The sequence below is a fragment of the Mesoplodon densirostris genome, chromosome 8 (genome assembly GCF_025265405.1).
Source record: "Mesoplodon densirostris isolate mMesDen1 chromosome 8, mMesDen1 primary haplotype, whole genome shotgun sequence".
Classification (NCBI taxonomy): Eukaryota; Metazoa; Chordata; class Mammalia; order Artiodactyla; family Ziphiidae; genus Mesoplodon; species Mesoplodon densirostris.
Genome location: NC_082668.1, coordinates 77307027 through 78425510, shown reverse-complemented (window position 1 = coordinate 78425510; position 1118484 = coordinate 77307027). Strand labels below are relative to the sequence as shown.

At 40.4% G+C, this 1118484-nt stretch overlaps 7 protein-coding genes and 2 non-coding genes across 11 annotated transcripts; 4 read left to right on the top strand and 5 right to left on the bottom strand.

The window, feature by feature from the left end:
* Positions 1 to 3332: 3332 nt before the first annotated feature.
* On the bottom strand, positions 3333 to 24519 carry DAPL1 (death associated protein like 1). The gene is made up of 4 exons (XM_060107180.1): positions 24462 to 24519; positions 15777 to 15864; positions 11582 to 11642; positions 3333 to 3449 (listed from the first exon to the last, which is right to left on the bottom strand). Exons 1-4 carry the CDS (start codon positions 24517 to 24519, stop codon positions 3333 to 3335), a joined length of 324 nt encoding a protein of 107 aa, XP_059963163.1.
* Positions 24520 to 144357: 119838 nt separating this feature from the next.
* On the bottom strand, positions 144358 to 397600 carry PKP4 (plakophilin 4). The gene is made up of 22 exons (XM_060106074.1): positions 397582 to 397600; positions 319323 to 319459; positions 262826 to 262938; positions 237474 to 237508; positions 216008 to 216133; positions 215701 to 215891; positions 199102 to 199654; positions 193808 to 193996; positions 191771 to 191991; positions 184622 to 184750; positions 183291 to 183504; positions 167453 to 167636; positions 162914 to 163031; positions 161238 to 161429; positions 160860 to 161033; positions 157417 to 157567; positions 153905 to 154100; positions 151563 to 151647; positions 151322 to 151439; positions 148646 to 148774; positions 146838 to 146911; positions 144358 to 145035 (listed from the first exon to the last, which is right to left on the bottom strand). The coding sequence occupies exons 1-22, from the start codon at positions 397598 to 397600 to the stop codon at positions 144787 to 144789; spliced, it is 3597 nt and encodes a 1198-aa protein (XP_059962057.1). The 3' UTR covers positions 144358 to 144786.
* A 3527-nt stretch (positions 397601 to 401127) lies between these two features.
* CCDC148 (coiled-coil domain containing 148) lies at positions 401128 to 687941 on the top strand. Its single transcript, XM_060106596.1, has 15 exons — positions 401128 to 401377; positions 497722 to 497784; positions 498715 to 498836; positions 507399 to 507502; positions 513101 to 513183; positions 513399 to 513550; positions 515656 to 515751; positions 515827 to 516008; positions 541089 to 541227; positions 543970 to 544176; positions 615994 to 616134; positions 637150 to 637268; positions 681409 to 681526; positions 683646 to 683786; positions 687774 to 687941. The coding sequence occupies exons 1-15, from the start codon at positions 401353 to 401355 to the stop codon at positions 687918 to 687920; spliced, it is 1839 nt and encodes a 612-aa protein (XP_059962579.1). The 5' UTR covers positions 401128 to 401352; the 3' UTR covers positions 687921 to 687941.
* On the top strand, positions 544922 to 545070 carry LOC132495541 (U12 minor spliceosomal RNA). Its single transcript, XR_009533273.1, has one exon. It is a non-coding gene; the product is annotated as a U12 minor spliceosomal RNA (small nuclear RNA).
* LOC132495102 (nucleolin-like) lies at positions 609808 to 612493 on the bottom strand. The gene has a single exon (XM_060106708.1). The coding sequence runs from the start codon at positions 612365 to 612367 to the stop codon at positions 610223 to 610225; it is 2145 nt and encodes a 714-aa protein (XP_059962691.1). The 5' UTR covers positions 612368 to 612493; the 3' UTR covers positions 609808 to 610222.
* Positions 687942 to 704524: 16583 nt separating the features above from the next.
* On the bottom strand, positions 704525 to 704957 carry LOC132495321 (centromere protein X-like). Its single transcript, XM_060107133.1, has one exon. It carries the CDS (start codon positions 704943 to 704945, stop codon positions 704706 to 704708), a length of 240 nt encoding a protein of 79 aa, XP_059963116.1. The 5' UTR covers positions 704946 to 704957; the 3' UTR covers positions 704525 to 704705.
* Positions 704958 to 727228: 22271 nt separating this feature from the next.
* On the bottom strand, positions 727229 to 770392 carry UPP2 (uridine phosphorylase 2). The gene is made up of 7 exons (XM_060106597.1): positions 770325 to 770392; positions 764890 to 765007; positions 752366 to 752524; positions 745347 to 745461; positions 741940 to 742149; positions 739231 to 739377; positions 727229 to 727380 (listed from the first exon to the last, which is right to left on the bottom strand). The coding sequence occupies exons 1-7, from the start codon at positions 770384 to 770386 to the stop codon at positions 727229 to 727231; spliced, it is 963 nt and encodes a 320-aa protein (XP_059962580.1). The 5' UTR covers positions 770387 to 770392.
* A 105409-nt stretch (positions 770393 to 875801) lies between these two features.
* Positions 875802 to 875904, top strand: LOC132495586 (U6 spliceosomal RNA). Its single transcript, XR_009533312.1, has one exon. It is a non-coding gene; the product is annotated as a U6 spliceosomal RNA (small nuclear RNA).
* A 73765-nt stretch (positions 875905 to 949669) lies between these two features.
* On the top strand, positions 949670 to 1077459 carry ACVR1 (activin A receptor type 1). 3 transcript variants are annotated; one of them, XM_060105912.1, is made up of 10 exons: positions 949670 to 949752; positions 1018017 to 1018090; positions 1037283 to 1037546; positions 1039732 to 1039943; positions 1043442 to 1043541; positions 1047394 to 1047540; positions 1056988 to 1057263; positions 1061432 to 1061629; positions 1075365 to 1075495; positions 1076246 to 1077459. In XM_060105912.1, the coding sequence occupies exons 2-10, from the start codon at positions 1018024 to 1018026 to the stop codon at positions 1076378 to 1076380; spliced, it is 1530 nt and encodes a 509-aa protein (XP_059961895.1). In that variant the 5' UTR covers positions 949670 to 949752; positions 1018017 to 1018023; the 3' UTR covers positions 1076381 to 1077459. The 3 variants fall into 3 exon arrangements, with proteins under 3 accessions (XP_059961895.1, XP_059961894.1, XP_059961896.1); XM_060105911.1 differs by lacking the exon at positions 949670 to 949752 and adding an exon at positions 1002049 to 1002138 and having other exon boundaries at positions 1076246 to 1077458; XM_060105913.1 differs by lacking the exons at positions 949670 to 949752; positions 1018017 to 1018090 and adding an exon at positions 1031285 to 1031400.
* Positions 1077460 to 1118484: the final 41025 nt, after the last annotated feature.

The following is a 1118484-nucleotide window of genomic DNA, read 5'->3' as shown; positions in this document are numbered from 1 at the left end:
TACTGCCATTTATTTACCTTCTTTTATTCCTATCATACCCTGTTTTTTTTTTTTAATCTGAGTGACCTCAGAACTAGCTATCTTTAAGTGTTCTCTTTATCCTTTTCCTCAACAAGAACTAATTTCCCTAGTGTTTCCTTCCTGTACCTCTTGTTAACCCCTGACAAACTGCATGTTTCCCTTTTTCTTTCCACCTGAAAGTCATCTTAATTTTCTACTTTCCCTCCAGAAGTTCCACTTCTCACTGTTTTCTCAAATTCCACAGCAGTCATTTCTGTAGCTGTTACTGTCTCAGCATTCTCTCTCGTGCTCTCTCTCTCTCTGTAGTGTTTTGGTCTTGGTTTCTGGCTCTTGTGGCTAGCCAGTCCCCTTTTTATGGTGAAAGATTCTTGGATGGTTTACATAAATACTCCCTTTTGCTCCACCATATTTGTAAAATTCAATTTAGAGAGAGACAGAGAGAGAGAGAAAGAGAGTGTGAGTGCACACTCATGCACGCATGAGCACTTATCTCTTGGGGTAACATACTGAAGTGTTTCTAGATGAAATTATTTAAGGTTTGGGATTTGCTCTAAAATAATCCAGAAGAAAAGAGGGAAGAGGGAGAAAAAGTGGCAGTGGGAGGTGGAGGGGGGTGTTACGGATAAACAAGATGGGCTGCATTGTTGAAGTTCTGTGATGGGTACCTGATGGTTCAGTACGATATTCACTCAATGTTTTTGTAAGTTTGAAATTTCCATAATAAAAAGCTCAGTTAAAATCTGTTTATTAAAGATCTGCATGGGAGTCATTGATCTCCACAGCCAGCACATTTTTTTTTCCTGTACATGACCTCATCCCCAGCACATCCCTCGCCCCCCACTGAGCCATTTCTAAACTTTCCATATTGGTTTGTTGGCTTGCCAAGTTCCCTTTGGCCTAAGAGCTCCTGGTGGGCAAGGGCTAGTGTCTTCCTCATCTTGGTAGTGCCTAGGATACAGCCTGTTGAACTGAGGAGGAATGAGCTAAATTACCTGTCAGTAAACCCCCAGCCCTTCACTGACGGATGCCCCCTCCCCCATCGTCCTGGCTTTTGCTGGGTCTGTGACCACATGTAGGGGCTTCTAACTGCATGGGGTCACAGCCCATTGGTGCAGGGCTGCATTCCCCAGGAGGGAGAGGGAACAGCCCCTTTGTCTTTCTGCATGCGCAGCCCTATTTCTTATTAGCCTGGTTCTTATCAGAACCTGGCTCTTCTTATCAGCCTGGTTCTTCTTCAAGATATTTCTTGAAATTTCTCTTATCAGCCTGGTTCTTCTTCAAGATATTTCTTGAAAGTCATTCCAAGACAGTCTCCAAGATAATTGCAGTTTCCTTTCAGATCTGGAGTTCACATCAAACTTCTTCCTATGATTCGGTGATTCAAGTGACTGCAGTTGTGGGCCTAGGTTAATGTGCGGGTCCTCGCTGCCTAGTGTCCTTCTGAGCAGCCTCTCTTCCCCTGCAGTTCACCTTCTGTCTCAGGACAGAGAGAATGTCGTCCTTTTCTCTTTGCATTTCCTTGGGGTGGTTGGCCCTCATGTCACCCTCTGGAAAGGCACAAACGTAGCAGTGCTGCCATCTTTGCTTCCCACGTGTCTCAGCATCCTCCCCCGTTTCCTCCCTGCTGTCATCTAGCCCAGATCTTCAGCTTTCCTATTCTAGGTTCAGCTTATATCATCTCTCATAGTTCTCTGCAACTACTACAATTCTGGTAGCTTCTAGGACAATCATCCTGGTATCACCTTGCTCTCAATACCCTTTAAATGGCTTATTACAAATCCCTGTGTCCATTTTGTCTTCTTCCCATTATGCCACTCCGAGGATTCAACTGAGGGATCAGATGTTCTTACGCTTGTATGACAAGGATCAGAAAGGTTGAGTGGCTTGCTTGAGGTTTATGACCTAGTAAGGGTCAGAAGTAGAACCCCAGTTTCCTTATCACAGTCCAGTGTTATACCTAGTACCCACCATCTGGCTTATACTTCACTGCTGTCCCCCGGGAAGTGATGGCTGCCCTTGAACTTCTGTGCATTTATTTGCCTTGCAACATTTACCTTTTTGGAATATTTCGGACAATAGTCCCAGAGGACTGGGAACTGAGCTAAGCCAGCGTGGGGTGGTCAGGACTAACTGACCTGACCAATAAGGTGATTCATGCTGGCGCTGACTGAAGCTGGATATTGTCTCAAACAGTTCTCTTAATCCTGAAAAAGAGCCAAACAATGCAGGAGAGGAGGTGGGGTGCAACGTCATGACCACTGGGCCTTTGCCAGGTGCCTTTGGATTTCCAGGAATCAGAGACAGTCTTGGCATCAGGTCATACTCCAAGGGCTGTCAACCTGTAAAGTGATGGGCTGGAGTGCTGACCCCTTCCTTGGGTAGACAGAAATGCTGACTGTTGGATAGCATTATTAGTTAGAGGTGCAGAATGGTGGAACTATGAGTGGCAGCTAACTTCTGTGGGAAAAAAATGTGGTTGTCCCCTACTGTCACCTGAGGATGCTCTTGGCTATTCACCTGTGAGCATATGAAGTGTGTGTGTGTGTGTGCGTGTGTGTGTGTGTGTGTGTGTGTGTGTGTCAGAGGGTAGAAGAGCTAGAGCAGGTTTCCCTCTCACCTCCACCTCCAGTTAAAACCAACTTCTATACCCCAACCACAATGTCCTGTAGCATAGGGCCCCTCAGTTCTAGAGCATCAACTTTGTGGGAGGCCCTGAGTAAATCTCCCCTTGAAACTAGAATTCTACTTTCCGACCTTGATTGCTTTGTAGAAGAGAATATGTCTGTAATAAATCTAATACTTTCATTTTCCCTCACCAAACCTTCAAAACAAACTATGTTTATGTGGGAAACTGGAAAAGACATTTCACCTCAAGTGGAAACTTGAGTATGTTATACAAACACACTGAGAAGAATCACTCCTTACGTTTGTATAGAATGTTGGCCTTTGCAAGGCTCAGTGTACTGCTTTCTAACCTTTGCCTTCAAGGAGAACTCACTGTGGGTGGAACCACTCGGTCTGCACCAAGGAGAAAAGAGCTTATCCAGGGAGGTGGAGTGGATAGTCCAGTATTCTAGATTCTCCACTTATTCAACAAACATCAATGGGATCCTGACTAGGACCAAAATGAGGCCCAGGAATGAAATGGATTTGCAGTTTTGGATGCTTTATTACCTAAAGTCAGAAGAGAAGATATAAAAGCTGTTTTATTTACCAAGAAAGTGCACTAGGCCTGTGGAAAGTTGGTCCTTTTTGCTAAACTCTCAGATATTAGAGGCAGTTGGCTAGACGGCTGTGTTTTACATCCCAGCTTAACATTTTCGAGGCTGTTGAATAATGTAGATCCTTTTCAGTGGAGTGACCTTCTCCAGAGCAGGTCTGGGTTTTTCATGTGCCATGTGCATTATTGCTGGAAATTTATGGCTGAGCTAAAGGTGAGGAGGAAAGAAAAAAATGAGCATATTGGATCTTTTTGGTCATAAAGTATTAAAGTAGTAGAAAACAAAACAGCTGCTCAGAGGAATTTCACAGTTTTGTTTACTTCTTTGATAGTATCTCTTTTTTCCATACCACCTCTAGCTCTGTATCCATGGATATACTTGTTAACCTGGGTTTTCCCTCATTAGTGTGTTTCTAATTTTTTTAAATTATAAAATATATTATATATAAGATAATTATATAAATTATACATATATATGTTTTGAAGTGACTTTTTTTTTTTTTTTTTTTTTGGTACGTGGGCCTCTCACTGTTGTGGCCTCTCCCGTTGCGGAGCACAGGCTCCGGACACGCAGGCTCAGGGCCATGGCTCATGGGCCCAGCTGCTCTGCGGCATGTGGGATCTTCCTGGACCGGGGCATGAACCCGTGTCCCCTGCATCAGCAGGCGGACCCTCAACCACTGCACCACCAGGGAAGCCCTGAAGTGACATTTTTAAAGGTAGAAATATCTTCATCAGTCCTCCAATATTAGAAATTATTCTGGCACTACTATGCATATATGGAACACTATATGCTAAGAAGGCTATGGGGACATTGAGGAAGGTCCTGAGGTGGGGAGGAAGAACGCCTCAGATGTCAGAAGATCAGAAATAAAGAACCTCTGAAAGAAGTTAGGAAGAGTTAGGGGTGTTTTAGGTTGAAGTATGTGAAATTGGCCATTTTATAAGGTTCAAATAAACAGTCTGGTAAAGAGAAGGCTGAGGAATGACTTATTAGTTTCAGGTAACAAAAGTTCTCACTAGTCATCTCTGCAGAAGACATCTATGAGGAAATGAGCTTAAATAGATTTAAATTAACACAGACTGAGACTTCGACAGTAAGAGGAATCTCGTATGAAACCAAGAGACCTTATGGAATTTACATTAAGGACAGCTTAAGATGGAAAGGATGCCCAATGTTGCAAGTCTTTCAGGAATAGTTTTCCTAGGAGGAGAATTTGGACCCAGAGGCCTTTTGGTTCCATTCCAGTTCTTGGTTTTCAAGCCCACTGATTCAATATAAAGGTACCTAAGAACACCTTCCCTAGCCAGCAAGGAAGGGATGCCTCAGCTCACTAGGAATTTAACTTATCACTATTGAACTTAGATGCCCTTGCCTTGACACTCAAATAAAAGGGGAGATAAACTGTTCATGACCCCAAACATCACACTGTTTATGGTTTGTTTGGGCTCTTCTAAGCCAGGGAAAACATATGTGCCTTACATCACTTCTCAAATGTCCCTGAGCTCTGAGCACACAGCATTCCCTTTCATGTGAAACTTGGCTCCAGAAAGTTCTTTCTTCTTGGTCTTAAAAAAAATTAAACATACTGGAAGAATATACACTGAAGTGTTAACAATGATTATCTCTGAGGGGTAGAATTATGGGCAATTCCTAGTCTTTTTCTTTACTTTGCCTTTGTTTCTCTAAAAGTTTTCTTTTACAGTGAGAAGGTAAAAGTTATGTAATAATTAAACCCAAGGACAGTCTATGCTGGCATTCTAGTAGAAAGGAAGAAATGCAATTGAGGTATTGGTTATAAGTATTACTTTACAATCTAATAAAAGAGCTGCTGATTTATTTTTTTGTCAGATCAGTTATCATTGGGCCACATGACATACATTTTATAGTGTGATAAGGGCAGAGTGTTTTGTTTTGCTTTTCTTTTTTTGGGCCTCTCACTGTTGTGGCCTCTCCCGTTGCGGAACACAGGCCCCAGACGCACAGGCTCAGCAGCCATGGCTCACGGGCCCAGCCGCTCCGCGGCATGTGGGATCTTCCTGGACCGGGACACGAACCCGTGTGCCCTGCATTAGCAGGTGAACTCTCAACCACTGCGCCACCAGGGAAGCCCCTTGCTTTTCTTTTAACATTAGAACCAGAAGGAAACTTAAGAGGTCACTGACTCCAGTAGTTTTCTTCCAGACTAGGTGTCTTTAGTGTCAAGTAAAACAGATGCATTATTTCAGGTTAGCTCTAAATCACATTCAAGAGATTACAGGTAGGAAGACCTACTTGGCAAGTTACTTAAAGTCAAATGTAAGGTAAAGGGGGGTGAGAAAGGAAATGAACAAATAATTCTGATATAACAGAAATCTGGGCAATTAGCCAAGGTGACAAGGTGAGAAAGAAGAGAGAAAACCACAATGTTGATTGTTGCTCTTAAGGTGTCAGAGTGATGATGGGTGGAGGTGGGAAAGGAAAGGGGAGAGGAGAACGGTGTGTGAGGACACACTTATTGCTTAATTTGGCACTAACTCATTATTTGATCATTTCCAGGGTTATCTCCACAATTCAGGGGCTACATTTTTTGATCATTTAAAAAATTGCGATAAAATACATATAACATAAAATTTACCATTTCAACAATTTTTAAATACAGAGGTTAGCAGCAATACATACACTTACATTGTTGTATAGCCATCACTACCATCCATCTCCAGAACTTTTTCATCATACCAAACTGAAACTCTGTACCCATTAAAGAATAATTCCTCATTACCTCCTCTGCCAGCCTTTAGTAACCACCATTCTACCTTCTCTCTCTATGAATTTGACTACTTCATCTATCTCATAAATGTGAAAGCATGTAATACTTGTCCTTTTGTGTCTGGCTGATTTCATTTAACATGATGTCTTCAAGATTTATCCACGTTGTAGTATGTGTCAGAATTTCCTTCCTTTTTAAGGTTGAATAATAGTCCATTGCATGTGTATAGACCACATTTTGTTTATCCATTCATATGCTGATGGACACTTGGGTGGCTTCCATCTTTTAACTATTGTGAATAATGTTGCTATGAATACTGTTGCACAAATATCTCTTCAAATTTCTGCTTTTAATTCTTTTGGCTATATATTCAGAAGTAGAAATGTTAGATCACACAGTAATTCAATATTTAATTTTTTGAGAAACTGCCATATTGTTTTTTATAGTGGCTACACCATTTTACATTCTCACCAGGCATGCACAAGGGTTAGGGGCTACCTTTCAACTAAGGCATTTAACTGAGGTTGTAAAAGCTCTGCTCAACTGCGTCTCAAAAGAGGAATGCCACAGATCAGAATGAATGGGAGACTGCCCCTGGGGGCTGTTGGCCATCTGTGAACTGGTCTGGCAAAATTTAGGGGGAAGAAAATCAACAGGATTGAGAAAATAGTGGAAACAATTCCGGCAAGGATAAGAGCCTTAAATAAACTGCCCATAATTATTAAATTACAAATGTACAAGTTGCAGAGGATAAGGGCTTTATAGGGACAGGTGAAGATACAACCAGAGAGTCAAGTTCTCTTTCTCAAATACCCCACCCCCTCAATCAGGAGCATCCTAATATAGAAAGACTTGGGGGTTGTGGGTGGAGAGTCTATAAAGGGTCTACCTTCAGATGATAGAACTGTAAATAATAGTCAATCATTAAATGCCCTGATTCTTTCCTGTAGATTTTAAACCAATGGAGATAGGAACATTTTATATTCAAGTCCAGACTAGAAATAAGTAGGAATAGCTTTCTAACCTACAACCTGTGCTTTAGTCTGACATCTTAACTTTGGCGACACTTTGGATTTTTCATCATTAATCTTTGTAAAATGATAGGGTTTGTAGAATAAAAGGTGTTTGTCTGACTCATTAGGGTAAAAGAATCTAGGTTAACTCCACAAGAGAAAGAAGGATATGTGTAAGGATTCTTCCTGCCTGTGGCTCCATCCCATAAGGGGCAAAATATTGAACTTGAAAAGCAGATCAATAGAAACTTCCACATTGAGAATTTACCTTCATCTTGGGTAGTTGTGACCTCAGAGCCTACATTTTTCATTTCAGAGAAAAAGTCAAAGAAGTATGGTAAAAGTCTTTATGATTAGAGCTATGAAAGAAATTCTAGAAATTAAAAAGTCAGTGGCAGGTTTTGTTTTAGAGCCTGAAGTCAGGTGGTATTAGCAGACTGGCAGCTCTTCCATTCATCTTTGAAGGGTGTTAACTTCCAACTTGAATGCTGGCACTTAGATTTCCACACCCCGTTAAGCAAAGTGCTTAAAACAAAACATTCAGCTTGAGTCAATGAAATTCAAGGATCATCCTACACAGGACAAGAGAAACCTTTTTAGATTTGCAGATGCCTTTGATAGTTTTCTTTCCCCCAGGATCCCATTTCACATACATCTCACTAACTTTGGGCCTGGTGACATAGCTGGCAGCTTGAAAAAGTGTCCCCAATTTAACTAGGCTTCACATTCCACCCCCATCTGCACTATAACCCAACCCCTGTTACTAATGGTTTGACTGGATACTTTTATGTTGGGAGAAGCTTCACAACTATTGCCAAACTTAACTTCTGTAACTCTCCAGAGAATGAATATATTTGACAGTATCATTTTCTCTCATTCCTTGCCTTAAAATAATTAAGTAAAAGAGCAATCGTAGATCTCATGGGAGCTACGTGACTCTAAGGGGTAGATGGAACTTGGTCTAAGACCAGGTCTCCCAGATCTTTATCTTAGAGAGCTTTGGGGTTACACAACCCCTCTTCTGCAGGAATAAACACATGATGTGGCCTGTCAGTGGGCAACATGAATTCTCTCAGTATTTAGGGCTGGAAGAGGTGGGAAAGACTGACTAGAGAAGAAGGGAGTGTCCTACCTACCTAGAAAGGTAGTGGGGAGTGAAGTCTGTGTGGAGATGAGTGGGGGAAAGAGTGGGAGGGAAATATTTTAGGCTGCTTCCCACTTAGATTTGTACAATTCCAACCTCTTGGGAATTGTTTTCCAATCTCCCAAATCTTAAACCCTAGGTTGGCTTTAAAGTAGCGTATCCAGACATGATTGGCACATGGATAGAAATTTCCTGCCATGATTGAATGGTTGCTGAGCTCCTATGAATAGGGCTATAACTCTCACTGTTTTGGACTCTTAAGTTCTTAAACTGGTATGAGAATTAACATGGGTTCTAGGAACTAGCCATAATTCTAGCTGAGGGCATGAAGGAATGTTAATAAATGCAGAGGCTATGACCCTCATTTCTGCTACTATATTTCTTCTGGCCAGTTGTATATTGTTAGATCTTCATGACAGTATATATTGTTGGGAAAATCATTGTAATGCAGATGAAAATTTATCATCAGATTTCTCTCTCTCTCTCTCTTTTTTAAAAAAATAAATTTATTTTATTTATTTTGGGCTGTGCTGGGTCTTCATTGCTGTGCAAGGGGCTTTCTCTAGTTGTGGAGAGCAGGTGCTCCTCTTCCTTGTCGTGCGTGGGCTTCTCATTGCGGTGGCTTCTCTTGTTGTGGAGCACGGGCCCTAGAGCGCACAGGCTTCAGTAGCTGTGGCACGCGGGCTCAGTAGTTGTGGCTAGTGTGCTCCAGAGCACAGGCTCAGTAGCTGTGGCGCATGGGCTTAGCTGCTCCGTGGCATGTGGGATCTTCCGGGGCCAGGGCTCGAACCTGTGTCCCCTGCATTGGCAGGTGGATTCTTAACCACTGAGCTACCAGGGAAATCCTAAATCTCTATATTTTATATGTCTTATTTTTTTATATTAGGCTGTATAGTTATGCATTTCTTTTTTAAAATTAAATTTATTTATTTTCGGCTGCATTGGGTCTTCGTTGCTGCTAGTTATGCATTTCTTTTCATTAAAAAATTAAGGTATAATTTATCTACAGTAAGATAGGTACCCTCTTTAGTGTTGAGTTCTATGGGTTTTCACAAGTGCATACCATCTGTGACCACCACCTCAGTCAAGATATAGAACCGTTCCTTCACCCCCCAAAATACCCTCCTGTCACTTTGTGGTCAACCCCTCCTCCCACTCTCTGGCAACCACTGATCTCAGCAGATCTATTTCTTAAAAGGCATTGGTTTTTCCACCCCAGGTTGACCTTTTTTATTATGAAATACTATTATGCTTCAGTTTGAATTATGGATTCAGGGAAGATTTTTCTTAGCTGTAAGGGACCATGTGGATCCCACTAACTTCCATATTCAAGACAGTGACTTATGGTAGTCTTGGGACTTGATTTTATTGCTGGTCTCTTATCCTTTGCCTGGATTCCAAGTGATGCCCTGTAGGACATCTCCCTGGTAATAGAAGCTAACACTTACTGTGGGCTAACTGTGTCTGGTTCTGTGCTGGGTCCTTTGCACATGTTCTATACCTTCATTTTATTCTCACAACATCTTTGTGAAGTGGGTACTATAAACCATATTCTCATTTACAGGTGAGGAAACAGAAGCACAGAGAAGTGAAGAAACCTGCCCAAAGACACACAGCTAGCAAGTGACAGAGTCAGCATAGGACCCAGGCACCTGATATCTGACGCCAGAATGCCAGAACCTGTTCTAACCAGTAATCTATGCAGTCTTAGCCACAGACCTACGCCAGTAGACATGGAGCTAAGTGTTAAAGGGCTTTAAAAAAAAAAAAAGATATAATTGCTGTTAAAAATATTTGTAACAGCACACCAACTCAATATTTTCTTATGATTTCTAAATACAACTTATTGTTGTTGTTATTTGATTCTTCTGTTTATCTTTGAAATTCAGAAGTGATATTTTTAACTGAAAGGGAAAGAACCCTTTATGTCATAGACATATGCACATGTGTCTTTAAAAAACAATAAAGGCTCTGGCATCATACCTAAAGTACAGCATAATCAACCTTTACTGACCACTCTCTTTAAACATTTTATTTTGGGTTCACATATATTCTAGAGGAATATATCTATTTCACTTAGCTCTACTTACTGTGGACATTCTATTGCCCCTGACGAAGAAGCGTTTAGTGGGCAGGGGCCGGAGAATGTGCGTGGCAGGTCATCATCCATCCCTGCCCTTCTTCTAAAGTCAGGAAGGCAAAGAGTCACTTATGACCGCCCCCCTTCCGATCTATCTGATGGGAGAACCAAGCCCCCTTACGTGAGAAGGCTCTGTAGCTTTCGTCTGTCATTAAGATCTTGCCTGATACTACTTGCCTAATGGGCTTCAGACACACCTTTTCTTTTCATTGCCATGAAACAGATGTTACTAATTAGAGCAGAGAGTGAAGGCAGGTTGCTCTGTGTCCGGCACTGTTCTAAGAACTTCCTGTGTGTGAACCTCACTGATTCCACTCAACAGCCATCTGAAGTATATATATCCTCTTGCTTATCTTCATTTTACAAATGACGAATCAGAGGCACGGGATCAGTAACTTGCTCTAGACCTTAGAGGTAGCAAGTGGAGAAGCCAGTGCCAAATGGGTCTCAGAAGGCTAGCCGCACAGTTTCTACTCTAATCTTTTTCAGACCCCTGATTTTGGTAATAACAACAAGTCTTCCCTCTGCAAAGGACACCCACCCAGTCCTGTCTCTTCAATAAATATGGGGGCAGCAGAAAGAGTGGTCCTTCAATGCCTGAGTTCAATGCACCCGCCCCCTAGAAGTAGAATAGGGACCCTCACTCAGCTCACTCACAACATTCAAAAACAAATGATTGAATCCAAAACTAAACCACTGTCTACGTGGGAAGAATTTTCTGAGTTTCCTGAGCTACTCAGAAAGAATTCAAGATACGGAAATAAAAATAGCAATGGTCAACCACCTTCATAAATAGACTTTACTAGATAAAGCCAGCCAGTGCCCAGGCTTCCTCCAGCCCCCAAATGGGCAAACCTCCACCACCCACCCTGGCCTCAAATCAAACATTTCCTGTTGGGAGTGCAGTGGTGGGGAGGAAGTTCAAAAAGGGCTGAATTCCCAATACACAGGCTGCCTTTTTTTATAACAACAGGCCAACGTTTCCAATAAATATTTGGGATGGCAACGTCAAGTTCTGCCAATTTGGCATCATGATTCTTGCTTAATTTACTATCTTATTTTTGAAATGATTTATTAAACAGACACTAGGAATTTGGGAGCATCAGCTTTTCTCATCAAAACCACTTCGTGTTCCTTGAACTGAGAGCAGATTCTTTCACAAGGACATCAAACCTCTGAGCTGGAAAACACTCCAGTGGTCATCAGCTCATTCACCCATGCAGCCTGATCGGCTGTGTGGCTGGGTGAATACTGGCTGGGAGCATCACGTGATGCACCTCACCCATGACTCACCTTCTCCAGCGTATGGTTCAGGGCATCCATCGTCTGTATTTTGGCAGCATTTGCAATGGCACTGTGAAGATGAAAAGAAACTTCATATAGAAATGGAAACTTTCCCACTAAAGAGGCTAAACCATTTTTATAGAGGGTTTTCTACTTGGCCTTTAAGCTTTCATTCTGCTTGGCTACTCCTGGAAGACAAAAAAATAAAAATAAAAAAAGTCCTACTCTGTATGCCCATGTACTACAACAAGCTTTGCAGGCCAACTTATCATAATTAATATTTTTAAGCTTTTCATCAAAGTACAGCATACATGCAGAAAGGTGCACATATTATCAACGTATAGGCTGGTGAACATTCACAAACTTGTAACACTAGTCAAACCCGTTGCCTCTAAGAATAATCACTACCCTGACTTACAGCCCCATATATTAGTTTTGACTTTATTTGTATATCATAAAATGTACCATACAGCAGGTACTTTTTTGTGTCTGGCTTCTTTTCTCGGGCCAAGTTATTTGCTAGGAGAGTTTCAATCAGGACTGAGCTTACAGTGCAATTTCTTGAAGGTAACTCTGCGCTTGGCATACTTTTTTCTGGATGGTTTGTGTTGGTTAGTAGAAGGTATTGGGTTATGGACACAGATGTGATGCTTAGAATTTATTTTCTACACTATATTTTTCAAAAGCTATTCTCCTAGAAGATATAAGGAGGTGTTTGTCCACAAAAAGGAGGAAATCCCGTCCATGCAAACACTCACAAAGCAGATATAAAGAGCAGAGGTGACTCATGGGGGAGCAAGGGAAGCTTCAGGGCCTCCTTACTGCACAGTCTCCTTTCGAGGCCCTGGGAGGGGCCCTAGCCATTTCATATTTGTAATTTTGTATTATTTTTCCTTAAAATGGTCCTCCAATTCTATAAGATTCAGCTTCCACATACCTATATCTATCCCTGGTAAACAGGACAAGAGAGCTATTTTTCTGCTGTTTTAAGTTCTGTAGTGGTCCAATTCCCATCTTTTAATGACTGTTAGAAAACAATTGAATTTTTTTTTTCTTTTTTTTTGCAGTACGCGGGCCTCTCACTGTTGCGGCCTCTCCCGTTGCGGAGCACAGGCTCCGGAAGTGCAGGCTCAGTGGCCATGGCCCACGGGCCCAGCCGCTCCGCTGCATGTGGGATCTTCCCGGACCGGGGCACGAACCCGTGTCCCCTGCATCGGCAGGCGGACTCTCAACCACTGTGCCACCAGGGAAGCCCTGAATTTTTTTACGAGGGTTCCAATCAGCACTTTATGACTCTCTAGGCAGCTCCTCTTCCTGCAGTGTTCACCTGATGTTAGAATTAAGAGTAAGTCCCTTTTGCTGGGGTGCAAAGAAACAGATGACTTGTCCATGGCTGCCAACTAGAAGGTCATTTCCAAGCTATGACTCTAGCTCCTGAGTCCCTGGCCCAGGCATGTTTACCGGTGCCACACTGAACAGGGCTTACACTTGAGTCAGGTTTTAGTAGCAGGATAGGTTTTCGAAGTTAACCAGCTAGCAATTCAATGACAGTGTGACATCATTTACAGAGTGCTTTCTCTGTTCTAGGAACTGTCCTAGATGCTGGGTCAGGAGACAAATGTGACTCCCACCCTTGAGGACTTATAGCTTTGCTTTAATTATGTGATAGGTATTTTCTGATTCAGAAGAAACAAAAGCTTAATGCCAAGGGGCAAATTTTAAAAAATTGAGGTATAGCTGACATATAATATTACATTAGTTTCAGGTGTAAAACATAATGATTTGATATTTGTATATACTGCAAAATGAGCACCACAATAAGTCTAGTTAACATCCTTCACCATACATAGTTAAATGTTTTTTCTTATAATGAGAAGTTCTAAGGTGTACTCTCTTAGTAACTTACAAATTACAATACAGTATCATTAACTATAGTCATCATGCTATAATTTCATCCCCAGGGCTTAATTATTTTATAACTCTAAGTTTGTGCCTCTTGATCTCTTTCACCCATTTTCTACCCCAGACACCAATCCCCTCTTCCCCCAGCTTTGGCAACCACTAATCTGCTCTCTGCACCTATGAGCTCGATTTTTTGCTGTTGCTGTCCTGTTTATTTTTCTTCTTAGATTCCACATACAAGAGAGATCATATGGCACTGTCTTTCTCTGACTTATTTCACTTAGTATAATGCCCTCAGTGTCCATCCACATTGTTACAAGTGGCAGGATTTCCTTCTTTTTTATGGCTGAACAGTATTCCTCTGTGTGTATGTATGTGTGTGTATGTGTGTGTGTGTGTATCACATTTTTTTATCCATTCATCCGTCGATGGACACCTGGGTTGCTTCCATGTCTTGGCTACTGTAATAATGCTGCAATAAATGTGGAGGTGCATGTATCTTTTCAAGTTAGGGTTTCATTTTCTTCAGACAAATACTCAGAATTGGAATTGCTGGATCACAAGGTGGTTGTAGTTGTAATGTTTTGAGGAAACTCCATACTGCTTTCCACAGTGGCTGCACCAATGTGTATTACAAGCTATCAGTGCACAGAGGTTCCCTTTTTCCCATGTCCTTGACACAGCTTGGTATTTCTTGACTTTTTCTTAATAGCCATTCTGACAGATGTAAGGTGATATTACATTGTAGTTTTGATTTGCATTTCCCTGATGATTAATAATGTTGAGCACCTTTTCATGTACCTGTTGGCTATCTGTATATCTTCTTTGGAAAAATGTCTATTCAAATCTTCTGCCCAGTTTTAAACTGGCTTGTTTGCTTTCCTGCTACTGAATTGTATGAGTTCTTTATATATTTTAGATAGAGTATTTCATTTTTAAAAAATTTAATTCTTATATTTTTATTTTATTATTTTTTATTATTATTACTTATTTTATTTTTGGCTGCGTTGGGTCTTCATTGGGTCTTTTTTGCTGCACGTGGGCTTTTCTCTAGTTGCGGCGAGCTGGGGCTACTCTTCATTGTGGTGCACGGGCTTCTCATTGCAGTGGCTTCTCTTGTTGCGGAGCACGTACTCTAGGCACGTGGGCTTCAGTAATTGTGGCGCACAGGCTTCAGTAGTTGTGGCTTGTGGGTTCTAGGCACGAGGGCTTCAGTAGTTGTGGCTCGGGGGCTCTAGAGTGCAGGCTCAGTAGTTGTGGCGCAAGGGCTTAGTTGCTCCGCGGCATGTGGGATCTTTCCGGACAAGGGCTCGAACCCATGTCGCCTGCATTGGCAGGAGGATTCTTAACCACTGTGCCACCAGGGAAGCCCAGAGTATTTCATTTTAAAGTAGAAAAATCCTCAAAAAATTTCCTTCCCAGAAATTGAGAAGAAAACTTTTAAAGTGATCTAAGAAGTAATTTTATACAGAAAGAAAAAACCCACAAAAAACCCCGAGAAATTCCATAGCCTATTTCCCTCTACACTTTCTTTCTGAGACTGTTACCATTTTAACTCTTAAGGATGTATCTGAGCATCCTCTAATTCACTCCTTTTGAATCACTCATGAGCTCACCTATGGAAACCATCCTGAAATAGGCTCTGAAGCACCTCTACTTGGAGGAGCTAGCCTTCTTTTTGAAGGCACTATTTTTCTTACCCAAGGCGTAGAGGGGTTGGGCCATTTGTACATGAGATCCAGCCCACGGCTCTCTGCTTAGCTCTGAGAAAGGTGCAGTGTGTCAAGGTTACTGCGGAAGGAGCAGGGAGAAAACAACCTCTGTATCCAAATTCCTTCCAGATGTGCCAAATACAGTGGCCATTATTTTCTAAACAATTGAGTGAGGAATTTAAAATAAAAGCCCATTTATTTTTAATTCAGATTTGCTTCAGCAGAAAGCATATTACAAACACAGGGCCAGCTTAGGGATAGTACTTAAAGGCTAAGGTGAAAATAAGATACAGGGATGTGAGTCCTGTTTGGATGCATTCAGTACCTTGCTTTTTAAGCAGGAGGCAGTTGCGGTGGCTGCAGGGAAGAGGAGGATGGGCAGAGAGAGTTCTCCAGAGGGTAGCTAACCCCCTCTCCCATGCTGACCCCCACGCCTACCCACCCCACCATGCCAGCTGCCTCTAACTCTGGTTAGAAAGTGCCTAGGGAGCCTTGGTTTGTCCTAAGATCCAGCAAAGCCTCTGACTTCTGGCAGTAGAGTCACTTAAAAATCCAGATGAAGAAGGAAAAGAAATTAAGCAGTCCCCTACCTTGTTTTCTCTAATCCCGTTTTCTTGGTGTGTCTCTCCAAGAGGCCAATTTCTTGTTTTTTGGAAATTCGCTTTCCTCCAGCTTTCACTATAAACAAATAAGCATCAACAAGGGAGTCATATTTAGGGCAGCAAGAGAAAGTTTGCTTTGTTATTCAAGGTATAGATTTATTGTAGATTTGAAGAGTTTCAGAACTTTTTGAAGAGCTAAACTTTAATCTAAAACAACATAATCAAAAGGTACCCTGGGCCTCCCTGGTGGCGCAAGTGGTTGAGAGTCCGCCTGCCGATGCAGGGGATACGGGTTCGTGCCCCGGTCTGGGAGGATCCCATATGCCGCGGAGCGGCTGGGCCCGTGAGCCATGGCCGCTGAGCCTGCGCGTCCGGAGCCTGCGCGTCCGGAGCCTGTGCTCCGCAACGGGGGAGGCCACAACAGTGAGAGGCCCGCATACCGCAAAAAAAAAAAAAAAAAAAAAAAAAAAAGGTACCCTGAACTAGCATAACAGAAGAAAAAAATATTTGGGGCAAACAAGGTGGGAAGGAGAGAAGGGCTAAGGTTTTTGCTTGTCTGTGTTCGGAGAGGGGGACCTGAGGCTAAAAAAGGCAGAGGTGTTTACACCTTTGATTTGGGGAGGAGATAACAATTTGTTCCCTTAGGCATTTTACTGAAAAACATTTTTTCTTATTATCAAGCCAATTACATTCTTCATGACAGCAACTGACAATTACAATGTGACCCTTCTGTTTTCCCACAAGATTAAAGTGCAAGGCTTGCAAAAATTTTTTTCAACCAAAGCTTTCAAAAGCTAGATTGGAGAATGAGCCAAAAATCAGGGCACGTGGCGATAACAGGCATTTAATTCAAGAGAGATGCTTCTGATCCCACCAGATGCCCACCTTCCATCCCAGACCCCAAACCTCCGATGTGGGAGGAGCTCAGATGTTCTAATGAGTAATTAAACTGCATTAATAATCCTGCCATTCAAGAGATCAATTAGTGTTAATTAGGCTACAGATGACCTAACAGCAATTCAAGTGTTGAACAATGTCAGATGAAATCAACTTTTGAAAAGGAGCAGCCCATTTCAGATTGCAAGTCAAAGCAAATACTTTTTTCTGTTCCCAGGAAATTTGCACATCTGAAATCTGACAAGCTCAAATGAGAAAAAGCCAAGTGGACATTGATTTGTTTGAACCTGTTAATTCTTTTTATGGAAATGTCAGATTGGCAATTTTCTAAAACTGGCTCCAATAAAGTGAAAAATAGGAAAACCTATTTCTCAATGCCCTCGTGAATTGACTTCATCATTTTTCTTTTAAAATTATTATTTAATTAAATTTTTGGATTATATAATAGTACATGCATAAGGCACACAATTCAAAAATCATGGAAAGGTCTGCAGTCTCCCTTGTAACATTATTTTTAGGCCTCCAGTTCATCTCTCTAGATACTGCTAACATTAACAAGTTCCTATGTATTCATCGATAGACATTCTATACACATACCTATATATATTTTTAAATGGCAGCATACATTGTTCTACATCTTGTTTATACTTTTCATTCAGTCATGTACTTTGGAGTAAGTTCCCTATCGATATATATATAGAGAGAATGTGTTTCTTTTTAACATCTGCTTTAAAATTTCTTTATATGAACATTGTGTGTTTACTTAACCAATTTCCAACCGCTGGACATCTTAGATGTTTCTAATCCATTGCTATCACAAACAATGCTGCAATGAATATCCTTTGCATGTACATAATTTTGCACAAGTGCAAGTATATCCATGGGATAAATTCCTAGAAGTGATCTTGTTAATTCTTAAGAATATGTGCATTTGAAATTTTGCTAAATCTTGCCAAGTCACCCTTCACAGAGGTTGCACCAGTTTACAATCTCACCAGCTACAATGACAGTGATTGTTTCCCTATATCTCAAGCAACAGTGAGAACTAGAAAATGTTTGGCTTTATCAACCAATAAGAAAAAGAAAGGTAATTTGCCTTTCTTATATTTTATTAAAAGTTGAGCTTATTTCTGTGTTTCAGAAGCCAGTTGTATTTTCTTTTATAAACTGTTCATATTTTTGGTCCATTTGTGTTGTTGGACTTCTGTTCCATTAATCTCTCTGTTTGTATGCTATTACAACTTTATTTTAATGATTGTAGCTTTATAACATATTAAAAAAAATTTTTTTTGGCAGCACCATGCATCATGTGGGATCTTAGTTCCCTGACCAGGGGTCGAACCCATGCCCCCTACAGTGGAAGTGTGGAGTCTTAACCACTGACCACCAGGGAAGTCCCTAACATATTTTAATTTTGATAGTCCTTCTTTGCTACATTTTCTTTGTAGAATTTTATTAGCTATTCTTATTTATTTTTCCACATGAACTTTTGAATCAGTTTGTCAATTCCCTCCAAAAAATCCTGCTGGTAGTTTTTTAATGGTCTTGCTTTAGATTTATAGATTTTTTTTTAAAGGGAAAATTCGTATCTTTATATTCCTGGTTGCTCTCTATTCAAGAACATGGTATGCTTTTCCATTTTCTACATTTTCTTTTGGGTCCCTCAGTAACTTGTTCACATAAATCTTACACATTTATTGTTAGGTTTATTCCCTAAGTATTTTCTCTTTGTTGCTGCTGTTGCAGTTGTAGAGAGGGTCTATTCTTCCATTATAGCTTTCACAGATTGTTGTTCTTATACTAATATCATTGATTTTATACCCAGATCTTATTGAATTCTCTTATTATTTATAATATTTTTGTTGACTCCCTTAGGTTTTCCAGGTAAAAACAATTTATATAATCTGCAAATAATTATAATATTACTTTCTCTAGAATAATATTAAATAGTGGCGATGATGGACATCTTTGTCATCCTAATTTTTAATGGATTGTTTTTAATGTTTTCCCATTAAGTATGATGTATACTTAGTTGGATATACACACACACATATTTACAATATATATATAATGTATATTCAAATATATTTCTTTCATCATATTAAGGAAATATCTTTCTATTACTGTTTCATTGGGCTTAAAAAATTACAAACACATGTTGAATTTTATCCAATGCCTTTTTATCGTCATGTATATAATATGGTTTTTCAACTTAATGAGGTTAATTATATTAATAGACAAAAATTTTGTAAATATATATTAATGAATATTTTACTATCAAACCATTCTTGTGTTCATGGAATAAACTCCACTTGGTCATTTTGAATCACCAAGTTTTTTTTTATTGATTATAAACGCGTCTCACTAGAATTCTGTAATATTAGATACAGTCCAGGAAAAAAATCCTATTTTCATACATGGTCTGCTTTAAATTCACACACACACACACACACACACACACACACACACATATGAAAAAAAGGTATACAAAATAATCAGCAACAGAAATGAAATAATGTGGAAACACCTTCTGCATAGCCCTGGAATACAGAGATGAAATAAACCAAGGGGTGGTTTTTTCTGGAAGACTGCTTGAGAAGGGTGTGCCGCTGTATGAGGAGTGGTGTGGTTCATAGCCCCTTCTACCAAGAGGAATCAAATCACAATAGCTCTAGACCTAGAGCTTGAGCCTTCATTATCTCTCCCAGCAGTATCTTTCATCCTCCTTATGACAAATGCTTTTAAAACATGGAGTGCTGTAATTACTTTCTTAGTAGTGTTCCTTTTGTTTTCTCTGATGCTTTTGTTTTTGCACGTTTTCTTCCACTGGTTATTATAGCCAACTATAGAAGCACACTCGTTATAGTTAAAATAAGCAATAGTTAAAAGTGAGAAGACCTTTGAAATGTTGAGCTCTGTGCCACTCATTTGAAAGAGCACAGACAATTTAGAGGATGTCCAGATGAGAGCAACCAGAGTGGAGAAGGAGCCGTGTCAGACAAGGAACTGGGCAAACTGGAAAGATCGCTTCTGAGGAAGCAAAGACTCAAGGGAAGCTTATGGTGCCATCTTCAAGGAGTCTAGGGGCTGTCTTGTGGAGGAGGAATGATTTACTGGTAAGGAAATGTTGTCTAGGGTCAGACAGCTGTACTCCCTCCTGTGCTTTGTGACCTTGGGCAAGTAAACTCCTCTGAGGCTCAGTTTCTGCATCCTTCAAAAGGGAATAATACTGATTGTTTAGGTTGTCCTAGGGAATAGAGGTGACATAAGCAGCTGGCACATGGTAGGCACTTAATAATTAGTAGTTATTATTATTATTATTATTTTTTTTTTTTACGTGGGTCTCTCACTGTTGTGGCCTCTCCCCTTGCGGAGCACAGGCTCCGGACGCATAGGCTCAGCAGCCATGGCTCACGGGCCAAGCCGCTCCGTGGCATGTGGAATCTTCCCGGACTGGGGCACAAACTCGTGTCCCCTGCATCGGCAGGCGGACTCTCAACCACTGCGCCACCAGGGAAGCCCTAGTAGTTATTGTTATTTATATTTATGTTTTTCCAGAGGAGAGCATGGAAAGCAAAGAATGAAAGTTCCAGAAAGGCAGAGTCTGCCTACCTATAACTGTGTTAATCAAAGTGAAGAAGATTGCGTAGTACAATAGTATATCTCTGGTCCCTTAATGTGTTAAAGTAAAGAAAAGAAGTGTATCTGCCATGAATATTTTAGAAGGATTTTGGGGAATCTGGTAGAAGTTGAACTAGATGATTTTTATTGTAAGGTCTTTACTGTGATTCTAACTCTTCCCATCACCTACAAAAGAAAATCTATCATGTCCCTCCCTTTTGAAAGAATATAGTGTACTCAGAGAAACAAATCCCAAAAGAAATGTAAAGAGAATGTAAAGGACTTCCCTGGTGGCCCAGTGGTTAAGAATCTGCCTGCCAATGCAGGGGACATGGGCTCGAGCCCTGGTCCGGGAAGATCCACATGCTTCAGACCAACTAAGCCCGTGCACCACAACTACTGAGCCTGTACTCTAGAGCCTGCGAGCCACAACTGTGGAGCCCGCATGCCACAACTACTGAAGCCCGTGTGCCTAGAACCCATGCTCTGCAACGAGAAGCCACTGCAATAAGAAGCCCACACACCACAAAGAAGAGTAGCCCCCGCTTGCCGCAACTAGAGAAAGCCCGCATGCAGCAACGAAGATCCAACACAGCCAAAAATAAATAAATAAATATATTTTAAAAAATTTGTAATCACTTACATAATTCCATGTTTAGGTCCTTTCAATACACAAAATGAACTAGAGATTTAAAAATGTAAGAGAGAGATGTTTTGGATAGTTTTGTTAGAAAATCTACATTGATGTGGAGAAAATGAAACTTCGCTTTCCTATCTCTGAGTAAGAGTTATAATTTTGTGGCCGCTTTTGTAGTTTATAACTTTTCGAAAGTTGACCCTTGAGTTTAGAATGCTATATACTAATTTTCCAGTTCAGATTTTCCAGGCATTTTGCACAGTGTTTGGTAGAGGGTAGTCAAGATAAAGAAAGATAAGCCTGCAAGAAAAATTGAGCTTCTTTCCTTCATTAATCAGTGGAGAATGTGTATGAAAAAGCTGACCACCACAAAGGTTTGGGCAAACTCTGCCTTGTGACTTAGAACGTTCATTTGAAGATTTTAACTAAAAGGTTAGATGTTTGCAAAACGCTTACTTTGCATTCACCGTTGAGTTTTTGGCATATTCTAAACTGTCAGTCAAGACAAAAGACTCTCATCAGGAAAAGCAAGGAGAGAGGGCTTCAGAGGGAGAGGGCTTGACCGGGGCCCACTTTACTGTCACGTCTCTGCCCCTTCTCGCCAGCTAGGTGGCATTGGGCACGTCCCCCAACCTTGCTGACTTTCAGTTTGCTCCTCTGTGAAACAAGGATGAGGGTACATCATCAGTCTGCAGTACTGGTGCTGTGTCTAGAAGGCTCTGTGCAGTGCCAGTCACACAGGATTGAGTGAATAGCAGCTGTTCTTGTCATCAAACCCCTGTCCCTGTGACCTGTGGGGTAGTGGGTCTCGCAACCTCTCTGTTGAACCTCACAGATCAACTCCCAGAAGTTGACATAAGCAGACTGGAGTTGAGAGAATTAAGCCTCTGGTGTTTGCTTTTTAAAAAAACCATACTAGCCCTTCTGCAGCTATGGTTTCCTCCCCATTTTCTGCAGTAGTTTCACCCTTGGGGATACACTCCCCAAACTTCCGTCTCTCTTTAATGAGCTGGAAAATGGATTCTCTCTAGGGGTTCTCAGTTGTGACCCCTTTGATGTCTCTGACTCATTTGCCTTAAAACAAATTAAAGTGCAAGGAATATACAAAAACTCATGAACTGCTGCTTTTTCTGGTTCATCACATATGTACTTGGTTTCCTTGGATTACCTTCTACTCACACATTTTTGGCTGTTCAGGTAATGGAGTTCTTAAAAACTGACAGCGAGGCAAATCAAAGCAGCAGAAAATCCTTAGCAGAAAAGCTAAGCTTCCTAGAGCCCAGGCCGCCTCATGTTTAATGTAGTCTTGTTTTACAGCATAAATTTATAACCAGGATTCACAGAGGTACAATATATTATATTAACATACATAAAAGAGAAACCACTAAGCACCCCCTGTGTAGGTGGGAAAGTTACAGCTGGCTGACTTTGGAGCGGTTTCATTTTTAACCATGATGGAGCAGGCACATGTATCCTTCCCACTGCAATTTTCTTCTGCTCTGATGACTGCAGCAGTGCCAAATGCAGCCTGCAAACATCAGGAGGTCTTGCAATTGAGGAGAATCATTTCTTTTAATGGCCATGTGTTTTACTAGGCCTGCATTTTACAGGGATTAACATTCATGTGCTGGGTACCTTACATAGGTTATCTATCTCCTTTAATAGCCACAGCAACCTTACAATATCAATGTTATTTATTACCGCCTGCTTTAGAGATGAGAAAACTGAGGCTCAGAGATGTGGAAGGGAAGCAGGGTTTAAATCCAGGACTGTCTGATTCCAAAGGCCATGTCAGACCTTTCACAGACCTTTCATCATGTCTGTGTCCTACTTTCAGGGACCTGTCTATTGCCTATAAAAATCAGGTGAAATTTAATGGAATTCTGGCAATGAATTATTTTTGTTCTATAAATAAAATTTTGTACTGTAGCTATCTGGTTCAGACTTAAAATATATAGCGAGACAAGCTGAAGGATGAGGCTTCTTTGCTCCCTTGTTCTCAGTGGGGAGGCAAAAGTCTTCCTTCATCTCCATTCTAATTATCCCAAACCTCTTATCTGTAGTGTCACAGTTCATAATAATTAATTGTCATGCCAGAGGCATTATGACATGCTTGATGGCGTCATGGTGTGCTATGTACACAGAGTAATTAGCAATCATTAGTGGCGGAGACAGAAAGTTCCTGGTGGTTTCATTCAAACTTTCACTTGGTTAAGTTTATCCCTGTGATCTTTGTGTATAAACGTCATTTAGCAAATCAAGTGTTAGCTGAACTGTTTTATGAAGGATTGGGGTGGAAGTGGCGGGAAGAGAATGGCATTTTCTTTTGTCCTTGTGTAGAAACTTCTAATAATTTGCATCGATAGTTCTTGATCATTAATTACCATCATTAATTTTAAATATAGATAATGTCAAATATTCCTAAATCCAATTACAAACATAAGAAGTCAGGAGTCTGCCACAGGAGACCAGGACAGGGTGCTGAGAAGTGGAAACTCAGAATTAGTAGTAAAAATTCAGACTTTGGCTGGGCTGCTCACCAGAAGGCCACTGAACCTTGTGTCAGTTTTTGATGCTTTGTGAAGTTTATACCTGCCATCATCCTCTGCAGCAAAGATGATTGAAATAACCTTGGCTTAGAGGAGCCAAAGAATGATACCAGTAAATAAATTTTGTTAATGGAGAAAGGCAAGAACAAAGAGGTCAAGTTGTTGAGATATTTCTTAAGGAAAAAAGAAGAAAGGCAGTTAAAAGAACATCAAATCAGCTACAAATAGGCCTGCATGCCTCAGCCAATCTATATGAACATATGGTTAAGTACAATAAAACTAATTTCCATATTCCAGGGAGTTGATATAAGTAGCATACCTTTTTTATAAAAAGAAAAGAACTGTGGATGCTTTGCAAAATGCCTCGATAGCTACCTTGTCCAGTCAGCCCCTCCTATGCTAGCGTCCTTATTAAAAAGTGCTCCTCAGCTTGGTGACAGACAAAAGACATTACTGATCACACTGCCCGACCCCAAAGCCTGAGAAGGGAGAGAAAAATTGGTTTGCTCTCTTCTGTGTGGAAGCTGGATTGGCTGGGTATGAAGTCGGATGATGTACAGGCATCTTTGGGAGACTGAGTCCGAAAGCTGGGACCTCTAGGGAGGAATGTTTCCATGGCAGTAAATTACCTTCCAGGTGTGAATGGGTCGCTGCTAACCTGCAGCCAGGGAGGGAAGGTCCAAGCTCACCACCTGCTCCTTTCCACCAGCACCCAATCCCTTGTACTCCCACATAGAATTAGGTTTTAATTCAACTGGGCCTGACAAATCCCCAGGTGATTTTTACACAGAAGCCTAAAAGGATCAAAGACAGGAGGAACTCAGGTTAGAGGAAGTTAAAGGAACAAGGGGAGGTTGAGAGCCTCTGCTCTGTTGGGGCACCTCTGTGGAAGGCGCTGCGTGGAAGGAGGGGCCGCAGCAGCCGAGGGGTCTTGCTGTCCGCAGGACAGAGGGCAGGTGGGCAGCCTACCTGCAGGAGGATGCCCCCCTTTCAATGCGGAGAGCCGGACTTGCACTTCACTTGCCATAGCGCGTGCCAGTGCCAGGGCCAGGGCCAGTGCCGGCGCTCTGCAGGCTGAGTGCAGCTGCCCCACTGCACCCTGGCTTTATATGGGCTGGGGGCGGGGTCCCTTAAGGGCTTTGCTGAGCAGCAACAGGGCTTGTCATCTAGCTTTTCTGACAACCTACATTTTGGGGGCAAGTTTTCTCTTAGAAGAAAATTTTCTTCATATTCCCTTCGTCTGAGAAGTCAAGGTAGACAGCTAAGGGGACTCTTTCTTTCACAGGAGGAAGGGGAAAGGATCAAGCTCAGTGGAATTCTTTTTCTCTCCAGCTATTTATCCATCGAGTTTGTATGTCACATCTACAATGTGACAGGTTTTGTCATATACTCGCATGACAAGGAGGGCAAGACAAGATCTTTGCTTCAAGACATCAGTTGTTTTTCTGAGGAGGCAATTATAAGACAAAGTGTGATGACTTTGTCTCAGTCTTTGTAATTTTAAGCATCTATACTAAGAAAGTAAAATTGGGGATGTGCACAGAGATTTCTGCAAGGGATGGTAATCATATATTTCTCTCTCTCTTTTATTTTCTTTTTAGTATTGATTGGAATCCACATAAACACCCCCAAATAGAGAGGGATAGTTAAATAAATTAAGATATAGCTATGAGGGCTTCCCTGGTGGCGCAGTGGTTGAGAGTCCGCCTGCCGATGCAGGGGACACAGGTTCGTGCCCCGGTCCGGGAAGATCCCACATGCCCTGGAGCGGCTAGGCCCATGAGCAATGGCTGCTGAACCTGTGCGTCCGGAGCCTGTGCTCCGCAACGGGAGAGGCCACAACAGTGAGAGACCCACATAACGCAAAAAAAAAAAAAAAAAAAAAAAAAAAAAGATATAGCTATGAGAGTACTATGTACTCATTACAAATTGTGTTTTTGAATAATATTTAATGATGTGAAAAATATTCATGATAAGACAGTGAAAAAGCAGGCTATAAACCAAGAGGTGCCTGCTTTGTTAAAGAGAAAAAGTACAAATGTAAGCTTAGGCATTACTGTATCTCCAGTGCTATCAAAGTTCAGCAAAAGGCAGGTGCTTTGTCTCTTTGTTCTTCAACACAATTAAAAACTTCCACTCTTCAAGAGACATTGTTAAGGAAATGAAGACCAGCCCCAAACTGGGAGAAAATATTGGTAGAACTTATTTCTGACAAGTACTGGCATCTAGAATATATAAAGAACTCTTACTACTCAATACAAAGAGAACAACCCAATTTAAAAATGGGAAAAAGGGGCTTCCCTGGTGGCGCAGTGGTTGAGAGTCCGCCTGCCGATGAAGGGGACACGGGTTTATGCCCCGGTCCGGGAAGATCCCACATGCCGCGGAGCGGCTGGGCCCATGGGCCATGGCCACTAAGCCTGCACGTGCAGAGCCTGTGCTCCGCAACGGGAGAGGCCACAACAGTGAGAGGCCTGCGTACCACAAAAAAAAAAAAAAAAAAAAAGGGAAAAAGATTTAAACAGAAACTCCATACAGAGATACTGACAACGTGTAAGCACATAAAAAGTTGCTCAACATCATTAACTATTAGGGAAATGCAAATTAAAACCACAATGAGCTATACCACATATGTATTAATATTAGAATGGCTCAACTAGGGCTTCCCTGGTGGCGCAGTGGTTGAGAGTCCGCCTGCCGATGCAGGGGACACGGGTTCGTGCCCCGGTCTGGGAGGATCCCACATGCCGCGGAGCGGCTTGGCCCGTGAGCCATGGCCGTTGAGCCTGCGTGTCCGGAGCCTGTGCTCCGCAACGGGAGAGGCCGCAACAGTGAGAGGCCCACATACCGCAAAAAAAAAAAAAAAAAAAAAAAGATAGAATGGCTCAACTAAAAAAACTGGAAAATACAACATGCTGGTGAAGATGCAGAGCAACTAGAACTCTCAAACATGGCTGATGGGAATGCAAACTGGTAAAGCCACTGTGGAAGGCTGGTATTTCGCATAAAATTAAACATACACTTACTACGTGACTAACAATCTAATTCCTAGGAATTTTCCTAAGAGAAATGAAAACATACGTACACATAAAAACCTGTGTGCAAATGTTTATAACAGCTCTATTCTATAATTGCCCAGAGTTAGAAACAACCCCAAAGTCCATCAACTGTAAAATGGATAAACGGTGGTATATCCATAGAATAGAATACTACTCGGCAATAAAAAGAAATGAATAGATATTTGCAACAACATGGGTGAATCTCAGAAGCATTGTGCTAAATGAAAGGAGACTAAAAAAGCCACTTATACAAGTCTATTTATACGACATTCTTGAAAAGTCAAAATTACAGAACAGAAATCAGACCAGTGACTACCAAAGGAGGGGGTGAGGAGAGAGGTTTCATCATAAAGAAGCAGGAGGGGACTTTTGGGGGTTCATAGAAATGTTCTGTATCTTGATTGTAGTGGTGGTTACATTCATCATACATCATACATACATCACACGACAATGGTGAATTTTACTGTATGCAAATTATACCTCAGTAAATAAAAATATCTATTTGTTAAATAAATGAATGAGAATACTCCAAAATGTTGAGTGGTTGTCTGTAGGTGAGAGTATTACCTGCTGATTTTTACTATCTTTTCTCAGTTTTTCTGTATTGTTTTTAAAATCAGTAAAAACCAATTAAATTGTTTTGGGGGGAAAAAGTATGCTTATAGCATTGACCAAGGTAGGTACATGCTATGGGAGCAAAGAGAAGGGATCATCCATGTCATAGGCAAATATTCTGTGAGTGGCCTTCCCTGCAGTGCCCTGGACTAGCAGCTGGGTTTCAGAGGTAACACAACCCCTTCCTTGTTTTCAGAGAATCTCACAGTCTCATGGGGGATGTAGAAGGTGAGGTGAGAAGAAGGCTAAGAGGATTGCTTTGATGATTGACAAGGGTTATAGAAGCAAGGTTCAGTAGGAATTTCTGTATCTGCTCTGACCAAAAGGGTAGCCACAAGCCACATGTGATGTGAGCACATGAAATGTGGCTGATGCAACTGAGGAACTGAATTTTTAATTTTAATGAAAATAATTTAAATATAAATATAAATAGCTACATGTGGCTTATGGCTACTGTTTAGAATGGCTGTAGCATAAAAGCCAGACATGTGACTGTCGCCCAGATCTGATTACCCTCTGCTTGTACAGGTTGCAGATGGCAAGGAGGACATTAAAGGGCAACCACCTCTTAGGAGAGTCTGTACTGAGGACAGCCCAACTGATGGGGCTAAAACATAATGCATGCCCAAGCGAGGAAGACTGCTTCTGAGCACATGCTGCTTTATTTAACCATGATGTCATATCAAATAACTTTCCTTTTCACCTCATTCATATGCAAAGCCCTCAAGAGTAGACATATGTTGTGAACCTCCATAGGGGGAGTTAGTAGGCAACATTTTCAGAGTTGTTTTCATTATGGAACCTTTGTTTGCACGGCCCTGACTAACAACTCTTAGAGGTCGTGCTCTTGAAACGCAAGTAGGAAAACTCTGATCTAAGGGAACGGGAGTGATGGTGTTCAGGAGGTGATGGTGAAAGAGAAATAACCGAGGAAACAGGAGAATTGATTAGAATCCACAGGGCATCCTCTATTCTCCACCCAACACTAGACATTGAACATGAGCCTCATGGAGTAATAGGTAGTAGGCTAACTTTTGTTGTTCCTTTTACCCCAACATGGAAAATATGTATAAGTTAATAACATGACTATAAATGAGGATATATAAAGAACAGCATGACCTCTAATGAGACAAACAAATGTTTTACTGTAGAAACATCCATAGCAGAGGGGGAGAAGGAAAAATGAGGCCCCTTCTAGCACCTTCCTCCCCACTCTGCCACCATCTGCTTCCACAGGAACAGGAGGCCCAGAGTCCCAATCCTGACTCCCTTGGTGCATGTGTACCCCACGGGGTAGCCCTCTCAGGGGGTGGGGCTTCCTTGCTCTGTCTTATATTAGTCACTGAAAGCCCAGCCCTGTTTTGCACACAGTGAGGTGAGTCGGATTATTTACTTTGGGGATATACTAGAGCCTCCATTAGGATGAAAGTCTCATCCAAGGAAAGCAATATGTTATTACCCTTTAAATGGGCTTGTAAACCTCCTTTTAAGAGAAGGCATTAGTCTAGTTAACTGCAGGGAGAGAGTAGTTCATGCTAGGACCAAAGTATTCGGCATTATGCTTCGTAACGCTAAAAGCCTAGTAAAATGGCCTTTCAGGATGCTGAGGTTGCCAGAGAGCTTTCTGTCTTTTTGAAATGAAAGGACAATATGACACTAAAGACATTAATAATATTTTAAGATTATACAACAGTTTAATCGTATAGTACTTTCTTCTTTTAATTTGTGTGTGGGGATCCATTATTTTATCTTCTTCAAGCACTTGCAGCTTTGTAGTCTATATCTCATGTTTGTATTTTACTTCTTTTTCTTTTAATATTAGTTACATACTGCATCTAATCCCTAGGCATGATCAGCAAGAAAGCTTTGTAACCAGGAGGCTGGTGACTTTCACGTGAGAGGGTGTTTTAGAGGGAAGCCCCCTGCAAGAGGCCCTGTCCCCTGTTTTGGAAGATGTCTCTGGGCTTCCAGTGCCTGCCTGGGCTCACCAGCTTCCTTTGTCTGTTTTTAAGAAGTAGCATGCCTTCCTCTCCCCTCTCTCTCCAAAACACTGGGCTTTTCCTCTCCTCCAGGCACATTTTTAATTCCTGGTATTTTTTATTTTTTTTATTTTTTTTTATTTTTTTGCGGTACGCGGGCCTCCCACTGCTGCGGCCCCTCCCAGACCGGGGTACGATCCCGCGCCGCCTGCATCGGCAGGCGGACTCCCAACCACTGCGCCACCAGGGAAGCCCTAATTCCTGGTATTCTTTAGCGGTAAACTTGCTCTGTTTTCTCTCTCTACTTGTCAGACCCGAAACAAAGAATCCATGAATAATTGAGATGTACGTAGGGATCTTTCTTCTGAATTGTCACACAGACACACACCTTTGCAGATGGGGGATTTCCCCAGCAAAAAAACAAGTCTTGGCTCTGTGTGCAGGATGGCATAGAGGCATAGATCTGGAGTGAGTCGACCTTGGTAATGAGATAAACAGTGAAGCGTATACTTTCTCTTGCCTTGGGCCTTGAAGTTTTAGTGGTAGGTGTTAGAGCAAAGAGGCAGATAGTCCTCATTAGAAGACAATAATAGTGACTTGTTTATAGAAGCACACTTGAGTAGATAAGTGAAAACACCTATTTCTGCAACCCCCAAACTTCCCCAACTCCAAAAAGGTAAAACTGTAGTTAGCCCATTTTATAGGTGGGGAAAGGCCATGAAAAGAGATCAAGAGAGGCAAATTAGTTGTTAAATATTATTAAATGGCAGAGAAATGATTGGAAGCTGCCACTGATCCACTGTTGGCCTAATCTTTATTATTGTTCAGGTGCTGTGACATGACCATCAAGCATCTGAAAAGTCCTACTGGGAATCTGTATCACACACTGGGGTAAGCAAACAGCCCAAGAGCAGCATTACTCTCTGAGCGGCAGATGCTAGTAATAGGTTATACATCACAGGGATGAGTGGTCCTTCCATGTGTTAGAAAGTTCCAGGTACCAAAGATTCTGAAAGAAGTTCTAACTGTGGCCAGACTGGCCATGGGAAAGAGATGCCTTGTGGGGTTGCCAGCCACCAGGCTTTTGTGGGCCAGTGTTTGACTGTATCTGCTCTGCTGATGGCATCCCTCCCCTCCTGCCTAAGGCCCTCCCTGCCTTTCTTGTTAGAGGGAAAGCTAGAGCTGGAAATTCATAGACATTGCTGTAACTTTTTTCTTTAGTCTGGGTTAGTTTTAGTGCTTTGTTTTCTCTTTTGATTTCATTTAGTATTTTCCTGCTGTTTCCCCATTAAATGTGCTCTAGATGGGAAGTGGGGAATGGGGGTGACTTTATGGACAAAATGTTCACTTGGTCCTTTGGCTTAAAGGGCTGAGACGTACTTGCCTATGGGGGCCTTCTCTTCATGCCACACAGGGTAGGGAGTGGATTTCTGAGCCTGGGAATCCCTTCACGTGAATTCTGAGACCCTTCAGTCATGTGATGGCCCCCTCTGCTCTGTAAGTCTCATCCTACTGTTCAGAAAAAAACCACCCACTCAAGTAAATATTTATCGTGTGTCTCTTTATTGACAAAGTCCTGTCTTAGGTCTCCTACAAATTAGTCATCTAACTTAACATCTCCAAAGACTTTTACACTTTTACTTATTGAACAAGTAACACATCCCTATAATTCAAAACTCAAAAGATACAAAAGGGTATATAGTGAATCTCTATGCCCTTCGTCCCCTAACCCTGCCCACCCCCACCCCCAGGTCTCTGAGAGCAACCAAGGTTATCAGTTTTCCTAAAGCATTTTATACATTTAGAAAAATATATATATATATAAATATATATATATTTCTTTCTATAACACATATGGCAATAGGTACATATACTGTGTACCTAACATTTTTCACTTACAGTATATATTGAAGATATTTCCCTAATTAGACATAAAATCTCTGCTATTATTTAGTGATTTTTATAGCCTTCCACTTTTTGGATGAATCAGAATTATTTAACTGGTACCTTTCTGAAGAAGATTTAAGTTGCTTCTAACCATTATTATTCCAAATAATGTTACAGTGAATAATCTTGTACAAATGCAACTTTGCCTGTGTATGCCAGTTTATCTGTAAGATAAATTCCTGGAAGTAGCTTCTGTATCAAAAGGTACATGCAGGGCCTCCCTGGTGGCGCAGGTGGTTGAGAGTCCGCCTGCCGATGCAGGGGATGCGGGTTCGTGCCCCGGTCTGGGAGGATCCCATATGCCGCGGAGCGGCTGGGCCCGTGAGCCGTGGCCGCTGGGCCTGCGCGTCCGGAGCCTGCGCGTCCGGAGCCTGTGCTCCGCAGCGGGGGAGGCCACAACAGTGAGAGGCCCGCATACCGCAAAAAAAAAAAAAAAAAAAAAAAAAGGTACATGCATTTGTAATATTGATATTGCCAAATTGCCTTCCATAAAAGTTGGAGGGCAATTCCCACCAGAAACATATGAATTCCTTTTCTCCCACGGTCTTGCCAATAGGCCCACTTTTTTTTTTTTTTTTTTTTTGCGGTACGTGGGCCTCTCACTGTTGTGGCCTCTCCCGTTGCGGAGCACAGGCTCCAGACGCGCAGGCTCAGTGGCCATGGCTCAGGGGCTTAGTCGCTCCGCAGCATGTGGGATCCTCCCGGACCGGAGCATGAACCTGTGTCCCCTGCATCGGCAGGTGGACTCTCAACCACTGCGCCACCAGGGAAGCCCCAATAGGCCCACTTTTGATCTCTGTCAGGTTGAGAGGTGAAATATAGTATTTGATTTTTTTTAAATCTGCATTTCTCATAGTATGAGTGAGGTCGAACATCTTTTAATGTTTAAGATTGACTGGTATTTTCTATGTTGTGACTTGTTTATTCATAAATTATGTTGATTCTTCTATTGGTTTGTTGATATTTTGGTCATTTTTCTTATTGCTTTTTAGAAGTTTTACATGCTGTTATGAGTATAGCAAGCAACACTTTGATAATTTTCTTGTGTAAATTAGAAAATACATATAGATTATTGATGTATATGTCAAAAGTCTCCTCTAGAGAAAATTATTTTTAGTCATTAAATAAAACCTTTTTATTACTGATATTTTCAAACATATATAGAAAAAGAGAGAATAGCACAACAAATGACCATGCACCCATTACCCAGCTTCAGCAATCATCAACATACGGCCAATCTTATTTCAACTGTAACCTCCCCCCATACCCACCCTCCCACACACACACACACAAATTCCCCTGCCCCTTGGACTATTTAGATGTAAAAATCCCTGGTGTTATATAATTTCAACATAATGATTTCTATTATTTTAAAATATTACTATTAGGTCTCCTAAACAAAATCAATAGTCATTCTTTAATTTCATCAGATATTTAGTCAGTGTTCAAATCTGCTTGATTCTCTCATAATTTTTTTCCTATAGATGGTTTGCTCAAACCACTACACACATTGCATTTGGTTGATGTGTGTCTGTTAAGTCCTTTTTAAATCTACAGGTTCCCCTCCCTTGACTTTTTTCTTGCACTTATTTGTTGAAGAAGCCGGGTCTGTAGTCCTGCAGAACGTGCCACATTCTGGATTTTGTTGGATTTGCATTTTGCTGTTTACCATGTTTTCCTGAAAACTGGTGTTTAGATCTAGAAGCTTGATCTGATACAGGTTTATTATTATTATTATTATTTTGGCAAGTATACTTCACGAGGGTTATCATGCACTTCCTCCTGAATCATGTCAAGAGGCACGTGAAGTCTGGTTGTCTCTCTTTCTGCGATGTTGAGGTTGGAGTCGCTTTCGCTGACATTCTGCTTTTAAAGAACTGTATTAGATCCTGAAAACAAAACTTGTGTCTCTATAGAAATGAAGTGCCAAAGGAGAAACCCACACTTTCATTTTGGGAGGAGAGAATACGAGACGTGGGGAGCTTTCATGTTTAATGTGGTGAAAGGCTCAGAACGAAACAGTGTTCTTCTGGCCCAAGCTCCATTTAGTTCTACATTCAGGTATTTGTGAGACCTATAGGCTGACTCACTGTGTCGAACAAAATGTATTTGGGTTTCAGGCATTTTTATACCTTCTTTTCCTTTTCATTTGACCTGGAATAAAAATGTCTTCATCTCACTTATTACCTCTCACTTTTAAAAATGCTTCTGCCAGCTACCTCTAAAATGTTAGTAAAAGGTTAGGGGGCTTGGAAGATGTCTTCCTAGGAGGACTTGATGTCTGAGGTCTCAGCTGTGATCACAGTGGCTTTCAGTTTCTAAGTGCCTATTGCTTACCCTGTCTTCCTTGCCTCTGAGCTTTCACCTTCCTTTTTCTCTACAGCCCCCTGCTTTGGTTGACCCCCAGCCTTCCGTGATCCCATCAGTCCATGAGATGTTTCTGCAATCATCCCACTCTCCCCATTCATAATGCTCTGTGGCTTGACGAATGAAATTTCATTGTATCCTAGATTTGAACCAACCTGTAGGTCCTCAAGAAGTACTTGTTTAAAGGCAATCAAATTTCTCTGTTTTATGCTACTTTTAAAATTGCGTTTCTTCAAAGACAATTAACTCATATGGTTTCTCAATGGAAAATTACTTTTCTCAAAGCCATTCTATGATATCTGTTTCTAAGTACTTACATGTTTAGATTAAGTGAATATCAACTTTGTGGTCATCTTGGGTAAGAGATAATTCTTTATTATTCAAATAAAGTAATAGAGTATGGAGACACAAAAGGCCCCGAATAGTCAAAGCAATCTTGAGAAAGAAAAATGGAGCTGGAGGAATCAGGCTCCCTGACTTCAGACTATACTACAAAGCTACAGTCATCAAAATAGTATGGTACTGCCACAAAAATTGAAATATAGATCAATGGAACAGGATAGAAAGCCCAGAAATAAGCCCACACACCTATGGTCAATTAATCTATGACAGAGGAAGCAAGAATATACAATGGAGGAAAGAGTCTCTTCAATAAATGGTGCTGGGAAAACTGAAAAGCTACATGTAAAAAAATGAAATTAGAACATTCTTTAACACCATACATAAAAATAAACTCAAAATGGATTAAAGATCTAAATGTAAGACTGGGTACTATAAAACTTTTAGAGGAAAACATAGGCAGAACATTCTTTGACATAAATAGCAGCAAGATCTTTTCCAAGCCATCTCCTAGAGTAATGGAAATAAAAACAAAAATAAACTAATGGGACCTAATTAAACTCAAAAGCTTTTGTACAGCAAAGGAAACCATAAACAAAATGAAAAGACAACCACAACATGGGAGAAAATATTTGCAAATGATGAGATGCACAAGGGATTAATCTCAAAAATTTACAAACAGCTCAAGCAGCTCAATATCCAAAAAAGAACTCAATCAAAAAATGCACAGAAGGGATGGCAGCCATCTTGCCTTCCATCAAAGGAGCCCTCTTGTGCCTGGGAAGGAAGACAGAAGATGAAAGAGGCATGTGAAACAGTGGCAGGGACCCAGAAACCCTCTTACCCTGTTCCTGTATTGTGTTTTCCCTAGAGTGCCGGGAATGTTATTCCATCTGTCTTGCCTCGTTATGTGATATGAACCTAAAGAGGAGTCGGATAGTTGTTTGCCATGTTGTACTGAGCAGACATGTTATTAAGATCTTTGGGACTTTTAAGAGACTGATATTAGATGCTAAGTGTGGGTCAGTATCTCTGGAGCGGTATTCAGAGACATTTGTACCACTTTCATAAATGTAAAATGTAACCTGATTAAAATAGCTTGATGCTTGTCAATATTAGATGTTCAGAATGAAATTCAACTTAAAAAGGGAGGAAAAAGCCCTACATGTTGAACAGTATTCATATTATTGCAAGAATAAAATTACACCTTTGTGCTTAAGGAAAAAAAAAAATGGGCAAAAGACCTAAATAGACGTTTCTCCAAAGAAGACATACAGATAGCTAAGAGGCACATGAAAAGATGCTCAACATCCCTAATAATTAGAGAAATGCAAATCAAAACTACAATGAGGTACCACCTCACACCAGTCAGAATCGCCATCATCAAAAAACCTACAAATAGTAAACGCTGGAGAGGGTATGCAGAAAAGGGAACCCTCCTACCTTGTTGGTGGAATGTAATCTGTACAGCCACTATGGAGAACAGTATGGAGGTTCCTTAAAAAACTAAAAATAGAGCTACCATATGATCCAGCAATCCCACTCCTGGGCATATATTTGGAGAAAACATGGTTTGAAGGGATACATGCACCCCAGTGTTCATTGCAGTGCTGTTTACAATAGCCAAGACATGGAAGCAACCTAAATGTCTACCGACAGATGAATGGATAAAGAAGATGTGGTATTATACATATATACAATGGAATATTACTCAGCCATTAAAAAGAATGAAATAATGCCATTTGCAGCAACATGGATGGACCTAGAGATTACCATACTAAGTGAAGTAAGGCAGACAAAGATAAATATCATATGATATTGCTTATATGTGGAATCTAAAAAAATGATACAAATGAACTTATTTACAAAACAGAAGCAGACTCACAGACATAGAAAACAAACTTACAGTTCCCAAGGGGGAAAGTTAGGGGAAGGGATAAATTGGAAATTTTGGATTAACAGATATACACTGCTATATTTAAAATAGATAACTAACAAGGACCTACTGTAAAGCACAGGGAACGCTGCTCAATATTCTGTAATAAACTAAATGGGAAAAAAATTTGAAAAAAGAATAGATACACGTATATGTATAACTGAATCACTTTCAATACACCTGAAACTATCACAACACTGTTAATCAACTGTGCTCCAATATAAAATAAAATTAAAAAAATAAAGTAATAGGAACACAACTGTGAATAATCTTATTTTACGAATGGTTTTTTACAATGCTCTTAATCCTATTAGTTAATTCCATTTTAACCATAAAAAATGACTTTTCTAAACATATCTTATGGTAATCCTTTTATGAAACGTGACAAACTGATGAAACTTTAAGCAAAGTGTCTTCTTTGAAAGGTTTCCACAGATGCCCCTCCTTTGGGCTGTCCCTTCCTTGTGGGTATGAAAGAAACTACAGTAATCTGCCTTCAGTAAAAGATGTGTGCTTGTGGGGGTTGGGGTGTGGGCAGGCTTAGAAAGGAGGCACATGTGCTCTGTTCTCTCGTATATTGTGCTGTGGGTGTATGTGGTGATTGATGTGCTTTCAAAATTGAAAAATTGATGAAAATCTGAAGACACTGACAGGTCTTATAGGATTTTGATGTCAACTGTGCCTGAAGAGAAGTTGTGAGAGAATACCTACTTTCCAAAAATCATGTGCTCTTTAACAGCTTTGGTTGGAGATTACAAAAATAAGACACGCATGTATATACTAAAATTTTTATAGTAGTTCATTAATAAATTTAGTGTGTTATATCACACAATAATCTGATTTCTGAATAAAATACCTTTTCAGGGTAGGTAATGATAAAACAATTCCTTTTTCCTTAGATGACCACAACAAAACAGAGGTTTAAAAAAAATAGTCCCTTCATTTTCTTTGCTTTGCTTGAGGTATATACTATTTGAAATCTGTGTCTGCATGTAGGTGTGAGAAATACAAAGTCATGGATTTTAAGATGCAGAACAGTTAGGACAAGAATCTTGACTCTGGATTCTGGGTCTCTTCAGCCCCTGGATGAATTTTAACACAGGCTAACTTGCAACATCAGCATTTTTATCTTTGCATGTGCTTGGAAGAGGGTGGGATGGGGATTAGGAGAGTGGAATCTGTTATTCATATCTCATGGCATGTGGTTGGCACAAAATAAACGTATGTTATTGATGCTAAGAATACAGTCATCCCCCCATCTGTGGTTTCACTTTCTGTGGTTTCAGTTACCTGCAGTCAACCGTGGTCTGAAAATGTTAAATGGAAAATTCCAGAAATAAACAATTCATAGAGTGGTGTGATGAAATCTCACAATGTCCTGCTCTGTTCCACACAGGATCTCCAACCATTGACAGTGTCACTGCCCGATGATCCAGGATCACCAGAAGCAGATGCTCCTCCTTCTGATGTGTGCTCAGTAGGTCATTAGCAGCCTAATGCTATGTCACGATGCCTACGTCATTCACCTTACTTCATTTCATCACATAGGTACTTTATCATCTCACATCATCATAAGAAGGATGAGTATAGTACAATAAGATATTTTGACACAGACCACATTCACATAACTTATATTAGAGTATATTGTTATAATTGTTCTATTTCATTATTGTTGTTGGTAATCTCTTGCAGTGCCCAATTTATAAATTAAACTTTATCATAGACGTGTGTATAGGAAAAAAACAGTACATAGAATGTTCAGTACTGAAACCAGCAGGACCCTGTGGGGCTCCTAGGCAGGGAAGCCTTTCAAACAGTTGCTAATCAGGGAGTGGAGGGAATGCAGAGACAAGGGAGAAACAGCCAAGAAACAACAGCACAGCCTTTGGGCAGGGTCCTGGTTCCGCCTCAAGGGATACACATAACAATATCTTTGAGCTCCTTACAGAATTAAACCCCCAACAAATGGAAGATGCTAGCATTCTTTATTCCAGAGAAGATCACAGTTTGATAACCTTGAGAAGCTCATCAGGAGACCACCTGAGGCCAGATTAAAGGAATTCAGGCCGGGCATACACCCTGATCCTTATCAGCAACCCCGCCCTTGAACCACTGCTATAAAACTCCTCACCAAATTCTTACACAGTTTTGAGAGGCACGAGCCCCCCGTGTCCCCCTTTGCCTGGCAAAGCAATAAATCTATTCTTTTCTACTTCACCCAAAACTCTGTCTCTGAGATTTGATTGGCACTGGTGCACAGAGGCCGAGTTTTCAGCATCAGTACTATCCTTGGTTTCAGGTGTCCACTGGGGATCTTGAAATGTATCTGCCACAGATAAGGGGGGACTGCTATACCAGGAATGACAATGATGAGAAGTGTTCTGATCTTAATTGTGTGGTACTAGTAACAGTCAGCAGAAACGTTGGCTGCTGCAACTTCTAGAATTCCACTTCAGAAAGGGAGGGCCACCAATCCAAGGTCACCAAAAAATCTTACTGATGCACTTGGAAGACAGTATGACAAACAACTGTAATAAATGGCATTTTTAAGGGTTCTCCTCTGTGACCAGTATGTATTCCATGAAAATAGAAATGACAAGAAAAGAATCTTAAGCCTATGAACTGTGGAAAAGGTCAGAGAATAGCCAAGGTAGTGGATGAAGAATGGAAATGTCACAAATTGGGCAGAAGAGAGGGAAGAAAGTAAAAAAGAAGATGCAAAGAATATCATATATAAAATGGCAGTTTTGTGGTGAAGTGTTGGCGTCAGCAAGGGGAGGGGAGCTGGTTTGAGCAGCAAAGACATGGAGGTAACTGGGTCCTACTTAAACACCAGCATTCTGTGTCTTAAGCCAGCAAGAAATGCTTCAGAAAAGCAGCAATACCCTTTGCTGACCCCCATTCAGTTTAGCAGAGGCACTATCAATAAGGCTGTGTACGTGTGCTTCCCAAGCAGGGGCATCTTCATGCTTGTGTTGGGGAGTGGAAAACAGAGGCCTGAGGTCTCAAAAGAGTATTCCTTTGAAAAATAAGCCTACTGAAAACAAATTTTATTAAATTTTCTTGCACAGTCTAAATGCATTCTGGTTTCTTTCCCAGTATGCCAGATGCTGCTTCATTTGGAGAGAAAACCAACTCCATTCTAAGCACCCCTTTCATTGTTTTCTATCTCATGGACTCCATGTTCTGAAAGATTTCATCAGCCAGACTGCATTTGATAAGCAAGTCATATTTTGATTTCATCAAATGTATGGACCCAAGCTTTTTATGGGCATTTTCTCATTGCTGCTAAAATTCCAGCACATTGTGCCTAGATAGGCTAGGAGGCAGGGCTGCCGTTTGGCCCTCTGACTGTCTGAAATAACTCAGAGACTATATGAGCAGGGTTTTTAAAACATATTTTATTATTTATTTATTTATTTTTTGGCTGTGCCACCACACAGCTTGCAGGATCTCAATTTCCAGACTAGGAATTGAGCCTGGGCCCCTGGCAGTGAAAGTGCAGAGTCTTAACCACTGGACCACCAGGGAATCCCCTATATGGGCAGTTTTGTTAAAATTGAATTTGAACATTTTCAGGTGGGACAAATGTTCTCTAGTCTGCCAAAGGCTACACCATTCCCTAAGGTGTTGCTTCTGCTTCATGCATTTGGATGGATGGTCTGGCTCCTGAAGATATCTTCTGGGAGAGTATGTGATTTCCCTTCACTGAAAATACCTCTGGATCCTGACTGCTAATCTTTACAGTCCCCAAGCAGACTTGAGGTCCCAGAATGGGGACCATAATTGTTCCTACAAGCTAATCCATGTGGTTTCTGTGTGGCATGATCATGTCCTGAAGGCACCTTAATCACCAGCTACCTCTTAGAAGGATGAGTTGTTTCTATCAGCTTTTTTATACTTTGCTTAACTTTTGTGCAAACTATCACTCAGGCAATATAGAAACTCTCTTATCACAGGTCTTTTGTTCTCTGTTTGCTTACCTGTTTCTTTTTATCTTTCTTTGATCTTTAGATGGCAATAGAGAGAAGAACCAGCTCTACCCAGAAAGGAAATCAAAATAACCTTTTAAAACATACAGTAATATCCTCCCCTGCTAGCCCCTTGGGTTAAAAAAAGAAAAAGGAAATTGATCTGAATATTAGAGAAAAAATATACTTTAAATTCTGTCTGCCTAAAAAAATTCACACCTATTTGGTGCTGTGGTTACCATTGTACAATAAAGGAAAATTTGTTTTACAAAAAGTGAGCTCCTATGTTATAATCTTATTTGCTTTTCTTTTTCTAATGGAACTTGTTTTTTAATTAGTCTGGTATCAGAACATACATCCCAGCTTTGTTGCTGAAATTCTGCCTGGATTCAAAATGAGGCAGATGAATATAATTTCATGTAAGGCATTCATCACAACAAGAGGAAAGAAAACAGCAAGTAGTAATAATGTGGAAGGAGAATCATCGACTCTCGGGGCAGGAAGAGCCCTTAGAAGTCAAGTAGCTTAACCAACTCATTTAATTTTATTTTGGATTACAGTATCATTTCTGCAATACCTCCAAACTTTTTTTCCATAGGTTCACTCAAGATTGAAAATACCATGTATTTTTTTTTGATATAACTGAAACCGAGCAGGACCCCATGGGGCTCCTGTGCATGGAAGCCTTTCTGTGCCCCCGGTTCTTGTTTATAGGAAATAGGCTTCAGCATCCATTACTTTCCCTGAGTTCCAAAGGGCAGGTTCAGACAGTTGCTAATCAGGGAAGGGAGGGGATGCAGAGACAAGGGAGGAGCAGTCAAGAAACAATAGTGCAGCCTTGGAGCAGGGTCCTGGTTCTGCCTCAAGGGATACACATAACAATATCTTTGAGCTCTTCTACAGAACTAAAACCCCCAACAAATGGAACTACTTGATGAAGTTAACTACTTGATGAAGCGTTCTTCATTCCAGAGAAGGTCACAGTTTGACAACCTTGAGAACCAGAGAAGCTCATCAGGAGACCACCTGAGACCAGATTAAAGGAGTGCAGGCCCTGAACACACACCCTGATCCTTATCAGCAATCCCGCCCTTGAACCATTTCTATAAAACTCCTCACCAAATACCCCCGGGTTGGGACACACAGTTTCTGAGGGCATGAGCTCACTGTGTTCCCCTTTGCCTGACACAGCAGTAAAGCTATTCTTTTCTACTTCACCCAAAACTCTGTCCCTGAGATTCAATTCAGCACCAGTGCACAAAAGCTGAGTTTCCGGCATCATAACTAAGAGTTCAAAGTTACAACGGAAAGAAAAGCTCACCCTCTTTTGACCTTAACTCTGTAAATCTGAGCATAATAATTTAAGAGGCAGGATAGCACATGGGTTTTGACAGCTGAAGAATTTGAATTTGAATACTACCTCCCTCACTTATTAGCTATAGGTGTTGGGAGATAGTTCTCTATGAGTCTCTCACACTTCTTCACTTGTTACAGCTTTTGTATCAGATAATCTTTTCAAGGATGTTTGTATAGCGAACAGTCTTAGAAGATATAGTGTCTCCCTCTAGAGCACTGGGCAGATTTGTTCGCTATCCATGATAATAAAAATAACGTCACTCTTAGGGCAAAAGTTGGGCAAGTTTACTAACAGCTTCCTTGTAAGATTGGGGGTTTCCTAAGCCTGGGGTTCCTCAGTTGTGAGTCATCACACCCCGGCTGCTCCCCAGTCCCTTCGTTGGACTTGGGGGACAAGGGGAACTAGAGTGACCAACTGTTCTCATTTGCCCAGGACTTTCAACGCTAAAACTGAAACAGTCCGGGGCAAACTGGGATGGCTGGTCACTCTAGTGAAGTAGGAAACTGATGTGTATAGGAAGCTCCTGCTGTCTGCTATGCCAGGAAAATAAAGTCTTTTGTCTTTGACCAAGAAGTTTTGTGTCTTCTGCCAGCATGCGTGAAAATGGGGCAGACTAAATCATTAGCTGGCAAGTAGGGTAAAATTTCAAACCCTTCCTCGTCCTTGACAGTAAGATGTTTGGTGAGTACTTCCCTGTGCCTGGGTTTTCTTTTCTGTAAAATGAGATCATAGCATCTGCTTCAAAAAGTTGTGAGGACAGGGCTTCCCTGGCGGCTCAGTGGTTGAGAATCTGCCTGCTAATGCAGGGGACACGGGTTCGAGCCCTGGTCTGGGAGGATCCCACATGCCGCAGAGCAACTAGGCCCATGAGCCACAACTACTGTGCCTGCGTGTCTGGAGCTTGTGCTCCGCAACAAGAGAGGCTGCAATAGTGAGAGGCCCGCGCACCGTGATGAAGAGTGGCCCCCGCTTACCACAACTAGAGAAAACCCTCGCACAGAAATGAAGACCCAACACAGCAAAAATAAATAAATTAATGAATAAACTCCTACCCCCAACATCTTCTTTAAAACAAACAAAAAAAAATTGTGAGGACAAAGGAAATGGTGCAGGTAAAGCCTAAGCATCCCACCCAGGACATAATAGATCCTCAAGAGCGAGTGACAGTTGCCACTTTATTACCGTAATTCCTATTAGTAGATAGAATGAGTCTAGTGCAATCATTGGTTGGGTTGTGTGTATGGTTTGCATGTGTGTATCTTCCTCAGTGTTTTCACACAATAGAACAGAGCAGATTTTTAAAGGCTCAATTAAGTATTTTTGATCATTTTTATCACTAAGATTAGACTGATTCATGGTTGAGTCTAGTTACTGACTAAAATGTTCCCCAACTGGATGATTCGGTGACCTTATATAGTTGTTGCACATTTTGTAAGGCTGTTTTTTTTTTTTTTTGTGGTCGTGCTGCGTGGCCTGTGGGATCTTAGTTCCCCGACCAGGGACTGAACCTGGGCTATAGCAATGAAAGCCTGGAATCCTAACCACTAGGCCACCAGGGAACTCCCTGTAAAGCTCTTTATAATCTGGTGAAACAATATCTAATGTTATTTAACAAATGACCTTTGACCTCCTCCCTTAAATCTCTCCAGCAGATAATAAAATTAAGTTCCAGGTAACATCCTTCAGAGCTTATTTGCTTGGCGTCATATGGAAGTGTTCCACTGCTGTCATATAATGTAAAGTAAATGCCACATCCACGTGCGTTGATCTCAGCTGCTATGGCAAACAGTAAGCTGAAAAATAGCATTCCCATCAATATTTGTATTTCCAAAGATTTTATAGATATTTTTGTGGAGAATATGTGATATATTTGTGGTCCTTTCCTCTAAGAGTTGGAGACAGTTTTCTTCAGAAGAAAAACGATCCACAGGTTTTCTTCGAATTGGAGGATTCAGAATAACAAACATCTGGGCAGTCTTTTGCTCACTTGGAGACGTGGATAATGTTCATATTTTGTGTGGCGGAGCAGTATAACATCCCTTTTACGGGTTACGAGGAAAGCGTATTTAAACTGAATGTGGTTATGAGATGATCTGAAACTCTTTAGGAAAATGGATCCGTTTGGGACATTATGATTATACCTCACTTAGCTAGTTCATTTGTGTGTGGGTAAGGCAAGAATGACAAACAGAAAGGAAAACCCAGTGCCTCTGCCTCTACTCAGATGTGATCAAGAGTGGGTAGAGTTCATGCATTTTTCTATTTTTGTTCTGAAACACTGGCTTGTCTTTCACTTGCAGGCCCAATTCAGTTCTGGATGTTTTGCAAATGTAACATGGGACTCAGTTAATTCCCTCCTAGGCCCTCAAACTATCTTTTCTGAACTGGCAACTGCTTTGGTATTTCCCTTGGATCAAACATGCGATTTATGGCTTGATGTTTATCTGTAGGAAATATAAAACATTCAGCAATGCTGCCTAAAAGAGCCAATTACGGTCTTGGTGTGATGTAATCATACAGACATGGGGTATCCCTCTCTGGCCAGACCTGAAAATCCTTCAACAATCTCAAGTGTTCTATTGGTTGCTGTTCATAGCAAGGAAAATAGACCCACCAATAATGAATAACACACATTTTAATTTTGTATCTTGTTTATTTTTTATTTTTTAAAATATTTATTTATTTATTTATTTTAGGCTGTGTTGGGTCTTCATTGCTGCTCGCGGGCTTTTTCTAGTTGTTGCGCACGGGGGCTACTCTTTGTTGCGGTGCGCGGGCTTCTCACTGCAGTGGCTTCTCTTGTTGCGGAGCGCGGGCTCTAGGTGCGTGTGCTTCAGTAGTTGTGGCTTGTGGGCTCAGTAGTTGTGGCTCGAGGGCTCTAGAGCACAGGCTCAGTAGTGTGGTGCACAGGCTTAGTTGCTCCGCGGCATGTGGGATCATCCCAGACCAGGGCTCGAACCCATGTCCCTTGCATAGGCAGGCGGATTCTTAACCACTGTGCCACAAGGGAAGTCCTGTATCTTACTTTTTATGGAGGTAAAATCAACATATCATAAACACATTTTTATTTTTGAAGAAGTCATTGTTCCTGTTTTCTTTCGGCCCAATTGCTTTGACTGTGGTCAGGAACTTCTTTCTTCATTTCTGAATGGCTTAAATCTCTTGGCTCTGAATGTGAACCCCCAAGCCCCGTCTTTAGGCACTGTCTCCTTTATTCCGTAGGCCTGAGATCTGGCACTTTTGTCTTATTCCTGTGCTATAGGGGTGGTGTCTGTTGGAAGTTCTCCCCACAGGCATAGAGTGGCAGCCACATGACTCTGACCAGGCTTTCATGCAACCTGCTTTTCCCGCCAGAGCTGGCCTCCATTCTCTCCTGTAGGTTTGCAGTTCTACAACCCTTCCTGAGGCTCACTTTTGGCTTCAGCTACATGGTTTCCACAGAGTCAACTTTGGGCAAGTTGTGGCCTCTGTTGAATCCAGGCCTCCTGGTCTAGGTCACACTCAGAGGCTTTGTTTTCTGCTGCAGCCCTACTGTTGGTCCCTGTAGGAGTTCCTAAGACTGCTGTAACAAAGTGCCACAAACTTGGTGGCTTAACAGCAGAGATTTATCATCTCACCATTCCGACGGCCAGAAGTCCAAAGTCGAGCTGTCAGAAGGGCTACGCTCTGTCTCTCTGAAGCGGGGAGAGAAGGATCTGCTCCAGGCCCCTCTCCTAGCTGTTGGTGGCCTAGGATGTTCTTGGCTTGTAGATGACCTTCTTTTCCCTGTATCTTCACACTGGCTTCTCTCTGTGCTTCTATCTCTGTGTCCAAGTTTCCCCTTTTAATAAGGATACAGTCATACTGGATAAAAGCCCACCCTAATGACCTCACGTTAACTTGATATTTGGTAAAGACCCAGCTTTCAAATAAGGTCACGTTCATAGGTACTGTGGGTTAGACTATCTACATCTTTTGGGGAAGACATAAGTCAACCCATTACAGTCCCATTGCCTTTATACCTCTACACTCTGCTTTTAGTGTAGGACCAGAAGAGCCCATCAACAAACTGACCTGAGGCTCAGGCCTCGGGATGACCCTTACCATGCCATGTACCCTGGGGCATGCCTTCTTTTGCCTCAATGCACAGACATGTTCCCCAAGGTTTCAGCCCCCCAAAAGGGGCTGCCTTTTTCTAATTTGCACAAGTTGCTCTGCAAGCTAGCTGAAGTCCCATGAGGTCAACTTCTGATTTATCCATGGACATTCACTATACTGAACATAGATTTTTTTTCCAATTCAGTCATTCTGTACTCATATTCATGTATAAACTGTGCTGTCTGTTTTGATTTTTAAAAAGGGTGTAGCCTTTCTTTGAGCAGAAATAGCCTCACTGTCATCGTTTATTTTCTGTAAAATTTCAAGCTTCAGAGGAAGGAAGCATAACGGGCCTATACTATGTCTCAGATGAATTAGGATCCAGATAGTTGTCTCAGCCTTGCTTCCTGCCTTCCCTTTCTTACTGGTTTCACAAGTTTCTTACTGGTTTTCACAAGCCTCAGAGGCTCGGTGTATGAAAACCTGGAAGAAACAATGATTGCCCTATTTTCTCACAGCATCCAATTGTGGAATGAAAATTGAGATCTGGACTCATTATTTGAGAAGTTTCAAACATAGTTCACTAGTGGTTTATAATTAAAACAGAAAATTCCATCTACCACAATGAGCACATCCTCTTCCGAGAGCATGACTGAGGGCTGAGCACATCTGAATCACCTTCAAATCTCGTCATTGTCCATTAAATGCACCGGACAACAGTAGCCCAGGCTCAGCTCTCTAATTCTGTAGTTTGGCAAGCAGGGACAGTATTTTGGTTGCTCACTGGGGACAGGAAAGCCAGCTTTGGAGAGACCAGCATGAACAGCATCTGCCTCTGCATTTAATGCTGACTCTGTGCTCTGCCTTCCCATAGATTCATCTGCCTGGGCATCTTTGCCTATTTCAGTAGGGTAAATCTGAATGGGACTGGAGAGTGTTTCCCTGCCCATGACCTCTCCAAAGAGCTCAAAGGCACAGGACTTGGAGATAATGACCTACTGATTTAGCAAGGTCAGTGGCTAACGTGTAAATCCCAGGTCGTGCATTGTCCTGAGGAGCTGGACAGTGTCTGTGAAAAATTGCTCAATACGAGACATAAAAAACCAAGGTATATCAGAGGCTACTGTGGGGATAGATTTAGGGGTAGATTAGTGATTTTTTTGTCAGTATGTACTGCTTTTCTAAATAAAGTCTGAGCACGTCTCTCTAATATTTCTAGATTAAATAGAGGATTTTTACATTACCCTTTTCTTCTTTATCTATAGTGATGGTTTATAGCTTTACGGAACAGCCTGTTTTGTGCTCATTAACTTAAATGTTCTTACAACTATTCGAATAGAATAAGCCCAGATGGTAAAATCAGGGACCCAGGAGCTGCAATGTAGATGAGACTCCACAGAAGCAAAGTAAAAGTAAATATTCAAGAGATGTGTGCAAATGACCTAAAGAAGGGGTGACCTGGAGCTCCACTGTGTGGAGCTGCCCTGCCTCCTAAAGAAGCAGAGTCGTGGGGAGCCCTCTCAGGGCAGTGCTGGCTGCAGCAGGGTCTCGTCCTGGTGTTTACAGTGCTGCCAGGTGGGGGGTGATGGGAGGCCGAAGGGCACAGCGGTAGCTTCCACCACCAAACCACTTCTGCACTGTGATTTTGGATCTTGCCCCGGAGGCCTAGCTCCTGAGCATGGTTCACCAGCTTTCCTGGCAATGTTGGATGAGCCACCCCCAATCCTAATAAATTCATTTTCTGCCTAAATCAGCCAGCATCAGTTTCTGCACTCTGTGGGGAAGCCAGAACTTGTTCCAAACAGTTGGACCCCAGAACCCACATTCCTTTTTTTAGAAAAATATTTATTTTCCTTCCTTCCTTCTTAACTTCCGTCCTTCCTCCCTCCCTTCCTCCCCCTGCCCCCTCCCCTCCCTCCCCCTCACCCCCTCCCTCCCTTCCCTCCTTTCTTCCTTCCTTCCTTCCTTCCTGCCGGCTGTGCCGGGTCTTAGTTGACACACGTGAGGTCTTCGTTGAGGCATGCAGGATCTTTTGTTGCAGCGCGCAGGCTTCTCTCTAGCTGTGGCCTGCAGGTTTTCTCTCTCTAGTTCTTGCGCACAGGCTCCAGGGTGCGTGGGCTCTGTAGTTTGCAGCATGCGGGCTCTCTCATTGAGGCGCGTGAGCTCGGTAGTTGTGGTGTGTGGGCTTACTTGCCCCGTGGCATGTGGGATCTTAGTTCCCTGACCAGGGATCAAACCGGTGTCCCCTGCATTGGAAGGCGGATTCTTTACCGCTGGACCACCAGGGAAGTCCCAGAACCCACATTCTTTTTAATTTAATTTAATTTTATTATATTTATTTATTTTTGGCTACATTGGGTCTTCGTTGCTGTGTGCGGGCTTTCTCTAGTTGCGGTGAGCGGGGGGCTATTCTTCTTTGCGGTGCGTGGGCTTCCCATTGCGGTGGCTTCTCCTGTTGCAGAGCATAGGCTCTAGGCGCGCGGGCTTCAGTAGTTGTGGCACATGGGCTCAGTAGTTGTGGCTTGCAGGCTTTAGAGTGCAGGCTCAGTAGTTGTGGTCCACGGGCTTAGTTGCTCCTCAGCATGTGGGATCTTCCCGGACCAGGGCTCAAACCCATGTCCCCTGCATTGGCAGGTGGATTCTTAACCACTGTGCCACCAGGGAAGTCCAAAATCCACATTCTTGAGTCCTACAGCCCTACAGGCACCACCTCTACTTCGGGCAGACACTGCGTTGGGCTCCAGATTGTGGGTGCCTCGCCCAGGTGGACCATACGGATTAATGTCCAAAATAGGACATTTTTGAGAATGAAAAGGGCTTCTATTTATAATTATGCCAGGACTGTCCTTGGCAAATGAAATGGGCATAGGCCCTACTAAGGGATTATGCTTTTTCCTTATGCTATAGACGAGAATCCATCTGCCAGAAATTATATGTGTATTTTAAGGCCCAGAGCTAAGGGTCAGGCTCACTTGATCCTATTTTTTTTTTTTTTTTGCGGTACGCGGGCCTCCCACTGCCATGGCCTCTCCCGTTGTGGAGCACAGGCTCTGGATGCGCAGGCTCAGCGGCCATGGCTCACGGGCCCAGCCGCTCCGCAGCATGTGGGATCCTCCTGGACTGGGGTACGAACCCGTGTCCCCTGCATCGGCAGGCGGACCCCCAACCACTGCGCCACCAGGGAAGCCCACTTGATCCTATTTTGAACTTGTTAAGATAAAGTCAGTATTGCCCATTCTGCTAAATGTCCATTTAGTTTCTTTACAAATATTCTTTAGCAAATATTAAAACCTAAGAGGAAGTACACTTCTAGAAGGATAATGTGTGCCTGACTTTAAGTGCATATGCAGAACTCTTGTAGGCCATGCTCACCATGAAGAGTAAGAGTAATTTTAAGAAAAAATAAAGCAAAGGGAAAGAACTGCATTCTTTTCAGTGAGCCTATGAAATTAACAAAATATAAAATGAATTGATAATTGAGGATATACCAAGGTTAGATTAGTGGTTCCATGGAAATCCATAGGGCAGAAGCACATTTTATTCTCTTAGCTGCTGGTAGATTTCCCCTTGAGAAGAGCATTATATTTGTTTGGAAGAAATACTTGTGATAAGCTTGAGAGAAAGGTGAGGCCCCAAGGTGAGGTCCAGATGACAAGAGGAAATGGGTAAACTGTCTTCCAAAGAGGATTTCTGTCAATTTACAGGTATTTGTTTAAGCACCTTGGGGCATCTGAGTCTGCAGAGACAGGCTGTGAAAAATGGGCTCAAATGCTCTTCACATAAAAGGAGTAGGAAGTAGGGAGGGAGAATCAAGGAGGGAGAAGCCAGAGGGGTGGGAGCTGCGTGGAGAAACCTTGGAGAGAAAACTCCAATGACAATGCTACTGGAGATGAGAACTACCTAATGTGCTGCTTGATTTGACCTCTCTGTGACCCACAAAGCTTCAGTAAAGACCAGAAAAACAAAGTCAAAGTGCTTGGAATAATGGTGTTCCTGTGATAATCAGTGAAGGGTCTGCGTTCTGCCTCCAAGTTGACATGGTATCGAGGTGTAATTAATACACCTTGATGGAGGGATGGCAGACCAGTGGGTGTTCTTTTCTAACAAAAATGTGCTCATTTCACATCTTAGCAGAGAGGCAGGAGAGGTGGGGAGAGAAGGAGATTATAACTCTGGGAGGATGAAACTGATGACATGAGGAACAACGGAGGGGAAGACAGCAAAGTTAGAATTCTAGAGAAAATTTGAGCAGGGGACTCTGTCAGGATTCTAGCTCAAGTGCAGACATGGAGTGACAGAGGATGGCAAGGAAAGGGACAAGTGAAACAAAGATCCTCACATCACTGAAGACTTGTGTAGCTCACACGAGTCCTAGAGAAACATGGTAAAGAGGCCCAGCGAAGCAAACAGCTTGGGACACCTGGGGGCAAATCCCAGCAATATTGTCGATTACCCTACCGAGATTTGGAGAAGCCACACGCTGTTTCCCTCCACCTGCCTTCACTTTTCTTTTCTGAATTATGCCAAGTAGGCTAACCAGGTGGATTTGCAAGGTTGGAAAAAGTCAGCTCATGTTGATAGGGACAGATAAAGGGACAAAGTAGGTAACTGATTAGTTAATCCCACTAGGGGATTGTAAGTAAAGAAAAAAGTATGGGAGACCCCTGTAAGTTAATGATCACTCAAAAAAAAAAAAAAAGGGGCCTGCCTGGTGGCGCAGTGGTTGGGAGTCCGCCTGCCGATGCAGGGGATACGGGTTCGTACCCCGGTCTGGGAGGATCCCATATGCCGCGGAGCGGCTGGGCCCGTGAGCCATGGCCGCTGGGCCTGCGCGTCCGGAGCCTGTGCTCCGCAACGGGAGAGGCCACAACAGTGAGAGGCCCACATACCGCAAAAAGAAAAAAAAAAAAGCAGGTTTGCTTAACCACAAAACCAAACAGGCTTGCTTAGCAACAAAACCATGCAACAGAAACATGAGACATGTCCCCAAACAATAAAACAATGGTGGCATGAGACCCACATCCTGCCCATTGAGCTCAGTAAGCTAATGACCCCCAGGACACGCTCTCCACACACATAAAAAACAATAATTTATGGAAAGGTGACATTTCAAAGTGAAAGACCTTCATTTACTAAGACCTGAAGTCATTTTTCCATAGTGCCATGACAGTCCTGGCTTGACTATGTGGGAACAAGAAAACTCCCCCACCCAACCTGGAGGAGGAGCTGATGACGGAAGCGCCACATCTACTCAAGAATGAGGGAAAAGGTGGTCTCTTTCCCCTCCCCACTTTTCCTTTGATTATAAAACTGTAGCCCCACTCTTGCCCGCCCACTTGTAGGCCTCACAAGCATCCTATTCTGATAAATCGCTTCTTATCTACCACTTTGCCTCTTGCTGAATTCTTTCTGTGCTGAGACATAAATGACTGGATCTCCTTGGAGCCCCCGAAAAGTCACCTAGCGGTTTCAGTGTGATTCTTCTTCTACTCCAGCTCCTTCCTCTTCACTTCCAACTTCTTCCCAACTTCCAGAGCAAAGTATCCAATATTTTTGAAAATAAAGATTTTTTTAACATCAAAAGTTTCTAGAGCGACTTCCGGGTAAGATGGCGGAAGAGTAAGACGCGGAGATCACCTTCCTCCCCACGGATACACCAGAAATACAGCTACACGTGGAACAACTCCTACAGAACACCTACTGAACGCTGGCAGAAGACCCCAGAGCTCCCAAAAGGCAAGAAACTCCCCACATACCTGGGTAGGGCAAAGCGGAGAGATTCCCGCACAGAGGAGCGGTGCCGAGCGGCACTCGCCAGCCCAAGAGGCTTGTCTGCTCGCCCGCCGGGGTGGGCGGCACTGGAAGCTGAGGCTCGGGCTTCGGTCAGAGTGCAGGGAGAGGACTGGGGCTGGCGGCGAGAACTCAGCCTGAAGGGGGCTAATGTGCCACAGCTAGCCGGGAGGGAGTCCGGGAAAACTCTGGAGCTGCCGAAGAGGCAAGAGACTTTTTCTTCCCTCTTAATTTCCTGGTGCGCGAGGAGAGGGGATTAAGAGCGCTGCTTAAAGGGGCTCCACAGATGGGCGCGAGTCGCGACTGAAAGCGCGGAGCCCAGTGACGGGCGTGGGACACTGGGGCTGCTGCTGCCGCGGCCAAGAAGCCTGTGTGCGAGCGCAGGTCACTGTCCACACCGCCCTTCCAGGAGCCTGTGCAGCCCGCCACTGCCGGGGTCCCGGGATCCAGGGATCCAGGGGCGGCTTCCCTGGGAGAACGCACGGCGCGCCTCGGGCTGGTGCAATGTCACGCCGACCTCTGCCGCTGCAGGCTCGCCCCGCACTCCGTGCCCCTCCCTCCTGCCCGGCCTGAGTGAGCCAGAGTCCCCGAAGAGGCTGCTCCTTTAACCCTGTCCTGTCTGAGCGAAGAACAGACGCCCTCCGGCGACCTACACGCAGAGGCGGGGCCAAATCCAAAGCTGAGACACAGGAGCTGTGAGAACAAAGAAGAGAAAGGGAAACCTCTCCCAGCAGCCTCAGAAGCAGCGGATTAAAGCTCCACAATCAACTTGATGTACCCTGCATCTGTGGAATACATGAATAGACAACAAATCATCCCAAATTGAGGAGCCAGGAGTCAGTGCTGTGCCTCTGAGGTGGGAGAGCCAACTTCAGGACACGGGTCCACAAGAGACCTCCCAGCTCCACATAATATCAAATGGCGAAAATCTTCCAGAGATCTCCATCTCAACACCAGCACCCAGCTTCACTCAACGACCAGCAGGCTACAGTGCTGGACACCCTATGCCAAACAACTAGCAAGACAGGAACACAACGCCACCCATTAGCAGAGAGGCTGCCTAAAATCATAAAAAGTCCGCAGACACCCCAAAACACACCACCAGACGTGGACCTGCCCACCAGAAAGACAAGATCCAGCCTCATCCACCAGAACACAGGCACTAGTCCCCTCCACCAGGAAGCCTACACAACCCACTAAACCAACCTTAGCCACTGGGGACAGACACCAAAAACAACGGGAACTATGAACCTGCAGCCTGCAAAAAGGAGACCCCAATCACAGTAACATAAGCAAAATGAGAAGACAGAAAAACACACAGCAGGAGAAGGAGCAAGATAAAAACCCACCAGACCTCACAAATGAAGAGGTAATAGGCAGTCTACCTGAAAAAGAATTCAGAATAATGATGGTAAAGATGATCCAAGATTCTATTTCCCAGATCCAAAATCTTGGAAATAGAATAGACAAAATGCAAGAAACAGTTAACAAGGACCTAGAAGAACTAAAGATGAATCAAGCATCGATTAAAAACACAATAAATGAAATAAAAAATACTCTAGATGGGATCAATAGCAGAATAACTGAGGCAGAAGAACGGATAAGTGAGGTGGAAGATAAAATAGTGGAAATAGCTGCTGCAGAGCAAAATAAAGAAAAAAGAATGAAAAGAACAGAGGACAGTCTCAGAGACCTCTGGGACAACATTAAATGCACCAACATTCTAATTATAGGGGTTCCAGAAGAAGAAAAGAAAAAGAAAGGGACTGAGAAAATATTTGAAGAGATTATAGTTGAAAACTTCCCTAATATGGGAAAGGAAATAGTTAATCAAGTCCAGGAGGCACAGAGAGTCCCATACAGAATAAATCCAAGGAGAAATACGCCAAGACACATATTAATCAAACTGTCAAAAATTAAACACAAAGAAATCATATTAAAAGCAGCAAGGCAAAAACAATAAATAACACACAAGGGAATCCCCATCAGGATAACAGCTGATCTCTCAGCAGAAACTCTACAAGCCAGAAGGGAGTGGCAGGACATAATTAAAGTGATGAAGGAGAAAAACCTGCAACCAAGATTACTCTACCCAGCAAGGATCTCATTCAGATTTGATGGAGAAATTAAAACGTTTACAGACAAGCAAAAGCTGAGAGAGTTCAGCACCACCAAACCAGGTTTACAACAAATGCTAAAGGAACTTCTCTAGGCAAGAAACACAACAGAAGGAAAAGACCTACAATAATGAACCCAAAACAATTAAGAAAATGGGAATAGGAACATACATATTGATAATTACCTTAAATGTAAATGGACTAAATGCTCCCACCAAAAGACACAGATTGGCTGAATGGATACAAAAACAAGACCCATATATATGCTGTCTACAAGAGACCCACTTCAGACCTAGAGACACATACAGATTGAAAGTAAGGGGATGGAAAAAGATATTCCATGCAAATGGAAACCAAAAGAAAGCTGAAGTAGCAATTCTCATATCAGACAAAATAGACTTTAAAATAAAGACTACTAGAAGAGACAAAGAAGGACACTACATAATGATCAAGGGATTGATCCAAGAAGAAGATATAACAATTGTAAATATTTATGCACCAAACATAGGAGCACCTCAATACATAAGGCAAATACTAACAGCCATAAAAGGAGAAATCGACAGTAACACAATCATAGTGGGGGACTTTAACACCCCACTTTCACCAATGGACAGATCATCCAAAATGAAAATAAATAAGGAAACACAAGCTTTAAATGATACATTAAACAAGATGGACTTAATTTATATTTATAGTACATTCCATCCAAAAACAACAGAATACACATTTTTCTCAAGTGCTCATGGAACATTCTCCAGGATAGATCATATCTTGGGTCACAAATCAAGCCTTGGTAAATTTAAGAAAATTGAAATTGTATCAAGTATCTTTTCTGACCACAATGCTATGAGACTAGATATCAATTACAGGAAAAGAGCTGTAAAAAATACAAACACATGGAGGCTAAACAATACACTACTTAATAACGAAGTGATCACTGAAGAAATCAAAGAGGAAATTAAAAAATACCTAGAAACAAATGACAATGGAGACACGATGACCCAAAACCTATGGGATGCAGCAAAAGCAGTTCTAAGAGGGAAGTTTATAGCAATACAATCCCACCTTAAGAAACAGGAAACATCTCGAATAAACAACCTAACCTTGTACCTAAAGCAATTAGAGAAAGAAGAACAAAAACATCCCAAAGTTAGCAGAAGGAAAGAAATCATAAAAATCAGATCAGAAATAAATGAAAAAGAAATGAAGGAAACGATATCAAAGATCAATAAAACTAAAAGCTGGTTCTTTGAGAAGATAAACAAAATTGATAAACCATTAGACAGACTCATCAAGAAAAAAAGGGAGAAGACTCAAATCAATAGAATTAGAAATGAAAAAGGAGAAGTAACAACTGACACCGCAGAAATACAAAAGATCATGAGAGATTACTATAAGCACCTCTATGCCAATAAAATGGACAACCTGGAAGAAATGGACAAATTCTTAGAAATGCACAACCTGCCAAGACTGAATCAGGAAGAAATAGAAGATATGAACAGACCAATCACAAGCACTGAAATTGAAACTGTGATAAAAAATATTCCAGCAAACAAAAACCCAGGATCAGATGGCTTCACAGGCGAATTCTATCAAGGATTTAGAGAAGAGCTAACACCTATCCTTCTGAAACTCTTCCAAAATATAGCAGAGGGAGGAACACTCCCAAACTCATTCTATGAGGCCACCATCACCTTGATACCAAAACCAGACAAGGATGTCACAAAGAAAGAAAACTCCAGGCCAATATCACTGATGAACATAGATGCAAAAATCCTCAACAAAATACTAGCAAACAGAATCCAACAGCACATTAAAAGGATCATACACCATGATCAAGTGGGGTTTATTCCAGGAATGCAAGGATTCTTCAATATATGCAAATCAATCAACGTGATACACCATATTAACAAATTGAAGGAGAAAAACCATATGATCATCTCAATAGATGCAGAGAAAGCTTTCGACAAAATTCAACACCCATTTATGATAAAAACCCTGCAGAAAGTAGGCATGGAGGGAACTTTCCTCAACATAATAAAGGCCATATATGACAAACCCACAGCCAGCATCGTCCTCAATGGTGAAAAACTGAAACCATTTCCACTAAGATCAGGAACAAGACAAGGTTGCCCACTCTCACCACTCTTATTCAACATAGTTTTGGAAGTTTTAGCCACAGCAATCAGAGAAGAAAAGGAAATAAAAGGAATCCAAATCAGAAAAGAAGAAGTAAAGCTGTCACTGTTTGCAGATGACATGATACTATACATAGAGAATCCTAAAGATGCTACCAGAAAACTACTAGAGCTAATCAATGAATTTGGTAAAGTTGCAGGATACAAAATTAATGCACAGAAATCTCTGGCATTCCTATATACTAATGATGAAAAATCTGAAAGTGAAATCAAGGAAACACTCCCATTTACCATTGCAACAAAAAGAATAAAATATCTAGGAATAAACCTACCTAAGGAGACAAAAGACCTGTATGCAGAAAATTATAAGACACTGATGAAAGAAATTAAAGATGATACAAATAGATGGAGAGATGTACCATGTTCTTGAATTGGAAGAATCAACATTGTGAAAATGACTCTACTACCCAAAGCAATCTACAGATTCAATGCAATCCTTATCAAACTACCACTGGCATTTTTCACAGAACTAGAACAAAAAATTTCACAATTTGTATGGAAACACAAAAGACCCCGAATAGCCAAAGCCATCTTGAGAAAGAAAAATGGAGCTGGAGGAATCAGGCTCCCTGACTTCAGACTATACTACAAAGCTACAGTAATCAAGGCAGTATGGTACTGGCACAAAAACAGAAAGATAGATCAATGGAACAGGATAGAAAGCCCAGGGATAAACCCATGGACATATGGTCACCTTATCTTTGATAAAGGAGGCAGGAATGTACAGTGGAGAAAGGACAGTCTCTTCAATAAGTGGTGCTGGGAAAACTGGACAGGGACATGTAAAAGTATGAGATTAGATCACTACCTAATACCATACACAAAAATAAGCTCAAAATGGATTAAAGACCTAAATGTAAGGCCAGACACTATCAAACTCTTAGAGGAAAACATAGGCAGAACACTCTATGACATAAATCACAGCAAGATCCTTTTTGACCCACCTCCTAGAGAAATGGAAATAAAGACAAAAATAAACACATGGGACCTAATGAAACTTAAAAGCTTTTGCACAGCAAAGGAAACCATAAACAAGACCAAAAGACAACCCTCAGAATGGGAGAAAATATTTGCAAATGAAACAACTGACAAAGGATTAATCTCCAAAATGTATAAGCAGCTCATGCAGCTCAATAACAAAAAAACAAACAACCCAATCCAAAAATGGGCAGAAGACCTACATAGACATTTCTCCACAGAAGATATACAGACTGCCAACAAACACATGAAAGGATGCTCAACATATTTAGTCATTAGAGAAATGCAAATCAAAACTACAATGAGATATCATCTCACACCAGTCAGAATGGCCATCATCAAAAATCTAGAAACAATAAATGCTGGAGAGGGTGTGGAAAAAAGGGAACACTCTTGCACTGCTGGTGGGAATGTGAATTGGTACAGCCACTATGGAGAACGGTATGGAGGTTCCTTAAAAAACTACAAATAGAACTACCATATGACCCAGCAATCCCACTACTGGGCATATACCCTGAGAAAACCATAATTCAAAAAGAGACATGTACCAAAATGTTCATAGCAGCCCTATTTACAATAGCCCGGAGATGGAAACAACCTAAGTGTCCATCATCGGATGAATGGGTAAAGAAGATGTGGCACATATATACAATGGAATATTACTCAGCCATAAAAAGAAATGAAATTGAGCTATTTGTAATGAGGTGGATGGACCTAGAGTCTGTCATACAGAGTGAAGTAAGTCAGAAAGAGAAAGACAAATACTGTATGCTGACACATATATATGGAATTTCAGAAAAAAAATGTCATGAAGAACATAGGGGTAAGACAGGAATAAAGACACAGACCTACTAGAGAATGGACTTGAGGATATGGGGAGGGGGAAGGGTAAGCTGTGACAAAGTGAAAGAGCGGCATGGACATATATACACTACCAAATGTAAGGTAGATAGCTAGTGGGAAGCAGCCGCATAGCACAGGGAGATCAGCTCGGTGCTTTGTGACCGCCTGGAGGGGTGGGATAGGGAGGGTGGGAGGGAGACGCAAAAGGGAGGGGATATGGGAACATATGTATATGTATAACTGATTAAATTTGTTATAAAGCAAAAATAAGTAAATAAATAAATATCCATTTTATAAAAAAATGTCCCTAGAAAAACTGCAACAGCAGTTGCTTCTACTGATTAAAAAATACATACTATCAAAAATATTGCTCACATACTAATGTTTCAGTTGGATATTTATCTTATTAATTTTAAGAGCATCTAAATACAATGGAAAAAATAATAACATATATATTTGTTGAGATTAGCTCTAACTGTAACAGAGATCTGAAAAACAGTGGCTTAAACAGCATAGAAATTAATATTTTTATCACATGAAAGTCTGATGTGGAGGCTCCCCAGTCATTGGCAACCCAGGCTACTTCTCTCTTCTGGCTTCACAGTCACTAAAGTACGTCTCATGTCATCATGTTCCAAGATAGAATTCTAACATTTCCACATCCGAAGATATAGGGTGGAAGGAGGGGGTGAAAAAGCCAAGGGCACAAGTCTAAGTTTTCTCTTAAGGAAATTTCTGGAAACTTCCATGTAATTGTTCCTCTTACATCCCATTGGTCAGAACTTGGTCCTCTGGCTACATCTAGCTGCAAAGAAGGCGGGAAAATTGAGTCTCTGTTCCCGGCTGTCATGCGCTCAGATAAACTGTGGACATTCTAAAGGGGCAAAATTAGCACTTTCTGCCCCAACAGATGTGTGTGATTTGCCTACAGCTGCACAGCAAATTAGCGTAGAGTCAGGACTAGATAGAAGCCAGCTCTCCCAGGTTTCCTGTTACTTGTTGTTTGGTATCACTTTTATTCTAGCTCCTTAACTTGCCCACTGAACTGCATACATCTCTCTACCATGGGCAGATGCCTCTCTGGTGACCTACCACGTTTTCTTAAATTACCATTTTCCTCTGTGTGTGTGTGACATTCTGGCAATGTATGTGATGCTGTGTGTGGGTCCTCTAGTCTCCCAATATCACATGGCAGAATATTCTCAAGTCACACCAGATGAAGGATTGGGAGCTTGGGTGGTCTCTTGGGCACCTAAGAAAGTGCAGAGAAAGCAATGAGGCAGATAAGAATGGTTTGCAGCACATGGAGGAATTTACAAGATAATCAAGAGAGGGTGCCTTTGGCAGAGACTGAAATGAGACCCTTGGGGGTATGTAGGAGGGTGAAATATCTGAATAATAAAGGAAGTCTTAGTGCTTGGGAGATCTCTTGTGTAATATACTTTCAGAAGGTGGAAAAATATATATGATTACTATGTTGTTGTTGTACCCAGCTCAAGACTAAAGACAGGAGCCGTGCCGTTTAAACAGCATAAAACCCACAGCTTCCAATTCCTTTTTCCTTTTCCTTTGTGCACTGTTGTGAACTAGTTGGTAAAATCGGGGCCTCAAGATTTGCAGAAAGTAGGGGCTTCCCTGGTGGCGCAGTGGTTGAGAGTCCGCCTGCCGATGCAGGGCACGCGGGTTCGTGCCCCGGTCTGGGAAGATCCCACATGCCGCGGAGCGGCTGGGCCCGTGAGCCATGGCCGCTGAGCCTGCGCATCCAGAGCCTGTGCTCCGCAACGGGAGAGGCCCGTGTACCGCAAAAAAAAAAAAAAAAAAAAAAAAAGATTTGCAGAAAGCTGATGCTCACCCCACTTAGCACTATCTTAGGAATCCACAAAGGACAAGTTAAAACTACTAACTTCTTAGCTCTTTTAAAGGCCAGGTCTTCATTGTACATCATAAGAAAGAGGATTTACATACAATGTCACCTTATATAATTCATGTTGACTTCTGCTGAGAATTATTAATGAATATTGAGTTTAGCTGTGAACACCTTTCTGCAGGAATGAGTGTGGAGGCAACACTTAACTCTGTGCAAAATCTCTTTGGCTGGTTGGCTGACTCTAACGTGGTGAGACAAGGTACTCAAGTCAGGGCTTAATCGGGGAAGCACAACTACTAGGTACATTAGGGCCATAGCAACTCATTATACAACGGTGGGTGATGCTGGGGAAGTGAGGGTCTGAAAGGAGGGGTTGGAGGACCAGAGAAAAGTCATTAATCTGTCCCCTGAAGGGTTAGTGTGGTGAACAGAGTGGAACTTGCAGGGGAATCTATCTGGAAAACCAGATACATCCAGTTGCCAAAGTAGGGTCATGAAGGAGACCTGGTGAAAGGTGTGATTTCTGCATAACTATTGCTTCTGAAAGTCTGCAGCCAAGCTTCATGAAGGGGGGTCTGGGGGGCTGTTGGTCAGTAGTGATGTCATTTGGGAACAGCTGGACCCAGAGCGGGAGAGAATGAGGAAAATCTGGAACTTGCCTGCACCTCTGTGTCTGTCACCTTTGGAGAATAATGGCCATGTTTTCTCCTGTCTTCTAAACCTTACACAAATTCCTCTTTTGGCGACCTCTATTTCAGAACCACAGGGGGATTCTGGGAAATGTAGTTCCAGCTAAACCAAGTTCACACAGCACACATGCCCACTAAAACGGCCAAAATGGAAATCATGGTTTGTACATTTCAAGAAAATTATTGAAATTCCAATATTAAATTATAACATTAATGAGTCCCCAGTTGACTGGTTCATATATTTACAAGTACAAAAAATAGAAAGTCATGGGAAATTAACCAGTTATAAAATATCACACTATGTTTACACTTTAAGTGTGCAACAGCTATAAAATTCGTTCCTTAAAATTCCCATTATAGATACAGCTTTGGTTTCCAGTAGCCACAGGGAAGAATGTCCAGGAGAACTGGTTGAAACACTGAATGCTTTCCTGGGTTTGATAGAGTATCAAGAACAAAGGGCTGGACTCTGTGGACCACAAAGTATCCCATGCCATTTAATAAGGTGATTTATCCCAGTAACAATCCCACTAATAGTTTCACACTTGGTGCTTATTAATGCTCATTACAGAGTATTTCCCTCAGCTCCATTAAGCTTTAATCTCAGCTGTTTTTTGGCACATTAACAATATGGCAGACCACCAAAGGAAGACTGGTCACAGACTTCATGTTTTACACACAATAATTTGGCTAGTGAATTTGATGGATTGGAAAACTAGAGCAGTATCCCATTCTACTCAGAAGATTCCAAGGGGCTGTGGCATCTCAAAGTCTGACAGTGTTGTCTTCTTGACAGAGTAGCTGCCTCAGAGAAATATTAGGTTGAGAGCCTCCAAAGAAGATGCCTCTCCAGTCTTGGGAATCTGCATAATATGGGAGAGCACACTGAAGCATTTCAGCCTTGGCACCATCTGTCCTCTCCCAGGCAAAGGCTAGGCTGGGAGGCACTGAGAGGCAGTGTCCCTTTTCCCACATGCTCCCATTAGTTATGCTCAGGGCTGGCCCAGGGCCAAGCCATGGAGGAGGCCACTCCCTCTCTGGTGCCTCTTCTTCTACCCCCTTGTGCCTTTTAGATAGTCCTTCCCCTGATGCTTGGTGTCCTCATAAAAGCTTGGTTGTCCAAGGTCACTCAGTGTTGTTTATTCCTTAGGCCAGTCTTTTTTTTTAAAAAAAACATCTTTATTGGAATATAATTGCTTTACAATGGCATGCTAGTTTCTGCTGTATAACAAAGTAACTCAGCTATATGTATACATATATCCCCATATCACCTCCCTCTTGCGTCTCCCTCCTACCCTCCCTAACTCACCCCTCTAGGGGGACACAAAGCACCGAGCTGATCTCCCTGTGCTATGCAGCTGCTTCCCACTAGCTATCTGTTTAGCTCCTCCCTGTGTCCTCAAGTCCATTCTCTATGTCTGCATCTTTATTCCTGTCCTCCCCCTAGGTTCTTCAGAACCATTATTATTATTTTTTTTTTAGATTCCATATATATGTGTTAGCATACGGTATTTGTTTTTCTTTTTCTGACTTACTTCAATCTGTATGAGTCTCTAGCTCCATCCACCTCACTGCAAATAACTCAATTTCATTTCCTTTTATGGCTGAGTAATATTCCATTGTATATATGTGCCACATCTTCTTTACCCATTCATCTGTTGATGGACACTTAGGTTGCTTCCATGTCCTGGCTATTGTAAATAGTACAGCAATGAACATTGTGGTACATGACTCTTTTTGAATTATGGTTTTCTCAGGGTATATGCCCAGTAGTGGGATTGCTGGGTCATATGGTAGTTCTATTTTTTTTTTTTTTGGTAGTTCTATTTTTAGTTTTTTAAGGAACCTCCATACTATTCTCCATAGTGGCTGTATCAATTTACATTCCCACCGACAGTCTTAGGCCAGTCATTATTGGCCAATGCTTTATGCTTCAGGCTTTCCATTTTCTCTGCCCCCATAAAATATACCCTTCCGGTGGCCCTCTGAGACCTTCTTTCACCTAATATCACAATACTGTTAATGGGTCCAGAAAGAATCATCAAGAGTCTCTTTAGGGCTTCCCTGGTGGCGCAGTGGTTGAGAGTCCGCCTGCCGATGCAGGGGACACGGGTTCGTGCCCCGATCCTGGAAGATCCCACATGCCGCGGAGCGGCTGGGCCCGTGAGCCATGGCCGCGGAGCCTGTGCTCCGCAACGGGAGAGGCCACAGCAGTGAGAGGCCCGCATACAGCAAAAAAAAAAAAAAAAAAAAAAAAAAAGAGTCTCTTTAGTAGTAGCAATTAGGTGTGTCAGGCTTCCCAGATTTCCCTGCAAGTTCCAAATTAGGCAGTCTGACAGAAAGCGAATTTGGGCGAGTCTTTGGCAATTTCCACTGGCCACCTACTCCACCTACATGCAGGGTAAATCATAGACATCAATGTCTGGTTAATTATTAACATGATTGATGGTTACTGATTGCTCAAACTCAAGGTCATAAATGTTTTGCATCTCTTAGGTGCTAAATAAATGTTTGTTGGCAGAAGTAGTCTTTGATTAGACTTTGTCCAAGGATTTTGCTCTCTTAAATTACAGGGACAGGTAGGGCGCCAATATTCCAGGAGAGACTGAGCAGTGGTTCCAGAGGAGGAGGAACAATTATGGATGGCTGTATGACCTGGAGGGCAGATTGACAGAAGGACATCTGTGGCTCTAGGCCAGGTTTGTCAGTACACCTGAGCTTGTGGCAAGATTTGCCACAAAAACGAGGTGAGTCACTGTTGGGGTCTACCAGGGAAAAGGGTGGAAAAGGCCCAGGTACAGACATGCCAGACAAAACAGTTGGCTGAGACCAACTCAGTCAGTGCCTGCAAGGGGTTCAGACCACTTGTAGGAGCTCATCCTTTTCTAGAGGGTCTTGGATTTCCCAAACTCCTTTCACAGGTCCTGCCAGGGTGTCAGTACTATACCATGTAGGTCCTGCCTGCTCATGTGCTAGAAGGTGTAGGACACTTTGCCTGTTGCATTTACTGCCTGTAGGGTATATTTGGTGATTGGTATATGCCACCTCTTACTGACTAAATTCTGCCTTTCTCACTGAACTATCCATTGAGGGTGGGGACTAAGTTTTAGTACTCTAGGGTCAGCTCCAGATCCCACACACAGTAGGAAGCCAAAGTGGTTGCTGCTGATGGTGTCTGGCTAATTGCTTTGACAACAAAGGGTAGTAGAAAAAGAAGCAGACTTGGAATGAATCTTGGTTTTCTTGATTGGTTACCTCTAACTTTGGGCCACACACAACCTCTCTGGGCCTCATTTATAACATGGAGGCTTGACAATCCTGTCTACCCAGCATTTTTGGCAAGATCAAATCAGATCATGCTTGTTAAAGTATGTGACCAACTCCAAAACACTATACAAATGTAAGATGATACATACATATTTATAACTGGATGTAAATTTGTATTTTTTATTTACTAAAATATATTCTGAGTGAGTACTTCTTTGAAAGGAACTTTCTGATAAGTCTGCTTAGGGAAGAAGTTGAGATTCCAGAGACTCGAGTATTTCAGAGAAGGGAGTGAAAATTCATACTCTACCGGAGATGAGTTGTGTTGTTTGTTTGTGTGCACAGGGAAGGACAAAATAAAGTGAAGAGGAGAGAGAGGATATAAAAACATGAGAAATTAACATCTCTAGGCTATATTTCTAAAGCTATATGGGCCAGACTCCTCCCACTAAGAATTTTAAAAACACACATGAGAAATAATTTCCACCCTCTTAAGCTCATTGTCACCCTTGGAATGCTATCTGCCAGGACGAGGAAATAGGCCTTTTATTTGCTCTGTATAGAGCATGTTGGCACACTTGAGCAGTTTTAGATGATGATAATAGTGAGTGCTGGTAAAACTAGAAGTCTGGACGGACCTGTAGGGTTAAAACCTGGAGGGATGAGGTCAGCCAAAGATGGCCATGCCTGGGAGAGCTATGCAGAAGGTGCTGTGCATGCTGGATGTGGCAGAGGGACCAGCTGCTGAGAGAAGGGGAGCGTAAGGCTCAAGATGGAAAATCATGAACCAGGTGACACCATCAGGGAAAAGTTAACAACTTGTGATATCATAACCAGAAACATTAGCCATGTTCTGGAAGAGGAAATAGATCTACTTGAACATGGGTCAGCATGTCTTGGACTTAATGCTACTCTCTGTGGCCTAAGAACAGTCTTTTTAAAATTATTGTAAATAATAATTATTATTTTATTATAATAATTAAAATTAAAAATTTATCATTTTAGCCATTTTTAAGTATAGAGTTCATCTGCATTAAGTACATTTTCATGGTTGTGCAACTGTCACCACCATTCACCTCCAGAACTTTTTCATCTTCTCAGACTAAAACTCTGTACCCATTAAACACTAACTCCCCATTCCCTCCCTCCCCCAGGCTCTGGCAACCCCCCTTCTGCTTTCTGCCAGCATAAATTTGACTACTTTAGTGACCTCATATAAGTGGAATCATACAATGTTTATCCTTTTGTGACTGGCTTATTTTACTTAGCATAATGTCCTGAAGGTTCATGCGTGTTGTATCATGTGTCAGAATTTCCTTTCTTCTTAAGCTGATTAATACTCCATTGTGCATACATAACACATTTTGTGTATCCAATTGACAACTTGGGTTGTCTCTGCCTTTGGGTTATTGTGAATAATGCTGCTGTAAACATAGGTGTACAAATATCTGAGTCCTACTTTTACTTCTTTGGGGTATAAACCCAGAGGTGGAATTGTTGAGTCATATGGTATTTCTGTGTTTAATTTTTTGAGGAATCACCTACGGTTTCCACAGTGGGTACATCATTTCACATTCCCACCAGCAATGCACAAGGGTTCTAATTTCTCCACATCCTCATAAAAAGTCTCTTTTGATGTGTCTCAAGTGCAACATGGGTTAGAATATCTGCTAGGTTACCAATGGCAGTAATCTCATTTTGGACAGTGCATGTACCTTACAAAGATTTTGTAAGTTTATCTTTGACTGCAGATGGTTTGAATTGTGGTCGCTGTACTGTAACATGGTATATCCCATGGTTGATCTTGGTTTTTGGTGATCTTCTTCCTCTTTTCTTGGTTATACCTTTGAATGGTGGCTTTGTGGCCAGATATAACTCATCCCTATTCCCAGAGAAAGAAGTAGCTTAACTCACTGGATTAGAATTTCTAACCTCTCTTTACAAAGATGTTTTCACTTCACTCCAGACTGCATTTGCAGCAGACCTTGGGCCTAACAACATAAACTGTTCAGAAAGCCCTTCTGTTACCTGAACCTGGCATAGAAATTTGTTGATTTTAAGCAAATATACAGATAAAGATAAAATAGTAAAAAGAGAGGGAAGGGGGCTTCCCTGTGGCGCAGTGGTTGAGAATCTGCCTGCCAATGCAGAGGACACGGGTTCGAGCCCTGGTCTGGGAAGATCCCACATGCCGCGGAGCAACTAGGCCCATGAGCCACAACTACTGAGCCTGCGCCTCTGTCCTCTGCAACGAGAGGTCACAATAGTGAGAGGCCTGTGCACCACGATGAAGAGTGGCCCCCGCTCACCGCAACTAGAGAAAGCCCTCGCACAGAAACGAAGAACCAACACAGCCAAAACTTAATTAATTAATTAATTTTAAAAAAGGAGAGGGAGAGAGAAAGTGGAGAATGAGGACACTGTAGTTGGCAGTGGTGGGAGTAGTCAGGCAAGCCCTTTGATGGGGGCGGTAGAGGGTGGAGGTGATGGCGAGGTGAGTGGGCAGGGAGGAAGCTTCTCAGGCTTTCTTCCTAACAATCTCCCCCTGCCTTGGGCAGCTGGGGCTCTTGCACCAGGGCTATTGGTGATGTCACAGGATGTAAAGGAAGCCCCTTTCCTATTTGGGCTGCCTATCATTGATGTTGACGTTTTCAATTTCCTAATATTTAAAGAGCATCAAAAATTAATAGAGGGCTTCCCTGGTGGCGCAGTGGTTGAGAGTCCGCCTGCTGATGCAGGGGACACGGGTTCGTGCCCCGGTCTGGGAAGATCCCACATGCCGTGGAGCAGCTGGGCCCGTGAGCCATGGCCGCTGAGCCTGCGCGTCTGGAGCCTGTGCTCCGCAATGGGAGAGGCCACAACAGTGAGAGGCCCGTGTACCGCAAAAAAAAAAAAAAAAAAAAAAAAAAAATTAATGGAGAGTATAGGCATACCTCAATTTACTGTGCTTTGAAAATACTGTGTTTTTTACAAATGGAAGCTTTGTGGCAACCCCACCTTGAGCAAGTCTATATTGGTGCCATTTTTCCATCAGTGATTGCTCACTTTGTGTCTCTGTGTCACATTTTGGTAATTCTTGCAATATTTCAAACTTCATTATTATTACATTTGTCATGGTGATCTGAGATCAGTGATCTTTGATGTTACTATTGTAATTGTTTCTTTGCTTTGTATATTTAAATTAAGGTATGTACATTTTTTTTTGACATAATGTTATTGCGCACTTAATAGACTACAGTATAGTATAAATATAACTTTTATACACATTGGGAAACCAAAAAAATCGTGTGACTTGTTTTATTGCAACATTTGCTTTATTGCGGTGGTCTGGAACCAAACCTACAATATCTCTGAGGTATGGCTGTATATTGTTTTCCAAGTTGATTTTTATGTTTCTTTAATTTTACTTAATTTCTTAAATTCTCCAAATGAGAATTTTTAAAAATCTCTGCCCTTATGAAGTGTTTTCTGAGCTAGTTAGTCCTGATTCCTCATGGTTTCTTCTGATTTTTCTGAGGAGGCTCTCAGGATTTATGCTCCAAATGGCCTTTCCCCAGGCTGGCAGGGAAAATACCTCAAGCAGTCAGGAATCTGGCTCTTGCCAAGGGAAAAAAGTCAGCCCCGAACATGCATCCACCTGCCTTCAAGCCAGGGACAAGCCAGCCTTGATCAGCCTTGATCATTGACCTGATTATGAATTTCACGTTAGCTTAGACTGGGGATGATAAACCTGGGTTAGGCTGGGCAAAGAGTGTCAAATTCCCCATGAATTTGCACTAAGTAATCCAGTGCCTTGTCTTACTTCACGAGAGTCCTTGCAGCCAGTGACCCCTACATTTACCATCATGGTAACTCCCTTCTCCTACAAACATTCTCCAGGCAAGTTCTTACCTGACCTGGGCGAGATGAAGGGAGACTGACAGAGAGGGGTTCTAGGGACAGGAGGCCTCCTCTCCTTCAGTCTGAAACTTGTACTGACTTGGCTAAGAGCATCGCCATGAAACCACGATGTTCAGTGATGCATGTTAGCACACAGGCCTTGGAACTCTATTAAACGTTGGGCTGTCCTCCTATGATTGATTTAAATGTTCAATGCTTTTTGAAAAAAGTTTTATTTGAAAAAAATTTTTTTTTGAAAAAAAGCAAACTATATGGAAGGGTAAAAAGTAAAAGTGCTGCATTCCCTCTTCCTCATTCTAGCTTCCAGTGTTGAGTGTATATTCTTTCAGGTATATTCTATACATACACCCCCACACACACACATATTTATACATCCTTAAAAAAAAAACTCAGATCATACTATAATATAGCTATACAAGCTACTTTACAGCAGAGATATCCTTCGATGTCAATTCATTTTTTAAAAGGAAAAGGATATAACAATAAGTAATCTACTTTCTGATAGGTTCATATTCATATCAGGTTCTGAACCTCAGCTCAAACTGAGCATTTAGCTGAGAATCACTGGTACAACCGGCCCTGGGCTGGTGTCTCCCACAGCCGCCTGCCCCCTGCGCTCCTGTGTGTGCCCCCAACAAGGACCATGGCATCTTACTAAGTGCCCGTGGAGGCGCAGGCAGGAACTTCTGGCGAGGGAGAGTGAGTGTGTGGCCAGTTTGGCAGGAAAATTAGAAGACCAGACGGCCTCTGGGCTCCGTGGTTATCCAAGGGTAGGCGGGAGGACTTCAAACGTTGTCTGGTCCAGTGGAGGCTGGTGCTCTTTCTCATAAATGGTCCAACATCGGCTGCCAGCCAGAATCTCCAGAAACTTATGGTTGGTTTGCCAGGGGAGTCAAATTTCTGGAGTCTTCCTCATTTTATCCTCCGGGTAGTTTAGAGGCACTTGCCACTGTTGTTTGGGGGTATGGAGACTAGGGGAACTTTGCTGTTCTTAAGTATGACACATTCTTTTGGAGGATCATAATTTGAACAATTTCTGGCATTTCAGAGGCTAATTCTCTCGACTAACACCCTCTCTTCTGAACTGCATCTTCGTGATGATGACTTCCAGTCCCTCCCATCTTTTGCGCTGACCACTTTCGTGAGCTCCTGGTCTGTTAGACCAACTTCCTTCCAAAAAGTGCACACTGGATATCCAGGCCCACATCTAATTTGTTCAAAGTGAAGCCATATCTTCACCTGAAAACCTGTACGAATTTCTTATTTCCACCTCTCTGGTCACCCTAGAGAGAAATCGCTTAAATCGTTCTTAATTCTTTTTTTTTTTTTAACATCTTTATTGGAGTATAATTGATTTACAATGTTGTGTTAGTTTCTGCTTTATAACAAAGGGAATCAGCTATAAGTATACATATATCCCCATATCCCCTCCCTCTTGCATCTCCCTCCCACCCTCCCTATCCCGCCCCTCTAGGTGGTCACAAAGCACTAAGCTGATCTCCCTGTGCTATGCGGCTGCTTCCCACTAGCTATCTATTTGACATTTGGTAGTGTATATATGTCCATGTCACTCTCTCACTTCGTCCCAGCTTACCCTTCCCCCTCCCCATGTCCTCAAGTCCTTTCTCTATATCTGCATCTTTATTCCTATCCTGCCCCTAGGTTCTTCAGAACAATTTTTTGTTAGATTCCTTATACATGTGTTAGCACACAGTATTTGTTTTTCTCTTTCTGACTTCCTTCACTCTGTATGACAGTCTCTAGGTCTATCTACCTCACTACAAAAAACTCAACTTCGTTTCTTTATATGGCTGAGTAATATTCCATTGTATATATGTGCCACATTTTCTTTATCCATTCATCTGCTGATGGACACTTAGGTTGCTTCCATGTCCTGGCTATTGTAAATACAGCTGCAATGAATATTGTGGTACATGACTCTTTTTGAATTATGGTTTTCTCAGGGTATATGCCCAGTAGTGGGATTGCTGGGTCATATGGTAGTTCTATTTTTAGTGTTTTAAGGAACCTCCATACCGTTCTCCATAGTGGCTGTACCAATTTACATTCCCACCAACAGTGCAAGAGGGTTCCCTTTTCTCCACACCCTCTCCAGCATTTATTGTCTGTAAATATTTTGATGATGGCCATTCTGACTGGTGTGAGGTGATCCCTCACTGTAGTTTTTATTTGCATTTCTCTAATGATTAGTGATGTTGAGCATCCTTTCATGTGTTTGTTGGCAATCCTTGTATATCTTCTTTGGAGAAATGTCTATGTAGGTCTTCTGCCCATTTTTGGATTGGGTTGTTTGTTTTTTTTGATATTGAGCTGCATCTGCTGCTTGTATATTTTGGAGATTAATCCTTTGTCACTTGTTTCATTTGCAAATATTTTCTCCCATTCTGAGGGTTGTCTTTTGGTCTTGTTTATGGTTTCCTTTGCTGTGCAAAAGCTTTTAAGTTTCCTGAAGTCCCATTTGCTAATTTTTGTTTTTATTTCCATTTCTCTAGCAGGTGGGTCAAAAAGGATCTTGCTGTGATTTATGTCATAGAGTCCTCTGCCTATGTTTTCCTCTAAGAGTTTTATAATGTCTGGCCTTACACTTAGGTCTTTAATCCATTTTGAGTTTATTTTTGTACATGGTATTAAGGAGCCTTCTAATTTTATTCTTTTACATGTAGCTGTCCAGTTTTCCCAGCACCACTTATTGAAGAGGCTGTATTTTCTGCATTGTATATTCTTGCCTTCTTTATCAAAGATAAGTTAACCATATATATGTCGGTTTACCTCTGGGCTTTCTATCCTGTTCCATTGATCTATCTTTCTGTTTTTGTGCCAGTATCATACTGTCTTGATTACTGTAGCTTTGTAGTATAGTCTGAAATCAGGGAGCCTGATTCCTCCAGCTCTGTTTTTCTTTCTCAAGACTGCTTTGGCAATTCGGCGTCTTTTGTGTTTCCATACAAATTGTGAATTTTTTTGTTCTAGTTCTGAAAAAAATGCCATTGGTAGTTTGATAGGGATTGCACTGAATGTGTAGATTGCTTTGGGTAGTAGAGTCATTTTCACAATGTTGATTCTTCCAATCCAAGAACATGGTATATCTCTCCACCTGCTTGTATCATCTTTAATTTCTTTCATCAGTGTCTTATAGTTTTCTGTATACAGGTCTTTTGTCTCCTTAGGTAGGTTTATTCCTAGGTATTTTATTCTTTTTGTTGCAGTGGTAAATGGGAGTGCTTCCTTAATTTCTCTTTCAGATTTTTCATCATTAGTGTGTAGGAATGCAAAAGATTTCTGTGCATTAATTTTGGATCCTGCTACTTTACCAAATTCATTGATTAGCTCTAGTAGTTTTCTGTAGCATCTTTAGGATTCTCTATGTATAGTATCATGTCATCTGCAAACGGTGACAGTTTTACATCTTCTCCAATTTGTTTTCCCATTATTTCTTTTTCTTCTCTGATTGCTGTGGCTAAAAATTCCAAAACTATGTTGAATAATAGTGGTGAGAGTGGGCAACCTTGTCTTGTTCCTGATTGTAGAGGAAATGGTCTCAGTTTTTCAACACTGAGAACAGTGTTGGCTGTGTGTTTGTCACATATGGTCTCTATTATGTTGAGGTAGTTTCCCTCTATGCCTACTTTCTGGAGGCTTTTTTTTATCATAAATGGGTGTTGAATTTTGTTGAAAGCTTTTTCTGTATCTATTGAGATTATCATATGGTTTTTATCCTTCAGTTTGCTAATATGGTGTATCACATTGATTTGTGTATATTGAAGAATCCTTGCATTCCTGGGATAAGCCCGACTTCATCATGGTGCATGATCCTTTTAATGTGCTTTTGGATTCTGTTTGCTAGTATTTTGCTGAGGATTTTTGCATCTATGTTCATCAGTGATATTGGCCTGTAGTTTTCCTTTTTGTGTGTGACATCTTTGTCTGGTTTTGATATCAGGGTGATGGTGGCCTATAGAATGATTTTGGGAGTGTTCCTCCCTCTGCTATATTTTGGAAGAGTTTGAGAAGGATAGGTGATAGCTCATCTCTAAATGTTTGATAGAACTTGCCTGTGAAGCCATCTGGTCCCAGGCTTTTGTTTGTTGGAAGATTTTTAATCACAGTTTCAATTTCAGTGCTTGTGACTGGTCTGTTTATATTTTCTATTTCTTCCTGGTTCAGTCTCAGAAGGTTGTGCTTTTCTAAGAATTTGTCCATTTCTTCCAGGTTGTCCTTTTTTTTTTTTTTTTTTGCGGTACACAGGCCTCTCACTGTTGTGGCCTCTCCCATTGCGGAGCACAGGCTCTGGACACGCAGGCCCAGTGGCCATGGCTCACGGGCCCAGCCACTCCGCGGCATGTGGGATCTTCCCAGACCAGGGCACGAACCTGTGTCCCCTGCATCGGCAGGCAGACTCTCAACCACTGCGCCACCAGGGAAGCCCCCAGGTTGTCCATTTTATTGGCATATAGTTGCTTGTAGTAATCTCTCATGATCCTTTGTATTTCTGCCATGTCAGTTATTACTTCTCCTTTTTCATTTCTAATTCTTTTGGTTTGAGTCTTCTCCCTTTCTTTCTTGGTGAGTCTGGCTTATGGTTTATCAATTTTGTTTATATTCTCAAAGAACGAACTTTTAGTTTTATTGATCTTTGCTATTGTTTCCTTCATTTCTTTTTCATCTATTTCTGATCTGATCTTTATGATTTCTTTCATTATGCTAACTTTGGGCATGTTTCTGTTCTTCTTTGTCTAATTGCTTTAGGTGTAAGGTTAGGTTGTTTACTTGAGATTTTTCTTGTTTCTTGAGGAAGGACTGTATTGCTATAAACTTCCCTCTTAGAACTGCTTTTGCTGCATTCCATAGGTTTTGGGTCATCGTGTTTTCACTGTCATTTGTTTCTAGGTATTTTTTTATTTCCTCTTTGATTTCTTCAGTGATTTCTTGGTTATTTAGTAGTGTATTGTTTAGCCTCCATGTGTGTGTATATTTTACAGTTTTTTTTTCCTGTAACTGATATCTAGTCTCATAGCCTTGTGGTTGGAAAAGATACTTGTTACGATTTCAATTTTCTGAAATTTACCAAGGCTTGATTTGTGACCCAAGATATGATCTATCCTGGAGAGTGTCCATGAGCACTTGAGAAGAAAGTGCATTCTTTTGTTTTGGATAGAATGTCCTATAAATATCAATTAAGTCCACCTTATTTAATGCATCGTTTAAAGCTTGTGTTTCCTTATTTAATTTCATTTTGGATATTCTGTCCATCGGTGAAAGTGGGGTGTTAATGTCCCCTACTATTATTGTGTTACTGTTGATTTCCCCTTTTATGGCTGTTAGCATTTGCCTTATGTATCGAGGAGCTCCTTTGTTGGGTGCATAAATATTTACAATTGTTATAGCTTCTTCTTGGATCGATCCTTTGATCATTATGTAGTGTCCTTCTTTGTCTCTCGTAATAGTCTTTATTTTAAAGTCTATTTTGTCTGATATAAGAATTGTTACTCCAGCTTTCTTTTGATTTCCATTTGCATGGAATATCTTTTTCCATACCCTCACTTTCAGTCCATATGTGTCCCTAGGTCTGAAGTGGGTCTCTTGTACACAGCATATATACGGGTATTGTTGTTGTATTCATTCAGCCAGTCTATGTCTTTTGGTTGGAGCATTTAACCCACTTACATTTAAGGTAATTATTGATATGTGTGTTTCTTTTACCATTTTCTTAATTATTCTGGGTTTGTTTTTTGTAGGTCTTGTCCTTCTCTTGTGTTTCCTGCCTAGATAAGTTCCTTTAGCATTTGTTGTAAAGCTGGTTTGGTGGTGCTGAATTCTCTTAAATTTTGCTTGTCTGTAAAGGTTTTAATTTCTCTGTCAAACCTGAATGAGATCCTTGCTGGGTAGAGTAATCTTGGTTGTAGGTTTTTCCCTTTTATCACTTTAAATATGTCCTGCCGCTCCCTTCTGGCTTGCAGAGTTTCTACTGAAAGATCAGCTATTAAACTTACGGGCTTTCCCTTGTATGTTATTTGTTGCTTTTTCTTTGCTGCTTTTAATATTTTTTCTTTGAATTTAATTTTTGATAGTTTGATTAATATGTGTCTTGGCATGTTTCTCCTTGGATTTATCCTATATGGGACTCTTTGGGCTTCCTGGACTTGACTGACTATTTCCTTTCCCATGTTAGGGAAGTTTTCAATTATAATCTCTTCAAATATTTTCTCAGACCCTTTCTTTTTCTCTTCTTCTTCTGGGACCCCTATAATTCGATTGTTGGTGTGTTTAATGTTTTTCCAGAGGTCTCTGAGACTGTCCTCAGTTATTTTCATTCTTTTTTCTGTATTCTGCTCTGCAGCAGTTATTTCCACTATATTAACTTCCAGGTCACTTATCCTTTCTTCTGCCTCAGTTATTCTGCTACTGATTCCTTCTAGAGAATTTTAAATTTCATTTATTGTGTTGTTCATCATTGTTTGTTTGCCCTTTAGTTCATCTAGGTCCCTGTTAAATGTTTCTTGTATTTTCTCCGTTCTATTTCCAAGATTTTGGATCATCTTTACTATCATTACTCTGAATTCTTTTTCAGGTAGACTGCCTATTTCCTCTTCATTTGTTTGGTCTGGTGGGTTTTTACCTTGCTCCTTCATCTGCTGCATATTTCTTTGTCTTCCCATTTTGTTTAACTTACTGTGTTTGGGGGTCTCCTTTTTGCAGGCTGCAGGTTCATAGTTCCTGTTGTTTTTGGTGTCTGTCCCCAGTGGGTGAGGTTGGTTCAGTGACTTGTGTAGGCTTCCTGGTGGAGGGGACTGGTGCCTGTGTTCTGGTGGGTGGGGCTGGATCTTGTCTTGTGGGTAGGGCCGTGTCTGGTGGTGTGTTCTGGGGTGGCTGTGAACTTAGTATGATTTTAGGCAGCTTCTCTGCTAATGGGGGACGCTGTGTTCTTGTCTTGCTAGTTGTTTGGCATGGGGTGTCCAGCACTGGAGCTTGCTGTCTATTGGGTGGAGCTGGGTTTTAGCGTTGAGACAGATATCTCTGGGAGAGTTTATTACGTGGAACCAGGAGGTCTCTGGTGGTCCAATGTCCTGAACTCGGCTCTCCCGCTTCAGAGGCTCAGGCCTGACACCAGGCCAGAGCACCAAGACCCTGTCAGCCACACAGCATGTGGCAGGCGAAGTAATGGTCCCCCAAAGACACGGATATCTAAATCCCTGGAACCACCTGGCTGGTGTGCAGCGATGGGGACCTGGAGCCGCCGGAGGGGCAGGGTGGTGGCCTGAGGAGCACAGGGTGGTCTGGTGTCCTCGGGGTCAGAGCCAGGCAATCTGTGCTGCCCAGCACGCCAGGGACTCTGCCTGAGCTTGACAGGCGTCTGCACCCCGGATTCACCGTCATTCTTAGTTCTTTCCTTTTTTTCCTCCCTTATTGTTGATAAGTTCTATTGATTCTAACTCGAAAATGTCTTTCAAAATTGCTCCCTTTTTTCTAGTGCCACTGCCTCCATTGAGTCTGTCATTGTCTCCTGATTCAAGAAATATTTATTAACTACTACCATGTACCGGAGACATTTCTGCCATCCAGGGGTTCATAGTTTAATGATGCCATTTAACCTGTAGAGGGATCTTGCTGATTTACAAATCTGCTCACAACTCTTCTCTGCTCAAAAGCCCACATTAGCTGCTTGCTGCCTAAGGATTAGATCTGATTCCATGGCTGGACAGGGTCTTTCCACAACATCATTGAACCTGTCTCCGCAGTCTCAACTCTCATCATCTGCCCCCCTCCCCAACCACACCCTCTGTGGGCAAGTCCCAGAGGACCCACAAGTGTTTCACAGATCCTTGTTTTTACACATGCGAATTCCTCATTCTCCATATCAAACTCCTGGGACATGCCCGCTTTTTGAGATTCTGCTCAAATGCTAAATCCTTTGTGAAGCCTTAGCTCGTTGTTGGTTCTCTTGTGAGGTTTCTACCTTCCTCCCCTATATTCACCCGTAACTTTGCCCATAGTCCACGACAGCACTTAGTACCTTTGATGCATGACTTGCTCACATCTCTCAATCTCCACCAGCCCCCAACCAGACTGTCAGCAACTTGAAGGCAGAGGCTGCGCCTTCTTCACGTCGGTATCCCCAGCCCTCCACTTCATGCCTGGCATGTAATGCTAAAATGTGTGGGTACTAGATTGGCCAACCTCTGGACTCAATATTGCTTTATAGCCATCAGGGTTTGTGAGGGGAACTGTGCTTAATACCTGAATCTATTGGTTGCATGTGACAGAAATCCATCTCTACCGAGTGCAAGCACAAATTGGCTTATAGAACTGGTAACTCTAAGGGTGCAGCTGGACTTAGGAGGGGGGTCCAAACGATGCTGTCAGGGGTCTCTCTTAACCATCTCATCTCTGGTTTTCTTTGCAAGTTGGTCTCTTTTTTTCCCTGAGGTCTGGCAGCTCTAAGCCTATGTCCTTACAGTTTATGATCCAAAAGAGAAAGACATTCTCTCTCTCAGCATCCACATATCAAATCTCAAGGGAGTCTGCTTGGACCTGTTTGGTCATATGCATTGACAAATCACAGTGGACAGGTACATGAGGTACCAGGCTTGGCCAACCCTGGGTCAGGTGTCCATACCTGTGGACAGGTGGCTGATGGAGCTCTGTGAATGACAAGAACTGTGGGAGCCACAGGGGATGGGCTAGTTTTCCAACAGAAAAAGGAGTGCTGGACAGACAAAAGCATCAGACGTCCACACCAGTTGTGTGTTTCTGTCATAAAAAACATTTCATCCAATTTGTTTATCTATTAGCTCTCAGTATAGCTGAGGTTCCTGAGTGGCCCATCTTATTGTATCTAAAGCAGCATAGAGTTTTAAGACAGTAGGTGCTCCAGGACAGTGCTTCTCAAATTGCAATGTGCTCATGAATGAACCTGTTAAAATACAGGTTCTCAGTCACCAGGTCTGGGGTGGGACCTAGGATTCTTCATGTTTTACAAGATTATACTAGTCTGCTTGGGCTGCCATAAAAATGCCACAGCCTGGGTGATTTAAACTACAGAAATTTATTTTCTCACAGTTTTGAAGTCCAAGTTCGGTTCCTGGTGAAGACTGTCTTCCTGGCCTGTAGATGGCTCCTTCCTGCTGTGTCCTCACACGGCCGTTCGTCTGTGCATGCGTGGAGAGCGAGCGCTGATGTCTTTTCCTCTTTTTATAAGGACACCACTGCTATTGGATTAGAGCCCCACCCTCATGACCTCATTTAACCTTAATTACCTCCTTAACGGCCCTATCTCCAAATATAGCCACATTGGGGGTTAGGGCTTCAACATATGAATTTGAGGGGCCATGATTCAGTCCATAACAAAACTTCAAGCTGAATGTTTTCTGCAGCAGCAGCACTGCCTGCCTGGCCAGCAGCACCAAAGAAGCCAGTCAGAGGAGGGCCTAGAGCTGCAGGGCAGCAAGACCCAATGGAGCCGAGAAGCCCGTGCTCTGGGCATCTGGAAGGACCACACGCTGTGGTTGATTCTCCCAAGGTCTTCTGGGTTTTGCATTCTGAGTAGGTCTCCAGTGAATATGAAGACAAAATGTATCTCTAGTTTGGTGGTTAGTACCTGTTCAGTTATTTTCAAATTGATCTGAAAGTTTTCTAAGAGCCTTTCTTCAAGTTTGAGAAAGTGTGATTGTGCAAGTTTCTCTAAGTACCCCGATAGCTCCAGCCCCGCTAGGGAGAAGTCTGCTAAGGAAGCTACTGCCCTGGAAAGACAAGGGCTGGGCCCAAGATTCTCAGTCTTGGTTTTCTGGGCTTTATATTTATTATGGTATTTAGATGACAGCATAGCGAGTAGAGGCAGAAGAGGGGTGCAAATGCATTATATTGCCACAGGGCAATCTACCCTGCTCAATAAACTGCTCCAGACTTGTTACGGGATGAATTATGCCCACCCTCCCCCCAAATTCATATATTGAAGTTCCAACCCTCAGTACTTCACAATGTGACTGTATATGGAGATAAAGTCTCTAAAGAGGTAATTAGGTTAAAATGAGGTGAGCCCTAATCTGATAGGACTGGTGTCTCTATGAGAAGAGGGAGAGGTACCAGGGATGTGCACACAGAGAAAAGGCAGGTGAAGACACAGCAAGAAGACGGTCATCTGCAAGCCAAGGAAAGAGGCCTCAGGAGAAACTAAACCTGTCCACACCTTGATCTTGGACTTTCAGCCTCAAGAGCTGTCAGAAAATAAGTGTCTGTGTGTTGAAGTCACCAGATCTGTGGTATTTTCTTATGGCAGACTAATACAAGACCCAAACAGCTACATTCTGTTATATTTACATTCTGTTATATTTAGTGAGTGTTAATTTGTCACTCAAATGTTAATTCATTCAACAAATACACACCGACTCTTCTCCTGGTGCCGAGGCTAAACTCATATAAATGAGACACAGTCCCTGTCCTCACCTGCTGGTGGATACAGACCTGAGAGGGGCCAGAGCAGTAGAGAACGGTTTGAAGGCAGGAGAGTCTGGCACATCTGGGAAAATGAGAGCCTGGTGGCCCAGAACTGCTGGGTGGTCCAGTGAGGGTGGTGGGAATGACTAAGGATGAGGCTGCTGGGGGGAGGTCCTTGGACCCAGTTCATGTCGGGCTTTGGAGGCAAGTTGAAGAGTGACGACATTTAGGCGGAGAGTACAGATCAGGGGGGAGAACAGGGGTCTGGGGGTGTTCTGAGGAGGCAGCTGCAGTAATCCTGGGAGGGGCAGGGGGCCAGGACGGAGTGTAAGGCACACATCTATTAGCCATTCCTTCTAGGTGCCCCATGAGGCCACTACAAGAGAATGAGGGTCTTGAAACTAGGCGGCAGGCTTGCATGTTCGTTGTTAGGGTAGAAAGAGAGGCACACTGCACTGAGTTGGGTTTCTCCCTCTTCTACTGTTTGCCTGATAAGAGCAATTTCTGGGGAATTTTTCCTATATATGTCCCACCCCTAAACACACACACACACACACACACACACAGGGCTACTTGAGCAAAGATGTCATTACTAAACCCTTCTCAGTTGTTGGTACACAAACCTCATTGAGTGGAACTGGCTGGACCAGTTCTACTCGGAGGAAACTGCAGATACCATCACACGCCCAGCCACAGAAGCAGGCGGGAAGCCTAAGGGCCGCCTGGATGTCTCCCTCTCACTGACCATGCACTTTGAAATCTCTCCCTCTCCACCCCGCCTCCTTCAGCTCATCACATCTCCCTTTGCCTGCTGTCCAGCCTCGATGAGACCCAATACCTCAACTGGGTCAACCAACCCAGCCGTGCACAATACCTCAATTCTTTTTGTTAGACACCAGTGATAACCAACCCGTTTGAAGGAGGAGGGTTTTAGCTGTCGCTCCACAACCTCCCTTCCGGGCTGTAATACAGGGGTCTTAAGCTAGGATCCGTGAAACACACCTTTATTTTTATCAGCCTTTCACAGAAATTCAGCATCTGCTTCAGTCATGAATAGAGACGACAAACCACACCACAGTCAGTAAATCCCATCACTTTTTTTTTGTGTGTGTGGTACGCGGGCCTCTCACTGTTGTGGCCTCTCCCATTGCGGAGCACAGGCTCCGGACGCGCAGGTTCAGCGGCCACGGCTCACGGGCCCAGCCGCTCCGTGGCATGTGGGATCTTCCCGGACCGGGGCACGAACCCATGTCCCCTGCATCGGCAGGCCGACTCTCAACCACTGCGCCACCAGGGAAGCCCAAATCCCATGACTTTTTTAGCAGGAGCAATCATGGATATTTTTGTATCACATTACAGATGTTGCGGATATCTAGGCTTATCATTGGTACTTATCACTACAGCGTAATTATTAGAACCGTCACTGGATTATGTTATTGCACAGTTTCTGTTAACGAAGAAGCACCCAGAGGTCCGTGGCACAGTAAAGCTTAAGAACCTCTGCCCTGGATTGTAACTTAAAGGTCTGAGAACGTTCCCCAGCGAAGATGGCTGCGGCCCTGCCCTGTGGATTCCAAGTCCGGGGCCTCGATCCCTCATTTGTTCCCTTGGTGGTTTGAGACAGACCTAGAGCTGATAGTTTCTGAGAAAAATCTTGTCCTGGCCTCAGGTGAGGACTGGTCTTCTCTGTGTAGTACTGGGGTACCCTACCCCCTGCCCAGGTCCCACCAACGCCTACCCTCCTCAGTCATTTGTCTAAGCATTTGGAAATGCCTGTGACAGGACACAGGGACTTAATGCAAATATAGCTGTGAACTATGTGCCGTCTAATTTTCTACTCCTGGGTAGAGATCTCTCTAAGCCTACCTTCCCCTGGGACTCCCATCCAGCACACAGGACTGCTTCCACCACCCAGACACACCACCCATGTCCTCTGCTCTGTGCTGCTTCTGTCTTACACATGATTCTTTGACTCTAATGTCCTCCTCCCAGCCATCTGTCAAGATCCTGCTGTCCTCCTGTTCCCAGTCACCTCTTGGCTCAAGCTTTACTTAAAAAAAAAAAATTAAGGTTGAAATTCATATAACAGAAAATGAACCATTCTGGAGTGAACAATTTCATGGCATCCAGTACATTCACAATGTTATGCAACCACCATCTCCATCTAGTTCCAAAACATTCCCAGCATTCCAAAAGAAAACTGTATCCTCATTAAACTCCCCTTTCAACACTCTCCCAGCCCCTGGCAAACACCAATCTGCATTCTGTCTCTATGGATTTGCGTATCTTGGATATTTCATATGAATGGAATCACACAAGATGTGACCTTTTGTGTCTGGCTTCTTTCACTCAGCATAATGTTTTCCAGGCTCACCTAAGTTGTAGTACAAAGTACATAGTGCTAACGCACTTCAGTCCTTTTTATGGCTGAGTAATATTTCACCAGACGGATGCACCAGAATTTGTGTATCTTTTCATCCGTTGATGGACGTTTGGGTTGTTTCCACTAATATGGATGGTGCTGCCATGTCAATAGTTCTGCTATGAACATGCGTGTACGGGGCTTTGTTTGAGTACTGGTGTTCAGTTCTTTTGTATATATGTCTAAGAGTGGATTTACTGGGTCATATGGTAATTCTATGTTTAACTTCTTGAGGAACTGCCAAACTTTTCCACAACAGCTGAACCATTTTGCATTCAAACCAGCAATGCACAAGGGTTCCAACTTCTCCACATCCTCATTAACACTTGCTATTTGAAGCTTTACTTTTCTTGCAGGGAAATTTTTTTCTATTTACTTTGTGATTATTAAGCGAAGCATTGTTTAGCTCTTTCAGCCAAAATTGCTAGTCGAGCATAGAAAACATATAAGGCAGTCATTTTGGAGAGTCGAAAGTCTGATTTAATTAACTTAACTAATTAGAAAGAATTGAATACCACCTTTCCAGTTATTTCACTTACTATGATTTATGCTGAAGGTCTACTTTGTAAACTCTTCAATAACCCCTTTCCTTTTATGCCCACTCCAGACTCTCCATACCCATACCTGACTCATTCCTGCAGCATTGCCCTTAATCACACTATATTGTAATTCTATACTGTAATTCTGTGTTCACGTGTCTCTCTCCATTGTTAGACTTGGCAGGCTGCGGTTGTTTGTGGACAGAGATCCCTCAGTACCTGCAGAGCGGTGCTGGACACTCAGGTGGGCCGTAGGTTCTGCTGCCTGAATGTGTGACTGGAGGGCTCACAGGCTCCCTCCCTGTGGTGAGCAGGAATAAGCCTACAGACTCTCTCACCTGCCCTGGGCTAAACACTTTATTGACGTCACAGCAAGTCTTCAAAGGAAGACAAACGAGACACCAGATGGGCAAACATGCTGAGCTCTTTGGAGAAGAGAGGCTGTGTAAATCCACCTCTTTCTTTTACTGGAGAAACAAAGTAAATGACTCCAAACTGTGTTCGCTTTATTGTGCCTGCACAAGTCAGTCTGGAGGATGAAAAGAGCTCTTGCAGGCATCTGCATGAATCATCATACAATAAATGTAAGCCTTCTGGGGAAACTGTGACTCTGGCGTGCAATGCTCTCACTAGTGACAAGGTGAATGTGTGCCCCTGTGTGACTTAGCCCTTTCTTTTCACTCCTTGTCTCTCGCTGTAAATTTTTGCATACTTCCTCCTGCTGCCCACTTCAGAGCATTTGTCCACGTTCCATTCACCAAAAGGTATCAAAAAGATGCTAGGCCCTGGGAAGGCAAAGATAAATAAGATCCCACCCTGTTCTCAGTGTGTCCGTGTGTAAGACAATGCGTGTTAAGAAGCCACATACCTGGATTATTTTAGAGAAAGAAATCTCCATGGAAAGGAATATAACATTTGTTTCCAGGCACACATGAAAGACGTGGGGAAGAGCAGTTATAGGTACTTCATTTTGGTTTTATTTGGTCAGTTGGTTCCCATCCTTGGACGAAGAGCTAAATATTTTTCAGATGTGTTGGCAGTTTTAGGGCTGTTATAACACTGATTTTTCTAGTACCAATAGAAAAGTAGTAGATTACATCAGAGAGAAGGATTTGACTATTGAGCTTTTCTCAACTGAAGTTATTTCACCATAAAAAAAAAAACCCAACAACAATAAAAATGGGCTTTCTGTATGGGAGAGACAAGGTAGGCTAGGAGAAGAATGTGGGATTTGCAATTAAAGACGTGGGTTTGAGCCCTAGATCTGCTACTCATTTGTCACGTTCCAACAGACAAGTCTCTGGATCTGGGGTGCTCATCTGGGTCTATCTTCTCTGTCACACACCCCGCCCCCTGCCTTGGGAAATTTAAATAACTAAATCTGAAGGCTTTTCGCCATCTTATTACATCATTCTCAGATCACAGGCTCTGTTCTTGAACCCTAATGCCACATTCGTCATTTCTGAGTTGAGATGGATCGTCATCAAGGTATCTTGCTGTTGCTCTTATGATGTGAATTTTGGCATTCAGGCTGGAGTTGCTATTTAGGTGGGTAGTTGTCTCTGAACACCCAAGCCCGAACATCTGCTTTAACCAAGTTTATGCCTGTGCAACTTTACCCACTAGGGTTCCCCTCCCCCATGACTTAATTATCCAAGTTTAAATCCGGTTAAACTTGGATAATTATGGTCCAGTCCCTTCCCCTGATACCTGTGAGCTCATGGGGCTTACTTCCTTGTGCTTCTCCAGGCCACCCCACTCCTGTGCCCACGTGCTATTTTCACTTTTGCACTGACTCCGATGCAGAGTTCAGCTCCCCTTTTGAGATGCCCCAAGGGACCCCCTGACTCATTGGCCTTAGAGACTCATCCGAAGGCTTGGTGGGGTTGTAGTAGGCCCAGCCCTGGGAGGGCTCGTACGTGGAGGCGTGGGCAGCCTTCCCTCACCTGGCTTTCCCACTTTTTCATTTGTCCTTTTCTTCTTCCCTTTCTTAGGCTGCAATAAAAACAAAGCAACAACAAACAAACAGATCCTCCCCCGGGGTCTAGCCAGAACCATTCTGCCACTCAGGTCTCAGCTTCTTACCAAATATTTTCCCATCAGAAACAGCCTTCCCTTCCCGGGAGGAATTCTGGCAAGTGGATTTCCTCCAGCTCAGCACCCTTGCTTCGGGAACCCATCCAAGCTTTAGGGGCTCAGGGCTGGGAGGCCAGTGCTAGGGCCACTTCAGTGAAATGTGCCGGGATTTGTGGATAGCTTGGATATCCCTTTTAACACCTGTGACCTGTACTTGGTATTTTAAGTAAAACTCTAAAATAAGTGGCTTCCTCCTCGTGGGACTTCCTCCAGATGACCACTAGAGGGCACATGATTGCCAGCTCATAAGGCCCTCCATACAGCCAATTGCTGGGGCTTCTCTGCAGAAAGGACAGTTTCTGTTTGTCTGTTTGTTTGTTTTCCCTAAGAAACAGGAGGAAAGCACTTGAAATTCCCTGGATGCAGCTAAGGCATTTTCTATGGCATTCATCTGTGAAATGTTGGCTGCGAGAAGCAGGCATTCTGGCGGGTGAAGGAAACACTGTACTCTCTGTTCCTGTTGCTTAGTCCCACCCTGGGGAGAAGAAAAGGGCTGCAGAAAGCTGAACGAATGAGTTTTGTTGTTTCTAAGATTACTAGTAGAATATACCTGTAGGCTACGTGTGTCTACATAGGCCTCACAGTATAGTGCAAATAATGTGTTTTGGAATTAGATCTATATGGGATTCATTTCCTATCCCTAGGCTTCCTGCCAAGCTGGCAAACTAATGTCGGCTGCTGGCAGCCCAGGAGAAACTCCAATAGGAACTTGATGTGAGGTAGCAGAGAAGTTAGGATTGACCTTGGATCAGGTCCCTTGGGCCCTGCTTTCAGAGGAGGGTGTGATACACCCTACTCTGGAGGGGAACACAGATATAGTGACGGGATGGAGAAGTTAATTGGGATAAATAAACATGAGTGTGGGTCAAAAGTCAGAAGTGACCTGGATAAGATCAAAATTAGACCGCTTAACTTCTAAACTAGCAGGCAAAAATTCAACAGTAAGTGGAAATGAAAGAAGAAGGAAAAAGAATAAAAAACACCCCCCCCACCCCGTACTATCGATGAGAACTCTCAGCTTGGATGTTGAACTAAGTCCTCATAAAACAGTCGGGAAATGTTTCCCAATTCCAGTGCTGGGACCTTGGGTAGGGTATACAATTTCTCTGAGCTTCAGTTTCCTCATCTCTAATATGAGGGAAAACTACTGTGGTTACCAGTTTGGTGTGAAGAGTAAATAATGTAATGTGCATGCAAGTCCTCTCCTACCTGGCTCTAGACAGTAAACGTTCTAGTTCTCTCCTCTCTTCTCCCTCTTTAGCATGTCTAGCTTATAAACACTTATTCATTCAAGAACATTTCCTGAGTACCTGTATCAGTTATGTTGCTTTCAGCTGCAAGTGACAGAAAACCTCACCTAAATGGCAGTAAACAGTGCGGAAAAGGTATTATCTCATAACAAGCAGTCCGGAGGCAGGGAAGTTCTAGGGCGGGTTACTGTGGAGTCTTAGCAAAATTATCAGGGACTTGATTCCTTCCCTACTTTGACTCCGCCATCCTCAGCCAGTTCCCATCTGTCCCGGTGCCTCTCCCACCATGGCTTCAGGACGACTGCCACTCCACTCACCTGGGGGCAGGCCTGGGCTCTTTCCTCTCACAAGACTCTTTAGAATTCTCCTGGAACTGTTTTCCAGAAGTTGCCCCAGCTGACCTTCCCTCATGTCTCATGGACCAGAAGCAGGTCACTTCACCCCTCCCTAAATCAGTTCCTGGTGAGATGAATGGGTTTCTGTGATTGGAATGGACCAGTCATTATTCACCCTAAGATGTCCCTTAGTCTTCCGGAGTTGTTGAGACCAGAACAAAATCAATCAGTAAAGACAGAAGGGAAGAAATGGCTATTGGTAGGCAACCAAGAGTATTTTCTGGGCACTGTAGTTGGTATTGAGCATACAGTAGTTTTTAAGACAGATGCCATTCCTGGGGAGCTTGTAGGGAGGTTACAGACAAGTAAACTGGCGTTAACAGTATAGTGTGTAGGTGCTATGCAGGGAGAACTGTAGGGCAGTGACCCATATTTGGTGGTCAGGGAAGACTTCCTGGAGGAGGTGCTCTTTGAGAGATAAAACAGGAGTTTTCCAGATGATTAGGGGTAGGAATAGAATGAGAGCTTGCATGAAAGCCCCGGGAGCAAGAGTGATTATGACATTCAGGTAACTGAGAGAAGTCCACCCTGGAACGGGAGACACAGATAGAGCCCACTAGGTGGTTAGCAGGGGCCCATCACAAAGACCATGGAAACCACGTGGGGGAGCTGGAATTCTATTCTGGCTGCCATGGGTCAGGTACATTTAGAGCAATGATCTTTAAAATGTGGTTGTGAAATCAATACAGTGGTTCATAACCAGCATATAAAAATAAAATAATAACGGCGAATTTGTAAATAGTAATTACTACAGTCAGTCATGGCACATTTCTGAGAGTTTTATGTATTCACTAGTAACTCATTGATCCACCGTTATCTCCATTTTGCAGATGAGGAAACTGAAGCACTTGCCTAAGGCCTGTTAGTGGTTGAATTGTGTCCCCCTCAAAACAGATTTGCTAACCTTCACTACCTCAGAATGGATCCTTATTTGGAAATAAGGTGTTGTAGATGTCATTCGTTAAGATGAGGTCATACTGGAGTAGGGTGGTCCCCAATCCAACACGTCTTCTTATAAGAAGACGGCCGTGTGAAGACAGGGACGCAGGGAGAACACCATGTAAAGATGGAGGCGGAGAGCAGAGTGATCCAGCTAAAAGCCAAGGATGCCAAGGACGGCTGGCTGGCACCGGAAGCTAGGAGGGAGGCATGAACAGATTCTCCCTCACAGCTCTCGGGAGGAGCCTACTCTGCCGACACCTGGATTTGGGACTTCCTGCCTCCAGAATTGTAACAGAATGAATGGCCGCTGTTTTAAGCCACCCAGTGTGTGATGCTTTGTTAACACAGCTAGTAACTGAGGAACTGAGATGCAAGCCCAGAGCCTGGCTACTCTCAACCACTGTACTTTCCTCAATAGGAAAGAGAACACAGTGTTAGTAGCTGGTGGGGGCAAGGTTTTAGTTGTATGTGTGTGTGTACGTATGCACGTGTATGTGTGCTGGGTCGTAATGTAAGACGCATTTCACTGAAGTTTGAAAGCCACTGACTTAAAGGGGTTTGAATAGAGTAATAAGATCAATTTGCAGTTTAGAAGGAATAAAGACAGGTCAAGATCTCAGAACTAGAAGTCAAGTAGGGTAAACGCATCTTTAGGGATGAATTCAAAGGTCTCATCCCTTGGCAGGATGAGGTGATAAGGTTTCTGCATTAGGTAGATGGTGGTGGGCAGGAGTACCACCTAAGGTTGTAAGGGTCAAGGTGGACCTGTTGTAATCTAAGTGTATGGTGCCCTATGGCATTGTGCAGTGCACAACCTGTATGGTTGTCCTTGGTGTTCCTAGGATTGGATTAGAGATGTTCATGGGGGAAGTGGGGAGCGGCTGTACCAGTCCCTCTTCCCAAGCATGTTCTTCAAACAATGGTACGTTTGCAACAGATCCTTGAAGGTAACATGTTGACATTCTATGTATAAAATCTACAATGGGGCTTCCCTGGTGGCGCAGTGGTTGAGAGTCCGCCTGCCGATGCAGGGGACATGGGTTCATGCCCCTGTCTGGGAAGATCCCACATGCCGTGGAGCGGCTGGGCCCGTGAGCCATGGCCGCTGAGCCTCTGCATCCGGAGCCTGTGCTCCGCAACGGGAGAGGCCACACCAGTGAGAGGCCCGCGTACCGCAAAAAAAGAAAAAAAAATCTACAATGAACAGGCATCAAAGGCAGCAAGACTGTGAGATCCAGGCACGAGAACATAAGCTCCTCCAGAAGGTTGGCTCCCCAACCAGAATATAAGGCCAGGAGGACATGAACGTCGTCTATGATCCGCACTGCCGATCCCCAATGCCTAAATACTCAGCAGATGCTTAACAAATATTGTTGAATGAATATTAAAGGCAGTATAGTGAGGAATATGCATGAAAGTAAGTCACAGGGTGATCATTTTTAATGTCCTTGCTCTCCCACCAGCCCCCACTACCCACTGCAGCACCGCCCCTCCCCCAAAGGCCCTGGCTGCACATCTCCTGCCACGTCCCTTCCACCCCTGCAACTCTACAATTCCACGTCCGCCTCTCCTACCCATTACGTGACCAGAGGAAAAGGATGCTGCTGGCAAGTCGTGTGGCCTCTGGTGAATCACATCCCCCCTGACAATGAGCCCATCACTTAACAGCTGCAGAGGCGACTGTGACATCTGTGGATGCCCTGAGCTCTGTTCCCGGCAAGGGATTACAGCAGCAGGCGCAGATCCTTGTCCGCTGGGGCCACGGTGCCGGCTCAGGGTGACTGACAGAATTAAACATGGTCTAGACTGATGGGAAGTCCAAGAGGGACTTATGGCCCAATGTAAGGAAATGTAAATTGCGCTCTCATTCAAACCATTCCTATGCTACAATCGAATTGTTTTCTTCTCTAGGTGTCAGGATTAATTCAGCCTTCCACATTAGGAAGTTGACTCAATCCCAGGCAGCCCCCTAGTCAGGCTCCAAGCGGCCAGAACCCCTCCTTGCTTGGTATGCTCTCTGATGGGGGCTTGTGGCTCACGGATGCATCATAGTGTCCCAGCTGTCGCCTGAGCTTTGTTCTGGGGAGACTGTCCCTGCATCTCTCTGATGCAGGAGCCCATTTAGGGTGAGCAACTCTCCCAGGGTTCCCAATTTTAGCAACAAAAGTCCTGCGTGTGAGGACACTCCTCAGACCTGGGCACACTGGGATGGTTAGTCACAAGAGCACGGCACACCAAGAAGGAAGCAGGAGCTTGGGCCTTCTTGTCGGCACAACCAAACCGGCTCATGCTAGCTGTGCCAAAATTACAAACGTCTTCTCTCTCTGGCAAAACCGTGCTTTAGTCTCATTTCAGCAAAATAGAAATGCGAGACACCCAGAGAGAGAGAGTAGCCACAATGATTTTTACCCCACCCCCATCCCCCATCCCCCAGTCAAATGGGTGGTAAGGGAAACCCAGACTGCCTGCATTTGAGTTCCGACCCAGGTGCTTCCTACACCGAGAGTTAATCAACCTCTTGGTGCCTCAGATTCCTCCTCTGTAAGATGGGTATTAAAAAAAAGTATGTCTTTTGATTTGCAAACAAAACAAAACAAAAAAATCTACAATGAGGTATCACCTCACACAGGTCAGAATGGCCATCATCAAAAATCTACAAACAGTAAATGCTGGAGAGGGTGTGGAGAAAAGGGAACCCTCTTGCACTGTTGGTGGGAATATAAATTGATACAGCCACTATGGAGAACAGTATGGAGGTTCCTTAAAAAACTAAAAATAGAACTGCCATATGATCCAGCAATCCCACTACTGGGCACATACCCTGAGAAAACCATAATTCAAAAAGAGTCACGTACCACAATGTTCATTGCAGCACTATTTACAATAGCCAGGACATGGAAGCAACCTAACTGTCCACTGACAGAGGAATGGATAAAGAAGATGTGGTACATATATACAATGGAATATTACTCAGCCATAAAAAAGAATGAAATAATGTCATTTGCAGCAATATGGATGGACCTAGAGATTATCATACTAAATGAAGTAAGTCAGACAAAGACAAAAATCGTATGGCATCACTTATATGTAGAATCTTAAAAAAAAATGATACAAATGAATTTATTTACAAAACAGAAACACACTCACAGACTTCGAAAACAAACTTATAGTTACCAAAGGGGAAACGTGGTAAGGAGGGATAAATTAGGAGTTTAGGATTAACATATACACACTACTATATATATATAGATAATAGATAATCAACAAAGACCTCTACTCAATATTCTGTAATAACCTATATGGGAAAAGAATCTGAAAAAGAATGGATATATGTACACGTATAACTGAATCGCTTTGCTGTATACCTGAAACCAACATAACACTGTAAATCAACTATACTCCAATATAAAATTTAAAAAAAATTTTTTAAAGTATGTCTTATGGGGTCATGCTAGGGATTCGCAAAGAAAAAATATATAATACTCTTTCAACTGTAACTAGCTGGACAATTATTATTGTCACACCTCTCTCTGCAGAAATGGGGTTCTTCCATTTTCCAGAGCCTGCATTGCTTCCTTGGCAGTGGGCGGGGGCGAGTTTAAAGAATCCTGCCGCTATTTACAAATGAACGTGACTAGGAGGCAGTTCTAATGGGAAGATGTGATCTCTCTTCCCTCCCCCCTTTTTTAAACCTTTTATGTTAAATATAACAAATACATAAAGTGGCATAAAGCAAATGTATAGCTTCATAAATTACTACAGAGTGAAAACTCTCATTATAATGAGTTGGAGGGTAGAATTTTGCCAGCCATCCTAGGAGTCCTCTCCACTGCTCTGTCCAAACTCTACCCTGTCTTTCCCCTGCTAAGAGTATCCTAATATTTATTGTATCAAGAAACGATCCGTTTTTTGTTTGTTTTCTTCAGGGTAAAAAAAAAGGGGGCACTGTGGTACTACCCAATCACAACTCTCTTGATTCATCTAGAAAACAGAGGGCTGGGGTCTCCTTTTATTTGGGGGGCATAAAAAAGCAAAGCAGCATGATTTCTAAGGCAAAGGGTTTAAGTAGGAACTTGCAAACATCACCTTCTTTTTTGTGACTACATATCCTATTGCCTGGAAGGGGCACAGAGATCTCGGTGTATGCTGCTTAAAGAAAACAGACAATAGTCACAGTCCATTAAAATCCCATCTGCTTCCCATAAAATGGAAAAGTCATTACTGGCCGAGTCAGGGGGTCTCAGGCTCATGTGGAGGAAGTGATCACCTACCAGTTCTCCCCTTACAACCTTGCTGCTTGCAAAGGGGAGAGTCACCCCCTTATTTTTCTACCAGGTCAGTGCTTTTTACACTAAACCATGCTTCTCTCCAAACAGTCATTGGTATAAAACATTCCTAATACTATTTTGAATGGTGCTGAAAAGAATGCAGGGCCAGATGTGTGGGTATGGTATTAACTGCTGGATTTAGAAAGGGAGAGGCTGTAATAAGAACCTGCTGTATAAAAATAAAATAAAATTAAATTAAATTTAAAAAAAAAAAGAAAGAAAGGGAGAGGCTGGGTGGGTGTGGAAAAGGTCACTGGGACTTAGGACTTGAGTCAGACAAGGAGGGAAAATGCTTCCCTGGGGCATGCAGTGTGGAAAGGAAACAGGGCTTAGTGGAGGAGATTATTCATTGATGGGCAGGCAGTTAGAAATCCAGACCAGGAAGCACAATTTGAAATATGACTTGGTGAATCTGTTAGGATATGCCTCATTTCACAGAAGTGAAAGAAAGTCCAAATAACAGTGACTTAAATACAATAAAGACTAATTTATCTCTGATGGTATGTAGTCCATAGTGGGTGTGTTGATTCCTTGATTGGCAGGGACTGCTACCTTCCTGCTTTGTCATCCTTAGCAAGGGGATGTCCATCCTCAAGGACACCTCATGGTCCAAGATGGCTGCTGAAACTCTTACCACCATCTCCAAATTTTAGGTAGGTGGAATCAGGAAAAGGTCAACAGGGTGTGTCTTAGCCCGGTAGCCTTTTAAGTAGCCTTCCCATAAGCTACACCCAATGACTTCTGCTCACAACTCAGTGAACAGGCTGAAAGGGAAGCCGGGAAATACAGTCTTGGCTCTTTGGAATAAAACAGACCCTTCTGGAAAGTTAGATGGGGAGAATGAATGGGCAGGTGGGGCAACTAGTAATCTTTTCTACATGTAATGGGGCAGTAAATTCTCATGGTTAAGCTTGGAGCCTCCAAGGTTACTTAGGTTAAGCTCCATCACCTACTAGCTCTGTGATCAACAACAAGGCACCTAACATTTCTAAGACACCGTTTCCTCATCTGTAAAATGAAGAAAGTAATAAAACCTCTCCCAAAGGTTTGTTGTGAAAGTCAGGTAAAACTGTTGACATAGAACACTCAGGACAGTGCATGGTAGAGTGAAGGCCCTCCAAAACGGCAGCTATTACCGTGACTCTGATTTAAGAGGCTGGGAAAGCAAAATGTCTACAGCTTTTATGCTTATCCACGATAAAAATTAAACCCCATTCGAATGAATGTGTCATCCAGAAAACATGGGAGGGGTTTCCAAGCCTGTGTTGATGACTCCTCTCAAGTGTGATCCCCACAGGACTAAAGGACCTGAGGTGTCCTTGAACTCCTGTGTGAGAGGGTTTGACCAGTTTGAGGGACTCCCCAGGAACCTGAAGGGATGGGGGCTTTTCCTGATCCCACTGCTGTCAAGCTGGTAGAGATGGAAAGGCAGATGCTACACTGACCACACTCAGATGAGCCCGACTGCTGCGGGAAGTTCTGCAGCGGGACATTCTGCCTTCAGACTTGCTCTATCCTCACCCCAGGAGTGAGCCCCTTGCCATGTGCTCTCCTTCTCTGGGCTTCAGACCATTCTGCTGAGATCTCCAGCTTCCTTTACCTCTCTGCAAAGCTCTTTGGTTCCACTTTTTGGTGGTCCCGGTCTCTCCCTAGGCCAAGGGACCCACCCTCTTTAGTCAGTACTTCCCAAATGGTGTCCTGAGGACCATTAGTCTCAAACACTTTTCCACTGTAAAATACGGGTGAGAAACATTACATGCTCTAGCCCCCCTTGGTGAATCACAATGCACACTAACATGTTACAAGCTCTGAGAAGTCCTGCAAAGAAATAAGTTACTGTTCAACTCAACATTTTCCACTTCTCAACTAAAAGGCCTTGGCCTAGAGGTCAAGTTTCCTTGCTCCTGGGGGAACCTCCTACTGAGTCCCTCTTTGCAGCCAAGGAGATATCTCAGGGTTGAGGCCCATGGGCAGATCTGAGATGATCACCATTTAACTGACACCAATAAATGACGCACCCTTTCCTGGTGCCATTTACCTCCTTCTATTCTCTGGGATGAAAAATGAGATCATGTCAGTGAAAGGTGCTTTGTAAGCCATTTAAATGTTGTGTACATGTTAGTTGTTACCTGTACAATGACTCACGCCGGTGCTCCAATTCCCTTCTCCCTGGGAAATGGCATTTTCAGAATTACAGTTCCATAATATAAAAAGAGCTGAAACCTACACACCCAATAATAGCCATTTCTACCAGAGGGTCCTTTCGGTGAGTGCAATACGGTGACTGTAAAGTACACAATCAATTCTCCGTGGAATGAGGAAGAAAGAAGTGTAGACCCCAACCCCCTGGATTCCTCAGGTTACCTCCAGACCCACAAACCCCAAAACCACTCCACCAATAAGTTCAGACACTCAGAGCTGCTTCTTGCCTGTCTGGCCCCAAACCTGCAGGGTCAGGCCCTCTAGTTCCCCACAGCCTCTGCAGTGGCGGCCCCTCCCATCAGATTTCACAATGTCTGCCTTTTCAGGATCCCTGTAAACCCTGGCCAGGAAATGCCAGCAGAGGCCTGATTCGCCTAAGCCCCTAAACAATGGACACTTCCTTGTTTGTTTTGAGAGATTTGAGCTGTGGCTCCACCTTTCCTCCACGCCACAGCAGTTTTCAGAGGCACACCCAGCCAGCCGGAGAGCACAAGCAGGGCTGGCGGGGGCTCAAGGGCAAGGTTTAAGTTCATTTTGCTGACTTCTTTCCCGTCTCTCCTCCAGAGAAAACAGAAAAGCCAGGTCTCTATAGCCCAAGTAAAAACAGCCACAGCTAAAAATATTTGACTAAGCCACACACAGAACGACAAGAATTGTATGATTCCACTTACATAAGGTATCTAGACGAGGCAAATTCATAGGGACAGAAAGTAGAATCAAGGTAACCGGGGGCTGGCGGGAGGGAGGAATAGGGATTTACTGTGTAGCGAGTGTGGAGTTTTTTGGTTGGAAATGACCAAAAAGCTCTGGAGGTGGACAGTGGTGATGGTTGCACAGTGTTGTGCATGTACTTAATGGCCCTGAAGTGTACACTTAAAAATAGTTAAAATGGTAAAATTTATGTTATGTATACCTTGCCACAATAAAACAAAATAAATAGCAGTGACGCCAATAAAATATTTGATATCGGTTCTCCTAATGTAGTGTCCATCCCTGGGGACAGCTCCTAATCCGTGCTGTGTGGTCCCAGGAGAGGGGACAAGAGGCCCTGGACCTTCAGTCCTGGGTGACTGAGGCCCATGCACAGGAGCCCAGCCCGAGTGTGGCTCAGAGTGTTTGTGTAGGTCTGGGACATAAGCAGGAAGGCTCCTTTCACCTTTCTTAAGCATCTTTCTTAAGTCTCAAGACAGCCTGGAAAGTTCTTTTCTTTTGATAGAGGCCGGAACGTCCTGGGAAGACTTCCAGGCCTCCCTTAGGCCCAGAGGTCCGTGAGAAGAGAGTCTGGGGTCACAGAGAGCCAGCATTGAGGAGGTAGGAGGAAAATGGAGTTTACTCAGCAAAGACAGGTTTTCTGAGGTCTTTTGTTTGACATGGAAAAAAGATGACAGGTTGGTGGCTGAACTGTCTGAATTTCAGACAGCAGCCTCTAGGTGGTGCACACACCTTAATAAATACCCTGAGAAGAGGCAGTTTCATCTGCAAGCTGAGCTTCAAGGTTCAGTTCAGAAGAAGGGGAGCTTTTACAAATAAGCTACTCCCCACTGCAGCAGAAAAACAGCTCCCACATCTAAACCCTTCTGGATCCAATGTAAAGATGGCAGGGCTTTCATCATCTTGATGACAATAGTGGGGGAGGCACTGCATCTACCTGAGCCATCAGCGGTGGCCTTTTCATGGAGGAGAGAGAGGTAGTGTGCCCATGGAGACGTTCAGCTCCCCAGAAAGGACACCGTTCACCGGGGCGACTGTTACTCTTGAGAGAGTATCAGCAGCGGTGTTTCCGGAACACAATGGTAGAAGTGGTGATTCTCTCAGCTGTCAAGCGAGAATGTATTCAGTCTGCTCAGCCCCTGAAGTGGGTTTTTCTCCTCCCCTTTGCAAGCCTGTATCATCTCAGCAAGTGCTCAAGTGAGCAGGAGACCAGGACAAAGGTCATCAACTCGGAAGGCAGGGCCAGGCGCCAGGAAGATGAGAGAGATGAGGAGGGAGCAGCTCCTCTCACCATCCAGGGCCATTCTTATTTACACAAACAATTAACAGGCACACTTGCAAACCCAGCCAGGAACAGACTTGATAATGACCTAGATAATAAAGCAATCCATTGCTAAAGAGAATAGAGCAAGCAGCACATCTTGAGCCCAAGTTAATTCCATCTTTCTCCTCTCTCTTACACAGCTGTGTGAGGGCAGGTCTATATGTGATTCGGTGCAAAGTGGCATCACTTAGTCAATCGGTCAGACGCACTGATGGAGGGCCCTCCAAGGGCTTGACTCAAGGCTGGGGTGAGATACGGAGGAAGCAGAAACTTCTGCCTCAGCGTTCAGAGAGCTCCAGTCTAGGGCTGCACTATCCATTATGGTATCCACTAGCCCCATGCGGCTATTTATATTAAAATGAAAAGTAAAGAAAATTGAAAATTCAACTCCTAAGTCATACTAGCCACATTTCAAGTGCTCGATAGTCACATGTGGCCAGTGGCTACTATACTGGACAGCACCAAAACTCTTTCCATCATTTCAGAAAGTTCTATTAAACAGTACTGTTTGGGGCGCCTATGGGAACGATGTGAGACCACTTACAACAATGGCAATGAACTAAGAGCAAATTAATGGGAGGAAACAAAGGCTCAGGCGTGCTGTGTCTTTCAGCCAGGGAATGGTCTTCTAATTCCTACTCCAGAGTTTAGAAGCACCCTGAGGATGGCCTTAATGCTAACACGCTAAATATTTGTGTTTGGGGGGTGGTAGGTGCTGGACAGTTATTGGAATAGAATTTCAAGCAATTTAGAAACATGTTCTCTAACCTGTAGCCTCCAGCTATGTGAATGATTCATTTCTGGTTTCACTTCATCTATGATATTCTTCCCCACCTTCCACCTTGAGAAACTCTGAGATTCACTCTGTGCCAGAGGCTGGGCTAAGTATTTTCACACATCTCATTTCATTCTCACAGTCTTCTGTGAATTGGGTAATTGATGCCTACATAAGCATCATCCATCCATCCCTCGGCCTTCCCAGGAAACAGATCCCACTCCCAGCTCCAGCTCTAGCTCCACAAGTGGGTCTATTTGGTCCAAGAGGAATCATTTGCCACTGATAGGCTGAGGAACTCAGCTCTCAGCCAATCAGGGTATGGCATCCTTGCTGTCGCAGCAGTTAGTTAAGAAATGGCATGTGATTTCTCTGTGCTAATAGGAAACAAGAGGAAGTTAGTGAAGTGCTTCTGGGAAAGAAATTTGGTTTCTTCTAAGGGAGAGTTGCTGGAGGAGTCTCTTTCTGCTGAACTTGTGTGTGCATATAAGGCCTGCAACTGCTACAGCCGTTTCTCTGTTGCTGACATGTGGTGGGGCAGTGAGCCCAGATACAGACAAAGGAAACAGGCCCAGACTGAGCAGCTGCTGGTCCTCTGGTCCTCAGTAATGTCAGCCATTCAGCCCCTCCATTGTTTGAGCATTAAGAGTTAAAATTTCTGTGACTTGCAGCCCAAGAACCTCAGTTGAGAACCCCGTTCCGCGGAAAATGAAACTCGGGCTAACAGAACTTTAATAACTTGCCCAGTCTGCTAGCTAGTAAAAGCGAGAGCCAGGACACAAATATAGATTTTTTTTTTTTTTTTTTTTTTTTTTTTTTTTTTGCGGTACGCAGGCCTCTCACTGTTGTGGCCTCTCCCGTTGCGGAGCACAGGCTCCAGATGCGCAGGCTCAGCGGCCATGGCTCACAGGCCCAGCCGTTCCGCAGCATGCGGGATCTTCCTGGACCGGGGCACGAACCCGTGTCCCCTGCATCGGCAGGCAGACTCTCAACCACTGCGCCACCAGGGAAGCCCAAATATAGATTTCTTGATGCCAAAACACATGCTCTCTTGTTTTTGTCATATTGTTTCTCCTCTACATGAACTGTGTCTACACAGTTCAAAGGCTCTCAGGGAGAAACTGACAAAATAACCAAAAAATGACATCGTTAGGGCCATAAGAAAAATATTTTACCTTGGATTTTACCTGAGCTTTTTCTGATTGTCTGGGTTTTGTAGGCACATGAAAACCACATGCACACTTTAAAAACTCACCGGCAGCTACACTTTGTGGTCTTTTCTATGTATTGATCTTCCTGAGGGCCCTTAGGAAACACTTTGGGATCCTGGCTTGCTTTTTTTTTTTCCCCTAGAATGGGGGGGAAGCCTCTAAACAGAACTGCTGAAGTTTATGCCTTTCCCATCAGCTAGATTAAATTGAATACCTTGGCTCCTGCCAGAGCACAGCAAAGTGAGCTCTGAGGCAGCCAGGCAGTCACTTTACCCTTTGCTTTTATTTATCGAGTGAGTATACGGGGAGCTTGCTGGTGAGCACTTGGAGCTTGACTCAGCAACCTTCGATGTTGGAAAGCTGTAGTCATTGTCCTAGAGACCTTTTTCAATATTTCTGGACTCATTCAACACCCTGGGGGGGGGGGCGTGATTCCCTTCTCTCATGGTGTTTCTTGGCTCCCTCCTCCAATGGTGCATTTGACCTTTTACCATTTAATGAAGGCCATTCTCCCTGCAAATATCACATGAAACATATTGGGAACTGATCAGCTGAGAGATTTCCTAGCAGAAATGTCACAGCTGAAAGGCATCATTTTTCCCTGCTCCCCTTGACAATAGCACTGGAGGAGGGGCCTTGCCAGACAGCAGAAGGTACCCACTCATAAAGACGCCTTGTAACACGTGGGATTAGCATTTAAGGCGTGCCTGCTGTTGCACTAAACAGGGGCCCTAACTTAAACCATGCTGCCATCGAGAATTTTGTCTGTGCTCTGGCAGAAGGGGCAGTTCACATCGAGAGCCAATGACCTGAAAAAATTGTTCCTTTTGATGATTAGGCCTAATGACCAAGTTGTTAGACATCCAAAGTTGCAAGTTTTCCCCCGCTCATCCCTACTCTCCTTGAATTTGTTGTCCTGGAAACATTTACTGATTGTGAAAGAACCATGCGGGCTTGACTTTTCTCCAAATAAAAGACCAGGGGCTAACAACCATGTCCTAAGTATGTGACAAGCCACTGGGATGATTCTGAATAGGATGGATTATCCCCAAAGACATGAGGTGGATTCTTGGTCCTCCTGCTTCTCCTCTTGGCACTTCCTTACGCTCTCTAGCTTCATGCATCTGGTCCCATCCTTATTCTTAGCCAAGGTCCCTACTTTCAACATGAGCTCTTCCCTGCAGGTGGAACCCAGTGAGTGAGGGATAAACCTCATCCCAAAGGTATGCAAATAGGGGCTGGCTTGATCCCCAGCAGGTGTGGGGTAGAAAGCACCTGCTATGTGGCAGCAGAGCACCTGGCCCTGCGGAAGTGGGATGAACAAAGTCCCTTGGATGTGTTCAGGTTGAATTAGGGCACCTGGATGGAATGAGAGCAGTGGTCGACAGAGCGGAGGGAGCGAGGGGAGTGTCTGTGAGCAGACGTGCTGGAGTCAGACAGACCTGGGTTTAAAACCTGGCTCAGCCACTTACTACATATGGGGCTTGGTCAAGTTACTGAACTTCTCAGAGGCTTAGTTTTCTCATCCTTCAAAGTTGTTGTTTAGGATGATCTGAAAGAATGCAAGTATCCATAGAGACAAAGTAGATTAGGGGTTGCCAGGGGCTGAGGGAGGGGGGAATGGGGAGCGATTGCTAAAGGGCACAAGGTGATGCTCGGAGCATTTCTTTTCGGGGGGATGAAAATATTCTAAAGTTAGATTGTGAAGATGGTTATACAATCTTGTGAATATACTAAAACCCACGGAATTATATACTTTAAAATGTTGAAATTTATGCTATGGGAATCATATCTCAATTTTAAAAAGTGGGAAAAAGGGAATACACAGAGAACACTTAGCACAATATCCTGTCCAGAATTCCACTACCAATAATGGGTGGTGAAAGTTGTATTATTATTCCAATTACAGTAGTAAGGGATAGAATAGGCCCACTCTTAATGAATTAAGTCCTACTGCAAGGAATACAAATAAAGAGCAGGCATTTTCCTAGAGAGTTCATTTAATTTGAAGACTTATGGGGGAAAGTTATTTTTAATAACTAAATTTTTAAGTTTAGCTTGTGAATAATTAAAATATTTTATGTTAAACAAATAAATATAGAATAGAATGCAAAATGTGCAAGATGTAGGAAGACCTATGACTTTAAATAACTTCCTAGCTTGAGAAGAACCCTGGTGTCCAGATTTACACTTGTCTGCCATTAGGCTTACTTCTTTGAACAATTTTGGGTGAAACTTGCAATGGGCAGATTTTTCCCAGGGGTGGTTTTGCATTAATTGCTGAGACTCTGAGGCTCTGGGGAAACTTGGCCCCAGGCACGGTGACATCTGTCCCCAACAGTCTCAACAGGGACTTGTCAGACCGTGCACTTTGGTGAGGTTGGTCTGCCCTCTGAAGCTACTGCAGCCCTTTTCTTCCTCACCTCAGGACTGTGAAGATTGAACAGAGGACCTGAATGGAGAGACTAACAAACCCAAGGGCCTCCAAGGTTTTCACAACACCAACTCAGGGATCCAGGAGGTAGGTGTTTGAGAGAACAAGGACTATCCCAAGGACTGGGTTCCTGCGCCCGCAAAAACCACAGATAAAAGGTGAGCGAGGTACAGGATGGAATCTGCTGGCCACAGAGACCTCCAGCGTGTGCAGCTTCCTGTGACTCCTGGACCAGTACCACCGGATTGTTGTGTTTTTCGTTTCCTCTCCACAAACACCCTAAATGCCTGCCCTACCCCCCAGCAGAGATTTCCACCTACAAATACACCCCCAGCAGCCTTACGGTCTCCCACTCGAAAGCAAGTCTGCTGTGAATGGGGGAGAGAATCTGAAAGAGGAATTGTAATGAATCTAAAATGAAGAGATTCCAACAAAAAGTGATGCTCTAAGTAATGGTAAATAAATAATGCGGGGCAGATTATGAGTCTGGTTCCAAACCAGGATAATCATGCACCATTTCTACCTAAGAAAAACTGACTGACTCTGGAATTGAGATTGAGCCATATGTCCCTTCTGGAAAGGATTACGAAAAGGCAACTGCGATTATTGGAAGAGATTTGGGTGGTGTCCCGTCTCTTCCCTTAGGCCCTGAGTGATCATCTGAGATATTGTCTGGCTTTGTGGTTCTGCTCGTCAGCTGGAAACTCATTGTGCCAGCATTCACTGGAGAACAGAATTTAGAATAAGAAGGTCTCATTGGACTTCATCCTAGGGAATTTAGTCACTGCAGTTCTAAAGTTCCTGTGATAAGGTTCCAGAACATAGCCCCAAGGATGAAGCTCCAAGCTGGGGTCATAGCCTGATACCCTGCGGTGTGTGTGTGTGTGTGCATGCGCGCATTCACACACACATGGTTGGGTGTGTAAGTGGGGGTGGGTGGGTGTGGAGTAGGTGTCTGTGGTGGGGTGTGTTGGTGGTGGAGTGAGTGTGTGTGTAGTACGTGTGAGGAGTATGAGAGAGAAGAGAGAAAACGCTCAGGGGTTGCAGGTACACTCTCACTGTATAAATTGTACTGAGACTGGGGTCTCTCCTTTAAGCCTCCATCTGCGACTGGGCCTCAGAAATGTCGCCTTCCGTTTTTCTCTCCTCCTTCTCCTCCTCAATAAATGCCAGTTCAGGTGTATGTTTGCCTCAGAGGACCAGGTCCCATGCAGATGAGCAGTTCCAGCTGCAAGTGACAGGGGCTGCGGCTCTGTGAGCCCAGGACACAGCCCTTCCTGGGAGTTCTGTCCCTGAGTTCTGGATTCCTATTCACTCGGCCAAGGCCACCTGTCCTCCCACATCTGCTCTGCAGCGCCCGCCGGCCAGGCGGCGTGCCGACCGACCGCCCCCGGCCACGCGGGAAGGTGCTGCCCCCGCCCTCCGGACCCTTTCAGCTCTGCCTCTGCCCTCTCTGCTCTGCTCACAAGCCTTTGCTCTTTGGTTCCAGCAGAACCGTTCAGTGTCTCCCGCTCGCCCCCTCCCTGTGCAGGAGCGCTGACTCCTCAACAAGGCACTCAGTGGATTCCCCTCCCGAAGGTCTGCAGGGGAGGGGTCTCCTGGGCAGACACACAGGAAGAGAGGGCAGGTGGCCTTTTCTTCAATGCAGAGCGTGTTTATGAATTACACAGAGGCAACGCCAGCTACAGTCATATGAGGCAGGCGCTGTTTGGTTCTATTCTGTGCCTCCAAAGCCTGGCACAGAGAAGGGCCCCCTGCAGGTGGGCGCCTGGCTAAGGGAGAGGAGGGAGGGAGCCAAAGGCCTTCTAGGACCATGACAGCTGCCTTGGACAGGATCTGAAGCCGGCTCTTTGGAGCTTGGTTCCGGTTTCTCTTTCCTGATATTGGAACTTGTGTCTGGGGAAAGCAGAAGCTTGAGTTAGCCCGGCCCTTCAGGTGTCTATGGCCTCTGCCTCTCCAGCCATGCCTGGCTAGAACACTCTGATGGTGCTTTTATGTCACCCAATCACATGTATCTGACATTAATCATAAAAGCCTTGACTCCCAGTGCCCAGACTACATCAACTCTACCCACCCTGTTAGGCAGATGGCGCCTCTGCCACCACTTCCCTCTGATCCGATGGGTTCCTGAAATGACCTGACAGAACTGCAGACCCACCTGGTACCCTGTCTTCATACCCAAGCTATGGAGAACTCTGGGGGCAGAACACCTGGGTTCTCTTTCCAGCTCCCCCACTCACCCCCCGTGTGATCTCAGACAGGTTACTCAGACTCTCTGTGCCCCGGTTATCTACAAAGCGGGATAATTGTAGTACCTACCTGAAGACATCATAATGGGGATTAGGCAGTTAATAACACGATGTGTTTCGAACAGTACCTAGAACGTGCCAGCTGTTACTGTTGACAGTAGAAACAGCATTATGGCCACACACATCCCAATCCAGCTGCGGAGAAAGCCTACCCTATGCAACCTTCTAGAGCAGAGATTACCGCTGCTTGCTTGGACCCGGCCAACTAAGGCTGAAATGTAATCCTCGCCATGAACAAATGCATGGCTTGCTTCCTGCTGAACTATGGCCAGGTTTTCCCCCAAACACATCCACCCTGCCCCTGTCCCCATTGGGACTGAGAGTAGCATCCCTTTCGGAGGGCAGAGCCCCTGTGGCTTGGGGTGGCTGCCACTTGCCAGCCTCCCACCGAGGTCCTGGCTAGGGGGTAGCCAAGCACAAATTGCCGGGTGAGAGGAGACTGTCTCTACGGCCTGGCCATGGGCTACCCCTGATGGACAGTAGGGGTTGTCTTTGTCCCCCAGGTGGTAAGAGCTTGGCTGTCCTAGAGGCAAATTATGAGGAGATTCCTATCAGTTCCAGTGAAGGAGAGAATGAGGAAGGTGGGGAAGAGTGCTGGCTACTTGCTCCATTTGGCTCTGCAGCATGTGACACCTGGTGCTCTTTAGCTGAAACCCATTAGCTGATGGTCTGCTGTCAGATGAGACCGTCTTCCCTGTCAGCTGAGATCACCTCTCAAGTTTCCTTGTATCTACAGAACTTTCCTTTCTGTCTATGGAGTTCAAGGCTTTGGGGTGTCGGGGTAGGGAAACGTGTGTAGTGATTCTGTCCCAGATCACTGAACTCAAATGTCCACAGGCAGAGCCCAGGTTCCCCTAACTGATTCTGATGCACCTCCCTGCTGGAAGAACACGCATTTGTGGGAATTTTCCAACCTTAGGGGTCTGAAGCCAGATGGTCATTTAGTATAGGCCTAGTAGGTTCTGCCTAAAGGCAGACAAAAATGGGCATTTTTCTGTCCAGACTCTAGTTTGCTGAGAACTGCCCGAGGAAGTCAAAATCGCTCTCACATCTTTACTAGCTGAATTCGAACTCCATGCTGGGTAGTTTCCCAGCCCCCCTTCTGTAGGGCCATATGCCTGAATGGGTGCCAACACCCACGTGGCGGGTCTTTGAGTATCGGGCTTGAGATGTGTCCTCGTCCAAGTGGCAGAGCAGGCTGATAATTAGAAGGAACCCAATAGGCTAGCTGAGAGGGGAAGTGGGAGCCACAGCGGGTCATTATCCCAGATCCAGGGGAGGTTCCTGAGGAGCTGTTGTGCATGCTGCCACGCATGAATGGAGACAACTCCCAAGGATGAATGGGGTCCCGTCCCTCATAAAGAGCCTGAGGGTTGGCATGGGAGTCTGGGCACCGCCTCCAGGGCACAGCTCACTGGATGCTGTTTGGCAGCCTGGAGCAAACGTGAGAACGTGTGGCTGAGATGCTTCCCTGCAGGCTCCCCCCGGTAACAGCCCCTGGGCTGTCAGCAGGAAGCTGTTGGAAAGACCTCAAGCCTAGAAGGTGGGCTCAGGATTCACACAGTGTGAGCCCAGCTTCCAGAAATGAAGCTCAACCTGGGGCAGGCAGGCAGACCGGGCCTGTAGGACAGCCCAGCAAAGCCGTCCTCAGGGGCTCGCATGGGAGAGAAGCCTGTGAGGGCGGAGGGCCACTCTTCAAAACATAAGGAATCGCACATCTCACACTCTGTTGGTGGTGCCGATGGACAATGAGGATTAAACACCTGTGAGGTGCCACGTTACTCCACTAGCCAAATCACAGAGGTCTGCATTGTTAATCCGGCCTCTGTCAGCTGGACACTCATTGGTTTCTAAGGCTGGAGAACATCTGTTGCCGTTGTTTGACCTGATCTGTCTCCTCTAGCCTTGCTGTAGAGAATATTTGCAATAGTTATTTGCAAAAGCAGGTGGGGTGCTTTGAAGAAAAGCCCCATATAAACAGAAGACAAACAGCAGGTTGCTCTGCCTTGAGGCTAAGACCACCCCACGCCTATCAGGCTCTCATGTCAGCAAGGCTGCTGCCTTTCCCAGAGCAGGGCCCTTTGAGGCCATGCAGAGAAGAATACCAAGCATGGCACTGTGGTCAGAAGAGCTGAAATGGAGCCTGAATCTGACCATGTGAATTTGGCTAAGTTATTCAACTTTTTTTCATCTGAGTCTTATTCTATCCTCTGGGAGATGTGGGGAAACAGTGCTACTTTGCTTAAGAAATGTATTGGCTCATGTTGGTTGAAAAGTTACAGCTTCAGGCATGGCTTCATTCAAGGTCCTAAGGATGCCACCAAGTTTTGCCCCTTGGTCTTGCTTTCCCCTGCGTTGGCCAGTGGCAGCAAAGGAAAATGTGCACCCACAGCTCACCATTCTGACAAAGTCCAGGGATTCACTCTGCCTGGACCAGGTTAAGTCATGTGCCTACCCTGAACCAAGCAGTGTGGCCAGGACACTGAATGCATGGATTGACCTCACTCACTCACCTAGTGTCAACTGAGCACCAGCTATGTGCCAGGCACTATTGTATATTCTGGGGACACAGTAGGGACAAGACAGATCATATCTCCACCCTTTTGGGGCTTACTTACTAGTAGGAAAGAAAACAAACAAGTACATCGTGTAAAATGATACAAAATTACAAAATGACAAGAGCTACTGAAAAAAAAAAAACCAACAACCAAAGCAGATTAAGAAGGTAGAGAGTGAAGTCGTGGTGGGGGGGGGGGGTGGAGTGCTGCTTTAGATGAGATGGTCAGGGAAGGCCCCTCTTAGGAGGTAGCATTTGAGTAGAGGCCTGAATGAAAGGAGAATAGAGGTCATTTAAAGACCTGGGCAGAAGGAACAAGTGCAAAGGCCCTGAGGCAGAACAAACCAGGCTCATTAAGGAAGAGTCATGAAGGCCAGTGTGGCCCAAGCAGTGTGAACCAAGCAGAGAGCCACGGGAGAGGAAGTGGAGAAGGAGCCACAAGATGCCAGCCCAGCCAAGGGAAGGAGATGGAATTTTATTCTGACCATGGTGGAGAGACTGAAGGCTTTTCAAAGGAAAGACATGACATGAGTTATGTTTGAAAAAGATCTCCACGTACAAACGGCCAACTCGCACATGAAAAGTTGCTCAACGTCACTAATCATCAGTGAAATGCACATCAAATCGCAATGAGATATCACCTCACACCTGTTACAATGGCTTTTATCAAAGATAAGAGATAACAAACGTTGGTGAGGATGTGGAGAAAAGGGAACCCTTATAAACTATTGGTGGGGATGTAAATTGGTGCAGCCATTACAGAAAACAGTATGGTGGTCCCTCAAAAAAATTAAAAAACTGAACATGTGATCCAGCAATCCCAGCCCTGGGTGTATATCTGAAGGCACTGAAATCAGTGTCTAGAAGGGGTATCTGCCCTCCCTTGTTTATTGCAGCATTATTCACAATAGCTAAGTTATGGAAACAACCTGTGTCCACCAATAGATGAATGGATAAAGAAAACGTGGTGTATATGTACAATGGAATATTATTCAGCCAAGAAAAAGAAGGAAATCCTGACATTTGTGACAAGGATAGACCTTGAATGCTTTATGCTAAGTGAACTAAGTCAGACAGAGAAAGACAAAAACTGCATGATCTCACTTATATGTGGAACCTAAAAAAACGGAACTTGTGAAAACAGAGAGTAGAATGGTGGTTACCAGGGGCTGGGGGTGGAGAAATGGGGGAGTTGCTGTTTAAGGGTATAAACTTATAACTAGTAGATAAATAAGTTCTGGAGATCGAATATACAACCTAGTGATTATGGTCAATAATACTGTATTATAAACTTCCAAGTTGCTTAGAGACTAAATCTTAACTACTGTCAACACACAAAAAGAAATGATAATTATGTGACAGGACAAAGTGTTAGTAAGGCTACTGCAGTACTCATAGTACAATATATCAATGTATCAAACCAACACATATGCCTTAAAAGTATATAGTGTTACATGTCAATTATATCTGTGTTTTAAAAATTAAAAAATAATGAAAGACATATATACAACAGGTAACAACAACAACAAAAGCTCCCATTGCTCTTGTGTGGAGAGGGCTGCGGGAAGCATGCACAGACAACAGTGGCCGGGACAAAGGCGGGCAGAGCTGGGGAGAAGTGGCTAGACTCAGGATATATTTTAAGTTATGGGTTCCATCCCTGGAAGATCCTCGCAACTTTCCCAAATGGAAATTAGGTGCTGTTGTCAGAAGTAGTGGTGATAGATAGATGCTGGGGGACAAAAAGCAAGAACTTTCCATTACTTCCACCATTTGTAGTCTCATGCATTTTTCCTTCAGAGATATATTTTCACCATCATCAGCTTTTTCTGGGTTTGAGACTGTATCTCCAATCTCACTTCCTTCCTCCAAGGCCTAGAATCACTGCAAGGGATTTTACAGATGATGTGGTCCAACCCCAGTCTATTTACAGATGAGAATCCCAAGTCTTGTACAAGGTCCCCCTCCAGCTAATCAGAGCTGGAACTGGGCCGCAGCTCTGATTCCCAGTGCTGGCTTCATTCATGGAACAAAGGCTCAATTTGGGATGCTGCTAAGGACTGGTGGGGGCTATGGGAGAGGGCTTGGTCCTCCTGCACTCTCCATCAGCATCCCCCAAATAACCAGTGAGCTCAATACACAAGGACCCCACCACCGACCACAAAGCTACCCCCAAGGCCCCCATACTGGAAACTTGGAGCCACTCCTATGTTCAGTCACCAGCTCCTAGCCAGCAATTGAAATGAGAGTCCAAAGTCCAGGCCATAAAAGGCAGGCGCACAGATGGGAAACACCAGGGTAGTGCCTTATTTTTATTATATTTTTTAGAGGAAACTGTTATTTGAAGTACAGGCTTTCTATTCCTGCTGGGAAAGCTGCCAGTGGACAGGTCATTGCTTCTGAGTTAGAGGGACACACGTCAGCTTTTGAGGCAGGGCTGCAGCTCTGCAGTCTATAAAGCAACGGGCACGGGCAGCTTTGCAGGATGGAACAGCTCGGGAGGAAGGACTGTCTGAAATCCTCCCCGGGATGCTCAGAGTGTGCTGGCCAGTCTCCCTGTGGGAGAGGGAGCCTGAGGACAACTTGCTTTGCACTCAGGACCCAGCACGGTGCCTGACACTCAGGGGGAATTGCTATATGCTCAGTGAGGGGAGGCCCAGAGCAGCTGCACGCCCCCCCACAGATATGTACACCTACTGTGCGATGGCCTGCGTCCTCTTGGGTGTATCCTGGGTGACGGAGGGAGGGCCAGATGTCATGAGGGTGGAGACAGGTTGAGCAGTCTGTGGCTCTCACCAAAGGCACTGCAGTGGAAGGCCCTTTCTCTCTCTCTCTCTCTCTCTCTGTGGTTTTAGTTTACTTCTAAGAAAAATAATCCAGCTTCTCTTTAATCAGCAACCACGATGGTCAGGAGAAGCTGTTACAGAGCCAATGGGAGTGGTTCCTGTGTTTAATCATGAGAATGACCTGGCTGTCCTCTCCAAGGAGGGCAGGGAAGTGACGCCTTGGATGGCTTTCCGTCCTCACCCAGAGCCCACCCTCATTTCGGTGGGGAGCCGGCCGGCCGTGCAGGGCTGCGGGCTCCGCGTCTGTGTGGTGCTGAGGGGATGGACACGGGGTCGCACATATTCCGCAGCAAGCTCCACAGGAGTGCAGGGAGTCTTGACCTAACCTCTTCCCAGATACGCCGGGCAAGAAGAGCAGTGTCTCTGGCTGTGGCCGAGGATCAGAGAGGGGAGGCTAAGGAGTGAGAGGGAGGGGTACCGGCCACAGCACCCGTGCCGGCCTTCCTGACGGATCAAGGACATTCTTTCTCGTGGGCCAGCTGGTGCCAGCCAGCAAAACAGAACGAGTGCTGCACTGCAGCAGGGGTGCCCGTGGTGAGGGTGTGGCCGGGGGAGGGGCGAGAAGAGGCTGCAGTGGTGCAATTTCGGGGAGGTGGGGAGTCGGGGTACCTGGGGTCCTGACTCCCTATTCTGACTTTAGCAAAGAAGGGATGGAGTCCCCCCGACGCACACCCATGTCCTGCTTCTGACCTTAAACATGGGCTGCCCCTGCGGGCTGACACAGTCAGTGGGCTTCAGGATAATGCTCCTTGCGGCCCCTGGCAGCCAGGAGAGCGCCCTTGCCAACAAGGAGGGGCACGGCGTGGAGAAGTCACTGAGAGCGCTCAGGAGGCTTCAGCCAATGCTTCCTCTGAAGGTGGCCACCAGAAAGGGGTGCAGTCCTGCTCCAGCCCTCCTCTCCTGTCATTCCGCCCAGCCCCTCCAAGGCACGCAGCCACCTGCCCAGGCGGCGACCACCCGGCTCCCGGGCCTCCCCCCAGCGTAGCGTGGAGCCTCTGCAGCTGCGGAGGACATCCTCCAGCGCTTCTTGTGTGTGTTCCTATGTTTTCATCTAAGATTTTCCTCTCTTCTTCTCTAGGTGGCAAACACGTCCAGATGAAGGGCTGGCTTACATCTCCTCCGCCCCGCCCCCTGCCCCCCCGCACCCAGTGAAAACTGTGTTTGAAGCAACACAGCTCCGGCTTCCGAGCTCCACGTGTTCTAGAAGAAGCTGCCCATCTTTCCTCCTTGCACACGCTGCACACGCGTGCAGGGAACAGACATAGTTTTCTAACCATGCTGTATTCAGCATTCTCCTTCCCTCAAAATTTCCGCTCCCAGAATATATATGTGTGTGGATGTGTTGGCCAGTTTTTGCCCGCCTTAAAACAAATCATCTCTAACATCTCTGCTTGTATCACTGTGAAACCCCACGGGCACCATAGTGAAGTCTCACCTTAAAAAGGTGTTAAGTTGACCAAAGACTTTTTGGAGCGCAGATTGAAATGCTTAGAGCTTACAGCACCCCAGACCCAGATCACAAAGGCCATCCCTCCTGAAGGAAGGCAGCTACTATCATTTTAGTCTCACGTGCACGACATAAAGAATGCCACCTGTCATTCTCCGGTAACCACTCACATCAGAGGTACTTCTGTGGCCCTCCGTTTGCACATCACTTTAATTACAGGCACGAATGCCCACTGGGGGTGCGGTGCAAACAGGGAACCTCGGATTTCAGTAAAGTCCAAACTGCTCTGAAATCCAAATACAGCCAACTCTCAGTTATCCACACCGAGGAAAGGGAGTGTAGATAATCCTGAACAGCAGATGATTAAAAAATCATTCCTTTTGGCTTTTGGGAGGTGCCATATGCTATTTGCAACAGAGCAGCAAAATTTCCTCTCTAGTTGTGTTTTGCTCAGATTAATATTGCATTAAGCTTGCATTTCTCCTCACGAGCCAGCTGACAGCAGAGGGGGTGAGACACAGGAGTCTGTGAGGAAGCAAACTGAGTGGCAGGGGAAGCCAGCCATGAGGGAAGAGGGGTGTGGCTCAAGGTACTGATGAAAAATCAAAGGCTCTGGGTCTCCTCTCTCAACTTCAAAAGAGACTAGAATGGAAGAGGAGGAGAAGGAAAAAGAAGAAAAGGAAATAAATGAAAAAACTCTAGATGGAGAGGCAAGATACAAGAAAGCAGGCTCTCCCGGGGCATCGTCTTGCCCCTGTCTAGGGTGCACTTTATGATTCCGTGACATGAACCATCTCCTTAGAACACCTGGTCGGCTCTCTGCCTCCTTGCCTTTGCTTATGCTGTACCACCTGCCAGAAAGGCCCTTTTCCTCTGGTGTACTATGCACATTTCACTCTGCCTTTCAAGACTAGCAAATTTCCCACCTCTCCATAAAGCCTTTTCCAATCATATCCATCAGAGGCAGCCTCCTTCTTCCTCTCTTCCACCCCTTCTGAATGGCCATGACACAGTCTTCTCTCTCTCAACCTACTTGGAGCATAAGCTCCGTGAGGACGGGGAGAAACACTGTGTCAGATTTCCGACAGGTGTGGTGTTCCCTTTAACACTTGGCAGTGTTTGGTACACGGTAGGTTCCCCTATCTGGAGATGGACAGACTAAATCCTGCAGAAGGTGTGACGACACTAAACCAATGGTTCTCAAACTTGAGCTGAGTTAGGCTTTCCCAGGGGACTTGGTGGAAGCGTTTCCCAGGATCCTCTCCTAAAGATGCTGCTTCAGTAGGTTGGGGGAGCTCAGAGTCAGACATTTTCTACAAGTGCTAAGGTAATTTTGACCACTGAGAAAGTCAGTTGTGAAACACACAAATCACCAATGCTCACACATTCAACAACATCCTTGTGTACCACTCACGTAGGTGAAGCCAAAATGTTAAAAAACAGAGAGGCTGAGAAACACGTTGGGGTTATTACTGTTATCTCTCATGCTTCCTAAGGCTGATTGCAGCATTTTCTTTTTTTTTTTTTTTTTTTTTTTTTTTGCGGTACGCAGGCCTCTCCCTGCGGTGGCCTCTCCCATCGTGGAGCACAGGCTCCGGACGCGCAGGCTCAGTGGCCATGGCTCACGGGCCCAGCCGCTCCACGGCATGTGGGATCCTCCCGGACCGGGGCACAAACCCGTGTCCCCTGCATCGGCAGGCGGACTCTCAACCACTGCGCCACCAGGGAAGCCCAGCATTTTCTTAAGTAGAAAAAAGCTGCAAAGAGTAGAGGTTAAGATAGCACAGAGGTCTGCAACAGATTCTCCATATTTCCTTGAGCTGAAGCTGCACATTTTTGCACTTTTTAGCATCCTTGACATCAGAGTGTAGCTTACAATCGGCTTTGGAGTGCAGCACTGACTGTCCACACACTAACTTGTTCCTAGGTCTTTACTCCACCATCATGCCAATGAATTATGTGCATTGCCGGCACTGCACATGTTGAGTTTCACTGCCATTTAAATAATTTCCAGGAGATTATACTATAATTTGGTATTGAAATGAAAAACTGTCGTGTACACACAAGGCCATGAAAACAGAGCAGCAGGGCATAAATTTGATATTAGCGAAACAAATATTTACTGGAGGAAGAACCATACTTCCTCATTTTCTTGCAAAGAAGCAACCAATTGAACCAATTGCTTTGTAGCTTTGCTTCTCAAACTGTGGTACCTACCAACCATGTTGGCCTCACCTGGGGCTGTGTGAAAACTGCAGCATCTCAGGCCTATCTCAGACCTACTTTACATCTGCATTTGACAAGATCCCCAGGTGACTTGTATGAACATGAAAGTTTGAGAAGCATAGTGCTATACGACTTAAGGAAAAATATCCATAGGTGGATAAAGCTGAGTTATGTTTAGTTACAGAGATACACACAGAAAGATTATCACATGCTAGGCAAGAAAGCTTGCAAAAAGATGTCAGTGGCTTAGAAGATATGGGATATTATGGGACAGCATATCACCAATTCACTTGAAAGCCCAGAGGACATTACTGTTTGGAAAAATACACGCATCCATGACTGAAAAGTGATGCCTTAGCCAACTTTTCCACTGTTTTCCTTCTTAGATGCATATAAGAGAGATACATGATAACAATAGATGTTTAAATTAACCTCAAAGGGCTCTTTCAATAAGGAAAATAATTGTGAGGAAGGAAAGCATTTGGTCATAGTTAATAAGGAATATCCCTTTTCCTTCATAATACAGTATATGGTGTATCTTACAAGCAAAACCATCTCAGATTTCATGAAATATAAGTGAAAGTCCCACACACTTTACCACAATTGCCTTTTCTCTTAGAGTTTAAATTTTAATAATCATTGTTTCACTCTGATGCCTCCTAACAAAGATAGTTTAAGTAGAAAATAAAGTTTTGAGTTTGTTAATTCCACTTTTTAAGTTTTACATTTTTTTTTAGGTCCACCAACGCCACGGTTTTAATCTGCTACTAAGAAAAACAGAGTTTGTCTGCCCTAGCCACCATACTTTAGAATTTAGAAAGTTAAATAAGAATGGAGAAAATACCAAGTGAGAGATGGAAATGAGGCAGAAAGACATGGGTCCAGGCTGCCTCTAACAGCTATCGTATCTCCTTTTCCTACTTCAAACACCGGCCAACAGAAAACATTGAAAAAACCTATTCGCTGCTTTCACAATGTTACTGCATTTAATCCCGAGAAACCTGTCAAACAGGTATTATTATCCTCTTTCTCACAAGTGAAGAGAGCGAAGTCAGAGAAATGAAATAACTCACCCAAGAAGAATGCGGGATCCTCAGTGCTGGGACCAGAATTCAAAAGAAGCATCACCGCAGCCCTGCCAAGCCGGCGACTCGGGAAGCACAGCTCTGCCACGTGCGTGCACCTGCGTTTCAACACGCAGCGCTGCAATCACTCCTCAGTGTTCGTGAATAATCCATACTCCGTCTTCCGTGGATTTGAAGGCTTTCAGCTGAGTTGCTGTCCTGACATTGCCTTTTACTAAACAACCCCTTAGGCTGCCCAAGCTCCTTGCCTTTAACATGGTACCAGCCTCCCACTGAGGCCTCTGAAACTACAGAATTTCTTTCCATGTAAAATGCCCCATTTCTTGCAGTTTCTTAGAGCTCCTTTTTTTTTTTTTTTTTTTTTTTTAAATCAGATTGCATTAAGCTCCCTTCACTTCTTTCATTTAAAAGCATCTTGTGTGACTGGCCCATGCCCAGCTCGGCGTGCCTCATCTCACTGCTAACCTTTCACCCGCCTCCTGGCCTCACTACAATAACTTTGTCCTGGAGATTCTTACTCTTTTCTAATTAACTCAGAATGCCACTCTGAAGTGAACCCTCTTACTTCTCATTAATTACATGAGTGGTTCTCCATCTTTGTGACATTAGCGTCACCTGGGAGCATTAAAAAAATATCTCCAGGGCTCAGGCCACACTGCCTGCCAATTAAACCAGAATCTCTGGAGTTGGGATCCAGGATCAGTATTTTTTCCATTTTGCAGGTGATCTCAATATGCAACCATAGTTCTGAGGTGGTAAATCACTTTACTTATCTCCTTCAGCTGTCCACTAGCTCCCTTGTTGCTACCCTTTCCAATTAAGCTCTTTCAGTTAAAAGCCCTTTAATAATCGTCCCTCTTTTAGCCACTTTTCAAAAGTAACATGTTTTTATTACAAAAAAACATACATTTGTTGTACAATCCTTAGCTTTACAAATACAGTCAGGCGAGGAGAAGGAAATACAAATCACCAGTAATCTCACTACTGCTAAGCTATTCATGAAAATACTGCCAGTGTCTTTCCTTTGGGTCACTATATATTTTGCATATATGTATTTTACTATACGCATGGTTTTGTAGCCTTCTTTTCTCACCTGAACATCTTTTCACTCGGACTTAACCTCTTGCCTTTTCCACCGCTGTCCTCCATAACTTTCGTAAGTCAGTCTTTCCTGGGTCTTTCAGCCTGGCCTTCTGCTGTGAATGCTGAAGCCTCCTTTTATCCTAATGGGTGATTCAGTTCAGAAGCACTCAACATGCTCCTTCTGGAGTCACTGCCTTTCCAAATGGCTCTACCACCTGGCTGCCCAACTGCTCAAGCCAGACATACCTGAGGTCATCCCTGGCCACTTGGACACTTCACACTTCATTTCTAACCAGTTACCAAGGTATATCCATTGTGCCTCTTAATATTTTTTGAATTCACACAAACCTCTCCATCCCAAGGTTGCAACTTCCTTCCACTGAGGCCACTATCATCTTTGCCACGGCCTTCTAACTGGCCTCCTTACCCCCTTGCTTGTCTCTAGTCCACTCCCCACACCTTCTGGGTGGTCTCATAAAGTCAATCTCATTACCTTTAAGGTAAAGTCCACATTCCTTGTTAAGCCTTTCAAAACCTCTGTGATCCAGCGCTGTTTAAGCCAAGCCTCCTCCACCCTCCTCCCACAACCCAGCATACACCGGGGCCACATTGCTTCAGAAACGCTCAGCTGTTTCCCTCTTTGTTCTGCCTAAAACATGCTTCTCATTCCTTCTGATGGGTGTCTGCTCACCTTGCGGGTCTCAGTTCCTCATTCCTCTGGAGAAGTCTCCCCTGACTCCCTAAATCTGGATTAGATCCCCTCTTTGTGCTCCCCTAACATCCTGTACCTCCCCCATCAAAGCCCATCTCACAATGCACTGCAGTCTTCTCTGCTTCTCTGCATTCCCTGCCACACTGGAGCGAGGGACCATGTCTGTTTTGCTCATCATTATGTCCCCAGCATCTAGCAACACGTACCTAAACCATTTGTTGAATGAAAAATGAATGATCACATCCCTTCATAACACATCATGGAATCAATCTTTCAGCACAGAAGGGGGTTTTTGTTGGATGCAACCTTAGTTGCTGCTTAGAATGTTAGCAGGGCCGTGGTGATGCTTCTCTCTGTGCTGTAAGGGGGCCCCGTGCTAAGGGGATGGCTTTTTCTTGTCCTTAGGCCCCTCTCTCAATCCTTCTCTGCTTCATAGCCTTTCCTACCTCATTTTTCTTCTCTTCCTGCCTTCCTCCAGCTTCACAACCTTCAAGTCAAATTAGCCAGGCTGAATTTTGTATGAACTTAGTTTTATTTTCCACAGTGGAAGCTCCTCATATCTCCTCATTAATGAGGCACCATTGTAACCCAAAGCTCTGTGGCTTTTCAAATAGAATCATGTTTATGAATGTCTAATGTTAGCTTGCTATTGATACCAGCATTACTAACATTTTAGTGGTGGAGGGAAAAAAAAGGAGTTGGTAAAAGCCAGAGATAAGATTGTATGGTTTCCAGGCTTTCTCTCAAAGAGCTTGGGTTCTTTCTTCAAAATGTTGTGAAGCTTTAGTGCCTCTGAATTAGCTACATGACACCATCTAGGGTTAGATTAGGTTTTATCGAGTCTTAGATGTATGTAATTTGGGGACCTTTAAAAGAAAAGGAATGCAAATTATACATATACTACTTCTAAGCCTTGAAAAGTGCTTGTGCAAGTTGGGGGCTCCTGAAAATCAGCCTGCATTAGGTAAATCTGTTCTCCATCTTCTATCTTAATTTTTATAATTGGAGAAACTGAGGTCCAGAGTAACAGGTCCACCTGTGGGTTGCCTTGAGGGCTGATGGCTGACCTACCTGTCCCCAGTGTAGGACCTGCTGCTCGTTATGGAGCTAGATGGATTTTAAAAATTAGCTAAAGCCTTAGTTCCCTATCTCATTCACACAGGCCAAGCCAGAAGGGTAGAAACATAGATAGGTAAGAAATCAATGTTTCTTCAGCAACTTCAGGCTTTGCTTGAGCAGTGGGCTTCTTGGTCTGGTGGGAAGAGCTCTGGGATGGGCATCGGGAGAGGCAGTTATATAGGATCTTGTTTGTATAAATACTATTAAGCACCTACAAAAATTGACCTGTTTATGGGACTCCGCTGGTTGCTCAGTGGTTAAGAATCCACCTGCCCACTCAGGGGACACGGGTTTGAGCCCTGCTCTGGGAAGATCCCACATGCCGCGGAGCAACTAAGCCCATGAGCCACAACTACTGAGCTCTCGTGCTACAACTGCTGAAGCCTGCGCACCTAGAGCCCGTGCTCTGCAACAAGAGACGCCACGGCAATGAGAAGCCCACGCACCGCGATGAAGAGTAGCCCCCGCTCTCGCTCTCGCTGCAACTAGAAAAAGCCCACAGGCAGCAACGAAGACCCAACAGCCAAAAGTAAATAAATAAAATAAATTAAAAACAAAGGAAATTTCCTCCTGTGTCAGAAGTGCTTTGTTTGCTGTTGTTACTGATGACACAGATAAGCACACCCAGGAATTCCCTGGCGGTCCAGTGGTTAGGACTTGGTGCTTCCACTGCAGGGGGTATGGGCTCAATCCCCCATCTGGAACTAAGATCAGCCAACCACCCCTCCCCACAAAAACTGCATATATAGATAAGCACACCCAGTCCCCATTTGGGTCATGTTGCTTTGTCTGCAGCACTTTTCAAGTGCTGGGGCAGAGGCCCGCTATGGGGATTCGGAGCAGGTAGGTCTGGAACTGAGGGCAGGAGGTTCATTTGGGAAAAACTCCCTGAGGCCTTGGGCAGAGCCTGGGCCTCTTCATAGAGCACCAGCCCCTCTCCTATGATGCGGAGGACGGGGCCTCACATTCAGCGGTGCTCAGTTAAGGGCAGACTCCCTCCTTTCCGAGGGAGCATGAGGTATGCCCAGAACATGGCCTGTGCGAGCCGTTCCCCACCGCCCCGCTGACCCCCACCAGGCCTTGGGTGCCTGGGGAGGCTCAGGCGGAGCCTCTGTGATTTCCCTGTGGGCGCCGGGCTTGGTGACCTCCAGAGTCAATGTTAGTCAGGCTATTGTTGGGTCAGTTGTGTTTGCTAAAACCCTTTAAAACAGCTCGTACAATCACAGGCCTGTCCTGCAACTGTACTCGTGGCTCTGAAAGAGGTTCTTGTGCAGGCAAAACCCCAGAAGGCCCAGGGCAGGGGATGGGGTCACCCCCTGCTTTTCCCAGTCTGGCCGCCAGCCTTGCAGTTGCAGCTGGCACTGGGGGTGAGGCTGGGCTTGCTGACGCCCATTGAGACCCATGTTGGCGGTAGTGGTGGAAAACAAACAGGGGATTATCTTGAGGCTTCCCTGCCCTCTGCTTTGCTGAGGGTCAGTGATGGACTCGCTGGGGAGGCAGAAGGGTGGGGACTAGAAGAGTCCAGCTGCTGCAAACCCAGGCACTGCCTGTACAGAAACTCCGCTCCGACCCAGGCCAACTCCGCGGGCTGCAGGCCTGCCTCGGGTCCTCGGGCAGGGGAGGGAGGGAGGAGCTCAGGGTGGGGCGGGCCCTGCTCCCTGCACCTGGGTCAGGTGGGAATGTTAATCTTGGTTATCTGGGCATTTTTGTGCCCAACACCATGCTCAGCACTCTGCTCATATGCATCACAATTCCTGCAGCAGTATCCCCAGGGTTGGAGATCAGAAAGCAGATGCAGACGGGTTGTGTCCAAGGCCCCGTGGGCAGTAAGTACAGGGCCAGGATGTGAACCCAACTTGAATTCAAGCCCTTCACCTTGATGGGACTCAGATCTGCTCTGTAACTGTAAGCAAATCATTTCACCTCTCTAAGCTGCAGGTGCCTCATCTGTAACCGGGGCCTAAGACACCTTCCTAAGGCTGGAGTAGGGATTAGATGAGAATAAGTATGGAGAGAGCCTGGCTCTATTCCTGGCATACAGCAGGTGCTAAACGCAGCTCTTGGTCCTTCCTTGAGATCTGGGATGCTCTCATTGGGGTCCAAGGTGGGCACGAGGGAGGTTGTAGTCACTTTTTGCTTCCCTTTCAACTCCACAGCATGTGACACTGGGAGCACCTAGGTACCCACCAACCATGGAGGATCTGTGAGGCTAGGCAGTGCCTTGGCCCCTGGCTGCATCCTGGCCACCCTTCCCTGACAGGTGGACCCATCTTGAGCTGGCCCCTCCTGCTATGTTGGGACTGCATCCAGACACCAGGAAACTACAGAGTGGTGCTCTTGTCTACCCAAGATGCCCATCTCTCCCCTGGACCTGCTCTCCCTGAGGTCAACATCCTAGCTCTGGGCCCCTTCACCTCTTCCCATCCTGGCCCCATTCCTGGGAACCCTGACAGACTGTGTGGCAGGCAGAAAAAGGCTCCCAAAGATGTCCACATCCTTATCTGGAACCTGTGAGTGTTATTTTGTGTGGTAAAAAAGGACTTTACAGATGTGATTAAGTTAAGGACTTGGAGATGGGGAGATCATCTGAGTGGGCCCTAAATATAATCATGAGAGTCTTTATAAGAGAGAGGAAAAGGGAGATCTCACACAGAGAAAATAGAGAAGAAGGTAACGTGAAGATGAAGGCTGAGGCTGAAGTGATGTGGCCACAAGCCAGGAGTGCTGGCAGCCACCAGCAGCTGGAAGAACCAATGGAAGAGATCCTCCCCACAGCCTCTGGAGAGAGTGTGGCCCAGTGATACTGATTTTCAACTTCTGGCCTCCAGATTTGTGAAAGAACAAATATCTGGGTTTTGGTTTTTTTTAGCTTAAAACTCTGTTAAAATATACATAACATTTATTACTTTAACCACTTTTAAGTGTACACTTCTCTGGCATTAAGTACATTTGCTTTGTTGTGCAACCATCACCTCTATCCATCTCCAGACTTTATCATTCTAAATGGAAACGCCATACCAATCAAACAATAATTCCTCCTCCCCCTTTCCCACAATCCCTAGAAAACAGTTTTCTACTTTCTGACTCTATGAATTTCCCTCATATATGTGGAATCATACAATATTTATCCTTGTGTGTCTGGCTCATTTTACTTAGTATAGTGTCTTCAAGGTTCATCCATTGTCATAGCATGGATCAGAACTCCCTTCCTTTTTAAGGCTAATATTTCATTGTATGTCTATATCACATTTTGTTTATCCATCCATCCATCGATGGACACTGGGCTGTTTTCACCTTTTGACTATTGTGAATAATGCTGCAAATTAATGTAGTGGTAATTTGTTACAGCAGCCATAGGGAACTCATACAGGTGGTAATTTGATCCTTGACATCCCCACTTTTCTCTCCATAGGTCAAACAGAAAAGCAGTGTTTCTAAAGGTGTGGTTAATGGATTCCCCACCTGAGAATCAACTGAGGGAGAGGTGGAAGTGGGACACTTTTTAAAATTCAGATTCCTAGGTTCTACCTCAGAGCTTCAGAATCAGACTCTGACCAGATAGGACTAGGGAAACTGTATTTTTAACCTATGCACCAGAAGATTTTCATATAAAGTTTGAGAACTTCTAGCTTCATGAGCTGCTTCTTCCACATACAAAGTTGATTATATGTGTCTTCTGGATATAATCTCTTAACCTGAAGGAATGACCTTTCTGGTGGAGGTGTCAGGCATGGAGGTGAGACACAGCTCTCTGAGCTTTCAAATCACATGGCAGATAGAGTGGACAGATGGCAGAAAGCACCTGTTATTTTAGAAGGTGAAAGCAATTTTTGTTGGTCTGGGAGGAAGAATTGTTCTTAAATAGAACTGCACTTTTGTTTGGGAAACAACTATAGGAGCCTCCCAAGTGCTGAGAAAAGAGGTCCCTGGGCCTGAGCTGGATGAGTAAGGGTGAAACAAAAGAAGGCTAAACAGCTCTTGGAATCAAGAACTGTTAAAATTTTGTTGGCATCTAGGAGGAGGAGGAGGAGATGAGAAGCTAGAAGACCAGACCAGCAGGACATGGCACAGTGGTCTAGAAGGAGCTCTGAGAGAACACAGAGCACAGTGACATGGCACAAGGCTGGAGCATGCAGAAGACAGAGCTGGAGAAAAAGCCCCACTGGTAAGTAGAGGTGATCAAAATTAGGAATGGCGATGTCTGCCTAACACTGAATTTATTTTCTGCTCTGTGCTGTAAATATCCCCCTTTAGCCACAAAATCTTCAGTAAAATCTATCTATGTGAGGCTGTCTGCAAAGAACTTTGCAGGAAAAGAAGACAAGTGTTTTACATCATTCCAGGACATCTTAAGAAAGGAGAGAGGTGGGCGCTGCAGGAATTGGAGTGACAGTGAGGAAGTAGCTGGTAGCAAGGAATGACAAAACCAATGCGAGCCACTGCCCTTGGAAATTCACAGATATATTGGGAGATGACAGACTTCCTGCTGTAGGTGGAATGGGGACTTTCCTAATCCATTTTATTTGGTGTTGGTGAGAGTCTCTCTGATAGAAGTTTTGTGTATGTGTAAAACAGAAGGTTTATCCAATTTTTGAAAGGCTAATAAAAGATGTTCCAGAGGTGGAGATTAATAAAAGACACAAACTTTTCCTTTCAATATTTTCCTTTCTTTCTCCTAAGCTAAATGCTCAAGTATTTGGAATTTAAATAATTGTTTTTAAGTCAAATCAATTTTGGAACAGAGAGAGTTAGTGGTTTATAGTCTCCCTTGATCATCAGCGGTTGCTGATTAATGATGCTGGAGTCTGTAATTATACTGCTGTCAGGAGCCTGAGTGTCCTCGATAAATCAAGGCTCATGTGCCTTTCCAAGACACTGGGAGAGGAGTAGCTTGATTTATCCCCCAATTGGCACATGTTCTCTTTACTGTACCTTAGAGAACGTTCAACTACTTAATGGTTTGAGAGGTCAATTTCCATCTTGCTTGTATTGAACAACCTAGAATTTAAGTGTCCTTGCCCATGACTTAAATTGGACCTTTCTTCTCATTGCCTTTTTGGTTCAGTTATCTCTCCCTAACTAACCTCATTCATTCAAAAAACTGGGTGTGGCAAATTGCAAAAATAGTAATAACTCCCCACTTTTCTCTGAATCCATGCCCTTTAACATGTAACTTTGCCACTCTTCCCATTAAGAGACGGAATGATGGTGTCTATTTTGCTATCCTTTGAACCTGAGCTGGACTTGTGACTTGCTTTGGCTTTTAGAATGTGGTGGAAGTGACAATGGAAGTTTCCAGTCTGGTCCTCAAGAGGCTTTTCACTCTTCCACTCTGAGGACCCTGCCAGCTGCCATGTGAACAGGCCCAGGCTCAGCTGCTGCTTGATGAGAGACATGGCCGCCACCTTCCCTTACCCACCCCAGCCCTCCCCCATCCTCAGGTCAGAGCCTTCATGACTTGCAGCTGAGCCCAGCCCATAGCAGAAGAACTACCCAGCTGAGCCTGGCTTAAACAGACTAACTGCTGAATCATGAGCTAAACTATGATTGTTTTAATTTTGGTTCACTATGTAGCATTATTATGGCAATAGATAACTAATACCCTGGGTATCTACTATATACTACCACTGTTCTGGAGCCTGGAGCCACGGTACAGATACAATGATGGTACAGCAATGTCATTGTTCTTACCCTTGAGGAGCTTGTAGTCTAGTGGGGCAGATAGGCTGACAAACATATAATTGTAATAGGAAGTGACAAGTAGATTAATTTTTATTGAACATCATCTATATGCCAGGCATAATGCTAAGCATTTTATCTACATTCTCATCTCACTTAGTCTTTGCTGCAAGCCTATGAGGGCTGACACTATTATTAGCCCATTTTAGAGAATAGGATACTGAGACCTATGGAAGTTAAGTCCTGACTCCAAAGCCTGTGCTTTTTTTTTTTTTTTTTTTTTTTTTGTGGTACGCGGGCCTCTCACTGCTGTGGCCTCCCCCGTTGCGGAGCACAGGCTCCGGACACGCAGGCTCAGCGGCCATGGCTCACGGGCCCAGCCGCTCTGCGGCATGTGGGATCCTCCCGGACCGGGGCACGAACCCGTGTCCCCTGCATCGGCTGGCGGACTCTCAACCACTGCACCACCAGGGAAGCCCCAAAGCCTGTGCTTTTCCTCCCAGCTTCTGATGTCCCTTTATAGCCTGTATAAATCTTAAAGAATCAGAGGAAGGGGCAGCTGTCACTCAGGGTAGGAGGGAAAGCCTCAGTGGGGCTTGGCTAAGGACAAGGACTGGGAGCCTGAGATCACAGGCCACTAAATCAGTACAGGGGTGAGATGTGGTGATAATGAGCTGGAGAAGCCAGATAGCATGCATTTGGGTCAGGAGCCTGCTGGGGAGCCTGGAAATATCTTCAACTCATTTTTGGGTGGAGGCTGAAGAAGGCAGGGCATAACCTGGGGGAGGCAGGGGTCCAGGAAGGGTTTTGTTTGTTCTCTGTGTCAAGAAGCATTTCTGCCTTTCTCTGGGGCAGAGTATTCAGTGCCAGACAATGCCTGAATGGGAATTTCGGCATGGAATGGATTTTTAAAAAACACATCACTATTAATAGGAAATTCGGTTTTTCCCTCTGTTGCTTTCTTGGCAATGCTGTTTTCAGATGCTTGTTTTTAAATGGATTGTCCAGCTTTCTTCTGAGGACTTGGAACTGTGCAACTCAGATTGGGACTTGAACCCATCATTTTTTAACTGAGATCACACCAGATTCTTGACGTCTCATCGCAGAAAGAATTCCATGAGAGACAAACTGATAGGTAAGAAGTAGATTTATTTAGGGAGAAACACACTCCACAGAGTGTAGGCCATCTCAGAAGGCGAAAGTGGCACCAGGGTATGGGGTTGTCAGTTTTTATAGGGTTGGGTAATTTCATACGCTAATGAGCCAGAGGAAAATTCCAGCTGTTTTGGGGAAAGGGTGGGGATTTCCAGGAATTGGGCCACCACCCACTTTCTGACCTTTATGTTTGGCCTTGGAACTGTCATGGTGCCCGTGGGTGTGTCATTTAGCTTGCTGATGTGTTACAATGAGCGTATACTGAGGCTCAAGGTCAAGGTCTAGTAGAAGTTGACTCATCTGCCATCTTGGACCTATTTGGTTCTAATCAGTTTATGTCATGTCCTTGGGCTATGTCATTCTTTTAAAGGTTGTGCCCTGTCCCCTTCCCTCCTCTTTCAGACTCATTTGGCTGAAGGGATTGGTACTGTGATGTCATGGTGTGGGACGTGCCTGGCCTGGACAGCTCCTTACCCACTTTCTGCTCTAACCAGCATTTCCTTCTGTCGAGAATGTCCACGCAGAGGGGCATGGAACAGACACAGCGTGGGTCCTGACAGATGTCTGGGCTGACTTTAGACTGTGAGCTCCTTACAGGTAGCACCCAGGTCTGCTCTATCTATTGTGCCCTTATTATAGGCAGAGGTCTGCTGTGGGGAAAACAGCTAACAGGTATGGAACGCTAGGTACCAGGCACTGCTGTGTTTATATGTGTCAATTCATAGTAACATACATACTCTCATTTCCTAGTTTTGCAGATCAGGACAAAAGCAGGAGAGGGACAACTGTGTTCAAGGCCCCAGAACTGGGAAGGAGAAGGGAATGGATTTGAACCAGGCCATGTGGTTCAGAAGCCCATGGTCTTAAACTCTCTGCTTTCATTGTGTAGAAATGAAATTCCAGGGGCAATGATCTGGGGGAAGCAGGGCTGGGGAGGTGGGTGGTGTCCTTTGCTTTTTCCATTATAAAGTTCAGTTGAGATGAATATATAATAAAAATGCAAATCTGGGGAAAGAGAATAAACAATGCCTCATAATTTTTTTAATCACAGAATGTTAGCTCTGAAAGTGAGCTTAGAGATGATCTAGCCCAAGAAGGAAACTGTCTTGAAGGTGAAGCAACTGTCCCAGGCTGCACAGTGAGCTGGTGATGACAGAATCTGGAGGAAAACCTGGCTGTCCTGACTGTCCTTGTCACTTCCTCTCAGGTCCTCCCACAGGACAGTATTTATGCGCCACCTGAGGGTGGAGGCGTGGCTGAGGCAGGTTTGCTTGCTCCTTCACTGACTTTCTACATTCCTCACTTAGCATAATAGCCTCAAGGTCCATCTATGCATGGCCCATGGCAGGATTTCCTTCTTTCTCATGACTGAATAATATTCTATTGTATACATACACCACATCTTCTGTATCCATTTATCCATTGATGGACCTTAGGCTGTTTCCCTATCTTGGCTATTGTGAATAATGCTGCAATAAACATGGGAGTGCAGATCTCTCTTTGAGATTCTGTTTTCATTTCCTTTAAATATATACCCCAAAGTGGCATTGCTGGATCACACGGTAGTTCTATTTTTAACTTTTTGAGGAACCTCCATACAGTTTTCCATAGTGACTGCACCAATTTACGTTCCCATCAACAGTGTGTAAGGGTTCCCTTTTCTCCACACCCTCACCAACAGTTGGTATCTTGTCTTATTGATGGCAGCCTTTCTAACAGGTATAAGTCAGACAGACAAATACTCTATGTTATTACTGATACGTGGAATCTAAAAAAAGCCAAACTCATAAAAACAGAGTAAAATGATGGTTACCAGGAGCTGGGGTGGGGGGATGGAAATAGGAGAGATGTTGTTTAAGTGTACGAAGTTGTAACTAGTAGATGAAGTCCTGGAGCTCTAATGCACAGTATAGTGAATATAGACAACACTGTATTATAATCATCAAACTTGCTCAGAGACTAGATTTTAATTATTCCCACCACAGTAAAGAAATGATAATTATGTAATGTGATAGCTACCATGGCAATCATATTACGATGTATAAATGTATCAAATCAACATGTTGTACACCTTAAATGCACACAATGTTATATGTCAAATCTATTTCAATGAAAGGAAAATAAATGAAGTACATTCCTCCCTTCCTCTCACCACCTCTGGGCCTGCCTCAGGTGCAGGGGGCTCTCATGCCGGCACCAGGCTGATTACAGTGACTTTTCCAGGTCCTTCTGGGGCCCATCATCTGGACATGCTCCATGTTTTTCTGACCTCCCTCGCAATCAGATCTGCCTTGTGGCCACATCTGATTCCTTGAACCTATTTGGTCAAGCTGGAGAAACTAATCCAAGCGCACAAGTGAACGTCTGACCCTATTTTTTCCCTTGCAGGTTATAGCTGGATTTTTTTTTTTTTTTTTTTTTTTTTTTTTTTTTTTGTCGTACGCGGGCCTCTCACTGTTGCGGCCTCTCCTGTTGCGGAGCACAGGCTCCGGACGCGCAGGCTCAGTGACCATGGCTTACGGGCCCAGCCACTCCGTGGCATGTGGGATCTTCCTGGACCGGGGCATGAACCTGCATGCCCTGCATCGGCAGGTGGACTCTCAACCACTGCGCCATCAGGGAAGCCCTATAGCTGGATTTTAACAGCAGTCATCAGTGACTTACAGGACTCCTGTAACCACTGCAGTAGCCAGGCCTGGCCAGTGAGGAAGCTCTTTCAGAATTTAATGCCTCAGGTAATGTTCTTGGTAGCAAGAAGAGTTGCTAAGTAGGAAGGAAGAACTAATTGTAGGCAACACTAAATTCCATTCTCTGGTGAGGCCAGACAAGGGAAGTCAACCACAAAATCCCTTGTTCTCTCTCACCTTTTCCCCACTGAAGAATTGCTCTCCTCTCTGACCATTTGCTGGGGAAAGGGTGGCTAGGACATCACCAGAAAAGAAGATAAACATCAAGGCCTTCAGACAGGGGCTCTCTTCTGGGACAAATTTTAGTTTTTACAGCATCATCCAGGGTCTCGTCTCATTTTATTCGGTGATTTTGCCCTCATGCTGAACCTCCTTAAACTAAGAGAGTAGCCATTTCCTCCTCCTGATTCCCTGAAGGCAGCATATGGCAGACAAGTCACTATTGTGTGGTTTTGGGAGGGGGGGTGAGGCATGCCACTTAGATGTGTTATGTTTACTGGGAACATTTCTTCTCAGTAAATCTGCTTTCTGAAGTCCTGGCCACTTCCTCTCTCGAGTTGCACAGTGGGCTGTGGTGGCTGAAGAGGACATGAGGGTCATGGAGCAATTCTGATCCTCATCCTGTATTTAGGATTCTAGCTTCCCCTCACCTCCCCAGAGTTTTTGTTCTGGAAAACAGCACTTATTTTCCACGGAACAAAGGTTTCTGGAAGGCACGAAGGCCATCCTGGCAGAGCCCTGTGTGGAGCAGAGAGTGAGGTTCTAGAAGCCCCGTGGGTGTGCTTCTGCTGGGGAGGCCCAGCTAAGATTCAGGTCACACGGTGCCAGCAGGCAGGCCCGGGAGGCCAGACTGCACCCGTGTCTGGCAGGACAGGGCCCCAGGCAGGAACTGCAGGGACTCAGTAACTGTGAACAGCCTTTGTAATCCAAAGGCTACAGATCCAGATTTGGATCTTCTAGGAACACACATTTCTTTGGGCCTCTGTTCATCATTTGCAAAATGGAAATAGTAATACTTTCCCCTCTTACCTTATAGAGGTAGTGTACCAATAACAATAAATCAGTAACTAAAACAAAGTAAAAGCACAGGTTACTAGAGTTGGGAAAATGCAGAAGATGACTATGTTCCCTCCACCTCTCTACTGTGCATGTTCAGTCAAGACAGAATGTCCACCCTTCTGGAGACCCAGGAGGACAGCTCACATAGTGAGGTACCAGTCCCCTCCCTTGCAGAGCCTGAGTCCTGAGATAACTCCCTGGATTATGTGTGTGGCTCAACATTTCCAAAGTGGACACTATTACAGGATATGATCAGATACTCTGGGAAAATATGTTTCATGCTCACGTTAATTTGGGAAACACTGGATTAAAAAATTAAGCACATTCTTCACTGCAGATGTTCTCAGAGCTTTTAATAAGCTAATTGCATTGAGAATCCCCAAGGGAGGGACATAAAATGAAGCCTTTCCTAGATATTTTTGATCTCAGAGAAATATTTTTCTCATGGCAAAACTGTTAATGTATCTCAGAACAGGGTGGTAAATACCAATGTCCATTTGTATGCCTTTGGCTATACAAAGTATCTATTGCTCTTGATATCAGATTCAAAAAAAGAAATCCACTGCTAAACACCATTCTCTCAGACTTCTGCTTCTGGGAAGGTGAAGTAGACGTAATTTTCCCTATCCCTCCTGCTAATCAACACTGGAAACCACTGGACGTTACATATAAAACAAACATAGGGCTTCCCTGGTGGTGCAGTGGTTGAGAGTCCACCTGCCGATGCAGGGGACATGGGTTCGTGCCCCGGTCTAGGAAGATCCCACATGCCACGGAGCGGCTGGGACCGTGAGCCATGGCCACTGAGCCTGTGAGTCCGGAGCCTGTGCTCCGCAACGGGAGAGGCCACAACATTGAGAGGCCCGTGTACCGCAAAAAAAACAAAAACAAAAACAAACAGAAAATTTTGAAAGGTGGAGAAAAGAAGGCAGCCTGACTAGGCTACTCAACCCCAGGAATGACACAGTGATGAGTTCTCTGGGTTTTCTTCTTGCCTCATTTATCAAGGTTTGAAGCTAAAGAAGCTGGAAACAGAGAAAAGGGAACCTTTGTACACTGTTGGTGGGAACTTAAATTAGTGCAGCCACTGTGGAAAACAGTATGGAGGTTTGTCAAAAAACTAAAAATGGAACTACCATATGACCCAGCAATTCTACTCCGAAATAAAACAAAAACACTAATTTGAAAAGATACATGTACCCCAATGTTCATTACAGCATTATTTACAATTGCTGAGATATGGAAGCAACCTAAGTGTCCATCAACAGATGAATGGATAAAGAAGATGTGGTATAAACATTCAATGGAATATTACTCAGACATAAAAAAGAATAAAATTTTGCCATTTGCAACAACATGGGTGGACTTGGAGGGTATCATGCTAAGTGAAATGAGTCAGAGAAAGACAAATACTGTATGATATCATTTATATGTGGAATCTAAAAAATACAACAAACTAGTGAAGATAACAAAAAAGAAACAGATTCACAGATGATAGAGGACAAACTAGTGGCTACCAGTGGGGAGAGGGAAGGGGTAGGGGTGAGACGGGGATTAAGAGGTACAAACTATTACATATAAAATAAACTACAAGAATATACTGTACAACACAGGGAATACAGCCAATAATGTATAATGACTATAAGTGGAGTACAACCTTTAAAAATTGTGAATCACTATATTGCACACCTGTAACTTATGTAATATTGTACAACAACTATACTTCAATTTAAAAAATAGTTAAGAAAAAAGAAGCTGGAAATGGCAACAAGCACAGACAAAATAAAGTTCCCACAAAAGCCTGTTCTCTCTTGCCAAAGGACCAGGAAAGGGGCCTTCTAACCAGAGAGGAAACTTTTAGACAATAACAACTTCATTCCAGCCAGACAATGCAGGAAATACTGTGGTCCCTGCCTCCCCTTTACTAGCAAAGGCCAAATAAGACTTTTGGTGTCCCAAGAGATCTAATGGAGAATCAGGATGTTTAGCATTGCCCAGTGGTAACAAGGCCATCTCCACAATGGTGTCAGTGGAGACCGCGTTGGGGAGCCAGAACTCCCACCCAGCAGTGACAAGGAGCCCCCTCACCCCTATGTGTCAGTGGAGCCTGAGTAGGGAACTTAGAATTCCACCTCCACATGGCAATAGCGAGGCAGCATAAGCCTTCCCTTGCTTGAGCAATGTCACAGAAAGACAACTAAGACAGAAAATAAGATGAACAGGTTCATATTTCAGTCGGAAGTCATTCATCATACCCAAAACCAAGAACATCTCAAATAGAATGCAAAGACAGTTGATAGATACCAACAATAAAATGACAGAAATGTTGTAATTATCTAATGTGATTTAATGCTTCAACATTATGAACATATTTGAAACAGATGAAAAAATAGAAAGCCTCAGTAAAGAAATAGAAAAGTATCAGCAACACTATAGATCATATAAAGAAGAACCAAATGGAATTTCAGAACTGAAAAGCACAATAACCAAAATAAAAAACCTTGGTGGATGGGTTCAACAGCAGAACAGAGGGGACAAAGGAAACAATCAGTGAGCTAGAAGATTGAACAATAGAGATTACCCAACCTGAACAACTGAGAGAAAACAGACTGAAACAAACAAATAGAGCTACAGGTACCTGTGGAACTATAACAAAAGATCTAACATTTGTATCACTGGAGGTCCATGTTTATAGCAGCATTATTCACAATAGCCAAAAGGTGGAAGTAACCCAAGTGTTCATCAATGGATGAATGGATAAACAAAATATAGTATACACTGACAATATTATTTAGCCTTAAAAAATAAGGAAATTCTGACACTTGCTAAGATATGGGAGAATTGTGAAGACATTATGCTAAGTGAAATAAGCCAGTCACAAAAAAAATGTGACTGGCTTATTTCACAGTCACATGAGGTACCCACAGTAGTCAAATTCATAGAGGTGGAAAGTAGAATGGTGGTTTCCAGGGGCTGGTGGGGATAGAAAAATGGGGAGCTGGTTTAATGGGTATGGAGTTTTAGTTTTAGAACATGAAAAAGTTCTGGATATGGGTAGTGGTGATGGTTGTACAACACTGCAAATGGTCTTAATGCCACTGAAGTGCACACTTAAAAATGGTAAAAAAAAAAGGATAGAAAAGGATATATCATATAAACATTAATCAAAGGAAAGCAAGAATGGCTATATTAATATTAGATAAAGTAGACATCAGAGCAAAGGAAAATACCAGAGACATTCTATCATGATAAAAGGGTCAGTTCACCAAGAAAACAATTTAGCAGTGCTCAAGGTATATCCAGCCAACAAGAGAGTTGCAAAATATGTGAAGTAAAACCAAATAGAAAAGGAAGGAGAAATAGATAAATCCACAATTATAGCTGGAGACCTTAATCCCCCTCTCTCAACACTTGATAGAAACAACGTTCCTGCCACATCTGAGTCTGGTTCTAATACTTACTGTCTCTTCAGATTGTATTTTTTGCCTTGTAGTATGCCTTGTAATTTTTGGTTGAAAGCTAGACATGATATACTGGGTACCAGGAACTGAGGTACATGGGCTGTAGTGTTGTAGTGGTAAGGTATACAGGGAGAGGAAGTATTCTATAATCCTATGATTAGATCTCAGACTTTTATTGAGCTTGTGCTCCTTGCCACCCCTCCCCGCATCTTAGGTGGGACAGGAAGTTGGGGGGGGGTGGAGTTGGGTATTTCCCTTCCCCCAAGTTCTGTTAGGCTCTGTTAAAACCTCAGTAGGTAAGGTTCTGGTAAGATAGTTTCTCTTGAGGGCAGGCCTTGTTAAGAAGAAGAGAATGCTCTGGTTTTATTTCAGAATGATTATCTTTCCCTTCCTCTTGCTGGAAGCATGAGGGGATTTTTCTCCCATCTTCCCTGTGAGAACCTGGTAGGGCTCTGGAGGTAGAACTCACAAAAGTATGCCCTACCCCCTACCCAAGACTGGGGCCCCATGGAGTTTTTAACTCTCCAAGTTGAGACTGATGAATTATTGAGCCTCCACCAATTTGTTAATTACAGTTTAGGTTTTCCTACCCCAGCACTTGTTCCCACAGCAGTTTCTGCTCTGGTAAATTGTGATTCTCTGTATCTGCCTCTTTGTTTCTCCAACTCCTGGGGCAGTGGTTTTCTCTGTGACCTCAATTCCCTGGTGGATCTAAGAAGAGTTGTTGATTTTCAGCATTTTACTTGCTGTTAGGATGGAATGATGACTTCCAAGCGCCTTACATGCTAGACCAAAAACTGAAAGTCTAAAGCGTTGTCTTAAATAAATTAATATAAAGTTCTTTCCTCAACTCTCTACAAGTTACATGGTAAACAAATTACTTCTGTTTTCATTTTGGACAAACTGTTCTTAAGGGATATGAGGAGAAAACCCCAGGGCGTATACTTGGAGAACAGGACCCCTCCCCTTGCAAGGTCTCTCATTGTCAAGAATATTTGCTGTGAGCTTAAAGAAAACATCTACACAAAGGAGCCAAATGAACACTGGTTGTGCCATCTTGGGGCAAAACATCCCCAGGGATGTTTTGATTCAATTAATCCTTCCTGAGATGCTGTACCCTTTTCAACAGTGCTCTAATTTAATTTTCTCAAGAACACAAACTTCCAGAAAACTTAATTTGCCTGAAGAATGTGTAGGTAACCACTTCAGATATGTTCTGCTCCAAGGAAGACAGCGCACAGGCTAGGAGCAAGGGACGTAGATTCAGACTGGACTGGCTCCCTAGCTGTGTTGTTTAAGTGTTCACCTACTCTATTGGACAAAACTGACACAAGCTCACCCAGATTCAAGGGAAGGGGACTGCTACAGACTGAATCTCTGTGCCCCCTCAAATTCATATGTTGAAACTTAGTCTCCAATATGCTGGTATTTGGAGATGGGGCCTTTGGGAGGTGATTAGGTTATGAGGGCAGGGCTCTCATGAATGGGATTAGTGTCCTTAGAAAAGTGACCCCAGACAACTCCCTTGCCCCTTCTGCCATGTGAGGACACAGCAAAAAAATGGCTATCTACGAACCAGGAAATGGGCCATCATCAGTCACCAAATCTGCTGGTGCCTTGATCTTGGACTTCTCAGCTAGAACTGTAAGAAATATATTTATTTTGTTTATAAGTCACCCAGTCTATGGTATTTTGTTATAGCAGCCCAAATGGACTAAGACAAGGACCTTTCAATGGGAGGAATGCCAAAGAATTTGTGGCCATGTTTTTTTTTTAATTAATTAATTAATTAGTTTGTTTTTTTATATTTGGTTGTGTTGGGTCTTCGTTGCTGTGCGCAGGCTTTCTCTAGTTGCGGTGAGCGGGGGCTACTTTTCGTTGCAGGGCGTGGGCTTCTCATTGCGGTGGCTTCTCTTGTTGCGGAGCACGGGCTCTAGGCGTGCAGGGTTTAGTAGTTGTGGCACACGGGCTTAGTTGCTCCGTGGCATGTGGGATCTTCGCGGACCAGGGCTCGAACCTGTGTCCCCTGTACTGGCAGGTGGATTCTTAATTACTGTGCCACCAGGGAAGCCCCTGTGGCCGTGCTTTAAAACTGCCACCAAAGCCACGGACTCCATACAGTTCCCATGGAGTTCATTTTTTTCTGTGCTATTTTCTGCTCATTTTATGTAAGGGGAAAAAAGCAAGGCTTTGAGCAGGAGGAGCACACAGAAGAGGATGAACCTACCTTTTTAGTGTCTAAAATTGATAATAGATGTCTGGGTATTGCCAGATTCACCTGCTTTACTTTCACTTCTCTGCAGCTGCAGCTTAGGTATTTAGGAAGTAAGGATGGGTACCCATGGCTTTTTGTTTTCTAAAACATCAACTGCCACTACTCTCAGCTAAAAAGTCACTCCTTTCTAGGATATACTGGGTTGAACAGTATCCCCTCACCTCAAATTCACATCTCAAAATGTGATCTTATTTGTAAATGGGGTTTTTGCAGATGTAATTAGTTAAGGATCTGGAGATAAAAATCATCCTGGATTTAGGGTTTGTCCTAAATCCAGTGACTGAGGTCCTTATAAGAAGAGGACAGAACACAAAGAGACACACTAGGCAGAAGGCAATGTGAAGACGAGACAGAGATTGAGTTCTGTTGCCACAAGGCAGGAAACACCCAGGGCCATGAAAAGCTGGAAGAGACAAGAAAGGGTCCTCCCCTAGAGCCTTTGGAGGGAGCATGGCCCTGCTAACACCTTAATTTAGGACTTCTAGCCTTTTGAACAGAGAGAATAAATTTCTGTTGTTTTAAGCCACCCAGTTTGTGGTTATTTTGTTACGCAGCCCTAGGAAGCTAATACATATGGTAAATGAGGAAAACCCACTGACAAGACCTTTGCCAAAGGTGAAGGCAAGAACGTATTTTGTGAAAAAATATTTATAATAATGAATTATGTTTGTATTTATTATTCATACAAATAATACTGGTCCCCAGATATCTGTAGTCATAATTAAATTCAGTCATATTTGACATCTTGCAAACTTTTAGTCATATAAAAACCATACCTTTAGGCATGCTTTAAAAATTTTGTTATGAAGAAATACTTGAGATAAATATATGAAACATTTTATATAACAGTATTAACAGATTTATATCTTTTAAATCTCTCTATATATTTACATATTTACATGGTACGTATTTCCCTGTGCTCTGCAAATGTTAAGGGTGGGCCTGCACTTTCATGCTTCTAATCATGTTAGAAGGTGAGCTAGAGTATAAAATAATGGCTAGCATTTCTTGAGCACTTTTTTGTAGGCCAGACACTGTGCTAAGTGCTTACATGCACTATCTCAGCAAATCCTACAATAACCCATTTTACAGATGATAAAACGGAGACTTGGGCTTTGCTTGAGGTCATCCTGCCAGTGAATGGGTGAGCTGGGACTATGTTCTATACACCCAACTCCAAAAGCAGAACTTTTAACCTGACTCTCCTAAACGCAGGTTTGTGTAGAGGGAACAGGTGTGTAGCTACTGCCCTGGTACCAAGCAGGATCCTCAAGGTTTCATTTCCTCTCCTTTGGGTCCGCAGCAGAAAAATTGTTAGCTGTTTCTGATTGTTCACCTGGGGATTCTCCAGAACAAGGATGCACCCAGGTCCTGTTCATCTAGAGCCATCTGTCACTCAGTCTTAAGGGGCTGGCCCAAGGGAGGGGCTCCGCATGGGCGCAGCATGTGGTCTTTATGCTCAGATCTACCAAAGCTGGTGTCTTTCCCTCTGTTCTCTTTTGTGTCTGGGCTTCAAATCTCCCAGGGCCAAGATGAAACACTGTTCCACCCTCCTCCCATGTGTGAAGAAGAATAAAAGATAGCTCTTCTTGGCTCACTTATATCATAGACCCACTCAAACCCTGCAGGAGAACAGGGCATGGATTATAGATAAAGCTTAACTCCATTCTTGCAGGAATTGGGTGGCTTACAAATGAAGGCAATATCTGTGTTTGGACAACGGCTACCTAGGGGAACTTATGGTTTTAATGAAGTTCTATTCATCAAAAGTCTTAAAAAACCCCTGTGTCAAGAACATGCAAAATGACCCTCCCTCTACTGGGCTCCTGGTGAAAAGTGATGCTGTTGGAAAGTGGTGGATAGGGGAGAGGAAGGAGTATGAGCCAGCCCAGAGCACCAGGGTGCCCTGAGAGGTGGATGCCTTGGTCATGGATGTGCTCATCTCAGGAGTAGGGAGGTGCATCCATCCCCCTACTCCTTTCAGGTATGTGCAGAGTGAGAAGGAACTGGGCTGATCATCTGAAGCAGCAGCTCTCCAAGTGTGGTCCAGGGACCCTGGGATCCTAGAGACCCTTTCAGGGGGTCCACAAGGTCTAAACTATTACCTGCATAGTACTAATATGTCATTTTCCCTTTTCACCCATATTCTCTCACCAGTGTACAGTGGCGCATTATGAAGACCATATGATGTGTGATGTCAGAACAGATTGAATGTAGAAGCAGGTAAAATACAGCTGTCCTCTGTTAAGCCAGACATTAAAGATACATGCACTCCAATGTTCACTGCAGCACTATTTACAATAGCCAGGACATGGAAGCAGCATAAATGTCCATCAGTGAATGAATGGATAAAGAAGATGTGGTACATATATACTATGGAATATTACTCAGCCATAAAAAAGAACAAAATAATGCCATTTGCAACAACATGGGTGGACCTAGAGATTGTCATACTGAGTGAAGTAAGACAAAGAAAGACAAATATCATATGATATTGCTTATATGTGGAATCTAAAAAAAAATTGCACAAGTGAAACTATTTACAAAACAGAAATAGAGTCACAGATGTAGAAAACAAACTTATGGTTACCGAGGGGGAAGGATAAATTGGGAGATTGGGATTGACATATACACACTACTATATATAAAATATATAACTAACATGAACCTACTGTATAGCACAGGGAACTCTACTTAATACTCCGTAATGACCTATATGGGAAAAGAATCTAAAAAAGAGTGAATATATGTATAACTGATTCACTTTGCTGTACAGCAGAAACTAACACAACATTGTAAATCAACTATACTCCAATAAAAATTAATTTAAAAAAAAGCCAGACATTAAAGAGATTTGAAGGAATTCCCTGGTGGTCCAGCAGTTAGGACCAGATGCTTTCACGTGGTGGCCTGGGTTGAAACCCTGGCTGGGGAACTAAGATCCTGCAAACCGTATGGTATAGCCAAAAAAGAAAAGGAAAAAAAAATTTGCAAAAATGAAAAACAGTGCCATTCTTCTGATTTTTTTGTTGTTCTGGAGAATGATAGTTATTTTTTCTAAAATGTGTAATTTATGTTAGCATGTAATGGGTTTATTTTTTAATGAAGTATTAAAATATTTTATACATTTCTGAATTTTAATTTCTAATATCATAAATATCAATAGATATAACCCACATAAATAAAAGTTCCTTGGGGTTCTCAATATTTTTTAAGAATATAAAGGAGTCTTGGGCTTCCCTGGTGGCGCAGTGGTTGAGAATCTGCCTGCTAATGCAGGGGACACAGGTTCGAGCCCTGTTCTGGGAAGATCCCTCATGCCACGGAGCAACTAGGCCCGTGAGCCACAACTACTGAGCCTGCGCGTCTGGAGCCTGTGCTCTGCAACAAGAGAGGCCGCAATAGTGAGAGGCCCGCGTACCGTGATGAAGAGTGGCCCCCGCTTGCCACAACTAGAGAAAGCCCTCGCACAGAAACGAAGACCCAACACAGCCAAAAATATAAATAAATAAATAAGTAAATTTAAAAATAAATAAATACTCCTGTTCTCTGTTTTTTTTTTTAAAAAAAAAACTTAATAAAGGGGTCTTGAGACCAAAAAGTTTGAGAACTACTGATGTTATTGAGGGTACAGAACACCCCTACATCACTCAGCATCAGTGCCTCTGGGCCACGTTATATGCCAACTCCCTATCTCCACAGAATAATTAAATGGGTTCAGATCTTAACTAGACTATCATGAATTTAAGGGGACCTTACAGTCTATGAAGATATGTTCTAATTATAAAAGTATAGATTATGTAAGGAAAAAAGAACCTTCACCTATTGAGGTAGGAGGTAGACGGGCTCCGGGCTGAACAGCTGGAGCTTGTCTCCTGCTGGCACTTAGAGGAAAAGATAAAGGCAGGAGCAGAGAGGAGCTGAGCTCTGCTTGAGTAGAAAGATAAGATGAGCACATTTTTCATTCTTGAGCTCAAGGAGACTTCCCTGACTACACATGTGCAGAAAGGGTCCTCAGGGGTCAAAAAAGGGAAGGGGCACTAGCCCATAATACGTCCTGCCAACCTCCCAGAGACCCTCATGCTGGAATCCACCTTGGCTAAAAGACGCATGTGCACATCAGGAAGGGCCCGGAGTCAGAGCAAATACAGGCATGATGCAAGACGAAGCAAGGTGACTGGCCAGAGGGAACCCGGAAAACTGCCCCCATATAAGCAATTTAAGTCACCTCAAAAGTGCGACTGTCTCTCTGAGCCCACCCGTGCGTCTTTCTGCACGTACTTTTCTTCTAATAAATGCTTTACCTGCTTCGCTACCTTTTGTCTCTGCTGAATTCTTTCTTCAAAGAAGATGAGGACTGAGGTTCTGTTTCAAGCCTGCTGGCCCTCGCGCTCTAGTGGCTGGGATTCGGCACTTTCACCACTGAGGCCTGGATTTGATTCCTAGTCAGGGAACTAAGATCCCCCTTCAAGCTGCAGCCCCTTGCAGCCCCTGAGATCACTATGCTTGAGGAAAAATAACTTTTATCTACTCTCATGTTGCACAAAGTGTGTTCCACCGAACACTGTTTTCTACAAAAGGTGCCCACTCCTCAAAACAAAATGTTCTTAGGTCAAATAAACTTGAGAAAGACTGGACTTCTGAATCCAGTATTTACTGCAAGTTTTCTCAGAGCCCCCAAAATGAGCATTAAAGGTATTGTGAATCTCTACATGAGAGATATTATGCTCCATTTTCCAGACTTACCTGAGCATAAACCTCTTCCTAGGGACAACTTGTGGAACGAGTCTTCCAAGGAACATGGGAAACTCCTTTACTCAGCAAAAGGATGAAGTGGTCTCTCGAGTGCTGAGAGCTGCCTGAAATCCACTTGCTTGCTCCCGTGAGGGAAGTTAGGGCAGGCTGCAGCGCTCACTCCAGGTGTGCAGGGTCTGGTTGGGGGTGGCATGGGCTGGAAAACATTCACTCCATCAGGTTGGATAGAGAGATGATTGGAAGCCCAGGGCAGGCCTGCGGGGAGAAGAGAAAGGGAGGCTTTATAGAGCTAGTGGGGAACGCGGGATACTGGGGATGGGAGAGCTGAGCCCCCCAGTGGGGTACAGTGACACAGTGAGAGGTGGGAAGGGAGGGCAGGGCTGGCCCGCCTTACCCATCCAGTCACAGAACAGGAAGGGGGAATGGAGTTTCCACCTGGCCCACAAAGGATGAAAGGGCCATGGCTGCTGGGAGAGGTCCCGTCCCTGCTTCCCTGCTCTCCCAGCTCAGGGGCAGCTACTCATCCGATAGGTGAGAGCCTGATGTTCCTTTAGGGAAGTGGCTCTGGAGGCAGACGCTCTGCCACTGTCACTTGGGGTGAGTCTCTTAACCTCCCTAGACTGGGCTTCCTCATCTGTAAAATGGGGTCGCAGTGACCCTTTCCTCACAACCTCCCAGTGAGACAATCCAGGCAAAGGGCTTTACTCAGTGCCTGAGACGCAGCATGAACGTGGCGCCCCGGGGGGGAGGGGGCACCAGGCGAGGGGGACGGCCCTCCCCGGCGCTCTGCACCCCAGCGGAAACACAGGGCTGGGCCGGGTCTTCCCCACCGGGATGCCCTCCACTCCTGCTTCTCCAGCCTCCCTTCAGCCTCCGACTGGGGCGGGTAGGTCAGCTCAGACCTGCACCACGGACTTGACTGTCTTAAATTCTACGTGGGGATGCGAGGGGAGAGGTGGGAAATCCGGTTTCAACCTCAGGTTCGGCCGTGCTCTCCAGAAGGACGGCTGTTTTCCCAGGGTTTTGGGTGCTGCCCGGGTTAGCAAGGCGGGCTCCCGCCCTCGGGGTATGGTGTCTGTTCCCCAGCACCCAAGACAAACCCTCTTCTTATCTTGTCCCGGGGAGGGGGGTTTCTGGCTTCCATGTCGAGATTCAGTTCGGTCCCTGTGTGGTAAGGACGCACTCCCCTCCTCTCTTGCGGTCAGAACCAGGCAAGGGCACGCCCAGGTGTATAGTGTATGCAAACGCGGGTCAGCGTTCTCGTTTGGGAAGTGGATTGAGGACCTATAGCCTGAATCAGAGTGAAAAGCAGGCTTCCATAGCTACCCGGGTGAACAGAACTCACCCAGCCAGGACTTCGGGGGCGAGGAGGGCGGTCCCAGCCACCGCGCAGGCAGGCTGGACGCTCTGGCGTTCACCCGGGCCGCTGAGCGCCCTGAGCTTACCTTGGATTTTCCTAAGCGCATCAGGTGGTCCCTCCTCTGCCCTTGAAGAGGAGCGAGGTGTAAAGCGTGAGTAAAGAGCCGAGAGACAGATAAAAGGTTTCTTTTAGCATCTTCCAGAATGCCCATGGTTCCCTTTTGAGACTTGGAGGACTGTGAGTCAGCCGTCCGGGTATGCTCTTCCTTCACAAAAGCTAGGGTAGGGGGTAGGGCCTTCTCAGGCTCGGAGGCCAGCAGCCCCTTTCCCAGCCTGCACTGCCGGGCCCCCTGCCCCCTCCTCCTGCCCAGGTTTCAGACGTTCCCAGCTGAGTTGCTCCTGCAGGCTGGGCTGCTGGCGGTGGGCTGACGGAGCTCGTAAGGTGCTCTCTCGGGTTTGCTTTATTCCTTGAGGTCTTTTGCAGCAGATCTGCCAAAACTCAGAGCATGGTTTGTGAACAGGCAACTTTATAGTTTTCTGTAGTTTTCAAAACATCTACTTTGACTTGAGCCAGTAAAGTATTTTCCTAGCTATCTTTGCTAAGTCAAACATTAAAACTAGTTTGCATTCTTTGAGCCTAATTTGGCGGAGAAGCTAGTAGGAAGCTGGAGGGGGGATTCCTGGCTGGGAGAGGGGTTGTCTCATGGGCTTACTTTAGCAGAAACTTAGACTATGTGAAGGCTGGAGGTGACTGCTCTTCCGCTTCATCGGGGAGACCCAGAAGGACTGATGGGGGTCTAGAATCCAACAGATCTCTGATTGATATCACCTTGAGCTACTCATGCTCCAATTTTTTTTTTTTTTTTTTTGCGGTACGCGGGCCTCTCACTGTTGTGGCCTCTCCCGTTGCAGAGCACAGGCTCCGGACGCGCAGGCTCAGTGGCCATGGCTCACAGGCCCAGCCACTCCGCGGCATGTGGGATCTTCCCGGACCGGGGCATGAACCCGTGTCCCCTGCATCAGCAGGCGGACTCTCAACCACTGCGCCACCAGGGAAGCCCCCCTCATGCTCCATTTTTGAGCACAGTCTTCTCTTGCACGTTGTTTTAGGACTGTTTTGAGGATTAAATGGGCTCAGGTGCGTAAAGCACTTAGCGCAGCCCTTGACATTCAACATCCTAGTAAACACTCAGCAAAGGGTTATTATTTGGAGGTTTGTTCTCACCCAAACCAGTGAGAGAAACTCTTTGTTGCTTCTTTCTGCCTTTTCCACTTGCCCTTCTCCCTGTCCTTGGGTTCAGCTGGTTTTCTCCTTAGCCCCATGCCATTCTCATTTATTTTCTGGTGGCTTTGCTTAGAATTAACCTGAAGTTAATTAACCCGAAGTTGAGTTCCTCTTACTCTATGAGGTTTACCTTGACAGCTGACTTGATGGCCGTGGTCTGTTCTGATGGGCTCAGAGGGGGCTGCTTTTGATGCAGTGGGTAGAGGGGCCAGAGTCCCTGTCCTTGACTTCTGAAGCGCTTCTGAGGACACCCTTGGCTCTGCCCCTCAGAGATTAGAACCCACCATAGGGCGGGGGTTCTGACCATAGATTACTGATTGTACCTGGCTCTCTGTGGTTAACATCTAAGCTGCGAGATGGGGAAGTAAGTTGAAACTGACCTGATGGGGAGTCTTACTTCTAGGACAACCTGAGCTTGAGAATTTTTATCCAGCTTTATCTTTCATGTCTAGTGAGGGCTGGGTACTGGCTTCTGCCCAAGCACAGAATTAGTACAACACAGGTCTCTGGCTTGGAGCCTACATTCATAGGAACCCAAGTACTGTAATAGAAATGTAGAGATCACCCCATAACATCATCTATATCTTGGGCAGAGACCTATAGAGCCTTATCCATACCCTCATTTTCCTTTCTAACAGGACCCCTACATGAGCAGAGGCAGCAATGAGTCCAGGTTAAACTACTCTTCCAGTGAGATATATGGGATGGAGTCTAGAAAAGCTCTTCTAAGAGGCTAACTCAGTTGGCAGTTCCACATTTCCCGCCAATTGAGTTGAGTGAGGGCCTCTCTTCATTGAAGAATGAGGATGTGATGGCTGGAGTTCCAGCAGCCAGCTGGGAAGCCATGAGGATGAGGGCCATACCCAGAGATTAGGGTGCAGCCTGGGTCCCTGAGGACATTGTAGAACCACCATACTAGCATTGGTATGCCTTTCTTTGTTAATTTCCGTATGTGAGGGAAAAAAAAATCCAAGGCCTTCTATAACTCATCTTGTTGAAGCCACAACTTTGGGGGATTTTGTTATTATCAGCCAAATATAATTCCTCAGTGATGATATGTCACTACCACAACCCAGTGATGTGGCCTCAGAGGATAATATTATTCATAGTTCCAGGTGGTGTTAGGCCAGCTTTTCTCTAATTAAGATGTTATATAGTGACAGGCTGGATGAGTTTCAGTATCACCTCACCTTTCCTCTGATAGCTTTTCTCCACAGAAGTGTTAATTATCAAAGAAGCAATTCAAAAGTAGGATACAAGCAGTGAAAGTGAGAAAAGGAGCACCTAATTATTTGCAAACTGATTATTGCAAAGTGAACACACCATTATCTTTAGATCACAGTTTAGAGACAAAAAGATTTCTGGTCACTGAGGCCAACCATGATTGCAGTGATGCTGGTGGATATGTAAATATTTTAATCATTCAGCTACAGAATGTGCTTTCTGGTTTGTCTTCACAAAATAGTCTGTAAAGGCTTGAAATGCATTCCTCACTGCACAACCATTTCAATAATGGCTGCCAGATCCCCTCCTATTATGGTCAGCTCCAACCTGGAGCCCATCTGGATTGAATCCTTTCCTCTAGTGCCCCAGGAAGCTGGGCACACCTGTACTCATTCTCACACCTGAGAGGAAAAGAGAGTTCCTTAGGATTGGGATGGGACAGCAACTGACTCTGCAGAACCCTGAAGAGAGACCCTGGAAGGGCATCATCCTCCCCGAAGTCATTTTATTACATTAGTACTCAGTGGATGGCAGCTCATCAAGGCACTGGAGCCAAACACATTATATCCCATCACCAGCAAGTAAAGGCAAATTTCAGGGGTGTTGCCTTTGGGGAAGCAATTGAACAGTTACAGGAGCTTTCTAAAGGAAGAATTGGATATTTTCCCACTGATCTCAGAATTACACCTCTGACCCAGCAGAAGCTGGGTTTAATTTATTTTACAAGATAATGCATTGGTCAGCTCTGGAATCACTGGGGCATGAATGGAGGGTGAAATAGCCCATTGTGTCATGAAGTCTTTATCAAAATTCCCCCAACCTTTGGATGGGGCTTTTATAATGAAAGAGCTTGTTATAGCTCATGCAAATGATTATGACAGCACAAAATGCTTTTTGGTGATTTCAAGTTAGAAATTAGGCAATAGCAATGGGCACAAATAGCCACTTAGGGGACATGCCAGCTGCTTCTAGTGAAGCTGCTGACATAAAAAACAGGGAAAAGCACTAAAACATACAATTCAAGTCATAATTTGGTTGCTAATAATTTCCTTTTTGTGTCTGCAGCCTTGAAAGATTGTCCTGAATAAGTGCATTCATAAAGACAGCAAGCCATGTCAAGCCACCACACCGATGAATAACAGCAAACTTCTATCATAAAGGTGAGTAAGGCCAGAGTCAAAAGTCAGGATCTCCTAGAGCGGGGCAGAATGGACAAGCACCAGCTGAGAAGTTTTTCTGTATGGGTGGCAGCTCATGGCTGCACATGGTCTCTGAGGCCCAGTCCAGCCCCTGGATGTCAGAAGAGGGCAGCTCTCTATCAGAATGGAAGCTCCCTATGGAATCCCCCAACACACTTTGCATCCTTTGTTCTTCAACCCCCTTGCCAGTTGCACACTAATTAAGACTGTTTGCTTCCTCTCCAGCAAGGATTTCCTTGACCTATAGCAAGATCCTCTTTGAATTCAATCCACCCTGCATTTGTAGAGTTAAAAAAAAAATCCCATTAGCTGCTCTACCTCTGATTTCACTGACCTGTTTTTGTGCTAATACCTCTCTGGTACTTTGCTGAAAGGGCTCCTTTCCCACACTCCTTCCCCTCAGCTTGGGTAGCACCAAGGTGGGTGAGGTGTTTGTTTACACGTCTCTTTGGATCATTAGATAAAAGGGGTGACACACTTCTCTCTCTTGGCAACATGTTTAAACATGAGCTTGAGTTTTACTTTTCAACTTATTTTCTTGTCAACACACACATAAATCTGTCCAGTCATAGCTCATTCAAAAGGACTCTCCCATACAGTGCTTTTCAAATATCAATTTTCTGGAATTCTATTTAACTTTAGTAAGCTGTCAGCATTTAAGCAGACTGGTGTATATAACTACAAAGAATTTTGTGCTATAATCTTTTGTGTGAGAACCATTGTAAGTAGATGTTTTATAAGGTTTGAAATTTATAACTTGGATTTTTCTCAACTCGGGAGACTAGTAAGAATAACTTTGATTCTAGGTTATAAAACTAAGTCTCAGACAATGTCATCACTCATTTCTTTCGTGATTTTTGAAGTGTTAATTTTTTTAATTGGAATTTTACATGTGATGAAATGTAAGATCTTATGTCTACATTTTGATGAGTTTTCCTAAATGTATACATCTGTGTAAGAGCCACCCCAAGCAAGATATAGAGCCTTTCCATCATCTCCTAAAGTGCTCTGGTCAATACCCCTTTAGGTATTGGTACCTCAGTAGGCAACAATGGATGTGATTTCTATCAACATAGATGATTTTTGCCTCTTTTTAAAATAGAATCATTCAGTATGTATACTCTTTTGTGTCTGGTTTCTTTTGAGCATGTTTTTGAGATTCACCCATGTTATTATGAGTATTTGTGGTTCATTCCTTTTTATTGCTGACTAGTATTCTATTACATGAGTGTACTCCGATTTAGTTATCTATTCTATTGGAGATGTGGGCTGTTTCCAGTTTTTGGCTATTATGAATAATGCTGTTATAAAAAATTTTTAAAAATCTAAGTAAGCAGCAATGGCCAAATTTGCAAATATTTTTTCCTTATAATCTGGTTTGATCATGGAAATAAAACCACCATCCAGTGGATTTAGATACATGTTCCTCCAAAGGTATTACTGAGGCTCCAAAATGAGAGGGTTGCCCAGTGGCAGATTTTAACAGGCCTGTGTTCATAGACAAGGTTCTTTTAAGGGGTGTTCTTAGCCCAACCTAAATCATCATATATATCAGAATGATCAGGACCCACATTTCCAAAAATGAGGTTCATGTAACACCAGTGGTAGTAGACAATGAATTTTGGTGGTACATAGATATTTGTACGTTTAATAGTTAAATGTTCATTTTTATGGTTGCCTTTTTTTTTTTTTAGATAAATTCAGCCCCTCAAACGTTTTATGGTTGCCTTTTATTTATGGCAAGTGATGACAGTTTTTCCTTTACCCTGTGTGATAAAGTTCCCTTCGGCAAATTTAAGACTGATGAAAAATTTTCAGGAAAATAGTTCAGTTGAAAACTCAAATTGCTGAATTTTAAAAACACTGGCATTGTAGTTAAGGTAGACTGTGGTGCTAACTAACCTTGCCTTTGCCACTCATTATGTCACCTTTAGCAAGTTACCCTCCAAGCTTGCTTCAGGATCCATAAAATGGGCTATTAGTACAGGTTTCATACATGTGCTGTGAGGGTTAAATGATGTCTGTGGTACTAGTAGCACATCGTTAGTGCTAGATAAAGTGAACTAGTGGTATTTCACTGCAAGAATCAGCAATCATGTTGGACAACCAAACATTGGCCAGGGATTGATGACTGGAAGTGTTATGGGAGGTCATTTCTTTCTTTTTTTTTTTTTTTAAATACTTACTTACTTACTTATTTACTTACTTATTTATTTTTGGCTGAGTTGGGTCTTTGTTGTTGCGCACGGGGTTTCTCTAGTTGCGGAGAGCGGGGGCTGCTCTTCGTTGCGGTGCGTGGGCTTCTCATTGCGGTGGCTTCTCTTGTTGCGGAGCATGGGCTCTAGGCACGCAGGCTTCAGGAGTTGTGGTGTGAGGGCTCAGTAGTTGTGGTTTGCGGGCTTAGCTGCTCCACGGCATGTGGGATCTTCCCAGACCAGGGATCGAACCCATGTCCCCTGCATGGGCAGGTGGATTCTTAACCACTGCACCATCAGGGAAGTCTGAAGTGATCACTTCTGACACCCATGAAACACCCTTGGGCTTTCATAACTTTTTAAAAAGTATGCATGGGCAAAAGATATATACTCTGGCCAAGAAGAAAAACCTCACTTCTGACATTCTAAATTTAAGACCTCAATTTTAATACTCCAAATCTTTATCACTCTCTTCCAGGCAAACTTCACACCCCAAACTCCAACCACTAAACTTTCAGGTCACAGGGCAGGAATGTGGTGAGGGGAAGGAATGACATGCAGGACAAGTGGCCTCTCACCTTGACTGCGCATTGCCATCAGCCAGAGAGCTTCTCAAGAACACTGATGCCTGGACCTCACCTCCTGGGGTTTCCATTGGTCAGGGTGGGACCCTCCTATTTATGAAAGCTGCCCAGGTGGTTCTGATGTGCAGTCAGGGTGGAACCTGGTCTGGTTGACCAATATTGGCTCAGTTCAGCCTTGACTCTTCAGGATTGGGTGGAAGTATGCCGATCCTGGCTGAGTGGAAGCGCAGCCCTCTTCACGAGAGCTGAATTCTGCGTTCTACTGGGTGACATTTCCGGGCAGCAACAGAAAGTCAACTTTGTTTTAGTAGAGTTTCATTCCTATGCCTTGGAGGGGGAGTGGGCTCAGCTCTTCGATCCATCATCCAGTTTTGTGTCTTTCAGGCTCCGTCTGCAGGTTCTTTTCTCTGGTTATACGGGAGGAGCCTGAGAGGGCATCTGATTTTCTGCCCAGTCCTCACCCACAGGCTTCTTTCTGGCCCCATTACAAGGTCTGGCTGGAGGCCCAGGTGAGTTCTTTGCAATCTAAATTTGGGTCAGTTTTTGAAATGCTCTGTCAGATGGGGAACCTGGGTCCACTAAGTTACCCCAAAGGCTAATGAGGTCACTAAAAGCAACAGTCACTGTCCATTAGCTCAGGCCAGCTGCAGATTCCCTTGTATTCCTGACTCCCTGGGGGAGGGCCTTTAACCCAGATGCACAAAAATCAGGTTCAGGGAAGTCAGTGATTCAAAACTCAAACGGATACCAGACATCTCCAAAGTCCTGATGCCAGTTCCTTGGGGGAAATCTGGCAGCCTCTGCCGTCTCAAGAGGGCTGTTTCCAGGGCACGTGAGGCGGAGGCAGCTGGCCAGTCTGATTGTGGGAACTGGCTCAAGTGTCATTTCAGAAAGCCTGCATGTCAGGAAGGCTCCCCATTGGCAGACTTCAGGAATCTTCCTGCTTATACTTGTACTTCCATGTCACTTTGGAGCCTAATCTTGGGTCGCAGTCCACTCAGCAAGGGAAAGCACTTTTCCCTTGGGACTCTTTCTGTGTACTCACAAATGTAAGCACACATGTTTTCGTCTAGCGTTTGTGTCACACATGCAGGATATACTGAGCTGAGTCAACACCGCTGGGATTGACTTGCCATATGGGTTGTTTCCCATGTAAGATGCAGGGTGGAAACCCCAGGCTTGGGAAGGCTTCAGACTTTGGGCCTCCTGGGGCTGATGCCCTTGTTGTCTCCAAGGATGGAGAAAAGCTCAGAAGTGATGCAGTTTGGTATTAAGACCCCTGGCTGCCATGCAGGTTGGGGCCTCCCCACCCTGTCTCTAAGCCAGGAATTATTCTGCCTCATGGAATCACTCAGCAAAATAATTTAGAATTTGTTTTGGTTTATTACATTGGTGCCAACCAATAAATGCCCGACCACTGTTCTTATGTAGTTATGGAGTTCTTAAAATGATGCCAAAAGGAGTCTGTCAATTTAGTTAGGGTCAGGCTGCCAGATGTAATTTCTCTTCGTTGCAAAGTGGTGTTAAATATACAGCAGTCTGGAAAAAAAACATGATAAAATGGTAATGGGCATTAGATTCAAAACAGAACCCAAGAAGTAAAAACACTAAGATAGGTAAAGAGGAGGAAAGTTCACAGCTTCATTCTTTGGTATAGTCCATCTCACAAAGTGTATGAACTGTACAGAACTAGGAAAAGTCCAAAATAGTTCGACATATTTAAGCTGTTTCCTACATGCAATGAGATTTGCATTTATTAATCTGCTTTTCCGTGTCATACACAGAAAAAAAAAAAAAAAGAACAGGGAACAAATTTCCAAGGATGAAATTTCCACATTTATTTTTCTTTCATGTGCATAGAAAATGGCAGTGAAGTGTCCTATGAAAGAGGCAAGGGAATGGGCATGGCGCTGCTATACCAGACTGGACTTTGTGCTTCAAAGGTACACTATTCATTTTGAAAACAAAGGATGTTGTAGTTTGTTTTTAACTGCTAACATTTCCTTGGGTTTCCCGTTTGTTTTTTAAGCTGTCAGTTTCTTCAAATCTCTTTTCAAATGACACACTGCGTTACAAATGATGGCACTTAACCAATGTGGCATTTCCATATTTACACCAACAAAAGAAATTTACAAGACACAGTAGCGTACAATCTTGACATTTAGTAATAGCAATAAAACATGAAGGGCATCCATTTTATTATTATTTTTTTTCTGTACAAACTATCAGAACATAACTTATTCACATTAAAAAAATCATCTTTAATTTGATTTGACCTACACATCCCCCATCTCTTTTCACCCATTTCTCAAACCTCTCATCACATCGCCCACACCTTCACCAGACTATAGAATCTACAAGTAATTAGATCTAATGCCTAAGTAGAGCTTAGAAAGTCCTCCCTCCCAAAGGTTGCCTCACTTCCCTGATAATTCCTCAAATAAGAAAAAAAAATTCTCTTCACTCATTCCTTCCGTGTCACTTTCACATTTCATCAGCAAATCAGCAAGACGGACTTCTCATCTCAATCCAAACAAGGTTAGAAAGAAAGAGTTCCTCTCCCGAGCATCATGATGCTACACCCACGAGTCTGGGGACCCTGGGTACTGTTCTGCTCTGTAAGAAGGTCGTTTAGTGGAATAAAAGTCTACATAATTTGTGGTCGATTTCAGTCCATACTGTGTTGAATAATCAGTAGAAGCTGGAAAGTGAACTCGGTCATCAAAATAAGGATCTTCATAGCTATGAGGAGACTGCAAATACAATCTGTATGCATCAAAGTTCTTTCTGTTGGAGTCATCTTGACTATAATACAGCTGTTGATGCTGTTGACAAAATGAAAAAGCAAATAAATCAAGGCAATTTTTGGAAGTACATGTTTAGGGAAAATTAACGTGGGCTTCCTGCTTCATATTTTTAAAGCAATATTCAGTGTTTGTGAATTTATGGTTGAAAGTTGTTTCTGGTGCATACTGTAGGTTCACTAGTGGACCGTAAGGATTTTACACTATGTTTACAGGCAGGCCGGCAGTTTGCTCAAGTCCTTTCCTATGGCCTCTAGAAGTCAGCGCCTTGGGAGAACCCAAGATACCTCCCTCCTTACTAGAGGCCGAGTTCAGTGCTCTGCTGTGGAGAAGCCTGTGACCTGGGCGTGCCCAATGAAAGGATAGACTTGATTTTTGCTTTGACACAGGGAAACCGTTAGCTCATCATGTACTTAGTTAAAGGTTGGATTTTGGGGCTTTGGGTTGTTGTGTATTTGCACAACCATCTTTTAAAACGTTTACCTCAGAGATGAAGATTGAGTCCATCCCTCAGTTTTAAAAGAAATGTGTAAAGATGTTTGTAAAAAAAAAAAAAGGAAATATGTCGTTTGGTGAACAGTCACACTTTGGAAACCCTGCTGTGGTTCTAAAGGAATAAGGCAGTCTCTGGGCAGGAGAGTAGCAAAATTAGAAGAGATACGTGAGCATATACAATTCTAAAGGAAAAGACTTCCCCAAGCTGGGGCTAATAATAACTCCATCTGTAAGGAAGCAAGGTGAGACACAGGTGGGCATCATCCATCCCTGCCCTCATTTTCTTTTGTGTTGTCTTATCTCTGACCCCACATTAATTTCTTCAAATATGTTTGGAGAAAAACTGTAATGGTTCTAATGTCTGTCTTTCCCCCGATCATGCCCAAATCCCCCTCTTAGTAAGATGTAACATACTTATCACATAGGTATCAACACCATGTTCTGGAACTAAATGCATTCTAATATTATAAGGATTTCAGAGCTAAACCTGCTTTTTAATTAGAGTTACAATTCTGAGGCTATTTCTCCTGGCTAAAGAAGATTATGAGTAACTTGAGAGGTTCTTCTTCTTCCATTTACAGAGAAAAGATGATGTGAAGGGAGGTCTAAGAGCATCCTTTTCTGCAGAGCAGGATACAGGCTTGTTTGGGAAACCCCCAGTTGCTCATGTGTTAATGGAAGGTAAGAGGAGAGATCAGATGGCCCAGGTGGACATGGCATCAGGAAGGACCAAAATGAACTTCAGGCCCCTCATGAATGCAGAGATTGAACGTTACAATCACTAGTCCCCATTGTGATGGAGAGTGGAATTCACCCCTGCAGGGCTGGGTCCACTCTGACGTCTGAGCCTAATAGAGATCTGGCTGTGGACTCAGGTGTTTGTTTTCAAACCACGGAAGCTTGGATGGGAGGGAGTCACGAAGATGGAGAAAGAGGTGTATGTACAAAAAAGAACAATGAGAAGAGAGAATGAAGTGTGCTTACCAACCTTTCCCCGCCCACAGGATGGAAGAGGTTTTAGAGATTAACAGGAAAAAAAAAAAAGAGTGGGAAAAAGAAATTGTTGGGCAAAGAATAGGAGTTAAAGACTTCTCAGCTGGTTCCCATCAGTGGCATGGTGGCACCAATTCGGATATGCAAGGACATAGGGCTATTGTGGAAGTGATTTGCTTAAACCACGGATGAGCTTCCGAGGAGCAGAGATCCCCCGGGAAAGCTCCTCGGCCCCTGCCGGGTGGGCCCAGCTCAGGTAAGTCAACCGGCGCGGACCCCTTACTGTGTTGATCCCTGCTAATCGGCCTTCTGTAAAAATGATATTGCAAATTCACCTGTAGCCGTCTATTTTGTTCTCTTGCTGGTGAGGAATAGGAACTGATGTAAATTGGTGAAGGTTTGCTGGAGCCTGTAAGAAAATATTTTACGAAATTAAAACTAGTGCTCATTACTCTGGTCCATTAGGTCGTGTGGACTCCCTGCTCTAGGGCTGGTGGCGTCCCCGACAGGCCCTGCCTTCCCCGGTGCCAGCACAGCCCCGGACCAGTCAGCAGCCTGGGTGCCCTGGATCAAGCCTGCTTGCTGCTTACCCAGGGTTCTTAGGGGCTAATGAATACGGCAAAGAGAGGCTGTGTGTTTCACCAAAAAGCAATGCCAATGCAGAGCTCATCCAAAAAGGGTTCCTTCTCAACCTCTGGTCACCGTGGGGAGCTCTTCCCACCTGTGAAGATTTCCCTGGCTGGCTCTGAAGAGCAGACTTGCTCCCTGAGCCAAGGAACATGGCTTTTCCAGGGCTCTGAGCTAGAGCACCGGGTCAGATGAGGGGGTAGGGAAACACAGTGGAACAAGCTCCATGCCCTCAGAACAGCGTTGACTCAAAATCCCAGGTCCTGGAAGGAGCAGGCACAGGTGTGTTCTAACAGGCCGGCCACCTGGGGGCACATTCTTGTGTCCACCATATTTAAGTATGTTTCAAAACAAAAAGACCCTGGTAATCAGATAGCTGTCTTCATGAGTCCATAGTAGACTCCCAATGATGTCATTGGTTACCCTTCTAGTATTGGTAAGGCTAGCAAAGATTTTTATTTTTTTTAATGAGGAAAATGAAACATATTTGAGGCAAATTAGTTTATTGAAGCAAGCAAAGAAGATACAGAATGGCGTGCATGCTAAGGAGGCGATCTTTAAAATAAAGCAGGCTGCCGCAAACCTGAAGCAACAATGCACTTCAGTTGGTATGTGCATTTCCTCTGCAAAGAGCTCGGTGTTTGAAATGTAGCATCTGCAATTTTCTGAGCTATTAATTGCCATAGTAACAATAGTTGATTAGTAAACAGTCCTGTGAAATCACAATTTTAAAGACAACAGCACAACTGAGACTGCTCCCCCAGCAGTTGTTAAATTGCCACCAGTTTTTCTTTCTTTCTTTTTAAGAAACAGTTTTTTTTTGTTGTTGTTGAGAAAGGAGGGCTTCCCCCCCGCCCTTTTTTTGGTAGCTCACACTGCCTTATTTGAAACCTCTAGAGTAGTTCTAATTTGCAACATAGTTGAGAATGGAGACAATAGGAAACCTTGGTAACCCTTCAGGTTGGCCTTCTTTAAGTAAATTATATGCAGGGCTTTCTGAATAGGACATAAAAATATTAATACTGGGTAACATCATTTTTGTTATTCTTAAAAAATAATCACTCTGAGGAGAATCCCGTTATATATTTTGTTATTCATTCAAACTCTTTTCCACAAAAATGTAAATGGAATTAATCTCCATCCGCAGGTTTGAATTTATGAGTCAGTCCAGGAGATGTGGGCCTGCCAAGTGTCACAGAGCTCAGGGTTCTGGAACACACAGGGGAGTGGGGAGGGGGGCAGGACAAAGGGCCTGCGCTGCAGGGGAGTCAGAAATGTTTTCTCGTTTGGATACAGTGCTCATTTTATTTGCGGTCACCAGACCACTACCATCACTTGTTTTTACTTAAAACAAGTGGAAAAGGCCCTGAAGCAGGAGATGGAGAAACTGGACCATGGTTTGCTGCTGGGGGACCATCTCATTGCAGGCAGAGGTTACCTCCCAGGCCACCGGCCAAGTGCCTGGGGACACGCGGCTTTTCGAGATACTCTATCACACACCCGACTGGCGTCTTACCAGGGTACAGGCCTCTATGTGTGGCATCCCCTTGGCTACTGTAATACTGCATAGGTGGCTGGGTCCTATCGTATTCAGAGCGAGGGTCTCTGATTCCTAACAGTGCTGGTGAGGAAGAGGTACTGCCGACTGAAGGGAGAGGCGAGAGGAGGAGGGAGAGAGAGAAAAGAAAGAGAAATCAGGCTGTCAGTGTCTCTAGAAAGTCCCCTCTGGAAAAACAAAGGTCAGTAATTAGAAGTGCACGTGGCTGGCACTAAAGTCAGCTCTTAGCGGTGCTGTGAGTTGTAGGGCAGCCAGCCCTGGGTCTCTGGAGGGTGACCTGCAGGCCGGCCACGGTGAGGATCAGCGCTATCAACCCCCAAGCTTGCTAGAGAGCCACAGCACGTGGTGCAGGGATCATGCGGCTTCCCCACTGACACGGTGGGTCTCAACCACCTGCTTGGGCCTTTGAAACTGAGTGATGGTAACTTCCCAGTCATGCAAGAGTTACATTTGCTGCTTTATGATCTCAGTTCACTTACTTGTAACACACCCATCTATTATCCGTTATGTATAGCTCTTCAGTAAGTAGATGTTTTATGGCATGTTTTGATTTCTGATGATTTCAGAAATATCTGCATCTCTAAATGTGTTTGAATAAGAGTGCCCAGCCCATAAAATGTATAATTCTTTTTATGGTGATCAGCTGTCAGGGAAATTTATAAACTCCGTAAGCCCTGCTCATCAAGCTCGTGGTGCTGAGAAGCCTGACCTCACAAAGGCCCAGCTTTTTTATCACAGCTGGAGCCAAACATTTCATAATAACATGTCTACCCATGGGTGTCCTGCTGGGACATTTTTGCACAGAAGGAAAACATCTTCTTCTTCTCATTAAAAGACCCATCTTGCTTGCACTGAAGTATCTTGTAATTAAGAGTGGTCACTTATTCATTGGATCCACTTCAAAGCGGCAGGCCCCAGGCCCTGCTACCAGTGGTTTTGTGTGCATTGATGCTTTCAGAGGAAGACTGACATCAAAATATTTTCCCTAGAAAGTCACTTCACTGACACACAGGGAGCATGCATGGGCAGTGTCTATGTGCTTCTCATCCTGCCTACTTTCTACAAGGTAGGAGGACAGAGGCCATCGCCACCTGCCTCCCATAATTACATCAGCAAGATATGAGATGTGCCCATAAGCAGATACCGTGCCAGTGCTGGGGATGGATGATCAGTCCTCAGAATAAATGGAGAAACAAGGGTGAATTAGATCCTACCTTCAAACGGAATCCAGAGAGGGACCTAGGAACTTGGACGGGGCCCGTCAGCACTGTCCAGTGTGTATATTTAAGAGGTCCTCAAAACAAGTTCATTGCTTAGTGACTATGTCCTGATTTGTCTGAAATTATTCTTTTGCCTGTACCCATGCCTTTTGTTAAACAGCAAACTCTCTTGCTTCCCTGGGCACCCCTCTTCCTGAGTCTCTAAAGAATCCTGAGCATTCTTATAAAGCAAGACAGCCTCAGGCTACACCTGGGAACCCAGCAAGATGTGTCAAAAATCAAGCAGACGTCTCTGAAGAAAACAACTCATAATTTAAAAACTAAGACATATACACCATATGCAGTAGGCAGAGATAATTTTTAAAAATTCCTGGTACAAGCGGAGACATCCAATTATGTGACAAGAACCACCAGTCATATATTAGTCTTTTTGGTCACATTTGTCCACATGAGAAATAAGACTGCCAGCAGAGCACAGCTGAATACAACAGGTAATATTTATATGTCAGAATGGGAGATTTAAAGCCAAATAAAAAAAGATATTTATTACTTTTCCTGTTTCATTTAGTTAAGAATTAAATTTACAGGACTGAATCGACTTGGTAGAAATATTCTGTTCTTACACGGAAACCCCCCACCCCCAGAAAAACAAAAAAAAAAACGCCCCCAAACCCAGTCTGACCCTCAATACATTCTTTCTACCAAATTAAACACCACCAATATGTAGGTAGTGTGGTTGTCAAGATTCCCAACTTACAAATCAAAGGGAATTCCTGTAAAGCCACCTGCAGGACCTGTTCCCATTAGCCATGGATGCTGGGGGTCTGGAAGGCAGCCAGAGGATGAAGCTTTAACTGGTGAGGAGTAAGGCACAGGTGGAGATCATGGCTCTCCCAGGCTGTGGGTCTAAAGCTCGTGTCTAAGGGATTCTTTCTAAGAGTTTTCACCAAGAAAACGAAAAAATCACTTTGAAGAGATTTCAGATTTATGGCCTGCAGGCAGGCAAGGGCAGCCATTTTCAGGCACAACCTAGTGGTTCTCAAAGTGTGTTCCTCCACTCCCCTGTATCCGCGTCACCGGGCCAGCGTATTAAATGCAGGTTCCCAGGCCCCTTTGCAAACCTAGTGAAGCAGAATCTTAGGGGGAACAGATGCTATTGAGGACCCCGGGATACTTTTATGCACCACAGTTGGTGTAAACTTACATAAAACTTTTAAAGCGGAAGGAGGAGAGTGGGTCTGCTGTATACAATAGCATGTAATTCCCAAAGAAGGCTTTCAGCCTGAAGAGCAAACTCTCCTTTCCTCAGTGTTTGGAGGTGACAGGCTTAATCAGCGTACGTTCGATCTCCGGATGGGAAACAATGTTCTGTCACACAAATGCTCTCACCAAGAAGGGGAGTTTACCCACTGACCTGACTGAATGACAGGTGACATCTGTTGGTTGGTGGTAGACAACGAAGGGTGTGATTTGAATCGGTCTCGCTCTAATGTTGACACAGGTGTAATAAAATGGTTCTGATTCCACCCATCCTGTGGAGTTAAAAGAGAAAAAGAAACCTCTCAAAGTGGATAATGACATTTCATTACAATAAATGATTACGACCGTGTGCTCTGATGAATGCTAATTATGCCAGAGCTATTCTTGTAAGTTACCTTTTTATAAATGCTCCGGAGGTCCCGATATTGCCATAGTGTATTCAAGACCTGGGCTGCTGCCTTCACCACTTTCAGAGATGATCTAGGGAGAGAGCGGGGTTGTTAATGAATGTGGGCGGCTCCACTTGAAGAGTCTCTGGCAGCAAAGCAATGGCCAAGAGGCCATCACTCCAAGGACCAGGGGGCAAGGAGGCTGCTGCTAGAAACCACCACCAAGGAATCAGGTGTACCTGGGAGTCAGTCAAGTTCAGGGCTGGCCTGAGGTGGCAAGGACCAAAGAGAGGCTCACAGGCACTTGGCTCTGTGGTCGGGATGAGCCCACGACTTCTGACCATGACCACACATCTCAAGTGTCTGAGGACCCTCCCAAGTTAACTTAAGTTATCCTCCCCCCATTATTAGGCCTTCATATAAAACATGTTTACTGCCTTCTTGTCATGTGTACCTCTTTGTAAACAGATGTGTCTGTGTGCTCTAGTGTGTGATTTGGAAAATAAGGTCAGTTATTACCTCCCCTCTCCCTGAGGCCTTCCCGACCAGTGTGTCTGAAATTGCGACACCCCTCCTCACCCTGGCATGCCCTATCACTGTCCCCGATTTTATTATTTGCCCTTTACTCAGCACCATCCGCAGGCGCTGCTCATTCCACTGGTACCTTGTCTGTTCCACCCACGGAATGTAAGCTACCTGCGGGCAGGTGTGAACTGCTCACTGCTGTAGCACGTGGCAGGTGGGCAAGAGACAGAAGCTTGGTGAGTGAATCAAAAGGAAAGTAAGTATATGTTCAGAAAGCTTGATTTGATCCAGGTTTTCTGAATCTCTTGTTTTGAAAAAAAAAAAAATTAGACTTTTTTTTTTCAGTATACAAAGATTTTGGCACTGGTTCAGCATCTCTCCAGCCTGTTCTTATGCCTTTCACAAATAAAGGCTATCTCACAAAATTTTAGGAGCACTAAATGTGATTTTGGTTACTCTTACAGGAGAGGGGAAGTGAGCCGGAGGGGGAGTTAGTGGAACAGGGCCTTAGCTTTATCTGTAATGTTTCGTTTCCTTTGAAATAAAAATGAGTGTGTGTGCACTTATTACTAATGAGATAAAAAAAGATACCTAAGAGAAAAGGACTGAAAGGAAATATGAATAATGTTGGTAGCTGTGGTTTCTGTGGGGTGAGAATATGATTTGCTACATTATTCTTCAAAAGTATACATAGGGGTGGGCTTCCCTGGTGGCGCAGTGGTTGAGAGTCCGCCTGCCGATGCAGGGGACGCGGGTTCGTGCCCTGGTCCAGGAAGATCCCACATGCTGCGGAGTGGCTAGGCCTGTGAGCCGTGGCCGCTAAGCCTGCGCGTCCGGAGCCTGTGCTCCGCAACGGGAGAGGCCACAACAGTGAGAGGCCTGCGTACCGCAAAAAAAAAAAAAAAAAAAAAAAAAGTATACATAGTGTGAGTTCTAGTACTGACACTCAGCCAATTAATAAATGTTTACTAGTATGGGCCAGTCTTTGTTCTAGATACCGAAGATGCAGCAGTGAATGAAAAGACAAGGTGCCCGCTCTGGGGGCTGTCAGATGCCAGAGGGGGTCGTAAATAACCCCGGGGAAGCCACTGCCGTGTGCAGGAGGAAAGTGGGGAGACGGGCGGGCCATTTTACTACTGATCCGGAGGCTACTGTCCTGTTGTGTCGAGAAAGGGACAAGCAGCCCTACACTTCCGCTTCCTTGAAGGATTCTCTGATCTGATACTAAGGCAAATTCACAGTCACCGCTATAGCTCCGTGACAAGAAACCTTCAATTTTTGCCACCAATCCTCTAATCCCTGCTTCTGCTGCTTCAGCACTTGGGTGTCACCCACAGCGAGGTATGATCCAAGCCCAGGGCACATCCTGAGGCCACACAGCAGGCTCTGGCTCAGCTGCATGTGGTGATTTTAGGACCTTCTGGGAGGAAATAATCCCAGAACTGAGGATTTAAGATGTTCTTGCAGAACAGGCCCTGGAGCCTGGAACAGAGCCAAAGGTCCAAGGGAGATGGGGCCCAGGTTTTCCTCCTCATGAAATGTCTGATTCTTCCAGGAGGCAGAACGGCCAAATGTAGCTTTAGGGACAGGAACGAAGGTAGGGGTGAGGGATGCTCCAAGAAAATAAAGAGCAGAAAAGGGGCCACATGACCACAGATACCTCTCCGAGCAAAAAACAGGTTTTAACTGCCGGAAACCACTTAGCTTATTGGCACGTGAGAAGTGCACAAATAAATCCTTCCCAATAAGCAATGTATCCTCAACCAAGGCCCTTGTCACAGGAACGAGGGCCTGGCGCTGGCGTCTCCTTGCAGCAGACTTGCCTGTCTCCTCTGCCCTTGGTTATGTTCACCAGCTTTTCTATGCCCCCCGAGTCAGCCAGGGCCTTGGCATTCTCCATGTTCTTGCTGGTGACCTCATGCAGGGCACAGCAGATGGCTGCCACGGTCTCATCCGACAGCACGCCGGGGCTGGCGCCGCCCGGGAGCCTGTTGACCAGGTCTCGCATGGCGTATTTACCTGCCCGAGGCAAAAGAGAGCTCATTCCACGTTTGGAAGGGATCTGGTTTTTGTTATTGTTGTCATTGAAAGGTTGTGACTGTGCGGTCTCTTGAAAACAAAACCTCAAAAGAGACAATAACAGGAAAGAAAAAATCCACGGTAAAGAAGGAAATGACAAACATTTTAACTGTATGGGGCAGGTTAACATCTATGGCCATGCCACTCGAGGAAATGACTGGTTTATAAAACCTTACTGCAAATTGCTGAAACAAAATGTAAATCAGTGTATAAAACTGGGTATAACAATCAAGTTGCTTTAGTTCCACTATTTTCATTAACAGCAAGAATAAAGGAATTATGATAGTAAATTTTATTCTCCATTCAGTTCCTATGCATCATGTAGGAATTACAACTTCCTCTTAAAGCTTTTAAAAACTTTTCTTTGAATAAGTTTTAAGCTGGACCAAGTAAGGCTGCCAAACAATACTTTTCATGAAATCTTTCTAGATTTCAACATGTGAACTGGGTACAGTTACACATTTTTTTCCCCAAAATTTTTGAATTTTATCTTATTTTTTATACAGCAGATTCTTATTAGTTATCTATTTTATACATATTGGTATATATATATGTCAATCCCAATCTCCCAATTCATCCCACATTTTTATCAAGTTGAGGGTTTATATCAGTTGGTCTGACATCAGTAACAACATGCTCGTTTCTTTTAAAGAAGATAGAAGTATAATTCTGGTATGAAGATTATGGGCATGTTACGTCCCAGGAGTAATGCAATAATAAAGTTCCCGACAGGACAAGGCTGAGGTGTCCCTTCGCTACTGAGGCATTTCCGTACAGATCCTCAATTCCCCTTACTCTTCTCCAAAAAGAGATTATCTCAAGCTTTTTCCATTTCAGTTACTGACTAACTAGAATAACTGTACTGCAGACCAAAGAAATTAACTAAAGCTCAAGTAAATATTTTCTTAGCTTTTCTCCCTATGCTAATAACTGAGTGGATGCTAAATGGGTTTTTTATTGAAGACCTATTTATATTACAATGTAAGCAGGAGAAGATAGGGCCTGAGTACACGCCGCATAATTTACAGCACATCAAAGTGAAGACTCGGGCATAACTCACAGAGAACATTGTTAGGAAGAGTGGAAAAGCAGTGATGACACTGTAAGCCAGAAGATAAATGTTGTTTTTAAGAACAGATGATAAGTTAGCACTGGTGATTCTGAATACTCACGAATGACCAAAAGGTCCATGACATGTAATTCGTCACTTTGCTACGGCACAATTTTAAATTGCACTCTGGAGGCTTGGGAGAAGGCCAGTCACTCGGTCTGTGAGTGACCCTAGTGGTCCCTTCAGAGCCTGCAGCCCAGACAGCTGGCCTGGTCAGACTCAGTTGAGTATGCAGCAACTTTTGTGAACGGACAAAACTTTGTTTCCTCATGAAAAATGGCTCTGGAGAGAAAGTCCGTGGCTAGTGCTGGTGATGGATGTGAGGAGAGAGTGAAGAGGTCAGAGAAGGGCATGGTTCTTAGGAACAGAAGTGCTGGGTAAATCAGAGTCAAATACTGAATATGGGAGGGGCTCAGACCACACAGGAAGGAAGGGATCTTCATGGGGAAACAAGAAAAAGTGACTCCTGAAACAGCTCAAGAGTACTCCAGCTGGGTAAAATAATGCTCATCAGTGGAGAGAGAAAACACGTGTGAAAGTTTAAAAGGGGGTGAGGACATTCACAGAAAACACAGGGATGCACCGAGAGAAGGCGAGGCCCCTTGATATACATTCGTTCTTCCCCAAGGTCTTAGCACTCACGGAGCTGGCTGTGCACCCTCTGCTCTCCCATCTCTCTCCTCCCATTTGTGCAATGACAGGCCACAAGGTGTGTGTGGCCAACACTGTTTTTTAGCATTAAGAACTCCCAAACTATACGGGCTTCTTAGAAGAAATTCAAATAATATAGATGTAACAGAAATAACTTAAAAAATATCTTTTTAGGGACCTAAAGGATTTCTCTCAAGGAAATGTGGAATCTAGGAGCTATAACACATCTATTGGAATCAGACATAAGCTGGACTATGAACAGGGCATGGAAGGGGCTCCTTTCCTCTCTGGGGCGGGTACAATTTGGCCCAAAGAAATAGTGTTTTAAGAGCAGGTTAATCCAGGCAATAATTTAAAATAGCACGTCTACCAGGCACTGTGTGAGGGGCCATGGTGACCCCTCATAGACACTCTCTGAGGTGAACACTGTTGTCCTTGTTCCTTTTCTCTCTCCACCTTTGTCTTGCTCTGTCATGGCAGGTGTATTTTAATATGAGTTCAATATATATTCACTAATCCACATAAGATCTTGTCAAATTTTCCCTCCTTCTCCCCTGGCCTGTCATCGTCAGTAGGACTGGCGTGGAGCTGGGGGGTTTACAAGGGGCATTTTCACAGCAAGCCCATGGTGAGGAGGACAGGCATGGGCAGCTCCCTTTTAGAGATGGGAACCAAGGGAGAGTTTTCAATTCAGATGAAGGAATGGAGCCCACATGGGCTCCATGAAGGACACTCCACATTATACAGCCAGTGAGCAGAGCACATCCAGGGTTTAACCTGAGGTCCACTGGAGGGTCTCTGATCTTTTCTTTTCCCCACACTCTCCTTGGGATGTGGCCATGCTCTGGAGGCAAGCAAGCTAAGCTGCCGTGGTGCACAACTTTGAAGAGGCACTCATTCTCAAGTTCATGCAAGCGCCAACCCGACATTTGGATGGACCCAAGGGTGAACGCCTCCTAAAATTTTGCACCCTGTGTACCTCACTTGCCTTATCCTCATCCTGACCCTGCCCTGGGGTCAGGCCTTGGAACAGTGCCTCTGTTTTAAGGCGAGCACTTACACAGACGTGAGAGGGAAAAGCTATAAAACATTCATGTGATTTCTTTTTTTTAATTTAGAACACAGTAGTGTTGGAGAATTAGCAGATATGTCTCAAAAATCAGAAAAGGGAGAATGAAACTTTTTGATTGTTCAAGAAATGACTCTCTGGGGAAACAGATACACCAAATCTACCAAGCAGTTTTATAATGTATGACTGAAATTGCTAGCTCTTCTGAAAATTTACCTTCCTGATCCAGTGTTTAATGAATGAGCCTGCTCTTGCTGAAAAGGAATGGTCAGAAAGGACAGACACACGGGTACCAAATATGCCAAGACACCAGGGACTAGGACTGAGTTGCTAATCATTTTAAATGTCATCTTTTTATAAATCAAAAGAAGAGTTTTATAAACGCTGTTTCTCTCTTTATAGCTCACCTGGTCACCACAACATACCTATGAGCTCCTTGTTGCGGACATCTAGGGCCATATTCCTCAAGGCAGTCGCTACAGAAGAAACAACTCGATCATTGTCCATTCTCAGAAGTTCTACAAGGATGGGGAGCCCTTTTTCTTTGCGGACAGCTGCTCGGATGTACGCTGCAAACTAGGAAATAAAACAAGGTAATAAGTAATATAAAACAGAGTTCAACTCTCAGATGTTACTGTTGCCTAAAAAAAAGATGTTTCCAAAAGATAAACTAATAGATTAAATGTTTTCTTTCCAACTGGAGATTAAATCTGTGATGCCAGTCAAGAGAAAACCAGTTTGGGAGAAAGATAAGCTAGGATGACTGATTTAAAAAGAAATCCCAAAGCCTGAAAACCTCAAGCCACCATCTGGCAGATATTTTTGGGTAGAAAAGAGAAGGCAGTGATTACTTTCTACTTCAGCTACATAAACATGATTAAGGACGGATGGCACGTCTTCTCTGCAGTTGGCCCCAGGCCAGGTCCAGAGGCTATAAATAGGATGGCAGAGAGGGTAAACTGGTCAGTGCACATTAAAGGAGAACCTGTTTCCATCAAGTCATTTCTCCCCTGTATTCTCTGCAACAATATTTACAGTTTAGTAACCTTTCAAGGAAATTGCTTGGAAAACAATCCCTTGCCTCAGAAGAAAAGGAATTCTCCAGCAACACTGAGCACTGTAATTCATACACGCTGGCGAAAAAGTAAGTACATTTGTGCGCAAAATGCTTTGCCATTCAAGATTAGTTAGCTGCTGCTGCTATTTCTTTTTAATCCACAGTCAAGAACTTCTTTTGTGATTAAGAGGCAAGTCTGTACGGTGAGTCAGTTTGGGCACCGCATGAATTGGGAACGAACACTAAGTCATCAAGGAAACAAACAAAAAAAGTAACATTTGAAAATGGGTCTTTAATCTTGTTTTGAGTTTTCACTGCCATTTTTACCAATGCAAATTGTCTTTCAAAATTTAGGATAATTGAAAAATGTTGCTCATAAAACAGCTAATACTTTCCTGCTGTGGTCAAGACACGAGGACACCGATCTGCCAGCCCTTTGTATTATTTTGAACATGAAAATATGTGACTGACTACTCAGTTTCCTTAATACCAACAGACTAGATTATTCTAATAACACAAATAAAAGGAAAAGATGCATTTCAAAGATCCTATTAGCTTTCTTCGGATGAAATCCATACTCCTGTTTTCCAAATCAAATGATATCTGCAAGAGAAATAGAATACATGACTTGCTATCAGGTAAAGGACTTGGGCAGCTTTGGCAACTTCCCTCTCTGAAACCTGCAAAAGGACAGAACCAACACCTGTCTCGCCTGGAGACCAACTGGCTCAGCCCAGCCCTGGGCGCCTCCCTGCCAGAGCACTACAGCCATCACCACTCCCAGAGAGCTTCTGACTTGATCACATCTGTGGCCATGATTATCTTGTCTTCTTAATGAGGGCCAATATTTTCCCTTTTTTTTTTTTTTTTTTTTTTTTTTTGCGGTACGCGGGCCTCTCACCGTCGTGGCCTCTCCCGTTGCCGAGCACAGGCTCTGGACGCGCAGGCTCAGCGGCCATGGCTCACGGGCCCAGCCGCTCCGCGGCATGCGGGATCCTCCCGGACCGGGGCACGAACCCGCGTCCCCTGCATCGGCAGGCGGACTCTCAACCACTGCGCCACCAGGGAAGCCCAAGGGCCAATATTTTGATTTACTATTTTAGACACTTTTGAAATCACTTCCATATAATGTTTATATTTTAAACGACCTTGCCATTGGACGTTTATTCACTAAAGATTCCAGAAAATAAAATTCTACAACTCAAACTGTATCTATTTTAATTATTGTCTTTTTTCTTATCATCATCAAATGATTCTCAGGTCATAAGAAGCTGGAGGTGAACACTGAGTCACCAACATAAATATTTTGGATACTTATGTGCTAGGCCCTCTCCTAGGTCCTCCACATTTATTATCTCACTTAATCCTTAAAACCGCCAAATGAGGTAGGTATTATTTCCATTTTACAGATGATGAAACTGAGGACAGAGAGATCATATAGTAAGGGGGGTGGGGGAGGATTCAAAGCCAAGGGATCTGGCTCCAGAGCCAGCACTTAGATGCTAAGCTATTAGCACTTTTAATTTTTTTAAAATTTATTTATTTATTCACTTGTATTGACCTATAGTTGATTTCCAGTGCTGTGCCAACCTCTACTGTACAGCAAAGTGACTCAGTTACACACATATCAAGAACAATAACAAAATAGCCACGGTGTCTTAGCACTAGGCCGTAATTATCTGTATATATTCATTAGAGCAGCTGGCCGCATGAAACAAACCTTACCTAGGCCTAGCAATGCTTTTCACTCTCACGGAAAAAATGATGGCCAATTTTCATTTGGGGAGGGGGTGATGGAGGAAGTAGTCAAAAACAAGCATTATAGTAATTCTGCTAAAATATACTTGTTAGGAAATTTCTCGAGGTTGAAATGTTTCAAACAAGGATTGTCTGGGAAGTTGTTAGATGACACTTAAAACGTTGTGAGAACTTGATTATAGTGGTAACAGTAGAAATCACCTTCGGTTTTCCTAAAGAAGTCACACACGTATTAGTGGAGGTGGAAACTTTGCCATGTGTATGTTCTATAAGTGTCTGAGAGAGGAATGGTGCGGCCCAGCCTCAGCTCTAATTCAGGCCCTTGGCATCTCTCACCAGACTCCCCTACGGAATCCCAGCCTCGACTGTCCTCTACTTCAAATTCACCTTCTGCACTGCTGCAGACGAGATCCAACAGCGTCCACAACAGCCTGTGCCGTTGGTCTGCTTAAACCCTTTCAGCGGCCCCTCTGGTCCGAAGGTCGGGTCCCAGCTCCTGAAGCTTGGCTGTCAGGCCTGATCGAGAGGCCCAGCTCCACGGTGCACTCCTCGTCCCACCCTCCACGTCCCGGCAACCGGCCTGTAGCCTCTACCCACGGCATCCTCACTGTGACGCCTTTCCCCTGTTGTCCCTTTATCTGGTTGGTTCCCTGTCCACCCCGACCTCGACTCTGCTGGCTTAATTCTACTCATTCTTAAAGGTTCCATTTGGGCAGCACCACCCTTCCAGGAACCCTCCCCTACGTTCTGGCTCCCCTCTTTCCTTGCCTCTCTCTCACCTGCCAGGCTGGGTTAGATGTCCTCTTCCAAGACCCCGCTGCACACATATCCCACAGTCTACACTGTACTGGCTCCATCTGTCTGTTTTTCTCGCCAGCCTTCAGCTTCTTATGGGGAAGGGCTACGTCATATTCATCCTTGGATCCCCAGAGCCGACTGCTATCTCCCTGCTTTTTTCCTCCCCCCTTTACCAAACTCTAAACAACCGTGTCCCTTTCCATGATCATTGCTGATCTGACTGCAAGAAGTGTGCACAAGTAGAAGACATCCTACCTTCCAGTTTCCAGCAGAGAGGTTCTGGAGAGATCCAGCAGAGCCTTCCAAGGTGGCTGGGTTGGAACTTTCTGCTAGAAGAGTCAGATATGGTTTTACCACTGACGGATGCCACAGCATCTCAACCCCTTTGGGGGACTTCGACAGTCCTGGGATAGGACCAACTCCATCCCACTGAAAGACAAAGAGCACGCATTAGTGGAAGCAAATATGTGAACACAGTATCCAACACCTGAAAACGTTCCTTTCTGCTAGACTCAGCTAGAGCTAAGCAGAAAAACTGCATCATGAGAAAAAAATTTTTTCTTGCCAAATATGTGATTTCTCACTCCCAGAGGAAACGAAACTTTAGAGTTTCATGTCAAGTAAAATGCTAACTTGATCCTCTTGTGGTGTTCTCTTTTTCTTCTTCTTCTTCTTCCCCCAGCAGCTTGGCTCCAAGTCTTTGCTGGGAGACTCTTTTCCGAGTAGGTCATCCAATTCGTTCAGCCCCAGCGGCCGGGCCTGGGGCACCTCCAGCTCCAGCCGATACGACAGGTTCCTCAGCGTGCACACGCAGTTCTCCACGGTCTGAAACCCAACACAGTGTAGGATTAAAACCACCGTGGCACATTAGTGCCAAGTGTTTCTGTACTGAGCACCAGTGATAGTAAAGAAATGTAGAACATGAAAGAACTGCTTTTCACTTTATGGGAACTGCAACAGTCTAAGGTCAGAATGGTGATTCCAGACTGTGGGCGGGACACCCGGGGACAGAGTGCAGAGCCATCCGCGGTGCAGCTGACCATCTGACTGCCTGCTGAGTGAACTGCGCGAGGCTCTGGAGAAGAAAATGCCCAGGGTTCTGCTTCAGGGCTGCCGCAGTGGCAGAGATGCGCCCCAGTTACCAGAGCGCCCCCCTGCTCACCACTGGGACTCCTCATCGTGACCGCGGGTGCGACCAGCCTCCACCCCGGGCACAGCCCCTCCCCGCAGGTGCTGCCTCTGTCACCTCCTTCCATCCCCCACCCCCCCACGTCCCTCTGTGGAAAGTTCCACGATCTCATCTCTTTCTCTGCTGGCGTTTTGCCTTCCGCACATGGTCTTTTGTTCCTCAAAGTCTGTATCACGCCTCTAATTGGGAGGCCAACCCACTTCAACCCAGTGTGTCTAAAACCAAGTGCAGTTTTGCCTAGCGAGCTCCCCTTCTAGCTTGCTGATTCCTCTCAATATCTTCTGCAGATCTTTTGGTTCAGTTGAAGCTCAAATAAAAACTTGGCCGTCACTTTGAATTTCTCCTCTAGTTCCCCCCCAATCCTACCACTCAGTCTTCTTTTCCCTCTTAGACCCCTGCTTACGACCCCAGGCCTGTTTGTGGCCCCTCTTCGTCCAGCCCATCCGGAACAAGTGCCCGGCCTGCCTGGGGACTCCTGACACTTTTAGTCCCTCCTTCCTGTTTCTCCCCACCTTCCCTGGGCCCTGATGCTGGGGCAGACCCTGGATGGCATCACAGCTGAAAAATGATGAGCAGAATTCCTTGTGAGAGGGCCGGGATGGAGGAAATAGGAGGGGAGGATAAGGGGGACATGCTGGTAACAGAGGGAGTGGATGAAAGACTGCAACCTGCATGTAGAAAGGGGCACCCAGAGTTGGTACCGAGGCAAGAAGGGAAGAGAGGTTGGGGGGATTCCAGTGCCTGGACCAGAAACTTTTATTCAGTAGATACTTAGATCCAGATGGATTCGACTGTAGCAGCAGGGGATACGGGACTGGAGGAAAGAGCAGCGGGGCAATCACCTTGACGATGAGCCCAGGAGAAACCACAGAGAAGGTCTGGACCCTGGTAGATCCTTCGCCACATGGGAGTCACTCAGTTTTCATGGTTCTAAGGCTATTAAGTTCTCATGCCCCTGTTAACTTGTAATTTTTAGAGACAGTCTCCCTTTAATCTGGAGCGTAGTCTAACAAGGAGGAGACGGTCAAGAATTCCAGAAAGAGTCAATGGCACGCGGACAGCGGCGGTCAGCAGCTGCTGTCCTCTGCCACCGCGCGTTCACGGCCAGGCGGGCACTGACCTTGCTGTCGTAGTCGGATGTGTTCACACACGTATGGATCACGTACAACAGAGAGTCCACCAGCCCCTCACAGGATCGCATCTGCTTCCGCGCTTCCTCCCCCGCGGAGCTGAGATTCCTAAACAGGCAGAGGCACGGGGGAGCTCGTTAGCTGCGGAACCTTATTACCTTAATGATCTGAGAACGGGTGACACAGCAGCACGTAGATCTGGTCTGAAGAGGCATTTGGAGCCTGCATTTTAATCTCGAGGGAGCTCACAATAATAGCCAGCCCCCTATTAGCCACACAAATAGAAGGGAGCAGGGGCACTTGAACTTTGTATCTCTCTTGTTGACAGGCCACCTTCTAACCTCCTAAAATAATTATTTTGGGGCTTATCTTCAGTTTCCTCATACGTAAGAAAGGGGGAATAATAGTAACTACCTCGTAAGGTTGCCATAAGGAAGAGATGAGCTGCTACATAGGAAGCAATTAGGAAGTGCCCACCATGTAAAAGGATGTTTGCTAGCCATGCACGGTTGCTGTTTTCAGACACCCTTTACCTTCCTTGTTAGGTCATAAGGTCTTTGCAGTCCCTGCACCTATTAAAATGTTTTGCATGTAGTAGGTGGTCAAAAATGCTTCTTGAATGAACAGAGGAAACATATTTCTTGTATAAACATTTCAAGTTAAATAGGAATACTTGCTCATGCCACAATTTTTCTTATCTTTTTAATTATTAAAAAACCTGAAAATTGTTTTAGGTTTCATCCATATGGAAATTTGTGCTATCAATTCAACTTCGTGAATTGATACCAAATTATAAGGCTCTATTTTATGTGCCATTAACAAGGGTTCTAGGCTAACTCTGAGATTTTGCAAAACTTAGACTAGGTAAGGGGGATTGGGAATGACTTTTCTTTTCACCTTTGTTTTTCTGAGGCCAGAGATACTATCACCCATGATCTCTCCACTGTTCTTTTTGTTTGTTTGTTACTAAAAAATATTTAATAGCCAAAGTAACAAAGGCACTGATTAATCATATGAAGGTGTCAACAAAGTAGAAGAGATATTAGACTAACAATCAGTTTGAAGTACAAAGTCTGAATCAGCTGAATATCAACCATGGGAATAAACAAAAAAATAAGCTACATATCTGTCCCATACAAAGAGAAAACACTTATTATCTTCAATTCCATATTAAACATTATCAAACCTATATCAATACTGACCAGCTACTAGAACATAAAAGAATCTTCAGTCAATATTACACAAAATATATTTGCTAACTAAAATTAAATAAAATTAGAAATCATATAAATTCATCTGCCCCACTTATTTGAGATATTAGAATACATACTTTTCTTTAATTCATGATTCTATTAGTTATATATTGCTGTGTAACAAATTACCCCAATATTTAACAGCTCAAAAAATAAATACTTGTTGTATTATGGTTTCTCTGGGTCCAGCATTCAGGTGCTTCTTAGCTGGGTGCCTCTGGGTTGAAGTCTCCCATAAGGCTATAATCAAGCTATTATCTGGGGTTATAGTTATCTGAAGGCTCAACTTAGGAAGGATCGACTTCCAAGTTCACACCAGTGGTTGTTCCCCGTCCTCAGAGAATCCACTTTCAAGTCCATTCACGTGACTATGGCAATCCTCAGCTTCTCACTGTTTGCCAGACGTCAGTTCCTGCCATGGGGGTTTCTACTTGGGGAAGCTCACAACATGGCAGCCAGCTTTCGCTCAGAATGAGGCAACAAGAGAAAGAGTGAGCAAGACATAGGCCAGTCTCTTTGTAACATAATCTCAGAAGTGGCATCTATAACTTCAGAATTACTATTTATTTGAAGGCTTTCACTCAGTGAAAGGGGAACACACATGGGCATAACACTAGCAGGCGAGAGTTTTTGCATCCATCTTAGAGGCTTCCTGCTACAATGGTTTAAGAGAAAATAAAAGTAGAAAATATAAATTATTTATGACTGAATGACAACAGAGCGTCACATATCTGAAGTCACTCTACTGTTCTTATCCAGGGTTACCTCTCAGTAGCTCTCAACAGCTAAGCTCTGCTGTTCCTCTAACAGGGATCCGGTATCCCTCTGGTTTTCCTCTCATCTTGCTGTCTTCCCTTCTCAGCCTCTTCTGCCTGTGGGTCCCTCTGGAGTGCCCAGGGCTACTTTGGTCGCTTCCTATCTTTATCTTTGTGCTCTTCTGGGTGGCCTCCTTCTGCTCCTTGGATTTAATACAACCTATGGACCCATGACTCCCCAGTTTTTATCTTTAGCCCAACCCCTCTCTAGAATTCCAGACTTGTTTATCCAGACATTACCTTTATCCACATGGACAGCTAATTAGACATCTCAAAGTGGACCAGACAAAACCCTCAGCTGCTCCCCTCTCCACCCTTCCTCCGCCCCTCTGCTGGACCTCATCAACAGCACTTCCCTGCTCCCAGCTGATCCAGCCGAAGATCTAGGAGCTGTCCTTACTTCCTCCCTTTTCCTCGCCCCTCATATTCAGTCCGTGAGCAAACCTTGTCAGCCTCTCCCTCCACAACGTACTCCGCTCTGCCGACCCTCCCCGGTGCCTGGCCTTTGTCACCCTCATCATCTGCCTTCCTGCCCCCACTGTTGCCCCCATCACAGTCAGAAACCATCCCTACTCTTGTGAGTAGACCCTCTGATGGTTCCCCATGACACTTGGCACGTGGTGCACTCCTTGCTCTGATCTAAAAAATCCGAGGTAACTGGTTTCACGCTGCACCTTGCCCATTAAGCTCCAGCCTCAAGCCCCCTCCTGCCCCAGAGCCTGTACACTCCCCGTTCCCTTTGTCTCCAGTGTGTCCTCCTCCCCTCCCCCACCCCTGCCCTCACAGGAGCAGCTCCTGTGGTATTTCCGACTAGGCTTAAACTTCACCTCCTATGAGAGACTGCCTGACCATCAAAGTGACACCTAGTAACTCTTACATCACCCTATTTTTTAAATGGCATCTGTTGTTATTTTCTTGTTTATTTATTTACCTGTCTCCATCAATAGAACTTGGTTCTATCCGAGCCGCGACCTACTCTGTTTTGTCCATCACTGAATTTACACAGAAGGCATTCACCAACTGTTGATAGCCCTGAACCACTGGGGGAGCCTGAGCGTGTGTCCTGTCCCTGGGCCTCCCCTGAAGCCTGGCAGGCTAGCTGAGGGCTCACGGCCTCCCCTGAGCCAGGTACAGGGAGAGGAGCTGCTGCCCCACAGATCAGCAGTCAAGGCCATGTGACCCGTCCTGTGATGCAGGAATCTGAATCAGGGAACTGGCCTGCCTTCTAGGAGCCTGACTCTTGTCGCCCCCTCCCCTCCCCTGCCCCAGTTACCCATCACAGTAGCGGAAGGCTTCAGAGCAGAAGCCCAGGCCCCTCCCTGCCCCCCTCTCTCGAGCTCTGGTGTAGAGATGCTCAGACATCTTAGCTTAACCGGTAAATAGCACTCACTGTGTGTCAGACGCTACACGAAGCATTTTATACAAGCTGAGTCTTCACAACTCTGAGATGTTATTATTACCCCTATTGTAAAGATGAGGAAACTGAGGCTCAGAATGGGACAGGAAGTCAGTCTGTCTGAAGCCAGCGCCCACTCTTGTTGTCACCAGGCCACTCTGCCCCAAGGTTTCTGTTTCAAGTTCCCAGTAAGCCTGGGAAACTGGGTGGAAATTGAGCTGATGAGAGTTAATGGCAAATAATGAGCAGCACCGTGTACAGTTAAAGGAGGCTTTATGGATTTTAAATGCTAAAGATAATGACTGAAAAGAGTATTTGGGCTCATTTTCATTGATTTATAAAACTCTAAACCCAATGATTGCTTAAACCACACCGTTTTGCACCCTTTTAAAAGCAAAAAAGTTTTATTAATCATTACATTTAAAAAGACTGAAGTCTAATTAACAGACATTATATTAGTTTCAGGTGTACAGAACAATAATTTGACGTTTGTAGACATTGTGAAATGAACGCCACAGTAAGTCTAGTTACCGGCTGTCACCGTACAAAGTTACCAAGTGTTTTTTTCTTGTGATGAGAACTTTTAAGATTTACTTTCTTAGCCTCTTTCAACTTTACAGCACAATATTAGTGACTACAGTCACCTTGCTGCACATTACATCCCCGTGACTAAGTTACTTTATAACTTGAAGTTTGCACTTCCACATTTTGAATTTAAACAAACACCAGGCTGCTGACACATTAGCAATCAGAACGTGACAACCAGAAAAATGCTGCTCAAGTGGAAAACACTGGAATTTTGACAGTAATTTCAGACTGAAAGGGCTTTTTTGACTGATCTATAGAAGAGTCATTTATAAGATAATGTCTCTCAAGCCACTGCTCTGTGCTCACAATGTTTTCCTCATAGGATAACAAAGCCCAGTGGTCTAAATTTAAAAAAAAACTTGGAAACTTAGAGAGGTATTAATAAAAATGAAATATTAAATCACCCTGAAATCAACTTAGCTATGACACATATTATTTAATCACAGACTGAATCGTAAAGAAGAAACAAACATTTACCTCAGGCAACCTGTCGTATTACGCAGAACGAGTGAAGTCTGAAATTTAATTTTATGATCGTCATCAAAAGAAGAGTTATTCCATCCAGAATGTGGAACAATCACAGTGTTTGTCAGGGTTGAGAGAGCATCGCGGATGATTGTCATCTTTACGGCATCACATGAGGATAAGTTCCAAAGAACTCCTAAAGAATGAGATTTTAAATATCAAATCAATTAGAAATCCTGCAGTTTTAGTAATGAAATAAACATATTAGCTTTAATTGATGGGAATTCAGTCTGTTCCAAACCTAATCTATGGCCTGAATTTACAACCAGGCTGGGGATGGACCTCTAATAAATGTTGACTGAACATATGTAAGCTTCTGGCAGTATATTACCAAGTTGTCCTTATCTTAAGTTTTGGAGCCTATGTATCTATCAGGCAAGATGACTATGGCTTTGCAAAGCAAATTAGAGTTACTCTGTGAGGGGGAGGGGCACAATCCAATCAAGGGTCATAAATATGATGCATCTGTGGTGGTTGTAAAAATGTGGTTCATTGTATCATCCCTTACATTCAGTGTTGTGTGTGACAAACCAATTTTAAAATTTAGTACCTGAAAAGAACTTCTCTTTCTCAAAAGAAGGATACTTTCTCTTCATCACACTTCCTTTTCTTACTTTTGCTACCGGGAAGCTCATGCTTAAATATTATGCTTGCAGTAACTTGCACAAAGGGTGGTTACATTTGTCTTATCTCCCTTATTTAGATAAGGTTTAAACATTTCTATTTCCGTAAGGTTTAAACATTTCTATTTCCACGTTAAGAGTTTTATCAGCATGTGCAAGTTACTACCATTCCTTTTTGGATACAGGTGAGACTAACAATAAATTAAAAGCTTCCGATATTGTAATTCGTATCAATATTGCTAGGACACCAGACCTTAAATGTAGCTTATTAGAGTGTTATTTGAATTATAAGCATATTAGAGGGTCCTCGTTTCTGTGTCAACCATAAGAGGGTTAACTTGTTATAAAGCACATATTTCCTAATAGTTACTCTTTTAGAAATTAGAGCAAATTCAGGATTATACCTACTCTAATGTCATTTTCACATCGATGCATCTTCCTAAGTAAGAGGGGATGGGGTGGCGGAGAGATGGTACAGCTGGATCTTCAGAGCCCTACACTCCTGATGTATCCTTGGCAAGTTGCATCAGTCAGTATAGTGATTTTAGAACTATCAACATACAAAAACGCTCGAGGCCTGTGGAGGGGAAGGAGTTGGCAAAACCCGCCCGTGTCCATGGAAGCATGTGAGGCTTGTGACATGACTGATCTAGAGTGCTGGGCCAGAGACAAGACTGAAAACTGCTGCTCTGGCTCTGGTGACCAAGGAGCTAGCCTGTAAACTGCCTGCGCAGCCTTCTCGGGGCCTAAAATCGCAGGGCCCCTTAAGAAGGAGGGAGGCGGGAGAGAGCTGACAGTTTTCTCTCTTTATGGAGGGAGGAGGGGTTCAAGCAAAAGGCTAGAACTGAAGAGAGTAAAACAATACTCTGTGAACCGCGAGGACCATCCATTCCCCGCACATCTGCCCTGACCCACTCACACCGTGGAGGGATGGTCGATGACAGCGGCAGATGCTTGGGCTCTGTCCTGGGAAACGCCCTGGGCCCTGACTCCTCTCCCACTTGGCTTTGACTTCTGGGCCTTGCTGATTGGGTTTTCCTTGCTCCCCCAAGACTTTCATCCTTTCTCTGCTCCTACCCTTTGGGGTGGGACAGCCCACCATAAGCACAGCTTTTCAGGACCTCAGCCTCAGCGGTGACCCATCTAGTCAGGCTCGGACTCGAGGGGGATTTGGACAGTTTAGCATCAGGAAAAGGAAGGACCCTGCTTTGCCTCTGAAGGCTTGCTCTGTCCACCACGACAGACCTTCGTTTCCATAACTGTCCTGTGGCTGACGGTCCTGGCGAGAGGGTAGAGCACACTGCAGGTGCTTATGAAGGGAACTGAAACTCCACAAGCTGAGCTACTTCTCTGTGGATTCTGATAAAACTGGCTGCATCTACGTGAGTGGGTTTAAACCGGGCTCCCTGGACTCTGGGGGCTCCGCCGGGCTCTTAGGGGCAGCCATGTAGGAGGTGGGTGAGAACTGGCGGCAGGGCTCCAATCGGGAGCAGCTCCATCCTTATCTGTTCTCGACACTGGGCTTCACTGTATGTTTCTGTTTGAAAAAAGGGTTTCGTGTCTCAAAGACATTTGAAAAGCACTGTATTAGGGGAAAAGTATCCGAGGACGGATGATCACAGAAGAGACCTTGGGAGCTAAGGATGAAAAACGAGTCTCTGGAGGTTGGTTCTGACCCAAATACTAGGCGAGGGGAGAGAAGACAGAAGGAGAGTGGGCCGAGGCACAGAAGCATGGATGATAGCAGCTGCCACGAATAGGGCTTTAACATTTTCTGCCAACGAGGCCAACTTCACCCCACCCAGCGCTCTGAAGGGGCCTGCCCGGGGCCTGAGTCAGCCAGAGGGGCAGCATGTGGCCCAGAGGCCAGTGGTGGGGAAGGGTCATTTCCTAACCTCTCCTGATGACAGTTTTATAACATGCGATTCTGAAGGCCACTGGAGCAGTTTTTCTCTCTCTGTGAAAGCATTTCAAAGTCCTCACTCCCCGAAATTCTACACGTGGGGGAGAGTTGCATTTTCCAAGAAGCTACGTTCTACTTCACAGAATAAATGCATTCCAGTAACGTTAATTTAAGGCAAGGTTTATGGAAAGTAAAGTCTATCATACTGTAGGTTATAGGTATAAAATTAGATACATCTCTACGGAAAATTAAACAGTGCTGAGTCACACACTTCAGGTGAAAACACGACTAAGAAGAGGGGTGGTTCTTACTGAGCACGTTGGATCTTGGAGCTGATGCCTAGAAGTTCTCCGACTGCTGGCAGAAAAGCTTGTTTTTCATGGTTCCTGCCTCCACTCCTGGCTACTTCTAAGATCTACTCTGGCAAGAGGAGAGTTCCCAGGTTTGTGGATTCGCCTGACTTTCTGTGCTGGAACAAGGATTTTGTCTGGCTCTTTCTTTTCCTTGTCAGGCATTTAGAATGACCAGTGGAGTTATATGTCATTCTACAGTTTATTATTAGCCATTACATCTACAGGGGATTGGAGAGCAGAAACATTCGTAAATCAACATACACAATAGTAACTTGGCCATTTACTATGGTTTTACTCTGTGCCAGGCACTGTGTGCTTTACACATAATACCTTAAAGAGTCAAGATGCACAAAAGGAATTCACTTCCCATTTAATTATTTGGTAGGCTTGAAATTCTACATGTTGACTTTTTACAGGATGATGAGCATTTCTTCTTCTAAATTTAATATTAAATTTCATTAGGCAAGTATAATGAGTAAGAAACACTCTATTATCCTTTCTTTTATATGTCTGGTTACACATATGCAGGGGACATAATAGGTGCTCAGAAATATATGTTGATGGATCCAATTTAATAGCCTGTATTTGCTTTGAGATTTCCCTTTTATTTTTTGCCTGTCAGATTTAGCACCTAAGTATGTATTCCCTCCCTTTCACACCTTTTCTTAAAACTGAGTGTCCTGAGAGTGTCCCTGAAGGTCTGTAAGTACATGGAGAGGGTCAGAACAGTGGTCTGGATCTTTAAGGGAATTTGCCAGCATCGTTTTGCCTGCTTTTCACACGAAGGCCAAAACGGATGGTTGCTGAAACTACCACCCTAGCTATGGGGCTAGGAGAATTATGTTGCTGCTCTATCTCCCAGAATCAGAAGTTAAGTTACACCAAAATGCCTGAATCCCCATCCCTCAGACTGCATAAAGAAAGGACTAGTGTTGCCCAATTATAAAATGTTAAGTTACTTAAAAATACGTAATCCTTCAGTAGACTTGTAGGCCAGCTGACTAGGTTATCTTTCGGTCAACTCAGATGACTCATAAAATCAGTCTGCTATAGAAATTAAAGCTACCTCTCCTGCAACTTCAAAAAATGTTCAAAATTATTCTTGATCAGAAGAAATGAAAGATTCTATTTTTGTTAAGTCTGTGGCATCCACACAAAGGCAGCTTTCTGATCCCGCATTAAAAGTTACATTATCCCTCTAATCCTGTACTTTGCTATGTAACACAAAAAACTACATTTGGTATGGATTTAACTCACCATTTTCATCAAAGCAAGTTCCAAGACATTGGTTTTTCCTCCCCACTTTCTTTTTCAAAAATAAAGGTTATGGAAAGCCAAAACAACCAGTTCTGATCAACCAACATTGGATGAAGAAGGTTCACTTAAACTTAAAAGCCTTAGCTACGGAATGATTACTTTGGCTTTTCTACTCAAAGTAAAAAGCACCATTCTTAAGACCAACTAATAATACCTGTGTGCACTTGCCTCACTAAAGCAGTAATAAAACAATGTTCTTTCCACTTACTCTGTCTAGGGCTTCATTTAATGGGTCAGGGAGAATGTTCCTAGAACAGTAAGTAATGAATGGAAAATACACCAGCTCCCATATGTAGCGAGACTGATGAGAAATACAGAAATATTAGCATTCTCCATCAACATGATAAACCTCCAGCTCCGATGTCCTAGTGCAAAATTATTTTCAAAAATATTTAGCAGCACACTCCACTGTCTCTTGGTTCCTTAAAAGAAAGTTAAAAATAAACTATAATTCAGTTTAGGAAACTTGAGGTTTTTATTTAAAGCAATTAGCTATTTGTTGTGAGGACTAAGAATATATATAAACAAACTCATTTTGAAAATATTAGGGAATTTCCTGTACACTACTGTAGAAAACGCTTATTCTCTACCACAAGAAAAAGTACACATAATTATGAGTAACCAGTAACCACAATGCGAAACTGCCATAAGAGATGAGAGTTCATTTTCCCCACACAGAATGAATAAAGTAATTAAAATACCATTCACATAAATCCTAGGCCACAGAATTTTGAAAGAGTGCACGTTTAAAACTAGCATTATAGCTATTCTTACAGCCAAATGATAATTTCATAGTTAAATTAGAAACTGATTTTAGTTGATTAATTAAAATAATAGCACCATTTGAAAAATGCATTTCTTAAAGGACATTAGAAAACCAACCAAACAACATTTTGAAAATGCGATTTCTCTGGTAGCATAAATACCTAACAGCCTACGCAACTGTTTTTCTTTCTTTTTCTGATATGAAAGAAATCTAAACCCATTAATTTTTATATAGTATTCAATTTTTGCTGCTTCCTAATTGTCAAAAAAATACCCAAACAAACAACCCCTCCTCCCAAAACTGCATAACACAAGGGTTCATGGGCATTGCAAAAAAGAAAAATAAAACAGCCAAAAAAGTGCTAGTGCACTTCCAATATCACCACTGGACATGCCCCTGCGTTTTCTTTCATCACTCATTCTCAGTGTCTGTTCCTGACATTCTTGTTTCAGACATGTTCCTTCATGAGATGTCCACGAGGCACCCAAGCCTTAGGGGTGCGAAGAGTATTAAATCAGAGAAGAGACAACCAGGTCTTGGCCGCATCATTCCCTGCACAGAGTAAGCATCATGATAAGTCACTATCATGCTTCAGCTCTCTGGGGGTCAGAACTGCCTGGTATACATGTTCATCCCCTCCCGGCTATTCTGCATCCATGGGCTGCTTGGAACAGGTTGGTGTCGTGTATACCCACCCTGCAAGCATTCTTGCAGGGGTGGAAATATTAGACTAAAAGTGAAAATATAAAACATCAAGGCTGCAGATTGCATATAAGCATCCAAGCATGTGTGCTTCTCGTAAACCCATAGTCTGTGGATAACAAGGCAGGAATATGGGCCTTTGAACCCAAGGGCCCCTGTCTGCTCCTAGCACATGCCTCCATCGTGATTCCCAAGATGGTCTCTGGCTGAAACACCCAGGATCTAGCAAAAACACGTCTCCATTTCTTCTCTCTGCAGCTGCCTTGAAGCTCTTCCCTAACCCCAGTAGGGTTTTTATAAACCTCTGCAACTTTCAGTTGGGCAGAGTAATGACAAGATGCTATGGCTACTGTATCCTGTCACAACACGGTCACCTGTATCCCTGCCCCCTTCCAGCATTAAAGCTCTATACCTCATGCCTTTTAGACACATGTTACTTACACCCAAGCACAGCCTAGACATGCACTGTCCAATACAACAGCCACTGGCTGCACGTGGCCATCGAGCGAGTGCAGTGTGGCTGGTCCAAACTGCGATGTGCTGTAAGTATAAAATACACACTGGATTAAGACGACCTGGTATGAAAAAAATGAATGTAAAACACCTCATTGTTTTTATACTGCTTACAAGTTGAAGTGATATTTTGGAACTATTGGGTTAAACAAACTACACTATTAAAATAAACACATTTTTCTTTTTCCTGTTTAATGTGGCTACTAGGAAGTTCAGAATGACATGTGCCCTGCGTTTACACTTCTACTGGAGAGTGCTGGTAGGGATGTTTTCAGGCCAGACTCTAAGGGATACCAGTAGGTGAGCCCTCCGCTCCCAGGAAGCCTTGCCACGAATAGCTGCAGCACCAGGCAGGTCTGACAAAGCACCCACCAGTAGGAAGAGCAACAGGGCCAGCTCCACAGAAACGCCAAGCGGCAGGTACTGTGTTTCTCACCGCGCAGCTGGTACCGGGGCTCACAGAGCTGGAAGGAAACAAGTGGATCTGACTCTGGAGCCCACACTCACTCCTGACCCCATGCGGCCTCTCCCTGGATGTTTTTCTTAGCAGGCAAACCTCTGCCTTGGTGTGGAACTGGAGACCGCTGCGTTCAAACTGGCGTGTGAAGGGCAGAGGCCAGGGAGAAGCGGGCTGGGGGGTGCCCTCCCAGCTGGGAGGGGCAGGAGTGGGGAAGCCTTGAGGCTAGGGTTGGCCCAGAAGGTGAGGGGAGGATAGGGGCTGCAGATTTGGACCGGCAGCTGGGGAAGGATGGACTGCAGGGACAGGTATTATCCCAGGAGGGGACAGTGAAGCTGATGGACCAGGAGGGGCAAAGCCTGTGTCGCAGGACAGTAGGTCAGGGAGCGTGTGATGAGGACCTGAAGGAGTGCAGAGGGGATGGGAAAGCAAAGAGGAAGGGAGAGTGAGTGCTTGTGATGAGAATTTGGAGCCTGACGCAAGCTGAGGGGGACGTCAGAGATGAGCCAACAGTTCGCCTCCCGTGTGAGAATATGGTACAGGGAACAGCAATGAGGAAATCAAGGGGGTAGCGAGAAAAAAGCAGTGTGAGAAGTGTCTGCCATTTTGTGGCTTCAGGTAAATGACTCAAACTTTCCACCAGGACTGGAATGCTGTGAATAAATTACGCAACTGAAACCGAACTGAAATAATGGGAAAGCAATTATTGTGAGGGTGGGACCAAAGGACTGTCTTCAGTTATAGAAATGCCTTTCTCTGGATAAATTCCCAGGAAAACAAGTCATGGTGGTGGATAATCATTTCCAGGGTTCCCAGGATGAGACCATCTCAGCAGAGGTTCCTGAAAACATGTGCAGTGAGCTGCAGGGCACCTGAACGTGCAGTCCTGGAGCTGCCTTACAGGCCCGGCTCATGGCCTTCTTCTTCCTGTGCCCCTGCTGCCAGGCTAGGCTTTGCTACACTCCTTGCTGTTTGGCACAGCTGGCATCCTAGGTGGTGGGCAGTGCAGCTGCCCTGAGAGCTGGGGTCCTGCAGGGAGGCCTGGCCTGGTCAGCCTGGTGGGCTTGCCGTGTGTCCCTCGTTGCTCCCTGAGATTACTGGCCCAGCTGAGGCATCCTCCATGCCAGGCATGGGAAGGCACAGTCAGGCCCAGCTGTGGTCACGGTGGTCAGGACCTCGGGTTCCCACCGCAGTGAGTGAGGGCTCAGGTGATCTGAGAGAAGGAAGCTGCCCAGGAGGGGGCTGTGTGGAAGCGAAGACTTGAGCTGGCCGCAGACGCTGCACACGGTAGGGCCCCAGCCTACATATTCAATCTGAAGGGGACTGTTCCCACTGCTTAAATTTGTCCCCAGCCGAAGGATCTGAATGATAGATCTTTATATTTTTAGTCTTTAAAGAACATAAGCCTTTGTTTCTGTGATTTTTCAGGTACAAAGGTGGATCACAGCATCTTTGAAAAGATCTATCGATTTCTAAAGCTCCATTTACAGAGCCACTTTGCATTTCACCATATTCTTTCTTACCTAGGTAATTTCCCAACTTCAGGGGTAGGTTGAGAGGATTAGTGACATCATGGAGGTATACAGTCCTATGTACCCTGGAAAGGCATTTCCTCTAAAAATCAATCAGTTTAAAATTCAGAACTGCTGACTAAGAATTGCCCGTAAAGGCTTCCCTGGTGGCGCAGTGGTTGAGAGTCCGCCTGCCGATGCAGGGGACACGGGTTCGTGCCCCGGTCTGGGAGGATCCCACATGCTGCGGAGCAGCTGGGGCCATGAGCCATGGCTGCTGAGCCTGCGCGTCTGGAGCCTGTGCTCTGCAACGGGAGAGGCCACAACAGTGAGAGGCCCGCGTACCGCAAAAAAAAAAAAAAAAAAAGAATTGCCCATAAGGCACGTAAAGGATGATTCTTTATGTTAGGGGGGAGTTTGTAAAAGCGAACGGGTCACATGAAGGGAAAGCCCCCTGAGAGAACTGCTCTGATACAGAGGTGGCAGTGGGAGCAGTGACCTGGCCACCCTGGGTGCTCTTCAGGTCGTTTCATGCTCTGACAGAGAATTTATTTACGCTACCACAGAGATTTCCCTGGGACAAAGTCCCACAGTTGTAGGTTCCACAGCTGACTTTTATGTGTTCCAGGAATGTGCTTATTCATTTGTAATGGCACTAAGGCTTCCACTTTGTCATCTGGTCCAAGCAGAAGAAGCTTAGAGACGAAAGTGCCTCCAGTCCTAAGTCACGGGAAATAAGACAGACTCAGAAACTGCGAAATACCCGAGGGACCTGGGTGGGGTCTCTTGGGCACCTCTTTTTTTTTTTTTTTTTTTTTTTTTTGCGGTATGCGGGCCTCTCACTGTTGTGGCCTCCCCCGTCGCGGAGCACAGGCTCCGGACGCGCAGGCTCCGGACGCGCAGGCTCAGCGGCCATGGCTCACGGGCCCAGCCGCTCCGCGGCATATGGGATCCTCCCAGACCGGGGCACGAACCCGTATCCCCTGCATCGGCAGGCGGACTCTCAACCACTTGCGCCACCAGGGAGGCCCATTGGGCACCTCTTTTTGAGAATTTCGTCATGTGCTCTCATCCTTCTCATACCGACGTGCTGTCTAGTTTACTGAGGGAGTGTCATTACGGGGCCTGTCTTGTGCTGAGAGATCCTACCCTGACCACTGGCTGACCACCTGAATTCTACAGGAATCTCTGAGTCTCCCCACTTGACTGCCTCATCTTACTCGGCATTCAGAAGCCCGCACACAAAACAGAATGTCATATTCCACTTCCAAGGTCAAATCTTTTCATACTCAGACTGTAAATCTTGAAATACTCACAAGACTAAAATCACAGCTCACATGTTTTCTAAGCAACCTGAAGCTTTAGGATTATACCTGGTCATTAGTTTGATGTGGCTGTGCTAGTGACCAAGTTCAAAAATATTTATATACCTGGGTGAAATTCAGAGAGTAACTGAGATATTATGGGATTTTTTTTCCTTTTCCCTTTTTGGTGGTAATTTGAGAGAATAAGGGAAATGACATGTGAAAATGGGCATTTGCACCCTCCCCCAGATTTTGGGGATGGGCCAGGGTGGGCAGAGGCAGGGAAGGAAGAGCTCCAGCCTGCATGTCAGAAAGCCAACCTCTGGACTCAATCTCTTTGTATCCCAGTTTCTCATCTTGTACTACAGGGGGCAGAATAGAAGATTTCTTTAGGGCCCTTTCCAGCTCAAAGTTCTGTGACTCTGAATTAAGAGTTGTTGGATTTATTAAACTATTTTTGTTTTGTTACCAATGAAACTTTGGTCATTTTATTTCTCATTACTAATTTTTATGGTTTGAAATGTTCAGTAAATAGGAGAGTGCACATTCCTCTTGCTATTATTTTATAAAGAGGGCCAAGTGGTAAGGATCCTACTGACTTGGGCTTGGAATTGGGAGGCAATGTTGCTGGATTTCTGAAAACTACCCATGAGACTCCTGACAGCTCTAGGGGCCCAGAAAAAGCAGGACAGAAAGTAATAGGCCAACTCCTCTCTGTACCAGGGAATAAACGACTGTTTTGAAGGCACATTAGTTAGGCCAAGGGGACATGTTTAATAATCATTTCATTCTGTAATGGCACATAATCATCCAAAAGGCTGAATCCATGTCCATTAGGCTCTGGCTCTTTATAGGATGTTCTGCTCTTTGCTAAACTTGAGCCTGGCCCATGTCCCCTTCCTTGGTGCACAACTATCATTTTCTTATTAATTTACTGTCTAATTAGAAATATGGAGCTAATGATCAGGAAAGGAATATGCCTAATTTCACGTTCTTCATAGCGTCTGGAATCCATTGCTGGCATCCAAACATTTTAAAATAAACAGTGTGGAAATATTTTACTTAGCCATATGGATGAATAATAATCTCTTGCTAAATTGGAAGGAATGTGAATATAGCAGTCATTTAAACAAAGTCCATTATTATTCAAAGGCTACTTTTTGGTACTTAACACCAGTGTTAATGGGGTAAGAGAAGCATGATAATTTTGGGACATCTGGTGCATTAAAAGGTAGGCCTGCAGATTCTATGCAATATCTTCAATTTATATAGTTTTAAAAAATGATGCGTTCAGGATGCTCAATAACTTGAAACTCATATATCCTAGCTTAGAAACATATTTAGTTATCTTGAACAAATGAGTTCAACATATCTCTTCTAGTGACAAGATGTTCCCACTTTCCACCCATAGTTTCTGGCCTAGCAGACATTCATTTTATAACCCAACTGGGGAACAACGATACTTCATCCAGCTTTCAGGTTTAAGCACAATAAAGGTAAAAAGTACCTTTGTAATAAAAACCTCAGCCTAAGCACCTACACATATCATCAATTACTGAAAGAAAAGCTCATTAGGTTCCAACCTGGAACATGTTCAACACAATGAAGAAAACACAAGAATCATGTCCCATACTAGGGAACTATTTTAATTAACAATGACAGCCACACTGTCCTGGGAAAATACACTGGGCCAAAAGTATTTTTCCTTCCTACCCCTGCAAATTAAGATGTGGCCAAAAATGCAGGCCCTGGGTAGTTATTACATTCAAAGCAAAGGCAAGACATCTTTTTAAAAGAATAGCTAAAATTTCTGCATTGAAGTGCATTAAAAATGCCAAACTGAAACAAAGGGAACTGGAAGAAAAGGCTTTGAATTAATAACGAGGTTGAATTATTTAATATTAAGGACAATAGAATACCTAGTTTCAAGGGGATAGTAATTTCTTCAAATAGCACAATATTTTGAACACAATGGTTCATTGTGCTTTAACATTTCATGACCCTAAGTTGACTACAGTTTACAGAGAAGAACTCATAGGCCATACCTACAAACGCCAAGCATCGTGCAAGGTTGGCCAGAGCCAAAGTATTTTGTGGAGACACTGGAAGAACATTAAATTTGGAAGGATATCTTCTAGGAGATGGGCAGCTAATAGGGAATGGTGGGTGATGCAGTCACATAGCACCCTGCTACCCATGTTTGGAGCAGACATGTTACAATGAAAATGGTTCAGACGGGGACATGCCTTCCTGGTTAGGAAAGGTCTGGAAGGCTGGATTTGGGGCTAACTGGTCTTCTCTTGTAGGGCTACTCTTAGGCAAAATGAGGTCCTGAGGGCTTATCTTCCTTGCCTCTCAAGTCATACTTAATGTCTTCTTGTTGCTTTCTGGACAACTGTGCTGCTCAGCCTTAATCCCACGAAGTAATGAGCCCCCATCCCTGTGGGTTCAAGCACATGGTGGGCAGCTACTTTGTGTGGAAGCCGTACAGGGGCTCCATGCATTGGATGGCTGATTGGACAAAATGAATTTGGAGGTCCCCTCCAACCTTGTGATTCGGTGATTTAGAGACAGCTTATGAGTATTTGACTTCAGGAATAGTTAATGAAAGAGCTCAAGGTTCTCTTGATTTTGTCATTCTTTAAAATACATCAGGGATTAGTTGCCCTTAAAACATTACTGATCATCAGTTAAAGTTGGTACCACTAAATTCTGGAACTGAGAAATGTGAATAAATAATTTTTCTTGTCTCCCTAAATCTTAACCTACAAATACATGTATACATGTAATACACACACAACCACAAGCAACTATGCTCGATTTATTATGACTTGGTAGTTTCATATTAGGTAGATAGTGTTTATGTACAAATCAAACTTGGGCTGACACTTAGCATTTTGAAACTGGAAACTCACTTCTGAAGTCCTCTGGTCCAACTCCTTTATATATTGTCATTTCAGTGAATTGTTTACACACACTACTGCCATTCCAAAGCAAAGACTACTTTTGAAGAAAACATTTCATAAGCAATCTGTCCACATATCAGTATAAACTGTTACAGGTAAAAGTATAGAGTTATAAAACAGTTCTTAATATTCCCTAACCTGTAAGTATGGCCAAAAAATACTTCTAAAAAATGCCTAAAAGCTACTGGCAGCTACTTCCAAAAAAGAAATATCAGAGGTTGTTGCTAGTTTTATATTGGAACTGATACAATCTATTAGGGAAATAGCTTTTTGCATTATGAAAACTCATATCCTCTTTCAAGGTCAAGGTCCAAGTCTTAAAACTTTTGTGTTCTCAGCAACTTAGTACTGCTCCCAAACAGAAATGAGGATATATGCAGTAAAACATCTAAATTAGCACTCCCATCCAGAGTATGCACCAGGTAAATTAGTACATAAAAGCCCTTAATAGTAAAGTCTGGCTCTTCTTCAAATAAATTTGATTTATTTTAAAATGAAAAAAAAAAATTCACCAAACTTTCATGCACTTTACTTCTTGTTTGTCACTACATCATACAAACCCCTTGAGCTCAGTTCATGAAAGACACTGTTAGAGTTTCTCCCAAGGATAAAACCTCAGAAACAAAAATGCAGCCAAGGCTTCTTCCTCCCATGGGAAATTATGACAGAAGAAGAGAAAAAAGCTGCACATCAAGGATGTAAGGACCAAGTCATGATAAATCTGCCTAGTTAATCAAAAGAGAACCAAATCTAGTAGAAGCTGTGCTTCCAAGGTCAGGTCGACCCTGGGTCACTGCTGATCCCTCAGGGAGCCCGCACACATCATTCTGCAGCTTTGCTGGCTGTACAGGTGTATTACTGGGAGAAATTACTTGAACGTTTACAGAAGAGTTCAAAATCATGGGAAAGAGACATCAAACGAGGAAAGAAAGTACTCACATACTACAAATAACACTGTCTTCCTAACGGGGAGCTTAGGACAAATTTTTGGGTGTAATCACAGTGATTGTGTTAACTTCTAGAATGGATATGTCTATAATTTTTTTTTCTTAATTCTATTTAGCTTGTTCTAATTTTCATTTCATACACACAATACATAGTATGTAAATGTAAATAATTTATTTTTTGGTGTGAGAGGGTTTGATGATGCTTCAAAAGCATTTTATAAAGAGGGAGCTAAATTGATTTACTAATAAATCAATATGTAATTGAGATGTGTTAAAGCATTAATATTCAAATTACATTAGGTCAGGCAGTCCATTCTGGAGTTTAAGATTATATATAAAGTGCATTCTACTTTTAGTACGTAATTTTCATACCTTATTTGAAGTACAGGGTACTTATTTTGAACATGACTATCTTATGAGAAAGTTGATTCCCCTTAACTAAATATTAGATTCAAGATGGTTTGCTACATTTCTAAGTGTTACTGAATAACAGCTGACAGAACCTAAAGCTCTGATTTCATAGTGGAAGCTAGTGGAGAATGGGATTCACTTGGAAAAAATGTCATTAAAACATTTTAAATTAACTATTTCAAGCATGAAAAATAGCATAGCAAATATATAACAAACACCCAGATGTCCACCACCCCTAGCTTTGTTAAATACAGTTGACTTTTGAACAATATGGGTTTGAACTGCACAGGTCCACTTATATGTAGATTTTTTTCAATAGTAAAAACTGTAGTATTGCACAATTGGTGGCTGGTTAAATCCACAGATGTGGAATTGTGGATACGGAGGAACTACATATACGGAGGGCTGACCATAAGTTATATGCAGATTTTCGACTGCACAGAGGGTCAGGGCCCCCAACCCCCAGGTCGTTCAAGGATCAACTGTATTAACATTTTGTCTTCTTTGTTTCAGATTTCTCTTTCTTTTTAAAGAAGTGGAGCCGGATTATACTCCTCAATGCCTTTTTCTCTACCCACACCCTGTAGAGGTAACCACTATCTTGAATCTGTCTTTTATCATTCTAATGAAAAATTTTACCTTTATTGCATGTGCCTATATCAAAAAGTAAAGATAGCCTCAACCTGCATATTTTAAAACTTATACCATAGTGTCATGCTGTGCTTATCATTCTACTAATGTTTCTAGAGATTTATCTATGTTGCTACAGATATCTCTAATGCACTTATTTTAGCCTTTCTATGCGGTTTCACTGTGTGAATGTACTGCCATTTATTTAACCGTTTTCCTACCAATGAATACTCAGTATTTCCCCCTAATACTCTGTTATAAACAGTGCTGTCATTAATCGCCCTCCTGCAGAATTGTTCTCTCAGCTTGACCTCAAGACAAAGCATCACTCAGTTCCTCTGGGACTCTCACTCCCCACGTTGGACCATCGTGGCCTGGCCATGAAATATTTCTCTCATTGTTTCCTCTTCTCCACTGCCCGCCCCTTCTTTCTACCACTGACACAGTCCAAGCTATTATCTCTAGACTGCTGACCTCCTCATAGGCCTCCCAGGTGCCAGGCTCATCGACTTCAAATCAATCCCCCAGCCCTACTGCCTGCTGGAAGAATGCATATAAAAGCCCAAACTAGCCACGCCATGCCCTGTAATCACTCCCACTGCATGTGGGACACAAGTTCCCCAAACCAGGCCTGTGTTTCTCTCTGCTCTTTTCTCCTTTCAGCATCCCCCTCCTGCTGGCAGCTCCGCCCCTATAACCCATGCTGTCTCTGAGCCTCTGCTTGCGACTGGAAATATTTCCCCTGTATACCCAGCCAATGCCTCCTCAACCTTTAGGCCAGCTTTGGTTTCACACTGACCAGAGAACTTCCCTACCCATCTGCTGTGCTCCCAATGCAACCTCTACGAAGTCTAGCACTTGCACATTTCACTGACATTCACAGAAAATCACTTGTGTTCCTCTGGAATCCAAGTGCTACTTGAGGGCAGGGACTGAGTTTTATTCATCTTTACACCTCCAGTACCTAGAGCAGCATCTGAGATACTAACAGGCTTTCAGACACAGGCTGAACTGAACTGGAAGGTAGCCAATCCACTAAGTACAGTTTATTTTCATAATGAAGGAGAGCCAGTCTATTTAAAACAAGTAATTACTATGGAATATGTAATGAAAAATGACGTATTCAGCCCTCTGTGACAAGATATCTGTTAGCTGATACTTATGCACTAACAAGTACAACAAATGATACTAGTCGAGGTGACTGCAGCACTGCAAGTACCTTCTGAATCATTAGATTAACTTACACACAGCCTTTGTCACCGTTGTGAGCACTGTATTGTCACCTCCAACCTAGAACCTCCAAGTCCTTCACGATGCCACCATACATGGGCAGAATCTGGATGGTTTTCAACATCTCCTCCAAGACATGATCACATTCTTTACCCACCTGTGACCAGCTCCCTTACTTCTGCATCAATAGATTTTCTCAACAGTCTCAACAAGGCAGGTATCCCACCAACATTCTTCAGCGCGATTTTGTTTTCATCTGTAGACTTGCCAAAAACAAGGTTTCGGAGGGCACCACAAGCATTCTTCTGAACTTCCAAAACTCTGTGGTCCAAAAGGTCAACCAGATGCTTGATTCCCCCTAACCTACACACCTAGAATGAAAAATATTAGGTACCAGGCCTAAGTGACATGTGGTCAATCAGAGATCAAACAAAAGTCTGTTATGGAAAGATCACCGAAAACATACAACTCCAGATCATTTCAAATGATTATTTTTTATTCTAAAAAATACATGTTCTATAAATTTTAAGGACACTCTCTAAGATGAAGCTCTTTTCATGGGTTCATGGCTTAAAGAAGGGAAGGGAGACTTAGGTGGATTAACGGCCACATGCAGGTAGCATGGTCATAGGCCAGCCCTCCGAATGTACACAGGGATTATGCTGTCACTTCCAAGTGAAATGCACAAATACACAAGCACAACAAAGCTGTATGCAGAGTCGAAGACAACACAGGAAGAGATTTTTGACTGAAGTCATTTGCTTTCTAGAATTGTTTCTCTAGGTGACTCTCCCTAAATTTTCTTCCATTTGTCACTTCATTAATATCTTATGTGAATATTTTTGGGCTTTATTTACTGCATTCACCTTTAGTCTGTAACTGTGTGTTGCTCTAAATTTTAAGGGGTGAAAAACACTTAAGTTCCATATGACATTGCAGGAGAAAAAAAAGGTCTAAAATGTTAAATCTAGCCAATATCAATGACTCACTATGTTTCTGTAAAAACCCCAAAAGCTTAAAATCTGAAATAAAATATTCATATATGTTCTGTATTAGTAATGGTTATAAATCCTTTACTTAATTGTGTGTTGGCACCGATTCTGACCAGAATCTCTTAAAATACATGGGTTCACAAGTACATACTATAATTTGTACCTAATAGATTTATAGAAAATACTTTTAAAATGCAGGTTAAATTGATTTTGTTTCATGTTTTATGAATAAGCTAATGAGTGGACACATGATTTGAAAATGCTAAATGTACTTCAAGAAATCATCTCATCCCAGATTTTCCCAAGAAATATTGAAATGCATAGCTGAGAAGTAAAAGAATAACTGGTATCAGAACACCCCTTGAAAAGGGCCTCTAGATTGCATCTGGTCATTTCTTAAGCACACAAGCACGCAGCTGCTAAACGGAAAGGCACTGCTTGGCCCTCCCCATTCCCCGCCCTGCCAACTCCGGCATCCCAGGCACTGGTCCTGTACCTCCAACTTCACTTTGTTGTCGCCAAAGCACAGGTGTTGCAGGTAGGCTGCTGCGTTTGCCTGAACTGACGGGAACTGGTGCTGCAGCATGTGAATGACTTCAGGCAACTCGGGATCACGCCAGGCAAACTCCCTGCACGAGAAAAACGCGGCTTCAGAAAGGAAGGCCCATGTTCTACCGATACACTGAACAAAACATTTGTCAGAGAAGAGAGCTCAGCGGAGACAATGGGAAGTTATAAAAATCCTAACAAATATATATATATATGTATGTATGTAAATAATTTTTATGCACTGATGAACATATCACAGATGCTTATGAACTTAAAGATATCATGATGCATAGATGCAGAGAAAGATTCAGGGTAACAAAGAGGTTCTTAATATGGGTAACTTTTCCATTCTTGTTTTCCTCCTCCTGATTCTAATTTTACGCCTTTCTACCTATGTAAGAAATTCGCAGGTGTGAGGCTCAGGTAAACAAGTGCACTTCAGCTAGGTGAGATGTCACTCCTGAGGAGGGAGGAGGAAAAGCCAGTGGAAATACTGTGTGCCTGATGATTTTTAAGAAATTTAATATATATAGTTGCTCTTGATTATAAGAAACATAAAACATGATAAAAAATGTTTCTGCAGTAACCCTATATCCAGAGAAAACAACTGTTGACATTTCCCACTGTTTTTTTTTCAACATATGCAGGCAAGTGTGCACATGTGTGTGTACAGAATTTTTTTCAAAGAATTGGATTATTACTAAATAGCACGTACTATTCCGTGCCAGGCACTATTCTAGGCATTTTACGTATATTAGTTCATCTATCCTTAAATTGACCTTGTACGTTTGGAGGCTGAAGCAGAAGGGCTAAGCGACATGCCTAGTGTCACCCAGCTAGTCAACAACAGAGCAACATTTGAACCCAGGCATCTGCCTTCAGAGTCTGTGCCCTCACCCCCGTGCTATCCCACTTCTTGTACAATGAGTATACAATCATATTAAATATACATACATACTTTTATACTATGTTTTTTTCAGGTAACATCACATTGTCAGATTTTCTGATGTAACTTGATCGGCTCACTGTTTGGAATCCTTGTTAAATGTGATTTTATGCTTATGTTACATAAAGACCAGCTTCTTACAAATGGTTCACAAAGCAACAAATCTGCAGACTTTGATAACAGGATGGAGTAAACTGTTAATCAAAAATGAATTAATCCTGAAGAAACTTAAAAAAAAATCTTTAAATTAATGACCCAGTGATACTTCTATGGCCCAGTTTTTAAAGGTCCACAGCCTCTCTGGGAAGGCTCCAGTATGAACTGGTTCATCCACTACAGAGGGTCAGGTCATTCCATACCTGCACACACACATTCGTATCACACATTGGTGCATTCTTACTATGCTACAGGTGCCAGAACAGGTGCTGGATACAAACATTGAATAAGACATAATTTTATGTATGGGGCTTGTATGCCAAACTAAAAAAGTTTAGTCTTAATAGCAATAACATGAATTATTATTTACTGATTTTTTTTATTTGATTTTTCTCTTTCCCTTATCATTCTCATCCAATCCATCAGCAAACTCTGTTGACTATCTCCAAAATATTTAATATAGACCAAATCCATCCACTCTTTCTATCTTGGCTGGACCCTCTACATGCCACTTACATGTTCTCTCTGCTTCAAATATCACTCCCTCCCCCAACTATTCTTTGCACGGCAACCAGATGATCTACTGAAAACTGAAATCAAGGGTGAGATCGAGATTTCCGGCTTGGGGAACAGACTGGATGATGATGATGTCATTAACAGGCATTAAGAAAACCATAAATGCTGAGAGGCAGGATAACGCAGCAGAAAAAGCACAGAATTTGGAGTTAGATTGCCTATGTTTAAGTCCCAGGTCCTTCAATTGTGATGTGATTTTGAAAACCATTTACAGAGAACTTCAGTTTCCCCATCTGTAAATTAGGAACAATAAAACTATCATGTCTAACTTCTTCTTAGGCTGGCTATGATGACTAAATTGTGGTGATGTATATTAAAGTAGTTTACATACTTTGCATTATGAAAGATGTTTTACTAATATTCATCATCCCTGAAAAATGAACTATACTATGTTAACTATTTCTGATGAAAATCTATCTAAAGTCTTTTATATATAAATCTATAAGGTAATTAACAGAGTGCAAGGAGTGTGATTTAATCTTTCCTTGATGACTCAATCATTACAAATACACATTTCTGTTCTCTTTAAATGGCACAGGGATGGTCATTTCCTAGCATCCTTGGGTGCCTCCTGAGCCAGACAACACAAAGGGTGGGCTCCCGCTGGAGATGGGCAGTTAGGCTCAGTTGACACCAACTCCAACCTTGATTTTCAGCAGAAATTTACCCTGGAAAGACTTCTATCAATTCATGGGCTGGCTGGATGGCAGCAATGCTTGCCAAGATTTGCTTCATTAAAACTTAAGCCCAGGGCTTCCCTGGTGGCGCAGTGGTTGAGAGTTCGCCTGCCGATGCAGGGGACACGGGTTCGTGCCCCGATCCCGGAGGATCCCACATGCCGCGGAGCGGCTGGGCCCGCGAGCCATGGCCGCGGGGCCTGTGTGTCCGGAGCCTGTGCTCCGCAACGGGAGAGGCCACAGCAGTGAGAGGCCCGCGTACAGCAAAAAAAAAAAAAAAAAAAAAAACTTAAGCCCAGACTTCTGTTTTTAGCTATGATAGAGTAGTAACCAGTACTGGACTTTGCCTTCCTCCCGTAAACAACCATTAAACTGGACTAAATGTGTGAGGAAACTGTTTTCAGGCCCTAGACAACAAGTAACACAAGAATGTAATCCTTGAAGGGGTGGGGGCATCACCCTGGGAACCCCATACTCACTTGGCTTTCTGCCTGAGGGCACTTTTTGGATCATGGCACAGGAAGCAAGTCCGAATGGGCATGATGGTCTAAGTGAACTGAGGGGGAAAGATTGGAATTTGGAGATGCTAAAGAGGTTAAAATTTGCAGGGCAGGATATTGGAGAGGAGAGAGCTATGCAGAGGAGATTTAACAAGTCTGTGTAAGGATTACGCACAAGTCGTTAGTTGAGCACTGGGATGTACATGTGCCTTGCATGTACATGTACAGGTCTGGTGGAGAATAGCTGCTGCTGGAATGAGAACTAAACCAGGAGTTGATGGACTTCCAGCCCAGTCATAGTGCAGACGTCACCGATCACCTCAGCATTTAGTCTCCACAAAGGCCATGTATAGGAGTAAGAACCATTCTACAGAGTCAGGGCCATGTTCTAGGAGTAAAATAAATCTAAAATAGACCTGTCCTAGCAAAGAACAGGACCAATTGTGACAGGATCAAAAGCACTTGTCAGTAATTTAGTTACTTTCCACAACGTAACTTAGAATCCTAAGAGGAGACAACATAATACAGAGTCCCTACAATGTATTATGCACAACAATCAGCATATAATTTAAAACTGCTAGGCATAAGAAGAAACAGAAAAATGTGACTCTCAAAGATGTAAACAAACAAATAATAGAAACAGACCCAGAGAAAACTGAGATGTCAGAATGATCAGAGGACTTTAAAATGGTTTTTATAAATGTGTTCAAAGACGTAAAGCAAAAGATGTATGTAAGGAGTGAATAGATGGGGAATGTTATCAGAGACATGAAAACTACAAAAAAAGCCAAATTAAAGTGTCAGGAAAAAAAATCCACTGGATGGGCTTAATAACTGACTGGAGACCACAGAAGAAAAACACAGCATATCTGAAGACAGATTAATTTAAAAAAAAAAAACAATATGAAGGATACAGAGAAAAAAGATTAAAAAAAAAAAAAAAGAACAGAACTTCAGTAACCTGTGAGATGATGTCAAGTTATCCCAGGAGAGGAGAGTGAATTTTGGGCCAGAAAAAATATTTACAGAAATAATGGTTGAATATGTCCCAATTTTGGTAAAATCATCAACCAATATTTAAAGAATCTCAGTGAATCCCAAGCAGGTTAAATGTAAAGAAAACTATGCCTAGGCTTATTAGAGTAAAACTGCTTAAGGTTAACAATAATAAGAAAAGTCTGAAAGGCAGCCAGAGAGAAGATACATTGCATAATGAGAAGAACAGTACAAGTGTTGGCTGACTTCTCATCAGAAACAATGGAGGTCTGAAGACAAGGAACAACATCCTTTAAAGGACTGAAAAAAAACCCACCCTATTAACCCTGAATTTTATATCTAGCAAAAGTATCCTTTAAAACGAGTAAATAAAAACACTTTCAGACAAATTAAAGCTGAGAGAATGTGTTGCCAGCAGACATGCAACCCAAGAAAGGCTAAAGAAAGTTCTTCAGGCTGAAGGGGAATGAGTGGAGATGGAAACTAGAATTTATAGGAAGACATGAAGAGAACTATTTACAAATAAGTATGCAGGTGACTATAAAGACCATCTTTTTAACTTAGCTTAATTTCTTTAAAAGACAACTGACTATTTACAGTAAAAATAACAACACTATATTACGGATTTTATAATGTATGTAGAAGTAAAATATTTGACAACAACTTAAAGGTCAAGGAGATGGTAAATGGAATTATTCTGTTGAATGTCACAGCTGAAGCCCTCCTCAAAAAGAACACCATGAATGCTGTCATTCTTTCAGTCACTGTCACTTTCCATAACAAGTACTTTGTTATTCCTTTCAGATGAATTATTTGTACTATTAATAAATTTTGCTTCCAAACTAGATAACTATTTAAAAAAACTCATACATTTCCTTTTATGTATAAAACATCAACAACTTCTTAAGTCTTATAGGGTAGTTTTCAGGTTAACTATAATGTAGCATTAATGACAGAGGAAGTAAGTTTATAAGTGAATAAAAATAGTAAAATTTGCTATTTTAAAAACTAAAAATTAAGTAATAATTATCATGAGTTTTTAATTTCATGGTTTGACTATTCAAACTTTAAACTCACTTGGATTCCAGTTTCAAATAAATAAATGCACCTATTATAAGATAATAATTTATTCATCTTACAAAATGCATTATCAGTAAAGTTTCACATAATCAAAGCTAGCCATAACAGTTTTTTTTTAAATTAATTAATTTATTTATTTTGGCTGCATTGGGTCTTCGTTGCTGCACTTGGACTTTCTCTAGTTGCGGCGAGCGGGGGCTACTCTTTGTTGAGGTGCATGGGCTTCTCATTGCGATGGCTTCTCTTGTTGTGGAGCACGGGCTCTAGGCGCACAGGCTTCAGTAGTTGTGGCGCGTGGGCTTTAGTAGTTGTGGTTCGCGGGCTCTAGAGCATAGGCTTAGTAGTTGTGGCGCACGGGCTTAGTTGCTCCGCGGCATGTGGGATCTTCCCGGACCAGGGCTCAAACCCGTGTCCCCTGCATTGGCAGGCAGATTCTTAACCACTGTGCCACCAGGGAAGTCCGCCATAACAGTTTTATACATTACACTATGAAATTACCATACTATGAATAACTGAAGTATATTATCAGACATGAAATCCTTGTTTATAATGAATCAGCTCATATCAGAGGTCAAAACTGAAGTCTTCAGGAATGCATACTAAACTCAAAGCTCTTATCATATTTCACTGCTTTTCTGGGTAGCTATTCTTTTTCTGCAGATTCAGCCAAGGTATGGTCTAAATTACCTACAATTCAAAACCCTTTTGAGAATTTCTGTATCTAGTAGCATGCCCTAGTCTGTTGTTGTTGTGAGGACTTCAAAAAGATTCCACCTGCTGCAGAGCAACTAAGCCCATGCACCACAACTACTGTGCCTGTACTCTAAAGTCTGTGAGCCACAACTACTGAGCCAACACTCCGCAACAAGAGAAGCCACCGCAATGAGAAGCCTGTGCACCACAAAGAAGAGTAGCCCCCATTCACAGCAACTAGAAAAAGCCCGCGTGCAGCAACGAAGACCCAATGCAGCCAAAAATAAATAAGTAAACAAACAAACAAACAAATTTGAAAAAAGAAAAGAACAAAATCATGGAAAAAATTTTTGACTTAATTATATTGGAGGTGTTATTAGACAAATTATTTTTAGAAATCCTTAAAATAACAGAAGGGTGGCAAATAGGAATAGCAGAACCAAATGTGTGCATACACTGTAAAATATTTTAGGCAAAAGAGTGAATAGGTGGAGTGGTTTTAGTGAAGCAGTGGGCTTCCCATTCAACTCACAAGCATCTTAGGTTATTTTGTTTTAATAACCAAACCTCACTCATGCTTTTAATTCATTAGGATAAGTTGGTAGGCTGCTATAAATGAATTGATAATTATAACAATCTTTCAGTGAAACAACTATTTGTGGGCAAAGAGTGAATGAAATCTTGTTAATATATGCCTTAAAATAACACTCAAGCTGCTTAAAATTTAGAAATAATTTCACTCTTTCAGAAGCTAAAACTCTCTTTTAGTTTCTAAATATCTTTATTTCCTGAATATTTTAAATGACTTTCATTAAAGAGATGAGGCTAGTTTTTCAAAATCAATCAAGTACTAAATGACTCATCTTAATAAAACATGTTTTCTACATGGCCAAATAAAATTAAAAGCAGGAAACATCTATTATTTGCCAAATATTTTTGGCTCATGAGATGTGAGAATTTCTTGTAAACTATTTTCCCCTAAATGGCAGAAAGCTTTTCAAAGGACCTAGTTAATAAAAGCACAACACGGCACTGACCAATATGATTCAAAATGTACCTGACACTGGTCTTTCCCAGTTTAAAACAACCATATGCATTTTCTGAAGCCATCATTTAAGAGGTCAGCCAAGATAAAGGAAAAGGAATAAAATGATCCTTTAAAATCTTTTGTGTAATTCAGACTAAGAGGCTATCCCAGGTAGTTGCCTTGATGAAGTATTTCAATTGTGGATGCTGCAGATATTCACACAGACCTGTGCATTCTCTAACTTATTATTAAAGCACTGAAAGAAGGACTCTATCTCTAAAGTGAAATTAACCTCAATGACCTACAGTGCTGGAAAACAACTGGAAATATTAGAGATAAGGAGTTACTGATATTATAACAGACACGGCAACTTGAAAAAAGTCAGAATGAAGGAACTAGTTGACTCCTGAGATATGGTGGCATTCTGGAGACTCATAACCAGTACTTGCCTGGGGTCTTTTTGAATGCTGTCTATTGATGGGGATCTCGTGGTGCCATCATCAGCTGGTGCTATGTGCTGAAGCCTGTTATAATTGCACTCTTGCACTCGGTATTGTATTGGCCTGTAGGGCTCCGCATAGGTAGCTGTTGTGTTCAGAGCATAATTATTTCTTTGGTATGTAAGGGTACTTCGTTGGCTGGACGTCCTTTGCAGATTTCCAACACCTACTAGAAAGTCAGCATTTTAAAAAAGATTAGTATGTTCTCCACAAAGTGATACTTTTCAAAGTCAAAATATTTTTAGTTTTAAGAAGGGTTAAGTTTTTAACAATTATATAAATTGCTTACTTTTAGATATTACCAATCTAGCTTATTAGTGCTAACGAAGGCACTGAAGTTTTTAACATAACACAAACAATATTTATGTCAATTTTATTAGCAGGAAAGAGCAAAAATGAAACTATAAATCTGCTTACACAGTAGGTCTTAATATGTTTAAGATTTAGTAACAAAACTGAAAGTGAAATAAAGGAAAATAATTAATCTTAGAAATAAATAACAAAATTTCATAACTACATTTTAGCAATAAAAGACAAGTAAGATATTCAAACTTATAGATAACTGAAACCGTCAAACTTTGGACACCTAGTGAATACAGGTTACGTATTTTGATATATATTTTATTTATAGATTTGTGTATTTTGATAACATTGGAAAATATACTTCACAGGAAAGAAGACTGATATATCAAATTCTTCTAAAGCTACTCCCTAAAATTATTGCGTGATGCTATGTATAAAGTACTGTACATTGTATTTAACCTTTCTTTCCAAATTATTGCAGTAGGTATGTCTCCAATGATTGTGTTCATATTCTTCCTGCAATTAACATATTTTAACACTATTTACTTCTTAATCCTAATAAAGAAACTCTTCAATTTACAGAACAGAATGAGTGAAATATTTCTTCACTAACATCTATTAAAAATTGGTACATTCTATCAGGAGAAAAATACCACAGTGGACCAAACTGTCAGTTTTTGGCAAAGAACCAATTCAAATTCAGTCTTCTCCCTCATGGTGTTCTGTGAGGTATGGCTCCTAGAGCTGTGCCTTTAGGGAATTATCATTGCTACCTGGAATTCATTTATGGGCACGTTAATAAATCTGTACTAACTTTTTTTTTTTTTTAAAGCGGCCTCTTGGGACTTTGTAAGCCACACCCGTAGCATAATCTGGCAGCTCACGTGGCCACAGGCTCTAGCTTCTGCTCTATCAGCCGCTATGGTGTGGCACAAATGTGAGTCTGGGGGTGCAAGGGTGTGATGCACTAGCTGCTTATTTTTCTTCTTATTTTTAAAATTATTATTATTATTTTTTGGTCACGCCACGTGGTATGTGGGATCTTAGTTCCCCAACCATGGCTCGAACCTGGGCCCCCTGCAGTGGAAGCACGGAGTTCTAACCACTGGACCCCTGGTGAATTCCCGTTCCCTATTTTTATAACTGCCATCATTGCATTCTGTCCCAGATTGAGTCTACCATAAGGAATATTTATTTCACATTCTATCGCTTAAGAATTCAGAAGAGATTCAGTAACAAAAAAAGAGTAATACCAAATACACTTGGGCTACATACATGCTAAATCAAAGATAAGCCAATAGCTCACGTAGGGATTTTCTCTAAAGACGTGTTCTAGGAAACAAAAATTACAAAGAAATATTCCAAAAAAGGCTTTCCTTTCTATATCTGATATGCTTCCAACCTGAGGAGTCGAATTTATAGCTCAACAAACTTATTTGTGAATTAAAGTATAATCACTGGGTTCACTGATCAGATTGAACTAAGGTAAAAATATATCACTTATAAATAGGTACTAAATGAACTTCTGTTTTACTGTTTATTGATTTGTTTTCACAGCTGCTTATATGACAACCAAATGGGCAATACGAATTCACTCTAACAGGAAATCCATCTCAATAAAATCCTCTACTCTTGGGCTGGTGAAATTGGGAAAGCAGCTGAACAGAGCTGATGCCCACCCGAACCTGTGCGGTACAGTGCTGTCTGCGATCCTTGGAGCTCCACGGTTCCATGGTTTGGGCTGCGGTAAACTGGGCTGTAATAGGTCCTCCCCTCATAGATAGGAGTGATGTGCAAGTCGGGAGACACAGATGAACGAAGGTCTTGTCCAATCTGGCTGTGCTGACTAGCATAGGAACTCCGTAAGCCTACAGGCAGGAAAATTACATTATTAAAAAACTTGAAAACTGTGGTGAGGTTAAAAGTATAACTCCTAAACAACAGGACCAAATGCTGAGTCTAAACACCAAACCTAGTGAGTTTTACAAAAGAGGGATGACAGATACGAACAGGATACCATATACATTCTAAAAATAAAACTTTCTCCTCTGGCAGCAGGATAAAAGTAAATTTTCTAAAAATATATAAGAAATTATTAAATGGTTTGATACTCTGAAATTCATCCCCCAACTGTAAGCTATTTTATGATGGTGACCAAAAAGAGAGCGCCGTCATGTCCCACACCTCTTTAAATCCCAACACTTAAGACGACACCTACATAATAGCGCTTAGAAACAGGCTGATGTTCAAGAACTGTTCTGAACTTTGTCTCAAATCATTCATCCAAGATTTTTATAGAAAAAGGTGAAATTTTATGTTACAAAGTTTAAAATATCATCAGCAGACTAATAAGATTTATAAAGTATTATTTTATTATTTGTTATCACAATTAAAAAAACAAAACAAGTGTTTTTCTAGGAATCCAAATACCAGATTCTTGTTTACCTCCTTTCTAGTGTAAAGGAAAAGTAAAAAGTTAGTGTATTAAGTCATTTCAAATACTCTCATTCAAATTATTAATAATTAATGCAAATTTCAAACCCAAACATGTTATTTTCTTTAAAAAAGTGAATTGGTATATTCTACATTACGATGCTCAGAAATTTGTGAGCTGTCATCATTCCTTAGTAAGTAAAATTTGTCACTTGGTAAGAATACCAACTAAGGTTACATTCCAAATACGAGCAAGAAAAAGCACAAACATATCTGAAGTCAGTCAGCATATATTCGCTTTTAAAAAGACTGCAAATAATCAACACAGTAACTAATTACCAAAAGATACGATCGCTCACATCTTGTTAGCTGAGTTAATCATATGACAACTAAAAGTGAATGGGCCTGAATGTGAGTGATAATTACATGTTGCTTAGTGAGGAGTGGCAAGAAAGTTAATACATAAAAGCTTCTAATATGAACAATTATTACCAACCCCGGACAGCAATGTGACATGGGAAGAAATTAAATGAACAAATGTGGGTTTTGGCTACTGGCTCCTCACTTGCTAAAATGAAGATCACAGTTTTATACAGTCTTATAATTGGGAGCTCATTCAGCCAACTCTTCCCATTTTAAAATTGAGGAAACAGAGCCCAAAAGGAAATGTAGTTCATCCCCTTCAGAGAGCTACTTCCTGGTAGGGCTGAGAGGAAGCCCCCTCCATGATCTGTCATTGCACTGGACAAAGCTTTTTCTCAAGGATCAATGAGACATGGTGTGAGAAACCTTGAACTGGACAGAGCCCTCAACAGACATAAGGTTAAGGAGGGAGGTTAGCTCACCAGGGGTTCATGGAAGCCCATGTAACTCTAAAGACCATATTATGATTGCTGTTGTAAAGTACTCATCTGAGGATTTTAGCTTTTTATTCACTGGCAGATTTCTCATTCTTAGCACAGTATGAACTCCGTTTCTTTATAGAGCCCAAGAGTATCTTGAACAAAAGTTGCAGGCATTAATTTTGTTAATAGTGACGTAAAGTGGGCAGGAAAATGCACCTAGTTCTTGGAAGTCTTATCAGGATGAGGCATTATTTTAATATTCAGTAGAGCCCTTGATTTACTGTGAGACTCTGAAGATCACAAACACTTGGGTGGAGGCAAGCTGAGCCCTGGATGCTCCTGAAGTTGGCTAAGCTGCCTTGGCTCACCACCACAGTGATGTGAAAAGAGACCAAAGCATTCTGCCCCGTTCCGAATGTGATATTCTCACTGTGCCAGGATCTAGCTGGAGTCTTCACTGGAATCCATATAATATGAAAACTTTCATAAACATTTACTATGATTTCACAAGAACGGTAACCAAATGAGCTTGTTACCACTTACAACTATAAAAAGTATCCAATAAACAGCCCCCTGTTACAGGACTATTAGTGAGATGAAATGACTGTATGTGATAGACTATAACAGGAAATAAAAACTTAAGAATTATAGTGAAATAGCAATTTCTTGATATTAGAAGTCTTTGTGAATAACATTATGATGGTAAATATTTTTGTTCACCTACTCATGCATTAAAACAAAAACACACACTACTATAGATTAACATTTAAAAAATTACAAAATTACATAGCCCCTATAGATTAAATAAAATGATTGTGCAGAAAGGCTATTATAACTTAGTATCTTTTAAACTGAAAGACAAATAATATGTTGCAATTCCACAAATACATACTAGCTTACCTACTTCAATGATATATTCCTTGTGATTTAAAACCTTTATATTTTAAGTCAGTGAAAACAAACATAAATTTATCTTCCAAATATGAATTCTTCTTATTCTCAAAACCTGTCTTGATATGCTATGATTATACTGAAATGAATATTTTCAGGCAGACATATTTTTCTGTTGTAGGAAGTAATTTATATACATCATTTAAATTATGATCACCAAAATCCAAGTGTCTGTATCTATTATAAAATATTGCTTTAGGCTTATCAATTAGCAGGTTATTAAGCCTTTGAAATCAGAAGCATAGTAAATATAATGACAGGCACATCACTTTCTAAAATAAGAAAAAAAAGAGAGGAATTTACAAATTAGGATCCACATGCAGACTAATTGGGCAGGTAGCTAGATGATGGAAACCAAAGAGTCCCTAGAACATTTTAAGAAACCCTTTGCTTCTTCTGAAGACTGTCATATTCTAGGAAAAAAAAAATCCATAATAGGCTATGTATAATTTTTTCCCCCTGAAACATAAAGTCTAACTTCACCTGCATTGTCAGAGAAGCAGGTTTTTTAAACCAAAGATCAGCCCTCCAGGGTTAAACATGGAGACAGTCCTTTATGTGCTCACTTTCTTTCCTGGACTTCCTCTTCACTCTACTGCAAACACAGATTTCTGCACAGCTGTTGTTCACACACACAGGGCAGGGCTGGGGCACAGAAATCCTCAGAACTATTTATCTCTTAAGGTTTCCATCAGAGGCAGAATGTTGTAAATGATTCCACCTCACTCTGCTGCATACTTTTCAGAGGCATGCCAGAAAACATCTAAGCCAAAGACACCCCTCTAATGGCTGAATGAAAAAGAGGCAGTTTCTCCACTAGGAATTTCCTTGAGCTCAAAATCAAGTTCAATATTAATTCTTTGTGCAAGATTCTTCAATTAGAAAATTTCAAAAAGGATCTACCTTTCCCAGAAGCCATAAGGAAAGGATATTAATCTTACTTCACAAAATATTAAAAACTTCTGTAAATAAGAAATACCAAAAAGAAAGTCAAAAGACAAATTACAAAATGAGAAAAATACTTGAGAAGTATATTACAAGGGGTTAATTTATTCAAGTATAAAAAGCATTTACAAATTAAAAAAATAGACAAAAGACCTGAACTCACGGTTTGCAGAAAAGCAATAAAATGGCTGATAAACATATGAAATCATCAACCTCAGTCATTACTCAACACAGGCCACTTAAAACAATGAGGTGCAGCTTTTTAACTGCCAGACTGGCAAAGATGAAACTCTTTGACATCATGCAGTGCTAGTGAAGGTGTAGGGAACATGCGCTCAAACTACTAGTGTAAACAGAAATCTATAAAACCTTCCTGGGGGCAATTTGACAGTATTTCATTAAGAACATATACACACATACTTTGATCCAGCAATTCTACTTCAAGAAATGGATCCCATAGTTACCTTAGTACCTAGGTGCAAATATGCAGGAGGAATAATATATATTGCATCATTGTCTCTAACAGCTAAAAATGAGAAAACCTAAATGTCCATTAATAGCAAAGTGATTAAATTATAATACATCTATAAAATAGGGTCCTAGGCATCCCTTGAGAGAATGAAGTAGAACTCTCAGACATATTAAAAAATGAACAAGGTATAGAAGATATATATAATAGAATTCCAACAGCATTAAAAAAAAAAGAAACACAATGTGTGCACATTTGTATGTAATGTATATACTCATATATGTAATCAAACATTCTGGAAGATACATAAACTGGTGAGTGGGACTGGGTGAGGGTAAAGAGAAGGCTGAGACTTTCACTTCTCAATTCATATTTCCCTGCATAGTTTGAATTTTTTTACCACTATGTACATGTTACTTTTAAAATATAATTTAGAACACTAGTTAAAGATGAATTCATTTTAATCAAAAGAACAAGTCTATACATCATGTAGGATACCCGCCGTGAAAAAACCCTGAAGGAAACAGTTGGACTACCAGTGACCTGGTTGGTGTCTTTCGGACTTAATACAAGTGGCATTTGAAGGTAATTCATAAGAATTTGTGCTTTCCCATCAGGATGCTAAAAATCAAGGCAGTAAGTGAGGAAATCCATATTCTAGTCTACACTATTAGGGAATTTCTTTAAAAAAAAATTTGAACAGACATTCTGATACCACCTTTTAACATATCTTAGGGTTTTGAGTATGGGTAGGCCTAGCTAGTGAAAACTATTTCACTGTGAAAAACCTCAACAAACAGTTTAGAATTCCAACCAATTCTTCTAAAAGGCAAAAAAGTACCTCTTATATCCTAATATTGTGAGGGATGGGGGAAATGTATTCATTGCAAAAGAGGTCTGGTGATATAAATGTGTATAATTTCATGCATTAAAAATTATAGAGCCTGAAAGACAAGTCAGCCTGAAGTCTGCAGTATAAATTTTAAGATAAAAATGTAAGCTTTGGGCCTCCCTGGTGGCGCAAGTGGTTGAGAGTCCGCCTGCCGATGCAGGGGATACGGGTTCGTGCCCCGGTCTGGGAGGATCCCATATGCCGCGGAGCGGCTGGGCCCGTGAGCCATGGCCGCTGAGCCTGCGCGTCCGGAGCCTGCGTGTCCGGAGCCTGTGCTCCGCAACGGGGGAGGCCACAGCAGTGAGAGGCCCGCATACCGCAAAAAAAAAAAAAAAAAAAAAAAGTAAGCTTTTTCCACGTTACATGCTCTGTTTCAGCAATGGTTACATGGAAGACTTTCCCGCTGGGCTTTGTGTAGGGCCGTCCCCTTGTACTCACCTGTCAGGCTGTCTGGCCGAGGTGGAACCATCCTCTCGTAAATGTCATACTGCTGCTGTCCGAATTGTTCCATGTCATGAACAGTCCTTTGCAGTGAAGGTCCCAGATGCTGTGGTACAGCGGTCATCCCTGAGCGTTTGGGGGATAATGACCCCACCTGGCCTTGGGATGGGGAAGCTACTCGAGTCTGTGCATCCGTCAGGGTCAGTGGGGACCCCACTCTGGTGGTCGTTTGGTAATGAGGGGTTGGTCCGTTGGGATTGGAGGTCTGCCGGGAGGTGACCGACCCAATCCGACGTACAGCTGATGGGGAGGTGGGTCTCTGTGCAGAGTACGGAGAGGCTGCCCGCTGAGCAGGTAATGTGGTGGAGGAGTATGCACTGGGGTTCAGTGGTCGGGAGTCGGTTACTGATGGAGAGCCGAATCCACTACCAAGAGAAGTTCTCAGTGACCCCCTTGAAGGAGACACGCCTGTGCTGATAACATAAGAAGGAGACTGTGCTCTAGATGGAACTGAACTAACTCTTCTCATGGCCCGATTGGCTACTGATGGCTGATGAAAGGGGGAGAAAAGAGAATGGTTTATCCAGGGTTGTGTGTCCATTGTCATTACAGCAAAAAATGTACATAGCTCACTACAGAATGTGAATTCACTATTTATTTTAGGCATCTAAGTTTCTTTTCCTTTTTTTGCTGTAGAGCTGGATCTTAATTTTTCCTTATTCTGTTTTTCTTGTTCTACTTTTTTTTTTTTTCTCTTGGTGGTGGTTTAATCTCCAGCTTTCCCCTTCAGAATACTAAAACCAACCAGTAAGGAGAGATCGAAAGACATTTTATATTCTTTCTTCTTTTGTCTTTACATTATTTTACCCTCTGCCTACACATTTTCCACAACACATAATATGCTGTATTGCAAGTGTGAAGGGTCACTGGAGCAGTGTACTTATTTTGTACCCTGCGAGTCAAAGTTTGGCTAAGGTAACCCATTTGTGTAAAACAAAAACAAAACAAACAAAACAAAACAAAACTTTTTCAATATGTTAATCTAGATAAAGCTAGAGCAGTATCTATAACTGCCTTTGTAACTGTCTTTATGGGTTGGCCCCAGTAACAAAAGGAAGGTTCTTTCAAAGTGGAATAATTGAATGTTTGGATAGGGCCTGTGCTCTCAGCTCTCCTCTGTGAGTACTGTATTAGTGCTTTAGCCAAATCTATCTTTTCTTTTAGCTTAAGTGTGGCTGCTAGTGATTTCAGCCATTTCTTTCTGCCTCCTTTGATTTATAAGCTCTTGTCTTAAGCTGGTGGATCAAAAGAGATGCAAATAAAAGCACCCTCAATCTGTTCCAGCAGGAGGAATGCTCAAAATCTCTGGAGTTCTGGCCAGCTGCAAATGACCAGACTGGGAAATGAAGAACATTTCTGCCATGGCTAGTCCTTCTATGAATCCATAGACTTCTGCAAACACTGAGTCTCAGATCCCTTTCTTGATGCAGGACAACAATGAAGAAGAATGGTGGCTGGACTGGGGCAGTGGGTTATAAGCTCAGGACCAAGCTTTTTCTGTATCTCTTAGTGACTACTAGAGTACAGTTGTCATCAACCCCCTTTCACTTTTAGTTGGGGCAATAGAAGAAGAAAAAGGGATGAGTCACGGACTTTGTATACTCTTAGATGCCATAAGAAGAAACATGTTTTGTCTCCATGTGTTATAAGCAGTTGGCTGGCTGAAACACCTGCTCTGAGACCACTTGGGTGCTCAAACTCAACAATTCTGGGAAGGCAATAGCCATGGAAAGGAGAAGATCTGGGGAGGGAAGGGGACTGAAAATAAACAATAAGGCAAGAAAGAGGGAGTTTAAAAATTAGTAGGCAGGAGAACACACAGCATGCCTCAGGCTGTCGCAACATCATGCCGGCCTCTGCCAACGCAGGCTCGCCCTGCATTCCAATTATAACTACCGTACCTCTCCATCCCCCCGCATGAGTGAGCCAGAGCTCCCTAATCAGCCGCTGCTTTAACCCTGTTCTGTCTGGGCGGGAACAGAAGCCTGAGGGTGACCTACACGCAGAGATGGGGCCAAAACCAGAGCTGAAACCCAGGAGCTGTGCAAACAAAGAGGAGAAAGGGAAATTTCTCTGTGCAGCCTCAGGAGCAGTGGATAAAATCCCCACAATCAACTTGAGGTATCCTGCATCTGTGGAATACCTGAATAGACAATGAGTCAACCCAAAACTGAGGTGGTAGACTTTGGGTGCAACTGTAGACTTGGGGTTTGCTGTCTGCGACTGACTTGTTTCTGATTTTTATGCTTACCTTAGTATAGTTTTTAGTGCTTGTTATCATTGGTGGATTTGTTTATTGGTTTGATTGCTCTCTCCGTTTTTTTTAAATTACTTTCTTATTTTTTTACTTTGAATTATTTTCTATTATTTTATTTTATTAATTATTATTATTTTTTATTTTTTTCTCCCTTTTCTTCTGAGCCATGTGGCTGACAGGGTGTTGGTGCTCCGGCCTGGTGTCAGGCCTGAGCCTCTGAGGTGGGAGAACAAAGTTCAGGACACTGGTCCACCAGAGACCTCCTGGCCCCACATAATATCAATCGGCAAGAGGTCTCCCAGAGATAACAGTCTCAATGCTAAGACCCAGCTCCACCCAATGGAGAGCAAGCTCCAGTGCAGTATGCCCCATGCCAAACAAATAGCAAGACAGGAACACAACCCCACCCATTAGCAGAGAGGCCACCTAAAATCATACTAAGTTCACAGACACCCCAAAACACACCACTGGACGTGGCCTGCCCACCAGAAAGACAAGATCCAGCCCCACCCACCAGAACACAGGCACCAGTCCCCTCCAACAGGAAGCCTACACAACCCACTGAACCAACCTCACCTACTGGGGGCAGACACCAAAAACAACGGGAACTATGAACCTGCAGCCAGTGAAAAGGTGACCCCAAACACAGTAAGTTAAGCAAAATGAGAAGACAGAAATATGCAGGAGATGAATGAGTAAGGTAAAAACCAAACAGACCAAATAAATGAAGAGAAAATAGGCAGTCTACCTGAAAAAGAATTCAGAGTAATGATAGTAAAGATGATCCAAAATCTTGGAAACAGAATGGAGAAAATACAAGAAACGTTTAACAAGGACCTAGAAGAACTAAAGAGCAAACAAACAATGATGAACAACACAATAAATGAAATTAAAAATTCTCTAGAAGGAATCAATAGGAGAATAACTGAGGCAGAAGAATGGATAAGTGACCTGGAAGATAAAATAGTGGAAATAACTGCTGCAGAGCAGAATAAAGAAAAAAGAATGAAAAGAATTGAGGACAGTCTCAGAGACCTCTGGGACAACATTTAACACACCAACATTCGAATTATAGGGGTCTCAGGAGGAGAAGAGAAAAAGAAAGGGTCTGAGAAAATATTTGAAGAGCTTATAGTTGAAAACTTCCCTAACATGGGAAAGGAAATAGTCAATCAAGTCCAGGAAGCGCAGGGAGTCCCACACAAGATAAATCCAAGGAGAAACAGACTGAGACACATAAAAATAAAACTATCAAAAATTAAATGCAAAGAAAAAATATTAAAAGCAGCAGGGGAAAAGCAACAAATAACATACAAAGGAATCCCCATAAGATTAACAGCTGATCTTTCAGTAGAAACTCTGCAAGCCAGAAGGGAGCAGCAGGACATATTGAAAGTGATGAAAGGGAAAAACCTACAACCAAGATTACTCTACCCAGTAACGAACTCATTCAGATTCGACCGAGAAATTAAAACCTTTACAGACAAGCAAAAGCTAAGAGAATTCAGCACCACCAAACCAGCTTTACAACAAATGCTAAGGGAGCTTCTCTAGGCAGGAAATACAAGAGAAAGAAAAGACCTATAATAGCAAACCAAAAACAATTAAAAAGTGGTAATAGGAACATACATATTGATAATTACCTTAAATGTAAATGGATTAAATGCTCCAAACAAAAGACACAGACTGGCTGAATGGATACAAAAACAAGACCCATATATATGCTGTCTACAACAGACCCACTTCAGACCTAGGGACACATACAGACTGAAAGTGAGGGGATGGAAAAAGATATTCCATGCAAATGGAAATCAAAAGAAAGCTGGAGTAGCAATACTCATATCAGACAAAATAGACTTTAATATAAACATTATTACAAGAGACAAAGAAGGACACTATATAATGATCAAGGGATCAATCCAAGAAGAAGATATAACAATTGTAAATATTTATGCACCCAAAATAGGAGCACCTCAATACATAAGGCAACTGTTAAGAGCCATAAAAGGGGAAATCGACAGAAACACAATAGTAGTAGGGGACTTTAACACCCCACTTTCACCAAAGGACAGAACATCCAAAATGAAATTAAATAAGGAAACACAAGCTTTAAATGACACATTAAACAAGATGGACTTAATTGATATTTATAGGACATTCCATCCAAAAACAATAGAATACACTTTCTTCTCAAGTGCTCATGGAACATTCTCCAGGATAGATCATATCTTGGGTCAAACATCAAGCCTTGGTAAATTTAAGAAAATTAAAATCATATTGAGTATGTTTTCTGACCACAATGCTATGAGACTAGATATTAATCACAGGAAAAAAACTGTAAAAAATACAGACACATGGAGGCTAAACACTATGCTACTAAATAACTAAGAGATCACTGAAGAAATCAAAGAGGAAATCAAAAAGTACCTAGAGGCAAATGACAATGAAAATACGACAACCCAATACCTATGGGATGAAGCAAATGCATTTCTAAGAGGGAAGTTTATAGCAATACAATCCTACCTCAAGAAACAAGAAAAATCTCAAAAAAACAACTTAGGGGACTTCCGGGTAAGATGGCGGAAGAGTAAGACGCGGAGATCACCTTCCTCCCCACGGATACACCAGAAATACAGCTACACGTGGAACAACTCCTACAGAACACCTACTGAACGCTGGCAGAAGACCCCAGAGCTCCCAAAAGGCAAGAAACTCCCCACATACCTGGGTAGGGCAAAGCGGAGAGATTCCCGCACAGAGGAGCGGTGCCGAGCGGCACTCACCAGCCCGAGGGGCTTGTCTGCTCCCCCGCCGGGGCGGGCGGTGCTGGAGCTGAGGCTCGGGCTTCGGTCAGAGCGCAGGGAGAGGACTGGGGCTGGCGGCGAGAACTCAGCCTGAAGGGGGCTAATGTGCCACAGCTGGCCGGGAGGGAATCCGGGAAAACTCTGGAGCTGCCGAAGAGGCAGGAGACTTTTTCTTCCCTCTTGGTTTCCTGGTGCGCGAGGAGAGGGGATTAAGAGCGCCGCGTAAAGGAGCTCCAGAGACGGGCGCGAGTCGCGGCTGAAAGCGCGGAGCCCAGAGACGGGCGTGGGACGCTGGGGCTGCTTGCTGCTGCCGCCGCCAAGAAGCCTGTGTGCGAGCGCAGGTCACTGTCCACACCGCCCTTCCGGGAGCCTGTGCAGCCTGCCACTGCCGGGGTCCCGGGATCCAGGGGAGGCTTCCCTGGGAGAACCCACGGCGCGCCTCGGGCTGGTGCAACGTCACGCCGACCTCTGCTGCTGCAGGCTCGCCCCGCACTCCGTCCCCCGCCCTCCCGCCCGGCCTGAGTGAGCCAGAGTCCCCGAAGAGGCTGCTCCTTTAACCCTGTCCTGTCTGAGCGAAGAACAGACGCCCTCCGGCGACCTACACGCAGAGGCGGGGCCAAATCCAAAGCTGAGACCCAGGAGCTGTGAGAACAAAGAAGAGAAAGGGAAACCTCTCCCAGCAGCCTCAGAAGCAGCGGATTAAAGCTCCACAATCAACTTGATGTACCCTGCATCTGTGGAATACATGAATAGACAACAAATCATCCCAAATTGAGGAGCCAGGAGTCAGTGCTGTGCCTCTGAGGTGGGAGAGCCAACTTCAGGACACAGGTCCACAAGAGACCTCCCAGCTCCACATAATATCAAACGGCAAAAATCTTCCAGAGATCTCCATCTCAACACCAGCACCCAGCTTCACTCAAGGACCAGCAAGCTATAGTGCTGGACACCCTATGCCAAACAACTAGCAAGACAGGAACACAACGCCACCCATTAGCAGAGAGGTGGCCTAAAATCATAAAGTCTGCAGATACCCCAAAACACACCACCAGACGTGGACCTGCACACCAGAAAGACAAGATCCAGCCTCATCCACCAGAACACAGGCAGTAGTCCCCTCCACCAAGAAGCCTACACAACCCACTAAACCAACCTTAGCCACTGGGGACAGACACCAAAAACAACGGGAACTACGAACCTGCAGCCTGCAAAAAGGAGACCCAAAACACAGTAACATAAGCAAAATGAGAAGACAGAAAAACACACAGCAGGAGAAGGAGCAAGATAAAAACCCACCAGACCTCACAAATGAAGAGGTAATAGGCAGTCTACCTGAAAAAGAATTCAGAATAATGATGGTAAAGATGATCCAAGATTCTATTTCCAAGATCCAAAATCTGGAAATAGAATAGACAAAATACAACAAACAGTTAACAAGGACCTAGAAGAACTAAAGATGAATCAAGCATCGATTAAAAACACAATAAATGAAATAAAAAATACTCTAGATGGGATCAATAGCAGAATAACTGAGGCAGAAGAACGGATAAGTGAGGTGGAAGATAAAATAGTGGAAATAACTGCTGCACAGCAAAATAAAGAAAAAAGAATGAAAAGAACAGAGGACAGTCTCAGAGACCTCTGGGACAACATTAAACGCACCAACATTCGAATTATAGGGGTTCCAGAAGAAGAAGAGAAAAAGAAAGGGACTGAGAAAATATTTGAAGAGATTATAGTTGAAAACTTCCCTAATATGGGAAAGGAAATAGTTAATCAAGTCCAGGAGGCACACAGAGTCCCATACAGAATAAATCCAAGGAGAAATACACCATGACACATATTAATCAAACTGTCAAAAATTAAACACAAAGAAATCATATTAAAAGCAGCAAGGCAAAAACAACAAATAACACACAAGGGAATCCCCATCAGGATAACAGCTGATCTCTCAGCAGAAACTCTACAAGCCAGAAGGGAGTGGCAGGACATAATTAAAGTGATGAAGGAGAAAAACCTGCAACCAAGATTACTCTACCCAGCAAGGATCTCATTCAGATTTGATGGAGAAATTAAAACGTTTACAGACAAGCAAAAGCTGAGAGAGTTCAGCACCACCAAACCAGGTTTACAACAAATGCTAAAGGAACTTCTCTAGGCAAGAAACACAACAGAAGGAAAAGAACTACAATAACGAACCCAAAACAATTAAGAAAATGGGAATAGGAACATACATATCAATAATTACCTTAAATGTAAATGGACTAAATGCTCCCACCAAAAGACACAGATTGGCTGAATGGATACAAAAACAAGACCCAAATATATGCTGTCTACAAGAGACCCACTTCAGACCTAGAGACACATGCAGACTGAAAGTAAGGGGATGGAAAAAGATATTCCATGCAAATGGAAACCAAAAGAAAGCTGGAGTAGCAATTCTCATATCAGACAAAATAGACTTTAAAATAAAGACTACTAGAAGAGACAAAGAAGGACACTACATAATGATCAAGGGATCGATCCAAGAAGAAGATATAACAATTGTAAATATTTATGCACCAAACATAGGAGCACCTCAATACATAAGGGAAATATTAACAGCCATAAAAGGAGAAATCGACAGTAACACAATCATAGTAGGGGACTTTAACACCCCACTTTCACCAATGGACAGGTCATCCAAAATGAAAATAAATAAGGAAACACAAGCTTTAAATGATACATTAAACAAGATGGACTTAATTGATATTTATAGGACATTCCATCCAAAAACAACAGAATACACATTTTTCTCAAGTGCTCATGGAACATTCTCCAGGATAGATCATATCTTGGGTCACAAATCAAGCATTGGTAAATTTAAGAAAATTGAAATTGTATCAAGTATCTTTTCCGACCACAATGCTATGAGACTAGATATCAATTACAGGAAAAGAGCTGTAAAACATACAAACACATGGAGGCTAAACAATACACTACTTAATAACGAAGTGATCACTGAAGAAATCAAAGAGGAAATTAAAAAATACCTAGAAACAAATGACAATGGAGACACGACGACCCAAAACCTATGGGATGCAGCAAAAGCAGTTCTAAGAGGGAAGTTTATGGCAATACAATCCCACCTTAAGAAACAGGAAACATCTCGAATAAACAACCTAACCTTGCACCTAAAGCAATTAGAGAAAGAAGAACAAAAACATCCCAAAGTTAGCAGAAGGAAAGAAATCATAAAAATCAGATCAGAAATAAATGAAAAAGAAATGAAGGAAACGATAGCAAGGATCAATAAAACTAAAAGCTGGTTCTTTGAGAAGATAAATAAAATTGATAAACCATTAGCCAGACTCATCAAGAAAAAAAGGGAGAAGACTCAAATCAATAGAATTAGAAATGAAAAAGGAGAAGTAACAACTGACACTGCAGAAATACAAAAGATCATGAGAGATTACTACAAGCAACTCTATGCCAATAAAATGGACAACCTGGAAGAAATGGACAAATTCTTAGAAATGCACAACCTGCCAAGACTGAATCAGGAAGAAATAGAAAATATGAACAGACCAATCACAAGCACTGAAATTGAAACTGTGATAAAAAATCTTCCAACAAACAAAAGCCCAGGGCCAGATGGCTTCACAGGCGAATTCTATCAAGCATTTAGAGAAGAGCTAACACCTATCCTTCTCAAACTCTTCCAAAATATAGCAGAGGGAGGAACACTCCCAAACTCATTCTACGAGGCCACCATCACCTTGATACCAAAACCAGACAAGGATGTCACAAAGAAAGAAAACTACAGGCCAATATCACTGATGAACATAGATGCAAAAATCCTCAACAAAATACTAGCAAACAGAATCCAACAGCACATTAAAAGGATCATACACCATGATCAAGTGGGATTTATCCCAGGGATGCAAGAATTCCTCAATATACAAAAAATCAATCAATGTGATACACCATTTTAACAAATTGAAGGAAGAAAACCATATGATCATCTCAATAGATGCAGAGAAAGCTTTCGACAAAATTCAACACCCATTTATGATAAAAACCCTGCAGAAAGTAGGCATAGAGGGAACTTTCCTCAACATAATAAAGGCCATATATGACAAACCCACAGCCAGCATCGTCCTCAATGGTGAAAAACTGAAACCATTTCCACTAAGATCCGGAACAAGACAAGGTTGCCCACTCTCACCACTCTTATTCAACATAGTTTTGGAAGTTTTAGCCACAGCAATCAGAGAAGAAAAGGAAATAAAAGGAATCCAAATGGGAAAACAAGAAGTAAAGCTGTCACTGTTTGCAGATGACATGATACTATACATAGAGAATCCTAAAGATGCTACCAGAAAACTACTAGAGCTAATCAATGAATTTGGTAAAGTTGCAGGATACAAAATTAATGCACAGAAATCTCTGGTGTTCCTATATACTAATGATGAAAAATCTGAAAGCAGGGCTTCCCTGGTGGCGCAGTGGTTGAGAGTCCGCCTGCCGATGCAGGGGACACGGGTTCGTGCCCCGGTCTGGGAAGATCCCACATGCCGCGGAGCGGCTGGGCCCGTGAGCCATGGCCGCTGAGCCTGCGCGTCCGGAGCCTGCGCTCCGCAACGGGAGAGGCCACAACAGTGCGAGGCCCGCGTACCGCAAAAAAAAAAAAAAAAAAAAAAAAAAAAAATCTGAAAGTGAAATCAAGGAAACACTCCCATTTACCATTGCAACAAAAAGAATAAAATATCTAGGAATAAACCTACCTAAGGAGACAAAAGACCTGTATGCAGAAAATTATAAGATACTGATGAAAGAAATTAAAGATGATACAAATGGATGGAGAGATGTACCGTGTTCTTGGATTGGAAGAATCAACATTGTGAAAATGACTCTACTACCCAAAGCAATCTACAGATTCAATGCAATCCCTATTAAACTACCACTGGCATTTTTCACAGAACTAGGACAAAAAATTTCACAATTTGTATGGAAACACAAAAGACCCCGAATAGCCAAAGCAATCTTGAGAACGAAAAATGGAGCTGGAGGAATCTGGCTCCCTGACTTCAGACGATACTACAAAGCTACAGTAATCAAGACAGTATGGTACTGGTACAAAAACAGAAAGATAGATCAATGGAACAGGATAGAAAGCCCAGAGATAAACCCACGGACATATGGTCACCTTATCTTTGATAAAGGAGGCAGGAATGTACAGTGGAGAAAGGACAGTCTCTTCAATAAGTGGTGCTGTGAAAATTGGATAGGGACATGTAAAAGTATGAGATTAGATCACTCCCTAACACCATACACAAAAATAAGCTCAAAATGGATTAAAGACCTAAATGGAAGGCCAGACACTATCAAACTCTTAGAGGAAAACATAGGCAGAACACTCTATGACATAAATCACAGCAAGATCCTTTTTGACCCACCTCCTAGAGAAATGGAAATAAAGACAAAAATAAACACATGGGACCTAATGAAACTTAAAAGCTTTTGCACAGCAAAGGAAACCATAAACAAGACCAAAAGACAACCCTCAGAATGGGAGAAAATATTTGCAAATGAAGCAACTGACAAAGGATTAATCTCCAAAATTTATAAGCAGCTCATGCAGCTCAATAGCAAAAAAACAAACAACCCAATCCAAAAATGGGCAGAAGACCTACATAGACATTTCTCCACAGAAGATATACAGACAGCCAACAAACACATGAAAGGATGCTCAACATCTTTACTCATTAGAGAAATGCAAATCAAAACTACAATGAGATATCATCTCACACCAGTCAGAATGGCCATCATCAAAAAATCTACAAACAATAAATGCTGGAGAGGGTGTGGAAAAAAGGGAACACTCTTGCACTGCTGGTGGGAATGTGAATTGGTACAGCCACTATGGAGAACGGTATGGAGGTTCCTTAAAAAACTACAAATAGAACTACCATATGACCCAGCAATCCCACTACTGGGCATATACCCTGAGAAAACCATAATTCAAAAAGAGACATGTACCAAAATGTTCATAGCAGCCCTATTTACAATAGCCCGGAGATGGAAACAACCTAAGTGTCCATCATCGGATGAATGGGTAAAGAAGATGTGGCACATATATACAATGGAATATTACTCAGCCATAAAAAGAAATGAAATTGAGCTATTTGTAATGAGGTGGATGGACCTAGAGTCTGTCATACAGAGTGAAGTAAGTCAGAAAGAGAAAGACAAATACTGTATGCTGACACATATATATGGAATTTAAGAAAAAAAAAATGTCATCAAGAACCTAGGAGTAAGACAGGAATAAAGACACAGACCTACTAGAGCATGGACTTGAGGATATGGGGAGGGGGAAGGGTGAGCTGTGACAAAGTGAAAGAGCGGCATGGACATATATACACTACCAAACGTAAGGTAGATGGCTAGTGGGAAGCAGCCGCATAGCACAGGGAGATCAGCTCGGTTCTTTGTGACTGCCTGGAGGGGTGGGATAGGGAGGGTGGGAGGGAGACGCAAAAGGGAGGGGTTATGGGAACATATGTATATGTATGACTGATTAAATTTGTAAAATAAAAAAAAAATAAAAAATAAACAACTTAACCTTACACCTAAAGCAATTAGAGAAAGAAGAAGAACAACAAAAAAACCCCCCAAAGTTAGCAGAATGAAAGAAATTATAAAGATCAGATCAGAAATAAATGAAAAAGAAATGAAGGACACAATAGCAAAGATCAATAAAACTAAAAGCTGGTTCCTTGAAAAGATAAACCATTAGCCAGACTCATCAAGAAAAAAACAGAGAAGTCTCAACTCAACAGAATTAGAAATGAAAAAGGAGAAGTAACAACTGACACTGCAGAAATACAAAGGATCGTGAGAGATTACTACAAGCAACTATGTGCCAATAAAATGGACAACCTGGAAGAAATGGACAAATTCTTAGAAAAGCACAACCTTCTGAGACTGAACCAGGAAGAAATAGAAAATATAAACAGACCAATCACAAGCACTGAATGGAAACTGTGATTAAAAATCTTCCAACAAACAAAAGCCCAGGACCAGATGGCTTCACAGGCGAATTCTATCAAACATTTAGAGAAGAGCTAGCACCTACCCTTCTCAAACTCTTCCAAAATATAGCAGAGGGAGGAACACTCCCAAACTCATTCTACGAGGCCACCATCACCTTGATACCAAAACCAGACAAGGATGTCACAAAGAAAGAAAACTACAGGCCAATATCACTGATGAACCTAGATGCAAAAATCCTCAACAAAAATACTAACAAACAGAATCCAACAGCACATTAAAAGGATCATACACCATGATCAAGTGGGGTTTATCCTAGAAATGCAAGAATTCTTCAATATATGCAAATCAATCAATGTGATACACCATATTAACAAACTGCAGGGTAAAAATCATATGATAATCTCAATAGATGCTGAAAAAGCTTTTGACAAAATTCAACATCCATTTATGATAAAAACCCTCCAGAAAGTAGGCATAGAGGGAACTTACCTCAACAAATAAAGGCCATATATGACAAACCCACAGCCAACATCATCCTCAATGGTGAAAAACTGAAACCATTTCCTCTAAAATCAGGAACAAGACAAGGATGCCACTCTCACCAATATTATTCAATATAGTTTTGGAAGTTTTAGCCACAGCAATCAGAGAAGGAAAAGAAATAAAAGGAACCCAAATCGGAAAAGAAGAAGTAAAGCTGTCACTGTTTGCAGATGATATGGTACTATACATACAGAATCCTAAAGATGCTACCAGAAAACTACTAGAGATAATCAATGAATGTGGTAAAGTAGTGGGATACAAAATTAATGTACAGAAATCTCATGCATTCTTATACACCAGTGATGAAAAATCTGAAAGAGAAATTAAGGAAACACTCCCATTTACCACTGCAAGGAAAAGAATAAAACACGTAGGAATAAACCTACCTAAGGAGACAAAAGATTGCGGGCTAATCGGCGGCGTTTGTGGAGGCTGGTGTTTAGGGTGTCTGTGCTAGTTGCTGCTTTTGGTGCGAAAAATGCCGGGTCTGGTGGCCGCAAGCCCTGCCCCATCTGAGTCGCAGGAGAAGAAGCCTCTGAAGCCATGCTGTGCCTGCCCAGAGACCAAGAAGGTGCACGATGCGTGCACCATTGAGAAAGGAGAAGAGAACTGTGGGCACCTAATTGAGACCCACAAGGAATGCAAAAGTTTTCTGTATGCAGAAAACTATAAGACACTGATGAAAGAAATTAAGGATGATACAAACAGATGGAGAGATATACCATGTTCTTGGACTGGAAGAATCAACATTGTGAAAATGACTATACTACGCAAGGCAATCTACAGATTCAGTGCGATCCCTATCAAACTACCAATGGCATTTTTCACAGAACTAGAACAAAAAAGTTCACAATTTGTATGGAAACACAAAAGACCCCGAATAGCCAAAGCAATCTTGAGGAAGAAAAACGGAGCTGGAGGAATCAGGCTCCCTGACTTCAGTCTATACTACAAAGCAACAGTAATCAAGTCAGTATGGTACTGGCCCCAAAACAGAAATATAGATAAATGGAACAGGATAGAAAGCCCAGAGATAAATCCATGCACATATGGTCACCGTATCTTTGATAAAGGAGGCAAGAATATAAAATGGAGAAAAGAAAGCCTCTTCAATAAGTGGTGCTGGGAAAACTGGACAGCTACATGTAAAAGTATGAAATTAGCACCCTCCCTAACACCGTATACAAAAATAAACTCAAAATGGATTAAAGACCTAAATGTAAGGCCAGACACTATAAAACTCTTAGAGGAAAACATAGGCAGCAGACTCTTTGACATAAGTCACAGCAAGATCCTTTTTGACCCACCTCCTAGAGAAATGGAAATAAAAACAAAAACAAACAAATGGGACCTAATGAAACTTCACAGCTTTTGCACAGCAAAGGAAACTGTAAACAAGACAAAAAGACAACCCTCAGAATGGGAGAAAATATTTGCAAATGAAGCAACTGACAAAGGATTAATCACCAAAATATACAAGCAGCTCATGCAGCTCAATATCAAAAAAACAAACAACCCAATCCAAAAATGGGCAGAAGACCTAAATAGACATTTCTCCAAAGAAGATATGCAGATTGCCAACAAACCCATGAAAGGATGCTCAACATCACTAATCATTAGAGAAATGCAAATCAAAACTACAATAAGGTATCACCTCACACCGACCAGAATGGCCATCATCAAAAAATCTACAAGCAATAAATGCTGGAGAGGATGTGGAGAAAAGGGAACCCTCCTGCACTGTTGGTGGGAATGTAAATTGATACAGCCACTATGGAGAACAGTATGGAGGTCCCTTAAAAAACTAAAAATAGAACTACCATACGACCCAGGAATACCACTACTGGGCATATACCCTGAGAAAACCGTAATTCAAAAAGAGTCATGTACAACAATGTTCATTGCAGCACTATTTACAATATCCAGGACATGGAAGCAACCTAAGTGTCCACTGACAGATGAATGGAAAAAGAAGATGTGGCACATATATACAAGGGAATACTACTCATCCATATAAAGAAACGAAATTGTGTTATTTGTAGTGAGATGGAGGGACCTAGAGTCTGTCATAGAGAGTGAAGTAAGTCAGAAAGAGAAAAACAAATACCGTATGCTAACACATATACATGGAATCTAAAAAAACAAGGTTCCAATGAACATAGGAGCGGGACAGGAATAAAGACACAGAAGTAGAGAATGGACTTGAGGACATGGGGTGGGGAAGGGTAAGCTGGGATGAAGTGAGAGAATAGCATGGACATATATACACTACCAAATGTAAAACAGATACCTAATAGGCAGCAGTCACATAGCACAGGGAGATCAACTCGGTGCTTTGTGACCACCTAGAGGGGTGGGATGAGGAGGGTGGGAGGGAGATGCAAGAGGGAGGGGATATGCGGATATGTGTATTCATATAGCTGATTCACTTTGTTATACAGCAGAAACTAACACAACACTGTGAAGCAATTATACTCCAAAAAAGATGTTAAAAAAGAAAAAACAAAACAAAACAAAAAAATTTGTAGGCAGTTGGAAAATTAAAATCTGTATTTGGGGTTTACTAATAGTGCTAAAGATAATTTTAAAAATCCCACATATAAGCTGTTTACTATCAAAATGGGATAACACTTGGCCCTGATATCTAGAAACTGTGTTCCCCAGAATACATGCAAGTTCAGTTTTAAAGACCGTCTTGCAATCTCCAGGAACAAAATTAACTTACCGTAAGTTAAAAAAAATAAATAAATAAAATTAAAAAGTATCATGGCCACTCTTAGGGGCAAAATAGACAATCTGTGTAATTAATTATTATTCATAAGTTTGACTTTAGACCTGCCAACATAGAAATTCACCTCAGCAGATGAACTCCTGTAAGCATGTAGTCCAAAGTTTCCCAGAGTGTTTCATCAGAGTATCCCTAACAGCAGAGGAGTAAATGTATCATCTGAGGAATGGAGCTGGTGGGGGAGGAGTCTGCAGCTGGAAGTAGTGTGCCATGGGCACAAGACTTCCTGTCTTACCTTAAAAATTCACGCACCATATTTGTGTTTGTTTTAATACAGAAATGATTCTTAATACTTAAAAGTTTCCCTTAAATTGTTGAGCCAAAGTTGTTTTGTGTTTCTCCTTTGGCATTGTGAATGTTGGCTCACTGCTGTGTGTACCTTCAGGGCTTCCTGTATTGCATTAAGAGAAGCTTAGGGTTTGCCTGACCTCTTTGATCATCTTGCCATTTTTCAGCTCCAGAGGAATCACAGGGGTACTTGGACAGAGAGATCCTCACTAGTTATTGCCACTCGGGACTCCTATTACTTTTATTAATTTTGGCATATGCTGGTGGACTGAGGTGAATAAAGTGGCAGTCAGTGAGGAGTTAAGGAGTTTTTATAAATACATATGTATTATTATTTTTGACTATCAAGTCAGAAAACCTTAACAGAATAGTTATGCTTCTATACAGTAGCTCTCTATAGGCAGGAATATCTATATTCTAGCAGGCAAAAATATACGTTTTCAGAGAACAATTCCAATGATGAAGGCAAAAACTTTGGTTAGAATGGGCCAGTCCCATTTTGTGCAGGTGTGGGAATAGTACTTTGCCCTCTAGAACTCTTTACAGCATATTTTAGCTCTAGTATTTTTAGGAACTCATAACCCCTCAGGGACTAGAACATTCCACCCAATCCTCTCACACTCTCCGTGGACTATTCCCCTCATGCCAAACTTGCTGCTTACAGAAAAATTACTCTCCAATGTCTAGAATTTATCAGAATTCATTAATAGGAACTAATGCAGTTTTAGATTTCAAGCCTAAAATTTCATTAACATCATGGACTCATAGTGTAAAATGAGTCCATTTTTAAAAAAAGGACCAAGATGTATTTGGCTTACCTGAACCAGTGTTTGTCCTTCAGCTCTTGAATTCCTCACCAGGTGGTTATTAGTTGATCCTATGAATGAATGTTGTGGCCTATTATCTGCCTTACTCAAGTTCTGGCTGTTGTGGAAACTCCCTGCTTCCTGGTATCCACTGTCGGAATAAGAATTCATTTGTGTTGAACTTCTTGAGTTACCCAATGATCCTGAAGGAATGAAACCAGCAGAATATATCTTCATTTTACACTTCTGATGCTCATTTTCAACATGGAAATATTAAAAGCAAATCTAATACTTAAAAGATAATACAACAGACCCTCACTTTCATGGAGAGACGTCTGTTCTGGTGAGTAGAGGGTTCCTTGTTCTGGCTCTGTCCTGATGAGATAGTTATTGGGATGGACAGCGTCAGAAGCTCTAGGTTTGTTTATACCAGTATTTGGCACATCTGGAAGAAGAAAAGTTTAATCAGCTAAACTCAATGAAAATAATACATAAAAACTTGCTAAAAAAAGGGTTCAGGTATTTGTCAGTAATGTCTTATAATCTGAATACAAGACTATTAACTCAAGACTTCATACAAGTTAATACAAGACTATTTTCACCTTAAATTGCACAGTCATTTTGACTCTTTTCTATATGAAAGTGTTCCATATACTCAGTTTATTAATATGTTTTGCTAAATTTCATGAATGTTTTTCATCCTGATTACCAGCGACAAATTAAGTTACATACTACATTAAATTAAAATCTGAAAACTGACCTTGTTACCCCTTGGAAAACTCACCTCTCAGGGTGAGTTCCTCCAAGAGGATTAACAGATGGAGTGAGAAGGGTGACTATGTAAAAAAAGATCCTCCATATCTCAAAGTATTGAAATGAAAACATGCATGATGTTCACATTATTGAGCTTGGTGATGAAACCTCTGAAGGTAGGGCTAGCTTTTTATGTCATATTTCATATCATCTAAAATCAAAGGAACTCTGTGCAGAGTTTTCAGAATTGCCAACAATGGAAATTTAAATTTCTTATCCATTTGCTTATTTTATTCTTTTAGTCTTTACCAAATGAATATAGACAAATCTAACCTCATTATTTTCTTTACTCAAATCTGTCTCGCCCATTATCTTGTTTTATTTTCAACTGTATCATTTTGCCATCTTGAACTTAAAAAAAAAAAACAGAACAATTTATCTTCTTCCCGATTCCAACCTCTTTTTTATGCTGTAAATTTAGGTGGTGTAGCTTATACTGCCTTTTCCCAATTCTAATCAAATATGTTCTCTTTCCTCTAGGTTCTTCAAAATATATTTGCCCATATTCTGATTATCTTCATGACACGTCTTTCTTTCCTCAAGTTTAACCCTCATGTTGCTAACAAACATTTTTTTTCAGGAATGCCACTTCACTCTCACTTTACAGATTTAAATTGAATCGGTATCACATTCTGAGTTTAACACACAATCCTAAGGATTGAAATTAGTCTTTCCTTTCTGACTTTCTTTCTTTAACTATTTATTAAGGCCCTCTATATGCCAGGCTCTAAGCATGCAGCTGAGAAAAGATACAGTGTTTGTGTGTCGCCGTGCATGCACATGTTTGTGTTACTGTTTGGGGAAAGGAGCTTAGGAAAAATTTCCTAAAGGAAATAATATCTAAGCAGTATCCATTTACCACAGGAGGCCAGTTTACCCTTTCTTTATAGCACTTATCACCATCTCTCTCCACTAGACTATAAGCTCAAAGCAGGCAGGGACTTTTGTCTGCTTTGTTTACTGTTGTATCATCCTCAGTGCCTAGGATAGGTGCATAGCACTCAGTAGGTGCTCAGTAAATATTTATTGAACAAACAAATTCCCGGTAAGAATAGCAGCTTCTCTTTATTGAGCACTGATTCATGCCTGGCATTGGGCTGTGGGCTTTACTTTATTGTGTTCAATAAGGTTTGTCTATAAAAAGCAAAGTAAAACTTTTAGGCATTGCTGATCAAGCTAGTTTGGAAAGGGAATATAGGGTTTACAGGAGAACTGGGATGCCACATTCTAAACCTTTAACTTGATGTCAGATTCAATCCAAGGTTTTGTTTCCTAGCCTCCAGAAAGATTTGCTGACATTCTTAATATAGGTTTTTGATGAACCTGTCTCTAGGTTTATCATTTGACATTACACTTCTAGGTAGCAGAGCTCTGTGACAGTTCTGAATTCTTAAGTTTGGAATTTCAATACAGATTTCAGATTGTATGTGGATTCCCTGGTACACACTGAAACATGATCTAAGTCTCTATCAGGCTGATAATACTGGAGAGTAATCTGCTTCATTTGTAAGTCTTCTGTCTTTCCACAGTTCTAAACATTCTTATACAGCAATTCTTGAAGGAGTTTTATTAGGGACTAAGTAAAATACATAGTTTGCTAGGTTATAGAGTTTTACAGGGAATGGAATGCTTCAGAGAACCTAAACAAGAGAGGGTCTGAAATCAGAGCTAGGTAGTAATCCACTTTTATTTCATCCCGGAATGGAACACTGGAAAATCACACAGGAAATGGCAACAAACTATAGACATGGAAGTACCAATCTGGCAGTTTCAAGAATTGGCATAATGGGAAAATGTGCCACTTTTAAAAAGAAAAAGACGTTTAGATAGTTCCTAGCTTCAGCTTTAGTACAAGATAAAACCTGGGATACCATTACATCAAAGCTCTTGGCTTGGAAACACTAGGTGGCATGCAGTGTCAGAATCTGAAAAATTATCACCATGGAAACCAAAACCATTAGAGTTCTGTGTATGTCTCTCTTTTTAACCATTAGGAGATATTATTTAAATAAAAGAAAAAGAGACATACTAAAAATCTATACTCCAGCAATTTTGTCTCTTTATCCAATGGAACATTTTCTCACAAACCAGGTGACAAGCAATTGTGCTCATTTACACTCTTTTCTAAGAGAAGCTATTTAAAATAATCTTGATGGGATCAAGATGGCAGAGTAGGAGGATCCTGAGCTCACTTCCTCCTACGGATACACAAAACTGCAACTACGGATAGAACAACCATGTCTGAGAATGACCTGAAGACTAGCAGAACAGATTTTCTACAACTGAGGATATAAAGAAAAGTCCACATTGAGATGGGTAGGAGGGGAAGATACACGGTCTACTCAGAACACATGCATACAGTGCAGCAACCCACAAACGGGAGAGATATTACAACCGTGGAGGACCCCTGAGGAGTGAGGGACCCAAGTCCCACGTCACACTCCCCAGACCAGGGACAAGGAAGACAAGCCCCCATAACGTCTGGCTTTGAAAACCAGCAAGGCTTAAGTCTGGAAGAGCCAGAGGGCTGTGGGAAACCAAGACTCTGCCCCTAAAGAGCTCACACACAAATTCACCTGTTCCAGGTACCAGGGCAGAAGCAACAGCTTGAAAAGCATCAAGGTCATATGAGAAGGAGATTCACTGACTAATTTGCAGGTAAGTGCCAGACAGCAGGTATCTGGTGGAACTTTCTTTGGGAATGGAAACACTGTCAGATGCCATTTTTTTCTTTTCACTTTCCTTCCCCCTGGCTGACCTGTTGCTGGCAGCTGCCATTTCTGTTTCTCTTTTTTCAACCTAACTAACACTGTGCACCTTCCCCAGGTGTTCCTGAGGACCAGCCCTGCACAACCCACCTGCCCCAGCGGGCCCCTTTAAAGTGGTTCTCACTCTGCCCCAGCCAGTGGGTAGCCCCAGCCAGCACTGGCACCCCTCCAAAGTGGCTCTCACTCCAGGGAGCTAGCTCAGCATATCAGCATGTCTGCAACGGTTCCAGCTGGCCTTGCAGCCAGTTGAGCTGGCGACCAGCCCCACACATCAGTGTGCCTGTAGCAGTTGAGGAAAAACCTATCAGCTGCTGGACCAAGGGGTAAGCCCAGCCTACCAGAGTGCCTGTAGCAATAGTGGTCTAACCACAACAAGAGGGCACACACGGGGTAGCCCTGGATATCCTGGCTCTTGTGACCAGGAGGAATTGTGATACCGGACCTCACAGGGGACTTCCTATATAAGACCACCTTTTCAGAACCAGGAGAAATAGATGATATGCCTAATGCATAGAAACAAACACAGAGAGTTAGACAAATGAGGAGACAAAGGAATAGCTTTCAAGTGAAAAAAACAAGACAAAAACTCAGAAAAAGAACTAAACAAAATGGAGATAAACAATTTACCAGGTAGAGTTCAAAATAATGGTCATAAAGATGCTCACCAAACTAGGACGAAGAATGGATGAACTCAGGGAGAACTTCATAAAAGAGAGAGAAAATATAAAAAAGAACTAATCAGAATTGAAGAATAAAATAATTGAAGTAAAAAACACACTAGAGGAAATCAACAGCAGATTAGAGGATGCAGAATAACATATCAATGATATGGAAGACAGAATGGTGAAAATCACTGAATAAGAAGAGCAAAAAGAATTTAAAAAATGAGGATCGTTTAAGGGACTACTGCAACAACATCAACTATCTAACATTCACATTACAGGGTCTGTAGAAGGAGAAGAGAGAGAGAAAAGGACAGAAAATCCATCTGAAGAAATAATGGCTGAAACTTCCCTAACCTGGGGAAGAAAACAGATATCCAGGTGCAGGAAGCACAAAGTCCCAAATAAGATGAACTCAAAGAGATCCACACCAAGACATAATTAAATGGCAACAGTTAAAGATAGAAAAACAAAAAGTCACATACAAGAGTTAATATGCCATAAGGCAATTGGCTGATTTTTCAGCAGAAACTTTACAGGCCGTAAAGGAGTGGCATGATATAGTCAAAGTAATGAAAGGAAAAAGTTACGACCAAGAATACCCTACCTGGCAAGATTATCATTCAGAATTGAGAGATAAAGAGTTTTCCAAATAAAAGCTAAAGAAGTTCATCATCACTAAACTGGTCTTAAGAAAATGTTAAAAGGACTTTTTTAAATGGAAAAGAAAAGGCTATAACTAGAAACAAACAAACAACAAAATGGTGAAAGAAAAAAATAGCACTGGTTAAGGGAAATGTATAGTAAAAGTAGTGGATCAACCACCTAAAAAGTCAGTATGAAGGTTAAAGGACAAAAGTAGTAAAATCATCTATATCTAAAATAATGAGTTAAGTGATACACAAAATAAAAATAAAATATGACCTCAAAAACATAAAATGTTCAGGGAGGGGAGTAAAAAAAGTGGTGCTTTTAGAAAGTACATAAACTTAAGTGACCATCAACTTAAAATAGACTGCTATATTCATAGGCTGTTATATATAAAACTCATGGGAACCACAAACCGAAAACCTGTAACAGATACACAAAAAATAAAGAGAAAGAAATATAAACATTACACTAAAGAAAGCCATCAAATCACAAGGGAAGAGAACAAGAGAAGGAAGGAACAGAGAAGAACTATAAAAACAGCCAGAAAACAATTTACAAAATGGCCATAAGTATGTACCTATCAATAATTACTTTTAATGGAAATAGACAACATGCTCCAATCAAAAGACATAGGGTGGCAGAATGGATTAAAAAATAAGACCCATATATATGCTGCCTACAAGAGACTCATTTCAGATCCAAACACACAAATGAAGGGATGGAAAAAGATGTTCCATGCAAACAGAAATGGAAAGAAAGCTGGGGTAGCAATACTTCTATCAGGCAAAATAAAATTTAAAATACAGACTGTAACAAGAGACAAAGAAGGGCATTACATAATGATAATGGGATCAATCCAACAAAAGGACATAACTTGTAAACAGCTATGCACCCAACACAGGAGCACCTAAATACATAAAGGGAAATACTGACAGCAACGCAATAATAGGGGACTTTAACACCCCACTTACATCAATGGACAGATGAACCAGACAGTCAATAAGGGAACACTGACTTTAAACAACACATTAGACCAAATAGACTTAATGTGTACACACACACACACACACACACACACACAGAAAATTCCACCACCTGAAAATAGCAAAATACACATTCTTTTCTAAGGCACATGGAACATTCTCCAGGATGGATCACATGTTAGGCCACAAAACAAGTCTCGATAAATTTATGAAGACTGAAATCACATCAAGCATGTTTTCTGACCATAATAGTATGAAACTAGAAATCAATAATGAGAAGAAAACTGACAAAACCACAAACACCTGAAGGCCAAACAACATGCAACTAAACAACCAATGGGTCAATGATGGAATCAAGAAGAAATAAAAAAATACTTTGAGACAAAGTGGAAACACAATATTTCAAAATCTATGGGACTAGGCAAAATCAATTTTAAAAGGGAAGTTTATAGTGATACAGGACTACCTCAGGAAACAAGAAAATTCTGAAACAAATAATCTAACTTTACACCTAAAGGAACTGGAAAAAGAACAAAGCCCAAAGTTAGCAGAAAGAAGGAAGTAATAAAGATTGGAGCAGAAATAACTAAAATAGAGACTAAAAAAACAATAGAAAAGATCAATGAAACTAAAAGCTGATTCTCTGAAAAGATAAACAAAATTGATAAACCTTTGGCTACACTCATTAAGAAAAACAGAGAGGGGACTCAAATAAATAAAATCAGAAATGAAGCAGGAGAAGTTACAACTGATACCACGGAGGATTGTAAGAGATTACTTCAAAAAATTATACACCAAAAAATCAGATAACCTAGAAGAAATGGATAAATTCCTAGAAACACAAAAATCTTTCAAAACTGAATCAGGAAGAAACAGAAAATCTGAGCAGACTGATTGCTAGTAATGAAATTAAATCAGTAATCAAAAAACTCCCAACAGACAAACGCCCAGGCCCAGACTGGCTACACAGGTGAATTCTACCAAACAAACAAACAAAAGAAAAGTTAAGACCTATCCTTCTCAAACAAAACCAAAAAACCCCATGCTTATATGATCAATTAATTTACTACAAAGAAGCCAAGAATATGCAATGGGGAAAGGCAGTCACTTCAATAAATGGTGTTAGGAAAACTGGACAACTACATGCAAAAGAATGAAATTGGGTCACTTTCTTTTTTTTACAACACATACAAAAATAAAATCAAAATGGATTAAAGACTCACATGTAAGATCTGAAACCATAAAACCCTAGAACAAGACATAGGCAGTACACTCTTTGACACCAGTCTTAGCAATATTTTTTTGGATCTGTCTCCCCAGGCAAGGACAACAAAAGCAAAAATAAACAAACGAGACTACCTCAAACTAAACAGCTTTCGTACACCAACAAAACGAAGAGGCACCCCACTGACTGGGAGAAGATATTTGCAAATGATATATATGTTAAGGGGTTAATATTCAAAATACATAAAGAACTCATAAAAATTAACATAAAAAAACCAAAAAACAGACAACAGAAAGAAATAATTCAATTAAAAAATGGGCAGAGGACTTGAATAGACTTTTTTGTTGTTATTTTTATTGGAGTATAATTGTTTTACAATGGTGTGTTAGTTTCTGCTTTAAAACAAAGTGAATCAGTTATACATATACATATGTCCCCATATCTCTTCCCTCTTGCGTCTCCCTCCCTCCCACTTGAATAGACATTTTTATAAGGAAGACATACAGATGATCAACAGACACATGAAAAGATGCTCAACATCACTAACCATATGGAAATACAAATCAAAACCACAATGCGCTATCACCTCACACCTGTCAGAATGGTTATTATCAAAAAGACAAAAATCAAGTGTTGGTGATGACGTGCAGAAAAGAAAACCCTTGGGTACTATTAGTGGGATTGTAAATTGGCGCAGCCATGATGGAAAAGAGTATGGAGGCTCCTCAAAATATTAAAAATAGAACTACCATATGATCCAGCAATTTCACTTCTGGATATTTATCTGAAGAAAATAAAAGCATTAATTTGAGAAGATATATGCACTCATATGTTCACTGCACCATCACTTACAATAGCCAAATACGGAAACAGCCCAAGTGTCCACATCAATGGATGAATGGCTAAAGATGTGGTATTCCCTTGTGTGAATATTACTCAGCCATAAAAAGGAATGAAATTTTGCCATTTGCCACAACATGGACAGACCTAGAGGGTATTGTGCTAAGTGAAGTAAGTCAGACAATGACAAATACCATATGATTTCATTCATATGTGGAAGCTAAAAACCAAAACAGAAACAGACTCATAGACACAGGGAAAGAAATTAGCTGTCAAGGGATGGGTGTGGGGGGATGGTTGGCAAAACTGGTAAAGGGGCTTAAGAGGTACAGACTTCCAGTTATAAAATAAATAAGTCATGGGGACATAATGTATAGCACAGATGAACCTAGGGGCAGGGCAGTAATAAAGACACACATGTAGAGGATGGCCTTGAGGACATGGGGCGGGGGAGGGGTAAGCTGGGACGAAGTGAGAGAGTGGCATGGACATATATACACTACCAAATGTAAAACAGATAGCTAGTGGGAAGCAGCCGCATAGCACAGGGAGATCAGCTCGGTGCTTTGCGATGACCTAGAGGGATGGGATAGGGAGGCTGGGAGGGAGGCTCAAGAGGGAGGGGATATGGGGATATATGTATGCATATGGCTGATTCACTTTGTTGTACAGCAGAAACTAACACAGTATTGTGAAGCAATTATACTCCAATAAAGATGTATTAAAAAGAAAAAGAGAATATAATCAACAATATCCCAATAACTCTGTACAGAGATGGTTACTAGACTTATTACGATCAATTTGTAATGTATATAAATGTCAAATCACAATATTGTACACCCAAAACTAATATAATATTGTATATTAACTATGCTTTAATAAAAAAAAAGAAAGAAATAATCTTACACAGATCAAGTACAAATTGTAAGATACATTATTCCATACTGGTCACCCTAACAGTAAAACTTAACAGAATTAGAATCTTAAAAAATGCAAACACAAACAAAATCAACAAAATTACCCCCAAGTAATATGATCCTCTGCCCTCTAAATGTTAGTATCTGTTTCTTATACTTTTATTTTTTATTTATTTACTTTTTGGCTGTGCCGTGTGGCATGCAGGATCTCAGTTCCCTGAACCCGTGCCCCTGCAGTGGAGGCGCACAGTCTTAACCACTGGACCATCAGGGAAGCCTATGTTTCTTATAGTTTTAAATGCAATGCCTCAGAAAACAGAATATAGAAAAGGACAGAGATGTTAACTAGAACACTAAAGTATTAAATCCCCATGTATCCCAAATCTAATTTGAAGATCTAAATAACTGGGTTTAGAGTACAGGGTACCTATTTTGTGCTTTATATTTCAGTAAATATAAAAGTTACAGTTTTACAAAGTTGGTTAGAGGTTTATTTAATATGAACTGTAAAACAACCAAATTCTATACTGTGAATAAGGTCTTCAGTCATTTTTCTACTTCTATAGTAGAGTCCAATGATAATGTATACCTGCAAAGACAAAAAGATACTGAAATCTCTTCTGAATCACTAAAAGGAAATTAAATTGTTTTCAAGATAGTTTTTGCTATTTACTGTTTCTCTGAAAACTTGTAATTCACAAATCGTATACACCCACATAAATGTATGTACATACAGCTACTATACCTCAGATATACAAACGGGTCATTTCCTAATTACTGAATAAAGTACACCTATTGTAGTATGGTGTGTCACAATTACTAATTATGCATTATTTATGCAATCTTTCAAATAAATGTCTTTTAAAAACATCTGCTTTGTGGAATGGAAGCAGATACTAGTCAAATTTACCAGAGAAACCCACAGAGACTTACAGGATGGGGTTCATCATTTCATGATCAATGCTGTAAACTACAATTAACCAGTTGGCATGCTGTTTAGCACAATCAGAACATGAAATTGAGAGATTTTTATGAGTAAAAATGGCAAACAGAATATGAATGCTACTTCTTTAACCTGTGTACTGAAGAACATGTGTTACCTTTTTGAAAAAATCATAAACATGTTTTCTGGGACACCAGAAATATACTATGGGAGATTTTCAAACATCAAATTAGCATCTTCCAAGAAAATGAATGTCTACAAATATAGAACTTGAATAAGCTTCAAGGTGGAATGAAATAATCTCCATCTGTGATTAAGACTGGGAGATTTGTGGAAGCATGGTCCTTCTTGCCTGCTACATTTCATCCGAGTGCCTGAATATTACCCAAAAAAGGGCAATTAATTAGAAAAAGTAGAAGGCCGCAGCTAAGAAAAGTATTAGCACATAAGGGACAATAATGTTGTAGGGTTATAAAAATCTGTTACATTACCCATCCCGTTAAGCTCACAGTAAAAGATGAAGTACAAAGTGAATTATTTTATCTTTTCTGTGATGTACCTTCCAAATACATACCAAGTATGCATAAAAATATGCTCAGTGAAAGGTCTAAGGCTTCTTTAAAGAACTTGAAATTCTTAAAATGCCTCTGCTTTGTTAATCTATGTGTCTGTTTATGTTATATGAAATGACAGAGGTCTACACTGTGTGTAAAATCACCACTGAAACAGGAACCTAGGGAACAGTAAGGAGATTTTTTAGTTTGTATAACCCTCTAACTAGTCTTTCACAAACCAGCAGGCTGCAACCTTATGCTAGATTCTCCTTGTCCTGAGTTGCTATAGAGTTTAGGGGTTTGCCCTTACATAAAAGGTAGTGTAGAGTGGGTTTTGGCAGGGATCTTGGGATGGTAACAGCACACAATATTAAGGCAGATGATACTTTCTTTGACAGTTAAGGGAATTAGGTATGTCACATTTCTTCCAACTCTGGTCTATGAGTTGAAGTCAGGCTATCACACTCAGGTGCAATACTGTGAAAAATATGAGTAGAGAATTTAGTCTTATAGGGACTCAACTTCCTGTTAGGCCCTGGGACTCTCACTTCCCATAGCACCGTAGGCTCAGCAGGGAGTCTACTTTCCACAGAGCTGCTGCAGAAATATTCCAGTGCCTTCAATGGCTAAGAAGTAAAGCTCTCAGCCAAATTCTGGAAGGAGACCTGGAAAATGGTCCCCAAGACTTGTCCTCTTCAGTAGCTTCTCTGATGTACAAGACTCATTTCTACAGCAGGTAACTTTATTATTGGAGGCAATGAGAACACTGGGAAATCCTGTTTCAGAGAGAAAATGTAAATAGGGTGATGGAAGCATGAAGCATAAGAACATTCTTTAATCCACATAAGATAGAGATGGATATTGACTTATATCTTAAGAATACTACAGGGCTTCCCTGGTGGCGCACTGGTTGGGAGTCCGCCTGCCGATGCAGGGGACGCGGTTTCGTGCCCCGGTCTGGGAGGATCCCACATGCCGCGGAGTGGCTGGACCCGTGAGCCATGGCCACTGAGCCTGCGCGTCCGGAGCCTGTGCTTCGCAACGGGAGAGGCCGCAGCAGTGAGAGGCCCGCGTACAACACACACACACACACACACACACACACAAAGAATACTACAGATACTTGGAGTTTGTTGACCCAACTACAAACTACTACATACATATGATATTCTTTCAAAGTTGGGTTTTAATGGAAGTAAAGACTTAGAAGAACGAGCAGAAGACCATGTTTCTTGAAGCTATTTCTAGTCTGGTTTTCTTGATGTATCTAGATTTTTGGGTCTTATGCATGCTTATACTATCTCTTAAATATTAATAAGACAATGGCCCTAAAATTTTTACTCATACGGAAAACACTGTGTGAAAAGCCTTGGAAAATAGAAACCATTATTAATGAAGTACTTTCTAGTTCACTTTAAACCTTATTCTAAACATCAACTAGTCTGCCTTAAAATCCACTGTAGAAGCTCATCTATCCGAATTGAATCTCATAGTTTAAACAAACTTCGTATCTGTATAAACTGGTATAAAGTACTTTATTTGATTTCTACAATGACAAATCTGAAAAATATTTTAGGTTTGTATGCCACCAGAGAGCTCTCCTGTTCAAAAACATTTTAAAATTCCTGAATTCTCTTCAGGGATTCAAAATGATTCAAACTAATTTTTAGGGGAAAAAATAGGAATTTCCACAAGTAGTCATATTAAGATGAGTGTTTAGTAAGTATTTTTAGTCTGGGTACTAATTAAAATACAGTTATTAAACCTACCATAAAAAATTCATACTCTATTATACCTATAAAAGGAAAACTATAAAAACAAGTTTAGAAATATAAAGATGAAAAGAAATGGATCACATCTGCAAAGTGTCCAAGTTTAACAGGCGGTGTTCATAAAAGGCCAGAGGGCTCTCACTTCCTAACGAGTAAAGCTGAACAAAGAATAAGGGACTTGCTGTGATGTAAGAAGTGTAGTCTACGGAAAATAAGTGCTCAAAAACCAGTCAAATATTTTTTCAAAGACAAATTTTGTTCCTTTTGGGGAAAAGATGTTACCAAATATATAAATGAAAATATTTGATAGTGGGAGATACATTTCTTCCGTTAAAAAAAAAAAGAAACCAAAAAAATCCTTCTCTAAAAAATTCCATACATATTCACCATTAAAAGAAATGAATGGGTCTTGTGAAACCAGGTTTTTCTGTACTTTTCTACTGGATTATCTATTTTGGTAAAGATTATCAAGTTACAGCTAAATGCAGGCTAACTTTGGCATAAAAATGAAATGTGGAGTTATAGATGGTAGCCTTTTTAATGTTTCCCAAAGTAACAATTGTAAGCTAAGGAAGTGGGGCTCTGTGTTGAGGAGGTGGTAATGGAAAAACAGGAGATTTTGGACTTTACAATTTCTATTTTATTTTAGCTAGTTAATAGATTATTTCTTCACATATCACTAAAAGCATGAGAAAATTTAAATATTTATTTCGACTTGTTTGAATTAAACGTTAAAGGCTAAAGCTGGATATTTGATTTTTACATGAAGTACTAACAATATTTAAGCTTCTGGGGGATGTGTTCATATGTCATGAATAACTGGCTCAGGAACATAAAGATACATGTTGGCTAAAACTAAATGCTAATATTCTTATTTGGTGGCACAAACACCCATGCACAAACAGAGTGATAAATGTGGAGTTCTAAGCTGATGCCCAGCACGCTAGAGGTGATTTTGCTTAATAAGAATTTTAACAAAATCCCATCTATGTGGAAACTCAAATTAAGTACCACCCACTGGCTGGGGAGCACATGTCACTGTCTCATAGTTGGTTTCATTTCCGTTAGGACCAGCCTTCAGAGTATGGGCAACAGCTTACTGGCTTTAACACGTCACTCTGATGTACGAGTTAAATCCCACTATTTTGAACCCTTTATTTAAACAATTTGTATTTAAAGTTTTTTAAACTTTTCAAACATATATAAAAACAGAGAAAAGTATAATTAACAACCCCCCAGATTTCATAATTATACCACACTTTTATGATCCATTTATCTTTTTCTTCTGTTAGAGAATTTTAAAACAGACCTCTCATATCAGATGATCAGAACTCTAAATACTTCCATTTGTAGCTCTATAAAATAAGGACTTCACAAAACTACAATTATTCCATAATGCCGTAAAATGAGTTCATATTCAGAATTTTCCTGATGTCTCAGAAATGTCTTTCTTCAGTGGCTTGTACTAGTCAGGCTGAAATAAGGTTCACTGATTGCGTTTTTGATTGTTACTTAAGTTCTTTCGATCTAGAAAGGATTTCCCATTCCTTCATTTTCATTTTCTTGGCTCACTGCTGGAACCATAGCAATAAACTCATAGGATGCGCCACATTCTAAATCTGTTTGATGGCTTTCTCATGGTGGCATTTACACATCCTCAAACCTCAATTCTTCTTGTAAGCAGAAATTTAGAGCTAAAAGCTTTCAGGTCAAACTTTTGTGGTTAGAATACTTCATGAACAGTGCTGTGTACTTCACATGACGTCACATCAGAACTTTTACATTTGCTCAGATCAATCAGCCAATTCAAGTGTGGCAGCCTGATCTTTGTATTTTCAAGTTCACCATCTTCCTTTCTACTAATGCAAGGATTCTCAACCTTGGTTGCACACTGCACAACTTGGTTGCCTGGCGTGGGAGTGGAGGGCATAGAATTTAGAAACTACTGCTAACTGAGTCCCATGCCCAGAGATTCCAATTCAATCAGCCCAAGCTGTGGTATGAATATCAGGATTTTTAAAAACTCCCAAGGTGATTCCAATGTGCAGCTAGGATTGAGAATACAGAGGTTTTTTCATACACTGACAATCTTCGCTTGAACGCGTGATTTCATTAGGGTCTGTAAATTGTCGAGTTTTCTAATTTTATTGTTCTTTCTACATTTATCAGCAGGAATTCTTTGGCATATTTTAGAAATCTTTAGATAGCCAGTAATGACTAGGGTTATTTGGTGATCCTGAAATAAAATCTGTATTAGAACAAGCAGGATAAAATTTTAATTCTTCTCTTTAATTACTAGTAACTAAGTTGATTTAATTATGAGTAAGGCAGTCGTTCTCAAACTGCAGAGTGGAATCAACTGGGGAGCTTTAAAGACTATTGATTTCTGGTTTGGGCCCCAGACTTTTGGATTTAATTGTGTATCAGGAGGCCTGGGAATAATATTTTAACAGCTCCACAGGCAATTTTAATGTGCAGCAAAGTTTGGGCACCTGTGGAGTGAGGTGTTGGTACCCAAATCATCTCCAACAGTGATAGTGTTTTTTGCTTGTTTTGGTAGTCGTCGTTGCATTTTTGTTGACAGAAAAATGTATCTGATCATTTTGAGCCAGATACGAAAAGAGAAGAAACCAAAGCTGATAGGTATCATGACAAATTTATTAAATTCCAAGATGAGGCTTACCTCCAATTTCCATAAGAATGAGTCAAATAATAGAATGGTCAGTGGTATGCTGAAGTCTCCATGCAACGTTCTGATTTAATGAATATTTAATAATTATTTCTGTAAATGATTTTACTCTATTTAATCTGTAGATAGAGCTTATGATACAGGGAAATTTGAAGCAATTTTTTTTTAAAAGCCTAATAACTTATTAAAATTTTAAATACTCACGAGGATTTACACTTTGTATGTTACTACCCTCTGGTAGCATGGGAAGCATGATAGGCATGACACTTGGTATAGGTAGGAATATATGTTTGTGGGGACCTATTTGGACCCTGAGAGCTGGCATGAAGATTCTTCTAAACTAAAGATATTTGAGATTCAACAGATGCAGAAAGAAGCCTTTTTGGAGCTTCCCTTATTTCACTAAAAGCAGAAAAGTCCTGGGAGTGAGGCTGCCATGGATCCCTTCTGGGGGAGTTTTATGGAATGAAAAAAAAAAAAAATCAGAGAGACCACTTGCACCTGCGTAAACAAACATCATCACAAACTGTTTTATCTCCTGTTTGTTCCCCTAGAAATCCACTTGTTCTTCCCATAGAAGCCTCTTCTGCCTGCTTCCTCTCCCCTAAGTTAGGTATATAAGCCCCCAACCCTAGTCATTTAGGGAGCTACTTTTTTTTTAATTTAAAAAATTTTAAATATTTATTTATTTGGCTGCATCGGGTCTTAGTTGCAGCATGCTGATCTTCGTTGAGACACGTGGGATCTTTCGTTGTGGCGTGTGGGCTCTTCATTGCTGCGCACGGGCTTCTCCCTAGTTGTGGCATGAAGATTTTCTCACTCTAGTTGTGGCACGGGTTCCAGAGCGTGTGGGCTCTGTAGTTTGCGGCACGCAGGCTCCTAGTTGAGGTGTGTGAGCTCAGTAGTTGTGGCACGTGGGCTTAGTTGTCCCACGGCGTGTGTGATCTTAGTTCCTTGACCAGGGATTGAACCCGTGTCCCTTGCATTGGAAGGTGGATTCTTTACCACTGGACCACCAGGCAAGTCCCTAGGGAGCTATTTCTTTTGTGAGCTCTCATATGCATATGAATACTTAGGGTTTTTGAAAAATTATGATTAATCTGTCTACTGTCAGTTAAATTCACAGGCCCCCAGTTACTTAACCTAAGAGGGCAGAGGAAAAATCTCCCCCCCTCCACATACTGCTAAGCATTTTCGGTGGGCAATTGGACACTATTTGTCAAAATAAAAATGTATACACCCTTGCCCAGGCAGTTCCCCTTAAAAATGTAATCAACAGAGACACTCAGATGTTCAGTGAAAAATTTTACCACTGCTTGTCAAAGGGCAAAATTGGAAAAAACAAAATATTCACTAATAAGGGAATGGTTACATAAATTTTCTAAACAATAGATAGCCATTAAAAAGGAGGCAGATCTTTATAAATTGACACAGAAACACATGCATAGTTTTACTATGTTGTTAAGGAAAAAAACCTTAAGTCATAGAACAATGTATAACATATCCTCATTGTATTAAAAACAAAACAGAACAAATTTAAATGTGTGGATATTTACACACACACACACCCCTCAGATTTTCTGTGTGTGTGTGTGTGTATGCGTAGGTATGTGGGGCAGTGGCCATGGTATGGGTAGACGTGGCAATGAAGGAAATTTTTACCTTCTACTCCAAATTCTTCTAGACAATTTATTTTAAATAAGAAGCATGCCAAAATAAACAAACAAATAAAAAAACACACACAAAAAAGTATGCCTTACTTTTGTAACAAGACATGAAAAAGTGGTGATTAGGAAGCTACAGCACTGCAATTGTGGTAAGAAGACTATAATGACTGTGTTACTAAAAAAGGTCTGAAAAAATAAGGGAGGAAAACCTTGGGACTCCAAGGCCAATATTAACAGAAATCCATATTCCTCTTGGTATTTGGAAGAGAAGCAGAAATAAAATTTTGTCATTTATACAATTTATAGCCATAATAAATCATAACATTCAAAATCTGCAGTAAAATAATAGTTCTTTATATAGGATTGCTAATTTAATATTCTATTTATGAATATGCACGATATAACTTCCTACTGTGGGGACAGACAGCACACTCCAGCTCTGGAGGCTGCTCCTTGTCCTAATCTGCAGGGAAGAGGAGGGGAGGGGTAGATTCTCAGGCTGATGCCGCTCCCCTCCCCTCATTTTACACACAAGTACTAAAATTGGCAACTGCCTAGATTCTAGTAATTTCCACCCCCCCAAACAGAAAAACTGTGAAATTGTGATTTGTGACAAAATTCACAAATTTACAGGATGTGGCTGGAGGATTTAAGTAACAACCCATGATCACTTTAACAAAAGGACTCAATTTGTGGCTTCAACAGCTTCTTTCTGGTAGGTAGGGCACATGGTGTTTGGTTATCTTTATGACTGAATTGGTGTGCCTTTTCTTAAAAGAGAGGTAAGTCCAAGGTTTTTTTCTTTAAAAGATATCCTCCATAATATAATATTTTCCATCATGAAGAAGTATAATTACTTGTGCATAAATTTGCATTCTCACTTTCTTCGGGTCTTTACCTATTATTCAAATATATATTTTCTGTGATTCTGGAGCTTATTTTTCTATTTTAGTATATGGGTTCTTAAAAGTTAACTCAAATTTTGGTGGAACGTAAGAGACTGTACAAATACATACATTGGTAAGGGATATGAAGACATGAATAGTGGAAAAATAGCACACTAACAAAAGAGGAAACAGGAACCCAAGACAACATTCCCTCTTCACTCTTTTTCAGCAGAGTATACATAAACACACCCACAAAATCCAAGGTCATAAGAAATGCAAGGCTAAGGAAAAAACAAAGCCACAACAGAAAATAATTAACTTTCCTCTTCATAAAAGACAAGAGGAGGTCCATTTATGTGTTTAGAGAGCAGACATGTAATGCTGGTAAGCTAGAAAATACAGAATAACGAAGAGAGACGGCAACAGAAAGGCAAGATAACAATAAAGCGTACATGCTTAAAACAACTTTGTTATGTCCAGGGGAGCTTCTCCTTAAGATTCCTTCCCAATCAGCCTAGGAAAATAAAAATGCTTTGTAGAATGGATGATTCTTCCCCACACTTTGGGAGGTTATCTCTTTGAGTGTCCAAGGCCTTGGCTTTCTGCTTTGCAACAGCCTGCGATCCTTGGTACAAGTTAAAAATCAAAAATCAACCAACCAACCAATCAACCAACCAGAAAACACAAGTAAGCTGATTCTCCTGAATTGAACCATAAATGGAAATCTTCTGCCTGGGGCATCTTGAGCTTTTCCTTAGAAAATGACTCTGCAGTAAGTTAGCTATTTAAAAACAAATTCAGCAGTTGGTCTCAATTTCTGGCATTTCAATGGAATATTGCTGAAAACTCCTGAGCAGGCAGGGATCTCTCCCAGGTAGTGATCAAACTATTGCCTTGCTAACAATTCACCTTATGGCTGAAGAGCTTTTCAAGCCAAATTTGTAATAAACCACACACACACACACACACACACACACACACACACACAAAAGGTAGAGAAACTGTCTTCAAGTAAATGTTCAAAATATTAAAGAAAAATGAGGAACAATAACAGAACTTCAATCCTAAATCCTTTCAAATTATCCTTTCTTATTTAGGAAACCAAGATAATTGAATAAAGATGTTTCTTTTGTCAAGACCTAGCCAAAGACAAAATAGACCAAAGACCTTTTAAGTATTTTTTTATATTTAAGCCACCCCTACCTCATTCTGGGTGGGACTGCCAAATTCTAAAAACAAGATATTTTCATATTACATTCAGGGTCTCTGCATGCAAACTGGTAAAGAAAAGATAACAGTTAAACTTTACAGGAAAAGTAGCAGCAAAACTGTCATTTCATCCTGTTTACTTACAATCAAACTTCTAAAGGGCATCTATAACTGCTCAGAAAAAGGAATATGAAACAAATCAGATTTTTCTCTTTTATTCATACAATTAAATTTCAATTTTCTACCCTTATCATTAGGTCTTATTGCTATGGTTACAATTTAAATACCTTAAGTATGGTTGAAAAGTAGGCAAATTTAAGAAAACACACAAGAAACATTAATGTAATTAAAATAATAGAGAGTAGAATAAATATCAGTTGTGTTTGCTGTGTTTGAAAGTTAATATACTTCCCCCTCCCTGCAAAAGGAAAAAGGGTAAGTAAAACTCCCAGGTTGGAATATGAGTTTGGGCAGCAGTATACTCCGACCAAAGTAAGGGATGAAGTATAGTTATCAGGTGTGAATTATGAATGTCGCTGTGGTGATGACAGATGAATTACTAGAGTTGTATTTCCCTAACACTAAAGTATTTGGGGAGCTATCTGGCATATATTAAAAATATATGAATATATAATATTTATATATTAAATGAAATATTTATAATATTTTATCTATTTATCTATCTATATTTTATGCATTAGTAAATCACAAAGATGGTGGTCAAATGACTGAAGCTGAGTAAATGCACTGGAGGGGAGGAGAGGGAGAAAGGATGCCAAGGGCCCAGATGTTCATTCTCCATCGTGCGTCTTCACAAGCGCATTCTCTCCATATGAAAATCCATGCAATTACACACCATGCCTGCCTGGCTTTTGGCAGTTAAAAAATCCACAACTGCCCCCTCTAGCTCAGTTCAGTCAGGATGTTTCTCCAGCTCTACTTCAGGCAGCACTGCTGGCATAGCTCTATCTCCTTCATGGTTCCAGCTAATGCTGGAAAACTCGCTGGGTCCCACCTCCCACCACTGCTCCAGTTTGGTGGCAAAGCAACCCAGCCCCTTGTCCCTACAGTCTTAGACATGGCAGCAGCTTCCAGGAATGACCACTCCTTTGGGTGGTTGGGCCCTGACTGACACAGCTATTCTCCTTGGGCTACAAAGAACTCTCACCTATCAAACACTAGCGCTCCAAGAGAAAAGGGCAACCGCGGGATACTGAAACATTTTGTACATAGAGATATAAACGATGACACTCATGAGGGAGTATGAGAGGACTGGTCTCATATACCTAAAGGGAGGGAGAATGGATGCAATCTTTTTAGGAAGGCAACTTGGTAATACATTTAAAGAGCCTTAAAAATGTTCATATAGTTTGAATAGTTTTCTTCCTAAAAGTCTAGCCTAAGGTAAATCAAAGCTGCAGATATAATTTTATACACAAGGATGTTTACCATAATGTTATTTATTACAATGAAAAGTTAGAAACAACCTAAATGTCCAAAAATAGAGCTATGGGTAAACATGGTTTACACTTGTAGTTTTCCTTTACAGAATCCACCCCCGTTGCCCCCAATTTTAAGTGTATAGGGTTATATACCTCCACTAGAATTGAAACACTTAAGAGGGCAAGGATATTTGTTTTAAATCTTGACAACTATGTGCTAGCCAACTAGACTCTCAAGAAATATTTTTGGAATAAATTAATGATGCAATATTAAACATGAACTTACAGGAGAATTTTACATTAAACGGTACGTGTTTGCCATAGCCAAGTAGCAAATGCACTGTATATATTTCTTTAAACTGAATTTTTCAACTCTCTTTTTAACAGTTCATAGCACTGCTATTTCTCCTGAGGAATGTTTAAATCAGGTGATTTTTTGCTCAAACGATTTCCAGTGGCTCCCCATGACGTGCAGGAAGTTCAAAGTCCCTGGTATTTACAGATCTCTATAATTTGGCCCAGTGTGGCTGTCTAGCCTTTGCACATCTTATCATCTCTCAGACTAGTTTTAAATGTTCCCATGAGACATTTCTGTCGTCTCTTCTGCCGCCCAATGACAGTGCTCTCTCCACAGCCGGGCTGCTGGTCAAGCCCCAGGCTCCAGGCTCATCCTCTCTGCAAAGCTATCTCAAAAGTGGGCTGTCCATTTAATGACAATGTTTCCCACATAATACTTACTTGGTAGTTAACCACATATTATTTCATGCCATGTATTTCCTTGTATTAAACTGCTGTTTGTAAGTCTTGTTAAGTAGCCTTTCACATGTCTCTTCCTAATCTATGGTTTGAGTAGAATACTACATTTCTTGGGAATAGGTTCTTTATAAAATGGCAAATTGCCTTGTATCCACTATAAATAACACCAGAATCCTGGTGCCAGGCTCAGGTAAACTCAGATACCAGGCATTTGGTGAGTTAAGTTTTACTCAATTCAAACCTTGTTTAAAAACAGCCGAAGTATTTAGATATCAAGGCCTATTCTAGCATTCACACATTGCTGGCATTGTCCTTTACATTACGAGAGGTGAGGGAGGTGAGGGGCATATGTGTGTGGAGCCCAACACTGTCTGACCAATGACACGTATAGTACTTGGCTCACGATGTGGTTACTCAGGAAGCGTTTAATGAGTGAAGACTGAGTATGAAGATATCAAACATCTGTGAAAGTGGCAGACATGCTCCTCAATGTAATTCATCCTTGATATGAGGTGAATTTAGGGTAAAAAGAAGAGATAAAGAGACTATGTCAGAATCTTCCAGACTATTTTAGAAGCTATCAGGTGGTCTACATCTGGATACATAAGGAAAATGAACATTTCAGGAAACTCTTCTCTTGAGTATGAGAAACACTGTAAAAGGAAAGACCTTGACTTATATAACTGATATCCCAGATTATACAAAAACCTTTGGGAGGGCATCCCTGTATTTCTTTATGATAAAAAATTCAGATATTGAATTGATATTAAAAATGTTTTGATGCCCAATGCTTTAACTTCTTTACAGCTGGCATATATAAATCTATTCAAGTATGTTAAACAAAATTAAGTATATTAAGAAAGTACTACTTCAAAGCAAAGCAGTTCAATATTGTCACTATTAAAGGCTTTGCTTGGCTGATTTCACCAAGACGTAGTAATTTAAGAGAGCAGGCTCTGTCTGTGCAAAACTAAAGGAAGATATTTTATATGATTAAAAACTCATACCTGTTGATCTCCAAGGAAATGACTTCTCAGTTGAGCTAGAGAAAAAGAAGGAAAAAAAATGGAACATTTACTTCCTTTGTCATAAAATTTAACTTTGGATCTGTTTTGCATATAGACATTTAATTTTCACATTTAATTATATAAAAGTATAAAAACCTCAAACAAAATTTAAAATGACTGTTCTAAGTTAATTTTTAGACAGTATTAAACCCTCCACATCAATTTGGGACAAAACTGTATTTCTTGGAAATTAAGACAAGTTATAAAACGACTTACAAAGTTGTAAAACGACTTACAAAATGACATAAAAAGTATGATTCTCCTTGGATAAGACTAATACAATAGCACAACTAACTGTGACCTTCATAGTACTTATATGAAGTACTACACTGCTTTGTGTGGAATAACTAATATGAAAACTATATATAAATTAAAACAACATATACATTATGCTGTACAACATATACATTAAAAAGAACCAAAAAGGCTGTTAAGAAGTTCATTCAATTTACTTATTTTCAAAAGAAGCCCTAGATGCTATAACAGACACATAAGTTAATGGGGTCATTTTGAACTGAGTGTTGCCTTATAAAATTTAAATATCCTAAACCTTTATATCAAAATATAAGGTTTTACACGCTAGGAGAAAATTTTAACTGTATATTTTTCTTGGTCTATAGAGTACCAATTTTAAAAATTTCTGCATAAAAACATATCTGTGCCTCCCTGGTCCCCCTCCCCCACTTAAAATACTCAATACGGGAAAGCATGGTGCTTAGGGGACGGTGTGGTAGAACAAAGGTACAAGAGGCTGGATTATTAGGCATTTATTAAATGTCAGAGTAAGTACCTCACATATATTATCTCCTTTATATTATTCACAACAACCTAACGAATAGGTACATTATTATCTTTACAGATAAAAACACTGGCCAAAGTCTTATGCTAGTAACTGGAAGAGCTGGAATTCAAACCCAGGATGGTTTGATTTCAAAGTCAGGGCTTCTCACCACTGTGCTATATAGTAGAATAGCCTGTGATCCCATTTTTGCATTAAACACACACACACACACACACGCACACACACACTATGCCTAGGAAGAAGTCTAGAAAAATAAAAACCAAAGTGCTAGCAGTTATTTCTGTGGGGTACAACTAAAAGGAGTTTTTTCCTGTTTAAACATTTGTACTTTTTTTCTGGAAATCAGAAACAAACACATACTGAAGTATTTTGGAAGTGTTTATTAAGTTTATGGAAAAGGTATGTGACTTTGGGCTTAAGGAAACTCTGTAACTTAAAGAAAGGGACATCCTTTCAGTGCTGTAGGTGTAAGATTTTAAGTCCTTGTTAGTTGCTTGATATTCCCCCCCAAGTCATTAAGTGGCTAATCAAACTCTTGCTGGTTAAAAACTCTAGATTCAGTAAGAATTCCCTTAACTTCAATTTTGACTGCGATTTGCCTTTTTGTCACCACAGGCGGAGCTGCTCACATTCCAGGACCTTGAACTAGCTGCAAGCAGGGGGGCATGCTCTCAGTGAATGGAGTCAGTTAATGCTAATCTTCAGCACTCCAGTCATGTTCCTGTACCTGATGTACTCCTAACTGATTTCAAAAGGGACTGATGGGGAAGAAAAAAAGATGAAAATTTGGTCAAGTATCAATAAGGGCACATCTGTCTTGTTCCTGAAGATAGGTCATCACATTCTTATGACTTCAAAAGTGGTTTCCTAGACTGAATTTCAATTCCTCTTGAATATGTTTTTATTATTTAATTCTATTATCTAAATTAGTTTTCTAATCACTGAGGTTGCTATTACCCAACTGTGTTCCTATTAACATGTTCACATTTTTTGTCAATATTAAAATACATGGTAAATCAAACTGCCATCCAGAATTGTGTAATATACCTCAAGTTTCTTGGGAGTGATAAAGTCTGTTATCTTCTGATTGAAATTTATATAAACTTTAATGAAATATGTTTACAAGATTTTTATTCTTGAAGTTATAGATCATAGAATATAATTCATCTTAACTGCTCAAATTGGGCAAGGGTTGCGGCTGTTTTGCCCATCTCTTTAGGTCAAGTGCCCAGCATACTGCCTGGCACATAGAAGATGCTTAATATACATTGTTGCTGTAACACAAATTGTGAAAAAGTAATACCATGTTCTTCATTGTTCTGAAAGATCAGGTGTATGTAAATTATTACTTACTACTTTGTTCAAACAGGTCAAATTATTCTCTCCCACTCCAGGTAGGAAATTCCAGTGGCCTCACTGCATAACAATCAGGCAAACAGCATTTTTGCTGCTGAAAAGGCCTTTGGTCATGAAAATACAATAAGGTATTCCTAGGTGAAGGCAAGGGGAAGTCTCTGTTAAAATTATTTTTCCCTACTCTATTCTAGACAAACAATAGAAATCACTAGGAAAATAAGTTAATATTGAGGATTAAAAATAAGCAAAAGTTCCATTTTGAAGACTATATATTCAGCCCGTTTACCTTCACACTGATTCCACAATTCTGTGAGATAGCTGGTCATTATATGTTATTCAGAACAGTCTATTTCTTTCTGAACCACTTACTTTATATGATTCTCAAATTGTTCACCACTCTGGGATTCAGGGATCACACAGTAAATATGTGCAGTTTTGAAATGCTGTTTTAAGTCACTGAATGTTTTAAGTCACTTTTATTGGAACAATGAAATGAGAGGCAGCTCCACATTAGACACAGGCATATTCCTTCCTTCCTCTCTCCTTCCAGCCATCTATTCCTAGAGACACTTCCCCAACTTTTACTGAGTGTCTACAACGTGTCTACAGGCACTGTGGCCATGAATGACTCCATCCCATTCCCTTTCACTTCTCATCTGAAGATGCCAAGCAGTTTATGTTCTAGGATCTTTCACTGGAATGTGAAACATTTTAAAATACAAGAATGGGATCATCCACAATAACTGTTTCAGTGGGAAAATGTATTCAAAATTTCCAATAATGTAATTATCAACAAGCTTCTAGAATGAAATCCATTTATAAGTTTGGGTCTTCTTGGTTAGATAGTGAACAGCAGTTAGGAGCAAGCTCATTTGCAAATTAATAAATCAAGGCAATTTATTTTAATGTGAAAAAAATCTTAGTTTCGTTTTAACAAAGACACCATGTCTTCAACACAGTATTGCACGAGAAAATGCAATAAATCACTATAAAATTCTGTACACTTAAGAAATTATATATTTTTTCATTCATGGACATAAATGGAGGCAAAATTACCTTTGTTGAATATTTATGGCTGTCTGTGAAACCCAAACCCCCTTTATCTTGACATCCCATGCTATGTGTGAGAAAACTAGCCTCTCACCCTCCTCTGCAGCCAGGGAGCCGGCCAGTGACCGAGGGTCTAGAAGGAGGCATGTGAGGGAGGTGGTGGCACCGTGGGGAGCAGTAGCTGGGGCACTGGCCCTGGTCACCCCGACTCAGAATCTGGCTCTCTGGGCCTCCTGGAGGTTCTGAAAGTTGTCACCTAACAGCTTCTGATAAGTTCCTTTCCTGCTTATACAAGTCAGAGAGGATTCTACCGTTGGTAGCTGAAAGTTCTGACTGGTGTTTTATGACTGAAAACAAATGCAAACAGGCCCTCTGAAAAGAGCTAAAACCTCACTCCTTAACTCTTTACCTGTATTTCCAAGTGCACACTGGATATTATACATTTTGTACTCAACACATTGAAACCCTTTTTCCCCCCAAAAGAACTCCCATTTAATCATGACCACCTAGTCACTCACACTGAAGAACATGGAGTCATTTTATTGTCTCCCCTACCCTGCCCACCTCACTAGCATGTAAGCTCCATGAGGGCAGGGAAGTCTGCCTTGTTCACAGATACGCCTCCAGAACCTACGACAATATCTGGCACATGGCGCTCACTCAAAACATACACCTTCTGAATTCATCCCTACCACCAAGAACACAGTTCGGGCCTTCATCCTCTCATTGTCTTTTGGCTGGATCATTCTTTCAGTCTCTCTCCTAACTTGTCTGCTTGGCTTTGATTTCTCATCCTTTCAGGCTCTCTTCCAGGCTGCTGCTACAGTGATTTTTCAAACCTGAAAACAGTCAAATCTGAAATTCTCCTGATGCTAACGCACAACGGATCCTTACAGGATAAATTTCAAACATCTTAGTTAGTATGGCAGAGATTCAAACATCTTTGTATGGCACAGAAGGCCCCCCACCACCTGGTTCCTTCCCGTTTGCCCTTTCCCACACAAACCTACATTCTAGGCACTTCTAATTACTTGCAGTTTCCTCACATACCAGGCTGCTTCACGCTTCCAATGCTATTTTGGGGGTAGAATGTGTAGGAACACAGTCTGGAAACTCAGATTTACACAAATTCCAGAATGGTATATGTGGTACAGTGTAACAATACATATGTCATACACCCATGAAATGGAACACTCTTAAGTTTACCTTCACTTTGTATCACTTAATAACAGGAATATCTTTGGAAAATGGTCTACTTAATAAAGTCACTACTCAATTTCCTCCTGATTTCCTACTGTGCCAGATGTGAGCTTAAGTGGACAGCAGTAGGTAAACAGTAGGGGACGGGGGAGTAGAGAATTTGATGGAGCTACACAGTAACTTTACCATGTCATTTCCCTCACCTTCTCCCTGGTCTAGATGGGGCTCTTTCTATCACTAGTAAAGTGCAAGTTACTGTCATTATTCTCCTATAAGATACACTGAATTGGGACAGAATCCGAGTTATTTCACTTTGTTTTATTTTAAAAAAGTCATCGTGTTAAGAAATTTTATACATACATATGTGTACACACACAGCCATATATACGTGAACCCTTATTAGTAGTTCAAAAAACTAAGCACAGCCAAAAACAAATTCAATTTCACTTGGCATTAAAGGACAGGAATTACTGGAATGAATATTCTAGAAACTATTTGATTTATGAATAGAGCACAGGCGTGTACCACTGTCTAGACCACACACCCTCCACAGCGTCCTCTCTGGTGAGCACTAATCATCCTTGGAGAATTAGTTTGATGAAAATTTATCACTTCCTCCTTTACATCAAGAATGTACCCATTAGTCTATCTCGAATTTTGTTTTTCATATGATTGTAATTGCAGGATTTGTTTACCTGTTTCCACTACCAGACTATGGCTCTCTTGAGGGTAAAGAGTGTGTCTTAACTCTATCTGCATCCGACCAGCATTGAATAGGATGCTAAATAAATGATAGCTGACCTTAACTTTTTGGGTTGTTCTTTATTAAGGCTAATCCTACGTTATTTTAGAAATTGTTTCAATCATTCTACAAAGGAGATTTTGGCTCTTTCTACATCTTATAGAAAAGATGTCTATTGTAAATATTATAGGGATCAATCCAACAAATATTTATTGATCATCTACTGAGTGCCAGACATTGTTAGAGGCTGGAGTATAATGGTGACAAGAGGCAAAGCCTTTGCCTTTTGCATGCTCACAATTGTCTTGTAATTACTCATTACAGTACGCATGTGACTGCCCCACTGGATCACATGCCCCTCAAAGGCAAGGTGTCAAGAGACTTTTGAAAGGCTGATCTTAAAGGGAGAAACCTGTAAAAGAGAGTACTCTGATGAGTCCAGTAGTGTAATGGTTGAAGAAGCATTCACATATCTATAAAAACCCAAAGTGTGAAACATTTGTCTTTTAAAACAAAAACAAGACCCAGCTCTCCTTCTACTTACCTATGAAAATGAGGTAAATTGGTATTAGGACTACCCAGGTAGGAATTTGAACATGAAGCCTCCGAGAGAAGAGGTATGTAGCAATGTGAAATGTATTGTCATACTCAAGAATTTGCTTCAGTTCCCACAGATCAAAAATTATACAGTGCTAGAAATCAGCCAGTTTGGGAGGCCATCAATATAATAGTCCACATGTGCAGATAAACCTGACATGTCATGTCTCCCCTTTGTATTATGACAATCTCTTCAAATGGTTGTTTAAATCACCCCAATTTAGCAGCATTACATAATCTATGTATTTCACTATTGCAACATATTCTTTCACAATATTTTTCTAAAATGACTCTTAGGTGATCTTCCTTTACTGAACAGAGGTAATTAATAGATGAACTCTCATTGATCATATGTTCATTAATCTTACTATAAATATTTTCAAAACTGTATGTGTACATTGCTGGCCTGACTTTTTACTCTTGACTTTCCTATTAGTTTTACTATTTTGAGCTCTGACCATAAATGTTGAGTTCCACACAAAGGTTCTATATTTCTGGACATTCAGATGGTCGACAGGCATGTGAAAAAATGCTTGACATCATTAATCATCAGAAAAATGCAAATTAAAACCACAATAAGATGTCACCTCACACATGTCAGAATGGCTATCATCAAAAAGAACACAAACAACAAATGTTGGTGAGGATGTGGAGAAAAATGAACCCTGTACACTGTTGGTGGGAATGTAAATTGGTGCAGTCACTGTGGAAAACAGTGTGGAGGTTTCTCAAAAAAACTAAAAATAGAACTACCATATGACAAAGAAATTTACTCCTGGGTATATATCCAAAAAAACAAAAAACACTAATTCGAAAAGATACATGCACCCCCAATGTTCACAGCAGCATTCTTTACAATTGCCAAGATATGGAAGCAACCTAAGTGTCCATCAACACTGGATAAAGAAGATGTGTGGTGTATGTATACGTATATACAATGGAATACTACTCAGCCATAAAAAAGAATGAAATTTTGCCACTTTCAGCAACATGGATGGACTTCGAGGGTACTATGCTAAGTGAAATGAGTCAGACAGAGAAAGCAAACACTGTATGATAGCATTTATATGAGGAATCTAAAAAATACAACAAACTAGTGAATATAACAAAACAGAAACAGACTCATAGCTATGGACAACAAACCAGTGGCTACCAGTGGGGACAGGGATGAGGGGAGGGGCAAAATAGGGGCAGAGGGTAAAGAGGTACAAACTATTATGTGTGAAATAAATAAGCTAAGAGGATATATTGTACAACACAGGGAATATAGCCAGTATTTAATAATGACCGTAAATGGAGTATAACCTTTAAAAATTGCGAATCAGTACATTATACACTTGTAACTTATATAATATTATATACCAACTATACTTCAATTAAAAAAAGTTCTGTATTTCTTCTGCACGTGTTAACTCTTGAATTTAAGAACTACCACATGCTTACAGATGAAATCTCAGTAGCTGGAATAAATTCCAAAATGCATTTTTCTCCCTCTCCACCAATTCATTACTAACTGAAGTTATTCCATTAGCAAATGTTCTGGATTCTAAATCCATTATGAAAAAATTTCTGGCAGCTCATTATTGGTTTGTTATAACTGCCTTTGTAATCCATTGCTCTAATATTTATAAGTCCACCTTTCACTTGATTCCAAGGTCCATTTCTCAGTTAAAAAAGAAAAAGTTGGTTTGTTTGGGTTTTTATTTTAGGCGATTAATTCATATTGAAATTACTTACTACCCAGCTATCCTCTAGGCATTACAGATTACTTTTTAATGAACCGCTTCAGAATCTTCTTAGGTATGAAAGCTAGGCTCCATAGTCCACAGGTCACTCCAGATTTCCTATTATGCACCTCGGATTTTCTCAGCCAGAATCTGGCAAAATAACTACTAATGATTCTCAACTTTTGGTCTCTATTTGGAGCGCTACCAGATAAAATTTAAAATAAATTCCCTTAACGGAGTAAGCCATTCTATCCAATACCTAAATTTCTCTATCTTCATTAATTATAATTAAATCTTGAATTATGATATAGTGATAACATCATACCACACTTTTAAGTCTTTTAAAATTTCTATCTAGTATTGCTTTGACTTTCCTTTTAATTAGTACTGTTAAAACTTTACCTAGTTTCTGTTAATGCATTTGTAAAATATTCCGTTAGTTTTTTGTGAGTTCTTAGCTGGGTAAAGCTCATTCTGTGGTTTAGCTTTCTTGAGTGCTCTTGAATTTATGCTTGAGAAAGGCACTTTTTGAAGATAATGCCTGTGGAAGTCCCAGGTTTTAAAGCATCACCATGTAAGCAGGTCAAATTTCTCCTCACCTTGACCTTGGCAAGAATGTTCTTGAGTTCATTTTATACTCATAATTAGCACGGTGAGAAGTGGGGTCTAGAAGACTAAGATGGAATCAAGGGCTCTCTAATGCCATGAGCCATCTTCTGATGTTCCAAGAACTCATACCACCTAACAATAGGATACTGACAGGTTTTTTAACAGTTTTGTTTTTCTTATGTTTGGGAAACAAGGACCTCATCTCTCCCTTATAGTTAGATAAGAATTAACTAAGGGCCTCCCTGGTGGCGCAGTGGTTGAGAATCTGCCTGCTAATGCAGGGGCCACAGGTTCGAGCCCCGGTCTGGGAAGATCCCACATGCCGCGAAGCAACTAAGCCCGTGCGCCCCAACTACTGAGCCTGCGCTCTAGAGCCTGTGCGCCCCAGCTACTGAGTCTGCGCTCTAGAGCCCGTGCTCTGCAACGAGAGAAGCCACCGCAAGGAGAAGCCTGCGCACCACAACGAAGAGTAGCCCCTGCTCGCGGCAACTACAGAAAGCCGTATGCAGCAGTGAAGACCCAAAAATAAATAAATGCAGTCAAAAATAAATTTAAAAAAAATTTTTAATGAATAAAATCTATCTTTAAAAAAAAGAATTAACTAAGAAGTAAATTCTTTACATTAAACAGAGACATACTCTCTGTCTTACTGCCAGAACTAGAGCAATTAGACAAAATTAAATACATTACAATTATTCTTCCTGAGACAGCTGTGGATAGCTATCCTTCCACTAGGTTATTTCAGTAAGTCAAAGACGGGAAGGCCAATATGTACCACAGACGATGAAGGTGAACGGCTCTGCCTGGCTGAAGGAGAGGAGGGGAGCTGGGAGGCAGACGGCTATCCCTACCCACCACGTTATTTTTCCTAAGGGGCTCTGAGGACCCTAGTTTGACAAATCACTAGCCTTTAGATAATAAGGGTATTTTAGCAGTAATAATTAGAAAGCAATCCTTCTTAGTATTTTACTACATTTTTGGGAGCCTCTTCCAAATTCACTTATTGTCTATTCATAACCAATCTCAACAAAAACAAAAACAAATCCAAAAGCTCTTAGTCCAAATTTATGATTTTTCGGGACTGAGGCTCCTTTCTGTGTCCTCTTTATTGTGCTCTCAGACCCTAGAAAATTTTCTATTGGATAGAGACTGATTTCCTTCTTCCTGCCAAAGGACCACTTGATAGCAGCAGTCAGGAAAAGTGAAACCATGACAACATGCCCATAATTGTAGTTTATTATTATTTTTGTGTGTTATGGTTTTGAATTGCCCCTGAAAATGGCACATGCCTGTAATTTGAATTGAGCAAGGCATAAAAAATGAGACAGGGCAAAGGCTCTCTTTTCATAATTATTTACATGTCTGAAGGTGACACTGAGGTTAAAGAAAAGGCACTTGAATTAAAAATGATGTCCTTCACGTAGAATGCAGCTGCTCCTGAGCCATCAGCAACAGGACATGAGCCCTGAGTTCCCTTCCATGCATGGTGATGGATATGTGCCCGTCCACCTGCACTCACTTGTCACAATCACCTGGGTGACCAACAGAAGGAACAAGCAAGGCGGCTGCAGGAAGGCAGGCCTGAGGCTTCATGGAACACGGGAAAGGTCAAAAGCTTACAGTCAGACCCACATACTCCTTGCTCAGTGACACTTCACCTGAAAAAACTGGCCACGCGCTCAGAATATGCTTTTACAATTTCAGTCTTTAAAAAATAATGAGGGGGCTTCCATGGTGGCGCAGTGGTTGAGAGTCCGCCTGCCGATGCAGGGGACACGGGTTCGTGCCCCGATCCCGGAGGATCCCACATGCCGCGGAGCGGCTGGGCCCGCGAGCCATGGCCGCGGGGCCTGTGTGTCCGGAGCCTGTGCTCCGCAACGGGAGAGGCCACGGCAGTGAGAGGCCCGCGTACAGCAAAAAAAAAAAAAAAAAAAAAAAAAAAAAAAAAAAAAAAAAAAATAATAATAATAATAATAATAATGAGGAACAGCAAAGGGTGGTATAAAAGTACAATCTTGGTTTTCCACTGGCTGCTAGCAAGTTTAGAGTCAAATGTATAACTGAACACTGTGGTGAACATTTTTGGTCTCATGACTGGCTCTATTTTGTTCTCACCCTTGTTTACTCAGTTCTTCATTCCACTCCTCCCTCATGCCACTTTACCATATTTTTGCACCCTTATAACATCTGTCTAAAATGGATTCCAGGAAAAGGTAAGATAAAAATAAATAATATTACAGCCAGTCTCTGAAAGAGAAAGTTATGTACTTGATGCACAGCAAAAACATTAAAGGAACAGGAAATATCAGATTAGCCCTTTAAACAATTCAAGTAACTTTCACAGGGACTAGAGGTGAACCCGCATTTCAGAAGATGTTAAATATTCTTTGACAAAAGCATTTTGTGTTACTGCTTTGAATCTATGAATAAAAGATCCAGAGGACCACATGGGAAGGGGAAGATCAAAAAGAATGTTGTACAAGACAAAAATGAGACAAACAGTTCTCTCTGGTATCTCCATAAATTATACAGGAAGCATGACTTCTGTTTAAGCCCATCCCACAACAGGTATTCCAACCAGTAAAAGTAGAAATCAGAATAGAAGGGTTTTCTAACATTTCAGATGACATCTGAAAGAGTGAAAGCAACTGAGATGAAAACAGTAACATGACTAAATACAAAACCAAACGCTCTTTCCTAAGTATTCTGCCATAACTTAGGATGCTATTTAGGCAAAGGGTCGAGCCTCAGAATAGACGGGCCACTGAGAAGTATTTGTGTTGAGGTCTACACAATGCTACTGTCTCCCTCATTTCTGTTCTTTCAAGTTCTTCCAAAGGCAAAGAAACAGAAAAGGAAAACAGTTATTAAAATTTAAGATAAAAAAAACCAAGAAAGAGCACACACACATATACTCCTTTTAGAAATATGTAAAACAATTCAAATCTTACATTTTTAAATAAAGCTGGCACTGGTAAGAAGCAGCGCGAGGGTCCTGTTTTTCTACTTGCTCTACAGGAGATGGAGCAGAGTTAACATGGGACTCAGCTGTAGAGATCTGTAGTAAGAGGTACACTGGCTGACATCCCAAACCCTTAAAATTCCTCATTATAAATAGTTCTGTTTATGATGCATACAATTTCATTTTGAATATTATTTAGGATATAAAATGCTTTGAAAAGCCTATATAAAAATTCACTTAAAAGCAACTTTAAGATATCATAAAATTAAATGTTTTATTAAATGTGTACCGACCACTCTTGATTATTTAGGCATTCAAAAGCAAATGATATATTCACATACGATTCTTTGATACTCATATAAAGACATTATCAAATCTGGTGTGTGTCTAAAGAATGATATTCACTTTCTGTCCATTGATTACCCAGAAGATTTTATTAAAAAATTTTCATAAACAGTAAAGTTTCTGTCATTTGTGGGGAAACTTTTCATTATGAGTGTGAAAAGGAAGAACATGACATATTTCTTAAAGTTCTGCTTTGCTTTTTGAGAAAAATAATGCTTCTCCCTGTAATAGCACTTTCAGCTCTTGATTCATGGACAAGCACCATAAATAGCTGTTTTAGTGCTGGAGGAGGAATGAATTCACATGTGGGGTAGAGTACAGACCCCGCATCATCAATAATTGTCCAGGAAGAAGAATGGATGCATAAGGATACAGTCAACATTTGGCAGAGCATATGCTAGGCTTCTAGGTAGCAAGACTTAACGAACCTAGCAAAGTGCTTCTAGAATGCTTTAAATCTCCCCTGAAAGCTCTCATGGATCCCTAATTTGTCCCACATCCCCTTTCCCACCCTGTTTCCTTCTCTTCTCTATTATCCCCCCACACATAATTATGCAAGGTTTCTAAACTACTGAATAGGGGAATGAAACGGAAAAAGGCCTGTTAGAATGAATGAGAAGGAAGGACAACAATGACAATGGAAAGTAAGGTCTCTTCAAACAGAATTCTTGATGTATAATGGGTGAGCCATAAACACTGCTCAGGCACTCTCCCCGGCAAATGGACAAGTGGCTGGACAAGACTGCTAAATTCCTAGCTTTAATACCCAGCATTCTCCTTTTAAGAAATATGAATGAAAAGAGGAACAATGGTTCGCAACGTGACACAAGTGGTTGGTCTGCTCTATCCTGCTTTCCCCTCTTTGCTCCCTCTCCCATTCATTGCCACAGTGAGCCCACATTATTGATGGAAAAGGCATTACAAAGTATATGGAGCATACTGTGTAGATTCATCATCTAATTTAACTTAAATAAATATTCTTCATTTGAACTACTGAAGAAAACATCGACCACTCAGATTTTTTAAAATATGACCTTCTTAAATTTATAAAAATGAAAAAAAAAGTTTTAACTATAATTTCAGTCAGAAAATTAAGAGCTGGATTACTTAATATTTAAACTTTTTGTTATACAGCATTTAAAACACACACTCACTGATATATAAAAGAAAACAGTATAATGAATCCCCTATGGATTCATCACCCAGCTTCAACAAATAAAAGGGAACATGTGGTCAACACTTACTTCATCTATACTTTTACCCACTGTTTTCTGTGCATTACTAGATTATTTTGAACCAAGTCTCAGGCATCTTATTACTTTAGATGTATCTCTAAATATAGAGACTTTTAAAAGACTATAACCACAATAACATTATCACACCTAAAAAAATTACCAGTAAAATTCTTCATATCAACCAATATCTAGTCAGTATTCAAAGTTCCTGTTTGAATTTTTAAAAACAGTTGCTTGAATCAAGACCAAAACAATGTCTACACATTGTACTTGGTTGCTATGCCTCTAAAAATTTCTTTTCATGCAGTCTCACCCTCCCTCTTACATCATTTTTTCCCTGTTTGAAATGATTTCAGTTGCCTTGCAAAATTCCTGATAGACTGGATCTAACTAACGCATCAGCAAAGTGTGTCGTTTAACCTGTTCCTCTGTCTCTGATTTCCTATGAATTGTTATTTATATCTAGATGGTTGAGCAATCTGGAGGCAAGAATGCATCCTAGGTGATGATATGCACTTCCCGTTGCATCATTTCAGAAGGCCAAAATTTCTGACTATCTTTGGTTTTGTAGAACATCTATCTTAGATCAGTGAGTTCAGGTGCTGTCAGCCTGATCCATTTATTGTAAAGTTTCTCATCATTTTTTCAGCTAAAGATTTTAGCAGCCATTGATGATTACTGATGTAGATACATTGTTTTGTCAGTGGTTGCAAAAAAAACTCACCCAAGATTTTAATTTCTAGACTTTGTTTTAATGTACTACTCTGGTCAATAGTAGTTTCTACCTTTGTATCTATGTTCATAAGGGATACAATACTGTTTCACTTACTATTTACAAATAAGTCTTTACTGAAAATTATTTTGCTAATGCTGCTCGGGAAATAGATATAAACCTGTATTTTGTACTTCCTAAGCACCAGTTCTTAGATGATCATTGATAATTTTGCTTGAATTTTCTCTGTGGCTCAAATAGCCTCATTATTGATAATGTACTAAAGCTGGGGGTAGATCAACCTTTAATTGGCGTGTTCTAAAGCAGAAACAACAGATCACAGGATCCTAGAATAATTGGCTGTTATTTGTTCTTTTCCAATAAAAAAAAGAAGGCTAGAAGAAATAAACACGTATACCCTAAAGACATTCTTCCTTGGCTTATAAGCAGTCCAATAATGCAAACCAAATGTTGTATCTAAACTATCTGACAGTGGTTAAAATGTGTAATTGTTTAATATAAGATTTTTAAGCTATGAAAATCTGTAGCCTACAGGCATTCTTCCTCTTCAGTTTTAGCGTGGCTCTCTCCCTATTTAACTGGGGAGTAACACAACAGCAGGGCAGAAAAATCTATGCAAAAACCAGATTAGATTGATTTGTTATTAAATAGATTGTGAAGCCTCAGGGAGGATAGCTATAATAACAATTCAGTCACTACAAAGTCTAGCAAACTTGTCAGCTGTTTTTCCCCGCCCTTGGCAGACATGCCATGTTCATTTTTATGGCAAGCTGATTAACGGCTAAAAATGCACTAATGGATGGCTCTCACTTTTAGGTGGATAATCACATTTCCAATTTCCTTTTCTATACATCATTGGATTAGAGCGTATACAGTAGTATATCTCTGAAGGGCTGAGGAAACATCTCATCACACACATCAGTCTTTCCCCTCTGTGTCCTTAACCTGCCAAATGGATTTAATGAGAATGGGAACTTAACACCAACCTTCCTTTATTTCATGGAGAGTAAAGGAATTAGATGAAGGAATGGCAAATTGCCCCCCCTTCCACATCCCAAATAATGAACTGCAGAGAGTACATTAGTGGCAATGTTTTTCAAGATTGTTTTCTAGAATCTTTGAATTAATACCTACATGACTTCTTGTAACATGTCTGTGATCAACCAAAAACAGAAAATAGAAGCCATGCCAAAGTTTCTACGAAGGAGAGACAAAATAGTGGCAGTGGAGATGGGGCTGGGGGCTAGGGGTTTTGTACTTGTCTTTGTATAGCAAGCAGTTTTGATACAGACTGTGTCTATCTGGAGTGGTGGAGTGGAGCTAAGTGGGTTGCCTAAGTCTTCTCAAACGAATTCTTGATACCCCAGTGGAAAACCAATAGAATAAAACTACTTTTAGGAGAAAATATCATCTTAATGTTAAAATCAGGTGTACAGTAATAATAAAAACCAAAGCAAACTAAAACACAAAAACAAACCTCGTGGAAACCCTGAACAATAAGCAGATAATGGGTACAAAACATCGACTCGCACAAATGTTTATTATATAACAGGTGCTCAATGGCTATTGTTCTCTTCCCTCTAATATAATTACAAAGAAGTATTTTCACCTAAGGATATGAGAATCAAAGACACCAAAGCAAGGCCTCCCTGGATAGAGTCAGGACAATGTAATCTGATCAACACACTGCTCTTCAAAAATAAAAATAATAAAATATAGACATATATTTTATGCTGCTACTAAGGTACTTTGTCATATGGCTAAATTACACACAATATTCCCTTCTACTAGACTGGAAATTCCAGGCTTCTGTATCTTTGTATCTCTACAATAAAGCAAAGGCATAACTATTTATTGAGTGAGTTTAGAGAAGACATCATAAACCTCTGCAGAAGAAAATAAATGCAGTCACTAAAGGAAATGTGGACATAGAAAGAGAAAGGAATGTTAGTATCATCTGTTTGGGCAGATTTGGAGAATTTGAGATCCATTATTATATATCACATATAGAGGGTTGTTTCTCCTACATATTTGTCATAATACTAAAGATTTATATTCTAAAAATAGATTAATATGGTATGCTTTGTGTTGTGATGTACCAAGGCCTATACTATTTTAGATGTATTGATATATCTCAGAGTTATTTCAGCTCGATAAAACTAATGATAGAACCAAAAAAAATAAAATAAACCAAATTACTCATTAGAAAAATGGGCAAAGGATATGACCATAAGCGGAAATGCAAATGGATCATAAGGATATGAAAAGATATTTAACCCAACTAGTCATCAAGAAAATGCAAAGTGAAATGAGATAACATTAGATTGGTAAAATTTAAAGACCCTGCCTAATATTAAATGTTGGCCAAAAAGAAAAGAGAGAGAGAGAGAAAGAGAGAGAACCTGGAACTTTTTCACACACTGCTTGAGAGGGTGCAATTGTTGAGGTACCTGAGAAAGCAGTTCAGCAAGATCTAGAAAAATTGAAAACATGCATTCATTATGCCCAAAGTATTCTACTTCTAATGATACCTCTTCTAGAGCCTCACACATGTAAACCAGGAGATAAGTCTCCAAATGTTCACTGCTACATTACTTAAAATACTTAAAAGTGGAACTTAAAGGTTCTTCAATAGGGGAATGGCCAAACAGTTTAATGTTCTATGACATAAATATATAACAGCAGTTAAAAAATAAACTAGATCTACACACATCAATATGAATAGATCTCAAACACTGAGTAGAGAAATCAAGATGCATAATGACACATAGATTATACCATTTGTGTATGTTAAAAAAGCACACAAAACATGGGCCATGGATGTATATGATGTATGTATATTATAAAAGTACACAAAGTAAGACTATATACTAGTTAATGCCTATTGGGAAGGGAGAATGGGGCAAAGAGGTCTTGAATTTTATGTTTAATATATTTTTATATAAAAAAGCCAAAATGAATTATCGATGCTTTTCAATTCTGGGATGTACTGAAATTTTTGTTATATCATTCTCTGTACTTTTTAGTATTTTTCACATTTCTCAAGATATAGATTAAAAAGTACAAAATAAATAATAAGAAAATATAGGATTAAAGTAATTATTAATTCCTATAAAGCAGTAAAGGTAAATTTTTCCAAAAAGCATCCTGATATATACTATGTGGCCTATTTAAATTACCTTATAATTTATCAAAATATACACATGGTTAAAAAAAACCTAATGACTAAGAGTGGGGACTAGTAATATAATTCTTGTATTGATTCAATAATTCATCACTGTTACATATTTTAGGAATAGTAATTATAGAATGTGAACCATGAAAAATTACAGAAAATGAAATAATGTTATTTTAATTAGAACAGTTCTTTAATAAATAATTAAATAATGGCATGGTACATATATTTTAGATGCATGGGCTTCTGAATTTTAAAAAGTATTTTCCTCTTCATTAATTAGGAAAATTCATACAGCTGGGCTGCCTCTATATTTAACCAAATGTATTAAAGTAGTCTTAATCTGAAACTTTGATGCTATAAACTTTGAACTATAAACTTGATCTCTTTCTGTGGTTCCTTCTAACCATATCTCCAACTTAACATTTTAAAATGCTCAGTTTAAGAAACAGGTAATTCACTTTGAAATATTTATTCACTATGATTAAGACATTTTGTTGTATAATGTTCTAGGTCCATAAAAGATTCTAATATTTATGAAAACTACTTGGCTTAAAATTCAAATTCAACATGGTCACATTCTTAGGTTAAAATAGGTTACCTTAATGGAATACTGGTTGAATTACCTTGGGCTCATGCCCTGCATAAGACTTAGTTTATGTAAGCTTAATTCAAATGTGTAGAGATAGTTGCCACTTGGATTTGTATGTCCCAGATGAAACAGGCTCGTGATCACAATGGCAATGTGCAGTAGCAATTAAAATGCTTTTTGGAAGAACTGTGCTTGAGCAAACTGCTCCAGAAAACGACTTCTGGAGAGATGCAGGTCAGCCACAGACTCATTTGTATCTTTCAGATGTGTTACTCTATTGTGTTAACACAGGAGAGTTGCATCATTAACATTCAGTGTCATTAAACTTGCTCAGAAGAGCATCCGCTTAATAAATATTCACTGTAGAGATCCCAAAGAGGGTTTCTGATAATTACATTCAAATATCAAATAGTTTATTCTTCAATTAGTCTGAATTCCAAATGAACATAAAGAGCTTTTATTTGTTTGACTATTAAGAGTCACTAGTGACCAAATACAATGCTAAGAAAGGAAATCTGATGAACTATATTCTGATAAACATCAGAGGACTCCCAAATAGCTTACCTACTATGCACTTAAAACTAACTCAGCTAGCTCAGCAATAGACAAGGATTTACCATAACAGAGAGCAAAGGAGAAAGAAAAGAAGGCGAGCCCCTGTGAGGGAGTAGGAGGATGGAGAGAGAGGCTAACTCTCAGTGCCTCTCCCCAGCCCCAAACTAAGAATGCCTGGAGCAGAACCCTTGGGATTTTCCCCTCGTAAAACCTGAGACATAGTAGCATTACTCTCAATTACCAAAAAGTGGAAACAACACAAATGCCCATTAGGTGATAAAAGAATAAACAAAATGTGGTATATCCATACACTGGAATATTATTTGGAAATAAAAAAAGGATGAGGGCTTCCCTGGTGGCGCAGTGGATGAGAGTCCGCCTGCCGATGCAGGGGACACGGGTTCGTGTCCCGGTCCGGGAAGATCCCACATGCCGTGGAGCGGCTAGGCCCGTGAGCCATGGCCACTGAGCCTGAGCGTCAGGAGCCTGTGCTCCGCAACGGGAGAGGCCACAACAGTGAGAGGCCCGCGTACCGCAAAAAAAAAAAAAAAAAAAGGATGAAGAACTGATACATGTTATAACATGGATGAACCTTGAAATTATCATGCTAAGTGAAAGAAGCCAGTCACAAAAGGCTATATATTTATGGTGCCATATATAGGAAATGTCCAGAAGAGGCAAGCCCATAGAGACAGAAAATAGATCATTGGTTCTCAGGGGCTGGGTGGGGGAAGGAAAAATGGAGGAGTGCTAATGGGTAGAGGGTTTCTTTTGGGGATGGTGAAAATGTTCTAAAATTAGATAGTGGTGATGATTGCAGAGCTCTATGAATATACTAAAAAATACTGAATCATATCCTTTAAAAGTATGAAGTTCATGATATATGAAATACATCTCAATAAAACTATTATTTAAAAAACTCAGGTTTTGGCCAGTGAGAGCACTGAAGGTCAAAGGGACAGAACTCTATCAAGCATCTTCCTGAAGCAGTACATTAAATAAGTAATACGCTGTCAAAACACAAACATTCAGTCTTTGCAAAGACTCTTCATTTTTAAAGAATGTTTCATTTGAGAAAGTTTATTTCACAATGACTTAAAAATATTTGCTGAAGAAAAGACCTGACCCATGAAAAAGGCTTTTCAGCTACTGTCAGCCCTACGGCATTTTTAGAATTTTTAATAGTATCAATGGAAGCCTGATGGGCACTAGCAGATGATCCTATAAACTGTAAAAAAAAAAAAAAAAAAAAGTCTGAATGGTAGTAGGGAATCAAATCTTTTCATTAAAAAATAACAGTTCTTTTCTTAAATGGCAATAAGAAGACTATTTGTCAAGACTGTATGACCTTTTTGAAACCATAAAGAATTCTATTTTAGCAGAGCTTTAAACTAACTGAAAAGGGAGAGATAATCTTAGGGAGAGTGTGAAGTTATTTAATTTTAATATTGCCACCCATTCCCCCCCTCATTCAGTTGATAGATATGGACAGGATTTTTCTCAGGGTCTAGAGTACTTCCTAACACCAATGGCAGCCAGCTAAAGTACAGACAATGTGAAGGGGCCAACTGCTTCCAAATGGCATAAACAAATTTTAAAACAATGTGCAAAAAATCAAAACAAAAATTAAAAACTAAGCTTCAATTCCAAAAGTTGTCATTAGTGTTTTCTACAATTAATAAAAGGTCCATCTTTTAAGTATCTCTTTTTGACTTCAATATAAATGAACGTTTAGTGCTTCATCTTAAGGAGCAGACAAGCTATGATTTACTTACAAGATAAAATATGTGGAACCAATTTCTGTGTCCCAAAGAAATAAACTCTCCTTTACCACCTACAACTTACCTATAAGTAAGTGAGAAGTGAAGTTTCTGTTCCTGGGCAATGGTAAGATTCTAAGCCTGTTATCAGAAATAGTTTTGAAATTCTGTACTATAGAATTTCAGAAATAATTTCTTGAATTCTGAGATGATCGTATTTATATTTACTGACTTTTCAATTTGAACTATATTTTCTTCTCCTTCCACAGTTTCTGTTACCCAAGCTGAACCACTAGTGTAATGTCTCTGCTTGGATGAAACACGCAACACAGGCCATGTCTTGTACACTCGAAGACTGAATGTGCCTTGTTGTAGTTCCCCTGGCCAAGTCTCCTGCACCCACCGAGTGCAGCTTGCCATGGGAAGGCTGTAGTGACCTCTAACCACTGCTAAATTAGCATCCCTTGGGTGCATCTCCAAGCTACTTTTCTCCTTGAGAATTCCTCAGACAGGTGGGAGCCATTAAAAGTTAGAACTGGCATATCAAAGTGGGACTTTAGGAACAAGACGAAAAGTTGGCCGGAGGGAATTATCTCACACTTAAATTTTTTTGGAAGAGAATGAAATGTGGCAAACGTTAAAAAGTGGTTGCCTCTTTTTCCGGGTTAATGGAAATGTTCTACATTTCAATCATGATGGTGGTTATACAACTACATGCCAAACTGCCAAAAATCATAAAACTGTATGCTACAAAGGGTGAATTTTACTGTAAGTAAATTACACTTCAATAAACCGGACCTAAAAATAAAGTGGCTATCTCTGAATGGTAGAATTACGATTTTTCTCTTTATACTTCCTTGAACTTTACAAATTGGCTAAAATGAGCATTATGTAACTCCAGTCAGTTAAAAAGTTAGAATACTGTTTTGGCCACACTTGTCCCCTTCTGTGCCCTTGGGAGTGTAGGTAGGCAGGGGAAGTCCCCTTGCTGTCACCCCATCCAGTGAAGTCTAAAGCAGGCTAAGGTGAGAGCAACACTCCATTGATGATACTGCAAAGAGAAAAAGAATAAATCCTACATTCATCAAAATTTGGATTTGAAGGTTGTTGCTCAGCCCATGGGGTGCAAGAGGTTTAAAGGGCATTATTTTCCTCTGAGGTGCCTGTGCTATGAGATTCTCCTGAGATGCACTGTACATACCTCTGCATCCCCTGAGGACCATTTCTGTTGCCAAGGCATGCATAACGTGCACCTGCACGGTGACCTGCAACACAGGACCTCTCACATCTTGGTACCCATTGCCACCCATGACTCTAAAAAGTTCTGCAGACAGAAGTCATCATGGCATGCTGCTTGCTTGGAGAACCCGAAATTGATCCATCCATCTACATATGCTAACTATCATCCTCCAGCCAAACTGGAGCAACAGAATGGGCCTCCTGGAGAACTGCTTTTAGCTAAGCTGCTTTTCCATCCATTTATATTGTATTTAACAACAAAAGAAAGAACCCCTATGAGTCTGATTTTATAATTTAGAAACTACAGAGGACGCTGTTTGCCTCATCACGCAGTGCTCTCAACAGCAACTCACAAGAGAAACCACTCAAGTCTCAGCCCCAGGGACAGTAAATCCTCCTGAGCAACCTGGTTTGTTTTTATCTTCCAGACACTTTGAATCATGTAATTCATTAGTGTTTTTTTCTTTAGCCCGGCTACCAGGACACCCAGAGCCAAAGTGGCTCTCTACTTTAAGCCAATGCATGCAATACTGACAACATATATTTTGTATACTATTTTAACCTTGGCTTCATCTTATCTTTCTAGTCTTTATTTTATCTTTGCCCCAATTCCCTCACTCCATTGTTGGCTTTTGTGTTTTCTAAAAATGTTCCAAATACATGTGGAGAGGTAAAATATTAAATAGTACATAGATAACTATAGTGTACTCAGTACAAATGCAGAAATGCTGTAACTTTTCAATAAACTGATTCCACACCCTACTTTCTATGAGGTGAAATACTGAATATATAAATAACTATAGTACACTCAAAACAAATGCAGAAAATCGGTATTTTCTCTATTAACTGATCCCAAGGCCCACTTTAAATGAGGTAAAAAATTAAATATATAAATATCTATACTATACTCAGTATAAATACAGAAAAGATATAATTTATCGACTATATCGATAGCCTATCTTTAATCAGGTGAAATAGTGAAATAGATGACTATTAAATGCACAGGTAACTACAGCGTACTTGGTACAAAGGCAGAAAGTCTGTAGCTTCTTTATTAACTAATCCCATAGCTCCCCTTCAGGGTTTCTCAATTTGCAGTGATTATTTGTGGTCTGATATACCATCTTTGGGTACAAGCACCATCAATTCCAGATTAAGGATCATTGTATACTGTTATTGCTGGTGTTATTACTTATGTTATTAATGCTTTTTTGCAGTAAATAAAACAAATAAAAATCATATTAGAAATGGGGTTTTTTATTGCTACTTTGTTTAGAAGACTACTACTTCCAAAGAGTCACTAATAGAAAAGCAAGCAATCATTTTAATTTTTGATAAAGGAGTCAAGAATATACAATGGAGAAAAGATAGCCTCCTCAATAAGTGGCGCTGGGAAAACTGGACAGCTACATGTAAAAGAATGAAGTTAGAACACTCCCTAACACCATACACAAAAATAAACTCAAAATGGATTAAAGACCTAAATATAAGGCCAGACACTATAATACTCTTAGAGGAAAACATAGGCAGAACACTCTATGACATAAATCACAGCAAGATCCTTTTTGACCCACCTCCTAGAGAAATGGAAATAAAAACAAAAAGAAACAAATGGGACCTAATGAAATTTAAAAGCTTTTGCACAGCAAAGGAAACCATAAACAAGACCAAAAGACAACCCTCAGAATGGGAGAAAATATTTGCAAATGAAGCAACTGACAAAGGATTAATCTCCAAAATTTACAAGCATCTCATGCAGCTGAATATCAAAAAAACAAACAACCCAATCCAAAAATAGGCAGAAGACCTAAATAGACATTTCTCCAAAGAAGATATACAGATTGCCAAAAAACACATGAAAGGATACTCAACATCACTAATCATTAGAGAAATGCAGATCAAAACTACAATGAGGTATCACCTCACACCAGTCAGAATGGCCATCATCAAAATAATCTACAGACAATAAATGCTGGAGAGGGTGTGGAGAAAAGGGAACCCTCTTGCACTGTTGGTGGGAATGTAAATTGGTACAGCCACTGTGGAGAACAGTATGGAGGTTCCTTAAAAAACTAAAAATAGAACTACCATACGACCCAGCAATCCCACTACTGGGCATATATACCCTGAGAAAACCATGATTCAAAAAGAGTCATGTACCACAATGTTCATTGCAGCTCTATTTACAATAGCCAGGACATGGAAGCAACCTAAGTGCCCACTGACAGAAGAATAGATAAAGAAGATGTGGCACATATATACAAGGGAATATTACTCAGCCATAAAAAGAAACGAAATTGAGTTATTTACGGTGAGGTGGATGGACCTAGAGTCTGTCATACAGAGTCAAGTAAGTCAGAAAGAGAAAAACAAATACTGTATGCTAACACATATATATGGATTCTAAAGAGAAAAAAAAAATGGTTCTGAAGAACCTAGGGGCAGGACAGGAATAAAGACACAGAAGTAGAAAATGGACTTGAGGACACGGGGAGGGGGAAGGGTAAGCTGGGACGAAGTGAGAGAGTGGCATGGACATATATACACTACCAAATGTAAAACAGATAGCTAGTGGGAAGCAGTCACATAGCACAGGGAGATCAGCTCGGTGCTTTGTGACCACTTAGAGGGGTGGGATAGGGAGGGTGGGAGGGAGATGCAAGAGGGAAGAGATATGGAGATATATGTATATGTATAGCTGATTCACTTTGTTATAAAGCAGAAACTAACACATCATTGTAAAGCAATTATACTCCAATAAAGACGTTAAAAAAAGAAAACCTAGCAATCATTTTAATCATTAAGATTTTGAAAATATTCTCAGCAATGCATATTGCAAATGAACTGCCAAAGGCAGTTGTGCAGCTCACTTTTTAGGACACTTCCTAAATAAATACATGCAGAGGCCCAGAGTCCGTACTGTAAAATGGGAACACGTCATGGCAGGGTTAAAAATTTAACTAAATCAAACAATATGAAAGGTAACCAGTTTTCAAATTCCCCATCTTGCTGACTAAACTTACTCCCATGTAAGAAGGACCTGAATCCGAAGGAAGTCTCCTGGCTGGAAGCAGTGATGGTGCTTATAATTTTCCTTTAGCAAATCAGAAATGGCTGATGGGAAAGAGGGCTGGGGTCTGAGAGCTATTTTCTCTATCTTTAGATTCTGGTTCTGAGACTGATGGTGGGGACTGACAGGCACAAGGGGGTCTCTCAAGTGACACAATAAAAACCTATGCTCCCTTCACTAACACTGTTTTCTAATGGGCTCTTGCCAGTGTGTAAACCTGGTGGTCACAGAGCAGAGTTCTTCTTAAGGTCCACTGAAAAGCACACTGAAACGTGTGAAGAAGGCAGATATGAGAAAGGGTGAATGCCAAGTAGGTGACCTCATGGTAAAGCATCCTTTCCTAAGGAACTTAAATCACACTGGGCTTAAGTTTCATTATTTATTCAAAGAACACTTAGCAGGGTGCCTGCCTGCTGAGCCCCAGGCACTGTGCCAGGGCTGCGGTGAGCTTTAGCTTCTCATAGGAGGCTAATACCGGCACAGAGGAACCGTTATGAGAGTTCGGATGAAGAGAGATGACTTTCCTGGAGAACTGTGGGAAAGGCTGTACGAACGGGTTAGCACTTACCTGGGGGCATCAAGAATACATGAGAATCCAACGTGAGCCGGGAGAAGGGCAATCAAAGTGGATCAATTATCATTCCAACCAGAGTTCACTGAATAAAGAAACCCACCTTACTTCATAACCATTAAGATTCCATAATAGACTCCTGTCTTGCTGCCTGGCCTCTCTTCTTTCTGACCTACACCCTACACTATCAGGACAACTGCTTCCAACTACAGCAATGTGTTTCAACCTGTCTCCTTTACACACCTAATGAAGGTGACACTCATCATCACCTGGTTCCCGGTCCTCCACAATCAAATGCCAGCTTTACTCTTCCAACCTCATAAGCCACTAGGTCCTTTTAGTACACATCCTAGAAATTACCAAGACTCTTGGAACTCCAGTACAGCAGTGCAAGATCATACACACTTCTGCACATACTTTCCCTCTTTCTCTGAGCCCGGTTTCCATTTCTGCAGGACCCACTCACTCACCCGACATTGACTGAATAAATTGTAAATTTATTCAGTATTCAATTTATTCAGTAAATTGAATGCGTTTTTCAAAGTTAGATAAATGTTATCACTTAGAAATATTTAGAACTTAGAAATATTTAACTTAGAAATATTTCTTAGTTTAAAAAAATCAATATCAGGTTTTCAAAGCCAATTAGCTTCGCCAAATAATTAGCAATTAATTGTTGAAAACATTCATTAACTTTGTCTACCTATAAGAAATCAAATTTCTAAAGGTAGCATAGTAGCTTTTGCTAGAGAGGCATACCAGTGCTGTATAAAACACTTCAAGCACAGGATTGAAAGATAATCAATATTACAAGAGGTTTCTCAAAATTAGAATAAATTGACATTTTTGGTATCGATTTCAGGAAAGCCAGTTAACAGTGACAACACTAAAAGCATCATTTGCTGCATCTAGGACAACTTAATAATGTGTGACTTGAAGGCGTGTAAGAAAATAGAGCCATCGGCCCTGTACCTGGTGCTGGCGATGCTTGGTGATTCTGCTCCAAGCCTACATCTTTCTAGCTGACTGGCAACAATCTGCCTTTCCACCTCCAGTTCTCGGGTTAGTCGCTGAAACTGAAGCTCCTGTGATTCAAGGAAATAGAAGGCATATAAGGCACCAGGTTTGCTTAGGCAGATACATGAATTCATGTACGTCACAGGAAACACAGGAACATGCCCGTAATGTAACACTACAGTGTGGCCTTATGAGATTAGGGTTTTGAATAGAACTGCGGGTCTAAACGACCTACTAATTTGTAGCTTTTACAAACTTCATTTGAAACTGAAAACATGTAGACCTTTATTTGGCCTTTTTTGTTGGTGGTGGTGGTGGTTCTAAATGAGGTCTTCAAACTGTACTTTTGCTCCAGTGATGTATTAAAATAAGGTTTGCAGAGTCTTCACTCGATGTGCCTACATTAGAGGCACACCAACCAATACAGGCTCTTCATCCTCAACAGCCAATTCTTCCATCCCTCATACTGTATGTTAGCACAGCATTAAAAAAAAAAAGTAAATTCCTGTGATGAGAATCACTTGACCGTATTTGATACAAAGCCTTTCCATTGTTAAGAAAAAAAATCATTACAATCCCACAAAAAAGTCTTGCTATATTTATCTATAATACATTTTTCCTATTGTCACAAATGCATTCATGTGTCACTTCATGAAGGGACAAGAGAAAAAATAATGAAAAAGTCTGAGCCATAATATAGAATTTAAAATTGTATTAAAAAGCTGGAAAGATCGTCTCAAGAAATTATATTCTACATTCTACGATGCATCATGAAGGCCAGTATTCTATTCTAGGAGAAATGTTTTAACACTCTTTGTACTTATCTCATTGTTATCTTGACAGGATTTTAATAAATAGAAAGCAGGCCATTCCATAAAATATCTATACATCAGGGCCTCCCTGGTGGCGCAGTGGTTAAGAGTCCGCCTGCCGATGCAGGGGATACGGGTTCGTGCCCCGGTCTGGGAGGATCCCATATGCCGCGGAGCGGCTGGGCCCGTGAGCCATGGCCGCTGGGCCTGCGCGTCCGGAGCCTGTGCTCCGCAACGGGAGAGGCCACAACAGTGAGAGGCCCACATACCGCAAAAAGAAAAAAAAAAAAAAAAAAAAAAATCTATACATCAAATCAAGTATACTCTAAAGGCTTTAAGCCACAAATAACATCTCCAGTAACACCTTAAGCTCCCTTGTACCATATTAACTCCTTATAAGTCTACCCAAAGCAAATGCTGAACTTTAAGTGGTTTAATTGGACACTGACTCCTGGTTCAAAATACCAGACAGATGAACCCTAAGTCTAGGAGCTAATCAGAACTAAAACTACCTTAGTTTTGTTTATAATAATAATATTACTGACAACATAATAGTATTTACGACAATGTATATCTGCCATGCAAACAAAAATAAAAAACAATTTAATTGAAAAGTGTATTAACTCCCTGTGGAATCAGGCAAATGTGCAGTTACTTGACAGCATTGGCTGTGCAAATTTTACAAACTATTCCTAGAATAATTCTTAAGAAAGAGTCTGTGAACTCCTTATTGCTTTCTGATATTGAGAGTCCTTTTCTAATGAGCCCAGTTGGTGTGGGCGTATAGGGCAGTGCCTGAATGAATAATAGTTGGCCCAATAATGCCATACCATAGGATCATAATGGGTAAGTGGGACACTGCCTACATCTGCTTAACACTTCCTAGACCACAGGCTTTTGATAAATGTTCGGCAACAAAAGACCAGATAGATAATAACTGCACAACATTCAGTACCAGGCTAAGATCATTGATTTTAAGGACAAAGAGTATTATGTTTACTTCACACTTAGTCTTTCTTTGTCCTTAAACAGCATCATAGTTTTTGTGATACGCTTCCATTCTTTCAATTATTTTACTCAATTGTCTTATTATACACATCTTTTCCTGGAAGACTGGCTGCTTGGATCAAGCTGGGCCAGGAAAGGACCATCTGTGAATCTCAAAGTATTCCCCAAGCCATCACATAACTTTTGTGTTCTCAGTTCAGTGGCTACTAGGGATTGAGGGCTGGAGGGTTTTCTTCATTTCGGGATAGCCAAAAGTTACCAGGGTAGGATTGAGGCATGTTTCAAATTAGAACATTAAAAAAATTTCCATTCATAGAAAAAAAATACATTTTAGTGGATTTTAAAAATCATATTTGTAGCTGCCTATGGCCTTTTGAGCATCCTTTCAAAGAAATGGTTGGGAAATATCCTGCTTGAAGGCACAGGTTGGAACTTAATGACCCATAATTCCTTCCCTTAGAAGCAGAGACAGACGACTTGGGCTCTGCCGAGAAGATGCCAGACTGTGACTTGGATGCTGAAACCAAGACGCTGACATCAGAAAATATGAAGCTCGTTTTCTCTTTCTTTCACCTTCTTGCTGTACTCCTTGCAGTAGGACTCAAGGTCAAGTTTCTGACATGGAAATGACCTCCACACAAAGTATGTTTATACTTGGTGGCAGTGGCAGTGTTTACTTGATTTGGACACTGTTCCTGGGAGTTTAGTCTCAAGGTTTGTTCTCCAGTCCCGGCAACAAATGTGGGAATTCACTAATAACCACCTAATAAGCACTTTTTTCCCCCTGCATAATTAGCCATGTCAGTCTCTTTTTCTTGCAACTAGAAACTCTGACATACCGCTAGAAACCATTTACAGTTGTCAAGTTGCTAGAAGAGCCTCTGTACCCAAGATGCAGCTACATATTTTTAGAAGTTGGGTAATTCCTTTAACACTCATATGAACTGAGTAAAGTCTACACTGTATCCCTCCTGGCTGTGGAGCCCATAATATTGAACATCACTGGCTACTTTTATTAAAACCATTTTACCCACTATTTGCCCACACTTCTCACAAGTATGACATCATTAAAGCCCCCAAAGCAGACTCTCAGGAAGCTGTAAAGCATGGAATCTATAAAGGTTATCTAATACCTGTGGATATTTACAAGTAAAATATATATATGCTTTGTTATAAAATTATTAATACTACTTCTACAGAATACAAATAAAACTCCCGCATGTGACTGGCACCAAGATGAATGAGTAGGATATAAATATTTGACAATTCTGTCTCTACTGGCTTCTTAGACTGACTGACAAGGAAGACAGTATTACACAGTCATATAAAAACACATCTAATGATTTCCAAAGTAACACTCATTAAGATGATTATGCTGTGATACCATCCATAAATTTAAAATTTTAATATTTTATCCTCTAAACATAGTGTGTGAAGGCTGATCTTTACTGCAGCATCCAAAACTGGGCATCTAAATTATAGGGGGATCCTTTGAGAAGAGCAAGGAAATAATGTTAAAAGCATTGGCCAATGATTAGTACATGACAATTTCCTCTTAAACTCTGTCAAACAAGACCATAATCAAGCTTAGAAAGAAAGCCAAGCCTACGAACATACTATAAAAGTGGAGTCAGTTCATATGTGTTTGGAAGCTTTTGTTTATATTTACCTCATCTCTCTCAGTAAGTATATTGATAAATATTCTCTGAGAGTCAAGGGAACAGAAGGAAACAAAGATTCACTTGCATGATCTTGTATGGTAGACAGAAACGCATGGCCTGAGCAGGCCCAAGGAAGGACTCAATACCCCAGTGGTCAGTGCCTTCAGGGGGCCCTCAGATGCAGAGAATCTCCTTGACCAAGGAAATTGTACCTTTCTGGGCAGGCTGCGTGCAGCCACTGATTGAGGTGAGAATATAAAAGCCGGGTCCAGATTTGCTTCAGAGCTTTCCATGGGCTTGACTGCCTGGCATGGTATTTGGACCTCTCCCCTGCCCAAGCCTGCTTTTCCTTGCCCTCACCTCCACAAGTGCTGATCTATAATAAACATTCTGCGTGCAAAACTCCACTCCAGTGAGAACCCAGCCTGGGACAGTATTGTTTTTGGATTCCTTTTATATAATGATAGAAGTTTTCTCTCACTCTTAATTTTTCAATACTGTGAGATGCTTTAAATGTACTGAAAAAGTATAAACAATAATACAATGAGCTTTGGCAAAGCTGATCCAGCTCTAGCAAATCTTACTATTTTGCTACATTTGCTTCAGGTTTTTTGAGAAATAAAATAGTACAGATACAATGGAATCCCCTGGTTTCTTCTTCCTGGATCTTATTTCTCTCTCTTCTTCCCTCTCCAGAAGAAACCATTATCTTGAATTTGGTGTTTAATATTCACATGAGTATTTTATATTCTTACTACTCCATATATACAGATCCATAAATAATATATAGTATTGTTTTGCATATTCATGCAATTTATATCAATGGTATACTACACCCAGTGTCTGCAGACTGGTTTTATTATAATACGATTTTGAGATTTATCAGTATCAGTACACATAGATCTAGCTCATTTATTTCCATTGCTCAACAGTATTCTATTGTACAACTACAGCACAATATATTTATATGTTCTCATAATGATGAGCCCTTGGGCTGCTTCCAATTTTGTGCAATTATAAGCACACTGCAAAATACTGCAGTGTATAAATCATCTTGTGCACATGTGCCAGACCTCTCCAGTAGAGACGTAGACATGGAATTGTTGGGTTGAAGGCTACGCATATCTTCAAGTTTACTTGATAACGATTATCAAATTACCTTCCAAAGGAGTTGTACCAATTTACATTCCAGTCAGCAGTGTATGAGAGCTCCAGTTTCTGTACATTTTCACTGATACTGATTTGCATGTTGGGGCTTAAATTTCCTTCCTTCCTTCCTTCTCTCCTTCCTTCCTCCCTCCCTCCCTCCCCTCCTTCTCTCCCTCCCTCTTTCCTTCCTTCTCTTCCTCCCTCCCTTCCTTTCTTTCTTTGTAATCTGACAGGCATGGGGTGCTACCTGGCATTTATTTTATTTTGTATTTCCTTGCTAACCAACATCTTTTCATATGCTTATTGGCCATTTAGGTACCCTCTCTCACAGGTATCATAAACTCTCAGGGGGATACTTTCTCCCTACTACCAGCACCCAAGCTTGTCCTCTTCTGGGGGACAGGTTTCTCAACACCCTTGTACTAATGCTGTAGCTCTGTAAAGTTTTATGTTTGGCCAAGGGATATCCCATTAGACTCCCCATCTTGGGCAGCCCTCAAAGGGCACATGGCATTTGACATCGAATGGCATGCTCAAGATCACCTAGGTTTTGACACATACCTTCAAGGTGGAAGCCAGGTTTACTGCTTACTTAGCTTAGGAGTCTCACTTTCATTTTGGTTTTTGTTTCTGTGAGTACTTTACTTCCTTGGCAGCTCAGCCTTGCTTTTAAAAAGACAATTTAAATACTTTATTCAGTATACATATTTAGTTTCTTTCAGTGGGGAGACCGGTTAGGGCATTGAATATGCCAGAAATGGGAGTCTCCGCAGCTTTTTCATATTTTCTCTTAATTTCTCTGAGAGTTTCTCAGTATTTCTTTCAATTCACTATTTCTCTGTTTGCCTTGTGAAGAGTTTATCTCATCTATTATTCACTTTTTTCCAATGACAACGTTTTCCATTTCTGAGACTTCTAGCTGAGACTTCTGTTCCTGCTGTTCATTTGGAGTGAAACCTCTACCTTTACCTAAACTCCAGGTACCTCAGTCCTAAATGCGACCTTAAACTGGTGATTCAGTGTTTTTTCTAAACAGAAATAATACTGCATACCTAGTCATGTCTCCTGCTACTGGCTTCCAGAAGCCCAGGAAGCTTCCAGCATTAGGTCCTTCCACTCCCATCTCTTTCAATAAGCAGGAAGTGCTCCATCCCAGACCTCAGCTCCAAGGACTCTGGTGCTGGCACTAAAAACAGGGCATACTTCACCCTCTTGTGGCCTCCTAGCCCCTCTCACCTTCATTAAATCCTCACTGATGGCCAGCAGTGACATATCTCCTGACCCTTTCCAACTGTGCCCTATGGAAGCCTGGTTCCAGTCTGCAAATTCTGTTCATAAACTCTTCATCTTTTACTTAGAATATTCTCTGTCTCAGGGTTACTAAGAAGACTCTCCACCTACAGACTTTAGTTGAAATGTAGTTCTTTCCTGAAAATACTGCTTCTTCTGACCTCTGTCTGGTGAAGACTATTCATTCTTCACACATCACAGCTGAGGTGCTCCAGAGAAGGAACCTGGCCTTCCCCTGGTTCCTCACTACCTCTACTTATTAGCATGAAGTTTTATATAATATTCCTCACTGTCTTCCTGTCAGTAGAATCTGTAATCATATTCTCACTTACATTCTTTTTTTTAAAAAGGCTTATTTATTTATTTTTGGGGCTGCATTGGGTCTTAGTTGCAGCATGAGGGATCTTCGTTGGGGCATGCGGGATCTTTCATTGAGGCACGGTCTCTTTGTTGTGGTGCTCGGACTTCTCTCTAGTTGTGGTGTGCGGGTTTTCTCTTCTCTAGTTGTGGCACATGGCTCCAGGGCATGTGGGTTCTGTAGTTGTGGCACGCAGGCTCCAGAGCATGTGGGCTCTGTAGTTTGCAGCACGCAGGCTCTCTAGTTGAGGCGTGTGAGCTCAGTAGTTGCGGCACCTGGGCTTAGCTGCCCTGTGGCATGTGGGATCTTAGTTTACTGACCAGGGATCAAACTCACGTCCCCTGCATTGGAAGGTGGATTCTTTACCACTGGACCGCCAGGGAAGTCTCGTCCACTTACATTCTTACATTAGTACGCTGTGTTCCCTCTTTCCTTAGATGCTAGAAACAATTATTCTTCCAAACTTGTGCAAAAGCTCATTGGGGGTCATGCCATCCAACTACAGTTGCCCACTTGTATCACTAGCATCTATTTACTTCAGGTTGTTCTAACTGATTCACTAATTCAGGAGTGGCTACAATAGTTACTACCACTATGACAATGACAATTAAGAAACAGCAGTAGGCATTCCTATCAGGCCATTACTGATGACACCCTCAACTTCCTGTCCCACATTTATGTTAATCCTCAGTCCTCTTCCAGGCTTGGTAGAGGAGTGTCCCCTTCCTGTCTAAGGCCAGACTCTCTATGCCCTCTTGCCTCTTCCAGGATCTTGCTTCTCTTTCCCGAATCGTCAGTGTTTCCTCTCAGTTTAATGCTTAAATCTTCTCATCAGAAAACATCTTCTTGACCTCAGGACTCCTCAATCTCTGTTTCCTTCCCATTTGACCTATACTACCTTTTAGTGAATATTTCTCTTTAAATTGACTCCTTTTTAAGACAAGACAGTATCATTCTAGCATTAAATCATTGAAATCCTGGTTTCTAATGCTTTTATATAATTTTAATATAAATTAAAACACATAATTTTTAAAGATGTTCATCTGTGTATTAAAAACCCATTCACATCACAGTACATGTACAGCACACCAGGGGTCAACATATATTTCCATGTCTATACATCTCAGCAGCAAAGTACTGAGTACTGGTTAGACTGAAAGAAGTAAACTGACAAGGTCATTATTTGATACAATCAGTGCTTAAGTAAGAAATAATTTTTATTTCAATCACTGTTGCTTAAAAATCTTCCAATAATAAATAATTTACCTTTCTAATTTAGTATGGTGAAAGTTTTATATCACTAAAAGATCAATCATCACTGAATAATAATGTTAGATTTTTAAGGTGCAGAGAATTTCACAGTATATGTTCTATATCAGGATATACTATAGCATTTTTTTTCTTTTGCATGTTAAAAAGATGAGTAAATTATAGTCATGATCATATATTTGATGCTCTTGAGTCAGGCCTAGAGAACTACTTTAAAAATGAGTATTTAAGAGCTAGTAAGAAATCCTCAAAGCATCCCAGATTCCATTCCCAAATCTAGGCTGATACCAAAACCAAATCAGTCATATCCTGAAAGGGTCCCTGAACTCTCAACCTTAATAACCATCCACTAGTGCAGAGGTGATCAAATGTCCTGACCTTCTATCACAGTTTACTTAATAATTGACAAGTCTTTATTAAGCCTACTTGGTAGTCACTAAAAACCATATATAATTAATTATAAAAATGCTAAGTATATGATGTTTAACCCCTCTGTACTGACCAGATCCTTCTGTTAAGAAGACACATTGACTTTCTCAATCAAACTGTGTTCTCAGATACCAGTGTCCCACTGTCCCATAGGGGTTTAAACCTTCAAGCAGGTTTGAAAAATGCTGCCCAGAAGATTCCAAAGCTTGGAGGTTCACAGTGACACTAGCATATTAAAAGTCCACCAGTAGGATATCAGCTTACCTTTGTATAACCTGGCAATTCTTTGAGTTATTGAAACTAACCACACTTTTTCTTTTTCAAGTAGTAACTATTAACATCTCAAGAAACAATATTGTCTTGCAGAACACAACTTAGTCAACACTAAAAATTCAGCTCAGGGAATTCCCTGGTGGTCCAGTGGTTAGGACTCTGAGCGCTCAGTGCTGAGGGCGTGGGTTCAATCCCCGGTTGGGGAACTAAGATCCCACAAGACAAAATAAATAAATAAATAAAAATAAAAATTCAGCTCATTTTTATTGTATTTTGGGATGGTTGAACTAAGGGGTACTATCCTGTATTCTTCATTAAAAATATACCTTACATGTTGGAAAACAAAATTTTAATTACTTTGGTCAAGGCTGAATATTTACAAAGGGCCGGTCACCACAAAGGGTTAACCTTCAAATGGAAACTCCTGACCTCACACCAACCACTCTGAAGACAGGAAGGGAATGATTGTTAGGATGCTACTGCTGGATTAGTTGCTCTAATCTATGCCCACAGCTTTTTACATTTAGATCTTCTTTAAGATAACAGAAAAACATGAGACACAACCACCAATCTGATTTTTTGTTATACTAGTTAACATTCAAATAGGAGATGATCAACATTCAGATCTTTATTGTTTTATCCTACTATCAAACCACACAGGATTATACCAGGTTTTAGCTTTGATATCTATCCTCCAGTTTTAATGAAGCAGAGAGGATGGCAAAGCTTACCAGATGCTCTAAATCTATATTCTAAACCTCAGGCTCTTATCTGTAACTGTCACCAAAGCTCCTTTATTAGGAAATCAAAATGAAGAGAGGTTTACATTAAAACACACTAATGAAAGCTTTGCGAGGAGAAGGCTGAGGCAAACAGGTAAAAGCTCAAGCCTTTCCTACAGCATCACTGATGGCTTTATAAAAACTTGTCCACCCACCAGTAGCTCACTGGCTCTTTAATCTCTTACCTGGCAATCTCTGACCATTGCAGTGATGTCCAAATCCACTATCTCTAATCAGATTCAAACTGATGTTTTCAATGGCAGTGAACTAAAGATTTTGATGGTAGTGAACTAAGCATCTCTACTTGAAGAATGAGCCATGGCTCACATCTAGCCATACTACCTCCTGCCTCCTGTGTTTTCTATTTCTCCACTGCAGTGGTCCTCAAAGTACGGGCCCTGAACCAGCAGCATCAGTATCACCTGGAAACTTCTCTGAACCAGAAGGGGTCAGGTCCAGCCACTGGTACTTGAACAGGACCTCCAGGAGATTCTCATGCACACAGAAGTTCCAGAATCACTAACCAAATGGAACCACCATTCCCCTTTTACTCAGACTCAAAATGCAAGTGTTTTCATCTTTGCATCATTTTCCCCTTTCTCTTATTCCCCATTTCTCACACGTTAAATGGTTTCCCAAATCCTGTCACTCAACCTCTCTACCACTATTGAATCCATTCCCTTCCTTGCCATTCCCACCACTACTACCCTAATTCGTACTCACATTAACTTTAGACTATTGTAATAACCCTGCACTAAGTCTTCTCCCCACTGTGGTGGTGAGGGGCCTTGACTCTGCTTTTCACATTTCTTCCAGATAAATCTGTTGAGGGTATAATACTACGCATCAATAATCTCTATCCTTTCCTGAGTGTTTCCTGGACTCCAGGCTCTCTGCTAAGCTTTAACATGCATTACATCGTTAACTTCTTAGTCAGAATGCAAGGTAGTGAAGGTTACCCTCATTCACAGAGGGCTGACTTGACTGAAGTCATTCAAAACCAAGATTTGAATCACATCAGTCTGACTCCTAACCCCATGGTGTTAACCACTGCACACCATGCCCTTCACATCCAACCGGCAGTACGGTTACCACAGCCTTATTTTAAGACCCTCTGCAGTCTGCCCCAAATACCTTTTTTTCAGTCTCCTGCCACTCCCCTTCATGCACCTGGGCAGAACTATTCATAATTTCCTATACTTACCACTCAGAGCTTTTTCTCACCTTGCTCCATCCCCCTGAAATATCACCCTCCCGTGTGCCTAGAGTCCTTTATCCAGCCCTTGGGTAAAGCACTTAGCCATTATGTGTGCTCCATTTACTAAACTGAATTCTCCTTAAAGAACAGTGATATCTATATTTCATCCATCTAGCTTCTTACAAGACCAAGACAAGAAAATCCTGCTAATTCATTCTGGGTGAATTTTACACAGTACACTTTATTTAGTATGTTATAATCGATCACATAAATTTTTAAATTGATTGATTCCTAAGTATTTTTATATAATGACAGGCATAATATATTATGGTTGATCCTTTATGAGGCTCTTAAAGCATTTCAAATGTAATAATAACCATATGCTTACAACATAGGTAAGGGAAATTAGAAAAATCAGTGGTACAAAAGGATTTTCTACCTTTAAAGTCACAGAGATATGAAGGCAGAGCTGTAACTAGAACCTGTGTTTCCCTAAATTTCGTTAACTGCTCTTTCAATAAATCAGCTCTGCCCATGCTCCGCAACAAGAGAAGCCACTGCAATGAGAAGCCCGCGCACTGCAATGAAGAGTAGCCCTCCGCTCGCCACAACCAGAGAAAGCCCGCACGCAGCAATGAGGACCCAATGCAACCAAAAATAAATAAACAAATAAATTAATTAAAATAAATAAATAAATCGGCTCTATCAGGGATTTCATATCATTCATGATGACATGGGCAAATAGGGTTTTTTTAAAAAAAATAACATGCATAATTTCAGTGGCACAGTAGCTTAATGCTGTTACTATGACTTACTCCATGCCACTGCTTCCCCTCCCCTCACTTGCTTATACCTGTTTCCATCTGCCAAATTCCTGATCTCTAAGGCGTCATACCCTGCCTCTCAGAAAATCAGGAGTTCCCCAGCCTTGGCATGACATTTTGGAAAACCTGTCCACCAGTCCAAAGACACTTTAAATTATTAAACTAGAAATGCCTTCTTTTATTTCCATTTACCTTCTCTCCTAAAGGAGAATGTGTGTGTATGAATCTATGTGTGTGTGAATATAAATGCTAGATAAGTCTTCTGTTAGTTGAGGTTTTACTAATTTATGCTTACTAGTAGTCAAACAAATATTCAGTAAAAGAGCTACAACATGAAAAATGGATGCCTGGTATCAGTGTCAGTTGCAGTTGTCAGCGACAATTCCTGCTGTCACTTCCCAACAAGGTAGGTATTTGGTAGAATTAACGTCAAAAACACAAAGGAGATTTCCCTTAAAATGTAATGTCTTGAATGTTTGATTAGACATTTTTATTTCTATTTTTAAAATTTTATTTATTTATTTATTTTTCCGGTACGCGGGCCTCTCACTGTTGTGGCCTCTCCCGTTGCGGAGCACAGGCTCCAGACGCGCAAGCGCAGAGGCCACGGCTCACGGGCCCAGCCGCTCCGCAGCATGTGGGATCTTCCCGAACCGGGGCACGAACCCGTGTCCCCTGCATCGGCAGGTGGACTCTCAACCACTGCGCCACCAGGGAAGCCCGATTAGACATTTAAAAAAAATTCATTAAGAAATTATGAAAAATAATAATGAGTTAACATTAATAATTTATCTGGTTTTCTAGTACCTAAATATTTCAAAATTAGTAAGACCAGCGATGCATATCACCTAATGTTAGATGTTTATTTGAGAGCTAATTGACTGTGCAGACGATAATAATGCATATAAATCATTATTTGCTGAAATGGAAAAGTGAGAGGAATAAATGACCAACCTCCCACTTCCTCTTTGTGGACTAGTTGTTGCAAACACAACAAAGAATATGAAAAGGATAAGAGAAACAAAAACAAGGCAAAATTTAATCTTCCTTTCTTCAGTAGGTCTAATAAATAGCACTAGGGAATAAGAGGCTAATTTTCAAAATGATTAATTTAAGGTTTGGTTAGTAACTTAATGAAGTGTAATGGGGAAAGAAAACAAATACTGTCTAGTGCAGGTAGCGCTTGTCTTACGATTATACTTTTTAAATTACTAGGCTTACTTCTACAGCTGTTCTTTCTGCTTTGCAGATATTTTAAGACTAAAGTGTGGGGAAGCGAGGAGGTAACTAGAATAAGAATATACATTTATAAGCTGTGCCCTAGTCAGTTAAATGGTTCCCTGAGAAGTCTTGTTACCCAGCCCAAGAGGTATAAGTGGTATTCAATTGTTTTGCCTTTTTAACTTTTTGATTTTTACATTTTACCTGTATGGTTTCACTAACATCATTTGTTTCTAAACCTCCAGAAATTGTCCTGGGGTTCTTGAGAAATAAGGTTAAGAAAAATCAATGTAGTATTGATAACCACAGGGCATCTCTACCCTACAGAAAACATTAAAGCCTCAGGACAGAACTAGGGCACGTCAGTGTGTCTGCATCTAGACTCAGGACCATCCTTATTTTCAGGTCCACAAGTGTTTCCATACTCAGTGTCCTCTGTTTTTCTCTGACTCTCCTGCTTTCTCCCCTAACATCCAGCTCTTCTACAGGTGAGCTAAACAGAAAAGCAATTAAAATTTGTTTTAATTTTAAAATTTGTTGTTCCCAATAGCTGTATGTTCCTTACTTAGCTAAAAAAGTGGACACGTTATGGTGCTTTGTGACCACCTAGAGGGGTGGGATAGGGAGGGTGGGAGGGAGGGAGATGCAAGAGGGAAGAGATATGGGAACATATGTATATGTATAACTGATTCTCTTTGTTATAAAGCAGAAACTAACACACCATTGTAAAGCAATTATACTCCAATAAAGATATAAAAAAAAAAAGTGGACAAGTTAAATAAGGTTACTTATTACTTGTGTTAGGTCTGTATGGCTCTCAGTAGAAAACAAAGAAAAAGAAAAAAGTTCTTAGAAAAAGGTGCCAGACTTCATTACATTATTTTTATTGTTCATACTAATTTACTTGCCTGAAAATCTTTATATTACCATATTTAGAATTCTTTTTCTCTTGCACATGATATATACTCACGAAATGACACATCTGCTTATGTTTGGAGCAGACATAACTTGATATCAAATGTCTTACTCTCTTATTTTTTGTTAAGTCCTAACACTAGTGGTAATACTAGGTACCACCGAATGAAGGCCAACTGTGGGTCAGGCACTCTACATATTTTTTTCTCTAATCCTTACAAAAGTGCAGGCCACTATTGAGTTGAGCAATCATAGTGTGGGAGAGGCAAAATAAATGACTTGCTCAAGGTCACATAATTAGGAAGTGGAGCGCTGGAAATGGAACTCTAAATTCTTGCTCTTTCTGTTACAGGAAGCTGAAAAAAATAAGGTTGTCTCATTTTCTATTCCTGAAGGTTATATTTAAAACTGTATTGACTTTATTGCTTCAAAACATTTTTTCCCAAGTCAAATAAAGCCGTGGAATGTAATAAGAATTAAAGAGCCAGATGCTAGTATATATGGGAACTTAGTAATTACGACAAAGGTAGAATTTCATTCAATGGGAAAAGAACTGCTGGTATAATTAGGGAAAACAAAGCTAGACTACCACCTCAAACCACCCACCCACCCACCCACACCCCCCCCCCCCCACACACGTTCTATAACAAATGTAAGGGAAAAAACCCACTATATAAAAAGATGACCAGGGGCTTCCCTGGTGGCGCAGTGGTTGGGAGTCCGCCTGCCGATGCAGGGGACACGGGTTCATGCCCCAGTCCGGGAGGATCCCACATGCCGCGGAGCGGCTGGGCCCGTGAGCCATGGCCGCTGAGCCTGTGCGTCCGGAGCCTGTGCTCCGCAACGGGAGAAACCACAGCAGTGAGAGGCCCGCGTACCACAAAAAAAAAAAAAAAAAAAAAAAAAAAAAATGACCTAAGAGAATTTTTTTTTCAGTATCTTTTTTTTAAAAAACTGAAGTATAGTTGATTTACAACGTTGTGATAACTTCTGTTGCACAGCAAAGTGATTCAGTTATACAGTTATACATATATATATTCTTTTTTATTTTTTATTTATTTTTATTTTTTTTTTTGCGGTACGCGGGCCTCTCACTGTTGTGGCCTCTCCCGTTGAGGAGCACAGGCTCCGGACGCACAGGCTCAGCGGCCATGGCTCATGGGCCCAGCCGCTCTGCGGCATGTGGGATCCTCCCAGACCGGGGCACGAACCTGTGTCCCCTGCATCGGCAGGCGGATTTTCAACCACTGCGCCACCAGGGAAGCCCCTATATTCATTTTTAAAATATTCTTTTCCACTATGGTTTATCAGAGGATATTGAATATAGTTCTCCGTGCTATACAGTAGGACCTTGTTGTTTATCCATCCTAAATGTAATAGTTTGCATCTACTAACCCCAAACTCCCAATCCATCCCTCTCCTTCTTCCCTCTCCCTTGGAAACCACAAGTGAGTTCTCTATGTCCGTGAGTCTGTTTCTATTTCATAGATAGGTTCATTTATGTCATATTTTAGATTCCACATATAAGTGATATCATATGGTATTTGTCTTTCTCTTTCTGACTTACTTCACTTAGTATGATAATCTCTAGTTGCACACATGTTGCTGCAAGTGGCATTATTTCATTCTTATTTACAGCTGAGTAGTATTCCACTGTATATATGTACCACATCTTCTTTGTCCGTTCATCTGTTGATGGACATTTAGGTTGTTTCCATGTCTTGGCTATTGTGAACAGTGCTGCTATGAACATAGGGGTGCATGTATCTTTTTAAATTAGAGTTTTGTCTGGATATATGCCCAGGAGTGGGACTGCTTGCTGGATCATATGGTAATTCTATTTTTAGTTTTCTGAGGAACTCCTATACAGTTTTCCATAATGGCTGTACCAACTTACATTCCCACCAACAGTGTGGAAGGGTTAGGAGAATATTTTTATAAACTTGGGATGATAGAGACCTCCTTAAAGAAGACAAGAAACCGCCAAATCATAAGGAATAAAATAAGCATATTTAACTTCATAAAAATAAAACTTCATACTCCAAAATCTCATGCAAAGTAAAATGTCCAAAAAAAGAGAGCAAGAGAGAAATATTTTTAACACCTAACATATAACACACATTTAAAATCTCATATAAACAAATTTACACATAGTAAAAATAGGAAGAGTATCAACAAGCAATCCATCTAAGATGAAATGTAAATGCTAATTAAAATATCAGAAAAAATGTTCAATTTCATTCATAAGGAGAAAGAAAATCAAATAACAAGGAGCTGGTTTTCATCATATTGGCAAATATTTTCAAAGTGTCCCATCCAGGGCTGGGGAGGAACACTTGGAGAAAAGAGCACAGACACATATTGTTCATGTTAGTGTGATTTGCTATTATAATCTGGTAACCTCTTTTAAAATTAAAAATATATATTCCCCATGAGCTTGCAATTCCACTTTTGGATATATACTCTGCAGAAATAAAATCAACTGTATACATAAAATATTAATTGCAGCATTGTTAGAAACAATTTAAGAATCTATCTATATGGCAATATTTTAACAAACTATGGAATCTCCACACTACATGTAATAACTACTATATATGTGGTTGTTAAAAAGAATGAGCTGGACCTTTATCTGTTGCCTCAGAAAGACAATTACATGCAATTAAGTGAAAAAGCCAGTTGAAGAGCTGAGTAAAACACAGAAAAATAATAAAATAAAAAACCTCTATATGGGTTAGTTTGAGCATGGAGAAAACTATGATAGGAATATAGCAGATCAGGAAGATTGGTTACCTCAGGAGGGTGGGAATGAAAAAGGGGTCAAGATATTATTTACATTTATCTTCTTTTATTTATTTATTTTTATCTTCTTTGTATTGTTTCACTTGTAGCTAGCATATGAATTCCTTAATTAAAATCTAACCCCAAAAACTAAGAAGAAAAGAATAAAAGGGCTAAAAAAATACTGTTTAAATAGTACCAGGACAGATCCTGCTTAGGAAACGTTCTAATTCCTGGAAAATGGTATTCTGATTGAGAGGAGAATAGATGTTTTTACCTTTTTGAAGTTATTAAAGTACTTTGAAAGATTCAGTAATATGCTAATGACCCATTCAAACAATGAGCAACAGCACTTAGATTTACAAGTTCTTGGCACTGGTAAGGGCAAGGAGAAAAGGTGCTATGGGGATGTACATTGGTGCAAACTCTTGTGGGGGCAATTTAATAATATCTAAAAAAAAAAAAAAAAAAAAGGGCTTCCCTGGTGGCGCAATGGTTGGGAGTCCGCCTGCCGATGCAGGGGACACAGGTTCGTGCCCCGGTCCGGGAGGATCCCACATGCCACAGAGTGGCTGGGCCCGTGAGCCATAGCTGCTGAGCCTGCGCATCTGGAGCCTGTGCTCCTCAACGGGAGAGGCCACAGCAGTGAGAGGCCCACGTACCGCAAAAAAAAAAAAGAAAAAAAAAAAGTGTACTGACCTATTGATCCGTCAGCTTTTTTTTTTTTTAATTTTATCATTCAGTGCTTTTTTTTTTAATTTTTAAATTTTTGGCTGCGTTGGGTCTTCGTTGCTGTGCACGGGCTTTCTCTAGTTGTGGCGAGGGGGGCTACTCTTCGTTGCAGTGCACGGGCTTCAGTAGTTGTGGCATGCTGGCTCAGTAGTTGTGGCTCGCCGGCTCTAGAGCACAGGCTCAGTAATTGTGGCGCACGGACTTAGCGGCTCCGTGGCATCTTCCCGGACCAGGGCTCGAACCTGTGTCCCCTGCATTGGCAGGCAGATTCTTAACCACTGCGCCACCAGGGAAGCCCTGGCCCATCAGTTCTAATGCTGAGACTTTGGATGTACTTGGAAAGGTACACAAAACCAACCAACCAAATAAAACTAGAAACAAGCTAACATCCATCAACGAGGGACTGGTTAAATATATTACATACCTCTATAAGATGGGACTCCATGCAATTGCTAGAAAAGGCTGAAGTAAACCCACACGTGCTGGTGTGGAATAATCTATAAGAAAGATTACCCAGGAAAATAAAGCTGTGCAGTTGTTTTTTAAAAAAAGACAGATGCTGGAGTAAGCAGAAAACCTTTTTTTCTTGATGTATACTCAAGAAACTTAACCAGGTAAAGTTTTAACCATTGGGAAAATGGACTGGACGTTTGTAGGGTAGTTTACTTTTTATTTCATACTTTTTAGGTGAATATTTAATTTTTTTTAACTTGGGTATTCATTTGTTAATAATTTTTACAAATACAATAGAATAAGAATTTTTTTTTCATTTAAAACCACACTAAGAAAAAACAACCACACTAAGAACCTAATTTTACTACTAGTTAAAGGCTCCAATTCTGACCTATTTAAAAAGAGCATGTTTTAAGAATTAGTTTTCATAAAGGGCATGAAATACATGATAGCAGTAATAAGTACTTTACGTGAAAATAAATGTTGTATAATGAACTGATTAATAATGAATTCTCTGTATATATTTCTCTTAAAACTCTGCAGGACTCTCTAATAAGCAATTGGTGTCTTTAGAAAGGTGCTTCTCAGCTAGTTCTATAGTTTTAATGAATATTCTTCCAAAAACTTCTAACAAGCAGGGAAGGAAGGAACAACTTATGCTCAGTATAACCATAAAAATCAAATCTACATAACCTTTCTTACAAATTCTATATATCAACATACCTTTTGGAAATAAATTCTCGAAGAGGACCCTACACTTAACTTTCAATTTTAAATCATGTTAGGGTAAAATATAGATAACACAAAATTTACCATTTTAACAATTTTTAAGTGTACAACTTAGTGGCATTAAGTACATTCACACTGTCATGCAACCATCACCACCATCCATCTCCGGAACTTTTTCATCTTCCTAAATTGAAACACCATGCTCAATAATTCCCAATTCCTCCCTCCACCCAGCCTGTGGCAACCACCATTTTATTTTCTGTCTCTATGAATTTAACTCTTCTAGGTAGCTTGTATAAGTGGGTTCATACAATATTTGTCATTGGTGACTGGCTTTTGTCACTTAGCATAATGTTTTCAAGCTTCATCAATGCTGTAGCTTGTGTCTGAATTTCCTTCCTTTTTAAGGCTGAATAATGTTCCACTGTTTGTATATACCACAATTGTTTATAAATATACCTGGATTGTATATATATACCTGGATTGCTCCTATATGTTTTTTTAAAAATCCAAAATTTTGTTGCAAATTTAAGCAAACATAAGATTTTTTTATGAACACTGAAATTTGAAATTCATCTAATTTTCAGGTGTCATGAAATCACCTTCTTCTAATTATTTTTAAACCATTAAAAAAGGTAAAAAAAACAAAAAACATTTAGCTTGCAGGCTACAAAAAAACAGGCGGGGGCCAGATTTGGACTGTGAGCCAGAGTTTTGCTTACCCAGGTCCTAGAGCTTAAAAACTTGTAAGTCTCTTTAGAAGCACGTGGTTAGAGGTAGATTACAACAAAGATGGAAGGATTCTAAGACTTGCACTCCAACCTGGATCTGATTCTAGGCTCTGTCATTTACTAGCTAAATGATACTGAAAAGTCACTTTAACATCTATAAGCCCCAGTTTAACTGTCTGTAAAATGGGGATAATACCCACATCACAGAGGAATTGTTAAATGCTGCATAAACCATAAAGCTGTTTTTAGAGAGTTGGGCATTATATAGTAACAAATATACATTTGAAAAAAGCACCATATTCTTCCCTAATAGGTTCACTTGCCAAAAATTTGGGGATATACAGTATTTTCAATTCCTAAGTGGAGAAAAAAATAAAGTAATCTGGACTATAAGGAGATGCCTCGGATTCCATTTTTACTAAGCTCTTAGTATTGTATAATGCTATTATACCATTCAGTTAATAATTCACTTCTTTCACCTTCTGATCATATTCTGTTCTCAATAGCTCTGCTTTGTCATTTTTTGTTTTCTCTTCTTAAACCTCATATAAAGAGGATCCAATTTTATATATCACAAGAAGAAAGTGGTGGCTGAAGCACCACTCATGACAAACAACTAAGAAAAGAGCAGTTGCTTCTTGCTAGTATCATATGCTCTATTTTCTATTTATTAAATTTCAAAACAAGTAATTTTAGCAAATTTAGGGACCCTCACAAAATTAAAATGTATGATTTCTACAGTCAGCGTGACGAATGCCAATACAGGGATGGTGGATAAATATGTTAAGTTGTTCTTTAATACTCAGATACTGATTCAATGCAACCCAAAATCTTTGTTCAATATTTCCCATTATCTTACTCTATTAAGAACTTCCTTTAACACTAGACCTATGGTGATCATTTCACAATATATACATATATTGAATCATTACGTTGTACATCTGAAACTAATATAGAATTATATATCAATTACATCTCAATTAAAAAAAATTCCTTCCTGGGAATTCCCTGGCAGTCCAGTGGTTGGGACGCAGCGCTTTCACTGCCACAGACTCACGTTTGGTCCCTGGTCGGGGAACTGGGATACTGCAAGCCAAGCAACGTGGCCAAGAAAAAAAAAATTTTCCTTCCTTGTGTCTATTTTATGAAAATACTGAAAAACAGCTTTTTCTTCTTGTTTTTTGAAGATATTCTGATCAGTAATTGTCATGCCAACAACTCATACCTACAGTTAAGAGACATGAAAAAGATGGAGCTGAACTCTGTAACTGTCTTCTCTCCTAAAAGCAGAAGTTGATGTGCCTAGAGGGTGCTACCTCTGAGCCGAATGCTTGGTGCAGGTGGTCGGCAGAGCATCAGGTTCGGTCGGTGTGCCTGTCCAGGCCTGAGGCTCAGGAAAGCAGAGGCTAGTCCACTGGGCTACACCTGCCTCAGAGGTGCACCAGCCTCAGTGCCTGGGACCATGCCTGCTGCATGCATGTGTGAGTAAGAATGAGAAGGCTGGTCCCTTTGGGAAGGAAAGATAACTCAGTCTGCCAGAGGAGACCTTCTGAGTCCATCAGCAGAGTGAATGAAAGGGTGTGGAAATACCACCACGTGGCAGGCTATGGCTCTCTCTTACTACTCTCCTTGAAACTAAACCTAAATGATCACTTTAAGTACACATCTGTGACACTTATCTTTTAAAATAAACTAATGTGTTTATAATTAAAATATTTTAACAGTATTGTGTAATGAAAGTCAAGAATATCAGATGGTAGGTAAAAATACATAATTTGGCCAACCTTAGCATTTTCTCACAGCATACAGTAAGTTATTTTGAACAGCACAGAGTTTTAGAACAGCACATCCTTAGCTGGGTTTAATTTAAGAACAATGACATGTTCATTGTAAAGGCTGCTGGGCTGATGACTCTAGCCTGGCACCCTTGCACTCCAGGACAGTATGTAGAATGGCTTGGATGGTTTCTGGATCTCCACCCCTTTTCATTCATATGAGTACAATTGTTTTATGGTTGAATACACCGAATTTTAACCATTCTCTTATAATCTAATAAGACTCTAGCAGAGATTCACTTAAGGAATTATAATGATACTAGTATTACTAGCTATTATTTATTAGGTGCTTACTATGAGCCAGATACTGTACTAATGCTTTCCATGCATATCGTACATGGTGAGTACAACCAATAACCAATGAATGACTTCTACGTGCTAAGTATCTCTTATTTAATTTTTATAACCACCCCACGATGTACGTATCATTACTCTCATTTTTGAGATGCAGATCTTGAATGTCTAAGGTCACACACCTGGCAGATGGCAGAGCAGGAAGATGAAGCTAAGAGGTGTGACTCCAGAGTTGGTGCTCTCTGTCACTGTCTTTCAGCCTCACACCGTGACCTACAGAGTACAGCAATGAAATTGATTTCTAGGTGAAGAGAAGAAGATAATAACCTCTTAAGAACAATACAAGCCTAAGGAATCCATCAAAGTTCTCGCTGCCTGGCTTGTTATCGTACTCTGATGTGATCACCTCCTTCAATTTAATAACTGCGACTCATTTAATAACTGCGACTTTCTTTGGCATTATCTAAATAAGATGGCACTGTTAAGTAGTACCGTAGTGGTCTCAAGTTCCAGGGAAGCAGCTGTGGATGAAGGGAATCTAGTTTGCAGCTTTTTAGAGACATCTTCTCTATGGTTTCCCATCTGATAAAGAGGGCCTTCTGTGATGTCCAGCTCACTTTACAGAGAGAGTGGATCTTAAAACTCTTGGGATCACAAACAAGAACTTGTAAGTGCAAGTCAGAAAAGAAGTGCTATATTGCTTCATTTATCTATCTGGATTTCTCCATTCTGAATTTTCTATGCAGATTTCTGTTTCTAAGCTCATTATTGTCAATATATCTGATTGAGAAAGAAGCTAAACAAGTCCCAGGTGAGATTGTACCATAGCAACAGGCCCACCATGAATTCTCTGGGAAGCAGAATTTCACAGGAGTATTTGATTGCCTATTCACACTCTTGATTATAACACACCAAGCTGTTAAACTAAATTGTATGCCATTAGTGTATTGAAGAACTTTTAAAAAATAAACTACCCTGTGTGAAGGTATTTTTCACACTTAGGTTCACATTGAGATGTGTTTAATTGTATGTAGCCCATTTCCCTTCTATTTAGAAAACAAGAGAGACATTTTTAAACTGTTTCAGAACTTGCCAATGTCACAGTGTAGTAATGTGATAAATAAGGCATTACTACCCTTTATCACAGGTAACTGTTGAATCCTTATTCTGGTTCATAAATATTCGTTTAATTCTCCACTGTGATTATGACAGAATACAAATGTACTGCCCTTAGAATTTGATCAGGAGTATTAACGTGCTGTACCTTGAGTTAAATAAACAGTGGTCAAAATAACCACAGAAAAAGAAACCTTGAGGTTAAAACCACCTCAGTCTCATAGTAGATTACACTTAGACTTGGCCAAGTCTAAGTATAAAAGTAAGACCAGGTGAGAATACAGATAGCATGAGCAAAATCCATCAGAAAATCAACTCAAAGCAAATCCAAATCATCGCCATCCATCTTTCTGTTTAAATACAATACATTTAACCAACTCTTCCCACATTTTGGCTGTAAAGGGTGCTGGAGACAGAGTAAAACATTTCACAAACATTCAAAACAAAGGACAGAGGAATGTTCACGAAGTTATTTTTACACAACCAAATCTGTTATTTATGCTACTAGAAACACCCAGTGGTGTGGCTCTAATCCAAATTATTTACATTTAATTTTGTAATGCATGGTACAATGTTTCTATAGCAGATCTGCCTTTCTAATTACATTCTGCTCTATTAAAATCAGTTTACATGTCCTTAACATTTACCTGCCGTAAGGGAAAGGAGGTGTCCCAGAAGCCTACTGGGCAGGAGGACAGATGGCTCACAATTACAAATACACCAACAGGCTCCAGAGAAGAAAGAACTGACTGAACAATCTCAAACCTTAATTACTTTATAAGCACTTAAAGTTTACATAAGATTGGTCCCTTGTTTCCTTTCTTTCATTTTTAATGATGTTGTATTTGGCCTTCCTCTTAGAAGACTGGGGAACTCCCTGAACTACCTAGAGCACAATTAGAAGTTATCCTTTCACTAAATAAACATGTATTTATATTTAATTGACTAGGCATGGCTTTTATGAGACAAATTCCTTAGAATCTATTAATACAATTAGAATATTCAGGACTATTTATTTCAAGCAAGCAAATAGTAATCATAATATTGGGTTGGCCAAAAGGTTCATTCGGTTAATAAATACATTGTTCAATAAAGTTCTTGGTGAAAATGAAAAGTGTCTTTTATTTTTCACTTAAAACAGAACGAACTTCTTGGCCAATCCAATACACTGGAAATACACAGTGTTGCAAGCATTATATAATGGACACCTGTTGCTTGTGCCCCCTAGCATCTTTTTACCTTTCTTCTAGATATGGCATTCTGATTTTTCCATGGGGAGTCCTACTACCTGCCCTATTCTCAGACCATGTGAATTTAGTATATCAATGGTGGGGTTGCTCGAGGTATAGAGAAAGTGGCAAGACCAACAAATAGTTTTTAATAAAGACGAAGAATTATTTGGGGGCCAGTACAAAGGAAGTGAGCTAAAGGACAGGGTTTTTTGGTCTAAGAATACAATGTTTAAAGGAAAAGGTCGGGCTTCCCTGGTGGCACAGTGGTTGAGAGTCCGCCTGCTGATGCAGGGGACATGGGTTCGTGCCCCAGGCTGGGAGGATCCCACATGCTGCAGAGCGGCTGGGCCCGTGAGCCATGGCCGCTGAGCCTGTGTGTCCGGAGCCTGTGCTCCGCAACGGGAGAGGGCACAGCAGTGAGAGGCCCGCGTAACGCAAAAAAAAAAAAAAAAAAAAAAAAAGGAAAAGGTCACTCCACACGAGGAAGCCAGGAACTGCTCTGCCAGAGACTGGGTGGGCTGTCCGGGTGGATACTGAGGTCACCCAGAGACTCATGGTGGAGGAACTGGAGGAGTGGCCATGAACTGGGAGCTGAGTCTTCAGTGACTGAGGCTGAGTAACCAGAAGGCGGTCAAATGACAGCACTGAGGAGAAGGAGTGGGGTGGTGCAGCCAGGCAAGGGAGTCTCAAAGGAGCAGCACTAATGCAGGGGGTGCCTATGTGAAGGAGTGGGGTGTTGCAGCCAGGCAAGGGAGTCTCAAAGGAGCAGCACTAATGCAGGGGGTGCCTATGTGAATGACTGGGGAGCAAGGAGAATAAAGACTCTTTCCTGAGCTCAAGAAACCCAGAGATTAAGAGAATAACCAGATACCCCTAGAGTGGGTTTCACTGAATGTGGGGTCCGCTCAGGGGACAACCAGACTGCTATTAAGGAGAGAAGCGGGGAAGGAAAGATGAGAAGGCTGAGGATGTGGGGTTAGTGGCTGACCGCAGAGCAGGAGTTCCAGAGGACAGGGGAGAAGGGTTTGGGAGGCGGCATGGGGAGAAGGGGGTTAGGCTGGACAAGAGGACAGACAGAAGGATGGGGATGGGAAATCGTCAGCTAACAGGACAACCAGACAGGCAAGGACTTCTGGTGATGAAATGAAGGCAATGTGAGGTGTGAGACACTGAGTACTTAGGTCTCAGGAAGTAGTACAAAAACTTGTGGATTGTCAGAGGGAAAGGGGTGTAGACAGCTGAGCACAGCTATCCCACTGAGCTTCAGGTGCAGGTATGGTGGGTCCTCTAGGTTGTGGAGGGTCTTAGGCCTCAGGGGGTGAGTTGTCAGTCACCTGTCCCTTGGGGTGACAGATCTTATGCCCAGTGCGCAGTCACAACCTGGCAGTTAGTGGGGCCCTGATCCACAGTGTGATCAGGTAAAGTCTGCAAATTACTGGCATCTAGAGCCAAAAGAAAACCCTACTCTTAATATTCCTATATGACAGCACTTTGCTTGGAAATCTTTTCAGCTAAATATCCAAGTTCATTGCTTACATGCTTTCCACACAACTGTGGGAGACAATTCACTTATGACATCCCTATTTCAAAAGGGAGAAAAATGGAAGGAAAAGGAGCCACCCAGCCCAAGTAATTTCAAAATCCAGTGGGGACAAGGTTTCAAGGCCTGGGAATAATATTCTGTGGCTTGAGGCTCTACCCTTGGTGTAATTTTTCCTTTTTCTTGAAGGGTAGCACATATTTGCACCCGAGTAGCTTTATAAGCCTGTTTTCTGACTATGGAATTTTGGAAGTCCAAAAGCTTTTTTAGGTTTCACACTGTCTCTGTCCCTTTCAGTCAAACTGGCACGGTCGCTGCTGATATAATATTCTCAAAAACCTTGTAGGTCTCCTGTACATTCATGCCATTAAAAAAGAGGGTCTTCCACAGATCTTTCCTGGATGATCCTATCTCCATTCCAGTATTCTGCTGAGATGGTTGATGGGACCCATGAGTCACACATCTAATCCCTTCAGTACTAAAGACTGTCCACCTACACCCCTGGCATTCTTTCCAGAGCACACTTAACCTAACAATGAATCTTCTAATCTTACTGTCTTTTGTGATCTGGATAGGCTGAGAATTTTCCAAATCCTCAAGTTGTGGTTTGCTTTTGCTTGAGAGTCCTTCCCTCAATTTTTGTCTTTCCTTTTGCATTTTACTATGAGCAGCAAGAAGAAACCAGGCCACATCTTCAACACTTTGCTTGGAAATCTCTTCAGCTAAATACCAAGTCCATCACTTACCATGCTTTCTACACAACTGTGGGAGACAATTCATCTAAGTTTTTTCCCTCTATTTAACAAGGATCAGTTTTCCTCTAGTTTTCAGTTATATATTCGTCATTTCCTCCGAGCTCTCACTGGGAGCACCTTTAATGTCTATTATTTCCACCAACAGTCAGCTTAAGGCAATCTAGGCTTTTTCTATCATGTGCCTCAAAATTCTTCCAGCCTTTACCTGTTATCCAATTCCAAAGCCACTTCCACATTTTAGGTATTTGTTACATCAGCACCCCACCTCCTGGTATCAAAACCTGTATTAGTGTCCTATGTCTGCTATAACAAATCACCATAAACCTAGTGTTTCTTAGAACAACAGATATTTATACTCTCCTAGTTCTGGAGTCCAGAAATTTGAAATTAGCTTCATTTGACTAAAATCAAGGTTGTAAGCTGAGATATATTCATCCCAGAGGTTGAAGGGAAGAATCTGTTCTTTGCCTCTTACAGCTTCTGGTGGTTGCTGGCTTACCTAGGCTTATGGCCCCAACACTGCTATTTCTGTCTCCACCTTCACGCTGCCTTCTCTTCTGAACATGTGTCAAATCTCCCTCTGCTTCTCTTCTATGGACATTTGTGAAGGCATTTAGAGCTGACCTGGATAATCCAGTATCATCTCCCACATTCAAGGCCCTTAATTTAATTACACCCATAAAGACCTCTTTCAAATAAAGTAACATTTACAAGCTCCAGGTATGAGGACCTCATATCTTTGGAGAGACAAGCATTACTCTGCCTACCACAATCACAATACAGAAGCATGGCATATTACTACAAGTCTATTATGTTTATTTAAAAAAAGCACTGAAATTGAATTTGGCTCTTTCAAAGTGACCATTTGTTACTTAATATTGCAATAAAAGGCTGCAAGTCACTTTTCTAAAGCTATTATGTTAATATGAAATACTTATTCTGATTTTTCCATTTACAGATAAGTGTAATTAACTTTGCAAACATAATTTAAAAATGAGGTTGATAGTACAGCTAAGTAGAGTAAGCACTGGTAAATTAGCAAATATAAATAACTGCAAAGACTAAAAAAAAATTTCTGCAGAAAGTCAGAAGATTTTAGGAACAGATATGCCTATATTTTAGGAAACTACTCTTTAGGAAAATACTTTTTTCCCTTAGGAACTAGGGTAAATAAGTGGCTGACATCTCTCTTTTAAAACTTATATTCTGTTTATACTTGTATTCTTTGGGATAAAGAAGGGCCAAGGGTGATACCAGATGGGAGAATCCTGGCTGAGATGGTTTTAGTAGAGCAACAGGCAAGCTAAGTCCCTGCCAATTTGATCAATTACCCTGGGAGTGGCTTCACAGCCAAGAAATTGGCTCGCCCACTTGCATTTGCTGTTACAGCAAAGGGAAGACTTAGAGAAACACTAGTAGTGCTAAACAAATTAATGCATTTTCTCTAACCTAGAAACAAACAGCTTGGGGTTCTCTATCTGGCCAAATAAAAACTGTGTCCTTGTAATAGCTTTAATTGCTTTGGTAAAGTTAACCCAAAGACCACAGGCCTGGTGGGAATTTTAACACTAAGAAAGGAAATTGTTCTTTTCCTTTTAAGCGTATCAGGCAAACCAGAATTACATTAGAGAATGATCATTAATACTTATCAGTGAAAAGAATAAATAATGACAACTAAGTAATTGTATTTGCAAAATGTTATTCTAAAAAAATTGATTCATGCAAGTCATTTTGAATATACAGTTGTATTTTTGACATAAAAAAACATAAATAAGCAGCACAGCAACCTAATCTGTTTTCTCTGTTATTGACATCTTTAAAAGGCTAGGCTGCCTAGACTGTTCATTCCTGGTAGGGTACCTCATTCGTTTTCCAGAAGTTTTTAAATTTTCTCTTAAAGTACTAATTTTGCAAACCTAAACCTAAACTAACAAAGTAACGATAAATGTTGAATACTTAAAACACATATGTCGGGATTTCCCTGGTGTCACAGTGGTTAAGACTCCACGCCCCCAATGCAGGGGCCCGGGTTTGACCCCTGGTCAGGGAACTAGATGCCACATGCATGCCACAACTAAAGAGTCCATGTGCCGCAACTAAGAAGCCGGTGAGCTGCAACTAAGGAGCAAGCCTGCCGCAACTAAGACCTGCACAGCTAAATACAAAATAAAACAACAAAAAAACCAAAACATAAATGTCCACTCTTGCATAAACTTTAAAATCCACAGCTATAGAATTTTAGCAATGAGGGCTTCCCTGGTGGCGCAGTGGTTGAGGGTCCACCTGCTGATGCAGGGGACGCAGGTTCGTGCCCCGGTCCGGGGGGATCCCACATGCCGCGGAGCAGCTAGGCCCATGAGCCATAGCCGCTGAGCCTGCGTGTCCAGGGCCTGTGCTCTGCAACGGGAGAGGCCACAACAGTGAGAGACCCTTGTACCGCAAAAAAAAAAAAAAGAAAAAAAAGAATTTTAGCAATGAGAGCAGTTGTGAACACTGTTTTTCACTAGAACACAGAGCTCCAGGGATTCTCCATTGGGACTGAGAAGCAGGTGGACTCTACGAGTTTGCCAAATTGGAAAGATCTTATGTTGAAGAGATATCAAGCTGCCACCCTAGGAGATAGTGTAGCCAAAGAGGAGCACTAGGGATCACCCCATCATGGAGTCACAGTCTCAGTGGCAAAGTGCTTGTTGTGTCACACGGTTGTTTGTCCAAAGACGACTCACAGCCACCTTTTGAAAAACCTTTTACACAACGTTTTCTGGGATGATGGAAACTTTCTAAATCTTTTTTTTTAAATTTATTTATTTTTGGCTGAGTTGGGTCTTCATTGCTGCGCTTTCTCCAGTTGGCGGCGACTGGGGGCCACTCTTGGTTGCAGCGCGCAGGCTTCTCATTCTCTTGTTGCGGAGCATGGGCTCTAGGCACGCGGGCTTCAGTAGTTGTGGCTTGCGGGCTTAGCTGCTCCGTGGCATGTGGGATCTTTCCGGACCAGGGATCGAACCCATGTTCCCTGCATTGGCAGGCGGATTCCTAACCACTGAGCCACCAGGGAAGTCCCAATGTTCTAAATCTTGACTGTATTCATTTGCAAAACTCATAGAACTACTCACTAAAAGGGTCCATTTTATTGTATGTAAATTATGCCTCAATAAACTTGCCTTAAAAACATTAACACACATCGCCATATTTTATTTTTATTACATTATGATAATTTCATTCACAGGTACCTTTCTTATAATTCTGGCAATAATGCTATAGGTTCACTCACTAATCTGCCTTGATGTACATTACAAGTAGATGTCTATGTTTCAGGCAACATTTCTTCACATTAACAGACTGTCCGATTTAACTTCTCATTGGCAGCAGAATAATTTTTTTCCCCTGAGATATCTACAAATGTAACTTTGTTTGGAGCATAGCCACAGAAAGGGCCTCAGGAGAGTGTGTGCCTGACCCTTCTGGTGTTTTCTCCTTTAAGACGTTAGGACAATGCTATTACCATTAGCCACATTTGCTCTGAGGTAAAATGCCATTTACATTAGGTTGAATCATTTGAGAACCCTTTTTAAAACCACAACCATACATATTAGGCATAATTGTAAATATTTTACACAACTTAGATGTTTTCATTTCTAAAAGTCCATACAATTTTTAAAGCAATGATTGAAAGAAAATAATATTTATCAAACTAAGCCACTGTATTGTCAATAAAATCATTGTAATAGAAAACCTTTTTTTAATTTAAAGTTTTGTTAATAAATGTAAAATACAGGCATCAGAATATTAATGACCCTTTCCAAACTAGTCAACATGAAAGATTAAAATTCTGGGCTCTGAAGTTAAATCGATCTCTGCTTTCTCCCTCTGCTTATTAATAAATTATAAATGAGAAAAAAGTTGCCTGTTTTCAATTCCAAATTTGTCTATTTAAAATAAACTTTAACAGGAGGATAAAACATGTTCTCATAAGAAGGTAAAAGGTGTTTGACATAGTCTCTGGTGATTTGTCAAAATCTTACACGCAAGGCAACCCATGGAGGGGAGCCTTCACTCTTCTAGAAACGGTGACCTTACAAACGGTGACTGCAGAATCACACTGAGCACGAGACCACTGAAAGCACTGATATCTGCAGAGTTAAGTTCATCAAGGAAATGGATCAAGTGTTGGTGGTGACTAATATACCGCAGGAGACGTGGAGGTCATACAGCAATACACTGGTAGATGCCAATTAGCCCTAATAAATCCTATGTAGGTCTGTATGAATATTTTTGGAAGGTCTGTGTTCTTTACAAGAACCCCATCTAGGAACCAAAAAAGTCATACTGTTCAAAACTTTAAAACAGATATTTGTACAGAGAGGCAAATGGCTAGGCAAATGACCTAGCTAGGTAAGATCAAAGGTATCTGTATGTTGTCAAGGTACAGAAATACACCAGTCAAAAACTGCTGATATATTATGGTATTTGGTATAGTCCAAAAGGCAACCAAAGCTTTTGCTCCATTTTGGAAATCATGGTCCAGAGATACTGGTTAGGATATTTCATGCACAGAAGGACCAGAGGGAAGGAAATTATGCCTAAATTTTAGCTTACTCAAATTCATCTATGCATGTTAAACTGAGGGGGAGGGGAAAGTGGGAAAAGGCACATCATATTGATTTGTCCCATTATTGTTAATTTTAACTTAGAACACTTGATTTAGGTGGTGTGTATCAGGTTTTCCCACCGTAAAGCCACTTGTTTTCCTTCTGTAATTGATAACATCTTGTAGGGAGATACTTTGAGACTATGTAAATAGATTATATAAATATCCTGTTTCTCATCATCCTTATCCACTAGTTTTAGCAGCCATTGGTGATTCGTGCCCTAAACAATTATTACTATGGTGATTGCCAAATGTAGGTTTTTTTCTCTCCTAATTCTATTTTAGGATTAATTTTTTTTTTTTCCTTTTCTTTTTTGCGGTATGCGGGCCTCTCACTGTCGTGGCCTCCCCCGTTGCGGAGCACAGGCTCCGGACGCGCAGGCTCCGGACACGCAGGCTCAGCGGCCATGGCTCACGGGCCCAGCCGCTCCGCGGCACATGGGATCCTCCCAGACCGGGGCACGAACCCGCATCCCCTGCATCGGCAGGCGGACTCTCAACCACTTGCGCCACCAGGGAGGCCCAAGGATTAATTTTTCACAAGCAGATATAACGGATGATTCTGAGGAAGGTAGTCTACCAACTACACCCCAAGAAATCCTGATCTGTTTTTTTTTTTTTAAACTACCTGAGAGTAAGGCTGCCAGAGGAAGGCTGAACCAACCCCATAAGACCCTCTACCAGAAGGAAGTAGTCCCATCTGCCGAAATACCAGGTCTGGTGTGTATCGATTAAGTGCCAACTAACTGCAAACATTCCATAGGTGGGGGGCAATTTTCTTCTCTCTTCAAGGATACATCTATGTCCAGTTACAAGAACACAATGTAAGTAAGAATACAACAGTGCATCCCCTGTATTAAACACACCTCTTGATCCAAACAAGCCAAAAAACCAAATGCTTCATGATAAGGCAAAGATGAGCCAATGAGTTATTAGGGTTAAAAGAAACAGGCATGAAATATGGATGGACTTAAGAGGGGTGACTGCACCTAACTACTTGTAGGCCCAGCAGTTCCCAGAGTGCTGAACAGCAAAGGGTAGGGAAGAAGTCAAAATCTGGGGGGGGTGGGCACGTGGGGTACATATTCAACCCAATCACTCCTCCCTGACAGGGACGAAGCCGCAAGGCCACTAAGAACTTCCCCAAACTCTGAAATATACTGCAATAACATTTTAAGGAATCAAAAAGCAGAACACTGACTCAAGTTTATTTTTCAGATGTGAAATAAAACATGATCCTCCTCTGTAAAAGTACCCTCTAGCAATACTGGAAACTTAACATTTAGGGAGTTGTATAACCTAAAGCGATTTCTTCAGTGTTAACACAGAGAAGCCAGATACAAATATTAAATTTTTTCCATAGGGTTAAAATTTTACTTACCCATCCAATTCTGTTTCTTCATAAGTAAATATGAATATAACTGTTTCAATCTTAAAATACTCCTGAAGTATAAGATGTTATTTCCATAATCCTGGTCCTCAAATAGATGAGTCAGGCTTGATTTTATTAGAACTACCAACACAGGCTCCTTACATTATTTCAGTGAAATCGTTTCCTATGCTGTATAAAGTACTCCACAGACAGTTAATCCCTGTCTGCCGTCCCAAAGACTTTATCTATAATTCCAGCCATGGCAGATTACATTGCACACATGCCTCCCCAGGAGAAAAATCAATGTTAGGATGAACAAATCTAAAACGAAAACTTTATATACAACAGCTTCACCCAGCCTCGGCACAGACTGGAACTCTGGCCCTTGGGCCTCACTGGCTGAACTGCAGGGAGCTTCGTTCTTCTACTCCCAGCCTATTAGGTCACCTCGTTTCTATCTTTTACTCAAGGTATTTGCTCAAAAGTATTTATTGGACGCCTAGTACCGAGCTAAATGCAGGAGATTAAAAAATTTGCTACCAAAGAGCCTGTGCTCTGCTGAAGCTCACAATCTAGTTTAAGCCAAGCCACGTTCAGATTTTTAAAAACACATAATATTTTTTATTTTAAAGTCACCTTTGAGACATAACTTACATACAGTAAAACCCATTTTAAAGATGCAGAGTTTGCTGGGTTTTACTAAACATACACAACAATGAACTACAAACTCCAATCAGATTTAGGATGTTTGTTACCCTCCCAAAATTGACTTAACTCCTTTTCAGTACTGCCCCTCCCCCTACTCCTTGGCAACCATGGGTTTGTTTTCTGTTGTTGTAGGTGAATTTTGCCTGTTCTAAAATTTTACGTAAATGGAATAGTGTAGTATGAACTCTTCTGTGTCTGGCTTCTTTAACTTAGTATATTTTTGAGATTTATCCATATTGCTGTGTGTGCTTGTTTGGCAGTATGAATATGATTTGTTTATTCACCTACCTACTGACAGACAATTAAGCTGTTTAACTTGGGGGTACTGTAAACACCCACAAATGGTGCTATAAACATTTGTATACAAGTTTTTCTGTGGATATATTTATTTCATTCATTCCTGGGTTATACCCAGGAGAACTGTTGGATGGTGAGGTAAGTGTATGATTAACTTTATAAGAAATTGTCAAACTGTTTTCTAACATAGTTTTATCCATCTTACACTCAAACAGGCAAAAAAATGTAAAAACCATCTTAGCTCACAGTCACAGTTCATACAAAATTAGGTGACAGACCAAATCTAGCTGCAGTTTGCTGACTCCTGCTCCAGAGTTTTCTACATATAAAATCATGTCCTCTGTGTAAAAGGATAGTTTTAATTTTCCTTTCCAATTTTTGTGCCCTTGATTTCTTTTTCTTGCCTTACTGTACTGGTTAAAATCTTAGCGGGAATGTATTCAGTCTTCCATCATTAAATATAATACTAGCTTTAGGTTCTTCATAAATGCCCTTTATCCAACTCTGCTGAGAGACTTCATCATAAATGGGCATTGACTTTTTATCAAATGCCTTTTCTTTATCCACTGAGATAATGATGTGGGCTTCCTCTTTTTTCTATTAATATGGTGAATTACAATTGCTTAATTTTCAAATGCTAAGCCAACTTTGCATTCTTGGGATAAACCATACTTGGTCATGATGAGTTAAATTTTTATATATTGTTGGTTTGGTCTTGGTAATATTTTGTAATAGATTTTTATATTTATATTCATGAGGGACAGATAGTGGTTTAGAGTTTTCTTTTTTATTTATTTATTTATTTATTTATTTTTCCATTTTGCTTTAACTTTTTTTTTTTTTCAGTTTCTGCTTTATAACAAAGTGAATCAGTCATACATATACATCTGTTCCCACATCCCTTCCCTCATGCATCTCCCTCCCTCCCACCCACCCCATCCCACCCCTCCAGGCGGTCACAAAGCACCGAGCTGATCTCCCTGTGCTCTGCGGCTGCTTCCCACTATCTATCTACCTTACGTTTGGTAGTGTATATATGTCCATGCCTCTCTTTCGCTTTGTCACAGCTTACCCTTCCCCCTCCCCATATCCTCAAGTCCATTCTCAAGTAGGTCTGTGTCTTTATTCCCGTTTTACCCCTAGGTTCTTCATGACATTTTTTTTCTTATATTCCATATATATGTGTTAGCATACAGTATTTGTCTTTCTCTTTGTGACTTACTTCACTCTGTATGACAGACTCTAGGTCTATCCACCTCATTACAAATAGCTCAGTTTCGTTTCTTTTTATGGCTGAGTAATATTCCATTGTATATGTGTGCCACATCTTCTTTATCCATTCATCCGATGATGGACACTTAGGTTGTTTCCAGCTCCGGGCTATTGTGAATAGAGCTGCAATGAACATTTTGGTACATGTCTCTTTTTGAATTATGGTTTTCTCAGGGTATATGCCTAGTAGTGGGATTGCTGGGTCATATGGTAGTTCTATTTGTAGTTTTTTAAGGAACCTCCATACTGTTCTCCATAGTGGCTGTACCAATTCACATTCCTACCAGCAGTGCAAGAGTGTTCCCTTTTCTCCACACCCTCTCCAGCATTTATTGTTTCTAGATTTCTTGATGATGGCCATTCTGACTGGTGTGAGATGATATCTCATTGTAGTTTTGATTTGCATTTCTCTAATGATTAATGATGTTGAGCATTCTTTCATGTGTTTGTTGGCAGCCTGTATATCTTCTTTGGAGAAATGCCTATTTAAGTCTTCTGCCCATTTTAGAGTTTTCTTATCATGTAACATCTGCTGGTTTTGGTATAAGTATAATGTTATATGTACTATTTACAATTTAGTTGTATTAATATTTCAGGCTCTTCTTTCCTCTGTTAGTCTGCTTTTCCTCTTTAAAATATGCAAAAGAATACAAATTTGCATTTCGTAAGCAGTTCTCTTGATCAAATTCTTGAACCATACTTGCCATAGATAAGTTACTACGCTGACTTAACACTTACATTAAAAATTAGTTCAAAGTTCAAGCCAGATTGGTCAGACCCCAAGGCCATTCTCTAAACAGTGAGCATACCATCCCTGGCTACCTTGTCAGTAGGGAAGTTGAAATGCTGAGAAGTCAAGGGTCTAAAATCACCCAGCATCCAGCGACAGAATGAAAATTAAAAAAAAAAAGGCTTTGACTTACTCTAGCCTTGTGCTGTGTGATTCCAACTCATCTCTTACCTTTCACTGCCTGAACTTCGATATTTCAGCCATTTGTGCATATGCTCCACGCCTATTTTTTTCTCAATCCATAAATCATACCTCACTGCTTTTTATTCATAATCTGTGCCTCAATGCTCCCCCGGCTGGGTTTTTTTTTTTTTTTTTTGGTTTGGTTTTAATGCTTATCTTCTATGCAGCAAGCTGAACTGAGAGGGAATCTTTTTCTCAAAAGTGAAATTAGGTTGATTTGACACCTTACTTGTGCTGCCAACCACTTACATTTTTTGGCTCATGCCCATGCTACTATTTTCCCAACAAAAATTTCACTTTGTTTCCTTTATACTGAGGTCAACTGAACTCCCAAATATCTTGTGACTACTTAGAAAAGGAACATTCCAAAAAGCATCTGGTTTTAAATATGCAGTGCCTTTTGTTTTTGCCATCTAACTATCTTCACTTAAGCATCTTCTGTTTGCAGATTTCTCTGAATGCAGTAATAAAAATGGTTTTCATAATCTTTCAAGGAAAGTGAAGCAAAAATCTGAAGAAAAATGATGTTTGAACAACCAAAAGAAACCCAAAACTATATGACAAAATAAATTGGGGAAAGAACTTCACTAAGTTCTTTGGGCCAAGGAATCTAAAAAGATTGACATTTGAAATCTTTTTCTTATTCATTTTATTTAATATTATTTTGAGTATATCACATAGAATTCTCTACTTAAACAAAACTCAGTTCAGATAAATCCTAGAATAGTACTACAAATTCAGCATACATTTAAAAAATAATCTGACAGCCTAATGCAGAGTTTGATGGGCAGAATCCAAATGTCAAAAGGTATTTCAGGTGTAAATGATTGAAGAGATAATCAAGTTAATCCGAGTTTACAGCTCATTTTTTTCAAGATTAAAACCAGCAAGAATAATCCAGTAACTACCTCAACCAAAAAAAAGCTTCTAATTTTGAAATACTCTCAAAGGTATTGCATATAAACCTTTTTTGATTGATCATGAGAGAAACTATATGCAGGAGAAACTGAGTCCTGGGAATTACATGAAGAAAGCAATCATAATTCTTGGCATAACTGCCAAATGTAGAGATCTTACCTTCAAAGAATTTTTATGAACATTAATTAAATCATACAATGCACTTGTGAAGTTTTATCAATAGCTTACAGATAGGAAATTCTATGGTACCAGCTTTGAAACAAGCATGACACTAGGTGGTAAATATGCAGATATACACATAACACACACACACACACACACACACACACAAATGAATAGCTATGGCTGTTCATGGATATGCCAAATAACTACTGGAAGCAAGTTTAAGTAAGTGTGAAGATTATGAACTGAATGCAGGTATTATTAGGAAAATCCTAACTTCTGCATCTGCTTAAATCCCATTACGGTTGTGCTTTGTTACTACAAAAAGCATTAAGTTCATGAGATTTTATTAATGCTCTGCAATGTACAAGGGCACTTGCCCTCCAGCAATTTACAACTTAAAAGAACAGACTTACCCAGACCTCAAATTTTTAAAACTCTTCTCCACCTCCCTTTCTCTGAACAAAAACAACAGGAGACAGTGCTGCTGGTAGGCTTGTAGGAAGAGCAAAAAGGACAAAGCTGAGAAAGCAGGAAAAGGAAACAGCTGTTAACATGAGAGTATACAGAGAAAGAAAGAGGCGGCCTAGGCGCCAGGTGAGGAAGCCACGCCCCCAAAAGGGGAAGCAAAGAGAGGCTTCCTCCTGAGGCAAGCAAGCTAATCAGAAGTAATGCTCAACTGTCTTGTGCCCAGTAGCTCCCAACTAAATGTGGAAGTTAGGCCTGCTCTCTGCCATGCTTAGAACTCAAGACTACAAGTGTTGGGCCTCTGGCATGGTGCATGTGGAAAGGATGGAACCAGATCTGTAGAAGGTGAGTATCTGGTAGAAGGCAGCTCTGACAGATTTGGTAGAAGGCGGGGGGTGGGGAGTTAGAGGAAGAGGAGACAGTGAAGGTTCACTCATTGAGCTCCACCTTCCTTAAATGTCACCTCATGGTTACTACTCCCAGTTTGCACCTGCAGGTAAAGAGGGCTCTCTCCTGACATGGCTTTGTGCTCTCCTAAAGTCTGGACAGATGATGCATGTGAACTTATCCAACAGCCAGTTATACATGGATAACGAATGTGTGTAGACAAGAGTTGGACAGATGACCGAAGGACCTTCTGGCTTCTGGTGGCACGTTCCATTCAGACTGCATTCAATACTCAGTGCAAAAGGAGTCATCAAAGAAAACAAATTCTTCATTACTCTCACTGTACCCTTATGCAGTTTACATACCATTGGACTGAAAGGAACACAATATAACCAGGACTTTTCCCACTAAGCTGGGGGGTGAGGGGTCAGGGGAGTGAGGTGGGGTGTAGAATAAAATATCTATGGCAGGGAGAAAGAACAAAATAAAGATTTCTTAACTTGAAAGTATTTGAGGCCTAAATTACTCTAATCCTTATTTCTTAGTGCACAATACATAATACTTCCTAAATGGAAATAACTATATTCTTATTTTGCTGATTGTAAGAATACTGTAACAATGTCTTATAACAATTTTTACAAAGTAGAGGATTTCTAAGTGCTTTTATTCTCATGAGTCTCACAATGCTTTTATGCGGTAGGGAGTCAACTGATTACTTTTACCCCCATTATCCAGCACACAGACTGAGGCTTGGAAACACCATCTCACGTGGCTGGCTTAGAGCCACAAACTAGGAAGTAGTTTTGCTTCAACTAAGCATGGCTCTCCTGAAGCCTGGCAAGGGCATACTCTGCCACTGGTGGCAGAATGGGGTGAGGGTAAGATTCCTGCTAATTGTTTATGAATTGTGTGAACCACACACAGCAACTTAACCCACTTACACCTCAGTTCCTCACATTTCAAAAGAGCTAATCTGTGTTAATTCCTGAATCACAGAGCAATGGGGAATTTAATCAATACACACACTGCCATCACCTGCATGGTGCCTGGTCCAAGTGCTCAGTAAACGCTAATTATTATCCTGTCAACAAAACTCTACTTGGCCTCTCTGGTAAGGATAACTAGGATGGGTAGAACTAGTCTAGTCCCTCAGTGCTATTCTCCCTATTTACAACCTTTTAACGCATTCCTTTCTAAACCTGGCTACATGGATTCTTTATACTACTTAATAATTTTTCATTCCTCCATCATCTTTGGTAAAGAGCTGTTTCACAGGATTAAAATTTCTGGATATCCAAAGCTGATCCTTCAAATGCCAATTTATTTTCTGATTTCAAACACTCCTAAGGTATTATGCTTTCTCCTGACTTGTTAAATAGAATATATGGAACACGCATACTTTTCCAAATAACTGATAATAATAATCTTACTAATGAAACATGCATAACAACAACCACATGGAGGCATCACTAATCCCTGGAGCCTGCCCATCAGTTGTCCTGTCTCCTTCCCTGACGTAGCAATGTCACCTGGTGCTGTCACAGTTCCTCTTGGAATTTTGATCTCCATCCTTTCTCTTTCCTGCCCTCTGGTCCCTCTCCTCACCTCCCTGCCCTGCAACTCCTTGGCTAAATTTGTACTTCCAAAACATATTCTACAAAAATACAGTGACGACCAAATTATATGTTTTAAACTAGAGGGAATAAGGTTGAGGGTGAGGGCCTAAAGCCATTTTCATGGTAATTTTTAGTATGTTTCAAAGGGCTGAAGTTGCCAGTGGCCTGACCTCCAAACAAATGCATGTGTATACATGCACACAGCTGTGCATACGTGTGTGTGTGTGCATGTGCTGTATGTGAATACATTGGGTATTTGGGGGGTAGTTGCGATAGTCAAAACACTTTAAGTATGTAATTTTGCAATTTTTTAATCTAAGCATACAGATTAAAAATGGGAAATTAATTTCAAAAGTTAAATATGATTTAGTCAACAAGTATTTGAGTACTGTACTTACATGCTGGGCATTGTTCTAGGTACTGAGAATGAAAAGTTGAAAAAGGATAGATAACTTTCTTACTCTTATGGATCAAAATGTTTGAATTAGAAACCTTCTTTTGTTTTCCTAAAAAAGGAATGTTTTAGTTGAGATTACACTTTGAAATTTACTCATTTCCAATTATAAACTGCAGGGGAAGAAGTTTTCAGGTAATAGGGGGAAAATGCTGACAACTGTAACTCTGGAGAGAAACCTGATGACATTATAAAAATACATTTAAATTTAAGACCCTGGGGTAGTATAATTTTTCCAATGCAGAAACAGAGAAGTAAAGAAATAGAAATGCAACATTTAGGATCTCATAACAACATTAATTACTCATACTAGGCATATTTAGCAATTTCTATTACTCTTTTACAAGATGGCAATAGCATGAAAAGTTCAATGAGGATTTTAAAAAATTTAAGCAATGTTAACAGGGTTTCAAAAATTGGCATATTTAGGCTTAAAGGGGAAACAAACTAAAAAAACATTTAAAAATAGAACTTACTGAGAACGCAAGGAAATCAAACTCAACAGCAAAACAACTCAATCGAAAAATGGGCAGAAGACCTAAATAGACACTTCTCCAAAGACATACAGATGGCCAACAGGCACATGAAAAGATGCTCATCATTGCTAATTATTAGAGAAATGCAAGTCAAAGCTATGAGGTATCACCTCACACAGGTCAGAATGGCCATCATGAAAAAAAAATCTACAAATAACAAATGCTGGAGAAGGTGTGGAGAAAAGGGAACCCTCATAGACTGTGTGGGAATGTAAATTGGTGCGGCCACTATGGAGAACAGTATGGAGGTTCCTCACAAAACTAGAGTTCCCACATGATCCAGCAATCCCACTTCTGGGCATATATCTGAACAAAACTATATTTCAAAAAGACACATGCACCTCTATATTCATAGCAGCACTATTCACAATAGCCAAGACACGGAAACAACCTAAATGCCTACTGACAGATGAATGGATAAAGAAGATGTGGTACATATATACAATGGAATACTACTCAGCCATGAAAAAGAATGAAACAATGCCATCTGCAGCAACATGGATGGACCTAGAGATTATCCCATTAAACGAAGTAAGTCAGAAAGAGAAAGACAAATACCATATGATATCTCTTATGTGTGGAATTCAAAAACATGATATAAATGAACTTATTTACAAAATAGAAAGACTCACAGACATAAGAGAACAGACTTGTGGTTGCCAAGGGGGGAGGGATGGATTGGGAGTTTGAGATTAGCAGATATAAACTAGTATACATAGCACAGGGAACTATATTCAATATCCTCTGATAAACCATAATGGAAAAGAATATGAAAAAGAATGTGTATATATATATATATGTATACATATACGAATCACTTTGCTGCATGGCAGAAATTAACACAGCACTGTAAATCAACTACATAACAATAAAATAGATTCTAAAAAAAGGAACCCAAGGAAATAAAATTTTGGTCTATCCTCCACAGTATTTCTTATTTACAAATGTTAAACAGAGAATATAAAAATCAGTGTAGTGATTCTGATTCTGTTCCTTTCTGGACCACCATGAACATCCAGTACAGCTCAGCCCAGCCTAGTGCTAATCAAAAGGACGGTAGAGTAAGGCAGGTAGAAAAGACGGCAGAGGAGTAACGAGGCCCAAGTGCCAGGGCACCCACACGCTTCCCAAGTAGACTGTGGCAGAAACTGCTCTTTGTTGATAATCATTTTACCTGAACCCATGGCTGTTCAGCTGGAGACTGCATTTCCAGCTTTTGCGGCAGCTCCTTGTGGCCAAATGACCCAGTTCACGCAGTTCAATGCCTAAGAGGAACAAGCCTCTTTAGACCACGCCCTCCAAAAAGGAATGCATCTGTTCCCCTGGCTCTTTATCCCTCCCTACCTCCTGGCAGGACCTAATGAGACCTGGGAGTTGCCTGACACCAAGAGACAGCAACCATGCAGCAACACTGCCTTGGCAGCTCTGGACCACTACTCTCTGGAATGTTTCATGAGAGAGAAATATATTTCTATCTTGTTTAAGCCATCATATTTTGATGTCTCATTGTTTACAGCAGCTAAACCTGAAGCCCAATTAACACATATTTATGGCAGAGCTGAGTGTTTTAGTGCCTAGTTGCCTCAATTCCTATTTCAAAGCTTAGCAAGCATATTCTGATCATCTTTACTGGGTTGTAAGCATCTTCATTGGATTATGCATCTAGAGGGCGGGAATCATGTCCTCTATTTCTCTGAAACTGTCTAATACAGGGCTGATTGAAGGAGGGGAGGGGCAGGAAAATGACATAAATTTAAGCTAGAGGCTTTGGCGTCTGAGAGTCCCCTGGAATTAAATCCTTTGTCAATCCCTGGATTCTGACCAGATGTGTGAACTTGAGGAAGTTCAGTCATCCAACATATATCAGTTGAGTGTCTATTATGCAGCAGGTCCCATTCTGGGAACAAGGGCTTCTGCTATGGATGACGCTGTCTACACTCTGGTAGACTTAAGTTTCACAAACTCTCTAAGCCTCAGCTGCTTCATCTGTAAAATGGGGATAATAATAGTGACAGACTTTTAGAACTGCTGTGAGGATTACATGAGGTGACACATACAAAGTATGTGAGTCAGTGTCATGCACACTGGTACTCAATAAATGTGAACAATAACTAAGAACTGTCAATAATTTGTGCCTGGTACAGATACTCACTAACTGCCACGGCATCAGAGCACTGTTTCTTAGCACCAAGTAAGAAAAGCAAATCAGGAATTGCTATTTCCTATTAGAGTCTCATCTCTGACATCTGTTTGATAGGAATTCTAGACATGTCTTACAGATAAATAAGGGCTTACTAAATACAATATATATTACAGACCACTTGGGGCCTAATATTTAAAATTGAAAATATTAAAATTGTTCAAGAAATAATTCCTTTTCATGAACTTATTTAAGGAAATGAGTGGATTCTTTGCAATATGATGGTTTGAAAATCTCCTTTAAGGGGTTGGGGTTCAAAACAGAGCACTGCCCACCCCCCCGTGACGGCTGCAGGATCTGAAGCACACCAGATTGCTTCAGAGCGTCATCCTGCACTGAGTCAGAATCTGCCGCTTCAAGCAGCCATGGCTCATATTCTCAAAACAATTAATGGCTTCTCGGATCCAGCAGAGAGCTCTTTCAGAATAATCATACTACATTATTTTGGACTGCAGAATGTTCAAATGCATTTCAGGTAAGGAAGAGTCCTAAGGCAGGCTTTAACAAGAAAAAAGGAGGTGGGTGTGGGATTTTCTCAACTCACCGAACAAAACTGAAAGATTGGGAATTAAAGATTTCTGGTAGATGAAGATGAAAAATAAACTTAATGCTCTGCAGGAAACAAAGAGCAATAGAGTAAACAACACTCAACACTGGTGGGTGGCTTCATTTTGCTATGGCCATTTCAGGGGCAATTAGATCTGAATGCCAGTTTTATCACTAAAAGCCCAAAGACAGAAAACTTCAATATTCATGAAACACCTGAGACAGCTCTGCTTCTAAATAGGGGCTTGACCACCTATTAAGTACCAAGCACTTTATTAGCATTTTAAAATATATGACCTATACCCCACAAACTGGGCATTGTTGTAATTTTACAGAGGAAACAGGCTATGAGAGGTTAAAGGGCTTGCCCAATAGCATAAAGCTCTTTGTGGGACTCTGGATTTGAACCCAGGTCGGCCTGACATCAATGTCTGCATTCTTCCCATTCTACCAAGAAACTACTGAATTCTTTACAAGAGTACAGTGAAACTCTGTAAGAGTTCACTGATGAGTTAGGATTATCAGATTATTACCATAAATAGTAACAAGCCTAACATTTAAAATATTCACTATGGTACAGTAATGTCCTCAGGACAAACTGTAGCCCCCCCAGGGCTCTGTGTGCCTCTTCTAGAGGGTCCCAGGGGCTGGCTGGCTGGCTGTGAGGATGCCCTGGCTGAAGGGCTGATCATGACTGGCCTGCCCAGCAGTGCCCTCCGGAGCATCCAGCTGAAGGGAAAGGGAGAGAGCTGGGCTTCTTTGGCTCAGTTCTCCTGGTTGACGTCCTTCCCGGCCTGGCTCTCAGGTGGCCATTTGACATTTTTCTGAGCTGTAAAGGTGCTGGACCTTCCAACTTGCCAGTACTAATCTGCTACGGGAATCAAAACCTGTACTTGGGGGCTTCGCTGGTGGCGCAGTGGTTGAGAGTCCACCTGCCGATGCAGGGGACACGGGTTCGTGCCCCGGTCCGGGAGGATCCCACATGCCGCGGAGTGGCTGAGCCCGTGAGCCATGGCCGCTGAGCCTGCGCGTCCGGAGCCTGTGCTCCGCAACGGGAGAGACCACAGCAGTGAGAGGCCCGTGTACCACAAAAAAAACCCCAAACAAACAAACAAACAAAAAAACAAACCTGTACTTGGGAACGATGGTTTTCTCAAGATGTTTAAAAACCTATTTCGGGCAGTCAAAATGCTAGCTAAAACAGTCACAGAATACAAAAGGGATCTTGTACTTGGCAATATTTTGTGATCAATCTACTCTATTTTGTTGTGCATTTCTAGTCCGCCTGGGATAAAGGATTTTGAAGCTGGGATGTTATTTTCCAGATACAAGTATTGTATTGGAAATGGCTCCATATTTTTTGCATAGTTCTAGTCATAAAATAGGACAGTCCTAATTACTACATTTACTTTCTTCTGTGTAGGAATATATCATAAGGGAACATTTAGAGTCTACCGGTGTAAGCTCTGCCAGTTCAAATAAATCAGTCAGAGTGGATACAATTGGGTTTGGATTGTATCCAGGTTATGGAAGGCAAGAGTAGATTAGAGGTATGTGCCATCACAGCAGTGACAAACTCTCAACTTCTTTGTAAAAGCACCAGTGTTTCTTCAGGCTTAGACATGACTCACTAAAGCTACATTTTCAATGAAATATGAAATATTGCTGGAAGCACTTAAAAGCTGGAAAATATAATCATGTCAGTACAGATGCTTTGCTTCCCACCCCCAAAAGAGTGACATCATTTTGAGAAGTAGTCAGTCTGCTGTTACTAGGCTGTGGGGTTGGAGAGGTGGCTGTCTGCACAAGCAAAGGAAGCCCAAGTGTGGTGTGGTCCTGGTTAAGATGCGAGGACCACTGTTTCACTTTAGACACAAACATCCCTCTTTGAACAAATCTCTTATGACTATCACTTTTGGGCAGAATTGATTTTTCTAATGGAAGGGAAAAAAGGGTCAGCTATAAACTTTCATACACATGTCATGAGGAAACTTTATTTTTTTTTACTTTGGATCTATATCCCCCTCCTACTCTGTTTTTTGGGGAAGGGGCTTCTTACTTCCTCCCTCACCATCCCTCGGTAATGAATGTGAGTTTGATGTGTACTAGTATGTTTGTGTTTTGTTCCCTACTTATTTTCCATGAATACACAAACATTTTCAACAAATATATTTTCAACAAGTATTGAGAGCTGATTAGTGCCAGACACTACTCTAAGCTCTGGAATATACTGGAAAGCATCCTTGGAGTTCATATCCTGCAGTGGGGCAATCCAAAAAAATGGGTGTTTGGTACACTTCTCTGCATCTTCCTTTTCTTACTTAATGATACTTTGTAGAACAGCCCTCCAAGGCAACTGGTAAAGATATATCTGAGGAATCTCTTAATTAGACTTCTGAATATACTATGTAAAGATATCTGCAAAGAGTTGGATTTGCAGAATTACTGTAAGATGACACAACCATATCTCCATGGGTCCAGACAGATAGATGTTGGCTCCTCCCATCAGCTTCATCGGCATTACGCCATAAGGGCCCTAAGGCGTATAACCTCTGCCTGGTCCTCTGGATGGAACCCCTTCAGTGAGCCAGGTCTCAGCCTCGGCCCTTGCCTTTGAGTATTCTTCAGTTTGGATGCAGGTCCTTCCTCAGTGGCCCCGGGCTAGAACATAATGCTTCCACAAGCTTTCTACATATCATCTCAGAGATAACAACGGCAGTGAACCGTTACTGAGTACTCACTATTCTAATAAGATTGGAACCATTATCCTCATTTTACAAATGAAGACACAGAAGGCTCCGTCTGAAGTAAGCTGACGTCACACGGCATAGCCAGGGGTCGTCATGGGAGCCCCTGCTCTTAACCACTGTGCCATGATACCCTGTCTGAAGACTGCCATCACAACCACGCTAAATTTTCCATTCCAACCATGAGTTATCTGACAAATGTGCCACACCTTGTAACTTATATACACTTCTTTCCTTTCCTTCTCTGTCAACCTTAGTCTATGGTAACCTTTTATTATTATCTTTTTGAAAACTTCAAAAGTCACATTATCTTATGGCTTTAGAACTTTTATTAAGCATTACATGATTTTTGTAAGGAAATTTGCAAAATACAAGGGAGAAAGCCTGAAGATACTTACTCAACATTTAGGAGTGTTTCTTTATTTTATTAATGAGTGCACATGCATTTGTTTGTGTGTGTATGTGTGTGTGCACACACATACACACACAAATATGCATGTATTTCTATAGCAAATTTGTACATATATGGTTAGATGCCTTATTTTTTCCTTTGTATTGTTAAGTTTTCCTGTCATTAAAAATTCTTTAGAAGTGTGATTTTTAAGCTGTGTAAAGCCCATCATATTTGTGTACTACTGTTATGTAATCATTCTACTTGTACTGGACAATCAAGTTGTTGCCAATTTTTAGATATTATAAACATCACTATGACTAATATTTTTGTGTTAACATTTACTATTTCCTTAGACTGGACACCTAGAGTTGGAATTATTGGACCAAAGTGGTTTCCAAAATGGTTGTGCCAATTTACTCTCACCGATACTGCATGAAATCGCTAACATCACTATGCTCACACCGTTTTAATCTTTAACTGTTGCCAATATGAAAGGCAGATATAGTCTCATTATTTTAATATGTATTTCTGCAATTACTAGTGAGCTAAAAATATTATTTCATATGTACATTAGTTATTTATATCTCTTCTTTTGTCAACTGTCTGTTAATGTCAAATACCTCTCTTCTCTGTTTTTCCTTTCTCATTTCTAATTACTCTGCACAGATTGCATTCACTTTATTCACTCATTTGATAGGTACCTACTAAACTCCTGTTGCTTACTTTGTCCTGTGCTAAGGACACAGTTCTATTCTTCATAGTCCAGAATACCTTTGGAAATTTCCTTACAAGACTTTTGTAAGTGAATGTATATTTTAACATAACTAAGATGATATTACCAACACTGATGTTTTAAACACAGTTAAAGCACTCATAGATCCAACAAAGATAAAAACATGTATAGGAATTTGTTCCCAGTTCAAACTGAAGTTTTGTTTTTTTTTTTTTTTTTGCAGTACACGGGCCTCTCACTGTTGTGGCCTCTTCCATTGCGGAGCACAGGCTCCAGACGCGCAGGCTCAGAGGCCATGGCTCACGGGCCTAGCCGCTCCACGGCATGTGGGATCTTCCCGGATTGGGGCACGAACCCGTGTCCCCTGCATCGGCAGGCGGACTCTCAACCACTGCTCCACCAGGGAAGCCCAAGATTTCTTTTTTTTTTTTCTTTTTCTTTTTGTCTGTGCAAATCCAATAAGCCAACAAACCATGACTCAAAACATTCAATATAAGTTTACAAGTGGCAAAACATCTTAAGTGCTGGGACAATGAAAAACACCACTAAACGTCTAAATGATACCCTACATTGACTGGGCATTCTCCCTGTGGAGTATCTAAAATATGTAAGCAGTTTACCTCCTGTTATCAAGAGTGAATCAGAATAGTACCAATGGCTAATAGGGACAGTCACCAGAGTAACATATCCATCTGAACTACCTGAAGGAGTATATAGATTGGGGACCATGAGAAGCAGGAAAGCACTGGAGAAGAACTGCAAAATCTGATTGATAGCACATAATAACCCTTGATTCCTGGTTTGGAATCTTAATTGAGTAAGAGATGATGCACTAGTTACTTTATACCATACATTTCTCATCCTTGAGTCTTAAATTTGATTACTCTCTGAAGGGAACACATCTTCAACTATTGAAGGGTACCAGGGTACAAGAGAGAACACATTTCATGAGTTCAACACATTCAACATGAGTTGAATGTCTGAGAGTATCTTTTTCATTCTTCACACATGGAAGACAATTTAGCTGGGTATAAATCTCTTGGACTATAAGAATTTTTTCCCCTCAATACTCTAAACACAATGCTCTACACCAAGCTATAGCTATATGTCAGTCTGATTTTATCTTTTGCAGATAAACTATTTGTTTAATCTGGATTCTTGTAGTCTTTTTCCCCTTTATCTTTGTAAATACAAAATTTTGTCAAAGTTATTCCTAGACAGGTCTCTTTTCCACAGGTGATGCCTGTAATATGCTGACCCCTTCAAATCAATATACTCAGGACTTTATTTTCTGCTTAGAAAATCTGTTTTAAAATTATATTTAAGTATTGCTTCTGCTCCAGTTATTCTAAAATATTTCTCAGGAACATCCACAATGCTTATGTCAGATTTATTCTCTACAGCCTCCATGTCTAGTGACATCTATCATATCCTTTTTGTTCTTTTCCTCCATATTCCAAGATAACTTCTCAAATAATCTTATCAACATCAGTGATTCAATTTTCTTCTGTATCCAATTTTCTCCATTGACTCCACTGTAGATTTTAACTGTTTAGTATGCATCTCTAGACTGTAACTGCCTGGATATGAATACCAGATGCCCTATTTATTAATTGTGTAAGTGGGGGCAACTTACTCAACTTTTCCTGAGTTTCCATTTTCCCATTTGTAAATGGGGGTAATAATAATAACTATCTGCATAATTCAAGGTTTTAATTAAAATCTTTTTTAAAATTTTTCATTTGCTTCTGGTAGTAGTAGTGGTGGGGGTGGTGGTAGAGAGACAGCAATCTGGTTGTATCAAAAAGCTGGCAAGCCCAATAAAAGCAATGTAGGCTCTTTGTCCTTATAATGGAAGACCTAGCATAGATAATCCACTGACCATTCTTCTCAATCCTGTTCAATTGTCCTTATAGTAGAACTCCTCTCCAACTCTGACAATAGGGTGAGTGTCTTCAGGGTTTTTAATGGGAACTCAAAAGAAGTTTTATCAAGTGTTACGAAATTTAGAAAAGAAATTCAACCAAATAAAAGTGTTGCATGCATAAAATATATTGCATGAATAAAATGTTTTTCCTATTCTATAGTGCTGATCAAATAAACTAAGTGAAAGAGCATTCTGTTCAGTATCCACAGCTATACAAATATAAATTTCATATTCTTACCTACAGACCATCAAATCTTCTAATCAGCTGAGAATAATGCCAACAGCAGCAATTACTATGAAATTTTTCCACAAAATAATTTAATAATAATTCACTTTTTCATTATACCTTGCTAACTAAAAGAAAAATCAAGATCCTGCTGTTCACTGTTTACATTACACAAAAAACAATATTCACCTTATTAAGAAACAAATGAGAAAATGGGTGCAAGAGAAAAGCTCCAGTAAGTTTGCCCCCTTCCAACAACTGTCACTTTTAAGCAAGAAACATATGAGGTAGCTAAGGTCATGAGTGAAAAAAGGAGGTGCCAAGTTATTCTAGACTTGGGCAAGACAGGTTTACTCTTTCATTAATAAAACAATTCATGAAAATATTTTGTAAAGGGGAAAAATGATGGTTTATCTCAACTTTTGATGCAATTTGTAACGGAATAACAGATGCAGAGATGCTAAATACAGAGGAAAAAGTAAGAATTGATTCCCCCAGAATAGCTTATTAGAAGGCCATATGCAGTGGCTGAGGACTTTTATCTTGATTTAAACTTTAGGAATGATTTTAGGAAAACTTATAAATCAGACATATGCCTATTACAGTAGATAATACCACATGATGAATACTTTTCTGACGTGCTGCTTTATAGGAACTTTCATATGTAAAGGTCTACAAATTAAAATACAAATTTGAAATGATTAGGTCTCCAATTTTTAAAGGAAAATTAAATTTTCTTTCAAGAGCCAAGAGATTTCAATTCTACGAAAACTATCTTCCACTTTATGATAGCCATTTTCATATCTGAAATATGATTTACATAGAACTTTATAACATGCATTTATCTTCATGTTTCAATAAAGTGTTCTTTCAATTTGCTTGCAGAGTGTTTTTATTATTTTCAATCTATATTATTAAGGTTTCAGCGCATAAAAACTCTTAAGATTCTATAAGCTAAGACATAGATTTATCTTTGCATTACTTGAAAAGAACGTTACATTTTAAATAATTTTTCTTAGGAATGCCTAAAATGAAATAATCAAAACCTAAATTACTTTGCTGAGGTACAAGTAGATCCAATCACTCTGGAAAGAATACACGCATAAAATAAAAACAGATGCAGTAAAACTGTATGGGTCCCTTTCTGCAAAAGTAACAAAAACAGCAATTTAGAAATTGAGAACACAAACATGAAGACAGGCTGTTTCGCTATAGCTATGGAGTAACTTTAGGGTTATTCCTGAGGGAAAAAGTATGTTTCTGAAGTGTTTTTCTCTCCAGAAGTGACTCTAAAAAGAAAAACGATCATGCAGTGTAGAGAATTCAACGCTGAATAATCCTGTCACTCATTTAATCTCATCAACTCAGCAGTCACTCATTTCACATTTAGTAGCATATAGTTTGCACGTACAGGGGAAAAATTATTCCATATATTCATAATTTAACTCTGAACAGGAATTGTGAACTGAGATATTCAACTGAAAAGGAAATTATTGTTTTAAACATGCAAAGTTGGGGTTGACTTTAAGTGTTAATAAAGGAAAAATATTCTATTGCTTTCAAATGTTAACCAAAGGTAAAGCTAATTCAATGGTAAAAATTAAAGTTAATAATGCCTAAATTAACAAATTTACAAAAAACCTACATAATACAATACATATCTATAGGCTGCTTAACTAAAATAGGGGGCAAAAGTACATATATTCTTGGATTTTGTGGTTCCAATGAATGAATATTCATTATGTGCCAATTACCACACATAAAAATATACAATAAGGTTTGTGACTGCATTCTTCTGAGGGTAGAAACTGTATGAAACAGACCATTTTCATAGGTCTCCTTACCAGCCCTCCCGATTCTTTCCTGGGCAGTCTTTGCTCACAGTAGGCTTTCAATCAATATTTTTTATCTAGTTAAAAGCAAGGGTAAAACAACTACAGTGGGATAGTAAGCATTTTTACATTCTTAGTTCATTTACCCAATAAATACTTTGGGGGTACCTACTATGCATATCATGTCTGCAAGTGTAATTCAGCTATATGTGAAGAGCCAGACAGAATCTGTTCAAATTCCTGGAATTTAAGAGCTCTTCAAGAAAAACAAAGTAAAAAAAAAAAAACAAACACCTATAGTGTCAATACACCTAAAAAGATGTCTCTAATGCAATCAAATAGAACAAAAACTCAGTTATTCAAAAAGTATGCCTGGGACATGTAAGCCTGGGAACTGTGCTCACAAGTCCAGTTGATCATTCATCAGACTACTGGAAAACATGAGCAGATGTAAAAGTATATATGCTTGTTGTTAGCCAACTTGGCAATCTAAGGACTATTTTTTTTTTTGTACACTCAAATACTGAATAAATCTGTTGGCTATACTCTTTTGTATTGTTTAACCACAGAGATACTTGAAGTGCGGGATACGCTACGCATCATTAACACATGGAAGAGAAACATTAAATTTTGACCATGTCACATGCAACTTAAAAGGACTGATCTCTTGAGAACCAAGCATCAGTGTTAAGAATTCTTGAATCCAGGTCAAAGACTGTCACAAAACCTCTACCACTTGACCTCATTTTGAACCTGATTTCCATAATATTCAAGAGGTAAAGCTGTAAAATTTGATGATCCCGCAGAAGTCACTAAGAAAAGATCCAATCTTACCTTGTGTTTGATGACGCAGGTCAGGCACAGAACACTTCCTTATGCATTACACAATAATTACAATTGCCAGGATAATTCAGTTACCAAGAGGAAAAATTACTAAGTTACTAAAAGGAAAAACGTGAAGCTTCAGGAATTGTACTTACAGTACAGTGCTTTTAGCTAAGCTACAAACTATGCTTGTTTACAGCTGAAGTAAAAATTCTGTCTTCTGCATGTGGTTGAGGTGTGTCAGGGAGAACTATTTCATTGTAAATAAACTTAGGGGCCAAATAAAAGGAAGTTGCAAAGGCAGGTGTACAACAGTTGAGTTGTTTCGGTTTCAGAGAAATAAAGTAAATAATTGTACTGGAATCTGTTCAGTTCTGGGCATTCTGCCATACAGGAAAGGGTGTGTAATTACTGAAGCTAACATATCCATGTAAAAATGAAGTAATATCAGTAGGACACAGTTGGGCTCCAAATTTCCTTTTTTATCTTCAAAAATTAAGGATCTCTAATGACTCTTATTTCACTCTGTGATATTTAAATATCACTTAAACTAATATGGACACACTAAAGGTAGAATTGTAATTTTCACAAAGTCAGATATTATCTTGAGAGGTAGTATTCTCTTTGAAAGCCTCACAAGTGAAGAACATTGCAATTTTCACTCATCAAAGGTAACAAAAGAACTACGCACAGTATCTAATTTAGGACTTCACCAGAGTAAGAGTAAAATTAGCATGTTTTACCAAATCTATTCTTTGCTTACCATTTCATGCTATCTGGATTGGCCTCAATCTTAAATCTGGATTCCAAACTTCTTAAACCATAAACCAAAAAGAAGAGGGTGTGGTTTGTGGGAGAACAATGGAAGTTAGAGCACCTAGGGAGTAAGGCCAAGTTCAAATAGGGGTCTCAATTATTCAGGAAACTTTACAACAGAAGATGAAAGAGTGTAATAAATATTACATGTGTGATTTTATAGAATGCAAATCAACTTGCACCTTTATAGAGCTATGCAAAGTACTTAACCCTATCCAGGATTGGCCATATGGTCTTTTAGAGTGTTTCTACAATCCAGGATGACGTTCTATTAATTATAAAACTACTATATACTTTCCCAATCGATAGTAATAGCCTACTCGGGGCCCTTGGCTCACTGCTTCCTTGAGCCTGTGAAATTAGCATGCTGACACATCTAAGTTGCAGGGTGTGGCAGCGAATTTCTGGATGAGTCAATGTCTTATCAAATTCCAATTCCTCTGTACCCAAAGGCGTGCTGTCCATTTCAGGGACGAATCAATTACTTTAGTCTAAGGTTTTCACAAGAAGAGGCAAGGCTCTCTGAGGGCACCGCATTTGGCCATGTTTCTTTTACAAGATGTTAAGCTAGGCACTAGATCATTCTCAAGTTAGCCTGAAAACTATCAGGATACAAAAAAATGTGTTTCCAACATCTATATTCATCTTGGACTCCTGGATTTTCATTAGGAGTTGAGTTGAACAGTAGAAACTGCCAAATGATGATCCTGATTACAGCCAACAACCAACTGGTAGCTTAAGTTCAACATACTTCTGTAACTTTACATTCGAGTCCAAGGATCACATTACTTTGTTATTCCCATAGGCTTTTTATTTCTCTTAATGTATGATCCTTAACTGAAAGGCATTTCTTTTGTGATTACCTGGTATACATGATGCCGGTGGATATTTTGCAACATCACCAAGATAAACCACATCCTTTCCTTCCCTGCACTTAATTTTCAACTAAGTTGGACAGATGGAAGATGGAATATAAATTTATTTCCTATTTACAAAACACCTATGCCATTATTTGACCATCCATATGAAATAAAATTTTTGTTTGCTCCATGCAGATATCAGATTTAATTTCTAAATCAACAGGATATAGTGCAATTCAAATTGTCTTAAAGACAAGAATGTACAGCTGGGTAACTAGTTTTCTAAGTGCTGTCTGTGAGATTCTCTTGCTTAGTAATGTTTCTATGAATGTGGCAACAGATTCCATTATCCTCACAAAACATCCAGTTGGTGACAAACTGATCTGATAGTCAGCATTATTTATCTACTCCTTCCTTGAACAATCATTTATTGCAGCTCTAGTATATTCAAGGGCCCAGGCGAGGAGTGGCCTGTAACATGTGTGTGAAGCAGCATATAAAACGCAGCTCTATCCTTAGGTAGGTTTTTATTATATCATCCAAAGGAGCATATGACAAGAGTCAGAGCAGTGGTATAGAGTGCTAAAGAAGATCAGGAGAGAGTTGACTTCAGGCTGGGGTAAACATGGCTTCATGAAAGAGGTAGCACTTGAACAGAAGTAGGTTCCTTCTTTCTATCTGCAAAAGAGCAAGGACTTTTTCTATAACTACACATATATGCACCTATGTGACTGACATCAATGTGAAAGGTCATCACTTCATAAAAGAGAGAGAATACGAATCTCAGCATTTTGTCAAGAAATAAGGAACAGCTTCCAGCACAGGAGGATCCTAGGGAAAGTGTGGCCCCGTAGAGGAAGATTTCATTGTTCCTATGACATCCTAAATCCAATTTCAGATATTAACAGACCAATGATTTGTTAACAAGACTGCTACCGGTCACTTCCCTTCCCTTCTACTTACAATGAATTACCCAGGGGGAATTCATGTGAGGTATTTTAGTGGCTTGGATATAATTTACAAGAAGAACACAGACTCCTCCTCTCAAAATTCAGTTGCATGTTGAAATATATTACTTTCCACTTCTTTAACAAAGTGTCTTGACATTATGTTTGGGGTTGTACTACATCAGCATGTTAATAAAATTTATTTTCACATGTTCCATTTCTTATAATAAATACATAAAGCTGTTTTAACTGGTGAGACCAGTATGGTGAAGTTTGGAAAGTTTAATGTCATGCAGAAGTAAATACTGTCACAACATAAACATGGCTCAATATTCAGAAAGTTTTTGTCTTCATATCAGTGTCCTGAAAGAAGTGTCACTCAATCCCTATAGATACATATTTAAAAGTAAAACCACCAGCTTCTCTTAAGGAGGGCATTTTCTTCTTATGCAGAGATGATGATAATAATATTAGCCTTTACTATGAGCATTTACTAAGTGCCAGGCAGTATAAAAATTTTACACAGGTTAATTTAATGTTTTCAATAACTATTATTATCCTCATTTTATAGATGAGAAACTGAGGCACGGAGAGGTTAATAATTTTCCCAAGATCACACAATAAGTAGTAGAGCCATGATGGGAACCCAGCCACTTCCCCCCTTGCACTAAAGGGGTCTCTGTACCCGAACGAAACATCCTTCCTGAGAGATGGTTGCCACCAAACAAGGTCTGTTCTTTGAGATCAGCGGAGCTGATCCTATCACGTCATGGCTATGAAAATGAGGCACTCTTTTCTTTTTCTCCTATAATTATACATCCCACCCAAGAATATTGCTCTTTTGATACAAAACATGACCAAGGACATAATCTATAATTAACTATTCCATTTGAGTCTAATGCAACTAAGAGCTGATATTCTGACTAGTATTTTAAAATCAAATATATAAGGTAAATAGTAATTAACTTTCTTATTCCTAGTTAACTTTTCTGTGCTCTGTCTCATTTGACAGAAAAAACGAGTGACATATTTCAGGAAAGTCTAAGAAATTTTTACTATGGAGAAATTAGAGTATCTTGCCTGGTGCCACAAAAATCCTATGGGAACTAGAGTTAGCTATTTAAAATCAGGCAAACATCTTGGAACAAGAGATAGATATGGGGGCCTCCCTGGTGGCGCAAGTGGTTGAGAGTCCGCCTGCCGATGCAGGGGATACGGGTTCGTGCCCCGGTCTGGGAGGATCCCATATGCCGCGGAGCGGCTGGGCCCGTGAGCCATGGCCGCTGAGCCTGTGCGTCCGGAGCCTGCGCGTCCGGAGCCTGTGCTCCGCAACGGGGGAGGCCACAACAGTGAGAGGCCCGGATACCGCAAAAAAAAAAAAAAAAAAAAAAATAGATATGGTGTCTTGGGTTGAATGATTAAAGCACTGAGTAATGAACACTGACAATCTTAAAAGAAATTAAGAATGAAAACTGTAAATGTATATTAATGGACTCAAATTCTTAGAACAAGAATAGAAGAGTATCTCTTCCCACTAACTAAATAAAGTGGGAGACATATGATAATTCTAACAAATATCTGTATTTTTTTTGGTTACCTCGAGAAACCAGAACCCCTTTTGCTTTCTCCCACAAAACATCCATTCAGAATACTATTCTTTGCCAAAAGATAAAATTTTGAAGTCATCTGAGGCCGTCAAGGAATTACAGGGCAAAAATCATGATAGGTTTCCAATTTTCTTCAACATGCAGGGTTATCTGGTTTCAAGGTACAAACCCAAAAGTTCCTGTTGCTATGCCTACTGAACACAGTTTCTGGTTTTAAGTCAGTTCTGGGCATTTTGATAAATTTACCGTCATGTTTCACCAAAACGCAGTATAAGCTAAGAGCCGCAAATAAATCAGAGCCTTTTCATTTTATAGCTCCTTGGGTCAAATCTCAACAACTATGAAGAAAGAGTCCTTTTTTCCTCCCTAAAGGTGACAGAAGCTTAGATAATCTACAGTTTAGTGGAAAACAGAAACAGTACTGACTCTAATTTTCTTGTGTCTTCTCAAATCCCTAGTTTGTGAAATGTTTAAAAACTTCAAATTTCTGTGAGGAATGAAAAAATATTTTGACATCTTGCTACTAGGTAAGTTGTGAAATCATTTTTTTCTTGAAAGTACAGCTCTAATGGCAGACACATCTCCTAGTTCTAGAGCAATCTTTCATGCACATACTCAGCTTTAAGTTACAGCAAACAGTAAAATAATGAAGTTTTCAACACGCCTTCATTCTTTGTCATCATTAGTCATTTGAGCTGCTGATACTGATTTTTCAAAAAGTAATTCCAGCCTATATTCAACATCTAGCTTGTATCTCTTGAGAAAAAAAGACCAGTCACTTAATCATTAGATTTAAAAAGAGGATTTTACTATTAGATTATCTCCAACAAAATAACCCTCACGGAGGGCATATACTTTTTGTCTGCTTGTTTGTTTTTTGAGGGAGGGGGCAGAAAAGTCTCCCTGGAGCTTTACATTTACCCTCACCTTATTAAGCTTTTAAATCTTAAACAATTAAAACCAGTAATCCCAATTTCTCTAAGCCCGCCAGATAAAAATCTAATTTAGAAGGTTACTTGGGTTTGAAGGATAAATAATATTAAGTGCCTTTAAAAAAATCAACATAAACAGGACATTTAAGCAAACTGGCACAGTGTGACAAGTTTTAGAACATTAGCTCACAAAATGAGTATACTCTGATTCAGACAAACACAACAAATAGAGAGCCTTTTATCCAAAAATCACCGAGACAACCCTATGTAATACCTATGTTAAAACGTTCAACAGATCTAAGGATATCACAGGCCTCAAGTTGCCAGAGTCCTGACAGAAAGTCAGTGATGTGAAACACGCTTTATGAAGCTTGGCGTGCATGCACACACTCTGCAAGGTGAGCGAGACAAGAGACACCGATGACCACCGATATTGTCCTTACTTGCAGACGCACAAGTATCCTGCATGTTCCGATTCTGACTGGCACCTGGAGCGGCTCTACCTGCCAGTCATCCCAATGTATTCAGGGATGTAAACACCTTATAATTAGAAAACGTGAAGGCGTCAAGGACGTTAGACAAATTGAAAACACATCCAAAGATTAATTTTTAAAGGCATTGAAGAAATAATTTATTGCAAAGTCTAAAATCAGAGGATGTACCTGCTCCTTCACGGAAGCTAGAATAGTGGTGGCTGTGGTCTCGGGTTCCATGCCTGGGCCAGTGGGGGCAGCTTCCTGGCGGGTCTGTGGTTGCCCCTCCTCCACCAATGAGGCCTGCTCAGGAGCTGGCATTCCTCCTGCAATCAAGCAGGCAAAGGGTTAACACTTTCTCCTCCGCTCCTGGGCAGGAACAGGCAGGGGCTGAGCGTTTGCAGATGGTTCCTAGGAACTACTACAGATTCTACACACCATGATCACAACACCATACGGCTATGTGATTTCTAAAAGGCAACATCTAGGGCCAAGGTATAGCTAGTACTACCAAATACTAAAAAATAACAACAGAATAAGAATGATAATAATAATAAACACTGAGAAAACACTTAAACAACATCATAGTAAAAAATGATGTGAAATGGGTTAGGGAAGAGGACTCAAAAGTATACTGAGGACACTAAGGCTGTTAGATGCTATAAAATCGCTGAATTTTCTAAACAGTTAACCATTAAGTAAATATGATTTTCTTATCACGAACAAAATAATAACACTCTAGATTGCTATACGGGTCAGTTTTCAGAGAAGTGTACGCACAGGAAGACACCTACGAACGTGCAAATGCTTTATGATTATAGAGAAGAGGTTTATTCAACAGAAGAAAAAGGGGTTAAAACTTATGAAAGGCTTGAAAATAAGCAAAATTCTGCTGTATTTAAAAGAAATACAAGGCATTAATAACCAGCAATAAAGATAACATTGGTGGAGTATTATAGCTAGCTTGGTTTCTTTAGAGGAATATGATTATGCAAAGATGACAATGGCTATGGAGCTGGTGTTGAAAGAGATTTTATTTTTCAGGACCATAGCTTGTGACAAAAGAATGGGTTCTTGGCAGGAGATGAGGTGCCTCTCCTAAGATAAACACATACTGAGAGTGGTATGTTTGCCAGGAAACTTATTGATCTGATGTGGACTTTGTATAAATTTGCAAAAGATGTGGAAAAGGTGTAACCTAAAATGTTGTAAATATTTTAATAACTTGTTTACCTGTCAGTCTCTCTGCCTGTTTCCTCAAGAGTAGAGTCTACCATACCATGAGACTAGCCTAGTGCCTGGCATATAATAATAGATACTCAATGTTTTCCAAATAATTGAATACATGAATGAAGGACTGACTGTTTCTTCCATGTCTCATGACAGTCATTAGGCAAATCTGACCAAGTGCTATGATGCTCATGAGACCTTATTTGTTCAATGCATTACCCTGTGTACCTGTATAGGGACATTTGAGACCATCAATGCTGTTTCTGACATTCTTCTTTTAGCTTTCTCCTAAAAATGACTCTACTGTTGTATTTTGATTTCTTATCAACTTCCACAATGTAGGGCTTCCCTGGTGGCGCAGTGGTTGTGAGTCCGCCTGCCGATGCAGGGGACACGGGTTCGTGCCCCGGTCCGGGAAGATCCCATATGCCGCGGAGTGGCTGGGCCCGTGAGCCATGGCCGCTGGGCCTGCGCGTCTGGAGCCTGTGCTCCGCAACGGGAGAGGCCACAACAGTGAGAGGCCCGCATACAGCAAAAAAAAAAAAAACAGCAAACAAAAAAAACTTCCACAATGTTCATTTCTGTAGGATGATCTGGGGATTTTTTCCCCATTCCCTCAAATGTCAGTATCAGCTTGCTGTTTATTTCCAAACTCATAATCTATAAGACAGGGGAAGATGAACATATCACCTGAGCCTCCATCTCATTCTTTACTCTCCTGACTTCCACATTAGTGAAGATGGGGTTAGGTTCCAGGTTGCCACCAGTGGTTGCTTTATTCCTACAATATTAGAAATAGACAATGGGTCTGATGAGTTGGAGCATTTTCCCCCGAGGAGTTCTCATGCCAGCTCTAGCAGGTAAATTCTTTTTTTTTTTTTTTTTTAATTTATTTGCTTTTGGCTGTGTTGGGTCTTTGTTGCTGCACACGGGCTTTCTCTAGTTGCGGCGAGTGCGGGATACTCTTCATTGCAGTGCGTGGGCTTCTCATTGCAGTGTCTTCTCTTGTTGCAGAGCACAGGCTCCAGGCGCGCGGGCTTCAGTAGTTGTGGCATATGGGCTCAGTAGTTGTGGCACGTGGGCTCTAGAGCACAGGCTCAGCAGTTGTGGCGCACGGGCTTAGTTGCTCTGCGGCATGTGGGATCTTCCCAGACCAGGGATCAAACCTGTGTCCCCTACATTGCAGGCAGTTTCTTAACTACTGTCTAGCAGGTAAATTCTTTATCATCCATTTCTGTGGGGCCCAAGGCTGGGGTGCAGCCTCATCTGCAAGGAGGAGAGCCTCCTCAAGGACAAGTGAGAGGAGGACCCTTCAGACTTGGAGTAAGTGGCTCCAGGATCAAAACCTAAGTGCCTTGAACATGAGCCACCCTTTTCTCACTTACAAAAATGGCTTACTATTGCTTAAAAAAAAAAAAAAATGGCTTACCAATTCTTCATACAACACCATGGAATGATTTTTATGGCAATCTTTATTTTTGAGTATGTATGTTGTGTTGAGATATAAAATAGTACACTTAAAATATCATCAACTGGATAAAATAACTGTATTCAACCAGTGCTCATTATGTACAAGATTTAAGGTCTATGAAGAAAAAAATGCCCCACAAAGATCTTAGCTTGGCATTTAAGGCTAGTAAAGATATGAAAGCACTCTATGCCACTGAAAAACTACACACCTTAAAATAAGCAGGTGGTTGCAAAGAACAAAAATGTTACTATGCAACAGTGAAATAAATAATGCCAAGAAACAAAAATTTAAAATATCAAGAGTATAATACCATGAAATAACCAATGTGTAAGAAAAAGAGAAGCAAAATTTCAGTGAACAAAGAGAGTTTGAAAAAGAGAGAAACAGAAACATCACTGGGGAAGTAATTATTCTCTACTAAAAATAGGAGGATCCTTACTGTTTAAAGAAAGATACTGAATTATATTTTTGTAATTATATTACATCACTGTGAGTATACCATACTTAATTTCATACTATTTATTTTTTGATGACTGTCCAGATCTATGACAACAGATGAGCATTTTCTGAATACCACTTTGCCCATGTAATATGCAGGGTGATAAGGGAATACAGGTATAAAGCAAGGTCACTGACCATTAGTGGCTCATCATCTAGCTGAGGCAGCAAAATATGAATCAGATCGAGGCAAAGTATAGCAAGACACAAGTGATGGAATAACAATGCTGAAGTTGATAGGAAGAGGTGGTGGAGGTTATAAATTTGTACAAGAAACTACTATTCAGCAAAAGAGGAGACTTTCATAGGTAGGTATGATGTTTTTATTCTCAGATTCCTCAAAGACTAGGAGACATTGCAGGCAATCACACCTATGGGATACAGAATGATGACCAGGGTACCCAGGCATAACTGAGGACGAGACACTTCTCTACACCTCTTCTCTGGAACAGTCCCCAAATACCATTACCAACATGGGACACAGGAGGGATGCCATAATACTGACAAGCTATACACCTACTGAAGTATTCTGTTCACTTACTTGTAGTTCTCATAACAGTTTGAGGAGTTGAAGGAATCAAGCTAAGACTAAAGTCACAGAATATTATTACCTCTCTCCATTAGCAAAGAAAAAAAAAAAGCAATAGGTACTTATATAGCAAAGAGAGGGTGAGAAATTAGGCCTTGTGCTTCCCTCAATGGTCTCAATTTGCCCGAGTTGGGCAATTACATTTTAGGGACCTGAGAAAACTTACAAATAAGTTGCTGAACCATTTTGGCTTTTTGGAGAATCACAGAGAATGGAAGAGGTGCCAGAAAACTGGAAGCAGGAAAATGCCATTGCTGTTTTTGGAAAGAAGAAAGTAGACTCTCTTCACGTTACAAACTAGAGAGCTAGACATAGATCGTGGGTGAGATTCTTACAAGGATTTTATCCAAGAGATGATTTGTGAGAACCAAAAAGGGGCACGCCAAAGAAAAGTCATGTTAAGCTGGTTTAATTTCTCTTTGGCACTGTAACCGTGGAAATGCAGTGTGTCTAGACTCTGGTGAGGCATGTATGGTGTTAGAAGTCCCCTATGGTATAATCAGCAGAGAAATGGGGCTGGCACAAGGTCAACTGCTGACTCTGACAATCTGTAAATAGCTGAACAAAATATATCAACCTACAGAGGTTTCTAATGTAATGCCAGAGAGCTCTGATCTTGGCCCAGCCCTAACCAAAAACTTTGGCCATAATGTAAATAATAATATACAAGGCATGTTCAAATTCTTCAGTGAGTAAGAATACTGTATTTACCAGATGATGAAATTCAAATACAAAAAAACCACTGCTACACTGCAGTGATGAGCTGCCTCTAATGAGATAAAAACACCAGGGATAAACGTAGGGTTTTGTATTTAGTTCAGCTCAGCAGCACACAGGGGAGAAGATTTAGGCACTTCAGACTCAAGAGCAGAATGAGTGAACCATGAGTGAAACAAGGCTGCTGCAAAACCAAGGTGATGCTATGCTGTATTGATATCAGCATTTAAAAGTGATAGGAAGAAGGGGACAAGTGAGTGTACACCTTTTCCTCAGGTGCCTTGGGACATGTCCAGTTATGGGTGGCACATTAACAGGAATGAACACAAATGTATCCATTCGAGAGGATGAAAAGATGAGGAAGGGATTTCAGGAGCAAGAACAAGGACAATGAGCTCAAAGCTTAGCTGAGAACACAGGAGGAACAGCTGATGAAACAGTAAGAGGAAGTGTGACCTGAAGAAGAGAAGGACCACGCAGACAGGCAAAAGGTCTATAAACCTCTTCAGGACTGCCAAGTAGAAGTAAAGTTAGACTTTTCAGGTTTAGACTTTTTGGTCCCAAAAGATAGACCAAAAACTAATGGTGTTGTAACAAACTTCTATTAACCTAAATTACTACTGTCTTTATACTCTGAAGCAAATTTGGCTAATAGTTATATTTTATTATATTTATATATTAATATTATATTATAAAACTAAAGATTGGAGCCATGAGGGCAAGCTCATGAGGTCTTTCCTTTTGGAGTGAAGAGTCAAATGTCCATAATTTCAAAAACTGATAACCCCAAGGGTGGTACAATTCCCCATCACAAGAGGTCTTTAATCACAGTTCAGATGATCAAGTAGCAGGGATGGTACAGAAGGCATCCTTCACTGGGTGTGTGTTAGAATCAGGAAACAAAGTTCTCTGAATCTTGAGGCTGACACTAGGATATGACAACATCTACATTTTGAATTGATGTGAATGCTCCTCAGGGGTTTTCAGAATGTTGTCTACCATAACACACCTCTGTGTAAAAAGGCACCTGAAGGCCAGGACACTGTGTTTTCCTGAGGGAATGATGGGCACTGGAAATCTTGGTGCTGACTGTTTCTGTTCAGCTACACAAAAAGCTCAGAGGAGTCTGTAACCAACTCTTACAACTGTGTTCCCATTTTATCCCAGCCTTTCATTACTAAATTTCCTCTTTGCTCAGGTCTCTATTTTTATCATTCTATTGGACGGCATTCTTTTTAACCTTGTGAAACCCTTTTTGGAAAGCTAACTATGAACAGTTATGTGTTTTCACTGCTACATTTATTGAACACAAATAAGCTTTTGTGTGAAACTGTTAGCATAATATTGTGTGTGTGTCTTACAGTGAACTCTTACAAATTAACAAGAAATTTTTCTGCTCAAGGATGCAGGCCACATACATTCTAGTGTGATTATCTAAGGCTTTCTTTGCAGGCTGTGGATGTAATATATAGGTATAACCTAAGACTCAATAACTACAATCCCTTTTACCACAGATAACACTAATCCACAAAATCATCTTCACTAAATTTCTGAGATAGAAGATGAACTAGATACTGGATTTTCCTCTATTTACTCATTTTACTCTCCTTATAGATAATTTTTGGTCAAAGTATAAGTATAGTTTATTTTGTCTTATCCAGTGAAATAAATTAGACTATGTATTTTTTTCCTACTCTTTTGCATTAGTAATCTGGAGTATAACACACATCTCATGACTTCATTTTGAATGCTCAGAAAATGTTATGATGATTGATAACAACCATTTCAAAATTGGTAGGATAAAATAAAGATGTCTAAGAACAAATTAAGACTAATAAAGGACAGAAAATAAGCACAAATATTTAAATTTGACTCAAAGCAATATATTAATAATATAGAATAAAAGTTTGTTAAATAAACATTAGATAAACAAAATATTATGAGTAAAAATTTTTAAAAATTACTGAGTATCATATGTAGCAAAGATAAGTTTCTTTGCTTTACTTATAATGAAACTGGAACAGATATTACAGAAGAAAAGAATGAAGTACTGGGAATTAGGAATATGCCTCAAAAGTAAAACACCTCAGTACCATATGGAGTCTATTCTAGAATTCTAAAAGGAATACTAGATACTTTTCACAGTTATAGTTTAAAAATATCTTGGAAATAAGAAGCATTACAAAAATCTGCAACTGTTTAGGAAGCCTAGAGATAGTTACATACTGAACTTCTAATCAAACAGTTCATCCAAAAAATTTCAATTTCCTGGCAAGAATTTATTTAGAAGGGAGCTATATGCCAAACAGCAGAGTAATTCGAGAGAATGGATTAGATATAGTGGTTAATTATTTTGACTTATGGATTTATTATTACAATCAAAAGATCAATGCACGACAACCTCACACAAAAATAAGCAAAAGGGATGAATAGGTGTTTCAGAAAAGAGAAAATCTAGATGGCCAATAGTGAGTTGCTCAAACTCTTTAGTAATTAGAAAAACGCAAATTCATACTACAATGAGATATCAATACAAAACCACCAAAAGGGCAATACATTTTATCAATATCAAATTTTGGCAAAGATGTGGAACAATGGTAAAAATCACAGGCTACTGATGAGTGTGTAAATAGGAACCATAACCTTGGAACGCATTTTGGCATTTATCTAGTTGAGCTGCTGATAACATATATTACACAGCCCAATAATTCCATTCTTGATTATATAGAGATACTTTTGCACACAAACACCTGGAGAGACATATAAGTACGGTCATGGCAGCACTCTTTGTGAAAGCCATGAATTGCAAATAACCCAAATGACAATTAACAGTGGAATGAATAAATACATTGTGGTATACTCATGCAATGTATTTCACCTATAGCAATAAAACAAATGAACGACAGCTGTGTAACAAGAGTGACTCTCACAAGCATAATGTTGAATAAAAGAAGCAAGTCACAAAAGAAACAAACCGTAGAACTCTGCTTATGTAAAGTTTAAAAAATAGGCAAGATAAAACTATGTTTATTAGGGATGCATGCATTGGTACCAAGGAAATGGTTATCACCAAAGTCAGAGGAATGGTTACCTCTTTGGGTAAAGAAGAGGCTGTGATCTCACAAGGATGCATGAAGAACTTTTGGGGTGCTGGCCTGGCATGGGCAGTAATTAACGGATGTGTATCTTTTGAATTTTTATAATTATATATATATATTTTTTATTCACTCTCCCAGTTTTTTGTGAAAAAGAAAAAATATTAATATAGTGGAACGAGCATATGATAAATTCTTATTAGATATAATTTATAGACAGAATAATTTAGCGTATTTATAAACAGAATACAATAGTGTTTAATAGCTTATATACTAAAGATTATCCATTTTTAAGAGAACTGAATTACTTCTGGTTATAAAGCTACACCAAATATAATTTCATGGTTCATAAATGTCTGGAATTCATTTCAATAAAAGGGGGCTCACATTACAAAATAGAATGCCCTCAACCCTGTACACTATTCAACAGTACTTTCTGAAAATGAAACACATGGTTAATAATAGCACGGCTCACACCTTGGGGCGGCCTCTCACATTGTGTGCGGTGTGAGTGGTGCCCCTTGGAGTCAGCTGGAGTGCTGACATGGTCCCTGTCATGACAGGTAAATCCTGAAAAACTGTTAATAAAAACTAAAAATTCTATGTGGCATAAACACAGACTGCACTCTGGTATTTTCAACCTTTCCAAAAATCATTTCTTACGGGGAGCAAAAGAGGAAATCTTTTTGGAAAATAATACGGGTTCAGTTTTTTTAGGATTTGGGATCTTTTGTAGCATACAGATGTCTGGCATGTTAAAGAGTGTAAAAGAGACAGGATGGGGATAACCAATAGGATAAGAACATAATTAACTCTGAGGGGGGATGACTGGATGGAGACCATACATTTCCGATGACCATACACTTCCGCTCTTTTCCAACTCACGACGCCATGAAATAACAGAAAAGTCATTTTCTCTTTTTTAAGATAAGAAAATTAGCCAGTCTAGAGATTCAAAAAATGCCATTGGTGTGCCAACATACTAGAAAAATAATGGCTGCAGACCTATGGCAAAATAACCATAAGAAACCAAAACGCGAAAGAAAAAAAAGCCTGCTTGAGAGGCTGGAGCAGTTGGTGAGGGAGCTCAGAGTCAGTGGATCCCAGAACTTGAGGCTCTTAGGCCTGGCCACGATCAGATGATCAAAGGGAGAGAGACAATGCCACTAGGTGGTCAGTTGGCCCCTGCCCTGGACATGCTCTAGCAGTTGCCACAGGCAAAGAAGGAGGGATCCAGACAGAGCAGGGCCTCAGTCAGCATTGATACCCAGAAGAGGCAGATTCCCTAAACAGAAAACGTAAAGTGGAATAGGTGGACTAACACCCTTGGTGTTAAAACTGAAAACTGTACTGTGCATGTGAGAGAGAAGCAGCCAGAGACCTTGAAAAGAAGACACAGGATAAAAGCAAAAATCTCAACCCATGAAATGAACGGCAAAATGAATTTATGTGAAAAGAGGATTTCATAAGAGTGATGTAAATAATTCTATCTGAGCGCCCCACTCCCCATCCCCCCACCCAAAAAAAAGAGACAGAGAAAGAAAGAGATGAAAAAGATAAAAGAACAATTTGAAGACTAGAGACTAGATGCATAAGTTACGTTTATTTACCAAGAGTACTAGGAAGAGAGGAAAAAGGAGAATAAATACTAAAAGAAGTAAGAAAGGAAAATTTCTCCGAGGTGAAAACTAATATTTAATGGGCCAATAAGTGAATAAAATGAATGAAACAGACTACATCTAGAACAAATGCATTGAAACTTCTACATTCCAAGGATAAGGACAAGACTGTAAATGTTACCATGGAGGAAAAATAAACTGCTTACAAAGGAATGAGAATCAGTTTGGTATCAGACCTCTTATCAACTACAGTGGATACAGTAATAACTTCTAAGTACTGACCAAAAATTATTATTCAAATATGAAGAAAAGAAAGGCATTTTAGGACATACCAGGACCCAAGAAAATGTGGCTTCAATACTCTTTAAAGGAAGTTCTGCAACCAAATAATAAATATGATCAGGGAAGGGTTAGTACACAAGAAACAAGCGTTAAGCAGATAATTCAGGAAATTGAAGATTAAGTCGAAAGAAACTCCCCAAGATATCAGCAGGAGAGGTGTGGGGAGCTGAAGAAAGTAAAACTGGGACTTCCCTGATGGCAGAGTGGTTAAGAATCCCCCTGCCAATGCAAGCAACATGGGTTCGAGCCCTGATCCGGGAAGATTCCACATGTCATGGAGCAACTAATCCTGTGCACCACAACTACTGAGCCTGTGCTCTAGAGCCTGTGAGCCACAACTACTGAAGCCCGCACTCCGCAACAAGAGAAGCCACCACAATGAGAAGCCCATGCACCGCAACGAAGAGTAGCCCCTGCTTGCCGCAATTAGAGAAAGCCCACACGCAGCAAAAAAGATCCAATGCAGCCAAAATAAATTAATTAATTACTAAATTAAACCAAAAAAACCGCCTAAAACTGTACTAATGTTCTTATTTAAATTACTGGGATGAAGGGCAAACAGAGGAACTCCAGAGGACTGTCCCTTTGCTGCTCCTCTCAGGAACAGGCAGAGCCCACTGCCCGCCCCTTGAACGTGGGGATGGCCTCTGATGACTCAGAATGCGGCCCAAGTGATTCTGTACAACATCTGAGGCTAAACCTTGAAAAGGATTTGCAGCTTCTTTGGGAACCTTGAGATCACTATGCCATGAAAGAGCTCGGGATTAAAAGATGCTACGGGAGACCTTCAAGATGGCAGAGGAGTAAGACGTGGAGATCACCTTCCGCCCCATAAATACATCAAAAGTAACATCTACATGGGGAACAACTCCTACAGAACACCTACTGAACGCTGGCAGAAGACCTGAGACTTCCCAAAAAGCAAGAAAATCCCCACGTACCTGGGTAGGGCAAAAGAAAAAAAGAAAAAACAGACAAAAGAATAGGGACAGGACCCACACCTCTGGGAGGGAGCTGTGAAGGAGGAAAGGTCTCCACACACTAGGAAGCCCCTTCACTGGTGGAGACGGGGGTGGGCGGGAGGGAAGCTTCAGGGCCACGGAGGAGAGCGCAGCAACAGGGGTGCGGAGGGCAAAGTGGAGACATTCCTGCACAGGGGATCAGTGCCAACCAGCACTCACCAGCCTGAGACGCTTGTCTGCTCACCCGCCGGGGTGGGCGGGGGCTGGGAGCTGAGGCTCGGGCTTTGGAGGTCAGATCCCAGGGAGAGGACTGGGGTTGGCTGCATGAACACAGCCTGAAGGGGGATAGTGAGCCACAGCTAGCTGGGAGGGAGTCCGGGAAAAAGTCTGGAGCTGCCGAAGAAGCAAGAGACCTTTGTTTCAGGGTGCGCAAGGAAAGGGGATTCCTTCCCAGTGTGCCCACAGAAGGCAGAGCACCGCTTATACAAGCTCCAGAGGGGCGCGAGCTGCGGCTATCAGCTCGGACCCCAGAGACGGGCATGAACCACTAACGCTGCGGCTGCTGCCACCAAGAATCCTGTGTGCAAGCACAGGTCACTATCCATACACCCCTGGGAGCCGGTGCATCACGCCACTGCCAGGGTCCCATGATCCAGGGATAACTTCCCCAGGAGAACACACGGCGTGCCTCAGGCTGTTGCAACGTCATCCTGGCCTCTGCTGCCTAAGGCTCACCCTGCATTCCAATTATGACTACCGTACCCTCCCTCTCCCCAGCCTGAGTGAGCAAGAGAGCCCTAATCAGCTGTTGCTTTAAGCCCCTCCTATCTGGGCAGGGAACAGACTCCTGAGGGCTGCCTACACACAGAGGTGGGGCAAAAACCAAAGCTGAACTCTAGGAGCTGTGCAAACAAAGAAGAGAAAGGAAAATTTCTCCGTGCAGCCTCAGGAGCAGCAGATTAAAACGCCACAATCAACTTGATAAATGCTGCATCTGAAGGATACCTGAATAGACAACGAATGTTCCCAAAATTGAAGCAGTGGACTTTGGGAGCAACTGTAGACTTGGAGCTTGCTTTCCGCATCTAATTTGTTTCTGGTTTTAAGTTTATCTTAGTTTAGTATTTAGTGTTTATTATCATTGGTGGATTTGTTTATTGGCTTGGTTGCTCTCTTCCAATTTTGTTTTTAAATATATATATATATATATTCTTTCTCCTTATTCTTTTTGTGAATGTGTATGTGTATGCCTTTTTGTGTGATTTTGCCTGCATAGGTTTGCTTTTACCATTTTTTTTTTTCTTTCTTCCTTTTCCTCTGAGCTGGGTGGCTGGCAGGGTCTTGGTGCTCCAGCCAGGTGTCGGGCCTGAGCCGCTGATGTGGGAGGGCCAAGTCCAGGACACTGGACCACCAGAAACTTCCTGGCTCCAAATAATATCAATTAGAAAGAGCTCTCCCAGAGATGTTCATCTCAACACTAAGACCCAGCTCCACCCAATGGCCAGCAAGGTCTAGTGCTGGATGCCTCATGTCAAACAACTAGCAAGACAGGAACAGAACTCCACCCATTAGGAGAGAGGCTGCCTAAGTCATACTAAGTTCACAGACACTCCATAACACACCACCGGACGCAGCCCTGCCCACCAGAAGGACAAGATACAGCCTGACCCACCAGAACACAGGCACCAGTCCCCTCTAACAGGAAGACTACACAAGCCACTGAACCAACCTCACCCACTGGGGGCAGAAAATAATAACGATAACCAAAAATAACAGGAACTATCAACCTGTAGCCTGCGAAAAGAAGATCCCAAACACAGTAAGTTAAGCAAAATGAGAAGACAGAGAAACACAGAGCAGATAAAGGAGCAAGGTAAAAACGCACCAGACCAAACAAATGAAGAGGAAATAGGCAGTCGACCTGAAAAAGAATTAAGAGTAATGACAGTAAAGATGATCCAAAATCTTGGAAACAGAATGGAGAAAATACAAGAAACGTTGAACAAGGACCTAGAAACTAAAGAGCAAATAAACAATGATGAACAACACAATAAAGGAAATTAAAAATACTCTAGAAGGGCTTCCCTGGTAGCACAGTGGTTGAGAGTCCGCCTGCTGATGCAGGGGACATGGGTTCGTGCCCCGGTCCAGGAAGATCCCACATGCTGCAGAGCGGCTGGGCCCGTGAGCCATGGCCACTGAGCCTGCATGTCCGGAGCCTGTGCTCCACAATGGGAGAGGCCACAACAGTGAGAGGCCCGTGTAAGGCAAAAAAACAAAACAAAACAAAAAAAACTCTAGAAGGATTCAATAGCAAAATAACTGAGGGAGAAGAACGGATAAGTGACCTGGAAGACAAAATGTGGAAATAACTGCTACAGAGCCGAATAAAGAAAAAACAATGAAAAGAATTGAAGACAGTCTCAGAGACCTCTGGGACAACATTAAACGCATCAACATTCAAATTACAGGGATCCCACAAGAAGAAAAGAAAGGGTCTGAGAAAATATTTGAAGAGATTATAGTTGAAAACTTCCCTAATATGGGAAAGGAAATAGTCAATCAACTCCAGGAAAAGCAGAGAGTCCCATACAAGATAAACCCAAGGAGAAACACGTCAAGACACATATTAATCAAAAATTAAATACAAAGAAAAAATATTAAAAGCAGCAAGGGAAAAGCAACAAATAAAATACAAGGGAATCCCCATAAGGATAACAGCTGATCCTTCAGCAGAAACTCTACAAGTCAGAAGAGAGTGGCAGGACATATTTAAAGTGATGAAAGGGAAAAACATAAACCAAGATTACTCTACCCAGCAAGGATCTCATTCTGATTCAGTGGAGAAATTAAAACCTTTACAGACATGCAAAAGCTAAGAGAATTCAGCACCACCAAACCAGCTTTACAACACATGCTAAAGGAACTTCTCCAGGCAGGAAACACAAGAGAAGGAAAAGACCTACAATAACAAATCCAAAACAATTAAGAAAATATTAATAGGAACATACATACTGATAATTACCTTAAATGTAAATGGATTAAGTGCTCCCACCAAAAGACACAGACTGGCTGAATGGATACAAAAACAAGACCTGTATAGATGCTGTCTACAAGAGACCCACTTCATATCTAGGGACACATACAGACTGAAAGTGAGGGAATGGAAAAAAGATACTGCATGCAAATGGAAATCAAAAGAAAGCTGGAGTAGCAATACTCATATCAGACAAAATAGACTTTAAAATAAAGACTATTACAGGAGACGAAAAAGGACACTACATAATGATCAAGGGATCAATCCAAGAAGAAGATATAACAATTGTAAATATTTATGCAATCAACATAGGAGCACCTCAATACATAAGGCAAATGCTAACAGCCATAAAAGGGGAAATCGACAGTAACACAATAATAATGGGGGACCTTAACATCCCAATTTCACCAATGGACAGATCATCCAAAATGAACACAAATAAGGAAACACAAGCTTTAAAAGACACACAGGACCAGATAGACTTTATTGATATTTATAGGACAGTCCATCCAAAAACAACACAATACACTTTCTTCTCAAGTGCTCACGGAACATTCTTCAGGATAGAACATATCTTGGGTGACAAATCAAGCCTCAGTAAACTTAAGAAAATTGATATTGAATCAAGTATCTTTTCTGACCAGAGCCCTATAAGACTCCATATCAACTACAGGAAAAAAAACTGTAAAAAATACAAACATATGGTCGCTAAACAACATGCTACTAAATAACCAAGAGATCACCGAAGAAATCAAAGAGGAAATAAAAAAATACCTGGAAACAAATGCCAATGAAAACATGAAGACCTAAAACCTATGGGATGCAGCAAAAGCAGTTCTAAGAAGGAATTTTATAGCAATACAATCCTACCTCAAGAAACAAGATAAATCTCAAATAAACAACTTAACCTTACACCTAAAGCAATTAGAGAAAGAAGAACAAAAACCCTAAAGTTAGCAGAATGAAAGAAATCATAAAGATCAGATCAGAAATAAATGAAAAAGAAATGAAGGAAACACTAGCAAAGATCAATAAAACTAAAAGCTGGTTCTTTGAGAAGATAAACAAAATTGATAAACCATTAGCCAGACACATCAAGAAAAAAAGAGAGAAGACTCAAATCAATAGAATTGGAAATGAAAAAGGAGAAGTAATAACTGATACTGCAGAAATACAAAGGATCATGAGAGATTACTACAAGCAACAAAATGCCAATAAAATGGACAACCTGGAAGAAATGGACAAATTCTTAGAAGAGCACAACTTTCTGAGACTGAACCAGGAAGAAATAGAAAATATAAACAGACCAATCACAAGCACTGAAATTGAAACTGTGATTAAAAATCTCCAACAAACAAAAGCCCAAGACCAGATGGCTTCACAGGCGAATGCTATCAGATATTTAGAGACGAGCTAACACCTATCCTTCTCAAACTCTTCCAAAATATAGCAGAGAGAGGAACACTCCCAAAATCATTCTAGAGGCCACCATCACCCTGATAACAAAACCAGACAAAGATGTCACACACAAAAAAAGAAAACTACAGGCCGGTATCACTGATGAACACAGATACAAAAATCCTCAGCAAAATACTAGCAAACAGAATCCAAAAGCACATTAAAAGGATCATGCACCATGATCAAGTGGGGCTTATCCCTGGAATGCAAGGATTCTTCAATCTACACAAATCAATGTGATACACCATATTAAGAAACTGAAGGATAAAAACCATATGATAATCTCAACAGATGCAGAAAAAGCTTTCAACAAAATTCAACACCCATTTATGATAAAAACCCTCCAGAAAGTAGGCGTAGAGGAAACTTACCTCAACATAATAAAGGTCATATATGACAAACTCACAGCCAACATCATCCTCAATGGTGAAAAACGGAAACCATTTCCTCTAAAATCAGGAACAAGACAAGCTTGCCCACTCTCACTGCTATTATTCAACATAATTTTGGAATTTTTAGCCACAGCAATCAGAGAAGAAAACGAAATAAAAGGAATCCAAATTGGAAAAGAAGTAAAACTGTCACTATTTGCAGATGACATGATAATATACAGAGAGAATCCTAAAGATGTTACCAGAAAACTACTAGAGCTAATCAATGAATGTAGTAAACTTGCAGGATACAAAATTAATGCACAGAAATATCTTGCATTCCTATACACTAACAATGAAAGATCAGAAAGAGAAATTAAGGAAACAATCCCACTCACCATTGCAACAAAAAGAATAGAATACCTAGGAATAAACCTACCGAAGGAGGTAAAAGACCTGTACTCAGAAAACTATAAGACACTGATGAAAAAAATCAAAGATAACACAAACAGATGGAGAGATATACCATGTTCTTGGATTGGAAGAATCAATATTGTGAAAATGACTATACTAACCAAAGCAATCTACAGATTCAGTGCAATCCCTATCAAACTACCAATGGCATTTTTCACAGAACTGGAACAAAAAATTTTACAATTTGTATGGAAACACAAAAGACCCCTAATAGCCAAAGCAATCTAGAGAAGCAAAAGCGGAGCTGGAAGAATCAGACTCCCTGACTTCAGACCATACTAGAAAGCTACAGTAATCAAGACAGTATGGTACTGGCACAAAAACAGAAATACAGATCAGTGGAACAGGATAGAGTGCCCAGAGATAAACCCAAGCACATATGGTCACCTTATCTTTGATAAAGGATGCCAGAATATACAATGGAGAAAATACAGCCTGCTCAATAAGTGGTGTCTGGAAAACTGGACAGCTACATGTAAAAGAATGAAATTAGAACACCTCCTAACACCATACACAAAAATAAACTCAAAATGGATTAAAGACCTAAATGTAAGGCCAGACACTATAAAACTCTTAGAGGAAAACACAGGCAGAATACTCTATGACGTAAATCACAGCAAAATCCTTTTTGACCCACCTCTTAGACGGAAATAAAAACAAAAATAAACAAATGGGACCTAATGAAATTTAAAAGCTTTTGCACAGCAAAGGAAACCATAAACCAGACGAAAAGACAACCCTCAGAATGGCAGAAGATATTTGTAAATGAAGCAACTGGGAAAGGATTAATCTCCAAAATATACAAGCAGCTCATGCAGCTCAATATCAAAAAAACAAACAATCCAATCAAAAACTGGTCTTAAGTCCTAAACAGACATTTCTCCAAAGAAGACAGACTGGTTGCCAACAAACACATGAAAGGATGCTCAACATCACTAATCATTAGAGAAATGAAAATCAAAACTACAATGAGGTATCACCTCACACTGGTCAGATGGCCATCATCAAAACATCTATAAACAATAAATGCTGGAGAGGGTGTGGAGAAAAGGGAACCCTCTTGCACTGTTGGTGGGAATGTAAATTGGTACAGCCACTATGGAGAACAGTATGGAGGTTCCTTAAAAAACTAAAAATAGAACTAACATACAACCCAGCAACTCCACTACTGGGCATATACCCTGAGAAAACCATAATTCAAAAAGAGTCATGTACCACAGTGTTCATTGCAGCACTATTTACAATAGCCAGGACATAGAAACAAACTAAGTGTCCATCGAGAGATGAATGGATAAAGAAGATGTGGCACATATATACAATGGAATACTACTTGGCATAAGAGGAAATGAAATTGAGTTATTTGTAGTGAGGTGGATGGACCTAGAGTCTGTCATACAGAGTCATGTAAGTCAGAAAGAGAAAAACAAATACCGTATGGTAACACATATATATGGAATCTAAAAAAAGAATTAAAAAAATGGTTCCAATGAACCTAGAGGAAGGACAGGAATAAAGACACAGACCTAGAGAATGGACATGAGGACCTGGGGAGGGGGAGGGGTTAGCTGGGACGAAGGTAAAGAGCAGCACTGACATGTATACACTACCAAATGTAAAATAGATAGCTAGTGGGAAGCAGCTGCACAGCACAGGGAGATCAGCTCCGTACTTTGTGACCACCTAGAGGGGTGGGGTAGGGAGAGTGGGAGGGAGAGGCAAGAGGGAGGGGATATGGGGATATATGTATATATATAGCTGATTCACTCTGTTATACAGCAGACACTATCACAACATTGTAAAGCAATTATACTCCAATAAAGATGTTAAAATGAAACAAAAGAGATTCTATGGAGACACAGACCCAGGGATCCCAGCCATAACAGCTAAGACCTTGGAATATGTAAAACAGGCCATGTGAGAAAGTCCTGCCCTGATCAAGTCACCAGCTGTCTGTAGCCACCTGAGTGAACCCAGGCAAGATCAGCAGAACCTCCTAATTAACCTAGAATTGTGAGAAATTTAAAAATCGTTGTCTGAGTCACTGAAATTTCAGATGACTTGTTATATGATGAATAAGTAAAACTAACTGATACAACCATGAAGACAAAAAATGAGGATAAAGGGAAAAAATTAACTTACATTCTTTTTAAATGTTAGAAGATTAAAAAATTAAACTTTACATGCTGAATTACCTTCTAATGATATAGTTTATTTAATGCATTATTGATCTACCACTTACTATGTACCACACTATAAACTAGGTGTAACTGAAAATATAAAGATGAATAAGACCCTGATCTCCAAGCCAATTTACAGTCTAAAAGGAAAGACAAGGTAAATAAAGATCTATAATAAAATACACATCTCGAGATAAATGGGACACTAAGAGCTCAAATACAGGAAGCAGGTGCTGAAAGCAGGGTTTCAGTAGGTATGTATAAATGAAGACACACTATACCAGGTGCAGCAGCAGGACCCAGGTGGGGAAACAAGTCCACCTATAATGTATTAATTAATTTTATTAAGCTTTTATATGTAAAAATTTGCTCTAGGTTCAACAGATTTCTCAAAAACCTCCCTAGACTCTTGTTTTATACCATATGCAATTAAGGGTATGGCAAGCCATATCAAATCTCAAGCTGTTTAAATAAAAGATTTATTTTTATCATTAGTTTTTCATATCAAATGCTAGTGTTAAAGATTAAAGACTAATAAAACCACTAGCACAGCACATATGGGGATTTAGAAAAATGGTAATTTATAAATCAATTACTAGAGGCAAAAAAAACAAAGTAAAATTGTTTAATTAAGGACTTGGGCATTTAATAACATTTACAAGGTCTGTTAAAAAAAAGTATACAGTCTAGTAACAACCTGTTATCTTATGCAGAGTCTGCCTATTTAGTTCATGATAAGTGATTTTTCTTTTTACATGGACTAGCTAAATATTTCTCAGTGTCTTGGGATTTACACTAGGATGTCTAGCTGAAAATAACCCGCAAGTTCTGTATCAGACGTCTCAGAAGCATTGCATTAGACTTCTATTTAAATTACAAATTCATTTGTAATTTGAAAGATTCAATTTAAAATTTAAAATTCTCAAAATATGCTCCATGGACTACTTCTAATATGTCAAAAACAATGTCCCTATGGTTAGTAAGTGTGGCAAATACCTCAGAGCATGCTTCCTCTTGAAGATTCCAAAAAACCTTTGTTATTTAATGTGAGACCTGTGGCGCAGCTACACTGGCAGCACCTTAGAGCTTATAAGAAATGCAGAATTTCAGGCCCTACTCCACACCTACTGAAACAATCTTCATGTGAATAAGACCACCAGTGTTTTGTATATACCTTCAAGGTTGAGAAGCAGTGGTGCAGAGTATTTAAAGACTGAGAAATCTTAAAAGTAGATGAACCTGTTTAATCTCATCTAACTCAGTATCTCACACTTATCTGACCCTCAATCATTCTGAGGTCACCTATTAACATTCTGAGGAACATGCTTTGGGAAATCCCACAATATAACAATAATTATTACTAATGAGTAAATAAAGTTAGGGTACTGTCCCATCCTTCACAATTAAAATTTGGCTCTCTCAGCTTTTCCAATGATGTCAGTCCATTAAAAGAAAAACAATAATTAAGTACTTTTAAGAAAGTGGTACAGAAAATTTTAAGTTTCCTGCCAACAAAATTAAGCACGGAATTGTGTTTTGGCTGTAAGTTGGGTACCAATTTCTTGGAAAACTTCATTTCTAAATGAAGGAATAAATGGTTTTCCAGAAAAAGAACCCAGCCTGCTCCAGGCCAGGTGCGAGTTTTAATTCTATTTTTCATACTTGTCTTGTGAACAGTCATGTGGAAATAGACCTGGTGTATGGCACACATTGGTATTTTGGTTGGGAAGATCAACTCCCCCTTTGGGATATATAACAATTAGCCTAAAACATGTCCAGTTTAAGATAGATGTTAGTCTAGAAGGCACTTTACTGAAAGCACAGGTGAAAAAGGAAAGCTGACAGTTGTGAACTGGAGTATCATCAAAAACATTGATCTTATACATGCTTAAAGTCGCTTTTAATAATACCGATTTAAGCAATAGTGCATGTAATGATTCCAATTTTGTAAGTAGCTCTTTAGAGTAAAAGGGAAAATTCTAGACTTAAAAAGGCATCAAAACTGGAAGTATGGTAGATAAACAACTGTAATAACAATCCTTTTTTTCTGTCCCTGTTTTCAGCAAGTTAAAATCAGAGAAATGATGGTTAACTTTCAGTCTCCTTTAATCAGTTTAAATCCTGTACACTTAGTACTATATTTTGTTTTCAAGAAGACAGACACATTTTCACATTTAACATCTCCAAACAGCTATGTGAAGAAAGCACAAGAAAAAACTACAAAGCTTCTGGCATTTTGTTGATCACAGATGGAGCATGCAGTGGACTATACTGAATTTCCTATCCACTGTTGTGTATCCCCTAACCATATACACTAGATTCAGTGAGAGCAGGGACTGTTTTCATCTGAATCACCACTGTATTCTCAGCACCAATACAAGTGCCTGAAACACAGTACGTGTTCAATAGCGTTTGTTCAGTGGAAGAATGAAACAAACTGAAGGAAAGAACAACAATACACCTGCACTTCTATCAAAAAAAACATCTATAATAGGTGCCAGGCAGTGTTAGGTTTCAGAACCATTGAGATGCTGAAGGAGCTCACAGTCTAATAGGAAAGAAAGGAATAAAAATAGTGTGATAAATGCAACAGTAAAGATCATAAAACATGCCATAGGAAGAGGGACATCAGGCAAGATGAGAGTTACTACAAAGACAGAGGTATAAAACATCACAATGTGTTGTGTTCAGAGAATGCCAACAGTCTAAAATTAGGGTGGCGAGGAGGAGGAGAGAGAAAACTCTGGAGATGAGAAGACGAAGGAACTATGAAGGCAGGGAAAGCATGGGTCGTCTACCAGATCTTTAAAATTGCCTAAGATGATGGTGAAAGTTGAGGCAAAGAGTCCAACTGAATCAGATACCAGCGCCCCAGTGAAGGCAGTAATGTGACCCGGAGTTAGATAAAACGGCTAAGGAAGAGTAGGAGAGGGTAAAAGCTAGACAGTGTCAGCTTAGAGCAGCGGGAAAACATCTGGAAAGCCCAGTGAGGAGCCAGAAAGCAACTGTGGGGAAAAGAGCAACAACATTTAAGAAGACTTCAAAAAGGACACACCATGCAAAACCTGTAACAGGAAACAATTATTCTTCTGTCCCCCATGTGCCAAGTTTCTGGGGATACAAGGATGAATATAATCCTGGGAAACCAGTCCTTCACTGTTTGAGTGGTCTGTTTAAAGAAATTACGAGAAGTCCCCAAGCATCACTACCCTCTTTGCTTCCATATCCTCACAGGGAGCATCCAAATACAATAGGGAGAGAGAAAGAAAAGAGGGCTGCTCCCAGGATAAAAAATTTAGAAAATTTAATAAAATAAGGATAAGACTGGCTGCGAGGGGAAATAAACCAAGAACCAGTAAATGCATTCCCCTTAAGAACTTTATAAAAACTATAATCAGGAAAAGACTACAACATCCAGACCAGAATCAAAATGTGACTTATGCTCCATTACATGTAATTACCATCAGAATCAGAGAAGGGGATAGTTGTGAGTGTGAAGCACTGAAGAAGAAAACCTAGATTCGGGCCCTGTCTGGAGAAGTCAAATAAGAGATTACTAGAAAGATCTTCTCTATAAGATCTTTCACTATAAGGAACAGAGACAGTCCTGAAATGAAATCTCTCTTGAAACTCTCCTCACCTTTGACAGGTCTCTAGGTTCACCACTGCAACAGTTACCCAGATGCCAGAAGGGAGAGGCCTGCTCAGCAACCACGGACATTTTGGCAGTTATGAATTCATAAATGAGTGGTCTGGTTTATAGATTAGTCCTGGTTCCTAGAAGTGCAGAACTGAGGACAGGCTCAGGTCAGGACTGTGGGGACTTCAAAGCTCAGGATGGCGTTTGGGGAGGCCTGGCCTCTACCCCTAGTTGTTCTCCCCAGAAAACAATCTAGCTGAGGAGTGGCTCACTTCAATTCAGAAATGTAAGAAAGGGTTGACACAAAACCCACAAAAATGAAAAGGTCAGCTACCATGAGGAACATATGTCCATTAGTCACTCTAGAACAGGATGAAAACAGTTACATGCTCACAGAGCTGCCCGTGAAGGTTTTACATGTCCCGTGCATAATCTCTACCACTGCCATGCATCCGCTGTGCTCCTGCACTGCATGGCCACCATATGCATGGCAATGAAAGTCAACTCATTCAACACTCACTGGTTTAAATCAACTTCTGCAGAACCATGCCTTAATTCTGGGTTATCATTTATCTTTAAAATCTGTTTTAAATTTTCCTTTCAAAAACCAGTGCATTTACAGGGAACTGTATTCAATATCCTGTGATAAATCATAATGGAAAAGAATATAAAAAAGAATGTCTATATGTGTGTAACTGAGTCACTTTGTTGCAGGGCAGAGATTGGCACTACACTGTAAATCAACTGTACTTCAGTTAAAAAACAAAACAAAACAGTGCATTTTATCATCTGAAGTGCAAACAATTTCAAAACCAAGAACCAGGAAAGCATGGTTCTGTGTTCCACATGTGACATCCAGAAAGCACCTAGGCGATTTTATTTTGTACATTTTAAAATAAAAGCCTGTCTTTGTTAAAATTCACAGTATTTGTGTATTCCTAGTCTGGTCACCCGGGAGCACAAATGCCTACGAATGAATATATAATAATACAGAACTGCCTTCAAATTTGCAATAAGCAACCAGAAAAACTTTAAATGTTTAAAATGTTATAACATTAAAAAAAAATTAAGATACAATTCATACCATACCATTTCTACTGGCTTTACCACTGCCCATTTTTATGACTAAATATGCTTTAGTCAGGATTTTTTATTAAACACCCAATGGAACGGATTCAGAGTGGGTATCTATTATGACTAGCTTGTGTTTACATATGCTCAATTCATGTGTAAAATTTAAATAGCATGTCATAGAGGGAAGGTAAATAAATGTTTTCTTTACGAAAGCTTGAACAAAAAACAAATTGGAAAACAGAAAATGTTTCACTCTGAAAATATCTTCCTAACTGGTCTCAGTGCCTGTCTGTCTGCGTCTCTCTCTCAAATAAAATTCGTTACTGCTTTCCAGAAGAAAATTCAGTCTGGTAATAACAGTTAACCGAGCAAATGTTATTCATCAGATAAATAACACATTAAATTTTTCTAAGTTTCAGCAAATTCTTCTCCTCCAAAGGGTAGAACATTTGTTTGTTTCGAAGTACTGATAAGTTTCAGCATTCAAATAAAACTCATTATGTCTCAAATTAACAAAAAACCACACTTTTGATCAACGTAATACAATACGTATGGAAAATAAAAACTCGACCTCAAGGATTTGAGAAAAGGTTCTGTGAAGACTGGTATCACAGTAGAGGACTCTAACCTGGGCTTTATACACATTTGTGTGTCCCCTCTCGCCTGCATTCTTCTCCTCCCGCAACTCACTCGGGCTCACAGAGGTCATCCCTGACCACTGTGGTCTTCTGGAACAAGAAGAGTTGAGCAGGCCTTTGAAGGATGAAGAATGGTGGACGGTGTGGGTATGTATAGCAGTACAGATCACCACAGAAATCAGAGGCAAAAGTGAGGTGGGAATCTGGAAGGAGCCCCACTGCATCTGCTTGTCCCCAAACCGTGGGCATCCTTGCAAGCAGGCAGTGGCTCCCTCAGCGTGGCCTCTCATTATGGTGCGATTTCCAGGCCTGTGATCTGCTGCCTGAGGCTGGGTGAGTAGAGCGAGCCCCTCCTCCCCGCCCCAGAGCTCCAGCCCTGGGCTTTCTGCTGCTTCCTGAGCGTAGCCACTCCACCTCCAGTCATTTCAAACTCCACAAGCAAGCGTAAAACCAAGTTCACTGCCTTCTGCTTCACCAAACTGTTTCTTCCTTCTGCACACACAGACTGTGTATGTGCCTCTTGGTGTGCTCTGGAAATGCCTTTTTTTTTTAATGACTCACCCCTCTTAGTCTAACTAATCTAGTTAAACTCTTAACACCACCAGCACACAATGCTCATTTTCACCCACTTGTATCTGCTCTATAAATGTTCCCTCACCTATTTAGACTTAAGTTTATTGAAACCAGGACCCTTGTCTTAGACGTCTGTCTTTTCTTTGGTGTCTAGCACATGTGCTGGGGCATTTCATACAATGCCTGCTAACAGAACAGGTTTTACTATGTGAGGAGTTGAAAACAGAAACTGGCACTCTACTGCTGTACTTGCTGAAAAATGTTTAATATATTAGATGGCTCATATTCAAAGAACCACTGAATAAACTGCTTCCCTAAAAAAGTCTTTTGTTCAGTAGTTGGCACTAAAAATACCAGAAAGAGTCAGACTTCATTTTCAATCTTCCTACTTAAGTAACTTGTTTCTTTTTAGGTGAGGGTTTGACTTTCTTGAGGGAAGAACTTAGGAAAATAGCTAGTCAAGGAAGCTACATTCCATTAGCAGGAGATAACACAACCTATGTCACAATGTGGTCACACTAGTATTTCTAAATTCTCAGTTGCAGATCTAGTAAATAAAGTGTATTTTTAATGAGACCCTATAAATCAGAGCTATGATTCCTGCAATAATCTAGAAAGCTGTTATCAAAGTCTTGATTATGTTTCAATACACTGAAACATCACCTGTTCCAATTAAATGGGCAGGAAAATAAAGGGACTGAATTATTCCATACTTTAAAGACATGTTTTTTACTGCTGCTAATAAAAATATAGATATCTGTGCTGTGATTTAATGAACAGATCAAAGGCAGCATTTTGTGATTCTAAAACAGTGTGGTAAAATACCTCAAAGATTAACTATGTTTATATACATCTCAAACATTTTTTACTTTTCTTTTTTTGCTTAATACTTCATTATTCAGAGTGCAAAGATAACTTTATCAAAATGAATTGATTACAAATTCATAATCTATCAGAATCTAAATTAGTGTGACATACCAGATCTCAAAAAATAAGTATGAATTTTGAGTTTAAAATATTGTGCCCTAGATGCATTTTCGTATCATTCTAATTTGGTGGGGGAGACTTGCCTTTATTAATCTGAAGATCATAAACTATGATTCGAAGTTCACTGATAGGTTGACAGGGAAATGCCCATATGTCTCTTATATACTGCAGAAAACCTACCTAATGCCCTCTGAAAGGTGGAACATTCACCAATAAAGTATCGCATTACAGAGTATAAATAAGTGATGATTAGTAAATATTTAGAACTCTGGCAGTGCAAAGAAAGAGAACACATGTCAGATGACTTTCCAAAGCCACCCCCAGAATCTCTCTACAATTAAGGTAATAGTGTGAATATAAAATTTTGATGCCCAATCAGCCTACTGGGATTATAAAGACTGTGTCAAAAGTACCATCTGTCCACATGGAAGTATGTACCCCCACAACTCATAAGAATTACAGTAACATATATAATTTTGAACATCAGAGGCATCGTGATAAATAAGACATTTAATTTAAAATGGATGGTGAAGATAGAGCAAACTGGCACTTTGATGGGATAGAAAAAGATACTGAAATGGCAATCTGCTCATTTTACAGCTCAACAATTCTCTCCTCTTTCTGAGTCACTACACTCCTATTCTGAGAGCAGCTGGATCTCAGTATCAATTCCCTACCTATATATCAATTATAAACTACTACAAAACACATGGAAGAACTGTCAGTGGGAATGAAGAATTGCCTAGGACACAAAGTGGTTCCTAACTTTCCCTCACTAGCATCTTCCTTTCTATTTTCAGTGTCTTATACAGAATGCCTAAAGGATAAAATGTTCTCTGAGTGGGGAAAATTGGATGCACCTATTAAAGGAGAAAGGCAACAGCCACCCTGTGGTGGAACCACAATGAGCAGAGATGGAGGAAGTCTACTCCTGGGGATGGATCCAGGAATATTTCAATTGTGGACCAACACTCACCCTGGAGGGCACTGGGTTCACATTACTCACATTCAATTGGCAACAAAGGTTTCGAGAGCTCTTCCTGGTAGCAGTCTACATTCACAACATTCTATGGACCCCACAGTCCCAAACATCACTTTCTTATCAATTGCTTAATAGAATGTATTTTCTCTCCTCTTTTGCTATCTGTGAGAGAGACAAAAGAAGTTTGAGCAAGCCATCAATGTTAACTTCAATAATCTCATGATCCAAAAGAACTGAAAAATACTAAACTAACCAAGAAGCCAAGTCTGTTCCCATTTCAAGACCTGCAATTCATTCCCCTAAGAAAGTAAAGTTTTCAAATGGAGCCAGTTCAGCAAGGGACAGAGCTGGGGAAATGTCAGATGAAACACATCTGAGAGTAAGTTCGGAGTCTCATGTTGCCACAACCGAGTCCTGGTTTCACAGTACCCTGCTGATCTTCACCACTGTGTTACCTAAACCAGCTGGCTTTCAATTTACGTTCGACTCACAGCTGCCATGAGCAGCTCCTGAAATTACATCACAACAAAGCCACTCCATTAACAGCATAAACTCATTCTCATACATCACAGTGGTCAGTCACACAGAAACACTGAGAAACACACAGGTCTCTCTCTAGACTTGAATTCATGTATTCTGATTCAGCATGTGATATCAATCATTTATGGATCAATACATCTGCACCACTGCAAAACATATGTATCATGATAAATGTACAGAATATGAAAACACCCAAGTGATGCGCATGCCACCTTGGCCTTCAAAGCAAAAGAAAGAACAAAATAGTCGATGTCTGGATGGAACAGGCTTTAGGTTGACCAGAGGAATCCCTCGGCCGTTTCCCACCCGACTTTCTATAATTCCTCACTGTTATTCATGAGAAAGTAGTGGCAGCACCCCACAAGACTATGTCCTCTAAAAGTGAGTGCAGTAATGAAGGATGACCATAAACTAAACATGGTACTTTTAGAAAACACTTAGCAGTTCTCTTATTAACCGAACCACGTCTGATTTTTCTTCCCTAGTCAAAAATAAAATATTTTAACTAGCAGTTGGCTGCTCCATCCCTTCTGAAAGTACACAAGGTAAGGAACTTCCCTGGTGGTCCAGTGGCTAAGACTCTGCGCTCCCAATGCAGGGGGCCCAGGTTCGAACCCTGGTCAGGGAACTATATCCCGTATGCCACAACTAAGAGTCCACATGCCACAACTAAAGATCCCGCATGCTGGAACTAATATCCGGCGCAGCCAAACAGATAAATAAATATTTTTTAAAATAAAATAAAAGTACACAAGATGAAATTACATCTATAGGAGCTTCTTGGCAACATTTCATATACGCATTTTAGTCAGAGAGCATAGGGAAAAGTTCCACTCTAACCCTTTCCTATTCTCTTCAGAGTTTTGGAATATTTTAATTCATAAAGCTTTACTAAAAGGTTAAAAATAAATAGACATAAGTATAAATTTTGAAGAGATAATTTTGTCAATTCTTGATCAGATTTCAAAAATAATCACAAAAGAAGGAGTATTAAACATAGTAAAGGGCTTCCCTGGTGGCGCAGTGGTTGAGAATCTGCCTGCCAATGCAGGGAACACGGGTTCGAGCCCTGGTCCGGGAATATCCCACATGCCACAGAGCAACTAAGCCTGTGCGCCACAACTACTGAGCCTGCGCTCTAGAGCCCATGAGCCACAACTACTGAGCCCTGTGCTACAACTACTGAAGCCCACATGCCTAGAGCCCACGCTCCGCAACAAGAGAAGCCACTGCAATGAGATGCCCACGCACCGCAACGAAGAGTAGCCCCCGCTCGCCGCCAACTAGACAAAGACCGCGCACAGCAACAAAGATCCAATGCAGCCAAAAATAAATAAAAGAAATTTATATTAAAAAAATAGTAAAAACCCTTATCCCTAAGGATGCTCTTGTACCAAATACATGATTAGTCAAGAAGCACTTCTGTCAGAAACATCCGAGGTCACCAACACAAATCTAAACATTTCTGTGGCTAAATGACGTGGAAGCAACATATACTTGAGGACTAATAAAAATAGTAGCTCTGGATACGGGAAGGACCTTGACGCTTATCTAGTTGAGTGGTTTTCCAAATTCCTATTCTTTTAACTTTTTTTCCAAAATAAACTCGGGAGTAATACCAATACTTAAAAAAGAAAGAAAAAAAGAAAAGTAGAAGCTACTCCTCCGGGACCTTCTTCCCCTCCTGGAAGGAGAAGGGAAGCTCCCTGAGGAAGGTCATTTAACAGCAAGGCTCACACTTCAGAGAGATGCCTGGAGGCTCAGAGCAGGGACACATTTGCCCAGTCTTGCTAATGGGTTTGCTGGTTCTCAAGGCAGGTTCTTTCAACCGTTGCGAGCAACTAAAGCAATACAGTCTTAGAAGAAACGTGAGTTTGTTACCATCCAACTCAAAAGTACTACATGATCTTTTTAAAATTCAAATTTCACAGCACAGCTTTGAGGGAAAAAGTTCAGATGTACTATTTTCCAAATGTTTTAACATTTCAGAATGAAGACTGCTCAAACTTGCAGCTGAAGGACGTGCCCTCTGAGTATTGCAGAGATCTTCAGCACCAGAGCCGAGGCTGGCAGAGGTGGGCCACAGCCCATTCCAGGGCCCCTTGCCTTGCACCTGCACTTCAGGGACCACGGTACCCTGCCCCTTCCTCTAAGTGCCCCTGTACCTGGTGGTCCAGGCACTGACATGCCTGCGTCCCAACTCTTCGTCCCTTACCTCATACTGCTGAGTAACTTCATCTGTGACTTTTTTTTAATGATCCACATGTTTTTCTGTTGTACAACATGTATTTTTAAATTTTTATTTATTTATTTTTGGCTGCGTTGGGTCTTTGTTGCTGTGCGCGGGATTTCTCTAGTTGCAGTGAGGGGGGCTATTCTTCGTTACAGTGCACAGGCTTCTCATTGTGGTAGCTTCTCTTGTTGTGGAGCCCAGGCTCTAGGCGCGCGCGGGCTCAGTAGTTGTGGCGCACGGGCTTAGTTGCTCCGCAGCATGTGGGATCTTCCCGCACCAGGGCTCGAACCTGTGTCCCCTGCATTGGCAGGCAGATTCTTAACCACTGCGCCACCAGGTAAGTCCCCATCTGCGATCTTCTTGACCTTGAGCCTGACCTTACCAACCCCCTCCCAGTCATCCCATGGCCCTCTCTCCTTTCCTCGCCCACCCTGCTATTTTTCATCGTAAACTCAACACCACCTGATCTCATCCCCCTTCGTCTCAAATATAAGCTGCATGAGTATAGTAGAGACTTTGTTCACTAGTTTATCAAAAGCAGCAGCAGGCTGAAGAACCTCGGCCTCAGTGAAACTCTGCTCGTATGACTAGGACTCAGTTTCCTGATTCCTGATTCCTCCTAAGCTCCAGGAGTTCCTAAGGCGTGTGGTTTTCCAAACAAGATCTATCTGGGAGGAAGGGGGCTGGGGGAGGTAAAATCTTAAGGCTTTGGTGACCCCTTCTAGGCTAACCACTAAAAACAGGATCTGGAGCCCTGAGCTCAGTTTCAATTTTCACGTTTCCTGGCCATCAACAGGGTGTCCTTCCAGACACTCAAAAACTCTGCATGCCCACAGCTGAGTCCATCATCTTCCCAAACCTGTAGAGTCTACAGAGTACTTATCTTATCAGGATCATAACAGTTTTCTAATTCAATCTTATGATATCCTCATGAAACAAGCAGAAGCAGTAGAGAACTGTTTTATGAGTTACAGTCCATGAAATGATGGCATCAGAACCAGGACAGGAATGGAAATTTCTCTTGCTTTCCACCTGAAAACACTATTAAGCTCTTCTGTTCATTTTCTCACATGGAAGAAGCACTTTGGCCAACACTGATATGAGCAGGTAGTTTGGCAATCTACAGTGACTCCATCTGTCATAATTAACAGGAGAGCCATCAAAAACAAAGCTAAAACATCACTGAAATTGCACTGAAGTAACTGGAAAATGTTAACATTACATAGATATTCCATGGAATTCAACATTTTAGGAACTATAACACTAAACCTAGTTTGAATGTAATGACATAGGACTGGAAATTCCCATGAATTTGGAAGAAGGGTATAAAAATAATATCTAACTTGCTATATACTTATATTCCAGATTAGCTAATAAAGTTTTTTGAAAATATATAATTAGAAAATTGAAAGTCCAGCTTGAATAGTGAACCCAAACCATCCCCAAAGGAACTTTTTTAAAAAGTTAATACTACCTATTCCAGTAATTATTACTAACAAGTAAGAGAAAAGTGAAGGCTTAATTTTTTTTTTTTTTCTTTTTTTGGCGGTACGCGGGCCTCTCACTGTTGTGGCCTCTCCCATTGCGGAGCACAGGCTCCGGACGTGCAGGCTCGGCGGCCATAGCTCACAGGCCCAGCCGCTCCACGGCATGTGGGATCTTCCCGGACCAGGGCACGAACCCGTGTCCCCTGCATTGGCAGGTGGACCCCCAACCACTGCACCACCAGGGAAGCCGTGAAGGCTTACTTTTACGTTTAACTTGCTTCCCGCTTTTGATAGTAGAAGGGCTAAATTATCAGTGAGATAACCATCCCTCAGGAACACAAGTATGAGAAGCAAAGGTGATAAAAACGGCCAGGTTGATAAACCAGATAACTCTCAGATAGTCAAAGTTGGATCAGCTGTTTTCAAGGAGTAACTCCATGATGCCGGGGGAAGGTGAACTGCTATACATTCATTTGCTCATTTCATCATTTACTGGATGTCCCCTTTATAGAAACCTGGCACTGGGCATATGCTTTATAGAAACTTATTTATACTGAGTTCCTAGTACTGATACGAAGTTAATAGTACAGAAGTCATTGCAATGCTCCATTCACCGTCTCTCAAATTATTAATGAAAACTAGCAAATGCACATTTGGTCATTTCCCAAGAAATACCAGTCACACTGTCAGCACTATATACATTTAAATCAAAATAAGTAAAATGCAATATCCTGAGAACCACAAGAAAGGGAATATGGCTAAAAAGCATCTTACATATAACTTTGGGAACCATAAAAACTCTGGCAAACCATTCTTATCTTTCCTTTGTTCTCTTGTACCTCAAACTCATATTTGAAAATCACAACAGATCACTACTTACTAGACTTCCTAAGCAGTAGTGCTGAAAGCATGGTGCACCAGAACCAGCAACATCCCATACCTGGTGATTCACTCTGGGAGTAAGGCTCAGAACTTTGTTTTTAACAAGCCCGCTGGGTGGTCCCGATACACACTAAAGGCTGAGAACCCCCAAAACAACAAATCAGAGGTGAGAGAATGAAGGAGAGTGCGTTCATAATTGCATACATAAAGATGAAGATACAGTTTGGGTTTATACTTAGAGAAAAGTTTATAGTAAAAATGTTAAAGATCATAATTTTCTTCTTAACTATAGGAATAATGCTGTACTTCTAGCATGTCGAAAAACTCAAAAATATTTCATTTACTGGGCTTGGAATTAAAAATAGTTCTAAGTAAATGAGGGCTTCCCTGGTGACGCAGTGGTTAAGAGTCCGCCTGCCGATGCAGGGGACACGGGTTTGTGCCCCGGTCTGGGAAGACCTCACATGCCGCGGAGCGGCTGGGCCCGTGAGCCATGGCCGCTGAGCCTGCGCATCCGGAGCCTGTGCTCCGCAACAGGAGAGGCCACAGCAGTGAGAGGCCCACGTACCGCAAAAAAAAAAAAAAAAAAAAAAAAGTTCTAAGTAAATGAATGGTTATCAACTTTGCCCAGCTGCTAAAATTTCTGATTAAAAAAAAATAGGAGGTGTTTAAAATATTTGGAATGTTCAAAATTTCAACATAAAATTTCAATGAGATATGTAAGATCTTAATTTTCCAATGCATAATTTTTAAAGTTACAAGTATATCCCCACTAAGAAAATATGATTTGATAAAATATTAATTTTTATATGAGGCTATAGTTCCACTTTACAAAAATATTCTTTCCTTTATAAAATTACTTAATGGGATTTTGTTTTAATGGCAAGTTCCCTTAGTCAGCCATTGAAATATCTGTTTATAAGTTATCACAATATTTTTGAATTCTTGGAGAAGGAGGAAATTAGAGGTAAAAGGAGAATCAAGAGAATCTACGCCAAAGTGTTAGCTACTGATTAAACTAAATATGAAACAAGTTAAAGATAAAGCATCAGTGAAATTCCCATTGACATATCTTCTATATGAGTAGACACGCATCTAAGAAATATCAGAAGCATAGCAAGTACAGCTAACAACTTGGATATTGCTTATATCATCTGACAAATGTTGCTTCCAGGAGCTCTTCCAATTCCTTGGCATGTGCTATGGCTCAAAGTTTTAATTAGGCTGAAGAATTCCTAAGAGGGGAGGTTCTAACTGGACTTACGCAAAACAGATGTGGACAGCAATGCTAAGAGAGGTATAAGATAGGCCTCAAGCCTTTAGCACTTCTTACCAAGAATTCACACGGCATTCTTAAATATACAAATGTAAGACCACAGAGCAGAAAGTCTCAAGGATTTGTGCCAAAAGTTTATTTTAAAACAGGGAGAGCTTATTATTCTTTGCTTTTATGAATGTCGAACTTTTATTCCTACAAAACCCATCTCTAACACACTGCAGAGGCTGGTAAAAATTCTGTATCACCATCAGCATGTGAGTTACCTTTGTGAACTATCTTTGTCTTCCGCTGCACCAATTGCACTTGGATAGTTCTCTAAAGGATAGCAGCAGTACCTTGGAAACGTTTTATGTTTGACATGGGACTAGTTGGACTGAAGGACCACAGAGAAGTCCAGTGGGGGCAGGAGTTCAGCTGGAAGCGACAGGGGTGATCCACATGGAAGGTGAGGGGTGACAGGAAGACACTTCAACTTCAGACCAGATGGGACTTCGAGATACGTAAGAAGTCAGAGAAAGAGCAGTGGCAGGAACTGAAGGTGAAGCAACGTGTCATGGAATTTTAAAACTCAAAGGGACTTGAGAGATTATTGAAACTTTCCAGCCCAGGGCACTTGTTTGGGAATGAGGGATCTAGCTTCTTTGAAAGACTTTTTGGGAGCCCTACAATAGGAATAGGAAGATATCAATCTCAGAAGAGACTAGAACCAGAGTTCCTATGGACCCAGTGCTACAAAGGCAGGAATCTGGGTTCTAATGAAACTCAAGGCCACTAACGTGTCCCGTACCTTATTTCCAGGAACTATCATCAAGATATCGGCTAAGTTTATATCACCAGCCAACCTGGATTATCCCAGTTCCTAAAATATGATTGCTCTTATGTACTCACTGAGATCCTGAGGTTTCATGAGCATAGTCTTTTAAATCCATACAGATGGTCATGAATGCAATAAAGCAAAGTCATATGATGGCTTCCATCTTACTCTATTTTACTTCACCAAGTGCTTTCAGCCCTCAGAAGACCTGAATGAGACTGTACGCATAATCCAATGCACTTTACAAATGCTATTGTCCAGAAGCTGCACAATGCCAACAACCATGCTCCTGGAGTACATATCTGGGTGAGCCTCTGAGTGATTACAAGTGATCCTGTAGTCTTAAAGATACTATGGACTAAAAAGTACATGGGAAGATCAAGGTTACAACCTGCATTAGGCAAGAAAACCTTACATAGTAAACAATGCATGGTGATACTGCTGAGAAAACAGTATAAAAATGAATCAAAACCAATACACTTTAGAGACTGAAATGATAATCAGGCACCTTTCACAGAGCTATGAAATTTGGTTCTGCCCTCACTAGAGTGTTTAAATCTGTCTTTTCAACAAAACACTTAACATCAGATGGTAAGACAGGAGTGGCAAGACTGGAGCGTAGCCAGTTCACTGGCACTGAAGCCGTGCTTACTCCAATTTAGCTCTGTTGGCTGGACGTGTGCTGTGGATGGATATCACCAGAGTGTGCAAGCAGCTGCTACATGAGAACCTCAAGCAGGGAAGCTGTGCAGGGCAGGGAGGGAGAAATCTGAAGGTGCTCTAAAGCACAGCTTTGAGTAACGTGGCATCTGTGGAATGCTGAGAAACAGAAGTACATAAAACAACCTGGCATGTAGCAATTAGAAATAAAATGGTTCCTTTAGGCGACATCAGTGGATACCCAGAAAGGCCAAAAAGGCAGAGTTGCAAGGCAATGATAAATGCTGGGATTTTTGTTGCGGTTGCTGTTACTATATTTTATTAAGTGAGAGGGTATCATTGGTAATAATAGCCTTTTTGGTAACACATGTCAGAAGTCAAACAGCCTACTCGAGGCCACAACCCAGAAGGCAGCAGAGTAGGGAGGTGTGCCCCAGGGAGCACAGTGTTCGCAGAGCACTGCTGAGCTAGGACCATTGTTGTCCCTGCAAAGTTCAATCTAAAACCCCTCTTGTGCTCAGGTCTAGCAGCCATGCTAAATTTTCCTAGGTTTCTGAGGTCTCAGACAAAGCAACAGCTCTACAAGATGGCTCCTAGCTAAGGGCAGCCTCAAGCAACGGAATCAAAGCAGGGAGGCTGGGCATTCAGATTTGGGATCTGTCACAGCCCTCTGGTATCCACTCTGCCCAGAACACAGCTGCTAACCAGAATAACTAGACTGGCCCTAACTGTCATCGTAGCTCAGAATATATATACCTTTTCACTAGTCCATGCCCTCTCCCAGATACCTACATCTCTCTGCATTACTTTTTCTCTAATATTAGAGTCTAAAATGTTCTCTCTTATATGAATCCTTTTCTAATTAACAGAGGAATGGAAATCATTTCTTATGGTAGTCAACCCTTACAACTTCTTCAACACACAAACTCCCATAGAGACTTCCGGGTAAGATGGCGGAAGAGTAAGACGAGGAGATCACCGTCCTCCCCACGGATACACCAGAAATACAGCTACACGTGGAACAACTCCTACAGAACACCTACTAAACGCTGGCAGAAGACCCCAGACCTCCCAAAAGGCAAGAAACTCCCCACATACCTGGGTAGGGCAAAGCGGAGATTCCCGCACAGAGGACTGGTGCCGAGCGGCACTCACCAGCCCGAGAGGCTTGTCTGCTCGCCCCGGCGGCGCTGGAAGCTGAGGCTCGGGCTTCGGTCAGAGCGCAGGGAGAGGACTGGGGCTGGCGGCGAGAACTCAGCCGGAAGGGGGCTAATGTGCCACAGCTAGCCGGCAGGGAGTCCGGGAAAACTCTGGAGCTGCCGAAGAGGCAAGAGACTTTTTCTTCCCTCTTAATTTCCTGGTGCGCGAGGAGAGGGGATTAAGAGCGCTGCTTAAAGGGGCTACACAGACGGGCGCGAGTCACGACTGAAAGCGCGGAGCCCAGTGACGGGCGTGGGACGCTGGGGCTGCTTGCTGCTGCCGCCGCCAAGAAGCCTGTGTGCGAGCGCAGGTCACTGTCCACACCGCCCTTCCGGGAGACTGCAGCCCGCCACTGCCGGGGTCCCGGGATCCAGGGATCCAGGGGCGGCTTCCCTGGGAGAACGCACGGCGCGCCTTGGGCTGGTGCAACGTCACGCCGACCTCTGCCGCTGCAGGCTCGCCCCGCACTCCGTGCCCCTCCCTCCCGCCCGGCCTGAGTGAGCCAGAGTCCCCGAAGAGGCTGCTCCTTTAACCCTGTCCTGTCTGAGCGAAGAACAGACGCCCTCCGGCGACCTACACGCAGAGGCGGGGCCAAATCCAAAGCTGAGACCCAGGAGCTGTGAGAACAAAGAAGAGAAAGGGAAACCTCTCCCAGCAGCCTCAGAAGCAGCGGATTAAAGCTCCACAATCAACTTGATATACCCTGCATCTGTGGAATACATGAATGGACAACAAATCATCCCAAATTGAGGAGCCAGGAGTCAGTGCTGTGCCTCTGAGGTGGGAGAGCCAACTTCAGGACACGGGTCCACAAGAGACCTCCCAGCTCCACATAATATCAAACGGCGAAAATCTTCCAGAGATCTCCATCTCAACACCAGCACCCAGCTTCACTCAACGACCAGCAAGCTACAGTGCTGGACACCCTGTGCCAAACAACTAGCAAGACAGGAACACAACGCCACCCATTAGCAGAGAGGCTGCCTAAAATTATAAAAAGTCCACAGACACCCCAAAACACACCACCAGACGTGGACCTGCCCACCAGAAAGACAAGATCCAGCCTCATGCACCAGAACACAGGCGCTAGTCCCCTCCACCAGGAAGCCTACACAACCCACTAAACCAACATTAGCCACTGGGGACAGACACCAAAAACAACGGGAACTATGAACCTGCAGCCTGCAAAAAGGAGACCCTAAACACAGTAACATAAGCAAAATGAGAAGACAGAAAAACACACAGCAGGAGAAGGAGCAAGATAAAAACCCACCAGACCTCACAAATGAAGAGGTAATAGGCAGTCTACCTGAAAAAGAATTCAGAATAATGATGGTAAAGATGATCCAAGATTCTATTTCCCAGATCCAAAATCTTGGAAATAGAATAGACAAAATGCAAGAAACAGTTAACAAGGACCTAGAAGAACTAAAGATGAATCAAGCATCGATTAAAAACACAATAAATGAAATAAAAAATACTCTAGATGGGATCAATAGCAGAATAACTGAGGCAGAAGAACGGATAAGTGAGGTGGAAGATAAAATAGTGGAAATAACTGCTGCACAGCAAAATAAAGAAAAAAGAATGAAAAGAACAGAGGACAGTCTCAGAGACCTCTGGGACAACATTAAACGCACCAACATTCGAATTATAGGGGTTCCAGAAGAAGAAGAGAAAAAGAAAGGGACTGAGAAAATATTTGAAGAGATTATAGTTGAAAACTTCCCTAATATGGGAAAGGAAATAGTTAATCAAGTCCAGGAGGCACAGAGAGTCCCATACAGAATAAATCCAAGGAGAAATACACCAAGACACATATTAATCAAACTGTCAAAAATTAAACACAAAGAAATCATATTAAAAGCAGCAAGGCAAAAACAACAAATAACACACAAGGGAATCCCCATCAGGATAACAGCTGATCTCTCAGCAGAAACTCTACAAGCCAGAAGGGAGTGGCAGGACATAATTAAAGTGATGAAGGAGAAAAACCTGCAACCAAGATTACTCTACCCAGCAAGGATCTCATTCAGATTTGATAGAGAAATTAAAACCTTTACAGACAAGCAAAAGCTGAGAGAGTTCAGCACCACCAAACCAGCTTTACAACAAATGCTAAAGGAACTTCACAAGGCAAGAAACACAAGAGAAGGAAAAGACCTACAATAACGAACCCAAAACAATTAAGAAAATGGGAATAGGAACATACATATTGATAATTACCTTAAATGTAAATGGACTAAATGCTCCCACCAAAAGACACAGATTGGCTGAATGGATACAAAAACAAGACCCATATATATGCTGTCTACAAGAGACCCACTTCAGACCTAGAGATACATACAGACTGAAAGTAAGGGGATGGAAAAAGATATTCCATGCAAATGGACACCAAAAGAAAGCTGGAGTAGCAATTCTCATATCAGACAAAATAGACTTTAAAATAAAGACTACTAGAAGAGACAAAGAAGGACACTACATAATGATCAAGGGATCGATCCAAGAAGAAGATATAACAATTGTAAATATTTATGCACCAAACATAGGAGCACCTCAATACATAAGGCAAATACTAACAGCCATAAAAGGAGAAATCGACAGTAACACAATCATAGTAGGGGACTTTAACACCCCACTTTCACCAATGGACAGATCATCCAAAATGAAAATAAATAAGGAAACACAAGCTTTAAATGATACATTAAACAAGATGGACTTAATTGATATTTATAGGACATTCCATCCAAAAACAACAGAATACACATTTTTCTCAAGTGCTCATGGAACATTCTCCAGGATAGATCATATCTTGGGTCACAAATCAAGCCTTGGTAAATTTAAGAAAATTGAAATTGTATCAAGTATCTTTTCCGACCACAATGCTATGAGACTAGATATCAATTACAGGAAAAGAGCTGTATAAAATACAAACACATGGAGGCTAAACAATACACTACTTAATAACAAAGTGATCACTGAAGAAATCAAAGGGGAAATTAAAAAATACCTAGAAACAAATGACAATGGAGACATGACGACCCAAAACCTATGGGATGCAGCAAAAGCAGTTCTAAGAGGGAAGTTTATAGCAATACAATCCCACCTTAAGAAACAGGAAACATCTCGAATAAACAACCTAACCTTGCACCTAAAGCAATTAGAGAAAGAAAAACAAAAACATCCCAAAGTTAGCAGAAGGAAAGAAATCATAAAAATCAGATCAGAAATAAATGAAAAAGAAATGAAGGAAACGATAGCAAAGATCAATAAAACTAAAAGCTGGTTCTTTGAGAAGATAAACAAAATTGATAAACCATTAGCCAGACTCATCAAGAAAAAAAGGGAGAAGACTCAAATCAATAGAATTAGAAATGAAAAAGGAGAAGTAACAACTGACACTGCAGAAATACAAAAGATCATGAGAGATTACTACAAGCAACTCTATGCCAATAAAATGGACAACCTGGAAGAAATGGACAAATTCTTAGAAATGTACAACCTGCCAAGACTGAATCAGGAAGAAATAGAAAATATGAACAGACCAATCACAAGCACTGAAATTGAAACTGTGATAAAAAATCTTCCAACAAACAAAAGCCCAGGACCAGATGGCTTCACAGGTGAATTCTATCAAGCATTTAGAGAAGAGCTAACACCTATCCTTCTCAAACTCTTCCAAAATATAGCAGAGGGAGGAACACTCCCAAACTCATTCTACGAGGCCACCATCACCTTGATACCAAAACCAGACAAGGATGTCACAAAGAAAGAAAACTACAGGCCAATATCACTGATGAACATAGATGCAAAAATCCTCAACAAAATACTAGCAAACAGAATCCAACAGCACATTAAAAGGATCATACACCATGATCAAGTGGGGTTTATTCCAGGAATGCAAGGATTCTTCAATATACGCAAATCAATCAATGTGATACACCATATTAACAAATTGAAGGAGAAAAACCATATGATCATCTCAATAGATGCAGAGAAAGCTTTCGAGAAAATTCAACACCCATTTATGATAAAAACCCTGCAGAAAGTAGGCATAGAGGGAATTTTCCTCAACATAATAAAGGCCATATATGACAAACCCACAGCCAGCATCGTCCTCAATGGTGAAAAACTGAAACCATTTCCACTAAGATCAGGAACAAGACAAGGTTGCCCACTCTCACCACTCTTATTCAACATAGTTTTGGAAGTTTTAGCCACAGCAATCAGAGAAGAAAAGGAAATAAAAGGAATCCAAATCGGAAAAGAAGAAGTAAAGCTGTCACTGTTTGCAGATGACATGATACTATACATAGAGAATCCTAAAGATGCTACCAGAAAACTACTAGAGCTAATCAATGAATTTGGTAAAGTTGCAGGATACAAAATTAATGCACAGAAATCTCTGGCATTCCTATATACTAATGATGAAAAATCTGAAAGTGAAATCAAGAAAACACTCCCATTTACCATTGCAACAAAAAGAATAAAATATCTAGGAATAAACCTACCTAAGGAGACAAAAGGCCTGTATGCAGAAAATTATAAGACACTGATGAAAGAAATTAAAGATGATACAAATAGATGGAGAGATGTACCATGTTCTTGGATTGGAAGAATCAACATTGTGAAAATGACTCTACTACCCAAAGCAATCTACAGATTCAATGCAATCCCTATCAAACTACCCCTGGCATTTTTCACAGAACTAGAGCAAAAAATTTCACAATTTGTATGGAAACACAAAAGACCCCGAATAGCCAAAGCAATCTTGAGAACGAAAAATGGAGCTGGAGGAATCTGGCTCCCTGACTTCAGACTATACTACAAAGCTACAGTAATCAAGACAGTATGGTACTGGCACAAAAACAGAAAGATAGATCAATGGAACAGGATAGAAAGCCCAGAGATAAACCCACGGACATATGGTCACCTTATCTTTGATAAAGGAGGCAGGAATGTACAGTGGAGAAAGGACAGTCTCTTCAATAAGTGGTGCTGGGAAAACTGGACAGGGACATGTAAAAGTATGTGATTAGATCACTCCCTAACACCATACACAAAAATAAGCTCAAAATGGATTAAAGACCTAAATGTAAGGCCAGACACTATCAAAGTCTTAGAGGAAAACATAGGCAGAACACTCTATGACATAAATCACAGCAAGATCCTTTTGGACCCACCTCCTAGAGAAATGGAAAGAAAGACAAAAATAAACACATGGGACCTAATGAAACTTAAAAGCTTTTGCACAGCAAAGGAAACCATAAACAAGACCAAAAGACAACCCTCAGAATGGGAGAAAATATTTGCAAATGAAGCAACTGACAAAGGATTAATCTCCAAAATTTATAAGCAGCTCATGCAGCTCAATAACAAAAAAACAAACAACCCAATCCAAAAATGGGCAGAAGACCTAAATAGACATTTCTCCACAGAAGATATACAGACTGCCAACAAACACATGAAAGGATGCTCAACATCTTTGCTCATTAGAGAAATGCAAATCAAAACTACAATGAGATATCATCTCACACCAGTCAGAATGGCCATCATCAAAAAATCTAGAAACAATAAATGCTGGAGAGGGTGTGGAAAAAAGGGAACACTCTTGCACTGCTGGTGGGAATGTGAATTGGTACAGCCACTATGGAGAACGGTATGGAGGTTCCTTAAAAAACTACAAATAGAACTACCATATGACCCAGCAATCCCACTACTGGGCATATACCCTGAGAAAACCATAATTCAAAAAGAGACATGTACCAAAATGTTCATAGCAGCCCTATTTACAATAGCCCGGAGATGGAAACAACCTAAGTGTCCATCATCGGATGAATGGGTAAAGAAGATGTGGCACATATATACAATGGAATATTACTCAGCCATAAAAAGAAACGAAATTGAGCTATTTGTAATGAGGTGGATGGACCTAGAGTCTGTCATACAGAGTGAAGTAAGTCAGAAAGACAAATACTGTATGCTGACACATATATATGGAATTTAAGAAAAAAAAATGTCATGAAGAACATAGGGGTAAGACAGGAATAAAGACACAGACCTACTAGAGAATGGACTTGAGGATATGGGGAGGGGGAAGGGTAAGCTGTGACAAAGTGAAAGAGCGGCATGGACATATATACACTACCAAACGTAAGGTAGATAGCTAGTGGGAAGCAGCCGCATAGCACAGGGAGATCAGCTCGGTGCTTTGTGACCATCTGGAGGGGTGGGATAGGGAGGGTGGGAGGGAGACGCAAAAGGGAGGGGATATGGGAACATATGTATATGTATAACTGATTAAATTTGTTATAAAGCAAAAAATAAAAAGAAAAAAAAAAAACTCCCATGGACTGTCAGAAATACAAAAAATGCATATAACCTATCTTATCAGATTGATTTATAGGTTTATACTGCAAAGCACAAAAAGGTAGGTGTGTCTCCATTCTGTTTCTATGATAAGAAGGCTATCTTTCCCTGCTTATTAATAGAACATAATTAAATTTTACCACAAAATCCTCATAAATTGATTAACACACAAAGGAATGTTAACTTTTATTATCACTGGCCAAGGTTTTCTCAACATTACTTTCTATACAATTTTATATTACCAAATATCAAAGGCACGTTATAGAGAACAAAACACAGATTAAGTGGGAATCTTAAAAATCAAGATCTCTGGATCCATTTATTGATTTATGTGTGGGACACCATACCCAGCATCATGGAGGATGGAATGGTGAATCAGAAGCTAACTCTGACTTCAAAGAAATTAGTTCAGAAGTAAATGATGGGACATACGGCTATAAACACATCATTAAAAAGTATCTGAGGTAATTAAAATAAAAGCAGTACAAATAAAGTGGGAAATGGTGTGTACATGTGCATGCGTTCAAGGAGAAGGAGGGTGCTAGAGTCAGGAACATCTTCATGGAAGAAATACTTGAGCAGGGCCTTGCAGGGTGTAAATCCCTTGGCCAGTGAATAAAAAATGTGAAGAAGAAGATTTGAGGTGGAGTGAAGAGCATCATGAGAAAGAATGGGGGCAACACACTGTAGGCTGTGTATAGAGTGGATGACCCTTCTGGTTCGGCTGAACGACAGTGTGCCTGAAGGGGACAGTGGTGAATCCTGGGAAATGCAAAGATGGTTGGTCTTGCAGATGAAGCCTCATCTGCATGATAGGCATTAGGGCTCCAATGGAAATACCTGAGCAGGAAAATTATGCCACCACCTTCATGTTTCAGGAAGACCACTTTAGTACCATGTGAGGCTGACTGAAAAGAAGAGGGGACAGGAGGCCTTGTTGGGAGCTATCCCAACAGTTCAGGTAGGAGGAAAAATGGAAGTAGGCATTGAGCTGAGACTATAGGTTTGAGAAATATTACAGAAATAAGTCATCAAACAAATAAGTCAGTCAGACTTGATAAATGACTGGACATGGGGGCAGAGGAAGGAGCAAAATCAAAGATGAGCTATGGTTTGATGTCTGGTACCATGAATGAAACTAAGGAAAATGAGAGGAAGAGCCCAGGATAGGAGGTCAGTTTGGACATGTGGGGTTTGCAGACCTGGTGGGTTGCTCTGATGGAGAAGAGGTCAGCAGAAAAACAGCAAGGACCTAACCTGGAACCACAACTCCATCAGCTACTGACTGCTTTTACTCAGTCCAGGCTCAAGCCCCAAAGTGAGCAACTCCACAAGAGCAGCTCCACAGTCCAGAGGGGCCCTGGGCCAACAACGCAGGAGAGCTGGCTCAATTGCATACACACTGTCATGGACCCCGGGATGAAGTAAGCCTAGACTCTAACTTGGAGGTACCTCTGTGGAAAAAAATGGAGGCCATTACCATCTGCAGGCTTATATTTCCCCAAAGCATTGCAACTAAGTCAAATAAGGACTGCATTTTCTGTGGCTCAGGGAAACAAAACATCTATAAACGTTGTGTGCCTTTTCTTTATAGAACTCGGGTTTTAATAAGGATAGATTATCTTTACTTTTTGCTATTATGCATGTTTTACCAACGAACAAAAACATATTTGTAAGGCAAAACAAAAACTTCGCCATGCTTTATAACAGACCTTGACTGGTATCATCAACAAGGTCGTCATTACTGGCAGTTATCGGAATGACTGCTTTCTCTACAGAAGCAACTGAGCTGACTGGGGCCTTCACATTTGCTACTGCACCATGGGTGCATGCACCGCACTACGTTCAGGTGTTCCAGTAGAAAGAGAAATGATGGGGGTGCTAAAAATAGAGCAATTAGGAAACAAACATGCAAGATTAGTCTGCCCTGATTATCCATGAATATAAAACATGCCAAATTACCTTACATACTGTCCATAAACGTACCAACAAATTACTACTGAAGATGACTTTCTTGACTGCTTTCTCTAGCATCAGTATAATAATTAGAACTTTCTAACATATCTGGTAGAATACCATCTACCATCTCACTTTGATACATGTTACTGTGCTAATAATAGAATCAGAAATTGCAAATTCAGGTCTGGGGAGGTGAGACTTTGATCAATTCATGCATCCTACTCTCTAAGGCTGGAGTCTCTATACTCTCTGTGTTCCAATATCCTTCACTTTATTCAAGAAGCCTGAGACTAATCTATGGGCAAGGGCATTTTTTTACTTGGTGCAAGTGTTACCCATTTTTTTTCCAGAAATAATTGACCTCATTTTTAACCAAGAAGATGAAGAAGAAGTACTAAGACAATCTTGTGATTTAGAACACACTGTCATGAAGTCAGGCCACCTAGCTTTCAAACTGTAGTAGGGGTCAGTGGTGCTCTGCTTGGCTACCCACACAAATACAAATTCTTCTCCAGGCCAGTGGACACACGGCCAATCATCCTTTAGGAATATCAGAACACTGACCTCTGCTATTCTAACTTAAACGCAGACACATGTTAAACATTATTCGGCCAAAACTCAGTGGCGGTACAGTTTCTCTAGGGCTAGAGACACAGTGGGGTCACAAGGAACTAACTTCTAAGAACAAGCCAGGAAACTGAGCGAGGTGGGTCACTGGCATGCTTCACAGACAGAGGGTTCCAGCTGGGGCAGGGTGCTCAGCAGGAAGGCTGTGGGACCTGCTCCTGGTTCGGCGGGGCGGGGGGGCATCCACTGGAACACTGCCCACTGGGGTTGGCGGTTGTACACCCTTAGGCAATGTTCACATCTACAGTGCTGATGTCAAAGGGGTCCACTTTTTAATTAAACAAGAGCCCGACGGGTCATTTAGTCTTACGCATTTAAAATGAGGTTTCACAAACTGTCCTCCTTAGCCACCATAATAAACAGCTCAAACAAGCAGGGAATCTCAAGTAATTGCTATTCTGGACCCCTGAAGGCAACCCCACGGCAGCCTTCTTTCATGTGGGGTGTTTTACTGCTCTTACTGCACAAGCGGCCACACTTATTTTGGATTCAGGAGCACTCAGCTGATGCACTAGCCCCAGGGGCTCAATCCCTAGGTGAGGTGGGGAACTCTGCTCTCTTCTGTGGCCACAGGCCGTGATATCACTGTCACAAGCTGTGCCAGAGAAAGCCATGTCTGGTCAGAAGAGGCAGAGCCCTTGGATCTCCCCCAAATCTCCCACCTTTGTAGAAAAACCCCACAACCTTCTCGCTGCTGGTACAGGGCAACAGCATTTGTCTGAACAAAAGGATAAGGAGTGCATATGAGAGCAAAGCAGAGAGGAACACGTTCTGGAAGGGCCTCAGACTGTCTACTCTACCAACTTACCTCCGAGATTCGACACTGCAGAATCCCCAGATATTAGAAGAAGTATCTTGGGGAAGATGGCTATATGGCCAATATCAGCATAATAAACTGGATTCCCAGTGATTTGCACCACTGAAGAAATGCCGTAAACAAAAATGAAGCCCCTAAACAAAGTAACTTTTCACAAAACAACATTTTGGGAACACTATATAAAACTAACAAAATAATAAAGTTCTGAGACAAAGTTCCAAAATACAGAGTTTATCATGAGAATGTAGTGATAAAGACTAAAAAAATGTTTTTATATCTGGATAGGTTTTTCTGTCCTTTCCAAATCACCTTTATATTCATATTCATTTAAAAATGTGTGAAAAGATGCACAGTTTAGAATCCCCTCCTCTTTTCTGCCCATCCTCACATTGCCTCAAGGTAGTCATCCGTTGATCATTTATCTTTTTATTTAGTCAGCAGCTGAGACTTGTTTTTTCCCCCTTCCCCATAATCCTTTCCTCATTCTCTTTCTGCCACATTCCATATCAAAGTTTATAATACTTCTGAACATGAGATAAAAACTTTGAGTTCTACCCCATACTTCTGTCTTGTTGACTTGTTTGGTTTTTGACTATACACTGAGTAGGCAATGTTTACTGGCATTTTAAACGTTGACACAGTATTTTAAATAAGATGTCTGGCCTCCATTTCATCTTTGAAAACTTGATGCAATCATCTATTGAATACTTCTTATGAGTCAGCTCTGAGCACTTTACAAACATTATATCATTTAATCTTCAAGGCAAAATTGAGTTACACATTATCCCTGTTTCACTGTTGAGAATACAGAAGCCAAAGAAGTTAACTTGCCTAAGGTCACACACCGAGCAGGTGACACAGTGTGGATTCAAGCCAAGGTCTAATCAACTCCTAAACTCTTAACCACCACCCTGTATGTTTCCAGAAAAAATGGCAGACCATTTTCTACAGTCTCACTTTAAAGAGTTGGAAGATGATTTTTCTTTTTTAAAGAGAAGATAACTTCTCCTCAATCAGTATTAATTTTCTTACATGATTTATATCTAGCACTGGGTAAGCAAAAGCAAAGGAACTAAAGAGGAGTAGGAAAAGCAGGCAAAAGGGAAGGGAACTTGGAGCTATAAACTAGGCAAAGAGCCAAGGAAGAAGGAGGGACACTCAAAAATGTATAAACACAAATGTAGCCAAACAGAGAATAGAAAAAGTTCGCATATCACTGTAGTCAATTAAAAAAGATATGATTAAACTGGTATCCATTTACTGAAACAAAGGTTAAAAATATGTATGTACACCTCTCCTTTTTTTTTAAACACGTGGGTATTTTTATTGGCTATACAGAAGTCTATTGTATGATGTATCTGCTTAATATTTATATTTTTATTCCTATACTTTTTACAGAAGTACAGTTGATTTACAGTGTTGTATTAATTTCTGCTATACAGAAAAGTGATTCAGTTATACATATATATACATTTTTATATTCTTTTCCATTATGGTTTATCACAGGATACTGAATAGAGTTCCCTGTGCTACACAGTAGGATCTTGTTGTTCATCCATCCTATATATAATAGTTTGCATCTGCTAACCCCAAACTCCCAGTCCATCCCTTCCCCACCTCCTCTCCCCCTTAGCTTAATATTTCGATGTATAGTTTTTAATACTCTAAATAACTCAGCAGAAAACAGTCTTTGTCCACTTGAGTGATAACTGCCTTACAGTACATTAGACGTTGTGGACCAAATGTACTTTCTGGATTTTTGAAGGCTGTTGATGCCTGGTGCCAACTTCCTCTTTAGAAGAGTTGTGGCAATGTGAGCTGGTGTCACTGACCCTCATCAGTACGAGGTTCTATCATTCTTTCCGACCTCTGTCAGTCTCAACAACTGGTACCATATTGTTTTAATAGTTTTCTTTTATTACTAAAAAGGCAAAACTTAAAAAAAATAGAATGGCCATTTATTTCATCTCACTGAATTTAAAAAAACAAACAAACAAACAAAAATCCTAGAGGTAGGAATTACCTTGACTTCATCGATAACAAAATAGGCTCAAAGCAGTTAAAATATTTGCTCAAATTTAAAGGACAAGCAAATTGCAAAACTAAAACTTTTAGTTGGTTTTACAAAATCATAACTGTTTACTTATAAATTAAAAGAAACATTAAATGTATTTTATCTACAATGAGAGTATTTCATACCTCAAAAGTCTTTGCAGTTCATTCAGAAATTTTCATATTAAAAAATCTAAATAAAAAAATCGAATAATGAAAGCAATCTACCATATTTTAAAGTGTTTTTACTATCTGTGATTGTGTCGTTCAAACATTTTATTCCAAAAGAAATCATCCTTAACGTTATTAATCATCACTTCAGACATATCAGATTCATAATTTGCTCATCTACCTTCAAATAACTAAGGTATATTTTAAGTTACTTATTCACACTATTGCAAATAACTTCCTAGTTCACAGCATATTTTTGGCACAGTTGATATTTCAAATAAACTTCAGGTAAGACTGTATAAAGGTCACAGCTTTTTGCTACTAAGAAGTCTTTTTTGTTTTAAACAGAACTCATTTCCCATCCTACAATTAAAAAAAATCAATTTTAGAGCTGCGGTGAAATGATTTTCACAATGCACATAATGAAAACATATAACCTCTTGTCCCAGAGTGCTGAAAACAGAGCAAAATGTTTAAAGTAGTGTAACAGATGAGGATCTTGAGTGGTGTAATGAAAAATATGCTAAGTGCAAACAGCTTTTCCCTCTTCATCAGTGAATCACTTAAAGTTCCTAAATTTCAAAAAGAAAATGATCCAACTTTTATAATAGTAAGAGTCTGCCTACTTCCCAAAGTCTGAAAATGTCAACCTCATTTTAAATGAATCTTGCACCCCTGGATTCCATTCCTTTCTTCCCAAAAGACCAAAAAAATGTTAGCAGTACAATCAATTATCACACAGGAGAATGAAAGAAGATTGAGAGAAGGGATGTACACAGGGTGGGGAGAGAGGAAGTGGAAAAGAGAGGAAACCAATGGTCAGAGCTAGACTAGCATCCTGATACATCAAGAAGTGTGTCAACCGGGCTTCCCTGGTGGCGCAGTGGTTGAGAGTCCGCCTGCCGATGCAGGGGACACGGATTCATGCCCCGGTCCGGGAAGATCCCACATGCTGCGGAGCGGCTGGGCCCGTAAGCCATGGCCGCTGAGCCTGCGCGTCCGGAGCCTGTGCTCCGCAATGGGAGAGGCCACAACAGTGAGAGGCCTGCGTACCGCAAAAAAAAAAAAAAAAAAAAAAAAAAGAAGTGTGTCAACAAATGAGCAGGCATACACAGATCAGAAGGCTAGGCTGAACCATGCTCATTGTCAGCAGCAAGTGCTTGACACCTATAGGGACTAGAGGCTTTCTGAGACCTTCTCAAATGCCCATGTTTGCTAACATCATCATATCAGTGAATTTATCTCCCAGCATGCTGGAGTGTCAGGGATTCCTTTAGTCCCTCGATGAGGGTTACTCAGGTGCAATGAAATTGTGAAGCAGCCCTGGAGAGCAACAAGCCCAGTCTGGAGCAGGAAGACAGAAGGGCTGGCCCCAACAGGGTGGGTCAAAAGAAAACAATGAAACACAATTATTATCTGCTAGACTGACCACCACATGGAAAATGGCACTAAGAGGCTGAAGGAGGGTATGGGAAGATTTAGCCATAGATCAGAACAAAATTAAGAAAAATGGAAAAATGAGGCAAGTGTTTCCACTGGAGGATAAATACAAAAAGAAAGACAAAAGACTACTTGGCTCCTTGGTGAATCAATAATGGTGAGTCAAAATAATGCAAACAATTAATGGTGATTTATTTTTTCGTACCAATGTTTTCATAGGTCAGTCTCTCAAGGCAATAGAAAGAAAAGCAAAAATAAATAAATAGGACCTAATCAAACTTACAGGCTTTTGCACAGCAAAGGAAACCATAAACAAAATAAAAAGAGAACCTATGTAACGGGAGAAAATATTTGCAAACAATGTGACCAACAAGGGCTTAATTTCCAAAATATACAAACAGCTCATAAAACTCAGCAACAAAAAAAACAAACAACCCAATTGAAAAATGGGCAGAAGACCTAAATAGACATTTCTCCAAAGAAAGCATACTGATGGCCAATAAGCACATGAAAAGATACTCAACATCACTAACTGTTGGAGAAATGCAAATCAAAACTACAATGAGGTACCACCTCACACTGGGCAGAATGGCCATCGTTAAAAAATCTACAAATAGGGGCTTCCCTGGTGGCGCAGTGGTTGAGAGTCTGCCTGACGATGCAGGGGACGCGGGTTCATGCCCAGGTCCAGGAAGATCCCACATGACGCGGAGCGGTTGGACCCATGAGCCATGGCCGCTGAGCCTGTGCGTCCGGAGCCTGTGCTCTACAATGGGAGAGGCCACAACAGTGAGAGGCCCGCGTATCGCAAAAAAAATATCTACAAATAATAAATGCTGGAGAGGGTGTGGAGAAAAGGGAACACTCCTGCACTGTTGGTGGAAATGTAAATTGATACAGCCACTATGGAAACCAGTATGGAGGTTCCTTAAAAAACTAAAAATAGAGTTGCCATATGATTCAACAATCCCACTCCTGGGCACATATCCAGAGAAAACTCGAAAAGATACATGCACCCCAATGTTCACAGCAGCACTATTTACAACAGCCAAGGCATGGAAACAGTGTGGACACATCCAAATGAGAAGAAATGTGTGCGACAGACCTTGAGAGGCTTCATATGCCCTCTGAGTGCTCTGGCTTCACTCTGTAGATAACTTAGGTCCCTTGAAACCTTTTAATCAGGGCAGTGGGACACGATGTGAACTCCAGATGGAAGAAAGCCAAACTGTAAAAGGTAAACTATAAAGTTAAAAGAAGAGGGCTTCCCTGGTGGCGCAGTGGTTGAGTCCGCCTGCCGATGCAGGGGACACGGGTTCGTGCCTCGGTCTGGGAGGATCCTGCATGCCGCGGAGTGGCTGGGCCCGTGAGCCGTGGCCACTGGGCCTGCGAGTCCGGAGCCTGTGCTCCACAGCGGGAGAGGCCACAGCAGTGAGAGGCCCGCGTACCGCAAAAAAAAAAAAAAAAAAAAGCTATACACAAAAAATTTACAGAAGACGATACCGCCCCCCAAATAACAAGCAGATGAAGGGATGAAGTTCACACATAGTCAGAGAAATGCAAACTAAGAGTGAGATATTTTATACCTGATACCCTGGCAAAAATCAGAAAGCCGTACCATGCCAAGTGTTGGTGGGGTGTGGGGATATATAGATGGAGGCAGCCATTCTAGAGACCATCAGGTATGACTTATGCAAATTAAATGCACTCACCAGTCTATGACCCAGCAATCACAATCCTAGACATAGTTCCCAAAGAAATTGTCACATAGGTCCCAAGGGACATGCAGCCCACTTTGTGATGATGTGGAGGTTGAAGCAATCTGAATCCCCATCACAGGAGAAGTAAAACTGGATGAATGTACATCATAAAATACTCAACTACAGTCAGAATCAACAAGGCAATATTCACACAGGACCAGAGACAAATCTTTAAAATAAACTGCTGAGCGAAAACATTAACTGAAGGAGAATAATATCGTTTATGTAACAGTTTACATAATATAAAATATACATTATACAAGAGCACATACAAACAAAAAGAAATGCACTAACCACATTAGACTAGTGCCCATGGTAATGGGGTGGGGGGAATATGTAGGGGATGGTGATAACAAAGAATCAATAAATAAAATACTGGCTTGGCCCAGACCAATGAAGACAAAGTGCCACCAACCGACGTGTATGAATAACTCAACCCTCACTAATGTCCAACTAGAAACTTTGTACAAAATAAAGATAAGCAATGTGAGCAAAGTAGGGAGAACAAATAGAAGTGAGGAGAACAAATGAAGGCAGTTTCGTCAGTCTTCTAGAGTGTTCACTACTGGAAACCTAGACACTCATGCCCTCCTCAAGACAGATTAGATGGATGTTTAAAACCATCCCCTACACTGACTCCTGAGGAGCACTGCTATTTGCATTTCTTCCTCCAGAAAAATACCTCCTTATTCCAACTTACTATTTCCCACTTCCAAACTTCAACTCCCTATTGACAAATCAGCTATTATCACCAGGTAAAGCCTAACAGCAATTTTTAAAAACAGCCATTTAAAGTGGAACTTTGGGGGCTTCCCTGGTGGCACAGTGCTTAAGAATCCACCTGCCAATCCAGAGGACACGGGTTCGAGCCCTGGTCTGGGAAGATCCCACATGCCACGAAGCAACTAGGCCCATGAGCCACAACTACTGAGCCTGCACTCTAGAGCCGGCGAGCCACAACTACTGAAGCCCTCCCGCCACAACTACTGAAGCCCGTGCGCCTAGAGCCCATGCTCTGCAACGAGAAACCACCGCAATAAGAAGCCCGCACACCACAAAGAAGAGTAGCCCCCGCTCGCCGCAACTAGAGAAAGCCCAACACAGCCAAAAATAAATAAATAAATAAACTTTTTTTCAGTGGAAATTTGTTATGTTTTTTTGAAAGTATACAAAAATACATATACTTTACTTATGTATGTTTTAACCCCCTCAAAACATTCTAGTAAACGTATTTGCCTGCAGATATCATATTTGCTTTCCCTTGAAAGCTTTTTATTTTTTTTTGATTTGGTAACCAGGTCTGTTACCACATAGGTACCAGAAGCCTAGCAGGAAAGAAAGGTGGACAGTTAATGCCCTAAGTCCCCTTGCATCACTATGTGCACAGTGATACCAACCTGCTGGCCCAGGTGAAGGAATTCTGGTAAGGATAACGTGTGCTAGTGAGTACTAAAGAAGAGGATGCCCCAATCACATCACAGGGTAAACAAATATTTGTTAAATTAAGCTTTTATATGTTTTTTAAGTTTATACCCTATCTGCATCTTACATCTCTTCCTCAAAAATATTTTTATAATCTGGTTTCATGATAATGTGAAATTTGATTTGTAGTAATGTGTACAGAAATCTCCTGTAAAATAGTTAGGAATGATTTAGTGGGTAGCAGTGATAAATTTGTGGGTATAGAGGGAAGAAATGGAAAAATGTGGAGGGTCTACCTAGAAGATGATCTCATCCTGTGGAACGAATTCAGAAGTGAATAATTCCCTAACTGAAGAAACAAATCAACCTTTTCATTTATGATTTAGGCACATCTCAGGAGTTTTCTACTTAATTTATCATACACATTATATTTCATCACCATATTTATAAGACACAAACATTGGCCAAATCTTTGTTTTTCATTCATTCATTTGACATCACTGAGTCCCTATGAGCCAGGATTGTGCCCGTCAGTGGGATAGTGCAATGTCTTTACTCAGCAATCAAAATGTGTAAAGAAAAAAAAGTGTGGAACAGTATCTGCAGAAACTATTCCAACGCTCAAATTCTTTTAGCACAAATCTATCAAAATTTAACTTGAACAATTATATAAACATTATACCTGAACAAAACAAAACTCTAAACCCATCGGTGCTTTCTACATAGGACATCACTCACATTTAACTCACAACAGCAGCATGGTCAAACAGAGGCCTTTTCTTTTTACATCAGAAAACTAAGCTTTGGATTCCCATTCTACTACTTACTAGCTTCAAGATCCTAGGCAAGTCACAGATAATCTTTCAGTCCATTTCCTGGTGTGTAAAACATATACGATGATAATATTGTATACTTACAAAGATGATGGTGAAGACAACTGGTAAATAAGAAAATATACAGAACCACTGTATGGTTCACACAAATGTACTTTTTTTTTTAATAGTGCATCTTTTTTTAAAAAATAAAATTATTTATTTTATTTTGGCTGCATTGGGTCCTCGTTGCTGCGCACGGGCTTTCTTTTAGTTGCGGCGAGCAGGAGCCACTCTGCATTGTGATGCATGGTCTTCTCACTGCGGTGGCTTCTCTTGTTGGGGAGCACGGGCTCTAGGCGCGCAGGCTCAGTAGTTGTGGCTTGCGGGCTCTAGAGAGCAGGCTCAGTAGTTGTGGCTTGCGGGCTCTAGAGCGCAGGCTCAGTAGTTGTGGCGCACGGGCTTAGCTGCTCCGTGGCATGTGGGATCTTCCCGGACCAGGGCTAGAACCCATGTCCCCTGCATTGGCAGGTGGATTCTTAACCACTGTGCCACCAGGGCACTTTTAAAAAGGCTTTGTGCCAGTTTAAAATGTCCCATTTATGGCCTTAAGGCTCCACTATGTCACTTGCTTTTAACTATTACACAAAGCTCACAGGCTCGTGCTGTAATCACTACTACAGGCTGAACCACACTGTGTGATAAACTCCATGTTCCAGCCACTTCTCTGTGTTCTCTGTCCCACCCTTGTTTACAGTTATACCATATATAAGGATCTTGATGTAACATTTCCTAAGGCATGTATCACAGGGCTGGAAACAGGTATATGACTATGAAGTTATATACAAGTTACATGGAAGATACTTTTGTGTTTAAAACGTTACCGTAATTCTGACAATAACCATTCTTTGCATGCACAGCTATGACTGAAACAACCAGTGCCCAAATAACCTTACTCAACCTACAAGGACTGTCACTGGACTCATGCATTGTCTATGATCCAGCCTCGAGCTTTCCACATTCAAGAGGGACCATCCCAAGCAAATAGAATGGCTTTCAATCACCGTTATTTTATACTTCACGATGATGGCATGTTGCTAAAAGGTATATCTTTCAAGTATCTTTCCAGACTACTTCCCAAATTCAGTTTGCCATGTAGCAGGTATTAATTTATTATGCTTTATTTAATCAATTCTCTGCCTTATGGTTTAGTTGAGAAGAGCTGGATTTGGAATATGGGCCACTTTGTTCTAAACCCCACCCTATACTTGAAACCCACAGCTCTTAGTAAGCTGCAACACTGCTCAAACAGCTGGATGAGATCTGTAGGTCTTAGGGATCTCACAGTCATTCAAAACTTTGTGCTATAAGTCTCTAGTCTCACCTAAAACTCAGCCCTACACTGCCACTAAACAATTAGCTCTCAAAAAAATCCATTAGATGTAATGGAAAATGTTCAGTCATATTTTGTTTAGATTTCTTGACTTCACCTTATTAAAGGTTACTTTAATAACCTCAAAGGATCTACTTTTTTATGACACAATTAATATTGTCTCCATACTTCATATAACTTAAAATAATAAAATTCTCTTTTTGTATCATATCAAACATATTCAAATAGGAAGAAACTAGTTAAATTATAACCTATCACAAAAGTAAAAATTTAGAAACTGAGCTGCCAAGTATGTTCAAAATAATTTTACTAAGATCATAAATCAAATGCCAAAAACACAATTCTCCTTATCAAATTCCATTTTTGTAATGCTTTTAGTTTGAACTCCACTCTTAATGATTACATAGATTTAATTAGAAATAAAAAATTCAATGTGGCCCAAATCAGAATATGTATTCTTTTGGTAATAAAATATGAATGTTGTTTAAAAGTGTTAAATAAATTAAAATAACGAGTTACTATAAACATAACCTTAATTAGATTGCATATGCCAATGTATTTTAATTATTGACATAGTGGATGGCTGTTACTGAACATAAGCTAATTAATACCCATTCTCACACTCGCGATCAAAGCAAAACTACAAAAACAAATCTCTAACCATTATGAAGTTACACATTTTTTATATTAGAATCCAACTTGCTTTATAGAAATTTCAATATCATTCCCCAATTTTACAAATGATAATGAACTAAAGGATTAAACATCTTTGCTTCTAAAAGGTTCTGATCTCATGTTCAAGCTCAGAGATGAGTCATGGCAGACCACTTTCATTTATTCTTTCAACAAATATACACCAACCACCTAGTACATGTCAGATGCTTATAAAGAGCTCTAAAAACACAATGATAAAGGGGGAAAGGACACAGATCCTCCCTCATAGGATTTACAGTACCTTCATGGAACTTACAACTTGCTTGTGGGGGGGAAAGACTTCAATCAAACAATCCTACAAATGAATGTGAAATTCTGAACAACAGAGAGCCTATCTCAGGCAGCACAGAGAGTGGTTATGAGCATGGGGTCTAGATTAATGGTCCAGGACTGAAATTCCAGCTCTGTCACTTCCTAGCTGCATATCTCTAGATGACATACTTCACTGTTTTGTGTTTCTATGTTCTCTTCTGTAAAATAGAGCTATTAATCCCTGGCTCCGTTGGGTTTTTGTGAGAATTAAATGAATTAATTCACATAATATGCTTAGAATAGTTCCTCCATATAATAAGCACTCAGTAAACAATGACTATTATTTTAAGAGAAGCTGGAAATTTGGACTTGTGTGCACGCCAGGCTGCCAGTTTGGAACTTCTGCTTAGAGAGGAAGGCAGGTCACGCAAGGCCTCGTAGATCATAGTCAGGCTTTCAGTCTTTATCTCAGAGCAATGGTCAGTCATGTAAGTACTGAAGCAACCTAATCAAATGGCACTTTATTTTTTCTTTTTAAAGATCTGGCACTTGAGGAAAACAATAAAATAATTCTAGACCATCACCACCCAATTGAACTTCCGGTGATGATGGAAATGTATATTTGTGCTGTCCTGTGTGGCAGCCACTAGCCATGTGTGGCTATCAAGCACTTGAAATGCAGCCAGTGTGACTGAGGAACTGAGGTTTTAATTTTAATTAATTTAAATTTAAACACAGCTAAACATGGCTCGTGGATATATATTAGACAGCACAGATAGATAATTAAGGCATGACAGACCCCATTTAACAAATCTACAAACTTTATCGATATTGCTCTAAGTAGAATACAGTAAAATATCACTAACATTCACGACAATGTTTTAAAATCTGACACTAAAGCTATAAACTAATTTGGCACCATTTCAATAATACATATGGGTGAGTAATGTTAATTAGTATAACCAGTTTTGCTTTTCATGTGTTATGTGATAGTCAATTCTCCACGTATTTTACCCATACATTAATCATTCATTCCTACAAAATTTCCTTTCCCCAAAAGTAATCACATACTTGTAATAAAAGCACTTGAAATAAGCCAATCTAAAAATAGGCAAGGAAGTGAATAGACATTTTTCCAAAGACATACAGATAGCCAATAAGCACATTAAAATATGCTCCAATGTCATCAGTCATTAGGGAAATATAAATCAAAACTACAATGAGTTATCACTGTATACCCATTAGGAAAGCCTATAATTAAAGACAGACAATACCAAGTGTTGGTGAGAATGTAGAGGACTGGAACACTCACATACTGCTGGTGGGAAAGTAAAACAGTGCAGCTGTTTTGGACACAGCCTGACAGTAACTCAGAAAGTTAAACAGAGAGTTATCATATGCACCAGCAATTCCACTCCTAGGTATATATCAAGAACTGAAAACATATGTTTATGTAAAAACACACATGAATGTTCACAGCAGCATTTTCTTAATAGCCAAAAAATGAAAACCCAAGTTCCATCAGTTGATGAAGGATAAGCAAAGGTGGTCTGTCCAAACAATACAATATTATTCAGTCATAAAATGGAATGAAATACTGATTTGTGCTACAATATGGATGAATCTTGAAAATACTATGCTAAGCGACCTGACACAAAAGTTCACATATTGTATGATTCTATTTATATGAAATATCCAGAACTGGCAAATCCATAGAGGAAGTAAACAAGTGGTTCCCGGGGATGGGGGTGGGGGGGAGGAAATGGGGAATGACTAATTAACAGGTATGGGGTTTATTTTGGGGGTGAAAATGTTTCAGAATTAGATGGTGATGATGATTGCCCAACTCTGTAAATGTACTAAAAGCCACTGAATTGTTACGTGAATTATATCTCAATTTTTAAAAGCACTTCAAATTTTGGTTTTAAAATTTTGTTAATTTCCTGTTCATATAATTTTTCTTTAAACATCTTGGGGTGCTTTTTTCCCTATCTCTCTAAAGAAATAGTAGCCATTTTATTAGGTGGTTTTGTGTAAGAATAGGTATTTGCAAACAAAAATTCTGTATAGGAGGCAAATTTTTTTTTTTTTTTTTTTTTTTTTTCTTTTTGCGGTATGTGGGCCTCTCACTGTTGTGGCCTCTCCCGTTGCGGAGCACAGGCTCCGGATGCGCAGGCCCAGCGGCCATGGCTCACGGGCCCAGCCGCTCCGCGGCATATGGGATCCTCCCAGACCAGGGCACGAACCCGTATCCCCTGCATCGGCAGGCGGACTCTTAACCACTGCGCCACCAGGGAGGCCCTAGGAGGCAAATTTTAAAAGCTGCTAGTTACTTAAAAAGGACATAGAGATACAGAAGTCTATCTGGCTCTCTCTGTGAAGCAATAGCAGTTCTGAGCTAAAGTTTGAGAAGACAGAATTCCTCTCTTTCTGACATTCTCCTGAGCTGACAAAGGAGGGATCTGAAAGATGAAGACTGAAGCCACATGGGCAGCCCTGGTTGACGCTTAGAGCTGAAACAAAACTGAGAAGCCAAGTTATGGGCAGACCCTGGATTTCAACATTAAATCAAGTAAACATGAGAAATGAGCTGAAATTTCTCTCCCTGAAGATACAAAGAGAAACTGGGGTAAAGAATAAGGCAAGTAAAGAAGCAACCCAAGTAAGTGCCCATCAATCGATGAATGGATAAAGATGCAGTATATGTATGTATGTGTACGTGTACACACACACACACACATACACTGGAATCATACTCAACCATAAAAAATGAAGTTTTGCCATTTGCAACAATGTGGATAGACCTAGAGGGTATTATGCTTAGTGAAATAAATCAGACAGAGAAAGACAAATACTCTATGTTATTACTTACATGTGGAATATAAAAAAACGAATGTATATAACAAAACAGAAATAGACTCACAGATATAGAAAACAAACTAGTGGTCACCAGTGGGGAGGGGGACGAGGGGTAAGATAGGGGTATGGGATTAAGAGATACAAACTACTATGTATAAAATAAATAAGCAACAGGGATATATTGTACAGCACAGGAAAATATAGCCATTATTTTGTAATAACATTAGAATGGGGCTTCCCTGGTGGTGCAGTGGTGAAGAATCCACCTGCCAATGCAGGGGACACGGGTTCAAGCCCTGGTCCAGGAAGATCCCACGTGCCACGGAGCAACTAAGCCTGTGTGCCACAACTACTGACCCTGCACCCTAGAGCCCACAAGCCACAACTACTGAGCCTGTGCTCTAGAGCCCACAAGCCACAACTACTGACCCTGCACTCTAGAACCCGCAAGCCACAACTACTGACCCTGCACTCCAGAGCCCGTGAGCCACAACTACTGAGCCTGCGTGCTGCAACTACTGAAGCCCGCGCGCCTAGAGCCCGTGCTCCACAACAAGAGAAGCCACCGCAGTGAGGAGCCCGTGCACCGCAACGAAGAGTAGCCCCCGCTCGCCACAAGTAGAGAAAGCCTATGTGCAGCAACGAAGACCCAGCACAGGTTGGGTCTTTATGTTGTATTTTTATTTTACAAAAATAAAAATAAATAAAATAAATTTATTTTAAAAATATAAAATGGAATATAATCTGTAAATACTGAATTACTACATACACCTGAAATTAATATTGTAAATCAACTATGTTTCAATTAAAAAGAAAAAAGACAAGGAGAGGGAAGTACAAAATTTGCATAAATCCAAAAGAAATCATAAATGCTTCAGAAATACATTTCCATTTCATGACTTGGAAAAGAACTGTTTGTCTGGGTCATACAGTAAGTCAGAGACTAAATAATAAATCAAAGAGTAATTAATACTTATGAACTCTTATTCAGCTGTCATCAATGACACAGAGTAGGATTACCACCTGTTATAGGTTAATGAAATTTTTTTCCCTTAAAACAGTTGCTATTAGTTGAATTCTTTCATGATTGATAAATACATCGAAATTCTCATTTTAAGTACAAAAATGTCAAACTGCCTATGGAAACTTAAACAGGAAAATACCAAGAAAAAGAAAATTTTTAATTTATGCTACATTTAAAAGTTAGCTACTACTTAACATCTAAATTGTTGAAGAGCTGAAAGGTTGAAAAAAAATAATACCGCTTAAGTAACTCCTACTAACAGAAAAAGAAAAATAAGAAAAACCTCCTGGAGGATCCTGGCTTGGCAGCCCTGCCTAGAAAAGAAATGGGAACAAGTCCCTTCCATCAAAGTACTTCAGGGGTGGAACTTACTAACTCTAATATACTGGGGGAAAAGTGTCAAGAAATCATACAACCATAACAAAGATTTTCAGCATCTAAAAGCCTATATATATACATATATATGTATATATATATATAAATGATACATATATATCATTTTATAAAAACATAATGAAAAGGATAAACACTGACTTCAGAAACCCTAAGCAAATTTGGTAAAACAAGATTTCTCAAATCTGAATGACAGTGTTCATCCTAATGGGTGTTCATTACACTAGTCTCTGTACTTTTCTGTATTTGAAATATTCCATAAAAACCCTAAACAAAGTCTCATTAGCATTAAAGATCACCAGTTTCTATTTACCCCAAAAGTTCAAATTGTGTTTTTCTTTTTATTGAGGTATAATTGACATATAACATTATATTAGTTTCAGGTATACAACACAATGATTCTCTATTTGTACATATTGTGAGATGATCACCACAATATCTAGTAAACATCTGTCACCCCAGTTACAAAACTTTTTTTCTTGTGATGAGAACTTTTAAGTTCTACTCTTTTAGCAACTTTCAAATATGTAACAGTGAAATAGTCACCATGCTTTACCTTACATCCTCAGGAGTTATTTATTTTATAACTGGAGATCTGTATCTTTTTTAAAAAACATCTTTATTGGAGTATAATTGCTTCAAAATGGTGTGTTAGTTTCTGCTTTATAACAAAGTGAATCAGCTATACATATACATATATCCCCATATCTCCTCCCTCTTGCATCTCCCTCCCACCCTCCCTATCCCACCCCTCTAGGTGGTCACAGAGCACCAAGCTGATCTCCCTGTGCTATGCAGCTGCCTCCCACTAGCTATCTATTTGACATTTGGTAGTGTATGTATGTCCATGCCACTCTCTTTGTCCCAGCTTACCCTTCCCCCCACCCCGTGTCTTCAAGTCCATTCTCTGCATCTGCGTCATTATTCCTGTCCTGCCCCTAGGTTCTTCAGAACCATTTTTTTTTTTTTTTAGATTCCATATATATGTGTTAGCACACGGTATTTGTTTTTCTCTTTCTGACTTACTTCACTCTGTATGACAGACTCCAGGTCCATCCACCTCACTACAAATAACTCAATTTCGTTTCTTTTTATGGCTGAGTAATTGTATTGTATATATGTGCCACAGGAAATTTGTATCTTTTGACCCCTTTCACCCATCACACTTCAAATTATGTTTATGTTTTTGAACAACTACCAAAATATTATGCAGCTAATTAATATTTTGTTTGTACTTCACCATGTTGCTTCAGGTTTAAGCCATTACTAATAACTTAGGTGATTCAGTCAAAAATATTTATCAAGCTATTTAATAGAAAAAATGAGATATTGCCGAGGTGGACAGATGACAGAAGACATATGCTTGTTAATGATTCCATTTATCTTAATTATACCTACTACAACACTTTTAAAACATGTATCTTTCAGTACAAAGAATTTAAAGACCGCATATATTGTCGGCATAGTCCAAAGTGTTTATTAAACTTTGAAAATCAAAATCATAGCAAGTCATCTGCTTGTGAGCATCTTATCTTACAATATTCTAACTCACTGAATGGGAGAAACAAAGCATACAACATAATGTGATTACTTTTAAGGCACAGCAGTAAATTTATTGAATGCTTCCCTAATTAAAAAAATAATAACCTAAGTAATGATTATGCCTTTATAATCTGGGATAAAGCTAAAATTCCTCCTTATTCAACAACCTCACATCTTGTAGCTAACATGAGGTTAAATTTCAAACCACATCCTTTCAGAAAGAAAACTGCAAATTTAAGATCTCTAACCTTTGCCAGGCTATTTTAGAACACTGAAAATGTTTTTAGCCTGAACCAGAAGTTTCTCTCTAGAACACAAGAGCTAAGCCTATAAACTTTGTTCCTGGCTTATTGGTTACGTATATGAGGCATTATAATAGTTAGCAACTTATTATCTGCATACCTCAGAAGCTGGTCCCTACAGCTTAGCTGGCATGGGGCTTTAGTCATTTTTTTAATAAGGAACTGTTACCAGGAAATTGAACCTCAGCCTAATCCCAGTTGATCAATATGATAGAATTCCAGGGAACCTTGTTATCTCACTTCTCTTCACAGGGTCTGTTCCTTGCTGCTTGGCTTTCAGAGAAATCAGGCCATAATTAATATTTCAACGGCACAGGAGCTGATACTTCTGTTGCAGTGAAGTAGTTCATTCACTTTGGCAAGGATTTCTCCCGATTCCTTATTTGCAAAAAGCACGCCAGGTTAGTTGGCCTAGATCATCTCCTGTTTTAAAATTTTTTTGTGTGGGGGAGGGAGGGGATTAAAGTCCTGAATTCTCATCTAAATTAGCTAATGAGAGACATGGTACCTTGCCCAGGATGCTGCGATGCAATCCTACCGGACTTGCAGTTTTGAGAAAGTTTCCTGTGGCCTTGAAACAGCTGGGCCATCAATTGCTGTCAACAAGTTTTCTTCCTCTCCTTGGCACACATAATGGAGGCGGACTGTGGATTAAAGGCTTATGGAATGCACTGAGCTTCTGTTTGTGTCTGCACAGCACTGGGCATGTAGACATCTAAGGGTGGAAGTACCTTCTGGCCAAACTAAGAGGTCAGGTTCAGACTCCAGACCTAAAGATCTGGCCATCTCCAGTGTTCCTAAGTCAGAGATACCTAACCAGCACTTAAGACTTCTGTAATTACTGATGATGCTTTCACTGCTTTACTTTGATATAATGACTAATGGATACAAACTGGTTCCTATCCTGAATTTGTTTCTGGTCACCAACAAATTCAGGATAGGAACAAGTCTGATACCAATGAAGCAAAGACTTTATGTACTGAACAAATTACAGCAAAAAGTGCCTCACAGCTACACAAATTTGGATAATGTGAATTCACATACAAAAATTTATATATAACCAAACGTACTGGCAGCCAAACTCCTGGAATTTGTGGCTGGCTAGCTTGGTAGGCAGACCTACTTTGGTGACTTCATTAATCTTGCCGTGATTCACCTCCACATTTCATAGGACTGAATTTTTTGTATCCCACCCACGCTATCATGGCAGGGTTTGACTGTTGCCCTCAAGAGATTATTTTTAAATTGACTAGCTCAGTAGCATGGATAGGCCTTCCTCGCCCCCTTTGAGTTTCTTAGATTTAAATAAAATGACCATAAGACATGATACTTGAAGCAACAAGAAAACTGAACTATATCAATAGAAGCCAAATCCTGATGCAAATTTCTTTCACATATCACTCACTGCCACCTCACCAATTTCTCTTGCGGCCTAAGATTTTGTTCAATAGTATCTTTAGTATAATAGTATCTTTAGTATCTTTACTACTTCAATAGTAGCTTCTCATATTTACTTGTCAACATCCTAATGCACCACTAGACCAAAGCTTCAAGTACTAAGGCCAGCTATTTAACACGAAGCAGAAAGATTTTCCTGGGTTAGGCCATTTCATCAAGATAATAAGTCCAAGAATAGATAGAGGGGGACATGTGAATGTCTTGGTGACACAGTGAGAATGAATGATTCAGGGACCAGCGGCTTGATTCATCTCACACTGAACATTTGAGTCATTCAGGAAAAGTATCTTGTATTTACTTTTTAGAAAAAGGTACATTTTGAATATGCAGAACAGTTTGATTCCATTTTTTTGAAGACATTTGAATGTCAAATCTAGGGCTATATCTGGATTCCATAACACTTGTGTGTGGTGAGGTGTTTTTTTTTAGCACTTCCTAAAATTTTAAAGCATAAAGCAGCAATTACTATATAAAGATAAAAAAGAACTAATACAACCTAAAACCTAAAATCAAACACAAAATTAATCCAAGAGGTGACAGAAAGGGATGTTAGCTCTCAGTGAGATCAACATATCTTTTCAACAAACCTGGCTAATAATCTGGGGATATTAACATGGTTTTTGGTTTAGGCTTCAGGTCATGACTTAGGTCTCACTGTTTTTCAGCTTTAAATTTGGACCTGCCTTGGAGACTGGATGACCAAAATGATACCAGTAACACAAATTCCAAAGATGCTGCATATGCGCCATTGTTTCCTGCCACCCAACCTGAAGTCAAGTCTCCCAAGTAACTCTCCAGAGTAACCCAAGTAGAGGTAACCACTGGAGCAGCAAACTGATCACCTTAAGAAGGAAAGCAGAGATGTGGCCCACAGAGAACAATCTGGCATCCATCAAGGGAAGGACTCAGTGGGATTCTGGGAGGCCCAGACTGCAAAGGCTATTCCCACAAAGGATGACCAGGCTGAAGATACACACAGACACAACCCCTGAGGAAGCAGCTACATCTTCTGATCCAGGAAAGTACATGAACCTGAGTCACCACCTCTCCAGATCTCAGGTTCTTCTCCTGTAAAAGGAAGGGACTGCATATTGTGATTCCATAAACATTAACCTTGTCAGCAGTGTTCTCCTCAAAGTGTGACCATCATATCTGTGGCTTAACTTTAACACAGTCATACATTTAAAAAGGAATTTGATGGTTTATAACAAAATACCTACAGTGATCACCTCTGGATGCAGGTAAATATAGATGGGTTTCAATTCCTTCTTTTGTAGTTTTCTGCATTTAAAGATTTTTCTATAACGGTATGGATCACATTTATAATTAGAAAAAAAAACTATTTTAAAAGTGAATTTTCCTATATTTAAAATAGCAGTTCTCTAATCCAAACTGATACTATTTTAATTCAGTTAAACCTTCAGAGGATGAGCTCCCTATTCAAAGTGAGGAAAGGGATGGGAAAATGTTGACACCACAATACATTTTTGCTGTGCATGTGGATGATAAAGTTAAACCTGAAATCATATCTTTAAAATCCAGGGTTGAGATATGCCCACATGTGTACCTATAATGTCCCAGTGATTTCCTGATCACATCTAAAAAGATTCACTGTAAAAGTCCTCTGAAAGGGAAAGAACTGCTCTAAAGTCTCAAGCTAAAGGAAAAAAAAAAAAAAAAAAGATGTTTCTTTACCTTTATTGCAATTATCCTAACTCTTTGGAGGGGAGAAGCAAAGAACCATTTGAAAATCTGTTGAAAGTTATAACAACTCTCAAAAAAAAAAAAAAAAGTCAAATCTCCTTGATTTTGTTGATTGTTCCTAATATACGGAACTTCAAATGTCTGAATATTTATGTGAATTATAACTGTACTGAGTTGGAATTCCCCAGAATCAGACCCAAGACAAGGATTGGAGTGCAAGTAATTGACTTGGGAGGTGGACAAGTAAGGTAGGGAAGAAAGTGACTAAGGGGTACATTAGTGAGCAGGTCACTGCTCTGAGCAAATGGATCTCCTGTCTGCTGGGGACCTCAGGGAGCCTGCAGAGGACAGGCCTCAGGGATGTCTCAACTAAGGGGCCAAGAAGCTGGGCTACTGGTCCAGCTCCCATTAGTTGATGGTTGGGGGCTACTCCTAGGGATGATAACCTCCTGGCATTTCTGACCTGACCCAACATTGGTAGCAGAGCCTTCAGGCTAGAAGTCCCAGGGGTTTGTAGTAGGAAGCTGTCAGGTCAGAAGACAATGACGTGATGGTGAGTGCCATGGCATGTGGGCAGGGCACAGACAGAATATGCTGCCACCATTAAGTATAAGAAGAAAAGTGCCCTTATTTAGATTAAAATGCAAACTACAACGTCTACACTTACTGAGCGCCCACTCTGTGCCAGGCACAGTTTTATGACTGTTAGTCCACAACCTAGTGGCGAGACAGCACATAGACAGGTTATTGAAAAATAAAAAAGCTCTAATGAAAAGATTTTAAAACTGGGGCCAGGGGTTCTTGACACTGGAAGTGGAAAGATGAGCTTCTTCACAGGGGCTGTAAACGTATATAACATTTCCTCCAGGAGAACAAAGAAAGAGCAGAGATTTCACCCTGATGACAGCCACAAAAACACCACAGTCTGCCAACTCACAATTTTCTTCAACTCAGAGAGCTGAAACCTCAGTATAACCAACTAACCTGAAATTAAGGAAAGAGAGGCACCTCCAAGGAGATGGACCTCCTTACCTGGGTCAATGCTGCTGAATGCTGGCAAGAAGAAATGAGCTAGTAAACTGGTAAAGGCTAAATGTGGGCAAGCAAGAGAATACAGAACTCTGAAGGACCACAGACAGGAGGTGAACCCACACTCAGGTTCTTCTACGTGGACCTCCCCAGGTGCCAACATAAAAGCCTGGCCAGAGTCCGGAGACCGCCTCCCACTAGGTGCAGACCTGGGGAGGAGAACAGCAACTGCCTTGGGACAGGCACGAAATACCACCTGGATCCTTCTCTCCTATCTCTGCTAGAGAAAAAAGGCCTTAAACTGCTGAGGGAAGGGCAAAAAACTCTGTGTTCCTTAGGACACTGGTGAAAGCCCACTGTAGCTGGGAATTTGTCAGTATAGTGTAGTCACCCTATTCTATGAACAGTTTAACTCAAAAACAGCATGCTTGTTATAAACACAGCTTCCAGACCCTGGTCCCTCCTTCAGCCAGGCCACCAACCTAAGCCCCTTCTCAACAAGCACTATGGAGCCACCCAGGGTAGAGGAATCTCTCTGGGATTTGGAGGGGAAGGAGAGAAAACCATGGCCCAAAAGGGGGCTTTGGTGGAAGAAATGTTTTAAAGATGAAGACGTGAGCCTGTTTACGGATGGGGCCAGGAAAGTCAAAGAACAGGATTAATAATAATCAGGGAGTAAGGAGGATGGGTTATAAATCACTTGGCATGAATTTTCTTCTGAATGTTACATCAATGTAGTTGCTTAGACATGCAAGTTTAATTTCTGTTTGAAATAAGGGGGGAAAGCCTACATGAATAGATTCTGGATTAAATTTAGTATCAGATTTAATTTTTACAGTCAAGAACAATTAAATTGTCTGCTCGAATTTTCTGGATCACGAGAGCTATTCACACTGAAATGTCTAACGTTTTGCTCGTTGTCAAAAAGAAAAAAAAGCCTTCAAGTGCTGACACGAAAAACTGTGCTTTATTTCAAACTGTGCAAATCACTGCAGTGACAGAAGCTCATCACACATATGAGAGAAGACATACTGGAAGTAAGATTCATCTCTTCTCCTAGTGGGTCTGCCATAAGTAGTAGCTTCCAACTAAATATCAATGAACGCCTGTTTTACTATTTCTCCAATCTTATTCATAGTTACAAAATCAGGACAATTTCCTTCTTCTATTAACTGCCATTTATTGATATAAGCATTATTTCAAAGAAACGAAGCGCTAGTCATTGAAAAGTAATTCCATTTCAGATACCACATTAAACTTAACAGAGGCATTTAAACATTTTTGATGATTGAAAAAGTAAACATCTTTAAGTTATTCAGTCTCGTTCTACAGCTAACCCAAACTTAAATAAATCTTATCACATGGTTTCTAAAGGATATAGAGTAAAAATGTATTCTTGGGCTTTCCTGGTGGCGCAGTGGTTGGGAGTCCGCCTGCCGATGCAGGGGACACGGGTTCGTGCCCCGGTCCGGGAAGATCCCACATGCCGTGGAGCGGCTGGGCCCGTGAGCCATGGCCGCTGAGCCTGCGTGCCTGGAGCCTGTGCTCCACACGGGAGAGGCCACAGCAGTGAGAGGCCTGCGTACCGCAAAAAAATAATAATAATAATAAATAAAAAATGTATTCTTCCCCAGCTCTCTCTCCTCCAAAAAGCTTTAAGAAGCTCAGCACAGAACTGAAAATTAAAATGAATCAAATAAAAGTGAATGAAAAATTATCTTCAGACCGACTCTATCAGTTTTAATGTCTTTACAAGCAAACTGAGTCACAGAGAAGGGGCCTGCACACTAGTTACAGCCTATACTTTCCCTATCAGGAGGGTCAATCACCTAAGCGTCTTAAAAGCAGTAAAAAATGAGACCATAGGATACAGCATAGATTTGTTATATCTTAAATATTAAAAACATGAAATGTCAAGATATATTTATTTAAAGTAACTGAAATTGTATGTCAGGATTTTTCTTTTTTTTTCTGCTCTGAAGCTACTCTATGGAAATTTAAAAATCAGATGAAATTTCTGTCTTAGATCAGCATTAAAAGAAAAAATAAGGGAAGGGGGAGGGCTCTGCTTTGCTTTCCTTCAATTATGAAGCAAGGTGATACTCTGCATACTAAATTAATTCCATTTCGCATGTTGTTTAACTTACTTTGCATACCTACACTTCTATGTGTTCCTGGCAGTTTTTAAATTTAATTTTCGAAGCAAAACCACAAATCAAAGATGTTCAGAACAACCATTTTCTTTCTCTTATCCCCAGAATCATGGACAAGTTTTAACATAAGCTTCTTGAGGACAAGCACTCAAAATTTTATACCTCTGCTGCCCTGACATGTCTCAGCCTGCAGGCGGAACGCAGGAGAGGAAAAGACTGGCAGACTTGAAGTTGCCACACAGATCAAGACAATCGAGCCTCTCTGCAGTCAGTAAGGACATTTCTGGCATCTCTGAGGCTCAGCTGCTACTGTAACATCACTTCTAAGAGTGAATGTCCTGAATGTAGGGACTAGGCCTTTCCCAAATCATTTCCGTACCCCTTCCCATACTGAGCACTGGGCCTCTGTAATGAATGGTTCTTGACTACAATTCTCCGAATTCTACTGAAAATTTCAAAAGATAAGCCCAAGTTTTTTTTAACTTGAAGAGTTGTTTTTTTTTTGTAATATACTTGTGAGCATGGTCCTTTCTTTTTTTAAAAAAATTATTTATTTAATTAATTTATTTTTGGCTGCGTTGGGTCTTTGTCACTGTGCGTGGGCTTTCTCTAGTTGTGGCGAGCGGGGGCTACTCTTCTTTGTGGTGCACGGGCTTCTCACTGTGGTGGCTCCTCTTATTTCGGAGCACGGGCTGTAGGCGTACGGGCTTCAGTAGTTGTGGCGGGAGGGCTTCAGTAGTTGTGGCTCGCGGGCTCTAGAGCACAGGCTCAGTAGCTGTGGCGCATGGGCTTAGTTGCTCCGCGGCATGTGGGATCTTCCCGGACCAGGGCTCGAACCCACATCCCCTGCATTGGCAGGCGGATTCTTAACCACAGTGCCACCAGGGAAGTCCCCTTGATGAGATTTTAAGTGATGAAAAAAATAAGATCACACATTCTTGTACATCAAATGCTTTCCATAATTCATTAACCAAATATTAACTACTAAATAACAACTATCTTATTTCAGTATGAAGAACTGAACCACAAACTAAACTTACATTTTGATACTTTTTTTTATTACTGTGACTCTCTTATAATTTCTGTGCTAGTGAAATGAAGGTAGTATATCACCTAGTTTTACAGAGTTATTAGAAGGATTAAATAAATATTAATAGAAATGCTTTGGAAACTGCAAAGCTATATCATATTGCTTTGTTAACCAAAAAACATTTACAGTTTTGTTATTTTATTTATAATTGGTCCCAGCTACTCTCTACACCAGCTGCAAAAGAATTTTCTGCAATGACAAAAATGTTTTGTATCTGCCTATTACTATAGCCACTTGTCCTATGTGGCTATTCAGCACTTAAAATGTGGCTAGTGAGGAGAAGAAACTGAATTTTTAATTTAAAATTTTCAGTAGTCCATGTGGTCAGTAGCTACCAGATTGGACATCACAACTCTGTAGCTTCAAAAACATATAACTTTTCACTGTTTAAAAAAAAAAAAGTTCAAGAGATAAAATTTTCTTTGTTTTCTCACAGTGTTCACTCTTTTCAACATGGGACAGTACTATTTAAAAATAAGAGACAACAACTTAGAGAAGCAAAACCCCACTTAATACACATTATTTGGCAAAAGGGTCTTTAAGAACAAACCATCAAAACTTCATTTTGATGTAGCTTATTTGACAGCTGAGGTCTCCAAAACATCTAAATGGCATATACTAAAAACTGGCACATACTAGGTGCTTCGCAAATAACTAATAATGAAAGAAGGACACGAGAGACTATCTTTCGTATATATCTCAGCATTCCAAAGTTAGAGGTTGGCCCTGCCCACCAACATCACCAGCAGGCACAACCTCTACTTCCTGAATGAGCTCTACTTGAAATGTGTCACCTGGTAGATAGCAAACATACAAGACAAGGGCCCTGCCTGTAGAGCTACAATCAACTTGGAGGAAAGAGACAAGAGAAAAGTTAATCAGTAGATGTTAACAGTCCAACACAACAACAGAAAAACCACCATGGGGAATTTATCATTAAACGCCAGAGAAAAGAGACATTTGAAGAAGGAGAGATGACCATCAGCCAGCGGTCTTAGGTCACACACACAAGGAAGGATTTGAACTAGGTCTTGGAGGGCTGTGAGGATTGAAACAGACAGCACAGGGAGTCAGGAAACAGTGAGTAGAAACCGGTTTTGCTGACGCAGAAGGTTCAGGAAGGAGAGTAATTAAGGTTTGATTGTGAAGGGCCTTTATTGGTAGGCAGGCTGGAGTCTAAAGTGATACTGCAGGGTGAAAAATGGGGACTCACTAAAGGTTAGAGTGGAGAGGGATGACTAAGGTTATAAACAAAGTATTTCATTATTCATTTACCCAAGGCAGGCATCTGGTGCTTAATATGTATGTCAGGCACATTGCTAGGTGAGGGTTACAATGACGGCCGTGACACAGTCCTAACCTGGACAGTGCTCACAATACAGCCAGGAACACAGACAGAGAAATAACTTGAACACTGTGTGACACATATTTGTAGCAGAGTTACATGCAAAGTGCTAAGAAGCACAGGTGGGAAGGTTTAAATCTGCAGAGAAGGGCAAAGGAGGCTTCACCAAGGAGGGGTCATTAAGTTAGACCTTGAAGGGAAAAAACCATGGACTCACCAGGCAGAGAAGGGCATACCAGCTACCTACAGAAAGCCTTTGGGAAATCTAAAATTTGTTGGGAAGATCGTACTTCTATGAAATTAAAAGGTGCTAAGGTTGTATCATTCAAATGTAGAGAAAGGGGCTTCCCTGGTGGCGCAGTGGTTGAGAGTCCTCCTGCCGATGCAGGGGACACAGGCTCGTGCCCCGGTCCGGGAGGATCCCGCATGACGCGGAGCGGCTGGGCCCGTGAGCCGTGGCCACTGGGCCTGCGCGTCCGGAGCCTGTGCTCCGCAACGGTAGAGGCCACAACAGTGAGAGGCCCGCGTACTGCAAAGAAAACCAAAAACCAAAAACCAAAAAAACAACTCGGTAATAAAAGATGAAAGACCCGGTTTCACAGACAAGGTTTTTATAATTTACCAAAACTATAAATCTAACTTTTAAATTACCGAGGTCACATGTAATTCAGTGTATAACTATGGAAAGGAAGCTTTAAAAATTATAATTTAACCCAGTAATTGCATTCCTGGACATTTCCCTCAGAGAAATATAAACTTATAACATAAAAACCTGCATAGAGATATGTCTAGTAGCTCTGTAAATTGAAAATAAATTCAGATGTCCCTCAAAGTGTGAATGGTTAAACGAACTGTGGTACATTCTTATTATAGAATACTACACAGCAATAAAACAGGAGAGAACATTGATACGTGTAACAACTTGCATGAATTTCTAAAAAATTATGCTGAGGAGACAGATACAAAAAACTCTCCAGTTACATACTGTATGATTTCATTCATGTAACATTCTAGAAATGATGAAATTATATAAGTAAATTATATTTCTATAATGTATAGAAAGAGGACAATTAGTGGTTGCTAGAGATTAAGGAGGGGGTGAGGATGGAAGAGAAGTGGAAGTGTGACGGCAAAAGGGCCACATGAGAACCCTTGGAGTGATGGAAATGTTCTGTATCTTGATGGCATCAATGTTAATATCCAGACTGCGATACTGTTCTATGGTTTCGCAAGCTGTCACCATTGGGGTTAAATAGGCAATGGGTACACAAGATGTGTGTATTATTACTTCTAACTGCATGTTCTGTGAGTTATGAGTTCATAATCATCTCACAATTAAAAGTTTAATTTTTAAAAATTATAATTTATTCAAATTTTATCACAGTGATTACTTGAGGTTGGGGGAGGAACCACCAAAATGTTTAAGAGTGTTTCTAACTACACTTTTATTTATTTTTTATTTTTTTATTTATTTTTTTTTGCGGTACGCGGGCCTCTCACTGCTGTGGCCTCTCCCGTTGCAGAGCACAGGTTCTGGACGCGCAGGCTCAGCAGCCATGGCTCATGGGCCCAGCCGCTCCGTGACATGTGGGATCTTCCCGGACCGGGGCACGAACCCGCGTCCCCTGCATCGGCAGGTGGACTCTCAACCACTGCGCCACCAGGGAAGCCCCTAACTACACTTTTAAAACCAAACAAAGGTTTGCTGCACCCACTACATCAGAAACAAGCTGCGAAATTTCCTGTTTTATGAGTATTAATGTTCATGTAATTTTATAATGCTAATTATGCTTGTATTATTTTACTAACTTTTTCCTTTGAAAGACTTCATGTGCTTAAAAATGCATCTACTTTTCACCTCAATTCCTCAGCTGAATATAACAAAGATATTACTAATTCACAAAAGGCAAGGACACAGAAAGTTTGCTCAATGTTATATGGCCAAAACCTGACCAAGCTTGTCTTGGTGCTTCATAGCTACATGTTAATACTCTGAGAAAGAGCGTGCTATGTAAACTCATCTCACCATAGTTATAATCCAGGCTATAATGAATATGAATCAGTCTGTTTAAGATTTTCTAATTAATGTCTTCAGCAAGGAATTTGACATAATTATTTATCTACCAAACTGTATTACAAAGGTAGTTGTTTAAATAAGGCAGAATGCAGTTTTTCCATTGAAACATGTACAATAAATAGTTTTGAGTGTCTAAGACCAAACAGTTTACAGAAGTAGTTTACAAAAGGAAAGAGGGACGGCAATAGGCAGGGAGAGGTTGATCCTAGAGTAGAAGGTGAAGGTATGCCAAGACTGGAATTAAAAACCCATTCATTCAATTAAGGTATCCAGAAAGACTGGAGGTCAAGATTAAGTCATGCAAAAAAAAACAAAGTCCCTGCTCTCAAGTAGCTCAGGGAAGTAGAAGGACCATAGGAACCTGGAACTGATATACTCCAGTTACATCTTAGGATGATGGATTTATGGATTTATGTTGTTTCTATGGAAAATTGCATTCAAAGTTCTGATCAAGTAACTCAGAAACAATATTTTGGAAGACTGACACCTGCCAATATATTGTCCAAAGATTTCAGACTGACACATAATTCTCATATGTGGACAGTCTAAGTTAGACATTTAACAGCTGAATTGCTTATTGCAGGTCTCAAAATAACAGCAGTTCTTGTGAAAGTCCAATTGGGTTTTCTGATTCCTCTTTCAGTGCTTTTTAAAAACTGACTTTGCTGCTTTTTCAGTCATTGATAAATTGACAGTAAGTGGAAAATTCCCATCAGGGCATCAGTCTGAGGTTCAAGGTAAGATTCAATGAGACCATTTATTCTAGCAGATGTCTCAAGAGATTTTCAAAACATTCTTCTGTTTATTCATAACAACAAAAGGGAGTATTTTCAATAACAGATAATAAGTTTGGACTTATAAAGGCATAAAAATTGTATAAAGAAAAGCACAAAACACAATAAACTAGAGTAATGCTATATGAAAACGAAAAAAAGAACTTACTTAAAATGGCAGGTCTTAAGGCATAAATTATGGTTCTTCATAAATAATGCATTTTCATTGTGACCAATTATTTTACATAGGCTATGAGGTAAAGTACTTCAAGAAATATAAACCAAATAATCAAGTTCATGATTAAAGCCTTTTCTGAAATCACTATTATTACTGGTAGGCAGCACTTTTTCAAATGCAGGCTTTTTCCTAAGAAAGCCGCTGACAGTGGTTAACACAGCCGTCTATCTAGATTCTGGTAATGTGTCACATAACACACCTAAAAAGTAGGTTTAGATAAAACCTAGTGAATACAAAGTCATTTTACAGCTCATCCTTAATACTTACAGAACAATTTTGCATGTTTATTTATATACCAAAGTTTTCTAGAACAATTTTTTCCAGTTCATGTGTATTATCTTTACCAACTAAATGGTAAAATTAATCACAGCTTCCTCAAAGATGGAGAATACTGAATTCAACATAGACTATAAAACTCCCCAGGAGACGCAAAAGGGAGGGGATATGGGAACATATGTATATGTATAACTGATTAAATTTGTTATAAAGCAAAAAACAAAAAAAACAAAAAACAAAAAACCTCTCTAGGGAAACTCATCTTTTGGCCATGAGGCCTAGCATTGAGTCTCACACAGAGCAGGGGACAAATGAATGATGACTAAATGGAACCAAAATGAATCATGTATCTTTTAAAATAAGAGGTATATAAAACAAAACACAATTCTTCACACACAGTAGGACTCCAGCAAATATCTGAAGTGCTAATTGTGTTCAGTCCCCTCACTTGGACCCCTGGTGGTACTTAGGACTAAGAAGTTATTCTAACTAGATTAGTCCTTGTTCCCCATTCAATCCAGGTTGCAGGTGTCAGACAATATGATGAACCTCACTGCAAAGTGGTTATTACTGGTTTCCACTTTGAGTGTTTACAATTCTCTTGAAGGTATAGAAACTTAAGAGCCTGTTCAAGTGTTTACTTTGATCATACTGAGAATTCAATCAATATTGCATGTATTAGTAGTATGATTCTCCTTTTTGAAAATAATGTACTTATTGTATTAGTAAAGGGAAATAGTCAATCTCAATATTTTTAAATTACTGTATATGGAGGTATACATATGTAAGTTCTATAGGCATTTTTCCCCCTTTGTGGGGGAGAGCAGGATCTAGGAGAAAATCTCTTTGCTGGATTTTTTAATTGCTTAAAAAAAAAAAAAAAAAACCAAAAACAGACACAAGAGCACAAATCTAAGTAAAATATCATCCTGTTGAAATATGCTGCAATTTCTGAACACTGGTTGGTTGGCCATGCATGAAAAAAACAGAGTTAAATGAAACGACCTATATTCTATAATGAGATATAGATCAATGAGTTCTGTTTATGGAAAAGCAACAGTTTTTCCAGAGGAACAACTCTGTCTCAGTTGCTTAATTTCTTTGAGGACAAATCAAACCTTTTAGGGGAAATCGAACCAAAGCAAATGGTAAATGGACCTTTCTCATTTTAACAAGACCAGTCCCATCTAACCACCACCTAAATTAACTTCCCTTCTATTTCCATCCAACTTCTGGAAAATTTAGCCTCAACAAGGGCTTAAGCCTCAAATGTGCACAGCAGACTGGTTTGTTAACAAATGAGTCCAAGAAGGTAGCCACTAACTCAGCCATTATGGGGACAAATGTTTGTCTGGCTGCAACATTTATATTTTTAGAAGCTGAGCATTTCATATGTATAACTCCAATTTTCTCCCCTTACCCCAGAGGGTAAATTGTAATAAATTCTTGAGAAGACAGTACATTCTTGCTGAGGAAAAAATACAACAGAATGAGAATGCTGGCTGTGCTAAGAGAAGTGAAATGTAAGTACTAGAAGGACTCTAGAGAGCATCTGGTCCAACACCTTCATTTCGTAAGATGAGAAAACCAGAGCCCAGAGGAGTTAAATGACTTGCTCATGGCACACACAGCAGCTGAGTAATACGGCCAGGTCTAGGACTAGAGACTACATCTATTAAACCACCGTCTTTTGGTTTACATCAAGTATTTTCCAAACTTTTCTTCTAGTTTTTCTTGCTTTGGTAGTTTCCTGCCAATTTCAAGTGTGAACTTCAGAGAGAAAAGGCAGCTTTTAAAGAGTTTATTTACAACGTGCATTTTAGTCCATAATTGGTTAACACTAACACTTTCTTCACATGTTGACTAGCAAAGACATTTTATAAAATGACTACCACTTAGAATTGCAAATGCAATAGTTGCACACACATTTAAAAGGTATGTTTTACATTTTGCAAGTGTATAATACTACCAGTCTTTACCTTTTAAAGGTAACAGTTTATTAAGATGTGTTTACCCAATCTCCTACACATTAGTGGTGTTTACATGCCTCTAAGTACTGCCTGCCGAACAAGGTCTAACTTCCCTATTTTAAAAAGGCCCTGAGTTGATTTATTTTGCTGGATTCTCTTCTTTAAAAGCAATCTCTTGCGAACTATCAAGCTCATAATACTTTTTCTTCAGTAGTTTATTTCTTCCCCGCAAGATCCTATTTAGATTCATAATCATATTGACTAAGATCACAGAAAACAAGCCAGTAATTTGCCTGGCAAATAGTAGATGCTACAGAAAGCATCATTAAGTACCACAATGGAAGAATAAAAACAACTTAAATGTATTATGAGTTGGCCCTAAGCCAGGCCCTGTTGTAAGTGCTTTACATGTATTAACTCATTTAGTCCTCACAACTACAATATGAGGTGGATAGTTTTGTCATTCTGTTTTACAGATGAGCAAAATGAGATCCAGAGAGATTAGATAATTTACCAAGTTACACACCTAGCAAACAGAAGAGGCAGAATTGAACCATGACACTCTGGCTGCTAACTACAACACCTCACTGCCTTATAATGACACTTCTCATGGGCTTCACTCTGTGTGAAGGTAAAATCCCAAAGACTTTCCCTGGCCTAAAGTACCTTGGTTCACCTTGAACTGGGGTGGGGGTAGACAGAGACCTTAAAAACATTATATGGTTCATTCCCTTCCCCTCACTTCCCAAAATTATACTGTTAAAGAAAAAAAAGCTATTTAAGATGAACATGAAGGAGATTCAAAAGTCTCAAAAGAGAACCCCAACTTCCTGTTGTTATGATTTGGGGTAGAAGGGAAAATAGGAATGATTATATACAGCAATGCTTATGAAACCTTTTTTCTTAAAACAAAAAAACCCTGAGAACTTTGGGAACCTTGAGTTGAAATATATCTTAGATCAATGCAATCCAAAACCTGCACTTTTAAAAGGAGGAAGCTGTAACCCAAATATGAAATGGTTTGTGGAGGTCATAACGTTTAATGGCAGATCTCCTAATTTCTGGCTTAGGGTGCTTTTCACCTCTTCTCATGTTTGCAATTAAAGAGAGAGCTTACAGTGGGCCAGAATTTCAGATACCACCTACCCACTGTTTTAAGTCTATTTGTAAATGGGCTGTGGGTGTCCATGAAAAATTATATTCTAAGTTCCAGGCCAGGCCCCCAAAGCCTGCATGGTACTCTGATAGCCCCCCTTCAACCTCACATTTTACATAACTTTCATAAAAATATAATCATTTTTATGACAAAAACCCACATCTGCTCTAAATTCAACCTGGAACACTAGGCACCAACTTCTATATTCTATGTAAGTGGTCCCTGAAAGGGGGCTTTCTCCACCTCTCCAAGCAGACAGATGCATTGGTAGTGGTAGTGGTATGTGTGTGTTGGGGCGGGCAAGGACGACAGAGGGATCCAGATTAGGGAAGAGCAGAATAAACACCCTTGGATGTTTGTAACTCACTAAATTCATACTGAATAAGACAATAACTATAGAAGTTAAACATGCCTTGGCTGTTGATGAAAAAAGGGTTACTGGTTCCCCTGACCCTCTCCCTCCCCATCCTTTATTTGTGAGTTCTGGACTTTGTGAGGGCTATATTGTATATCAGCCTACAGGGATTGGCATCTAACCAAACATCAGGCATTATTCAGTTCATGAAAAATGCTTCACAATGATATGATTTAAAATAATTCAGACACTTCCATATTTTAATTTATGTATTTTATAGTATTAAAAATGTACAGTGCAATCTCTAATGACATTTTATCACCTGCAATGAATCACTATATATGAGTCATAATAAACTATATTATCAAGACTATGAATAATGAAATGATCAGCAATGTAGCCAACATTTATTGGTATATCAAATATATTGGTATATCAAATTTATTTTAATAAATAAAATTATCAAATAAATCTAAATTATAATTAAAAAAACTCCTCAGACCAATGACAAATGGAATGTCTATAACATTCTAAGTTTAACTGAAGAGCACCATCATGTAATATCCCCAATTTAGTTATGGTAACATAGCCTCCAAAAGATGAAGATAATTCCACTAAATTATTGAAGTGACAGTGGGAGCAACTTTTGAATGTTGTACAACTTCTCAACTGCAACCAGTAAGCACGTGAATTACTGCTGTTTGTGACTTAGGGTCTGATGCCCTTACCCTTGAAGAAGTCTGTTATTTTTCACTGCTGGGCATCAAACTGACTTGCTAACTGTTATCATCACTAACTGGAAGTATACAAAGCCTTACATCCAGTTTTACTTTGTCTGTCTCTGTCTCTCTCTGTTTGCAGCTATTTATAGTTTCATTTTGGGCATGAAATAGTTACTTAATATTCCTAACATATCCAGCCTATTGGTGTTATGAATTAGATTCTTCTTCCCCCTTCAGTGCAGAAAAAGCACTACAAAACCATTTAACACATTGAGGAAGTAATTATCTCCCAGTACACTGAAGGTGTGAAGGCAACTTCCCAAAGTGACATACAATTCCATGAATTAAGCCCTAGAAGAACCCTAGAATAACCTCTACTTCATCTTCCAGTTAAAAACAAAGGAATAATGTCCATTGTAAAATGAAACAAATTATGGGCATACCTTTTGACTGGAACAGAAAAAAAAATTAGCTTATGAAGCATCTCAAAATACCTTAATATTTCAAAGTAGTAATGTGAGGCACTGGACTTAAATGATCGGCATCATCCAGGGTATGAAAATTCTCTATTTAAATTAACCCCTGGTCAACAGCAAGGAAATAACTCAGTTTGAAAACTGGCAATAATTGGATTTTAAAAATTAAATAGGGCTTCCCTGGTGGCGCAGTGGTTGAGAGTCCGCCTGCCGATGCAGGGGACACGGGTTCGTGCCCCGGTCTGGGAAGATCCCACATGCCGCGGAGCGGCTAGGCCCGTGAGCCATGGCCGCTGAGCCTGCGCGTCCGGAGCCTGTGCTCCGCAAGGGGAGAGGCCACAACAGTGAGAGGCCCGCCTACCGCAAAAAAAAAAAAAAAAAAAAAAAAAAAAAAAAAAAAAAAAATAAATAAATAAATAAATTTTAAAGTTTTAAATTAAATTTATTTTCCCAATTTGTATAGAAAACAAAGAAAATTGCAATTCTGACTTAATATAGACAATCCAGATACTCAAGGTCATACAATTGCTAAAGTTTTTATTGAACTCAGTTTGGTAGTAGTTTCCTTAAATTCAAATTGTGTCAGAACTACTCACATAATTAGATTTGGTTTATTAAGCTTGTAAATGCAGCAACAGCCCTTTCCCCCCCCCCACCATGAACGCCAGCTGCTCCTACTTTCTGCTTACCTTCTCTCATGCCTTCCATCTCCACCGTGGCTCCTCTATCTCCCTCCGAAGACAGTACAGGTAAGAATTCAGATAACTGGACGTTTCGCCCCCCCAAGTTAGAATCTTCTACGTCATACATAAGACACGAAATGCAGCTACCTTCTCTTATGTAATAGTGGGGTTGGGGAGGGAATGCACTCTGATCCAAACAGTTTATGTCATTTTACTGTGAATGATCACCAGTTTCAAAACTTCCTCCCTTCAAATATCTATAACAAATAGAATATATTTCTAACTGAAAGCCTACCTTTACTTGAAGCATGTAAAACTATTTGTACAGCCAATCATTCACACACACACACACACACACACACACACACACACACACACACACACACACACACACACATATTCTCTATATACCTGAACGGGCTATTTTGATTTCTAATGTGGCAGAGAAACTCAATGTGCTTTTACTTTCTAATCTTCACATCAAATCAAATATGCACGTGTTAAACTCTGCTGTGAGGACTGTGTTACATAAGTTTCCTGTCAGCATCTCCAAACACTTCCCAATATCCTACACAGTGTTACTAACTCTAATTTAGAGCTAAATCTCTAAATTAGAAGGTCCACTAATTACGAACATACCTGAAAAACAATGAAGCAGCCAAAAGACACTACCTTACCCAGCACAAAGTTTTTTCTTTTCTATTTTTCCTTTCCATTGGGTCCTTAAGTAAATAAAAGGCTCTCATCTTATACTTTTCAATGCCCTTGATCCCTACACAGTAGTGTTAGAAGACAGCTGGACAATCAACTTATTGTTTTCCTGAATCTGATACAAAATAGCCAAGTGTGGAGAGGCTTATAGTAAATTCAACCTCCAAAGAAAATTGTGTCAAATAAAAGCACACATAGCATGCTTTTCCAAATCCAGAAACACTTATTTTGGACATCAATTATTCTCATTTTCATGTTACCATTTTCCACAACTGTTTCACAGGTACCAGAAATTAGGATACTTTCTACAGTAATATACTACATTCAAAAAGAGAAGCAGTCTTCTACTTTACCTTTAAAAATAAGAGAATCTAAGCCCAATTCTAGAAAAGCAACTTCTGTCAAAAATTTGCTTTTCTGCATTAAGGAAAATAAAATTTGATTGAAACTGTATACTAATCACTTTGGATTTATATATAATTACCATTCTTTAAAAGTTGTACAGCTGTATTTTTATTTTTCGGTCAAACTTGGGAACAAAAAAAGAAAGAACTGTGACCTCAACTAATAAATTACATCTTGAAATATACATGATCTTGTAGTACCCATGTTACTTCCAATGGTAACTGACACGCCCTGAATTGAACTGTGCCAGACAGTCCTATCTGTCCCATCGCTGACCAAACACTGCTTCTCTGTTTCTATTCATTATGTATTATAAGAGGTCCAAACACAGTCCAGTATGCAAGGAAAAAATTACAATTTTTATGACAGCAAAGTGATGCATTCAAGTTCTTTCTTGAACTATAACCCCGTCCATGAGCATTAACAGACATTTTTTGATAGAGCTAAAATTACGTTGGCTGCAAGCTTTTTACTCTAAGAACCTTCGGCACCCTTTCCTGCAGGTTTTCAAAAAACCCTCGTAAAAGTCAGGCACTATTCAAACCCTGCAAACCAAACTTGCCAAGAACCTCGTGCAATTATCTATAACCTTGGCTACACCGCCATCGGCCCGAAATTCACGGTCCTGGAGACCAATGCACCAAAATCCCAGAAGAAAGGCTATCTGAAGCCCGAACTGCCGGGCTTCCTCTCCGCCGCCCTCTCTGCCGCATGGAGAAAAGCAAGAGGAGGAGTGGAGCGAGGCTCACCAGCTCCGAAGATGCTCCGGTGACCTCTGGCTGCTCGGCGAGAGCTGGACCGGGAAGGCGCTAGTTCTGACGCGGCGGGTCGTGTGGACTATGCCCCTGGTGCATTCCTCGCATTCCTGCACAATCTGTCGCCAGCCGAGAAGCCCGCGGTGCACGTTCCCCCCGGACACACACACCTGCTTACTGCTGCGCCCCGCGCGGCCACGGCCGCCGCGGCGCCTCTACTGCCCGAGCTCGCTGTCGCACTCAGCCAACACGCAGCCAAATCTCGGCCCAGCCGCTCACCCCCTCGCTTCCCGGGGGGGAAAAGGAGAGAGGCCTGAGCAGCCCCAGCGGCGGGCAGGGACACTCGTTCCGCCGGAGGGGGGGCGGGTGGGTGGGTGCCGCAGCTCCTCTTCAACTCCTGGCAGGGAGAGAAGGAAGCGGCAGCGCAAGAGGGCAGCCGGGGAAGCTTGGGGCTGGAGAACCGGGAGGGGTGGAGCGTGAGGATAGGCGGTGAGGGGAGAGGGGCGCACTGGACTGGGCGGTGAGCAGGACCAGCAAGGAGCGCGGGGCTCAGAGGGCAAACACAAGACCGTACAGGCAGAAGGGACGTGGGAGGAAGGGGAGGGGGCCAAGAAGCGGGAGTTGGGGCTGGAGAGAGGGACGGACAGCCCCGAGGGCTGGAGAAGGCGGGCGCCCAGGGGTGTTGGGGGCGCGGAGCAGCGTGCCAGGCGGGCAGGAGCTGGGAAGCCTCCGAGCAGACGTCCAGGAGGGCTCGGCGTGGCACTCAAGTTTGGGGCTGGGGGCCCTTGATCCAAGAAGGCTAACGTGGGGAGGGGTCGTGCGCGGCATGTAGGGGATACCGGGGCAGAATAATCGCAGGGAAAAGCAAATGGAGGGTGAAACTTGTGCGCCTGCCGGGGGGAGGGGAGCAGGCAAGCTAGTGCGGGCAGAAACACGAGGCGGGGCAGGAAAGCCGAGGCGGCCGCGAGGCGGTGGGGACGGAGTAACGGGAGGGAGGCGCCCGTCCCCGTCTCCCTCCCTCCCTGCCCCGCGCCCCTCGCAGGCAGGTCTTGGCTCCGGCGCGACGGGGCGAGGGCCGGGGGTCTCGTGAGCAGGAGTCTCCGCGCCCTCCCGCGAGCCCGCACACTTACTTTCCAGGTTAGGCAGCAGCCGTCGTCGCTCCGGGGATCAGGAACATCGGCGCCGAGGGGTGGCCGCTGCGGCACCCGAAAAAATTAAAAAAGTGCCGCGGCCGAGCGACTGCCCGCCCCTCCCTCCCCCTCCCGCCCCCTACCCCAAAGCGGCTCGCCCACCACCCCCGACGGCGGCGGTGGCCAACTTGCCCCTCTACCCCTTGCCCATGGTGCCGCCTCCGCGGCCGGCGTCGACGCGGACTCAGCCCCGGAGCCCCCTCTACTGCCCAGAGGCCGCCGCCGCCCGCCCAGCCGCCAGCCCGCCTGCCCAGCCAGACCCAGGCTCCCGGGAACGTCAGCACGCCGCCGTCTCCGGACCTGCTCCCTGCCAATCCCATTGGTCGGAAGGAAAAGGCTGGCCCTCCCCATTGGCCCGGCCCTCATATTGAACTGACCAATGGGAACTGAGGTTTCAGGTCGCCATAGAGACCGATGCCGTTAAGAGCTAGAGGGCCTGGAAACGGTGAGGAGTAAGGATGAAGGTATCTCTGGCTTTGGGCGCCGGAGGGGGAAGGGGAAAGAAGTACCGGGGGATTCCCGAGTGCTGGCTCTGAAATTGGGGGAGCTTTCGCTTTACCTTCCTGGCAACAGCAGCTGTGCATGGTAGGGTTTGTCCGTCGCGTCAAAGACAGGGACAGCTGAGCCCCTATACGAATCCTTGAGAGCCTGGGAGTGGGCGTTTCACTTTTCCTGCGACTGGGGAGTCCCTCAGCCTCTGCCCTTTGACCTTTGACATGTGCGCAGCTTCTGCTTCTCCAGGTGAGTTTGCACCCCATCCTTTAGATCATTGCTTCTTCCTGACGTCACTGATCCACATGAATTCTACTTGTTCTTCCCAACCACTCCCCCTTCCCTGGGGTGGATCTTGCCTCAAAATTTGGGGTCTGAAGACTTAAAGGAGACTCAAAGATGATTTCCTTTGGATGATATTTTGATGAGGAAACAGGCTGACGTATTGTATGATGGATGTCATTGAGTCAATGCATGAGATAATGTGTTCCCCGCTTCCCAGAGAAAACCTCTAATCTCTCCATTGAAGGATATTTATTAAACACCCATCTGTGTGTACATTCTGCACTGTTAGCTTGACAGGTACATGGTCTTTCCCCTAAGAGTTTACAGGGTTGGGAAAGACACAGGTGATAGAGTTGATCCTGCATGTCTTCTGATAATTTCACAAGAGAGTAAAGGAAATAGATTACAGTTGATGGATTTTGTTTTCTAGGTGTTTTCCAGTTTATCTCTAAATTTGATAAAGAAATTAACTGAGACATGGAATCACACAAAAAATCTTGAGCTTTAATTACAGGTGCTTTGCTTTCATTTAAAGTCACTTTGTTCTAGTTTGTCAATAGCAATTGTTTTTTGTAATTAACTTTCATATTTAGATACTAGCTATTAAAATAGGACTTCATGAACATATTAGGCTTTTAAGCCTATTGCCTATGATATAATCATTGATATTCTTATGTTCCTTCTTTTTGGTGATTTTGCCATTTTTATACTAATTTCTTTAGAAAGAAGACTGTGTTTATGTTATTGCCCTTCAAGTTGGAGGGACCATATTGTGTGAAAATGCTGATAGGATTTTGGAAATTACAAATATTTTGTTGAGAGAAACAGATTAATATGTGTGCAAGCTACATATGTCTAACTACTGTCCTGAATTTTAAGTTGGATAATATGCTTTGCTTTTGGTTTTTATCTTACGATAATTGAAAATTACAAAAATAGATAAGAATTGTTAACCTGGTACCTTGATTAGAAAAACATCTTTCAAAAAAAAAAGAAAAGAAAAACATCTTTCACAACTTGTAGTAAAATTGAACATCGTTGATAATCCTGTGCAGGGTTGGACTGTGGAACAAAACAGCTGAACATGAGTGTTCCCCCTAAATATTTCCAGAACTGGGAAGAAATCAAAATTGGAAAAACATTGGAGTGCTGTCTCATGCCTTACCATCATGGAAATTAGCTCATCATGCTTTCAATTTCTTACTTTTGCTTTCTTTTTGGTGTTTGTTTATAGGAGAATAGAAAAAGTAAAATGCACATTTTTATAAATAATACTCATATTTAATGTACTCACAATATACCAATGACTTGGGTTTTTTTTATTTTTATAATCATGGAAGATGTGTCTAGTGGAAAGGAAAACATTGATATTTCCTTTTTCCTTGCCTTAGGCTAGCAAAGAAAGAAGAAAACAAGAACTAACTGATTTTTTTACTCCAGTAATCTTTTCTTTTTGCATTTTTCTCAGATCACATGTTTGATGAGTATTTTGATATTGTGTATTTCATGTTTGTAATGATTAAAATGTTACTAAAATCCACCATGAAAAATGTCCCTTAAAATGTTGTCAATCAACATTATTATTATTATTATTATTATTATTATTATTATTATTATTGGTAATTCTCATGCTTCAGTGAAAGGTTTCTTTTGAACTTGCTCCTGTACAACCAAGCATTGCTGGATAAAGAAATCACTTTGTTCCACTAAAAGTTTATGCTATCCAGACTTGGCTGGGTCTTCACTGATTCTCTAAATTCCTTTCCTCATCAGGAGGGTGATTATCCAGGATACTGATCCAAGGACATTATTCAGGGCACTTCTCCCATATTTGTCCTATTTCTGCTCTCCTCAGGCCTCCACTCTACTTGGTCTTCTTCCAGTTCTGCAAGTGATCTTGCCTCCTACTTGACTGAGGCATCCACCACGAGGTTTCTCAACTTAACTTTCCTAAATCTCAGTCTCAATTTTCACACTTCATCACTTCCTTCAGTCCTGGCTGAGAAGGGTGACAGCCTTCTGTTCCAAGCTCACACTCTACTTGTGCTCCTAAACATTGGCCATCCTCCCACCCCAGAATTTTCCTCCATTGATTATAATTGCTCTCTTAGATCATGTGTTACATCCTCTCCTTCAAACTTTTTTTCCTACACCTTACAAATATCTGATCTTTGGTAACACCACTATCCTCCTCCCTCCATATCCATCTATAGGCTCTTCTTTTCACCAAGAAACAATTTGAAAGGAATTTCTTGCAGCTTCTATTTTTTCACTCCCAATGTTCTGCCCTTGAATACTACTCAAATGATTCTGAAGATTGTGCTCTTTGCCCTCAAAACCCTAACTCTTTTTGCCAATAAAGTTCTCCTCTACAAAAGTGCCCTTTACTTGCAAATTGCAATGCCTCAATTCCAGATTTCCAGTGAAGAGTAGAAACCATTGTCTCCCACCCCGAGGGTCCATAGAAATGCAAATTATTTACATGTGAAGGGGAAGCATTTCACCTGCTAGCCACACTACCTTGGTGGATCTAACTGCTGGGAAATTGAGATAGGAAGCAGGGCCTCTGCTCAGCTGACTGTGGGGCATCCTCAAGAACAAAAGTAAACAGCAGAAATCCGCGGGAACTTTTAAATTACTATCTCACTATCTCAGAAAGAAGTCAACCTGAACCTTTCATGATTATGAAAACTTTGTAACTTTCCAATGTTTGTTATTTTCACATTAGCCCATAATGACTAGTAGTGAATTTCTGACAAAGAATAGCAGAGGCAGCAAGGAAAAGAAAGAAGCAGGAACACTGTCTCTTTTCTCATTCTTGGATGCCTACAGAGGAGGTGGGAGCAGTTAAGATAAGAACTCCGCAAACACACTGCTTGGGCGGGGGCGGGGGTGGTGGTGGTGGTGGTGTTTGTTTTTAAAAGGAATGTTAAAACAGAGGCAGGTGGCAAATGAGGGAAAGAGAGCAGTGGAATAAACTTGTCCTGGGAGAAGATGCTAGAGCTTAATAATAATTCTACTCAGGATTGCAGAATTGGCTGTATCCCACCTCCAGCACATTCTCTGAATATGCAAATCCTCCCCTGCCTTTAGAGGCTCAGCCAAATAAACCATTAAACCTGTAAAGCCTTTTCTGAAAATTTCCCTCTGGAGAGGATGATTTATGATTTAGTGTATTACCGTGGCACTTAAAACTCTCTACCCCGTGGTGTAGTTATATAGTGTATGAGCCTTCTCTCCTAAAGGATCAGATAACATGTCATGGTCATGACCTTAGCCTCCATAGTGCCTTGGACTACTGAATTGCCTCCCACACTAAGAAAAGCCAACAGTCATGAATCCTTGTAGTCTTTGGAAGAATTTGACTTCCAACAGTGAAAAATTAGAATCAGTAATGTTGGGAGGTAATTAGAAAAAGATGGACTAGAGGTTCAGTGTGGAAAAGTGAGGTAATGTATGGCAGAACAGAGTAGAGGTTTCTGCCATGTAACCTGCTAAGAGAGAAAGGTCTCAGATCTCATCTCTACCAGGACCTATCTCCTCTATGAGGGAGGGGACCTGTGTGAAAAGAACTGGCTGAATGTGCTTTGGCTTGAAGTTATCATATTCAGAGCTAAGGCTATAAAATTCTGTATATTGGGGAAAGCAGTTGAAACTCAACTTTGTGAAGCAGTTTAAATAAGGGTTGCCTACATTTTTTCCATCTAAAGCATCCAGGTTGCTCTGTCTTTTGGAACACCATAGAATCATGCAAATTTAACAACTTCATAAAATCAGAAAGGCATCAAACATCTGGTAAGTATAATAGACATGTTTTCAAGAACCTATATGCATAGCCCTTGAAGTAAGCAGTCCTGCATACCTCATGACCTTTCATCTGGCCATGGAATCAACCCTGGTGGGGACCCAATACAAATGTAGCCAATCCACTGGCTGACCACTGACCCATAACCTATACTAATACCAATCAGATTTTTTTTCCCCTGGAAATTTGGAAATGAGAGACCAAGTGAGCCAGAGAGAACAGTTGCCTTGGTCCTAATGTTTTCTGGGTTTTTATTCTCCCCATGAAGACAGAATATAATTCATTTTTTAATTGTTCCTTGATATTTTTAAAAAATTAAATATACTTGACATATAACATTGTGTTAATTTAAGGTATACAGTGTGTTACTTTGATACATTTATATATTGCAATATGATTGCCATTGTAGTGATATTTATCACATTACATAATTATATTGCACTATTGTTGTCTATATTCGTTATGCTGTATATTAGATCTCTATGGCTAATTTGCCACTCATTGCAAGTTTGTAGCCTTAAAGATGAACCATATTTCCCTACCCCCTATCCCCTCATAACCAGCATTTTACCCTGATTTTTAGAAGTTTGACTTTTTAGTTTATTTTTATTTTATTTATTTTTGGCCGTGCCACACGCATGTGGGATCTTAGTTCCCCAACGAGGGAGCAAACTCACACCCCCTGCATTGGAAGCGTGGAGTCTTAACCACTGCACCACCAGGGGAGTCCCGAAGTTTGACTTTTTTTAGATCCCACATATAAGTAATATCATACAGTACTTGTCTTTTCTCTGTCTGAGTTATCTCACTTAGCGTAATGTGCTCAAGGTCCGTCCATGTTGTTGCAAATTGCAGGCTGTCCTCCTGTTTCATGGTTGAATAATATTCCATTGTGTATATATACAACATCTTTTTCATCCATTCATCTGCTTGATGGACATTTAGGACGTTTCCATATCTTGGCTATTGAGAACAATGGCCCAATACACATGGGAGTGCAGATATCCCTTTGAGAGATTTGTTACTTATAATCACCCTTAACCCATTCTTTTCCTGTTTTGCCTTTAATGAGTCTTTGTTCTTTACAATCAACAGGTGTCACGAAAATATTATGCAAATATTTACAACAAAACAAAGCACACATTATGACCATCATATTGGACTATGAAGAGCAACAGTCTAAAAATTTCTAAATTTCTATTCTTCATTAGAATAGAAAATGAATGATCTGTCTAGTTCCAAATATTGCCAACCTAATTTAGGTAAAAGAGCTTTACTTAGTGTGGTGTCTATTCCTCCCCACTTCCCCAAAAGCCTTATATTCCTTAACTCTCAGTTTTCCTCCTTTGAAGTTGGGAGCAAGAGAGGAACTTTGAGAAGAGGAGCAGCATGATTCCTTTTTCAGGGTAGAGTGATTTTACCACACCACTGGTATGGGAAGAAAGTATTAGAATTCATATTATAATTTATATTATTTTTTAGGAACATTTATACTAATTTTTTAGGAAAGAGGCTAAAAATTAAAAATAAGATAGGAAAATTTATCAGAGACACTAGTAGCCCCATAACTCAGGAAAACAGATTCTGAAGTTCCAGTAATTATTGTTTTAATAAAACATCTCAGGAGGAAAACCAGACTCCATCCAAAATTTTTACAGTGTTTTATGTAAAATATCTAGCTTTCAACAAAAAATTATGAGACATCTAAAAAAACAGAAAACTGTGACCAAATTCAGGAAAATAAGTAGCCAATAGACAGGCTGAGTGAGCCCACTTGTTGAATTTAGTAGACAGGTAATCCAAAACACCTACTATAAATATGTTTAAAAACTTAAAGGAAAAATGACTTAACACATGGGGACTCTCAGTAGAGAAATAGAGATTGTTTTTTAAAAAAAGGAACTAAAGGGAAATTCTAGACCAACAGAAACTATCCAGTATGAAAAACAAATTTTAAAATATTGAGAAAAAATGAACTGAGCCTCAGAAACCTGTGGGACAACTGTGAGTAAAAGAAGGAAAGGAAGACTAGAAGGATGTATAAAAAAATATTTGAAGAAACAGTGGCCTAAAACTTCCCAAATTTTACAAAAATTTTAATCTATAGATCCAAGAAACACAGTAAATCCTGAGTAGAGTAAACATAAGGAGACCCACTAGCATGGGTACATCATAGACTGCTGAAAGATAAAGATGAGAAAGTTTTGAAGCAAAAATAGAATAACAATGCATCACATATAAGGGAACCACAATAAAATTAACAGCTGACTTCTTATCAAAAACAAGGGAAACCAGAGGGTGGTGGAAAGACATATTCAAGGTGCTGAGAGAAAAAAGCATGTCAATCAACTTTTCTTTATCTAGCAAAACTGTCAAAAATGAAGGTGACAGTCCTCATAAATGAACCTATATTGGAAGTATGCTAATTACTGACAGAACCCATATGTCTACCACCTTTGAGGGAAGCCCAAAGCAAGAGAAGGCAGTCAGACAGATATAGGGCACCTGGCAAGTCAACAATCTCCATTTGAAAAGCAGATCTTGACTCAGTGCCAACCCTGGAACATCAAATGATCACCACATTAAAATACTGTTTAAAATATTAGATTTGAAGTTCTCCTAAAATAAATTCAGGGAAAATATGACCTCATCATTTTTCTTAACTAAAGAGCTCTTTGCCTGCTTCATAGAGGTGACAATAAGCTGACCAGAGCAATCGGGAGAGAAAAGCAAGAGCTCTCCCTCATCCTGTTCTCTGACCATGGCAGCCAGCCCTTTCCATCTCTGGACCACTGTTTTCTTTACACAATAGGTCAACTAACTGTCGTCACATTTGGTTACAGCTTCTATGCATCTCTGGGGTTGAGCTGGGGAATCAGGTAAACAGGACCTGCTAGTACATCCTCTGTCAGGAAACAGAAGTCAAGAACTGCCATATTTTTCTGTAGTTTAATAGAGATTTTTTAAAATAAGAAAAAAATGAAGATGAAAATAGATGAAGAAAAAGCAATTGACAAGATCTAATACCCATTCATGATGAAAATGCTAAAAAACTATCAGTAGAAGGGAATTACTTCAATATGACAAAGTGCATTTATGAAAAGCCTACAGCTAACATCACATTTATGGTGAAGGCTGAATGATTTCCCCCTAAGACTGAGAATAAAATGATGTCCGCTCTCATCTCTTTAACATTTCACTGGAAGTTTTAGCCATTGTAATAAGGAAAGAAAAATAAAAGCATATAGGTTGGAAAGGAAAAATTAAAGCTCTCTTTATTCACAGATGACATGATCTATGCATGAAAATCTAAAGAATATACAAAAAAAGAGTAATACTAGAAGTGATAATAAATTTAGCGAAGTCACAAGATATAAGACCAATATACAAAAATCAGTTGAATTTTTATATGCTAAGAAATAGCAAATTGAAAATGAATTTAAGAAAACAATTCCATTTATGATAACATGAAAAAGAGTATAATACTTAAGAATAAATTTTAGAAAAGAAATATAAAACCTCTGACTATTGATTCAGTGTGATCCCTATTAAAATCCCAGCAAACACTTTTTGTAGAAGTTACAAGCCAGTCTTCAAATGGACAAACATAGGAACAAGAACATCAAAACAACAACAAAGTAGGAGGAATTATAACATCCAATTTCAAAAGTTACAATAATAGAATATAATATTGGCATAATGATAGCTGTTCAGATCAATGAAATAGAATAAAAGGTACAGAAATAAGCCCTTACATTCATGGTCAATTAATTTTCAACAAAGATGCCAAGGTAGTTCAATGGGGAAAGGGATGTCTTCTCAAGAAATGCTGCTAGGATAATTCAACATTCATGTGCAAAATAATGAACTTATACTCTTAATTTATACCATACAGAAAAAATAACTAAATATGCATCATAGACCTAAGAACTAAAATTATAAGATTTCTGGAAGAAGACGTAGTACAAAATCTCTGTGATCCATGCTTTAGGCAAAGATTCCTTAGATATTACACTATATCATGATCCATAAAAGAAGAAATTGATAAATTGGACTTTATAGAAAATTGTTTTGTTCTTCAAGAGGCATCAGTAAGAAAATGAAAAGACAAGCCACAGACTGGGAAAAAATATTTGAAAAGCAGAATCTGATAAAGGGCTTGTGTCAGAATATATAAAGAACTTCTAAACATCAAAAATAAGGCAAACAGGGCTTCCCTGGTGGCAAAGTTGTTAAGAATCCACCTGCCAATGCAGGAGACACGGGTTCGAGCCCTGGTCCAGGATGATCCCATATGTCACGGAACAACTCAGCCCATGTGCCACAACTACTGAAGCCCGTGCATCTAGAGCCCGTGCTCTGCAACAAGAGAAGCCACCATAATGAGAAGCCCATGCACCGCAATGAAGAGTAGCCCCCGCTTGCCGCAACTAGAGAGAAAGCCCACGCACAGCAACGAAGACCCAACGCAGCCAAAAATAAATAAATAAATAAATAAGTTCTTTTAAAAAAGGCAAACAAATCAATTTTTTAAATGGACAAAATATTTGAATAGATATTTCACCAAAAAGTTATACAAAGTGGTTAATAACCAAATGAAAAGATGTTCAACATCATTAGGGAAATGCACATTAAAACTGCAATACAATACCACTATACAACTACTAGAATAAGTATAAGGCAGAAGATTGACAATACCAAGTGATTACAAGGATGTGGAAAAACTGTAACTGTCATAAATTGCTGGTTGCTATACCCACTTTGGAAAACTGTTTGACAGTTTCTTTAAAATATAAACTTACCATATGATCCAGCAATTCTACTTCTAGAAGTCTCCTCAAGAGAAATAAAAACATATGTCCAAACAAAGACTTTATACATGAATTATTACAGTAGTATTTGTAATAGGGAAAAACTGAAATAATTCAAATTTCCATCAAATAATGATTAGATAAAATGCTGTGTAATGGAATACTATTTAACAATAAAAATAATGAACTACTGATATATGTTACAATATGGATAAACCTCCAATATATTATGCTGAGACGAAAAAATCCAGCCACAAAAGACCACACTTCCAAAAAAGGAAAATAGAGACAGAAAGCAGATCAGTGATTACCTTATGCTGGGATGGGAAGACTGATTGCAAGTGGTTATGACAGAACTTTTTCAGGTGATTGAAATGTTCTAGAAATAAATGGTGGTGATGGTTGTACAACTATACATTTTTTAAATGTTATTTATTTTTTATATTTATTTTTGGCTGTGTTGGGTCTTTGTGGCTGCGCACAGGCTTTCTCCAGTTGGCGGTGAGCAGTGGCTACTCTTCGTTATGGTGCATGGGCTTCTCATTGCGGTGGCTTCTCTTGTTGCAGAGCATGGCCTCTAGGCGCATGGGCTTCAGTAGGTGTGGCATGTGGGCTCAGTAGTTGTGGCTCATGAGCTCTAGAGCACAGGCTCAGTAGCTGTGGCCCACGGGCTTAGTTGCTCCGCGGCATGTGGGATCTTCCTGGACCAGGGCTCGAACCCATGTCCCCTGCATTGGCAGGCGGATTCTTAACCACTGTGCCACCAGGGAAGCCCTGCACCTATACATTTACTAAAAATAATTGCACTGCACACTTATAATGGATGTATCTTTATGGAATGTCAGTTAGATCTCAATAAAGCTATTACAAATAAAAACATTTAAAAATGGCATAAGCACATCATCTTAAAACTCTCATATATGAGCACTTAGTAAATTTGGAAACAATTTTCTAACATGATTGAAAATCTTCCAAATGCATGTCAGCGGATTTAGACCCCATTTGTTAAACGTTAAAGGGGAAAAAAAAAAGAAAAAAGAAAAAAACTTTGCAAGGAAAATGATTGATATCAGGGAAGTCAGAAAATTACTAGAGAAAAATACTAAGCTACAACCTTTGTATAATTAGTGGATGAAATTGAAATTTGAGTATCATAATTGAGTACATGAAGCCAATTTTGCACTTCTTCCATATCTCATTGTGGTATCTATTTTAACTATTATAGTCCTTATAGCTAAGTATGGGAATAAACTGACCTTAGACTTTGAACCCTCTATGGTCCGGTATTAAACCAAGATTTTCAAGGTAATACATTTTTAATCACATAACTCTCACTAAAATCTACTAAAATTATCAATACTATATACCTTTTTTGTATTTATGGATTTATCTGTATTTGTGTTTTACAATTTACATGTTAGTACAATATTATACTTAAAGAATTTATAACAATAATTTTATATGTACTTGCAAAAAATGCTTATTAATGGAGGGTGTGTTGGAGAATGTTTAGGGACCTTAGTTTTAGTAGAATATCTTTAAAGTGTACATTCTTTCCCTCCTGTTTTGGTTTGTTTGCTTTTGTTTTTTTAGTTTTTCTCTCCTGTCTTCCGCAGGTAGTAGAAATAAGTCTTTGGAAGATGACATTCAAATCTAAACTTTTGAGGTTTTGTCTTAAAGATCACTCAGATCATTTGTCCCCAGTAAATCACATTTAAATCTCTAACATCATTAGAGATGCTGATCATTATGGTCATCCAACCTGGGAGAGGTCAGTGAAGTCTTGAGTGGTACTGAGACAAGTATTATTCTTTTGACACATCCAAATGGCTTGAAAGTGAGACATAAATAACAACACAATGGAAAGAAAGCAAAGGAAATTGCTGTAGAGAACGTGAGAAAAGAAAAAAATTCCACCCACACAGAATTAATGCATTTTTATGATCAATAAACCTGATTTCAAAATCCTAGGCTTTCAATGATCTATTATTTAGCACGGGAAATGTCACTTTTTCACTGCCTCTGCCCCACATCTATGAAAATGAGACAATACACTTCTCCATTCTTAATACACTTCTCTATTCTCACCTTTTTTAAACTTAAAAAAATGTAAAATATGCAAACTTCTGAATTTTTAGTATGAGCATGCTACTGTACCTATAGCTGACCATAAACACAAGGGTCTTTGACATCTAAGAGTTTACCTCAGAAAAGGCCTCTTTATTTCTACTTTATGTCAATTTTTCTTTTTTCATCCGTCCTTCTATTTGTTAATATTAGGTAAAAATTTCTTTATTAATTGACATAATCTGAAATACCATAGGTAGCATAATCATTAGCATTTTATGAACTTCTAATAAATCTCCATTTGTTGAAGCCACTATAAACAGTTTTCTTTACAAGCTTATGTTAGGTGGTATATCATAATTTCATTGGTCAAATACACTTAAATTCAATATTTAATCTACTGTTTATTTCAATTGCCAGTTTTCTAAATTGTAAAATTTTAGAGCTGAAAGAACCTTTGAAATTACAGACCAGCATAAAAACTGGCTGTACAGCTAGCCTAAGACTCCTTCTGAATTCAGTCTCTCTAATAAGAAATCAATACGATTTAGATATTTTACTGTGTTTGCTGTATACTATTTGTGTGTGACTCATTTTCCAAAACTAAAAAAGTCAATTTTAAAATGTTTATGGGGAAAGAATACAAGGGGAAAATATGCATTTATATCAAGAGTACTCTTTCTTGCATTTATAAATGACTATGCTGCTCTCCCACAATATTATTTGACTATTGAGAATATAACTTCAGGGACTTTGTATTTAATTTCCAATATGTATACACTGTAGCTATTTTTTATGTTCTTGAAATTGAGTCAAAACCTATTGACCATCACCTCTGTATTTTTTTTTTTTTTTTTTTTTTTTTTTTTTTTTTTTTTTTTTTTTTTTCTGTACGCGGGCCTCTCACTGCTGTGGCCTCTCCCGTTGCGGAGCACAGGCTCCGGACACACAGGCTCCGCGGCCACGGCTCGCGGGCCCAGCCGCTCCGCGGCATGTGGGATCCTCCGGGATCGGGGCACGAACCCGTGTCCCCTGCATCGGCAGGCGGACTCTCAACCACTGCGCCACCAGGGAGGCCCTCACCTCTGTATTTTGAAAGCTGACAAATTGTGTTTGTTATAGTTGGTGGAAGGGCACTGAGCTCAAAGTTAGGAGATATGGTTGGGCTTTAGCCTTGTCTATGCTACCTGCTTCTTCAAGTCTTGGACAAAGCATTTAATCTCTCTGTCCCTGTGTTTACTGATCTATAAAATGTATCAGACTAAAATCTGTTCCGGGCTTACGTTAATTCACGTGTAAAATGACATACTGCATGATGTCATTCTAAATCTTGGCTTTGTTTTCTTTTGAAAGAAGTTTGCCACAAATGTTTCTCACTTTGCCTTAGCCCTTAAGTCTATTTCCACCATGCTCTTTCTTTTCGTTTTTCCATAAACTAGTATTTTGAATAGACTTCTTTTTCCTGTTCAAGATCTCTCTCTTCCCTTAACTTCCGCTTCTATCTTGTCTTCCTTTCTTTCCCTCTAGCACCTTACCCTTAACCTAACAAGGAAGGAGCTGTTTACTAAAATAAAAATGACAGAAGTCCACTTCTCTGTGTGTTGAGGAGCACCACCACCTATGCTTTGTCTCCATTCCTGAGAGAGAGTAGAATACAGAAGGCAGTTAGGTCCATGGGCTTTAGAGCCACACTGCCTGGGTGTGCATCTGGTCTCTGCCACGCAGCAGCTGTATGATCTTTGACCTTAGTTTCCCACTCCGCAAAATAGGAGAAACAGTGTTAACGAAACATTATTGTGAGGATTAAATGAATCAAAATAGATAAAGCTCCTAGGATAGTGCCTGGCTAGGAGAAATTGCTACATAAATGTTGGTGATTATTGCACCCGGCTACATAGACCCTCATAAAATGGTAATCACTTCAGCACAGGGTAGAAGAGGAAAGGTAAAGCTGAGGCAGGGGAATGTACGTGGGAGAGTGGAATGGTGTGTTCTTACAGTTCTGGGCCTTTTGCAACAACTCTTTATTCTCTACTTCCATCCTCCTGGGATGTAAATGTTAGGCAAAAGCATGATGAAGAGGAAGACTGGCCTTTCATTTAATTTGCAGGAATGGCTACCTATGGCAACTTTTTCTTCAAGTAAATTATCTGTTTGAAATGTGATTTTTTTTTTGTTTTCTTCCATAATTCAGAACTGCATGCCATAATTATTATACTCTAAGACATCAAAGAAAAAAGCCCAGGAATTGTCTTTTGGGCAGACCTATTTATGTAATACTCCATTTGAGAAAAAGCACTGGAGAAAACTGTTCTTAGCAAAGAATGTTAATTGATGAAAACATTTCTTTGCTAACAATCTAAGAGAAGCAATCTGTTCTTAGCTCTTTCAAACCACAAAACAGATTTAGCTATTCATGAACAAAAGCCAATTATTTATTTTCAATACTACCTTTAACAAGTCTTTGTTTTTGATAATGGTTTTTTTCCTATTCTTCATCAAAGCAGGTTTTTAATGTATAACAGTTCTTTTAATCAGGAAAAGGCAGCCAAATCTAACAAGATTCTAATTTGGGTGCAAAGTATATTTTCCACCTCAATATTTAGCCCTATGATATTTTTTAAAGGGGGTGCTTATTCATTTTGATTACGGAGTCACATTGTATCTAATATTCTGTAGAACAAGCATAACAAATATGTCATATAAAAAATAAAAACGCAGGCTTCCCTGGTGGCACAGTGGTTGAGAGTCCACCTGCCGATGCAGGGGACATGGGTTCATGCCCCGGTCTGGGAAGATCCCACATGCCGTGGAGCGGATAGGCCCGTGAGCCATGGCTGCTGAGCCTGTGCGTCCAGAGCCTGTGCTCCACAACAGGAGAGGCCACAACAGTGAGAGGCCCACATACCGCAAAAATAAATAAATAAATAAATAAATAAAAACAAACGCAAGTAAAGATTTTGACTGGTAAGAAGCCAAAATTCTATAGTATTTAGAAAATTATAATATTGCACATAACTGGTGAACATGGGAGAGATTGAATCTGGATAAATCAATGAATATTTTACTCTTCCTCACTCTCTTCTAGGATGGAGAGAAAACATGATACTAAACAGTATTGACAAAAAATTACTTAGAACATATACTTTTTCAGATCATAGATATTGTGTTTTAACCTCAAAAAGAAATATATCAACAAAAGAAGGAATTAAAATTCCTAAGACACAGGATGTCACATAGCAAAGAATTTGCTTTTTAATAAAACATCTTAAGCATATTTTTATTTCAAATACTAACATAAGAGAAAATTGCATGTATATGTAAGAAATTGATATACAACAAATAACAACAACAAAAAACAAATGACCTGATTAAAAAATGGGCAGAGGAACTGAATAGACAGTTTTCCAAAGAAGACATACAAATGGCCAAAAGGTACATGAAAAGATGCTCAACATCACTAATCATCAGGAAAATGCAAGTAAAAACTACAGCAAGCTCTCTCCTCACACCTATTAGAATGGCCATCATCAAACCGACAAGAAATAACAAGTGCTGGCAGGATGTGGGAAAAAAAAAAAAGAACTCTTGTACACTACTGGTGAGAATGTAAATTGGTACAGCTACTATGAAGAATAGTATGGAGGTTCCTCAAGAAATTAAAAACAGAACTACCATATGATCCAGCAATTCCACTTCTAGGTATATATCTGAAGAAATGAAATCCCTATCTTGGAAAAAATATCTACACTCGCCAATTTCATTGCAACAGTATTTACAATAGACAAGACATGGAAACAACCTAAGTGTCCATCGATGGATGAACGGATAAAGAAGATATGGTATATGTATACAATATGAAATTTTATTCATCCATAAAAAAGAAGGAAATTTTTCCATTCATGATTTTGCTAAGTGAAATAAGTCAGACAGAGAAAGACAAATACTGTATGATATCACTTATTTGTGGACTCTAAAAAAAACCCAAACACATAGATATAGAGGGCAGATTGGTCAGTTGCCAGAGGAAGGGGTAAGTGAGAGTGGTCAAAATGGATGAAGGTGTTCAAAAGGTACAGACTTTCAGCTCTAGGGTAATTAAGTACTGGGGATGTAACATACAGCATGGTGACTAAAGTTTAAAACAACGTATTGTATATTTGAAAGTTGCTTAGAGGGTAGATCTTGAAAGTTAACACACATGCACACACAGAATTTGTAACTATATGAGGTGATAGATGTTAACTTATATTGTGGTAATCATTTCACCATCTATTCGTATATCAAACCTTCATGCTGTATACCTGAAACAAATAGAATGTTATGTGTCAATTATATCTCAACAAACCTGGAAAAATGGTAAATTTTATGTTATATATCTTTTACCACATTAAAAAATCGTATTATCACTCCTACTAATAAAAAGAAGCTACAATTACATTGAAAAAGGAAAGAAATCAATAAACCTCTCAGGATATATATAAGGCAACTAAATCTGAGCTTATTTTGCAACATTTAAATTAGATATTTCTGATTTATTTTAGATTTTTTGGTGTGATACTTTATAAATGTTATGGTTAATATAATTAGTTCTGAGAATCTCTTAATTTTGCTTCTTATGTATCGTGCATTTAGATCTTCATAGTTAACTTTGGTAAACTGACAGCTTTAGAAATGAAAATTTCATTTTTACAAAGACCCACAGAAAAGATGTTGAAAATTGTCCTAGTTTGTCCAGACTTGAGACTCTATGCTAATCCACTCACCTCTGGATTATAATAATACTTCAGATTCTGCTTCAGGCTCTCTTTCCATGAAATCATTGGTCTGTCTGCCTATATAGCATATAGGGGGTGATTTTCATTGTAAAGTGTGTTAGATTTACTTTTTAATAGACTATTGAACAGCCATCAGATAAAAACAACTCAGATATGAGCAGCCTGGAATAAGTTTGTGGTTGTTTTAATTTGTACAATAATAGCTAACATTTACATATCAATTACTGTGTGCCTGACACAGTTGTAAGCACTTCATATAATTTCATTCAGTCTCTATAAGAATGATACGAGGTAGGTATACTATTATTATCCTCACTTTATAGTAAATTATGGCACAGATAGTTACTTAAATTGTCCAGAATTACTCAGCTACTAAGTGTCAGAGCTAGGATTTGAACCCTGGTTTTCTGCTTCTGGAGTCCATCATTATAAACAATATATTCATGAAAGACTTAAAATTGAGTTTCTAATTTCCAAATTATTCAGTTTCCTGATGAATCTTTATCATCTTTCCTGTTTCACATTTTCTCTATCTTTTAATATTGAACATTAGGATAGAAATGAGGTGTATTACTTTAAAATCAACTTTACTGTGATATAATTTACAGAAAGCAAAGTGTACCTATTTCAAGCATAGTTTGATGAGTATTGACAAGTCAATCACCCATCTAAGCACCAAAAGAATCATTTCCATCCCTTCAAAAATTTCCCTCACTGCCCCTTCTGAGGCAAGCATTGATCTGCTTTTGTCATTTTAGATTAGATTTATTTCACATAAATGGAATCATACAACAGGTAGTCTTTTGTGTCTGACTTCCTTCATCAGCAGAGTGATTTGAGACTAAGCCATACTGTGTGTATTATTAGTTTATTCCTTTTTATTGCTGAGTATTATTTCTTTTTATGTATATACCACAAATTGTTTATTCATCTACCTGTTATGAACATTTGAGTTGTTTCAGTTTTTGGTTATTACAAGTAAGCTGCAATGAACATTTGTGTACAAGTCTTTGTGGAGTCATGTTTTGTTTCTCTTGGACTTGCTGGGCCTATGTTAGTTTTATGTTTAGCTATTTAAGAAACTGCCAGTTTTCCAAAGTAGCTATACCATTTTACACCCCCAACAGTAATGTATGAAGTTCCAGTTGCTCCACATTCTTGTCAACACTTGGTATTGTCAATACAGTTGACACTGAAGAGCAAGGGTTTGAACTTCAAGGATCCACTTATGTGTGGATTTTTTTCAGTTGTATATACTACTGCAGTACTATACTGTCTGCTGTTGGTTGAATCCACAGATAGGGACCTTGGAGGGTCAACTCTAAGTTACACACAGGTTTTCAGCTATGCAGAGGGTTGGTGTCCCTGACCCCTGCATTGTTCAAGGGTCAACTGTATGTTGAATTTTAGCCATTCTAATGTGTGTGAAGTGGTTTAAATATGCATTTCCCTGATAACTAAAGACACTGAACATTTTTTCCTGTGCTTATTGGGCATGTGTATATCTTTTATAAAACATCTGTTAAAATAATTTGCCTTTTTATTTTTATTTTTTTACTATTTATTTGTTTGTTTTTGGCTGTGTTGGGTCTTCACTGCTGCATGTGGGCTTTCTCTAGTTGCGGAGAGTGGGGGCTACTTCATTGTGGTGTGCATTCTAATTGCAGTGGCTTCTCTTGTTGTGGAGCATGCGCTCTAGGCACTTGGGCTTCAGTAGTTGTGGTTCATGGGCTCAGTAATTGTGGCTCACGGGCTCTAGAGCACAGGCTCAGTAGTTGTGGCGCACGGGCTTAGTTGCTCCATGGCATGTGGGATCTTCCCAGAGCAGGGCTTGAACCCATGTCCCCTGCATTGGCAGGTGAATTCTTAACCACTGTGCCACCAGGGAAGTCCCTAATTAGCCTTTTTAAATTGGGTTGTTTGTCTTACTATTGATATATAAGTTCTTTATGTATTGTGAATACAAGTTCTTTGTCAGATGTATATATCACAGATATTTTCTCCTAGTGTTTTGTTTGCAACTTAAGTTTCTGAAGATGTCTTTTGAAGAAGAAAATTTTTAATTTTGATTAAGTTCACTGTGTCAATTTTTTCTTTTATAGTTTGTGCTTTACTATCTTATCTGAGAAACCTTTGCCTATTCCAAAGTGATGAAGCTTCTTCTCCAATGTTTTCTTCTAGAAAACATTATTTATTTTGCTATTACTGCTATTTTTTACTCTTTTTATACAATTTTTAAAGGTTACTTTCCGTTTACAGTTATTACAAAATATTGACTATATTCCCCATATTGTACGATACATCCTTGAGTCTATCTTACACCAATAGTTTGTATCTCCCACTCCTCCACTTCTATATTGCCCCTCCCCCCTCCCCACAGGTAACCACTAGTTTGTTCTCTCTATATATATGTCTGTTTCTTTTTTGTTATATTCACTATCTTGTTGTATTTTTTAGAGTCCACACATAAGTGCCATCATACAGTATTTGTCTTTCTCTGCCTGACTAATTTTACTTAGCATAATGCCCTCCAAGTCCATCCATGTTGCTGCAAATGACAAAATTTCATCCTTTTTTATGGCTGAGTAGTATACCATTGTGTATGTATACACCACATCTGTTTTATCCATTTATCTGTTGATGAAGATCTAGGTTGCTTCCATATCTTGACAATTGTAAATAATGCTGCTATGAACACTGGGGTGCATGTATCTGTTTGAATTAGTAGTTTTGTGTTTTTTTTCAGCTATATACTGGGAGTGGAATTGCTGGGTCGTATGGTAGTTCTATTTTTACTTTGTTGAGAAACTTCCATAATGTTTTCCACAGTGACTGCACCAATTTACACTCTCGCCAACAGTGTACAAGGGTTCTCTTTTCTCCGCATCCTTGCCAACATTTGTTATTTGTGTTCTTTTTGATGATGGCCATTCTGACAGGTGTAAGATGATATCTCATTATGGTTTTGATTTACCTTTCTTAATGATTAGCAATGTTGAGGATCTTCTCATGTGTCTGTTGGCCATCTGTAGTTCCTCTTTGGAAAAATGTCTATTCAGTTCTTCTGCCCATTTTTAAAATTGGGTTCTTTGGGGTTTTTTAAATCAATTAATTAATTTAAAAATTTTTTATTTTATATTGGAGCATAGTTGATTAACAATGTTGTGTTAGTTTCATGTGTACAGCTAAGTGATTCAGTTATGCATGTATCTATTCTTTTTCAAATTGTTTTCCCATTTAGGTTATTATAGAATATTGAGCAGAGTTCCCTGTGCTATGCAGTAGTTCCTTGTTGGGGGTTCTTTGTTTTTTTGTTGTTGTTCAGTTGTATGAGCTGTTTATATATGTTGGATATTAACCTCTTATTGGTCATATCATTTGCAAATATTTCCTCCCATTCAGTAGGTTGTCTTTTCTTTTTGTTGATGGTTTCCTTTGCTGTGCAAAAACTTTTAAGTTTAATGAGGTCCCATTTGTTTATTTTTGCTTTTATTTCCATTACTCTAGGAGAAGGATCCAAGAAAGATGTTGCTGTGATTTATATCAAAGACTGTTCTGCCTATGTTTTCCTCTAGGAGTTTTATAGTATCCAGTCTTACATTTAGGTCTTTAATCCATTTTTAGTTTATTTTTGTATATGGTGTTAGAGAATGTTCTAACTTCATTCTTTTACATGTAGCTGTCAGTTTTCCCAGCACCACTTATTGAAGAGACTTTTTCTTCAGTGTTTGTTCTTGCCTCCTTTATTGTAGCTTAATTGACCATAAGTGCGTGGGTTTATTTCTGGGCTTTCTATCCTGTTCCATTGATCTTTTTGTCTGTTTTTCTGCCAGTACCATACTGTTTTGTTTACTGTAGCTTTGTAGTATAGTCTGAAGTCAGGGAGCCTGATTCCTCCAGCTCTGTTCTTCGTTCTTAAGATTGTTTTGGCTATTTGGGGTCTTTTGTGTTTCCATACAAATTTTAACATTATTTGTTCTAGTTCTGTGAAAAATGCCATTGGTATTTTGATAGGAATTTCGCTGAATGTATGATTTTACATGTTAATTTTTGTATATTGTATGAGGCAAGGTTTGACTTTCATTTTTTTTAATAGGCATCCTGCAGAATTTATTAAAAAGATCAGTCTTTCCTCATTGAATTATCAGCATACATTTGTCAAAATCAGCTGAACATAAAACCACAGTGAGATATCACTTCACATCCAAGAGGATGGCTATTATTCAAAACAAAACAAAGCAAAACAACAAACACACCAGAAAATAGCAAGTGTTGACAAGGACATGGAGAAATTGGAATCCTTGTGCACTGCAGGTGGGAATGTAAAATAATGCAGCTGCTGTAGAAAACAGTACGTTAGTTTCTCGAAAAATTACGTATAGAATTACCATATAATCCAGCAATTCCACTGCTAGGTATATACACCAAAGAGTTGAAAGCAGGGAGTTAAACATATTTGTATACCCACAGAATACAAGTGTATTATATATTTACAGAAGCATTATTCACAATAGCCAAAGATAGAAGCAACCAGAATGTTCATTGATGAATGAATAAGCAAAATATGGTATATACACAATGATTTATTATTTAGAAGGAAATTCTGATACAGCATGGATGAAGCTTAAAGACATGCTAAGTGAAATAAGCCAGTCACAAAAGGATAAATTCCACCTATATAAGGAACCTAGAGTAGTCAAATTTATAGAAACAGGAAGTAGAATGGTGGTTTCTAAAGGCTGGAGACAGAGGACAATGGGGAATTGGTGTTTAATGGGGACAGTGTTACAGTTTGTGAAGATGAAAATTTGGTGATGGATGGTGGTAATAGTTGCACAACAATGTGAATGTACTTAATACCAGAGTTGGTTAAAATGGTACACTTTATGTTGTGTATGTTTATCCACAATTTAAAAAAAATTAATTGACCATATTCGTGGGTTCTTTTTCTGGACTCTCTTCTGTTTCATTCATTATATGTCTACCCTTTTACCAATACTACATTGTCTTGATAATTATACCTTTTATAGTAAGTCTAGAGATATGATAGTGTAAGTTCTTCAACTTTGTTTTTCTTTTTCAAAAGTATTTTGGCTATTCTAAGTCTTTTACCTTTCTGGATAAATTTGAAAGGCAGCTTGTCAATTTCTACTTTAAAAAAACAACTGGGTGGAACTTCAAGATGGCGGAAGAATAAGACGCAGAGATCACCTTCCTCCCCACAGATACATCAGAAATACATCTACATGTGGAACTGCTCCTATAGAACACCCACTGAACGCTGGCAGAAGACCTCAGACCTCCCAAAAGACAAGAAACTCCCCACGTACCTGGGTAGGGCAAAAGAAAAAAGAAAAAACAGAGACAAAGTATAGGGACGGGACCTGCACCAGTGGGAGGGAGCTTTGAAGGAAGAAAGGTTTCCACACACTGGGAAGCCCCTTCACGGGTGGAGACTGCGGGTGGTGGAGAGGGGAAGCTTCTGAGCTGTGGAGGAGAGCGCAGCCACAGGGGTGCGGAGGGCAAAGCGGAGAGATTCCCGCACAGAGGATCGGAGCTGACCGGCACTCACCAGCCCGAGAGGCTTGTCTGCTCACCCGCTGGGGTGGGCGGGGGCTGGGAGCTGAGGCTCGGGCTTCGGTCAGATCGCAGGGAGAGGACTGGGGCTGGCGTGAACACAGCCTGAAGGGGGCTGCTGTGCCACAGCTAGCCGGGAGGGAGTCTGGGAAAAGGTCTGGAGCTGCCGAAGAGGCAAGAGACTTTTTCTTGCCTCTTTGTTTCCCAGTGCACGAGGAGAGGGTATTAAGAGCGCTGCTTAAAGGAGCTACAGAGACGGGCGCGAGCCGAGGCTAACAGCATGGATCCCAGAGATGGGCATGAGATGGTAAGGCTGCTGCTGCTGCCTCCTTCAAGCCTGTGAACAAACACAGGTCACTCTCCACACCTCCCCTCCCAAGAGCCTGTGCAGCCCGCCACTGCCAGGGTCCCGGGATCCAGGGACAACTTCCCCGGGAGAACGCACGGCACGCCTCAGGCTGGTGCAATGTCACGCCGGCCTCTCCTGCCGCAGGCTTGCCCCACATCCATACCCCTCCCTCCCCGCGGCCTGAGTGAGCCAGAGCCCCCAAATCAGCGGCTCCTTTAACCCCATCCTGTCTGAGCGAAGAAGAGACGCCATCAGGCGACCTACATGCAGAGGCAGGTCCAAATCCAAAACTGAGCCCCAGGAGCTGTGTGAACAAAGAAGAGAAAGGGAAGTCTCTCCCAGCAGCCTCAGGAGCAGCAGATTAAAGCTCCACAATCAACTTGATGTACCCTGCATCTGTGGAATACCTGAATAGACAACGAATCATTCCAAACTGAGGAGGTGGACTTTGGGAGCAAAGATATATTATTTTTTCCCCTTTTCCTCTTTTTGTGAGCGTGTATATGTACACTTCTGTGTGTGATTTTGTCTGTATAGCCTTTCTTTCACCATTTGTCCTAGGTTTCTGTCCGTCCTTTTTTTTTTTTTTTACTTAAAAAATTTTTTTTCTTAATAACTATATTTATTTTTTATTTTAATAACATTATTATATTTTCTTTTATATTACTTTATTCCCTTTCTTTCTTTCTTTCTTTCATTATTTCTTATTTTTCCCCCTTTTATTTTGAGCCGTGTGGTTGAAAGGCTCTTGGTGCTCCAGCCAGGCATCAGGGCTGTGCCTCTGAGGAGGGAGAGCCAATTTCAGGACACTGGTCCACAAGAGACCTCCCAACTCCACGTAATATCAAATGGCGAAAATCTCCCAGAGATCTCCATGTCAACGCCAAGACCCAGCTTCACTCAACGAACAGCAGGGTACAGTGCAGGATACCCTATGCCAAACAACTAGAAAGACAGGAACACAGCCCTGTCCAATAGCAGAGAGGCTGTCGAATATCATAATAAGGCCACACACACCCCAAAACACACCACCAGACATGGACCTGCCACCCAGAAAGACAAGATCCAGCCTCATCCACCAGAACACAGGGACTAGTCCCCTCCACCAGGAAGCCTACACAACCCACTGAACCAACTTTAGCCACTGGGGACAGACACCAAAAACAACGGGAACTATGAACCTGCAGCCTGCAAAAAGGAGACCCCAAACACATAAGATAAGCAAAATGAGAAGACAGAAAAACACACAGCAGATGAAGGAGCAAGATAAAAACCCACCAGACCTAACAAATGAAGAGGTAATAGGCAGTCTACCTGAAAAAGAATTCAGAATAATGATAGTAGAGATGATCCAAAATCTTGAAAATAGAATAGAGAAAATACAAGAAACGTTTAACAAGGACCTAGAAGAACTAAACAGCAAACAAACAATGATGAACAACACAATAAATGAAATTAAAAATTCTCTAGACGTGATCAATAGCAGAATAACTGAGGCAGAAGAACAGATAAGTGACCTGGAAGATAAAATATTGGAAATAGCTACTGCAGAGCAGAATAAAGAAAAAAAAATGAAAAGAACGGAGGACAGTCTCAGAGACCTCTGGGACAACATTAAATGCACCAACATTCGAATTATAGGGGTCTCAGAAAAAGAAGAGAAAAAGAAAGGGAGTGAGAAAATATTTGAAGAGATAATAGTTGAAAACTTCCCTAATATGGGAAAGGAAATAGTTAATCAAGTCCAGGAAGCAGAGAGAGTCCCATACAGAATAAATCCAAGAAGAAACATGCCAAGACACATATTAATCAAACTGTCAAAAATTAAATACAAAGAAAACATATTAAAAGCAGCAAGGGAAAAACAACAAATAACACACAAGGGAATACCCGAAAGGTTAACAGCTGATCTTTCAGCAGAAACTCTGCAAGCCTGAAGGGACTGGCAGGACATATTTAAAGTGATGAAGGAGAAAAACCTGCAACCAAGATTACTCTACCCAGCAAGGATCTCATTCAGATTTGATGGAGAAATTAAAACGTTTACAGACAAGCAAAAGCTGAGAGAGTTCAGCACCACCAAACCAGCTCTACAACAAATGCTAAAGGAACTTCACAAGGCAAGAAACACAAGAGAAGGAAAAGACCTACGATAACAAACCCCAAACAATTAAGAAAATGGGAATAGGAACATACATATCGCTAATTACCTTGAATGTAAATGGATTAAATGCTCCCAAAAGAAGACACAGACTGGCTGAATGGATACAAAAACAAGACCCATATATATGCTGTCTACAAGAGACCCACTTCAGACCTAGAGACACATACAGACTGAAAGTAAGGGGATGGAAAAAGATATTCCATGCAAATGGAAATAAAAAGTAAGCTGGAGTAGCAGTTCTCACATCAAACAAAATAGACTTTAAAATAAAGACTATTACAAGAGACAAAGAAGGACACTGCGTAATGATCAAGGGATCGATCCAAGAAGATATAACAATTATAAATATATATGCACCCAACATAGGAGCAACACAATACATAAGGCAAATACTAACAGATATAAAAGGGGAAATCGACAGTAACACACTCATAGTAGGGGACTTTAACACCCCACTTTCACCAATGGACAGATCATCCAAAATGAAAATAAATAAGGAAACAGAAGCTTTAAATGATACATTAAACAAGATGGACTTAATCGATATTTATAGGACATTCCATCCAAAAACAACAGAATACACTTTCTTCTCAAGGGATCATGGAACATTCTCCAGGATAGATCATATCTTGGGTCGCAAATCAAGCCTTGGTAAATTTAAGAAAATTGAAATTGTATCAAGTATCTTTTCCGACCACAACGCTATGAGACTAGATATCACTTACAGGAAAAGATCTGTAAAAAATACAAACACATGGAGGCTAAACAATACACTACTTAATAACGAAGTGATCACTGAAGAAATCAAAGAGGAAATTAAAAAATACCTAGAAACAAATGACAATGGAGACCCGACGACCCAAAACCTATGGGACGCATCAAAAGCAGTTCTCAGAGGGACGTTTATAGCTATACAATCCCACCTTAAGAAACAGGAAACATCTCAAATAAACAACCTAACCTGGCACCTAAAGCAATTAGAGAAAGAAGAACAAAAAACCACCAAAGTTAGCAGAAGGAAAGAAATCATAAAGATCAGATCAGAAATAAATGAAAAATAAATGAAGGAAATGATAGCAACGATCAATAAAACTAAAAGCTGGTTCTTTGGGAAGATAAACAAAATTGATAAACCATTAGCCAGACTCATCAAGAAGAAAAGGGAGAAGACTCAAATCAATAGAATTAGAAATGAAAAAGGAGAACTAACAACCACACTGCAGAAATACAAAGGATCATGAGAGATTACTACAAGCAACTCTAGGCCAATAAATTGGACAACCTGGAAGAAATGGACAGATTCTTAGAAATGCACAACCTGCCAAGACTGAACCGGGAAGAAATAGAAAATATGAGCAGAACAACCACAAGCACTGAAATTGAAAGTGTGATTAAAAATCTTCCAACAAACAAAAGCCCAGGACCAGATGGCTTCACAGGTGAATTCTATCAAACATTTAGAGAAGAGCTAACACCTATCCTTCTCAAACTCTTCCAAAATATAGCAGAGGGAGGAACACTCCCAAACTCATTCTACGAGGCCACCATCACCCTGATACCAAAACCAGACAAAGATGTCACAAACAAAACTACAGGCCAATATCACTGATGTATATAGATGCAAAAATCCTCAACAAAATACTAGCAAACAGAATCCAACAGCACATTAAAAGGATCATACACCATGATCAAGTGGGGTTTATCCAAGGAATGCAAGGATTCTTCAATATACGCAAATCAATCGATGTGATACACCATATTAACAAATTGAAGGAGAAAAACCATATGATCATCTCAATCGATGCAGAGAAATCTTTTGACAAAATTCAACACCCATTTATGATAAAAATCCATGCAGAAAGTAGGCATCGAGGGAACTTTCCTCAACATGATAAAGGCCATATATGACAAACCCACAGCCAGCATCATCCTCAATGGTGAAAAACTGAAACCATTTCCACTAAGATCAGGAACAAGACAAGGTTGCCTACTCTCACCACTCTAATTCAACATAGTTTTGGAAGTTTTAGCCACAGCAATCAGAGAAGAAAAAGAAATAAAAAGAATCCAAATTGGAAAAGAAGTAAAGCTGTCACTGTTTACAAATGACGTGATACTATACATAGAGAATCCTAAAGATGCTACCAGAAAACTACTAGACCTAATCAATGAATTTGGTAAAGTAACAGGATACAAAATTAATGCACAGAAATCTCTTGCATTCCTATAGTCTAATGATGAAAAATCTGAAAGTGAAATCAAGAAAACACTCCCATTTACCATTGCAACTAAAAGAATAAAATATCTAGGAATAAACCTACCTAAGGAGACAAAAGGCCTGTATGCAGAAAATTATAAGACACTGATGAAAGAAATTAAAGATGATACAAATACATGGAGAGATATACCATGTTCTTGGATGGGAAGAATCAACATTGTGAAAATGACTCTACGACCCAAAGCAATCTACAGATTCAATGCAATCCCTATCAAACTACCACTGGCATTTTTCACAGAACTAGAACAAAAAATTTCACAATTTGTTTGGGAACACAAAAGACCCCGAATAGCCAAAGCAATCTTGAGAATGAAAAAGAGAGCTGGAGGAATCAGGCTCCATGACTTCAGACTATACTACAAAGCTACAATAATCAAGCCAGTGTGGTACTGGCACAAAATCAGAAATATAGATCAATGGAGCAGGATAGAAAGCCCAGAGAACAACCCACCCACATGTGGTCACCATATCTTTGATAAAGGAGGCAAGAATATACAGTGAAGGAAAGACAGCCTCTTCATTAAGTGGTGCTGGGAAAACTGAACAGGTGCATGTAAAAGTATGAAATTAGAACACTCCCTAACACCATACACAAAAATAAACTGAAAATGTATTAAAGACCTAAATGTAAGGCCAGACACTATCAAACTCTTAGAGGAAAATATAGGCAGAACATTCTATGACATAAATCACAGCAAGATCCTTTTTGACCCACCTGCTAGAGAAATGGATATTTAAAAAAAATAAACAAATGGGACCTAATGAAACTTAAAAGATTTTGCACAGCAAAGGAAACCATAAACAAGACCAAAAGACAACCCTCAGAATGGGAGAAAATATTTGCAAATGAAGCAACTGACAAAGGATTAATCTCCAAAATTTACAAGCAGCTCATGCAGCTCAATAACAAAAAATCATAAAACCCAATCCAAAAATGGGTAGAAGACTTAAATAGACATTTCTCCAAAGAAGATATACAGAGTGCCAACAAACACACGAAAGAAAGCGCAACATCATTAATCATTAGAGAAATGCAAATCAAAACTACAATGAGATATCATCTCACACAGGTCAGAATGGCCATCATCAAAAAGTCTACAAACAATAAATGCTGGAGAGGGTGTGGAGAAAAGGAAACCCTCTTGCACTGTTGGTGGGAATGTAAATTGATACAGCCACTATAGAGAACAGTATGGAGGTTCCTCAAAAAACTAAAAATAGAATTATCATATGACCCAGCAATCCCACTACTGGGCATATACCCTGAGAAAACCATAATTCCAAAAGAGTTATGTACCAAAATGTTCTTTGCAGGTCTTTTTACAAGAGCCAGGACATGGAAGCAACCTATGTGTCCATCAACAGATGCATGGATAAAGAAGATGTGGCACATATATACAATGGAATATTACTCAGCCATATAAAGAAACGAAATTGAGCTATTTGTAGTGAGGTGGATGGACCTAGAGTCTGTCATACAGAGTGAAATAAGTCAGAAAGAGACAAACAAATACTGTATGTTAACACACACACACATATATATATATATACATATATATACATACATATATATATATATATATATATGTATGTATATATATGTATATATATATATGGAATCTAAGAAAAAAAAGTTCATGAAGAACCTAGGGGCCAGATGGGAATAAAGACACAGACCTACTAGAGAATGGACTTGAAGATATGGGGAGGGGAAAGGGTAAGCTGTGACAAAGTGAGAGAGTGGCATGGACATATATACACTACCCAACGTAAAATAGATAGCTAGTGGGAAGCAGCCACATGGCACAGGGAGATCAGCTCGGTGCTTTGTGACCCCCTAGAAGGGTGGGATAAGGAGGATAGGAGGGAGGGAGATGCAAGACAGAAGAGATATGGGAACATATGTATATGTATAAGTGATTCACTTTGTTATAAAGCAGAAACTAACACAGCATTGTAAAGCAATTATACCCCAATGAAGATGTTAAAATAAACAAAACAAACAAACAAAAAAACAACAACTGGGAAGTTGATTGGGATGATACTGACTTTTTATATTACCATGGGGAGAACTGACAACATCAAGGTTTTGACCCATGAACATGGTATTTCTCTCCTTTTACTTAGATCTGTAATGTGTCTTGGGAAAATCTGCAGTTTTTAATGTAGAGATCTTAATGTATATTGTTATGATTCCTAAGGATTTTATAGTTTTCATGCTATTGTAAATGGTGTTTCTTATTTCTTTTTCCAGATGTTCATTGCCAACATGTAGAAATACAAATGAATATGATATATTGTCCTTATATCCTGTGACCGTGCTAAACTCTCACATTAGTTTCATTAACTTTAAAATTTTTCTTAGTTTTCTCTTAGTATTTTCCATGGACACAGTGTGCTGTCTTTGAATAAAGACAGTGTTAGTTTATATTACTGTGTGTGTATGTGCTTATGTGTTGGATATTCTTGGCTGCTTCTTTCTTAAAAGATTGTCTTCCACTGATTTCTGGAATACATGCTAATCTGATTTTCCTCCTTCTTCTCTTGCCATTCTTTTAATACTCATTTTCAGGTTCATCATCCTCTACCTGGGCATTATATCTTGGAATTTTTCAAGGCTTAGTTTAAATCCATTTTTCTTTTTATTTTCTCTCTCTGGGAAATCTCCCCTATAACATTAGAGGTCACCAAGGACCTTCAACCCTCTCTCCCCAGCCTAGACCTCTCTTACATACTCTAGATCCTTCTGCCTTCTTGGATGTCTCTGAAGCAACTCAAAGTCAAGTTAATAAAATTGTGATCTTCTCACCTGTCCAGACACCAGCCTCCAAACCTGGCCCTCTTCCAGCGTTTCATACTTCATTGAATTATACCTTCGCCCTATCCAGTTGTGCTGGTCAAAAAACAGGGAGAGTGTTGGACATTTTCCTGTCCCTTATTCCTGTGCCATCCCTAGCTATGCCTCTCTATGTATTCTCTCCATCAGGAAGTCCTGTCAGTTTTACCTCTTAAAATTTTTGGACTCCATCCATTTATCACTATTGCCACTGAATTAACCCAAGCTAAATATCACCTCTCATCTGACCTACTAAAACAGTCTCTTAACTGACCTCTACATATCCCTTCTAATTTTCCAATCTGTTCTCAATACCTCAGGCTAAAGTGATCTTCCAAAATGCAAATCAAAGCATGTCACCTGCTTTCTTAAATCTCCTCAGTGGATCCTTATTGATTTTAAGATAAAGATCCTAATCCTAAACAAAGTCTCAAAGGCTCTACATGTTTTGGACCTTGCCTACCTCTCTTTTTCTGACACCACAATACCCCTCACTATGTTCTCCAGCCACACTGGCTTTCTTTCAGCTCTTGGAAGATGTTAGCTTCCTTCTTTCCGTAGAACCTCAGCATATGCAATTAACTCTGTTTGGAATTGCCTTTCCCACCTTCAAATCATACCCTTCTCCAGGTTAATCCTTATTTATAGATTTCGGCTCATGTCACCTCTTCAAGAAAGCCTTTCTTTCTCTTTAAACATGAACTTTGCATATAATTGTATAAAACTAATTATGTCACAGCCAGTTTGTTCCCAGGGAAATAAGCTTCATGTCTTCAGCCCTAGGTACTACAAAAATATTTGTTCAGCAAATGAATGATTGAGTTAGTGATTGCCTTTTTATTTTTATAGAATCATGAGCATGATAGATCCTAAATGAAAATTTATTGACCACTTTATGAATTATTGCCTAGTGTGCATCATTTCATGTATTCGGAATGATAGTTTATTTATAGCCTTTTAAAAATTAGTTCATATTTCATTGAAAATAATAGCATAGGGAGTTCCCTGGTGGCCTAGTGATTGGTATTCCGGGTTTTCAGTGCCAGGGCCTGGGTTTGATCCCTGGTTGGGGAACTGAGATCCCACAAACCACTTGGTGTGCCCCCCTCCCCACGAAAAAAATAGCATAGAAGAATTTAATTTCATATTAACTTTCATTATGAAGGCAAATTTTCTTTTAATATAGTGAAAAAATTTACCTCCTAGATGCTGTTTGCCATTTTCTTTCCAGGGGAAAAATGGCCTACTTTCAAAATATTTCAGTCAGTTTTCAACTGTACAGATTGTGTATTTTACAAAGAAAGTGATCATATCCAGTTTCTAGAGAGGGAAATGGGCTTGTGGAGGTAGTTCTGACCTCTCTCCTGTCTCACACACATACTCCCAAGCACCATAGCCTTACATTGCCAGTCCATCTTCATTCTTCAACTTAGCTGCTGTTTATTGTCTCATATGTGCTGAATCCCATGTTTAGTGCTTTAGAGTATGGTGAATTTTCGAAGTAAGTATTAGTAATAATGAAAAACATGTATTACTCATCCTGTTTTACAAATTAAAAATTGAGGCCCAGAGAAATTAAGTGAATTGCTCAAAGCCATAGTTAGTAGTGCCAGATCCAGGATTCACGAAGTTCCAAATGCTTTACCTTCTCTGCTACAATTCCTGAGTCTACCATGGAAAATTGAGAGTTGACTTCAAATTTGTCTGTTCCTTGGACTTTATGGCATCTAATTCAGTTAAATGGTTTCTTTAAACTTCTATGACTCATTCTTAATGTCACCTTTCTACAGTAATTAAATTTCCATCGAGCTATTTCATGACTTTATTATTAGGGCTTGTGATTTTCAGTTCTTTGGAAATCAGTAGAATTATTTTGATACTTGCTTCTTTCCCAGTATTAAAAACTAAGTAATTTAAGCCTTTTTGCTCAGTTAGTTAGAACATGATCTTGGTATTGATCAGCATACAATTCTATTGACCTTCCATAAAAAAACCCAGCCCAAAGCTAAAACCAGTGCTACTTCTGGCTTACATTTGGGTTATTATTGTCTCAAATTGTGAGAAACAACATACAGAACCAAATTTATGTTCTGCTTCTATATAACTCTGAAAAAAAAAGAATAAGAAATAATTTTTATAACTCACTCTTCTAAAAGTTAATGTTTTCTCTTAGGGTGCATCTATTCATTTGCTAACTCATCTGTTCATGTAAAAAGCATTTACTGAGTGCTTCCTCCATGCCAGGCATCATTCTAGGGGATACAGTTATACCCAAGACAGATGAAATGCTTGCCCCATAGAGATTCTATTCTAGTGGGGAGAAATGGACAACCAAACAATGAAATAGTGATAACTGCTGATGAGTAAACATACAGGATATTCTGATATAGAGGGTTGAAGATGGTAGGGGCAGGAGCTTTAATTTGGACAGGAATAAAGTATTAATAATAATTATAGTATGAATACATAAAGTATTTTGGTGGAGGTGACCTTTGAATCAAGACGTCAACTATAAGGAGCCAGCCATCTGAAAAGCTGTAAGAACTACTTTCCAAACCAGACCTAGAGGCAGGAATGACCTTGGGAGGTACCAGGCAGGTGTTGCTGGAACATAGTGTATAAATCTGGAAAAGGAGGCAGGGGTCGGATCTTAAGGATTTCAAATAAACTTAAAGTTACCATCAGATTCTTCTGAAGTAACATTATTGATATTATTACATTAGCCTTAGAATTAACTTTATCACCCTGGCACTATTTGTAACTTATGCCACAGAAAGAAACATATATTATCATAAAATTTTAAGAATTTAAAAGTTCCTTAAAATTAGCTAGTCCAATCCCTTCATCTTAGAGATAAAGCAATTTTAGCCCAGAAAAATTAAATGACTTGTAACGGGTAACTCAGCAAGCCTGGGCAGGCTAGGATTTGGGCTCAAGCTTCAGTATTGCAGAGTCCAGTGTTTTTTTCCAAGAAAAGAACACTCCTAAAAAGAACAATTGTTTTAAAAAGAACATTAAAACAATTTTTTTAATTTATGGCATTTCTGTGGCTCTCCTGTTTTCCATTAGGTTTTTAAAAAAATAATAGATTACTATAACTTATTATTACCAGCATTTAGGTATCTTTAATTGATTTGGATTGTACACTTTTTAAAAATCACTGGTCAGGGCCTCCCTGGTGGCGCAGTGGTTGAGAGTCCGCCTGCCGATGCAGGGGATACGGGTTCGTGCCCCGGTCTGGGAGGATCCCATATGCCGCGGAGCGGCTGGGCCCGTGAGCCATGGCCGCTGGGCCTGCGCATCCGGAGCCTGTGCTCCGCAACGGGAGAGGCCACAACAGTGAGAGGCCCGCATACCGCAAAAAGAAAGAAAAAAAAAAAATCACTGGTCAGATTCGTATAACTATCAAAGCAGAATAATACAGATATTGACTTAGTATCTTTCATTTCACTTTCACTGTACCATCTTTCATTTCACTTTCACTGTACCGTCTGCATAGGTTCTTAACCTGGTGTTCTTACACTCCAAGGGCTCCACAAATGGGCTTTGAGGTTCTTTCTGCTAACCCTCTGAAAGGTGCACAACATTTAACATGCTTGTGAATATCATTTTGCGTCCTCCAAGAACCCGACATCAAGACAGGATTAGACAAGCTCAAATATGGGGAAATCCCTGTGAGAGATAAAGGAGAGGGAGCAGGAATAGGTAGCAATGAGACCACAATGCAGGTCTGACATCTGTGAGGGGAAAAAGGGAAGGGAGGATTGGGTAGAACATCTCAAACTGCAGTACAGTTCCAAGAAAGGTCAGCCAGGCTGATGGCGAGTCCCAAGGACAAGTTGCTTGTTGGAAGCATCCTATGTCAGGCAGAAAGGCACTGGTACTAGTATCCCTGACATGCTCAGTTATTGGTTCCAAGCAACCCCAGGGGAAGTGAGGTTTTGCTGTGAACACTGTCTTTAGATCCAAGGGTACAGTAGCTGGGGCTGTGCATCAACTCTGCTGCTGGCAGGAGTTCTCTGGAAGGAGATATGAGCAGTGCACTTACAGGGCCATCACACTATACTTATGTGCATTCCTTTGGGGAAAATATCTGTGGCTTTTGTCATATTTACAACATGTTTGGTTCTGACATGTAAGTCGTTGAGTTGTAGCCCTCAGGAACCAAAGTATTAATACCAATTTATTGCCAAAAGTCAATAAACAGGAGTCATTCACCAAACCATTGAAAATTTTGGCATTGTTTCCATTATTTCTTCATGAGTAGCAGAGACATTCATATTTTTCATATTTATATTTATCACAATGAAAACAACTAGTGTCAGAATGCTGATGGTAGGGTTACGTGATAGGGTGTGTACATACTTATTTTTCCTCAGGGTAAGCACTAAAGATTCAGAGCATGGATAATGGAGACAGAATTCCTGGGTTCATACTGTGATTCTGCCACTGATAAGCTGCTTGACCATAGGTAAATTACTTCCCCTGTCTGTGCCTCAGATTCCTCAATTCTAACATGGACAAAATAATTAATAGTGCCTGCATCCTTGGATTGTGGGAAGGATCCAGTGAGATGACTTCCAGAAAGCTCCTCACACTGTGCCTGGCACGTAATATCCCCGTGGTGACAGGCTTTTGCACACTGAGCATTGTAGCCATCGAAAATGTGAACGTAGGGCATGAATGATTGGATGAATCTCTGATCCTTCAAGCTGCAGGAGGACCCTTTGAGGAGTCAGCTCCTCTAACACATTTGAAAATTATTCAGTGAAAAAGCAGTGTCTCTGGGTTGGTAGTATTAGAGGAGATATTAATTTTTTTTTCTTTGTGCTTTGTTTTTTTAATTGAAAAAAATGTTTTTGCATTACATTTTCAATTTTATGCCCAATTCTTTAACACATGTGCTTTTTAAAAAAATTATTATTGAAGTATAGTTGAAAACATCTGCTTTTTAAAGCAAGTTAGAGCTATAAAGTTGTTTTGAATGGAAGTGGATTATTCTATAGTATATTATTATTACTGCTGTTATTGCACAAATGTTTTAAAAGTTTTCAAACTTGCTTAGGAGAGCGTGACTGCTCTTGAATCACTTTCTGTTCGGGTGATACTGCCTTTCCTCCTTTAATAACTTCCTTAATTTCTCTCAGCCTATTTTTTCTGTAATTCTTTAATTCCCTATCTCCTTAGCATACCCAATTTTCATTATTCCTGGTCTAAACATTTTTAATAAAGCAGCTATGATATAAGGTTAAATGAGCATTTGAAAAGTTAAATGAGCGTTCACAAATTATTTAGTCCAGTGGTTGGCAAACTAGCCCAAGGACCAAATCTGGCCAGCAGACTGTTTGTATAAATAAAGCTTTATGGTAACCATGCTTTTTACATTAAATATTGTCTATGGTTGCTTTCATGCTACACAATGGAATTGAATAGTTACAACAGAGACTATATGGTATGCAAAGGATAAAATATCTACTATCTGACTTCTTACAGGAAAATTTGCCAACTCTTGATTTAGTTGACCCAAAATTTTAAAAATCAGGAAAAAAAATTGTTTTAAATCTAAAACAGGATGACTTCCTGAGGGTAGGAATTGTGCTTTACTCATCACTTTATCCTCAGTAGCTAGCCTAGAGCCAGGCTTATAGTAGATACTAAACAAATATTTGTGGAATTGAATTGATTACATTAATTTAAAAAGTTAAATACTTAAAATTAAAAAGAAATTTCCTCCTTGTATGTTTTTATTAAAATTGGCACTGGAGAGTAAACTAGCTGGGCTAGCCCATTAGGGTGACCATTATAAATAATCTCCCTGGTGTGATGTGTAATACATTAGAAAAACATTCCTTTTGGGAAAAAAGTATTAGTTTAATGGAATCATATGTCTGAGAGAGAATACTTGACCCCCTGCTGCTTCTTTTAACATTTTGCTTTTTATGCTAAGATTCCTTGAATAACTTCTTAATACTTCAGGCATGATCATTCATCAAATTCCAAGACTCACATGCATGAAGCTCTCCAAATATTTGCAGTAGGTGTATTGTAATACCTGGTTTGGAAAAATTGTTTGAGTAGAAAAACCTTTGTGTGTATCTGGTTACAGATGTATTACAAAATTAATTTTAATACTTGTTGTATTGCTATAAAGATCAAAATGTTCTAAACTATTATAGTTTATTAATCATTTGCATTCAAAATTTCACAAAGAGAGGAATCTAATTTTAAGAATTGATACCTTTTAAAAATCAGGGCATGGGTTTCTGGCTTTCCTTCTGTTAGTCCATTCATTTTTCTGTGATGAACAAGGATATTAATAACAATTTTGGAAAATTTTCATAAAATTCTTCTTATTGATAGGAATCACCTGTGACACTTGTTTAAAAAAAGTTCCAGGGGGAAAGGATGAATAGGCATAGCACAGAGGATTTGAGGGGCAGTGAAACTACTCTGTCTGATACTATGGTGGATACATGTCATTATACATTTGTCCACAGCCATAGAATGTCCAACACCAAGAGTGAACCTTAATGTAACTGTGGACTTTGGGTGATACTGATGTATCAAATGTAGGTTCATCAATAGTAATGAGTGTACCACTCTGGTGGAGGATGTTGATAACAGGTGTGCATGTGTGGCACAGGGGGTACATGGGAAATCTCTGTGCTTTTCTCTAAAGTTTGCTGTGAACCTAATACTGCTCTAAAAAAATAAAATCGTAAATAAAAAGTAATTAAAAAATGCCTAGGCCTCCCTAAGTTCCCATTCAGTATTTGTGGGGTGGGGCCCAGGACTTTTTTTTTTTTAATATAAATACCCCAAGTGATTCACATCATCAGAGAAGTTTTAGGAAATGCTACTTTAAAAAATACCTTCACATTTTCTTGATCATACATGAAACGATTTAAGTAAGCTTGAAAAACTTACCTGGTTCTGTAATATACTTCCACCAATGATGAGATCATTTTAATACATAGAATTTAATATTTGCACTTTAAAAAGCTAAATATTAGATAATTTATCAATTAGTGAGGTTCTTTTGATATTTCAGTCACTGACTCTCCTTTAGTATTTTAAGCTTATTTGGGTCAGAGATTCCCCCTGAGAAGTTGATGAAATCTGTGTAATCTCTCCCCAGGAAAGTTAACACAAAAACTTTTTGCATATAATTACAAGGTTTCGACTTACCCTAACATATAATAATGGACTCCAACCATGGACCAGTTTAAGAAATATTCTTCAGTTGGAGCCCGTTTGTTTTTAATTTTGTTCTATATGTAGTGTCTTTACCCTTCATATTTTTTCTTATCAGTTGCTATACAACCAAAAATTTAATAATTGTGTCAGTATCCTGACTGTATGTATCTCTCTTTTCAGTTAAATAGGACATATATGGTCACTGTACCTCTTTTGCTTAATATGTCCTTTAAAAAAAAAGAAAAAGCAAAACTCATGGATTGTGATACATCTGGGGGGGATGCTATTTATGGAAAGGAATTTGACAGTTTGTTGGTGGAATAATAGAGGGACAGTTGCCTTGAGACTGTGACTCCTGATAGAAGTGTGATGGAAGGAGGAAGGTGCCTAGAGAAGGAGCTGAGGGGACCAGAAGCCAGCAATGAAAAACAGAGGGCAGACCGCAGTCAAAGGGTGAGTTCAGAGGAAGCTGGCAGTGCAGGCCCTTGATTCCTCCCTGGTTTTAGAAATGGGAATTCAGTGAAGGATGCAAACAGCTTGGGTGGCAGATGGCTTCGGAGGGAACAGTTTCAATCCAAATTTGAGCATTGTATCGAAAGCTCAGGCAGAAAGAACCTTGTTTTCTTCAAGGTTTTAGGGATGAGGTCGGGGCGGTGGGGAGAGAGAGAGGAATATTGAGTGGGAAAGAGAGGGAAGAAGAAGGGAGAGAGAGAGAAGTGAGACAGAGAGGAAACCAGAGACAAGGAGGGAGAAGTTCAGGAAAGAAACCATAACTTGTATCAATCTAGACAAAACTGGGCTCGTTGATTGCACTGGAAATGTAATCTGCCTACCTGGCTGTAACGTCAAGAGCATGTACTTAAAAATGATTTCCTGGAAATGTATCTTGTAGTGTTTTATGCCTCACTGTGAGGGGAAGAATATCAGAGAATACAAGAGGGCCAGTCTCTTACCTGTCTACCCAAATTGTGGCTTGGGGCTCACACTAGCCCACAGGACACTTGCGTGAATTAGAAACAGGCAGATGCAGCCCCACACCAGGGCATGTGGCTTAGTAAGCAGAGCGTAGCTGAGATATCAGCCCCATTTCTCTCCATTGCCAGGCCCGCTTGTGCAGTGAACTCCCTGCCCAACCCTATGTGTTCACCCTGTTACAAAGAGTTGAATTTCTGCTTAGGCCTTGGGCAGTAGAAAGGATGAGAACCCTCTGATCTGTGTAAAAACTATGCCTCTACAATACTAACTTTTTTTTAGGATTCAAACTATCCTATTAAATGTGAATCTGGGCAGCAAGGTCACAGAGCAGGCAGGTTTGGGGGAGATGTACATTGAGATCAAGGAGGAAGGAGGTGCCTGTCCAGCCAGCCACATCACAGAGAACCACCCTGGCAATCAATAGAGAGGCAGATGTTTCAGCCAGATTGTTCTCACACCCATAAATACTAGTTATAATTTTCGTGTTTTCACAAATAATCACAGAAATAGTTTCAGAAGTCACCATGTTCATGTATGTTACTGTTGTTTGTAATTTCTCGTTAATCTTTTCCATGTTTCTTAATGAAAATAAGAGAAAACACAAAGATGCATTTTTGGTTTTTCCCCTGTCTTTCAAAACCAGGAAAAATGTTTAAATTCTCCCCATAATGCCCTTTTAAGCCTTGCTACTGACTCATTTGTCGGTTGGTAACTTACCTCTTCACTTCAAAGAGGATTAATGAAATCGTTTACAGATGCATTCACAGGGTCTCTATAAAGTTATCAAAATTAACAAAAAGTACACACTACTATATATAAAAATAGATAACCAACAAGGACCTACTGTACTGCACAGGGAATTCTACCCAATACTCTGTAATGGCCTATGTGGGAAAAGAATCTAAAAAAGACTGGCTATATATATAGTATAACTGATTCACTTTGCTGTCCACCTGAAACTAACACAACATTATAAATCAACTATACTCCAGTTAAAAACAATTAACAAGATGATTTTAAATAAACATTTGTTGATTGCACTCTTACAAGTCTCAAGATGGATTGGCTAATTTTCTGGAAGCACAATGCTGAGTTTGATGGTTTGATGATTTAGACAACTGCTGTGCTATTTCTTCTATAACTTTAAAATTAGTTTAATTTCTAGCATAAAAGCTATGCTGAAAACACCACATAGAAAAGTGTATACAGATCTAAGAAATGGTTAAGGATATTTTATGATAAATGCAAATTTTAAAAACTCTTGACTTCAAAGTCTGCTGTAAACTGTTGCAAAAGAGCGTGACCTGTTTAAATTCAGACTGCTGAAACAGTCTTGACATGAACACTTGTTTCTGGTGTGATCCTATCATCAACTAATTGATTTCAAAACTAGAAATTTTCAGTTAACTTGAGTTCTTCCTCACTGCTAATATTTCCATTCAGGGGTCGCTTGGCATGCTCACTTGCTACTACGGTTTGTGTTTCATGTTGCTTATCACTAACATCTTGCTCCTAGTCCCCAGGATTCCATGCTACTAGACTGTGCTCCACAGACAGTGATTAGATTGTCCTTCCATCCCTGCCACCCTATTGCTAATAGAGCTCCCTTTCAACCTCAAAAGTATCTTGGACTGGATAAGAAATCATGTGGTCCCTCTATGAGATTTCTCATTGATAATAACAGCTAGATTTTGGGGACATTTGCTCTATACCAGACACTATGCTAAACTCTTTACATATATGATTTCATTTATAACTGAATATAGCCTAACTTCCATTAGGCAACTAGGGTTATAATACTTATATTACTAAAGACAGTAGAAGCTAAGAGGTTAAGTAATTTACCCATGGTCATACAGCTAGTAACTGAGGAACTAAGACTTGAATTCAGGCCTGTTGGATCTACATGATTGTTTGTTACTAAAACTGTGTTATTAGGACCAGTTTGTAGCCACCGGCACCCACGTTAGTTTGACAGCAACTTGAGGAGCTGGGGACCACTGAGTTTCTTTTGATTACCTGAAATGTATTCAGTCCATTCATCTGATAAATAAATAACTTAGTTCTTTTTATTTTTTTTTAATAAATGACAAAGCAGAACCATGAATTTTTTTATTGAGACAGGACCAATAATCTTGACAGTGTTATGTTACATGGCGTTTTAAATTTTGTGCTAGATGCCATTTCAAAAAAATATTCTTTTTTTTTTGTTTGTTTGTTTGTTTAATTTTTATTTATTTATTTATGGCTGTGTTGGGTCTTCGTTTCTGTGCGAGGGCTTTCTCTAGTTGCGGCAAGTGGGGGCCACTCTTCATCGCGGTGCGCGGGCCTCTCACTATTGTGGCCTCTCTTGTTGCGGAGCACGGGCTCCAGATGCGCAGGCTCAGTAATTGTGGCTCACGGGCCTGGTTGCTCCGCGGCATGTGGGATCTTCCCAGACCAGGGCTCGAACCTGTGTCCCTTGCATTGGCAGGCAGATTCTCAACCACTGCGCCACCAGGGAAGCCCTAGATGCCATTTCAATTGTTTAGTTTGATGGATGCATTAGGGACAGTGGTTCACTGTTTCACTTTGGAAAAGCTGCTCTCTGTCAGGTTTGTGAACAGCCTTATTGTTTAGTTCATATAAAGGTCAGTAGCTCTAAAAATACTTTAATGGGTGATATAATAGATATTTTATATGTGTTGCAGGTGCTTTACCCCATTGGTTGAAATGAGTACCTTGGTGCCATCTGGAGACAAGGTGTATGTATGTGTGGTGTGTGCATTCATGTGTGTCTGTGTGTGTGTGTCTGTCAACTCACATCTTGTTTGAAAGCCCACTCTTACAAACTTACACACTAGATTCTTTAAAATCTTTCTCAAGAAATATCAACATCCCTTATGACTCTCTTTCATATCATTGGGTTTGACAGGTATTTTTGTCTGTGTAACTTCGAAACACAGACTCTCAGTCAGAAGAAAAGAAAAAAGATTTGTGGTGGGTTTTGTTTGATTAAAAAAATTGAATCAATTGATTCAGTTTAGTTTGGGCAGCCTTACAGGTAACTTCAGCTTCTGCATCTTCAAACCTATCTCAGCTTTTTCCTGGCCAAAGAGACTATTTCTTTCCTTTTGTTTCTTTTCTTAGCTTGATGAAATGTTAAGATGTGTTCATTTCAAAACAGACCATTTAAAAATGAAGAAGCCACATTGTTTAGTTCACTGGACTGGGAGCCTTAGAGACCTGTTCTATTCTCGGCTCTGGAAAAATCTCTTAAAGCAGAATCACATGACCTGAAAAAAGATATTACTCTAGTTTGAGATAGTACATTTTACTTTCTAATCAGTGTTGAAAGCATAGTATTAACTGGAGAGTTCTTGGCAAAATTATGCTATCTAAACAGGCAAGTTCCAAATCCTGGCAGAGACTATTCCTTTGAGTTACATTTTTTGACAACTTTTTAAATTTATTTATTTTTTACATCTTTATTGGAGTATAATTGATTTACAATGCTGTGTTAGTTTCTGCTTTATAACAAAGTGAATCAGTTATACATATACATATGTTCCCATATCTCTTCCCTCTTGCATCTCCCTCCCTCTCACCCTCCCTATCCCACCTCTCTAGGTGGTCACAAAGCACCGAGTTGATCTCCCTGTGCTATGAGGCTGCTTCCCACTAGCTATCTATTTTACATTTGGTAGTGCATATATGTCCATGCCACTCTCTCACTTTGTCACAACTTACCCTTCCCCCTCCCCATATCTTCAAGTCCATTCTCTAGTAGGTCTGCGTCTTTATTCCCATCTTACCCCTAGGTTCTTCATGACATTTTTTTTCTTAGATTCAATATATATGTGTTAGCATACGGTATTTGTCTTTCTCTTTCTGACTTACTTCACTCTGTATGACAGACTCTAGGTCCATCCACCTCACTACAAATAACTCAATTTCGTTTCTTTTTATGGCTGGGTAATATTCCATTGTATATATGTGCCACATCTTCTTTATCCATTCATCTGTCAATGGACACTTAGGTTGTTTCCATCTCCTGGCTATTGTAAATAGAGCTGCAATGAACGTATTGGTACATGACTCTTTTGGAATTATGGTTTTCTCAGGGTATATGCCCAGTAGTGGGATTGCTGAGTCATATGGTAGTTCTATTTGTAGTTTTTTAAGGAACCTCTGCACTGTTCTCCATAGTGGCTGTACCAATTCATATTCCCACCAGCAGTGCAAGAGAGTTCCCTTTTCTCCACATCCTCTCCAGCATTTATTGTTTCTAGATTTTTTGATGATGGCCATTCTGACCTGTGTGAGATGATATCTCATTGTAGTTTTGATTTGCATTTCTCTAATGATTAATGATGTTGCGCTTTCTTTCATGTGTTTGTTGGCACTCTGTATATCTTCTTTGGAGAAATGTCTATTTAAGTCTTCTACCCATTTTTGGATTGGGTTTTATGATTTTTTGTTATTGAGCTGCATGAGCTGCTTGTAAATTTTGGAGATTAATCCTTTGTCAGTTGCTTCATTTGCAAATATTTTCTCCCATTCTGAGGGTTGTCTTTTGGTCTTATTTATGGTTTCCTTTGTTGTGCAAAAGCTTTTAAGTTTCATTAGGTCCCATTTGTTTATTTTTGTTTTTATTTCCATTTCTCTAGGAGGTGGGTCAAAAAGGATCTTGCTGTGATTTATGTCATAGAGTGTTCTGCCTATGTTTTCCTCTAAGAGTTTGATAGTTTCTGGCCTTACATTTAGGTCTTTAATCCATTTTGAGCTTACTTTTGTGTATGGTGTTAGGGAGTGATCTAATCTCATATTTTTACATGTCCCTGTCCAGTTTTCCCAGCACCACTTATTGAAGAGGCTGTCCTTTCTCCACTGTACATTCCTGCCTCCTTTATCAAAGATAAGGTGACCATATGTGCATGGGTTTATCTCCGGGAACTCTATCCTGTTCCATTGATCTATCTTTCTGTTTTTGTGCCAGTACCGTACTGTCTTGATTACTGTAGCTTTGTAGTAGTGTGAAGTCATGGAGCCAGATTCCTCCAGCTCCGTTTTTCGTTCTCAAGATTGCTTTGGCTATTCAGGGTCTTTTGTGTTTCCATACAAATTGTGAAATTTTTTGTTCTAGTTCTGTGAAAAATGCCAGTGGTCGTTTGATAGGGATTGCATTAAATCTGTAGATTGCTTTGGGTCGTAGAGTCATTTTCACAATGTTGATTCTTCCCATCCAAGAACATGGTGTATCTCTCCATCTATTTGTATCATCTTTAATTTCTTTCATCAGTGTCTTATAATTTTCTGCATACGGGTCCTTTGTCTCCTTAGGTAGGTTTATTCCTAGATATTTTATTCTTTTAGTTGCAGTGGTAAATGGGAGTGTTTTCTTGATTTCACTTTCAGATTTTTCATCATTAGACTATAGGAATGCAGAGATTTCTGTGCATTAATTTTGTATCCTGTTACTTTACCAAATTCATTGATTAGCTCTAGTAGTTTTCTGGTAGCATCTTTAGGATTCTCTATGTATAGTATCATGTCATCTGCAAACAGTGACAGCTTTACTTCTTCTTTTCCGATTTGGATTCCTTTTATTTCCTTTTCTTCTCTGATTGCTGTGGCTAAAACTTCCAAAACTGAGTTGTATAAGAGTGGTGAGAGTGGGCAACCTTGTCTTTTTCCTGATCTTAGTGGAAATGGTTTCAGTTTTTCACCATTGAGGATGGTGTTGGCTGTGCGTTTGTCATATGTGGCCTTTATTATGTTGAGGAAAGTTCCCTCTATGCCTGCTTTCTGCAGGGTTTTTTTTTATCATAAATGGGTGTTGAATTTTGTCAAAAGCTTTCTCTGCATCTATTGAGATGACCGTATGGTTTTTCTCCTTCAATTTGTTAATATGGTGTATCACGTTGATTGATTTGTGTATATTGAAGAATCCTTGCATTCCTGGAATAAACTCCACTTGATCATGGTGTATGATCCTTTTAGTGTGCTGTTGGATTCTGTTTGCTAGTATGTTGTTGAGGATTTTTGCATCTATGTTCATCAGTGATATTGGCCTGTAGTTTCCTTTCTTTGTGACATCTTTGTCTGGTTTTGGTATCAGGGTGATGGTGGCCTCGTAGAATGAGTTTGGGAGTGTTCCTCCCTCTGTTATATTTTGGAAGAGTTTGAGAAGGATATGTGTTAGCTCTTCTCTAAATGTTTGATAGAATTCACCTGTGAAGCCATCTGGTCCTGGGCTTTTGTTTGTTGGAAGATTTTTAATCACAGTTTCAATTTCAGTGCTTTTGATTGGTCTGTTCATATTTTCTATTTCTTCCTGATTCAGTCTTGGGAGGTTGTGCATTTCTAAGAATTTGTCCATTTCTTCCAGGTTGTCCATTTTATTAGCATAGAGTTTCTTGTAGTAATCTCTCATGATCTTTTGTATTTCTGCAGTGTCAGTTGTTCCTTCTACTTTTTCATTTCTAATTCTATTGATTTGAGTCTTCTCCCTTTTTTTCTTGATGAGTCTGGGTAATGTTTTATCAATTTTGTTTATCTTCTCAAAGAACCAGCTTTTAGTTTTATTGATCTTTGATATCGTTTCCTTCATTTCTTTTTCATTTATTTGTTATCTGACCTTTATGATTTCTTTCCTTCTGCTAACTTTGGGGGATTTTTGTTCTTCTTTCTCTAATTGCTTTAGGTGCAAGGTTAGGTTGTGTATTCGAGATGTTTCCTGTTTCTTAAGGTAGGATTGTATTGCTGTAAACTTCCCTCTTAGAACTGCTTTTGCTGCATCCCGTAGGTTTTGGGTCGTCATGTCTCCACTGTCATTTGTTTCTAGGTATTTTTTGATTTCCTCTTTGATTTCTTCAATGATCACTTCGTTATTAAGTAGTGTATTGTTTAGCCTCCATGTGTTTGTATTTTTTACAGATCTTTTCCTGTAATTGATATCTAGTCTCATAGCGTTGTGGTCAGAAAAGATACTTGATACAATTTCAGTTTTCTTAAATTTACCAAGGCTTGATTTGTGACCCAAGATATGATCTATCCTGGAGAATGTTCCATGAGCACTCGAGAAAAATGTGTATTCTGTTGTTTTTGGATGGAATGTCCTATAAATATCAATTAAGTCCATCTTGTTTAATGTATCATTTAAAGCTTGTGTTTCCTTATTTATTTTCATTTTGGATGAACTCTCCATTGGTGAAAGTGGGGTGTTAAAGTCCCCTACTATAAATGTGTTACTGTCGATTTCCCCTTTTATGGCTGTTAGTATTTGCCTTATGTATTGAGGTGCTCCAATGTTGGGTGCATAAATATCTACAATTGTTATATCTTCTTCTTAGATTGATCCCTTGATCATTATGCAGTGTACTTCTTTGTCTCTTCTAATAGTCTTTATTTTAAAATCTGTTTTGTCTGATACGAGAATTGCTACTCCAGCTTCCTTTTGATTTCCATTTGCATGGAATATCTTTTTCCATCCCCTCACTTTCAGTCTGTATGTGTCCCTAGGTCTGAAGTGGGTCTCCTGTAGACAGCATATATATGGGTCTTGTTTTTGTATCCATTCAGTCAGTCTGTTTCTTTTGGTCAGAGCATTTAATCCATTTACATTTAAGGTAATTATCAATATGTATGTTCCTATTCCCATTTTCTTAATTGTTTTGGGTTTGTTTTTGTAGGTCTTTTCCTTCTCTTGTGTTTCTTGCCTAGAGAAGATCCTTTAGCATTTGTTGTAAAGCTGGTTTGGTGGTGCTGAACTCTCTCAGCTTTTGCTTGTCTGTAGAGGTTTTAATTTCTCCATCAAATCTGAATGAGATCTTTGCTGGGTAGAGTAATCTTGGTTGTAGGTTTTTCTCCTTCATCACTTTAAATATGTCCTACAAGTCCCTTCTGGCTTGCAGAGTTTCTGCTGAAAGATCAGCTGTTAACCTTATGGGGATTCCCTTGTGTGTTATTTGTTGTTTTTCCCTTGCTGGTTTTAATATGTTTTCTTTGTATTTAATTTTTGAAAGTTTGATTAATATGTGTCTTGGTGTATTTCTCCTTGGATTTATCCTGTATGGAACTCTCTGTGCCTCCTGGACTTGATTAACTATTTCCTTTCCCATATTAGGGAAGTTTTCAACTATAATCTCTTCAAATATTTTCTCAGTCCCTTTCTTTTTCTCTTCTTCTGGAACCCCTATAATTCGAATGTTGGTGTATTTAATGTTGTCCCAGAGGTCTCTGAGACTCTTCTCCGTTCTTTTCATTCTTTTTTCTTTATTCTGCTCTGTAGTAGTTATTTCCACTATTTTATCTTCCAGGTCACTTATCCGTTCTTCTGCCTCAGTTATTCTGCTATTGATCACTTCTAGAGAATTTTTAATTTCATTTATTGTGTTGTTCATCATTGCTTGTTTCATCTTTAGTTCTTCTAGGTCCTTGTTAAATGTTTCTTGCATTTTCTCTATTCTGTTTCCAAGATTGTGGATCATCTTTACTATCATTTTTCTGAATTCTTTTTCAGGTAGATCGCCTATTTCCTCTTCATATGTTAGGTCTGGTGGGTTTTTATCTTGCTCCTTCATCTGCTGTGTGTTTTTCTGTCTTCTCATTTTGCTTATCTTACTGTGTTTGGGGTCTCCTTTTTGCAGGCTGCAGGTTCATAGTTCCCGTTGTTTTTGGTGTCTGTCCCCAGTGGCTAAGGTTGGTTTAGTGGGTTGTGTAGGCTTCCTGGTGGAGGGGACTAGTGCCTGTGTTCTGGTGGATGAGGTTTGATCTTGTCTTTCTGGTGGGCAGGTCCACGTCTGGTGGTGTGTTTTGGGGTGTCTGTGGCCTTGTTATGATTTTAGGCAACCTCTCTGCTAATGGGTGGGGTTGTGTTCCTGTCTTGCTAGTTGTTTGGCATAGGTTGTCCAGCACTGTAGCTTGCTGGTCATTGAATGAAGCTGGGTGCTGGTGTTGAGATGGAGATCTCTGGGAGATTTTTACCATTTGATATTACGTGGAGCTGGGAGGTCTCTTGTGGACCAGTGTCCTGAACTTGGCTCTCCCTACCTCAGAGGCACAGCTCTGACGCCTGGCTGGAGCACCAAGAGCCTTTCAACCACATGGCTCAGAATAAAAGGGAGAAAAATTAGAAAGAAAGAAAGAAAGAGGATATAAGAAAATAAAATAAAGTAAGATAGAATAAAATAAAGTTATTAAAATAAAAAATAATTTTTAAGAAAAAAAATTTTAAGTAAAAAAAAGGATGGATAGAACCCTAGGACAAATGGTGAAAGCAAAGCTATACAGACAAAATCTCACACAGAAGCATACACATACACACTCAAAAAGAGGAAAAGGGGAAAAAATAATAAATCTTGCTCTCAAAGTCCACCTCCCCTATTTGGGATGATTCGTTGTCTATTCAGGTATTACACAGATGCAGGGCACATCAAGTTGATTGTGGAGATTTAATCCCCTTCTCCTGAGGCTGCTGGGAGAGATTTCCCTTTCTCTTCTTTGTTCGCATAGCTCCCGGGGTTCAGCTTTGGATTTGGCCCCGCCTCTGCGTGTAGGTCGCCGGAGGGCGTCTGTTCTTCGCTCACAGGACGGGGTTAAAGGAGTCGCTGATTCGGGGGCTCTGGCTCACTCAGGCCAGGGGGAGGGAGGGGCACGGAGTGCGGGGCGAGCCTGCGGCGACAGAGGCTGGCGTGACATTGCACCAGCCTGAGGTGCGCCGTGCGTTCTCCCGGGAAAGTTGTCCCTGGATCACAGGACCCTGGCAGTGGCGGGCTACACAGGCTCCCGGGAGGGGAGGTGTGGATGGTGACCTGTGCTCACACTCAGGCTTCTTTGTGGCGGCAGCAGCAGCCTTAGCGTCCCATGCCCGTCTCTGGGGTCCGCGCTTTTAGCCGCGGCTCGCGCCCGTCTCTGGAGCTCCTTTAAGCATCGCTCTTAATCCCCTCTCCTCGCGCACCAGGAAACAAAGAGGGAAGAAAATGTCCCTTGCCTCTTCCGCAGCTCCAGACCTTTTCCCGGACTCCCTCCCTGCTAGCTGTGGCGCACTAGGCCCCTTCAGTCTGTGTTAACGCAGCCAACCCCAGTCCTCTCCCTGGGATCCTACCGAAGCCCGAACCTCAGCTCCCAGCCCCGCCCGCCCCGGCGGCCGAGCAGACAAGCCTCTCGGCCTGGTGAGTGCCGGTCGGCACCAATCCTCTGTGTGGAAATCTCTCTGCTTTGCCCTCTGCACCCCTGTTGCTGCGCTGCCAAAGCTACCCCATCCCCCACACGCAGTCTCCGCCCGTGAAGGGGCTTCCTAGTGTGTGGAAACCTTTCCTCCTTCACAGCTCTCTCCCACTGGTGTAGGTCCCGTCCCTATTCTTTTGTCTCTGTTTTTTCTTTTTTCTTTTGCCCTACCCGGGTACGTGGGGAGTTTCTTGCCTTTTGGGAAGTCTGAGGTCTTCTGCCAGCGTTCAGTAGGTGTTCTGTAGGGGTTGTTCCACGTGTAGAGGTATTTCTGATGTATCTGTGGGGAGGAAGGTGATCTCCGCGTCTTACTCTTCCTCCATCTTCCCCCTCTCCTACAACTTTTAGAAGTCTCTTCTTGACAGTAATCCTTCATCTGCACTAGAATAATACAAGAGTAATCTATCCATTGGGATGATGAAGATATTTTGGATGAAGTTACTATAAATCCTCCATGAAAATATTACCACATCATAATCCCCGACTCTAGTGGTCTGGGGCTTGGGATGGTGGTGAGGAGATTGCGTTACTCTAGTTTGTAGCTGGAACTTTTGGTGACCCCATGCCTGACCAAGGAAATTAATTTATTTAGCTATGCCATTCCAGACTTTGACATATCTTTTCCTTGACCTTTGTCCTCTGTATTCAACCAAGGCATATCTGCCTTAAAAATAAGAAACAAACAATAAAAAAAACTTCCTTAAACAAGAAAATTTTAAAGGTAAAAACAAACTTGGAAACCACACGGTGAACAAAAGGTAATTTCTGAAGACGGTGCAGTGAGCAGTGCAAAGTAATGGGTTTCAGAAGAATTAAGCTCTAGCAAGCTTCACCATTTACTAGATTTGTGCCTTTAAGTAGTGGTTTAATCCCTTCATCTCTATTCATCTGTAAAATAGGAGAATTCCATTTTGTACAGCTAGTCTTGGATCAGTGATAAACAGGAAAGTACTTTGAAAGGTGGATGCTGGTTGTGTTGATGATGAACTTCCCACTTTGGGGCTGTTAAGTATATTCAGTGCACAATCCAGTTTTCCTCTACTTTGTGGAAGCCCTAAGGAAAAGTAATTTCAGATTGTGTGCCATCATGTGATCTCCCTTGCCTTCTGGTCTTGTCTTGGGTTCTCTAGCAGAGGTCGGGGCTTGTCTGCTCTGGCCCTCTTGACAGCCACCTGCCTGCATTCCCGCCCTCTCCCCCTTGCTCTGTGCAATACCTCATTCCCTTGTCTTCCCTGGGTGAGTACTAACTTAAGGGTACCTATCTTGCCACTATGAAGTTTTCTAGCTTCAAGTCTTTAGAGATCCTGTCTTCTCCCCACTCTGGTTTTGTTGGCTGGGTTGGCTTATCTGAAACATATTTCCTATTGGGGTTTTGGGACAGAGTCTTGCCTTCTTTCCCTGGACTGGACTGGAAGTCTGGCTTGTATTGGTCTCGCTGCCTTTGAGATTGGAAGCTCTTTTGCTTTACTCTGTAGCCGATCTCATTGTGCTCCTGGGCAGCTGCAGATAGAAACTGCTCTTTCCCACTTTTGAAAGGCTCCATGTTCCTTAGGGCTTTCCAAATGAAATTACCTACAGTAGTAGGTAACTGTGGTAATACTACTTAGAGTAGTCATAGTGATAATAGCAGCAGCAGCAACAGCATCATCATCTCCTTCTTTGTAGTAGTTAACGTTTATTGCCCCTAACCAGGTACGATGAAAAGTTCTTAATATGCATTACATCGTTTAAACCTCACAACAACCCTGGGAGATGAATCAGTTACTATTTTTCTTGTAGGGTTGAAGAAACTGAGACTCTGAGAGGTAAAGTAACTTGCCTGAAGTTATAAAACTAGTAATCTGGAGAATCAGTATTCAAACCCAAGTTATCTGATTTCAGAACCTGAATACACTGCTATATATTGTGGAATATACTGCTATACATTGTGAAATATACTAATTCGTGCTTGTGGCAGAGGTCACTAACTCACTTGTCCATAGGAGCCAGGCCAGAAGTGAAAAGTAGCAGAGAGAGCCCAGAGTTAGCAAGGCAAGAGTGCAAGCTGGATGGTAAATGGTAACTGATGTTCTTCCTCCATGTTGGGGAACTCTAAGGCGTGGTAACAACTGTGGCTTCCTGGAGAACATGTGTCCTAGCTAAAAAAGCTAGCTGTGACTTTCTCCAGTAGTTGTTCTTGTGAGGGAGTACGCTTTTGAAGCATGAATTTGTTTTTTAATTGAATTATAGTTGATTTACACTATTGTGTTAATTTCAGGTGTATAGCAAAATGATTTGGTTACACATATATATCTATATTCTTTTTTTTATTCTTTTCCATTATAGTTTATTACAATATAGTGAATGTAGTTCCTGTGCTATACAGTAAATCCTTGTTGATTACCTGTTTTATATACGGTAGTGTGCATCTGCAAATCCCAACTCCCAATTTATCCCTGCCCCCACCTTTGGAAACCATAAGTTTGTTTTCTATGACTGTGAATTTGTTTCTGTTTTGTAAATAAGTTCATTTGTACTAGTTTTTAGATTCCATATATATGTGATATCATATAATATTTGTCTTTCTCTTTCTGACTTACTTCACTTAGTAGGATAATTTCTAGGTCCATCCATGTTGCTGCAAATGGCATTATTTCATTATTTTTTGTGGTTAAGTAATATTCCATTGTTTATATATACCACATCTTCTTTATCTATCAATGGTCACTTAGGTTGAAATGCAAATTCCGTAAAAGATGATGGAAATAGGGCTTCCCTGGTGGCGCAGTGGTTGAGAGTCCGCCTGCCGATGCAGGGGACGTGGGTTTGTGCCCCGGTCCGGGAGGATCCCACATGCCACGGAGCGGCTGGGCCCATGAGCCATGGCCGCTGAGCCTGCGCATCCAGAGCCTGTGCTCCGCAACGTAAGAGGCCACAGCAGTGAGAGGCCCGCATACCGCAAAAAAAAAAAAAAAAAATGATGGAAATAGGGATTTTATGTCGTATTTCTGATTATTAAATGCTGAAAGCTAATTCAAGTTTAAAAAATAAACTTAACACTGTGAAGATTAAAGTATTTATGTCTGGGGACCAAATTTCACCTGGTTTGTAACCTCTCGGGAAAAATGTACAACATTCTAACCATTTCAATGAGTGATGACGCAATATGAAAGGAGGCGTATTGGTCCCCATTGGCTAGTAGTAAGACCATCCTTTCACTCCATCAACTGTTGCTTAATAGAAGACTGGGAAAATCCCAGTTTATTAAATGTGGCATAAAGCCTAAAAGAAGTAAGCAATAACTTCTATTATTGAGTACCTACTGTGTGCCATGCCCTTTATATGTACTATTTTATTGATTTAAATTTTCATAGTAACCCTGCTTAACAGGTGAGGAGAGCCTTCTGAGAGGTTGAATGACAGCAACACAACAACATCTGGCCAAAGGCATTCCTCTAGTGAGGAGCGGGGTGGGTTTGAATCCACAGGTACATTATTCCAAAGCCCTTGATCTTCCTCCTGGCTCTCCTGCCTTTACAGTGTAGTACTGCAACAAGATTAGCATTATGCTAGAACTCAAGTAGCTGGGGACAGACTTTCCATGGTGTTGTGATTTTCGCTTTCACTGGGGGATACTTCTTCAAATCAAAATGATCTCTGCACACTACTGGAAATTCTCCCATTTCACTTTATCATGCAGCCTGAAATTCTAGCCTTTGGAGTTGTTTTTGTGTTAACAAGCATACTCCTGGGAAGGTCCCTGCTTAAGCAATCTTTTCTTCATTCATATGTTAACCTGAAGTGAATCAGGTTACATGTTTCCAATAACTAGCTGAGATCATGGGAATTTTTCTAGGACAGCAAGGAAGAAGGGGCCATTCTGAAATATGGGCCACCATTCAGGTAGAATAACTAGATTGTGGAACCTGGCCCCCCATTTGGTCCCTCAGGTCACAGGCAGGCTTCTGGCTGCATCAGAAGCAGGACAGTGGACACACAAGTTTGTGAGCTACTTTACTTTTTTATCAGGAGCTATCCCTTCAAATAGACAAGGCTGTATTATTGCTCGGTGCTTTTTATCCTATTACATTTATACTACAAGAATGCAGCATTTTTGCTTTAAATAGATTCTGAACATCTTTTATACTTCTGAAATAAAAATATAATCTTTTAAAAAAATAATATATATATATATATTTTGGTTCAGATTAAGGAACAGACCCAATGAATAGTGAAGGAGAAAACAAAGTTGAAGAAATAATCACAAAAAGGCTGTTTCCAAGGGATAGGATTATGATGGACTTTTTATGTATTGTTTGAATTTTTTATAATAAGATAACTCACATTAGAAGGAGAACATATAACAGAGTTTTGTTATTGGAGCAGAATGAATGAAAAAATTGTTAGTTGTCAGGGTCTGGTAAGAACAAGGTGGGCAAGTTTTACTGCTTTAGTGAGGTAAAATCTGGAATTACCTCAAGGAGAGAGAACCTACTAAGGGCATAAGGTGCATGGAAAGGAGCAGCCGAGGGGGTGACTCTCAAAGTCCTCTTTGGTCTTTCTCTCCCTGTGCCCACTCCTGAAGCTCCAAGAGTGTGGGTTTCTCCCAGATTTCTTTTTCCCTTCTGCAAGCGAAAGTGAGAAGAGTTGGAAGAATTCAGGGAGATTCCATGCTAAGAGTTCCCTGACATCTGCTAAGCCTGTTATTTATTAGACAACTTTGCCCAAAACATCCCCTTAATGTTTAGTGTGCCAACTCTCGTAGAATTTACTCATGCATCTGTGCAACATGGATCCTTCTTCTCACAACTTCTTGGCAATCCCAGAATACTTCTACTCTCTTCCCCTTTTCTTTCATTTTGGAAACCAGTTATGAAAAAATTTTATTCTTTCCTTGTGGTTCAGAGGCAACTTGCGATCCTCAACTCAATTCCCTAATGATTTATCAATGGTAATTTTTGCTTTGCCTTAACCATAGTATATTGTCCTTCTGCAAAAGTTTGGATTTTTCCAGGAATAGAAGAGTAGTAGGTTTTTCCAGCTTTATTGAGGCATAATTAAAAGGAAAATTGTAAGATATTTAAGGTGTACAGCATGATGATTTCATATAAGAAGAGTCATGTTTGAATATATGCATGTATTAATGTAGAATAGCTAGGCTTTACTTTTCGCAAATAAACTCAAAACTAGTGGACAGTGGTTGTAAGTGGGATACGGTTCAATTATATGGACTTAGCTATTTGAACTTACACCTCTCTCACTGGTCAGTCTCCAGAGTTTCTTAGAGGTACTGAAGAGTAAGAAGGCTACAAAGGGGAATGTCAGAGGCTAGGACTTCAGAAAGACCTTTGGCCATTAAAGGCAAAATGGTCATCGTATCCTTTAAAAATCAAATGTGTTATGTAATTATTCCATTCGTGTAACCCACAGATATCTGGTTCTAGGAAAGGCTTTTATGGGTAACTGCTCCACTCTCTGTGATATTCTTAGCATTAAGAGCCATTTATTTAGTTCCCAAGAAAGCTGCTTTTCAGCAATGTCTTTTAATATGACATGTTCCTCAATGATTTCTCTTTAAAAACCTATCCACCTCTGTGATCTGCTCTTTCCTCAGCTCATCTCTTTAATTTTGGCTGCCCTTTTCTAAATTGAAGCCATCAGTGTTCTCAGCACCAGCAGATTTCTGTCAATCCTCTTTTCATCTATTATGTCTCTGTAGCTAAGCCTGCCCACTTGGCTCCCTAACCTGTAAACACCCTGAATTGCTTGCCTGTGCTCCTCCAAACACGTTCTGCTTTTGTGCCCCACAGACTTAAACAGCTGTGTCTTCTAAGGCCTTCTCTCTCCCTATATGTAATGAAACCGCCGTACTATAAAACACCTGGCACATCACCTGCGCTGCCTTCCTCCACCTTTAGCTTTCCACCTCAAGCAAAATGAGGCTGTCTGCCTTTTGTGTTCCAGTACCTCGGATGGCAGCACCTTTGTTTCACTCTGCAGACCATTGTTTTTCCAAACCAAGTACAGGTCAGTCCTCTACAGGAAGGTACAAGAAGGCTGTGTTAGATATTCTACTTATATTTATTTCAAATCTAAGGAAATAAAGTAAGCTTTTCTAATCTTTAATGAACGGAACTACCCTGGTACCTTCATTCAGTCCCCCATTATACCAAGTTTGCTCTCATGTATTTGCTCATATTCAGCATATTATGAAATCTTGTAATTACTTTTTTTCTGGTTTTAAGAGGATTTACAGATTATGTTAACATTTTTCCTAACCAAAGCTAACCTGCATGAAATGGACAATAGCCTTAAATGTATTTCTACAAGGGTCTCTGGATTCTAGATCATAATTGTAATGTAGACACAACGAACAACAAGAAAAAGCCAGAGCTGACTCCTCTGTACCCCTGTGAGCACTTCCTCAGCAGCAGGATGACACGTGCTTATGTGTAATAATATGCAGTGGCCCTGCTGTCAGACCCATTGTAGGTAAAAACAATCACAATAGCAAACATTGCATCTTACAGAAGATTTAAAATTATTAAGATCACGTAAAATGTAGATTTACATCAACTATTGCTATCTAGGAACATTATTTTAAGGGTTTTAAAAATAATTAATTAATTAATTAATTAATATATCGGCTGCGTTGGGTCTTCATTGCTGCGCACAAGCCTTCTCTAGTTGCGGCGAGCGGGGGCTACTCTTTGTTGCGGTGCGTGGGCTTCTCACTGCAGTGGCTTCTCTTGCTGCGGAGCATGGGCTCTAGGTGCACGGGCTTCAGTAGTTGTGGCTCGTGGGCTCTAGAGCACAGCCTCAGTAGTTGTGGCGCACAGGCTTAGTTGCTCTGTGGCATGTGGGATCTTCCTGGACCAGGGCTTGAACCCATGTCCCTTGCACTGACAGGCGGATTCTTAACCACTGCTCCATCAGGGAAGTCCCCTAAGGGTTTGTTTTGCCCTGAGATATTAGATGAAAGGAATACGATAATGGAAATCTATAATAATTATAATAAGTTACAAATGGTAAATATCCATGATTGACAGAACATACTGAATCATTTATTAGGAGTATGTTATACAAAAGCTTAGAGACCACTGCCATGACACTGAATGCTTAACACTGTTGGAGGATAGAAACTGTGTCATCTTCATCTTTGTAGCTCCAGTATCTCCAGCACCAAGCACAGTAACTGGAATATAGTATATGCTCAGTGAATACTGAGTGAGTGGATAAATCAGTGGAAGAACTAGTACAGGAGGGGAATGCTCTGCAGAGAACCCCAAGCCATTTTTTTTTCTATTTTAAGCTTGTACCCAGTACAACCTCAAACTAGTGGGGAGGAACCAGGATGAAAGAATCATCTTGACTCAGATGCTAGAAGTGGATTTATGTCTAAGTACATGTGGTGAAATGATGATCTTGCAATGTGAATATGTCTGGTGAGGTCATCACTTCCTGTCTGATGGAGAAAGAGAATCTGCCCATTCAAGGGAAGAATTGGGGATTATTCTCCCTATGATTTCACCTTGAAACTGCACCCCCTTGCTCAGATCCTCATACAGGTCTTGTCCTTTCACACCTTCCACTTGCGCCTCTGTTACTGTGGAAATTGTGGAACCTTGAAATGCTCACCTGAGTTCCTGAACTCTAGTGTGGTCCCAGCCCCACAGGTATTTTCTTGTAAATGATTACAACTTTACTTACGTAACCCTGCAAGCCCAGGCCTTGTCCTTCAAAGTAGTAGCAAAATTCTTTCAGATTCATGTCATCATACTGCAGCAACAAATCTCACTTTAGGACTCAGTTGTTTTACTATTTAAGGATTGGTTATCTTTGGAAATTATGGATTCCTAATAGAGGGATCCTTTAGTCATTTATATTCATAAATAATAATATTAAGTGCTAAGGAAAGCAGTATGGACTAGCAGTTAACTTGTGTTTTTGGAAGTAAAGAAAGATATCATTTCTCCAGTACTTTAAAGGAGCAAAACAATTTCAATCACTAGTAATATAAAATAAAGCCTCATTACTTTGGTAGCAAATGTTTAATTCATCTATGTCATCTTGATTAAATGCTCTCTCAGATTTTATGGTAGATATAAGCTGACCTAATATGTCTTAGGACTAGTGATGTAGGCATTTCACAAATGATATTGATGTGTAATTAAATGTTCATGATAAATATACAGTATTCATTTTAAGCACTAATATTTTTCATTGCGTTATTATGAAAGAGTAGCAACCATCAATAACAGGGAGAGATGGCCTCCTGTAATTCACTGCCCATGAGCACACCAGGCCACTGGATAGTAAGCACCATGAACGCAGGGAACACATCTCTTTCATCCACAGTTAGAGCCCCGGTGTCTAGTACAGTGCCTAGCACATAATAGGAGTCCAATAAATATGTGTCGCGTGAATGAATGAAGTATATGTGAGTTCATCTCTGTCCCTAGCCACATATTATACCTCTGTCTGCTCATAAAGGCAAGTCTCAACAGCTATTACTTAGGGCAGTGGCTTTCAGTTTCTGACCTGGGGAACCATGGTGCTTTGTGGAGACGCTGAGGTTCTGCAAACAGTAAATGACTTTCTGCCAAACCTTTACATTGCTTGAGTGGATTTTTCAGGGTTCTTAGCTACAATTCAGTCTAGCTTAAGTCAAATTAAAAATTACTGTTTCAGGAGTACCAACAAAGGTGGAACAAATGAAGCTGAGGAAAGGGCAGGACTCAGCCTTGGCTTCAGAAAAATTCACCACCTCCATCTCTCAGCAGGTGGGCTTCATGCATGCTCACTGCAGGCCAGTTTCTTTTAGTGGGACATATGGTTTATGACAGCCATTAAGCCTTATATCTAGGAACTTTAGTCACTGGGTAAAGACTGACTTCAAGCTTTCTTTGGCCTTAATTTTGAAATCTTGGAGAAGGAATTTTGTTTATGAAAGAGTTTGTCCTTTAAAAAGGGTTTGAACATTTTTTTGCCTAAGCAATTAATTTGCAATCCCACCACACTTTTCTTAAACTCCTGGTTTTATTCTCATCTGCTTTTCTTCAGCATCGTTTCCCTCATTCTGAGCTTGGGTCTCCCTGCCCAGTCTTTCCCCCTTCTTAACTCTCCTCCAGGCATATTTGGCCCTTAGATTTCCTGTTCCCTGTGCTTGATATGCCTTTTAGTCTTTCTATCCTCGTCTTGAGTGAAGACTCTTAGCCTAGGGAGTCCCCTTGCAAATTCTGTCTGAAAGGAATTGAGGCATGTAATGCATAAATTTCAAGATGACATAAAGCATAGCTGTATTAAATCTTTCTGGTGCTTTTAGAAGGTTTTCACTTAAGGACAAAAGGCAGTTATTTTATATCTACTGTAGTCCCGAGCAGCATGTAAATAGGGTAGAAGTTCTTAAAGTAACTTTTTTTAAATAAAGTGGGACACCTTAAATCATCAGACAACTAGAATTTTCTGTGAAACAAGTGCTAAGAAATGACCTTGATTAGTAAAAAGGTACATATATATATGGAAGCATGAATAATCAATGCAGTCTTTCCTTCTGTTTCTGGATAGTCAATTAAGGCTCCTTATCCACCAGCCACAGCAGAACCTTCACCTGAGTCAGATTTGACAATGACATTATTTCACTATGACCAAAGGGCGTAATAGCCCATTTTTAGAGCAGGACATTTCATCTTCCCTATTCTACTTAAACTTTTGTGCTGCATTTAGAAAATGTGAGAAACTTACCCTGGAAATACATGTTAAACATTGAGAATATAATTACTAATTAAGTCAGAGAGCAGGATGGATCTAAACAGTTAAGGTAGTGGCCCTACAGAGCATTCTTCTCTTAGCTCTATGGTGAAATTATTTAAAAATGAAGAAAAGTGACGTTTTATTTTAATTAGTTTAGGAAGATGTGGATAAGGTCTTTTGAAAGAATAGTGATGTAGCCCTTAACAGAATGTCAGTTGAAAACTGGGGTTGATCTAGGATCCACTCAATTAACTATCATAATCTCATGATCTGCAGTTGATGAGCATGAATTCTATCATGCATAAACTTTCTTTTCTTTCTTTTTTGTTCTAGGTTATTCTTATTTAGAATAATTGAAAGAAGTCCTGCTTATTTAAACTAAAATCAACTAAAAACAAAGACTATTTAGTCCTTGTTTATATTACCTCAAGTTGTAGAGAGAATGAAAATATATTATTATGTTATAGGGAGTGATTCTCATACTGGAGACCACCAACATATGCTAGGAGATTTGTAAGTTCTCTGTGAGAATGTAAATATTTTATGTTTTTATTTCAAACACAATCTTTAAGGAAGAATATAAAAATATAGGCTTAAATTCATTAGTACAATTTTGGTGCCTATTTTGGTTTTCATGGATTTATGATGACATTAGTGCCAAGTGATCACCTAAGTGACAGAGTCTACATTTTAATATGTTGTTTCTCAAATCAGAGTCTAAGCATCACAGTCTATGGACACAGTTTCAGGCATCTGTGAGTACCTTATAATAACATTAATAACTAATATATATATTTTTTTAAATTTATTTTTGGCTGTGTTGGGTCTTTATTACTGCACATAGGCTTTCTCTAGTTGCAGTGAGCGGGGGCTACTCTTCGTTGCGGTGCACGGGCTTCTCATTGCGGTGGCTTCTCTTGTTGCGGAGCACAGGCCCTAGGCATGCGGGCTTCAGTAGTTGTGGCACACAGGCTCAGTAGTTGTGGCTCGCGGCCTCTAGAGCGCAGGCTTGGGAGTTGTGGCGCACGGGCTTAGTTGCTCCGCGGCATGTAGGATCTTCCCGGATAAGGGCTCGAACCCCTGTCCCCTGCATTGGCAGGTGGATTCTTAACCACTGCACCACCAGGGAAGTCCAATAACTAATATTTTTGATGATATTTTTTATGTTAGATGCTCTTCTAAGAAATTTTTGCACATTATCTGCCGTAATCCCCATGAGTCTAAGAAGTACCACTATTATCCTCATTTTACAGATAAGAAAACTGAGGCACAGAGACTCTAAGGAACTTACCAAAGGCCCCAGAACTGGGTTTTAAACCTAATATTCTAGCTCCAGAGCTCACACTCTTGAGTGGTTTGATATTTTTCTTCCCTGATAGAGGTAATGGGTACTGTTCCCTTTTTTTTTATCATTGGTTACCCATATTTATGGTCATTAAAAAGTAATTACTTTCATTAATTTAATGGACATAGATTTCAGTTTCTTAGAATGAAAAGACTTCAGGAAATGTTGGCTGGTCCCCATTTTAAGAGTATGATTACTTATAGAAGAAATTAATTTATATATCAAATATTTTGAAAGTTGTCAATGGAAAACTGTTCAATCATAACAGCAACAAAGTGGAGAATTTCTGTTGAGGTACGTGATCTATTTAGGAAGAAGACAATGTATCCTCTACCCAATTTTCTCTTCTTTCTCTTCCCTTCCTGAATAATCAGTCCTAAAGTCATTAGATGGGGCAGAACAAGGCTGCCTTCTCCACAGGGAGGGAGAGGGAAATGTGGTGGTCCAGAGCATGGTACTGGAGTCCAAGAAAGAAAAGAGGGGATCCATTTGGGAGACCTGACCTGCACTTATGTCAGAGACCAACCAGGATAACAACTGTGTTCATGTGGAGGGGCAGCCTGATGTGGCTGTCAGCACTCAAATAAAGTGGTGGGGGGAGCACCTATGGCTGGGGGTGACCCCGTATAGTGTGCCAGAGCCCAAGCAGGGTGAGGAGAGTGTGAATATATGGGGAGGGACAGCCTGACATGAGATGTAGAAACTCAACTGGAGGGGGAGGCCTGTCCATGCCCTGGGACTGAGGACAGCATGGGGAGTCAGAGTGAGAAAGGAGTCTGTTTGGAAGTGTATAATCTGCCATGGAACGCTGGAACTTATATGGTGGTAGGGGAGCACCTTCTGTGGGTTGTGGGAACACAAGTGGGCTGAAGAAGGCATTTGGGTAGAGGAGGGGTGGCATTAAAGGTGGGGGATTGGTTATATACAGGGAGTTGATCAAATAAAAGGTATAAAGGGTAGTGGGAGCTGGGTTTCTCACTGTTTGAATAAGAAGTTACAAACAGAGAAAGGGAAAAAATGAGAATGAACTTTATACTGTTGTACTGCAGTGGAGGTATCAGTGTGCATGGTGCTTTCTCTTTATTTTTAAAAGAGAAATAGAGCTAAAAATAAACATAGGTGTGTGTGTGTGTGTGTATCTCCTAGCTTTGAGGGTCAAAAAGCAGTGACATCTCAATAGCCACGAGCATATCTAGTGTCCAGATCGTGACTTCTAAATACCATCCTCCAAGGGATCAGAGCTCCTTGGGAAAATAGCTGATTCCAGGACTGTGACAAGCAAAGCACAAGACGAGAGTGGCAAAATATGTTATTCCAGAAGAGAAGGAAGTACTCAAAAATGATTTCAAAAGGACACAGAACTCTCAACCATATGTGTATTTTTTTAATGAATTTATTTATTTATTTTTGGCTGTGTTGGGTCTTCATTTCTGTGTGAGGGCTTTCTTCAGTTGCAGCGAGCGGGGGCCACTCTTCATCATGGTACGCGGGCCTCTCACTGTCGCGGCCTCTCCCGTTGCGGAGCACAGGCTCCAGATGCACAGGCTCAGTAGTTGTGGCTCATGGGCCTAGCCGCTCCGCGGCATGTGGGATCCTCCCATACCAGGACACGAACCCGTGTCCCCTGCACTGGCAGGCGGACTCTTAACCACTGCACCACGAGGGAAGCCCCATGTGTGTATTTTTATATAATTTTTGTTCTCTGCAATGACACATGTTGTATCCTGATGTAATAATGGACTTGAGTTGACTGGCCAGAGATAGACTGGCCAAAACTAGAATGGGAGTGGCCAGGTTGTTAGAGCTTGAGATGGACTTGCATCTATTTCTTAAAGGTGATGAAGGTGAATGTAGGTTGAAGAGTCCTGAGAACTAGAGGGAAAATAGAATATATGGAAAGGAGTCTGGGGAGGATAGGGGGAAAGTCCTTGAAGAAAAAATGAACAATTGGGGCCTAGGCATTGACTTTTATCAAGAATTGTGTCAGAGAATAGCAAGAGATACAAGAAACTGTCCTGGGTTTTTGGATCTATGGAAAGATGCTAGTTCCAAAGACTACAGAGTTTGGAGTGTCTCTCTTTGGGTTGAGAGAGCAATGGGAAAAACTGTTTCAACCTGAACATGTGGTGATATCTGGATCCCCCTGTTAAAAGCACATCTTTAATTTGAAAGTTAAAGTCTGAGGGGCTGGAACTAAAAAAAGCTTAGGAGAAAAAAATTAATCTGCTCTGTAATCACATAGCTTATAGCTAATTTGCCTTCACTTATAGGGAAGCAGTCATGTGCACTGCAGTAGGTCATAAGTTAGGCTAATCATTAAGATTTCTTGCGGCGTTTAAAAAATATGTAAGATCTCAGAAATCACTAGGAATCACTGGTGTGGTGAAAAGGGTAAAGCCAGTTGCTTCAAAACCTATTTTTACCACTTCCTAAATGTGCATCCTTGAACACGTTATTTAACCGCTCTGAACATCAGTTTTCTCACCTGTAAAATGGAACTAATAGTAGCTATTTTATAGTATTATAAAGTGCACTATAGATGCTCTCTCAATAATTGTCAACTTCTGTCACCTCCCTCCTCAATTAATACATATTTTTTACCTTGGGATGCCTCTCATTATAGCTAAAACCAAACAAAAATCTTAGTCTAAAATCTTAGATGAGAGTGTAATTTAACCAATTTAGTATAAAGGAGGGGGCTATGCGTTAGTAATGAAAGGACACAGAGAGATGATGCAAAATCTCCCTTTTCAGGATACCCTTGTTTTGGTGAATGACACAGCTAGACAGGTGGTGTCAGGGAATGTTTTCTCCCTTTTTATGTGACCCTCTCTTGCCAAAAGGCCACCTCACACTCTAGGAAGGATGCTGGGGTTCCCTAAAGAGTTGCCAGAAACCTTTTTTGACCTACAGCAAGGTAAGGAGGCTAAGATCTATCTTGCCATGCCATAGAAGCTTAACTATAACAGAGCTCAAGGGAGAGAAAGAAAAGCAGGAATCCATTTGGTGTTTGTATGAAAACTGGATATGGCTACATGGGCAATTTTGTAACTTTTAATCCTTTCACTTGTAACATGAGTATGTCCTCTTCTCATTAATGTTCTTTATACCATGTTTTTTTTTTTAAGAAGATGTTGGGGGTAGGAGTTTATTTATTTATTTTTATTTTTGGCTGTGTTGGGTCTTCATTTCTGTGCGTGGGCCTTCTCTAGTTGTGGCAAGCGGGGGCCACTCTTCATCACGGTGCGCGGGCCTCTCACTATCGCGGCCTCTCTTTTTTTTATTTTTTTATTTTATTTTTATTTTTATTTTTATTTTTCTTATTTTTTGCTTTATAACAAATTTAATCAGTTATACATATACATATGTTCCCATATCCCCTCCCTTTTGCATCTCCCTCCCACCCTCCCTATCCCACCCCTCCAGGCGGTCACAAAGCACCGAGCTGATCTCCCTGTGCTATGCGGCTTCTTGTGAATTGGTACAGCCACTATGGAGAACGGTATGGAGGTTCCTTAAAAAACTACAAATAGAACTACCATATGACCCAGCAATCCCACTACTGGGCATATACCCTGAGAAAACCATAATTCAAAAAGAGACATGTACCAAAATGTTCATAGCAGCCCTATTTACAATAGCCCGGAGATGGAAACAACCTAAGTGTCCATCATCGGATGAATGGGTAAAGAAGATGTGGCACATATATACAATGGAATATTACTCAGCCATAAAAAGAAACGAAATTGAGCTATTTGTAATGAGGTGGATGGACCTAGAGCCTGTCATACAGAGTGAAGTAAGTCAGAAAGAGAAAGACAAATACTGTATGCTGACACATATATATCACGGCCTCTCTTGTTGCGGAGCACAGGCTCCAGATGCGCAGCCTCAGTAGTTGTGGCTCACGGGCCTAGTTGTTCCGCGGTATGTGGGATCCTCCCAGACCAGGGCTCGAACCCATGTCCCCTGCATTAGCAAGCAGATTCTCAACCACTGCACCACCAGGGAAGCCCCTATACCATGTATTTTTGTTTGTTTATTGTTTTTGTTTTTAGGGATACAGAGTATTCCATTGAATAGCTATGCCTTATTATTTAACCAAACCCCTAAAAGGAGATTTTGGTTTCTGTTTAAGTATTTATTATTATAAACATACTATAATTAATATCTTCTTTCATATATCTCTGTGTATACCTCTGATCATGTCCTTAGGATGAATTCCTAGAAGTAGAAATACTAGGCTTTCAATACACATTGCCAAATTGATCTCCAGAAGCTTTTAGAAATTTTTATTTCTTTGATGGTGCATTGAAGTGTCATTTCACTACACTCTCATTATTACTGGGTCTTGCTCTTCTTAAAATTTCTGTGGATTTGTCAGATAATCAATAATAATAATAGCTAATACATGTACAGTATAGTGTTTATAAGGTACCAGGCACTGTTCTAGCACTTTACATATGTGTAGGAAGAATTCTAAGATGGCCCATAAGACTCCCAGCCCCCTAGTGTAAGTACCTTGTGTAGTACCTGGGAGTGTGAATATCAGGAGATAGTACTCCTGTGATTATGTTATTTTATGTGACAAGAGGGATTTTGAAGAGGTAATTAAGGTATCGTAGTTGACCTTACGATAGGGGCCCTTTAAATCTGGTTTACAGGTCAGAGACAGAGGAAGTCAAAGAGATTCAAAGCATGAGAGGGATTTAACATGAGAGTGATTATCCCTAGTCATCTTGAAAATAGAGGGCGTCCCATGGCAAGGAAAGCAAGCAATATTTAGTTTCTGAGAGTGGTCCCTGGCTGACAACAAGTAAAGAAATGGGGACCAATCCTATAGCTGCGCATATATGAATTCAGCCAACAATAAGAATGACCTTGCAAGTGGATTTTCTCCAAACCTCTTTAGAAAAATTTATCCTGGTTGATGTGTTGATTTCAGCCTTGTCATACCCTGAGCAAAGAACCCAGCCATGACATACAGACTTCTGACCTACAGAACTTTGAGCTAATAAAAATTTTCTTTTAAGTAGGACATAGAAGCCAGCTTGAAGAGGTTTCCACTGGCTAAAGTGGGGATAATTTGAGTATCAAAATAAATAGAGTAACAGATGGCAGCCCACTAAATAAAATGAATCTATATAGATAGTATAGACAAATTAATAGATATATAAATTAAATGTTTAATAAGGAGTGAGGTATTTACAGCATTTCAAAGTAACTCTCCACAAAATACTTATTAATTGCAAGTGGGGGAAAAAAGTAGCTCTAGGGGACAAACATGGCAGATGCTACCTTAATTAAGTGTTCAAAGTGAACATCATCAGTAATGGACACATGGACATCAGGTGATAGAATGCAATGAGAAGAACACAAATCACTTCTGTAATATTCCTGCTAAACATGCATAACCTGGCTCTAATCATGAAGATAATCAGACAAACCCAAACTGAGGGGCATTTGACAAAATAACTGGCCTGTAATCTTCTAAAGTGTCAAGATTGTGAAAACCAAGGAAAGACTGTTCCAGACAGGAGGGCTACAATTTATTTATTCAACCACTAATAGACATTTAGGTAGTTTCTAGTTTGGGGCTATGGAGAATAGTGCTGCTGTGAACATTCTTAAACGTACCTTCCCGTGAAAATAGGTGCACATTTCTGTTGGGTATATGTAGGAGTAGATTGGCTGTGTCATATAACTGAACAGATTTCTAAAGCAGCTGAACCAACTTACACTCCTACCAGCAGTGTATGAATGCTCTGGTTGCTCCATCTTCTTACCAACATTTGGTATTTTCTGTCTTTTTCATTTTAGCCACCCTAGTGTGTTTATAAAGGTGCTGCAATTTGGTTTTAAATTGGATTTTCCTAATGAATAAAGTTGAACCCTTTAAAAATATTTATTGGCCTTTTGGTTATTTTTTTATTTTTTTGGTGGAATGTCTATTCAGGTCTTCTGCCCCAGTTTCTATCGTGTTGTCTCTCTTTTGCTTATTAATTTCTATGTGTTTATATATATATATATATATATATATATATATATATATATATATATATATATATATTCTGGATACAAATCCTTGTTGAATATATGTATTGCAAATATATTTTCCTACTCTTTGGGTTGCCTTTTAACTCCCTGAGTGGTATATTTGGATGAACAGAAGTTTTTTTTTCTTTTTTTTTAATATAGCAGGTTATTATTAGTTCTCTTTTATACATATTAGTGTATATATGTCAATCCCAATCTCCCAATTCATCACACCACCACTACCCCCCACTACTTTCACACCTTGGTGTCCATACGTTTGTTCTCTACACCTCTGTCTCAATTTCTGCCCTGCAAACCGGTTCATCAGTACCATTTTTCTAGATTCCACATATGTGTTAATATACGATATTTGTTTTTCTCATTCTGACTCACTTCACTCTGTATGACAGTCCCTAGATCTTATCCACGTCTCTACAAATGACCCAATTTCATTCCTTTATGTGGCTGAGTAATATCCCATTGTATATATGTACCACAGCTTCTTTATCCATTCGTCTGTCGATGGGCATTTAGGTTGCTTCCATGACCTGGCTATTGTAAATAGTGCTGCAATGAACATTGGGGTGCATGTGTCTTTTTGAATTATGGTTTTATCAGGGTATATGCCCAGTAGTGGGATTGCTGGGTCATATGGTAGTTCTATTTTTAGTTTTTTAAGGAATTTCCACGCTGTTCTCCATAGTTCTGTATCAATTTACATTCCCACCAACAGTGCAACAGGGTGCCCTTTTCTCCGCACCCTCTTCAGCATTTGTTGTTTGTAGATTTTCTTTTGATGACCATTCTGACTGGTGTGAGGTGATACCTCATTGTAGTTTTGATTTGCATTTCTCTAATAATTAGTGATGTTGAGCAGCTTTTCATGTGCCTCTTGGCCATTTGCATATCTTCTTTGGAGAAATGACTATTTAGGTCTTCTGCCCATTTTTGGATTGGGTTGTTTGTTTTTTTAATATTGAGCTGCATGAGCTGTTTATATATTTTGGAGAGTAATCCTTTGTCCGTTGATTCATTGATATTGATATCTTGATATCAAATATTGATATTCAAATATCTTGTCCCATTCTGAGGGTTGTCTTTTCATTTTGTTTAAAGTTTCCTTTGCTATGCAAAAGCTTTTAAGTTTCATTAGGCTCCATTTGTTTATTTTTATTTCCATTACTCTAGGAGGTGGGTCAAAAAGATTTTGCTGTGATTTATGTGAAAGAATGTTCTTCCTATGTTTTCCACTATGAGTTTTATACTGTCTGGTTTTACACTTAGGTCTTTAATCCATTTTGAGTTTATTTTTGTGTGTGGTGTTAGGGATTTTTCTAATTTCATTCTTTTACACGGAGCTGTCCAGTTTTCCCAGCACCACTTATTGAAGAGACTGTCTTTTCTCCATTGTATACCTTGCCTCCTTTGTCATCAGTTAGTTGACCATAAGTGCATGGGTTTATCTCTGGGCTTTCTATCCGCTCCATTGATCTATATTTCTGTTTTTGTGCCAGTACCATATTGTCTTGATTCCTGTAGCTTTGTAGTATACTCTGAAAACACAGAGTCTGATTCCTCCAGCTCCATTTTTTTCCCTCAAGATTGCTTTTGCTATTTGGGTCTTTTGTGTCTCCATACAAATTTTAAGATTTTTTTGTTCTAGTTCTGTAAAAAATTCCATTGGTAATTTGATAGGGATTTCATTGAATCTGTAGATTGCTTTGGGTAGTATAGTCATTTTCACAAAATTGATTCTTCCAATCCGAGAACATGGTATATCTCTCCATCTGTTTGTGTCATCTTTGATTTCTTTCATCGGTGTCTTATAGTTTTCTGAGTACAGGTCTTTTACCTCCTTAGGTAGGTTTATTCCTAGGGATTTTATTCTTTTTGTTGCAGTGGTGAATGGGATTGTTTCCTTAATTTCTCTGTCTGATCTTTCATTGTTAGTGTATAGGAATGCAAGAGATTTCTGTGCATTAATTTTGTATCCTGCAACTTTACCAAATTCATTGATTAGCTCTAGTAGTTTTCTGGTGACATCTTGAGGATTATCTATGTAGAGTATCATGTCATCTGCAAACAGTGACTATTTTACTTCTTCTTTTCCCATTTGTCTTCCTTTTATTTCTTTTTCCTCTCTGATTGCTGTGGCTAGGACTTCCAAAACTATGTTGAATAAATAGTGGTGAGAGTGGACATCCTTGTCTTGTTCCTGATCCTAGAGGAAATGCTTTCAGGTTTTCACCATTGAGAATGATGTTTGCTGTGGGTTTGTCATATATGGCCTTTATTATGTTGAGGAAGTTTCCCTCTGTGCCCACTTTCTGGAGAGTATTTATCATAAATGGGTGTTGAATGTTGTCAAAAGCTTTTTCTGCATGTATTGAGATGATCATATGGTTTTTATTCTTCAATTTGTTAATATGGTGTATCACATTGATTGATTTACATATATTGAAGAATCCTTGCATCCTTGGGATAAATCCCACTTGGTCGTGGTGTATGATCCTGTTAATATGTTGTTGGGTTCTGTTTGCTAGAATTTTGTTGAGGATTTTTGCATCTATGTTCATCAGTGATACTGGTCTGTAATTTTCTTTTTTTGTAGCATCTTTATCTGGTTTTGGTGTCAGGGTGGTGATGGCATCATAGAATGAGATTGGGAGGGTTCCTCCCTCTGCAATTTTTTGGAAGAGTTTGAGAAGGATGGGTGTTAGCTCTTCTCTAAATGTTTGATAGAATTCACCTATGAAGCCATCTGGTCCTGGACTTTTCTTTGTTGGAAGATTTTTCATCACAGTTTCAATTTCATTACTTGTGATTCGTCTGTTCATATTTTATATTTCTTCCTGGTTCAGTCTTGGAAGGTTACACCTTTCTAAGAATTTGTCCATTTCTTCCAGGTTGTCTATTTTATTGGCATAGAGTTGCTTGTAGTAGTCTCTTAGGATGCTTTGTATTTCTGCGGTGTCTGTTGTAACTTCTCCTTTTTCATGTCTAATTTTGTTGATTTGAGTCCTCTCCCTCTTTTTCTTGATGAGTCTGGCTAAAGGCTTTTAGTTTTATTGATCTTTGCTATTGTTTTCTTTGTTTCTATTTCATTTATTTCTGCTCTGATCTTTATGATTTCTTTCCTTCTACTAACTTTGCATTTTGTTTGTTCTTCTTTCTGTAGTTCCTTTAGGTATAAGGTTAGATTGTTTATTTAAGATTTTTCTTGTTTCTTGAGGTAGGATTGTATTGCTGTAAATTTCCCTCTTAGAACTGCTTTTGCTGCACCCCATAGGTTTTGGATCGTCATGTTTTCATTGTCATTTGTCTCTAGGTATTTTCTGATTTACTCAGTGATCTCTTGGTTATTTAGTAACGTATTGTTTAGCCTCCAGGTGTTTGTGTTTTTTACATATTTTTTTCCCTGTCATTTATTTCTAATCTCATAGCGTTGTGGTCAGAAAAGTTGTTTGATATGATTTCAATTTTCTTAAGTTTACTGAGGCTTGATTTGTGACCCAAGATGTGATCTATGCTAGAGAATGTTCCATGTGCCCGTGAGAAAAAAGTGTACTCTGCTGTTTTCCAATGGAATGTCCTGTAAATATCAATTAAATCTATCTGGTCTATTGTGTTATTTAAGCTTGTGTTTCCGTATTAATTTTCTTTGTAGATGATCTGTCCATTGTTGTACGTGAGGTGTAAAGTCCCCCACTATTATTGTGTTACCATCGATTGCCTCTTATAGTTGTTAGCATTTGCCTTATGTATTGAGTAGCTCCTATGTTGGGTGCATATATATTTATAATTGTTATATCGTCTTCTTGGATTGATCCCTTGATCATTATGTAGTGTCCTTCCTTGTCTCTTGTAACATTCTTTATTTTAAAGTCTATTTTATCTGATATGAATATTGCTACTCCAGCTTTCTCTTGATTTCCATTTGCATGGAATATCTTTTTCCATTCCCTCATTTTCAGTCTATATGTGTCCCTAGGTCTGAAGTGGGTTTCTTGTAGACAGCATATATATGGGTCTTGTTTTTGTATCCATTCAGTGAGCCTGTGTTTTTTGGTTGGAGCACTTAATCCATTCACATTTAAGGTAATTATCAATATGTATGTTCCTATGACCATTTTCTTAATTGTTTTGGGTTTGTTTTTGTAGGTCCTTTACTTCTCTTGTGTTTCCCACTTAGAGAAGTTCCTTTAGCATTTGTTGTAGAGCTGGTTTGGTGGTGCTGAATTCTCTTAGCTTTTGCTTTCTGTAAAGCTTTTGATTTCTCCCTCGAACCTGAATGAGATCCCTGCCAAGTAGAGTAATCTTTGTTGTAGGTTCTTCCCTTTAATCACTTTAAATATATCATGCCACTCCTTTCTGGCTTGTAGAGTTTCTGCTGTTATCCTAATGGGAGTTCCCTTGTATGTTATTTGTCATTTTTCCCTCGTTGCTTTCAATAATTTTTCTTTGTCTTTACTTTTTGTCAATTTGATTACTGTGTATCTCAACGTGTTTCTCCTTAGATTTATCCTGCCTGGGACTCTCTGCACTTCCTGGACTTGGGTGGCTATTTCGACTGTAATCTCTTCAAATATTTTCTCGGGTCCTTTGTCTCCTTTTTCTCTGTCTGGGACCTCTATAATGCAAATGTTGGTGTGTTTAATGTTGCCTCAGAAGTCTCTTAGGCTGTCTTCATTTCTTTTCTTTCTTTTTTCTTTATTCTGTTCCACAGCAGTGAATTCCACCATTCTGTCTTCCAGGTCACTTATCTGTTCTTCTGCCTCAGTTATTCTGCTATTGATTCCTGCTAGTGTATTTTTCATTTCAGTTATTGTAGTGTTCATCTCTTTTTGTTCTTTCTTTCATTCTTCTAGGTGTTCGTTCTTTAATTCTTCTAGGTCTTTGTTAAACATTTCTTGCATCTTCTCAATCTTTGCCTCCATTCTTTTTCTGAGGTCCTGTATAATCGTTGCTATCATTATTTTGAATTCTTTTTCTGGAAGGTTGCTTATCTCCACTTCGTTTAGTTGTTTTTCTGGTGTTTTTTCTTTTTCTTTCATCTGGTACATAGTCCTCTGCCTTTTCATTTTGTCTGTCTTTCTGTGACTGTGGCTTTCATTCCACAGGCTGCAGGGTTGTGGTTCTCCTTACTTCTGCTGTCTCGAACAGAAGTTCTTGATTTTAGCATTTCCCAACTTAATACATTTTCCATTTATGATTAACATTTTTTGGTGAACTGTTTAAGAAATCTTTGCCAACTCCTGGATCATAAGTATGTTCTGCTATGTGTTCTTCTAAAAGCCCCATTTTTTATCTTTTGCATTTAGATCTTTAACACATCTGGAATTGATTTTTGTGAATGTTGGGAGGTAGAGGGTCAAGATTCATTTTTTCCATATGGACAACCAATTGACCCAGGACCATTTATTGAAGACTCTCTTTTGCACACTGCACAGCAGTGTGACTCACCTCTGCCATAAGTCAGGTGACCATATATGTATGGATCTGTTTCTTGACTCTCTATACTGTTCATTGCCCTATTTATCCATCCTTGTTCCAATAACACACTGTCTTAATTACTATAGCTTCATAACAGATCTTATTATATGGTGCCCTAAATCCTCCAGCTTTGTTCAGCTTTGTTCTCTTCTTCAAGATTCCCTTGACTATTCTTTGTTTTTTTCATTTCTATACACGTTATTAAATCAGCTTACCAGTTTCATATGCACACAAAATATCTAGGATTTCAATTGGGATTTTATAAATCAATTTGGAGGAGTTGACATCTTTACAATATTATGTCTTTTTCATTGTTTAAATAATCTGCTGAGAGTCCCACAGTGTGGAAGTGGTGGAGTTGGAATTTAGTCTTCCATAGACTTACTTCAAAGCCCAACACTACTCTGGAGTTAAGATATACCTTAGTTTTGAAGACGTGCAGTTTGATTTCAATTATATTTTAAACAAAACTATTTTGGAAGTCTAATATAGTGTTTTGTTTAGGGCTCTTTAAAACCTATTGCATGGATATCTTGTGTGTCTACATGTCTTTGATTGCCACCAATAGACAGTAGTCATATGTTATGACTATTTCATATATTACTGATCATTATATTTTGAACCAACATACTTTGATAGTACTTTTAGAGTCAAGGGGAAAATCCCATACAGACAAATTCTTACTGTTTGTCCTTGTGTCACACAATCATTTGCTCCTCTCACCACCTCCCACCTCTGACCCCACAGGCAGTAAAGAGAACTAACTCTTCCTTCCCTCTTTCTCTGAGGGAAAGAAACATTTTTAATTTTTATTTTTATTTATTTATTTGTTTGTTTGTTTTTTTACCTCCCCAGCTTTCATAGGATATTTTTGAGATTTTTTCATATAAGGAGTTTCAAATTATTGTTCAGAGAATATGGATCCCTGTGGAGAGAGATCACAAAACAAAGGATAGAGAATTTCCCTTTCCTTTTCTGTGTGAAGGACTAGGTTGAAACAAAAATTGAAACAGGAAAAAGCTATTTGACATCTTTCACTACATCCTCCCCATTCAGCCCCTCTTCCCACATCAGAAGTTCCCTCCCTCTTCTTCACAGTAGGCTCCTCAGCCTGAATTAGGTGCCTCCCATCATTGGAAATCCAACCCAGACCTGCCTTAGGGCCCACCTTTGATGGTTCAAAATTACCTGCCCTACCTCCTCTGTGGTAAAACTTGTAACCACTTCAGTGCAGCTGATCTAAACTTTCTAGGGAGTGAGGATGTTTTTTGTTTTGTTTTGTTTTTTTTGACCCAAATTTGAGAGAACTAGAGAGAGGAAATAGGAAGTAAACACAATTTTCTTCCCTCAGATTTTAGTCTTCCTCACTCCCTCTAAACTTTATCTTAACTCCTTTAATCTTTCTCTTTGTGTCTTCACATCTTAGCCTAGAGGTCTTTTCTTTAGCAATAACAGAGAAATGATTTAATATTTCTTACCTATTATTATTTCACTCATTCAAAATGTATTAGTGTGACCAGGTTCCAGGCACTGTCATTTAACAGAATTTTAGAGTCTTTGTTGTTAAAGAGTGGTAGATTGCTATTTTTCTTTAAAAACTAAAAAATACCCAACACTTTTGTGTAGCATTTAAAAGGAAAATTCCTCGCATAATTGATTCTTTGTGCAAAAATGATTTTTTCTGGAGTATTGAAAACCCACAGATACATTTCTCTGTTTTACTTTTTGATAGTGGAATTAAGTTTCTGAGGATTTTTATCTTTCCCCTTCCAGAACCACCTACACATCTTTTTACCTATAGTCTCATTCAACTATGTTGAAACTACAAATGAAACTCTACTGGAGTTTTAAAATAGTAAATTTTGTTAGCTGTAGTTTTTTCATGCTACTATTGAAGAGCAATGACAGCAATATTTTTTAGTATTTTATCCTGTGCCTGTATTGATGGGTACTTTTCTAGAAGAATTTTTATACTGCTTTATATGGAGAGGCATCAGAGTCAACTGGATGCTTCATATCATCCCTGCCTGCATCATCTGGGAATTTTGTTTGGCTGAAAGTTATAGAACCTGATGGCAGAAGCTTGGGGATTTATTCTTTATTATATATATATATATATATATATATTTGTATATATATATATATATATATATTTGTATATATTTATTTATTTATTTATTTTTGGCTGCATTGGATCTTTGTTGCCGTGAGCCAGCTTTCTCTAGTCACAGTGAGTGGGGGCTACTCTTCATTGTGGTGCGTGGGCTTCTCATTGCAGCGGCTTCTCTTACTGTGGAGCATGGGCTCTAGGCATGGGTAATCAGAACTGTCCTACATACTTAGTTTCACATCCACATTTCAAGCAGGAATAAAGGAGGAAGGACAGGGGAGAAGGGGCAGTGCCCATATAAAAAGGCAAATCTTGTCCCCAAATTCCCAGCAGACCTTGGCTTATATCTCATTGACTGGAACTGTGTCACATGGTCACTTGGATTCTCAGGGGTATCAAGGAATGCCAATGTTTGAACAAAACTGGGTTCTATTAGGAAGGAAAACAGGGAGAATGACTACTGGCAACCAGCTGTGTCTGCCACAGTTTTAAACATCAGATGATAACATTTCCTCAGCAGTAATAGTGAAAAGCACATCAAAATTCCATTTAATTATTGAACCTGTAACCTTGCCTGTGGCCTTGACATTGGCACTTTTCTTTTAATGAGCAAGCTTGTAATCAGAACAAAGAGCAATGCGTTTGTGGCCATTAATCAGGAGAAAAAGTACTGTGTTTCATTTTGTTAAAGAAGATGTCAGAAGAAATTTCTTGTACAAGGCACAACAAATTTGTACAAAAATTTATTTAATTATATTCAAAATTAAAGGTAAAGTTAACTGGGTGTTTCAGACTGGGCTTCATAGGGTTGTTGCAACTTGGTAGGTTCAAGGTGCTCCAGAAGTAGTCCAAGTTCGGCAGGCTCAAAGATGTGTATGATTGGTAATCAGGCTATGGGGCTCTCACTAGCAGAACCCACTGAATAATCATTTATAAACTCGAATATAATTGCATTAATTCTACAATAGGTAATATAATTATTTAGGGATAAGACCTTTTTGGGTAATATTTATTACTCTTAATTATACAAATATACATATATATGTTCTCTTTGTTAAAAAGCCAAGATTTCATTACAGATAAAGCTAAAGTCGCTTTTGAAACTAACCTCCAGTTGCAGTATCCTCTTTAGTTTAGTCTGTTTGTATAACCTGTAGACTTTTTTCCTTTGGAAAGAGAGAAGGAGAGAGAGAGAGACAGAGAAAGATGCATAGCATTCTTTTGAGTCTGTGCATGTTTATGTAATGATATCATATGGTATGTATCCTAGTGCAACTTGCTTTTTTCACTCAATATATGTTGGAGGTGAGAAAGACCAGGTATCTGTGAAGAACAAAGAATGTCCTTCTTAGCCTCAAGGTCTTGGAAAAGTAAAATGACATAGACATCCTTCAGTTACTAATAAATAGAGACATTGCCCAGGTTTCTGCATGTGGTGGGGAGATTGTATGCTGTGATTGGCAGCTGAATAGCTGGTCAAGGGGCACCTTCAACTGTAGTAAATGTGAATTCACAGTCAGTGCTGAAACTCACCAAGGTAACATGGGAGTGTTTCTCCTTCCTTCCTTCTTGACATACACCTCCCTCCTCTGCCCATTTTCGTTTGGAGTCTGTCTTTTATAATAATTTTCATCTCATATGGGTGAGCTTAGATTTTAAAAATAGGAGAAGAGGAGGTGAAAACTATGTGTCTGTCTCTAATACTACCAAGCTTTAGAGACTGAACTGTGATCTGTAATACAATCAATCCCTTGATGCTTTTTCAGCAAATGTGTATTGAGTGTCTAATATGTCAGGCACTGTGTTAGGCACTTTGGAGAAACTGAGATGATCAGCCAAAGGCCTTGCTTTCATGGAGCATACATCCTAGTTGCAGAAGTGAGCAATAGGTAACTAAACAAACTAATAAATACATAGTATAATGCCATATAGTCAGAAGTGCTATGAAGGAAGAGAATTAGATTGAGGGCATAAACAGTGATTGAGGGTAGAGGGGGCTACTTCAGATGATATGGCCAGGGCAGGTCTCTCTGCAGAGCCTGAATAAATCTATATCCTTTAGTCTAGTATATGATGATGTTCAATACACATTGAAGAAATGAATAAATGCATCAGTAGGGAGGTACACAAAGTACAATAGTAGCACAAGAGAGGAAAATCATCATCATCTGGATTAGGAGAAGCTCCAGAGGGATGCTTAAAATGCGACTGAAAAATGAGTAGGCATTGGCCAAAGAAGCAAGGTTTGGGAAAGGCATTCCAAGCATAGGCAGGGAGGGGTGAAAGAGCATTGTCAGTTTACCACTGCTAAATGACAAATCACAAATAACAAATTAGTGGCTTAAAACAACAAATATTTATTGTCTTACAATTCCACAGGCCAGATGCCTGTAATAGGTCTCATTGGGTTGAAATCAAGGTTTCAGCAGGGCTGTGTGCCTTCTGGTGGCTCTATGGAGGAATATATTTCCTTGCCTTTTCCAGCTTCTAGAGATGCCTGCATTCCTTGGGTCACAGCCCCATTCCTCCTACTTCAAAGCCAGCAGGGTAGCATCTTCAAATCTTCTCTCTGACCTCTGCTTCTGTCATCACATCTTCTCTATGACTCTCCTGCCTTCCTCTTATAAGGAAGCCTTGTGATTTACATTGGGCCCTCCTGGGTAACTCCAGGTACTCTCCATAGATAAAATCAGCTGATTAGCTGCAGCCTTAATTCTCCTTTGCCAAATAACATAACGTGTTCACAGGTTTTGTGGATTAGGATGTGACAATCTTTGGGGAGCTGTTGTTCTACCTACCACAAGTATTGTTTGTTCAGGGACCTGCAAATGGTTTGGGAATGCTGGAGTATAGAGTGCATATGGGGTAATGGCTAAGGAAGGGGCTAAACAGGCAAGAGCTGGATTTAAAAGGTCCTTGTCAACTATGCAGAGATCGAACCTTTTTTCTGGAAAGCAATGGGAAACCATTTGGTAGATCAGAAGTCCTTAGGTTTTTGAGGCATCACTCATTCAGACACTTCTGTGATGGTAGCTGGGGCTAGGAGAACAGGTAAAAGGATATTGCAAAAATCTATACAAATGATTTTCAGGGAGTGAATTATATGATACCCCTCTACTGATGAAGAGGTTAGGAGTAAAAGGGCCAGGAGGAAGCAGACAAGCTTTTTACTTCAAGTCTAGCTATGCAGGATAAGAAAGTGGATTCCCAAATTGTGTCGGAAGAAAGGTAACAAAGTCTTCAGTTTAAGCAGGTCCAAAATGGCAAGTCAAGTAAGCAGGACAGGTTGTGAGTCTTCATAACAGATGATCAATTTTATCTTTTATGGGGAGAAAATTACAGACAAAATGGTATTTCTTCATAAATAATTACTTAACTTCCCCAGTTGTTTTGCCAAAACTTGAAACTTCTAGTCATGGCTTCTGGTCAGATTTCTGAGACTAGCAGCATGAGCTGTGTGAATTCATCTAATCCCCCACCTCAATGTCTGGAATCCACCCACCCCTTTTTTTAAACTATGTACTGCTTTAAACTAGGTACGTATGCATTTTCTCCTGGCTTTTAAAATGATGGAAATACTTTAAAGATGTAGCAGGAGTGAGGGCATGAGCGACTCCACTGAAGTTACCTACACTCTCTGTGGAATTCTGAAGTCCCTCAGAAACTTCTAGGTTCCTTGCCTTGGTTAATTCTTTTCTTTCTGCTTGACTCTGCTCCCCATACTTTTCCTGGAAAAGCATACGGGGTAAGTAGATTTGTATTTGAATCCTTTTCATAATGAGGTTGATTTAAGCTCTCCTTTTTGAGCTATTACAGACATAAAAACAGCAAAATTCATAAAGGTTGACTATGTGTAGAATTTGCTTCATAAGCAACTTTATAAGAATTATGAAAAGGGCAGGGATTTTATAGATTTTCTTTGTCTGATTATGGATTTTGTTTTGCAGTGAAAGGGCAGAATTTTTTTGGAATTTTCGTTCTTGGATTCTTGTACTGGTTAAATAATATATATATTAATAGTGTTGATGATGATAACATATATGTCATATAGCAGCCATTAAAGATAAGTATATATAAACATGGATACACAAATAACATGATATAGAAAGATAATCAGGTTATTAAATGAAAAGCAACTTGTAGGAATTCCCTTGTGGTCCAGTTGTTAGGACTCTGCACTGTCACTGCCAAGGGTCCAGGTTCAATCCCCGGTCGGGGAACTAAGATCCCACAAGCCATGCGGCATGGCCAAAAAGAAAAAAGAAAAATGAAAAAAAAAAAAAGAAAGAAAAGCAACTTGTAGAACTGTACATATATCATGATTGCATTTGTATAAAAATTGGATATGCACTTCTTTTTTTTTTTTAAGATGTTGGGGGTAGGAGTTTTTATTTATTTATTTATTTTTGCTGTGTTGCATCTTCGTTTCTGTGCGAGGGCTTTCTCTAGTTGTGGCAAGCGGGGGCCACTCTTCATCGCGGTGCACGGGCCTCTCACTATCGCGGCCTCTTGTTGCGGAGCACAGGCTCCAGACGCGCAGGCTCAGCAGTCGTGGCTCACGGGCCCAGTTGCTCCGCGGCATGTGGGATCCTCCCAGACCAGGGCTCGAACCCGCGTCCCCTGCATTAGCAGGCAGACTCTCAACCACTGCGCCACCAGGGAAGCCCCTATGCACTTTTATATGCATAAAAAAATCCTGCAAAGAATATAAAAGAAAACATTAAAAATGACTACCAGGGCTAAATACAAGTGCTGGCAATTTTAAGTTTTACCTTATAGTTTTCTATACAGTTTGATATTATTTAACCAGTACTTTTATAATTGAAAAAATAGTTTAATATATTTATTTATTCCCAATAGAGAATTAAAAAATGACCTTGTAAATATTTTACTGCTAACTTTTTCAAGTTCTATAAAATTCTACAAATGTACTTAATATATCCTGTCGTTTAATAAAAAAAAAGATTGGTAAGAAATAATTCAATTCAGTATTAGAGTGGAAAACTATACTCCTGTATACAAGTTCACATTTTAAAGGATTCTTGTTGTCATGAAATTGTTTCTTTTTTTTACTGGTAAAATATGAAAAGTGCAGTAGCATTGCCCCCCATATATAGTGAAATAACTAGTGGCCCCTGCTTAGTGTTTTTTAAAATGTGTTTTTCTTCTCCTGTTAAAAAGAGAAAAATTTAGAAACTGTGATCAAGCAAAAAGAAGAAATCAAAATCAAATCCTACTACCCCAAAATTGCCACTATTAAATATTTGGTATACAGAATTAGAATTGTTTCTCTCTGATCAAGCTTTATCTCCTGTACTACATTGTTGTGGTTTTTTGGAATACAAGTCCTACAAACTTCTTGTACAGTTTATGCCTAGATACTTTGTTTTGGTTGCTCTTTTGAATGAGATCTTTTCCCATTATGTTTGAATTGATTATGAGATATTTATTATATAACTGAGTGCTTTATGTAGCCTTTTTTTTTTTTTTCGATACGTGGGCCTCTCACTGTTGTGGCCTCTCCCGTCGCGGAGCACAGGCTCTGGATGCGCAGGCCCAGCGGCCATGGCTCACGGGCCCAGCTGCTCCGCGGCATGTGGGATCTTCCCGGACCAGGGCACGAATCCGTGTCCCCTGCATTGGCAGGCAGACTCGCAACCACTGCACCACCAGGGAAGCCCTATGTAGCCATTTTTTAATTAGCTCTCATAGTTTGTCTTTTGGTTCCATTTGTTTTTCCAGGACAATAATTTTACTTTATACTACTGATACAATGCATAATGTTTCATAATGGAAGTAATATTGCCATTCTGCTTAGAATTTAAAAGAGAATATGGCAGGTTGGAAAAATACTGCTTAAGCTAGACATTGGCAGTAGTATTTTAACTAATACTTAAAATGTCATGAGATCTTTCATTTGAAAAAGGTTATAATTTGATGCTACATACAAGATATTTCTTCAGACTGGTATTGTTCTCACACTGTTTGGCCTGGCAGAATCCCCACCATCTTTGAAAACTTACCCTCATGGGATAATTGGCTAATCTACACAATTAAGCAGTTTAGAATTAACAAACTATCCATATGTTGCACAATTTTAAGCTTAAGTACAACTGACATTTTCTTCCTTGGTGTATTAAAAGAGATTTTCTTAGGAAAGAGAAGAATACAAATTTTAACAGTGTAAAAAGATTGCCTTGTTACATAAATGATCTCTTTCATCTCTAGAGAAGTCCTAATTAGGACTCAACTAGTTGAGGTTGTAATTTTTTTTTTTAGATTCTCTATCATATGTTAAAATTAACTTTATATTAAAATGTTTTTCAGCTCTCTAGCTACTGCAAAGCTATCATTAGATTATATATTAAAATGTTCTTCCTACATAATGGGAAATTTCTCATAAAAATATATTATTTTTAAATATTTTCAGTAAATGGGTAGATCTAAGAGGCTTAACATTTTTATAACACTCATAAGCAATTTGAAAAATGTCACATAATGTGAACATGGAAATAATTTCTAAAACTAAATGTTCTTAAATTATTTAACATGGAAAATTCTGTTCAAGTAGCCATTAGTCAACCAAAAGCATTTTAACTATGGGCTGAAGTTGCCACTTTGAATTTCTCACAAGTAAGCATAAAATGGAAATGGCTTAGTTACACAAACTGTAATCAAAATTGCCAATAGGAGTAACAATGTCATTAGTAAAGGTTTAAGCCAAGATCCTCCTAAACCAAACCATTTTCCTAGTATTTCCCTTAAACTGGGAAGAGGATCATTCAGAGCAGAAATCTGATTCTTCATATGTGTCATGAGATGAGTTACATCAGAAGACACTTCTTGTATAAAAACCCAACATTCGGGCTTCCCTGGTGGCGCCGTGGTTGAGAGTTCACCTGCCGATGCAGGGGATACAGGTTCGTGCCCCGGTCCGGGAGGATCCCACATGCCGCGGAGTGGCTGGGCCCGTGAGCCACAGCCGCTGAGCCTGCGCGTCTGGAGCCTGTGCTCCACAACAGGAGAGGCCACAACAGTGAGAGGCCCATGTACCGCAAAAAAAAAACAAAAAACAAACAAACAAAAAAACCCAACATTCAGTATGTATTATAGTGCAAGTTTCCCCCAGGGAAGCAGTTAGACTCTTGAGGGCTATGCATTGAATTCTGTAGGACCACTTTTCTCATCGTGGAGACTTCTGAATTAAGCAAGCTATTGGCTTGATTACTATTATTCGAAGCAGCTTCATAAATTTTGTTAAAGCCTCTATATGATTAATAATATCTTCTATTACAAGTGAAAGAACGAATATAGCAGCCAATTGGTCACACCATTAAAAACCTTTAATGTGAGCACCCAGTGTGCTCACATTAAAGGCAGATTGGAAGGGGCTGTTTCCAGGGCTACTTGTAGGTGACCTCGAGTCCAAGGGAAACAAAGTGTACGTCTTCCTAACCAACCTGGGGAGAGTCAAAGGCCATAAACTTGTTCCATAAATCCACTGAGTTCCATAAGAGGCATTTAACATCTAGTGAAAGGAGTATTTAGGGCCAGGTTCAGAACAGGTGTCATTAACTGGCCAGGTAAGAGGGTCCCACTTAGTGATATTGGCTTGCCCAGTGCTAGAGTTTCTTTCTTCTAAAATAAAATTTCTAAGGACCATCCAATTAGAGCCTTTGAGAGGAAAAATCCACCAAGGTAACCTAAGAATACTGGATGTAGGAGACTGGCTACAAACCCAGCAACTGGATTGGTTTTTGAAACTTGCAAATGATTGAGCCCAAGGAATAAATACATTTGGTTCATAAAGGAAAGTGTGAGCATTCTCAAAGCAATTAATATGTAGGCCTGGTCTGGCATCTTGTATCAGCTGTCTACTTCAGATGTTGTCTTCTTCTTGCCCTGGCCTGGTAGTGCTGGTCTTAGTCAAAGTCATTTGTCAGAAACAGAAGTTGCCGTTCTTTCAGGAGAGGAAGCCTGATATGATCCCTTCCAAAGTGGTGGTAAAGAGTCCTTAATTTGATGTCTTTTCCAGTATGCATGATCCTCTGGTTGCAGGTCATGGGGCATCTGATCTTCATCCAAAGATAGATTACTGTGATAAGCTTCAGAAACAAACTTTACAATAGTGTAATGCAGCGACACGGAGCCATCTGAAAATTGAGTCTTAGGCAGTAAATACAACCCCCCCCCCCAAAAAAAACCCTCAAAGACAACAACACTGGAACTTAATGTCCACTGAAACTTAATTTTTTCTCTTTAAAATTACTCTCATTCCTACCACATATAGCTAAATTTATTTGTGAAATAAGTCTGGTTTCAATAAACTTGGCCTGATTATTTACATAAGTGTAACTGATCATAGAGTCTCTTTTAAGTTGGCTGTGCTGGAACTTTTTATAAAGAATCTCAAATTGAACTTTTTTTAATAATCTTTGAAAATACTCACTTTTAATCAGATTATCTACTTTACTTTTTCATTAGTTACAGAAATCTAAACATAGCAAAGACAACACATTTTGGAAAAAGATGAAGTATAATAAATAAAGTCATGCTACTTTTAAACAATCAAATTGAACTTTTAAAAGGCTGTTCAAGGCCAGGAAAGCCACATCTAGGGCATGGCATCAGATTCTGCCTGCGATATCTATAAATTTGGATGAATTCCTTTCTTCTTGAGGTCCCCAAAATATCTCGAGATTCTTGCACCTGCCAGGAGGCAGCCTTCCTTATTCACCTGATAAGGCTTCTGGGAACCTAAGGTTTGCAATTTCTGGAGGAATCAGGTAGAGAGAAAAGATAAATGTTTCAGTTCTACTTAAAAAGGTATAATTTACCAAATTACTATAAGTCATAATTAGCTTGAGGGGAACGGTTTCCTTATGACTGGAAAACACAGATTAAAAACCAGTAATATTTCAGACAAAAAACCAAAAAAATTTATAACCATATTCATCAGTTTGCTGAGTCTTATGTGACTAATCCTTGATCTTAATCTTCTGTTAACAGTTTTATGAAGTCATCAGGTTTTCCATTAGAATTCTGTAATTTCTTACCAAGTTCAGTTGTATGATATGAAAAAAGTCCTTTCTATGAATCTTCTTGAAGATGAAGCATTTTTTGCAAAAGCATTGGAGTAAAATAATAACTGTCTATAAATGACAAAAGACTTAAAAAGGCATGGTTAAAGATCTGATTACAATACAGCTGACAAAGATACTTGGTTACTGCTGTAGCATACATTTTAAGATAATTACTAGAATTGTGACTGATTTACTAGGACATATTCAACTTTTAGAATTTCATATAATTTCTAGAATGTTTATATTAATGACATTTACCCATACAATATAACCTAAGAAGGTTTATTACCACTCATTTGACAATGCTTCCCATATAATTTAACTTACCAAAGAAGGCCAATTAGTTTAATATTTCTCTCTCCACAATGCTTCAGGGGCCCTTTAGCAAACCTCAAAGTTAGCTAGCAGTCAAACAAAATTCAATTAGAATTTGATCTTTGGGAAGTTTGTCAAAAATATCAAAAAGATTTTAAAACACTTGGTCAAATAGGATCATATGTCACTGTGGAACAGTACATATTCACTTAGCCAAAGTGACAATAAAAGACTTCAAAAGCAAATACAAAAAGTTATAACAGATTACTTAAAAGGTAGAGAAACTTTACAGTTGGTTATCAAAAGCAGATTAATATTCTAAGAAAACTTTGTCCTCTTAACAGAGAGAAAACCAAATTCAGGTTTTGCACCACTTTACCCTTAATATTAAGATTCATTTACTCAGTTAAATTTATTCCAATCTCAGTCAGTACTGACCACACATAGAATTCCTTTCTAAGATTCATTTTTTTCCCTCACAAATCTTCTACAACTTTCTATATCCATATAAATTTGTCCCTTGTTTTCTTTCCCATCTAGAAATAACCAGCTTTAGGACAAAATCACTTTCTTTTCCCTTAACAAAATACATTTCCATTCCTTATACTTTCTTTTTCCTTGCATACAAAAATGTTTTCCTTATTAATTTTTAATAGTTTTAATTATACATTTTAATTCAAATTCTTAACCTTAAAACCTTAGTTTCTAGTGAAAACTAAGAAGCAAGTAATTATGAACTGTTTGTCATACCAGCATTTCCTGACTGGCAAACTTATGAACATATTCTATAACCTAATTTTCTTTCCTCAGTGGGGTACAAGATGTGTCCAATGAGCCCAAACATTTTTAGTTTTTCTCTAATAAGACAAACATAGGTAAAATTAGATTTCTTTAGTAATTAATGTTCCAGTTCTTATTTGGAAATGACCTGGATATCCAATGATCACATCATGTAACTTAATTTAGCAGTTTCAAGTTATCGAAAATCTGGAATAACTTATTTTAAGGAGACAGTCCAAAGTATAATTATTCCTAAAGAATTCACCTAAAAACTCTTATCTCATTTACATTTAATTTACTCAAAAGTTTCATCATATCTAGTTATTTTTCTTGTTGACAAACTTTGTAACAGAAATAAGATCTTATTTGATTTCTAGTAAACCTAGGCACAATAAAAGTATTATATTTAATGTTGATGACTAAAAACATGCCTGTATTAATTAAGCCAACAGACTTAAAGTTGTTTTCATTTATTAAAACGTAATCCTAGATCATGTGATCCTGAAATTCATTTGGGTTAGTTTCTTTTTTATTTCTAAGTATTTATATACGTGCTGAATTCCTTTTAAGCCAATTAAATAGAGCTCTTTTACAAATTAATTTTGGCAATGCCACACATCTGTAACACACATATATAGATACATACAAACACACAAATAGACACAGTGACCCCATAGTTTCCATTCCAAAATTTCAGCCATGAATCAGGTACAATAATACAAAAACCATCAGTTACAAAAGAGGTTGGATTCAAATTGAGTTTCTGGCAGATGGAACAAATCAAGGTCACCTGTTTAAATGGCTAAACACTTTTTATTAATATTTATAGAGAAGACACTTAAGATTTGTGTTTGTCCTTAACAATTCAAGTTCTGAATTACCTATTGCCCTTTTGTTTTTAATAAGAGTTACCTTCCTGAAATTTGCATTTTTAAAAGATGGCCTAGATAAGAGTTCCTGGAGAAGACCAGGTAGAACATTTACATCTCAAAGGCACAGGAGGATTAATGCAAGTTCCTCCTAGGAAGACTTTGTTCTCTTAAGGCCAGAATTTTTTACTTAAAAGCCTCTTAAGATAAATAGGGAAGGTTTGGGGAGTGATAAAAAGATTGGTGCGCTTTGAATTGTCTCTGGATCCACAGCTCTTTAGATTTGTAAAACCAAGACACTTAGTTTTAATTCCGCAAAGAATTGGGTGGCCACCTCAATGATATCAAAGGACTGATAGACACATTCACTTAGGTTGGAATGTTTTTCTTTCCTTTATTTAGCATAGGGGAGAAGACCAAAACAACAAAAAAATTCTAACAAGATCTGAATATCAGCTATGGTCAGTTTAGTCAGACCAGTGGCCTCCCATCTCAATAATCTATTTACAAAAATTTTGAGGATCCGCCCTGGGTTTAAGAAATTCTTTATGGCCTTCAGTATGGTTTCAGTATAGTCTGAAGAGGCTCACCTATAGCCTCAGGTGATCCTGTTTCTAAAGGTAACCATTTAATAGTCTCTTCAGAGAGGAATGGGAATTCAGAGGATTACTAGAATGAGCACTCAAATAAAGGAGAATAGAGGGGAGCAGTTGTTACATCGGTCTTAATTTTTGTTTTCTTTTAGGTACATTTTATATCTTTAATCTTTCATTAGCCTGCTACAACAAATCCTTCAATTAGGCTATTTTCACAGTTTGAAGCCTTTTGAGACTTCTCTATATCAATTTAAATAGGTACAATATTTTAAGATTATAGTGAAACAGGAGGGAAGGAGGCAGGGCACAACTTTTAAAAGAATGACATAGCCATAGGACATGACAAAAACTGGTTAGAACCAACTAGGTCCAATATGGCAGATTTGACTTCCAGTGGACCTTAAGCCTCATTATATGCTCATTATAATACATTAGCATAAGCTAAGTGACAGATCCACCAGTGCCATGACAGTTCCCAGGTGACTGTCAAAGATCAAAAAGTGGGCAGTGGCCCAATTCCTGGAAATCTCCACCCCTTCTCCAAAATAGTTGAAATAATCCTCCTGCTCATTAACCTATGAAATTACCCAGCCCATAAAAACTAACCAAGCCATACTTCAGGGCCTCTCACCTTCTGAGATGGCCCACACTCTGTGGAGTGTTTTTTTCTCTAAATAAAGCCACTTCTTATCTATCACTTTGTCTCTCTCTGAATTCCTTCTGTGGTGAGACATCAGGAACCTGAGCTTCATTAAGTCCTGAGACCAGGTGTGTGATCTCAATTAAAAGACCATGGGTTCAAGTCCCAATCTGGGTTTTGGCTGAGTTTGAGTCCCAATCTGAGTTGCACAGTTTCAATAGCTTTCTAAAATTTTAACAATTTAGAAGTTTTTCCAATTCAGAAGATCCAAGCATCTAGCCCTACAAATATTTTCTCCTGATAATCTAATTTTAGAAATGAAGAAAACTCTTACCTCTCTTGTTTATAGTAGACCCTGCAGGCAGAGATCCAGGAGACTGCCATGGTAAGAACTTACCTTCTGCTGGCTTTCTCTAACTCTGTATCCAAAAATCAGTTTTGGAGTGCCAAAAGAACCCCATCTTGGCCATTTCAGGGAGGGATTTCTTTTTGTCACTGAACTCAGGACTGGGCTGCTCGCCCCTTGAAGCCAATACTTGAGAGGCAAGTATTGGTAAAAAGGAAAGTTTGCCTTATTCAGGAGGCCAGCAACTGGGGGAGAAGGCAGACTCATTTCCAAAGACCAACTCCCCACTGTAGATCAGTGGGCAAGAGCTTTTAAAGGGGAGTTTCAGGGGTGTATAGGCAGAGGGAAGGGGCTACGTGCAGAACAGCACAGTCAGCTCTGACAGTCATCTTGAAATTAGTCATGCAGTAGTCTGATCAGTATCATCTTGATTGTTTTAATTACAGCTAATCTTCAGTCACAGGATCAATTTGTTCCCATTTCCTTGAGGCCAGTTCTCACAATTGAGGCAGCTTATGTCATGGCTTATGTCTGGTCATCATGTAGTTAAATTCTTCCACCTGGTGGGAGTTTCAGTATCTACAAAACAGCTCAAAGGATATGGCTCAGAATATTATCTATAGCCCTTGAAGAGGAACTAAATGTCCTTGACTTTGTTTAATGACTAAGCTATTATTATTTTGTCCTGTTTCATTGCTTTCCTTTGCTTCTGCATTTTCTCATTTGTCTGATTAAATTTATTCTTTGGCTAAAGTTTTTCTGCAGACAAGAGGCAGGCAGAGGACATGGGGTAGGGGGTTATTCTGTCATGGGAAGGCCCCATAGGGTCTTGCTCCATTTCACTTTAATTCCCAACTAAGTATTAATAAGTACTTGCAAGCATGCATAAACCCAGCTGGAAACCCCATAGGTAGCTGTCCTCAAGGGAGCTACTTCACCTTTGAGGAAAAATTTCCCATTATCAATTTGGGAGCCTAATTTATTTATTTTATTTTTATTTATTTATTTATTTATTTGTAAGAAAAGCATCCTGAGTACAGTCATTTTTAATTTTTTCCAAGACAGACTTTCTGGATATGTAGGAGCCAAAGTTCTGTTACAGTTCTTTTTTTTTTTTTTTGTAACATCTTTATTGGAGTATAATTACTTTACAATGGTGTGTTAGTTTCTGCTGTATAACACAGTGAATCAGCTATACATATACATATATCCCCATGTCCCCTCCCCCTTGAGTCTCCCTCCCCCTCTCCCTATCCCACCCCTCTAGGTGGTCACAAAGCACCAAGCTGATCTCCCTGTGCTATGCGGCTGCTATCCACTAGCTATCTATTTCACATTTGGTAGTGTATATACATCCATGCCACTCTCTCACTTCGTCCCAGGTTACCTTTCCCCCTCCCTGTGTCCACCAGTCCATTCTCTACATCTGCATCTTTATTCCTGTCCTGCCCCTAGGTTCTTCAGAACCATCTTCTTTTTAGATACCATATATATGTGTTAGCATACAGTATGTGGTTTTCTCTTTCTGACTTACTTCACTCTGTATGACAGACTCTAGGTCCATCCACCTCACTACAAATAACTCAATTTCATTTCTTTTTATGGCTGAGTAATATGGGGAGCCTAATTTAGATATGAGCTATCATCTGAACAACTATCTGAGGACAGTGTGGTGGATTGAATGTGTGCTACTTCTGAGTCTAGCTCCCCAAGGAGTTGCCCTTGCATCTATTCATTTTATGTGTCTCTGTTTCTACCTCCAGCAGTCTAAAACTGCTGTAGGTGCTCAGAGCACTGATGACCATTCTTTATCTCATGTGTCCCTAGAAGAGCAGTATTTACTTAATAGTTATAGTGGGGCTCCCCTGTAAGACCACTGTACATCATGAGGATTAATCTTAAGACGGTTCTGCTAGGTTCTCACCTGAGAACACCTTGTGGCTGGAATGAGCAAATGTGCCTTGTTCTTTGGAGATGAATAATTCAGTCTCTCATTTCACTAACAATATTTTGTTCAGATCAAATGTCAACTTTTTTTTTTTTAATATAAGCCAAATTTAACAAAACCAGCCACCCGTGCTTTCCTGGGCCTCCTACCCAGATCGCCCTAGGTCTCTGCCTAGGAAATTCACCAGTACCCCCTAAGACTCCAAGTCCTTCATAAAAACAGCTCAAATACAATTTTTATAATCATCATTTAAAAGCAGTGAGACCTGGATATCAGGGGTATTCACTGGAACACCTGAGGAGTACTGAGAAGCTGGTGGGGCTCAGTGGATCCATGCTGGTTTCAAGTCTTCATTCGGCATAGACTCCAAGTGTCCTCTGGCATTTTTTTTCTGATACCCTGCCAACTACACCATGCATATGTCAATGAAAAAATAAATTAATAGTCAATCTAGATATAAAGTCATATTCCTTGCCTCAACACCTTGTCTCCCGATTTATTGGCCTGTCGTGCAGTGAGCAGAATGAGCTTGGGCTCCGTAACAAGTTGTCAGGAGACCTTCAAGATGGCGGAGGAGTAAGACGTGGAGATCACCTTCCTCCCCACAAATATATCAGAAATACATCTACATGTGGAACAACTCCTACAGAACACCTACTGAACGCTGGCAGAAGACCTCAGACCTCCCAAAAGGCAAGAAACTCCCCACATACCTGGATAGGGCAAAAGAAGAAAGGAAAAACAGAGACAAAAGAATAGGGATGGTACCTGCACCTCTGGGAGGGAGCTGTGAAGGAGGAAAAGTTTCCACACACTAGGAAGCCTCTTCACTGGCAGAGATGGGGGTGGCAGTGGTGGGGGAGGCTTTGGAGCCACGGAGGAGAGCGCAGCAACAGGGGTGCAGAGGGCAAAGTGGAAAGATTCCCACACAGAGGATCGGTGCCGACCAGCACTCAACAGCCCGAGAGGCTCGCCCCCCCAGGGCGGGTGGGGGCTGGGAGCTGAGGCTCAGGCTTCAGAGGTCAGATCCCAGTGAGAGGACTGGGGTTGGCTGCGTGAACACAGCCTGAAGGGGACTAGTGCTCCACAGCTAGCTGGGAAGGAGTCCGGGTAAAAGTCTGGAACTGCCTATGAGGCAAGAGACTTTTTCTTGCTGCTTGGTTTCGTGGTACCTGAGGAGAGGGGATTCAGAGCGCCACCTAAACGAGCTCCAGAGATGGGTGTGAGCCACAGCTATCACTGAGGACACAAGAGACAGGCATGAGATGCTAAGGCTGCTGCTGCAGCCACCAAGAAACCTGCGTGCAAGCACAGGTCACTCTCCACACCTCCCCTCCTGGGAGCCTGTGCAGCCTGCCGCTGCCAGGGTCTTGTGATCCAGGGACAAATTCCCCAGGAGAACACATGGTGCACCTCAGCCTGGTGCAATGTCATGCCGGCCTCTGTCGACAGAGGCTCGCCCCGCATTCCGTACCCCTCCCTCCCCCCGGCCTGAATGAGCCAGAGCCCACTAATCAGCTGTGACTTTAACCCCATCCTGTCTGGGCAGGAATAGATACCCTCAGGACACCTACATGCAGAGGCAGAGCCAATCCAAAGCTGAACCCAAGGAGCTGTGTGAACAAAGAAGAGAAAGAGAAATCTCTCCCAGCAGCCTCAGGAGCAGCAGATTAAATCTCCACAATCAACTTGATGTACCCTGCATCTGTGGAATACCTGAATAGACAACAAATCATCCCAAAATTGAGATGGTGGACTTTGGGAGCAACTGTAGACTTGGGGTTTGCTGTATGTGACTGACTAGTTTCTGCTTTTATGTTTATCTTAGTTTACTATTTAGAGTTTATTATCATTGGTAGATTTTTTTATTGATTTAGTTGCTCTTTTCCCTTTTATATATTGATAGATAGATAGATGTATATATATTTTTCCTTTTTCTCTTTTTGTGAGTGTGTATTTGTATGCCTCCTTGGGTGATTTTGTCCGTATAGCTTTGCTTTTGCCATTTGTCCTAGTGTTCTGTCTGTCCAGTATTTTTCTTGTTTTGTTTTTTTTTTTAGTATAGTTTTTAGCGCTTGTTATCATTGGTGCATTTGTGTTTTGGTTTGGCTGCTCTCTTTCTTTATTTTTTTTTAATTTTTAATTTATTTTATTTTTAAGAATTTTCTTATTTTTTATTTTAATAACTATTTATTTTATTTTATTTTATTTTTTTCTTTCTTTCTTTTGTTTATTCTTCCTTTTCTTCTGATCCATGTGGCTGACAATATCTTGGTGCTCTGGCTGGGTGTCAGGCCTGTGCCTCAGAGGTGGGAGAGCCAAGTTCAGGACATTGGTCCACCAGAGACCTCCTGGATCCACATAATATCAAATGGTGAAAGCTCTCCCAAGATCTCCATCTCAAGGCTAAGACCCAGCTACCCTCAATGACGAGCAAGCTCCAGTGCTGGACACCCCATGCCAAAAAACTAGCAAGACAGGAACACATCACAACCCATTAGCAGAGAGGCCACCCAAAATCATAATAAGGGCATAGACACCACAAAACACACCACCAGACTCAATCCTGCCCACCGGAAAGACAAGCTCCAGCCTCATCCACCAGAACACAGGCACTAGTCCCCTCTATCAGGAAGCCCACACAACCCACTGTGCCAAATGTAGCCACAGGGGGCAGACAGCAAAAACAATGGGAACTACGAACCTGCGGCCTGCAAAAAGTAGACCCCAAACACAGTAAGTTAAGCAAAATGAGAAGACAGAGAAACACACAGCAGATGAAAGAGCAAGGTAAAAACCCACCAGACCAAACAAATGAAGAGGAAATAAACAGTATACCTGAAAAGAATTCAGAGTAATGATAGTAAAATAATCCAAAATCTTGGAAATAGAATGGAGAAAATACAAGAAATATTTAACAAGGACCTAGAGGAACTAAAGAGCAAACAAAAAATGATGAACAACAAAATAAATGAAATTAAAAATTCTCTAGAAGGAATCAGTAGCAGAATAACTGAGCCAGAAGAACGGATAAGTGACCTGGAAAATAAAATAGTGGAAATAACTACTGCAGAGCAGAATAAAGAAAAAATAATGAAAACAATTGAGGATAGTCTTGGAGACCTCTGGGACAACATTAAATGCACCAACATTCGAATTATAGGGGTCCCAGAAGAAGAAGAGAAAAAGAAAGGGACTAAGAAAATATTTGAAGAGATTATAGTTGAAAACTTCCCTAATATGGGAAAGGAAATAGTCCATCAAGTCCAGGAAGTGCAGAGAATCCCATACAGGATAAATTCAAGGAGAAACATGACAAGACACATATTAATCAAACTATCCACAATTAAATACAAAGGAAAAGTATTAAAAGCAGCAAGGGAAAAATGACAAATAACATACAAGGTAATTCCCATAAGGTTAACAGCTGATCTTTCAGCCGAACCTCTGCAAGCCAGAAGGGAGTGGCAGGACATATTTAAAGTGATGAAAAGGAAAAGCCTACAACCGAGATTACTCTACCCAGCAAAGATCTCATTCAGATTAGACGGAGAAATTAACACTATTAAAGACAAGCAAAAGCTAAGAATTCAGCACCAAAAAAACCCAGCTTTACAACACATGCTAAAGGAACTTCTCTAGGCAGGAAATACAAAAGAAGGAAAAGACCTACAATAACAAACCCAAAACAATTAAGAAAATGGTAATAGGAACATACATATCGATAATTACCTTAAATGTAAATGGATTAAATGCTGCAACCAAAAGACATAGACTGGCTGAATGGATACAAAAGCAAGATGCATATATATGCTGTCTACAAGACACCCACTTCAGACCTAGGGACACATACAGACTGAAAGTGAGGGGATGGAAAAGGATATTCCATGTAAATGGAAATCAAAAGAAACCTGGAGTAGCACTTCTCATATCAGACAAAATAGACTTTAAAATAAAGACTAATACAAGAGACAAAGAAGGACACTATATAATGATCAAGGGAGCGATTCAAGAGGAAGATATAACAATTGTAAATATTTATGCACCCAAAATAGGAGCACCTCAGTATATAAGGCAAATGCTAACAGCCATAAAAGTTGAAATCAACAGTAACACAATCATAGTAGGGGACTTTAACACCCCACTTTCACCAATGGACAGATCATCCAAAATGAAAATAAATAAGGAAACACAAGCTTTAAATGATACATTAAACAAGATGGACTTAATTGATACTTATAGGACATTCCATCCCAAAACAACAGAATACACTTTCTTCTCAGGGCTCATGGAACATTCTCCAGGATAGATCATATCCTGGGTCACAAATCAAGCCTTGGTAAATTTAAGAAAATTGGAATCGTATCAAGTATCTTCCAACCACCACGCTATGAGACTAGATATCAATTACATTTAAAAATCTGTAAAAAAATACAGACACATGGAGACTAAACAATACACTACTTAATAACCAAGAGATCACTGAAGAAATCAAAAAATACCTAGAAACAAATGACAATGAATACACGACGACCCAAAACCTATGGTATGCAGCAAAAGCCGTTCTAAGAGGGAAGTTTATAGCAATACAATCCTACCTCAAGAAGCAAGAAACATCTCAAATAAAGAACCTAACCTTACACCTAAAGCAATTAGGGAAAGAAGAAGAACAACAACAAAAAAAAACCTCCAAAGTTAGCAGAAGGAAAGAAATCATAAAGATCAGATCAGAAATAAATGAAAAATAAATGAAGGACACAATAGCAAAGATCAATAAAACTAAAAGCTGCTTCTTTGAGAAGATAAAGAAAATTGATAAACCATTAGGCAGACTCATCAAGAAAAAAAGGTAGAAGACTTAAATCAACAAAATTAGAAATGAAAAAGGAGGAGTAACAACTGACACTGCAGAAATACGAAAGATCATGAGAGATTACTACAAGCAACTCTATGCCAATAAATTGGACAACCTCGAAGAAATGGACAAATTTTTAGAAAAGCACAACCTTCAGAGACTGAACCAGGAAGATATAGAAAATATAAACAAACAAATCACAAGCACTGATATTGAGACTGTGATTAAAAATCTTCCAATGAACAAAGCCCAGGAACAGACGGCTTCACAGGCAAATTCTATCAAACATTTAGAGAAGAGCTAACACTTATCCTTCTCAAACTCTTCCAAAGTATAGCAGAGGGAGGAACACTCCCAAAGTCATTCTAGAGGCCACCATCACCCTGATACCAAAACCAGGCAAAGATGTCACAAAGAAAGAAAACTACAGACCAATATCACTGATGAACATAGATGCAAAAGTCCTCAACAAAATACTAGCAAACAGAATCCAACAGCACATTTAAAGGATCATGCACCATGATCAAGTGGTGTGTATCCCAGGAATGCAAGGATTTTTCAATATATGCAAGTCAGTCAATGTGATACACCATATTAACAAATTGAAGGATAAAAACCATATGATCATCTCAAGAGATGCAGAAAAAGCTTTTGACAAAATTCAACACCCATTATGATAAAAACCCTTCAGAAAGTAGGCATAGAGGGAACTTTCCTCAATATAATAAATGCCATATATGACAAGGCCATATATGACAAACCCACAGCCAACATCATTCTCAATGGTGAAAAACTGAAACCATTTCCACTAAGATCAGGAGCAATACAAGGTTGCACACTCTCACCACTATTATTCAACATAGTTTTGGAAATTTTAGCCACAGCAATCAGAGAAGAAAAAGAAATAAAAGGAATCTAAATTGGGAAAGAAGAAGTAAAGCTGTCATTGTTTGCAGATGACATGATACTATACACACAGAATCCTAAAGATGCTCCCAGAAAATTACTAGAGCTAATCAATGAATTTGGTAAAGTAGCAGAATCCAAAATTAATGCATAGAAATCTCTTGAATTCCTATACACAAATGATGAAAAATCTGAAAGAGAAATTAAGGAAACACTCCCATTTACCACTGCAACAAAAAGAATAAAATACCTAGGAATAAACCTACCTATGGAGACAAAAGACCTGTATGCAGAAAACTATAAGACACTGATGAAAGAAATTAAGGATGATTCAAACAAATGGAGAGATATACCATGCTCTTGGTTTGGAAGAATGAACACTGTGAAAATGACTATACTACCCAAAGCAATCTACAGATCCAATGCAATCCCTATCAAACTACCAGTGACATTTTTCACAGAACCAGAACAAAAAACTTTACAATTTTTTGTAAAGCCAAAGCAATGTTTAGAAAGAGAAATGGAGCTCTAGGAATCAGACTCCTGGACTTCGGGTTATACTACAAAGCTACAGTAATCAAGACAGTATGATACTGGCACAAAAACAGAAATATAGATCTGTGGAATAGGATAGAAAGCCCAAAGATAAACCCATGCACATATGGTCACCTTAATTTTGATAAAGGAGGCAGGAATATACAATGGAGAAAAGACAGCCTCTTCAATAAGTTGTGCTGGGAAAACTGGACAGCTACATGTAGAAGACTGAAATTATAAACTCCCTTATACCATACACAAAAATAAACTCAAAGTGGATTAAAGACTTAAATGTAAGGCCAGACACTATCAAACTCTTAGAGGAAAACATAGGCAGAACACTCTATGACATAAATTACAGTAAGATCCTTTTGACCCACCTCCTAGAGAAATGGAAATAAAAGCAAAAATAAACAAATGTGACCTAATGAAACTTAAAAGGTTTTGCACAGCGAAGGAAACCATAAACAAGAGGAAAAGATAACCTTAGAATGGGAGAAAATATTTGCAAATGAAGCAACTGACCAAGGATTAATCTCTAAAATATACAAGCAGGTCATGGAGCTTAATATCAAACAAACAAAAAATCCAATCCAAAAATGAGCAGAAGATCTAAGTTGACATTTCTCCAAAGAAGATATACAGATGGCCAAAAAACACATGAAAGGATGCTCAACATCACTAATCATTAGAGAAATGCAAATCAAAAGTACAATGAGTTATCATCTCACACCATTGAGAATGGCCAGGATCAGAAAATCTACAAACAATAAATGCTGGAGAGGGTGTGGGGAAAAGGGAACCCTCCTGCACTGTTGGTGGGAATATAAATTGATACAGCCACTATGGAGAACAGTATGGAGGTTCCTTAAAAAACTAAAAATAGAATTACCATATGACCCAGCAATCCCACTACTGGGCATATACCCTGAGAAAACTACACTTCAAAAAGGGTCATGTACCACAATGTTCATTGCAGCTCTATTTACAAGAGCCAGGACAAGTAAGCAACCTAAGTGTCCATCGACAGATGAATGGATAAAGAAGATGTGGCACATATATACCGTGAAATATTACTCGGCCATAAAGGGAAATGAAATTGAGTTATTTGTAGTGAGGTGGATGGACATAGAATCTGTCATACAGAGTGAAGTAAGTCAGAAAGAGAAAATCAAATACCGTATACTAACACATGTATATATGGAATCTAAAAAAAAAAAAAATGGTTTTGAGGAACCTAGGGACAGAACAGGAATAAAGACACAGACGTTGAGAATGGACTTGAGGACACGGGGAGGCGGAAGGCTAAGCTGGGACGAAGTGAGAGAGTGGTATGGACATATATACACTATGAAATGTAAAATTGATAGCTAGTGGGAAGCAGCCACATAGCACAGGGAGATCAGCTCGGTGCTTTGTGACCACCTAGAGGGGTGAGATAGGGAAGGTGGGAAGGAGAAGCAAGAGGGAGGAGATATGGGGATATATGTATATGTATAGCTGATTCACTTTGTTATAAAGCAGAAACTAACACACCATTGTAAAGCAATGATACTCCAATAAATATGTTAAAAAATTCCGTCAATCTAGAAATAAATGGACAATTTTATTTGAGCCATCCTGAAGATTATTACCTGGAGACAGTCTTTCAGATAGCTCTGAGGGCTGTTCCATCAGTTAGAGGTCAAAGCCAGTTATATAAGTTTCTGAGACAAAGGGTTATAAGTCAAATGACAGATTACACAATCCAGATCTGTGCTTACAAAGCTAATAGTGGGTCATCATAACGCATTAAAGGATTAAGGAGAAAGGGGATCTCCTGAGGAGGTCTGGTTAATGCAGATGCACAGTACACTCTAAAGGGGAGGGAAGAGGCCCAAGCAGGCAGATGAAAATTTTGTTTAAATTTTTTTTGTCTTACTCTCAGATATAAATTTTATTTCATCAAGATCATAGTTAAGTTTGAACCATATAGTGTTGGGGAAGAAGAATTTTCCTCTACTGTTCTAGGTTCTTCTGGTTGTTCTAATAATTAAATTGACATGAGACAGTTTAACAGGGGAAAATCACATTAAAGTTTAATAGCTTGTATACATGGGCAAGTCCCAGGAAAACTGAGTAAGTCGCCAAAATGACCAAAGCCCTCACCTTAAATACCAGCGGGAACTGCAAGTGGGAAGGCCTTGAAGCAGAATGAACTTGGTATGTTTGAGAAATAGAAAGACCAGTGTGGTTGGAATGTGTGAATGAGATGAGGGTAGAGAGATGATTGAAGGCAAGATCACCCAGGGCCTTATAGGCCATTTAAAGAAGTTTGGATACTATCTTAAAGGGTATGGGTACAATTGAAGGGATTCAACAAGGTCAGATTAGAGCTTTTAAGAGGTTACTTGGGCTGCTGTTTGGAGAATGCACTGTAAGGGTACAAAGAAGAATGCCTCTGTCATCTGGGCTGGAGGTGATGGGGGCTTGAGGCAGTGCAGGTGGACAGATTAGATGTGCAAAATCTTCCAGAGTGAAAAAGAATCTTAATGGATAGGATATGGGTATGAGTAGAAAGCAGATGGTATGAGGATTGTCAGTATTATCAAAGGCTTAAAACAAGAGACCCTATAGAAATTACACACTGAGGTTTATCCCTATATTCCTAAAGCTGGTGAGCAATCTCCATGATTCTTGGTAACTTGGCAGAGTTTCTGAAAAGTATGGACTTGTGTGACTTTTTCTTCCATTTAAGAAGATTTAGGTTACTGCAAAGGCTACTAGACACGATCAGTTCAACCTAGTAGATATGGAACGAAAATGTATGAAAAATGTGTACTGTTATTTAAAGAACCACTTGACTAGTATCTTGCCCTGGGGGTGCCATAAAAAGATGTCAGTTCAGCTTGGTGCTGCTCAGGTTGGGTTCTTAGGAAGGAGATGCTGAGGCAGAGTTTGGGGTGCTAGATATTTATCAGGGATCCATACCTATGAAAGGAAGAAGGGAGAAGCAAGATTGGGCAAATAAAAGTCAGTTTCAATGCTGGTCCAACAAAGTGTGGGTCGACCCCGAAGGGAACTCTGGAGCAAATATTGCCCATCAGAGTGACCTGCATTAAGCCCAAACTGCTGGGTCTTTACATCCTTGCCTCACTCTGTCATTGGGTATAGGCTACCCCAGGAATGGTGTGCCTTTGGGCGAGGCTGTTCTCTGCAGCTGAGTCCAACCCTGAAGCTGGTGACAGGTAAACATCAAATGCTTTCTAGAAGTGGATGGCACATCCCCATATCCACCACAAGTACTGCATTGCTGAAGAGAAGTAGTAAGTAATTTGGCTAGCTGATGTATTCTTTAATTTACGTATTTGTTTCCTCTCGAGATCTCAAGATAAAACATACACAATTTTTTAATCACAAAATATTTACCAGTCACTGGGACAATCCAAGAGAGGGTAACTAAGAGATAAGAGATTGGTTGGAGAAACCAAGATCAGGAAAAGCACAAAGAGAAAAAACTAATGGAAGGAGGCTTCTAGGAGCAAAGAGAAACAAATTTTAATAAAATACATGGAGTTATGGCATCTGGTCCTGGACCTTATTTCAAAAATCACTACAATGAACATATCTTTAAAACAGTTTTTAAAATTATATTGTAAAATGTTATTAGCTCTGTTTTGTTCCCTTGACAGATATGGAAAACATGGATAAAAGAGACCGACCATTCATGACAGTTGAGAAAAATGATACCTCAGGTATTTTTTCTACTTCTAAGCCCGTTGTATGATTTATGGTGGATTATTGGTGATATAAAATTGGAATGTTGATTTTCAAAAGTTTAATAATGGAAGGTTCATTTTTTGGTCACATTGAAGATTTCTCCAGTTCCCTTACAATAGTCAGGCCAACCATTCTTTCCTGTGCTTGTCCTTAAATCATTTGGAAGCTTCTTGCAGTCGCGTGATCCATGATATACTTAATAAATCTTAATTGCCTTACATCGCACAGGTGAATTTTTCACATCATTGAGGCAATGATGCTTGAATTACCCAAATTTTTATACTTCACACTACTTGGGCTTAGAGTGTCCTCTACCTATGTTTTACTTTATCAAAATAGTTAGGATCAAACTAAACTAGGATATTTTATATGCTTGGATGGAGAATGGCTGCCCAAACATTTTGTATCATTTAAATTTTATCTGGCCTATTAAATTTTTTAGGTTTCAGTTTCAACCTTTTTTCGTATTTAATTGAAATCAATTTTTCTAAGTTAAAAATGCAGCTATGACTTTAAAAATTCTATTTACTTAATTTGATTCATAAGAATGTGATACTTAAATATTCACAGTTGATGACTAATACATTTTAAATAAAAAGAATGGTCACACTTTGTAACTTGACAATATAATTTTCTAAGATTCTCAATGTACTAACTTAAATGGAAGTATTCCTTTTATGCCCTTTTAGAAGTAATTTTATGCAAGGAATATAGTGGTAATATTTTTTAAATTTCCAGAAACTGAGGTTCAAATATACTACGAATATTGCAATATATTACTTCTCATATTTGCTTTAAAATCTTTAAAAATAAGACCTGCAGTCAACATGTTGCCATAACTCTATTTTGACTTCCAATAACATAATACTATTTCTTTGTCATTTTCTGTTTTTGATGAAAAACAGGTAATCTGGTATTTCGTATGAAAAATGAAATGAGAAGCACCAAGTATAAACCAGTAGACTATCAACAGTTGCATGCATTAACCGAAGCAAAAAAATTAGCTTCTGCCTCTACGGAGCTAAAGGTTAGAAGTTGTATGTGTGTGTGTGTGTGTGTGTGTGTGTGTGTTTTCTAGTTTTGGAAAATTGAATTGCTAGAAAGTAAAATGGTAGTTACAATGAAATGTGAAAATAAATAACATTCTAAATAGTTTTTAGAATCTTCCAACTATTGGTAATAGTGAATAGCAACATTTTTTTTTCCTATTTATTTTTTTGGCTGTGTTGGGTCTTCGTTGCTGTATGTGCACTTTATTTGTGGCAAGCGGGGGCTACTCTTCGTTGCGGTGCACGGGCTTCTCATTGCGGTGGCTTCTCTTGTTATGGAACACAGGCTCTAGGTGCATGGACTTCAGTAGTTGCAGCACACAGGCTCAGTAGTTGTGGCTTGAGGGCTCAGTAGTTATGACTTGTGGGCTCTAGAGCGCAGGCTCAGTAGTTGTGGCGCACAGGCTTAGTTGCTCCACGGCATGTGGGATCTTCCTGAACCAGGGCACAAACCCGTGTCCCCCTGCACTGGCAGGCAGATTCTTAACCACTGCGCCACCAGGGAAGCCCTGTGAATAGCGACATTTATTGAATGCTGTCAGACACTGTGCTATGTAGTCTACACGCATTACTCATTTAATGTTCTTAACAACCCCATGAGGCCTGAATTCAACTTTATTTTTAGAAAGATAGCTATCTCATTAATTTTCAACAATTTCTAACATAATCTAAACGAAATAAAAATTGCTAGTATGTGCTAGCGATGGATTATCATCTAATTTAAAGCTCCTTCTGCAACACCATACAAAGTATGCCCCCAGGTGCCTCTCTTTTCTCAAATTCCCTTTTTGCCCTGATCTAAGCAGAGGTGAGCCTCGACTAGATTTGAAAGAGGTTTATGTGCAAGTGATTGTGCATAGTATTTTAGGACCACGGATGGGTTTAGGATTATTCAGGCAGTATGTTTCCCTCTTATGCAAATAATAGAGTACATTATAAACAGCATTTTTATTGCTTGGTTAAATTTAAAAATCTGGTTTAGCAAAGCAACATATTAAGCAATTTACAAGCTTTCATGTGTATTTAATATTTTTGTGTTATATTAGTTTTACATAGCTTTTTATTGTTAATATCTTTTTAAAAAGGCAACTCTCATGATTTCAAGGCACATTTGATACCCTATTCTGGGGAAATTACCATATATTCATGAGCTATGTCCCCTCAAACTAAGGAGACCACTTAAAAAGTAGGGCATTATTTGTTTGTTTCAGATATAGCTTTAAAATAATTTAATGTTATTCAAAGAAATTTTATGGCAAAATCACTTACATAACTATCATCCTAATAAAACTATTTTCATATTTCTGACTTCTGTGCTGATCTGTTGTATATATACCATCTATACACATATGTATTGATACATATAATAAATTATGTGCCTTGAATATATAATGGTGAACAACATATAACACCTACCCTCATGGGTGTACTATTTGCAGGAGAGAGGGAGGAGAGAAGCCAGTGTTTATCAAATAAGCCCTGAAATAAAATTATATTAAGTATAAACTCCAATAAAAAAGGCTGTCTGGTGTATAATAACAGGACTTGATCCTAACTGGATGGGAAGGCTTTTCTAAGGAAGTGACATTGTAATTGGAAGCTCAAGGACAATAAGAATTAGCCGAACAAAAACAGGAGTGATGAGTACTTCAAATAGAAAAAGATGCATACCTTATCACATTCCAATTGTTGGATATTTAGGTTGTATCCAAGTTTGTGATATTGGAAATCATGTTTCCGTAAATATCTTCATGCATAGACACTTTATGTGGATAAATTCCCGTGATTGGGATGTCTGGGCCAAAAAGCATGAATGTTTTTTACTTCTCTCCCAAAGTACTGTTGTAGTAAAGTTGCCACTACAAACATTTTGTCTACACCCTTTTCAGTATTGGAATGTGTACAGTTGACTCTTGAGCAATGCGAGGGTTAGGGGTGCTGACCATCTATTGGAAGAAAATCTGTGTATAATTTATAGTTAGCCCTCCTAGTCAGCCCTCTGAATCCAAGGTTGCTCTATATCTATGGCTCTACATCCTCAGATTTAACCAGCGGATTGTGTGATACTGTAGTATTTAGTGAAAAAAATGCACGTATAAGTGGACCCATGCAGTTCAAACCTGTGTTGTTCAAGGTTGACTGTACATATATGTTCATATATATATTCCAAATATTATCTATATATCTGTTCATCCATCTGTCTGTCCATCTGTCCCTCCATCTATTCCTCTATCCAGATGCACATTTTGGATGAATGGGGAATCGTTGAATGTTAAAATCAATATTTGGTCAAAGTGAATTTCTCTTTGATGATAGGATTTCTATCAAAGAATAAACATATTTAAAATTTTAAATTATTAATGTGGTTTTTTGAGTTTGACATTAAGTTCAGGGACAATAATTTCTTAGCACTGTCAGCTATCTATATTGCTTCTCTGGTCACTGTGTTATACATTTATGAGGTTAAATGGATGATCACTCTCAACTGACATTTTAAATAACATCAATAACCTTTTTGTTCACAGAATACCATTCATGAAGAAGCTTTTTAGTTATATATTTTCTAGAAATAACTTGGTACCTGGGATTCATAGCTTGGCAAATCTCAAAAAATCTCTTGCCATCAACTACTGAAAATGGTTCACAGTCTGTAGCAATCATTTTGACAAGCTTTTTGCTTCCATTTTTAGTCTCCATAGATTCATAATAATAAATAATTGTCCTTTTAAAGCATTTTTGTAATATCCGTTGTTTTGAATTTGGTCAGTGAGAACAAAATGTGTCCTGGATACCTCATCATTTTCAAATAGTCTTCTTTCCTTTATACAATCTTCATTTTTTATTGTATCTAGTTTGAGGAAGATTTATTGGGAATGTCATTTTCATGATTTTTGGACTCTTCCCATCTCATTTAATTTAGAGATATCAACTTGACATTTTGCTTTTAATTTATTCTTGTAAGATGTGAACAATTCCTAAATAGGGCTTTTTCTTGAAAGACACATGGCTTAAATGGAATCAGATAGCTGAAAATTAAATACAATTCTTAAAATTTATTTTGTTTAATGTTATGAATGCTAATATATCAAACAGCCTACACCAACTGGAATTATGATAAAATTGTCTCTGTTATCCTTTCTTATACTATTGTTTAACATTTTATGAAATATGTGTTGACTGAAGAATAATATTTTATTCTTTTTTTTTTTTTTTTTTTTTTTTTGCGGTACGCAGGCCTCTCACTGTTGTGGCCTCTCCCGTTGTGGAGCACAGGCTCCGGACATGCAGGCTCAGCGGCCATGGCTCACGGGCCCAGCCGCTCTGCAGCATGTGGGATCTTCCCAGACCGGGGCACGAACCCGTGTCCCCTGCATTGGCAGGCGGACTCTCAACCACTGCGCCACCAGGGAAGCCCAATATTTTATTCTTAATGTTACATAGTTAACACATTCTCTCTTAGTATTTGTATTATCAGTCAATTCCCAATTTTTTTTACTAATTAAATATGCTCATTTTTTTGCACATGAAATTAACAGCTTTAACAATCATTATTACTACGGCACTTTACTGTGGCAATATTAAATGTAAACATACTCAAGCTGAATGATAGAATGTTAACATTTAAAGCACATAAGAAGGACTTCCCTTGTTGTGCAGTGGTTAAGAACCTGCCTGCCAATGCAGGGGAGACGGGTTCGATCCCTGGTCTGGGAAGATCCCACATGCCACGGAGCAAATAAGCCCATGCGCCACAGCTACTGAGCCCGTGTGCCACAACTACTGAAGCCCACGTGCCTAGAGCCTGTGCTCCACAACTAGAGAAGCCACTGCAATGAGACGCCCGTGCACTGCGACGAAGAGCAGCCTCCGCTTGCTGCAACTAGAGAAAGCCCGCGTGCAGCAACGAAGACACAACGCGGCCAAAAATAAATAAATTAATTATTTTTTTAAAAAGCACGAAAGAAGATCTTTGCTTCAAGTAACATCTAGAATGCTTAGCTGTATTTGAAAAGAAATTAACAGTAAGTATTTTTAATTAACAATAAATTAGGAAGTCTTGCCTGATTCGTTTTGCTGGTATTGTTATACTGATTAGATGTGATAGTGACCTATATAATTGCTGTGTTATTGATCCTTCACAAATTCTGGGTTGCCAGATGAGACACTGATGTGCACATTGAGTAATCTAGTCTTTCAAAGGCTGAGACTGAACCTGAGGCCAAATAGTAGATGTGGGCTGAAAATTGAGACCAATTTTTGGTACATTACATATTAACTGTTCATTCCCAGTTTAAGTACAAAAGAGATCTTTACAATTATTTTTATTTGAATTTCTTTGCTTAGCAAGAATGAATATTTCTTGTCCAACCCAAGTAATCCATCTACTAATTCTTTTTTTAAAACACTATATTATGGAAAATTGCAAGAATATGCAAAATTAGAGTGAATGGTATCATTAATCTCCACGTAACATTATCCAGCTTCAGCTATGAACAACTCTTGGCCGTTATTTCCTCTGTACTCCCAGCTACGACTTCCCTCTGCACCAGATTATTTTGAAATCTCAAACATCATAATATTCACCATAAATATTTCAGCATGTATCTCTAAAAGATTAGGGCTATAAAACCCCAAACCCTACAATACCATTACTATTAAAATGTTCATGATTTCTTAATAATTTCAAATTATCAGTGTTAAGTTTCCCTGATTGTCTCCAAATTTTTTTCTTAAAGTTTATTCAAATTAGTATCTAAATAATATCCATATATTACAATTGATTTTTATTTTTTTAGGTTTCCTCCTCCATCCTCTTGTGTCCTTTTTTTAATATAAATTTATTTCATTTTATTTATGTATTTTTGGCCACATTGGGTCTTCGTTGCTGTGCGCAGACTTTCTCTAGTTGTGGTGAGCAGGGGCTACTCTTTGTTGCGGTGCACGGTCTTCTCATTGCAGTGGCTTCTCTTGTTGCAGAGCACGGGCTCTAGGCGCATGGGCTTCAGTAGTTGTGGTTCACGGGCTCTAGAGCTCAGGCTCAGTAGTTATGGTGCAGGGACTTAGTTGCTCCGCACCATGTGGGATCTTCCTGGACCAGGACTCGAACCCATGTCCCCTGTATTGGCAGGTGGATTCTTAACCACTGTGCCACCAGGGAAGCCCCATCCTCTTGTATTTTTATAATTTATTTTTTGAAGAAAATGTAGTGTTTATCCTTTATATTTTCTTACAGTCTGGATTTTGCTGATTACATCCTGGTGGTGTCATTAAACATATTTTCCTATCTCTTGTATTTCCAGTAATTGGTAGTTATATCTGGAGACTTGATCAGATTCAAGTTCAATTTATTTTGGTAAGAACACTTATTGACAGAATCTCTGTGCTTGTCTTTTTCTATTATAAGTAGTGCTGCAGTAAATAGCTTTGTTCACCTATCTTTTTATACTTTGGCCAATACAGTTTTCAGATAGATTTCTATAGGTAAGATTGCTAGGTCAAAGGATAAATCCATATGAAACTCCAAATTCCCTTCTACCCAGGGTTGCATCATTTTGTATTCCCACTAGCAACGTAAGAGAGAGAACATGTTTTCCCATAGCCTCACACAGTGTTTTGTTAAATATTTGAGTTTTTGCCAACCAGATAGATGAGGAATTGCGTCTTAGTAGAGTTTAAAAAATTTTTTTATTTCTTCAGTTCTGTATTGAGTTATAACTCACATATAGTGAAGTACGCAAATCTAAAGTGAACACATCAATGAATTTTGACATAGGCACATGTAACCAACACTTAAATTGTCCACTAATTACTGTTGTTTATATCTAAAGATGGATCATCTGGCCCAAAGGGCTTTCACGGTATTTCAGGGTACCTATTTAGGGTTTTATTATCTTGGCTCATCACAATAAACTACTTTCGAATGTATTACTTTTGTAATTTTAAATTCATCAGCATTCTGCATAAATCATCATCCACCTAAAATATTGCTTTCAAATGGCTTATTGCTCAACAAAATGAATTGGAATCACCTAGAAATTACTCTATTAAAAAGATACAATTTTAAATCTTCTTGTTTGTTTAAAAACTTTATTTTTAAAAAAAATTTTGGCCAAAGATAGAAGTAGAGTCAATGAGTGAATTTACAAAAAAGTCAGAATGTTCTGCAAAATATTGGAAGTGTCTAGTGAAAAACTGTAGCTTTATTTTCACTTTTATAGTCTACTTAATTGGTCTTTCCCTGGGATCAAAGGCAGCAGCATTGATTTTTTTTTAATTATAGAAATGTGTCTACATCTTTCACCAATGTGTTTTAATTTTTTTGTACAGTATGGACCAAATATGTCAAAGAAATCTAATTTTAAAAGTTGTGCCTGCTGCAACAAACTTCAGAGACTATAGATGGTAAATAGTTGGAATGAGTTTTAGGCATTCTTCAAGCAAACACAAGTGTCTGATTTTAGAAACACTACATAGGTACTTTTATTTTTTCTGTGAAATAGAGAGATGGCTGTATGTTTTCCTGCAATGTCCTGTTCTGACTTATTTATTTAATACATTTATTTATTTTATTTATTTACTTTTGGCTTCATTGGGTCTTCATTGCTGTGTGTGGGCTTTCTCTAGTTGTGGCAAATCTGGGCTACTCTTCATTGCAGTGTGAGTGCTTCTCACTGTGGTGGCTTCTCTTGTTGCAGAGCACGGACTCTAGGCACGCGGGCTTCAGTAGTTGTGTCACGTGGGCTCAGTAGTTGTGGCTTGCGGGCTCTAGAGCACAAGCCACAGGAGTTGTGGTGCAGGGGCTTAGTTGCTCCATGGCATGTGGGATCTTCCCAGACCAGGGATCGAACCCATGTCCCCTGCAATGGCAGGCGGATTCTTAACCACTGTACCACCAGGGATGTCCCTCCTGTTCTGACTTAAATGTACTTTTCTCCTAAATTTCATAATTGTAGCACTCTTAAGAAAAGATTTGACTTTGACTTTGTGTTTTTTTAAGTAATGTTTGGGTTATTTTGTTTTCTTATACTCCTGATTTTGAATCAGTAACCAGAACAGTGGAAAGATAAACTCAAGGTTATGGTAATCAGTGAATGACAGCTAGAAATAGCAAGCATTAAAGAGTCTTTTTAGAACTTCTCTTCTGAAGTTTTTACATCTTCAGTATTGATCTGTTAAGCCTTTCAGGGTACTAAGTATTCTAGTAACAGGGAAAATATAAAATATGCATATTTCATCAAGTTTCTGATTTCAGATGAACACTTTTATAGATGTTTAAAAGTATTAATATGAAATACACAAGTTCAGCATGTACATGTCAGTCAGAGTCTAACCACTTAAGGATTTAGAATAGAGGGGTCTTTAATGCAGGAAATGGTTACACAGGTGATAGAGCTGAGAAGCCAGAGGACTGTGAACCAACACAGGGATTAGAACAGAAGTGAGTCATTGCCTTGCCTGGGTTGGAGGGACATTTAGAAAAAGCAAGGTTGTAGTACATCCCATAGGCTGAGGTTACCCAGAGATAGTTAGAACCATAATAGAAATGTCAAGAAATGTTGGAGCAATGGAGAAGTTACAGATGCTTGTGGAGACCCCTCTGGAGAGAGAAGGCAGGAGAAGTGAGTAATCCTTTGGCTTCTCCCTTCCTCCCTCCCTCCCTCCAGTCTCCCACTACCAGTGTCTCCCTTTGGCTGAATCCAGCTGGAAGGCATTTGCTAGGGGTGTCTGAGAAACACAGGCTGCTCTCTGATGTGGAGCAGACAAGGAAAATGGCCAAGAATGGATCTTAAGGTAAACAGACCCAGACCTGACATATCTTATCAACACAAACCCAAAAGCATTTTTTAAAAGTCATAAAATTTGGGAAAAATTTAAATTTAGTTGAAAATTTGGGTTTCAATGCTACCTGATTTTTCACTGTTTCCTTGTTTAGTACCTTCAAATAAAGATTTGCCTGAAATTTAAAATTTAAGTTTTAATTTAAATTTTTATTTACAAAGTCATGGAGTTGAAAGATTAACATTGTATATACAGTTCAAGGTCACATTTCTAGTAGATACTGAAGCTGAGACTAAAGCCAGGCCTCCTAATAACTTATCCATTGCCCCTTTACCATCCACTGCTGAAGGATCACATAAAACCAATATGAACACTGAGGTTCTATGTGATTCTGATGTTTATGAGTTTGATGGTCCTTGACCAAGTCTTTTAACCTCTCTGAACTTCACTGTCCTCATCTGTAACATGGGAATAGTGATGCCTATGATGCCTGGCAGGGAAGATGTGTAAAAAGGCAAGAAAATATATGGAATACTCTTGCAGATTTTCTGGGGCTAGATGAATTAAGGTGTTATTTATTGTATGTATGGAAAATAGAATTACTTCACCTTTCTTTAGAAAGGTGCTAATGTTAGAAAATGCACGAATAGGATTGAAAAAGAATAAGTATTTAACTTAGAAATTACAGATTAAACATTTTTATTGTGGAAAACACTTAAAAGACATGGAAATTGCTCCTCTTTTTTTCCCTTTAAATCTAGATCAGAAAAGCAGTGCAGACTTCAAAGATATCTAAAGAGCAGACACTAATAAAGCAACACAAGCAAGTGTGGTGGAAAGAACACCAAAGGCTAAATGAAGTCAGGTAAGAACTGAGGGAAATCTCAATTAAGAACACGCAGGGGGCTTCCCTGGTGGCGCAGTGGTTGAGAGTCCGCCTGCCGATGAGGGGGACACGGGTTCGTGCCCCGGTCCGGGAAGACCCCACATGCCACGGAGCCATGGCCGCTGGGCCTGCGTGTCCGGAGCTTGTGCTCCGCAACGGGAGAGGCCACAGCAGTGAGAGGCCCGCGTACCGCAAAAAAAAAAAAAAAAAAAAGAACACGCAGGAATTACTGAGATGCACTTACCTAGGTAGATGTTCTGTAAATTTCCATATTAATTAAACTATTATAATCAAAATTTCATTTCCTCAGTTTAGTTTGGAATCCAGTGAATATATTAATATGGCTTTTCCTTTCCTTAGGAAAAAAAGAAAGAGATAATCTTTTATGTCTGCTAACCACTTACTCTTCTGCACTCCCATTCATACATGTATTTATTTATATTATACTTAGTACTTTGGACTATAATGTTTTGCTTACATATTTGTCTTCTTATGAAGTGATAAACTTCTCAAGGACAAGCATCCCATCATATTCATCTTTATGTAGGATACATAGAAAGAGACAGATTAAATGCTTTCAGTAAATGAATAAACTAAGGGATTCAAGTTGAGTGATTTCTAAATGTAACGGCATCATGACTAACTTGTTCAGTTTGGATTTTTTACTTTTACTATTATTTCCAACAGTCACTTCAAGATGAATTAAAACAAAATAATGATTTTATACTTGATCTTAAATGTTATCTTTGAGAAATAAATTTTTTTTCAAAGGTCAACCAGAAAGTGAAGGCAGATGTGTTTCCCCTCCTTTTAAGGCATATATATTAGTTTTAATTATGGTGGTATTTATAAAGTATGCTTTTTAAAATATATGCTTGTAAGCATATATTTTATATAAAAATAGATAATTTTGTGGTCTCATTCTAAGCTAAATTTCCAAATACTATTAACTTCACTTTTGACATGGGTGCTTTTCATATTGATAGGAGTTTCCTATTCTGGCAAGTAATTCCTAAATGTGACATAAAAGACTCATGATTGGAAATAGTTTTACATCATTACATAACTTAAAACAGAGAAAAACAAAATTATATAGACTTTGTCATTCATACTTCCACTATAGAAACAAATCAGGCCCATTTTATCCCTCAAAATGTCACCTTTTACAGAGAGAACTTTTGAGCCCATTGGAAATTTTTTTTAGATTTGCATAATTGAAATATGATAAAAACAAAAGCCATTAGGAGGTTTTAATTATTGTGCTCACTGATGCAGGCTCAAATGTAAGGATGCTGGAGAAAGTTTTTTATCTTGGCTGTTCCACACCCTTCTTACTGTGTATATACCTTGTTCTTGAGTGAGATAAAGGAGGCACATAGATTTCATTATGGAAAGTAATTCTTTTGGCTGACCTGGAATGACACAAAGGCGATGAAAATGAGGAATATTCAAGTAATAATGTTATGTCTTGAAACTTGTAAGCGTTGAAACTTGGACAAAAAGGAAGAATTCCAAGATAACTTTCTGTGTTATTCTAGAATGTAGGCTAATTACAATGTGTATTCAGTGAAATTAAAAACTATTAGTGATAGGAGGAAAGTTCAAGAAATGGCAAGAAAGTTCGAGAATTTAGGGACCACCAGAAAATCAGGAGTTTAAATTCTATCAGTGTCTCTCAATCTTTAAAATCTACATTCCTTTTTAATAAAAGATGGAAAGTAAAATATTCTTATGCATCACCATAAGAGACTCCCATCTGCGAATTTCAGGTCCCCAGCAGGTAAGGGCCTCCAATGACATCTGACTTTTGCTGGGTAACTTAGTGTATGCCATCGTATGTTAAGTACTTTACATGCTTTGTTTCATTTAATCCTTACAGTTACCCTACGGAGTAGGTATCATTGTTATCCTCATTTTACAGATGAGAACCTTGAGGTTCAGAGGATTAAAATTATTTGCATAAGGTAAACCAGCTAGATTTTGTGGAGGTGGTATTGAATCACTTGCCTTTAACTCCTGTGCTCGCTGACCTTGGAGCTGAGGAGCTTTTTCTTTTTTCCATAGGGTTCCATTCACATCACCTGAGATCTAAATGGTCTAGGCTTACTAGAAAAAAAAAAAAAGATTTGCCGAACCTTAATTCTTTAAAATCTGTCATAAGAAAACTAGACAATTAAAATTTCAAGATATAAAATTACATTTTATATTTAAATTTATAGAATTTAATATTTAAATGTATAAAATTATATTTACTATTTACTATGCTTTCCACACTATACCTCTTGAAGACCTTGATACACTTTGCCAGGAGCACTTTCTTCCTTGTTTCAGAGTGACTGATTTTGAAATTAAAGAGGAAGTTATTTATATTGGCCATGTGGTAAAGAATTACAATTATTATTTTAATAAGAACTTTTGACTAATAAAGTTTGAGGGATTTATTTGTAAGCTTTACTACTTTTACTGTAGTTTCTGTTAGAAATATGTGTGGTCTCTTACAATTTCAGTTTTAAAGCATTATTTTAAAAGTATCACCTTTATACAGAATATATCATGGAGCTTTACCAACAACAATTAAATATTGTCTGGAAAAGTGTCTTTAAAGATGAAATTGAGGCCATTATTCATAACTGTGTGACTCAGGCCATCTGAGAATTCACTCTGATTCATTCCTTAGCCAACAGTTGTGAGATTTCCCTCTCTGCCCTCTGTGGTACACAGCTTGGGACAGACTCTTAAAAGAGAGAGAAGCAGATCAAATACCTAGTCTGAGGTACCAAGCTGTCTGAACTGCTGAGTTCCTTCCTTATTGGAGGGATAGAGCTCTGGCCTTCAGCCTGCTCTGGTGCCCTAATTTTCTGCTGATCTCCTGGCTGTTAGTTCCACTAAGGAACTTTAACATCCTCTCTTACTCTGCCTTTCACAATCCATGCCCCTTTGCTTATTGTTTGCATAAATGGCTTTTGATTCTACCAGTCTCCAGTGCCCTATGTTTTCCTTGTTCTGCCGAAATTGGTAACTAAGTGTACCCTAGAAATCCTAGGAAGCTCTGGGTAATTTTTGATGTTCTGAGGAGACTGATTTTACTACACCTAGAACTTTGGCAGCATCCTGGGAGGACGAGGACCTGTATGAAAGTAGAGTCCTGAGAGTTCAAAAATGTCCTCACCAGGCAGGTGGTTGCATTGCCACTGGGCATATCTAGGAAGTAGATTAATATATCATCTAGGCAAACAGTCACACAAAATCTCAGGAGAATTTTTATAGTATCATCAGATTCAGTGGTACCAGAGGACAGGCCAAGTAACAGTAGGAGGTACTTAAGTTGGCAGATCTGGATGTGGAATGTTGCCTTACATTTGTCCCCTATTCAGATGTGGAGACAGTTGTCTGTGCTGCAGAGTTCCGACTTGGTGAACACCTGGGACTGAGTTACATGTCAGTGAACAGGCAGGGTTTTCCTCCCCAGAGTTTATCATTTTAATGCTCTTGAGTGCATCGCAGTTTTTACCTATATTTCCTAAATCATATTCTACAAAACAGAAATATTCTTCAAGATACTCCATGGAGAATAATGAATTTCATCATCCTAAAAATTAGGAAAATACTTCATATTTCATCCCCTTTTTGGAGAACCTCAATGCACTTTAGCATAATCAAGTTTCTGAGAAATCCTGCACTATGGAAACTTGTCTGAATTGTTTAGTTCACCATTTCCCAGTCTTTCCTAGCATCCTATTGATGTTTCTGTTTTACAGGACACAATTTGGGAATGTTAGCCTGCATTCACAAGCTAGTCCCAGAGTCTTGTAGTACTTGCTCCTGGATTTTGTTAGGCAATTAGGACAATTATAGAAATAGGCTGGTCTTGTCTGATGGTTCAGGGTTGTTAATCTACAAAGCCAGGATGGAGCTTACTAGAATTATTATATGCACAGTAGCAGGTTGATCTCCTATATGAACAAAGCCACTTCTCCTCTTGGTTTTCATGTTCTGCTATGGCATTCTAGATGCTGAAAATATAAGAGGGCTGAGCTAAATGGTTTAAAGTGCTATATTTTTGTTTTTAAAAATCCATTATGAAATAACTTGTGGGTTTACTCCACTATTATGCACTTATTCTCCATATAACACTTTCAAATGTAATCTTAAAAATACCTTTGACTGGGACTTCCCTGGTGGTGCAGTGGTTGAGAATCCGCCTGCCAATGTAGGGGACACGGGTTCGAGCCCTGCTCCAGGAAGATCCCACATGCCATGGAGCAACTAAGCCCGTGTGCCACAACTACTGAGCCTGTGCTCTACAGCCCAAGGGCCACAACTACTGAGCCTGCATGCCACAACTACTGAAGCCCACGCACCTACAGCCCCTGCTCTGCAACAAGAGAAGCCACCACAATGAGAAGCCCGTGCACCGCAACAAAGAGTAGCCCCCACTCGCCAAAACTAGAGAAAACCTGCGTGCAGCAACGAAGACCCAACGCAGCCAAAAATAAAATACATAAAATTAAAAAAAAACCTTTGACTAAGACCACATGCTAGAAAAATAGACAGTAAGTGTCATCTACAATAGGATCTCTCCTTTATATATATAAACAAAACCCTGTCCCACATTTGTGAATTGGCTTTGCAGATGATGGCACATATGTAATATAAAATACTGTGCAGCCACTAAAATAAATGATAATTATGAAAATTATTTAGAAATATCTTAAAGTAAGTAAAAAAAAAAGACCCTAATATCAAATGGTAAATATGCCATAATTACAACTAGTTAAAATATTCATGCATGTAGACAAGGGTTAGAAACTTATATGCAGAAATAAAAATAATCATCGTATTAGTGTTGTAATTGTTGCTATTTTCTTATTTTATACCATTTAAAATATTGTATCTTAACAGTCATAATAAATCAAAACTTTTTTATGATTTTATTAAACCTGCCATAAATAAGGGATAGACTGCAATATTTTTAGATGTCCATTTAGAGCTGGTTATAGTTTTACTCTAAAATGACTATATTTAAATAATATAGTAAAAGATTATTGAGATTTATTATGTTTTGGGTATATAAAACATATACTTTTACTCCCATTTCCCTAGGTCAGGACCTCCTCATCTCTGAACTTTTTAAATAACCTCCTTGTTGATCCAGGTTTGCCTGATCCCCTCCTCTTCATCTTCCACTTTTATTGTTCACCCTCCTTCTAGCCCATCCTCCATCTTGCTGCCTTGGAAATCTTTCCAAAACACAGATCTGAGCTGGCATGGTCAGCTTAATATCCCTCAGCAGCTTCCCAGTGCCCAGAGCTCTCTCCACCCAAAATAGTGCCAGGATGTACCCCGTCCTTGCCTTGCTCACGCTGTTACTTCTCCTGGAGTATTCACCTATGCTTCTGACTATCTCAGTGTCCTGGCAAGTACCTAGTCCATGTTAGGAATTTAGTATGTGGTCTGAATTAGTGAACAGGTGAATAAAACCACATTAGATTGAGTGTTTCTACTGTTAGTTATTTTTTAAACCTATATATATGTTTATGATTGTAAAATAATTGATTGAGATAATGTCTATTTCAGATGTAAAATCGAATCTGAAATAAAATCCTTACTCAATGAAGAGAACATTGGAAATGAATGTCTTTCTGACCTTAGGAATTTCGGTAGGTTTTTTTTTTTCTTTTTTTTTTTTTGGGTTCCACATTTAAAGGGGAGCTTTGTTTTGAAGATGAAAGTGGGCCACACACTTCATGTTCTTTTAATATTGCTGTTTGCTTTTTTCTAAAGGAATCCAACAATAATCTGCATCTAATGACCTGTTCTTGAAGAAACTTAAAATAATAATGTGTTGCTTTGATTTAATTTTGTTTCACCACAGAACAAGAGTTATCAGAACAATGGTGCACATATCTTAAAAATGTAATAAATCCTCTTCAGCAATTGAGAGCAGATCTAAAATACAGACAGCATCACATTTCACAGCATTCACACTCGCACAGTGACTCTAACTCTGTGAAAGTACTGGAAGAGGTCAGTATATTTCCTTTACTTTTAATAATGTAATATTTTATTTTTACCCAATTGGAAGAGTTGGAGATAAGAAACATGTACGTCTTATGTATATAAATAGAAGGTATAGCAAATTCTATCTACTCGGTATCTTAAACATATCCCTGAATCTGTCCAAACACGCTAATTTCTCACTGAGAATGTTTTGATGACCTCGTAACTGGCCTACCCGCTTTCATTCTTGCCCCTTCTTCCAGGGATCAAGTTACCCCCCTGGGAAATCCCTTCAGGGCTCCTACCGGCCCACAATTCCTCCTACGATAGGGGCGGGGCGGGTGCGCAGCCGTTAGCACTGACTTATCGAGAGATCGTTAGCGCGAAACCGTTAGCACGTGACCACGAGCGAGCGACCCTTAGCGCTGCGGCTGGAGGTCCCGCTCCGGCACCAGTCAGCTTTATGGTGATCCTCGCGGCAGAGAATGTGGTGAGAGGCGGGTCGCAGCCTTCTCCCCCGGACCCTCCAGGCCCATTAGCCATGGGCCAACGGTGAGCTGGGGGGCGCCCCGGGACAGCTGTCGTCTGCGGAGCTCCAGAGCCCCTGCCACGGCCGCCCACTGGCCGGGCCCAGGCCTTGAAGCAGCCGCAAACCTCTCCTCCATTCCTACCTCTGAGACCTAATGGCGTCAGCGGTCTCCGTGGTCGCAGTCCGTGGGTCCCGGCCCTGTTTGGGCGACCTGAGGGCCGGCTGGGTCCTGGGTGTCTTGCTCCCTCAGTGATGTCGGTTGGGCAGGGTCTGGGGACCCGGCCCTGAGGGCACTGCCCGCTGAGATCTGCCTCCTCAGCCGGGCCTGGGCACTGGCTGGAGGACCCAGACGGGTGCTGGACCAACGTTCCTGGGTCTGGTAAGTGGCCGCGCAGGGACCCTTTCCTCTTAGCCTGGGCCTGGACCTCGGAGGGCGAAAGTTGAGCCTTGGGACCTTGCCCTTTCTTGTAGAACAGAGAGTAACATTTTGTTTTGGTGGAGGTTTACAGGAACATCATGACCTGACCACGACCTGGCCTCAAGAACAAAGGATCTGACACCAAGAAGTTTGCAACAACTAACCACGCCCTTCTCTCACCTTTCCTGTAACAGGGCTTTGCTGAAAGCCTTCGGGGAGTTTGGGTTTTTTTAAGGCACGAGCCACCCGTCTCCTGGCATGGCCCTGCGATAAACCTTTCTTTGCGCCAAACTCTGACATTTTGGTATTGTTTGGCCTCGCTGTACGTCAAGCACACGGTAACACTCCCTGTACGTCTCCCTATCTGCCTCCTTTAGTCTCACCTCCTACGTGACACCCTCTTTTTCCTACTAGACCTTGTCCCACCGACGCTGGCCTTCTTCCTATTCCTCACATAAGCCAGACTCCTTCCTGTCTCGAGGCCTTTGCACTGGCTGTTTCTTCTGTCCTACTCATGGCCCTTTTTGTCTTTTTGGTCTTAGCTTAAATGTCCTCTCCTCCGAGAGGCCTGTCCTGACCACCTGTATGAGAGAAGACCCAGTCACTCCCTATTTCCTCAGCCAGTTTTTACCTCACTTACCTCCTCCTGATATTTTCTTACTTACTTCTTATGAGTTTAAGACTATCTTCCCTGACTAGGGCATAAGTTCCATTATCATAGTTGCCCTAGATGTAGGCTTTTAGGTGATTTTTCTTACTTTTTCAGTTATTCTGTAGTATTGTCATATTGCTTTCATAAATAATAATTAAAAATAAACATTAAAAATCCATGCCCAACTGGGGATTAGAGGCAAGGATGCAAGGAAAGGAGGGGGTGATTAAAGCAGAGGCAATCTGGAAAGCTTTCTGCTTCATCACAAACAATATCCAAATATGAGTGCAGAGTGGCTATGACTGAGCCCATTTTTGGATTATGTGTCTAGAAGCTCCTTTAAGGCTCCTTTGTCTGATGGGCGCTGCTTGGCTATGGCATCTCTTGAACCCTCTTCCATGGGTCCTCAAAGGGACTTTCCCTTATCTAATTTGTCATCATTTAATGGCTTTTGAGAAAAATTCCTGTGACTTTAAATATAAATATTGGATAAATCAATAATTTGCATACCACTTGTTCTTAATGTCCTATAGGTTGACTTCGTGAAGAAACAATTGAAAGCCGTCTATGAAAGACTTAGGCTAGAGCAACAGAAAATAGAAAATTATCTTTCAGACTGGAGTTTGAAAGTAAGTGCGATATAGGTAGTAATTTATCAATTTGTCATTTACATTAAATAAAATAATCATACAATTTTTTTTCAGACACTTGATCATTCTTCAGAAGAAAGAAGTAACCTGCTTAGTGAAATGCCCGTGGAGTTAGAAACTTTGGAATGTCCATACCCTGACTTGAAGTTTTCAATCCTTAATGAATTCTGTAACTTTACAGAGAAATATCAAAAGAGACTTCAAGATTTTGATATGCAGTTAGAAGATATATACAGGTAATAAAACTACTTGAATTATCTAAATTTTTGCCACCAAATTTTTACTTTTTTAGGGGTCACTATACTTCCTGTTTACTGTTTTCATAGATACTTTGTGATTGGAATACAGACTATCAATAAATGTTTAGATTTACTATTTGTTGAATAGAGAAGTTTTTTTTTTCTCCAAAGTAATTTCCTTGAAATAATGGTTTTAAAGATTTTTATAAGTTTGAACCTTGCTGAAAATATCCCTCTTATTTATCTCTTTACTACACAGGTAAGAAATAGTTTTCAAACGTGAATTTTTGATAACTATGAATTTTTATTTCAAGATGTGAGGCTCTTCTTCAATGGAAATTTACAAATCAGTACTAAAAATCGATTACAATGGAAAATATACCCATGGAATTATGTTACTTGTAATCTACTGTGATTTTGCCCTATAGTGATCACAAAGTATGTTTTATAAATATTTTTTTAGAAAATGCACTTTTTTTTAATTGAAGTTAAAAAAAAGTGGATTTACAATATTGTGTTATTTTCAGGTATACAGCAAAGTAACTCAGTTATATATATACATATTTTTTCAGATTATCTTCCATAATAGATTGTTACAAGATATTCAATATAGTTCTCTGTGCTATACTGTAAATCCTTGTTGCTTATATATTTCATGTGTAGTAGTTTATATGAGTTAATCCCAAACTCCTAATTTTTCCCTCCCTGTCCCTCCCTTTCCCCTTTGGTAACCGTAAGTTTGTGTTCTATGTCTGTGAGTCTGTTTCTTTTTTGTATATAGATTCATTTGCATTATTTTTTAGATTCCACATATAAGTGATAGTATATAATATTCGTCTTTCTCTGACTTAATTCACTTAGTATGGTATTCTCTAGGTCCCATCCTTGTTGCTGCAAATAGCAATAAGAAAATGCACTTTCGATTGTATCCTGAGAATGACAATCCTTTTCTGAATGACAACTATAATGTTAAGTGACTTAAAATTCAGTGTCGGCAGGGCCATCTTCTCTAGTGTAAATTCTATATTAAAATTCATTTAATGAACAAACCCAGAAGTGCCACCCTGGGTCAGATCAGTAGCCTACTTCATGTAGTGTTCTGTATATGAAGTTTCTGGGAAATGTTTTGTAGGAAAATATGCTTTTTATTATATTGACCTCAAAAATTTCCCCAAAGAATATATACCTAAAAAGAAAGGAAAACTATTGAATATTGTATAGTAAATTAGCAATAGAAGTAAAAGGCTCTTCCTTTGAAATGAAAGAAGATGAATGTGATAAGTATTAGTATTTCTTATATTTCTTTTTTTAAAAAATTAATTAATTTTAGTTTTTGGCTGCATTGGGTCTTCGTTGCTGCATGTGGGCTTTCTCTAGTTGTGGCGAGTGGTGGCTACTCTTTGTTGCGGTGCGCGGGCTTCTCATTGTGGTGGCTTCTCTTGTTGCGGCTCTCAGTGCATGGGCTTCAGTAGTTGCGGCATGTGGGCTCAGTAGTTGTGACTTGCGGGCTCTAGAGCGCAGACTCAGTAGTTGTGACTCCTGGGCTCTAGAGTGCAGGCTCAGTAGTTGTGTCTCACGGGCTGTAGAGCACAGGCTCAGTAGTTGTGGTGCACAGGCTTAGTTGCTCCACAACATGTGGGATCTTCCCGGACCAGGGATTGAACCTGCGTCCCCTGCATTGGCAAGCGGATTCTTAACCACTGCGCCACTAAATGGGCTGTTTTGAATAAATAGAGGTGGTGGGCATCAGAAATCTGTGGCTGGTGGGGAGTAAGGCATGTAAATGCACTGTTCTAACTAGTGCAGTGAATTATATATTCAATTGTAATATTTACTGGACTCTCATTTGCCAGTATCTGCCATTATTTTGATAAGGCCATTTCCCCTTTTGGTTCTAGTTATTAGGCCTTGTGAGAATTCACATAGATTGTATACATATAGTGTACACCTGCACAAGTGAGTGTGTGCATATTTTAAATAGGTGCCTACTGCTACAACATAAGAAGGCTGAAAGATCTAGGGGACATTTTTAAATTGTGAAAAATTTTTATTGGGCTAAAGGCAGTGAACATCATGGTTAATCCCCAATATTTATTTTAATTCTTCCTATTTTGTAGCAGCTTGCCAGTTTGGGTTGGAATGACTCCAACCCCAGATCCAAAGGTAGACCCTGATTGGGAGTGTGCACCAGACCATAACTTCATTCCCCCTGGTCACAACAATTAGCTCAGGGTGGTCCAAATCTAGGCAAAGCTCAGAACTTTTGTTAGATACTTGTGAGGAGTAGTGCATTTTCTTCCCTGTGGATCTACCAGGAAAGTACATGGCTGTGGTTGCTGCTGGCAACCATCTTGTGAATGAAGGACAACAGCACACAAGGAGAGGAGAGGGCCCAGACAATCATGGGGAAACTGTTCTGGTACCCTGTTTGAACTGCGTGGGAAGCCAACCTCACTGCTGAATTTTCAAGGGCAATTAGTCTATATTAATGTCTTAAACCAGTTTGAGTATAAAATTCCTAATTTTATATAATAGTTGATTTGATTTCAAAATATCCATGACTCATGAAATTAATCTGTCAATTTAGTACAATTGCAATTGAGGAATTGTTCAACATTATTCCAAAAGTTATTAGGAAGATTAAGCTTGTAAAATCACCCAAAGTGAAGAATAACTTCTTCAAAATGAAGAATAACTAGGGTGGGGGAGTGGTAAAACTTGCAGAGCCAAATATAAATATATATTTTAATATCAAAATAAATTAGGAAGTTCATACGTCTGTAGCAGATCAATGGAACAAAATAGAAATACAGAAAACAGAAAGTATCTGTAATAATTTATTGTAAAGGTAAAATTTTTATACTGTGAGGGATTATTTATGTGACAGCACTAAGTAACAGGGAATTAGAAAGTTAGGTTAGATCTCTTTTTCCATATGACTCAATAAACTCCAGGTGCATTAAAATGTGAAGAAGAAAATAATCATAAAAGAATTAGATAAAAATAAAAAGTATTAAATAATCTTGGAGTGGAGAAGGCCTTTTAAAAACACATTACCTGCAGTGAAAATCGTAAAGAAAAAAAATTAAATAAATGCAATGACATAAACATTTAATAAAATATAACGGGATGTTTCCTCAGGCAAGTAGTAAATCTTTAAAGAATCAAAGGGACTTCCAGTTTTCTGTCCAGCAAGTAAGGAGCTTAGAATTTGCCACTCTGCTCTAATGAGGAGTAGAAAGCTGAACAAACTGGAAAATCAACAACTCTTCTTAACTACCTCAGAGAAGTTAGGTCACAGGACAAACCACTGCCCCCAGAGCTGGAGACACAGGTGATACAGAGAATCACAAATTACCTGAGAAGAAACTCATTTAGCAGAAACCTTCAGGGGAACCAGTGTTGGGGTAGGAACACCTGGACTGTAATTGATGAATTGCTTGAAGCTGAGTTGTGGACAACTTTGAGAGCTAAAAACTCTAGGGGGCCTTAGTTAAGGGGGTTGTCACCACACTTTTGTGAGTTTTACCTCAAGAAGTTCTACCAGGTACCCACAGTGAATATCTGAGAAAAATCCCCTCATGCCTCTGAGGGGGGAGGGGAAAATGAACCGTTTGGAAATACTCCAGAGCATTCTGTTCTTAACAAAGGCTGCCCTCAGGAGAAACTATTTTATAGAAGCCCAAACTGCTACAGTTTTATCAGAACCTAACCTACCTGGGGGCGGGAAAATACACAGGTCCAGCAGCGCTAGCCTTCCATGTGGGGGACGGAAATACCCAACTCCAGCCATCCTGTCCCACCAAAGGGAGGGAAAACTGAGAAGGATTGGTAAAGTTCATAGTCCCCAGATTTTCGACTGTGCTGAGGGTCAGTGCCCCTAACCCTCCCCTCCCTACCCATCTTCCATGTTGTCAAAAGGTCAACTGTATACTTGAATATACAATGACTTATTTTTAGTTATTCATTGTAGTAGCTAAGGACTGAGGAAACAATCTTTTTTTTTTGCTTTATAACAAATTAAATCAGTTATACATATACATATGTTCCCATATCCCCTCCCTTTTGTGTCTCCCTCCCACCCTCCCTATCCCACCCCTCCAGGTGGTCACAAACCACTGAGCTGATCTCCCTGTGCTCTGCGGCTGCTTCCCACTAGCTATCTACCTTACATTTGGTAGTGTATATATGTCCATGCCGCTCTTTCACTTTGTCACAGCTTACCCTTCCCCCTCCCCATATCCTCCAGTCCATTCTCTAGTAGGTCTGTGTCTTTATTCCTGTCTTACCCCTATGTTCTTCATGACTTTTTTTCCCTTAAATTCCATATATATGTGTCAGCATACAGTATTTGTCTTTCTCTTTCTGACTTACTTCACTCTGTATGACAGACTCTAGGTCCATCCACCTCATTACAAATAGCTCAATTTCGTGAGGAAACAATCTTAATGTCAATAGGAACTAGTTTTGTAGATTATTGTACAACCATACAATGTATTATTTTCCAGATTAAAAAAAAAAAAAAGATGTAGGGAATTCCCTGGCAGTGCAGTGGTTAGGGCTCCACACTTTCACTGCCGGGGGCCTGGGTTCAATCCCTGGTCGGGAAACTAAGATCATGCAAGCCACACAGTGTGGCCAAAAAAAAAAAAAAAAAAAAAAAAAAAAAGTAAATACTTACCATTCACTGATATGGAACACTTTCCAAGGGTCAGGGTTAAGGTGTGATATAAGGTTAATAAGCAAGCCTTCTATACAATGTACAGTACACATTGTGTAAAACAGGAAAAAGTAAAACAAATACACACATACAGATACATATTTGCTTTTATATGTCTGAAAAAATATGTGAAAATTGATAACATTTGTTGCCTTTGGGAATGGGAGCTAGATGCCTGGGTGGGGGGAATGTGAGAGAGAATTTTTATTGTAACTCCCCCCTTTTATTATACCTTTTGAATTTTGAAACCTGTGAATATACTGTCTATTCTAAAAACAAGGAATTTTTTAAGGAAAAAATAAGGGTAAAAAACAAATGACAAATAGGAAACGTTGGCAAATATCAGGCACAAAAAATTAAAATCTCTAACATATAAAAACACTTTGCAAAATTAATTGATTGTTGAACAGCCAGAAGAGAAAAGGTACAAAAGAGAGGAAGAAGTGACTTATCATATATATTTTCTGCAAATATTTGTTGAACAATTACTGGCATAAAATAAACAAAAACCCCTGTACTCATGAGGCAGGTTGGAGACACACAACAAACTATAAACACCCTAGGTAAGTAAATTATCCACGATAGTATATTAGAAGGTGATAAGTGCTATGGAACAATAGAGATTAGAGGAAAAGAGAAGTTGCTAGGATTGTGGGGGAGGGGACAGACTGCAGTGTTTTTTTGATTCTTTTTGCATGTGGACCATTTTTAAAGTCCTTATTGAATTTGTTACAATACCGCTTCTGTTTTATGTTTTGGTTTTTTGGCCACCAGGCCTGTGGGATCTTAGCACCCCGACCAGGGATGGAACCTGCAACCCCCCGCATTGGAAGGCGAAGTCTTAACCACTGGACCACCAGGGAAGTCCCAACAGGTTGCAAATTTGAATAGAAGTTTGGGGATAGTCCTGGTTGAGGAAGCGACAGTGAAGGAAAGTCATGAAGGGGGTGAGAGGGCTAGCCATGCAGAAATTTGCAGTATGAGTGTTCTAGCCAGTGTTTACTGAGGTGGGCACGTTTCTGGCAAGAGGCTTGTGTGGCAGGAATAGAGTGATAGACGGGGAGAGGAATAGAAGGTATGGTCAAAGAAGTAAGGGTGAGGGTGGGACATTTAGAGCCTGGTAGCCATTTATAAAACTTCTGATTTTACTCTGAGTGATATGGGAAGCTACTGGAAGCAGAAGTGTGAGGAAGTGTGCTAACTAGACCTAACTTATGTTTTAGCAGAATCACTTCGGCAGTTATTGTGTTTAAGATGGAGGAAAGGAGGGCCAAGAAAAGACTGAACCCTTAGAAAGTTATTAAACCCAGGTGGGATATAGGGGTGGCCTGCATCAGGAAGTGGAGATGGTGTGAAGTAGTCAGCTTCTGGACACATTTTAAAGGTAGAGCCAACAGCATCTGCTGACAGACTTAAAATAAGGTATGTGAGGAAAAGAAAGCAGTGGAATAGTCCAAAATTTTGTGGTTGAGCAACTGGAAGGATGAAGTTACCATCAACTGAGTTGGGGAAGATTGTAAGCAAAGCAGAGGGGGAAATCAGGCATTCAGGTTTGGGCATGTTGAGTTCGATGCTATCAGATGTCCAAGTACAGACTTTATGAAGGCAGTCAGTAATATGAGTTTGGAGTTGAGGAGAGAAATCTGAGCTGGAGATACGTTTGTGAGTCACCAGCATGAAACTGGATGTGATCACCAAAAGAGTGTGAAGGGACGAAGGAGAGGATCAAAGACCAGTTCCTTGTGAAACTACACAACTCAGATCGGATTTGCACACAGCCAGAACTATGACTGGGACTTGAACACTCGGGCTGAGACTTTCACTCAGCCGAAACTCGGATTGGGACATGAATTCATGGGCTGGGACTCAAACCCACGGTCTTTCAATCGAGATTGCACACCTGGTCTCAGGACTTAATGAAGCTCAGGTTCTTTATGTCTTAGTGCAGGAGGAATTCAGGGAGAAGTAAAGTGATAGGTAAGAAGTGAATTTATTTAGAGAGCTACGCATTCCATAGACAGAATGCTGTCAGTCTCAGAAGGTGAGAGCAGCCCCAGAATATGGGATGGTTAGTTTTTACAGGCTGGGTAATTTCATAGGCTAATAAGTGGGAGGATTATGCCAACTATTTTGGGGAAGCGGCAGGGATTTCCAGGAATTGGGCCACCACCCACTTTTTGGCCTTTTATGGTCAGCCTCAGAACTGTCATCGTGCCTGTGGGTGTGTCATTTAGCATATGCTAATGCATTACAGTGTGTGTATAATGAGGCTCAAGGTCTACCGGGAGTCGAATCTTCCAACATCTTGGACCTAGTTGGTTCTAACCAGTTTATGTCATATCCTTAAAGGCTATGTCATTCTTTTAAAGGTCGTGCCCTGCCCCCTTTCCTCCTGTTTCACTTGGGTCTGCTGTCATTACATTATCAGCAAGAAGAAGGGTAACCAACAAAGGACACTGAGGGAAGGTCTGTGAGATACAAAGAAAACCAAGAGTGTGCTGTCCCAGAAGGCAAGGGAAGAGGGAGCGGGCAGCACCGTGAGGAGGAGGGGCGACCCACTGAGTAAATGTTGCTAGGTCAAATAGGACTGATGGTTGACTGCTGGCTCCACATGGAGGTCTTTGTGACCATTTTCACTGAAGAAGTGGGAACAAATGCCCAACTGGTTTGGGTTCAAGTGAATGAGAGGAAACAATTGAAGGCAATGAGCATAGATAACTCTTTTGCAGTTATTTTGCAAAGGAGAGCAAGAAAGTAAGGTTAGACTTTTATGTTGTTGTTATTTTGTCTTTTGCTTAAAATGGGACAAATATTAGTATGTTTGATGCTGATGAGAATAATCCAGTAATAAGATTTAGTGCACAAGTGGAGGAATAAGCACGAATGGTTCATCTACTACAGTAACGGGTGGGGATGCAAGATTCTATGGTCAGATGCTGGGAGGTGAATTGATATCCTCGTGACAGTCCATGGAACTCTGGATGGTAATTCTAAATACAAATGACAGAGAAATTTTTGAAAACCTCTCTCCTCATCAAAGCAATGAAAAATTTTAAAATACTGATTTTTACCTATAAAATGTTAAAACACAAAAGAAGTTTTTAAGAATCTTTCTTATTTATTTATTTATTTATTTATTTTTGGCTGTGTTGGGTCTTCGTTGCTGTGTGTGGGCTTTCTCGCGGTGAGTGGGGGTGCGTGGGCTTCTCATTGTCATGGCTTCTCGTTGTGCAGCATGGGCTCTAGGCACTCAGGCTTCAGTAGTTGTGGCACATGGGCTCAGTAGTTGTGGCTTGCAGGCTCTAGAATGCAGGCTCAGTAGTTGTGGCACACGGGCTTAGTTGCTCCGCGGCATGTGGGATCTTCCCGGGCCAGGGCTTGAACCCATGTCCCTTGCATTGGCAGGCAGATTCTTAACCACTGCGCCACTAGGGAAGCCCAAAACACAAATTTATCCAAGTTTAAAAATATGGAAGAAATGGGCATTTTTATACAGGACTAGTGAATAAACACTTTTGGAAGACAATCGGGCAATATGTCATCAAATATCTTTATAAGTGTAAATTCTCTTTGTCTCTTCAGAAATAATCTTAAAGGAAATAATCATAGAAGTGAAATAAATAGTTGGCTTCAAGGGTGTTCAATATTGTTTTTCTTTCTTAAGTGATAGCAAAATCTTCAAAATGACTAAATAGCCAACAAATAGCTTCATCAATTATGATATATCCACACAATTGAATACTACAGTCATTAAGAATTATATTAAAGAATTTTAATGACACCGGTAGTTGCAATAATTTGCTGTGCAATTAAAAATCAGGCCACAGAATAGCTTGCATAACATGGGTTCTCTTTTTTTTTTCCCCTTTCCCTCTGAAAGTGTTACAGCCATTTAGCCACAGAAAAAATAGACTGAGAGGTTATCCACCCAAATAAACAATAACAATAGCTGTCCCCAGGTAGTAACATTATAAATAATTTTGGCATACATACTGTTTCTATTTTATAAAGCAAAAATACAGATCTTTAAAAATCTAAGATAAAGAGGGAAGACGGAACCATTGATATTTATTGAGTGCCTATTACATGATGTGACAAGTACATGTAATTTTAATCCTCAGTACACCCCATTTCAAAAGCTCTATTTTACAGATTTGTTTTACAGCTGCAGCTGTAGATGAGCAATTTTCCCAAAATTTCTGAACTAGTAGATAGCTGAGCAGGAATGAGTTTCTTCTGCTCATCTGAATAGAAAGCTTCTCCCTCACACCACACTACTTCAAGCATGTATATGCACCAGGATGTTGGTAAATTGGGTTGACTACTAGAGCAGTGCTATTTAATAGAAGTAGGATGTGAGCCACATTGATAATTTAAAATTTTTATGTGGCCATATTAAAATATTTTAAAAGATAAAATGTATTATGGTAGTATATTTTAACTTAATAGTGCCAAGTGTGATTAATAATAGTGCCAATAGTGATTCAATGTAAATAGTGCCAATAGTGATTCAATAGTGCCAACAGTGATTCAATGTAAATCAGTATTTAATTATTAATAAGATATATGACATTCTTTTTTCATACAAAGTCTTTGAAATCTGGTTTGCACTTCACACCACAGCACACCTGAATTGGGACTGGCCACATTTCAAGTGCCGAATAGCCACTTGTGTCTAGTGGCTTCTATCTTGGACAACAGACCTTTAAAGGATATTGTCTTTTACTAAAACATTTTTTTTAAGAATTGGCTGCAATTGAACCTATTTATTTATTCAGTATGTTTGTGAAGCTATTTAGATTCTGTTTGGGCTGTATTTCATTAGTAACATGAAGACAGTTTAATTGCTTGTTTTAGACTCAGATGAGATTGTGGCTTTAATTTTCTAACATTTGGATGAATGAATCATATGGATGAGACATAATTGATGCTCCATTCAGCTATGTCAGATCTGAAGCTAATATGTGGCAAAAGCTATAGAATGATAACAAGTAATTTCTACTTTATTGTTTGATAAGTTATTAAATTTTATAGTGTTGATTCATAATCATTATTCTAATTATAATTATATAATTATTCTAGTAATAATTATGAGATCTAAATCTTGAATGCTATTGAAAATCCACAATGATTTTTTTTGAATTTTATATTATTTATTTATTTTTACAACAGGTTCTTATTAGTTATCCATTGTATACAAATTAGTGTATATATATCAATCTCAATCTCCCAATTCATCACACCACCACCCCCCTGCTGCCACTTTCCCCACTTGGTATCCATACATTTGTTCCCTACATCTGTGTCTCAATTTCTGCCCTGCAAACCGGTTCATCTGTACCGTTTTTCTAGGTTCCACATATATGCGTTAATATACGATGTTTGTTTTTCTCTTTCTGACTTACTTCACTCTGTATGACCATCTCTAGATTCATCCACGTCTCTGCAAATGACTCAATTTCGTTCCTTTTTATGGCTGAGTAATATTCCATTGTATATCTGTACCACATCTTCCTTATCCATTCGTCTGTCGATGGGCATTTAGGTTGCCTCCATGACCGGGCTATTGTAAATAGTGCTGCAATGAACATTGGGGTGCATGTGTCTTTTTGAATTATGGTTTTCTCTGGGTATATGCCCAGTAGTGGGATTGCTGGGTCATATGGTAATTCTATTTCTAGTTTTTTAAGGATCCTCCATACTGTTCTCCGTAGTGGCTGTATCAGTTTACATTCCCACCAGCAGTGCAAGAGGGTTCCCTTTTCTCCACACCCTCTCCAGCATTTGTTGTTTGTAGATTTTCTGATGATGGCCATTTTGACTAGTGTGAGGTGATACCTCATTGTAGTTTTGATTTGCATTTCTCTAATAATTAGTGATGTTGAGCATCTTTTCATGTGCTTCTTGGCCATCTCTATGTCTTCTTTGGAGAAATGTCTATTTAAGTCTTCTGCCCCTTGTTTGATTGGGTTGTTTCTTTTTTTAATATTGAGCTGCATGAGCTGTTTATATATTTTGGAGATTAATCCTTTGTCCGTTGATTCGTTTGCAAATATTTTCTCCCATTCTGAGAGATGCCTTTTCGTCTTGTTTGTAGTTTCCTTTGCTGTGCAAAAGCTTTTAAGATTCAGTAGGTCCCATTTGTTTATTTTTGTTTTTATTTCCATTACTCTAGGAGGTGCATCAAAAAAGATCTTGATGTGATTTATGTCAAAGAGTGTTCTTCCTATGTTTTCCTCGAAGAGGTTTTTTATTTTTATTTTTATTTTTTTAATTTTGCGGTACATGGGCCTCTCACTGTTGTGGCCTCTCCCGTTGTGGAGCACAGGCTCTGGACGCGCAGGCTCCGCAGCCATTGCTCACGGGCCCAGCCGCTCCGTGGCACGTGGGATCCTGCTGGACCAGGGCACGAACCCGTATCCCCTGCATCGGCAGGTGGACTCTCAACCACTGCGCCACTAGGGAAGCTCCCTCGAAGAGTTTTATAGTGTCCAGTCTTACATTTAGGTCTCGAATCCATTTTGAGTTTATTTTTGTGTATGGTGTTAGGGAGTGTTCTAATTTCATTCTTTTACACATAGCTGTCCAGTTTTCCTAGCACCACTTATTGAAGAGACTGTCTTTTCTCCATTGTATATCCTTGCCTCCTTTGTCATAGATTACTTGACCATAGGTGCGTGGGTTTTCCTCTGGGCTTTCTAACCTGTTGCATTGATCTATATTTCTGGTTTTTTGCCAGTGCCATATTGTCTTGATTACTGTAGCTTTGTAGTATAGTCTGAAGTCAGGGAGTCTGATTCCTCCAGCTCCGTTTTTTTCCCTCAAGACTGCTTTGGCTATTCGGGGTCTTTTGTGTCTCCATACAAATTTTAAGAGTTTTTGTTCTAGTTCTGTAAAAAATGCCACTGGTAATTTGATAGGGATTGCATTGAATTTGTAGATTGCTTTGGGTAGTAGAGTCATTTTCACAATATTGATTCTTCCAATCCAGGAACATGGTATATCTCTCCATCTGTTTGTATCATCTTTAATTTCTTTCATCAGTGTCTTATAGTTTTCTGCATACAGGTCTTTTGTCTCCCTAGGTAGGTTTATTCCTAGGTATTTCATTCTTTTTGTTGCAGTGGTAAATGGGAGTGTTTCTTTAATTTCTTTTTCAGATTTTTCATCATTAGTGCATAGGAATGCAAGAGATTTCTGTGCATTAATTTTGTATCCTGCAACTTTACCAGATTCATTAATTAGCTCTAGTAGTTTTCTGGTGGCACCTTTAGGATACTCTATGTATAGTATCATGTTATCTGCAAACAGTGACAGTTTTACTTCTTCTTTTCCACTTTGTATTCCTTTTATTTCTTTTTCTTCTCTGATTGCCGTGGCTAGGACTTCCAAAACTATCTTGAATAATAGTGGCGAGAGTGGACATCCTTGTCTTGTTCCTGATCTTAGAGGAAATGCTTTCAGTTTTTCACCATTGAGAATGATGTTTGCTGTGGGTTTGTCATATATGGCCTTTATTATGTTGATGTAGGTTCCCTCTATGCCCACTTTCTGAAGAGTTTTTATCATAAATCAGTGTTGAATTTGTCAAAAGCTTTTTCTGCATCTATTGAGTTGATCATATGATTTTTCTTCTTCAATTTGTTAATGTGGTATAACACATTGATGATTTGCGTATATTGAAGAATCCTTGCATCCCTGGGATAAATTCCACTTGATCATGGTGTATGATCCTTTTAATGTGTTGTTGGATTCTGTTTGCTAGTATTGTGTTAAGGATTTTTGCATCTATATTCATCAGTGATATTCTTTGGCTATTACTAAAAAAAATCAGTAATTTTCTTTTTTTGTAGTAGCTTTGTCTGGTTTTGGTATCAGGGTGATGGTGGCCTCATAGAATGAGTTTGGGAGTGTTCCTTCCTCTGCAACGTTTTGGAAAAGTTTGATGAGGATGGGTGTTAGCTCTTCTCTAAATGTTTGATAGAATTCACCTGTGAAACTATCTGATCCTGGACTTTTGTTTGTTGGAAGATTTTTCATCACAGTTTCAATTTCATTACTTGTGATTGGTCTGTTCATATTTTCTATTTCTTCCTGGTTCAGTCTTGGAAGGTTACACCTTTCTAAGAATTTGTCCATTTCTTCCAAGTTGTCCATTTTATTGGCATAGCGTTGCTTATAGTAGTCTCTTAGAATGCTTTGTATTTCTGCGGTGTCTGTTGTAACTTCTCCTTTTTCATGTCTAATTTTATTGATTTGAGTCCTCTCCCTCTTTTTCTTGATGAGTCTGACTAATGGTTTATCAATTTTGTTTATCTTCTCACAGAAGCAGCTTTTAGTTTTATTGATCTTTGCTATTGTTTTCTTTGTTTCTATTTCATTGATTTCTGCTCTGATCTTTATGATTTCTTTCCTTCTGTTAACTTTGCATTTTGTTTGTTCTTCTTTCTCTAGTTCCTTTAGGTGTAAGGTTACATTATTTATTTGCAATTTTTCTTGTTTCTTGAGGTAGGCTTGTATTGCTATAAACTTCTCTACTCATCTACAGCTGCATCCTGTAGGTTTTGGATCGTCATGTTTTCATTGTCATTTGTCTCTAGGTATTTTTTGATTTCCTCTTTGATTTCTTCAGTGATCTCTTGGTTATTTAGTAACGTATTGTTTAGCCTCAGTGTTTTTGTGTTTTTTACGTTTTTTTCCCTGTAATTTATTTCTGATCTCATAGCATTGTGGTCAGAAAAGATGCTTGATATGATTTCAGTTTTCTTAAGTTTACTGAGGCTTGATTTGTGACCCAAGATGTGATCTATCCTGGAGAATGTTCCGTGCACACTTGAGAAGAAAGTGTAATCTGCTGTTTTTGGATGGAATTTCCTATAAATATCAATTAAATCTCTCTGATCTATTGTGTCATTTAAAGCTTCTGTTTCCTTATTAATTTTCTGTTTGGATGATCTGTCCATTGGTGTAAGTGAGGTGTTAAAGTCCCCCATTATTTTTGTGTTACTGTCTATTTCCTCTTTTATAGCTGTTAGCATTTGCCTTATGTATTGAGGTGCTCCTATGTTGGGTGCATATATATTTATAATTATTATATCTTCTTCTTGGATTGATCCCTTGGTCATTATGTAGTGTCCGTCCTTGTTTCTTGCAACATTCTTTATTTTTTTTTTTTTTTCTTTTTGCGGTATGCGGGCCTCTCACTGTTGTGGCCTCTCCCGTTGCGGAGCACAGGCTCCGGATGCGCAGGCCCAGAGGCCATGGCTCACGGGCCCAGCCGCTCCGCGGCATATGGGATCCTCCCAGACCGGGGCACGAACCCGTATCCCCTGCATCGGCAGGCGGACTCTCAACCACTGCGCCACCAGGGAGGCCCAACATTCTTTATTTTAAAGTCTATTTTTTTCTGGCATGAGTATTGCCACTCCAGCTTTCTTTTGATTTCCATGTGCATGGAATATCTTTTCCATCCCCTCACTTTCAGTCTGTATGTGTCCCTAGGTCTGAAGTGGGTCTCTTGTAGACAGCATATATATGGGTCTTGTTTTTGTATCCATTCAGTGAGCCTCTGTCTTTTGGTTGGAGCATTTAATCCATTCACGTTTAAGGTAATTATCGATATGTATGTTCCTATTACCATTTTCTTAATTGTTTTGGGTTTGTTTTTGTAGGCCCTTTTCTTCTCTTGTGTTTCCCACTTAGAGAAGTTCCTTTAGCATTTGTTGTAGAGCTGGTTTGGTGGTGCTGAATTCTCTTAGCTTTTGCTTGTCTGTAAAGCTTTTTTTTTTTTTTTTTTTTTTTTTTTTTTGCGGTACGCGGGCTTGTCACCACTGCAGCCTCTCCTGCCGCGGAGCACAGGCTCCGGACGCACAGGCCCTGCGGCCACGGCTCACAGGCCCAGCCACTCTGTGGCACGCGGGATCCCCCCGGACTGGGGCAGCAACCTGCACCCCCTGCATTGGCAGGCGGACTCTCAACCACTGCGCCACCAGGGAATCCCTGTAAAGGTTTTGTTGTCTCCATCAAATCTGAATGAGATCCTTGCTCAGTAGAGTAATCCTGGTTGTAGTTTCTTCCCTTTCATCACTTTAAATATGTCATGCCACTCCCTTCTGGCTTGTAGAGTTTCTGCTGAGAAATCAGCTTTAACCTTATGGGAGTTCCCTTGTATGTTATTTGTCATTTTTCCCTTGCTGCTTTTAATAATTTTTCTTTGTCTTTAATTTTTGCCCATTTTATTACTGTGTGTCTCAGCGTGTTTCTCCTTGGGTTTATCCTGTATTGGACTCTCAGTGCTTCCTGGACTTGGGTGGCTATTTCCTTTCCCATGTTAGGGAAGTTTTTGACTATAATCTCTTCAAATATTTTCTCGGGTCCTTTCTCTGTCTCTTCTCCTTCTGGGACCCCTATAATGCAAATATTGTTCCATTTAATATTGTCCCAGAGGTCTCTTAGGCTGTCTTCATTTCTTTTCATTCTTTTTTCTTTATTCTCTTCCGCACCAGTGAATTCCACCATTCTGTCTTCCAGGTCACTTATCTGTTCTTCTTCCTCAGTTATTCTACTATTGATTCCTTCTAGTCTATTTTTCATTTCAGTTATCGTATTGTTCATCTTTCTTTGTTCTTTAATTCTTCTATGTCTTTGTTAAACATTTCTTGCATCTTCTAGATCTTTGTCTCCATTCTTTTTCCGAGGTCCTAAATCATCTTCGCTATCATTATTCTGAATTCTTTTTCTGGAAGGTTCCCTATCTCCTCTTCATTTATTTGTTTTTTGGGGTTTTATCTTGTTCCTTCATGTGGTACATAGCCCTCTGCCTTTTCATCTTGTGTATCTTTCTGTGAATGTGTTTTTTGTTCCACAGGCTGCAGGATTGTAGTTCTTCTTGCTTCTGCTGTCTGCCCTCTCTAAAATCCACAATGATTTTTAACAATTTTTTCCCTCTGTGTATAAATTGCTAACACCCAAAAATTTTATACTTTTTCAACTAAATTATTTCAATTTACCTAATTATTAGTAACTTTCAAAATAACTAGTCAGTAGCTTATGGACTTTCCTTATTGTTTTTTCTCTTAATACAGAACTAATTACATTTATTAGAGAAAATTTTTTAAAAGTTGAGGCAAGCAAAGAGACGACTAAAAGCTTATCTAAGTTTCTAACACCAGAGATATCCTCTGGTAGCATTTTGTACATTTCAGATATATGTATATTGTTCATAAAAATGAAAAAATACTCTACACTCTCCATTGTTTTTTCCAGTTTGTGATCTGGATCCAATATTATTCATTTTTTCTATAAATGTTTAGTAACCTTTTTCTATTTTTTAAGTCACTGTATTAAATATTCTTTACAGCATATTTGTTATTACATGCATGGTATTATGATATATTGTTATAATTCATCCACACAAATGTAACCCATTTTCTGGTTTTAGACAAATATGTATGTATTACATATTTTGATATTTGTTTTAAAACCTTGGAATTAAAAACCTTGTCACCATACTTTGAGTAATCCCACGGTTAATCCTTTTAGATGAATTCCTAGAAATGGAATTGTTGGCCAAAGGGCATGAAAAATTCTAAGGCTTTTGAGAGTATTGCCATATTGCCTTCCAGGAAAGTAGAAACAATTTATACTTTCACCAACAGGCTATCATTTGGTTCATCTTTTGGACTTGTTGGTCAAGGTATTGGCTATGGCTCTCATGTGTGAATATCACCAGTGCCTTGTTCATATTCTCTTTCTGTCTCTTTTTCAGTATTTATATAGCATAGCTGTAACACTGTACTTATGTCAGTTTTGCCAACAGAATTGGCAAAAAGATAAAAGATGAAATAGATAAAAACCAGCATTAGAAGCCAGCATTCGGGAAACAGTGAGTGGCCTCACATGATTTTTTTTCTTTTATTTTTTTTTAAATTGAAGTATAGTTGGTGTACAATACTGTGTTCGTTTCAGGTATATAGCAAAGTGATTCATTTATCCATATATATGCATATATCTATATTCTTTTCTTGATTCTTTTCCATTTTAAGTTATCACAAGATATCAAATATAGTTCCCTGTGCTGTATAGTAAATCCTTGTTGATTGTCTATTTTATATATAGTAGTGTGTATCTGTTAATCCCATAGTCCTAATTTATCCCTCTCCCCACCTTCTCCTTTGGAAACCATAAGTTTGTTTTCTATGTCTCTCACATGATTTTCTTCAAAAAAAATTTGAATAAACATATGCTTACATATGCTTGGTGAATACAAGATAGAAGAAGGAGAGGGAAAGGAGCATAATAAACCACTGACATTTGCTTACTTGATGAAGTTACAGGAAGTTAAAACACTTTAAGTAGCAGGTGGCATTTTTCTCTGAGAATGTATTCTCAGAACTTTTGGAAAGATTCAGGACCTGGTCATGTCCAGTCTGAGGTTCTTCATTTCTGGTCTGGGCTGATTGTATGTCAAGGGTGGTTAATAAGGGGAGAAGTGCTCAGAAACAGGAGCATAATTATTTGAACACTAATGTGTTCACTTAGTCACATTGGTTATATGACCCCCTCAAGCAATGTCCTTGGTCAGTGCAACTCCCGTTGTCTCTTGGCCTATTCCAACATGGATTGTCCAGCCTTACCTGGGAATTTGTATTTCTTCTGGGGAGGTAATAATTGCAGACTGTGATTTTTTTTTGTCATGTGTATTTCATAGCTTTCTCTTAAAATAGATACATCATTGAAAATACTTAATTACTTTATGGTCATGAACTAAAAGCCACACTTGGTGATTGTTCAGCCTACTCTGGGTTTGTTGTGGGAATGAAGTATATTTTAAATTCTCTTGACTACAGTGGAATACATTTTATCAAGGAAAAGAAAATGGGTCCAATTTATGCAGGATATGCCAAAAATGAGTCTTAGATTTTTGCTTTTTCTTAATTAATAACTCAGTCTGTGTATTTACTGATATGTTATGTTTGTTTAAATGTCTTTGTGAAAAGTACATCTAAGAATAGTGGCCATAAATTTCTAGTTCAGCAGGCTTTATTGTTAGTATCACTGCAGCCCACAACTGCCTTCTTGATATAATTGCCTCAAATAGAAACTATACAGTGTAATGTTGCACAAGTATTCATTTTTAATACTTTAGGAGACTGAAAAATCAGGGTTCTACAGGATGGAGTGAGAGTTATTTATGAGAGGTTTTTGTTTTTTGCTGGATATGAAATCAAATTAATCTTGATTAAATCAGATTGGAGAAAATGGAAACATAGCAGCTTGACAGATTTGTGTCCAGCACAATTGATATATGTTCTTTTTAAACCTGGATGATACAGATAGAATTTGTTATTTAAATAATAAAATCTGTGTAACTATAAGCAAAGACAAGATTAAAATTTCTATAGACAGGATTGTTAAATTTTTACATGAGAGAAATTATAATGCCTACTTTATATATCAAATCAATAATTAATAACAAGTTTTTCCTGCTCCTTATACATTGAAGTCCAACTGTGGGTAAATACAATCCTTTGAGGAAACTGTATCATTAAAACTGAGACTATGGAGAACTAGTAATGTAGGAAATTGTAATTACCACACTCACAGGCGTGTGTTTATTTCCAACACTAGTGCCTATAAAAGAACATAAAGTTGAACATTGTTAATGTCTAAGAAATAACAAACTGAGAAAAAGAACCATCATTCTTCTATTCCAGTCTTACAGTTTCTTAATGATTACTGGTAGTTGGTTTGAGGTGATATTATAAGTGTTTTTATGTGGCAATTAAAATTTCAGAAGCCCTCATAATTGTTAATTAAATTTTTCCTCATCCCACATCCCAAACAAGTAAGCCAGTTCTATTATCCTTGCTTTTGAACCTGGAAAATTGAATAATAATATCCATATAAAGTAACTTTATTCACATCAACTTTATTGCACCTAAAAATATTCTTGCTCCCCAAAAGTGAAGAATAAAATGGTACATGGAAGCAGATTTTGGCTCAATAGGATTTTTTTTTAAATTAGAGCAAATAATGTGTTTGTGGATGATCTTTTCTTTACTGATTCTGTTCGTTTGAGTTTGAGCTGTTTTTGTTTGGTTTTCTTTTTTGTCTTAAAAATGGCCTTTGGTGTTAAACACTTCTCTGTTCCCAGTCAGCTCAGGAGTGTCACTGTAGATGTTGGTCACTTGGCCACATTGGATCTGCATCTCTTGAATCTACATCCTTCATAGTACATTCCTTCCAAAGCAATATTAGGATGCTACATTTTAAAAAGTCATTTTTCTTCCATTCAGCTGTCAGATAGGATATCTTTAGCTGAAAGTAAGAGAATACCCAACCCAAGTCAAAGTAACATAAATAATAAAGTGATTTCTTGTTTCATTCGAAGCATAGAGGTAGAGAAGTCCAAGCACAGCAAGGCCTAGTTTTCTGCATTCTCTTGCCCTGCCTTCCTGCAGGGTAGATAGATGACTTTCTGCCAGACAAGTAGAGCAGTTCCACACTGCCACACTCAGAAGCAGAAGGGGACCTTTTCTTCCTTGTGACTTGTTTTAAGAGCTAGGAAACCTTTGCCCCCAGAAGACTTCTTCTCCCATTTCGGTGGTCTTTTGGGCCTTTTGTCCATGATTATATCAAACCCTGGGAAGAGGAACGGAAAGCTTGAGAACAGATGTTTGTGAATGGCTTAAGATCAGTCAAGATTCACTCCCGGGGCTGGAATGGGGCTCACTTTCCCTGAAGTGGGGGGCCTGTTCAGGAAGGTAAATCTTGAATAAAATCAGGATTATGGTGAGCAGGAGCAAGACTAGAGGCGATGTCTGCTACAATTACCTTTTCCTTACAGTTTTTGTGATGAATATAATTATTTAAAACCTAGCATATGGGATGGCTGAGCCATTACATTTTACTTTTAACAAGCTGTTTTATCTTGATCATATTATTTCTAAACTTCCACTAGTAATTATACTGCCTTTTAAAACTAGTGGTGGATGGAGGTAGGCACAAAAGATGGTTTAGGTGTATTGCCACCATCCCAGCTACTCCACCTCCAAAAAATACACATTCTAAGTAAAAAAATTCAGCTTTCCATGCAAACTACTTTTAAACAGTATCTAAGTAAAAACAGATACAAAAAACAGATACAGAATGCTTGTTATGAAAATAACAATTGCAGCTTCCAAATAAATCACTTAGCCTCCTCTTCTGACCAGATTCTCATTCCTAAACTCTCCTATAAGAAATTCTGGAGGGTCATATTTTCACTTTCCTGTCACCCATCAGAAGAAGGTGGCTTTGGATGCTGGTACAAGTTCTGGCTTTATCTTCTGGACCACTTTTCTTGTTGCTGTTGATTCTTCAATTCAGTGGATTTTGACCATACTCCTAAGAGCCCACTTTATTCTGGCTGTCAACTCCCACCTGAGTAGGTAAACTGGGCAAAGCCTGGGGAGCCAGGAGAGTGAAGACTGCTAAATGGGAATGATCTCCTGGAAGACAATGTACATACCCAAACAACATCTAAGGAGCCGATTCTGTTGGTCAGAAATGAGTCTGCAGCCAGAGGGCCCTCTGTAAACCAGGCTGAAAATCAAAGATTTGTGTTTGTACAATAGGCCTGGGGTGGGGTGGTGAATAGCTGGGGAGACAATTTCAGGAACCAGGCTGATTAGATTCAGTGTTTGGATGGGTATGATTTGGAAAGACAACTTTGAAAAGTGGTGTCAAGTTGTATTTTCTAGAGGGTCAGACCTAATGCTGCCAAACAAACAGATTGTGTCAGAGCCATCTATATCCACGTTATTCCACCAGTGGCTCACTCCCCTGACAGCATTACACTTGAAGAGACAAGAGCTTTTCTTCAATCCAGATTCACTATGGCCATTTGCCAGTCAAGGTAGTCATCAGATGCTGGTAACCGCATCGGCTAGCGTCAGGAGGCCCTAATTACCATTTTGCTGGAAAGCCCCCTTCACTCTGAGAAAATATAAGACAACTTCAGCCAGTTTGAATACACAGTGTTTAGTCTCATAGACATGTCCCTGCTGTTAAGGTACCTGTTGCCCTACGTGGGCTGTTTGCCATCGCTGGTTGCCCCCACCCCGCTAAATGTCTTTTGATGTCATGGAACCAGAATCCTGGGGAAGTGGTTTAACACGATTATGAAGAAAACTGGTAGTTAAGTTGATTGTGAGTCAGGTTAGGATTTTTGTAACGATTCAAACAGGTAGAATTATGGAGACAGTTGGCCTTGGTCTCGTTGAATTCTCACAGCCCTGTCATCCTCCTTTTCTGAGTTACCTGTTTTGTCTCATATCCTGGGAAATCACGATGAAATTATATTGGTGGACCTCAGTTGGCAGTGGGGGATGGAGGGTAAGGACTGAGCAATAAATACCTCATCCTCCTGCAGGCTGAAATTTCCTGAAACATTTTAAATTAGAAAATTTGGATGGACAGAAAAATGGAAATTGCAGAGACCTACCAAAGATCTTTTGTCTGAAGATATTTTTTTTAAGTACAAAATTTTAGGATAATTTGCTATTTTATATAGATTTTTTTCTACAATGAAAAGATGAAGGTTAGAAAAGATAAATGTCCAGATTTGAATTTAGAAATTCAGATATGTTAAATTTGATTTTATTTTAGATGCTAAGTAGGAAATGGCTACTTTGTTATTGTGAAGAAGCTATCATGTTTGAATATTCATCTTAGATTTTTACTACCCAGAAGACTCAGTATATATATATATATATATATATAGTGGTGGGAGTTTTCTCCCTCACAGACAGCATCCTAATGGAGATGCATGACTCTGCCAGTAGTGTTGCTGATGTGAATATTTGCTTCAAAATTTAAGCCGGCAGCTCTGGAAATTGCTATAAGTACTCTAAAATAATAATATTATGAGTATTTATATTATCATTTCTTTTTTTTAAGCTTTTTTAAAATATAATTTTATTTATTTTTATTTTTGGCTGCATTGGGTCTTCATTGCTACGCGCAGGCTTCTCTCTAGTTACAGTGAGCGGCGGCTACTCTTTGTTGTGGTGCACGGGCTTCTCATTGCAGTGGCTTCTCTTGTTGAGGAGCACTGCCTTCTAGGCGCACGGACCTCAGTAGTTGTGGCACGTGGGCTCAGTAGTTGTGGCACATGGGCTCTAGAGCGCAGGCTCAGTAGTTGTGGCGCATGGGCTTAGTTGCTCCGCGGCATATGGGATCTTCCCAGACCAGGGCTTGAACCTGTGTCACCTGCATTGGCAGGCAGATTCTCAACCACTGCACCACCATGGAAGCCCTATCATTTCTTATAAGCATGTTTTTCATTTTTATCCTACATCTAATAGAAAAATGACTTACAATTTGTGTAATTGTGGTAATTGGAAAAAGCTGTTGAGATGTGAGGTTTCCAAAATCAATAGGAGCAAAACGGATGTGATCATTGTTCATAGCATACTTGGTTTGAAATATCTAGTTTTAATGTTATATTATCTTCATATGTTTAAGTGGTTTTAATGTCACTAAAATGGCACCTAATTAATACATTCATGCAATGTATAAAAATGTACTGAGTGCCACAAATTCTTCTGCTGCTATGTTTATTTATAGCAATGCACACTGCTTAATGTGTGCTTTTATTTAAAAAACCATTTTTGTAAATGTTTGCTATTTGCACTTTGAGGATAGCCACAATCTTACACCACAATTCAGTATGAGAGATCATCAAAACAATTAGCTTAGAAGTACCTCTCCATTTGCCAAAGGATTTAAATAATTTTTGACAATTATGGGTAAGGTTGCTCATAGATTATCTTAGGTCAGTTCTGTAAAAGCAAATCTGAAGCAGGGATTGTAAGAACGTGTGATTTGTTGGGCAGTGCTCTCAGGAGAAGGATGGTAAGGGAAGCAGGATGGAGGAGGGGAAGATGTCTGTGGCAGAAGATCTCGGTGGAAACAGGTTACAGTTTGCTCCCACAGTGAAACTCTGGAGCACAAATGGCATCACAGAGTTGGTCTCATCTTGAGGCAAGTGGCCTGGCCTTCTGTACCCCCATGTCAGCCAGTCGTTGGTTGGGGTTGGCTCTCAAAGGTAGTGGGAGAATAGCCTCCTGGGTGAGGCAGTTCCCATCTGGCCCAGGACAGTTCTTCAGAGGAGGAAGGTACATCTGTGAATTACCAGCATTTTGAAGATAGGAATTCTAGCTCATCAAGGTGATCTAGCCTGGCACCAACAGCATCCTTTATATAGATAAATGACAATTTAAAAGAACAGAGAGCTTATTGGACCTAGATTCTGTCACTTCCTCCTCCCCAGCACATACACTCCTACATGTCTATCCTTGTAATCAAATAAAGATGGAAATTCAAACTGCATTCAAGTCCCTTTGATTACAGAAACAGTTTAAAAGCATTAATGAGGACATCGACTCTGGGTCTATTCCTTTTTCTGATTGCTTGCCATGTAGAAATGTGGCTAACTCTGCTATTAAAATGCATTCATGTTATCATGAATGAAATAAGTTCCTTGAGAGAGGACCTGAGATACTGTCCCTGAAGACTTGAGGGTGTTTTAAATGCCAAAACCACTCAGGCAAGCCTTTCTCCAGGCTTAATACTCCTATTTGAGATGCTTTATTTGCAGAAGCCTTTGGCTTAACTGATTCAGAGAGAACCCAAACACTCAGTGTGTTCAATGAATGAAATCTCAAATTCTTTCTCTGCAATATATTATTATGAAGAAATGTAGAGTTTGCTTCTTCCTAATGGAACACTTCCAGCCCACTTTTTCTTCCTATTATAGAGCTGTTAGAGAAGGTTATCTTCTTTGAAAAATAATTTTGTTTCTTTCTTGCTACTTATCAGTATCATGAAATATCTATATTTCAGAAACTGGGTAAGTTGGATGAGGATGGTAGAATCCAGCTTACCCAGAAACTGGGAAAGTTGGATGAGGATGGTGGAATTCCCATTAGTGTCACTGATTTAAAGAGGTTTTTATTGTTTTAAATTGTCAAATATTTTACAAGGGCATAGAGGACATACTGTAAAAATTCTTTAAATAACACAATTAACTTTAAAGTAGAAGGCCAATGATAGAAATAAACAATAGCAAGTCTCCATCTTAGATCAAAGAAATATTTGTTGCTAATAATATTCCCTCTGATTGCATCTGTATTTGATTATTCCAACTTATTAAACAGGAATGATGATATGCAAATAAACTCAGAATAATAAAGAAACATTAATTCAGTCTAGAGTTCAAGCTGATATTGTAACCTTTTTACTTTGCATAGGGCTTTGCTAATACTTTCTATGGAACACAAACCAGGCCAGTACCTTGGAAAGTTCTGAACTAAAAAAGGTATTTTGGAGCATGGTGGATATGTTATTGGGAAGGTGACTTAAAGGGATCCTGTTACAAATGACTTCTTTAGTGATCTGAAATTTAATGCCACTGGTTATCTTTTTACTAACAATATCTAGTCTTACCTCCACAAAGCAAGAAGCTGAGCGGGTAAAATAAAAGATAATTTTAGACTTACTTTTTTTTTTGGCTGCATTGTGTCTTTGTTGCTGCGAGTGGGCTTTTCTCTACTTGTGGTGAGGCGGGGGCTACTCTTCCTTGTGGTGCACAGGCTTCTCATTGTGGTGGCTTCTCTTGTCGCGGAGCACAGGCTTTAGGTGCACGGCTTCAGTAGTTGTGGCACGCGGGTTCAGTAGTTGCGGCTCACGGGCTCTAGAGCGCAGGCTCAGTAGTGGTGGTGCATGGGCTTAGTTGCTCCACAGCATGTGGGATCTTCCTGGACCCGGGCTCGAACCCGTGTTCCCTGCATTGGCAGGCGGATTCTTAACCATTGTGCCAAAGGGAAGTCCCTAGACTTACTTTTAAAGTCAACCTTAATATGTGCCTTCCTCAGGCCTTAGTTTCCCTTGTGTATTGTTTATTTGACTCTCTACATTTCTGTTTTCCTCCAGTCTAGAAACAGGAAGTTTGTTGAATTAACAAAATTCCTTTTTAATCTGTAGTTAATAATTTATTATTTCATTCATTGGTCATAATTTTTAAAATATTGTTATAGGCAAGATAGAATAAATATTTTAAAAATATTATGTCTCATTCTTAAACTTCTTCAAATTATGCCTGGAACTCATGGCAAGACCAAATAAAGGATTGAAAGAACCCATTATGTTATAATTTAGAACTTTTTCTATAGGAGACATTTAATTTGGCTAATGTATTTTTTGAAAAGTCTTTATTTAATGTAATCATTATCATTCGCTAACAGCTCAAACAGTTTGAGGTCCCTCAAACTCCATGATTGCTTCAAGAGTTGTGACATTTTAATTTCTTCCAGAAACTTCCAATTAAGTGATGAAGACCACTGGTTTTACCAGGCTCTTGTGGATCAGTATCCTGGGGATCTCAGTGGCAGAAGGACTCTGTATCTGGACATGTTACAAAGACATTTTCCTCACAAATCGAGGCATGATTTGGTGAGTACTGGACCCTATATGCTGGCAAGTTAAATTGTTTTAGTGGTTGATAATTATTGAGCAAAATATATATATACTTTAAATGGTGCTCTAAAATGATTTTTTTTCTACACTCTAGTAAATAATAGGGTTATAGTTTGAAAGTCTACCATTTTTCAGATCAGTGTGGTACATAAAAAGGTGGGAGATCCCTCTGGCCACATTCACTCTTCTGTGGCTTACTTGCCACAGAGAGCTTCACCATGGTCCCCTGGGTTGCTCTGCTAGTGTTGACCTCCAGGTGTCTGTACATTCACCTGCCCATCTCAGAGGTTCTGCCATCTCTGTGTCTTGCCTGAAAGTGGGGTGCCTGCTCCTGCATTCACACAGCCTACCACACCTCAGTCCTTCTAGTCGTGGGGAAGCCAACACTTGCCTTGGGAGCTGGTGCCTACCTACACCATCCCCACCACAACTCCACTTGATCCCCCTAGATGGGTCTAAACACAAATGCCCCAAATTCATAACTCAGAGTCCTGGCTGAAATTTCCCTGGGAAGTTATGGTTACATTCTTTAGTGAACAAGGTCACATAGACAAGGAAACAGCAGTTACCATGTCACCAGTGAATTTCATAGTAGCTCACTTTAAAACATATATGTAAACAAACATGCATAGACTCTTACCTTTTTTTAAAAAAAAAATATTTATTTATTTATTTATTTTTGGCTACACTGGGTCTTCGTTGCTGTGCACAGGCTTTTCTCCAGCTGCGTCGAGCTGGGGCTACTCTTTGTTGTGGCACTTGGGTTTCTCATTGCAGTGGCCTCTCTTGTTGCAGAGCATGGGCTCTAGGCACGTGGGCTTCAGTAGTTGTGGCACATGGGCTCACTAGTTGTGGCTCGTGGGCTCCAGAGTGCAGGCTCAGCAGTTGTGGCACACGGGCTCAGCTGCTCCACGGCATGTGGAATCTTCCCAGACCAGGGCTCGAACCCGTGTCGCCTGCAGGGAAGTCTGACTCTTACCTTTTAAATAGGCCATGCTATAAAATATTATCACATACTCTGCATTTTGTAATTGTTTTAAATCAAGCAAGTAACAATACTAACATGTGTATAGAATTTATCCTATGTCAGTCATGTGTAAACTCCCGTAATGCACATAACAGTGGATTAGAGAAGTACTATAGTTATCCTTACTTTTCAGGTGAAGAAACTGAGACAAAGGCCACACAACTAGTATGACCAACCTCTCTTATCTTTTCCCACCCACCAACCCCCACCCAATTATTTGTTTTAATTCTGACCTTTTATTTTTTTATTTTTTTGCGGTACGCAGGCCTCTCACTGTTGTGGCCTCTCCCATTGCGGAGCACAGGCTCCGGACGTGCAGGCTCAGCGGCCAGGGCTCACGGGCCCAGCTGCTCCATGGCATGTGGGATCTTCCCGGACCGGGGCATGAACCGTGTCCCCTGCATCAGCAGGCGGACTCTCAACCACTGTGCCACCAGGGAAGCCCTCTGACCTTTATTTTATAGCAAGTTCTTGTTGTGTAAAAAACATGTTATATAATAATTCATTCTGGATTTTACAAAACTCAATTTACTAAATTAGATCTTTCTTTTTATTCTGTATAGATCCTGTTTGCTTCTGTGACCAGCTGTCATTTTTAACTATGTAGATTTTTATATTTGCCTACTATTAATATGATAAAGATTTTTGCATTTACTTCTTACATTGGGATAATTAGTATGCATTTCTGCATGGTGTATACTTCCTTTCTTAATGTTTGCCAAGTTTTAAGCATATTCTTGGCTTAGGGGAATAAACCTAAGAAGTTTACCAAACAGAATTTAGGAGCTGATATTTGGTTTAAGTGAAGCCAGAGCCCGTTTCATTATGTACTTAATTAACCATACCTAAGTTATTTTTTTTAGGTAGGACCAAGCTTATGCTGCTCGCTAGCTTCTTTTCTCACATCACTTAGGGGTTAAGTAATGTATCAAATTCAGAGATGTGGTCTATACTGGCAAAATAAAGAATTATTTAGATCACTGACTCTCAATTACAGGAGACACACCTTTATATAAGTGTTTCAGAATCACCTACAGAGATTTTTCGAACTACTCAGGCTATCTCCCATCCTGTTCTTTCCCTCAAGACTCAAATCTCCCAGGGTTGGGATTCACTGGCAGCAGGAACTGTTGGTACCTATGTAAGAATATCATGTCCCTCAGGAGTGTGGGATGGGAAGGGCTACTGTCATTGCTATAAATACTTCAAGTTTAGATGTCCGAACATCTGATTGTTTCAGTCATCAAGGGCAAACTGAGTTTTCAGGATTATTGTGGCAATTTTTAATGTTTATTAGCATATGTCTAACTGAAGCACCTGGAGTCATTGTTAATACAGCAAAGCTGATTTAAAGATGGACTATTTTTGAAATTATATGTAGGGGAAATCATATTTTCTGCTCATAGATTCATTGCTATATAGGGGTAGAAGTTGTTTTAGGGCTGTCTGGCCTGACTCCATCCTGTATAAAACTTAAAAACATTTAATGACTGGTCCTCAGTCACCAGTTAGCCATGGGCTCAGAACTCTGGGACTGGTACTTGGTCCTGGTTGTTGTATTTACTATTAAGATGTTTGTCCCTTATTTTTCAAAATCATTGGTTATAATTCATTTTATTCACTTTTGTAACAATGACATAAAGCGTAGGCTCAGTTTCATAATAAGCGTTTACCACCTGTTATCTTTTCAGGTCGAACATGAAAAATATTGTGACCAATATCGCTTTGCTAAGGAGCAGCGAAGGATCCTGATATCAAGTTGGAGTAAGAATAGGAGAGACTTTATACAGAAGGCTGTGCTGACAGTGGCCGAGGCCTGTGCAACTCATGAAATGGAAAACATGTTGGTTAAGGACAGGAAAAAGCAACAGGAAGTGTGTGCTGATCTGAAAGCCAAGGTGAGACGCTTTGCAGAAGGTACTTCAGTATTTGCCTGGGTATTCACTTAAGAATTCACTTTTCCCTTTTGTTCAGTTCCAACCTAAAGTCCCATTTCTCTAAAAAGCCTATTTTGAATACAATTGTTAGTTCGAACCATATGAAATTGAAATTCTTTTAGATCAAAAATTGTGAACAATCAACAATTTCATACGGTTCAACCTGAAGTTACTATAACAGGAGGTGAGTATTGAAGTTTTGTTTGAGGATGTCCAATACCAACCACAAATGCTGTACGTCAGAGTGAGGTGCTGGATAAAAATGCAGAATGTAATTATAAAGTAAATGTCTGACGCCGCTTTAGACTCATGGACCTCTCATTCACATTAAAGATGTTTTTTAAAAAAAGGGTCAAATTATGAAGAGGAAGGAGGATTTGTGAAGAGATACATTGAGGAGATCTTGATGGACTGTGTGTGAGCACTCAGCAGAGTGAGAGGGGGAGCAGACAGGGTTTTCCTCCTGCTCAGACCCAGCGAGGGGCCTCCAGGATGACTTGGAGAGTTGAGTGGGTAACCCCTGTAGTTGGAGGCTTGAGCACTGGTATCTGACGCTCACAGGGAACTATAGAGGAATTACGTTAGTGGCAGAACTAAAAATAAGAGTGGCTGCTGTGTCTGGTCATGGGTGCATGAGTCCTGGAGGCCCCGTGTGAATATGGCCTCTCTAGGAGCATTGGAAGGGCCACCAAACATGAATTGTATCATGCCTTAAACTTATGAGTAAGGAAAATAATGATTCGGGGTGGTGCCAAATCCTTACTGCTAATGTGAGGTGAATTTTTGAGTGGGTAAAGGTAGCCCCTAAGGTGACCTGCTTACTTTGCCGGATGCCTGGGAGTTGTGATTTGGCAATCCCCCTTATACTTAAAGAGTAGAGTGGTCTGGACCATACAAACTGGAGAAGCTGAGACAGGACCCGGGAGCTAACTAATTCCCCGAGCAGGGGACTGGTCGGACCTCACAAAATTGCCAACAATATTATTACCCATGAAACTGTTGAACCTGGAGTTGGTGACCTTAGCCAGCTCTCTGAAACTTAGTAGTTCTGTAACTGCAGTATAATGCCAACTGCTTGTTTGTGGTTGAGAAATAAAGATACATGCGGCACACGCACACACACAGTTGTATTGAGGTACAGCATACATACAGTGCCCAAATCTTAATTTACTGATAAATGACATGGTAGGATGATGATGGTGCAACAAGAAATTATATTCTCTTGATAGAAAAAATAAGCCGGTAGATGTTATATTATAGCAGTTAATAGCATATAGAAACAAATGTCTCTATTTTAAAACATGAGAGGAAAAATGCCTGCTCTGCATTTTTTTCTTTTTTTAATATTTATTTATTTGGTTGTGCCAGGTCTTAGTTGTGGCAGGTGGCCTCCTTAGTTGTGGCATGCATGTGGGATCTAGTTCCCTGACCAGGGATTGAATCTGGGCCCCCTGAATTAGGAGCACAGAGTCTTAACCACTGCACCACCAGGGAAGTCCCTGCATTTTTTTAAACAAAAATATATTTCTTTTGACATTGCATAAGCTTAGAACCTAAAAGCAATAGACTCTGCATCAAACCCTATATGCCATGGGCTACAGAGCTAATGTGTGTTTCTTCTCCATCTGTGACTGATTAGGAACACTCAGTGACTCTAAAAAAAAAAGGTGGAGGGTGGTCAGGGGCCACGACAAGTCCTTATATACTCCTAGTCTGTTTATACTCCTAGTCTGTTTATACTGTTTATACCTAGTCTGTTTATATTTTGCACACATTATCATTAGTCCTTGAACTATGCTGTAGGTGATTTTTTCTTTTTATTGTATTACCTTGAGGTAAACATACATGCAGTAGAGCACATAGAACCTAAGTGTGCTATTGAATAAAGTTTTACAAATATATGCTGCCTGTAGAAATACCATCAGGGTCAAGGTATAGAACCGCTCAGAAGACTCTCTCATGCCTTTTCTCAGTATATACTGGCCCCATCCATGACCACTATTCTGAATTCATCACCATAGGTTAGTTTTGCTTATTGGTGAATTTCATATGAATCGAATCATACAGTATATACTCTTATACTTCTTTCACTCATCATATCTGTGAGTTTCGTCCTTGTTGCAGGTTGCAATTATTTGTTCTTCTTTATAGCTGGGTAGTACTTCCTACACACACACACACACACACACACACATATGTATGTGTATGTATATATATATATATATATATATATATATATATATACCACAATTTATGTGTATGTTCTCCTATTGATGGGAATTTGAGTTGCTTTCAGGTTTTTGCTGTTATGATAATGGTGCTATGAACATTCTTGAACATGTCTTATGGTGGACATAGGCCCTCATATCTCTTGGATAAGTACCTAGGAGTGGAATCGCTGCATCATAAGGATCATGGGTGTTTCACTTTAGTAAATACTGCCAAATAGTTTTCCAAAGTGGTTATATAAATTTGCAGCCACTTTAAGTTGCTGCACATCCTCACCAACATTGATGTTGCCAATCTTTCATTTCAGCTAATCTGATGGATGTGTAGTGGCACCTCATTATGATTTTCATTTGCATTTAGAATAAAGATATTGAACAGCTTTTCTTATGCATATTGGCCATTTGAATATTCTCTTTTGTGAAATGGCCACTTAGATCCTTTGCCCATTTTTCTATTCCATCGTCTGCCTTTTTTTCTTACTCATTTGTATGTTCTTTATATATTCTGTATGCAGGTTCTATTTTTTTCTCCCAATCTGTAACTTGTCTCTTCACACTCTTAACATTGTTTTTTCATAAACAAACCTTCTTAATTTTAATGAAATTCTTTTTTTTTAATTTTAAATGTCTTTGAGGTATAAGTTATATACTGTACAAATCACCCTTTTTAGTGTACAGTTCTGAGTTTTGACAAATGCCTGACACATAACCTCCCCCGCAGTCAGGATGTAGAACTGTTCCATCACTGTCAGCCATCCTTCATGCCTCTTTGTAGTCAACACCTCACCCACCTTCAGCCTTTGGCAACTACTGATCTCTGTCCCTATAGTTTGCCTATTCTAGAATGTCATATAAATGTAACCATTATAGTATGTGCTCTTTTTTTTTTTTTTTTTTTGCGGTATGCGAGCCTCTCACTGTTGTGGCCTCCCCCGTTGCGGAGCACAGGCTCCGGACGCGCAGGCTCCGGACGCGCAGGCTCAGCGGCCATGGCTCACGGGCCCAGCCGCTCCGCGGCATATGGGATCCTCCCAGACCGGGGCACGAACCCGTATCCCCTGCATCGGCAGGCGGACTCTCAACCACTTGCGCCACCAGGGAGGCCCAGTATGTGCTCTTTTGAGTCTGGCTTTTTTCGCTTAGCATAATGCCTTTGAAATCCAGCCATGTTGTTGTGTATGTCAATAGTTCGGTCGTTTTTATTGCTGTGTAGTATTCCATGATATGGGTTTATCACAGTTTATCCATTCACCAGTTGTCTTCAGTTTTTGGCAATTAGTGGTACTTTGCTTATGGTGGGAGTAGGCTTCAGGCTTTTCCTGTGAACCTGAGCCCAAGAGAGAGACTTGCTCCTCTTGCACCTTCCGCTGCAGTAGGTTCTTACTAGCCCCTTGCTAGCCTGGCTGGGGAAGAGGCATTCTGCTTTCTTGTTTCAGCCTCAATCTCGGGCAGGACCTATGTCCCTGGGTCTTGGGGCCAGGACCCACTCAGTAGCTGTGCCCTCCTCCCCAGGGCAGATGAACTCCAAACTCGCCTCGGGTCTTGCTTGTTCCTGTGAGGGAGAGAGCTTGCTTCTTCTTCTCCAGGAGAGGAAGATTTCTTTGTTCCCTCTCCCCAGCTGTAAAGGGTCTACACTCACGCCCTGGTGGGTTTGCTGCTCTGCATCCCTCTCCACCCACAGCGCCTTTTGTTCAGTAGGGTTTTGTTCCTCTCTCGCTGATTTGCACACCCATAGGGGACTTCCTCTGCTCGCCTACCCTGACCTCCATCTTTCTTAGGAGCATTCTGTGAGGTTTGTAGAGAAAAGCCTGTGACGGGGTGTAAATTCCCCTTACGTCTGTAGCTTCCTTGGGTTCTATACAGAAGTGAACACTCTGCCACAGCAGCAGATTGTTAAAGTGTAACTATGGGATCATCACAGAGTTTTACCTGCAATCTTCTTATCCCTTCTAGGATGGCCTTGTCTTTCCCAGGGGCTCTGCCTCAGGTAAGCCAGTTCTCACATTGCCTCTCTTCCTGAAGACATCTACCTTTCTTTAGATCTCAGGCTAGTTTATTGCCCCATGACCTCTTCTCCGATGGGTTCAAGAAAAGTTTTGATGTTGTAGGCTATTCAGCTTTTTCTTGTGGTTAAAATCGGAGCAACATTTTCCTGCTTTCTGGAAGGTCCTAATGAAATACTATTTATCAATCTTTTATGTGCTCTATTTAAGAAATCATTGGCTAGTGGCATGGGGTCATTTTCAAAGGTCTGAGATTTTTCTGCCCAGCAAAGCTCCTGCCAGGGGTTTGGGCTCCACCCAAAACAGTGAGGTGGAACAGCAATAAATGGGAACCTGAATGTGGAAGAGAATTAGCTAAAGGAAAATGTGTATGGGGAATTTTCCAGGAGCAGTCCAGACAAGAAAACTGATAGGAGGGCAAGAGTCAGCATTAAGCACCTGCCAGGTTTACTGGGGACAGTGTCAGTCACCAGTCCAATGAGAACTCTGCTTCTCCCCTTTACCTCTCCTCCCCTTTTCCCTCCCACTCCTGGACTCTGATGGTCTAAGCACGTAGGGAATGAAAGGAAATGTTATCTTCTGAATAAAGAGGGAAGAGTTGCTTAATCTCTTAGAACTAGACAATTTAATTTTGAATCAAGACTGTATTTTGTGACTTAAAGTGACTGTGGGACCCTCTGTAACCCAAGAGTGAGCCATGGGTTCTGCTTAGTTTTCATCTAGTGACAGGAGAAACATCTGCATGGGGGACAGAAATAAGGCAGTGTTTTGATTATTTCCCATACATCATGCTGCCCAACGTCTCAGGCGTTTGAATAGATGCTTTATAGGCATTTTCTGATGTTACCCTCAATGACAAATCCAAGTGAAGATGTGCAAGGGGTGCTGTAGAGCACTCACGGATGAAATCAGGAGCTGGGTCAGTGGAGGCAGCGTAATATGGAGTCTCGTCAGAGACAACATGGTCACGATATAGTGAACAACTATCTCTGAACTTTTGGAGTTGCAGCCTCCAAAGAGTAAATGTGGGCAGAGAGTGGAGAAATTAGAACATAAAGTAAATTGTGGTAAAATGGATTCAGTTTTCCTTAGAGACAGTGTTATCGTTGGAGTTTGTGTTCCTGATCAAGGACTGAGACTCAGTAAATTATAGCTTGGACCAAAAATATATCATAAAAGAATAGGGGTAACTCTATCAATTTGGTAGTAATTAAAAATATTAAATGATGCTCATTTTTTTTAACCTGGAAAGAAACTTGGAGATTTATCCCTAGTCTTCATCTTACAAGTCTGAACGGTGAAGTCCTGAAAGACAAAGTGACCCGCCTTAAGGTTCACGCCAGCTCATTTGATTTGAAATTCCGTATTATCACTGCCCTACACAGCTTTGCATACGAGAATCTTACAAAATAATAGAAGACATTTATTATACTGTGGGCCCCAATGTGCTATAAAATAGACTCACAGAATGTGAAAAATACTACTTCATTGTATCATAAATTTGACCTTTCTAAAACCAACATGCTAGCTATAATAAACATTAGTTAAACATTTAACCATAATTTTGTTCTTAGTCTTGGAATTTAAAAGGGCTTGTGGGGGATGATTCAGACGATTTGTGTCTTTAAGAAAAGAGTAAAAGGAATTTTGAAATAATGAGTTCTCTGTCTCTGTTTTATTTTGGTTTTCCATCAGTAACTGCTGCTGTAGCAAGTAGAGGCTTTTAGGCCTCTCACAGAGGGCTGAGATGAAAGTGGGAAAGTAGAGCTCTTATTCTCCTGCTCCCACAAAACCTGCTCTTTGTTGCCCTAAATTTTCCTAGACTACCAGCCCCAGACCCTCCTGGCACTAGCCTAGACCACTCTGTTAGCTGTGCACTTGATTCCTTAACATCCTCATCTGTCTACAGAATGGCTGGGGAGCCTCATTCCCAGATCTGTCTCACAGTTGACTTTCTCTGTGTCCATACTAGGTGGCCAAGTACTACTAAGGAAAAGTCATCTTATCCGGACTCTCAATGAAATGTCCACATGGGAATCCTTAGTCTTGTCCTTTGTTCACCAGTTCTTCCTATTCCCCTTATCACTGTTTCAGAGGATCACCGGTCCTTACAAGACTCTTACCTAACACCATACACCCTCCCCACCAGACTCACAGGAGACAACTCACTTCCTACTTTATCAATAATATGAAGTCATGGAGGTATGAAATCGACCCTTAATTCCTGCCTCACCCACCCTGTGTCTGTCTCCTGCTAGTCCCCTGCTTTCCTCCTGATGCAGGATGTGATATCTTCTACACAATCACATCCAGTCCTTCCCTCTGATGTTTGGGACTCTGACCCATCTAACCACTTTAGAAATTGGGTTCTACTGATTATCCCCTTTCCTTATTTTTTCTTTATTTTTATTCTGTGGGGTATTCCTCTCAGTCATCCTCTAGGACCTGGGCAGTCCCTATTCTCTACCCTTTCATTTGAAATCAACCTTTTGAAAGAATAATCTAGATTATATTTTTCTCCAGGACTTGTGACCTCTCCACTCCACCAAAATCCTCTCCTCTCTCCAAAGTGACCAGTGACCTCCATATTACCTAATCCAATCAACGCTTTTCCTTCCTGATCCTAGTGGACCTCTCACACTGAAAAATCTATGTCCCCTATACAACTGCAAGCAGGAACCCCATCTTATTCATCTTGGTATAACAGACACCCCCTCCAACTCCTCTACCCCTCCAACACCTCCCCCGCATCAGATTTTTCAGTGATTGGAACACACTTGGTGCTGAGTAACTTTTGTTGAAGTATGTAATAAGGCTTAGGCATTTTTTTCTCTTCTTCTTAATAACCTCTTGAGATAGTACTATTTTCACTACCTTCTTTCTACCTTATTTATGAGGGAATCTTGCTGTAGAAACAAGTATGTGGATATGCAAAGTCATTAAGAAATGAAGTACAAATCTTAATTGTCAACACTGAATACGCTGCAGGGTCACATGTGACTTTAAAAAGAAAACCTGATAATCTATAAAACTGAGGTATATTTTGGGCATGAATCATGTTACCAGTCACTTAGTTTTCTTCTCGACTTCATCTTGTTTTTGTCCCCTTTTCCCCCATCTCTAGCTAATGAATGACTTGGCCAAGAAGCCATAGTAGTTAGGGAAGTCAGATAATGATGGGGTAGAAGATACCTTTTTGAGTAAATAGCATTTGAACACCCTTTCCACACTTTGATCATTTCTCATGGCATCAACTCCTCCCATAATCTCCCTTCTCCACAGATTTCAGCCTCCTTTGCTGCTGGAGAACAGACTTAGACTTAGGTTTTACAAATCGGATGGTGTATGGTACTTTAATTTAAAATATAGTTTTTGAGTTCCAATTCCAGTGATAATGAATAACCGATACCACCATAAACAACTATAAAACATGAACAAAATATTATTTTAAAAAATGTTTGCAGGCCTTGGACAGCCAGTGCCTGGATAAGATCCTTGAAATAAAACTTTGAAGGTGAGCCCTATATTTGCTCAGGATTTCTTCCTGACATCCTGTGTTTTTTCTTTTTTCTTTTTTTTGCCCATGCTACACGGCTTTCAGGATCTTAGTTCCCCAATCAGGGATTGAACCTGGGCCCTCAGTAGTGAAAGTGTGGAGTCCTAACCACTGTACTGCCAGGAAATTCCCCTGACATCATGTTTTTTTTTTTTTTTTTTTTTTTTTTTTTTTTGCTGTACGCGGGCCTCTCACTGCTGTGGCCTCTCCCGTTGCGGAGCACAGGCTCCAGACACACAGGCTCCGCGGCCATGGCTCGCGGGCCCAGCCGCTCCGCGGCATGTGGGATCTTCCGGGATCGGGGCACGAACCCGTGTCCCCTGCATCGGCAGGCGGACTCTCAACCACTGCGCCACCATGGAAGCCCTGACATCATGTTTTAATATAATGTGGAGAGAGAAATAACCCAAGCAGAAAGTTATAATCTTGATAGGTGAAAGAAGCAGATATTGGAGTTTGGGCTACAAAGGCACCTGAGATTTGGAGGATAGGGTACCAGAGATGAAGGTACAGCAGATAAAGAGCCTCCAAAATGCCTACAAAAATATCTCATGGGTCCTTTGCCAAATTATAAGCTCTGAATGCAGAGGATGAGATGCCAAAAGGCCAAGAGAGAAAAACTACTGGAAGGTTGAGAACTGAATAGAAATTTCAGAGGTCACACAGTTTTGGGGAGGTGTAGATATTTGAGTCCTAGCCCAGCTCATGTGGAGAAATCCTGGTGAACATTCTAGACCTTCAGCTGAAACTCCAGGAAGGTTGCCTTAAGGGTATGGGCTGCACTCGAGGATTATGGACAAAACTGAAACAGACCTACCATAAAAAAAGTAAAAATAAATCATCAACACAATCCAGGAGATTTTGTGGCAATTTAACTACCTTCCAGACTAAAGACTCAACACTGTTTAGAGGAAAATAATATAACTTAGAGCCTCTAGGATGTATCCTTCACAATGTTCAGCCCCAGATAAAAATTACCATTCAAAGAAACAGGAAAAAGTGACTGATTATAAAGGAATAAAACAGTCTCAGAAATGAACTAGATATTGCAGTTAAAAGGTAAGAACTACAAAATAATTATGACAAATGTGTTAAAGAAAATGGAAGAAAAGATGAAAAAATGGATGAAAATATGGAATATTTCAGTAGAGAATTAGAATATATAAAAATGAATCAAATGGACATTCTAGAAATGTAAAATATAATACCTGAATTCAAGAACTCATTGGATGAGCCTTAAGAGCAGATTAGACATTATGAGAAGGCAGAATTAATGAAATTGTAATTCAATAGAAGATCTTCAAAATGAAGTACATAAAGAGAAAAATAATAAAATGAAAAGCAGAATAGAGAACATAAGAGAGATATGGAACATAGTAAAAAGGTTTAATATACAAGTAATTGAAGTCCCAGAAAGAGGAGAGAGAGAATGAGATAGAGACAGTATTGAAGAAATAACATACAAGAGCTTACCAAATTTGATGAATGACATTAATCTATATTTTCAAGAAACTCAGCAAACTCCTAAGATGGATAAATACAAAGAAAAGTATTCCGAGGCACATATAATGAAACTACTGAAATGAAAGGGAAAGAGAAACACAGTTATATGAAGGGACAGATATGGCATGGAGAGCCATCTTGCTGGTGTGATCCCAAGCAAATACAGCATGTTCTGGGGCCAGTGGTGATGGCAGCAACTTCCTGATTGTGCCAGAGCCAGTATGACCTTTGCCAGAACAGCTCTGTGATGTGTGGTTCTAGATGTTATTCCTGGAAGCTTAGTCTAGAGCTTGCTTCTCAGACCCTTCCAAAGACTGTGAACTTTCTAAAGCCCTTTAATTCTTTCCTTCTTAAACTAACTAGGGTGGATTCTCTTTTGTACAATGAATAAATTGACACAGATGATGTCTGGGTCTTGCTGTGCTATTCTAACTTGCCTGTGTGCTGACTGCAGGTTAAGATGAGCAGGAGTTGGAGCCAATAATGGCCCATCACTTACCTAGTCAAGCTGGAATTGATGCTCTAGGCACACGGGACCCTATATAGGATCACCTCAAAGGGAGAGGTAACCACAAAAAACTTACCCATCAGTCACATGGCCTGAAGGACTAGATGCAGGGGAAAGGTTGCTTTTACCACATGATAACAATCTTTCAATGTCCACAGTGTTATTTACTTCTATTTATATTTCTGGCATCATCTCAGGGGTGTTTTCTTTGGTAATGAGAGATAATGCAAATTTCTTCTTGGGAATTAATGATCCTCACATTATATGCTTCCTGGATCAAAAAAGAAAAAAAATGCAATTAGAAAAACTTGGATATTTAGTTTACCACAGGAACTGGCAAGGATTCAGTGATTTCTGCCAATTTAGAGCATTTGTTCATGAATATCTTGGTGTCGTTAACTGTGCCATGCACCATCCGCACAATCAGTGTTATCAATGAATCTCGTGCAGTGCTGGATGGGCCCAGGGGCCCTACAGTCTCTGCAGTTGGAGACATTCACAGAGAAGTTCTCTGTGGTTAACCTTAGATATAGTATCAGCGGAATCAAGAGAGCTTTGAGGAATCATAGGCATTGATACTAGAGTGATTTTTGCTCACAGAGGCAGATGGCACTTTCTCTATACAGCTATATTATGCTATCTGTGGCTCTTGGCAGGTAGCTAATTGAAATTGCACAGGGCTTAGGGACTTGATGAATCTATGTATTTGTTCCAAGTAATATATTCAAAGTAGCCCTACTCTTAAAATGTCTTAGTTTTCAAAAACATATTTGTCAGCATTGGGGTCTATTTATAAAGTCTAAAAGAGACTGTACTTTTTAATGTTCTTTGCAACAAGAGCCTTATATTTCAGTGGCAAGTCATAACAATTCACAAGATGTCTTGCAAATGAGGATACTTCATGTGACATATATTGTATGGGATATTTGTATTTTACGGTAACTTTGTTCAGTATAACTTCAGGAAATCATAATTTCAAGGACTGGGTAATTGAGAGGAAGCCACAACTTGGAGTTGGAAAGCCAGTATTTTAAAAAAATTTTATTAAAAATGAATACACATCTACTAAAAAAAAATGTGTGCCTCAATTAACAGAATAGAGAATCCAGAAATAGGCCCACACATCCATTGTCAATTGATTTTAAACAAAGATACAAAGTGAATTTTGTGGAGAAAGGGTAGTTTTATGTACAAATGGTGTGGGAACCATTGAATATTCAGATGCAAAAATAAATGAATCTTGATACATACCTTGTGACCTATACAAAAATTAACTCAAAATGGATCACTGACCTAAGTGTAAAGCTGAAAACTACAAAACACAGGGAAAGACAACATAGAAGAAAATCTTTACGACCTTGGGTTGGGCAAAGGTTTCTTGAACACGACACCAAAAGCACTACCCCTAAAAGAAAAAAAAAATGACCATTTGGACTTTCTCAAAATTAAGAATTCCTGCTCATAGAAAGATACTGTGAAGACAATAAAAAGGCAGGCCTCCCAGTAGGAGAAGATATTTGCAAATCACATATCTGATGAAGGACTTGTATTTGAATTTATAAAGAATTATCAGGATTTACAAAGTGTTTTGTTTACTTAATGATAAGTAAACAACCCAATTAAAAAGAAGTAAAATATTTGAATAATCACAAAACAAGTTATATGGCAAACAAGACATGAAAATATGCTCAATATTATTAGTCATTAGAGAAAAGCAAATTAAAACCATCATGGGATATAAGTATATACCTATTAGTCTAAAATAAAAACTCTGACCATACCAAATATTGCCAAAAATGTGGAACAGCTTGAATTCTCATACATTCCTGGTGGGACTGCAAACTGATAGTCACTTTGCAAAACATTATTGCATTTTTTTTTTGGAAGTGCATCAAATGAGTTTACTGACACTTCTAAGAAGCCCCAAAAGACCTATTTTGAATAGGTTTCTAAATACAGAATTTTTTATAAGTATTTATGCAGACCTTTCACGATATATATTACAGAGAGGCAAGATTTCCTACTCTTTTTTTTCTTTTATTGTTCTTTTTTTTTTAATTCAAACAGAAAGTCACAAAAATTATAATCATCCTCATCACTTCACTCAGTCCCATGTAATTAATTTTTTTATCTTGATCTTTTGTTAGCACTTTTATGAATTCATCAGTTTTCCATTAGAGTTCTGAAAATGCTTATTCATTCAGTTCAGCATTATAGTCAGTTACCAGAAACTTGTAGTCAGAGTCTTTTGCATGATTCCTTGAAGATGAAACCCTTGTATAGGAACATTTTTGAAAAGCATCAGAGTACACCCAGAACTGTCTGTAAATGACAAAAGACTTAAAATGACCATGGTTAAAGATTTGATGAAAGTTCATAATAATGCAGTAGACAATGAAATTTAGTTATTTCTGAGATATACATTTTATTTTGTTTTATTTTATTTTATTTTTTCTTTTTTTGCGGTATGTGGGCCTCTCACTGTTGTAGCCTCTCCCGTTGTGGAGCACAGGCTCTGGACGCACAGGCTGAGCGGCCATGGCTCACGGGCCCAGCTGCTCCGCGGCATGTGGGATCTTCCAGGACTGGGGCACGAACCCGTGTCCCCTGCATCGGCAGGCGGACTCTCAACCACTGCGCCACCGGGGAAGCCCTGAGATATACATTTTAAAGTAATAACTAGAATTATGACTTATAATATACCAGAACATACAAGATTTTTAGAAATTTCACGTAATGTCTGAAACATTTATATTTACATATTTCCATACAAATAACCCAAAGAAAGTTTAGTATTAGTTGTTTCTTGTTTGTTTCTTTTTTTATACTGCAGGTTCTTATTAGTCATCAATTTTATACACATCAATGTATACATGTCAATCCCAATCGCCCAGTTCAGCACACCACCATCCCCACACCACCGCGGTTTTTCCCCCTTGGTGTCCATACGTTTGTTCTCTGCATCTGTGTCTCAACTTCTGCCCTGCAAACCAGTTCATCTGTACCATTTTTCTATGTTCCACATACATGCGTTAATATACGATATTTGTTTTTCTCTTTCTGACTTACTTCACTCTGTATGACAGTCTCTAGGTCCATCCACATCTCAACAAATGACTCAATTTAGTTCGTTTTTATGGGTGAGTAATATTCCATTGTACATATGTACCACATCATCTTTATCCATTCGTCTGTCGATGGGCATTTAGGTTACTTCCATGACCTGGCTATTGTAAATAGTGCTGCAATGAACATTGGAGTGCATGTGTCTTTTTGAATTATGGTTTTCTCTGGATATATACCCAGTAGTGGGATTGCTGGATCATATGGTAATTCTATTTTTAGTTTTTTAAGGAACCTCCATACTGTTCTCCATAGTGGCTGAATCAATTTACATTCCCACCAACAGTGCAAGAGGGTTCCCTTTTCTCCACAACTTCACCAGCATTTATTGTTTGTAGATTTTCTGATGATGGCCATTTTGACTGGTGTGAGTTGATACCTCATTGTAGTTTTGATTTGCATTTCTCTAATAATTAGTGATGTTGAGCAGTTTTTCCTGTGCTTCTTGGCCCTCTGTATGTCTTCTTTGGAGAAATGTCTATGTAGGTCTTCTGCCCATTTTTGAATTGGGTTGTTTGTTTCTTTAATATTGAGCTGCATGAGCTGTTTATATATTTTGGAGATTAATCCTTTGTCCATTGATTCGTTTGCAAATATTTTCTCCCATTCTGAGGGTTGTCTTTTTGTCTTGTTTATGGTTTCCATTGCTGTGCAGAAGCTTTTAAGTTTCATTAGGTCCCATTTGTTTGTTTGTTTGTTTCTTTCTTTCTTTCTTTCTTTATTTATTGCGGTACGCAGGCCTCTCACTGTTGTGGCCTCTCCCGCTGTGGAGCACAGTCTCCGGACGCGCAGGCTCTGGGCCATGGCTCACGGGCCTAGCCGCTCCATGGCATGTGGGATCTTCCCGGTCCGGGGCACAAACCCGTGTCCCCTCCATCGGCGGGCGGACTCTCAACCACTGTGCCGCCACCAGGGAAGCCCTGTTGGAAGATTTTAAATCACAGTTTCAATTTCATTACTTGTCATTGGTCTGTTCATATTTTCTGTTTCTTCCTGGTTCGGTCTTGGAAGGTTATACCTTTCTAAGAATTTGTCCATTTCTTCCAGGTTGTCCATTTTATTAGCATAGCGTTGCTTGTAGTAGTCTCTTAGGATGCTTTGTATTTCTGCGGTGTCTGTTGTAACTTCTCCTTTTTCGTTTCTAATTTTATTGATTTGAGTCCGCTCCCTATTTTTCTTGATGAGTCTGGTTAATGGTTTATCAATTTTGTTTATCTTCTCACAGAACCAGCTTTTAGTTTTATTGATCTTTGCTATTGTTTTCCTTGTTTCTATTTTATTTATTTCTGCTCTGATCTTTACGATTTCTTTCCTTCTGCTAACTTTGGGTTTTGTTTGCTTTTCATCTCTAGTTCCTTTAGGTGTAAAGTTAGATTGTTTACTTGAGATTTTTCTTGTTTCTTGAGGTGGGCTTGTATAGCTATAAACTTCCCTCCTAGAACTGCTTTTGCTGCATCCCATAGGTTTTGGATCATCGTGTTTTCATTGTCATTTGTCTGTAGGTATTTTTTTATTTCCTCTTTGATTTCTTCAGTGATCTCTTGGTTATTTAGTAACGTATTGTTTAGCCTCCATGTATTTGTGTTTTTTATGTTTTTTTCCTTGTAATTCACTTATAATCTCATAGCATTGTAGTCAGGTTTGTAGGTTGTAGCGTTGATATGGTTTCAATAATCTTAAATTTACTGAGGCTTGATTTGTGACCCAAGATGTGATTTATCCTGGAGAATGTTCCGTGCAGACTTGAGAAGAAAGTGTAATCTGCTGTCTTTGGATGGAATGTCCTATAAATATCAATTAAATGTATCTGGTCTGTTGTCTCATTTAAAGCTTTTGTTTCCTTATTTATTTTCTTTTTGGATGATCTGTCCATTGGTGTAAGTGAGGTGTTAAGGTCCCCCACTATTATTGTGTTACTGTCTATTTCCTCTTTTATAGCTGTTAGCAGTTGCCTTATGTATTGAGGTGCTCCTATGTGGGGTGCATATATATTTATAATTGTTATATCTTCTTCTTGGATTGATCCCTTGATCATTATATAGTGTCCTTCCTTGTCTCTTGCAACATTCTTTATTTTAAAGTCTATTTTATCTGATTTGAGTGTAGCTACTCCAGCTTTCTTTTGATTTCCATTTGCATGGAAGATCTTTTTCCATCCCCTCACTTTCAGTCTGTATGTGTCCCTAGGTCTGAAGTGGGTTTCTTGTGGACAGCATATATATGGTCTTGTTTTTGTATCCATTCAGCAAGCCTGTGTTTTTTGGTTGGAGCATTTAATCCAGTCACATTTAAGGTAATTATCGATATGTATGTTCCTATTACCATTTTCTTAATTGTTTTGGGTTTGTTTTTGTAGGTCCTTTTCTTCTCTTGTGTTTCCCACTTAGAGAAGTTCCTTTAGCATTTGTTGTAGAGCTGGTTTGGTGGTGCTGAATTCTCTTAGCTTTTGCTTGTCTGTAAAGCTTTTGATTTCTCCATCGAATCTGAATGAGATCCCTGCCGGGTAGAGTAATCTTGGTTGTAGGTTCTTCCCTTTCAACGCTTTCACTATATCATGCCACCCCTTCTGGCTTGTAGACTTTCTGCTGAGAAATCAGCTGTTAACCTTATGGGAGTTCCCTTGTATGTTATTTTTCATTTTTCCCTTACTGCTTTCAATAATTTTTCTTTGTCTTTAATTTTTGCCAATTTGATTACTGTGTGTCTTGGCGTGTTTCTCCTTGGGTTTATCCTGATTGGGACTTGCTGTGCTTCCTGGACTTGGGTGGCTGTTTCCTTTCCCATGTTAGGGAAGTTTTTGCCTGTAATCTCTTCACATATTTTCTCAGGTCCTTTCTCTCTCTCTTCTCCTTCTGGGACCCCTATAATGCGAATGTTTTTGCGTTTAATGTTGTCCCAGAGGTCTCTTAGGCTGCCTTCATTTCTTTTCATTCTTTTTTCTTTATTCTCTTCTGAACCAGTGAATTCCACTATTTTGTCTTCCAGGTCACTTATCCGTTCTTCTCCCTCAGTTATTCTATTGATTCCTTCTAGTGTAGTTTTCATTTCAGTTATTGTATTGTTCATCTCTGTTTGTTTGTTCTTTAATTCTTCTAGGTCTTTGTTAAACATATCTTGCATCTTCTTGATCTTTGCCTCCATTCTTTTTCCAAGGTCCTGGATCATCTTCACTATCATTATTCTGAATTCTTTTTCGGAAGGTTGCCTATCTCCACTTCATTTAGTTGTTTTTCTGGGGTTTTATCTTGTTCCTTCATGTGGCACATAGCCCTCTGCCTTTTCATCTTGTCTCTCTTTCTGTGAATGTGGTTTTTGTTCCAGGCTGCAGGACTGTAGTTCTTCTTGCTTCTGCTGTCTGCCCTCTAGTGGATGAGGCTATCTAAGAGGCTTGATGGGAGGGACTGGTGTTGGGTAAAGCTGACTGTTGCTCTGGTGGGCAATGCTCAGTAAAACCGTAACCCACTTCACTGTTGATGGGTGGGGCTGGGTTCCCTCCCTGTTGGTTGTTTGGCCTGAGGCAACCCAACACTAGAGCCTACCTGGGCTCTTTGGTGGGGCTAATGACAGACTCTGGGAGGGCTCATGCCAAGGAAAACTTCCCAGAACTTCTGCTGCCAGTGTCCTTGTCCCCACGGTGAGTCACAGCACCACCACCACCCCGCTGCCTCTGCAGGAGGCCCTCCAACACCGGCAGGTAGGTCTGGTTCAGTGTCCCCTGGGGTCACTGCTCCTTCCCCTGGGTCCCGATGCGCACAGTACTTTGTGTGTGCCCTCCAAGAGTGGAGTCTCTGTTTCCCCCAGTCCTGTCGAAGTCCTGCAGTCAATTCCCACTAGACTTCAAAGTCTGATTCTCTAGGAATTCCTCCTCCCTAGAAGACCTCTTCCCATTGCCAGACCCCCAGGTTGGGAAGCCTGATGTGGGGCTCAGAACCTTCACTCCAGTGGGTGGACTTCTGTGGTATAAGTGTTCTCCAGTCTGTGAGTCACCCACCCACTACTTATGGGATTTGATTTTACTGTGATTGCGCCCCTCCTACCATCTCACTGTGGCTTCTCCTTTGTCTTTGGATGTGGGGTATCTTTTTGGGTGAGTTCCAGTGTCTTCCTGTCGATGATTGTCCCACAGCTAGTTGTGGTTCTGGTGTTCTCACAAGAGGGAGTGAGAGCACGTCCTTCTGTTCCACCATCTTGGCTCCTCCCATCAAGAACTGCAATATCTTATATTAATAAACATACACATACCACATGAAGCAACAATCCAATTCTAGATGTTTACTCATTAAAATGAAAACTTATGCTCACACAAAAACCTGTAAGTGAATATGTATAGCAACTTTATTTGTAATTGCTAAAACTGGAAGAAACCCAAATTCCCTCAACCGGGGGATGAATGAGCAAACTATGATACTTCCATACAATGCATTATTACTTAGCAAAAAAAGTAACAAACTACTGACACGTACAACAACACAGACAAATCTCAAAGGTATCATCCTAAGTGAAAAATGCCAGACACAATAGGCTACATACTATATGATTTCATTTATAGGGTCTTCTTGCAAAGACAAAACTATAGGAACTGGGGAAGGAGGGACTTCCCCAGTTAGCTGGAAGAAGGGAATGAGAATGCTTCATGACTGCCCTTCAAGTTTATTTTCCAGAAATTGCACAGTCTGGTCCACTTAGCCTCCCATGAACTAACACTTTCTCATACCTGACATACCTGGCAGCATGCTGAACAGTGTAGTCCATTTTAGGTGGTTGATATCCAGCCAAAATTAAGAGGTCATTACTATGAAAGAAGAGGAGAATAAATAAGAGGGACAATTAGCAGACTATGGCTGTGAGTTACCAGCATGGGATTTGGGGGTCCCTGCCTCCCTAAGACTTTACCTCTGCTTCAGGCATTCTCACAGAGGGTCTCTATGGCCTGTTTTCTGTAAGAACAAACAAGGACTTTGAGCTGCACAGCTCTCTTGGAGGGCTGAGTCTATGGCACTCTTTAGGGGAAATTTCAGGGCCAAAACAATTTGGTTAAATGGTAGCCATAGTCCTTAGCTTCCCTTAGTCCCCGTTGGTGCGGCTACTCTTCCTCCTCTCCATTCCTCTTCTACCTGCACTTGCTACATGATGACCAAATATATGTGGAATAAATAAGTGAAATTTTTCTTTGAAACACATAGGTTAAAACATGTCAAATTACTGTTTCTGTGTGTCAGAAATGGCTAAATATCAGCACTTTCATATGGCATAACCTAGTCTGTAGAGAAATATAAGGTGTATTGGCTCCTTTTACGTTATATATAACATATTAACAGTGTGGCTTTCTCTAGAGATCTGATTTTTACATATAACGCAATAGGTAAATGTGCTCTTTTGCCCCTCCCCACATTGTTCTCGCTGTGCTTACCTCCCATATTACATTTATTACATCTGAGGTAAGCGTTTGTTTATATGTCTATTGCCAGACTCTAAACATATGAAGAGAAGGGTCTGTTTTTATTCATCTTTGTATCATAATGCCTAACACCAGTTATAATCCATAATAGATACTCAATAAACACCAGTATTGCCTTCATATACCATTGAATAAGTTATATTTGTATGAAATTTATTTCATTTTTTTAAAAGTGCTATAGGAAGAATCTTGTGTACTTATTTATGTTCTCTAATAATCTACTTGTAGTTCAAATTGTTCACATATGGCTTTGATGTTCCTCATGGTTTAAGAAAGTTTGAATTTTAAAATAAATTCATGGTGTTAACTCATCTAAGTCTGTTTGAGGCCATCCCCATAGTTTTCATCACACCAGAGCTCATTCTGGTTTCTATATATACTTTTCTCCAACTAGAAACTCAGAGGGCAGATTTGCTTTTTGTAGTTTGCCCTTTCACCTTGGCTTTGTTTGACTGGGGAAACCTTAAGCAGTGAATGAGAGGATAATTGGGTAGAAAAACTCTAGTCCTGATTCCTTGCTCTTAGCTCCAGATAACCCAGGAAATCTTTTATCAAAGAATTTCAAGTTTAGGATTGACAGGTTAGAAATAGACAGATGAGGTCATCTTTTTGATGTGCTGTGTATTTTCACAGAACTCTCTGGCTGATAATAGAGAAATTAAATATATTAATTATTGATATATGAGGTATTTATGTACATTTCTACCTAATGAAGCATTAGTGCTCTGAATACAATGACTGCTTAACACTTGTTACCAGGCCAAGTCTAACCCAGTGAATTCCCATTAGAGTATTTTCACTGTAGACTACCTGAGAAAATCCCCATTTTATAAATGTCTAAAATAAGGTGTATTGAATTTCTCCTATATTGTCTCATTATAATGAATATTACATTTGGTTATGGTGGCTTGCTGGAAGTTCTTTATTGTGGGTGAGAGAGGCAGGCTAGTGAAGGGATAAAGTTGAACAAAATATGAGAAAAATGATCTGTTGGTGCCTGAGGCATTTATAATAAAGAGAGTCAAATTTCGGGGCATGAAAGAACCATAAGAGACATGTTAAATGTGATTCTTCTGGGCTCTGTGCCTATTTTTTTGCTGTCACAAAAGATGGAATTTGTAAAAGACATATGTTGAATGCCTGAGTATTTGAAAGTGACACATGTTGCATGTTTCTAATTTATTTAGTGATTATTATAAAAATTATTTTTCTTTATATTTAGCATAAGTCATTCTTTTACTCAATCACCAAAGATTTTTTGAGCACCTGTCTCGTGCCAGACACTGCGATAGGCACTAGGCATACAGAGGTGAATAAGATGCCCTCAAGGATCTCAGATTCCAGTAGAAGAGACATATAGTTATTATGGAGTATGGTAAGTGCCACAGGAGAGATGTGTGTGAAAATTATGGGAGCAGAGAGGAGGGTACATAGAGGCAGCAGTAGTGAGCACTGGGAGAGGCAATGATTTGAATTAAATCCTAAAGGATGGTATTTGTTAGCTTGGTCAAATGAGAAGCGGGAAAACCTTCCAGACATGGGATGTATGAGCCAGTCTCCCACAGATCAGAAACAACATGTCAGGGCACAAAAGCAGTTTGATGTTTCCTCTTCATACATTGTGGGTCAGGGAGTAATGAGGGGAGGCGAGAGGGGAAGGTGTGAGCTAGACCTTGCAGGACCTTGCATGCCACGTCAAGGAGCTGGAGTTTTAGTCAATGTGTGTGATGAAGAGCCATCGAAGGGTTTTAGTAGTAAACCGACATATTTTAAGAAGATGAGTCTGATCGCAGGGGAAGATGGATTTTATGGGGACAGGGCTAGAGGAAGGGAGAGAAGTTAGACATCTATTGCCATAGTCTGGGTGAAAGATAATAGTTGTCTGAACTGGATAGTGATAGAGATGGAGAGGAAGGGGTGGAGGGATATTTAGAAAGTTAGAAAGACAGAACTGGGTGAGGGAGAAGAAAGAGCCAAAGGTACCCAGATTTCTAGCTTTCATTATTGGATGGATGGGTTCATTCATTCACTCATATTCATTCATTCATTCAATAAATATTTAGTGAGTGCTGAGTATAAACTGACATTTTTCTAAGTACTTGGGAGTCAAACATGAAAAAGACCCCTAAATCCCACCCCTTATGGTGCTTTTTTTCTAATGGAAGTTAGGATGACTAACAAGATAAATAAGTGAAATATATAGTGCAAGAGAGTGATAGGTACTAGTGAGAAAAATATTAAGGAAAGAAAAGAATAAAAAGTCAGGGTGAGAAGTAGTTAAAAATTTAGATAGACTATCTCTGGAAGCTTTAAGGAGAAGGTGACAATTGAGTAAAAACTTGAAAGAGATTTTTACCGAGTCCAAGAGGTTTTTACCAATCCGCACGATGGACCAATAAATCGAGAGACGATTTGTTGGGGCAAGGAATAGTGACTATTCAGGAAGCCAGCAGACCAAGGAGATGGTGCACTAGTGTCCCAAAGAACCATCTTGCCTGAGTTAGAATTCAGGCTCCTTTTATACTAAAAGGGGAGGGAGTAAAGTCAAATACTTCCTTGTTCCCATCAGCCTCTGGAGGGGATATGTTAATTTCTTCCTCCCTGTAGTCGTTCACCAGTGGGTCTGGTCAGGATGTTTTGTGTGAGCTAAGCAAAGGTATTTTAGCTTAATGCTTGTGAGCTGGGAGGCAGGGTTCCCAGAGATGGGCCATTATGTACAATTTAAGCTAATAGGCAACATCCCTTTAGTGATTAACTTGTGATAGAATACAAAGGTTCTTCCCTATTTCAAGATGAGAGAGCAAGCTATGTATCTAGAGGAAAGGTAACAGGTAAATTTAGGCGAAGGAACAGCAAGTGCAAAGGTCCTGCCTATTGCATTTGAGAACAGAAATTAGAATAGTATGGTTGGGGTGAGCAAGGAATGACATGATCTGACTTAAACAGTTGAACAGAATCCCTCTGACTGTTGGTTTGAGAATAGATTAAAGGGACAAGGGAAGAAGCTGGCAGACCCGTTTGGAGGCTTTTGCTGTTGGCCAGGCTGGAGATAATGTACTGAATGCTAATATATAATGACAGCCTGTACTGCCTGGCAGAGCATGCCCTGTGCCCAGTTCTTCCCAGCTGCCAGCCTCCTTTCTTCCCCAGCTTGTTTAGGTGCCACCAGCTCATCCCCTCCTCAGCTGCTGCCAGGCCTCAGCTCCCTTTCTCCAGTGACTCACCTTAACCTCCCTACCTGCATCTCACACGTCCCCTCAGGTCCACCCCCTGGCATGCAATCCTTCTTTGCCCCCTCCTCCCCGAGACTTCAACCTCACCCCAGTCCCCACCCATATTCTTCCCTCAGCTCCTTTCTTTCAGTCTCTCCCCACAGTTTCCCCCTCAGGCTCTATTTGTAGCCGCAACCCCTCATCTTCAGAATTATATAACCCAATTTTTGCCATAATCATTTCCATGGTTTTATTATTTGATGTGCATCCCAGAGCAATACAAGTTAGTTTTGCTTGTGCTTGAACTTTTGTGAATGGAATCAAATAGTATATTATTGTATTGTGTGTGACGGTAGTATATCACAATTTATTGATCTGTTTTGCTATTGATGAACATTTGGGTTATCCTTATACTAGAGTTTTTAGGAACAATGCTGTTATGAACATTTTCACAAATGTTCCCTGGTACCACAATTCTGTAGGATCTACAACTAAGAGTGGATTGCTGGGTCATAGAGTATGTGTATTTACAACTTTGCAAGATATAACCATACTTTTCCCCAAAGGGGTTGTGTTACACCAACTATGTATACACGTTCCCATTGTTCCACATCCTTGCTAATGCTTGTATTCTCATATGTTTTTATTTTAGCCAATCTGGTGGATGTGAAGTGGTATTTTGTGGTAGTTTTCATTTGTTCTTTGATTTCTAATGAGGCTGAGGGCCTTTTAACACATTTATTGGCTATTGAATTTCTTCTTTGTGAAATTGCCTGTTCAGATTATTTGTCCTTTTTTTTTTTCTATTGGGTTGTCTTTCTTTTTATTATCAATTTGTACTTGTTCATTAAATATATTGGATATAAGTTCACTGTGGGTTAGATGAGTTCCAAGTATGTTTTCCCACTCTGTAGGTATCATTTTTACTCTCTTAGAAGTACCTTTCCATTATTTATAAAAGTTTTAAGTTTTTAAATAATGAATTTATCAGTCTTTCCTTTTTTGGTTAGTGTGTTTATATTTTGTGTAAGAAATCCTTTCCTACTAAAGTCATAAATACAATATATTTTCCTTTTAACCTTATAAAGCTTTTATTATTTTACCTCTGATACTTAGGTCTATGATCCACCTGGATTTTTTTTTAATAGCATGAATTAAAGGCTCAATTTTATTTTTTACCATAAGGATATTCAGTTATTCCAGCACCTTTTATTATAACGTCTGTTCTTTTCCACTGTTTTCAGTTCCATCTGTGTCATAAGCCAAGTGTCTGTAAATGTATGGATCTGTTGCTATACCCTCTATTCTGTTTCTTCTGTCTGTGTGAAATGCATGGGCCAATAATATGCTGCCTTACTTACTATTGCTTTATAAATAAGTGTAGATTCATGATAGAGTAATCCTTCCTACCTTGTTCTTCTTCTTCATAAATGTCTTAGTAATTCTTGGACCTTTGCACTACCATATACATTTCAAAAGATTGCCATAGTCTAAAAAATATCCTGTTGAGGGTTGTTTAAGATTAGAATGAATATATAGATAAATTTGGCATTAATGGAGATCTTTACAAAATAAGGAACATGGTGTATGTTTTAAATTACTTAAGTCTTCTTTAATTTTAATTTCTTTTATAAAGTTTTATAGTTTCTTTGCAGATATCCTATATATATTTTGCTAGATTTATTTCTAGATACTTGGTGTTTTTGATGCTATTGAAAATAGTTTCTTTAAAAATATTATATCTAATATTTATTGCTAGAACATACAGTATAATTTATATTAACTATAACTATAGTATTCTAATATTAATCTATTAAGTGTTATTAATTCTAATACATTATCTCTATGCTATGTTAGGTTGTCTATGTATAAAATAGTATTATTTACAGATGACAATTTTGCTGCTTCTTTTTCATTGCTTATACCTTGTGTTTATTTTTCTTGCCTTACTGCACTGGCTAGGATCTCTAATACACTATTGAATAGAAGTGTTGATAAGTGTTGTCTTATTCCTGATCTCATAGAGAAAGCTTTCAGATTAAGGAAGTTCTCTGCTATTCCTTGTTTGCTGGAAGTGTAGTATGTATGTATGTGTATGTATATGCACATATATGTACATATAAATATATTATTATTAAATGCTTTTTCTGTTTCTATTGTTGCCTTCTTGCCTATATATCCCTTCTATTTTATATTCTGTATTTTATTCTGGATAGTTTCTTCTGACCTATCTTCTGGGTTATCAGGTTTTTTTCGGCTATTACAAATCTGCAATTACATCCACCACTGAATTCTTGTTTGGTTATTCTGGTTTTCAGTTCTAGTATTTCTATTTGCTCCTTTTTTGAAATCTGAAATGTCGATGTTAATAGCTCATAGATGTTCATAGATAAATTCATGGAGCTTAAAATTTTAAGCTCAGCTTTTATCCTTATAAACATAGTACATTACAGTCTGCTTCTGATGGTTTTTGCAGAATTTCAGATGCCTTTTGATTTTGCCAGTCCTTGCTGAAGCAGGGTCCCACTGCTGTAGCCCTTCAAAACCCATGTTTTCTCTATGATCTTTCCAAAGCACTGCTCTTCCTCCCTCAGCTGGATATTTACTAGATATTGAATTTAAAATGCTGATAGAAATAATTTGATGCCTAAGTGATATTATTTGCTTCTAGAAAACATGCTGCATCCTTCTACCATATACCTGAAAGCATTCAAAGCCCAGGACTGAGGCTTGAAGATTTTTGAGTCACTCAAATTATCCAAGATCCCAGCCCTTAACAGAGGATGTTTCACTCAGATCTCCACTCTTGGTGAAAGCTAGGCTCCATTCTCTGTTCCTCCAGCCCTAAGGATCTATAGCTGCTTCTAGTCAAGTGCCTGTAGGACCAAAGCAGGCTTCCACTGGTACAGCCCTTCAAAATCCATGTTTCCTCCATTATCTTTTCAAAGTTTTGCTCTTCCCCCCTCCCCCTGTTGGTGAATGCCCCCAAAATGCTTACCTCTCAGCTTTTCAAAAATGAATTGATTTTGAGTAGCTTTCCAAATTCCCCAAAGGAAATCTTCACTTCATCCACTAATTTCTTTTGATCCTTAAGAAGTTTTCTTAGCTCTTTAAGAAGTTATTATTGACAACTAGGGTGCCTGGTGGGTGACTCTGACACCCAAGGAGACAGGAGGAACCCCAAAGTGAACTGGTGACTTGCAGGATCTTAGTTCACGAGCCCAGGGTCAGGCAGAAGCTTCTGTGGTGGGAGCTCCAAGTCTGAACCACTGGACTAACAGAGAACCTCAGACCCCAGGGAATATTCATCAGAGTGAGGTCTCACAGAGTTCCTCATCTCAGCACCAAGACCCAGCTCTACACAATAGTGTACAAACCCCAATGTTGGAAGCCTCAGACCAAACAACCAGTAAGACAGGAACACAGTCCCACTAAAAAAAAAAAAAAAAAAAAGATGGCAAAAAAATATGTCACAGATGGAGGAACAAGGTAAAAACCTACAAGACTAAATAAATGAAGAGGAAATAAGCAATCTACCTGAAAAAGAATTCAGAGTAATGATAGTAAAGATGATCCAGAATCTTGGAAACAGAATGGAGGCACGGACTGAAAAAATATAAGAAATATTTAACAAAGATCTACAAGAACTAAAGAACAAACAAACAGAGATGAACAACACAGTAACTGAAATGAAAAATACACTAGAAGGAATGAATCACAGAATAATTGAGGCAGAAGAAGGAATGAGTGAGCTGGAAGACAAAATGGTGGAAATAACTGCTGAGGAGCAGGATACAGAAAAAAGAATGAAAAGAATTGAAGACAATCTCAGAGACCTCTGGGACAACACTAAATGCACCAACATTCGAATTATAGGGGTCCCAGAAGAAGAAGAGAAAAAGAAAGGGGTTGAGAAAATATGTGAAGAAATTATAGTTGAAAACTTCCCTAACATGGAAAAGGAAATAGTCACCCAAGTCCAGGAAGCACAGAGAGTCCCATACAGGATAAACCCTAGGAAAAATACACCAAGACACATATTGATCAAACTATCAAAAATTAAATTCAAAGAAAAAATATTAAAAGCAGCAAGGGAAAAACAAAAAATTACATATAAAGGAATCCCCATAAGGTCATCAGCTGATTTTTCAGCAGAAACTCTGCAGGCCAGGAGGGAGTGGCAGGATATACTTAAAGTGATGAAAGAGAAAAACCTACAACAAAGATTACTCTACCCAGCAAGGATGTCATTCAGATTTGATGGAGGAGTCAAAAGCTTTTCAGACAAGCAAAAGCTAAGGGAATTCAGCACCACCAAACCAGCATTAAAACAAATGCGAAAGAAACTTCTTTAAGCAGGAAATACAAGAGAAGAAAAAGACCCACAAAAACAAACCCAAAACAATTAAGAAAACGGTCATAGGAACATACATATTTATAATAACCTTGAATGTAAAACATTAAATGCCCCACCAAAAGAAACAGACTGGCTGAATGAATATAAAAACAAGGCCCATATATATGCTGTCTACAAGAAACCCACTTCAGACCTAGGGACACATACAGACTGAAAGTGAGGGGATGGAAAAAGATATTCCATGCAACTGGAAATCAAAAGAAAGCTGGAGGGGCTTCCCTGGTGGCGCAGCAGCTGAGAGTCCGCCTGCCGATGCAGGGGACATGGGTTCATGCCCGGTCCAGGGAGATCCCACATGCCGTGGAGCGTCTGGGCCTGTGAGCCATGGCCGCTGAGCCTGCGTGTCTGGAGCCTGTGCTCCGCAACGGGAGAGGCCACAACAGTGAGAGGCCCACATACCACAAAAAAAAAAAAAAAAAAAGAAAAAAAAGAATAAAAGCTAGAGTAGCAATACTCATATCAGAAAAAATAGACTTTAAAATAAAGAACGTTAGAAGAAACAAGGACTGACACTACATAATGATCAAGGGATCAATCCAAGAAGAAGGTATAACAATTATAAATATATATGCACCCAACATAGGAGCACCTCAACACATAAGGCAACTGCTAACAACCATGAAAGGAGAAATCGACAGTAACACAATAATTGTAGGGAAATTTAACACCCCACTTACACCAAGGGACAGATCATCCAAACAGAAAATAAAAAAGGAAACACAAGCTTTAAATGACACAATAGACCAGATATATCTAACTGATATTTATAGAACATTCCACCCAAAAGTGGCAGAATACACATTCTTCTCAAGTGCATGTGGAACATTCTCCAGGATAGATCCCATCTTGGGTCACAAGTCAAGCCTCAGAAGATTTAAGAAAATTGAAATCATATCAAGCATCTTTTCTGACCACAACGGTATGAGATTGGAAATCAGTTACAGGAAAAAAACTTAAAAAAACATAAATACATGGAGGCTAAACAGTGCACTTCTAAATAACCAAGAGATCACTGAAGAAATCAAAGAAGAAATAAAAAAATACGTAGAAACAAATGACAACGAAAACACGATGACCCAAAACCAATGGGATACAGCAAAAGCAGTTCTAAGAGGGAAGTTTATAGCAATACAATCTCATCTCAAGAAACAAGAACAATCTCAATCTCACTCTAGACTTAAAGCAACTAGAGAAAGAAGAACAAAGAAAACCAAAAGTCAGTAGAAGGAAAGAAATCATAAACATCAGAGCAGAAATAAATGAAATAGAAACAAAGAAAACAATAGCAAAAATCAATAAAACTAAAAGCTGGTTCCTTGAGAAGATAAAATTGATAGATCCATAGCCAGACTCATCAAGTAAAAAAGGGAGAGGATGCAAATCAATAAAATTAGAAATGAAAAAGGAGAAATCATGACTGACAATGCAGAAATGCAAAGGTTTATAAGAGACTACCACAAACAACTATATGCCAATAAAATGGATAACCACAAAGAAATGCACAAATTCTTGGAAAGGTACAATTTTCCAAGACTGAACCAGGAAGAATTAGAAAATATAAACAGACCTGTCACAAGTAATGAAATTGAAACCGTAATTAAAAATCTTCCAACGACCAAAAGTCCAGGACCAGATGGCCTCACAGGTGAATTCTATCAAACATTTAGAGAAGAGCTAACACCCTCATCCTTCTCAAACTCTTCCAAAAAATTGCAGAGGGAGAAACACTCCCAAATTCATTCTACAAAGCCACCATCACCATGATACCAAAACAAGAAAAAGATATCACACAAAAAGAAAATTATAGACCAATATCACTGTTGAACATAGATGCAAAAATCCTGAACAAAATACTGGCAAACAGAATCCAACAACACATTAAAAGGATCATACACCATGATCAAGTGGGATTTATCCCAGGGATGCAAGGATTCTTCAGTATATGCAAGTCAATCAATGTGATATGCCACATTAACAAATTAAGGAATAAAAACCATATGATCATCTCAATACATGCAGAAAAAACTTTTGACAACATTCAACACCCATTTATGATAAAAACTCTCCAGAAAGTGGGCATAGAGGAAACCTACATCAACAAAATAAAGGCCATATATGACAAACCCACAGCAAGCATCATGCTCAATGGTGAAAAACTGAAAGCATTTCCACTAAGATCAGGAAGAAGACAAGGATGTCCCCACTCGCCACTCTTATTCAACATAGTTTTAGAAGTCCTAGCCACAGCACTCAGAGAAGAAAAAGAAATAAAAGGAATAAAAATTGGAAAAGAAGAAGTAAAATTGTCACGGTTTGGCAATGACATGATATTATACATAGAAAATCCTAAAGATGCTACCAGAAAACTGCTAGAACTAATCAATGAATGTGGTAAAGTTGCAGGATACAAAATTAATGCACAGAAATCTCTGGCATTCATATACACTATACACCAACAACAAAAAGTCAGAAACAGGGCCTCCCTGGTGGCGCAAGTGGTTAAGAGTCCGCCTGCCGATGCAGGGGATACGGGTTCGTGCCCCGGTCTGGGAGGATCCCATATGCCGTGGAGCGGCTGGGCCCGTGAGCCATGGCCGCTGGGCCTGCGCATCCGGAGCCTGTGCTCCGCAACGGGAGAGGCCACAACAGTGAGAGGCCCACATACCGCAAAAAGAAAGAAAAAAAAAAAAAGTCAGAAACAGAAATTAAGGAAACATTGCAATTTACCATTGCAAGGAAAAAGAATAAAATACCTAGGAATAAACCTGCCTAAGGAGTTGAAAGACTTGTACTCAGAAAACTATAAGACACTGATGAAAGAAATCAAAGGTGGACCCAAACAGATGGAGAGATATACCATTTTCTTGGATTGAAAGAATCAACAATGTGAAAATGACTATACTACCCAAAGCAATCAACAGATTCAATGCAATCCCTATCAAGCTGCCAATGGCATTCTTCACAGAATTAGAACAAAAAATTTTACAATTCGTATGGAAACACAAAAGACCCCGAATAGCCAAAGCCATCTTGAGAAAGAAAAACAGACTTGAAGGAATCAAGCTCCCTGACTTCAAACTATACCACAAAGCTACAGTAATCAAGACAGTATGGTACTGGCACAAAAACAGAAATATAGGTCAATGGTACAGGATAGAGTACCCAGAGATAAACCCACACACATATGGGCACCTAATTTACAACAAAGGGGGCAAGAACATACAGTGGAGAAAAGACAGCCTCTTCAATAAGTGGTGCTGGGAAAACTGGACAGCTACATGTAAAAGAATGAAATTAGAACACTACCTAACACCATACACAAAAATAAACTCCAAATGGATTAAAGACTTAAATGTAAGACTAGACACTATAAAACTCTTAGAGGAAAACATAGGAAAAACACCCTGACATAAACCACAGCAAGATTTTTTTTTTTTGCAGTACGTGGGCCTCTCACCACTGTGGCCTCTCCTGTTGCAGAGCAAAGGCTCCGGACGCGCAGGCTCAGCAGCCATGGCTCATGGGCCCAGCTGCTCCACGGCATGTGGAATCTTCCCAGACCGGGGCATGAACCTATGTTCCCTGCATCGGCAGGTGGACTCTCAACCGCTGCGCCACCAGGGAAGCCCCCAGCAAGATCTTTTTTGACCCACCTTCTAGAGTAATGGAAATAAAAACAAAAATAAACAAATGGAACTTAAAAGCTTTTGCAAAGCAAAGGAAACCATAAACAAGACAAACAACCCTCAGAATGGGAGAAAATATTTGCAAATGAAACAACAGACAAAGGATTTATCTCCCAAATATACAAACAGCACATGGAGATCAATATCAAAAAAAACCAAACAATCCAGTAAAAAAAATGCGTGGAAGACCTAAGTAGATATTTCACCAAGGAAGACACACAGATGGCCAAGAGGCACATGAAAACCTGCTCAACATCACTAATCATTAGAGAAATGCAAATCAAAACTACAGTGAGATATCACCTCATAGCTATGAGAATGGCCATTATCAAAAAAATCTAGAAACAATAAATGCTAGAAAGGGTGTGGTGAAAAGAGAACTCTCCTGCACTGTTGGTGGGAATGTAAATTGATACAACCACTAAGGAAAACAGTATGTAGGTTCCTTAAAAAACTAAAAATAGAACTACCATATGACCCAGCAATCCCACTACTGGGCATATACCCTAAGAAAACCATAATTCGAAAAGAGACATGTACCACATTGTTCACTGCAGCACTATTTACAGTAGTCAGAACATGGAACCAACCTAAATGCCCATTGACAGACAAATGGATAAAGGAGATGTGGTACATATATACAATAGAATGTTACTCAGCCATAAAAAGGAACAAAATTGGGTCATTTGTAGAGACGTGGATGAGTCTGGAGATGGTCATACAGAGTGAAGTAGGTCAGAAAGGGAAAAACAAATATCGTATATTGATGCATATATGTGGAACCTAGAATAATGGTACAGATGAACCAGTTTGTAGGGCAGAAATTGAGACACAGATGTAGAGAACAAATGTATGGACACCAAGGGGGGAAAGTGGGGTGGGGAGGGGTTGGCAGTTGATGATTTGGGAGATTGGGATTGACATCTATACACTAATATGTATACAATGGATAACTAATAAGAACCTGCTGTATAAAAAAATAAATAAAATAAAATTCTAAAATTCAAGGAAAAAAAAAGAAATTGAGTTCTTCATAGTGAGGTGGTCATACAGAATGAAGTAAGTCAGAAAGAGAAAAACAAATACCGTATGCTAATGTGTATATATGGAATCTAAAAAAAAAGAGAAAATGATACTGATGAACCTAGTTGCAGGGCAGGAATAAAGAGGTACACATAGAAAATGAACTTGAGGACATGGGGTGGGAGGGGGAAGCTGGGGCAAAGTGAGAGTAGCATCGACATATATACACTGTGGAATGTAAAATAGTTGGCTGGTGGGAAGCAGCAGCACAGCACAGGGAGATTGGCTCCGTGCTTTGTGATAACCTAGAAGGGTGGGATAGAGAGGATGGGAGGGAGGCTCAAGAGGGATGGGATATGGGGACATGTGTATGCATATGGTTGATTTGCTTTGTTGTGCAACAGAAACTAACAGTATTGTGAAGCAATTATACTGCAGTAAGATTTATTTTTAAAAAGTTATTATCATTTCTCAGCACTTTAAGTAGCTATTATCGGGACTTCCCTCATGGCGCAGTGTTTAAGAATCCGCCTGCCAATGCAGGGGACAGGGGTTCGAGCCCTGGTCCAGGAAGATCCCACATGCCGCGGAGCAACTAAGCCCATGCATCACAACTACTGAGCCTGCGCTCTAGAGCCCACAAGCCACAACTACTGAGCCCGTGTGACACAACTACTGAAGACTGCGCGCCTAGAGCCCATGCTCCTCAACAAGAGAAGCCCGCACACTGCAACAGAGTAGCCCCCACTCGCTGCAACTAGAGAAAGCCCACGTGCAGCAACAAAGACCCAAAGCAGCCAAAAATAAATGTATTAAAAAATAGAAGTTCTTATTATTTTTAAAATTTTTGGCTAGTTTTCTTTTAGTTCAGTAGAAAGTTTAATATGAAATACGTAATCTATCATTTTTTTGTTTTATTTTCAAATTAATATTTTTTAAAGTGAGTCAATTTAAAGAAAAATATTAATATCCACAGATTATCTGCAGATCCGGTTATGAGGGGACACTAGTGACTGAAGTTTGTCAAACCCTGATGTAGTGGATGACACTAGAGGGACTTACTCAAATTGTCTTGGCTTATGTCTTATCTAGATTGCTTATGAGCTCATTAACCTTGAAGAAGTTAACTTAACCTCTCCAAGCCTCTGTTTCCTTATTTATAAAATAGAGAAATAAGAGACCTAACTCACTGTGCTGTAGTGAGTATTCAATGAGGCCACATGTGTAAATCACATGGCATAGTCCCTGGCATTTAATAATGTTTCATAAATGTTAGTTATCATTTTCCTTATTTGTCAGTCAGAGAGAGGAATGGTAATGATATATTTAGGTGAATCATTAGTTTCCTTGATTATAAAACATTGTTAGCCTAGTTTGGAATATTTCTTAGTGGGTGTGAACTCTGAAGTATCAAGAAGAATCATCATTACATCAAAGAAATGTAGGTTGCCTTAGATAGCTCCCCAAATTCTCAGAAGTACTTTTTGAATGAAATAGTCAACCCTGCTGTGAATAGTCGTTTAGGTTGTGTACTACCCAACTTTAATCTCTGAAATGACACCACCCCCTTGAGATGTGTTCTGCATTCACCCAAACAATTACATGCAGTAGCCCTGGGCATATCCTTCAATAATAATATATTCTTAACACATTTGCAGTATTAACTTTTAAACCATAATCTGTTGTAATTACTCCAATTTTTATTTTTTAAGAGAATTTCTTGAATTTTAGTTTCTGTCCTGGCACTTATCTGTGTGGATGTGGACAAATCACTTAATATCCCCAGGCCTATGTTTCTCTACCTGTTAAAAACAAGAGTTGGACTAAATTACCTCCAGCTCTAAAATTCTAATATTCACATGTAAAATGCAATTTTAGTATCTCTGTAGTTAATTTCCATCTTTAGTGAATTTCTAGTATTAGCTGTTCAGTTTGAAATTGGTATTTATAGGCTGATAATTAGCATGAAGTATCATACTTTTTCCGTTTGTCATGTTAACAAAGCATACATATTCTAGGAAAAATGTGCCACATTTAAAATAATGGGGCTTAGTCTGACCTAAGAGGCCTTTTCAAAGTCTGTTCCAGCACCATGATTATCTGTGTATAAACGACCATTTTGGATGCCTACACATATTCACAGTATCTCTTTTTTTTTCTTGAATTTTATTTTTTTCAAATGCAATGATTTTATTTGAAATTACTATGCTAGTTTAGCATTTTATTTTATTTATTTTAAATTTTATTTTATTTTTTTATACAGCAGGTTCTTATTAGTTATCTATTTTATAAATATTAGTGCATCTATGTCAATCACCTTGGTGTCCATACGTTTGTTCTCTACAGCTGTGTCTCTATTTCTGCCTTGCAAACCGGTTCATCTGTACCATTTTTCTAGATTCCACATATATGCGTTAATATGCAATGTTTGTTTTTCTCTTTCTTTTTTTTTTTGAGTTGTCAATAGACTGTATTTCTTTTTTTTTTAAGTGTAGAATTTTTTTTTTTGCTTTATAACAAATTTAATCAGTTATACATATACATATGTTCCCATATCCCCTCCCTTTTGCGTCTCCCTCCCTCCCTCCCTATCCCACCCCTCCAGGCGGTCACAAAGCACCGAGCTGATCTCCCTGTGCTATGCGGCTGCTTCCCACTAGCTATCTACCTTACATTTGGTAGTGTATATATGTCCATGCCGCTCTTTCACTTTGTCACAGCTTACCCTTCCCCCACCCCATATCCTCAAGTCCATTCTCTAGTAGGTCTGTGTCTTTATTCCTGTCTTATCTCTATGTTCTTCATGACATTTTTTTTCTTAAATTCCATATATATGTGTCAGCATACAGTATTTGTCTTTCTCTTTCTGACTTACTTCACTCTGTATGACAGGCTCTAGGTCCATCCACCTCATTACAAATAGCTCAATTTCGTTTCTTTTTATGGCTGAGTAATATTCCATTGTATATATGTGCCACATCTTCTTTACCCATTCATCCGATGATGGACACTTAGGTTGTTTCCATCTCCAGGCTATTGTAAATAGGGCTGCTATAAACATTTTGGTACATGTCTCTTTTTGAATTATGGTTTTCTCAGGGTATATGCCCAGTAGTGGGATTGCTGGGTCATATGGTAGTTCTATTTGTAGTTTTTTAAGGAACCTCCATACCTTTCTCCATAGTGGCTGTACCAATTCACATTCCCACCAGCAGTGCAAGAGTGTTCCCTTTTTTCCACACCCTCTCCAGCATTTATTGTTTCTAGATTTTTTGATGATGGCCATTCTGACTGGTGTGAGATGATATCTCATTGTAGTTTTGATTTGCATTTCTCTAATGAGCAAAGATGTTGAGCATCCTTTCATGTGTTTGTTGGCAGTCTGTATATCTTCTGTGGAGAAATGTCTATTTAGGTCTTCTGCCCATTTTTGGATTGGGTTGTTTGCTTTTTGTTATTGAGCTGCATGAGCTGCTTATACATTTTGGAGATTAATCCTTTGTCAGTTGCTTCATTTGCAAATATTTTCTCCCATTCTGAGGGTTGTCTTTTGGTCTTGTTTATGGTTTCCTTTGCTGTGCAAAAGCTTTTAAGTTTCATTAGGTCCCATGTGTTTATTTTTGTCTTTCTTTCCATTTCTCTAGGAGGTGGGTCCAAAAGGATCTTGCTGTGATTTATGTCATAGAGTGTTCTGCCTATGTTTTCCTCTCAGAGTTTGATAGTGTCTGGCCTTACATTTAGGTCTTTAATCCATTTTGAGCTTATTTTTGTGTATGGTGTTAGGGAGTGATCTAATCTCATACTTTTACATGTCCCTATCCAATTTTCCCAGCACCACTTATTGAAGAGACTGTCCTTTCTCCACTGTACATTCCTGCCTCCTTTATCAAAGATAAGGTGACCATATGTCCGTGGGTTTATCTCTGGGCTTTCTATCCTGTTCCATTGATCTATCTTTCTGTTTTTGTACCAGTACCATACTGTCTTGATTACTGTAGCTTTGTAGTATAGTCTGAAGTCAGGGAGCCTGATTCCTCCAGCTCCATTTTTCGTTCTCAAGATTGCTTTGGCTATTCGGGGTCTTTTGTGTTTCCATACAAATTGTGAAATTTTTTGTCCTAGTTCTGTGAAAAATGCCAGTGGTAGTTTGATAGGGATTGCATTGAATCTGTAGATTGCTTTGGGTAATAGAGTCATTTTCACAATGTTGATTCTTCCAATCCAAGAACACGGTACATCTCTCCATCCATTTGTATCATCTTTAATTTCTTTCATCAGTGTCTTATAATTTTCTGCATACAGGTCTTTTGTCTCCTTAGGTAGGTTTATTCCTAGATATTTTATTCTTTTTGTTGCAATGGTAAATGGGAGTGTTTCCTTGATTTCACTTTCAGATTTTTCATCATTAGTATATAGGAATGCCAGAGATTTCTGTGCATTAATTTTGTATCCTGCAACTTTACCAAATTCATTGATTAGCTCTAGTAGTTTTCTGGTAGCATCTTTAGGATTCTCTATGTATAGTATCATGTCATCTGCAAACAGTGACAGCTTTACTTCTTCTTTTCCGATTTGGATTCCTTTTATTTCCTTTTCTTCTCTGATTGCTGTGGCTAAAACTTCCAAAACTATGTTGAATAAGAGTGGTGAGAGTGGGCAACCTTGTCTTGTTCCTGATCTTAGTGGAAATGGTTTCAGTTTTTCACCATTGAGGACGATGCTGGCTGTGGGTTTGTCATATATGGCCTTTATTATGTTGAGGAAAGTTCCCTCTATGCCTACTTTCTGCAGGGTTTTTATCATAAATGGGTGTTGAATTTTGTCAAAAGCTTTCTCTGCATCTATTGAGATGATCATATGGTTTTTCTCCTTCAATTTGTTAAAATGGTGTATCACATTGATTGATTTTTTGTATATTGAGGAATTTTTGCATCCCTGGGATAAATTCCACTTGATCATGGTGTATGATCCTTTTAATGTGCTGTTGGATTCTGTTTGCTAGTATTTTGTTGAGGATTTTTGCATCTATGTTCATCAGTGATATTGGCCTGTAGTTTTCTTTCTTTGTGACATCCTTGTCTGGTTTTGGTATCAAGGTGATGGTGGCCTCGTAGAATGAGTTTGGGAGTGTTCCTCCCTCTGCTATATTTTGGAAGAGTTTGAGAAGGATAGGTGTTAGCTCTTCTCTAAATCCTTGATAGAATTCGCCTGTGAAGCCATCTGGTCCTGGGCTTTTGTTTGTTGGAAGATTTTTTATCACAGTTTTAATTTCAGTGCTTGTGATTGGTCTGTTCATATTTTCTATTTCTTCCTGATTCAGTCTTGGCAGGTTGTTCATTTCTAAGAATTTGTTCATTTCTTCCAGGTTGTCCATTTTATTGGCATAGAGTTGCTTGTAGTAATCTCTCATGATCTTTTGTATTTCTGCAGTGTCAGTTGTTACTTCTCCTTTTTCATTTCTAATTCTATTGATTTGAGTCTTCTCCCTTTTTTTCTTGATGAGTCTGGCTAATGGTTTATCAATTTTGTTTATCTTCTCAAAGAACCAGCTTTTAGTTTTATTGATCTTTGATATCGTTTCCTTCATTTCTTTTTCATTTATTTCTGATCTGATTTTTAAGATTTCTTTCCTTCTGCTAACTTTGGGATGTTCATGTTCTTCTTTCTCTAATTGCTTTAGGTGCAAGGTTAGGTTGTTTATTCGAGATGTTTCCTGTTTCTTAAGGTGGGATTGTATTGCTATAAACTTCCCTCTTAGAACTGCTTTTGCTGCATCCCATAGGTTTTTGGTCGTCGTGTCTCCATTGTCATTTGTTTCTAGGTATTTTTTAATTTCCTCTTTGATTTCTTCAGTGATCACTTCGTTATTAAGTAGTGTATTGTTTAGCCTCCATGTGTTTGTATGTTTTACAGCTCTTTTCCCGTAATTGATATCTAGTCTCATAGCGTTGTGGTCAGAAAAGATACTTGATACAATTTCAATTTTCTTAAATTTACCAAGGCTTGATTTGTGACCCAAGATATGATCTATCCTGGAGAATGTTCCATGAGCACTTGAGAAAAATGTGTATTCTGTTGTTTTTGGATGGAATGTCCTATAAATATCAATTAAGTCCATCTTGTTTAATGTATCATTTAAAGCTTGTGTTTCCTTATTTATTTTCATTTTGGATGATCTGTCCATTGGTGAAAGTGGGGTGTTAAAGTCCCCTACTATGGTTGTGTTACTGTCGATTTCTCCTTTTATGGCTGTTAGTATTTGCCTTATGTATTGAGGTGCTCCTATATTTGGTGCATAAATATTTACAATTGTTATATCTTCTTCTTGGATCGATCCCTTGATCATTATGTAGTGTCCTTCTTTGTCTCTTCTAGTAGTCTTTATTTTAAAGTCTATTTTGTCTGATATGAGAATTGCTACTCCAGCTTTCTTTTGGTTTCCATTTGCATTGAATAAATATCTTTTTCCATCCCCTTATTTTCAGTCTGTATGTGTCTCTAGGTCTGAAGTGGGTCTCTTGTAGACAGCATATATATGGGTCTTGTTTTTGTATCCATTCAGCCAATCTGTGTCTTTTGGTGGGAGTATTTAGTCCATTCACATTTAAGGTAATTATCGATATGTATGTTCCTATTCCCATTTTCTTAATTGTTTTGGGTTCATTATTGTAGGTCTTTTCCTTCTGTTGTGTTTCTTGCCTAGAGAAGTTCCTTTAGCATTTGTTGTAAAGCTGGTTTGGTGGTGCTGAACTCTCTCAGCTTTTGCTTGTCTGTAAACGTTTTAATTTCTCCATCAAATCTGAATGAGATCCTTGCTGGGTAGAGTAATCTTGGTTGCAGGTTTTTCTCCTTCATCACTTTAATTATGTCCTGCCACTCCTTTCTGGCTTGTAGAGTTTCTGCTGAGAGATCAGCTGTTATCCTGATGGGGATTCCCTTGTGTGTTATTTGTTGTTTTTGCCTTGCTGCTTTTAATATGATTTCTTTGTGTTTAATTTTTGACAGTTTGATTAATATGTGTCTTGGTGTATTTCTCCTTGGATTTATTCTGTATGGGACTCTCTGTGCCTCCTGGACTTGATTAACTATTTCCTTTCCCATATTAGGGAAGTTTTCAACTATAATCTCTTCAAACATTTTCTCAGTCCCTTTCATTTTCTCTTCTTCTTCTGGAACCCCTATAATTCGAATGTTGGTGCGTTTAATGTTGTCCCAGAGGTCTCTGAGACTGTCCTCTGTTCTTTTCATTCTTTTTTCTTTATTTTGCTGTGCAGCAGTTATTTCCACTATTTTATCTTCCACCTCACTTATCCATTCTTCCGCCTCAGTTATTCTGCTATTGATCCCATCTAGAGTATTTTTTATTTCATTTATTGTGTTTTTAATCGATGCTTGATTCATCTTTAGTTCTTCTAGGTCCTTGTTAACTGTTTCTTGTATTTTGTCTATTCTATTTCCAAGATTTTGGATCTGGGAAATAGAATCTTGGATCATCTTTACCATCATTATTCTGAATTCTTTTTCAGGTAGACTGCCTATTACCTCTTCATTTGTGAGGTCTGGTGGGTTTTTATCTTGCTCCTTCTCCTGCTGTGTGTTTTTCTGTCTTCTCATTTTGCTTATGTTACTGTGTTTGGGGTTTCCTTTTTGCAGGCTGCAGGTTCGTAGTTCCCGTTGTTTTTGGTGTCTGTCCCCAGTGGCTAAGGTTGGTTTAGTGGGTTGTGTAGGCTTCCTGGTGGAGGGGACTAGTGCCTGTGTTCTGGTGGATGAGGTTTGATCTTGTCTTTCTGGTGGGCAGGTCCACGTCTGGTGGTGTGTTTTGGGGTGTCTGCGGACTTTTTATGATTTTAGGCAGCCTCTCTGCTAATGGGTGGCATTGTGTTCCTGTCTTGCTAGTTGTTTGGCATAGGGTGTCCAGCACTGTAGCTTGCTGGTCATTGAGTGAAGCTGGGTGCTGGTGTTGAGATGGAGATCTCTGGAAGATTTTTGCCGTTTGATATTATGTGGAGCTGGGAGGTCTCTTGTGGACCAGTGTCCTGAAGTTGGCTCTCCCACCTCAGAGGCACAGCACTGACTCCTGGCTCCTCAATTTGGGATGATTTGTTGTCTATTCATGTATTCCATAGATGCAGGGTACATCAAGTTGATTGTGGAGCTTTAATCCACTGCTTCTGAGGCTGCTGGGAGAGGTTTTCCCTTTCTCTTCTTTGTTCTCACAGCTCCTGGGTCTCAGCTTTGGATTTGGCCCCGCCTCTGCGTGTAGGTCGCCGGTGGGCGTCTGTTCTTCGCTCAGACAGGACAGGGTTAAAAGAGCAGTCTCTTCGGGGACTCTGGCTCACTCAGGCCGGGCGGGAGGGAGGGGCACGGAGTGCAGGGCGAGCCTGCAGCGGCAGAGGCCGGCGTGACGTTGCACCAGCCCGAGGTGCGCCGTGCGTTCTCCCAGGGAAGCCGCCCCTGGATCCCGGGACCCTGACAGTGGCGGGCTGCACAGTCTCCCGGAAGGGCGGTGTGGACAGTGACCTGCGCTCACACACAGGCTTCTTGGCGGTGGCAGCAGCAGCCCCAGCGTCCCACGCCCGTCACTGGGCTCCGCACTTGGAGCCGTGATTCGCTCCCGTCTGTGGAGCTCCTTTAAGCAGCGCTTTTAATCCCCTCTCCTCGCGCACCAGGAAGCCAAGAGGGAAGAAAAAGTCTCTTGCCTCTTTGGCAGCTCCAGAGTTTTCCCAGACTCCCTCCCGGCTAGCTGTGGCACATTAGCCCCCTTCAGGCTGAGTGCTCGCCGCCAGCCCCAGTCCTCTCCCTGTGCTCTGACCGAAGCCCGAGTCTCAGCTTCCAGTGCCGCCTGCCCCGGCGGGCGAGCAGACAAGCCTCTCGGGCTGGTGAGTGCTGCTCGGCACCGATCCTCTGTGCGGGAATCTCTCCGCTTTGCCCTACCCAGGTATGTGGGGAGTTTCTTGCCTTTTGGGAGGTCTGGGGTCTTCTGCCAGCGTTCAGTAGGTGTTCTCTAGGAGTTGTTCCACGTGTAGCTGTATTTCTGGTGTATCCGTGGGGAGGAAGGTGATCTCCGCGTCTTACTCTTCCGCCATCTTCTGTTTTTTTCTTTCTGACTTACTTCACTCTGTATGATAGTCTCTAAGTCCGTCCACATGTATACAAATGACCCAGTTTCATTCCTTTTTATAGCTGAGTAATACTCCATTGTATATATGTACCATATCTTCTTTATCCATTTAACTATTGATGGGCATTTAGGTTGCTTATATGACCGGGCTATTGTAAACAGTGCTGCAATGAACATTGCGGTGCATGTGTCTTTTTGAATTATGGTTTTCTCTGAGTATATGCCCAGTAGTGGGATTGGTGGGTCATATGGTAATTCTATTTTTAGTTTTTTAAGGAACCTCCATACTGTTCTCCATAGTGGCCCTATCAATTTACATCCCCACCAACAGTGCAAGAGGGTTCCCTTTTCTCCACACCCTCTCCAGCATTTATTGTCTGTAGATTATTTTGATGATGGCCATTCTGACTGGTGTGAGGTGATACCTCATTGTAGTTTTGATCTGCATTTCTCTAATGATTAGTGATGTTGAGTATCCTTTCATGTGTTTTTTGGCAATCTGTATATCTTCTTTGGAGAAATGTCTATTTAGGTCTTCTGCCTATTTTTGGATTGGGTTGTTTGTTTTTTTGATATTCAGCTGCATGAGATGCTTGTAAATTTTGGAGATTAATCCTTTGTCAGTTGCTTCATTTGCAAATATTTTCTCCCATTCTGAGGGTTGTCTTTTGGTCTTGTTTATGGTTTCCATTGCTGTGCAAAAGCTTTTAAGTTTCATAAGGTCCCATTTGTTTATTTTTGTTTTTATTTCCATTATTCTAGGAGGTGGATCAAAAAAGATCTTGCTGTGATTTATGTCAAAGAGTGTTCTTCTTATGTTTTCCTCTTAAGAGTTTTATAGTGTCCAGTCTTACATTTAGGTCTCTAATCCATTTGGAGTTTATTTTTGTGTATGTTGTTAGGGAGTGTTCTAATTTCATTCTTTTACATGTAGCTGTCCAGTTTTCCCAGCACCACTTATTGAAGAGACTGTCTTTTCTCCATTATATATCCTTGCCTCCTTTGTCATTGATTAGTTGCCTGTAGGTGCATGGGTTTATCTCTGTGCTTTGTATCCTGTTCCATTGATCTGTATTTCTGTTTTTGTGCCATATTGTCTTGATTACTGAAGCTTTGTAGTATAGTCTGAAGTCAGGGAGTCTTGATTCCTTCAGCTCCGTTTTTTTCCCCTCAAGATTGCTTAGGCTATTTGGGGTCTTTTGTGTTTCCATACAAATTGTAAAATTTTTTGTTCTAGTTCTGTGAAAAATGCTATTGGTAGTTTGATAGGGATTGCACTGAATCTGTAGATGGCTCTGGGTAGTATAGTCATTTTCACAATATTGATTCTTGCAATCCAAGAACATGGTATATCTCTCCATCTGTTTGGGTCCACCTTTGATTTCTTTCATTAGTGTCTTATAGTTTTCCGAGTACAGGTCTTTTACCTCCTCAGGTAGGTTTATTCCTAGGTGTTTTATTCTTTTTGTTGCAGTGGTGAATGGGAGTGTTTCCTTAATTTCTCTTTCTGATCTTTTGTTTTTAGTGTATAGGAATGCAAGAGATTTCTGTACATTAATTTTGTATCCTGCAGCTTTACTAAATTCATTGATTAGCTCTAGTAGTTTACTGGTGGCATCTTTAGGATTATCTATGTATGGTATCATGTCACCTGTAGTGACAATTTTACTTCTTCCTTTCCAATTTGTATTCCTTTTATTTCTTTTTCTTCTCTGATTGCTGTGGCTAGGACTTCCAAAACTATGTTGAATAATACTGGCAAGAGGGGACATCCTTGTGTTGTTCCTGATCTTACAGGAAATGCTCTCAGTTTTTCACCATTGAAATGATGCTTGCTGTGGGTTTGTTGCGTATGGCATTTATTATGTTGAGGTAGGTTCCCTTTATGTCCACTTTCTGGAGAGTTTTTATCATAAATCAGTGTTGAATGTTGTCAGAAGCTTTTTCTGCATCTATTGAGATGATCATATGGTTTTGGTTGTTTTTTTTTTTTTTTTTTGAAGATTTATTTATTTATTTTTTGGCTGTGTTGGGTCTTCATTTCTGTGCAAGGGCCTTCTCTAGTTGCGGCGAGCAGGAGCCACTCTTCATTGCGGTGCGCAGGCCTCTCACTGTGGTGGCCTCTCGTTGCAGAGCACTGGTTCCAGACATGCATGCTCAGTAGCTGTGGCTCACGGGCCCAGTCGCTCCAAGGCATGTGGGATCTTCCCAGACCAGGGCTCGAACCCATGTCCCCTGCATTGGCAGGCAGATTCTCAACCACTGCGCCACCAGGGAAGCCCGACCATATGGTTTTTATTCTTCAATTTGTCAATATGGTGTATCACATTGATTGATTTGCATATATTGAAGAATCCTTGCATCCCTGGGATAAATCCCACTTGATCATGGTGTATGATCCTTTTAATGTGTTGTTGGATTCTGTTTGTTAGTATTTTGTTGACTATGTTTGCATCTATATTCATCTAGTGATATTGGTCTGTAATTTTCTTTTTTTGTAGTAGCTTTGTCTGGTTTTGGAATCAGGGTGATGGTGGCCTCTTAGAATGAGTTTGGGAGTGTTCCTTCCTCTGCAAGTTTTGGTAGAGTTTGAGAAGGATGGGTGTTAGCTCTTCTCTAAATGTTTGATAGAATTCACCTGTGAAGCCATCTTTCCCTCTACTTCTCTTTGTTGGAAGATTTTTTATCACAGTTTCAACTTCATTACTTGTGATTGGTCTGTTCATATTTTCTATTTCTTCCTGGTTCAGTGTTGGAATGTTACACCTTTCTAAGAATTTATCTATTTCTTCCAGGTTGTCCATTTTATTGGCATAGAGTTGCTTGTAGTAGTCTCTTTGGATGCTTTGTATTTCTGTGGTGTCCATTGTAACTTCTCCTTTTTCATTTCTAATTTTATTAATTTGAGTTCTCTCCCTCTTTTTCTTTTTATAAATTTATTTATTCATTTACTTATTTTTGGCTGCATTTGGTCTTTGTTGCTGAGTGTGGACTCTCTCTAGTTGTGGCAAGTGGGGGCTACTTTTCATTGTGGTACGCGGGCTTCTCATTGCAGTGGCTTCTCTTGTTGAGAAGCACAGGCTCTAGGCATGAGGGCTTCAGTAGGTGTGGAACACTGCTCCGTAGTTGTGGCTTGTGGGCTCTAGAGTGCTGGCTCAGTAGTTGTGTCGCATGGGCTTCATTGCTGCACGTCATGTGTGATCTTTCCAGACCAGGGCTCAAAGCCATGTCCCCTGCACTGGCAGGTGGAATCTTAACCACTGTGCACCAGGGAATTCCTCTCTCTTTCTCTTGATGAGTCCAGCTAAAGGTTTATCGGTTTTGTTTATCTTCTCAAAGAACCAGCTTTTAGTTTTATTGATCTTTGCTGTTGTTTTCTTTGTTTCTATTTCATTTATTTCTGCTTTGATCTTTATGATTTCTTTCCTTCTGGGTTTCATTTTTTCTAATTTTGGGTTTCGTTTGTTCTTCTTTCTCTTGTTGCTTCAAGTGTAAGTTTAGATTGTTTATTTGCGATTTTTCTTGTTTCTTGAGGTAGGATTGTATTGCTCTAAACTTCCGTCTTAGAACTGCTTTGCCTGTATCCCATAGGTTTTGGATCATCATGTTTTCATTGTCATTTGTCTCTAGGTAGTATTTGATTTCTTCTTTGATTTCTTAAGTGATCTCTTGGTTATTTAGTAACGTATTGTTTAGCCTCCATATGTTTGTGGTTTTTATGGGGGGTTTTCCCTGTAATTCATTTCTAATCTCATAGTGTTGTGGTCAGAAAACATGCTTCATGTGATTTCAATTTTCTTAAATTTACCGAGGCTTGATTTGTGACCCAAGATGTGATCTGTCCTGGAGTATGTTCTGTGTGCACTTGAGAAGAAAGTGTAATCTGCTGTTTTTGGATGGAATGTCCTATAAATATCAATTACATTTATCTGGTCTGTTGTGTCACTTAAAGCTTGTGTTTCCTTATGAATTTTCTGTCTGGATGATCTGTCCATTGGTGTATATGAGGTGTTAAAGTCCCCAACTATTATTGTGCTACTGTCTATTTTCTCTTTTATAGCTGTAAACATTTGCCTTATGTATTGGGGGTGCTTCTATGTTGTGTGCATATATATTTATAATTGTTATATCTTCTTTTTGGATTGGTCCCTTGATCATTATGTAGTGTCTTTCTTTGCCTCTTGTAATATTCTTTATTTGAGAGTCTATTTTTTCAGATATGACTATTGCTACTCCAGCTTTCTTTTGATTTCCATTTGCATGGAATATCTTTTTCCATCCCCTCACTTTCAGTCTGTATGTGTCCCTAGGTCTGAAGTGGGTCTCTTGTAGACAGCATATATATGGGTCTTGTTTTTGTATCCATTCAGCCAGTCTGTTTCTTTTGGTGGGGCATTTAATCCATTTACATTCAAGGTAATTATCAATATGTATGTTCCTATTACCATTTTCTTAATTGTGTTGGGGGTTTTTTTGTAGGTCCTTTTCTTGTGTTTCCCACTTAGAGAAGTTCCTTTAGCATTTGTTGTAGAGCTGGTTTGGTGGTGCTGAATTCTCTTTGCTTTTGCTTGTCTGTAAAGCTTTTGATTTCTCTGTTGAATCTGAATGAGATATTGCCAGGTAGAGTAATCTTGGTTGTAGGTCCTTTCCTTTCATTACTTTAAATATATTGTGCTACTCCCTTCAGGCTTGTAGAGTTTCTGCTGAGAAATCAGGTGTTAATCTTATGAGAGTTCCCTTTTATGTTATTTGTCTTTTTTCCCTTGTTGCTTTTAATAATTTTTCTTCATGTTTAATTTTTGTCAGTTTGATTACTATGTGTCTCAGTGTGTTTCTTCTTGGGTTTATCCTGCCTGGGACTCTGGGCTTCCTGGACTTGGGTGTCTATTTCGTTTCCCATGTTAAGGAAGTTTTCGACTACAGTCTGTTCAAATATTTTCTCAGGTCCTTTCTCTCTCTCTTCTCCTTCTGGGACCCCTATAATGCAAATGTTGGTGTATTTAATGTTGTCCCAGTGGTCTCTTAGGCTGTCTTCATTTCTTTTCATTCTTTTTTCTTTATTCTTTCCATGGCCGTGAATTCCACCATTCTGTCTTCTGGGTAACTTCTCCATTCTTCTGCCTCAGTTATTCTGCTATTGATTCCTTCTAGTGTATTTTTCATTTCAGTTATTGTATTATTCATCTCTGCTTGTTTGTTCTTTCATTCTTCTAGGTGTTTGTTCTTTAAGTCTTCTAGGTCTTTGTTAAACATTTCTTGCATCTTCTTTTTTTTTTTTTTTTTTTGCAGTATGCAGACCTCTCACCATTGTGGCCTCTCCCGTTGCAGAGCACAGGCTCCGGACGCGCAGGCTCAGCAGCCATGGCTCATGGGCCCAGCCACTCCACAGCATGTGGGATCCTCCCAGACTGGGGTACAAACCCGTTTCCCCTGCATCGGCAGGCGGACTCCCAACCACTGCACCACCAGAGAAGCCCCTCTTGCATCTTCTTGATCTTTGCCTCCATTCTTTTTCTGAGGTCCTAGATCATCTTCACTGTCATTATTCTGAATCCTTTTTCTGGAAGGTTGCCTCTCTCCACTTCATTTAGATGTTTCTCTGGGGTTTTATCTTCATCCTCATCTGGTACATAGTCCTCTGCCTTTTCATCTTGGCTATCTGTGAATGTGGTTTTCATTCCACAGGCTGCAGGATTGTAGTTCATCTTGCTTCTGCTGTCTGACCTCTGGTGGGTGTGGCTATCTAAGAGGCTTGTGCAAGCTTCTTGATCGGAGGAACTGGTGGTGGGTAGAGCTGGATGTTGTTCTGGTGGGCAGAGCTCAGTAAAACTTTAATCCACTTGTCTGTTGTTGGGTAGGGCTGAGTTCCCTCCCTGTTGGTTGTTTGGCCTGAAGTGACCCAGCACTGAAGGCTACAGGCTCTTGGTGGGGCTAATGGTGGACTCCGGGAAGGCTCATGCCAAGGAGCACTTCCCAGAACTTCCGCTGCCAGCATTTCCGTCCCTGTGGTGAGCCACAGCCACCCCCACCTCTGCAGGAGAGCCTCCAACACCAGCAGGTAGGTCTGGTTCAGTCTCCTATAGGGTCATTGCTCCTTCCCCCTGGGTGCTGATGCACACACTACTTTGTGTGTGCCCTCCAAGAGTGAAGTCTCTGTTTTCCCCAGTCCTGTCGAAGGGCTACAATCAAATCCCGCTAGCTGTCAAAGTCTGATTCTCTGCGAATTCTTCCTCATGTTGCTGGACCCCCAGGTTGTGAAGCCTGATGTGGGGCTTAGAACCTTCACTACAGTGGCTGGGCTTCGGTGGTATAATTGTTCTCCAGTTTGTGAGTCACCCACCCAGTGGTTATGAGATTTGATTTTATTGTTATTGTGCCCCTCCTGCCATCTCATTGTGGCTTCTCCTTTGTCTTTGGATGTGGGGTATCTTTTTTAGTGAGCTCCAGTGTCTTCCTGTCGACTTTTGTTCAGCAGTTAATTGTGATTCTGGTGCTCTCGCAAGAGGGACTGAGTTCACGTCTTTCTACTCCACCGTCTTGAACCAATCTCTCACAGTATTTCATACAGCTGTGAGAAGTCTTCTCGGCGGGGGGGGGGGGGGATAATGGAAATGCCATTTTGTGTGTCTGAATGGGGTTTCAGCTCACCTAATATAAAACTTTATGTTCAGTCTTAAAGTTGGCTCAATGGCAGAATGCGGCTGTTTTGAACAGAAACTCAGTAAATTTCTAGTGCCTCATCCTGGCCTGATAAGGCTTTTGGAGAGCTTCAAGTCAGATAAATAATTTATAACTAAATTAGCAATTTAACATGTTCATCCTTTTATTTAACTAAGTCAATTTACTTTTTGAAAAAGAGAAATTAGACATTTATTTCTATAAAAATAGATCCTCTCAAGGAATCTATATGTATAGTGGCAGTTCTTTAATTTTGAAGTGAATAGATGCTCAGGCTCTAAACTTTTTTTTGGTACTGACAAGTACTGCTGATGGAGTAGGTGGGTGATTCTGTCTGGAACTTCCGTTGCCAGCAAAATGCTCACCAGACTATGCTCAGAGTCATCATGACTACTTACACTTTGCTAGAGTAATAATCATTTCTCCAGAGATTTTTTTCAGGTTAAAATTTCCTTATCAAGAATCTTTTACAAAATACTTTGAGTAAATATAACAAACAATAACTCTGACTTCCAGCTGTCATCAAAGGTCTCCAAAGAATATACTTTGATTATAAAACTAGATTGATGGGGATTTTAGAAAAAAAGAGACTTCAAAAGTCAAAGAATTATTAGGCCCCTTTGTTCACATAAATTCCCTAGTATGAAGCCATAGAGAAGTGTTAATATCAGAAAGTTCTTTCTTTCTTTTTTGAGAAAGGAAAAACCTAATTACTACCTAGAAGTGAATGGTGTGGCTACCACTTGTGCATACAGATGATCTGAATGGAAACCTATTATATTGTCTAAATCTAACAATAAAACAATCATAATTTAGTTATCTTCCTTAATTTTCAAAGTATTTTGAGATATATTCTTCTGTCACCAAAGCTATCTTCTGAGAGAGGACAAATTATTATCCCTAAGCCACGGATAAGAACATTGAGTCACAGAAAATTGGCCTGCCAGAAGTGACGTATTTGGCATTTGATTTAGGACTAGAATTCATTCTGCAGTTTCTTAGCAATGCCATTTCCTAAAGGCTACAGGATCATTTGCAGGGACATAGGAATAAAAGGGGAAATGCTGCCCAGAGAAAACCAATAAAACATTTCTTGCTCTTCTTTTCCATGTTCATTTCCCTCCAACACTTATGCCAAGGCAAAGTTAATTGGCTTTGTTCACAGCTGTGCATGCATTCTTTATGGCCACCTAGCTACTAATTTACATAATTCCTATAAGTACATTTGAATCTGTTGACTTGCCCCTTTCTTCCTGAAATCCTCTCATCCTTGCTTCTGAGAATCCTTTCTGTCCAGTTTTTCTTCTAGTCTGTGGCCACTCCTGACACTCACCTGGACTGTAGTCGCAGTGTCCCACATTGATTCTTCTAACACCAGCCATATGACCCTAAATCTGTTTTCCAAACAGCCTCCAGAATAATCTAGCTGAAACAAAACATCTGACCATGTTACTCCTCTGCTTAAAATCCATGAAAGGCTTCCTGTGACCCTTGGCAGTGGTTGTCATTGTCCTCAGACCCAGTGCCTCCTATTTGCAACAAATATTCTATAACATCTCATTTACTCTCCCAAAATGAAATCCATAGAAAATACAATCAACATGCATACACTCCTTGAAAATAAAATCAATATAGTATCCTAACAATAATGTAAAAGGGAAGTGAAATAAAATAATTTAGTATAACATAATATGTATTTCAATGTGTACATGTTTGGGTGTAACACCACCAGAAGACACAGTGATCAGATGCTTACACCCGTGAGTAGAATCACAGTGACTGTGAGGGCTGCAGATGCAGAAGCATATGGATGTGTGTATTCACAACTCAAATCCTTTAACAGTATTGCTGTCAGTGATGTAATTTTCTAAAATGGCAAAATTTTGTGATATAGTTTATAATATTACCTTTTCATACTTTAATATAAACATGAATCACCTGGAGATCTGAAGCTGCTCATTCTGGGGTAGAGTCTGAGCCTATGCTTTTCTAATGAGCTCCCAGGTGTTGCCTATGCTGCTGGTCCATGGATCACAAGTTGAATAGTCAGAGCCTAGACTTTATTTGTATCCAGAGGCTAGTGACATCCAGGGATAGTCTATTAAAATCTTGACATCCCGTGTAAGACTTCATAAATCCTAGCATGGGGTCATCTGTATATTGGAGTAACTGCTCTCCTGGAACTTAGCTGTGGAAGCCAGCAACCTTAGGGTCTGAGCCCAGAGCAAGGTCCAGGGAACTGCAGAGAAAACACTATTTCCTTCTCTGAGAAAGAGCCAGTGACTGAGGTTGGAATCCTCTCCAAGGGACTTGTAATATTTTTCAGGAGGTAGTGGAGCAAGGTAGATCCTGATGAGCCTAAATAGATCCTCTAATTTTATGTCATGTATCTATTCATGTATTCAGGTGCCTGAGACAAACGCATGAGAGGTAATGATGGAGGGATGGTACTGCATCTGAGTCCTTTGAAATAGGTAGTGATGAGCATGACTCATTCTTGTAAGGAACCCAGAATCACTGTGGCACTAAAGACTAGAGGCAATGCAGGACTGGTTAGCACCTCTAGAGTTTGGTAGCTTTGCAAGCACCAGGGATGACATTTAAGAAGAGCCTCTGTAAGAGCTGAAGACTTAGTGGATGCAAAGTGGAGACGGCAGATCCTCCCCCGAGGTCTAAGAGAGAAGCAAATGCCCATCAGACATGTAGTTGTTGGTACACGCTCTGTTAATCCCCAGAAACACTTGGGGACACTTTACAGTGGGCTGAGGAGTCAGGCACAAATGCTAATGTGACTTCATTTGTAGTCACAGGTTGAAGAGGTATGGGGACATTGGGGCTATATATATATATATATATATATATATATATATATATATATATTTTTTTTTTGCGGTATGCGGGCCTCTCACTGTTGTGGCCTCCCCCGTTGCGGAGCACAGGCTCCGGACGCGCAGGCTCCGGACGCGCAGGCTCAGCGGCCATGGCTCACGGGCCCAGCCGCTCCGCGGCATATGGGATCCTCCCAGACCGGGGCACGAACCCGTATCCCCTGCATCGGCAGGCGGACTCTCAACCACTTGCGCCACCAGGGAGGCCCTTGGGGCTATATTGTTAATTATTACTGATAATCATCAAATACCTCCTTCATTGTTGGTCTCTATATACCATGCCTGTTGTCACCATCATGTACACTTTTTTTATCCATCTTCATTTGCTTTTAGGTTGACATCTTCTATGTCAGATCTGTATGACTCTGGCCAAAATTTTCTTCCAGTTCTTTATAAAATGCTCATCTAGGAGTTTGCCAATCTAGAATCATAACTTACAGTGCAGAAAGCAAATCTTCTTAATACTTTTTTTGGAGCCAGCTATTTACTTCTCACATTCTCCAGCCTCTTCCAAAGTCATGACCTTTAATTAGAAGAAAAAATTAATCTACCTTTTGTGTCTCCAAGGCTTCAATTTATGATTACAAGTTTTTAAGGTCCAAGAGGTACATTTTGGATTTTATTGTTTCATTCTTTCCCAGTGAAAGAGAAGTGTGGGAGGGGGTGAGGGGGGTGTGTGCCCGATTCTAGGCAAGCTCTCCTTGAACCTTGACTGGATACTCCAGGAAGGTTAATTTCCCAAATGGAACTTGTACTCAGCTGCCCCATCCTCTGCAGTAAGTACGGCACATCCATCCTGGCACAAGCACTACGTGTTGTACTCTGGGGCAGGGCTTCTGCAACTTCATCAGAACGTGTGAGTCCACCTTGCCTGGGGAGTTTCATGCCTGATGTATAGTTGAGGCATTACAGAGTTTCTCTTTTTTCTTATCTATGTCAAAGATAAGAATTGCCAAAGAATGGGCAGTAGTTGTACTCTTTTTCTTTTTGAATTTCGTTTAAGGGTAATTTATTCCATTCATCCAAAAACTATACTTCACCTTCTATAAACCAGAGGTGTAGAAAGGAATTACCAAAGCCTTCTCCTCCATCAAGGAGACCAACTTGCATTTAGGACCCATATATTTGTCTCCATCTCCAGCATATGCTCTGCTTGTCCCTGTGATTGTTCCAAGATCATTCGTAAGTCTCAAGCGGAGCTATAGCTCTTTGTACCTTCCCCAGAAATTTCCCCTATAAATCTTATGAAAACCTCTCGAAATGCTGTATTTAAGATTGTCAGGTAATGTTCATGTCTCCTCAGAGCTCACTGATAATTGACCCTGCTAGTAACAAGCTGAGCATCAGCCTAGCCTTTTGAACCTGGATAGGAGGAGAGGGAATGGAGAAGAAGAATCAAATAAAACAAAGGATGAATCAATAGAAGTTAATTTACTATAGGGAGGCAAAGAGGATGTAAGATGCCTGAGCTTTCTAATCTGGAGTGTTTAGGGAAATAGAGAAACGAAAAGAACAATTTACTTTTTTTTTTTTTAGGTAAGAAGTGGATTTATTTAGAGAGATATACATTCCATAGACAGAATAAGGGCTGTCTCAGAAGGCGAGAGTGGCCCCAGGGTATGGTGATGTCTCGGAAAGTGAGAGGGGCCACGGGAGAAACACACTCCACAGACAGAGTGCGGGCCATCTCAGAAGGCAAGACGAACAATTTACTTCTGTGACAAAATCACTATGTTTGGTTTTAAGGCTTTAAGGCATGTTGTTTAAATGATAGTTATATCCCTAAATGAAGATAGTCAGCAGACAACATTTTATCTGATTTCAGTATAAGAAAATAGATGTATTGCAAGCTACTCATATACTGATGAATTATTATCTAAAAGATTTAGAAGAGTACACATAAAACCCTCAGAATAGCTTATTAACTTTAAAAATCTGCATCATTAATTCTGTTGGTGAAAGTGAAGGTGATGATGATTATGCTGAAACAGGATAGATCTGTTGCACAAAGGCAGGATGTTGTAAATGTTTACAATGCTTGATTATTGTAAACACTAAGCAGTTATTTGTATAATTTTCTCTTAAACATTTTAATCTGAAATCACATCCAACATGAATTGCTCATTTTTCCCAGGAGCTTTTTCTCTACCATTCATCTATGAAGCCTATAAACTGTGAATGAAATCCAGGATTGTCCTCTAAGAGTACACACATGTGGCTTCTGTCTACCAACATGTCAGCTTTTACCTTTTATGAAAATACTAAGGGTGCTTCCACAATAGGAAAAAGAACACCACACAAAGAGTGCCCATAGATGTAATCCACACATATATGTAATGTATACGTGCCAGAATAACCTGTGCCAGAGAGTTGTTATACTTGTATTGTCATCAAGAAAATTGAGAAATCTATCCTTCTGAATAGACTAGATTTTTTCTCCTTGCTAACAAAAGCTACTTTTGTATGCACAACCAGAAAAGTGATATATGTTGTCAAACATGATAATAATAATACAAACCTTTACAAGATCCCAAGTTTACCTATTAATAGTTCCCTCTATGGACATTTCTTAGAGGTAAGCTTTATTGGAGACACTTGAGTATAGCTTTAGTAGCCTAGCGTTCTCAGGATCAAGGACTCTGTTCCTCGTATAAAATAAAGTAATCCTTTCCTTTGTTATTTGCTTCTGTTCTAAATGGCACAAGAGTCACTGTCACTCATGTCCTCTCTCCAGACCTGGTGTGAACCCTTGTACAGAGTAAAGCTCCCTCGAGTAAGAGACTACACCTAGGCAAGCCACCTCAGTAGTTTTCCATATCACTCCAATGAGGCTCTGTCACAAAATGTGCAAGTAAAATAAGACAATGCAAATTTACAAATTACTTTAGTGAAGAATGAAAGTTAAATATTAATGTTTAGGGACTTCCCTGGTGGCGCAGTGGTTAAGAATCCACCTGCCATTGTAGGGGACACGGGTTCAAGCCCTGGCATGGGAAGATCCCACATGCCGCAGAGCAACTAAGCCCATGCACCACAACTACTGAGCCTGCGCTCTAGAGCTTGGAGCCATAACTACTGAGCCCATGTGCCACAACTACTGAAGCCCGCGTGCCACAACTACTCAAGCCCGCACTCCTAGAACCCATGCTCCGCAACAAGAGAAGCCACTGCAATGAGAAGCCCGCGCACCACAATGAAGAGCAGCCTCCTCTCACCGCAGCTAGAGAAAGTCTGCACGCAGCAACGAAGACCCAACACAGCCAAAAATAAATAAATGAATTAATTTTAAAAAATAGAAAAAATATTTTAAAAAATGAAAATAAGTATTAATGTTTAACAAGTTGACATTAATATTTTACTGTTTTCAATAAATTTAAAATACTATCTTTATATATCTCCTTAAGGTTCTAATTGAAGAGACACTTAAGTATTAAAAATCCAACAGTTTAGTCATATAACTTTGCAGCCTTATATCTCATGCTAGAAGACATGCCTAAATATAGTACTCACCAAAGAGGGAAAAAAAATGTGTCCCTTATGGAGAGTAGCAGCATAGGTTCTGCTCTGTTCTGTTATTTACTTCCCCTTTGAGCTGAGATACTTTCCAAAGGTGACTTAGCCTGTATACCACCTAAGGCAAGAACCAAGATAAGAGTTTGTGTGCAGGTAATTTATTTTGGAAAGTGACCTCAAGGAAGAAAAGTAGGGGCTTTGAAAGAGTCAAACAAGGAAGGAGGGAAAGCCATGCCTAGGATATATTATTATTTTGCTGATCACCACTGTGGGCAACATAATGTTAGTCTGTGTTCATTTCTACTGAGGAATCCTGTGAGGCACCATAGAGAAAATATCTTAGAACTAACTATTCTTCCAAGGAATGGAACTGTCCTTCCAAGGGGAGGAGTATGTATTCACCAGCTTCAATTCACCATTGGTCAGGAGTTGTCCATTAGAGTGTAAACTTTCTTGCCTTTCTAGGTTTACACATGCATCAGAATGAGAAGGTTTTTACACACATTTCACATGTGGGGTGGGGACAGAGAAGCCATGGGGCAGAAAGTGTGAGATACATGGTGGAAGTGAGGTGAGGTTGAGTTGCTTTCAGGTCCCACCTGTGAGCAGCTGGTTGCCACAACAACAGCTGCAGTCAAACGGTCGGCCAAGAGGGTATGAGGTGGGACAGAGAGATATCTGATATAGCAACTAATAAAGAAGAGTGAAGAAAAAATGATTTAGAAGAGGTCAGGCAAACTGAAACCACAATGATAAACTACTACACTTCTGTTAGAATGGCTTCAACCACTCCTACTCCCCCCCAAAAACTGACTATCCAGAAATCTGACAATATCAAGTTCCAGTGAGAATGTGAAGCAACTGGAACTCTCATACATTACTGCAGGATGGAACTGCAGGATGGTACAGCCACTTTGGAAAAATAGTTTGACAATTATAAAGTTAAACTTACGCTTAACCATATGACTCAGCAATCCTGCTGGGTATGTATCTGAATGAAATGAAAACTTACGTTTATACAAAAACCTGCATGCAGCAAGTGTTTATAAACAGCTTAATTGTAATCGCCCAAAACTGGAAACAACCCAAATGTCCTAAAACTAGTGGGTGGATAAACAATCTGTGCTGCATCCACGCAACAGAATGTTTCCCAATAACACAAAGGAATCAACTTCTATACGTGCAACAACATGGGTGAATCTCAGGTGCGTTATGCTAAGTGAAAGAAGCCAAGCCCAAAGACTACTGTTGTATAATCCCTTTTATATAAAACTGGAAAAGACAAAACTTACAGGGTCAAGAGACAGTAAACAGGCCTGAAGCCACGGCATAACGACTGAAGGACTGACCAGCCTAGGAGAAGAGGCAGGTTAAAGTATTTTTCAGTTAAAGCTGAAGCTGTTCTACTTATATGCAAGCAAAACTTAGTTCTTTCAGACATCAGTGAAAAGCTTGTTTTCCTATAATTAATACTTTGTTATCAACTGGAGAAAATGGCACAAGTCTCTTATCTCCTATTTAGTTCTAATACTATTATGTATTTACTAAATAAGCTGTGGGCTGAGAATAGATGTAAAAAGCTGAAATAAGTCTTTGCTCTAAAAGAGGTCCCTTGTCTGATAGAGGAGGCAACTTTAAAATAAATGATTTCAATTTAGTGAGATTAATTTTATAGTAATTCTATTAATTCACTTGGATGCATACCAGTAGGACTGGTGAGTCATATGGTTATGTCCTAGAGGTGATGGTGACACCAAAGATAATTGTCTTATCATGACTGGATCCAGGAAGGCTTTCCAGAGAAAGAGATGCTTGAGCTAAGACTGGAAAAGTGAATAACAATTTCCTACTAAAACAAGAGTTGGGTCGGGGATCAGGGTATTTCAGAAGTAGGAAAGACTATTCAAAGGCATGGGGAACTAAAACAGCATGACATATTTGAAGAATTGCATGTAGTTTGTTATAGGTGCAAGTAGTATGGTTTGGGTACAGGGAGGGTAAAGAAAGAATATTTTTGATAGATAATGGGGGAAATGATATGTCATGCTAAGAGTTTGAATTCTATCTGGTAGATGAGAAGTTGAAAACTGATAGCCTAAATATGAAATTGGGGCTTCATATATTTGTTTTTAAAAGTGTGGGTATATTTTCAACATTAAAATATTGGAAAATGTGCATACAAATCCAAACTTTCAGATTCTCTTGAAAAGTTGGAATATCTGGTTACCTGGGCCCTGCATTTCTATGTGGCAACAACTGGTGAGAGTCAAAAGCAACTGCCTTCCTTAGGTGCCTTTAGGTGGAGCATGTGCCTGTCCATCTGAGTCCAGTTCCTACCACCACTTGGGTGTCTTACACCCAGCCCCCTTTCCTTGCTTTTGATATTTGCCTGGCCCCAACAGATATTTGAACTTACGCGTCTGCTGGAGACAATGGGGAGCCATTGAAAGGCTTGAGGCAGTGGAGTAATATCAGATTTTTCACTATAAAAGGATTTTTCAGGCATGATGTGGAGGATGGATTGACATGGGATAAATCTGAAAGTGGGGAGTCCAGTTAGGACTAATTCTCAAAGTCTAGGAAAGGATGATGAAAGTTTAACTGAACTTAGTAGCTTTGGGGCTGGAGGTGTCATAAAGGAGTCTAGACATATTAAGGAGGATTTAGTGAGAGAATGGGAAGGGTATTGGAGAGAAAGGAGTCTAGAGTGGCTCTTGGCTTGGGCAACGGGGTGATGATCTATGATGCCATCAACCTGGATAGGGAATACAAGTTCTTGAAGGAAGGATAGTGATTCTGTCTTTGAATGTGTTGCTTTTAGAGGGCTGTGGATTACCCAGTAGACAGTTGGAAATATGGATCTAGAGCCATGGATTTGGGCGTTGTGACTACATTCATGGTACTGGAGGCCCAATGGGCTGAGTGAAAAGGAAAGAATAAAAAAGGAAAGCCTGGGAACAACAGAGGCAAAACAGTTTTAAATGTAAAAAATCCCCCAGACATTTGCACATAATGTATAGAATTATTGGTCAGTTACATTAGCTCTGTAATGACAGATAGGATCTTTTTTCTAGCTGGGAGTAATTATCTATACGCAGGAAACTTGCAATAGAACATAGACTTAAAAGACCAAATTCAAATTTCTAAATCTCCTGGCATAAGTAGCAGTTAGATTCACACCATCATGCTTCTGTTTAATATGTTTTTATGGATTAGGACAGAGTTGTCTCCTTGGCTGAATAGTATATAATTTTTTATAAGGGGTCATAGCTATTCCTTCAAGAAATGTATACAGAATAAGTAATTAGAAGGTTGGGGAAATTGGAGGAATGTATAAATGAGCTGCAGTGGAGTTGTCATTTAGAAGCAAAACTGGCTCAATCTTAAACATAAAACAAATGAATTCAAAATAATGCAGATTGTTCTAGTTTTTTACCTGCTCAGAACATTCATTTCAGAGGTTTACCAAGACTTTATGGAAAAGAATAAGATTTTCCATCTCCACGAACATATTGTAATATCAGTATAGCATCCTGCCTCTTTCTTAGTATCTATTTGGAGAAAGTTCAAGGTGACAGGATTTATCATCTTGTGCATGCTCAGGGAATTGATGTCTGTAACTTCTGTTAGCATTTTTGGGGATCATCTGAGTGAGCCCCCTTTGCATGCATATAATGGTTCCTTAACCTTTTATCTTCCCCTCCTCCCTTTTTTCCTATTGCTTTTATTTTTCCCCTAAGAAGATATTGCTTATTTTTTCTGATATGTTCTGACTGTTCTTTCTGCAGGAAGGCATTCAGGCAATATGCATAAATCAATATGCACTATATGTAGTTTGAAATATTTATTGCTGAATAACATACTAAGTGAAGGGGGGGTTTGCTGATGATAATGGAAGTCACTTTATGATTTTTCCCAGTTAATCTTCTTGTGATCTCCACTTCTCTTCTTGGCTCCCCTTTATAAGTAAGATGTAATGAGTTTGTGTGAAGAGATTAAAAGTATTGCCAAGTTCTTTAAATTATCTGTTGTTGATTCTGTGCTATATCTAGAAAGAACTGTGTTGATAAGTAAGAAAAGTATTCTCATTGATGGCTTCCTATTTGGGTCCTATGAGTTAGGAAATCCATAAACTGTAATCATTTTTTGTCACACTCTATAATCACTTTCCTTAATTTTTGTTCTCAGCAGTGGTCTCCATTTCATAACTCCAAAATTATCTTATTCTCATAAAAAAAGTCTATTCCAGTGGTTACTGATCTATGAGCATTTCTCTTAAGGTTTTATTCATTAAAATAATAACTCTAAGAGAAAAATATCAGAGCTTTGAGGTGTATGGTTATGCTACTATAAACCTGTGAATTTAAAAATAGTTTACTAATACTTATTTACATTATTTAATACATATCTCCCTCTTTCTCCCTATAGACAGCATACGATCCTAATTATAGGAAAGGATTCTAGATAAGTCATCCTCCTTTCTGTAATCTATTTCACTTGCTTTAATAAGGCAAATGCCTTGTTAGGCAAATATGCTAAATATTTTATTTGTATTTTATTTTTAACCATAGCTTAAGATAAGAAAGCTCAAATTGCAGAATCAAAAGTGTAGTCATTGGGCTTCCCTGGTGGCGCAGTGGTTGAGAGTCCGCCTGCCGATCGATGCAGGAGATACGGGTTCGTGCCCCAGTCCGGGGAAATCCCACATGCCGCGGAGCGACTGGGCCCGTGAGCCATGGCCACTGAGCCTGCGCGTCCGGAGCCTGTGCTCCGCAACGGGAGAGGCCACAACAGTGAGAGGCCCGTGTACCGCAAAAAAAAAAAAAGAAAAAGTGTAGTCATTTCTGGGGTTGATGGCTTTGTGGAAAATCCCTGATACTGAAATTAAATTTAGGGCTCAGCAGAAAGTTGTTTCAACTTTCTTGCAAGATGTTTGTTAGATCACAGATATCTTTAATAATGACTTTTACAGAGTACCTTCTATGAATTTAGCATTGTCGTTGATTTTGTAGATTACAAAAATTGTCTAAACTTTGACCTCAGAATATAAGAAGCATAAGATCTAGTTGGGAGCTGGGATATGTATGTGAAATGGCTAATTAACAAAACCTTTTTTCTTTCTTTTTTAAAATCTGAGATATAATTGACATAATTTTGTGTTAATTTTAGGCATACAGTATAGTGATTTGAAATATGTATATATTGCACGAAATGATTATCACAATAAGTTTAGGTAATATTCACCACCCCATGTAATTACTATTTTTTTCTCTTAAGATTTACCCTCTTGAAGGGATATGGGAACAGATGTATATGTATGACTGATTCACTTTGTTATAAAGCAGAAACTAAGTAAAAAAAAAAAAAAAAGATTTACCCTCTCAGCAGTTCTCAAATATACAATACAATATTGTTAACTATAGTCACTATGCTGTACATTATATCCCTAGGACTTATCTTATAACTGGAATTTTGTGCCTTTTGACCCCCTTCACCCATTTTGACACTCCCCACGCCCTGCCACTGTCTCTGGCAACCACCAATCTGTTCTCTGTATCTAAAAGTTTATTTTTGGTTTGTTTTTTGTTTTAGATTCCATGTGTAAGTGAGATCATACAGTATTTGTCTTTCTCTGTCTGGCTTATTTCACTTATCATCATGCTCTCAAGGTCTATCCATGTTGTTGGAAATGGCAGGGTTTCCTTCTTTTTAATGGCTGAATAATATTCCATTGTATTTGTGTACCACATTTTCTTTATCCATTCATCTGTCAGTGGACACTTGGGTTGTTTCCGCATCTCAGCTATTTTAAATAATGCTGCAATAAAGTTGGGGGTATAGATATCTTTTCAAGATAGTGATTTCATTTCCTTTGGGTAAATACCCAGAAGTGGAATTGCTGGATTGTATGAAAGTTCTATTTTTAATCTTTTGGGAACCTCCATACTGTTTTCCATAGTGGCTGCACCAATTTACTTTCCCACCAACAGTGTACAAGGGTTCCCTTTTCTCCATGTCCTCTCCAACACTCATTAATTCTTATCTTTTTGATGAGAGCCATTCTTGTTCATTCAACCAAGAAATATTCATTAAGCACCTACTTTGGGTGAGGCACTGTTCCAGGAGTGGGGTTAGAAAGTAAAGAAGGCCAAGTCTCTGCTGTCATGGAGTTTAAGTATAGTGAGAAACAATGATAAGAAAATAAATCAACTGATCAATAATATAATATTTTCCAGTTTTATTGAGAAATAATTGACATACCTCACTGTATAAGTTTAAGGTGTATAGCACGATGGTTTGATATACATTTATTGGAAATGATGACCATAATAGGTTTAGCTGTCCATCATCTCATATAGATACAAGAGAAAGAAAAAAATTCTCCTTTTGTTGAGAAATCTTAGGGTAATAATATAATTTTATATAGTGACAAGTGGAATGAAAATAAAGCAAGGTAATTAAAGAGTGCTTGGATGTCATCTATTTTTAGACACTATCAAGGATGCACATCAGAGATTGGATTGACAAATGGTGGAGAAGTCATTAGGAAGGGGCCCTGAATGACCTTGAAGGACAGATGAGCAGGAGTGAGGGCTTCTTGGACAAAGGCCAGTGACAGAGATAAACATGGGTGTGTAGCAGTAGGGAAGAGAGGAAGAGACAGAGGAGGAAGAGGAAGGTCTGGCCTATTTGCTCTGGGTAGTAATAGGAAATAAAGTCATATGCGTGAGGTCAAGTTCACATATGCCTTAAAAGATGGAGTCCTCCTTTGAATAAGGTGCTGTCCAGATAAATAAATGTCCATAGGAGCCACTTGAAATGGTGGCAAATGCAAAGCCACTGCTATTAGAATCATGTGTAAGGGAGCAAAAATATGTGAAAATCCAATAGACAAATATCTACTGAATGCATTGAATCAAAATGACACTGAAGTCAGGAAAGTCAGCTAGAAAGCAATTGCAGCAATCCAGGAATATAGTAAACATTTGTGTAGCACTTATGCTTTCTTATCTCATTTATTCACCCATTCAAACATATTTATTGAGCATCTATTAGGTGTCAGGTGGTGTGTAAGGCACTGGAGATACCATAGTGAGCCAATCAGATATGGTCCCTTCTTCATGGAGATCACAGTGTAGTGGGGTAATAGACACTGGTAATGTAATCACAGGGCTGAATGTCTGATTTCAAACTGTGGTAAGTACATTGAAGAAAAAGTAAACAATGTTATGGGAGCATGCAGCTAGAAGGCTTTATCTCCTATAGGGTGGGTAGGTAAGGCTTCCCTGACAGACACTGGAGCTGAAATCTGGGACTAAGTATTGGTTAGGAAAATGTGTGGATGAGGCAAAGAGGAGGGGAGGAGCATTCCAAGCAAAGGAAATGTCTTGTTCAACATCCATGTAGCTGGAGGAAATGTGGCTTGTTTAGGGGCTGAATGATGGCCAGGGCTCCTGGAGCAAGAGGGTGAGTCTGTGATTGGTATGAGGTTAGGAGTTGGGGCTGAAGGCATAGGCAGGGCCAAACCCTAGAGGTCTTGTAGTCCATAGTTCGGAGTTCAGACTTCACCCCAAGAGTGCTGGAAACCATTGAAAGTGTAGGAAGTGAGATAGTGGTGTGGGCAGGGAATGAAACCAGAGTGGATGCAGGATATATCTGGGTAACACTAGGATGGGAGCCCTGAAGATAGAATCGAATGTGGGTGCAAGTGATAGTCAGATGCACAGTCTACAGGACTTGGTAATGGATTATATGTGGAGTGTCAGGGACACAGCGTCAGGATGATTCCTGAGTTTCTGGCTTGTGCAAATTGATGGTATTTGCACAGCAATCCTGTAAGGTGTGTGTCACTGTTATCCCATTTTACATTATTCCGAAGTTACAGGTGGTTAAACAATGTACCCCAGGGAATATCATTAATAAGTCACGGAGTAGGACTCAAGGTTTCTGACTTCAAAACCTGGGTTCTCTCATCATGCTTCTGGGTTGATTGTATTATAGAAAGAATAAGGACTGTGGCTTAATGATGGCAACACAGTAGCTTTGGTCTTTATATCAGAGAGCCATAGAATCTCAGCATTGGAAGCGATTATAGAGAACATCCTGCTGTGTTTTTCAAGCTTCTTTCACTGTGACCTACAGTGAGAAATGTATTTTACATCACAAATGAATACACGCACAACACACACAGATACATACACACAATGGAAATTAAAATTTCTTGAAACAGCATTACTGTAATGACATGAGATGCTCTCTGATACTTTCTTCCATAAAGAAATGCTAGTTCCCATCCATAAAATTTATTTCCTTATCCACTAGTGTGTTGTAACCCTTTGTTTGAACAACCGATTTAGTTTTCATTTTTCAAAGAGAATTTGAGGCCCAGAAATGGGAAATGATTTCCCTAGATCTCATAGCCAGCAGGCAAGTGATTTCCTGACTGTTAGCCCCATTTTCTGTCTCCATTATACAGTCTGGCTTTGTCAGCTTCGTAAATAAAATAGACTGATAGGTTTGTAACTTTTGTCCCTTAGGAAAAAATATATGTTGATAGTTTTCCACTTATTAACATTTAGTTTGTTTCTTCCTCTGCAAGTCTTGTTTTACACTAAGGTTAAGACCCTCTGGGACCCAATTAAATGAAACTTTGCACGATTTTATTTGAAAAGAAAAGGACATGAAACAATCAAGATAATAGTGCATAATCATTGAGATTCTGTAAACGACTGATAAAAAGTCACAGAAAATGGGAAGTAGTTATCAAAGAGAGGTGATAAAAAATGCACTTATGAAGTCACCCAAGAAACCAAGGGACAATTGTGAAGCCAAGAGGAAAAGACAAATCTTTTTGCTAAGCAAAAATGCTAAGAAGAGTATAGAAAGCTTTAATAATGTATGCGAAATCACAGGTACTGTATTTCATGAGTGGAGTTTAAACATAAATGGAACACATAAGATAAAGCTTAGTTAAGCAATATTGAAAAATGGTGAGACATGTGGAAATTTTAATGGAACTATCACACTGTTGAAGATTTAATAAAATGAAAACTTGAAGTTTACTCAGCTGAACTGAATTTAGAAGCTTATAGAAACATTTAAGGAGAAGACAGAAAAGGATTTGCTTGACACTTTTTTGGACACGTCCTCTAACATTGCTAGAAATAGGAATTCATTGTTGAAAATCCTGACAAGGTTTTCTGGATATTTTCCATGAGGCAATCAGAGGTAGAGCTTGGGAATCCTGGAAACAGCTATGACCAGGAAAGCAAGGATCCGTCATCACAGGGTGGAAGAGTCAGAAAATGGTAGTATGTCTGAGGAGGGTACCTTTCTTTCCAAAGACCAGTCCAGTGGGGAGAAAGGGAAATACTGTCAATCTAACTCACAGGCATAGTCTCAGAGACTTTTCCATGCATTTACCAACAAGTATTTCTTGAACCCTTACTAAGTGCTAGATGCCAAGCAAGGCTCTGGAGAGAGCCCATGAATAAAACAAATCTGGTCCCTGCCCTTAAGAAGTTTGTAGCCAAGTGTGAGATATAGGCAAATCCACATGGTTCCATGCTGATGTGTGCTGTAATACAGGAGAGGGACAAGTTGCTAGGAAAGTAGGGAAGTAGGAAAGAGGCAGCTGACCTGAACATGGTAAATTAGGGAAGGCTTCCTGGAGCAAATGATGACTAAGCTTAGGGTTGAGTAGGATAGGGAAAAGTTAGCCAGATGAAGCGTGAAGATGATAGCTTGTTTGTTTCAAGGATTACTTCACACCATGTGCTTAATGCCTTTATAAAGCATAGGCCTGGCACACAATAAGCCTCATATATGGCAGTTTTTAATATTTTATAATCATCAGTTACAGGCACTGGTCAATGGTACTTTTCCCATATAAAACAACACACATGATACAATGGTCCATAAATAATAGCAGATAGAATTCACAATTAATGTTTAATTGTCTGTTATTATTTAACAGGCTTATAAAACACTGACGTTCCTCATTGCAATTCATTTTGCTTGAAGAAGACAATTGCGGAGCATGCCATATTGTGGTCTCTCTATATAAGGAAAATATAAAATAGAATCAGAATATTAGGACTTAAAGATTAAGTATAGAACTCACCTGATCCAGTCCTCCCCTTTAACATGCGAGAAAACTAGGTTAGCCATTTGCTCAAAGTAACATTGTTATCCGTTAGTGGCAGAGAGAAGACAAAAAAGCTGGTATTTTGACCAGCAGTTCAATACTCATTTCCTTTATACCGCATCGCCACTTAGAGTTATTTTCAAAGCTTTCAATTTTGATGTAAAATTGTGTTAATATTGTTGCCTTGATGTTAATTTCCACTATTGCCTTTGAAGCTTTCATGGGCTTCATTTTGTGTTTTTCTAGTACTTTATTCACCCTGAAAATATGTATGTTAATTAATTTCCCTTGAACCATTTAACTTTTACATTAAGAGCAAGGGATACATGTAATACTACTAACCATTTTCATTTTAAATCCTTAATTTATTATTTGCAACAGATGAACATATTTTAAACTTCATTTGTTCTCTGTTAGGTTAAGGTTTCATTCAAAGACTGTATTAACTAAAGAACTGGGAAAATGTCCTGTAGTTAATAATCTAAATAATGCTTTCCTTATAATGTGCTCCTGACTGCCACTGTGGTAATGTTCTTTCATGATTGCTAAACTTGCATTTGTTTCATGATTTATGGTGTGTGCCCAATTTAAAAAACTACATTATCTTATCTTTTCTGGAGAACAGGAGAAACATCATTTAGACTTGCAAATGACAAGGAGGGCAATTAGGTAAATTGGATAAACTGGGTTACTTGAGTTTTATTGGTCTGGTTATTTTCTTGCTATACTTACCTTTTGAAACAGAAATCTTGACCAGTTATAAGTATTTGCTTATATTTAGCTTCATAAATCATATGACATCACATGTGCAAAGGTCATTCAATGATAATTCCCATAAATTAGTCTTAAATCAAAAGGTGATAAGACTAGTTCCAAAACACAAACTTCTTTCTACTGAAATTTATAGAAATAGTCTCAGTACTTGGAAAGGATGAATGTATGCTATTTTTCTTTACATTAGTTCACTGCATCTCTGGTCTCATAGTCTGAGAACCTTGAGACTACAGTCTTTTAATATACAAATCTCTTTGGACATACATTATATTTTATGGTTTATTTTGTTTTTTTACAAAAATTTTAGTATGGAAAAATGTAAAAACATACAAAATCTATCATCACTCAACTTCAACAATTATCAGCTTATCAGTCAAATACCCTTACGTACTGTCCCATGCCCACTGGATAATAGTTAGCAAATCCCCAAATATCATATCATTTCATATGTATTTCAGTATATATCTCTAAAATGAAAGACTCTTTAAAAAAAATAACCGTACTATGATCGTACCTAAAAACTTTAACAGTTTCCATAATAGTATCAACTAACTAGTCAATATTGAAATATCTCTAATTGTTTCAAAATTTTTTTACATTTGGTTTATTCAAATCAGAAACCAAATACTATCCACATATTGCATTTGGCTGATACTGTTTCTTTTTTTTTTTTTTTTTTCATTAGTTTGCTTTTAATTTTTATCAGAGTATAGTTGCTTTACAATGTTGTGTTAGTTTCTACTGTACAGCAAAGTGAATCAGCTATACGTATACATACATCCCCTTTTTTGGATTTCCTTCCCATTTAGGTCACCACAGAGCACTGAGTAGAGTTCCCTGAGCTATACAGTAGGCTCTCCAACGGTGCACTTTAGTTTTTAGGTTTGCCTGACCAGAGGATGTCCCTCTGCTGGCTTGATTTTTCTTCCCAGCAGCACCCAAACTTCCAATCTTCCACCCTTTCTAACCAGGTTATTTGTCCTGGTCTGCGCCTTTAGTACTTACAATGGACTTGACTTGGTGAGTGGTGCATGATATGCACAAGGTTTAGATTCCCTCATCCTGCCAGCAACTCATAACCAGGACAAAACTAAGCTAATTCAAATCCTTTACTTTGCCCTCTAGTCTACCAGTACCGTATTTTTGAGTTGGCACTTTCATTCTGTACCATCTTGCACACCATTTTTCAACTAAATATATCATGTTAATCGCTTGACCTAGGCCTCTCATGTGACCTTTTACTGGAAGTGGGAGGGTGGGGGTGGGCAAGGGAATGCTTAACAAGCCAGAATGTCCACCAAAGGCCTTTCTTGTTGGTTTAACCTGAGGGTGCTGGGGGAATTACAAAAGATATTAGGTCCATCGGCTAGACTGGTAGTTTCCTCTCCGGCCTCACAGTCCCAAAGCCTCCATTTTGGCCCATTCATCCAGCAGGAATTATACTCATCAGTCATTGCTCTCGCATGCATATCTAAAAAAGCCCGGACCAAAGTGTTCCTGGCCCTCTTTCCAAAGCACTTTTTCAGGACACCTGACCCCTCAGGCCTGTTTCTAAGTGGGGTAAGGCCACAGTGGACTTCCAATGAGCCTTTCACATGACATACACAGGGCTGCAAAAACTTATGGCTGGGATACCTGAAACCAAAGCATAAGCATTTTCACAGGGGGTGGAGATCTGGAGTGGCAGAACTGATTTGCCATGCTCCACTCTCAGTGATATTCCAGGAGAAACACTCTAGGACAGGAAGTACAAGTCTGGCACCAGAGTTTAGGACTTTTAATTTGTCCCAAAGTTGCTAAAGCAAAAATCATGATAAAACATTCTGCTTTCCTTTATAACCCACCAACGCAAAAAAAACAAAACAAAACCAAAAAACTCCGTAGGAAAAAAATGGTTTTGTACATGGGAGGAAACAATATAAATTCAAAACTTACAGATAAGGGTTAGCTCTATCACGCATCTCTTTAAAAAGTTTATACGAATATCCAGTCAACACCAACAGGGTTATCTCCCTTGAAATGTTATCTATACGGGTTTCCAAGTAGACCACAGGGCTGTATACTGTCTTGGAATGTCCTCAGAAGGCTCCGTCATTGAGCAGGTAACAGAGTAAAAACCTCAGAGTCCTTTCTTTCAAATGGAAGAGGGGAAGACAGGGATAGAAGAAACTATTCAAACTTCGTCTTCTTTCCTTGTGGCTTGTGGTCTCCTCCTCCTCCTCTGCCGCCTCGGAAGCCTCCTCGCCCTCCAAAGCCTCCCCGGCCTCGGCCTCCAAATCCACCTCGGCCGCCACCTCTGCCTCCTCCTCGGCCACCGAAGCCACCTCTGCCTCCTCCTCGGCCACCGAAGCCACCTTCACCCTTAGGCTTGGCCCAGTCCAAAGTAACTTTGTTTCCATCGATTTCACCATCTTCCATGGCCTCCTTGGCAGCTTTGGCCTCTTCCTCGCTGTTGAAGTCTACAAAACCAAACCCCTTAGAGGATCCAGTCTCCCGGTCAGTGACTATCCTTGCACGAATAGAGCCGTCAAACGACTCCTTTAATGTCTCTTCTGTAGTATCCTCAGACAGACCTTTGACGAACAGAGTTTTGGATGGCTGGCTTCTTGCATTAGGTTGTCCCCTGGGTCCTTGCAACTCCAGCCTGATGGCTCTGCCCTCAATTTCCCTTTTATTACATGAATTTAAAGCTTCTTTAGCATCTTCAAATGACACAAATTCTATAAATGCATACCCTTTAGATTTGCCACTTTGGTTCTGGGCCACTTTGATAAACGTTGCCTTCTCAAATACTTCCTGAAGAGTTTCTTCCGTTGCACTATAGGAGAGGTTGCTTAAAACCAGGGTTTTTGATTCACCAGTCCAAGTGCTATTCTTTCCACCTCTATGGTCTTGACCTTGACCTTTCTCTCCAGTATAGTACAGGGAAATGGATCGCCCATCTATCTCTGTTCCCTGCTTTTCTTCCAAGGTTTTCTCTGCATCAGCTTCTGTCTTAAATTCAATATAAGCAATCCCTTTACTCTTTCCATCCTTGCTGACTAATCTGATCTCCACAGCATCTTCAAACACTTCTTTTAATTCTTCCTGAGTAATTTTATAAGGAAGATTTTTAGCCAAAAGTGTTCTCGCATCTCGCTCTTTCTTACTGTCTTTTCCCTTTGGTTTTTCTAGTTTAATTTCATTGCCAAAGACTTTTAAACCAGTGAGTTCCAAGGCTTTTTCCAGGTCTTCAGCAGATTCAAAATCCACGTAGCCAAACTTCCTAGACAAACCAATTCTGACATCAACAACTGCAAGATCATTTTTCGCAAAAAGGTCACTGATAGCCGTTTTCAATTCAGGAGCAGATTTACTGAAGTTCAGGTTTCCAACAAAGAGATTGAAAGATGTAGTTGGTTCTGTGGCTTCCACTTTCTGTTTCTTCGCTTCAGGAGCTGCTTTTTGTTTGGCCATTTCCTTCTTTCGCTTTCCAGTTGCTTCTTTGACAAGTTCTTCCTCCTCTTCCTCCTCCTCCTCCTGGTCATCTTCTTCCTCCTCCTCGTCTTCATCCTCCTCCTCCTCCTCCTCCTCCTCCTCCTCATCGTCATCGTCATCCTCATCTTCATCTTCAGCAGTGCCCTTTGCCTTCACAGGAGCAGCTTTTGCTGGAGCTTTCTTTCCTTTGGCTGGTGCAGTCTCCATAGCTTCTTCTTCAGAGTCATCCTCGTCATCCTCGTCATCCTCATCATCGTCTTCACCGTCATCTTCATCCTCGTCATCCTCATCATCTGAGGCAGGAGCAGCAGCTGCTTTCATCACCGCTGGCTCGAATTCATCCTCATCCTCCTCTTCATCATCCTCATCCTCCTCTTCACTGTCATCTTCATCTTCCTCATCACTGTCTTCCTTCTTGGCATTCTTGCCGTTCTTTGCTCCCTTGGCTGGAGCGGCTGCTCCCTTCTTACCAGGGGTTGCTACCAATGCTTTGCCTGGTGTGGCTCCCTTTTTGCCAGGTGTTGCTACTGCTTTGGCAGGTGTAACTGTCTTCTTGGCTGGCGTAGCAGCTGTCTTTTTGCCAGGGGTGACAACTGCTTTCTTTGCCGGTGTGGCAACTGCAACCTTTTTTGTTGGGGAAACCATCACCTTCTTTGCTGGAGTTGTGGTAGCCTTTTTGCCTTTTTTCTGAGGAATAACAACCTCTTCTCCACTGCTATCATCCTCTTCATCTTCTGACATTTCCTCATCTTCACTATCTTCTTCTACCTCCTTTGGGGGAGGAGCCATTTTCTTGGGGTCACCTTGATTTTTACCGGCCTTTGCAAGCTTTACCATGATAGCGGCTTAGGACTGCGGAGTGTGTGGCGAGCGAGTGGCGCAGATGAGGCCAGAAGAAGCGAAGCAACGTCAATGGTGGCCGCTGATCGCAGAGCTCGTACGCTTGGCTGCCAGCTAGAGCTCGAGACTCTGATACTGTTTCTTAAATCTCTTTTAACTCATATTTTCCCTTCCTTCTTTTTTCCTTATAATTTGTTAAATCCTTGAAAGTTTTTCAAATTTCAATTTTGCTGATTGTATTCCCATAGTGTTCTTTAATGTGTTTTTCCATTGACTGAATTTTCTGTAAACTGATAGATAGGTCTAGAGATTTGATCATATTCATTTTCATATTTTGGCAAGAATGGTTCAGGAGAATGTTGTATACTTATACCAGTATGCCAAAATGGCTGCTTGTTTCTCAGTGATGTTAAGATTATTCAGCGTTTTCAACAGTTGTCAGACTGATCCATCCATTATAACGTTTCCTATCAGCTGTCAAAATGAAGTTTTTAGTAGCAATTGATGATCATGAACAAGGATCCATTATTTCATTATGTGTTGCAATATGGTATATTCTCATGCTATCATTTCTTTTTTATTTATTTGGTTCCACTTTAAATGTGTTTTTGGTAAATTAAATAGGTACTAATTGAGCACCTATGTTGTGCTAGCACTCTGCTAGACAGTATAAGGGGAAAACAAAATACGTATATACCATGGACTCTGCTCTAAATGAAAATAGAAACATTATGCTCAAAATGATTAGAGAACAGTTATCATATGGTAAGTGAAATAAAAGAGAGATGAGTGTGGGTTGGAGAATGTTTCATGCAAAATGTGAGACACGTGGTGGACCAAGAAGCACTTTATGAAATAGAGGGGAACAGAGGGCATTTCAGGTGGGGGAATAGTTTGGGTCACGCCATGAGGCTAAGAACAAGAATGGTGGTATAAGGAAAGGCACAGGAAAAAACCTACCTAGAGATTACACATTAGCTAGATTAAAGTAGGGCATTGGTTGGAAGTGAGAAAGCTAAATTATTTAGGTCATATTTGGAGAAATTGACATCACCCCATGAGCTTTCTGGTATTGTTCTAAATACATTTGGCACATAGACTTTGGGTGGACTAGGAAATTACAGCACAGTGGCTTAGGGAAATTCAATAGTCTAGAAGTTGATTTGTTATAAATAAAAGCTCATCTGAGCTTAAGAAATATAAGATTGTTCAAGTAAAAGGTAAAATGTAAAGAATTAGTCATGTTGATAGATGTACATAGTAATAAAAGTGGAAACTACAGAGATACTTGTGGTTTCACAGAACAAACAAGATTGTCTGAAAGAAGAGGCAGATGCACAGGGCTTGGTGTGAAGCTATGGCAAAGTTAAAGAAGTTGAGTTTAATTTTGGAAATGTTGTGTTTTGGGTGCACATACATACAGCAAAGTCTTTAAGCATTTGTTAGGATGGGATTGCAGACAAAAATGCAGAGTTGATATTGTACATTTTAGAGTCAGACCAACAGAAGTGATAGGTTAACTCATAGGAGAGGATGAGCACATCAGATAACGAACAGAGAGAGGCTGAGGTTGAGAAAGGATAGCAGTAGAGTTGCGGCTATAGGGTAGACACAGGAAGCAGGAAGAAGAGAAGAAGGTAGTATTCATTGGTGGAGAAGCAGGGGACAGTGTTATAGCTGAGGAAGGAAAGAGTTTTAAACATGAAGAGATGGTTGACAGGGTTAAGTACCAACCATGAGGTTAAGGAAAGAGGGACCAAAAACTATCATTTAGGTATTCAGGAGAGTGATCCCTGGCAACACTTGACAGGACACTTGATTCTGATATAGCATGTTGCAGATGGAAGGTGGGTACAGAAAGGAATAGTTGGGAAGTAGGAGGTCAGGACAGAAGGCATAGATGATCTTATTCTAGGAACAGGGTTCAAATCAAGAAGATAAATATGGCCAAGATAAGCAGTAGATGGGGAAACCTAAGTGTGCTTGAAAATCAAGGGTCTGAATTTCCGTGGTTATTTTGATAAATAGAGCAAAATATATTTTTAGAAAATAAACTTTGAATAATGAAAGTGCAAAAAGAGCTTAACTATTTAGTCATTTTAGCTCATCATATTTCTATGATATTTATTTATTCAATTTTCACTTTATATATTACCATAATTAGTCATGCTTATATCAAATATGTAAGGCAAAGAGGTATTAAACTGAGAATGCTAGTTTCCTTTTCCAAAAAAAATTTCTGCATACTTCTCCATCTCCCTCCTCTCTGCTTCGTTAGCTACGTGTGTACATGGAACATGTGTTTGTTTTTATTTTGTTAGTTTCATTGGTTTACTGCTTGCAAAGATAATACATGTTTATTGTAAAAATGTCACTTGGCATAGAAAGGCTTAAGAATAAATTTTTTAAATTCCATGAAATGCTACTATTCAGAGATAACCAATATTATTGTTTTGGTAAACCTCCTTCCAAATCTCTTTCTATGTGTAGATACATAGATGATAATTTATATTAATGAGATCATACTATAAATGTGGTTTTGCACCTGCTTTTTTGCATCTAATAATATGTTGTGGATATTTTCTATGTTGATGAATATGGAAATATAGATCCTTTTTCAATGGCAGTCATTGTATGACGATACCATAATTAATTTAAGCTATCTCTTGTTGCCAGACACTTAGACTCTTTCCAGTTTTTCTGTTTAAGCAGAACTGCAGTGAATATTCCTCATGGGTACATTTTTGTGCGCTTGTCCAGTTGATTGTCTTCTTTGAATAACTTCCCCAAAGTGGGGTTGTGGGTCAAAGACTATGCATGTTTTCTATTGTGATATGTATTTACATATTGGCCAGTGTCCTCTAGAAGTGCTGTGCCAATTTTACTTCTACCAGTAACACCTGTCAGTACCCAGAAAGTTTTTTTTTTTTTTTTTTTTTTTGCTGTATGTGGGCCTCTCACTGCTGTGGCCTCTCCCGTTGCAGAGCACAGGCCCCGGACGCGCAGGCTCAGCAGCCATAGCTCATGGGCCCAGCCGCTCCGCGGCATGTGGGATCTTCCCAGACCGGGGCACGAACCCGTGTCCCCTGCATCAGCAGGCGGACTCTCAACCACTGCGCCACCAGGGAAGCCCCAGAAAGTTCTTTTAAATGTCTTATCATTTTTTTCATCTTCATTCAGGTTCATTTTATTCACTTACAAAAATCAGGATGAAATATATCAGTAATTCTTAAAAGTTTTAGAATATTAGGACCATTTGAAAACTGTTGACCAGAAACTGGAACTATTGTTCCAGAAAATCACAGCTGTGCAAAAACACAAAACTTTTACATAATACTTACGAGAATTCACAGATCCTTTGAAGTCAGTTCACGGACTCTTTAGGATTTCATTCCATGAATCCAAGTGAAGAATCTCTGAATGAGGTGATTTTAAAGTTGCTTTCTCCTTTTAATACTAACACACACACACATCTTACACATATATCACACACTCATGTGCACACAGAATTTTAATGTGTACTTGGAAAATCTTTGACATCTGCTTGATCCAGAACCTAGTCTCCTTGTGATCTGTGAAATCACTTGAGTGTGTATAGTTATTGGAATGAATTTCTATTTCAGGTTCTTCAGTGGCGAGCCCACCAGGAAGAGGTAGCAAGACTGGAAATGGAAATTTCTGCCAGAAGAAGAGAAAAGGAAGAGGAGAAAGAGAAACTGTGGAAGAAGAAGGAATTGTTACAAAGAGAAGAGAAGAAAGAAAAAGTATTTATACTGTTGCTGTGAATGTGTGAATGAATGTTTAATTGCCTGATTGAGATTTGATTGACCTTGGTGTTTGGCATGGAAACCTCATAAGCAGTTCTTAGAAAGATTCATAAGGTTCTAGTGGAGTCTTGCTTAAATATATTTGAGCTTCAGAGACATGGAGGAGAACCCACTTTATTGACCTTCACAAGCACAAGTACATGTGATTAGAAGAGATGCTGTAGATAAAGAAAAGATAGGGTTTGTGATTGTTGTTAAATCGTGTACTAAGTAGGGACATGGCCAAACCAGAGGTACTGAGATACCATTTTGGTTGACTGCAGTACAGCAAATGACTATCAAAAGATGTCCTTGGGCTTCCCTGGTGGCACAGTGGTTGAGAGTCTGCCTGCCAATGCAGGGGACACGGGTTCGTGCCCCGGTCCGGGAAGATACCACATGCCGCGGAGCAGCTGGGCCCGTGAGCCATGGCCGCTGAGCCTGCGCGTCCGGAGCCTGTGCTCCACGACGGGAGAGGCCACAACAGTGAGAGGGCCGCGTACCGCAAAAAAAAAAAAAAAGATGTCCTTATTGGGAAAATACATTATACTGCGGCCAGTACAATTCATGGAATACCAAAAGGCCCTTTAAAGAATTTACTTCTTGGTTTATTATGTGTTAGATTGTTTGGTGTTTCATATTGATACAAATTCATCACCTACTTTTGAACGAACATTTGTTTCCCAATCTTCAAAATATTAATCAAAACACTTATTTTTTTAATTTTTAATTTTTATGTGGGGGCTGTGCCATGCAGCTTGCAGGATCTTAGTTCCCCAACCAGGGGTTGAACCCATGCCCTCTGCAGTGGAAGCATGGAGTCCTAACCACTGGACCGCCTGGGAATTCCCCGAAACACTTATTAACAGCTTTAAAATGATTTCTGACAACCTGTGGAAAGTAAAACATATTCAGAGGAGATTTTAAAAAAATATATGAGATATTTGTTTAGATATTTTGTTTTTCCACACCACAAAAGTGATAGAATTTACAGTAAAAAGTATTTTTCTTTAAGATTTTATGACTTCTGTGGAAATGATTCACAAAAGGCAATTTATGATCAATTCCATAACATAATGAGAGGAACTTCCATTAACCTGTACACCTGTATTGGCTTGGTCTGCATGATATGTAAAATATTTTCTTTTGGAGTTGCTTAAAGTGCTAAAAATGACTAATTCACAGTCCTTGATGAGTAAATTTTTGCTTTTGTGAACACAGTTGATACTTTATATGGTCAACCAGGTTTATGAAGCTCTTGTCTAGAAGTTTTTCCTTTAAAATTAAACATGAGGGGGAAGAAAAGGCACTATGGTTTTTTAGCTAGAAGTCAGATTTCTGCACTTTATACTTCAGTTGCCATTATTCTTGCTTGTTTTGTGCTCTTATATCAGCAAATTGGTGTCAAGTCAGCATGTGTAAAAAATAACACGTAGAGAAGTTATATGATATTTGACAAAGTAAGCTGCAAAGAAGATGGAATTTACAGTCTAACTTCTAAGGAAGTTGGGTGGTTTCATCAAGTCCCCATCAAGAGAGAAACTCATAAATATCAATCATGTTTCAAATAACATAGGTGAACTATACACATCTCTGTGGGAAAACTTAACAATTATTAACTGTTATGAAACTACATATCCTTAGAGATTTGTCATCTACCTGGGCCCCTTGCATAGCCCTTCCTCTCTATGAATTAGTATAATCATGAAAAGTAATGTATTTTTAAGCATTTGTTTGCATGTAGTGTCATTTTAAGTGCCATATAAAGAGATTTAGATACAGTTCCCCTTTCTGGGAACTTACAAAGACAGTGAAAGAATACACAAATTAGTAACTCAAGTATTGAGAATTGAAGTAAGTGCATTTCATTGTTAAATTTGAGTTGGGGAATTGGCATGGTTATACAGGAATGGACAGACAGACTGCTTGCTGTTTTCTCCTCAGTCTCTTACATTTCTGGAAATGAGAGAAAGGTGTTTTGAAAGATGAGAGAGAGACCTTTATTAGCTTGCAGATAAGCTATTGACATTTGGCTTGAAATCTGCCCTGACACCAAAACAACAACAACAAAACAAACAGTGATGGAAGGAATAATTAAGCTCTAAGCCAAATTCATGGTCAATCTCTTGAAAGTGTATGGGCCCGAGGCATATATTTTATTTTATTTATTTTCTTTTAAAAATTATTTCTTACATTTAGAAAAAAAGTTTAAAATACAGAGATTGATGTAATAAATACATTAGTACTCATCACCTAGCATTGAAACTGTTGACATTTTTCATTGTTTCAGGTTTATTTTATTTTATAGATAAAGTTGAAGTCTTCTTTTGAGGACTTAACTCAGTACCATTTGCCTTCTTACCACACCAAAGGCAATCTCCATCATGAATTTTATTGCTATCTTTCAGGCTATCTATTGCTTTTAACCTATTTTATTTTATTTTATTTATTTATTTATTTTTTTAGCACGGTATGTGGGCCTCTCACTGTTGTGGCCTCTCCCATTGCGGAGCATAGGCTCCGGACACGCAGGCTCAGCGGCCATGGCTCACGGGCCCAGCCGCTCCGCGGCATGTGGGATCCTCCCAGACCGGGGCACAAACCCATGTCCCCTGCATCGGCAGGCAGATTCTCAACCACTGCGCCACCAGGGAAGCCCTAACCTATTTTAATATGTATTTCATTTCTCTTCTCTCATGAATATTATCACACTGTATTATTCTGCAGCATGTACTTTTTCATTTACCCTTACATTTTGAGATATAGCCATGTTAATACACAGAGAGCTAGTTTATTCTTTTAATGGCTATATAATGTTCCACTGTAGAACTAGGATACCATTTATCCCTTCTTTTAGTGGATGACATTTAAGTTTCTTAAGTTCTGTTCTTGAAAGTGTGCTGCAGCAGCCGCTTCGTACACATTGACCAGAGCATGTATGCACAGCTTTCTCTAGGGTGTACCTGGGGTGGGAATCACTATGTTGCAGGATGTGTATGTTTTCAACTTTATAAGACTTTTTTTTGGACTTTATAGGACATTAAAACTATTCTTTTTGACTTTTGCCAATATGTTAAATGAGAACAGTATCTCAGTGTTTTAAATTGGATTCTCCTGGTCACTTGTGAGATTGGAAATCTCATGTTTATTGGGCAGTTTTCTTCCTCTCTGAATTGCTTATTCATGCTTCTTGTCCATTGTCTATTTTTTCTTTATTTAATATATAGATGTTCTTTATAAATTCTGAATATTATTTCTTTTTATCAGTTACATGAGTTGCAAATATTTTCTTTCATTTGTCATTTGCCTTTAAATTTGCCTCAGTGTCTGTAGTTCCACGGAAATTTCAAATGATCAAATAATCGAAGTTCTTAAACTTTTTCTTTGTGAATTGTGCTTTCCTTTATGAACTATGACCTGGTAGTGAGAACATCTCTACAGAGAGCTTTTATGTTTGCCTCTGCTAAGGGCCCTATGCGTTTTACTGGCCCAGGACCAGTTTGTATATTAACTTTGATACTTGGGACCCATGCTGTGAGCTGGGAGTGGGTGCTGACTTAGCACTCATGCACAGCACTTGGGTTCTGCACTTGGCCCTTTTCTTCCTCTGGTCCCAAGCAGAAAGTTAGCTCCTTTGTCACTCTCCTGGGGAGTGGTCACGGTGTAGCTAGTTTCCCTTGTGTGTATGGACAAGTCCTACATGACTTCTTGCTCTTCGTAGGTAGCTTGTTTCCTGCACCCATGTGCACAGGTCCCACAACTAACACTGAAGGCCTGGCCACCAGCTCCTCAGACGTATCTCAGGTCCAGTTCTCCCCAAGAGTCACTTGGCTTTGGCTCCTTCTCACTGCTCTGACTTTGAGTTCCATCTTTATTTTCAGCACTGGGACACTGGGTGTGTGTGTGTGTAGTTGTGGTATAGTTTGTCCAAAATTTCTGTGTTTAAAGTGGGAAAAAAGATTTCTATGTCAATTCAGACATACTGACCAAAGTTCTGACTACCTTTATATATACTAACCGCAAATCTAGATTCCCTTTGTTTTAACTATTTTACGTGTTGGAGACAAATTTTAGTTCTTCAGTGCTTAATAGAAGCTTGGCAGAAAACCCCCTACAGGCAGCCTCCCCCTGACTAGAGACTAGTTGCTTTATTACCTGGTGTTCTGTCTCTCCCCATCTACTGTTTCACTTGCCTGACTTGACTGTCTCTTCTCGTAAGAGAGCAGCAACAGAGGTAGAGAAACTATGCCATGTGTAAAACCCCACATTAGGATTTCTGAACAAGAGATCAGCTTTATCCTAATTCTTCTTCCCAGTAATTTGTCTTTTAGGAAATAGTATTTTCTTTTTGCGGGAATAACATAATTTGTATCCAGTGGCAAAGTTTATCCTAGTAGGTGCCCAGCTCCTTGCAAATGTACATTTATGAGATCACTTTTTTCTTTTGTGCTTTAAAACTCTAGTTGAACATAATATTCACAGTTTTCATAGTTTTATCTCAAGACTCAAGGAAAGTTTTGATTCATAAGCTGTTAGGTGACAATGGTAATAATATTTCAGAAGCATCTCTCCACTTTTGCAGTTGTCATGGTAAAATCAAGAGATGATGCCTTTCCATAAACTATCCCTAGGAGCTATTGTAAGAAACAAGATTACCATGCTAGATGAACCTCAAAATGCTTGATATGTAATATTGGTCCCAGAACCACCCTTTTACTGGGAATGGCTCTTTGGATGGCTTGAATAACAAAAAAATTGCTCTGCATCACAGCATTTTAGGAGGTTTTGTTGCTACATGATGCTTGGCATTCTATGGGATCCACGGCGAGGATATTTTCAGCCTTGCTCCCAAAATGGAGATTTTAAGCAAGGCTCACAGAAAAAGGAGACATATCCCTTCCTTGATTTATCGTGTCACAGTTCCCTCCCAATTTTCACCAACTCTGAATCCAGCATTGAAACCAGTCATATTGTACAACTGAGGGGTGGAGAACATAGTCAGAAAAGTCAGAATAACTCCACCAGCCATGTGACCTTCAGCCTTACCTCAGAGATGTTTCTGGGGAGCCTCAAGTGACATTGCACCAGTAAATACCAATAGACCCAGTCTTCAGTAGAACCTTGGCTCTTGGGTGCTTCCCCTTGTCCTCAGGTGACCTGGCAAACACTCAGAATTATATTCATCTGACAGATAACCAGGGAAGAGAGGAAAGAATCTAAAACAAAAGAGGGTAGGCTATCTTAATCAGAATGCAGGTGAAAGGGATGGAACAGTACTACTTATCAGAAGATTCAAAAAACTGTGCTTAGGAGGGAATCCAGAGTACATTCAGATCAAAGCCATTCTCTCTTATGTGGGGATTTATGGGTTCTTATGAGAGTAATTCATCATGATATTATGAAATCTCTTCTCCAGTGTTTATCAATCTAATAATATACTGATCTAAAGAGCCAAGAGTAGAAAAAAAGGTGGACACAGAGAATGATAAAAAAAAATTCCCAGGTTTTAAACTCTGCTTCTTCAGGATTGTTGGGACTTAAAGGGGCCAATGAATAGCCCTGTGACAGACAGCCTTCTAAGATGGGTCCCGAGACTTTCTGCTGTCCTGGGATACATACCTGTATAATTGCCAGGACTGTAAATACCTAATTAGGTTATATTATATGGCACAGACAATGTTGAGAAAGGGAGATTATTTGGGTGGACTTGACCTAGCCACATGAGCCCTTTAAAAGCAGAGAGGTTTCTCTGGCTGGTCACAGGATGGGTAGCCAGAGATTTAAAGTATAAAAGGGACTTGACCCACCATTGTTGGCTTGGAGATGGAGGAGGTCACATGGCAAGGAATGTGGGTGGCCCCTAGGAGATAAGAGTGGCCCTAGCTGACAGCCAGAAAGGAAATAGGACCCTGTAACCTCTAGTCCTATAATTGTAACAAACTGAATTTTGACCAAAAAAAAAAAAAAAAAAGGAATGAGCTTGGAAGCAAATTTTTCTCTAAAGCTTCCAGATGAGAAATCAGTTTTGGCAACACCTTGATTTTAGCCTTGTGATGTCATGAGCAGAGAGCCCAGCCATGCCTTGCTGAACCTCTGACTTATAGGATTCTGAGCTAATAAGTGAGTATTGCTTTAAGTTGCTAAATTTGTGGTAGTTTGTTACACAGCAATTTAAAAAATCAATACAGATTTTGGTATCTGGATGTGAAATGCTACTCTAACAAATACATAAAAATGTGGAAGTGTTTTTGGAGTTGGGAAGTGGAGAGAAGTTGGAAGAATTTTGAGGAGCATGATAGAAAAAAGACTAGAATGCTTTGAACAGACCGTTAGTAGAAATATGGATAAGATGTGGCTGATAAGGGTTCAGAAGGAAGCGATGAACATATTGGAAACAGGAGAAAGGAGGATCACTGTTATGCAGTGGCATAAAGCCTAGGGAATTCTGTCCTGCAGTTAGGTGGAAAACCTTCCTAAATAATGAACTTCATATTAATGAACTAAGAAGATTTCCAAGGTGTTGAAGATGCCACCTGGTTTTGTTTTTTGGGTGTTTTTTTTTTTTTTTTTTTTGCTACTTATAGTAAAAAGGAGAGAGATAAATTGAGGGAAGAACTGTTAAACTAAAAGGAACCAGGACTTGATGCTTTGGGAAACTCTCCATCTATCCTAATGGCAAAAGACTCTAGAGTTAAGAGTTTATTTCCAACAGCATGGCATAGGGAAAAGACTGAAAGTGTGAATGTACAACCCTTTGTTATAGCCTCGAAAAGATCAAAAGGTCAGTGTATCCATTCATATAAGCAACACTTCCAAGAGATAAGGGGTGTTTCTCATAGATATTCTCAAACTAGAGAGCCTCAGAGAAGTTTAAGGGCAATTTCTCTCAGCCACATCAGCAGGAGGCCAAGAGAGAGAAGGGTTCATCTCAAAAAGACCTGTGTTTATTGGCTTTTTTCTAACAAGGTGAATCCCATAAAATCCACAAAAGCCCATTTGGTTCTTGGGGAACCAAATGCTCTGGGGAGCAGAGGGAGGGAGAGGGAGAGAGAAAGACTGATTGGTCTAACTGGATCCCATTTAGACTAAAATGACTTAAGATATACTGTCAGTTTATGTAATATACCACTGGGGACCAACTGAATTGTGAACACAAACAAAAAACACTGTGGCAGCACTCAGTCATGCAGTGACATTCAGATAATCTCAGATTGGTTTACAACACTTTTTTACATTTTTATAAAATGGAGAATATGGAATATAAGAACTCTCATAGACTCTTTCGAACCTAAAAACATGTCTTTGAACCTCTCTGAACGCCAGTTTGACCTCTGCTCTAAAATCCGCCCACCCAGATCTCTCACTGCAAGCATCTCTGCAAAGGGACCACCTGCAGCTAGAGCTGAAGCAGCCCCATCTGGCTGAGGACCAATCTGTTGAACTACTTCCCACTCTCAGTTTTGTGGTGCTCTCAATTACTAACTCCTAGAAATGTGATCTTGCAGTCAAAGTTTGAGCGGGTGTTTTTCTTTTAATTTTTGGTCCTTTTATTTGAAAATCTGATGAAATAGCCAAAATATTGGCGCCATAAAATCTAGTAGGTAAATTAACTATCAGGACATTACAGTGGTCAAAAAGAAAAGATAGTTAACGTGTATTTTATGTAGAAATGACTCCAGAATAAACTGGGGGTTCAAACTTTATCTTCTGAATATTTAACCAGTCCTCTGAATGATATTGTATGAGTAAAGAAATGAATGCAGTATGGGAGAAAAGAAAATAAATCAAGGATCATATAATTTAAAAATATTCATAATGTTCCTTATTTTGTCATTAAAATTTAGAAATGAACATTAACATAGCTTATTAACTGATTATGACCTTCTAATATGAGTCAAAAATGTAGGGTCAGCTCTCAGTATATGAGTCAATAGGTGACAGAAAAGTAGGATGGTAATCCAAGAGGCTCACTTTTCTGGTTTCCATGTCTTTTAAAAGTGAAGATTTCCATTAGAACTTCTTTTTTAAAAGTGGAAATTATGGAATCTTCCTACTCTTTGTCAGGACACAATTTTAAGAAAAAGTCAGATGGAGGGAAAAAAATACCCTAGATGATCAAGAGACAGATGTATTTGTTTTTCTGTAAAAGATTTCCCAGTAGGCAGTTTTAAAAGTCTTAAAAATTAACTCCAGGTGTCAATTTTTGGCTGCATTTCTGGCTAGGTCTTGATTATTCACAGTGATATGATTTAATTAACAGAAACCTATACAATGCTTGCTATGTGCAAGGTACAGTTCTATGTTCATTTAATCTTCTTAATAACCCTAAGGGGTGGGTACTAATATGATCTTCTTTTTATAAATGAGGAAACAGAGACACATAGAGGGAATATGATTTCCCCAAAGTCACATAGCCATTAAGCAGTGCAATTAGGATGTGAACCCTGGAGGTCTAACTCCATCGTTCATGATTTTAAACACTGTGCTGTGCTGCCCATCACTGTGATTGCTGTTTGCTATTAATTTTGTGATTAATCAATTTTGAGAAAACTTGGTTTCAAACTGTTTGCTTTAGGGTAATTTTCATGGCTTTGATCCTGTCCTAGTGTACTCAGAACTGTTAGATTGATAGGTAATTGATAATTTAAAATCTCTTTAGTAGTCTGCTTACTAGGAGTATTTCTTTCATGTTTTACAGGTACACGCAGTCTGTCTTATTAATATTCTCTCAGGATTTCTCTCCTTGGGTTAATGAACCACTATAGCCAAACACTTTACAAGAAGCCAGACCATTATTGTTTGATCACAGTTGAAGTGTCAAGTATAAGACATGTGTTATGAGCAGGTTAAAAAAAAAACAAAACAGCTTCATTGCCTCCTTGGTGTTGCTCTTTTGTTAAGTTGACTGAAGAAAATATTAACAATTTTGATTGTGCGTTGTTTTTTTTTTACCTCTCATTATCTTATTTCACAAGAAGAAAATTTCCACAGGCTTCCAACATTGCATCTACCAACCTATCAGAATCTGTACCCACTCCCCACCTTACCTCCTTTCACAATGCATTAAGTATCTGTACTCCTGTCTATGGCCAGCCCCTTCACTTATGCACAGAATCCTATTCCCTCTCTCCTACGCAAGGTCATCCAAATCTCTCTCCCACCACCACTTCCCCCTTTTATTCTAGATCTTTCCTATTAACCTATAAATATACCATTCTCACTTGTATTTAGAAGCACACTCTCCCTTGACCTCATGCCTCCCCCGTTAAGAAAATCTCACCATCCTGTAGCCTCTACACACAGTCCTCGCTTCATCCCACCCATTGTCTCTTGAGCCATTTTGTCCCTCGACTCCAGCAAAGCTGTGCTTGTCAAGGTCATCAGTGATCTCCATGTTGCTAATTCCAGGGGTCTGTTCTCAGTCCTCACTTTACTTGAACTATTAAGATGGAAGTGATCACTGCCTCCTCTTTGGAAAACTTGATATTTAGCTTCTAGGAAGCCATCCTCTGTTCTTTTATCTCACTGGGTTCTCTTTTTCCATAAACTTGGATGGATCCTCCTCATCATTCTAAGTCTTGGAGTTCCCTGGGGCCTCAGTGCTCTAAGTATGTGTACTTTCTAGGGGATCTCAACCAATCAAATATACTTCATATGCCATTTGTATGCTGACTCAAATTACCAATTAGTATCTCTGGTCTAGATTTCTCTCTTGAACTGCAAACTCACACATCCCACTGCCTCAAATCTAATTTGACCCAAATGTAATCTCATTTTTCTCTCCAAACCCACTCTTTCCCCCATATTCCTTTTCTCAACAAATGGAATCCTATTCTCCCAGTGCTCAGGCCAAAAGCCTTGATATTTTGACTCTTGTTTTCCCCCCTCACACCCTATACTCACACCCTTACCTATTGTCATGAATAGAAGGCTCTGCCTTCCAAATCAGAACTATTATAAACCTCTTACTCTTCTAATCCATTTCTCTGCCTCCTCCCTTTCTCTTCCCTCCCTCCCCCTCCATCGATCTCCCACGCAACAGTCAGAGTGATGCTTTTAAAAGGCATGTCAGATTATGTCACTCCCCACATTATGCTCAATATCTCTTGGATCTCATATCCTGTCACTTCCCCCATCACTCCTCCTGCTCCAGCCATCACAGCCTACTTCTTCCTCCTCGAACACCCTAGCACATGTCCCCTTAGCCTTTTGCACTGGCTGTTCCTTCTGCCTGGAAGAGTCCTCCCCCAGATGTCTGTATAACTCACTCTCTCACTCCATTCAGGGTCATGCTCAAACGTCATCAAAGAGAATGTCTATCCTTGACTCCAAACTTAAAATAGCATCCTCCTTCCTTGTCACTCTGTCCATTTACCCTACTTTATTTTTTTCTTGGCATTTATCGTTCCTCTGACATATCTTTAGTTATTTATTGACCGTCTTCTCTTTCTCTTCTAGAATGTAAGCCCTGTAAAAAGGGGGGATTTGTCCATTTTCTTCATTGTTTTATCTCCAGTGCCTGACACAAGGCACTCAATAAATATTGTTTGAGTGAGTGAATTTAATGAATGAACAGAATACAACTGTACTTTGATGTTGAGATATAGAGGAAAATATGCCAAACTAGGAGGCCCTAACAAGGTGGATGACCTTGAGCAAGATATGTAGGCTCTGCAGGATTTTCCCTCCCCAATTGTAAAATGAGGTGTTTGAATTAAATGATTGCTAAAATCACCTCAGCTCTAAGAAGTCATGATTGAATGACTCTGAGGTTTGATTACTTTTCACTTTTCACTCTCCCTGACACTTCAGGCTTTGAAATACAACATCCTCAGTATATATACTCCCTTTTTAATGAACAGTGAAAACAGAGAAATTAAATAAGATTACAGACAAATTCATTTTAGCAATATCAACATATGACATGATCATTATGTAATACTTCAATGCGCAGACTGAAAATAGACCTTACCTCTAAAGTAGACATAACAGTTATTTTTAAATCCACCTGGAATTTCAATTAAGAGGGAGATAACTAATGTGTTTACACCAGAATACTTTCTTGGCTCATCATGCTCTAAGGACATAAGACTACATCATGGCAGAAAATAGCTATTGCCAATTTGAGTAGGCAGCTCTGCTATGGAAAAAATGCTCACATAAGTGACCAAAGTGAAATCACCTAAAAGATTCATGTTATTTACTTACACATATAGACATCACCTACTTCCAAACAATTTATAATAAAGGCACTAACGTTATTGTGCTAGATATCTACCCATTGGGGTGTATCTACTCTCCATCCTGCTCTGTGTCCCAGGGAGTTGCCCTATAGAAGGCTCCCTTGCCCTCTGGCTTCTGGTTGGGTTCAGTCAAAGTGGAACACTAGAGATGAGGATGAGGGAGGAGAGTGAGGTTGGGAGAGCTGCTCCCCCAGCTCCTGGCCCTGCAGAGTTGTGTTGACTAGCTGTGTCCTCCACCAAAGGTCTCAGCCCCTGTCAGGTGGCCCTCCCCACACAGCCTTCTCTGGCTCTGGGTAAAGCAGCATGGCTACTACATGATCCCTTGTGATTGCCCTGCATTCTAACCTTCTTTGTCATTGTCCCCTTATTACATTCTTCTGGATTTAACCTAATTTTGAGTGTGCCATCTGTTTCCTATTGGGAATCATTAAAATAGAAAATTAGTAAGAGAATAAGAGACAAAAAACTAAGAGGATGGGAATATAGTTATGTCAGCAAACCAAGACTAAAAAGGGGTGCTGTAATTGAACATGGTTAAAGTTAAAAGGAAGCATTTAGCTCTTATTTGCTAATAATAGACAACATCGAGCACATCAGGAGCTGGCAGGGGGAGGGAGGCAAACCACCCAGAAGAAAGCATTTTCAATAGAAGTTTTACTGAGTCTAAATCAACCCTTATATGATATTGTGTTAACCTTTATAAGGCCTATGGCATAAAATTAAATCATAGTTCTGTGAAACTTTTCTATAGAAAGTGAAAATAATGCTGCATGCAAGGTGATAAAAAGTGAAAATGTTATATACAAGGATATACAGTATTTTTGTCATTTAATTTGATATGGGAATAGAGTTTAAAAACTTCCAGAATGAATAACAGTCATGTCCCTTAGATATTCCTTCTAAATTTTGATTTTTTTTGGACAGACTTTTAAAACATCCTTTTGTAATTATAAAGTCTTTTATGTCCATAGTAAATAGTTTGGAAAATACAGTCAACCACACAAAATACAATAAATATCACCCAAAATCCTAAACCACTAACAAAAGATTAATAACAATGTTCATATATTCTTTTTTCTATATACACAAAGATTTTAATTTAACTAGATAATACTGCATATATTATTTTTAACCTGATTTTTTGTGTGTATGTGTGGTATGCAGGCCTCTCACTGTTGTGGCCTCTCCCGTTGCGGAGCACAGGCTCCGGACGTGCAGGCCCAGCGGCCATGGCTCACAGGCCCAGCCGCTCCGTGGCATGTGGGATCCTCCCAGACCAGGGCACGAACCCGTTTCCCCTGCATCGGCAGGCGGACTCCCAACCACTGCGCCACCAGTGAAGCCCAAAACCGGATTTTTTTCATTATCAATATATCTTGCATATTTTCCTCTGTATTCCTACCACATAATCTTTGGTGTTTGCATAGTGTTTCATTATGTGAATAATTGCATTTGACCAATTTCTTATTTGGTGGTGTTACAATATTTCCAATTTTTTTACCCTTTTAAGGCTGTAATAACATACCTGTATATAAATCTTTGCATAGGTGGCTGCATATTAATTCTTAAACTTTATTTCTTAATTCTGAAGGCTTTTGCTAGTTATTTCCCTATTTATTCTTCAGAAAGAGTATGACAATTTACCCTCTTCCTGTAGGTAGATGTGCTTGTTTATCAGATTAGAGATTGGTGGCAAAAAAGTTCAAGTTTAGGACAATGAAAATAAGTAGCTGAAATACAAATAGTCTGAATTGTGGACTGAAAGGAGATCCATTAAATTCAAATAACCAGGCAGGATGGTGGAAAAACTGACTTTTTATTTTTAAAAACCAAAGAACTAGCTTTGATTTCTTATCCATGTAGAGAGTTTTCCCATCTTTGCATAAAGAATGACATGCAAAATAATTATTTTGGAGCCACAGAGATCTCTATACCACAAAGTATAGAAGAGATAATGTTGGCTGAAAGGTTCTGAGGATGGAAGTGACCAAGTGTCCACCTTTAGCCCAAAAAACTTTGAATCTGGCTTCCATGGACAATTTGACTTAGAGAAGTACCACGCCCTTGTGGTCTTTGGGGATTAAATGTACCTCTACACCCCACATGACTAAATGAATTGGTTCACTGATGTCTGTGGTCTATCATTATTTTCTGTCTGGATACTTTATTAATAGTTTCGGATTTATATGAATTGATATAAGAAAAGTACTGTGTGCAGTGTTGCCTTTCCATATTCTTTTCCACTGGAGTAGTTTATCTTGTACCTCTCATCTGCAAGGTGCAATACACTGGATACAAATAAATATTACAGGATAAGGCATGTTCCTTACCTTTCAGAAGTTCACACAAGTGTGTGAAAATTTACTTGGCAAAATACAGATGATTGTCAAATAGATCGCATAGAAATAAGAGTCAGACTTCGGTTGGTGGTGACTTTATGTGATACAGACTCATCTACATGAAACACGTGGGAAAAATTTAAAGTAAAAGAATGACTCTTTTTAATGAAGAGGCCCTGCTGTGTTTTCATGCGGAGCAACAACACTTTTTCTGTGGGTGCATATTCCAGGCCAAATGTAGAAAAGGTGTGAGATGCGAGGAATTAGCTAAGTAAATGAGAATCTAGAGAATGGAATAAAAATCACTCCGCCTCAGTGGTCTATGAGGAAGGCAACTGGATATTCTGTACTTCATATTTCATGTATTTTGTATATCTGGTTAAGAATTATGACATCCTCCTGAATAAGTCATTAGAGCCTTTGGAATAATGACCTAGGAGCAAGGTATAGAAGATTGCTTGAAATCAGAGACCAAACTGTCTTCCTACTCTAATGCTTTAGTCCTAACTTTCTGGTTTCTATGTGTAAATAAGAAATTCTTCTTCCATGCAATTATAATTTTTGGACTGAAGGAATGAAAATAATTGAATGGTTATGTAATATTACTCCAAGTTTTTAAAAATTAAACTCTGATATACTCTTAATACCATAAATGTCATGTTTACTAGTGGAGCTTTTAACTGGAGACAAATTGTTTGGAAGATTACAAAAGTAAGGTGGGATATAAAAATGATCTTAAACCCTCTGAAAAGATAGCACAGCATTACTTTGGCTCATAAATCTATATAGAGAATAGTTTCTTCAGTTTGTTTATACTTTTATGGGCTTAACTCTACCCAAATGAACAAAATGTGGGACTACGAAAGAGGACTATCCAGTACAAATCAGAGATAACAAGCGGAGATGGGGGATAATGAGGGCCCATTTTGGTTTTCAGAAAAGTAAGCTTTTTCTAGAAACCTTATCTGCAAGTCTAGAAGAGACAAGCTTTAAATTCACCTCTTACCCCGTGCGCTAACTTTCTGGTTCCTCTATTGTTGGAAAGTTATAAGGATCACTAAAAGAATCTAAACAGTAGTGTGTTTAAAATCTGTGTCTCAACAAATGTTCCAAAAGGCTAGTTAAATACTCTTAACCTTAACTTTAGTTTGAACCTTGCAAAGCCAATGTTTCATGACACACACTTCCTGCTCTTATTAATTGATGGAAAGTAATGGAACTGTCCTAGGGAAATGTTTAGTTCAGACTCTACCATCCTGCAAATAAAACTGCTGGCCTGGTTCCCATCCATAACTTTGTTATTCTCAGACCAGAGACTAGAAAGTGCTTCCACTCACCTAATGATGATCACTTAAGCCCTTCTATGTGTTATTTACAATACAACATACTAGGGATACAAAGATGAATAATGCAGATCAATATGGAAAGTGTTATGCTAAGGATACATAAATAGTGCCTTAGAAGGTACACCTAGTTATGTCTGGAGGAGAGGGGGAAGGAGGAAGCCTGAGAAAGCAAAGCTACAATTGAGTCTTAAATGATGGACAGGAGGGATTTAGCAGGTAACAAGGCAGGGAAGAGCATGCCAGGCATGTAGTAAATGTCCAAATATATCAGTAACAATCCAGTGTTAGACTCTCCTGAAAAAGAATCAAGGAATACAAGGCAGAACAAAGAAGGGAGGGTAATAAATCTTTTTTTTTTTTTTTTTTTTTTGCGGTATGTGGGCCTCTCACTGTTGTGGCCTCTCCCGTTGCGGAGCACAGGCTCTGGACACGCAGGCTCAGCAGCCATGGCTCACGGGCCCAGCCGCTCCGCGGCATGTGGGATCCTCCCGGACCGGGGCACGAACCCGCGTCCCTTGCATCGGCAGGCGGACTCCCAACCGCTGCGCCACCAGGGAAACCCCAGTAATAAATCTTAATTAAGGATCATTGGTGTGCCAAGGATTGAGCGAACATTTTCTTTTTTTTTTTCAAAATATTTTTGCTATTATTATTATTTTTTTTTTATTATTTTTAATGAAAAGATGGAATTCGAGCTAGGAGCTCTCTCTCTCTCTCTCTCTCTCTTTTTTTTTACTATTTATTTATTTATTTGGCTGTGTCGGGTCTTAGTTGCGGCACGTGGGATCTTTTGTTGTGGCATACAGGATCTTTCGACGTGGTGTGCAAGCTCTTCACTATGGCATGTGGGTTCTCTAGTTCTGGCGCAAGGGCTTAGTTGCCCTGCAGCATGTGGGATCTTAGTTCCGTGACCAGGGATCAAACCCGCGTCCGCTGCATTGGAAGGCAGATTTTAAAAATTTATTTATTTATTTATTTATTTATTATTTTTTAATATTAGGGATTTTTTTAACATCTTTATTGGAGTATAATTGCTTTACAATGGTGTGTTAGTTTCTACTGTATAACAAAGTGAATCAGCTATACATATACATATATCCCCATATCCCCTCCCTCTTGCTTCTCCCTCCCACCCTCCCTATCCCACCCCTCTAGGTGGACACAAACCACCTAGCTGATCTCCATGTGCTATGTGGCTGCTTCCCACTAGCTATCTATTTTACATTTGGTAGTGTATATATGTCCATACCACTCTCTCACTGGAAGGTGGATTCATAACCACTGGACCACCAGGGAAGTCCTACTAACATTTTCCCTAGAGGGTTCAGAGGAAGATTCAAGGAGATGGCATTTGTTCTGGTCTTAATGGTAGAATAAAATTAACAGGTGGAGGAGGAAAATGAAGTTATGCTGGTTGAGAAAACTGCAAAAGGCAGATAAACATGAAAGTGCATGATCACCTTTTCTCTTCTATTTATGTTCACACTCTATAGATCTTTTCCAGTCTTGTAGCATCAAATAGCATTTGTATCATTTTAAGTAGATATCTCCTTAATTTAGACCAGCCCTGAATTCTCCATTGAGCCGCCCATCTGTACTTCCAGATGTTTATTTGGAATCTCTACTTAAATGTCTTACAGTCACATCAATTGTTTAATGTTTAATACTGAGCCTCCTGACTTTCTTTTCCAAACCTGTTATTCTTCCAATTTCCCATCTCAGTTATTGGTAAAATCATACAACCAGTTGCTCTAGCAAAAACCTAGGAATTATCCTTGATTCCTTTTAACTTCAACAGCTGTGTCTAATCCTTAAATGAACACTCTGACTCCACTCAAAAGCACATCTCAGGGCTTCCCTGGTGGCGCAGTGGTTGAGAGTCCGCCTGCCGATGCAGGGGACATGGGTTCGAGCCCTGGTCTGGGAAGATCCCACATGCCGCGGAGCGGTTAGGCCCGTGAGCCATGGCCACTGAGTCTGCGCGTCTGGAGCCTGTGCTCCGCAACGGGAGAGGCCACAACAGTGAGAGGCCCACGTACCGCAAAAAAAAAAAAAAGCACATCTCAGATGAATAATTAATTTCCTGGATCCCAGTGATCATTTTTGCCATATTCTCTTTGGTCTCTGTTTCTCCTTTGCTCCTCTACTATCCATTCTTCACTCAATATAGCCCAAGCTATATTTTAAAAATCTAAGTCACATTATATCACTCTTTGCTTTAAACTCTTCAATATCTTTTTTGTTTTGTTTCTAGAACTAAATCTTTGCCTAATCATCTAGCCCCCATCCAGCTTGCCAAACTTACCTCCAGTCTTAACTCACACTACCTGCTCCAGCTGTGCTGTTTTCTTCCCAATTCTGAACATGTGCAAGGTCGTTCCCACTCAATACTGTTGCACCTAAAGCTCACATTTCCTGCAGTGATCTTCCTCATCTCTTTCCATGGTTGTCTCACTCTCATCTTTCAAATTTTAATCCAAATGTCATTTAAAAATATGCCTTCTAGTGGTTCTACACAGATTTTTCTAAATCATCACCATACTTACTTCCTTCTTAGAATTGAACATGTAATATTCTTTTCATTCATTTACTTGTTTATTTTCTCTCTTTCTGAAACTCCCAGCTCCATGAGGCAAAGGCCTAATTTTTCTTTAAGCACCATATCTCAAGTACATAGCACAGTATCTGGCTTAAAGCAGATGCTCAATAAGTATTTTTTGAACGAATGAATGCCAAAGTCAGTAGTTTCTTAAGACTGTAAATAAGGGTTTGTAGAATCAAATACAGAGGCATTACATAAAATAAGGATTGAATTTGCTTTGATCATTGGGAAGTCACTGGCAAGAGTAGTGAATTGGGGTAGAGGCAGAGGTAGGAATGACTTGGGTGAGGACTAAAATAAGAGATGTGAAATTGGAGAAGAATAGGTATCATTGACTGAAAGGGAACAATGAAGGGTGTGGTGCTACAGTCTTGGGCATCTAAAGAAAGTCCTTTAAAATTTTTGTTAATGGGTGAGATTTGTGTAGATTTTCATGTGAGGAGAAGGGAGCAGCAAAGACCAAGAGGTTGAAGTTACAGGGGAAAGAAGGGTAGGTGATGGACTAAGGTTATGAAGATGGAATTGGGGAATAGGTTCTGGAGCCCAGGTGAGGGTTGCCTTGGAAAGAAGGAAGGACAGCACTTCCTCTGAGGAGCAGGACATCAAGGAAGGAATCTTTTAGGGTCTGCCTTTCCTCTGATAAAACTGAAGAAATAGAGGCAGGTATGGAGTTTAATATAGTGAATGGGTTTTGAAATACCACTGTGAGCAATCGAGAGGCACTGGCCAGGATTCATAAAAGGAATGCTGATTGTCAATAAAGATTCAGCTGAAACCATCAATTTGGTACAGTTGCTGTTGGAAGTCCCAGGATAATAAATCACAGTTTCTGCAGTCTAGTGGGAGAGAGGAGCAAGGATACTAATTAGCAAAGCCTTGTGGTGAGGGCTGTACTAGAGGAATAAAATTATATGACCAGAACACAAAAGATGATGGGGAAGGGCTCGTAGGTTCTGGTCATAAGATCGATGGCTATAATTGAAGCTTTTAGAGTTGGAGCTGTTCTCCATGGTGGTAGAATCCTGGAGGAGGAGGTAGCTCACTGGAATAGAGGAAGTCATGGGACTCTGAGTTGGCAGGTCAGAGGGGCTTCAGACTGAAGTTGCGTAGGAAGGTAGAAGGAGTTGTTCTGGACCACAAGTCCTATGTGGCTGTGACTCACATATCTGAATTCTCAATGAATATTTGAGAATGACCTGGAAGTCCACACATGCCAGTGATAAGGACATGTAGAGGCTGATATAGCCAGATGTTGTAAACATCAAAGGAAGAAGGCATTGTACATGAGAGGGACAGTATCAGTGTCTCAAAGTAGCCATTAACAAGGAAGAAAATGCCCAAATCATTCCCCAGCCTCCTGGCACATGGGACACCAGAAGAAAAGCATCCTTCACTCAGGAGAATTTCAGTCAAAACCATAAAGAGAGGGAAAGAGAGAGAGAGAGAGAGAGAGAGAGAGAGAGATTGATTCTCTTGCTACAACAATGGCTGAGGATACCAGAGTCAAGGATGGAAATAATTGGTCCTGAGATGCCAAGAAGCCTCAGGTGTGATATACTTCTAGGGCCTGCACAGGACACTGCACCAGATGGTGTCAGTGATCTGAGGACACCAGCAACCTGTGGTTGGTATGCTTGTTGTCAAGGGACTGTCAGCAGAAGGACCACTGACTTCCCTCCAAGGTCAGTGCTGGGAATAAGCAACATTATTGGTCTGTCAGAACCCAGAGAAAAATGCCCTTTAATCCAATATCTGTTCTTTTGAAGTATCTTCTTTTTCCCTCTGATTATGAAAGAAATATATATTCATTTCCCAAAATAAGGTAACACAGAAAAATACAAAGAATAAAATAAAGATCACTTATAAACCCAGAGGGAGATAATATAATGGTTGTTAACATTTCCATATCTGGCACTAATAGAATGCCTTGGCATTTATCAGTTAGGACTCTGAAATATCAGTCAGTGTTTCCTTTTTCTCCCTTTCCTACCCTTTCTTTCACTTTACATCTTGGTGTGCTGCTACCTTCCTAGCTTCATCTCTGTTCTCCCTAGATTCCGATCTCCATCATCTCTGGAGTAGAATCACTTTACCTTGGAGCCATCAGTAACTCAGTAGCTCACTAAGCATTGAATGAATGTCACTGGTGTGACTGCTCCTGTTGCAAGCCCTGCTGCAGAGTTGCTATGGCTGTGGCCATGGTACTGGGATGCCTCTTTTGGTTCTGCCAGATGTCAGAGCCTATGCTGCTGGGCAAGTCTGGAAACCACTTGGCTTTTCATATTCATTTCTCAAAAGAGAAAATGCCACCTTGGGGATGAGGCTAACCCATACTCTACCAAGACCCCTTGGCTGGTAGCCACTCACTGCCATTCACCATTAAGGTACTGTTTTTTGGGGGGGTTTTTTTTTTTTTTTTCCTGCGGTACACGGGCCTCTCACCGTCGCGGCCTCTCCTGCCGTGGAGCACAGGCTCCGGACGCGCAGGCCCAGTGGCCATGGCTCATGGGCCCAGCCACTCCGCGGCATGCGGGACCCTCCCGGACCGGGGCACGAACCCGCGTCCCCTGCATCGGCAGGCGGACTCCCAACCACTGCACCACCAGGGAAGCCCTAAGGTACTGTTTTTTACCAGCAAGAATCCACTCTCTTGACCCAGACACAACATGGCAGGCCAGAGCGGTTGAATGGTCCTCTGTCAATTAAATATAAACTTCAACTGCCCCATCACTAGGGGAATAATTTTTTTAGCCCCCTAAAAATAGCTTATGTGTGCTTCAGGTTTTCTCATTCTGCCTCCATTCCCAGAAAAAGGAAGTAAAACATGCCTAGTGAGAACAATGCTTTCACCTTTTTGAGCCTGATAAATCTGTCCTTCATGTTACCACATGAGTCAGAACTACTATTTATCACAACCCTGCTCATTTTTTCTTTTCCTCCTTCCTCCCACCTATCTCCTGCCACTTCCCCAGAAGCATAAAACTTTCAACATCCTGCTGTCCATTAGCATAAATAAACTCGAGCTTTTAAAATAAAAATAGGTTTAATGCTATATTTGTTAAAGACTACATTACCATAAGAGGATAAAAATATTCTTGAGTAACAGGTAGATCATATACTTTAGAGACAATAACATGCTTTTATTGTGGTTCCCTGAAAGCCGATTATTTTAGCCATAGATTAAAACCTTAGGTCTCAGCACAAGTTACATTTCCACTTCAGAACCTGTTAAAACATGCAGTTTCTCAGGACATGTATTTTTGTGTTTTAACTTATTTTTTCTGTTGCCAATACACTGTAGGCAGATCTAAGAGATAAAAAAGATGAAGGGTCATTTAAATTCAATATTTGCTATATGAAACAATGGATAATGTTATAACTTTGTTCCTTGTTTTTAACATACCTGTTGTTAATTTAAATTTTATGTGATATTTATGCAATAGATAAGAAAATACTGGGCGAAAAGAGAGCAGAAATGGCAAGAAATGGAAATGAGAGATCTTCAGCATCTAGAAGAACTGAAGAAATTAATGGCTGAACAGTCAGTAAAAGACAGAGAAAGGTAAAAGAAAAAATTTAAATTGCGTGGTAATGGAATTCTGTAATGTGTTAGGTGAATGGAGTCTTCCGTAATGTGTTAGGATAAATAATATCAGAGGGAGCATTTTTCTATACTTAATGTGTCCTTACAATATTTATATTCATAAATGTATAAAATGATACTTACAATGTATTTTAAACTCTCATATTCATACATGAATCTCTAGTTTTCCATTTTGTTCCTTAGAGAGCTTCCTAGTTAAAATCCTCACAGAGGATTTCATAGTACTTGATTGCCCACTGTGTGTGTGAAATAATACTGGGTGCTTCTGTGACTTAATATTTTGACCCAGAAGGAGGAGACCATTATTCAGATAAAAAGTCATTTACTACGACTGAGGCTGAGGAAGACAGTACACAATTATTCTGTGCTCTGTGGTATTCATTCTAGTATACTTAAGATGTACCCAATGGTATAGGAAAAACCTGAATTCTCTAGAATAACGCAATTTTAGAGCTGGAAAGGACATTTGAGATCAACTAATCCAGTTTCCTCATTTTATGAATGAGTGCACTGAAAAATTAAAATTATTTTTCTCAAGGTTACTACATCAGTCAGGGTCAGTGAGGAGACAGAGACAACATGGTAATTAGGATATGAAAAGTTTAAGATAAAGAATTATTAATTCTAACCAAAAAAAATCTCTGTTATATAAAGGGATAAAGAACTTTAAAGAATGCCGCAGGGCTGAAGGGAGGGTTCTCATGGAAGGAACAAATTTGGAGGTGGGGCCCCCCTCTCCCGTGGTTGGGATTCAGACCTCATTGTAGAAGGTGTGGTTGTAGCCTGCTGCATGGTGGAGAGGTTCGTGGATGGGCTCATCCATAACTTGTTCCTAGTCATGGGGCGAGCAGGCAACACCCTACCTGCGTGCAGGAGACCGAAGCTGGAAGTCAAGTGTTACGATGCTTATGCCTGCAAGACTCAGTGGGAACCTGACCATGGGAGTACCTCTGAAATTTGATGGGAAACTGGCCACGGGGTGCAACTGAACTCCACGAACACCACTGGGTGTCCCCCACACATGCTGCTGGTAGCCACGAAGCAGGAACAAGAAGGAGTAAACACTGGAACTAGGAAGGAAAGCCCCTTCCTTCTTCAGCATCCCTCCTGTACCCTTTTCTGACATGGCTAAGCATTGTACCAGCTGCAGAGAAGAAATAGTTACAGGGTCCAACTCTATTTTCATAGAGCAGACAATGAAGGGAGATTTGGAGCTGAGAGACAATAAAGTGGTAACTGGCATAGTTATCTAGTTCAGCTATCTCCTGAGTAGATTTTCCCAAAAGATAAATTAAAAATAGATCTTACATTTCATAACATAAATCACAAGTTTTCTTTACAGTTCGTCAGTATAAAAAAATTGCACAGAACTCTTTATACTTTCTGCTTAATTTCACTGTGAACCTAAAACTGCTCTAAAAAATGAAGTCTACTAAACTAATAAAAATTGCATTTTAGACTTATCGTAACTTAGCATGACATAACTATTTTACACACAAGGTTCACTTATATCTAGGAAGCTTCCTTTGTGACCCATGGGAATTATGTCAAACTCCAGTGACCAAGCTTGCAGAGTGAATCTGTGGTTCCACACAGATGCCATGCAGTTCCCAACAACTTTCTAGATAAAATTCACATGATTTTCCAGGTATCTCAGGATTTATAATTGAGTTTAATCTATTATGAAGAAAGCCAAGAATATAGCAAAGCTAGGGCTCAAGGCTAAGAGATGAAACAACCAGTGAGAAATCAGTTAAACAAGCACAAACCAAGATATAGGAGGATACCAGAAGGCAGACCAGGCCATGGGTCAGACAGAAACAAGCAGCTAAATACTAAAGGCAAGGCAAATGTGGGGGTCAAAGGCTGGTTGGATAGTCTGAAACTACACTGGGGAAACAAAAGAGAGCCACAGGAATTAAAAGGGTAGGTAAAAAGGAACAGATGTGAAGTCCCAGCATCTAGGAGACATGCTTCTGGTAAAATCTGCCTTCATAGCCAGGAAGTTTCTTTGATTACAGAGCCATTTCAGTTGTGTGTTTCTTGTCCCAATAATTATCAAGCTGACAGCCTCTACGAGGCTCTGTTTTGTCCTTTGTAAAATTGAAGTGGATAACTTTTGAGGGCTAAGTAAGCTATCAACTTTTAAGGGTTTATGATCTGTGTATTCAACTCATATGAAATTTTGTAGATTCAGATAATTATGAATCCAACGCTTGCATGACAGTGGGAAATCAGTGAGGAAGGCCATTAAAATATCCAGAAAATAATTCTCAGAAAATTTTGGATGATATTGTAGATAAAAAAACAGTCCTCATTTTGTGATTTAGAGAGATGGAATTTAACATGCAAAAATGCTGATAGCTTTTGCTTCTGACAAGAACCAGAAGTTGTGTTTATTTGTAACCATTCTGATGCTAAGAAATGTGGTTGATTGGTTAAAACGTTTTTTTCTAGTACTGAAATACAATTCATAAATCTCATGTTTGATATTTTAGCTGTAGGCACATTTTTCTCATGTCAGAATAAGAAGGCTTGAAGCAATTTGCAGATCTGTTAAAAACACACATACAAATAGCCTTGAGGGTTTGAAAAGTTCTGTTGTTTATTTCCTTTTTCTATTTTCTAATTCTAAGATTAAGTGTCTTGAAAACAATACTCGTAAATTAGCACATACATCAGGTTGAATCATAAGGAAATTGCATTTTTGTAGGTCAACAAATGGTTAAGTATTGGCAATCTTATGAAGTTCAACATAATAAAGAGATATAGCAATTCCTTTTATTTATTCATTAGATTTCCCATCTCAATCTATTACAAGCTGTCTTTTGCCCTCATCACTTTTTTTTAGAAGGTTTATTTATTTATTTATTTATTTTTGGCTGTGTTGGGTCTTTGTTGCTGTGTGCAGGCTTTCTCTAGTTGCGGTGAGCGGGGGCTACTCTTCATTGCGGTGGCTTCTCTTGTTGTGGAGCACGGGCTCTAGGCGTGCAGGCTTCAGTAGTTGTGGCATGTGGGCTCAGTAGTTGTGGCTCATGAGCCCTAGACCGCAGGCTCAATAGTTGTGGTGTACGGGCTTAGTTGCTCTGCGGCATGTGGGATCTTCCTGGACCAGGGCTCGAACCCATGTCCCCTGCATTGGGAGGCAGATTCTTAACCACTGCGCCACCAGGGAAGTCCCAACCCTCATCACTTTTTAAAATTGTTTTTGCCAAAATTTCCACTCGCCTCCTAATGCCCTATTTTCCTTTCTCAACATGCCAAAGAGGTTGAGGCAGAAGACTCTAGAATCAGGTTGTGAACATTAGAATCCTGGCTCTATCCTTTATAGCTGTGTGATCTTTGGGTAAGTTATTTCACTTTTCTGTGGTTCAGTTTCTTCGTCTGTAAAATGAAGACATAAATAGTATCTACATCATAGGATTGTTACAAGGAGTAAGTGGGATGTTAAATAGAACACACTGACAGCAGGAACGTAGTGAATATGCATTAAATATAATGATTACTATCAATTGACTTTTTAAAACATGAGACACCATCTAACATAATTTGTTTTCAAAATATTTAAGTATTTAAAATATTTTAAATAAAACGTGTAAGAATGAGGACACTCATAAAAAATAAAATGTTGGGAATTCCATGATGGCCAAGGGGCTAGGACTCGGCAGTTTCACTGCTGTGGCCCAGGTTCAATCCCTGGTCAGGGAACTAAGACCTCTCAAGCCACGCGGCATAGCCAAATAAATAAAAATAAAATGTTAAGGTTAAGGAAACAGTGCCCCTTGATCACTAGCCTCATGCAATCTCTCTTCTAGAAATTCTCTCTGTTATCAGTTGTTTAATACATATACATACAAACTAACTATATACACCTACATAAAAAATGAGTTTAAGAACAACAACAAAGAGCCCATACATTTTACAATATAATACTATTGTATTCGCTCCAGTTGCCATAACAAAATACCGTAGACTGGTGGACAGAGATTTATTTTCTCACAGTTCTGGTGGCTAGGAGCCCCAAGATCAAGGTACCAGTATGGTCTGTTTCTGGTAAGAACTCTCTTCCTAGCTTGTAGACAGCTGCCTTCTTACTTTATACCTAGAAGGTGGGAAGAGAGACAGCAAGCTCTCTGGTGTCTCTTCTTATAGAGCACTAATCCCATCATGAGGGCCCCACCCTCATTACCTCATCTAAACCTAATTATTTCCCAAAGGACTCATCTCCAAATACCATTGCATCAGGGTTTAGGACTTCAACATATGAATTTTGGAGGAACACAATCAGTTTATAGTAACCATTTGTGTAAAAACAAACAAACAAAAAAACGATTTATGTATGTACAAATTACCTGTTTATTATTAACTACTATTTATTGTTTGCTGCTAGCATATAAGGCTTTTGTGCCAATTAGAAAAGCTGCCCCTTTCCAGGGGCAAAGTACATAGATCCCCTACAGGAAGCAGACAAATTAGGAAAAGACAAGATGCCCCTTCTGAACCATGGCACACAGCTTGACAAGCAGAGGCAAAGCTGGACATCATACCCCCTTTTTACTCCTGGTTGAGTATCACTTTCTGCAAAGCACAAACTTCACAATGGGTATCCCTGCAAATAGACCTACCTAATTTTTTTTTTGTGTGTGTGTGTGGTACGCGGGCCTCTCACTGCTGTGGCCTCTCCTGCTGCGGAGCACAGGCTCAGGATGTGCAGGGTCAGCGGCCATGGCCCACGGGCCCAGCTGCTCCGCGGCATGTGGGATCCTCCCGGACCGGGGCACGAACCCGTGTCCCCTGCATCGGCAGGCAGACTCCCAACCACTGAGCCACCAGGGAAGCCCCCTACCTAATTCTTTAAAAATATTATATATTATCCATGTTTCTTCTAAAGTTTAGCCATCTGGGATTTCTTTTCATAAAAGATTGGAGCAAAATATCTGACTTTCATATTTTGGTCTAAACTGATAGACAGGTATCACGACACCAATTATTTAATGATTCATCCTTCTGCACTGATTTGAAATGCCACCCTTTATTATATATTACACTTCTAACTGTGCTTTTATATTCATATGGGCTCTTGATTAGATTAAATAAAAACTGATCTATATTTATATTTCTACATCAGTACCATGCCATTTTAATTATTCTGTTTTGCTGATAGTACAAGGGTTCACTCATTGTTCTTTTCAAAAATATATTAGTTATTATATCAAATTTCAATGCAAAAAATCAACAGATTTTGAAATTTTGTTAAGGAGAGCCGACATATATGCCAAATTTAATCTCCAATCTAGGATCATCCTTCCAGAGTAGCTCTCCAGTTCAAGTCTTCTCTTAGGTTCTTTAGAAGATTTCATAGTTCCCCCTCCCCACTCTGGTGAAGGCCTGGAAATTATTTTGGAATAAGTAGAAATGAGTGACCAAGAAGCCAATTATAAATTTTCTTTAGTCGCTATGTGAGAACAGTGTCTGAACTAAGAAGTGGCAGTGGGAATGCAGAGGTGACAGATGCTTATAAAGTATTTAAATTAGGTAAAATATGGTGATTCGTTTCACTAGGGATGGTGTTTGAGGGAAGACAGAGGAAGAAACATGATTCTGAATATTATTGAGCTTTTCTTGTCCTCTTGGGTTGAAAGCTTTTAGTTATTTTGTTTTCCATCTCTTTTATTTTCTAATAAATTCAATTGGCTATAGGTTTTTATTATCTGTATATCTTTGGCCAATTTCTACAAGGCTTGAAATATGTTTTTATTATTTAATTTCTAAATAGTTGACGTTTCACTTTTGATGTCCTAACAATAAATTGGTAGATATTGGGGTGCTTGCCAAAGACAAGGTTGATGGTAGATTTCAGTTTCTTCTACTTTTCTATTTTCTGTCTTTTCATAAAAATGTGCAAAAATTCGGCATGATTTATGGGAAGCTACCAACACTGCTACTTTTAATGTATTAAAAAACTCTTTATTGAAGAATAACTCATATATTACAAATTCCCCTCTTTTAAGTGTACAATTAAGTGATTTACACTTATATAAATTACATTTATATAATTGTATGACCATCACAATAGTCCAGTTTTAAATCATTTACCTAACCCCCAAAAGATTTTCATACCTATTTGCATTAAGTCCCAATCCCACTCCCAGCCCCAAATGACCACTGATCTATTTCTTACTCAGTAGATTTGCCTTTTCTAGACATTTTATATAAATGTAATGCATCTGAGTTCTTTCCCTTAGCATAATGTTTTTGAGGCTCATCCATATGGTAACGTGTATCATTCATTTTTTTCCTTTTTACTGATGAATAATATTCCACTTCAGCATTACTTTTTTTGTTGTTTTTTGTGATACGCGGGCCTCTCACTGTTGTGGCCTCTCCCCTTGTGGAGCACAGGCTCCGGAAGCGCAGGCTCAGCGGCCATGGCTCACAGGCCCAGCCGCTTTGCGGCATGTGGGATCTTCCCAGACTGGGGCACGAACCCATGTCCCCTGCATCGGCAGGCGGACTCTCAACCACTGCACCACCAGGGAAGCCCCCAGCATTACTTTTTAAGTCTGTTTTGCCAAGGCAATATAGTTTCCTTTCTTGTTGGTAAAAGATTAATATTAATGTATGCAGAATGGTTTAAAAAAAGGAAGTTTTAAAATTTATGTAAAGTATGATTTTATAAATATGTTAATTTTGTACAAAGGTCAAATATTCACTCACATTATCCCAAATGTATGAAGAATAGTAACTGATTTCAACTTTTTTATGAGTCCCCTTCCTGTAGGGTAGTGAAGAAAAATGGAAACTTTTAAAATTAAAAGTATCTCAGGCTCTTTCATTTCTAAATGGTCTCATTTCAGATTATCTCTGTCTCTTTGGGGGGTAAGGTAGAAACTCTGCTGGAGGTCAGACAACCTCCCCCAGTAGAAGGGTGGGATGGCTAGTCAGCCTGCAGGTTCTGGTGCCCCTCAGGGTCCTCATTACCCTCCACAATTTCACCTCATCCCTCGACCTCCCCAGGGTACAAGGCAGTGCTATCCAATAAAAATATTATGTGAATCACATATGTAATTTAAAATTTTCTGGTATCTACATTTAAAGATGTAAAAAGTAGCATGTGTAATTGATTTTAATAATATATTTTATTTAACCTGATCTATCCAGAAACATTATTATTTCAATATGCTGTCAACATAAAAATTATTAATGACATAGTTTACATTCTTATTTTCATACGAAATCTTTGAAATCTGCTGTACATTTTACACTTTCAGCACCTTTCAGTTTGAACTAGTTACACTTCAAGTGCAGAATAACCTCATGTGGTTAGTGGATCCGTATTGGCCAGTGGAGGTGCACAATAAAGCTTAGTGGCCTCCTGTCAGTGGAGGGTTGAGTGACTGATCTACGTGCAGATTCTGACTCCCTTATAGAATTGATATCATATTTTATATAAATTTTGAACCCTGCTTTTCTCATCATCTTGTATCTTTCAAGGTCTTCACTGTCCTTACCAGTTTGTCCTTGGTGTTGCTTGTCTTTGGGAATAGGCCTTGGTTCTCAGGTAATCTGCTGGTAACATAACTGAGCCTTAGGATGCTGGTTAACATATATGCTGCTGCTGACTACACACCCTGCCATTGCCTCTGGTCCCGAGGTCCCCTCCTCAGGTCTTGCCAGCCCTGGTTTTCCCAGCACATGGCTTATACTTCCAGCAAAACCTTGCACAAACCATGGGGAACAAATGTTCTCTCATGTAATCTCTAAACACCTCCCCTTCCTACGTCGTGCTGGACAGGATGCCATACTAAACGCAGGGCTTCCCTGGGGGGCATTTTTTACCAGGAAAGTAGGAAACTAGCCCCATGTTCTTGGACTCTCTCATAGCTATCTCAGTGTTTCTAATAAACCCCCACTAGTTACAGTTGATTCACTAAGTGGTAGAAAGTGATGAAGCTGGTATCTGAGAACTTCACCTACTTCTTCCACACCAGTGGAATGGCCAAAGGGAAACATGATATCCAGGAGAAATAAAATAGATGAGGTTAATATTTTCAAAATGTTTTTGCTTTAATATCTATATCATGATAACAGTTTTTGTTTCCAGGTAACGAAATGAAGGACAGTTTTGATTTTCTTCTTTATATTCCTGCATTTTCCAAAATTTCCACAATGAGCATAAATTTCTGGTGGTAAGAAAAAACCCACAGTATTTTTAAAAATAATAAATAAAACATACTTTTCTATTTTCATTGATTGTTTGGCTGTGGGCTTCAAATTGGTGGGAAAAGTAGGAAGTAATGGGAAATGTATAGAAGTGAATATATGAATCCAAATACAAGAGTACCCTTTTCAGGTAACAGAAATAGCAGTCTTCAAAATAGATATAAGAACATATACTTCTCCTTGGCTTTTTACCACAATGTTTATACCTGGTATTATCTAATTTCACTGATTCTTCACTCAGAGCTCTTTTCTGGTCTTCCTGCTTCCTTGTCATTTTATCTCCTGATGGCTTTCCCCAGAGCCTTCTTTTCCCACCCACTGATGGAAGCTAAACTTTCTCTCTTCTTTTACATACAGTGGTTCTTTCTTTCTTTCCAGCAGGACTGTGAATGCACAGCCTTCCTCCTGGGGCCTGTTGGGGCCAATGGCACAGCCCTAGTAACTGCGGCGTGTAGCTCTGTAAGCTGTGATGGTTCTGTGATGTTTATGTTTCTTTTGTTTTTGAGTAATTTTAGACATACTTGTATTGTCTCCCAAAACTTTCTTTACCAAGTATTCTTTATGTTAGATACACACAGGGAAGAGTAGGAAGTAAGGACTCGTAATGGTCATATCTCATTTTTTGTCTTTCCTTAACATCATTGCTTCCCATTACTATTGAAATTTGCAGAGTAAACGAGCAGAAATTAGATCACCCTTCCATGTGTGGGCTCCTCTAGTCATTAGGACATTTTGTAAATCCTTGTTCAAATGTTCAGTCTCTAACTTTTCTGCAGTTGAGCTCTCTTGCAGCTAACATATACCTTCCTTCTTCTGTATTTGCCAATTATTGTTTCTACAAGGATGGATATAAGTGTGGCCTTTCATAAATAGTCTGCCTTTTCCATTTACCTCCTTCGTAATAATTTTAGCATATTAAAAATGTTTTAAACTATATGCTGTAGAAGGTAATTTTAAAGATTTCTAAAAGCAAATTAACTTGGCTGAGCAGTTCTTCTGGATATCATTTTGTAACTAGAAAACTGAAGCTGGGCACAGCCAACAAATAGAAGGTACAGGCTCTAAGCACTTCATTGGTCAATGCTAATGTAACACAAGAACAGGATTTCCATTCTTTGCTACAGTAGAATCACCTGGGAAGCATTCGAAAGTCCTGATGGTCCAGGTCAGGCCCCAGACCAATTAAATCAGAATCCCTGGCCATGGGATTTCTGCCCCAGCAGTTTTTGAAAATAATCAGGAGATTCTGAAGTGAAGCAACATTTGAGAACCAGTGTACTAGAGTTCTTTCCATACTTTCTGAAGTATGGGCCTCAAATCATCTATTGGATTCTTGAGAAGATTCCACTTTTTGTAGAAGTGCTCCTAATTTCTCTTTGCCCAATGCTATACCCTCACTGAAATTGTTTAGGGAAGTCATGTAGGTGAAACTTTATACTCATGGGGGAGTTTATCAATTCTAAGAATCCTCTTTAAGGAAAAATCTTGCATTTCTCTCCAAGCAGTGGTGTGTGTGTGTATGTGTGAGGGGTGTGTGTGTGTGTGTGTGTGTGTGTGTGTATGTGTGTTTGAATGCAAATGTGTTTGCTTTCTTTTTTTTTCTTTACAGTCCAGGTCTTTTATTTTCTTTACACCCATGATGCCATGAATTCCTCGGGAATGGGCTCCAACAGTTCAGGCTCCTTTCCGTTGGTTCTTACGAAGTGTGCTTCTCTGGGTGGAGGCAGGCTGGCACTTCAGTTAAACCCAAGTACCTTTCTCTTTGGCTTCCTTCTTTTTCTGATCATTTTCCTTCACATGTTTCAGGAAGCTATCTCGGCTCTTAGAGTGCTTAATATGCTCAATATGCACATTAATTCTCTTGGCAAGAATCTTGCCCTTGTTTGTTTACAATGATACCAACATCATGCTGGGCAACATTGTAGATTCTTCCAGTTTTGCCATGGTAACATTTGTGGGGCATTCCTTTTTGAACAGTGCCCATTCCCTTGATATCTACAATATCACTGTTCTTGTAGATTCTCGTGTATGTGACCAAAGGAACAATTCCATGTTTTCTAAAAGGACTAGAGAACGCGTAGCAGGGTGCCCCTCCTGTTTAGCAGTAACAAACACTGGTTTTTAGTTATTGTTTCTGAAAGAAGAGAGTTTTCCTATGTTGTAAAACAAACATTTGAAGTTGAAGATGGCGGTGACCGTTTGGAAGGAAGAAACTAGAGCCAGCTGCCTTCCTAACACTAAATTGGCTTTCTTAATCTAGTGTGTGTTTTTGGGTGCTTGCCAACAGCAGGGAATTGTCAGTTATTGCATTTTCTAAGTAGTAAAGCCAGATGTTTCTCTGTATTTTCATCTTTTCTTAACAATATGCAAAATTCAGCATGTTATATTAGAAGACATTAGGACATTTGAAGTGGGTCCATGGTCTAATCCTTGAGATTTTGATAGAGCATGTTCAATAAAGTGACTTCAACAGAAACTTTACAAACATTTGTTATGTTTTTGCTTCTCAGCATGAGATTCCCCCGAATTAGTGGGAACGTTCTTGTTCATTAAATCTCTGCCAACCAAATCCCCATTCCAAGTGGTTGTGCCGAATGATGTTGACCAAGGGTCACTGTGAGGCACTAAGCAAACATAGTTCCTAGAAAGACTGCTGTTCTGTTTTTTAAAAGATATCATAAAAGTTTCACAAATTAACATTCGTTTAAAAGGCTGCAAGAGACCCCAATGTTAGCCAACATGCTGTCTTATAACCCACAGAGGTAATTTTGTCTAAAGAAAAATAATAATAACATGTAGAACCTGCTCATCAATGTAATATAACTGGCTATGGCATGTGTGTATATGTGTATCTATGTTTTCACATACTGGGGCATTGATACACACATCATTTGGACATAATCATAGTACTCCTTGAATGGATCTTAGCTGAGCAAGCATGATCAACAGAAGGAGGCCCAGAAATTTATGGACAAAGCATAATATGTAGTGTCATTTTAATGTGAAAATGAATAAACAAACTTGTGCCATGGGCAGACGGAGCACCAGCTGGGCAGGGATGGCTCAGCCGGTTGTCATTCTAAAGGTCTCGGGCGGCGATTTATCTCCTGAGTTACACAAGTCCAGCTTCAGGTCTGTGGCTCTTTCCAAACCACAGGTAATTGGAGAATGCCTTTTGTATAGTAGTTTGGGCTGCTTTTTTTTTTTTTTTTTTTTGCAGTACACGGGCCTCTCACTGTTGTGGCCTCTCCCGTTGCAGAGCACAGGCTCCGGACATGCAGGCTCAGCAGCCATGGCTCATGGGTCCAGCCGCTCCGTGGCATGTGGGATCTTCCCAGACCGGGGCACGAACCCGTGTCCCCTGCATCGGCAGGCAGACCCTCAACCACTGCGCCACCAGGGAAGCCCTGGGCTGCTTTTACTTTAATGTTTACAACCTTGAATTTTTTTTTTTAATATTTATTTATTTATTTATTTATTTATTTTTAGCCGTGTTGGGTCTTCGTTTCTGTGCGAGGGCTTTCTCTAGTTGCAGCAAGCGGGGGCCACTCTTCATCGCCGTGCACAGGCCTCTCACTATCACGGCCTCTCTTGTTGCGGAGCACAGGCTCCAGACGCGCAGGCTCAGTAGTTGTGGCTCACGGGCCCAGTTGCTCCGCAGCATGCGGGATCTTCCCAGACCAGGGCTCGAACCCGTGTACCCTGCATCGGCAGGCAGATTCTCAACCACTGCACCACCAGGGAAGTCCCTACAACCTTGATTTTTGATTTTAGAACTCTTTGCTCATTAAAAAAAAAAAAAAAAGCTACTGGATTTCTGCTATATGTCAAGTTGATCTGTCTGTTGCAGTTACTTGTTTAGGACATAAAATGGAATGTCAGCAGGTATGTGTTTGGTAGAGGGCAAGCAATATTCAGAAACCCTTTATAATACGTTTTTAATACAAAATGAGCATTACTGCATCCCTTTAATGCCCACCATTATTTTTTTTCATATGTATATGTCAATGAAATGATCACAGATGCTATAACTCCAAATAGAAGAGCTAAATTCTATGGTATTTTCAAGATTAAGTTATCTCATATTCTCTTCCCCCGGAACACACACTTTTATCTTGGTCCACAGATATTTGAAAGTTTCTCTTTGGGCATTGGGATGTTTTGAAACTGCATTACCTTTCTCACATTCAGCATTTATACAAATGCGTAGTGGTAGATGATTTGCTGTGTTCCTCTTCTGCAGCAAAGGGATGCTGTGTCCTCCAACACCCCACACAGTATTTGGAGTAAATACTGAGTAAAGTGGAGCAACCACTTTGTATGGTATTGATGTCTTTATCACCAACCCCTTACCTAGGGAGTTTTACTAAGCACTTTCAGGTAATGAAATAACTTTTAGGCATAAACTTTAGGAAGATTTTATAAAGCTGCAGGGCTAGGTAGGCAGAAATTTAGCAGCTATGATGGAAGTATAAAGCCATGGAGTGGGAGGAATGTAATGGCAACTTACACGAAATGCCACCATTGTGGCAGATACAGTATAGATTTAAGCACTTGATGTTTATCTTTGTTTGGAACTACTCCTGCAAAAAAAAATATATACGTACACACACACAGAGCTATCAGGTGATATTAAAGTAATTATTTAGTTAGTGAAAGGAGCATGTTTACATTCAGGGTTGTTTTCTTACTTTATATATTTTAATATGAGTTCTATAGAGTCATATAATTTTAGAGCTGGGAGGAATCTTGGAAAGAATCTAGTCCAGCCCTCTTGCATTAACTAGGGTTCTAGTTTGCAAACAACAGGAATCATTTCTAGTTGAATTTTGCAGTAGAAAGATTTTGTTTAAAGATATTTGGGTAGCTTACAGAATTACCTACAGAACCAGCTCAGAAAATGGCTGGGAATAACAGAGGCTGGGAAGATTAGAAAGACTCAAGACAGTAACCCAACTCCTTCTACAGAATCATCCCAGTGAGTCCAACCACTGACCATTAGATGCCCTGCTTGCACCTCTTCCTCTGCTGTCTCTGGACTGTGGACGTCACTGTTAGCAATGTGCCTCTGTTCAGATTCCTGCCTGACTGCCACTAACCATGGCCTTAACATAATCTCCACGGGCCTTGCTTCTTTGCATCACTGGCTTCTAAGTGAAGCTTGTGGTGGGCTGAACTCAGGTCAGATGCTCATGCTGTAGCTGCAGAGGAGGCTGGGAAAGCAAATATCTGGCATCAGCTTACAGTGGGGATTTCTTCAAAAGAGGAAGGGGGCGCAGAAGCTGAGAAAAAAAAGAAAAGGAAAAAAATGTCTCTTATAGTCATAACTTTAACTGGCAAAATCAATATGTACCCTTCTTTCTATATTTAAACTACCCAAAAGTTTCCTTCTACCTAACATTGTGTAATTTTACCTTTTACAACCCAAAACATGCTTACCTCATTCCTAAAAGGAATCAACTCAAAGTCCCATTTATTATAACATCCAGCCCTAAATTTAATATCTACAGGTGATATCTTTTTGCCCTATCATTCTCTAGTCTGTCATGATCCATCTTGATATTCCGTGACCTGTGAACTAAATTTTAAAGTTTACTACCAATAAACATATCTCATGTAAAATTGTAAGGAAAAGAGAGGTGAAGGAAGCAGACAGAAAATTAGTTTAAATATATATATATATACATACATATATTTATACACATTGTATGTATATAGATATGTATGTGTATGTATGTATATGGCAGATCAAGGATGAATGCCTTCCTTTGGTAAATAGTTAAGATCACAATTCAAATTTATAATTTTTCTTCTCTATTATGCATTACGTGTGTCCTTTCCTTTTAGCCAGCATCTTGGTTGTGTGAGATTCTTTACCTAGTGGGTCAACCTATTCTGGCTTGTATAGGGTGACTTTTACCACTGGCCACGTGATACCGGAAAGTATCCTGGGAATTCCTTGAATTCCCTCTACTTCTCCCTGCCTCTATTAAATAATAGCAGTCCTACTTCTCTTTGATAAGCCACTTTTTCCAGCAAGCACTGTAACCTCCTTTTCTACCTGTTTACTTACTGTTATTATAAACCCCCAAAGAAAAATACTTACATCAGCTCCTAATTCAATGTTACTATTGTCATCCTGGTGGAAGTATTAGAAGCTAAAGTGAACAGAGCCTAGAGTCTCAGGGATGGGAATCAGAAATTTTGCAAATGGGTCTTTAGGGTTTGTAGTGAAAAGCACCATTCCCACTTGTACTTTTTGGTCCACCTATGTTCATATACTGGCCATGCTGAGAAATAACACCATATATTGGTCACTACTTCAGAGCAAAACCACCTCCTATAAAATAGCACTCAACCTCACAAAATATTAGTCCCCAGCTCATGATGTATCTGAGTCATCAATAGGCCATTCCTCTGTTTTATAAGGATGGCAGCATATGGGCTGCAGCCTATTGTCTTACATCTTACAGAGTAAAGGGAGTTCCTTAGGATGAAGCAACATTCTGTGGGATACTGAGTGCACAGATGGTGCAAACATGGTGTATAAGGAGAGAAAATCCAAATTGTTTTTCTGCCTTTCCCATGATAGAACAGGTGTGATATAATGTACCAGCTAACACCGGCTAATTCCCCGGGTGTGTTATATACCCTGTCAAGGGCTCAGAGTGGCAGTAGCCAGATCAGTCTTCATAAGGGCAAATCCGTGTAGTTGAGCAACATGTAGTTTCTGTTCGCACCACTGGGGGCATTTTATCATGAGTCCATTGAGCAAGTACCAGGCTTCTGGAGAAGAAGATCGATACACACATAGCACATCATCTCTTCCACCTAATTCTTCTAAATCACCTCCATAAGTTACTTCTACCCAACTCCATCAGGTCCACCCATATAATCTGTCTGAGTCTTCTTGTCACAAATCTTCCAATCATATTCCTTCCATGTCCCTAACCAGCTGGCCCAACCATGAACTATTTTCCACAAAATGTTATTTTTTTTCACAAAATGTTATTAATTCATCATTTATTCATTGACTCAAAAAGTATCTATTGAGTCTCTAATATGTGGCAGTCACTAATCCTTTAGCTCAGGTAAAGTGGACATTGAGATGTTCCTCTTAAAATTATACTCAAATGAAAATTTCCCTTCTTTACCACCTCTCAGGACACCTCAGAGCAGGGCTGTCCACCAAAGCGGTCTACTTGTGTCTGGTTCATTTTTTTTTCTCCCCCAGTCAGTTCATCATTGAGAATGTCCCACAGGCCATAGTTGTGGGTTGAGGGAAGGATGTCAGTTGGAAGGAGAGAAAGCCACCCGTTTGGGCAAATTACTTGTGTCTTCAGGTCATGCTCAAGTCCAATGCACTTTTGTTTCATTAGTCTGTGCTGCAAACCACTCCCAGCTTTATGGCCAGGGGGCTCAGATAATACCCAGGTTATTATGAGTAGCTAGTCTCCTTGTCATCTGGCGTCTTAAAGTCAAAAGTCCAATTGATACCTATAAAATAGAGATAAAAAATAATACCTGGTTGTTGAGAGGAATAAATAAGTTAAAACATAGAAGCACTTACTACAGTGCCTATTATATTGTACTTGCTTGACCGACAATAGTTATCATAATAATTTCCAGGGTCCAATAGTAAGCCAAGAGCTATTTCTCAAAAGAAAAAGCATAACTTGCAAAGAAATCATGAGCGTGCCACTGAATCATGAGGGTTTCTTTGACACAAAAACCTATAAAAGTTTTTGGCAGGCTCTGCAGAACATTCTGGTCATCCAGAATACACCAGTGCACCAGTGAATCCACAGTGTCCTAGGGCCAAGTGGCATTGCTGTCTGCACTGTGGCTTAGACCAGCTGGACAGTTTCCTCTTGCTCTGGCCACTGTTCAAAACTGCTAGCTTTTCGGGTCACCCACTAAACTGAATGGAGAAGCATTCCCAAATGCTGACTTTGCTGCTATCAAAATCCAAAGAGTATTGTGATTTTTTTTTAAGTGGGAAAGAGTACCATGTGTCTTTCACTATGAACATGGAGTAAGAGGGTCTATACTGAAATCCCTACATTACCACTTCCTGTATCTGTGACCTTTGGAAAGTTACCTACCTCTCTGAACACTCCCACAGGGTTGTTAGCAGAATTAAAGGAAATGACATCTATAAAGCACTCATATTAAAATACACTCGGTAATGTTAGTTCCTCTCCATACCCTCCTCCTTAACTGTCATGCTTAGCCAGCTGTCTCCTGGCTTTACCACATGGATGTCTCACTGGCGCTTCAAATTCTCCATGCTCCAGATGGAGCTACTCATCACCCCTTCCACCTGTTCTTCTTCCAGTGTTTCCTTTTTGTAAATGACTCACCCTGCTCACCCTACTGCCCAGTCAGAAGCCCAGGGGACTCCTTCTCTCACTCCCTGCTGCCACCTCTCCCAGCTAAGGGCTTGGTAAATCCCATGAATTCACCTTTTCAATATTGAGCTTCTTTGACATCCTGATCAGCCTACTATCATCTCCCACTTGAATTAGGGCTACAGCTTCTCCCTACATCAGCCTTGCCTGCTATGCAAACACATCCAGTCACAACATTCTGATACTGAAAACCCTTCAGTGATTTGTCTTCACACTTCGGATAAAGTTCAGATGCTTTGATGTTGCTTACGAAATGAGCGATGGCCAGACTCTGTTTCATCTCTTATCTCCCACTGGACTCTTGCCCAACCCACTTCTCTCCAGACTACCACACTCTGTAAGTTCCTGCAGGGCCCCAGGGTTTTTTTTTTTGCCTCCGCTGGCTTTCAGACAGACTGTTTCTTCTACTGAGAACATTCTTGTGGCTAACTCCTACTTCTTCCTCATGTCTCTTCATGCTCAAATGTGACTTCCTCAGAGAGGTCTTTTCTGGTCCTTAGACAGGGTAGGTCTTGATATATATTCTCATGGTGCCTGTTGCAATAAACTATTGCTGGGCTTCCCTGGTGGCACAGTGGTTAAGAACCCACCTGCCAACGCAGGGGACATGGGTTCGAGCCCTGGTCCGGGAAGATTCCATATGCCGTGGAGCAACTAAGCCCATGCGCCACAACTATTGAGCCTGCGCTCTAGAGCCCGCAAGCCACAACTATGGAAGCCCGTGCACCTAGAACCCATGCTCCACAACAGAAGAAGCCACTGCAATGAGAAGCCCACACACCACAATGAAGAGTAGCCCCTGCTCTCTGCAACTAGAGAAAGCCCACGTGCAGCAACAAAGACCCAATGCAGCCAAAAATAAAATATAATATAATTAATTAATTAATTAAAAAAATAAACTATTGCTGCCTTATAAACCACCCCATAACTTATTGGCATAAAACAACAACAACAACAATATTATTATTATTATTATTATTATACATATGGATCCATTGGCTCAGGAATTTGGACAGGGCCCAGAGAGGATGGCTTGTCTCTGCTTCATGATGTCTGGAGTCTCAGCTGGGAAGATGTGAATGGATGGGAGTGACTTGAATGAGTGGGGCTGGAATAAGCTGGTGACTTCTTTCATTTGGACTGGGATAACTAGAAAGTTAGGAATAGCTGGGAATTGTCAACTGGAGCTCTGTATGCTTTCTCCATAATGCTTAACTTCTTCAAAGCACAGTGGGCTTAGGGGAGCTGAACTTCCTACATGGTACCTCAGGGCTCCAGAAGCTCATCTTCCATCAAACAAGGCAGAAGCCTCATGACCTTTCATGACCTAGCCTTGGAAATCACATGGGCCCATCAAGGGAATTTGGGGACCCAAACTGTCAAAAGGAAGAGTATAAGTGAATTTGTGATCATGTTTAAAGACCATCACTGTGCCCTATATCTGTAAAATCTCAACACCCATGTTTTAATTGTAATTACTTGTTACATTTTTAATTTTTTCTAGCAAATGGTTAATTTTATGAGAGTGAAATCTGTGTCTGTCTTCACCACCATACCCTCATATTTGGCACACTGGGGGGAACTCAGTCTCAATAAATATTCATTAAGTGTAAGAATGAGTATAACTAGAGTAAACTATACACTACTAGGCAAATGGTTGGGCCTGGTTTCATTGTAGATGAATGAGCCACACTTATCTTCGTTGTGGTTAAACTAGAGAAATAAGGAATTGCTTCACTCTTTTCGTTGCTTATATTTGTCTTTTTTTCCTTAACAAAGAAAAGAATGCCATCTCAAAATAGTCAAGCCTAAGTTTTAAAAGTCATATATCTTAAAAGTAATATAGTTCAATGATTTTAATTTTTAGATCTCTTCTACTACCTCTCCACTAAGTGGTCATATATCCTAGGCATGTGTGTACGTACTTCCTGATATTAAACTTCCTGTCTTCCAGGGCAGTCCATTTCATCTTCGGACAGATACTGGATTATTTTTTTTCTTTTCCTCTTTTTATTTATTTATTTTTGGTAGTAAGCCCGGATCTGTCTCACTGGCTTCCATACATTAATCCTCCTGCTATTTCTTGAGACCATGTGGAACAAGTCTGAACCTTCTTTTCCTTGACAACCATTTTAACATTAAGGATGGTTATGTATTTCTCTTCCCACATATCCATTCTCATCCCTATAAGTCCTTTCTTTTATAAGCTGTTTTTGGAAGGGGTATGCTTTCAACTCATTTGTCATTTATAGTGGAGGAAGGCTTAGGGGAAAACTCTCACTGGCCAAAGGAGCGCACCATCATGATTCAACACATATCATAGTTCAGGGTCACTATGGAAGTAGTATCAAAGGATATAAATTATTGTAAATAAAGGTTATTACTTAGGAAGTTGCCTGTATCAGTATCTAATATACATTTGTTTAAATAAGACACATTCATATCTAGAAGCAAACTAATTTGATTGCACAGAGATATTAACATGACATGGATCTGTCAAGGCAAAGACCCTAGAGTGCAAAGACAGTGGGGGTGGCTTCCCTTGCAGAGGGAGCGAGGGGGACACTTCTCTCTAGTTCCAGGTGGAACCTGGGCTGATAGATCACGGTTCTAGTTATGATTACCTACATTATGACTCTTCCCAACTACACTGATTACAAACTTGAAATGAGTCTTCCTATTTAGAGCAGTTCATGGCCTTCTTTAATCTTGAAGCTCTGGGAAGAGACTCCTATAGTCTACTCAATGACATAAGAGCACAGAGCTTGGAATTCCCTGGTGGTCCAGTGGTTAGGACTCTGTGCTTCCAATGCAGAGGGCCCAGGCTCAATCCTTAGGGAACTAAGATCTTGCAAGCCTCACAGCACAGACAAAAATAAAAAAGAGAGAACACAGAACTGCTTTGACCTGTCATACCATCTAAAGGAGCCCCTTTCCCTCATCAAAGCCAAGTGGGGCAGCTAAAAGGCAACCAACACAAAGGTACAATTGTAAGTTTTCCCCTTTCTTCTCTGGGTTTAGCCATATCTAGCCCTCTGTCTATTTTTCACATTGCTTACAAGCTAAGAATTTTTTTTTTTACATTTTTAAGTGGTTGAAAAAAAAGAAGAAATCATGTTGTGTGGAAACTATATGAAATTTAAATTTCTGTGTCCATAAGCAAAGTTTTAGTGCAACACAACCATGTCCATTCATTTGTCTATGACTGCTTTTGTGCGCCATAGTGACACCTATGGTGTAACACATACAGAACACACACAGAAACTCCATGGCCCAGTGTGACAATGACAATATGATCCATACAATGACTGTATGGCCCACAGGCCTAAAACATTTATCTGGCTCTTTACAGAAGAAGTTTGCTAACCCCAGGTCTAATGGGATGGGCAAAGGGAGAGGCATTAATGCTGTTGCTTAAAGAAGCAAAAATTTTTAATATACTTGAGTTCTAGCCTTAAGTAGCCTCTAAACTGACCTAACTGGAATGAAGGACAGCTAAGAAAACTTGACATTTACTCAACCTAATGCACCATTCTCTCCTCTCATTGCATTCCTTTTTGTCTGTTCCCTTTGACAGTAAAGCACTTGGAGCTCTAGGTATGGTCTGATCCTCCTGCCAAAGCAGAGCAGAATTAAAAGCTTCTTCCCCAAGATAAACACATCAGTTAATTTTGCCCAAGGTGGCAAAGTATTTATGCATGTGTATATGAATCACTTTTAAAAATCCATGTTGGACTAATAATCATCCTTCTCTTTTTTCTCCACCTATTTCTTTAACTTTTAACTTCATTAAAATTTTAAGCTTAAAGAAGAGTTGCAAGAACAGTACAGAAAAATTCTACCAAAATTTATGGATTTTTAGTACTGTGCCCTATTTGCTTTATCATTTGTAATCTTGCTCTCTCGCTCTCTCAACACACACACACACACACACACACACACACACGCTGTGTTTTGCCATACTATTTAAAAGAAAGTTGCAGACATCATGACACCTCACCATTAAGTACTTTGGCATGAAATTGCTAAGAAAAAGGACAATTATGATATCTAAGAAAATGAACAATAATTCCATAATATCATCTAGCATCCAGCCCATATTCAAATTTCCCTGTCATAAAAATTTTTATAGCCTCTCCAACTAAAATAATATAACCACATGAAGAAAAAATTATTTCAAGTGACTTCTGAAAATAGTACATCCTTATTTGGTTGTATTCTAAGTGAAAAAGTGCTAGAAAGAAATCCTAAACTTCATTCAGTGGGTTTAATATTAGTGGTAACGTTGGTATTGTGAGCTTGAAATATTTTATATTTGTGGTAGGATAAAACATACAAGTGAATATTTTAATGTTAACCGGACTAGGACTCAGCGTACAAGAAAAGATACCTATATTAAATACGTGTTTGAGAGACTATAATATTAAATATAAAATTAAAATATCAGTAAGGACGTGTGATTTTTTTTCTTTTCAAAATAAACTTTTCTTCCTCTGGAGAGCATCACTGAACGTATCACTAGAAACAATGACACTTCAGTAGCAGTGAGCATACCTACTACCATTTAAATATGTGGTGCCCTTCCCTTCTGTCATCCCACTAGATGGGATCAGTAAACTTCTGTAAAGGGCCAGATAATAAAACTATTTCAGGCCTATAGGTCATACACTCTACGTACTAAATCATACAGTCTAGTATCTAAATCAATTTAGATATCGATTTCTAAATACCGTCTTCACCTAAAGAAACCAGGGCTAATTGGAAAACAAAATAGCTGATTCGACTTTATAAGGTGAACTTAGGCTGTTTTATTGTGCCACCTGATAAATGTTGAAGAAATGATAGATTTGGAAAATGACCTTTTTCATCCCTAATGTAATAATTATTTCAGGCAAAGATCATCAAAGAATAGTAAAGCCTTTGGATGGAAGATTTTTGAGTAATAGGATATTTACACAGAGCCAAAATATCACTCCATGAATTACTTACCAAACGAAAAGAGGGAAAAAATGTACTTTACATACAATGAGGAGATCTGGCTATCACCAGCTTCATCAAGGGTACTAATTTAGCATCACTGATAGTTGAGTAGCCTGGCATTGATGAATAGGAAATACATCACCTTTGTGATGTATTGTAATTATTTTAGTTTTTGTGGGCCACATGGTCTCTGTCACAGCTACTCGACCCTGTCCTTATAGCGGAAAGGAGCCATAGACAATATGTAAAAAAATGGGTGTGGCTGTGTGCCAATAAAACTTTATTTACAAAAATAAGCAAGGGATTGGATTTAGCCTGTGAGTTGTAGTTTGTTGACCCCTGTTTGAGACCTAACTTACAAGAAATTCAAGGGGAAGAGGAATAAAAGGAGATTATTAGATACCAAGAGGAAATAATCAGACAAGTCCGAAAACGAGGGACATTCTACAAAACAGCTTCTTTAAATGCTTCGAAAAAGTCAGTGTCCCGGGAAAAAAAAGTGATGGGATTGTTCAGACTAAAATAAACTAGTGAGACATAAAAATCAGTCTCAATGTGTGAACCTAGATAAAGGCCATCTTCTTTATACGTGCTGCCACTAAACCCTGTCTCCCCATCCCTGTCTTGTGCAGATGATTTTTTGGACCAGTGTGCAGAATCTTTCAATTATCCTCCTCCCTCCATCAGAATGATTTGCAATCACTACCAGAATGATTAGTTTGAGAGTTTTCAGCTCTCTTGGGGTGCTTTTTAAAGCCTCATGACATAAAATCAAAACTATTTTTCTCTGAACTTTTGATTAAAATCATTAAGAAAGCAAGTTTATAAAGAGAGGGAAAGGCAGAGAAGAAAATGTCTATGCTTTAATCACCAATCTTTAATTGTCATCAGTCACAAGCTGGAGGTTTATATCATTTGACCCTTTTATTCCCAAATGAAAAAACTTGTTCTGAATAATAATTTAAGCGAATAACTATATATTTTTTACTAATAATTGTAATAAAATGATCATCCTTATTCACCTGCAATTTTCCTATATGACAGAAAGAACTTGGAGTTAAAAATCTTGATTTATTTCAGAAAATGTCATCTAGAAGCGCCTAGGATCTGTTATAGAAACTAATTTAAAATATCATATAAACTGAAAACTGGTCTTAATATCAACGTATCTCTTTATTGAAACCATTTACGAGAAAGTTATTTTCCAAGCTTAAAGTATCATATACCTTAGAGCAAACTAATGAAGTCAAGTAAGACCTCTTACAGACCAAGATATTTTTTAAAAAATTCATACCTCGCTGCCATGACCCTCTTCTATTCTCATAAAGCCTATGCACAACTTTACAGCAGACTTCTTTATGTTGGACTAATCTTTACTAGTCTGATTGTTCCTGCCTCTATTTTTCCACTCTAGTTTTGGCTTCCTCCCTTAGGAAGTCACCTTTGTGAGGACAAAGCTGTTTCAAAATCAAGTTTTGTTTGATTTCCCTCATCACGATGAAAGTTTCTTCTACTTTTGTTCCTTGGAGGAGGAGATGTTCTTGAACTTTACAGTGGCTTTTCAGTTCTGCTCAATAAAGGGCTAAAGTTTGTGCTGCCAGTAACATACAAAATCATGCAAGATAAATTGAAACTCAGTTCACCATTTCTGCTGCTTCTATCTACAAACCATGCTTATAGGATGATAGTTCTAAATGATTCTTTAAAACCTGTAAAAGAGATCTTGAGGCCACTACATGTAGTTGCTTGAAGATATCAGCCAAAAAGACCAGTGAAATCCAAGATAACACTGGGAAAGAATGCAAAAGCATGAACTGGCATGTGTATAAGATTGTTATAAATTTGCATTTGGGGGACTGCATGATTCCTATTGTGATTCAGAAAATAATAAATATAAGGGCCATGAAGTTGGGCCATGATTATAGAGGGCCAGAGTTGATGGACTGAGCCAGGATGCAAACACAGTGGTACAAACACAGTGGTGATATTATTTTAAATCCATCGAGCTACTTACTTTATAAATTTAATAATTATTATTGAATGCCTACTGTCTTGGCATAGAGTAGTGAACAAAGAAGACACAGTCTCTGTTTTCAAGGACCTGACAGTCTAATGGGGAATTCAAACATTCTTCATGAGGGCAAGCAGCTGTACTATGGAAACATTTGGGAGCAGCACCTAAACCACCAGGTAGAGGGTGGCAGAGGGAAGTCAGGAAGTCTTCATGGTGGAAAGAAAACATCTTCCAGAAATGGGAAATGTCAACTGCCAAATTTCTATGGCAGTTTAAGGAACTAAAAATAAATTAGAATAGTTGAAGCATACAATTTGCGGTGGGTTGGGGAAAGTTTGTGGTGAGAGAAGATATGGGATAAGTAGAGGCCAAATTATGAAAATCCTTGGAAGTCTTAAATCTTGTGGGATTTAAGTAGGGTAAACTCTGTTTTAACTACTTGATTAATTATAATTAATTGCATTAAACAATTAGTGAATACATTTAGTGGTTTATATACTTTCTATTTCCAAAAGGATTTTAATGCATGCATAGAGATTCAACAAATTCCACGATACTAGAAGAACCTCACATAGAACCTATATCTACCATGAGAGTGGTAGTAAAAACTAAGGAAGTGATTACCCTAGGAGGTTGCACATATAAATACATGAGTGAGTTCAAAATGGAATTAGACACACAAATGGACCTAGTGGATTAGTAAGGGAAGTTGTTTATTTGAGCCCCTCACATGCCCTCCCACAAAAGGACCTCATTGACATGATCAGAAACCGAGTTTCAGATATAATGTTTCTTTGGTCTGATTCGGTATTACATGTCTTAGGTATTTATATCCTTATCCCTTAATTATACATGCCTATCTATTTGGGTTAGCCTTAGTAAATATGACCTTCAATTGAGCTTAGAACTTTGAAGAATATTTAGAAAGCTAAAGTCCATATCTACTTGTGGGGAAAATCCAGACATCCCACCTTCCATTGAGTGCCTTTTGGGGTAACTTTTTAGTAATAAGACTCTCTACCTTTAATTTAAGCTTCTGTGGGATCATTGATTAAAATGGCTGATTAAAAACAACTTTAGGAGAAAAAAACCTTAAGATAATTTTCTCTCACTGAATTGTTGTAAAGTTCTCTCTATAAAGTGCTGTAAGTTGAATCCCTCTTGACTTATCCTGAGTGGAAACAGAGAACAATGACACCTCTGTATAAAATTCCCAATCAGTCTCCAAGATCACTTTCAGTTTCCCATTAGCCTTATCATTGCTATATAAGGAGCCTTACTTTCTTTAGATTTTCCTGAGTCAGTTTCCTGATCCTTTAATAACGTTTGCTGACCTCCTCCTGAATTTCCTCCTAAGAATTCAAGTATTGATTCTAAGACATTTAATGATCTCCCTTTCTACTGTTTTATAGATACAGAGCTGGGCTTAAATTGTAGTTATTTTAAGTTAAAGTTAGCCAATCAGAAATAACCATATCTGTGTACATATAGTACACACAGATATGTACATACAAACACAAACACAGAACACAAACACTGATGCAAATACACATCAGGGTAGGGTCTAAGAGACAATGTGAGTAAAAGAGAGGGGATTTTGAGTACAGAAAATTTAGATATAAAATTTCTTTAAAGGAATTTCTGACTTCATCTTAGAGAGGAAAGCCAATAAATAAACAACTCAGACTGAACATTATTCAAATGAGTTATTTGATATAGATTCTTCTTCCAAAGGCCTTGATTTGGGAGCTGTTAGACCACGTTGAAAGGAAAGCAGATTGGAGGGAATTGTCAAATAGGGAATATCACATGACCGTACTGTACTTTTGTGTTTTTTCATCTTATTACTAAGTGGGTTCACAGCAATAATGTACTGGTAAATATTTAACAACTGGCTGAAGGTGGGAGGAGAAGATGGGGGTAAGCCCTGATTTGTAGCGTTTGAGGATTTCTGGGGTATAGATCCTCCCCCATGGCTTATTTCAAATGACCAACTTGATGTCACTGAACAGTTGGGAAGAAATATGCCATTACACACCATTATATTTCTACCATATAGATACAATAGCTGTAAACAACCCCAAGAGCCTAGATAATAGTAATTCGACAATGATGAGTTTTGAGTACTTTTATCTTAGTTTTTAAATACAGTCTACTTCATTTTAACTTTCTGTAATTTAATGTTTATTAATGGCTATGTTTAACAACTAGCTTGCAAAGATCCTGAAAGCGTAGCAGTCAGCTCTCCAGCTGGTGTGAGGCAGCTCTGGCACTTGACTGAGAAGCTTCTTAGGCACCCCCGCAGAGGGAAGAAGTCACAGGACTAAGTCCCGTGAAGCGATCACTGTGACTCCCTACCCACCGATATGGAATGCCAGTGAACAGACCTTCCAGGCCCTATCAGCTGAGCTGCGCCCCCTGTAAACTCTCCCGCAATTCAGAAGCGAGTTTCTAATCTCATGCACCCACCAGGCACTCTGCACTTGTTCTGGCTTGGATGGTGAGTTTGAAGAAAAGTGGAAGGTGTCCCGAAACTTTGGTGTCTTAAGTAAAAGACCGAAGGAGCTGGGTGTGGAGGCAGTGTTTCCACCTGATCTTCCTATTAATACTGGCAGCTTTTGGAAGCAAAGTTAAACAGAAAAAAATTCTCAGGATATACCGTATATGATCTTTTAAAAATGGTTTCCTGGGTGGTCTATGACCAGAAAAAGAGGCTCTGAGCTAGGAACAGAGGATACTTCTCAAAGATGGAGAAAGTATTTTTGACAAGAGTTTTACAATCCTAAAATGGGGGAGGGAGCAGTGCAGAGTATTATCCTAAATTTGAAGAGAAAAGGCAAAAAATCACAAGAGAATGAGAGAAAAATCTTGGGGACAAGTGAGTGTTACAGGTTGATGAATTGATTCCCAAGTGTATGACTGGAGGACTGATAATTACAGTGTAGAAATTAGGACCATAAACTTTGAAGTCAAGATGTTGGGTGTGCCTTCATGTGAAATTGTCAGACGTAGGAGGCACATCAAGTGTAGAAGACAATAGTATAAGCCAATGATTGTATTGAGGAAAGCAGAAAATGACAGGGGTGGTAGACTGTGTCTAAGAGCATTTGGAGAGTGGGAAAAGCATAATATATGTACCTCAAATATAGAGAATAATTAAATAAAGCCTATGAACTGGAAATAACATTAAAGAGCAGAGATCAGATCATTTCTTCTACCTAGGGCTATATCTGGGCATCGATGGCCAGAAGCTGGAGAGGGAGTGTCTCCCAGGTTCCCATGAAGGGCAGTGGAGTAATCTGATCCCAATTGAGACAAACAGAGAGTGTAGTAGCATGTGCGGAACTATCAAAGTGAGTTTAGGAGTAACCATCAGGTGTTGGAACATACACAAATATCAGGAATCTGTGGCAGGAATTTTTTAAAAAGCTGATGAGCAGGAAGGGGATGGGATGCTGGAAGGAGAATAACATTACAGCCAGAAGAGGCCAAGCACACGGGGCCATTCAAAGTAAAACATCAAGTGGGCAATGGGCAAAACATTTGAAAGTAGGATAAGCACAGGCAGAAACAGGAAGGCATAAAGCAGTATCCAAGGGACTGATCACTCTAACAATTTTCTACCTTCTTGATGCTGGGTTTTCTATAGTTCCTGTGCAGCAAGCACTGATCCCAGCAAAGCAGGGTTTCCAAACTTTCAAGAGCAAAAACATCACCTGATGGGTATGTGAAAATATAGATCCCAGAATCCTACAACCAACGATCCTAGGTCAGGTCCAGGAAAATAACATTTTAAAAATAAGCACTGTTAAAGATTCCAGTGCAGTTGGTTTACCAACCACTTTCTGAGAAGTGCAGTAGTATAATTAATCCAGGGACCCTGCTGGTGAGACAGGTCTGGAAACATGCTGTTACACAGGCCCAGAGTTTCAGCATTCCCACCTGGTGAGCAAATGCTGACTCCTATGAGAAGCAAGTTCATGGCCGAGCTGTGACAATTTGTTGCAGTTGCTTAGAAACATCTACTCCTTTTACTTGGTTCTGTAAAATATCTTTGATTTGTAATGTGGCTGTTTTTCCATGGGTTTAATATTATATATCATTTCAAATCTTGTTTGGAAACAGGTAGGGTATAAATCCTAATTAAATTTAAAAATGCTGACACCCTCTCTCGTATAATCAGGAGAAGTGGAGTAATGCTCTTTAGATATTAGTTGAATAATAAGTTATTTTTTATACAGAATCTGTCCTGATTATGTGAGAGAAACTTGAAAACTGTAAAGTTTTATACAAAAGGTGATTTTTAAAAATATCGGCACTTTATATATACCAGAGAAGTGTGTATATTTATCTGTTGTGTTCCTATAAAGTCTTCATATACTCAAACGTTGTTGTATTTATTACATTGTATTAACCAAAGGGGGAAAGTCCAAAAGTTTCCATCAAATACACCTAAAGAGAAGAATATATCACTTTGTCAAAATATTGTGGCTCTTCATTCTTTGTAGCTCTTCCAAATCCCACAAACAGAGAGGATTATCAGTACTATCTGAGTGTGTGTGGGCTTGAAACCTTTAAATGTTTCCAAAAGAACAAAGCTTTTTGATGCTTTTTTTTTTTTTTTTTTTCAATACTGGGAGCTTTTGGTGCAAGTTAATCCTTATGATCTGTCAGAGTATTGTCCCACAAACCACACCTTCCCAGGCGTCCGTGCAATGGACATAAATGATTTTATGGAGGCTCAGGTTGGGTCTTCCTGTGGTCCATATGTAGCAATTGGCCTCTTTGCAGAAAGGCTTGTCTCCATCTGCAATTATGCCAAATTCTGCATGTGAACATTTTTATGCATAGAAAAAGAACAGCCCAAGCAGGTCTTTCTACTTGAACCGAAGAATACGTGTAAGAGAGAAATGTTAGCTGTGCCTGGCCAAGGTGGTAAAATTATTTTCAAAACCAAGGATCCAGGCAGAAGATAGATTTGTTGATGTGACAGCCTTCAGGGAAACCAGAGACATGGCCTCAGAAAGATATATATTCAAAAGGAGGCCTCAGGGAATACTCTTGTCTTTTGAAATAATGGGGAATCTGGCAGAGAGGAGTTGTGACATCTGGGAGAGAACAATAAAGATTAAAATTTAGAGTCACTTGGAGAGAAAAATGTGAGTTGCCTTTCATATATGTGACAAGGTTGGCTATATCTCTAAGACATTAGAATTGTGTAGACACTCAGCTTATGGCTTTTAGAGGAAATAAAATAGCCTTCTTTTCGCTTCCCAGGCCATTGGATTGCCCAGTAGCTTGGCTTAGAGTAAATAATCTACCTTTGAGGAGCAAGATGCACACCCCTTTTGTCATTTTAACATGGACTAGGTGGATTTTCTTGCGGGTTCACTGTTTGGGGGTTATGATTAGTCCCCTTGGGAAGAACAGGTCAGCCAATTTTCTGAGCTCAATTACTGTGAACTTCTTGTGATGGGAGGGAACTCTTCTTCCTAAGGAACCTCTCACGCTGTTGCTTTGTTCTCTGTGCAAAATTTGAACACACAAGACACAACCACCTCTCCATGTCCTTGTTAGCTGTGTCTAGATGGGCCAACACTGGGCCAGTGCAACGTTTAGTAAAATACAGTTTCATAAAAGTTAATTATCTATTGTGTTTACACCACCAACTTACTTAGGAAACTGCCCTACTTCTCTTCAGCCTCTCCACCCTTTTCCCAGCTGCTCCCCAAGTTTGGGATTTAATTGCAGTTCTGATATACTGTTAAATTGTACGAATTGTGCGTTTTTTGTAAGCCTGCTTTATTGTACTTCTTTGGCCCATGACCCTCCTCTAGGAATTTCTCCATTTCCTTTGAAAGGCTTCCAAAGAGAAGTCCCATGGAATATGGGTGTGGACATCTTTAATTTAATGTAGGAAAGGAAAATACAGGGCTTTTGGAGATTTATTTCTGCCTGTACCTAATAATGCTGTTGAGAAATTATGGGTCTCCTTTAAAAGAGGTCCTAACAGTCAGGGACCTAGGTATTATTTGTAAATCTCTATCCAGTTTATTATTTTATCTTTTCCAATAAAGTTGGTTCCCTATCAGTTTAGTCAATAATATTATTTTCAACTTTGTTTATGTGCTTGGGCTCTGGAGAAAACCACACATCTCTCTCTCTTGGCCTCAAGTAATAGCCTTTCTAGAACATAAGCTTTGACCTCTCACCTGAAAAACTGCAGTGTAGGGAACAAAGCTCTTGAAGGTGTCCTAGGGACTGGCCCTGTGCTCCCAGATCCAAACGCCAATGTTCACTTGGCAGGACTGTAGGGGGCGCTGCGTTGTGGAAGTGTCTGTCTCTAAAGGAATAAGGAACAAAGATTCCAGAGCTCACATAGGGAGGCTAAACTCTGAGAGAAAGGAGACTGCTAAGAGAGGCGAGCCTTGGCAGGAAGTCACCTGAGAAGCTAGTTGAAACTTGAAGGGGGAAACTCCAGCTGCAGCAGGAATAAATCACCATTTGAGGGACTGAGCAAAGGAAAAGAGGCACTAGAAATGTCACATCCAAAATGAAATATATTTTATCATTTGTTTTTTAAAAAGTGTACTTTAAATGCCTAACCAAAAAATTTTGGTAAAGAAAATATTTTATAATGTTTGTATGGGGGGGTGTGGATTAGAAGAGTTACTTAAAAAAAAAAGGCAAAAAGAAAGGAAACAACCCCCCCCCCAAGATATTTTTGAAAGTAACCTTTCTGCTACACTGATTTTTTTTTTTTTTAACCTCAAATGTTGAAGAGGCTATTTGTGAAGCCTCTTTGCTGATCTTTTCCTAGGCTGAAAGAAAATCAGGGTTTACTTCATTGCCGTGGGTGGCTGAATCACTATAAAAATCTTCGGTCTTTTTGATGTTTGCCGTCTACAGAAGTTCTGAGAGACCTGGGAAGGAAGAACGAGAATGTAAGGGGGATTTTCAACCAGTATTAGAGAAGGCAAGTTTTATTAATCTTATTTACTTAAATCATTTGTTTGAGGGAGAGGACTGTGGTTTCTTTTGTTGTCTCAATGCCATCCCATCAAGACTTCTGAAGAAGAAAAACCAGTTCCATCATAACGATACAGGTGTCTGTCCCTGGAAGAACTGAGGACCAATTAAAATCAGAAGTTAAAAAGAGATAAAACCAGACTGAAATATTATGATTCGATAACACAGTGGTATATTTTATCAGTGTGACTTTTCAAAGTTCCACACTAATGCAATGCTTCTTTCAGTATTTGTGATTCTGAAAACACTCTTATTGAAATTAGGGTTGTCAGAAATTGTATGTATCTTCTAAGAATCCTTCAGAGGGAAAAAAAGAAAAAGCTCCAATAAAACTAATCACCCATGCTTATCTTTTTCTTACCTTTAAATCATTTCTTTTTCTTTACAAACCTAAGTGGGAAGAATTTAAAGATAGCTTCTAATATTGTGAGATAAATCAACACAAGTTCCCTTTTTATACAGCGGATAAAATGATTATGTAGCATCTTAAAGATTTTTAAAATGCAGTACATATAAATTGTGATGTTAAACTGCTATAAACCATTTTTTATCTACCGTAAACCATTTGTGAGTTCAAGAGTCACTGTGCAAACTACCCAATTAGTGTCGAATGACAGATGTCTTTTCTTAGTGAACTCATATGATGGCAAATGGCAAGCTCCAGATACAGGCTCAAAAATCCAGATATAGGCTCTGCTCTTGTCTACTTGATAGGTGTTTCCAGCTGCTCTGGGCTTTTCCTATGTTTTGCAGAATATGATTTTTATACATTCATGTATGTGGCATTTAATATGAATACATTGAATAAATGAATGTAAGGAAGCAATCAGGCAAATAAATGCAGATTTGCCTGGGTAGCCTTTTAAATTTCAGTTCATAATAAATAATTCCTGCAAGCCAACATGTGATGATTCTTCCCTGTGCTGCCCCTCCGAAATCACAGTACCAGCAAGTCTGCTCCATGGATGTCATTTGAGTTTGCCTTTTACCATCAGTGGTTCCTGATTGTCCAAAGAAACTGAACACCTGATTTGTTTTCCAGTAATTCAACTTCTCTTCACTCCTTAAATGATTAAATACCTTACAAAGGAATACCCACTGACTAATTTGACAGGCTTAATGGAGAAGTGTGTATTCAATTTATTCTTAACTTTTTATTTTATCAACTCCCATATCCTGTCATTTACCTTCTACTTAGGAAGTTCAATTGGGTGCTTTCCATAGCTTTAGAAATTCATTCATCATTCATTCTGTCTTTCATGTATTGGTGCATACCTTCTGTTTTAGGCCCTATTCTAGTTATTGGGGATACAAAGGCAATTAAGACATAGCCCATATACTCGGGAAATGCAGTCCAACAGAAGCAACATGTGAAAACAGATAACTATAATACAAACCAATAAGTGTATTTGTGTTTATGCCCATTGGTTCATTTACTTGAATATCTCTGCTTGTTCATGGAAAGGCAAGTAACATTTCCCAAACCGGGTTCTATGGAAAAAGTTTCTATTATCAGATAATTTGGGGAAATTAGCACACTAAGTCCTCCTTTTGGAGATTCATAATGCATACCACTGTATCATAATAAATATTTTGAGAGATCCTACTATAAAGAAACTTATTTCACTTTATCTTAGTTTTCCTCAAACTTACTGGAACATCCAACACATTTTTGATGGCACACATGTTAACATCCTGTGGGATCTTAACATTCCATGGGCCATCAGTTTGGGAAATGAACTGATTACCACTTGGAACAGCTCTGTATGTGCTCCCCTGTTAGAGAGAGTAAAAAAGGTAAGTGTTCCCTTATAAATAGAAGATATGTCTATTAGTCAGGATTCCTCAGAAGCAACTGAGAGAAACCTAACTCAAACTAGCTTTGGCAGAAAAGAGAATGGATTGATTCATGTGAGTGGAAATCCAGAAGTGGGTCTTGCCTCAGGGACTCAAATGGTATCTTCAGGTTCCTCTCACTCTCTACTTATTTACTCTGTACCTGTTTGCGCATTGAAACGGACTTCCTCATGTGTCTGGGAGTGGGGAGGCAGAAGGAGAGGGAGGCATGGCTACAGGCAGCTCCAGGGTTAATCACATGATTCAAGGTTAGTAACTTCAGAGAGAAAAGAAAACTTTTCTTCTTCAATATCCATATATAAATCCCCAGGGAAAGATTCCAATTGGCTCAGCTGAATTCACGTGCTCACTGAGGGCCAATCACTGTGGTCCTATTTGTAATATACTACTATAACCATATCTGGTCACATGTAAACCCCTAATACGAGGAAAGGTGGGGAGATTCTTGATTACAGGCTTCAACAGACCTACGTGGAATGAGGTGAGGCAGTTTGAAGGGGATTGGTGTTACTAGGTTGATGCTAGAGGGTAAAAAAACAATAGATGTTTACCACAGTGTGGTCTAATTATTAAAATCTAATTTGGCCATAATAGGCAGTAGCCCTATACAATTACTATCAGAAAGCAGGGATTAAAAAAATCAACTCTTCTAATATTAAAGTCATTATTTTTGGAAGATATCTCCTATTTATAAAATGGTTTATAGCTAGTAATCCCAAATGTGGTGTGCCCAGTCAATTGTTTAAGCACATAAAAAATTTTCTTGGTTCCAAGAAGTTATATTGCTCAAAGTTATACATTCTATGATTTTTAAGTAGCTGAAGTGACTAACTGTACTATAAATATTTCAGGCTAAAATTGTTGCAGCCATGTTATAAGGTATTAAACATTGGGAACATAAGTCTCAGCCTTTGGATTAGAGCGAACCCAAAATAATTGGCTAGGCAGAATCTTGGCCCTGTCCATGGTACCCATGGTGCCACGGTGGTTCATTTCTAAGAGGATCTGGGGAGAAATTTCAGACTTCTACTTAGCCGTGTGTCATTAGGTTTGTTCCTAAGTTTTCACAAAAGGATGTCAACACTATACCAAGCTCAGGTGCCCATTAAGGCAGAAGCTGTGCATTTAACTATCACTGTAATATAGTTACATTTGAGGGACTTAACTGAAGTCAATCCTGAAATTACATAGAGAAAAAATAAAAGATCAAAGGATTTGGGGCTTTGAAGGAGTTGGAGGCTGCAGCTATTCATGCCTTGATTGTAACTGAAGTCATATTTCCCAGACAATGTTTTTAAATTGTGGATTTAAAAAGAGGATTTATGTTGGCAACTTGGGTGGACAGATGAGGAGGAGCCAGTAAAATATGAGGAAAAGCAGTCAGAAATAGGATGTGCATTCATGAAGGAGGTAGTCATCAGTACCAGGCATTGTTAGGTCAAGTCAGAGGAGCTTTAAAAGAAGGCTCTGAGTTTACAGTTTGGAGACACTGGGGAGAGCAGTTTCCACAAAGTGGAAAGGTCAGAGGCCAGACTGCAGGGGGTTTTGGACTAAATCAGACACAAAGAATTAGAGACAAAGTATGGCTACTCCATTTAAGAAATTTTGCCGGGAAGGGAAAAAGAGGATGGTAGCTGAAAAGAGAGAGTTGAGAGATATGTATTTTCCCCATTTGAAGAAGTTTGTATGCAGAGGAAAAGGAACCGTGGAGGGGAGAAAGACTGAAGAAATAGGAAAGGAAAATATTTACTTCCGGAGCCAGGACCTAGAGACGACTAGGTTTATGGCATTAAGAGCCCAGGTTTAAGGAGGAAAGGATGAATAAAGATGAGTCTTGACAAGATTGGAAGTGAACAAAGCATGGTAGGGAAAGTGGACGCTTATGGCCTTTTCAGTAAAGTAGGAGGTGAGGTTCTCTGCTAAGAGGGAGACTATCAAGCAGCTGGGGTAAATGAAATCATTCTGGAGGAGTGTTAAATGTCTAGGTAAGGTTCAAACCTCACAAATATATAATAAATTCAATAAAGAATGAGGGTTGGAAATTGTCAGAACAGATGTGGAAAGAAAAGAAGACAATAAAAGAATATTAATGATAATGCCTTTGAAGAGATATGCCCATCGATCCAAAGCTGGAGAGAGAATTAAGTAAGATCTGATTGTGCCTCATAGCCTGGGGAAAAGGAAGAGGTAGAATGACAGTAAACTTCATGAGGGAAAGACCTAGCCCAGTGCCTGGCACAAAGTTCATAGTTCATAAATATTGTTGAGAAATGGAGAGCCTGATAAGCTAAAGTAGTAGCAGGTTGAGTAAGGTTAAATGAGTGAACATGAAAAGGATGGGAGGTTGGAAGGCAGTCCATTCCTAGAGTCATGCAGCATGCAGCCTTCATCAGTATATATGGTGGCCCTAGAGATTGGAGTCAGAACAGAATCCCTCAGTGTAAAATTTGGGCAGGGAAAAGGTGTTCCCAGACCAGGTTCGTTTTGCCTGACAGGCAGCAAGGCAAAACGCTGAGAGGCCAGAGGTGTACAGCAAAGAGAGCGTTTATTAGCTAAGCAGCCAAGTAAGGAGACAGGAGAACAAGTCTCAGAGCCCCCTCCCCAGAGGCAAGGGGCTCCGTGTATTTGTGGGATAAAGAATAAAGCAGCAGGATGGTCTGAGGTGTAGGGAGCATGGGGAAAGTTGGTTGGAAAAAGGTGCAGCAATCATCGTTCTGCTCAGGTGTAACTAAGCTACAGGCCTCTGCATGTTCAAAAATGGAGATGCTTAGCACGATTTGAGGGTGGAGTTTTCAGCTCTCCGACATCAAAAGGTCACCTAGCGGACACTCATGCATGCTCAGTTGGAGGGTTGGTGGTCCTATCCAGTCTTAACCAGCTCAGCTGAGCTAGACACAGCTGACTCCTAGTTCCCAGAAAACAACTCAGGTAAACCTCTTATTGTATAGGCTCCGTGCAGCTTGGAGAACATGCGTGTCTTAAAATGGCCTTGATTAGTGAAGGTAGGTGAAATGGATTTGATAATGATGACCCACAGTTTCAATAGGTGATGCCAAGCTCCAAGTTTGGTCTAAGGAGTGGGCTGTTGAAGCAAGGGAGAAGCAAATGCTGCTGGGGAATCAAGGAACTGTAAGAGTGGAGTTTTGAATAACCCTCAGGAAATGTCGGGCAGTGACCTGGGAAGCCAGTATTTGATCCCAAGAACCCTATTAGAAAGAGGATGGTCTAACCCAAGTCAATGGATAAAACTTTTCTGGAATTGTTGGAGAGCCAGGAAAATGCTAGCCTTCTTCCCTCACCATTGTAAAAGGGTAACAATGGAAGCAGGATCACCTGGGAAGCACTGGTTTTCAGTTAAGGGAAACATTTGAAAGGAGCAGCCGAGAGTCAGTGAGATGGGGCTGCATGCTCCAGTGGAGGGAGTTTTTATCACTAACTTTGCTTAGAGTTGCTGATGCACAGTGATTAAAAAGAAAAAAGAAGAGAGGCTTTTATTATTGCTTTTAATTCCCAATAGACAATGCATCTTTTATTTCTTGTACCATACTTGAAATGCTATTGGAAAGGAGTATTCTAGGAAATTTTTGAGGCTATGTGAGGGTATAAAAGGATTACTGAAAACTAGATGGAAAGGGTTAGGAGTAGTTCGAAAAGAGGAGGATAAATGTGGCAGAACTGTCTTTCTACACTAACTTGAGGCAAGGGCTAATATGATATTTGCAACATCCTTTCAGTAACCCTCTCCTCACATCTTGTCCTGTATTCTGGATTCCCAGGTTTAAGTCCTTGTTTCACAGCTGTTTATATCTCTGCATTTCTAACTCAGGTGAACTCAGATGGCTAGGTTGGAACTGATTACAACCAACAGGAAAATGTCCATGATTCTTATTTATGGGTTTTCACTTCCAGCATGAAAAATATTTACCCCCCTGGAGTTGCAAGAACGATTCCCAAGGGAAGTAAGTGGCTCATAGCTGAAATGCTTTCAAGTTGTTTCTTCCTTCCTTGATTTTACTGAATAGACCCTTTAAATATCACCAGGAGTCTGAGGTTTTCAACTGTCATCAGGATACACCAGTGTTTTGTCCACTGGAGGGAAATAAAGAGGTTCAGTAACAGCCGTTGTTGCAACTACCCATCACTGACACTGACCCAAGCCGGGGTGGACCACTGCCACTGAGGGAACCTGTCATCCATGTGTGTTAGGGTCATGGGGGTGGGATGGGGTTGAAAGATTCTGCTCTTTTTTTAAAATTGAAGTACCCTTAATTTACAATGTTGTGTTAGTTTCTGGTGTACACCAAAGTGATTCAGTCATACATATACATAAATATTCTTTTTCATATTCTTTTCCATTACAGTTTATCACAGGACATTGAATATAGTTCCCTGTGCTATACAGTAGGACCTTGTTGTCTATTCATTCTCTATATAATTGTTTGCATCTGCTAATCCCAAACTCCCAATCCAACCCTCCCCCATCCTCACCCCTGCTTGGAAACCACAAGCCTCTTCTCTATGTCTGTGAGTCTCTTTCTGTTTCATAGATAACGAACATGTGGTATATATATATACAGTGGAATATGACATCACTTATATGTGGAATCTAAAATATGACATAACTTAAAGATTTTGCTCTTGAACATCAGTAGCATGAAAGCAGGAACTTCTAGTGTGGGTCAATCCTGAGGCATATAACTGTTTAGCACATGCAACCATAAATAAGAAGCCCTATCTGGGTAGTAATTTGTATCTGGTTTTGTCTTGATAACAGTTGGCAGAGTCCCTCTAATCAAAATATTTATCTTTGCTGTAGTTCTCAAAGTGTGGTCCCCAGACCAGCAGAACCAGCATCACCTGGAAACTTCTTAGAAATGCAGATTTTTCAGACCCCGCCTCACTACTTCTGGATCAGAATCTCAGGAGGCAGTCAAGCAATCTGCGCTTCAACAAGCCCTCCAGGTGATCCTGACATTAGCACAAATTAGGGACCCAAGGGGCCAGGTGGTGCTGCACTCAGACCAGACTGCTCATTAGAATCACCTGGGGAACTTTTAACAAAATACCAATGCTGGAGCCCCTGAACCAGATTGTGATGTAATTAGAGTGGTGTGGGGCGCTGGCATCAGAATTTTTTCTAAGTTCGAATAATTCCAATGATAGTCACAGTTGAGAACTGTCGCTTTAGAGCAATATAAGAAGGAGCTCTTTAATTTAGGACTTTGTGATAAATTCAAAAATAATTTATTAAAACAATTTTATGTATTTTACTAGGATGTTAATTTAAGCATGCTTATATAGAATAAACCACAAATAAGGTAAGATTTAAGAGGGGGGATCTTGTCTGGTTTTTATTTTTCACTATTGTTATCCTGAGCGCCTGGGGCAGTGCTTGGCACATAGTAAGTGCTCAAGTAACTCTGTTGACTAATTGAATTAATCAATTAAAGACTAGAGTTCCAATACGAACTTGCCTTTACACCGCACAAAGGAACCAGTAAGCACTCTGAGCTAGAAGAATAGTATCTTTTTCTGGGGCTGGCGTGAGTTCATCTCCTTGTGGTTCTGCGGGTTCTCTGTGAATCCTCTTTGTTCTTGTCCCATGCTGATCTGTACCAGGATGTCACTGCTTTGTATCAGGATTCACATTACATTTGCAGGAACTGGTCTCTGCTTATGCCCTTAGCCAGAACACCCACTGAGTCGATCACCCGGATTGTTAGAGGCGCGATACCGGCACTGGTTATGTTATCTCCCTTCTTTTCTCTGGGCTGGCTTCTCCACCTCCTCTCCCCCCGGCCTCCACCTTTGGACGGGTGCTGCCAGCTGGCCTGCCTATGTTTTGATCTGCGCACTCTTTCCTCTTGGAGTTCCCTAGAGCTCATGGAGGGGTTCTCTTTGCTTGGTGGACAAAACTTTCTGAGTGGGGTTTAAGCCAAAACTGGATTTCCCAGCAGGCAGAAACAGGTTCACCATGCTGCTGCCGCTCAAACCCCTGTGGCAGTAGCACCTCCAGCGTGTGCCTGTTAAAGATTCCTTGTTCAATGTTGAGTAAGCCACATCACCTAAAAATGAACTAGCAGATTTGTTTAGAAACTGCCTCTAATTCAATAGGGCAAATTACTTCCCTGAAACTTTTTTTTTTTTCTCCTTGCGGTACGCGGGCCTCTCACTGTTGTGGCCTCTCCCGCTGCGGAGCACAGGCTCCGAACGTACAGGCTCAGCACTATGGCTCACGGGCCCAGCCGCTCCGCAGCATGTGGGATCTTCCCAGACCGGGGCACGAACCCGTGTCCCCTGCATCGGCAGGCGGACCGCCAACCACTGTGCCACCAGGGAAGCCCCCCGAAACATTTTTGATGGGAGTTCCGTACTGGTTAGAGTAATCTAATTAAGATGTGTTGTTAATGCTGTTTTATTTACTGCTTAAGTTTAAAAAAAAAACAAACAAAAACTGTAGAACCTCCCACTATCAGCAATTATTCTGAAGTCTTTTTTCCCCTCTTGTTTGCTGTAGCTTCCTTTTAGACTGAAGTTACCTGTGTCTCCAGATAGGAGGGAGGTCAACATTTTGTACTTAATATTTTGCCCAGTTCTTACTGAAGTTTCACTAAAGCAAAGGGAGGCTGTGAAGTACATGGTGTTTCCAAACCATTTGCATTTGTATACTCATCTCTTAGAGTGCAATACACACATAAAAATTATCCAGAATTATACATAAATTCTCCATTTCTACATGAAAGCTTCTTGTCCCTTCAACTACACTCAGGTCCAGAGGCTTAAACAAAATCCTTTTCAGATTATTGTTAATGCTGTGCCTGATTCTGCAGCAGCTGTTGCTTTTGAACAATATGATGCTTCTCCTCCCCCAAGAGGAGTGGAGAAGGTCTCCTCTACCACACTCTCAACCTTCGTCAACTCAAGGAGCATAAAACAGATTGAGAGAAGAACCTAGGATTCCTGTTTGGGAATTCAGTGCAGAGCTTAAAGACTATTGAGTTTTGCCACTTCCTGACATTGACTTTCATAGCAACAGTTTAATTTGGAGAAAAGCTGCTACCTCAAATGGCTGAAGGTATTTATGTGGAAAATTTTCCAAATGATTGACTTTACTGTGTTGCTATTTTCTTTCTCCATGAATATGTGAGTATTTGGCTTTCTCCCAGGAGTTTTTCTGTATCACTTCTCTTTAGGCAAAGACATTTTTCTATCCAGACTGGAAAAAGAAAGATGTACCAAGAGCTTCCCCCTTTACAGTGAATTATTATTTGAGTTTAAACGATAACATCTCTAAGAATGAAGAATTTGAGTGTGTCTGTTTCCTGAAATCTTCCCTTGGCCAATCTTCATGGTAGTCAGAGTCATCTTGATCATCACTTTGGAGCCAGTGCAACTGTGATCAGCTTCCTCCAGCACTGCCCTGCCTCTCTCCTCCCCGTTGGCATCAGTCTTACTGAAGGGGTTGTCTCTGCTCCCTCTTACTTCCTTATCTCCCGCTAATTCTTCAGCCACCTCTCTAATGCCGAGGTCGCCAATGGCTCCCTGTTATTTAATCCAATGATTATCTTATATTATAACTGATTTGTAGCATGTGACATTGCCGTTCCCATCTTCCTTCGCTTCTTTGCCACCATTTCTCCTCATTCTCTTAGTTTCCTCCTCTTCTGCCCCTTTCTTAAAAGTTGCTTCCTTGGGTTGTAGCAGAGTGGGGAAATTAAACTGATAATATCCCCCACCTTTTGAAAAGAAATTAAACTTCTAAATAGATGAATAAATATATATGTCTAGAATTGAAACTCTGTGAGAGCCGGGTTTTTTTGTTTTAATCAGCATGGATCACCCACCCTAGAACGGTGCTTGGCACAGAGTGGGCACCCAGCCAACGAATGAATGAATGATATAAAATTCATAAATACTGAAAATATATATAGAAAAGAAGGAAAAAAAGTTGTTTCCTTGGGAACCAATGCAAGGCCTGCCTCTCTTCTTACTCTACAGTCTCTTCCTGGCTGGTGCCATCTGTCCCTCAGACTCAATCCCATGCCATTGATAAAGATCCCCATCCACTTCTCCAGCCCAGATCTTATGACGGCAGATCTATGTCTAAACTGAACCTAATTCCTTCTCTTCCTGGTTTCTCTAAGTCCCCAGTTTTAGTGAGGGATGCCATTGTTCATCATGCAAGACAGAAACGTTAACTTCCTCTCCCCTCTTCCCATAAAAAAACACTAACGATTCCTACTTATTCTATTTTCTACATAAATTTTAAATCCACGTCTTCTCCCTAACTCCTACCAGCACCACCCCCCCGCCCTAAGTCAGGAAACCACCAACTTGCATCTGGATAATTCTCTCTGGTCTTGCTTCCTTGTAATCCATCCTCCATATTATAGGAGAGAGCTTTCTGATCCCATTGCCCTGATCAAAGCCCTCATGCTTGCAAAGCCCCCATGCTTGCAAAGCCCCCGCAGTCTGGCCTCTCTTGCCTCCCCAGCCTCAGCTCTTGGCACTCCTCACCTTACATTTTTCATTTTTGGTCATTCCAAATATTTTTCAGTTCTTCAAAAGTACCATGCCATGCTCTCCCACCTTCTGGACCTTCATATTGCCATTTCTTTTTTTCTACCTAGAACATTCTTTCTATTCTCTCCCCATCTGGAGAATTCCTGCTCCCTTTTTAGATCTGAAATTCAGACCACTTCCTGTTGGATGCTCCCCTGAATGCCCCAAGTCTGGCAAAGGTACCTCCCCCATGACCTCTGCCCCATTGTCCCATCAGAGCAAGAGTCCCCCTGTGTCATAATTGCCTGGGTCTTTGTATTGGCATTATATGGTCACTTCTGTGAGGACAGGAGTGTGTCTCCTGTGTTGAAATCGTATCTCCAGTGCTTAGCACAGTGATTGATGCAGAGGTGCTCAAATTTTTGTTGAAGAAATGAGTGAGCCTCAAAGTAAAGCATGAGCCAGCTTTCTTTACCACACAGCCACAAATGCCTCACTCCGCAACCTCTTCCTCACTAGTCAAGCTCCTCCAAATAAAACAACTATTACTTTCCCACAAAGTAGCCAAAACTTTGCTGCAGACAAAGCAACCTATACATCCTGAGGAAGAGAAACTTTTCAAAAGTTCTGAGAATTAACATATGGTAATTGTCAAATCCCAGGTTGTCTTTTTTTTTTTTTTTTTTTTTTGCAGTACGCGGGCCTCTCACTGCCGTGGCCTCTCCCGTTGTGGAGTACAGGCTCCGGACGCGCAGGCTCAGCGGCCATGGCTCACGGGCCCAGCCGCTCAGCGGCATGTGGGATCTTCCCGGACCGGGGCACGAACCCATGTCCCCTGCATCGGCAGGCGGACTCTCAACCACTGCGCCACCAGGGAAGCCCCCCAGGTTGTCTTTTAATTGAACCTTCACAGTAGTTCCCTTAGCTTGTACTCAGTGCTTAAGCTGAGTAGAACCTCATTAGGGAGGTTGTCATGCCTTAGTGAAAATGGAGGGAAAGAGAAATAGAGCTTTCCATGACAGGGAGGCGGCAAAGAAGGGGAGCAATCTGGTCTGCAGATTCTTTAATCCACGTAGCTGACTGTACTGACTCCTGAAATGGGAGATGATGGCGGAGAACAGCCACAGCCATCAAGGGAGCCTAGTATCTTCCTTCCAAACCCCATTCTGGGTTTTGTCCTCAAAAAGCATCTGCTACCTGCTTTCCTTCTCTCCTTTCCCAGAGCACCTTCTTCAGTGCCAGCCTCAGGAGCAACCTGATTTTAAAGAGTTTTCCTCCCCAGGAGCAAATCATTGAGGGAACCATGTAACTACCAGGTTCAGCCCCCCAGTGCTTTTCTGGGCCTCTCTGTCACTGCTCATCAACTTGCTCTGTTCTAGCCACCGTGAACACTTTCCTACTCAGGGCTGTGATGAGGTGGGGCAAGTGAGGCCCCCGGGGGTACAAAACTGAAGAAGTCGCCCACTCTTGGATGCCAGCGCTGCACGTGCAGGAGCCTGAATGCGAGTGCCTCCCTGGACTCACCCCCATCCCGGCTCCTGCTCTGCCCTACCTCGGCCGCCGTGTCTCCTGGCCTCTGCAAATTCTAGTCCTCCAGACCCAGCTCAGATGCTGCCTCCTCTAAAGAGCTCTTGCTAAAACTCACCAGTCTCTCTCACAGCCCAGCAAGTGGTCATTGCACCTTCCTCTGAATTCTCAGTGGACCTTATTTATACCTCTCTGAAGACACTGTATACCTTGTTTAGCTCTTGGGCTTGTCTTTGTTTAAGAACAGTTGTTTTCTCAGTGTTCTTTCAATATCTAGCTCAGGGTTTGGCACACATAAGTCAGTGAGGTGAGTGGGGCTATCAGGAGGAGAAGATAGAAGGCATAGTGGTTAGTTGCATGGGGGCGAGAGGTGAGGAGTAGGCATGGGCCCTGGGGCCAGTCTGCTTGGGTTTGACCTCAGGGTCTGCCATTTACTGGGTGTGAGAGCTTGGACAATTTACGTCACTTGTCTATGCCTCCATTTCTTTATCTTTAAAATGGGATCAATAGTGATACCCTAACGTGGGATCAATAGTTGTACCCCAACATGTGAAGTCTAATTGAGCTAAAAGAGGTAAAGCCCTTAGCACAAGACTTGGTGCCTAGTGAACACCTCAGTAAATGTCAGGATTCAGAATAAAGGAGGGTCTAGCGAAGGGATATCCACGGAAAATGCAGGTGTGCACGCTAAGGGTAAAGCACATTTGTGATTGATGCCATAGAGGAAGTTAAATCTAAACCGTTAATGATGGAAGACAGAGGCAACAGCCACCTACTCCCTCGAGAACCCAGGTGCCTACTGTTTTCGAAAAGACAAATCTTATCTCTACAAAGAAGATGGTTAGGGAGGCTGCCTGAAAAGGCAGCCGAGGAGACCCAAATGAACCTGGGAGTATTAAAACAGATATTTAAATATGCCCTGTTTTAATATCTGCTGTTAAGGGGGATGGAAACAGAATGCTAAGGAAAAGTCATGTTTTTGCTGCCATCTACAGTCAATGTGCAGTTTTCAAAGTTTCTTACACACACACACACACACACACACACACATATATAGTTATGAGTAACAGTTTGGTTGAAAGTCTAGTAATTGAGATACTTTGGGCATATTATTCTAGTATTTTATTTACCAGTGTTTCTAAAATTATGTATATTTAATCAGTAATATAGCCTTTTTAACATCTCAAATTGTGTTAGAACTTACCAGAAGACGGCTGAAATAAGAGTGAGGCTGTCATCTGTCGGGTTGGATTAGCTGCAGCTGTGGCAGATGACAGTTCATACAAAGATTTTAATGAAGAAAGAGATAGATTGGATTTTACCCCATGTTTTCCTGCCCCATGACCTGCAGTTCTATGATTGTTATTAGAATTATTATAAATTGTATTTTATACAAGCATCCTTTATTGTTTTGATATGAGAAATCAACCAAAAGCAAGTAAAAACAGTATGACAGTGATGTCACTTATGAGATACCTTCTGTCCCTATGCGCCTATCCACGTAATCTCCATTATCATGATGTTTTCCTAACTTTCCTGTGCATTATTTTTCAAGGGTTAAATATAGACAAGAATTATTGGAAAAGCGTTTGATGGAGAAAAAAGAAGTGACCCTTCAAGAAGCACTTGAAAAAGCAGAGAGAGAGAAGCGAATAGAAGCCCTGAGGAAACAGGTGTTTTTAATTTGGAAAATTTCATGGGTGGTTTAAAAAAATGTTTCTAAGTGCTCTTAATAACATTATTACTAGGGCTTAGTTCATGACATCTGCTATAAGAAATGTAACTTTCCCAAATTGGGACACTGGTCTTCATTGCTGGGAGCAATTAGATTTATGTTGAACCATTTCCAGTTTCTTAGTGTATTAGAAGAATTTTATCAGCACCTTTAAAATAGCTCTCCCAAGATTTAAATGCATCCATATTACCTCTAGTTTATAAGCTGAATAGTATCCATGTACAGCAGTGAAACTCTGCATCTAGCCGAAGGATTTTACTCTCCTCGACAAAACGTGGTGGAGATTGAGCAAGATAATTCTCCCTAGGGTAGGAACCTCTGTTTGGAAACATCCCACAGTTAACAAACAGGTTAAAAACCACTTTTAAAAAATACTGTTTTTGTGGAGAAATAAAAATCTCCCATTGCTTTGGCTTGTAAAAGTAGGCAAAAGTCCGAAGGTAGTAGTCGGCAAGAGCAAGAATTTAAGACCTTGGGAAATGTGATAAAATAGTTTTACTTGGTAATTTTTCATAGTTTTTAACCTGAAAGTGATTAGCTCAACTCACAAGCTCTAAAGTCTTCATTGACACCATTTCCCAGCTGATAGGAAATGACCGTCTGGTTTCTCTTCTCTGTCAGTGAAGGCAGTATAGAATCTTGGGTAAGAACTTGGCCTCTGGTGTCCTTCAAAACTGGTACAACCTGGTTCACTACTTACTGGCAGAGGAAACTTAGGTCTTTTAACCTCCCTAAGCTTCATTTCTTCCTCTGAAAAATGGGAATCATAATAATAGTACCTACTTCACAAGTTTGTAGTAATGTGCATTCACATTTTTTGAATATTTAGTAAGTATAAAGCCCTCTTCTAAATGCTTTTAGGTTTTACCTCATTTAATCTCTACCACAACCCTATGATATGATGTAAGAATTATTATTATTCCTACTTCATAGAAAACTGAGGAGGCCCAGAGGTTCCCCAAAGTCACATAGCTGGTAAATGTCAAACTGGATTCAAACCAAGGAAGTCTAGTTAAATGAAATATTTAGTAAAGAGGAAGTGTAAATGCATACAACTATTATATCATCTTTTATAAAATAGATTATAGAAATACATTCCTGTACTTTGAATTTAAGTCCTGGTCATCTTAGATTCAACAAAATTTAAATTATTCAATCATTAGCAAATAATTATATACCATGGCCTTCGGGAGACAAAACTTAATGTCACTCTTACTGAACACATTCTTGTTCAAAATATAATTTTGATAACTACAGAGTCCATATGATTAGGATTCTTTCCATCTGTGAGCCCTTTGAAAGAGGAAATATCTGTGCCCGTTATCTGTAATCAGTGTTTAGAACTACAGTAAAAGACATTTTGGCTAGGAAACCTATCATAATTAAAGTATGTTCAACCCCAAGTTATGTCATTACAATTTCTAAATGGCATTGAAAATGCCATTTTCTTAATGCTAATTCTTGACTTTAGGAATTAACAGGCAGGTGTTATTAATGGTGCATATAATTTACAAAATTAGTGGCTTCTTTTCATTAGGATACAGGTTTGAACAATTTCAATTATCATAAAGGACAAGGGCATTTGGGTTGAAACGACTGCAGTTTTTCAGTGGAAGGGGAAACAATGGTTTTTAACAGTCCCTGGAAATCTAGTTGCCTGGTACAATGAAAACTCACCCATCTTGCTCAATAATGCCAACAACACACATGACTTTACCCATAAATGACATGCTCCAGATGCAGCTTAATCAGATTAAACTTTCTAGAAAACTTCATGTGGTTGTTACCATGGCCGTAGATTGCTAGTGGTTAAAAATTAACCACTTTTGTTTTCTACTTTTGGTTACTTTCAAGGTGGTTGAATATGTGGGTTTTCTATATAAAATTTCCCTTGACTTTGGATCAAAAAGAAATTTTTATCTAAATTTAATCATAACTGTAATTATGTAATCTTTAATAAAATTTCTTAACTTTAATGGACATTAACATTAATAATGTTGCCCAGAAGCATTTTGCTTGTATCTTGTTCCAAGTAGCCATGTTTTTTCTTCTTTTAGGTTGCTATTGTCGCTCAATTTGATCCTGTTAGAATGATGTCAGACACAATGGCATCAAAAGCGAGGATGGGTATTGGAATCGAAGAAGAATTTATTCTTCAAAAGCCACTCTTCACATTGAATACATACAATGAACAGCAGGTAATTATGGAAATTAGCACAATTGATGCAAAAGCCATGATGATAAGAATTGTAGAAGTGTGTGTTTTGGGTTACAAATTATTTTCAATATTTACATTTGAATACCATCCATATTAGCATAATTTTTATTTCCAAATGAGAGCACATAATTACTGAACAATTCTTAATATAAAATAGTTGATAGATGACCATAGAACAAAACACTGTATGTGAAAATGTTATCTGTCATTGAAAATTATTTTAATCTAAAAAATAATTTTATAAAATTTTAAAGTTGTGTTAATAATGTATTTTGTTTAAATATTTATCATATTCAGAATTTTTTAAATGCATAACATAAATCCTATTAAAGAAACAACTAATGATACTGATAAGACAAAGCAGAGGGAAGCTTTCTGAAATTAAAATGAACAGAAGATAATGTATAAGTGCTAATGATGAAACATTTGCTGTGGGAAAAGGTATTAAGAGGTTATTTAACTGTTTCTAGGAACTTCTGAATCATTTTAATCTGTTTCTATAGCTTGGAAAGAATTTTTTAAAGTTTTTTTAGATGGATGGATGGAAGAGAAGGAGCCAGGACATGTGAATGAATGGATATCACTGAAGTTAAGGGAGAATGTAGTTGTTAACTTTACAAATCTAAGAAAAGCTAAATGCTTATTTAATTATTTAAAAAGCAGGAAACTTCATCCATTCACTCAGTGACAAATCTAGTGTGCCTCTTTTATGTGCTGCATACTTTGCTAGGGAATAAAAAGATGAACAGATCACATATTAATTGGGCAAATATTTATGGAACATATACTGTATCTGGCACTGAGCCTGGTGCCAGGGCTGCATCCTGAGAAAGATAAATTTGTCCTGTGTGGAGGAAGTGAGCAGGGGAGTTGGGTTGGGAAGGAAAGTAGCATGCATGGGAATAACTCCACTAGGGTGAGATCGCCTCCGGCTAAGGGCTGCAGCGGCTTAGAGGAAGGGAATGAACGGGCAACCCTGAATGGGAAGGCGGAGAAATGGAAAAGGAAAAACTAAGCTCCATCTTAGTTGAGGAATCTTGGCAGCAGTGACAGAATTCATTCCAGATAATTTAAGTTAAAAAACAAACAACAGGGCTTCCCTGGTGGTGCAGTGGTTGAGAGTCCGCCTGCCGATGCAGGGGACACGGGTTCGTGCCCCGGTCCGGGAGGATCCTACATGCCGTGGAGCGGCTGGGCCCGTGAGCCGTGGCCGCTGAGCCTGCGTGTCCAGAGCCTGTGCTCCGCAACGGGAGAGGCCACAACAGTGAGAGGCCCGCGTACCTCAAAAAACAAACAAACAAAACAAACAAACAACAGCAAAGCTGGATTGGGAGGAGGGGTGGGTGTAGGGAGAGGGATTAATTAGAAAATGCACAGATATCTCCAGAAGCCAAAGCGGGGAGGGCAGTTGGGCTTACAAAGAATTGAAGTCAGAAGCTGAAAAGCTTTCAGGTACCTGGGCTGAGGAAATAAGTGCTTCACCAAGCAGAAGAGGGTGAAAAGAGGCCCTTACCGGTATGTGTTCAGTGTAAGGTACATGATAAAGGTGGGTGCTGGGGGATGAGACTGGAGACATAAATTCCAGTCAGACTGTGAAAAGTATAGTAGATCTTACTTGCTAAGACTTTTGACCTTTATCCTGTGAGCAGAGGTGAGACTCTGAAGCAGGTGAATTATATAATCAGCTTTATGTTATAGCAATGTGTCCTGAATGGAAAATTGGTGGAGGTGGAGTCAGGTCCTTTTAATATGGTGGAGCCCTCATAGAAGTGGCGTGGAGTGGGGGGAGGGTGGCCTGTCAGGGGCATGGATGGCTCTGGCTGAGAAGAGGAGGGGGGATAATGAATGAGGGTGATTCTAAACTAGGCAGTGAGTGATATTGAGAAGAGCCTGCATTTTGGATTGAAATCCACATCCACTATTTACTGGCTGTGTGAACTTGTGTAAGCTATTAACATCTTTATGTCTTGTTTACTTCATCTGTAAAACAATAATTTGTAAGGTTCTTGTGAGGATTAGTGTAATAAATGTCAATTGCCTAGAATATTGTCTGGCACCTAGTAGTAATTCAGTAAATTATAATCATTAGGTGGTGCTGTCATTAACCATATAAGAATTCAGAAGGAAAAGCAGACTTAGGGAGAGAGCATTTGTTTTGTTTATATCAGGTTTAGGTTGAAGATGTCTAATACACACTTACAAGAAACTGATGGGCTTCCTCTGGGTAGGAGAATTGGGGAAATGGAGGTCAGTATGTGAGGGAGATCTTCATTTCACTTGATACGTATTGAAAAAAACAGAATTATGAAAACATTTTAAAACTCACAGTTCTGGAGCTGGGGGGAAAAATGGTGAATCCTGGAGATAATGAGGACGTCAACAGCACACAGGTGGAGCATGAATCCTTCAAAGTGGATGAGAGTGACCAGGGAGACTCTTTTGGAGCAAAAGAGGAGAAACCTAGGACTAAGGCTCAAATACGTTGCTTTTCAGGCACAAATCTCAGGGTTATTCCTGACTTATATGCATCATTGTCCCCAGTCCCTGTATTGATCAGTTGCCAAGTTCTATTGATTCTTCCCTTCATAGTGTTTTGGACAGTTCTCTCTTCCTTGCTACCAGCCAATTTTAGGCATTTATTATTTCATGTCTAGACAATTGTAGTGGACTCTTAAGCACTCTCCCTGCCTCTGTCTCTTCTTTCTCTGCCACCTTAATTTATCCTGAACTTGTAGTCAGATGCATCTTCTTACACAACAGCAATGGTTATATTAGTTCCATGCTGAAAACAGAAACACAACCTCAGTAGCTGCCCAGACTCCTTGGCATAGCCTTCAACCCTTTAAAATTCAAGGCCCAGTCTTAGAAGTGTCCTTTTTCAGTGTTCCCCAATGGTACCAAGTACTCTACCCAGATTACCCCGATCCCAACTTAACCTATTTCGTCTCTGAGTTTGCATGTGCCTTTCTTTCTTGATCTCTCTTCCTCCCCCAGCCCCATTCCCAGCTTTATAGAAGAGTAAGTTGAACTTTAAAGTTAGCTCAAGTGGTCCTTCTTACCTGAGACCATCCTAGTCTCCTTGGCACCAGGAGATGTCTCTCTGTATTCTACTACTCTTGGAGCATCTGTCACATGTTGCCACGGACTGTAGTTATCTGTATACATTTTTTTTACCTCTGTTAGTGTAAGAGCTCCTTGAAGGAGGGGTTGCTTTCAACGGCTTATTATCCCATCCTCTAGGGGGACTTCAAGTTCATGTAAAATGTTTCATTAGCTGAAATCCATACGTGGCCACCTTCTTATCATTGCAAACAGTGTCTGTTGACATTAGTATTCATAGAAGGAGGAATAATGTCCAATCAGCTATAAATGAAAAGGGAAATTGAGCTACTCATATGTCTATACCCCTTAGAGTCAGATTGATGGAAGCATTTTCTAGTTCTGCTTGAAATAGAAATCTGGCCTTGGAAGAAAAGTTCTATTGATTTTGTTTTTCAAGTAGTGGCCATGTGTTTGAACTTAATTTACATATTTCCAAATGATGGAGAAATTAAAATGTCTGTTTAAAGACAGATGTACAAGGTTGTGGTTTAGGTTTATTTTAATCAATCGTTGTTTATATTTTATAATTTCAGCTAACAATAAATAACAAATCAATGATTGTACTGAAAGTAAGCTTTTATCCCATCTTTAATAATTTTAATGTTTTATTTTGACTAATCTAGTATACAATATTCTGTACATCTTATGTTGGAAACCACTGATATACTGGAAAGTGATAATGTCAAAAAGGTTTGGATATTTTCAGTAAGAATAAACAGAATATAGTCACTGTATACACAGAATTTACTGTCATTTAGTCATCTATCCAGTAAAAACAGATTACACGGCTTGGGGAAATACAGAACTAAATGATAAAATTTACTTCAATGAAATGCTATTTATTTAAATCATTTTATTCCTACAGATAATTTCTGACCCTAGACTTCGTTTTGAGTTAGCACTTCGAGAAGCTGGACTTCATAAAACATTTTATGCCAAGGAGATATTACCAAAAATCGGTCCCCAGAAACCTCCAAGAAAGGACACAGAGTCTACTGTATTCAAAATCTAGAGTTCATCCTCAAATCCTGTTATACATAAGTAAGATTTTTCTTTGAATACATTTATATGGATAACAATTAATACTACTTTCTAAAATTTTTTCAAATATCAGACATAGAAATCATAGCATCTGTTAAAAACAACTTTTTCTTTTATGATTCTTAGACTTTTATGGACTATTTCCAATATCTTTGTTATGTTTAATAGTACTAAATTCTCCAAAGAACTTAATTATGACACATATGGAACATATATTATCATTTAGTAAATTGAATTTTGGAGGTTGCATTATGCCATAAAAAGAGCTCAAAATAACCATTTGCAAGAACTACAGTTTATGTTGCTACTACCTACTAATGTTCATTTCTGCTTGTTATTTCAGAATTTGAGTTTTTTAATTATGGAAGTTTCATTATCATTAATACTTCTATTATTTCTCGATTATTATAAGAGGAGACTCAACCTTTCTCTAAATTTAGAAGCCAATTTGGTATACCATGTTTACTGCAAACCAATCATCCAAACAACTTCATTTTGCAAATTAGCCTGTAAGAATAAATTAGAAATTAGAAATAGCATTTCAAGCATAAGGATATCTGTTTTGGCTTGGAAAAATGTATTTGTATGGTTGTTTGGAAGGAATGTTTTAAAATTCAGAATGCTATCAAAATTTCCATGTTATCTATTAAATATCTAGATGACTTTATAGAAAGGAAGTGTTTCAAATAAAACTTAAGCATAATTTTTTACTATTTCTAAACAATCACACAGATACAAGTAGCTGGTGATACACAGCAGGAGGTAGTGTCACTATTTTGAGAACCATGGAGTTGATACTTGTGGTTATGATGAAAATATTAGTTGAGGTTTGGGCAGCAGCCTAGATGCTGGCTATGCCCAGACTCAGACCTTATTAATTTTCTTTGTTTTAAAAAATAGTATTAATAATAGTTACCATTCATTGAGCACAAACTGTGTGCTCAGTACCCTATATGTACTTTACATATAATGTCTTACTTGACCATCATAACAACCTTATGAGATTGTCATCTGCATTTTACAGATAAGGAAATAGATTCAGGAAGGTAAAATAATATGCCCTAGATCAGTTGTTTGTCAAACTGTGGGTCATTAAATCAATCTAGTGAGTCCTGACCAGTATTTTTTAAATGACACAAAATAAAAGAAATCTGAAATCCATGTGAGATTTGGGTTTCATCCCCTCTCAGGTCCACAAGAATTTCTCATGTTTGGTTACCCTCTTTCTCTCCTATGTCTTCAAGTTCTCCTTCAGCATACAAATACGCTCGAATAAATTCCACTTAAAAAATTGATTTCCATTAAGCCCACATTTTCCGCTAGCTACCAGGCTATTTCTCTGCTCCTCTTCTTAAGTGAACGTCTTGAAAATGTTGCCTCTAGATATTTGGTGTCTTCTCACTTTCTAGTTACGGTCACTCGTTCTGAGCCAGCTTTGCCCTCACCCTCCAATGACACTGCTCTTAGCAAGGGCACCAGTGAACTCCGTACTGACAAATTTGATGACCATTTTCAGTCTTCATCTTACTGACTTCATGGCAGCCTTTAAACTCTGTTGACAACCACCCCATCTTGGAACATGTTCTTCTCTTGGCTTCTGTGACACCAGTCTGCTTTACCTTCTGCTTCTTTAGTCACTCCTCAGTCTTCTTGGCTGATGCCTCCATCTCCATTGATCTCTAAGTGATGGAGAGTTCTGGGATTAGACCTTCTAGCTGTCTCTTTCTTTACTGTTGAATCACCTAAGGGAAGATCCTTAAACACTGTATTTTAGTTTTAGTTATAAAATTATGTCTGAGTGTCTTTTAATCTATAGGCCTCCCCCTCCATCCTTGTTTTTTCCCTTGAAATGTATTTGTTTGAAAAAACAAATATATTTACATGTAGAATTTCCTCTGTTGGATATTTTTGATGGTGTCCTCCTGGTGTAGTTTAATATGTTCCTCTGTCCTGTTCTTTGTGTGTGCTATAAATTGGTAGTTGAACTTAGAAGCTATATTAGAGTCAGGTTTTTTTTTTTTTCGAGACCACTTAATTTTACTGTTGTGTTCTGTCATCTGAGCATTTTTTTGAAATTTTAGCTATTACTAATTCTTAATGCCTAGAGCCATTAATTAATTATAGATTACATGCTAGAAATTCTGTAATTCAATCACTCCTTCCTTTATTAGTGGAAACCTTACATAAAGAAAAATTTCCTTCTTCTCTATTTGGTAGAGAAGATAAGAAATGTAAGCTAAGTGTTTGAGGCTTTTTTTTCCCATTAACTTATGAGGTTTGAAAATAATGAGTTGGCTTTCTAATATCATCCAAAGGTAATCAGTTTTGTTGTATCTTTATGAAGTCATAGATTTAAAGGAATTTGATGTTTCAATCTGTTGAAGTATTATCCTATTTCTGCTCAAATTATCTCCTCCCTGCCCAAAGGAAGTCTTTTCAGTTTGGCTCATGGGTTCTTTAAAGACAACTTAATAGACTTGATAACTTCCTTGCTATTCTAGTTATCTGTTGCTTTTTAACAAAACTTAGTGGTTCAAAGCTACGTTTTTGTTTTTTTTTTTCACTATCTTTCATGGTTTCGTGGGTTGACTGGACTTTGCTGTATGGTTCTTGCTTGGAATTTGTATTAACTTTATATCACTGTTGTAACAAATTACCACAAACTTAGTGGTTTGAACAATACAAATTTATTATTGTTCTGAAAGTTGGAAGTCTGATTTGGGTCTCACTGGGCTAAAATCAAGATGTCAACGGGGCTGCATTCCCATCTGGAGACTCTAGTGGAAAATCTGTTTCTTTGCCTTTTCCAGCTCCTAGAGGCTGCTCACATTCCTCAGCGAAAATGTTAGAATTAGAATATATTACTCATTTACATTATCTCACATTTTATGCACAACAAACAGTCTTAGAATAAAATACCAGTATGATAAAAACAACAATAAAAAATTCTATGCACTTTCTATTCTTTTTCCTTTTGTTATAGTTGTACTTTATATTGTCAAAGCTTATGTAAATATTATATTCTCTCTCTTTTAACTCTAATTTAATCTTAGTTCTATAAGTAAATATGTATTTACTGATCGCCACCAATCTTTATATCAGTGTCTTTCTTCTCATTTTGGTTGTCTGTTTTCTAGAAAAATCTTCAGAAATTACTCATGGAAACAATATTTTCTGAATTCTTGAATGTTGATAACAGTTTGTCAGAGGTCTTTATAGTTGAAAGTCCGTTTTGCCTGAGTATCAGATACTTTATTTATATTTACTTTCCTTAGCATAAAATGTCAAAAGGCTGGTTATAATCCGATTTTAATTTCCCTGATGATCACTTGATCTTTTGCCCGATTGTACCAAGGATATATATTTTTTTCTAATCATACAGTAGTTTGTTTTATGGACTTGATCTTGATGTTGGCCATTCTGGGTCAGTATACCCAGTCATGGTATTCCCTTTCACAATATAAATTTAATTTCATTTCAGGATATTTTTAAAATTATAATTATTAGTATTATGTTCCCTTTTAATTTTCTCCCCAAGGACCTCTGTTATAGTATTATGCTATGTTGAGTCTTCTTTACTTGTAGTCTTTATTTGTCACTTTCTCTTGAATCCCTTTGATCTCTTTATTTTTCCCAGGTTTTGAAAATCTTTTTGTATAGAATTTCATTCCTTTTTAAGGCTGAATAATATTCCACTGTGTTTACATACCACTTTTTAAATTTTTTAATTTAATTTTATTTTTAAAATCATTTATTTATTTATTTTATTTTTGGCTGCATTGGGCCTTCATTGCTGTGCCCGGGCTTTCTCTAGTTGTGGCGAGTGGGGGCTACTCTTCGTTGTGGTGCATTTGCTTCTCATTGCAGTGGCTTCTCTTGTTGCAGAGCATGGGCTCTAGGCATGTGGGCTTCAGTAGTTGTGGCTTGTGGGCTCAGTAGTTGTGGCTTGCGGGCTCTAGAGCACAGGCTCAGTAGTTGTGGTGCATGAGCCTAGCTGCTCTGCAGCATGTGGGATCCTCCTGGACCAGGGCTCGAACCTGTGTCCCCTGCATTGGCAGGCAGACTCTTAACCACTGCGCCACCAGGGAAGCCCCTATATACCACTTTTTTTAAACCACATTTTGTTCATGTCTCAGTGAACATTTGGTATGTTTCTACCTTTTGACTATCATGAATAAGGCTTCTATGAACATTGGTGCACAAATATTTGTTCACACCCCTGCCAACAATTCTTTTGAGTATATACCCAGAAGTATAACCACTGGGTGATATGGTAATTCTATGTTTAATTTCTTGAGGAGTGGTCAAATTGTTTTCCACAGCAGCTGTTTCTCTTTACATTCCCAACAGTGATGCACAAGGGTTCCAATACCTCCACATCCTCTACAGCTCTCTAGCACTTATTTCATTTTTTATTTGTTTTTAACAGCCATCTTAATAGATATGAATTGGTATCTCATTGTGGTTTAGATTCCCATTTACTTAATGATAGTGATGTTGAGCTTTTTTTTTTTTATGCGCTTATTGGCCATTTGTGTGTCTTATTTGGAGAAATGTCCATTCAAATCCTTTGGCCTTTTTTGTTGTTGTTGTTCCTTCTAGTTAACCTCATTTCTGAAATGTTTTTCTTTTGTTTATAATTTTCTCCTGAGAATATATCACCTAATTTCTGAGTTTTCCTAATTCTGATTAATATTCTTTCATATCTTGTATCATTTTCATATTTTGTTAATTTTTAGATTATAATTTTAATCTATTTCTGATGTTTTTCTGGTGTTCATTCCTTATCTGTAGGGATGTTATTCTGCTTCTTAATCTGTTTCTTCCTGTTAATGTCCAGATCTGAACTTTTTCTTCACTCATTTATACTTGAAATCAGGTTTTTCTTAACTTTCAGAAGTGGTTGTGACTAAGATAGTTCTTCTAACTTCACAGTTCTAGAGTTTTTTCTTTTGTTGTATTTCTGCAATGTTCAAAAAAATTGGCAGCTTATTTTCTGGAGATACGTCTTCCCTTACTTTTATCTGGACCTGCTATTTCCTTTGACTCTTTTGTTCCTGTGCTGCTCAATTTGGATTCTCTTTGCAGAAGTTTTCTCATTATTCTGAGGCTTTGTCCTATAAGTAAGTTTTGACTTGTTAGTCTGGGAATTCATGGGGCCCAGATTTCTCTGGCTCCTTCAGACTTTACTGCAAACTCCTGTACTCATTTATTATTAGGGAGTGCAAAACTCTCAGTTTCAACTGAAGTTTCCAGTAAATACTTCTTGGCTCTTTTAGGTTTCTCAAGTCCATCTGATACCCTTGATTTCTTCTGTCCTGCAAAGATGGTACATTCAAGTCTTATAACTCTCAGTGGTTTACTCCTTACCCATTCATATTTTGCAGTGTATGGCAATACCTTGTCACCTGCTATTGAAGATTATCCCCATGGTTTTTGGCATTGTTGTCCTATTTATTTTTGTTTCTTTTTATAGGATAATTGGAAGAGATTCAAAAACTGTGCCACCTCTGCTGGTATCTTCCCAGAATCCCTTCAAACTGAACTCTTGATCCTTTCTTGCACTAAACATGTTCCTCCCTCTAGCCCACCCCATCAAAGTAATGGTACCACCATCCACCACATTATGCAAACCTGAAATCTGGTTGTCATTCATCATGCTATGCACCCCCTCTCACTTGTAATACCTAATCTGTCAAGACTTATTGCCTTTCTAGTTCCAACTCTGGAACCATAGTGCCCATGTTTGATATTTGCCATGATTTTTGGCTTCCTTGCCACACCATTCTCACAGTTGGGGAATACCCCACATTTTGCATTCATCTTCCAGAGTAGAAGCTAGATACTCAGTTTTCCCAGCCTCTCATGTTATATTATTTGGCAATGAAATGCACCCATTTGGTACTTCATTGCTAAAAGAGCTATGTGAGAAAGCAAGAATCTACTTTCTAGTGGTAATGGAAGCTTTCAGCTTGGGGTCTAATAGTTGCATGGCTTTTCTTTATTTATTTTAACTACAGGCATACCTCATTTTATTGTGTTTTGCTTTATAGTGCTTCACAGATATTGTGTTTTTTACAAGTTGCAGGTTTGTGGCAACCCTGCGCTGGGCGCGATTTTTACAACATTTGCTTACTTCGTGTCTCTGTTTCACATCTTGATAATCCTCGTAATATTTCAAAATTTTTTTATTATTATATTTGTTATGGTGATCTGTGTTCAGTGATCTTTGATATTACTGTTGTAATTGTGTTGGCACCATGCTCATATAATACGACAAACTTAATTGATAAACATTGTGTGTGTTCTGACTGCTCCACCGACTTGCTGTTTCCCATCTGTCTTCCTCTCCTTGGGCATCCCTATTCCAGGTGACACAACAATATTGAAATTAGGCCAGTTAATAACCCTTAGCCTCTAAATGTTCAAGTGAAAGAAGAGTCGCATATCTCTCACTTTAAATTAAAAGCTAGAAGTGATCAAGCTTAGTGAGGAAGGCATGTCAGAAAGCCAAGATGGCTGAAACCTAGGCCCCTTGTGCCAAACAGTTAGCCAAGTTGTGCCACATGATTCTGCATATTCAAAATGGAGACACAGCATGATCTGAGGGTGGCATTTTCCAGCACTCTAACATCAAAAGAGCATTCATTGGACATCTGAGCAGGCCCAGTTTTAGGGTCATAGTTCCATCTAGTCCCCAGCCAGCTCACACTGGGCAGGAGCTGACTTCAAGTTCCTATAAAACAACTGGGCTGTATGAAGCTAGGAAGGTATGCAGCTTAAGCGAGGAAAAGAGAAAGAAAGAAAAAAATACTAAAGTGAACTCAATCAATGAAGACAGTTTAAAAGCAAAGGGGTTTTAACAAGGTGATCCCTTATCTGTTCTTCTGTAAGACAAGTTCAAGAATTTCTATAGTTATCAGCTTCTGTTAATTCTATGGGGCACAGTTTCAGTGGCTACACTAAATAAGAGATGATTTTCAGTGTAGGTGAAACAGCCTTCTATTAGAAGAATATGCCTTCTAAGACTTTCATAGCTAGAGAGGACAAGTCAATACCTGGCTGACTCTCATTAGGGGCTAATGCTGCTGGTGACTTTAAGTTGAAGCCAGTGCTCATTTACCATTTTGAAAATTCTAGGACCCTTGGGTTATGCTCAGTCTACTCTGTCTGTACTCTATAAATGGAACAACAAAGCCTGGACAACAGCACACCTGTTTACAACATGGTTTACTGAATATTGAAGCCCACTCGTGAGACTTACTGCTCAGAAAAAAAATGATTCCTTTCAAAATATTTCCGCTCATTGACAATGTCCCTGGGCACTTAAGAACTCTGATGCAGATGTACAATGAGATTCATGTTGTTTTCATGCCTGCTAACACAACATCCATTTTGCAACTCATGGATTTTGTAAGGCTATAGCTGCCATAGATAGTGATTCCTCTGATGGATCTGGACAAAGTAAATTGAAAATCTTCTGGAAAGGATTCACCATTCTAGATGCCATGAAGAACATTTGTGATTCATGGGAAGGAGTAGGAGTAGGAGTTTGGAAGAAGTTGATTCCAACCTACATCGATGACTTTGAGGGGTTTAAGACTTCAGTGGAGTAAGTAACTGCAGATGTGGTGGAAATTTCAAGAAGACTAGAATTAGAAGTGGTACCTGAAGATGTATCTGAATTGCTGATAAAACTAACAGATGGAGAGTTGCTTGTTATGGATGAGCAAAGAAAGGGGTTTCTTGAGACTGAATCTACTACTGGTAAAGATGCTATGAAGATTGTTGAAATGACGACAAAGGATTTAGAATATTACATAAACTTAGTTAATGAAGCAGCAGCAGGGTTTGATCAGGTTGACTCCCACTTTGAAAGAAGTTGTACTGTGAGTAAAATGCTATCAAACATCATTGCAGGCTACAGAGAAATCCTTTGTGAAAGGAAGAGTTCAGTGATATAGCAAACATCATTGTTGTCCTATTTTAAGAAATTGCCACAGTCATCCCAACCTTCAGCAGCCACAACCCTGCTCAGTCATCAGCCATCAACATTGAGGCAAGACCCTCCACCGCAAAAAGATTACAACTCGCTGAAGGCTCAGATGATGGTTAGCATGTTTTAGCAATGAAGTATTTTATAATTAAGGTACAAACATGTTTGAACATAATGCTCGCACACATAATAGACTACTACAGTATAGTGTAAACATAACTTTTATGTACACTGGGAAACCAAGAATTTTGTGTGACTTGCTTTATTGCAATAGGTGCTTTATTGCAGTGGTCTGGAACCAAGCCCGCAATATCTCCGAGGTATGCCTGCATGTCGTATTTTTTCCAGCTAGCTCTGCCAGCGTGTCATCATCATCATCATCATCTCCTCCTCTTCTCCCTCCTCCTCCTTCTTTTTAAAATTGAGGTATAATTGACATATAACATTAAATTAATTTCAGGTGTACAACATGTTTTAATATTTGTATATATTATGAAATGATAACCGCAATAAGTCGAGTCAACATCTATTACCATACTTTTAGTATCTCGCTCTCAGGATAGGTGATGCAAGCAAAGGTGCATGGGACTAGCAGAGCTGCAGTGGGTCTTCAGGGAAGCAGTCTCCTAGTGAGGGTTGAGCATCTTCTCTGGCCGTCCCAGAAATTCTAGGAACTACCTAACGCCCTTTAATAAATGGCTTTCCTATTTCAACTAGCTTAAGTGGGTTTTGCTGTTTGCTACTATGGATGCACTGATACACTGTTCTTTTTTCAGTTCCTCTAATGTACCAACCACAAAATTTCCTCTTTTTTCAGTCTCATGCCCTCTGTAGATAATCCCTCCATCTCAGTAGTCTGTCCTCCCAATTATCATTTTCTCTGTCTCCAAAAAGTAGGATAAAAACAACATTTACATGGTGTTTTTGGGGTTTTTTTTGAATGTCACATTAGTTGCTGACTGCTATTTTCCACAGCATTGTTTTCTACTCTATGAAAGGGCCTACTGAAAATTACTTTCTTCTTAAAAAGTTTAGCCCATTTTCCCATACCTAAAGTCCTATGTAGTATTTTTATTTTTAAAAATCATGAAGAGGGTGAGGCTTCCTACATCTGGCATATATTTAGTTATTCTTTATGGGGACTGCATTTTCTTGGGTTTTATTTTGCCCCCATTAACACAGTTTCATCATCTCCTTAGTTATGCTAGATTTTAACTGTAGGACACAGAGGTAAAATATTGTCATTCTGAAGGTAAAAGACATTTTTAAGGAAACCTGGGAAAATTGGAGACCTCTTAAGACCAAGACTTTACCTAGAGAGGTTATGAGAAAAATCTAAGATACAGACTTTTAAAGATCTCAGTCAAATCCCAGAAATGATGACGCTTGATCTAAGGAGAAAAAAAAGGTCTGAGAATTCTACTGTTTCTGACATCTGATCAAGTTATTTTGGAAAAATGGTTGTATGTTGGCTGATACATTTGAGGATGAACACTTGATAGATTACTGATGAGTGCTGGAGAGGTCCTGAGTGGGAAACTTTTCAGGAACTTAAACATTGAACATTTTGAAACACTGAGTATTTCACTTTGAGACTCAGTGTGGGACTGGATTATAATAATAGAATTCACAAACTATGTGACCCCTTATGGAATCAAGTCTCAATCATTAGGGAGGAGTGTGGTATCAAATCTGTCCTGTTCATATTTTTAAAATCTCTAGGAAGATGTTTTCCAACCTCTACAGTAATTCTTTTTTTATTCTAACAAGTGACTGTGTTCTTGTCCTTTGCTACCTTCCATAGTATTTGAGTCTGTTTTTTTTACTGCTTAACTTGACTCAGGTTTGTTTATTTAAATTATTTAAATACATGTTTCTAATGTCAATGTAGGCCTTACTAATACTACCAAATACCTTTTTTTTTCCTTTTTTGTCCCTTAGAGAATTTGTTATTTTATATGTGGGAATGTAATTGTGGGGAAAGAGTAGTCACATTATTTTCCTTCTACTTTGCACGTTTTCCCAGACATGTCAATATTACTTAGCACCACATATGCTTAAAACTCCTAATATTTATAAACAATTTCAAAAACAATTTGCTTGCATTTCCTTACATTTTATAAATATTGTATTAATCTAAAATAATTACCTTCATATATATTTAAAACAAATGCTGCAAAAAAATTGTCCTGTTACTATTGACATATTATAAGCTTAGTTTGAGAAGATTATTAAAGGTAATATTTACTTTTAAACTTACTAAAATGAAATAAAACTTTACTTGGAAGTAAAAATAATTCACTTGCTAAAGAAAATCCAGCACAATGAAACTTGAAGTTATGTCCATGTGCATTGTGACTCTATTATCTAGAAAGAAAATATCCAAATAATGTGAAGAAAATATTTTCTCATCCATGTTTCATATCAATATAGCATTGTTACTTAAAATTGACTTAAAAGACCAGCAGAAGCCTCAGAGCTTCTTTATTTTTATGTTTCTAGAAAATCTGCTTTTTTACCCTACTTTCTCTGTCCAAATCTATGGCTTAATTCAATTCAACAAATATTTACTGAAATTATGGCTTAAGAGAAAACAGAGTCTCTGCAACCATTAAAAAGAATGAGGATTGTGGTGATGGTTACACAATTCTATGAATATTCTAAAAACCATTGAATTATACAGCTTAAATGGGTGAATTATATGGTGTGTGGATTATATCTCAGTAAAGCTGTTACAAAAAAAAAAAAAAGCAGGGAGAGTTACATGGACTAATATGAAAAAAGAACCAAGGTATATTATATAGGTGAGGCGTGGGGAGCAACAACGGAAAAATACATATAGGATGATCTCATTTATGTAAAAAGAATAATGCACATTTCTGGAAGGATATAAGAAACTATCAGCGACTGTTGCTTTTGAGTAATTGGAACAGAAAATTTTGATGGAGTGGTGACCAGGGAAGTTTTACTTTTTTCTTTATACGCTTTTACACTGTTTTAATGTTTACCATGAGCCTGTATTACTTTTATAATAATGGTTTTCAAAGCTGGATTATTTTATAGGTGCTATGTATCAGATGCTGGGGAATGTAGGAGCTCTAGAACCTGCATAAACCATTCACTGTGATGGGCAACATCTAGCAGGGCTTCAAGGTGAATAGGGGTCTGTCAATAAATGCTTGTTGACTCAGTGAATGGATGGATTGAACTATATGATTTTGCCTTTATATGGGATACTCAACCAAGAAATAGTTATCTATAGCTTCTCTGGATAGGATAAATATACATGGTAGAAAGACAAAGTTCAAAACCCCTTGTCTTCCTAAAGCATGCTCAGAATTTGGGGAGATAAAACATCTCACATATTTAGGAAAAAATACAAGTAAAAGGCAGTAGATATGAGAGAACTACAGAGCAGGACATGTCGTATCCCGCTTGCTTCCCTAATGTCTGTGGTCCAACTCCTCAGCTTCTTGGGACATTGGAACAACTTATGTCTTCTCAATTCCTTCTCTGCTCTCCTTTTCCACCTTATGCACAGAGATAAGAAAGAGCTAAGAAGTGAAAGGAACAGAAAAGGTAGACAGGGTTGGATGGGTCCAAAGGACTGTGTCAAGGAGGAGAAAGAGTTTTACAGTAGACTTATGACCTAGTATATAAGTTAAAACATGAAGTTGGGACGCCATTGCAAAGGACTTCTGTGGAGACCATGACCAAGACCACCCTCAGAAAACCTCTGAGGGGAAATGGAAAAATCTCCTAGTCCTCTACACACATGTAGATAAAGGAAACTGTATAACCTGTGGTGCAGGCACAGAGCAAACGATTGTAGAATATTATGCAACCAGAATATTGAGACCCAGAACTCAAACATTAGGCATGGATAATTATTCAAAGTGTCATGGTTTGTTGAGTGGCTTTACAAGGTAGCAGAAGTTGATATTGGGACCCTTCCAGTAGGGAAGAAAATAAATTTCTGTGAGTCCTTTTGTTCAGACCTGGCAGAATTTTCACTCCTGCAGGCTGATGACCATCGTCCCCTCCTTGGTCTGTCCCCATGACAAAGGAAATGATGCACCATTCGGATATTTCCTTTGTGCTGTTTGTGTACCCACTAAGGCTTGATAAAGCTAGAAATTGGTACCTATTGGTATCTGCGAGTTTCACTTCTGTCATCCTCCAACCTAAGCCCGTCCTTCTCTGACACAGGCCTATGGACCCTTGAATAACAGCCTAAGGTGTTTGAACTTTATCATGTTGACAGTATAAATAGTTCATGCTTTATTGGATACAGAAACAAAGACAGTGCTTTTGGAAGGTTAACATGAGAGCAGGGTACATGTTGGATGGAAGCAGAAAGAAGACTAAGATTGGGGGAACTCCTTATGATTAGTTAGAATAAATCAGGTGTGAGATGATGTGAAAGTGGGCATCAGAGGAGTCTGTGATTCTTATCACTTCAGGAGAAAAACTCAGCTCTGAATTTATTAATTCCTTTCCCTCTTGCAAAGTTCCTTTAGATGAGTAGGGGAACAGAGGAAGCCTTGAGCAAGTAGATATGCAAATTAAAATATGCATAACACTCCTGAGCACCAAGGTGTGATAACTGGGCTGGCTCTATTTTCTTTTCCTCTTGCCCAAACCAAGTATTTCTGAATCTCAAACAGTACACTTACTGCTCTTCCAGAATCTGTGATCAGTCCTGATCCCAAGCACAGGTGATAAGGAAGCCCCCCTCACTCCGCATCAAGCCCTTGAGGCTGCTTCTGTGGCCTGCGTGTCACTCCAGCACCCAGGGCCTTGTCTGTTGCACCTGTCATGTTGTCTGTGGCTACTTCCCTGTGCTTCCTTGGTGATGGTTTTTCTGCCTATAGTACTCTAGGACCTAGAGGTGGTGTTCTCTGACCGAAACCTGCAGCTGCTCTGATCCCCGCCTTCACTCATCTCCTGTTACTAACCAGCTGCCCCATCCCATCCCAGCTTGAATCTCTCTTACTCTCTGTCCACTTCAGTTATTGGTTCTTCTACCTTATCTGTCCTTCGTTTTGAATGTGCCATACTCTACATACTCATTTCCACATGCCAACTATGCTAGCTGGCACCAAAGACCACACCCAGTGAGCCAGCTTCCCAGTTGTCAGGCCCTTCTGTAGTTCCTTCCCTCCACATTGAATCTGGGTGGCATTGTGACTTCTATAATATAACAGACAGAAGTGATGGCTGTGCCAGTTCTGGCCTAACCATTAGAAAAGGCTTGGCATCTTCTGCTTCTGTGTTCTCAGAAGCCAGTTGCCTATGAGAAGTCTGACTACCCTGATGAAAGATAGGCCACATGGAGAGCCCTGGAGGATGAGGAGCTCTGTAAAGAGACATGCTATGTGGTGGAGCACTAAAGCACCAGATACAGGAGGGAAGAAGTCATCTGGAACATTCCACTACAGTCAAGCCTCCAAATGACTCCAGCCCCAGCTGCCATATGACTACAACCATATGAGAGACCCCCAGTGAGACCAACAGAAAACCACCCATCTAAGCCCAGTTAACCCACGGAATTATGAGAAAGACAGTAAGTTTGTTGTGTAGAAGCAGATATCTGAATCAAAACCTTCAAGCAAGAGATCCTTGACTATATCCAGTCCTTTCCCTGAACTTCTAATAGTAGTTGGGTTGGCCAAAAAGTTCATTTAGGTTTTTGTAACATCTTACGGAAAAACCTGAACAAATTTTTTGACCAACTCAATAGTAGTCAACCATTTTTTTTAATGTATAACTGAGTCACCTTACTGTACAGCAGATATCAACACAACATTGTAAAACAACTGTACTTCAACAGCAACAAAAAAAAAACTAAAAAAAAAAACCCTGTAACTATACATCTCAATCCTAGTTATATATATACACGTACCGGCAAATAAATGAGAAATAGGCTAGATATTAACACTTGTTGTTTTGGGGTAGGAGAACTCTGGGTGACTTTTTTTCCCCTTCATCTATTTGTCTAATTGGCCCAAGTTTTCTTTAGTGAGGAAATCTATATAATGAAGGTATGGAATTTTTAATTATGTCACAATTGGGAGTAATTTAAGCAAAATTTGCCTAAGTGTACAGAGTGTGGTGGACTAGAAAATTTTTCAAAGTTCAGGTTGCTGTAAAAGGATTGGTTCTAGAACTTGGCATTAGATGAGTGGGTTAGCTCAGGAAGAAAGCATAAGAAGGGGATATGATGGTTGCACACAACCCTTATTGTCATTCAGTGGGTGGTATTCCCAGGTGTCATGTTGACCACAATCCCACGTGAGCTGGGGAACCCTGGTCTTCTTTTCTGCTCAGGGTTAAACATGCTGAGAGAGGGTGGTTCACACAAGTCACCCACAGAACACACCTGTGACTCTCACAGCTGAATCCAAGTTTTCCTTTTCACCTTTCTGCCCACTTGGCTGGAGCCAGAGGGAAGGGAGGAGGAGGAACACAAGACACGGTCTGTGCTCTACAGCTGATCCACATCCGCTGATCATGCCTCCTGGCAGCACACAAACGTCCTCACAGTAAACCTCTGGCAACTGATGATATTTATTTTCCAAATAAGCTCATTGTTCATGGAAGAGACAGGCTTAAACTTGGGAACATTATCATCTGTATAGCTCAGTATCATCTTTAACCCAAACTGAGAGCTTCCGTGTTGGAATATGCAATGGAACACAGGATATCATCTCCGCTCTCATGGAATTCACAGTTTAGCTGCACTGCTGAGATATTTACATATGAAGAAATTACAATATAGGAAGATTATAGATACTACTTTTTTTTTTTTTTTTTTTTTTTTTGCGGTACGCGGGCCTCTCACCGCTGTGGCCCCTCCCATTGCGGAGCACAGGCTCCAGACGCGCAGGCTCAGCGGCCATGGCTCACAGGCCCAGCCGCTCCACGGCATGTGGGATCTTCCCGGACCGGGGCACGAACCCGTGTCCCCTGAATCGGCAGGCGGACTCTCAACAACTGCACCACCAAGGAAGCCCGATACTAATTTTTTTAATAGATCTTTATTGGAGTATAATTACTTCACAATACTGTGCTAGTCTCTGTTGCACAACAAAGTGAATCAGCCATATGCATACACACGTCCCCATATCCCCTCCCTCTTGAACCTCCCTCCCACCTTCCCTGTCCCACCCCTCTAGGTCATCACAAAGCACTGAGCTGATTTCCCTGTGCTATGCGGCTGCTTCCCACCAGCCAACTACTTTACATTGTCTAGTTTCCCCAGCACCACTTATTGAAGAGGCTGTCTTCTCTCCATTGTATGTTCTTGCCTCCTTTGTCGGAAATTAGGTGCCCATATGTGCGTGGGTTTATCTCTGGGCATTCTATCTTGTACCGTTGATCTGTATTTCTGTTTTTGTGCCAGTACCATACTGTCTTTTTTTTTTTTTAACATCTTTATTGGAGTATAATTGCTTTACAGTGGTATGCTAGTTTCTGCTTTATAACAAAGTGGATCAGTTATACATATACATATATCCCCATATCTCTTCCCTCTTGCATCTCCCTCCCTCCCACCCTCCCCATCCCACCCCTCTAGGTGGTCACAAAGCACCGAGCTGATCTCCCTGTGCTATGCGGCTGCTTCCCACTAGCTACCAGTTTTACATTTGGTAGTATATATATGTCCATGCCACTCTCTCACTTCGTCCCAGCTTACCCTTCCCCCTCCCCGTGTCCTCAAGTCTATTCTCTAGTAGGTCTGCGTCTTTATTCCCGTCCTGCCCCTAGGTTCTTCATGACAACTTTTTTTTTCTAAGATTCCATATATATGTGTTAGCATACAGTATTTGTTTTTCTCTTTCTGACTTACTTCACTCTGTATGACAGTCTCTAGATCCAGCCACATCTCTACAAATGACTCAATTTCGTTCCTTTTTATGGCTGAGTAATATTCCATTGTATATATGTGCCACATCTTCTTTATCCATTCGTCTGTCGATGGACACTTAGGTTGCTTCCATGTCCTGGCTATTGTAAATAGTGCTGCAATGACCATTGTGGTACATGACCCTTTTTGAATTACGGTTTTCTCAGGGTATATGCCCAGTAGTGGGATTGTGCTGGGTCGTATGGTAGTTCTATTTTTAGTTTTTTAAGGAACCTCCATACTGTTCTCCATAGTGGCTGTATCATTTTACATTCCCACCAGCAGTGCAAGAGGGTTCCCTTTTCTCCACACCCTCTCTCCAGCATCTGTTGTTTGTAGATTTTTTTTTGGGGGGGGGAGGCGGCTCTGATTTACTGATACGGCTTTGTGAGGACAAATACGTAGCTCAGGTGGGCATCTTTTGAGGGGAATATCAGATGGCTATAAGGTGACACACAAGCTTTGATGTCAGTGGCAGAACCACACCGTTCTGCTTGTTTGTGGAGGACACACAGGCTACCTGCTCAGGCGGACGGGTCTCCCGCACCTGCTTCCCAGTGACCAAGTGCTTCTCCCACACTGGTGGGTGCTCGGCTATCCTGAGGGTGGGGGCATGAGGGGAGGGCACCAGCCCGGGTGCCAGGACCCTCATCCTGTCAGCGACCCCTCCATCTGCTGCATCCCGGCCATCAGCAGCAGGCAGAGGGGACGATGGGGAAGAGAGTGGTGGTTTGCTGGCACCTGGCCAATCCTGGGAGCTGGAGGAGAACGTTGGGGAATCAGCAGCTCCTGTCCCGTCTGAAGCCAGAGGCCGTGACTTGGACCGGTGGCCACAGTGAGGGTGGAAACCCCTAGAAGTCCAGAAGCAGCTGAGGCAGCACCTTCTCCAGCTGCTCCACGTCCACTTGGGCCAGGTCCTCTGCCTGGGCCTGCCGGATGCTGCGGATGGCCGCTTCCACAACGAAGATCTTGAGCAGCTCGGCCGTGAGCTGCAGCGCGTCCCCGCTGACTTTGGTCTTGTTGTCTTTAAAATGCAAGTGCAGCAGCTTGCTCACCAGCTCTTTCCGGAAGCCAGTGCCGATTTCCTCCATGACCGCCACCAAGGTGCGTGCCCTCCGGAGCCCCCGTAGATTTTTGTTGATGGCCATTCTGACTGTTGTGAGATAATATCTCATTGTAGTTTTGATTTGCATTTCTCTAATGATTAATGATGTTGAGCATTCTTTCATGTGTTTGTTGGCAATCTGTATATCTTCTTTGGAGAAATGTCTGTTTAGGTCTTCTGCCCATTTTTGGATTGTTTTGTTTGTTTTTTTGATATTGAGCTGCATGAGCTGCTTGTAAATCTTGGAGATTAATCCTCTGTCAGTTGCTTCATTTGCAAATATTTTCTCCCATTCTGAGGGTTGTCTTTTTGTCTTGTTTATGTTTTCCTTTGCTGTGCAAAAGCTTTTATGTTTCATTAAGTCCCATTTGTTTATTTTTGTTTTTATTTCCATTTCTCTAGGAGGTGGGTCAAAAAGCATCTTGCTGTGATTTACATCATAGAGTGTTTTTCTTATGTTTTCCTCTAAGAGTTTTATAGTGTCTGGCCTTATATTTAGGTCTTTAATCCATTTTGAGTTTATTTTTGTGTGTGGTGTTAGGGAGTGTTCTAATATCATTCTTTTACATGTAGCTGTCCAGTTTTCCCAGCACCACTTATTGAAGAGGCTGTCTTTTCTCCATTGTATATTCTTGCCTGCTTTATCAAAGATAAGGTTACCATATGTGTGTGGGTTTATCTCTGGGCTTTCTATCCTGTTCCATTGATCTATATTTCTGTTTTTGTGCCAGTACCATACTGTCTTGATTACTGTAGCTTTGTGGTATAGTTTGAAGTCAGGGACCCTGATTCCTCCAACTCCATTTTTCTTTCTCAAGATTGCTTTGGCTATTTGGGGTCTTTTGTGTTTCCATACGAATTGTAAAATTTTTTGCTCTAATTGTGTGAAGAATGCCATTGGTAGTTTGATAGGGATTGCATTGAATCTGTAGATTTCTCTGGTAGTAGAGTCATTTTCACAATATTGATTCTTTCAATCCAAGAACATGGTATATTTCTCCATCTGTTTATGTCATCTTTGATTTCTTTCATCAGTGTTTTATAGTTTTCTGAGTACAAGTCTTTCATCTCCTTAGGCAGGTTTATTCCTGGGTATTTTATTCTTTTTGTTGCAATGGTAAATGGGAGTGTTTCCTTAATTTCTCTTTCTGATTTTTCGTTGTTGGTATAGGAATGCCAGAGATTTCTGTGCATTAATTTTGTATCCTGCAAACTTACCACATTCATTGATTAGTTCTAGTAGTTTTCATCTTTAGGATTTTCTATTTATGGTATCATGTCATTGGCAAATAGTGACAGTTTTACTTCTTCTTCTCCAATTTGTATTCCTTTCATTTCTTTTTCTTCTCTGAGTGCTGTGTCTAGGACTTCCAAAACTATGTGGAAGAAGAGTGACAAGAGGGGACATCGTCGTCTTGTTCCTGATCTTAGTGGAAATTCTTTCAGTTTTTCACCATTGAGTATGATGCTTGCTGTGAGTTTGTCATATATGTCCTTTATTATGTTGAGGTAGGTTCCCTCTGTGCCCATTTTCTGGAGAGTTTTTATCATAAACGGTGTTGAATTTTGTCAGAAGTTTTCTCTGCATCTATTGAGATGATCATATGGTTTTTATTCCTTAATTTGTTAATGTGGTGTACCACATTGATTGATTTGCATGTTTTGAAGAATCCTTGCATCCCTGGGATAAATCCCACTTAATCGTGGTGTATGATCCTTTTAATGTGCTGTTGGATTCTGTTTGCTAGTATTTTGTTCAGGATTTTTGCATCTATGTTCATCAGTGATATTGGTCTATAATTTTCTTTTTTGGTGATATCTTTTTCTGGTTTTGGTATCAAGGTGATGGCAGCTTCATAGAAAGAGTTTGGGAGTGTTTCTCCCTCTGCAATTTTTTGGAAGAGTTTGCGAATTTTCAGTGTTAGCTCTTCTCTAAATGTTTGATGGAATTCGCCTGTGAAGCCATCTGGTCCTGGACTTTTGTTTGCTGGAAGATTTTAAATTACGGTTTCCATTTCATTACTTGTGATAGATCTGTTTTTATTTTCTAATTCTTCCTGGTTCATTCTTGGAAAGTTGTACCTTTCCAAGAATTTGTCCATTTCTTCATGGTTGTCCATTTTATTGGCATATAGCTGTTTGTAGTAGTCTCTTATAATCCATTGTATTTCTGCAATGTCAGTTGTGATTTCTCCTTTTTCATTTCTAATTTTATTGATTTGTGTCCTCTCCCTTTTTTTCTTGACGAGTATGGCTAAGGGTTTATCAATTTTCTTTATCTCCTCAAAGAACTAGCTTTTAATTTTATTGATCTTTGCTATTATTTTCTTCGCTTCTATTTCATTTATTTCTGCTCTCATCTTTATGATTTCTTTCCTTCTACTGACCTTGGGTTTTCTTTGTTCTTCTTTCTCTAGTTGTTTAAGTGTAGGGTTAGATTGTTTATTTGTGATTTTTCTTGTTTCTTGAGGTTTGACTGTATTGTTATAAACTTCCCTCTTAGGGCTTCCCTGGTGGCTCAGTGGTTGAGGGTCTGCCTGCCATTGCAGGGGACATGGGTTCGTGCCCTGGTCCGGGAGGGTCCCACATGCCACGGAGTGGCTGGGCCCGTGAGCCATGGCCGCTGAGCCTGCGTGTCCGGAGCCTGTGCTCCATAATGGGGGAGGCCACAGCAGTGAGAGGCCCGCGTACTGGGAAAAAAAAAAAAAAAAACTTCCCTCTTAGAACTGCTTTTGCTGTGTCCCATAGGTTTTCGGTTGTCCTGTTTTCACTGTCATTTGTTTCTATGTATTTTTTAAATTTCTTCTTTGATTTCTTCAGTAATGTCTTGGTTATTTAGTAGCACACTGTTTAGCCTTCATGTATTTGTGTTTTTTACAGTTTTTTTCTTGTAACTGATTTCCAATCTCATAGTGTTGTGGCCAGAAAAGATGCTTGATATGATTTCAGTTTTCTTAAATTTTCTGAGGCTTGATTTGTGATACAAGATGTGATCTATCCTGGAGAATGTTCCATGTGCACTTGAGAAGAAAGTGTGTTCTGCTACTTTTGGGTGGAATGTTCTATAAATATCAATGAGACCTTTCTGGTCTGTTGTGTCATTTAAAGCTTGTGTTTCCTTATTTATTTTCTGTTTGGATGATCTGTCCACTGGTGTAAGTAGGGTATTAAAGTCCCCTACTATTATTGTGTTACTGTCAATTTCTCCTTTCATGGTTGTTAGCACTTGCCTTATGTATTGAGTTGCTCCTATGTTAGGAGCAACATCTATTATTGTTATATCTTTTTCTTGGATTGAGCCTTTGATGATTATGTAGTGTCCCTCCTTAGCTCCTGTTACAGTCTTTATATTAAAGTCTATTTTATCTGATACAAGTATTGCTACTCCAGCTTTCTTTTGATTTCCATTTGCATTGAATACCTTTTTCCATCCCTTCACTTTCAGTCTGTATGTGTCCCTAGGTCTGAAGTGGGTCTCTTGTAGAAAGCATATATATGGGTCTTGTTTTTGTATCTGTTCAGCCAGTCTGTTTCTTTTGGTTGGGGCATTTAATCCATTTACATTTAAGGTAATTATCGATATGTATGTTCCTATTACCATTTTCTTAATTGTTTTGGGTTTGTTTTTTGGGTTTGTTTGTTTGTTTGTTTGTTTGTTTTTTGTGGTATGCGGGCCTCTCACTGTTGTGGCCTCTCCCGTTGCAGAGCACAGGCTCCGGACGTGCAGGCTCAGCGGCCGTGGCTCACGGGCCCAGCTGCTCCGCTGCATGTGGGATCTTCCCAGACCGGGACACGAACCCGTGTCCCCTGCATCGGCAGGCGGTCTCTCAACCACTGCGCCACCAGGGAAGCCCCTGGATTTGTTTTTGTGGGTCTTTTTCTTCTCTCGTGTTTCCTGCTTAAAGAACTTTCTTTAGCATTTGTAGTAAAGCTGGTTTGGTGGTGCTGAATTTTCTTAGCTTCTGCTTGTCTGAAAAGCTTTTGACTTCATCATATCTGAATGAGAGCCTTGCTGGGTAGAGTAATCTTGGTTGTAGGTATTTCTCTTTCATCAGTTTAAGTATATCCTGCCACTCCCTTCTATTTTTTTAAATTTATTTTATTTTATTTTATTTTATTTTTTTGGCTGTGTTGGGTCTTTGTTGCTGCACGCGGGCTTTCTGTAGTTGCCACGAGTGGGGTCTCCTCTTCATTCTGGTGCACGGGCTTCTCATTGCGGTGGCTTCTCAACACGGAGCACGGACTCTAGGTGAACGGGTTTCAGTAGTTGTGGCTCGTGGGCTCTAGAGTGCAGGCTCAGCAGTTGTGGCACACGGGCTTAGCTGCTCCATGGCACGTGGGATCTTCCTGGACCAGGGCTCAAACCCATGTCCCCTGCATTGACAGGTGGATTCTCAACCATTGCGCCACCAGGGAAGCCCCATCACTCCCTTCTTGCCTGCAGAGTTTCCACTGAAAAATCAGCTGATGACCTTATGGGGATTCCATTGTATGTTATTTTTTGTTTTTCCCTTGCTGCTTTTAATATTTTTTCTTTGAATTTAATTTTTGTTAGTTTGATTAATATGTATCTTGGTGTGTTTTTCCTAGGATTTATCCTGTATGAGACTCTCTGTGCTTCCTGGACTTGGGTGACTATTTCTTTTCACCCATGTTAGGGAAGTTTTCAACTATAATCTCTTCAAATATTTTCTCAGATCCTTTCTTTTTCTCTTCTTCTTCTGGGACCCATATAATTCGAATGTTGGTACGTTTAGTGTTTTCCCGGAGGTTTCTGAGATTGTCTTCAATTCTTTTTGTTCTTTTCTCTTTATTCTGCTCCTCGGCCGTTATTTCCACCATTTTGTCTTCCAGCTCACTTATTCCTTCTTCTGCCGCAGTTATCCTGTTGCTGATTCCTTCTAGTGTATTTTTCATTTCAGTTATTTTATTGTTCATCTCCGTTTATTTGTTCTTTAGTTCTTCTAGATCTTTGTTGAACATTTCTTGTATTTTCTCAATCACTGCCTCCATCCTATTTCCGAGATTCTGGATCTTTACTATCTTTACTATCATTTTACTATCATTAGTATCTTTACTATCATAACTCTGAATTCTTTTTCAGGTAGATTGCCTATTTCCTCTTCATTTATTTAGTATTGTAGGTTTTTACCTTGCTCCTTCATCTGTGACATATTTTTTTGCCATCTAATTTTTTTTTTTTTAATGAGTGAGATTGTGTTCCTGTCTTACTGGTTCTTTGGCCTGAGGCTTCCAGCACTGGGGTTTGTAGCTATTGAGTAGAGCTGGGTCTTGGTGCTGAGATGAGGAACTCCGTGAGACCTCACTCTGATGAATATTCCCTGGGGTCTGAGGTTCTCTGTTAGTCCAGAGGTTTGGACTCAGAGCTCCCACTGCAGGAGCTTTGGCCCATCCCTGGGCTCATGATCCAAGATCCTGCAAGCTGCCTGAGGTGGCAAAAAAAAAAAAAAAAAAAAAAATTAAAGGAAAAAATAAAATTAGACTAGGAAACTAACAGATTTGTTAGGAAGAATATAAAAATAAAAATATAGATGAATCAACAACTGGGAGGTGCATCAGTACCACAGTAGTAAAAAAGAGGAGGAGGGAAAAGAAAAAAAAAAGGAGGGGGGAAAGACCTTGGTTGTGGAGAGTGGGGCCTAAGCAAGGGCGAGGTTTGGGTGGTGGTCGGGGCCAATGCTCAGTACCCACAGGGCTGAAAAAGGCCCTGGGGGCTGTGGGGGGTGGGACTTAGGCTCAAGGAACAGAAGGGGCCCAGGCGTGCCCCCCACCCCTGGTCTCAGAGGGCAGGGGACCTCACCTGGGAGCCCAGCAGGCTTCCTGGGCTCAAGTAGGTAGGCAGGGCAAATGCCCTCCTGTCCTCTCCTGCTCCTCCAGTCTGGGAGGGCCCCTCCTGCCTGCCTCTCCTGATCTCCCCAGCCTCCCTCCTATGCCCTCAAGAACCCACACTCAAGATCGAGTGGGCCAGGCGATCACCCTCTGCTCCTCTCCCGCTCTTCCCAGAGAGTCCCTCCCACCTGCCTCTCCTGATCTCCGTGGCCTCAGGGGCACTGATCCTGTCTGGCCTCCACTTCTCTTCCCCCCTTAGTCCCCCTGCATCCTACTGGTTCACTTTGGGGTTCCTCCCATCTCCTTGGGTGTCAGAGTCCCTCACCAGCAGCCGGCACATGCCCCAGTTGTGGGGAAAGACTAACTATGCATCTTCCCACACTGCCATCTTGACTTCCATATATTAGTCAGCAATTATTGAGCACTAACTGCATACCAGGTGTATGTTATAGGTGCTTTGCATGTATGAAATAATTCGATATGCAACAACAACCCTGTGAGATATGCACTATTTTTAGCTGTGTTGTGTAGTTGGGAAACTAAGGCACAGGAAGGTGACTTACCTTGCCCCATATTACACAGCTCATAAGAACCTAGATTTAAAACCAGGTAACCTGGCTTCTGAGCCCTGAACTCTACTGCCTCCTAGTCTCAGGATTTGCCAGTCTGGCCATCCTGTGATGTCACAAATATCTAGAACTATGCTGAGAATCTATAGGAAATTATGGGACATAGTCACAACTCAGGCATGGGGACTCTTTGGATTTTTACCTGGGTATGAACTCAAATGTATCATAATGGTGTGATTTAAGAAGTGCTGAAAAAGTCCCCTAGGAACCCCCATTATCTGGAATAGATGCTAAGTTCCTTTCAATAGTTGAAGCACTTATGAAAATGTGAATCCTCCAGGAGGACTATTCCCTTAAGCCATCATTTCCAAGGTCTATTCCATAGAACTTTCTTTCCCAAGATCTATTCATGCACCAAATACTGTAGTCCCAGCTAGTGAGTCTAAAAATAAGGCCTCACTTCTTTTTTATATATAAATGGTTTTGCCATAACCACCATCCAGTATTTTTACCTGTTTCTCTTCTACACGTTTTTGGAAATGCCTGCATGTTACACAAATGTGTCCTGGTTGAAGCTCATCATTGTAGACAGCCCTGTGGCTCCATCCACAGGCCCACTGCTCAGCAGATCATCTTTTGCCATCTCATATCTGGCTTCACTTAGGCAGTTGCTGTTCTTCCTTCAAGCTTTGCTCCAAGCATGAAAACAGAGAATTTCCTTAATTCCACACACTAATAGCCTGTAGCAATTCACAAGACTTATTGAAGGCTTGGAGGCTAAAAGGGGATTATGATCAGAGAAATAAGGAATGAATATACTAGTTGTGATCAGAGACCAACTCTTCCACAGGTCTCCCACTAGCCACCATTCTCCTTGGCATTGTGTGCCATGATGTGGTAGTGGCCAGCCACCTACATCCAGGAGGGAACCTGTGTGCCTCCTCCACCTAGAGGCCAGCCTCCAACAATCTCAGTCCCCAAGGGATGAAACTATTCCACTCCTTTAGAGTCTTTCCAGGACTACTGATGGGGGTAAGGAAAGAAGGCTGTGGGGAGGTGATGCAGAGAAAAATGAAAAATCCATCCCTTCCCAATGGGGTTGACTTGCCCCAAGTGCTCACAAAGTACCCATCAGAAGCTAGCACTCAGTGCCTTCTTCAATGAACTATTCATTATTGGACAACACTGTGTTAGGTACACCAAGAATTCACTGCACCAAACCCAACCTGTAACTTTCCAATCTCTTCTCCAGCATGCTGTGAACAACCCCATACCTTCTGGTCATGGTTCAGTCACTGCCCCAAATCTCCTATAAGCAAATACCTAGGCAAGAACACAAAGAGCACTCAGGAACAAGGACGATGTTCAGGCATAAGGTAGTCTAAATGTAGATTTAGAAGAAAAAAAAATAGTTCTTAGTCTTATCATTCTGCTAAAAAATAAATCCAAACACATTACTAAATGAAAGTTAATATTTCAATTTGAAGCATCTACATTTAGTTGTTTCTACTGTATTCAGGTCTTCCAAAAAGAACAGTGATGTATGTATATTAAAAAAAAAAAAACCCTGCATGCTGTAATATTGTGCATTAAAAGTAGCAGAAAGCAAGCAAGCAAGCTGGGGTTAGGGACAAGCCACTCCAAACCCATGCAGCTTTCTAACCAGAACACTAACATCAACATAAATGTTACCTGGGGAATTAACTGGGACCACCCAGGAGACTACCATAGTGAATAAAAAAAAAAAAACCATAAACAACAGAGAGGAAATGCTGCTAACACCTCATTTAGAGCACAGGTGGTAGGTGCTGAGAAATGCCCTTGAAAGTGGACCTCTGAGCTGGCAGTCTGCTTTTGTGGTGGGCCTGGGAGGCAGTGTGAGTTCAGGCCATGGCCGCCAAACTCAGAGTAACCCCAGCTACAACAGGGCCTCAGGCTGCCAGCTCTCCTCATCCGTGCCCTTTGCAAAGAGTCAGATTTTCTCTCAACCCGTTCTTTTGCAGAGAGTGAAGTGGTTTCAAGTGTCCTATTTGTGGGGAGTCTCCATTTCACCTTCTTCACTGTGCACAGACTAATGGCCTGGGCTTTGGTTTCTACAGCTGACTCCATGCCTCCTCACTCTTGCCCCCTGGAACAGAGGTCAGCAAACTTTTCTTTAAAGGGCTAGATAGTAAGTATTTTCACCGTTGCCAGTCATATGATGTCTATCGAAACTGCTCAGTTCTGTTGTTGTAGTGCAAAAGGAGCCAGAGACAAAATGTAAACACTGGGCTTGGCTGGGTTCCAATAAGACTTGACAAAAACAGGAGAGGCGATTTTGGCTCCCAGACTGTAGTTGGCTGACCCCTGACCCAGAGAAGCACCACTTTCTGTATTGTGTGTTCATTTGCTTCTGGGATATGGGATTACTCTTTGTGTTTTCTCTCTCTTAAGGATTTCCCCTTATTTCTTGTGAGCTTAATAAGATGTTTTAAAGTGTCTTTGTGTGATTTATCCAGATCTGGGTGTTTCAGGGTGGTAGAGGGAGTTTTGTAAAACCTAGTTCTCCATCCCGTTGGAAACAGAAGTCTGGTATGTCTTTTTCTATCTCTTTAATGTCAATCTTCGGTATTATGTTTTAGAAGTTCTCCCATAAATAGGATATAGCTGGATTTTGTTTTACTTTTCAATCTGATAGTCTCTGCCTTTTAACTGATGAGTTAAATTAGTTTACATTCACTATGATTACTGGTACCTTTAAATTTATTTTAGTCACTCTATATTATATTTTCTATTTATCATGCTATTTCTAATCTTTCTTGTTTTTCCTCTTTCTTCCTTCAACAACATTAATCAAGTTTTCCTTTATTCTATCATTTCCCCTTCCGTTGTTTGGAAATTCAACATTTAACTACCATTCTGTGGACAGTAGCCCTTATATTTTAAATATGCACAAGTAACTTAATAAAGTCTAGTGTCATTACAACCTCTACTCTCCTCCCAGTGATGGTGGGCCTGTAGGACCCGCCACTGATCACACTTCAGTTTTCCATTTTAATTTTATCTAGTTCTGGGTTTTAATCCCCCAAATTGATTTTTCAGTCAGTTTTTACCAATTTCATTGCTCACCATTGCTTCTTGCATTCTACACATTCTTCTGAGCTCCTTTCCCCTCCGAAATACATCTTTTAATTAGTTGTTCTTTCAGCAAGTATCTAAGTGTAGGGAATACTCTCCACCTCTGTTTTTTAAAAGGTTTTTACTTTATTATTCATGCCTGAATAATATTCTACCTCGGTGTAAAATTCTGAGTTGACAATATTTTTCTTCATGACTCTAAAGATATAATCTCCTAGATAATCTAGGATCTTTCAGATTCTATGGCTGCTATTGAGATATGTGTTATCAATCAAATTATTCATTTGTAGAGAACCCCTCTCTTTCCTTTTTTGTTTACTTTTAACATTTTCTCTTAGTTTTCTTAGATAACTTTACTACAATACTCCCATGTGTGATTTGCCTTTATTTATATTGTGCTTCTCGAATATTTATGTCTTTTGCCAACTCTGGAAATTTCTTAATCATTATGTTTTTGAATATTTTCTCTTTATTGTTCTGTCTACTCTTTCTTTCTAGAACTTCTTTTAGGAATTTATTAGATCTTCTCATTTTATTCTCTTATTTTATGCTTCTTACTCTTACTTTTATATTTTCCATCTCTATTTCTGTGCTGTATTCTCATTTTTTTTTCAGTTCTATTTTAAAGTTCACTAATTCTTTCTTCAGCTGTGCCTAATCTGCTATTTAACTCATCCACTGAACTTTAACAATTACAAATTTTTTTCATTTTTATAATTTTCCAATTTTGAAATGTTTTGAAATTTTACATTTTATTTGGAAGTAAAATTTGGTTCTTGGTTTAGTGTAGTGGTTCAGACCATATACTCTGGTGCTATAGACTGAAAGTTGTGTTCCCCAAATTCATATGTTGAAATCCTAACCCCCAATGTGATGGTATTGGGAGATGGGGCTTCTGGGAGGTGATTAGGTCATGAAGGTATAGCCAAATGAACCAGGTTAATGCCCTTGTAAAAGAGACCCCAGATAGTTCCCTTGCCCTTTTTGCCATGTGAGGTTACAACAAGAAGATGGCCATTTATGAACCAGGAAGTGGCTTCTCACCAGACACTGAATCTGCTGGCACTGAACTTGGTCTTTCCAGCCTCCAGACTAAGAGAAATAAATTTCTGTTGTTTATAAACCACTCAATTTATGGTATTTTTGTTATAGCAGCCCAAATAGACTAAGACATTTGGATAGAGAATGTTTTTGTACAAACTTCAGCTCTGTTTCTTATTAGACTTGTGACCTGGAGCAAGTTACTTAATCTCTCTGTGCTCCAGTTTTCTCATCTATAAACTGGTAAAATAATAATACCTCATAACACAATATGACAGTGCTGTTTGAGGATTAAATGAATTAGTATTTGCAAAGCATTTTTAAATTAAAATTGGAATTTATTTTATTTATTTATTTTTAAAATTTGTTTATATTTTTGACCGTGCCCCGCGGCCTGCGGGATTTTAGTTCCCCGACCAGGGATCGAACCTGCGTCCTTGGCAGGAGGAAAGCCAGGAGTCCTAACCACTGGCCTGTCAGGAAATTCCCTTGCAGAGCATCTAGAAAAGTGGTCAGTGCTATGCTATAATTATTACCATCATCAACATCATTCAAAGCAGTCTTGACTTTTTCCATTTCTCATTTCTGTGCTTCAATTACTTCTGTTACAGCTTTAATAATTTTAAAGATATTCTCTTTGGTAGTCACTTTCTATATCCCATCTAGTAACTCAAATTCTTGAATATAATCTTCCTGTATTTTATGACCATTTACTGTGCCTCACACAAAAATTGTTATGTACTTATTCTGTGACTTTTTATCATGAGTCTCATATTCGATGAGGCTGAATATTTTGTGAAAATCCCCTGCCATCTGTCTGTGTCTGTTGTACCATGTGGTTTTGCTTTTACTTATGCCAGGAGTGCCAGGGACATCTCTGTTCATAACCTAATTTTCTGTTTTTATTTTGAAATGGGGTTTCCTGGAATGCAGTATAAATTTAAACTCCAACCCTGAGTAAGGATCAAGCATGGATTTTGTATCTCTCAGGGAATTACATGTTTCCCCCCACAGGTTGCCTAGACAGAGGCAGACAAGATTTACTAGGGTCCCCTCTGCAGGTGGGCAGATTTTTTTCTCTTGAGTCTTAGTCCCAACACCTCACCCAAAGTGTGTCTACATAAACTTTAATTCCAAGCCTCCAGGCTATCAGGTCACTACTCTGGCCTTAAGTTTCTTCCTTCCTGTTAGCATCTTTTGATTCTCTTCCAGAAATGTTTTATGCAGAATTTGCAGGTGTTTCCAGTGCTTTGGGATATGTTAGCTCTCCATCTTGCAGAACCCTCAGTAGACTTCTTTCTTCTCACAACATTATTTCACAACTGTCTTCCTTCCTTACTAGTCCCCTTCCTTCTCAATATTTCATTTTTCATCTTATTATCTTCCCCCACTTCATACCAGTTTCTTTCCTTCCCTGGTAGTATGTTTCCATCCTAGAGAGTCCCATATGTGCTATGACAACCTGAAAAGATAAATAGCCTTATTAAATGGTCTTTTACTGTCATTGAGATGCCAAAGTATTTATACCAAGGGCAATGCATATTGGGTTGTTGCAGGCAATTTTCATTTTAGAATCACAGACTTTGATCCTATAGGAATATTTCCTGATGTTGCTCTTCTTCTCTTCTCTCTACTGAGTATTTTAGATTTCATCACTGTTTCTGATAGCTATTGATGTGTTAGTCATATTCTCTGATAAACTGTGATAAACTGTGCTTTGAAAAATAACCTTGGTTAATTATACTATCTTGAGGAAGAGTGCCCAGACTGGCTGATACAAAGATTCAGGCCTCCTTGGCAGATATATTCCTATATTGAAGATGAGAATATTAGGCAAAACAGTCTCTCTACTGGTAATCATAACCATACCCAGCTCCTTGCTCTGATTTCTCACTCACCGAGCAAGCTTCTTAGAGCCAATGTGACTCCTTCTGTAGAACACAGAAGCCCATGTAGATTGCCAACCAGCAGGCATGATTCCATCAGGCCATATCGCATGAACTTTCTTTCCAAAAATTAGGAAATTAGAATTTGGTACTATAAAAACCACAATACAGACCTCATTGAGCTTTTACTTTTTATTGTAGTAAAATATACTTATCATAACATTTACCATTTTAACCTTCTTTTGAGTGTACAAATCAGTGGCATTAGATACATTCACATGATTTTGTAACCATCGCCACTATCCATCCCAAACTGAAACTCTGTACCCATTAAACAATAACTCTCCCTTCCTCTTTCCCTCAGCCTCTCATAACCACTTCTGTCTGTTTGTATTTTGAAATGGGGTTTCCCATTTTGAATTTGACTATCTAGATACAATAATTGTCCTTTTGTGTCTGCCTTATTTCACTTAGCATAATGTCCACAAGGCTCATTCATGTTGTAGCATGTGACAGGATTTCATTTAGCCTTTACTTTTATTTTTAAATTTTATTTATTTATTTTTGTTTGGTTTACTCTAAAATTTTTTTTAATTTTTATACAATTTTTAAAGGTTACTTTCCATTTACAGTTATTAAAAAACATTGGCTATATTTCCTGTGTTGTACAATACATCCTTGAGCCTATTTTATACTTAACAGTTTGTACCTCCCATTGCCCCACCCTTATATTGCACCTCCCCACCAACCACCAGTTTATTCTCTACATCTGTGAGTCTAGCCTTTACATATATCCTCTGGGGGATAGAAGATTCTTTATTAGCCACAAAGCCATAAGGAGTTTTATCTAAATAGATACTGAGATCACTGCTGACATCTCTCAGTCATCAGCCCTTTAAATGCCACTCTCTCCCACAGCTACTGCTCTGGCTCTGTCATGTTTGAACTTTCCTTAGCCTTTTAGCAAAAGAAAGACTTTGGAAGCACATTATCTTCACATGAGAAGGGAATTTTTATTCTGAAATATGTAAGCTGTTTAACTTATTAGGTGAAAATTTGAAGGCGCTGACCTTCACAGTAGAGGAGCTGCCTAGTCTAACAAGAAAGCAATGTCTTTGACAGCCCCAGCTTATCTTTACTCCATCTCTGCCCTTCCCCCAATGTTGGAATACTGTGAGAGGGAGCTAGTCATGTCCTGGTCACCTACACCAGGTACAGTTTTTTGTTACCAGTAATTATCTCAGCCTTACTCTTCCTCCTTCCTCTTACCCCTTCAGACTGCCAATCAGTCCTGCCCTATGTGTTTCAGCCACTTCCCTTTGCCTGGGAATAAGGTCCAAACTCCTTACTCTGACTTTTAGGGCCTCACATAATAGAACACCAAATCACCTTTCAGATCCAGCAAAACAGGATTCTTTACTGTTCTTATATATGTCCTGTATTGTCCTCCTTTGTCTTATTTCATGCTTTTTCCTTTGATGGCAACACCCGCTTTAGAGTTTCTTTCAAAATTATGGCCCTTAAATAAAGTTCATCTCAAATATCCACCTTGTCCAAGGAACCCTTTCAAATTTTTCCATCTCCATACAATCATTTCCCCTGGTAAGTCCTTAGAACACTTTTATTTCCACCTCTCTTTTCAAGTCTATCAGATTATTCTTTTTTTTTTTTTTTTTTTTTTTTTTTGCGGTATGCGGGCCTCTCACTGTTGTGGCCTCCCCCGTTGCGGAGCACAGGCTCCGGACGCGCAGGCTCCGGACGCGCAGGCTCAGCGGCCATGGCTCACGGGCCCAGCCGCTCCGCGGCATATGGGATCCTCCCAGACCGGGGCACGAACCCGTATCCCCTGCATCGGCAGGCGGACTCTCAACCACTTGCGCCACCAGGGAGGCCCCAGATTATTCTTGAATTGTAGTTATCCACACATTTGCCTTAGTGCCTCAAACTTAATAGGCTGTGAATTGTCTAAAGGAGGTGACTGTGTCTTGCTTTCCCACAGCACCTAGCACTGTGACTTGTGCAAAGTAGGTCCTTAATGTTCCATAGGGGATCCAGGTATTGGATAGGAGATTAAACTGAATGTCCCTAAAGTAATTTCTGATGTAGCTATTCTTTGCTTCTGTGACTGGGAATTCTAGCTGATCCCACAGAGTCACACGGGGCAGATTACCAGATGCTGGGAAGAGAAAACTCTTCCTCAGAGGTGGGAGGAAGATGGACTTTAAGAGAAGTGGTGAGCATCTGCTTTCTGGTCAAGATGGATCAGAGAATCTGGGATAGTCCTCAGAAGACAGCTGGTGGCTTTTTTTGCCATTTGCCCTCAATGATGCTTCCTACATGGTCTATTAAGCTGTCGTTAGACCTTGATAAAGCAAGAATTTGGACTATTTCATTCTCACATGATAAGTTATAACTGGAATGGAACAGTGGAGTCATTCCTTTAGCCCTTTATTTTGCCTTATGTCATGATGCAAAATTCTTGCATGCTTGCTATGTTGTAAACTCTTTGTTAGAGAGTAGAGGAAACGTTACCTCATGTGATATTGTGATTTATATTAAATATATATTTGGTCTTCATGCCATTCCTAGCACACAGCTGAAACCCCTGGAATTTCCTGTGAGAAGAGCTATTAAATTGTCTTTGGTTAAAAAAAAAAAGAAAGTAGGTCCTTTATCAATATATTTGTTCTATCATTTACATGTTAACTTAGAGCATGTCCATGGCACTGCAACCTTGAATCAATCATGGAACCAGTTCTAGAATAGGTGTGACCTCTGGAGACCAAGGGGAAGGAAGGAGAAGGTAGGACCAGGCAGTGTAGGAGGCAGATCTGGCTAGTAGATTCGTGTCCACTGCTGATTATTTACCCAGAGTAAGTGGGACATGGATAACATTTTGTTTGCCCCATCATTGGTTTCTGTTGGTTACAATGTCGGGAGGAAGTGCAAATGCATAGGACCTTAAACTCAGATGAAGAAATAAAGTGATATGGAAGTGAAAAGAAGAATCCAGATTTTTAAGTATTTGTACTTCCTTTTTTAACAGAGGAGAGAGCAAAATCAGATTACTCAGATGATTTCTGTAACTCTGAAATGTGCCCAGTGCTTCACAATGTTAATGATTAAGTTACTATAGAGAATAACAGATTTTCTAAGAAATTTTAGAAATTTAGAAAATAAATAGACACAATCTTAAATTACTACCTTTTGGAGGGTAATTTTTGACTAATCCTGTACAAACTAGATGATACTGGTTTCTAGATTGTTTGCCTGATGATTTTTTTAAACTATGTTATACTTATAAAAATAATGTCCAAATCATATTTAAGGTTTCAGGGGAAAAGGTGATTTAATGGTGGGCTTTTATTCTCAAGTTAAAATTGCTATGCTCAGTTTTTAGAAAAATAAATGTTAAGTTGATTCCAGGCCGAGCAACACCTATTTAGGAGGAGTGAAAAAGCAAATAAGAAATGAGGCAAACCCTTGAGGAGTAAATAATGAAGCAGGTTGCAAATTATAAGTATTTTTAGTTCTTCATCTTAGGAGACATTGGATGGTAGACCCCCACTGGCCAATATTTTAGAATTCTTAAGAGATAGAGAAAGTCCTGGAGGACTGAGGAAAGAAATGTTTATAGAGTTTCTTTATTTTTTTAAAAAGGACAAAGAGAGACCCTAATAACTAAGGATTGCATTTACTTAAGCTCTAATCCTGAGATGAAGATTGTAGGTCAAATCCTCAAAAAATCTACTTATGGTATAGACATCTAGAGGCACACAGGATCCTGGAGAGGAATGGTGTGGCTTTATGAAACTCAGTATGTCAGACAATTTTAATTTCCTTCCATGACAGGGTGATGGAACATGTAGCTTGGAGGCAAGCAATAGAGGCCATTTATCTGTCTTTTACTCAAGCTTTCAATTCTATCATACATGGGATGCCCAGCAGCCAGCCAAGAAAATGTAAGTTGAACACCATATTTTTCAAGCTGCAAGTCCTGGAGAGTTCCAGGAGAATTTTAAATACAAGCATACATTCTTGAATAGAGGGTTATATCTTTTTTTAAAGTGCTCTAGCAGTTAAGAAGAAAAATACTAACTTCTGTTTTGCAGTAAAAGAATTATAATTGAAAGATCTGCATATAGAATGACTTTAGCTTCTTACATTTTTCCGAATGGTTTTGGGTCCCCAGATGTATTTTGGAGGCTGTATTAATGGATCCCAGCAGGAACCAGATGACACAATTAAACTGGGGAACTGAGAGGATTTCCTGAAAGGACTATCCACAAAGGTGTGGGCAGGATTTAAGGAACAACAAAGGGTGGTGTAGCTGGAACAGCTGTTATCAGCCCTGATGTGAGGGGGCTGGAAGGGAGCAATAACCAGAACCTAGAGGACAGCAGTATGACTAGGGCCACCCAGAGGGACTGTGGCCTGTGGTAGGGGACACAGGTATCCTGCCATGACTCAGCCCAAGGAAAGTGTGCAAACCCATGAAATTATATGCAAACGTAGGGATATACATGTGAATGTGCATTTTTCTGCTGAGCAGGTCCATAGATTTTTATCAACGGTCTCCAAAATGAATCCCAAATGTTAAGAGCTATGTTTTTAAAAGAAGGATATAAAATTTAAACTCACTTTGCTGTATTTCTGAAGTTGATAGTTTGTAGTCCTTGTTAAGTACCTACAGGGTGCAAAGCACTAAATAACATTCTATAACTGGATAAAAATAAACCAGGAGAAGTTATTGAGTGTATTTTGGACCAAAGATTGTGTTTTACTAAGATTGTGTTGTGTGTCAATTGTCTAGTGTGTTTGGGAGTGAAACATGGAGCAGAGGAACTGGTCTGGCTGTTAATGATATCACGTAGCAAATTACACTGAATAATATACACGTTACTTGGAAAGGTTGGTCAAGGGATAACATTTGGGCAAAATTAACTTGACAGGTAGCTATGTATTTGCTTTAATTGGCTGATTGATTGTGGTTTTGTTTGTTTTTTGGGGTTTTGTTTATGTATGTACACACACACACATGTAATTCATATATATGGTATATGTCTTAGCTGTGGGTACCATAACAAAATACCAATGACTGAGTGGCTTAAACAACAGAAATTTATTTTCTCACAGTTCTGGAAGCTACAAGTCCCAGACCAAGATTCCATCTGATTCCATATCGGTTGAGAGCTCTCTTTCTGGTTTGCAGATGGCAACCTTCTCACTGCATCCTCACATGGACTTTTCTCAGTACATGTGTACAGAGAGAGAAAGAGAGTGAGCTCTCTGGTGTCCCTTCTGATAAGGACACTAATTCTATCAGATCAAGGCCCCATCCTGTGACCTCATTTAACCTAATTCCTTATAGACCCCCATCTCCAAATATAGCCACACTGAGGGTTAGAGCTTCAACATATGAATTTGATGAGGGGAACACAAAAATTTAATCCATAACAATATATATAAATATATTAATATGTATAATTAATTCACTTTTACTCTGTGTCAGGCACTGTGCACGTTTCTGGGGATATAAAATGGTTAAGATATTGTTCCTCTTTTTGGTGAGAATGCTAAAAATCTACTCTTAGCAAATTTCAAGTGTACAGCACAGAGTTAAACTATAGTCACCGTACTGTACATCAGATCCTCAAAACTTATCATCTTATAACTAGAAATTTGTACCGTTTGACCACTTAGACCAACATCTCCCCATTCTCTGCCCCCAGCCCTTGGTAACCCCCATTCTATTCTCTGTTTCTATGAATCTGACTTTTTTTTTGGATTCCACATGTAAGTAATACCGTACAGTATTTGTCTTTGTCTGGTTTATTTTACTTGGCATAATGCCCTCCAGTTTCATCCATGTTGTCACAAATGGCAGGATTTCCTTTTTTTAATGGATAAATAATATTCCATTGTGTGTATCTGTCTATCTATAGATAGATACACACGATGCATTGTGTGTATGTATGTATGTGTATATATATATATAGATATACATATACATAAACATATATAACGCACACATATATATAACACATTTTCTTTATCCATTCATCAGTCAACAGACACTTATGTTGTTTCCATAGCTTGGCTATTGCATGAAAGGTAACTATGTGAGGTGATGGATGTGTTAATTAACTTGATTGTGGTAATCATTCCACAATGTGTGTGTATTATCAAGTCATCATATTGTACACTTGAAAATATATACATTTTAGCTGTCAACTATACCTCAGTTAGAGAAAAAAGATACTGTTCTTGTTGAGGAGTAAGAGTCAAGTAAAAGAGCTTGACCTTTATATAACTAGTCCAGTGGAGGCACCATTGAAAGACTTCTAGAAGTTCAGCTGGAGGAGTGCCTGCCAGATTCCCATATTCTTCATTCTTTTAAATCAGTGCCTTTTGACCCAGGCTGCACATCACCAGGGGAAATTTTTTAAATAGGGTTTCCCAGTCCCACTTCCAGAGATTCTCATTTAGCTGGCCTGAGGTGGGGCCCCAAATGGTGGTTTTTGAAGGCTTCCCTGCTGACCCTAACGTGCAGCAGTGTTGAGAGCCACCTGGAGTAAAGGCACTGACACATACACCCCTCCCCCACCCCACACCCCACACTCACCACTACCCTACACTACACTACACTCTGGCCTCTTGGAATCACGACTAGTTGTTCTTCTCCTGATGATTAGTTCACATTTTGTCTTAGAGATGCTGTAAAATTTTTCTCTTTATGAAGCAGCTGCTAGGCAGCCCAGAGCCATTTCAGCACCTCCTGTCTGCCAGTGCATGGACTGTATGCGACGCATCTCGGTATTAGCTTCAGGCTTTGTGCCAATGATGCTCCTTCCCTTCCCTTTTCCTTTTTCTTTCCCACTTAGGTCTAATTTGTACTATCTTGATGTGCTTTTATTTATCCTTGTAAACTGTCTCTGATTCTTTTGGGGAAGAGGGAGAGAGATGGATTTATAATGAATGAATGAACAAAGAAAAAACATACCAAAAATACTTGCAACACCCATACATAGAAATCACCAGAAGAGTTTTTGCAAGACTGTCTGTTTCTTGAATAGATTTCTAGGAGGGCGAGACTGAATGAGTGGAGAAGGTGGGGTTAGAGGTGAGGTGAAGAGCTGGTTCCCAGACTTAGCGCAGGAACAGGTGAGTAGTGACTGAATGCCTGCGTCGGACAGCCCTCCATGGCAGTCGAAGGGTAGAAGGAGGGCAGTCGAAGGGAGGCATGCGCCTCCCAAATGAAGACAAGCTGGGCAGCCATTATCCAAGTTCATGAGAAAGGACAGGTGTTCTCAGCATAGCCTACAAACGAGGACACATTGATATCTTCCTAGTGCAACCCTAGTTCTAAGGGAACTAGATGTGATGAACTGAGGGGGAATTAAACTTGGAGACCTTCCTGAAGGAGGTGAATCTAGGGTTTGGTTTTGACAGAGGGGAAAGCCATGTGCTATAGCAGAAAGCAAGAAGTTCTAGACATCACCACAACTCTACACTGATGGTACAGAGGACTTTCCACCCCGTAAAGTGAGATGTCGTGGGAGGGACAGCCAAGGAGAGCTGAGATGACAAGGGACTGAATAAGGAAAGGGTAAGTCTCGCAAAGACTAGAGGCATTTTAGTGAGAGTTTATGAAGGAAATGTATGAAGCGGATTCATTCTTCATTTAACAAACATTTACTGAGCACCTAGAATGAGACAGGCACTGTTTGGGTGCTTGGGGTACATCAGTAAATAAAACAAATGCAGTCTTTGTCCTCATGAGCCTTATAGCCTAGGCACATTAATTCTATAGAGACACAAATCATGACATAATTGCAAGCGGTGATGAGTAATTTAAGGAGGCTGCAGAGGGCGTTGTGGGAGGCTGTGGGTGGGGCTGGGAGGAAGCTGGCTTGAGGAGCAGGAGGGCTGTCCACTGGTGGAGAGGTTGGAGAGCTATCTAGGAGAATCAACTCATAGGACTTGGCAATTGTTTGGATGTGGGAATGAGGAAGGCAGATTCGTCAAAGAGGTGTCCCAGGTTGCTGGCAGGTGCGTGCACATACACCCTTCCACAGGAGCTGAGGGGAGGACTGACTGCGATTCTTTCTTTCTTCTCTCTCTCTCTCTCTCTCATAACCTCTCCTCTCAATAAAAAGGAAAATAAGATTTCCCAGGAACAGGTAAATAAAAGTTCATATTGAAGGCTTACGGAGAACAGTCTGAAGTAGTTTCCACTTGGTCTAAAAATATATATGAAACACAGTGAAAACCGCACTAATGACTGCAGTGTTATTCTACCTTACTTTTAGTTCTGATGCTGGTATTTGATGGTGAATTACTGGAATACTTTAAAAATTGCACTCCAAGCATATCTATTGCCAAAAAAGTTCCCCAACGGATGCTCCTCTCAGGAGATTGTTTATTGTCTTTGATTACAAAGAGACAAAAGAGATCTCTCTCATGGTTGGAATTAAATTTTATTTGAGCCACAACAATATAAATATATGTACACAACGTTACATGCTCTTCAAGATTGTAAGCTCTACTCCACCTTTCCGCCATCCATGCTTCCCAACTCTTAAGTGTATCAGCCTTAGAAGAACCCCCCAGGAGGCATCAACTCATACAGAGCAAGGTGTATCCCCTAAGTGGCACCATGCCTGCCAGAGGGTCAAACTGAATAGGGGTACAGGTTGGGTGCAGGCAAGACCTACTTCAAAGTCACACAAAAGGATGACTTTAACATCTTGAACTCAGGTCTAAGTTCACTTGTTATTACTTCCTCAGCCTATGAGGTTAATATTGAAATGAAATTTTAAAAATACAGCCTCGGGCTTCCCTGGTGGCACAGTGGTTGAGAGTCCGCCTGCTGATGCAGGGGACACGGGTTCGTGCCCCTGTCCAGGAAGATCCCACATGCCGTGGAGCAGCTAGGCCCGTGAGCCATGGCCGCTGAGCCTGCACGTCCGGAGCCTGTGCTCCGCAACGGGAGAAACCACAACAGTGAGAGGCCCACGTACCGCAAACAAACAAACAAACAAACAAACAAACAAAAAACAAACAGCCTCTTCAAAATGCATTTCCTTAAAAGAAAAAAAAATTGCTAGAAGGTGATTTAATCATTTGTGATTTCTGAAGAAAAATGAAGATCTTTCTTTGCATTTCCAAGGGTTTTCATTTGAAAATCAACGTGTGATCTAGAGTTGTTACTTTTTGTGATAAAATCACAAACATGGGCAAACCTAAGCCTCTAACCCTATTACATGGTGCACTGAAATCCTGCAGGGGAAAAAAAAGAAGTATGGTCACGTTTCCCTAAGTGTAGCTTTTTCATATAGACCTACATTACACTGACACTTTTTTCTGTAAATATTTTGAATATGCATGATCAATTTCTGTCACTTGTCCAACATCTAGAAGTGCCTGACAACGTTCTAACATGAATTTCTGGATTAGTTTCAGAAACAGAGTGACGGGTAACTGTATCCACAAGTGGTTGATCTATTTTGATGTGAACCTAATTAATGCTGCATATGAAACTCCAAATGTCACAGTACAGGAGTTTTACAGTTTTAATTATTAGACCGACTTAGCTAACTCATTCTAAAATGAAATTTGAATTTAATGTAAGTTATTAAACTCTTTTACAATAAATTCTTTTTTTAAGAGAAAGGGTTGTATAAAATCATTCAATTATGATTTTAGCATGTGGATGAGAACTATATAAAAATGCCACAATTAATATATGACTTCAACATTATGACTGGAACTACAAACTTGTAGGGAAGGATTGGGCTGCCCAGCTATGATGTCTGGTCACGAAGTCCAAGCCGCCGTTTGATGAATCTGGAGATTAGGAGCTGAGGCCGTTTCTGGTACTCCACCAGAACATCATGGGGAGAGGTGATCTGGTCACATTCAAGTCTGTTGAGAAGTGTCACACAGACCACAGCAGCTAGAAGAGCAAATAAGACCATTACCAAACAAATGGGTTTATCTTTTGTATAGAAACATTAACCAGACACCCCCGTGTCCTTAGCACATGTACTTTGTGTTTTTTTTCCCTGTTACGTAAATGCAATCCACTGAACCTTCCAGATTTCCATATGAATTATAATTCATATTTCTGTGGACTCCCACCAAGCACTCCACCTAAATAAGTTAATTGAAATAATTTTCAGCACTCTCCCTTCTCCTTTCCCCTATAATTGGCCACATTAAGGCTTAGAAAAGGTTTGTGTTCAAGATAAGAACAAGGAGGGATCTTTGCCATCCAAGATACACAAACCTCCATCTTTCTGTCCCATTTCCAATTCTTAGAGCAGGATTTTCTTTTTCTTTTTTTTAACATCTTTATTGGAGTATAACTGCTTTACAATGGTGTGTTAGTTTCTGCTGTATAACAAAGTGAATCAGCTAAACATATACATATGTTCCCATATCTCTTCCCTCTTGCATCTCCCTCCCACCCTCCCTATCCCACCCCTCTAGGGGGTCACAAAGCACCAAGCTGATCTCCCTGTGCTATGCGTCTGCTTCCCACTAGCTATCTGTTTTACATTTGGTAGTGTATATATGTCCATGCCACTCTCTCACTTCGTCCCAGCTTACCCTTCCCACTCCCCATGTCCTCAAGTCCATTCTCTATGTCAAGCAGGCCTTTCTTACTTCAGGATATAACTAGAGAGCTAGCCATTTTTTTCCTGAGATGACATTTTACTCCTTGGTGCAGTGTTTGAGTTTGCCTACCGGAGAGGGAAGTAAATAGAGAAGAGATATGACCACTAACCTTGGGAAATAGCAATAAAGGCGAGTACTGACTCTTTTGATATCTGAGAAAAAAAATGAAATGATATGCTTAAATGAAATGATATGCATAAATGATATGCTTAAGAATCAGCTCCATGAAGGAGCACATTTATTAGCATTTAGTTTCTAAAGAATGAGTACAAAATCTTGTGATAGTTACAAAACTAGGGGGAAAGAGCAAACATCTTTCTTTAAAAAAAAATGAAATTCTCATTTTTGAAAACACACCATAAAAGCGGTGTCTTTGGTTTGTTCCAGCAAGAACAAGAGAGAGACATTGGGTCCCCTGCAAATTCTTTATCATCAATTTCACATGAAATCTTTGATTTCAAGGAATGTGGTTATACATATTGAAATCAGTGACAGCCACTTTGAATTGATAGCAGTGTCACAATCTCTATCTTCATCTGTATCATTTTATTTTTTTTTATTTTATTTTTTTTTTTGCGGTATGCAGGCCTCTCACTGCTGTGGCCTCCCCCGTTGCGGAGCACAGGCTCCGGACACGCAGGCTCCGGACGCGCAGGCTCAGCGGCCATGGCTCACGGGCCCAGCCGCTCCGCGGCATATGGGATCCTCCCAGACCGGGGCACGAACCCGTATCCCCTGCATCGGCAGTCGGACTCTCAACCACTTGCGCCACCAGGGAGGCCCCATCTGTATCATTTTAAAAAGGATTTCAGCAGATCTGGGATTAGATGTAGCTACAGTCACAAGCTTTGAGGTCATGAAGATAAAGTTGGGTGTGAGTGTGATATTTATTTCTTTGACTCCTGCACTATCTCAGACTTCTGGATTTGAGAAGGATAAATGGACTGTAATTATAATAGATGCTATCTTTTTTGTTTGGTTTAGCTCTTGCTATATGCTGGGTATTTATGATACCATTTAGACTTCATAGCTGTGCCATGAGCTAGCTATTATTTTTATCCCCTTTGGACAAATGATGAAATGAGGGCTTAGGGAGGTCAAATGGCCCAGTAGGACACAGCTAGTAAATAGCCAATCAATTCCCAGCTTCATAAACCGCTGAGAAGACTCCTCTACCTCCCATCCCTCCTCCTCTGCACATGGCGAACCATAAGGCAGACATGCCCTGACCGATCAGTTAAACTGACCCTCCTGTTCAGTGAACTGAACAGCAATTGAAAATATCCAACTTGAGCTGAGTCAAGTATTTTCATCACCTAGGACCCTGTTTATTCAAAACTCATTCAGTTGTAAAGCAAGTTGGCCCAACAGGTAAACAAGTAAATGGAAGAGCTAGAAACTTCCTCGGCTTTTCAAGTTAATGATCAGCAAGTCTGTGACGGCTGACATGAGCTGGTGGCAGCAGGGAAAAGATGAAAGTCCTTCTCTAATCCTTCACTTGGCAGAAGGATAAAAGGAAACAAATGTTCTGTGCTTGTCAAGGAGCGGGAGCTGACTTGACTTAACGTCTTCTCCGGCTATTTCAAGGGTGAGGCCAAAGAGGGACAAGAACAGGTCATCGCAATCTCAGTGGTGTTTTCTTGATGCTGGAGGACCCATTAACAAGCAGCCTGTAATAATCTTGTCATCTAAAATTACTATTTCCACAAGCAATTAAAAGGGACTAATTTACCCAAAACAGTTTGTCAAAGTTAAGCCTGACAGCTTTGCTACCATAATCCTCAGGTTGGGCAGGGAGGATGGCTCCTGCAGAGTGGCATTCAGTGACCTAGCTGTCACCAAGGAGGTTGTCAGCTAACTGACCTCAGGCTGCAATGGGATGGGAACACACCAGTGTTAACGTGAAGCTCAATGTACCCTCGGCCACCAGGAACTCCCAGTGATTCTACCTCTTTGATTGTTTTTGTTCCCTTTGCAAATCTGATGAAAGTTGTTAACTGCAACCTCTTTTCACAAAAATACACATATGCACATACACACAAAATATTGTATATAATTTCAAGGGTTTCAGGGCTCCTGAAGCCCACCCTGAATTATTAGAAATCTATGGTCCCTCATGGATCCCTACTTTAGCCCCACCTCTGTGATTCAGAATGGAGTTCCAGGAAGGTTTTCCCATGAATTGTAGGCAAAGGCAGCAATGTGAGGCAGAAACTCCCTGTGCACAGCAGAACCAAATAGGGCTGGGTCTCAGAAAATGGCAAAGCAGCAAAGGTTGGCTTTGGAGTTTCCAGCCTGGCCCTTAGGACTGCTCCTCTCCCACCTCTCCCCGGCCCTTTACAGGGAGTCCTTCACTTCTCAAGGTTTGAGCTTTTTAGGCAGACCCCATCTTTATTCCCTGGGTGCCTGGTATATAAAACACAGAAACCTCAACAACCCAGAACCTTTGCACATCCTCTGTCTCCTCTGAGACGTCTGTCTCAGGCTGTTGACTGCTAATCAAAAACCAAGTGGAGAAAATTTATATTCAAAGGATCTGATCAAAGCTAAGGAGCATAGGAACAAGTTGTTCATCTAGACTGGCATTTCTGAAAATGTGCTCCACTGACCACCTGCGTCAGAACCAGAGCTTGTTAATAATGCAGATTTTTAGACTTTATCACAGACATACAGAAAAAGAAGTGAGGAATAAGAAAGGGCAGTTAATCTGTATTTTTAAAAAAAATTCAGTTAAATTATTTGCACATTGATATTTGACAGCTATTGCTTTAAAGACTTTAAACTCTATCCTGAATTAAATCAAATTAAAGCAAATGTTCATACCTGCACCCTAGTACTTTAGGTTCCCAGAGAACCAAGATTTAGCATTAACTCTATCAAAAATTGTCCCATATCTTTTATAAAAGTGTTACTAAAGACACTGTCGATGTAATATAGCTGATAATTTCACTTAAGTTTAACATTTGGATAACGTTTTTATGACAAACCTTAAATGCTTTCTTTATAAGATAATGAGAGCTGTGTAACTCAAAGTGTTTCCATTTTCAACTTGGCCTCTAGGAAACTCAGAACTAAATCTAAGTATTTAGATTTAGTGTTGCCCTACCAGGTAGCTCTTTGATATTGAGAACTCCCCATCCACTCCCTTAAATACATGCCTCTTATTCTCTTTACCTTTGCTTAAATTACTTATACATTCATCTTTTATTGAAAGCTGCTGCTAATGCCTTTTAGAAAAAGGAGAAAGTATAAGCAATCTGTCGATAGATAAATATGATACTCTTTTATACCTATGGAATAGTTCTGGGAATGGGGGTGAGGAGGCAGGAGATAACAGGGCTAGTCCATCTTCATTTTGATCTGGCTGTGTTTCCTTAGGTCACTTTTTACTCTCTGGGTCTTATTTCATTCTCTGAGAAAGGAGCAGGTTGGACCTCAAAGGTCTTGCTCAGCTTCTGTGCCTCACATTATCTTGGTATGAGGACCATGCTTTCATCTCCAGGAGGTTCAGCTGCAAACTTAGGGACTTGTGCTTCTGCTGGATGCTGAACCTCCAACCAGAGATGTGTCAGGATGGGCAGAGGATGTGCCTGCTGTGCTAGGGGCGGAGGCTCCAACAGGGAGAACCCAGGGAGCCCCACTGGGGTCACAGGAGGGAAGAGGCGGGTCACAGGTAATGCCAACACACAAAAAGTTGAATCTATGGCCCCAAATCATTCTTTAACGTGTGAGTGTGTTGGTACAGGAAGGCAGGAGTAGGATAGAGGACAGGAGAGTAGAATTAAAATGAATCAAACAAAACTCTAGACACTGACCTTGATTTAAAATATGTAAAAACCAGCAAAGCAAGAAGAAACAATTTTTTAAAATCCTGTCTTTATAAGCGTAATAAATGAATTACTTAACCATTTATGCCTGATTTCCCAGACACACTGACTTATTTTCTTGGTAAAATAATAACTGTGCATACTACTGAATAAGTATCAATGTAATGCTTTATTTCATTCCAACACTAACCATCTTGGTATGTGGTTAGCCCTTAGGGGGTTTGCTTTCTTTCTAAAGTAGCACAGCTAACTTTTAAAATAGAAAAACCTGCAGTTGTTTTTGTTTGTTTGTTTTTTTGGTTCCTCTGAATAGAGATCTGAACCTTGTGCATCCATGGGAGGCTGCTGGGAAGACACAGCAGGGCATGGTACACAGGGACCTCAAGTCAGACAGAGCTCCGTTCCAGTTCCAGTCCAGCTACTTCTTATTTACTGTGAGAACTTGGGAAAGTAATTTAACCTCTCTGAGCCACAGTATCTCTCAGGAGATACTGTGAGGGTGAAGAGCTGCAATGGGTTGCCTTTTGCCTTTGTGTAATAATATTTCAAAACCCCAATTTTCCTCATTTTTGAGTTAAGAAACGGTCCAGTTCCAGACTGAGTATAATCTTTAATCCTTGTTGTAATATCTTTTTTACTTTATCAGTGTTCATCCTGCAGTTCCCAGAGCCCAATAGCCTTCATTTCTGAGACTAGCAGAAGAATATAAAATGGAACTAAAGCCAGATTCTGCTCCCTTTCACTGAGCTGTAATATTATAAAGACTGAATACATTCCCAAAGTTCCCAGTATCTGTCAAAAGAAATAACACTGAATTCTTCCATTACCCTTAAAGAAAACCCACTGTGAGTGCTGCCAACAACTAAAGACAAAGATTTAAGTGGAACTAATCTTGGATAAATATTATGTTTCATATATTGCCATGCAAGCAAGCGTGTGTCAAAAGGCAGCAGGCACTGTCTTTTAAAGATGGATAAAAATTGAACGTACTTATCACAAGTTCACAGTGCAAAAGGATTAACATCTTTAATCAGAATGTTAGGGGTTTAATTAAAGTAGATTTTGCTTTAAGAGAGGGACAGATGTATGCATATTATAAAACCATAGATGAATGCATTCATACAGCATTGTAAAGTGGGTTTACCTTGTTCTGAAGGTTCAGCCTTTCAAGGTAGAATAATTCTGTGATGGCCACTATTTCCCTCATCCAAATCTTTGTTAAAGCAACAATGGATTCCCACTATTATTTTTCAGGATAATGAGATCAGGATAACAGTAGTGACTTAGGGGTGTCCGTGGCCCCATTTCAAGCAGTTTGTCCACCTATCAAATATCAGGAGATCTAAGGGCTACAGCTGTAGCAGAAGTATTGTATGAAACTTACAGCAAAGGGAGGCTTAACTTTAAGGCTTTGCCTCTTCCTAGTTGGACAGTTATGTGGCACTCCGAAGTCCTTTAGAAAATTCCAAGCCATAAATGTAGCTGGGTAATGAAGGAACCAGTTGAATTTGTTATAGCCGTCTTCCACGGTCAGTAGGGGTTGAGTGGTCATTCTGTTCACTCATTTGTTCATTCATTTAGTAAATATTTATTGAATGCCCATATGGCAGATATTATTCTAAGTGCTAGAGATATAACAAAAAAAATAGACAAACAAGGTCCCTGTTCTCATGCTACTTATACTGTAATGGAGAGAGATGCTAAATACATACCCCCATGCATTAATACATGTAAAATACTATGTAAGTTAATATATAAAGAAAACAGAAATGTAGCCTGGTATAGTGGTAAATGTGATGCAGAGAAATGAAGTGGAATGAGTGAATGAGTGAGTAAGTAGAATGAATGTGAGTAAGTTTAGTTTAGGTAGTCATGCAAAACTTCTCTGATGAAGTGAGACTTATGGTGAGATCTTATATTAATCATAAAGATAAGAAGTGGTAATCCATGTGGTCCCAGGTGAATGCAGAAAGATCTGTTTTTGCAACGGTCCAAAGTCAATGACTGACTCCTCTGAGTTAGGACAATGAGCCTCTAGAAGACTCTTGTTTAAATAAAAAGTTGTTATTTATTAGCCAGCATTGCCTTAGTATGAAGTCAGATTGGCTATCCAGTCATCTGGTAGTATTAAAGGGACATAAAAAGACCATTAGAGAAGGCTGTCTGGAGAGACTGGGTGGAAAGGGCCATTGCTGACAGTGGGAGAGGGATTGAGGGGGAGGGGCACTAGGCCTGGGAGCCCTGAGCTTTCGGTGCCAGATGAAACACATTTTCCAGTGTCACTTACCACTGGTATATAACCTCCCTAATAAGTATGTTAAAACAGCTGCTTGTGAAGTCTCTCTCAGCCCTTCCCCAAAGCAAGCTTTTCTACCTCATACAGAGCTTTTCCAAGCTTCACTGCTTTTGCGGAAGGATATAATGAAGTGGGGATGAAAGATAGGAACATGTTAGCATCATATGCATGGGGTTTTTTGTCTGTTTCCTTGGTGGTTGATCTTCCAGGTGTTGATCTTCCTGTACCAGGAGTACACCTTTGGAAATGGTGTCTGAGGTAGATAAAGAGTCCCTGTCACCATGAAGAAATTTGGACAGAAATACTCCCAAGAACTACAGAATTACAGAGTTACAGATACAACCTTTAGTGTGAATGTTGACAGCCCAGAAGGGGTCGTCTGCTCAGTGGAAAGGCTGCAGCAGTGGCCTGGAAGAGAGCTATCGGCAGGCTGAAATCAGCCACCAACAGCTCCAATAGCAGCAGAAAAAGGAAAACGCAGCATGGGGCAAGCTAGAGAGGACAGAGTCCAGGAAGGTACCTGCAGCTGGCAGAGAAAGCAAGGTCACAAGGATTCGTGGCAAGGACAAAAAAAATCCCTCATAACAGAATAACATCGCTGAGGTTTTAGCAACACCCTCAAAGAGAGAAAGACTAGGGTCCGGGGTTCACAAGCCTAGAACTCTCTCTGGCTGCCTCTTAAGAAAGAACTGATGGTCATCACTAAACTTACATCAGGGCAGCAGTTCGTGACGTGGCATTTTATGTTTGACTAAACTGGTTACCAAATTTTCCTCCATCTGCATATCAGGTGGAGCCATGACTCAAGTGACCGCTTGCTGTTTCCATAAGAAAGAAATGTGAGGAAACATTTCCTGGAGCAGAAACATCTGAATCCAGGTGTTCCTGCAGGTCATGTGCATGTGACTCTTCCTTAGTTTCTGCTGGATCTCCCTCACCTCCCCTGACTTTTTCATCCGTTTCTACACTCAGGCACTTTGTCATCTCATTTGTTACATGGCTTTAAATGCCATCTATATGCTGTCAACTTCCAATTTTACTTCCCCAGTCCAAATTTCTCACCTAAACTCCAGATTCATAAATCCACCTACTTACTTAGCCTCTATTTGATGTCTACTACAGTACTGCCAAATCCTCACCCAATTTTTTCTATCCCAACTGTGATAACTCCATCCTTCCAGCTGTTCAGGCCAAAAACCTGGAAATCATTTTTCACTCACGTTTCTCTCCAAATTCACATCAAATTGTCAACAAATCCTGTTGGATTTGCCCTCAAGACGTATCTAGCATATGACTGCTTCTCACCTCCTCCACGGTTGTTGTACTGGTCTATCACCTCTCCCTAGACTACTGTATCAGCCCTCTTACTTCTCTCCCTGCTTGTGCCCTTAACCCCAGTAGGCTCTTCCCAGATCAGCAGCCAGTGTGCTCCTGTTCCAACGCAAGCCACATCCCGTCACCTCTCTATTCAAAGCAATGACTTCTCATATCTCAGAGTGAAAGTCACAGTTCTCATAGGGACCACACAGTCCATACTCCCTCCATCTCCTACCCTCTCCACTGCTGTCACTCCCCTCCAGACACACTGGTCTCCCTGTTTCTCCGTCACACTCTGAATGCTCCTGCCTGGTAGCCTTAGCTTTGCATTTCCTGGACTCCTTTTGCCCAGACACCCACGTGGCATTTTCCTAAATGGCACCTTCTCTGTGTACCCTTCCCTATTTTAATGTATGGTTTTCCTTCCTACCTTGGTTGTCCCTGTGCCCTTTCCCTGCCTTATTTCTCACCATCATGCTCCTCAGCATCTAACATATTACCATATTATTATAGATTGCTCTCTGTTGTTGTTGTTTGCCTCCCCCCTAGACTCCGCAAGGGCAGAGATTCTGTCTGTGTCATCCTCTGCTGTGTCCCTACTGCTTGGGTGCTCAGGCCACTGGTAGATGCACAGAAGTCCTTCTTTCTTTAGGAAGATAATAATTGAGACAAATCTTATCAGCCAAAGATTTGATTTAAAAACCAAGCTTCTTGTATTGTGCTATGCACTCAGTAGGTGCACTATAAAACACGTTTGATAGATGACATATTTTATGGGCTCTTTTCTGAAAAAAAAAAAGATAATTGCTGTATGAAAAACAAAACTATGAATTCTAAAAAAGGTTGCTCCAACATTTTCTTAGACATCATTGTTCATAATTGGGGACTGCTTCCCACTCAAAAATAGTATTTTAGATGGTGCTCTTTTGCTTTAGGTCTGAGGCTTTCATAGCCAATTTAATAAAGAATATTTAATTAACTGCAGGTTTACCTCTTCCATCAATAAAACTTGAATTTTTTTAACATCTTTATTGGAGTATAATTGCTTTACAATGGTGTGTTAGTTTCTGCTTTATAACAAAGTGAATCAGTTATACATATACATTTGTTCCCATATCTCTTCCCTCTTGCGTCTCCCTCCCTCCCACCCTCCCTATCCCACCCCTCTAGGTGGTCACAAAGCACCAAGCTGATCTCCCTGTGCTATGCGGCTGCTTCACTAGTTATCTATTTTACGTTTGGTAGTGTATATATGTCCATTGCCACTCTCTCACTTTGTCACAGCTTACCCTTCCCCCTCCCCATATCCTCAAGTCCATTTTCTGGTAGGTCTGTGTCTTTATTCCCGTCTTAACCCTAGGTTCTTCATGACATTTTTTTTTCTTAAATTCCATATATATGTGTTAGCATACGGTATTTGTCTTTCTCTTTCTGACTTACTTCACTCTGTATGACAGACTCTAGGTCCATCCACCTCACTACAAATAACTCAATTTCGTTTCTTTTTCTGGCTGAGTAATATTCCATTGTATATATGTGCCACATCTTCTTTATCCATTCATCCGATGATGGACACTTAGGTTGCTTCCATCTCCTGGCTATTGTAAATAGAGCTTCAATGAACATTTTGGTACATAACTCTTTTTGAATTATGGTTTTCTCAGGGTATATGCCCGGTACCGGGATTGCTGGGTCATATGGTAGTTCTATTTGTAGTTTTTTAAGGAGCCTCCATACTGTTCTCCATAGTGGCTGTATCAATTTACATTCCCACCAACAGTGCAAGAGGGTTCCCTTTTCTCCACACCCTCTCCAGCATTTATTGTTTGTAGCTTTTTAATCTAGAGGATGACTATGAAAATAATTTAAAATCACAAACAATAGTTATATTGATTAGTCCTTGTGAAAATTATGTTTTACTTCAGTAGGTTTTCTTGGTGTTGGTCAGAGATTAGTGGTTCTATTGGAATAATTTCACCAAAAATAAAAATGCATGCCACACACATGTTTGGTTTCTTAATGCCACTCTCCACCCAAAGGAAGCAGAGATTCTTGGAGAAATGGCTGATCCCAGACCTGAGGCAAGGAAAGTGTAAGTGGTACCTAAGAATCCCATTGTGCCTGAAAGCAAGAAAATTCTCAAGAGTTAAGAGAATTATGTCAAAAGGACAAAAGAGTGCACTAGAAGGGGCTCTTCCTGGCCACATTTGGGATAATTTGAGTATCAAAAAGAATAATGACAGAAACTGCTTATAACACACTGCTTTGAAGAAAATCCACCAAACAATAACGATTCCCTGCCACCAAAACGAAAAAAGAGAGAGAAGAGTGTGAGAAAGAAAGGCTCTTCTTAAAAGAATGGTAGCTAACAAACGTAGGAGGAATGATGGAATTAGAAAATCATCATTTGTATTCCATGCTAAAATCACTGGGAAAAGACGATTGGGTTACAGGATATTCGTTCACACAGTGCCAGATTATCATCCCAGAAGTTACTTGCTACTTACAGAGAGAAAACATTAATTTTTCAGAGGAGGGAGATGACAGTTACCCCTTGATCCAAGTGATCCAACTCAAAATTACTAACAGTGGAATATCTTCACATTACCTTTCCCTGATGTGGTGCAATGGAAAGTTTACATTACTATGAAGTGTTCTTACCACATAGCTGAATCTAATCAAGCCACTAGACTTTACTTCTGCTTTACAGGAAATAAAGTGAAATCCCACGATGACAAGCACAGACAAATCTAGAACATGGATGTTCTACAAGATAACTGCCTGAACTTTTCAAAAATTCCTCTGTCCTGGGGAAAAAAGAAAAGTAGGGGAAACTATTCTAGATGTAAAAGTATAGAGATACAATAACTAAGCAATACAGTGTACGAAGTTAATTCAATATTAGATTTAAATAATCTTTAAAGATATTTTTAGGAAAATCAGAAAATTTAAATATGGAATGGATGTTAAATGACATTATGAAATGATTTTTACTTTTCTTAAATATATATTTTTTTGGTTTGATACTTGTATTGTGGTCATTAGGAGGACATCCTTATTCTTAGGAAATGATGCTAAGTTACAAGAGTTAAGTGGCATAATATTTATAATTTATATACAGTGATTCAGGAGAAAAAAGCAAATAGGTGTGTTTGTGTATACGTGTGTGTGTATATATATGTATATATATATATATATATACACACACACATATATACATACACACTATTTCAATTTTTCTGTATTATTGATTTTTTTTTCAAAATAAAAAAGTTGGGAAAAGCAAGAATGCATGTAAATTAACTTTAAAAACACACTACTCCACTGATATTTTGTCCTTTGATGGACTGTTTTAGGAATATTTTATTTGTGTCATGTCCCAGTAAATTCAATTGTAGTAGAAAACAGCATCCACTACCAGGATGAAGAAAGCGGAACAATCTATCAAGTCTTGGCTATGTAACCCACTAGCTGGTGACCTTGGGCAACTTACTTTTGACCCTTGAGGCCTGGTTTCCTCATTTGCCTAGCAAATAATGTCCTGCCCACTCACAAGATATTATGAGATAACCGTGCATTCAACCCAAAGTAATATATAGCTGGATTCCTTTTTATTCTCCTGAAGAGTGAAAATAACTTCATGAAAGAGGAGAATTTGACCCTTAGGCATTCATGAAAGTCTTACCTTTTAGACCACAAAGTCTACACATGGCCGCAAACACCGTAGATTCCATTTCGATATTCCTGATGCCGGCATTATATGCTCTTTTCAAGTAATCTAACCCCTTTTCTCTGGAAAAGGAGCACAGCGCTCCATCAAGTCGACCCTGGCCTGAAAGAGAATGGAGAATGTTTAGCGACTTGATGTCCCACGGTGGCTGTGGCATCACTAAGAGGCTTGCTGTCAGCCCAAGTGCTCTGTGGCTGACTCTAACTCATGGGCTTGCACCCCAGGTAGGATAAATCTGGCCATCTGAATCATCCTATCAAAGGACCTGGGGCAAGGCTGTGCCCAGCTCAAGAGTCTCACACAGAGAGGAATCTCCATGGCACTGAGCTCCCCCAGCTCTGGGGCAAGTGACCATTGAATGGCCACAGCAGCCAGCACTGTGCCCAGAGACAGCAGGACCTGGAGGGTCTCTGGAAGATCTGCCCTTTGAGGAAAATCTCAGGTTGCACCTGCGACTGGCAGCTGGCCCAGGGACAGGTGCTGGGGAAGAAGAAAAGGCTCCAAGCCCCAGTGATGATCCTAAGCTACTTGAGGACCAGGGTGGTGGTTTGGACATTGCAGCTCCATCTGTGCCTCATGACCATGGTAGCCATACGCAAATGGTCGATTTGTCCACCTTTTCCTTGCCACACACCTCAGGCTGCACACCATTCTTTTGCGATCACATTTTCCCTTCTAGGCTGCTCTGGGTGTTTACTTAGCACTTGAATTCCATCTGTACCAGTGGGGCCAGAGGAGGTGGAGAAAAGCCTGATGCTGTTACTCCTCCAACACCATGGCTGCGCTGGGAACAGGCTTCACTGCGCCCCACCCCCAAGGGCGTCCTTTTGAAGTAGGGAGGCCAGTAGACTCTGTCACCATCCATATTGCAAAATCCTCTTTTTTTTTTTTTTTTTTTTTTTTTTGCAGTACGCAGGCCTCTCACTGCTGTGGCCTCTCCCATTGCGGAGCACAGGCTCCGGACGCGCAGGCTCAGCGGCCATGGCTCACGGGCCCAGCCACTCCGCGGCATGTGGGATCTTCCTGGACCGGGGCATGAACCCGTGTCCCTTGCATCAGCAGGCGGACTCTCAACCACTGTGCCACCAAGGAAGCTCCTCTTTTTTCCCTTTTCTCTATCTTTCATGCTATTTCCATCCTTGCTGTCTGCTTCTCCTTGTGCCCTCCTTCTTAGGGCTGCCTGCCAACACCTCTAATGCAGTGCTATTTTAGCCAATTCAAACTCAGATGTCCCACAGGTTAAGCAGGTAATGTCAACGAGGTCTACCTGTTGGAAGGGAGCAGCCTCACCTCACCTTCAGTGAATGTAGCCCCAGATGTGGGCCGAGGCTTGCCAGGGCTGCCATGAATAAATTATTTTATATTTTTAATGTTATGTTATTTCAAGAAGCCAAAAATCTGGATTTTCATATGAAATCTCCAGAAATTATAAATGTTGGCAAAATAATTCATATTCTAAAAAATACTGTGCAGCCCAAAGAAAACATTGACTCCAATGGGTACCATTTGCAAGTTCTGGCTTAAATCCGTCAGTGACCCACCCCATGAAGGGGCTAGTGGCCTGAGACAAAGTCTCAACCCTATCAGACCCAAAGTGGCCCCTATTTTATAACGCATATTGGTGACAACACCTTTACTAACCTGAAGTAATGTTTATAGATAATATATCTCCATATATAACTGTTTAGAATTCAATATAATAGTCTAAGTTTGATCCAAAGGGAAAAGAAAAGAAAAATAATTTAAAATGAGGTAAGGGCTTCCCTGGTGGCGCAGTGGTTGGGAGTCTGCCTGCCGATGCAGGGGACACGGGTTCGTGCCCTGGTCTGGGAGGGTCCCTCGTGCTGCGGAGCGGCTGGGCCCATGAGCCATGGCCGCTGGGCCTGCGAGTCCAGAGCCTGTGCTCCGCAACGGGAGAGGCCACAACAGTGAGGGGCCCGCATACCACAAAAAAAAAAAAAAAAAAGAGGTAATACGTAGTTTGATGAACATACACAAACACAGCTACACTGAAAGATTTCTAGAATGCCCTCCAAGGAATGGTACCAAGCCTGGTTAGATTCTTTCTTATGGAATGAGCAAGGTCTGTCCTGGAGGGTGTTTTCTCCTGGTCCCTCTCCGCTTGTGGCAAGAGCTGCTACTTGGGAGTCACCATCAATTTTGTTCCTAAACTTGATTTGGGGACATTTTACTCATGGCCAAGAGAAAAAAGAACTGCTCTGAGACTACCCCATCCCTTTGGGATTTCCTCCCCCAAATATCTCTTCCCATTTCCTGGTTCCGACTCTTTCCTGGGTACCAGATCCCTTCCAAGGTACAGGTGACTGTACTTCAAAATGGAAGAAACATAGAAGCATATCCCCCTTTTCCGATTTAAATTAAAGGCATCAACAAAGATAAGATTTTGCTAACATCACAAATTGCATTTGAGTATCCAATTTGTTCTAGGAGGATTAAACCCACTCTCAAAATGTGTGTGTCTCCGCCGCTTATTATGTCCTTACGTTCCTATGCTTTAGTAAGTTGAAAAGGCTGTTTCAGTTCCTTTTTTAATCCCCAACTATGAATTTCTAAAGTGGAGTTTTTAATATAAATTGTGGGTTTGAATAACAAAGTATTGCTGGCAATTTTCTGCTGCTTTCACAGTTTATAAATTCTTCTCACCTTCATAAAAATCATAGGTACACATCGTATGTCCAATGAGGGTTGGGAAGTCGGGAATTTCTTTGCTACAGTTGAATAGTTCCTCAGCCAGTTCTTTGTCAAGTTCAGTACTTCTGGTGACAACATTGTCCAAGATTACCTGTTCAAACTGGGGCTTAAAAAAGGAGTCTACGGCTCTATCTGTTATTACAACAGACCCCGGTGCAATCCCTGCAGTGTGGGAATAAATAGGTGATTACAGAAGAATGTCACTTAGGTTTACTTTTGACACATAGTATGTAATCTCTTCTGCTAACATTAATTAATGCTAGTTGCTAATGATTCTCCCCATTGTCATCTTTTAAATTATTTTCTTTTCCAAATGCAATTAAATAATAACATTCCGAACAGGCATTTACATTTGCTTGCTTTCCAGATTCACATTTACAATGTGATGGGGTTTAAATTTCAAGACAAACATGACTCTTGGACATGCAAATTAGTACTGGCCTTCAGGTTCAAATTTGAATAAAGTAGGTCAGGAATAAACTAAATGAGCCTGCCAGAAAGTAGTTTTCATAAAGTGATGTGACTACTTGATATTTAATCTTCTCTGCAACTCCTTGATTACTATAATTTCCTTGCATCTCTGTCCTCTCTTCCTTTTGATTCTCATTACATCCATTCCCTCCTCCCCTCTCCCATCCCATGTAAATTAGGCCTCTTGGCTGACCTTCCATTGCTACAAAGTCTGGCTTGCTCCTGGGACTCAGGAACTCAAGTCTCAGGGACTTGAGAAACCATTTTCTGCCAGCTGTTATTCCCCTGGCCTGGTGTGTTCCCTCATCCTCCCCCCCACACTTTCATCAGACCAACTTCAACTCATTCTTCTGGTGTCAGCTTAAGTCACTTCCTTCAAAAGACCTGAATCCACAGAGGGGGAAAAAATTAAAAGGCAACACAGATACATTACATTCAATTTTCCCAGGCCCAGCTTTTCACCTAGTTTTTGACCCGTTCTGATTCCTGTTTAGAGCCTGGATGAGGGGATATATATTGATAGGGCCCTAGACTCTCTCTGTCCTAACATTCATCACATTTTTTATAATTACTCATTTGTTTGTCTATTGCCCTGATAAAACATAGGCTCTATGAAGGCAAGAGCAGTATCTGTCCACTGTTGTCTCCCCAGTAGCATTATGCCTATCACATTATAGGTATTCAATAAAAATTTGTTGAGTGAGTGAATGTTTCCATAGAGATGCCATAGACAGAGATCTGCAAACTACAATCCATGGACCAGACCTAGCCCATCTTTGTTAATAGAGCTTTATTGGAACACAGCCACATTCACTCATTTGCATATTTTCTATGATTGCTTCCACACTCTAATGGCAGAGTTGAGAAGTTGCAACAGAAACCATATGGCCTGCAAAGCCTAAAATATTTACTGTCTGACCTTGTATAGAAAAAATTTACCAACCCCTACCATAGCGCATAGCCATATCCTTCTGGGTTCTTAATAAATTCCAATGTGGATCAACATGGGGTTAATTTAGAAGATCCAGCTAGACACCCAAGGTAGGCTCTGATGATAGAGCCTCGGTGAGTCAGATACTTTTTAAAGAAATCAAACAAATATCTTCTTGAATTATTAACAGTGTCCTAAAAACAGGAAAGTGACTGAGAAGGAAGTTGAAAATGTAGAAATCAAAAATGAAGTTATTCACATGACATCCTAATACTTAGATGCATTAGAGCATTTATATCCCAGTTAAAGTCTCTTAAAGGCCAAGACACTATTTATTTGAGTACCTCATCATCATGAAGTTTTGTTGGTTCATCTAAAGAGTGGTAAGATCAGCAAAAAAGCAAAAAACAAAAAACAAAAAACCAACAAGCTACACCTCCTTCATCTCCAAATCAATGTTTTTAAGACAAAACAAACACATCTTATTGATAAGCTAAGAGTCCTTAATGAGAACAGAACTGCAAAATGATGGATAATCCACAACAGCACATTGCTTTAATTTCCCACAATTCATAGACCTTCATTGTGCTACATGGGCTGTATGTATCACGTTACCATCAAACAAAAGACCTAGAATCCATGACCATGAGCTGGATGGTCAGCAGGTTGCTTTGCCCACACTGGACACTTGTTAATATCAAGGGGCAACCACAGCAGTCAGGATGGTACATTGCATGGGCATGGGCTATGCAGACAGATCCTTGTATCCCACAACTCAAGAATTATGAGCAATCTTAATAACAGTGTTATCCATTTCATCCCCAAATGCATCATTCGCTACTATTGCTTATTTGGGATAACATTGGATAAACAACAGTCCAGAAGGATGCCTGATCTAATAATGATTGCTAACTAACATTCTCCTTCTCTTTCTGGGTGGACATCCATAGATGTCCTTCTTTAATCCATCTGTGAGGGTCTTGGCTGGACTTTATTCCTGTACCACAGCTGTGGAAAGGGCATGATATTTTTGAACATGTTTGTTTCTAGTGAAACATGACTCAGCCACCTGTGTAATTCTAAGACCAAAATCTCAGCCTTTTTTTTTTTTTTTTTTTATAATTCTCATTCAGTCCTGTCACTCGGTCAACCAAACCTTTCCAGTTACAATGCCCTGTCTGTATTTGCATTTGGTGACATAGTAGAATCATCCCCTCACAAGATCTGCTCCTGAAGAAGAGGTTGAAAAAGAAGAAGGTCTCCACAGAACTTTACCTCAGCCCAGGGTGGATGTATAAACAAGGCTCCTGACTAGCTGCCTGACCAGCCAAGGAAGAAGGGAGGAGAGGAGGCTCTGAGCAAACCTTAGGAAGCATCACCCAACTCTTCCCTAAAAGCCTGGCCTGATCTCTTCTGCTGTGTTGATGAGGAAAAGACCCAGCCAAGAAAAGGGTAGTCACTGACATGAGCTAAAAGCAATGTTTTCCTAAGAGCTATTGATGTCTGCTTACTTAGCTGATAAACAAGGCAAGTCTTAGTGATTTATTTTTTTTTATTTGAAAGCACTTATTTCTGTCACTTATAAAATTCTTAAGCTTCAAAATCTATTCGAACCCTCAAAACTTACTCTTATCCTCAAAGCATATTTCCTAGCAAGTTTCCACTCCTCCCCTTAAGAACACCTAGGTCCATCTGGGCAGTGGGCAGTGGGATGTCTCACTCCAGGTTTCCATGCAGGGGAAAAGAGAAAGATTGTATACACATCTATTTCCTTAAATTCTTTTAATTTTCTTTAAATTTAAATTTCTCAATTGCCTCAAGCCCAGCCTCCTGACACTTTTTAGCCCATCTGGGTTTCTTCTGGGCTCTGAGTACCTTGGTGTGTTACCACACCAACAGCTTACCCTGTATGGAACAACCACTTGGATTTAATAGTATATAAATCAATCCATCTCACCTATTCCCCCTGATGTACCAATTCTGATAATGGTAACATCACAGCACCGGGCATGGTACAGTAATTTAATGAGTTCATGAAGCATAATAGAAATGGAGGGGATGCCCATGCCATGCTGTGGAGAGAAAAGGGAAAGTCATTATACATCTTGCAGAATGATAACACACACAGGACATATTTACTTCCTTCATTACAAGTTAACAGCCCTCAGGTAAATTTACGTAATCATTATGACTTTGCCATAGCTGAGGAAAACGTAAGTCAGCTCTAACCGACGCCCATATGACATGCTGATAGATGGGTCCATCTGTGACGATCAAAGACAGGCATCTCCCTGTCAGTTAAACTGAGTTCAGCCCTCATTGTCAAGAGCAGAAGGTGGGGATGGCGTGGTGTACTGGTGTGTCAGGGCAGTGCCATTTCTCAGTTCCCCACTGGGCTCTTCACAGTGAGTTTTGAAAAAGAGCTCTCTGCAAGATTGACTTGATTTTGAAGAAATATAGATTTGGCTACCATGTACTTAGTCCTTTTCCACTATACTAAATGAAAGAGTAAATCCATTTCATTGCTCTCATGTGTCCTTGTTCATTTGTTGATAATTCTGTTGAGCTCTGAAAGGCACAAGGGTAGAGATGTGGGTTACATCTACACCTAACAATTTGGAGTATATAATGGATACACATTCAGTATATAGATCATGACTGCAACTCTGGTCTTCCTCAGCATTTGGAAGAGTAGAATCAATGTCACAGAATAAGGGTCACCACAGGTTTAGGATTTGGCTGCTCCTGGTGGTTACAATATGTTCTAATAATGCTCCAGAAGGATCCTTCATGCTGGAATCTGTAGTAGCTGGAGCAAAGTTTAGAATTGGTGTCTATTTCATTCCTAATATAACATGAGAGAGTCAAATGTGGTCTTCAGTATTCTACTCTTGGGCACAAAGACTTTGTGTGCAGAAAAGCATCAGGGGCATCTTGGCAGTTAGGTGATGGCTGACACTAATTCTTCATTAACAAATCTAGAAAACCATTACAGGCATGACCACAATATTTTCACCTGAGTTTCCTTCTTCTCACCATCAAGAATATTAAACTATGGAAACTTTGAACCTCTGGGTTTCCCATTTTTGGTTGCCATGGAACATGTTCTGACTTCCAAATGCATTGTAAGTCTCCTAGAGGATATCAATCAAACCTCTATTAGTTGTATGTCCAAGATTCAGTAACACAATAATACTGGGGGACTTTAACACCTCACTTACACCAATCGACATATCATCCAGACAGAAAATTAATAAGACAACACAGATTTAAATGACACAATAGACCACATAGATTTAATTGATATTTCTAGGACATTCCATCTGAAAACAGCAGATTACACTTCTCAAGTGCACAGGTAACATTCTCCAGGATAGATCACATCTTGGGTCACAAATCAAGCCTTGGGAAGTGTAAGAAAACGGAAATCATATCAAGCATCTTTTCCGACCACAACACTATGAGATTAGAAATAAATTACAGGGAAAGAAATGTAAAAAACACAAGCACATGGAAGCTAAACAATACGTTACTAAATAACCAAGAGATCACTGAAGAAATCATAGAGAAAATCAAAAAATACCTAGAGACAAGTGACAGTGAAAACACGACAGGCGAAAACCTATGGGGTGCAGCAAAAGCAGTCCTAAGAGGGAAGTTTATAGCAATGCAATCCTACCTCAAGAACCAAGAAAAATCACAAATAAATAATCTAACCTTACACCTAAAGGAACTAGAGAAAGAAGAACAAACAAAACCCAAAGTTAGCAGAGGGAAAGAAATCATAAAGGTCAGAGCAGAAATAAATGAAATAGAAACAAAGAAAAAAACAGCAAAGATCAATAAAACGAAAAGCTGGTTCTTTGAGAAGATAAACAAAATTGATAAACCTTTAGCTAGACTCATCAAGAAAAATAGGGAGATGACTTAAATTGATAAAGTTAGCAATGAAAAAGGAGAAGTTACAACGGACACCGCAGAAATACAAAGCATCATAAGAGACTACTACAAGCAACTCTATGCCAATAAAATGGACAACCTGGAAGAAATGGACAAAAACTTAAAAAGGTGTAACCTTCCAAGACTGAACCAGGAAGAAACAGAAAATATGAACAAGCCAATCACGAGTAATGAAATTGAAACTGTGATGAAAAATCTTCCAACAAACAAAAGTCCAGGACCAGATGACTTCACAGGTGAATTCTATCAAACATTTAGAGAAGAGCTAACACCCATCCTTCTCAAACTCTTCCAAAAAATTGCAGAAGGAACACTCCCAAACTCATTCTACGAGGCCACCATCACCCTGATTCCAAAACCAGACAAAGATACTACAAAAAAAAAAAAGTTACAGACCAATATCACTGATGAATATAGATGCAAAAATCCTCAAAAAATGCTAGCAAACAGAATCCAACAACACATTAAAAGGATCATACACCATGATCAAGTGGGATTTATCCCAGGGATGCAAGGATTCTTCAATATACAAAAAATCAATCAATGTGATACACCATTTTAACAAATTGAAGAATAAAAACCATATGATCATCTCAGTAGATGCGGAAAAAGCTTTTGACAACATTCAACTCCAATTTATTGATGAAAACTCTCCAGAAAGTGAGCCTAGAGGGAACCTACCTCAACATAATAAAGGCCATATACAACAAACCCCCAGCAAACATCATTCTCAATGGTGAAAAACGGAAACCATTTCCTCTAAGATCAGGAACAAGACAAGGATGTCCACTCTTGACACTATTATTCAACATAGTTTTGGTAGTTCTAGCCATGGCAATCAGAGAAGAAAAAGAAATAAAAGGAATACAAGTTGGAAAAGAAGAAGTAAAACTGTCACTGTTTGCAGATGACATGATACTGTACATAGATAATCCTCAATATGCCACCAGAAAACTACTAGAGCTAATCAATGAATTTGGTAAATTACAGGATACAAAATTAATGCAAGAAATCTCTTGCATTCCTATACAATAACAATGAAAGATCAGACAGAGAAATTAAGGAAACAATCCCATTCACCATTGCAACAAAAAGAATAAAATACCTAGGAATAAACCTACCTAAAGAGGTAAAAGACCTGTACTCAGAAAACTGTAAGACACTGATGAAATAAATCAAAGATGACACAAACAGATGGAGAGATATACCATGTTCCTGGATTGGAAGAATCAATATTGTGAAAATGACTCTACTACCCAAAGCAATCTACAGATTCAGTGCAATCCCTATCAAATTACCAATGGCACTTTTTACAGAACTAGAATAAAAAATCTTAAAATTTATATGGAGACATAAAAGACCCCAAATAGCCACAGTAATCTTCAGGGAAATAAATGGAGCTGGAGGAATCAGACTCCCTGCCTTCAGACTATACTACAAAGCTTCAGTAATCAAGACAGTATGGTACTGTCACAAAAACAGAAATATAGATCAATGGAATAGGATAGAAAGCCCAGAGATAAACCCACACACCTATGGTCAACTAATCTATGACAAAGGAGGCAAGGATATACAATGGAGAAAAGACAGTCTCTTCAATAAATGGTGCTGGGAAAACTGGACAGCTACATGTAAAAGAATGAAATTAGAACACTCCCTAACACCATACACAAAAATAAACTCCAAATGGATTAAAGACCTAAATGTAAGACCAGACACCATAAACCTCTTAGTGGAAAACATAGGAAGAACACTCTTTGACATAAACCACAGCAAGATCTTTTTTGACCCACCTCCTTTTATTTATGGAAATAAAAGCAAAAATAAACAAATGGGACCTAATGAAACTTAAAAGCTTTTGCAAAGCAAAGGAAACTATAAACAAGACGAAAAGGCCACCCTCAGAATGGGGGAAAATATTTGCAAACGAATGAATGGACAAAGGATTAATCTCCAAAATATATAAACAGCTCATGCAGCTCAATATTAAAAAAACAAACCCAATCCAAAAATGGGCAGAAGATCTAAAGAGACATTTCTCCAAACAAGATATGCAGATGGCCAAGAGGAACATGAAAAGCTGCTCAACATCACTAATTATTAGAGAAATGCAAATCAAAACTGCAATGAGGTATCACCTCATACCGGTCAGAATGGCCATCATCAGAAAATCTACAAACAACAAATTCTGGAGAGGGTGGAGAAAAGGGAACCCTCCTGCACTGTTAGGGAATGTAAATTGATGCAGCCACTATGGAGAACAGGATGGAGGTTCCTTAAAAAACTAAAAATAGAATTACCATATGACCCAGCAATCCCATTACTGGGCATATACCCAGAGAAAGCCATAATTCAAACAGACACATGCACCCCAATGTTCATTGCAGCACTATTTACAATAGCCAGGTCATAGAAGCAACCTAAATGCCCATTGACAGATGAATGGATAAAGAAGATGTAGTACATATATACAATGGGATATTACTCAACCATTAAAAGGAATGAAATTGGGTCATTTGTAGAGATGTGGATGGATCTAGAGACTGTCATACAGAGTGAAGTAAGTCAGAAAGAGAAAAACAACTATTGTATATTAATGCATTTATGTGGAATCTAGAAAAATGGTACAGATGAACTGGTTTGCAAGGCAGAAATAGAGACACAGATGTAGAGAACAAACGTATGGACACCAAGGGGGGAAAGCAGCCGGGGGTGGAGGTGGTGGTGTGATGAATTGGGAGATTGGGATTGACATATATACACTAATATGCATAAAATAGATAACTAATAAGAACCTGCTGTTTAAAAAAATAAAATTCAAAAAAAATGAACAATGCTAAAGGAAAAAAAATAAGTAAAAATGATAAACGCCCCTAATAAAGTCAGCAATTAATCAGTTAAATAAAAGCAACTACAATATCAACAAAGAGAAACAAATAAAATTTATATTCCATCACCCATTGACACAATAATACCAAAACATTAGAAAAAACGATCTGAATTGATACGTGAAATACACACAAAACAGCTGTTATAGCAGACTATTTGAAGAATAGAGAAAATTTGAAGGAAACTTAAGAGAGATATATACATACATACATACCACATACATCCATACAAGTATAGGTGATTGATGGAAGGAAAAAGAAGGAAAAAAAGAAAGCGAGAGAGAAAGAAAGAAAAGAGAAAGAAAAAGAGAAAGAAGGGAAGAAAGGAAGGAAGGAAAGAAAAAAGGAAGAGAAAGAAAGAAATCAGATGGGTAGATACATACACAAAAGATGGAAACGTATATCACTAATTCTGAATATGGCTACAGTTCCTTATTTGCATTTTTCTGTATTTTTTAAATTAATCAAAATTAAAAACATTGCTTAATCAAAAAAAATGTATGTCCAAGATTAACAAGACTGGACTCTACCACTAATGAGTAAACTCTCTAAATCTCATTTCCTCAATTGTATATTAAGAAAATGAACCATTATTTAATCTATTAGGTTCCTCCTAAATCAGATATTTGATAGGTTTATGACTATCACTTAATATGCGGCACAGTGATAAAATGACAAATGGGCTTGTATGTTTCTGCTAGACTCTCTCTCTTTCTCTCTCTCTCTCTCTCTCTCTCTCTCTCTCTCTCTCACACACACACACACACACACACCCCTCAGCAGCTGCTGGAGAGGAAGAATTTTCAAAGAAGTGGTCTCAACTGGAAATCCTCTTTCTGCCTAGTGAGGCTCATTTCTAGTTGTCTGACCCCTCTGGACATGATGCATATTTCAGTTCTTTTTCCCTGATGGACAGCAGGATCAGTCTACTGCTGTTTTTATATCTTACTCTGAAGTTTTACTACTTGTTTATGATAGTTACACATTTTTATAAATTTTACTTTTCTGTCCTTACCCATTTATTGTGCAAAAAAAAGGACAAAGAGTTGTAGTCTAAAAGTCAAGCAAAAGTTAGCAAGACAAAATGTGCCAAGATCTGGGGATACTCAGTTTCTTTCTAATGTAGCTTTTCTGTAATTGTTGAATGAACAAATGAACGAATGGATTCTCCCATGTGAGCCCAAAGCAGGTTTCATGTATTTTGTCCCAGAGGGGAGACCAACTTGGCTGTCCCACTGGTATTGCATAATTTTCCCTTCTTCAGTCTAGGCTTCCAACCATGATCATCCATCCTTCCATCTCCACGTACTATAGAGCAATTGATAGATAGTTATTCCCTGGTTCGGGAGTCACATATAATCCAGCTCCTTAGAATTATCACATCTCTGCAGTGGATTCTTCCCTTGTCACCTGGCATGCTTAGCTGTGCCCCTTATGAGGGCTGCAGTGTCCAGATATGTACAGACTCAGAGCTATTGTTTCAGAATACAGCCCTGTGGCATAGAGACCCACTTGGAAGGCAAGCTGGGTGCACACGCATGTACATTCTGCTAAGTGTATGCTATCCTGAGTCCAAGAGGGAAACGGTCTCTGTGTTCCCTAAAATTGCAAGTCATTCCACTTTCATATTGTCTCAGGACACTGTGTGTCCAGAGCTGTTAACATGTTCTAAATACAGGAGAGCAGTTTGCAAGAGCTCCATGGAAATGCATTAGCAGCTTTTCAGTGAGCTTATTACAGTGTTAAATGGCACCACTTGGGTAATCCTGAAAATTGGCCCCTGTGTACTAAAAGCCCAACATTCCCAAAGCTGGATAAAGGGTAGAGGAGAAAAAATTCCTGGTGGCTTATTAATCAGTTACAAACTAAAGAGAGGAAGTGTGCTTTGAGGGTTTTTTTCCCCTAACATGCATAGCTAAGTGGTAACTAATAAAGCAAACCAAAGTATCACTGAATGTTATTTTCTGCCCCTAGGACTTTTTCCAACTATGAATGTCACACCTGGACACTTAATTTATTGTGTGAAAATGCAAAGCAGGAGGGGAAAAAGAACTCCTATATTTGGAAGTTCCCACTTTCTTTTGCTAGCTTGTGATGACTACGTGACGTGCAGCCATTGAGTACTTACACTGATAGAGAGCACGGGACCAATTTTGTACATACAATATCTGTCAGTCCCGGCGCAGATGTTCTTGACATCCTCTTCACTGTCTTCCAATCTGAGCTCCTTGTGCATAAACACTGCAAATGCTTTCATTCTGTTAGGGCTTCCACCAACACAGACAAACTGTTAATAAAAATAAACAATGACCTGCCTTAGTAACTGAGATAAAAAGCAAGGGTCAGCTTTCAACTTTAATGTTTTTATTTTATTTTTCAATTATATTCTTAACGGTATATGTAGATGTTATGGGTTATGTTCATGAGTTAACTAATTGACGTCATTAACCGGTAAATAAGGCAACCAGAAACATAGTATATGCACATAATTAGTAATGAAAAAGATAATCACAAAATCAAAGTAAGTGTTGATTTTGTTCAGGTGGGTGTTTCCTGGTGTTTTTGTCATGGTGAACATCAAGAAGCATCTTAAGTGGATATAGGCAGCTTATTGTTGGGCATTAGCGGGCTATAGGCTTAATGTGTCAATTCCGAGGACATGGAAATACGTAACATGAGAACTACAAGTTTAGATGTGTCTTCTGATTCCACATTCCCAATCATATGTTTTTATTATAAAATATACTATGTTAATTTAAAGCTTTAAAGAAAGCACATCAAGACTTTCCAACTTCTCATTCAGAAGACATTTTCATGGAACAAGCCTTATCATTGTAGACTAGAAATCTCACTACGGTATTTCTTCATTTCCAACAATTTGGTTTCATTTTTGTCTTATTCACATTTTAACATCTCTGAAATTACAATATGGATTGCGGTCAAGGGTGTCAAATCTAATAAAATATGGTAGTAAAATTGTCTGGTGGTTGCTTGTGCAATAGCCTCTTAGGTGTACATCAGTCCCAGGGATGGGAGAGGTGGATGTCAGAGAGAGGATGGGCATGGCCTAAGAGCAGCATGGATGAGCAGCCAGACTGGTGGGGACCAGGGCTCAGCAGCAGGGAGGAGGAGTGGCAGCAGATGTCAAAGACCTGAGGAAGCACAGCCCACAGAAAGGTGCCAGGTGCAAAGTCATTCTGAAATCTGAGCTGAGCAGTGAGGTGCACAGAGACTGAAGAGGCTCCAAGTCAGAGAGATAAGGCAACACAGTGGTTAAAGGACTAACCTTTGAGGTTAGAGAAACCTGGCTTTGCACCCCAACCCTGTCTCTGATTAGTTTGTTCAGTGTTATACATGTAATCTCTACGTGCCTCAGATTATCATCTCCAAAATAGAAACAAACAAACAAAAAAAAACCCCGTAGTATCCTTCAGAGGGTTTTTGTGAGGATAAGATGGGATTGAACATGATGGGGGACAAAGCCAGGCACTTTCTGAGTGGTCAACAAATGGCAACTTCCATTTTTCATATCATAGAGCAATTTTCTGGCCCTGCTTTTGAGCTTGCTTATTTGTTTCTGTATTTGTGGAATTTAGTGCAAATGAAACTAGTTCAAATCCAGTAAGGAAAAGGCATCTGGTAGTGCCTGACTGATGTGGGCAGCGTTAGGCAGAGCTTCAGAAGGATTGCCAGTGAGGCCCCTCACAAGGATAAAGAGTATCTGCCTAAGGAAATAACTAACTGAGGTTGTAGAATTAGGTGCCTGATTCACAATTTACTGTGAGTATTGGGTGGTCTCATTACATGATGCATTTTGTTTAGCAATAATTCCTGTGCCACCCTCATTCTCAATTGTGGGATGTAATTATCCTTTTATCCAGGCCCTCTGCCTCTCTTCTACCCTCATTATTATCTTTTCTGTGTCTTCTCATGAGTTTCTCTGTTGGGGCCTAAAGTTGGTAATGAACTGCAATGAAAGTTAGCCATCAAGGCTGAGTAGCAAAGAGGATAAGGCCATGGTCTAAGGTAAGTTTTTTCATTAGTATTGATTATTCGTGAAATTTTCCCCTCTGTTCATATGGATAGTTACTTGGCTCAAGATCCAAGTACAAGGAGGTCATTTTTGTTGTTGTTGTTTCCTTTTTACAAAATACAGTAGTTTGAAAATAACCTCAGTGTGTGGTGCCAGTAAATGTAAATTATAACTATTCAGATTGACCATAAAACCAAAACAGATGTTGGAATAGCTTGTGGTTTGAATTCTTCTTTGAACTGTAGATATTACTGTAATCAACAGGAATTTCTGAATGTTTCTGGAGACATAAAGATGATAAGTGTAGACAAAAGCGTTTTTGTTCTTGAAGACTTACTTCTAAATCAGACTTACTAAATATCACCTCTGGACACAATTTTCAGTCTGGCTGCTTTGACGAGGAGTAAAATATGTCTGAAGACCACTGACAAACAATGACTTTAAGTGACACTTTCTGTGATTTATGTCCCCCCCAAAAAATTATCATTTGTCCTGGTTTTATCAAAGAAGATAGAAATGTCTTGATAAGGAGTCTGAAGCATTACAAAACTATGTTAAGGACTTTGCCTAAAGACTGCCAGAATGAACTCACTTTCAAATATGCCTAGTGTCTTGAAAGACTTAGCTTTGCCATGTTGTATTTATCTGGTCCTACTGCAGTATATGTATCTTGTCTGTTAATAAAGGAGTATAGAGAATTAAAATACATATTACATAGTGTTATAAGATAATGCTTTTCCATGTTACTTGAAATTTCTAGGGAGAGATTGGAGGGTACCAGTTAGTGATTTTATAAAAGATATATTTGGAGGTTGAATTTGAGTAGATAACTTCTAAAGATACTCCACTATATTTTTCAACTGATTGATTGATTCAAGTCTATATGACAAAAGACATTAGCTGTTTACCAAAACTGTTCCCCCTTCTTTCTGGGCACACTACTAAACTCAACTTCCCAGCCTCCTCTTCAGGTAGATGAGGCCATATGCCTGAGTTCCAGCTACTAGAATGTGAACAGAAATGATGAGTGTCACTTCCAGTTCTAGCCCATAGAAATCTCCCATTGGTGATCCTATAGATTGTCTTCTGTTTGTCTGCTGAATGGGTGCTGACAGCCAGTGAAACTTTGCAAGGCACTCCTTGAAGGTGACAGAGCAACAAGATAGAAGGAGCCTGGGTCCCTAATCACCAGTTGGAGGAAAGCCACTGATTGACCAGGAACACCCACTTGGTACTCAGTGTGAGTGAGAAACAAACGTACATTGTGTTAAGCCATTGATATTTTGAAGTAGCAACTAACAAAACCTTTTAAGTACAGTAAGTAAGAAAATGAAGAAAATAGGAATGGTTGTCAGAATCTTTAAGATTTAAAATTTTACACACCCAGAGTTCTTTTCTTTGAAGATAGTGCTGTTAATAATGATTATCATCTCTGTGAAGACAAGGCTGAGTTTTCAGGTACTGATGGATTATGTCCTCTCTTGTTAGCTAGAATTGCTACCCTGGGATTTAAGGGAGTCAAGAAATTGAACCTAGCATGTCCTTATTCAAAGATAAGAACGTAACTGGAAGGAGGCAAGTTTCTGAGAAGGGCATCTATAAATATAAGTCAGGCTTTACCTGTTGCCTATAAAGAATAGGTTAAACACCAATTCTGATCATTTGGAACTACGTTACCTGCTCCCCAATCTACACCCCCCCACACACACACACACTTTTGCCTCCTATCCATCAAAATGGCCCAATCAATAGAGTTGTTCTCTGGTAGAAAAAAATGGGTTCTAAACCAGAGCATGTCTTTTTATCCAAGAGAGAATCTATTGAAATGGTCCACAGCCAGGTGGATTATGAGCTTATAAGGTTGGATAGTGGTTATGACAAAGTATGAGAATAAGTGCTGATAAAAATCTAGTCAGGTAGAGGAGAGACAGATACCTAGATATGTAAATAATAGATCACTTTCTATCTCAAAAACATCAGTCTTTTTAGTTATTAATTAGATGTTCATGTTAGTTTATTAATTATGGTAGATCATTTAATTAATCAGAATTATCCTTATGTAAGTGTCCTGGAAAAGTCTTTGTGAAGCATGAACCTCAAACCTCACATTTGAATTCAGGTAAAGTCCAATTAATGAGTATCAAAGACAGCCTTGATCAATTTACTCTTGGAGCATAAACATCAGAAACAGCAGTAGGAAAAGAGGTTCCACTGAAAAGATGAAGCAAAAGATTGAGGGAGGCCATGAAAGAGCAAAGAGCCACTGACTGCAGAGGAGTAGGGAAATGGGCAGGTCACATCAGATCAGCCCACACCATCACACCTGTGCCCTAGGAAAGATGGGAAGGGGAGGGAGCAATGTAGCCCCTACTGTTAATGAATATCATTGATTTATTTCTTCTCCTCCCCACCCCGCCACCTTTCCTTCCTTCTCCTCCTCCTCCTTCTTGGTCTAGCTAACCGCCTCCTCCTCTTCCTCCCCTTTCTTCAATGCTCCCTGTCAATTAATGGACTATTCTCAGTTACGATGACTCAAAAAGCCCAGCTAGTGCAGTAGGCAAGAACCCTGGAAATTGGACTTAGAAGAATTTGGTCCAAGTCCTAGCTCTGCCACTATATGGTGTAATTTGTTAACCACTTTTGACCACTCTGAATTCAATTTCCTTGTTTTATGGAGGAAATGAATATCTGCTACACCCACCTAAAAGAGGGAATGTGAAGATTTGAGATAGTGGATCTGAGAGCTTTTATTTTTGTTCTTGTAATTGCTAAAGGAGTGAATAAAAGTCAGATGAAAACTGCACAATTCTCTAGTGGTGGGGCTGTGATTAGGTGTAGGCCTTTTAGAAAACAAAAAAATTTTTTAAAGTTCATTCCCTTTGACCATTTCTGTAAATCATCTTAATAGACTTAAATGTTAAAAAATTATAGGTACAAAAATATCCATTTGAGTGCTGTTTATGATAGAAAATACTTCAACATTAAAGTCAATAGTAGACTATGTAATATATGGCACAGGCACTTGGCATACATAAACCATGTGTTTCAAAGAGAACATTATAATATGGGGAAATGTTAATGACATAAAGTTAAGTGAAAAACACAGACTGTAAAGTTATGTAATTCCAACTATTTAAAAATCTATTTGTTAAAAAGAACTGAAAGAAAAGAAAATAGGTTGATGGAATCTTTGTTTAGCTGGTAGGGGTTTTTTTTAGACGTATTTTTAAAAATCATTGTTCTAGATTGGTTCAAGGTGGCAGAGTAGAAGGACATGCGCTCACTCCCTCTTGCAAGAACACTGGAATCACAACTAACTGCTGAACAATCATTGACAGGAAGGCACTGGAACTCACCAAAAGAGATACGCCACACCCAGAGACAAAGGAGAAGCCTCAATGAGATGGAAGTAGGGGTGCAATCACAATAAAATCAAATCCCATAACCACTAGTGGGTGACTCACAAACCAGAGAACAATTATACCACAGAAGTCCACCCACTGGAGTGAAGGTTCTGAGCCCCACGTCAGGCTTCCCAACCTGGGGGTCTGGCAATGGGAGGAGGAATTCCCAGAGAATCAGACTTTGAAGGCTAGTGGGATTTGACTGTAGGACTTTGACAGGACTGGGGGAAACGGAGACTCCACTCTTGGAGGACACACACAAAGTAGTGTGCACATCAAGACCTAGAGGGAAGGAACAGTGACCCCACAGGAGACTGAACCAGACCTACCTGCTAGTGTTAGAGGGTCTCCTGCAGAGGTGGGGGGTGGCTGTGGCTCACTGTGGGGACAAGGACACTGGAAGCAGAAGTTCTGGGAAGTACTCCTTGGCATGAGCCCTCCCGGAGTCCACCATTAGCCCCACCAAACAGCCTATAGCCACCAGTGCTCAGATGCTCAGGCCAAACAACCAACAGGGAGGGAACTCAGCCCCACCCATCAGCAGACAAGCGGATTAAACTTGTACTGAACACTGCCCACCAGAGCAACACCCAGCTCTGCCCACCACCAGTGCCTCCCATCAGGAAGCTTACACAGGCCTCTTAGATAGCCTCATCCACCAGAGGACAGACAGCAAAAGCAAGAAGAACTACAATCCTGCAGCCTGTGGAAAGAAAACCACATTCACAGAATGATAGACAAAATGAAAAGGCAGAGGATTATGTATCAGATGAAGGAAAATGATAAAACCCCAGAAAAACAACTAAATGAAGTGGAGATAGGCAACCTTCCAGAAAAAGAATTCAGAAAAATGATAGTGAAGACGATACAGGACCTTGAAAAAAGAATGGAGGCAAAGATCGAGAAGATGCAAGAAATGTTTAACAAAGACCTAGAAGAATTAAAGAACAAACAAACAGAGAAGAACAATACAATAACTTAAATGAAAAATACACTAGAAGGAATCAATAGCAGAATAACTGAGAAGTGACCTGGAAGACAGAGTGGTGGAATTCACTGCTGCAGAACAGAATAAAGAAAAAAGAATGAAAAGAAATGAAGACAGCCTAAGAGACCTCTGGGACAACATTAAACACACCAACATTCACATTATAGGGGTCCCAGAAGGAGAAGACAGAGAGATAGGACCCAAGAAAATGTTTGAAGATATTATAGTTGAAAATTCCCTACCATGGGAAAGGAAATAGCCACCCAAGTCCAGGAAGTGCAGAGAGTCCCAGGCAGGATAAACCCAAGGAGAAACATGCCAAGACACATAGTAATCAAACTGACAAAAATTAAAGACAAAGAAAAATTGTTAAAAGCAACAAGGGAAAAATGACAAATAACATATAAAGGAACTCCCATAAGATTAACAGCTGATTTCTCAGCAGAAATTCTACAAGCCAGAAGGGAGTGGCACGAAGTGATGAAAGGAGAGAACCTACAACCAAGATTACTCTACCCAGCAAGGATCTCATTCAGATTTGACAGAGAAATCAAAGGCTTTACAGACAAGCAAAAGCTAAGAGAATTCAGCACCAGTGAACCATCTCTACAACAAATGCTAAAGGAACCTCTCTAAGTGGGAAACACAAGAGAAGAAAAGGACCTACAAAAACAAATACAAAACAATTGAGAAAATGGTAATAGGAACATACATATTGATAATTAACTTAAATGTGAATGGATTAAATGCTCCAACCAAAAGACATAGGCTCGCTGAATGGATGCAAAAACAAGACCCATATATATGCTGTCTACAGACAACCACTTCAGACCTAAGGACACATACAGACTGAAAGTGAGGGGATGGAAAAAGATATTCCATGCAAATGGAAATCAAAAGAAAGCTGGAGTAGCAATACTCATATCAGATAAAGTAGACTTTAAAATAAAGAATGTTACAAGAGACAAGGAAGGACACTACATAATGATCAAGGGATCAATCCAAGAAGAAGATATAACAATTATAAATATATATGCACCCAACATAGGAGCACCTCAATATATAAGGCAAATGCTAACAGCTGTAAAAGAGGAAATCAACAGTAACACAATAATAGTGGGGCACTTTAACACCTCACTTACACCAATGGACATATCATGCAGACAGAAAATTAATAAGCATGGACTTGAGGACATGGGGAGGAGGAAGGGTAAGCTGGGATGAAGTGAGAGAGGGGCACTGACATATATACACTACCAAATGTAAAACAGATAGCTAGTGCTAAGCAACCACATAGCACAGGGAGATCAGCTCAGTGCTTTGTGACCACCTAGAGGGGTGGGATAGGGAGGGTGGGAGGGAGACGCAAGAGGGAGGGGATATGGGGATATATGTGTACGTATAGCTGATTCACTTTGTTATACAGCAGAAACTAACACAACATTTTGAAGCAATTATACTTCAATAAAGATGTTAAAAAAAAGAAAATTAATAAGGAAACAGAAGCTTTAAAAGACACAAAAGACCAGATTGATTTAATTGATAATTATCGGACATTCCATCCAAAAACAGCATATTACACTTTCTTCTCAAGTGCACACGGAACATTCTCAAGGATAGATCACATCTTGGGTCACAAATCAAGCCTCGGGAAATTTAAGAAAACTGAAATTATATCAAGCGTCTTTTCCGACCACAACACTATGAGATTAGAAATAAATTACACAGAAAAAAACATAAAAAGCACAAGCACATGGAAGCTAAACAATACGTTACTAAAAAACCAAGAGATCACTGAAGAAATCAAAGAGTAAATCAAAAAATACCTAGAGACAAGTGACAATGAAAACACGGTGACCCAAAACCTATGGGGTGCAGCAAAAGCAGTCCTATGAGAGAAATTTTTGGCAATACAATCCTACCTCAAGAAACAAGAAAAATCTTAAATAAATAATCTAACCTTACACCTAAAGGAACTAGAGAAAGAAGAACAAACAAAACCCAAAGTTAGCAGAGGGAAAGAAATCATAAAGGTCAGAGCAGAAAAAAAAAATAGAAACAAAGAAAACAATAGCAAAGATCAATAAAACGAAAAGCTGGTTCTTTGAGAAGATAAACAAAATTGATAAACCTTTAGCTAGACTCATCAAGAAAAATAGGGAGATGACTTAAATCGATAAAGTTAGCAATGAAAAAGGAGAAGTTACAACGGACACCGCAGAAATACAAAGCATCATAAGAGACTACTACAAGCAACTCTATGCCAATAAAATGGACAACCTGGAAGAAATGGACAAAAACTTAAAAAGGTGTAACCTTCCAAGACTGAACCAGGAAGAAACAGAAAATATGAACAAACCAATCACAAGTAATCAGATTGAAATGGGATGAAAAATCTTCCAACAAACAAAAGTCCAGGACCAGATGACTTCACAGGTGAATTCTATCAAACATTTAGAGAAGAGCTAACACCCATCCTTCTCAAACTCTTCCAAAAAATTGCAGAAGAAGGAACACTCCCAAACTCATTCTACGAGGCCACCATCACCCTGATTCCAAAACCAGACAAAGATACTACAAAAAAAGAAAGTTACAGACCAATATCACTGATGAATATAGATGCAAAAATCCTCAACAAAATACTGGCGAACAGAATCCAACAACACATTAAAAGGATCATACACCATGATCAAGTGAGATTTATCCCAGGGATGCAAGGATTCTTCAATATACAAAATGTCAATCAGTGTGATACACCATATTAACAAATTGGAGAATAAAAACCATATGATCATCTCAGTAGATGCGGAAAAAGCTTTTGACAACATTCAACACCCATTTATGATAAAAACTCTCCAGAAAGAGGGCATAGAGGGAACCTACCTCAACACAGTAAAGGCCATATACGACAAACCCACAGCAAACATCATTCTCAATGGTGAAAAACTGAAAGCATTTCCTCTAAGATCAGGAACAAGACAAGGATGTCCACTCTTGCCACTGTTATTCAGCATAGGTTTGGAAGTCCTAGCCATGGCAATCAGAGAAGAAAAAGAAATAAAAGGAATGCAAATTGGAAAAGAAGTAAAACTGTCACTGTTTGCAGATGACATGATACTGTACATAGATAATCCTAAGGATGCCACCAGAAAACTACTAGAGCTAATCAATGAATTTGGTAAAGTTGCAGGATACAAAATTAATGCACAGAGGGACTTCCCTGGTGGCGCAGTGGTTAAGAATCTGCCTGCCAATGCAGGGGACACAGGTTCAAGCCCTAGTCCAGGAAGATCCCACATGCCGTGGAGCGATTAAGCCCGTGTGCCACAAATACTGAGCATGCACTCTAGAGCCTGCAAGCCACAACTACTGAGCCCACATGCCACAACTAGTGAAGCCTGCATACCTCGAGCCCGTGCTCTGCAACAAGAGAAGCCACCACAATGAGAAGCCTACGCTCCACAGCAAAGAGTAGCCTCCACTCGCCGCAGCTAGAGAAACGCCATGCAAAGCAACAAAGACCCCATCGCAGCCAAATAAATAAATAAATAAATAAAAATTAATGCACAGAAATATCTTGCATTCCTATACACTAACAACGAAAGATCAGACAGAGAAATTAAGGAAACAATCCCATTCACCACTGCAACATAAAGAATAAAATACCTAGGGAAACAAAAGACCTGTCTGCAGGAAACTATAAGACACTGATGAAAGAAATTAAAGCTGATACAAACAGATAGATAGATATACCATGTTCTTGGATTGGAAGAATCAATATTGGGAAAATGACTCTACTACCCAAAGCAATCTACAGATTCAGTGCAATCCCTATCAAATTACCAATGGCATTTTTTACAGAACTAGAACCAAAAATCTTAAAATCTGTGTGGATACACAAAGACCCCAAATAGCCAAAGTAATCTTGAGGTAAAAAAACAGAGCTGGAGGAATCAGACTCCCTGACTTCAGACTATACTACAAAGCTTCAGTAATCAAGACAATATGGTACTGGCACAAAAACAGAAATATAGATCTATGGAACAGGATAGAAAGCCCAGAGATAAACCCATGCACATATGGTCAACTAATCTATGACAAAGGAGGCAAGGATATACAATGGAGAAAAGACAGTCTCTTCAATAAATGGTGCTGGGAAAACTGGACAGCTACATGTAAAAGAATGAAATTAGAACACTCCCTAACACCAAACTCCAAATGGATTAGAGACCTAAATGTAAGACTGGACACTATAAAACTCTTAGAGGAAAACATACGAAGAACACTCTTTGACATAAATCACAGCAGGATCTGTTTTGATCCACCTCCTAGAGTAATGGAAATAAAAACAAAAATAAACAAAGGGGACGTAATGAAACTTCAAAGCTTTTGCACAACAAAGGAAACCATTAACAAGATGAAAAGACAAGCCTCAGAATGGTAGAAAATATTTGCCAACAAATCAATGGACAAAGGATTAATCTCCAAAATATATAAACAGCTCATGCAGCTCAATATTAAAAAAAAAAAACAACCCAATCCACAAATGGGCAGAAGACCTAAAGAGACATTTCTCCAAAGAAGACATACAGGTGGTCAAGAGGCACATGAAAATCTGCTCAACATCACTAATTATTAGAGAAATGCAAATCAAAACTGCAATGAGGTATCACATTACACCAGTTAGAATGGGCATCATTAGAAAATCTACAAACAGCAAATGCTGGAGAGGGTGTGGAGAAAAGGGAACCCTCTTGCCCTGTTTGTGGGAATGTAAATTGATACAGCCACTATGGAGAACAGTGTGGAGGTTCCTTAAAAAACTAAAAACTAGAATTACCATATGACCCAGCAATCCCACTACTGGGCATATACCCAGAGAAAGCCATAATTCAAACAGACACATGCACCCCAATGTTCATTGCAGCACTATTTACAATAGTCAGGTCATGGAAGCAACCTAAATGCCCACTGACAGACGAATGGATAAAGAAGATGTGGTACATATGTTCAATGGAATATTACTCAACCATAAAAAGGAATGAAATTGGGTCATTTGTAGAAACGTGGATGGATCTAGAGACTGTCATACAGAGTGAAGTAAGTCAGAAGGAGAAAAACAAATATCGTATATTAATGCATATATGTGGAATCTAGAAAAATGGTACAGATGAACCAGTTTGCAAGGCAGAAATAGAGACACAGATGTAGAGAACAAACGTATGGACACTAAGGCGGGACAGCTGGGGTCGGGGGGAGTGGTGGTGGTGGGATGAATTGGGAGATTGAGATTGACATATATACACTAATATATATAAAATAGGTAACTAATAAGAACCTGCTGTATTAAAATAAATTTAATTTAAAAAATAAAAATCTTTGTTCTTGGGCTTCCCTGGTGGCGCAGTGGTTGAGAGTCCGCCTGCCGATGCAGGGGACACGGGTTCGTGCCCCGATCCCGGAGGATCCCACATGCCGCGGAGCGGCTGGGCCCGCGAGCCATGGCCGCGGAACCTGTGTGTCCGGAGCCTGTGCTCCACAACGGGAGAGGCCACAGCAGTGAGAGGCCCGCATACAGAAAAAAAAAAAAAAAAAAAAAAAAAAAAAAAAAAAATCTTTGTTCTTATTTATATTTTTCCAATTTTAAATAATGAACATGAGCCATTTTTATAATTAACATATATATTAAGATAAATAATACTGACATAAAATTTTCCTAGTAGCATTCCAGAAACGATTATTTCATAATATTTTATTATGAAATAACAAAAATCTTAATAATATGAAATATTGAATAATGGTTGTTTTCAAGAAGTGATATAAGATAGTATTGTTAGTTTTGTTGAGTTATTTCATGATTTGATAAAATGAGAATTAGTGAGGTTCATCTATAAATGAAGATGTTAAAGAGTGAACTGAATCGTAATGAATTCTGAACACCCAGCAGTATTGTCAGTAAAATTGTATTTATCTCTAGGGACCAGAAGAGTCAAATAACCATGTTTGCATTAGATTTAGTTTGGGAACCTTTATATCTTGTTAAGGTGGAAATGACTGTTCATGATGTACACATTCTAAATTGTTTCAGAGAACAAGCACAGCTTTTGTTCCTATTGGGACCTCTGACATTTCTCTAGCCAAAGGTGTAAAGTTTATGTTAGGAAAATAAGGAGAAATATCACCAGAGGAAACTCAATTGTTTTTCCTAAAGTTAGAAATACTTTTACCTTTACATCCCCAAACATTTCTGGTAGGTTGTGTGTTTTTGTTCCTAAATCCAAGTGATAGAGAACATCTTCATCCATAGAGTCCAGGTAAGGATTTTTAACATGAACAAAACCTTTTCTGAAAAAAATAATACAAAGAAGGTCTAAAGGAATTTGGAGGGATACCACACAAAAGGGAAATATCAGTCTACACCTATGATAACCACTAGCCCAAATATTGGACAAAAACCTTCATTTAGGATTAATTGATTTGTAAGGAAGCAATGTGGTATAATAATGAATAAAATGGCTAATATTTGTTGTGCACTTACTATGTACCAGGCATAGCATTAAGCATGAAAATTCTACAGTGTCATAAAAACTGCATATAATAAACACATTACCTCGTTTAATCCCATGACCATTCTATTAGGTAAGTAATACTAATAATTCATAAGAAGCCAAGGCTTACAGAAGTTGAGAAACTTGTGCAAGATTATACAACCAGTAGATTACAGAACAGTCATTTCTACCCAATTCTGTCCAGCCCTGGTGGCTATTTTCTTTCTTCGAAAGAGAGGCTGTGTAACATAAGCTACTGGGCTCTGGAATCAGACTGCCTGGATTCCCCTGCCAGTTCAACCATATATATACTAATTGTGCAACCTTGGGTATATTATTTTATCTTTGATGTTTGGCTTCCTCATCTGTAAGATTGGTATAGTGAAAATAATAACTGCTTTGCAAGATTGCCTAAGGCCTGAATGAGATAATGTAACACAGCTGATGTACAGTGAACATAGAATAACTAACTCTCATTCTTATACTTCCCAACATGGAGGACCTGACAGGCACTCGCTTTAGAGAGACTGACATGAAAAAGTAAGGTGTGGCAAAGAATGCAATGTGTTCATCAAACCCCAATTCTTTTTCCTCCTGGGCACGTTGCTAGACCACATTCCCAGCTTCTCTTGCAGTAAAGTGAGGTCATATGACTGAGTTCTGGCCATTGGAATGTGGGTGGGAGTGATGTGTCTCCTCCTAGGCCTGGCTCCTAAAAAACCAGTATCTCCCTCAAATTTGTTTCTCTTCCTCTCTCTCTCAATGGATGTGCAGAGTAGACACCAGTCCTTTACTCCATCAGCCTGTTTTGGATTGAGCAAGGAGCCACTGACATTTTAAACAGCATTAGCCTGCTGACCAATAAGAGGTTCTTTGTTAACATACTATGAAATGATCTTTTTTCATTAGAAGATCTAAATGAGAAGTAAGTGAAGCAGGATGATGGGGTCAAAACAGAAAGCTGAGTAGGATCCTGGAGAGACTGAATGTAGGTATAATAGGGGAAAAGGAAGAATAAACAGGCACAGAGTTCTAGAGAAACAGGATTTAGAGCTTATAAAAAAGAAATGCTCAAGAAAAAGCATGAAGGAAAAGAAGTGAGACTAAAGAGCTTGGAGAAAGGGGAAGTGATAAAGTGAAAGACCTAATTTTAGTAATCATGTGAAACCATAAGAGTACAAAATTATTGTAACAAGGAAAGTAAGACTTAAAAACAGAAGGTAAGGTAAGAAAGAGGACACTTCAATGTAGAAACTCTATTTTCCAGCAGCCTCCTTCTACCAGATGCCCAGAAGAGAATGTGGAGATATTACTAAGAAGCCAATGGAAAGACAAGCTTACCAGAAAGAAAGGACTACAACTAGAAGGCCTTAAAGCCATTCTTTTTTAAAAAATTCATTTTGTTGTAGTATAGTTGATTTACAATGTTGTGTTAATTTCTGCTGTACAGCAAGGTAATTCATTTATACATATACATACATTCTTTTTCATATTCTTTTCCATTATGGTTTATCCCAGGATCCTGAATATAGTTCCCTGTGCTGTACAGTAGGCCCTTGTTTATCCATTCTATATATACTAGTTTGCATCTGCTAATCCCAAACTCATAATCCATCCCTCCCCCGTCCCCTCTCCCCATTGGCGACCACAAATCTGTTCTTTATGTCTGTGAGTCTGTTTCTGTTTCGTAGATAAGTTCATTTGTGTCATATTTTAGATTCCACATATAAGTGGTATCATATGGTATTTGTCTTAAAGCCATTCTTTTTTTTTTTTTTTTAAGTCGTAGGACTCCGGAGATGGACAGGGGCCTGGGGGTCTCTAGGTCCACCTGCTCACCTTTTATTTATGTATTTATTTAAGATGTTGGGGGTAGGAGTTTATTAATTAATTTATTTATTTTTGCTGTGTTGGGTCTTCGTTCCTGTGCGAGGGCTTTCTCTAGTTGTGGCAAGCGGGGGCCACTCTTCATCGCGGTGCGTGGGCCTCTCACTGTAGCGGCCTCTCTTGTTGCGGAGCACAGGCTCTAGACGCGCAGGCTCAGTAGTTGTGGCTCACGGGCCTAGTTGCTCCGCAGCATGTGGGATCTTCCCAGACCAGGGCTCGAACCTGTGTCCCCTGCATTAGCAGGCAGATTCTCAACCACTGCGCCACCAGGGAAGCCCCTTAAAGCCATTCTTGATGCCAGCCCATCACTCCATTACCCAGTGCAGTTCAGTGGTTACCCGTTCGCTCCCACTCATCTTGGGTGTGACATCCCAGCACACCCTGGCCATATCAGCCATTCTGGTGATGCCGTGGCTGCCAGCCCTCCTGCCCTTTCCCCTACTGCATGAACACTGCCTCACACCACGGTGGATCCAGCCATCTTTACCAAGAACCATCTGGAACTTCTCTGCTCTACAGTCCTCCCATTTCCCTTCAAATACCTTAAAACATCTTAACAAAAACCTTGTATGTTTCTGTATCTCCAATGGTCCTCAACCTGATTGTGCATTAAGATCACCAGGGGGTTTTGAAGAAAACACTGTTGCTCAGGCCCCAATTAATTTAGACTCTGAAATTATTTTTAAATCTTCCTGGATTATCTGATGTGCAGCCAAAGTTAAGAACCCCTGCTTTAGGCCTTTGTTCCTGAAACATCCTTCTCCTTGCCCTCAGTTTTTCACCTATTAGTATCCTACTCATTCTTCAAGGTCAAATTCAAATATCACCTCCTCTGTGAAGGCTTTTCCAAGTATCTTTCCTCTCTGGTCAGTATGAATTCCCCCCCACTGTGCTCCTAAAGCATTTATTTGGCATTTCATAGGTTAATTTTCTGCCTTCCCAGAAAGATTTTGAATTCCCTCCTGCAAGCTGTCTCATGTATCTTTTTTAATTCCTAAATCTTTAAAAATTTTATTTGTTGAATTAACTGTTCAGAAAGTAGAACAGGAATACTATTAATTTCAAAAACATTTAGGACAACAGATTCTTAATTAGTTAGTGGATCATAGCTGGTTTCAAAAACAAAGCATTCCATGATGCACTTTCCTACATCAGAAAAAGCCTCAAAGCCTCAAAGCAGAAGGACACCTTCTTTCTTCTCTTGCTGAGGGGCAAGAAGATATTTACCCACTGTCCCTTGCTAGACAAAGTGTGGTCAGTGAACCAGGAGCATCAGCAGCATCGCCTGGACAGCTTGTTAGAAATGCAAAATCTCAGTCCCTACCCTAGACATACTGAATTACAATCTGAATTTTGACTAACTCTTACGTGATTCCCATGCACATTAAAGTTTGAGAAACACTGCCATACACTTTATCTTCCAGTTTCTATTATGCTTTCGGTTTTACTCTGCCAAAACTGCTTTCACTATCTGGAGGTTTTTCCTTTGGATTCCCAGATGAATCTGTGAATCATCACTCTATGAAAGAGTGTCATTCATCTACTCCAGTGAGTCAAACTCTAACTACATATCAGAGTCACCCGTGGTGCTTAGTACTGATACCTGGGCCCAACTCCGAGAAATTCTGATTCGGTTGGTCGAGGAGATCTGGGACTTTGTATTTTTTAAATCACTGATCTACTCCACCTCTCCTATCTTCAAGAAGAAATTCTCAGACTGGGATAACCATTCATTATATTCTCTTGTGTTAATTATAATACTTCTCTTATTTCATTCTTTAGTTTTCTTTGATGTCTGTCCCAATGTCTAATGATCTCTTGGTCCAAAAATTGGGGCAGGGAGACGTCTATAGAAGATTTTTATTCCATTAGGCTCATCAAGAAGCACTTCTAAGATGATCACTCTATCAGTGACCAAAGGAAGGACCAATTTGGGGTATCATGCCAAATTTAACCCAGTATGAATCAGACAATTGCAATACTTCAATCTTTCCAAGATACATAATTTTTATTAAATAGACTTGCATTTACTGTTTTCTCCTCTATCTTGTTTTTCAGTTTTTCCCAAAAACATAAGCCAAAGATGCAGTTGGAAATAAAGTCTTTTAGCAAACTATGACATGCTACATAGCATGGTCAGTATTAAATATTGGTAACCAAAGTAAAGTGATGGGTGAGCAGTCTTTCCATTTTACCATTACCTTCATCTTCGTAATGTTTCCTTTTCCCTCTCCTTGGCTTCCCTGAAGAAATGAACACAGTGGGAGGCTACCTCTGTTTGGAATGGGTAAGTGGAGCATTTTCTGAAATGCTGTCCTGATGGAGCCTTTAAGCCAGACATTTAGAAGGAACTTGAAAAAATTCCTTAAGCCTCATGAAGATTAATGCTCTATTATGTTCTGTGAACCTGGGGCAGGAATTGGAGCTAAATTTGCAGACAGCTTTGGCAGATTTATGTCTACCCCTGAGATGAATAACCTACACGGTATTTTAGAAGGGCATTCTATGTAAAGTCCACCACAAAGCACGTGAAATCACTTCATAATAAGCTGCAACACAGTTACATCTCCCTTAGACACTGGGAGGCCCCTTTAATTATTTCTCAGATACCACCCACGGTCCTGGGATTAAAGACTGAACTCCAGGCTGAATTCCAGGCTGAACTGTGAATTTGTTCATTCATGCATGTTGGTTCAACTTTTGCATGTTTTTTGTGACTTGTTTTGCCCCACTTTCTTTTTTCTTTAATTGAGATGTGATTGACATATTGCCCCACCTTTTTTTTTTTTTTTTTTTTTTGCGGTACACGTACTTCTCACTGTTGTGGCCTCTCCCGTTGCGGAGCACAGGCTCCGGACGCACACGCTCAGCAGCCATGGCTCATGGGCCCAGCCGCTCTGTGGCATGTGGGATCTTCCTGGACCGGGGCACGAACCCGTGTTCCCTGCATCGGCAGGTGGACTCTCAACCACTGTGCCACCAGGGAAGCCCTGCCCCACTTTCTTAGATGAGCTAGCCCCTTCCAAGAACTGAGAAATGAAAATGCCATTGAGAAGAAAATTGGCATTGTTTTTATTTCGTTTTGTATTCTGAGCTGTGTTCCAACTATATGATCTCTAAACTTAAGAAACTTACATAACTGTAGAAATCCATCTTCTGAATATTTAATATAAAATCCAAAGAACCTCCCATCTCATCAAAACCAATAAAAGATCAAAGTTACTCACCCAACATATGTATTCCTCTCAGATCTCATGGATGTATTGGAAGCAGGAAAACTCGAAGTCATACTTTGTATTATGAGGATAGTCACTCTTAAGTTGATATCAGGAAAGAAAAATATTGTGATTTACTATTAAATTATAGATCAAACTATGGTAGAATGACAATTTAAAATGCCACTGTCCCTTAAAACTTGTTTTCTTCCGAAATTGCTAATGGAACTTTTCCCTTAGCATTCTAAACTCCCTCATTAATTCAGAAATATTCTCCCTGACATGGCCTTTTAAACTACAGCCCAGCTCTCAGAGCAACACTTCCCCAAGAAGATAGGTTCCCTTTGAAGGTGTGGCATCCTACCTCTTTAATAGGATAGGTTGGTTAGCTTGTTAACTGTTGACCAGCACACTTTTCGCTTACATCTGGCCTTGGTCCAGCATGGGTCTGGGGTAACACACAGACTTATTTACTTTTAGACTACTGTATATGGTTGCAAGTCCTCCATTGATTTCCATAACAAATCCACCAGGTTGTCTCAGAATGTATCCAGTACACGTGAGAACTTTCAGTTCCCAAACATTTCATTTTCTCACCTCATCCTACCTCTTATCAACTTGTTTTCATTCTTTGTGATCACAAGTGAGAAAAACACACAAAGTCAGGACCTCAGAACACCCCTTCATCTGACCTTTGCCCATTCAAATTCACACAGAAGTTCTGATAATTAAACAAAGCCTGTTTCCCAGGACCTCTTTATTTAGCTAAACCCGAGGCTGCCTGTAAAATCCAATGAAGCAGCTGTCCAAAGTCAATCCAGGTAGAATAACAAAATACAGACTAGTATTTTCAGAAAACAGGGTACTTCTGTTAAGAAATCCATGAATTTACTATGGTTGCTGCTACTTCTCACTTTATGCTTCTGGGGACAGAAAATCTAAAAGACTTTAGAGGAACTTTATCCTGTTTCCCTTTTGGCTCAGCTCCGATGGCAATCAGCTGAAGTTCTATGATGGTGAGAGCATTAGGAATATTAGTCTCATGACTTTCAAGCACATCAAAATGTCCATAAATGCCCAAACAGCAGCAGACACAAGGCATTTCATAATGTGCATGGATTTCTCTGTAAGAATGTGTGTAACAGTGAAGAATCAAATGCCCACATCTTACTAGGGAGCTCCATCTTAAGAAATACTCCTCTTCCTGGTGATAGTCGTTGTAGACAAACCCCTCGGATTCCATGCTGTCCTCCTTTGGTCCATCTTGGTCAGCTAGCAAAGTTTACAGATTGAGAAGGAAAGAGAATAAGTAGGGAACCAGTGTAGCAGCCTAAATCTTGCCACTGCCACCACCAAATGGACATTTGTCACTTTGCCCTAGGCATCCAAAAATCGCCAAGGAAACTGATCTTGGTGAAGGTAATGACAACTTTGAGGCAAAATAAGCCTGCACATGTGTGTTGCTTGTAACTTGGGATGGTAGTTCCTGTTTGTAGTTTATAATAATACATATTTTCTCTGACCTCATGACCCACTTCAGAGCGGTGTACCTGCTGCTCTTTCCCAACGCCCACTGAGAGTTTTCAGGCTCAGCATGCCCACTTACACTGCTGGGGCCTTCCCACTTGTATTTGGTATTCCATGCTCTATCTCTCAATTTATTGTTGGGTATAATGAGGATGACCCCCACCCAATTCCAGTCTAGCATTTACCTCTGGCTCTGACAGGTGAAAATATTAGCTAATTAGATAAGTGCTAGATGATTAATTACTCCAGCAAATTAATTAGACTAATTAACGTGTTGGTTTCCAATACAAATTCTGTCAGCCAATGGTCTTTTTTTTTTTAGTTGAAGTATAGTAGATTTACAATGTTGTGTTAGTTTCTGGTGTACAGTAAAGCGATTCAGTTACACATATATATGTATATATATTCTTTCTCATATTCTCTTGGGTTATGGTTTATTACAAGGTTCCTTGTGCTATACAGTAGGACTTTGTTGTCTATCTATTTCATATACAGTAGTTTGTATCTGCTAATCCCAAACTCCTAATTTATCCTTTCCCACCCCCTTTCTGCTGGGATAACCATAAGTTTGTTTTGTGTGTCTGTCAGCCAGTGATCTTCATCACTGACAGTGCCAGGTAATGCCAGCAAAGATTTATGGACCCCATATACCAGCTTCCCGGGACATTATGTAAGTGGTCATCATCTGGGTGAAATGCAGAATAGTCTTGTACAATCTATGGAAGCAGAGTGTTAATTCATGTTTTCTGAGTAGTCTTCTTTTCCCTAGTTTTCAGTCTTTTTAAGACTCAATCCTACTCTTATGATAGATTGTTCCTCGATAATTGTTTTTAATTATCCATATTGCAAAAGGCTAGTCACCTGAACAGAATGGGAAAAGTTTTCATTTTTAGAAAGCATGCACAAGGCAAACTCACGCCATCACTGGGCGTTTTGTGAACAAAGGCCACGTGCCAGGAAGAGCCCATGACTCAGCAGCACAGCTTTGAGATTAGCAGAGGCTGCATCAGTTCCACCAAATCCATGCCCCACAGTGTCTGGCCTGGGACAAAACATTTCACTTCCCACTGTCGTCCTCCACAGTGCCAACAATTTCTTATTCTCGCTCTCATGAAAATTTTCGCTCTGCTTTAATTTTGCCCCTGAACCTCTAATGTTGGAGAAAAGAAATCAGAGTCCTGGCATGCAACTGGGTAGCATTTGGATCTCTCCCCAGTTGACACATTTTCTGCTGAATCTGTGCTATTTACTCATGTAGACTTAGGACCATACCCTCCCCCTAAAACAGTGCTCCTATCACGTGGGGGAGGGACATAACTAGGAATTTGGGGCTCTTAGAACCTTGCTGTAAAGCCTGGGTAACTACCGAGTATCAGACACTGAGCCAAATTCTTTTTTTTTAAATTTTATTTATTTATTTATTCATTCATTCATTCATTCATTTATTTTTGGCTGTGTCAGGTCTTTGTTGCTGCGAGCGGGGGCTACTCTTTGTTTGCAGTGTGTGGGCTTCTCATTGCGGTGGCTTCTTGTTGCAGAGCACGGACTCTAGGCGCGCGGGCTTCAGTAGTTGTGGCTCGCAGGCTCTAGAGCTCAGGCTCAGTAGTTGTGGTGCAGGGACTTAGTTGCTCCACGGCATGTGGGATCTTCCCAGACCAGGGCTGTAACCCATGTCCCCTGCATTGGCAGGTGGATTCTTAACCACTGTGCCACCAGGGAAGTCCCCACTGAGCCAAATTCTGAGAACACAAAGAGGATGAAATGGATGGTGTCTTCCCTAAAGGAATTTACACTCTAGTGGGGAAGAGAGATGGGTGGTAAATATGACAGGTGCTTTGAGAACTCAAAGGAGAGGCCCTGAATCCAGGCTGGAGGAAGGGGGGTGGGGCGTTTCTAGGAGGATGTGATGCCTAGGCTGAGTCCTGAAGAAAGATGAGGTCCCCAAAAATATTGCTGAAGGTGGAGGTGGGGTGAATATGAGAAGCCTGTGCTCCCTGCCCATGGAACAGTGTGCAAAATGCGCAGAAGTGACAGAAAAAGCATCACATTGAGAGAGCTATTAGTAACACTGTGTGGCTTTACTTCTGTGTATTTGCACCAGAACATCTCAGACAGGGCCTTTGGTGGCTTTCAGTTTTTGAGATTCTGGTATTTTGAAAAATAGAGAAAGGCCAAAACAGACTTACAGTAATTGTAATATATTTTAAATGTTGACATTGAATGAACTGGCATCTTAACTCTTTTAATAAATGATTGTCAAGTTGTGCTATTCACAAGATATTGCAGGGCTATTAAAACATTTCTTAATTCATCACACACTATAAGTTTAATGGAACACAGTTTAAAAGTACCTTATGTTCTTCCCTTTCTTTCAGTGTAATCAGTGAATTATGGGTATATGCATATAAAGTCTAATTTTAGACCTAAGGCCCCCCCTGGACCCACCGGGCTGGGCCTGCCTCCCAGAGGCCATGCTGTGGTGCCCTGTTCCATCCTCCCAGACAATCCCTTCTGCTGTGGCCCAGGATCTCTGCTCTTAGGGAGCCTCTCCATGAGGTACCCACTGAAGGTCACATCCATCCACCTAAGGCTGCAGCAAGCACCTTCGCCCAAGAAACAATCACACACACCCCAGCACCAACCTCACAGCCTGGTGGAGTTAGGGGTGAGAATGCACCGCAAAGTCCCCACATCCACTCCCTTCTTTTTTCCCTCTTTCTGTGCAGGTCTCTCAGGGTGGGGATGGGGTAACAAAGAGTTCCTACCTCTGCCACAGCAGACCCCCAACTCCACCATTTGGCCCATATGGCACCATCGATGGCTTGAAAGAACTCAAAAATGACTTGTTATCCATTCAGATGCTAAGCAGTTTTTTTTCTTTTATTCATTCAGCAAATATTTACTGAGTATACACTATGCTCCAAGAAGTCTAGGAAGTGCTGGAGATACCGGTGTGAGTAGGATAGTTCTGGCTTCTGTGATTTCTTCCACAAACAGATTGACATTCCATGAATAGAGAAGATGCAAGTTATCACCCGTCTCATACTACCTTCCTAAACGTTGTAACACATGTATTAAGTGTATCTGCAACATTCTATTCTTTATGCCTAATAACTAAAACTTACTGAATCTTTGGCTCTTTCCTTAAGTGTTTACTTTCTTTTTTTTTTTTTTTTTTTTGCGGTACGTGGGCCTCTCACTGTCGTGGCCTCTCCCGCTGCGGAGCACAGGCTCCGGACGAGCAGGCTCAGCGGCCATGGCTCACGGGCCCAGCCACTCTGCGGCATGTGGGATCTTCCCGGACCGGGGCACGAACCCACGTCCTCTGCATTGGCAGGCAGATTCTTAACCGCTGCGCCACCAGGGAAGCCCATGTGTTTACTTTCTAATACGTAGATTGTAATTGCCTCAAATCTTTTTTGGAAGAAAGGAGGTATTAAAAAATACACAGCTGTTTCCTTTATAGTGTAGGTGTGTTGCCACTTGATATTTTCACACATATATGCAAAGAAAATGTACCTTATTTTCTATTAGCCATGTAGTCTTTCTCACGGTGCCCACTGTCCTAGAATTTGGGGCAGAAGGTAGTGATTTTAAACTTGCCAGTCAACAGCGTCTTCACATCTTTGGTTAAATCGTCTCATTTATATGACCTGTTCTGTTTGAGAGGCATGCTCTGTCTTTTCGATTTCCTGCCCCTGTCCACTGCTCCTATGTGAAATGACACCTACTGAATGGAGTGGGTGGGAGGGACTTACTTGATTTCTTGGCAGTGAGGAAGAGGAGAGCTCCCGGAGCCATGAGCTCAGTTCCTTGTCCTTTGGCAGGTGACAGGTCAGGCAGTCTCTACTGTGTCCTTGTGAGGAATCTGTGGCTACTTGGGTTGGTCTATGAGTCCCTGAATGAGGCCACTGAGATGCAGCCAATCCCATCTCGTGCTAATGGAACATCATGCAGTCATCTCTGATGTCTGTGGCCTACTATTTGTCTCCAACCCCAAAGCCCGCTTCCCTTGTGGCCTCTCTGTTCGGGCCTCTGGCCTCTGACGGCCCACTAGCATCCAAGAATCTCTACGTCCCTCGAGAGAGCACTCAAGAACTTTCAGGCCCCTGCCTGCCAGACCTAGGCTTGGGGAGCCACTGGTGTCTCTGGCTTTCTCTCCTGATTCTTCTCTCTCCACCATGGCTGCACTAATTCCCTCACCCCATGGTGGATGTGGGCCCAGGCTGAATGTGGAACTTCTCCTAGAGACTTGCAACCTCCCCTAGGCAACATCAAAGGATGCAGGCCTCTGGCTCCGATGTTCTCAGGCTGACCTGTGCTTAGTTGGATATTTATATAGTACTCTCTCCCTTGAATTTCATCCCCAAGGGTGGATGGTGACCAAGGACCCTTGTCTGACCTTCTTGCCCCACTTCTCCTACCCGCTCATTCTTGTAACTAGAAGGTAATGTCCTCTTCGGACCTTTTCTCCCTGTCTGATGTGAAATACCCTTGTATACTGAATTGCCCCTGACTTCCAGCAATCTCCGTGTACAATATTAGCAGACCTAGTTTTCAGTATGTTAATAGAAACATAAACATTTTGCAAATCCTTGTTTTTTTTCACATTGCCTGACTAGGGACTCAAAATTCCTATTCAAAGCATCAGAATTCCCTACTCCATAGATAAACAAGGTCCTACTGTATAGCACAGGGAACTATATTCAATATTTGTAATAAACTATAATGGAAAGGAATCTGAAAAAGAATATATATTCATATATATGTGTATATAACTGAATCACTTTGCTGTATGCCAGAAACTAACACATTGTAAATCTACTATACTTCAATTTAAAAAATGAAACAAAACAAAACAAAACAGAACTCCCTACTCCAACTCCCGTCCCCTGGCAGATAAGTAGGAAAATGGACTATGAAAATGGCCATGTACACAAAAGGAAAAAAGAGCTTAGTAATATGTTTCAAAAGTACTATATCTCCATTACGATTTTAAGCAGTAAGAATTGACTTCCTAGCGCAAATGCCAGGAACACCAGTGTTTGTGTTGTTCTTTTTTGGAGTGCTTGTCCCTCCACAATTCTGTTAAAACGCTGTACTTGGTCTGAGACTTTTCCGGGCAGGGCCATATAGAGGGGCAGCAGATGAAGCCTCTGCCATGAGCAGGGCTGCTGGAAGGCTACTTGGTGGAGGCTGAACCATGCAGAGACCATTCCCCCAGCCCCCACACAGTGCTGCAGCTTCCTGTTTTCAGTCCCAGGGGATGCTAGAGTTACTGTGGTTATGTTTTCAAAGTTCAATAATTGTGCATGAGACTACAAGTACAAAACAGTGATGTATTTTCCAGGACCCACAGAGCACTGACATCTGGAATCTTTATAAAGTTGAAATTCTCTCTAGGAAAATAACATCTCTTGATTTACAAAATTTTATTGATCTATTTTTCCTTCCAGAATTATATTTTCTAATATTTAAAGTATATATAGCCCGGAATTTTTCTTTAGGCAATGATTGAAAATAATAAATAGAAGAACATAGTTCATGTTGCATGGACATTTATTTTTAGGGCTTTCTGGGGGATGGGGAGGACTTGACTGTTGTCAACCATCCTAGATAGTGTCTGTTTTTTAGTCTCTTTGGGGTGCTACAACAAAATGCCACAGACTGGCTGGCTAATAAAAACTAACATTTATTTCTCACAGTTCTAGATGCTGGGAAGTCCAAGGTCAAGGCACCTGCAGACTGCTTCCTGGTTCATAGGCCACAGTCTTCTCTCTGTGTCTTTGCATGGTGGAAAAGGGGCAGGGAGCTCTCTGGGGTCTCTTTTATAAGGGCACTAAGCCCATTCATGAGGGCTCCACCCTTGTGACCTAGTTACCTCCTAATATCATCACCTTGGAGTTTAGTATTTCAACATATGAATTTGGGGAGATACAATTAGTCTATGACAGTCTGTCTTGAGGTGACTCCCCATGGCGGCATTATACTTATCACTCAGCAAGTGACTATCAAGTACCTGCTATGTTTGTTCATGCCTGAAATTGCATAAGAGACATAAAAGAATGGTCCTTGTTCTCAGGCTCATTCTTCTGGCAAGTCCTTCAAATGGAAAGGACTTAACTTACAACTGCCCTGCCTGCTTTGGTGGCCTTTCTTACTGGGAATACAACTCCCACAGTGTGATGAAAGCTTACATTTCCTGTTCCCCAATGGCTGATCTTAAAACCAACACCAGTGCCTCAGTGATTTAATAGCCACTCTGAGAAGCCAGCAAAGGTCAGCAGTACCCCAAGTGGCTTGATCAACAGAGGTGCTTAAGTCTGAAACCACTTGACTTCTGAATATACTTGACTTTAATTTTTAGAATGTTTCTGTTCTTAATGATGTTAGAGAAAAGGAAACGTGAGACAGAATACCAAACAAAATTCAAGAAAAGCTCTTTTATTGGAAATGAAGCATGATATTTTGAATCAATAGCAGACAGGAATAAAATTAAAATGCTTTCTCTAAGTTCTAAATAATCACTCTTGACTCAGAATGGAAATCTGAAGGACAAGGAAAAATAATGCAAAGAATAAGAAGCAGAATGTCTGTAACAATAGTGATTAATTCAGCATTATGTCAGGCCAGACTCTGGACTATCTCTTTCAGTCCTCACAACAAGCCTCTGAAATGGGTCTTATTATTTTCCCAATTTTCAGATGAGACAGTTGAAGCCCAAAGAGGTTAAATGAGGTGCCTAAGATCCTACAATAAGTAACCTGAGACTGGAATTCACACCTAGGTCTGCCCAACTACAGAGTTGTGAGAACTCTTTCTATTTCACCACTGTTTTTATTTTTATTATTTTATTATTTATTATTTATTATTTTATTTTATTTTTATTTTTTTGCGGTATGTGGGCCTCTCATTGTTGTGGCCTCTCCCGTTGAGAAGCACAGGCTCCGGACGCGCAGGCTCAGCAGCCATGGCTCACGGGCCCAGCCGCTCCGCGGCATGTGGGATCTTCCCAGACCAGGGCATGAACCCGTGTCCCCTGCATCGGCAGGTGGACTCTCAACCACTGCGCCACCAGGGAAGCCCTTCACCACTGTTTTTAAATTTTGGTGTCCTTTAAAGAAGACAAGAGTCCAAGGAGAATGGCATCAACAAGAGAAGGGAATTTGATATGCATCTTAAAGGTGGTGTAGGACTGGGAAGTGAAGAGCATCTCTGCAATACCTTACCCTGCTGGTCAGAAGGGTTGTTGATTTCATGCATTTCCAGGAAAGGAAGACATAGCTAAGCCATAGCCGGTGTGAGCTCTGTGGAAAGCGCTGAAGTGAAATAGCCCCAGTAAAATGGTAGCCCAGTCCTAATGCAGATTTTAAAAATCATCTCACTGCCAAAATTTAAGTTGACCTTTAAAATGTGCCTCAAACACACTTTAATTTACAGTTTAGCTCATCTCAGGCTTACTACTTCCCATGGTTTTACCCCCAAAGCTGAGTCCAGTTCAACACCCTGCCTGCAGCAAGTTCTGTCTGCTCCTGAGCTGTCCCTGAAAAGGGAATTAAAAGGCACAGAGCTGAGAGACTCCTAATCATTCCGATGACTTTGGACCTTGGATATTAAAGCCCGTGTTTGTTTCTCAGCACCAGATGAAAGTGCCCCAAGTGGAACTTGAAGAATATTCTAAATCAGACTCGCACTTGGAAGGAAGCTCTGTGAGCTTGACAAACCTCAACATGAGAGGGGGGCTATTTTCCTTGGAACACAAGGAAGGTTCAGTTCTAACCTCTCACAAAAAACCAAGGTTATTACTGCTGCAGCCCAAAGGGGCTCAGATGGGAATATAATGCTAATACTTCACGGAGGTGGTGAATTCTAGGCCCAGAAAGTCATGAAATGTCAAAGCTGCCTGATTCTAATTTGGATTTAGCTGAGGCACAGAGAACGGCGTGTTTTATGGTGCTCTGCTAACACTACTAGGTGCAATACATTGAGTTAAACATTAATTCTTTTGCTAAAAAAGTAGGAAGTCTTGAGTACATAATCATGATTACAGTTACATTTCTGTTAATGCCTCACCTTAGGAATGTCATGACTTTCCAAAAGTGTGATTCCTTTGAACACTTCACCTTAGCTTTGCATTTCATTCTCTGCTGTGTAGATTGTTGGTGCTTCTCTGAATATTTTATGTTAGTATTCTTTATATTTTAAATTATGAAATATTTCAAGCATATAGAAATGTGCAGTTGTAACAGATGACTGTGAAGTTGCCACACACATTTTACAATTGCTAACATTTTGCCATATTTAATACAAAATTTTTTTCTTTTTAATGAATCCATTAAAACCCTCTCCACCTTCTTTCTCCTTGGATTACTTTTGCTTTCTCCCCAGAGGTAACCACTACCCTGAGGTTGATGGATATCTTCCTAGGGCACATTTCGTAACTTCTACTTGTAAATGTATATATGTATATATGTGTATATATATATATATGCTATACACAGACAGCACGGGCAGATTTAAGTTATGTACATAACCTGCTCATGTAGTTATAATGTACTTATAAATACATACTTTAAGGTATATATATATATATATATATATATATATATATATATATATATATATATATATATATGGCGAGAGAAAGAGAGACAGGAGAATACCATATATATTCTTTGCAGTTTCCTTTTTATAGGTTGCCTTATACCTTACATTTTTAGGTTGCTTCCAGTTTTTCCCAGTGAGCATCCTTATATATATATCTCCTTGTGTATGCAGTGAGAGTTTCTCTAACGTCTGGACATATATTTGCACGTATTCAATTTTACTAGGTATTATTACACTGCCTTACAAGGTACCAAGTTATACGTGTGCCAACAGTGTATAACATGCCTTATTTTCCCGTATCCTTGGCAATAAATCTGGTGTTATTAGCTGTTTAATTCTTTTGACAATGTGATGGTCATAAAATGGTATCTCTTTGCTTCATTTTACATTTCCCTGATTATTAGGAAGGTCAAGCATTTTTTGAGTTAAATACATTTACAAATATTTTGATTACTGATGTATTTTTATTCATTTCTTCTATCTTATTTTGTGTTTCTAATTATATAGCGAGGTAGAGATAGAGAGCACTTCTTTTCACTTCTTTCCTGCCTTCTATAGAATGATTAGGTTCTCTGTAGACTCCATTTCCCTCTGTTGGTTTTGAAGTTATATATACTACTTCTCTTCTTCTAATAGTTACCCTTACATTTTAACAAGCATACTTGACTTAACAAAATTTATGGTTAATTAATGCCTCGACTCTTCTCCCGAATAACACAAGAAACTTGGAATTCTTTAACTCTAGCTATTACTTCACGTTTTCCATGTGAAGCACCTTAATCTACCCTGTTTTCAGGTCCCCCCACCCCCATTAGTCATTATTATGGCTATTGTGGTATTTTCAGTTAATAATAATTTCCATTATCCACATCTGCCAATGTCTTTGATCATTGTTGCTTCTCAGATCTTACTCCTTCCTTCTGTGTTTAATTTCTTTCTTTCTAAAGCACATTATGTAATAGTTCTTCAGCATGGGCTTTTGTCTGAAAAATGCCTTTATTTTGCCCTCATTTTGCAGTGATTTTTTAGTATGGTATAGAATTCCAGATTGAGGGTTATTTTCCCTCAGTCCCCACAGGATATTAGTTCATTGTCTTATGGTACCTGTTGTTGCTGATGAAGAGTTTGCTTTCATTTACTGATTTATTAGAGTAAGTAATCTGTCTGTTCTTCCTAGTGGCTTTGAAAATTTCTCTTCATATTCTCAAGTTTGCATTTAGGTGTGAGTTTTAAAAAAAATAAAGTTCTTCTCAGGGCTCATCATGCTTCCAAATTATGAGAAAATAGGTCTGTTATAAACTCAGGAAAATTCCCACTATTTCTTCCTTTGTTATATTGTCTTCTCCGGCACTCCTGTTAGATATATGCCAGGCCATGTCAGTCTGTCCTCCTAATGTCTTAACTTTTTCATATTACCCTATTTCTTTGCTTCTCTGCTACAAACTGAGAAATTTTCTCAAGCTTTTCTTCTTCACTCATTCTCTTTTTAGGTGTGTTTAACCTGCTCTTTCATTCATCTGCAATCTATTGCAGTAACAGCTTAAATTCTTCACGTCTCCCTGTATCCATACCCTATTCCACATACCTATGCAATGCAATGTCCTCTCACCATGAATGGGAGTGTCTGTCCCCACTCTTCACTCTGGGCTTAATCATTTCACTGTTTTGATCAAGAAAACGAAGCAGAAGTGACAGCGTGTCGGTTGTTTGTGCCCTCGCCCTATCATTGTCATAAGAACATGCTCACTAGTCTGCTGGAGGATGAGAAACATGTAAAACAGAGCCCGGTCACCCCTGTCACCCCAACTGAGCCAGCTTAGATCAGCCAATAGCCAGCTGACCACACCCCGCCCATAAGTGAGCAAGCCCAGCCAAGGGCAGCAGAGTCACCTAGCCCCAGCTGACCCCAGGAATGTAAGGAACAAATGCCTATGGTTGCACACCTCTCAAGTCCAAGGCAATAGCATTACTCTGGCAATAGATAACTGATACACCACCCACTGGGGTTCTTTTCAATGAATGTTTTTCACTTGTAGATATTCTAATTGATACTTTTTCAAATTTGCCTATTCTTTGTAATTCCTATTGTTTCTATATGTTTCTATTCTGTCTTTTGTCTACTTAATCATTTTAAACATAACCATTTTATAACTTCTTTCAGACTGTTAAATTATCTCAAGTTCTTGGGGTGCTCATCTTTCTGTTTGTTGTGTCCACTGATTTCTCTCATAAGGGATTGTTTCCTCATTTTATCTATAATTTTAACTTTTGAGCCCATATTTGTTTTTTCTATGTGTGTTCAGTACAGATTGATTTAGGAAAGTGTTCCAAGGTAGTGGTCTTGTATTTGCTTCTGCTGGGAGCTCCAAGTGTATCCCCAGTCCAGGACCAGATTTACATTAATTTCATGTCCTGAGGATTTCAGCACCAGGTGGCTAGCATAAATTGTTATTCTATGACCACACATCATACTTTGTTTCAGTTTCTCACTAGAAACTTTTTCTATTCATATCTACTGACAGAGGCAAACTTCCTTTGCATTTCAAGACTGGTCATCTGAACTTTTAATCCTCTTTCACTGAAGGTACAGAATTGCCAAGGTCCCAGCCTAATGCAAGAGTTTCAGGTCCAAGTTCCACCTCCTATGGGTCAGGACCATATGTGTGTGTGTCCTGTAAAACCCCAGCACCTTGGCATGAGGGTCTACTCCAAGGCAGATCCTCACTGGGCCATGATGACATCAGCTTGTGAGCTGACACTCTTCATTTCTGAAATTCAGGATAACCTTTGTTCCTTAAAGTTCACCCAATATTGACTTTTACACAGTATTCCTTTTTATTTACTTTAGGAGAAATGTCCATGTTGCTCAGTTTTCCATGTTGCTTGCACATGCTTTGTTTAGTAAGCACAGACAATTGATTGTAGAAATTAGACAGAGAATTTTTTTGAACTGACCCAGTCCTCAGGCAAAAGAAAAACAGGTTCATTACAAAGAATATGGCTCAGTTAACAAACTGAAGAATAAAAACCATATGATCATCTCAATAGATGCAGAAAAAGCTTTTGACAAAATTCAACACCCATTTATGATAAAAACTCTCCAGAAAGTGGGCATAGAGGGAAGCTACCTCAATATAATAAAGGCCATATACGACAAACCCACAGCAAACATCATTCTCAATGGTGAAAAACTGAAAGCATTTCCTCTAAGATCAGGAACAAGACAAGGATGTCCACTCTCACCACTATTATTCAACATAGGTTTGGAAGTCCTAGCCATGGCAATCAGAGAAGAAAAAGAATTAAAAGGAATACAAATTGGAAAAGAAGTAAAATTGTCACTCTTGGCAGATGACATGATACTATACATAGAGAGTCCTAAAGATGCCACTAGAAAACTACTAGAGCTAATCAATGAATTTGGTAAAGTTGCAGGATACAAAATTAATGCACAAAAACCTCTTGCATTGCTATACACTAATGATGAAAAATCTGAAAGAGAAATTAAGGAAACACTCCCATTTACCATGGCAACAAAAAGAATAGAATACCTAGGAATAAACCTACCTAGGGAAACAAAAGACCTGTATGAAGAAAACTATAAGACAGTGATGAAAGAAATTAAAGATGATACAAACAGATGGAGAGATATACCATGTTCATGAATCGGAAGAATCAATATTGTGAAAATGGCTGTACTACCCAAAGCAGTCTAGAGATTCAATGCAATCCCTATCAAATTACCAGTGGCATTTTTTACAGAGCTAGAACAAAAAATCTTAAAATCTGTATGGAGGCACAAAACACCCCAAATAGCCAAGGCAGTCTTGAGGGAAAAAAACGGAGCTGGAGGGGTCAGACTCCCTGACTTCAGACTATACTACAAAGCTTCAGTAATCAAGACAGTATGGTACTGGCACAAAAACAGAAATATAGATTGGTGGGACAGGATAGAAAGCCCAGAGGTAAACCCATGCACCTATGGTCAACTAATCTATGACAAAGGAGGCAAGGATATACAATGGAGAAAAGACAGTCTCTTCGATAAGTGGTGCTGGGAAAACTGGACAGCTACATGTAAAAGAATGAAATCAGAACACTCCCTAACACCATACACAAAAATAAACTCCAAATGGATTAAAGACCTGAATGTAAGGCCAGACACTATCAAACTTTCAGAGGAAAATATAGCCAGAACACTCTATGACATAAATCACAGCAAGATCCTTTTTGACCCACCTCCTAGAGAAATGGAAATAAAAACAAAAATAAACAAGTGGGACCTAATGAAACTTTAAAACTTTTGCACAGCAAAGGAAACCATAAACAAGACCAAAAGACAACCCTCAGAATGGGAGAAAATATTTGCAAACGAAGCAACTGACAAAGGATTAATCTCCAAGATTTACAAGCAGCCCATGCAGCTCAATAACAAAAAAAACAAACAACCCAATCCAAAAATGGGCAGAAGACCTAAATAGACATTTCTCCAAAGAAGATATGCAGATTGCCAACAAACACATGAAAGAATGCTCAACATCACTAATCATTAGAGAAATGCAAATCAAAACTACATTGAGGTATCACCTCACACTGGTCAGAATGGCCATCATCAGAAAATCTGCAAACAATAAATGCTGGAGAGGGTGTGGAGAAAAGGGAACCCTCTTGCACTGTTTATGGGAATGTAAATTGACACAGCCACTATGGAGAACAGTATGGAGGTTCCTTAAAAAACTAAAAACAGAACTACCATACGACCCAGCAATCCCACTACTGGGCATATACCCTGAGAAAACCATAATTCAAAAAGAATCTTGTACCAAAATGTTCATTGCAGCACTCTTTACAATAGCCAGGTCATGGAAGCAACCTAAGTGTCCATCATCGGATGAATGGATAAAGAAGATGTGGCACATATATACAATGGAATATTACTCAGCCATAAAAAGGAATGAAATTGGGTCATTTGTAGAGACGTGGATGGATCTAGAGACTGTCATACAGAGTGAAGTAAGTCAGAAAGAGAAAAACAAATATCATATATTAATGCATATATTTGGAACCTAGAAAAATGGTACAGATGAACTGGTTTGCAGGGCAGAAATAGAGGCACACATGTAGAGAACAAACATATGGACACTGAGGAGGGGAAGTGGGGGGGCAGCGGTGTGATGAATTGGGGGATTGGGATTGACATATATACACTAATTTGTATAAAATAGGTAACTAATAAGAACCTGCTGTATAAAAAAAATAAATAAAATTCAAATATTCAAAAAAAACCCCAAAGAATATGGCTCAGGGCAAAAGTTGTTTTTTTTTTTTAATAGCCTTTATTTTTGTTAAGCACTCAAAATAGCCTCTATCTCTTTTAAGTACTAAAGAATTGACATAAGCAGGTTTTGGACTTATGATAATGTTTTTCCAATATCAGCATCTCTCGTAACTCTGTTACATTCTGTGATTTACTTTATGAGAATATGTCTATTCCTTTATTTTCCTAGTAACACTTGATTCCTATTCTCTAACTCATTTGAGTTGTAACAACACAGCAAATCAACCTTTAGAATAGGACAGAGGCATGGCACACCACTTTTTTTTTTTTTTTTTTTTTTTTGTGGTACGCGGGCCTCTCACTGTTGTGGCCTCTCCCGTTGTGGAGCACAGGCTCCGGACGCGCAGGCCCAGTGGCCATGGCTCACGGGCCCAGCCGCTCCGCGGCATGTGGGATCTTCCTGGACCGGGGCACGAACCCGTGTCCCCTGCATCGGCAGGTGGACTCTCAACCACTGCACCACCAGGGAAGCCCACACCACATTTTTAAGAGTAAATTTTATTTGAAAAAAAAATTTTTTTAAATGCCTTTAAATGAATACTTTTTAAATGCCACATTGTGTGGTTTTCTAACAAATAACCTGGGTTACTGGGCATCTCCCCTCTCTTCTAGGCAGAGCCTGATCTTTCTCCTTTCTTAGAGTGAAGGAAGGGGCTGGGGGACAAGTACCAGAGATGTTCCTCCTGATTCTAATCCTCTATTTCTTTGCCTTAATCACTTCTTCATTCCCACACCAATGAGGCCATAGTGAACAAAATGCAGAGGCTGGGATTTTGGTAAAAGTGTCACAGTTCTGTTTCAAAGTAGAAAAAACATTTGCAAAGTTTGGCAAGTTTTGACTTGAGTTGAGCTAGCTAGGAAAGAGAACTATGGCTTTAATAAGCTTGAAGAAAAGAGAGCATCAAGATTTATAAAAATAGACCAACAATATACCAAATGATATATTGTCCTTGAGTATAATCAGTGTGTGGATAAATGGAAAGTCTTTGTTTTCAGAGAAAAGCCATACTCTTGACTCTGGAAGCAGAAGGAAACAGTAAGCACAATTCTATGACAGTATATGGATGCTGTTTTGTTTCAAAATGGTAGACTAAAAGTTTGCACCTAAAGAGGCAATAATGTATACTGAAAAGATCATTCTTTTTAAGCCAAATGGACCCATGTACTGTTGGGCAAGCTCACAATCTCTCCAAACTTTAGTTTGTTTTTTTTGTTTCCTGTAAAGTGAAATAATAGTAATTACTAGGGACTTCTCTGGTGGTCCAGTGGTAAAGAATCTGCCTCCCAATGCAGGGGACGTGGGTTCAATCCCTGGTCAGGGAACTAAGATCCCACATGCCACGCAGCAACTAAGATAAAATGGGAAGATAAAATGAGAAAATATATATTAAATACCTGGTTCATTAACACATAATAAAGAATGGCAATTATTGTCTTAATACCATTTATTATCTTATTATGTTAACACACTGTTTTTAAAAAATTATGGAACATGAAAATAAGGAAATGTAAAATGATATGTGGTTCATGGAACCCAAATCTCGTAGTCAAATAAGAAGACTCAGAAAGAGGGATTCCAGGAGAGCTAAGGCCAGGCATGTTTATGTGGCTGTGTTATATCTTAGCAAGGCTCTGCCCCAGAGAGTCAGACTTCAAGCACAGATTGTGATTGTCCTGGATGTCTCCATGCCTGACAGACAAGAAAGTGATTCTCATTCTCATACATTTCTCTGGATGCAGTTAACTTTCCATTTATCCACGATGATTATGTGAAGGAACAATGAACCAGGCAGCATGAAGTGCACCCCTCTCTCAATGACTGACTCATTTCTACTCATTCAGTCTTTCTCTGCTAGAGGCACGCTCATCATTGGAGGGCAGAAAAAATGGCAGTAAGCATGAAAATATTGGAAAAGGCTTTTCTTCAATTCTTTTTCTTATAATATTGGTGGAATTCTGGGTATATATCCAAAGGAAATAAAACCAGGATCTGGAAGAGATATGGAAGGGATATCTATCTGCACTCTCATGCCCTTTGTAACATTATTCACAACAGTTAAGATATGGAAACAATCTAAATGCTCAGTAACAGATGAAGAAAAATGTGGTATACACGTACAATGGAATATTATTCAGTCTTAAAAAAGAAAGAAATCCTGCCATCTGTGTCACGTGGATGAACCTTAAAGATGTTAAGTAAAATAAGCCATGCACAGAAGACAAATACTATACCATCTCACGTTTATGTGGAATCTAAAATAGTCAAACTCATAGAAGCAGAGAGTAGAACGGAGATTGCCGGGGACTGGGGGGAAGAGGAAATGGGGAGATGTTTGTCAAGGGCAAGAAATAAACCTAACTTAAATGTGGATTTGTCTCAAACATTTCTACTGGATTTGGGCTGTTTGTGTTGTGCAGACTTTGTTCATTTACATAAAATCAGGAGATTGTTGGAAGAAGTGTGTTCAGGTAATGCTCTTTGGTGAGCTTATAAAGACTTGTTTCTCCTTGGGTTAACTACACTGGTATTAATTTTGCCCTCATGTAAAAAACCACTCAAAATCTCTTAAGACCAAATCAGCACTTCACAATCTGTAATCACTACTACAAAAACAATTTCATTAATTTCCCCCTTAAAACCTTCCTGCATTTCCACAGCCATGGCTTTTCATCTGATGAGGTTGTAGAGATTCATATCACTTCACCAGAATGGGAAATCTATGCTATTTTCATTAAGTAACTAAATGTTCCATGATTTCCAAATCTTACATAATTTCACACTCTTAGCAAAGTGAGAAAGAAAACTTTATTGCAATATTTTTTTCAGGATTGCTGATAAAGATGATAGTAGCAAAGGCTTACTAACGCAGAATACTTCATGGTTTATGATATATATGTCTATACATTATTTCATTTGAAATAAATCTTCAGAAATTTTATTTGCCAGTAGCCTTTTATTTTCTAATGAAGAAGCCTAATTTAAAATACATTGCAGCATAAAGATGTTAAGGCAAAACATAATTAAGAAAAGATTCCAGTTAATTTCAAACAAAAACTTAATCTCCATAACCTAATTGTTATATTAAAAAAATAAGGACACCTCCAGAAGTTGCCAACTATCGAAATTTTAGGTAAATAAATGAGTTTCAGAAATTAATCTTGGTTATAGTAGTTATAACCAAGTAAAGAATGGGTGGACACTTGGAATTTGGGAAACAAGGCATGTGAATTTATATATCTTCTCTGCCAGCAATGGGTCATCACTTAACTTCTCAAAGTTGTGGGGTTTTAATGCATGATGCAGGTGGGATTCCACATTCTTTTACAACTTTTGCCCCTCACTATCCCCACCAAGGCAGTGAAGAGGGATTCTCTATAACCTTCCTCTCCTTTGGCCTGCTCCATCTTCACCCCTGGTGTGGAAGGTATTTTGTTTTTAAACATCAGAATCATCCTATGAGGTATAATCTACATGTTTTTATTCATTCAAAAATATTTGAGTACCTACCTTCCGTCAGGAGCAATTCTGTATACTAAGAATACAGCAGTGAACCAGAGAATTTCTGCTCTCATGTAGCCTATATTCTGAAGGCAGAGACAGGAAATTAGTTAATTAGATAATCATGAAGTTTGACAGGCGGTAACTGCTGTATCAGGTATAAGTGCTATATAAAGGTAATGGATGAGAAAAATGTCAATTATTCAAGAAAAGACCATGCTTATATTTTAAGTATTTCTTTGAATAATCTGAAGCAGATTCAAAGGGATGATTGGGAACTGTACTTATCAGCTTGGGGAGAGGGAAAGAAAAGGGAGAGAAGCAGAGTGGGTCCTTTCTAGCAGTGGGTTGAGGGCTTGAAACTTTAGGTACTCAACATAATGCGCATTGAATCTGAGCATAGTCAAAGTTCTAATCTTACATAAATCAAGTTAATGCAGCAGTCCTATGAAGGACATGTTTTGGAATGCCAGCATGATGACCCTCTCTTATGGTTAAGCTGTTTTCTGTCTCTGTACCTCATCCATCTGATAGTCCTGGAAAGGAAAAAGAATGGCTGTGATCTCAGGGAGGATGAGGATATAGCATCTTGTAAGGGAATCCCAGCCGCACATGAAAAGAGGGAACACTGCCCTTCCCGACCCAGTGGACTATGGAAGAAAAATATCCCAGAGTTAACTCTTCGCAGCCTATCCCTGGGTCAAAACCTGGGACACTGGTGGGTGGTGCTGGATAGCAAACATCTGATAGATATGGAAGAATCTGGAACATTAGGGACTAATAGCACATTCCTCTTCCCTCCTGAGGAAAGCTCCATACCCCTAGTTGAAAACCTTGAATGTGAACCCATGTCCCCAGAGTGAGAATGTGGAAGCCGAGGAAAGGGTCCAGAGAAGATCCTGAGGCAGAAGTGTTGGCTCCCGGAGAGCTGTTCATGGTGTCTACAGCTCCACTGTCCAATGTGGTAGCCACTAGACGTATAAGACTACTTAATTAAATTTTTTTCCCTAACTTATGTATCTTTTCTTAAATTGAAGTACAGTTGCTTTACAATGTTTCAGGTGTATAGCAAAGTGATTCAGTTTTATATATATATATTTTTTCAGATTCTTTTTCATTATAGGTTATATAAGATATTGAATATAGTTCCCTGTGCTACACAGTAGGTCCTTGTTTTTATCTATTTTATATATGTGAGTGTATATCTGTTAATCCCAAACTTCCCATTTATCCTTTCCCTTCCTTCCCCCTTGGTAACCATAAATTTGTTTTCTACGTCTGAGTCTACTACTGTTTTTGTAAATAAGTTCGTTTGTATCATTTTTTGGATTCCACATATAAGTCATATCATATGATATTTGTCTTTCTCTGTCTGACTTACTTCACTCAGTAGAATAATTTCTAGGTCCATCCATGTACCTGCAAATGGCATTATTTCATTCTTTTTTATGGCTGAGTAATGTTCCATTGTGTGTGTGTGTGTGTGTGTGTGTGTGTGTGTATAAATATATATATATACCACATCTTTTTAAGCAGATTGTTTGTTGATAGGCACTTGGGTTGTTTCCATGTCTTGGCTATTGTAAATAATGCTGCTATGAAACTAGGGTGCATGTATCTTTTCAAATTAGAGTTTTAATTGTTTCTGGATATATACCCAGGAATGGGATTGCTGGATCATATGGTAGCTCTATTTTTAGTTTTTCAAGGAATCTCTATACTTTTCTCCATAGTGGCTGCACTGGTTTACATTCCCACCAACAGTGCAGGAGGGTTCCTTTTTCTCCACACCCACTCCAGCATTTATTATTTGTAGACATTTTGATGATGGCCATTCTGACTGGTGTGAGGTGATACCTCATTGTAGTTTTGATTTGCATTTCTCTAATAACAATGTTGAACATCTTTTCATGTGCTTTTTGGCCATCTATGTCTTCATTGGAGAAGTGTCTATTTAGATCTTCTGCCCTTTTTTAAAAAATAAATTTATTTATTTATTTATTTTTGGCTGTGTTGGGTCTTCGTTGCTGCACGTGGGCTTTCTCTAGTTGCGGCGAGTGGGAGCTACTCTTCGTTGTGGTGCGTGGGCTTCTTATTGTGGTGGCTTCTCTTGTTGTGGAGCGTGGGCCCTAGAGTGCATGGGCTTCAGTAGTTGTGGCTCGCAGGGTCTAGAGCGCAGGCTCAGTAGTTGTGGCACACAGGCTTAGTTGCTCCGCAGCATGTGGGATCTTCCCGGACCAGGGCTAGAACCCATGTCCCCTGCATTGGCAGGCAGATCCTTAATCACTGTGCAACCAGGGAAGTCCCTTCTGCCCATTTTTTGATTGGGTTGTTTGGGGTTTTTTGGGGGTTTTTTTATATTGAGCTATATAAGCTGTTCGTATGTTTTGGAAATTAATTCCTTGTCTGTCTCATAGTTTGCAAATATTTTCTCCATTCTGTAGGTTGTCTTTTCATTTTGTTTATGGTTTCCCTTGGTGTGCAAAGGCTTTTAAGTTTAATTAGGTCCCACTTGTTTAATTTTGCTTATGTTTCCCTTACTCTGGGAGACAGATCCAAAAAAAATTTCCTGCGATTTATCTCAAAGACTGTTCTGCCTAAGTTTTCCTCTAGGAGTTTTACAGTATCTGGTCTTACATTTAGGTCTTTAATCCATTTGGAGTTTATTTTTGTGCATGGTGTTAGAGAATGTTCTAATTTCATTCTTTTACATGTTGCTGTCTAGTTTTCCCAGCACCACTTATTGAAGAGATTGCTTTTCTCCATTGTATATTCTTTCCTCCTTTGTCACAGATTAATTGACCATAAGTATGTGGGTTTATTTCTGGGCTTTCTATCCTGTTCCATTGGTCTATGTGTCTGTTTTTTGTGCAGGTACTATACTGTTTTGATTACTGTAGCTTTGTAGTATAGTCTGAAGTCAGGGAGAATGATTTCTCCAGCTCTGTTCTTCATTCTCAAGATTGTTTTGGCTATTTGGGGTTTTTATGTTTCCATACACATTTAAAAACATTTTTTCCCGTCTTGTGAAAAATGCTATTGGTAATTTGATAGAGATTGCATTGAATCTGTAGATTGCCCTGGGTAGTATGGCCATTTTAACAATATTGATTCTTCCAGTCAAAGAACATGGTATGTCTTTCCATCTGTTTGTGTCATCTTCAATTACTTTCATCAGCATCTTATAGTTTTTGGAGTATAGGACTTTTGCCTCCTTAAGTAGGTTTATTCCTAGGTATTTTATTCTTTTCAATGCAATGGTAAAGGAGATTGTTTCCTTAATTTCTCTTTCTGCTATTTCACTGTTAGTGTACAGTAATGCAACACATTTCTCCATATTAATTTTTTTGTACTACAACTTTACCAAATTCATTGATGAGCTCTAATAGTTTTCTGATGGTGTCTTTGGGATTTTCTATGTAGAGTATCATGTCATCTACAAACAATGAGAGTTTTACTTCTTCCTTTCCTATTTGGATTGCTTTTATTTGTTTTTCTTCTCCGATTGCTATCTCTAGGACTTCCAAAACTATGCTGAATAAAAGTGGTGAGAATGGGTGTCCTTGTCTTTTTCCTGATCTTAGAGGGAATGCTTTCAGCTTTTTACTGTTGAGTATGATGTTGTTGTTATAAATGTGTAATAAATTTTAAAGTTATTCACATTAAATGAAATTTTTAATTTGGTTCCTTAGTCACATTAGCCACATTTCCAGCACTCAGTAACAGTATGTGACTGATGGCTACTGTATTGAAAGGCAAATAAGAAACACTTCCATCATAGCAGAAAGTTCTATTGGACAGCAGTGGTCTGGAGCAGTGAGCAACAAACATTTTCTCTAAAGAGCCAGATAGTAAATATTTTTGGAGTTGAGGACCAGTTCCCTTCACAACTACTCAGAACTGTATTTGTAGCATGAAAGCAGCCATAGTCCCTGTGTAAATAAGCAGGCATGGCCATGTTCCAATAAAACTTTATTTACAAAAAACAGACTTTTGCCTAAGGGCTGGATCTTCTGGCCTAGAAGATCTGAAAGTTCCCACATGCTTCAGTGTAGGGACAGGAGCCACTGAAAGATTTGGACTAGTGGAGTCCCAGGATAGGACTAAATTACCTGATTTTGCACCCAAAACAATGCAGGTCCAGGTGCAATTTAGCAGACCCAACCTACCAAGGACCAGACTTAGCATTGAAGAACAGCACACAAACTTGCACACACAGAGTCAAGACCATCTTGAGAAGGAGCAGGGAGAGAGGGAAGAAACCCACAAGGCCAACCTCAAATAAGCCAAATGATGTAAAAGAGACTGTTTAAGTGGAACAGACAGTGATGCCGTTTGTTGGCAAATGTAAATGTCATCACCCACTGTCCCAAACCCACCACCTCAGTCTACACTGAAGGAATAGGGTGAAACTCAGGAGGAACTTTAGATCAATTCTAGAAAACAAATAAGCCATAATTTCTTTGCATCTCTGAGTTAGAGTAAATAAAAGGTTAATACTGCTACACAATATTTTCTCACATGCACATGAAACTTAGGAAAGAAAATCTTTGCACTCTTTCTAGGAGCTCTGGTTTCAGCTAATTCATCTCTACGGCCCCTACAGGACCTCCCTGTGACTGATGATCTGCACTGAGGCATTGTGTGAAGAGAACACGGGCCTCGGATGGAGAGAACCTGGGCTCCAGCTGTGCAGCTTCTGCTGAGCCTCTTAACCATTCTAGGCCTCAGTGACCTCATCTGCCACACAGGAATGTGAATCAAATGATTCCTAAGTTCTTATCCAGCTCAGATAACAATTTATGATTCATCTAAAAGACATTAGGCTGGGGTTGTAGCCTGTGATTATAATTAACATGGTGAACCAGATCACATGTTAATGAGTAAAGTCTTAGCTTTATTAGTAAGTTTTTATCAGTTCACTGAAAAGTTCTGACATTTTATATTTGGTTGGTTGTGGGATCATCTTATCATTCAAACTGTATTAGTCTGCTTGGGTGGCCATAACAAAACACCAAATGCCAGGTGGCTTAAACAACAGACATTTATTTCCTCACAGTTCTGGAGGCTAGAAGTCTGAGATCAGGGTACCATCATGGTCAGTTCCTGATGAGGACCCTCTTCCTGGTTGCAGATGGCCACCTTCTTGCTGTGTCCTCACATGGCAGAGAGAAATACACAGAGAGCTTTCTGGTGTCTCCTCTTATAAGGGCACTTACATCATGAGGTCCCATGCTTATAACCTCCTCTAAACCTAATTACCCCCAAAGGTTCCATGTCCAAACACCATCACACTGGAGATTATAGCTTCAACATATGAACTTGGCAGAGGGACTCAATTCAGTCCATAGCACAAACCTTGAAATTACTTTATGCTTGGATGCTGAGTTCTTGGAATTTTGCTCTCTGGTTATGTACAAAACCAAAGGAGATGCTCTTCTCATCAGTAGGAAACTTTTGAGGAAGAAGTATCAAATTGAGTCTCACCTTTTCTGAGGTTCAAAGCAGAGGTAGGATGTGGAAATGACTGCCTTGGTTATCAGCTATCATGATAGCTAATATTTACTGGATAGCTTATTTCCACGAGGCACTCTTCAAAGTGTATTATATGAACCATCTCATTTCACCCTACAGCAACATTATTAGACCTACGTAGAGATGAAGACACTAATATGTGGAAAGCCTAAGGAACTTACATAAGGTCCCATAGCTAATATGAGACTGAGTCTGGATATGAAACCCCGCAGACGAGTTCCAGAGCCTGTCCTCCTAATCACCGTGCTCTACAGCCTCAGGCTGGACACAGATTATGGGGAGAGTCCACATACACACACACACACACACACACACACACACACACACACACCCCACAGATGTGCTTGAACAAAGTAACATGTATTAATGTATTAATAATGTATTAATTAACATATTAATGCCTATAAGCTATTTATACTTTATGATGGACTTTAACCAACTCAGCAAAATGCTTTTTCTTAACATCTGGCTAAGATCAGAATTTCAGGATATGGGAGTTTTGATGAGTGGTGAAGAGAAAGAAGCTATTATGGTTTGGGGCAATTGAGGGATGAGAGGCCTGGTAAGAAGGCTGAATTTAGGAGCCATGAACTACTAGGGTATGAGACAAAGGCTTAAGTGTTTGAAGAGAGGAAAAGGGTGGGAGAGAAAAAGGAGACCATAATGAGGAGGAGAGTGTAGAAAGCTGGGTGCTCACTCTCCAGAGCTCTGTGTGCCAGACACTGTTCTCAGGACATTACAAATGTATTCTCTAATTTATCCCCACAATAATCTTTGGAAGTAGATTTTACTACTTCCATTTTGTAGCTATTGAATCCTGGGGATATTAAAAACACACCTAAAGTTACATACCTGGTAAATAGACAACCTTTGAACTAAAAAAATCTGTTCTCTGTTCATCCTTCCTAGGACACGGTTCATTTACTTCTGCCCTTTGGTCCAACATAGCCAACATCAGCCACTAAAACCTATCTTTGTGCCAGCAAAGTGTTGAAGGTTGGTCTTGCCTTGCCATCCAGATGCGATATATGGCTTATGTTAAAATGTGACTTCACATGGGACAACACTCAGGAGAAGCTCAAAAAGTTCAGTGGTCCAGTTCAGTGACAATAGATAAATAGCCAGTTATCCTAACCATCATTTCAAACAGTCTCATAAGCGAAAGGCTGGTAGGCATTCATGTCCAATATGAAGGTGGCTGAGAGTACCAGCTGGGTTTGCTGATGGTCAAGTTCACTAAGTGGCTAGAGGTAGGAAACAAAGTCTGTAAGTGCAGAGATTCCTTACCATGCGTTTTCCCATCTTGCTTGGCTTTTTGAAGGGGTCTAAGACCTTCAAGACCCTGAAGTTACAACCAGGTGGATAGTTGTTTTTTGGGGTGGGACAGGAATGGAACATTGCTATCTTTAATCAGTTATGGAAGATCTCCTCAATGACTGATAATCAGCAGCTCAGCTAATAACAAGGTCATTTGCTTCAATGCCTCTTGGTTGACTTTGGGACCCACCATCCTTGTCCTCTTCACTTATGTCCCTCTACTCATCTCTCTCCTCCTTAACCCCTCTGAACTCTAATCAGGAACTCTTTGCTTAGCCTGGGCAATTCCCTTCCTCCTTTTTCATGGGTTTTGTGCCTACAACTCTCTTCTCCCTCTCAGCTTTCATTTACTCCCCTTATCCAAAACCCTTTTGTTGCCCCAATATTGGTTTCTAATACCATTCTCCGATAAAAGGAACCAGGGCTCCTTGGAGAATTGACTGATACTGGGGCAGAAATATACAAAATGAGCCTGGCACATCTTATCTTGTAGCACCAGAAAATAAGGAAGTGCTTAAAAATTTTTGATTGGATTATGTCAAAGGGACACAGGAGTCAACTAAAAGAGTTCCCAATGGCAAAGCTAAAGCAATTTGAGAAACAAAATAAAGTAGTATTGAATTATGATACAAATTAGAAAATAAACATCCATGAGTTCATACTGATATAAATAAATGATTGAATAAATTAATAAATGGCAAGAAGAGACAAATCTCCCATGCAGATAAATTTCAAATAATTTATGTATATACTCCACACTAAAGGAGCAGGAGCATAACTCCCCACTCCTTAGGGGCTGTGCTTAGTGACTTCCTTCCAAAATGTACAGTATGGAAAGGGGAAAAATGAGCAACTTTCCAGTGGAGAAACCTGCTAAACATGACCTCAAACAGGTGATCAAGGTGAACATCAACAGTGATAGATCGTGTTGATAGTATGCACCCTGGATATTATGTGATGACAGTATCTCTTTACCTCTGTGGATTTTCTACTGTGAGTAACACAGTATTCTGGTCTTATCATGAGCAAAACATCAGACACATTTCAACAGTGAGGCATCTTACAAAATACCTGACCTGTATTCATCAAAACTCTCAAGGTCATCGAAACCAAGGAAAGTTGAGGAGACTGTCGTGGCCAAGAGGAGCCTAAGGAGACTCAACAACTAAACATAATGTGGTATCTTGGATGAAATCTGTTATGGATTGAATTGTGTTGCCCCCCCCCAGAAAAGATATGTTGAAGTCCTAATCCCCAGTATCTTAGAATGTGACCATATTTGGAAATAGGGTCATTGCAATGTAAGTAGTTAAGATGAGCACATACTGGAGTAGGGTGTGTCCCTAATCCAATACTACTGGCATCCATATAAGAAGATGGCCGTATGAAGAGAGAGACACAGGAGAAGGCCACTTGATGACAAAGGCAACGGTTGGAGTATGCAGCTGCAAGTCAAGGAACATCAAAATTGCCAGAAAACCACTAGGAAGAGGCAGGGAAGAATCCCTCTTCAGGTTTCAGAGGGAGCATGGCCCTGCCGACACCTTGATTTCAGACTTCTAGCCTCCAGAACTGTGAGACAATAAAGGTCTGCTATGTCAAGCCACCCAGTTTGTGGAATTTTCTCAGAGCAGCCTTGTGGAACTCACACAGTATCCGGGAACAGAAAAAAAAAGACAATAGGTTAAAAACTCAGTCTGAATAAACTGTTAATTATTAGTTAATGTATTGATACTGGTTCATTAATTCTAACAAATATACCATACTATTATGAGAAGGAGAAACTGAGTGTGGATATATGGGTTCTCTGTACTGTCTTCTCAATTATTCAACAACGGAAAATGTTGAATAATGTCATATAATGGCAGTGTAAAACTCTAAAAATAAAGTATAACTTTAAAAAATCCTTTTCATATTTCAGCAGTTGTTGAAATAAGTCCTCTTAATTCCTCCAAGCTTTGGTTTTGAAATCATCTGCTTCTATGTTGTTTGTATCAACTGCTTTCTAATTTTAAAGAATCAGAGATGGCCCCACAGAAAGCTATCTTAAAGGCATCATGCCCCTGAGTTACTCTTATCTCCTTCTTCTTCTCTTCCCATCCCCATTTGAGGTCTAGTTATCCATTCACCCCTTCATTCTGTGCCAGGACATGTGCCAGGAACATGGGGTGCCCTTGCCATCCAGGGAAGAAGACAGATACCACAAACATAATCACACAAATAGATGTCACATTGCCCTGTGAGCTTTTAAACTGGGATCATTAACTGTGAGGACAATGTAAACTTTGACATGGGCAGGGAGCTTGCCAGAGAAAGAAACCAACGTAGGGGACAGCAGAGGAGAGGTCCTAGGACATTATTAGACCCTCAGGAGTTGGTTATGCCTGAACTCACTGCTCTCCTTTGACTTAATAGATATATGGTGATACCCATTTTAACTTAAAATCACAGCTTTTATAGGTTCTGTAAAAGAGAAATTCATAGTTTATGAGAGCATTTTTAGAGGGATATCACTTAGTCATGGAAGTCAAGGAAGACAGCTTTGAGGGTGTAAAATCTGAGCTGAGATTTGAAGAATGTGTATTAACTAGGCAAAGAACGAGGGGGTAGGGACTTCCCTGATGGTGCAGCAGTTAAGAATCCACCTGCCAATGCAGGGGACATGGGTTCGATCCCTGGTCCGGGAAGATCCCACATGCCGTGGAGCAACTAAGCCCGTGCGCCACAACTACTGAGCCCACGAACTGCAACTACCAAAGCCCACTTGCTCTAGGGCCCGTGTGCCACAACAAGAGAAGCCACCACAATGAGAAGCACACTCACAATAACGAAGAGTAGCTCCCGCTCACTACAGCTAGAGAGCGCCCGTGCACAGCAACAAAGACCCAACACAGCCAAAAATAAATAAAAATTTAAAAAATATATAATAATGAGGGGGTAGGGATCCCTGGTAGAGGGTGGTGGGAGGGAGCGTGTGAAGTATGAGGGACTGAACAATTACTAGTGTTTCTGGAGCCGAGTGAGGGAGGGTGAGTATTGTGGGAAGGTGCTAGAAAGAGAAACAGGGGGGCCAGACCCCACAGGACCTTGAAACCAAGTCAAGGGTTTTGTCTTTCCCTGATAGCAATGGTAAACTATAAGAGATATTAAGAGTTTGTGGGGAGGAAGACATGACATCATCATCATATTTGTATTTTTGAAAGATCACTCTGGCTGCAGTGAGGAGAATGGATTGGCAGGGATGGGGTGGATCTAGTATCCTAGTTAGACAGCTACTGCAGAGACCCAGGTGGAGGCTGATGGCAGCACAGACCAGGGTGGTGGTAGAGGTAGAGGAGATGGGGAGGCATAGATAGACATGAAAGATATAGAAGGTGAAATTAATGGGATTTGATAATTTGGTCGTGAAGCTAAGGAAAAGAAAAAAGTTGAGGATGACTTCTAGATTGCTGGCTTGACCAACTGGATGGATGTCACTCACTGAGACAGAGAACTGAGAAGCCTAGAATAAGACCAGCTATGCCAAACTCCTTACCACTTCTGAAAGGCACCATGTTATTTCATGCCTCAGTGCCTTCCAACATTCTGTCCTCAGCACATGAAAACCTGGCTTCTCTCTTCCTCTGTTTTGAGGGAGCTGTGTTGTATTTAATAGCACTGGCACTGCAATACGGTATAGGTATAGGAGTCAAGCGTCCAGACGGTGGGGGCAGACTGCTTGAATTTAAATTCTGGATATCTGTGTGATCATGTGAGTCTTCCCAAACCCCAGTTTCCCCATGTGCAAAGTGAGGATAGTAATAGTACCTGTTCTTTGAGAGTCTGGACTGCACTGAATGAGATAATGTATATAAAATGCTTATCACAGTGGTCAACACACAATAAGCACCCAGTATATGTTAGATTTTATTATAAAAGTGCATAAAAGTCAACTCTTGCCCTTGGGATTTTGATAGAGAGTCTATATCTTTCTTACTCATTCCAATCAGGGCTTCTCAAAAGGCAGGTGCACTGAGAGAAAATATTTGCAAAAAACGCATCTGATAAAGGGCTGTTATCCAAAATATACAAAGAACCCTTAAAACTCAACATTAAGAAATTAAACAACCGATTAAGAAATGGACCAAAGACCTTAACAGACACCTTACCAAAAAGATATACAGATGGCAAATAAGCATTTGAAAAGATGTTCCCCATCATATGTCATCAGGGAAATGGAAATTAAAACAACGAGATATCAGTTCACTCCTATTAGAATGGCCAAAATGCAGAATACAGACACCGCCAAATTCTGGCGAGGATGTAGAACAATAGGAACTCTCCTTCATTGTTGGTGGGAATGCAAAATGGCACAGGCACTTTGTAAGACAGTTTGGCAGTCTCTTATAAACATATTCTTACCATACAATCCAGCAATCATGCTACTTGGTATTTACCCGAAAAAGTTGAAAACTTCTGTCCATTCAAAAACCTGCATACAGGGACTTCCCTGGTGGCGCAGTGGTTAAGAATCCGCCTGCTAGTGCAGGGGACACGGGTTCGAGCCCTGGTCCAGGAAGATCCCACATGCCGCGGAGCAACAAAGCCCATGCGCCACAACTACTGAGCCTGCGCTATAGAGCCCGCGAGCCACAACTACTGAGCCCATGTGCCATAACTACTGAAGCCCGTACACCCTAAAGCCTGTGGTCCGCAACAAGAGAAGCCACCGCAATGAGAAGCCCGCGCACCACAACAAAGAGTAGCCCCCGCTCACTGCAACTAGAGAAAGCCTGCATGCAGCAATGAAGACCCAACGCAGCCAAAAATAAATAAATTTTTAAAAACCCACCTGCACACAGATGTTTATAGCAGCTTTATTCACAATTGCCAAAACTTAGAAGCAACAAGGATGTCCTTCAGTGGGTGAATGGATAAGTAAACTGGTACATTCAGACAATGGAATATTATTCAGTGCTGAAAAGAAATGAGCTGTCAAGCCATGAAAAGACATGGAGGAACCTTAAAAGCATATTACTAAGAGAAAGCAGCAAATCTGAAAAGGCAACATACTGTATGATTCCAACGATGTGACATTCTGGAAAAAGAAAAACTATGCAGACAATAAAAAGATCAGTGGTTGCCAAGGGTTGGAGGGGAGCAGAATAAATAACTGGAGCACAGAGCATTTTTAGGGGAGTGAAAATACCCTGTGTGATACTGTAATGGTGGATACATGTCAGTATACCATGACATATACATATATATCCAAACTCATAGAATGTACAACAAGAGTGAGTCATAAGGTAAACTGTGGACTTTGGGTGATGATGATGTGTCAATACAGATTCATCAATTGTAACAAATGTACCACCCTGGTGGGGAATGCTGGTAATGGGGAGGCTGTGCCTGCGTGAGGGGAGGAGGGTACGAGAGATCTCTATACCTTCCTCTCAGTTTTGCTGTGAACTTAAATTGCTCTAAAAATAGAAAGGCTATTAAAAAAGAAGCGGTTTGCTATTCACCCCATACAACTGGTGCCCTGTCAGAGATAAATTCCTGCTAGTTCACCAGGTCCAGCAGTATCCCTTTCCTTCTTTCCCCATCCTTTCCCCGTGATGATGAGATTTGGGAAGAGATTGGGGAGCCCTGCTTTAAATCAGGGATCGGCATACTACAGCCCTCAGGCCAAATCCAATCCAATACCTCTTTTTGTAAATGAAGTTTTATTGAACACAGCCATTTCTGTATGTTGTTTGTGGCTACTTTCTCACTAGAATGGCAGAATTGAGAAGCTGTGACAGAGCCATTATGGCCCATCAAATCTAAAATATTTGCTATTTGGGACTTTACAAAAAATGTTTACCAATTCCTACTCTAGATTATGATGAGGAGGAGAAGGAAGAACATAAGCCACTTCTGCCATTAATTGAGTAAAATAGTTCTTAGAGTAATATAAACTCTATTATGCAAATATAGGCATTGAAGCTCAAAGACAATATGTAACCTGATCAAAGTGACAGAGTTAATACCTGGTAGTTAATATCACTCCAAAGTGTGTGCTTTTAATTCAGTCACTCAGGACCAAAATAATGAGTGGCTACTCTTGGTGTCCAGGGCATTAGCCATTAGGGATCTACCAGTACACGAGCCCTTTCCAGATGATAGTAACTCAATGTGGTCACTGTTTATTGAACATTTACCACAAGTGTACTTCTTCCCAGTTTACACACATCCTGGTATCTCTACCATCACACTTTCTCCTGCAGCTTCATGTGAAAATTAAGTTAGTTAAGGTACAGCTTTTTTTTCCTTAGGAAGATCTCTCACTGTTTATTGGACCCTAGACTCATTGTTGAGTTCCAATTTCTTACCTGCTTTTTCCTTCAGGTTCCTCCTTTTCAGCAAGTGCCCATAGTTCCCCACCTAGGATTGTCAGATAAAATGCAGGACAGCAGTTAAATTTGAATTTCAGATAAACAACGAATAATCTCTTAGTATGAGTGTGTCCCATACAATATTTGGGACATATACAGGGTGTTCTACATTTTTATTTGCTAAATCTGGCAGCCTTAACCCCAGGTTAAGGGGGTTAACAAACCCCCTGTGTTTTTACAGCTGGAAGATGAATTACCCACCATGGAGTGGAGAGCATTTACTTGGAAGGCCTTTTGGGTTAGGAAAAGGAGCGCATGATTTGTTGTTAGAAGATGTGTGTGCCAGGACAGCTAGGAAAATTACCTACATTTCAAAATACCTATATTTCACCCCCATGAAATGGGAATAATAGTATCCTAATAGCTGGCTTTTGTGAAGACTCAGTGGAATGTTGTATGTGAATAGCACTGTGCTTGGTACAAGCTAGTAACTGTTGTCTTCTATCCAAGTAAAATTTGTTAATTCTTTTTAATTATCCCTTCTGATGTCTGGATTCTGAAAAACAGATATTCCTCCATATGCCCTCAGCACAGTGCTGTAGGATTTTGTCCCCCCAAACCCCTTCCTTTCTCAGCATCTGAGGAATTTAAATGATCATTAAAGTTGATTTAATCATGAAGTATACAAAATCCTCCCCTGGTTTATAAATTTCATAGGAAAAAATTAAAATAAATTCAGTTATTATGAAATGAAGGATGTTCCATACATATATTACTTAGAGTGTCCCTCGGTGAATTTAAATAGCTCACAACCAGCTATATTATCTGCTTCTGAGTGTCATCCTGTTTCAAATTCCATATTCACATTTGATTGCAGAAAATAAAAACTCATTTTAAAAAATTCCTTGAATCATAGAATTTTTGTTCCCTTTGTTCACTCAGTAAATGCCAGATCCTTCTTATTCTAAGGTCTCTTTTAGAGGCTGGAATTTTACAGTTGGAGTTAATGCAGTTTTTCATCTCTCACCTTATCAGGGAACAAGGACAGGATAAAGTAGTACATAAAAAAAAAACAGAAAAGAAACTAAGCCAAGTAATCCATGTGAACAAGTTGGAACCAAACTGTTTACTTCTCAGTCTTCACTTAGAGTCTCTGCCTCTATGCTTTTAGCAGATAGTTGCTAATGGCTCTCACAGGATCTTAAAAATGCAAAATAAAGAAAATAATACGTTACCTGTCTCCAGGAGATGGTCTATTCTGGAATACACTCATGGAAAGCCTTAGCCCTTAAAGGAGCTTATTTATTTCTTATGAATCTCTTTAGCCAAACTCTTCTCTGCTAAATTTCTGTGTGAGGAACAAAACATAAACCCCTCCACTCTCCGTTGTTGCCTATTATTCTTAATATTTCCACTTCTCCACTCAGGAAAAAACAAAAGAAAAACAAAACTGAGGAAATCAAGGAGATTGACTATTAGAAATAAAAAACAAATCACCACTGTGAAAGAAGAACCCTGGAGCCAAAGAAATTTTTATTTCAAGTTGTGATGGGGCTTGTTGGTCCAAATAAAGAATATCACCTAAGAGCCATTCTGCTCAAGTCTCTTCCAAGGTAAACTGTCAACAGGGTGTAAGCCTTAAACAAATATGTTCAAATTCTAATGTATGATCATAAGAAACGAAGGGAAAACATTTACAAACTTCTCTGCAGGTAATATTCCCCAGTTCATTTTAGAATTTCAGATGAAAGCTGACAATTATTCTACTGCAGACTTAGACCTTTGAAACTGTCTTAGAGCCCAAGTTCAGGAGGCAGTTAACGTGCCGGGGCTCCTACTTCCCACAGAGTATGTGAAAGTCTGATGGCTTACAGCCTGTTCTCCCGGACTACGATTTCCATGCACCTATCTTTCACAGTAAGAAAAAGACTCACTAATGTATCACCCCCTCAAATGAAAGAGGCTGAAAAACCATTCTCTGCTATGAAATGCTGGGCCACAAACAGATGAGGAAACTTAAAAGGGAAAATGCGGGAAAGAACACTTAACAAGACCTGACGTCCTCTGGTTTGCATTGCACCTGAAAACAACTTGGAACTTAACTGATGAGGCTAAAATAAGAGAGAAGGATTGTGGCATGAAAGGGGAGGCTTTTATTCCCTCCCCCCACAACGTGCTGTGATTTTGAGTGTGCCGCTCTCAGATGCACAAGCCCCCAAATCACTCTCCATCTGTCCCAGAGCCTACTGTGACAGCTGCATGCCTTCAGAATAACTACCTATTTCTCATCCTTTGCTTTCTTTTTTTTTTTTTTCTTTTTGCGGTATGCGGGCCTCTCACTGTTGTGGCCTCTCCCGTTGCGGAGCACAGGCTCTGGATGCGCAGGCCCAGCGGCCATGGCTCACGGGCCCAGCCGCTCCGCGGCATATGGGATCCTCCCAGATCAGGGCACGAACCCGTATCCCCTGCATCGGCAGGCGGACTCTCAACCACTGCGCCACCAGGGAGGCCCCATCCTTTGCTTTTAATCTCTGTCTTTCTCTGAGGAAGAAGTTAGACATGGGTCCATAGCCAGCCATTATTTTAGAATATGGTACTTTTTAGTAAAAGTCACCTAGTGGAACCTGAAGGGGGTCAGACACATAATAATTAAATTGTGATGGGGCTGGGCAAGCAGAATGTCTGGAACCACACTGGGGAGACCTAAATTGTCAGGGCTCAGCCCTGGAGGAGGGGAGATGTTGCAGTGGAAAAGGAGAGACGGCCAAGGACACAATCACTCCCTTCACATCTTTCAAGAGCCTGCTCTGTTTAGCAGCAAGAGGGGCACAGGTAGAAATTGGGTGGGTCTTCACCTCTATTTCCAGAAACCCCTCAGGTCCTCATATGGCTTTCTGATTTCCTCCTGTTCAAGCTACTCAAATGCTAGGTCCAAGAGAAACAAGAAGAATATGGTTAGACGTGGAAGCGGGAATCTTGGATAGCTAATACTTTGCAATTTTTATTTATTTATTTATTTATTTATTTTTGCGGTACGCGGGCCTTTCATTGTTGTGGCCTCTCCCGTTGCGGAGCACAAGCTCCGGATGCGCAGGCTCAGCGACCATGGCTCACGGGCCCAGCCGCTCCGCGGCATGTGGGATCTTCCTGGACCGGGGCACGAACCCGTGTCCCCTGCATCGGCAGGCGGACTCTCAACCACTGCGCCACCAGGGAAGCCCACTTTGCAATTTTTAAACCAATCTTCTTTAAATGTTTGTTTGACTTAGAGGAGAGACTATGTGCTACATCGGGAGAAACTGACAGGGAGGGTATGTGGGAAGCCTTCAGTTTCATTTGCTTTCCTGAGCAGTTCAGTTCAGCCCCGGCTACGACCACACGGAGGAGCAGCAAAACAAAAATACGCTTTAACGTTCCTTGTTACGAAAGCCTCCCGAGTGGGCAGTCTCACACTGCCCCAGCCCACTTGTCTTGTCTAAGTATCCCTTTCAACCACACACAGCACAAAATATGAGAAGAGTTCTTGCAAAAACCTATGTTCTTTCTCATTTCACATCCAGTAATGGTTAGTGTACTCGATTAGGTGCTTGGGGGGAGAGGTCCAGCAATTCCACCATTTCATCCATCTCTGGTTGAACAGCCAGCTGTGGATTCTCAAAGGCCCCTACCCTTTCACCCCCCTGCCACTGAACACTGCTCAGGAGTCTTCACCCTACATACCTCTTCTCTCTTCAGATTTTGAGCTGTGCTAAGAGTAAAAATCCAGCAAAACAAGCAAATATCCTCATACATCAGGGCTGAGTTGGGAGAAAAGGTAGCTGAGAAGATTTGTGCCCCAGCAATTTCAAAGAGTCTGGCATATACTAAATGTTCACTGAATACCGGTTGAATAAAAATGTACTGACGGATGAGCCACGGGGGGATGGGATAAGGATGATGAACTGTCCCCTACCTGCAAATATAATCGAAGGTACATTCATTTATAATGTGCCTCTCTCAATTTATTTTTCAACAATTACAGCTGATATTGAAGTGAATGTTGTTTACACATGTGACACTAAGGAGTGGCACTGAATTAGAAAAAAAGAAACTTTTCTGTGCTTTCCCATTTCTGTTGGCCTCTTGGTTTGGCCTTGGGCAAACCCATGTGATCTCTCTGAGTAGACACTAACACCCAGGTTTAAAGCTGATGTCAGCTACCAAATCCTCATATCAGCATGTTCTTCTTGCCACTGACATACACATTTGAAAAAAGGGCAGGTTTCAACTTATGCTGACGTTAGACGAATGAGTAAACCAGCAGCCACCTACATTTCCAAACACCCCTCAGGTCATCATGTGGCTTTCCCATTGGCTCAGCAGTCCTACAGTCATGTTACAGTGTGGATCACCTGGCATGGGCTTTACGATTGGTTTCCCTTAAATGAACCTCAACACCCCTGCTGGGTGAACATGTAGAGTTTCTGACAAAGATGTTTATGGGGTAGGAGATACACCACAGGACACCTCGAAGTTGCTTTTGGATGGAATGAAACTTGGAATAAATGCAACGTGAGATAGAATTATAAACTTAGACTATTAACCATAACTCTCTCAGATGCACACATAAAGAAAATGATAACTGATTTTCATAATTACAACCAGAGAGACTGCAAAATGTGGAACTCTCTTTTGAATCTTAAATGGAGGATAGTGTGTACTGTGATTTTAGTTTCTGTTTCAATATAGTTGGATTCTATGAAAAATCATATTCCACTGTAACATATAATGCCAACACTTTATTAACTGTAATGTCAGAGTAACTAGAATATGTAAATGAAATGCTGCATAAGAAATAATTGATGGATCCCTGATTCCCCATAGGGGAAAAGGAGGTGAAATTTACAGAACTCCTCAAGCTTATCTATGGTAGTAGAGAAACTCAGTCACAGTTATGTAAGTCTACTGGAGAGACTCAGAGGAAAGAACATGTTGTCAAGATTCAACATTTTTATACCTTCACAGGGCACTTTTCCCAGTTTTACTTTGGTCATGACTTTAAGCATAGGTGGAAGAGTAAAGAACTGGCTGTTCTATTAATTTATCTACCTCAGACACTTTCCTGGAACTTCCCCTGTGTATGGCTCTGTCTCCTATTTCCTAACCCAGAGGTCAGATCCCAGTCCTCACAACCTGGCTCAAAAAGACGATCTAGGCCCAGCAGATTCACTGACTGCAGAGTCCCTGAACTAACACACTGTGTACAAATCAGATACGTAGCAGTGGGAAATGAAATTGTAGGTAATGATTTAGCGAGCAATTGAGGAGTTGGCTGGGAAGTCATGTGGACCATTTTCAAGTGAGGTGTTTTTTTTGGTTTTTTTTGGTTTTTTTTTGCGGTACGCGGGCCTCCCACTGCTGTGGCCCCTCCTGTTGTGGAGCACAGGCTCTGGACGCGCAGGCCCAGCAGCCAGGGCTCACAGGCCCAGCTGCCCCGCGGCATGTGGGATCTTCCCGGACCAGGGCACGAACCCATGTCCCCTGCATCAACAGGCGGACCCTCAACCACTGCGCCACCAGGGAAACCCTCAAGTGAGGTTTTGAGCGAGTGCGAACTATGAGCAAGCATTTGCTCTCGTGGTAGGTTTATAAATTCATTTAAACTACAATCCCACTGTGCAGAGAAAATATAGCTTCTTCATTTGATTTATGATTCCTTTAATCTTCTTCATGAACCCCCATCCACTGAGTAACAAAAGGAACAAAGCAAAATAAAACAAAGTACTTTAGTTCTTAGCTTGAGGTACTAATTTTGGTATTTCTTTTGTATTACTCAATTTTTTAGAATTTTATTGCTTTCCTTCTCTATTTCAATATGGCACCTGAGTCAATGGGGTGAGTGGGGCTTAAGTGACCTTGTGATTCTGAATGGAAAGAAGCCTAAAGCCATTCAGTATCCTCTGTCTCCTCTAGTCTCCACAACCATCACCCTTGAACACCTGGTCACAGCTGGCCCTGCTGGCACTCACAACAGCCATTGGCAGGTGGCATCACTTGTGATCTGGTCTCTTTCAGTGTGGACCGTGGCTGGTGGCCCTCCTTGGCTCATGTGGCCTCACTCTGCTCTTGTTGAAGCTAAAGGGCTATGACTCTCTCCCATTCATCTGCTGCTGCATCAAAACACTCTTGCTAAGAAAGAGAGCTCCCCAAACACTCAGGTTCCTCCACGTTGAATCCACATCACTGGAGCACCAAAGGCAAGCCCAAAACAGTAAAACATCAGGAAGTTCATCTTTTCTGCCACACAGCACCTCTAGGTTTACCTTGATGAGGCTGTCGCAGAGAGCTGCAGAGGGCAACATGGGAATCATTGCCTTCCAGAGTTCCAGGTGTGAAGTGCAGCAGAATCTTCATGTTATTTAAATACCCAAGGTTATCTAGATGTTCCTAATGCTACCCACTGCCCTTGACCTTCAACGGCAGGAGGAGATAAGAAGAAGAGAAAAATAGGTGTCTGATGTCTCCTTTCCTCCACCTCTGCCTCCTTCTTTCTCCCACCATCCTTCAGGCTAAAAAGGGTGGGGTTTTCCATCACTTCATGTGCATCATACTATCCTCCCACCATTACTAGTCAAGCCTTGGGACTTAGCTAGGTTAGATGGAAAAAGGTTTCATCTCCATTCACTGGGAGGAATTCCATGATCTCATCCGTCCAGGTTAGTCCCCAAAATTCTAAAGGGATTTAGAAAATCCTCTCTTTCATCCAAGACTGGTTTTCAAACCTGTTACTTTCTCACAGGACAAGGGATTTTATGGCTGAGCAAGTGTCAGAGGTGGAAAGGTACAAAGAATATGACTTGGGACTTCCCTGGTGGCACAGTGGTTAAGAATCCACCTGCCAATGCTGGGGACACGGGTTTGAGCCCTGGTCCGGGAAGATCCCACATACCGCGGAGCAACTAAGCCTGTGTGCCACAACTACTGAGCCTGTGCTGTAGAGCCAGCGAGCCACAACTACTGAAGCCCAAGTGCCTAGAGCCCTTGCTCCGCAACATGGGAAGCCACCGCAATGAGAAGCCTGCGCACTGCTCACCACAACTAGAGAAAGCCCATGCGCAGCAACGAAGACCCAACACAGCCAAAAAAAAAAAAAGAAAAGAAAAAAAAAGAATATGACTTAAGGGGGAAGGTAAAACATATTAGTTTAATATTTTGCAATAGTGTCCCTATTGCACTATAGAGAATAAGAAATATATTTATAAAGGGTGAGGGAGTTGGTCAGAAGTGAGAAAACTGAGATGCAACACATAGAGAAAAATTAAGTCTGTTATTGGTAGAGCAGTAAAATGAAACCCACAGTCATCTTACTAGAGCCATTTGGGTTATAGAAGACTCTCTCCAGCTACTGTCTCCTTGAGGACTCCTTTTGTTCATCTATTTGTTGAGCTTTTCCTGAGTCCCCTTGCTTCTATACAAATCTTTAATTACTTGATTTAACTTGAGTGCATTTCTGTTCCTTAGAACGAAAATATCTGAAAAAACAAAAGCTTTCGATTAAGGCTTTCATATTCCACAATGTATACATTGTGCACATGAGGGTCACCAAGTCTTATTTCATGTTTCCTGGAAAAATATTTCTAATCCATCCCTCCACCTTACCCTAGATCCCAATTGTCACGTTCCCAGGTCACCACCATGTCACCCTAGCTGGCTGGGCTGACTACGGTTTCTCTACTCCCTTATCCTGAAATTCTTGCCCCTATAGTCTTCCTGAATCTCCACCTTCACCACATCCTCTCCTGTTCAGAAACTTACACGTTCGACTTCTCCCTCCTCCCTATCACATCGACTTGGATTTGCCTCAGTCCAGTTTTCAGGCTCTGCTCTTGTAAACTAATCCAGAACCCCTCCACGCTCACCATTCCCCTGCTCTAGGCAGGCCGATGTGCAAACTGGATCAGGAATAGAAACATTGCTGTCTGTGCCTTCTCTCACTTTTTTTAATTTTTGCACGCTTTGAAATGATTTTTGCCCCTCTCCACTGATAATTTAATTCCAACCTGTTTTTCCAAGCCTATCCCAAATGCAACTTATTTTCCATTTCTCGGAATTGTTAGTTACTCTGGGCCATGCCACACTACTTTAGAGCTTTATTACATTCCCCCTTTGAATAACACATAATATCAATAGCTAATATTTATTGAGTACCTTTTATGGGCTAAGTGCTTCACAGGCATAGCTCATTTAATCTCTACACCAACCCTGTGAGGTGGGTACAATGATACGCACATTTGAAGGTGAGGAAACTGGGTCTCCTGGCAATTCAGAAGCTTTCCCAAGCTTACAGAGCTGGCAAATTGTTGGAGGCACAATTCGTGCAAAGAAATCAAATGCCAGAGGCGAAACTTTCAGTTAATATGGCATTTTACCCCCAAAGAATTACTCCTTCTAACTTCAAGTGTCTTCATCGTATCTCCCCCACTAGACCACTAGCATCTCTATGGGCAGGATCTCGACTTCTGTGCTCTCTGGGTCTTCCTAAGCAAGCACGTAGTAGACCCTTGAATTATACTTCTTATCTCCCCATTACTGGCCTCTCCCATAGAATCATCATTTTTCAGACAGAGCAACACGACTTTTCCATTCAAGGTGTCCTCAGACTCTGCCATGTTTATGCACTGCATCTCTCCCCTTTGTTTCCATGAATGCTCTGGGAGCCCCTGCATGGCTAAGGTGACAACCACCAAAGGTAGGCGGCATCTGATGCCCCCCGTGGAGACTCCAATTCTCTCCGCCCATCTGCCAGGCATGACTTCTGACATCCCAGGACGCTGGCCACCACCTGACGCCCTTTTGCAGTGCCAGCGTGACCCAATGCTCCTAAATCCACCTTCCAGACACACCAGTCCCAAAGGATTTTATAAATAGGATAGTAGCCTGCAGGAGGTGGTCTCAGGCCAGTCCCGCTGAGGCTGGGCTTTTAGAGCAGAGTTTAAAGGAGACCCCAAAGATCTCTCATTAAAATACTCCGCAGCCCTGGGATTTATTTGGAGAGAAAACAGCTGCCCCAGAGAGAGTGGAGAAGTGTGTGGTTTGCTAACAGATTTTAAACATTAGAGCTTAGTGTTGCAAAGGGGATTTTCCCCAGAGGGTTTCTCTTTCCTCTCCTAAATAAGAAGCTACAAGTATTTAGGACTGCCTTAAGATGCAGAGAAGTGAGGCTCTGAGGAAGTCAGCATTTGGTTTGGGTCTTTGTGGACGGGGTGTGGGAGCTTCTGCAAGCCTAGACCTGGCAGCAGGAGGTTCTGCAGCGGCCACTTTGTCGTGAGAGGACTTGGGGTGGGGGAGGGGTGGAAAGCGCTCATTTCCTCAGAAGGCCTCCTCCCAACAGTATGGAGTCTCCCTTCCTCTCCAGCCAGCACAGCAGTCTCTTCAGAGGCCCCGGCCTCTCTCTCCTTCCCCTTCCCACCTGCTGTCCTCCTTGGGAGGAAGAGGAGAACAAAGCACACTGAGAAGGGTCTCCCCAGTTCCTCAGAGCACAAGCTTCTTGTGATACTAAGGTCGGACTGTGGGAACGAGCGACAAGGTCAAGGATGACAAGATTATTTCAGGATCCCCTTAAAAGGCCTGTTGTTTGTTTAAATTTCTGCCCACAGCTGCCTGTTTAGGAAATCTAACAAAAGCACCATGAAATCCTGTTTGATCTCGGCCGTATTCACTGCTAATCCCACAGGATAGGAAAGCGGAGTTTGGTTCAACGTGGGGGAAGAGTGGCTTTTGTGATCATGACAAACATCAGACACTTCCCTTCCAGACATGTCAGGGGACGTTACAGGCTATGGGAGGCGCTCAGGAAAAGATGAGGTTGTTCTTTCCTGGCCTGCTTATGTCTTTAATCATCAACTCTTCTTGCCTGCAGAGGATGGAAAAGAAAGAACTCCACAGGCCTATATTAGTCAAGGCAGCACGGAAAGGGAGAGGCGCTTCCCGTAAGAATTCACTCTTTCCCTGCAAGTAGGGGACTTATTTCTATGCCTGCTCCACCTGTGCCTATTGCAAAATGGTCTTGGACCTGGTCCCTTGCCTGCAGAGAGAAAAGTGAGAAAACATCACTGGCCCCAACTCACCGAAGAAAAGTGGATGTACCCTGCTCTAAGAAAATCTGATTCCTGGAAATCCAGATTTATGAAAGTAAGATCAAGTCAGCGATTAGGTAGGGTTTTCATTTTACTTGAGAAACATCAAAATAGTGTCTCCCATCCAAGGGCATTTGAAACACAATCTGGTTCTTAAAAATTTGATCCCAATCAAATTCTTGGGAATTGCATCATATACAGTTTTAATGGGAGTAGGGGAACTCATTAACTACATCTATGCAGTCCCAAGATTAGGTGGGGAAGCAAAAATTCTCAGGACAGAAAAAGGTTCACTAATCAACTGACCACTTTTGTAATTAGTTTCCACTTAATAACCTCCTATTATGTTGGTGTCGACCCTCAAACAAGGCAACAAGATCTTTGTTGGACACTCCCATGTGGTCAATAATACAATACAAATCAAATGCAAATTGATTGCAACAAAGTGAAATTGCATATTCTGCAAAAGATGCAGGCTTTCATCTGACTTGGACGAGGACACAGCTTGAGCTTCATAAAAGAGTGATTTAAATATCAGAGAATTAAAAGACCCTTGGGAGAATAAGTGAAGTCCTTTAATATTTTTGCAAAAAAAAAATGACCTCTTCAGTAACTGTGTAGCAAAAGTCAAATGTGAAGTGGGTCTTAAAATTTTGTCAAACTTTCTCACACCATATACAAAAATAAACTCAAAATGTATTAACAACTTAAATGTAAGACCTGAAACTGTAAAACTTCTCTAGGAAAATGTATGCAGTACACCCTTTGACATCGGTCTTAGCAACATTTTTTTGGATCTGTCTCCTCAGGCAAGGGAAACAAAAGCAAAAATAAGCAAATGGGACTACATCAAACTAAAAAGCTTTTTATACAGAGAAAGAAACTATCAACAAAATGAAAAGGCAACCTACTGAATGGGAGAAAATATTTGCAAACAATGTATCTGATAAGGGGTTAATATCCAAAATATACAAAGAACTCATACAATTCAATATCAAAAAACAAACAACCTGATTTAAAAATGGGCAGAGAACCTGAACAGACATTTTTTTGAAGACATACAGATGGCAATGGGCACATGAAAAGATGCTCAACATCACTAATCATTAGTGAAACACTAATTGAAACAACAATGAGATATCACCTCACACCTGTCAGAATGGCTGTCATCAAAAAGAAACAAATAAGTGTTGGTGAGGATATGGAGAAAAGGGAATCCTCATGCACTTTGCTGGGAATGTAAATTAATGAAGCCGCTATGGAAAATAGTATGGAGGTTCCTCAAAAAATTAAAAATAAAACTACCATATTATCCAGCAATTCCACTTCTGAGTATTTTTTCTAAGAAAACCAAAAAAACACACTAATTCAAAAAGGTATATGCACCCACATGTTCATTGCAGCATTATAGCCAAGATATGGCAGCAACCTAAGTGACCCTCGATAGATGAATGGATAAAGAAGATGTGGTATATATAGACAATGGAACACTACTCAGCCATAAAAAAGAATGAAATCTTGTCATTTGCAACAACATAGATGGACGTAGAGGGTATTATGCTAAGTGAAATAAGTCAGAGAAAGACAAATATCATATATTTTCACTTATGTATGGAATCTAAAAAAGCAAAACAAATGAACAAACATAACAAAACAGAGTCATAGATACAGAGAACAAACAGGTGATTGCCAGAGAGAAAGGAAGTGGGGGAATGAAAGAAATGGATGAGGGAAATTAAGAGGTACAAGCTTCCAGTCACAAAATAATTAAGTCACAGGATGAAATGTACAGCATGGAGAATATAGTCAATAATATTGTAATAACTTTCCATGGTGGACAGATGGTAACTAGACCTATCGTAGTGATCGTTTTGTAGAAATAGTGAGTCACTATGTTGTGCACCAGGAACTAACATAGTGTTGTAGGTCAATTATACTTCAAAAATAAAAATACTCACAGAAAAAGAGAGCAGTTTTGTGATTCCCAGAGGTGCGGGTTAAGGGGAGGGGGAATTGGATGAAGGTAGCCAAAGGGTACAAACTTTAGTTATAAGATAAATAAGTACTAGGGATGTAATGTGCAACCGGATAAATATAATTAACACTGCTGTTATGTTGTATATTGAAAGTTAAGAGAGTAAATCCTAAGAGCTCTCATCACAAAGAAAAAAATTTTTTTCTTTTTCTTTTATTTTGTATCTAAATAAGATGATGGATATTCACTAAACTTATTGTAATCATTTCATGATTTATATAAGTCAAATCATTATTCTGTACACCTTAAGCTTATACAGTGCTGTATGTTTGATTATATCTCAATAAAACTGGAAGAAATTTTTTTTTTTTTTTTTTTGTGGTACGCGGGCCTCTCACTGTTGTGGCCTCTCCCGTTGCGGAGCACAGGCTCCGGACGTGCAGGCTCAGCAGCCATGGCTCACGGGCCCAGCCGCTCTGCGGCATGTGGGCTCTTCCTGGACCGGGGCACGAACCCATGTCCCCTGCATCAGCAGGCGGACTCTCAACCACTGCGCCACCAGGGAAGCCCAAGAAAATTTTATTTTTAATTAAAGAAATTTGTCAGCCATGTTAAGCCAAAAAATCAACACTTGATTCATTTTCTGATTCTAAAAATTAGCAAATAATTACAATTATAAGATAAGATTCTGGTAAATATAAGATAGATACTAACTTGTTTTGTTTCATTTCTAACAAAATTCAATCAATACATTAAAAAATGCCATGTATGGTGAAATTCTGGATCTTGTTTTAAGTGATTTCTCCTTTAATTTTTAAAACACCAGTTACTAAATATCAATTACCCTTAAGTAACGAGGACACCTGTGGTTCTTTATAATTTCATCTATATTATTTTATTTAATACTCACAGCCACCCTATCTCTTAGACTGAGCAGCTATTAGCACCATTTTACAGGTAAGAAAATTGAAGCCCTGGGAAGGTGATTTAAATAGCACCACAAAGTTAGTAAATATTAGATTCAATTATGTAGGCAATGCAAGTATTCTTATTATGTAAATGAGGAAATTATGTCTCTAAGAAGTTTAACCCTGGGCCACATGACTAGGAATATTAGTCATATTTGAACCCAGGCCTTCTGACTCCCAGATCAGGCCTTATCCTACTGTATCATCAGATGTTTTTACAGAAAAAATTAGCAAATCATGGTATAACCAACATTTTGAGCACTTAGTATCTACCAGGTACCATCCTAAATGTCTTATATGTTCTTCTCATTTAATCCGTACAGTAATCCTGTGAGACAAGTACTGTGCTTTATGCCTTTATCATTTTACAAATGGGGCAATCGAGACTCAGGGTGTTTAAGTAAACTGCCCAACGTCATACAGCTGGTAAATCACACCAGCTAGAATTAGAATCCCTGTGTTTGTGCTCTTAACTGACACACTACTGCTTCTCCTTTCAGGAATAGATCTATTCCACAGAGTACACTGTGGAAGGGAAAAGATCAGGGTCTTTTCCCTTAACAGTTATGAGACAACCTTGCATTGTGAAGTATTCAGTACATTATATTGCCAGGAGTGCTCTTTCTTCACCTGGTTTAACGGCAAGGAGGAGCCTGAAAGAATGGGGCACAGGATAGTGAAATTTGACTGGAATGCTCTGAGAGCAGAGATGACAAATAGGCTTCTTCCAAGTCAGATATTGGTACTTTACTACTGATGAGTTTATTGCTGATGGTTATCACTGCTAGAATGCAGCCTGAGGCCAAATCTGGGTTCCTAGGCAAAGAATTGCATGAGCTTTGAACAAAGTTGCCTCTGGAAGGGGGATTGGCCCATGCAGAGGCCATGTATCAATATTTCCTATTTTACCCTAGGGTAGAGTGCCAAGGTATAGGCACTTTAAGATTCAAGGGACTCATGAAGATTATATTCCCTAATATTTCACACCACGCACGATGAGTGCAGAGGCTGCCTGAGATGGCAGGGGGTGGCCAGGAGGAGGTGAACATAAGAAGTGCCAATACTCTAAATTCAAGAAAGACTGACTGCCCTTTGATCATAACAACAAGTAACTTCCAAATTCAGGTTTAAACCCTTGCCAATCAGTTAACAACCTTGAATTGGTAACCATGCTTCTGAAAGTCAGCCAATCAGCAACAACCATATACTTCTGAAAGTCAGCCAGTCATCAGCAGTCACACTTCAGTGACTGCTCTTTCCATGGCAGCAGGTCAGCCAATACCTGACCACGCCCACTTCTGAAAGGCCACCAGTCTCTGAGCTTGGTGCTTCCCCAAACCCTATTTAAGAGCAGTCATTTGCTTTCTTCAGAGTTTGTGTTTTACAAACAGAGCTCTCCATTACTTAGTGAATAATACATCCGGCTCTTTGTTTCAAATATTACGTGGTAGCTTCTTCCTTGTCCAGGGGAAAGAGAAGGAAAAACATGGAAAAAACCATTGTTATCATATATCTGAAAAAGTGGAAAAGGTGAAAAAGAAATCTCCACCATACATAATGGGAGCACAAAAAGCCTTAGAAATTCTCTCTCTCTAATTTTGCCCTAAAAATGTCAAACGGAAACCTCTAGAGTATTCAGGAAACAAGGATCTGTTGCAATCTCCATTGCTAGGGAGGGATAATCACTGTTAAAGTATATGTTTAATTCATTTTAGATTGAGTTAAATGGGCATTTCAGTCATGAATACACCAGACTATATTTTTCTTCAGTGACCCATTTGCCAAAAGTACTACAGTGATTAAACACTAAGCAAATACATACATAGGTAAGATAAAAAATAGCACTGAGATGTTGAAAAACTAAATTTACCCAACACATTTAAGCCTAGTGCAGCAAGGTATATGTGGTATCTGTTTTTATTAATGGATTTCTATTTCTGGCTTCTCTTTCCCTTCCTGCTTTGGTAACACTAGATGTAGGTACAAAAATCTAGATATTTATTCAGAAATTGGTACTGTACTATTGATGAGTTTATACAAACAATATAACTAGGGCCCTTATAATGTTAAGTGAGTTTTGAACAAACAGAGTTAGAAATCCAATTATCTTTCCATAGAAAGCTTTTGTGTAGAGACATTGTTATATAAATGAAGGGAGTGAGTGGGAGCATTAGAACAGTAATTTCTCCTGCCTGCATAAGGACATTGGAGAATTTCATCCTGCACATGCATTAATCCATTCATAATGGCCTCCCCTCTGTGGTCAACCCACAAAGATCTCTTCTGGCTACTGGACGCTTCCTTTTGGAAGTGGAGCAGAGAGTCAGGAGCAAATGACTTGGGTAAGAAATTAAAAGATGAAACACAAATTCCTGCACTGGGCAAATGGCTTAGAACTAACTTCAGGAAAGAAGGCACCCCTCTGCTGGCACCTCAGTCTAGGGCTTTCAGACCTTACCAGAGGTGACAGAAAACAGAAATTCCTTGCAGTGCTTCCAATTTGACTGACCTATGGTCAGCCTTAGATCAGTGCCTCTCAATATTTAATAAGCATCTAGTTAAAAATGCCGGTCCTGATTAATAAATTTGAAGTGAGATCTGAGATTGCAAATTTCCAAAAAGATTGCAGGTGATACCCATGCTGTTAATCCATGGACTTTGCCTAGCGAGAATCTAAATTAACCTAAGCCTTAATTGGGACACAGGGATTTCCACTTGACTCTCAGCAATGGCCGTTAGAATCACAGTCAGGAGGTAGCTTAGAACTAACTGGTCTTTGAAAATTACTAGCTGTGTGACCTCGGGTAAGTTACTTATCCCCTCTGTGCCTTGTTTTTCATAAAAGTTTGGTTATGGGGATTAAATGAAATAATGCTTACTACATTAGTAAGTAATATCAGTGCCTGATATTCAGTGTTTGTTTGTAAATATACTAACAAAAGCCATCTGGCTTTACTCCTTCATTTTGCAGAAGTAAAGAAAGATAAGTCATTCTGAGGTGAAGAATCTTTCTCAATGTGACGCAGCTTGCTAGTGCCAGAGATTGAGCGGGAACACTATCTCCTGACTTCTAGGCGAAAACGCTCTCTGCCATCTAGTTAGAGCCCATTGCTAATTGAGAAAGTTGGCCACAGCATGCAGTCAGCCCTCTTCCCTGCCCCAGCCTCAGACACCCACAGAGCAACTGTGGCTTAACTCACACACCCAAATATTTTTGCTCTAGCCGGTCCTGACGGCTCAAGTCTTCTACTGTTAATTATGAAGATTACTCAGATAATTGACTTAATTGAAAACAGAGAGTATCTCAGTGCAACCAGCCAAAATGGATTAGATCTTCTCAGTGAGGGATGCAGAACCCTACAGCTCTCAAGAAAAGGCATTTCATTTCCTCCCTGGGGAAAATTATGAATGCCCCAGTAGAACCTATGGTATAAACTCTGCAAAACATTAGTCTTGGTGACCTGGTCCACAGGGATAAAGTTAAATCTACTCCAAGTGTTGGGCCCCTACAGCCCTCTCTTCTTCCCTTAGCATCTATATAGAAACCCTCAAGAAGAGTTTTTAATGCCCGCACTTGACAGTGATGTCTGTGGGGAGGTCAGAAAGCAGAGACAGTAAAAATTCTCTCCCAGTGTGGTTTTGCAAATAGGCATTAGCCACAGGCTGTTCCAGCTCAACGGCAAACAGCAACACAAACTCTTTCCTTTCTCCGCAGTAAAAGGAATGAAATGACTTCTTTCTACAGTGCTGAGCTATGAATAACTGAACTGGAAAAAATATTAGCTGTCTGTCTAGTGTTGCTACATAATATAAAATATATCATTCCAGCATCTGCCCAGTGAAAAATTACAAACACAGGGGCTTCCCTGGTGGCACAGTGGTTAAGAGTCCGCCTGCCAATGCAGGGGACATGGGTTCGAGCCCTGGTCTGGGAAGATCCCACATGCCACAGTGCAACTAAGCCCATGCACCACAAATACTGAGCCCGCAAGCCAGAACTACTGAAGCCCTTGTGCCTAGAGCCCATGCTCCTCAACAAGAGAAACCACTACAATGAGAAGCCTGTGCACCGCAACAAAGAGTAGCCCCCACTCACCGCAACTAGAGAAAAGCCCACGTGCAGCAATGAAGACCCCAAAACAGCCAATAAATAAATAAATAAATAATAAATTCTTTAAAAAAACAATTAAAAAAATTACAAACACACTAGCAAATGCATGACAAAAAGTATCATCACTTTGGTTGTCCTCATTATTTTTTTTAAATAAATTCATTTATTTATTTAATTTTGGCTGCATTGGGTCTTCGTTGCTGCACGCGGGCTTTCTCTAGTTGTGGCCATCGGGGGCTACTCTTCTTTGTGGTGCACGAGCTCCTCATTGCCGTGGCTTCTCTTGTTGTGGAGCACGGGCTCCAGGTGCACGGGCTTCAGTAATTGTGGCACGTGGGCTCAGTAATCGTGGCACCCAGGCTTAGTTGCTCCACGCATGTGGGATCTTCCCGGACCAGGGCTCAAACCCAGTCCCCTGCGTTGGCAGGCGGATTCTTAACCACTGCGCCACCAGGGAAGCCCTGTTCTCATTATTAGTGCAACCAAAAGGGGGCAATCAATCTAGTTCTTTGAAATTGACTATTTTAGTATCCACTTATCCTAAATACACAACCCTTTCAACAACTCAGCCCCACATCACTTTAACCAATGTGGAATATTTTTTTCTGCTTCTGCATGCATTGAAACCATGTCAAAAATCCAGTAGGTAGGGCCTCCCTGGTGGCGCAGTGGTTAAGAGTCCGCCTGCCGATGCAGGGGATACGGGTTCGTGCCCCAGTCTGGGAGGATCCCATATGCCGCAGAGCGGCTGGGCCCGTGAGCCATGGCCGCTGGGCCTGCGCATCCGGAGCCTGTGCTCCGCAACGGGAGAGGCCACAACAGTGAGAGGCCCGCATACTGCAAAAAGAAAAAAAAAAAAAATCCAGTAGGTAGAACACCTTGGGGAGAAAAGTCAGCTTAACAAGATACAGAAAGCTGGTGCTATTGATACAAATACTGAATGGTATGTTCCTGGCATCTTCAAATTTGGGAAACTAAAAATAAGGTGGTTCTGGACATTGGTGATGGGATATGGAACCTTTATCTTTTAGGTGGCTGGTGACATCCTAATCAGAGTTGAGATGGAAAGTGACAGAATAGAAGCGTTTCTATCCTTTGTGGGTACATTATAGGATGTCTTAGTTTCTTTCAAAAGCCCCCATGAACCTGCCATCACAAATCAAACCTATCTGAGACATTACCTTACATGCTTTGGCAACATTAATTATTTGATAGAGTCTGATCATTTCTCATCCCCTGTTATGGATTGGATTATGTTCCCACACCCCCAGAAAAAAATATGTCAAAGTCCTAACCCCAGTACCCGTGAATGTGACCTTATTTGGAAATAGGATAATTGCAGATGTAATTGATTAAGATAAGGTCACACTGGAGTAGGGTGGGCCCCTAATCCAACATTACTGGTATCCTTATAAAAAGACGGCAGTATGAAGACAGACACAGACAGAACATGTGAAGATGGAAGCAGAGGTTGGAGAGATTGCCAGCCGTCAATCCCTGAAAGTCAACAGAAGCTAGGAGAGAGGTAGTGAACAGATTCTCTCCCAGGGCCCTCAGAAGGAACCAACCCTGCTGACACCTTGATTTTGGACCTCTAGCCTTCTCTTCATTCTGTGAGAGAATAAATTTCTGTTGTTTTAAGCTACTCGGTTTGTGATACGTTAGTATAATAGTTCTAAGAAATGAATATATCCCTTTTATAGGGATTGTTACATTTCCATCCTCTATGTCAAGTCATCATTGGGTTGGCCCTCTGAGATGAGAATGAATCTGAGATTCCAGGGAGCTTGAAGATAGAAAACTTTCCCAGTCCAATGCAGGCTTTGGACTGAGCCAGTGTTTTGTTGGCGATGTGTCCTTTTTTTTAAAGAACATAGAGATGACCTTGAGTCTCCTTGACTGTCTGTCTGGGAGCTGTCAGTGTGAAGCAAAACACATCTGGAAATGTGAAATTTTCACTGCACCCCTTTCAAGGGATCACCACTCTTTCATTCATTCCATGAATATTTATCTTCTGCCCTTAGGGACAGGAAACTGACCTGTGGAGTACTTAGAAGTAACTGGTCTTATCTTCATTTGCATTTCCATAAACATTTATATTCACAGCATCAGTGTCACAATCCATAGTTGATTGATTTTGGAGTTGTGTGTTTCTCTAAACCTTACGAACAGATAAGAACATACGAATGGACAAGAGTTAGCAAAATTCCTACTCAGGGTCTTTACATAAACCTGCACCACTGGTTGTAGTTTATGCTGGAAAATAGCTTTCATCTCACATGGCATACAGTAGGCCAACACTGATGGATTAGTAATGAATGCCAAGGCCGAGAGCTTTGTATTGAAGTCAATTATAAGACCACCCCTGGACCCAGCAGGAACATGTGATGTCTCTGCTTAGCACATGGGGGTACAGCAGCAGAGAATGGGCTGAGTATTTCCTCCCCCTGCTCTTCAGACTCAAGTGAAAACACTTTAGGTTCGACTCTGAAAAAGAAAACTGCAAAACACAAAAGATAACTTTAATAACAGATGTGTAACACTATGAATCTTGGAGAATGTCTTAAGAAGCTCAGCAAGCACTTTCCCCAGCCCTTCTCTAATGATAGTGTATCCTTCTCCTACTGCCTAAGCAGCTCACATGTCAGCAGCAGCAACTCCAAGTGCTTGGAAACTCTCGGCCAACTATTGGACACAATCTTGGTTCCTCAGAACACATTAATCTAGGTTTATTGTGAAAATCAACTTTCTAGACATTCCCTATGCAAGTAGCTTGTAAGGATAATAGGTGTTAATCAGAGGAAAACGAGTTTCAACACTTGTGTATTTAAACAAGTGCATCCCATATAAAATAAGAACATCTCTGAATCAGTCAGTCTCCTCCCTGAGGAATTTCATGCTGGTTTTTATAGTTTGGCAGATCAAATATCATCAGTCTATGGATTGGTTTCACTCCTTTGGCTGTAAGAAACAGAGAATGTAGGGATACCAGTGTAGACTGATTAGCCAGCCTAGGTCACAATCCCACCTCTGTGGTAGTAGGGTGTGGAGCTTGATTGATGACCCTATTAAGATCCTATAAAATGGGGGAAGAGTTCCTCTGATTGGAACCGGCACACCAGGGATGGGAGAGCATTCTGATCAACAACTGTGAATACCAGAGTCCACTTCAAGATCCCGAGCCCCCTAAACTCAGGCACCCCATATTATATCTCTGTGTATCCTCCATAGTTTCTAGCACTGCACTTGAAAATAGCAGTCTTTCAATAAATGCTGATACAACAAAGAGGACGCAGTGAGGTATAGAGCTCTTTTTCATACCTCTGCCTCACCTCTTCTAGAACCTGGTCTGACGCCAAGCCAGAAACTGGACCCCAATCCAAGCTATAGTGGCTCTAGGGCTTCCAATTTGCACAACTTTATGGGGGTGGAGGGTCACTTTAGTGTAGAATGGAGTCCTCTGGGCTGGACGGACCGTGCCTGGGCTCTTCGCAGTTAGCTCAGTTAAGGCCTCATTCAAACTGAATGAGAAACCTAGGGCTAGTTTGAACAGGTTGCCCCTAGGTGAGGCCAGAACCGGACTTTACCCTGTGGCAGTGAAATAGGCAGAATGGACTGCTGTCTGGAGCCTCCCAGTATCCACCTCGTCAATCACCAGGCATTTCTCAGCCTGGGCTCTTATAGCACAGGCTTCCTGAAATCCTCAGACACACGACAAATCTCAGTTCTTCTCTGCAAGGACGTGGACTGCTATTTCCCCTCTTGCTCTCGTCTTCGGGAGCTCCCCTACTAAAGGCCCTCTGCTCAGTCACATCCCCTCTGAGGTCTTTGAGTGATAAGCTGATTTGGAAAAGAGAGCACTTGACTGTCAAGCCGGGCTCCCCGCAACATCTTAGAACTTACTGACATCTGCTGGACAGTTTCCCTCTCTCTGGAAAACATCTGAGCCGAAGCCTGTGCTCTATGTGTGATGGTCCCAGGACGTTGGTTTCTGGACTGGGATAGGAATGGAGAAATTGCCACACCCTGCGGAGTGCTGTGTCTGCTCAGTGAAAATGGGGCCCCTCCCCACAGAGAACAGACTTGAGACTCTCCAGCCAACTTCAAAGACAAAGGCTGGGATGGTGAAAATGAACGCAAGGCAGAGTTGGGCAAGTTTGGAGGGCTGGAATTGGTGATCATGGTCAAAGTCTGGATTCCCGTGTTTTTTCCTCCTGGAGAGACCAAACATAAAGCTGCGCTCAGAAGCATCAATTTCAGGGCATAGAGCCTTATCCTGGGCTCTGGGTTTCCAGAGCCAGGTGATGTTGCTTGACTGGGTCTGTGTTGGGCCAGGACAAATGCTGAAGGAAGTAAGTGTGGCCCTCGGCACTACCTGCTCTCTCAGTTCAAAGCATTTCGTTGTCTCTGGCTGCCTGCTGCCTGATGCTTTCAGGGCAGTGCACTCCTGTCAGGGAGGAATGAGCCAGTAGACTAATTTATTCCATCTTGGCGAAACTGCATTTTTAAAGAGAACCTCAGGGTGAGATTTATGCTGAAATCCAGTACCTCCATCCTAATGGTAGCATTTTAAACCTCAGTGTAGGCTAACGTGGGGCTTCTGGGACCCCTCAGATGAGCCCAAGTGGGGCAGCTGTCGGCAGGCAGCCCCTGTAGCGAGCAGAGCAGTTATTACTGCCATCTTGGCCACGGAGTCACCCCACAAGGAGACCACCTACTGGACTGCCCACTTCCCAGCTTCTTCCCCTTCTCTCAGGATATGGGAGAAGTGCTAGATGGCTGCTGGCTGCTCACAGGCTCACTGGGAGGCCCCTTCTGGAAAAGCTGCCTTTCAGCGCTCCCTGTCTGAACCACCCCTCCCATCTGGGGTAGTCTCATCTACCGCATCTCATCTACCTCTGAGTCTCATCTGGGCTTCCCTCCCAAGACGCCAGCTCAGTGCAGAAAGAGGGAGAACAGCTGAGTAGCTGCCCCTGAGGAGGCAGGGAGGCCTGGAGCAGGCCTGCAGCCAGTGCTGAGGAGGGGGGCCTCCCGGAGAGGGGAGCTACACCCTCCCACCAGGCACACAGCCTGCCCAGGCCAACCTCACAAACCGCATGCAGGAAATACCAACCTCAAAGGCCACCCACCTTTGGGGCCCCGTCCCATCTCCAAAATGCTTCGGGCCAGAATTTAGGGAGAGCTCTGAAATTTGACTTCTAATAGCTGGGCGTTGCCTACACTTGTTCTAAGTGACCTCTGGCCTCCTGGGGGTAATTATACAGTGGGCTTTGAGGGTTTAGGGGTGGGTAGGCTCATACTGGCAAATGCCAAAGGAAGGTACTATTTCCCTTAAAAGCCTGTTAGGGCTAGATCCTCCAGTGATGAAAGAGGTCAGAAAAATACCATGATATTACTTGCTGTCTACCCTAGCATTTGGCCTCCCTGAGGTACGACACAAAGAAGCCAGCACTGCCCGTCAGATATGAAAGGCATCGCTATTTAGCAATCCAAGGACCGGCAGAGGATTTATCCCAACCACCTGTAGTTCAAGAGTTCCCAGGATCTGGTCTTCATAGTGGTCTCCAATATCCTCAAGGAGCCCTCTCCTCACAAACCCTCCTCTCTATCCTAGGCGGACTCATTGTGCTGGCACAATCGTTGGTTCACGGTCTCGTTCCTGTAGCCCCAGCTGCACCCCTGGAATCTCCCTCATTGCTTACCTGAGTCCGGGTCACACGTTTCAGCAAGCACCCCACATCCCATGTCCTAATGAAGCCTTCTGCATCTATTCCTTCGCTCCCCACCCACACCCTCGTCTGTTTCATGTACATTGTTACTTATGTATTTACTTAGGTGTCCTTTCTTGTGGAAGACAGTGGGTGTTTTGTTGTATGTCTTTCTGTATCAGTACTTCAAACACAGAGCCTTTCCCTGCAAGTTACCCTGGGAGAAGTCCCTGATACAGCATCCCTGAAAGATGCTCACCTGTCTCTCCATGAAAATTTATGGTGGCAGGATGCTCACGACTTCATCCCTGGCCATTCCAATACCCAATAGCTCTAAGTTTTATTAGGTTCTTCTTTACACAAAGCCAAAATGGGCCATATCTGGTCCCAATTCTGCATTATGGGCAGTTGCGAGCTCTCAATATTTGAATTTGGATTCTCTTCTCCAGACCAGAGAGCTGCAATAATTTTGCCTGTTCTTCATTTATTGTAGTTTCCAGATCCTGCATCGTCCTGGCAGCTCTCTCCTGGGAACTTCCTGGTTTCCAATATCCCTCATGAAATGTGCTGCCCAGAACTGACTGCAATATTCAGCTGTTGACGCTGTGCATTCTGGGTAATGAGCACAAACTACAGGGGGGAGGCACACAAGGGAGGCGTTTTGATGATTATTGTGATGATAATGATCATGACTGGATTCCAATGATCTTTGCTTAAAACAAGAGGGAGATGCTTTTTAAAGAAAGAAAGCAAACATTTTACCCAACCAAGGGATTCCAGTTTTAAAGAAAACCAAGTGTAGGAATTAGAACCACCTGGATTGCGGCAGATGTGGAATTCATTTTCTCAATTTTATCTCATAGCTTTCTGATGGCATCATTGTGGTTCGTGTGAGTTCTACAAAGAAGATTATGTAACTGGTTTTCCAGCTATAAATGGGCCAATTCAAAAGGTAAGTAGAGCAAGTTGGAGAATGAAGGGTGTCAAAACTATAAACCTCCCAACCCGGCACTGGCTGACTCTTCAGATCCTTGTTAGAAAACAGCTGCGTCAACCAAGTAGCCTCAGTGGTCCTGGAGGTGCTCCCACATCCCCAGGTCGCCATTCCTGCACTCCTCACCCATCCCTAAGCCTGCTCCTAGCACCTCACAATCTCTGCGGTTCCTTTAAAAAGCCAAATCGGGAGAACAGAGTCATCAAATTTAAGAGCATGGCCACCAGGAACACATGATTTCCTTTTGCACAAGACGCTCAACATACTAAGTGATATCTTACTTTAGGGCTTGGGAGACCGGATGATTTTCTTTGGTTCTTAAGGGCCTTTTGTGTATCTCTATGGCCTTAAGTAAATGGATTTTCCTCCTCTGACCTTCGGTTTACTTTCTACTCCAAAATCTATAAAACCAAAAGTCTACAGCTGGGCTTCCCTGGTGCCGCAGTGGTTGAGAGTCCACCTGCCGAAGCAGGGGACACGGGTTCGTGTCCCGGTCCGGGAAGATCCCACATGCCACAGAGCGGCTGGGCCCGTGAGCCGTGGCCGCTGAGCCTGCGCGTCCGGAGCCTGTGCTCCGCAACGGGAGAGGCCACAACAGTGAGAGGCCCGCATACCGCAAAAAAAAAAAAAAAAAAAAGTCTACAGCTAATGGAGGAGGGAAGCCTAATTTCCTTTTTTCAGGAAAGCCTAAGAAATCAGACGATTTTCCTAATCACTTCAGCCACACTGACCTTTGTTTCTTTTTACTTCTGAGGTGTTTATTTTCTGTATCATTTATGTTACATTTTCACTGTCTTCTTACTTTTATTTTCATAGAGAAAAGGGATAATCAGCTCTGGAAGGAGACTATCCTAACTCCCTCAGCAAGTTTAAGGGACTTGCCTAAAGCTGCAGAGCTGGTTAGTACAGGAGCATGCCTTCTCCTCCTGCAACTAGACGTTAAGCTCCCAAGAGGCCGGAATAGACCAGGTCGGCACATTCTTCTTTCCAGATCCACCCAGTAGCTGGCTTTGGATAAAAGTACCCCAGGCCACCTTAACCCCAAACTGGGTTAGAGCTTGGATCTGTGACTGAGGCTGCTTAGAGATGTGTGATGGAAAGGAAGTGCTCCTGGGCGTTCAGTGTAGCCCTGAGAGACTTTTGGTTGGAGAGACCCTGGTAGTCACCTAGTGATCTTTAGAATCTGCTCATCTTCATCACCTTACCCCATGCATGGTGGTATTTTGAAAGACAGCAGCTGGGCTTAGGATAAGGAAGACATAGCTCATAGGCTAACGGCCTGCTCTTTCACCTGGAGTCCTGATACGTTTTCTGCCCAGACAGGAAGCCAGGGGGACCCCTCATTCTCCCAGGCTTAATCCCAGGAGCCTGTCACTCCAAAACTACACAGAACAGAAACCCATATGGTGGTTACAACATATGCCTGGATATAAGCTGACCCCAAATACAAAATGATTCCTTATATAAAAAAAAAGCCAAAGGAAAGTTTTTGGCCAATTTAAATGTATCAACTTTTAGGGATATGGATGAAATATCCAAGTGTCTACTCATAATATTTAATTTGTTAATTAAATTATATATTGATATTAAAAATCATGCATTAGATAAAATAATGCTTAATTTAGAATTTTTTCATATTCAGTCATTTGAATATGAGTCATTTGCTCATATTCAATCTCCACCTATATGTTCCATCTTCATTATCTCCTTCAACACAATGGCCAATTTTTTTCTTTTTATCTTTTACTAAGTTTTCCGAGTACATGCCTTCATGCTTCATTGTTTGACAGACAACACTCTGAAAAATCACGTCTGATGATGTTGCTGAAAAATGTCTTTCAAACCATAAGCTTTCATAACAATAGGAGCTTCCATTCATCCTATAGGTTGACAGCACAACCACTTACTTTTCAGCTTTTTTAAATGCTTGCAAAATTCAACAACTAAAATTTTGAGGACTACGCCCAGGAATAATTACTAAATCTGCGTCAAATTTCTATGCCTCCTTTTAAAAGGAGTTCCTTTCCATTAGCCGACCTCTATAAAAATGCAAAACCAGCAGTGATTGAATTGTTTCAGGATTTTTTAAAATTATATTTTATCATTAAAATAGAAAGGATCTTGACCTGGAATATGAAAAACTTCATGAGAATTTGAATAATATCTATATTTATATCTGCATCTCCCTCCTTTCTGTGAAATAGCTTTGAAGAGGAAACCTTGGCTAAAAATAAGGAGGATCCAATTTATAGGTTTTCCTGGGGTAATTATTACTAGTGCCTCCTTTTAGTCTCAAAAGTGTCCAGTTTGGACAGTAAATTATACAGTTACTCTACTTATAACAAGGAGTGTATATTGCTCTATATTGTAATTCTGTGGCCTTGCCAAGGCATCCAACATATTGGCCGTTCAGCAAGTTTCCTGTGAGACTAATATCTGCATGACTGCCAGACAGAACCAAAGGCACGGTAGTTGGAAATTGAAGCAATGCAGCTAATTATCTAAAATGATATTAAAATGTCTAAGATTCTGGTAATTTGACAAACAGTCAACACAGCATCTGCTTCCAAAGGAAACATTATTTTTTTTAATAATTCTTTTTTTTTAAATCTGATTACAATTAGTTAAGAAGGGCTGCTTTGATCTGAGAATAGTGCATTTCGTTTATTATTAAACTAAATATTTAGTATAACATTTCTAAGTAGTTGGAGGGAAATTGTCTTTATTTCTTATTTTATGGTTTGACCATTCATACTTACAAAGATGTCTCATTTAAGGAAACTTTCATTTCTAACTCACTGTCTTGCATGTGAGTGTGTCGTGTGTAATGAGGGGTGTAGAAGAAGGCAGAGCAGCTGCTGAGAGCTCTGGGCCTGTGAGGCTCACGTCAGAATTCCAGCTCCTATGCAAGCCTGCGAGCTTTCCTTGATTTCTTTGGGTTGGGCTACTGCCTGTACAGTGCTGATGGTTATGCAGAGACTAAAGGTGAGAATGTGGACAAATCTGTGCAAATCCACTCCCACTCATCAGAAAATCACTGTGAGCACCACCCCCCCCCCACATTATGGATCAGAAACTTCATCTTCAAACATGAAGTCTACCATGCAAGGTAAAAAACAACAAAGACTCAAAATTTGCTACTTAAAACTAACCTCCTCGTGACTTCCCTGGTGACGCAGTGGTTAAGAATCCGCCTGCCAATGCAGGGGACACGGGTTCGATCCCTGGTCCGGGAAGATCCCACACGCTGCGGAGCAACTAAGCCCGTGTGCCACAGCTACTGAGCCCTCAGGCCACAACTGCTGAAGCCCGCATGCCCTAGAACCTGCGTTCCACAACTGCTGAGCCTGCGTGCTGCAACTACTGAAGCCCACGTGCCTAGAGCCCGTGCTCTGCACCAAGAGAAGCCACCGCAATGAGAAGCACATGCACCACAACAAAGAGTAGCCCCCGTTCGCCGCTACTAGAGAAAGCCCGTGTGCAGCAATGAAGACCCACCACAGCCAAAATAAAAGTAAATAAATAAACATTAAAAACAAAAAACAGGGCTTCCCTGGTGGTGCAGTGGTTAAGAATCTGCCTGCCAATGCAGGGGACACGGGTTCGAGCCCTGGTCCGGGAAGATCCCACATGCCACACAGCAACTAAGCCCCGTGCGCCACAACTACTTAGCCTGTGCTCTAGAGCCTGTGAGCCACAACTACTGAGCCTGTGCTCTAGAGCCCGTGAGCCACAACTACTGAGCCTGTGCTCTAGAGCCTGCGAGCCACAACTACTGAGCCCATGTGCCACAACTACTGAAGCCCGCATGCCTAGAGCCTGTGCTCCGAAACAAAGAGAAGCCACCGCAATGAGAAGCCCACGCACTGCAATGGGGAGTAGCCCCCACTCACCGCAACTAGAGAAAGCCTGTGTGCAGCAACAAAGACCCAACGCAGCCAAAAATAAAATAAAATAAATAAATGTATAAAAATAAATAAAATTTAAAAAAAACAAAAAAATAACCCAAAGAACAAAAACCTAACTAACCTCCTCTGTTTCTCCATTCCTGCCTCTGAGCTGACTGCCTGAGTATAATAAATGAGTCCAGGTCAGAGAGACATGTACCCCAAAGATAAGGCATTTATCATACTGGGTGTAGGATAGTTTTAATTTAAGGGGCCATTAAATAAACCGCTTGCCTTTATATCACCTACTGTATTTTACTTTAAACATGGCCCAGCAGTCTCACAAAAGCTGGCAAGATCTGAGCTCTTTCTCTGTGCCTAGCTTTGAGCAGCCCATCTCCCTGGATCCATGCATAATGTAATGGAAGAGGGTCTTGCCAGGGGGATGTCTCTTAGGTATCCCCTCTCCTCAGCCATGTAAGGGTCTCCTCTGGCTGCCTAGCAGCACAGGAAAAGTTCTCATGGGCTACAATCCTGGGGACACACTTGCTCTGTGTAGAGAACCTCTATCCTTTCTGCCAGAGCTCTTGTCTGATTTCCCCTGAACCAAAGGACAGCTGTCCCTCAAAACAACCAGGACCTTGAGGCTTTGCCCTGACCCCAGGCTGTGAAGAGAAAAGAGAAAGATTTCTTTTCTCTCCTGCACTCTCCAAACCTCTAAAGACAATGGCCTCCTCACCTCTTTCTCTTTGAGAGAGTTTTCTTCCTCCTTCCATTTCCTGACCAAGGGTACAATGGGAGAAACAAGGAAAAGTGAGGGTAGGATGTGAAGCCAACTTTCTCCTGTGCCCTTAGAAAGGAAGGATGTGATTTTTTTCTTCCCTCTACACCCCCCTCCCCCAAGTAACCTCCTTAGACACATTGTTCCTGCACTGAAATGTGTCAGGGACATTCTCAGTGTCAGGCTCTGGCCAGCGGCTGCTCCCTGCACTGTATACAGATGTGTACCTATACGGCCCAAAGACCACTAAGTAACCAGCAACACTGTCCCCTGCACTCTCTGCTGGCCTGAGGCCTTTGCTGTCTTTTGCAGCCTGTCCCTGTGGAATGGTGCCTTCACCTCACTGTATGCCCAACCACTGGCCTGTCTGTCCCTGAGGTCCCAGGATCCTAGTGACCTTGACAATGGCTTGGCCTTCCAGTGGTCCAAGGCTGTACTGCTCAGCTTGAAGTTGTGCTGCGGTGACCCTCAAGGCCTCTTCTTTCTGCTCTCAGCCCACTGGCTTCCTCACATGCCACTGCCTCTCCTGGGGAGCTGAGTGGAATGGCTGGGAGAAAGGCTCGGGTCCACACTAGCCATGCTACAGCTTGGCTCTTATTTTCGGTTCAGGACAGCCCTGGTATTATGTTTATCCGGAGCCTTTTTCTTCTTTCTTCCTCCCTCCCTTCCTTCCTTCCTTCCTTCCTTCCTCTCTCTCTCCCTCTCTCTCCCTCTCCCTCTCTTTCATTTTCTGATACTCACTACAAACCAATAAAAAGGAAATTTTTACCAGATGATGTTTTTTTATTTTTTAATGACCAAATTGCATCTGCTAGTTCTCCAAAAAACCAACTTCTCGGAAAGCTTTCAAGATGCTTTCTTTGAGTGACATTTTTCATTTTGCAAAGACCACAGCCTTTTCTCAAACAGATTTTTATCTTTTTTCTGGGGTCTGATGTGGAAATCTCACTAAATTCCTCCATCTAGAGTATGTCAGTATTTGACTGAAATGCGAGTTTGAAGCCTCGTCTGTTAAACCATTTTTCCTTGCATCCTTTTAAAATAATACACACTTTTAAAATTAATGATGTATTTAATATTGAAAATAAGCTAAAACAGGATAACGGGCAGACCATTTCAAATAGACGCAGAAGATCGCCACCTTGTGGCCACCATGGAATCTGCCACTTGGACTTCTACTGGTTTTTCTACTGCTAATTAAATTAAAGGACTCGTAATATGATCTTTTCCCATGCAATTCACATCCCAGTCCTGCTCCTTCGCAGGTCAACTTGTGGAGATTTCCTGGCAATTCGGAGGAAGGAGACTATTCTAAGTGGCTTCAGTGGATTAGCTGAAGGAAGCCTTTTGAGTCCCTAAACCTTGTTTTGGTCAAGAGAGTAAACAACTTTCTGGGAGCCGAGGTCTTTATTTTACTCAAACCCTATGTGCTCTGAATACATGTGTCAGCATCTTTGAGGACGATATTAAAAAGCCAGGTTTCAGGGCTCCCCTATCCTAAGACCTGAGAATTGCAACGTCTAGGGATGGGTTCTGGGACTTGCATTTTTAAAAAACTCCTTAGGTGATTTTTCTGCACATTAAATGTCTAACAATTCTGAATTTTAGCCTACCAAAGGAAGAAATTAGAGGACTGAAAAACTAAATGGGTTTGTCCCTAAGGAGTCTCCCCAGACACTGGGAGGGAGGGGATCCGGAGCAGGAGAGAGCTCAAGGGACCAATGCGGTGAGTTTCAGAAGCTCCTGCCAACCCGAATGTTTGCTTGAACAAAGTCCCCTAGAGACTGCAGTGGCCCGCTGACTTCAGCTAAACCCTCTGAGAAGCCATCACCTACGGAAAGGGTGGCCCACTTGTGGAGGGCGCCACCCTCTGGCCAACGTAGAAAGCAGCAAACCTCAGCGAGACCAGGGAGAGGCTCCCCACCCCTCCAGAAGTTCCTTGTCCTGCAATCACCGGGCTGCACCCTGGCCGGTGCCGGAGGCAGCATCTGGGACGACTCTCCCACTGACCACTCCCACTGACCACTCGTGTGGACTTGGGCAGGTTGTCCTCGTCTGTAAAATGAGAGCATGTGCATGACCGTTATGATTTTCTTCCCAGCTCTAGCATTCTGTGATCTCATAATTTTGAGCTTTCAGTGGAAGACTCTTCCTAAGGAGTGATCTTAGGAGCCCTACATTCACTCCAAGCTCAGGATTAAGTCTTTGCTGTTTGAAGAAATTAATTCTTAGGAAGTGTCACAACCAAAGACAAGATCTTCTGTCAACATGAAAATAACACACGTTTGCAATGTCACCTCTCTGTGGGAGGAAAAACTGAGCACTGGGCCCAGAGCCCTTCAGATTGCCCCATAACCCCATGACTTCATCACTTCCTCTCCCCCCCCCCCCCCCACTACTGTCCAAAGACTTCAGCTCACCCTGTCATCACAGACTCCCTTCACATGCCCACCGCAGCCCTAGGACTCTGGTCCGTGGACCGATCTCCTACCCAAGAGCCTATTTTGCAGGGCAACCAGATCCCTGCAAGAGATTGTCTAGTCAGAGGCTTCATCCGGCCCAACCTTCTTAGTCTTTCAAGCTCACTGCCACCAGGTGCCACTCGTCTGTGACTCCATTGCTACCTGGGCATACCTGGCTCAGTTCTTAACACGTGACATCATCTGTTTATATGCCCATAGCCCTGGTTGTAAGACCTGTGTCTGCCACACAGTGAATATTGATAAATATTTCATTGAATAAGTGAAACTAGGAACGAAAAAATGAGTGAGAAAAGAAATTAAAGAATTAAGGGGATAGAGGCTGGTTATAGTATGGAACCTCCACACCTGTTCTTCGAACAAGCCTGGTTAAAGAAAGAAGGACCTGGTCCAGACTTGATGGGCCCTGCAGTTTCTGGCGAGAAGCTGCGAATGGGCGACTGTGCCTAGGGTTGAAGAAACATGGTGACATCATAACACTGTTTGTCGAAGTGCAAGTCACAGGCCATTAGAGGGTTGTGACATAAGTTTAGTGGTTTTAGAACAAAATTTTAAAATGAAATAGAGTAGAATAAAGTTAGAAAACACATCTCTTAGTAAGAGCAAACTGTTTTCATGGAGCTTTTGTCTTTATGAGCAAGTACTGCTTCATGGAACTTTTGTCTTTATAAATATGTGAATATATATATATATATAATACCATATATAAATATATATACCCTATATATATCATGATGCAAAATGTACTTCTATTCACGTCATGGTCCAAAAAATTTAGAAGCACTGATCTAGGAAAGGTCATTCCTTTATACTTCACTGACTCCATTTGAAAAAATAGCTTACTGGTTTATGGTGTGGCTTCCATTTATTGGAATGTAGGGACCTTTTTGTAAGTAAGTGTATACAGATCCCATGACTCTTTGGAGATCAATATATTTTCTAATTATAAGAAATGATAATGATCTGATCTTACCTTATTTCAATTATGTCCAGAACAGGTAAAAATCCTTTCTAGAGATTATTATTGTAAGACATTTTTACTGAAAGAGACCTTACCCTTGTTTTTCCTTTGGTTTCTACCCATGTATTACCTTTCTATGATGATAGCATGACACCAGCTCTCCCCTCTTTTCCATTGGGGTGAAAAATCTATTTCTACTAAGAGTTAGTAGAAAGAAATGATAAAAGCAAATTAAAAACCTTAAATCCCAAAGCCAAACTTAAAAAAAAAATCTATCTAAATATCTCAGTGGCAGATCACAGTGGAAAGTTGAGATGCTAAAATTAAAATCACAAAAGAAAGAAAATAATTACTGACCTTGTTATGAACTTGAATCCAAGCACATAGGATACATACATCCTCTCCACCATGTTTTATCCTCTTCCATTGGACAAATGGCCATTTGTTAGCCTATCCCTGGTTTGGTCAAGACACTGTCCCCAGTCTTATCTGTTGAATCATATGGGATCTTGTTTACAAAAGGTCTCCTACAATCTCTAATATTATAAGAATGTTTCAAAGTGATGACCAGCAGACATGTGCTTAGGTAGACTGGCTCAGTGCTTAAAAAAAAAAAAAATGTTGACACTCAAAAACTCAGAAAGCTTCATTTAAAAATTTAGAACTTGGCTTCTTTAAGAAAATCAAAATATTTGCACTATGAGGCCCTTATTGCTGCACAGGGACAATAGTTCTTAACCTAGATCTATGGGATTCCTGTATTTTGATATAATTAATTTCCTTTGTAATCTTACATATTTTATTTCATTAAAAAATATCATCCTGAGATGGGATCCAGAGGCTTCACCTGGCTTCCAAAGGGGCCCAATAAATGTTAAGAATCCCAAGTCTATAACCAAATAGCATCTGCCCCCTTTAGCTATATCGGTGGCCACCGTTCACGTCATTCTTTACTTGCTCTGAGGCTGTGCATTTGTTTCCATTTTCCACTGCACTGATGCTTTTTCAAGAGTCGTGAAATATCTCCCTGTAATCATGTCTTTTTCAAATGTTGGAAAAAGAGAAACGAACCAAGAGGATCTTGGAATTGTTATACTAGGCTGTCCCACTTATTTATGCTGCCTCAATGATCTCTTCCCACAAGGGTTACACTCAGCACCATGGAACTTTGGTGGAGCACCAGGTTGACAATTGCAAACAGACAATTCTGGCGCGTACCATCCAAACTTCAGCCCTGTGCCAGGAGTCCTTCTCATCCCTAGTGCACTGGGCTTCCCTAGCTCTCCGGACATCACTCCCTGCTGTGTCCTCCCTTCTTCCTGGGATATCAGGGTGTCAGCAATGGGGCTGTTTAGAGCTTGCTTGGGAGTGTCAACACTTACAGTCTCCTGGGGAGCTCAGAGAAGACTCCGTTTCTGTTTCTCCTTTTCAGCAAAGGAGCAGAGATGCCACTTCGAGCCTACTATCCAGTCTTTGGACTTGAGGGAACACAGAGCTGGTCCCAATAATATCCACACTTGTCATCCACAGAGTGGTTTACACAGCTCTCTCCCCAGACCTCACCTGAGGGGATCCTCATAGCAACCCATCTGAGGAAAGAAAAGGAATGACCCCCACTTTGCAAAGGAGGACCACTGAAGTCCAAGGAGAGTGAGATGCAGTGTCAGAAGGAGAGCACAGACCTGCTGAATGTGAGTCTATCTGAACACCCTGAGGGGAAAAACAAAACACCCGCTCCTCAAGGAAAGTGACTTTTGGGGAATTCCACAGCAAGTGTTTAACAAGTATTGTTTAACTGAGTGCATTAATGTTTTAATAGAGTCTAGACCTTTCAAGTAAATCTATTTTCTTCCAAACAGCCACCTTAGCCTTTATGCTAATTACGGGGGAGGAGGGGAGAGACACCTTGGATCTTACAAGGGAGCTGGGCTTTTTTTTTTTTTTCTTATCGCAGTAAAATGTATTTTATTTTACTTTAAAAAATTATAATACAGTGAAATTGACTTTTTTTGGTATATAGCTCTATGAATTTTAATGTATGTAGAGTTTTGTGTAACCACCTTCAGGATACAGATTCATCACTCCAAAAAGCTCCTTAATGCTAGCCCTTCGAAATGGTTTCAAAAATAATTACACTACAGGGATATTTGTAAAATAAAGTATGAATTTTGATGGTAAGACAGAATTTCTGTGTGTATGTGTGTGTATGTGTTTTAAAGGATTTGATTTCCTTCCACTTGGGAGGATTTAAAATTGTTGAGAAATATCTGGCACAGGCCATTGTCGAAGAGTTTTTTCAATAATTTTTTAAAGGAAAATGATGGTTTGACTATTTTCAAATTGTGACAGAAGACCTTAGAGAAGTCCTGCGAACAATGGGGTGAGGCCTAAAGTGGCCACGGGAAGGAGGCCTGTGAGCACCCCCCCTACAGTCTGCACAAACAGCAGCTTACCTCCTGCCCCACCTTCGGGGCTGCCAGTCCCCAGCCCCCTCCCAGCGCCGGATCCTGGCACCTCTCTTCCTCTTTCGCCCTCCCCCCTCCCCCGCCACCTTGTAAATCCCACCTACTTGCCTCTTCCTTCTCTTTGCCACTCTTCTCTGATTTTCTATATCTCCTACTCCTCTGGTGAGTATGATGGGAATGGAAGAGTCTATTGACAAAATGGAAAGGATTTCCTTTTTTCCTTCCACTAAAACTGTACCTAATACAGACTTCCTGTTCACCTAACATTACCTGAAATAAAGGGCAACTGTCTGCACCGCCCACCTGCTTTTCAGCCAGAGAGACTAAGCAACGCACTTCCCCCGAAGCCACTTGGAAAATAACCAAACCCAAACCTTCCAGCTTTCCAGCCACTAAATTCATCTGGCTGCAGCCCCTCTTGACTTCTTCCCTTAGCAAAAAACTGAGGCTGGGAGTTAAGAGAGAAAAGAGAAGGGATGAGCAACTGAGTACAGATAAAAAGGAAGCTAATGCTCACACAGTAGAGTCCTACTGAGAAAAAAAGACAGTGCCACGTGCCTTGCCCTCTATAAATACTGAAACAGAGGGTATTAGTCTTTTTAAAATATTTATTTATTTATTTTATTTGGCTGTGCCAGGTCTTAGTTGTGGCATGCGGGATCTTTTAGTTGTGGCATGTGGGATCTAGTCCCCTGACCAGGGATCGAACCTGGGCCCCCTGAATTGGGAGCACGAAGTCTTAGCCACTGGACCACCAGAGAAGTCCCCAGAGGGTATTAGTCTTAACCAGACCCCTGAACTCAGTAAACAGTTGCGTTCTTACTAAGTGTTTTTGGAAGTAGATTTTTCATGAGAGTTCACAGAACTTTCAGTCAGTGACTTAGACTAGTGTTCTTTGGATAATGCTTCATATAGCACCACGTAAATGAAACTGTTTACTAAATACCTTTCATTGGTTATGACACAGTCTAGTTATTGTAGGTGACTTCAGTGGGAAAGAGAAGAAATAAATAGATGAATCACTTTCTCATTTTTAAAACACTATTGTCATTATATCCAGACAAGATTACACATATTGCGTTAAGCTGAAGGCCATACTGTGTGTGTATGTACTCTCTATATATATAAATATAGATATATTTAGTGGACTACAACTATTTTCAAAGAATGTAAGCTTAAAAAGAAGAAACAAAGGTAGAAAGTAAATTGTGCTTCACTAAGAAATGTACAGGAGCTTGATATGATCGGAGAACCACAACTCAGTGATGAGACTGGCAATAAATAAAAGGCATTTGAGTATCTTTTTTTAAAATTAATTAATTTATTTATTATTTTTGGCTGCGTTGGGCCTTCATTTCTGGGCACAGGCTTTCTCTAGCTGCGGCGAGCTGGGGCTACTCTTTGTTGCGGTGCGCGGGCTTCTCATTGCGGCTTCTCTTGTTGCAGAGCATGGGCTCTAAGCACGCGGGCTCAGTAGGTGTGGCTCACAGGCTCTAGAGCACAGGCTCAGTAGTTGTGGCACACTGGCTTAGTTGCTCCGCGGCATGTGGGATCTTCCCAGACCAGGGTTCGAACCCCTTTCCACTGCACTGGCAGGCAGATTCTTAACCACTGCACTGCCAGGGAAGTCTGCACTTGAGTATCTTAATTAGTTTTTGGACTTAAAATTAGTTCTCCTTATGTGGGAACAAACTTATCCCACAGGCCTAAATCAGCTTTTTTTTTTTTTTTTTTTTTTTTTTGTGGTATGCGGGCCTCTCACTGTTGTGGCCTCTCCCGCTGCGGAGCACAGGCTCCGGACGCGCCCGCTCAGCAGCCATGGCTCACGGGCCCAGCCGCTCCGTGGCATGTGGGATCCTCCCGGACCGGGGCACGAACCCGTGTCCCCTGCATCGGCAGGCAGACTCTCAACCACTGCGCCACCAGGGAAGCCCCTAAATCAGCTTTTGTATGTCCAAAAACAACATCTCTAAACCAGGTGTTGAGGGTATGAACTTTTCACAGTTTCAACACTCAGGTATACAAATATTTGACTTTCTCTAAGTTTCTATAATAAGTGGTGTTAACTTTTGAATCCTTGTTTCAACTTAGTGGCAGAAAATTTGTTTGCCCATTTGAAGTACAATTCAGTCACTTCTGGAGTTAAAATCAGTGTTTTGGGTAAATGGTCCATTCTAGATTCTTCCGTATTCCTCCTTCCATCCAGGAGAGATGTGAGTACCAAGAAGGCTTATGTATTGTCTAGAGAGGTGAATTTAATAGCTTAAATATGTTATTCTATAATTCACAAGGTACTTCTGGGTCACCTTTACTATAAAAGTGGAGAATATTTTAAAAATAAAGTTAGGGCATACTCCATAAAAGTTTTACAACCCACTTAAAATCATAGAAGAGCTGTGTATTTCGAGATGAAGATTTAAATTCTGGTTATTTAGCAAGGTCTTGGGAGGCAGGAATTGCTATGTCAGCTGATGTTGTGCTCCATGTTTCATTACTGCCTTTATGTTTTTTAAATACCTCAAGAATAAAGTTTATTCAAAATGTCACACTTTGCCAGCAGCACATTATGTCGTAGAGTATACTGGTACCATTGCCGTTCCTCTTATTTATTACGGTAGGTTAGTTATGGACGCTCTGCCATGATATCTCGGCCTATTAACATATTGCATACGAAAAAGTATAATGAATGTCCCCGTCATGAGCAGTTACAAAGTCTAGTCACTCCTCCTTGGCTCTCCTTTTTGTGCCGAGTGAAAACTTGAAGAGGATTGGACTTATACCTGAAACATGGACCACCTGATTGAGCTTGTGAGGTGAGGAGGGAAGGGGACCATCTCAACACTTAATTATTGAGAAATCCTTGCTCTCGCTCCAGGGTTAGAGATGAAGGCTAGCAATCATCAACGTTGCCTGAGCTAATCTCAAGTTCAAATTCCACAGGAAGAGGGGATAGGCTGTGTAATCGAGACCTAGGCCCGTAGCATTTGTTTATCGAACTCAGTTTTAGAAAATGAAGTGGCAGAAATACACAAACAGTGTAGAACTCCACAGCACTATCTAGTTCACTAGAATATTTTTTGCTTGCATTGATCTCCCATCAACTTCTGCGCAGCTGGAGCCTTTTAAGAGATCCCTACAAGGTACTCAGTAAATACCAAGGACACTAAGAGAGGGTTTTAATGGAAAGGACTGATAAAAATCTTTTCTCGATTGACATTTTTAAAAAAGGATCTCTCATTTGAAAAAAAATTGTTAGTTTTTTTAATGACCATAATCAAGATAAATTAAACGATGCTCCAAAGATTCCCTACGGGATAGCAATGTGGGTAATTTTATTATCCATACTGTTGCTAGACCAGGTTTTCTGCCTCCTACAAATCAACTTGGCTAAGCATTCCAAGATACTCTATCACCATATAACCCAAGTATTCTTTTGGAATATAAGCATAATTTTCAAAAGAACTTGTGACCCAGCAGTTACCTGGAAACCAAATTTCCCTAGGAAACTCAATGGTTTGGTTGTTTTGTTGTGTCGGGGTGGAAGGTATGATAGGATTTGATCTGGTCCTGCTTGGGGGGCTGCTTCTGTGCTTTGATAATAGAGAATAGCTGTACCCAGCTGTAGCAAATTATACAAGGCACATGTCTTACATTTCATTGCTTAGTTTTATACTATGCGGCAGCAATTTGCCAACCACAGTCCTGATGAAATTTAGCTGAGCAGCAAAGGGAGCATTTATTATCAGAAACACATTTCTTTTCTGACATGAAGGGGAAAAAGAGGTCCAGATAAACTATACTTTTAATAGGAGATGGGGTGCTATTGGAAAACTGTTCAGGAAACTGGCTTTAGCTTGGATTCTGGGAAGCCTATAACTAAACTTTGCTACCTTCCAGCTTAATACTGCAGCAAAGCTTCTGCTCCAGGGCCCACCACTGCTTGAATAACTCTGGGGAAGATTGCTAGATGGGGTTCTAGGAGAGACAGTCGCCCACTGATGGGCTCCCCTGCTTAACTTTCTTAATTGATTCCACCAGACCCTCCTAGTAGACTAGCTGTCACCCCAACCCGTCTCCAGCCATAGTCTGCCTTTTAATGCCGGCAGAGTCTTCTGAGACCACTTGCTGGTTCCGAGCTGGATCTCAGAGCTGCGGTTCAGCCTTGACGAGCAGATGCGTAGTAGAGGCTGCAGCCAAGTGCACAGCACATTTTCCGCTGTGGAAAGCCTGCATCAGAGACAGAACATTACTTAACAGTAGGTGGGATGTTCATTCCAAAATAGCTCAGTTCTTCCGCATCAGATACCCTGCAGAAGCACACTTCTGCCAGCTGTGGGAGTAAGAGACAGCTCTGGGAACTGCTGGGAGCACACAGTGGCTACAGAAGACAGTCTCTAAGGAAGCCCCTGTCTGCGACTTTCCGACGTAAACAACATAAAATAAAGCCCCTGGGCTTGGGCTTCCCTGGTGGCACAGTGGTTAAGAATCCGCCTGCCAGTGCAGGGGACACGGGTTCGAGCCCTGGTCCAGGAAGATCCCACGTGCCGTGGAGCAGCTAAGCTCATGCGCCACAACTACTGAGCCTGTGCTCTAGAGACCATGAGCCACAACTACTGAGCCCGTGTGCCAGAACTACTGAAGCCCATGCGCTCTAGAGCCCGTGCTCCGCAACAAGAGAAGCCACCGCAGTGAGAAGCCCATGCACCGCAACGGAGAGTAGCCCCCGCTCTCCACAACTAGAGAAAGCCTGCACGCAGCAACAAAGACCCAACACAGCCAAAAATAAAAAAATAAAATAAATTTATTAACAAAAAATCAGAAAAACCCTGGGCTTGCCTTCCATACAAACAAGCGGTACAAAACTTTCCTTCCCGTGCGTGTGCTCGTTTGCTGTTCGTCCTTCACAGCTCCTTTGGCTGCTGCTTAAAGCTGTTTTTGTCCAAATACAAAGGTGTCTAGGAGACCAATAGATAAGCACCCGCCTCCTTCTCAGGAAAAAGAATGAGTATTATTGAGTGCCTGTTGCCAGCAGTTAGAGAGCTGTGACAGTGTGAGCCTGGAAGCAGCAAAGAGCCAGTTAAGAAGCAGAGGAGAAAATGAGGCAACAAGCAAGGATACTCAGACACACCGGATGGAAAACGAGTTCTGCTGGCATTCACATTCTTGCTTCAGCTCTCCCTGAGTTGACCACTTCTTCTGTCCCTCTGGCTGTTTGGTTACCTTCCTGTTCTTCGGATGCTAGTTCCAGTTGTGTTTCAGCCATGTGAAATCAGAGTTCTCCCCAGGGCAGGGGCCTGGCATTGCAAAGCTCTGTGTTAAGAGGTAAGGATACAGAGGTGGATAAGAAAGCCTCCCCAGTCTAGTGAAGCAGACAGGCACAAGGTCAAATGCTTTCGCAGGTTAATGAGAGAGCTGACGGTGCTCCCTCTGAGGGACCTTATCACACTCCCTCTCAGCTTTTAACACAACTCTCCCTTCACCCATCATTAATTCAACCCACTTTTAGTGAATCCCTTCCATGTACTCCCCTCTCCAGCCTGTGACCTTTTAAACTGAATTGATGCATGCTCTTTCTTCTTTCCTGCTTAACTTCATCCAACCTACAGCGAAAATTAAGAGAGGATCCCACTTATGCCCGTAACTGTGAAAATGCAACGTATCTTTAGTGGAAAGTTTACAAATAACCACCAGATGGGGCTGCTACACAATGAAAGTAAAATGTTATGGGGTGCGAGGAAACGATGCAATATCCTCCAACTTCCAGAACCGAATATTTAAATCTTTCCTCACTAAAAACTAAGGAAAAAATATTTTATGGATCCATATGCTTCTAAACTTTTTATAAAATCAAAGCACTGCTTATAACAAATTTAGAAAATACTCCTTTTAAAACCCAAGTGATCCTTTTTTAGAAAAAAAATACATGCTTATTACATTAGATATTTTCCCCTCGGAGATTCTGCCCACATCAAGGTTGCTTGCTTGGCTTTCTTCCTGGTTTCATCTTTATTCCTCTGTCTCTATCAGTGAAAGACCATAATATGAAACGGAAATGCATTGATTTATTTTTCTGTTACAGATTTCTATGTGCTCTGTATTCAGTTTCACAAATAAATGAATGACATTCGACATTTTCTATCAGCATGCTCTCGTTTCCGGGTCTCTTCCATCTCGACCTAATTTAAATCACTTTGACCTCACTACTTTTCCCTTCAGGTTTATAGTTTGAAGATCTAGACAATTCTTGATTAATAACGATAACATAAGGTTGCCCCTGTCTCAGAAAATCCAAAATAGACAAAAGGAGGGAGAGCCCCGAGTATACCTTTACTATCTCAGGGACCGTCCTCCTTAATAGGGCAAGGTGACCACAGGAGACGGCCAGCTGGATGGTGCCAATCCACCCCTGGGGTGCACGAAGCAGGGAGTCTACGGACAGAAGCAGGAAAACCGCAGAGAAGAGGCTTCCCTCCTCTTTCTACAGCATGATGCAGTCTGTGTCGCACTAACTCAAAACCCGGAATGTCCTGGTGAGAAATGGGAAACCTAAAAATAGATCTGCAGAAAGGACTTTGACCTTGGCTTGAAAGTCAGCCCAGTGCTATGACAAGAAAGACCTTTTCCATGAAGATTATGTTCTTAAAAGCCATATTTCATCTGAGTGCAGACTCGCAGTGAAACCACACTCAGAAAATCTGCATCTTGGCTATCCTTCAACTGTAAAATCATTATATTTGGCTCTGGTTATTTTGGACATTAGATATCTGTGTAAGTGTTTCATTTTGAAATTTCTCCCATAAAATGTTAGAGGTTATAAAGTGGATTAATAGTGACATTTAAGCATGTCTGCTATTACTGTATGTATGCAGTACTTAATGATTTTTGGAAAGAATTCAAGGACAGAGCAGGAAAATGTTGCATTCAAGTAATAAAGAATGTACATGCTTTAGAATTAACTACAATAAATTAATAACTTCTCTTTAAGAACTCTATCCAGAGTACGAAAGAATATATATTTTTAAACTTTTAGTAAGAAAATCCAAAATTACAGGATACTGTCCTATAATTTCTTGCATATGTTTGAGTTATAATATTTGAAGTTTTCAATATCAAAGAACTTCAGGGGGCCTTTATATGTACTCCACATATATGTCAAGGATAACTTAAACTGATTTTTTTAAAGAGCTGTTAAACAGGGGGAAAAAACACTTTTATATACTTAGGTAACTTTCTAAGGAACAGCTGCCACCAATTAAACAACACATACTTTTTAAAGACTCTTGGGGGTTCATTGTGCCTTCAGTGGACTGAAAAATCTGGAAAAATGGACTTCATTAGCTACTAAAAAATTATTGAAAGGATATTTGAAATGGCGTTTAATACCTGCAAAGCCAGGAATAATCAGTGGTTTAAAGTTTCACCATAAAGATTGGTAAATAACACTGATTACAGGTCTTATTCAAATGGAAAATAATGAATATGTGATGAAAGGAGAATAATGATCCAAATTGCTCTTAATCTTGGAACTGTGCCTATTGATTGGCCTAGAAATAATGGTGCTAATCGTATGGTAAGAAGGCCAACTGCTTGAGAAAGTCATTAACTTTGGGGAAACAGGATACCCACTACTTCATTGTACTAGTACAGTATTTTATTGAGTAAAGCCTTCAAACAACTGTGTGTTTAGGAAAACTTCCAGTGTTAACCCAAGTCAAAGAACATTCCTTTCCACTTCTCCCGAATTTGTAAAAGCTATTTAGGTACTCTTTATAATTCATCAAACACTGACTGAACACCTACTGTATGCCTGGCACACAACAGAATCAAACAAGTAATTTAGCATTCTGAAAGATAATTACTAATCTCGCACTGGCTTATTTCTAATAAGCTTAAGAAGTAATGATCGGGCTTCCCCGGTGGCGCAGTGGTTGAGAGTCCACCTGCCGATGCAGGGGACACGGATTCGTGCCCCGGTCCGGGAGGATCCCACATGACGCGGAGCGGCTGGGCCCGTGAGCCATGGCCGCTGAGCCTGCGCGTCTGGAGCCTGTGCTCCGCAACGGGAGAGGCCACAGCGGCGAGAGGCCCGCGTACCGCAAAAAAAAAAAAAAAAAGTAATGATCTTCTCAAAATAGTAAATTTACACTTTAGACTGGCTTTCCTAAAACACTTCAGCAAAGTGTCATAAACAGACATATGTACAATTGTCCTCTCTTATTCGCGGTTTTGCTTCCTATGCGTTCAGTTACTCAAAGTCAACTGTGGTCTGAAAATAGTAAGAGGAAAATTCCATAAGTAAATAATCAGTCAGTTTTAAATTGCAGGCCATCCTGAGTAGCATAATGAAATCTCGCGATGTTCTGAGTAGTGGTTAAATCTCGCGATGTCCTGCCCGAGACTTGACTCTTCCTTTGCCCGCGTTTCACCTGTTGTTAATTGGGTCCAGCTTTCGTTTGTCAGATAATCAGTCAGGGTATTGCAGTGCTAGGGTTCAAGTAACCCTTATTTTACCTAATAATGACCCCAAAACGCAAGAGTAGTGATGCTGGCAATTAAGTTATGCGAAAGGGAAGCTGTAAAGTGCTTCCTTTAAGTGAAAAAAGGTGAAAGTCCTCAACTTAATGAGGAAAGCGAAAATACCGTATGCTGAGGTAGCTAAGACCTGTGGTAAGACGGAATCTTCTCTGTGAAATTGTGAAGAAGGAAAAAGAAACTCGTGCTGGTTTTGCTGCCGCACGTCAAACTGCAAAAGTTATCGCCACAGTTCATGGTAAGTGCTTAGTTAAGTTGGGAAAGGCATTACGTTTGTACAAGATGTTTTGAGAGAGAGACCACGTTCACTTAACTTTTATTACAGTATATTATTATAATTGTTCTATTTTATTATTAGTTGTTGTTGCTAATCTCTGTGTCTAATTTACAAATTAAACTTTATCATAGGTATGCATGTATATGAAAAAATATAGGGTTTCAGGCATCCACTGGGGAGCTTGAAACGTTTTCCCTGCAAATAAGAGGGGACTACTGTATAAGCAGGATAAAGAGATGCGGTCCTTTTAAAAATTATAATTTCTCATCTCTAGGAAAAGCCTCAAAGGATTTTGAATTTGAAATATTCTTACTTCCCATTAACTTTTCTTGAGGGTCCATGTATCCAATTACAAGTTAAATTTACATTCTCTTTAATCCATTTTCGAGGCCTTAAGTATATTCTTAAGATCCTGGTCTTGACAATTTATCATTATTATTTTAATTTAAACAGTAGTACATAAGCATGTGATTCATGGAAACAAGTATACGGAAAAGTCACGCTACTCTTAGCAAATGTGTGTTGACCAAGGAGCTAATTAATCCTTGTTAAGACTTGCCAGGTGAGGGCGGCGGAGAGCACTTGCAAAGCACGGGTTAGCTGAGAACCTCAAGGCCTGGTGGTTGCCAGGGAACCCTCAGGGCACTGGGGAACGGAGCAGGATCAGTCTGTTGTGAGGAAATTAGCTGAATGGAGAAGCTGGTAACCGGAAGCACTGGCCAGGAGAAACAAGGAAAAGTAACAAGAAATGGCTGAATGCAAAGAGGAAAGAGCTAGGGCCTTGAAGTCACAAAAACCTAACTTCTGACACGAAGTGTCTCACATTAGGCAAAGGGCTTCATTTCTTGGTTGGTGCTTTCTGTGTATAAAATGAGTACAGTGATCTATATTACTGTTTCCCGGAATTGATACAGGGTTATAAGACGATGCCTGTAAAGTGCTTACCACGTTGCCTACCAGTGTACGGAAGGGGCTTAACAGATATTGTGAGCTATTATTATTATTTACTGCTGCTGAGGCCAGAGAAGCTGGCAACGTGGAGCTGAGTGCCTGCCTCAGAGAAGGAAATAAACGGGTACCCTGAGGTCAGAGAGGAGAAGGAAGCAAGGCAAAGGGAGCCAGGATGGTGAGGACTCCCCTCACTATGCTTGAGTTGTGCTGATGGCTTATTTGGACACTTAAATCTTTCCTCTAGGGATGTCCACCCATCCCCACCCTGTCTTAGAGATACCTTCTGAACCCAGTCATTGGTTGCAGCTGCTCTGGAAAGCAAAAGTTCTGATTAAGACCCAGCTATCTGACAAGTGCATTTATTAAATAAGAACGAGAGTGAAAAGTTAATTCCATAGAAAGGCTTCCTTAGGTACACGTGGTAGGGCATTGACTGGAGATTGTTAGCTTGTTTATCCAAACAACTGATACTTGGAAGTTACTTTTATTTTTTATTTATGTAAATGGCCCCTTTATTTGCAAAAAATGTGAAGCAAGTCCGTCTCTCTTACTTAGAGAAGGTGGTGAGGTTTCCACACCTCTGAAAACATGCCACAGTTTGTGAGATGTGAAATGTTCTGCTTTGTAATGGGAATTATGAGCATTTTTAACTGGACTGTGCTCCAGAGCACTTTCTCTGGCCATAAAATGTTTGTAACCTGGACTATCCTCCACTTGCTGTAGTTTGAAAGTGGAGAGCCCAGACTTTGTAAAATGTACTTTGGGACATTTTGCTGATTGCCTTAGCTGGGCAGTGTAGCTGAGGCCATCCTCTGTGGGGGATGGTTTTTCCCATCCTTAACCATCCTGAGATGGAAATGCACATGCCTCAGAATAGAAGAGAGAAACTGCTTTGCTTCAAGGGGACTGATGGCTTAGGGATGGAGCTGAGGACATTTTGCAGGTGAGTTTGAGCCGGTTCTGGCCACGCAGAAGTCCCCAGGGGCTAGCCTGGGACCCTGAGGTTTGTTTTAGGCCAGCTGTAAGCCCCCAAAGTACCCATTGGTCCCTGCAGTGTCAAGCACTCAACTTGAGATTCCTTTAGCACTTAGTCAAGTTTTTATGAAACATCATGCTTTTTCCCATTTTTAATAAATGGCACAGCCGTATAAATTCACCCACATGTTCAAGCTGGCAACTTCCCTACTCCTTCCCACTCCAACATCAAATCCATCAGCAGTACTATCAGTTCTGCCTCCAAAACAGCCAAATCTCAAACCTGTGCTGCTTCCCTTTCCTCCCGGCCCTCCTGACCCCGCATCCACTGTTTCCCACCCGGGTTACAGCAGGTGCATCGCCACTCTCCCTGCATCTTCTCTTGACTCTTAATCCCCATTCTTTACACAGCAACCTGAGGATTCCTTTTACAGTATAACTGAGGCCAAGTCATTCCCTTCTTAAAACTTTTCAGTTTCCTCAGTGCTTTCAGGATAAAGACCCAAAGATTCAGCATATTCTGCAAGGCTAGGTCTGGACTTGGCATGCTTTGGAGAGGTTAGTGCGAGCTGTGGCCTCTGAGAAGAGTGACCTGGGACCCAATTACAGGGCAGTGCAAGGTGACTGTTCAAAGTGTGGGCTGCTGGGTAGGTGACAAGAGACCATGACAGGCTTCTTGGGATTTCTTCTGGAAGGCGACCCAGTAGAAGATGGACTCCCCATCCCTGTGGGTGGGAGGTATGATAGGACAGTTAAGAAAATGTGACTAATGTCGTGGGAACAGGTTATTGAGGTCTGGGGACATATTGGTGATACACCCAACCTGGGGTAGGAAACAGCTTCCCTGTAAATCAAACCCACCCCCTTTCTCTTAGTCTCAAATTCGAGATCCCAAAATTGTACAACTTATACCTAATAATGGCTTCTGTTTATCAAGTACCTGCTAAGGGGCTGTCTTTATGCTGGGCACTTAACGTATTTGATTACAGCAAACTTATAAGATAATTATTGTTATCTCCATTTAAAAAACTTTTTTATTGGAGTGTATTTGCTTTACAATGTTGTGTTAGTTTCTGCTGTACAGTGAAGTGAATCAGCTATATGTATACATATGTCCCCTCCCTGTTGGACCTTCATATGTGGAAACCCAGGCTCAAAAGTTTACTAAAAGTTAAATGATTAATAAGGCACACACTTTAAAAAATTACCAAATTACCTTTCTTAATGAAGGGAAGGGACTGATCTTGTGTTTAACTTATCACCAAATAATGTATCATATAAGACTGGGTGTTTGTTTCTTATCGGTCTTTCACTAGAATGAGAGAGCCCTGTGAGGGCAGGGGCACTGTTTACTTCACGGCTGCCTTCCTAGCACATCCAACAGTGACTGATCACAGCAGTCCTTAAATAGGGATTTGTCCACGGACTGAAGAAATGATTAAAAGAATGAATTTTGACAGCTGCTCTAATTACCCGGTGCATTTGATTCCGAGCTTTACAAAAATAGGAAAAATTAGTGTGAATATCTTTGTGTCCACAGATGTGGTTTTGGATATTTTTTTCTTATACTCTCCACTCAAGAGCTGCTATTAAAATATAACTATGCCTGTTCAACCAGAGGTTTCCATTAGCAATGAGAATTAATTAAATTATGAGTCATCAGCAGATGACATACTAAGGCAGATTATCCCCCCAACAATTATTGTTTTTTGTTTTTCTAATTATAACAATAACATAATAAAGAACACAAGCTAGATTTATTAACTTTACAAAACAAGATATGAACTGTTATGAAAAGATTTCCAAGATATATTTTTAGTGGGAAAAATACCCCAAGATACAGAGTAATGTTCATGGTATGCTTTTATCCCAGGGGATAATAATAAGAATAGTTACTGAGAGCTGACTATGTGCCAGGCACTATATTATACCCTCTCATTTAATTTGTTTAACAATATCATGTTGTTAGTACAATACCTCCATTTTATTTTATTATTTTATTTTATTTTATTTTATTTTATTTTTGCGGTACGTGGGCCTCTCACTGCTGTGGCCTCTCCCGTTGCAGAGCACAGGCTCCGGACGCGCAGGCCCAGCGGCCATGGCCCACGGGCCCAGCCGCTCCGCGGCACACGGGATCCTCCCGGACCAGGGCACGAACCCGTGTCCCCTGTATTGGCAGGCGGACTCTCAACCACTGCGCCACCAGGGAAGCCCAATACCTCCATTTTAAAGAGTGCTTTTCTTTTTTTTAGTTTTTATTTTGAAACAAGCCCAAACTTAGAAAAAGGTTGCAACATGCAAAGTATACACAAACTCATATAGGTACATTTTACATATATTTACCCTGTATCTACATATATTAAAAACCATGAGATCATATGAATATCTATAATTCAATTCTTTTTTTAATAATGAATTTTATTTTTATTATTTATTTTTTTATTTTTGGCTGCACTGTGTCTTCGTTGATATGGGATCCTCCCAGACCGGGGCACGAACCCGTATCCCCTGCATCGGCAGGCGGACTCTCAACCACTTGCGCCACCAGGGAGGCCCGGGGCTACTCTTCATTGTGGTGCGCGGGCTTCTCATTGTGGTGGCTTCTCTCGTTGTGGAGCACGGGCTCTAGATGCGTGGGCTTCAGTAGTTGTGGCATGCAGGCTCAGTAGTTGTGGCTCGTGGGCGCTAGAGCACAGGCTCAGTAGTTGTGGCTCATGGGCTTAGTTGCTCCGCGGCATGTGGGATCTTCCCGGACCAGGGCTCAAACCCGTGTCCCCTGCATCGGCAGGCGGATTCTTAACCACTGGACCACCAGGGAAGTCCCTATAATTCAATTCTTATATCAAGTTTTAGTTTTCTCTCCTTTTATATATTTACTTCTCTTTTCCGATAATAAGAATCCTAACTTCAATTGTCCTCAGTGTACTTTTTTTGTTTTTTTTTACTAATTGGTTATTACTAGCTCTTAACTTTTAAAAAATTTTTGAAATTTATTTTTGGCTGAGTTGGGTCTTCATTGCTGCACGCAGGCCTTCTCTAGTTGTGGTGAGCAGGGGCTACTCTTCGTTGGGGTGCGTGGGCTTCTCATTGTGGTGGCTTCTCTTGTTGCAGAGCACAGGCTCTAGGCACATGGGCTTCAGTAGTTGTGGCATGCACGCTCTAGAGCACAGGCTCAGTAGTTGTGGCGTGGCATGTGGGATCGCCACAGGCCGTGCTTACTTGGTCCGCGGCATGTGGGATATTCCCAGACCAGGGCTTGAACCCATGTCCCCTGCATTGGCAGGCGGATTCTTAACCACTGCGCCACGTGGGAAACCCCTCAATATACTTCTTATTAAATTGATCCCCTGCATATAACCAACCTCCTGTCACTTCTTCTGTCCCCATCCCTGGCAAGGATGTCTTTCTCTTTCACCAGTCTCCCACACCCCATAGCAGCCCCTCCTGTACCGCCTTTCCCTCCCACCCAGTCTCCATCACCCCTACCAGCACAAAGCTCCGAGACCCTTCTTCCTCTGTGCCCGGCTCTCTGTACTCCACTTACAATGTGACACTCCATGCCCCCAGCCAACCCCAACACAACAGGGACAGCTCCCTTTTGCCCATTCAGGGGTAGCCATAAGGAAGTGGCTCCTGGGGATCTAAAGTTTTGAAACTGGGTCAAGCTTAACATGTGTTAGCATCTTGGTAGCCCATTTTTGAAAAAAACAGAAGCATAGATGGCCATTTAGCCAGTCATTTGCATGAGGATGAAGCATGGAAGGTGAAAGAAGAAGAAGAAAAAAGAAAGGAAAAAACAATTGTATCAGGGAGGAAAATATTTCATGAGCTGAATCCCAAACAGCCAAGTCACCACTGATGTCACAACCGTGTTGCCAGCTAATAATGGGCTGCTTCTTAACTGTCGGGAAATGCAAACAGCACAACATTAAAATGGTTCTATTTTTTTCCATCCTTACAATAGCAACACAGCAACAGAGTGCTGATCTCTGAAAGACAAAGGCTGTGAAAATAAACATGCACTTGAGCCAGGGGGCACTTAGGTTATGAATTTTCTTTTGAAATATTAGGTAATATATCCAAAATATTCAAACCAACCCGGGACCATCTCTTGAGGTACCAGTCTGAGCTCACCCACCAATCTCAAATTGCTCAGCAAAGCTTTTGGTCAGCCAGACAGCTGGGCTTCCTCTTTTCCTCACTTGCTTTGGCTGAGTTGCTTCCAAGGTGTTTCAGAGAGCAACATGCCAGATTCAAAAAAGAGCAGACACCCGGGCCAGGCCTGCATTTTCTTCTAACTGCGTTAATAGGCAGCTGCTTGGCCTCTGGTTCATCTGCCACAGCCAAAGCCGGGCTTAGTCCTGCTCTTTTTCTGTAATTGCAGGATTGCCTGTGGTTCCTGAGTTGAAAGTTTATCTTTAGTACTACTCCCTTCCCGTTTTGTTGTTACTTTGCTCATTCCCTTGACTTCATTTTTATCCGTATATTTTTCCAACAACGTGTTTTTACCTCATCTCCCTCTCTTTTATCAGTATTGTTATTTTTTATTACCTCTGCCCACATCCCTGGCTTCCTCTCTAAGGACTTTGGAAAACAAGGTAAATTTTGTGTCTGTGGAAGATGCTGAGGGGCAGATCTTTAAACCTAACCCCAGTTTTCTCCTCCCACTTGAGTCCACATAAGGTGACAGCTCTCCTTTCTTGATGCGAATTCTTTCCAGTCCACCAGTAAAGCTGCCCCTTTCAAGAAATGGCTTGATTGAGGATGCACTCAAGGTTCACAACTATCAAACAAAACCTCCTGTTATGAGACTGCAAATTTCCAGGCACTTGTGACCTCATTGTCATAAATACGGACTGTATCTAGCAGTCTTTTACCCCATTCCAGGTTATAGAAGTTCAGTGTTCCCTACCTTAGGACCAGGGAAATCCTGAAAAGACATAGGTTTTGTGATCATGACCAGGAATATATTATTCTTAGAACAGAGACAAAATGATGAGTCCAAAGGGACTGGGAAATCAACCAATAGGGTCAAATAGGTGTGATACATAACACCCAGAGAGAACCATCCAAACTAAGATGACCTAGGGCATGCTGGACATTTTCCATTTGTTTCTCTAGTCTACTCTTTGCCACCCTTCTCTGTGTCCCAGGCAGCAGGCTGGCCTTGGACTGGAATGACAGGCTCCTGTGCCCTTTGGCTTCCTGTTAGATTCACCCAGTGGGAAACGCAGGAGACCAGGAAGAGGTAGAGGTCAGGGTATTTACTCACTGGCTCCCTCTCCGTGGGGTCACAGACTGGCTGAATAGTCCAGCTCCTGTCAGGTGTCTTCTTTCTCTGGTTTCAGTCACCATTCTGTCCTTTGTCACTTCAGGCCTTGGAGAATAAAAGTACCCTTCTATTAGCCCAGGTTACTGCACTACCCCTTGAGATTTCCCTATAACCTGCCAACACCTTTGTTAATAATCCCTTTATTAAACTCTCGTCAAATTACCCAACTCAAGTGGACCATCTGTTTCCTGCTACTAATTTGATGCTTACACAAGATCTCTGCTTAGGCAAGGCAGAAACAGGTATTTTGGAAAATTGTAATGGGAGATGATCAGGACCCAGCTACCTGGAAATTGAGGCCCCACAGGTAGGAATTTAAGTTGCTCTTGACACAGAGGGACAAAGGAGTAACTTCTTTATTGAAAATTAGTGATGCAGAGAAGTGAATAAATTTACTGACACCTGGAGGTGCCAAGCTCAGATTATTGATAATAACATAAGATTTACTGTGCTTTTATCATAGGCCAGACATTGTGCTATGCTCTTAATACAGTATTACATTTTAGATTATTTCACCCACTTTACTGGGTGAGAAAACTGGGTGCATTGATCATTGCTGTTTTGTCTACCCACGTCCCTCCCTCAACATCTTCCAGTAACAAAACTGTTTTCTGCAAGGAACTCATTTTACATGTTTTAGGTAGGGCTAACTTTGGCCTTGCCAGAGTGCACCTCCCATGTGCAATATTTGGTTCAGTGATGAGCATGTAACCCAGACAGACCAGTAAATCTTCCTTGAGTTGTTTTTGTTGTTTTTTCCTACAAATTTATTTATTTATTTATTTATGGCTGCGTTGTGTCTTCATTGCTGCGCGTGGGCTTTCTCTAGTTGCAGAGAGCGGGGGCTACTCTTCATTGCGGTGCGTGGGCTTCTCATTGTGGTGGCCTCTCGTTGCGGAGCACGGGCTCTAGGTGCGTGGGCTTCAGTAGTTGTGGCTCACGGGCTCTAGACCGCAGGCTCAGTAGCTGTGGCACACGGGCTTAGTTGCTCTGCGGCATGTGGGATCTTCCCGAACCAGTGTTCGAACCTGTGTCCCCTGCATTGGCAGGTGAATTCTTAACCACTGTGCCACCAGGGAAGTCCCCTTCCTTGAGTTTTGATATATGAACTTAGGGAAAGAGCTAGAAGGATAATGATGTTAGCTGCCACTTCTCGTGGCCACCTTTCCCTAGGCTTGGAGGAAGCCATCTCCAGTAAGAAATCATACAGTATTATGCAAAGAGAACCAGTGAGAAAAGATAGATTGAGAAAGCCAAGAGCAAGCCCAGGAGAGATGACCTCATTTCCTCCTGCATCCACTGTCATCAAGTAGCTTCTATCCCTAGGTTTTTCTTATGAGCCAAAAAATATATATATTTTTACTTAATGTCAGCTGAGTTTCTGTTATTTATCATCAAAAATATCCTATAAATATATTGAGGTTTACTTAGAGATCCTTCAGCTGAGCAGTGATCAAGACATGTGTGTGAGGAAACCACCCAAGGTTGGGGAAGGACACTCAAATGGAGCAGGTGGAACCATCCTCAGAGCCCACATAGATTCAGAAACAATTGGTGATCCCACAAGCCAGAATGAAAAAACTTTCTGGTACATGGGACACCATGTAGAGTACTCAGAAATGTATTACATGGTTAGTAGGGAAAAACATCAGTCCTCAACTTTGTTTAGTCCTGCATAACAAACCTTAAATGCAAGCATTAAAAGGATCAAACTGTTTCTAAGTAAATTAACTATATCCTAGAACAAAGCTCAAGAATACATGTAGAAATAAAAGAATATGCAGCATATAAAAATGTAAAGGTCACACTTGGTGGTATCCAATCAAAAATTACCAGGCATGTAAAGAAGTAGGAAAATATAACCCATATGATGGAGAAAAACCTATTAAAACTAACCCAGAATGACACAGATAATAGAATTAAGTAGTCAGGGGCATGGTAACCACGTGTTCAAGAAAGTAGAGGAAGCCATAAATGTGTTAGGGAAAAAAAACAGATGATGGCATGAAAATGACCCAAATCAAACTTCTAGAGTTGAAAAATGCAAGTCTAAAATGAAAAATATACTGAATGGAATTAAGTGCAGATCAGACACTGAAGGATAAAGCATTAGTGAATTCAAAGACATGTCAATAGAGACTATTCAGAATAAAACCCAGAGAGAAAAATGACTAAAAAAACAATCAATAGAGCATCAGTGAGTTGTGGGACCAGCCCAAGCAGCCTCCTATACATGTAATTATAGTCCCCAAAGGAAAGGAGAGAGAATAGGGGACAAAAAAAATATTTGAAGAAATAATGGCTGACATTTTTCCAAATTTGTTGAAAAATGTAAACATCCAGATCTAAGAAACTCAGCAAACCCTAACTGAAAGAAGCATGAAGAACCCATACCAAAGCACATCATAATCATATCAGGGAGCCTGTCTCAATGGCAGCATTCCTGACAGTCATACCTGGCCTTCCAATGAGGGCAACCACAGAGTGTTTTAAAGATGCAGATATTCTTAATATCACTAATTTATCACTCAGTGGCTTAATGAAAGGAATGAATTTGGGGCCATCTAGTGGAACAGAAGGGTGGGGATGGATATGTAAGTTGCACATGATAAATTCAGTCTAGTAGTCTTATCTTCCTAAGCTTGTGGATTCCCTCCTCCACATCATGCCAAGGAAGCTCTGGCCTGTCATCTCATTAAATGTAGGCCACCACCAAGTCCAAGTTTTAGTCAGTCAACCAAGGAAGATGTTAGAGTCACCTTCAGCTGCACAAGCTAACACATTAAATCTAAAATCTCTAGGGAAGTGCTCTTATATCAATGAGTTCAACCCAATCTACTGTTATATCTTCTTTGGACAAATGCCCTTAAAATGCACCACTACAAATGTTCCCCACGTTTCTGTTGATACATATAATTAGCAAGGCCTTGAAAGTCCTTGGGGGTATAAGTTATTTTCTCCTAGATCATAATGCGTACCCATTCCCTGGAATATGCTGGATTTGACCCAGTCCACAGGTTCAGTGGTAAGAGGGGAGGGTTTTGGTAAGTTTTGCAGAGAATGGACATCCCCTTTCAAGGCATTTGCCCCAGAGAAAATTATCACAGGGTTTTCCCAGCAAAAGAAGTATAACAATGGACTAAAAGCTCATGGAAATACATGGTCTTACCACAGACCCATTTCTTAGAAAAGGCTAGGCTATTGAAAGCTAGAATGGCTTACCAAAGACTCAGGTATGGTGGCAGTTGAGAGACAACAGCCTGCAAAAGTGGAGTTCTGTATATGCTTTGAATCGGCGACCATTACATGATGGCATCTCCCCCATAGCCAACATACACAGATCTGAAAACTAAGGAGCAGGAGTAAAGGAACAATCGATCCTGAAAAGGGAATTCAAAAATTTATCTCTAGAGAAACCAGAATTTGCTACTATTTTTAAAATAGCTAATAGCCTTCTCTCCATTACTTCTAAGAAACAGTGTTCTAAAAAACATTGAACTCCAACTTTAGCTACCTAAGAATGTGGGGGATCTTTACACATGTTCAATGTTGTATATTGTAAAATGATTACCTTATAATAGAGAAATGAGCAAAGATGCCCAAAATGAGCAGTCGAGTACCTGGGAGCAAAACAAAAAATAGGAGAGCCAGAAACAAAATATTATGTGGTACCCCGAATATGTTTTATTAATTCCCTAGTAAATTCTCCAGTTCATCCTCCTATTTGATCTACTAATCAAGCAGAGAAGCAGTCCTCCTGATGTTATAGGCAGACAAATTACCCTTAGTGTTTAGGGCACTATTCCAAAGAAATGTTATGAGAAAACAACAGGGAAGGATCTCTGCATGTAGCCCTTCTTTAGCCTGAAGCACTCTGCTACTACAGAGGTGTGAGGACACACTGCTGAGGTTAAAAGTTAAAGGTCAAGTTGATATTATTCTCTTGGTCCTTTAGTTGACTAAAAATGTTTGCTGAGATGCAAGCAATTAATGAAAAGAATTATGGTTACTTTATTAATATGACTGAATAAATGTCTCTTCAGAATGCAGTTTATCACTCAAAGCATATCATATTGCCTTAAAGTTACTTAGTCACTTTCTGGCCAGAAAGGGCTTCATTATAATAATTCCTTATTAAACTTCTCATTGATATGGGCCCTGATCAGTATGGCCTCCAGCAAAGCAAATCTAGGATTTGGAAAAGTGAACCCCTATGAGTACTAGCTGAACTTACCCAAAACATTGATTTTCAGGCTGCTTCTTCTCTTCTGAACTCTAGAAAGCTCAAGAAGGATTTGATAGCCATGCAAATTCTCAAAGAACACCACTGAACCATCAAAATGGCTTTCAAAGGTTTAGAATTAATTGAAAGAATTATTTTCTTTAGCATCTAATTCTTATTTACAAGTCGTTTTTAGGGGTTCAAACTTAGGCAACAGTGTGACTAACTCTTACTTCATATTGGAAACTATTCATTTATTTGGTAAAGAGTAAACAAGTTCTATGGGAAATAGGTGAGTGAATAAATTAATCATAAAATCATTTAGCAAGAAAAGAAGGACTCAGAGAAAATTCGAACCTAGATATTTTTAAAAAGTATGTTTAGGAATAGTCATGTCTCTTAACCAGAGCTATGGTAAATTAAGGTATAGCCAAAGCTATGGCAAGCCACAGAGAAAAGCTCTTCTCTTCAAAGGAGACAGAATTATTATCTCCACAGTCGTGGACATAGTGGGTGTGGTGCCACGGTCAGGCATCTCCTGCTCACTCAAGGTTCACAAGGTGCACCTCGGTTTGACAAGCAGTTAAAAACTAAATAGATTTAGATACAAACTTTAAAAAAAGGTTCATGCAAACAGGCATTCTCACACTGAACTGGGACTATATATTGGTAAAACCAATCTGTAGGGCAGTTTAGCAATATATCAAGGGCCTTAAAAGTATGCATGTCCTTTGAATAGGATATTTCACTTTAGCCTAAGAAAATAAGTTTTTTTTTACAGTGGTCTTCATATTCATAGGAAAGAAAGAAAGGGAGGGAGGAAGGAAGGAAGAAAGAAAGAAAGAAAAAGAAAGGAAATGCCCAAGAAAACTGTTAAAGGTTTTTAAAATTATTAATGCTCAGGAAGGTCTTAGAATAATTTTTCTAGAGTTTTTGTATTTTAAAATTTTTCTGTAATGAAAAAAATTTTTTTTTAAAGATTCAGAGTAGCCACCTACCTCAAAGAGTATTATGAATTCATGCTTAAAGAAGCTGATTAAAAACAAAGCACCAGTGCAGTATTGCTCACATAGCATGTTCTTCCAAAATACCCTCCCCCATCTTCTGTAATAGCTGCCTGCCTTTCAGTGGCCTGTAGCCTCAAAAAAGTTGTGGAATTGTGCCAATGTGTGTTCCATCATCCCTTAATTATTTGTGCCAACTGATGGGAGCTGAAATATGGAAAGCATCAAAAAGATAATCCTAAATTAATTTGTTCTTGGACTTGGAATACGACCAGACACATGTGTTTAGACATGAATGTATTTACCCCCCACTAAACCTCATACCATTTCCTCACCACTTCTTGGCTTGGCTCCCACTTACAGCACTGGGGAGGTCCCAGGAACCAAAGAAAATCTGAGCAAGGATTGTCTGGTGATGGAGATTTGGCTCTGAACTGTGGATATTTGTATGTAGAAATGCAAAAGCATCCATACATAATTGTCCACATATTTATATTTCACCTACAGTAGTTAATTTCCCATAGTTCTTTGATTAAAAGGAGAGTTTTATTTGTGCAGAATCCTCCAGATTTGGTGAAAATGGAGACTGGGGTAATGGAAAGAAGTCTTGGCAGGACTGGTTACCTAATTTATGAAACCCAGTGTAAAATAAAAATGTGGGACATCTTGTTCTAAAATTACTCAGAATTTTAAGATGGTGACAGCAGAGCACTATACCAAGCACAGAGCCCGGTATAAATGCACAGGTCACATGCCCATGAAGCCAGTCCTGAGGCTTAGAGTCAGGTAGACATGACATCAAATTCTAGGCTTTTCATTTACAAGCTGAGTGTCTTGAGTAAGTTATTTAAACTTTTAAAGCTTCAGTTTTCTCCTCTGTAAAACAGGAATAATGATTATGTATCATTCTCAAGAGTATTGTGGTAATTAATAGAGAACATTATGCTAAGTGTATAGCATAGTGCCTGGCTTGTGGACACTGTCTTTTTTTGTCCTACATACTACAGTTAGAGTTCTAAAATGTAACCTTGAGGGTCTCTCCCTGACTTAAAACTATTTTTAGTTACCCATTGTCTACGAAACAAAATGGAAATGCATATTATAGACAATGAAGACCTTCGCTGTTCGGGTTTCATCCACTTTTCTAGACTTGCCACCTACCACTCTCACATGTGTATCAAGGTCCAAAATATAATTTGTGAGCTTTTTCACTTTTCCTTAAGCGTCAGTAATTATAATAAACATAGGTGACATATGTTAACAAGACAGCAAGCCCCAAATGGGGTCACTTATGCTAAGTCCCAGGTCACCGAACTGAGAGTTAATTACAGTTTCCACTCTCCCAGAAATGGAATCTTAAACCAGTCAATCAGGAATCTCCTGATCATCACTAGTTAGGTAATCTGCCCGATAGACTCCTGTCATCCCCTAAAGGAAAATACCTTTGCAATAACCAGCCTACTTTTTTGCCTAGTAAAAAAAGCCTGCTCCCTTCTGCCTATAAAAATCTTTCATTTGGGGGCTTCCCTGGTGGCACAGTGGTTGGGAGTCCGCCTGCCGATGCAGGGGACACAGGTTCGTGCCCCGGTCCGGGAAGATCCCACATGCCACGGAGCGGCTGGGCCCGTGAGCCATGGCCACTGAGCCTGCGCATCCGGAGCCTGTGCTCCGCAATGGGAGAGGCCACAACAGTGAGAGGCCCACGTACTGCAAAAAAAAAAAAAAAAAAAAAAAAAAATCTTTCATTTGGTATACAGCTCCTTGGAGCTCGTTTCTGTCTGCTAGATTGGATGCTGCCCAATTCAAACCGATTTTTGCTCGAATAAACTCTTAAAATTTTTAATATATCTCAATTTATCTTCTGACACATATAATAAATGTTTCTTTGTGCCAGGCACTGTGCTAAACATTGTGTTGGAAGGAAGACTCATTGTCCACTCCTGATGTTTTCTCCCGTGAGAGGGAGCTCCATGAGCTGTAACTCTCCTGGATACGTCCACCTCCTCACTTACCCTCCCTGGGAAGAGTGATTTATCTCACTGGTGAGCTTGGAAGAAACTGGGTATTTATAATCTAGCCTCTTCCTTTCTCTGTAGCAAATCCCCCCACAGGGAGCATGTGCTCCCAATTGATCTCAGGGAAACTGTAAGCTTAGTAGCAAAAACCTTTGCCCAGTGGGAGACCTATTGCCTAGGACTGTGACCAGGTGGTAAATCTATTTCTGGTGTTCCAGGTCAGGAAGCCTATACTCTCCAGTGTCAGCGTTATTGATGATATTGTCTCCTGTCTGTCTTACTCTTTGCCTATTTCTTAATTGGTTCAGGACTTGGGTGAGGAGAACGGGTATTTATAAAAGCTATGCAAATACCCCAATACAATCTACATCTATGAGCTCCTTTCAGTCTCATAACTGCCATATGAGATAAGCATTTTTCTCATCCAGTTTTTTACAGGTAAGTGAGGAATACCAATCAAGTAAGTGGCGTAGTCAAGATCTGAACTAGATCTATCTAATGCCGAAGATTATGCTCTTAAAATTTCCCATTTTGTTTTTGCGTGCAAATTTCATAATAAACGATAAGAACATTCAAATTTTGGGTTGAAAAGAAAGCTAACACAGTATTATATCCAGTATACTTATATTCTATTTGGCAGAAAAGTAAGCCAAGCTAAACTTATATTCAGCAAATGCTGAATTTTATTTTAGGAAGAGCAAGCTGCAACCATAACAAAGAACTGTATTTACAGCTAACAGCAATAACCATGTTACTGTATAGGTCTTACACTACGAACTGAAACTACATTTCATGATTTACAGGGTCTGAAAGGTAAACAGTAAAAGGTATTTTTGGGGGGATTTCTCATTAGCAACCACAAAACTAGCAATTTTGTGAGGAATTATGTTGTCTATCCTTTCTCAAAACACACGCAAGACATTTCTTTGATGGTGAACCCATTCTGATTCCAACATCAGACTATTTTCAACATTCTGGGAACTCCTCCACACCCTGCCTATCTCTGGGAAGGTTTGATTCCCTACCCACTTGGTGAAAAGAAAGGAATTTAGAACATTTAAGGTAGCAGACTGCCTACTTATGACCTCCTGAGGAATGAGCTCTGCCTACCTAGTCCCTTCATGCAGGTACATGAGTGAGTCATCAAAAATTCACTAACACTTCAATTATTTATGCTGATGGCAGTTGTGCTAATAAGAGAAATGACAAAAGGGTGCAGTGCCCAAGAATTTGTAGATCTGGCAGATTTAATGCATCCACTTATATCTGTAACTCAGCCCCCCCTCCATATGATCCTAGTTATTGTGTTCCATAAGAATTCCTACCAAGACTCCACCCCAGTTCACCCCTCTCTCTTGTGGTCTTAAGAATGTCAATGCTATGCAATATTTTCTTCTTTATCACATCTATATCCCTTCATGCTTTGCTTACCAAGATGTGTTTTTCTCTCATCATGTTTGTTTAATCCTATTGATTCAATGCATTATATTTCTACCAGGAAAGCAATACTAACAAAATATGTAGTTTGACACATATAAAGCACTGCCACGTATATACACACTTTTGTGTGTATATATCTTTTCCTGCCTTTCCCATACATTGCCTGACTTGACATCTCTTTTTTTTTTTAATAAAAAGCTTACCACTCATGATTATCTCTTGAACATTCTATCCAAAATTGCAGCTGGAAGGGCAAAGAAAAGAAGGTGAAGGAAGGTAATTTTCACTTCTTGTAACCTTCATTATTTATCAAATACACTTTTTTTTTATAACCATCTTTGTAGCACTTCAAGACATGCCTAACTGCCAGTGTTCACTTTTACAGGCCCAGTGGATAATGGAACTCCCAGAGAATCCTGGCTTGGAAAGGCAATCAATAAGGTTAGTTTGACACTACTCTATTGAAGGAATTGTCTTTTCTTTGAGAGAGAAGGTTGACTGATGGCAACCAGAAGGGGTTCTAGAGAGCAGCTATAGACTCAGAGCACGGATTTTAGTCTGCATGGGTGCAGCACCCTGTGTACACTTTTATCACCTCACTGATATTCATATACCCCGGTGACATAGGGAATGCTTTGCCCATTTTTTAAATTGATAACTTGAGGCACAGACAGGTGAATGACTGGCTCAATAACATGTAGAGAATTCAGGAGCATGGCACCAACATAGAAGGCTATGCAACTCAAGGTTGAGAATTCCACATCAGTCTGTATGGGCCTTTTACTCCCCCCAGTAGTCTCTTGTTGCCTACCTTCAATATTCTCCTGCCAACAGCGACCCTTACCTCTCTGGTTAAAGCAGGCGGTTCTAAATAGTTGTTGTTGGTTACCGTGGTAACAGATGGCTAGGTTTCAGCTTCAAATGCCCCTTTTAATGAGGCAATTTCAAGAATATTCACGATAAATTACCAGACCACAAACTCAACTGTGGGAAATTTTGCTTTGGAAAATCTAATAAAAAGAAAGCAGAAAGAATGAGCAGCAAATGCGCTAGAGAAAATGGGGCCAGATTTGGAGAGGCAAATGGAAGGGAAGCCAGGCCTGACTACCAAAAGCCAGATCAGAATCAATTCAAACCAGAGCTTTAAATTATAAATGGTCCCTGAAGGGCTACCCGCCAGATGGAGCCAAGATTCCTCGGGAGGAAGAATGGTAAAATGAGAGGTGGAGAGGGCAGGAGTTGAGTACATCCTGCAGGAGGCTGCGTATTTTAAAGAGCTTCAGTTTTCTATTTTATTGCTGACTGTGGTGACTAAATGTCAGCAACAGTCTTCCTCTTGTTTCTCCATTTATGGAACCAAGAGACACTGTGACCTGGAGAGGACACACTTAACTAGACTGTGGAATTTGGCATACATGAACTTCATTAGCAACCTAGGTTATCCACAAGTCCCAAAGACATAGCATTCTTGTTAATGTTCCAGGATTCTGTTATTAACCTCTTAGCTCTTCTACCTACTAAAAATCTCAGAAAGATAAAAGAAATTTAATACATCGCTACACTATTACATGGAAAGAAACATCATAATTACTTAAAGGAAGACATGTCAATAATCCTTTTACGTTTTAATATAAAAACATGCCTTGCCTGTGTAGGATAGTTGAAGTGTATACCCTGTTGAAGGCAAAAGGATAGCCTAAAAGAGCTTTCACAGACATTTTAGATCTCTGGCCAAGCTCCTTAGGTCGCTACAGGACCGTCTTACTCTTGCTGCTCACGGAAAGCACCAGGGAACAGATGCATTACAGTTTGTGACAGGAGAACAGCCTGTGGATTCCGCCTACTCCCTCCCGTCCATCTGGGAGGTGGGTGAGACAGGGAGCCCACCGAGAGGGAGGCTCTCCTGGGAATCCCTGGGGGTACCATGGTTATTGGTGCTTTATTTTCAGTAGATGGCACTGTGTCTATTGACATAAGCAAAAAGAGAGTCTAGATAGGAAATATAATTGTTTCTGGAGAAAGCATACTGCATTTGAAAATAATGCATGGTATATATTTTTTTACTGAGTAACATTATAACACAAATACTGTTTAGTATTCATGTTAGCACTCTCTTTTGGAGCTCAAGGAACTTTATGATTTATTATTCTGGCTCAGACTCAGAGCTGTGGTGGAGCCCAGGGCCATTCTATGAGGGATATAGTTGGGATAAGAGTAAATCACTCTGAATGTTCACCCACTTTACCACCCGAATATATCAGCACCTGTACTCTATCTATGCCTGGATTCCCACCCTGGGCACTGGATTCCCCTTTACCTGAGACAGAACACTCTGACACCTTGGTTCCTGCCCAGCACACAGGAATCCTCACATCCCCAGAGTCAAAGCAACCAGATCAGTTTCTTACACATGGGTGGTCCTATGTAGTAAATACTGTAAGTTTCCCATGCATGCTTTTTCCTTTATAACAGACATCTAAATATTTTTTCTCTCTTTTGAGTGCTTTCAGGAAAGTAGTCCCCAGCACCAGAAGATGAATCAAGTTTATTTTAGGCTGATTGTGGTCTCCCATTTAAAAATGGGAGAAGGACCTCCCTGGTGGCGCAGTGGTTGAGAGTCCGCCTGCCGATGCAGGGGATACGGGTTCGTGCCCCGGTCTGGGAGGATCCCATATGCCGCGGAGCGGCTGGGCCCGTGAGCCATGGCCGCTGGGCCTGCGCGTCCGGAGCCTGTGCTCCGCAACGGGAGAGGCCACAACAGTGAGAGGCCCGCATACCGCAAAAAGAAAAAAAAATAAAAAATAAAAAATAAAAATGGGAGAAGAACCTCAAGTTTGCTTCTTAGAAAATGAACTCTAGACACAGTGTGGAGGATAGAGTAGATGAAAAGAGGCTCTGTGAGTCAAGCACTGTGCTATGCACTTAATAGAATATTCTGTTTTATCCCTTATTATAATCTTGAGGTAGGTACTATACTACCCATTTTACAGATGAGAAAACTGAAGCTCAGAAAGTTTAAACAACCTACCTAAAATCACTCTTGCTATTGACTGAGCTTATGATGAGATTCTAAGCATTAGAGAAGTCTGCTGTGGGACTTCTGGGAAAGGGACATGCAAGGAGAAGCCTCCCATTTCTGTCCCTTGACATGACCTTTTGAATATGACCCCTTGGACTGCAGCATTGATCTTGAGACAATTACAGGAGCCAACCTAAGAGAGTAAGACAGAAGTCTGAGGATGACAGAGTAGAATGATGGAAAGAACCTGGGATCTTGATGATGCTGTGGAGCTCTGAATTAACCACCCCTCAAACTTCAGATTTATGTTTCAGCCTCTTTGAAACATATCTTCTGTTACCTGTAGCGCCAGCCTCCCAAATCCTAACTAATACAACCTAAGACCCTAGCCATAATTATTTAGAAAAATGATTAGTGCCTGAGCCAAAAGCAGCTATCCATAGGGTAACTGCCAAGGAGTCAGGATATGAGAGTCCACCCATCAGGACCTCTTTGCTGGATCACACCTAATGAGACCAATCAGACCCTTTCTGGGGGAGCCTGAATAGCATTTTCTCCCACCTCTTCAGGAGCTTCCCTCCATCACTCTTCTGTATCGTCAATGTTTTCTGCTTATACTAGCACCTTCTTAAATACCATTTAAATTGTTCATAGTAAAAAAACTAACATAACACCTCTATCAAATATTGACTGTCTTACATATAACACTCTAACTAGCTTCTTTCTTTCACAATCAACTTAGTTGTCTCCAGTTCCTACCCTTCAAGTCACTCTTCAACCCACGGCAGTTGACACCTGCAGTGCTCCAACAGGACATCATCTCTTACGGATGTTACAGGATGGTCATAAAATAGGTTATCAACTGAGTAACAGACAGACCAAAAACTTAATCATTTAAAACAGCAGCCACCTGAGGTCTACTTTTCAAAATTTAAGAAAAAATTGCACTGTAAACATATGACAGATAGTATAGCACAGTAGTTAAGAGCAAAAATGAGTTATGAAGTCAAACAAACCTGAACTGGTAATCCTAGATTCCTTAAGTAACAATGAATGGGTTTCTTAAATTCTCTATGCTTTTGTTTATTCAAATATAAAATGAGGAGAATACCAACTTACATGGTGGCCATAAGAATTCTACTGCAAAGTCACAGCCTGTCATTTTATATATTTCACTCTGATCACAACAGTTGCTAGCCACCTGATACATTCTTCTTTATTTTTCTTTTATTGTCTGTGACTACCAGCCCCACACTGGAGTATCAACTCCTTAAGAGCACAGATATTATTTATCCTGTTCATCACTGCATTCCCAGTATGGGTAATAGTTCCAAGCACTCAGCAGATGCTCAGCAGATGGATGATGAATGGAAAGAAGGAATGGAGGGAGGCAGGCAGAGAGGGATGGAATGAGAAGAAAAGGAGAGAAGGAAAGATGAAAAATGGAGAGTACTAAAATAAAACTTCAAAAAGTGGTAAACAAAAACAAAAACAAACAAACAAACAAAAAACTCTTTAGAAGCAGACCCCTCCACATGCCTCAAAGGGAAGATGCAGACCTGTATGTTTCAGGATCTTCCCACCAAAACCCCACACAATTCCTTTACTATTCCAGCCAAGTATGGCCTAGCCCTACCCTCATACCTGTTTTCCTTGGTTTAGTAATAAAGAAACATAGATGGAAATAAAGAAGAGATATCAGGTAGAAAGATATAAAATAGTGGGAAAAATATATATATATATTTTTTATTTATTTTTATTTTTTTATTTTTTTTTATTTTACAAATTTAATCAGTTATACATATACATATGTTCCCATATCCCCTCCCTTTTGCGTCTCCCTCCCACCCTCCCTATCCCACCCCTCCAGGCGGTCACAAAGAACCGGGCTGATCTCCCTGTGCTATGCGGCTGCTTCCCACTAGCTATCTACCTTACATTTGGTAGTGTATATATGTCCATGCCGCTCTTTCACTTTGTCACAGCTTACCCTTCCCCCTCCCCATATCCTCAAGTCCATGCTCTAGTAGGTCTGTGTCTTTATTCCTGTCTTACCCCTAGGTTCTTGATGACATTTTTTTCTTAAATTCCATATATATGTGTCAGCATACAGTATTTGTCTTTCTCTTTCTGACTTACTTCACTCTTTATGACAGACTCTAGGTCCATCCACCTCATTACAAATAGCTCAATTTCATTTCTTTTTATGGCTGAGTAATATTCCATTGTATATATGTGCCACATCTTCTTTATCCATTCATCCGATGATGGACACTTAGGTTGTTTCCATCTCCGGGCTATTGTAAATAGGGCTGCTATGAACATTTTGGTACATGTCTCTTTTTGAATTATGGTTTTCTCAGGGTATATGCCCAGTAGTGGGATTGCTGGGTCATATGGTAGTTCTATTTGTAGTTTTTTAAGGAACCTCCATACTGTTCTCCATAGTGGCTGTACCAATTCACATTCCCACCAGCAGTGCAAGAGTGTTCCCTTTTTTCCACACCCTCTCCAGCATTTATTGTTTCTAGATTTTTTGATGATGGCCATTCTGACTGGTGTGAGATGATATCTCATTGTAGTTTTGATTTGCATTTCTCTAATGAGTAAAGATGTTGAGCATCCTTTCATGTGTTTGTTGGCTGTCTGTATATCTTCTGTGGAGAAATGTCTATTTAGGTCTTCTGCCCATTTTTGGATTGGGTTGTTTGTTTTTTTGCTATTGAGCTGCATGAGCTGCTTATAAATTTTGGAGATTAATCCTTTGTCAGTTGCTTCATTTGCAAATATTTTCTCCCATTCTGAGGGTTGTCTTTTGGTCTTGTTTATGGTTTCCTTTGCTGTGCAAAAGCTTTGAATTTTCATTAGGTCCCATGTGTTTATTTTTGTCTTTATTTCCATTTCTCTAGGAGGTGGGTCAAAAAGGATCTTGCTGTGATTTATGTCATAGAGTGTTCTGCCTATGTTTTCCTCTAGGAGTTTGATAGTGTCTGGCCTTACATTTAGGTCTTTAATCCATTTTGAGCTAATTTTTGTGTATGGTGTTAGGGAGTGATCTAATCTCATACTTTTACATGTCCCTGTCCAGTTTTCCCAGCACCACTTATTGAAGAGACTGTCCTTTCTCCACTGTACATTCCTGCCTCCTTTATCAAAGATAAGGTGACCATATGTCCGTGGGTTTATCTCTGGGCTTTCTATCCTGTTCCATTGATCTATCTTTCTGTTTTTGTGCCAGTACCACACTGTCTTGATTACTGTAGCTTTGTAGTATAGTCTGAAGTCAGGGAGCCTGATTCCTCCAGCTCCATTTTTCGTTCTCAAGATTGCTTTGGCTATTCGGGGTCTTTTGTGTTTCCATACAAATTGTGAAATTTTTTGTTCTAGTTCTGTGAAAAATGCCAGTGGTAGTTTGATAGGTATTGCATTGAATCTGTAGATTGCTTTGGGTAGTAGAGTCATTTTCACAATGTTGATTCTTCCAATCCAAGAACATGGTACATCTCTCCATCTATTTGTATCATCTTTAATTTCTTTCATCAGTGTCTTATAATTTTCTGCATACAGGTCTTTTGTCTCCTTAGGTAGGTTTATTCCTAGATATTTTATTCTTTTTGTTGCAATGGTAAATGGGAGTGTTTCCTTGATTTCACTTTCAGATTTTTCATCATTAGTATATAGGAATGCCAGAGATTTCTGTGCATTAATTTTGTATCCTGCAACTTTACCAAATTCATTGATTAGCTCTAGTAGTTTTCTGGTAGCATCTTTAGGATTCTCTATGTATAGTATCATGTCATCTGCAAACAGTGACAGCTTTACTTCTTCTTTGCCCATTTGGATTCCTTTTATTTCCTTTTCTTCTCTGATTGCTGTGGCTAAAACTTCCAAAACTATGTTGAATAAGAGTGGTGAGAGTGGGCAACCTTGTCTTGTTCCTGATCTTAGTGGAAATGGTTTCAGTTTTTCACCATTGAGGACGATGCTGGCTGTGGGTTTGTCATATATGGCCTTTATTATGTTGAGGGAAGTTCCCTCTATGCCTACTTTCTGCAGGGTTTTTATCATAAATGGGTGTTGAATTTTGTCAAAAGCTTTCTCTGCATCTATTGAGATGATCATATGGTTTTTCTCCTTCAACTTGTTAATATGGTGTATCACATTGATTGATTTGCGTATATTGAAGAATCCTTGCATTCCTGGAATAAACCCCACTTGATCATGGTGTATGATCCTTTTAATGTGCTGTTGGATTCTGTTTGCTAGTATTTTGTTGAGGATTTTTGCATCTATGTTCATCAGTGATATTGGCCTGTAGTTTTCTTTCTTTGTGACATCCTTGTCTGGTTTTGGTATCAAGGTGATGGTGGCCTCGTAGAATGAGTTTGGGAGTGTTCCTCCCTCTGCTATATTTTGGAAGAGTTTGAGAAGGATAGGTGTTAGCTCTTCTCTAAATGCTTGATAGAATTCGCCTGTGAAGCCATCTGGTCCTGGGCTTTTGTTTGTTGGAAGATTTTTAATCACAGTTTCAATTTCAGTGCTTGTGATTGGTCTATTCATATTTTCTATTTCTTCCTGATTCAGTCTTGGCAGGTTGTGCATTTCTAAGAATTTGTCCATTTCTTCCAGGTTGTCCATTTTATTGGCATAGAGTTGCTTATAGTAATCTCTCATGATCTTTTGTATTTCTGCAGTGTCAGTTGTTACTTCTCCTTTTTCATTTCTAATTCTATTGATTTGAGTCTTCTCCCTTTTTTTCTTGATGAGTCTGGCTAATGGTTTATCAATTTTGTTTATCTTCTCAAAGAACCAGCTTTTAGTTTTATTGATCTTTGCTATCGTTTCCTTCATTTCTTTTTCATTTATTTCTGATCTGATTTTTATGATTTCTTTCCTTCTGCTAACTTTGGGATGTTTTTGTTCTTCTTTCTCTAATTGCTTTAGGTGCAAGGTTAGGTTGTTTATTCGAGATATTTCCTGTTTCTTAAGGTGGGATTGTATTGCCATAAACTTCCCTCTTAGAACTGCTTTTGCTGCATCCCATAGGTTTTGGGTCGTCGTGTCTCCATTGTCATTTGTTTCTAGGTATTTTTTAATTTCCTCTTTGATTTCTTCAGTGATCACTTCGTTATTAAGTAGTGTATTGTTTAGCCTCCATGTGTTTGTATGTTTTACAGCTCTTTTCCTGTAATTGATATCTAGTCTCATAGCATTGTGGTCGGAAAAGATACTTGATACAATTTCAATTTTCTTAAATTTACCAAGGCTTGATTTGTGACCCAAGATATGATCTATCCTGGAGAATGTTCCATGAGCACTTGAGAAAAATGTGTATTCTGTTGTTTTTGGATGGAATGTCCTATAAATATCAATTAAGTCCATCTTGTTTAATGTATCATTTAAAGCTTGTGTTTCCTTATTTATTTTCATTTTGGATGATCTGTCCATTGGTGAAAGTGGGGTGTTAAAGTCCCCTACTATGATTGTGTTACTGTCGATTTCTCCTTTTATGGCTGTTAGTATTTCCCTTATGTATTGAGGTGCTCCTATGTTTGGTGCATAAATATTTAAAATTGTTATATCTTCTTCTTGGATCGATCCCTTGATCATTATGTAGTGTCCTTCTTTGTCTCTTCTAATAGACTTTATTTTAAAGTCTATTTTGTCTGATATGAGAATTGCTACTCCAGCTTTCTTTTGGTTTCCATTTGCATGGAATATCTTTTTCCATCCCCTTACTTTCAGTCTGTATGTATCTCTAGGTCTGAAGTGGGTCTCTTGTAGACAGCATATATATGGGTCTTGTTTTTGTATCCATTCAGCCAGTCTGTGTCTTTTGGTGGGAGCATTTAGTCCATTTACATTTAAGGTAATTATTGATATGTATGTTCCTATTCCCATTTTCTTAATTGTTTTGGGTTCGTTATTGTAGTTCTTTTCCTTCTGTTGTGTTTCTTGCCTAGAGAAGTTCCTTTAGCATTTGTTGTAAAGCTGGTTTGGTGGTGCTGAACTCTCTCAGCTTTTGCTTGTCTGTAAACGTTTTAATTTCTCCATCAAATCTGAATGAGATCCTTGCTGGGTAGAGTAATCTTGGTTGCAGGTTTTTCTCCTTCATCACTTTAAGTATGTCCTGCCACTCCCTTCTGGCTTGTAGAGTTTCTGCTGAGAGATCAGCTGTTAACCTGATTGGGATTCCCTTGTGTGTTATTTGTTGTTTTTGCCTTGCTGCTTTTAATATGATTTCTTTGTGTTTAATTTTTGATAGTTTGATTAATATGTGTCTTGGTGTATTTCTCCTTGGATTTATTCTGTATGGGACTCTCTGTGCCTCCTGGACTTGATTAACTATTTCCTTTCCCATATTAGGGAAGTTTTCAGCTATAATCTCTTCAAATATTTTCTCAGTCCCTTTCTTTTTCTCTTCTTCTTCTGGAACCCCTATAATTCGAATGTTGGTGCGTTTAATGTTGTCCCAGAGGTCTCTGAGACTGTCCTCTGTTCTTTTCATTCTTTTTTCTTTATTTTGCTGTACAGCAGTTATTTCCACTATTTTATCTTCCACCTCACTTATCCGTTCTTCTGCCTCAGTTATTCTGCTATTGATCCCATCTAGAGTATTTTTTATTTCATTTATTGTGTTTTTAATCGATGCTTGATTCGTCTTTATTTCTTCTAGGTCCCTGTTAACTGTTTCTTGCATTTTGTCTATTCTATTTCCAAGATTTTGGATCATCTTTACCATCATTATTCTGAATTCTTTTTCAGATAGACTGCCTATTACCTCTTCATTTGTTAGGTCTGGTGGGTTTTTATCTTGCTCCTTCTCCTGCTGTGCGTTTTTCTGTCTTCTCATTTTGCTTATGTTACTGTGTTTGGGGTCTCCTCTTTGCAGGCTGCAGGTTCGTAGTTCCCGTTGTATTTGGTGTCTGTCCCCAGTGGCTAAGGTTGGTTTAGTGGGTTGTGTAGGCTTCTTGGTGGAGGGGACTACTGCCTGTGTTCTGGTGGATGAGGCTGGATCTTGTCTTTCTGGTGGGCAGGTCCACGTCTGGTGGTGTGTTTTGGGGTGTTTGCGGACTTTTTATGATTTGAGGCAGCCTCTCTGCTAATGGGTGGTGTTGTGTTCCTGTCTTGCTAGTTGTTTGGCATAGGGTGTCCAGCACTGTAGCTTGCTGGTCGTTGAGTGAAGCTGGGTGCTGGTGTTGAGATGGAGATCTCTGGAAGATTTTCGCCGTTTGATATTATGTGGAGCTGGGAGGTCTCTTGTGGACCAGTGTCCTGAAGTTCGCTCTCCCACCTCAGAGGCACAGCACTGACTCCTGGCTCCTCAATTTGGGATGATTTGTTGTCTATTCATGTATTCCACAGATGCAGGGTACATGAAGTTGATTGTGGAGCTTTAATCCGCTGCTTCTGAGGCTGCTGGGAGAGGTTTCCCTTTCTCTTCTTTGTTCTCACAGCTCCTGGGTCTCAGCTTTGGATTTGGCCCCGCCTCTGCGTGTAGGTCGCCGGAGGGCGTCTGTTCTTCGCTCAGACAGGACAGGGTTAAAGGAGCAGCCTCTTCGGGGACTCTGGCTCACTCAGGCCGGGCGGGAGGGAGGGGCACGGAGTGAGGGGCGAGCCTGCAGCGGCAGAGGTCGGCGTGACGTTGCACCAGCCCGAGGCGCGCCGTGCGTTCCCCCAGGGAAGCCACCCCTGGATCCCGGGACCCCGGCAGTGGCAGGCTGCACAGGCTCCCGGAAGGGCGGTGTGGACAGTGTCCTGCGCTCGCACACAGGCTTCTTGGCGGCGGCAGCAGCAGCCCCAGCGTCCCACGCCCGTCTCTGGGCTCCGCGCTTTCAGCCGCGACTCGCGCCCGTCTCTGGAGCTCCTTTACGCGGCGCTCTTAATCCCCTCTCTTCGCGCAGCAGGAAACCAAGAGGGAAGAAAAAGTCTCCTGCCTCTTCGGCAGCTCCAGAGTTTTCCCGGACTCCCTCCCGGCTAGCTGTGGCACACTAGCCCCCTTCAGGCTGAGTTCTCGCCGCCAGTCCCAGTCCTCTCCCTGCGCTCTGACCGAAGCCCGAGCCTCAGCTCCAGCGCCGCCCGCCCTGGCGGGGGAGCAGACAAGCCTCTCGGGCTGGTGAGTGCCGCTCGGCACCGCTCCTCTGTGCGGGAATCTCTCTGCTTTGCCCTACCCAGGTATGTGGGGAGTTTCTTGCCTTTTGGGAGGTCTGGGGTCTTCTGCCAGCGTTCAGTAGGTGTTCTGTAGGAGTTGTTGCACGTGTAGCTGTATTTCTGGTGTATCTGTGGGGAGGAAGGTGATCTCCGCGTCTTACTCTTCCGCCATCTTACCCGGAAGTCGGGAAAAATATTTTAAGTGGAGTCAAGTACCACCACCATTTACTAGAAGTGAACTTTCAGCACCAATATTAATATTTTTTCCTGTTGTATCTGTAAAGTGATCATAAGTAATATGTACATAACAATTTTTAATTTACTCAAATCTCATTTTTATAACTAACTACTTCACAACAAGTAACATGCTAAGGCAACATCAGTAGATGAAAAAAGGTAGTCCCTGGCCCCAAGGAATGTTGCCCAGGAGAAGACAGAGATATGTAAAAAATACAATTACAATACAGTATTGCGAATGCAACAATCAGGCATGCAGAAGGGCAAGGGTAGCAAAAAGGATCACAACACTAAAAGGAAGACTGCACAAAAGACATACTATGTAAATTGAGTTTTGAAAAATGAAGTGGGTTTCCCAGGTGCCCCATAGGGAGAAAGGAATTCTTGGAGGAGGGAAGAGCATAATTGAAGACAGTGAATTGTTCATATAATCCAGAAGTGAAGTAGGTAATGGCAGGAGAAATGATTGGACACAGGCGTCATGAATACTTGTGTGTCTGCATTTTAGCAAGTCCATTCTAATGGAAACTTTGAGGATCAACTCGGGGGTGGGGGGCCGCGGGGGGACAGAACTAGTCATTCCTGCAAGAAACACTGGAACCAGTTTCTACCAACCCACCCAAAAAATGACTTCAAAGGCAACGTGGTATCACAGGAAGGGCTTGTTTTATTCTTTGTTTTTAGTTCATTAGGCCTCACTTAAAACTCTGATTCCACAATGCACTTGCTTTGGGATCTTGAACAACACTCATAACCTCTGCAAGCTCCAGTATAGTAAGTTTATGTGATTACCTTCATCTGTAATATCCTTGCGTTGCAATCTTAATGGAAACTCAAGTTCAGGTCAAAGACTAGTTTCTCTGTGACTTCTCCTCTGAATTGGTTCAAAAGCCGTCTCTCCCGTCCTCATTTGGCTTCTTTTATGGAATCTCATAAGAACTTCCATGACCTCTTTGGGTTTTTTTTGTTGTTGTTTGTTTGTTTTTTAATTGAAGTATAGTTGATTTACAATGTCGTGTTACTTTCAGGTGTACAGCACAGTGATTCCTTTTTCACATTCTTTTCCCTTATAAGTTATTACAAAACATTGAGTATAGTTCCCTGTGCCATAGAGGAGATCCTTGTTATATCTATTCTATGCCTTCTTTGAATGACTGTAGCACTTGTTGTCTGTATCATTTTTAGGTCGGTTGTGGCTTTGTGACTGAAAATGAAAATTTTCTATTTGTTAAAAAAAAAAAAAAACAGCAGCCATCGTTTATCGTTTTTCATGACTCTGCAGATTGACTAGGCACAAGTGGATAATTCTGTCCTGCAGTGTGTTGTCTGGAGCTGTGGTCATCTGGAGGCTTGACTGGACTAGAACCTCTATAATGGCTCATTCGCAGGGCTGGTGGGTGGTGTTGGCACTTGGCTGGGAGCATGAGTCCTTCTCCTCATGGCTCCTCCATATGTGGGGTTCCCACAGCATGAACACTGGGTTTTTAGGGGGAGTGTTTCAGGCCTGTGAAAGTAGAAGCTGCCCAGTCTCAGAAGTTAAAAATCTCACTTCTGCCACATTTTATTGGTCAATGCAAACACAATTCAGTCCAGAGTCAAGGGGAGGGAAATAGATTTCACTTCTTGTGGGAGGAATAGGAAAGAATTTGCAGCCAACTTTAATATACAACTGTTATTAATGGTCTTCCTTATTGCTAATTACAGTGAAAATAATATGGTTTTTATTTTATGTGGCTTCTCAATTATTGCAATATTTCGTTCTTTCAACTTCCATGACAGCACACTCTTCAGGTTTTCTTGGTACCTTTGGAGCCGCTCTCACCTTCTTGTGAAGAATCCTCTTCTTTTCCTCACACTCAAAATATTATTCCTTAGGATTCCATCCTTGGTCCTCTTCTGTTATCACTTTATATTTTTCTATTTATCTTATTGGACATTCTAATAAACTCTCAAGACTTCTATTACTATATACATATTAATTATTCTCGAGTCTTTACTCATAGCTCCTACTGCTCACTTAAGTTCCCGCCTAGATATCCCATCTTCACTGAACATTTCCTATTTCTATTTAAGTATCTTATAATAGTCACAAATGCAAAATGTCCAAAATTGAGCTCATGATATTTTCTCCCAAAGCTTCAACTTCAGTGTAATCTGTCTCTGTGAATAGCACCATAATTCCCTCAGTTACATAATGCAGAGAATTAATCATTTTTGACTCCTTTCTTTTGCTCAACCCTATGTCAAGTCATGAAAGGTAGTTAATATTATCTCTTTAATATCTTTCAAATTTGTTAAGTTGCCTGCATCTCTTCTCCAGTACTGTAGTACTGAACTCTAGTTCAGACCACTATCATCTTTTACCTGATATATTTCAGCATCTTTTATCTAGCCTTCTCACGTCAGATTGGCCTCCTCTTTAATTCATTTTCTACACTGAAGCCAGAGTAGTTTTTTTTGTTTTTTGGGGGGTTTTTTTGCAGTACGCGGGCCTCTCAGTGTTGTGGCCTCTCCCGTTGTGGAGCACAGGCTCCAGACGCGCAGGCTCAGCGGCCATGGCTCACGGGCCTAGCCGCTCCGTGGCATGTGGGATCTTCCCGGACCAGGGCACGAACCCGTGTCCCCTGCATCGGCAGGCGGACTCTCAACCACTGCGCCACCAGGGAAGCCCCCAGAGTAGTTTTTAATGGCAATATTCCATCGTGTTGTGCTCAATTTGACAGCATATATACTGAAATTGGAACAATACAGAGAAGACTGGCATGGCCCCTGTGCAAGAATGACAGATTTCTAAAGCATTCTTTATTTTTTTCTTTGTTGTTGGACACACAATCTATAAAGGCGTAATTTGCATGACAATAACAGCACAAATGAAGGGAGAGAGAAGATAAAGCCATGTAAGAGAAAGTTTTTGTATACAGTTGTAATTAAATTGGTATTAATCTGAACTAGGTTCTTATAAATTATTAATTGTAATCCTTATAGCAACTTCTAAGGAAATAACTCAAAAAATATAGTAAGAGAATCAATAAAGGGAATAAAATAGAAAATATCCTTTTAACACAAAAGTAGTCAGCAATAGAGGATGGAACCCCCCCAAAACACATAAGGCATATAGAAAACAAGTAGAAAATAGCAAATATAAACATGACTTTATCAGTAATTTCATTAAATGAGAAGGGATTGAATTGAAATGCAGAGATTAGCAGAATGGATTAAAAATACAAAATCCAACTATATGCTGCCTATAAGAGGCACACTTTAGATTCAGAGACACAAAGAAGTTGAAGTACGGGAAATGACATACTAGGTGAACAATAACTGAAAGACCTAGAACGGCTATACTAATGTCAGACAAAGTGGACTTTAGGACAAAAATTATTACTACAGACTAAAAAGAACATTTGATAATAACAGAGTTAATCCATCAAGATGATAAAACAATTATAAACATATTTACACCTGACAACCCCAAACTCAGGAATCAAAAACTAACAGAATTGAAGGGGAAAATGGGCAATTCAGTAATAACAGTTGGAGGTTTCTACATCTCACTTTCAACAATGGGTAAAACACCTAGACAGAAAATCATCAAGCAGATAGAAGACTTGAACAACATTATAATTCTATTAACAGAGACCTATAGAACAGTCCATTCAACAACTACAGAATACACATTCTTCTCCAGTACACACGTGGAACATTTACCAGAATAAACTATATGTTAGGCCATAAAACAAGTGTAAATAAATTTTAAAAGATTGAAATCATATGAAGTATGTGCTTTGCAACCACGGTGGAATGAAATTAGGAATTAATGACAAGGAAATATGACACATTCACAAATACATAGAAATTAAACCCAATCATAAATAATCAGAGGGTCAAAAAGGAAATAACAAAGGAAACTAGAAAATACTTTGAGATGAATGAAAATGAAAACACAACATACCAAATATTATGGGATGCAATGCAAATAGTGCCTAGAGGGAAACTTATAGCTGTATTTGCCTATATTTAAAAAGAAGAATGACTGCAAATCAATAACCTAACACTCCACCTTAAAGAACGTGAAAAACAAGAGCAAACTAAATCTAAAGCAAGCAGGAAGAAGAAAATAATATAGGTTGCAGTGAAAATAAGTGAGGTAAAGAATAGAAAAACAATAAAGTCAACAAAACCAGAAGTTGGTTCATTGAAATGATCACAAAGTTGACAAATCTTTAGTTGGCCTAATTAAGCAAAAAAAGAGAGAAGACTAAAATTACTAAAATCAGCGATAAAAGAGGGGATATTACTACCAACCTCACATACACAGAAAGATTATAAGGTGTTATGGACTGAATGTTTGCATTCCTCAAAATTCATATACTGAAGTTCTAACACCCAGTGTGATGGTGTTTGGAGACAGGGCCTTTGGGAAGTAATTAGGGATAGACTAAGTCATGAGGGTGGGACTCTAATGATGAGACTAGTGGCTTTAGAAGAAGAGAAAGCTCCCTCCCTCCTTCCTTCCCTCCCTCCTTTCTACTCCTCCCCCACTCCTAGCCCTGGTGCATGCAAGGAAAGGCCATGTGAGAACATAGTGAAAATGTGGTTGTCCGTCAACCAGGAAGAGAGCTTTCACCAGGAACCAGATCAAATTGGCTGGCACCTTGGTCTTGGACCTCCCAACCTCCAGAACTGTGAAAAATATATTTCTACTGTTTAAGCTACCCAGTCTATGTTATTTTTTATGGCAGCCTGAGATGACTAAGACAACAAAGAAGATAACCTAGATGAAGTGGATAAATTCCTAGAAACAGAAACTAACAAAGTTGATTAATGAAGAAATAGAAAAATCTGAAAAGATATATAATAAATAGCTTAGGTTAATCAAAAAATTCCAGCAAAGAAAAGCCCAGGACTGTATGGCCTCACTGGTGAATTCTACCAAACATTTAAAGAAGAATTAACACCAATTCTTCATAAACTTTTACAAATAATAAGAGGGAACAGCTTCTAATTCATTTTTTGAGTACAGTGTTCCCTGGTATCAAAGCAAGACAAAGACATCACAAGAAAAGAAAACTACAGACCAATATCCTTATAAATACAGAAACAGAACTCCTCAACCAAATACATACTAACAAACTAAATCCAGCAAAACATATAAAAGAATTTTATAACATTGCCAAGTGGGATTTATACTTGGTGTACCATATGAAAATCAGCTTAATATACCAAATTAATAGGATAAAGGGAAAAAACCCACATGATCATGTCAATAGATGCAGAAAAAGCATTTGACAAAATCCAACAGTTGGGACTTCCCTGGTGGCGCAGTGGTTAAGAATTCGCCTGCTAATGCAGGGGACACGGGTTCGAGCCCTGGTCCGGGAAGATCCCACATGCCGCGGAGCAACTAAGCCCGTGCGCCACAACTACTGAGCCTTCCCTCTAGAGCCCACGAGCCACAACTACTGAGCCCACGTGCTGCAGCTACTGAAGCCCGCACGCCTAGAGCCTATGCTCTGCAACAAGAGAAGCCACAGCAATAAGGAGCCCACGCACCACAACGAAGTGTAGCCCCTGCTTGCATGCAGCAATGAAGACCCAACACAGCCAAAAATCAATCAATCAGTAAACAAAAATTAAAAAAAAAATCCAACAGCCTTATAAAAAACAAACTAACAAACCAACCAACCAACAACCACTCAACAAAACCCCACAGCTAACATAATACTTAACGATGAAAGATGAGAAGTTTCCCCCCTAAGATCAGGTACAAGACAATCACACTCCAATCTGATATTACTTTATAATTTTAAAGTTATATGTGTGATAGTTAAAAGTACTTTTTGAATGGTATGATCCAGTTTTTATTCTTTAAATAAGTACATATGATGCACAGAAATGAGTTTGGAAGTCTGTACACCAAGAGGCTGGCAGTGGTAACCTTGGGATGGTGGCAGTGGTGGTGATCTTTACATACGTTTTGTTTGTTTGTTTTGGTCTGTTTTTATAACAACATTATTGAGATGTAACTCACATACCACATACTCCACTTATGTACGTGTACAGTTCAATGGTTTTTAGTGTACTTATGCAGTCATCACCTCTGTCCAATTCCAGAACATTTTCATTACACCAAAAAGAAACCTTATACCCATTGGCAGTCACTCCCCACTTCACCCTCACCCAACCGCTGACAACAGCCCATCTAATTTCTGTTTGTATGGATTTGCCTATTCTGGACATATACCATATAAATAATATCATACATTATGTGAGTTTTGTGTCTGACCTCTTTCATGTAGCATAGTGTTTTCAACGTCCATCCATGTTGTGGCATGTATCAGCACATTCCTTTTTTTATGGCTGAATAATATTTCATTGTATGGACATACAGGATTTTATTAGACTCCATACATCAGGCTCTACTGTTAGACTCCATACATCGGGCAGGCCTTAAGCTTTATCATCTGTCCCCAATCCCTACTTCCTGTGAAACCATTAAAAGTGAAATATCAATATCACCAGAATTTGACGCATATGCCCTGCCTATGGCAGAAGCCATCCCTGGTGTTTCCTCACCTCCTAGGAGTTCAATGTTCACTTCAATTTTTGTCTTCTTAGAATCTTTGCTTTCTTGGCAGCTCAGTGATGTGTTTGAACGTTTTTGTTTGTTTGTTTCTTCATTTGTTTTTTACGTGTTCTATGGCAGTATTATTGCTTTCAGTGGGAGGATCACAATTTTCTTGCAGCCAGCACTAGCCATGTGATCCAGTCCTGGCCAATAAGATAGAAGAGGAAGTCTGCTGACAATGATCCTTCCTTCTTCCTTCTGCTTTGAATACAGATGTAAGACCCAGAGACGCTGCCATGATTTTTAATTCATGAAGTGATTAAATAACAGATTTGCCAAGAATGGCAAAATGGAAGGAAAATAGGAACCATAAACAATAACAACATCATGAGCTGTGGCACCAACCCTGGATGTATTACTCTAAACGTCTTAGTTAAAAAAAAAGTTATAAACACTAATTTGTCTAAACTACAATTAGTTAGTTGGGTTTTCTGTTACTTGCCATCAAAAGTGAGTCATTTTTTTTTTCTTTGACCAGTGCAAAATTCGGAGGTTTATTTCTTAACTTTTTTTTTTAATAATTTTTTTAATTAGTTTCTGCTTTATAACAAAGTGAATCAGTCATACATATACATCTGTTCCCATATCCCTTCCCTCATGCATCTCCCTCCCTCCCACCCTCCCCATCCCACCCCTCCAGGCGGTCACAAAGCACCGAGCTGATCTCCCTGTGCTCTGCGGCTGCTTCCCACTAGCTATCTACCTTACGTTTGGTAGTGTATATATGTCCATGCCTCTCTTTCGCTTTGTCACAGCTTACCCTTCCCCATCCCCATATCCTCAAGTCCATTCTCTAGTAGGTCTGGGTCTTTATTCCCGTTTAACCCCTAGGTTCTTCATGACATTTTTTTAAAAATTCCATATATATGTGTTAGCATACGGAATTTGTCTTTCTCTTTCTGACTTACTTCACTCTGTATGACAGACTCTAGGTCTATCCACCTCATTACAAATAGCTCAATTTCATTTCTTTTTATGGCTGAGTAATATTCCATTGTATATATGTGCCACATCTTCTTTATCCATTCATCCGATGATGGATACTTAGGTTGTTTCCATCTCCAGGCTATTGTGAATAGAGCTGCAGTGAACATTTTGGTACATGTCTCTTTTTGAATTATGGTTTTCTCAGGGTATATGCCTAGTAGTGGGATTGCTGGGTCATATGGTAGTTCTATTTGTAGTTTTTTAAGGAACCTCCATACTGTTCTCCATAGTGGCTGTACTAATTCACATTCCCACCAGCAGTGCAAGAGTGTTTGCTTTTCTCCACACCCTCTCCAGCATTTATTGTTTCTAGATTTCTTGATGATGGCCATTCTGACTGGTGTGAGATGATATCTCATTGTAGTTTTGATTTGCATTTCTCTGATGAGTAAAGATGTTGAGCATTCTTTCATGTGTTTGTTGGCAGTCTGTATATCTTCTTTGGAGAAATGCCTATTTAAGTCTTCTGCCCATTTTTGGATTGGGTTGTTTGTTTTTTTGCTATTGAGCTGCATGAGCTGCTTATAAATTTTGGAGATTAATCCTTTGTCAGTTGCTTCATTTGCAAATATTTTCTCCCATTCTGAGGGTTGTCTTTTGGTCTTGTTTATGGTTTCCTTTGCTGTGCAAAAGCTTTGAAGTTTCATTAGGTCCCATTTGTTTATCTTTGTTTTTATTTCCATTTCTCTAGGAGATAGGTCCAAAAGGATCTTGCTGTGATTTATGTCATAGAGTGTTCTGCCTATGTTTTCCTCTAAGAGTTTGATAGTTTCTGGCCTTACATTTAGGTCTTTAATCCATTTTGAGCTTATTTTTGTTTATGGTGTTAGGGAGTGATCTAACCTCATACTTTTACATGTCCCTGTCCAGTTTTGCCAGCACCACTTATTGAAGAGGCTGTCCTTTCTCCACTGTACATTCCTGCCTCCTTTATCAAAGATAAGTTGACCATATGTACGTGGGTTTATCTCTGGGCTTTCTATCCTGTTCCATTGATCTATCTTTCTGTTTTTGTGCCAGTACCACACTGTCTTGATTACTGTAGCTTTGTAGTATAGTCTGAAGTCAGGGAGCCTGATTCCTCCAGCTCCGTTTTCGTTCTCAAGATTGCTTTGGCTATTCGAGGTCTTTTGTTTTTCCAAACAAATTTTGAAATTTTCTGTTCTAGTTCTGTGAAAAATGCCAGTGGTAGTTTGATAGGGATTGCATTGAATCTGTAGATTGCTTTGGGTAATAGAGTCATTTTCACAATATTGATTCTTCCAATCCAGGAGCATGGTATATCTCTCCATCTATTTGTATCATCTTTAATTTCTTTCATCAGTGTCTTATAATTTTCTGCATACAGGTCTTTTGTCAAAAGTGAGTCATTTTTAGAGATACAATACTTATACATTCATTCATCCATCCAATCAATAAGGATGTATTAAACACATACTGAGTGCCAGGCACTGCTTATAGCAGAATTTGTCAATACATATTATTATTTGAGAGCATTTTAAACATTTGTGGGAAGGTTTCTATAGTGTTACAATAACTGGGGGCTACTACCATTTAATGGGTTGGTACTTGGAATACAATATTTCTTAAAATGCATGGGACAGGCACATGCAGTGAGAATTGTCCCGTATCCTGCATGCTTTTCAACACCCACAAAGACATACATTTAGGTAAAAATGGAGTTTTTAATTATCTGAACTTAGAACCTAACTCCATTTTACAAACAAATACAAAATATTTTCTGCACATGCTTAATAGATCCAAACTTTCTAAGAATATTTTGTTAGAAATTTACCACAAGTTATTCAACCTCACAAGTAGCAATGCTGCATATGGTTTTTGAGTCTCCATTATAACACACCTGTATCAGTCTGCATTTATAGCATTCTCATTTGTACTGATTCTTCATATAGGTACAAGCATCTGACTGTGTTATTATGTCTACCAGTCACACCTAGACATTTTCAGATAGAAATACATATTATTTTATTATAAACAACTTTGCATTTATTACTCCTTTATATTACAATTAGGCATTGTGTTTCTTTTTTGAAATCATGTTTATATGTAAGTTATATTAATTTAATTATTAATTTAATCTAGCAATTTAATCTCAGAATTGTAAGCAGGTCTTATAAAATATCTATCATCAAAAGGGGAGTTGGGCTTTGAGAGAGTTAAGAATTACTCATTTTGGGCCTCCCTGGTGGCGCAAGTGGTTGAGAGTCCGCCTGCCGATGCAGGGGATACGGGTTCGTGCCCCGGTCTGGGAGGATCCCATATGCTGCGGAGCGGCTGGGCCCGTGAGCCATGGCCGCTGAGCCTGTGCGTCCGGAGCCTGCGCGTCCGGAGCCTGTGCTCCGCAACGGGGGAGGCCACAACAGTGAGAGGCCCGCATACCGGAAAAAAAAAAAAAAAAAAAAAAAAAGAATTACTCATTTTAATGGTAATTCCATATCTTTAAGAAATTGTTAAATAGCATTTAGTATTTCTTAGTAAGATGACAAGAAAATGTCTAAAGAGAAAACTCCTGGTTGTTTGGAAAACTTGACCCTCAGCAAGGATTTCCTGCTTGTAGATTTTAAGTATGTGAGTTTATACCCTATGGCTGTTTGACTCAGATCACAGAAGTTCCTGCCCCTCTACCAACTGCCCCCATTCCTGGTACCCGCTGGGGATGGTGTGAAATCATCTTTCCAAGAATTTGGCTTCACTTCTCTTGAAGTGGGGCACCTTTCCTTTAAAGGGGGAACACAAGGAGGAACCTACTGACTTAGAGAAAGAATGACAGGAGAAGTGTGACTTGGCTAAGGTCATGTAGAAGGTAGTGAGTGTTAAGAGCTAAGATGCAAATCCAAATTTTCATACTCCTGAGGCTAAATAAATTTTAACCCACTAATATATGTTTCATATGTTGGGAAAAAACATTGGGGGGGATAGAGAAGAAGATGAGAATATCTATGTATGTTTAGGAAGAGCTCTCTCCTCTTTGAGCTTAATAACTTTAAAAAGGTAGCGGGCTTCCCTGGTGGCACAGTGGTCGAGGGTCCTCCTGCCGATGCGGGGGACGTGGGTTCGTGCCCCAGTCCAAGAGCATCCTGCATGCCGCAGAGCGGCTGGGCCCGTGGGCCGTGGCCGCTGAGCCTGCGCATCCGGAGCCTGTGCTCCGCAACGGGAGAGGCCACAGCAGTGAGAGGCCCGCGTACCGCAAAAAAAAAAAAAAAAAAAAAAAAAAAAAGGTGGCTCTCACTTCCATATGAACACCTCCTGTTGACCTTTTCTTTTTCTAAGTAAGTGAGGAGAGTGAAAAAAAAGAAAAATCTCTAGGTCACAGAAATATTAATTGACAAGGTGGGGATCAAGCTCCCTGACATTCTAGGCAGACTTCTTTAATACAGTAAGGGGAGCTGATATTCACCTCTTATCAGGGCTTTACAATGCTGTCATTAGCCAATTACACCAGTCCCCCGTTTCTTCATCACCAGCCCCCACTAGTTCACCCTCATCTCTCTTACTGGGTACATGAAGGTTTCTTCCCTCTTTTACTGGAATCTTTCTACTTGGCTCTACCAGACACATTTTGTTTAAGAGAGTTAGCAAAATCAGATGAGAAATTTCAAACACAGTGTGACACTTGGACTAGCCTAAGTCTTGGGCAAGTATCTAAAACTCCCCAGACTCCAGTTCATCATAGCTTCGTATCTGATTATTTGTGCTTTATAAATACCCACTAGAAGATTATAATATCCCAGGTATTAATGGAGCCCATAAAGCTATTTTAGGTGGAAGATAAAGGGAAATGAGATGGATCTGGTTCTACTGGGAATCTAACAGGGTTTTGGCATTGTGGACTCTCCTGTTTTGCCTCTGAAAATAGTCCAGAACTAAAGTACAAAAACTCATGAAGGGTATAGGGGTGAAATACAAGGCAGAAAAGTATAGAATGGAAAAGAAGAAGAATATATATATTGGACTTCCCTGGTGGTCCCGTGGTTAAGACTCCCAAGCTTCCACTGCAAGGGGCACTGGTTCAATCCCTGGTCAGGGTACTAAGATCCTGCATGCTGGGCATGGTGTAGCCAAAAAAAAAAAAAAAAAAAAAAAAAGAATATATATTTTTTACATTTTGTAATTAAGAATGTAAAGGGGAGTGCTCAAATAGTATTGCTATGAAACTATACTGACACTTTAGCAAATGGGATCATTTTGGCTGTAAATGACAGAAAACTCAACCAATGGTGACTTAACCATTAAAACTATTCCTCCTCAACTGACAACAATCTGGAGGCAGGTGATCCCCAGTTGGTCTGAAAGCTCATGGTATAGTCAGGGGTCCAGGCTTTCCCAATCTTTCTTCTGGGCCATCCTCAGCATGTTGACGAAGTCCCCCATTGTGGTCATATAGAGACTGCTGGAACACCAAGCACAAAATCTCATATAACAGCTTTGATCAATACCTAAACAGGAAGGAAGTAGGAGTGAGCAAAAGGAGACTTTCTTTTCATGCCTTTCTCTTATCTGAGAGAATAGTCTTTTCCTAAAGTTCTCAACAGAGCAGAACTTAGTGACATGCCCGTAGACCAACCAGAGAGAGAGAAATGGGATTGCCGTAATGGCTTAAACCAATCATAATTCTTTTTTTTAATTGAAGTATAGTTAATTTACAATGTTGTGTTAGTTTCTGGTGTACAGCAAAGTGATTCAGATATATATATATTTTTTTCTTTTTCATATTCTTTTCCATTATGGTTTATTATAGGATATTGAATATGGTTCCCTGTGCTATACAGTAGGACCTTGTTTATCTATTTTATATATAGTAGTTTGTATCTGTTAATCCCAAACTCCTAATTTATCCCTCCCCCCACCCTGCCCCTTTGGTAACCATAAGTTTGTTTTCTATGTCTGTGAGTCTGTTGCTGTTTTGTAAATAAGTTCATTTGTATCATAGTTTAGATTCCACATATAAGTGGTATCATATGATATTTGTCTTCCTCTTTCAGACTTCATTTAGTATGATAATCTCTAGGTCCATCCATATTGCTACAAATGGCATTATTTCATTCTTTTTTATGGCTGAGTAATATTCCATTGTATATATACACCACATCTTCTTTATCTATTTGTCTGTTGATGGACACTTAGGTTGCTTCCATGTCCTGGCTATTGTGAACAGTGCTTCTATGAATGTGAGGGTGCATGTGTCTTTTTGAATTATGGTTTTCTCAGGGTATATGCCCAGGAGTGGGATTGCTGGGTCATATGGTAATTCTATTTTTAGTTTTTTAAGGAACCTCCATACAATTTTCCATAGTAGCTGCACTGATTTACATTCCCACTAACAATGTAGGAGGGTTCCTATTTCTCCACACCCTCTCCCCTTGTAGACTTTTTAATGGTGGCCATTCTGACCTCTGTGTGGTGATACATCATTGTAGTTTTGATTTGCATTTCTCTATTAATTAACAATGTTGAGCATCTTGTTACGTGCCTATTGGCCATCTGTATGTCTTCTTTGGAGAAATGTCTATTTAGGTCTTCTGCCCATTTTTTGATTGGGTTGTTTGGTTTTTTTTTTGTTATTGAGTTGTATAAGCTGTTTGTATGTTTCAGAAATTAAGCCCTTGTCAGTTGCATCATTTGCAAATATTTTCTCCCAGTATGTAGGTTGTCTTTTCGTTTTGTTTATGGTTTCCTTTGCTGTGCAAAAGCTTATAAGTTTGATTAGGTCCCATCTGTTTATTTTTGCTTTTATTTCTGTTGCCTTGGGAGACTAATCTAAGAAAATGTTACTATGATTTACGTCAGAGGATGTTTTGCCTATGTTCTCTTCTAGGAGTTTTATGGTGTCATGTCTCATATTTAAGTCCTTAAGCCATTTTCAGTTTATCTTGTGTCAGGTGTGAGGGAGTGTTCTAACTTCACTGGTTTACATGCAGCTGTCCAAGTTTACCAACACCATTTGCTGAAGAGACTGTCTTTTCTCCTTTGTATATTCTTACTTCCTTTGTCAAAGATTAATTGACCATAGGTGTGTGGGTTTATTTCTGGGTTCTCTATTCTGTTCCTTTGATCCATATATCTGTTGTTGTGCCAGTACCATGCTGTTTTGATTACTGTAGCTTTGTAGTATTGTCTGAAGTCTGGGAGGGTTCTGCCTCCAGCTTTGTTCTTTTTCCTCAGGATTGCTTTGGCAATTCTGGATCTTTTATGGTTTCATATAAATTTTAGGATTATTTGTTCTAGTTCTGTGAAAAATGTCATGGGTAATTTGATAGGGATTGCTTTAAATTTCTAGATAAACCAATCATAATTCTTGTCCTGGGATCAGACATATTATTGCAAAAGAGAAGGTAGAAGAGCCAATGGGTAGGCAAACATCAGAGTCTGTCACATAATTAAACACACACACGTGCATACATATACACATACAAATATACACGTGCACAGACTTGCAAATAAAGGTATACTAATACTTATTTTATATATTAGCCTCAATCTCAATGTTCTTTTAAAAAAATCTTAATATACATCATAGATTTTTGTTTCTATCTTAGTACATAGAGAGTCATCTCTTTTTAAAACTACTGCAGAATATTCCATAGTATGAATGTGCCATTACTTATGTAGTCATTCTCTAAATGGTGGACATTTGTGTTACCATGTCCTTTTTAAACCTCCCTCCCCTGGTCCTGACTCCAAGATAAGCTGGGTAATTTAAAGATGTTTCATACCAACTGTGATTCTTTTATTTGATTCAGTTCAATTCATATGTATTCAAGATACATTAAATGAGTAACTACTCTGTTCCAGGTACGGGACTTAACATGAGGAGTACAAAGATTAGTAATATAGGGCTTCCCTTGTGGCGCAGTGGTTGAGAGTCCGCCTGCCGATGCAGGGGACACGGGTTCGTGCCCTGGTCTGGGAAGATCCCACATGCCGCGGAGCGGCTGGGCCCGTGAGCCATGGCCGCTGAGCCTGCGCATCCGGAGCCTGTGCTCCACAACGGGAGAGGCCACAGCAGTAAGAGGCCCGCGTACCGCAAAAAAAAAAAAAAAAAAAAAAAAGATTAGTAATATAAATCCCTGACATTAAATAGCTTACAGTCTAGGAGGGAAGACATATGCCTAAGTAACTAAGTACTAAGATAGAGGTACGTGATATTATGGGCATTTAGTCCAAACTGGGAATTTACATCTCAGCTGAGTCTTGAAGGTGAGTCCGTATCTGTCAAATGAAGAAAAGTGAACAGGAATTCTAGACAGAAAACACAGTGTGTTCAAAGATGTGAGACTTGAAAGAGCATAGCATACGGTTATGTTAAACAGTAGTGATGAGAGCCTGCCTTGCAGGTTGGACCCTAGTCATACCAACTTCACTGAAACTCTAGTAATACCTGTCTTACAAAACAGTTCCCAAAGATACATAATATAAGGCAGGCTATCACCATTATTAGTTCATATTGTACTGCAGGTACTAGCTAGCTCTATAAAGAACAACAATAACTAAAAGATAAGAGATAAAGGATTTCAAAGAAGAAAAAAATTTGTCATTTTTGTAGATGATGTGATCATCTACTTAAAACACACATACACACATACATACTCACAACATAGAATCAACAAACTATCAGAACTAATAAGGAATTTTAACAAGGTTGACAGAAACATGACTGTACTAAAAATCGATTACCTTTACTCTCAGTAACTAAATTAAAAAAATTTTTTTAAGTAAGTCCATTCTTTTTTGCAACAAAAGAAAATTATCTTAAAAGAAATCAAGATACTTTGTTAAAATTAGCCAGTTGACCAAGAATATACAAGACATCCATGGAAGAAATTTTAAAATCTTAATAAAGGGCATAGATATGACTTTAATACATGAAAAGACTTCATGCTGTCAACCTTTATATTTTAAAGATGCAATGTCTCCCCCAATTAATCAACAGATTTAATGCAGTTTGTCAAAACTCCAGGTAGATTTTGTGAGAAAATTTATACTCTTAAGCTTATATGGAAAAGTAATGTCCTCAGATACCTAAATTGCCTTTGTAAAAATAGAATAAAACTTTATAATTTTAAAACAATAATAATAAAGAACAGGATGATATTTACACGAATGAGGAATGGAAAAGAAATGCAGAAACTCTGCTAGTGGTATAGAATAATGATTTATCATAGTGTTAGACTCCATGCAGTTATGGGAGCTGGTAGAAGACTCTATACAGCTGTTGCATCTGCATCTGGTGTTGAGCCTGAAGTCTTTACTGGTCAGATCAACCAGCATTTGAAAAAGAAAGCTAGATGTGGATGAGAGCAGACAAACTGGAACCGGTGAGGACACACTGAGACCCACAGGACAAAGGAGAACCAACACCTGTCTCTCATCACCTTCAATCTCAATGCTGTGAGTGATCAGCAAAAGAAGGTAGCACATTTCACCATGGAGTTGACCATGCACTTGGGGTAGAACTTGGAGAAGATGTGACAGGAGCTGGAGGAGCTGATGTCTGGGTTGATTTAACAAGGTGAGCTAGCAGATGAGTGACAGCATGTGCAAGATGTCACTGTACCATTGACCTTCAGAGCATTAAAAAGAAAGAAAAAGAAAAGAAAAGCTGCCCTTTCATTTTTTACTTTTCAAATATTACACAAAATGCCTCTTGTGGCCAACACTAAGTCAGAACCATACAGAAAAGAGAATTATAGGAAATGTACTTCAAGCATAGCTAATGTGACACAGTACAAAGGCACCACCACAGTAATGGTGGTTTGGTTCAAGAACAAACAGAGACAAAAAGGAGCAGAAGTGAGTGCCAGGGACATATTGATGAGGGAACTCAGTAGACACTAAAGAACAATGGCCATAGGCACACAAATAAAACTGGATCTTTATGCAACACAGCAAAAAGGATGGAGTCCAGGTAGATTTAAGAATAAATATGAAAGGTATAAGTATAAATTAATAGAATAGGGCTTCCCTGGTGGCGCAGTGGTTGAGAGTCCACCTGCCGATGCAGGGGACACGGGTTCGTGCCCCCGTCCGGGAAGATCCCACCTGCCTCAGAGCAGCTGGGCCCGTGAGCCATGCCTGCTGAGCCTGCGCGTCCAGAGCCTGTGCTCCGCAATGGGAGAGGCCACAACAGTGAGAGGCCCGTGTACTGCAAAAAAAAAAAAAAAAATTAATAGAATAAAACATAAGAGAGCATCTTTGTGGCTTAGGTATGAGGACAGATTGCTTATACAAAACTTCAGAAGCACAAATCATAAAGCAAAAAAAAAAAAGGAAATGATTTTGATGATATTTAATTTGAGGCTTTCTATTGAACAAAGAATACCTTGGACAAGTTAGTACATAGATGACCAAGTAGAAAGTCTAAAGATTATAAGAAATTAGTATCTAGTATATCTAGTAGATAAAGATCAACTACAAATCAAAATGAAAATACAGCAAGCTCAGGGGAAAATGGGACAATGGATATCATAGTATGGGTTTCCCCCAAAACAGAGTCTGAGGCCAAGGTTTATGTGCTACTATATTATTAAGGAGTTCAATCCCACAGAACAGGAATGAGGGAAGGGCAAGTAAAGAAAAAAATAGAGGGAGAGAAAGAGAGACTATTTATTTACACATATGTAGAGTCATAGTTTTCTATTTTAGTCAATGGATTAGAGTCCTTTACACGCATAAATTATTCTCATACTCAGATTTTTTCCTAATTTAACCAGTGAACATCCCTTCAAGCTGGTTTCTGTGTCCCTGTTTTTTTTTTTTTTTGGTCTGCTCTTTATTTTTTATTTTTTTATACAATTTTGAAAGGTTACTTTCCATTTACAGTTACTACAAAATATTGATTACATTCCCCATGTTGTACAAGACATCCTTGAGGGGCTTCCCCGGTGGCACAGTGGTTAAGAATCCGCCTGCCAATGCACGGGACACGGTTTTGAGCCCTGGCCTGGGAAGATCCCACATGCCACGGAGCAACTAAGCCCGTGCGCCACAACTATTGAGCCTGTGCTCTAGAGCCCGCAAGCCACAACTACTGAGCCTGCGTGCCACAACTGCTGAAGCCTGCGCACCCTAGAGCCCGTGCTCCGCAACGAGAGAAGCCACTGCAATGAGAAGCCTGCGCACCACAACAAAGAGTAGCCCACGCTCGCCGCAACCAGAGAAAGCCCGCACACAGCAACGGAGACCCAACACAGCCAAAAATAAAAATAAAAAATTAATTTAAAAAAAAAGGACATCCTTGAGCCTATCTTACAGCCAATAGTTTGTACCTCCCACTCCCCCACCCCTATCTTGCCCCTCCCACCCTTCTCCACTGGTAAGCACTGGTTTGTTTTCTACATCTGTGAGTCTGCTTCTTTTTTGTTATATTCACTAGTCTGTTGTATTTTTTAGATTCCACATATAAGCGATACCGTACAGTATTGGTCTTTCTCTGTCTGACTTATTTCACTTAGTATAATGCCCTCCAAGTCCATCCATGATGCTGCCAGTGGCAAAATTTCATTTTTTATATATAAAAAAGATTCATTTACTTATTTATTTTATATCCATTTAACTGTTGACGGACACTTAGGTTTCTTCCATGTCTTGACTCTTGTAAAAAGCACTGCTATGAACATTGGGGTGCATGTATCTTTTCAAATTAGTGTTTTTGTTTTTTTGTGGATATATACCCAGGAGTGGAATTGCTGGGTCATATGGTAGTTCTATTTTTAGTTTATTGAGAAACCTCCTTTTGATATGTCTTTACCATTCTTTGAGCATAGTTAGAAGATCATCTTCCATGGGTCTTTCATATTTCTGTACATCTTGTGAGCAGAAACACTAACTGTGCTTTTGTTGTGGATCATCTTTTCAGGGATGTTTATATAGCAAAGACCTTGGAAAGTAGATACAGTAACTTCCTCCAGAGCAGAGGTCAGCTTGCTTACCATCTAGTGTTATCAAAATAATGTCTCCTTCCAGCACGAAGGTCAGTCAGGTTGCATACGGCCTGTTATAAAAGTTCAGGTTCCCTAAACTCAGGGTTCCTCAGCTGTGACACAGACTCACTGCCTGTGTCAGGCCCCACAGGGGTTGGGAGGTCAGGGGCACTGGCACAAGTATGAAGTTCATGCTGCTTGCTGTTAGATATAAAGAACTTTCTGTGAGCATTGATGAAACCATGGCAGGCTAACTTGTTAGTTTGCAAGCAGGGTCAACTCTCTGACCCTTCACAATTCTTAACAAACACATGCTTTCTAGAACAACAAGATGTTTTATGATCATCCTGTACTTTTCCTGCCCCAGCTCTGGAATCAGCCACTTCTTCAATGAATCCTAGTTCTTTTTGAGTGGAAAATGGTATTTAAAAGCCACATGTGAGTGCTAAACGTGCTCCTTACTATTTGCATGCCACTGTTCCCAGTCCCTTTCAGTGGACACACAGAGATGCATCTAGTTTTTATTTCTATCTCTGTCTAAATCTATTAAAAACCAAGAGTTCACACCAATGCTTCCAATAACCCAAGATCAAGAGTTTATTCTAGGGCTTCCCTGGTGGTGCAGTGGTTGAGCGTCCGCCTGCTGATGCAGGGGACATGGGTTCGTGCCCCGGTCCGGGAAGATCCCATTAAAAAAAAAAAAAAAGAGTTTATTCTAATTTTGTCTTTTTCTGTGTTTATACTTCCCTTCTCCAACAAGGGAAAAACTGGCTTCCACTATCTTTGAAATATTTACTTGTTTGATTAATTTTCCTATAGAGTAAATCTCCCAACTCTGCTGTCATTGTTTCTTCCACATATACGGTTTCCTCACCCTGATTAGCTCTTGTTCTCCATGCCACACTGGATGGATACCCTCCTCACATTTTCAGAGCAGGGGGGTAAAGGTGGTATTATAGATATTGTAGGTTGAGTTCTCCAGAAGCACACCTTGAGATAGAGTTTAATGTGAATCAGCTATTAGAAACCAACACTCATGGAAAGAAGGGGAAGAAGGTATGATTGGCAGGGGAAGAAGTTGAACAACAATGTAATTCTGGCAAAATCTTAACAGCCTCACTGGGTGCTCTGGAATATAGACAAGCACAGTTGTCCCACAGTAACCCCAAATGGCTAGGCTTTTATACCACCACGTGACAAATCACTGGATGTAGGTACCCTGAACAGGACGTGTTCTTGAGCACGGCAATTGTCTGCAGCTGGGATTAACTCTGAAGGAGCTGAGGGATCCTTGTAGCTCATGTCCATATCCATTACAGTCCACGCTATGTGCCACTCAGATACATTTCTTCAGGTATATACATATAGATTTGGAGAGCTGTTCTTCCAGCATTCTGATGTACTTCTCGTCCCAAAAGAACCTTAGAAGGGAAAAGTCAGTGGGACACATGACAGCCCCTACCACTAGAGCTGGTCTTAGGACCATAACTGATACTTACCATCTTCCTCTTCTAAGATCCATTCTAGATGACTGCTACCCCAGCACAGCTTCTGCTGGTTGTGGTGACTTATCTGATGGAATTACCCAGAACCTCATATCTGAGGGGTAGGAGCCCCTGGACACCGTGCTTTCCTGAGGCCAGTGTTGCTGACGTGTCCCTTTATCACTACAGTTGAGCAAAGGGATAGAATGAAGCCCTCAAGAATGTTATCTGGATGTCATACGTACTTATCACGTCCCCCATAGTGGAAGAGCAGCTCTACTGCCTCCTGATGATCAGGGTCCAGGGTCCTGGCAGGGTCCCTGCCAAGATGGTAACTCCTCTCCTTGTCTGCCAGTCTCTGGACACAAGGACCCTGAAGTGCCTAGGTGGTGGTGGTAGTCTGTATTTCAGTGGGACACTTGCTGGGTCCCCCAGGAAAAGTGTGCCTCCTTTGGAAACCAGAAACTCTAACCCTACAGAGTCTAGAATTGTGGGGACAGAAAGGACAAAGTCCTCAGTGGGTCCTTGGGTGAGATGATAATTGGAATCATTCCTGCTTCCATCCCTTGATTCCTAGACCTATGTATTAATCTTACTTAGGGATACAGTGTTATATAAATTTTTTGATTCAGTCTTCTGGAAGATGGATGGCTTTTCCTATGAAGGGTTGCCTCTAAGCTAGCATTTTAACTGTGTCCTCAGCAGGTCCTTTCAATGCTCCATCAGGCAGGTAGCTTCTGAGTGGTATGGTATGTGATATGACCAGTGGATCCAGTAGTCATAGACCCACTCCCATACCTCCTTTGCAGTCAAGTGGGCTCCCCTCTCTGACACAATGTTATATAGGATTTTTCCCCAGAGAAAAAATATCCTAAAAGTTCTTGGATGGTTATGGTGGCTGAAGACTTGTAGGCAGGAAAAGCAAACCCATTCCCAGAATATGTGTTTATTCTTGTTTGAACAAGCCTCTGGCCCTTCCAGGATAGAAGAGACTCAATGTAGTTATCTTGACACCAGTGGCCTTCTTGAGGAAGAGCATTATATCAGGGACTCAGCCTTGGTGTCTGCTGCTGGCACGTTGGGCATTTGACGGCAGCTGCAATTAAACCAGCCTTGCCAAGTGGGAGCCCATGCTGTTGGACCCATGCACAGCGTTCCTCTCTCCTTCCCTGGCCACGATATTCATGTAGCCGCTGAGCTAGCACTGAAGTAGCTGATAACAGGCCTGGTGGAATAATCTTGTCTGTTTAGCTATTTAGACCCTCCTCCATAGTTGATGCTCTCTCTGATGCTCTCTCGTGGGCTTTAACATACAATACAAAGATGTTCACACTTTGTTCCCACTCCCATATGTTCGTCCGCCTCTTTGTTCCATTCTTTCAATCTTAGTCTTTCATTGGCACCTGCCCATGAGTCTGAATATAGTGTAATCTCAGGCCACCTCTTTCACATAAAGTGGATAAACAGGTGCATTACCCCAAACTCTGCCCATTAGCAGAATTTTCCCTCACTACTGTCTTTCAAAGCCACTTCAGAATGAGGCTGCAGTGCAGCTGCTCCCACTTTTAAGCACCCACATACTAAGCTGTTCTATTTGTAAACCAAGCTTGGAGGTTTTGCTCTCCCATCAGCAGGTGATAAGGGATTCCCGATATGATCAGAGTGAGGTGAGGGAGAGGTGCTGGTGCACAGTGGTGAAGGCCATGGGAGTCTGGGCTACATGCTTATGCAGCTTGTTTTTGCTCTCTAGCCCTTCTCATGCTTGGGACTCATGCTCATTTTCCAACAAACTGCTACAGGGCTCAAGTGGTTTGACTTATGGACCCTTAAGTGAACCTGGCTATGACTTGAGGGCTCTAGGTCAACCCAGCTCTTAATGGGCAGTTCTGGAGGCATAGCCATTTGGTGTCTCATGATCGGGCATTCCATCTGCATCAATGCCCAATAGCATGCAGAAGTTAGGATTTTTTTTTTTAAGTATATAATTCTCCTTGTGCCGGAATCTCAGGAGTCTGCACTGTTATTTTCCCACTGGGGCTTGCCGTAAGCCCTGCTGCCACGTTGCATCTTTTCCTGCCACTGATATATCTAATACTACAGGACCTGCAGGGTTTTGTGACCCAAGCAGAAGGACTGCTCGCCCTGCTGCTTGGATTTGCTGCAGAACTCTTTTTTGACTAGGACCTACTCAAAGCTGGCAACGTTTCTTGTCACCTGGTACGTGGGGTGGAGAAATATTCTCTGGTGTGGAGTATGCTCTCCCTAGAACTGAGATCAACCTGTCAGGCATAGGAGCTCCTTCTTTGTATGGGAGGTACAATATGTAATGATTTGTCTTTAACTTTGGAAGGTATGCCCTGGCATACCCCTGACTACAAGACTACAAAATTTTACTCATGCATCAGGGATACGATTCTTTACAGGGTTTATCTCACATGGAGCATGTATGTCTTACTAAGTCCTCCAGTGTGCTGACAATGTCTTATTCCTCAGCCCCACTTAGCGTAATATCATTGATGTAATGGATCAACGTGAAGTTCTATAGGATGTCCAGTTGGTCCAGATCTCTTTGGACTATATTCTTATGGAAAGCAGAGAATTAACATAGCTTTGGGAATAAAGTGTAAATATGTATTATTATCCACTCTATGTAAATGAAGACTATTCCTGATGCTATTTTTTGATCAAAATGTAAAAGAATGCATTTGCCAAGCCAGTGGCGACGTAATATATACCTGAAACCATGTTAATCTGCTCTAGTAAAGATATTAATCATATTTAGTACTGTGACTGCAATTAGGGGAATAATTTGTTTAAATTTATATTTAACTATCATTTTCCAAGATCCATCTGGTTTCTTCTGGGAGCCAGATTGGCAAATTCAATGGATATATGATAGAGTCCACCATCCCTGCATTGTTTTTTATATCCTTAAAGATAGCACTAATTTTTGCTATCCCCCTACCCTGGGGTTGGGATATTGGTTTGGGTCCTTGGATGGGATTGGGGGGGATGATTGAGTATTTTCAGAGGCTTCTACTTGGAATTCCCTATTCTGAGAGTTCGTATCCCCAAAAGGCAAAGAACCCAAAGTTGGAGCTCTGTCAACTACTACATAGGTCAATCCCAAATATACATTTGGGGATCATGAAAATGACTGCTGGGTGGATCAGCAGATCCTGTAGAGTCACTGTAAGCAGGACCTTGGTCAAGACTCCATAAGCCTCCATTCTAACAGGGAGACGGTGATGATACTTTGGGTCTCTGAATATCAATATCAATTTATTCCTTTGTTTCCCACAGTCTCCAGAATGATTGGGATACCTAACTATAAGTGACTACTCAGTCAATGGGTTTTGTACCTAAAAAGTAACTCAGGTCCGGGAGCTGAGCAAGCGATCATAACATTTAATTGTCCTCAGTCTAGTGGGCATCCTTCTTTTATTTATTCTGACAGTACAAGCTGCATTGTACCCTTGTTGGGTGCCCATCTATTTTGCCCCAAGGAATACTGTCTTCTCTTAACCATCTCCATTGCCCTCTGCATGTCAGCCCCCATTGGCTACCCTGTGACTCTGCCACTTATTAAGAAAATTACATCCACGTTGCTTTTGGCAGTTAACGTGCCACTACCTACTCTCTATTGTTTGGGAGTCCTAATGTCCCCATTGCTATCATTGAGCCTAATTCTGTAATGGCCTCTTCTACTGTTAACCCTGTCTTATAAACTTCTGAATGAAGCTGGTACTCGTCTCACCAGTGCATTACCTATGGCCTTGGCAGTGATGAATACGATAGTCCTTCCCATGGTACATATCATCCAGTGTCTCTTCCAGCCTTATGGAGATACCTACTTCATATGCCCATTTCCCTTAACCTTTTAATCCCTTTCTCCACTGTCTACCATAGTAATTCTGGCATTTCAGCTTCATTTAGCGTGAACCATCATTTTTTCCATGCTTCTAAGACCCATACTAATGGTGAGTTCACACCATCTCCTCAGGTCCTTGACAGGGTGCTAAATCTTATATTTAGAGAGAGTGCCCACAAATCAATAAACTCTCCCCTATCCAATATATTGTTCCAGCTGCTTGGTGGAGCAGCCTCGGAATCCAGTCCCAGCTCCTACAGATACATTCTAGGTAGGTCTTGCAATTCCTTTGGGTAGAGTCCCTTTCCTTCCTTATCAGTCCCAGCATGTCTCCAGCTATGTTATGTTGGAATTTAATCCTACTTATAGGCCTAGTGGCCAGGAAGGGAAATGGGGGCAGATCATAAAGAAGGTGTATCGTGCCTTCCTTCCTGGTTTTCAAACAAAGAATGAGTGCTAGCTCTTAATGGAGAGGGGTGGTCACTTCTGTAGGCCAGGAGGATTCAGAGAGGTCTGGGGTTCAAAATCTTAAATAACATTTACCCACACGTCCCCAGCTCGAGTGTAGTTTTCTTTTTTTCCTAATCATGGCCCTGATCTTAACATAACAGAGTTGCTTTGATTCAGCATTTAACCTTTGCCCATTATTGTTATCAATTTAAAACAAAAAGCCTCTGTGTCTATACATGTACAACTGGACACACAGGCATGTACATGCCAATGGACTTTGCGAGCATTTAAAGAAATTTCTGGAGGAAAATATCAAACTTTTAACAGTGGTTAAACATATGGAAGGGAGTAAAATGGGAAGATGGGGAGAGAGGAACTTGAACTATTTACTACATATTCTTTCGTGTTATCTGAATTTTTTTTTTTTACAGACATTTGTATGAGAAAAATTTAAGTGATCATTGCCTTTGGGGGAGAGAACTGAAAGAAGAAGACTTTAGCAATGTTCCTGAATTCCCCCCAAGAGATTTTGACCTCACTTGACCCCATCCCAAGGGGAGGGAAGGTATGGGTAAAGGCCACTGTGCAGTGAACCAGTCTCCTGCTCCTGGAGAAGGTTATTATCTGTGATCAGCCACACTCTCATTCCTCCTTCAGAAGGGGCCTAAGGGCTTTCAAGTGGCAACTCAGATCCAGGGGCACAGAAACTGCAGCAGAAGTAGATCAACCTGGGTGCCTGTTACAGAAGGGTGATACAGCTGGGGGTGGTCTGTGAGTGATACCACAGGAGCGGTTGAATCTGTGCATTAACAACTCTTCTCAGCTTTTTGGCAAGTTAGCAAGATAGAAAAGGGCCAAAAAAACCTATATAAATAGAATGAAGTTTCTATTTCTTACAACTTTTGGTTAGACAGATTTTCAATACATTTGACAAATGTATTTAGGGTGGTGTATTAGTTTCCTGCAGCTGCTGTAACAAATTACCACAAACTTGGTGGCTTCTCACAACAGAAATTTATTCTCTCACAGTTCTGCAGGCCAGACATCAAAAGTTAGTTTCACTAAGCAGAAATCAAGGCATTGGTAGGGCCAAGCTCCCTCTGGAGGCTCTAGGGGAGAATCCTTTCCTTGACTCTTCCGGTTTCAGGTGGCTGTCAATATTTCTCGGCTTGTGGCTGCACCATGCTGATCCCCCTCTGTCTTTACATTGCCTTCTCCTCTGTGTGTGGGTGTAATCTCTCTCTGCCTTTCTCTTATGAGGACACATGAGGCATTTGGGGCCCACCCAGGATAATCTCATCTCAAGATCCTTCACTTAATCACATCTGCAAAACCCTGGTTTCCTTACAAGTTAACATTTACAGGTTTCAAGGATTAAGACCTAGCATCTATGGGGGTCATTATTCAGTCTACTACAGATAGACTGATTTAAAATACATAATACATGTGAAATCAACTTTGGGGACTCTGGCTTTTTGAAAAGCAGTCTGCTTCTAGAGTCTCAGACTGAGAAAATGTGAGTTTCATATATCTGCCAATCAGAAGGGGTTAAGACATCATGGATAGAGAAAGTAATCAGTAGTTTCAAACTTGAGCTCTAAACAGCCCCTCCCCACCCCTGACGTATTGAATCAGAATCTCTCCATCTGATTCTCACTCTCACTAAAGACATAACAGTAGACACTAGTGTATAGGCTCCAGTTCACAGTCAAACTGTGTCTCACATGGACAACTCCATATAGCTGACTTCTGGATAATTAGCAGAGATTAATTTGTTTACCATGTAGGATCCACCAAATAAGAAGTTAAATTGAAGTAAAAAATGTAGCTAACATTTATTAAGCATTTATTATATCCCTAGTACTGAGCAAATTACCTCACGTGTATCTTGTTTAGTTCTCAGAGCTGACTTGGGAGGTAGATTGATTTTGCTAAGGCTCCTGGGTTGTATCCTAGGTAAACCCAGAAAAAAGATTTATCGGAAGGCCTCTGGACTGGCTCACAACCAGAAGAGCTGCACAAGTAGGGTTAGGAAAGAGAAGTGACAACAGCTCTGAGGAACTCAGTCTCAGCCCTTAGTGCTTTCCTCAGTCTATGGTGCTGTCGTCAGATAACTATCTAAGCTGCCTTCCACTTCTGTGGGTTTTCAGTTGCAATTTGAATTCCAAGCAGAGTTAATCTGACCTTGCTGGCACAAAGGCACTGTCATTGGCCCCTGTCTGGGACAAAGCCCACCTTGCCAGAAGAGCGGTTCAGTTACGAAAAAAAAGAGTTAAGAGGAAGAATGGAACAGACCAAAGTGATAATTGCTTCATAAATAATGTTACCTTCATTTTACAGATGGGGAAAAACCATGCCTCAGAGACTTTAAATTTAGTAGCAAGTTGTAAAGCCGTAATCTGAACCCAATTCTGCCCAATCCAGAGTCTCGTTTCTTAACCACTATTCTTATCCCCAAATCTGCCACAGCCCAGGAATCAAAACAGATTCTGAAGCAGTTTCCATGTGACATTACCTGGAAGATTTGTGGTACTTTTGTGAATGTTGAGACCCAGGAAAGTATTTGTACAGTGAGATCTCTCTCTGTTCATTCATTTGGTGAGTACTTTGTGAGCACATATTGATTGCTAAGCATTGGGAATGCAGTGTTGAACAAGGTGGGCACATTTCATAGCTTAAGTCTGGTTGCAAAAAGCAAAAACTCAACTCAAACAAAATTAATCCAAACAGTATTTATTGACTCAAGGGAATGGGCAATCTAAGGGAGAAACAGGCTTCAGCAAAGCTAGATGCAGTGCCATCGGGACTTCTCTCTCCCTCTCCATGTGAAGGCAAAGACGGCCACCAGCATCACCAGGTCTGCACCATCCTGACAGCCAAGGGAAAAAAACCTCTTTTCTCCCAGCATTTATGGCAATTCTGAAAAAAATCTGACTGGCCCCTCGTGGATCATGTGCTGAACAACAACTTAGATTCCAATCACTCTGACCAGGTAAATGGTGGACACATTCTGACCTGCTCTTCTGACTCCTGTGTCCATTTCCACGGTGGAATTTGTGGGACCACATGATTGACAGACTCACCAGGATCATGCAGAGTAGGATAAAAGCACTCCCCCCATATAAAAGAGAGGTGCCGTTGTAGAAAAGGGGGGAAGGGATGGCAGGCAGAAAAAATATCACATTATGTACAAACCATGATTCCCTGCTCTCGTGACCTAGAAACTCTACCTTCTCAAAGCTTTTTCTGTCTGTGCCCATCATAATCGTAGGCACTGGAAGCACAAGCTGATCTTCCCTCTGCAGGGGAAAGTAAAAAAGTATATGAAACCCTTTCTGCAGATCAGCTAGTTAGAAAGGCTGAAAGACAAATCTATACCAGTGCATTCAAAGTGGAATCTACCAACCAGTGGCAACACCATCACCTGAGAGCTTGTTTGAAATGCAGATCCTTCGTCCCTACCTCACCTCATCAATCGGAATTACTTCTATATGATTCTTACACTAATGGCTGGTCTATACTGGAGTCTGCAAAATGAAAGTTCCAGAAGGGACACTGGGGAAAAATAAGATCATGTGGGAGAGAAGTAAATCAAAACTATGATGAAACACAAAAAATAAAAGTATGAAATAAAGGGGAGAAAGGGAGAGGACGAAAAGCAAAGACATCCACAGTAGTAGAAGCAGCATTTGGATGGACAAGGCATGTTCTCAGGAGTCAGACATAGCTTTCAAGCCTATGGGCTACTTTACCCTCAGGTGTCTGAGGGTTTTGTGTAGAAGTGACGACTCTGCAGCACAAGAGTGGAAAGAGCATGGGCTTAGGAGGCAGAAAGGAGGCCTGGGTGTGAATTCTCATTTTACCGCTGATCAGCCTTATGAATTTAGGCAGATTACTCATCCTCTCTGATATCAATCTTCTGATGTGTAAATTGAGCATAATACTTTCCTCACAGTATCCTCCCAGAGGCTTGAGAGAGAAAATGTATGCAAAATACCCAGCAAAATGGTTGTTTATTGTGTTAGTTGCCTCCTGTTTCTCTTAACCCTCTCTGCAGAACTAAGACTAAGAGGTGGAAAGAATTTGGAAAGAGACAGATTGGGGCTCAATATGAGAAAGGGTTCATATGTTGAAACCCCAACCCCCAATGTGACTGTATTTACAGATATGGTCCTCACGGAGGTAATTAAGGTGAGATGAGGTTATAAAGGTGGAACCCTGATCCAATAGGATTAGTGACCTTAAAAGAACAGATACCAGAGGACTTGTTCTCTCTCCACCATGTGAGGGTGCAGCAAAGAGAGCCGTCACCAGGAACTGATTCCTGCCGGAACCTTGATCTTGGACTTTCCAGCTTCCACAGCTATGAGAAAATAAATTGCTGTTGTTTAAGCCACTCAGCCTATGGTATTTTATTATTGCAGCTGAAGCAAACTAAGATTCTCCCCTCACTGGAATCATTAAAACAAGCTGACAGTCACCTCTCAGAGATAGAGAGGAACTTTCTGCAGGAGGACAGTGCATGAGAGCAAACGATCCCTAAAAGCCTATGCCAGGGACTTCTCAGCTGTGGCTGCACATTAGAATCACCTGGGGAACTTTAAAAACAATACTGATGCCCAAGCTCTCCCTCCCAGGCCAATTAAATCAGGATCTCTGGGTGTGTGCATTTTTAGATAGTGTCCCAGGTGATTTTACTGTTCAGCCAAGGCAAGGTTGAGAATTACTCCCTTTAGAGATCTGAGACCCTTTCCAGCTCTGAGTTATTATTAATTTATGGAGACTTACATCTGGTGATACAAGAATGGAATGTGTCATGAACCTCATTTTACAGGTATGGGAGAGGGAAGAGATAGAATTGAGAAGGTAAACTCCCATGTCATAAGTGAGCTGATAATGAAGTTATAATATCCTATCTTTCTGTCTGTGACCTTTGGAACCCTCTAGTAAGATGCAAACTACTTTTAGCTATGTAGTAGAAGTCTCTTGTTTTTGCTAGGCCAGCATCCCTACCCTTGTTTTGGAAGAAGCTTGTCCTTTGGGGGGACTACAACTTCTCAATTCTATGGAGTCTTACTAGGACTGTCAATCACAGGGCCCCCCGCCATGACCTGAACTAAGCCAATCAGACTCTTTGTTCAGGGAGAATGACAGTGGGACTCTAGATTGGTGGGTTGGATTGTTCCCGCGGCGCGACCTAAAGAAACAGCACGTACTCCTTACTAAGATCATGTTGCTCCCTGCTTTCCTTTCTTCCCAAGCCCTGGCTCTCAGCATTTCCTTTAATTATGTGAACTATAAAGTCTGCTTCCAACAAATTCTATTTTCCACTTGGTGAGTCAGACCTTCTTTCAGTTGCTTGCATAAGTGGCTCAAAAATTGGTACTGGGAAGTGGACACAGCAAGAACGGGCTTTTAACTGTGGAAATAGCAGAAGTAGGTAGGTGCAAAGCAGTAGGAGTTCCCCCATTCAGTTGAGAAGGTTGAGCCAGTTCTTTTTCTTGAAATTCCCAGTTGTCATATGCACCAATAAATTTTCCTTTTGCTCAATCTAGTTCTGATTAATATAAACTACTTATTCGAGATGCAAAGAGTTACACTAGTAAGATGTTCTTCTTTGTCGTTATTTGAGGGATTGGAGGGCTGGGGCTGCCACTGGGTATGCCTGGTAGCACTTTTTTTTAACCCATTAGAGTAGGCTCTGTGCACAGCAAGCCCTGGCCCAAACCAAGCATTTTGCTTTTATAGCCCTCAAACCAATAAATGAGAACAGAAATGTAGGTATAGAGAGAAGTACCCAACCAAACTCCCCATCTTTCTAAGATTACTAGAAAGAGCCTATGGAAAGCAAAAAGGCAGAGCACAACAGGTGAACATCATAGTTATGATGATGGCCACCATTTGTTAAGTCCTTACTATGTGCTAGACCCTGGGTTTTATGTCATTTAATCCTAGGAGACTGATATTGTTTTGTTTTGTTTTGTTTCTAAGGTTGGGCTGCAGATGCCCAGAATTGAATTGATTCAGTCAGTCGCTCTTCCGTTACTGACGTGATATAATCATCTGTCTAGACATGACCCCTCTTTTTTCTTATCTTTTTTATCCCTCATCCCTGAGTGTATCTAATGTGTGTCCTTCCAATCTATTTTCCATAGACTTACAGATCCACAAAAATATGTAGCGTAGTGTCTGCTTTTAAAATGTATATAAATGGATCATACTGCACGTCTCACTCTGCAATTTGCTTTTTTTATACAGCATTAAGTTTCTGAGATCCATCCATGTTGATATATATAGATAGAGCTAGTTCATCTGTTTAAACTGCTCCATTGTATACTATCATAATGATATACTATACCTTACCTATGAATTTTTTCCTGATGGATATCTACACTGTTGCTAATTCCTATTGTACAAAGTGCCTCAGTGAATAAACTTGTACACATCTCTCAATGCATTGTGCAGGAGTCTCTCTAGGATTTACCTAGAAGTGGAATTGCTGCACTTTAAGCTTCATGTATTTTCAGTTTTAGTAAATCCTGCCAAATTACTTCACAAAATAGCTTTACTAATTTACACTCCCACCAACAGTATATGAAAGTTCTTGGAGTAGATACTATTATTATCTCCATTTTGCAGATGAGAAAACATACAAAATGTCCAAAGTTAAGCACCGTATCTATCTGAACCATGTCTGTCTAGTTCCAGAACTACACTATACAATATATACTAAATAACAGCTGGAAATGCAAATGACAGGACCCCCTAACAGTGGCTTAAGTAATACGGGCATTTATCATCTCACTTAACAAAGATATTAGAGGGAGGTACTTCCAGAGCAGCTCAGCTGTATCATCAGCAAGATGGACACTCTTTAATTTCACCATCCTTAGGTGTTGCATTTTCACCCTTATTCTATCTCCTCTCAGCCCTAGGATGGCTGATATTGCTGACATCACTGCTGAGTTCAGAGCAGGAAAAAGAGGGAAAGAAACAATGTCACTATGAAGCTCTGTTCTTGTTCTTATCCTTTTTCTAGGGAAGAAAAATGCCTTCCTTGAATCCCCACTCACCCCAATCTACTTCCTTTTTTGTCTCATTGATCAGAGCCTACTATTGGACCAACCTTCAGGCAAAATGAAATGAGATTATTACGTCTAGTTTAGATCAACCATGACTCAGCCACTGAGGCTACAGGGAGCATTTACCTTCCCGGATTTCACATCATCTCCATGGCTAAAATCTGTTCTGTCAGCAAGAAATAAAGGCAGTGACTGTTAGATAGCAACTTGGTTTTTCTTCCATCTCTCTGGCCTTTTTTTTTCCTTCAGATTTGTTTGCTGGCTTCTCCTCATCACTCAGATGTTAAATCCTTGCTTTGTCTTGGATCTTTTCTCTTCCCAACATACTTACAAGAAGACCAACAGATGGCCAGCAGGCCAAATTTGAGTTTGTGACCCCTACTGTATACTTTCTCCCTATGCTGAGAGCATCCATTTTCATAGCTTCAATTACCAGTTACATATTGATAACTCCTAAATTTGTATCTTCCTCCTCGTTCCTGAGCTTCAGATCCATATGTACCATAGCCTACTTAGATATTCCTAAGACTCATCAAACTCAACATGTCCAAAACTGAGCTTTTCATCTCCCACCCAAACTTGCTGTTTCTTCTGGTGCATCCTATCTAAGTGAATACCACCCCCTTTCACCAGGTTGCTCAAGTCAGAGCTCTTTGAGACTTCCCACACGAGAGCTCTCAAATTTGTCTGCTTTTCTTCATCTCCACTGCAAACACCTTGATCTGAAACTCTGTTGCTACAGTGTTTGTTGTACGGACCAGAAGCGTGGGCACCTGCAGAAGCCGTGGGCACTTACCTTGTAAATGCAGATCTTAAGCCCTACCCTAGACCTCCTGAATCAGAATCTGCTTTTTATCAAGGTCCCCAGGGAATTCATTCAAATTTGAGAACTTCTCATTTTGACTTTTGACAAGACAATATCTGGTCTCCTTGCATCAATCTCTTGCCCCCTAAAATTCTCTCTGTACTGCAAACTGCATAAGTCACTTCCCTCATTGAATTCCATAACTAGCTCCTCATTGCTTTGCAGATAGAAGACAAAAGCTTATAGAATACAAAGCCCTACCAAAGTTCCCCTCCTGCCTAGTTCTGGTTTGCCCTCTGGACTTCAGCCACATTTGTATTCTTCCAGTGCCGGTGCCAGGCCTTGTTTTTCCCCTCGGGGACTTTTTACCTGCTGCTCCCCTGTACCAGCTTGATCTCAACTTCCGTGGTGCATAGCTAACTCCTACCCCTTCACCTCCTCAGAGAAGCCCCCTCTCTTACAGCCCGTGTGAGGTCAGCCACTCTCGTGCTCAGCTCTCTTTGCACACTGTGCTCCTTCAAAAGTTTTTTATAGTTGTACTTAAATAATGGAGTGTGTGTGTTGCATTGTTTAACAGCAGTCTGCCTCCATTGAATTGAAGCGCTCGGGGACTGCCTCAGCTCTTGCATTGTTACATCCTTCCAGCGCCTAGCACAGTGCTTGATACATGTTACACATCAATGAGTAGCTGTTGACTTGATGAATATGAATGAATAATCATCCCCAGGGAGCTGTCCTGGCTCAGGGTGGCCTTGCTTTCTTAGTTCAACAGGAATCAAGAATCTGAAAAAGACTGAGGAGGGCCAAGGGAGTATAATTTGGCCACCAGCGAGCAAATCAGGATGAAAATGTCCAATTCTGACAGATGTACCCTGTGCACGTGCTGAAGAGAAAACAGAATAAGCTTGCCTCAGAGTGATGGTAAACAGTTTGTTCCCTGGCCAGTACCCTCCTCCTCAATACACTCCCAAGCTGACCTTTGGAAGGACTTTTGTATGGTGGGAGGTCTCTTTTAACCTCCAGTGAATAAGGGTGTGAAGTGGTGTTTGCTTTTTTCCCTTTGTTCTCTGGCTAAGAAAAGTCTGGAGGCGGTTGAGTGAGGCTTAGTAATACAATTGCCTTCCCTTTCAAATGCTAAAAAGGGTTTTTGCTCCCGGTTTAGTATAATCTAAGCCTTGTAGAGGTCTGGAAGGGATCCACTCCCCTTCCTATTGGCATCTTATTTCCTCCAGGCTAGGGACAACTTCACAATTTATAGAAAAATGAAAGCTGTAATAGTCAACATTGTTCTCCACGCATCTCGGTGTGGTGAGCCGGCATAGGAGAGTTAATCACTAAACTGACAGGGAAGGCCTCCAGGAGAAATGCAGGATGTATACAGTCCCACTGTCCTGGATCTGGCTAGAGATCCTGGCATCCATGGCATTCTCTTCCAGAGAGAGCTGGAATCAGAGGTTGGCTTCCTCAAGTTGGCTGTTATCACAGCCTTTTAACTCCCATACAGGTGTGGATCTGGGGCTGGGGGGAGCACAGTGTTTATACAACTTGGAGGGCTCTCTTTAAGAAAGAGAACACAGGGCTTCCCTGGTGGCGCAGTGGTCGAGAGACCGCCTGCCGATGCAGGGGACACGGGTTCGTGCCCCGATCCCGGAAGATCCCACATGCCGCGGAGCGGCTGGGCCCGCGAGCCATGGCCGCGGAGCCTGTGTGTCCGGAGCCTGTGCTCCGCAACGGGAGAGGCCACAGCAGTGAGAGGCCCGCGTACAGCAAAAAAAAAAAAAAAAAAAAAAAAAAAAAAGAAAGAGAACACAAAACTATGAATACAGTCAGATTTCAGGCTTTGAAAAGAACAACTGAGGGTCATCATTGGCTTCCTGATACCGTTACCCCAAAACAGGGTTCGCCTCTTGTTGGGTGTCGAGCCAAAAGACACAGCGAAGCCAAAGATCAGGAGAAGGAAGGACTTATTTCTTGCAGCAAGTAAGGAGAACACTGGAGACCTTTCCCAAAGCAATGTCTCCCTGAACTGCAAAATTGGGGAAGTTTTAAGCTAAGGGTACGTGCATACCCATGAAGAGGGTTGGGGAGGTTTAGGTATATTCATAAAGGGCTTGAACAAAGGAGAATTCAGCTTAGAATTGGGGCAAAGGTCAGCAGAATCCAGGCTTTAGTTGATTGAAGTCACAAGGGTCAGAAAAGGTCAGCATCATCATATCTTAGGTTCTGACCAGCCTGGGGTCTCAGCATGTAGTTGCCATCCTCCACCTGGGTGGGAGCCTTAGTTCCTGCAGAACTCAAAAATATGTATCAGATTGTGATGTATATCCCCTGAGGAATAACTAGGACTCTTTTATTGCTAATTGTTTCCTGACTGCTTTTCCTTTGTTCCTGTATTCCCTCACTTCCCTTCCCATCATTCATTGCTGAGACCTGTTCAAAGGCAAGCATTGTGGTCAGGCTTGGAAAACAAAATGGCTTAGGCCAAAAATGGCTTCTCTTATGTCAAGAAATCTGCCTGGTTCTCTTTCTCCAGGGACCCTCTACTCTTTCTGCTTACAGGACCTCCGCTTCTGCCCCCTAGCAAAGTATACTAGAAAAGCTGAGGCTTGCAAGCCCTTGGACAAGTTATTCCCTCCCTAGAGCCTTAATTGGGTAATCTGTAAGATGGGGCCCTCTATGTATAGAATTGATGGGCGGGAAAGACACATGAGAGAAAAAAAAGTATACCTAGTGTTTGATCGGAGGTACTTAATTAAAATGCCATTTTGGAGACCTCCTGTCTGGGAAGTTATGGATCCATTCTGGGCTAGCTTCTCCTCTTCCTTGTCTCCTTCAGCTTTATTGAAGTTTTTTCAGGTATTATTGTAATCCACCTAGAATATATATTATTAGTTTGAGACTTAGCAGAAGTTCCCAAACTGGTAGCTGAAGTCAATACATTTTTTTGGAGATCGCAAGGATTTCTAACAAGTTTAATTTGTTTTACTTTTTAAAGAGCTAGTCCAAGGTAGTTGTTGCTATTGTTTTCTTTTGGGGCTTGTTTAATTTGATGTGTTGTTTAATTTTTTTGCCACTGTGCAAAAGGTAATCCAAAGGTCAGTCTGGTGTGTGGTAGTGGTGTGGTATGTGTGTGTGCATGTGTGTGTGTGTGTGTGTGTGTGTGTGTGTACAGGCTGTGAATCATATTGTTTACCATCCCTAACGTCTGCCATCCCTCACCAGCTCCATGTTTATAATCCTGAAGACATCTGAGTTTATCGTAAATCAAAATCAGCTAGTAAATCTTCAGAGAAATGGAAAAGGAAGAAGGAAAATAAAAGGACAATGATGTGAAATCATAGGTCACATGTAGGTCAATAGTACTGGGGTTAGTTGGGGAGTCCCTGGCCTTGTACTACCTTGTTCAACCCCCAGCCTTGCCGCTTACCAGTTTTTAACCTATAGCTATATTCGTTTGAACTTTTAAAATCTCACTTTGCTCATCTATAAAACTGGGATATTTATAGGACTTTCCTTAGAGGTTCACTGTGAGGATTAAATGAGAAAATCCTCTCAATGTGCAAAGACTAGTAATTGGAATAGGGTAAACCCTCAATAAATGGTAGTTATCATTAAGAGCACGTCCTGTATAGCCTATATTATGCATTATATACGTCGCCTCATGTTCACAACACTGGGAGGTTAAATGACCTGCCTAAGATGGGGAAATGCAGTTTAGACAAGAACCTAGTTTTAACAAGTCTCCATTTACTGCTCTTTACCAAATCAAAGACCCATGGGTTTGTAAGATGAATGCCTATTGCCAAGTATTAAAATGTGGGGAAAAATATGTTTCTTAGAAATGAAATATAGTAGTGCTCTTTCCACCACACTACATCTTGCATCTCTCCCCCAAATTTCTGTCCATTAAAACTGTTAAAAGGTAAGCTGAGATATATTAAAATTTTTAAGAGTTTATTTGAGCAAAAATTGATTTGGATCTGGCAGCATCCAATCTAAGAGATAGAAAGGAGCTCCAAGGAGCTGTACCAAATGAAAAAGACTTTTATAGGCAGAAGGGAGCAGGCCTTTTTTATTAGGCAAAAAAGTGGGTTGGTTATCGCAAGGTTACTTTCTTTAGGGGACGGCAGGGATCTATCAAGCAGATTACCTAACTAGTGATGATCAGAGATTCCTGATTGGTTTAAAATTCCATTTCTGGTAGAGCGGAAACTGTAATTCAGTTAAGTCTCAGTTTGGTGACGTGGGGCTTAGCTTAAGTGACTCCATTTTGGGCCATTTGTCTTGTTCTTTTTTTAAATAGCACATTGTTCAATAGTATAGGTGCCCATTTCCGGCATTATTTATTAGCTGGATTGCATACAGAGACATCAGTGTTACATATAGGGACATCAGTGTGGGGTCCTGTAGAGTTCTCATTGTACCCTCCATTGTTATCACTTTCAAGATGTGATCCAGATACATGGCAGATCAAGCTGGCAAGGCCACATTTTTCCCATCTCAAGAAAACTACTAGGCAACTTAGTGGTGATGTACAAAAATGTATCCTAAGCCAAGTTTTAAGCTGATAAACTCTGTAGGGCACTTTGGCTGTGGCTGGGGAGACCTGGATGTGGAAATCCCCCTGTGGGAAACACATGATGTAAGAAATAAACATGTTGTTTGGGATGGAGGACCCAAGTCCACCTGCAAATTCTTCAGCACAACAGCTTTGAGACTTTAGACAAATGACATTGTCCATAAAATGACATCAATAATCCCACCCTGTCTACCTCTGAACATCAGAGTGAGGATCCAGGAGATAACGCATGTGAAATATAATGTGTGTGGATGTGTGATACAGATGTAACCTTTTTAAATGTAATTGTTCATTGCTATAGCTTGTTATTTTTAGGGGAAATGAGATGGTGGAAGTTGGACAAGTTACATATAGAAAAGATATATGCATATATGATTGTGTGTGTATTCTGAAGAGCCTAGAAGGGCAAATGTCAAATTGTTTATTGTGATGGGGTTTTCTTTTTTCTTTTTTTCTTTTGGCCATGCAGCTTGTGGGATCTTAGTTTCCCCACTAGGAATCAAACCCGAGCCCTGGGCAGTGAGAGTGCAGAATCCTAACCCCTGGACTGCCAGGGAATTCCCCAGAGGAGTTTTGCATATTTACCTCTATGTTTGTGGATTGTTTGAATGATTTTTACAACAAACATGTATTTTTATAACACTTCTATTTCAATAAATTCCTCAAAAGCAACAAAGAATCCCTGTGCTAAACAGAAGTTCTTTCAAAGCTATGATTTGGACAAATTGAATCCATTTTAACACATCTTATTCTAGACCCCTACCCCACCCCCAATATGTTATCAGACCATGTGAAAACCAGCCCCTACTCACCCACTTCTCTTTAAATTCTACAGCCTGATATTTGGTTGTTGTTGGTTTTATTAGATATCTAAATATCTGTAGATAGATATTTAGTTAGATACCCTCATGTAAGATTGGAATACTAATTTTCATACCACTGAATATCAACATTTATAATCAAAAGGGATCCAATTAGAGCAGAGAATCAGCAATTTCCTCAAATCGAAAGCACAACATCTCTTAAATTAAAAGTTTCCCATAGAGTTCCCTGGTGGTCTAGTGGTTGGGATTTGGTGCTTTCACTGGTGTGGCCTGGGTTCAGTCCCTGGTCTGGGAACTATGATCCCTGCAAGCAGTGCAGCAGGGTCCAAAAAAAGTTTCCCATAAAAGGTTAAGACAAAATTTACCTTTTAGGAAAACTGAAATATGTAATTTCACCTCAGTGGCCAGTCTTTGTCTGGCTCTTGTGCTAGTCAGACTTCTTCCTCTCATTTTAGAAATGGTAACATGTTTATAGCTCTGTCTTCAGACCAACCGACTCTCTAACGGACTTTTCTCTAGAGATCTCCTCCATTCCTCTATTCCCCATGTATCTAGTACTAGCTCTTTGCATATAAATTCCAAATATTTTTCTCTAGCCTAACCACCCTTTTTTGTTTCAATAAGACTTTTAAAATTATCAGGTCAATTTGGGTTCATTGCTGGTATCTCAACCCAAACAAACTGAAAGCAAATTAATCTTTTTTTTTTCCCACACCATAATTCTCCCCAGTAAACCAGGGCTGGCCAAGACTGTCATTTATCTTTAACTTCTCCCTTCTCTGTGCCCCTCTTCCCCACAATGCTTTGCTTAGATTTTTATGACATCCTTTGCTTTTTCCCATGTCTGCTCCCAGCTCCTGGTTCAGGCTCTTGCTTTCACAAAAAGCAATGTGAGTGAAGAGAGACAAGCAATGGGAGGTCAGGAAGCCCTCACAACGGGACTAGCATGTGACTCAGAACTTGAAAGGTATTCTCCTTAATTGGAAAAAGTTATTCCAAAATAATGGAACAGCATCAGTAGAGGCACCCAGGCATAGAAATGCCTGGCATCATTAAAGAAAGGCAAGGAAGATGGTGGGGCTTTCAGGATGGGTATGTATAGATATTCTCAGGGATCAGGCTGGTCACGTATGTTCATTCCTGGAAGACTTTGAATTTCAGTCTGTAAGTAGTGGAAAAATACAGACTTATGTGGCAAGAAAACCTGTTATAAAACTGTGTGATAGTTAAGGGAGCAAATCATGCAAGCATTGATTATGGCAATAGGAATTGATACACAACATATTGAACTCTTAGAATCAATTGTTTAGTGACTAGTTGCTCGTGGGAGCAGAAAGGGTGGGAGATGAAGGTGCCAGAGATGACTGAGTTTAGTAGCCTGGGTGTTTAGAAGCATGCCTTGCCGTGAGGAGAAATGCAAATTAAGCTTTGTGCTTGTGAATGACAGTCAAGCTCAGTTTTAGCCATGTAGAGTGTGATGTGTCAGTGAGATATACAGGTGGAGGTGTCCAAAACACCCTATTACCTCTGTGAGGATGATCGCCTAGGAAATCTATTCCTGGCTCCCTGTTGGATATATGGCTTTTATTTATATGTTCCATCAACACAGAGACAACCTGTATAGTGCTGAACCCATCATGATTCATTTGCCACAAGCCACTTTCACCTTCCCACTGCCCCATGTTGGTTAATGATGTTTTCATTTCCTAGACTCCCTTGTCTACTACCTATGGGTTGTTTTCAATTCCTCTCTCCTTTGATGCTCATATTTATTTAGGCACCAAATTGTACTGATTTTTCCTTTACAGTGTCTCTCATGCCCACATGTCTTCTGCCTCTTCTAACTCTTTAAATTGCCTAATTGCCTGGTCCTTATTTTTTATAGCATAATAACCACCTTTTGATGAGACCCTTGCCTCCATAATGTTTCCTAACAACCCATTCTGTCTACCACAATAAGGTTACTCTTCCAAAAACCCTAAACTGATCTTTTTACTCCCTTTCTCACAACTTTTGATTGACTTTCTGTCATCAACAAGAGAAAGCTCAAATTCCTTAATATTATAAAATTCATAATATATCTACTCTAGCATTCTCTCCAGCCAAACCGATCTATTTACCATCTGGGAACCTATTTTTCTCTCTCCCAGCCTTGCTTTATTGCTTGCAGTTTTATTGGAGTTCACAAAGAGTGAAAGATAAATTTATAGAAATACCTTGAAGTGTAAGAAGAGAGGGGCTTGGTATTCTGGCAGAGTCTCAAATGGGGCTCCAGCTACCCTGGCATGCTGGTGGGCTCCAATCACAGACCTAAAGTCTAGGGAAGGGAAGGAAAAGAGAAAAGAAGAGGAAATGAGAAAAGAAGGGAAGGAAGAGGAGATACAGGAAAGAGAGATGTAGGAGTTAGCCAGGAATGACACAAATATCAGAGCGCAAAATAACAGTCTTCATAAACTTAAAAGTGATTATCCTCTTGTCTCTGAGCTTCTCAAGGGCAGAAACCAGGTCTGATTTTCTTTGTCTCCCAGCACCCAGCACAAAGACTGACACATAGATGCTGCTCCGTCAAGAATTCTTACATGAATTGTCAGCAATTCTTGTCTTCTTCATTGAAAAGGTCTCTGTTCCTTCACTATCCCCCTCAGGTTGTATTTTGCAATCATAAAATTTTATTTTGCTTTTCATGTACCTTTTCTAAGATGTCCAGAACAATACTGAAGAAAAAAAAAGAGCACTTGAAAAAAGAGTTTTTTTAAATATGGCATATAATGGGAAAAATGATTTACCCCAACCTAGTCTTATTTTTTCATATATTTCCAGAATCATCCTTGATTTTCTGTCTCATTTCCAGCAGCTTATGAATAACTTTAACCATTAACTCTTTCCAGCAACAATCATTCATTGTTAGCCACTGCCCTTGTTATGCTGGTATATAATGTTTTCCCTCTTAATAAACATATTACTCTGTGCTAGTTGCTAATGACGTTCTTTCTCTCTGACTCCACCTCTTCTCCATCTTGCCAGACCATTTGGAATTCTAATCCTGTCCTGGATGCCCGCCTTCCTAACTGACGATGGGTGTCATCTGCTAACAGCATGTATCATCTGTCAGCTCTAGGAGCTTATTTTCTGTTCTATCCATGTAAATCATTGATGAAATATTAAAGAATCAGTCCTAGAATAGGGTCCTGTGGGGTATGGTTTCTAATATCCCTGAGTTTGACGTGAGTGCCATCGATAGCGAACTCGTAAGACTACCTACCACAGAGCCACACTTCCCCCAATGTGTTGATTGAATGCAGTCTTGGGGAAGACAACTAAGTCTTTCTGGGGCCAAAGAGCTATGGAGAAGTTTAGGGAGAAACTTAACATACTGACTGCCCACTTTTCTGCTAGGTACTTTACGTATATTAATTTAATCAATCCTTTCACAACTCTGTAAGGCAGTAAAGGGTAGTGGTTAACACCATGGATTCTAAGGTTGAACTGCCTGATGTTGCATTTTCACTCCATCATTTTCTAGCTTTCTGACTTGGTAAGATATTGAAATTTTCTGTGCTTTAGTTTTATCCTCTGAAAAATAGAATAGAATTCACCTCAGAGGATTGTTTTGAGGATTCCATTGCACATAAAGCACTTAAATAGTGCCTGACACATAGAGAATCTTCTACAAATCTAAGCTGTTATTATCCCAAACTAAAATTGAAGAAACTGAGTTGGTATGCAGCAGAGTCAAAATCTGAGGCCCTGGGGTGTCTGACTCCAATTCTTAACCTCTTTCTACTCTAATGTGCAGACTTTTAAATTTGTATCCCACATATTTCCAAAAGAGAGTTCAGATGAAAATGGCCATAGCAATCAGAAATGCATTAGATTTTATACCAAAACCTCATAATTTAAGCTGATATTTTTTGGTAGGGAGGTGTTTATATTTGATTAAAATCTTTTTAAAAGACAAGTTATTTTACAAGAAAAGAATCAACCTAAGTCTAAAATTAAAATTATAAAATATTAGGTTTGAAAAACTATAGGGATCATCTATTTCAAACTACTAGCTAATAAGAGACTCTTTGGGAGTTTTTTTTTTTCTTTTTACTTTTTTTCCCTAATAACATAAGTGGTAAATGTTTGAAGTAGAAAACTTGGAAAACCCTGAGAAGCCCAGCAGAGGAAATTACCCATAATTCAAACACTCATGGTAATCACTATTAATGTTTTCTCGTATGCACTCTTTAGAGTTATTTTTCTGTACATAAACTTTGTTTACAAAATGGTAACACAATATATATGCTATTTTCGTAGCCTGTTTTTTTCACTTAGTAATAGATAATAAGCATTTCTAACATCATTATTTTATTGATCTGTAAAATCTGTAAAAAATAAATCATGGGAGAGTACCATAAATAATCTAACTAATCCCCTATTGTTGGACATGTAGGTTGATCCTATTTTCTTTCCTACTATTATAAATAAAACTGTCATGAAGAATCTTGTATTATGTTGTTGCATAATTCTCTCATTATGCACAAATCCTTTTTATCCTTAACAGATGGTTAGCCAGCCTCTGTTTGATCACTTCCAGTAACAGGGAGCTCACTTCTTTGCCAGACAGCTCATTCCATTTATGGACAACTCTAATTGTTAGAAAGTTCTTTATTTTTAACCAAAATCTGTTCTCCTTAACTTACACTCATTGATTCTAGTTTTGTGGTCTGGAATTACCCAAAGCAATCTTTCCTTTTTGTACTTGGCAGCCCATCAAATACACGAAGAAGACCATAATGAAACTCCATAAGTATTCTCTTCCTGAAGATAAATATCCATGCTTATGAGTCTTATGATAAAAAAGGATAAGGAGTTGGTAGCAGTAGGGGGTTCCTCATATAGGATATAAATTTGGTAACATCATATTTCCTTTTTTGCTGTGGCCTCCTGGAAGCTCAGAGCCTTATTGGTTGTCCCATCTTTGTAACAGTATAACCTTATCACCTCCATGTATATGCACTCTTTTCCCTTTGGTCTAATCATCCTATTTTGCCTGTATTTTTCCTGGCTGTTATTTTTCCTTAAAAAAATTTTTTTTAACTGAAGTATATATCTCTGTAACCTCTGTACCTCTATGGTACAAGGTGTACCATAATCAAATAAGTTTCTCTATTTCCTTTAGCCATTCTTTGTATGAAATTAGTTGATCACTTTTGTTCCCTCTCACCACTTAATATACATTTAAGTCTTTTACTCCCCAAAGCTACCAGAATAATGGAATAGTTTCAGTTCCCTGCCCCTTTTCTCTGGTGGAGAAGCTTGATGGAATGGGAAGATAGAAAACATAATCTCAATCCTACTGAATCATTAATAGCTTCTATCAAATTCATAGTATCTCCTCTGTCATCCAGCACCATTTTCTGCTCTTGAAAGAGATTAGAATGCATATCTCACCAGCCTTCAGAGCAGTGATTAACATGCATATGCCACGGCAGGGTTGACAAACCTTTCCATACCCACAAGAGGATGGATAATCCTCTCTGCAGCACCTCTGAGAGGATGGTAGTATTGTCCTCATCTTACCCTAAGGGAATAGAGGCTCCCAGAGGTGAGACTTGAACCCAGGTCCTCTAACTCTGAATCTGAGAGCCCAGTGCCGCCCCTGAAGCACACTGACTTCAGAAGAGCTCTGGCCTGGCCCAGACCACAAGGATTCCACTACTGTTGGATGGGAGGCAGGCGACTCTGCATGTTCCTCCTTTTATTCGGAATCCAGCTCTGATTATCCTCTTCCCACAGAGAGAAGCGTGGTGGCTGCCAGTTGCATATGGCTTGACGAAGATAGGAGAGGACATAAAGGCGGCCCCCCTCCTCCCTGTGCTCCCGGATGAGAATCGAGCAGATTGTTTCCTATTTGGAGGAAGTGGATGTGAGAAACCTAAGGCAGCAGGCAAACCTCAGACGAGTGAGAATAAAAAATACTCCCATGACCCCCTTGCGAGGTTTTGCCTGGAGGAGCCAGGTATGAAGGCACCAGGCTGTCTGTGGGCCAGAGAGCTAGAATGTTTCTGCCCCAGGAGCTTCCTTCCTGATTATCCCCTCCTGAAGAGAGGCTGTGATTGCCTTCGGCCTCCCTGGAAGACCTCCGCGCTGGCAGGCTGGCCTGGTGTAACAGCTCAGAGTTGAAACCCTCTTAAAAATAGCTGTTCCCTTCTGGGTTTAGCAACTCACACTTGAAAAGCTCTTTATTCTTTATAATGAATAGAGAGCAGGGACTTTTCATTGAAAAAGAAGAGCTATAGCACAAAATAAAGGCAGGCTGAGGGTAGTTATTCTTTTGAAGTGGTGGACAGAGAGGACCTCAGCACCCAGCTTTCACAGGTATCAACCCTTTCCTTGGATTATTCCTGGAATAGAGGCGTAGAGAGGCTTTTGAGCAGCTCTTGCTGTCAAAAGCCCGTGTGTGGTGGGCAGTATTTTAGGTGACAGCACTGGCTAGAGACCAGCCAAGCAAACTGAAGTTGAAATTTCAATCTAATTAATTGACTGAAGAAGCAAAAGACTTGAAGGAAAGGTTTAACTCTTTGCTGCCCAAGCCTCTAAAGCTCGTGTCCATACCCTGGAAGGACTGAGAAGGGCTGAAAATAAAAGGATGGGAATGGGAGTTCAGGAAGCTGATGCCTACCTTGGTGGGAAGAATTACTGTTAGGCGTGTGATGGGGAATCTTGTTGGCCAGAAAGGCCAGATTCCTCAATTATGTCTTATCCAGAAAGAAAAAGGAGTTCAGATGGAGAAATGAGGTAAAACTCTTAGTCTACAATGTCAAGTCTTGTTTCTAAGTAATGTATTTTCTTTAAGTCAAATGAAATGCAGCTTTCAGGATCCCATTGAGCCGGTGAGAAATTCAATCTCAGCTATTATTTGTAACTTCAGTTATAAGCATCTGGGAGGCATATGTGTTGCATGAGAAAGAGGGGTAAGACATCTGAATCAGGCGGTGTAATTAAAGCTAGTCATTAGGCAAAAGACTTCAAATCACACTGTCTTACGATAAGAAGTTTATTTCTCACCCAGTCTAACGTGGATGTTTCTCGGTCAGGAAGCCATCCTGGGCAGCTCTCCTTAGGCGGTAACTCAGGGATCTGGGCTCCCTTCCATCATGGGCTCTTCCAGTCATTGTCTAGGCTTCACAGTCCTTTGCTTTCTGCCACTCAGACCAGAAGGGCGTTGGAGGTGGCAATGGAAAGATGATAAGGACGTCTTTAAGGGCCAGGCCTAAAAGCGGTGTACATTACTTCAGCCCCCATTCCATTAGCCGGACTTAGTCACTTGGCTCCTATTAGATGCGAGGGGGCTGGCAGAGATATAGAGTTGACCCGTGTGCCTGGGAAGGAGAGGCAAAATAGATTCTGATGAAACTTAAAAATCTCAACCAAAATATCTAATTTTCAGGCCACATGGTTCTTTCTGTTATTCTCTCTGTTTACCCCCACGTGGTTCAAAGAAGGCTGGTGCTCTCTGTTGCAGTGGGATTTTTTTGTTTTTTTGCTACTTTTCCCATATAATTTTTTAAAGTTGATATGTTGTATTTTCATTTTTATTCAGTTCAAGAAATTTTCTTTTTTTGGCCATGCAGCATGGGGGATCTTAGTTCCCCAACCAGGGATCAAACCCTCACCCCCTGCAGTGGAAACATGGAGTCCTAACCACTGGACCACCAGGGATCCCCTGGGGTTTTTTCATATTTAATTCTATGTTTGTGGATTGTTTGAATTATCTTTACAATCAACATGTATTTTTATAATATTTTTATTTCAATAAAGTCGCAGCAGTGGGATTTAATGAGGCTGGAACCCTTCGTGGTCTTGCCACTTCTCCTGGTAAGGGGCATCATGGACCCATCAAATTCTAATAACCCTTCTCTCTCTAAGGAAATCTATTTCTCCTTCTCTCTGATCTTCCTGTAGAACTCCTAGTACCACCTCTTCAACATGCTCAGCCTTTCACGGAAGATAAGAAGCAAAATTATCCTGAAACAGCTTTAGGTTCAGCCAACGAAAGACCCAGTAACTGAACCACCTTTTTAGAATGAAGGGAGGAGAAAACTACAGAGAGCACAACACAAATCTGTATTTCCATAAATCATCATGCCACAAAGTGCATGAGCCCCTGGCATTCATGAGGCATCTGACTCAAACCTTCAAGTTCAAGAATGTCATCTTTTTTTTTTTTTAGCCTTTTTTACTTCCATCACAACAATAGGTGATAGCTTTTTGTTCAGCATCATTTTCATAAAGATGGAGAAGTTGTAATCACCGTGATGGGATAAAGAGTAAGAACACAAAACACACAAACGAGATGGGGATATGCGGCAATTGGTGAGGCTGTCACTAGCTAGGCACGCCGACGCCACTTACCATTATGCGAGTGAGCCAGAGCCAAGGGCCTCAGCAGAGTAGCAGATTCCTGACCATGTTCCTGACCATGGATCTCTGAGGCTCTCATAGAGAGTTGAAAATGCGGAGTGATAACTGCCATAGTTTGTTTTAATTTTCCTAAGAGCCAAGACTTGGTAGGAGTTCATCTGGTGGTTTTATGAGTCCAAGTCTGTGTCTCCTTGAGAATTCCATTCCATGGGACTGAAGGAAATTCAAGTGCTATTCCACAGCCACAGAAATCTCAGAGGAATTGTGCTTCATGGGAGTGGCTTTAAAAGACAAGGTATGGGAGAAGGAGTCTGATTTTTCAGAAAGGGGGAAAAGTGGGAATCATGGCCACTACGAATGTGTAACTTGGAGGCTGATTTGTTTTAATACTCATTTAGATTTTACTAATCAACAGGTGATTCATAACTTTTTAAAAGAACATAATAATTGCTATCCACTGAATGTGTCCCCGCCCCCCCAAAAATTCATATGTTGAAACCCTAATCTCCAATGAGATAGTATTTGGAGATGGGGCCTTTGGATGGTAATTAGGTCATGACAGTGCAGCCATCATGATGGGATTAATGCCCTTGTAAGAAGAGACATCAGAGAGCTTCCTCTCTCTCTCTCTCTCTCTCTCTCTCTCTCTCTCTCTCTCTCTCTCGTCCCTCCCCCCTCCCCCCACCACATGAAGTCATGAGGAGAAGATAGCAAACCAGGAGGAGAGCTGTCACCAGAACCTGACCGTACTGGCACTGTAATTAATCTTAGACTTCCCAGCCTCTAGAACTACGAGGAATAAATTTCTGTTGTTTAAGCCAGCCGGCCTATGGTAATTTGTTATAGCAGTCTGAACTAAGAAAGTAATCATTTCAAATTATGATGAGTTTACTCAAAATAAGTCATACCAAATTCATGTCTTTTCCCTTTTGAGGTGGACTATTGTCAGATTAGGGGAATATCGTAGACCTGCTTTAATCTTGATTAGGTTGAAGACCTCAATAGCTATATATTTTGATGGATTTGAATCCGTTGAACAATCAAACGTAGAGCATTGTTTAAGATTGAGCTTTGGAAACAGTTTATTAATAATAAGTTGTTCTTACCTGTATAAATTCTGAAGCAACAGATAAATAAATGCAGATAGCAACCTGATAGAGAAAAAACCCTCAGCTATGTTTTCGGTAAAACTGATGGGAGAATATGGCTGGTTGTGTGACCACAAGCTATCCCCTAATCATTCTTAATATTCCAGTGCTCACACAGTTAAATATCCCTGTCCAGTCATAGGCTTAGCTGGACCACTGCAGGCTTCCCCCTAGGGGGCAGCTCAGAGCTTGGTGGAGGAGGAGATTTTATGTGTCCTGAGCGGAGAGACTGAGAGAGACTGCAAAGAACTCAGAGGCCTTGGGCAGGCATTTCATTGCCTTCTCCAAAATTCAGCAAGCGTGGTTGGAGGTAGATGGAGTGGACTAGAAGTGGTAGACATTATGATCCTGACATTTCTGGAAGGGCAGAAGTTCTTATTTTACCAGCCAAGTTAGGAATGCAAGGAGAGAAATAGAGTGGTTACTTCCGGCAAACAGTGAGGAACCTCGAGTCCGTCCTCTCTTCTTGCTGCTGTTTCAGTCCACATTTTGCTGTTTAATTCATATGAAGATGCAGAAGGAATGCATATCTCTTTTGAAGTTGTTACCAAAATAGGAAGAGTAGCTGACATGATAAACGATGGATCCCCAATTAAAAATCATCTCAACTGAGTGTGACCCAGGCTGGACTCTCTTAGAAATATTTGAATAGCAATAAATATCAAGGTTTTTATTTAGGTTAAAAAATTTTCCCAAAAAACTCCATACACAATGCAGCTGCTCAGATACAGGGTAGAGAGACAGACAGCTTTGACGTAAATTTATATAAAAAATGTTCTGGAGTTTTATTTCATCTGAACTTAATATGACAACTATTATGTGTCTGCTCAAAATGTTAATGCAGTCTCCAGCTGCATATGTTCAATAAATGATTGCTTAGAGTGTACTCTGTGGCAGGTACCATGCTGGGTCCTAGGAGCTGATGTAACACAGTGTCTGGAGCAATCTGTCCAGTGAAGGGCACATAACTTTAAGAGCAGCATTAGTGAATTAAAGTGGAGCATTGGTAGGTGGAGACTTAATTCTATTTCTTTAGGTTTCCACGAGGCAACTGCTAAACCGTGGGAATAACATTTGATTATTTTATTGTTAAGAAATATTTTACCTGGAGATGACAGAAACACTGACATAACTAGCTTAAACAATAAGGAAATTAGTGTCTTTCAGAATAATAATAATAATAATAATAAATTCAAAGGTAGCACAAATATGTTATCATTGGAGCCAGAGATCTATATGTCTGCTCTACTTTGAACTCTTCCAGCCTCTGGGTAGAGGCTTTTTCTTCAGACCGTCTCCTCTTGTGCTTAGAAGATGGCTACCATCAGTCCTGGGACAGAATGCTTCCTCATCAGAAAATCTCTCTTCCAACCAGTGAATAAAAGTTCTCACCTTCAGTCTAATTAAGCTAGTTTGTATCATGCACCCATCCCTGGTCCGACAGCAGGCTCTAGGATAATGCCATGAACTGATTGGCTTAAGCTTACATTCTGGAACCAATCACTTGCCAAAGGGATTAGAGTTACTCTTACTGGCTTGAGTTGAGAATAGGATCAGCTTCCTGAGACATTTAGGCAACATGAAAGAGAAGGGCTTATGTAAGTAACATCGGGGTTCTCTTTGAAAGGAGGAAAATAGTGGAGATGAATGCTAAACAGATACTAAATCTGGTCAGAGGAGAAGGAAAGTCTTATTGGATGGGTGGGTTTGGGGGAAGAGAAGCTATGTAGCTTTCCTTTCTTTTTCAGGAAAACCTGTCCTCTCCTAACGGTGATACCTTTCTTTATGTGGTAACAGCTATAGCTCTTACCCTTAAAGCCCTGCCCAATAGTGTAGATTCTGTTGTCCTGCTTCTCTGTATCTGACTGTGTCAGGTGGGGCTTAGTAGGAAGGCTGATTATGGTCAAGGTCTAGGTTCTACTCTCACTGTGTATTTACTGGAAGTAAAGCTGACCATTTGATCTTCATCTCTTGGATTCCTGTGTCTATTTCTAATTAATTCATAACCAATAGGAGGTATGATTATCACCCCTAAAAACTTCAACAAGTGTGCCCTCAGGAGCAAGCCAGAATCTAGAGGATTCTGAGAACTCTGTCACACAGAGGAAATGTAGAGTTCAATATTGAGACATTCAGCTGCCATCAGATATCTAGATATATCTAGATATATCAGATATTCAGAAAGTTCAAAGGGTGTGAATTTTCACAGGCATAGCTGTGGAGAAGGCTGTTCTGCTAGTAATGAGAACCCTGTCATTGGAAGTATTCACACACAGGCTGGATGGCAATCTTTCAAGTGTGCTTTAAAATGGAATTCTGCACATTTGGGAAGTTGAACACAGTTGTTTCTATAATAGAATCCAACTTTTAGTTCTGTGTAGTTCTGCTTTGTAGATATTTTAGACCTGTGGTTTTCAAAGTGTGGTCCCTGGAGCAGCATCAGCATCACCTGGGAAGTTGTTAGAAATGCATACTATCAGGTTTCACCCTAGACCCCCTGTTATGGGTTGAATTATGTCCCCCCAAAAAGATATGTTGAAGTCTTAACCCCCTAGTACATCAGAATGTAAAATAGGGTCACTGCAGATATAATTAGCTAAGTTAAGATGAGGTCATCTTAGGAGTAGGATGGACCCTTAATGCAATATGACTGGTGTTCTTAAAAGAAGAGACAGACACAGAGGCACAGATACGTGAGAGGAGAATGCCATATGATGATGGAGGTGGGGATTGGAGTTATGCAGCTTCAAGCCGAGAATCATCAAAGATGGCCAGCAAACCACTGGAAGCTAGGAGGAGGCAAGGAAGGATTCTTTCCTACCCAAGGAAGGTTTCAGAGGGAGCATAGCCCTGCCAACACTAATTTCAGGCTTCTAGCCTCCAGAACTAAGAGAATACACTTCTCTTGTTTTAAACCATCTGATTTATAGTAATTTATTATGGCCTCCCTAGGAAACTAATACACCAACTGATTCAGAAACTCTCATATTGATGCCCAGCAATCTGTGTTTAATCAGCCCTCCAGATGATTCTGATGCACACTAAAATGTGAGAACCCCTGGTTTCTATTCTAGATGTAGACCAATGCCTTGCACTCAAATATGCATGTGAATGAATGGAGGATTTTGTTTAAATGCAGATTCTGATGCAGTGAACCTGGGGTAGGGCCTGAGACTCTGCATTTCCAATAAGCTTCCAGGCAATACCATACTGCTGGTCAGAGGACCACACTTTGAGGAGCAAGGATCTTGATCAGTTTTGTCTAACAGAACTTTCTGTGATGATGGAAATGATCTATATCTGTGCTGCCCAATAAGAAAGTCACTGGCCACACGTAGCTACTAGACCCTTGAAATGGGGCTATTCTGAGAACTGAATTTGAACATTTTATTTAAGTTTAATTAACTTGAATTTCTATAGCCACATGTATTCAACAGGGCAGGTCACCATCTCCTTATTCCTAGACTTAACTGCCATGCCTTGCAGAGCTTACAGGGCTCCTGACTTTTATTTATCTGCATCATCACTAATTTAGCAGTCAGGACTGGTGGTAACGTGCAAGACTGTGTGTGCTCGATAGTATATTAGGAGCCACTGGAGAACATAAAATAAATAGATGACAGGGTCTTTGCCCTTAAGAAACGTCGTGTTTATAACTGACTCTCATTGTATGTCTACCAGTTTCTGCCAAGCCTGAAAGTGTTAGTTCAATGTTAAAGGGGGGTGGGGTGGGGGGTGGAATTAAGCAATAATTAGAAGAGATGATGCTTGGCAGGGGCTTTTTTATCTCAAGGCTACCAGATTTTGTTCATGGAATTTGAGAACATGAGTGATTTGCATATGTTGCATAAATTTGCATCTTGTATTCAAGCGACCTGACTCCAAGTCTGTGAAGTACAATTTAATTAATTAGTGGAACCTACTAGCGTTGTGTTAAGAACAGAATTCAGGGCATAACACACATGAAATAGTTAGCTATTGACAACAATTCAGGAGATTCCAGACCAGGTCAGGAGACAGAAAAGAAGCAGAAGTTCACAGAGGAAGGGGAAAGAGAGGTACCAGGAGCTTTGTTATTATCCCTGTACCCCTGCCTTCTTTGTGCCTCAAGCCTTTGTGTCTTGGGTGGTTTATTTTCCACAAACTGCACTAGGTCAAGTGAAGTTCCACAGGTGAATGGAATTAGGATTTTGTGCTGACTAGCGTCCATTTCCTTGTCTTTGGCATATTCCACCTCCCTTGACTTGCTTCTTTGCCTACGACTGAATTCTGCATGGGTGTTAGCAGACATTTTAAAGAGAAAAGATAGAGTAAAAGAGATGATGCTAGGCCCTGGGGATAGAAAGTTAAATAACACAGGATCCTTGTCACAAAGGAGCTCAATACTACAGTAGGGGATCTGGACCTATGAACAGTAACTACCATGCTGTGTGAAAAGAAAAATGATGAAGGCACATCTTAGGAAGAGCAGGGCCAGAGGAGACAAACTCTACTCATGTGGAGGGGTGGGAGGAACGTTTTCACCCAGGAGGAGCTTAAAGAAAGAGAAGGACTGTGGGTGGGGTAGTGGATTCCAGGCAGAACAGTGTGAGCAGAAACAGCATGGTATGTTTAGCAAACTGTAAGTGTCACAAAATGGGAAGGAGAGGAGGGAGGTCAGGGTGAAGTACAAAATCCAGATCAGCCTATAAATGCTTTATTAACTTGCTTTCTAGAGCAAAGGGAATGGAACTAAAATAGGCACTTTAGTCCATCTCTCCTAGGGATGAAAACATGCCAGAAATCCAAACAGAAATCCAATAAGACATCTTCCCCCAGTGACAGTCATCCCCTCCTAGCTTCTCCTGACTTATGTTTGCTGTAAATCTGCCCTTAACATTCTCTACACGTGCCTCTTGCTAGAAAAACCTGAGTTCTTTTATGACCCAAGTTGACTAGAAACAGGCACCTAAACAATATAAGTTCTGTTTGCTGCCTGTAACCAAATATACCCCTCAGCCTGCTGCGTGCCCTGTAGCGGTCAGTTTGAAAGAGCTAAAGGGTCATCCAGAAATGATCATGCTAACCACCTGAAAGACTCCCCTCAGATCACCCCACCTCTTTGTTGTGTTATTTACTCCTTCTTTCTTTTGAAACCTCAAAATTAAATGTGGCATCTGCATGCAGCCCCAGAGATACTGCAGATTCATTTGGTCCACCCAGTCACCAAACCTGAGAGCCACAGATCCCCCCATCACTGCCAAGCTAGCAGGATGGCACAAGGATAGAGACTAAGTGTAGTGCCTCCCCCTGCCTTACCCATGTAACTGTATCATATGGGAATACTGGCTTCCATATCTCACTGATTTACTAAATATTTCAGAAAAACACACAAAGCATAGAGTATAAAATAACCAACACTCACATACCTGCTCCAGAAATAAACATTTTAAGATCAATTGAAGCCTTTGTGTATCCCTCCCTGATCACATTCCTTTCCTACCTCTCAAGAAGTATTCATTATCCTGAATGTGTTTATCACACCAAATACTTGTCTTTATATGGTTACTATGGTATATTGTGTTTTAAATATTTTAATATTTATAAAATGTTATCCAGTGGTATCCTGGTAAATTTTTTTTTTTTTTCGGTACGTGGGCCTCTCACTGTTGTGGCCTCTCCCGTCGCGGAGCACAGGCTCTGGACGCACAGGCTCAGCGGCCACGGCTCACGGGCCCAGCCGCTCCGCGGCACTGTGGGATCTTCCCAGACCGGGGCACGAACCCGTGTCCCCTGCTTCGGCAGGCGGACTCTCAACCACTGCGCCACCAGGGAAGCCCACCTGATTTCTTTAAACAGGAGAAATCGAACAGAAGGTTAATAACATGTATACATGGGAGAGACCCAGGAAAACTGAGTAACTCGCCAAAATGGCTGAAGCCCTCACCTTAAATACCATCTTCCACTATAGACTATAATATCTGGGCAAAGATTTCTCATCGGCTTGATTTGGATCACGTGCCATTCCCACGTTCAGTCATTCCAGCTAGAAGGGTGGGCTACTGTGGCAGCCAAGCCTGGGGCCTAAGCCCTCATCTGTAGCCAGAGAGTTGCTCCAGTTGAGGTTTGCATTGTGTTATAATCCCACAATGGTATTGTGACTGGCAAACCTGCTAAAACCACATGGAGGGTAGATGATCAAATCCACTAAAGAAGGGATCTTGATAAATACAAATAGAATCTCCCGTGAAGCCACCCCTACTTTCCTAGCCCTCCTCACTCCTCTCTACTTCTGAACTGATACTATATCTAGAGTATCTGTCTCTACTTATCAAGTAGCTTATGTTTCCTGATAAATTATATTCTTCTTAAGGTGAGTGATTATGTCTTCACTTCTGTGTATGCTCTGTAGCCCCTAACAGAGAACTGAGCTTATATGAGGCATCTGATAAATACTGATTCTTAGAACCTGTGGCCTGCTATTTCTAATGGGAGCAGATCTTTTCAATCCAGTCCTATTGACTTCAAACATAGTTTTAACTCAGATTAGAACTTTGACATTATAATGAGATTCTGGAGATAGTAACACACCAAAAATGTGTACAGTGCATTGCAATTTAGGGAATACTCTCACATTCTTTGATCCTTACAACTGGATAGAAGGCAGGTGCTATCCCCATTCTATAGTGAAGAAACTGGGGCTCAGTGTGGTTAAATGTCTTGCCCAAAGTAGACTGGCTGGTAAGTGGCAGAAACAGATTAGCCACCTTCTAACTGGGCTTTGGGAACAAAGTTTTCTCTCATGTTCCCTAGAGAGAGCTGAGTGTTATGGGAGGTGTGATGAGGGACTCTTCTGGAAACAGCACTCTGGGGGGCTGCCCTTGAGAAGCTTTGATCGCCTCTCCATCATGTGACACGTCCATGAATGGATCAGCCTTTGGAGACTCTACCTACATTTGGGCATTCATCTCCTGGAACATGTGTTTGAAGCCTGGAGCTAAAGCATCTTTGTGGCCCCGGACATTACTAAGGAGAGATTCAGCCCACGTTTAAATGCCAGATGATAGAAGCCAGTGGCCAAGCCATGCAGGCATTTTTGCCAAGTTGGAATGGGAACAAGCGTGACTAAGCCAGTGGGACTAGAGGTGGCAAACAATTCGTGTCTGGTTGGAACCGAGCACCGTGGTGTTGGCGATAACACTTCCAGGACAAGCAAGGGTGACCATAAACCCGTGTTCCAAGGAGCACTGTAAAGGAATGAGCTGCACACACTTCTGTTATTTAACAGAAATTCACCAGGGGGCCCATCTTTTAACCTCAGCAAGAACGGAAATGTTGGCAATGTCATCGTCAGGCCTTCCTCGCCTGCTGCTAGCCTGGCAGAAGCTTGTAAAGGCAGAACTTTGGGGCCCAGACGTCTTGTTTCTGTTGCTTTTGCCAGAGAGTTGCTCCAGAGGAGGCTTGCATTGTGTTATAATCACATGGTTTGCAAAATGATAGTTAAGAATCTGTTAGCATTTCCACCCCAAACCTCATATTTTCAGCTGCTCACAGTGACTCAAATATAAGAATTCTCTTTAGGCTGAAATTTGGCACACAGGGTCTCAGGCCCAGCTGGGGAGCAATTTCAACCTTTTTTGGGACCGGATTTCAATAACATCCATTTGGCTGTTTTTGAATAACAGCAGAAGCACAACAGAAGAGAAGTTAGCATTCTTATAGCAAAACGTTGCCATTATATGACTCAAAAACTGGTATTGGGATGGGGGGAACCCACCCTAACAACTCTCAATACACTCTGGCAGGTGATTAGCTTTTGAGTGGACTAGGCGTGTATACTATTTTCTTAAATCTGTATTTAAAAAACCCAACCACTAGTCTGTGGTTCAGAACAGAAGAAAGATTTTGTTTAATAACATACTGTGTTTTTGAAAAGCAAAGTTGACTCAGGAACAGTGACACATACCAGTGGATATTGAATTTCTGCTACACCCACTCCTTGGTGCAGTTGGGGCAGTGGCAAACTGTAGGATGCAACTGAATTCCCAAATATAAAGGGAAAAAAATTGCAAGGGAGCAGGGGACAGGGGGAGAGGAAGGCAGCACCGTGACTGCAAAGATATGAGGAATATCGATGATGATCTAAGATCAGGGACCCAAGATCTTGTCCTTTCTTCTTGCAGAAGGGAGGCATCAGACCTCAAATCCCCTTCTCCACCTCTCTGCTCACTAATGATACCTCAACAAATTACAAACAACAGATTCCAAACAAGCAAAATGATACCAAACTTATCTTTTAATGAAATATTTCAGAAAATAATAAAAGAAGGCATAGAGAATAATACAACACACACTCATGTGCCCACTACTCAGTATATTAAATAAAACATTGCAAATATGATTGAGTCTTCTCTGTGTATTTATCAGCTTTGGTGATGACTTCCTTGTCTCTTAATACAAAGGTTATTACTGTTCTTTATATAGGATGCTATGCCTCCAGTTTGTATTTCATAGAAGTAATTGCCTATGATTCCTCTTCCTCCTACATTATTAAAGTTTATCTAAATTCTGTTTAAATTTATGTTTTTCCCAGAAGTTCCTAGGTTCCACCCCTGAATAATAGTCACCTAAATCAAGGTTGGGAACTTGAGACTCAAAAGCACCTTTCTTGGTTAAAGACAAATGAAGACAGTTTTCCTCAATCTCTGCCAAAATGATGCCCCAACATACCTTAAGAACTTTCTGACGGTTCCATCGTAGGGACTTACACCCAGAGCCTCTAAATTCCAGCCTTTGCATGCCTTCTGCCATATCAAACTTCTGTTTTTTAGGAAAACTGCCTGTTGACTTGGCCATCACCCCTTCCGTGTTGGTCAGTGCCTTTGCAAATAGAAACCTTGATTACAGACGCCTTGATTCTGTGTGTGCTACCCCAGGTTCTCTCCTGATCTCCTAACCATGACCTCTAGGAGAGCATCTAACCAATAAATAATTGGATAATAATTAGTGTCAATTTTAAGACCCAGAGATACATTTGTCCCAAGAAATCTCGCAACAGGCTGTAGAATTTGTGGTAGTTCCCTCTCTAGAAGCATCCCCTGCCTACTTCTGGCTCATAGACCCCTGATTTTGTTTGGGTATCAGGCAACCAGATGCATCAGGGAGGTTGGACCCCTCCAGCCCTAGGGCAAGAAGCGGCACTACACACCAGCTAAGAATCTAGGCTCATGATTCATCCATTAGTAATTGTGTGACTCTGGGTAAATGACTAAAACGTGTGTGTGTCAGTTCTACTTCTCTTGTCAGAGATTGTTATAGCTGACATGCTGGGTTTGGCAGAGTTAAAAAAAACCCAAAACAAAAATCCTGGTAACTTGTTAATGTTGTTGAGTCCCTGAATTAACCAACCACAGGGATTTTTGTCTGCTGTATTCACTCAAACATCTCCAGCACATAAAGAAATACTGGCACATAGAAGATGATCAATAAATATTGGTTGAATTGAATTGACTTGAATCTCAGACTCACCAAATTTCAGACAAGTTGTTTTGTTACGTAAGATAATAAATATCCTCTTCTAGCTGAAAGCATCTTGATATACAGATATCATTTGTCTAGACAATAACATCCTTTTCTAGGTATGACTGTCCCTTATACATAAACAAAGATTGTTATGATGATAGCTAAGTTAATATAATGTGACTCCCTGGGCACAGTTAGTTCATTTGAGGTGGGGGGGGGTACTTAACCCAAAATGGGCCAATCATAGTCCTTCCCTAGGAGTTTGGAATTAGACTGAGAGATTAAGCTCAGTCTTGCTGCTTTTTGAAATGAAAGAAAGGTGTTGGCGATTGTATTTCCTGAGTTAACTCAGTGCTGAGCGCCATCAGTAGGTTAGCAGTCAGCAAGAGGATGGAGTGAAGCAGATTGATGGAAAAACAAAGACAGAAGATAGAGAACACTCATGGTATTTGTGTAGTTCCAGTTGTTTTTGAGACCCACCTACATTTCAGTTCTAAGGATCTGGGAAAAGCATGAATTTTCTCTTAATAAAGTCTCCCTTTCGTTGGGCTGTTTTGAGTTGGGTTCCTGCTAATTGCAGAGAAGAAACCCTAAGAGTGTTTTGTTTAAGTATAGTTATGAATTCTGAGCAAACAACACCTTACTTCCTATAACTTATATGCACCCAAGAGAAGTAAAAATGTTATATAAATTAGAAACACTGAAGGACAAATATAACCCAAAACATAACTGTAAACTTTGGGAAACTTACACCAAGAACGAGCTATATGAGGCTAGTTGTCTCAAGTCTACCTTTAAGCCATCTTTTATAACCCTCTCATTCCAACCCTCTGTCTTTGTCTATACAGACATGGTGACCAGTCTGAGATTCTTCAAGGTTTATTTACAATGCCGTGATCCACTACATGCCCTGGTTTTCCCATGTAGCACACTCTGTAACTGAAACCCTTTCTGTTCTAGCTGTTCAGTACTTAACTCCTTCAGTTCTCCTTTTTTGGATTAGCTTCAAATAACTTCATGGTTTTCCTTTTATTTTTCTTTGAGGATTCAACGTACAATTCCAAGACTACCTACCTTTATCAACCTGAAACTATTGCTGGGTTCCATGTCAATAATTTTTCACTAGCCCACAGGGACCATCTGGTCTAATGCCATGACTCTGTTTGCCATTTGTGCAGCTGCATCCTTTTATTATTTTCTGCTTTCCATTGCATGTTGTCAAAGGCCTGGGGACTGAATCTGTTTGAATTTTGTCTGTAGGGCTCTGAGCATTGAGCAGTGTGTGGCTTGGAAAACAGAAAACATTATCTTCAGCAAACTGGATTCATGGAGTCATGATGAATGGAAATGATGAGAGAGATTTGAATCCAGGACTGGGACTGGATTCCATATTCAACTCCTAGCTAAGAAAGATTATTTTAAATGTTCTTACACTGAACTACCATTTCAATGCTTTGAGCTGAGACCTACTCACACAATGGTTATTTCCTTGTAAGTACTTGTTATTTACTTGTGTTAGCTGTTTAAATATTAAGAGTTTTTATATTGGCTTTTTAGAATTGCTCACGATACATTCTTACTCTTTAACATGTATTCCCTACTCTCCTCTCTCTCTCTCTCTCTCTCTCTCTCTCTCTCTCTCTCTCTCTCTCTCTCTCTCTCTCTCCACATAACACACACACACACACACACACACAGGTGATCATTTGAAAAATCAGGCCTTAAGGCTGGATCTATACTTGGCCAACATCTTCAAGGTCACTGATTTTACTTCTTCTCTCTGCTGTGCAGGAGCCAAAGAGAGTGAGTCATCAGGGTGAATAATGCCTCTGTAATACTACCAGATTGTGTTTGTCTCCACTTCAAAGCTCTTAGTTTTAACAGAATAGTATTTCTCCACCCGCCTACCCAAACAGCAGTCTGGATAGCTGAGAGGCAACAGTTAGATGAACAGTAGCATCATTTCCATAGGATGGACTATGTCCCACCCCACCCACGCCCCCCAAAAATCTAGCAGCACCCCTTACAGAAGTTCTCAGGCCAAATTCTAGTCAGGTTTTGGCTGACTAGTGATTGCATCTCATCACCGTCTTTTCTCTTTCTTTCTCTCCTCCCTTTTTCTTCCCTCCCTCCCTTCCTTCCTTTCCTTCTTTCTTCCTTTGTTTTCACCTCACCCAGGATTATAAATATGCCTTTCTTGATCAGTCTTCTGTCACTACTCATCCCTTTATCCCTTTACTTTCTTTCCATCCAAAAAAAAAAGTTTGACTTTGAGTTTGTCAGGAAAGAAAGAAAGAAAGGAAGGAAGGAAGGAAGAAAGAAAAAGATGGAAGGAGGAAGAAAGAAAGTTTTCATATCCTAGAATCTATTTCCATTTCCACAGCACCCTCATGACTCCTCTTGCAAGGACTCGTTACTTTGAAAGTCATGTCTCTTTGGTCGAATTACACTGCGGAGTGGCCATGATGGAAAGAATAATAGCAGAGCTACCACTATTGAGCACCTAATCATGGTGCCAGGTACTTTCTACACATACTTCATGAAATCCTCACAATTGAAGTAGCCTTACTATCTTTCACACACATGATTAAAGTGAGGTTCAGAGAGACTGAATAACTTGCTAAGGGTCACAGCCAGTAAGCAGAAAGGTAGATCATATCTAACTCTCTATGGTGCCAAGATCTGTGACTTTTTGCTCAGCTGCTTCATTGAGAGGGGAGATACTAACCAGTCTAGAGTTCTAGCTTTTCCAAGCCTTTCTTTTCTTGATGTGAATTTATAGAATAACTTGAAAGAAAACAATTTTCTTTGATCATTTCTATGTCAGTTCAGCCCAAAGCACCTCCTCATTGTTGCTGATGGTATTTAGGGTTATCCTTCTTACGGGAGAATAACATGTCTAAGATATTTTGCCAGTCCTCTTTTGTGTCCTACAGGTGCTAGTCAAAGTTCCTCTAGACCTAAGGTACTAATATAATTAATCATTCAAACTGGGACACTTTTAGAAATGAAAAGAAGTGCTTTAATAACTATGCTGGGCACTCGGGGGCTGCCACAGGCAAACTGGAATGAATGGCCACCCTCTTACAACAAACTATAACCAAGCGAGTGTCTCCTGTGGACAAAGAGAGTATTGATGATGGTCCAGTCTTAACTAAACCCTATGCAAAGCAAGAGAACAGAGGTGTGGGGAAGAGAAGCTGGAACAACCAGACCCAAAGCTCTGTCTCACAAGCAGTTGCTGCGTTTCTGGGCCTGGCTGTGTGTGGTGGGAGAGGGAAGGTAGCTGGAAATGACTCAAAATTAGAATGATCATTGTCCCTGTTGCTTTAGGAAGAGGTTCTGCAATTTCAGTGTACTTAAGAATCACCATCATTTTTATTTAAAATTGGGATCCCTGAACTCCATAACTTAGAGATGTTGAAACTGTAGTCTGAGGTGGGCCCAGGAAACTGCATTTTAACATTCCCCCTGCCCCCATAGGGATTTTGATCTAGGTAATTTATGAACTACCCTGGGAAGGAAAACAGTGTTCTATGATATAAAGTCTCTGCATACTAACTCTACAAAGATGGGCACGGTGGCAGAGGAATTCCCTGCAGGACTTAATAACACAGTTATTTACAACATGAAGATTTGTTCACAGGTAACGTCTGTTTGACCTGAATCACCATTTGGATCAAATAAATTAAACTATGTTAACCTTATAATTACTTTCAACATAGATTCTCAGAGATTCTCAGCCATATATGTGTATATACATATACATATATATATATATATATATTCTCATTATCTTAATACTGAATTCAAAGAAGAGAGAGAACATGTTCCATGTTTTCTGATAATCACTATAATAATAGTTGCCATTTATTGAGCAGTGCTCTTGTGCCAGGCATTTATCTACATTACCTCGAATACCAACACCCTCAGAAGTAAGTTGTGTTAGCTGTTTTATAGATGATGGACCCCTGGCTCGGAGAAGGTGACTTGCCTGAGGTGTTGCAACTAGTACCTGGCAGACCTGCCAATTGATACCAGATCAGCTGCCTCGCCCTTGAAATATTTAGTGAACTCAAAAGCACCGTGTGAGCCCTGAAAAATACTTGTTGAAAGGCCACATCATGCATGTGAGCTAGCATGATCTGCTGCAAGAAGAATTCCTAGACAGAATGAAAACTTGAATGGTGACTTTGAAAAATGCTGAGGCATCGCTTTGATATAAAAAGGCAGGATAAAGCCGATTCTCAGTCAACATTTGGGAAACTTGGGGGTACAGCTCACTGTTTACCAGGCTGGCCTCTGGATTTATTTCTCCTTTGTTGGCTGTGCTGCTGCTATGCTCTTTATTCATATTTTCAAGGAAACACAAGTAAAGCGACTGTTCTTTCAGTGCGCTCCCTTCCCATAGTCAGCCTGCTTCTCCAAGTGCCACGGGCTGGTTCCATACGCAGCATGTCTTGTCGAAGGGCTGGTGGCAGCTGCAAGTTGGTGTGTGACACATTGAGTAGTCATATTTCTCTTCTCTGTGGCCCTCCAAAGCCCTTTCCAACATAACTTTTCCCCATCTGTTCTCGTTTGCACTGCATAATAGGGGACAGGTTTTGGAACTTGGGATTCAAAAAACATTAAGAGAAAATAAAAATGAGATGGAATTTGAGTAGAAAGAAACTCACTGGCTCCCCCCTCCCCCTCCTCAGTTACTGGGATCATTACCAGAGTATTAAATTGATCAAGGTTTTCCTCTAGTCGATTCTCTTTATGTGGTAGTGGGGAAATGGGAGAGCATTTAAAAATCTCTTTAAACTGTCTGCATAGCAATGAGATAGACAGCATGGCTGAGTCATTAGCAGATACAGCATTGCCCAGTACCTGACTTAAAGTTTTCCCCCATTTGCTTAGAATCTCTAATAAGTTGCGATAATTGCCTCATGCCTCAGGTTCCTCCCCTATAAAATTGAATGCGTGATGTGAATTTTAGAATACTTAGAGACAGGGTTTTCTAAAGTGCTGTAAGCCCACCTCTGTGCGTGCAATAAATGATTTTGGAAATGATACAAACATCATTAAAATTTAAAAGTAATAAATTTCTTCTAACATACACTAGGAAAAAAACTGCACATGGCACAATATACCCATGATTTCACAGGTATTTTTGCATAGGATGAGGCTAAACTAGGCATTTAAGTTTTAAAAGTGAACAAATTTAAAGAAGAATCTTCAGCAAATAATAATAAAAGTGAATATGGCAAAACAAAAACAAAAGTACAAGCTTAGCGGGCTTAGGAAGCAACTATAGAAGAGCAGTCGTTCTTTTATCCTTTATGTTTATTTTAGGAAAATCTTTATTGTGTGGGCCTCAGGTTCCCAATGTTGGATGAATCGCAGTGTCATCATCAGTCTAGCAGGGGCTTCTAATCCTTTTGAGATCAGCCCTCTTTGAGAATCTGAGTAAAGTTATGGATTTCCCCTGAAAATGCGTATTACCATATGCAAACACACTTCTGCATATAATTTCTCCGTTTTCAAGACCACTTGGAGTCCATCTTTCGACTCTTGGAGATTGGGGGCACATAAATTCAAGGTTGTGTCCACTTGCTTGACAACCTCATTCTCTGCTTTCTTAAGTTCACAGGTCACTTGAGCCTTTAAGCCACACCTTCTCTATTTCTGCAAGGAACACCATCTTCCTTCACTGCCTGCCCAGGGCAAAGCCAGCCAGCCTGCTGCCTACAGTCGTGTAGATAGTACAGAAAATAGCCTCTCTCGCCCCACTTTTAAAACATCAGAAATAATACAGAAAGTTCCGTAGTTGAGACATGTTGTTGCTTGCCCCAAGCCAGACCCATCAGTGTCTTTCCATTTTCCATCAGAACTTGGAAAGAGAGGTGCATGATATGAAACTCAGGAAAGGGTCCTTATTTGTTAATTCTGCAGAGAAGCGTGCCAAGTATCAGAGAGGGGATCTGTAAATGCTTTTGATGATACTGATCCCTTCAGCAAACTCCTTTGGAGCTGAAAATGCTCTGTTTTAGTAAATTACCTCCATAACCCATTTTCCACCCTCTTCTCCAAATACCCAGTTATTTGTGAGAAAGCCAGTGGTAGTATTACTGAGAAGAGTAATGGTGACCACCTGCACTTAATGAACATATCCCAGGCACTGTACCTCCTGCACTGCGGGTTATATGTATCCCTCATTTAATATCCTCAGCTCCCTCGTGAGGCAGGTGGTATTATCTTCTCCATTTCACAGATGAGGAAACTGAGGTTATAGAGTCAGAAAGTGCAAGAACCAGTAATCAGAACCAGGACTGCCTCACTCCAGACCTAGCAGTTTTTTCTTCTGAACTCTGAACTTTTTCCTTTTCAAAGTAGTGAAACATCTTATACTGTCCCTGTCTTTCTATTGTTTCCATCCTCCCCCATCCTGCCCTCTCCAAGAATTTTTGTCCAATTATACTAGCCAATATAGATGTATATCTCTCCTTTTTAAACTCAAATGGTAGCATATGATCCAATTTCCTGAACTTTGCTCCCCCCCCACCCCAGTTACCACTATATTGATGAGCTCAGTTCATAGCAATACATTAAGAATTTCCTTATCATTTTTAAAGCTTCGTAGTGGCTTATTATAAGTATGTATCATAATTTAGGGCCTCACTATCCTATTGATAGATATTTAGGTGGTTTTCAACCTTGCATTTTTACATATAGCACTGCAAAGAAAACCTTGCACATACATCACTTCACAGTTGAGTGAGGATATGTGCGGGAAATAGTCCTAGAATGGAATTGCAGGGTCAGAGGGTGTGGGCATTTGTAATTTCGCAATACAATGTCAAATTGCCCTTCACAGACCTTGTACCAACTTCCAATTTGACCATAATGCATGAGGGTAACTAATAGTATTCTCGATAATTTCACGTTCTTTTTTTACTCCCACATTATGTAAGTTTCATTGTCTGTAAAATGTCTCAAATTATTTCAATAAAAAGAAAAACATAAGGCTTACACTTAGTTTCTGCTCCCTGGTCACATACACACATTACAGAATTTTTGCTGTTGCACGTTTTCACCTACTGTGCTTAGAGCTCCCCCTAACTTCCAAAGGAAGCTCAGAGGTTACACGGTTTAAGGAGTGACTCTCAGCAAGTTAGTCCTGGTGGACCACCCAGCCAGCAGATGGTTGATCTCCAGGCCACTTACCACTAAGCCTTTCCGGGAGTTTCCAGTAACATCTTCTTCCTCCCTATATCCCCAACCATCCCTCCCCTCAGTCCACTGTCAGGCATGCCCACCACAAAGCCCCCTGACTCCAGCCTTCCTAGTGGACCAATTCCATCTTTGCTGCCATGACACTCTATTTCTTCTTCACATTTCTTTGGGAGGTTAATGGCTTTGTGGAAACCTAAAACAACCCCTCTTCAGGAATTGGTAAAGTCTCTTGGAATAATAGAAACCAGCCTTGAAAGAGCTCTTGAATTCATCAGCATTTTCAATTAATTAAAAACCTTAGAGAAGTAATGATATGCATAAAAATTCAAGATGGTAGAATGAGCAGTGACCAAAACCTGGTAAATTAATATGGATACTGTAACCTTTAAGTATGAACAATAAAAAAAAAAAAATCTAAAGGACAAACAGAAGCACCTTCCTCCATCTCTCTTCTTCACAAATTCACATCCCTTTTCTTCCTTTAAATTATTTTTAGATATCAGTTATGTAGCAAAGAAGAAGAACCAGAAGCAGAAGAGCCAGAACTGCTCCTCTTCTTAGTAATAAGGCTTTGTCTTCACAGGAACTCAAGTTCAGTTCAGAAACTTTCAAACGTGGTTTTAAAGGCTTTTGTGAGTCAACTGTTAGTGAATCACACAAAAGGGGCCTTTATTAATAAGCATATTCTGTTCATTATAAAGAAATGAAAGCCTCAGAATAATTTGCCAAATGTTTAAAGAGAAAACAAAAAACAATGTGGTAAACATATCAGGGCTTGATGAGCTGTCTAGGTAATTGGTTGTTTCTATGCACCTGGTTCCAAAGACAATATTTAATGTGTAATCTGCTTCATTTTGCTTGGGGAAGTAAGTGTAACTCTACCCCCTGGATCACATCTGCATTAAAATTAGGGAGGCAGTCTTGTTTCAGTGAGTGGAAATTTATGCACATGAGTTGTCTTTTACATGGAGACAGCAATTATACCCCTAGAAATGCAGTCTGTGGGAGAAAATGACATATTCAATGCTGGGGAACAAAAGCCTAATGGGAAGGGGACATTAACAAGGTTGGGAACCCCTTCCCAACAATTAACATGATCATTTACAAAATCTGCAATGTATAAAATTATTTTAAAAACATGTTTTTCAAAACAATGTGTTTTTTCTCCTTCCTTCTAAAAAAAAAAAAAAAAAAGAAAAAAACAGATTCAGCAGCAACCATGCAGAATCTATTCCACTGTAACACATATTTTTAAATTGCTTCAGATATATTTAAGGACTGAAATAAACAAACTCCAGTGAGTGGTAGGTGACCCCTGGTTTAACAGCCTTATAAGGACTGAGGGGAAAATGTGGCCAAGAATTTTTCGTTTTTATGTGAGGAAGTTGTGGTGTTTGAAAGTAACAATTCCTAATCAGAGTTCTTGAACTCAGGAAGATTGCATACAGCATATGCAAATAAAAGTCTTTATTAGCTAAAACTAGTTTTTAAAAAATGATTTGTTGGTTGACTTATTAAAAAGGACAAAGCTGGAGCCATTAAAATGGATTTAAGTTTTTGTTTCTTCACTCCATCTTCTCTGGAGACTGCAAGAAAGGGATGAGGGAAGATATGTTTTTGGCCCTCATTTCCCTTGTGTTTTCTCTACCTTCATGCTTCCTGGGAATGTATGAACTACTAATGATCACATTTTATCTCATGTACTAATTGTATCACCAGTAGAAAATTACAAGCCCTGCTTAACTAAAATAGGTTTTTGTAAATCCATTTGTTTTTGAGGTTTTCTAAGTTTTTAATTCCTGATCTTAATTTTTGGTGCATTTTTGTTTGAATAGTTTTGCTTCAAATTCAAAGCACTAGTACTTTTTATTAATCTGCTATGAGTTTTTATTTTATTTTGATTTTTGATAACTTAAGTCTTTCAATTAGTTTTGGTATATTTTCAGAAAGTAACATTTATAGAGCAACTTCAGTGGGCCAGGCACTGGGGAAATGCGAGCTGCAAATTCTAAATCCTGACTAACTTTTAGAAAATAGTAGGAATTTTAAATGTGAATAAACATAGAAGAAATAAAGTTTAAAATGTTTCTAATATTTTCTGAACCACTAGAACATTGAAATCATAGATACTGTAAAACAGCATGACAACATGATATATGGGAAGGGGCATGATAGAATGGGGTTAGGAGCTCTGAATTCTACTGTATATTGATTAACTACCTCTTTTGGGGGAATTCACTCAAGTTCTTTAAGCCTCTATTTCTTCTACAGTTAAAAAGTTAAAGTGAAGGTGGAGCCCATTGACCTGGTCTCCTCAACAGATCAATGGCATCAGCATCACCGCCAAGAACAAAAATGGTGGGGTTGGGATAGGGAGGCAGGACTAAATGTTCTCAAAATTAAAAGAGACTTAATAAAAGGCCAAACAACTAAATGATACAAGCAGGTATTGTCTGGGTCCTGATTTGATGAAAGACCTTTCTGAGAAAATCTAGGCAATTAGAATCTGAACTGGGGATGTACCAAGTAATCATTAATTTTGTTAGGCATGTTAGTGGCATTACGTTTGGGTAAGAAAATGTCCATATGTTTTAGAGATGCTTGCCGAAATCTGTAGGAATGGAATGATAAGACAGCCGAGTTTACTTCTAAATAAGACCCCTTCCCCCCCCACAAAAAAAAAGGGGGTGTGAAAGGGGGCATGGGAAATAGATGAATCAAGTCTGGCCTAATCTTGATCATTGTTCAACCTGGTGATAGGTATATGGGGTTCATTATTCTATTTTTTTCTTTTATGTTTATGTTTGAAAGTTTTCATTAAAAAGTAACCATAACATCATGAAATCCTCAAAAAGACAGGAAAAAGAACAAGAAAAGTGGAGTTGTACTACATTTTTCTAAATTCTTTTCAAAATAGAAAACCCCGTCATTCTATTTCAAAGTCTGAACAATGATCACTGTAAAAATATAAAGCAATTTTTGTTTTGATTTTCAAAATCAAATAGTATCTAATTAAGGCTGTGTTCTGATTATTACATTTCACTGGCACCTAATACATAACTAACTGAAAATCAAGTAGAAGCAGACAATTCACAGTAGAAGAACTTCTGATGAACGTTTGATTTGTCAACAAATCTTTGCTTGATTTGTCAACAGGGAACCCCAACCTTTAGCAGCAATAGAGTAAGCTTTTCTAAATTGAAAGCTCATCTCAGCTCTTTGAGAGGTTATATGGAATGGCCTTTGCTGTGTGTTCACTCAGATCAATAAATTGCCTTTTTCCTCTCTCTTCACCAAATGGGTTACGTGGCCATTTTCTATCCAGGAATAATCGCTGTCATCAATACTTTTTCCTTGCTGTTTGTGTATTTCTTTTCCCTTCCAAGGTCCTGAAGAGATTCAAATGTTTTCACATCCCACATGTTGAAACTGCAGTTTCTTAGCTGTGATCAGTATAACATCTTTAGCTGCTAAAGAATGATACGTTTGCTTTTTTCATTCCACACTGGATCTCTGTGTTAGAAACTGGAGGATTTGGGAACCTTTTGTATTCTGTGGTGAAGCACTGGGAGGAACTGAGTCAGAGTTAATCTTCAGGCTGTTAATGAACACAACATCGTGAATCAACTATACTACAGTAAAAGAAAGTTAATATCACACACACACAAATTCAGACTGTTCATTGGCTTAAAAACTCACGTTTGTCAAAAAGAAAAATGGAGTGCGACTTGAGTGCATTTTATATATCCTAGTATATTGGGCCCAGTGTTGATGTTACCTTTTACAGGGGTGGGTGAACTTGGCTGAACAAAAGTTACCTGGCAACTTAGGAAAATCAAAGCTTATTAAAACAGTTTTTTATATTATTGGTAGTAAATACAGTATTATTTTGGGAGCTTTAGAATGAAATTGTTGAACTGTTTTATCAAACTGCAAGGAACTTCAAAGAAGTTAGCAATTTCTTAAGTAAAATAGGAAAGAGTCCCCGTAAAGAAAGGCAGCCAGTCCCATTGCAAAAATGTGAGAAATAATAAGTGGAAACTAAGTCAATCTTTAAAAGTTGTTTACAGATTGGATTTTCTACCTGGTCAATGCTCAGCAGGAAAGAAAAATAGAAAGCTCTTTATACTCTTATCAATAAAAATAACACTAACATTCCAATGGAATAATAGGTAAAGGGCATTAACTGAAAAGAAAATTAGAAAAATACAAACAGTTGATATATTTATGAGCAAGGTACAACCTCATTAGCAATCAAGAGGATGCAAATTAAAACACAGAAGTTTTTAAATTTCCAAATTGGCAAGGATAATAGAGGGTGTGGTGACAAAGACAGTAAAGGGTATGGTGAGGTGGACAAGCTACTGGAAGCAGTTCAGATTACTTAGTGATTGGAAATATGATCTAGATTCCTACTTTGAGGAACCTATCCTAAGGAAATAATGAGATGCTGTAAAAGGTTGTGGTCTATCCATAGGCTTAAATCAGGCAAAAAAATCATACTCAGAGAATATCTAATGACTTGGGAAAATGCTAAGAATATAACTAAGACAAGTAGGAGAAAACTATGCTTATTTCCTTGTAATATATAAATATGCACAGAAAAGATCAAGAGAAAATTATCCCAAATTTATATCTACTTATATCAGAAATAGTAAAATTAAGTGATTTTATCTCCTTTGAAATACTTTTCTCTATTTCCTCTGTATATTTTCATAGTGAACATTGCATTATTTTAATTTTCTTTCTAATAGATTTGTTTATTTTTATTATAACTGTACCAATTACTTTAAAATTTTTAGGAAATACAACATAAGAATAAAAAGTGTAAATATGGTGAGCTAATGTGTACAGGGTATCTTTTGGAGGTAATGAAAATGTTTTAAAATTGATTGTAGTGATGGCTGTAAAACTCCGTGAATATACTAAAAACCATTGAATTGTACACTCAAATGGGTTAATTGTATGGTATGTGACTTTAACCTCAATAAACTTGCTATAAAAACCAAAAAAGTATAAAGATCACCCGCATTGCCAAGATTACCACTGACAGCATCTTATTCCATATCTTCCAAACTCATTTCTGTGCATCATACATATCTGTTTAAAAATTAAAAATCAGATCATACCATGCATATCATTTAAAAAGCATTTTTAATTACAACATGTGTAACTTTCTAATCAGAAAGTATAAAGGGACCTAACGGTGATTAGGACAGCCGAGAGTTCCGAATTCAGCCTTACCTTAAGGAGTTGTGAGACCTTGAGGAATCACATGACTTTTCAGCAATCAACTTTTTCCTTGTAAAAGACAGAGCTGGGACTAGATGAGATTTTGGTCCCTTCCAGTCTTAGACTTCTGTGAATCTATGCTTACTTGAAGGGGGGAACAATAATAGTAGTAAAACTTGTAATTACTTCGTTGTAATAGCAAAGACTATTTAACAATAGGGCCTAGTATTATTGATATGGTGATAAAGGAAGCAAAGGACAGAAGAGTGCACAATGTATAGTTTCATATGTCTACAATGTTTCTGTAAGGAAGCATTAAGAGGGTGGGTGGCTGGGAAAATGGTGATTCTGGAATTTACTTTTTGTTATACAATATATCCTTTTGTATTTGCATACTTTGTATCTTTTTTTTTAAACAAAATAATTATTAGGGGAAAAATCTTGTTAACAAAGGAGTACAGATGTCTTGGGCGTAATGATCAAGCAAACTTGTCACTCACTCCTTTGCTTAAACCCCTTTAATCACTTCCCTGGCTCTGTTCTTGTGAGACCTGCATGAATGGGCTGGGCCACCTCAGTCTTCTCTGGTCACTTCACCATATGCTCCTTTCACTCCAGTCCCACTGGCCTTCTGTTAGTTCCTAGAGAATCTTAAGCTCTTCGTCCCCCAAAATGTCAAACACAGCATCAACAATTTCAGATAATAAGCTTCTTAGTAATTCTAACTTGAGTTGTGGAATTTTGAAACTGAGAGATCTCTGAAATGCAATTCACCCCTCACTTTCCACCTGAGGAGAAGCTAGGCTGAAGCTAGGCTCTGCAATCTGAAGTTACCTGCCTAAGGTCACATAGCTAGTCCTCCGCTATATGTAATTAACCTTACTTAGCAGCTGATCTCTGGAGTTTCATTAAACAAAAGTAGGTTAATAAAAAGGAAGCCTTTGGGGCTTCCCTGGTGGCGCAGTGGTTGAGAGTCCGCCTGCCGATGCAGGGGACACGGGTTCGTGCCCCGGTCCGGGAAGATCCCACATGCCGCGGAGCGGCTGGGCCCGTGAGCCATGGCCGCTGAGCCTGCGCGTCCGGAGCCTGTGCTCCGCAACAGTGAGAGGCCCGCGTACCGCAAAAAAAAAAAAAAAAAAAAAAAAAGGAAGCCTTTGGATTTTAGATATTGGTAGAGTAGGGCTACACTAGGACTTGGAAAATTAATTTGATTTCTTATCCATGAAAATGTCTTCATGATGCCAGTGTTCGGAGGGACCAGTCAGGCAAAGGAATGTTCCTTAAAAACAAAAAGCCACTGTAATGCTGGATTCTACCAAGAACTACACAGTTATATTCAAAATATATTTGTTTAATTTGAGGAAGGAATTAATTTGGTTGTCCTGAGGGCATTCATTCACGGGAGTAGCTTTTAAAAATCCACATCTCTACGATGTAGCAAAATTAACCATAGTTAAGCGAATTAGAAACACAAGCAGCTTCAGAATGTGTGCAAGACCGAGGACAGGGCTGATGGGCATCTAGTCCTCAAGGTTGCAAGGAAATGAGTCACAAAGAGACTGAGATGCAGGCAAAGAATGAGACAAGGCTCTGAGGCCTCTGGGAAATTTTCTTCTGAAAGATATGGACCTACCAGCAGAGCACAAAAATGCCTAATCTGAATTCTATTCTATAATTCCTAACTCCCGCTTCACACATATAAGTCCATATATATTCCTCACCAGTTAGGTTTGTTCCATGATCGTCAGACCCTTTAAAAATATATGCATTTCTATTTTTATAATGATTATTTCTGCTTATGAAAGTAATATAGAAAACTTACAACACACAGACGTGTAAAGAAGAAAATAAGTCAACCCTATCCATGATTCAAAGATAATTACCACACATCTGAAATAATTTCCTTCTAGTCTTTCATCTTTGTGTATATGTGAGTGTCAGGGATTCGTGTGTTTATAAGGGTCATGGAATATTATCTTTGTATCCTATTTTTTCAACTTATGCTTTATTGTTGGCATTTCCAAAATTATTAGATGATGGTCATTCTTTTATATAAATCTTTGTGTGATTGATGATTATTTTAATAGAATAAATTCCTGAAATGGGATTAAAGTATCAGGGTATAAATATTTTTAAGGTATTTGATACATATCATTTAATTATCTTCAAGAAACTGCTTTCCAGTTTACACTCTCCACAGCAACTGAATGTCCTTTAAAAGTCAATCTTACCAACAGATAAGATGCTCACTTGCTGGCAAATTGTGTAAAACATTTTATCTCAGTTTTGTTTGCACTACCCTTTCAATTTTTAGAGTAAACTTTTTCCTAATGTTCATATGTAAAATTTATTTTTCCTTGTCTGTTATGACGTCTACCCAACTTTCTATTAAAAGGTACATTTTGTTGATTGGTAAGTTTTTTTTTTAATATATTAAAGATTTTAACCCTTTTGAGTATATGTTCTAAGTAGCTTCACTACTTGGCTCCCCCCACCCCCTTTTATTTGTTTGCTTGTTCCCTAAGACATTTTAAGGAGAAAAATTTACATAGTCAAGCCAACCAATCTTTATTTCCTCCATAGCTTTTATTTAGAAAGTCCTTTCTGGGAATTCCCTGGCGGTCAAGTGGTTAAGAATTTGCATTTTCACTGCTGCGGGCCTGGGTTCGATTCCTGGTCTGGGATCCTGCAAGCCCTGTGGTGCAACCAAAAAAAATAAAAGTCCTTTCCTCATCCAAAGGTATCTACCTATATTTGCTTTGAGTTAATTTATAATTTTAAAAATATGTGTAACTCTTTATTCCTTCTGGAAATATTTTCAGGAATGGTGTGAGAAGATGCAATAACAGGATTTTGTCCAAGTGCCTCAACATTGTTTAATGAATAATCTTTCTTTTCTGCAGTGGTTTTGTAATGCCTCTTTTATCACATGGTTGGCTCATAGCTGCACACTGGTTTGCATGTAACCCGCTGTGCCAGGAATCACTGGATGAACTTTCCCAAGTGGGAAGTGGCTGTAGCTCCCACAGTTCTTTGAATATGGTGGATGGCCAATAAAGTCTTGTATGAAATGAACAATTAACGAGTCATTCATACACCTGGGAAAGTTTAACTGGAAGATAAACAAGTGTCTGTCCTAACTGGTTAAATGTTTACCTTTTGAGGAAAAGGGTGCCAGTCCTGATAGGATTTTTAGTGACCCTTTCAGGTTATGATTTCCCTTCCACCTCTTACTGTTCTGATCCAGTCATTTCAATCTTTGGAACATAATATTGGTTTCTTATGGGCCTCAGTATTAGGACTAAATTCTAGATCTCAGGGTCTTTTAATTCATCATTCGCCAGGAATAGTTATGATGCAGCTTGGTCAGTATTTCTCACACTTGAGTAATGTATGGACACCTTCAAAAGGAAAAAAATTCCATGGACCTTCAGTGATGCCTTAAATAATTTTTATAAAATTTCATTTAAATAAACTTCATGTTCTTTATAGGTACATAGCAAAAAAGGGTAGTGGAATCATGGTTGCATGGTAGACATTTACATGATCCAGAATATGCATCATATTAATTACTTTAATATGGTATTAATTTCTTTTAAAAATATTGTAACTGAAGCAAAAGAACAAATTTCATAGAGAACTTGGAGATTCCCTAAGAGTATGTGTCCTAGTTCCAGTCTAACAAAACAGAAATGGGAGAATTGCTTTACCATAAACCACATCCAGCCCTCAAACTGTGCGCTTTTTCTAAGCAGTTTGGATGCCTACCCAGCCTTCAATGCTCAACTTAAATGTGAATGACCACTCAACTAGGTGTAAACTAATCTCCATATGCTTGTAACCATTACACAACTGTACAACCAAAACTAAATATGAACAAAACTATAAAACCAATGCTTCAAATAACTTTATTTAATAAGACAGATGATATTGTCTTGCTGAATAAAAATGTCTGCCCGCATTGTAAACATGGTACTGTTGCCTGCTGGGAGCAGGGATTTTTTTTGGTTCTACATTCCCAAATCAAATGAACAGACTTATCAGAATTTGTTTGTTCATTCCTTCAACCGTTAATCTTTATTTTTCTTCCAGAAACCTCTAGAAATTGAACTACAGCACATCAATCCATCATGATTCTCATCTACACCAGCTCTCAAACATCCCACCAATATTCTTCTAAAGAATTTGCTTGTAAAAGTTGATATATATAACTAAGCTGTATTTTGCTTTATAGGTTTTAATAAGCCATGTTCCTTAATACGATTATGAAAGGAAAACACTCTGGGAGCCAAAAAGAAATGGCTTTAAGATGAGAGAAAATCACTCACTGTCGTTGCTTAGATATTTTAAATGAAATCATTTCTAAAAATTATAATTTATATTCTGTATCACTCACAATCTGCAAAATTTTATGGAATAAATTTCCCCAATTTTATAGGAAAATATTGTACAGGACTCTTAGGTTGCTCAAGACTATGTTTCCTAATAGTTTTTGAAAGCTGTTGACTTTTAGAAATGAACATGTTGATCTGGGCGTAAAGGAGGAGGATATGCAGAAAACAGAAGAGTTGCCAATTCACAATGCAGCAGGCAATTAATTAACAAGAGTCCTGCTCCTTGAAACACACGATGGAAGAGATCTGGGAATCTGAGAATAACAGAAGATGTTATTTCCTCCAAGTTACTTTACTAGTGTGATTTTCCACCAGAGTTAAATCAGTGGGTTAGATGTTGGGGTAAGCCCTGGTTCTCAATGGGCAGTGATTTTGCTTCCTCCCACCTCCCTAGACATTTGGCAATGTCTGGAGACATTTTTGGTTGTCATGACTGTGGAGGGAGTCCTATTTACATGTAATGGATAGAGGTCAAGGGTGCTGCAAAACCTCTTACACTGCACAAGACAGCACCCCACAATAATTATCCAACCAAAGATGTCTATAGCACCAAGGTTGAGAAACCCTGGATTAAGGTATCCAAGCCAAAGGACTGTATTTGGGCTGTATCCTTGCGTTGGTGGGCCTTGTGTGAAGGGCTGTATCCTTGTGTATCCTCCTGTTTTATACACAGACACAGACACACACACACACACACACACACTCTATCAATTTATCTATGTTACAAGGCTGCAAGAAATACCCAGAATCCTCCCAGAGAGTCTCCTGGAATACAACTTAGTTTACATGAGGGTTGAGTTAGAGGGTTCTGCATTGAGCCAGCCACAGAATAAGACCACTGTGAAGTTAGAGATAAAAGGAACAGTCAAAAGCTTAACAGGATTCATTAGTTCATTTATTGACTTACTCAGCAAACCTTCATTGAGTACTCACATGTGCTACTCTGCTAGGTATGATGATACATGGTGGACACAACCAAACTTGGTTCCTGCCCTCTTGGAGCTTACAGCCTAGAGGATACTACAAAGCAGCTTACCAAGAAGTCAGTAACATGAGGACGCTGTAAATGGACCCGACTGAGGAATATTTACACAGCAGCTTGAGAAGCTCCCACGTGTGTGTAATCTCATTTGAACCGCACAACAAACCTCATGAGACAGGCTATATTCCCTCTTAAAGAGGGCAAAAATGTGCCCAAGGTCACACAGTTTGTAAGTGGCCGGGCTGACGCTTCAGCCAAGTGACACTGAGGTACCTGCCACATTGTTCTACAGAGCCAGAATACATACAGGCACTCTTGCTTGACTGACCTGTAATTTCCTCTCCTGATTCCCACCAGTCATACAGGTACAAAGCCCTTCTTCCCCTTATGGAAAAATGCCCCCAGCCTTCTACATCTTGCTTGTATAGTACCTGGGGATTCTTTTCTAGGGGTTTCATGTGTATTTGCCTTGTGTTTCTAGTTAGATTGTAAACTCCTGACCTGCAGGGACCAGATCTTCCATTTTCTTTGCAGCCTTTTGCAGTACTGCAGACAGTCACCCAGTAAATGCCTGCTGCATGAATGAACCTGTAGAGATAAAAATACTTTATGGTATTCCCATTTATTAGCTTCACACTTTTATTTGGCTTTGTGATAGAACTGTGCATTCTAAACTTCTAGAGGGCAGAGAAAACGGCTTGGTGTTTTCCTTACACTCAGCAGGCACCATGCAAAATTTGATCCTCACATGCCTTTTTGATGCTCTGTATAATATTAGCACACTGGTGTGTTTTGTGTATCTAAGGACCGAGGTTGTCAGCCTCCCTGTGGCGGGGAATGTCCCTTCCTATCCACTGTAAGCTCTCATGGCGCCTAGGACAGAGCCAGATTACCGCAGAACCCCCTCCTCCCGCCCCAAATGCATATTTTTATTACTAAGGAGGCGGACTGCAAAAATGGCAAGCTCTTGCATAACCCCAGACCTTGCGAGGAAATGAGCGAAGTGGAAGGGGATCTGAAGACAGGTCAGAAATGGCCTGGATGAGAATGTCGAGGCTTCTCTCCGAGAATCCAGCCTAAGTCTGTCAAGCTGGACTCCAGCCGCACGCCGCCCGAAGTCCCGGGCCCGGGAGGCAGCCCGCCCGCCCCGCGCGCCCCCGGGAGCTGTCCAGACGGCCCCGCCCGCGCCTACCTGGGCACTCACCCCGCTGCGCAGCCTCTCCACCTCCCACCCCGGCCGCCGCGAGAGCCCGGCTCGGGCCTGCCCCGCCGCCTCCCCGCCTCCGAGGAGCCCCACGGGCGGTGCGTTCGCAGCCTCCTCCTCGCCGGCCAGACAGCGCCGGGCGCGCCGGGGGCGGCTCGGCCAGGCTCGGCGGGGCTCGGCGGGCTCGCCCCCGGCTAGGCGCCTGCAGGGGGCGCGGGGACTGCCCCGCCCCGCCGCCTTCCCTCTCCCTCCCGGCTCCCTGGATCCGCGCCGGGAGGAAATGATGTGTTGCTGCCTGGTTAATCACAGCTCCAGACACTCATTGGCCGAGCGCTCCGCAGCCACTTCCTTCTCCTCCTCCTCCCGCTCCTCCCGCTCCGGCTCCTGCTCTTTGCAGCCGCCGCCGCCGCCGCCGCAGCCTCCCCCTGGGCGCTGGGGGAACTTTTCTACTCTCAGTGACCGTCCTCCCCCCCAACCCCCGCCGCCCCCCGGGCCAGCCCCTACCCGGCCCGCCCGCGGCCGTCTTTCCAGCCCGTGCCGCAGCGCCTCGGGAAGTTTATTCCGCCCGCCCTCCTCCCCTTCCTTCTCCGCCTCCTCTTCACCCCGCCTCCCCTCCCTCCTCCGGCTCTTTCCCCGGGGTGGCTGCCGCTGCCGCCGCCGCTGCCAGGCTGCTCCTCGGCCAGCCGCGCCGGCCCCAGGGCTGGAAAGCCCCCGGCGCCCCGCACCGGCTCGCCGCACCCGCCCGCCGCAGCCGCAGCCGCCGCCGCTCTGGGCCGGCCGCCGGCCCTCGGCCCCGCGGAGTTCCGGGCTCCCTCGCCGGCTGCACCGCCCCGCCCCGCGCCGCGCCGACCTGCAGCGCCCGGCTGGCTCGCACTCCGCCTCCCCCGGCTCGGCCCCCCGCCGCCGCGGGACCAGAGGTTAGTGCAGATCGCCGGCCGCGCCTGCCGGAACCGGGAGGACCGAGGGAAGAGGGAGCCTAGCGGGAGAAGGGGCAGGAATTGGGGGTGGGAGGGTGGGCGTCTGAGGTGCCTCCCCCTCGCTTTCATTCCTTTCTCCCCCAAGCCGATTCACTCTCGGTGGGGGAAGCCGCCGCGGAACAAAACTGTCTTGCTGTGGGCCTGAACTGCCGGTGGGATGTGGCAGAGGGCAGAGGCGCGGAGTGCGGTGGTCTCTGGTTTGCAGTGTGTGTGTGTGTGTGTGTGTGTGTGTCTGTGTTTGTCTGTGTGTGTGTGTGCGCGCGCGCGTGTGTGTGCATGTAGTGAACTCCTTCAGGGTGCGCGCCTCTGACTTGTAAATCGATCTGACCGCCTGGCCACGGGGCTCACCTTCCTAGCTGAGCTTGGTAGAGAGTAAAGGGATGGGCGAATCACCCCCACCCTCAAAATATCCGTCTCTTCCAAGAGGAATTTTCTGCTGGAAAGACAGCCAATAAACTCTGCTCAACGCCCTCCCTCCCTCCGTTCTTCCTAGCTGCAGTTTCAAAAAGCTTGAAAGCCAGGAATGTGGGATTCATCTTCCGATCCCCAGAAGACAAATGTGGTTACAGATGTTGCACGGTACTTTGCCAAGTTTAAAACCCTTCCTTCAACACGGTCACCAAAACAGCGAGGCTAGACCCTTGGGTGCGCTGGGGAGAGATGTGGGCCTCTGGGGCTGCCGGACTCCCTAACTTCCGTCAGGTTCTAGACTGCCTCAGCTCTGTCCAATTTGTTCCAGATAAGTCTCCCACTCTCCCCAGACTCCCCTCCTTTTCCCCGGGAGTTTTGAACGCTCCTTGCATGGGAGAGAAACTGTAGAAGAAGCTACTTAGGGAAGAGAACATTCCACTTAGTAGCAAAAGAAAAGTCTTGGTTAAAAAGTTGTGCTTAATGTGGCTTTGGGAGAGAGGTAGCAAAGTAATACAATGGATTTGTTAATTTTATTGGGCTTTCTTTCTTTTTTGAAGTGTGTGAGGTGGGAGTTCGATGATGATGAGAAAAGGGACTGATCTCATACGTAGTTTGTATATTTTTGAAAAGAGGCCCTCGTATTTAGACACGGACTAACCCAGTGGTTTTAAAGAATCCTGTCCCACAGAAGCAGACTGCTCTGACAGCCCAAGGAAAGGCGGTGGCAAAAAATAGACACCACCTCCCTTTCCCCCCACCAAAATTCTTCCTGGAAAGGTGGTGGTAAGAAATTTCAAGAGCTGGGCTGATCCAAGTGGCGAGCCTTAAATGGAAACACTATAGTATGTCCTGGCACTTGTCTCTGGAGGTGGGTGGCTGGCAGGGGGCCCGGGCTCGGGCAGCCAGCAGACACTAGACTTGTGCTGACCTCAGACACTGGCCTCACCACCCAGTTTTACAGTATGCTTGAGTATGAATTATGGATCTTCACCATTTCACTGATAGGGACACAGGGGTTGGGAAGTTATCTTAGGCCTGGTCAGGACTTGGATCACCTGGCTTCTAAGACCAAGTCTCCTTTCTTGTGATGCAGTTGTTTTTGTTTTCTGTCCTGGGATTAAAAAAACAGAAGTCTTTTGAGGCTGAGATGTGTAGGCCTTAGACATGATGGCATTGTGTGTTGGATAATCGCATTTCTACCGTCACCCCTTCTGAAAATACTGAAAGGTGGTGAATGATGTTGCAATAAATTCTGCATAGATGGCAAAAAAAATCAAGGGCTGGGATGGGTTCATTCTCTCCTTTTCTAGAAGTATGGGTAAGTTTTACTTGAAATGGAGAGAGTGGTTTTAAATAAGACTTGATATAGGTAGTAGTTTTACAACTTTCGTACCTTGGAAGAGAGTGATCATTTGAATCCGAATAAGTTTCTTGTTACCTCTAAGTAATTTAAAAGGATACTAAGGATGCAGAGTAAAGATGGAGGAGTATGCCATATTCAGGAATGTGGCGAATTAATTTCAGAAGTGAGGAACTTAATTCCGTTAATAGTATTGTAATGTTTTGTTTTCAAAATAGTGATTTACCAAATTTTGTGCATTTGTCGACAGAACGGATAACAGTGATTGAATCAGTAAATAGAGACTGCCTCTATCTTACCCTAGATTGCACAGAACTAGTCCCGTGATGATCGTCATAGGCTTCTAGGTAAGGTTGGACTGAGTAGTCCAGCTTTCTGGGGGAGGGAGGGATGGGGTAGAAATGGATTTGAAAAATGATCCTGCTATTCAAGGTCATGAGGTGAAGATGGAATCAATGCGTAAATAGTGTACTTTAGGCAAACAGGAGCTGGGACTGGAAACTCTCCTCTGTGCTTGCTCTGCTGTTGGATCCCTGACTCTTGATTTATTTTTACATGTTAGAAATTAGGGAGAAGTAAACTACTGATGGTGGGAAAATCCTCTGATATGTTTTGAGTGAATTTAATGACAGATATGTTGATTTGGGGAGGAGGTGGACTGGATACAACATGCCAGGCACTCTGTGCTCAGCTCTTTACACGCACTTTCTCATTATATTTTCACAACAACCATATGGTTTATCATCATTTAATTCCTTTACAATAAGAAATTGAGGCTTGGCAAAATTAAGTTGCCCTAAGCTGTAGAGTTAGTCAGTGGTGGAGTGGGGGAACCAGGAGTTTGTGGGACTGTGGAACCCATGTTCTCGGCCATTCTTGCCAGTGTTTGCCAAAGGTCATTCATTTGTACACTGTCTTCATGAGTTTACCATAGCTAAGTCTGTCTCAGTCTATTAATTAGTTAGTATTTGTCTTTAAAGCAACGATTCACATTTAAAAAAAACCCTTAAAGACATCATCTTTTAAGAAGAAACAATATAACACTGCTGTATTTGGAAAGCCAACTCACTGGTTATGATTAGGAAATAATCCTAAAGATGCATTCATACTTTAAAAAAAAATTATTTATTTAGTTATTTTTGGCTGCGTTGGGTCTTTGTTGCTGCACGCGGGCTTTCTTTTTTCTAGTTGCGGCGAGCTGGGGCTACTCTTCCTTGCAGTGCGCAGCCCTCTCATAGCGGTGGCTTCTCGTTGCGGAGCACGGGCTCTAGGCGCGCGGGCTTCATTAGTTGTGGCATGCGGGCTCAGTAGTTGTGGCTCTCGGGCTCTAGAGCGCAGGCTCAGTAGTTGTGGTGCACGGGCTTAGTTGCTTCGCGGCATGTGGGATCTTCCCGGACCAGGGGTCCCCTGCATTGGCAGGCGGATTCTTAACCACTGCGCCACTAGGGAATCCCAATGCATTCGTAGTTAGATTGAAACCCAAGTTCAGGACAATGAATTCCGTGTGTGTGTGTGTGTGGTGTGTGTGTGTGTGTGTGTGTGTGTGTGTGTGTGTGTGTGTGTGTGTGTGTTTTGCGGGGACCTGGGGATTTGGGTGGGGGAGGTAGGTAGATGATACAGTATTGGGTGATATTCTGGTTTTTGGATTAAGTGATGTGTTCATGGGTGCTGATTTTATTTTTAGACTTTATAACCTACATACACGATGCATACTTTTTTATAAAAAGATAAAGGAAATTAAACACATAACCATTAACATAATGATTACTTGGGGAGTATTTCACTGCACTATGTAGACTTAGCTTGGTGCCTGTGTGAAGTAGGCACGCAAGAACTGTTGGCTGATTGACAAGACCCCAGGTGATAATTTTAAAGCAAGCTGATTGTTGTCACACCTGAATAAGATTGAGGTATGTCCCCCCACCTGCCCCCTACCCATTTTCTCCTGCTTCCACTCGCATTTCCAATATTGTGACTAGAATAATAGCATGGACTGTTGCGTGGTTTCTCCTGACTGCGGTTATGGGAGACATGGGCTGGGCTGAAGCTGGCACTTCTCAGCATCACCTTGTCTTATATATCTAGTGCTCAGGGTGGGGCAAAGAATGCTGTCATGAAGTGTTAAAACGCTTTCGGTTTTACCCAGTGTAAGTGTGACCGTTCAGACTGGGAAGCCGCTATTTAAGTTAAAGCAGTGCCTGGCTAAAATGTTCACAGCATTAAACTGGCGAGCCTCTGAAATAAAGCCATCAGAGATTTTAATTGGAGTCCACATAGTCTCCTGTTTTATTTTCCCAAGCAAATATTGGGCACTGTGGCTTTATTCCTGGAAATGAGGATTTGAATTGGGTTTCCTGGTACAAAATGCTTTCTTTGATCTCTTGGAGTGAAAACTTTGTGTTTTCTTCTGTGGCCAACTCCAGCTCTTAAAAGAACCAAATGGGATACTTACCTCTTTTTTTTTTAATACTTGGCCATAGACTGCTCTTGCTTGCCATGCTAGTTTAAGAATCAGAAGTTCCAAACCAGGATTTGTCTATTGGGAAGGGCCTTCAGATTAAAGACCCCTTGTGAAAGAGCTTCATCTAGAGTTGGTGTGGTTGGCACATCACAGCCTTTGTTTCAGATAGAAAGTAGTTTTACTTGAACTTATGCTCTCAAAATTAACTAATAGGAGACCCAGCAGCTTCCTTTTTGAAGTTGAAACAAATGTTTCCCCCTACCCCCAATATTCAAACCGGCTGCACAGTTGAATAATATTCTTGTGCTCTTGTATGTGTTTCTGGAAATCTGAGCTTGTTTATATGTCTAAAAGACTCTCCTGTGATCCAGGAGAGCTTTGTTTTCCAGAGCCACCGCCACTCAGTTGTTTGATTTTTGGGTTTCAGTCTTTGACCAACATTCCACTTTGCCCATTGGAGTTGCTTCATTGTTTGCTCTGGGTATTTGACCTTTATTTCTGTGACTGGGAAAGTGACTTCACATTTTAGCCTTTCCAAATTTTGTGGAGGTTCGTGCAGCAGGTGAAGTTTGTTTTTGGAGGATGGGCTAGGTCAGAGGGTCCGATTTAGCGCAGGTGCCCTGATGGATTTGCAGGAGTTCAGTTCTCTCATCAGAAGGCTAAACCTTGGCTGCACTGTCCCTCTTTCCCCCACTTTTGAGGACAGTCAAATCCTTCAGGGCTCAGAATGGTTGGTCATTGCAAGCAAGAATGCTTCCTGGATTTTGCCTTTTGACATTCTTTTAGTGTTTCGTCGTCTTCACTACTCATTCTGGGACTTGATTGATCTCTTGGAGGGCAAGGACTTCGAGCTATTCATTCCTCCATTTTTAAAGTTCTACACAATTCATTTCTCTTCACCAATTTAAAACTTTTCAGATTCTCTCACTGGGATCCTTGAGGTCAAGGACTGTGTTGTATTCATCTTCTGTGTATCTCTTGCACCTAATATAATACCTGGCCCGGACCACACAGTCAGTAAATTGTTTTTCAATTGCTGAGAGAATGACTGGATGGTTGCACGTGAAAGGAGCAAAGGAAGCCAGTATTCTAGACAGTCAGGGAGGCGGTCGCAAGAGAAGATGATGCCAGACACAAGTCCTTAAGTGTGTTTGGGAACCAGGGACAAAAGACACTCTAGGTTGAAGAAACTGTTTTTGATATTCCTTTATTATGCTTGGTATTTTAACTTAGTGAACTCAACAAACATCTATTGTATTTTCTTCGTATATGTTTCCTTTTTTTGATTGTTTTTGGAGTTCAGGATGACACCTCTTTTTTGGGGGAAAAATATCTCAACTAATTTTTCCTAGCCTGCAGAGCCAGGACTCCTGCAGTACCGTGTCTGTGGCTGGGACTCAAACACTGGTGAATTGACTCCTTGACACTAACTTTCTCCTGTTGCGTATGTTCTCAAACAGTTGACCGTGAAAATAGTGTGGTAGACAGTGCTGATGTGAGAGGTGGATGACCTCTTGGGAAAATGGACAGAATCCAAAGTAAACTCCTCTTTCGGTAGGTTTTTAAGGGCTGATTTGAGTGGGTGTCCCACGTAGACCTTTTCCACTCGAATGTGTGACAGCTGGGTGCCTTGCTCATCTGTGAAAGCCGGATGGACCTTTGTGGCCACCATGCAGCATGGATGCCATTGAAAATAAGATTGCTCTAGTTTTTGTTTCTTTTTTAGGCATTTATAGAACAATTATTGACTGAACTAAAAAATAACCTGGAGTTTGAAGAGAAATGTGCAGAGGGGATAAAGGAAGGTAGGGGTAATCTCGGACAAAGCTAGATATTAGATGTGGGATGGTACTTGGAGTTTGGAGAGCAAGTAATGAGAAAAATGTGCCATAAAAAGAACTTGAGAAAAAGCATTTCTGGTCTAGAGGGGATAGGTTGAGGAGCTATTTTAAACCAAGTTCTGAATCTTCACTTTTGCCGTGATTGATAAGTGGTGTTACACTCTGGGTGAAAATCCAGTGTGCTTGTTCACTCTCCTTAAGTGATAGTTCAATGCTTATAAGTAAATAACCACCAAGAGAGCCAGAGCTTTTGGACTTGTAACTTGATGTCAGGGACTGACAAGAGATAGAAATATATGGAGGGACAACCAGTGGGAAGAAAAAGTGTAGGTGGTTTTCTAGAGTGGCTCTTAACCTTCCTTTATGGGAATAGGAAAATGGTAAGGGAAAAGTGTGCCAAATGATATTTTTTATAGGCTTTTTTGAACTTGAAGAACTGAACTATTGTGCACAACAGGTGGCAAGAACAAACATTCTCCTATTTTATGAGTGTGGCCTAGTAAAAAATGGAAAATCTGAGTCCCCAGAGATTATATAAACACAAACGTTCTATTTCAGTGTTTTAAGAACATTTTTGACCCTCAGCAGTTGATTTTACATCATGACTGAGTGCACATACACATGCATATTAAAGATAAAGCTGAATTACACATTTTACAAAACACTATTGCAATGCTTTCTAATTTCTATTCAATTTTTGTTACAAAAAATTCTGGTCTCTATCTACTAAGTTGATTTCACAACTTGCTAATGGGTTCTAAGCAGCTGTTTAGAAAAACCTATTCTAGGTATTGTGAAAATCAGCCTTAATTTGTTTATTGAGTATTTTCTAATCTGAGTGAGAATTCTGTTTTTCTTCTTGTATGAGTCTCAGTCACTCTGCAGATGGTCCATACCTCTCTGCTCCCCCAATCCCCCCAGTCCTGGGGTTCTTCTCTCTGTGTAGGGGTCTTTGCTTGTTTCTCCAAATCAGCTTAAAGTGACTAATACGTGTTTTGGACCAGCTTCAAGAGTGCATCATAATCTTGATCCCAATCAGCATCGAAGGTGGGACTAATTAATTTAAACTGGTGGCAGGAGCCACTTAGCTCCCTGTTTATTTAGATTATGTTTGAATGGGAGGGTGACTTTTCATAATATGGGGACAGCAGGAGTGCCTATGCAGGTCACGTGCCCCAAAAGGACGAGAGAGAGGTGGGGAAGATATCCCTGTACATTTATTGTTCAGAAATGCAACACGTGGTTAGTAGGGTACAGCTCTTTGCATTCAAAGATGTAAGTAAGAGCACAGTCCCATGGCGGCGACCATCACTGTTGTCATTGTCCTTACCATTAACATTTCCCTGCCTTGCTGCTGCTGCTTCTGCTTCATCTTTTTCCCCTTTGTCCTTCATTTATTAAGCATTTGTCAAGTTCAGTAAAACCAAGTTGATCTTAAGGTGCACTTGAGTAAGGGTTTGAAGAATCACACATGTAACTATAAAGGGCAGAACTCTGAGTATCTTGGTCACAAGATACAGAGGGATAAGGATCAACCAACACCTTTGAGGAAGTAGCTGTTTGGCTGGCCTTGGAAAGAGGTACCATTTTGATGTTATCATTTGGAGAGGTATCTGTATGTGTATAGGCTGTGGAATAGGCGACATTCCAAAACCAGGGAATGGGACAAGTAAATACAAGGTAGTTGGCTTTTGTTTGAGTCAAGTTGTAAAAAATAGAGTTATACATATATTTTTTTAAATAAATTTATTTATTTTATTTTGGCTGCGTTGGGTCTTCGTTGTTGAGCACAGGCTTTCTCTAGTTGCGGTGAGCGGGGGGCTACTCTTCGTTGTGGTGGTGTGTGGGCTTTTCATTGCGGTGGCTTCTCTTGTTGCGGAGCATGGGCTCTAGGTACGTGGGCTTCAGGAGTTGTGGCACGCAGGCTCAGTAGTTATGGCTCCTGCTTTAGAGCACAGGGTCAGTAGTTGTGGCGCACGGGCTTAGTTGCTCCGCGGCATGTGGGATCTTCCCGGACCAGGGCTTGAACCTGTGTCCCCTACATTGGCAGGCGGACTCCTAACCACTGTGCCACCAAGGAGGTCCCAGAGTTGTACATATTATTAATCACTAGAATCAGACTCAGTGCCTTGAGGTGTAGCTTCTTGGAGAGGCATTAAGACCTGAGACATCTCAAAGGAACAGCAGACTCATGTCTCTGGGTTTGCACTGATTTCCAGGCCAAAGTGTCCTGAGTAGAATGGCCAGTGCTGTTTAACTGGTTATACTGCATACCCTCTCCCACTTTAAAAATTTTTTTTTTTGCCAAGCATGTATGGTAATTCCTGGAAGTTATAAAAGTTAAAAGCTCTTTGTGATGTGATTGGCGTACCTTAAGGTGAGAGCACTTTAGAAGAAAACTTAGAAAGGGAGATTCAGAGCCAAATTATGGTTTATTTTGAATACCAGACTAGAGGTTTTAGACTTGATTTTTAAAAAGCAGCAATAAGATAATAATACCTGTGAAGGAGGACCTGATCAGGCCCCTTACTTGTATTCTCTCATTTAAGGCTCATACAACTCTGTGAGATACTTCATCTTATTATCCCCATTCTACAAAAGGAGAGACTGAGACTCAGAGGGGTGATGGAGGATGTCTGAGGTCCCACGTCTGAGCTTTAACCCAGGCAATACATCCCCAAGTCACCATGCTTTATAGCAGAGGTTGAAAACTGATGCCCCCTGGGCTGAATACACCTCAGAGTTGTGTCCTGTTTGAACTGCATTCAAAACATTTTTTTAAATGGTTGCCAACATTTAAATATGGGGAAATTTCCGACGAAAAGTCCAAATTTCCACCTACTCCTGTAAAATTGAAAGCTCTGGCAGCAGCAGGCCCACATTCCTGCAGGAAACCTGTGATTGTGATTGTGTCTGTCTGAGGGGACGTGTGTGCTGTGTTTACCACAGTCCTGGCTCATCCTCTTTTCCTCCGGACACTGAGGCCCAGCATCAGTTGCTATTTATTCTTTATTTCTTTAGACTCCTAGCCTGCCTCACTACTGTATGCTAACTGCATTGTCCCTATAGGCATATGAGTGTGAGACCCCTGTTATATAGCCTTCTGTTAGCAACTAATGATTAGTTTAGTGGTGAAGGTAGATGGCCAGCACCTAAGAGGAAATGAAAGTAGGTAGAATTAGGGTTTTGGGCTGGAGAAGCTGTAGAGTGAATAAGTCATTTTTTGTGAAGAGAGGGAGGGATGGGTGGTGGACAAATGTATCTGACTTTTGGAACCTGGATGACTAGGAGAATGGTGTTGATCTTAAAAGAAAGCAGAAGGTTGGTAAGAGGGGCTGGTTTGAGATAGGGCATGGCACTAGCATTGAGGTTCTGGTGGGACACAGACATAGAAGAGGGCTTACCTGAGTCTAGTGAGGAGTTGACTGGAACCCTGACAAATATGATACTGGAACGCTGGAGATAAGGGCTTGGAGCTGTGGAAGAGGATGGAAATGCCTTTTGGAAATGGGAAGAAGTGGGCTAAGGTCTGAATGATAAAATGAACCAGCTACAAACAGTTCAAAGTCTCTTATTGACTTTTTTGGGTCAAGTGCCCTGTCTTACAAATAAACCAAATGTTTATCCTGACAAAGGAGTACAATAACAATCTTCAACTTTTAAACATGGGAACTAATGAACATCTGCTCATAGAATCAAAGGCAGATATGCTTTTTGATGAGTGACACCTGTAACTTATGTTTATGCCTATTTTGCTAAGCCTTATTTAGGTGAAAAGGATTCAAGCAATGACTTTTTCTTTTCTTTCTTTTTTTTTTTTTTGGTACACAGGTGATAGAAAATGTTGCTATAGTCCTGAGATGGGGGGAAAATGTCAGAGAATGGTTCAGTTTAGAATGGAATGTCCTTTTCAAATTCAGATGAGGTTTTTTTTTTTTTTTTTTTTTTTTTTCCTTCTCTGGGCTTGTTTGTTTAGGATTCCCTCCAACTCATTGTTACTTAATCAGTTTAGGTCCACCTCAGCTACTCTCCTCCCCTGCTTCCCTTTTAATCCCTAAGTGTCTTATTGTTTTAGGACATTCTAAGCACAGGTGGAGTGAATCTTTTTCAGATGTGGGTATTGAACATGGAAATCTTCCAGGAGGGCATTTCTTTTGTTCTCATAAAGACTTTTATCTTGGACATTTCAGTCTCCTTTTTGGGCCATCCTACTCTTAAAAAAATTTTTTTTTCAAATTGGTGTTTTTATTTCTTATACACACATAGCTTTATTTCATTACATATATGTTAATATGGGTTCTTATAAGCTTTCTTAAGAATCATATATTTTTATTCATTAAAGTATTTTCTGTTCTAGAAACGAAATTTATGTTATGTTACATGCGCTCAAGGCAAGACTTGAAGTATAGGAAGGGTATATAGTGAAAGGTAACTTTTGTCCTCCAGCCTTCTACTTTACCTTCCTGGAGAAAAACCATGATTAAAACTAATTGTGTATCCTTCCAGTGATAGCTTTTACATTTACAAACACATACTAATGTGTTTTTCCTATACATTGTATCATAATGTGCACATTTCAATTCTATACCTGACTTCTAAAATTTATTTTGGAAATGTTTTGCTATCACTACCATGGAGTTTCCTCATTCTTTTGAAAGGTATTTCGTTGTGTGGATGTATCATAATGTATTCAGCCAGTCTTTCGCTTGTTATTTTAGGTAACATTATATGTTACAATGTTGCAGTGACTATCTTTACATTTGCTACGATATCTACATATTGATTTAGATAGAGAGTATATGTAGATCCATCTGTCTTTCTGTCTATCTCCTGTATATCTGGGGGTAAATATCTAGGATTGGAATTGCTGAATTAAAGGGTATTTACATTTGAAATTACGGTATAGGTTGTATCATGAATTGGATATTGAGTTGTGTCAGTGAAGCAAAATGGCATGGTGGAAATGAGAAAGTAACCCGTAAGACTCAAGCACTAGTCTGTCTTCTGGTGTAAACCAATTTTGTGGCCCAAGAAAGTCACTTTATCAACCTTTTCCTTTGTGGTACTTTTCTTTCCTCATCTGTGAAGAAGGGCATAGACTCAGCTATTTCTAAAGTTTGATAATTTGTTGATTCTCTCAGTCTTCCTCCGTTTTGGTCCTTCCAGTAAATGGAGCTTGATGATTTTTTTTTTTTCCCCTGTGTAAGTTTGAGTCTAGGAAGAACCCTGGGCTTTGGGACCCTTGCTAACCACAGCTTTACTTTGATTGTTTTAAAGCACTGGGTCTGGTTTGTGCTTTATGTTAAAAGCAGAGCTTATATGGTTGGTTGTCTCTCTCTCTCTTTTTTTTTTCTTTTCTTTTTTTTAAATACGGTGAGTGGTAAGTAAGCATTAGTGACCAAGAAATCCATATGTCAGCTTTCTATTATTGATCAAGAATAGAGGCGATGGATTTTTAGACTTAGGGAAAAATATTTTATTTTTGTAATAGCTTTTTTTAAAAAGCAATAGGCCTATGATAGACAGTCTTTAAGAAACAGCAAAATTTTATTTATGACTTTGGAACAGACCAGAGCAGACTGCTTTAGCTCTTTCAAAGTATTTTATAATATGAAGAAGGTAAAATAGGGGATTATTTAATATTTTGAGGTATTTAACTGGTATAGATTAATAAGATGATTGGATTTCCTGGTGGTTACCAAATTAGATGTATTTAAAAATTCAGAACCAAGTAAATAAAATGTAATATAAAATTCATGTTTATTCCCTGTACTGCATTTTTTCTTTAGAATTGGTTCCCCTAAAATTAAGCAACAGGCTTGGATTTCTTCATTTGAAAGACTTGGAAATTTTGGACTGCTAATATAAATGTAATTTTTCTGGAAAAGATTTTGAGCCCTTGGTTACTCATCACAAAAAGAAAAATCACTAAAGCTCTTTAAGTATACAAATTTATTCAAGTCTCTGTAGAGTAGCGAAAAAGGAAAAAAATGGAAATGACTTAAATGTTCTACAATAACCTATAAAGGTTAGGTATGTATACACAAAGACTCTGTGTGTGTGTGTGTGTGTGTGTGTGTGTGTGTGTGTGTGTGTACTGTTAGTATATCTGTGGGGTAAATATTGAGAACAGGGACTATGTCTATCTATTACTCCCTGTGTGTGTATCCTGTCTCTAGTTTACTGCCTTATCCATTGTAGGCACAAAGAAAATTTTGAGATGAATAGAATGACCATGGAGGTTATATAAAACAACATTAAGTAGAAAAAGCAGGACACTAAAACAGTATAATTCCATATACATAAATTATGTACAATTCCATAAACATAAACCATAGTACAATTCAGGTTTGTAGTTATATACTATATGGATATAGAGTTAAAAAAGACTAGTAGGAAATAAACTGGAATGTTAATCGTTATTATTTCTGGGCTGTGTGGGTCATGCATAATTTTGAAGAGAAAACCTTTAACTATAAAGAGGTTAAGTAAATATTGGAAGATTTTTGTCACCTTGATAATATATTTTACCCTTTCAGCATTAAAGGTGGTCACCTTACCTAAAATGATGTATTACAATACTGTGGCCTTTTCTCCTCTTGAGTAAAATGTACTCTATCTCAGTAGTGTGACAGGTTTTATATCTACTTTAGAATTAAATTATGTTCTGAGAGTTGGACTTTTAAGAGACTGGTCTTAATTTCACATCAGTTGAAGGTAAAGGGCAGTGAAAGTATATTAGATCTGGAACAAGTGTCTAATTATAATTATTGACACATTTTCAAATGCTCTCTTTCTTAAGTGTGATCCATTGCCCGTGATTTTGACAGCTGTGACTACATTAAACCTGCGCAAGTACTCTTTTCACAAAGGTTTGTTTAAACTTAGAATTGTCAGAAGGATTCTCTGTAAAGTAGATGAACGCAGATTTAGAGGTCAATGGTGTTTCATTTTCCACTGTGCCTGGTGATTTTAGTCTGTTAAATGTTAATCAGAAGATTATCTGGGTTTCGTTTTTGCTTTGAGAAAATTGAGAATTTTATTGTTTTGTATCCTATAAAAAATAGGCGATGATAGTCCTTTGTGGTTTGACTCTGTGCAATGATAGCATAAATTCTGCTTGTTTCTCTTGCTGAAGATCCTCAACCACAAAACTCCAAGCTGAAAATTGGATTCTGTGTAATAACCTCATTTTCTAAAAGTCTTCCCTAGACCAAGTTCATGCATTTCTTTTGTGTAGCCACTCCTTCCTTCTGTATAGATTTGTTGACTAGCTACCGTGTGCCAGGCACTGGGAATATAAAGACAGAAGGCTGTCAGAGAGCTCAGTTTGGGAGAGACAGAAAAATAGTCAAGCTACACCAGAGTGAAGCTCCAGCATGGAGCTGTAAACATAAAGTTGGAATGTGCAGTTCTGTTGGAGAGAGCAGCAAGCTCATCTTCTCAGGATAGTGTTCTCAAGCATCTTGAGGGATGAGTAGGAAGGCATCAGGTGGGAAAAGGGCCTTCGAGGCACAGAGGCTTGTAGGAAAGATAGCATCCTTTAGAACTGAGTGTGACCAGAGCCATGCTACTTAAATGTGGTCCTTGGATCAGTAATAGTGGCAGCATTTGGGAGTTAGCCTCACTAGAAATGCAGAGTCTCAGGCCCACCCCAGTACTACTGAACCAGAATCAGCCTTGCAACACTATCTCCAAGTGATTTGAATGCTTCTAAAAATTTGAAAAACGTTAGAACACAGGAAGGGAAAAGATGGGAGAGCTGGGAAAGTAGACCACTGCCAAGGAGTTTGGCCTTTTTTTTTTTTTTTTTTTAAGCATGAGCTTGATAATGAGGAAGTGACATTATCAGATTCACTTTTTCCCAGAATTGCCTGGAAGTTCAAGTGAGGCAACATTTAACAAAACGTTTCTTGAAACCTCAATTATATAGTGCTCCACAAAAAAGGTCCTCATATGAGCTTGAGAAATGCAGGATATGTCCTTCTCTCAGACACTGTAAATGACCAGGGTGCACTGGAAGTTCCGAGAAGCTGGCGCTGAGGAAAACCATTAATTTAATCATCTATCCTGGGATATCCCTGGGGTCTTTCAAGTTTATTCCACAGTGGAACCCTTTATAGCCACACAGCTGTTCACACCCCAGGGAGAGTGGATGGTATTTTGCTGAACATGTTTTGGGAAATGCTAGCACTCATTCCCAAACTTCAGAGGCTGCTTCATCTGAGTAGCATGACCAACTATCCTAGTTTGCCTGGGACAGAGAGCTATCCCAGGATTTTCAGTGCTAGAATCCTGGGCAAACAAGGGTGCCCTTGGGCACCCTTCCTATTTGTTTACCATACCTTTGACTAATTACTTCATTTTCCTTTAAATGGGCACAGCCTTTTTCCGTAAATACCTGTTTCAGGCTCATTCTAATGGAGTCATTCCCAAATTCGTCTGCACATTGGAAGCACGTGGGAATTTCCAAACCTGATGCCCATCCCCCTGCCCAGGGCTGTGATTTAATTGGTCTGGGATGTATTTTTTTTTTTTTTTTTTTTGCGGTATGCGGGCCTCTCACTGTTGTGGCCTCTCCCGCTGCGGAGCACAGGCTCCGGATGCGCAGGCTCAGCGGCCATGGCTCACGGGCCCAGCTGCTCCGCGGCATATGGGATCCTCCCAGACCGGGGCACGAACCCGTATCCCCTGCATCGGCAGGCGGACTCTTAACCACTGCGCCACCAGGGAGGCCCTGGGATGTATTTTTAAAGGTCCCCAGGTTATTCCAATGTGCATGAAAGTCTGTTCAAGGCAACTATCCTTGTGGAAATGTGGTCTCGATGTGCACCTTAAGAATTTATTTTAATACGTAATAGGAAAACATTAACCATTGGAAAGAAAAAAAAATTAAGAATCACGGAGCATCATGTTGGGGGACCACCAGCAGAACATGTCCCACACTTCGGGGACACTCATGTGCAGGCAGGGGAACAGCAGTCTGGTCAAGAAACAGTGACAAATGTGGCTGGAGAGGACAGTAGAGATTTCAGGGCTGTTGAGGCCGTTGAGCTGACTGATCTGCTCTTTGTGGTGAGGTAGAAGGAGGAGAATCTCAGGTTGCAGCGGGGGTGGGCGGCGATCACCGAACAGAATAGGGAGGCGCAGGGGATGCTATAAGGGGACAGGCTCAATTTGACAAGTCCTGCTTGAGCGGCTCTGGGACGTCCAGGAGGAGCTGTCAGAAGAAAAGTGGTAATAGCTCAGGAGAAAGGGCTGGGCTGGAGACCATTGAGAGCTTCTCCAGGTCCGGGCATGAAGTTCAAGGTGGGGATCAACCTGCCTGGGGAGAAGGGCTGAGAGGGTGATCTGCCCCCGGGTCCACGGGGTGAGCGCAGGGAGAAGGGCCGAGTCTGGGAATTGGGGGAGCGGGAGGGACGTCAAGGGGAGTGTCTTCTTCATTCACCTGGAAGAAGGGGAGGTTCTCCCAGGTAGTCTTGTGACCCAAACAGATAAGGGTTCTCCAGAGCAGTTTGTTTTGGTAATTTAGGGTGGCATTAGTCCTGTTTGTGTAAGTTTAGCATGAGGGAAGAAATGAGATTAGAGTGGGTTGAGAGGGAGAAGACTGGCTAGAGCAAATGACTCTAGAAGTTCTAACTGCAGAAAAAGCCTGGCATAGTATGGGGCCTAGGGAATAATCTGGGTTTGTTTGGGGAGTAGTCATCTTTGTGGTTACTCATGGACGTTACTTCAACAAGGAATAACGACTACAAGGAATATTCAGATACTCACGGAAAAATTGCCAGAACTCTCTGGAGCCCCATGAAACTGCTTTACTTTCAAGTCATAGCCATAAACCTTTTCTCCGCTCCTTCTCTTATTATTCCCTGGACACAACAATATCAAGTTCTGAATTTATATGTTTATAAATGGTATTAACTTTTTTTTATGGTGATGATAAGGCAGCATATGATTAAGTATTCAACCTTTGTTCCTATGTAGCTCACATTTGTGGAGGGCTTTGCAGTTTACCAAAACACCACCACATCTTATGTGAGCCTCTAAATAACCTTTGCACAGAAGGCAGGGTCAAGATTAGTATTTTTCCATTTTACAGGAAAAAAAAAAAGAAAACCCTGAAGTTTAAATGTATTGAAGAGGACTTGCCCAAGATTAAAGACTTGTTGATGGATCAGTCAGTGACGGATGCAGTATGGAATCCTGGTCTCCTGGTGCAATACTTCTTCCATTATATTTGGAGAGGGATGGGAGTGGAGAGTGTCTTTTTTTTTTTTTTTCCAACTAGTTTGTAAATTCCTTGAGGACAGAGACCTTATGTTCACTGTTGAGTTGTTTACTGACTCTTCCACTCACTGCTATGTAGGGACCTTGGGAGGTGGTGGTGGACATGAGCGCCCATTGGTCCAAGCGTCCACTCTCAAGGGCCTTCACATTGGTCTTGACATTACTTTTGAATGATAGAGCCCCAGAAATATACCAACAGGATTGAAAGGAGGCATCCTGGATCATACAACTTTGGACTTGTGTCTCATTACTGGACCGTGTAATTATCTTGAGACCAGCCCAGTAATATTGCCTGGCATGTTTTGTAAATATTTAAAACATACACAGTTTTTGTCACTCTGTCTTGACATTTCTTTATATAATACCATAAGTCATCATAGTGGAAGAGGCCCAAACCTCTCTGGACTTCAGAGGGGCCCTCCTTTATGTATGAGATACTCTGATGAGCTTAGTGGAGGGACGTGGGGATGAATCAGCTCCTCTCACAAAGCTCACAGCTTTGTTGAAAGCTGATCTTGTTTGGTAGCCCTTACAGGGCACACAGTGGGCCCTCAATAAATACTTGTTATTTTGAATCAAGGGAGCTGTTATTTTGTGTTACGCATTCTCTACTGTATCACAATGGACCATTGTCAATTTTTTTTTTTTAATGATCTTTTCCATGAGTCATTAAAGATCCGATGTTAGGATTTGGGGAAGGGGAATGATGAAAGAGAGGAAATAAATAGAATCAGCAAGTTTTTAGGACAAGAGAGGAGAGGCTTTGAGTGAGTAGTGAAAGTTGAAAGCGGGAAGGAGTCGCTCAGGGGCAACTGGACAGATGTGGAGGCTCTTTTGAAAGAGCACACCGAGGGGAGATGAGGACGAGACAGGAGTCATTCGAATCTGATGATGTCCTAGAGGGGAAAACCGAAGGCCTTTGCAACCTTAATTGTAACCACAGGACAAAAGCATATTAGAGCACTTTTTTTTTTTTCTACCTCTACTAAGGGCTAGTAGTGGATAATCTCTTTTGTAGAGTCATGTCTAAAAATCTCTTCGGATTACATTAAAGTTTATTATTTTTTAGGGTGTTGTGAGTTAAGGAGGAAGCATAAAAATTTGACTCCCTTTCTTGTATTTACACTACAATTTCAAGCTACTGGTTTATTATGAAGCAAGGAACTTTTTAGTCATTGAGGAGATTTCAGCGGATGAGTTAATGTTTGGTCATCGGAAAATGTATCATTAGAGCTTGTTTCTCTTGAGAGGAGAAAAAGGCAAAATATGAGTCAGATGGAGCATCAAGTCATTTCCGTCCTCTTAATTAAGCCACCCTCCTGCCGAAGGACCATCACCCCGCAAGGGTAATTCAGACAGTAACAACCGCTGGCCTTTGTAGTGGACTTTACAGTTTATAAAGCACAGTTTTGCTCTGACTCCTGTATATAAATTTGGCACTTCTGATGAGGGAGGCTCAAGTGAGTTGTTTTTCTAGGGAAGATGCTTTAATCAATTTATACCTAAAAGTGCCATCTGCAAGTCTGAATTAGATGTTTTATTTGGTGAGGGGTCCACCAGTTGTTCATTGGCATTTATGAAAAATGTTAAAAGATAGTAAACTAACCTGTGACATTGGGAGAGTGTAAAGTTTGTTTCACAGATAAACACTCTGCTGTGTGTTCTGTGTTTGCCTATTCTATTCATTCTCTTCCTCTCTCTTTGCTCTTGATTCTGTAGTGATTTCTATGTTGTGTTTCATTTTGCTGGTGACTGAGATAATCAACAAAACTTCGTGCAAATTTCTAACTAACTAGAAATATGTCTATGGGAGACGAATGTGAAATGTTGGGAATAAAAACTGATTCCATCTTCTTTCAGTTTCTTTTTTCAAACTCTTTTATGGTCTATTTGATTCATGTTTTTATCTGTTCCTTTTTTTTTTTTTGAATACTGACTGTGTGTTAGGCCTTGACACAGGGACCAAAGGTGCTATTCCTGGCCTCAGGAGAATTCACAGCTTAGTAAGGGAGACACATGAATCAGTGGTTCAAGTACAGCTTGGCAAGTGCTGTCTATCACAGAGGTGGGCAGAAGATCCAGCAGTGAGTCCAGAGGAGGAACACCTAACCTGCTCTGGGGGGAAGGGTGTAGGGAAGGTTCTGACTCAAGGAGGTTATTAAGTGCACACTTTAAGAATAAGTGCACCTAAGCCCAGCAATGTAGAGGCAGAATATTCTAGTGTAGGGAACATTCAGTCTAAAGGTAGGAGGCAAAAGGAGAGTGTGATGCATGCTGGGAGTGGCAGGTAGTTTAGTTTAACCATAGCTTAGGGTACATGTGGGAATTGATATGACATAAAGCTGGAGAGGTGGGTGAAGGCTACATCGTGAGGACTCCTTATTCTGTGCTGAGCAATTCAGATCCTACTCCCAAACTATGCTAAGTATTTGGGAATTTTAGGTAGGAAAGGATCTGGTTAGATTAGGATTTTGGAGCAATCACTGGTAGCAGTTTTTGAGGATGATCTTGAAAAATGTTACCTATCTATGCTCTGGACTGAATTGCGTGTGTTTCCCCCAAATTCATATATTGAAGCTCTAACTACCAATGTGATAGTATTTGAAGATGGGGTCTTTGGGAGATAAGTAGGGTTAGATAAGATTATGAGGGTGGGGCCTTCCTGATGGGATTAGTGCCCTTATAAGAAGGCACACCAGAGAGCTTGCTGTCTCTTTGCCACATGAGGACACAGCAAGAAGGCAACCATCTGCAAGCCAGAAAGAAAGTCCTCCTCAGGAACTGAATTGGCCAACACTTTGGTCTTGGACTTCTCAGCCTCCAGAATTGTGAGAAAATATATTTCTGTTGTCTAAACCAGCCAGCATATGGTATTTTGTTATGACATTCTGAGCAGACTGATACAATCTATTTTATGTATTTGGGTAATTGTGAAACTAGGAACAGGAAGGATATTACAATAATTCAAGTAAGTAACAGTCATTTGGCTTAGTCTGTTTTGAAAAATATTTGACTGTGGAACTATTCATGTTAAATTTAAAAAATCTAGTTTTGAGATATTATTGTTAGAACATCACTTCTGTGATAAGTCTTATGGGAGAATTTTCTTAAACATCTCAACATACTACCTTTTATTAAAGTAATCCACTCATGCCTCAGAAGTTTTTTTTAAATTGTCTTTTATTTTGCATATTGGTACAGCCCAATTATCAGTACCTAATGCCTCAGGGTTAAGTCTGTTGGACAGTCCTCCCCTGCTTCATCTAATTTTGATACTATGACATTTAGACTATTTTAAAGGAATCTTGATGTTTGTATGGTTTTAGGAATTCCATGCAAGATTCCATGACCTTCTATCATTTAGAAGATCATGGAACTATGGCAGACTGTGATATTTGTTGTAAAACTGGTACCAATCTTGGGTGTGTTTGCATAACTATTTAAAAGAGAATAATTTTAAATACTTTTGTTTGTACGTGTGAGGATGTGTCTTAAACATGTTATCCAGCACTTAACTCTGTGCCAGACATCTTCAGGTTGAGTCTAGTCTCCTTTCCCAAGGTCTTGCTCTTTATTTTTTCTCTGCCCTTTTCCCCCAAGCTCCTTCAATTTATCCTCTTTGTTGGCTTTTTCCCTTGAGCTTAGAAATAGGCTTATGTCTTTCCTGTCATTAAACAAAATGTTTTGAACCCTATGACTTTCATAAGACGTTTCCTGAGGAAGCATTTTAGAAAACGAGTCTACATTCATTGCTGCTGCTCCCTCTTCAGCCCCTGGCTGTCTTCTCCAAAATATAATGTCCTTTCTCTCCCTGTATTCTTCTCAAGTTGCTCCCATTCATTAAATGTTTCTGAAGAGATGTGAGTGTCTCAAGAGTGTTAATCCCTTTGCTCAGTGGCCTCTTCTTAGTGGTAGAGTCACAAGGTTAGGAGGAGTTCTTTAATCCAACCATCCAGGGTCTTCAGTGCTCTGCATTGTACCCTCTGCGTGAACCTCCAGGCTTCACAGAAATTCTGCAAAGTTGAGGGATGCAGTTTCTACTACGAGCTCATTCTACCTTTGGATAACACTGACTATCAGAAGGTTGGGTTTTTTGGTCTATAATAAGTGCAGCGTCTGTTTATCCTTTGGTCATAGTTCTTCTTTTTTCAGCTATAAGGAAGAGAGTACAATACTATATTTACATGATTAGACCTATCACGTTCATCCTGATATTCTTTTATCTGAGCAGAATCTCTCCAGAGCTTTCCAGTGGTCACCGCCATCCTGCCCACCTTTTGCTCATGCTTCTGTTTGATTGAAAGCCTTTAAAAATTGGTATTTAGAACTGATTGCAGTATTCTTGAGTGGGTTTTTCTCTCCTCTAGTTTTCTTTTTTGACTTCCATGCTTGTACACATGGAAACTGCTGTGTTTCAGAGAACCACATTGTCCTACTTACTGAGTTGACTACCCACAGAAATCTCAAAGTTTCTCATATCATATCTATCTCATATCATAGATGCTGCTGTTTTCCTCACATTCTCCTTGTCTACTTGTGTCCTTGTCTTTTATTTCCTTTACTATATGTAGTATAAATTTAAATTTACCTTGATTAATTTCTAGTTTGTCAGGTCTCGCCCATAGCACTAGCCTGTTGAATATGTTGGATTCCATTTCTATCACGCTGGGAAGAGATGAGTTCTCCTTCTGCACCCTTTGAATGCAGTAACTCATGGATACATCTGCTTATCTTTTTGACCATCTTGACCACAGATATTTCATAAGATACTTTGTCAGCTGCGTTGCTGAAATCTGTGTCTCCTTGCACTTCTAGTTTGGGAATCTTATTGAAAAAGGAAGTTAGGTTCATCTTGCATGACTTGCTCTTAGTATTGAGATCCCCAGGAATTATCTCTTGCTAAGTGTTTGAAATCCATGCTCAAATTTGCCTGGGACTTTGGTCTGTGTCTGTAGACCTTGACATTTTCTCCTCATTTTTATTTTTCCAAAACATCTATTGATCACTTAATCCTTTCTGACTTGGTTTTTGCCGACTTCCTTTCCTTTTCCTCCCAGTTTTGGCATTTTCTGAGATAGCTTGTTTATCTCTTCTTCAGTTTCCATCCTCTAAGGTTCTTGATTCTTGCATTGTCCAGGAGGCAGCCACTAGCCACAATCTACATAGAGATTTTATTGGCTCTAAGGAAACTACTGACTTCAAGTTGAAAGCCAGAGCAGGAAACGCTGACACATGGAGTAGAAGGTTAAGGTTGACTATTCTGGGAATCCAGGGAAGAGCACACGGAGAGAAGAGGTCACGATTTAACCATTTGGACTTGTGTGTTGCTATTGCCAGGTTACACTTGTATAGTGTGTTCATGGCCCAACGACTGCAAACAAAGATTCATTTTGCGAATAAACATTAATAAATTTATGTGTAGAGTATTTTTAAAATAAAATCCTATGTGTAGTGTGCCAAGAGATAATAAGTTTTGGAAGCAAAATAAGTCCTTAAATTGGCTATTTTGACATGCGATTCTGCATAGTGCTGCTAACCTTGCTAGGTTATTCAAATACTATACAATAATGTTTGCTGTCATTATCCAGTGTCTGAATGTTTTCTGTATGTTTCAGTTTTTGTAAATACTACTAAGCATTCTTAGTTAAACAATTTTAAAAAGATACTCACAATAGTAAAGAGTGAAGAATGTTGGTAATATTTTAGAAATGATTTGTGATTTCAAGAATTCTCAGGATGGGCTTCCCTGGTGGCGCAGTGGTTGAGAGTCTGCCTGACGATGCAGGGGACACGGGTTCGTGCCCCAGTCCGGGAAGATCCCACATGCCGCGGAGCGGCTGGGCCCGTGAGCCATGGCCGCTGAGCCTGTGCGTCCGGAGCCTGTGCTCCGCAACGGGAGAGGCCACAACAGTGAGAGGCCCGCGTACCGCAAAAAAGAAAAAAAAAAGAATTCTCAGGAATTTTATTTTCTCGTTCCCACATCCCAAAGATTGATATCTGCAGGGAATTTGGAAATGATAGCCCATAGTGCTTATCCCAAGAGGTATTTGTATCTGATCTATTATATGATAGGTACAGAAATTGGGTTTATGTGTTCAGAGACTGTTAGGGCACTTTGACATTGCCATGATTTAACATGTGATCAGTGGACCCAACTCACTGGACAGGGTGTTTTACAGAATTATTCTTTGATTATGGATGGTAAATTTAGTTGGATAATCACTGGTCTAGGTGAGAGATAGTGATGGCTTGGACCAGGCTTGGAGTTATGAGAAGAAGGTGGTTGGAATCAGGATGTATTTTGAAGACAGAGCCAGTGGGTTTTTCTACTGAATTAGATGTCAGATTATTCTAGATGATCTTCACCTCTCAAGCACTTCATTTGTAAAATGGGGACAATTAGGAGATCTACATTTAAGATTATCTTATCTATGTCAAGCGTTTCTCTGAGCTTGCTGGAGAAACTGTGGCTAATATAACTTCCTAATCCAGTCATATAATTCCCTTGACCTTCAGCCCATCAGCTGCTCACCAAGGCATACAGAAGAAATTTTAAACTGTTTAGATTGACTTTAAGATATGTGGCATCTTCCTTCAGACTCTTTTCCATGGTTATCTTCGACCACGTCCTCTTATACCCTTGACTATACTGTTCCAGTCAATCTATTGCTGCACGGTAAACCACCTCAAATGTAGTGGCATAAAACAAAAACCATCTTACTCTACTCACAGTTTAGCAAAGCAGGGATTTGGAAAGTGCACAGCAAGGACAGCTTGTCTCTTCCACAATGTCTGGGGCCTCAGCTGGGAATGCTTGAAGGTTGGGGGCTGGAATCGTCTGGAGGCTCATTCAGTCACATGTCTGGCTTGTGATGCTGGCTGTCAGCTAAAACACCTACATGTGGTCTCTCTACATGGGCTATTCTGAGCTTCCTTAGAGCATGGCGGCTGAGTTCCAAGAGCAAGTGTTGCAAGAGACAGGAAATGGAAGTTGCTAGTTTCTTAAGGCTTGGTCCTAGAGACTGGTACGGTGCCACTTCTACTGCAGTCTGTTGGTCAAGCGGTCACAGAGCCCAGATTCAAGGGTGGGGGGGAGGGGTACACAGATCCCACCTCTTTTCTTTTTAAATGGAAGTACAGTTGATTTACAGTGTTGTGTCAGTTTCAGATGTACAGCAAAGTGATTCAGTATATGTGTGTGTGTGTGTGTGTGTGTGTGTGTGTATTCTTTTTCAGATTCTTTTCCATTATAGGTTATTACTAGATACTGAATATAGTTCCCTGTGCTATACAGTAGGTCCTTGTTGTTTCTCTATTTTATATATAGTAGTATGTGTCTGTTAATCCCAAACTTCTCATTTATCATTCCCCTACTTTCCCCTTTGGTAACCATAAGTTTGTTTTCTACGTCTGTGAGTCTGTTTCTGTTTTGTAAGTAAGTTGATTTGTATCATTTTTTTAGATTTCCACATTTAAGTGATACCATGTGATAGTGGTCTTTCTCCTACTTCACTTCGTATGATAATCTCTAGGTCCATCCATGTTGCTGCAAATGGCATTATTTCCTTCTTTTTTAGGGCTGAGTAATATTCCATTGTGAGTGCACGCACATGCGTGTGTGTGTGTGTGTGTGTGTGTGTGTGCCACATCTTCTTTATCCATTCATTCATCTGTCAGTGGACACTTAGGTTGCTTCCATGTCTTGGCTATTGTAAATAATGCTTCTATGAACATTGGGGTGCATGTATCTTTCCGAATTAGAGTTTTCATCTTTTCTGGATATATGCCCAGGAGTAGGATTGCTGGATCATATGGTAACTATTTTTAGTTTTTTAAGGAACCTCCATACTGAACTCCACAGTGGCTGCACCAGTTTGCATTCCCACCAACAGTGTAGGAGGGTTCCCTTTTTTCCACACCCTCTCCAGCATTTATTATTTGTAGACTTTTTGATGATGGCCATTCTGACCAGTGTGAGGTGATACCTCATTGTAGTTTTGATTTGCATTTCGCTAATGACTAGCATAGATTCCACCTCTTGATGGCAAGAGAGCCAAAGAATTTGGGGGCCATGTTTTGAATCTGCCACAGCCAACTATTTATTTGCCAGCTTCCTCTGTACATTTTTGTGTCTAAATGCCTCTATATGTCAACTGCTTTCCCCCTCTACTCTCTACCCCCTCCCCAGTTCAAATGCCATTTCTTTCTCCGTACAGCCTTTGTCATATCTCATCTTCTGGCTAAAAGCAGTTTCTCCTTCCTTAGTGTTCCCACAACATTACTGTTTGTAATTGTTCTGTATTTTTCACTTTTGTTTCTTTATTGGTAGATTATAAACTCTTTGAGGGTAAGGATTATATCTTGTTTACCTTTTCATATCTCATAACATATAGATTCATTGAATTGAAGATTCAATATCGAATTGTCTCAAAATTGGGATGCTGATGGCTGGGACTTGGCAGTGGTTAAGAAGAAATTTTTTTTTTTTTAATTTTATTTATTTTTGGCTGTGTTGGGTCTTTGTTGCTGCGCGTGGACTTTTCTCTAGTTGCTGTTGTCTTCGTTGTGGTGCTCGGGCTTCTCATTGCGGTGGCTTCTCCTGTAGTGGAGCAAGGGCTCTAGGCACGTGGGCTTCAGTAGTTGTGGCACACGGGCTTAGTTGCCCCACGGCATGTGGGATCTTCCCGGACCAGGGCTCGAACCCGTGTCGCCTGCATTGGCAGGCGGATTCTTAACCACTGCGCCACCAGGGAAGCCCAAGAAGAAAATTTTAATGAGCATATTAAAAACTTTCCTTTTAATACAGATTGTTTCCTTTTTTTTTTTTTTTTTTGCGGTATGCGGGCCTCTCACTGTTGTGGCCTCCCCCGTTGCGGAGCACAGGCTCCGGACGCGCAGGCTCCGGACGCGCAGGCTCCGGACGCGCAGGCTCAGCGGCCATGGCTCACGGGCCCAGCCGCTCCGCGGCATATGGGATCCTCCCAGACCGGGGCACGAACCCGTATCCCCTGCATCGGCAGGCGGACTCTCAACCACTTGCGCCACCAGGGAGGCCTTTTTTTTTTTTTTTTTGAAGCTGACCTCCCTTTTCTTTACCTGGATCAACCCTATTTATTTATTTATATTTGGCCACACTACGCAGCTTGTGGGATCTCAGTTCCTCGACTAGGGACTGAACCTGGGCCACGGCAGTGGAAGTGTTGAATCCTAACCACTGGACCACCAGGGAACTCCCAGGTTGTTTCCTTTTAATACAAATTGTTTCAAAGCTTTTTTTTTTTTATTGGCTCTCTGCTGTAAAGTAAAACTTTTCAACTTTTCTCCCCTGTAGCCATAAAATCAGAGGAGAGTTGACTTTTGATGTTATCGTCTTCCTGTCCAGTTGAACCCCTGCTACCTGGGCCTTATTGTTTTTGCAAACTGGGTTGCAGTCTTTTACTGGATCAATTTAGTGAGTCAGACTCAGCGTTAGAAATAAAAGTTTTAAATAAAACCTCATGTGTTGCAATGGTAAGAAGTACTTCATGAAATTTTTATTTCATTTTTATATATGTATGCGTGCAATGAGTTGAAATGTAACATTTTTTACTACAGTTGGGGGGGTCAAATTTTTTTTTTTTTTTTTTTTTTTTTTTTTTTGCGGTACGCGGGCCTCTCACTGTTGTGGCCCCTCCCGTTGCGGAGCACAGGCTCTGGACGCGCAGGCTCAGTGGCCATGGCTCATGGACCCAGCCGCTCTGTGGCATGTGGGATCTTCCCAGACCGGGGCACGAACCTGTGTCCCCTGCATCGGCAGGCGGACTCTCAACCAGTGAGCCACCAGAGAAGCCCCTCTTTTATGTTTTTAATTGAGGTATAGCACACATACAGTAAAATACACAAATCTAAACCTACAACTCAATGCATTTTTTCATCTGTATTCATCCATATTAGCATCACGTGGATGAAGATAGAAAGCATTTTCATTGCCCCAGAAGGAACCAGCTTATTCTTAAATTCCTTCTGGAACAAGATGGGTGGATAAGTAAATTACTAGGTTCTCTCCACCTCCCTTGTAGGGCATATACTGGTAATAATGTTGAGCTTTGAAGTACACAGAAGTCTAAAGCAACTCAGGAGATGTTAAAACAGAGGATGCTGAACGTGAACTTTGGAAGAATAAAATGGGACCAGCTTGGGTGAGCCGGGGGGAGAAGCAAGAAAGGGGAAGAGTTCAGGGTTTATCTGAATTTCATAGGAGGGAACATAAAGCTTAGTTTGCTGTTGCCACTGTGACAAGGCACGATACACTTTTAATATCTTGAAACAACGTAAATTTATCGTCATAGTTCTGGAGGCACTGAGGAGAATCTGTTTCCTTTGGCTTGTAGCTCCTTCCTCCAGGTTCAAAGCACATGGCTTCAGTCTGTTTGCCTTGTCTCACATTGTCTTCTTTCTGCAGTAAACCTCCCTTTGCCTTCTTCTTAAAAGGACCCTCGTGATTACATCCTCCCCCGCCTCCGATAATCCGGGATAATCTCCCCATCTCAAGAGCTTTAATTTAATCACATCTGTGACAAAGTTCCTTTGTCATATTAGGTAGCATTCATAGATTCTGAGGATTAGAACGTGGATATTTGGTTTCTGTTCTTCAGGAATCTTTCTTCACAAAAGGATAGTCTGCTGGATATTTGTTTCTAGTTCAGCCTGCTTTTTTTTTTTTTTTTTTTTTTTCTTTTTGCGGTGCGCGGGCCTCTCACTGTTGTGGCCTCTCCCGTTGCGGAGCACAGGCTCCGGATGCGCAGGCCCAGCGGCCATGGCTCACGGGCCCAGCCGCTCCGCGGCATGTGGGATCCTCCCAGACCGGGGCACGAACCCGTATCCCCTGCATCGGCAGGCGGACTCTCAACCACTGCGCCACCAGGGAGGCCCCAGCCTGCTTTTTAATATTAGATTAATTTTCCTAAAACACCACGTTGTACATTTTATTCCCTTGCTCAGACGTCTTTGGTGACTCCACTATTAGTTAATAAAATTAATATGACCTAGATAGGCATTCAAGTTGCTGTTTCATCCAAGTACATTTCAGGCTCCTCTCTCTCTCTCTGTCACATTGTTCCTCCACCCTCAGCTTGTCTCTCTTTCCGTGTATGGTCTCTCCCTCCTGCCTGCCTGCCTGTAGTTCCTTGCCCCTGCCCTTTAAGGCCTTCCCAGCGGCATTCCCCTCACCATCTGTATTATATTCCTAGGGCTTCCATAACAAATCACCACAAACGTGGTGGCTTAAACCAACAGAAATGTATTCTTTCATGGTTGTGAGGACCAGAGTCTGAAATCAAGATGTCGGGCCTGGCCAGGCCCTCTCAGAGCGCTCTGGGGGAGGGCCCTGCCTTACCTCTTCCAGAGTCTGCTGGCTGCAGGCATTTCCTGGCTCGTGCCTGTATTACTCCAGTCTCTGCCTCCGTCTTCACATGGTCTTTCCCTCTTCTTTCTGTGATTCCTTTGTGTGTCTCCTATAGGGATACCTGTCATTGTATTTAGGGGCCACCGGGATAATCTAGGACAGCGTCATCTCGAGATCCTTAATTTAATTATATCTGCAAAGATCCTTTTTCCAAATAAAGTCACATTCACAGGTTCTAGGAGTTAGGATGTGGAAGTATCTCTTGTGGGTGGGGAGGGAGCACCATTCAACCCACTACAGCACCCCAGTCATCAATCATGGTTTATTTCTTTGACCTCTTGACGTCACTGTCATAATTACATAATTTGGAACCCCTCACCTCTGTTCTCTTATTTTGCATGGCCAGACTCTAAGCGCGTGAGGGCAAGAAGGCTCTTTTGCTATGCAACCCTTAGGTACTGGCAGGGTGCTTAAGAAACTGATATAAAGATTTTTTTTTTTTAATAAAAAGTGGCATGTAAAAATTTTGCCATAGTGATTATCAGGATGCTGTTTTGAAAGTGCTCTTTCTCACCTCAAGTTTTTCCTTAATTTCTGGTACTGTTTTGGGGGGAGCTTTTTATTTCTCAGGAACCTTAAGTGAGTAGCTGGGAGAGAGCAGAGCTGATAGTGGAATTGCAGAGCTGAAACAGAACAGAGAAATGCAAGGGCAAACCTAGCGAGGGACAGTGGGTTTGGAGGTCGGCCAGGGAAAGCTTTGAGGCTGATTGTGGCAGATATGTCTCTGGTGGTTGGGTCTGCCTGGTCTCTTCTTGGAAGTGTTGATCTCCACCGGAATCCTTTCCAGTGGATTTTATAAACCTAGAAGACAGTTCTTGAAGGGCAGCCCCCAACCTTGCTTTCCCTGAGGAGATGCCTTCACAGGGTCATATGCCCTACAGGCTCATTTCTCCCTGGCCTTGCCCTGTAAGCATAGCTGCTTTTTAAAGCTTAGCAGTGAGCACAGGTCTTAGTTTTCCCAACTGTTTTCTTCATTTGGCTTAATTTCAAGGTTATCTGATAATAATCTTCTTTTTTCTTTCTCTTTAGTCTCAGTCTTACTTTGAATGGATGCTGGCAGTCTAACCCTATTAAAGTTTAAGTGGCGCTCTGGTGTTTTTTGTACTAAACATTTGAAGGTGACTGATTTTCAGCCTTTTTGGTATTTTCAAGCTGGTGATACCTTCATCTGGAGTTTTATTATATCCATGAATCCTAATAGAACTGCTTGAGTCTGTGAAATGTAGCCATTGCTTATAGTGATAGCGTTACAGAGCAGGATTGCTCTATAAGGTGCATGTTCAAAGGAATGCAGAGACTTTAAGGTAATGGTTAAGAATGGCTGGTGGTGTCAGGTGAGTGTGGGTTTCAATTTCATTCTGCCACTTTTGCAGCTTTGTGACATTAAGGAAGTTACTTAACGTCTCTGAGCTTCAGTCTTGTCATCTGCAAAATGGAGATAGTAGTTCCTCTTTGTATGGTTACGCATGCTGGGAGGATTAAGTGTGGTAATATGCATGCAAATGTCTAGCATAGCAGTATCTGGTACCCGAGAAGTGTTCAGAAAATTGTGGCTGCTGTTATTATTTACTTTGTAAGGAAGATCAGGACACTAGTGGTATTGAGGAATGTTTCCATGTTACCCACAGTAAACAGTCCAGCAAGTGGGAGGGGGTAGTGTAGTACTGAATACGTCAGTCATTGCAATCTGTATGGTATTGATTTGGCTGGTTTGTGGAAAGAAAAATGACAGGAATAAAAACACACTTAGTGACTATATTCCTGAGCTGACGCTTTGATCATGTTTGCTCTGTAAAGCTACACCTCTCATCAGTTTAAGGCTCCTACCTACAAACTCAATGGGAGGATAGAGTTTAGAGTATGGTTTAATTAGTATTAAATTTGTATTTTTAGCAATAATTTTGTGACTGTTAAGGTCTGAGAAGTTTATTCCGTATCACTTTATCATAGAGATTACAATACATTGTTCTTTGTACTAGGAAACCTTGAATTCATCTGCTGCCTTGCTGGTTTCCAGACTGAAGAAAAGAAATCATAGTAGATGAGCCTTAGAACAGTTTCCTGCCCAGAGGCAATATTTTGGATTAAAATTCCTTCCTCTGAGCCCTTCAGTGTATCAGGTAATTTCAGGGCTGGGGGAGGAGATAGGGCACAGAGTGCTACAAATTGAGTAAATTGGGCCATCAGCTGACATTGAATATTGGTTTTATGACTAGAGGTCAAAGATTTTTGCCAGAGTTATTTGGCTCATGAGTTAAAGTACACCTTATATAGGGGTGTGTGTTCGTATAACGGAGGGAATCTTCTTGGATTTAGGGCCTTACAGCAAGAGATACATGGTTACATGCATGAAAGAACTTCTACCTGGAGTTTTCTGCCTGAATGTAAACTGCACGAGGGTAGGAACTTGGTCACATTTGCTATCATACCTCCAGTGCCTAAAGCCATGCCTGGCTCCTTGTAGGTGCTCAGTACCTGTTGGTTAAGTAGACGAATGGCTACGGGGAGGAAAGGCAGTGAACTTGGTAGGGTTCAGAATGCCCTTTTTACTCTATGCAGTTTATTTCTAAATTGGCCTTTCCTAGGGGTCAAGAAGTTGTTTGGAAGAGAAATCCCTCCATGCTGGGGGCAGTTGCATGTTGGGACACCAGCTGTGTGCCAGAGCTGGGGAGGAAATGGTTCAGAAGACCTTATCAGGATCTTCTTCAGTATTTGGATCATAGTTATGGTTTCTGTTTTTCAGCAGTGGAGGTAACAAGAGATATTTCCCTAGAATGACCGCTCCTAAAGCACTGGGGTGATGTCTGGGTTCAGGGGATTGGACGGATCTTTAACCATTGAGCGTAAGTCCGTCCTGAGAATTTTGGTCCTTTTTATTGTCCCTGAGAAGCAGCTGGGTAAATGTGGTCATTTATTTATTTACATGATTTCCGTCTTAGTGGCCTTCTGTGCTTCTTTCTGCTCCCCCCATCCCCTGCCTGCCCCAGGTGAGGAGTCAGAGCAAGTTCATCCCTCACCCCTATCCTTCCCCCTTAGATCCTCAGATAAAAGAATGAATGTAAGGGTCTGGAATTCCTTAATGAGCTTACGATGAAAAGGGGTTGAGAGTGAGTTGGCCGTCTTATGCCCGCCTTCCCTCCCTCCCTCTCTCCCTCCCTCTATCACAGTTTTGAGCCTGTTGTGTTCTACAGTTTTTTCTAAGCACCAGGCTGAGATCTTACGTGATTTTCAGCTTTAAAGTCTCCTTTATTTGATCTCTGGGGATCAGAAGCCAAGAATGGACAAGAGCGGGATGGGAAACAAGGCTTGCCAGGGCATTGAGTAAGCTTGTATGCACGTTTCATCGTTTTTGCCATACCTGGTTGGTTGTGCTGAATTTCTTAGGGGAAAAGACCTGCAGTTCTTTTACCAACAGGGAGCAGGCATTGTGGTTGCTGTCGGGCGGCCAGCCAGGAGGATATTTATAGTCACAGTGAGTGGCTGTGGACCCACCATGGTTCTGGATACGCCTCCTGCCTTAAAGTTCCCGGTGTTCTTGAGCTGAACCCTGCCCTTGTTGGCCAGACAGTGGTTAATGATAAAACGGATGGCTGCAGGATGTGGCGCGCAGGATGACCTGGGCAGCTTACAGCCTGCAGGTGCTGGTGCTTTGACCGACCTGAACCCTTAGCGGCAGAGCTGGTGGCCCCCTCCCCCTTCTGGTCAGGGATGTGAGGGGTTCCTGGCCTTTCCCTGAGTTGGCTTCATTGACATGGCGCTGATGCGACCATTCACTAACTAGAGTCCACTTTCTCTATGCCACACGGGCCAGGTCGTGTGAAGATTTATGACACCAAAAGAAATTGCGGATCATGATTTTAGCTTCCTCATCTCTCCTTGAATTCTGGTCAGATATTTAGACTTGCCTTGCAGAGGAGGCCAAAATCAGGTGATGCTTGGCATGTGTTAGCTCACATTAGGGTATAAGGACTAGAAGGGAGAAGTGAAAGAGTAAGTTCTCATAGGAAATGACCAAAAATGCAAAATTTTTTCTTGTTTATGTGGTAAGGTACAGCATAAGCTTTTGTGTTCACTTGTGGGTGTTCTTAGGATGGCACTGTGGTTCATCTATTAGTTTGCATTTGCAAGGGGCAGAAAACAACCAAGGTTAGCCTTAGTAAGATGAAAATCTAATGGTGGCCATCCTGGGGAGTCTAGGGTAGGGCAGGTTTTAGATCTGGGTTGACCCAGGACTCCAGCAGTGTCCCTGGGATGCTGTTATTTCCCCCCTAATTCTTCTTCCTTTGTCAGTTCCATTCTCAGGCAGGCTCTCCCTTCTTGGCAGCAAAATGACTATGGCATATTCTCCAAGGTTCAAGTGTAATGGGAAAATCAAACTTTCTTTTCTAGCAGTTCCCGTAAAATCCCAAGAGTCACTCTGATTGGACCAGCATAAGCCACATCCCACACCTCAGTAGAATGCAGTGTTCTGGTCGGTCTGGTCGCCCTACTCTACCTCTACCATCCTCTCAAAATAGGAGGAGCTATATCCCCAGCCCAAAGTCGGGTTGTTGCCGGAAGGCGGTGTGGACAGAAACTGGGGAGGCAAACGGTTCCTACAAAATGCTTCTATAAATCACACATTGGGGGCCTCACGGATGAGTATTGTTTTTCCATCTCCTGGATTGTTACTTGATGGTTACCACCTTCTAAGTTCTGGGTGTGTTTTCTAGGTAAGTCTCTGACATCCCCTGGAAGCACAGGGCCAGTGATTTTGCTGATGCCCCAGGGATGCTCACTGCAGGGTATCAAATTACAGTAGGTCTTAATGGATGCCACACTTGGTAGCTCTATGGTGTGACATTAGCACAATTAGCTTTCCCTGTATGCCATTACATCAAAGATTGTAGCTGGACAGCCAGTCTTGACATATGTTTTGTTTGTCCCTGAAAGCACGTGTCCTGTTTCTCTCTGGCCATTCACATTCATTTTGGGTGATGGTCTTGTCAGCTCAGAGCTGGGGAGAAGGGAGGAGAGGCTGCATTTTGGCAGTGCTTCAAGCCCGGAGCAGCGTCCTGCAGCCAGCACCATAAGCTGGATAATTTGTCCACAGAGGCCTATGCATTATAGAAATGAAAATTCCTTCTCTGACAGCATTCACTGCTTAGCACGCAGCAATTTGGCTGTCAGAAACAGCTGGCCCTGCAGGGTGGGACAATGGAAAGGCGAGACCCGAGAGAGGCCAGTGCTTACTCAAGTCTCCCACTGTGAGAGGATCAGGTTACTGAGACTGTCATTAACAGCAGACTGCCAGGGGCTCTAAGGCAAAGCTTCCAGTGAGCGGGAGCCTGCGGCTCAGACAGTTAGTGATTTCCTCCTCTTTTTGCTGAATGGAATGAAAAGATAAATTAAAAATAAACTATTAACCTTTGCTGACACTCAAAGTTTGGTTTTCCTTAAATGTTCTGTTCTGATTGTGTCTTCTCCTTGGCGATAAGCATGTCTGGGGAAGTAAATCCCTTCTAACCTAAGTAGAGTTGTTCTTGGTGCATTCTAGAAAACTCAGAAAGGAGTAGGGGTGAGGTGCATGATGGGTTGCTAGACATCTGCATATTTAGGTCTGTAACTTTTAGGTTCTGGTTATGTAGAAGCAATGCTGGAAGGACCACCATTGGAGACCCCACGAAGCATGTTCAAGCGTGATGGAGAAAGCGGGTGTGCATTTTCCCCAGATGCATGTGCCAGGGATGGGAAAGGGACAGGAGCTGCGGGGGCTTGAACCTGCTCTATTGTGTGAATTGGCAGTGTGGCTGGCTCTGTGCATTTTCCTGTATTGATTCCACGACGCACGGAGCATGATCTAAGCAAGACGCACGGAGCATGATCTAAGCAAAAAGCGCACTTAAAGGACAGAGGAGACAGCTGTCTGTTGTTACAGGAGGACATGTTTTCTGGCTTTAATGGCTCCAGTTTCTTCCTGTTAGTTTGTATACTAGAGATGTACTCACCAGTAATGTCTCATAAAAGTTCTTTATTTTTTTTCCTTTTTTGGAGAAAAGTTCATTCCTTAAAAAATTATGTTCTAAATGTGATTCTTTTATTTCACAAGTGAACTTCCCATTTAGGAAAGCAGCAATAAGATGTTCTTTTTCCTTTTTTTTCCAAAGCTACATGTTCGGAATTCCCTGGTGGTCCAGTGGTTAGGACTCGACACTTTCACTGCCTTGGTCTGGGTTCAGTCCCCGGTCGGGGAGCTAAGATCCTACAAGCCTCGAGGTGCAGGCAAAAAAAATTTTTTTAATTAAAAAAGCTACATGTCAAAATGGGATTTTTTTCCATATAGTTCAGGTCAAGAGGAGGTGTAAAGCAATGTGGTAGAAAGTACCTTGCCTTTGAAGTGAACAGTGTTTCAGTGATGATAGGTGTCTCCAGATAAGCTTGCTGTTGCAGTTTGGTTGTTGTTCAGTGTGGCTGGAACTGTACTGCCCCCCCCCCCCCCCGCCCTTTCCCTCTAAATCTGTTTCCCTTTTATGTGATAGAGGCTGGAGTTCCCAGATGTTGTTTGGATTAAAGAGTGTGTGTGGGGAAGGAAAAAAAAAAAGCTTTCTTAATGATAATAACAGAGTCAGACTGGCTGGTACTGTACTGACAGGAAAATGGAGAGATAAAAACTCCATTAATGGTGTGTGCACTGCCTAAGTAGCCAATAAAACAATGCTGTCCTCACTGGAAGCTGGTCCCAGACTGGCAGCACTTCATGCCAACTGCGGGAGACAACAGCTGCAAAGAGTGGCAGAAGTGTTCAGTCAGGAGTCTGTGTTACAGGGCTGGCTTCGGGGCGGTTCTTTTGTTCTGTTCCTCCCCCTCCTCCTCGTCCTCCTCCCCCTCCTCCCCTCCCCCTCCTCCCTCCTCCCCTCCCCCTCCGTTCCTCCTCCTCCCCCTCCCCCCTCCTCCTCCCCCCTCCTCCTCCCCCTCCTCCCCTTCTCCTCCCCTTCTCCTCCCCTCCTCCTCCCCCTCCTCCTCTTCCTCCCCCTCCCCTTCTCCTCCCCCCTTCCCCCCTCCCCCTCCCCCTCCCCTCCCCCTCCTCCCCTCCCCTCCCCCATCCTCTCCTCCCCCCTCCTCCCACCTCTCCTCCTTTTCTTCCCACTTTTGCCCGCTTTCCTTGAGGAGCCCTCCTTAATGCTCACTGTAGCAGAAATTGAACTGCAATCTGATTAAAACTTAATGGTTACTCACAGAATGAAGTTGGCTGGTAGTTTCCAGGCCTATTTGTCTGGGCTAGTTTGGGTTTGTGACAATAGAAACTTGTTAATTTATATAAAATGCATCTAAGTGTTATGATCCTTAAAGTTTGAGAGTTCTACTTAAGAACCAGGAGAAGTCCTTGGTCACAGATGTAATGCTCTAGTTTCCCTACAAGTATCTTTGAATTTCCATGCTCAAATTTAGCAAAAAAATAAAGTAAAAAAAAAAAATCTCATTTTGGAGAGTGGCAAAGGCTTGGTTTACTTACATTCATTCTTTGTGTACTTTCTGAGCACATTCTCTGAGTTACGCCCTCTGCTTGGACCCTGGGCCAGGCAAGGCTGCGAGCAGGAGACCTGACTTTCGGCACTTACTATCCCACAGCCATGTAAGCCCTGGGGTCTCCAGAGAAGTGAAGGAAAGAAGTGCTATGTGAGTGGTGTAGAGAGCAGCTGTGAAAATTCAAAAGAAAGGTTCCGATGCCCTAGTCCTGTCTCTGTTTCCTGTGAGTTTGATATCTAAGTTACTCTGACTTTTTAATGTATGGTGTATGATGGTGAGGGAACAGATATTTGGGTGTTTGCTTTTGTGCCAAGTCTTATGCCACAGACTTTACATATATTAGGAAGTTGGTATCTGTAGCCTCATTTTACAGGTGAAAGAAACATAAAGCTTGAGGAATTAACTTCCTTAAGGCTGCTTCTGTTCTTTGGTGCAGCTGGAATGAAAGAACCAGTGATTTGATGTTTATTGTGTATTGCAGTGGGCATCCAGAACAGGAGCTGGGGTGTTCTTTATCTAGACCTGTCAGAATGGGGGAGGGTAGGGGTATACAGTGCTTTTAAATCCAGGAAAGCTCCGTGGAGGAGGACAGTCAGTTGTTTTTTAGCACACTTCCTTGAGTTCATGCCCTGTGCCAGGCACCATGCCAGGGCCTGAGGACACAGAGCTGAAGAAGACAAAGTCCTGCTGGCAGAGGGTGGCTGTCGCTTCCTGGTGGGCAAAGCCAGGGCAGGGCATGTGTGTCCAAGCACCCTGGGGGAAGTGAATCTTGACAAAAATACCTGGTGGTGGCTTGGCTGGGAGTGAAGCTTGCCCAGGTTACCCTCCTGAAATGGAGGGCTTTGACCACAGAGTGAAGATGTTGGGTAAAATGTAAAGGGAAGAGCAGTAAGTCATGGCTTTAGGTGCCACCTGTGTTCCCCTTTTGGAAACTCCATGTGGATTGTGAGTAGTCTCAAGGTTCCTGGCTGTAGACCTCTCCTTCCAGGCCACTTCCAGGCCACACCAAGTGGCGGTGGCCATAGTATCTCAAGTATGGTTTCTTCTCCTGTGACTAAAGTAAAATCCACGGGCAGACTGTTCTTTTAGGTAAGCCTTCATGTTAGTCATTTTTTAAAAAAAAGTGTGTGGTCTTTCCTAGTATAGTTTTTATTTAGCTGGCAAACTAGAGAGACCATTTTGAGGAAATATGATTCCTCAGTGATTAATACTAGATATTGAATGGCCTTTATTTAACATGTCATGCTTGCACTACTGTGCCAGCTTGTCTTTTTCTAAATGTCGGGGCATCATGTGTTAATTTTATATGTTTGAAGGACTTGGGTGAGTTCCAGTTGTGACACTTTTGTTTTCATTGTTTAGATTTTATAGTATAAATGGCTCCATAGTGTTCTTTTTTTTTTTTTTTGCGGTACGCGGGCCTCACACTGTTGTGGCCTCTTCCGCTGCGGAGCACAGGCTCCGGATGCGCAGGCTCAGCGGCCATGGCTTATGGGCCCAGCCGCTCCGTGGCATGTGGGATCTTCCCGGACCGGGGCACGAACCCGTGTCCCCTGCATCGGCAGGCGGACTCCCAACCACTGTGCCACCAGGGAAGCCCCATAGTGTTCTTGATAGATGTTCACCTATGCACCCCTATTGAGTAGTATGTGTACTAAATTAGAGATGTCAGTTGGCTGGTTGGTTGGTGGTGACTTGCTCTTAGTATTCTCACTAGATAATCCCTTGGGGGATGGAATCTGCATACTCATTAGCAGTGTGAAGGTTTCCCTTTAGTCTACCAATAAACTCTATTTTTAGAGTTTGAGGGATCCTTGGACTTACCATTCGTTTTCAGTCCTGCCTTGCAGCAGAGCTACACTGCAGATCATTGTGAGTATTGCAGGTCATTTCTTATTGTTCTTGAGGTCAAGAAGTTCTGATGTCCGTTAGAGCCATTTCAGTACCACCCTGTCCCTTGCAATCTACTATGTCTTGCAGAGTGAGAGAAGACGGGAATTCAAAGACAAGTCAAAGTCTTTACAAGCCAAGTCAGAGTAACACTATTTTTTAGTCCTTAAAAGGTAAGAACTATTGAGAAAAACAAGGAAGTGAATATCACAAAAGTCAAGATTCTGGTTCTAATAATAAGAACAGTATCAATAATAGTGATGGCTTACCCTTTCATGGTGCTCCTGTATCAGGTTCTGCTCTGAGTGCTTTGCATATATTCATTCATTTAGCCCTTAGGATTATTACTCTGTGAAGCAGGTCCAATTCTTTTTATCTTAATTTTACAGATGAAGGAAATGAGTTATGTGCCTAAGGTGCTAAACGTAGCAAATGGCAGGGCCTGAAATCTAGCTCAGGCAGTGCGGCCTCCGTTCCGGGTTTTAACCACAGTGTAGGAGAGAAAAAAAGATAATGATGGAGGACACCTGGGAATGGGGTAGGGCATGGAGTGATGGTAATTTCCTTAAAAAAAAAAAAAAAAAAAGAGCCTTCATTAAAGGTTGTAGTTGCATTTTTATTATATATGGATTGATTATATATTCATATAATATGTATTAAATGTGGATATATATACATATCCATGAATTCATAGTTATTTGAGAAATGACAGTAACTGTATGAGATACTAAGTTTCCTTAACATTCTTGATGTTTGATGTACAATAAACCTCAGAGTTGGGAACCACTTACCTCTCTTTAGAGAGAGAATATATTCCCATATAGAAGCTACGGAAGCTTTTCCCAACCTGACAGGCCCCTATTTCTATGGAATATTTATATTTATTTGCCTTTTTTTCCCCTAAATTATCTTACATATTGGATCTTGTCTTTGCTAATGGCATGAGGAGTTGACTGCAACTTTGAAGTAGCAGTTGAAGCGTGGTGTGTGTGTGTGTGTGTGTGTGTGTGTGTGTGTGTGTAGGAAAGTTCACCATACAAAATTATGTTTGAAATAATATAGATTCTAGACATGTATCTGACCCGCTCTTCATATGTCCAATGTGAAAAACTAGAAGGACACCTTCCGATTGTGTTAAAAGCCAGTCTAAATTTGGCTATAAATCTAGGCGACTCAGTTGAATGTATGCTAGAATGTGTTGTCTTAAGATAAACCTGACTGCACAGCAATGCTAGTAGAAGCAACAAAAATGCACTTGAGACAACTAAAATGTAAAAAAAAAAAAGGTTATTATCTGAGAGGGCCCTCTCCTAATACTTAACACTTTCAAAATTAGAACTAACAGAAGCTAGCGTTTTCTTCCTTCCAATTTTAGAAACGAAGCCATTCTAACACTTATAGAACATTATCATTTCCCTCTGAGATTTAAAAAGTAAAAAAGCAAAATCAGGAGGCAAATATTTATGAAATGGACAAGGGTTTAGTGACCTGAAAAAACTCAGTGGAATGTTTCTCAGAATTGTTGACAGTGTGGATGGTAAACAGAGACAATTGCTAATGTTTGTTTGTTTTTTTTTTTCATACTTATCTCCTGGCGCCTTAAAGTGCTGCTGAGGAAGACTAGTTTGTTAACCTGTTGGTATCTCGAGCAACTTGGAGTGAGAGAATTTAGTTGGCTGTGGTGTAGGCTCTACTTGCGGGGAGGACAGGAGAACTTGCTCAACTTTTTACCTCTTCTGGAATTGCTTTCTGATGGTAGAAATGTGTGGCATAAAGTTTATATGTTTTTTAAAAATATATATGTGTATGTGTGTACATACACATGGACATATATACACGCTATATATATATGTATATATATATAAGTTTTTTCTTTTTTAAAAAAGAAATAGTGCTTGGCAAATAGTGCACATTTTAAATGAGAATGATGTTATTAAAACCACTATAAAGACTTTCACATTAGAAATTCTGGCCCAGTTGGGAATTTGTGTTATTGATGGTAAATATAGATTGTTTGTATTAATTGTCAGGTAAGTTGCTTCTTAAGAGTTGCAATATCACAAATGATGGAAAAGCTGAAGTTTCAACTTGTGCTGATGTAAGTTAATCACAGGTGTGGAATCTTGAGGCTTGCGATGAAAAGACTGCTAATACGCTCAACTTCAGGCATGTTTTATTGTATAGAATTAATCTATATAAAATGAATCCTGGTGGAAAACTATGTGTTCTAATTAATAGCAACCCAAATCAAGAGGCTATAATTCCATTAGTGGACTGAATGCTTAATGACACGTGAGGAGATGAAAAGTATAGATAATGTCTCTGCTTTGTGGTTACTCATATAAAATTCCTTGAGTAAGAATCCTGAGATTTAAGTATCCATAGATAAGGTAGTCTTGATAATAGCGCTTGCTTGGGAACAGCCCTATCCTCACCCTCCCACTTCACAGCACCACCACCCCATAGCATCACTGGAACCAAAAGGAAGATTTCAGAAGGGTTTGCCCTAATTCTAGGCAGGCTGGCTTTGGTCCTGACTGCACTTGCTACATCCTTCCGGCTTTTGCATCTACCCTTTTGTCTCATCCCCCCAATACATCTTTTCTTAGAGCCCATCCCATTTTATTTTCTGCCAGTTACCATCAGTCTGAGCTTGGGGGTGATTTGCAGATTCACAGTCTCCTCATCTGATAGGTAGGTAGTGTCTGCTTGTTTTATAGCTGGGGACTGGGGCTCAGACAGTAATGTGCTCAAGATCCCAGAGCCTGGGAAGTGACAGAGCTAGGTTCAGTTCCCAAACTGTGTGATTCCAATGTTTTGGCTCTTTCCACAAAATGAATCGGGAGACAGCGTATGCCCATGTAGTTAGCAGGCACTGCACAGCATACACTCCAGGTCTAAGTTATATAGAAAAAGGCGTAAGAGCTTTAAGAGTGATTTTTTAAAATAACAGTTTTATTGACTTAGTTCATATACCAAAACATTCACTCTTTTGTGATGTACAATTCAGTGGCTTTTAGTATTCAGAGTTGTGCAACTGTCAACACTATCTAATATTAGAACATATTCATCATCCCCAAAAGAAACCATCAGCATGTAAGACTGATTTTGAAGCTAAGATCATTGAAGTAGAAGTTGAAGTTTGGGCTCCCAATCATCCTGTGAACTAAGTGAGAGTAGAAGCCAAGTTCCTGGACCAGCCCCCTGGTTGACACCAGTTTTTGTTGACAGAATCCTCTAGAACAGTAAATTCTCAATCTTGTTTTTTAAACCTGTGCTCAATTTTGATAAACTAAGAAATCTCACATTCTTCTGCCCGTTTGTAATGAGAAAGCAACAGGATTTTTAAAAATTTTCTTTTTTTTTAAATTCAATTTTTTTATTGACCTATAGTTGATTTACAGTGTAGTGCCCATCTCTGCTGTATAGCACAGTGACTCAGTTACACACATATAGACGTTCTTTTTTATATTCTTTTCCATTATGGTTTATCACAGGATATTGAATATAGTTCCGTGTGCTATACCTTGTTGTTTATCCATTCTAAATGTTTGCATCTACCAACCCCAAATTCCCAATCCATCCCTCTCCCTCCCTCCGCCCACTTGGCTACCACAAGTCTGTTCTCTATGTCTGTGAGTCTGTTTCTGTTTTGTAGATAGGTTCATTTGTGCCATATTTTAGGTTCCACATATAAGTGATATCATATGGTATTCGTCTTTCTGACTTCACTTAGTATGATAATCTCTAGTTGCATCCATGTTGCTGCAAATGGCATTATTTCATTCTTTTTTATGTAAAAATTTTCTGAACATTTATTTATGGTTTTGATTTTCAAAATATGTCTGCCACCCCCCTTATTTTGATTGGATAGTCATCTGCATCTCAGGACTTCTAGGTCACCTTCATCGCAGGTTTGCTTGAACACATTAAATGAATCAATACATCATGATTTGAAATGACTCATGCCCTTAAGCAATTTTATGTGTAAACTTCAAGTGATCCCAGGCAGCCAGTGCTAATAACAGGCAAGCTTGTTCTTGGTATCTTCCTTCTCTTTTCCTTAGCATTCAACTTTGGCCATGGGCTTCTTTATCTTACCTTCTTTATGTTTACTAAGTTCAGTTGCATTATATAGCAATTTATGTATTTATTCTTTTCTTCCCACTGTGTGGTGTAAAAAGGTTGAGGTTGGGGAAATGGGTTGGGTGGGGAGAACCATTAAGAAGGTAGCACTGTCATGGTAAGAAGGACTCATCTTTTTCCCCCTCTGGCCCCCAGCACCTTGACTGAAGACATCTGGAGGGAGGCCAGTGAGTGAGAGAGCCTAGCTTTGGGAATTGTGTGGAGGCCTGGCTCCACGTGACCACCTTGGGAATAATTTTCTCAGAAAAAAAATTAACATTATTCTTATAAGATGAATCATTTCCCTTCTTACATTTTATTGACATCTTAATTTCCAGTAATGTTACAGTGTTAGCATGGTATTTGAGTGTAGCTCTCAAGCTATTTTTCTGTATATATGTAATTTAGGAAAAGATTATGGTCTAAACTGTTGGAGTAGGGAATACTTCTTTGTTTTCATATGTAAGTCAGTAGGAAGCTATGGTTTAGTGTATACGTTTAGTTTACATACTGTCTTTTTGTATGAAATAAACACTTTAGTTCTCTCTTAGTCTCTTTAACCTAGGATCTGGGGGAGTTTTTTTGCTTTGAATGAAAAGCCATGACAACCTTAAACGTGTATTCTGGTAGGCCTACCTCCTTTTTTCCATTAGCATAATTATTTCTCAATTTTTACTGTTCATATTTCCCTTAGAGTGTTCCTCTTCTGCTTTGAATCCATTATCAGGGTTCACCCATTCATTCATCAGCATTTATTAAGGACCTGTTGTTTATAAGACTATCCCTGATGTTTCAGAAATGAAAAAGTACTACTTATCTTTGAGGAATTCACAGGCTCACTAGGCAGTGAAATAAAAAAAAAAAAAATTGAAGTGCATTTTTTTTTTTTTTTTTTTTTGTGCTGTACGCGGACCTCTCAACCGTTGTGACCTCTCCCGTTGCGGAGCACAGGCTCCGGATGCGCAGGCTCAGTGGCCATGGCTCACGGGCCCAGCCGCTCCGTGGCATGTGGGATCCTCCCAGACCGGGGCACGAACCCGTGTCCCCCACATCGGCAGGCAGACTCTCAACCACTGCGCCACCAGGGAAGCCCGAAGTGCACTTTTTAGGTGCCGTAATAACAGATGAGGGTGCATGTATCTTAGGGTGTGTTTGGTCGTGGGGGCTTCAGGGAAGATTTCCATAGGGAGGTGATTCTTGAGCTGATCCTAAAGTATAGGAATTGACAGATGGAGAAAACATTTCAGGCGGACAAGTACAAAGGCAGAAGGCGAACAAGATGGAGGCGTCCTCAGGGAGCTGTAAGGTGCAGTTAGGGTCAGAGTGCCTGGGGAGTGATAACTGGATGAGGTGGGAGAAGTCTCAGGCCAGGTCCCAGAAATCAGGAATTTGCACATGCTCAGGAGAGCCATTGTTGGCACTGTTGGTTCTCAGAGGAAATCACTGAGAAAGAGTTGGAGTGCTGCTGGTGTGAGACAGGAAGGGCTGGGTGGTTCCATTGCGTGAGATAGGACATAAAGGAAGGTTAGCAGCTTTGGGTGGTGGGTGATGTAGACATGCCGACTTGAGTTTTGTTAATCCAGATTCCTTGTCTTGGGAACTGGACACATTCCCATACCCCTGGAGAGACTGGCCGTGACAGACACCGCCCCCCTCCCCGCACCCCGCCACTGTTATTCTGCACCCTTTTGTGCATTTTCTTACTCAGTTATTCTTCAGTTGGCAAACAAATTATTGGTAGGCAAATTAAATTAAAAGCAAACCTCGGTCAGTTAAGAACTAAATTGCTAAATTAAATGAAAAATGTTATTATTTTTTAATGAGCGGGTTGGTTCACATTTCAGTACAGGAGTAGATTGGAAAACCATCTTTAATTAAAGAGGTGGCCTTTCCTGTTAGCATAATTTTTGAGGAATCCTGCTAGCAATTGTAAAAGAAATATCTAAACAGAGAATCTTTTAGGTAGGACGAAACTTAGCAACTTGGGCCACCACTCTCAATTTCTAGGTAGGAAAAATGGATGCCAGAGAACACAGGTGACTTACCATTGTCACACAGCTATGGTGCAGGGGTGTGTCTACCTCATTAATATAATGTTTTCTCCACTGAGCCTGATGACCCCCTGCAATAATCGAGATGATAGAGCAGGCTTTGAAGAAACCTAATGTTCAAGGCTGCTCGGTGAGTGATAGACCCAGAGTCCCCTGGATTCCTGGCTTTAATCTTATTTTAAATTAATCTCATCATTGTTCATCAGTCAGCAAGTATTTGTTGATTGTCTAGTATTGAAGGGATGGTACCCAATTATTATAAAGCTAAACAGTAAATAAGAAGCTATTTTCCTCTTCAAGAAGCTTGCATGTTAGTTTTTCAGATAACTCACTGCAGGTCTGGCAACTGCTTGTAAAATGCATAGCTTGTCTGACATAATTATGGATATTAGTGCACACACGTAGCACACAACAAGAAAACACAGCCATACAAGATATTGTTCACTCTTAATTTTTTTAAACTTTACTGGATCTTTTTCTGTTTGTTACCTAGTTCTGTCCACAAGACGGAACAGGGGGCAGGCAGTTTCCTGCCTAGCCTTGGAAGTGCCTATGGGTAAATAAAAATAAACCCAACAATTAGAAAAAGAATGTTGATTGCGTTTTTAAAAAATTTTTATTCTCACTGAATCTTAATTAGGGAGAATGATCTGGTGAAAATTTTATTTAGGTTGGTAATTGACATAAATATTTGCAAGAGGGCATTGGAAGAATGGTTTTTAAAAGCATTAGTTCTCTGTTCATTTATTTTGGTGCCCCTCTTTTGTAATAACCCCCTTCAATGTTTCTGGAAATTTCTGTAGATATGATTCTGAAAAACTTAACCTTAATGTGTAGTAGTTGTTTGGTGAATACATGTACTAGGAAAACTTATTGCCATGCTAAAATGAAGACTGCTTTTATGAAATAGTAACTTTTCTATAATTCTTTATATTTTTTTATGTTTCTTATATTAATTTGTTACTGTCAAATAAGAGTTTGGTACATTTTGCGCTGCTTTGGATTTAAGTCTAGGGTAGAAACTTAGCCATTTAGTGATTTACACATTTTCTTTACCAAGTTTATGAGCTTGAAACTGTTAATACTTATTGCTTTTCTGTAATTTTAAGCTTTGTTCATTCCACAAATACTTAAATAAGTCTGATGTGATGCTGAACCAGGCATTAGAGGTACAGCAGGACGCTGGATATACAGCAGGACGTTGGATATACAGAATGCCTATTTTCAAGACGCTCCCTGTTGAAGCTTTGCTAATGTCTGTCTAGTAAAGGTATATAGACCCGGGAACCCCAGAGTGAAGCTTTGGAGAAACAAACACCCCACTAGAAAACTAGAAAATCTGGTTCCGGCCCACGTGGGTGGCATCCTGCAAACTCTTGTAAACAGTGCTTTGAGATCATCCACTGATGAAAGCCTGCATGGTATTACATGTGAGGGTAATCATCAAGGATTACCACATCACTGCCAGACAGCAGATAAAATATGCATGCCTCATGGAAATGGGGAGTGGGGAAGTTCTGCAAGAATGGGATTTACATACCTGAAATTGGGACCCAACAGAGAAAGGCGATCTGATTACCAGTGAAGTCCAATTCTCTTTAGAGAGTAGTGCATTGGGGGCATGGAAGAAATGACAAGTTACTTCTTTCTTACCTCTGCCAGTTCTTAATCCCTGTCTACTCAAGGTGCTCTGATTCCTCACTCAGAACCTTTTTGAGACTTAGATATAGCTGCACTAGAGCTACTTAGGATTGGGCTAGTTGGGTGCCCTGAAACTCAGATCTCATCCAGGAATTGACATGACTCTGAAATAACCACAGACCCATTAATTGGGTGAAGACTAACAAGATTTAGTCTTTGTTAACAAGACTAACAAAACTAATAACTATGGTGTGAAGAGAAGATAGAAAAATAAGGGGGGGAAAAGTGATGGATCCATTGGATTTCTTTATCGAGCTACCAGCTGCTCTACAAGGCCTGCAGAAAGGCTTGCCGTGCAGCTGGTAACATCAGCTGACCAGAAATGCTGTGTTTCCTTCCCAAAATGGTTAACAAAAGTCACCTTTGGGCCTTGTGTGGGTAAAGAAATAAGGAAAGAAAAGGAGAGAGCAGGAATGGAGAAGGAAGAGAGAGAACAAGTGAATTACATGGGCTACGTGTGAGCGAGGGTGTGTGTGTGTGTGTTTCTGTCTTTCTGTCTGTCTCTGTTGAATCTTCTCTTCCCTGAAGTCACACCTCCTATCTGGTGAGGAGTTGACGAAGGTGTTTTCTATTTTAGTCTGTAGCCTTCCCATCTGGTGTCTGGATTTCTTCTAAGGTGCCACCAGTGGAGGAATGAGTATGGGGTATTAGTCTTCCATGTTCTCTCCTTTCAGGCTTCTTTTATAATATTTATTTTTAAATTACTAGTTTTATGAGTCAAAGTGGTCAAAGTTTGGCAATTTCATATGATTCAACCTATTAATTCAACCCTTGTGATTCTCAGTCTTCCTCACTGTTTCCTCTTCTTTACACCTGCTCCTTAAATATTAAATTTTTATTAATAGCTATCATCTATTACCACCCACCGCATGCCGCGTACTTCACATATGGCCACTCTGCAAGGGCGTCCTGATGCCCGTTTTGCCTGGGAGAGACGGCAGCTCAGTTGGCCCAAGACTACCTGTGTAGTGACTGACAGGGCTGGGATTCAGCCCAGGACTCTGTGGTTCAAGTCTGGAACCCTCTTGCTGCTACTCTATCCCACTGCCTTTGTTTCCTTGAGTTTTATTATGATCCTCATCCTCATGCTTTATATTTCTGGCACAAATAAATGAGCCTTTAAAAGGCTGGACAGAGAAATGGGATTTTGGTAGGGTTCCAAACCACTTCGGATGAGGATGTTTGAAGTTATAATTTATAAGCATGTTATCTTCAGAAATATAGTCTGGTACTTAATTGCACTCACTCCTGTCATGGTCCACAGTAGATGCCTCTCATCTTAGCCAAATTATAATTTAAATTCTGGAGGAGAAAGGTGCTCTGAAATTTGGACCTTAAATCCATCCCAGGGGCCAAAGCATTAGGAAATCTTGCTTTCTTCCTGTCTCCACTTTGGTTGGTCTTCTTTCTAGGCTTTGAGACAGACCTTAATCTTTTCCTTAAAACATCCTGGAGACTTGGTTCATCCTCATGCTTGCCTTCTCTCCCCAGCTCTTTTTCTGGTGAGTTGGATTCCTACTCAGCATCTAAATATACACCTGAAGAGAATAGTGCTTTCATGGTAGAATTCCTTCCCAGGATTTCTTGGGAAATTTATATTTTTCCAAATCCCCAGAAAAATCAGTTAAGAAAAAAGGTAAATGGGAAAAAGTGTTGAAATTCTCCTGTGAGAATTAAAACAATCAACATACAGACATAAGTACATGAAAGGAATCCACTGATGTCAAGTTGAAAGCTAGCCTACAGAACTGAAGGATAAGATTGACATTTCCCAGAGCCAGGTCAGGATAGGAGCACAGAGGAGAGAATTGGTCATGATTGCTTGTAGCTGTTGCTATGTTATAAATGTGTATTCATGGCCCTGTCTGCTGCTACTGGTGAGTCATCCTTGCAAATAAAATAAATATAAATTTATATGCATAGCGTGTTGTATACAAATCCTGTGAGTGGTATTCCAAGAAATACGTTTCCAAAGCAAAATAAGCCTTTAAGATGGCAGTTTCAACATGTGATTCTGTGTAATGCTGTTAACCTGCATTTGGATCTACGAGGAAGGTTATTTCAGGGATCAACAAACCTTTTCTCTAAAGGGCCAGATCATAAATATTTTAGGCTTTGCAAGCCATATGGACTCTGTCACAACTATCAACTCTGCTGTTTCGTGTGAAAGCAGCCACAGACTATACGTGAAATGAACAAGTGGGGCTGTGTTCCAGTAAAACTTTTATTTACGAAAACAAACTGAGGGCTGGATTTGGCTTGCTATTGGAAAGCTCCGCAATAGTGCTCACTGACATTCTCTAGCATTTGAACATTTGTTATAGACTACAATTCTTTGGAAATACTATTAAGTTTATTTCTTATTTATTTAACCTTTCTTTTAGATATCCATAATAATGAGTAAAGGGTGTTTGGAAGTGTTTGTTGAATAACTTATAACTTGGGGAATTCTGGGGAACTTCCTGGACATTCCCATTTCTCATTCCCAAATCCCAAAGCGTAATGTCTACAGAGAATTTGAAAATTTCTGGAGAAGGAGATTTGCTGTATCTTTGTGCTCCTCTCTGCTTCCTGATTTAATCAGCATTTATCTTTCCTCAACTTATGTGGCTCTCCTTGTTCTTTGAGCTCTGTGGTGTCCCCCAAGCTTGTCTAGGGTGTGTGACCTATTTTTCTCCCCACTGGGAGATTGGGAATCTTGGGAATTGGTTGATATCTCTGTTGCCTTTCTTCAGAATTACTGGTAGATAATACCCAGTATTATCTTGCCCACGTATTCAAGTATCTGGAGTAGATTATTCTTCAAGGATCCTTGACGTTTATATGCTTGGTTGTAGCGTTGTTATTTTAGAGCCAGAACAAGAGGACATTTGTAGTATCATGTGGATGATTTGTGTTATTGTTTGGGATTGGTATACTTTATGCTTTTCTACCATGCTGCTTTAGCACTTCTATTATTTTAAGAGGTAGAAATCAGTAAAGGGACCTAAGAATATTTACTACAAGAATTCACTTCAATTCTTACAAATAGTCAAGATACAGTTTAACTTACAGGCAATTAAGATCACAGATTTTGGACTCGGCATAACTTGAGTTGATTTGTTTTACCACATATTTCAAAAGTGTGATCTTGGGACAGTTTTACTTAACCTCTCTAACACTGTTTTCTTATCTTTCGAATAGGAATACTAATACCTTCCTCTCCGTTTTTGTGGTGTTAGGATTAAATCAGATAATGCAATTGTGTGGTTAGCACAGTTCTAGAACTAAATGATAATTGACATTATTACTAACTCTTAAAGATGGGAGATATTAACGTTGTTTTGTGGCAGAGGAAACTGAAACAAACGGGTTAAATGATTTGTGTAAGATCACATTTATTAGGTTGGAAAACTGGATTTGGCTCTTTCCTAAGTCCATGTTCTTGCTACCGTACGCTGCTTAAAGTAATTTCAGTTAACAGTAATTCTATATCAAAGATACACACACCATGGTTTATTTGGGTTATGAGGCTGCGTGGATAGACGGGGAAGGTATGAGATGATGTCTTTTGTCTTTTTTTTTTTTAATTGAGGTATAATTGACATATAGCATTATGTTAGTTTCAGGTATACATTGCAGCGATTCGATACTTGTGTATATTGCAAAATGATCACCACAATAAGTCTAATTAACATCCATCACCGTACAAGGGATGATGTCTTGAAAGAGCAAGGATTTGTAGTATTTGAAAGCCACAGTTTCTAGAAGCCAAGGATATAGTTATAATTAAAAAGTTGAGAAAACTTGCCCCGATTTCCCTGTCGCTTAGCTGCCGTATTGACTGCCAAGAACGTGCTAGATTTTAAGTACCTTTTGTGCTTGCCTGTATTCAGTCCCATCATATCACCATGACTTTTAAGAAACTATGCATGTTCTCTTAAATTGGATGAAAGAAAAATGTACTACTATGTTAAGCCTGCAGTTGGAGTTAGAATGTTTTTTTGTATTTCTCCTTTCCCCCTTCCTCACACCCACCCTCCACCACTTCATAGGAATGTGCCTCTAACCTTTATGGGTCAGATTTTCACATGGCATGATTAGTTGCCAATAATTAAACCTCCATAGCTAAACAAATAAATTGGCCAAGGTTTTGGAAAAACTCAGCTCAACGCAAGTTTTGTGACAAGTTGCTGCAGTTTGCTGTGTGCACATGGTCTCTGACTTAACGATGGTTTTGACTTAACAATTTTTCAGTGTTAAGATGGTGCGAAAGTGATACACATTCAGTAGAAAGTGTACTTTGAATTGTGAATTTTGATCTTTTCCCGGGCCAACGACATGCGACATGCAGTACGACCCTCTCTTAGGAGGCAGGGCAGCGGCAGCTCCTAGTCAGCCACATGAGCACGAAGGTAAACAGCCGATACACTTAGAGGCATTCTGTTCTTCACTTTCTGTATGGTAATCAGTAAAGTACACGAGGTATTCAGCACTTTATTATAAAATAGGCTTTGTGTTAGGTGAATTTGCCCAACCGTAGGCTGATGTAAGTGTTGAGCAAGTTTAAATTAGGCTGGGCTCAACTATGACGATTGGTAGGTAAGAAATTGTGAATGCATTTTCAACTTAGGACATTGTCAACTTACGATGGGTTTATTGGGATGTAACCGCATCGTTAAGTCGAAGGATATCTGTATAGATATTTATTTTATCTTACTGATTTTAATTGGTGCATATGCCTCTTTTTATTTGTTTTTATTATTTAAATCTCTCTTGGGGTTTTGAACAAAACTACTTTCAACTACCTTTCAGGATCTGTCACACTTGCCTATTGGCATGGAGTGTATTTGTGCAGAGATGGGTTCTGAGCAGAACATTTTAAGAGTTAAGTATTTGGAATTTGCTTTCCACCTTTGCTGTCATTTTACTGACTTGTTCTTCCTTGTAGTACACCACAGTTTTGACTTCAATCCATGGGTTATTTGACAGGCTGATAATTTTTAGACAAATATTAAACTATGCTTAATTTGAAGACTTGATTTTTATCCAGTAACTCTTGAGCACCAACTGTATGCGAGTCAAAGAAGAAGAAAATGTGATCTGTGCCTATGTTATTTTTTAAAGATTTATTTATTATTTATCTATTAATTTAATTTAATTAATTAATTTATTTTTGCGGTACGCTGGCCTCTCATTGTCGTGGCCTCTCCCGTTGCGGAGCACAGGCTCTGTATGCGCAGGCTCAGCGGCCATGGCTCACGGGCCCAGCCGCTCCGCGGCATGTGGGATCTTCCCGGACCGGGGCACGAACCCGTGTCCCCTGCATCGGCAGGCGGACTCTCAACCACTGCGCCACCAGGGAAGCCCCCCCCCCCCTTTTTTTTTTTTTTTTTTTTTTTTGAGACAAACCCAGTTCAAGGAAGAGGATTAAGTACCAGGTCATATAGAATGGAGTCCTATGGAATATTAATACAAGAGGAATTAGAATGGAAAGATCTGGAAAATGTGAGAATCATTAGGGAAGGCTGAGCGAGGCAGGAGAACCTGAGCACATTCTTGAAGGAATTCTCTGCAGGAAGGTGATAGAGCTGGGAAATTGGAAGGGAAATTAGAAGTACTTCTGTAATTAAAAAAAAAAAATCTCTGATTTTTAAAAAGAATCAGAAAAATATGCACCAGTATTTCCTTCTTTTCTTGCTTATCTAAAGCTCCTCCCCAAATAGTACCTGTAACTTGAAGACATGGCTGGCCCTAGGCAGGGCGGCCGCCAAGGCCCCTTTGCACTTGCCCCTTCTAAAATGCAGTTAGTCTTCGGCAGATGGGGAGGCAACTTCCGCGTGAATCTGCCAAATTCCCCTGTCCCCAGCATCTAGGAAAACACCAGGATTTCCACAGTTTGCTCTGAAACTCAAGGGTTGTGGATGCTGCTTAGCTGAAGAGTTTGTTTTTAAGGATGTCCACTCTAGAAATGGCTTTTTACTCTTTAACTTCACTAAATGATTGCTGAAAATGTCAAGCTTCTGGTTGACCTTTCTACGGGGGGATATTTTTGTCGGTCTTATTTTAGTGTCTTATTTTTTTGTGTCATATTTTTACATTCTCAATGCTCTTTTCAAATTGATTCTGAGGCTCAATTTAAACTGAAGCGAGGCAAGTTTTGATATTATTTGTAAAGCATTTCCCTTGAATTTCGAGGTTGATGTGATTTTTCTTTTAATTATGTGATTTTACTTCCAAATAATTATTGAGGAATACTGTATTTTGGATTTGTTTTCTGCTTTGATTTATTTACATGAAAGTTTTCTTGGCAAAGTGTCCTTTGAGGTTAAAAAATAAAAAGGTACTATTTTCCAAAAGGAGTACGTTTTTCAATGTTTTGTGTTGCTCAGCTATTTGAATGGGAAAGTTTGATTCTAATAAAAATTTCCTCTTCCTTTGACAAATGTTGATGTTTTTAAAGTCTTCCTAAAGGAAAAAGGAGCTTGGGTGGCTTTTTGTTTTTTTTTGATAGTTATCTAGAGCCCCCTTCCTTTCCGCGGTGTGATCCTAACCCCACCATTGTTTTATGAGTCTTTGAACTAGATCTGTCTACAGCTGAGAGTGGTGGTTGAAAATGGACCCAAACCAGGTTATTTTTGGGTGGATACACGAGAAACTGGTTACTGTGGTACATGGGGTGTCTCTAGGAGCATTCTATACTTGTGGACTGCTTGAACTTTGTTTTTCCCAGGTACATATCATAGTTGATATATGCAAAGCCTTTGTTTTTTTGTTTGTTTTTGTAATGGCTAGAGTACGTGGTATATGGACTTAAAAGGAGCTTGATTTTGAAGTTTACCAACTGCAGATTCCACTGGGTTTTGTGTCATTTAGAAAAATATTTAAGATCGGTATGGACCTATGAACTCAACTTACCACGTGTCTGTTTTCCAACCCTTTCCATCCTTGCTGCAATTGTAAATCGGCCTTGGTTTTGTGGTCTCAATTGAAAGGCTTGTCAAGCGTGCACTTCCTTTAGCCTGCACATTCACAGCTACAGACTTTTCTTCTGCTTAGCTGGTTGTCTTTCTTCTTCCCCTCCGCAGCCCCGAGCCGCTTGTGAGCATCACATTGCCAGCGCGAGAGCTACTGGAGAATTCTCATTATTCCAGGAGACTCTGGGAGCACCTCTCCCACCTCCAAGGCTCCAGGAGCAAGTGAGCGGAGCTCTGGGGAAGAGCCACTGCTGGAAGGACTGCGGGAGGAGATGCCCCGGAGCCAGCTCTAAGGTAGCCAAGCCAGCTTTTTACGTAGGAGCTCTCAGTGGCCTTGCCAGGGCCAGCAGTAGAGACATTTCAACAAATCACCTCTTTTAATGCTCCTTGGCAGAGATCAAATTGACACGGTCAGTTCTTAGCCACGATGATCATTTCGTTGGTTTGTATGAATCCAACATAAGAGAGATAGGACCAAACCCAATGGTAATGGTTCTTTATTTTTGCATTACCTTGAATGTAGGCTTTTTTTGGTGGAGTTGCTCAGTTGTCTTTTTTTTTTTTTGCGGTACGCGGGCCTCTCACTGTTGTGGCCTGTGGCCTCTCCCACTGCGGAGCACAGGCTCCGGACACGCAGGCTCAGCGGCCGTGGCTCACGGGCCCAGCCGCTCCGTGGCATGTGGGATCTTTCCGGACCGGGGCACGAACCCATGTCCCCTGCATCGGCAGGCGGACTCTCAACCACTGCGCCACCAGGGAAGCCCTCAGTTATCTTTCAACTCTGGCCAGGTTGTTCAAATACCACCAACATTTCCCTACGTATAAAATGCTTCTGTCATTCTTTTCACCTTATAGGACCACTTTTTTTTTTCTTTCCTTCTAAATAGGCTATGTTTTAGAGCAGTTTTAGGTTCACAACAAACCTGAGCAGAAAATACAGAGAGTTCTCATAGGTGCCCCTGTCCCCCCCACACCCCGCCTCTCCCAGACTGTCTCCCCAGCAGAGTGGTCCATTTATTATAGTAGTTGATCCGCACTAACACATCATTATCACCCAGAGCCCATAATTTACATTAGGATCTGCTCTTGTTGTGCATTCTCTGGGTTTGGACAAATGTATAGTAATATGGATCCCCCATTATAGTACCCTACAGAAAAGTTTTACCGCCCTAAAAATCCTGTGCTCTGACTATTAATCCCTGCCCCCTACCCACTCCTTGGCAACCACTGATCTTTTTATTGTCTCCATACTTTTACCTTTCCCAGAACTACATTTTCATAATATGCTTCCTTGGAGTACTTTGAAATTTCTGTAAAGAAGTCTCGCTCTCAGGATGAAATGCTATTAAGGTTGTGATAAGCTATGGAGGTAACACAAATACCAACTTTAGAATAGAGTCTGTAAGATGTTTCTATGAGGGGAGGCCTGAAGTGCTAAATGTATGTGGGAGTGTCTCTGAGTTAAAAGTCAAAAGTTAAAAAGTTAAAAGTCAAAAGTTAAAAAAGTTAAAAAAGTCAAAAGTTAAAAAAGTCAAAAGTTAAAAAGTTAAAAGTCAAAAGTCTGAGTTAAAAATCCAGGATTGCCTGGATATGGTTTGAAACTTGTACATAGAGACAGAAGCATGAGGTCTCTGTAGCCTCTTTAGGTTCAGAACTTTGGGGGAAGGTCTCTAGTAGCTGTCAAGTGCTCTCTTTTTTTTTTGCGATACGCGGGCCTCTCACTGTCGTGGCCTCTCCCGTTGTGGAGCACAGGCTCCGGACGCGCAGGCTCAGCGGCCATGGCTCACGGGCCCAGCCGCTCTGTGGCATGTGGGATCCTCCCGGACTGGGGCACGAACCTGCGTCCCCTGCATCAGCAGGCGGACTCTCAACCACTGCGCCACCAGGGAAGCCCAAGTGCTCTCTTTTTTAAGGAAAGTCTAATTTATTATTTTCAAAAATTTTACTCTTTTATGTAAAAGTTTATTTTTGATTATTTAATTTCAAGTAGTACAAAACAGTATAAAGATAAAATTTTCTCCCTTTTCTCTTTTACCCACAGCTAATAATTTGGAACACAATTTTTCACATCCAAACTTTTCATATACACACAAATTATGTGTATTAATTATGTTTAAAAATTGATGGAACGTGGCTACACATTTGGTTTTACAACTTGCTTTTTCCTTTCACTTGATATGCTTTGGATATTTTCCCTTTTAAGCAGAATTTTCCCTTTTAAGCAGAATCTCAATATAAGTAATGACTTCTTAGTGTTCCTTATATGGCTATAACATAATAACAATCAGTCCTCAAGTGATGGGGTTAGCCTAAAATTTAAAGGGGGATATGGCGGGGGGTGGAGACCCTTCACATTAGGGAAAAGACAAAAGCCATGACTGTTGACTTTGGACTCTTAGTCATTGAGGATGTGAGTTTTTATCTTCCAAGGCAGATGATGCACAGCTTTGGGCTGTTGCCGAGGTGTCCGTTATGTCAAGTTTTCATCTTCTGGATGCTTGGAAGGAACATCTTTGGCACTAGGCTGTGTTAATGTATTAGCATAGTTGTTAGTTCTGGCTACCATCCTTGGAGCACTATGAGATATTTTCATGCCCATTTAAGGTGGCATGAGGTTGAATGAGTTCTAAGAGAAAGTAATGAATAACAGGGGTGGAATTAAGAGACTGACTTTATTTTGCACATATATTTATTTGAGGGAGGAGGAGGAGATGATGGTGTTAGTTAATTGCTAACCCTGTGATTCTTAATTATGAAACAGGGTTAAAATTGTTCAGCTCAATAGCTTCCTAGTGTGGTTGACAGCGAGAATCACCAGACAAATTTTTAGATATATGGGGCCGATATGAATATTTGTATTGCTATTATTTTTATAAAATATTTATTTCTAGGAAGGTAATAATATAATCAATGTTTATAAGGTTTAAAAGGTACAAAAAGAGTGAAAAATAAGTCTCCCTCCTCCCTCTGTCTCCCAGTTACCCTTCCTGGAGACAACCATTATTACCAATTTCTTATATATTCTTTCAGAGATTTCAGGCATATACCAGCAATAATCTAAAGATTATTGCAATTTCTCTCTTTTTTTTTACCCAAGTGAAAAAGCATTCCACTTAGAGATGGGCTAGAATTTATTTAACCAGTACTATATTGATGACCATATAGATAATTTCCAGTTTTATTATCATGAACAAGGCTATAGGGAATAACCTTGTACATATATCATTTTAAACATGTTTGTGAATGTATCTATAGGATCCATTTCTAATAGTGGAATTGCTGGGTCAAAGGATATGCACATTTTAATTTTGGTAGAAATATTGCCAAATTGCTCTGTTCATAGAGCTTGCAAAGTTTTAGATTCCACCAGCAATGGATGAAAACCCTGCTTCCTCATACCCTTGCCAATCACAGTATAATTGTCAAACTGATAATTTCTTCTCTGCCAAATCTATAGGTGAAAAATGACAGTTTAATGGAGCTTTAATTTGCATTTTTTCTTATTTTGATTGACATTGAGCATCTTTTCATAAGTTTAAAGGCCATTTGTATTTCCTTTTCTGTTCCCTCTATGTTAGTGTCCTTTGTCTATTTTCCTATTGGGTTATTGATCTTTTTATTATCAGTTCACAGGAGCTTCTATGCATTAACAAATTAGCACCCCCCCTTCTCTCCTTGTGATATGTGATATTTTACTTGGTCATTTGTGTAAAAATAATTATTTTGCAGTGTGGATTATTTAAAATTTTGTATATTTAAATTTACCAATTCATTCAACAAATATTTATTGAATGCCTCTTATGCATTAAGCACTTATTCTAGGCAGTAGGTTATACAATAGTGAAGAAAATAGATCCCAGTTCTTGCTCCATGGAGCTTACGTCCTAGTGGAAGAGACAGTAGATAAAAGACGTTTAAAAATATTAGTTATAGAGGGAATTCCCTGACGGTCCAGTGGTTAGGATTTGGCGTTGTCACTGCCGGGGCCCGTGTTCGATCCCTGGTCAGGGAACTGAGATCCCACAAACCATGTGGCACACCGCCCCCCCGCCCCCACCACCTCCCCATAATATTTATAGAGGTAAATATATAATCAGCCTTTTTGTGGCTTCAGGACTTTGTAATACAGTTAAAAGACCTTTTCCATTCTTAGAGTTAAAAACTTATCTTTCCTTGTAGTGTCATGTGGTTCTTTTTTTAGGCTTAAATCTTTGATCCATCTGGAACGTTAGGTATGAATCCAACTTAATTTTTCTCTAGCTGCTCTATTAATTAGGGTAAGGCTGAGTTGCTGTAACCAAGGGACTGAAATATGCTATGGTTCAAAGAACAGAGGAGTTGACTTTTTTCTTCACTAAACAGTTCCAGTGTGAGCAAAGCAAGTCAGCAGAACTGCCCGTATCCACTGGTCGTTGAGAGTCAGGTTCCTTCTGTCCTGTGGCTCTAGGAATTGTCACTGTAGTTATCTGCATGGTCAAAGCTGGGTTGCTACCATAGCTGGGTTCCTTCCATGTGAAGGACGAAGGAGAAAGTTCAGGGCAAGTGATCACATGTCACTTCCTGCTTCCATTGGTGAGAACATAGTGTTGTGGGCACATCTGGCTCTGAGGGGGTGTGGGGAATGCAGTCCGTGCTGGTCAGCATGTGCCCAAGAAGAAGTGAAGAAGGAATTTTAGTGGAAAATAAGCAGTCTCTGTCCCATTGGCTAGTCATTCCAATTTTACTGAATAGTCCCAAATTTTCCCTTTTGATTTCTTTTGTATTATAAATTCCCATGTACATTGTGGTCTACTTCTGGGATATCCTTTTTTTTTTTTCTTCATTGCGGTACGCGGGCCTCTCACTGTCGTGGCCTCTCCCGTCGCGGAGCACAGTCTCCGGATGTGCAGCCTCAGCGGCCATGGCTCACGGGCCCAGCCGCTCCGCGGCATGTGGGATCTTCCCGGACTGGGGCCCGAACCCGTGTCCCCTGCATCGGCAGGCGGACTCTCAAACACTGCGCCACCAGGGAAGCCCCTGATTAGCTTTTAGATGATATTTGGAGGAGGAATACTTTTAATTTTGTTAGATGAGATGTTGGTTTTATAGTTATGTTTAGAAAAAGTCCTTATCTGTTAAAGAATCTGTGGGTGAAATGATGTGAGTTCTGGGATTCTCATTAAAATACATCAGGAAGAAAATGGGCAGAATAGAGGAAGTAAGATTTCGTATTTTTGGAACTGAGTGGTAGGATGTGGCTTATTTTTGAAACTGGGAGGTCAAAAATAGGGTTTATTATCCTTTTTCTCAATGTAACTTGAAATGCCTGTTATGCAAAATTTTTTAAAATTAATTTTATAAACTGAAAAGGCGAGGACATACGATAGGGAAAGAAGGTGATAAGGAAGGAATAGTCAGGGAAGTGGGAAAATGAGTAAAGAGTCCTAACCTGGTGGTTCCGTTTGGCTCAGTGGCCTTGAAGCTGGGTAGCATCTTGAATGAGAAGAAGGGAGGGCTGAGATGTGAGGCTTCAAGGGAAACCAGCGTTTAAGATATGAGTGGCAGGGCTTCCCTGGTGGCGCAGTGGTTGAGAGTCCGCCTGCCGATGCAGGGGACACGGGTTTGTGCCCTGGTCTGGGAAGATCCCACATGCCGCGGAGAGGCTGGGCCCGTGAGCCATGGCCACTGAGCCTGCGCGTCCGGAGCCTGTGCTCCGCGACGGGAGAGGCCACAACAGTGAGAGGCTCGCGTACCGCAAAAAAAAAAAAAAAAAAAAAAAGATATGAGTGGCAGAAGAGGAAACTCCCATCCAAGGAAACTGAGCAGATCCAACCCATAAAAGTAAAGATAGCAGAGAGATGGAGCCTCTGAATCCCAGCTAGGGAAGAACCTAGGGAATGGACCAGTTGATGCCACCCTCAGCATTCTCAGCATCACCCAAATTGCTGGGGGACTGGGGGATTCCTAGGCCTCATCTCAGGTCAATCAAATACAAATCTTGGCGGGTGAGGCTTCAGAGTCTGACTTCTGAGGAAGCTCCCCTGTGAATCTGAAGGATAAGGTAAGGTTACAAAGAGTTAGAACCTTAGCCAGAGGCATTTTGGTGATGGACCGGATGGAGAGGGGAGATGTGGAAGGAGCTTTGTAGAGTGCTCTTTCTAGAAAGTTTTCTGCGAGGGTATGAAGAGGGTAGATATGGGAGGACTTGGGGCCGAGGGAGGTGGTGGTGGCTGAAATAGTTGTTGCTTATAATAATGTAAGAGAGGTTTGCCTGTAAATGTGGAGGACGTGAATGGTTCCTTATGCAGGATGATGACTGAGTGGTCAGGCCAAGCATGAGGTTAGCCGCCCCCCCTCCCCCCCACCCCAGTACCAGATAGGTTATTTTTTTGCCAAGCACTTGAGTTTTGATGGTTTGGGGAAAGCTTGAAAATGGTCATCATGAATTAGATGTTCTTTCTATTTGTTAATATTTTGAATTACACATTAAAGGAGAAGAGGTACTCAAGTCTTTGCATAGGGACCTCTGCTTCTCAAGTTCTGACTGGGCCTTTGGGCCCCTCCCCGACGAAGGAAGGAGTGGGGTTTTTACGGCTGACGTTGGCCCTTTTTTCTTACTCAGCACTCCTGCTCCTCTTCACATTCTGTTTTCTCTTTTTTGGTTTCCTTTTCTTCGTGTTCAGGTGACACTCTTATACGTGTAGAACCTCCAAGAGGGGTTGCCTGGTACAGGGTGGTGCTTTCCAGTTATTTGCTTTGGGACTGACTGTTGGAGGGATCCCTGCATTTTCTGGATTTCCTAATGTCTGACTTCGAAGGTTGTGGGGAGAGGACTGAGGTGAGTACCCTGCGCCTCCTGTTTTTCTCTGCCTCCATGTCTTTGTTCTTCATAATAGGTTGGATTCATCATTTCTACCCTGTAGGCTTTCTACCTCTGTGTACTTGGGAGCATCTTCTGTCTCCTAGATTTCGTTTCTTTCTCCCCACTTAGTAGAGTGCATTTATTTTTACTTTTAACATGCCATTAATTTCTAATTTAGGTCAATTGAGCATTTTGATTTTTTTAAAATAAATTTATTTATCTTATTTATATATATTTTTGGCTGTGTTGGGTCTTCGTTGCTGCGCGAGGGCTTTCTCTAGTTGTGGCGAGCGGGGGCTATTCTTCGTTGCGGTGCGCGGGCTTCTCACTGCGGTGGCTTCTCTCGTTGCGGAGCACGGGCTCTAGGCACGCGGGCTCAGTAGTTGTGGCACACGGGCTTAGCTGCTCCGCGGCATGTGGGATCTTCCCGGACCAGGACTTGAACCCGTGTCCCCTGCATTGGCAGGCGGATTCTTAACTACTGCACCACCAGGGAAGTCCGAGCGTTTTGGTTTGGGTGGGTGGTTTTTGGTTATGAAAGTTTTCTGGTCTCTTTCTGTGTGGTATCAGAGCCTCTCCCTGTCTTATTTCCCCTCCTCCTTGTTTTCTGTTGTGGTTACTTCAATGCTAACTTGTTCCACTTGTACATTGACCCTGTGTACACGGCTCATTTTCTTTCTCATGATCATATTTATACTTTTGATGGATATATTTAAATGAACAGCTGTGCATTTGTTGAGTCATACCACAATTATCTGATTCTGCTTTAGCTGCTCCAGGGGCAAAAGCATATTTCAAGCTAAGTTGTGAGAGAATTCCGTTAATCACATTCTAACTGGGGGAGGGGAGAGGAGAAAGACCACTAAGAAAAGTCTTTTTAAGGATGAATGTTAATTAGTTGTTCAGTTATTTTAGAATAGATTGATTTGGTTGCTATTTAAGGTGTCACCTGAAGAAACTTTATAACGATGTAAATAACTATAAAGGTTTAATGATATCAGCCAGGCTAAATTCTCTGGAATTGTTGATGTGGGGATAAACTTAGTAGCTGGTTTATTTAAATAGATAAGTGGTCTTTAAAAGAGTTTCTTTCTGTAAAGGCTGGTGTTCTTGACTCAGCATTCCTTGAATTCATTGGCTAAATATTTTGTTTTAAGCTTCTGAACAGATAACATATGATACAGAAAATGTTACAACTTTCTTTTTCTTCAAACCTATTAATTGCTAATTATAACCTCTGATTGAGTCTTTGGCTTCCATCAGCCAGATCTATTTTTCTCTTGACACTTCCTCAGGGTTTTCTGAAGGTTATTAATAGGCATGGTAGCATGGCTTTCCAAATAGCGTCAATAACTGTTAGGTTAGGAGAATAGTGGGGGGCAGAGTGGGGGGAGATGATATGTCAATTCCTGACTCGTAGGAGATGTATTTTCAAGCTACAGAAGCTGTCTCAGAGGTCACTGGGGATGGCTCTGGGCAGATCAGCTGGTGTCTGCAACTAGAGATCCAAGCAGTCCTATCCAAATGGGATATTGTCCACCAGGGAGTTGTCTGGTATACCCAGAGTCTGCCAGCCGTCTTTTTGTTTGGCTGCTTCTCTTGGATGACACCCTTGAAAACTGAAATCCAGGTTACAAATGATATCTTTTAATTTATCTCCAGTACCTGGTTGCAGCTATATTACATTGAGGATGAAGAGCAGCCCTCTCCCCCAGTCATTTCCTTGCCAGCCTGTAAAACATTCCTTAAACCTCACTCTCCTCTCCCCACCCAAACCAAAGTGTAACATAGACTAAGATGTTAGAATTAATGTGTTTTAATTTACATTGAGTGCCTCGTATGTGCCAGGATGGCGATGTAGTCATGAGCCAGACAAGAGTCCTCACTCTCATGCTGCTTAAATTTTGGTGTGTGGAGTAAGGAGGGATGGGAGAGGGAGAGACATAATAAAGACCAATAAACTAATACATAAATGACAGATGTCACGCAGCGTTAAATGCTGTGAAGAAGACGGCAGGGCGCTGTGGGCTGAGCGTGTGGGGGTCTGAGGCAGGAATGGGCTTGAATGTGTGTGGGGTACAGATGAGAAGGGCTCTGGTCAGGCTAGTGTATAAAGGGTGGTTTTTCTCACCTCCACAGAAATCTGCTCTAGTGCCTCCCATTTTAAAAAGAGAGAGAGAAATAGACCTCCTTGGTGCTGACGTCTTTTTTATTTAATTCCACGCGTAAATTATTACGCGTTAGTCACATTAGCCTTAGAATTGGGACAGTTGTGTCAGATGGCAGTGCCTGAGATACCATTGGTCTGGTAACAGGAGGGATAGGAAGGGTCTGCACTCTTAGGCTAAAGGGGAAACTGCAGGCAGTGAGAAATGCAGCAGAGGGCCGAGAAGGCATCTAACTGAGGGCTTTGGGAGGAGGTGGGATTTTAGATGGACTTCACAGTTACTCATCTAAGAGTTTCACAGGCCGAGTTGGGGGTGAGGGTAGGGGTCCTTTCTACCAGTAGGTAAAAAATAAAATAAAATAAAAGAAAGTCCCAGTTTGTAAACTGGAGGGAGAGGAGCCCTGAGCTGCCTAAGAGAATAGAACAAAACAGCTGGGAGATGATGGGTCCTATCAGTTGAAACAAAGCGCAGAGCCGTGGCTATTTGATACAGAGGGAATGAAGTGGAAGACAAGGGACAGTTTCCATGTAGTCAAGCGCATCAAAATAAAACCGAGACTTGAGATACCAGTAAGGCATGCCGTGGGTGATCAAAACATTGGAATCTCAGAAGCTTAGCTTAGTTATTATCTTTATATTTGGTAGGGGTGTAGCAAAGTCAGTTTCGTCCTGTATACAATTAAAGTAAGTCTACTGGGGTTTCTTTGCTTCTAACATGGTAGCTTATCCTTTTACTTATTTTCATTCAGTTAAGCCTCATTTACCTACCCTTGCCTTTTTTTTTTTTTTTTTAAACCAGATTATATTATTCTTTTCCTGGCCTTTCCAAACCATATCTTGGGTCCATCTGTCACAGCTGGAATGTTTGTAGTGTAACTCTTTCAGTCAAAACCCTTTCTTTCCTGAAATAATCTGTAATTATTTCCTCTAAGTACAGGATGAACTGATCCAGGGGCTGGATTTCAGTTCTATAGGACTTGTCCAAGAAGCTATTTGTATTCATCTATCTTGAAAGATCAAATTACATGCTAATATTCTGAAAGTAACACCCCACCAGAAACCCTCCCGCAGCAGTGAAATCTATATAAAACCAAGCCCTGGCAACTTGCACATTGCCAGTTCAGACAGAGTGTGGTGTTAAAAATATTTCACAGGTCATTTGTGAACTGGAGAAAAGACCCTGACTTAACTTATATGGTATGATGCTTTGGTTTAGCCTCTCTTTACAGCTATAACTGACAGCCCATGTCTCTCTCCACCCTTTCCAAAGTCCCAGGTAGTTTGGAGCAAGCTGTCCTTGGGTTCTCTCTCTGCTTGTTGAGCATAGAAGAGACATAACTGTTGTCACATAATGGCTGATTTTTGTCCCCCTTGGAGGTGGTGGTTGTAAGTATACCTTCCCTCAAGATTGTATATTTAGAGTCTGTCTTGCTGGATCTAATTTGCCCCCCAAATGTGCCCGACTTAATGCTAATGCCTGTTTTTATTTTATGATGCGTCACAAGAGAACTGAAGAATGGGGATGGGAGGGAGGAGGTAGCAACCACTTGTGTACTAGCAACGTGGCTTGTCTTTCCTTTCACATCAAGCTTTTTTTTTTCCCCCTCGGGGGCAGGGGAGATAATCTGAGGTTACAGGGTATATGAAATTAATTTGAGGTTAGAGAAATGGAGAGAAGAGGGCATGATTGAAAGGTGGCCCAAATAACCATGAGTAAAGATTGTTTTCTGAGAGGAAAATCAAGACGGGTAAAGTGCACAACGTGTTGAAGCTTGGATAAAATGTTAAGGAAGACTATGGTTAGTTCCATAGTTTCAGAAGCTAAACAGTAGCTGGCTGGTTTAATGAAGGTTGTGAGCGTTTGTTAATTAGGACCTGAACTCTGGTCACATGGCTTTGGGTTTGACTTCGTGTGCTTGAGCAAGTTACTTCTACCTACCCATTTTCTTATCTGTAAACTGGGGTTAATATGAGTATTTATTTTAGAGTGTTTTGGGGAGAGGTTGAAAGAGATAATACATAGGACCCCTAAGCACAGTGCCTGGCTGCTTAGTAAGTGGCACTACTGTTACTGTAATAATGATGTGCCGTTGACAGATAACTAAGGGAAAGCAGAATCACTCTACTTCTTTTCTGCTTTGCCTCTACCTTTTATATTAAAGAGAAAGATTCTTTTTTTCTTATGGAAGGCGTAGCATAGGCCATATAAAAGAGACATAAAGAAAAAAACTGTCATGGAACAGTTGTGACAGTCCTCACCAACGGTGAGTGAGCGACTTCACGTGGATGGTGAAAAAGTCATTCAAAATAAGGATGGGTGAATGTACAATCCATCTTTCAAGATTCTTTCTAACTTGGAGAGTGTTAGAAATTGAATTGAGAAGAGTATCAAGAAAGTCCCTATTGAACGAGTAGGTGCTCAGTAGATTATGTGTTGAACAAATGGACAAACCAAATGAGTCTAGGCCACCAGGCCAGACAAATTGAACATTTTGTAGAATTTTCTGATGGGAAAGAATCTCAGGGTTCATCTTACAGCTTTGCTTTCATCCTCAGCATACAGATAACAAGTTGTTTGTTGTTCATAACTTTAGGTTTTAGAAATATCTTTCATTCTTATAGTAGATTATCAACTATATTGCTTAATATGAGTTCTAAAGGTTGACTATAGAAGTGCATTATACTCCTGGTTATTCTGTGACTGACATCAAAATGCTTTGTGATTTTGGGGGGGATGTATTGCAGTATGTCTGTGGCTTTATCCAGCTGTAAAATTGTGATGAGCGAAAGAAGTGCCAAACTTGGTCTCAAGCCCACATGTGTTAAAAATTGAGCTAAACGCTAGCTCCCTAACTGGATGTCAGTCTGATCTATAAATGGAGCTTGACAAGTACCATAGGATTTGGAAAGCAGCTCTGTTTTGCCCTGGTGGTAAGTCTGTTTTGAGTACAATATCATGGGACTGTTCTATCTCCCAAGGGAGTAGTCCTGAGACACTGTAAAAGATGGCACTGATTTTAAAGAGGGTACCTTAGTTAAGACCCGAGGTCCCTAACCTTTTTCTGCATAGCTCTTTGCCTTGTGTCTGAAATATTAAGATCAGTTACCAGGGCTAGAGGGCCTTATCCAAGAACAGAATGGAGGTGGTATATACTGGGGCAAAAATTTATACTCCAAACCCTTCAGATAATATTCTGTAACCCCCAGTAGCCTATGAGTTTTTGCAGTCAGGGATTTTAGCCTTAGAATATTGCAAAAGGATTTGGTTGGACCTAAAGGAGATGGACGCTGGAGTACCTGCTGATCACAGTTTTATGTCTCATTTAAAAAATATTTCGTTGTGCACATAAAGTATTATTCCTACATGAAATAGATATCTAATGCCTTCTCCCTTGACCACTAGACTTATTGTTGACTTCCTTGATGTTAGAGAGTTTAAAGAGATTTCTAAACGTGTGGAGCAGTAACATTTTCGTCAGGTATCGAGCCAATGCCCAGCCTAAAATATCTGGTACCATCTGGTTACCTGGTATGGTAGAAGGACTGATCGTTTAAGAGTAAGGCAGTGCTTCTCAAAGCATGGTCTGAGATCCTCTGGAGTTTCCAAGACTTTCTCAGGGGTTCCACAAGGTCCTCCTTCTTTCAGTCACATATACGTCTTCATGTACGAAGTTGGATTCTCTTTTCTTCAGCTGATACAACATGTCATTCCAGATTGAATGCAGAATCATATATGAGAATCCAGTTGCCTTCTACTAAGCCAAACATTATAGAGATTTGCAAAAATGCAAAGTAATGCCACTTTCCTCATTAGACCTTTCTGTGGGGGAAATACAGTTCTTTTTTTAATTCAGAAAAAATAGGGTAATATGTTTATTGTTATTTTAAAACAAATACAGTATTTAAAACATTCTCCATTTTAATTTCTAATAGAGTAAATATTGGTAGAAATAACTTACATAGACAAGTTCCGTAGAGTCCTCAATAATTTTCAAGAGTAATAAAGAGATTCTGAGATCAAAATTTTTAAAAACTACTGGAGTAAAGCATCCCTGAACTATTGAATTATTGCCAGTCTCTTTTCCCACCACCCGTTCATCTTTTTGGCCAGCCCACATCTGAAACTCCTTAGCCAAAAATACTTGAGTGCAAGGGAGTTGAAAATACTTTTAAAGACAATGTTTTCCTTTTAGTATATTTAAAAATTCGAAATAGATCCTTGGGGCTTCACGTTGGGACTTCAGCATATTGATGTTCTTTATATGTAAAATATGATCAGGAAATTTATTCCAGAACATTCTCCCCTCTACATTTCTTTTCCCTTTCCTTTTGAAAGTACCATTTTTAATAGCTGAATTAACTGGTCAGCAGAGACACTCCAGACACTGAACAGAATGGCAACCAGTAAATGCTGCTGACATTTTTTCCCAAAGATTTTTGGCAGATTTTGAGCTATCTATCTATAAACAGCAGATTAGTTTGGAAGCCTGAATTTATAACTCCTTTTTATTCCCTGTTTTCCATTTAGGAGCCTAAATTATTGTTTTAATTTTGCTTGCACAATAATAATCAATTAAAAGGTGTTTAGGGGGCTTTCCTGGTGGTGCAGTGGCTGAGAGTCCGCCTGCCGATGCAGGGGACATGGATTCGTGCCCCGGTCCGGGAGGATCCCACATGCCGCGGAGCGGCTGGGCCCGTGAGCTGTGGCCGCTGAGCCTGCGCGTCCGGAGCCTGTGCTCCACAACGGGAGAGGCCGCAGTGGCGAGAGGCCCGCGTACCGCAAAAAAAAAAAAAAGTTTTTTGAGTGTGTACCCTCAATATGTATGTTGCTTATGAGTTTTATATAAAGTAAAACTATGTGTTATAAGACATACATAAAATAGAAATTTTAAAAAGATTTAAGATGAAATATTTGAGGTATGGCTAACGGTAATGACATTGTATTATTGACGAAAATCTCAAGCTACTCAGGATGATGTTTATTGTTTATGATACTGGATGCAAATCAGTTTTTAATGTATTTTTAAATTCTGAATTTGGTGAGCCTGCTTCATGTCACAGTGAACTGAATGTTAATTGCTTTTCTTTAAACTGATTAACAAAGAACCACTAGGAATAGCCATATAAGTTCCACCATTTTCTTACTCTTCTCTGGTACTTTCATTAATAACATATTCAATCTGTAGTTTCTTTAATGGATTTAGAACACTTGCAATTTGGGGAGGGCTCATTTCATTATATCTAGCCATTACAACCTGTAATTCCACTTCAATAAACCCTCAAGGGTATAGCACATGGCTGTATTCTATAAGCAAACAATGTCCACTCTTTCACATTATGTAACTCCCACTTCTTCTGCAAGATACCTCTTGTAGTGGACTGTCCTAAGGGACTGAGACGAGACCAAATAAGGGATCAAGTTATTTATCACTCTGTTAGATTAAATCAGTTTTTATAAGATAAAAGTTGTAGTATTTTCATCCCATAATTTAATGCATTGTCTTGTGTGGCTCTTGGATGCATGCACCCCTTTTAGGGGCAAGTAGGCTAGTGCTGGAGATTGACATAGACAAATGATTGATTCGGAGTGGTGTTAGACCAGTGCTGGGGGGTTGAAATCACTGCTGATGGAGAGGTGTTGCACCAAGCATTTGCCTTTTGAGCTAGATCCTGGATGACAGGAAGAGGAAGTTGGGTAGGAGAGAGGTGGAGGGGGAGGCTCAAGGCATCTGGGGTGGAGGGAACCAACAGTGCGTTTCTGTTCAAAGGCACAGAGATGAGATGGTGATGGAGGGGTCAGTACTGGTTATGAGGGTTTCAGGGTGAAGTGAGGCATTTGCATTTTTATCAAACAAGGGCTTGCTCTAGAAAAGATCTATGTGAACATGGAAATAATAGTAATAATAACAACAGCAACAGTAGAAAGGGAGTCACTCAAGTTCCATGTGCTTTTAAAAATGTAAAAGGAAGGTCCATTAAACTCTCCTTTACCCCCTTCCCTCACCTTGCTGTTAGAGAAGGGTTAGTCTGAAATACAGTTGTGGACAAATTGAAGTGAGGGATGGTAAGATAGAATAGAGGTGCGGGGAATGAGCAGTCAGACTGCTAACCAAAAAACTGATTTTAAGAAGATGAGTCAGAAGGAGTCCATTCCAAACAGCTTAGATAGCAGTGGGCTTTTGCTCTTTTCTTTGAAGCTTTAAGAGTAAGATAGCACATGAACCTATTCACTAAAGAACTTTACCCATTTTCTCTTTTTTTTTTTTTTACCATCCAGAAAATTGCAACTAGTTCAAGGTTTAATTTTTTTAAATTATTCTTTGTAATAAAGAATTAGTATAGCCAATCCCATCATATTTCCAAAATTTTATAGGAATTATTCAGATGGAAAAGTTCTTTGTTGTAACCCCTTGACTCAGAACATTGAGCTTCTGCCAATGTAGTTTTAGGGCAATATCAACTTAAAATTTATATCAAGTATCTTATTTTCTCTCAGTTATAGTTTCATATATTAAGATTTTATATGATTTCTTCATGTCTTGATTGTGTCTATGCTTTGTTAAATTTGAGGTTAATGTAAGAACACATTGCTTTGCCATAGATGAGGGATAAGTTACAGTTTTGTGTTTTGTTTTATTTTTTTTCTTTTTGGGGGCTGTATGATGATGTAGGTTGCTTCACCTCTAATCCTTTTAAAGGAAGGCTCAAACATAGTAATTAGTTTGGATTATTCAGTCACTTAATCTTTAACATCGTGTTAGAACAGTCTATTCGTGCTTCTTAAGAGTTTTTAACTTGGTGCCAATTTTGCATTCCGTGGCATAAAATAAAATTCAAACCTAAAGTCCTTTAGGAATGCCTGGCCTTACAGCTGAGAATTTGTCATGTCCCTTTTGAGTTCTTTGTAAGTGGGTAGACTCAGAGAAAGTTGCCTCAGAGTGGCCACCAGTAGGAGGTAAATCTGATTAACTCTTTAAGATGATTTATTTAGATCCATGTAAAAGGGTATATGTTTAAATGTACTAAGAAATAAGGCAACATATGTGAGGGGGATTTGTAAGAAAGGCCTTGAACGGCAGTTTGAAGGTGGTATGCTTAATTTAATTTGTCATCCTACAGTTAAATTTTTTTGTTTTACTGATATCTCTTTTTTTCCCTCCACAGTTGTACAATGGTAGATGGAGTGATGATTCTTCCTGTGCTAATGATGATTGCTTTCCCTTCCCCTAGTATGGAAGGTAAGTGGCTCACAACTATTTGGGGTAGGATGAGTATACTGTGTATTGTTTGGCTTACTGTAAACTAGTTTGTTCTTAATCCTATCAGACTTAGCAATCCTCCCCTCCCCCCATTTTTAAGACTTTATTTTTTTAAAGCTGTTTTTTAGGTTCACAGCAAAATTGAGAGGAAGATACAGAGATTTCTCATATACCCCCTGCCCTGACACATGTATAGCCTCCCCCTTTATCAACATCCCCCCAACCAAAGTGGTACATTTGTTATAATTGATGAACCTACATTGACACATCATAATCACCCCAGTCCGTAATTTACATTAGGGTTCACTCTTGGTGGTGTACATTCTGTGGGTTTGGACAAATGTATAATGACATATATCCATCAATATAGTATCATACAGAGTATTGCACTGCCCTAAAAATCCTCTGAGCTCCACCTATTCCTCTCTCTCCACCTCTGCAACCCCTGCCAACCACTGATTCTTTTACTGCCTCCGTAATTTTGCCTTTTCCAGAATGTCATGTAGTTGGATTCATACAGTATATAGCCGTTTCATATTGGCTTCTTTCACTTAGTATTTTGCATTTAAGGTTCCTTTGTGTCTCTTCCTGGCTTAATAGTTCATTTCTTTTTAGTGCTGAGTAATGTTTCACTGTCTGGATGTACCACAGTTTATTTATCCATTCACCTACTGAAGGCCATCTTGATTGCTTCCAAGTTTTGGTAATTATTAATAAAGCTGCTATAAACATCCACGTGCAGGTTTTTGTGTAGATATAAGTTTTCAACTCCTTTGGGTAAACACCAAGGATTGTGATTGTTGGATTGTATGGTAGAGTATGTTTAGTTTTGTTAGAAACTGCTAAGCTGTCTTACAAAGTGGCTGTTCCATTTTGCATTCCCACTAGCAATGTATGACAGTTCCTATTGTTCCACATCCTCACCAACATGTGGTGTTATCAGTGTTCTGGACTTTGGCCATTCTTATAGGTATGTGGTGGTGTCTCATTGTTTTAATTTGCATTTCCCTGATGATGTATGATGTGGAGCATCTTTTTATGTGCTTATTTGCCATCTGTATATCTTTATTGAGGTGTCCTTAATGTCTTTGGCCTAATTTTTATTTGGGCTGTTTGTTTTCTTATTGTTGAGCTTTCAGAGTTCTTGGTGTATTTTGGATAACAGTCCTTTATCAGATATGTCTTTTGCATATATTTTCTCCCAGTCTGTGGTTTGTCTTGTCATTCTTTTGACATTATCTTTCACAGAGCAGAAGTTTTAATTTTAATGGAGTCCAGCTGATCAATTATTTTTTTCATGGATCATGTCGTTAAAAAGTTATTGCCAAAAAAAAAATAGTTATTGCCATACTCGGTGAGGTAATTTAGGTTTTCTCCTATGTTATCTAATAGGAGTTTTATAGTGTTGTGTTGTACATTTAGGTCTGTGATCTGTTAATTGAATAATTTTTATGAAGAGTATAAGGTCTGTGTCTAGATTTCTTTTTTTTTTGCATGTGAACATCCCCTTTTTATACATATTTGATAATGTCCCTTGATTTTCTTGGAGTGCAACCTATACACACCATACCTTTTTTATAAACATAAATTTTAAAAATTCAATATAATTCGTTATCTGAAATGAAGAGAAAATTCTCTGAAAATAATATGTAATTAAATATGTCATATAATTAAAATCGTATGTATAGACAAATGTAATATAATCTAGTGTAGTTGGGCATGAGTACACTAGAAGATGTAATGAAGTAACAAATGTTTGTATAAAAATATATACCTATATACACACACACACACATAATAATCTTTGATGTCTTAGAAAACAGAAAACATATTGGTACTAGTGTATTGTATCGGTGACTTAATTATCACAAGTGATCTTGTCTACAGCGCTTGAATTTGCTGACTTGGTGAACAAATTTTGGTAGAATCCCAACAAAACAGAGAACTGTTTGTGCCTTGATTTACACAGTGGTTATATTTTGAGAAAATTTCATATACATTAAGACAGTATAAGACATACTTTGTATTTTTATGTATAAAAGAGTTAGATATTAGGTTCAATTAATTATACAGCAGTTTTCGTGTAAATGAATGCTTAGTAGGTGGGCCAGTGAGAACCTGAAGGGGCACAGGGTAACTCTTAGTTGTGTGGGATCACAGAGGCATTTTAGGGCCTAACTCATTCTCACTATCCTCCCTTCTCCCCATTTGCAAAAAGGTACTTGGGGATGGCACTGCCTCTGTGGAGTCCACAAGAGCTAATCAAGAGAAAAAGAAAATAAAAGTTGCCTATAGGGCCTCCCTGGTGGCGCAGTGGTTGAGAGTCCGCCTGCCGATGCAGGGGATACGGGTTCGTGCCCCGATCTGGGAGGATCCCATATGCCGCGGAGCGGCTGGGCCCGTGGGCCATGGCCGCTGGGCCTGCGCGTCCGGAGCCTGTGCTCCGCAACGGGAGAGGCCACGACAGTGAGAGGAAGAAAATAAAAGTTGCCTATAATTCCCTGCACTTACATGTAATTGCTTTTAGCATGTTGGTGTAAATCTTTCTAGATGTGTAAACAAACTCTTATTTTATTGTGCATTGAGCAGTTTGCACTTTATTTTATAAGGGTTGCTCCATGAGGAGTGGTGCTTACGGTGTGAATCTCAGCCTTGTTGTGATCAGATGGGCCAGTAAGACTAATCCCTCTCTTACAGGCTCTTGGGGGTATAGTGATCAGTTTTATACACTTGATAAGTTTCCAAGGAGGCATATAATATAAGTTAATGTAGCCAACACTGTGGACAAATCAGTGCTTGATATACTAGAAATCTATTTTGTTATATATTAGGTGTATAATATTTGATCTGTTCCTCCCTCCTTCCCATGTTCATTGACATGTATTTTAGTCAGGGAGCCACTAGCCACATATTGAGCACTCAAAGTGCAGCTGATACAAGCCGAGATACACTTTAAGTGTAAAGTACACACGGTTTTGAAGACAACAAAAAATGTGAATTTTATCTGTTCCTTTATACTCCTACGAAAATTTACAATTATATAAAGCAGCTTACATTAAGTTTCTATTAAAAAACGCTATCGTCAACCACTTTAGGTATCCATAGTCTATATTCTTTAAGCAGTGTTGTTTGATACAGTCCAATAATATTGCACTCATTTTAATTAGTGCCAAGAAGATATAAAATAAGGATCCTGCGTGGCAAGTTTAAAGGAGTAGGAGGTGTTTAACTGGAAGAGGGGTTGGGTCCTAGGTTGAAAGAATTACTAAGAAGAAATGGGCTGGGAATATTTGGTGGGTTAATAGTAGTTCTCATCTGAGGGGTTAATTTTTTCCCCCAAGGGACACTTGACAATGTCTGGAGACGTAATAGGCAAGTTGCTAGGATTTTTCCTCTTTTTAATTGCTACATAATATGATCAGTAAAAAATAATAATAATAATAATAAATGTTGTGAAATGAAGTCCCTCCAGATTCTGTGTGCTTCCCTAGGTACGGTAGCAGTTCTGTGTGGTCGGACAATCCTTCAGGTTTCATGTGCTGTCCTGGTGGACTCTTGGTGTGGGCACGATAGAAAAAAAAAAGAGTAGAAGAGAAATTGAGGTGGAAATGTAATATAAATAGAGAAGGGGAAGTGGAGAACGAATGGGGAAAGAGGAGGTGAAAAGGGCATTTATGGAACAATGTTAGCAACCCAGCCATTGGTTGTTTTTTCCTGCTTTAAGCTCTTAAGCTGCCCAAAGGATCCAGCAAATGACCTCTTAATGCCAGAGTGAAGATCTGTAATGAAACAAGTTAGTCTGGCTGAAATGGAAATGGATGCCACTAAGGTTTTGCTATTGAATATAACACCAGCACTAGGATGTTTACAGATACGGAAAAGAACACATATCCTTTCGTTGCGATAGCTTTTTTTTTTTTTTAAACAATATCCAGTGAGTGCTACAACCTAGAGTACTCTGATCTTAATAGCGGTGGCCTTAGTCTTGTCTTCCCTCAATGACTCAACTCCTAGTTAACTATCAATAGCATATTCTATGAAAAGACTCTTTGTTTTTGCATATTTACTAGAAAATTTTTTTAAAAAAACCACTGAGAACTAATTGTAATATACTCAACATTAGTCATAAAGCAAATGTCGAGTACAAAATACTTAACCAAAAGAGGTAAATAATAGGGCAAATAACTAAAAACTTTATATTAGCCTCATAGATTGTCTAGTGCAGGGCTTTAGACTACCAAGGTTTTTGTTTGTTTTTTTGTTGTAATTAATTTATTATTTTGGCTGCGTTGTGTCTTCATTGTTGCGCACGGGCTTTCTCTAGTTGCGGCGAGCAGGGGCTACTACTCTTCTTTGCGGTGTGCGGGCTTCTCATTGTGGTGGCTTCTCTTGTTGCGGAGCACGGGCTCTAGGTGCACGGGCTTCAGTAGTTGTGGCATGTGGGCTCTAGAGCTCAGGCTCAGTAGTTGTGGCACACGGGTTTAGTTGCTCCACGGCATGTGGGATCTTCCTGGACCAGGGCTTGAACCCGTGTCCTCTGCACTGGCAGATGGATTCTTAACCACTGCACCACCAGGGAAGCCCTAGACTACCAAGTTTAAAAGGAAACAGATCCAGGTTTGATGTTTGCAGAGCAGCTACAGCACCTTATTAATTGGGCTTCAATGGAGCTAATGGCATTCTTGGTGCATAAATAAGAAAGTCATAGAGATTTTGTTCTAATATATTTTGTTGGGTATTGTACTCCTCTTAGTCTATTAAAAACAAACAAAAAACCAGAAAGCTTCTTTCCTTTTGTCTCCCTAGTTACTCCCAGATGTCTTTTAAATATTGATTAGATACAGTGTTAACATGTCAAATAAGAAGTCCCAAAGAGTACTTTTGGCAGAGTTTGACTAGTATGGGTGTACTTTAGAACATTTCTCAATTTCTGTGGAATTCTAAATGCTCTGGGGCCAAAAAGACCCAGTAAGTTTGGAAAATACTGCTTACTAGAACTATCTCTCTGATGATTTATAGGTAATATTTATTGAGTGGTTAATATGTGCCCAATGTTGGGCTGTTTTATGTTCGTTATTTCCCATAATCCTCATCATTACCCTAATGAGATAGGTTAGTGGGGATGTGCTTTTGAATCGGTTAAAACTCTTGCTTAAGGTTATACAGCCAATAAAAGGTGTGTTATACTTTGAGGATTGGTATTCAAGAGTTTCAATCATTACTAGTCTTCTTCAGAACTTTGTATTTTTTGGTACCCTAAATTAGCTACATCCACATTCATATTACATCTGGTACATGCTAGAATCCAGCTCAATCCAGTCCATTTGAGAGGCTGAGGTGAGAGCTTCCAACAGCAAATGATGAATCCCTTTTACCTGGGTTTGTGTTTTTTATTTCTCTCTCATACCAATATTCATTTTTCATGTTCATTATATATACAACTCCAGCTGCAGGAAGATTTTTATTTGCTCTCACAGAGAAGAGCACTTGAGCCCTAATTACCCGTATATCCTTCCTTTTCCTTCCCATTAATAAGACTAATCATGCTCTAATACTGCTATTATGCCACCCGGGAAAAGTCCATTTTTGTTCCAGAACCTGCTTGTTTGGTTTTACCTTCGTCCCTGTGAGCATTTGCAGGGACGACCATGGCACAAATAACTTAAAGTGGAATACTGCTTCTTCAGAAATATTTCAAAGCTAAGATGACCCACATTTTATTAAATTTGCAAGCCATAGTTAGATTTTATTGCAGCAAGGAAGGCTGGACTTTTGCAGAGTTTCGTTGCAACAGACTTCGGCCTGTCTTAGAGAAGATTGCTAAGTACTAAATTATTTTCTGGGTTGACTTGATTTTAGTATTTCCAAAGCCATCACTACTCAGACTTTCCAGCCCAATTACCCAATGAGAGAAGGAAGGAGATCACGTCAATAGACTTTTTGTTAGGGTCCACAAAGGTGCCCCTCTTTGCCACTGGGGGTGAAGAATAGAATAAGCCTTTCTTTGAATTTCTCATTATTGAGAATTCAGGAAGTTCGTGAAGGGGTGAATGAATGTAAGAGAAATGTCTCAGTATTAAATTTGTTGCCCTCATTTCTCATTACTATAATGTATCCTTTTTGTTCAGAATCAAATCTTTTTCATTGACACATCATCATGTGAGAGATTTGTTGGGGAGAGAGATGAGATGTACTGAGCTGTTGGCCACTATGAGTTCCTAAAATGTAAATATCAGGTGAAGCTGTACACTTTTAAGATACTGCTTCTTTATTGTCACATTTTCTCACCTAACAGAATGAGTATATTATTGATGCAAGGTGAGCTGTGACAAAGCTTCTTTTCAGCTTTTCCTTTCTGGGGAATGTTTGTTTCAGCTGTGGGTAGTTAAACTAAAGCCACATCCAATTTTTTTTTTTCCCAGTGAACATTATAAAATGTTCATATTCAATGCATTTATATGAGAGGAGTTAGTGGTAGGGTGTGGAGAGGACTCTAAAAATTCAGTCAGAGTCAAATATTGAATGGATGGGAAAACAAATCCAAGGCCCTAGCTCATTAAATGGTTTCCTTGTGGTCCACAGTGAGTGGGCAGTGCAATAGCTTCTAAGCTTCTGTTTTATAAAGATCGGTCTCAAGGGGGAGAGGGTGGATGCCATCTCCTCTTTATGGAAAAACTGGTGAAGCAGGAGATTTGTAGGGATGGCATGTGTGCTACTTTTGCTCTTGAAAAGTAAACACCAAGGAAAACAAAACATTTAAAAATCAATTTGTAGACTCAAGACATAGAAAACAAACTTATGGTTACCAAAGGGGAAAGGGGGTGAGGGAGGGATAAATTAGGAGTGTGGGATTAGCAGATACAAACTACTATATATAAAATAGATAAACAACAAGGTCCTACTGTATAGCACAGGGAAATATATTCAATATCCTATAATAAACCATAGTGGAAAAGAATATGGAAAAGAATATAATGTATGTATAACTGAATCACTTTGCTGGATACCGGAAACTAACACAACATTGTAAATTAACTATACTTCAATAAAAAAATTTAAAAACTAATTTGTAATTCCCAAACATTACCAGCTGTCCTCCAGAACTTCCCTCTGTAGCCCAGCATGACCTCAGGCAAGCTTCCATAGATAATGGTTATATGAGATAGTCATAATTACTCAGAACTCATGTCGATTCCAAGATAGTGTAAGACACAGGGCAGGGCAGCCTTCAAAATGTTCACTGTGACTCACAGTTAGAAATATTTTAGAGTTGGACCCAGTGCGTCTACATTTAGAAACATTTTGGAGTATGACCCGCATGCATCTGAAAAGAAAATTTCATGAAAGAGTGATGACTCTTACTATGCTAATGTACTCCTGCTTCTTCTCTTTTTTATTCTATTCAGTTTTATTTCATTTAGAAAGAAAGAAAGAAAGAAACCTTGTCTTGAACCACTAAATCAATTTCGCTACCCACAAATGGGTCATAACCCACAGTTTAAGAAAGACACCTCCAGTCTGCTCCCACGAGCTCGCTGCCGGGAAATCCTGGCTGCCCTCAGGTGAAAGCTCTGACAGCGAACCCAGATAGTCTCCAGCAAAGCTGGCCCAGACCTTTAAAATATTTATTTATTTATTTATTTATTTATTTTTACGACTTCATGTAGCCTGACCATCCTCTCTCTGCAAGCCAGTGATTTGACAGGAAGAGGGAAGTTTACATATGTGCCTTCTCAGCCGTGGTCATAACACTGGAACAGCTGCTGCCTGATTCTAATCAGCTGAATCTGAGCTCTGCAGAGCTGGGTGTTTCCTAGATCCACGGTAATGCTGCATCTAATGCTTTGTTATGGGTTAGAGGGGAACATGGACTTTCTGAGGATATGTATATTTGGGGCATGTGGGAAGGAGAGAAGGAATAGGAGGCAGAATGAGACATTTCCTCTTGGAAGGGGGTGGTGAGATTCACCTTAAAGCAAGAACAAAAACCTGTGCTTATATTTTTTATTCAAATGGTGATTTGGAGCAGGGAGTAGCCTCTTTTATTTATTATTTGCTGCATTTGTTTACCTTCTGAATTCTGGTATTTACACTAAGACAATATAAATGAAAAAAAAATCACACCCATTCGGTAAAGCTAGAAGGAAGAGATAGGGAAAAGAAAAAAACCCCAACAGTCCAGTTTAACCTTTGGCGCCTGTGATGTATGTAATGCTGCAGGATACCATGCAGAGTTACACAGTGTTTATCTTTAACATTATGTCCTCGTTCATATGCTTCACGCTGTCAGTTTTGCAAAGGGTTAGGGTAATTTTTGATAGTTCAGTGGTGTTGCTAATCAGAGTGTCTTCTGAAAGGAAGGCTCTTGGCCACGCATAGGAATCAAGCCTTTCTCAGGAGAGAGGCGGAGTCAGACACCATCGTGAGCCGCCTTCTTCCTTCTTACCGTGTTTCTGTATGTGGGTTACCTGAGCTCTCAAGAGCCGTTACCGCAGAGCCATGCTTAGCAGTAGCAGTGTGGTGGTGAGGCGTCAGCCATGCAAAGTGAGGCCTAGGGTGAGAGAGGCCAGGACTTGGTGGTGGTGTTTTCTCTCCAGTGTCTAAAACAGCGCCTGGCATGTATTTGGTGCTCAGTGAATATTTGACAAATGAATGAATGAATAATTATCCTAATACAGAAAAGGTAATAAGAGACCCAGGAACTGATCTGGGCTGGGGACAGGGTAAGAAAGCACATCATCCTCTGAAAGAATTTATTCCAAGTCTGGGAAAAGAGAATCAGTGATAAGACAATCTTACATTCTTGCAGTTGATAAATTACCATGAGCACACGGGGTAGGCATGGTGATGTCAACATACCGAGAAGGGGTTTTTGCTGTCCAAGAGTCACAGTCTAGTTGGAAGGGACAAAGGTTACAGCACAGCACTAGGGGTGTTGGCCGGAAGGGCCTTCATGGAGCACCAGGCTGGTATTGGGGACAGGCAGAGTTTGGGAAGATGAACAGGCGTTAGACCAGCAAAGGAAGGACTGAGAAGGACTTTTTAGGCAGGGGAAGGGCCAAGCCCAGAGAAGTGGGGGGATACAGGTCACCACCCGGGTGGTCCAGCCTGGCCAGAGCAGCCTCCAGAAGGCATTCGGGTTGAGATTTGAGGCCCTACTAGCCTGGCAGGGCCTTGGGCATGAGGTGTTTGTCTTAGATCCTGAGGTCAGTGAGAGCTATTGAAAGATTAATTAGATGCACTTAGTGTGCCTTGAAAGAATTTTGTGGTAGAAGTGGATCACAGGTTACAGCAAGATTAGAGGTGAAGGGACGGGAAAAACTAGTCCTCCTGCAGGGTCGGGGCAGACAGGCCCACATGCTGCCTTTTCAAAGGCATCCCAACTATAGCAACTTGATGGTGGCCAACAAAACAAAAACAAAACAAAAACAAAACCCTTAGTTCCAAGAGAAGACCTTTGTTGCAGATAGCTCACAAATAATAGCAGCAGTGAACAACAATAATCTAATACTAATTTCCGTTATGAAAACAGAAGGCTGAGCCGCTGACTTTCTTAGCAACTTTTGCAAGACATTTAAATCCCTCTAGCTGGTCCTTTGTTCCTGTGTTGCCATGGAGTGTCAATAAGCCCAGCTCAGAATAACCCGGGCAGTGACATGAGAGGTGCAGCTTGCTCGCTGGCATGGTGGCTGGCCAGGTTACGCTGTTTTCATTGCTCCCGTCTTGGGAGGAGGACTGGGCAGCTGGTTGCCCGGGCAGCTGTGAAAGGTGTATGTCTCTTGACCACCCAGAGTTTGAAAGGCAACCCAAACTTGCCTGCCTCCTGAGCATGTGCAGCTCGCGTTTGAGCAGATAGCAACTGAAAATAGCCCCCTGCACGCCTGTCCCTTGTACACCAGCCCCTGGCCGACTGCCATTTAGGACAGTGTGGGCTCCCTGGGTGGATAGGTGAGGGGCTGAGCAGATCTCAGGGGTTCTTAGGAAGATCCTGGGAACTTTGGCCCTGGCTTCAAAGGAAACGAAAAAGCAGCAGGCTCCTCTGAGCAGTTCCACTGGGCACTTTTGTGGTTAGTGGGTGGCCACAGTGCTTGCATACGTGCAGTATGTGCTGAAGACGCCGTACAGTTCTCCGTGCTCAGCCAAACTGGGGTCCGACAAGCAGACTGAGAGGTATATGTTTTCTCTTGGAGGGAAAGGCTTTCCTAAAACACTCCTAGACGGTAGCCGTCATGGTGTACCCTGCCTCAGTTTTAGAGAGGGGAGGCATTGAGTTAAAACTATTTTGTTTGATTTTCTACGTGCTCTTTAATCCCCAGTGATTGTCAGTAGGTCACTTCTACCAGGTGGCTCTTTGCTAGATGATTCTTTCTCAGCAGTCCAAATGTGGGCACAGAACAGAACCAACATGTCAGGAGCTGTCTGTTTCCCTTTGGGACTCTTTCCGTGTCCTTCCGGGCTTTCATCTCTGCTGCGGGCTTGCCATCGTTGGGCAGGCTTGGCACGCCGATGTGGATGGAAGCAGGCTCTGGAAGGAAATACTTCTGAAATGACTGGTGGTACTCAAGCTACTATTTAAAAGTGACCCTTCTTAGAGTCGTGGGTTATCTTTAGGCCATCAGCGCTCTACAACCACAGGAGCTAAAAGGGAGTCTGTGGAAACTCTGGCCTGTTGCTCTCGCCTTGGTTTGTGTTTAGATATTCTTGCTCCTCAGCCAGTGGCCTCGTGACACATCTCAGATTTAGCTGCCTTTCTTCTGCCAAGGTCCAAGATTATTGTGGAAGCTGGGAATGGTGTGCTGTGCCACAGAGACTGGGGTGTGGGGGGAAGGCATGTGTGCTTAAAAAGCCAGTTCTGGTTCACAGCATTCTGAAGAAAGTCTTTCTGTTTCTACCTTGAGCGTAGGCACCTGGGGCCTTTCTGTGGGCTCCGGGGTGAAAAAGAATAAGCTCAAAATGACCTGCACTCAGCTGTCTTATGGTGACTGTAGGCTCTTTAGTCTCTGATGAGGAAGCCAATCTTAAGCGTGTTGAATTTGGGAGTTTTAATGAATTCTTGTGAACCATATTAATTAGACTGATGGGGTAAAGAAGATAGGCAAGACAAAAAGATCAAGTTATAAAGGCTGGAATACAGATGCACAAGGCATGTATTCATGGGACGGAAGACATGGGATTCCTTCTTTCTTTGATCCTTCATGGAGATCTGGACCTGGTAGGGCCTTGGGACAGGACTGGGAAATTGGGAGATAGGGAAGCAGCAATATCAGAGGCTTGGGCTCTGCCCCAGTTTTTCACCCTTGGCTATCTTGATCTCTTTGGCTTCATTTGGGCTGGAAAGAAAATAGTCTAGAGATTACCTTGTTCCCTCTGCGCTTCTCTCTGGGATGGGGTAGGGTAGGGAGCTAGAGAGGAGGAATTTAGCTGAATTTAACTAATTCTAGACATTTTCGCCTTTAGCTCTGGGTGCCACGATGCCTAGAGGCTGGCATTCTAAGACTGTTGTTAACAAATTGGAGCCGTGCCCATCTTTTGAAGGGTTTATCTCTGTGATTTGAAAGCTTCTGGAAAGGGCGTGGGGATGTGGTGGCGGCTGGCGGATGGTAAGCAGAGCAAAGGTTGGCAGCCTTGGAGGTTCTGTCCCTGATTCCCAGAGGAAAAGGTCACGTAGGGCAGTGGAGGAGAAACAGAAGTGGGAGCTGGCCCTTCTCTGCTGTCCGTTCCCGTGTAGAGCCCTCGTTTAGGGTGTCCTGTAAAACCAGAATTTTCAGTGTAGAGCCTGGGTAGGAAACGCTTGCTGGAGCAGCCATGCACTCCCCAGATATCGCGGGAGGAGGGGGAGACAACCAGAAAGAGTCAGGAACACCTTTTCCCACACTGTGATCGGAGCTTCTAGCCTAAGACATGCTATATAGATGGTACCACATCACTGGCTCTCCTGAATCTGAACAAGGAGTGACTTCTCTGAAATGTTTATAATTCCTCAGCTTTTTCCCCCTTCTTCAGTCTGTGGTCCTCTCTGTTACTCTCCCAACAAGTAGAGCTTCACTCAGATGCAAGAATTGTCAATACCATGTGGGGTGGGCTGCGGTGGGGTGCTTTTCATTAGGCCTCGTAATCATGTGTTTCTCTGAAGCGACGATTCAAGAAGTTTGAAGACAAAATGAAGAAAGGGGTCATTATTTCCCCCCTTATGAAGGAGTCGCTTCACAGACATGGCATATGTGTTAAAGCTAAGTCTTTGCTATGTTCAGGGAATCATAAAAAGCATGGAAGAGACAGACCAGTATCGTCTCAGGTCATACCCCACAGTGCTCTTTAACCTGTTAGTCATTTAAACACAGACTGAGTTTTTGGCTTTGAAATAGAAGGTGAGACTGCTGCAATAGGCTTAACTTACACGGATTATTTCAGAGACCAGGAGTCAGCCCAGCCACAAAATAAACAGATGGAATTCTTTTTTTTTTTTTTTTTTTTTCCCCCCCTCTCAGCTTCAGCAGTTCAAATGCAGGGTGACTTAGGAATCCTTATCACCTTCAGCAAAGCAAGAAGGGGAAACTGATGTAATTCACTCTTCCTCACTCCCTGCTGAAAATGCCATTGTTTTCACTGATAGGAGAAAAAGGGCAGCAGAGACCAGGGGCATCTTTGTCCCTGCTGAGCAGGCAAGTCCTGCAGGACCTCCCTAAACTGGCTGAAGCCAAGGCACTCGTTGTGTTTTGGTCATCCTCATCACCGTAGCATCATAGTAGCCAAAAGTCCTCAAATCAGTCATCCAAGGAAGGACCTCCCATAAAAGCCTTGCTGTTCTATTGGTGTATTAAATTACGCCTTGTTTTTGGAACTCTCGCATTTTACCTCTTTCTTCCAACACACAAACAAGCAAACACAAAACCTACCACACCACAGAAAGTACTGATTTTCCACACTTGTAAGCCTGAGGAGGTGAGCAGGTGTGACACTGTGGCGAGCTCCTGTAGGGAGAAGGGGTTTGCACAGACACGCCGGCTCGGTGACTAAGCCTGGCCTGAAGATCTCTGCTGACATTTAAAGACTTTATAGGCTCAGTCTTCTCTGAAAACCAGCATCATGTCTCTTCCCACCTCTAAAGCCTGTCTGTGAAGAGAAACTTCATTCTGAAACCAACGTTCATCAGGCTTGTCCTCCTGCCAAGTGCTGAGGCAGCTGTGGAGAGCCTAACAGTGAGCAAAGCGGGCTCGGCTCCTTCCCTCATGGGGCTCACAGTCTGCAGGGAAGACGTGGACGGTCAGCAGCCATGCAGACACACCCATGTGAGTACAGACGGGTGGCTCCTGCTTTACATTTGGGTGTGTGAACAAATGCTTCTCTGAGGAGGTAACAGGTGAGGTGAGGTCTCAGGGGAATATGGGCACACACTGGGTGGATGGGGGCGTCGGCAGGGAGGGAGCTGAGCCTCCCACATGGAGGGAATTCCACACCTGACAGACCTGAGCTCCTGAAGCGGGAGGAGCCCTTCCCAGAACTGAGGGGATCTGAGGGGAAGCTGAAGAGGCAGAAAGCAGGTCAACCAGGGCTTTTGTAGGCCGGGGTGACCACTGTGTCTCCCCCAGCCCTTTTTTTTTTTGGCAGCTTGCGCAGCTTGAGGGATCTTACTTCCCTGACCAGGGATTGAACCTGGGCCACGGCAGTGAAAGCACCGAGCCCTAACCACTAGACTGTCAGGAAATTCCCTGCATCTCCTTTTTTAGGGTCATGGAATCAAGCTTGTTCATCTGAGTGGGGGTGAGTCTGGTCAGCTCAGTGAGGGAACACTGGAGGAAGAACACATTTGGAGTGGAGGCATGATGAGTTCAAAATCCTACCATCATTTTTTGTTGTCATTATTCTAATTTGTATGTGATCCTATTCAAACGCCTCTGTTCTCTCTCTTAACTCCTGGAACATATTTGCTTCTTGGCTTTTACAGCTTTACCAAGTATCGATTTCTCTGATCAGGAAAAAAATATATGATTTGGTTTCTCTTAAGTGGATGTTTTATTATAATGAGAGAGCATTTAGGTACTTGGGTGTCTTTTGTTTCTGGACATAGAGCCTGCCTTCGTGCCAGGCCATCAAATGCCCTTCACTAGGCATTCCGGACAGACCTTTGTGTTTCCGTCTTAGGAGCAGGCTTGCTGGCAGTGATACCTGGCATTGCAAAATCCTTCCGTAAGCCTTTGTTTAATGCCAGAGATCTCAAATGCTTTCTGATTCTGGAGAGATGCCACACTGCACTCTCGGATTAGGAGCTGATGGAAGGACTCCCATATCTATGAGCCTAATATAAGCTGTCATTTCAAATGAATGAATCGTTTATACTGTTGGAAAGAGTCCAGGGATGTTTGGGGTTCCTTTTTTAGCCTATAAAGTTCTGAGCTATTGGACTTTTATAGCAGTAGTCTAATAACTGCCTATTATTTGTGCTGCTTTGAGCCGAGCCTACAAGAGATTCAGCCTGTTTCTTTTGCTGACTCTTGGGATCACGGCTACAGGCTGGTTGACTTGGACCATTTTCTCATTTGTCTTTTCTGTCAAGGACTTTAGTGGGAAACGTGGGGTTTTGTTCACCATTTAGAATGATCATCAGTTTAAATGCCTTAGAGTATTCTGGAGTACGTGACTGGGCAGGTGGGCGGGAGAGCATGGAGAGCCGTTTGTAGCTTGTGCCCAGATTGCTCCAGTCCCACTTAAGACATAAATGCGGGTACTCTTACTACGAGGCACGAGATTATCCCAAACTGTGGACAGTCTTTTCTTAATTTTTTTTTTTTTTTTTTTTTTTTTTTTTTTTGCGGTACGCAGGCCTCTCACTGTTGTGGCCTCTCCCGTTGCGGAGCACAGGCTCCGGACGCGCAGGCTCAGCGGCCATGGCTCACGGGCCCAGCCGCTCCGCGGCATGTGGGATCTTCCCGGACCGGGGCACGAACCCGTGTCCCCGGCATCGGCAGGCGGACTCTCAACCACTGCGCCACCAGGGAAGCCCTGGACAGTCTTAAAAAGTCCTCGATGCTCTTTGCTCTGCCTCTTCCTCTGCCAGTTTAGGATTAGGCTGTGAGAGTCGGTGTGTCCAGATGGTGAGCGTGAGTATCGCTCAGAACCAGAAAAATCTTTTAAAAGTTTTGGCTGCGGTGAACCCCTGGGATTCCGAGCCTGTACTTCTGGTTGCGGAGCCAGCCCTGGCTCCTTCCAGGTGGTGCCGAGGACTCCCTGCTGCTCCCAGCCCGACGCGGGCTGCGAGTGTGTTCACACGGGCCTGGTTCTGGGGCTACAGAGGGCACAGGGTGCCAGCCATGACACTGAGTAATGCCGGGAGGTGCCTTTAGAACAGACAGTGCACACAGGGAATACCTCTGGCTTGACGTTTCAATTACTCCATTATTTAAATGAGTGTCAATTAGGTAGCATAGACTGGCTGCCTTCTGCCAGGGCACTTCCTAGTTATTAGCACAGGCAAGTGTAAAATGCTTCGTATCAGATGTGGTGCTTCCTGGCTGGACTGTTGAAAATCAGTCACAGAAGGTGATTATCCTTCCTCAGCGTTCCCTGATGTGTAGAGTATTTATATCCTGGTCTGAGAGATTAGAGGTCCACAGACCCTTGCTTGGGGCCCTAAAAAAGCTTTGTGATAATTCTGACACCTCCCCGACCCACCAGGCTACCCCAAATAAGATATCACAGGCCCACACATGTTATGGTTATTCCTAAATTTTAACAAGACCAAAACAGTGAGTCATAGGCATTTGGGGGGGCCTGCCGTGTTCCTTAGACTTGTGGATATTAAGATCTGAAAATGTTACTACCTTGCTTTTAACCTGCTTTGTTGAATTAGTAATCCTAGCTCAGAAAATCCTTTTGGCATCTCTTCGACTAATCCACTCTGTCGGATGAAATTGCCAAAGTGGCGTTTAACTGAAGTGTGTGCGTACGTGCAGACATATGCATGGGTGTATGGGGTCATTCTCATGAATTTAGAGTCTTCATTTATATCTGGCTGTATATAAAAGAATTGATTCACGAAGGGCTCTGCTAATTAGTTATATGGGAATATACAAATTAAGAAGATTAAATGTTGGTGGAAAGCAAAATAGGAAGCGAAGTTGTTGAAGGTTTTGTACTTTCCCATTTGCTAACTGCTGAACTGGGCTTATGGTCCCTCCATAGCAGGGATTGAGTTAATTATTACATATTACTGAGCTGTCTTTCTTCCTCTTTTTCCCTTTTTCCTGATTGTGGTGGGGGAGATATGAAAACCTTGGTTTTCGACTTAGTTTATGACCCCACAGGATAAGATCTGATTAAGATCTATACCTCGGGGGCTTCCCTGGTGGCGCAGTGGTTGAGAGTCCGCCTGCTGCTGCAGGGGACACGGGTTCGTGCCCCGGTCTGGGAAGATCCCACATGCCGCGGAGCGGCTGGGCCCGTGAGCCATGGCCGCTGAGCCTGCGCGTCTGGAGCCTGTGCTCCACAACGGGAGAGGCCACAGCAGTGAGAGGCCCGCGTACTGCAAAAAAAAAAAAAAAAGAAAGAAAAAAAAAGATCTATACCTCATTATGCCTGGATGCACTGCAGAGTTGCCTGTAGTGGGTTGAATCTTACGAAAGATGGTATTTACTTGAGGCTGCTCAATTCTGGCAAAATTCTCTAGGCTACAGTTTAAACATCTGTCAGAAAGTCCCCACATCCTTTCAAAAGCTAGAGACCTTGGAAAGGCAGTAGGCCTCTTGCACCTGTGCACCTAGAGTTCAGTTTGGGCTGGAACTTTAAGAGCAGAGTTCACTCTGAGGGCACACCAGAGAAATTATTATTGTTATTTTTTTTAATTGACAATTTTGTATTTGAACCACAGAGTGTCATTAATTCTTTGGTACTCTGGACCATCCATTCCCATAGGATCAGTGATGAGTGAACCCTGTATGGTCTACAGTTACTGTTTGCTGTTGTTCCTGGGGGACCGTAGGTGCAGCGAGTGAATGATTCATATGCCTCAATTCATTATCAGCCTGTGATCAGCTCCTCTCCTATATTATTCTCACTTTACCCCTTCATCCTAACACTCACCTCACCTCCCCAACCCAGCATCAATAGGTACAACCCCCTTAATGTGTTTAGTATGTATTTTTGGATATCAATGACCTTTAACAATTATTTAGGGGTTTGAAATACATGTTTGTGTTTCAAATTTACATAAATTGCTTTATTGCCCAGTTTTTGAATATAGTCTTTTTAATTCTCTGCTGTGCTCACAAATCAATATGACACCACCAACTCTGCCCCTCACCCCACCCATCCATTTCCCTCCAAAGAATCATCACCTGTTGGGCAGCATAGTTGGCAACTCTCAGCCCAGCTTTGTGCCATTTGAGAGTGGCAAGCATGTCTAGACTCCCTAGAAATATTATCTTTCAACTTGCTTTTGGCAAGTGTAAACTTTTTGCTGGATTATGTCAACAGATATATATGTTTCTCATCCTCATAGAAATAGATTGGTGCTGGAATTTCTCTTGGACTTCTCTAGGCAGGGAGAAATAAAGACTGTCCCTTGGCACATTAAAGTTATTGCTCATTAAAAATGTCTGCGGGCTCTTGATCCTCGGGGGTGAGTCTGGTGACATACATACACTGTCAGCGGCTATTTTGGATTTTCTGCTTTCGGGCATGTCTTTGCTCTTGGATGAGCCCCTTGTGGTTTTCAAAAGACCTAGCAAGTCAATTATAAATAGAAGGCTTGTGTCTGTGTGTCTGCATGCCCTTACTCTGTGGGACAAGGCACCCACATTACAGTGGGCAGTGAACTATTTTTCACTCCTTTGAAGAGGGAAGAAGAAAGATGGAGAATGCTTTTTCTCTTTCTGAGGTAACCCACACCTCTACACACACCCACACAAATCTGTGTAAATGAATTTGACATTTTCAAAGACCTTACCTTAAGGTCTCCTCTTGAAAGCACAGCCATCCAACCTGTTATTTTAAGAAAGAAGCAGTTCGCTCACAGACCTGCTACAGAGGGTTCAGGGATTAGAGGGCAGCCTGTCTGTGCTGTAGTCCTTCGGAGGGAGTTTTGAAAGCTGACTCTCTTTATATGAACAGTGCTTTGGTGAAAGTGGTCTCATCAAGCTAATCAGTGGCCTCTAGGACTTGGCTGTTTTCATTCTGTCTTCACTTTCCTTCCCCACTGGTGGAAACTGTTGGGACCCGCAAGTCTGAACTAATTATTCTAACAAAAGAGGGGAAAAGAAAGTGATTTGAAAGATGAAACTTCAAATGAGTGTTTTCAGAAAGAGGCAATTAGGAGGTCTGGTTCAGTGTCATTCACTGATGATCCAACTTGCACCTTGGACCCACCTGTGTGGGCTTTTCCTTTGGTCCCACTTGTTACCTTACTGTTCAAACATTGTTTTATTCCCTTTGTCTTTTGTGCCCTCATCCTCAATAATTGGTGCCAACTTTTTTCTGCCAGTTGAAAATGTTTAAGCAGTGTTTAATCTCGTAAATAATGTAAAAACTTCAGTGTTGTACTACTGAAAAATTAATCTAGACATTTAGCTGAAAATATTGATAATATGGATATGGAAGTATAGACCATGCATCCTTGGGAACTCTTACTGTACTGTTGTATTTCTGAAGCAGATAGGTGGCGGCAGCAATGTCAGCAATCCTGTATTAGTAGTTGATGGAGGTTCGTGTGGAGGCAACGGGAGCTGGTATTAACAGACGCCATATATTTAGGAGCCTTTTTTTAAAACACAAAATAAAGGTGATGAGCATTATGTTCTGGTAAAACATTTTATTTTGGTTCAAGAATCGGGATGTGAGAGCCCATCAGACCAAAGATACCATGAAAACCACAGTGGGAGAAGTTCATTTTCAGAAACCTGTGGACAGATGATAATCGTTCTTTGGCCTCGTATAGGATATAAAAGAGTACCCAGCTTATATCAACACATTCATATCTCGAGAAGTGATTATTATTTGGTGGTTGGTCAGCTGAGAGTTACAAGATAACAGAAATATGGAAATCATGGCCAGTGGTGATACTTCCCCTGACTTTGGTTAACGTGTTTGTAATGCTCTTGGAGACACTGTATCATTCCCCCAGTGGGGTTGAAACCCAGGCAGTGATTTTTTTGTTTTCCTTGCTCTCTTCCCTTTGCAGATGAAAAGCCCAAGGTTAACCCCAAACTTTACATGTGTGTGTGTGAAGGCCTCTCCTGTGGAAATGAGGACCACTGTGAAGGCCAGCAGTGCTTTTCCTCGCTGAGCATCAACGATGGCTTCCACGTCTACCAGAAAGGCTGCTTCCAGGTCTATGAGCAGGGGAAGATGACCTGTAAGACCCCGCCGTCACCTGGCCAAGCTGTGGAGTGTTGCCAAGGGGACTGGTGTAACAGGAACATCACGGCCCAGCTGCCCACTAAAGGTTCCCATGGACTTTTCTATTTCTAGATCAAGGGTTTTTGTCAGTATCGTCCTGATTCTGTGTGGGTTAAAGATGTAAGTAGCCACAAGGCTTTCCTCCTGCTGTTCCAACAGTGGGTGACAAGGGAAGTCCCTCTGATGAGGAGGAGAAAGGCATGGCCTTTTGGAATCTACAAGGAGGATGGATGTTTTTGGGAAAGTGAGCAAGGTGATGTCTACCTTGGGGATGGCTCGGCTGACCAGATCTCTCTTGGTGGTCATGAGCAGGTGAACAGCTCCTGACATCCTTTTCTGAAAGGAGCTATGATGTCATAATTTCTGAAACAGTTCTGCTTCGTAAATGCTCATCTCTATGTTGAGTGTGTAGGGAGGAAAGTGGAACATAAGACTCTGATGTCTTAGTGGAATACCTTCCCTTCTTTATGAGGAAGGAGACAACCTGTATCTGATGCCCAGCAATCTATCACCGAAACTTGAAGCTGGGTGAGATTTCGCATCAACCTTGTGGTTTTTGTGGAATCATCTCCGTATTATAGTCAATATGGATTTCAGTCCTCCTCTGAAACTGTTTCCTCATAAAATGAGCCCTAAATTGCTATCTCAGAGTCCCTGCAAACATGAATGTACCTTGGTCTTTGTAGACTCATTCCAAGCCAAATTTACTCTCTTAATATATAGTACATTTTTAATAGACATACTTAACCAATTTTGCACTCACAAAAGAAGAAATAAACAGTAGGAGAGGCTACTAAGAGCATCCATGGCCAGAAATGTCAGCCAGAAAGGGAGGAGACAGAAAAATGTAAAAAACGGATACAAGGTCATGTTACATAATTCATAATTTTTGAAGTTATGGTGAGGACCTTAAGGCATATAGAAAAGGTTAAAGTCTGATAAGCAAATAGGGTTCAATAATAAAAGAGAGTTTTTAATAAAAGAGATGTTTTTATAAGCGAGGTCAAGTATTTAATGGTTAAACCTAAAAGGGTACTTCATGGGATAAATTCTTAAACCTTGTGAGTTAAATTGTTATTAATAGAGTGGATGGACCATGAAGAAATGTCTGCATTCATGTAGAAATTATATCTGCAGTGTGAAAAGTTTCTAATCCGCAGAACACTCTGCCAGATTAGAGTTGTAACACAGAATTTATTTTCTTTACTTAAGGAATTTCTGATTTAATTAAGGAGGTGCAATATTCATAATTTAATGCTGTACATAATTAGCTTTACACTTTATCATACAAGTGACATCTGCCAAGTTGTTGATTAATTTGGGTTTGGAAAGTTAAATTTATCAAGGAAGTTCGGCTTGAGATTGGATGGCTGAAGAGGCCAGGGACGTGGGAAGAGTAAGGCATACGTGGGGAAGAACAGGGCTTGGTGACGTGATGTCAGGAAAGGGTCTGAGATTCAGAGGTGATTATTGCCTTGGGATCTTTTAATTATGGACCTTCAGTATGCAACTGAGGAACTTTGATTTAACCCACAAGGCAAAGTGAATATTTGCTTGAGTGACATGTGAGTATTCGAGAGTATTCGAGTGAATGCACAAATGTTTGAATGGGTGTGTCATAATGTCTGAGCCAGAGAGTGAATGAGTGATTAGGTGAGCGAGTGAATCAAGGATAGAACGTTTTGAGTGAGTGAATGGATGTTGAATAAGCGAGTTAGAGAACAGGTGAATGAATAGGTTCCTAGGCAGAAATCACGATGTAATAGCAATGAGAATTCAGCAGTAGACCTCCAAGATACATTGAAGAGAGAGACCACAGGTTGGATCATTTGGTCTTAACTCAGATAGCACTTGCTCATAGGAATATTACAGCATAGTGTCTGTCTGTAAGGGCTTGTTGGTAAAACATCCTTACAGATCAAATCCAGGTTAAGGATAGTATCAGAGATTTGTGTAGTACTTTATATTTTAAAAACACTTTTCACATAGATGCATTAATAAATTGCTTCTCAGTGGAATTTTTTCAAACTCCTGTTGTGTCTAAATGAATAATGGTTAAATGACTGGGCCGTTGGCCAGGTATTAGGAAGTCTTTTAGTTTCAACACTTTGTGACTTGTGAGACTGTGTGGTCGGGGTCAGGAGCGAGCTACTTGTCAGGCATTGGTTATGCTAAATAATATGTAAACAATGAGCCTTACGGCCAGTTACCCTTCTCTCTCCCATCTCCAGGGAAATCCTTTCCTGGAACACAGAATTTCCACTTGGAGGTTGGCCTCATCATTCTGTCTGTAGTGTTTGCAGTCTGCCTTCTAGCCTGCCTGCTGGGAGTTGCTCTCCGAAAATTTAAAAGGCGCAACCAAGAACGCCTCAACCCCAGAGATGTGGAGTATGGCACCATCGAAGGGCTCATCACCACCAATGTCGGAGACAGCACGTTAGCAGTGAGTTTGTGGCCCCAGGGGACCCCGAGCATAACAAAGATGGCTGAAGATGCTTTCTTATTTCAAGCACGAAATGCTAACCAGTAACTGGTGACTGGACAGTGAGTGCACACATGCTACTGGTCACTTATGTCTTCAGCAAGTATATGCCGGCACCCCTATGTGAGTTCAGTCTCCTCTACATGAGAACATTTATTTTAGACAGACATTTACATTAAATGAGGGAGTGGATTTATTTTAGTCGATCCTTGGTAGTTATTTTTCTTTTGGGAGTAAGGGGACAGGACAGACAGTGGTTGCCTATAATTTTGATGGTGGGGGAGGGCTTGGAATTTACGGTGCTCAGTTACTCTAGTTTTAGCAGTAAAAGTGATTTCAAAAAAAGCACCTTTTGCTTAATATTAAAAATCACTTTCCCTTCTAGATTATTTCAGCGCCCTGTAATTTAAGACTTTTAAAACCTGACATCCAAGAAAGCAGCTATGAAATTTTTCGTGCTCCTGTGCCGCCCCCTTGTGGACTGCACTCATTCGGTTAAACCAGTGCTGTCCAATAGCAATACGTGCGGCACATCTGTAATTTGAAATGTTCTAGTAGCCATCTTAAAAAAAGTTAAAAAAACCTCACAGGTGATATTACTTTTAAGAGTATACTTAACCTAACATATATAATTCTTATCATTTCAACATATAATTAAAGAATTATTGAGATATTTTGCATCTTTTTTTTTAAACTAAATTTTCAAAATCTGTGTATTTTATACGTACAGCACATACTGGTTCAGATCAGCCACATTTCACGGTCTCAGTGTCAGTGTGTGGCTAGCAGCTAGCCTAGCACACGGTTTGGAACCACCGTATTTGTATGTTTTAAAGTTACTCTTTTGCACATTTTAAAATGATGAAATCACATTGAAAAGCGACTGTCTTCCTTTTTTCACTTTTTAAAATTGTTTGTCAAGTGTTAATTTTAAAGCACTTTTAAACTTTAAGTGAGAAAAGGATTGTATGCTATTGAAAAGGTTACCATCGAGTGCCGAAAGGAAAAGTAAAAACATTCTACAGGGGTACTGTGCTGAGTAGGATGCCCCCTTTAAAAAAGGTGAAGATTTGTGTTAGAAAGATGTTAAAGTCATGCCAGTACTAAATCGAGACTCTCCTTGTCATTGACTGATGAAAGACGGTCAAGGTGGTAGCTTTTAATGTGATTCAGTGTTATTTAATGCCATCACATAAGATCATCTGTATTAAGTCTTGTTCTGCTAGACGACAAACTTAAAAGTGTCTGGGAGTTCTGCAGTTAAGCCTTTTTGCTGGAGAAGACTTGCCCTCACCAGTCTTTGTAGCTCGGGTGCTACACCTGGACTACTACCCTTGGCGAGTTATTAAAACATTTGATGGTGGCTGATACAGGCTGGGAAATATCCCATCCTGCTGCCTTCCCCATCACTGGACCACAGTCAAGTGTACTTTTTTGTATGAAAAAAAAGGGGAAGGAACCTTGTTTAGCTTCCTTTTACCTACCTATTTAATTGTGCTACAGTGAAACTGGGAAAAGAGGAGATAAGGACATTTCATTCAAAAAGTAGAAAAATATAGTTTTTCTTTAGAAGTGTACTTAGAAGTTTGTTTCAAGTTTTAAGGCAAATTAAATGAATTCATTGAGTTAGGAGCAAGGACGATACAAGGCTGAATCTTGACAAAACTTTAGCAGTAGTCAGAACTTTGTTCCTCAGAACGGCTAACATAACTAATCACATTGGGCACTGATAGGAATCTCTAGTGTAAATTATTATTTAAATGGCTTCTATAATTTTGAAAGCGGAATGCTTTCAAATATGCTAAAATAGTCTTCTCAACTCAACCGTTTTAGATGACAGTATATCACGATATAATGACACAGTAAACAACACTGTTTAAAAACAAGTTGTCATTATTGGTCTACATACTTGCTTATTTAAGTGATATTCTCATTTATATGACTCAGCAATGCGTACCTTACTAAACAGCTCTCCTACGCTGAAAAAGAAGTCTTGGGATCCAAGAGTTGAAGTAGATGTTTGTTAGTCTTTGGTTGATTCCGCTCACCCTGGAGCCTATGAACTAGGTTTAAAACCAGGATTGTACATTATGAAAAAACAACACGTTAGTTCTATAGTCATTTCAGAATTATTCTCTCAAAAAAATTGAATGAATAAAGAGAAAAACAAACAGCAAAAGAAATAGGGAGATGTGAAACTCTACTTCATCTACATTCAGTTTCTTGTTGAATATCCATTTTGCGGCTTTTAAGGATTCTAAATTTCTTCCTTTAGATGTTCAGATTTTGGTAATTTTGCTGATCAACAGTACTTCACAGTGGTGCTCAGAGTAAGTACAAGACAATGAGACTCAAACAAGGCAATGTATTAATGTAACAGGCCAGCTAAAATGTTTGGGAAAGGACAGCTTTGGGGAGTGTTAGATCAACATTACTGCAACCTTCCCACGATCACCATGGGCACAAAATTGTTTATTATAGATAATCCATTCCTGATTCAAAAATGCTTCTGCTTCTTGGCTTGCACTGAGAGTAAGAAGGGAAAATTTATGAATGAACTAATTGGGAATCTTTTTTGCAGTGTGTTCATTTTTAGAAGTAGATTTGGGGCACGGTTTTATGTTTCAATGAAAGTCATATTTTTTCTCTCTGCTTTGTGGGTAACTGACATCGAGAATGACATACAGTATATGAAATCATGTGTGAGAAACTTTTGAAAATTGTAAAGCACTATAGAATTTAAAGAGTCTTTCAATAAAAAAAAAAATTTTTTTTTTTAAACAGTAGACAACTGTTAACAAAAAAAGAGAAACGACATAGAGGTGTTAATTTTGTGACTCTTGTTCCCCACCTACCTAGTAACCTCCATCCAGGTAGCCCTCTCTGCTTGAGTGTACCAGTCTGAGGACTCAGATGGCCACTGGAGTCTTTACAAGACAAACAACATTAGAGTCATTTGGTTCTTATTCCTAATTTGTTTGTTCCTTATTAGAGCTCCTTGGCATGTCAACTAAAGTGCATCCTTTGATAGGTATTCTGAGCAGGGCCGAATATGGTCAATTTTGCTCAGCTCTTGGACTTGAAGGCCTTTGACTTTTGCTCCACTTGCTCTTCTAGCTACTGTTTCCCCTTGGGCTCAGCCCTGCATGTTGGACTTGTTAATTTACATCTTTGACTTTGTCCACTCAGCTTCTTTCTTTATATATTTTCTTCTAAAACTCTGGATACAAGAAAGGACTACTCATCCCTCAGGAAAACCTATCCCATATTAGGAAAAGGGCTAGCTTCTGGTTTTCCTAAGAAATGAAACCAGTTCTTCCTCCAGTGGGGCTTTCCATGCACACGAACAGGCCATGTGTCCAGGACCACTGCCTCCATGCCAGTTACACCCACGTGCACGCTCATACTCTAACCTGGGAGCAGTTCCTCAATACTTTCTCTTCTTGTTTTGAACCACAGGATTTACTGGATCATTCGTGTACGTCGGGAAGCGGCTCTGGTCTTCCTTTTCTGGTACAACGAACAGTAGCCCGTCAGATCACACTGCTGGAGTGTGTTGGTAATTCTTTTTTCCCTTTCTTTGTGGGTTATGTGCCGTGGTTCTAGAAGTAGGATGGACCTTGGAAAATCTGCTTCGTGTTGCCTCTTGCTTGTTAAACGTCAGGAGATGTGAGGTAGCCATGTGGTAGTATGCCTCTAATCTGTGACTTGTGTTGGAGCACTTGAACTTGGTGAAGTTCTTGTCAAAGAACTAGTATCCACTAGTATCCACTAGGCAGGATACAGAGTGCCCAGTCAAAAGATTTCAGTTTTAAGTAGACCCTTCAGGATGATGGGAATGCTTGAAAATGAACTAACATGGCTGCTCCAGACCAGAGGCATTGGGGAATCTGAGGTAAGTCGGCTTTTGGACAGTAAACTTGGTTATTGCAATTTTATACTTCCTCTCTCTTCCCCTGCCTTAAAAAAAAATGAAATAAATGTACCAAAGCTACCCTTCATAACTGCTGTATTTAAACAAGAGCTGTGTACATTTCTCTGTGGCCTCTCACATTTTTTTCCATATTGGAACATATTTGTATAGAGGTATAATCATCGTGTGTATATAATTTGTCCGTTTTCAGTTTTAAGCTCACACACATTTTCATGTATTTGTACACATCACAGGTATTTTAAAGATTATGTATTTGTCTATTGCGTGATAACTTTAACAATACTGTTTGAAAAATGTTTTGCACACGTTGCTTCTTTTGAGTACGCAGAATAAATTTCTAGGAATTGGGGTTCCTGGGTCAAAATTCGTGATTTTTTTTTTTTTTTTTGCGGTACGCGGGCCTCTCACTGCTGTGGCCTCTCCCGTTGTGGAGCGCAGGCTCAGCGGCCATGGCTCATGGGCCCAGCCGCTCCGCGGCATGTGGGATCTTCCTGGACCGGGGCACGAACCCGTGTCCCCTGCATCGGCAGGCGGACTCTCAACCACTGCGCCACCAGGGAAGCCCCTCGTGATTTTTTATGGCTTGTCTTATATATTGCCGGATTGCCCTCTAGGAAGGTGGTGCAAATGCTTTTTTCTTTAAAGTCCTGATTTTTATTAGTTTTAGTTTTATGAGGTAGGCATTTGCAAGTCACATGACAGTTTTCATTAATTTCTCCTTTAGATGGCATGCAGGGATGGCCACAGTAGCAATAATGGATTAGAAACATCTCCTGGTTCTCCCAGTTTTGGGGGGCTGTCTTTGCAGCTCTTGCCATATCATCTTTTGCTTTTGGGAGGTGACAGGCCAACATAGGCTGCCTTCACCACTTGGCTGCTATCCTCTGACTTTTCTTCCTGTTTTCATGGAAACCAGGACACCCCCAAATGCAGTAGTGGAAGGGGGTGGCGGGCAGAGGTAGTAGAAGTGACTGCCACCTTCAGGCACACAGGTGGCCAGCAGGAGCCTGTTGCCTTTTCGCTACGTCTGTAGCTACTGCAACTGTTTCTGAACTCCAACTTCATGCTTCTCCTCCACGGTGGACTGTGCGTAGAGAAACTGAAAGTGGAAAAGCCCCCAGCGCGCTCACTGCTTACAACCAGAGTTGTCCTCTTGTACCAGCTAACATCCTATTTGATTATGAACAAGGGTGGCTGGGCAGGGGTAAGAAGTGAAGGGGAACATTACCCCCCATCCTCCTGTCCCATGGCCACTCACCATTCACAGAGCAGCAGCCCTCATGACCGGTCCTCAGAGATGGACCCCAGAGTCCAAAGGGCAAAATAATACTGCACCTTTAAAAATGCATACTGTTTCCGGTTGTATAGATATTCTTCAGCATTTTTTGAAATAGTTTATGTTCAGTTATAGCATTTTATTGGTTCAGTGCTAAAGAGCCATGCCTTTCAGTAGCATCTTGTTGGTGTTCATGTAGTACAGGCTTGAATAAAAATGTATGTAATGAACTGTTTGGATAATATGTTACCATTTTGGGTTGAAAAACATGAGAAGTTGGACTAGATCCATTGTTACAGATGGTGATCAATGAACCTCCAAATTTCAGGTGCTTTAGGGACCCCCCCCCCTTTTTGGGTCTCCATGGCCAGGACTTTTGGGCAGCTCTGCTTCTGTTTTCAGGGACTTCCGCATAAGGTTGCATTTGCAAAAAGCATTTGACAACTTAACAGCCTTTGAAAACCATTTAAGTAGGTTTCTGTTTCAATTCTGTCTACTTACACTGACATCTGTCTCTGTTTGCTCTAAAAAAAAGGATTTAAGGCAACTGTATAGTAATGTCCACAATGCCCTGGGATATTTTTCTCTCCTTCCTAATGAGAATGTGAGGACAAAGGGCAAATAAAGATACAGAACGGAACCAAAGGCAGGAAAAGATGAGAGTTCTCTTTTGTAGCAGTCGATTTTGTAGATCTTAGCACTAGCCTTCATCTTAAATTACAAATGCTGGGCAACTGCTATGACTTTATTCCAATTAATCCTGCACTAAATACTACTTTTGTGACTTGACAGTGGCCCACAAAAGACCAACTGGCTTCATTTAACGCTCTTTTGGATTAGTCACTGGTATTTAGTAGGGACATTGCTTATCGTAAGGGAATCTAGATTGAGCAGTTTTGATTATGTTTTGATTATATCCAGACATTATCTCCTGGACAGACATGCTTTCTCTCTCCATGTTTGGGTTCTCAGCGACTTAGTTTTCCAGCAAAGAGCTGCATTCCTATATATATAGGTGGTGCTGCAGCAGCTTATTACCAGCTGGGATTCCCAGCAGCCACTTGCCTTGGTAGAAAGCCCCGCTGCCCTGCAACTCGTATCTCCTGCTGCATCGTTTTCCAGGTGCCGCGTCTGCCTTCACCTTGATCATACCCCGTGTTGATCCCCACAGTCTCGCGGTAATTCCCTCCTCCTCCCAACCTCCCTGATCACCTACCTGTCATTAAGGAGAAAAACGGGAGCAGACATAATCAAAACGTAATCAAAACTGCTCAATCTAGATTCCCTTACGATAAGCAATGTCCCTACTAAGTACCAGTGACTAATCCAAAAGAGCATGTAGTTGACAAGCTGACAGTTGTGCTGGGGCTGCAGGAGGGGGCATGAACTCCGCAGATCAGATCACAACTCGTCACCGTTTTTTGAAAATGTCTTCTCCAAGTGGCCTTTTCAGTGTCACCCACTTGTGGCATCACAGGGACCATCTTGCAAGCGAACACCCATGACCACTGTCAGAAATAGGGACTGTTCTGGGATTATGTGTTTAAGACTTTGCAAATCCTCTTTTGAAATATATCCTCCGCCAAGAAATCCTTTAAGGATGGCAGTGGCTGTCTGTCGATCTCCTACACAGCATTGCTCTGTGTATGTGTGTGTGCGTGTGTGTGTGTGTTAATCCTTCAGAACACATATCTCAAACTCAGTGATCTCTTTTGTGAAAAATATAAATGCATATGTAAATTCACAAATGTGGACTCTTAGAAAATGCCGATGTTGATCCTTTATTAAGGGAAGGAATCAAGTAAGTTACTCAGTTAAGCCCCACACACGTATTTTGGCTTTCATCAACATTGAAATCTAATAATCTGTACCATTTTCTAAGTTTTACTAACTTTCATGTGCTTTTACAAACCATATGCATTTCATACCTTTTCATAGAGGAATGTAAATGTAAACTTTGTAATTAGCAGCTCATTGTACAGATGCAGGTTCTGAGAGTGTTTCATTTGATAGCACAGTAGGGTGGCCGGGAGGGGCAGTTTCCACCTTATTTTTGGATGTCTTTACAGGCAAAAAGTAGTGGTATTTATACCCCTGAGTTGTGTTTTTCCATGGGAGGGATTAAGGGTTGCTAGCATGAAGTTCGTTGGCTACCTGTCCTGTTCTACTGTCCAATGTCACCTCTGTGTTGCTTTCCACAGGGAAAGGCAGGTATGGTGAGGTGTGGAGGGGCAGTTGGCAAGGAGAGAATGTCGCTGTGAAGATCTTCTCCTCCCGGGATGAGAAGTCGTGGTTCAGGGAAACAGAATTGTACAACACTGTGATGCTGAGGCATGAAAATATTTTAGGTAAGTACAAAAATAACCCCCTCATTAATTTTTTTCTAGGAAGAAATAATTGCCTGCCTTTGCCCTCTCAGATTTGGTGTGTCTGAATTCGCAAGTCTCCCCTAAATGGTGACATAGGGACCATCAGCATTTATACACTGTTTAATTTTCTTTCCACATGAATTTCTTGTGTAAGTCTGCAAAGAAGCTAAGTTTGAAGATTCTCTGGATGATGAAAAGGAAATTGTTATTGCTAAGTCTTCCTCTGCAGGTTGTTATTTAAATAACAAAAATGTGCCCCATATTGTTCACTTCAAGGCTTCCTCTGTAGTTCTGCTTACCCCACCCTTTTTGAATATTTATTACTTGAATCAAACTAAGAAAGATCTTTGGACGATTTCCTAGAGATTCATAGCTCCCAGGGATATCGTAATTAAATGCACATTCCTTCAAACAAGGCATCGTTTTTAAAGCCCAGATTTAGAGAAGGATTTAGCATACATTTTAATTTGGAAACTAAAGCTTGGAAACATTTGTGAAATATGTGAAGAGCCCATTGAAATACTGCTATGGAAGTATAAAGGGTTAGAATATTCCTTTAGCCCGTTGACTTGTTTTTGAAAAGTTTTTCTACATGTGTTTATACTAATACATATATGATGAATGCTGCCTGGAGTGCTTCTTTAGTAGTGGCTATAAAGTTTCTATAGAACTGGACTCTTTATAGGATAGTGTTGGCCACTTCATGGCTGTGGGATCAGGTTTGGCTTATAGGAAGGTCATTGCCAGAATTTATTTCTATTCCAGTATTGCCAGTTTAGTATTAAGCCTGAGTCAGGTTGTCTACAAATCATGGTTTGACAGTTGTCCAAAGCTTTGCTTTAACAGTTTGGTGGTATGTTCCATCTCAGACTTGTCTCAGTTGCCGTTGTCATTTTCTCCCCTTCCCTTCCCCCTTGGGCCCTCGCCATCACCTAGGCCTCCTCACTTGTATCGTTGCTATGGGTCTCCCCTTTCCAGTCCATCTTGCCACACTGAATTATCTTCCACTGGGGCGCTGAGACACTTCTGCTCAGAGTGTCTTTGATGACTCCCACATCGCTTGCATCATTTGTGACTTCTGGGCCTGGCATTCCAGACTCCCTATTTTGGGGTCCCAAGAGGACTCTGCTACTTCCTGTACAAATATGCCCACATGCAGTCAGTTCCAGTATTTGTCACGCCTTGGGATTGCCCTTGAACATTCAGCTGTCTGTGTCTTCATTCATGCTGTTCTTGGTCATCCACTATCCCCATTCCACCCTCCACCCACTCCTTCCTTCATCAAAACTTCTTAGTTCCCTTCCAGACTCTCCCAAGGGATTTACTTGGGCTTTTCTGCACTCCTGCACTTTTTACCTCCTATATAACTCTTATCGTGACCGCCTTGTATTGCAGTTAGATGCATGTGTGTTAACAACAACGACTATAGTTACTATGCAGTAAGCACTGCTTTGTGTCATGCACATTTTCTCATTTAATCTTCACCATGACCATAAGAGGGCAGATATTCTTATTTTCCTCGTTGTAACTGATAAGGTAACAGAGGTACAGAGAGGTTAACATCACCCAGCAGGTTAAATAATGGAGCTGAGAACCACACTGGATGGTCTAACTCTTAACCACATGGTAGTTAGCTCATGGAATTGCTTCTTAGATTCTAGAGTCATAGTGTGAGGTGAAAATTCATCTACAGTCAAAATTACTTTTAAATGTCCCAATTTTCCTCTGACACTGGAACAGACTGAGGTTGGGTAACAGATAAACCACTGGCTGTGCTAAAAGTCATGATGTACAAGAAGTACTTATCTTTAAACAGTAGAAGTACTCTTAACGGGCAGGTGCACGTACTCTGAGAAGCACGTGGGGTCTGAGACTCACTGAAGGAAGGGCATGTTCAGGCAGCCCCTCTCTTCTCGTGGGCTCATGAGCTTATGGGCTCATTGAGCAAAACGCTCTAGATGTTGCCGTGCTATGCAAGTAGTCACTTTATCCATGCTCTTGAGTTAAATGACCTGTGATACCACTCCACTGTACACCCAGGACAAGAATTATTTCCATTGTTTTTGCTTTCACACCCAGTCCTGAGGACAGTTCCCTGCACGTGGTAGGTGCTTAATAAATATTGATTAAATTGGATTTAATCATGCAGGAAATTTGAAAGTCACCTTTGCAGTATGATTCATGTGAGAGAAGTTAGGTTCCCTTAGTGTGATCACAGAAGGCAAAACATTGTCCACTTCTTATTACATAATGATCCATGGAAATTGTGAATTCATGAGATCTTGTTACCCTCATCATAATTACAGCTATATGGATTAATTTTACTGTGTAGTCGGTCCTCTTAGTTGAGACAGCTCGTAGAAATTACCACCTTTTTTGGTTAAACTTCTTTCCCTGCCTTAGCAGTTTTTTGGATGTAGAGACTTTAAGGTTTTCTGTGACATTTTCTTTTCTATCAGAAGATTGTTTTGAATATCAGATCATGATTTCCCCCACCCTTGAGTATTGCTAACTCTAGCCACCTCGAAATACATAATTAAATTACACACACACACCTATAAAATTCTGGGCCCTCATTGTTTATCCCCCCCAAAATGATATCTTTCCAATGACTAGTTTGGATTTCAGCTCTTCCTTCTGCTGTGTCTGGTGTAGAAGTCAGCAGATCAGTGAATGATGGGAGGCTCTGTTTGGTGGTTGGAACAGTGTCTGGGAGTTTGGGAAGCCAGTTTCTACTCTCAGCATCATTAGAGGCCCACTCTGTGACTTTGGGCCAAAGTTCTATGTTTCTGAGCATCCTTTTCCTCATGACTGAAACCAGGGAGTTTCAGTTAATATGACAATTTCACTCCGAAGTCTCATCTTACACTCTTCTAAAAAAAAAATTATGGTACATATGATATCACTTATATCTAAAATATGACACAAATGAACTTATCTATGAAACAAGAGCAGACTTACAGACATAGAGAACAGACTTGTGGTTGCCAAGGGAGAGGTGGGGAGTAGGGGAGTTCAGAATTAGCAGAGGCAAACTAATATATATATAGGATGGATAAACAACAAGGTCGTACTGTATTGCACAGGAATATTCAATATCCTGTGATAAACCATAATGGAAAAGAATATGAAAAAGAATATATATATATATGTATAACTGAATCACTGTGCTGTACAGCAGAAATTAACACATTGTAAATCAACTCTACTTCAATAAAATAAATTTTTAAGAGCGATTATAGCACTAAAAAAATGGTACAGTATCCATTAAGTTGACCATTTTAATCATATAAGTGAGATTTAAGTACAATCATATTGTGCAACCGTCACCACCCTCCATCTCCAGAACTGCCACATACTCTTAAAAGGTACTGCTTAACCATTTAATCAGTCAGAATTCCTTGAGACCAATTGGAAGTGAAGGAAACTACCTAAAAAAGATATTAAATTACAAACTTTGGGGCTGTAATTGAACCCAGAACTATTTTGAACTATAATAGTAACCAGCTACTCTTGAACACTTACTGTGTGGTAGCCATCATAAGAAGCATTCTACCTACAATAACTCTTTATTTTCACAGTAACCCTTTGAGATACAGGACGGTGCTATCCATATCTTATAAATGAGGAAACCAAGGTGGCGATTTTATGTGACACATGTGGGATCACCCAGCTCAGGATGGTGAGCCGTGTGGACGCCCAGTAGTCTGGCTCTGGGGACCAACACTCTCAAGCCCTGTGCTCCCCAGCATGGTGGCCTCACTCCTCAGGTAGCAGAGCTGCCCAGCACCTGGTTCCCACGAGAGCTGCCAGTGAGAGGGTTACAAGGGCACTGCTTACCTCACTTAAGATTTAGGGTTTTATTTTAGTTTATGAGGCACCTGGGAGGATGACTTTGGCTGTTATGTAAGAGGCTTTTGCCCTAATCACGTTCTCTCTGTGTTATATGAACACGTCCAGTGGCTGGGCCAGGCTTCCAATGTATGGGCACCTGTTCAGTCTCCACTAACAGTAGAGTGCTTTGACTCAAAATACAAAAGTCCCATAAAAATGGTCTAGCATGTTGAAGCAAATGTAGTTGTACAATTCACACTTGAGTGGTAAATAGTTTTTTAAAAAATCTTGCTTATTTAAAAGTCAGTTTTCTTGAAGGTCTAGAGCCTGACTAACGGGACAGACAAAAATCCTTCTCTAAGAACTTGGGGACTTGGAGAAGGTGAGAGAATAAATTGTAGTTATTTATTTATTTAATCAATCACTCAGTCAATCAGATGCTGCTCTCCCTTGGCCAGAGGAATCAGTGAAGGCTACGCAAATATATAGCAGTAATTTAGTTTCTTTTGAGTGGTACTTCTATAGTTTGGGATATTCATTTTGGAGAAAGTTATTAAAGATGAATATCATGTGATTTACATATGATCATCTCAATAGATGCAGAAAAAGCTTTCGACAAAATTCAACACCAATTTGTGATAACTCTCAAGGAAGTAGGCACAAAGGGAACCTACCTCAACATAGTAGAGGCCATATATGACAAACCCACAGCCAACATCGTTCTCAGTGGTGAAAAACTGAAGCCATTTCCTCTAAGATCAGGAACAAGACAAGGTTGCCCACTCTCACCACTATTATTCAACATAGTTTTGGAAGTTTTAGCAACAGCCATCAGAGAAGAAAAAGAAGTAAAAGGAATCCAAATCGGAAAAGAAGAAGTAAAACTGTCACTGTTTGTAGATAACGTGATACTATACATACAGAATCCTAAAGATGCTACCAGAAAACTACTAGAGCTAACCAATGAATTTGGTAAAGTAGCAGGATACAAAATTAATGCACAGAAATCTCTGGCATTCCTATACACTGATGATGAAAAATCTGAAAGAGATGTTAAGGAAACACTCCCATTTACCACTGCAATGAAAAGAGTTAAAATACCTAGGTATAAACCTACCTAAGGACACACAAAAGACCTGTATGCAGAAAACTGTAAGACACTGATGAAAGAAATTAAAGATGATACAAGCAGACGGAGAGATATACCATGTTCTTGGATTGGAAGAATCAACATTGTGAAAATGACTATACTACCCAAAGCAACCTACAGATTCAGCACAATCCCTATCAAACTACCACTGGCATTTTTCACAGAACTAGAACAAAAAAATGTCACAATTTGTATGGAGACACAAAAGACCCCGAATAGCCAAAGCAATCTTGAGAAAGAAAAATGGAGCTGGAGGAATCAGGCTCCCTGACTTCAGACTCTACTACAAAGGTACAGTAATCAAAACAGTGTGGTGCTGGCACAAAGACAGAAATACAGATCAATGGAACAGGATAGAAAGCCCAGAGATAAACCCATGCACATATGGTCACCTTATTTTTGATAAAGGAGGCAAGAATATACAATGGAGAAAAGATAGCCTCTTCAATAAGTGGTGCTGGGAAAACTGGACAGCTACATATCAAAGAATGAAATTAGAACACTCCCTAACACCATATACAAAAATAAACTGAAAATGGATTAAAGACCTAAATGTAAGGCCAGACACTATAAAACTCTTAGAGGAAAACATAGGCAGAACATTCTATGACATAAACCACAGCAAGATCCTTTTTGACCCACCTCCTAGAGGAATGGAAATAAAAACAAAAATAAACAAATGGGACCTAATGAAACAAGCTTTTGCACAGCAAAGGAAACAATAAACAAGATGAAAAGGCAACCCTCAGAATGGGAGAAAATATTTGCAAATGAAGCAACTGACAAAGGATTAATCTCCAAAATATACAAGCAGCTCATGCAGCTCAATATCAAAAAAACAAACAACCCAACCCAAAAATGGGCAGAAAACCTAAATAGACATTTCTCCCAAGAAGATATACAGATTGCCAACAAACACATGAAAGGATGCTCAACATCATTAATCATTAGAGAAATGCAAATCAAAACTACAATGAGGTATCACCTCACAGCAGTCAGAATGACCATCATTAAAAAGCTACAAACAATAAATGCTGGAGAGGGCGTGGAGAAAAGGGAAACCTCTTGCATTGTTGGTGGGAATGTAAATTGATACAGCCACTGTGGAGAACAGTATGGAGGTTCCTTAAAAAACTACAAATAGAACTACCATATGACCCAACAATCCCACTACTGGGTATATACCTTGAGAAAACCATAATACCAAAAGAGTCATGTACCACAATGTTCATTGCAGCTTTATTTACGATAGCCAGGACATGGAAGCAACCTAAGTGTCCATCGACAGATGAATGGATAAAGAAGATGTGGCACATATATACAATGGAATATTACTCAGCCATAAAAAGAAACAAAATTGAGATATTCATAGTGAGGTGGATGGACCTAGAGTCTGTCCTACAGAGTGAAGTAAGTCAGAAAGAGAAAAACAAATACCGTATGCTAACACATATATGGAATCTTAAAAAAAAATGGTTCTGAAGAACCTAGGGGCAGGACAGGAATAAAGACACAGACATAGAGAATGGACTTGAGGACACAGGGAGGTGGAAGGGTAAGCTGGGACGAAGTGAGAGAGTAGCATTGACATATATACACTACCAAACGTAAAATAGATAGCTAGTGGGAAGCAGCCGCATAGCACAGGGAGATCAGCTTGGTGTTTTGTGACCACCTAGAGGGGTGGGATAGGGAGGGTGGGAGGGAGAGGCAAGAAGGAGGAGATATGGGGATATATGTATACATATAGCTGATTCACTTTGTTACACAGCAGAAACTAACACAACATTGTGAAGCAATTATACTCCAATAAAGATGTTAAAAACATTTTTAGAAAGATGAATATCATGTGGTTTAAAGTGAAAAAGCGGAAACATTTTTTTAACTGAAGTACAGCTGATTTACAGTGTTGTGCCCATCTCTGCTGTACAGCAAAGTGACTCAGTTATACACATACAGACCTTCTTTTTTATATTCTTTTCTATTATGGTTTATCTCAGTATATTGAATATAATTCCCCGTGCTATACAGTAGGACCTTGTTGTAGCAGAAACAGTTTCTTTAGCAAGAATAAATAAATGTCTGAGTGCACATTTTGTTTGATATTATGGCCAGCTAAGGGTTCTAAGAGAATCAGCTATGGGGAGACAAAGGCAGGTGGGATAACAGGGAAGAGTGAGAGACTAAGTCTGGCTGTGGGGACCAGCTTAGAGGAAGAGGGAGAAAGAGATGGGGATCAAGGTGCGGAAGTGTTATTCGGTTCACTTTACAGATATCCCACAGGTACAAATGTCAGATTGTCTTTCTCGAGTAGAAGCCAGCTTGTTTGAGGGCAGGATGATATGGTGGGTAAGAGTATGGGTTCTGGAGCCAGATTGCTGGGGACGGTTACTGACCTTAATGTCAGTGATGTAATCTACCCCCTTCATGTGGTTGTTGGAGGATTGCGTGTAGGATGTTTAAAACTGTGCCTGGCACATTGCTGATTCTCACTAATTATTAGCTGCTTTTGTTGTCGATGATGATGATCAAATAGGGAAACCTTTCTTTGTTCCCAGAACTTTCCTATGCAAGGTATGGTGTATCAGCAGCTGGCACCAAATTTGGAGTTGGTAGCAACTTAATAGCTGTGTGATCAATAGCTGTGTGATCCTTGGCACCTCCCAGCAGCAACTTCATCGTGTGTAAAATGAGTATAATATTTATCTTTCTGGTCTACTGAGAAAAATTCCATGAGAAAATATCTGTGCAAGTGATACAAATTTTATATAAAGTACTTTATATAAAGCACAGCATGTTTATATAGTCTCCTTTTCCTTTACACTTTCACAAGTCATTTAATTCTTCAAGCCATATCTGTCTTTAAAAAAAAAAATCCCCGGGCCTCCCTGGTGGCGCAGTGGTTGAGAGTCCGCCTGCCGATGCAGGGGATACGGGTTCGTGCCCCGGTCTGGGAGGATCCCATATGCCGCGGAGCGGCTGGGCCCGTGAGCCATGGCCGCTGGGCCTGCGCATCCGGAGCCTGTGCTCCGCAACGGGAGAGGCCACAACAGTGAGAGGCCCGCGTACCGCAAAAAGAAAAAAAAAAAAAAATCCCCTTATATTTCTAAGTCCCAAATTTCACTGTCCGTATGGGTGTCTATAAGGTATAGATCTATAATGCTAGGAAAGCACCTCTGTAGCAGGAAAGACAGGCACACACATCACCATTTATTTCATAGGTTAGGAAGTGCCTCCGACTGCGAGTTCTTTCAGTGTGCTGAAAAGTCCCCTCAGAATGTCTAGAAAAATTTCTTCCTTCCTCTTTATCTACATCTTTCAGTATCTCACTTTTAAAAAAATTTTACTGAAGTATAGTTGATTTACAATGCTATGTTAATTTCTGCTGTACAGCAGAGTGACTCAGTTATACATATATATTCTTTCTCATGTTTACAGTTTATCACAGGATCAGTATCTCACTTCTTTTCAAGACCTCAGTTGTCACTTCTTTTTTTTTTTTTTTTTTTTTTTTTTGCGGTACGCGGGCCTCTCACTGCTGTGGCCTCTCCCGTTGCAGAGCACAGGCTCCAGACGCGCAGGCCCAGCGGCCATGGCTCATGGGCTGGGGCACGAACCCGTGTCCCCCGCATCGGCAGGTGGACTCCCAACCACTGTGCCACCAGGGAAGCCCCAGTTGTCACTTCTTGATGGAAGCCTACTGTAACATCTAGTCTGAATTATTATGATTCCCTGCTCTGGGCTCCTGTTATCCTTTGCACATATATATTACAGGACTTTTCATATTATATCATCATATTTCCGTTTTAACTCTGTCATCTTTTCTAGCCAACAAACACTATCATCTTGGTTTTCCTGTGTGACTGACAAAGAGCATCCTAGGTGCCTGTTATATTTGATAGGTTCCTTTTTTAAATCGATGAATCAGTCGCATTTAATATAAACTTACCCCTTGATTTTATAGCAGAGACAATCCAAGGAGCCCAAATGAGTTGCCTAATGTTATAAAGCACATCACAGGCAGATCAAGACTAGAACACAGGTGTCTAGGTTCTAGGCTTTGTGTTCTTTCTGGGTGGTTGATGAATGATCTGTGCTTGGAACGTCAACATGATAAAGGGTTTAACACCCTCATTATGGGTAAACACAAAGACATTATTTCTATCTGAATCTCAATGCAATGTAAAAAAAATTTCAAAGGATTATTTACAATGGAAATGAATATGAAAATTTCCTATTCACTAGCAGTGTCTTCTTAAGGTATAAATACATTATTTTTCTCTGTTGATGCCTCTGTAAACCTCCTTTCATGGCAGTTGGTAAGTTTAATTATTTTTTGTTATAGGTGATCTCTACTGTATGGGTCACTATTTCTGTATAGTAAATTAAGCTGTAATGTGAAATTCTCACATGTCTATTAATTTTGTTCTTGCTCTCTCCAGGTTTCATTGCTTCAGACATGACATCAAGACACTCCAGTACACAGTTGTGGTTAATCACACATTATCATGAAATGGGATCGCTGTATGACTACCTTCAGCTTACTACTCTGGATACAGTGAGCTGCCTGCGAATAGTGCTGTCCATAGCTAGTGGTCTCGCACATTTACACATAGAGATCTTTGGGACCCAAGGGAAACCAGCCATTGCTCACCGAGATTTAAAAAGCAAAAACATCCTGGTTAAGAAGAATGGACAGTGTTGCATAGCAGATTTGGGTAAATTTTTAAAAATATTTTTTAATTACTGTTTTAACTTTTGTTGTCTTCCCTTGTTTAGCCAGGTTGCATCTTTTTCCCTCCAAACACTTTGTTATGAAAAATTTCAAGCATGCAAATTGAAAGGGCTTCCCGGTGAACACCTGTATATTTACCACCTAGATTCTCCCATGAACATTTTACTGTTATCACATATCCAGCCTCCATTTATCAATACAGCTTAATCTTTGATACATTTCAAAGTAAATTGCAGACAAAAGAGCCCTTCCCTCCAGTGGCTTCAGCATACACACCAATATATCATTCACTGGAGTTCTTTACTTTTTTTCTCTTTTCAGGTAAAATTTACATTTCATATGAAATGCACAGATCTTAAGTATACACTCTCAGATTTTTGACAAATGCTGTAAAATCCAAATCGCTGTCAAGATACAGACCTTCCCATTACTCTAGAAAGTCACCTCGTGCTGGTTCAGTCCGTTCCTGCTCCAGCCCACCCTGAGAGGCAACCAGTACTGTTGCATTCTGATTTCACAAGCTTTACACAAAGTAGGTACACAATGAAATAACCTATGGAATGAATTTGTCTTAAAAATGGTTTATAAAGTTGTTCTTCTGTAACCAAGGCAAATTATCAATCAAAGAAAGAGGGGGAAAAAAAATCCCCAAACTAATTTACCATTTGCCCTGCTGGCATATCTCATTCTTATGGTGTTAGGGTAATGCTTAATGTAGCTTTAATTGCATTATAAATAAGATTATTTTCATTTATAGTGGCATTCTCTATAAAGCCTATTCATCCTAGACCCCTACAATATTGGCTGAATAATTATGCTAACGAGAACTGAATTGTAATTTTGGTTATTCATTTCGGTGGACTACTGAGGATACTCACTCTCCTTGAATAAAAAATGGTTGCTCTTATTTTCATACCATTATAGTTATTGTTACACTGATAAAGGTTTAGGCAGTGTTAGCTCTAATTACATAAATGATAAAATTGTTTTTAAACACAAGGGATTTGACATATCAGGAAAATTTATTTCTTTCAAATAAATTTATTTTTTTTCAAATAAAATTTCTTTCTTTATCCCTTTAAAGTCCTTGTGTTCATGTTGAGAAATTATTTGACGGTGTTTTCCAAGTATAGGGAGGCATGACCCTAACGTTTTTGTTGTGGTGTACAAGACTTTTTTGGCTGTGCCATGGCTTATGGAACTAAGGTGATTTGAGTTTCCCAATTATTGACCCAGTATTTTTTTTAAATAAATTTATTTATGTTTGGCTGCATTGGTCTTGCTGCACGCAGGCTTTCTGTACTTGTGGCGAGCGGGGGCTACTCTTTGTTGCGGTGCGCGGGCTTCTCATTGTGGTGGCTTCTCTTGTCGCAAAGCACGGGCTCTAGGCGTACGGCCTCAGTTGTGGCTCGTGGGCTCTAGAGCGCAGGCTCAGTAGTTGTGGCGCACGGGCTTAGTTGCTCCACGGCATGTGGGATCTTCCCAGACCAGGGCTCGAACCCATGTCCCCTGCATTGGCAGGCAGATTCTTAACCACTGTGCCACCAGAGAAGTCCCTGATCCAGTATTTTTGTACAGGTTTTTTCATCTATCTATTTACCTGCCCTAAGTGCTGACCTGCTTACACTCAGGGCAAGGGTGGGGGGCTGAGCAAGGGGGACTTCAGTGTTTGACACTGTGCCTTGAACGTCTCTATTGTTTGAAACTTTTACAATAGTGTGTTTATGTATTATTCATGTTACTAAAAGTCAATTATGCCCACCTCACACAATTCTTGTAAGATTCAGAAATTTTATAAATGCTTGGCAAATAGTCATTCAAATGGTAGCTGCTGTTATAGTCCTGAGGCTAAGGGAAGATGGACAAATTGAGGCAGCTGTTGGTTTTGGTTTATGGGACTTGGGGGGAATTAGCAAATCCAACTAATTAATTATTTAATTACGTTTATTTTTACCTATAGCTTTCCAGCTGGATTCACGGTTTCATACAGAAATCTGTGTTAAGGGGTCATTATTCAAGGAAGTAGATTGGTAGTACAGGAGACAGCTCCTGTAAGACTGCAATTTATATTAATTTTTTACTTTATACCTAGAAATTAAGGATCACTTGTTAGAAATTATGTTCTATCATTAGTACTGTAAAACTACCAGTATTTTAGCAAAAATACCAGTATTGTATTTTTCTAACTTTTGATCATAGAAAAATTCAAGCATAAAGATTGAAAAAGTAGTATGATAGTCATTCATATCCACAACACCTAGATTCAACAGTTATTAAAATGTTGCCAAAGTTGCTTTATCTGTATGTGGCTGAGTGTATATGTTTGCAAATTTATTTGAAAATAAGTTGAAGTCACAACTCTTTACTACTAAATACTTCAAAGTGCATCCCCTAAAAATACTTCTTGCATAATCACAGTTTATCACACCTAAAAGTTATTGATTATGCTTTAATATCATTTAATAGCCATTTTCAAATTTTTCCAGTTTTTTCAAACAAGAATTGAGGCACATTGCATTTGGTTGGTTTGTCTCTTTAGTTAGTGTAATAATTATGGATTACTGGGAAACAAATTACCTCTAAAATTTAGCAGCTTAAAATAACACAAATTTATTATCTCACACAGTCGGTCAACAGTCTTGGAACAACTCAGGTCTTTGGTTCTGGCTCAGGATCTTACAGGGGTAACAGTCATACCATCAGTCAGGGCTGCAGGCATCTGAAGGCTTGGTCGGGCCTGGAGGAACTTCTAGGATGGCTCACTCACATGTCTGTTGATGGGAAGCCTCAGTTCCCTGTCATGTGGTCCTGTCCACCGGGCTGCTTGAGTGTCCTCATAACACTATGAATGAGCCCAGAGAGAGCAAACAGGAAGCCACATGCCTTCTATGCCCTAATCTTGAAGATACACACTCTTCTGCCGTATTCTGTTTGGTAGTCCAGCCCACGCTCAAGGCATGAGGAATTGAGTTTCCCCTCGTGAAGGGAGAAGTTTCAAAACACTTGTGGATGTATTTTTAAACCACCACAGCTAGTATTTCTATTGTCTATTTAAACTGCACTTTTTTTGTATTCTGTTATCTTCACTCTGGTTCTGGAAATGGTGGAGGGGCATTATGATTTGCGAAATGTTTGTAATGGCCATAGAATCTTAGGGTTGGTTACAAAAATAAGGAGAAGAGGAACCAGTCTGATTTAGTCAAACGCAGTTGCCAGTATCTTTGGTATTAAGGCTGAGATAACATACGTGCTATCTCCCTTTCTTTATATGGAGTTACCATCTCACCCATGCAAAGCCACGGAGTGGGAGGAGAAGCATTCTCCATAGATGACTTGAGGCTTCCCCCCTGGGTTACAAAGGTGTACATGGTCTGCCTGCTCCAGTTTGGCAATTTTCATTATTTTGAGTGTTACAGGAATCACTTTCAGTTGGTCTGCATATGTATCAAAAAGTAATTCCATTCTCAAATAAACCATGCACGTATCTGTCTATTCCCCTTGGTCTGTGAGGAACGCTGGGTCTCTCTAATTGGCTGAGGAATTCGGAAATGAATCATGGTTTAAGATAATGCCAGCTTAATGTTCTCTGTACATGTGGCTGCAGAGAAAGCCCTGTGGGTTTGGTCCACGCTACTGTTCAGATGAGTGGCCCTTTTTTAGGGATGTAGCAGGGCCCGGAGCAGTCGGCCCTTTATGTAATGATAAATTACCTCAAAGTCCCTGCCTCACATGGTTTGAAGTTTGTGTTTGCAGTCTAGTGGGAGCTGTGCTGGAGCCTGAGAGCTTAATTTGCTCCTTGTTATTTAAGCCACTTGGAGGCTCCCATTTAACAAGTGAGTCTGTTTTCCTGTGGATTTCGAACACTGGCCTCATTGGTTTCGTGTATTAGTTTATTATTTACCCCAAACTTTTTGTCTCTGAGGTTCATCTATTAACCTAAGGGCCTCAGAATGTTTCTGGCATCAGCCCTTTTTCCTGCTCTCAACAGAAGCCATCACAAGGGCACTCCAGAGATGACTCTGGGTGTAATGCGGCAGTCACCATGGATGCCACAAGAGGGCGCTGTTCGTTGGGTTTGGTTTAAAATTCTTCAGCAGCCGTCTGTGAGAAAGGAAGGGAGTGGATTGACAATGTTGTCTTCTTCCTTTCAGGCCTGGCAGTCATGCATTCCCAGAGCACCAATCAGCTCGACGTGGGGAACAACCCCCGTGTGGGCACCAAACGCTACATGGCCCCCGAAGTTCTAGATGAAACCATCCAGGTGGATTGTTTCGATTCTTATAAGAGAGTCGATATTTGGGCCTTTGGACTTGTCTTGTGGGAAGTGGCCAGGCGGATGGTGAGCAACGGTAGGTATCTGATCTCAGATAATATTGTCCTTGTCCGAGTCCTCTTGATTCTGCTACCTTTAAAAGGGCAAAGGGAATATTTAAGTACACATTGTTCCATGAATCATGCTTGTGAAGCTGTTGGCATTTATATTTGCTTTATGGCTGGTAGGTGGAAGGCGTGTAATGGCAGTCTGTTTTAACTGCAGGAGGGGAAACCGTGGTGGAAAAAGTATTTCTGCAAGAGACTACTTATTCCTTGGTTTGTTTTTTTATCAGTCCATATTTTATTTTTCCTTCCTCCGTCCTTATTCTGCCTTTTTTCCCCACCCTTCCTCCTTCTTTGCTCTTTTCCCAAGTGAGTTTTATCATGAGAAGCCTCAAGGAAATCTAAGGGTGAATTCTGCTATTATAGATATTTTTACTTCTTAAGTTTGGATTATTGAGAAAAGATTCAGGTTGCACACTCAGAATTCACTCATTTGTAAGAAGCAGGCTGTACCTGCAAAGTAAGTGAAGTTTACATTCAGGAAGCCCTGAATAGGAGGCTCGTGCTGGTCCTCTTATAAATAAGCGTTATGAAATGGTGTTGCCTTAGCAGCTAGGGAATCATATGTCTATCAATAAGTTTTTACCCATATTCCCAACAGTGAACTTTCACCTCCATGTTTCAAATCAGCCACAAATACATTGTTGAATTTTAAGTTCACTGTATTCTGAAAGCACTACATATCCTCATTCAAATAGCACATGCCCCATCTACCCACAAAGTGGTTATTATAGCAGAATCTCTCGAATCGACTAAATCGACCTCTTCATATCTTCACAACTGCAAGTCCTATTTCACAAAGAATGTGTCTGAAATTGTTCCAGAAAAATAGAAGAAAATGCTATATATTTAAATTAATATTCATTTTCAGGAGATACTTTACCCTCCTGGGACCCACTGGAATCCTAGATTTGAAGTATTAAAGAAATTATGCATGAAGTCACTGACATATGTGCTCCATCCCACCTTCCACTGATAGTTTCTTGTAAGGATTGAAATTTTGGGGGTAACTACAATTTTCAAGAACAATAGCCAGAGAGTAGGAAGTTCTGGTTCTGTGAGCGAAGTGAAATTGGGGTAACGTAACATAGTTTTAGTGTGCAATAATTTAAATTGGCAAGCCTCTGTGGTAGTTTTTTTCCCTCCCTAACAGCAGAGTGTGTTTGCTTTTAACAAACACTCTTAAGGGTATCAAAGACAGTGTTTTAAATTAAACATAAACATACATGCATTGTAAACAGACAGTTCTTTTAAAGGTTTTTTTTTTTGGGAATGGAGTCATGAACATTTTCTTGGTAACTGTTTCTCAATTGTTGAGAGCTACTGACTTAAATTTTGTGCCATTCAAGTGCCTTGAGAATTGTTTGCACCAGAGTGATTGTTTTGCTGATTTATAAAGTTCTGAACTTTGCCTGAAATTGCACAGCAACTTCATTTCCCCATCCCTGTCCCTAATAATTCTTGAGTGCCTTAGAGTTGAAAATCAAATTCTAATTAGTTTATTTTAAACACTTTAGAGAAGGGTTGGTGTCATTATAAACTGTGTGGTGGGGAACTTGCCCCAGACGAAGAGGAAGTTAATATTCCAAGGCCAGGATAGTCCAGTCCAGCTATGGGTGCTGGAGCCATGCCAGGCAAGCCTGCGTGATGAAAGGCAAACTTGGCAGAAACTTGGGATTTGCGCTTTGTAAGAACTCATGTTGCAAATTTCTTCCGTGTCGCAGGCTTAAACCCAAATGACTTTCAAAGATCAGCTGTGATTAATAGGAATCAGTGGAGAATAGAGCCATCAATTTAAAATGTAGCTCAACAAATAGTTTTCTTGATCTATCCTGTGTTTAACATTGTTTTTGGAAAAAATATCCTGAAGGGTAGAGGAAGAGAGACTATTTTGGTTGCTTTCTGATTTACTGATCTCCCCCTTACATCATGGTTTAGATTGTTCCTAAAATTTTGTGGGTTGAGCTTCTGTTCTGTGGTGTGGTTTGATTTTTAGGGGGAGGTAAGGGTATGTCATGTCTCATTTTAAATCAGCTACTGTCCCTTGGCAATGACTAACTTGATATTTCTCCTTCTCTTTCTCTAGTCCTCCTTCTCCCATGAATATTCACATGCACACAAACACACACAGAAATCAGTTTATCCAAACTCAAACTTGAAAGTGTTCAATGCTGCTTGCATACCTGTTAATATTTTTGTTATTTCTAACCCCAAACACAAAAATGAGTAGAAAGAAAAATAAGAAAAATTTGCCTTTACCTTCCAGTATTCATCTTTCTTTCCCCTTCTTCTCTATGCAACTATGTACATATTTTTTTACTTAGTTGTGATCATACTGTAAATGTAATTCTGTATCATCTTTTTCATTTGTTTTTTAAATGTTGTTAGTCTGTTTTTATTTTAGATGGTCCCATGATATTTCATTAATTTAACCATTCCTATGTTGTCAGATATCCTCTTTCCTCCATGTAGACATCTTTGTTCATACAACTTTTTCATTTGGGGAATTATTCTTAACCTGAAAATAAGTAGACCTATTAGGTCAAAGAACTTGGATTTTTTTTTTTTTTTTACATCTTTATTGGAGTATAATTGCTTCACAATGGTGTACTAGTTTCTGCTTTATAACAAAGTGAATTAGTTATACATATACATCTGTTCCCATATCCCTTCCCTCTTGCGTCTCCCTCCCTCCCACCCTCCCTATCCCACCCCTCCAGGCGGTCACAAAGGACGGAGCTGATCTCCCTGTGCTACGCGGCTGCTTCCCACTATCTATCTACCTTACGTTTGGTACTGTATATATGTCCATGCCTCTCTCTCGCTTTGTCACAGCTTATCCTTCCCCCTCCCCATATCCTCAAGTCCATTCTCAAGTAGGTCTGTGTCTTTATTCCTGTTTTACCCCTAGGTTCTTCATGACATTTTTTTTCTTAAATTCCACATATATGTGCTAGCATACGGTATTTGTCTTTCTCTTTCTGACTTACTTCACTCTGTATGACAGACTCTAGGTCTATCCACCTCATTACAAATAGCTCAATTTCGTTCGTTTTTATGGCTGAGTAATAATATTCCATTGTATATATGTGCCACATCTTCTTTATCCATTCATCCGATGATGGACACTTAGGTTGTTTCCATCTCCGGGCTATTGTGAATAGAGCTTCAATGAACATTTTGGTACATGTCTCTTTTTGAATTACGGTTTTCTCAGGGTATATGCCCAGTAGTGGGATTGCTGGGTCATATGGTAGTTCTATTTTTAGTTTCTTAAGGAACCTCCATACTGTTCTCCATAGTGGCTGTACCAATTCACATTCCCACCAGCAGTGCAAGAGTGTTCCCTTTTCTCCACACCCTCTCCAGCATTTATTGTTTCTAGATTTTTTGATGATGGCCATTCTGACTGGTGTGAGATGATATCTCATTGTAGTTTTGATTTGCATTTCACTAATGATTAATGATGTTGAGCATTCTTTCATGTGTTTGTTGGCAATCTGTATATCTTCTTCGGAGAAATGTCTATTTAGGTCTTCTGCCCATTTTTGGATTGGGTTGTTTGTTTTTTTGCTATTGAGCTGCATGAGCTGCTTATAAATTTTGGAGATTAATCCTTTGTCAGTTGCTTCATTTGCAAATATTTTCTCCCATTCTGAGGGTTGTCTTTTGGTCTTGTTTATGGTGTCCTTTGCTGTGCAAAAAGCTTTGCAGTTTCATTAGGTCCCGTTTGTTTATTTTTGTTTTTATTTCCATTTCTCTAGGAGGTGGGTCAAAAAGAATCTTGCTGTGATTTATGTCATAGAGTGTTCTGCCTATGTTTTCCTCTAAGAGTTTGATAGTTTCCGGCCTTACATTTAGGTCTTTAATCCATTTTGAGCTTATTTTTGTGTATGGTGTTAGGGAGTGATCTAACCTCATACTTTTACATGTACCTGTCCAGTTTTCCCAGCACCACTTATTGAAGAGGCTGTCCTTTCTCCACTGTACATTCCTGCCTCCTTTATCAAAGATAAGGTGACCATATGTGCGTGGGTTTATCTCTGGGCTTTCTATCCTGTTCCATTGATCTATCTTTCTGTTTTTGTGCCAGTACCATACTGTCTTGATTACTGTAGCTTTGTAGTATAGTCTGAAGTCAGGGAGTCTGATTCCTCCAGCTCCGTTTTTCATTCTCAAGATTGCTTTGGCTATTCGGGGTCTTCTGTGTTTCCATATAAATTGTGAAATTTTTAGTTCTAGTTCTCTGAAAAATGTCAGTAGTAGTTTGATAGGGATTGCATTGAATCTGTAGATTGCTTTGGGTAGTAGAGTCATTTTCACAATATTGATTCTTCCAATCCAGGAACATGGTATATCTCTCCATCTATTTGTATCATCTTTAATTTCTTTCATCAGTGTCTTATAATTTTCTGCATACAGGTCTTTTGTCTCCTTAGATAGGTTCATTCCTAGATATTTTATTCTTTTTGTTGCAATGGTAAGTGGGAGTGTTTTCTTGATTTCACTTTCAGATTTTTCATCATTAGTGTACAGGAATGCCAGAGATTTCTGTGCATTAATTTTGTATCCTGCTACTTTACCAAATTCATTGATTAACTCTAGTAGTTTTCTGGTAGCATCTTTAGGATTCTCTATGTATAGTATCATGTCATCTGCAAACAGTGACAGCTTTACTTTTCTTTTCCAATTTGGATTCCTTTTATTTCCTTTTCTTGTCTGATTGCTGTGGCTAAAACTTCCAAAATTATGTTGAATAAGAGTGGGCAGCCTTGTCTTGTTCCTGATCTTAGTGGAAATGGTTTCAGTTTTTCACCATTCAGGACGATGTTGGCTGTGGGTTTGTCATATATGGCCTTTATTATGTTGAGGAAAGTTCCCTCTATGCCTACTTTCTGCAGGGTTTTTATCATAAATGGGTGTTGAATTTTGTCGAAAGCTTTCTCTGCATCTATTGAGATGATCATATGGTTTTTCTCCTTCAGTTTGTTAATATGGTGTTATCACATTGATTGATTTGCGTATATTGAAGAATCGTTGCATTCCTGGAATAAACCCCACTTGGTCATGGTGTACGATCCTTTTAATGTCCTGTTGGATTCTGTTTGCTAGTATTTTGTTGAGGATTTTTGCATCTATGTTCATCAGTGATATTGGCCTGTAGTTTTCTTTCTTTGTGACATCCTTTTCTGGTTTTGGTATCAAGGTGATGGTGGCCTCGTAGAATGAGTTTGGGAGTGTTCCTCCCTCTGCTATACTTTGGAAGAGTTTGAGAAGGATAGGTGTTAGCTCTTCTCTACATGTTTGGTAGAATTCGCCTGTGAAGCCACCTGGTCCTGGGCTTTTGTTTGTTGGAAGATTTTTAATCACAGTTTCAATTTCAGTGCTTGTGATTGGTCTGTTCATATTTTCTATTTCTTCCTGATTCAGTCTTGGCAGGTTGTGCATTTCTAAGAATTTGTCCATTTCTTCCAGGTTGTCCATTTTATTGGCATAGAGTTGCTTGTAGTAATCTCTCATGATCTTTTGTATTTCTGCAGTGTCAGTTGTTACTTCTCCTTTTTCATTTCTAATTCTATTGATTTGAGTCTTCTCCCTTTTTTTCTTGATGAGTCTGGCTAATGGTTTATCAATTTTGTTTATCTTCTCAAAGAATCAGCTTTTAGTTTTATTGATCTTTGCTATCGTTTCCTTCATTCCTTTTTCATTTATTTCTGATTGATTTTTATGATTTCTTTCCTTCTGCTAACTTTGGGGGTTTTGGGTTCTTCTTTCTCTAATTGCTTTAGGTGCAAGGTTAGGTTGTTTACTCGAGATGTTTCCTGTTTCTTAAGGTGGGATTGTATTGCTATAAACTTCCCTCTTAGAATTGCCGTTGCTGCATCCCATAGGTTTTGGGTCGTGTCTCCATTGTCATTTGTTTCTAGGTATTTTTTAATTTCCTCTTTGATTTCTTCAGTGATCACTTCACTATTAAGTAGTGTATTGTTTAGCCTCCATGTGTTTGTATTTTTTACAGCTCTTTTCCTGTAGTCTCATAGCATTGTGGTCAGAAAAGATACTTGATACAATTTCAATTTTTTAAAATTTACCAAGGCTTGATTTGTGACCCAAGATATGATCTATCCTGGAGAATGTTCCATGAGCACTTGAGAAAAATGTGTATTCTGTTGTTTTTGGATGGAATGTCCTATAAATATCAATTAAGTCCATCTTGTTTAATGTATCATTTAAAGCTTGTGTTTCCTTATTTATTTTCATTTTGGATGATCTGTCCATGGGTGGAAGTGGGGTGTTGAAGTCCCCTACTATGAATTTGTTACTGTCGATTTCCCCTTTTATGGCTGTTAGTATTTGCCTTATGTATTGAGGTGCTCCTATGTTGGGTGCATAAATATTTACAATTGCTATATCTTCTTCTTGGATCGATCCCTTGATCATTATGTAGTGTCCTTCTTTGTCTCTTCTAATAGTCTTTATTTTAAAATGGGTGTTTTTATGGCTTCACACATAACTGCCAAATTGCTTTCCATAAGAGTTGTTCTAATTTACAATATCCCGCTCACCCCAGGGTGTGATGTACCTATTTCACTTTCTTACTTGCTTTAAGAACTGACATTAAAGGATATATATATTTGAAATTATTACATACTAAATGTACCTCATTTAAATATATGACTATCTTAGGGAGGTCATTATAATTATGCATCTTTGAGTTTCTGAGTCCATTATAAAAATTGATGACCAGATAGTTCTCTTGGAGTAATATACAGTCCTCAAGTGAACCATGAGTATAAAAATATGTCACATTTTGTATTTTCATGGGAATTTTACATTTCTTTGCTAATAATAATAAACTTCCTGCTGTGTCTGTACAGGAAATGAGAGTTAAGTCCATTTTCACATCTGAAAATTTCTCAGTAGTGTCTTTTGGAACTTACTCTTTGTGTTTGACACTGAATTTGGAATTGGTCAGAAGGAAAGCCATTTTCTCACCATTTCCGGGTGAATTTTCTATATGAATCTAAGGCAGGGGTTTGCTTGAATCACTAGTTCTTAAGCTGGAGAGTGTGCAGCAGAATCACCTAGAAACACAGAGTACTGAACCGTCCCCAAGTTTCTGATTTAGTAGGTCTAGGGTTGGACCCAGGATCTCCCTTTCTAGCAGGGCCCCAGGTGATGCTGTGCTGCTAGGTCAGTGACCGTACTCTTGGGATCTCAGGTTAAAATGGAATATATCGGTCTCACCCAGGCCAGGAAATAAAGACTATCCCTGGAATGCTGACCCAGCCCATCTGAGCAGGATTTCCTGATTTGTGTTCTTAATGCATCAGGTGAAGCTTCCTCTCTCTTCCAAGCTGAAGAGGGGTCCCTTTCTCCTTTGAGTCTTGTAGCTAGGCCTTGGCCTTTCTTTCTAGATTTTTGCTACTTCTCTGGCAGTGTTCTTCCTTTCTTCCTTTTATAGTTCTGCAGACACACTGGTTTCTGGTTACCTGGGTTCAGTGTGGTGTGCAGACAGAAATTGACACGTGGATCCCACAGATAAATGGGTGCATCACAGCTCTTCGCGTGTGCCATTTAGCTTTGGTCTGATCAAAAACTTCCAGTAGCCCCATCCAAGCATCCTGCAGCAGTTCCCTCTTGAGATTAGAAGTCCTCTCTCTGGAACCTCAGCCTTCGGTGTCACACCTTGTTTGGATCCCTGGATGCAGAAACGCCAGAGTTGTCTTGCTCTAATACTGTGGTCATCTGCCCATGGATTTAAAAGCTAACTAAAATGATCTTCATTGTCCCTCCTGTAGCACATCTTTGACTGTGGCATCATCCAGGCAGCATGAGCCTCTGTTATACCCTTCACGTGTTTCCTCTTCGCTGCCCACAGGAGGGCTATGTGGACATACTTCTGTTTCACTGTGACTGGCTTTGGTTATTCCATTTTGTGATGGAATCCAGTGTTGAAATGCGTCAAAAGCACTTGTATCTCATTGAAAAAACCCTGCTGGCTGAGCTGTATCTCTTAATGGGGTGGGGACTAGGAAATACTTGTTAGAATAAGCTTATGTTTGGCACACGTACTTCGGAAAACCTCTTCTAATGAGCCCTTGGGCTTGCTAAGGAATGGCGTGTGCCTCAAGTTCCTGAGCACAATGGGCTTGTATATGGAAACCATGACAGGTCTGATTTTCTTCAGCAACTTAATATCCAATGTGTTTCACGATTTTATTTCACTACCTTAGTGTATATTAAGGTTTGAATAAAGGGAAGACTCAGGGAAAATTTTTAATATTCATTCAAGCAATTTCTTTCAGGTTTGTTTTATTTCGTTTGAGCCTTTAGGTGAGTGGTTGGGGGCAGGAATATGGAGGTGGGATTTTTCTCTCACTGATTCCTGGAATTTCGTGTCCCTGATTTAAAGATCTAGACCAAAGGAGGGCAGTCAACTGACCTCACGACAAAATAACCAGAGGGCAGCAGAACTTTTCTGGGTATTGTTCACTGCTTACTGGTCTCTTTTCCTTGACACATCTTTAACAGCAGGTGTCTCCACCAAGACAAGTATCTGTGGTGTCAACCTTGTAACAGCATCCAGTGAATGATACATTCTTCTTCTCATGAGACCTCTACAGATAGCAAACGCTTGGAAGTCTTCTGGAGCTTCTCCCTCTAGGTCTGAGGGTGCGTGAGATGTAAGGCGTCTTGTCAAAGCTTAACTCAGAGCATGGCTGTGCATCTCTCCTCGGCCCTTTGACCTAGGCCCTTTGACCTTTCTTCTGACAACTGTCACATTAATAAATATTTTTAGTAGGGCCTGACTATGAAGCAATCTGTGAACCATTTATTTTGGCTATGCCATATTGCTGAGAATCCCAGTAACAGCAATTACTTTTAACAGATTTCAGATAATGCATTTAGTCTTGATTTGAATAATGTGCATGGTTCCATATGCCCATGAATTGTAGTGGGGATAGCAGGATGAGGTCATCACTGCCACACAGATACTTTACTTAGCAGGGAACAGAGCTGGCAGGACAGCTCTGTTCCTGTTTCTGAAAGGAGTCCCTGCCTTGGGGAGAGGCAGAGCTTCCCAGCTAGTGCGCCTGGTTGGTTACAGGAGTGCATGAGGTGCTGGTTCTCCGAAACCTCCAGCAGCAAGGCAGCACCAAGGGTGACCAGAACCCCCTGGGCTGTTGTCCCCTCTGCTGTGAGCAGCTCCATCCGTTTTTTGATGTGGGCCATGGCTTGAAAACTGTGTTTGAAATCCTTCTGTGAGGAATGTTAAGCAAAGTGACACAAATAGTTGATACACCTTTTTGAATCCTCTTCCTACCAGGAAAAAAATGCCTCTCTGAAAACAGTGTTTCCCAAGATTCTCTCATACACAGACTACCTTTATGATTTCTTTTCATATCCAAATGCCCCTTGTACCATTATTTTCTTAATCATTTAAATAGCTAACTTTTTCAAACATTTCTTTTTAAAAGGAAATTAATGTCACTACTGGAAGTGGGAAAACCAGTTATCCCATGGCATTAAATGGAAGGTAACGTTAATAATACATACGCAGTTATTTAATAAGACAAAAAAGTTTTGTCCTTGAACCATATCTAATTTTCTCACAGGCCACCCCTGAAGGAAACACTGTATTAACTTAGAGTCCTATCAGAAGCCCAACATGAACCACTCTCATTCTCTGTAAAATGGCTTTAGTCGTAATGTTCCAATCTCTGAAGGGTTTCATGGTTCTTGTAGGAGTTCACTGTTAACGGCAGCTCTCTGCAGGGATGCGGATGCTGGGGATCCTGCCCCCCTTGCCTGTTACCTGGGTGTCCACCCAAGCTGCGGTGCAGTGAAGAGAGACCACGGACATGAAGTGAGCAGGCCCTTGTGACGAGATGAATGCATTATCCCATTTTGGGCTTGTTGGGAAGAATTCTAGAATACAAACGGAATTGGATTCAGGTTAATGTTTGTCATTAGCTAGCTGTGAACTTGGACAAGTACGTTTTCCCTGGGTGGTCCTCAGCTTCTTTTTCTGAAGGAAAGGAAGGCTGTGATCTGCATGATTCTGACATCCCCTGGATCTGTCTTTGCCTCATCTTCAGATTATTCAAATGATAGCCAAGTCCACAGTCCCTTATCTGCAATTGAGAAATCCCCAAAGCTTTGAGAGCCAAAAGCTATTGGTTTGGGTAGGGAAGGTCATGAGGAAGGCCTTGTTTCCAGAAACTTGCATTTTTAGAAAAACCCCTCTGACGTTTCATGGGGTTTGAAGGTTTCTAGGTTGTTCTTATTAATCTGCACATTTGCTTTGTGATGTGTACTTTCAAGGTGTTGGAACTAAGGCCTGGCAATTAAGGGGTTTACTCAGAACCATGCAGCAAATTAATGATAGGGATATTGTTGGTAAAGATATATTTGCCCCAGAGAAGAGAAAACTTTCAGTTAGACACATGTCCAGGAAAAAAAAAAGTTGTATAAATCAGATACACATGCCCAAAGCTGTGGGGAGGAGGTTATGAATAGTTTCTCCGATTCTTTCCGTGGCCCTTCGAGTGGAAAAGCGAGGCCTGGCACGGTTCGCCCTTCCTTGACCACTGTTTAAGAGCTCCTCTTCCACTGCATTCCTGGATCCGCTGTTGCTTGTACCACTCCTTTGGCACTCGAAGTACTTTGTATTTTTAGTCGCTTTTCCTGAATTCACGCTGTTCTGTTCGCTGGCTCACGATTTGGCAGTTGCTCGTTGGGTGCTGTTGTAAAAGGACTGAGAGTCCACTTCTCTGGCAGAGTGAGGAACAGTTGTAAGTAACTTCCTACCTTGGCAACACAGGTAATTTCACAGTCTGGCCCTGACCGCTCACGCTCCCCACCACCGTGTGCACTGATTTCAGCTACAGGGAATTTCCCTCCTCCTCTCCAACACGGGAGGATCATTTGTAACCCCTTGTCTTTGTCCCATATCACCGGCCCCCAGCCTGGATTGCCCCCTCTCCTTGGTGTATTCTTGTCCCATCCTCTCCTCTTTCTTGAAAACTCATCTTTCTATGTTCAGCCAGGCCCTAGCTCCCAGAAAGCTTACTTGTGCTTCCATGGCACCTGGTTTATATCTGGTACTTAAACCACACAGGTGTTTAGTTCTCTGAAACCCACTGAGCACCATGCCCTCCCCCTCACCTCTTCTCCCTGGTCCTACTTTGTAATTTTTTTTCGTGTCTTCCTTTCCCATTATTCTCATCACCAACATCACATCTTTATTTTTATATCCCTAGTGCCAAGGACAACCTCTGGCTCACACAGTTTAAGGGACCAAAATGGTTTTTGAGCCAATTTAGGAACTCGCGAGTAAAACTTAGTGAGAATTTCCAATCTATTTTTGCCTTTCAAGATATAAAGTATACAAAGGGGTGAAAAACATTTTTGAGGTTTTTTTTTTTTTAAACAAGATTTCCATTATCTAAAAGAGAGGGACTTGTTCTCATCTTCCACTAGACTTTGAGTTCCTTGAAAACTGAGAGTAGGTCTTATACTTTTATCATCCTCAACATTTAGAATGGTGTTCCACACATGGTCGGTATGTAATGTACTTTATATTGATTGAAATAATTGCTTTCCTTGACTAGAGGGTGTTCCATATAACTGCTGGAGTTTAATACCAAGTTTATTTTATGCTGGGAAAGCATGACCAACATCAGATGGAAACAGTCAACAATTTGACCAATGGTTGACAAAAAAGGCATGACTAAGTTCCAGGCATGATCAATTAAATGGTCTTTTTAAACTTGATTCCTTTTGTTAAAACACAGCAGTATTTAATAAGATTAAAATATGGGAAATATAAACCCAAGGGAAAACTTCATCTTTGTATAGTGAATTTTATTGTTGAGTATCCCCAGATCCTATGTTTTAAAAATCCAGCCATGCTTTTTTTCTTTTGCATTTATAGAAAAAATGATGTTCCCATAACCCTTCCCAAGCTAGCCAGGCAAATTACTTCAAATAGCTGGCTGTTATGCTAGATTTTTAAAGACTGAAACCAGGCTATTAAATATATTCTCCTTCAGAAAAGCTGAGAGGTGGTGACAGGCACAATCCTACTGTTTCTTATAAGTTCATGTGGCCCTTATAAAGGTATAAATTATCTTGCAGGTCTGTGTCCAGCTGTATTTTATGTGATGTCTCCTAGTAATACATGTACTGAAAAGAATTAAAATATTGTTGAATGCTTCCTGGGGTCCTTACAAGAGAAGTAGGTAAGGTCTCTGAGATGAGGTATCTCAAGACTTCTGAAAGCAGCAGTTTATGCCCAATCTGAACTGTTTACCATTTGTCAGGAAAGGTTTTAATCCATTGACTAATACACATTACAAACACAGTCAAGCCACGTGGCTAAGTTAGTCTTAATATCAACTAGAATTTTTAAATTTGGACTACATTCCATTTTTAAAATAAACTCTTGAATCTATGTAGTTTAACAAAACTGTAGTATTTAACAGATGTCCCTTATCATGACTAATCTTTTTCATAAATGGTTTGTCTTTATGTGGGATTTGTGAGAACAACTTCTCACTGTTAATTTCTTTGATAAATGAAAAGGCAATTGAAGCTTTTCAGGTAGCTTATAGGAGCTAGAAAAACTTAAAAATTATTAAAACAGCCTCCTTCCACCTGCGCCAGCGATCACTCTGGTAGGTATTTAGGAACAGAAGAAAAGTTACATGGAGGAAGGAAAGAGGGCAGTAAACTAATCCACTGTCCTCATTGTTGAGGCCTTTCATGATGAGAGAAAAATAAGGGATTTTCTGGGTCTCATTTCTATAAAGGAAAGAATCAACTTTCTAATTCTAAATTATTGCTTTAAATTTTTCTCTTTGTGGAACTACTTTCTTTGTGAAAGGTAAGGAACTGATGTAATTTTGCTGGGATAAATGGTTTCTAAGGCATTGGAAACCATGCAGGGGCAGCAGCTGAAATTAGCGATGTTCACATTTGCTTGGGAGTAAGGGAAAAGTTCATTCTTTTCAGCCATTCTCCTGCCTTTCCCAAAGACTGTCGTCTGCATTTTATTTTGTGCCTTTGATCTGAGAGGAATTAACAGCCATCAAACAGACAGCTGTGAATGATAGAGGGTACTCAGAACATACAGAATGAATGAGTGAGGAAATAGCATTTCATATTACATTACTTGCATCCTCCCAGTTGGAGGGATGATTTTATAGCAATGCATTTTCCCCTAATCATAAAAAAGGGGTATTTTGGTGATGGTCTTGGATTGTTTGTTTGCCTCCAGCTCTAGTTGTGGCCAACTTTTTATGTCAGTTTATGGTTTGAAAACAGTAGATTCATGTACCTTCTTTAGGTGTTTTGTCCTTTTTAATCACTGAAGGGACTCTTGTTCTGTCTCCTGTGCCCTGTTGGGCACTGCAGAGCTGTTTGTATGCACTCTTGGAGCGTTTTGTTACAATTAGAGGAGAGGTAGTCATGTTTTCTTCTAACAATTATTGTTCCTCCAGTTCTCTGCAGGGCTTCTATTTATTGCTTTGTTTTCCACTTATTTTAAGACCTACCTGTAGCTTTCAGAATCACCCTGAAGTTTGAGGAAGGTGATCAGTACTTTTTCTGTCAACGTTGTAACCTGTGACAACCATCAGTACAACCCTGGGAACCTCTACTCTTTTGCTAACCCAACACAATTCTTGTCCATGTGTATAGGTATTGTGGAGGATTACAAGCCACCGTTCTATGATGTGGTTCCCAATGACCCAAGTTTTGAAGATATGAGGAAGGTGGTCTGTGTAGACCAACAGAGGCCCAACATACCCAACAGATGGTTCTCAGACCCGGTAAGACAATGCTTTCTTGGTTTTAGAGCTATACTTAGCTGTTTGCTATTTGCATTCTCTTGATTTTTCAGCTGGTAGAGTTCTTGAGTGATCTGCCCTGTTTCTTTCTCTCCCTATTTTATGTAGAAGAGCTTTAGACCTAGTTGAGCAGGTTCACAAAATGGTCTCATTCTTGAAAGAGCCATTTCTGACAGATCTTGCTAATGAATGACAACATTCACAAGATTTTTTTACCCTTGATTAGCTCCAGGAATTGGGACATGCATTACTATGCCACTGGCCCTAGGACTGCAGTTTCACATGTAAACCAAGAGACCTGAGTGATGCTTTTTAACCTCTTTTCTATCTCTGCATCTCTTCCAAACATAGGCAGTTTAATGCTGACAATCCTTATTGCTGCTGTTAAGTAGCAAATCTAAGGCATTGAGAAATGACCCTATTTGCATATTTCAGTTTTAACTCTGGGTTAGTGTTACGGCTGTTAGCACCATAAAACCATCAAACCATCAACCACACTGGTCTGTGTAACTGACTTGATAGTCAGTTGGTAGCATTAGGAGTCCAAAGGGCAGAGTTTAAGAAACTCAAGAGTGGTTTCTTTATCAGTGGCTAAGGCCTTGATTATTTGTGTAAGGAAAATGGTAATAACATCACTTGAATGTCACAAGACCTGCAGAGCCCTGCAAAACAGTGGACGTAACATCTGCCCAGTTACTTTTTCACTGTGGTGTTGGTTCTTTCTCTCCTCAGACATTAACCTCCCTGGCCAAGCTGATGAAAGAATGCTGGTATCAAAATCCATCTGCCAGACTCACAGCCCTGCGTATCAAAAAGACTTTGACCAAAATTGATAATTCCCTAGACAAATTGAAAACTGACTGTTGACATTTTCATGGTGTCAAGAAGGAAGGTCTGACGTTGTCGTCGTTGTCCAGCTGGGACCTAATGCTGGCCTGACTGGTTGTCAGAACAGAATCCATCTGTCTGTCTCCCTCCCCAAATGACTGCTTTGACAAGGCCGACATCTTACCCGGCCGTGTGCTGGGGAGACACCAAAACCACCCTAACCTCGCTCAATGACTGTGAACTGGGCATTTCACAAACTGTTCACGCTGCAGAGACTCATGTTGGACAGACACTGTTGCAAAGGTAGGGAACTGGAGGAACACAGAGAAATCCTAAAAGAGATCTGGGCATTAAGACAGTGGCTTTGCATATCTTCACAGGTCTCCTAGACACTCCCCACGGGAAACTCAAGGAGGTGGTGAATTTTTAATCAGCAATATTGCCTGTGCTTCTCTTCTTTATTGCACTAGGAATTCTTTGCATTCCTTACTTGCACTGTTACTCTTAATTTTAAAGACCCAACTTGCGGAAACATTGGCTCCATACTCCACTGGTCTGTCTTTGGATAATAGGAATTCAATTTGGCAAAACAAAATATAATGTCAGACTTTGCTGCATTTTACACATGTGCTGATGTTTACAATGACGCTGAACATTAGGAATTGTTTATACACAACTTTGCAAATTATTTATTACTTGTGCAGTAGCAGTTTTTACAAAACTGCTTCATGCATATGTTAAAGCTTATTTTTATGTGGTCTTATGATTTTATTACTGAAATGTTTTTAACACTATACTCTGAAATGGACATTTTCTTTTATTATCCGTTAAATTCACATTTTAAGTGCTTCACATTTATGTGTGTAGACTGTAACTTTTTTTTCAGTTCATATGCAGAACATATTTAGCCATTACCCATGTGACACCACCGAATATATTACTGATTTAGAAGCAAAGATTTCAGTAGAATTTTAGTCCTGAACGCTGTGGGGAAAATGCATTTTCTTCAGAATTATCCATTATGTGCATTTAAACTCTGCCAGAAAAAAAATAACTATTTTGTTTTAATCTACTTTTTGTATTTAGTAGTTATTTGTATAAATTAAATAAAATGTTTTCAAGTCAAAGTGAATTTTTTCAACATGTAAAAAAGATCTACATATTATAAAGCATTTTCTTGTGGGAACAATAGAAGCACAAAATTAACTTGTAAGTCGGATTTGCTTTTTAAGTCTATTAATGAGCCTGAGGGTTCTAGGGGGATGCCTTCCAGTTTGAATTTGGTATCAGAAAATTTAGATTTTGGGTTTTTTTGGGGGGGGGTGCTGTGATTTCATTTTTTTCCTGTTCAGTTTCCCCAGCTTTGAAGTGAGGGTAACAGACTTGTCTGAGCTGCCTCCTTCACAAGGGATTTGTTAGTATAAGTGGAGGGAAGGAGGTCAAAGCATTTTGTTTAGTATAAGGTCCTGTGTGAGAGGAAAGGGGTCTTATGCATCTCACCTTGCTGCTTTGGGAGAGTCCACTGTTGGCTTTTTCCACTTCTTGAAGTGTTCAACGGGATTGAAAATGTAGAGTTTCGAGTAGCTCAATAAGAGTAGAGGTGTTAAAATTCTGGAATTTTCATCAGAGGTAAGTTAATAACTTCATTAGTATATATTACTAACACATATTAGGGTATATATTAAAGTCACATTTAACTTTTAAAAAATTGTGGTAAAATACACATAAATTTTAGCATCTTAACCATTTTTAGGTATACAGTGCAGTGGTATTAATACATTCACACTGTTACGCTGCCATCACCACCATCCATCCACAGAACTCTTTTCATCTTGCAAAACTGAGACTCTATCAAACAATAGCTCTTCATTTCTCACTATTTTCAATCCCTGGCAACCATCATTCTAGTCCTTCTTTTAGTTTGTCTACTCTAAGTACCTCATAGGAGTGGAATCACTCATATTTGTCCTCTTGTGAGACTGTCTTATTTCACTTAGCATAATGTCCTCAAGGTTCATCTTTGTTATAGCATATATCAGAATTTACTTCCTTTTTATAGTTGATAATATTCCACTGTATGCGTATACAACATTCTGTTTATCCATTCATCTGTTGATGGACACTTGGGTTGCTTCCCCCTTTTGGCTATTGTGAGTAATGCTGCCATGAACTTGGGTGTATAGATATCTCTTTGTCCTTCCTTTCAATTATTTTGGCTATATACCCACCAGAAGTGGAGTGGAGTCACATTTAAAGTTTGTTGAAGTATTATATACATATATAAAATTGTATAGCTTGATACATTTTATAAAAAAAATCTTTTTATAAATTTATTTATTTATTTATTTATGGCTACATTGGGTCTTCGTTGCTGCGCACGGGCTTTCTCTAGTTGCGGGTAGCAGGGGCTACTCTTCATTGTGGTGCAAGGGCTTCTCATTGCGGTGGCTTCTCTTGCTGCAGAGCATGGGCTCTACGTGTGCAGGCTTCTGTAGTTGTTGTGGTGCGCAGGCTCAGTAGTTGTGGCTCACGGGCTCTAGAGTGCAGGCCCAGTAGTTGTGGCACACGGGCTTAGTTGCTCCACGGCATGTGGGATCTTCCTGGACCAGGGCTTGAACCCATGTCCCCTGCATTGGCAGGCAGATTCTTAACCACTGCACCACCAGGGAAGTCCCTTATAAATTTTTAGACATTGGTTGTACCCATGGAAGCAGCACCTAGATCCAGAAGCAGAACACTGACTTCTCTGGAGTGATGTCAGGACCATGGCAGCATGAGTTGTTCCTTTTTTCTCTCCTCTTTGGTGTATAACTAATTACACATCTGTAACTGAACAAAAGTGCCCCTGCACATTATACCAGGACAGCAGGTCATTACTATGCTCCTCTGCATCTGAAAGTAGGTGGAGAGGACCTCAGAGGGGGCTGTGGATACAAGAGAGTCAGTGAGCCTGCACCACCCCCACTTGCCATGATCAGGAAAAGGGGAGAGTACAAAACTGAGTGGATGCTCATGGGAGATGGAGAATTTGTGGAGGTCCAGCCAACCTGATGGGAGATCCCAGGACACCGTCAGAGCTGGATAGAGATGAGTTTGAAGGCAGAGGAGAGAAGGGAACCCACTGAGGCACCTGTTTCCCCCAGGGTGACACTGCAGTGCTCTACACTCTTGTTGGGGTCAGTGTCTACCTCTTTGCCAGAGGAGGTGGAAAAAGCACAAGTGGTGAGTGACTGGCTGGCTACATGGGTAGTAGCTGGAGGTACCTGTTTGTCTCCAGCAGCACTTGCATTTCTGGGGAGGGATTTCTGTAACTGGAAGGTAGGAGAGGAAGGGGAAGGAAGCAGACAAGAATGTCAGAGGGCACTGAAATAATGTGTTTCCTGCTGTCTGTTTTGGGATTTCATTTAGAGGCCCACTCATGGATCTCTGAGAGTATCCCACTTGTGGATCTCCCTGTCAGGTCATGGGCACCCCCAAAGCCCCAAGTGCTAAGCCCACACTTCCCAGCTTTTTTTGTGCACGCCTGAGTGCAGGCTTGAGAACTAACCCTGGTAAGAAAAAATCAAAAACTTGAGCTATAGCATCATCTTCTGGAACACAAAAGAAGATTTTTAAATGCCAGCCTGCTGACCTGTAACAGCCAAAGTAAACAAATCCTTCACTAAGAAAAAGTGTTTGCAATTTCAAAAGCAAAAGGAGAGGTGCATAACCTCACACACTATGAAAAATCAAGCAAATATGGTATCACCAAAAGAAAATGGTAATTCTACAGCAACTGAACTCAAAGGCATGGAATATTGTGATCTGACTCATAAAGAATGCAAAATAGTTATTATGAAGAAATTCAACATGCTATAAATGAACTCAGGAATGAATTTAATGACCATAAGTTCTTTATCAAAGAGACTGAAGTTTTTTAAAAGAATCAAATTCTATAGCAGAAGAATTCAGTGAATGAGATGAAGAATGCATTAGCAAGCATAAGTAATAGATCTGATGGAAGAAGGAATAAGTGACTTGAAGGATAGGAGTTTAGAAATGATTCAGAGAGAACTAAGATTTTTAGAAAGTGAAGAAACTCTGAGAGCTATCAGATTCTATCAGAAAAGCAAATACAAGATTAACTGTATTTGAAAGAGAAGAGAGAGGGAAGGGGGTAGAGAGTTTATTTAAAGAAATAATAGCTGAGAACTTCCCAAACTTGGGGAAGGAATTGGACATACAGGTCCACGAAGCTAATAAAACACCCTCTTATCCCAGTGCAAAGACTGTCTCCAAGACACAGTCTAATGAAACTGTCAAAAATAAATGATAAAGAATCTTAGGGTGGGGGGGTGGGATGAATGGGGAGATTGGGATTAATATATATACATTAATATGTATAAAATAGATAACTAATAACCTGCTGTATAGCACAGAGAAGTCCACTCTGCTGTACAGTAGAAACAAACACAACATTGTAAAAAACTATACCCCAATTAAAAAAAAAGAAAGAATAATAAGGCAATTAAAAAGAATGGAGCAAATAAAGATGTAAAAGCATCATTTAATTAAAAAAAATCTTAAAAGCAACCAGGGGAAAAAAGTAACCTATAAAGGAACCCCCAATTAAGCTATCAGTGGATTTCTCAGCATAAACTCTACAGGCCAGAAGAGAGAGGAATGACATATTCAGTGTTGAAGGATAAAAACTGCCAACCAAAAATATACAGCAAAGCTATCCTTCAGTTATAAGGAGAAATAAAGACTTTCCCAAATGAAAACTGAGGGAGTTCATAAATAGACTTGCCTTGCAAGAAATGCTAAAAGAGTTCTTCAAGCTGAAATGAAAAGATGCCAGTTAGTCACACAAAAACATATAGAAGTACATAAATACTCTGGTAAAGGTGAAAATTAGAATGAGAAGACTGTAACTTTACATTAGAATGGTTTGTTAACCACTTAATTATAGTATGAAGTTTATGTAAAACAGAAAATAACTATAGCTACTATAACATTAATGAATTTGTGGCATAAAAAGGTAAATTGTGACATCAAAAATATGATAGGGCAGGAATAAAAGAGTGGAACCTCTATAGGTGAACGAAGATAAGTTGCTATCAGAATAAAAAGGACTTTTGTCTATAAGATCTTTTCTGTTTCTGGTAACCACAAAGCAAAAATCTATTATAGAGTCATAAAACATTAAAAAAAAAAAAGGGGGGGGGGCCTCCCTGGTGGCGCAAGTGGTTGAGAGTCCGCCTGCCGATGCAGGGGATACGGGTTCGTGCCCCGGTCTGGGAGGATCCCATATGCCGCGGAGCGGCTGGGCCCGTGAGCCATGGCCGCTGAGCCTGCGCGTCCGGAGCCTGCGCGTCCGGAGCCTGTGCTCCGCAACGGGGGAGGCCGCAACAGGGAGAGGCCCGCATACCGCAAAAAAAAAAAAAAAAAAGGGGGGGGGGGTGGAGACTGAGCAAATCACCAGTGAAAACCACCAATTTGCTAAGGTATACCGAAGCAGAGGAAAAAAACCAGGAGATAGTAAACAACCAGAAGGCAAATGATAAGTCCTTACATAATCACTCTAAATGTAAATGGACTGAATTCACCAGTTGAAAGGCAGAGAGTGGCTGGGTGGATAAAAAAGAAACAAGACCCAACAATATGCTGCCTAAGGAGACTCATTTCAGCCCTGAAGACACACAAAGGCTCAAAATGAAGGGATGGAAGAACATAGTTCATGTAAATGGAAACCAGAAGAAAGCAAGCAGCCATACTTATGTCAGACAAAACACACTTTAAGCCAAAAGTGGTAACAAGAAACAAAGATCATTATATAATGATAAAAGTGACAATACATCAAGAAGATACAGCAACCAAATATACATGCACCCAACATCAGAATGCTGAAATAAACAGATGGTGAAAAAGATGGCAAAGTAGAAGGACCTTGGGCTCACCTCCTCTCTTGAGCACACCAGAAACACAACTAACTGCTGAACAGCCATTGATAAAAAAGACTGGAACCTGCCAAAAAAGATATTCTACATCCAAGGATGTAAAGAAGAAACCACAAAACAGTAGGAGGGGTGAACTTGCGTTGTAATCAAATCCCATACCCCCTGGATGAGCGATCCACAAACTGGAGAATAATTATATCACAGAAGTTCTCCCACAGGAGTGAAAGTTCTGAGCCCCATGTCAGGCTCCCCAGCATGGGGTCTGGCACTGGGGGGAGGAGCCCCCAAAGTATTTGGCTTTGAATGCCAGCAGGGCTTGATTGCAGGAGCTCCACAGGACTGAGGGAACTGGAGACTCCACTCTAGGAGGGTACACACAAGGTCTCACCCATACTGGGACCCAGGGCAAAGGCAGTGACTTCATAGGAGCCTTAGCTGGACCTACATGCTGGTCTTAGAGGGTCTCCTGGGGAAGCGAAGGTGTGGCTGTGGCTCTTCCTGGGGACATGGACACTGGTGGTGGAGATTTGGGGGAGTGCTCAGCCATGTGGACTCTCGAGGAGGCAGACATCCTGCTTGGGTCATCAGCACCAAGACCTGGCCCTACCCAACAGCCTGTAGGCTCCAGTGCTGGGATGCCTCAAGCCAAACAACCAAGAGGGTGGGAACACTGTCCCACCCATCAGCAGACAGGCTGCCTGAAAACTTCCTGAGCCCATGGCCACCTCTAGACACACCCCTTGACACAGCCCTGCCCACCAGTGGGCAGGCACTGGCCCCTCCCACCAGGAAGCCTGCACAAGCCTTTAGACCAACCTCACCCACCAGGGGGCAGACCCAGAAGCAAGAATACTACAGTCGAGCAGTCTGTGGAACTGAGTCCACAAACACAGAAATTTAGACAAAATGAGATGGGAGAGGAATATGTTCGAAACAAAGGAACAAGATAAAACCCCAGAAGAACAGCTAAGTGAAGTGGAGATAGGCAATCTACCAGAGAAAAACTTTGGAGTAATGATCATAAAGATGATCCGGGATCTTGGAAAAAGAATGGATGCACAGTGTGAGAAGTTACAAGAAAGTTTTAACAAAGATTTAGAAAATATAAAGAACCAAACAGAGTTGAAGAATACAATAACTGAAATGAAAAATACACCAGAAGGAGTCAATAGTAGCAGAATAAATGAATCAGAAGAACAGATAAGTGAGCTGGAAGACAGAATGGGAGAAATCAATACCACGGAACAGAATAAAGAAAAAAGAATGAAAAATGAAAACAGTTTAAGAGACCTCTGGGACAACATTAAACACACCAACATTCGCATTATAGGGACCTGAGAAGGAGAAGAGAGAGCGCCTGAGAAAATATTTGACGAGATAATAGCTGAAAACATTCCTAACATGGGAAAAGAAACAGTCACCCAAGTCCAGGAAGAGCAGAGTCCCAGGCAGGATTAACCCAAGGAGGAACACACTGAGACACATATTAATCAAACTGACAAAAACTAAAGAAAAATAGAAAATATTAAAAGCAACAAGGGAAAAGCAACAAATAATACACAAGGGAATCCCCATGAGGTTATCAGCTGAGTTTTCAGCAGAAACTGCAGGCCAGAAGGGAATGGCACGATATATTTAAAGTGATGAGAAGAAACAACCTACAACCAAGAATACTCTACCCAGCAAGACTGTCGTTCAGATTCAGTGGAGAAATCAAAAGCTTTATAGACAAGCAAAAGTTAAAAGAATTCAGCACCACCAAACCAGCTTTATAACAAATGTTAGAGGACCTTCTCTAGGTGGAAAAGAAAAGGCCACAACTAGAAACAAGAAAATTACATAATGGAAAAGCTCACCATTAAAGACATATAGTAAAGGTGGGAAATCATCCACAAATATATCAAAACCAGTAATCGTGAGAAGAGGAGAATACAAATGCAGGATATTTGAAATGCATTTGAAATTAAGAGATCAGCAACTTAAAACAATCATGTATTTATATAGACTGCTATATCAAAACCTCATGGTAACTGCAAACCAAAAATCTATAATAGATATAAACAAAAAAAGAAAAAGGAATTCGAATACAACACTGAAAATAGTTATTAAATCACAAGAGAACAAAAGAGGAAGGGAAGAAAAAAGATCTACAAATCAGATCCAAAACAATTAACAAAATGGCAATAAAAACATACATATTGATAATTATCTTAAATGTAAATGGATTAAATGCACCAACCAAAAGACAAAGACTGGCTGAATTGATACAGAAATAAGACACATATGCTGTCTCAAGAGACCCACTTCAGATCTAGGGACATATACAGACTGAAATGGAAAATGGAACTCAAAAGAAACTTGGAGTAGCAATACTCATATCAGACAAAATAGACTTTAACATAAAAACTGTTACAAGAGACAAAGAAGGACACTATATAATGATCAAGGGATCAATCCAAGAAGAAGATACAACAATTATAAATATATCAATATATGCCTGAAGACACAACAATTATAAATATATCAATATATGCCTCAACACAGGAGCACCTCAATTTATAAGGCAAATGTTAACAGATGTAAAAGGAGAAGTTGACAGTAACACAATAATGGTGGGGGACTTTGACAACCTACTTACATCAATGGGCAGATCATCCAGACAGAAAACCAATAAGGAAACACAGGCCTTAAGTAACATATTAGACCAGATGGACTTAATTGATATCTATAGAGCATTCCATCCTAAAGCAGCAGAATATGCATTCTTCTCAAGTGCCCATGGAACATTCTCCAGGATCAAAGGCCAGGCTACAAAGAAAGCCTTGGTAAATTTAAGAAAATTCAAATCACATCAAGCATCTTTTCCAGCTATAATACTATGAGATTAGAAATCAACTACAAGAAGATAACTGCAAAAACGCAAACATGTGGAAGCTAAACAATATTCTACTAAACAACCAATGGATCACTAAAGAAATCAAAGAGGAAATTTAAAAAAATATACCTAGAGGCAAGTGAAAATGAAAACACGATGATCCAAAACCTATGGGATGCAGCGAAAGCAGTTCTAAGAGGGAAATTTATAATGATACAAGCTTACCTTAAAAAAGAAGAAAAATCTCAAACAACTCAATCTTACAACTAAAGCAACTAGAGAGAGAAAAACAAACAAAACCCAAAGTTAGTAGAAGGAAAGAAATGATAAAGATCAGAGCAGAAATAAATGAAACAGAGACTAAGAAAACAGTAGAAAAAATCAATGAAATTAAAACCTGGTTCTTTGAAAAGATAAACAAAATTGATAAACGTTTAGCCAGACTCATCAAGAAAAAAAGGGAGAGGGCCCAAATCAATAAAATCAGAAGTGAAAAAGGAGAAATTACAATTGACACCAAAGAAATACAGTAAGTCCCCTATATATGAACGAGTGCCGTTCCGAGAGCATGTCCGTAAGTCCAATTTGTTCATAAGTCCAACAAAGCTAGCCTAGGTATCCAACTAACACAATTGGCTATAGAGTACTGTACTGTAATAGGTTTATAATACTTTTCACAGAAGTAATACATAAAAAACAAAAATAAAACATTTAAAATCTTACAGTACAGTACCTTGAAAAGTACAGTAGCACAGTACAACAGCTGGCATACAGGGGCTGCCATCAAGTGAACAGGCAAGAAGAATTACTGACTGGAGGAGGGAGAGGAAGTGGGAGATGGTAGAGCTGAAGGATCGTCAGCAATAGGAGACAGAGGGCAAGCTGCAGTGACACTCATGCCTGATGTTGATGGCACAGGTTCTTGTTCTTTGCTGGATTTAACTCTATCTACCCTCTTGAAAATCCAATGATGTCAGGGTAGTAGCTCTTTTTTTCTCGTCATGGATGACATGGTAGCACTGGATTGCATTCTGAACGGCTGCTGCCACCTTCGTGTCTCATTCTACATCCCAGTCCTGTGCCTCAAAAACTAACAGTGCCTCCTCAAATAAAGAAAATCCCCCTGCCATTTCCTGCATCATGAATCTCTTTGTTCTTCAGTTATTTCTTCTTCCTCTTGTCTCTCCTTCATCTCTTCTTTGGGCCTCCAATTCCATCAGGTCTTCGTAAGTAAGCTCCTTATGTTGCACAACAAGGAGTTCAATGAAGTTGTTCTCTTGCACATCTATCTCCAGCTCCTCACTGAGGGTCACTAAGTTGCTGAAGACCTCTTTGGACTCCTCATCTGAAAGCATATTCGCATCTTTGAAAGTTCACAACTTGAAGGTTCGTATGTAGGGGACTTACTGTACAAAGGATCATAAGAGACTACTATGAGCAACTATACGTCAATAAAATGGACAACCTAGAAGAAATGGACAAATTCTTAGAAAGGTATAGTCTCCCAGGTCTGAACCAGGAAGAAATACAAAATATGAACAGACCAATTTCAAGTACTGAAATTGAATCTGTGATTAAAAACCTCTCAAAAAACAAAAGTCCAGGATCAGATGGCTTCACAGGCAAATTCTACCAAACATTTAGAGAAGAGTTAACATCTATCCTTCTGAAACTATTCCAAAAAATTGCAGAGGAAGGAATACTTCCAGACTCATTCTATTAAGCCAGAATCATAATGATACTAAAACCAGGCAAACATACCACACAAAAAAGGAAATTACAGGCCAGTATCACTGATGAGCATAGATGTAAAAATTTTCATCAAAATACTAGCAAAGCAAATCCAACTATACATTAAAAGAGCCATACACCATGATCAAGTGGGATTTATCCTAAGGATGCAAGGATCCTTCAATATCTTCAAATCAATCGGTGTGATACACCATATTAACAAATTGAAGAATAAAAAACATGATCATCTCAATAAATGAAGAAAAAGCTTTTGATAAAATTGAACATCCATTTATGAAAAAAACTCTCCAGAAAGTGGGCACAGAGGGAACATACCTCAATATAATAAAGGCCATATATGACAAACCCACAGCTACCATCATACTCAACAGTGAAAAGCTGAAAGCATTTCCTCTAAGATCAGGAACAAGACAAGGATGTCCACTCATGCCACTTTTATTCAAAGTCAACAATCAGAGAAGAAAAAGAAATAAAAGGAATCCAAATTGGAAGAGAAGAAGTAAAACTGTCACTGTTTGCAGATGACATGATAGTATACATAAAAATCCTAAAGATGCCACCAGAAAACTACGAGAGCTCATCAATGAATTTTGGTAAAGTTGCAGGATACAAAATTGATACACAGAAATCTGTTAGATTTCTATGCACTACAACAAAAGATCAGAAAGGGAAATTAAGGAAACAATCCCATTTACCGTTGCATCAAAAAGAATAAAATACCTAGGAATAAACCTACCCAAGAAGGTAAAAGACCTGTACTCAGAAAACTATAAGACACTGATGTAAGAAATCAAACATGATACAAATAGATGGAAAGATATACCATGACCTGGGATTTGAAGAATCAATATTGTCAAAATGACTATAGTGCCCAAAGCAATCTACAGATTCAACGCAATCCTTATCAAATTACTGGTGGCATTTTTCACAGAATTAGAACAAAATTTTTTTAAATTTGTATGGAAACACAAAAGACTCCCAATAGCCAAAGCAATCTTGAGGAAAAAAAAAATGGAGCTGGTGGAATCAGGCTCTCTGAGTTCATACTATACTACAAAGCTACAATCATCAAAACAGTATGGTACTGGCACAGAAACAGAAATATAGATCAATGGAATACGATAGATAGAACAGTAATAAACCCATACACCTATGGTCAATTAATCTACAACAAAGGAGGCAAGACTATACAATGGAGAAAAGACAGTCTCTTCAATAAATGATGCTGTAAAACTGGACAGCTACATCTAAAAGAATGAAATTAGAACATTCTCTAACACCATGCACAGAACCAAACCCAAAGTGGATTAAAGACCTAAATGTAGTACTGGATAATAGAACTTCTCGAGGAAAACATAGGCAGGACACAATTTGACATAAATTGCAGCAGTATCTTTTTGGATCTGTCTCCTAGAGTAATGGAAATAAAAACAAAAATAAACAAATGGGATCTAATTAAACTTAAAATTTTTTGTGCAGCAAAGAAAACCATAAACAAAACAAAAGGACAACCTATGGAATGGGAGGAAATATTTGCAAACTATGCAACCAACAAGGGATGAATCTCCAAAATACACAAACAGCTCATACAGCTCAATTTCAAAAAAACAAACAACTCAATCAAAAAATGGGCAGATCTAAATAGATATTTCTCAAAAGAGGGCATACAGATGGCCAAAAGGCACATGAAGAGATGCTCATCATCAGTAATTCTTAGAGAAATGCAAATCAAAACTACAATGAGTTATCACCTCACACCAGTCAGAATGGCCATCATCAAAAAATATACAAATAATAAATGCCGGACAGCATGTGGAGAAAAGGGAACCCTCCTCCCTCCACTCTTTGTGGGAATGTAAATTGGTACAGCCACTATGGAGAACAGTATGGAGGTTCCTTAAAAAACTAAAAATAGAGTTAACATATGATCCTGCAGTCCTACTCCTGTGCATATATCTGGAGAAAACCGTAACTCAAAAAGATACCCCAATGTTTACTGCATCGCTATTTACAATAGCCAAGACATGGTAGCAACCTAAATGTATATGTGTGTGTGTGTGTATACATATATACATATATATATATATACATATATATATAACTGAATCGCTTTGCTGTACATCTGAAACACACATTGTAAATCAACTATACTTCAAAAAGTTTTTTAAAAATTAAAAAAATCACTGAAATATATTAAGCAAATATCAATATTAACATATTTAAAGGGATAAAGAAACAACAATATAATAATAGGGGATTTCAATACCGCACTGGTAGCAATGTATAGGCCATCCAGACAGAAAACAAGGAAACGTTTGAATTGAACCATATTTTAGAACAAAAGGGCTTAACAGACATTTATAGAATATTCCATCCAACAGCAGCAGAATACACATTCTTCATGAATGCACACAAAACAATCTCCAGAATACATCATATAATAGGACACAAAACAAATTTTAGCAAATTTAATAAGATTGAAATCAAACCAGTTATCTTTTCTGACCACGACAGTATAAAACTAGAAAACGGGAAAGGTGGAAAATCCACATATATGTGAATCAAACAACACACTTCTGAACAACCAATGGGTCAAGAAGAAATCAAAGGGGAAATAAATTATCTCAAAACAAATGAAAATGTAAATACAACATATCAAAACTCATGGTATGCAGCAAAAATGGTTCATAAGAGAAAGTTTATAATGAAAAAATGCATATATTAAAAAATTAGATCTGAAATAAATAACCTAAATTTACACAAGGGAGTAGAAAAAGCAGAACAAATTAAGCCCAAATTTAGCAGAAGGAAATAAGGATCAGAACAGAAATAAATGAAATAGAGACCAGAAAATCAAATGATCAGTGAAATTAAGAGCCAATTCTTCTAAAAGATAAAATAAACACACTTTTAGCTAGACTAAGAAAAAAGAGAGAAAACTCAAGTAAAATTAAAATTGAAAGAAGAGACATTACATCTGATACTACAGAAATAAATAGGGTCATAAAAGACTATTATGAATAATTATGTGCCAAGAAATTAGATAAACTTGAAGAAATGGATAAATTTCTAGAAACACACAACCTACCAAGACTGAATCAGGAAGAAATAGAACACTGGAACAAAGCAATAACAATAAACAGATTGAATAAAAAACCTCCCAACACGGAAAACCCCAGGGTCAGATGGTTTCACTAGTGAATTCTACCAAACATTTAAAAAAGAATTAAGACCAATTCTCCGCAAACTTCCAAAAAAAGTCAGAAAGACGGAACACTTTCAAATGTATTCTACAAGGCCAGCCTTACCCTGACACAAAAGCAAGATAAGGACACCACAAGAAAACTAGACTATTTCTGATAAATATAAATGCAAAAATTCTCAATGTTAGCAAACTGATTTCAAGAACACATTAAAAAGTTTGTATACAATGACCAAGTAGGATTTATCCCTGGGATACAAGGATGGTTTGCCATACACAAATCAATAAATGTAATACATCACATTAATATAATGAAAGATAAAAATCGCATGATCATCTAGTATACACAGAAAAAGTGTCTGACAAAATACAACAACATTCCATGAAAAAATCCCTCAAAAGATGGGGTATAGAAGGAATATACCTCAACATAATAAAGGCCATATTCAACAAACCCATAGCTAAATCATACTCAATGGTGAAAGGTTGGAAGTTTCCCTCTAAGATCAGGAACAGCAGAAGGATGCTCACTCTCACCACTTTTATTCAATATAGTAGTGGAAGTCCTAGCTAGAGCAATTAGGTAAGACAAATAAATGACATACAAATTGGAAAGGAATAAGTAGAATTGGTGCTATTTGCAGATGCTATTTGATTTTGTACAAAGAAATGCCAAAGACTCAACCAAAAAAGTGTTGGAAATAACCAAAATTTTTATTAAACTTGCAGGATACAAAATCAACATCCAGAAATCAATTGCTTTTCTATACAGTAGTGATGAAGCACCTGAAAAATAATTTCATTCACACTGGCACCAAAATCAATCCTTAAAATAAATTTAATTAAGGAAGTGAAAGATCTATATAATAAAATTACAAGACTTTGCTGAAAGAAATCAAAGAGGACACAAACTGATGGCGAGACATCCTATGTTCATGGATCGGAAGAATTATTGTTCTAATGTCCATACTAGCCAAAGCTATTTATAGATTTAATGCAAAGCCCATCAAAATACCAATGGCATTCTTCACAGAAGTAGGAAAAGCAATCCTAAGATTTGTATGAAACCACAAAAGACTTTAAATAGCCAAAGCAATACTGATGATAACAAACAAAGGCAGAGGTATCATACGTCCTAATTTCAAACTGTACTACAAAGCTATAGTAATAAAAACAGTATGGTATTGGCACAAAAATAGACATAGACCAATTGAACAGAACAGAGAGCCCAGAATTAAACCCCTGGATATATGGTCAATTAAAACTTGACAAAGAGGCCAAGAAACCCAATGGGGAAAGGATAGTCTCTTTAACAAATGGTGTTGGGAAAACTGGATAAACACATGCAGAACAATGAAAGTGGACCCCTCTCTTGTACCACTCACAAAAATTAACTTAAAATGGATCAAAGACTTAAGACCTGATACTATAAAACTAGAAAAAATGTAGGAAGAATCTCCTCAACATTGATCTTAGCGATGATTTTTTGGATATGACACCAAAAAGCACAAACAACAAAAGCAAAAATCAACAAATGGGACTACACCAAACTTAAAAACTTCTGCACAGCAAAAGAAACAATTAACAAAATGAAAATGCAATCTAGAGAATGGGAGAAAAGTTTTGCAAACCATACATTAGACAAAGGGCTAATATCTAAAATATATAAAGAACTCATAAAACAATAACAGAATAAAATCCAATTAAAAATAGTTTGGAAGACCTAAATAGCTTTCCAAAGAAGACATCCAAATGGCCAACAGGTACATAAAAAATGCTTAATATCACTAATCAGGAAAATGAAAAGCAAAACCACAACGAGCTATCGCCTCACATCTGTTACAATGGCTATCAACAAGAACACAAGAAATAAGGGCTGGTGATGATGTGGAGGAGAGGGAACCCTTGCACACTGTTGGTGAGAATGCAAATTTGTTCAACCACCACAGAAAACAATATGGAGATTCCTCAAAAAAGTTAAAATAGATTTACCAAGGAAAAATAAGGAGGGGGATATCAAGATGGCAGAGTAGAAGGATGTAGAACTCACCTCCCCCCACAAACACATGAAAAATACATCTACATGTGGAACAATTCTCACAGAACACTGGATAGTGGCAGAAGAAATCCTATACAACCAAACCTGTGAGAAAGATCTCCATATACCTGGGTAGGATGGGGGGAAAATGGCATTAGCTTGGGATGTGCACGCATTGGAGTGATCTATAAGAAAAAGAAGGTCCACACAGGTGGACCCTCACCTTGAAGAGTGAACAGGGTGAGCTACAATCTGGGCATCCTAGCCCTGGGGTCCTGCATGGAGGAGATAAGTCCCTTTGCTTGCTGGGAAATCTGCTGAGGCAGACAGAAGGGTTGGAGAAGCCTAGACTCTACTCATGAGTAGTGCACACTTGCTAACAGTCAACGGAGAGAAAAGCCTTGCACTGGTAACTGCAATCTCACTGCACATCCCAATCTGAAAGGGTGAACACCCCAACCCTGCTCACTCCACACCACAGCCTGGCACAAGATCTGGGCAAAGATTTTGTCTAGCTATACAGAGACTGACTGGAGCGCCTGGGGTGTGATCTGTGTGGAGGCCCAGAGCCCACTGTCAGGGCAAATACCGGGCAGTGGGTGGGGCTGCAGTGGACACTGACAGCACACACAGTGGGCAGCTCCTCAAGAGCATGCAACAACTGAGTGCTGAATCTTGGGTAGACAGGCCTTGGGCAGGAGTACACAGTGGCTTGTTTCCCATGAGAATGCCCAGCTCCACCCACTCCATACCACAGCTAAGCACTAGATCTGGAGCAGATAGATTCTGGGAGGAGTCTGCCATAGAGGCAGCCTAGATCTCAGGCAGCAGTGGCACCCCAACAATTCCTGAAGCCACAATGCCCCAACCCCCAACCACAGCCTATTCCACACCACAGTCGTGCACTAGATTTGGGACAAACAAAACAGAGAGAGAGATGCAGCCCTGGGCTGTTCTGAGCAGAACGAGGGACACCTATACAGGCGGTGCATAGGTCGTCTGTGACCAAACAGGCCTGACTTGCTTCAGCAATCACCTCCTCTGAGGTAGGGCACACACTCAAGAGCAATGGAGCCTGACTGAACCTGAGCCTCAGTGCTTCTACTCCAACAACTAGGGAGCAAACCCCGCCCACAACAGGGCAGTGACAGCCACAGAGCAAAGAGTAAGCCCCACCTCACATCCTGCACAGGCTCTAGATACTACAACACAAATCACACCCCCTATCAAGGAGATAATGGCCAGCACACTCTGAGAAAAGACGTGGCTGGCATCCATAACGAAACCAGCCCTGTATCACAAATACTGGACATATATAGTCTATACAAGGACTCTCCCACATAAAAACACCCCTTCAAGACCACAGTAGATAACTATCTCTGTCTCTATGAATTTAGGAGAAAGTTAAGTAAAATGAAAAAGCAGAGGAACTATTTTCAATTAAAAAAAAACAAGTGAAATCTCCCAAAAGAATAATGAAACAGACCTCACCAATCTACTAGATCCTGAGTTCAAAAAGGAGGTAATGAAAATGCTAAAGGAATTAAGAAAGATTATTGATAAAAATGCGTATCACTGTAATGAGGAACTAGAAACTATGAAGAGGAACCAGTCGAAATTAGATAACTCAATTGCCATGATAAAAACCAATCTAGAAGCAATGAATAGACTAAATGACACAGAAGAACAAATAAGTGATCTGGAAGATAGAATAATGGAAATAACGCAATCAGAACAGCTGATAGAAAGACAAATGAAAAAAAAGAAAACAACATATGAGATCTATGAGATAATATAAAACATACCAATCTATGCATAATAGAGGTCCCAGAAGGAGAAGAGAGTGAAGGGAATTGAAAATGTATTTGAAGGAATTATAGCTGAAAACTTCTCAAACCTACAGAAGGAAACAGATATCCAGGTACAGGAAGAACAGAGGGTCCCAAAAAGGTGACTCCAAACAGACTCACACCAAAACATATCATAATTAAAATGAAAAAAGTTAAAGAGAAGATTCTAAAGACAGTAAGGGAAAAACAAAGAGTCAGTTACAAGGGAACCCCCATCAAGCTATCAGCTGACTTCTCTACAGAAACCTTGCAGGCCGGAAGAGAGTGGCATAATATATTCAAAGTACTGAAAGGGAAAAATCTACAACCTAGGATACTCTACCCAGCAAGATTATCATTAAGAATGGAAAATAAATAATTTTTCAGTCAAGTTAACTAAAAGAATTCAGCAATTCCAAACCTACCCTAAAAGAAATACTGAAGGGTCTCTAAATAGAAAAGAAGCAAGACTCCATAGAAAAGGGGAAAATCACAATAGGAAAGGAAACTATATAAAGGGATTGAAGATCACTTAAATAAGGACATAGATTAAAAGCAATCAAAAAATTATAAAAGTGATTATAACTACAATAAACAGTAAAAGGATAAGCATGAAGATGAAAATAGGACATCAAAACACAAAATGTGGGAGAGGAGAGTATAAAAATGTAGATCTTCTAGAATGTGTTTGAATTTGAATGACTCACTTTAAAGCAAGCAGATGTAGTCACGGGTCAACATCCTTGATCTCCATGGTAAACATAAATCAAAAATGAACAATAGGGTCACGAAAACCAAAAAGAAAGGAGCTCAAGCATTATACAAAAGAAAGTCATCAAACCACAAAAGAACAAAAAAAAAAACTTTTTTAAAAGAACTACAAAAACAACTGGAAAACAAAGTTTAAAATGGCAATACATACCTATCAATAAGTACTTTAGGGGCTTCCCTGGTGGCGCAGTGGTTGAGAATCTGCCTGCTAATGCAGGGAACACGGGTTTGAGCCCTGGTCTGGGAAGATCCCACATGCTGCAGAGCAACTAGGCCCGTGAGCCACAACTACTGAGCCTGTGTGTCTGGAGCCTGTGCTCCGCAACAAGAGAGGCCGTGATAGTGAGAGGCCCACATACCGCGATGAAGAGTGGCCCCTGCTTGCTGCAACTAGAGAAAGCCCTTGCACAGAAACGAAGACCCAACACAGCCAAAAATAAATAAATAAATAAACAATTACTTTAAATGTCAATGGACTAAATCCTCCAATCAAAAGATGCAGAATGGCAGATTGGATAAAAATACAAGAATCTACTATATGCTGCCTACAAGAGACTCACCTCAGGGAGAAAGACACACAGAGACTGAAGGGAGGTGATGGAAAAAGATATTTCATGCAAATGGAAACAACAAGAAAACAGGGGTAGCAATACTCAAACAAAATAGACTATAAAACAAAGGCCACAAAGAAAGCAAAGAAGGGGCATTATATAATAATAAAGGGATCAATATAGAAGAGGATATTACACTCATCAATATATATGCACCCAATACAGGAGAACATAAATATATAAAACAAGTACTACCAGGCATAAAGAGAAAAACTGACAATACAAAAATAGTAGGAGATTTTAACACTCCGCTGACATCAATGGACAGATCATCCAGACAAAGTCAGTAAGGCAACAGAGTTCTTAAATGACACAATAGACCAGTTGGAATTAACTGATATCTAAAGGACACTACATCTCCCCAAAACCAGAATACACATTCTTTTCAAGTGCACATGGAATGTTCTCTAGGATAGACAACATGCTAGGTCACAAAACACGCCTCAACTAATTTAAAACGATAGAAATTATTTCAAGCGTCTTTTCTGATCACAGCTGTATGAAACTAGAAATCAATAATGTAAAGAAAAATGGGAAAAGAACAAACACATGGAGACTAAACAACATGTTACTAAAAAACCAAAGGGTCAGTGGTGAAGTCAAAGAAGAAATCAGAAAATACCATGAGACGAACAAAGATGAAAACACAACCTTACAAACTTTATGCGATGCAGCAAAAGTAATTCTAAGAGGGAAGTTCTTAAGTGATACAGGCCTTCCTCAACAAACAAAAAAATTTCAAATAAACAAGTTAACATACTATCTAAAATAATTAGAAAGAGAAGAACCCCCCCACACAGAAAAACCCCAAAGTCAAAAGAAGGAATGAAATAATAATTATCAGAAGATGGCAGTGGAGTAGGTGGAGGTGGAGTTCATCCCTCTCCATGGGTGCAGCAGGAATAAATCTATAGATGCATCAATTCTCACAGAACACAGGCTAAAAACTAGCAGAAGACCTTGGACACAGGAAAGGGCTATAAAGGTCCCTGCATAACTGGGTAGGACGGAGGGAAGGGACCTGCACCCTGGGCCGGGGGAGCTAAAGCAGAGAGATTCCCGAATTCAGGAAAACCCCCTCTCCAACAGACAAACTGATTGGGACAGAGAGAAGCATGTGAGGCTATCAGAAGAGGGTGAAGCGGCTGATCTGTGGCAGACGGGGCAGAGTGAGAAATACACAGACAGTCTACCTCGGCCCTACGTGCTCTGGACTGGGACGTGTTCACAGGTGTGCAAGGGGCTGGGAGCTGGTGTGTGGGGATTGGAGAACAGGCTCAGAGCGAGAACTGCTGCTGGCTGTGGGGAGGTGGACTGAGGGGATGGAGGGGAGGAAATCCGCAGCAGGGAATGCCTATGGAGGAAGATGGGACTGCCCTGGAAGCAGGGCATTATTGCTGAGTCACAAGCAGGAGGAGGAGCCACTACTGTAGCCTCTCTCTCCCCACATGCCAGCACCTGCCGACAACAATAAAAGAAGCCCGCTCAGGACTGGCCCTTGAATGCCGCTGCTAAGCAATAAAAAAAAGCCCCCTCAGAGCTGGCCCTCATGTGTTGCTTACAGGGCAAAAAAAAAAATCCCTCTCAGGGCTGGCCCTCACACACCTGCTGCCAGGCACCAGAAAAACCCCAGCCAGGGCTGGCCCTCACGTGCGTTACACTGGCCCTCATATGCCAGAAAAGGCACTCACTAGGGCCATATCTCTTGTGCCCAGGGCCGCCGGCTTCCCTGCGCATTTGGTGCTGCCAGGGCTCCTATGATCCAAGCAGTCATACCACCTCTGTGCCTGGTCCACACAGGGGGAGACCCAAGAGATCCAAGGCAGCTTCAGGACCAAACTCCTGTGAGTGGACAACACGCAGACGTGGGGATAAAACCAAAGCTGAACCCCAGGGATGGGGTGACAACAGAAGATTGAAAATCTTTCCATCAGCTCTACAAGCTGCAGATTAAACCCCCGTGATCTGCTAGGTAGACCCTATGTCTATGGAATATCTGAGTAGATAATGAGTGTTCCCACAAATGAAAACAGTTTAGCTCAGGCAGCTGTGAACTTTGGGAGCAGCACACACAGAAATTGGGCCAGATCAGAGTCTGAGTGCCTCCCACAGGGCCCACAGCAGGTCAAGAGCCCAGCCCAGAGGCAGAGGAGAGCCTCTTGGGGAAGCACAGGTGGGCTGTGGCTCATGGCGTGTTCAAGGAAACTTACAGCAGAGACCCCAGGGAAACGTAATTATTACTATTAACTTTATCATGTTTTCATTCATTCTGTTGTTGGTTCTGGCTTTTTTTTTTTTTGGTTTCTTTTTCTTTATTTGTTGTTTGTAGTTGTTTGAGATTTTTTTGTTTGTTTTTTGCGGTATGCGGGCCTCTCACTGTTGTGGCCTCTCCCATTGTGGAGAACAGGCTCCAGACACACAGGCTCAGCGGCCATGGCTCACGGGCCTAGCTGCTCCGCGGCATGTGGGATCTTCCCAGACCAGGGCATGAACCCGTGTCCCCTGCATCGGCAGGTGGACTCTCAACCACTGCGCCACCAGGGAAGCCCCTAGTTTTTTTTTTTTTTTTTTTTTTGCTGTACGCGGGCCTCTCACCGCTGTGGCCTCTCCCGTTGCGGAGCACAGGCTCCGGACACACAGGCTCCGCGGCCATGGTTCGCGGGCCCAGCCGCTCCGCGGCACGTGGGATCCTCCGGGATCGGGGCACGAACCCGTGTCCCCTGCATCGGCAGGCGGACTCCCAACCACTGCGCCACCAGGGAAGCCCTAGTTTTTTTTTTTATTTAGTCTTTTGGGATCTCCATGTTTTATAACATATTTTTAATTTTTTCTTATATGTTTCTATGTTTACTTTGCTTTTCTGTTGTTCTGTGTTCTCTTCCTTAGTTTTTTCTTCTTCTTTTTATTATATATTTTTCTTTTTTTTATATTTCCATTTCTACTTTGCTTTTCTGTTGTCCTGTGTTTTTTCCCTTTTTATTTCATTTCATTTTTTTTTTTTTTTTTTCCGGTATGTGGGCCTCTCACTGTTGTGGCCTCTCCCGTTGCGGAGCACAGGCTCCGGACGCACAGGCCCAGCGGCCATGGCTCACGGGCCCAGCCGCTCCGCGGCATGTGGGATCTTCCCAGACCGGGGCACGAACCCGTTTCCCCTGCATCGGCAGGCGGACTCTCAACCACTGCGCCACCAGGGAAGCCCTCATTTCATTTTTTATTTTATTTTACTTTATGATTTTTAAAATCATTTTTACCAGTTCTGTTTCCTTGCTTTATTCTTCAGTTGGCACACTGCTTTGGTTTTGTTTTTAGGTTATTTTGCTAGTTTTAATCCAAACTGATTTCGTTCTTGGGTTCTTTTGTTTGTCTGTTGTTCTCTTGCTTTTTGTTTTATTTGGCTCTGTGTTTCCTTTACGTGTGTGTGTGTTTCCTTGTTTCTGTTTTTTTGTTTCATTTGTTTGATTTTGTTTTTACCATTTCTCTGGGGTTTTGTCTTTTTTTCCCTTTATTTTCTATTTTTCGTTTTTATTTCTATGTTGCTTTTCTGTTGTTCTGTCTTCTTTTCCTCTTTCTCTTTTTTTATATTTATGTTTTTATCACTTTTGTCAGTTTCTTTCGTTTCTTTACCTCATTCCTCAGTTGGCACTCTGGTTTTCTTCTTTGGTTTTGCATTTTTGTCAGCTTTCTTTTTAAATGTTTGATTTTGTTCTTGGGTTCTTTTGTTTGTCTGGTTGTTCTCTTGCTTTTTGATTTATTTGGTTCTGTTTTTGTTTCTTTTGTGTGTGTGCGTGTTTCCTTCTTTTGTTTGATTTTATTTTTTCCATTTCTCTGGGGTTTTGTTAGTCTTTTTTAAAAAATCCCTTTTATTGCTGGGATGAGTGACTTGTGGGGTCTTGGTCACTTGACCAGAAGTCGGGCCTGAGGCTCTGGGGTGGGAAAACCAAGTCCAGGGTGCTGGATCACTAGAGAATTCCTGGCCTCAGGGAAGATTAATCACTGAGAGCTCTCAAGGAGGCCTCTATTTGAATCCAAGACCCAGCTCCAACCAACTGCCAGCAGCTCCCAGCACTGGACGCTTCACACTAAACAACAAAGAAGACAGGAATGAAATCCACCCATCAGCACAGAGACTACGTAAAGTCATACTAAGCTCAGAGACACCCCAAAACACACCATCTGACATGGCGCTACTCATCAGAGGGAAAAGACACAGCTCCACCAACCAGAACGCAGGCCCAGTCACTCCCTTCAGGAAGCCGACACAAGCCACTGGACAAACCTCACCACTGGGGCAGAGAACAGAAGCAAGAGGAATTATGACCCTGCAGCCTAGGGAAAGGAGACCTCAAATACTGTAAATTAGAATGAGAAGATGGAGAAATATCTTACAGGCAAAGGAGCAAGATAAAAAACCCACAGGACCAAATAAATGATGAGGAAATAGGCAAATGACCTGAAAAAGAATTCAGAGTAATGATAGTAAAGATGGACCAAAATCTTAGAAATAGACTAGAGAAGATATAAGAAATGTTTAACAAGGAACTAGAAGAACTAAAGAGCAAACAAACAGTAATGAACAACACAATAACTGAAATTAAAAATACTCTAGAAGGAATCAATAGCAGAATAACTGAGGCAGAAGAATGGATAAGTGAGCTGGAAGATAAAATAGTGGAAATAACTGCCGAGGAGCTGAATAAAGAAAAAACAATGAAAAGAATGGAGGATAGTCTCAGAGACCTCTGGGACAACATTAAGTGCACCAACATTCAAATTATAGGCGTCCCAGAAGAAGAAAAAAGGAAAGAGTCTGAGAAAATATTTGGAGAGATTATAGTCAAAAATTTCCCAACATGGGAAAGGAAACAGTCAATCAAGTCCAGGACGCACAGAGAGTCCCATACAGGATAAACCCAAGGAGAAACACGCTGAACCACATATTAATCAAATTAACACAAAGAAAAAATATTAAAAGCATCATGGGAAAAGCAACAAATAATATACAAGGGAATACCCATAAGGTTAACAGCTCATCTTTCAGCAGAAACTCTGCAAGTCAGAAGAGAGTGGCAAAATATATTTAAAGTGATGAAAGGGAGAAACCTACAACCAGATTACTCTACCCAGAAGGATCTCATTCAGATTCGCCAGAGAAATCAAAAGCTTTACAGACAAGCAAAAGCTAAGAGAACTCAGCAAACCAAACAAGCTTTACAACAAATGCTGAAGAAACTTCTCTAGGCAGGAACACAAGAGACTTAAAAAAACAAACCCAAAACAATTAAGAAAACGGTAATAGGCACATATGTATCAATAATTACCTTAAATGTAAATGGACTGAATGCTCCAACCAAAAGATACAGACTGGCTGAATGGATACAAAAACAAAACCCATATATATGTGGTCTACAAGAGACCCACTTCAGACCTAGGGACTCATACAGAATGAAAGTGAGGAAATGGAAAAAGATATTCCATGCAAATGGAAATCGAAAGAAAGCTGGAGTAGCAATACTCATATCAGACAAAATAGACTTTAAAATAAAGACTAGGGACTTCCCTGGTGGTGCGGTGGTTGAGGGTCCGCCTGCTGATGCAGGGGACATGGGTTTGGGCCCTGGTCCGGGAGGATCCCACATGCCACGGAGCAACTGAGCCCGTGCTCCACAAGTACTGAAGCCTGCGTGCCTCAACTACTGAGGCCTGCATGCCTGGAGCCCGTGCTCCGCAATGGGAGGGGCAACCGCAGTGAGAAGCCCATGTGCACCGCAACGCTCGCCGCGGCTGGAGGGAGCCTGTGCACAGCAATGAAGATCCGACACAGCCAAAAAAAAAATAATAATAATTAATTAATTAAAAAAAATAAAATAAAGACTATTACAAGAGACAAGGAAGGACACTATATAATGATCAAGGGATCAATCCAAGAAGAAGATATAACAATTATAAATATCTATGTACCCAACATAGAAGCCCCTCAATACATAAGGCAAATGCTAACAGCCATAAAAGGGGAAATCGACAGTAACACAAGAATACTAGGCAACTTTAACACCTCACTTACATAAATGGACAGATCATCCAAACAGAAAATAAATAAGAAAACACAAGCTTTAAATGACACATTAAACAAGATTGACTTAATTGATATTTAGAGAACATTCCATCCAAAACCAAGGAACACACTTTCTTCTCAAGTGCACATGGAACATTCTCCAGGATAGATCACATCTTGTGTCACAAATCAAGACTTGGTAAATTTTTAAAAACTGAAATCATATCAAGCATCTTTTCCAACCACAATGCTATGAGACTAGATATCAATTACAGGAGAAAAAAACTGTAAAAATACAAATACATGGAGACTAAACAATACACTACTAAACATCCAAGAGATCACTAAAGAAATCAAAGAGGAAATCAAAAAAATACCTAGAAACAAATGACAATGAAAACACAACGACCCAAAACCTATGGGATGCAGCAAAAGCAGTCCTAAGAGGGAAGTTTATAGCAATACAAACCTACCTCAAGGGCTTCCCCAGTGGCACAGTGGTTGAGAGTCTGCCTGCCGATGCAGGGGACGTGGGTTCGTGCCCCAGTCTGGGAGGATCCCACATGCCACGGAGCGGCTGGGCCCATGAGCCATGGCTGCTGAGCCTGCGCTCCACAACGGGAGAGGCCACAACAGTGAGAGGCCCGCGTACCACCAAAAAAAAAAAAAGAAAACAAGAAAAATCTCAAAAAAACAACCTAACCTTATATATAAAGCAATTAGAGAAAGAAGAACAATAAAATCCAAAGTTAGCAGAAGGAAAGAAACCATAAAGATCAGACCAGAAATAAATGAAAAAGAAATGAACAAAACAAGAGCAAAGATCAATAAAACTAAAAGCTGGTTCTTTGAGAAGATAAACATAATTGATAAACCATTAGCCAGACTCAGTAGAAAAAAAAGGGAGAAGACTCAAATCAATAGAACTAGAAATGAAAAAGGAGAAGTAACAACGACACTGCACAAATACAAAGGATCATGAGAGATTACTACCAGTAACTCTATGCTAATAAAACGGACAACCTGGAAGCAACGGACAAATGCTTAGAAAAGTACAACCTTCCAAATGGAACCAGGAAGAAACAGAAAATATAAACATACCAATCATAAGCACTGGAATTGAAACTGTGATTAAAAATCTTCCAAAAAACAAAAGCCCAGGACCAGATGGCTTCACAGGTGCATTCTATCAAACATTTAGAGAAGAGTTAACACTGATCCTTCTCAAATGCTTCCAAAATATAGCAGAGGGAGGAAAACTCCCAAACTCATTATACGAGGCCATTATCACCCTGATATCAAAAATAGACAAAGATGTCACAAAAAAAGAAAATTACAGGCCAATATCACTGATGAACATAGATGTAAAAATCCTCAACAAAATACTAGCAAACAGAATCCAACAGCACAGTAAAAGGATAATACACCACAATCAAGTGGGGTTTATTTCAGGAATGCAAGGATTCTTCCCTATACACAAATCAATCAATGTGATACACCACATTAACAAACTGAAGGATAAAACCATATGATTGTTTAAATAGATGCAGAAAAAGCTTTTGACAAAATTCAACACCCATTTATGATAAAAACTCTCCAGAAAGTGGGCAGAGAAGGAACTTACCTCAATATAATAAAAGTCATATATGACAAACCCACAGCAAACATCATTCTCAATGGTGAAAAACTGTAATCATTTCATCTAAGATCAGGAAGAAGACAAGGGTACCCACTCTCATCACTATCATTCAACATGGTTTTGGAAGTCCCAGCCACGGCAATCAGGGAAGTAAAACTGTCACTGTTTGCAGATGACATGATACTATCCATAGAAAATCCTAAAGATGCCACCAGAAAACTACTAGAGCTAATTAATGAATTTGGTAAAGTTGCAGGATACTAAATTAACGCACAGAAATCTCTTACACTCTTATACACTAACAATGAAAAATCAGAAAGAGAAATTAAGGAAACAGTTCCATTTCCCAATGAAACAAAAAGAATAAAATACCTAGGAATAAACCTACCTAAGGAGGCAAAAGACCTATATGCAGAAAACTATAAGACACTGATGAGAGAAATCAAAGATGATACAAACAGATGGAGAGATATACCATGTTCTTGGATTGGAAGAATCAACTTTGTGAAAATGACTATACTACCCAAAGCAATCTACTGATTCAATGCAATCCCTATCAAATTATCAATGGCATTTTTCACTGAACTAGAACAAAAGATTTTACAATTTGTATGGAAACACAAAAGACCCCAAATAGCCACAGCAATCTTGAAAAAGAAAAACAGAGCCGGGGAATCAGGCTGCCTGACTTCAGACTCTACTACAAAGCTACAGTAATCAAGACAATGGTACCGGCACAAAAACAGATATATAGATCAATGGAACAGGAGAGAGAGCCCAGAAATAAACCCATGCACATATGGTCACCTTATTTTTGATAAAGGAGGCAAGAATATACAATGCAGAAAAGACAGCCTCTTCAATAAGTGGTGCTGGGAAAACTGGACAGCTACACATAAAATAATGAAATTAGAACACTTCCTAACACCATAAACAAAAATAAACTCAAAATGGATTAAAGACTTAAATGTAAGGCCAGACACTATAAAACTCGTAGAGGAAAACATAGGCAGAACACTCCATGACATAAATCACAGCAAGATCTTTTTTGACCCACCTCCTAGAGAAATGGAAATAAAAACAAAAAATAAACAAATGGGACCTAATGAAACTTAAAAGCTTTTGCACAGCAAAGGAAACCATAAACAAGATAAAAAGACAACCCTCAGAATGGGAAAAAATATTTGCAAATGAAGCAACTGACAAAGGGATAATCTCCAAAACATACAAGCAGGTCATGCAGCTCAATATCAAGAAAACAAACAACCCCATCTAAAAATGGGCAAAACACCTAAATAGACATTTCTCCAAAGTAGACATACAGATTGCCAACAAACACATGAGAAGATGCTCAACATCACTAATCATTAGAGAAATACAAACCCAAACCACAATGAGGTAACATCTCACACCGGTCAGCATGGCCATCATCAAAAAATCTACAAATAATAAATGCTGGAGAGGGTGTAGAGAAAAAGGAACCCTCCTGCACTGCTGGTGGGATGTAACTTGATACAGCCACTATGGAGAACAGTATGGAGGTTACTTAAAAAATGAAAAATAGAACTACCATATGACCCAGCAATCCCACTACTGGGCTTATAACCAGAGAAAACCATGATTCAAAAAGACAGATGTACCACAATGTTCACTGCAGCACTATTTACTAAAGCTAGGCCATGGAAGCAACCTAAATGTCTATCGGCAGATGAATGGATAAAGAAGATGTGGCACACATATACAATGGAATATTACTCAGTCATAAAAAGGAACAAAACTGAGTTGTTTGTAATGAGGTAGATGGAACTAGAGTCTGTCATACAGAGTGAAGTATGTCAGAAAGAGAAAAAGAAATACTGTATGCTAACGCACATATATGGAATTTAGAAAGATGGTACTGATGAACCTAGTGGCAGGGCAGGAATAAAGATGCAGACGTAGAGATCCGACTTGAGGCATGGTGGGGAAGGGGAACCTGGGATGATGTGAGAGTATAGCATTGATATATATACATAACAAATGTAAAATGGATGGCTAGTAGGAAGCTGCTGCATAGCTCAGGGAGATCTGCTTGATGCTTTGTGATGACCTAGAGGGGTGGGATGGCGGGGGAGGGAGGCTCAAGAGGGAGGATATATGGGGATATATGTATACATATAGCTGATTCACTTTGTTGTACAGCAGAAACTAACACAACATTGTGAAGCAATTATACTCCAATAAAGATATTAAAAAAAGAAATAATAACTATCAGAGAGGAAACAAATAAAAGAGATAAAAAAAAACAATAGAAAAGATCAATAAAAGCAAGAGTTGGCTTTTTCAAAAGCAAAACAATATCAACAACCTCTAGCCAGGCTCACCAAGAAGAAAAGAGAGAGGACCCAAATAAAATAAGAAACGAAAGAGGAAAAATAACAACTGATACACAGAAATACAAAAAAATCATAAGAGAATACTATGAACAGTTATATGCCAACAAATTGGACAACCTAGAGGCAATGGAAAAGTTTCTAGAAACATACATCCTGCCAAGACAGAATCAAGAAGAAACAGATAATTTGAACAGACTGATCACTAGAAGTGAAATAGAATTTGTAATAATAAAGCTCCCTGCAAATAAACAGTACAGAACTGATGGCTTCACTGGGGGATTTTAACAGACATGCAAGAAGAACTTATACCTAATCTTCTCAAACTATTCCAAAAGATTGAAGAAGAGGGAACAGTCCCAAAGTCATTCTATGGAGCATTCATCATCCTGATAACAAAACCAGACAAAATCACTACAAAAATAAATAAATAAAGGCCAATATCCCTGATGAATATAGATGCAAAAATCTTCAATAAAATATTAGCAAACCAAATCCAGCAATACATAAAAAGAATCATACACCAGGATCAAGTCGGATTTATTCCAGGGTTGGAAGGGTGATTCAACATAATCAGCATGATACACCACATTAACAAAAGGAAAGACAAAAACCACATGATCATCTCAATCAACACAGAAAAAGTATCTGACAAAATTCAACATTCACTCATGATAAAAACTCTCACCAAAATGGGTCTGGAAGGAACATATCTCAACATAATAAAAGCCATTTATAGCAAACCCACAGACAACATAATACTCAACTTTGATCAGCTTTATGATCACTACTCTGAATGAACTCTTTCTCAGGTAGACTGCCTATCTTCACTTGACTTAGTTCTTCTTTTGGCATTCTTTTTCCTTCATCTGAAACATGTTCCTCTGTTGCCTCATTTTGCCTAAGTTGCTGTTTGTATTTTCATGTATCTGGTAGGTTAATTATGTTTCCCAACCTGGGAGAACTAGCCTTTTGTAGCAGATGTCCTATGCATACCAACAGTGTACTCCCCTCTTATCATCCAAGTTATATGCTTCAGGGATTCCCCCATGAGGGCTGCATGGATCCATCTGTCATGGTGGACTATGTGGGTGATCTTGCAGGCTTGGTTGGACCCCGATTTGATTAGTTGCCAGGCCCTGCCTTGTGCAGAGGCTACCAGCCACTGGGTTGGTGGGAATGGGTCAAGAGGCAGCTGACTGCAGAACCCCATGGGGCCCTAGGCCTAGTGCTGGTCACTGGTGGGTAGAGTCAGGATTCATAAGACTCCAAGGCTGTTGCCCACCCTCTGGAGGGAGAAGCCAGGTTCTGGGGTTAGTGCCGGACTACTGGGAGGCAGAGCCCTCTCCTGGAGTCTGGCTGCAGGGCCCAGGGATCACAGAGTTGGCATCAGATCACTGGTTGGGGGGGGCGGTGGATAGTCCCTGACACAGTTGGGTATGGAGTTCGAGGTGTCCTAAAGCTTGTGTTGGCCTACTAGTGGGCAAGGCTGGGGCCCAGCTGGTCCTAAGGCAGGGTGTGGCCTACTGTGGGCAGGCTGGCCTGCAGGCTGTGGGATTGCAGTTTTCTTGCATCTGGTCTGCCCCTTCGTGGATGAGGTTGGTCCAGGGACTAGAGCAGACTTCCTACAGGGCAGGGCTGGGGCCCAGGGGATTTGGGAGCTAGTGCATGCCCACTGGGGGGTAGAGTTGGGTCCTGCCTGGGCCCTTTGGTAGGCAGGGCCATTTCTAGAGGTGGCTGTGGGCTCAGGTGGTCTTTAGGCACCCTGTCTGCTGATAGGCAGGGCTATGTTCCTGTCTAGTTAGTACCTTGGCCTGAGGTGTCTCAGCACTGGTGCTTACAGGCTGTTGGGTAGAGCCAGGTCTTGGCACTAAGCAGCTAAAGGGAAGACTCCACAACGGCACCCACCAGCACCAGCATCCACATGGTAGAAGGAGACCCCAACACAGCTGCTACCATTGTCCACATCCCCATGGTAAGCCATAACTGCACCTGCACCTCCCCAGGAGACTCACCAAGACCAGCAGGTAGGTCTGGCCCAGGCTCCTATCAAATTACTGCTTTTGCCCTGGGTCCTGGAGTGTGTGAGGTTTTGTGTGTACCCTTTAAGAGTGAAGTCTCTATTTCCCCCATCCCTCTGGGACTCCTAAAAGTAAGCCCTGCTGGCCTTTGAAGCTAAATGTTCTGGGGGCTCATCTTTCCCAGTGCAGGACCCCCAGGCTGGGGAGACAGACATGGAGCTCCAAAATCTCACTCCTGTGGGAGAAGCTCTGCAATATAATTATTCTCTAGTTTGTGGGTCACCTACCCTTGGGTATGGAACTTGAGTAAGACATGAGTCCACCTCTCCTACCTGTCAGATTGTGGTTCCTTCTTTATAGCTTTAGTTATAGAAGATGTTTTCTGATTGGTTCCTGTCTTTTTCATCAATGGTTGTTCTGCAAGTAGTTGAGATTTTGATGTGCTTGTGAGAGGACAGGATGTTGAATCATCCTTGCATCCCTGGAATAAATCCCACTTGATCATGGTGTATGATCTCTTTAATGTATTGTTGAATTTGGTTTGTCAATGTTTCATGAGTATTTTTGCAACTATGTTCATCAGGTATATTGGTCTGTAATTTTCTTTTCTTGTGGTGTTTATCTGATTTTGGTATCAGAGTAGTGCTGGCCTCCTAAAATGAGTTTGGAAGTTTTCCCTCCCTATATTTCTTGGAAGAGTTTGAGAAGGATTGGTATTACTTCTTTGTATGTTGGTAGAATTCACCAGTGAAGCCATCTGGTCCTGGACTTTATTTCATTGGGAAGTTTTTGATTACTGATTCAATTTCCTTACATGTAATTGGTCTGTTCAGATTTTTTATTTCTTCACGATTCAGTCTTAGAAGGTTGTATGTTTCTAGGAATTTATCCATTTCTTCTAATTTGTCCAATTTGCATACAATTGTTTGTAGTAGTCTCCTATGATCCTTCATATTTCTGTGGTATCAGTTGTAATGTCTTCTCTTTCATTTATGATTTTACTAATTGGAATTGTTTTTCTTAGTGAGTCTAGCTAAAGGTTTGTCAATTTCATCTTGTCAAGGAACCACCTCTTTGTTTCAATGATCTTTTCAATTATGTTTTTATTCTCTATTTCATTTGTTTCTGCTCTGATCTTCTTTTCCTTCCTTTTGCTCTGGGATTTATTTGTTCTTTTTATAGTTCCTTGAGGTGTAATTTTAGATTGTTCATCTGATATTTTCCTTGTTTCTTGAGGTAAGCATTTAAGGCTAAAAACTTCCCTCTTAAAATTATTTTTACTGCATCCCATAAGTTTTGGTATGTTGTATTTCTATTTTCATTTGTCTCTAGGTCTTTTTAAAAACTTCTTTTTGGTGTCTTTGATCCATGGGTTCTTCAGTAGTATGTTGTTTAATCTTCACATATTTGTGAATTTTCTGTTTTTCTAGTTTTGTAGCATTTTGATCAGAAAAGATGCTTGATATAATTTCAGTCTTCTTAAATTTGTTAAGACTTGTTTTGTGGCTTAACATGTGATGCATCCTGGAGGATGTTCTATGTGCACTTGAGAACATTGTGTATTTTCTTGCTTTTGGATGAAATATTCTGTCTGTATCTTTAAAGCCATTTGGCCTAACATGTTTTTAAGGCTGATATTTCCTTACTGATTTTCTGATTGGATGATCTATCCATTGATGTAAGTGAGGTGTTAAAGTCCTTCTACTATTATTGAACTGCTGTCTATTTCTCCCTTTAGGTCTGCTAATAGTTTCTTTGTATATTTAAGTGCTCCTATGTTGGGGTGCATAAAGTATTTACAAATGTTATATCCTCTGGTTGACTGACTCCTTTTTCATTATGTAATATCCTTCCTTGTCTCTTATTATAGTCTTTGTTTTAAAGTGTATTTTGGGGGCTTCCCTGGTGGTGCAGTGGTTAAGTATCTGCCTGCCAATGTAGGGGACACGGGTTCAAGCACTGGTCCGGGAAGATCCCACATGCCAAGGAGCAACTAAGCCCATGCGCCACAACTACTGAGCCTGTGCTCTAGAGCCCATGAGCCACAACTACTGAGCCCGCATGCCACAACTACTGAAGCCCACATGCCTAGAGCCCATGCTCCACAACAAAAGAAGCCACTGAAATGAGAAGCCTGTGCACCACAATGAAGAGTAGCCCCCACTTGCTGTGACTAGAGAAAGCCCGTGGGCAGCAATGAAGACCCAATGCAGCCAAAAACAAGTAAATTAAATAAATAAATTTATTAAAAAATTTTTTTAAATAAAGTGTATTTTGTGGGATGAAATATAGCTACCATAGCTTACTTTTGGTTTCCATTTGCCTAAAATATCTTTTTCCATTACTTCATTTTCAGTGTGTGTGTGTCCTTACATCTGAAGTGAATCTCTTGTAGGCAGCATATAGATGGGTCTTTTTTGTTTTTAATCCACTCAGCCACTCTGTCTTTTGATTGGAGAATTTAATCCATTTACATTACAGTAATTTTTGATAGGTATGTATTTATTGCCATTTTGTTAATTGCTTTCTGGCTGTTTTATAGTTCCTCTGTTCTTTCTTCTTTTTCTGCTCTTTTTCTCCCTGATTTTTTACTTTCTTTAGTGACATACTTAGACAAAAGATAATTAGAAAGGAATATATCTCCTGTACGTTTTTGCTTTGTGGTTACCATAAGGCTTACATATAGCAACTTATATGTATAACTGTCTATTTTAAGTTGATAACAACTTAAGTTTGAAGGAATTCTAAAGCTCTGCATTTTAACTTTCTCCACCAACATTCAGGTTTTTTGGGGGGTTTTTTTGTTTTTTTTTTGCTGTACGTTGGCCTCTCACTGTTGTGGCCTCTCCCATTGAGGAGCACAGGCTCCAGACATGAAGGCTCAGCGGCCATGGCTCACGGGCCCAGCCGCTCCGCGGCATGTGGGATCCTCCCGGACTGGGGCACGAACCCGTGTCCCCTGCATCGGCAGGTGGACTCTCAACCACTGTGCCACCAGGGAAGCCCAACATTCAGGTTTTGATGTCACATTTTACATCTTTTTATCTTGGGTATCACTTAACTAATTATTTCAGTTTCAGTTATTTTATTTTGTCTTTTAACCTTCATACTAGCTTTAAAAGTAATTAATCTACTACCTTTACTGTATATTTACCTTTACCAGTGAGATGTATGCTTTCATATTTTGTTACTAATTAGCACCCTTTGTCAACTTAAAGATGTCTTTTTAACATTCCCTACAAAACCAGTTTAATGGTAATGAGCCCTTTAGCTTTTGCTTGTCTAGAAAACTCTTTATCTCTTTCTTTCTCCTTCATTTCTGAATGATAACTTTGTTGGGCATAGTATTATTGGTTGGAGATTTTTTTTCTTTCAGCATTTTGAATATATTGTGCCACTGTATTCTGGTATGCAATGTTTCTGATGAAAAATCAGCTGATGGTCTTTTGGGAGCTCCCTTGCATGTAACAAGTTGCTTCCTCTTGCCACTTTTAGGATTTAATCCTTTAACTTTTGACATTTTAATTGTAATATGTCTTGGTGTGGATCTCTTTAGGATCAGCTATTGAATCCCTTTTGTGTATCTTTTAGCTCAGTTATGATTCTTCAGCTCTGTGACTTCCCTTTGGTCCTTTCTTATATTTTCTGTCTCTTTTCTGAAGTTCTCACTGTGTTCATCCATTCTTCTCCCAAGTTCAGTGAGCATCTTTTAAAAAAATATTTATTTATTTATTTTCCTTATTTTTTTTTTTGGCTGCGTTGGGTGTTAGTTGCGGCACATGGGATCTTTGAGGCATGCGAGATTTTTTTGTTACAGCGCAGAGTCTGCTTGGGTTTCTCTCTAGTTGTGGCATGTGGGCTTCTCTCTACTTGTGGCATGCTGGTTTTCTCTCTCTAGTTTTGGTGTGCGGGCTCCAGGGTGCCTGGGCTATGTAGTTTGCGGCACGTGGGCTCCCTCGTTGAGGCACGCAAGCTCAGTAGTTGTGGCATGCGGGCTTAGCGGCCCTGTGGCATGTGGGATCTTAGTTCCCCTGACCCAAAACTGAACTGCGTCCCCTGCATTGGAAGGTGCATTCTTTAACATGGACCACCAGGGAGGTACCCAGTGAGCATCTTTATGACCATGACTTAGAACTCTTTATTAGGTAAGTTACTTATCTCCATCTCATTGAGTTGTTTTTTCTAAGGTTTGGTTTGTTCTATTGTTTGGAACATAGTCTTCTGTTTCTTCATTTTGCTTGACTCCCTGTGTTGTTTTCTATGCATTAGATGAAACTGCCACCTTTCCTAGTCTTAAATGGTTGGTCTTGTGTATGACATAAAACTTATTGCTCAATAGATGCAAAAATCCTCAACAAAATACTAGCAAACAGAATCCAACAGCACATTAAAAGGATCATACACCATGATCAAGTGGGGTTTATTCCAGGAATGCAAGGATTCATCAATATACGCAAATCAATCAATGTGATACACCATATTAACAAATTGAAGGAGAAAAAACATATCATCTCAATAGATGCAGAGAAAGCTTTCAACAAAACTCAACACCCATTTCTGATAAAACCCTGCAGAAAGTAGGCATAGAGGGAACTTTCCTCAACATAATAAAGGCCATATATGACAAACCCACAGCCAACACTGTCCTCAATGGTGAAAAACTGAAACCATTTCCACTAAGATCAGGAACAAGACAAGGCTGCCCACTCTCACCACTATTATTCAACATAGTTTCGGAAGTTTTAGCCACAGCAATCACAGAAGAAAAGGAAATAAAAGGAATCTAAATCGGAAAAGAAGAAGTAAAGCTGTCACTGTTTGCAGATGACATGATACTATACATAGAGAATCCTAAAGATGCTACCAGAAAACTACTAGAGCTAATCAATGAATTTGGTAAAGTAGCAGGATACAAAATTAATGCACAGAAATCTCTTGCATTCCAATACACTAATGATGAAAAATCTGAAAGTGAAATCAAGAAAACACTGCCATTTACCACTGCAACAAAAAGAATAAAATATCTAGGAATAAACCTACCTAAGGAGACAAAAGACCTGTATGCAGAAAATTATAAGACACTGATGAAAGAAATTAAAGATGATACAATTGATGGAGAGATATACCATGTTCCTGGATTAGAAGAATCAACATTGTGAAAATGTCTCTACTACCCAAAGCAATCTACAGATTCAATGCAATCCCTATCAAACTACCACTGGCATATTTCACAGAACTAGAACAAAAAATTTCACAATTTGTATGGCAACACAAAAGACCCCGAATAGCCAAAGTAATCTTGAGAACGAAAAATGGAGCTGGAGGAATCGGGATCCCTGACTTCAGACTATACTACAAAGCTACAGTAATCAAGACAGTATGGTACTGGCACAAAAACAGAAAGATAGATCAATGGAAGAGGATAGAAAGCCCAGAGATAAACCCATGCACATATGGTCATCTTATCTTTGATAAAGGAGGCAGGAATGTACAGTGGAGAAAGGACAGTCTCTTCAATAAGTGGTGCTGGCAAAACTGGACAGGTACATGTAAAAGTATGAGATTAGATCATTCCCTAACACCATACACAAAAATAAGCTCAAAATGGATTAAAGACCTAAATGTAAGGCTGGAAACCATCAAACTCTTAGAGGAAAACATAGGCAGAACAGTCTGACATAAATCACAGCAAGATCCTTTTTGACCCATCTCCTAGAGAAATGGAAATAAAAACAAAAATAAACAAATGGGACCTAACAAAACTTCAAAGCTTTTGCACAGCAAAGGAAACCATAGACAAGACCAAAAGACAGACCTCAGAATGGGAGAAAATATTTCCAAATGAAGCAACTGACAAAGGATTAATCTCCAAAATGTACAAGCAGCTCATGCAGCTCAATAACAAAAAAACAAACAACCCATTCCAAAAATGGGCAGAAGACCTAAATAGACATTTCTCCAAAGAAGATATACAGACTGCCAACAAACACATGAAAGAATGCTCAACATCATTAATCATTAGAGAAATGCAAATCAAAACTACAATGAGATATCATCTCACACCAGTCAGAATGGCCATCATCAAAAAATCTAGAAACAATAAATGCTGGAGAGGGTGTGGAGAAAAGGGAACACTCTTGCACTGTTGGTGGGAATGTGAATTGGTACAGCCACTATGGAGAACAGTATGGAGGTTTCTTAAAAAACTAAAAATAGAACTACCATATGACCCAGTAATCCCACTACTGGGCATATACCCTGAGAAAACCATAATTCAAAAAGAGTCATGTACCAAAATGTTCATTGCAGCTCTATTTACAATAGCCCGGAGATGGAAACAACCTAAGTGTCCATCATCGGATGAATGGATAAAGAAGATGTGGCACATATATACAATGGAATATTACTCAGCCATAAAAAGAAACGAAACTGAGCTATTTGTAATGAGGTGGATAGACCTAGAGTCTGTCATACAGAGTGAAGTAAGTCAGAAAGAGAAAGACAAATACCATATGCTAACATATATATATGGAATTTAAGGGAAAAAATGTCATGAAGAACCTAGGGGTAAAACAGGAATAAAGACACAGACCTACTTGAGAATGGACTTGAGGATATGGGGAGGGGGAAGGGTAAGCTGTGACAAAGCAAGAGAGAGGCATGGACATATATACACTACCAAACGTAAGGTAGCTAGCTAGTGGGAAGCAGCCGCATAGCACACGGAGATCAGCTCGGTGCTTTGTGACCCACTGGAGGGGTGGGATAGGGAGGGTGGGAGGGAGGGAGACGCAAGAGGGAAGGGATATGGGAACAGATGTATATGTATAACTGATTCACTTTGTTATAAAGCAGAAACGAATACACCATTGTGAAGCAATTATACTCCAATAAAGTTGTAAAAAAAGAAAAAAACTTATTGTTCAACCCTGCCCTAGCTCATGACTATCTCTCAAACCTTTGTGATTCTTTAAGCAGCCTATTTTACTTTTAATAGCTCCCAGTAGTTGCAGGTATGCTTAGAACAGTCAGTGTCTTAAAGGAGAGGATCTCAGTCAGCCACTAGATTCAGGCTGATTAGAACTCAGGTCCTCAGGCAGAGGTTTGTAAAGTGTGCAAATATATACAGTCTTGTGGGACCCAAGTGTAAGCCCCACTGGCCACCAGAGCCAGGTGATCTGGAGATGTCTCCTGAGTAGCTGTCAGAAAAATTGGGGTCCAGGTGAGTGTACAAGCTCCTTTCTGGGAGATTCTGGTGACCTGTAGCAAGGTAGAAGGAGAATGCAATGCTAGTGCCTCCTGGCCTATATTCCCTAAGAGAATTTCCATAGCCTCTAGTTAGGGGCAGCCTTCAGTTTGGCACACAAGGCTGAAGTTCCAGGACAAGCTAGTAGGCCTCTTTCACAGAAAGACTGGTGGTGTGTTTCAGTCTGCTGTCTGTGCAGTACCTGCCAAGAACTGTTTCTCTGATTGTTATAATCCTGTGGGACCCTGGAATGCAAACCTACCCTGGCCACCAGAGCCAGGCAATTAAGGAGTATCCTTGAGTGGCAGCTTCAAAAAACGACATCAGATGTAAAACTGGGTCACTGGACACATAGAAAATCGCCTCCAGGAGATTTGGCAGTCTAAAGCATGGCGGAGTGAGTGTGAAGACAGTGCCTGCCCTCTGAAGTTTTGAAAGGTTTATAGTCATCCTTTATATGTGTTTTAATTAGAAGCCTACTCTCAGGCTGCAGTTATGATTACTAGTTAATAGGTCTTTTTGTACAGAGACTGAACTCCTGGGTCTCTAGCTTCTTGCTGTATCCTGGTGGTGGTACCTGTTTTCTTCTCCAGGCTCTCAAAAATGTATCTGAAGAAATTATGGCTGAAAATTTCCCAAACCTGAATAAGGAAACAGATATCAAGATACAGGAAGCACAGAGGGTTCCAAATGAGATGAACCCAAACAGACTTGCACACCAAGACATATCATAATTAAAATGGCGAAAGTGAAAGTTAAATAGAAAATTCTAAAGGCAGGAAGAGAAAAAAGTCATATACAAGGGAACCCATATAAGGCCATCAGCTAATTTCTCAGCAGAAATTATGCAGGCCAGAAGGGAGTGGCATGATTTATTCAAAGTAATGAAAGGGAAAAACCTGCAACCTAGAATATTCTACCCAGCAAGATTATCATTTAGAATAGAGATAAAGAACTCAGACAAGCAAAAGTTAAAAGAATTTAGCAATACTACACTTACCCTAAAAGAAATGTTAAAGCCTTCTCTAAATGGAAAAGAGGTAAGAATCTGTAGGAAAGGGAATTCCAGTAGGAAAGGCAAACATACAGTAAGGATTGAAGATCACTTAAATAAGTGAGTACATAGATTAAAAGACAAAAATTTGTAAAAGCAACTATAACTACAATAAACAGTAAAGAGATAAGAAGATGTAAAATATGACATCAAAAACACAAAATGTGGGAGAGGAGTGTAAAAGTGTATATCTTTTAGAACTTAAATGAGTATCAGTTTAAATCAAGTAGATATAATTATGGGTCAACATATGAACCCGATGGTAACCACAAATCAAAAACTTACAAAAGATACACCAAAATCAAAAAGAAAGGAACCCAAACATACTACAAAAGAAAATCATCAAACCACAATGAGAGAAATAAAAAGAAGAAATGAACAGAAAACTTCAAAAACAACCAGGAAACAAGTAATAAAAATGGCCTTAAGTACATAACTAGAAATTATTTTAAATGTCAGTGGACTAAATGCTCCAGTCAAAACATAGAGTGGCTGATTGGATTGAAAAACAAGACCCTTCAAAATGCTGCCTACAAGAGATGCACTTCAGAGCAAAAACACACAGAGACTTAAAGTGACAAAATGGAAAAAGATATTTTGTGCAAGTGGAAACAACAAGAAAGCAGGGATAGCAATATTAATATCAGACAAAATTTATTTATTTATTTATTTATTTATTTATTTTTTATTTTTTTTCCGGTACGCGGGCCTCTCACTGTTGTGGCCTCTCCCGTTGCGGAGCACAGGCTCCGGACGCGCAGGCCCAGCGGCCATGGCTCACGGGCCCAGCCGCTCTGCGGCATATGGGATCCTCCCAGACCGGGGCACGAACCCGTATCCCCTGCATCGGCAGGCGGACTCTCAACCACTGCGCCACCAGGGAGGCCCCAAAATTTATTTTTAAAACAAAGGCTATAACAAAAAAACAAAGAAGGGCATTATGTAATGGTAAAGGGATCAATACAAGAAGAGGATATTACACTCCTTAACATATGTGCATCCAGTGCAGGAGCACCTAAATATATAAAGCAAATACTAACAGACATAAATGGAGAAATTGACAATATACATCAATAGTAGGAGACTTTAACACTCCACTGACATCAATGGACAGATCATCCAGATAGGAAGTAAGGCAACTGTGGTCTTAAATGACACAATAGACCAGTGGATTTAATTGATATCTACGGGACATTACAAACAGCAGCAGAATAGACATTCATTTCAAGTGCACATGGATTTTCTCCATCACATACTAGATCACAAATCAAGTCTTAACAAATTTAAGAGAACAGAAATTATATCAAGCATTTTCTCTGCCCACAATAAGAAACTAGAAATCAACCACAGAAAGAAAAATGAGAAAAGAACAAACACGTGGAGACTAAATAACACGCTACCAAATAAAAAACTAAAAAACAAAAAAACAAAAATGGGTCAACAATGAAATCAAAGGGGAAATCAGAAATGATCTCAAGACAAATGAAAATAAACACAACTCTCCAAAATCTATGGGATTCAACAAAAGCAGTTCTGAGTGGAAGTTCATAGTGATACAGGCCTTCCTCAAAAAATAAGAAAAACCTCAAACTAACCTATCACCTAAAAGATTTAGAAAAAGAAAAACAAAGCCCAAAGTGAGAAGGAATGAAATAATAAAGATCAGAAAGGAAATAAATGGAAGAGATTTAAAAATCAATAGAAAAGATCAATGAAGACTTGAGTTGGTTTTTTGAAAAGATAAAATTGATAAACATTTAACCATGCTCACCAAGAATTAAAGACAGAGGACCCAAATAAAATAAGAAATGAAAGAGGAGAAAGAAAAACTGATACAACAGAGATACAAAAAAATCATACTATAAACAGAGAATATTGGAGTTACATGCCAACAAATTCAACAACTCGGGAGAAATGGACAAATTTCTAGAAACAGAGCCTGCCAAGACTGAGTCAAGATGAAGACACAGACAATTTGAACAGAATGATCACTAGAAGTGAAATTGAATTTGTAGTAAAATAAATGCCTAGCAAACAAAAGTCCAAAACCAGACAGCTTCACAGGGGATTTCTACCAAACATATAAAGAAGAACTAATACCTATACTTTTTAAACTATTCCAAAAATTGAAGAGGAGGGAACACTCCCAAACTGATTCTCTGAGGCCACCCTCACCCTGATACCAAAACCGACAAGAACACCACAAAAAATGAGAAAATTACAGGCCAATACCTTTGAATATAGATGCAAAAATCCTCAACAAAATATTAGCAAACTGAATCCAACAGTGTAAATAAAGGATCATACACCATGATCTACTTGGATTCATTCCACGGTCACAAGAATGGTTCAACATTCGTAAATCAAGCAATGTTATCCACCACATAAAAGTAATGGAGAAAACCACATGATAATCTCAATTGACACAGAAAAAATATTTGACAAAATTCACCATCCATTCATGATTAAAAAAACAAAAACTCTCACCAAAGTGGGTATTGAGGGAACATATCTCACCATAATAAAAGCAATTTATGACAAACTTAGAGCCAACTTAATACTCAATGGTGAAAAGCTGAAAGTGTTCCCACTAAATTCAGGAACAACCCAAGGAGGCTCACTTTTGCCACTTCTATTTGACATAGTATTGGCAGTCCTAGCCACAGTAGTCAAACAAGAAAAAAAATTAATGTATTCAAATTGGAAAGGAAGAGGTAAAATTATTACTATTTTCAGATGACA

Excerpts from the sequence above, each read along its gene's own strand:
- UPP2 (XM_060106597.1), bottom strand. The coding sequence starts at position 770,386 with ATGACTTCGAGTTTTCCTGCTTCCAATACATCCATGAGATCTGAGAGG. Across the intron at positions 745,462-752,365 it reads GTCCCGTGCTCTCTATCAGT|CATGGCATGGGCATCCCCTC; the intron begins GTAAGTACTCAA and ends TTCTCTCCACAG. Across the intron at positions 739,378-741,939 it reads TACCTATGATTTTTATGAAG|GCCAGGGTCGACTTGATGGA; the intron begins GTGAGAAGAATT and ends ATTCTCTTTCAG.
- CCDC148 (XM_060106596.1), top strand. The coding sequence starts at position 401,353 with ATGTGCGCAGCTTCTGCTTCTCCAG. Across the intron at positions 497,785-498,714 it reads TGAGAAAAATGATACCTCAG|GTAATCTGGTATTTCGTATG; the intron begins GTATTTTTTCTA and ends GATGAAAAACAG. Across the intron at positions 507,503-513,100 it reads CAAAGGCTAAATGAAGTCAG|ATGTAAAATCGAATCTGAAA; the intron begins GTAAGAACTGAG and ends TGTCTATTTCAG.
- LOC132495102 (XM_060106708.1), bottom strand. The coding sequence starts at position 612,367 with ATGGTAAAGCTTGCAAAGGCCGGTAAAAATCAAGGTGACCCCAAGAAA.
- LOC132495321 (XM_060107133.1), bottom strand. The coding sequence starts at position 704,945 with ATGGAGGAAATCGGCACTGGCTTCCGGAAAGAGCTGGTGAGCAAGCTG.
- ACVR1 (XM_060105912.1), top strand. The coding sequence starts at position 1,018,024 with ATGGTAGATGGAGTGATGATTCTTCCTGTGCTAATGATGATTGCTTTC. Across the intron at positions 1,039,944-1,043,441 it reads TCGGAGACAGCACGTTAGCA|GATTTACTGGATCATTCGTG; the intron begins GTGAGTTTGTGG and ends TTTGAACCACAG. Across the intron at positions 1,061,630-1,075,364 it reads CAGGCGGATGGTGAGCAACG|GTATTGTGGAGGATTACAAG; the intron begins GTAGGTATCTGA and ends CCATGTGTATAG.
- DAPL1 (XM_060107180.1), bottom strand. The coding sequence starts at position 24,519 with ATGGCAAGTGAAGTGCAAGTCCGGCTCTCCGCATTGAAAGGGGGGCAT. Across the intron at positions 11,643-15,776 it reads ACGGGATTAGAGAAAACAAG|TGCCATTGCAAATGCTGCCA; the intron begins GTAGGGGACTGC and ends TCATCTTCACAG. Across the intron at positions 3,450-11,581 it reads TGAACCATACGCTGGAGAAG|CTCAGCCATAAATTTCCAGC; the intron begins GTGAGTCATGGG and ends CCTCACCTTTAG.
- PKP4 (XM_060106074.1), bottom strand. Across the intron at positions 183,505-184,621 it reads ACAACAAAGTGAAGTTGGAG|GTGTGTAGGTTAGGGGGAAT; the intron begins GTACAGGACCAG and ends TTTTCATTCTAG. Across the intron at positions 161,430-162,913 it reads CATCCGACTACGACAGCAAG|ACCGTGGAGAACTGCGTGTG; the intron begins GTCAGTGCCCGC and ends GTTGGGTTTCAG.